This window comes from Lissotriton helveticus, chromosome 2_1 (assembly GCF_964261635.1).
Source record: "Lissotriton helveticus chromosome 2_1, aLisHel1.1, whole genome shotgun sequence".
NCBI classification, from domain to species: Eukaryota; Metazoa; Chordata; class Amphibia; order Caudata; family Salamandridae; genus Lissotriton; species Lissotriton helveticus.
The window spans coordinates 1,149,982,625-1,151,136,057 of record NC_136059.1 but is presented as its reverse complement, the minus strand read 5'-3'; the positions used below and the strand labels follow the sequence as shown (position 1 = coordinate 1,151,136,057).

The 1,153,433-nt window shown below is 44.8% G+C and overlaps 1 protein-coding gene across 1 annotated transcript; it reads left to right on the top strand.

Annotated features, from left to right (window-relative positions):
* The first annotated feature begins 418,250 nt into the window (after positions 1-418,250).
* LOC144819631 (atrial natriuretic peptide receptor 2-like) lies at positions 418,251-1,145,507 on the top strand. The gene is made up of 20 exons (XM_078677447.1): positions 418,251-418,368; positions 610,614-610,718; positions 644,826-644,928; positions 650,802-650,947; positions 674,047-674,119; positions 713,515-713,665; positions 760,409-760,495; positions 785,557-785,700; positions 794,240-794,361; positions 797,156-797,303; positions 812,253-812,301; positions 875,486-875,590; positions 1,030,988-1,031,107; positions 1,048,443-1,048,536; positions 1,069,919-1,070,006; positions 1,098,284-1,098,423; positions 1,101,595-1,101,747; positions 1,109,341-1,109,439; positions 1,112,335-1,112,426; positions 1,145,330-1,145,507. Exons 1-20 carry the CDS (start codon positions 418,366-418,368, stop codon positions 1,145,456-1,145,458), a joined length of 2,151 nt encoding a protein of 716 aa, XP_078533573.1. The 5' UTR covers positions 418,251-418,365; the 3' UTR covers positions 1,145,459-1,145,507.
* Positions 1,145,508-1,153,433: the final 7,926 nt, after the last annotated feature.

Sequence of the window (1,153,433 nt, the reverse complement as noted above, 5' to 3'; positions counted from 1 at the left end):
AATAAGGTGTATGTGTATTATTATGGGTTAAGATATAGCATAATTTCTTCGTTTTTGATATGATTTGAGATGCATTTCTGTTTATATTTCTTTGTGGGTTGTAGGTTATTTTGGGAGATTGGGTAGGTTTGAAATGCATTGTAATTAAACTAGTTTTAGTTTTAGTAATTTAAATATTTTTATAAAGATTTTACACATTAATTAATAATGTATGTGTTGATTTAATACATTTTGTGTTTGTATAAATTGAGATGTTTTTTAATTTGTTTTTTATTTTATTTATTAGGTTGTGTCATTGATTGGGGATTGGGTGGGTAGTGTTTTATTTAAAAATCAATCTAATTAATGCAAACCTACAAATTTTAAAATGCAATTCAGCATTGTATTTATTCATTAGAAATTAACTACATTTTTTTTGTTATTTTTGGGGTTCTCATATTTGTAAATTATTTTTTTAGTTTGTGTTGTAGGTTGCATTGAGAGAGTGTCAAGTCATTCCCAAACTAAAGTTATAAAGTAAACGGTGTTTAAATAAAACTCGCTTCTTTTCTATGGGAGAGATGGTCTTGTCACAGAGAAAAAATACTTTAGAAACAGGTAAAAGAATCCAGCTGTAGCTTTGGCTAATTAGAGAGGTGGGTATTTCTCTGGTTTATTGATGACATGGAAGGAAACATCTCCAGTTTCAGGGTCTGCCTCTAGCTAGTTTCTAGATAACATTGTGTTTTTGCACCTGTATCATTTCAATCACTGTAGATTATTTTGGTGACACACATAGGTTTGCAATCACTGACAAATGTGTGCCAGTTTCACTTGGAATTGTAGTTTGTACCACAGCTGGATCAGTGCTTGATGTACTTGGTGACATGAGTAAAGCTGGAGACACAGCAATCTCATTAGTTCCCAAAATAGGGCCAATAATTTCAACACAGCTGAGCTTTTCTTTTTTTCTTTTTTTTTTTTAGTCCTCATATAACCTCCATACTGTTGTATAAGCATCCTCTCGATGACAGCGACCCGAATGCTTATATCTTAGAGGGTCTGATCTCTGCTTTTGTTCTTTGGGACCAGGCTCACATGGCACATCGTAGACTGACTGAGAGGTGTAATCATTGGACAGTTCTACCCTCCCTTCGCATTACTCCTAATCTAATAATCACCAATAAAGGCCACAGTCACTTCCATTACTAAGGCAATTAACCTTTTGATTTAACTCTTTACAATATCTAACTGAATTCCACCATTCCCTCCAAGATGGAGGGTCTACCTGATGCCATCTTTTACAGATTTCTCTTCTTGCTAGGAGAATCAAATAAACCACTAGTTTACCCTGTTCAGCAGTGACATCCCCCTCCCCCTCTGAAGGCTGTACTATACCAAAAAAAATTAAGACAAGGCTTACCTCTATATCTTTACCCAGTATTTCTGCCAGAGTCTTACCCACATTCTTCCAGTAATCCTTCAACACTGGGCAGGTAAAAACATATGGATATAATCTGCCTCTTGGGTACGGTATCTTGTACAACTGGCATCTCCTCTACCCCTCATCTTGGAAATCTTGAGCGGAGACCAATATATCCTATAAATGGTGAAAAGATGGTTATTTCGTAGGGCAGCGGATTTAATCAAACGGTATAATTTATCTAGAGGTACTTGCCATAAGGATTGCAGCCCTTCATCTGGCAAGCACTTATCCCAGACCTTATGGGGGGATCCAGTTTCCTGTCCGCAGCCTCCAGTAGATAATTGTACCAGAGAGCAATCTCCTTCTTTCTTGAATTTGGATCTTGGAGATCATCCTCCATTGCACAGTCTCCTGGAAATTGCCAGTGTTGGTTTTCACACCAGGTCGAAATCTGATAATATATAAATCTGGGGGAGCCTGTTCTTTGTTAAATTGCTCCAAGTGTCCCAAAAAAGACAGCTGTTTCCTTCAACTATGTCACCCCATCTCTTCACCCCTGCCTCTTTGAAAGGTTGAGATAAAATGTTGTTCAGGCATTCCAGAGTGCCTGGGGAATCCCACACTGGGGCCCATTCACTATAATAGGGAATACCTAACATAGGGGCCCATTAGGATGGCGGACGGAAATGTGTTCCGTCCGCCATGGTCGCGGCAAAATCACACCCGACCGCACCTCGGAGAATCCGCGGTAGCGATTAGGATGTTTATGTCAAGAAACTCCAACCGCGGCGAACGGATCATAACAAACACCGTCCGCGGCGGACGGAGAACACCAAAGACCGCCGTAAGAAGACGGTTCCAAAGAAACACCCTCCGCCGCGGACGAACATGACCGCGGGAACAGGCCCAACCGCCGCCATACCTGTGGCGGGTCCGGCTGCGCGATTAGGATAACGCCGCCATACCAATGGAACTCACCACCGTCCTCCACCGCCGCGGAAACAATGCATCGCCAAACGGACCATGACTGCGGAAGGACCACACAAACACCATCCCTGCCGTCAAACCGATTACAAAATGGCAGACGGAAGTAAATAGAAAACACACTAAACAGGACAACCAACCACCTGAAACACCCCCCCCCAGCAACTACACGCCCCAGTAACACCCCCAAGCACCCAAAAATGCACCAAAAACACCACACCCACAGAACACCTGATTGCCAACAACCATTGGGACACCACCACCACACAGAGTATAAAATGAATCCCTCCCACTACCACAGTCCTTTGCATCACAGCATAGCTGCAAGCAAGAGCCACAAAACCACGACCAGCAGACACACAAACAAACATACAACCTGCACACAGACACACCTACCACACAAACACCCACAACACCATCCCTACACACCACACACCTGCACACCCCACCCCACCAGACACACACCTTGCACATCACACACCATGGCACCCAAGAAAAACCCCAAGTTCACAGACAGTGAGTTGAAGGTCATGGTGGATAAAATCATCCGTGTCGAACCACATCTTTTCGGCACCCTAGTCCAGCAGACCACCTTGGCAACCAAAAACATGTGGGACAGGATAGTGACCAGAGTGAATGCGTCAGGGACCGTGCCACGCTCCAAACCCGAGATCCAGAGGCGGTGGCACGACCTCAAGGCAAGGGTGAAAGGCATCAGGGCGAAGAACCACCTGCGGGCACACCACACTGGCGGCGGCACTCCCCCGGAGCCCATAGAATATGCAGAATGGGAGGAGAAGGTGCTGGGCATACTGCACCCTGAGAGCCTGGAAGGAATCAAGGAGGGACTAGAGGCTTGTAAGTACAAACCAATGACCACTATCACACTGCCATGGTCTGCCTTGCACAACTGCCAACACACATCTCCCTGGCTCCAATCCATGCATGTGTGCCACATAGTCACCCAAATGTGAAGTCCTGGGCTCCAATGCACCCACCATGACCAAACACAAATGTTGCCTCCTACCTTCCCAGCCTTGCATGTTGTCAAAGCAGCCAGCTCCACAACTCCCAACAGGCCCCCATGTCTACAGGGAGGGTGGTGGTGGGTGAGGTGTGTGAGAGAGGTGGGTGGGGTATGTGAGAGACCAGCACTACAACTCCCAACAGCCCCCCATGTCTACAGGGAGGGTGGTGGTGGGTGGGGGGTGTGAGAGACCAGCACCACAACTCCCAACAGGCCCCCATGTCTACAGGGAGGGTGGTGGTGGGTGGGGTGTGTGAGAGAGGTGGGTGGGGTGTGTGAGAGAGGTGGGTGGGGTGTGTGAGAGACCAGCACTACAACTCCCAACAGCCCCCCATATCTACAGGGAGGGTGGTGGTGGGTGGGGGGTGTGAGAGACCAGCACCACAACTCCCAACAGGCCCCCATGTCTACAGGGAGGGTGGTGGTGGGTGGGGTGTGTGAGAGAGGTGGGTGGGGTGTGTGAGAGACCAGCACTACAACTCCCAACAGGCCCCCATGTCTACAGGGAGGGTGGTGGTGGGTGGCGGGTGTGAGAGAGGTGGGTGGGGTGTGTGAGAGACCAGCACTACAACTCCCAACATGCCCCCATGTCTACAGGGAGGGTGGTGGTGGGTGGTCGGTGTGAGAGAGGTGGGTGGGGTGTGTGAGAGACCAGCACTATAACTCCCAACTGCCCCCCATGTCTACAGGGAGGGTGGTGGTGGGTGGGGGGTGTGAGAGACCAGCACCACAACTCCCAACAGGCCCCCATGTCTACAGGGAGGGTGGTGATGGGTGGGGGGTGTGAGAGAGGTGGGTGGGGTGTGTGAGAGACCAGAACTACAACTCCCAACAGGCCCCCATGTCTACAGGGAGGGTGGTGGTGGGTGGGGGGTGTGAGAGAGGTAGGTGGGGTGTGTGAGAGACCAGCACTACAACTCCCAACAGGTCCCCATGTCTACAGGGAGGGTGGTGGTGTGTGGGGGGTGTGAGAGAGGTGGGTGGGGTGTGTGAGAGACCAGCACTACAACTCCCAACAGGCCCCCATTTCTACAGGGAGGGTAGTGGTGGGTGGGGGGTGTGAGAGAGGTGGGTGGGGTGTGTGAGAGAGGTGGGTGGGGTGTGTGAGAGACCAGCACTACAACTCCCAACAGGCCCCCATGTCTACAGGGAGGGTGGTGGTGGGTGGGGGTGTGAGAGACCAGCACCACAACTCCCAACAGGCCCCCATTTCCAAAGGGAGGGTGGTGGTGGGTGGGGGTTGTGAGAGAGGTGGGTGGGGTGTGTGAGAGAGGTGGGTGGGGTGTGTGAGAGACCAGCACTACAACACCCAACAGGCCCCCATGTCTACAGGGAGGGTGGTGGTGGGTGGGGGGTGTGAGAGACCAGCACCACAACTCCCAACAGGCCCCCATGTCTACAGGGAGGGTGGTGGTGGGTGGTCGGTGTGAGAGAGGTGGGTGGGGTGTGTGAGAGACCAGCACTATAACTCCCAACAGCCCCCCATGTCTACAGTGAGGGTGGTGGTGGGTGGGGGGTGTGAGAGACCAGCACGACACCTCCCAACAGGCCCCCATGTCTACAGGGAGGGTGGTGATGGGTGGGGGTGTGAGAGAGGTGGGTGGGGTGTGTGAGAGACCAGCACTATAACTCCCAACAGGCCCCCATGTCTACAGGGAGGGTGGTGGTGGGTGGGGGGTGTGTGAGAGACCAGCACTACAACTCCCAACAGGCCCCCATGTCTACAGGGAGGGTGGTGGTGGGTGGGGGGTGTGAGAGAGGTGGGTGGGGTGTGTGAGAGACTAGCACTACAACTCCCAACAGGCCCCCATTTCTACAGGGAGGGTGGTGGTGGGTGGGGGTGTGAGAGAGGTGGGTGGGGTGTGTGAGAGAGGTGGGTGGGGTGTGTGAGAGACCAGCACTACAACTCCCAACAGGCCCCCATATCTACAGGGAGGGTGGTGGTGTGTGGGGTGTGTAAGAGAGGTGGGTGGGGTGTGTGAGAGACCAGCACTACAACTCCCAACAGGCCCCCATGTCTACAGGGAGGGTGGTGGTGGGTGGGGTGTGTGAGAGAGGTGGGTGGTGAGTGTGAGAGACCAGCACTACAACTCCCAACAGGCCCCCATGTCTACACAGAGGGTGGTGGGGGGTGGGGGGGGTGAGAGAGGTGGGTGGGGTGTGCGAGAGACCAGCACTACAACTCCCAACAGGCCCCCATGTCTACAGGGAGGGTGGTGGTGGGTGGGGGGTGTGAGAGAGGTGGGTGGGGTGTGTGAGAGACCAGCACTACAACTCCCAACAGGCCCCCATGTCTACAGGGAGGGTGGTGGTGGGTGGGGGTGTGAGAGAGGTGGGTGGGGTGTTTGAGAGGTGGGTGGGGTGTGGGAGAGACCAGCACTACAACTCCCAAAAGGCCCCCATGTCTACAGGGAGGGTGGGGGTGGGTGGGGTGTGTGAGAGAGGCGGGTGGGGAGTGGGAGAGACCAGCACTACAACTCCCAACAGGCCCCCATGTCTACAGGGAGGGTGGTGGTGGGTGGGGTGTGTGAGAGAGGTGGGTGGGGTGTGTGAGAGACCAGCACTACAACTCCCAACAGGCCCCCATGTCTACAGGGAGGGTGGTGGTGGGTGGGGGGTGTCCCGATTCCATAGTGAGTTCTAATGTTAAAACAAAAAACATGTCGTGTCTACAGCATTAATTTTGAAACTCTTGTCCCTCAGGTGATCGCAACTTAACCGGCGAAAGCAGCAGCCGTCAGCACCAGTCACCCCCCTCACACCCAGGACTCTCTGGCGACGATCCAATTGACAGCTCAGGTGCAGAGGACGAAGCTGGCCCAAGCAGATTCCCAGGGCCATCAGGTTCCCAGGACATCCCGGCCTCCACCACCTTGGCCTGTGTCACTACACCAACACCTGCCATTGTGACCTGTGCAGCTACCACCACCACCACCATCACCACCGCCACCACCACTCCTGCCTGTGCCACCCTGCCTGACCCAACCCCCGATGATGGCCCATCAACATCCCAGGCTAGCAGGGAGAGTGGGCGGGAGAGGACACAGGTGAGGCCACAGCTCACAACCAGGCATGTAGTTGCTTGTCGAGGTCGGGAAGGAGACCCAACCCATCCTGGGGCAGAGACACTGGAAGCCATTGCCAGAGTCAATGCCTCCTATGAGCGGTCGCAGGCCCAGTCCGATCGGGCCCACCAAGACTCGCAAGAGAGCAGCCAGCTTCTGCGGTCCATTGACACACGAATTGGCCAAATTGTGGACCTCATGGGCCAGCAAACTGCTCTGTGGTGGGATTGGTTATCCCACGCCACACCACCACCCCCTCACCCAACTGCTCAGCGGGACAGGTCACCAACCCCACCGCCACCATCACCTGAGGCCACGGACAGGGAGGTGGACCCTGACCAACCGGCCCCCACAGCTGTCTCCGCTCTGGTTCCAAGACAGAGGGGCCGTCCGAGGCTGGATGCAGCTGAGAGCAGTGGAAGTGCCCCCATCTACCTGCTCCAAGAGGGGCCGCCAGTGACTTCACCCTTCCTTGAGCCTGCCATTCACCCTGTCAACTATCCTGCCCCACAATTCCAAGCATCGGCACACGTCTGTTGGACTAGGTGGACATCACACAATGTGGTGTCCCCACGGTGTTTTCATCTGCCATGACCTTCAACTCTCACTTCCCCCAACACCTACTTATAAATATGCACCAACATCAATCCACAACCTGTAAATAAACACCACTTAAACACTCTATGCTGTGTGACCTCCATGTTTTAATCACATGTTTGTCTAATAAATTGTCATTACCAGGCGCAGGGATCAATGTTCTGGAGAATCATCCAACTGTGGGGGTGACCTAGGGAAAATGACAGAACAACAAGCACAGGTCAGGAAAGTGTTTCACACACATCAAAACACAATGTACTGCAACATCCCACAAACCACACTCATCACCAATTCAGTGGATCACAGGACACACATCAGGGAGCATTGCATGTACAACATCTCACACATACATCTGCTAACAGAACATACCAGAACAGGCAGCATAGACACAGCACACCCACACATCATCAGCAAACATCCCTCACGCATTGTCTAGCTGAACAAGAGGTAGCTACTTACATTCAAGCAAACTATCGATCAATGAGCTGACGCCTCTGGTCCACACCTTCTTCCTCCCCACTATCCTCATCAGTGGACATGGGTGGGATGGGATGCGGAGCAACCTGTTGGTCTTCAGGGTCCACGATCAGTTTAATGTTATTTCGCAAGGCCAGGTTGTGGAGCATGCAGCAGGCAATCACGATTTTGCAGACTTTGCCTGGTGAGTGTGGCAGGGCCCCTCCGGTTTTGTCAAGGTAGCGAAACCTAGACTTCAGCAGTCCAAAAGTACGTTCTATCACTCGACGTGTCCTCCCATGGGCATCATTATAACGCATATCACCAGGGGTTGTCGGATTCCGTATGGGGCTCTGCAGCCACGGCCGGTTTGGGTATGCAGAGTCGCCTAGGTGGGGGGATGACAGACACAAATATCATTAACAGGATTGGTGGCAACACCATGTACACATGCAACACAATTGTCCTCACAAAACACTGACAACACAATTGTCCTCACAGCACACTCACCTACAAGCCACTCACGTTCTGGTCGCAGATTAGCCATCAGTTGGGGGACAATGCTGCTCCGCCTGATGTGTGAGTCATGGGGGGAGCCGGGAAATCTGGCACACACATGTGAGATGATGTTGTCAGCCAGGCACACCACTTGCACGTTGATGGAATGGTAGTGTTTTCTATTTCTATATACAGGTTCACGTGCCTGGGGTGGTATGAGACCAATATGTGTTCCATCAATGGCATAGAAGTCCCCTTTGACTGCTGCCATCTCTGCCGGCCGTGGGAAATGTATGTAATTATCCCTGTAAAGCATCATGGCATTCAGAACATCCCGCAGTACCATGCTGAACATGGATTGTGACATCCCCCCGGCATGACCAACTGTGTACTGGAAAGTGCAAGTTGCAAAGAAGTGAAGGGCCATCATCACCTTTGCTGTGGGTGTAATAGCTCCTGGATATGTCCTGCGTGGCTGCAGAGGAGGTGACAATTGGGCTACAAGCTCCAGCAATCTACGTCGATCTAGCCGGAATTTTCGGATCACCTCCTCGTTAACCATGTCCTCCAGCACAGTGTATGGTCGATGCACATTTGGAGCCCTCCTGTGTGGGAGTAGATGATAGCAGATGTCAATTGCCCAACACCGCATAGCTGTGCCACACTATCACATCTTGACCAACACAATGCAAACAATACATGTTGCAGACAGTGATTATATGTGTGACGTGACCAATATCTAAGGCAATACAGCTAACTGCAAACACAATGTTCATCATCATTATCCTCATCATCATCATCCTGTGTGCACACATGTCCAATGTAACGTGCACACATGTCGAAATATCTGGCAACAACACAAGCCTGAGGGCCCAAATGCGGACAAGCGTTCCACACAGACACATGTACGTGCACACACAACACAAACATGGAACACACCCTCCTTGTCTGCATGCACCCATGACCCCACATGCAATACTGGGCATCCTCACATGACATGCATGGGCACACAACAACAGACACGTATACACAGAATGCATGTACACCCCCATCATTGTTACTTGCACACACAAATCACACACTCACAACAGCTTCTAAATGTGGGTACACACCCTTGATGTACTGTGTAGATGTGTATCAATGGAAACGTGTGTCCGCAAAACAAAGACGTCAACACGTCGACATGCACATCTGACGCAACTTGGGTGCACATCACTATCCTTTGTTAACCACTGGCAAGGTCAACAGTATGAGCACACATGCAACAAATGGACATGAATGCCACACGTGGACACGGGCCATTGACTTGACATCATTATTCTTGCAGCATTCCGGACATGTCCTGACACACATGTACAACTATGAACATTACATGTGTGCGGAGACATGCAGTGTGTGTACATATGCCATCTGGGGACGCCCTACACCAACACAGAAGATGATCGTTGACACAGCAATTAAGCATGACATATGCTGTAAGGTCGAGGACCATCCCGGGAACACCCTGCAAACCGCATATGCGCACTACCGCGACGGTGCATCATTTGAAAATAATCATTCACTGGCGTCGCTAGGGTGGTGCATGCATTCCGTGGGGGCGATGCAGGCTAACACATACATTTGAAGATGTAATTTGAAATGGCAGTTGAAACCCCCCCTTACAGTCACATAGAGTCACCCACCACCAGTCCGGGCCGTTCACCCACCGCCAGTCCTGGCCGGTCACACACCGCCATGTGCTGGCCAGTCACCCACCGCCGTGTGCTGGCGGTGTGTAACCGGCCAGGACTGGGGGAGTGTGACCAGCCAGGACTGGCGGTGGGTGACCAGCCAGGACTGGTGGTGGGTGACCGGCCAGGACTGGCGGTGTGTGACCGGCCAGTACTGGCAGTGTGTGACCGGCCAGGACTGGCGGTGTGTGACCGGCCAGGACTGGCGGTGTGTGACCGGCCAGGACTGGCGGTGTGTGACCGGCAGGACTGGCGGTGTGTGACCGGCCAGGACTGGCAGTGGGTGACCGGCCAGGACTGGCGGTGTGTGACCGGCCAGGACTGGCGGTGTGTGACCAGCCAGGACTGGCGGTGTGTGACCGGCCAGGACTGGCAGTGTGTGACCGGCCAGGTCTGGCGGTGGGTGACCGGCCAGGACTGGCAGTGTGTGACCGGCCAGGACTGGCGGTGTGTGACCAGCCAGGACTGGTGCTGGGTGACCGGCCAGGACTGGCGGTTTGTGACCGGCCAGGACTGGTGGTGTGTGACCGGCCAGGACTGGCGGTGTGTGACCGGCCAGGACTGGCGGTGTGTGACCGGCCAGGACTGGCGGTGGGTGACGCTATGTGACTGTAAGGGGGGGTTTCAACTGCCATTTCAAATTGCATATTCAAATGTATGTGTAAGCCTGCACCGCCCCCGCGGAATGCGTGCACCGCCATAGCAACGCCAGTGAATGATTATTTTCAAATGATGCACCGTCGTGGTGGTGCACACAAGCGGTTGCAGGTGTGTGACCGTGACGGTCCGTGCACATGTAGCCAATGGAAACAGGTTATGCGGGGCGCGTAAGCACATTCAAAAATAGCAGAAGCCGTGCACCGCCACACCAGGGCGAGTCATTGGCTCATTTTGAAAGTTGCATCCAGGGAAAACCAATTGCTGCAGATGTGTGCCACAGATATGAGCTCAGGGCCCTATATATGTGTGAATTTCTTCAGCACACATTCACTGCTTCCAGCCACTGCTGCCTGCGACCGTCACCTCGACCTGCTGCTCCTGAGCTATCCAACAACTGCTGCCTGCGACCGTCACCTCGACCTGCTGCTCCTGAGCTATCCAACAACTGCTGCTGTTTTGCCACAGTCCTGGACCTTGCCATGCAGAGAGTGCGAGAGATCTGGCCTCGTCCCTTCACCGCAGCAGAGCTGGATGTCCTTGTGGACGGTGTGCTCAGCCACTATGAACGGCTCTACGGTGCACCCGGACAGGTGGTAAGTGCAGTGGGTAACATGTTGGTGGGCATGAGGTGGTCACTGACTCGTGGCTTCTGCAAGCTTGGCGGTGTGCTGTGGGACCTTCACATGTGTTGTACTGAGCATGGCTGCATGAAGATACGTGTTTCTACGATGTTTGTGAATGTCAAACTGTCCACTGACGTTCCCCTCTTGTCTCCCATCATGGTAGGTCAAGCTGCACCTTCGCAAGGCTGTGTGGAGGACCATAGCACGTGATGTACGGGCAGTGGGGGTGTGCAATAGACGACACACACACTGCCACAAGCGCTGGGACGACATCTCCAGGCTCAGCAAGAATATTGTGGAGATGACACTGGGGATTAATCCGAGATCAAGCCACCTTGCCCGATGCACCATTACCCCTCTGATGCACCGTATAATTGCTGTGACGCATCCTGACCTGTCCGCCCGGCTGAGAGGGGATCAACAGCAAACTAGCGGTAAGCAGACTGTATGTGTCTGTAACTTGTGAGTGCATGCATGTATTGGTGCTCAGACACAGTTGTGACATCCGTGGTGCGTATGTTTTGCAGCTATTGCATGTTGTGCCATTAGCGGAGTGAGCGTTAGCACCCATGTCCGCCAGGTGGACATGCCAGTTGATTTGTAGTTGAGGGTGCCAGGACATGCCGTTGAGGTCTGTGGTCCCATGGCATGACATGTGTGGTGGTCTGCATGCACTTGCCCTGTTTCTATGATGTACAAGTTTCACAGACACCCCGGTTCTTTGATATGTGGATGTCTGGTAGGGGTGGTTCGTGTGCAGGATGGGAGTTACATGTCAATCGACTGTAAGGAAAGGTGTGAATTTGTAATCTTCAGTACGTGAGTGTGGCACTTAGGTTAACATCTCTTCCCTATCTTCCAGCTTTGGCCGAGGGCACTGACACATAGACGACGGAGATGAGTGGTGGCAATGCATCCGTATCCGAGATGACACACACGCAGACGGACACTGAAGGGGGCAGCACGGAGAGGGGGACAGAACCGTCCCTGAGGACTCACATGTGGAGACACCATTGTCCTCATCCTCAGACAGTGTGGGTGAGTCAGCACTGTTGTCACAGACAGGGAGTGGGCAATCAACACCTTCAGTCGGTACACAGCACACAGGGCCCACACTGCCACCTACTGCAACAAGTACTGCTCATGCTCGCCAGAGTAGGGGGAGCAGAGTTGCCTTCGGCGCAGGCACCGCTGCCCCTGCCCCTGTACCACAAGGTGCACTTTGTGCTGAGGCTGTTGATATGCTGCGACAGCTGTGTGTAGGGCAGACCAACATGATCAATGCATTCCAAGACCACGATAGGAAGTTGGGGCAGGTGGTAGCATTCATGGAGGGGATGCATGGCGATGTTGCTGGTCTCCACAGAACAGTTCAGTCATTAGCAAACACTGTGTCTTACGCCATTCTTCAGTCGCATGGACAGGGTGCTGCTTCTGTTCCCCCATCCACACCACTAGATGTCTCAGGGGAGAGTGAAATTTCAGACCAGGCGTCATTTTCGGGGTATTGCACTAGAAGCAGCCGCAGGTAGCAAGGCAGGGCACGGAGGGCACAAACACCATCCCCTAGGACAGGGATATCTTTCACACATCACGACATGAGCTACACTGGAGTTGACACACAGGATCCTCAAGGGGTATTGCTGGAAAGTGATTCACATGTAACAGACGCATCCCCCTCAAAAGGTACTCCCAAGGCAAGGGCACCTCCCAAGTCCAGTACACTCCCAAGGACAAGGACTCTACACAGAAAAGGGCACCTCCCAAGAGCAGGGACACTCCCAAGGACAAGGACTCTACACAGTAAAGGGCACCTCCCAAGAGCAGGGACACTCCCAAGGACAAGGACTCTACACAGTAAAGGGCACCTCCCAAGAGCAGGGACACTCCCAAGGACAAGGACTCTACACAGGAAAGGGCACCTCCCAAGAGCAGGGACACTCCCAAGGAAAAAGACTCTACGCAGGAAAGGGCACCTCCCAAGAGCAGGGACACTCCCAAGGACAAGGACTCTACGCAGGAAAGGGCACCTCCCAAGAGCAGGGACACTCCCAAGGACAAAGACTCTACACAGGAAAGGGCACCTCCCAAGAGCAGGGACACTCCCAAGGACAAGGACTCTACACAGGATAGGGCACCTCCCAAGAGCAGGGACACTCCCAAGGACAAGGACGCTTCAAAGGAAAGGGCACCTCCCAGGAGCAGGGACACTCCCAAGGGCAAGGACACTACAAAGGAAAGGGCAACTCCCAAGAGCAGGGACACTCCCAAGGGCAAGGACACTACAAAGGAAAGGGCAACTCCCAAGAGCAGGGACACTCCCAAGCACAAGGACACTTCAAAGGACAGGTACACTACAATGGACAAGTCTGATCCCAGGGACAGGGCACCGCCCAGTGATCAGGGACATTCCAGAGACAGGACACCTCCTACGTCCAAGGCACATCCCAGGGCCAAGTGTTCGCCCATGGACACGAGCTCCATCAAGGACAGGCATAACTCACCCCTGGCTGCCCTGAGGCTGATGTTGTTGAAGGAACGTAAAACACATCTGTCAGCGGTGAAGTTCCCCCATACCTCAACTCCCATCCACACCCCGCAGAAGCAGAATAAGGAGTACACTGTAGTTGCATCCCCATTACACATGATGCAGAGGGCAGAAGGCAGGGCCACAGCAAACGTCAAGCAGGGTCCAGCACGTCCCCAGAGAGCAGACCAGCACAAGCACATGATCCTTCTTTGATGTCTGATGAGGCCACAACACTTACCAGTCCAGTCATGTCCAGGGTGCCCCTACATTTCACAAAAAAACGCAGACTCACACCAGTGAGACCTGAGCACCACAATGTTGCTCCAGTCCAGCTGTCCCCAGCTCCCAGAGCCACCCTGCCTCCTGGCCCATACAGCCCTGTGGCTCATCATTTCTGTGGTCCTAGTGGGTCAGCTGCTGTTCACTCTCATGTGTCAGATAGTGGCACTGTGTCTGTTGTTCGCTGTCATGCATCATGTAGTAGCACTGTGTCAGTTGTGCCCTCTCCTGTTTCAGGTACTGGCACTGTGTGTGTCAGCCACTCTCATATGTCAGATGCTGGCATGGTATTTATTGGTCAGTGTACAGGGACATGTCCTGGCAATGTGTCTGGGTCTATGGCTCATGTGTCAGTCACTAGAGCTGTGGCTGTGTCTCACACTCCTGTTTCTGGTGCTGGCAATGTGTCTCGGTCTACGGCTCATGTGTCAGTCACTAGAGCTGTGGCTGTGTCTCACACTCCTGTTTCTGGTGCTGGCAATATGTCTGGGTCTATGGCTCATGTGTCAGTCACTATATCTGTGGCTGTGTCTCACACTCCTGTTTCTGGTGCTGGCAGTGTGTCTGGGTCTATGGCTCATGTGTCAGTCACTAGAGCTGTGGCTGTGTCTCACACTGCTGTTTCTGGTGCTGGTAATGTGTCTGGGTCTATGGCTCATGTGTCAGTCACTCGAGCTGTGGCTGTGTCTCACACTCCTGTGTCTGGTGCTGGCTGTGTGTCAGAGGCGACTAGTTCAAGCAGTCCACCAGATTTTGTGCTGTGAGGTGTAGCTCCCATCACTCACATGTAATTTGACTTTGTGTCTCGATTGTCCATTGTAACCACCCTAGCATTGTTACAGTCCTTGGGGCGGGGCGGTTGACCCACGTACTTGTGTTGCCTCTGATGTACCTGTTCTGTACCATGGACTGTTGATGCACTTGGCCCCTCTCACGTGCTGCCTCTGATGTACCTGTTGTATACCATGGACTGTTGATGCACTTGGCTCCTCTCACGTGCTGCCTCTGATGTACCTTTTCTGTGCCATGGACTGTTGATGCACTTGGCCCCTCACACGTGCTGCCTCTGATGTACCTGTTCTGTGCCATGGACTGTTGATGCACTTGGCCCCTCACACGTGCTGCCTCTGATGTACCTGTTCTGTGCCATGGACTGTTGATGCACTTTTCCCCTCTCATGTGCTGCTTCAGATGTACCTGTTCTGTGCCATGGACTGTTGGACATCATACCTTGTACTTGGTCGGACCACTACTTGGTGAATTGTGAGATTCCGATCGAAAGCTATGTGTCCCAAAAAACCCCTAAATTAGAATAAGTCCGGCAGTGGACAAAATTAGATTCTCAAGCTCTGACCTGTAGCCTTCCTAACCGCGTCCAAACATTAGTTTTAAAAGGAGATTTGGACCAGGACTATAAAGATCTAATGCAGAATCTGAGTCAGGCAATAGACCAGATAGCTCCGGAGAAATTACAAAAAGTAAAAGGAATAGTAAAAGGCGTCCCATGGTTCACCCCGCTTCTGAGGGACCACAAAAAGAAACTCCGGTGCTTAGAAAGGACCTGGAGGAGAACTAAAGATGGGACAGACAGGGAACAATACAGAACCTCACTTAAGACATATAAGAAACTGATTATGGCAACAAAAGCAAATGTTTACGAAACCCGTATAAGTCAAGCGGACAACATTCAGAAGGAAACATTTAAAATCTTAACTGAGCTGAGCAAAAAACCAGAAACTTCGGAAATAACAATAACTGCCGATAGTTTCCAAAGCTTCTTTCTCGAGAAGGTGGAAACTATCCTTTCTGAGATCAAGGATAGTGCCCTGAAGGGCCCCTGTCCATCACAGGAAGCTCAGTCTTCCCCTGAAGTATATATTTCTAAACTTCCTGAATTGGATTCTCTAAGCTTGGAGCAGATAATGAACAACATTAAGTCAGGCTCCCCAGCAGACCCGTGTCCCCCTAGGATCTTTCGTTTGGCGCGCCCTATTCTGGAAAATCACATTATCTCCATTCTCAACAGCTCAATGGAGACCGGCCAATTACCATTAAGTCTAAAGGAGGCACGGATGAGGCCTCTGTTAAAAAAGCCTGGAGCCGAACCGGCCATTTTAAAAAACTATAGGCCGATATCCCAGCTGCCCTTTCTGTCCAAGATCTTAGAGCAACATGTGCTGAAGTCCCTTTCCTCATTCCTGGAATCACACCATCTTCTCCAGGAACGTCAGGCGGGATTTCGTGCACATCACAGCACCGAGTTGGTGATGCTCTCGGTGCTGGATGAGCTGAGAGGTGTGGCTGACAGTAATAAACCAAGCGCCCTGATACTTTTAGACCTATCTGCGGCGTTTGATACGGTCAGCCATTTCCTGCTATTGGACAGATTGGCTGCATTTGGGATAAGGGGTCAGGTCCATCAGTGGCTCCAATCTTTTTTGACTGGTAGGACCCAGAGGATTCAACTGGGGGATGCCATCTCTAAAGTGGGCATTCTGGAGTGCGGAGTCCCTCAGGGTTCCGCACTATCCCCACTGCTTTTCAACCTGTACCTCCAGCCGTTGATTGACTCTCTAGCTAACATGGGTTGTCGTGTATTTAACTACGCGGACAACACCCAGTTATTGCTGAGTATTGATAATACAATCTTGGCACAAACCAGTGCCCAGAACATCCTCAGACATACGGTTGGCTGGATGACGGCCAATCTGTTGAAAATAAATCCGGAAAAAACTGAGGTACTGGTGGTCTCTACCCTAATCTTGCCTTGGAGTGATCTCTACTGGCCCCAGGAATTAGGACCCTCACCGATACCAAGTGACAATGTAAAAAGCCTTGGAATCAAGATTGACAATGAGTTGTCCATGGCCAGTCAGATCTCCTCAGTAGTAGGGATGTGTACAGGCTTGATTCGACAGCTACGAAAGCTGGCCCCTCTTCTTTCCTTTTCCGCACTCCGTATGGTAGTCTCTGCCACCATTGTTTCGAGGCTAGTTTACGGGAATGCCCTTTATCTAGGCCTACCTAAAATTTTGATTAATAGATTGCAGGTGGTCCTGAATGACGCGGCGTGTCTGATCTTCAAGTTACCTAGAAGATCTCATGCCTCTGTTCTACTACTCAAGTTACACTGGCTCCCCATTGAACAGAGGGTGGAGTTTAAGAACCTGTGTACAGCCCACAAGGCCATCTATGGGCAAGCTCCTACGTATAATAAAGAGCGCCTGGAGTTATATACCCCCAAGCGAGTTTTGCAGTCCGCTGAATCCCAGCTCTTGGTCTGCCCTTGTTATAAGTTAAAAACCAAAGGCGGCAGGTCTTTCTCGGTTTTGGTTCCGCAGATCTGGAACAATCTACCAGAATCACTTCGGAAAGAAGCGAATCTCCTGCGTTTTAGGAAGTTGTTAAAAACTTTTTTATTTAGGGAGGCACTTGATCCAGCTAAATAAATCTTATTACAGGCCCCTGACTATCTTTATTCCTCAGGAATTGTTGTTTGCTGTTTGTTTTTAAGCGCCTAGAGACCTGTTGGTGAGTTTGCGCTATAAAAGACCAAGTTACCAATAACAATAACAATAACTGTTGATGCACTTTGCCCCTCTCACGTGCTGCCACTGATGTACCTGTTCTGTGCCATGGACTGTGGATGCACTTCGCCCCTCTCATGTGCTGCTTCAGATGTACCTGTTCTGTGCCATGGACTGTTGATGCACTTTGCCCCTCTCACGTGCTGCCTCTGATGTACCTGTTCTGTGCCATGGACTGTTGATGCACTTGGCCCCTCTCATGTGCTGCTTCAGATGTACCTGTTCTGTGCCATGGACTGTTGATGCACTTGGCCCCTCTCACGTACTGCCTCTGATGTACCTGTTCTGTACCATGGACTGTTGATGCACTTGGCCCCTCTCACGTGCTGCCTCTGATGTACCTGCAAAAAACACAGTTGATGGACAGAATGTAGAACAATGTCATACATTCACCCCAGTACAAGGATCTGGGCCTAAATCCATCATTTTTTTGCACTCCACACCACCCTGGGTTAGACACTGGCTATATGCAAATCAGCTCTGACCCTGTGCCTCATGGGAACAGTCCAGTCCGAACTACCAAGCCATGTCTTTCCCAGACCGGAATCAAGCATCCAAGGACCGGTTTCTGGCTATCAGCCTTCATCAGCCTGGATAGCTTGACTCAAGTGGTGTGGAGAGCCTGGGACTCACGTCTGAGCATCCCCAGCACACTCAGGGTGAAATTGCAAAAAACACAGTTGATGGACAGAATGTAGAACAATGTCATACATTCACCCCAGTACAAGGATCTGGGCCTAAACCCATCGTTTTTTTGCACTCCACACCACCCTGGGTTAGACACTGGCTATATGCAAATCAGCTCTGACCCTGTGCCTCATGGGAACAGTCCAGTCCGAACTACCAAGCCATGTCTTTCCCAGACCGGAATCAAGCATCCAAGGACCGGTTTCTGGCTATCAGCCTTCATCAGCCTGGATAGCTTGACTCCAGTAGTGTGGAGAGCCTGGGACTCACGTCTGAGCATCCCCATCACACTCAGGGTGAAATTGCAAAAAACACAGTTGATGGACAGAATGTAGAACAATGTCATACATTCACCCCAGTACAAGGATCTGGGCCTAAATCCATCGTTTTTTTGCACTCCACACCACCCTGGGTTAGACACTGGCTATATGCAAATCAGCTCTGATCCTGTGCCTCATGGGAACAGTCCAGTCCGAACTACCAAGTCATGTCTTTCCCAGACCGGAATCAAGCATCCAAGGACCGGTTTCTGGCTATCAGCCTTCATCAGCCTGGATAGCTTGACTCCTGTTCTGTGCCATGGACAGTTGATGCACTTGGCCCCTCTCACGTGCTGCTTCAGATGTACCTGTTCTGTGCCATGGACTGTTGATGCACTTTGCCCCTCTCATGTGCTGCTTCAGATGTACCTGTTCTGTGCCATGGACTGTTGATGCACTTGGCCCCTCTCACGTGCTGCCTCTAATGTACCTGTTCTGTAACATGGACTGTTGATGCACTTGGCCCCTCTCATGTGCTGCATCTGATGTACCTGCCCTGTTGTAAATACTGCCCTGTTGCTGTTCTGATACTGCATTGTGCCCTCATGTGCTGGCTCTGATGTACCTGCCCTGTTGTAAACACTGCCCTGTTGCTGTTCTGATACTGCATTGTGCCCTCATGTGCTGGCTCTGATGTACCTGCTCTGTTGTAAACACTGCCCTGTTGCTGTTCTGATACTGCATTGTGCCCTCATGTGCTGCATCTGATGTACCTGCCCTGTTGTAAACACTGCCCCGTTGCTGTTCTGATACTGCATTGTGCCCACATGTGCTGCATCTGATGTACCTGCCCTGTTGTAAACACTGCCCTGTTGCTGTTCTGATACTGCATTGTGCCCTCATGTGCTGGCTCTGATGTACCTGCCCTGTTGTAAACACTGCCCTGTTGCTGTTCTGATACTGCATTGTGCCCTCATGTGCTGGCTCTGATGTACCTGCCCTGTTGTAAACACTGCCCTGTTGCTGTTCTGATACTGCATTTTGCCCTCGTGTGCTGCATCTGATGTACCTGCCCTGTTTTAAACACTGCCCTGTTGCTGTTCTGATACTGCATTGTGCCCTCATGTGCTGGCTCTGATGTACCTGCCCTGTTGTAAACACTGCCCTGTTGCTGTTCTGATACTGCAGTGTGCCCTCATGTGCTGCATCTGATGTACCTGCCCTGTTGCTGTTCTGATACTGCATTATGCCCTCATGTGCTGGCTCTGATGTACCTGCCCTGTTTAACCCAGTGCCCATGCTCTTGGGTAGTGTACGATTATACCCCTATTCTGTTTAATAAAGCAAGTCAACCATGTGTCGTGGTTTGTCGTTGTCATTCCTGGTTGTGTACTTGAATTGTTGCTATATTGGTGCGATCGTACATGCAGTTTATCAAACATGACACTCCCACTCCCTACGTCACAGCCCTGGGAGGTATTCCCCTTCCGACAGCAATTTGTGTATTGGCGTACCTGCGTCGTCGTCGCCGATGGGCCATGACTTGCTGGTGGTGGTGGTGCACGAAGAGTATCGGAAATGCGTGTAGCGCTGGATCCATGACGGCGATCTGCTTGAGGTGGGTATCTCTGCAATGTGTTGTATCTCCGCTGTGGTGAATCCATCGTGTTCAGGCAGGTTGTTTTTCCGCAGCGATTTGATGTGTGTTTTCCGCCATCGTGATTTGGAGGACGGTCGGAGACGTCATTCCGTACGGCGGTGTGTCTGGATTGGTTCCGTCCGCCGGCGGCTCGGGTGTACTTCCGCGGCGGTGCGTGCTCTTCCACCGCGTACGGACTTTTGACAGTGTTTCCCATCCTAATATAGCGGACGGAGTGCCCGCGGCAAGCGGACGGAAAAAATGCATTTTCCGCCTACCTCAGGCCTTCCGTCCTTCCGTCCGCCATCGTAATCGACCCCATACTATGGTAGTCAAACCATAATTTGGCAGCAGCATTTAAGACCTTCAGACGGACTTTAAAAAAAAATTAGGGGCGCCAAACTTGTACACAAAACCCTCAGCTGGACTCTCATGTAACATAGCCATGAACATGTGACCCTTCAAGTGATCATTTGGCCTATATAGGAGCATCCTACTGTTTTGCAGTTGATATGCCCAGCAATATAACTGTAGGTCTGGTAGACTCAGGCCACCTTGCGCCAACTTTCGTCTGAGCTTTTTCCATGATAGTCTGATCCCCTTACCAGCCCAAATAAAAGTGGAGATCTTTCCCTGAATTTTATTTAGAAGAGTTTTTTCAAAAGTCAGGAGGATATTATTAAAAAGATAAGTGAACTTCAGCAATACGCACATTTTAACCAAGTTTACCCTGCCAATCTATGTAAGTGGGAGATTCTGCCATCTCTTCAAAAGTGTTTCAACCTCCTTAGAGACTCAGGCTATGTTTGTTTTGGGAAGTTCAGTCAGCTCTTGTGTGATGGTAATTTCCAAATATCTTATCTCCTTTGAAGCCCTAAAACCCCGCACTTCTGAGATCCATGACATAATCTCAGTCTTACTGTTATTAATCTCATAGCCTGACATGTTTCCAAAGACCTGCACTTCGCTGAATAAACTTGGTAAAGCTTGGTTAACGTTAGATGTAAAGAGTATTAAGCTGTCCGCATACAAAGCAAGTTTCCTTGAGAAACCGTTCATTAAAAATGGATGTATTTCTATATTTAGCCTTAAACTTTGAGCGAACGGCTCAACATATAAATTAAAGAGAGTAGGAGACAACGGACAGCCCTGTCTGGTACCTCACCCTATTACTACCGGAGCTGAAAGGCTCCCATTGACTAATATTTGAGCTTGCGGTGCGCTGTATATTTTCCTCAACAGATCTCTAAAGGTACAGTCGAACCCAAAAGCCTCCAATACACTAGAAAGGTAACACCAATTAACGGATCGAAGGCTTTTGCAGCATCCAATGTTATAATTGTTAAGAAGGCTCTAGCCACCGTTGCCAAATCTATTGCACCAATTAAGGAAATGACAAGATCCTTCATCTGACGCCCAGGGAGAAAACCCTTCTGATCTTCATGTATTATTACCCCTGATTTTACTTAACCGAGCATTAACAATTCCAAGAAAAGTTTTGTAATCGCAGTTCAACAAAGATGTGCGATAAGATTGACATTGTGTGGGATCTATACCAGATTTTAATACCAGGGAGATAATTGCCTCTTTCCAAGTATCTGGTAATGGGGAACGTCCGCTCAAAATATCGTTAAATAATTTTAACTATATGGGGATGACTTCATCCATTAATATTGAATAGATCTTATTGGGAATCAGATCTGGACCTGCAGCTTTGCCTTTCTTGATTTTCTTAAGAGCTTCCACAATTTCACTCCCTGTTATATCTTGGTAAAGTAATGTTAAACTTTCCGGGATCACCTTAGGAAGCTGTTTTTGAGCAAGCCATTGATCTGCAGCTGTATTATCTATCTCTAGATCCTCCTTTTACAAGTCCAGAAAACATTTACAAAACTCCCTCTCAATCTCACTCTTATTGTTGTCAGAAAACTGACCACTCCCAGAAGGCTTGTCACCATTTTCTAATCTGATCCTTCTAATAACATTTTGAGATCTATCCACTCTACTCTTTATTGCTAACAGTTTTCCACACTCCTCACCCTGACCAAACTCTCTTATTCTACTTGCTTCCCACTTCTGTAACATGATTTCTTCCAATGTCAACCTATATTCACATTGCTGATCCTCCACTTTATCCACCAGTTTATCCTTTTGCTTCCCCTGGACTTGACCAAACTTTAAACTTGCTTCAGATTTTCTCAGGCGCTCCTTCAATGAGGCTATCTTCTCCTCCGATCTAACCCAACCTACAGCCGCCCCCTTCAGCATCCCTCTCAGCCATGCTTTAAAAGAGCCCCAAACCAAATGAAGGGGTGCAGGCTCTAGGTTTTGGTTAAAAAAGGCTGTGACATCTAGTTTAATTTTCTCCATGACTCCAGTTTGTGAAAGCAGTCTTCTATTCAATGTCCACCTCTTAACTGATGGAATGGAGGGAAACTTCATAATTAGTTCTATTGCTCCATGATTTGATATATGAATGGGTAAATACTCAATTTATTTTACCTTATCTACTTCTAGATGATCCATAAAAATATAATCAATCCTGAAGTAGTGACCGTTCTTTTTGTTAAAATAGAAGTAGTCCTTTACATCTCCCATTTTCTTTCGCCATACATCACATAGATTTAAATTATCTAACAAAGCAAAAAGACAGGCTCTAACTCGGGGCGCATAGATTTGAGTACGGGGTGAAGATCTATTCAGCTCATTATTCATTAATAAATTGAAATCCCTACCCATTATCAGTGGGGCCTCAAACTCAAGCAAAGCGTAATATAGATTTTTCAAAAACTAACCTTGTCGTCATTTGGACCGTTATAACTAGGGGAGACGACCTTTACTATGCGGGAGTTTCACCGCGGTAGGTTTACAACGCAACTCGTTTCAACGAATTGCGCTGGAGGGCGCTGCAAGCTAAGGAATAGTATGATTTACTATCCAACACCTTCCCTACTGTATGTAGACTGGTATTGGAATAGTAAATCGTACTGTCCCTAAGTCTAGCGCCCTCCAGCGCAAGTCATTGAAACGACTTGCGTTGTAAAATCCACGTTGTAAGATACCACGATCAACATGATCAAGTTGTATCACCATATATTCAATAACTAGCCAGCGTATAAGTGCTAACCCGAGTTTTTGTCTCTGCTACCACCCAACGCCCTTTAGTATTGACCTGCATTTTACCCAATTCAATTCTGGAGTATTGCAACTCCTTTAGAACAACATTGCTGGTCGGTACCTATCACCTTATTTACCCATTTCTGCTTATTAAATAGTACAAACACTCAGACTTCAAAAGATGAGTCTCCTGAAGCATAAGAACATTCATGGACGTATTTTTCAGATATTCTAAGACCAGTCTCTGTCTCCTTTTAACTCTCAATCTGTTTACATTCCAGCATAATATGCCCAAACGCTCACTTCCTATGGCCAAATTCCTATCCCCCATCCTCAGATTTTCTAATTCTTCTGTTTTCAGTAATGTTGGCTATATCAAAAGAGGACACTTTTTCCATTTTGTTTTTGTTTTTGTTTTTTATCCCTATGCTCCCCAGCATGCACCCCACCACCATCCAAGTGCCCCCTATCCCACCCTCCTCATCTGGGAACCCTCCCTGCCTACTTTTTTTTTTTTTTTTTAAGTTTTTATTCGGGTCTCAAAGGTACACAGCTTCAACATGCCTACAACCCGGGGGCCGGCAGCATTGTCAAATTGTCTTATACCAATAATTAACACAGCATATAAGCCAACAACCCGGGGGTTCGGCAGCGTAGCTTCATTAAAGGCATGGCCTTATACCAATTGTGAATATATAACCAGAACAGCAAAGGAAAAACAGGATAATTGTACGAAAGAAGAATTGCAAGTCTCTGCTGGCCAGTTTGCAGTCCAAGTTATACGTAGGACCCTAATTACCCCCCCCAACCTCTTAACTGCACACAACTGCCGATGTATAGTGCATATTAACAATGCTATCATGACAATGTTAATAGTTGACATTACAAGGTGATCTGTTATTACTATGAGCAGCGTACAAGGAAGACAAGGAAAAAGAAAAAAACAATCGGTCCGCCCAGCCACAGCCATCGCGACCAGACCCATCCCCTCAATCAGCCGCATCCATGCCCAATGTCCACACCTCCCCTCGCTAGCCACAATGTGTATGGTTCCCAGATGTCCGCTGCCCGAGAGCGACATGGCTGCAATTCCCAATAGCGGGTAAGCTGGTCTTTGCAGTATGTGACAGTGTGCAACCAATCCGCAATGTCAGGCGGCCTCTCCTTCTTCCAGTGTACTGCCACTTGTCTTTTGGCTAAAAGCAACAGCATTGCCACCAACTTACGAAAGCACAGCGGTATCTCTTGAACATAACCCAATCGTGCTACTAGCTTGTCAGTGAAATCGCCATTCCCACTATATCCCCTCTGTGCCTCAATACCTCCAACCAATAGTTAGCTATGTCTCTATAGGACCATGCCAAATGAAGGAATGTCGCGTCTGTGCACCCACAACACCAGCAATTTGAATCATCACTAAGATTCATACGTTTGAGATGTACTGGAGTGCCGTACACTCTATGTAAAAAGTAAAAATGGATCAGGTGGAGTCGATAATTTGGAGACAGGTGTTCCAATTGCACACAGCAGAAAGTCCACTGCTGATCTGTTAGTGTCGTATCCAAATCCTTTTCCCACCCACGTTTGGAAGTGTAGGCCGACACAGGTGATGTGGTTTAGGTAGTACTATATATCCGCGTTATCAGTTTCTTGAGAGAGGGGTTGGAACATACATTCTCTAAAGCAGGCAGGGAAGGTGGTTCCTGGGGGTATTCCACGTAGCAAGCCTTGCATGCTGACCTGATTTGATAATATAGCAATGTATCAGTTAGTGAGGGAACCTCTGCCCGACACATTTGGTGAAGTGTCAGGAACGAAGCTTCCGGGAAAAGGTCACTCCCCTTCACCAATCCATGTGCCTTAGCCCTCAGTGTCGTGGCCCTATCCATCAAAGGCGTCAGTAACGGGTTGCCATCCAGTGGCATGGAGGGGGCATATAATTCCTTAATACCCGCTCTTTTTGATACCTCCCCAGGCCCATCTAGTAACCGCCACAGTGTTGACCTCACCCTGCGGTCGCCTGTAGCTCGCGTAAACCGTCGCGGGTAGTGGAGTCGGCGCGGATCTATCTATTTCTATCGCCACATGCGGCTGGAATGGTGTCATGTGGTGCCAAAAATGTAGAAATTGCGCCTGGGCACTGTATGCGTATATTTCAAAATCTGGGGCCCCCAACCCACCCTGATCAAATGGAAGCGTCAGAAGAGTCCAAGACACCCGGGGCTGTCTTCCTGCCCAGACTAGCTCAATAGCTGCCGACCTCAGATGTGTGAAGAAGGCCTTTGTGAGGGGCATTGGAATGTTCACAAATAAATATAGTAACTTGGGAAGGATGGCCATTTTAGTGAGCGCTATACGGCCTAGCAGCGATAGCGGGAGGCGCTTCCACCCCTGTATCTTGGTCTCAATCCAGTCCATTACCCTGCCATAATTGTCTAGCCACAGCTCCTGCACAGATCTGCTGATTATTATGCCTAGGTATCTAGTCCCGGAGGTAGCCCACTGTATCGGATAGTCTGTTTCGCATGGTTTAGTCTCGTTCGTGAGAGCAAGTATCGTGGATTTGGCCCAGTTCACTTGAACACCCGCAAGGCCACCATATCTAATGATTTCCCGCATGAGCGGATTGAAGTTATCTGCAGGATCTAACATATACACGATCATATTGTCCGCGTACATTGAAATCAGGAGACCTCTAGAGGTGAATCCAATACTCCTGTGCGTGTGATGTTGTCGTAGTCTTGCCGCCAGAGGCTCAGTGGCTATGGCGAACAATAACGAAGACAGCGGGCATCCTTGTCTAGTACCGCGTGTTATATTGAATGAATCCGATATTTGCCCGTTGATTCTCAATCTAACTTGTGGCTGGTTATATAGTAGTCCAATTTGCTGTATGAAGGGAGTACTCAAGCCCATACGCGAAAACAAAGTAAACAGAAATTTCCATTCTAAAGAATCAAATGCCTTGGTGGCATCTAATAGGGCCGCCACTGCCTGCACTTGTGGCGTCAGGTAGTGTAGGACACCGAATAGCGTCCTCAGGTTATGTGATGTAGCTCTGCCTGGTATAAAGACTGACTGGTCTGGCAATGCGATCTGCGGCAGCATGGGCTGTAGTCTATTTGCCAATAACTTGGCATAGATTTTCGCATCAAGATTGATGAGTGACAGCGGCCTATATGAGGCTGGAAACGTTGGGTCCTTGCTCGGCTTTGGCAGTGCAATGATCATAGCCTCACGTAAGGTGGGGGGAAGTATGCCTGTGTCAATGGCCTCCATGTATACTTGCCATAATTTAGGCGCCAGTAAGTCTGCATATTCTTTGTAAAATGCGGCTGTCAGGCCCTTCGCCCCTGGGGCTTTTCCAGCCGGCATGCTACCAATCACTTGTCTTATATCGTCCACTGTTATTGGCAGATTCATGTATTCACGGGCACCGTCATTAAATCATGCTAGCGCGATGGTGTCCAAGTATTCCACCACCTCAGCGCCTGTCGGATTCACTGCAGTTGTGTATAAGTGTTTGTAATAATCAGTCATTGTGGACAATATGTGTCGCGGTGTGCGAGCGATCTCTCCTTCCTCTGTGTGCAACTCTGTTATGTAATCTGTGCCCTTGGGTGCCCGCAGCAGCCCCGCCAACGTCTTTCCAGCTCTGTCACCCTCACCGTACCTCCGTGCTTGTGCATATTTATGAAGATAAGCAGTCTCCCTCTCCGCCTCCCCCTGAAATTCTGTCAGTTTGGATCTTATTGAGGCCAAGACATCCGCAGTAGGGCGGATCCGGAACTCTCTCTCAAGTGCCCCAATTTCTGCCTCTAGCCTCCCAATCGTGGACCTAATATCTCTCAGCACTCCCGACTTCATGGCGATACAGCTGCCCCTTATAACCACCTTGAAAGCCTCCCATAATGTACCCGGGGAGTCTACCGTACCCTCTTTTAGCTCGAAATACTCTTCGATTTTCTCTCTAATGCCCTCTCTAAAGACCTGATCTAATAAAGCGCCTGATGGGAACCTCCATGTGAATGGCTGTAAGTATGGTTCAGGAATGTGCAAACGAACCAGGGCGGGTGCATGGTCTGAGAAAGTGCGCAGGAGATGCTCAGCGCTAGCAACTTGCTTGTGCATGTCTCTCGACAATAGCCAATAGTCTAAGCGAGACCATGACTGTCTATGATGTGTGATACATGTACCTTCTCTATCTACAGGATGCAAAGCCCTTCATGTGTCAACTAATCTGTAGTCTGTAACTAATCACACCTTTCCCTGGGTCCCCCAGCGCCAGGATGCCTCTCGAGGTGGTAGTGCGCTTTATAAGTATAATAAATAAAATAAATAAACTAACTGCAAGTCCGTCAGAATATCTCTTAAAGCCTGTACAGCCCTAGGATGATGTACTCTTGCAGTGCCCATCCTGTCAAGCACCGAGGATAGAACCACATTGAAATCCCCGCCCCACAGAACTGAAGCTGGCATGAACACTTGTATTTTCTGGCAGAGGGCATAGAAAAAATCTGGGCTATCACAATTCAGGCCGTATACATTCACAATAACTGTAGGAGTGCCATGGATTGTGCCACGTAACAGGATGAATCGGCCCTCATGGTCTAATATAGTAGTGTGAGTTTTCCAGGGAACACCTTTACGAATAAGGACTGCAACTCCTCTTGAGTAGGAGGAATAGCCAGACGCTACTATTTCGCCCCAGCACGTGTTTTTCAGGGTGTCTATCGCATTTGCTCGTAAATGCGTCTCTTGTAGGAGGCATATATCAATTTCTTTTCGCGACAGATACGACTGAATGAGTCTTACTTTGCGTCTGTCATTAAGACCCCTCAGGTTCCTGGAGAGACATTTCAATTGTGCTGTTACTGCAGTTGCATTACCAGTATCATTCACCTCAGGCATGCCCAGTTGTCGTGTAATATAGCATACCAGAACATCAACTTAACTATGGATATTATTGATACAGATACGGCAGTTAAGTGTGTGACTGTTAAAACTTTCAAGATAGAACTAACTTCCCCGCCCTCCCACACCAATGCCCAAACAGGTTGTGTACTTTCCCTCCCCCCTTTAACAACCCGATTGCAATCTAACCAAGGTTGGGAACATTCGGGAGTCTTCCCTGCGGGGTACATGGTTCGGTCAGCTATACTTCCCTGCACTCTTGGCAGGGTGGCCGACCAGTGGGCAGGCGGTCTCGTCCCCTCCCACAGCATTATAAGCAATTAAGCGTAACCAGCTGAATTCAGCATCCAGACTAAGGATAACATTTCCATGATGGTGCAATGTTAGTTATTTTTTAGCAATGTCCCGGGAGCATGGCGTCTTCCCACCAGCACACCCGAAACCCTTTCATAGCACTTATCTGCGTCCATGATGTGACGAGTACCCCCAGTTCACTCAACGTCACTAAGTGGGTTCTCCGGGTGCGAGTCAGGCATCCCATCTTGTTGCTTGTGTTCTTTCGCCATTTTTTTCGGGTGGGTTAAGGCGGCCTTGGCGTCCGTAAAGAAAAGTGGTTTACCATGCCCTTGAATTCTGAGTTTTGCAGGGTAGATCAATGCGTATCGAGTCCCGATCTGTTGAAAGATTTTTTTGGCAGGGAGGAATTCTCTGCGAGCGTTTTGGACTTGTACAGTGAAATCCGGGTTGAGGGCGATGTTATTGCCTTTGTACTGTATGTCTCCTTTTTCTCTGGCCAATCTCAGTATTGTGTCTCTGTCTCTGTAATTCAGAACTCTTGCTAATATCGGGCACGCCGGGGCGCCCGGCTTGGGCCATGGGCCTAATGATCTGTGGGCGCGCTCGATCAGAAACATGGGCGACAGGTCTTGACCAAAGAGTTCCCTCATCATTTCCTCTACGTATTTTACCATGTTTTGTATGTCCGTCCTCTCCGCAACTCCTGTAATACGGATGTTGTTCCTCGCTTCTAAGTCCTCATTCTTTTGTTTGTTTGTTTTGTTTTTTTTAAAAATATCTTTATTTGCATCAAATAGACACATAAAAGGAAAAAAAGACCATCATTTACAAAATCAATCGACTTCTGTAACAGTAATAAGTAAACATTAGATATTCCATTAAATATTCCATAAGTAATAAACAGAAAAGAGGTCTCCGCAACTCCTGTAATACGGATGTTGTTCCTGCGGGACCTCGCTTCCAAGTCCTCATTCTTTTGTTTGATTAGCTGAAGCACACCATCTATGCCACGCAGTTTTTTATCAAGTTCCGTGTGACCTTCCTCCGTTTCCGTGACTCTCGTTTCTAGTACACTGACCCTTCCTTCCTGTTTGTCCATGCGTTGCGTGAAATGGTCAATTCTCTCTGTAAGAGTGTCCATTTTGGTGTCCAAACTCTGCAGACTAGTATTTAGGTCTTTGAACATGGAGCGGATAACTTCCTCCGGCGGCGGCTGCTCCGCGGACCCCGTTGGCTGTTCTTGGTGGGCCCCATCTACATCTCCAGCCTTGTTCGTTTTCCTCTCAAAGTTTATTTTGGGCTGTCGTGTTTCTGGTTTGGCCATGGTAGCACCGGAGGGATAGTGCCCCCGACTTTGGGTCATCCATACTGATATCACCGCCTTCCATCGCTTCTCAATCTGGCTGTCTCCGCGCAGGCCCCGCACACCATGCCTCTGTTTCCTGCACCTCGCAATCCACCGCTTCAAGTCAGTGGCACTCAGGCACTCATGCTATATTCCAAGCTCTGCTGGGCATATGTTCACCTTCCAAGCCAGTGTCACCCCTGTCGCGTAAACAGCAGTTTCCAAGGGCCCAGGGGTACATAAGTCCCGTTCTCTGTGGGTTAACAATTGGACCCCGATCCAGGGCAGCCGTGTCTGCCAAGGCCAACACCCCCTCTGTCGCTTCAGGTGCCTCCCAGGTACTTCTGCCGACCAGGCCCACGTGGTTGTGGTACAAAATGGCGGCTTGTCTTCACTTACGCTATCCGGCCTGGAATGGCGCCGGAGTGTCAGCAGCTCCTCTTCCAATTATTTTCGGTGCATTTGCGGGGGGGCAGCAACAGCAGCACCCGAGTCAACTTTGCAGGCGAGCCCGTGGTGGGCGCCGTCGCGCGGGGGACTGCCGTTAGCTCACCATCCCGTTCTGTCTCGTCCGGCTTCAGGCTTCAGGGCGCGGCCCCTGCGTCCGCCTCACTTCTCAGGCGACGACTCAGCCCGGCGCTCAACTTCGCGCCAGAGGTCCGATGGCCGCCCCAGAGCGCATTCGCCAAGGGCCGATGCAACCCTTCTTGCCGGCCGCCCCTCCTCCAATCATAACACGCGTTGGGCTCCCCACCTCGTGTGTCTCACAATTTAGGTCCCAGCTTCTATCGTGCGCTCTAGGCCTCGGGCGGCATCAGGGAATCGGCTCCACCAGGCGGCAGCTGACCACTTAGCGCCAAAGTGTCCAAACCACAATTCGCTGGATACCCTCTTTATGTGTCCGCCATGGTTGGGGCAGACCAGCAAGCCGATGAGCGGATTAATGTGCGGATTTTCTCTAGCAAGCAGCCATTCCGCAGCTCGACCAAGCCACGCCCCCCACCCTCCCTGCCTACTTATTGGCAAACACCATTTCGAGCCGCAAACCAACACCCGCCTTCATTAAAAACATTTGTAAGCCCTGACCTCACCGCATCTCATCTTAATCTATATTCTTTCTTTCTTTCTAAGGCCACTTGCCTTACAACCTAACAAATTCATCCACCTCCTCCGGGGAATGAAATTGTACATTTTATTAGTCCTCATTACTTTAAGATCTGCTGGAAACCTCAGCTGAACCTGAGCACCCAGTTGTCTCAAGGGGTACATCCTCTTGCCTAACTCCCATCCTCTGTCTTCAGTGACTCTAGATATATAAGACCTTATTTTAAACAAGAAATCCTGGGCCTGAATGGTTGTTAAGTTTAAGGTGCCCCTAAAAGTTTTTCTTTGAGGGAACACAACTGCATGTATACCAGGATTTTCCTAGGCTTTTTACGACCAGGATAAGCCTGAAGGGGTCACGGTGCACTCGCTGGATTTCCGCATCCCAAACTGAAGCATAGGTAATTTGAGGAAAGGATTTAGACAGAATCTCTACCACAAAGCTTTTTATGTTCTCCCCTTCTACACTCTCCTTTATGTCAAGAATATTGTTCCGCCTTGAGTTATTTTCCATCCTTTCTAGTCTGTCTGATGTATCCTTTTCCTTTAACTTGAGCCTATCCAGTTCATGGACATGGTCTTGTATATCTTTCCCAAGTTCTAACACTTTATTTTCTAAATCCTCTGTACGTTTTGTTAATATTGATAGATTCTCCTCCAAACTACTGCATGTATCTTGGATTTTTTTCTGATTGGTCTCTGAGGTAGCAAAACGATCTTTAATCTCTAAGGAAAGCTGACTCAATAGGTCTTTCACAATATCTAAACCTGTGATATCTTTAGCACCCTCTTTAGCTTGTATATCCAAAGTCTGGTCAATCTCTGTTGACATTATTGAGCTCCCAGATGCCACGTTAAGAGAGGTGCTAGGATCACTCAGGGGTGAGTACCTGTTTGAAGTTGGCTGAAACGCTGGCTGATATATTAACTGGTTGTACAGTTGAAGGTGAAGGTGAAATATTCTGTGTAAAAACCTCAGTCTGTGCCTCTGTGGGAATAAGACTCTCCATACTACTCTGAAAGGTAACCTGTGGGCAGAAAGTCGTCATGCCATACCCCAGGTTTACCTTGTGAAGCTGTTTTGCCTGCTATGCCTGTAGTATCTTCTGTTTCAGTTTTTTTCTCGTTGGAGCCATCTCTCTCACAGCTCTCTAGAGTCCCTTCTGGATCCCCTTCTGGGGACTGCATGCACTAATACTGCCGCTGCCCCCAGTGATCCCGGAAGTGAAACTAACCCCCCTAGAGCGTGGGAGCAATGAGTGGGAGCGGAGCCCAGCTCAAGATCCCAAGAGTGCTCCCGCCGCCCTAAAGACCACTGGGCCAGCACACATCCAGCCGCGCCCTCTGAGACAAAGCCGCGAGCGGGAGCGGGAGGCCATTGCCAGAAACAACCGCCACTGCCAAGCAGACCCCTCGGCAGATCCAAACCACTGCCACCAAACCAGCCTCAGTGGGCGCGACCCCAAAGGAACGAACGAAGGACAGGTAGGTGTACCGGCACAAGCATATGGGGGAAACCAGTCATGCGGTTAACGCATTACAATGGGGGTGTTGGGAAGCAGCACCGCCAGCGCCGCCGTTATTAGGCCGTTATTAGGCGCTCACATCGAGCACAGCCACTTTGGCCGCCATCTTGGACAGGGCAAGGCTGCCGGCCCAGGTGATCGCTCCTCCCGCCCTCCCAGGGCATTTAAGGGCGCTTACCACTTCCCTCCTGGATTCTGTATTCAACCCCTGAGGCGGAAGCCGGGGGAGCTCAGCACTTCCTTGTGCAAAACTGTTTACAACGCGAGTTATTGACTGCCAAATAACCCGTATTTTAAAACTTGTAAAAATTTTAATTTGCCTATTTTAAATTGCTCACACCCCATCTTGGTGCGAGATTGCTTCGCCCAAGACCTTTCTTCATCTCCCCTCTCAGCGCCGCCGTTATTAGGCGCTCACATCGAGCACAGCCACTTTGGCCGCCATCTTGGACAGGGCAAGGCTGCCGGCCCAGGTGATCGCTCCTCCCGCCCTCCCAGGGCATTTAAGGGCGCTTCCCACTTCCCTCCTGGATTCTGTATTCAACCCCTGAGGCGGAAGCCGGGGGAGCTCAGCACTTCCTTGTGCAAAACTGTTTACAACGCGAGTTATTGACTGCCGAATAACCCGTATTTTAAAACTTGTAAAAATTTTAATTTGCCTATTTTAAATTGCTCACTCCCCATCTTGGTGCGAGATTGCTTCGCCCAAGACCTTTCTTCATCTCCCCTCTCAGCGCCGCCGTTATTAGGCGCTCACATCGAGCACAGCCACTTTGGCCGCCATCTTGGACAGGGCAAGGCTGCCGGCCCAGGTGATCGCTCCTCCCACCCTCCTCCCACCCTGCTCTGCTATGGATAAAAGTAACAGATCCACTCGTCCGCGCAGCGGGCGCGCGGCGGCGCGCCGAAGGCGCACCAAAGGCGGGCCCGTCTGCGCCCGTCAGCGCCTGGACCGGGCCCAGGGCCAACCCCCCTGTGTCATCCGCTATGATCTTACGAACTACATACTCCGCGAGTATGCTGCACCAGCTACGATCCCCTCAACTTCAATCATGCTCTGCACTCGACCCTTCACTCCTGGCTCGTGACTCTGTCCACACCTGCTCTTTCTGCAAAATATCTATATCATTCTTGAATAAACCTGCCCTTGCCAATATCTGTAAATCCCCAAACTTATCCAAACCCTATCTTATGGCTCTCATTAATGTCCGGTCACTTGGTAAACACCGACAGGACATAGCTGACCTAATCGAAGACAACAAAATTGATATATTATTCCTGACTGAAACTTGGATGGACAGTTCATCCGACCCAGACGTAATGATCGCTGTTCCCAAAGGCTTCTCTATCCAGAGATTAGATAGACAGCGCAAGAAAGGTGGTGGTATTGCAATTATCCTACGTGATGATTTGACCGTGAGAAGTAACCCAATATCTTCTGTATCATGTGAGGCATTGCAATTTTCCATTAAGTTGTCTCCCACCTACAACTTTAAAGGGATTTTACTATACCGACCCCCGGGATCAAGGACCGGATTCATGTCGGATCTTAGGGCAACCCTTGAAACTTCCGCCTTGGACAACTCCTTAACTGTCCTCGGCGATTTCAATTTTCATTTTGATAACACCAAGGACAAGGACACAGCTACCATCCTGGCTGACATGACCACTTTTGGTCTCTCCCTGATGGTCAGAGCCCCTACACATGAGGGGGGCCATATTTTGGACGGCATCTTTACCAATTTACCGGAGCTACATGTTGACCAAATTCTTCCCATAACATGGTCAGATCATTATGTCATCTTGGCATCGCTGGCGATTCATGACTCCACCTCCCCCAAATCACACTCCCATTCTCTACAGCAGTCTTTCTCGGTTTGGAGTGATATTGATGCCACCAGACTAAAAACCCTTTTGTCCACCTCCTCCCCCTCTCTCTCAGATGATCCCAACACAGCCACCATACAATTCAATGAGTGGGTAGGCTCCGCAGCTATTTCTCTAGCCCCTCTAAAACAACGATCCCGGAACAGGTCTGTTCCATCGGCCCCCTGGTTCTCAGAGGAGCTAAGAATTCAAAAACAGCAGTGCAGGAACAAAGAAAGGCACTGGCGGAAAGACTACAACGCCGAGGCTAAAACTAAGTATAAAGAAACTTTGGTCAGATACAAATCTATGATTCTCGAGGCTAAGAAAAAATATTTTAGCGACAAAATTGAACTCGCAAGAAATTCCAGTAAGGCACTGTATGAAACTACTAAACAGTTAGCCGGCTGTTCTCCAAATCTAACCCCTCTACCCTCTCAGTCGCTATGCGACTCCTTAGCCAAATTCTTCTATAGCATAGTCAACGATATCTACGTTGCCTTTGCAAACAACATCAATTCCCCTTCTAATTCATTGATTACCCCTCGGACTGGACCTATTCTTTCTCAGTTCAAAGACATTTCCAGCTCTCAGGTAGAGGATCTTATATCCACCATAAAATCAGGTTCAGCTCTGGATCCATGTCCGCTCAAAGTCTTACTTCCTGTAATTGAAGTGGTGTTGCCTTTCATCACTTCCATTTGTAATTCTATGTTTACCTCAGGTATTTACCCAACCTCTCTAAAACAAACCCTCATTAAACCCCTGTTAAAAAAACCTCATCTCGATATGGACAACTTAAAGAGCTACCGACCAATTGCCAATCTTCCAATCCTGGCAAAAATAGCCGAAAAGGCCATGAACCTACAACTGTCGGCCTTTATAGAGGAACACCACCTCCTCGACGATTCCCAGTTTGGTTTTCGCCAATATCATGGGACGGAGACGGCTTTGATCAAAGCTGCGGATGATATAAGATCTATCCGGGATGCTGGGGGGACCGCAGTCCTGATACTGCTTGACTTGTCGGCTGCTTTCGACACGGTCGATCATGTCACCTTGATCGGCCGTGTCGAAAACATTGGTGTCCAACATAACGCCAAGAAACTGTTGGCGTCCTTTCTGGCCAATAGAACACAGAGGGTTACACTGGGATCATTCCTTTCCCCCACTTTGTCGCTACCATGTGGAGTTCCACAAGGCTCATCCCTTAGTCTGACACTCTTTAACATTTATGTGTCGGACCTGGCCAATACCATTCGTGCCCACGGGAGGAGCCTGACCTCCTATGCTGATGACACACAGTTGGTTCTTGCCATTAAGAACGATGGACACAAAAAAGCAGCTGACCTCAATCAAGGCATGGTGGCAATTGGAAGCTGGATGGCTTCCAATTGCCTAAAATTAAATTCCGACAAAACGGAGGTAATCATTTTCGGTCATTTGATACCGGAATGGTCCTCTTGTTGGTGGCCCGCGTCATTGGGCCTTCCCCCTAAGCCCGTTAGCAAGGTGAGGAACCTCGGAGTCATTTTTGACGACCGCCTTACTTTTCTCCCTCATGCTAATCAGATCACTTCCGCTGCCTTCTACAAACTGAGACTAATTAAGAAAATCCTTCCTTTTCTCCCAGACTCTGCCGGCAAAACATTGGTTACCTCTTTGGTATTGTCGACTCTGGATTATTGCAATGCCCTGTTCTTGAACGCTCAAGAAGGAGTCTTGAACAAAATGCAATTAATCCAGAATTCAGCAGCTAGGCTCCTGGGCAGAATCCCCAAATTTCATTCTGTTTCTGGTACCATCAAAGAACTGCATTGGTTACCCATAAGGAATAGAATAAAATTCAAAGTTTTATGCATAGTGTTCAAAGCTATGCATAACATGGGACCTGCATTTTTCACTCAAAATTTGACCCCCTATTGCCCGCCCAGAACCTTACGCTCTTCCAGTCTGAATGATCTGGTGGTTCCACGCAGCAAATCTGTCTCCTGGGGAGACAGGAGATTTCTTGTCTCAGCCCCCAGACTTTGGAATACTCTGCCTCCCTCGATTAAATCAAGTCACTCACTCTGGTCATTTCGTAAACAACTCAAGACTTGGCTTTTTAATCAGTAGACCCTCTCTTCCCCTCCTTGGTTGAATTTCTGCAGATATTACAGCGCCGAGACGCCCAAGGGCCATTGTTCGCGCTCTAGAAATTTCATTAATAAATAAATAAATAAATAAGCAGCTCTCGACCAGCTCGCTAGCTAGCCGCCATGTTCCTTTCTTGAGGTGTTTCCAGAATAGGAAGGTACTAGTTAATTTGGAAGTCATTGATTTGATCAATTAACACCTTTCTAGGTTTCTTTGCACTGGATTAACATGTGTGTGTCTTCTACCCTAAGAACTGGAACAGGGGGGTTGTAAGATGGACCAAAGACTTGTTTGACAGGGCTGGGTTCCTGAACCAGCTCTCTCCCTTTGGGGAGCCACCTGTTCACATATTTATTATCAGTGTAGGAAGCTGTCTCTTAATATGATTTATCAAAATGAGATATATCATACAAAGAGTCAAGAGATTCCCTTATGAGTGGACAGGGGCTTGCTCTAGCAATCCCAAGGCACTCTTCTAGGGGGTAGAATGGTCGAGTAGCATTAGTCTTATCAGAGGGGGGTGTTAACATTCCCAAATACACATAATAGTCAATACATGAGACATATGACTCAATAAGGAGCTCCACACCAATTTAGAAAAATAACATGTATCTTTATATAAATGTAGGCACCAGGATAAATATGATCAGGTAAGTATGCTTTGAGATATAAATTCTTTTGTATTTAAAAAGTGGACAGAGTGCAATCTTTAAAGGATGCAATGTTAACCTATGGGAGGAAAAATCATTTGCAGTTTATCAGTTCTCTTTAGCAACTTACGGGACAAGTCAGTCCCCAGGATTTAAGGTGGGTGGTGGGCAAGGTCCAAGGCAGCACAAGCAAGACACCACAAGCTGCAATAGAGTGGCCTGGTGCATGGGTGCAAACAGCATTGGGTGCCCAAGACAAACCAATGGGGATCTGTCCAGTCACAAAGAGGCTGCAGAAGGGGCTGAGAGGTCAGTCTGGTGAAAACAATGACTTGCTTTGGGTCTTGCCATGTTGGGGGACGTGTGGACAACTTTGGTCATCTCCTTGGGTCGGGGCATCCGGGTTTTTGAACGTCTTTGGGGTGTTGGGTTTCTTCATCCAGCAACACTCGCAGTTGAAGGGGCCTGCACTCAAAGGCTGCAGGCATCGTTGGGGAGACCACAAGAGGTCACTTCATGATGGACTCTGTCCCTTGAGGGCTGGGGACCACAGTGACACCATTGGCCCACTTCAACACGGGCTGGGAGGCTCAGATGCAGTGGTCCTAGGTGGGGTTGGGTTTTGGTGGTATCGGAGTCCTCAAGGTGCTTCTTTTTAAGTCTGCAAGATGTAGGGAACTGTTCCACAGTCCCATGGGAGATCTTGGTCCCTGGGTGAAGTGCTTGTGGGACTCCCATGCTTTGGAGACTCAACGGCTGCAGGACAAGTCAGTTTTTGGCACAAATGTCGAAGTCGGCAGGCAGGCCGGCAGGGTCAGCACCAGGTCAGTTGCTGGGTGTTCAGATCTTGCTGTTTGCAACTATTCACATCCCTCTTATTCTTTCAGGTCAACTGGATGTGTTTTTCTGGTGACATGGGCTCCCCTAAATACTGAATTTAAGGGTGTTGGTAGAGTGTAGGGTATTAGCCAATGGGCTACTTATTCTTGGGGTCACTACACCCCCTATATGACTACTTTCTGTGGGAAGTGGGCATTTCTTAAGTTTACCATCACAAGGATGGCTAACTCTGAAAAGTTGTGTCCATGTCAGTTAGCCCAACTTAGTAGTGGTACTAGCTTGGGGGGTAGGCACACCTACCTGACTGACTAGTTATCCCACCTGTCCAGGTGCTAAAGGGCTCTGAACAAAGGTGATTGGTTTCCTCTCCTGTGAGAGGAGCCAAATTCACATTTGAAAGATGGTGGCTTCTTTGAAGGTCCCCTGCCTTGGAATGCTAATCAGCAGGTCATCCCATGCAGACTTTGTTTTTCCTCCTGAGAGCAAAGACCCTCCCCCTGGGAGGTCAGAAATGTGTTTTGGGTGGCAGGCTGGCAGAAACCAGTCAGCCAACACACCAGAGGCTGGTAGGTGTTCAGGGGGCACCTCTAAGGTGTCCTCTGTGTGCATGTATTCCTAAATCAACCACTAGAATCAGGGTAGGTTTGTGAATACGAAGTGTTCAATGCCAGACATACCTATTTTCAGTGAAGCCATCATGTAGCTGGGGAACTTGCTTTTACCAGTTTCCAGCTGTTGGACTTGGCCCTTCTGGCAGGTTCACCCCTCAACTTTTTGCTTTTAATGGTGACCTGGTAATGGTGATTTTTGGGTTCTGCGCACTTTCACTGTGTCCCAGTGGAAAGTGCGTGCGCACTTTGAGTGCATGTGGTGAGATAGGCCTGCCCTCCCATAGGAATGCATGGGGAATGTATGTGTCCCTGGTAGTTCCTGATGCGTGAGGCGTACAGGCTCGAGTCTGGTATGTGCGGACTCGTGTGATTGAATGCTGCAAAATGATGTATGCGGTGTGTGTGTGTCTAGTATGGAAGTGCCACATCTAGACATGTGCCTGTCTGTGCAGTGAGGGTGCTGGAGCGTGATTGGCTGGAGCTGGCTGGCAAGCCTGGCTCCAGGAAGTCTGGATGGGTCTGCCCAGGAGTGAGTGGAGAGATCAGCCTGAGTGATGTGAGGGAGGGCTGCACCTGGTTCCTGATGGGGCTGGGCTTTCCCCACACAATGCTGGCTCCGCCCCCTGTGGTGCGTCTAACGACCCTAGCCTCCCTAGTGAATGAAAGGGGTGGTTGGGCCATCAAGGGTGCTCCAAAACCAGCTGCGACTGGTTTCTCCCCCACCCTGCACCTACAGACAAAGGAATTTACAGTATAAGAATGGGCTGTGTCCCCTTACAATTTGTTCTCGTCCAGGATCCTGAGGGGGCTGCTGCTGTTGCTGGGCAGGAGGACCGCCACTTGGATTGTCTCCCTGCCTGGAGACCCAGTGAGCTGGCTCTGGGCCCAGCCTTGCCCCCCTGCCTTGCTGAAGGACTTTGCCTGGACTTTGCTGGCTTCCAGCACCTGGAAGCCCTGCATCTAGACCCTTAGCGCCTGAGAGCGCTTTATCCTGTCCCTTAGCGCTTGGGAGCACTTTTTGCACAGCCAGTGCCCACCCGGCATTTGCCTGTCTATTTTTGCCGATTTTGAAGCCCCTGGCGAGTGCCCACCTCGCCAGGGACCTTGCCGATATTTTTATATTTTAACTCGAGGGAGCCCACCCCTCGGTTAATTCATCCCCCGCCTGCAAGTGTCTGAAACGGGCCGCCGCGCTGCCCGCGACGACCCGGAAGTGTTAGGGCCCGTCGGCCAATCGCAGCGCGGCCCCGACCAATGAACCAGAAGTCCCGACCTGCAGCCGCAGAGCGAGAGAGAGAGAGACGGCGCCTGGTCTTTTCCCCCCGGGGCTCCCAAGAGCGAGGGTGAGCCCAGGAGAGAGAGGGAGAAGTGTGGAAAGGGAGCCCCCGAGGAGTGGGAGCTCCCGTGAAGAGCCGCTGAGAGAGTCCCGCCCGCGGCACCAGAGCCGCCGCCGTAGGAGAGCCGGTGAGTGCAGGAGGGCGGGGGGGGCCTCCCGATTCAGAGCAGAGCGGCCCTGGTTAACAGCGGGCCGCTTTACCGACCGGAGCAGTGTCCTGGCGAGCCCGAGAGGCTCCGGTGTCCTACCTTTGTGTCCGAGCCCATGAGCGGGGCAACTATGTTGCTGCAGGCATTTGTTCTCCGAGCCCTTAGAGGCTCCTGGGCCAAATTGAATCTTGAGTCCCCCGAGAGGGACTCCGACGTCGTGGGTGATTGCCGCATTCTGTTTCGAGCCCCGAGGCTCCGGGGGCATAACTTGTTGGTTGAGCCCGAGAGGCTCCAAAGTGCCCACTATTGTTTAAGAGCCCCGAGAGGCTCAAGGCGCCCCAAGTGTTCCTGGGTCCCCCGTCAGGGACCCCACCGCACAGTGAGGCTGCATCTTTGTTTGTAGAGCCCAGAGAGGCTCTAGGGGGCATTTCCTTTGGTTCAGAGCCTGCAGGGCTCAGGGGCGTTGCTTGGCTTTTTGAGCCCTGAGAGGCTCCACGTGGCTCATTTTTGTTACGAGCCCAGAGAGGCTCAGGGGGACAGTGTAATTGTGCAGAGTCTGGAAGGCTCCAACGTTGTCCCACCATTGTTTCCACCAGTTGCCCAGCACTTTGTGGGCAACTACCACGTTTAGGCCCCTGACTTTGGGACACAGGGCGTCCTAGCCCCCACGAGGCCAGTTGGCCTATGGACAGTCCCAGGTGGTGACTTATGTCAGTTTGGCGCAACTGTTCTTTTGCTGCACCTCTGAATGTGTTTTTATGCGTCATGTGCCTTGTTCCTTGCACCTCTGAATGTATGTTATGCATCATGTGTTATGTGCTTATACCCCTACAGGTATTGTGATACTTAGGTGGTTGTTCTCCTAGTACCGGTGGTGCTAGTGAGGTCCTGGTTACCAGTGGTTACTGGTTGTGTGCTATAATTTGTGCTACAGTGATTCTCTATGCTATGTTCTAAGTGCTATTTCTAAAAGTGTTACTTCTAAAAGTGCTGATTCCTGACAGTGGTCTAGATGGCCCTGTCTTGTAAATATCCCCTGTAAATTCTGCCTGTGCCTGTTGGCACATTGTAAAGTGTGTGTTTTTATCTAATGTGTTTTGGTGTAATACAAAGGCTATTTTTATATAACATTGTGTGGAGTTTCCTTTGTGGTGGGCCTTGGGTGTTGTTGCTGGGGTGCGTGCGCAAACACTTAACTCACATCGCCTCCAAGTTTAGCCTTGCTGCTCGCGCCACATTACCTAGAGGGTGAGCGGGGGTTATCTTGGCGTGTAACTCCCTTGCCCTGACTTAGGAGTGGTGGTCTCTGACTGACTTTGGCACAAGCTCTGGCCAGCCAAGGATCCCATTTCTAACCTTGGCGGCAAGCGGTGCAGATCCAGATATGTGTTTGCATTGTACCACAGTGGCAACTGGCCACACTACAAAACTCTGCATTTTAGATAACTACATTTTTGGGGATTATTGTTTTTTGAAGTTCCATATTTTCTTCTCCTAAAGGTATCATTGTGTAATTGTGTCCAGTACATTTGTCCCCCGCCCTGCACCCAGAGTCGGTACCTGTGTCACGTGTGGTCAGGTTGAGGAATCAGGGGTGGTAGAAACTGCCTTACCAGTCCGAGGGGAGGGTTGTGTGTGGATGAATGGTGTGTGGCACTAGACAAGTGAGTGTGAGTTCTCTGGGGTAGGGAACTTGCTGAATACCTTTTGTGAATTGTGTACTCCTGTGTTAAGCTCAGACCCCTAGGTTCCCTGTGTAATCTTTTCTCTAGAACGTCCGCCAGAATGGAGCCTGCTTTTGATTTCTGTGATCTGTTTAGATACAGTATGGGAGAGTTGGTAAGGTTCTGTGAAGAGAGAGACATAGGGGTGGATGAGTCAGACACTCAGTCCGAACTTAGGAGCAGCCTGATCCTATGGCAAAAGGGTCAGTGGGATCTTGAGCGCAGTGAGGAAAGGGCCCGGGCCTCACGCCATGAGGGTGGTGGGTCTGTGGGGAGCCCTGAAGATTCAGAAGAGGAGGTAGAAGATGACAGTACCTGGACACCAGTAGAGAGTGAAGACCCCATAGGTAGGGAGTCCCTTGCTGGATCCAGCGGAGGAGGCAGCGCCTCATCCCCTTCCCTTTCCCCAGAGGAGGATAGGAAGTTAGCCTTAGAGGAGAAAATGGCATTATGGGCTCATGAGTTGAGTCTCAGGACGTTGGCCCTTGAGCAACAAAAGCTAGAGACTGAGAGGGTCTTAGCGCAGGAGAGGATAGAGGAGGCGGAGAGGGCCTTCACCAGAGAGAAGTTAGCTCTGGAGGGTAGACTATGTAAATGTAAATGTATTTGAGCTTGTAAAGCGCACTGCTACCCGTCCGTAGGTTTCCTGGCGCTGTATAACTCTGGGGAACCCGTCCTGGTTTTCCCTGTGGGATGGTCCCTGCTGGGAGTCCCCAAGGTGGAGCCAGGCATCCCCGGAATTGATGGGGCCGTTGTGGAGATTAGGCAAGCTAATGCCCAGAGTTGCCGAGTGGAACCCCTGATTAGAGTAAGCACCGAAGCGAGAATTATCGAGTCCGCTGACCCAAGTCCACGACCCTGCCGTGTCGGGAATTGAACCCTGGTCCCGGGCCGACTTCTGCTCCCGGGTCTGCCGTCTCTAACCAGTGAGCCACACTACTCCACTATCCCCTGCGCGCAGCTTTAATTTTCTGGATCCCGCAGAGAGGGTTGAGTCCAGTGGTGGCAGCTATTTAAATTTCAGTGTAGAAAATCCCACTCTCAGTTCCCCGAGTATGGTACCTGTTTCCCAAGAGGAGGAATATAGGTTGACATTCAGGAACAGTAGGAGGAAGCCGTCTCACCGGGTCTGGGGAAATTATGTGGATCATTGTAATAGTGCACAACTGGATTGGTTAAAGGTTAACCCGCAACAGGAGTGGCTTGGAGTGATCTATATGGTTCTCAAAGAGCAGTTCCTCAGTATTTGTTGTCCAGAGTTGCACCAGCACCTGTTGAGGTTGGAATGCTTTGATCCTTATGAGCTGGCAGAAGAAGCAGACCGCTGGGAAAGTGGCAGAGATTCTGCAGAGTCATGGGTGAGTGATTCCGAAAGTAGTGGGTCAGGTATCTTCCAGCCCAGCGTGGTGGAAGAGGCTCAGTGTAGCCCAGCTAGGTCCCAGTATAGTGAGAGGGGTGGAGAGGCTGACTACCTGGCTCAGTGGAGCAGGAGTCAGTGGGTGGCTGAGAGTCCCCAGATGCCCGAAGCCCTGTCTCAGAACCTGGGTGGTTTCTTGAGCGAACACCAGGTTGGGGACCTAGGCTGTCCTGTTACTCCATTTGAGGAGGATCTCCTAGTTTCTAGGGAACCTGGAGCATCTGTAACTAGAGCTCCAGGGGTTCCAGTGTCCGGCAGTGTCCCTCCAGTTGGGAGGGCACAGAAGTCCGAAGTGAGGAGTAATTGGGGGAGTTCCCCAGTGGAAGGACCAGTGGGCCAGGGACTACCCAGTTGGGCTAGGATCCCGTGTAGTGACCATGGTGACTCCACTTCTGTTCTGGGGGATCTTCGCGCCCTGTCAGGTGGACAGGGGACGGGAGATCTGCGTCAGACAGACAGTCACACGACACATGGGTCATGTGTCAGCCTCAGGGGGATGGCGTGTGAATCCCCAGAAGTCCTGGAGTGCCAGGCAACTATTCCACCAAAGGTTTTAGACCAGAGGTTGGGAGGCCCGGTTCAGGATCAGCCTGACCTGAAGGGTAGGATGACTGTAACCAGTGTCCTGACCGGTTCTTCTTCCAGAGGTACTGCCCCAGTTGGTAGGGAGCAGGACTCTGGAAGGGGGTGCAGAGGGTGGGAGAGCCCACCTCTGACTCCGGTGCAACCTGAGTGGATAAGCCCTGGGTTGGAATGGCGTTCTAGGTCTACCCCTCGTCGGAGGCGGAGGAACCCTAGAAGAAGAGGTAGGGGGAGGAGAGCCTTCCCCAAGACTCCTGGTCCTCCTGAGGTTGTAGACCCTAGGCTGGAGAACCAGTGGCAGTCTAGTCCTGTCTTGCAGACAGGAAGAGTGGAGAATGGCTTCTATGTGCCAGGGGTTACTACCCACGCTCTGCGAATAGGCAAGGACCGGTGGCACCTGGGTGGCCCAGGGCCTGGTCCTGGCCGCGGACAGGTTGGGAGTACCAGTGGGGTAGCCCAGTTGTTCCAGACAGTGGTTTTAGAAGGAATCCCATGGGTTCACCGTGGCATAGAACAGGAGGGTGTCCCTGCAGTTGCGGGCCCGCGTCCGTGTTCTATCGCCCCAAGCAGGGAAGTCCATCACGGTGGTGATTGGTCTCCCCTGCGTTTTTGCTGGAAGGGGGTTATGTTGGACTTGGCCCTTCTGGCAGGTTCACCCCTAAACTTTTTTCTTTTAATGGCGACCTGGTAATGGTGATTTTTGGGTTCTGCGCACTTTCACTGTGTCCCAGTGGAAAGTGCGTGCGCATTTTGAGTGCATGTGGTGAGATAGGCCTGCCCTCCCATAGGAATGCATGGGGAATGTATGTGTCCCTGGTAGTTCCTGATGCGTGGGGTGTACAGGCTCGAATCTGGTATGTGCGGACTCGTGTGATTGAATGCTGCCAAATGACGTATGTGGTGTGTGTGTGTCTAGTATGGAAGTGCCACTTCTAGACATGTGCCTGTCTGTGCAGTGAGGGTGCTGGAGCGTGATTGGCTGGAGCTGGCTGGCAAGCCTGGCTCCAGGAAGTCTGGATGGGTCTGCCCAGAAGTGAGTGGAGAGATCAGCCTGAGTGATGTGAGGGAGGGCTGCACCTGGTTCCTGATGGGGCTGGGCTTTCCCCGCACAATGCTGGCTCCGCCCCCTGTGGTGTGTCTAACGACCCTAGCCTCCCTAGTGAATGAAGGGGTGGTTGGGCCATCAAGGGTGCTCCACAACCAGCTACGACTGGTTTCTCCCCCACCCTGCACCTACAGACAAAGGAATTTACAGTATAAGAAGGGGATGTGTCTCCTTACAATTTGTTCTCGTCCAGGATCCTGAGGGGGCTGCTGCTGTTGCTGGGCAGGAGGACCGCCACTTGGATTGTCTCCCTGCCTGTAGACCCAGTGAGCTGGCTCTGGGCCCAGCCATGCCCCCCTGCCTTGCTGAAGGACTTTGCCTGGACTTTGCTGGCTTCCAGCGCCTGGAAGCGCTGCATCTTGACCCTTAGCGCCTGAGAGCGCTTTATCCTGCCCCTAAGTGCTTGGGAGCGCTTTTTGCACAGCCGGTGCCCACCCGGCATTTGCCCGTCTATTTTTGCCAATTTTGAAGCCCCTGGCGAGTGCCCACCTCGCCAAGGACCTTGCCGATATTTTTATATTTTAACTCAAGGGAGCCCACCCCTCGGTTAATTCATCCCCCGCCTGCAAGTGCCTGAAATGGGCCGCCGCGCTGCCCGTGACGACCCGGAAGTGTTAGGGCCCGTCGGCCAATCACAGCGCGGCCCCGACCAATGAACCGGAAGTCCCGCCCTGCAACTGCAGAGCGAGAGAGAGAGCCGGCGCCTGGTCTTTCCCCCCCGAGGCTCCCAAGAGCGAGGGTGAGCCCCGGAGCGAGAGGGAGAAGTGTGGAAAGGGAGCCCCCGAGGAGCGGGAGCTCCCGTGAAGAGCCGCTGAGAGAGTCCCACCCGCGGCACCAGAGCCACTGCCGTAGGAGAGCCGGTGAGTGCAGGAGGGCGGGGGGGGGAACCTCCTGATTCAGAGCAGAGCGGCCCGGTTGGCCGCTCCAGCGACCGGAGCAGTGTCCTGGCGAGCCCGAGAGGCTCTGGTGTCCTACCTTTGTGTCCGAGCCCCCGAGCGGGGCTCCTACGTTGCTGCAGGCATTTGTTCTCCGAGCCCTGAGAGGCTCCTGGGCCAAATTGAATCTTGAGTCCCCCGAGAGGGACTCCGATGTCGGGGGTGATTGCCGCATTCTGTTTCGAGCCCCGAGGCTCCGGGGGCATAATTTGTTGGTTGAGCCCGAGAGGCTCCAAAGTGCCCACTATTGTTTAAGAGCCCCGAGAGGCTCAAGGCGCCCCAAGTGTTCCTGGGTCCCCCGTGAGGGACCCCACCGCCCAGTGAGGCTGCATCTTTGTTTGTAGAGCCCAGAGAGGCTCTAGGGGGCATTTCCTTTGGTTCAGAGCCTGCGAGGCTCAGGGGCGTTGCTTGGTGTTTTGAGCCCTGAGAGGCTCCACGTGGCCCATTTTTGTTACGAGCCCAGAGAGGCTCAGGGGGACAGTGTAATTGTGAAGAGTCTGGAAGGCTCCAACGTTGTCCCACCATTGTTCCCACCAGTTGCCCAACACTTTGTGGGCAACTGCCACGTTTAGGCCCCTGACTTTGGGACACAGGGCGTCCTAGCCCCCACGAGGCCAGTTGGCCTATTGACAGTCCCAGGTGGTGACTTATGTGAGTTTGGCGCAACTGTTCTTTTTCTGCACCTCTGAATGTGTTTTTATGCGTCATGTGCCTTGTTCCTTGCACCTCTGAATGTATGTTATGCATCATGTGTTATGTGCTTATACCCCTACAGGTATTGTGATACTTAGGTGGTTATTCTCCTAGTACCAGTGGTGCTAGTGAGGTCCTGGTTACCAGTGGTTACTGGTTGTGTGCTATAATTTGTGCTACAGTGATTCTCTATGCTATGTTCTAAGTGCTATTTCTAAAAGTGTTACTTCTAAAAGTGCTGATTCCTGACAGTGGTCTAGGTGGCCCTGTCTTGTACATATCCCCTGTAAATTCTGCCCGTGCCTGTTGGCACATTGTAAAGTGTGTCTTTTTATCTAATGTGTTTTGGTGTAATACAAAGGCTATTTTTATATAACCTTGTGTGGAGTTTCCTTTGTGGTGGGCCTTGGGTGTTGTTGCTGGGGTGCGTGCGCAAATACTTAACTCACATCGCCTCCAAGTTTAGCCTTGCTGCTCGCACCACGTTACCTAGAGGGTGAGCGGGGGTTATCTTGGCGAGTAACTCCCTTGCCCTGACTTAGGAGTGGTGGTCTCTGACTGACTTTGGCGCAAGCCCTGGCCAGCCAGGGATCCCATTTCTAACACCAGCACATAGGTTATTATGGCCTCCCTGATAGCTCGTACTGGCAGCAATGGAACTGAGCAGCCCTGAGGCCTATCGGCTCATGCAGATATCCCCTCATATGTAATATAAGGCATCATGCCTTAGGACTGCAAAGCCTGCTGTAGGGGTGACTTACAAATATAACATGCAGTGTTAGGGGACATGGCACACAGGGATGTGTGTCATGTGCTTTCACTTTGGCCTGCACCAAAGCATGCAGCCTGTGATGGAGGCCCTGCATGAGTTTGGTGAGGGGTCCCTTAGGGTGGCACAATTCATGCTGCAGCCTTTGGGGATCCTCTGTAGTACCTAAGGCCTTAGGTTCCAGGGGCACCTTCTACTAGGGATTTATAGAGAGTGCTAATGGTATTGCCAATTGGGGAAACAAGTGTACAGTTTGAGGACAATAGATATGGCACTGTGGACCTGGTTAGCAGGAACCCAGTGCACTTTCAGTTGAAATCACATCATTTACCAGGCAAAAAGTGGGGTTGACCATGTAAAAAAAGGGCACTTTGCTACAATCAGTGACAACGTCTCTTTTGTTGGAGATTGTTTCTCTGATTTTTTTATATTCTGTAACAAATCATCGAAATGATGAGGCCAGGATATGTAGCTCAATAGACTTGTAGAAGCAAGACTTATTGAGTAAACCACACTGTAATAAGACAATTGAGTTTTTCTTCTGAAATCCATAGTAGTTAACACACTAGTAATTTGTAATAACCTGTAATGATTGTAGAAGGGAGGCATATAGTGAATTGAAAGACTATAATGGAAAAACCAGCCAATGATGTACATTGTTATAAGGTAATAAGGCCCAATGCAGACATACTCCTACGGAAATCCAGTTCTCTTGGCAGTTTAGACATTTCACACGACCGTACCTTAACCCAATAAGCATTGGTGGACAACAGTTTTTGCCAGCAACACATCACTTATTAGAGCTATTACCATCACAACATTAATCTACATAGGAACCATGATGAATATGGCTCTTAGCAATCAATGTTATAATATTATAAAAATAATGTTATAGATACTCATGCACCACTCTATTCTTAAATCAATAGAACTTTAGTCAACAGATAGGTAAACGAGAAATCATAATGTTAATAGACAGTGTTAAATGCCGTTCTGAAGCCTCGAATGATACTACAATGTTCAAGATTTTAAAATGCTTATGATTTCATATGAAAATTATTAAGGATAATGCAGGTTCTCCCGACACACTGCAGGAGAAAGGAATCGCCTACTCTTGGGGTCATCCCTTCAGAATCATCTTTTGCCATGAAATTCAGCTGAGGCAGATTTGTTCTCTTAAAGAGGCCAGAGATGTCATGGGTATATCGAGACCGCTTCACCAAAGATGGAACGCAAGCCTTCAGGGGAATATACATACAATCGTTCTCGCTGGCAGATGGTGGGTATGTCAGCTGCCGCCCACAAACTGGACAAGGCAACTATAGCCAAAGAACAAGAAGCAGTCATCTCTACTTTGGCCTCTTCGCCGGCCTGAGCATCTCCCTCCTGGGTGCTTTGTGAAGGAAGGCTGACATGCTTTTGATGCTGAGTCGGGGACCGCCTATACTCACTTGTTGAGGTCTGCCTTGGCCGCTCTTCCCCCTAATTAGCATTTCCTGGACAAACTTTGGTCTACATAGACGTTTGCTGTTGTATTGACATGTTGGTCGAAATAGCTTCTGTTGTTTAATTGTTTGGTTTTTATTTTAAGTTGGGTATCCTGCACCGGGTTGTGGATAGCCTGTTGCCTCGCTAGGCACATCCCTGCTCGACCCCGCTGCACTGCGACCCCCGCCTGGCATTGTAGAATCCTGACTGCGTCCCATGGGGAGGGATCTCAAGATTGTTAGTCTCAATGTCCTGGGCCTCAAACATCCTGTAAAACGCTCCGCTGTCTGCTCCTTGCTAGAACATGTTGAAGGGGAAATTTGCATATTGCAAGAGACACACCTGCTGTCCAAAGGCAGAGTACGCATGTGCTTGCTGCGATTTCCCCACCAATATTGGTCCTCAGGCACTGCGAAGAAAAATGGGGCGGCCATACTGCTGGGGGCAAAATTCCAAGGGAAGGTATTTTCTACCCTCTATGAGGTGAAGGGGAGGGTCCTGGTGTTTAGGCTCCAATAGGGGCGTCTCTTTTTAAACTGATTAATATCTATGCACCAAACATGCACCAGGAACCTTTTCTCATACGGAACCTAGCTGAGGGTCTGACCCCGCCAGATACTGCTATGGTAGTAGGAGGGGACTTGAACCTGGTCATGGACAATAACAAGGACCGTTCTGTCCAGTGAACCGTGCAAGTAGATGCTCTTTCCCCAGAGGGTAAACAATTGCTCGCAGACAATGGCTTACACAATGTCAGGCGTCACAGTCATCCTGATATACAGGACTACACAGGACTGCTGCCCACAAATCCTATGCTTGTCTCAACCACCTTTTAGTTTCTACTGGTCTGCTGTCCAAGACAAGGGAGGCCTCTATAGAACCTCGTTCCGTGTTGGACCATGCACCGATCACTATTACTATTCAGCCAGACGGGTTCATACACAACTATGCAAGGTGGGGTCTGCCAGACGGTCTGCTCCAGTCCTCTAGTAAGGTTAAGGGCTTCTACGCAAAGTTGATAGAGAACTTGCAAAATAATGACAGGGAAGACACCCCGTTGGCAGCTCTCTGGGAGACACCTAAACTTGTAATGAGGGATGAATTTATGGCGGTCTCCTCTGCCGATAACAGGAGATGCCAGGAAGCACGACAGGGCATTGCTCAGGAGGTAAGCGAGCTACATGCTACATATTTCTCCATGTTTTGCATGTCCGTCGTCTCCGCAACTCCTGTAATACGGATGTTGTTCCTGCGGGACCTCGCTTCCAAGTCCTCATTCTTTTGTTTGATTAGCTGAAGCACACCATCCATGCCACGCAGTTTTTTATCAAGTTCCGTGTGACCTTCCTCCGTTTCCGTGACTCTCGTTTCTAGTACACTGACCCTTCCTTCCTGTTTGTCCATGCGTTGCGTGATATGGTCGAGTCTCTCTGTAAGAGTGTCCATTTTGGTGTCCAAACTCTGCAGACTAGTTTTAAGGTCTTTGAACATGGAGCGGATATCTTCCTCCGGCGGCGGCTGCTCCGCGGACCCCGTTGGCTGTTCTTGGTGGGCCCCATCTACATCTCCAGCCTTGTTCATTTTCCTCTCAAAGTTTATTTTGGGCTGTCGTGTTTCTGATTTGCCTATGGTAGCACCGGAGGGATAGTGCCCCCGACTTTGGGTCATCCGTACTGATATCACCGCCTTCCATCGCTTCCCAATCTGGCTGTCTCCGCGCAGGCCCGCACACCATGCCTCTGTTTCCTGCGCCTCGCAATCCACCGCTTCAAGTCAGTGGCACTCAGGCACTCGTGGTATATTCCAAGCTCTGCTGGGCATATGTTCACCTTCCAAGCCAGTGTCACCCCTGTCGCGTAAACAGCAGTTTCCAAGGGCCCAGGGGTACATAAGTCCCGTTCTCTGTGGGTTAACAATTGGACCCCGATCCAGGGCAGCCGTGTCTGCCAAGGCCAACACCCCCTCCGTCGCTACAGGTGCCTCCCAGGTACATCTGCCAATCAGGCCCACGTGGTTGTGGTACAAAATGGAGGCTTGTCTTCACTTACGCTATCCGGCCTGGAATGGCGCCGGAGTGTCAGCAGCTCCTCTTCCCATTATTTTCGGTGCATTTGCGGGGGGAGGGGGCAGCAACAGCAGCACCGAGTCAACTTTGCAGGCGAGCCCGTGGTGGGCGCCGTCGCGCGGGGGACGGCCGTTAGCTCACCGTCCCGTTCTGTCTCGTCCGGCTTCAGGCTTCAGGGCGCGGCCCCTGCGTCCGCCTCACTTCTCAGGCGACGACTCAGCCCGGCACTCAACTTCGCGCCAGAGGTCCGATGGCTGCCCCAGAGCGCCTTCGCCAAGGGCCGATGCAACCCTTCTCGCCGGCCGCCCCTCCTCCAATCGTAACACGCGTTGGGCTCCCCACCTCGTGTGTCTCAAAATTTAGGTCCCAGCTTCTGTCGTGCGCTCTAGGCCTCGGGCGGCGTCAGGGAATCGGCTCCACCAGGCGGCAGCTGACCACTTAGCGCCAAAGTGTCCAAACCACAATTCGCTGGGTACCTTCTTTATGTGTCCGCCATGGTTGGGGCAGACCAGCTAGCCGATGAGCGGATTAATGTGCGGATTTCTAGTCGGCCGGCGGTGCTGCTCTAGCAAGCAGCCATTCCGCAGCTCGACCAAGCCACGCCCCCCACCCTCCCTGCCTACTTATTGGCAAACACCAATTCAAGCCGCAAACCAACACCCGCCTTCATTATAAACATTTGTAAGCCCTGACCTCACCGCATCTCATCATCTTAATCTATTTTCTTTCTCATAACTTTGCTCAGCTAGCCACTTGCCTTACAACCTAACAAATTCATCCACCTCCTCCGGGGAATGAAAATTGTACATTTTATTAGTCCTCATTACTTTAAGATCTGCTGGAAACCTCAGCTGAACCTGAGCACCCAGTTGTCTCAAGGGGTCCATCCTCTTGCCTAACTCCCATCCTCTGTCTTCAGTGACTCTAGATATATAAGACCTTATTTTAAACAAGAAATCCTGGGTCTGAATGGTTGTTAAGTTTAAGGTGCCCCTAAACGTTTTTCTTTGAGGGAACACAATTGCATGTATACTAGTATTTTCCTAGGCTTTTTACGACCAGGATAAGCCTGAAGGGGTCACGGTGCACTCGCTGGATTTCCGCATCTCAAACTGAAGCATAGGCAATTTGAGGAAAGGATTTAGACAGAATCTCTACCACAAAGCTTTTTATGTTCTCCCCTTCTGCACTGTCCTTTATGTCAAGAATATTGTTCCGCCTAGAGTTATTTTCCATCCTTTCTAGTCTGTCTGATGTATCCTTTTCCTTTAACTTGAGCCTATCCAGTTCATGGACATGGTCTTGTATATCTTTCCCAAGTTCTAACACTTTATTTTCTAAATCCTCTGTACGTTTTGTTAATATTGATAGATTCTCCTCTAAACTACTGCATGTATCTTGGATTTTTTTCTGATTGGTCTCTGAGGTAGCAAATCGATCTTTAATCTCTAAGGAAAGCTGACTCAATAGGTCTTTCACAATATCTAAACCTGTGATATCGTTAGCACCCTCTTTATCTTGTATATCCAAAGTCTGGTCAATCTCTTTTGACATTATTGAGCTCCCAGATGCCACGTTAAGAGAGGTGCTAGGATCACTCAGGGGTGAGTACCTGTTTGAAACCAAGTTGGCTGGAACGCTGGCTGATATATTAACTGGTTGTACAGTTGAAGGTGAAGGTGAAATATTCTGTGTAAAAACCTCAGTCTGTGCCTCTGTGGGAATAAGACTCTCCATACTACTCTGAAAGGTAACCTGTGGGCAGAACGTCGTCATGCCATACCCCAGGTTTACCTTGTGAAGCTGTTTTGCCTGCTTTGCCTGTAGTATCTGCTGTTTTAGTTTTTTTCTCGTTGGAGCCATCTCTCTCACAGTTCTCTACAGTCCCTTCTGGATCCCCTTCTGGGGACTGCATGCACTAATACTGCTGCTGCCCCCAGTGATCACGGAAGTGCAACTAACCCCCCCCTAGAGCGTGGGAGCAATGAGTGGTAGCGGAGCCCAGCTCAAGATCCCAAGAGTGCTCCCGCCGCCCTAAAGACCACTGGGCCAGCACACATCCAGCCGCGCCCTCTGAGACAAAGCCGCGAGCGGGAGCTGGAGGCCATTGCCAGAAACAACCGCCACTGCCAAGCAGACCCCCGGCAGATCCAAACCACTGCCACCAAACCAGCCTCAGTGGGCGCGACCCCAAAGGAATGAACGAAGGACAGGTAGGTGTACCGGCACAAGCATATGGGGGAAACCAGTCATGCGGTTAACGCATTACAATGGGGGTGTTGGGAAGCAGCTCTCGACCAGCTCGCTAGCTAGCCGCCATGTTCCTTTCTTGAGGTGTTTCCAGAATAGGAAGGTATTAGTTAATTTGGAAGTCATTGATTTGATCAATTAACACCTTTCTAGGTTTCTTTGCACTGGATTAACATGTGTGTGTCTTCTACCCTAAGAACTGGAACAGGGGGGTTGTAAGATGGACCAAAGACTTGTTTGACAGGGCTGGGTTCCTGAACCAGCTCTCTCACTTTGGGGAGCCACCTGTTCACATATTTATTATCAGTGTAGGAAGCTGGCTCTTAATATGATTTATCAAAATGAGATATATCATACAAAGAGTCAAGAGATTCCCTTATGAGTGGACAGGGGCTTGCTCTAGCAATCCCAAGGCACTCTTCTAGGGTGTAGAATGGTCGAGTAGCTTTAGTCTTATCAGAGGGGTGTGGAAAAGTGAATTTTGCCATGTTATATGTGCCTACGTGTTCCCCATCCTATGTATTATGTGCATGATTAGATATGCATATATCCCCCTATGATCGATTAAAGACGCAATTATAGTTATGTCCAACTCTAGTATGCCAGTTTCCAGTTCTCGTGAAAGCAACAAGTATTAGGCCCATGTTGCCATGTTTTACAGTGTACACGTTAATTCATTGAATTGTCCCCGTTTCTAGGCCTCAAAAGGGCCCGGACGCCAGATTCAAGCTCCAGTCTTCTGAACCCGCTCCGAGGAGCGATACAGCCCCCACCTGCATCCCTGACCCTTCACTTACTTCCTGCCGCGCGGTGCCCGGCCCGGCCTGGCTCTGCCTGCCTGTCTGCCAAGAGTATGTTATGCTTCTAGTTATCAGTCCAGCCCTCCTTCTCTGCATTCCTAAGCTACTGAACCGCATCAACAGCTTCAGCTATGATCTAGCCTTTCTGTCTCCATGCAAGAGAATTACTGTATTAATATTCATAGAATATTCCTAGCACACGCAATACATGTAGAATAAATGCATGCACCAGTCTTAGTGTCAAGTAGCCTCTGCCCTGATAGCTTTTAGTTTCTATCAACCTGTACTCCAAACACAAGATACCAGATATGCCATAGGTACATGTCGTCCTGACACCGTAGACTTTAGTCTCCTCTTCTAGTGCAGAAGTCATAGCCCCCAGTTCTTCCTAGTCACACGTCATAGCCCGTTTGCGCGCACCACTAGGTTAAAGGTCCCAGCTGCTCAGGTAGCCCCCTCCATGTTTCCGCCCCATTTATGACACTTCTGTGACGTCTACATCACATGTCCATGTACACGCCTTCTTGTTACACCCATTTTGTTCTTATCTTTCGCGACTGCTACGAGTTACGCCTACTGCTACGCCTATTGTATGCAATGTAATGTAATGTATTATACTATATATATGCTGCACTGTCGATGAGGCATTGCAGCTGCCATCCATTCCATTTCCGTGCAGGCTATCCCGTTCCTGTCCCTTCCCTTATGCCTGATTAAAGCCTGTTAGACTCAGATACCTCGAATCCTGTCTCTTATTTATTGAGCTATCTGTTTTATTCAATGTATTAAAAAATAGTACCGGTAATTAATTATTTATTTACCACATAATGGCGCCCGAATAGGGACTTGCCCTTTCCCCACGCGCCGGTGAAGCCACGCAGGCCCCCTGACCCTCTGCAGCCGTGACGGAACCATACCGTGCACGTGCAGATATTTCTGCTTCAAGTATCCCTCAGGCCCACGGAGGAGACGGAGACTGCGGTCCAGCATCCAGACGAGGCGGTGAGGAATGCGGCGAGTCCCGACCAGAGCCCAAGCCGAGAGTACAAGGTCCGAGGTATCCGGAGGCCCACCTGTAACTGAAGTCCGAAGTTCGTAGTCCGACGTCGTAGCAGTCCAGTCCAGTCCGAGGCCTTCCATTCTTGCTGCCCGGTGAGTACCGTTGCTGGGGTAGTATCTAGACAGGGTCAATTAATTTGTCTCTGGTCCTTTGTGTTTGGGTACACAGATCCAGTCCGAAGTATTCACCTAGGTGGATACGGGTCCTGACGTGTCTCTTTATGGGACCGGTATGTTTCGTACTGTTTTAGCAGTGCATCCAGTAATTCTAGTAAGTCTGTTCTCGAGAAGTTCAAGTATTATGTTTTAAATGTACCAGGTAATATTCTGTTCGAACTGTTATTAATGTTATTTAATGTGTTTTCAATGTCGTGGTATGAGTGATTTGTTTTGCTATTTCATTACTGTGTTTATCGTGTATTGTATTGTGTTTGGATTCAAGTCTAGAATGCCTCTGTTTTCCAAGTTACGTCAGATAGGAACCCGGAAAGGGTTACTCGAAGAATCAGTTCCTGTCCCGCCTAGGGACAGTCCAGGACATTTTATGTATCACAAGCATGGCTTAAGTGCCATATTGTATTTAGATTTATGGGTCGACTATACCAAGGATCTAGAAGAGAAATATAGATGGCCTGTATCAGGTACATGGGATGCCGAGTGCATCATGCGAGTAGAAGAGGCATTATGGAAAAAGAAAGCCCGACAGTCCCAGAAAGATGCCATCGAGTTATGGCGCAAAGAATCTCATAGAAGAACCGAAAAAGAAATCAGAAAAACAGAGTTAAGTAGGGAATCCTCAGAGAGAGCCCAAGAAAGGGAACTTCTAGAAGAAGGTGAACGAGTTAGAGCAGAACAGTCAGACAGACAGAGAAATGCTCTTATAAGGGGCATGTATCCTCTTCTTGCCGAGGGCTTGCCAAAGGCAACCCCGGAAGCATCCAGTAATTTTCCGCCACCATTAGTCCCGATTAAGCTACGTCATAAACCGACCGCAGCTGAAATTTTTCTTTCGTCCTATTTGGACGATACAGTCCCAGAATATGCAAATCATATTCCGCCTGTTCAACCTCAGCACCCTGTTAATAATGTAATCCCTGTTCCTCCAGCCACTGGTCCCGGGGACCAAGTTAATGTACCCCCGGCCCAGCCTACAGTAAATGCACCCGTTTTACCAGTCACGTTACCAGCACCCGCACGTCCGGTATTACCTGATGACTCTAGCCCAGGAGGGGCGGCGGGAGGCGCTCCTACCACCCCGCCTCAAACGAAACGAATGACGCTGAGAGAAGCAGCGTTACAACGTACACCGAAAGTCTCTACGTACGCAGCCCTCAAGAAATACCTTACTGATTGTGTATATGATTCAGTACCAGGTGAAGATTACATGATACTGTATTCAGTACGTTTACGACGAGTTACCACCTTTTTGGTTACTCTGCCAGACATGAAGGACCATCTAGATAGAATATATCGTTTTATCCGTACAGGGGAGGATCCAGAAAGTATTCACGAAGCTATGGCACACAGAAAAGTCGAGACTCAACATCTGATTTTACAGTTTTTGATTAACTGTTTAATAAGAGAACAAGACTATCCTGAGAAAGATAAAGATAAGATGAAAGTCCTGACAAAGTGGAGTGATAATATAGCCGAGGGAAAACACAAGACACAGAATTGTATAGACGCTATGTACAGGAAAATCCGTAAGGAAATTCTAGACATACACGAAAAAGAGAAAGCAAGGAAAATAGCCGAGAAAGAGAATGACTCTTCAAGTGAAGAGGTAGACAGCGAGAATCCCGACAGAATAGCGTATGTAGGTAGAACTAGACTTTCCGATAGACATTCACGTTCAGATTACAAGAAAAGTTTTCCTCCTCCAGTGCCAGAACAATGTTCTCTTGAGCAAGTATTCCAAGCTACCGATAAAATTCTGAAATCACGAATAGGTTATAGTGAACTTAATACCATGCATGAACAAGAACTAGCCCGATCAGCAGTCCGATGGACTAGTGATTTTACCACGTTTCCAGATGAAATCGTGGCACAAATGTTCCTGAAACTGCCCCCAGCCGAGCAGCGTCTGGTGGGTATGTATATGATCCAGCACCTCATCACACTGTATGAGGTTCAGCATTCTGATCCAGGTCCTTTACATGATGCATTGAACGAGTTACTCCAGTACAGATGGAAAGGTCTAGGTACCGATTTAATTAATGTCATTCTAGAACAGCGCCACAAATACAGTACGTTCCTGACTCCGCATTTTGTTCCCGTTCCACCCCCAGTAAGGAAGTCATTCTACATAGACAGACAGAATCCGTTACGAGAAGTACATCCAGTTAGGACAACGGGAGGTGGTCTAGAACGAGTATTTGTTTACACCCCCATCACGAAAATAGAACTTTTGGAGATGAAAAAGTTAATTCCCTGTCATGATAAAGATCCAGCAGGGTTCCACCGTGAACTAAAAGACATGCTCCGTATGGGAGAATACACGTATCCTGATATCATTAAAATGTTAAAGGTCTTGTTGCCTGCGGGCATATATGAAAAACTTAAAGAAAAAGAATGGGAGGTGGGAGAGAATAAGATAGATTGGTCCGCATTAGAAGCCGAAGATAACACACGAGTACCAGGTACCGGTCTTGGGGATAAAGCTAAAGCTTTGCCCGAACTGTTAATACAAGTCTTGCCAAGATTACTAGCCACGAAAAAGGAAGACTGGGATGCCATCTCAGCCTGTAAACAGAAACAAGATGAAGATACTAGTGACTTTTATTCTAGATTCGAGAAATGTTTCATTATTAATAGTGGTCTGAAAACAAGTAGTGAATCGTATCCACATCTTTTTGTTACCAAACTAGTCGAGAATTCAAGTCCACAAGTTAAAAATCGAGTACTGAAAGTCGAGAGTTCTTGGCAAGCTAATACTCCGTCACAAATGCTCCAGATGCTCCAGTATCACCAGAACAGAATCAGGGAAGAGCAGGAACATGAAAGAAGACGTATGAAAGACACGAAAATGAAAGTACTAGTTGCACAGTCTGTTCCACAAGACAGTCAGAAGAGGGGTCCGAATCAAGCCAGTCATCCTACAGTTCCCGTTAAAGGGACATGCAATTATTGTAAACAACAAGGTCATTTTATAAACGAATGTGCAGTTCTGAAACATAACATAGCTACTGGTAAGACCAAAGAGAGACCGCGTCCGCCTAGACAAGAACAAGTTTTACAGACTTCCCAGCCACCGCAGAACGCACAACAGACAGTTACAGTACCGCAGCCTATCGCTGCAACACAGCACGTTACACAGCAGATGTACCAGTATGCACAGTCAGAGTATCCAGATTATCAGCCATATTCATGAAACAGCCTAGAGAGGGAGGTAGGCTTGCCTCTCATCGAGATTCCTGTAGATCAAGAGGGTCCCTATGTACATAGTCAAGTATTAGGAAAAGACAGAAAGTTTCTGATTGATACAGGGGCAAGTAGGACTACCATCAGTCATGACGAGGTTCCAGGGGCTCCGCTCTCAGGCTCTAGAAATGTTTCCCTTGGATTTTCAGGAAAGCCTATTGTTAATGAAATATCGAAACCAGTTACTCTAGAAGTTGGTCCACTGTCCCGAACTACTGATTTGTTACTTACGAAGTCATGTCCAGAAAATTTGTTAGGCATTAAGACATTAAAAGAATTAGGAGCAGTCATTTGTTGCTCCCCAGAAGGGGTCCGCCTGTTCTTGCGAGATTTTAAAGGTCATTATGTATTACGTGATTTTGATCCAAGATTATTGAATGTACCACAGCATTTATGGGCGCAAGGTCCAACTGATGTAGGTTGTATGCACATTACACCCTATCGTGTCACTCTGAAGCAAGGTGTTGTATTACCACGAATCAGACAGTACAAATTGCCACCTGAGGCTGTAGCAGCCTTATCCAAAATTATTGACGAACTTATTGTTCAAGGAGTGGTTGTAGAAACTGACTCCAATGTATGTAATTCTCCTATCATTCCGATTCTGAAACGTACTGATCCAAATGCACCTCCAGTTTATCGATTAGTGATTGACCTTCGAGAACTCAATAAATGTATCATACCACAGTACCCAGTGGTCCCAGATATTTCTTCCCTATTGACTGCCATTGATTCCGAAGCCACATTCTTTACAGTTATTGATCTCAAGAACGCATTTTTTAGTGTCCCCATTCATCCAGACAGCCAGTTTCTTTTCGGATTCTGTTTAAATGGAAGAAGCTATAAATTCACACGAGCTCCTCAAGGTTTCACAGAAAGTCCTAGTATTTACAGTCAAGCACTTAAGAGACAACTAGACAATATTCACATGCCAACTGACACTGCCCTACTCCAGTATGTCGATGATCTACTGATCACAGCCCGTTCTGAACGTGACTGCGAACGTGCGTCACTGACAGTCTTGTATTTCCTGGCCGAGATGGGGCACAAGGTGTCCCCTTCAAAGCTTCAGTTCTGTGTCCAGCAAGTGGTCTACTTGGGACACTTACTGTCCAAGAGGGGTAGGCAGTTGACACCTGACTGTATCCAGTTAATAGCACGTCTTCCACAGCCCAAGACACAGAAGGAGGTACGAGCTTTTATCGGCCTTACCTCTTACTGTAGACAATGGATTCCTCAGTATGCATTTCTAGCCAAGCCACTGATACAGTTAACGACACAGGAGGCAGCCGTATCGACTGTCCTCCCTTGGACCCAGGAACATACACTTGTTTTTAATGAGTTAAAGAAAGCTTTATGTAAAGCACCTGTTCTAGCAACACCGAACTACAGTAAGCCTTTTATACTTTTTGTTACTGAACGTGATGGTACTGCATTATCTGTTCTCACACAAGATCAAGCAGGACAATACAAGCCCTGTGCTTATTTTTCTAGCACATTAGATCCAGTAGCCCAGGCTCTGCCTGCGTGCCTCAAGTCAGTTGCAGCCACAGCTCTAGCTATCAGACAAAGTGATTCCATAGTGTTAGGACATTCCCTGACAGTACAAGTCCCACACTCCGTGGAAGTTCTTTTAAATCGAACACAGACTCAGCACTTGACAATTGCACGTTTAACAGGTTATGAACTGACACTGTTTCAGCCACACATAGAAATCAGACGCTGCAACGTTTTAAATCCAGCTACACTGTTACCGTCAGTTACTTCAAGTCCTGCCACACATGACTGTGTGGAAGTTGTTAACACCATGACAAAGCCAAGACAAGACTTGACAGATATTGCATTACCTAATCCCGACCTGACACTTTATGTGGATGGTTCATGTATGAGAACAAGTACAGGAGAACTAGTAGCCGCGTATGCAGTGACTACTGACACCGAAGTTATAGAAACACACCGTATTGACACCCTGTCTGCTCAAGCAGCAGAGCTCATCGCTCTGACCCAAGCCTGCATACGAGCCAAGAACCTGAAAGTTAACATATACACAGATTCACGTTATGCATTCGGAGTCGTACACGACTTTGGAGTGCTCTGGCAAGAGAGAGGTTTCATGACTTCTCATGGAACCAAGATTCAGCATGGTCTCCTCATTCAAGCCCTGTTAGATGCAATACATTTACCGACAGCTATCGCTATCATGAAGTGCAAGGCACATACGAAAGTTACTGACATCATTTCCCAGGGTAACGACCTGGCAGATCGTACAGCCAAGCTTACAGCTCAGACTCCAGACATTCCAGTTAACACGACACCGACACACATTCCAGATCAGACTACTTGTATGACAGTTAAGGACCCTACACAAGATGTAATAGATATACAGTCACATGCCACTCCAGATGAAATCAAGAAATGGTCCGAACAAGGAGGGGTCCCGACAGATCAAGGATGGTTGACGAAGGGAAAAGCCACATGGTTTCTCCCTGACTCAATGGTTCAAGTCATCATTAATACCGCACATAGTCCAGTACACCTAGGAGAAAAGGCCATGTTAGACAGTATCCAGAACCTTTGGTTCAACAAACATTTACGAGCAGCCGCCAAACAGAAAGTACGTACCTGCATGATCTGTTGTCAGTTCAATCCAGGTAAAAGTGTCCCGGTGGAACAAGGTGGATTCCATCCTCCCGACCACCCTTTTGAAGTCCTCCAGATGGATTATATTCAGATGGAGCGATGTCGAGGTTTCAAGTATGTACTCGTAGTTGTATGTGCTTTGTCCAGATGGACAGAAGCATATCCAGTTCCAGATTACACAGCCGCGACCACTGCCAGGCAGTTGGTTCGTGAGTATTTTCCCCGCTATGGTTTGCCAAGGGTCGTGTATTCAGACAACGGCCAGCCATTCTCATCTGAACTCATGAAACAAGTATCCCTTCTGTTAGGGTACCAGTGGAAATTCCACTGTGTACGACACCCCGAAGCAGCTGGTCTAGTAGAGAGACATAACCAGACTTTGAAAATCCGCATTGCAAAAGTATGTACAGAAAAAGGTGTAGATTGGTTAGTAGCATTGCCAGTTGCCCTTTTTTATATGAGAATGGTTGCACACTCTAGATCAGGTCTGTCCCCGTACGAGGTCGTATTCGGCCGACCTCCAAACATGTGGGGTACACCTATGCCCAGAAAGATTACAGACGTTTCCAGTAATATGCTGACAGATTACCTAGCTTCCTTGATGTCTGCCCTACACTCTTGTCGTTCACAGGTTGCCGCTGCTTTTCCAGACAACACCGAAGTGAAACCGCACGAAGTCATACCAGGCGACTTCGTCCTCGTGAGAAACTTCAATCGTTCAAGTCCGCTGGAGCCCCGTTGGAAGGAGCCCCAGCTGGTGTTATTAACAACAAGGACCGCAGTCAAGCTAGAAGGACGCAAAGGCTGGGTGCATACCAGCCACATCAAGAAATTCCATGGATTACGGCCAAAGACATTTATCAAAGACTGCCCCGTTCTTAAGGACTGTCCAGACACAGACTCTAAACTTCCCCTGTTAGAGAAAACTCAGCAGCAGGAGTATAAAGCCAAACTCCGGTCTAGTAAAATAAGTCAGCCAGTTTAATTGTTTAAGTCCCTCTCGGGTGAAGCGGTTAGACAGGTTCCTGACATGTATGAGATAGACCCACACAGTGAGAGAGTTAGTCAAAACTCTAAGAGATGTATTATCGTCCTATTCTTTTTATTATTCTTGAGTCTTATGGTTACCTGCATAAGTTATGCTTTTCATTTATGTTTTCCTATTTCACATGTACATATGTTTCCTAATGTTACAGTAGAGCACACATTTAGTGACCTGCCTCCTCACGAGTTATCCTATCGTCTTGCTATGCGTAATAACACATTTATCAGAATGTTACACTATTCACACCAGACCAGCAATGCCACTAATTGTTGGGTGTGTGGTCGACTTCCCCCTTTCCAGACACCAAAGGGAGTTCTGCCACTTTTTCCTTATCCGTTTTCACACAATGGTTCGTGTGGAGCATGGTCCACGTTAACGTCATCCTCAACTGATATGTCCCTTCTGAATCGAACATGTTTCCCAGACAAGCAAGGTCTTTCCCATAGAACAGGATTAGATCTAGAAAACGAAGTATATGATTTAGGTAATTATTCCTCGAATTTCATGGTTTTGAATGTCCAGTCCGATACTACTCCAGATTTGCCTGCTATTTCAGAACTACCAGTTAAAGGCGAATTATGTGTCAGAAAGAATGGTTCCGTACATGTAGGACATGGTGATTGTACTACTATTGTCGAGTATAGTGACAGTGGGAAATCTATTTTCAAAGCCTCACGTCATTCTTATTTTGTTTGTGGTCAGACCGCATATATACGTCTGCCCCTCGATTGGGATGGAACCTGTTACATTGCCTTCCTACTGCCACCAGTTTTTCTTGCCCCATCCGATTATCACAGAAACACACATCTAGTACACGTTAGACATAGAAGGGAGACTGAGTCCCCAATTGTCGATCAAACTGAAACTACTCTAGAACAATATCAAGACTTCAATAAAGGTTTCTTTTTCTTTATAGGCCCTGTCCAGAATAGTAAGTTAATACGTAGGTTAACCAGAACCCTTGAAGCAGTAGTGAATGAGACTACTTCCGCTCTAGGTAATTTAACCGAAGAGCAATCTGCCATTAGATTTGTCGTGCTCCAAAATCGTCTCGTCCTTGACGTCATACTGGCCGATAGAGGAGGAGCTTGTAGAGTCATCGGATCTAGTTGCTGCATTTTCATTCCTAATAACGCACCGTCTGTTTATTCAGCTATAACCAGACTTCATAAAATTGCCCATCAGTTACACCAAGATCCAGGCACCTGGACATGGTCCGGTTGGCTCTGGAGTATCATATCTGCCTGGGGATGGAAAGTATTGTCATTTATAGGTATAGCAGTAATGATCATATTCAGTTGCTGTCTCTGTTTACAATGTGGCCCTGCGATTTGCGGCATGTGTGCTACCTCCTGTATTCCTAGTCCTAAGTCCCGTTCCAGGACAATTCGAGACGAGCAAATGATGCTATATGAACAGATAGATGGTATCATGAATATTGATGTTTCCTGATGGAAACGTAGGGCACAAGGAGGGAATGTGGAAAAGTAAATTTTGCCATGTTATATGTGCCTACGTGTTCCCCATCCTATGTATTATGTGCATGATTAGATATGCATATATCCCCCTATGATCGATTAAAGACGCAATTATAGTTGTGTCCAACTCTAGTATGCCAGTTTCCAGTTCTCGTGAAAGCAACAAGTATTAGGCCCATGTTGTCATGTTTTACAGTGTACACGTTAATTCATTGAATTGTCCCCGTTTCTAGGCCTCAAAAGGGCCCGGACGCCAGATTCAAGCTCCAGTCTTCTGAACCCGCTCCGAGGAGCGATACAGCCCCCACCTGCATCCCTGACCCTTCACTTACTTCCTGCCGCGCGGTGCCCGGCCCGGCCTGGCTCTGCCTGCCTGTCTGCCAAGAGTATGTTATGCTTCTAGTTATCAGTCCAGCCCTCCTTCTCTGCATTCCTAAGCTACTGAACCGCATCAACAGCTTCAGCTATGATCTAGCCTTTCTGTCTCCATGCAAGAGAATTACTGTATTAATATTCATAGAATATTCCTATCACACGCAATACATGTAGAATAAATGCATGCACCAGTCTTAGTGTCAAGTAGCCTCTGCCCTGATAGCTTTTAGTTTCTATCAACCTGTACTCCAAACACAAGATACCAGATATGCCATAGGTACATGTCGTCCTGACACCGTAGACTTTAGTCTCCTCTTCTAGTGCAGAAATCATAGCCCCCAGTTCTTCCTAGTCACACGTCATAGCCCGTTTGCGCGCACCACTAGGTTAAAGGTCCCAGCTGCTCAGGTAGCCCCCTCCATGTTTCCGCCCCATTTATGACACTTCTGTGACGTCTACATCACATGTCCATGTACACGCCTTCTTGTTACACCCATTTTGTTCTTATCTTTCGCGACTGCTACGAGTTACGCCTACTGCTACGCCTATTGTATGCAATGTAATGTAATGTATTATACTATATATATGCTGCACTGTCGATGAGGCATTGCAGCTGCCATCCATTCCATTTCCGTGCAGGCTATCCCGTTCCTGTCCCTTCCCTTATGCCTGATTAAAGCCTGTTAGACTCAGATACCTCGAATCCTGTCTCTTATTTATTGAGCTATCTGTTTTATTCAAGGTATTCAAAAATAGTACCGGTAATTAATTATTTATTTACCACAGGGGGGTGTTAACATTCCCAAATACACATAATAGTCAATAAATAAGACATATGACTCAATAGGGAGCTCCACACCAATTTAGAAAAATAACATGTATCTTTATATAAATGTAGGCACCAGGATCAACATGATCAGGTAAGTATGCTTTGAGATATAAATTATTTTGTATTTAAAAAGTGGACAGAGTGCAATCTTTAAAGGATGCAATGTTAACCTATGGGAGGAAAAACATTTGCAGTTTACCAGTTCTCTTTAGCGACTTACGGGACAAGTCAGTCCCAAGGATTTAAGGTGGGTGGTGGGCAAGGTCCAAGGCAGCACAAGCAAGACACCACAAGCTGCAATAGAGCGGCCTGGTGCATGGGTGCAAACAGCATTGGGTGCCCAAGACAAACCAATGGGGATCTGTCCAGTCACAAAGAGGCTGCAGAAGGGGCTGAGAGGTCAGTCTGGTGAAAACAATGAGTTGCTTTGGGTCTTGCCATGTTGGGGGACGTGTGGACAACTTTGGTCATCTCCTTGGGTTGGGGCATCCGGGTTTTGGAACGTCTTTGGGGTGTTGGGTTTCTTCATCCAGCAACACTCGCAGTTGAAGGGGCCTGCACTCAAAGGCTGCAGGCATCGTTGGGGAGACCACAAGAGGTCACTTCATGATGGACTCTGTCCCTTGAGGGCTGGGCACCACACTGACACCATTGGCACACTTCAACACGGGCTGGGAGGCTCAGATGCAGTGGTCCTAGGTGGGGTTGGGTTTTGGTGGTATCGGAGTCCTCAAGGTGCTTCTTTTTAAGTCTGCAAGATGTAGGGGACTGTTCCACAGTCCCATGGGAGATCTTGGTCCCTGGGTGACGTGCTGGTGGGACTCCCATGCTTTGGAGACTCAACGGCTGCAGGACAAGTCAGTTTTTGGCACAAATGTCGAAGTCGGCAGGCAGGCCGGCAGGGTCAGCACCAGGTCAGTTGCTGGGGGTTCAGATCTTGCTGTTTGCAACTATTCACATCCCTCTTATTCTTTCAGGTCAACTGGATGTGTTTTTCTGATGCCAAGGGCTCCCCTAAATACTGAATTTAAGGGTGTTGGTAGGGTGTGGGGTATTAGCCAATGGGCTACTTATTCTTGGGGTCACTACACCCCCTATATGACTACTTTCTTTGGGAAGTGGGCATTTCTTAAGTTTACCATCACAAGGATGGCTAACTCTGAAAAGTTGTGTCCACGTCAGTTAGCCCAACTTAGTAGTGGTACTAGCCTGGGGGGTAGGCACACCTACCTGACTGACTAGTTATCCCACCTGTCCAGGTGCCAAAGGGCTCTGAATAAAGGTGATTGGCTTCCTCTCCTGTGAAAGGAGCCAAATTCACCTTTGAAAGATGGTGGCTTCTTTGAAGCTCCTCTGCCTTGGAATGCTAATCAGCAGGTCATCCCATGCAGGCTTTGTGTTTCCTCCGGAGAACAAAGACCCTCCCCGTGAGAGGTCAGAAATGTGTTTTGGGTGGCAGGCTGGCAGAAACCAGTCAGCCAACACACCAGAGGCTGGTAGGTGTTCAGGGGGCACCTCTAAGGTGTCCTCTGTGTGCATGTATTCCTAAATCAACCACTACAATCAGGGTAGGTTTGTGAATACAAAGTGTTCGATGCCAGACATACCTATTTTCAGTGAAGTCATCATGTAGCTGGGGTACTCGCTTTTACCAGTTTCCAGCACATAGGTTATTATGGCCTCCCTGATAGCTCGTACTGGCAGCAATGGAACTGAGCAGCCCTGAGGCATATCGGCTCATGCAGAAATCCCCTCATATGTAATATAAGGCAGCATGCCTTAGGGCTGCATAGCCCGCTGTAGAGGTGACTTACAAATATAACATGCAGTGTTGGGGGACATGGCACACAGGGATGTGTGTCATGTGCTTTCACTTTGGCCTGCACCAAAGCATGCAGCCTGTGATGGAGGCCCTGCATGAGTTTGGTGAGGGGTCCCTTAGGGTGGCACAATTCATGCTGCAGCCTTTGGGGAACCTCTGTAGTACCTAAGGCCTTAGGTACCAGGGGCACCTTCTACTAGGGATTTATAGAGAGTGCTAATGGTATTGCCAATTGGGGAAACAAGTGTACAGTTTGAGGACAATAGATATGGCACTGTGGACCTGGTTAGCAGGAACCCAGTGCACTTTCAGTTGAAATCACATCATTTACCAGGCAAAAAGTGGGGTTGACCATGTCAAAAAAAGGGCACTTTGCTACAATCAGTGACAAAGTCTCTTTTGTTGGAGATTGTTTCTCTGATTTTTTTATATTCTGTAACAAATCATCGAAATGATGAGGCCAGGATATGTAGCTCAATAGACTTGTAGAAGCAGAACTTATTGAGTAATCCACACTGTAATAAGACAATTGAGTTTTTCTTCTGAAATCCATAGTAGTTAACACACTAGTAATTTGTAAAAACCTGTAATGATTGTAGAAGGGAGGCACATAGTGAATTGAAAGACTATAATGGAAAAACCAGCCAATGATGTACATTGTTATAAGGTAATAAGGCCCAATGCAGACATACTCCTACGGAAATCCAGTTCTCTTGGCAGTTTAGACATTTCACACGACCGTACCTTAACCCAATAAGATAGATAACAGGTATTATGGACATTGGTGGACAACAGTTTTTGCCAGCACAACATCACTTATTAGAGCTATTACCATCACAACATTAATCTACATAGGAACCATGATGAATATGGCTCTTAGCAATCAATGTTATAATATTATAAAAAGAATGTTATAGATACTCATGCACCACTCCATTCTTAAATCAATATAACTTTAGTCAACAGATAGGTAACCAAGAAATCATAATGTTAATAGACAGTGTTAAATGCCGTTCTGAAGCCTCGAATGATACTACAATGTTCAAGATTTTAAAATGCTTATGATTTCATATGAAAATTATTAAGGATAATGCAGGTTCTCCCAACACACTGCAGGAGAAGGGAATCGCCTACTCTTGGGGTTATCCCATCAGAATCATCTTTTGCCATGAAAGTCAGCTGAGGCAGATTTGTTCTCTTAAAGAGGCCAGACATGTCATGGGTATATCGAGGCCCGCTTCACCAAAGATGGAACGCAAGCCTTCGGGGGAATATAGATACAATCGTTCTCGCTGGCAGATGGTGGGTATGTCAGCTGCCGCCCACTAACCGGACAAGGCAACTATAACCAAAGAACAAGAAGCAGCCATCTCTACTTTGGCCTCTTCGCCGGCCTGAGCATCTCCCTCCTGGGTGCTTTGTGAAGGAAGGCTGACATGCTTTTGAGGCGGAGTCGGGGACCGCCTATACTCACTTGTTGAGGTCTGCCTTGGCCGCTCTTCCCCCTAATTAGCATTTCCTGGACAAACTTTGGTCTACATAGACGTTTGCTGTTGTATTGACCTGTTGGTCGAAATAGCTTCTGTTGTTTAGTTGTTTGGTTTTTATTTTAAGTTGGGTATCCTGCACTGGGCTGTGGATAGCCTATTGCCTCGCTAGGCACATCCCTGCTCGACCCCGCTACACTGCGACCCCCCCTGGCATTGTAGAATCCTGACTGCGTCCCATGGGGAGAGATCTCAAGATTGTTAGTCTCAATGTCCTGGGCCTCAAACATCCTGTAAAACGCTCCGCTGTCTTCTCTTTGCTAGAACATGTGGAAGGGGACATTTTCATATTGCAAGAGACGCACCTGCTGTCCAAAGGCAGAGTACGCATGTGCTTGCTGCGATTTCCTCAACAATATTGGTCCTCAGGCACTGCGAAGAAAAATGGGGCGGCCATACTGCTGGGGGCAAAATTCCAAGGGAAGGTAGTTTCTACCCTCTATGAGGTGAAGGGGAGGGTCCTGGTGTTTAGGCTCCAATGGGGGCGTCTCTTTTTAAACTGATTAATATCTATGCACCAAACATGCACCAGGAACCTTTTCTCATATGGAACCTAGCTGAGGGTCTGACTCCGCTAGATGCTGCTACAGTAGTAGGAGGGGACCTGAACCTGGTCATGGACAATGACAAGGACCGTTCTGTCCAGAGAACTGTGCAAGTAGAGGCTCTTTCCCCAGAGGGTAAACAAGTGCTCGCAGACAATGGCTTACACAATGTCAGGCGTCACAGTCATCCTGATATACAGGACTACACAGGACTGCTGCCCACAAATCCTACGCTTGTCTCAACCACCTTTTAGTTTTCACTGGTCTGCTGTCCAAGACAAGGGAGGCCTCTAAAGAACCTCGTTCCGTGTTGGACCATGCACCGATCACTATTACTATTCAACCAGACGGGTTCATACACAACTATGCAAGGTGGGGTCAGCCGGACGGTCTGCTCCAGTCCCCTAGTAAGGTTAAGGGCTTCTACGCAAAGTTGATAGAGAACTTGCAAAATAATGACAGGGAAGACACCCCATTGGCAGCTCTCTGGGAGACACTTAAACTTGTAATGAGGGATGAATTTATGGCGGTCTCCTCTGCCGATAACAGGAGATGCCAGGAAGCATGACAGGGCATTGCTCAGGAGGTAAGCGAGCTACATGCTATACATAAACGTACATGTGCACCATGGGTATGGCGAGACCTCAAGAAGAAACGGCTCTTCCTAAAGCGACAAGCTCTAGATAGGGTGGAATACGCACTACTCCACCTGCGCCACAAGTTCTATCTGAGTAGAGACAGGTGTGGAAGGCTGCTAGCACAGAGACTCCGAGCTGAAACTTTGGCGGCCATACCATCGATCAAGCAGTCTTCAAGTGCAGAGGTACAACTAGATTCCCAAATAGTAGCTACGTTTAGGTAGTTTTACCAATCTCTATATAGGGTGAAAGCAACAGGACAACAAGATGCATGCGCTTACTTAGAGGCAAGCAAGTTCACCCGTCTCCCCGCGGCCCTCGCAACTCAACTTGAAGAGCCTATACATCCGTAAGACGTTATATCGACCATCGCTTTTACTGAAATTTAATTGAATTCCCGCCCTGTTCTATAAAACCTTTTGCAGTGAACTGTCACCTGTATTGGCTTTTTAATTCCTTCCTGGAGGTGGGGGGGTCACAGACACCATGGCAGACGCAGCGATTTCCGGGATCCTTAGGCCCCTCAATGACCCTAGCCTGTGCGGCTCCTCAACATAGACGCCAAAATCTTCGCTGGCATCCTGGCGGCCCGGCTGAATCCAATGATGGTGGGCTTAATTGAACCGGACCAAGCGGGGTTCGTTCCCACTTGTCAGGGAGGCGATAACACAAACCGACTCTTACATCTCATGGGTAGCATGCATAGGCCCCATAAAGAATCCATCTTCCTATCAATAGACGTGGTGAAAGCATTCAACAGGGTTCGACGAGGCTACCTGTTTACACACTTTGATGTTTTGGCTTGAGGACGCTCTTTATCCAATGGGTTCGATGCATCAATCCCTTCCCCCGTGCATTTGTTAGAGTAAATGGGATTTCCTTGACGCCCTTCTGGATCACTGGGGGTATGAGACAGGGGAGCCCTCTCTCACCCCTACTCTTTGCTCTATATATGGAGCTCTTAGCTCATAGGATCTGGGACCACCCAGGCATTCAGGGACTTTGATTTGGTGGTGACATCCACACAATAAGCCACTCTCGTCTTTGCCCACTCTCATGACTGACCTGGAGGCCTTTGGGGAGGTCTCTGGATTTAAAGTAAACCTCAGCAAATCCCATGTCCTTAATCTGTCCTCTCCCCCAGCGCATGGAGAACTCCTAAAAGAGAGATTTCCCCTGCAGTGGACCAACACAAAGACAACCTATGTGGGCGTCCTCCTGGCGCCCACACTGTCGCAAACACTAGGGATGAATTATTCAACGCTGGTAGAGCAGACGGCAAAAGCTTTGGACGGCTGGTTGAGGCTAAAACTGACCTGGTTCTGGCGCATAGCAGCTGTCAAGATGACAGTGTTACCACAGATCCTGCCTCTGGTGCCCCACCAAAAGCTATGCCTGTGCTGCAATAGGCCACAAATAAGTTTGTGTGGGGGAAAGGGAAGGCGCACCTATCCCTGTCCCAATTGGCTCAGCCCAAAAAAGATGGCGGAGTGGGCCTCCGGTTGTTACATAGATACCTACAGGCCTCCCACTTGCGAAATGTATTAGAATGGAACCGCCCTCTTTCTGGAAAGCACTGGACCTACATGGACAAAGCTGTAGCTGGAGTGAATGTCTGGAAGGAAGCATGGCTTCCACGTAAATTGAGGGTGTGGGGCCTTTACGCATCACCTGTTACCGCAGCGAATCTCAAGGAATGGGACGCCGTAACACTTAGCAGGAGACTAACGCTTTTCCCCTCGCAGATGACACCGATGGTAGATAACCCAGAACTCCCCTTAGGATGTAAGTCAAAAATTGCTGAGAGATGGAGGGAAGCGTGTTGCAAACGTGTAGGATCACTGTTTGGCGAGAGAGGCATACTACCCTTTACCCAAGTGTGCAGGGACTCTGATCTACCTGAAGCTGACGGGTTTTACTATTTGCAGTTGCGACATCATCCTATCTACAACAGGTATTCCGTCTACTCACCCCCTTTGAGAAATGGATAATGACATAGAAAGATGATAAACAATTGATCTCAGAGCTCTACACCTTCTTTGCCACAGGACAGGGAGGCAGGCGCACCAAAGGTCAACTACGATGGAGGAGCTGGGGAGGGCCTTATCAGACAAAGAATGGGCGAACATTCACTACAGAGCGCATCATACAGCTAATAACACCTCTGGGGCCGAGTCGGCATACAAGGTGACATCATATTGGTACATCACCTTTGCCCGCATTCATCACTGGGACAAAAATCATACCGAGAAATGCTGGAGGGGGTGTGGGCTGGCAGGCTCCCTGGTACACTTGCTATGGCATTGCCCAAGATTGGAGCGCTCCTGGGAGGGAGTACCGAACAATATAGATACTGCCTTTGAGGCTGAAATCTGGCTTAGACGCTACTAGGGCTTTCCAACACGCTGATGTTCCCACTGCACTCCTTATGGGGTTTAAAAATATTCGTTGGCATTGCTGGCAGCACAACAAGTAATACTGGTGAACTGGGGCTCTCCAACGGTGCCGGATCACATGGCCTGACTACACAGACTCTGGGTGATGCTTGCAATGGAATGCCTGTCTCTTGTACAATATCACAAGGGTGAAACCTATGCAGAACTATGGGGCCGCTTTATATCTTTACTATCTAAAGAGTTTAGGGAAACACCTGTCACAAATATCTTCTCATTTAGCATCTAATCCCAGGGGTGCGGGATTTGGATGCATCCTCTAAATAATGGCGCAGGTCCTAGGGTTGGGCAATCACAGGAGGGTGAATCATGTCTAATCGATCTAGCAAGCTTAGGTGTGGGATCCCTTCTTCTGCTTTCCTTTTTTTCCTTTTAGGGGGAGGGTAAGTTTTTTTTGTCATGTTCTTCTTTCTCGTACTGATATTCTTTATGTACTCATGCAATCTAGACAACGCTGCCGTCCTCCGGGTTGTAGGCACTAAAGCTGTGTATATTTGATTAGTGCATCCACCCTTTGCTGCCAGCCAGAATGATTGTAGGCACACAGCTGTGTACTGCTGATAGATTGTTTCATAAAACGAATAAAAGATTTGTTCCATAAAGCAGGTTGTCCACTTGACCCCTGCTCTCACTTTATTTTCTGAAAACTTGCCTCAGTCCTAAGCCTGCATGTCACTCGCATCTTTAATAATTACCTGGACCCAGCATCTTTCCCGGATTTATGGAAAGAAGCTATAGTATTTCCATTACTAAAAAAAAGCTGGTCTAGAAATTTACAACCCTGCTAGTTACCGACCAATCTCTCAATTACCTTATCTGTCCAAGGTGTTGGAGAAGCTGGCGAACAAGCAATGGGTAAACTTCTTGAAAACTAATGAATTGCTGTTCCCCTCCCAGACCAGCTTTAGAGCTAACAACAACACAGAAACTACGCTACTTACTGTATCAAATAACATCAGAACCTTGGCAGACCAAGGGAAGGCCGCTGCACTGATTCTTCTGGACCTAACAGCAGCTTTTGGTACTATTTCCCATGACCATCTGCTACATATTCTGTATGAAAAAGGAATATATTCAAAAGCCCTTCAGTGGCTCACCTCTTTTCTATCCAATAGAACACACACAATCCAAATGGGCCACTTCTCTTCCAGTTCACAAACTATCAAGTATGGAGTGCCACAGGGAGCCAGGGCCGGACTGGGAACCGAAACCGGCCCTGGCAAAGTGCTCGGCCGGCCCCCCCTCCCCCCGGGGGGTTGGGGGGTACGACCGCGCTCTTTGCTAGGGCCGGTTTTCGGCCGATTTTGTTACAGTGCCGTTTTTGCATCTATGCTGCAAAAAAGGACCCTGTAACAAAACCGGCCCCCACCCTCGCGGCCGACCGGGGGATTGCCCGGTGCCTGCAACGGCCAGTCCGGGCCTGCAGGGAGCCTCATTAAGCCCCACTCTCTTTAACGCGTATGTCTCCTTTCTGATGGAGGTAAGCATGAAATGGGGCTTCAATATCGGCCCCTACGCCGATGAAACGCAACTGTTAATAGCCTTTGAAGAAAGGCATTAAAACACTAAACACAACCTAATAAATTGTCTCACAGAAACAGCAACCTGGATGACAGAACACAGCTTGAAATTAATCGCCGAAAAATCAGAAATGCTGCTTTATGTTGAAGCACACTTAATCTGGGACAAACCTGGTGGCCCCAGGCACTCGGGCCGCCCCCAGAACCGAAGAGAGGGGCAAAAAACCTGGGCATTTTCATCGATAATGCTCTAACACTGCAGGACCAAGTCCAAACACTATGTGGAAAGAGCTTTGCCCTAAAACTATTGTGCAGACTTTTCTCATGGATTCCCTTAAACTGCAGAAAATACATTACTCAGTCAGTACTTTCTAGCAGACTGGATTATGGGAATGCGCTCTATGTGGGCATATCTGACTATCTCTCCTCCCGATTGCAGGTGGTTCAGAATGCTGCTGCTAGATTGGTCTGCAATAGGAGCAAGTATAGTTCAGCATCTGAAAGTCTGAGAGAATTACATTGGCTGCCCATTCGCCAAAGGGCTAAGTTCAAGCTTCTGTGTCATGCGCACAGAGCACTACATAAAAAGCGCCCTCAAATATTTAAAACATAACATAGAATTTTATATGCATACACAAAATCTGAGATCCGGTCATCAGGCCAAAGCTAAGACTAAAAAAATCAAAAAGGTTAGAGCCGGCGGGCGGTCTTTTTCCACTCTGGCGGCCGTCCATTGAAATGAGCAACACCTAGATATTCGCCTAACTGAGGAACAGTAATAAATAAATACATGGTAATGCTTTATCTTATGATAACAGTATATGTAAGTTCAGGCCAGAGGTAGTTTTCCTTGAGCCAGCTCGTGGCTCTACACTCTATAGTAAAAATGGTAAGTGGGGAGGTGCGTAATTTAGCTACCTCAGGGTGGGAGCGTGATGTGGTTGCATTTGGGTGTAATCTCTGTTATTTGTTTCCTATATTTTTTCCTTTTTCCCAATATTCTACCATTCTCTCTCTCATCCCACCATTTGACACATTTCCATGAGTTTTCACATCGCTCCACGCTGGTCTCTTTGCTACACCTTGCGAAATCTTCTCATTTATTTAAAACAATATGGACCAAATGGATTGGCTTGCCAAGGATGCTTGCAGTCAGTCACCTGAAGCCCGTGCTCTGGGGACCTGAACCCGGGGAATCAATAATCCTGCACCCTTCGGTACAGCAAAATATCCTTCCCACTGCTCTTGGGGGATGATGATGGTGTCACTGTCAACTGCAGGGGTCGTTCACCGTAGCTTTTAGCCACTGAAAACTTGGAGGAGCAGAACTGAGCAGGAGGAAACAAAAATGGCAGCCCCAGCCCGGAGTTAAGGCTGCATGATGAATCATCACCCTGCATCAATAAGAGGCAGACCCCTGGAATGAGGCCGCTCAAGGTGCAGATCCAGGCAGCTGGGGTAATAGGCAGTGATGAGCCCCAAAGGGAGAAGTGTACTGAGGTGAGGCCAGTAAAAAACTTAAAAGGTGCAGGAAGGACCCAGCAGGGACCTGAAATCGAGAGCCACTGGGGTGAAGGGCCCTCCAGACCAAACAAAGGCTGCAGTATGGAAGAGTGGTCAGAGATGGAGGGACTCCCACCAAGAGAGAGCAAGGTAGAGAGCCCACAACTGCTCCCATGAACATGGGCCCCAAAGACACAGCGCTTTTAGTGTTGCTGGTGAATGCATGCAGCCTGGGCCAGTGTTAAAGACCCAGAAAAGGTCTGATATGCAGGGGTGTGCTCGACCTCCTGTGGAGAAGCAACACTGACTGGAGACACGTACTTTGCAGTCTTCCCCCCCCCAGAACGGTGTCAATGAGCAATGAACTGGCAGAGCACAGCTGCGGCAATGGTGCAACCAAAACCAACCAAGCCCATTCCTTCGGAAACAATGGACTGCATTGAGGACAGGGGAAGAGACCCCACAACATAGGTGACCAACTGTGGATTGGCACCACATTCACCGACTATCTTGGTGGCTCTCCAGAATACCAAAATGGCACAGGAACTGCAAAATGATACTGTGGCCCAGGACATCTTTATCCTGAGGGCCGACCACAGGAAATTAAATGAGAGGGTAACAGAAGTGGGGTCTTCTCTAACCTAGATAGGTCTGATGGAGCAGGGTTTGAGAAAATAAAAACCTGCTCAGATTGAAACCCTAGTAACATTCATTAACAGTGTGCTCTCAAAAGAAAACTAAAATAAGGGGAAAATGCTTTTGTGCATGTGTGTACTAATGCATGGAAGAAGGCCGCAAATGCAACTGGCTTAAGTAAAATAAAAACGAATGCTCCTTTTTAGCATGTTAATAACACTTGCTAGTAACACTGATTGTGCATTGGATAGTGCAATGCTGGGATGGTGTGCAATGAAATTATATTTCATGAAAATAATAATGTTTGTGTTTGTTTTCTGTAGAAAAGCAAGCATGGGCCTACATTTCTGCATGCCAGTCTGGGGCAAATAATTGGTGAAAATAAAGATAACCAAAAGAGGGTTTCGAGAGAGAAGAGAGAACGCAAAGGTCATTTGTGACCTTCATAGTGTGCTGTATGACTGCCAAGCTACCTAAACGAAATATGATAAGCACTGGAAGCGGAGAACTTCCTTCTCGAGATGGCTGAGGCAAACAATGGAAGCGCAAAGACTTGTTACATGAAATGAGCTTTCGGAAATATGTACTATGATTGTGTTCAAAGTTGTTTCCTGGGAAGAATCTGTCATAATGCTGAAAGTTTAAGACAAAGAAAATTTAATAAAATGGTCATGCTGAGAGTGGTGTGACAGAGCACACCCATCCTTTGCCGATGAGCGAAGGCTTTTGTTCTCATATTGAAGCAAATGCGGCTTGGACATTTAGGTTTTTGGGTATAAGTAAAAGTCCCTGGTAGGTGTGGTTAGGTTGGCTGGTGTTTAGGTAGCGGGAGATTGTCACTGTCATTGGTTTGCTGTTTTCCTGATAGAGGCCTACCTGTTTCCTGATTGCTGACTTAATCTTTGCCACTCAACTAAATCTTGAGGGGCCTTACTGCCCTTTGGCCAGAGAGTAGATTTCCCTGTTTTCTTACTTGGGTTAGTATAGATAATATTATGAATTTGCATAATCATTTGCAAATGTATTTTGTCTCTGGAACTTTTCTCTCTTCGCCTATCCACTCCCTCAATGCATTGTTTATTTGAAATGAGTTTGTTCCTATTCATTGCTAATACATTTTCTGTGTGATGGTCTGTGTTTGCATAGTATGACGGTACTTGATGAGCATTTATTTCACATTATTTCCGATAAACATTATAAATACCATACTGAGGCGGTTAATATTTAGCATTATTGATAGGTACATATTATTGCTATCAACTTTTCAACTTCCACAAGGTCCCTCGACACAAATACATACATATTATAAGGAGAAATGTAGGTTCAATTGTGTATTTGATAAGTTAGGTACAAACCTTGCATCACACTGAACCCAGCGTGAAGGGATTAGTTGGGTAGAGTAAATGGGCCTTTGTTTATTAAAAATTATTGATCCCTGATCGCTGAATCAATTTTGGTAGCAGAGGATGGTTAAGTATTGATTAGTTTGCCAACAATTTTTGATTATTGATTTATTGTTATTAATACTAAAAGTTAGTGTCTTTGTTTTATGTTGTCTGGAAGTAGGGGTAATGTGTTACCTAAGATTCCAAGATGATGATGAGGATGTTTACTTGAGCTGTTGTGGCATAGTCATAGTGTGAAGAGATATCACACTGGAAGTTCTTTGTCTGTTCTTGAAATATCAAACAGTGACAGGCTCTTGATGTTATTTTAGGGACTTAGGGCCAGATGTAGGTCGGTCGGTAACGGCCGAAAATCGGTATTTTCGGCCGTTACCGACCGGTATTTCAGAAATGGTATGTAGGGCCCTTAATTTTACAGAATCTGTAAATTTACCGATCGGTAAATTTACCGATTCTGTAAAATACCGAAACTGTATTTTTACCGATTCGGTAAATTTGAGATGTAGGTGGGACTCTTCTGAGTCCCACAAGCCTTACAAAATCGGTATTTTACCATCAAATCCAATTTGATGGTAAAATACCGATTCCGGTGTGCATGCACATGTGTGCATGCACACCTCTGCCATATGACAGGCAGACCTGCCCTTGGGGCATGTATGCCTGCCACATGGCACCCGAGCCTGTTTTGGGGGTGCCAGAGGGTGTCAAAGTGACACCCCCTGCACCCTTGCTAAAATCGGTATTTACCGATTCTGTAATTACAGAATCGGTATTGCCCATTGATTCCTATGGGCTTCACAGCCCATGGGAATCAATAGGAAATACCGATTCGGTATTTCCAGATTTGATAAATACGGAATCTTAAAGATTCGGTATTTACACATCTGGAAATACCTACATCTGCCCCCTTCATATTTACCACTTCTTAAATACCGAATCGGTAAAATTCGGTATTTAAGAAGTGGTAAATAAGAATTACCTACATCGGGCCCCTTCTCTGTTGTAAGGAGAGTGTATGAGATAGTGGAAAGTCTGCTTCCGAAACTCTAGCTTTATCCCCAAAGGAGTACCGAGACCTCTTTTAATAGAAAGTCCTCTTCGAAACTTTGGCCTTATCCCTGGAGTAGTACCAAGACCTCTTTTCATTTGTTTGGGAGTAGAGTGATGCTGGTCGTTTTTTTACTCGAAGTAAAAGGAGTCTTTAGAGTAATTGTAGTTAAACTATCTCTTTTATTAGTGGAACATGCAAAGGCTTTGTTTTTGTGTTGTTTCTAACAAGAATTTAGTTGAGAAAACCTAGAAATACATTGCTGTATTATTTTGTAAATAGAGGGTCAGTTGCAGAAGTAATACTGAAGTCACAAAAAGCCGCGCTGGCATTGGTCAAGCCGATTCAGAAAAGGGGGTGGTGATGGACAGAGTATCTGAATTAAGCAGAACACTCCTACCCAGTCAACAGATCAGGGCTTGATCCAGCACCGTTTTTTAGCTCACTGCACCATCCCAGTTCAGAACCTGGCTACATGCAAATTAGTCTATATCTGGCCCAGTGCATCATGGGAACAGGGCAGACCAAACTACCAAGCCAATTCTTTACTGGAAGGGAAACAAGCTTCCGGGGACCGGTTTCTGGCATTTCAGCCGTCGTCGGCCCGGCTTGCTTGAATCCTGATGGTGCAGTGAGCAAGGGACTCACATCTGAGCATACCCTGCCACGCTTATGGTGGCCAAAACGATTCAGAAAAGGGGGTGGTGATGGACAGAGTATCTGAATTAACAGAACACTCCTACCCAGTCAACAGATCAGGGCTTGATCCATCACCGTTTTTTAGCTCACTGCACCATCCCAGTTCAGAACCTGGCTACATGCAAATTAGTCTGTCCCTGGCCCAGTGCATCATGGGAACAGGGCAGACCAAACTACCAAGCCAATTCTTTACTGGACAGGAAACAAGCTTCCGGGGACCGGTTTCTGACATTTCAGCCGTCGTCGGCCCGGCTTGCTTGAATCCTGATGGTGCAGTGAGCAAGGGACTCACATCTGAGCATACCCTGCCACGCTTATGGTGGCCAAACCGATTCAGAAAAGGGGGTGGTGATGGACAGAGTATCTGAATTAAGCAGAACACTCCTACCCAGTCAACAGATCAGGGCTTGATCCATCACCGCTTTTCAGCTCACTGCACCATCCCAGTTCAGAACCTGGCTACATGCAAATTAGTCTGTCCCTGGCCCAGTGCATCATGGGAACAGGGCAGACCAAACTACCAAGCCAATTCTTTACTGGAAAGGAAACAAGCTTCCGGGGACCGGTTTCTGGCATTTCAGCCGTCGTCGGCCCGGCTTGCTTGAATCCTGATGGTGCAGTGAGCAAGGGACTCACATCTGAGCATACCCTGCCACGCTTATGGTGGCCAAAACGATTCAGAAAAGGGGGTGGTGATGGACAGAGTATCTGAATTAAGCAGAAAACTCCTACCCAGTCAACATATCAGGGCTTGATCCATCACCGTTTTTTAGCTCACTGCACCATCCCAGTTCAGAACCTGGCTACATGCAAATTAGTCTGTCCCTGGCCCAGTGCATCATGGGAACAGGGCAGACCAAACTACCAAGCCAATTCTTTACTGGAAAGGAAACAAGCTTCCGGGGACCGGTTTCTGGCATTTCAGCCGTCGTCGGCCCGGCTTGCTTGAATCCTGATGGTGCAGTGAGCAAGGGACTCACATCTGAGCATACCCTGCCACGCTTATGGTGGCCAAAACGATTCAGAAAAGGGGGTGGTGATGACAGAGTATCTGAATTAAGCAGAACACTCCTACCCAGTCAACAGATCAGGGCTTGATCCATCACCGTTTTTTAGCTCACTGCACCATCCCAGTTCAGAACCTGGCTACATGCAAATTAGTCTGTCCCTGGCCCAGTGCATCATGGGAACAGGGCAGACCAAACTACCAAGCCAATTCTTTACTGGAAAGGAAACAAGCTTCCGGGGACCGGTTTCTGGCATTTCAGCCGTCGTCGGCCCGGCTTGCTTGAATCCTGATGGTGCAGTGAGCAAGGGACTCACATCTGAGCATACCCTGCCACGCTTATGGTGGCCAAAACGATTCAGAAAAGGGGGTGGTGATGGACAGAGTATCTGAATTAAGCAGAACACTCCTACCCAGTCAACAGATCAGGGCTTGATCATCACCGTTTTTTAGCTCACTGCACCATCCCAGTTCAGAACCTGGCTACATGCAAATTAGTCTGTCCCTGGCCCAGTGCATCATGGGAACAGGGCAGACCAAACTACCAAGCCAATTCTTTACTGGAAAGGAAAAAAAGCTTCCAGGGACCGGTTTCTGGCATTTCAGCCGTCGTCGGCCCGGCTTGCTTGAATCCTGATGGTGCAGTGAGCAAGGGACTCACATCTGAGCATACCCTGCCACGCTTATGGTGGCCAAAACGATTCAGAAAAGGGGGTGGTGATGGACAGAGTATCTGAATTAAGCAGAACACTCCTACCCAGTCAACAGATCAGGGCTTGATCCATCACTGTTTTTTAGCTCACTGCACCATCCCAGTTCAGAACCTGGCTACATGCAAATTAGTCTGTCCCTGGCCCAGTGCATCATGGGAACAGGGCAGACCAAACTACCAAGCCAATTCTTTACTGGAAAGGAAACAAGCTTCCGGGGACCGGTTTCTGGCATTTCAGCCGTCGTCGGCCCGGCTTGCTTGAATCCTGATGGTGCAGTGAGCAAGGGACTCACATCTGAGCATACCCTGCCACGCTTATGGTGGCCAAAACGATTCTGAAAAGGGGGTGGTGATGGACAGAGTATCTGAATTAAGCAGAACACTCCTACCCAGACCACAGATCAGGGCTTGATCCATCACCGTTTTTTAGCTCACTGCACCATCCCAGTTCAGAACCTGGCTACATGCAAATTAGTCTGTCCCTGGCCCAGTGCATCATGGGAACAGGGCAGACCAAACTACCAAGCCAATTCTTTACTGGAAAGGAAAAAAAGCTTCCAGGGACCGGTTTCTGGCATTTCAGCCGTCGTCGGCCCGGCTTGCTTGAATCCTGATGGTGCAGTGAGCAAGGGACTCACATCTGAGCATACCCTGCCACGCTTATGGTGGCCAAAACGATTCAGAAAAGGGGGTGGTGATGGACAGAGTATGCTTGAATCCTGATGGTGCCAGAAACCGGTCCCCGGAAGCTTGTTTCCTTTCCAGTAAAGAATTGGCTCGGTAGTTTGGTCTGCTATGTTCCCATGATGCACTGGGCCAGGGACAGACTAATTTGCATATAGCCAGGTTCTGAACTGGGATGGTGCAGTGAGCTAAAAAACGGGGATGGATCAAGCCCTGATCTTTTGACTGGGTAGGAGTGTTCTGCTTAATTGGATACTCTGTCCATCACCACCCCCTGTTATGAATCGTTTTGGCCACCATAAGCGTGGCAGGGTATGCTCAGATGTGAGTCCCTTGCTCACTGCACCATCAGGATTCAAGCAAGCCGGGCCGACGACGGCTGAAATGCCAGAAACCGGTCCCCGGAAGCTTGTTTCCTTTCCAGTAAAGAATTGGCTTGGTAGTTTGGTCTGCCCTGTTCCCATGATGGCCAGGGACAGACTAATTTGCATATAGTCAGGTTCTGAACTGGGATGGTGCAGTGAGCTAAAAAACGGTGATGGATCAAGCCCTGATCTTTTGACTGGGTAGGAGTGTTCTGCTTAATTCAGATACTCTGTCCATCACCACCCCCTGTTATGAATCGTTTTGGCCACCACAAGTGTGGAAGGGTATGGTCAGACATGAGTCCCTTGCTCATTGCACCATCAGGATTCAAGCAAGCCGGGCCGAAGACGGCTGTAATGCCAGAAACCGGTCCCCGGAAGCTTGTTTCCTTTCCAGTAAAGAATTGGCTTGGTAGTTTGGTCTGCCCTGTTCCCATGATGCACTGGGCCAGGGACAGACTAATTTGCATATAGTCAGGTTCTGAACTGGCATGGTGCAGTGAGCTAAAAAACGGTGATGGATCAAGCCCTGACCTTTTGACTGGGTAGGAGTGTTCTGCTTAATTCAGATACTCTGTCCATCACCACCCCCTGTTATGAATCGTTTTGGCCACCACAAGTGTGGAAGGGTATGCTCAGACATGAGTCCCTTGCTCATTGCACCATCAGGATTCAAGCAAGCCGGGCCGAAGACTGCTGTAATGCCAGAAACCGGTCCCCGGAAGCTTGTTTCCTTTCCAGTAAAGAATTGGCTTGGTAGTTTGGTCTGCCCTGTTCCCATGATGCACTGGGCCAGGGACAGACTAATTTGCATATAGCCAGGTTCTGAACTGGGATGGTGCAGTGAGCTAAAAAACGGTGATGGATCAAGCCCTGATCTTTTGACTGGATAGGAGTGTTCTGCTTAATTCAGATACTCTGTCCATCACCACCGCCTGTTATGAATCGTTTTGGCCACCACAAGTGTGGAAGGGTATGCTCAGACATGAGTCCCTTGCTCATTGCACCATCAGGATTCAAGCAAGCCGGGCCGAAGACGGCTGTAATGCCAGAAACCGGTCCCCGGAAGCTTGTTTCCTTTCCAGTAAAGAATTGGCTTGGTAGTTTGGTCTGACCTGTTCCCATGATGCACTGGGCCAGGGACAGACTAATTTGCATATAGCCAGGTTCTGAACTGGGATGGTGCAGTGAGCTAAAAAACGGTGATGGATCAAGCCCTGATCTTTTGACTGGGTAGGAGTGTTCTGCTTAATTCAGATACTCTGTCCATCACCACCCCCTGTTATGAATCGTTTTGGCCACCACAAGTGTGGAAGGGTATGCTCAGACATGAGTCCCTTGCTCATTGCACCATCAGGATTCAAGCAAGCCGGGCTGAAGACGGCTGTAATGCCAGAAACCGGTCCCCGGAAGCTTGTTTCCTTTCCAGTAAAGAATTGGCTTGGTAGTTTGGTCTACCCTGTTCCCATGATGCACTGGGCCAGGGACAGACTAATTTGCATATAGTCAGGTTCTGAACTGGGATGGTGCAGTGAGCTAAAAAACGGTGATGGATCAAGCCCTGATCTTTTGACTGGGTAGGAGTGTTCTGCTTAATTCAGATACTCTGTCCATCACCACCCCCTGTTATGAATCGTTTTGGCCACCACAAGTGTGGAAGGGTATGCTCAGACATGAGTCCCTTGCTCATTGCACCATCAGGATTCAAGCAAGCCGGGCCGAAGACGGCTGTAATGCCAGAAACCGGTCCCCGGAAGCTTGTTTCCTTTCCAGTAAAAATTGGCTTGGTAGTTTGGTCTGCCCTGTTCCCATGATGCACTGGGCCAGGGACAGACTAATTTGCATATAGCCAGATTCTAAACTGGCATGGTGCAGTGAGCTAAAAAACGGTGATGGATCAAGCCCTATCTTTTGACTGGGTAGGAGTGTTCTGCTTAATTCAGATACTCTGTCCATCACCACCCCCTGTTATGAATCGTTTTGGCCACCACAAGTGTGGAAGGGTATGCTCAGACATGAGTCCCTTGCTCATTGCACCATCAGGATTCAGGCAAGCCGGGCCGAAGACGGCTGTAATGCCAGAAACCGGTCCCCGGAAGCTTGTTTCCTTTCCAGTAAAGAATTGGCTTGGTAGTTTGGTCTGCCCTGTTCCCATGATGCACTGGGCCAGGGACAGACTAATTTGCATATAGCCAGGTTCTGAACTGGGATGGTGCAGTGAGCTAAAAAACGGTGATGGATCAAGCCCTGATCTTTTGACTGGATAGGAGTGTTCTGCTTAATTCAGATACTCTGTCCATCACCACCCCCTGTTATGAATCGTTTTGGCCACCACAAGTGTGGAAGGGTATGCTCAGACATGAGTCCCTTGCTCATTGCACCATCAGGATTCAAGCAAGCCGGGCCGAAGACGGCTGTAATGCCAGAAACCGGTCCCCGGAAGCTTGTTTCCTTTCCAGTAAAGAATTGGCTTGGTAGTTTGGTCTGCCCTGTTCCCATGATTCACTGGGCCAGGGACAGACTAATTTGCATATAGCCAGGTTCTGAACTGGGATGGTGCAGTGAGCTAAAAAACGGTGATGGATCAAGCCCTGATCTTTTGACTGGGTAGGAGTGTTCTGCTTAATTCAGATACTCTGTCCATCACCACCCCCTGTTATGAATCGTTTTGGCCTCCACAAGTGTGGAAGGGTATGCTCAGACATGAGTCCCTTGCTCATTGCACCATCAGGATTCAAGCAAGCCGGGCCGAAGACGGCTGTAATGCCAGAAACCGGTCCCCGGAAGCTTGTTTCCTTTCCAGTAAAGAATTGTTTTTTTAAATTTTTTTTTTTATTGGCAAATTCGAATCATAAAACATAAATATACAGGATAAGCGACATGAAAAAATGTGGTATATATGGATAACGAGGTACATACACAGATATCTGTAAACAAAGCTCTACCACAGGGAAAGATATAACTATTAAGAGAAAGAGTACTAAAAAGAAACAGAAAAATAGAATCAGAATCAATCAGGGGCCCTATATCTGGTTTCTCCTTTCTTCATTATACCACCTAGTAATGGGTTCCCAAATCTGTGTTCCGGTTGCTCTCATTTTTCTACCTCTTGTGGCGTATATTGAGATTTCTTGTTTATAGATAGCTATAAAACGGCTAAGCCACATATTAAAGGTAGGGGGCTCTGTATCTTTCCACCTAGCTGCTAGAATTATCCGTAACACGGCGTATCCCAGAAATAGTACCGCCTGTTCTTCTCTATTGTGTTTCAAAGAGTCATCGTGACCCAATAGGAGCAATGTTATAGAATCATGTATTTGGTGCCCAAAAATTTGGGTCCAAAATTCCAACATCATAGTTTTAATTGTAACCAATGTAGGGCATTCAGCAAACATGTGCAGGAGATTTGCGAGTGGTTGTTTGCATCTGGGACAATTATCATCAATCCTAAGCCCCCATGCAAACAATTTAGCTGGTGTATAATATAAATTATAAATGATTCTATAATATTGAGCCTTTAAGTTAGAGGCTATAAAATATCTTGTTGAGAGGGCTAATGAGAGATCTAAATCTACATTTGGATTTGCCAATTTTAAGGCCCAAGATTGTTCCGTGCGCTCTAGATCATCAGGGGTATTGGCCAAAAGTAACTGATATAGGACCCCGATTCTGGTAGATTTTTTCCCTATAATGTCAAATAATGGGATATTATCTGGTAGAATTTTTGGTTTGGTATTATAGATACTAGCTGATATTTGATACAATTTTAGAAAATCGTTCGCGGGGACATTATATTTCGTTTGAAAGAGCTCAAAAGAAAGTGGGAGATTATTACCAAAGAAATCTCCAATTGTTTTAATACCTAGGAGCTCCCACCTCTGGGATCTACTATCATTAGGGATATTAGGAAAAATTTTACATTGCCATAAAGGTGTATATTTTGTATATGTAGGAAGCCCTAGATGTTTGCCAATAGCTTTCCAGACTGAAAGAGCATCTAAAACAGTCTTTAATTTAATTTTTTTATAATAAGATGTTTCAACCTGCCTTAGAAAAAGTCCCTTATGTTTTTTGCCTAGACTGAGCTCATATATTGATGGTATATAAGGAATTACAAAGGTTGGGCCTCCTGGTTTAGCAGTCAAAAGAGGATCCATATATTGCAATAATGATGCCCACAAATATAATCTTAAATTTGGTAGAGCTAAGCCGCCTCTACTTTGAGGGAGTGCTAAAAGGGGGAGGGCCCGCCTTATTTTTCCGTAGCTCCACATAAACTTTGCTATGAGTGAATCTATAGTCTTTATAACGTGCTTTGCCGGTAACAGGGGGATTGCTCTAAACAAATATAGAACACACGGGAATACATTCATTTTAACGTAATTGGCCCTACCTATAATAGAGAGGTGTAGACCATCTACCCTTCTTAGATCGCTTTTAATTTTATCAATAAGGGGAGAATAGTTAATATCGCTGATGTTACTTATCTCTGCCGAAAGCACTACACCTAAATAAGTGGCCTGTTTAACCCTGAGAGTGCTTTCATATTGAGTGTTACTAGTGGCTAATACCATAGTCTTATCTCTATTCAAGGAGTACCCTGAGTACTTCCCAAACGCTTGGGTAATTGTCTCAATTTCATAGACTGCTTCAGACGGTTTAGTGGTTATTACGGCAATGTCATCCGCATATGCCATAACTTTGGTGGAAAAGGACCCTGTAAGAACTGGATATATGGAAGTTGAGGTTAGTAGTTTTTGAATTAGGGGATCTATATAAAGTGCAAATAGAACCGGGGAGCATGGGCAACCCTGCCTTGTACCTCTCTGAATCGTAATGACATCCGACTCATTTCCTGCTATACAGATTTTTGCCGTGGGGTTGGTATAAATGGCTTTAATGGCATTAATAAAAGTATTTCCGAAATGTTTACTTTCCAGGATGTTCCAGAGAAACTGCCATAGTACTCGATCAAATGCCTTTTCGGCATCGAGGAAGATCATCGACATCTCGCCCCCCGTGGCGCCCATGATGTCAAGTAGGGTTATGGCTCTACGAGTATGGTCTGTAGTGCCTTTGCCGGGTATAAAACCGTGTTGCCACGGGGATACAAGCCGTTCGATGACCCCGCTCAGACGATTTGCAAATATTTTAGCGTATAGCTTTGAGTCGGAGTTGATCAGGGATATAGGCCTATATGAGGAAGGCAGGTGGGGTGGTTTACCCTTCTTATGGAAAATTATTATATTTGTTTGTTTCCAAGACTCAGGGGGAATTGCGTGGTATTGGACTCCAAGAAACAAATCAAACAAAAAGGGAGTTATCTGATTTCCAAGGATTTTATATAAATCCAATGGAATTTTATCCGGTCCGGCCGCCTTACCATTGGCCATCTCAGCTAATGCAATCTCCACCTCAGTGACCGTGATCTCTCTGTCCAGGTAAATCTTATTTTCTTCATCGATATTTTTATGATTAATATGGTCTGGGAGCCAATTATTTAAGAATGTTGTAATTTCATTATCAGGATGTGAAACATCACTACTATATAGTTTTTGATAATATTTTTGAAATACTTTAACAATGTCTTTGGGGGTAGTATATTCATTTCCCTCAAATTCTATCTTTTTAATATTGCTCAATGATTGCTTTTGTCGTGTGCGTAGTGCTAACTGCTTCCCCACATTTTCCCCTGATTCGTACAGTCTATCCTTATTGACCTGATAGGTTTCCGCGGCTTTTTGATTAGCGTACTATTAATCTCATTTTTTAAGATCATTATTTTATTTAAGATTTTCCCAGGATCTAAGGTAGGATCGGCTTGCCCTCTACGAGACAGATTTAACTGGGAGGCATGATGGGCCTCAAGATTAGACAACTCCTGCATCATTTCCATATTGGATTGTTTTTCTAGCTTTCGCTTATTAGCAACAAAGGAAATGGTCTCTCCTCTCAATGCTGCTTTAAAACAGTCCCATACTATAATACAGGGTGCACTAAACTGGTTACAGTCGAAAAAGGACTGGGTCCAAGATTTAATATACGCTATATATTCTGGATTAACCAGTAGCCTCCTATCGAAAGTCCACTGTATTATTGGTTTAACTAAATTAGCCGTGTCAAAGGTAAAGGTCAGTGCATTGTGGTCAGATAGGGTTTTCGGGGATTTAATTATTTCTATAATATCTTTCTGATTTATACTTGACATAATATAGTCGATTCTAACATATTTGTTGTGGGGGAAAGAAAAATATGTATAGCCATCCACATTTGGCCCCCGGAGTAGGCCCCAGACGTCAACCAAGTTATGACTTTTCATCATCTGATCCAATGCTGTATAAACCTTTGGTTTTCGCCCTTTATAATTTTGAGATAAAAAATTCCCAGAAGACAGGCCAATGTCGATGTTGAAATCTCCACAGAAGACCAGGGAACCTGACCAAGAGGCCAATTCAATTTCGAGCTCTCGAAAAACAGCAGGGTCATCTAAATTTGATCCATAGATTGCACAGATAGTGATATCCAGCTGAAGCTGAATTATGACCCATCTGCCATGTTTATCAGCTGATTTACGAATTGGGGGGCCTATTATAGGTTTAGCGAAAATGGCTACCCCTCTAGTTTTAGATGTTTGGGATGTAGCTGCCATTAGGTTATAACCTGGTAGTTTAAGTAAGTTCCTGTCAGAGTATGCGATATGTGTCTCTTGGAGACATAATATATCAACAGGGTTTTGTTGTATTAATTGAAATAACTGGGCCCTTTTATCTTTATGATTGAGGCCTGCCACATTCCAAGTACAGAGGCTTATCCTCCCCATGTATTAGCTTGAAAGACTAGCCCGATAAGCTTTAAACACCCATTCTCCTTAAAATATATGATACGGTTTTGCTTTTCTTTAACATTTCTGTAGCTTTTACTCTTAATACAACATAGTCTATGACCGAATTTGCCAGTTTTTACCAGTAAAGAATTGGCTTGGTAGTTTGGTCTGCCCTGTTCCCATGATGCACTGGGCCAGGGACAGACTAATTTGCATATAGCCAGGTTCTGAACTGGGATGGTGCAGTGAGCTAAAAAACGGTGATGGATCAAGCCCTGATCTTTTGACTGGGTAGGAGTGTTCTGCTTAATTCAGATACTCTGTCCATCACCACCCCCTGTTATGAATGGGATTGGACAAGCAGCAGGTGTGTAGTGAGCATGATTGGTTGGTTGCTGTGAGCTGTGCTGGTATTGGTCAGAATAGAAGATACGTAGTGAGCTGTGATTGATTGGTTAGTGTGAGTCCTGCTGGTATTGGACGAGCGCAAGCAAATAGAATAAGCAGAATTATGGAAGGATTTTGACTGCAGAAATATTTAGTGTAGAAGAGTTGAAAAATGAAGACGGTAAAAAGAATGAAAGATTTCTTTAAAAAAGACAAGTCAATAGTTACTAGAGAGGGACTTCCTGTACCTCCTCCAAGATCTCCTGCTTCGTTTATGATGTTAGAGTGTGGGTATCATACGTGTACATGGTTAGAGAATTGGATGAGATATACAGAAGATGATGGAGTTTTAGCTTTTCCAGAGCATGGTACATTCAACATAAGTATTTTGGAGAATTTGAGGAAAGAAATGAATTTATTGAAACCAAATCCTAGACCTATGCAGTATGAAGCTCTCGACCAATGTGAACATGAGGCATATAAACGGGAGAGAGACAGGAATGGAATAAAATACAGGAATATAATGTCGAGGTATTCTGAGGCTAGATGGGATGATCAAATGAAAAGATGGAGGAGAAATGTGCAGATGGATTATATCCAGTAATAGTTGCTAAAGATCAGGCTGGAGGTAAATGTAAGGAGAAAAAGAATAATCATGAGACAACAGAACTAAATATAGACCTGAATGAGATTGATGATGAGTTAATGGGTGAAATACTATTAACACCTTCAATGCTACAGGCATTTCCCGCTGGGTGCTGGGCTTTGACATTTCCCATTGTTCATGACAAGGCCAGCTCGTCATAAGCACAGCTCCAGTAGTACTGCATGACGAGCTGACCTTGTCATTAGCATGGAGACACCCACCATATCAGGAAAGTGCAGGGGAAACAATTCCAAATGCACCACTAATTAAAATACAAGTTTCACAAGCTCCACAAGTTTCATAGGTTACACAAGTTCCGTAGCCTCACAAGTTTCATTAGGTGCTCAAGTGTTGCAGGAGAGTGAGATTCACATGTTGAATAAGACAAGAGAGGAATTAACTCAGAGAATTAGTTAGATGAGTATGAATGTAGAAGCATTATCAGTACCAGTAACAATTGGTCCCATAGTTCCATTGGCTGGTGAGAGTCAAAATATATTGAGAGTACATGCATTGACAATTCCCGTGAATAATGAAAAGAATGTTAGTGGATCAGAAAAAGTTGAGATGAGTACTTCATTGATTGATCTTACAGTGAGTGAAAACGTAACTGGAACACCAAAGAGAAGTGCACAGATGGATCCTAGAAAAACAGTGCAGAATGCCAGAGGAGCAACTCCAGTGTCAGGGAGTTTAGTGGGTCCTTCGTTGGAGGAGTTAGCCGACTGTATAAGAGGAATGGAAAATAATAAGTCTCAATTAAGTATAGATGTAGATAGACTGAGAGTGGATCTGGAAGTGATGATTATTGGTACAATAAGTCCAGAGAGATTGAGTAAGTACCGAGATGAGGAGTTGTTATTTTTGTGTACAAATATTACATGGAAAGTGAAGAACCTACATGAGAGGTTGGCAGAAGCTGCATAAGAATATGGAGTAGATATAGAGAAATCAAAAGTTTTGCAAAAACGTATGGACTGGATTTTACTGATAAAGATTTGGAGAGTCTGATTACGTCTGGCAAACAATTGCAAATTAAAGAATTAATGAATACTTTGAAGAAATGGGGTGATTTCGAAACTTGGAAAGGTAGATGGGTGAAAAAGAAGGAAGAAATGCTTGCAAGTAAAAATGTGTCCTTATTTCCATTAAGGGAAACAGAACAGGCTGAAAGGGTATGCCCGATGAGAGATGTTCCACATGGTGGATATGTTCACATTCCCCGGACAGGGCAGGGTATATTATCCTTTACAAATGATTTTCCCAGGTTGAGGGAGAAATCTGTTGAGTGGTTCAAACAGGTAGAGAGGTTTGTAAAGGTTTCAAAGGTTTTGCTGAAAGATTTACATGGCTTGTTTGAGATTGTAGTTCCTGCTGATTTATGTCCAGAATGTACCATTACTGTTGATTGGCCTAAATAAGAATATCCTAGAGATGTGAAAACAGGAGCACCTTCAGAAGAAGTGATGAAAAAATAAAATCAAGTAATTATTTTCTTGAAAAGTAAGATTTCTCCAAAAGAAACAGATTGGGTTAAAATTGATAGCACAACAAAGGAACCTAAAGAATCAGTACATGTTTATTATGAGAGGTTGTTACAGGTGTTTAAACAGTATAGTGGTTTTGCGATTATAGGTGACAAAGACATGGGACATTCTGTATATAGGTTTGTTTTTGGACTAAAACCCCAAATTAGTAACTTGATTCAGCAACAATTGATCTGTTGGCAGAGCAAAACAGTTGATGAGATTTTGAGATGTGCTAAATATTGTAGTGATATAGAAACAAGGCATAAACAGTTGAAAGAGAAAGGCACAGGTGAAAGTTGCAGAACAGAAAGATGGAAACAATGGTTTTCAAACAGATTTTCAAATGAAAGGACAAAGTCAAAATTCTCAGAATGGTCAAGTACCAAATGGAGGTAGCGCTAGAAGTAAGATTAATAGAGAAGAATTGAAAAAGAAACGTCCTTGTCATGTATCCGGAAAGTTTGGACACTAGAGGAATGAGTGTAAATCTTTGTTAAGAAGTAATGGAATGAATCAAAATTTCAATCCGCAGATGCAGGTGGTTGTGAATCAACAACAGCAACAACAGCAGCAGTTAGTTAAACCACAGGTACAACAAGTAGAGGTGCCTCAAGCTCCCATGCCAAATAATGTGAATGCTTAAGTACAGAGATACAGTGCGAATGCTGGATTTCAGGCAGATGAATAAGTTGGTAAGAATCAAAATTAACAAGTAGTTTCACAATATTTGTTGCAATGTTCTGATAGTGATTCAGACTTATCTCAATGACGGTGCCTGAGGGTAGAGAAAGAGTGCATGCTGGTACATCTCCAGAGGTAGATCAATCAGGTCCTTTCGTTGATGGAAAAGTGGAAGGTAATGATGTTACATTTCTTGTGGACACTGGTGCTACCCGTTCTACTGTGAAAGCAGCAGAAATTCCAAACCTACTCCTCTCGGGAGAAACTATCCAAGTTGTGCAAGTCTCAAATAAATATATTAAGACTCCAAACACAAAACCAATAGAGGTTCATATTTGAAAAGTCAGAGACCTGCATCGGTTTGTGGTATGTGATACAAGGCCGGTGAACCTTCTAGGCAGGGACTTGTTATGTAAGATGAATTGCACCATCTATTGTACACCTGATGGTATTGCTTTTCAGACACCAGATGAGAATGTTGTTTTTAAAATGATGTTAGTGAAGCAAGGGACAGAAGTGAATGATTTGTATTCATTGCTCACAGAAGAGGATTTACCTGCAGAGTTGAGAAATACAGTGAGATCTTATGTATGTGATTTTACAGAAAAAGACATTGGTCTGATGAAGGGTGTGGATCCTATACAGGTTACAGTTAAACCAGGTGCAGTATATTCAAACACACCCCAGTACAGGATGAGTCCTGAGATCACAGCAGGAGTGATTCCTGTGATTGATCAAATGATTGAGCAAGGTATTCTAAAAGAAATACTAGTTAGTCCTTGTAATTAATCTATTATGGGGATTAAAAAACCAAGTGGAAAATATAGAATAGTACAAGATTTGAGAGAAATTTATAAAATGATGGTACCTTTTGTCCAATAGTGCCAAACCCAGCTGTGATTCCCTATCAAATTCATTGTAATGCAGAATGGTACACAGTGATTGACCTGTGTCAAGCATTTTTCTTGATACCTTTACATCCGGATAGCCAATATATTTTTGCTTTCCGGTTCGGAGATCATGTTTAGGCAAGGCTCGAAACTTCCGTTCCTATCCAAAATTCTTGAAAGATGTGCTTTCACAATTAAGCCAACATCTAGAGAACACTAATCTACTTGACCCTCACCAGTCAGGGTTCAGAAAGGGCTGCAGCACTGAAACCGCAATCCTAAATGTCCTAGATGATATGCACATGTCACTCGACTCCAACCAATGTGTCCTTCTCATCCTCCTTGACCTCTCGGCTGCGTTCAACACAGTGGATCACACCCTCCTATTTAATGTCCTCCAGGAGAGAGCAGGCATTGAACAGACGGTCTTAAAATGGTTCTCCTCTTTTCTCAACAACCGGACTCAAAGAATAAAGATCAACAGCTTCGAATCAGACCCCCTCCCCATCAGCAGAGGAGTTCCGCAAGGGTCAGTACTCTCCCCACAACTCTTCAACATCTACATGGAACCCCTCACCTCACTTCTAAGGAACTCCAACATCCCCTTCCACCTCTACGTGGATGACACACAACTCTATCTGGAAACCACATTGATCGCAGACATTCACAGACTAAATGTTACACTCATGGAGGTCCGACACTGGCTCTCAGCCAACCACCTCAAACTTAATGAAGAGAAAACGGAAGTACTCCTCATTTCGAACAAAGATGAAAACCCACAAATAGTGGAATGGCTCAAAGCCTTAAATGCCCTCAATATCTCTCTAATGCTAACGGACTCTGCAAAATCCCTAGGGATCACTCTTGACCCCAAACTGGCCATGAATAAACACATCTCAAAAACCACCAAAAGCGCGTTCCTGAACTTGAAACTTCTCTACAAAATCAAATCCTTCCTCCCCCCCCAAAGACCTGAAACAGGCCACTCAGGCACTTGTGCTCTCCAGAATTGACTATGGCATCGCAGTGCTGACTGGAACAGCCAAGTCACACCTGGGACCTCTCACCTCCACCCTCAACGCAGCAGCAAGAATGGTCACAGGAACAAAGAAATATGAGCACATCTCTCCGGCACTCAAAAAACTGAAGTGGCTCCCGATTGACCAACGAGCCAGCTTCCGCACAGCTTGCCTCACACATAAAGCCCTGCATACAGGTAAACCAGAATACCTGGCCACCAAACTGAAAAGGGCCGATCAATCCAGGTACCTCAGAAGCTCCAACACACTCCTACTCATTCCTCTAAAATCACAGAAACACAAAACCTCAAATAAATCCTTTGCGGGGAATGCTCCCAAGATCTGGAACTCCATTCCCCCATATCAGAATGACCGCCTCCTTCCCGCAATTCAAATCGCTACTCAAAGCCCTCTTCCTTGAGCGCTCTGGTGCTTAACGAGAACCCCACGCCTGACAGTGAAAGGACGCTATCTCTTCGAACCCAGAGCCGGTTGATTCGCTCCTGATCTCCGTCGCATATTGCGCTCAAGTTGTTGTTGTACAGACTCTATTTCTTGCTTGTGTTCATGATTCCTGTTTTTTGTCCTTATTTTCCTTGTTGCATATCTGTATTTGCTGTGACGCGCTCTGATTCCCCCCGGGTCCAGCTAGCGCTATACAAAACTTAAATAAATAAATAAATAAATAAAGTTCTTCGACTCTTAATCAGATTTTGAAAAAATGTTTGGAGTCATTGATCATGCCAGAAAATTCAGTGTTAGTGCAGTACATTGATGACCTCCCAGTGGCATTAAAAACATGAGAAACATGTGTGACAGATACAATTGCCTTACTGAACCATTTGGCAGAAGTTGGGCATAAAGTGCCACCAATATTCAATATTTGGGACATAAAATTGAGAAAGGAGTTAGAAAAGCAACACAAGACCGGAATACTGTGATTTTGCAAATGGGTCCTCCTACGACTCAAAAAGAAGTTTGAATATTTTTGTGAATGGTTGGATACTGTAAACAATGGATCAGTGGGTTTTCACTGATTGCAAGACCTTTACAGAGGTCGGGGCTTAAAGATGTGGTTGATCCAATTGAATTGGATGAAGAGTGTATGAAGGCTTTCATTGAAGTGCGAGATAGTCTTTGTCAAGCACCTGCATTGGAAATGCCAGATTACACAAAAGATTTTGCATTATTCTGTTGTGAGTGAGATGGATATGCACTTTCAGTGCTAACACAAAAACATGGAATAGCACGTCGTCCAGTGGCATATTTTTCTGCAATTTGTATTCAGTGGCAGTAGTATTGCCAGGCTGTGTAAAAGCAGTGGCTTCTACGTGTGTGAGACTTGAACAGAGTGAAGCCATTGTTATGGGACATCCAGTGAAAGTATATGTGCCACTCTCTGTTGAGATCCTTTTAACAAGATCCCAGACTCAACATATGACGTATAGTCAGCTGATCAGATATGAAAGAGTGATTTTGGGTGCTGGAAATATGACTGTAGCAAGATGCACAACATTTAATCCCACAACTTTATTGCAAAGTTGAAGTTGTGAAGAAGTGAATGATGAAGCAGACCATGATTGTTTGGATGTGACAGAATTGTGCACGGAACCAAGCCCTGATATAAAAGATACACCAATAGAAGAGTCAGATAGTGTGATGTTTGTGGATGGATCTTGCCTGAGAAATGAAAAAGGTGTATTGAGTGCTGCTTATGCAGTATGTACAGTGGCTATAGTTCTTGAAGCATCCTGTCCAAAGGGGATGAATTCTGCTAAAAGTTCTGAGCTGATTGCTCTGACTAGAGCATGTATAATTGGCAAAAATCTGAGAGTAACAATATTCACTGATAGTCAATATGGTTTTGGGGTGGTGCATGATTTTTGTCAGTTGTGGATGCAACAAGGATTTTTGACTTCTTCAGGATCCCCAATCCAGAAAAGTAAACATTTTAAGGATTTTTGAGTGCATTACAAATGCCCAAAAAGATTGCTGTTTTTAAATGGTCAAAATGCAAAACATTGGCAGGGTATGCTCAGACGTGAGTCCCTTGCTCACTTTGCCACAGGAGTCAAGCAAGCCCGGCTGAAGACGGCTGTAATGCCAGAAACCGTTCCTGGGAAGCTTGATTCCGGTCCAGGGAAGACATGGCTTGGCAGTTCGGGCTGGACTGTTCCCATGAGGCACAGGGTCAGACTGATTTGCATATGGCCATGTCTGAAGTGGGGTGGCGGAGTGAGCTAAAGAACGGTGATGGATTAAACCCAAAACAGTTGACTGGGGGTGAGTGTTTGTATTGTCAACGGTCCGTCCATCATCACCTTTGGTTTTTCTTCGTTTTTAAATGGTCAGCACATAAGTCAGGAAATTACTATATGAAAAATGGAAACTGATAAACGGACCAAGTGGCTCGTTTCTGTGCACAAAAGTACATTTCAATTTACAGAGGGATGGAGAAAAAAGATACAAATTGCCACTTGATGTTTACTTCTTTGGAAACATGGGAAGAAATTAGACAGTTGCAGGAAGAAGCAAATGAGAGGAGAAAGAAATTTGGATAAAATCAGGCTGTAAAAAGAGAACAAAAGATGAAGTGTGTGTGTATGTTGATGGAAGACCAGTAATGCCAGATTGTTTACTCTCACACATGGCAAGGGTGTACCAAGGATGGTGGTACAATCCAAAATTTAGAGGTATTGCAGAGAGTCTATGCCGGTAGTGTATAGTCTGCCAGCAACAAAATCCAGGGAGAAAGACAGTTGTTAGTTGGGGTCGAATTGTAAAAGCTGCAGGACCATTTACCTGATTACATTTAGACTGCATTGAACTTCCCCTTTGTAATGGACTGAAATATGTGCTGGTGATTGTTTGTTGGTTTTCTCGTTGCATAGAAGCATATTCAACAAGAAGGAGTGATAGCTTGACTGTTGCTAAATTGCTTTTAAGGGAGATCATCCCCAGATTTGGATTTCCAATCTCTTTAGAAACTGATAGAGGAACTCATTTCAATAGCAACATAATTCGAATGATTTGTGCAGAATTACAAATTGAGCAAAAACTGCATTGTGCCTATCGACCAGAAGCCTCAGGAGTGGTCCAACAAATTAATGGCTCTATTAAGTCCAGACTATCAAAGGCATGTGTGTCTACAACACTGAAATAGCCAGACGCTTTACCCCTGGTATAGATGAGTCTTTGAAGCATCCTGATAAAAAGACAGGATTGAGTCCAATATTTTAATGGGGAGAGAAATTAGACAAGTAATTGTGTCAGCAAACAAACTGATGAACATTACTGGTGATCTAGTGTTTGATTATTGCAAAGGATTGGCTGATCTGGTGCGTTCCGTGTCTCATCAGGTTGGAGAAATTGCAACTACAACACGGCCAGAACAATCACATTATTTGACTCCAGGAGAGTGGGTTCTGGCCAAGAAACATGTGAGGAAGTCGTGTTCAGAACCCAGATGGAATGGACCTTACCAAAAAATATTGGTAACAATGACAGCAGTGAAGTGTGGTGGCTTGTCAAATTGGATTCATTCAATTCAATCAAGAAGAGTCCCAAGTCCACTTGAAAGATGAGAAGAAGAGCAGCAATGTGTGGCTCAATGGTTAGAGCGGCAGACCCTGATGCAGAGGTCTGGCCCGGGACCAGGGTTCAATTCCTGTCTTGGCTGGTCGCGGCGGATCTTGAGCTCATAATTCCTCGGACCTGATTTCTCGCCTCGGTGCCTACTCTAAGCATGGGTCCCACGCTGCAACTCTGGGCAATAGCTTGCTTAGTCTCCACAACGGCCCCCTACAGCGCTAGGGATGCCTGGTTGCACCCTGGGGATGCCCAGGAGTGGACATTTCACGGGGAAAAACCAGGAAGGGTTCCCTAGCGGTATGAGTACAGCGCCAGGACACTCAGGAGTATCAGTGCGCTTTACAAGTACGACTACATTTACATTTACATTTACATTTAACTGGTAAAGTAAAGAAAAGAACCAGAAGCTGGAGAACATGAAGCTATAGAATCTAGTGTTACAGATTCTGAAAAGGCTGAACATGAAGAAGAACAAAGCACAAGTCGAATAAAGTGGGCACCAACTACTGGGTCTCAAGAGACTACTGTTGAAAAAGAAAAGGAGAAAGTGATTGATGAAAATCAAAAGCAAGTACAACAAAGAAAAAAACGGAATAAAAGAGCTTGTGAACTTGACAACGAAGGTGAAGAAGAAGTTCAAATAAAGAAGGCTAGAAAAGGTGATGTGTGCCTAAAAGGAGTGAAAAGATTGAAATACACTCTAGGAAAAGAAAAAGCAAGATCCGATAGTTGAAGTATCAAGTCAAACTGAACAAAATGACGCTGAAGAAGATTTTGTATGAAAACCAAAAAGAATAAGAATTCCAAGTAAGAAATACACAGCTCCAGAATGGATATATTTGGGGGCATAACAACCGTCGATAATTATTATCGCTAAGCACGCTTAGCGCTAGGATAATTATCGCCGGCTATCATTGGATTTTATTGCGGAGATAGTACGCTATCAGCGACGCTTATCTCCAAAGCGATAGAAATTGCAGAGTTAGCTGACAAATGTGCGATTATCGCTGGAAATCCAGCGATAATCGCACAACGATTGGTGATACGTTGTTGATAGGGCAGGGCAGACTTAGCCGATATATCCACCTTCCATTGGATATAATGGCTACGTCAGATTGGAAGCAGGCGTAAGAAAAGTAGCGATAAGCGCGGTTAGCGCTACTTTTCTTATCGCCATGCAAGTTGGTGGGAGGTTTGTTGATAGGAGAAATGTCGGTTAGCGACATTTCCCACATTATTTTCTCTAAGGCAAGGATTCACGCGAGAGCCTGACCTTGCTGATAATGCGATAAAATGATCGCTGCTTTTCACCCAAAAACGGACGCTAAAGCAGCGATAATTTTATCGCGGAGCCTTGATGATATGCCCTTAGGTGTTGGAAGAAATTGAAAAGACATATCAAATCGAAAAAGAAGCTGGTACTGATCAAAGTGATCAAAGTAAAATAAAACTGCATTAAAGGAACTGTGAAGATTAAGGTGCAACAGTTTCAATGAAGAATATTCTGAAAGTTCCAAAGATTTGAAGAAGATACAAAAAAAAATATTAAACGAGGGGGTAAAGAAGAGAGGCATGGCGTGTAAGGATACACTACTCTAGATGATTTTTGGACAAGTTTTTCAAGATTTGAAAATATAGTTTTTTTTTAGTTTTGTAATTTTTTGATATAGTGTCTAAAATGGCAAAGGTAACAAAGACTGGATATCAAAATCATAGTTTTAAACACGGATGTATTAATGTTTGTATTATGTAGTGTTTTATTATTAACGTTGGTGTGGTTAACACTGATTGTTATTGTGCCTGTTCTAATCGTGACTAATCACAAGAATAATATATAGAATTGAACCTTGTTCGGCACTCTCATAGATAAATGCAATTGACCATCAAGTCATGGGTAAGTTTAGACAACACAAATATGTTTGAGCACAACTTCACATTTGAGCAAAACAATTCAAAGGTCAATGATATCTCTTCTTGAAATAGAGATAAACACAAGAATCCATCAGTTCTTATTCAACTTGTTGATTTATTCATTTGGCCATTCCAGCAAAGATTCAGCCAACACGTGTTTCGTCTTACATAAACTTTTTCAAGGCTGAAAATAAAGATATCATACATGTTGTCTTGAATCCTACAAAAAATGATCGTGAGATTCGAACGATAAGAAAGAAGTATTGTCAATGATTCCATAAATAAGTGAAAATTTGAAAAGATCTGATGTTTTTTAGACACAAAGTGTCACCATAGGAAAAGAAGAAGAGAAGAATATTAAAAAGATGTATTAAAAAGTAGGAAGCATTTATCTCCATTAACCACCAATGGTGGAATCCATGCGTCACCTCAATAAGTTTTGTTAGAGATGAATGTATTTAGAAATTTCACACATGATTCTGCCCAGTAGTTTGTGAAATAATAATATATTTGAAAAACCCACCAGGTCAAAGTTAGATATCTAGACGTCCTAGATGTTTGGTTTTCACTGCCGCAACTTCATAAAATAGCACCCGAAAATAAGTAGATATCAAAAGAAATCTGTAACAATGGGAGAACACTGCATTAATCCACTAGCCTGTTGAAAGTGGAAATCACAGTAACTGAAGGATCCGTTAATCTTTTAATTTAAAATCAGGACATGGAGTGCGAAGTCCATGTAATACTTATGATACTGAACATTATCCTATAGAGGCTCATTAACTTTATTGAAATTCTATCAAGTTAACTTACTTGTAAGCCCCATGGTAATCATTCCACATCCCTGTATGGCGTCCAAGTTTCACTAACCATTCTGTTATGTATCAGATAAACCAGTGTTGTCTCTAACAAATCAATACGTATTAGTCAAGATAATGCAGCATTTGTGTCCTGTCCTCAAGTTTCTCAAGGTGAAGTGATATAAACCCCACAAGAATTTTCGGTGGCCCTTAGGTTAATTCTTATTTCAGTTTAAGTCTATAAGTACCCAAACCACGAAATCTAGATTAGTGGGTTGTGAGCACACAATAAAGTATTAAACATTTACCATTCGGAAAAGTGTACATGTGATCTTATGGTAGTAATAACTGGTAGTATAATATCACGATCCAAAGAAATGTAGTCCAGTCGAGAGGAGGTCCCCGATAAGCTTCCTCACTAAGTAAAAAAGTAACCAACAAAAACTATAAGTAAATTGTCCAACAATCCAGCAGTCCTCAAAAACTATAATTCCTTATCAATAAAGTCTGACGGCTTGACTTACCCAAGAGAAATGTCAGTGTTGTCAGAACGCGAGTCTGTGTTCCTTGCACTGAGTTAACGCGTTCCTTCCCCACAGTATTTTGAATGCAAGCTACAGTCATGTGACCCGACTGCCTGCAATTCACACGACGATATTCACAGTTCCGAAATAGGGAGCTAGAGGCGGCGCCATCTTTAAATGGTCATAAGATGCGCATTTGACCATGTGTGTAGGTACCGATCAGAGTTAGGTTATAGGAAACATTACTTCTTAACGGTAAAGTAAGTACAAGAAATCTAATTAATGAAGTTCACCTACAGAGGGACACTGTAGGTCCTAAAACAATCACTAACTAATATGCCCGAACACGTATATTTTTGGTGGTCTAAAAGGACTATTGTCTTTGTGTGAGTCTTTCTTGATCTAATGAGTATGATGCATAGTGCATCTTACAGAATAGCCCAATCATGTGGGAGTGCATGAACATTGTAGTGACCGGTGAATTCTTGTATATCGACCATGCCATTTGGGAGTGATCTCCATATGCTATTATTAACAGAAATATTATCAGTGTGTCAGTTGAGATTAGTCCCAATGCACTCTTGAATGATATATTCCTAAGATTTACCACAGTGCGATTTTAAAATAGTTTTCAGTGTATGGTATCATAAACAAACATAAAGCATTTCATACTATTTATTTGCTTGTCTTTCTGCGTCGGCCACAACTACTTTTGTCTAACCCAAGAGTTGAAGTGCTCACCTATTATCCACTGGTGGTTCACTATAACAGTAAAAACAACAGTTTATGGACAGAATGCAGAACAATGTCATACATTCACCCCAGTACAGAGATCTGGGCCTAAATCCTTCGTTTGTTTGCTCACCATGCCATTCCAGTTTGAACATAGCCATATGCAAATCTGTCTTGACCTTGTGCCCCATGGGAACAGTCCAGCCCGAACTGCCTAACCAGGTCTTCCCTGGAATGGAAACATGCATCCTAGGACCGGTTTCAGGCTTTCAGCCCTCATCAGCCAGGATAGCTTGATTCCAGTGGCATGGAGAGCATGGGACTTAAGTCTGAGTATACCTGTCTCACTCGGGGTGACAAATGCAAAAACAACAGTTGATGGACAGAATGCAGAAAAATGGCATACATTCACTCCAGTACAGAGTTCTGGGCTTAAATCCATAGTTTTTTTGCTCACCATGCCATTTCAGTTTGAACCCAGCCTTATGCAAATCAGTCTTGACCCTGTGCCCCATGGGAACAGTCCAGCCAGAACTGCAAAGCCTGGTCCTCCCTGGACTAGAAACAAGCATCCTAGGACTGGTTTCATGCTTTCAGCCCTCATCAGCCAGGATAGCTTGATTCCAGGGGCATGGAGAGCACGGGACTCACGTCTGAGCATACCCGTCCCACTCAGGGTTACAAATGCAAAAACAACAGTTGATGGACAGAATGCAGAACAATGTCATACATTCACCCCAGTACAGAGATCTGGGCCTAAATGCATCGGTTTTTTGTTGAATGTTTGAATCTTCCTTATAATTGTCGTAGCCTATACATTTAGGCAAGGTTGTTAGCATGATATATCTAAATATTATCCCTTCTGTCTATACACAATTATATTAATGCGATTTCTGTAGTAAGACCCTTATGATTGGGTGTTTTCTTTCGTTTTCGTAGTATAGGCCGCGAACTCTGCAGACGCCATTTTGGGTGGCTTGGTTTAGCTAAGAAATAGAGGGCCACGTGTTCTTCTTTCCTTTGAATACGGGTCTTAGACTTGAGTTATAGGCTGGCAGCTGAAGGCAGGCTCTCCTTTAGCTCTTCGTTGAGCTGTCAAGGTTACATCTGGGTTGCGGACATGATAGGCACATTCCAGGAGGCGCCGTGTCTGCCCTCCCGAGCGCTAGGACGAAGGGAGTCAACTTTGCTGACCTTGCCATGATGAATAGAGCTATTCTGAACCAATTTGGTGTGCCATATATGGTCTTTCCTCTGAAACCCTTGACGAACCTGTAAATTTCCATGTTTGGGCCATTACATGTGTAACTGAATGTATATATGCTGTCTCTGACTGTCAAAACTCAGTCTTCTCGGCGGAGCCTCGGGAGTTGAGGTACGCGGGAGGGCTCCTCTGTGCAGAGTACTTTTGAATAAAAAACTATTGAACTTTCTTCACTGCCAACTGACTAATTATTTGGTAATAGTTATTGGGCTACTGGTAAGTGTGGCCCTTTTGGATATTTTAGTACTTCAGTGGTGACAAATACAAAAACAACAGTTGATGGCCAGAATGCAGAACAATGTCATATATTCACCCCAGTACAGAGATCTGGGCCTAAATGTATAGTTTTTTTGTTCACCATGCCATTCCAGTTTGAACCTAGCCATATACAAATCAGTCTTGACCCTGTGCCCCATGGGAACAGTACAGACCGAACTGCCAAGCCAGGTCCTCCTTGGTCTGGAAACAAGCATCCTAGGACCGGGTTCAGGCTTTCAGCCCTCATCAGCCAGGATAGCTTGATTCCAGTGGCATGGAGAGCACGGGACTCACGTCTGAGCATACCCGTCCCACTCGGGGTGACAAATGCAAAAACAACAGTTGACGGACAGAATGCAGAACAATGTCATACATTCACCCCAGTACAGAGATCTGTGCCTAAATTCATCGGTTTTTTTCTCATCATGCCATTCCAGTTTGAACCTAGCCATATGCAAATCAGTCTTGACCCTGTGCCCCATGGGAACAGTCCAGCCGAACTGCCAAACAAGGTCCTCCCTGGACTAGAAACAAGCATCCTAGGAGCGGTTTCGGGCTTGCAGCCCTCATCAGCCAGGATAGCTTGATTCCAGTGGCATGGAGAGCACGGGACTCACGTCTGAGCATACCCGTCCCACTCGGGGTGACAAATGCAAAAACAACAGTTGACAGACAGAATGCAGAACAATGACATACATTCACCCCAGTACAGAGATCTGGTCCTAAATCCATCGTTTTTTTGCTCACCATTCCATTCCAGTTTGAACCTAGCAATATGGAAATCAGTCTTGACCCTGCGCCCCATGGGAACAGTCCAGCCCGAACTGCCAAGCCAGGTCCTCCCTGGACTGGAAACAAGCATCCTAGGACCGGTTTTGGGCTTTCAGCCCTCATCAGCCAGGATAGCTTGATTCCAGTGGCATGGAGAGCACGGGACTCATGTCTGAGCATACCCGTCCCACTCAGGGTGACAAATGCAAAAACAACAGTTGATGGAAAAAATGCAGAACGATGTCATACATTCACCCCAGTACAGAGATTCATCGTTATTTATTCACCATGCCATTCCAGTTTGAACCTAGCCATATGCGAATCAGTCTTGACCCTGTCCCCCAAGGGAACAGTCCAGCCCGAACTGCCAAGCCAGGTCCTCCCTGGATTGGAAACAAGCCTCCTAGGACCGGTTTTGATGGATTTAACCCAGATCTTTTGACTGGAGGAGAATGTTTGCATCGTCAGCATTCCATCCATCATTTATTTGCTGTAACACTATAACAGTAGGCATGCTGTGTCAGAAATGATAAGACTAAACTTCCATGGAATTGCAGTAGCAGATGAGAATATATGAGGTGGGGACAGAACTCTAGCATTGAGAAAGCTTGAAACAAAGTGGTTGATAAAACTCAGATCTAGGACTCAATGTAGAGAGCTACATGTTTTTCTACTTGACTGATATTGCTCAGTGTGTATGTGAATTGATGTAGTACTATGCTGTATAACATGCCTCGTGTCTTGATAAAACATAGGAGGATATTGTAATATCTTGCACTGTGGCATAAAAATTAATGTATTAATGTTCTTTATACATATCACCTCCCTTTCTGTCCTATAACACTTTGTGGATGAGAGGCAACATAAACCGGACAAATCACATGTACATATTCAAAATGACAAAATTCTTCTTGTGTCGAGATCTTTCTTTTATTTTGATGTATTTTCAGTATGCACAGGAACAAACCAACCAGCGCATTGCGCCCAGACAATGGGCTTCTTCAGGGCAAGAATTTGGTTGATTACGCGAAAGTATCTTTCAAATAATTCTGCGGTGTGCGTCTATGTTCAGATCTGGTCCGGAGTAGAGAATATCCCGGGTGAGGGAAAACTCAACGAGGAAAGCTAAGGGACCTGTGAGTCGCGCTGTCCTTGTACGAGATAGGGAGCCGTGTTCGGTGTACTTCAAGCTGCCAGAGTAGCTGGGGCGATGTACCATCGCCCCAGCTACCCTGGCAGCTTGAGGTACACCGAATTCTTGCCCTGAAGAAGCCCATTGTCTGGGCGAAACACGTTGGCTGGTTTGTTCCTGTGCATACTGCAAATACATCAAAATAAAAGAAAGATCTCGACACAAGAGGAATTTTGTCATTTTGAATATGTACATGTGATTTGTCCTGTTTATGTTGCCTCTCATCCACAAAGTGTTATATGTATACTATTATCTACTTGCAGCAGATCATTTGAGGTGGGCAATATTGGTTAATAAGAGTGTGACTCAGTCTGGTGGTGCTGTCCTCTAGAACGCAGCTGTCTGCCCTATACAAATACTGTCCCTTTCTGTCCTCTTTATCAGGCTCTTATAATCGGGTGAGCACTTCAGCTCTTGGGTTACGCACAAGTAGATGTGACCGACGCAGGGAGATGAGTAAACAAATTGCATGAAATGCTTTAGATTTGTTTATGATACTATACACTCAAAACTATTTTAAAATCTCGCTGTGGTAAATCTTAGGAATACATCATTCAAGTGTGCATTGGGACTAATCTCAACTCACACACTGATAATATTTCTGTTATTAAAAACATATGGAGATCACTCCAAAATAGCACTGTCGTTAAACAAGAAATCACCGGTCACTACACTGTTCACGCACTCAAATGTGATTGGGTTATTCTGAAAGCTGCACCATGCAACATACGCATTAGATCATGTAAAGACTCACACAAAGGCCATAGTCCTTTTAGACCCCCAAAAATGTACATGTACAGGCATATTAGTTCATGATCGTTTCAGGACCTATATTGTCGCTCTGTACATGAACTTCAATAATTAAATTTCTTGTACATACTTTACCGTTAAAAAGTAATGTTTTGCATAACCACACACTGATCGGGACCTACACACATGTTCAAAAGCGCATCTTATTACCATTTAAAGATGGCGCCGCCTCTAGCTCCCTATTTCATAACTGTGAATACCGGCGTGGGAATTGCAGGCAGTTGAGTCACATGACTGTAGCTTACATTCAAAATACTGTAGGCAATGAACGTAGTAACTCAGAGGGGGAACATGGACTCGTGTTCGGACAATGCTGACATTTCTCTGGGGTAAGTCAAGCCGTTGGACTTTAATGATAAGGAATTATAGGGCCAGATATATGTAGCTATCATTTTGTGATTCCCTAATTGCAAATCACAAGGATTCGCAATTAAGAAATCGCAAAATGCAATGTATGAAGGTGTATAGTCCACCTTTTGTGATTCCTCAGGAGTCGCAAATGACCTACCTCATGAATATTAATGAGGTAGGTCGCAATTTGTGACCCCTAGGAATTGCAAAAATCACGAGGATGGTGGCCTGCTGATATTAGCAGACCACCATGTCCCTGATTGCTTTTCATTAAAGCATTTTTTTTTGTAAAGCAGCCTATTTTCTTTAAAGGAAAATGAGATGCTTTACAAAAAGAAAAATTAATAGTTTTCGTTTCATTTTGTAAGAGCAGGCAGTGGTCCGTGGGACCACTGCCTCCTCTTAAAAATAGTTTTACTAACATTCACAAAGGGGAAGGAATGTGTTACCACCTACTTGAAGTAGGTGGTAAAATGGGAATGTTTTGCAACCGCAATTGCGGTCACAAAACATTCAGACATATCGATGTGATTCGGTATTAGGAAGGAACGCCCTAAACACGCCCCTTCCTAATACCGAATCGCAAACCCATTTTGCGATTCGGTATCATGTTACCGAATCGCCAAATTTGGTTTGCTACATCAGAAACGCAAGTTTTGTGTTCGCAAATGTGCAGATTCTGTGATTCTGCCCTTTTGCAAACTCAAAAATACTTGATTCATCTGCCCCATAGTTTTTTTAGGACCTCTGCATTGTTGGACAATTTATTTATAGTTTTTAGTTGGTTACTTTTATCCTTAGTGAGGAAGCTTATCAGGGACCTCTTCTCTACCGGACTACATTTCTTTGAACCGTGAACTTATACTGCGAGTTATTATTACCATAAGATCACATATATACTTTTCCGAACTGTACATTTGTAATACTTTATTGTGTGCTCACAACCCACTAATCTAGATTTCATGGCTCGGGTACTTATAGACTTTAACTGAAATAAGAAGTAACCTAAGGGCCACTGAGTATTCTAGTAAGGTTTATATCACAGAATGGTTACTGAAACTTGGACGCCATACAGCGATATGGAATTATTACCATCGACGCACAAGTATGTTAACTTGCTATAATTTCAATAAAGTCAATTAGACTCTATAGGATAATGTTCAGTATCACAAGTGGCACATGGACTTCGCACTTGTTTTCAGATAAGATAATTTTCTGTCCTGATTTTAAATTAAAAGAATAACGGATCCTTCAGTTACTGTGATTTCCACTTTCAACAGGCTAGTGGCTTAATGCAGTGTTCTCCCATTGTTACAGATTTCTTTTGATATCTACTTTTTTTCGGGTGCTATTTTATAACGTTGCTGCTGTGAAAACCAAACATCAGGGACGTCTATATATCTAACTTTGACCTGGTGGGTTTTTCAGATATATTATTATTTAACAAACTACTGGGCAGAATCATGTGTGAAATTTCTAAATACTTTCATCTCTAACAACACTTATTGAGGTAACACATTGATTCCACCATTGGTGGTTAATGGAAATAAATACTTCCTTCTTTTTTATACATCTTTCCAATATTCTTCTCTTCTTCTTCACCTATGGTGACACTTCTGGTCTAAAAACATCGGATCTTTTCAAATTTTCACTTATTTATGAAATCATTGACACTACTTCTTTCTTATCTCGATTTTGTCTCTTATCACTATAGCTTTGCTTTACTGCCATTCAATCTTTGAAAATAAGGCCTAATTGTTATGACTAATCAATGTTCTTATCTCACCATTATATTTTTTACGAACCAAGACAACATGTATGATATCTTTATTTCCAGCCTTGAAAAAGTCTATGTTAGACGAAACACGTGTTGGGTGAATCCTTGCTGGAATGACCAAATGAATAAATCAACAAGTTGAATAAGAACTGACGGACTCGTGCGTTTATTTATATTTCAAGAAATTACATCATTGACCTTTGAATTGTTTTGCTAAATGTGAAGTTGTGCTCAAACATATTTGTGTTGTCTAAACGTACCCATGACATGATGGTCAATTGCATTTGTCTATGAGAGTGCTGAACAAGGTTCAATTCTATATATGTTGGTACACATTAGATTTCTAATGTGCAATGATCAACTCTGGGTAGGTGGACTGAATCTATATAGCACCTCAATCTAACTAGAACTCATTATTTTCAATGTACTCGCACATGACTTGATCGAAAACAACGTATTAATATTTGAGGTGCGGTAATTTCCACATTGGGGACCCCTTTTACCCCAATTAAATCTATTACATGTTTTGTGGTCACCGGCACTCAAGTTCATCTGAAGGTGTGATCTGATATAAATTCTATCAGAGAAATTGGAAAAAATATAAATATAATAAGATGGCAGGATTTGATGACGACAGAGATAATAATTATATTTTCTCGGGACAAAGTATCCAAAATAATAAACTAATGATAGTGAGAAACCTCATGGACTAAAACAATTGTTCATAAAATTAGAAAGAATACGTAAACAAGAGCTCTCACGATGGTGGGATTTGACAATTCTGAAAAAATACATTGAAATCAAGCAAGTACTAAAAGGTCTTAGAGTCATTATTTTTCCCTCATTTGTGGCTCTAGATCCAGACTTATTAAGTGAATGGGAGAATTAGATTTTTATCACTCATCCTTTGGTATGATGGATATATTGATAAGGCATGCAGAGAGGAAAATATCTAAATTGTTGAGTGAGATTGAACAAGTAGAAGAAGAGATTAAATCACTTAACCTTAAAGAGGGCACTGAAAAAATGACAAGATTTTGAAAGAAGTTCTGAGTGCACACCAAACTTATATCAGGGACAAGAAAATGTTTTGCTAAATGTGAAGTTGTGCTCGAAAATATTTATGTTGTCTAAACTTACCCATGACATGATGGTCAATTGCATTTATCTATGGGAGTGCTGAACAAGGTTCAATTCTATATATGTTGGTACACATTAGGGGCCAGATGTAGGTAGGCAAATACCGGTCGGTAACGTCTGAAATTCGGTAATTTTGGCCGTTACCGACCGGTATTTGGAAAATGAGATGTAGGCCACCTAAAATACAGATTCGGTAATTATTTCAGATTCGGTAATTTTACAGATTCTGTAAAATTACTGATTCTGTAAAATTACCGAATCTGTATTATGAGATGTAGGTAGCACTGTAATGAGTGCTACAGGGCTTTAAGAATTCGTTATTGACCACCAACTAGAAGTTGGTGGTAAATAATGAAAAGCCTTGAAAAGCATTTTTTTTGCTTTTCAAACGCTGCCACGTTGCAGACATACATGCCCTTAGGGCATGTATGTCTGCAACATGTGCACCCATACACGTATTGAGGGGTGCAACAGGGTGTCAAAGTGACACCCTGTCACCCTTCAATGTTTCCCCCAATTACCGAATCGGTATTTACTGATTCGGTAATTGACATTCATTCCAATGGGCCTCCAGGCCCATAGGAATGAATGGCAATTACTGAATCAGTAAATATTGATTTGGTAATTACCGAATTTTACCGATTCGGTAATTTGAAAAGAGAAATTACCTACATCCCATTTACCTACTCTTAAATACCGAATCGGTATGATTCGGTATTTAAGAGTAGGTAAATCGAGATTACCCACATCGGGCCCTAGATGTCTAATGTGCAATGATCACCTCTAGGTAATAGGTAAACTGAACCTATATAGAACCTCAATCTGACTAGAACTCATTTTTTCAATGTACTCACACATGACTTGATCAAGAACATTGTATTAATATTTGAGGTACAGTCATTTTCCCATTGGGACCACTACTACCGCAATTGAATCTGATCACTAGAATCATACTACTGATGTGGGAAGTGAGAGAATGGATTTTACTACTAAAGAAAACTCAAACTCTAATATAGAAAAGATAGAAGATGATAGTATTTATCATCATGATAAAATCAATTAATTACTTTTCGTTAAGTGTTTTTACTAAATTGTTGCATGAATATGTTAACACCTTAAACGCAATATATTGTTATGTGTGTATTGTTATGTACACAATTACCTGTCTCAGAGGGGGTGACATATCATCAACTACCTTTAACTTATAGTGTACCTTGTAGTGTTTTAACCGGTTTGTCTATGAGAGGGAAGGATTAGAGTATTATTCCTCTAATTTTTATTTCATGTTTTCAGAAATTCCTGTTAGGAGAGATTTGAAAATTGTTTATGGTCCTGTTTATGCAGCATATATGGGAGATTTTTTCATTAGTAACAAACCAATAGATGCACACAGAAATAATCTAACCTGCAAACTACTAAATGAAGAAATAGAATTTATGAATATGGTAGAAGATAGAAGACACGATTTAAAAAAGAAAACTCCTGAGCAAATGTTGCATGTACCTCCATGGGCTTTCAGAGAGGTTGATTACAAAAAGGGTGAGTCTTATGCTGCCATGACTCTATATTTTCAACATAGAGGACAGCTTTGTGTGCTTAGAGAAAAGACTGAACTTAATAGTTACTTCATTGGCTCCAGTGAATGTGAGCATACTTTCTTGATAAAAGGAAGTTGGGGACTGAAAGGAGGAACTGATCTTGTTTTCCTGGGAATTTATTATGTGTGTGGTAAGAATGCTTATTGTAGTTTACCTACAGGTTGGTATGGATGTTGTTATTAGGGCATAGTTTTCCTAAAGTGTATCATATAGACACGAATAATAGAGTTAATGAAATAAAGCAAGGACTAACACATAATAAGAAAGGAGCAAGTTATTCTGAAAGGATGGGAGATATTTTTGGAGCACTGATACCTTCAGTTGGATTCATTTTGAATTCACATAAAATTAGAAAATTGTCCACAGTGGTTGATTGTTTATCAACAGATACTGCTGGTGGGTTCTTGATGATTGATACTGAAATGGTTGCAATTAGATCAATGGGTTTGCAAAATAAACTTGCCCTTTATATATTATTGGCAAAAGAGGATGGAGTATGTAGCATGTTGAAAATACAATAATGCTGAACTTATTTCACTGACAAGAGTAAAAATCTTGAGGGGTATATTAAAAATATTACAGAACTTCATGAAGATTTGACTGAATTGAAGGTGGATGGTGCATGGGAGAAACTTGATAAAAGGTTTTCCTCAGTGGGAAATTGGTTCCCTAATTTAGGGATTAGCCTATTAGACACAATATTAATACCTATTACTTCAGTAGTTACAGTGATATTAATAATTATTTTGATTTATAGATGTTGTAAATGCAAATGTAGTAAGAAGGAGACAACATATTTTAAACGTGGAGCTAGAAAGAGAGAGGAGATAGAATTAGAGGACATGAGAGGAAATTATTATGAGATCATGACAGACTTAGATGGACGAATGATAAAACGAGAAAGAAGTACATTAATTGAAAATAAGTCGCAACTTGTGTTTGTTACGTATTTTGATGATGGCTCAAAAATGTCATCAAAGGGGGGATTGATGGAGCAGGGTTTTGAGAAGATAAAACCTGCTCAGATGGAACCCTCAGTAACATGCATTAACAGTGTGCTGTGAAAAGAAAACTAAAATAAGGGGAAAATGCTTTTGGGCATGCGTCTACTGATGCATGGAACTAGGCCGCAAATGAAACTGGCTTAAGTAAAATAAAAAGATTGCTGTTTTGTGCACGTTAATAACATTTGCTAGTAACACGGGTTGTGCATGGGATATTGCAATGCTGGGATGGTGTGCAATGAAATTACATTTCATGAAAATAATAATGTTTGTGTTTGTTATCTGTTGAAAAGCAAGCATGGACCTACATTTCTGCATGCCAGTCAGGGGTTAATAATTGGTGAAAATAAATATGACCAAAAGAGGGTTTCGAGAGAGAAGAGAGAACGCAAAGGTCGTGTGTGACGTTCATAGTGTGCTGTATGAGTTCCAAGCTACCGAAAGGAAATATGATAAGCAGTGGAAATGGACAACTTCCTCCTCAAGATGGCAGAGGCAAACAATGGAAGCACAGAGACTTGTTACATGAAATAGGCTTCAGGAAATATGTACTATGATTGTGCTCAAGTTGTTTCCTGGGAAGAATCTGTCATAATGCTGAAAGTTTAAGACAAAAGAACATTGAATAAAATGGTCATGCTGAGAGTGGTGTGACAGAGCACACCCATCCTTTTCCAATGAGCGAAGGCTTTTGTTCTCATATTGAAGCAAATGTGGGCTGGACATTTAGGTTTTTGGGTATAATTGAAAGTCCCTGGTAGGTGTGGTTAGGTTGGCTGGTGTTTAGGTAGCGGGAGATTGTCGCAGTCGTTGGTTTGCTGTTTTCCAGATAAAGGCCTACCTGTTTCCTGATTGCTGACTTAATCTTTGCCACTCAACTAAATCTTGAGGGGCCTTACTGCCCTTTGGCCAGAGGGTAGATTTCCCTGTTTTCTCACTTGGGTTAGTATTGATAATCTTATGAATTTGCATAATCATTTGCAAATGTATTTTGTCTCGGAACTTTTCTCTCTTCGCCTATCCACTCCTTCAATGCATTGTTTATTTGATATGAGTTTGTTTCTATTCATTGCTAATACATGTTCTCTGTGATGGTCTGTGTTTGCATTGTATGATGGTCCTTGATGAGCATTTATTTCACATTATTTCCGATAAACATTATAAATAACACACTGACTCTGTTAATATTTAGTAGTATTGATAGGTACATACTATTGCTATCAACTTTTCAACTTCCACAAGGTCCGTCGACACAAATACATACATATTGTAAGGAGAAATGCAGGTTCAAATTTGTATTTGGTAAGTTAGGTACAAACCTTGCATCACACTGAACCCAGCGTGAAGGGATTTGTTGGGTAGAGTAAATGGGCCTTTGCTTATGAAAAATTATTGATCCCTAATTGCTGGATCAGGTCCCATGAACTCCGACCATGTCAACAGAGTGAAGTCATTGGGGAGAACAGAGGCCACCTTGGCAGAGAATATAAATGATACTTAAAGGCAATTGCATCAGAATAATGTCCGCTTGCCTGGCATCCCAGAGAAGGCTTAGGGCCGTAGTATGGAACTGTTGTTGGAGGCACTGGCATCCTCTACAGTGCTGCCTGGCAAAACCTCTAAATGGTTTACTTTTGAACATGCTCACAGGATCCCCCGGAACCCTCCATTGTCAGGGGCCCTGCCCAAGGAAGAGGTGACCAGATTGGCTAACTTCCAAAATCAAGATGCAATTCTGCATGAAGCCAGGATGCATGGCCCATGGGATATCGAGAGTGATATGGTGAACATTTAGCTGGACTACACAGCCACGGTGCCTCACCAACGGGAAACAGCACTTACGGACACTAAATATCCACTATGCCTTGCTGTTCCCAGTAAAGCTCCATATCATAGATCAAGGGGAATCACATTACTTCTCAGCGGCATATGAAATATGGTATTGGCTGGGGGCCGGAGGATATCCCACAGAGGGAGATCAAGAGCAAACCTGGATTCCGGGTAAGACAGGACAATAAAAGGCACTGGCATTCACGGTGTAGACTGCAAGCTACCCAACCAGAGACCAAGCTGATTGAGAGAGAGCCGTGTGGTGGCAGATGTTTACCACAGACAGACAGTTTTGAAACAGAATAGTTGCTCAGTGGTGGCGGGGACTGGGGATTCAGAAGAAGAGAGTTCTGATTGAGAGGGGTGCTTGAAAGAGTCTTCCCCACCAAGGGTCACCCCAATAATAGCAGATGAGATAATCTGAAGGGGATGACTGCCCCCTTTCTGCAGCCTCAGAGGGGGTGATTGGAGGTGTGTATTGGATGGATAAGGGTGCTGGCCCTTGAAGAGGGCACCAATGGGGTGAAGAGACTGTTTCACGAGCCATAAACCCCCCTTTTTATTATTGTGTTCCTTGTTCACATTACAATTGTTTGATGTGAGGGGGCGACAGGCACCTCAGGCATTGGGGTGGTGGGTTGTTTCGAACCCACAGTGCAAGGATGTGTGAGGATGTGCGGAGGGGGAGTAGGGGGGACAGTAGGGATTGGCAGAACTCACAGAGTTTTTCTCATGGAATTCCATGGAGTTACATAAAAACTCTGCGAGATTCCAAAGAGTTGCACCCATCCCTAGTTTTCATTCAGATGACTTGAGTAAACATGCATTACAAGATGATCCTACAAATTTCTCATTTTTGCGCTAGGGGGCACTCACACACAATTTTCAGAACTGTCCATTTCTGCTTGATGTGTGTGGCCATATTGTGAGAAGGACAATATTAACATTCTGTAATAATAGTCTGAAAGCAGGTTGCAAGAAAACAAAAACTAGAACACATGTGCAGTTATATGTGTTGCTACACAATGCCGACACGTCATTTCAAAGGGAGCTGAAGTATAATTGAATGAGCCACTGCTCTCTGCATGTGAAATTTCTCATAAACTTATTGAACCTAGATTCACAGCTCAATTAAGCCCACTGTGATTGCCATTGTCACAGTATCTCAACCCTTGAACTCCTACCCTGGCTTCCATCAAGTGATGTTAATTTGAAGATAAAGTGCACATTAGCCTCTCTCTCACAGATCAAATGTGCTACTATGTCAAGGGGAGGAGTTCAAATGAGAAGTATTTGCCCTCAATTTCTCTGTCGCTCATTTGTTATGACAATAAACATCCCAGCCCTGTAACAAACATGAACAATAAACAGTTGCCATGCAATACAATAACTACTGATTTATATTAATAATATATAATATTAGCAGCAACAGTGGTAACAATACTCATGACGTTCACCAAACTGCCTCACTTAAGTGCTGTATGACTGTACAATCCATTATAAACCACTAACCAAGGCCTGGAAAACCACGATGGGAGCACACTGCTAGTCTCTCTTCCGGATCGCCCCTCTGCACTGTGGTATATGCAGTACGTAAACTTGAAGAGTTTCGAAAAAAGTTTTTGTGTGATTCACCAAAGTTGGTGCAAGTAAGTACTTGAATTTTCAGCATCTCTAGACACGAGACATGGCTCGTGTTTCGGGAAAGTATCCCTCATCAGTAGAGAAAAGTGTAGAAAAGTTCTGGGGTGGATGAGAAGGCCGCCAAGCGACAGTCACAGGCCTCGATGCCTCTTAGGCGCGCAGGTGCATCTCCAAATGCTCGTCAGCATAGAGGCTCACGGGAGCCCTTAAACAGGAAAACCACAATGGGAGCACACTGCTAGCCTCTCTTCCGGATCGCCCCTCTGCACCTACTGAGGTATACCACTCATGAACTATACGTACTCGAATCCTTAGGGGCGATCCGGAGGAGGGGCTAGCGGTGTGCGATCCATTGCGGTTGATTCTACAAATGGACTCCCTTGAGCCTTTAAGCTGACGAGCTTCTGGATGGCGCACCTGCGTGCCGGTTAGGCACCAAGGCCTGTGACGGTTGCTTGGCGGCCTTCTTTTCCACCCCAAATACGTTCTCTACTGATGAGGGAAGATATCCCGAAAGCCGGGCCATGTCTTGGGTCTAGAGATCTTCACAACAACAAGTATTCACTTGCACCTACTGAGGTATACCACTCATGAACTATACGTACCCGAATCCTTAGGGGCGATCCGGAGGAGGGGCTAGCGGTGTGCGATCCATTGTGGTTGATTCTACAAATGGGCTCCCTTTAGCCTTTAAGCTGAAGAGCTTCTGGATGACGCACCTGCGTGCCGGTTAGGCATCAAGGCCTGTGACGGTTGCTTGGCGGCCTTCTTTTCCACCACAAATACGTTCTCTACTGATGAGGGAAGATATCCCGAAACCCGGGCCATGTCTTGGGTCTAGAGATCTTCACAACAAAAAGTATTCACTTGCACCTACTGAGGTATACCACTCATGAACTATACGTACCCAAATCCTTAGGGGCGATCCGGAGGAGGGGCTAGCGGTGTGCGATCCATTGCGGTTGATTCTACAAATGGGCTCCCTTGAGCCTTTAAGCTGACGAGCTTCTGGATGACGCACCTGCGTGCCGGTTAGACATCAAGGCCTGTGACGGTTGCTTGGCGGCCTTCTTTTCCACCCCAAATACATTCTCTACTGATGAGGGAAGATATCCCGAAACCCGGGCCTTATCTTGGGTCTAGAGATCTTCACAACAACAAGTATTCACTTGCACCTACTGAGGTATACCACTCATGAACTATACGTACCCGAATCCTTAGGGGCAATCCGGAGGAGGGGCTAGCGGTGTGCGATCCATTGCGATTGATTCTACAAATGGGCTCCCTTGAGCCTTTAAGCTGACGAGCTTCTGGATGACGCACCTGCGTGCCGGTTAGGCATTAAGGCCTGTGACGGTTGTTTGGCGGCCTTCTTTTCCACCCCAAATACGCTCTCTACTGATGAGGGAAGATATCCCGAAACCCGGGCCATGTCTTGGGTCTAGAGATCTTCACAACAACAAGTATTCACTTACACCTACTGAGGTATACCACTCATGAAGTATACGTACCCGAATCCTTAGGGGTGATCCGGAGGAGGGGCTAGCGGTGTGTGATCCATTGCGGTTGATTCTACAAATGGTCTTCTTTGAGCCTTTAAACTGACGAGCTTCTGGATGACGCACCTGCGTGCTGGTTAGGCATCAAGGCCTGTGACGGTTGCTTGGCGGCCTTCTTTTCCACCCCAAATACGTTCTCTACTGATGAGGGAAGATATCCCGAAACCCAGGCCATGTCTTGGGTCTAGAGATCTTCACAACAACAAGTATTCACTTGCACCTACTGAGGTATACCACTCATGAACTATACGTACCCGAATACTTGGGGGCAATCCAGAGAAGGGGCTAGCGGTGTGCGATCCATTGCGTTTGATTCTACAAATGGGCTCCCTTGAGCCTTTAAGCTGACGAGCTTCTGGATGATGCACCTGCGTGCCGGTTAGACATCAAGGCCTGTGACGGTTGCTTGGCGGCCTTCTTTTCCACCCCAAATACGCTCTCTACTGATGAGGGAAGATATCCCGAAACCCAGGCCATGTCTTGGGTCTAGAGATCTTCACAACAACAAGTATTCACTTGCACCTACTGAGGTATACCACTCATCAGGTATACGTACCCGAATCCTTAGGGGTGATCCGGAGGAGGGGCTAGTGGTGTGCGATCCATTGCGGTTGATTCTACAAATGGGCTCCCTTGAGCCTTTAAGCTGACGAGCTTCTGGATGACGCACCTGCGTGCCGGTTAGGCATCAAGGCCTGTGACGGTTGCTTGGCGGCCTTCTTTTCCACCCCAAATACGTTCTCTACTGATGAGGGAAGATATCCCGAAACCCGGGCCATGTCTTGGGTCTAGAGATCTTCACAACAACAAGTATTCACTTGCACCTACTGAGGTATACCACTCATGAACTATACATACCCGAATACTTAGGGGCGATTCGGAGGAAGGGCTAGCGGTGTGCGATCCATTGCGGTTGATTCTACAAATGGGCTCCCTTGAGCCTTTAAGCTGACGAGCTTCTGGATGACGCACCTGCGCGCCGGTTAGGCATCAAGGCCTGTGACGGTTGCTTGGCGGCCTTCTTTTCCACCCCAAATACGTTCTCTACTGATGAGGGAAGATATCCCAAAACCCGGGCCATGTCTTGGGTCTAGAGATCTTCACAACAACAAGTATTCACTTGCACCTACTGAGGTATACCACTCATGAACTATACGTACCCGAATCCTTAGGTGTGCGATCCATTGCGGTTGATTCCACTAACCAGGGCCTGCTTTAGCGCTGGTGGCGCCCTGTGCGACAATGTCTGTTGGCGCCCCTCTCTCCCCCAATGACCACCTCTGCCATGGATTCCCTCACTAGCACCCTTTAACAGTGCCTCTCAAGTCTCCATAACCACTGTCTCTCAGATTCATTTAGTTTTACAGCACCACTCATACCAGTGTAAGGTGTCAAAGCACTTTATTCCAGACACACATTGCACAGAGACAATCATATGTGTGTTACTCAGTGTATAGGAAATGTTACATCAGACAGCACTACAAGGTGCAGTGTAGGGGTGGCATTGTAATTATACTATCCCCCTAACTAGCCATGCCGGCATTAAATCAATTAGTTACCCATTATAGGGATCACCAACAATTATGTCATGGAATGTTGCAGGGGTTAAAAATAAGCTAAACGATAAGGCATGGCTCAAAAGTATACAGAATTGCACATTCATTTACAAGAAACTTGACTCACAGAAACATTTCTTTAATGGTTTTTAAAAGATTTTTACTGACGCAAACCCTTCGAAGGGTGGGAGAGCAAGAAGAGGCTTAGCAGCATTATCCTCAGTGTCTTCTCCATTGACACTAACGAAAACCTATACAATATCACAGTTTTTCCGTTTTTATTCTTTTGTGTCAAAGGGAAGCAATATATTGTTGTGATAAATGTTTATAACAATATCTTCGACAGTATGAGACATGGGATAATTACGTCCATGGAAGAGGAGCTGTATGTTTTCCTAAAGGGGTTCAGGGGTGAGTATCTACTAATTTGGGTTGGTGATTTTAACTGTGAACTATGTAAAATTCCAATAGGAAACAATGTGGCTATAGAGATGATTATGGTGACTGTATCTTTCATTTTCTACATAATTCATAAGGAAAAACAATTAATCATGTTATGCACAAATATAATTTAGAAATGATGGAGCTCGGCCAACACGAGGGAGAAAATGTTCTGCAAACATATGAAGGGGCTAGGTACTCATCATGCATTGACCATGTTTTAATATCTGGGAACTGTTGGAAAATGTTATACACAGGCTAGCTTGTTTAGTGATCACCATCCGCTTTTTTTAACACTGAATTCTAGCCTGTATCAAAAAGAGAAGGAGTACGTTTCCGCAGTTGATATCAAAACACAAGGTGAGTATAGGATCTCCATTAAGTGGTCAGCCGTTAACCCCATAGTTTTAATGAAAAATATAGTCCAAAAAATCAATACCATATAAATACCTCTTTGGATAAATCCTCTACTAATGTCGACACGGTAAGTGCATTTCAAAATATTGCTGTTGAAATCTCCAAAGATTTGAAGATGAGAAATAAGAAAAATAGGGACCATTGCCCTAGATGTTCAATCAGCAGTGCTCCAGATTAAATAAGGATTTAAAGGAAGCATCACAAGTTAAACCCAGGGAGAGAGAGAGAATCTGTACCCTCCGGAAATGCTATAAACAAGCCTTAAATTTGAGAAAAATAGAAATCCGGGAGACTGCATGGAACAGACTGATCCAAGCGGCTAAGACCAAGGATTCTATCTTATTTTGGAAAACAATAGATCAACCATTATTTAAAGACAATACTTCCGCCAAGGTAGAAACATTAGTGACTCCCAAAGAATGGTTGACACACTTTGAAAATGTTGTCCTACAAAAGAAATCACTGAGATGGATAATAACAGTGATGTTATCGTACTGAATATTGCTAAGATAGAATCTATAACTACAGAGGAGATTAAAATTGCACTAAAGAAAAGTGCAAGTGGTGAGGTTGCAGGACCAGACGGGGTTCCCATTGATATTTTTAAGGCTAGTATTGACTTTTGGTCCCCTATCCTAGTAATTATTTTTAATGCTATCATTGGAGGGGTGCTACCTGCAAAGTACAATTGTCCTTTTATTTAAGAAAGGCGGCAGAGGAAACGTAAAATGCTACCTTCCAATATCCCTCCTGGACTCTACATCTAAATTGATGGGCAGAATTATGATAGATAGATGGATATATTGGGCAAATGAAAAAAACATCTTAACTGAAGCTCAGTATGGATTTAGAAGGTGTATTGTAGCAGAGCGTTAACCTTGAGTTACTAATAGGGAAATATACTATGGCCAAAGAAGGTCCACTCCACCTTTGTTTTGTTGACCTTATCAGTTCCCAATACAACTGCTTTATATATTGTCCATAAGGAGACAGGTGTGCCATATATTAGTGATTTCATTAGCATGGCTGCTCTTACACTCTGGCCTAGAATCTGGACCAAAGAAGTGACACAATTTACCAAAGATTAAGGTCCCGATGTAGGTAAATCTTATTTACCGACTCTAAAATACCGAATCAGTATTTACCGATTCGGTAATTGCCATTGATTCCTATGGGCCTTGAGGCCCATAGGAATCAATGTCAATTACCGAATCGGCAAATACCGATTCGGTAAAATTATCAATTTGTCAAGGCGGACAGGGTGTCACTTTGACACCCTGTTGCACCCCTGATTCTGGCTTGTGTGCCATGTGACACACATACATGCCCTTAGGGCATGTATGTGTGCCACATGGCACAGGTGTACATGCACAGATGTGCATGTACACAGGAATTCGTTATTTACAACACAATAGAATTTTGTGGTAAATAACGAATTCTTAAGGGCCTGTGGCACTGTTTTCAGTGCCACCTACATCTAGATTTACCGATTCTGTAAATTTACCGATTCGGCATTCTACAGAATCGGTAAAATTACCGAATCGGTAAATTTACCGAATCCGTAAATTTTAGGCCCCCTACATCTCAAACACCAAATACCGGTCGGTAACGGCCGAAATTGGCCGTTACCTACCGGTATTTGGTGTCCTACATCGGGCCCATAATCTTGGAACGCCTCACACTTGATCATTGTAAGAAAATACCGTGGCTACAGTATATTTACAGTCTTTTAATTGAGTGCAATGTGGTAATTGACTATTGTGATCCTATGTCTAGCCAGGTTTACAGTAAAAGGGAGCTAAAAATGAGGTTACTAAACTCTACGGAATTTATAAGAGATGCTCAATTGAGTACAAAATCAAGTGTTAGATCTTTTTGTGAAGGTCCACTCTCATTGGGTGTCCAGCCGTACCTTGTTTTCACTAGAAATATGCGACATAGATTTTATTTAACAAGGCTAAGGATGGGCACTGTGCATTTCCAGATTGCATTCCCTAGAATGGGTAACTGGAGATCTAATTTACTTAACTGCCCATGTGATGGAATATCTCCCCAGTCCACATTGCATTTTATACTCTTTGGTAATTTTTATTGGGATATCGAGAAATCTATTTTACGGTCGCTATTTATTGATAATAGATTGTATACCTAAAAATCAGCTTTTTACCATATTTGTAACTTGGAAAATGTAACAACATGTAATGCAGTTATTCTTTTTATCCAAATGGCAATCACGAGAAGAAAGGATCTTTCACATTTGGAAATATTGACACATGAAATTGAGTAGGTCTCCTTCTTTCATGATTAAGTCAACTGTATTTTCATGACTCTAATATACTTGTTGACTGTAGGAAATAGAACCATAATAAGCAGTAACTCGTGATTCAATCTTTTACAATTTTTTTTATGTATTTTACTTCTTTTACTTCTTAAGGGCTGATTCCAATCTGGGTCGGAAGGGAACTGAACGCGATCCAGCCAGAAAAACTACGAGCAGTACGCGTGTTTTCTGCCCGACCTGTACAGCTGTATGAGCGAGCAAGTACGATGCGAGCTACGTGAAATTCACAGACTGAGTCGTTTCTGGTTCCAAACCGCTCCGTACGTCTCAGCAGCAAGCTAATCGTGGCATGCAATGGATGCGATTAACAATTGAGCCAGTACGATGCACGCATAGGACAGCCGGTGCGAGCCGGAGTGTCCCGCTCACAAAACATCTGGGAAGTTGCCTTTGGGGGTCCACGTCGGACCCCCTGTCACCCGTAGCCCTACGACTCGGACACAGGGGGGACCCAAGGGTCTCCGCAACACAGGCATGTATGGTGCGGATGGCACCGATGCATACCCAATGTAGGGGGCTCCCTTGTACGAGACGTACCCATTCAGTCAATGGGAGCCCATGTACACGTCGTACGACCGGCTCCCATTGACTTCTATGGGATTTTGACCGAACCGAGTCCGGCAGCATACGGCCGCATTGTACCCGCTCGGTCGGACTGCAGGACTCCGGCTTTGGTCGGAAAACACTCCGGATCTGGCTCGGTCAGAGAGCTTTCCAACCCAGATTGGAATCGTCCCCTTAGTGTTTCTTGTGAGGATATGTCAAAATAATTATTGTCTTTTTAGATTGAGAAATGATTGTGCATTGATCAAATCTTAAAAGTTTCTTTTAGAAATTGTTTAGGGTGAAGCCTTTTTGTATGGGAAACTGCTGTTTGGAATGTTAATCTGTAAATAATTTTTTAAGTAATTTTATTATGGAGAATTGATTATTGTGTAGAATGCTTTTATGGTTATATACTATATACCAAATAAAGCTTGATTTGACTTGGTTTGAGTGGCATGTCAACGATACTGGTAGGCAATGTAGTTAAAGTTCCTATTTAGGAAGGGCACTTATTTAGATTTTAAAACGTAACATTATTGTTAAGGGTTCTCTTTCATAATAAGAATAGTTTTCTACCCAAATGAACCCTTTTCACAAGATTAGGATAATGAAAGACTGTGCAAAAAAAACATATATCTCTAACATGTACCTTGCAGTTTGCATACAGCTCTAGGGTGATAGTTAATAGCTCAATGTTCTATATTAGGATTTCGACTTATAAACAACCAGTAACAAAAGGAGCTCTCTGACAGAAGCAGTAACTCACTGACCTATTTACATTAAATGCACTTCCTTATCTGCATGGTACACTTTCCTAGCAGCAGGCATTTTAACCCTCTTAGGATTATTCAAAATATTCCACTAGACAAACCTCCGGTCTCTTTCCAGGAAGACGATTAATCACAGGACTTCTCTTGACATTTTAATTGATGTCTGAAAGTTGCTGGAGGCCTGGAATGAGGCATCAGGTGCTTTTAAAATGATGATATACATTTTCAAAAATGACGCCCCTCCACCAAGATAACGCCCGGTGCGGTCGCACTGATAGCACCGTCCTAGAGGCGGCCCTGCCACTAACTGAACTAAATCATTCACTCCAAAGTTTCTGATCAGAGGCCACTCAGTCTCTCATATTTGTGAAGTTGATTGAAACAGTGTACTCGAGTGCAGTAAAAGTGACACCAACTACCCCATCTTCTGGGAAATGCCATAGCACTATAGAGGGGGAATTCACTACAACCAACTCTAGGCTCTAAAAACCACCCACCTCACTTAAACAAAACTGGTTATAAAATAACTTCTCATCAAGTCTTTGTACTCCTACTCATATAATACAGCTTAAGTCAAGCAGGTGTAGGACTACATTTCCCTATTGGCATGGCTCAACCTGTTATTGATGCAGGGGAGTCATGTCAAAACATGTAGTCAGTCAAGATCCAAAGACACAGTTTAATGGAATCACTATTTTAATAAAGAAACTATGAGTACCTTGTTCCTTCCTTGCTCCTTATTGCATCATCATCTTCCCGCACTTCATTCTGGGAAAATTGGTCCTTTTGCTCTTCCAAATTGCAGTGAATGCCCCGAAAAGCACCACAACTCCCAGTACACATGGGACTACATTTTATGATCAACTACAGAGTGAACATCAACAAACCGATTTAACACCATGGACACAGAAAAGGGACAAAAATGCTACAGACCAAAAAAAGAAGTCCTAAAACAAGTAACCTCAGAAAGGCATCAGGTATGAGTGAAGAAATATTGAACCACAAGGTGGACATGCTAGGTGTGTGCTGGACAATTAACTTTTATTTTATTTTGTCAATTCAAACACCCCAGAGATGTATGCAGTCCTCACCGATGTTCTTTCCCATCCCTTTGTCATACCCCAATGTGACTCACCTACAGGCCCCCTCACAGTTTCACTCAGGACCATGGTCTCTTGCTGCCATCTTACTCACTCTTCTCTTGCAGCTCCCCCTGTGGAGACAATTTATCTTGCTACTGTTTACTCTTAACTCTATGGTTTTTCTCTGACTCATGCTGCATGGGCCGCAATCTGCCTCCACCTAAGGTCATCGCTTGGGAGTTCACAGACAGTTATACTTTTCTAGTGCTGATTAATTCTTCTGGCAGAGCGGTATCATTTATTAGTAATTCTGCATTGAGTAACACAGAATTGCTAAATTCCTCCAATTAGACCAGCAGAATTAAAAATTCCACCCACCCCCAGTCCTCATGCTGCCACACATAAGCACAACAGCACCACTTGAAGGGCACACAATTATATGGAAACAAAGCCCATGCCGACATTCAGGAAATATCACCCCCAGACAGGCTGACCATTAAACTGTTATCCCGAAATGTGAACAGCTTGGGCAGCACACTGAAGAGTGTCCAAATATTTGAACAGACAGTGTAATGGGATAGACATAGCAGTGGCCTTATGGTACTTCCCCCCTGGCCTGCAACTGAATTGGCTAGAGCAACTAGGGAGATGGGCCTAATGTGGACCGGGTGGTGGGTGGGGATCTCAACCTCACTCTTAACGGGTACATGGACAGAGGGACCAGATCTACTCCTGAAGACCTTCTTAGAGGTGACAGGCTTGGTGGATATCTGGAGGAGACCCACCCAACTCAGCGCCAATACTGATATGCTTCCAACCTAATGTGCCCCTTGTTCAGATTGGACTATCTGCTTGTCTCCAAGCACCAACAAGGAATATTTGGGGACACACAATATCTTCTGAGGGTTATATCGGCCACTCTTCCATCATGACCATTCTACGTCCCCCCATCCACGCAGAGGGGTGTGGAGACTTGACCCCTGGGACCTGCAAGACTCCAGGAAAATACTGGGTCAGTGGGCTTCAAAATGACCTTGTGGGAGGCATACAAATTGGCACTGAGAGGTCATTTGATAGGCCATATAACTGTGAAACAGAAAGAATGTCAGAAACCCCTGAGGGTATTAAAAGAGTAATTGGTGTGTGGGGAGTCAGACTACATAGCCAACCCCACAGAAGAGTGGGCAAGACATCTGGAAGCCCTCAGGCACTAATATAGGACCCTAGCTACTTGCAAAGTGAGGGAACTCTCCTGCAGTAAGCAGGCTTGCTTATATGAAGTGGGTAACAAGGCAAGGAAGCTACTGGCCTGACTAGGGATAAGGAACAGAGATCGGTATATAGAGTGTAGAGATCGGATGGGACCCTGGAGACAAAGACGGATGGCATAGCTCAGACATTTGCCACCCATACGAATAGACTATATCAATCAAAGAAAAAGGAGAACAGTGAGAATCAGTCCGACTTTATGAGAGACCTCCCAGTGATCCAACGGGCAACTGAGGTGAGACTTACCTTGGAGGCAGAGATCACAAAAGCAGATCTCTGAGGTGATAATCCAGTTGAATAGTAGGAAAGTATTATAAATGTATGAAATCTAAAATTATAGGGATACTTAAGGCCACTCTAGAAGCAGCAAAGGAAGAAGGAGTACCTCTGGGGCACTGGAGATAAAGAGGGGAAATCAAGAGATGAGTGTGCCTCATATAGATCGATTTCCTTGCTGAAAATTGACACTAAGGTATTGGTCAAAGTACTGGCTAGCCGCCAGATAGGGGTGGTGACCACACTGTTTGCTCCAGACCAATCCAGATTAATGTCAGACACAGCGACACAGCACAATCCGAGGAGACTCATGGGAGGCCTTGCATGCCTAAATTGTGAGTGGGAGCCACTTTACTCCTAAGCTTAGACACCCAGGAGGCCTTTGATTCTGTAGAATGGCCTTACCTATGTGTGAAAAATAGACTTTGGCCCACTCCTAATGGCATAGGATAAAGTTAATGTATTGAGAACCATTGTCACAGGCTCAGGTTAATAGAACTACTTTGACTGAGTTCCAATTGGGCAAAAGCACCCAACAGGGTTACCCGCTGTCCCTCTTACTTTTTGTAGTGGTATTCAAGTCACTGTCTTGTTGGTTCCTGGCAAACGATCTACTTTGAGGGCTGAGATGGGATCCAGATTGAGAGGATGTGATCTTGCTTTATGCGGATGACATATTTCTCTGTTTGGTGGCCCCGAAAGCTCCATAAGGTGTGTTTTAAAGATCATGGAGGTATTCAGGGCCTATGAGGGAGTCTGTAAAACTGGGCAAAATCAGCACTTTACCCCCTGACAAATTGGGAATCGGGAGATGAGCGGAATTTCACACTAAAATGGGAGATTGTGATTTAAGTATTTAAGAATTTTATGTGACAATGGACCAGGATAGGTTTTATACCAATAACCTTGGCAGGGTCCTGGAGAATTATTAAAATGATGTCAAGCATTGGTGATGACTTCCCTAACATTGTTGGGCAGGGCAGGCCTGTATAACATGATTCACGTATCTAAATTCCTGCACCCTTGGCAAAGTGGAAGTGACAATGAGAGAACAGTTGTGGAATCAGGGTGCTCCTAGGATTGAACTATCTGCCCTGACTAGAAAACACCATGGTGGGGGTAGTGGCTCCTCCAAATTTTATATTATACAACAGGCATCCCAGCTAATGGTGGCAATGACTGGGTGTATGCACGCCAGCAGGATCCTGCCCTGATGACGGATATGCGGGACATGGACCCTTAAGTATACCTGCAATACTTGTATGAGGGACCACAGGAGCTCACTGCCACATTCGCAAGTGGTAGATTGTAGGGAAAACAACAGTAGTTATGTGTTGAGGAGGGAAGTTAACACTGAATACAACCCTACAGGACACTGAGGTATTGGAAGAACTAAGGAAAATAAAAGTATACAGGAAGTGGGATCAGCTGGACATCTCTAAGATAGGGGATTTTAGAAGGATGGAGAAGTGATACCCTTTCAGACAGCTCAGATACAATACAACATGGCAGGTAATCAAGTCTTCCACTTCATGTAGATGAGGCATACACTGAGAGCCTGCATAAGCAACTCAGAGTAAGAAACATTGTTAGAGATGAAAGTCCTAGAGGCCTCCTTCACAAACATACAGTGTCGCAGGTTTGTGCCACACTGCTCAGCTACATCCTACCTCCCCTCACAGCACTGAGGGAGGAATGCAAACGGGATCTAGGGAGACTTGAGGATTGTGCCGTGGGAGAGGCATGTGGATAGCCAATGAAGTGGCAAACCAGGTGGGCTTCAGGCTGATACAGAAAAGATATTCCATGGAGCATATTATAGTAGAACACAATGGTTGGTGATGGGCAAAATATACAATGATAGATGCCTCAGAGATTGTAGGCAGTGAGATAGATTGGTGCACACACCATGGGACGGCCCATAAATATGGCGATATTGGGACATTATCTGCAAAACATTGTTAAGGGTTGGGGCTTACCCTGAACCTATCTCAAACTGTAGTACTGCTGAGTATATGGGGTGCACACTCGTTCGACAAACATACACACCTGTTCGGTAATGTGACGCTAGCAGGGGCCAAAAAGAACAGAATCTGAAATGGGGAAAGGGAGCGCCTCTGGAGGTAAATGATTGAAAGTTGAACTTGGACTGGTGCATGCAGCATGAAAAATTGGTATACCAGTCTCATAGCACACCTCAGAAATTTGAGAAGGTCGGGACCCATGGAAGAAATTTACTGAAGAAGCAGAAGGGTAATGGTCCCTTCTGTGGGGCTATGGCTGGCTGCAAGAGAAACATACTATATTGACTAGTGGGACTCAAGCCGAATGGGGAGAGTTGTGGTGTGGTGCTTAAAGGTACATTTGACAGGTAGCAAGACCATTTGAGCTGATGTCTTTATATCTTGCATTATGTGTTCGGAATTGTTACTATACAGCGGCCCTAACTACTGGTTTTTCTGCTAACCAGACCTCAGTGCCAGTAAGGCAGAGTGTCCACCTAGGGCTGTAGCACTGCTTTTCCACCCTGTATATGACAATGTACAAAATGGCTCCCAGCCTGCCACTTCAGACTGGAAGGATGGATGTAACCCTGCTAGTTCGATGTTGCCATTTAAACTAATGGCTAAGCCCTCACTTCCCTTAGCAATATATGTAAGTCTCCCCTAAGAAAGGCCTATAGAGCCCTAAGGCAGGGAACTGTATTTTATTAAGTAGGCCATGTATATTTATATATGGCTTAACAGCAACCCTTCCAAATACTTGTATTGCTCTGGAAGGGCTAGTTGCTAACACAGGGTTACCAGCTAAATGTAAATGTAAATGTAAATGTGTAGGATTTGTAAATGTAAATGTAAATGTGTGGGATTTGTAAAGCGCACAGCTGCCCGTAAGCGTCCCGGCGCTGAAGACCGCTGGGGAACCCATCCTGGCTTTCCCTGTGAGATGGCCCCTTCTGGGTATCTCCAGGGTGAAACCAGGCATCCCCGGAATCTGTGGGGGGCCGTTGTAGAGATGAGGCAAGCTTAATGCCCAGAGTTGCCGAGTGTGACCCCTAGTTAGAGTAGGCACCGAGGTGAGAATTATCGAGTCTGCTGACCCTGGTCCACGACCCTGCCTCGTCGGGAATTGAACCCTGGTCCCGGGCCATTCTCTGCTTCCCGGTCTGCCGCCTCTAACCAGTGAGCCACACCACTCCACTGACCCCTCAGCCTGGTTAACTGCTGAGTGGGATTACCTAGTTGGGTACAGTAAGGTATCAAATTAATCGTGGCATTAAACCCAACTTGATGCACACGTCGAATTTAATGTCACTATTAAAGAAATGCAGCTTTTAGAAAGTTGCCACTCTGTTTCCCAGTTGTCCAGTTGTCTCACACAGGCACTGGTCAACAGACAGTATTTTGCCCAACTGGTGAATAGTGTGAATGACTTCCAGGCTTATGAACGATAGCAGCCAGCTACGGGTGAGGTGTAACCTCCCCTTCACAGGAAGCCACTTAGGTGTTAGCCCAAAATTTGAGCTTCAAAGGCGAAGCCGTCTTTGGTGGACAAATTATATTATCACTCCTAAGGGGCTGATTTTTTTCAGGTAGACAGGCTGGAGACAGGGACAGTGGGGGAAGACCAGTGTCCACACCGGTTTTCCAGATGGGCATGTAGCCCACAGGTAGCCACTTCTCTAGGGTAGGCTTTCAAGCTCCTGACATCAGAGGAATGATCCTGACATCTTGAAAAGGAACAGAATAATGCACTCTTGGATTGCTCGATGCCAAACATAGCCCGAAAGTCATTACCAAGAGGGAGGTGACTCGGTAGCCAATTGACAAGTGATCATATCATCCCCTAAGGACCCTTTCAAGGAATAAATATGGCACCCCAGGCACCCTACACCTCAGTTCACATCAGATTTGGAACAAGGACCGAAGAAGAAATGTCCTGCTGCCCCCTGGACTTCACAATTGTTGTTCATCTTGGACTCTTACAATTAATACAAATATCATTTATTTTTATGATTTAGTGTCATATATTTTTCATGTTTTGTGACTTTCTTATTTTGTTGTTTGGTGCTGTTAAATGCTTTACACTAGTTCCTTTGTTCAAGACTTGCTGCTCAAAGCCATAGCTACCCAGGATTGAACCTAAGTTTGTACAAACGAGCCTGACTGGACCCAAGACAGTTTTTATAAGTGTTCCTCAGTGAGGTCACACAACCATAATATATAATACACCCAACTCCTCAAATTGATGCCTAGCAGTGGGATTCAGAATTTGTTTTTGACTATTAATATGTTAGTGACCATGGAAAGGACCTGGCAGAGATCTCTTTGAAGCAAAGGGGGACAAAGAGAGTGTGGCACCCACAGTTCAATCAAGGCATGACTTCCTATCTGGAAGTGAAAGAATCTCCACTTCTGTAAGCAGACCCAAGACCTGGACGCCCAGCTCAACCTCCTAGAAAGTCAGGAGAAGAAGCTGGCTCAAGAGGATAGCCTAGAAGAAAGAAGGGTTAGGCTGGGAATAAACCCCCAACCACACTATGGCAGCAACAAGGAAACAGAGGTGAATGCAGAGGGTGCCTATGATCCCAGAGTGCCCAATGGTATTATTTCTAAATATATAGAGGGGGATGATATAGACATTAGGCTGGAATCCTATGAGAGAGTTCTCTGGATGAGATGGCTGGGTCCCAAACATTTGGGGCCCTTATTGTGGGAGCAGATTCCAACAGAAGGGAGAGATAGGCTGCTTATAGTAGAAGATGAGGTGGTAGAGTCATACCCTCCCATGAAGGAGGCACCCATCGAGCTATTTGGTCTCACTGAAGAGAAGTGGAGACAAAAGTGCAGAAACACACTCAAGGGGTCAGCTCAGACATGGGAGAACATTATAGATGCCTCTGTGTAGTCAATGGAAGGCTGGATCAAGGGGAACAAGATGCATACTTATAAGAAGGTCTACAATTCAGTAGTAAAAGAGCACATACTTACAAATTGTACCTCAGGGAAGATACACCACCATCTAGTAGATTCGAAGCTAACCAGTCACAGAGAGATGGGTAGGGTAGCAGATAAGTGGGTAAGGACACAAGTACCCAAAAAGCACCAAGAGGGTGATCCCAAGAAGGAGGGGTTAGGCCCACAGAAGGGAAAGGAGGGAGGTAGTAAGCCTATCAAAGATATTCCTTCAGAACACCAGAACCCAAAGTAGGGGAACGAGACCCAAACCACCTCTACTAAACAGAGCAGTGGGGACTCAGTGTTAAGGAGACTCTTGTACAAGAGGCTGTGTTTTGACTGCCAGCAGCAAGGGTGCCACAGAGGGGATGCAAACTGCCCCCAGAAAAAGGTTACCACTGGGGTAGCCAGGGTAGTCTTAGTAGAGGACACCTCAGATGAGGAGACTCTAGTTGCTTTTTACTGGGAAAGGTTTCAGATTTAAGCTGCTGATCCCTGAGGGTGGTAGTAAACACGTCCACCAACTCAATGTGAATGGGATCCCAACTACTGCTCTGAGAGACACAGGTGCCAGTCATACTTTAGTGCTTGACAGGTTAGTGTTCCAGACCATTATATGTCAGGAGAAGTAAGGAGAGAAAGGGGAACCCCAGGGGAGGTCACACATACGCCTGTGGCCTTAGTGTCCCTAGAGGTAGGGGTTACCCTTAGGTTGGTTTGGGCCCAGAAGGGGCAACCACCCAATGTGCTGCCAGATTCGAAGATCGTGGGGATCCTGTCCCTAAGATTAGGAGACATAAACCCCAGAAGAAAGGTAAAGGGAGGAAAGGAAGGAAACTCTTAGCAAGGGACTTAGGAAGCCTAGGGAATTCTACCTAAGTAAGGGAGAACCCCATTATTGGCCCTGTCGTTGCTTCTCCTAATCTCAAGGAAGTCCAGGAGAGTCAGGCAACTCTTCAGAATCAGGGTTCCCCCCGGAACAGACAGAAGAGAGGGTGGAGTAAGAAAGTGTAGAAATTTGAGGAGAAGAAGCTGCCCCTCACTTTCAAAAGTTAGAAAGGCTCCAAGAATCCACAGTAGCCCATCAGGTAGCACATCCACTTGCCAGTAGAGAGCTCGGGGTGTGGTTCTGGGCATTGACTGCTGTTAGTATTCTCTGTTGGGTGCCTGCCTTTGTGACAGAACCAACCCTGGCATGAGAATCAGACCCAATAGTAGGGAACAAGGTAGGACCCCTTACCCTATTGGCCATGGTGGGCTACGCAGGTGTTTGGTGAACTCTTTGGGTCAGCTAGGTGTTGCCCTAGCTAAGGTAGGGTTAGCTAAGGTAGACACTTTACAGCCCCAAGCAGAGGGAAGAAATAGGAAGGCTAAAAACGCAGCCTTAGCTAAGGTGCAGTTCAGGTTAGGGCCTGTCATAATTGAGATGGGTCAGCTTCTCCAGGCAAAGACCCTGACAGATGGATGTCAGACAGGGTTGGCCCTGCAATGGTCAGTCAATTTCCCTACATCTTGCCTTGCTGAATGGTCAAGGAGGCTCACCAACTGTGGGGTTAAGATCTCCTGGATGCATTAGCTGGGTTGCCAGGGGGAGTAGTTGTGTAAGAAACAGGCTTTTTGCAGCCCCCCCTTTTGCCCCTCCCATTTAGAGAGTACACTGAGGTCAGCAAACCCGACCTCAGTGCCAGTGTTCTAATCCATTACAAAGTACTGTTTGAATTGGCTATCCTCAGTTGGCAAGGACTGACTTACTTATAAGCCCCTAGTATATGATACCCAAGACATGTAAGGCAGAGTGTTCGTACATGGCTGCAGCACTGATGGTCCTTTCCTGTGGGTGACAAGGTACAAAAGGGCTCCCAATCTGCCACTGCAAATTGGAAGGGCAGTGGTAACACTGCTAGTTTAACGTTGCCATTTAAATTAATGCAAATCCCCCACTTCCATTAGCAATATATGTAAGTCTTCCCTAAGAAAAACCTGTAGAGCCCTAAGACAGGGAGCTGAATATTATTACTTTGGACATGTATTTTTGTATATATGTCTTAACAGCAGCACTGTTGTTTTTCTATGGATGGGCTAGCAGCCCCATTGGCTAACACAAGGTTATTGGCTGACCTCTTAAGCCTGGCTAACTGCTGAATAGGACTACCTAGCTGAGTACTGTAAGGTATCAAATTAATCATGGCATTAAACTCAACTTGATGCCCAGGTCAAATTTAATATCACTATTAAAGACATGCAACTTTTAGAAAGCTGCTTCTCTGTGACCCAGTTGTCCAGTAGCTTCACACAGGCCCTGGCCAACAGACAACATTCTGCCCACCTGGGGAGTTCTGTTAACAATTACCAGGCTTTGGAACAATAGCAGCCAGCTACACTGTGAGGTGTTGCCTCCCCTTCCCAGGAAGTAATTTTAGGTGTAAGCCCAAAAGGTGAACTTCAAATGCAAAGCCACCTTTGATGGGCAAATTACATTCACACTCCTGAGGGGCTGCCCTTTGTTCAGGTAGGCAGGCTGAAGACAGGGACAGAGAAGAAAGACCAGTGCCCAAATCAGGTTTCCTGTGGGTGTGTAGCCCACAGGTACCCACACCTCTAGGATAGGCTACCAAGATCCTGACATCTTAGCAAGGGTCCCGACATCTTGAGAGGGAACAGAATAGTGCACTCTGGGATGGCAAGATGCCACACATAGCTGCAAAGCCATCATGTAGAGGAAGGTGAGCTGTTAACCCATTGGCTAGTGATCGCATCATCCCCCGAGGACACTTTCTTGGGATAAATATACCACCCCTATCACCCTGCACCTAACATCATGTTGAGACAGGAACAAGGACTGAAGAAAGACTGCCCTGCTGCACTAATTATGGCGCTGGAAATTTTCCTATGGCCAATTTGCTCAAAACTAATTACTCTCTGGTTAGGTTACTTTAACATCCAGAAATGTCCCCTGCTGGCAAAAAGGGCCTTTTGGGGGTCCAAAGCAGTTAGGGATGGTACATTACGCTTTCACCATAATGAATACGCCACAGCTCTGAATTCCCTGATTTTGAAATATGATGTTTTATTTTTAGGGAATGGTTGTGAGGGGCATGACAATTCAATCCCCTCCTTCATTGGCCGAGATGACCACAACACTATCGACCGTCTACTGTTCACCGTTTCTGCAAGTAACTTGGTTTGCACCTTCAAAGTTATTCCTACTGTGGAGAGCGACCAAAACCGCATATTTTTAACCTCAGCAATCAAAGTTGTATTCAAGTTTCTAACATTATTCCGGTTAAGCAAAATGGAATAAGGATCAAATGAGCTGGGGTTGACCCTTGCAAGATATTGCAAGTTATTAAGTATGACCCTGTCGAATTCAGCTACTGTCTAAATACTGAGGGAAATTATGAGAAGCTCTAGCTGCTTTTGATCAAATTACTAGATCTCCTAATTCTTTATTACTAAGATCTTTAGATATGGTACCCTGTATTACAAGGGTCGTTTAACCAAGCAACCAAACTCTTAAGTGAGGCCCTTCACAATTGCCCCATGGTCTTGCTAAAAATGTAGTAACTCCAAAAGAATTATGCGCAGGTACTTGTAGCTGGAAAGAAGGTACTACAAGAGGAAGCATGGTCTAATCTACCTAAGGCATCTGAGACTAAGTACTTGGGGGCATATTATCAAGGGGGTTTATCTCCGCTTTTTTCGCTTTAAAAGCCAAGAAAGCGGAGATCAAATTATCTCCCTATTACCTAGCTGTCGCTAACACCAGTTAGCGACAGCTAGTAGGAGATAGCGACCATCTTGGGCCCCACTTTGCATGTCAGTAATATTTATCACTAATGACATGCAAAGTGGGCGTGCCAAGATGTTAGCGACTGGAAACAGTCGCTAACATCGCTATCTCCTATTACCAACTTTTGGAGGTATTCGCGCTAAGCGCGAATATCTCCAAAAGCTAACACCTGCCCCTGAGGAGTTCTTAGCCATGTTATCCAATGGGAGGTGGATAACATGGCTAAGAGCATTAGCTCGGTAATGCATGAATATCGCTGACTTTTCAGCGATATTCATGCATTGCGGCCGTTTTTTATCACATTTGCGATAAACCTTGGTAATACCAAGGTTTATCTGCGATAAAAATCGCCGCAACTTTGCGGTAAAAGTTTGTCTCTAACCAAGCAATAGCGATAATTATCGCTATTGCTTGGTAATATGCCCCCCGGTTCTTTTCTGGAAAGTTGTGAATGCCCCTTTTTTAAAGGAATATTTTATACCCGAACTTAATTCCTTAGTTTCTTGTGAAGCATGAGTCACCCGCTTCAGTGGTATCTTTGGCTCATACCTCACTAGATAGCGGTCTGGGAGATCTCATTAAATTTCAGCTTCCTCTGTCCATAACATTGGATGAGGTTCTTCTTGATATCGATAAAAGTGCAGGGGGGAAGGTGCCGGGGCCTGATGGAGTGCCAGTAGATGCATTCAAAGCCTCAAGGGAGCTATGGGGCCCCATTTTGACAAGGGTAAATAAACCAGCTGCAGAAAGTACATTCCCCCAATCTTAGGCCGCATCGTTCATAGTCCCTATTTTTAAAACAAGGAACAAATCTGATCCCAAGTGTAATTGCCCAATTTCCCTTCTTGATTTATAAGCTACGTTGATGGGCAAGGTTTTTATGGAGAGATTGGAAGATGGGGCAGAAAGTAATTCCATTATTTCGGATGTGCAATTTGGGTTTAAGAGAGGCCAGGGGACAGTGGAAAAATGTACTCACCTTGAATTACTCATTAGAAAAATACATTAAAGCTATGTCAGGTTAGCTCTAAAAACCCTTTTACTTTGGCAGTCTATATGGTCGAAAACAGAAACAAACTTTACGAAGTCAATTATGTGCGATTGTTTAGCTCTTGACCACGTGATGAAAATACCCTGACTGTCCTATATAAATGGGCTCTAGAAATTGCTGTTTGATTTACCCATTATGAACAACACTGCTAGTGGTTCCTCATTGGAAAAAAGTGTTATTAAAAGCATGTTCCTGAATTACAGAAAGGAGTGTAGAATGCTTGAAGAATACAAGAAATATACTGTAGTTTTATATGAATTAAATACGTTGTTGGAGAGATGTCAGCATTATCTGACTTGGGTATCTAACACCCAATCGCTTTGTGTTAACCAGATTATGCTTGGGTGTTGTCCACCATTTGGTCGCCTTTCCTGAAATTAAAAAGTATCCATCAGCCACTACACCTTGTCCATGCGATGAAAATCACTTCTCCTCGAAAATAATATCAGGTATCACAGAATGACTTTGAAAATCCTATTTGCACTAATGAACACTTAGGTCTGGAATAGAATTGAACTTTATATTTGGGCTGCCATACATCTCAGGAAAAGTATAGTTGCAATGTATTTTATGTGAGGGTTTAAAGCGGGTATTATCTCTATTTTTATATATTGCTGTGTATTTATGATTTTTTATGATGATGCTTCTCTTTATGCATTTTTATGGCCTTTTAGTTCAGCCCCTAATAAAGTTTTAAATAGAAAATGGAATTGACTGTCCTACTGCCCCCTGAACAGCACAAACAGGCTGTACTGTCTGTTGGACGTCACCTGCTGTACCTTGGGCTAGCGAAGAGAGGACTGTGCCTGTGGCTTCTGGCTAGGCAAAAAGTTGTGCCCCAAGCCAAAGGAGTGACTCATAGTAATAGTGGACTGACTCCCTGGAACCCACACCAGAGTAAGCCCAGCTGAAGCAGCCAAAATCGACAAGTTGGTAGACACTGCAGAATATTCGCTACTAACTGCCGCTGAGAATCCCAAGAGACCGAGTCCAGATTGGGGACGCCGTTGTTTTATGTTTCTGGCAGCTAGCGCGAGGACGGAGTGCTTGTTAATCCCAGCTTGAAAAAAACCTACTTCTTGCGGTACCCGCTCCGCGGGTCCCGCTGCGCTTGGGGTGGTTTCTGGACCCTTGATCTTCACGACGGTGTCTGGCGAAGGAGAGAGTTAGGCGGGGCTGCGAGTGAAAGCAGGCGCTGGAGCAGGACTACTGCTCCCAGGAGCGCTTGCTTGCCCGAATAGAGATCACCTGGGCCGCTCTCCCTGCCTGCTCCTCCCCCTCCCCTTCAGTTGCATATAAATTGTTACCGCCATTTCCGCAGCGCGGTAGCGCGCGGTAGCGCCGGGAGAAGCCCGGGACAAGGGCGGGACCGTCTGTGGCCGTCAGTGGCCGAAGGTGGCTGGGCTGGGACACTCCACTAACATTTACAGTGCTGGTATTGTAAAAACCCTTTTGCTTAGCAACTGTACTCTGATTTGTTTTTGCATTGTTAGGTAGTAGGGGGACTTTGCATCATGGCTTGTTCAACAAGTATTTCCACCCTGCTGCCTTCTACGGGTGAGGTAGAGACAGCAGTTATGGGCCCTCTTGATATATATTTTAAACGTTTGCCCCAGGATATTGATAGGGAGATTGCTTTGGCAGAAAGATGAGCCGGCCGTAGGTTGTCGATTGAGCTTATGAAAACCCCCCTCGAGAAACATCAAGGCCAAAGCTTCCCTTCATTGGTTACTCCATTATCATCCATTGTACTACCAGCTACTCATGATATTTCGCATGATTCGCTTCTATCTAATGAGTTACTGGGTACTTTCCCCTCAGACACAGTAGTTGCCACTGTGCCCGCAGAGCACCTAAATGCTTCTAGCCAATCACCTAACGGGCAAAATGTAATACTAAAAGCCTGTGTACAAGCGCAAGCTATGAAATCTAAACCCTGCCCCAAAAGGAAAAGGGGTGCCACTGTTAAAAAATGTCAACCTCCAAAACCTGCAAGAAAGTATAGGAAGTTGGGTACTAAATCACCCCCAAGTCATGTCCCTGTAAAGAACTGTGCTGTATTAACAACAGGAGAGGAAGAAGCTGTCCTAGTAGGTGTAGACTCTATAACACTGGTGCCCCCTACGACATCAGTGTCACCAGGTATAGATCCTATTATTATAGCATCCCCTGGGCCACTAACATCTAATCCTGAATTCCTCCTGGAGTTGGAAAAATTATTATGTTCCCTCTTAAACCCCTTTGACCTTAGACTTAAAAAGCTGGCAGAACAACTTGACCATCTAGAGCAGGCTAGCTTAGACAATTTTTTCTCTATAAAATCTTTAATTAAGTCTGGCAATAAAATGGGTGAGAATGGGAAAAACCAACAGACAGCCGAGCGAGATGCAGGTGCTATGTTGGTTGATTTACAATCTCCAGTTGCGAGTGGTGCTTCCACACAGCGGAATAACGGGCAGAGTAGTAAGAACATAGCTGAGCCATCGCTTACCGCAAGTAAGAGCAATTGCGGGAAAACTAAGCCTAATAGCACTATAGCTAAAGGTAGAAAGGACAGTCCAAAAAACTCTACAACTACCACTAATAAAAATATTCCACCCCTGCCGACCACCTCGGAAATAAGACTGGGCACTATGTCAGGTAATGATAAAACTCGTTGTAATAATGGCGCTGGACCAAATGCGCCGTTAACCTCCCAGATAGTAACTAGGGGTGGTTCTGCAAGGGATGGGAACATCATAGCTGATGGAAATAATGCTACTGTAGCACTGGAAAATACTGCCCCACCGTGCCTTGTTGTACCAGAACACCGCCAACCAACACCACATGTGACCAAACTCCCGACTAGGATACCCCCAGTACAGCTCACCCCTGATTCCTACCCCTATGTGGCTATTCTCACCAATGTTCCACCCTTATTGGAAGGTCAAAGAGAAACCTATGACACGCTAAAAAATAAAGCCATGCATTGGCTACGGGTCAATAGACCTTTGCCAGGGGGAGTGGATGGTTTGATTATTGGGGTTAGAAGGGTCAATTGGATAGGGAACACCTTAAAAAAACAGGGGGGTGAGTGTATTATAATTAACTTCCAAGACCCAAGGGTAGTTGGGTTAATTACGAAACCAGGTTGGAATATTAGTATTGGTGGGATTGTTGTGGTGGATCTTACCTTCTTCTATCCAAGACCGGTGGCTATTTATCTAGGGGGGAGTAATGAGCAATTGAGATCTAGTCTCCGTCCCTGGGCAGAGGCTAGCCCCCTTCCTGCCCCCATCCCAAGACCAAACGATTGTTATAATCAGGCATATACCTCCTACAATGGGCAAGGGTACATGAGATGGGGATGTTGACGGAAACCAGCTGAACAAATTGATTTTGGGGGAAAAACGGCCAGGGGAAGTATCCCGGAGGAAACATTGGCATTCAAAGGGCATGTAATGTGTAAACTAGATGAAGTGGTTATTGATAGGGAATGTGTAAATATGAGGGGGAGCCCTATTGCATGTCTGGAAGATTGGGGGGGTGAACTCAGACTTCCACCAAGCACTGGTACAAATGAGGGTAAAGATGTAAATTGTATAGATACTGTCCCAGGGGAGGACGGTGATTGTGAGAGGCTGACCGATTCACCGCCCATGGTAGTGAACGAAAGGGGGACCTGTAAAGGCGACACCATGGGGAGGTTTCTTTCATGGAATATAGCGGGGTTGGGCACTAGACTGTTGTCACAACACTGGATAGATTTTGTAAATGGGTTTGAAATGTGCCTATTTCAAGAGACGTGGGCCTGTGATCCAATTTACCTCCCAGGTTACTTAAATTTTTGTATACCAGCAAGTAGAGGCCCTAGGGGCAGACCCATGGGAGGTTTAACAGCCTGGATCAAGCAAAATTCAAAAGTTAAAATCAAAGTGATTGATATAGGCTGTAAGGATATACAACTGTTGAGGTTATCACTAGGAAAGGGGGGTGTGATAGACATTTACAACATTTATGCCAGAGGTGCATCTGTTGGGAACTCCCCCACCCTAGAAGCCTTATCCACCTCCCTAGAATCACAGTCACTGGGAAATAGAGTGATTGTGGCCGGTGACCTCAACAGGACATTTGAGCCTTTAGAAAACACGGAACACCCGGTGGGGCAGGAGGAAGATGCCCAATGGGGTGTCCCAAACCTAAATCTTATGCCAGTGAAGCGGTGGACAAAAGATATATTGTTGTTGAATGCGTTATGTTTGGAATATGGCCTGAGAGCCCTAAATGGCAGGACTAAGAGCGATCAAGGAGGAAATTGTACATTCGATAATGGCCATAATAGAAGCAGGATTGACTATGTCATCTGTAGTCTTGAGTTATGGAGTGGAGTGGGCGATATGGAAATAAAGGGTAGACTAGAAAGCGATCATAATCCCCTTTGTCTAACCCACTCATGGTGGAGTGTGGCACCTGATAACCCAGAGCCATGTAGCGAGATCGTACCTGTTATGGCTAATGACTCAAGAAGGGTGAAATGGCCAAACGTGCTGGCCAATTTGGCCACCTTGGATCACATTAATTTGGAGGTTGATAAAGCTATCGCCTCCATGGAAACAGCACATCCTGTAATACCGGGTTCCTCTTTAATAACTGACGTACATGACACATTCTTTTCTTTGATAAAACCGCATTTTATTAAAACAGTTAAGGCAAACAGAAAAGCACCTATCAAATTGGCGAGGTGGTTTAACAAGCAGTGCAGGTTAACTAGATTGGAGTTGGGCAGGGCAATCAAAAGCAGAGATAAGGCTTTGATTAGCATCGCCAGGAAACAATATAATGATAACATCCGCAATGCTAAGAAAACAGTGGGACGAGGAGTATTGGGAGGAGCTACTCGAGGCATCTGGGTCAAGAGATTCCAGACTTTTCTGGAAAATCGTGAAATGGGGCAGGGGTGGCTCACCCAACAACCCAGATAACAATGTCAATGAGGCATCATGGGTTGAGTATTTTAAACCCCAGTATGCAGAGAATAGGGACATATCGGCTACAGAACCTATCCCAGTGGTATTTTGCAAGGGTGATTTATTCTCAAATAAAGAAGCTGAACTTGCAATTTCAACACTGCAAGGGGGGAAAGCCCCAGGGCTAGATGGAATTCCCTCAGATATGTTTAAACACGATAAGGTTCGGTGGGCAAGGTATGTGACCGTGCTGGGAAATGCACTCGCCAAAGGTGCCAAAATCCCAGATATATGGAAGGGGGCAATAATAATACCGATTTTTAAGAAAGGCGATCGGTCACTCCCGGCAAATTATAGACCTATAAGTTTGTTGGCCACTATCCAAAAAGTGGTGGGGAAGATGGTGGTCGACAAACTTATGGCCTGGGTAGATGAGAATAATGCTTTATCCCCCTACCAGGCAGGATTTAGGCGGGCAACCAGCACGGTAGATCAAATATTCCGTTTCACCATGCTACGGTGGGGGACTGTACTCCTTGGCGAAGGCAGCCTTTATGTAGCATTTGTGGATTTGAGGGCTGCCTTCGACCTGGTGCCTAGGAGCAAGCTGTGGGTTGTCCTGAGAAAGATAGGGGTCCCACTTGAGTTGCTTACATTAATAATGCGTCTCCACGAAAGTAATTTTGCTAAAGTTCAGTGGGGGAGGAACGGGGAATCTACCACCAATTTTCCGGTTGACCGGGGGGTGCGGCAGGGATGTGCCATGGCACCCCTGCTGTTTTCCTTGTTCATTAATGGTATAGTGGATAGGATGTTGGATGCAAGGGTAGACGCACCTTCGCTAGCGGGCATCAGGGTCCCGATCCTGATGTTCGCTGACGACACCCTGATTCTGTCCAAAACCCCGGCAGGACTGCATCGAGCCTTGAACATATTTGATATGTTTTGTAAAGAACAAGGTCTCGAAGTTAATGTAGGTAAAACAAAGCTGATGGTTTTCGGACAAAGGCGCCATTCCCACCCAAGGGTATCTCTGAACAACACGAAATTAGAGGTAGTAAATGTCTTTACATACCTAGGGGTGGAGATATCGAGTAAATTTGGTTGGTCGAGACACATTGAGAAGGTGGTACTGAAACACCAGCAGATTTCAGGAGCACTCCGGGTTGAACAAGTAAAATCTAAAACTAGGCCCATAAAACCGGTCCTTATGGTCTATGACGCAAAAGCCTTGGGTGCAGCCCTTTATGGGGCTGAAGTTTGGGGTTTTGAGAGGCTTAACATCCTCCAAAGATCTGAGAACAGGTTTCTGAGAGGAATAACAAGCCTCCCCCAAAGCACCCCATTAATACCACTTGGTCTGGATCTAGGAAGGAGGTTGGTTAGTGATCGTGCCCGACTAAGGCCTATCCTCTATTGGAGACGGCTATGGACGACACCAGAAATAAGACATTATGCAGAGGGGTTTCTAGCCTTAGTAAAATCAGATGTCTTCCACAAAATTACATGGCTGAAGATGCTTAGGAATGTCCTTGCTGAGCTTGGACTCTCCAAGCTCTGGGAAAATCCGCTAGGAGAAGTATTCCCTAGTAAAAATATTATAAAGGCTATATACTGGGATTACATTGAACAGAAGCTCTGGAGGAGTGCAAACTCAGAATCTATGGGGGGTAGATTTATGGAAATTAAAACGAGACCTGCCCTAGAACAGTATTGGGATACTATAACTGTTCCACTAGATAGGAAATTATTTTTCCAGTTAAGGGCAGGTTCCCTCCCCCTAAGGTCACTAACGTCTAGCTGGAGAACTAGTAATAGTTCATGTTGCCCGACTTGTGGTGCCACTAACGAAAGTATCGCACATTTTCTATTCTTGTGTGAGGCCTATGTAAATCCGAGAAAATCCTGGCTGGCACCTGTTTGCAGAAATCTTGGTGTACTAAGTGGTGTTGAGGGGTTGAGAATTATTTGTACCTCCACCGATATGTCCATCGTAGTAGGAACAGCAAAATATTTGGGGTGGGCATGGTCCATAAGGCGGAGGGCTCTATCTCCCAACATGCATTGAGTCCTACCACTCTATGAGAAAGCTTGCATTAATTATTACTGTTAAGTATTTTATGCGTGTGAATTGTGAATTTTAATTGTAATAAGCTGCTAAATGTATGTAAAGAGTACTGTTTGTATAAATTTAGGGCATGGTCCATAAGGCGGAGGGTCCCATCTGCCAACATGCATTGAGCCTTAGCACTTTTGAGAAAGCTTTTATTAATTACCAATGTTAAATATTTTATATCTATGTATTATGAATTTTAATTGCAATATGTTGCTTTGTGCATGTAAAGAGTTTTGAATGTATAAAATAACATGCTTGTGCTTTTATGAGTGTATAACTCGAATAAAGCTTTTTTCAATCAAGTCCAGATTGGTTGCCCAAGAGGCACACCAGCCCCCACTGAAGAATGTTGCTGGGACCACTGTATCTGGAGACCAGTAGCCCAGCCACAGCTGGCCTTTTTCAGTCTCAAAGAGGACTTTGAGAGACCCCAACTTCTGTGGCCAAAGTCACCCCACCTGACCTGTGGACCGAGGAATCACCGCAAAGGAACCCCATTGACCGCACAGCCCCAGGAGCATTTTTGAGAACTTGCATCTGCAGCATCAGGACCACTCCATTGAAGAACATGGCGTTGTGTTGTAAAGTTTGGAACTGGGCTGGAAAAATCTCTGGTGGCAGGATTCAAAATCTAGCCCGTTGGCTCCCCAGACTTTCTCCCAGTTAGATTTGGTCATGCAAGTCAAGTCGGAGTAGCCAAACTAACTTCTGCACACTTTTTAAACTTTATGGTTTACAATGCTTGCTTGTTTAAGATTTCTTTAAAAATCTGTATCTTGGGAACCCGTTGGTGGGTTTTGTTCATCTTGGACATAAACATTTCTATTTATATCATTTGGTGTTGTATTTCTTTCGTTTTAAAAGGCTTTCTTATTTTGTTGTTTGGTGCTGTTAAATGCTTTAAGCTGGTTCCTTTGTTCAAGCCTTGCTGCTTGAAGTCATAGCTACCCATGGTTGAGCTTTAAATGTAAGAATTTTGATAAAGATTTTAAACCAAAATGACAAAATGCAATCAGTAGAACTGGACAGATGCAATTTTAATCATCTAAATAAAAATAGTGCCTAAAATCACAAAGCTCCAACCGTGGTTATGCTGTCACGCCGGACAGGGACAAAATTACAATTTCAGACAGACTGTGATGAAGTATGGTCTGGGTTCCAGAGACCAAGTTAGGCCCATAGAACAAAGGGCCAGACGTACATAGATTTGGGTTAGATATTACCAAATAGTGAATTTTTGCAATTCATTATTGGGTAATCACAAACATCTATGTACAACAGTGTGTTTTACACTACGATTCCTAGTGGGTGGCAAATGGACATACCTGATTAATTTTCATGAGGTAGGTCACAATTTGCGGCCCACTGGGTGTCTCTAAAACCACAGGGATGGTGGCCTGCTAGGGCCAGCAGATCACCATGTCTGTGCTTGCTTTTAAATGAAGCAATGTTTTTTTTTTTTATGTATCCCGTTTTCCCTAAAAGAACACGGGATGCGTTAAAAAAACAAAAATGAAATTTCTTTTAATTTTCTAAGAGTATGTTGTGCTTTGCCTGCTCCTAAAATACATTTTTATGACCATTCACAAAGGGGAACTTCTTCCTGTCTGCAAATGGTTTACCACCTACTTGAAGTAGGCTTTAAAATGCAAATGTTTTGTCAGCGCATTTTGGTCTCAGTACATTCGCACATACCACTGTGAGCTGCTATTAGGAAGGGACGCCCTTAACATGCCCCTTCCTAATACCAGAACCCTAACCCATTTTGCGATTTGGTAATAAGTTACTGAATCGCAAAATAGGGTTTGGTACATGGGAAAAGGCATTTTTCTAGTCACATACGGCCTGAATTGGGCCGTTTGCTAAAAAAAGTAAACCTATATCTGGCCCAAAATACCTTAAAATCTGACTGTGGAACATTTGTGGGCCCCGCGTTGAGCATGAGTCATGCAGGTGCAAGGTTCTGAGGCGCTACAGGGCTGCAATGCGAGGTACTGGGCTGAGGATGTATCACGCAGTGGCGGGTTCCAATGAGCTGTGGGGCTGCGATGCAACAGCTTGTGATGAGGATGCATCACAAAGAGGTGGTTCCGAAGAGCTGCGAGGCTACGATACGCAGTGCTGCATCGGTTCTGCCCAGTCCCCAGCCGGGTTGGCAGAGCACCTTCAGACTCAGTAATAAGAGTCCAGGACTGAGGTGGCATAGCTTCGGGGAAGGGCAGGACTAATATCAGGTAGTGTCCAGGGGCAGGGTTAAAGGTGGCTGGAGCCTTTTTGTCCTTGATGTTCTGATCAGGAGGCCAGCAAGCTAGCCCTTGGATTCACTATGGTGGTGATGGGTCAAGATGCAGTTCCATTCCTTCTTACTCAAGCAGCAGGGCAGCTTGGGAGAAGGGTAGCATAGCAGTAGCACAGAAAGTTGCAGCCCTTCTTGCAGCACAGCAGTCCCTTTTTGTGTCTTCCACAGGCCCTGATGTGTAATGAAGATTTGAGTCTAAGGGTCCAACATTTAAAGTTGGTGACAGCTTTGAAGTGGGAGAAGTTCTAGAGTCCTCCCCTTACAGAGGAGTCTAGAATTTCCTGCCTACCCTGGCACCAGCTTGTCTGGCAGCACAAAAATCTAGTGTGAAACCCTTTGCGTGTGTGCTAAGGCACAGTCTTTGTGATGTGCAAATGTGGTAGTTGGCAGCCCCGCTTCACCATCAAGTCAGAGCTGGCCTATCCTGCCAACACCCATTTCCCCTTTGTCTTACTGTCTGGTAGCAATACACAAAGACCAATGCCAGCTACACCTAGTAATGTAACCCAGGATACAGGCTGCAGTCACCAAAAGGTTATGACAATTGAATGCCAACTTTCTATAAGTGCAAAAGACACAGTTGATGGATGGAAAGCTGAACAATGCAGACATTCACCCCCAGTCACAAGTATCTGGGTTATACCCATCATTCTTTTGCTCACCACACCACCCCAGTTTGGACCCAGCCATATGCAAATCAGTCTTGACCTTGTTCCTTGTGGGAACAGTCCAGTCCGAACTACCATGCCAGGTCCTCCCTGGGCCAGCAACAAGCATTCTGGGACTGGTTTCAGGGCATCACCCTTCATCAGCCAGGCTAGCTTGAATCCAGTGGTGTAGTGAACATGGGACCCATGTCTGGACATACCCTTGCCACTTAGGGCGACACATGCAAAAGACACAATTGATGGGCAGAATGCTGGACAATGCAGACATTCACCCCAGTCACAAGTATCTGGGTTAAATCCATCAATCTTTTGCTCACCACACCACCACAGTTTGGACCCAGCCATATGCAAATCAGTCTTGACCCTGTTCCTTAAGGGAACAGTCCAGCCCGAATTGCAAAGCCAGGTCCTCCCTGGACCGGAAACAAGCATCCTGGTACCAGATTCAGGGCATTACCCTTCATCAGCCAGGCTAGCTTGAATCCAGTGGTATAGTGAGCACAGGACCCACGTCTGGGCATACCTTTCCCACTTAGGGCGACACATGTAAAAGACACAATTGATGGACGGAATGCTGGACAATGCAGACATTCACCCCTAGTCACAAGGATCTGGGTTAAACCCATCTTTCTCTTAGTGGCATTTTCAGAACTGTGATGTAAAATTTGACTTTACCATTAAAGAGGGTTTTAAATTACAACTATTTAGCCAGCAACTGAACTTTCCTCCATGTGCAGATGATATACTAGTTTTCACAGAAGAAGCAGCCAAGGCATTGCCAGTCATTATGGAAGAGATAAATTGTTACTCAGCACGGTCAGGATATTCATTAAACAAAGAAAAAAGCAAAGTTTCCCCATTAAATGTGCACTGTACTCCAACAATAATACTCTTCTGGATTGAAGTGGCAACAACACAAACTCAAATACGTAAGCATTTGGTTTGGCAGAAATGTCACAGATTCATTAAGCGTAAATTAAATCGAGACCCTAAGAAAAATCAAAGACATACTAACTGCAAGGTCACTCAAATATACTGCACCATGTGGCAGAACAGAGACAATAAAGAGAAAGATTTCCTCTTAGCTAACTATATTCCAGTGTGCTTCACACTGCGCTCTCCACCTCTTTCTTTAAAAAAACAAACACGTATAGTTCAGAATTCCTTTTGAAGTACAAAAGGGTAAGGATTGTTTTAAACAAACTCAGTGGAATGATGTTAGACCTGATTCTCACGTGGACTGGATTCTTCTGCAAATACATCACAATTGCCTTAAAACCAATTCTTATTTCTTCTTTTAACCAGGAGACTAACAGCCTTATTCATCAACGTGACGTTTTGCGCGCCCCTAATAGCGAATCTTTGCGATTCTCTATTATGGACTCGCAAAACGGTATTCATGATGTATTGCGAGAATAAAAAGTGAATCGCACGCGGCCGCAAATACCGTTACCGCACAACGAAAATCGCATTAAAAACGCTATTTCCGGCAACATCCATGTCGGAATAGCGAATTCTCTATTAGCGAGAATGTCAATAGCGGGACCGCAAAAAGTGCGAGATCGGGAAAACGGGAAGTCGCATTTCGAGCACAGCTATGACATCACAACCAGGAAGCAGCCAGGGCCCACCCCCATTCACCACAGTGAGGCAGACCTCGAGGCAGCAACAGAGACAGCTCCTGCAAGGACACCTGTTAAGTTGGACTACCACCTCCAATACCACTGCAGCAATGGCTGAGGATGCAGTACCTGGGCCCAGCAACCCCGGGCGCAATAGGAAACTCAAGTTCTCGGAACAAGAGTTGGAGCACCTAATTGAAGGGGTGGTGGAGAACCACTCCAAACTTTTCGGGAAAGACTCAAGGAGGGTGCCCGAGCAGGAGAGGCGCAGGATCTGGCTCAGGATAGCGGCCGCAGTGAACTCCGTGGGTGTGGCCGAAAGGTCACTGGATGACCTGAAGAAAAGGTGGTACGACCTCCGAGGTCGTGCCAAAGAGAGGGTCGCCGAGAGGCTGGGAGAGTCCCTGGGCACTGGAGGGGGAGGACCTACAGTCCCTCTAAACACCCCCCTGGAGGATCGCGTTGAGGACACGCTGGAGGAAGAGTCGTGTATTGGAGTCACCCGAATGGACTCATCCCGCACCACCCAAGATAGCCAAGGTAAGTGGCATGCGACTGCGACCCTGTCCCCTATGAATGGCCATGACCCTATAGCCTCCCATAATGTCCCAAAGTCATGCCATCGGTGCACATCAGTTAATACCCTAAAGCATTCTGGGACATGTAGTGTGGCCACAATGTACAAGTACCCCAATGCAGCCAGACAGGGCCAAAAGTACACAATGCTATAGGCAGTCAGGGAATGTCACCCAGCATGCATGTAGCAACTGCACGTGTGACAGATACATGCAACTAATGTACGTCCCCTTCCCCTCACAGGTGGCGCTGACAGCAGCGACAGCGAGAGGCTGCACATAGATGAGGATGCACAGGATTACGAGGAGGTGCTGTTACACACACAGCCTCCTGCGTCTGCCGCAGCAACAAAACCTGCATTCTGGCCCACTACCACTGTGCCTCCAGCCTCTGCCGCTGCACCAAGACCTGCTGCCCGGCCCACTACCACTGTGCCTCCAGCCTCTGCCGCTGCACCAACACCTGCAGCCCGGCCCACTACCACTGTGCCTCCAGCCTCTGCCGCTGCACCAACACCTGCAGCCCAGCCCACTACCACTGTGCCTCCAGCCTCTGCCGCTGCACCAACACCTGCAGCCCGGCCCACTACCACTGTGCCTCCAGCCTCTGCCGCACCAGCAATGCCTAGCTTGACACCACCAGCAGCTGGCGCACCAACATCAGGTCCCGCGACAGTGGCGACACAGCGGCCACCCACTGTGGCAGGCCAGCAGAGCAGGCGTGGCAGGGCTCGCCTGCAGACCAATGCTCCCAGCACCAGGAGGGGGAATAGACAGCGGCTGCGGAGCATGAGTGTCGAACGTCGCATGCTCCGGATTCACCAGCTGCAGGCACGCCGGCAAGGGGCCATACAGCTGCAGCTGCATAACATTGGCCGCAATGTGGCAGGGGTGGGGGACCGGATGGACCGCATGACGGCAGCCATGGCAGGTGTGGGGGAGGGGATGACCCGCATGACTGCAGCCATGGAGGCCAATACAGCTGCAATGATTAAACAGCGCAACACGGACCGCCGCCGCCACCGTCAGCTACTGACCCGGCTGACGGCTTACACCCGGTCAAACTATGTGATTGGCAATGCCACCTCGCAGCTATCGTGCCGGTGCCTGGCGCAGCAGCAGCAGCTCATTCAATGCTGCGAGGATGTTGCCAGGGTACTTGAGGGCCTGACCACTGCCGTGATGGCACTTCACCCTGCTGTACCTGCCACTGTCGGGGGTGACGATGCCAGTGAGGGGACATCAAGTGTGAGCAGCCACTCTGCCTCACACGTAGGGGCGCTGAGACGCAGCACCAGGCCTAATGCAGGGACACGTGCGGTGGATGAGGAGGAGCCGGAGAGGCGCTTGTGTGCTTCGCGCCGGAGGCGCACCTGACTGAATATTACTTGTACAGGCACAGGCTGAACATAAGCCTGCCCTGTGTATTGGACGCAGCAGTATGCTGAAATACTGTTTGCAAAGGATGTCAACTGGAAACATTATTGTGATTCAAACAATAAGATTTAATTTGGCAGCACACATTTGGCGTAGTGTCATTATTAACTTTTGCATGCAATTGTGATATGTTGGGTGAGGGGAGAGGGTTCACTAGAAACAGTTCATTGTGATGTGGTTGCGGCGTCTGTGGCCTTCAGCTGGGTTCTCCCCGCGTGCATGACGCCCATGTGCAGGTGGCCGGTCGTCCCCTTCCGACTCACTGCCAGAGATGTCAACAGGTATCCTGCGCTTGGTGGCAATGTTATGGAGTATTGCGCAGACAGCCACAATGCGGCAGCACAATTCAGGACTGTAATACATGGCCCCACCTGTCTTGTGCAGTATGCGGAACCGGCTCTTCAGTAGCCCAAAAGTCCGTTCTATACAATTCCTTGTCCGTATGTGAGCAACATTGTACCGCCGTTGCTGTGGTGTTGCAGGGTTGAGGTATGGGGTGAGGAGGTATTCCCGGAGGGCGTAGCCACTGTCACCTGAATGAGAGGAGCAGAGGGTGAGTGCCTGTGCTGCGCAGCTACTTCATTGCAATGTGACATTGTTGACAAAGTGTACTTACCAAGTAGGTGTCCTTCCCCGAAGTCTCCCCTGGCCAGTCGTGTGTGGAGGCCGCTGTGCCGGAATATGAGTCATGGGTACTCCCTGGGTACTGGGCCACAATGTCTGTTATGAATGTCTTGGTATTGCAGACCACCTGTATGTTAAGAGAGTGGTAGGACTTGCGATTGCGGTACATGTACTCCGTCGCAGCTGGTGGGCAGATGGCGATGTGGGTACAGTCTATGCATCCTATCACAGATGGGAAATGGGCCACATTGTAGAATTGTAGCTTTGTCAAGTCCAGATCCAGTTGGCTGGTGGGAAATTTGATGTGTCGGTGTAGCTGGGTAAGCATTGCGTCAACGAAACTCCTGAGGCAGCGTGACATGGTGGGCTGGGATATCCCCCCAGCAACCGCTACTATCCCCTGGAAGCTCCCAGAGGCCAGGAGGTGCAGGCTACACAATACCTGAACATGTGTAGGCACGGCATTGGTCCGCCTTGTTGGGTGCTGCAGCAGGGTGGCAAGGTCCTGTATTAGCTGGATTATCATTTCCCCATTCAGGCGGTACTTTGCATATATCTGTTCCCTGGTTTGGCCCAGCAGGGTGACCCGCTGGCGGAATATCCTGTCCTGTATTCTGCGTCTCCTCCGTGCTGCTCGCTGTAGCCTTCGCCGCCTGACCACCATGTACATTCCTGGCATTGTGAGACTCCAACTGCTGCTGCTGAATCTCCTTATGTGTGTTTGGTCAGGCCTGCACCTGTGCCTGATTGGCCAACGGTTTTTCAAAAAAAAATTCTAATGGCTTTTATGGTTACCACCTGCTTTGGGTTGTCCTTAATTTGCGCCTCGCAAACAGCGATTTAGTTTTTTTTCGCTATTTGAAAATTTTCATGAATATCGATTGCGCTTGTATAGCGAAATCGCAATTTTTTTCTCAGATTCCGTGGTTTGTCGCACTCCTGCCGGGAATCTGAGAATCTATTTGCAAATTCGCTATTTTTTTTTTGCGCTTTGGATATTTTCTTGATGAATGCCGATTAGGGAAATTGCGCCCGCAATAGCATTTTCGCAGCTATTGCGGGCGCAATTTTGCTTCATGAATCAGGCCGTAAGTCTGCTATCTTTTAAGGTTTTGCCCCAGCAGCGCTTGCGCTGTGCTTGAGAAATCTATTGTTTTTATTATAAACTTTAAAAGGGACTTACATCCTGCCTCATCTCTTTCCAGGCTTCTCCTTGGTTCCTGTGCGTGCCATGTACCTTTCCACCATTTCTATTGGGTGTAGCGTATTTTCCTGCATGTACCAATGCTTGTTCCTCATCTGCTTCTGTTATCAATTTCTTGCCCCTGAAATACTGTTAACATCTGCTTTGGTGGAACTATATTTTCATAAAGTTTTGCCTTTTACTCTTGAAGTTTTGACTTTTACTCTTGCAGCATATTTATATAACAATTTGTCACCCAGAGATATTAAGTGATTTGCATAGAATCACAGGATGCTGGGGACTGGGGGGGGGGGCACCCAGACTGAACAGGGATCCCCAACTCTTGTCAGCAGCTCTGGAGCTCTTTCCTTTCCCCCGACATGATTGATGAAAACAGCTCTTTATCCATCACATAGGCGAAACTCATGCATTACCAATGCTTGTTTTTCTGCAGCACCTTACTTAGATAAATCCTACGGATTTTTCAGTCAGGTGATTGCTGCCGACAGTACCTCTCAGGCTTACGGAAAAATGAACACCCAACCACATAACTTTTTTTAAAGAAACATTAATACTCTTTTGAACATGGTTCACACTGGCAGAGTAGCTTCAATGTAATTTTTCATTCAAAAAAACTGAAAAGTCTAAGTCTTAAACTTTCAAATTATTTGCGCCCTATCCAGATATATTAGTGTATTAAAGTTCTTATCTTTTATTTTTTTAGAGGTTACAAAATTCGCTTGGTCATTCGACTGTGACGTCGTGCAGGAGAAGGGGCATGGAGCTGTCCGGACCTGAATCTTTTCTAGGACGGAGTTCAGGTTCTGCAGGGAGCTGTCCATCCTGAATAAGTGACCGCGACGGAGGAGCTGCTTCCAGGTGAAAAGCCAAAATAAGAGAAAGGCGCAAGTATGGCGGGCGCACCGGCCCCCACCCATTCTTAGTGGTTGGGCGCACCTCGTCGCGTCACCATGACGCGGCGGGCGCGCCCCAACTTTGATTTGACCCCGGGTCTCCTAGTGACTCGGAAGTGATTTCATCACTTCTGGGTCACAGTGGAGCAGAGGCCAGGCCGGTTAGAACTGGCTTGGCAAGGGAGGGGTTAAGAGGCCAGCGAGCACCGGAGTCTGCCTCTTTGAATCCGCACTCCACGGCCTGCCCCTCCATCCTCTAGGAGGCTGTAATTCTTTTTTATTCTTTTTCATTACAGGTCGGTTTTGAGGAGAAGCAAGTCGTCGGCAGTGCGGCTGCAATTTTCCCTTCATTGGAGTCATGCTGCGACGACACACAGGAGGCCGGTGACCCCTTTCTTCTATGTTATCCCTCTGCAGGTACCCGATGGAGCGTTCGTTCGGCGGTGGATACCAGAACGATTCCTGCGTCCCGAACGGCAGCGAGAGCGCAAGGACCCCTTTGGAGGCATCGGTCCCGCCTGTGATGGTTGGGCTGACCGGGCCTCGGTAGGCCAAGGCTCACGGTTGCGGGCTTACGCAGGGGCAAAGCTTGCGCAGCGGGCACAAAAGGGACCCAACACTGGATGCCTGGTCGGAAGTGACGTGTCCCGAGCGGCCGCCTTCCTTTTATTCATTGCCCACAGGCCACGCCTGGCCTGCGGATGTAGGAGTGCGTGTAGTGCAACACTAGACTACAGACTATTACATCCCTATCCAACGTTGTCCTTTGTTTGTTCCCGAACACCCACAGTCACAAATGTACCTCAGATCCTACGGACAGGCGTAGTCTCTCAGCCTCTGGCTCGGAGGTGGATTTGGCCGCAGGCTGTACCGTTGGGAACCAGTGCGCCATCCTCTGCTGTTTGGACCGGGGCTCCCAGGGTCCACTTCATGGGGAGGAGAGGAAAGGACTTCTGGTGCCTCGCCAGGCTGGCTACTGGCTGGTTCCCCGGCTTCGTCTTCGGCCACGGCCGTGGCTCGGAGATTTGGGTGGTCACTCGAGGTTTCCCCGGGGAGTTCCGGCAGGACCTCTTTGAACCATGAAGCGTTTCGAGATACTTCCTCCGTTCCTTTGCGGGCCGTTACCATCGTGCCATGATTCGCAGTGACTGTCCAGGTGCCAGGTTCATAGCGCGTCTGGAATTTCCCTCCTTGACGTCGGTTTCGCAAAATGACTGTTGCCTCTTGCCTGAGTCTCCTGGGGGTGGCGCGTCACCGCGTACTGGCTTCCTGGTTTTGTCGCCTTCTTCTCTCTTGAGTCTCTTCCACCTCCAGGGGAGGTGACGACCATCCTGGGGAAGTTGGTAGGCGGTCTCGCCGGGGTCCTTGAAGCATGAGGGCACACGAGCTCTGCTGGGTCGTGCAATGAGGGGTGCTTCGATATTCTCTCAGGAATTAATGGAGCCGGTGTTCGGGGTCTGCCTGTTCCACAACAGCAATGCGAAACATTTTGTTCAGCGTGCTCATGAAACGTTCCACGTCTCCATTTGCTTGTGGCCATTGGGGGGTGATGCGACGATGGGTGATCCCACATTGTTGAAGGAACGTGGCAAATTCAGCCCCTTGGAATGGGGGACCATTGTCGATGCGAACTTCCAGAGGGAACCCGAACATCGCGAAGATCTTTTCCAGGACAGGTCCTACATGACTGAACGCCCTCGAAACAACTGGATCGACCACGGGGTACTTCGAGTAGGCATCCACGATGACCAGTGTGTGTCGTCCTCCTGGGAAACTCCCAAAATCCATGCTCATTTTGGACCACGGTACAGTGCAGGCGTCTTCGGTGATAACTGGGAGAGGCTTCACCGGGTCGCACGTTAACTGGCATGACGCGCATCGCCTGACATATTCCTCCACCATATCTTCGAGCTCCAGGAACCATACTTTTTCCCTCACCCACGACTTCATTTTAGTGATGCATTGATGCCCTCCATGGGCCAGTTGGACAGCCCGGTGCTTGAGACTCTGAGAGATGACTAGCCGGGGTCCTCGCATCAGGATGCCATCTCCGGTGGCACTTAGCTCGTGGCGGACTCGCCACATCTTCGTGAGGAGTTACCGGTCTTCTGGGGCCCACCAGTTGGCCTGGCGCAGATAGACGGTCCACGAGCCCTCCTGTACCGCTCCCAGCGTCTTGGTGTACACTGCATCGGTGACTGCTGCTTCTTTCACCTCGTCCTGCAACATATTCTGGGGGCATGACGTGAGGGCCACCCAGTGGGTGAACTCTTTGCTGTGTTCATCCTCTTCGAGTTTTTCCACTTGAGCGGGGAGTCTGGAGAGGAAGTTGGCAGTGTTCTTAGATCCAGGGCGGTGTACGACCTCCATCTCATAGGGTTGTAGTTGGACGGCCCATCGTTCAATTTGTGGCGGCGGATGGGGCGCGGGTCCCTTGAAGAGGGGAAATATCCTTTACAACGCAAATTTTACCACGCAGTGCTTTTACATCGCAACTTTTACAACGCAAACCATTGCAACGCATTGCGCTGGGGGGCGCTCTAGGATAGGGAATAGATTTAACTTACTATCCAACACCTTCCCTACTATCCACGGGGACTGGAGTTGGAATAGTTAATTAAACTATTCACTATCCAGCACCCCAAAGCGCTATGCGTTGTAATGGTATGGGTTGTAAAAACTGCGATGTAAAAGCATGCGTGGTAAAAGCATGCATTGTAATGTCATACATCCCTTGAAGAGGGGGACCAGCAGTTGATGGTCGTAACCATGGTGATCGGTTGCCCTCGGAGGTATAGGTGGAAATGGTTGCACGCCCACTTGATGGCGAGCGCCTCACGCTCGATCTGTGCATACCTGGCTTCTGTCGGGGTGAGAGCCTTACTGGCGAACGCCAGGGCGGCCCACCTGCCTGGTTCGCGTTCCTGAGCTAGTACGGCCCCAAGGCCGACGGGGCTCGCGTCCACTAACACTTCTGTCGGTTTGGCAAGGTCGAAGTACGCCAGCGTGGCCTCCCCTAGGAGAGCATCCTTGATCCCTTGGAATGCCTCTTCTTCTTTCAGGCCCCAGTGCCAGGCTGCATCCATTTTTGCGAGGGCTCGGAGAGGTTTGTTGCGGGTGGCAAGGCCCGGAATGAAACGCCTGCAGTAGGTGGCCATACCCAGAAAGCTCCTCACTTCCGTCGGTGTGGTCGGGGCGGTGGTGTTCTTGATGGCCTGTGATTTTCTCTGGTCCACTTGAATGCCTTCTTGGTTGAACACGTAGCCAAAGAACTCAAGTGAGGGTTGGAAGAACTGGCACTTCTCTCTATGGAGGGTTGCTCCGTGGGCGCTAAGACGTTTCAAGGTTTCCCGGAGGTGTTTGTGGTGATCCGTGGCTGTGGCTGAGTGGATGAGGATATTGTCACTCACGTTTAACACTCCTGGCAACCCAGACAGTAGTTCCCTTATGGTGTTCTGAAACACTTCAGCCACTGACGATATTCCGAAGTTTAATCGTTTGTACCTCCGGAGCCCTAGGTGGGAGCTGAAAGTTGTGATGAAACGGCTCTCCTCCGCCAGGGGCAGTTGGTGATACCCTGCGTTCAGGCCGATCTTCGAGAACCACTTCGACCCATTGACGTCCGCGATGATGTCATCCATCGTGGGTGTTATGTGGCGTTCCTGCTTTATTGCCTTGTTAGGCAGGCACATGTCAATGCATAGACGGATGGCTCCTGGTTGCTTGGGCTTTTCCGCAATGATCATCGGGGACACCCACGGCGTTGGTCCGGATACCTTCTTGATGACCCCTTGCTTTTCTAATTTTTCCAACCCGTGCTCTACAAGTGGCCGCAGGTGCAAGGGGATCCTTCGATGTCGCAGGGCGACTGGGGCCACTGACTTATTGATGTGCAACTTGATGGGCTCACATTTGATACAGGCCTTGGAACAGCTCGGGGAACTGCCCCAGGAGTTCTTCTATCTGGTGCGTCCGGATCCTTCTGGCGAACGCGATCAACTTTAGATCTTCAGTGGTGTGGCTACTCAGGAGGGTGTCCGCTTCTCTGTCGATGACGTGTATTGTGGCCATTACCTCGAGGTCATCAGCTTTAATGGGTACCGTCATTTTTCCTTTCAGCGGCAGGGGCGTGTCAGCTCCGTACGCGTATATCCGGGTTTTGGATGGAACTACGGGAGGGATAGGACGCAATCTCCGGTATTGTTGTAGGCCCTTGACATTGACTAGCTCCGGTGTTGATAACCGCTTTGACATCAGTCCCTAACACTTGGACTACGCACGTGGGTTGGGGTCTGCGGCGCTGTTTTTGTTCTTTTGCGAACAACACTATGCAGGCTTCCTCATCGTTTTCGTCTGACGAGTCTTCCACTGTGGGTAGATGTCTCGCGGGCTTCTTCTGAGTGTGGTCAGGTGGTGTGGCGTCTGCTACTGACAGCTGCCGGACTGCTATCGTTGGGGGTCTCTGCCCTCGAAAGTTCCGGGTATTGTTGCGCCGTCTACAGACCGATGCAAAATGGTTTGGGATACCAAAGTTGGTGCAGGTCTTTCCTTGGGCAGGACAGTCCTTGGCGGCATGGGGCTCGTGTCCACAGTACCCACATCTCGTTCTGGGTGCATCTCCTTGGGGTCCTCTGGATTGGTCTCCTCTTGGTTTCGTCCTTACTGCATCTGCCCGCTCCTTCTTGATGGCTTCCACCTTCCCTTGGGACTTGGTTAGCGCCTGATCCATCGCCGTTGCTCTCGCTGCGGACAGGTCGTGTGACCTGGCTAGTATCAGGATATCTTCCAATGTGAACCCCGGCTTTCGCAGTATGAGGCCACGTAGCCTCTTGTCGCGGCATCCTTGAATGAGTTGCCTCCTGATCGCTTTTGGCTGGTCTTCGTCCATGCAGGTACTGGCCAGTTCCCTGACGCGGCCATAGAACAAGTCCATGGACTCTCCTTCCCTCTGGCGTGCTTGTCCTAGCTTGAAGACCTCGAAATCCGGGTTCAGCTGCGGGTCAAAATGGCCGTTGAGCGCCGCCACGGCCGCGTCGTAGTCATCCGCCGCCCCAGTGTTAGGTAGATGCTTAAACAATTTGAATATTTCGTCTCCGGCATAGTGGAGTAGCAGGGACCTTTTAACTGCTTTGTCCGTTTCCCGGGTGGTGACGAAGTAGTTGTCTAGGCGTTCTATCCATATCTTCCACCTGGGGGAGGCGGTCACTGGGTCTTCAAGTTCACTGAACGGGGGTAGGACTCCTGATGCTGCGTGCTGGAATGGGATGCGGATGGGCGCGGCAGCGGCGTCATCATCTCCCATGTTGCTTGGCTGGGCGTGTCAGGACTGGCGGAACTGTCTCCGAGGATGGACCTGGTACTGTGCCTCGTTTATGGCGTTGGGGCGGCACTTATACGTGCCCTCGGGCCACCCCGTCGCGAGTGGGCCTTCACCTCCCTTCCACTCTCCTTACTGTGCGTCCTCGAAGAGCCTCTTGTCCTTTCCTTTTCTTTTGCCAGTGCTTGTTACTTCAGGCAGCAACCGGGTGGCCAGTGCACAGACCCAACTCTGTTGAGGGGCAGCAAATGATGGAGCGATCCTCCAACGATGTTCAGTATAGTAGCAAGCAGAGGGCAGTCCGGCCTCTCCGTATCAGGGCTCAGGCACATAGGTCGAGGCAGCTTTCACTCTCCCTTCACACGGGAGCCAGGGGGGGAAACTCGGCCGATCTGTAGGCCTGTGAGCGACGCGCACGCGAGGCGTGATGTCACCGGCTCTCCTACCGCACTTCAAAGGCAGCGGCCGCGTAGAAGCACCGCGGGTCCGCGGCGGTGCCGGGCGGGAGAACAGCTGAGCCCTTAACGCGTTGCCGCCGCGTATGGGAGGCGGGCAGACGCCAGAGCTGATCGGTGTACGGGCGAGGGTTGTGTAGTGTCCTGCCAGGACACAGTCTAGTTGTTCTCCAGTGTAACCATACACTGTGCACCCAACCACCACAGACGTCACTGGGTCAGGTGAAGCTGCTAATAAAAGAACCCGAGCGCACGTGCTCGAGGCCAGAATTACTATCCATAAGCCGGTGCCCGTGTCACACTTATTTCTATCATGCGGGCCTAGGGCCCCATCTTTACAATGGCGACGAGGTCGGTAGTGAAGCCCGTGTGTGCCACTGCCAAGCATCTTGGAAAAAGGGGGAGAGAGCTGCCCGCCTAGAGGGCACTCCTGCAACAGAGAGGCCCGCGGGGCGTGAGCTAAGCCCCGGGCCGACACGACAGAGGAGGTGACCGGGAGCCGACCCTGCACCTCGTGAGCACATCGGGAGCTGCCCCCTGCCTGGGGGTGAAGTGAGAGCCAAGCGGTGCCCGCCCGCATCAACCGCGATGGAGTGCCCCGGAATGCGGAGACCCCTGCGGAGCCCACCCGCGGGGTTGAACAAGGCCCGTAGGCCGGAGGTGACCCCGGGCGCTGATAATGCCCTTGGGGGTCGCGCGTGCCTGAAGCGACCCCCTTCTGACTGTGTATTAAGCGGAGCCCACCCGCATAGCCATGGTGCCCTGCCGAGGGCAATGCGGCCGACAGTGAACACTATACATTGAAGCAGGACCAGCGGAGCCCATCCGCGGCCTGCCTGCAGCGGCCCCCGCCGCGCAGCGTGTAACTGAAGCTGCTGTGGCAGTGGGGGGATGAGCCCGCAGCGTGTGGGGAGCTGCCGGGCCCTGAAAAAGTAAAGTGGAGCCTACCCACTATAAAGAGAACTTTGCCCCGTCGGAAAGCGCGCTAGGCCCTACAGAATTGATAGCACGCGGGGCCGGACTGCCATAATGCCGGCCGCCGCTGCCAAGTGCTGAAAAGTGAGGGAGCGAGTACGGCCACATCCCCCCTTCCTTTGTGCGCGCAGCCGAGTGAGGCTGTCGCGGTGGAAGAGGGGGTGAGAAGAGACTGAAGCAGGCAGCCCCGAGAATAGCGCGACCCTCACCCACCCCGTGCAGCGTGTGAGGAGAGAAGCTGCAGTGGCAAGGGGTGGAGGAGAAGCAAGAGTTGGACCAGTGTCTGCCCCAAGACTTAGCGGGGAAAGAAGCAGCCCGCCTCACGTTCCAGTGCCCAAAAGTGTGTGTATGCCCGTAAAAGCGGCCCGGACAACAGCGCTGACACCCCTCCCCCGCCGCACAGCTTGTGACAAATGACGCTGCGGCGGCGGGGCGCCAACGAACAATGGCAGCATCTGAACTATGCCCATCTGAAGCGAACTGTCCCCAGCACCAGCCCTTCTCCGCCCCCGCAGTGCATAGAATGAGAAGCTGCTGCGGGCGGAAGTAATGAGGAAAGAACCACGGGCGGAGCGGCACTGACAAACCCCCCCCCCCACACGATCAGTAGAGTGCAATGCCCACTGCGAAGAGCAGGAAGCGCCTGAAATCAAAAGATCAACTCGCCTTAGGGAAAGGGAGCCTTCCAGTGAGCCAAGCCTGGAAATCGAGCACCAGGAACCGAGCGAGGGTCCAGGAGCATAGGAGAAACGACCGTAGTTTCCATTAGCAAACCCAGCATTGCCACCTGGTGGCCATTTTGAGCAACTTCGCCCCTACAATATAGAAACTATCACAGAACTGGTAGAGACTAAGGAACTCAAGGGAAATCAGGCAGAGGCAGTCCCAGGTTGCTGTGACATACAGCAAGAAGACCAAAGCATCTCTACAGAAGCACAGCAGCGTACAAAGCAAAGAGAAGCACAAGGAGGCTGCAAGGTTTGCACCCAGCATACTGGAAGAGTGCGCAGGAAAGCATCAAGGAGTAACACTGCACAAGCAAGGAACACTCCAGAATTGCAAAGAATACCGCCACACCGGAACGCCACCAAGCCACCACACAGCCACGCCCGAATGACGCCACGAGGCACAGGAACGCGCCAGAAGCACGGAACCGCACCACAAAGCGCAAGAACGCGACAGGAGTGCAAGAACTCCACACCCGCACGACAGGACCGCGCAGCACCGCGCCGAGACGTGCCAGAAGCGCCAGGAATCAGGAGCGCCAGAGTGACGCTGCACAGCGACACGCCAACGCCACGGGACAGAGCACAGTGGAGTGGTGTGGCTCACTGGTTAAAGGCAGCAGACCCGGAAGCAGAGGACGGCCCGGGACCAGGGTTCGATTCCCGACACGGCAGGGTCTTGGACCAGGGTCAGCGAACTCGATAATTCTCGCCTCAGTGCCTACTCTAACCAGGGATCACACTCGGCAACTCTGGGCATTAGCTTGCCTCATTTCCACAACGGCCCCTCACATACGCCGGGGATGCCTGGTTTCACCTTGGAGATACCCAGTAGGGACATCTCACAGGGAAAGCCAGGACGGGTTCCCCAGCGGTCTACAGCGCAGAGATACTCCTTCGGGAGTCGATTCTAGCGCTTTAAAAACCCACAATCAATCAATCAAAGGTCCCCAAGAGAGACAGCGACGTCTCGCAGCAACCAGAGTGCCATCGTCAGCACGCATGGCGGCATGCACCAGAGATGCACCAGGAGTGGTGACGCAACCCTCCTCCGCGCAGACAAAGCGCGCCAACGCCAAAACACCGTGACGGTGAATAGCGACCACGAAGAAAATAGCACAGCATGACAACTCATGCCGAAGATGAAAGCCGACCACCCTGTCTGGTCACCAAGGAAAGAAAAGAAGCAACAGAGAAGATCGCGACAAACGGTCCAGTTAAAGAAGAGAAGAACACCATGCCGGAGAGCTATGCCCAGACCAGAGAGAAACAGGTGGAGTGCACGCTGCCTGGAGAAGACTGGTCGGGAAGGCCAACGACAGCAAGAGGACCAGACCACGTCGCAAGAAGGAACATGGAAAGGAAGGTCACGACGCCATAAAGAAAAGGAAGGAGGAACAGTAGAGCCAAAGGAACCCGACGAGACAGGAGAGTCACGATGGAATTGACCAAGGAAGGGTATCCTGATTGAAGGCAACAGAAGTGATCAAGTAACAGGAAGATACGACGACAGGTCTAGTCAACAAGCCAGGGGAAGACAGTGTCCTACCACATGGACAAGACCAAGGGGACGACATGTAGAGGGCCCGCTACATGAAGAAGCCTGGTTAGCATGAGTAAGCAAGAAAGAAGACCGGACCGCGTCGAGGAAGAGAACGAAGAGGAAGAATGGAGTAACACAACATCACTCCACAGAGGAAAAGAGAGAACCACAGCACACAGGAACATCGGTGCTGTCCAAGGAGCATCGCAACAGTCAGCACACAGGAACATCGGTGCTGTCAAAGGAACATCGCAACATCCGTGTGGATCCCAGTAATTCCTACAACCTGCATTCGAGGAGACCAACCACTGAAGAACCGTATGCGTGCCCCGTGAACCTGAAGCTTGCAGAAGCAGAGCATACCCGAGCACTAGACAATCCACCCTTGTGGACTACACAAGACTCGACTGTGGCCATGTCCGAAGTTCCGCAGCGACCCGCACAGCCCACGCGATCATGTGGCAGTCCAGGGGACAAGGGCCTCGGCCGCATGTCCTGTGAGAGAGGAATCCGGATGGGAGAGGTGCAGCAGCGGCAGCTCCACGACAGGCAACAGGAAGCATGAAGGCCCCAGGTAAACACCTGGCACCGAGAAACGGTCTGGTGAAGACACTGAACCCATGTCCTAACGGCAAGACCATCCTGGCGGATGACATCAACACCCCCGAGGACATCATGAGAGACTTGGCGGTGAGTCCGTTGGCAGTTCCTCAGAGACGCTTTTGCGTGGCTCATGCGAAGCCCCGCACGGTCCACCCGGTCCCATCGTGTCCGGCAAGAGGGTCCTCCCAGCGTCTCTAGTGAGAGAAGAGTCCAATTAGGAGAGGCCAGCTTCGAGACTCCGGTGAGAGAGGAGTCCGGCAAGAAAGGCAAGTCGGAAGTTACTTGGCCAGATGGAGGTGTGAAGGCATCAAGATCAGCAAATCCAAAGAAAGACCTCTCGTGCTGTAGTCGTCTCCAGCAACCAACAAGCGTTGTCGTCCACTGGACTAGGAACACCCGCAAGACCCCTCAAGGGTCACTCCCATTCTGCTCCCGATGCTCCAAGTGATGAACACTGTAGATAAGCGTCAACACAGCAAGACAAGGATAATCTGAAGTACACTGCTGAGGTGAAGCTCATCTGACTGACTTTGTAGTCCTGGAACTTTTAACATTCTCCCAGCTGATCGCCTGCAGAAGATCTGTTGGGGCTATCAAATGTTATTGTTCTGTTTTCTTGCAGGTTGGACATTCGCTTTTCCTTTCATTAAATTTTGGGAGGGATGTAGTGTCCTGCCAGGACACAGTCTAGTTGTTCTCCAGTGTAACCATACACTGTGAACCCACCCACCACAGACGTCATTGGGTCAGGTGACGCTGCTAAGAACCCGAGCGCACGTGCTCGAGGCCAGAATTACTATCCATAAGCCGGTGCCCGTGTCACACTTATTTCTATCATGCGGGCCTAGGGCCCCATCTTTACCGGTTGGGCCCCCTCCGCTCGTCGCCAATGTGATGGTTGGGCTGACCGGGCCTCTGTAGGCCAAGGCTCACAGTAGCGGGCTTACGCAGGGGCAAAGCTTGCGCAGCAGGCACAAAAGGGACCCGACACTGGATGCCTGGTCGGAAGTGACGTGCCCCGAGCGGCCGCCTTCCTTTTATTCATTCTGGCCTGCGGATGTAGGGGTTCGTGTAGTGCAACACTTGACTGCAGACTATTACACCGCCCGGTGATCCCAAAAGCAATGTTGAAGCGACGTTTCCGTGAGAAGCAGGACAAACATTATCCGGAAGCAGCGGAGGATAGTGTGTAATAATGTGAAGACGCACGCTGTATAAGCTTTATGAAGCATTTATTCACGGAGCGCCGGGGCTAGGCTCTTGTTAACGGTCGGCGCCAGCAAACAATCATGGCCGCCTTCCGCTTCCTATTACCAACTTCCTGTTCCTGTGTAGGAACACTAGAACGCTACCACATATCTCCCCCCTTTATGCACAACAACAATTTACAAAAGTCTTACTTCCAGTCCATCTCATAGTCCTTAAATCTCTCCGGTACCTTAATTCTTTTTCCTACTCGAGTCTCCATTCTCTCATCCTTTCTCTCTCCTCCTGTTGTCTTGTGTTCCGTCCACTCTCTCGCACCTTCTGCTTCTCTGTCCTTTGCTCTCTTCTCACTTCCTTCTTCGCTTCTGCTTCTTTCTCCTGTCGACCTTCTCCTTTCCTTTTTCTCAGCTTCTGTTTGTCCTTCTGCACTCTCGACGTTCTCTCCTTGTCTTTCACCCTCTTCAACGACGTTCTCTCCTTGTCCTTCTCCACTTTCACTTACTCCTTCTTCGAAGACCTGCTCTGCTCCTTCTTCCGTCTCATCTTCCCACTTCAGTATCTTGCTGCACCTTGCCATCCTGTCCATAGACCATATCTTTCCGTCGCTCAGTAGGGCCGACCGGGCATAGGGCTCCACTACCTTGAGGGGGGGTGAAAACTTGCTTTCCCCCTTTCTCTTCATGATGGCTAGCTTCACCCTCACCCAATCTCCTTTGTCTAGTTCTGTACTTCGAGTGTTCCGTCTTTTGTTGTAATGAGCAGTGTAGACTTCTTGTGCTCTCTCTAGATTCTTTTTGACCACCGCTGGTGACCACTTCCTCTGTATCACCAATTTCCTCCATGCTGTGTTGTCTTTGGTGAAGGCTTCTCTACCTCTTAAGATCTTAAAAGGGCTGTATCCTGTGCTCCCTGGTGTGATGCGGTATGCGCAAATCATTTTCTCTAGCTCCTTCTCCCAGTCCAAACCATCTTCAATGGCTGCCTGTATAGTGCCCATTATCACTCGATTAAAACGCTCCACTTGGCCATTTCCCGCCGGGTGGTAGATCGGGGTGTGCTTTACTTCCATGCCGTTTCAGTTGGTGAAAGCGATCCATTTTTCAGAAGTGAATTGGGGACCATTGTCGCAGGTGATGATCTTTGGGATGCCTTCGCTGACAAATGTGGCACGCAAGAAACGTATTACCGCCTCGGTGTCCACTCGTTCCAAGACTTGTAGTTCGGGCCACTTGGAATACTTATCAATTGCAACCACCACGTACTTCTGCGTACCCTCCTTGTCTAGGACTGGCCCCATTATGTCCACTGACAACATCTCCCATGGGCCATCCGGGATCGGAAATCTTCCCAAAGGCGGTCTCATCATGCTCTGGGACTTGTCTGACCTTGCACAAGACTCGCATGTGCGCACGTGCCGTTCTACTTGCACATCAATGGCAGGCCACCAGTATGCTTGTCTGGCCAAAGCTTTCGTCTTCGTGATACCTTGGTGACCTTCATGCAGCAAGGACATCAAACGCTCCAAAAAGTTCCGGGGCGGTACTACCTTGTCACCCCGGAGTAGAAACACCGGGTTCTCTGCTAACGACAGTTCCTCTCTGACCTCCCAGTATCTCTTCAGTTCCTCCTTCAAGTGTCTCTTTTCTGGCCATCCATGGACTACGTATCCTTTCACGGCCTCTAGGTCGGTGTCTTCCTTGTAGGCCTCTTCCCAGTCTTGGGCGCTTATCACTTCCTCAGTGTCTTGGATGGTGGCTACCACGTAACCTTCCCACTCTTGTCTCTCTTCGCTCCTTGCCTCGTCCATGGCTGCCGCCCTACTCAGAAAGTCGACCACTTTGTTCTGTGGCCCCGGAATGTGCTCAACCTCATAGACAAAGTCCAATAGCCGAAGGGTCATCTTGGCGATTCTCGGTGTAGCATGATCATGCCCGCTTGATGTCAGGACACGAACTAGGGGCTTGTGATCGGTTCTCACCAGGAACTTGGCTCCCCACAAGTACTGCCGGAATTTCTCTACCGCCCAGACCACTGCTAGCATTTCTTTCTCCACCACGCTGAACTTCTCTTCATTGGGCGCCAACGAGCGTGAGGCGAAGCTGACCGTTGACATCTCTCCTGACTCCGCTCTCTGCATCAGTACCGCTCCAAGGCCGCGGTCGCTGGCGTCCGTGGTGAGAATGGATTCTGCCTTTGGGTCGAATCCCTTGAGGGGAATGGCTGTGCCCATCTCTTGCTTGAGCTCATCGAACTCCCTTTGCTCCTCCTTTCCCCACTGGAATCTGTTCCTTTCCTTGAGTAGTTGTCGTATATAGTGTGTCTTCGTTGCAAAATGAGGAATGAACTTGCTGTAATACTCGGCCATTCCCAGGAATGACCGAACATCTTCCTTCCTTTCCGGAGTGGGCGCCTCCATTATGGCTCTCATGTTTGTCTTCTTTGGGGTTATTCCTTGTCCGCTCACTTCGTGGCCAAGGTACGTGACAGATTGGACTCCCAAATTGCATTTTGACTATTCAGCAGTCAACCCGTTGTCTTGCAGTCTTTGTAACACCTTGTGTAGCTTTACATTGTGATCTTGCTTCGACTTCCCCATTACCAGAATGTCATCCTGGAAGAAAAGGACATCTTTCAGGTCTTTCAAGAGTTTGTGCATGATCTTCTGGAAGACCGCCGCGGCTGAAGCTAGGCCGAAAGGCATCCTCACAAACTCATAGCACCCGAACGGTGTGATAAATGAAGTGAGGTGGGTGCACGATGGATGAAGCTTCACTTGATGGTAGGCCGACGACAAGTCCACCGTGGAGAACCATGTGACATCTTTTGTTTTCGCCAACATTTCATTGATGCGCGGTAAGGGGAATTTGTCTATGACAATGTTTTTGTTTAACTCTCTTAAGTCCACGCAGAGACGTACCTTGCCGTTGGGCTTTTGGGCTACAACCAGGGGAGATAGCCACTCCGCACTCTCTATCGCCCTGATGACACCTTCCTTTTCCAACCTGTCCAGTTCTGTTTGTACTGCCTCTCTGCTGCGGAACGGGATGTTCCTCACTTTGTGCACTACTGGCACCGCTCCCTCTTTCAGCTTGATGAGGTGTGTGTATTTCCCCAGCTCACCAATCTGCCCGTTGAAGACTTTGGGATAGGTCATCCGCCACAACTGCACATCTTCCTTGACCTCCATGTCCATGAGTAGGATTTTCTCAATGCCTCCTGGGTTAAGCTGAATTCCCAAAGCTCCCTGGTCCTTCCAACTCAGCACGGACGGGCCTCTCTCTGCTACGTACAGCTTGCACTGCGCGTGACGGCCTCTAAATTCAAACGTGAGCGGACAGTAGCCCAACATGGGGATCTTCTGCCCGGTGTACGTAACCGGTCTCACATCCATGGGTAGAAGCGTTTCCTTGATTCTGGACGCAAAGTTGTCTTCCCATACCTGTCTCTGAACGATTGAGATGGGCGCTCCACTGTCCGCGATCATCTCCAGGGGTATCCCCCCTATGTGCATGTCGAGCCGGGGTCTGTCGGAGTTGGAGCCATCCATTTCCAGTATTTGGACATCAATGTATAGGAATTCTTCCTCTTCTACTGTATCTTCCTGATCGCTGGAATCATCTCGCTGCTCTTGGTCCACTAACCGCACCACTGCATTTTTGGGTTTTCTGCGACACACCTTCTCGTAGTGTCCAAAGATGTTGCAGTAGGAGCACTTGACCCTGAAAGCGGGGCACGCTTTGTCGTTTCCTAGATGGGCATTGCTACCACACCTGTAACACTGTGTTTTTCCAGCTTTGTGTGACTTGCTGTCCGCCTGAGGCCTGGCGGTGTAATCTGCCCTACTTCCTCCTTGGTTCCTCCGCGTGTCGTTCTGCTTCCAACGGTCATTTCTATTTGGCGCCATTACTTTGCACACCGTTTGCGACTCCTGGGCGTCTCTCTTCGCAGCCTGAGCACACCTTCTCGACAATTCCGCCTTCTTGACCATCGCCCAGATTTCCTTTAGGGGAGCGTCGCCATTCACCCACAACTTCTCCTGTATGTGGGAGCTGGAAGTGTGCATGATAATCTGGTCCCTGATGAGTTCATCATGCAGTCCTCCAAATTTGCACGTGAGGGCTAACTTCCGCAACGCTACCACGTACTCGTCTACAGACTCGGCACTTTTTTGCTTCCTTTGAAAGAAGTTGAATCTGTCAATGGCAACACACACCACTGGTCTGTAATGTGCGTCTAAATCCTCGATGGCATGGTCAAACACCTCAGGGTCCCCCGCCGCTCTCTCACCTTTCACAATGGTGTCATATATCCTGAGCCCTTCTGGGCCTAAGTTGTGGAGCAAAATGTTCTTTTTCCTTTTGCTCGTAAATGGGGTGTCACCCTCCTCTTCTAGTGCCTCCAGATAATTTAGAAAGTACCTCTTCCAGTCTTCCCATTTTCTTTCAGGTTCTCCGCTTTTCGTTAGGAATGGCACCAGCTGGGTGAGAGACGTGCTTTGGTTAGCCATGGCAGGTGTGTTCCTCCTGGTTTTAGCTAGGGTGACTGTCTGTCTGGCCGGACTGCCCGGAGCGTCTTGATCCTCTCCGTCGTCCTCCTTGATCTCTTCTTCGCTGTCCTCCCCTAGGCTGGTCCTGGTGGGGATGGATGTTGCTTGCTGAGCACCTCCTGTCCCTGGACGCGATGAGCTTGCTGTTTCCGCCAGCGTGTGCCACTCAGCCTGCGTGCCTGGACAATGTCAAGAGTCTCTCTGTGGTACCCTGTGTTGTTGTACCTCAATGACTCCCCTTGGTTGTCTGTCGACGCCCCTCAGTGCCCTCTGCTCACTGTGGGCGTTGTCCTGCTGGGCAGAGTGGTCTTATGTGCCCTGGTGGTCGGTTTGGGCTTCTCTCTGGCTCAAGGGTGTGAAGGATCCCCTTCGCGCCAAAACGCTGCTGTGCCTCGGCTCCTCTGCCGCGCTCCGGTGCTGATACGATATCTCACGCTAAATGCGTGGTATCGCGAAGGCGTCGCGTGCGTGTCCGGGTGATTACGTCCCCAACTCGTCGCCACTGTAATAATGTGAAGACGCACGCTGTATAAGCTTTATGAAGCATTTATTCACGGAGCGCCGGGGCTAGGCTCTTGTTAACGGTCGGCGCCAGCAAACAATCATGGCCGACTTCCGCTTCCTATTACCAACTTCCTGTTCCTGTGTAGGAACACTAGAACGCTACCACATAGGGGCACAGATGGTCCATCGACGTGGCCTGCTTCACGGCGCGGAGATTTTGTCATTATGGGTGAGCCTGGGGCCGTGTATGCCGCGCTATCCCATTGTAGGTGTTCCGTACAGGCAGTGAGCATGTTTTATCATACACCCATACAAACAGCGCGCAAGAGGAGTACAGGCTTGCGGTAATGTGCAGCTAGAACTGATCACAAATAGAGGCCATCTTCCTTTTCAGCTCCGACTGTTCGCAGCTCAGCCCAGCACCATGTCGGTTCTGGGTAATAGCTTCCCCCTGGTAAACAGCGCAGTATCGTAGCCAATGAGCCTGCAAAGGCATTGAGGTGCACTTTGTAATGTTGATGTTGTTAACGTTTTAAAAACGAATAGAACAGGTTTGAATCTGATATGTGCTGTGTTTAATGGGTGGTAAAGTCTATTTGGTGTCCATCTGTAATTCTGCACGGTAGCGTTTAGTTGGTAATATATTTCCGATGAGGGCTTCAAGGCATAATCCGTCCTGAGCTGTGCTGTTCCTCATTGGTAATACGGGATTTTCTTTAAACTACTGGCACGAGTGCATTATCTCGGCCCTGGGAGACGTCATGTTGTCTGTGGTTCAGCGTTGCCTTCGGGTCTGGGGCTTCAAGTCCAGCAAGGGCATTGATGTGCACTTAGTAGTGTTGATGCTTCTGCGGTTGTAATTTTGCTCATGTAACGCTGCTGTTCATATTGAGAAGCGCTCTGCAACTTTCGGGTTAAGTCCGAGCAATATAAAAATGCAAAAAATGAATGAAAATGAAATGGACGAGAATCTGGACTTGGATCAGTTTCAGCATACAGGAGACTTGATCTAGCTGCCTGTGCTACCATCTAGTGGTCATGTCCAAAAATTTCAGAATGATTTTTATTGCATGCCTTTCAGACGTAATAGATGAATCTTCTTCTTTGGGAAGACACTTCTTGAAAATAGCCAGCGCTGACAAAAATTGATTACAGTTGCAAAAGGTAGTTTTGGTTGTGGCATTTTTTCTAGTGTTTGGCACAGTACTCAATCGCTTGGTGTGAAAGGTGGAAGCCATAGGGTGGGGGAGGGGGGGGGAGATTGGTTGAGCTGCGGCCTTTGTTGGGCGATTGCTGCGTTGTTAAAAAGACAGGTCGGGGTCAGCGTGGACTGTGGTGGCGATGGCATAGTGGGCTGCAAGTTGCATGATGAATTACTCAGTTCTCTTTTTTTTTCAGGATGGGGCCGTAGGCCCGGGATGCATGGGTGCATGTCTCGGGTAAGCCGAAGTATTGTTCCCTCTGTGGGTAGCGGCATAAACATAGAGGTCAATTTTCTCTCTTAAAGGAGCATCTGTGGCAGCGGCGCTTGCAGCGACAAGGGAGAGGGTGTCGGGTCGCAGCCTGCAAAACACAACATTATTTTGATGCACCAACACTGGTGCTTTGTCTAAGTGGTCAAATGCATCAAGGCACCTGTGTTGCTGTTTCGCTATTACGATTTTAGATTGCACCTCCAGAGTAAAGGATAAATGGCCACATGTCTCTGTTTCTAAAATCGCGTTATAATCTTGACCTCCGGAGTTAGTGGAAAAGAGCGGGGGCTTGGGCTCGAATTTTCAGGGGGACCGCGAGCTGAGCCAAAACCAGGCGTCTGGCTTGAGCCAGGCTCGCCCACCTTTGACAGCGAGGCATGCTCATTAGTACCCAAAGGAATGTCCCAGGGTTGGAACTATGGGGCACGGCAATCAGAGGCTGGTGACACCTTATAATAGTTGCCAACGTTTCAATTTATAGTATTGTGTTAATGTAGTGCTTATTATCTGTGACGCGGCGTCAAAGCATTTTTAGCAAGTAGCATACTACCCTGGAACCCATAAAGGATTAGTGTTGAACTAGTATAGCGAAATATGAGAGTGATTTGAGTGATGGTAGGAAACATGCACTAATTAACCCATCATTTGCGTAGGTCCCGTCTTGGTGTTGACGAAACGCATTCAGCTTCAGCATTCTTCAGAGAGTTCTCTGTAATTTTACAAATTTGTGTGTGACTATATTGTGCTGTTTTTAAATCCACTTACTCTTTGCCTGGCACCTCAGGACTCTGTTGCCTGCTCCTTGGGCTCACCGCACAGAGGATTCAGCGCTGGTTGCGGACTCGAGCACTGGACAATTCCCGCCGCCATTGCAGGCGAGCCGCGAGGCCACGCCCACTTTGAGGCCACGCCCCGCCCTGTTCTACATAAAAACGCTGACTACTAGCGCCTGCATTAGAACCACATATCCTCCTGAGGCGGAAGTCGGGAGTTCTCTGTAATTTAAAAAATTTGTGTGTCACTATATTGTGCTGTTTTTAAATCCACTTACTCTTTGCCTGGCACCTCAGGACTCTGTTGCCTGCTCCTTGGGCTCACCGCACAGCGGATTCAGCGCTGGTTGCGGACTCGAGCACTGGACAATTCCCGCCGCCATTGCTGGCGAGCCGCGAGGCCACGCCCACTTTGAGGCCACGCCCCCCGCCCTGTTCTACATAAAACGCTGACTACTAACGCCTGCATTAGAGCCACGTATCCTCCTGAGGCGGAAGCCGGGAGTTCTCTGTAATTTAAAAAATGTGTGTGTCACTATATCGTGCTGTTTTTAAATCCACGTACTCTTTGCCTGGCACCTCAGGACTCTGTTGCCTGCTCCTTGGGCTCACCGCACAGCGGATTCAGCGCTGGTTGCGGACTCGAGCACTGGACAATTCCCGCCGCCATTGCCGGCGAGCCACGAGGCCACGCCCACTTTGAGGACACGCCCCCCGCCCTGTTCTACATAAAAACGCTGACTACTAGCGCCTGCATTAGAACCCCGTATCCTCCTGAGGCGGAAGCCGGGAGTTCTCTGTAATTTAAAAAATTTGTGTGTCACTATATTGTGCTGTTTTTAAATCCACTTACTCTTTGCCTGGCACCTCAGGACTCTGTTGCCTGCTCCTTGGGCTCACCGCACAGCGGATTCAGCGCTGGTTGCGGACTCGAGCACTGGACAATTCCCACTGCCATTGCCGGTGAGCCGCGAGGCCATGCCCACTTTGAGGACCCGCCCCCCACCCTGTTCTACATAAAAACGCTGACTACTAGCACCTGCATTAGAATCACATATCCTCCTGAGGCGGAAGCCGGGAGTTCTCTGTAATTTAAAAAATTTGTGTGTCACTATATTGTGCTGTTTTTAAATCCACTTACTCTTTGCCTGGCACCTCAGGACTCTGTTGCCTGCTCCTTGGGCTCACCGCACAGCGGATTCAGCGCTGGTTGCGGACTCGTGCACTGGACAATTCCCGCCACCATTGCTGGCGAGCCGTGAGGTCATGCCCACTTTGAGGCCCCGCCCCCCGCCCTTCCCACCCCTTGATAAATATGTGCATTCACCGTACGCGCAGCTGACGGGCGCAGCGGGTGCGCCGTTTGCGCGCCAAAGGCGCGCCTAAGGCAAGCCCTTCTACGCCCGTCATCGCCAAGACATCGCCTCTCGCCTGTCCCCCTGACCAAACTACATGGGAGGTCTACCACTATGATATAGATCTCTTTATTGCCCTGAACCCTGGGAGGAGCTGCGAGATGATATCGGGACATCTCGGACAGACATGCCTTCAATGTAAGTCATGTCACTTTTCCACACCCAGCCCTTGTCTACCCGGGCGCCTCTCAGTTGCGCACAAACTAACCCCTTTCACTATCCTACAACTTAATGTTAGGTCTCTCTGCAAGCACCATCAAGAGGTTAATGCTCTTCTACTCGAAGAAAACCCGGACATTCTCTTTATTTGCGAAACCTGGCTATACGATGATATGACTAGTGTTTCTAACCTCACGCTACCAGAGAGCTACCAAATGAAATCGATAAATAGAGACACCAGAGGTGGCGGCATTGCTGTCATCTACAAAAAGCAATTTCTCTGCTCCTTTACTAAAGAAAACCTCTCGAGCTGTGAAGGTGCTCGCTTTAAGATCACAGCGGGCCCCCATTTCTCTCTATCTGGCCTCTATATCTATCGACCCCCCGGACCTACGTCTACGTTTATTGAAGCCCTCCTTGAAGCGGCGCACTCCCTTGTGGTGAGCTCGGCAAACTTCACCACACTAGGAGACCTCAATCTCCATTTCGACCGGAACCAAGACCCAATCATTAAAAACCTTCTGGCCGACCTATCAGCCCTACAACTCTACCCCCTGATCCAGGACGCTACTCACTCTGCTGGACACATACTAGACCCTGTCTTCACCAACATCCCAGAAACTATAACAGAGGCGCCCAAACCCATGGGATGGGCGGACCATTACTTAATCAAATTCTCGATACTGATTAAGGAAACGTTTAACAGGGCTGAACCCACCCGTCGCCTAAAAAGATCATGGCACAAACTATCAACCAGTGACCTACACTCCACCTTAGGAGAATTCCATCAAGAGGCACATATGAATATCAATACTACATATGCTGCCTTCCATGACTGGATCACTCAGGGATTAGATGCCCTCATCCCTCTCAAATGGACTAAAGGACGCAGTTCCCCCTCCAATCCATGGTACAACAACACCTTGAAAACCATGCGGAGGGAATGTAAGAAAGCCGAGAGAGTCTGGAGGCGAGAATACAATGACAGAGACAAAGCTTTCTATCTGTCCAAACAAAAGCTATACCACAAAGCTATTTGTTCCACACGCGCCGCCTTTTATGCTGAAGAAATTAATTCCAGCCCCAATCCCGCCAAACTAGTAGAAGAGCTGCAGAGTAGCAGATCTCCTTCCTCCAGCATTACCTCTGCGCAGCAATGTGAGGACCTTGCCTCATTCTTCATTGAAAAAGTACAAAAAATCTATAAATCCTTCCCATGCCACTCTGCTACACCACTCAGTTCCCCTATACCCATCAGTAATGGCACCACGATGACGCACATACCTGAAATCTCTCATGAGGACCTTACTAAACTATGTAGAAAAGTCAAATCTGGTTCCCCAGCAGACCCTATGAGACCAGCCCACTTCATCGAATCATTAGATTTTTTTCTACCCTCCCTAGCATCTATATTGAATCTCTCCTTCTCCTCGGCCAGTGTCCCGACTGCATGGAAACAAGCATGGGTCTCTCCCATTATTAAAAAACCGACCCTCGATCCCTCCAAACTGGAGACTTTTAGACCCATTTCATTGCTCCCATGGCTGTCCAAACTCGCAGAGGCCCATGTAAATATCATCCTGTCCAAACACATGGACCTAAATAACATCTTAGATCCATCTCAAAACGGATTTAGGCCGGGCTACAGCACTGAGTCTGCCCTCATAGCGACGTCGGAACATCTCCGGACGATACTTGATGCCGGTCAAAGTGCTGCGCTGATCCTACTGGACCTCAGCGCGGCCTTTGACATGGTATCTCTTAACATTCTGCTAAATCGTCTGGCTACTGTGGGTATCTCGGACCTTGCCTTGGAATGGTTCCGCTCCTTCCTGAAGGACAGAACTTTCCGAGTATCAGCTCCTCCATTCCTCTCCCAGTCCCATTCCATCGGACAGGGAGTCCCTCAGGGCTCTGCACTCAGCCCATCCCTTTTCAACCTATATGTGCAACCACTTGCTGCAGTAGCCAGAGAATGGGACCTCACGCTGGTGTCATACGCCGATGACACACAGCTGGCCATCACTCTCACCGAGGGTCCCTCTACCTCTGCCACAAGGTTCAGGGATGGTCTGGCTGCAGTGGCCCAGTGGATGACAGACAACTGCCTGCAGCTTAATGCAGGCAAGACGGAGGTGCTGCTCCTCGGAAAGAGTACTAGCCACTGGAACCACCACTGGTGGCCGTCGTCGCTGGGCACCATTCCACCCCCCAAATCCTTGGTCAAAAACCCAGGCGTCTGGATGGACTCCTCACTTAACTTCCAAACTCACACAAAAAAAGTAGCGGCCACCTGTGTGGGCCTGTTGAGGAGCCTCAATCCCATACTTGGCTTCTTCGACTCCAAGACTCGCCAAATGATTGTCCAGGCCACAATTCTTTCCCGCTTGGACTACGCCAATGTCTTACTTCTGGGCGCCAACAAAGCGGAGATAGCACGACTGCAACGCGCGCAGAACACCGCGGCAAGAACCTTGGTCGGTCTTCCCCGCAGGTGTTCAGCCAAAGCTACAATCTGAAAGTTGCACTGGCTTCCTATCGAGTCTCGAATCCAGTTTAAAGCTCTCATCATGATCTTTAAAATCCTTAAAACTGGACGCCCAGAACCTCTCCGGCCACTCCTCACACCCTATGTGCCACAGCGTAACTTGCGCTCTCTAGGCCAACATCTACTGACGGTCCCCCGCATAAAGCTAGCCCGTACTGGTGGACGCTCTTTCAGGGTGCTAGGAGCCACACTGTGGAACACCTTGCCAGTGAACATTCGCTCATTGGAAAATCTGTCTGCCTTCCGGAAAGCCGTCAAAACTCACCTATTCCCTTACCCTTAGGTCCCCCACTTCTTCCTTCTGTCCTCCGTTGAGTTTTCGTGGTTCTTTAGCGCCGGGACGCCTCTTTGCTGGGGCAGCTGTTTGCGCTCTAGCAAATTATAATATAGCATAACATAACATAACATGGAGTGCTAGTATAGTGCAGTGGTTAGTCAAAAATGTTATTAAATAAGGGTGTGAACATGTTTTGCCACAGGATACACGTAACCCATTGTACATAGTATGTCTGTATGTGTCAGGGCCGCAAGCGCATGATAAACACGTGTAAGGTTGATAGTGACTAACATGTTCTAAGCCCAGTTTAGGCATACCACACTGTTTAGTGTCTGTGGGTTCAAAACACTTGTTAAGCCGGGGTAAAATGTTAACAAGTGTCCATGTATGTTTCAAGCAAGGTAAACAGGTCTCTGGTATAAAGGTGGGTGCACTGAGCAGATGGCATATGTGCTAAACACGCGAGGCAATCACTGCCATACTTACAGTAGGCGTGTGTGTGCACTTGGTCCATGAGATAATACAGTTGCATGTTTACAGTCTGAGCACAAAGTGGATGTGAGGAACAATATAGAACGGTATATTACAAATTATAAGCGTCTGTAAGGCGGAGGGTGCAAGAACATATGTAGTCCGTGTGTGCAATAGCGCACGATGGCGAATTACATACTCTGTATGTGTTACACTGGGGACAAGAAGGCCCCCATGTGTGGCACGCACGAGGTAACCCAGCAGGTGTGAATTTTGCCTGGATTGGGGCCAAGCATTAGGAAATATCGTATGGGTTTAGATGCATTGAATTTAAACAGGATTTGGCAATGCCAAATTGCCCGGTTTTGGCAAGGAACGTGCATTTCGAGCCATGGCTTCAGCATTCCTTAAATAACCATGAGTGCGCTATTGCACTTCACGCTGTACCCAGTACCTTCCATAAGTAAGCATGAACGCAATATTATAATCCACTGTATTCTTCCAATTTTGTAATTAGTGGGGCACTCACACATGTGGAGTACACCTTCAGGGGACCGGGTACATGGTACATGGTATACCGTTAAATATAGGCCTGTTCTCTGATGAAAGTAATGGATTACATTCCCCTCTAGTCGGACAAAGGGGGGCAGCAATGGGCATTTCACTTTGTTGGCAAACGCCGACACAAGTAATGCTGGGGAAAGCATTTGGGGCCAGATGTAGGTAGCCATTTACCGGTCGGTAACGGCCGAATTCGGCCGTTACCGACCGGTAAATGGAAATTGAGATGTAGGGGGATTGCAACAGGCCATTTCAGTAATTTTACCGAATCGGTAAATATACCGGTCGGTAAATTTACCGACCGGTATTTTTACAGATTCGGTAAAATTGAGATGTAGGTGGGACTCTTCTGAGTCCCACAAGTCTTACAGAATCGGTATTTTACCATCAAATTCAATTTGATGGTAAAATACCGATTCCGGTGTGCATGCACATGTGTGCATGCACAACTGTGCCATATGACATATGCCTGCCACATGGCACCCGAACCTGTTTTGGGGGTGCTAGAGGGTGTCAAAGTGACACCCCCTGCACCCTTGTGAAAGTCGGTATTTACCGAATCGGTAAATACCGATTCGGTAATGCCCATTCATTCCTATGGGCTTCAAAGCCCATAGGAATGAATGGGCATTACCGGTCGGTATTTACCGAACCGGTAAATACCGACTTTTACAGATTCGGTAAATCCACATCTGGATTTACCTACATCTCGGCACTTCTATTTTACCGATTCATGAATACCGAATCGGTAAAATTCGGTATTTATGAGTCGGTAAAATAGAATTACCTACATCTGGCCCCTGATCTCTTGCGGTTACTTGTGCCCACGTAGGCAACTGTGGCTATGCTAGGCACCCTCATTGTACACCTAATTTTCAATGTTCCCCAGGTAATAAAATGATGTGGTGCTCAGCACTCTCAGTTGATAGTCGTTGGTAATGCAATTAGTGCTAGGCTAGGCGCTCTCCTTGAAAGTCGGATTTCAATAATCTGTATGTAATACAACTGATGCTATGCTAGCCTCTCACATTAAAACATTAGGGCCAGGACCATTCACGTTTAATTGAGTTGGGACCGGGTCACAAGAAACACAAACTATGTATTCAGTCTAATACCGACTGGGGGGGGTTACACTTAGCATATTACAGCAATAGATTCCAAGGTTTTTGAGGTCAGTACTGCGAGACACTGGCCCTGGTGAGGTAACTCAAGTGCATTACCAACATTTACCATGTCAAAAGCAGTACTTTTGATTACATTTAATATTTATTATATTATATAAATAAAAAATAAAATCTCAGGCCTGGTTGTCACACCTTTCAGTGACTCTGCACGCATGTGCGGTTGCACACATGGATTAGGGGTATGTGTAAAAGCACCTAGGCACCAATTAGGGGTACACATGTATTTCGGAAGTGCGTTATGTCACGCAGTGCTATAGCACCGGTCCGCTCATACCCACATGCACAGTATAACAGTGGTGGCACATGGTCTATATACACCCTTGTGCGCATATACGTAGGCACAATAGTGCATTGTGCCACACAGTACCTCTGCACCAATGTTTGGGCACCTGTGCAGTCATGTGCCGGGGGTTGGTCACGCGGTGTTTCTGCACCCTGTGCTTGAACACTTATATAGTGATGTCTGCTTGGGGACACACACTACTGACGTCCTGAGGCCTGTACGACTAAGCATCCTACCTCGTGTTGTGTTGCACAGTACTGATTCCCCGGGGGGCCTTGGGCAAATTGGTTGCCTATATTGTCAGATAATACCTGAGAGCCATCGGGCATGTACAATTTGGCAAAGGGTACAGGTGTAGTATCACGCTGTATAGAGGCAGCGTCGGCCGGCATATTAGATGTCTGGGTTGTGTTGCAGCAGTACCTATGCACCCTAGGCTGGGGGTGTGAGTGAAAAGAGTGGGTCGGTTTCATGAAGTAGGGCTGGCATGTGAACTGTATCTTTTGTCTGAAAACAAAAAACACTAATCATTTGTGTTTGTCTTCATTTATGTATGACCGGATCCATGGCGGATACCTGAGAAGTGCTCCACACCGCAACAATCGCAAGAGGTGGAAAGCCAAGGAGACCAGTAGATCCGGAACGTGAGTGGCAAGCGACGGCATCAAGTGTGATGGGCGATCAATCAAGGGCTCAAGAGGTACCAGCACTGTATTGGTTGTTTATAGATGTGTTAACCATTGGTTGTGCCAGCAGCAGTAATATAGCAGTACGCTACTTCATGGGCACCCTAACACCCCTTGTCGGGTAGCAGTATTCTGCCTTTACGGTGCCTGTGCTCGCGGGTGCCATCGTAGCAGACACTGCATGGTTAGGATATTCCATAGTAGTGAGGTAGGCATATGTGGAACATTTCACAGAGCATAGTGGCCAGGTGTAGGTGGTTCATGGACTTCATGATATGCTTATGGGAGATCTTGGGGCCTGTGGTTCCCTGGGTGGCCGTCCAATTACACCAACAATGAGTGTCAGTGTCTGGGGTGACGTGTCTTATTGAGCAGCGTGATGCCATCAATTGAGCCCATTTAGTGGTCCCATGGCGGTAGTCCACTTTCCCTGAGACAGCCAGCCCTAGCATCTCTATCCCGCACTTGGAGGGGGCTGGGGAATGACTGGGTATGCCTGGGTAGAAGAGTGGGTTGACATGTCAGTGCACGGGATACACCCTGTCGCAGAGACTCCAGAGATTCCAATTTGAGGGAAGTGGGTCTGTGAGGTCACGGAGCCACTGGGAAAACATAACTAGTAACAAACTGGTGAGGCTAGCTAGGGCTTGACACGTACTGACTATAGCCCAGCGGGGCATCTGGGGGGAGTCGTGATTCTTAAAAGACGGCATCCATTTGTTCACATCAGGGGAAGAGATCGTCGCAGAGAATCTTATTGCCTAGTTAGTGGTGTATAGGGACAGGGCATGACCTTTCACTGAGTTTTTGGGTGGGTGCTTGATAGTCGTACTAAAAAATATAATGGTTTGGCTAGTAAATATTTAAGGACGGCATGACATTTCAGTGTAGGAGGGTAGGGGGTGCCAGATAGTCGGTCAACTATGCAGGTCTGTGGCGGTAAGGTCATGATTGGTGAGTAGCAAATTTAAGGTACTTAGGGGGCAGCGCCATTAAAGAATGGGGTTGCCCAAGGGAAGGGAAAAGTGGTCTCTCCTAGAACTCCAGGGGCAGATACAGCCTGTTGGCTAGATGGGTGGGGGGAGGGGGGAGTCACGCTTTCTCTAGGCTGGTTGGCCACCCCGCACATGCACAATGATGCCAGAAAACGGCGCAGAGATGCAAGGATCCCCTTTAATGGAGTTAATAGAGAGTACGGGGGTAACTGCGGGGGAAATACCCTCACGGTAAATGGGCCCTCTGCGCATGCGCACTCCGACGGGAGGGCGTGGTTAATAGGGCGTACGGGGGTAACTGGGGGGAAGTACCCACACGGTAAACGGGCCCTCTGCTCATGTGCACTCCGACTGGAGGGCGTGGTTAAGTGATAAAGATCTGACACCAGTTAGTGACCTTGCCGTAGGCCCGAATAGGATACGCAGAAAAGTAATTTACTGTATGATTATGGTTGAAACTTTAGATTCGGATAGGAAATACCTTGTACTAGAATTATGTTAAGGTTAGCCATCTGATCTCTGTATATATATCAATTGTAATCAAATGTCGCGTTATAATAAATACGACCGGGGGTTGTACGACCCCCGCCTCCAAAGAAATCCCTCTCATGTCCTTTTAATAATGTTTGTTAACGGAAGGGCGGTGGTTATCCGGCAGTCCCTGGCCATACATGCGGGGTGTGTGAAATTGGGCACGATTTAAATGTTCAACATCTCTGCTGCTCTCACGAGATGCTTTATCTTTCGAGATGATGTTAAACTCCTGTGAGCGTGGTATAAAAAACGTTTCTAGTGAACGTGCTGGGCATGTTTCTCCTTCTCTGCAGGCGCTCACATGAGCGATACAAGAACAGTATGATGTAGTTCTTGAGGTGACACCTCGGTCTCCGGGATTGTGGCGGGAAAACTGAGAAAGTTAATGATGGTCAGTGGCATTAATTTTGGCAACATATTCCGTCCTGTTCTAGGGAGCATATTATCAACGCAAAATGAAGTTACCCGCTGAATATCTAACATGGGTGTGCATTTCAGTTCAGTGCCGTATGAGCAGACCCGACAGTGGTTCCCCAGAGGTACTCTAAAATGGCGAGGAGTCCCTGACAATGCGTGCCCAATAAGGTTTCCATAATAAATAGTGGGCTCAAGTTCGAATTGATAATTGTCTCTGATATAAATGGTAGGTGAGTGTTCTCTCATCTGCAGTTTTTATGCACATTTTGGTGTGCTTTAAGGGGTATGTATGGTTCCATTGTAGCTATGCTACTTTGTGAGGTGAACAGGGGTATTGCGTACCACACAAGGGTGTTTAGAGGGGTTAAGTCACGATATTGTAGGGATCAGATGTTTCTGATTTTGGGATGTAGAAACGGTATCATCCTCTGATGCAGTAGTTGATGAACAACAGATTCATATTTACTTGTGATCAGTTGCTAAGTAGGTACTTTAATGCCTAGACGCACCAGACCCATATCCAAACTGAAGAATGAAATTGACAGGGACTGGCTGAGAAGAGTGGGCTTCCGTGATTTAGCAATGATTTTGCTTCGGAGCAGAAGCTTTGTTGGTCATTTATCTGTCAGAATCCGGTTATACAATTCCATCATGTACAGACGTTTGACTGATGTTATTCTAATGTGGGTGCAGTGGTTTTAAATTATTTTCAGATGTAGGTGGATAAGGATAGTAATGTTAGTAGAAGGGTCAATAAATTTAGAAGTAGCCTACCTTTTTAATAATACTTAAAGGTGGAAGTACCTTTTTGGGTGCCTTCCAGTATGTCTGCTGGGTGACTCGGGTTGCATGTCAGATTTGCCGGGGAAGAACTGAACAGATTGGAAGATTCTTATTCATTCAGAATGTGAATCTGCATTAGGGGAAACCGAGGGTGGGATATCAAAGTGTGGGATATCCGTTGAGTGAAAAGGGAAAATGGAAAAGAAATATTTCATGTACAATATTCCATGTACAATCTGTTAATCGATGTTTTGTGTCTCATTATTGCGGATTAGAACATTAGAATGTTAAGAGCTCCACAGAGGACAATGGCGTAGCTCCGGGTTAATAATGGCTAGTATAATCTCCAAACTCCAACATTCCAATGTTTGTCCAACAGCGGCTGCCACCGAGTAGCACGGGAGGGGAGAAAAATAAATACAAAAATGACTTACCATGCTGCCTTGCGTCATCCTGTTCTAGTCCTACTTGAAGCAGGCAGCACACCCAGACTCCCCGTAGCCAATCACAATACTGCAATGCAGCGCTGCGATTGGTCACAGTGCCATGGTTCGGTGCTCAGACAGCCAATGAGAGCCTGTTCATGTTTCTCACCAGGCCGTGCATTACAGCCTGGTGGTGAACATGCAAAGTGTGCATGACTGTTTAGTTGGCCCAACATGGCCATCCAAACCATCATGCACACTTAAGTGCCCACCACTCCTCCCCTTGCTGGCTGTGACACAGGCCAGCCCCGCCCCTACCCTTAAACCTGCCTGACAATGGAAAAATAAAATGACAACCGAGTGCTATTATCATTTTATTTTTCCTTTTTCCATTGCTCCAAATGCAGTGGCGCGGCACACTTCCCCCTTAGCGGTGTAACCGTAGCTGTTTGTCTTCATGTGGTTTCCTTTTAAATTTAAAACATTCTACCCTCAGTGGGTGTAATGTTCTGATAACTTTTAATCTTTCTGCCTAGGGATTTATCGGTTGTTAAAGGCCCTCTCCTTTGTTATAGGCCCTTGCTGCAACTCAGGTTCAGGCCCTTTAACAACCGGTATAGACCCGGCAGCGAGCTATAAAGCTATATTAAAGTAGATAACTGTATAGTGCAACTAGCTGCAAAGTTCTGACTTCTAACCATATTCTTGGGCATTCACATTTATGGTGGCCTACAAGTGCATACAAGTTAAGATTTGCCTGACATAACAGCTGTTGGAGGAAGTGTGCCTTTTAATATATTTCTGGCTTCTGGATAAAAACTTGACTTGATGTTATGTATGTATCGTCACATCTGTGCCTTTTTGTTGGCTGTTGACTCATGAGTGGGGCGGAGGCAGCGGCGAAGACAAATGTTCAAATTTCCCATGGGCTGATGAGCATTATGCTGAATGGCAGCAGTTCAGAAATGCCACAAGACCAGACCACCTCAAGTTCCAGTGCCAGAGGGTTACCAGTCCTATTACTTGATAGGTGAGCTACAATTGATGGCAGCAAAGCATGGAATAGATCTAACATCTTCTACTGTTTTGAGGCAGTGCTAAAGAGGTATAAAGGACAGCAGAGTCTCAAAATTCCCCAGGATGACATTTGAGTACAAATACTTGGGAACAGCAGAAGCAGGCCCACCAGTAGAAAACCGAATCCCCAGGAGAGAGTTGGATTGCTCATCTTTCTGATTTCTATGAAACATTGAATAATTTGTAATGTCTTTTAATTTACTATCAACATTTAAGGTTCCTCAAAATAGATGTGTGATGGAACAATGCATGCCTCAACACGCATGCCTGAACTACACGGTCTTAACCACGACTGCGTCTTCATGCCGCATGCTTTTACCATGCAATTTTGTGGTAAAGACATGATTGGTAAAGGAACATGTGCGGTAAAGATAACAATAGTGCCACTCTGCCCTGAGCCCTAAAATTCGCCCCTCCTCCAGTCTATTCCACCCTCCCCAGCCCTATAAACTACCCCGACCCCCTATCCTGATCCTGAAAACCTGACTCCCTAGCCGCAAAAAATTACTCTGACCCCAGCCCCCTCCTTGAGCCCAAAACTAAAACCTCTCCTGTCTCCTGCCCGAGCCCTAAAACTCAGCCCCCTAAAAAGTACTCCGACCTCAGCCCCCACCCTTTAAACCTACCCCCACATCCCCCCTGCCCTGAGCCCTAATACTCAGCCCCTAAAAACTACTCCGACCCCAGCCCCACCCTTTAAACCTACCCCCATCTCCCCCATGCCCCTGCCTAACTGCCCCTCAGCCTTAAAACATTCCCTTTCTTTGCCCTGCCCTTAGCCCTAAAACTCCCTACCACCCCAGCCCTGAAAAGTACTCGATCCCCCAGGCCCGAAAATAACGCCAAACCCATACACACTAACCCCCACCCCCCAAACCCCACTTACCTCACTGCATCACATTCCGTCCTCTCCCAACCCTTCGTCTTCCTGTTTCCACCAGTCAGCCAGAAACTATATCATGCATAAGAATGGTTAAGCTTGCGATGTCGAACCACACGTGGCTGAGGCCGTGGTATTCTGACTGTTTCCCCTTCAAAACTAACAGTTTTAGGAGTGACTTAAATAGTTTACTCATTGAATATTTTGGAATGGTCAATACAAGTATAAACATTTCATTTCTGAATCATAAAACATAGCTTCCTTTCCTTTGACTATCTTAAGTATACTGCAGAATATCTGACACAACAACCTACTAAGTGCTCAGAAAGAACGCCCACCAGACTCAGATTGCTTTCCCAGCAGTCAGCATGAGTGTGAATTCCATCAGCCCACCCTTTTGGCGGAGCTTCGTCATCTGGAATGGAACGGAGGAGAGTTTATGCAGCCAATGTTGCCCACAGGCTAACAATATTGGATACCTAACTCCTTGCTCCAAATTCACTCAGCCGGGATACTTATCAAAGTATGCAAGTGCTGATGGTGTGCAGTGATATAGTGAATGTGAAAATAAAAATGGCTATAGAGACGAAAAATATGTTTATTCAGGATCGTCTGTATGTCATGAATAAAAACAACCTGATAGTATGGAAAAAATTACCTATCTCTTTACAATAGGTAAAGTCGACATGTTTCAGCCGTAGTGGCAAATCTGCCCGGCTTTCTTCAGGACTTAGTGAATGTAAAATACTACTGCATCGGATTAACATATGTGTCACGAAAATATTTAAGAAAATTTCAAAAAGGAAAGAGTACATTAGTGGTCAAAGACCACCCTACCAGAGTTGGAAAGCATGTCCATGTAGGAAAGTGCGTACTCTTCTTTTCCTAGAAAAGCCAAGAAAAGTTAAAATGAGTGTGAGGTTAGCAAAGCAGACTGAGCACGTAGGTTGTGAGTCACAGATTAATTCAAACAAGTAATTAACTGTACCAGCCCTATCAGTGGCTTTATTTAAGCAAATTGCATTAAAGTGAAATTTATGTCTACTCACCCAACTTGCTGTGGGAGTATGCCTCACATCACCCGGCAACTGCTCGGTAGTTGAGGCCCGCTCTATTTGTAGGTGGAACAAGGGAACAAAATGTGATGTAATCATACAACACATACCCTTAGTTTCACTCATACATCAAATAAGTTGTAAACCTAGATCAAATATAAAATCTCATCATTCAACACCAGGCTGTAATACAGGTAGACTGTTAGTATTAGCCTTTTGTTTGGATGGAGTTTCTTGCTACATTAGAATAAAAAGAAGGTCATGGGCCCTCTAGGTACTAGATCTATTATTTCTCTGACTAATTACTGATGATTCAAGAGTTATATTTGCACTATATATAAAAAATAGAACAATAAGAAGTCTAGTGAAAATGAATTAGAAGTTGCCCGAGTGTTAGTCAGCAAGTTAATAATAGATCAAGGCCCAAAAGCACGGTTGCAAGAGCATCTAAAGGAGGAAAGAGACAGATTACAGAGAGGAGGGGGAGGTACCTGATGGCAGGGCGGTGTTGCCTTTTATAGCGCCTATGATTGGGCTAATCAGCCCTCGTTATCTAATTTTCCAATGGACGGGGACGATAGTGTTAGATGAAAAAGCGCCCGCCAATCGCGCTAGGTCAGCTTCATCGTGGCGAGCAATGCGCGAATGTATAGCACATATAGTGAAGTCCATATCCTGTTTGTAAAAGGCGCATGCGCGCCCGGTAGTGTACCGGCTACGGGCATGCGTATCTGGTCGAACAGTGCTGCAGCTTTTGGTAGAGTCAGCACAAGTCCGCACCGCTTCGCCTTCAGTATCAACATCTATAATATTCGGAGTATGGAACAGATATGCATAACGTCCGTTGTGCATAGATTCACAGAGTCGGCTGTATATGACAGGGTGTATTATTCTATATACTAGAGATAGTGTGCCTGCAAGCGTTAACTTCGTATCATAGTACCCTATTTATAACATGAATAGACACGAAAAATCCCTACCCATTAGTTCCAACAACACCAATTGATAATTGATGCTAACCATACTAATGAGTTTGTAGATCCTAATGTATCTTGATTGAATTATTTTTATGGATAAAATAGCAGTACAGGGATGTGAATGAGGGCTGAAAAAGTATAATTATCAACAGATCTAGATTTGACACAGGTGAAAAGAAATGGTTCTATGTATGATTTAATTTTTTCAGGAAAATCCGTTTGCACTTCTTCTTTCAAAACAAAGACGGCGACATTGGTACACCAGACAAGAGGCAGAGTAACACTGGTCTTCGTCCGAAGTCAACATTTACCTTCTTTGGCACACCAAGTTCCATCTCAGGTCACAACATTTGAGAAGGCGGTCACACATGATGTGATGCTGTTATGTAACTCTAGGCAAAATCATTATCACAATTTTTCCGCCAGAGACAGATTGGCCCTCCGAAACCTCATGAAAGATGAATCTATCATAATCAAACCAGCGGACAAAGTGGGGGGGAACTGTCTTATTGGATATGGAAACCTATCGAGCCGAGTGCCGTAGACAACTGGATGATACGAGATTCTATCGTCCATTGAACTCAGATCCCACTGTCAGGCTATCTCTAGAGATAAAGCAGCTTGTAGAAGAGGCCGCCGCAGAGGGCTGGATCACATCACATGAAGCAAGATTTCTGACAACCAGTCATCCCGTGATGCCTTATTTCTACTGTCTTCCGAAAATTCACAAAATCCAGCAACCACCTCCGGGGCGTCCTATCATTTCCGGCATTGGCTCCTTATTGGAACCATTGTCCACTTTTGTGGATTTCTTCTTATGGCCCTTAGTTGCCGAGATGCCGACTTACCTCAAAGACACGGCAGATGTACTCAGGATGTTACCAGAGATCGAGTTTGATACTACTACTGACCTGATAGCGAGCTTAGATATGGAGTCACTATATACGTGTATCCCGCAACAAGAAACCCTAGACTCCGTCAGAGGATTGCTTGAAACAAGAGACCTAGAGAGTATCACTCCAGTAAGCTTCATCATGGAGTGTGCTAGGCTTGCGATGATGGAGAACTACTTCCAGTTTGAAGATCAGATTTTTCCTCAAGTATCGGGCACGTCAATGGGCAGCGTCTTTGCGCCTAGCCTCGCCAACCTTTACGACCTTCTCTTTGAACAGAACTATGTCTTCGACCACAGCAACCCCTTTTTCCATCAGGTGGTGCTGTGGAAGAGGTACATAGACGACGTCCTGGTGGTTTGGCAAGGCACCACTGCTGAAATCCAGGCCTTCCATACCTGGCTGAATCATCAAAATCCTTTCCTGAGATTCACCACTGAGTCCAGTAAAGTGAAACTGTCATTTCTTGATATTTCCATCTTTCCAGAGAATGGGAGACTACACTGTGAACTCTACAAACAAGCATTAGAAATGCAATAGGTCTCGCAGCATTAGAGTTAGTGCTTTTAGAATTGTTAATGGGTTTTTTTGTAAATCTTTAGCATGAGGTTGAGGGTGAGTGAGGGTGAGGGGTTGAGGGTGAGTGAGGGTGAGGCTGAGGGGTTGAGGGTGAGGGTGAGTGAGGGTGAGTGAGGGGTTGAGGGTGAGGGGTTGAGGGTGAGTGAGGGTGAGGGGTTGAGGGTGGGTGAGGGGTTGAGGGTGAGTGAGGGTGAGGGGTTGAGGGTGAGTGAGGGTGAGGGTGAGTGAGGGTGAGTGAGGGTGAGGGTGAGTGAGGGTGAGTGAGGGTGAGGGTGAGTGAGGGTGAGTGAGGGTGGGTGAGTGTGAGTGTGAGTGAGGGTGAGTGGGGGTGAGTGTGGGTGAGTGTGGGTGAGGGGTTGAGGGTGAGTGAGGGTGAGGGGTTGAGGGTGAGTGAGGGTGAGGGGTTGAGGGTGAATGAGGGTGAGGGAGGGTGAGGGGTTGAGGGTGAGGGGTTGAGGGTGAGTGGGGTGAGTGAGGGTGAGGGGTTGAGGGTGAGTGAGGGTGAAGGTGAGTGAGGGTGAGGGTGAGTGAGGGTGAGGGTGAGTGAGGGTGAGTGAGAGTGAGGGTGAGTGAGAGTGAGGGTGAGTGAGGGTGAGTGAGGGTGAGGGTGAGTGAGGGTGAGGCGTTGAGGGTGAGTGAGGGTGAGGGTGAGTTAGGGTGAGGTGTTGAGTGTGAGTGAGGGTGAGGGGGAGTAGTTGAGGCTGAGTGAGGGTGAGTGAGGGTGAGTGAGGGTGAGTGAGGGGTTGAGGTTGAGGGTGAGGTGTTGAAGGTGAGTGAGGGTGAGGGTGGGTGAGGGTGAGTGAGGTGTTGAGGGTGAGTGAGGGTGAGTGAGGGTGAGTGAGGGTGAGGGGGAGTAGTTGAGGCTGAGTGAGGGTGAGTGAGAGTGAGGGTGAGTGAGGGGTTGAGGGTGAGTGAGTGAGGGTGAGGAGGTGAGGGTGAGTGAGGGTGAGGGGTTGAGGGTGAGTGAGGATGAGTGAGAGTGAGGGTGAGTGAGGGGTTGAGGGTGAGGGGTTGAGGCGAGACCTAAAAACCTGACGATCGTAGGGTTTAGCAAGATTTTGGGGGTGAATGTAAAGAGGCTTGATGTGTGCATAAGTGCCTCTCAGGCAATACTTAGCATGAGCCCCTTCCCCTCCAAGAACACACCCCCACAGAGTTATTTTAAGTTTGCACAGCTGCATTTCATGTCCAGATGAATACTGAGAATGATAATTTTTCATCACTGAATAGAACTGATGTAGCTTATGAAAATAACACACAGTTTAAACAAACTGGAGATATACCAATAAAATACATCTATATTATTATAAATAACACCACTATTGTTTCATGGCGATCATGTCCGTAAAGGAAAGTAATTTGTGTTACAGCATAAGCGTTTAAAGAGTTTGCAATTGTTTCAAGACTATTTCTATACCATAACTGTGCAACGTTTCTCTACACGGACATAACCGCTTTACTCGCCATTAGAAAGTGACACAGACTATAAGGCAATGAAATATCACACAGGAGCACACTGAAAACGTGCAAATGTCACACTTAAGACTGAAAACTTGGCAACTTTGGACAATGCGGGGGTGGGGTGCCGTGCAGACTGAATACCTGTACCAGTCAGATCCTTCAAGACTGACTCTTCGGCTGTTAGCATCAATTTGCAAATCCCCGCCTCAATACCTCAAGTGATTGTAACATTGTTTGGACACGGGAAGTCTTTTTGCAATAAAGCTTATTTGATTCTACAGCCACGATTTCTACTGAAGACGGAGGGAAGAGAGGGGAGGGGGGAGGAGAAATGCGACACGGCGGGAAGGGGAGGGGGCGGAGCTGATTGGAATTGAATTGGTTGAAGTGTGAATTTTTTTAAGTGGGTGAGGGAATGTAACACTGGTTTGGCAGGAGAGACCACTGGGACAGAAGCAACATAGCAGGGCTGGGGGGTGTTGTAAAGCAAACGGGTGACCGAGCAGTGAGGGGTGGAATAAAGCAAACTGACGAGCGAAACATGAAGCAGGCAAGGAATACTACTGGCAAGAAAGCAACCTGGAGGAGGTGAGGCACAGGAGTTCCAGCAGCGCATTACTGAGGCAGGTGAGGAACGGGAGCAGGCAAAGCCCAGGTCAAGCAGCGCATCACTGAGGCCGGTGAGGGAGAAGCACATGGGTGAGCAACATGTCGCATGGCAGAGGGGGAAGAGAAGTACATGCGGGAGAGCAACACCGAGCATGGTGGAGGGGGACGAGAAGTACATGCGGGAGAGCAACACAGAGCATGACGGAGGGGGAAGAGCAGTACATGAGGGAGACCACTGCAAAACACTTGCCTGCATACTGGCGCTTAAATAAATGCCTGTTTCGACCCTGGCACGGGACGCTGTCTGGAGAAGGCCGCACCGCCGGTGCATCATCCGCTCGCCATTTTGGAATACTCGAGAAGTCGAACAATGTTATGACAATGTTTATAACTTTTACAGTCAGGCCTGGCCGCACATCTGCACAGCATCAGACCCTGGTCAGGCCCACTGAGAGGAAACCATTCTTTAGCTGGCAGCAAAGTTATGTTTTGTCATACTTTAGAGCTAGCATGCTACTAAAATCCACATGGCTCACTAGAAATCGACATGAAATAACAAGACGGACGGACGGAGGAGAGGGGAGGGGGGAGGAGAAATGCGACACGGCAGGGGAGGAGAGTAGGAGGAGGAGGGGGGAGGAGAGTAGGGGAGGCACGGCCTAGCGGCAGGCAGGCAGGGGAGGAGGGGGGAGGAGAGTAGGGGAGGCACGGCCTAGCGGCCGTGCAATCAAGTAGTGAGGGGGCGGAGCTGGGGGAGGCTGTCTCAGAGAGTAGGCAAGGCGACACGGCGGGAGGGGGCGGAGCGGGTAAACAAAGACGGACATGCACGCGCCCGTGACTTTTAAGGTCAATGCGCATGCGCATAAGCTTAATGCGCATGCGCATTGACCTTAAAAGTCACGGGCACTGCAAGGAATCGCCACGATTCCTTGCAGTGTGGATAAAGAGTGGATGAGCCCCTATAGTCTCGCTTGCTCGATGCGCATGCGCATCGACAGGCGAGACCTAAAAACCAATGGCCAGAAACTCTCTCCTTACGTTTGGTAGTCACCATCCCAAGGCCTTGAGAGAGAACTTACCTGTTGGCCAGTTCCTCAGAATACGCAGGAACTGTTCGACCACAGAACTTTTTGACAAACATGCAAAAGATCTTTCATTGCAACTACAGGCACGTGATTATCCAAAACACCTCGTGCGGCGTGCCTGGAAGAGGGCGTCCAACAGTAACCGGGATGCTTTGCTAGACCACAGCATCATCAAACCAACAACAGACCGGCTGACTTTTGTGAACACTTTTTGTACATTGTCTAACAAAGTACAGAAGCTTGTCCGAAGACATTGGAGGATCCTCAATGTTGCAACAGAGAACATCCCCCTGCCTCTGTTCTCATTTAAGAAAGGTCCTAGCCTACGTGGCAGTCTTGTTCACACATGACCTAGATCATTGCCCAGTAATGAAACAAATACTCTGTGGGACCTTCCACCAGTACGAGGCCACTATCCATGTAGCTCATGCAGCGTGTGTCCACAGACTGTCAAGACAGAATCTGTGGATATAGGAACAGGAAGGCCATGGATTCTCAAAACCCACACCAACTGTAAGTCTGATTGTGTGATATATATGATTACATGCCCGTGTTCACTGAAATATATAGGGCACACTACTCGCAAAGTAAAACTGCGTATCAGTGAACATAAGAGCACAGTGCGATGCAATAAACAATCAACATGCCTGAATAGCCACTTTTTGGCCCTAAAACATGAGGCGGACGATATGAGATGGCTGGTTCTGGAACGTCCATTCATCCCTCAACATGTGACTGACGTCTCAAGGTTCTTATTGATTAAAGAACAAAGGTGGATTTTCAAACTCAAATGTGATACTGTTGGCCTTAACGACAACATTCCTTGGGCATCGATGTGAACTCCCCCACTGCCACACCATATGAACATCAATTTTCTATCTGAGGGGCCACCTGTCCCCCTGTGTATGATCCTTATGAACAATCATTGAAACTCTTATTAGAAACATAATGACCTGTAGAACTGCCGAGTCTGCCGGTCCTTCCTTCTAGTTCTCTTTGAAACATACCTTGTTTAGTCAGACATTGACTTGGTACGTGCATTTCGTACCTTGGCCTGTACCTGCCATTTAATGACCATAACACACATGAGGCTTAGATCTAGATTAATGGTGACCTTCCTAAATGTGGGTATCAGCCCACTCACTTGTATGGTCGCCTATCAATACATAGAACCATTTCTTTTCACCTGTGTCAAACCTAGATCTGTTGATAATTATACTTTTTCAGCCCTCATTCACATCCCTGTACTGCTATTTTATCCATAAAAATAATTCAATCATTAGCATCCATTATTAATTGGTGTTGTAGGAACTAATGGGTAGGGATTTTTCATGTCTATCCATGTTATAAATAGGGTACTATGATACGAAGTTAACGCTTGCAGGCACACTATCTCTAGTATATAGAATAATACACCCTGTCATATACAGCCGACTCTGTGAATCTATGCACAACGGACGTTATGCATATCTGTTCCATACTCCGAATATTATAGATGTTGATACTGAAGGCGAAGCGGTGCGGACTTGTGCTGACTCTACCAAAAGCTGCAGCACTGTTCGACCAGATACGCATGCCCGTAGCCGGTACACTACCGGGCGCGCATGCGCCTTTTACAAACAGGATATGGACTTCACTAGATGCGCTATACATTCGCATGGCTCGCCACGATGAAGCTGACCTAGCGCAATTGGCGGGCTCTTTTTCATCTAACACTATCGGCCCCGTCCATTGGAAAATTAGATAACGAGGGCTGATTAGCCCAATCATAGGCGCTATAAAAGGCAACACTTCCCTGCCGTCAGGTACCTCCCCCTCCAGCTTGAAGCCTGATACGGGGTACCGACGGACAGGTAAGGAGGAAGTCTTTGAGAGCTGTTGCTCTCTGTAATCTGTCTCTTTCCTCTTTTAGATGCTCTTGCAACCATGCTTTTGGGCCTTGATCTATTATTAACTTGCTGACTAACACTCAGGCAACTTCTAATTCATTTTTACTAGACTTCTTATTGTTCTATTTTTTATATATAGTGCAAATATGACTCTTGAATCATCAGTAATTAGTCAGAGAAATAATAGATCTAGTACCTAGAGAGCCCATGAACTTCTTTTTATTCTACTGTAGCAAGAAACCCCATCCAAACAAAAGGCTAATACTAACAGTCTACCTGTATTACAGCCTGGTGTTGAATGATGAGATTTTATATTTGATCTAGGTTTACAACTTATTTGATGTATGAGTGAAACTAAGGGTATGTGTTGTATGATGACATCACATTTTGTTTCCTTGTTCCACCTACAAATAGAGCGGGGCCTCAACTACCGAGCAGTTGCCGGGTGAGGTGAGGCATACTCCCACAGCAAGTTGGGTGAGTAGATATAAATTTCTCTTTAATACAATTTGCTTAAAAAAAGCCACTGATAGGGCTGGTACGGTTAATTACTTGTTTGAATTAATCTGTGACTCACAACCTATGTGCTCAGTTCTGGTTTGCTCACCTCACACTCAGTTTAACTTTTCTTGGCTACATGGACATGCTTTCCAGCTCTGGTAGGGTGGTCTTTGACCACTAACGTACTCCTTCCTTTTTGAAATTTTCTTAAATATTTTCGTGACACATATGTTAATCTGATGCAGTAGTATTTTACATTCACTAAGTCCTGAAGAAAGCCGGGCAGATTTGCCACTACGGCTGAAACATGTCGACTTTACCTATTGTAAAGAGATAGTTAATTTTTTCCATACTATCAGGTTGTTTTTATTCATGACATACAGACGATCCTGAATAAACATATTTTTCGTCTCTATAGCCATTTTTATTTTCACATTCACTATATCACTGCACACCATCAGCACTTGCATACTTTGATAAGTATCCCGGCTGAGTGAATTTGGAGCAAGGAGTTAGGTATCCAATATTGTTAGCCTGTGGGCAACATTGGCTGCATAAACTCTCCTCCGTTCCATTCCAGATGACGAAGCTCCGCCAAAAGGGTGGGCTGATGGAATTCACACTCATGCTGACTGCTGGGAAAGCAATCTGAGTCTGGTGGGCGTTCTTTCTGAGCACTTAGTAGGTTGTTGTGTCAGATATTCTGCAGTATACTTAAGATAGTCAAAGGAAAGGAAGCTATGTTTTATGATTCAGAAATGAAATGTTTATACTTGTATTGACCATTCCAAAATATTCAATGAGTAAACTATTTAAGTCACTCCTAAAACTGTTAGTTTTGAAGGGGAAACAGTCAGAATACCACGGCCTCAGCCACGTGTGGTTCGACATCGCAAGCTTAACCATTCTTATGCATGATATAGTTTCTGGCTGACTGGTGGAAACAGGAAGACGAAGGGTTGGGAGAAGACGGAATGTGATGCAGTGAGGTAAGTGGGGTTTGGTGGGTGGGGGTTAGTGTGTATGGGTTTGGCGTTATTTTCGGGCCTGGGGGATCGAGTACTTTTCAGGGCTGGGGTGGTAGGGAGTTTTAGGGCTAAGGGCAGGGCATGTCGACTTTACCTATTGTAAAGAGATAGTTAATTTTTTCCATACTATCAGGTTGTTTTTATTCATGACATACAGACGATCCTGAATAAACATATTTTTCGTCTCTATAGCCATTTTTATTTTCACATTCACTATATCACTGCACACCATCAGCACTTGCATACTTTGATAAGCATCCCTGCTGAGTGAATTTGGAGCAAGGAGTTAGGTATCCAATATTGTTAGCCTGTGGGCAACATTGGCTGCATAAACTCTCCTCCGTTGCCTTCCAGGTGACGAGGCTCCGCCAAAAGGGTGGGCTGATGGAATTCACACTCATGCTGACTGCTGGGAAAGCAATCTGAGTCTGGTGGGCGTTCTTTCTGAGCACTTAGTAGGTTGTTGTGTCTGATCCAATAGACCATAGTTATTCAAACTGTGGGGCGCGCCCCTCTGGGGGGGCGCGACACCATCTCAGGGGGGGCGCGCACTCCACCAGCACCATAAAATTTCACCTTTCATTGTTTCCCACGGTGGCGAGGCAGAGTGGACCTGCAGGGGCCCTAAGAAGGGGTGAAGACGTTCAACACCTCATTAACATGTCAAAAGGTCTTTAAAAGACGGGAAACAGGCTCCAGTAGGACGGCGAAGCCCGGGCGGTGCTGTGACCACTGCCCGGCATGGAGACTTCTCTTCCCCCACCTCGCTGAGAGCGGCCCCTTTCCCTCACCCCCCCCATCCCCGACACCGCTGAACGTTTTCTTCAGTGACCTAAACATCTACAGTTATGGCAACCCAAATCACTTTTCAAGTGAAGGCATCAACTATACCAGGAGAGAAGTATGTATTCCAACGCAGTTTTGTCAGACTGCAACTCGTTTTCCTTTATTGCTGGTGCCAAGTCTATCAGGGCTGACGCTCCTGTATCAATATGGAGCACCAAAGCAAGCTGCTTTCCGGGTTGCGATTCTAGCCAGTTTGAAACACTGGTACAGCAAGTGTGTATTGTGCCTTAATGCAAGCAAGCAAGCAAGGAAGGCTAGTACGACAGCCTTAACTGAGGTTTAGCTGTCTCATTATGCCACTGGGCCCTGGTGTCCAGTACCTGCTGCACCACTGATGCCTACAACTCTGCGAAGTTGACTGTCTGCTCTGCCCACTCCGCGCAGCAAGAAAAGGCAAATCATGTGCACTGGTTAATGCTATCTGGGCAAAGGTTTCACTTCATTAGTACCTGCTTTATTCCAGAATACAGCAATAAGCATAAAAAAGGAACAAGACAACCTTTTCAAACCCTGTAACAACTGTTGCAATTGTTTTCTGTATACAAATAATAAAAATCGCGGTGCCATCACACCACGACTTTTACATCGCAGTATCGTTTGAATCGCATGCATTCACTGTGCATGCGACAACGGCGCAATGCCGTTAACATCGCATGCGATTACAACGCTTACCGCGACTGTCAACTTATTGTAATACGGTAACTTATTGTAATGCGGTGTCAAATGCCAAACACAAGCACGAGGCTAGGTTCCTGCAGTGTCAACTTATTGTAATGCACAAGAGGTTCCTGCTCTGGTCGAGGCTTTGGAAACATGCAAGTACGGCATGAAAAACAAAACACAAGCACGAGGCTTTGTGAAATAACGATAATTATGCATGAAATAAGTATAATTCTGCATTACATTATTGTGTGCCAAGAGGTTGGTGGTGGATGTATGGGTGATGGGATGGATGGATGCCTGATGGATGGATGGATGCCTGATGGATGGATGGGTGCATGATGGATGGATGGGTGCATGATGGATGGATGGGTGCATGATGGATGCATGGATGGGTGGATGGTGTATGGGGGATGGATGGATGGATGAATGATGGAATATATGGATGGATGGATGCATGCATGATGGATGGATGCATGATGGGTGAATGGATGCATGGATGGGTGGGTGCATGATGGATGCATGATTGGATAATGGATGGGTGGATGTATGGGTGCACTGATGCATGCATGATGTGTGGCTGGTGGATGTATGGGGATGGATGGATGGATGGGTGCATGATGGGTGGATGGGTGAATGATGTATGCATAATGGATGGATGGGTGGATGGGTGGATGGGTGAATAATGGATGGATGCATGATGGATGGATGGATGGATGGGTGCATGTGGATGTATGGGGGCATGGATGGATGGATGAATGATGGATGGATGGATGCATGATGGATGGATGGATGGATTGATGGGGGCATAATAGATGGGTGGATGGGTGGGTGCACGATGGATGGATGGGTGTATGGTGTATGGGGGATGGATGGATGGATGAATGATGGAATATATGGATGGATGGATGCATGATGGGTGGATGCATGATGGATGGATGGATGGATGGGTGGGTGTATGATGGATGCATGGATGGATGGGTGGGTGTATGATGGATGCATGGATGGTTAATGGATGGGTGGATGTATGGCTGCATGGATGCATGATGTGTGGCTGGTGGATGTATGGGGGGATGGATGGGTGCATGATGGATGGGTGAATGATGGATGGATGGATGCATGATGGATGGATGGATGCATGATGGATGGATGGATGGATGGGTGCATGATGGATGGATGGATGGATGGATGGATGGATGGATGGATGGGTGCATGATGGGTGAATGATGGATGGATGGATGGATGCATGATGGATGGATGGATGGATGGGTGCATGTGGATGTATGGGGGATGGATGGATGAATGCATGATGGGTGGGCGGATGGATGGATGGATGGATGGGTGGGTGGATGCATGCATGATGTGTGGCTGGTGGATGTATGGGGGGATGGATGGATGGGTGCATGATGGGTGGATGGGTGAATGATGGATGGATGCATGATGGATGGATGAATGGATGGGTGCATGATGGGTGGATGGGTGAATAATGGATGGATGCATGATGGATGGATGGATGGGTGCATGTGGATGTATGGGGGGATGGATGGATGGATGGATGAATGATGGATGGATGGATGCATGATGGATGGATGGATGGATGGATGGATGGATGGATGGGGGCATAATAGATGGGTGGATGGGTGGGTGCATGATGGATGGATGGGTGTATGGTGTATGGGGGATGGATGGATGGATGAATGATGGAATATATGGATGGATGGATGGATGGATGGATACATGATGGATGGATGCTTGATGGGTGGATGGATGGATGGATGAATGGATGGGTGGGTGCATGATGGATGCATGGATGGATAATGGATGGGTGGATGTATGGGTGCATGGATGCATGATGTGTGGCTGGTGGATGTATGGGGATGGATGGATGGGTGCATGATGGATGGATGGGTGAATGATGGATGGATGGATGCATGATGGATGGATGGATGGGTGCATGATGGATGGGTGCATGATGGGTGGATGGGTGAATGATGGATGGATGCATGATGGATGGATGGATGTGTGCATGTGGATGTATGGGGGATGGATGGATGAATGCATGATGGGTAGGTGGATGGATGGATGGATGGATGGATGGCTGGGTGGATGGATGCATGGATGTTGCGATTCCAAGCACAAGCACGAGGCTTTGAAAACATGCAAGTACTGCATGAAAAACTAAACACAAGCACGAGGCTTTGTTCCTGAGGTTCCTGCGATGCCAAACACAAGCACGAGGCTTTGGAAACATGCAAGTACGGCCTGAATAAATGCGGTGAAATAAAAAATGCGGTGAAATAAATGTAACTCTACAGTGCTTCTCAGTGGAGAGCATAGTCTTTGAATGGTACTCCTTTTATTGACCACAGAAGTTTCTTTGAGGAGGCTTTGCAAGTATTAAGTGGAGAACCCGTTACAATTTGCACACATTTTATCTTGAAAAAATTTGTTTTGGACTGTGTAGTAAGCCTCTGTCATTTCACCGCACCAACTCGCAAACCTGAAGTTTTCTAAACACTCTTACTGTGTTTAACATTATTAGCCAGATATGGACTGGGAAATGCGGATGACGGTCGATTATGTAGAATACCAGGTTCCAGAATTTTTTGTCAAGTGGTGGGGGGGCCCGACATCTAAATAAATTCAGCTGGGGGGGCTCAACCTAAAAAAGTTTGAAGACCTCTGCAATAGACTGACTCTCTCCTTTTTTTTGTACATGTATTGAATTAGGAGTATGGAGTTGAGTTGGTCATTAAATACTATCCCTTAGACCCTTGTGTATACCTCCAATTTCTGTACTGCAGAATATCTTCTGTGCCTTGCACGTAATAAAACAATGTTGTTACCGTTGGTGCAATGTGCAGCAGGTCAGTATATTCAGATATACAGTCACCGAGATCCTGATTCTGCAATGCATTTTGCTTTGCTTATTCCTTATTCCTTTGCACATGGAGCAAGAACATGGAGTGACACAGGATAATGATGAGTCCGCCTTATTAGAATACATCCTCATGCTGAAATATAGCTTGAATGGTTTCTACACCATTGCCAGAGAACAAATGACCATATATGAATACACATTTAGATTTAGTTTGACGTGATACTATTGCATATAAAAAGCCAGAAAACACACCTAGGGGTATATGCATCAAAATTCGGTAAAACGAGTCCTTATTAGCGAAAAATAAGGAATCGCTAATAAGGAGTCGCATACCGCGATGCATCAACAGATTCGGTATTTAATACCGAATCGCTAAAAATCGTTAGATTAGCAAATACCGAAGTAGCAAATACTGAATCGATATTTGCGATTTCGGTAATAGCGAATCCGCAAAAAAAGAAAAGTCGCATCAGAAGCAGGCTGATGACATCACAACCAGGTAGTAACACAGCCCATGCTTCATTCAGTGCTTTGAGGAGCTCAGAGGAGGAGGCAGAGCTCAGGAGCTGAGGATTGTGACAGTGACAACACAAAATAAACACTGAGCAGACAACCAGGATGGAGAAGGATGCACCCCAGGACAAGGAGAAGCCCAGGAAGAGAAAACAAAAGTTTTCAGACAAGGAACTCGAACTGCTCATCGAGGGGGTGAGCAGCAAAAACAACAGGCTTTTTGGGAAGCTGTCCCTAAAAGTGCCAGAGGCAGAGAAGCGCAAAATGTGGCTGCGCATCAAAGAAAGAGTCAATGCTGTAGGCGTCACCCACCGCAGCATAGACGATTTAAAGAAGAGGTGGTATGACCTCAGGAAGAGGGCAAAGGAGAGGATCGCAGAAAGGGTGAGGGACGCAGCTGGCACAGGAGGGGGAACATCCAACGTGACTCCAAAAACAACCCTTGAGTACCTCGTCGAGGCTACAATTGAGCCAGAAGCTGTTGTGGGGGTCACTCAATTGGACACATCGGGCGCAGCAGCAGGAGGAGAAGGTAAGATGCATGCCAGCGCAGATATGCAGCGTTTTGTCCACCTACGCCCATCCCCCCAGGCCAATCACAGTGCATAGGTAGCTGTGCCTAATGCATATCCCCTCACCAGAGTGGTGCATCATGGGAGTTGTAGTCATATCATGAAAGAGTGCATGTCTGACCTCTGATGTAATAGAAATGAAACCAGCTGCACAGGGCCATATGTCAGTGCAAAATCTCCTTTATGTAGATGAAAGTATGCAAAACAGATACATCATGGTAAAATAATAACTATGCACTGTTTCACATACAGATGCATCCCCCCTTGACTCAGATGACAGCGGACGCCTCGGCATCTCAGAGATACCAGTGGTGACCGATGTTGAGACCCCGCAGGGACGTGATCCCACAACACCAACATCACCACCGTCACTACCATCACCACCAACACCGTCACCACCACCACGGCAGACAACACCGCCACCACCACCATGGCAGACAACACCCCCACCACCACCACGGCGGGCAACACCGCCACCACCACCACCGCGGTCAACTACACAATGCCGCAGGGCAAATGTCTCCTCCCTGCAGGTGATGGGGTCAGAGCAGAGGCCAGCTGACACAATTGTCCCACGACAGACATTCGTTGCTCCAACCGCCCAAGCAGCAGCACGTGTCCGAGTCAGACAGCGGGCCAGGCCCCTGAGTAGAGCTGTGGAGAGAACAGATGATCCAGCACACGGATACGGAGTGGTGGAGACATGGATGCTGCATGTCCAGCACCTCCAGGGGAGACACATGGGTGCAATTAACATCAACATTGCCACTCGTGGTGACCTCCCCCTCGGCTCAGGATCAGTCCAGGGGTACCGACGGACAGAGCGGGGCCTCCAACCCTGAGCAGTGGCCAGGATGAGGTAAGGCTTTCTCCCAAGCAATTTTGGGAAAGAATCCTAAATACTTTATGAAACAGACATCCCCCGTCTGGAAAATCCAATGTACGATAGGATGTTTGGTATCATTTATTTGTGTTAATTTTTGCTTTTTCCACTAAGCTTAGGCTAAGCTTAATTGCAGTAGTGTTTAAGAGGTCCTGACGAAAGCCCGGTAGGCTTACCTTTCCTACAATGGCTGAAACATGTTGACCAAATACCATCCTTAATAGACAGTTATTGTGTCAAACTGTCTCACACTCATTTTAATTTTGACACCATGATTTTCCCTAATAAAGTTTCCTTAAATCATGGTAGCCAATTTTACATTTCACTTTTTGATTCTTTTTGCACACATTTTTTCTCACTGCAATTTAACATCCCACACCATTCCAAACTGATTTGATTTTTGGTATGATCCATCACTGGTGGTTCCTTGGGTTTGGAGAAGCACATAATTCCAACAGGTGTGTGGCTCCCTAACCGGACCATCTTTGGTTCTATACCAGATGATGAAGCTCTGCCATATGGGTGGGCTGATGGGATTCATTTCCTTTTTGTTGTACATACTTTACAGGTAGACACAGAGTCCGTCACATTTTTTCTTTGCCCCCATAAGTTGTACAGACCATTGACAGTCCTTTTGTGTTGTTATACTGTGAATAATGGGTTTGTCTGTCCTTTGGTCTTTAAATAATTTTCCCCTTAGACCCTCCACCAACCTTGTTTTTGACACTCATGTGCATTAAACAATTGCAAACATAAACATGTTGTGTTGGCTCTTTCATACCTGTCTCAGAAGTGATGTCTTGTGATGTATGTCCGTCTCCTTTGTCCCTCAGCTGTATTAGGCATGTGTGCCTGTTGGTGTTGGGGGGGGGGGTTTGCTGTGCACGTAAGTCGTCCTCACCGTCCACCTCTATTGGTAGCCCCCTTCGTGTGGCAATGTTGTGCAGCATGGCGCAGACTGCTATTATCCGGCAGCAGGTAACTGGGTCATATTGCAAGGCACCTCCTGTCTTGTGTAGTATCCGGAAGCGATTCTTGAGGATGCCAAAGGTTCGCTCTACCACATTCCTGGTGCTGATGTGTGCTGTGTTGTAGCGCTGCTCCTGAGGTGTTGCAGGGTTGAGGTAGGGAGTGAGGAGATATTCACGCAAGGGGTAGGTGCTGTCACCTGCAGGGAGGGGGGCAAAGGATTAGGTGCAAGAATACATTTACATATGTGAGGATGGTATTCATTTAGAGGCATTTGTATGTACCGAGTAGGTGTCCCTCTCTTAATTCCCCGTTGATCAGACGCCTGTGGATGCCACTGTGTCTGAATATGTATGCGTCGTGGGTGCTTCCTGGGAATTGGGATACGATGTCCGTTATGATGTGCTTGGCATTGCACACGACCTGGACGTTGATGGAATGGTATGACTTCCGGTTGTGGTAGATGTATTCGTTGGCTGAGGGGGGACAGATTGGGACATGGGCACAGTCCACGCACCCTATCACATGGGGGAATTGTGCCACCTGTGCCACCTGGTAGAACTCCTGTTTGGTGTGGTTCAACTGCTGTGGGGTTGTGGGGAAGGTGATGTGGTGATGTATCAATGTCTTCAATCAAAAAGAGAGGGAGGAGGATAGTCGGTCCATTCAGTTCCCCTGATCAGATCCACAATTAATCAAATAGAGATTTGGAATGGACACTAGTGTCTACAGAACCATTGGTTCGAAATTGACAACCCTCATAGGCAACCTGATTTTGCGATGCGGTATATTTGTTTTTCCGCCCAGACAGACAGACTGACGAACATAATCGCCATCATGGTCCATGAAGCAGAGGTGAGCGATTGGATATCCAAAAAAGAAGCTGATTTCCTGACACCCAAGAGCCCCAAAACGCCGTTCTTTTACTCTCTACCAAAAACTCATAAGAACAGGTCGCCGCCACCAGGACGTCCCATAGTTTCGGGCATTGGTTCCCTGTTAGAGCCCTTATCAAAATTTGTAGATGAGTATTTCAAGAAAATGGTGCAACGAACCCCTACTTATCTAAAAGATACCAGAGACCTTTTGACACAAATCACAGACTTCAATTATAACCCGAATACAATGACATTGGTGGGCCTCGATGTCGAGGCATTGTACACAAGCCTGCCTCAGGAAGACACGCTGCAAATGCTTGAAGACCTTCTGTTTAATCAAGACTGGCCATACAGAACCCCACGCCATTTTATTATGGAATGCTGTCGTCTAGTTTTAAAAGAAAACTATTTCGAGTATGACGGACAACTCTTCCTTCAAAGCCATGGGACCTCCATGGGGAGCGCCTGTGCTCCTTCGGTGGCGGGTCTATATGTGAGCCAATTGGAGGAAAATAAGGTACTAAATACAAGCAACCCTTTCGTTTCCAGTATCTTATACTGGAAACGATACATCGATGATGTGCTTTTAATATGGGACACAAAAGAAGATCTGCATAAATTCATCGAATGGTTAAATGCAAGAGACCAATGGCTTAACTTTACCTTCACTGAAAATAAGGAAAGCATAACCTTTTTGGATCTAACAATCTTCCATGAGAACGGGAAACTCGAAACCAAGACCTTTACGAAACCTACAGCAAAGAATAGCCTGCTGTCATACTACAGTTACCATCCGCGACCATTGCGGGATAACCTCCCCTTCAGCCAGTTTTTACGGCACAAGAGAAACTGCAGCAAAGACAGCGACTATAAGAAACAGGCGATGGAACTAAGTCAAAAATTGCAACAAAGGAACTATACACCAACGGTGATCAATAAGTGCATGAAAAGGGCGAAACATCAGCCCCGTGAATGTCTCTTGCAGACAAATGTGAAGGAACCAGTTAAGGATCTGGTAACATGTGTCACTACTTTCTGTCCTTCCACCTATGGGGTACAGAAGTTAATCAGAAAGAACTGGCAAATAATTAACTCTGGACAATTTGACTGGCCAAAACCACGTTTTGCGAATCGTAGAACCAAGAACATTAAGGATGTCTTGGTCCATACACGACCTAAAATACAACCAGCCCTCAAAATTGTAAGAGATGTCAGAATGCAACCTGTTTCGGGTCATTACCCATGCGGCACTTGTGGTGTGTGCAAGTTCACCAGGTCAACAAAAACTTTGCAACTTACGAGCACCCTAACATGGACCCAGAGAAACCACACGAACTGCAACTCCTCTCACCTTATCTACATGATCACATGCCCGTGCAAACGCCAATATATAGGCATGACGTGTAGAAGAGTGAAGTTGCGAATCGGGGAACACCGGAGCAATATACGCCTGAAGAAAAATAACACAAAATTATGTACACATTTTGTGGAAGCTGGCCACACTTGTGATGATTTGATCTGGACAGTCCTAGAGACACTGCAAGACAAAAATCACAACGCAGAACGAATTCTCTTTGAAAAAGAGCAGAGATGGGTGGACCGCCTTGGCACCCATATCTCTGGAATGAACGACAATATTCCATGGAGTCAGTTCAATTAAACTTCATAGTAATGCCAATGTAAAAATTAATCCTCCACAACCCTAGATGTGCATTCTAACTGGGACGATAATGCAAATTAATTAATTTTTTTGAATTAATTGAGTGCTGACATTGGGATTTATTGACACATCAATACCTCAAGTGCACCAACAATTCTGAGAATATTGTAGTGTACTGATGCTAAACTTTATGATAAAGAACACACGAGGGGCCATATTGAATGCAGCACATGGCCTTAACTTTGAGTCCTACCTTTATGTCATTGCGAAAGTAAAGAAAAAACCCAGCTTCAGTGCCCCGCCTGCAACCAAGGGCAGAGTCAGCACAGGGCCCATAACGCGGCACACGAGGGTAAGAATGAGCAAACACAAGAAGAGACGGAGCAACGCGGGTAAGTCTGGTCCTTATGACCACCTAATCCCTAATACTATCTCTCCAGTAGAGACCCCGCAAAGCGACTCCTGCATCCTTGTGGAAGCATGAAATACCAGCCATAAAGGTACGAGTCATTGCGCGAATAAAGTAAATATATGACCGCTTTGTCAAAATCGAATGCGCGCGAGGTCTTGTGGCGCTTGTAGAAACGAACGCTGATTTCTTTCTGAAAATATATAATGTGCGCGATTTTTGCACTTAAAAGTAGCGCGCTGAGACGCCCTTATTATATTTGCTGAGAGATAAGACAAATATGAGCGACCTGCCTATGACTAGCAGTACATTGTGTCCTCAGCCATTTGACAAGAGCCATGAGTCACCCACCTATGCATGAATTCACTGAATGCAACACCAAGCAGTTAAAAACGAACGTTGAATTTTGTTTAAAACCTATAGTGTGCATGATGTTTTTCTTACTATAGAATCCGACTCAAAAGCAGCGCATTAGAACGCCCTTACTACATGTGCTGATAGATAATACAAATAAGAGCGATCCGCCCATGACTAAGTCACCCGACCTATGCATGGAATCACTGCATGCAACATCTAGCAGTTGTGTATAACATGTCTCCTGTAACATATTTACATTTGTTCTCCACACCATTTTCTCTCGCTTAAACGTTTATGTGTTTATAAGTGATGCGCATAAATGCACTAGTAATTCTAGTTTGTGTGTGTGTGGTTCTCTGAATCACGATGCCTAATTACCTAATCTACAGGACCACAATGCTTGGGAATGTATATGTCTCTGCTCCTATATTTCAGGTGGCAAAAGAGAAACGCTATAATTAGCGACAGGAAGCTACACTAATAGTGTGAGTACCTCATGTATGTTTTGTGTTTGTTCTATTGTCCTGACGAAAGCTCTACAGACCCGGCTGGGCCCAGAGAGCTGAAACATGTTGACGACGTATCCATATATATATAGATATATGGTAATCTAGTTACTCGATTACAACTATATCGCCTCTTTTTAAACAACAGTGTTTTTCTCCCTTTCCATTAAAATTTTGTTGGAGATCCACTGCTTTTATATTCTCTACACCCTCCCCAGTATTTCTGGACACTTCTATTTGAACCAGAGGTAGCCTCGGGTGAGGCAGGCATACCACACTTTTTGACTACCCTATGAATATGCCATGACACCTGATGGGGCGGAAAAACAAATATACCGCATCGCAAAATCAGGTTGCCTATGAGGGTTGTCAATTTCGAACCAATGGTTCTGTAGACACTAGTGTCCATTCCAAATCTCTATTTGATTAATTGTGGATGTATCAATGTCAGCATGGCATCTAGGAATTTGTAGAAGAAGCGTGATAGTGCGCTTTACGACACACCTCCAGCTTCTGTCATGACCCCCTGATGCCTGACGCCAGCATGTGCATACTGCATAGGACCTGGACAGGGGCTGGGATGGCGTTGGTCCTACGGGTCTGGTGCTGCAGTAGTGGTTCCAGGTCGGCAATGAGGCGCATGATCATGGCCCTGTTCAGCCTGTACTTGTCGTAGATCAGTTCCTCTGTCTGGCCCAGCAATGTGATGCGCACCCTGAAGACTCTGTCCTGGATCATCCTCCTGCGCTGTGCAAAAGCGTTGATTCTCCAACTCCTAACAAGCACGTAGGGGGCAGCCATTTTGGTTGACCTACAGGGTCTCCAGAGGCATATTTGAAGGGTTTCTGATTAGCTGCACCTGTGGTTTTTTTTTTCTTCCTTCCAATAAGTTTACCTCCAGTTTGTGATTCCCCTTATTTTGCTCATGCAAAATAGTGATTTTGGGCTTTTTCGGTATTTCCGAGTTTTGATGCATTTCGTTGCGATTCTTAATTAGAGATTCGGTATTTCCGGAGGCTGGTTTCCTTCTCGGTATTACCGATTCGCCATTTTGCGATTCGGTATTTTACCGCGGGAGGAATTTAGCGATTTTTTATTTTTTTAGGGTTTTGGGTTGATGCATTGCATTTCCAGGTTTTGCGTTCGGTATCGGCCTGTTTTACCGATTCGCAATTTTACCGGGAGGTGTTTTGCTTTATAAATCTGCCAGATAGTGTTTTTTTCTTTTCGCTTCCCCGTTTATTTTATTTCTATTATTCTGTGACTCGAGACACTGGGAACTTGTCAAGGCAGATGTTTGGCCCTGTCCCCTATTAGGAGAAGGAGTGCGGGCGCTGTACAAATTCCCTTTCCAAGTCAATGTGTTGTGAATGACCAGAAAGTGAGATGCCACAACTGCAAAGATTGAAAGCTGACAACAAGGAACAGGGAGCGAAATGTTTCATAGCGATCAGCTTATAACAAGAGAGCGTGCTCAGTGGGCTCTGCTGTTTTCTGCAAGGTTAAACAAAGAGAAACAAACTGAGCATGTACATTATTATTCTTAGGATAAACTTTTCATGTGCACAGCGGCCCCTAGAGGTTTCCCGGCACAGAGCGGGCAAGGACCGCAGAAGAACCGTGTATTAAACATTTTTTAAAAGCCAGGTCTTCAGGCCACTGCGAAAAGCAAGAAGTGAAGTGCAGTTCCTCAGAGAATCTGGAAGAGAATTCCATAATTTTGTTTCTAGTTATGCAAATGCACGCCCTTTCATGTGAGACAATCGGAACCTAGGCACCCTGAACAAGGCCAGATGTGAGGACCTCAGAGAAGGAAGATATGGAAGTACCAAATCCTGAATTTAGTGAGGACCAGTCCGGCCTTGGCCTTAAACATGTAACATAGCGCATTGAATCTGATATGATGAGAGATCATGAGCCAATGCAGGTCATGGAGAAGATTCGAAGCTGAAGCAGATTTGGGCAACCAGTAAAGAAGCCTAGCAGCGGCGTTCTGCATTATCTGTAGCTTATGTATAGTGACTTTGGGGGCTCCCAAATACAACACATTGCCATAATCTGCTCTAGAGATGATTAGGGCCTGAATCACAGTCCTTTGCACAGAAGCGGGGATCAACCAAAGGATCTTTTATAGCAGCTTGAGCACTGCAAAGCAAGTTGCTGTCACCTTAGCCACTTGCGGATTCATAGATAACGTATTATCAAGAAGAAAGCCCAAGTTCTTGACCTTTGAGGATGGAGTAGGCTGAGCACCTAAGGAAGCAGGCCAATGTTTTGGGCCCCAGTGATAAGGGATCAGGGATAAATCTCACCATGTGCCATAGTCAATAACCTGGGCCAGTCATAATTTGACTATGATAATGCCAGCTCCCACAGTGCCCCTTCTAAACTCTTGAATATAGGACAACAGATTCATGATGAGCCAGTGCACTCATTACTGGAGTCTCCAGGCAATACTATACTATTCCTATTCTCCTGCGACTTCACTGGCTCAGTTTGCTTTATAGAGTACTTTCCAGACACAAAGGGGTCCATTAGGATGGAGGGCGGATCGCCCCCGCCAGGGGGGCGATCTGCCCGCCATCCCTGCAGAAATGACCCGCCGCCATATTAGAATGTTTGGGGGGTCCGCGGTCGATGGAAAGACCTCCTGCCGCTCTTCCGCCTCGTTCGCCTTGCGACCGGGGCAGAAAAGGCTGCAATATGGTGGCGGTGTCACTGTGACACCGCCAGCCATATTACAATGTGCTGTTTTGGATGCCTTTCCGTGAAAGGCATGCGGAGTCTGCTCTGGGGGCCTGTTGCGGACCCCCATGGACTCCAGGGGAAGTGGGGGGTCCACATGGGGTGTACCTATGGTACCCCCCTGCCTTTCAAAGAACAACGTGGCAGGCACCGCGCGGTGCCTGTCACGTTGTGCTCTGAAATGCACAAGATGTATTCTTAGCATTGCGGTGGGCGGTGCTTTCAGCACCGCCCGCCACAATGTTAAGAATACGGTATGCGCCCGCCACTGTGGCGGGCGCATCCTAATAACCCACACGGGACCCTTGCCCTAAGGGCGGGCGGTCCCTTGTACCGTGAGGATGGCGGGCGAGCAAAGTCCACCCTCCATCCTAATGGGGGCCAAGGTAAGGGGTGATCTATATGTCTACCCAGATATTATTTCACCACGTTCAAGGGTCATATAGCCAAGTATAATTGGCTTTACCCTCTTCGTACTCCTGAAAGTTCCCAAGGTTAGAACCACAACTTACAAAGATGGGGCGTTTTAGACTCAGCCAATAAGGTAGGTTAGGCACCCCCATATCTGTCCATGGACAGTCTTGGATGGTATGGTTTTGGACTGGTTGATATAGAGTTTGGTCTATGTGTTAATGATCACGAATTGTCAATAGGGTGTACAGCAGAGCAAGTCTATCCTGTTTTAGTGAATGCTGAGATAGATGTTAGATTCCAAGAAGTGGATTATCAATACTTAGCTGGACACACAGCAATCTATTTGAGATTTCTATTTATTCTCAATTATAGTTACCATTATTTGGACTACAGTGATACCTTTTTAGTCCAAAACTAGCAATGTACAAAGAGAGGTGATATCCATCTAGTTATGCTACTATTGGAATTATTTAAAATTCCTAAACTACATTTGAAATCATCTTAAAATCTAAGGGATAGATTCACAAAGGTAAACTGACACTTTTCTTTCAGTTAATGATTGTTTGCTAGTCACAAAGGTATTTTACCATTAGTATCTTTAAAACTGTGGAGTCTCCACACATAAAAAGATAGGACAGTCCTATCTTTTTATGTGCAGTTATTCCGTGTCGTAATGGTACTACTGGTAAAATACATTTTTTTTTTTAAACCTTTATTAGTATAAAAAGTGTACAGATACAGACCCACAACCATCAAGGCCGGCCCGTTATGCAATTCGACAAAAACAAATCAAAACACAGCTCATCACCCGACAACCCGAGGGTCCGGCAGCGGAAAAGCAGGATGAAGGTAGGAGCATCTGACAGTGGAGGATAAATAAAAGGTTTTATATTTTAATACAAACAAACAACAAGAAGAAAACCCACAAAAAAAAGAGTCGAGGCAAAATTATCAGAATGAGGGCTGCTACATGCGGTATGGGGAAGACAATAAAAGGCAAGCATCAAAGGATCATGGAAGTGTGGGGCGGGGACCAGGAGCAAGCAATATCACACAAGAACCGAAAAGCAAAATACTGGAACGTAAAGTCAAGGAGATCCAGTGGGATCAGGTGGTTCAACCAGGGGAGGGTCACAAATCTCTCCACGATACGAATTCCACTGACCCCAAATCCTATCCCATTTCTTGGGCCTACCTCGGGAGACATACACGATTTTTTCTCGAAACATGCACCAGTCCATGTTCTCCTCCCAGGTAGAGATCAGTGGTGCCCTATTAGAACCCCAGAGTTGAGCGATATCTCTTTTCGCAATGGAATTGCCCAACATAACCCACTGTGTCTGAGCAACGGTGCAGTCATTCGGCTCCCAAACATTCAGCAGGCAGCGTCGGGCCTCAGGAAGCAGCCCGACGCCCGTCACCTCTCTCATAACCGCATGCACACGGATCCAGAAAACCACCAACGCCGGGCATTCCCATATAATATGGAGGAAGGTAGCAAGCAAACCACCCCCACGCCGACATAATCCATCCACAGAATAGCCCATATGCATCAAACGTGGACCCGTGACATAGATACGATGAAGAATCTTTAGCTGCACCAGTCGGAGACGCGCCGGAATAGCGACTTCCTTTGGGGAGGATATTGCAGCCTGCCAGTCCTCATCGTCTAACTCCAGCCCATCATTAGTCCACGCCTCCCGCAGCTGTAGAAGAAGGTCCGAACGGGCATTAATAAGTTTCTTGTATATGAGGGATATAGTGCTGTCAGGGACATGTCCATCCAGCACCCTATCCTCCAAGGGAGGAGACTCAGGGATCGAGGTACCGGCGGGGAAGACCGAATCAAGCGCGTGGTGGATCTGAAGGTATCGGAAGTGTTCTCTATCACACAGCTTGTATTCCCATTTCAGTTCATCAAAAGTTTTGACTCTATCGGTAGCCCAAAGATCCCCCACTTTGCTAATACCGATAAGGTCCCATCTATCGAATCCCTTTGAAGACCACAAACCACCCAATCTTTCAGCTGCATATAAGGGAGTCGCCCTAGTGAGTTTACCAGTCCAGCCCGTGGCAGATGTTGCACTATCCCACACACGTATCGCCACCGCAGTGGGGCCCGTTAGTTGCCTCCTATCGATCCTAGAATAAAGCGCTCTATTGTAATTGCCTCCCGGCAGTTGCCACCTATCCATATCATAAGCGGGATTAGGGACAGGTCCATACATGGCGTGGTAATAGCACTCAACTGGGACGCCCAGTAATAGCGCTTGACATCGGGCAACGCTATACCACCGTCGTACCAGGGCAAAGTCAATTTCGCCAGCGCAATGCATGGCCGGCCGCCCGCCCCAGACCAACCTCCTCTGGAGGCCCTCGATTTCACGGAAGTAGCCAGCTGGAACCAGATCAAGCGTGTTCTGGATGGCATACAACAATCGGGGAAGAGACATCATTTTAAACAAGGCCGCCCTCCCCAGGGGAGAAAGAGGCAATCCACTCCATGCCGCCACATCCGACCGAAGTCTGGCAAGCGGAGGAAGCAGATTCCGCTCAAAGCGGATCTTAGGGTCCATAGAAATGTATATCCCCAAGTACTTGAAACCAACACTGGAGACAGGTATAGGGCAAAAACGAGGCAATAAAGGTAGTTCAGCCGTGAGTGGGTAAATACAGGATTTAGTCCAGTTAATTACCAGACCAGAGTTCTTGCCGAAAGAGCTCAGGACATCAAACAGGACACCCAGCGACTTACGGGGAGAAGTGAGGTACAATAATATGTCGTCAGCATAAAGGGACACTCGATCCTCGAAGGTAGGGGACCACCTTATGCCCTTGAGCAAGGGCTCCCAACGGAGCCACGCGGCAAGGGGTTCAAGAGCGAGCGCAAAAAGGAGAGGCGACAAAGGGCTGCCCTGTCTCGTGCCACGCCCAAGAACAAAAGGTTCCGAGGCCCGTCCATTAACCACCACCTGTGCAAGCGGTTGTTCATATAAAAGTTTAACTCATCCGATAAATTTAGGACCAAAGCCAAATTTAGCGAGGGCGGCCCACAAATAAGGCCATTCCACCGTGTCGAAGGCCATTGAGGCGTCAAGGGAAACCAAAATGGCCGGTTCAGCAAGAGACCCCGCCCTCGCCAAGACACCATGAAGGCGTCTAAGATTGAGTGCAGTATTACGGTGGGGTATGAACCCAGACTGATCAGGGTGCACCAGATCGCCGATCACCGTGATCACGCGGCTCGCCAGAATTTTAGCAAGAACCTTAGGCTCTACATTCAAGAGCGAGATCGGGCGATATGACGAACAGTGCTCCCGGGTCTTCCCATCTTTATTAATGACAACAATGGACGCCAGTCTCTGATCCCGGGGAAGAAGCCCGAGGTCACGTGACGCCAAAAACGTCCGGCGAAGGTGTGGCGCCATTGTGTCAGGACACAACTTATACAACTCGACTGGCAAACCGTTCGGGCCTAAAATACATTTGTTAATAGTGAACAATCATACATTTACACAAAAGGTGCTGAGCAGAGCTGCCGCCGGCGTTTGAACCATGAGTCCCATGCTCCGGAGTCAGGTACTCTAGAAGCTGTGCCACACCTCTAACTCTCGGAGACTCTCTGGACAACTACCATTCTTTATCTACCTCAGTGGTAATTCTTAAATATTTTAAGAAATATTTTTTATTTTATTTTAACCACTTGGCTTTTGAACTTATCCCTCTTCTACTTCTTCATAGTAACCCTCATATATGACACATAACCCTATTCATTAATAAAAAAATATAGAACTCTTCATATAAGCTTTATTAATTAACAAGAAAAGCATTACATCTATATGTATATATATGTATATATATATATATATATATATATATATATATATATATATATATAATTAAACAATTAAAATAATTATTAACAATGTAATTAATTATACATTTTAAAAATATTGGCATTTTTGCATTACTTAATTAACTTACTACACTACACCCCCACCATCTTAGAATTCCACACTTGAAATATTTTTAAAATAGATACATGCAACAAAATTAGCATAATTAATTACTAATTAAATATTAAGCAGTACATCAATAATTTTTAAATAATTACTCAGGTAATTATTACTTAATTAATCACCCTTTATTAATTAATGTATTAGCTAATAATTAACTTCCCACCCTATACCCCTACACACACCAGCACGCACCTAACAAAGAATTAGAAAAATATAATTATTACATGTGCAAAATTAATTGTCAATTAAATAATTATTAATCAATTGTTCATTAACTGTTCAATAAATATTCCTTAATTTACTGCACACCCTATACCCCTACAAATCCAGCACCCCACACCAAACAAATAACTTAGAAAATATAATTATTACAAAATTTTCATAATTGATGGTCAATTAAATATTTATGAATACGTCGTTAATTAATTATTAATTAATTATTCCTTAATTAACTTCCTACCCTATACTCCTACAAACCCAGAAACTCCCACCTAACAAAAAAGTTAAAATCTATAATTATTACACAATGTATATAATTAATATTCATTTAAATGATTAATAATACCTTATTACATAAGTATTCATTATTTATGCTTAATTAACTTCCCACCTTACACCCCTACAAATTAGCGACTCACTGTGACAATATAAATTACTATTATAATAAAATAAAAAATTATCAATCACTTAACATCACAAACTAAACTTACAAATATTATTACAAATTATGAAAACAATAATAAGCCAAATAATTACTATATAAACTACACATATAAAGATAATTTAAAAATATATATTTTTACAACTTTATTATTGAAAACTATATTTACAACTATATTCTTGAAAACGATATTACGAATTTAAAAGAAAATCAATATTCTGAACAACGATATTTCTATATCACGATATTGTTTCACGGATATTTCTGCAACCAATATTTCCAATTCAATATTTTGTTCAAACACTGAAGAAAGCACGAGAACCCCATATGTGACTATTAACCTCATGGCTGCTTCTGACGGAAAACGGCTGTCGCGTGCACTACCTTTGTAGTGCTGCGCACGTCCGTTGGTCGTCGCGGTCCCGCCCGCTCAATAGAACGTTCCACACTGGCGCGGAACGTTCGGAGCAGTTAAGGGGTTAAAATGGCTAAAAGTTGTTGACTAGGATGAAAGGGACATTCTCTTATGTTGACTGCCCCACATTGCAGTGGCGGCTCCTTTGTCATGGTGGAGGAATGTTGCCCTCTGCCAACAGAGGAAAACTAAAAACAAAATGATAATAATAGTTTTATTATCATTTTATTTTTTGTCAGGAGCCGAGTTTTGGGGGTGGGGCCACATGATAAATAGTGGAGGAGTGGTGGGCACTGCTGTCAGGGTGTATGTTGGTTGGCCGTCCATCTTAGGCCGATCAAGCTGACACGCGCACTGACATCTCTCCAACCTAGCTGCTTTGCTGGGTGGAGAACAAAAGCAAGCAAAGGCTGCTAGTTCCCGATGGAGTGTAGCCCAATCCCAACACTGCTCTCATGGGCATTACCAGCATGACAGCAACGGTTGGATTGGCTTTGGGGGAGTCTGGGATCCTCAGCCTGTGCATAGCAGAAGAGCGGCGAGCGGCAGGAAAGTTCTTTTTTTTTTTGTTTGTTTTCCTTGTTTTAAATTTGCCCCCCCCACCACCCCCACGCAGCCCCACTACTTTCCCTGGCAGCAGCCACTACTGCCACGTAGGTTTTTAGTCTTAACATAAGGAGATTCAAATAAAATATCCAAGGTCTACCACTAGTTCATTTTCATATTTTTCATTTCCAGCACCGCAACATTCTCCTTGGACTCTGCCTTTTAGAGCTGCAAATTAGGAGCCCATTCTAGCAAAAGACCAAAATATCAGGGTGAAGCTCTGACTTTATGATGAAGCATGATACTTCAATGGAAGAAGGTTTCACGTCCTAATGTAAAATATATTCCCCTAAGTGTTACTCGCATGATTGGAGCATTACTCTAGATGCTCCTGTGCGCTTCTCATATTAAAAAAGTTTTGCAAGATACCAGCAGGAGTCGGCGGCTACAGGAAAATTTCCAACATTTGGTAAGACATTTTCTGTGTGAACCAAAAAGTTTGGAGTATGACTTCTGATGAGACATTGTAGCACATTTGCTGATGGGCATCAGGTACACTGTAGGAATGCTTTTAACCCCTCCCATGCTCATGACGGTGCGTCATGAGCATCGGCTGAGCTGTGCTCATGACGGAGTGGTGGCCCTGCCGCCGCGCATGTGCGGAGCGTTCCATTGAGAGGGCGGGGCCGTGACGGAACCGCTCTGTCATGAGCACAGCTCAACCGCGGCTCGGCCCCCCCGCCCCCCTAGCGCTGCGACGGAATTGCCGTCGCAGCAAAGGGGTTAATGGAGCAGTGTGTCTGTCTTGTGGCCCAGATGGGAAGTGGTTTGATGTTGTGTATAGTAAAAGGGGTTGTATCTGGGACCATTTTTGTGAGAACTGAAGAATTCGAAAATTGGATTTTATGTCCAATTCTGGCAACAAAATGCAAAAATTACAATGAGGGGATTAAAGAATATAGTAACTGTCCTAATGTTTGTCATTATTGTGCAAATTACAAGCATAGATTTAAGGATTCTTCCAACACAACATAGGACTACAAACACATCAGCCACCTCCCATCTCTCCCCATCGTGTGTCTTGACCCAGGCTTCTATAGCTTCCAGAACATACACAAAAGTGATGCAAACCCAGCACAGAGTATTTTGGTGGGATTTACATTCCAACGCAAATCATGATTTGATTTGCAAAATTACCTCTAAAGTAATGCAAGTAACACTATCAGCTACTTTGCACCACTGTGTGTCAAGAGGTGTACTATGGGTGATACATAGGCATTCCCATGCAACCACCTATGGGGTTTGTCACAAATCTCTATCTGTTAACATTGGTAGACAGGAGTCACACCAAAAACGTATGCCTCCTCAAACCAGGTGTAATAGTGGAGCAATTTTAAATAGGCACCACATTTTTCCACCTTTACATGTGTGTTGCACTGTACAGTACATTTACAAAATGGGAAAAGTATTAAAACATTGTTTTTGTACCGAAAGTGTCCCTTTTCAGTAAAACAAAACCTATTCTTGTCCTCATGCATACACCCTTGACCTATGGGGCAAGTATGTGCGCTTGACACACGACAGTTTAAAGTACGCTTGCAGATATGGCACTGTTCTGCTTCCTCTTTCAAGTAACTCACCTCACCAACTTTTATTGCTGTACTGTGTTGCAGGAAAAAGTTATTACATCTGTCCTTCAGTGTTTAACATGAAACAACTTTGTTAAAAATATACATTTTTATTTATTCTCAATCAGACTGTACCTAGTACAACTTTTTTGAGATAAGTTTCTATTAGGATGGTGCACTCCAGAACTCAGCTGAACCATCTTTGCGTTTCCTATAAAAAACAATAAGTGCCTTATTACAGGTTTGGTGGTCCTCTGGACTGCAGTATCGGCTTTGGTGGTCCTATCGCAGTGAGTTCGGCGGTCCGACCGGGGTATTACGAGTTTGGTGGATCAGCTTTGGGATGACCGCCGCTGGACTGGCGTGAACGGGAAACATCCTTTAGGACCAAGCCGGAATCATGTTGTGCTTTCACAACACCAGCAATAGAACAAACGTGTTGTTAACAAACATTCATTCAGCATGCAATGTGTTACAACGACTTGCTTTGGAAGGGCCGCATTGGTGGAAGGGTGATGGATTTAAAGGACAACACCTTCCCTACTGGTGCGCAGACTGGAGTTGGAATAGGCAAATTATCCTATTCCAGAGTCCAGTGCCCCTCTCAGGCAAGACATTATACCGACTTGCATGCTGAATGAATGCGCACTAATGACGTATTTATTCTAAGGATGGTGTGATGAAGGCATGCGTGATAAATGCATTGGGGCTTCCGCCGTACATTCCTGTGACAGCCAGCAGACCGCCGACTCCCAAGTTCGCAGTCTAGGAAAGGCAGCCACAATAGGGTGGTACAGGGGAGCTGCACAGCTGTCTGTATTATGAGGTGCCTTTTCCATGAGTGGACCGTGGTGGTCTGACCACCTGCTTCAAGGTGGTGGTGAAGAAGAATTTGGGGTTCCTCTTCACCCCTTTCTTCTTCTTCTTCTGCTGACATTGATCCCTTTCTCCAAGTCCCCCCTTCACAGCAGGATCTTCACACCGAGGATTGCAACCCTGTTTGTTGCGATCTTCAGGTGAGCTCATTTCTAACCCAATTTCCATTGGCAGGACTATCCACATGAGGGTGAGAGAGCGCCATGTTATTTTGAAAGATTTTAGGGGTGCATTATAATCTTGAATAGTCCTCACCCACATATTTAGTGGTCCTTTACTAATGTAGTTAAGAAATATAAAGGTACACCGGGGATTAGTGCAATATGAAGTGGTGTGTTTATTAATCATAGATTAATGTAGTGCCTTAATTAGAAAATGTAATGCTGCATAACGTAGAAATATAATCTTATGTGAAATGTCGTGTTAACAATGATGTGCCTTAATGAAATAGTACATGTGTTTATTAACGAGTGGATTAGCATAGAGTTTAATGTGAAAGATATTCCTTGTAGAATTAACATGAAAATGATGAAATGAAGTGTAATAAATGTGTTATAAATGTGTTTAAAAGTGAAAAGGCCTGGGACATGCTGAAGCCAGTAGAGGCCTAATTGTATTTTTCTTTGGTTAGACTTAGTCGAAAAGAAATGATTTCTCTAGCCTGGGAAAGGCTGTCCGCAGCGAAATTAAAACTGTAATTTCTAATGGTGCAAGGATGGTCTCACGTATTTCAGCTTGCAGGTGCAAGGCCACAAGGCTCGTTAGGTAGAAAAGTCCACTGTTTAAAAGTTAGGATAGTAGGCACGAGCGCAGAGATGCTGCCAAAGAATTTGGGAGTGCAACATTCAGCGGAGAAGGTGCCTGGGACCCAAGGACACTCCAACGGATGCTGGATGGAGTGGTGCCATAGTGGAAAACTCCGTGGAGCACACCTGCCAGAGGGGCGTGTCTGAAGGCGTGTCGACTGTTTTTGGGGTTTTGTATTAGGGACAGCACCCGAGGGTGGAGAGTCAGTCCGGGACAGAGGGCCGAGAGTAGACAGCAGTCTAGTAGTTAGGAAGTGGGCTTGGGAAAGGCAAGATGTAGATAGTTGTGAACTTGAGGCTGAGTAAGGTGTAGCAAGGAGCATCTTAGAACGAGCTCAGTATTTGAAGTCACCTATTGGAAGTGAATGTACTTCTTAGGAAGTCTTCACAGCTGACACCTTTTCTCTTGCCTGGGAGGTATGTTAAGTAGGGATGGCACCTTAGAGTTAGAGTAGGGACAGTCTAACGGAGATTCTTTCCTTTTTGTAAATGCAGTCCAGATTTTCGACATTGTCAGTAATGGTATGTCTAATGTTGCTTGAATTAACCTTGGTTTTTATTCTGAGTCGCTAGCGGAGAATTACCTTTGTATTAGTGGCAGTCTATTTCCTGAATCTCTTGCTGAGATGTTTGTATATTCAATTATTTTTGGCTTTGTAATAAATCTTCAAAACTTCAGTTCGTAGTCAGTGGTCCTTTGAGTCTAATTGAATTTGGATCGCAAATTTGATTGAGCTATTAATTTTAAAATCTTTCCTTTATGCTTCTATGACAGGGAAAAAAGATCCAGTCGACCAGACCTGGGATTCTAGAGATTGGTAAGGAAAATCTAGATGAGAATCCCAGGTTCCCCAGTTGGTAGCAGAGTTGATGGTTCCCTTCTAGAGAAAGGGAAGATCTAGATTAGGATTAGAGGTTCCAGAGACCCATAGAAATTAGGTGATGATTGCCCAGTGGATTGTCGGCGGAAGACAGCGCTCCATGGGGATCGACGGAGAGGGACGGTGCGGTGAAAAGCAGCAGTTCGTAGGAGAGTGAGTATGAATAGGGTTATATGTTGCTAGATTGTGGTGTTTATAGATTTTGTGCTTTGTGTTGTAAGGTCTTGTGGAGTTGGAATGTCTGTTGTATGAAAGGCGATCAGGCTCAAGGAGTAGCTTAAGTGGTTCGGGTGTATCGACACCCATAGTAATTGTCGACCATTTTAAGGGAATCGTGAGGTACCATTGATCGCCCGCAGGACCGAGATAGGGGGAACGAATGTGTGAGTGTGTGAGTAACTGAGGCTGGTCGTGAGTTGCTGTGTGTCTGTAACCTATCAGTGAGCTGATTGTCTGGTCGTTTCGTGGACAGACAGTTGCAAGTTCTGTGACAATTACGCGACTGTGGACGTACAGTCAGACTGTGGACGTACAGTCAGCGAAGTGATTGCTTGGTCGGAAGTGATCATTTCAGTGTATGAATGGACGTGTGCGTGAGTGAGAGAGGAACTGTAAAGGAGGGGAACTGCTGTGAAAGCGGAGGCGAGTGACGTCAGAAGGTGCCGTGTTGGGATAGGGCGGTTGGTGTGAAGCCGCGCTGGGATTGGTGAATTGTCATCAGGAAGTAGAATAGCGCTGCGGGAGAAGAAACGCTGGGTTTTCATCATGAAATGTTTTAAAGTTTTACGAGATTTGTTCCGAAAAAAGAAAAAGTTAGAACCCCGGGTGGAGAAGAGGCCCCGCCCGAGGATACTCCGGCTCATTACATAACTACAAAGGATCACTGACATAATATAGAATGACAAAATATAGACTTACCAAAATGTAGTTGCCAAAATATAGAATGCAAAAATATCGAATTCCTATCTACAAACAGATAAGTACAAAAATATCGAATCCAAAATATAGTCTGTAAAAAATATAGTCAGTCAAAATATTGATTTGTTTTAAATGTCTTAGAAGTAATTTAAAATTAATGAAATAATAAATATAATTAACTAAAACATACTTAAAAATACTCAAATAACCTTAAAATTAAGATATAATTAATTTAGGTTATTAATAAAAAATGTAAAATATTTTACCGTAGGATAGCAGGAGGGTAAAATGTTATATTACCACTCCAGTGAGTGCAACAGTAGGGAAAGCGTTGGATAGCGTAGGGGTAAAAAATACTATTCCCACTCCAGTGAGTGCAACAGTAGGGAAAGCGTTGGATAGCGCAGGGGTAAAAAATACTATTCCCACTCCAGAGAGTGCAACAGTAGGGAAAGTGTTGGATAGCATAGGGGTAACAATTACTATTCCCTCTCCAGAGAGTGCAACAGTAGGGAAAGCGTTGGATTGCGTAGGGGTAAAAAATACTATTCCCACTCCAGTGAGTGCAACAGTAGGGAAAGCGTTGGATAGCATAAGGGTAAAAATTACTATTCCCACTCCAGAGAGTGCAACAGTAGGGAAAGCGTTGGATAGCGGGAGGGTAAGAATTATTATTCCAACTCCAGAGAGTGCAACAGTAGGGAAAGCGTTGGATAGCGTAGTGGTAAAAATGACTATTCCCACTCCAGAGAGTGCAACAGTAGGGAAAGCGTTGGATATTGGAAGGGTAAAAATTACTATTCCCACTCCAGTGAGTGCAACAGTAGGGAAAGCGTTGGATAGCGCAGGGGTAACAAATACTATTCCCACTCCAGAGAGTGCAACAGTAGGGAAAGCGTTGGATAGCGTAGGGCTAAAAACTTACTATTCCCACTCCAGAGAGTGCAACAGTAGGGAAAGCGTTGGATAGCGTAAGGGTAAAAATTACTATTCCCACTCCAGAGAGTGCAACAGTAGGGAAAGCGTTGGATAGCGTAGGGGTAAGAAATACTATTCCCACTCCAGAGAGTGCAACAGTAGGGAACACGTTGGATAGCGGGAGGGTGAAAATTACTATTCCCACTCCAGTGAGTTTAACAGTAGGGAAAGTAATGATTTAATATATTATTGAAAATAAATTAAATATCAATACCAATAAAACATTAATTGAAATTAATAACCAATTTAATATTATGTAATAATTAATTAGGAATACAAATACATATTAGTTATAAAAAATGTATAACCTATTCATAATTATTTAACAACTAATTATTTTTCAATAACAAAAACTAATTAATAATAAAAATTAATACTAATTAATAATTAACAGTAAATTAATTATCAATACACAAAAAGTATTTTTATTATGTAATTAATTACAATTACATTACTTCCCACCCTATTCCCCTATAAACCCACATCCCACTACAGAAAATACATTAATGCAATTATCATAATTATCAAATATTTAATTAATACAAAATAATTACCAATTAATAAAACTTAATTGCCAATTAGTAGAAATTAATTACCAATTAAAAATGTATTACCAATACATTTAAAATCAATACCAATAAATAAATACAAATATTTACTTAATTACAATTAAATTACTTCCCACCCTCATCCCCTATAAACCCACAACCCGCTACAGAAAATAAATTTAGAAAATTAACATGATTAATAAAAATTAATTGCCAATTAATAAAAATAATTACCAATTAAAAATTAACAATAAAATCAAAATGAATACTAATAAATAAATACAAATATTTAATTAATTACAATTGAATTACTTCCCACCCTATTCCCCTATAAACCCACAACCCGCTACAGAATTAAATTACGCAAAAATTAAATACCATAAAATTCATTACTTAAAATAAATTAAACATACATTACAAATATGAATATACACTTTTCACACATATACTAACATACAAAACACTTTAAAAAAAATTATATTATTAAAAATTCAATATATTTAATGCCTATATTGTATACTTCGATATTTTAACTTCTATATTTTGAAAATCGATATTACTTACCTTCAATTTGATACTTTTAACCACTATATTGTGTCCATTCGATATTTTGTCCATTCTATATTTTTACTTCGATATTATGTCCATTCTATATTTTGGAATCGATATTATGACTGTTTACCGGCTACAAATGTTGGGTTGCATACTATATTGTGGCTCGAGAATTGGTGCAAGATGACTGATGGAAATGAGGAGTTAACTTTTCCCAGATAAGGAACTTTTAGATTGGAAGTGTTGTATCAGTTGAAATCGATTATGGCTTCTTTGGGACCTCTGCCTAGACCAACACAGTTTGAGGCATTAAATGCATGGATCAGTGCGGCGCATGAAAGGAACAGGGACAGGCGACAGGAAAGAGTGAAGAGGTCAGTTAGGGCAGTTCAAAATGCGAGGTGGGATGCATTGGCAAAGAGATGGAGGGTACAGATGATCGAGGGAGATAGGTTGTACCCACTGTTAGTTAAAACAGGGGATGCGCAGAAAAAGAATACAGAGGAAGACGACAGTGATACGGATGACAGCTTGATAGAAAGGCTGTTATCTGTGAGACCACCTCCATACAACCCAGAGTCGGGGTAGGAGAAGTCAGCCCCGGTAGAGGAAGTCTGGTGGGCGTTCTTTCTGAGCACTTAGTAGGTTGTTGTGTCTGATCCAATAGACCATAGTTATTCAAACTGTGGGGCGCGCCCCTCTGGGGGGGGCGCGACGCCATCTCAGGGGGGGCGCGACGCCATCTCAGGGGGGCGCGCACTACACCAGCACCATAAAATTTCACCTTTCATTGTTTCCCACGGTGGCGAGGCAGAGTGGAGCTGCAGGGGCCCTAAGAAGGGGTGAAGACTATCAACACCTCATTAACATGTCAAAAGGTCTTTAAAAGACGGGAAACAGGCTCCAGTAAGACGGCGAAGCCCGGGCAGTGCTGTGACCACTGCCCGGCATGGAGACTTCTCTTCCCCCACCTCGCTGAGAGCGGCCCCTTTCCCTCACCCCCCCCATCCCCGACACCGCTGAACGTTTTCTTCAGTGACCTAAACATCTACAGTTATGGCAACCCAAATCACTTTTCAAGTGAAGGCATCAACTATACCAGGAGAGAAGTATGTATTCCAAGGCAGTTTTGTCAGACTGCAACTCGTTTTCCTTTATTGCTGGTGCCAAGTCTATCAGGGCTGACGCTCCTGTATCAATATGGAGCACCAAAGCAAGCAGCTTTCCGGGTTGCGATTCTAGCCAGTTTGAAACACTGGTACAGCAAGTGTGTATTGTGCCCTAATGCAAGCAAGCAAGCAAGGAAGGCTAGTACGACAGCCTTAACTGAGGTTTAGCTGTCTCATTATGCCACTGGGCCCTGGTGTCCAGTACCTGCTGCACCAATGATGCCTACAACTCTGCGAAGTTGACTGTCTGCTCTGTCCACTCCGCGCAGCAAGAAAAGGCAAATCATGTGCACTGGTTAATGCTATCTGGCAAAGGTTTCACTTCATTAGTACCTGCTTTATTCCAGAATACAGCAATAAGCATAAAAAAGGAACAAGACAACCTTTTCAAACCCTGTAACAACTGTTGCAATTGTTTTCTGTATAAAAATAATAAAAATCGCGGTGCCATCACACCACGACTTTTACATTGCGGTATCGTTTGAATCGCATGCATTCACTATGCATGCGACAACGGCCCAATGCCGTTAACAACGAATGCGATTACAACGCTTACCGCGAATGTCAACTAATTGTAATACGGTTACTTATTGTAATGCGGTGTCAAATGCCAAACACAAGCACGAGGCTAGGTTCCTGCAGTGTCAACTTATTGTAATGCACAAGAGGTTCCTGCTCTGGTCGAGGCTTTGGAAACATGCAAGTACGGCATGAAAAACAAAACACAAGCACGAGGCTTTGTGAAATAACAATAATTATGCATGAAATAAGTATAATTCTGCATTACATTATTGTGTGCCAAGAGGTTGGTGGTGGATGTATGGGTGATGGGATGGATGGATGCCTGATGGATGGATGGGTGCCTGATGGATGGGTGGGTGCATGATGGATGGATGGGTGCATGATGGATGGATGGGTGCATGATGGATGCATGGATGGGTGGATGGTGTATGGGGGATGGATGGATGGATGAATGATGGAATATATGGATGGATGGATGGATGGATGCATGATGGGTGGATGCATGATGGGTGAATGGATGCATAGATGGGTGGGTGCATGATGGATGCATGGATGGATAATGGATGGGTAGATGTATGGGTGCACTGATGCATGCATGATGTGTGGCTGGTGGATGTATGGGGGGATGGATGGGTGCATGATGGGTGGATGGGTGAATGATGGATGGATGCATGATGGATGGATGGATGGATGGGTGGATGGGTGGATGGGTGAATAATGGATGGATGCATGATGGATGGATGGATGGGTGCATGTGGATGTATGGGGGGAAGGATGGATGGATGGGTGAATGATGGATGGATGGATGCATGATGGATGGATGGATGGATGGATGAATGGATGGATGGATGGGGGCATAATAGATGGGTGGATGGTGTATGGGGGATGGATGGATAGATGAATGATGGAATATATGGATGGATGGATGCATGATGGATGGATGCATGATGGATGGATGGATGGATGGGTGGGTGGGTGTATGATGGATGCATGGATGGATAATGGATGGGTGGATGTATGGGTGCATGGATGCATGATGTGTGGCTGGTGGATGTATGGGGGGATGGATGGGTGCATGATGGATGGGTGAATGATGGATGGATGGATGCATGATGGATGGATGGATTGATGGATGGGTGCATGATGGATGGATGGATGGGTGGATGGGTGCATGATGGGTGGATGGGTGAATGATGGATGGATGGATGGATGGATGGGTGCATGTGGATGTATGGGGGATGGATGGATGAATGCATGATGGGTGGGTGGATGGATGGATGGATGGGTGGGTGGATGCATGCATGATGTGTGGCTGGTGGATGTATGGGGGGATGGATGGGTGCATGATGGGTGGATGGGTGAATGATGGATGGATGCATGATGGATGGATGGATGGATGGATGGGTGCATGATGGGTGGATGGGTGAATAATGGATGGATGCATGATGGATGGATGGATGGGTGCATGTGGATGTATGGGGGATGGATGGATGGATGGATGGATGAATGATGGATGGATGGATGCATGATGGATGGATGGATGGATGGATGGATGGGGGCATAATAGATGGGTGGATGGGTGGGTGCATGATGGATGGATGGGTGGATGGTGTACGGGGGATGGATGGATGAATGATGGAATATATGGATGGATGGATGGATGCATGATGGATGGATGCATGATGGATGGATGGATGGATGGGTGGGTGCATGATGGATGCATGGATGGATAATGGATGGGTGGATGTATGGGTGCATGGATGCATGATGTGTGGATGGTGGATGTATGGGGGATGGATGGGTGCATGATGGATGGATGGGTGAATGATGGATGGATGGATGCATGATGGATGGATGGATGGGTGCATGATGGATGGATGGATGGATGGGTGCATGATGGGTGGATGGGTGAATGATGGATGGATGCATGATGGATGGATGGATGTGTGCATGTGGATGTATGGGGATGGATGGATGAATGCATGATGGGTGGGTGGATGGATGGATGGATGGATGGGTGGGTGGATGGATGCATGGATGCTGCGATGCCAAGCACAAGCACGAGGCTTTGAAAACATGCAAGTACGGCATGAAAAACTAAACACAAGCATGAGGCTTTGTTCCTGAGGTTCCTGCGATGCCAAACACAAGCACGAGGCTTTGGAAACATGCAAGTACGGCCTGAATAAATGTGGTGAAATAAAAAATGCGGTGAAATAAATGTAACTCTACAGTGCTTCTCAGTGGAGAGCATAGTCTTTGAATGATACTCATTTTATTGACCACAGAAGTTTCTTTGAGGAGGCTTTGCAAGAATTAAGTGGAGAACCCGTTACAATTTGCACACATTTTATCTTGAAAAATGTAGTTTTGGACTGTGTAGTAAGCCTCTGTCATTTCACCGCACCAACTCGCAAACCTGCAGATTTCTAAACACTCTTACTGTGTTTAACATTATTAGCCAGATATGGACTGGGAAATGCGGATGACGGTCGATTATGTAGAATACCAGGTTCCAGAATTTTTTGTCAAGTGGTGGGGGGGCCCGACATCTAAATAAATTCAGCTGGGGGGGCTCAACCTAAAAAAGTTTGAAGGCCTCTGCAATAGACTGACTCTCTCCTTCTTTTGTACATGTATTGAATTAGGGGTATGGAGTTGAGTTGGTCATTAAATACTATCCCTTAGACCCTTGTGTATACCTTCAATTTCTGTACTGCAGAATATCTTCTGTGCCTTGACGTAATAAAACAATGTGGTTACCGTTGGTGCAATGTGCAGCAGGTCAGTATATTCAGATATACAGTCACCGAGATCCTGATTCTGCAATGCATTTTGCTTTGCGTATTCCTTATTCCTTTGCACATGGAGCAAGAACATGGAGTGACACAGGATAATGATGAGTCCGCCTTCTTAGAATACATCCTCATGCTGAAATATAGCTTGAATGGTTTCTACACCATTGCCAGAGAACAAATGACCATATATGAATACACATTTAGATTTAGTTTGACGTGATACTATTGCATATAAAAAGCCAGAAAACACACCTAGGGGTATATGCATCAAAATTCGGTAAAACGAGTCCTTATTAGCGAAAAATAAGGAATCGCTAATAAGGAGTCGCATACCGCGATGCATCAACAGATTCGGTATTTAATACCGAATCGCTAAAAATCGTTAAATAATCCGGTAAACACGTTTGCGAGACACCAAATCAAATATTAGCAAATACCGAAGTAGCAAATACTGAATCGATATTTGCGATTTCGGTAATAGCGAATCCGCAAAAAAAGAAAAGTTGCATCGGAAGCAGGCTGATGACATCACAACCAGGAAGTAACACAGCCCATGCTTCATTCAGTGCCCTGAGGAGCTCAGAGGAGGAGGCAGAGCTCAGGAGCTGAGGATTGTGACAGTGACAACACAAAATAAACACTGAGCAGACAACCAGGATGGAGAAGGATGCACCCCAGGACAAGGAGACGCCCAGGAAGAGAAAACTAAAGTTTTCAGACAAGGAACTCGAACTGCTCATCGAGGGGGTGAGCAGCAAAAACGACAGGCTTTTTGGGAAGCTGTCCCTAAAAGTGCCAGAGGCAGAGAAGCGCAAAATGTGGCTGCGCATCAAAGAAAGAGTCAATGCTGTAGGCGTCACCCACCGCAGCATAGACAATTTAAAGAAGAGGTGGTATGACCTCAGGAAGAGGGCAAAAGAGAGGATCGCAGAAAGGGTGAGGGACGCAGCTGGCACAGGAGGGGGAACATCCAACGTGACTCCAAAAACAACCCTTGAGTACCTCGTCGAGGCTACAATTGAGCCAGAAGCTGTTGTGGGGGTCACTCAATTGGACACATCGGGCGCAGCAGCAGGAGGAGAAGGTAAGATGCATGCCAGCGCAGATATGCAGCATTTTGTCCACCTACGCGCATCCCCCCAGGCCAATCACAGTGCATAGGTAGCTGTGCCTAATGCATATCCCCTCACCAGAGTGGTGCATCATGGGAGTTGTAGTCATATCATGAAAGAGTGCATGTCTGACCTCTGATGTAATAGAAATGAAACCAGCTGCACAGGGCCATATGTCAGTGCAAAATCTCCTTTATGTAGATGAAAGTATGCAAAACAGATACATCATGGTAAAATGATAACTATGCACTGTTTCACATACAGATGCATCACCCTTGACTCAGATGACAGCAGACGCCACGTCATCTCAGAGATACCAGTGGTGACCGATGTTGAGACCCCGCAGGGACGTGATCCCACAACACCACCATCACCACCGTCACTACCATCACCACCAACACCGTCACCACCACCACGGCAGACAACACCGCCACCACCACCACGGCAGACAACACCGCCATCACCACCACGGCGAGCAACACCGCCACCACCACCACCGCGGTCAACTACACAATGCCGCAGGGCAAATGTCTCCTCACTGCAGGTTATGGGGTCAGAGCAGAGGCCAGCTGACACAATTGTCCCACGACAGACATTCGTTGCTCCAACCGCCCAAGCAGCAACACGTGTCCGAGTCAGAAAGTGGGCCAGGCCCCTGGGTAGAGCTGTGGAGAGAACAGATGATCCAGCACACGGATACGGAGTGGTGGAGACACGGATGCTGCATGTCCAGCACCTCCAGGGGAGACACATGGGTGCAATTAACATCAACATTGCGAAACTGACAAACAAAATTGGCACCATGACTGACGTAATGCGCGAGATGACCACAGCCGTTGCTGAGGGCAACAGAGACATCAAACTGTGCCTGCAGGAACCCACACGTGCTGTATTTGCAGGCCAACAGAGCGAGCGCCGGAGGCATCGGCAGAACATGGTCCATTCTAATGCCACCAATAGAGCCATCACTAAGCTGTACAACAGCACAGCTGTGCTTTCGCGCAGATCTGTATCCCTGCAGGTCGATTTGGGCCATTATTGTGGAGATGTCGCAAAGTCCTTGGAGAGAGTGACCACTGCAGTGGAGCATCTGCAGTCTGGGACTTTCAGTGCCAGCAGTTTGGGAGGGGAGGAGGGGAGTGAGGCTGCTTCAAGCGTGAGCAGCATCTCTGTGCCGGAGGCCAGCAAGAGGAGGTGCAGTGCACGCAGCACCACAGCCACAGAAACACATCGCGGAGATGTGGCGGAGTCACGGGTCTGGAGGCTGAGGGTACGGGGTAGGCGCAAATAGCCATGATCCATTGGCTCCCTGGTCATGGTGACGTAACCATGGGCCAACTATACTGCAACATGATACACCCGTGATGACAACGGACATGTTTCCAATCGTTATTTTGATTCAGCGCCATGTTGGCGTCTCATTTATATGCACCTGACAGGTACTCATGTGCATTAAACAATTGCAAACATAAACATGTTGTGTTGGCTCTTTCATACCTGTCTCAGAAGTGATGTCTTGTGATGTAAGTCCGTCTCCTTTGTCCCTCAGCTGTATTAGGCATGTGTGCCTGTTGATGTTGGGGGGGGTTTGCTGTGCACGTAAGTCGTCCTCTCCGTCCACCTCTATTGGTAGCCCCCTTCGTGTGGCAATGTTGTGCAGCATGGCGCAGACTGCTATTATCCGGCAGCAGGTAACTGGGTCATACTGCAAGGCACCTCCTGTCTTGTGTAGTATCCGGAAGCGATTCTTGAGGATGCCAAAGGTTCGCTCTACCACATTCCTGGTGCTGATGTGTGCTGTGTTGTAGCGCTGCTCCTGAGGTGTTGCATGGTTGAGGTAGGGAGTGAGGAGATATTCACGCAAGGTGTAGGCGCTGTCACCTGCAGGGAGGGGAGAAAAGGGTTAGGTGCATGAATACATTTACATATGTGAGGATGGTATTCATTTAGAGGCATTTGTATGTACCGAGTAGGTGTCCCTCTCCAAATTCCCCGTTGATCAGACGCCTGTGGATGCCACTGTGTCTGAATAAGTATGCGTCGTGGGTGCTTCCTGTGAATTGGGATACGATGTCCGTTATGATGTGCTTGGCATTGCACATGACCTGGACGTTGATGGAATGGTATGACTTCCGGTTGTGGTAGATGTATTTGTTGGCTGAGGGGGGACAGATGGGGACATGGGCACGGTCCACGCACCCTATCACATGGGGGAATTGTGCCACCTGTGCCACCTGGTAGAACTCCTGTTTGGTGCGGTTCAACTGCTGTGGGGTTGTGGGGAAGGTGATGTGGTGATGTATCAATGTCAGCATGGCATCTAGGAATTTGTAGAAGAAGCGTGATAGTGCGCTTTACGACACTCCTCCAGCTTTTGTCATGACCCCCTGACGCCTGACGCCAGCATGTGCATGCTGCATAGGACCTGGACAGGGGCTGGGATGGCGTTGGTCCTACGGGTCTGGTGCTGCAGTAGTGGTTCCAGGTCGGCAATGAGGCGCACGATCATGGCCCTGTTCAGCCTGTACTTGTCGTAGATCAGTTCCTCTGTCTGGCCCAGCAATGTGATGCGCACCCTGAAGACTCTGTCCTGGATCATCCTCCTGCGCTGTGCAAAAGCGTTGATTCTCAAACTCCTAACAAGCACGTAGGGGGCAGCCATTTTGGTTGACCTACAGAGTCTCCAGATGCATATTTGAAGGGTTTCTGATTAGCTGTACCTGTGTTTTTTTTTTCTTCCTTCCAATAACTTTACCTCCAGTTTGTGATTCCCCTTATTTTGCTCATGCAAAATAGTGATTTTGGGCTTTTTCGGTATTTCCGAGTTTTGATGCATTTCGTTGCGATTCTTTATTAGAGATTCGGTATTTCCGGAGGCTGGTTTCTTTCTCGGTATTACCGATTCGCTATTTTGCGATTCGGTATTTTACCGCGGGAGGAATTTAGCGATTCTTTATTTTTTTAGGGTTTTGGGTTGATGCATTGCATTTCCAGGTTTTGCGTTCGGTATCGGCCTGTGTTACCGATTCGCAATTTTACCGGGAGGTGTTTTGCTTTATACATCTGCCAGATAGTGTTTTTTTCTTTTCGCTTCCTTGTTTATTTTATTTCTATTATTCTGTGACTCGAGACACTGGGAACTTGTCAAGGCAGATGTTTGGCCCTGTTCCCTATTAGGAGAAGGAGTGCGGGCGCTGTACAAATTCCCTTTCCGAGTCAATGTGTTGTGAATGACCAGAAAGTGAGATGCCACAACTGCAAAGATTGAAAGCTGACAACAAGGAACAGGGAGCGAAATGTTTCATAGCGATCAGCATATAACAAGAGAGCGTTCTCAGTGGGCTCTGCTGTTCTGTGCAAGGTTAAACAAAGAGAAACAAACTGAGCATGTACATTATTATTATTAGGATAAACTTTTCATGTGCACAGCGGCCCCTAGAGGTTTCCCGGCACAGAGCGGGCAAGGAGGGCGCAGAAGAACCGTGTATTAAAAAAATGTAAAAAGCCAGGTCTTCAGGCCCCTGCGAATAGCAAGGAGTGAAGTGCAGTTCCTCAGAGAATCTGGAAGAGAATTCCATAATTTTGTTTCTAGTTATCCAAATGCACGCCCTTTCATGTGAGACAATCGGAACCTAGGCACCCTGAACAAGGCCAGATGTGAGGACCTCAGAGAAGGAAGATATGGAAGTACCAAATCCTGAATTTAGTAAGGACCAGTCCGGCCTTGGCCTTAAACATGTAACATAGCGCATTGAATCTGATATGATGAGAGATCATGAGCCAATGCAGGTCATGGAGAAGATTCAAAGCTGAAGCAGATTTGGGCAACCAGTAAAGAAGCCTAGCAGCAGCGTTCTGCATTATCTGTAGCTTATGTATAGTGGCTTTGGGGGCTCCCAAATACAACACATTGCCATAATCTGATCTAGAGATGATTAGGGCCTGAATCACAGTCCTTTGCACAGAAGCGGGGATCAACCAAAGGATCTTTTATAGGAGCTTGAGCACTGCAAAGCAAGTGGCTGTCACCTTAGCCACTTGCGGATTCATTGATAACGTATTATCAAGAAGAAAGCCCAAGTTCTTCACCTTTGAGGATGGAGTAGGCTGAGCACCTAAGGAAGCAGGCCAATGTTTTGGGCCCCAGAGATAAGGGATCAGGGATAAATCTCACCATGTGCCATAGTCAATAACCTGTGCCAGTCATAATTTGACTATGATAATGCCAGCTCCCACAGTGCCCCTTCTAAACTCTTGAATATAGGACAACAGATTCATGATGAGCCAGTGAACTCATTACTGGAGTCTCCAGGCAATACTATACTATTTCTATTCTCCTGTGACTTCACTGGCTCAGTTTGCTTTATAGAGTACTTTCCAGACACAAAGGGGTCCATTAGGATGGAGGGCATATCACTCCCGCAAGGGGGGCGATCCGCCCGCCATCCCTGCAGAAATGACCCGCCGCCATATTAGAATGTTTGGGGGGTCCGCGGTCGATGGAAAGACCGCCCGCCGCTCTTCCGCCCGGGTCGCCTTGCGACTGGGGCAGAAAAGTCTGCAATATGGTGGTGGTGTCACTGTGACACCGCCAGCCATATTACAATGTGCTGTTTTCGATGCCTTTCCGTGAAAGGCATGCGGAGTCTGCTCTGGGGGCCCGTTGCGGACCCCCATGGACTCCAGGGGGAGTGGGGGGTCCACATGGGGTGTACCTATGGTACCCCCCTGCCTTTCAAAGAACAACGTGGCAGGCGCCGCGCGGTGCCTGTCACGTTGTGCTCTGAAATGCACAAGATGTATTCTTAGCATTGCGGTGGGCGGTGCTTTCAGCACCGCCCGCCACAATGTTAAGAATACGGTATGCGCCCGCCACTGTGGTGGGCGCATCCTAATAACCCCCACGGGACCCTCGCCCTAAGGGCGGGCGGTCCCTTGTAGCGTGAGGATGGCGGGCGAGCAAAGTCCACCCGCCATCCTAATGGGGGCCAAGGTAAGGGGTGATCTATATGTCTACCCAGATATTATTTCACCACGTTCAAGGGTCATATAGCCAAGCATAATTGGCTTTACCCTCCTCGTACTCCTGAAAGTTCCCAAGGTTAGAATCACAACTTACAAAGATGGGGCTTTTTAGACTCAGCCAATAAAGTAGGTTAGGCACCCCCATATCTGTCCATGGACAGTCTTGGATGGTATGGTTTTGGACTGGTTGATATAGAGTTTGGTCTATGTGTTAATGATCACGAATTGTCAATAGAGTGTACAGCAGAGCAAGTCTATCCTGTTTTAGTGAATACTGAGATAGATGTTAGATTCCAAGAAGTGGATTATTAATACTTAGCTGGACACACAGCAATCTATTTGAGATTTCTATTTATTCTAATTTATAGCTAGCATTATTTGGACTACGGTGATACCTTTTTAGTCCAAAACTAGCAATGTACAAAGAGAGGTGATATCCATCTAGTTATGCTACTATTGAAATTATTTAAAATTCCTAAACTACATTTGAAATCATCTTAAAATCTAAGGGATGGATTCACAAAGGTAAACTGACACTTTTCTTTCAGTTAATGATTGTTTGCTAGTCACAAAGGTATTTTACCATTAGTATCTTTAAAACTGTGGAGTCTCCACACATAAAAAGATAGGACAGTCCTTTCTTTTTATGTGCAGTTATTCCGTGTCGTAATGGAACTACTGGTAAAATACATTTGTTAATAGTGAACAATCATACATTTACACAAAAGGTGCTGAGCAGAGCTGCATCCGGCGTTTGAACCATGAGTCCCATGCTCCGGAGTCAGTTACTCTAGAAGCTGTGCCACACCTCTAACTCTCGGAGACTCTCTGGACAACTACCATACTTTATCTACCTCAGTGGTAATTCTTAAATATTTTAATAAAAAAAATAAAACTCTTCATATAAGCTTTATTAATTAACAAAAAAACATTACATCTATATGTATAAATATGTATATATATATATATATATATATATATATATATATATATATATATATATATATATATATATATAATTAAACATTTAAAATAATTATTAACAATGTAATTAATTATACATTTTAAAAATATTGGCATTTTTACATTACTTAATTAACTTATTACACTACACCCCCACCATCTTAGAAGTCCACACTTAAAATATGTTTAAAATAGATACATGCAACAAAATTTGCATAATTAATTACTAATTAAATATTAAGCAGTACATTAATAATTTTTAAATAATTACTCAGGTAATTATTACTTAATTAATCACTCTTTATTAATTAATGTATTAGCTAATAATTAACTTCTCACCCTATACCCCTACATACACCAGCACGCACCTAACAAAGAATTAGAAAAATATAATTATTACATGTGCAAAATTAATTGTCAATTAAATAATTATTAATCAATTGTTCATTAACTGTTAATTAAATATTCCTTAATTTACTGCACACCCTATACCACAACAAATCCAGCAACCCACACCAAACAAATAACTTAGAAAATATAATTATTGAAAAATTGTCATAATTGATGGTCAATTAAATATTTATGAATACGTTGTTAATTAATTATTAATTAATTATTCCTTAATTAACTTCCTACCCTATACTCCTACAAACCCAGAAACTCCCACCTAACAAAAAAGTTAAAATCTATAATTATTACACAATGTATATAATTAATATTCATTTAAACTATTAATAATACCTTATTACATAAGTATTCATTATTTATGCTTAATTAACTTCCCACCTTACACCCCTACAAATTAGCGACTCACTGTGACAATATAAATTACTATTATAATAAAATAAAAAATTATCAATCACTTAACATCACAAACTAAACTTACAAATATTATTACAAATTATGAACACAATAATAAGCCAAATAATTACTATATAAACTACACATATAAAGATAATTTAAAAATATATATTTTTACAACTTTATTATTGAAAACTATATTTACAACTATATTCTTGAAAACGATATTACGAATTTAAAAGAAAATCAATATTCTGAACAACGATATTTCTATTTCACGATATTGTTTCACGGATATTTCTGCAACCAATATTTCCAATTCAATATTTTGTTCAAACACTGAAGAAAGCACGAGAACCCCATATGTGACAATTAACCTCATTGCTGCTTCTGACGGCCAACGGCCGTCGCGTGCACTAACTTTGTAGTGCTGCGCACGTCCGTTGGTCGTCGCGGTCCCGCCCGCTCAATAGAACGTTCCACACTGGCGCGGAACGTTCGGAGCAGTTAAGGGGTTAAAATGGCTAAAACTTGTTGACTAGGATGAAAGGGACATTCTCTTATGTTGACTGCCCCACATTGCAGTGGCGGCTCCTTCGTTATGGTGGAGGAATGTTGGCCTCTGCCAACAGAGGCAAACGAAAAACAAAATGATAATAATAGTTTTATTATCATTTTATTTTTTGTCAGGAGCCGAGTTTTGGGGGTGGGGCCACATGATAAATAGTGGAGGAGTGGTGGGCACTGCTGTCAGTGTGTATGTTGGTTGGCCGTCCATCTTAGGCCGATCAAGCTGACATGCGCACTGACATCTCTCCAACCTAGCTGCTTTGCTGGGTGGAGAACAAAAGCAAGCAAAGGCTGCTAGTTCCCGATTGAGTGTAGCCCAATCCCAACACTGCTCTCATGGGCATTACCAGCATGACAGCAACGGTTGGATTGGCTTTGGGGGATTTTGGGATCCTCAGCCTGTGCACAGCAGAAGAGCGGCGAGCGGCAGGAAAGTTCTTTTTGTTGTTGTTTGTTTACCTTGTTTTACATTTGCCCCCCCCCACACCCCCACGCAGCCCCACTACTTTCCCTGGCAGCAGCCACTACTGCCACGTAGGTTTTTATTCTTAACATAAGGAGATTCAAATAAAATATCCAAGGTCTACCACTAGTTCATTTTCATATTTTTCCTTTCCAGCACCGCAACATTCTCCTTGGACTCTGCCTTTTAGAGCTTCAAATTAGGAGCCCATTCTAGCAAAACACCAAAATATCAGGGTGAAGCTCTGACTTTATGATGAAGCATGATACTTCAATGGATGAAGGTTTCACGTTCTAATGTAAAATATATTCCCCTAAGTGTTACTCTCATGATTGGAGCATTAATCTAGATGCTCCTGTGCGCTTCTCATATTAAAAAAAGTTTTGCAAGATACCAGCAGGAGTCTGCGGCTACAGGAAAATTTCCAACATTTGGTAAGACATTTTCTGTGTGAACCAAAAAGTTTGGAGTATCACTTCTGATGAGACATCGAAGCACATTTGCTGATGGGCAACAGGTACACTGTAGGAATGCTTTTAACCCCTCCCATGCTCATGACGGTGCGTCATGAGCATCGGCTGAGCTGTGCTCATGACGGAGCGGTTCCGTCATGGCCCTGCCGCCGCGCCTGCGCGACGCTGATTGTGCGCCTGCACGGCGCGATCCATTGAGAGGGCGGGGCCGTGACGAACCGCTCCGTCATGGGCACAGCTCAACCGCGGCTCGTGACGGAGCGGCTCCGTCACGAGCATGCGAGCGCCGCTTGGCCCCCCTAGCGCTTCGGCAGAATTGCCGCCGCAGCGAAGGGGTTAATGGAGCAGTGCGTCTGTCTTGTGGCCCAGATGGGAAGTGGTTTGATGTTGTGTATAGTAAAAGGGGTTGTATCTGGGACCATTTTTGTGAGAACTGAAGAATTCGAAAATTGGATTTTATGTCCAATTCTGGCAACAAAATCCAAAAATTCCAATGAGGGGATTAAAGAATATATTAACTGTCCTAATGTTTGTCATTATTGTGCAAATTACAAGCATAGATTTAAGGATTCTTCCAACACACCATTGGACTACAAACACATCAGCCACCTCCCTTCTCTCCCCATCGTGTGTCTTGACCCAGGCTTCTATGGCTTCCAGAAAATACACAAAAGTGATGCAAACCCAGCACAAAGTATTTTGGTGGGATTTACATTCCAACGCAAATCATGATTTGATTTGCAAAATTACCTCTAAAGTAATGCAAGTAACACTATCAGCTACTTTGCACCACTGTGTGTCAAGAGGTGTACTATGGGTGATACATAGGCATTCCCATGCAACCACCTATGGGGTTTGTCACAAATCTCTATCTGTTAACATTGGTAGACAGGAGTCACACCAAAAACGTATACCTCCTCAAACCAGGTGTAATAGTGGAGCAATTTTAAATAGGCACAACTTTTTTCCACCTTTACATGTGTGTTGCACTGTACAGTACATTTACAAAATGGGAAAAGTATTAAAACATAGTTTTTGTACTGAAAGTGTCCCTTTTCAGTAAAACAAAACCTATTCTTGTCCTCATGCATACACCCTTGACCTATGGGGCAAGTATGTGCGCTTGACACACGACAGTTTAAAGTACGCTTGCAGATATGGCACTGTTCTGCTTCCTCTTTCAAGTAACTCACCTCACAAACTTTTATTGCTGTACTGTGTTGCAGGAAAAAGTTATTAAATCTGTCCTTCAGTGTTTAACATGAAACAACTTTGTTAAAAATATACATTTTTATTTATTCTCAATCAGACTGTACCTAGTACAACTTTTTTGAGATAAGTTTCTATTAGGAAGGTGCACTCCAGAACTCAGCTGAACCATCTTTGCGTTTCCTCTCAAAAACAATAATTCCCTTATTACAGGTTTGGTGGTCCTCTGGACTTCAGTATCGGCTTTGGTGGTCCTATCGCAGTGAGTTCGGCGGTCCGACCGGGGTATTACGAGTTTGGTGGATCAGCTTTGGGATGACCGCCGCTGGACTGGCGTGAACGGGAAACATCCTTTAGGACCAAGCCGGAATCACGTTGTGCTTTCACAACACCAGCAATAGAACAAACGTGTTGTTAACAAACATTCATTCAGCATGCAATGTGTTACAACGACTTGATTTAGAAGGGCCGCATTGGTGGAAGGGGGATGGATTTAAAGGACAACACCTTCCCTACTGGTGCGCAGACTGGAGTTGGAATAAGCAAATTATCCTATTCCAGAGTCCAGTGCCCCTCTCAGGCAAGACATTATAACGACTTGCATGCTGAATGAATGCGCACTAATGACGTATTTATTCTAATGACGGTGTGATGAAGGCATGCGTGATAAATGCATTGGAGCTTCCGCCGTACATTCCTGTGACAGCCAGCAGACCGCCGACTGCCAAGTTCGCAGTCTAGGAAAGGCAGCCACAATAGGGTGGTACAGGGGAGCTGCACAGCTGTCTGTATTATGTGGTGCCTTTTCCATGAGTGGGCCGTGGTGGTCTGACCACCTGCTTCAAGGTGGTGGTGAAGAAGAATTTGGGGTTCCTCTTCACCCCTTTTTTTCTTCTTCTTCTGCTGACATTGATCCCTTTCACCAGGTCCCCCCTTCACAGCAGGATCTTCACACCGAGGATTGCAACCCTGTTTGTTGCGATCTTCAGGTGAGCTCATTTCTAACCAAATTTCCATTGCCAGGACTATCCACATGAGGGTGAGAGAGCGCCATGTTATTTTGAAAGATTTTAGGGGTGCATTAAAATCTTGAGTAGTCCTCACCCACATATTTAGGGGTCCTTTACTAATGTAGTTTAGAAATATAAAGGTACACCGGGGATTAGTGCAATATAAAGTGGTGTGTTTATTAATCATAGATTAATGTAGTGCCTTAATTAGAAAATGTAATGCTGCATAACGTAGAAATATAATCTTATGTGAAATGTCGTGTTAACAATGATGTGCCTTAATACATGTGTTTATTAACGAGTGGATTAGCATAGAGTTTAATGTGAAAGATATTCCTTGTAGAATTAACATGAAAGTGATTAAATGAAGTGTAATAATTGTGTTATAAATGTGTTTAAAAGTGAAAAGGCCTGGGACATGCTGAAGCCAGTAGAGGCCTAATTGTATTTTTCTTTGGCTAGACTTAGTCGAAAAGAAATGATTTCTCTAGCCTGGGAAAGGCTGTCCGCAGCGAAATTAAAACTGTAATTTCTAATGGTGCAAGGATGGTCTCACGTATTTCAGCTTGCAGGTGCAAGGCCACAAGGCTCGTTAGGTAGAAAAGTCCACTGTTTAGAAGTTAGGATAATAGGCACGAGCGCAGAGATGCTGCCAAAGAATTTGGGAGTGCAACATTCAGCGGAGAAGGTGCCTGGGACCCAAGGACACTCCAACGGATGCTGGATGGAGAGGTGCCATAGTGGAAAACTCTGTGGAGCTACACCTGCCAGAGGGGCGTGTCTGAAGGCGTGTCAACTGTTTTTGGGGTTTTGTATTAGGGACAGCACCCGAGGGTGGAGAGTCAGTCCGGGACAGAGAGCCGAGAGTAGACAGCAGTCTAGTAGTTAGGAAGTGGGCTTGGGAAAGGCAAGATGTAGATAGTTGTGAACTTGAGGCAGAGTAAGGTGTAGCAAGGAGCATCTTAGAACGAGCTCAGTATTTGAAGTCACCTATTGGAAGTGAATGTACTTCTTAGGAAGTCTTCACAGCTGACACCTTTTCTCTTGCCTGGGAGGTATGTTAAGTAGGGATGGCACCTTAGAGTTAGAGTAGGTACAGTCTAACGGAGATTCTTTCCTTTTTGTAAATGCAGTCCAGATTTTCGACATTGTCAGTAATGGTATGTCTAATGTTGCTTGAATTAACCTTGGTTTTTATTCTGAGTCGTTTGAGACGCTTGCGGAGAATTACCTTTGTATTAGTGCCAGTCTATTTCCTGAATCTCTTGCTGAGATGTTTGTATATTCAATTATTTTTGGCTTTGTAATAAATCTTCAAAACTTCAGTTCGTAGTCAGTGGTCCTTTGAGTCTAATTGAATTTGGATCGCAAATTTGATTGAGCTATTAATTATAAAATCTTTCCTTTATCCTTCTATGACAGGGAAAAAAGATCCAGTCGACCAGACCTGGGATTCTAGAGATTGGTAAGGAAAATCTAGATGAGAATCCCAGGTTCCCCAGTTGGTAGCAGAGTTGATGGTTCCCTTCTAGAGAAAGGGAAGATCTAGATTAGGATTAGAGGTTCCAGAGACCCATAGAAATTAGGTGATGATTGCCCAGTGGATTGTCGGCGGAAGACAGCGCTCCATGGGGATCGACGGAGAGTGACGGTGCGGTGAAAAGCAGCAGTTCGTAGGAGAGTGAGTATGAATAGGGTTATATGTTGCTAGATTGCGGTGTTTATATATTTTGTGCTTTGTGTTGTAATGTCTTGTGGAGTTGGAATGTCTGTTGTATGAAAGGAGATCAGGCTCAAGGAGTAGCTTAAGTGGTTCGGGTGTATCGACACCCATAGTAACTATCGACCATTTTAAGGGGATCGTGAGGTACCATCGATCGCCCGCAGGACCGAGATAGGGGGAACGAATGTGTGAGTGTGTGAGTAACTGAGGCTGGTCGTGAGTTGCTGTGTGTCTGTAACCTATCAGTGAGCTGATTGTCTGGTTGTTTCGTGGATAGACAGTTGCCAGTTCTGTGACAATTACGCGACTGTGGACGTACAGTCAGACTGTGGACGTACAGTCAGCGAAGTGATTGCTTGGTCGGAAGTGATCATTTCAGTGTATGAATGCACGTGTGCGTGAGTGAGAGAGGAACTGTAAAGGAGGGGAACTGCTGCGAAAGCGGAGGCGACTGACGTTAGAAGGTGCCGTGTTGGGATCGGGCGGTTGGTGTGAAGCCGCGCTGGGATTGGTGAATTGTCATCAGGAAGTAGAATAGCGCTGCGGGAGAAGAAACGCTGGGTTTTCATCATGAAATGTTTTAAAGTTTTACGAGATTTGTTCCGAAAAAAGAAAAAGTTAGAACCCCGGGGGGGAGAAGAGGCCCCGCCCGAGGATACTCCGGCTCATTACATGGCTACAAAGGATCACTGACATAATATAGAATGACAAAATATAGACTTACCAAAATATAGTTGCCAAAATATAGAATGCAAAAATATCGAATTCCTATCTACAAACAGATAAGTACAAAAATATCGAATCCAAAATATAGTCAGTCAAAATATTGATTTTTTTAAAAAGTAATTTAAAATTAATGAAATAATAAATATAATTAACTAAAACATACTTAAAAATACTCAAATAACCTTAATATTGTTATGTTATGTTATGTTATTTTATTTTATATAGCGCTCAGATGCCGCAGCCAAGAGGCGTCCCGGCGCTTTCCAGAGATGATGAACACAACACAACAGAAATAGAAAGAAACAAAGGGAATTAGACTGAAGAAAATAGGAAGGTTTTTAATGCCTTCCTAAAAAGAAGCAGATCAGGAATATCACGAAGAGTGATAGGCAAAGAGTTCCAAAGAGCCGCCGCCAGCACTGAAAAAGAGCGACCGCCCATTCTAGCTCTTTTAAAGCGGGGCACTATGGCAAGATTAGAGCCTGAGGATCGAAGGGTTCTGGACGGGGCGTAGTGTTGAATGGCCTGTGACAAAATAGGAGGAGAAGCAAATTTAAAATTTTTAAAAGTTAAGCACAATGCTTTAAACTTAATTCTTTGCCCTACAGGCAGCCAGTGTAGATCTCGAATAGTACGGCGGGCGGAGACAAACTTCGGAAGGCCGACAAGCATCCTGGCCGCCGCATTTTGTACCCTCTGAAGGCGAACCAGTTCTGCTTGATTCAAACCCAAAAACAGAGAGCTGGCATAGTCCAGCCTGGTAAGGACCAGAGCTTGGACTATGATCTGTCTGGTGTTCGCATCGAAAAACTTAAAGATTGGCCGAAGGCAATGCAGAGCACCAAAACAAGTACCAGCTACACGTTTTGTGTGAGCAGAAAAGGAGAGTTTGTCATACAACCACACTCCGAGGTTTCTGGCTTCAGCAACAGGGATGGGGACAGGGCCCAGTTCAACTGGCCACCAGTGATCTCCCCAGAGTCCACCTTCCCTACCAAAGATGATAACCTCGGTCTTAGAGGCATTGAGTTGCAATCTATTGTTCGCCATCCAGCCCGCCACCGCTTTGAGGGCGGACTGAAAGGTAGGGGCATCCATAGTGGAGTCACCGTTAAGTGCCACCGCCAGCTGTGTATCATCGGCGTATGACACCATGGTGAGACCAAAGCTATGGGCTACCTCCGCCAGAGGCTGAACATATAAATTAAAAAGGGTAGGACTAAGGGCCGATCCCTGCGGAACACCCTGATAAACAGAGCGAGAGGCCGAGACAAACGGAGGTGTAGATACTCTGAATGTTCGATCCGAAAGAAAAGATCGGAACCACTCAAGTGCCTTCTCTCCAACTCCAGCCACCATGAGACGGTGCAAAAGGATCTGATGGGAAACCGTATCAAAGGCGGCACTTAAATCCAATAGGATCAGTGCCGCCGTCTGACCCTGGTCCAGCATCTTCCTGATGTGTTCCACCACAGCCAGAAGTGCAGTCTCAGTGCTGTGACCAGCACGGAACCCATTCTGGGAGTTATCCAGAATATTAGATTCCTGCAGATGGAAAGATAGAATCTGATTGGCATGAGACTCTGCCAGTTTGGCAAGCCAGGGGAGAAGGGAAATGGGCCGGTAGTGTTCGGATTTAGTGGGGTCAAGGGCAGGCTTTTTAAGAATAGGGATAACAGTAGCCTGCTTCCAGGCCCTGGGAACCGTACCGGTGGTGAATGACAGATCCAGCAAACTATGCATTGCGGGATAGCAACACTGGGCAAATTCCCGGAATTGGGAAGGTCTCATGGGGTCGTCCGGGGAGCCAGATTTAACCTTTATCGTTAAGGCTTTGAACTCCTCCAATGTGGGGCTAGGAATGGAAAGCAGTGGTTTAGAAACAACGGAGGCAGAAGTATTTTCCATACAAGGGGCTTGGGAGAAAGACCTATAAATAGCTTCTACCTTTTCCACGAAGAACGAGGCCAGATCCTCACAATGGGCCGCCGAAGCTTCGAGAATGGTAGTATTAGTCTTTTTGCTAGTTAGGTCATTACAAACCTTGAATATGACCTTAGTAGGGTTGGAACTATTCCTAATCTCCTGAGAATAGAAAGCAGCCCTAGCTGCACAGATAGCCCGATGGTAGACTCTAGTGCAGGCCCGGTAGGCCGACTTAAGGCCCGCGTCGTAATTTTTGCTCCAGGCACGCTCAGCTTTTTTGCAAGAGGATTTAAGCTGTCTAAGGGATTCGTCGTACCAAGGACTGGAGGGACTAGATCTAGCCTTACTCCATCTAACTGGTATGAGAGAATCCAGTGTTTGATTGACCCACTCGCAAAAGTTGTCATAACCAAGGGAAACTTCTGTGGGGGATTGAGGAGGATCACTCATCAGGAGTAGATGAAAGTGCTCAAGATCTAAATGTCGCCAAGGACGTTTGAGGATGTCAGGAAGATTATTTCTACAAGGAGGATTAGGGATCAATATATGGGTCTCGATCAAATAATGATCGGTCCAGGCCATAGGTTTGGGTTGAAGCACTGAGATATTGGTGGTCAAATTAGTCAGCAAAGGATCTAGCAGGTGACCACCTATATGAGTCGATGACTGTATCAACTGATTAAGTTGAAATGCTTCAAGATCCGCCAACAGGCAGTGGACCGAATTGTTCAATGGAGCTTCCATATGTAGATTCAGGTCGCCAATGATCGTAAAGTTCACAGTTTTCAAGGCTAAAGAGGCGACTACTTCCGGAAGGCTAAGCCGGAAGGCGCCATCAGGGCCCGGAGGCCTGTAGATTAAAAGTCCAGAAAAGGTGAAGTGAGGAGTCACAGTGATGTTAAAGTGAGCACTCTCACACCCTGCAATAGCGGTGGGTTTCCAGGCACACGGAAAATGCGATTTTACCGCAACTGCGATACCACCCCCTCTAGCATTACGATGATGGGAATACATAGTGTATCCCATCGGAAGGGCTAAGTTGATAATAGCCGTAGACTGGTCATGGAGCCAAGTTTCTGTGAAAAAGAAGATATCCGGCTTATCATCTGAGATCAGCGAATAAACTTCTTGATGGTGACAGGTTAAAGATCTCACATTAAGGTGAAAAATTTTCAGGGTAGTTTGAGTGGCTCCGCCTCCCACGGGACAGGGTTTAATAACCCCATGGAGTCTAGATTGAAACCTAATAATAGGCTGCGGTTTAGGAAGTTGAAACGAGCAAGAAGGGCAATGAAAAGGCCCACTTAAGGGGTCCAAGGTGCCATGACGGCAACCTGTTACCTCATAGCGCATCAAGCGCAATCTCTCAGCCGATAGCATCCTGCAAGAGCCAGAGTCCCCTGCCCTAGCCCTGCCTTAGTGCTGACGGGCGCAGACGGGCAGGACTCTGGCGAGACTCAGGCGCAGCGAGGGCGCTCCCGCTGCGCGTCACCGCTGCGCGACCGGTAGAGGGCTGAAATTAGGCTGTGCAGGCCGAAATCTCGCGAGAATGCGCGAGAGTGCCCCAGCCTGATCCAAGATGGCGCTCCAAACAGTCCCCGATACCCCGTGATCCCGGACCCGCCAAAGGCGGTGAAGATGGTCCCCAGGGGGGTTTTTAGAGTGCAAGGAGTGAGGCCAGGAGGAGCAATTTAAAAACAAAGTAAAAAAAAACGAAGTAAAATTAAATACAAAAAACTGGTAAATTTAAAATTACAGTGAGCAGGCAAAAAGCGCGACTAGTGCTAGCGAGGCAGGTGTAAAGTGGTCACCTTCTCCAGATATAATTAATTAATTTAAGTTATTAATAAAAAATGTACAATATTTTACCGTAGGATAGCAGGAGGGTAGAATTTTATATTACCACTCCAGTGAGTGCAACAGTAGGGAAAGCGTTGGATAGCGTAGGGGTAAAAAATAGTATTCCCACTCCAGTGAGTGCAACAGTAGGGAAAGCGTTGGATAGCGCAGGGGTAAAAAATACTATTCCCACTCCAGAGAGTGCAACAGTAGGGAAAGTGTTGGATAGCATAGGGGTAAAAATTACTATTCCCACTCCAGAGAGTGCAACAGTAGGGAAAGCGTTGGATAGCGTAGGGGTAAAAAATACTATTCCCACTCCAGAGAGTGCAACAGTAGGGAACACGTTGGATAGCGGGAGGGTGAAAATTACTATTCCCACTCCAGTGAGTTTAACAGTAGGGAAAGTAATGATTTAATATATTATTGAAAATAAATTAAATATCAATACCAATAAAACATTAATTGAAATTATTAACCAATTTAATATTATGTCATAATTAATTAGGAATACAAATACATATTAGTTATTAAAAATTTATAACCTATTCATAATTATTTAACAACTAATTATTTTTCAATAACAAAAACTTATTAATAATAAAAATTAATACCAATTAATAATTAACAGTAAATTAATTATCAATACACAAAAAGTATTTTTATTATGTAATTAATTACAATTACATTACTTCCCACCCTATTCCTCTATAAACCCACATCCCACTACAGAAAATACATTAATGCAATTATCATAATTATCAAATATTTAATTAATACAAAATAATTACCAATTAATAAAACTTAATTGCCAATTAATAGAAATTAATTACCAATTAAAAATTAATTACCAATACATTTAAAATCAATACCAATAAATAAATACAAATATTTACTTAATTACAATTAAATTACTTCCCACCCTATTCCCCTATAAACCCACAACCCGCTACAGAAAATAAATTTAGAAAATTAACATAATTAACAATTAATCGATTAATAAAAATTAATTGCCAATTAATACAAAAAATTACCAATTAAAAATTAACAATAAAATCAAAATGAATACTAATAAATAAATACAAATATTTAATTAATTACAATTAAATTACTTCCCCTATAAACCCACAACCCGCTACCGAACTAAAAAGCTAAATTTAATTAAAAATGTATAATATTTGCTAAAAATTAATATTTAATTTAATATAATTAAATTACTTCCCACCCTATTCCCCTATAAACCCACAACCCGCTACAGAATTAAATTACGCAAAAATTAAATACCATAAAATTCATTACTTAAAATAAATTAAACATACATTACAAAAATTAATATACACTTTTCACACATATACTAACATACAAAACACTTTAAAAAAAATTATATTATTAAAAATTCAATATATTTAATGCCTATATTGTATACTTCGATATTTTGACTTCTGTATTTTGAAAATCGATATTACTTACCTTCAATTTGATATTTTTAACCACTATATTGTGTCCATTCGATATTTTGTCCATTCTATATTTTTACTTCGATATTATGTCCATTCTATATTTTGGAATCGATATTATGACTGTTTACCGGCTACAAATGTTGGGTTGCATACTATATTGTGGCTCGAGAATTGGTGCAAGATGACTGATGGAAATGAGGAGTTAACTTTTCCCAGATAAGGAACTTTTAGATTGGAAGTGTTGTATCAGTTGAAATCGATTATGGCTTCTTTGGGACCTCTGCCTAGACCGACACAGTTTGAGGCAATAAATGCACGGATCAGGGCGGCACATGAAAGGAACAGGGACAGGCGACAGGAAAGAGTGAAGAAGTCAGTTAGGGCAGTTCAAAATGCGAGGTGGGATGCATTGGCAAAGAGATGTAGGGTACAGATGATCGAGGGAGATAGGTTGTACCCACTGTTAGTTAAAACAGGGGATGCGCAGAAAAAGAATACAGAGGAAGACGACAGTGATACGGATGACAGCTTGATAGAAAGGCTGTTATCTGTGAGACCACCTCCATACAACCCAGAGTCGGGGGAGGAGAAGTCAGCCCCGGTAGAGGAAGTTAGGTACCGCAAGTCCCTCCTAGAACTGAAGTAGTGGGAACGCTCTCGGCAGGAGAGGGACAGAATGTAGAAGGTGTCAGTTCTCAAAGGTTGCCGGATGCTCTTACAGTACCGGTTATCATTGGTCCCATAGTGTCAGTATACAATCCGGAGCAGGTGCGAAGCGTAAGTCCACCACAGACGGGGATGGAAAGAAGTATCAGTTATGAGAGGAATAGTGTGGTGGACAGACTGAGCCAAATGCCAAGGCCCGTAGAATCAAGTACCCCTTTGACAGCGACAGCAGACTCGTCGACAGGACTAATGGATTTAAGGGGCCCAAGGCCAAAGTCTTTCGGGGAATTGAGGCCAGACTTGAGAACATGGGAGACATCTGAAGGGGTTCAGAGCTACAGGCCGAGGGAGGATTGGGACCATGGAAGTACTGAAGGCTGGATGGTTCCTCACAACACCCCTGAAGAGAGTAGGCGCAGGAGACCGGACAGTGATTGTAGGGAATCGGGTGGTGCATTTAGTCGAGGTACCTTGAGTGCAGCAATTAAGGCAAAAGGATTGATGTGATGAGGTTAAAAGCAGAAGTGGATGAAATTGTTGAAGGAAATCGGCCCTTAGAGAGGATTGAGCTTTACGAACCAGATGAGTTGCTGTTTGTAGCGAAGGATGGGACTCGAAAGGCTAGATTGACGCATGAGAAACTGACTGAATTGGCGAATAATTATGATGTGGATCTGTCTAGGACAAAAATGCTGCAGGGTAATCACCGACTGCAGTATACCGATCAGGACTTGGGAGAGAAAAGGGTGATTGGACTAAAGACTCAGATTCGAGAACTGATTATAGGAATACGAGCTTGGAGCAGACTTGATAAATGGGAAGAAAGGTGGTCAAAGAAAAAGAGTGTTAGGAGGAGTGTGGCAGAAACACCCCCTCCAGGAGGAAGTGTTGCAGGAGTATATCCTTTATGGGAGGTGGCCAATAGAGGTTTTGTACATGTGCCCTGGAGTCGCGGGGATTTGGCTGCCTTTACAAATGATTTCCCAAAGCTGAGAGAGAGCCCAGTTGAATGGTACAAACAGGTAAAGAGGTTTGTTAAGATCTCGAAGGTACTGGGGATTGACCTGAACACCTTGTTTGATATTGTAGTTCCAGGAGATTTGTGGGTAGCATGCAAGATTGCTGTCGAATGTCCCACTGTGGAGCCAGAAAGGGATGCTGCCACGAATAGTCCATCAACTTTGGTGATGAGGAAATACGAACAAGTGATTACCCGGTTGAAATCCAAGGTATCGCCACAGGATATTGACTGGGTGAAGATAGATCGGACAGTTCAGGAACCCAAAGAGACAGTACATGAGTACTATGAACGATTGTTGCATGTCTTTAAGCAGTACAGTGGCCTAGATGTAATGTACCCTAAGGACATGGGACAGTTTGTGTCAAAGTTCGTTCTGGGGTTGAGACCTGTATTGCCTTATGATCCAGCAACACTTGATCTGTTGGCAGAACAAGCCGCTGGACGAGATTTTGAGGTATGCCAGGTACTGCAGTGATGAAATCGATTCGAAGCACAAGAAGCTTAAGGACAAGCTGATGCTAGTCCAGATGCAGTCTGTGGTAAGGGAGGCCAGGCCCAGTCGGGAGGTGGAACTTTAGGGAGGAGACAGAATGGTCCGAAAAAGGGAAATGGAGATGATTCTAAGCCGAGGGTAGACTTGGCAACTTTGAAAAAGACTACCGAGTGCCACCAGTGTCATCAGATTGGACACTGGAGACACGAGTACCCCTATAATCCCAAAAATCAAGAGCAACAGGAGGAAGTGGCTCAGGTGCAGATGCCCCGGGTGATGACGACAGCAGTACCAAAGACTAAGTCGATAAAAGGGGGGACTTCGGCTCCTCGAGTCCAGATTCCTCAGCCGCCAAAGATATCGACAGGGACTCGGACCTACCAGCAGATGCCTCTCTTTGATGAGAGCGAGGACTGTTACTTGGACCCGTTGGCATGACGGTGCCTGAGGGGGGAGGAAAACTGTAGTCTTGGGGCAGTCTTAGAGGTAGACCAGAGGGGAAAATTTGTTAATGTTCATCCTACCACCTTTTTGGTTGATACTGGTGCTACCCGTTCTACTGTGAGATCTGCAGTAGTCCCCAACCTACCCCTCTCGGGACAGACAATCCAAGTTGTAGGCGTTGCAAATAGGAAATTGATGAATCCCCTGACAGAACCGATTCCTGTGAAGATAGGGACGTTCAGCGATAGACATCAATTTGTAGTGTGTAATTCAAGTCCTGTTTGTTTGCTAGGGAGGGATCTCCTGTGCAAGCTCAATTGTACCATCTATTGTACCCCTAAGGGAGTAGAACTGCAGACTAATGATGATGATGCTGCCTTTAAGGTCGCAAATCAGCATGTGTGAATAGAGATGTACCCTGATTTGACAGTGGAGGAGCTTCCATTTGATTTGAGAGATTCAGTTTCACAAGAGGTGTGGGACTTCACTGGAGAAGACATAGGCTTGATTAAAGGAGTTGAGCCAGTTAAGATTCAGGTTAAGCAGAATGCTGATTTCCCCAGGACGCCGCAGTATAATTTGACCCCAGAGATGATTGAAAGAATAAACCCTGTGATTTAGTCTATGATTAGACAAGGAATCCTGAAAGAAATCTTGGGCAGTCCATGTAATTCGCTAATAATGGGATTGCAGAAAACGAGCTGGAAATTTAGAATTGTGCAGGATTTGCGCCGGGTGAACAACATAGTTGTTCCCTGTTGTCCAGTGGTACCGAATCTATTAGTAATCGTATTTGAGATACCGTGTCAAGCTGAGTGGTTTACTGTGATTGACCTTTGTCAGGCTTTCTTTTTGATACCTTTACATGAAGAGAGACAATTTTTGTTCGCTTTCAAGCTGGAAAGTCGTGTCTTAGCGTGGTTTCGTATCCCTCAAGGGTACACAGAGAGTCCATCGATCTTTAATCAGATTTTGAAAAAGAATCTGGAGAGTCTAGTACTGCCGCAGAACTCTCTTCTCGTCCAGTACATAGACAACCTCCTTGTGGCATCAGAGACAGAGATGCATACAGGATTGACACCATCGTCTTGTTGAATCATTTGGCAGAGAATGGACACAAGGTGTCACCAAATAACTTACAGTACTGCTTGAATGAGGTGCAGAATCTGGGTCATAGAATAGAAAATGGCAAAAGGGAGGTGTCACCCGACAGGATTGAGGCAATCATGAACATGATGGTGCCTTCAACCCAGAGAGAGGTTAGGATGTTCCTAGGGATGGTTGGCTATTGTCGCCAGTGAATTGCCAACTTCTCATTAAAAGCAAAGCCTTTACAGAGACTGACACACAAGGACGTGAGTGATCCGGTACCATGGGACAACGACTGTATGAAGGCGTTCCTTGAGTTGCCAGAGGACCTTTGTCGTGCTCCGGCACTGGGAATGCCTGACTATAATAAATGTTTTTCACTGTTCTGCTGTGAGCGAGAAGGTTGTGCATTAGCAGTCCTAGTTCAGGATCATGGAGGGGTCCGTAGACCAGTTGCCTATTTTTCAGCTACTTTAGATCCAGTAGCTTCAGCGTTGCCCGGATCTCTCAAATCTGTTGCTGCAACAGGTGTCAGCATTGAAAGGTGTGAGAGCATTGTAATGGGTCACCAATTGACCGTATATGTACCGCACTCTGTTGAGCTATTGATGACCAGGACCAAGACACAGCACTTGAATAACAGGCTCACACGCTACGAGCAGGTTATACTTGCTGCGGAGAACGTGGCCCTTAAGAGGTGCTCTGTTTTGAATCCTGCTACCCTGATGCCATTACTAAAAACGCTTGATGAAGATTGTGAGGACCATGATTGTCTCGATGCAACAGAACTTTGCACCAAACCGAGACCTGACATTGTTGATGAACCATTGACTGACCCTGATGAAATTTTCTTTGTTGATGGTTCGTGTATAAGAGCCAGTGTTGGTCAGTTGAAAGCAGCATTTGCTGTATGTACCATCACAGGAGTTGTTGAAGCTGCGTGCCTGGAAGGAGTATACTCCGCTCAGGTGGCTGAGATCATTGCCCTACCTCGTGCTTGCATGGCAGCAGACCCGATTCGGATCACCATTTACACTGACAGCCAGTATGGGTTTGGTGTGGTTCATGACTTTGGACAGTTATGGTCTCATAGAGGTTACATGACCTCATCTGGATCCCCTATCAGGAACGGAGAATTTATAAGATTACTTTTGGAAGCTCTGCTATGTACCAGAGAGATCGCCGTTGTAAAGTGTACGGCCCATGGTAAAGGGACAGATTTTGTGTCACTTGGAAACAGATATGCTGATGAGGTTGCACGTTTCTGTGCTGAGCAGGGCTATTCCTTCACTGAGCAAGACATAGAGGGATGTCAGAAGAGAACTGAGTTCAACATGATTATGGGGATGGCAGATACCTTGGATGAACTTAAATGCATGCACGAACAAGTGTCAGACCACGAGAAAAATGTGTGGATCAATTCAGCCTGTGTGAAAGGAGATGTGGATATTTGGGTCTCAACTGATGGGAGAGCTGTGTTGCGGGATGAGTTGTTGAGTCCAATGGCGAGGCAAATTCATGGTGCAGTTCATTTGGGAAGAGATGCGATGGTGCGAGTGTTCAAACAAACCTGGTACAATCCGAGATTTTGTGCGGTGGCAGAAGCTGTGTGTCAGAGGCGTTACCATGAGTCACATTGGGAGGTCTGGAGGACCCTTCAATAGGATGCAATTAGACTTTATTGAGATGCCAAAATGCAATCATTTGTGGTACATCTTGGTGGTGGTGTGTGTTCTCACTGTGGGTGGAGGCAAATCCGACACGCAGGTGCAACACACTTACAGTAGCTAAGCTGTTGTTGAGGGAACTTGTGCCTAGATTTGGGGTTCCAACCTCTTTGGAATCGGACGGAGGGACTCACTTCCATAGTGAGGTCATGAAGATGCTTTGCACAGCGCTGAACATTGATCAGAGACTCCATTGTAGTTGCCGACCAGAGGCTTCTGGGATAGTAGAACAGATCAACGGAACTTTGAAAGCCCGGATGGCAAAAGTGTGTTCATCCACGTCCCTAAAATGGCCAGACACTCTACCTTTAGTGCTGATGAGTATGTGCAGTACCCCAGACAGGAGAACAGGTCTCTCGCCTCATGAAGTGCTGATGGGGAGGGCAATGAGGTTACCAGCGGTACCATCGACAGCCTTACTGAGTATCACAGATGATCTGATTCTTGACTATTGCAAGGGACTTGCTGATGTCATCCGTTCTGTGTCTCATCAGGTGCAGGCTGCTGTGGTCCCGGCTTCCAGTGATCTCTGCCATGACCTGAGTCCAGGGGACTGGGTACTGGTTCGGAAGCACGTGAGAAAAAGCTGTTTGGATGTTCGTTGGAAGGGACCCTATCAAGTCATCCTTATCACGAACACTGCTGTGAAGTATGAAGGGCTGCCGAATTGGGTGCATGCTTCACACACTCGTCGAGTTCCAGTACCCTTGGAAGAAACAGCTCCATTCCCAACTGAAAATCCAGCTGGTGTGGCATGGGGACAAGCCAAGCTGTGAGGGTTTCTGATGAAGCTAGTTGCTCACTAGGTCAAGCTGGGGAAGGTCACAACGGAAGTGAAGATAACACTGCCTCAGAAAGGGGAAGTTACTGTGAAAGTGAGTCAAAGCTGAACTCGGCTGAAGAAAACTGTGAGCAGAGTGAGCAAGAAGGCAGGAGAACCAGCAGTGCAGAGGAGCAGTGGTCAGAAAGACAAAGGCGACTGAACCTGAGGTTGGTTTCCAAAAGAGATCTTGCTCCTGTGTCTAAGGAATCTGAATCAGATGGAGACGAAGAGGGACGAGCTTGTGGAGGATTAAGGAGGTCCAGGAGAAAGAGGGTGCCTTGTCAAAAGTACCTATACTGTCACTGATGCCAGGCGTGTTGAGATCGGGGAGGGAGAGGGCAGTGACAGTGATCAATAACAGTCCTAACATCAAGTTGGATGTGCTGCTGTTGGTACCTGGACTGGAGATCGAAGGTGTACTGACCATCACTGTTCCAAATCTCCCATATTTGAGCGTAATTCGTCATCTGATTCTGAGTAGATTGATCTTTTCTACATTTGGCCCTGAAATACCATCTCATGAATCTATTGTTCTTCGTCTTGAACTTTTGGAATATGTGTTAGAGGCTGTTGGAACAGATTTGATTATGGACTGAAAAGACTTTTGCTGTAAACACTTGCTGTAAATAACTTAGGCCCAAGTGGAATAAGAAGAAATTTAGGGACTTCCCATAGAGAACGGAGAAGGTTTAGGGTTGTCTGTTGTTGCTGTAAATAAGGAACTGAAATTAAAAAGGGGACTTCCAGCCTCTGAGGTGTGGTTCGAGTGCTTCAACTGGAAAGAAGGAAGAAAGAGACTTTTGAGCACTGTTGCTGAACTACTATATTGCAAAGACGAGTCTTGAGACCATGGAGGCTGGAAACCCGAATCGTAGAGCTAGATGCATTGTAGGCACACTTGTAGGAGGAGTAATACTCTTCATTATTCTAGTAGTTGTAGTTTCATTTTTGGCACCACATGAGCAGGAAGTGGAGGTTGAGGGAATACCTACACCTACTACTCCTAGCAAAGAAGAGGTCAAGGTAGGAAGTGACAGAGATTTGCTGCTAGAGGAGAGTTGTAGATTACATGCAGATCTGTCTAGAGGTAATTTCAAGCTTAAGGGGTATGCGAAGTTGCTGTATGAGTACATTGATGCAATGGATGCGAAAGATTGTAATGTGTGTATGCAATTGCCGGCTTCTGTAGATGAGGGTATTAGATATCATCACCTTCCATTGACATATGGAATTTCATGTAGTTTGCAGCTTAGCATATTTTATGGTTGCAATCATTTTGAATATTTATTTTCGAATTATGATGCGGTGCTTCCTGAAGTGCCGGCATACAAGCATTTGAACAAGTATGATTATTATAAGTCAGAGGACAGGCTTGGAACGTATTTTATTCCGACCCAGGAGTTGGATACAGCTTATACACATCGTCACAATCTGACTTGTTTGTTGTCAGATACAGAGAAGAAATTCATTGATCAGGTAGAAGACAGATATCATATACAAAGGCAGTTACGAGATTCTAGACAGGGTAGAGTAGATTGGACAGATGAAGAGAAGTTGCACAAGTCTAAAGGGAGTTTTGGTCCAATAGCTTTGGATGAAGTACAGAAGGGGAAATTGTGCATTCACCGACCACAGACTTATTATGAGAATGTCAATGTAGGTCACACTACATGTGAGCATACATTTACTTTAGAGTATTATGCAAAAGATTTCTTGCAAAGTGTGGTACAAGTGATTCCGACTGTGTATTTTGTCTGTGGGCCAATGCTTTGTGCGATTGCCTGAGAAATGGTATGGTAAGTGCTATTTAGTGATCATTTTCCCTAAGATTTATCAAACAGAGGATTTTGAACTTCTAGAAGGAGGACAACAAGTGAGAGTGAAGCGAGGTGAAGGTGTAGGAGCCATAGTTGGGGATGTTTTTTGAGCAATGATACCAACTCTGGGAGTGATATTGAATGATGTGAAGGTCAGGAGATTGGCGACTGTTGTGGACGAGTTAACTATGAGTACAGCTAAGTCCTTAGTGTTGGTTGAGGGTGAGATGTTATCGATAAGGACTATGGCTTTGCAAAACCGTCTTGCTTTAGAAGTCCTTCTAGCTAAAGAAGGAGGGGTCTGTAAACTTTTAAAGGTTCAAGAATGTTGTACTTATATACCAGATAACAGCAAGGATCTGGAGAAATATATAAGCAACATTACTGCGATTCATTATGAGATTGAAGACTTGGCTGAAGAAACAGTGTGGGAAAAGATTGGAAAGGGTTTTGGTAAGGTTGGCAGTTGGTTTGCGAACCTTGGAAAAGGGATTCTTGGTTATATCCTGAAGCCAATTATCATAGTGGTGTGTTGTGTGATCGGATTGTGAGGTTTGGTACGAGCCTACAAGTGATACAAGTCAAGTAGACTGGAGAGTTCGATGAGAATGCAAGAGAGACGAATGGAGAGACTGCAGGACAGTCAATATCGAAGTCTCAAAAACATGGAGTTGCTCAAGAGAGGGAAAGTGGCAACGAGCTTCGTTTAAGTCAGTTCTTCCCTGAGGATGGTGTAGTATGTGATGACACAGGTCATCAAAGGGGGGGACTGAGAGAGCGCCATGTTATTTTGAAAACATTTAGGGGTGCATTATAATCTCGAGTAGTCCGCACCCACATATTTAGAGGATCTTTACTAATGTAGTTTTTTTTATTTATTTATTTTTAGATTTCTAAAGCGCGTAGCACCCTGGGGTGTCCCAACGCTGACATACAACCTATTATTCCAGAGGGGGAGGGGGAGAGCTAGATTTATGGAAAGAGCCATGTTTTTTGTTGCCTGCGGAAAGTGAGTAAGTTGTGTTCTCTTCAAATGGACAGCGGAAGAGAGTTCCACAGTTTAGGGGCATTGTAGGAAAACAATCTTCCCCCTGATCGTGCTCTGTTTAGAAATATAAAGGTAGATTAGTGCAATATGAATGGTGTGTTTATTAATCATAGATTAATGTAGAGTCTTAATTAGAAAATGTGATGCTGCATAACGTAGAAATAGAATCTTACGTGAAATGTCGTGTTAACAATGATGTGCCTTAATGAAATAATACATGTGTTTATTAACGAGTGGATTAACATAGAGTTTAATGTGAAAGATATTCCTTGTAGAATTAACATGAAAGTGATTAAATGAAATGTAATGTTGTGTTATAAATGTGTTTAAAAGTGCAAAGGCCTGGAACACGCTGAAGCCAGAAGAGGCCTAATTGTATTTTTCTTTGGTTAGCCTTAGTTGAAAAGAAATGATTTCTCTAGCCTGGTAGAGGCTGTCCGCAGCGAAATTAAAACTGTAATTTCGAATGTTGCCTGGATGGTCTCACGTATTTCAGCTTGCAGGTGCAAGGCCACAAGGCTCGTTAGGTAGAAAAGTCCATTGTTTAGAAGTTAGGATAGTAGACGCTAGTGCAGAGATGCTGCCAAAGAATTTGGGAGTGCAACATTCAGCGGAGAAGGTGCCTGGGACCCAAGGACACTCCAACGGATGCTGGCTGGAGAGGTGCCATAGTGGAAAACTCTGTGGAGCTACACCTACCAGAGGGGCGTGTCTGAAGGAGTGTCGACTGTTTTGGGGTTTTGTATTAGGGACACCACCCGTGGAGAGTCAGTCCGGGACAGAGAGCAGAGTGTAGACAGCAGTCTAGTAGTTAGGAAGTGGGCTTGGGAAAGGCAAGATGTAGAAAGCAGCTGTGAACTTGAGGCAGACTAAGGTGTAGCATGGAGCATCTTAGAACGAGCTCAGTATTTGAAGTCACCTATTGGAAGTGAATGTACTTCTTAGGAAGTCTTCACAGCTGACACCTTTTCTCTCGCCTGGGAGGTATGTTAAGTAGGGATGTCACCTTAGAGTTAGAGTAGGGACAGTCTAACGGAGATTCTTTCCTTTTTGTAAATGCAGTCCAGATTTTCGACATTGTCAGTAATGGTATGTCTAATGTTGCTTGAATTAACCTTGGTTTTTATTCTGAGTCGTTTGAGACTCTTGCGTAGAATTACCTTTGTATTAGGGCCAGTCTATTTCCTGAATCTATTGCTGAAATGTTTGTATATTCAATTATTTTTGGCTTTGTAATAAATCTTCAAAACTTCAGTTCGTAGTCAGTGGTCCTTTGAGTCTAATTGAATTTGGATCACAAATTTGATTGAGCTATGAATTATAAAATCTTATCTTTCTGCTTCTATGACAGGGAAAAAAGATCCAGTCGACCAGACCTGAGATTCTAGAGATTGGTAAGGAAAATCTAGATGAGAATCACAGCTTCCCCAAGGGCTCAGCCCCGGTAATGGGCATATGGTTTTTCTCACATATATCATGCATATGTATGCATCTGACACATCTGCAATCAAAATGCACACCCAGGCATCCAGATATTTGTGAAAAATACTCACCACCGCTGCAAGATACCCACCTCTACACTGCTGGCCCCATGGTCAACTCGTAATGCGGTGGTCTTTGGACCGCCAGCGCTACGGCTGTCGGACTGCCAAACTCATATTAAGGCCCTTCACTTTGTCACTGTGCCTCAAATGACTCCATCAGTTAAAGCCATATACGGCCACAAGGCAGCCTGTAGATTTCCTGATAAACCAATTACACATATTTACATTTCTTTCAGCTAGCAGGCACCCTGAAGAGAAGGTGTGTTTCTTCTTTCTGTGTCAGCCTCTCCCTTGGCTTCACAGAACATACAAATCCATCCCCTTCCCTTTCAGCGAGAGGTACCTGAAGATTGAAATTATCAGTTCTGAAACTTTGTTTATTAATAAAAAGTAGTGGAACTTTTATTTTAAAATTAAAGAAGATTGAAAACGTTCTTCCTAGTAGTTCCTGCCCACTGAGGACATCTAAAAGCCATGTTTTTTCATGATTCTAGTGTCTTATAGTGTCATGCTCACACTGCCTATTCAGCTCACTTGCAAGCTGCCCATAAAATACATAGCCTAACTGAGCACTGTACAGAAAGAAATTTCAATGTGAAATCCCATTCAGCAAAATTAAAAGAGGGCAACTGTTCCAGTACTCAGTTTCACTCGGTGTGGGAACAACAAACCCAATTTTACCAGTCGGAATATCCAGCCAGGGTAATCACTAGGGGAAAACCCTGCATTGTAGCCCAGACCCCTTCCATAACACCTACTGGTAAAACATGTTTGTTGCAATTCTACAGCGTTTGATCAATATGTTTAATATGCCCAAGTATTGTCAATTTTTGGTACTGGCTCTAAGGTTAGTTCCAACTATTGTTATACGTGGTAGCCCTGTCTTCATTGGTTGACTTGTTAGTCCCCTCCCTGTGTTCGGGTCTGGTTGCCCCCTGCTTTTGGGCATCTTCAGAGAATCGCCGGCATCACACGTTACAAAGCGTCCGAGACCCTTATTTGAATGTACGCTCTCCCCCAAGGCGAGTGGGCTTTACTACTTGGCTTTATTACTTCAGTCACGTTATTACAATAAACAGTATACTTTTATCTTTAGTACTCACTTCTTTTTCAGTAGTATGTTTATAAAACGTCTCTAAAGAAAGGTGGAGGTAACAACTAGATTAAATGACTTCTAGTAACATTGCCTTTCTTTCAATAATAATAATAGAATAATTATGTAACTCGTGCACACGCGACTTGGCCGCGAATGGCAGCAGACCCCGCCTCCCCAGCAGGCACGGAGGGTCCCCAGCGGTGGGACTCGTCAGAGTGCCCTGGAGCCAGCAGCACATCTGTCCCTCGGAGCTCCGCAGCTGTGTGCCCGGAGACCCCGGCGAACCAGTGAGACATGGCAGTCCATCAGAGCCCCGCGGGCAGGCTCTGCTTGCTCTGGAGCTTACTGGTGAGTGCTGAACGCAGACCCGTGAGGAGCAACATCCAACCTTAAAGGCAACGCGCGGGGGTGGGAAACAGCTACGGAAGTTACTTACAAAGAAATTGCTCAGTATTTTATATAGCGCGAACTCGATCCGAAGGTATTGGAGCGCTTTACCTGAGCACCAGTTACATTGCGCACATGGGATAAATATATTATTAAAACCACTGAATACAGTAGCGAGGCGCTCGCATATTGAGACCTTTGCTGGACAGGTGAGAATATGTGTTTTTTGTGCCTATGGTGAAATGCGTGCCTCTGATGTTATGCATACGTCAATGATATTTGCTTCTTCCCAACGTTCGTGAACATCATCGAGTGGAATTTGGAGACCTGTCAATAGGTTCTTACCTTATGGAGACATAGGCATCAAAGTAGGGCAGTGTTTCCAGGATGTGTGTGTGACTGTGTTTACTGTCAGCCTGTCAGGACTGCCCGTGTCCGTGTGAAGCTCAACGCTTTTCATCCCCTCACCTTCAGTCTTGTCTTGTCGCCTCAGGTGTTGCTCTTGCAGAACTGCTCAGGGTGGCATGACCTGGATAACTGCGACTACGACTGCTGGCCGCTAGAGGGACCAGACGAGTTCAACATGATGGATTGCGGAGGTGAGTGTGGACTGTCCTTGGGTTGCGCCACAGCGCCCCCTGCAGCAGAGGGGGCGCATGGCATATTTTCTCAAATATCGACAGCTCACATAATACTATCGGGAAAGAATCAGATGATTCACCCTCGCCTAGCATCTATAGAAGACGGTCACACGAGGGCCTGCAACAGTTCGATTTGTTCTTCCACTTCGGCTCCACCACCACGACACGGAAAAAAACACTGCACCTTGCCACACAGGTTAATATTTACATTTTCCCAACTACCGTTCTCTTTATTTATTATTTATTTATTTGTGCTTTTTTATATAGCGCGGACTTTACCCGAAGGTGTCAGAGCGCTTCACAATAGGAACATTGATACATGAGAACATTATACATGATACATGATACATGAGAACATTACAAGTGAACAAAATAAAATACTATATGTTCTCTGCAAAGCAATGATTAAGATAATAACTTAGTCTACATATTTGCTTAAAATATTTAAAGGACTTTGTATGGAGATACGTTTCTATGTAGCCTATACAACATAGAAATATACATAGTCAGGCCTCCATACAAGTGAATATCTATCTATCTATCTATCTATCTATTTATTTATCTATCTATCTATCTATCTATCTATCTATAGATAGATAGATAGATAGATAGATAGATTCATTCTCAACAGTTTGATCTGCGCTCTCATAGAGACATCATTGAGAATGACTAGCACATAACCGTACTTTCTAGGTGTTCAAACTGCGGTTACATAACTGTTCGAAGAGCATGAAATGGCCTTCGTCTTTCCAGACCTCGTTGTGTGGTCCTTGTTTTGGTTCTCGAACTCTCTATGTCGAGGAGAGGAAGGCAGGCGTGTTTTTTTGTTTATATCTCTATGGTAAAGTTAACCTGCTGAAAAGTTTTTAGCTAACGCACAAAGAAAACATTAGGACCGGAGTCCCGAACTTACAATGTGTACAGAACCTGATTACACCACATGCATTTTTACTGTTAAACTGTGTAGGTCTATTGTCACAGACATAATTAATGTTTCCAGTTAAAAAACAATTCTTTATTTTGCAACTGTACTTGGTGTACCTGGTATCCTTTGCACCCATGTCTGCCAGGAGGAGGCTTGCATCTTAGTGCTTAATTTGTGAACGAGGGCCGGTGCCCCAAGCTCTGCTCTGAAACACGCGGTCGGTGGAATTAAATATGCGCAAACGAAATACCAGGGGCCTCATTTATGAAAAGTGACACATCGCTGCGTGAAAACAGCGATGCGTCACTTTTCATTGCGCCCTCCTTGCGACACCAATGATGCGTCATATTTACAGTATGACGCATATTGTCGCAAGGAGTTACGGATACGTCAGTATTTCTGACGTATCTGTAGGCGAAAAAGTGACGCATTGCTGGAGGGTGTCACAAAAGTGACACAACTCCAGCAATGTGTCCTTTCACATGGGGCAAGCCCCATGTGAAAGGGCTTGTGTCAGTCTTACGCCTGCTGTGAGGCTGGCGTAAGATTTTGACGCATTTGAGTCCTAGAAGTGGCGCAGTGAAATCTCATAGATTTCACTGCGTCACTTCCATGACCCTTTCTTGCATCAATACGCCCCGCCCCCCCTTGCATACATTATACCTGGCGCAGGTATAATGTGGCGCAGGGGTTTACAAAGTGACGTATCTACCTAGATGCGTCACTTTGTAAATATGGCGCAACAAGGCGCATTTTTTACGCCACTGGTGCGTTACAAAAAGTGACGCACCGGCGGCGTAAAAGTGACGCACAGCCTCATAAATGAGGCCCCATGGGCGCAAAGTCCTAAATCCACCCAGGCCTCTTTAATCCACTACCAGGCCCCTTCAGCGCACTCTTGCCGGTTCCTGCTTTCTCCCTTTATGACAGTTTGTCCGTCTTTTTCTTCCCCCGCCTTTCCCGTTTGGGTGTTTTCCTTGTCTTGGTTTCAGTGAAGCAGACACATACGTGCCCCTTACTGGCAACCACCGGCTCAAATTAAACTTTGCCCTCACTATGTAACACCACTGACTTTACATCTGCGTCTTGTCTTGAGGTCGTTTGAACCACTGAGGACTCTAGTGGGGCCACATAAGTTATGGATAAGGGCCTCGTTGAGATGAGGAATTGGAGACAATGCGGTCCATGTTAAATATTCCGTGCCCTTAGGGGCACGTGCCATCCAAATCACGAGGCCCGCCTTAATGCAGGCAGCTTTTCCAGAGAGAAACGCACCTGGCACCTGGTCTGTTTTCCCCGTTCCCTCACCATTTATTTTTCAGTTCACAGCACCATTCTGCTAAGGGCATCCCCTTTTGTATCGCTTTGTTCGCCCTAAGTGTGGCAGGGTATACTCAGACGTGAGTCCCTTGTTCACTTGGCCACTGGATTCAAGATAGCCTGGCTGATGAGGATTATGAATCCGAAACCGGTCCCAGGATGCTTGTTTCCGGTCCAGGGAAGACATGGCTTGGCAGTTCGGGCTGGACTGTTCCCACAAGGCACAGGGTCAGACTGATTTGCATATAGCCATGTCTGAACTGGGGTGGCTGAGTGAACTAAAGAATGGTGATGGATTAAACCCAGATCAGTTGACTGGGGGTGAGTGTTTGATTTTTCAAGCGCTCCGTCCATCATCCCCTTTTGTAAGGTCAGTGGGTGGGCACATCGCCAGTTCTCCCATGTGCGGGGTACCCTCGCCCTCTCTAGCGCTTTTAATATTCCACTGACTGTAGAGCAAGAAAGGCATTCTGAAGAAAGACACGTAAAACACATATTTAAAACAATCAGGATTTTGCAGTAAAATGTACATTAAAATAGAGAACACATTGATAATACAAGTGGTAAAGGGATACATTTGCATTTAATACGGTTATTATGAAGTATACATTTCCCAAACCACCTATGCATCACATAATTGCGTTTTCTGCTTTATGCAGGCTTTCAGTTTTTACATGAATCTGGTTTTCTGGGTGTCAGCTGGGGTTGCCGAGCTAATATGTCTAGGCAGACCTTGACAGATCTTTTAATGTATGCATCTGTGGCAATTTTTCCATTCTATATCGAACAAAGACTTCTTTTCCTGCAATAAAATTGCATTTCAGCCCATTGGACATATCAATCTTTGTTATCCATTTTCTCCCGCCTTTTCTCGTGTTTGGTGTTTTTACCAAGAGTTTTATTAATATTTTATATAAAATACACGCTGTAATTGGTAGCATCTAACCGCCACTAAAACATACTGCTCCTAAATATCCACTCTAATACCGCATGCTTTGTAAATTGTATTGTGTCACAAGTGTCTCAAACTACCAAACTGCTCTTTTTTCTCTACTCTGCATATTCCAATAGACGAACTGCAGTAAGGCAGATTATCATTTATTATTCATTTACTTTTTGCATCAAAAACAAAGTTACATCAAATTCAGAAATATGTAGAAAGCATTTGAAAAAAAGACACCTCTTACATATACTGGCAGTAAGAAAGTAAATCTTGGGTTTCAAATAATAATCTAAACCCCAGTTCAGACTTTCGATCAAACCCATTTACCCTACTTTTAACCTTTAATAATACCCATAATTTTTAATGCCTCATACTGCACTTCTGCCTTTTGTACAGGATGTACATAACTGTTATTACTGTTACCCAATTTAGTGATGTTCAATATACCAGCCTCTTAAAATAGGAAGTTTGATTCAGCCTTGTCAGGAATCAAATGCTCGCTCTTGGTGATCTGCATGATGCTATTTAAACTCGCCGATTCATCCGATGAGCAGTGTATTTTGCCTCAGTATCTAAACAGAATCTATATATCTGGAAATTTTTTACACCGGTCTCTTTCAGTATTTCTGTCTCTAGCTCTATCTATCGGCCTTTCTCTGTCTGTCTCTACGTGTCTATGTCTGCCTTCATCTGTATATGTCTCTACCTCTACTTTCGTGTCCCGATCTGTGCCTGTTTGTGTCTATCCGTTCTGTTTATGTATTGCCCCAATCTTCCTTTTCTGTCACTCTCTGTCTCTATATCACTGTGTCTTTGACAAGCGATTTTCCTGTCTCTATCTCCATCTCTAGGTTTGTGTCTTTTTCTGAATCTCATTTTGTGCCTCTGTCTGTAAATCTATCATCCAATTTCTCTGTTTTTATCTGTCTTCATCTCTATCCTCCTCTCTTGCTTTAGTCTATCCCTATATATCTACCTCTCTCTACCTGTCACTATATCTATCTATATCTCCACTTAAATATCTCTACTTATGTCTGTATCACAATCTATATGTTTCTTTCTCGATCTAATTGTCTCTATCGCTGTCTGTCTCAATCCATTTGTCTCCATCTGCCTCCATGGACGGCAGAGGTCGCAGATGTGACCTCTGGCTTGGCTCTTTTGACTGCTGGCCCTGTTTTTACGACCCCTGGCCTTAGAAGTGGAAAATCAGTGCCATGAACACTGGGGTGGTTCGCCGTTGTAGGTGTGGGTCTCTACCCTCCTTTTTGGCCTAATTTTGTAATAAGCTAATAGTGAATTATAGTATTTGTTTCACTGTTAGCACAATACAAAATGAACCATCTGGAGATGGAACCTGTCCTTCTCTGGGAGCTGTGGTAAATAAAATAAAATGCTTTTAAATGTACGTTCTGTGGGTGCGGTGAGAGGGACTGTGTGTGTGCGTTTGTATGTGTGAGAATGTGTCGGTGTGTAAAACTGGGTGAGAGTTAATGACAAGTAGTGAGAATGACCAGGGGCGGCTGGTGACATTTGAAAGTGGTGAGGCGTAAACTAATTTGCATATTGCACCGCAGCGAGCGACCCCGAACCACCTTGCATCCATCAATACATCATTCATGCATCCACCCACCCATCCATCCATCCACCCACCCACCCATCCTACATCCATACATCATTCATTCATACATCCACCCATCCATCCATCCACCCATCCATTCTGCATCCATCCTGCATCCATCATTCATTCATGCATCCACCCACCCATCCATCCTGCACCCATCCTGCATCCATCATTCATTCATGCATCCACCCATCCATCCACCAATTCTGCATCCATCATTCATTCATGCATCCACCCATCCATCCATCCTGCATCCATCATCCATCATTCATTCATGCATCCACCCATCCATCCATCCACCCATCCATCCTGCATCCATCATTCATTCATGCATCCACCCATCCATCCACCCATCCATCCTGCATCCATCATTCATTCATGCACACATCCATCCACCCATCCATCCTGCATCCACCATTCATTCATGCATCCACCCATCCATCCACCCATCCATCCACCCATCATCCATCCTGCATCCATTCATGCATCCACCCATCCATCCATCCATCCTGCACCCATCCACCCATCCAGCATCCATCCTGCATCCATCATTCATGCATCCACCCATCCATCCACCCATCCTGCATCCATCATTCATTCATGCATCCACCCATCCACTGCACAAATACAAATGGACATCACTTCTGCAGGTGCCACACCGCCCACGGGGTCCCCCACTTCTTGCCACTGCACTTGCCAAGCAGAGAATGCAAGAAGCTCGGCCACGCAGGGTAGACCAGACATCAATACATTTTCTGGGCACCACATCCACAGGTGCACCGTCGCCCAGGGGACGCCACAATCTTGGTACCGCACACAGAAACAGAAAGGCACTGCAGTTCAACATCTCCAGGCCCCTCGGCGAGGAGCTGACAGGCAGTGCTCAGTCCGGAAGCATCCCCCTGGTGCCAACCTACGTGATAAGGGGTAGTGTCGCATGCGCAATGAAGAGAGGGAGAATCAGCATCAGCAGCGCAAAAGCACACCACTGGGGGAAAGACTCTCCAAACTTGTGTAACCTGCAACAATCATACACCTAGGGTCCACCACTCATGGGCCACAATAACAAAGCACCAAGCAAGAGTCGTACAGAAACGAAGAAATGTGATACCAAAGAACACTGCTGCAAAACACAATACAAAGCAGCAGAACATTAGATGGTTTTACTTAGCCACAAAGAAAAGGTTAAAGTGTGAAATAAAGCATATGCGTGACGGTCTGTGCACTTCCAAAAGTGTGCACACGCAACATCTTGTTATTTTGATAACAGGAGTCTGCACATAGGCGGGTGACGGGTGAGTCTGGTTTGTGACAAGCATTGTTGGAATTCTTACTTACACGATATTGGTGGTTTGCTCGAGAGTGACACCAATGCTGGTGCTGTTGTATCATAACAATTTTCACCAGTCTTCCTAGATATTTATACTCGGGTCAACTACGCTGTCAGAATGGTGTCAAATGTGTCATTTTATTTGTCCAAAAGACCACCTTTCATTCTAAATCGGTGTCCTCTGCAATCCCCTTGGGAACCGCAAAAAAGCGGTCTCCGTTGCTTATCAGCGCCAGGATTGGCTGTGGAGCAGCGTAACTCCCTGCCCCATTCGGAGACCGGAGGCTGCGGCATAAGGCAACCCTCGGTCTCCCAAGGGGGAGGCTACTGCGCATGTTCGGGCTGGTCAGAAAAATGACCAGCCCAAAGCAAACATGCGCGCCAGCACCAGTAGCACTGCTGAGCAGCGTGAGCACGCACGCTCACAACAACCCGATCAAGTACAGCACCATCCCCTTTCTCCCCTATAAGCTACATCTGGTGCGGCCGGTGACATTTCAGATGGCGGTGCGCATTGGTTGGCGGGGCAACGCCCGAACGCCCCAATGGACGCACCGCCGCTGAGAATGACTGAGAATGCTGAGATTGAGGGGCAGATTTATCAAAACCTTTTGCAATGCAAAGTGACGCAATCTGGCACACAATCGTTTAAAAAAAATAATTTTTAAACATTATTTTTATATACATAATACAATCACAAATACTTTTTCTGGGTTAAACTATTTACTTTACAGTGTAAAACTTTTTTTACACTGGAAAATATCTTTGAAGTAGGCCAATAAATGCTTTATGCTATTTTGCGCTACTTTGCATCACTGGCCTGCTATAGGTGTTATTTGGGCATTTTCACGGCACAACCCAGGTTTTTTTACGCAAAACGCTATCTACTAAAAATGTTATAGAGCGCTTTCCACCAAAAAATAACACCCTTTTGAGGCTGATTTCAAGTTGGATAAATGTTTTAATTTATTCTAACTTTTTACACATTGCATGTGTACTGCACTATAAAACACACCTGCAATGTGTGCAGGGTTTTAAAATTTGTATAGAAATAGTTGTTGGAAATTGGGGTACTGGTTACTGGATTGGGGAGGGGAGGGGGGTGAAACCCTACTCAAGCAGCAACCACAATCACTGTCAGGGTGAAACACAAGTAAACCCCAAATTAACCTGTGCTTAACCCCCTGGTAGCTTGGCACAAAAGCAGTCAGGCTTAATTTAGAGGTAATTTGTAAAGTATTTATGCAGGACTTCAAACAGTAATTAGGCAAAAACACAATACAGGAAAAATCCCACACCAGTGTAGAATACTAGAGTAAAATTTAATACATTATTTGAGACCAAAACTACAAAAATCCAATCAGTAGAAGCAAAGATGTGCAATGTCAAAGATTTAAGTAAAATTAGTGCCTAAAAGCACAAAGCATCAGCTGTAGTTATCTGGTCGCAGACAAAGTTAAAAGTTCAAGCTGACCGTGACGAAGCGCCGGTCAGACAGAGGGACAAAGTTAGGTTCGCTGAAATAGAGTACCTTAAATCCTGTTTGCAGAGTGTTGCGTGATGCAGCGTTGAGGATGTTTCGTGCATCAGCGGTTCCAAGCAGCTGTGCGGCTGCAATGTGAGGTCCTGTGTCATTGTCGAGAATGCCGTTGATGAGGGGCTTGCAAAGCGAAGTCCTACGTCAAAGATGTGTAGCGCACCAGCTGGTTCCAAAGAAGTTGCAGGGTTTGAGATGCAGAGTCCTGTGTCGTAATCCGAAGCCCTGCATTGGGGATGCATTGCGCATCAGTGGTCCCAAAGTGGAGCTGCGAGAAGATGTGTTGTGCTGCATTGGTCATCTCACAGGATCACAGCTGGGCTGGCAGAGCAACTTCAAGTCTACTTCCAAGGGTCCAGGATTTGGGTGGCACCCCTTGGGGGACAAGACTCCTAGCAGATTAGGTCCAGGTACTGGGTTCAAGATGGTTTCAGCCTGTACTGTTCCAGAGGCTTCTGATCAGGAAGCCAGCCAACTTGCCCTTGGAGTCATTCTGGTGGTCCTGGGTAAAATTGCAGCTCCAGTCCTTCACTCAGAGAGCAGGATAGCAGGAAGTAGGAGTGACAGTCCTTCTTGCAGAACAGCAAAGCAGTTCTTTTGGGTCTTCCACAGGTCAAACAGTGTACTGAAGAGTTGGGTCTGAGGGTAAGATATATTTATACGTGGTGTCAGCTTTCAAGTTGGAAAAGGTTTTGGAGGTTTACACATCCAGAGATGTTTTGAATTTCCTGCCTACATGTCATGGCCCAACATGGTCTGGGGTCACTACAGACTAGTGTCAAATCCCTTTGTGAGAGTGCTCAGGCATAGACTTTGGGATGTGCAAGTGTGGTAGATGAAAGCTCTTTTCCATCAAGTCAGAGATAGCCCGTCCTGCTAAAAAAAATTCCCCATTGTCTTACTGCCTGGGAGCAATACTCAAAGACCAACTGCCAGCTACACCTAGTCATATGAGTCAGGATACAGGCCGCAGCGACCAAATGGTAGGGCCTAGAAAATGCCAAATTTCCCATTAAAGAGGGCCTCAAAGTACAATCCTTTAGTTCCCCAAACTCGACAATCTTATCTGCTCCCAAATGAAAGTTAACACTTATGAAATGTAATAAAACCAGTGTTATCCTAGGGGAGAGGAAGGCCTCATAGTAGTGTAAAACCAATTTAAGAAATAAGCACCAATGTACTTAAATTGAAGCTCTTTCTGGATGTATCAGGATTGGGTATAAATTAACTGTTGTGCCACCGTATACATGCTGCAGGTTGATCATTGGTAAGCATTAGATTTAAATTATCCTTGGTTTGTTTTATTACCTTTAATTTCCAGTGGTTCCTAGTGAGATTTGTCTATGGTTCCACTCAGAGCACAAGGAGGAGTTGCAGTAATTAAACTCCTGTCTTGATCATCTTTTGAATATTAAATGCCTTCAATGCCATACCATGGACCCTAACGCCTGTAGCCCTGTGGAAAAGGCCGTCCATTATACATGTGCAGAACTGAAAGCTAAGTTCAACTGCATTAAAAGTCATCTCGGAAAAAAACACAAACCACTTCACACATTTTAGGAAGATTGCTAAAGTTTATTGGACAAGCAAGCAATGAGCTATATTGTTATTCAAAGTAGCAGCATGCCTCCTAGCAATGAGCATCTAATGTTGACTCTCCCAAATTTGCATAATTTTTCTAGACTTCTTAACATATTGCTTCAAATGAGGATGCACGTGACAGAAACCGAAATTCAGATTACCAGGTGCACCCTTTTACGATAGAAGCACAAAAAGACCTTAACAAGAGATACAATGTATAAAAACCTTCCAAACAATGTGCTAATCGTTTGTCAGTTATTGCCTGGAAGAGCCAACCATGAGAGTGAGGATGTATACGTCAGAAGCAAGAGAACAGAACTGGCAATGAATAACATAGACAGAAAAGGAAAAACAAGATGGAAGCAGAAAAATCAAAATGTCGTGTTCTGTTACTATTATTTCAAAGCAGTTTTCATCCACTGTGAGCTTCCTGAATTATCAATTTACCCGTTGAAGTGCTTTCTCAGCATCCAAAGTAACAAGAACTGCATTATTGTGAACGCTTGACAAACTGGCTATGACAAGGAACCTTTTCTGTGTATTGTTCTGACATGATGTTTAGTTTATGAACACTTATTGGTCAGGGTAAAATGGATGGGGCATCAGTTGGTCTAGCTTGGCAGTGAAGACGCTTTTGACATTTTTGACATCAAGCTGGAAGAGTGAAATTGGTCTTTACAGACTGTACAGTGCAGGATTCTGTCCCACATTTGAAAATACCAAGATCAGGGCCAACCTCATTGATTTCATCACCCAATCAGGCTTAAAAAATGAATTGAAGAGGTCAGCCGTAATTAGGGGAAAGTTTCCCCAGTGTCTTATAGGATAATCTCTATAACCATCAGATAATGTGGCTTTTCTAAATTTTCATCTACTCATCCTCCTAAGAACATCTTTTAATAGACTCCCCTGGGAAACCCATCTTGCCAGTAGTTAGGCTTTGAATCTTAGAAGCATTCAAGTACAATTAAATTAAGTCATCATTGATGCTTTCCTCTTCCTGTAGACTTTGATTTAAAGTCCTGAGCATTTGCATTCTGTCCTTACATTTTCTTGCCTTCTTAGAATTTTTATTTGATGCATAATAGAATATATTCTTTATCATCTATTGCCATGGGTCTAATCTTTACCAGAGTTCCTCCACCTTCCCTACATATATTCTGCAAAACAGTGGATTTACGATGTTTTTCTAACATTTTCAACTAAAGTTTCAGTTTAATCCTAAATATTGTTCAAGGAGACAGTACTATACCAAGCATTTTAATCACGCTTTGTAAATGATTCATGTAAAATAAATAGTTCAGACCTCTGTGCTGTGCCCACAAAGTTCTAGTCTGATTTTCAGGGTCTTGCAAATAAAAATATCCTTTGAAATTAAAACAGTATTTGTATCAAAATAACAAAAACTTTTAGCAAAGAATGATCAGTCACCAACAGACATACAGAAAGCTCTCCATTGTAGTCAGAGACATAGGAGTAAGAGACCACATTTATGTGAAAATATTATATTTCTTTATAATTGTCAGGATCCAAGCATGGGCCATTTTGGAAAGATGTGCGGGCTCGCACATCGGAAAGGACTGACACACAGTTTCATTGTTCCAGTCACTGATAAAGGGTTCGGGAAATAATGTTCTCCAAAAGAAGACAAAACCTGTGTGTGGCTCTTTTAGATCACAGGATTTGATGTTGCAGCTTGCCGCAGAATATGCCACACACCAAGAGGTTAACAGTGGACACAGTAGTTGAAATGTTTTGTGATGAAGAAAGAGGGTGCAGTCCAACTTGAACTGGCTCAGGTGCTTTAATATCAAGTTAATAATACCCCTTCATCAAACTGATCAGATACACAATCATTGTAAACCGCTTGACAAAGGCTACGATCATGAGCACTATACATACATAAGTCAGCGACAGTCAGGTGTACCTTCATTTTATGTTTGTATGTTGCTGATGGATACAAATCTGCCCTTAAGACTGATGCATGAGCCTGTTTCAGGACTGTTAGTGTGAGGCAGAAAGGTGATAGCAGGTTGGCTGTCGGGCTCCTCATTCTCCTCACTCTCATGTGGTAAATAAAATATTACCCTGGCATAATTTCTAGGCATTAACAATTATCATGCATCAAGTGAGAGGCAGAGAGTCCGTAGTGTCCAAGTTAAAAGGGCTTTATTCCAATAACTCGAGTCATGGGAGAAATCTGTTCCATCACCACTGAGGTTCAGGAAGGGTCTTCTAACATTTATTTACTGAACATCATATTTATACATTTAATCTTGTACATAGGACGTAGGAAGGAACGCTCGAGGCAGAGCAGAGAAAGAAAGAGATAAGAGCATGTAGGCGTACATGAGGGTGTGTACTTTGATGAGTCATAAGTAGGTGATAGGTAGGTGTCATAAGTGGGTGGGTACTTAGAGGAGGAGTTTGGATAGCTAGCTGGAACTATGCCCTAATTGTGCAACTTGAGCATGACGTGCAATTGACGTGTAACTGGGAGGAAGCTGACTTTCAACCTAGTAGAGAGATCTCTTGTGTCAAGGTGACCAGCACATCTAGTACAACTGATATCTAGAGTCAGGGGATGTATTATCTGAAGCAAAGGTTGCTCATCACTATGAATCAAGAAAAAGCATATATGTCTCAGTTCATTACGTGGGGGCTATGGATGCAAGCACTGTGATTTACTTTAATGGAGACAGAGAGGCTAGGCCCTATCTTTCGCGGACGGGATCTGTTTACTTTCCTCACCGGACTGAAATGTGATTCTGCAGAGCAGATAACTGTTATTCATAATACTGCTTTGGCAGGCCTCTTTCGGCTGAGCCTGAAGTATGCGAGGTCAGAGATACGTAACTGCAGCCTTCAGTGTGTCAGGAGTCATGAAAAACCCTTATTCCAGAATGTGGCTCAGGGTGAACCACAAAAAGGGTTCAATACGATATTTATTTAAAAGTGCACAATGCAATGCAAATACATGGGCCTTCATGCTAACTGAATGTTTGGGAAACTTGATGACTGGCATTCTAATGCAGGACATGAATGCACAGGCCTTGTGATTCAGGCCACTAAGAGAAATATGCATGTAACATAGGGTATACGTAGGGGACAGCTTGGTCAGGCAAAATTTCATTTTCCTCATTCCCTCCTTGTCCCCTACTTAACCCTTCAGGATACATCTATATTCATGAGACCGTATAGTTCATCATACAGCATCATTTGTTCGTCCTTAACCCTTTGTATACTTGGATGGGGAACACAGGCAGTTGCACACAGGCCGCAAATGGCCGGGCCACACTGCAGACAGAGACAGCAACCAAATATCATAAGTAGGATCATTCCTAGGAAGGTCAGCACTTTCCATCCCCAAGCAGATATTATACCCCAGAGCCAACTGGACCAAGTCCATGTGCCTGGGTCTTGATGTATGACATGAGCAATCTTGTGGAGTCTTGTTATTGCTGCATACACAGATGGCGCGTTATTTGGGATGAAAATGCAACAACTAGATCGGATCACTCTACAAGCTCCGCCCCTATCCGCCAAGATGACGTCTAGAACGAGGCGATTTTGAAGAACGACAAGTCTAATGGCAGACTGCTCCTGGGTCAAGTTCGCCAGGGCAGATGCAGTTATATTTACAACTGCTTCAAGGGTTCTTGTTAATTTGCGTATCAGTTTACTATTTTGGACGGGACCTATGAAGAAAAAGAAACCTTTGTTGAAATCTGTATATTGCTCCCAAGCTGTTTCAGTCTGATCAATCCCTGCGGAATCTGTCTCCCTCTTTTGTCTAACATGTTCTAGTCGTGAATCTCTATGATAATGGGATGGGGCCAGAAATACAGGTGGCAACAGGAATGCTATATAACACGTCCCACCCCAGTCTAAGGGCAGATGTACATAGGCTGTCTGACCGCAAATGAAATAGGTATGGCGTGATGTTTTGAAAGAAGAAAGTCCTTTATCATTAAATTCTACTACAACTTTACACTCGCTGTGTCCCATGAGTACTGAGCCTTTCTTTCTGACACATAAATCAACTTTTGCTGGCAGGACTGAAATAAACGGTGGACCTGTATTTTGCTTGGGCTGAACATTAAACATTATAAAGTTAACGGATGCATTTCCTTGCTCATACTCTTCATTTTCTAGATCAGTGCCTTTCCTTTGGGGAAACCCTTTTTCGTCTGGGAAACATGCCTTATTCATTACTTTATTCAAGTTTCCATATATCCAGCCACCAGGATAAGCTATGTACTTTCTATCTATTGAGGTCATTAAAGCAAACCATGCTCCACATGACCCATTGTGTGAGAAAGGTAGAGGATAGAATGGTAGAACTCCCTTCGTTTTCTGATAAGGGGGCAGTTGGCCACATACCCAGCAGTCAGTTGCATTGCTGGTCTGGTGAGAATGGTGTAACATACGAATGAATGTATTGTTACGTAGTGCAAGTCAATATGACAGTTCATGAGGTGGCAGTTCACTAAATGTATGCTCTATGGAGCTGTTACTGGAAGAGTGTATATGTGAGGAAATAGGAAAGAAAACATGTAGTAATAAACTGACACAGATTATAACAATGCACAGAATAAAAAGAATGATCAAAGTAACTATACATCTACTGCGTAATATCTTGCAGTATTTTGCTTTCTTATCTCTCTTCTTGCTATTCTCGTATGTGATCTTATACATGTCAGAAATCTAGTCTAACCGATTCACCACCGGGTGGGCTTAAACAATTAAACTACGTCTGACTTACTAGATCTTAACTTGGACCTATACTCCTGCTGGGGAGTCTTTTCTAGCAAGGGCGGCGCAGGCGGCGCAAAGTCTGTATGGTCCTTATTGTCTATCAAAGTTCCGGATTGTCCAAAGTACTTTTTGCAATGCTGAAGATGAATCCACCCCTTGCGTCCCTCCACCTTCACTGCGGTCCTCGTGGTCAGAAGTACCGATTTCGGCGTCTTCCAGCGCGGCTCAAGGGGGCTTGAACGATCAAAGTTCCGGACACAAACAAAATTCCCGGAGACAATGGCGTGTTCCTTGACCTGGGTGTTGTCAGGGAAGGCGGCAGTAACCTGTGAACAACAAGAGAGTAGTGCAGACATCAAGGAAGCCAGGTAATCTGTCAGCATGTTACTGTCAACATCAGTAATTCTTTTAGGCATAGGCGTACCCCACATATTTGGCGGTCTACCGAAAACTACTTCATAAGGAGATAGGCCTGTTCTGGAATGAGCTACCATACGCATGTAAAAGAGGGTTGTCCAGAGTTGTATCCTAACAGAAGAGACACTTGTTTCATTAATTCAGAGGAAAATGGCTGCCCGTTATCTGAATAGATGACACGGGGCAATATCTGGGGAAGAACTCGCGCACCAACTGTCTGGCTGTTGTCACAGCAGTATAATCTGGAACTGGATATGCTTCTGTCCATCTAGATAGTGCACACACTACTACTAAGACATACTTGCAACCTTTACATCTGTCCATTTGGATATAATCCATCTGGAGAACCTCAAAAGGGTGGTCAGGAGGATGAAATCCGCCTTGTTCCACCGGAATGCCTTTTCCTGGATTGAACTGGCAACAGATCATAATTGTTCGTACTTTCTGTTTCGCTGCTGCACGCAGGTGCTTGTTAAAACAAATGTTCTGTAAGCTGTCTAGCATTGCCTTCTCTCCCAAGTGTGCTGGACTATGTGCTGTGTTGATTATTACTTGTACCATAGAATCAGGCAGAAACCATGTACTTTTTTTCCTTAGTCATCCAACCTTGGTTAGTCTGGACCCCTTCTTGTTCAGTCCACTTCTTTATCTCATCTGTAGTGGCATGTGTCTGTATGTCGAGTACATCATGTGTAGGGTCCCTGACTGTCATACGTTTTGTCAGCAACGGTACCTCTGTCCTTGTCGTGTCTGTTGGTGTCTGGGCTGTAAGTTTAACCGTTCGGTCTGCCAGGTCATTACCCTGGGAAATGGTGTCTGTAACTTTGGTGTGAGCTTTGCACTTCAGGATAGAAATGGCTGTAGGTAAATGTATGGCTTCTAACAGGGCTTGGATAAGCTGGCCGTGCTGAATCTTGGTCCCATGGGAGGTCAAGAAACCTCTCTCCCTCCATAGTACCCCGAAATCATGAACAACGCCAAAAGCGTATTGTGAGTCAGTATAAATGTTTACTTTCAAGTGCTTAGCTCTTATGCAGGCTTGTGTCAGAGCGATGAGCTCTGCTGCTTGTGCTGACAATGTGTCTATTCTTTGTGTCTCTATGGCTTCAGTAGCAGTGGTCACAGCATAGGCTGCTACTAACTCTCCTGCACTCGTTCTCATGCATGATCCATCTACATAGAGCGTTAAGTCTGGGTCTGGAAGTGCAATATCTGTCAGGTCTTGTCTTGGTTTCGTCACTATATTCATAACTTCCACACAGTCATGTGGTGGTGCATTTACTGTACTTGAGGGCAAAAGTGTTGCAGGATTCAGAATATTACAACGTCTGATCTCTATGTGTGGTTGGAATAATGTCAGTTCATATCCTGTCAGTCTCGCTACAGTCAAGTGTTGTGGTATGCATGTGGTACTTGTACTGTCAGAGGGTGTCTTAGCACTATTGAGTCACTTTGTCTTATGGCTAGGGCTGTTGCTGCAACTGATTTCAGGCACACAGGCAGAGCCTGGGCCACTGGATCTAGTGTACTGGAAAAGTAAGCGCAAGGCTTGTGTTTTCCTGCTTGATCTTGTGTGAGGACAGATAATGCTGTTCCATCCCGTTCAGTTACGAAAAGCATGAACGTTTTACTGTAACTTGGAGTCGCTAAAACTGGCGCTTGACATAATGCTCTTTTTAATTCCTCAAATGCCAAGGTGTGTTCTTGTGTTAGCTGTCTACCCTCCTTGGACAGCAAGTGTGACACCACTTGCTGACCACACAGTTGTAACTTTGAAGGGGCCCCTTGTCAGCCAGAAAGTGTAAAACTGTCAGTGATGCATTTTCGCATTCTTTTTCTGAACGTGCTGTAATCAGGATGTCGTCTACGTACTGAATCAGTGCTGTGTTGGTAGGCATGCTAATACTGTCCAGCTGTCTTTTTAATGCTTGACTGTAAATGCTAGGGCTCATTGCAAGAGCGAAACTCCTGCCAATTATTCTGTTTACACTACGAGGAAAAAAACTGTTCAATTGCAAGCATGCTTTATCTGAAGTCATTGAAGCTTTCAGTGTTGACTGTAAGGAAGAGCACTTGCCCCCCCCCACCTTATATAAACATTTTCTCCGCGGCCCATCAAGTTTTTTTTTTCTCTACACTGCCTACCCCTTCATCATGATGTCACCCACAGGGCTGTTCCTCCCCCCTTTCAAAACTCTGAGAGCTAAGAACAGCTGCCAAGTTACTGAAGAGAGAGATCTTGGTCAAGCATTCTTTATCTGCATGCGAAGGAAGCCTGGTTCAGCTGGAGGACGGCCAACAATTGTCCGCGGAAAAGAATTGGAGTATGGCCAATAACAACAAGACAGGCACGGCTTGTGCTCCAAGAGGGAAAAGCCCTCCCTTCACAAAATATCTCTCTGAGCCAGGCCAGGCCACCTCAAGGTCGAAAAACACATTCTGTGTAATTCAAAACATATCTATACCCAGGCCAGATAGCTGACCAACATTCTCTAACTTAACTGAAGCAAATTTAAAACGCGATAAAAAGCATCCTAAAATCAGTAATTAATAAGGACATATTTCTTCTATTTCGTAACTTAGACACATGCTAGCATTTTAAAAAATTATATCACAAAATAATGTTACTAGCTGCAAGGGAAAAAAGAAACAGAACAATATGGCATGAAAACACACCACATTTTACTTTTTGAAAATAGCATGTGAAACTCCATACTTTTGCATCGCATAACCAATATTTTCATAATTAAGTGTGCAAGCACTTCTATTCTACCTATTAAAAGGGCCAGATTAATCATTTTTCAAAAAGCTATGTTTTCTAATTGAGTGGATTAACTGTCACTACGCTATTCTAAAGGGCAGCTTGCATTGGGAAAAATAATAACTAATATTTTGTAAAAACATTCTTATTTAAAAAAAACACACGGTTGCATTACACTAATTAAAAGCACATTCTATGATGGGTCTGTTTTATATTTTCTTCTCAACTGCAAACCCTTATCTCAATCCGACTGGTTTATTTACAACTACCGACCTCTGAGTCAAACACATTAAATCAAGTGTTCCTAGGCAAACCCTTACAAATACACTTCTTTACTCTCCATGCAAGACGTTACCATTCAGTCTGCAAGCTGTGAAAGCACATAGGCAGACCCAGCACCCAATGAAAAAGTTAAATAAACCTTCATTCATCTACACACTCACTGACTTTTAGTGTCAGCTCACGTAACCATGCATGTTAAACAGCATGTTAAAACAAATACTGCCTTCTCAATACAAGATATTAACCCTTTGGCAGCTGAAGCACAATCATTCCCCAATGACTGCAGTACATGGGAAAGTCATGAACTCATCTCTCCATGTTATCACATAACACGTACGCACATCTTCAAAACGTTGTCTCCAAGCACTTGAAAGAGATCCAGCTCTCTCCTGCCTAACGTAATGATAACATACTCTGCACAAAACATAACCACATGGCGCTATTCACAAGCCATATTCACAAGAAACTCAACAAGTCATAATAATGACATGCTCTTCATAAACCATATTTACAAGGAGCTATACTTAAGAAAACTCAACAAACTATTCACAAGTCTTAAGCACAAAGCGCAATTCACAACTAATTCAACCAGTTACTCACAAGGCACTTGCGCAGTCCAGAAGGGACTTGTCTAGATACAAGGAAATGAACGCTTTAGATGCTGTCGGCTTCCTTCTACATACTCTAAAGGGTACAGGTGGTGGCGTTCGCGACCTACTGGGTCTTTCTGAAGTGGTCACTTTAGCTAGTTCTTCTGACAGGACGGGATAAATACCAGTAACAACGGCATTGCATTCTCTACCAGTCTGTTCTGTTTTCCTATGTGACTCTTTGCGCCATAACTCAATGGCATCTTTCTGAGAGGGTCTTGACTTCCTCTTCCATAGCGCTTCCTCTACTCCCATAATGCATTCTGAATCCCATGTTCCTGAGACAGGCCATCCATATTTCTCCTCTAGATCCTTTGTGCAGTTTACCCATAAATCTAAAAACAAGATAGCGTCTAATCCATGCTTATTATACATATAATGACCAGGTGTGTCTCTAGGCGGGATGTTAACTGACTCTTCTAGTATACCTTTCCTGGTCCCTATCTGACGCAATTTTAAAAACAGTGGCATGTTTGAAACCTATTGCGTTGGTTTCACCTCAATGAAAACACAATACACGAGAATAAACTGAAACAATCAACAATCATTCACACAAGAAACATTGTAACATTAAAACAAACACAAAATCTGAACTGATACAGAGAACTAAACATGTACTTGAAAAACTTTGTGCACTGGAATACAGTACAACCATACCGGTCTCAGAAATGAGACACGTCTTTACTGTGCCCACGTTTTACCGTGGACCCGTCTTGACCACGCTCATGTAAATGAGGCACGTCTTTACCGTTTTCACGAATACGTGAACCCGTCTTGACCGTTTCCACCTATTACAGTGGACCCGTCTTGACCGTTTCCACCTTTTACAGTGGACCCGTCTTGAAACTTGATGCATTCCCCATAGTGGTACTCACCGGGAAGCAGAATCTTGAAACTTGAAGGCCTCGGACTTCTACGCATACGCCTCGGGACAGGTGGACCTCTGGAGACCTCGGACCTTGCTCTCTCACGGGTTGGGCTCTGGTTGAGACGATCCGCGTTCCTCAGCGCCTCGTATGGATGCCTGGTCGCAGTCCGTCCTCCTCCTGGGCCTGAGGGAGTAGCGGGAAATCCCGATGGCGTGTACACTTTAAAGTCCGTCACGGCTGTAGAAGGGGGCAAAGCTGGACCTACAACTCCGGCGCGTGGGGAAAGGGATAGTCCCTATTCGGGCGCCAAATTAATGTGGTAAATAAAATATTACCCTGGCATAATTTCTAGGCATTAACAATTATCATGCATCAAGTGAGAGGCAGAGAGTCCGTGGTGTCCAAGTTAAAAGGGCTTTATTCCAATAACTCGAGTCATGGGAGAAATCTGTTCCATCACCACTGAGGTTCAGGAAGGGTCTTCTAACATTTATTTACTGAACATCATATTTATACATTTAATCTTGTACATAGGACGTAGGAAGGAACGCTCGAGGCAGAGCAGAGAAAGAAAGAGATAAGATCATGTAGGCGTACATGAGGGTGTGTACTTTGATGAGTCATAGGTAGGTGATAGGTAGGTGTCATAAGTGGGTGGGTACTTAGAGGAGGAGTTTGGATAGCTAGCTGGAACTATGCCCTAATTGTGCAACTTGAGCATGACGTGCAATTGACGTGTAACTGGGAGGAAGCTGACTTTCAACCTAGTAGAGAGATCTCTTGTGTCAAGGCGACCAGCACATCTAGTACAACTGATATCTAGAGTCAGGGGATGTATTATCTGAAGCAAAGGTTGCTCATCACTATGAATCAAGAAAAAGCATATATGTCTCAGTTCATTACGTGGGGGCTATGGATGCAAGCACTGTGATTTACTTTAATGGAGACAGAGAGGCTAGGCCCTATCTTTCGCGGACGGGATCTGTTTACTTTCCTCACCGGACTGAAATGTGATTCTGCAGAGCAGATAACTGTTATTCATAATACTGCTTTGGCAGGCCTCTTTCGGCTGAGCCTGAAGTATGCGAGGTCTGAGATACGTAACTGCAGCCTTCAGTGTGTCAGGAGTCATGAAAAACCCTTATTCCAGAATGTGGCTCAGGGTGAACCACAAAAAGGGTTCAATACGATATTTATTTAAAAGTGCACAATGCAATGCAAATACATGGGCCTTCATGCTAACTGAATGTTTGGGAAACTTGATGACTGGCATTCTAATGCAGGACATGAATGCAGAGGCCTTGTGATTCAGGCCACTAAGAGAAATATGCATGTAACATAGGGTATACGTAGGGGACAGCTTGGTCAGGCAAAATTTCATTTTCCTCACTCAGGAGAAGTAGTTTTGTACATCACAGGTTCACAGTAAGATGTATCTCAGGTGCAAGTGTTGGACCTTGTTGTGACACAGCTAGAGAGGCATCATGGAGCAGTGCCTGCTCAGCATATTCCTACAGAGCTGCAGTCTCATGAAGGCTCTCTGTCCTCCCTACGTGGATAGATGAACTAAGCAGTATTTAAGGTCCTTTGGGTAGTTCCAGATAAGGATGCTACCTGTATGGTCTGATTTGCTGATACTGGGCAGCGGAGCCAGGCAGCTGTTGAGAATGAGAGTTTCGATTAGATTTTACAAAATCAGTTAAGGCTTCTTTATGTGTGCTATTTGCCCTTTCTACGACTTTGTTTAATCCAAGTTTTAATAAATTAGAAAAGTGGAGTTGCATTCCCACTGCTGCCAGAGCTTCTGTTAGCACTTTGGAAGTAAAAGAGTGAAAAACACGAACTTCTCCAATTGCTATACAGTGCAGGTAGCCTTTTATGACTTAGCACGCCATTGGTTGACCCTGCTCCCAAACCCACACAAAATAAGAGCATTAATCAGCCACAACAAATACGTATTTGCATTGGTTGACTGGGGGATGCAGACCGATGTTGTCAAGATAAATATCTAGAAGGTGACTGTTGCTTTAATGAGATGGCCAGAAGGGGCATTACTACCATGGATGATTTAATTAATTGGCTAACTTTACAGTGCAAAACATATTGTCTGACATTGTTTGTGCATGAGGGTCAACTAACATCTCTCTCTTTATTGTGTGACCTAGGAAATGCTGACACTCAGCATATCTGAACAACCATCTTTGCAGCAAGTTCTGTCTCTGCATTTCAAGATCTGATTTGCTTTCACTTTGGTGTGTTAAAATATACTGTATGTGCACTGATTGAAGCTGCAACTGGAGAGCTGATATCTTACAAGAAAGCTATTTAGCATGGATTACCTCTTAGCTTTTTTACTCTATTGAATTTCTTATGTTTTAGGTGTACATTATAACCCAGAATAGAGAAGCTAAAGGGACAGATTTACAGTTTGGAGGACAGGGTATTCACTCAGTTACAAACGTGAGAGAGTACCCTGTCTGCCAAACGTTTGTTCTGCCCACTTCATTTAGAGTTGAGTGGACCATCAGCTTTCTGTTGGCAGATCCCGTAGGATCCATTGATGGAAAGTTTCCACTGATGGTCCAGTGTACTACGGGCCATCAGAGGATGCTTATTACATTGTCCGCCCTATTTAGGGTGGACATTGTGATGTTCTTTTTTTTTGTTTATCACTATGTGATTGTGATGGACAGAAAAAAACAAATAATGAGCTCCACACCCAGCGGGAAAGTGCACCAGATGCAAAAGGGGTAACTAGTTGGATGCTTTTAAATTAGAAACTCTGACTTAGGGATTTTGTTTTTGAAAAACAAAAACATTGCTAGAGTTTTGTGAACAGAACCGTGTCTGTTCACTAAATGTTTTGTACTTTGACTGAACCCCTCATGACTGTGGTTCCTTTTAATGTATAGCGATCACAGTGGGTCAGAGGTCAAATGTAAATTTAGAAGATGGTAGTCCATCAGAGTGGTGAATATAATGTCCTTTACCATCCTAACAGACTATAATCTGTCTACCAAACTTTAGACCTAACCTCAATTGGACCTGCATTTTTCAGGGTGAGTGGTGCATTCACCATGGCAATTTGCGCAGTAGAATGTCTCAGTCATTTAGAGTATGTGTGCTGATTATTAAATTCTAAACCCCAAAGCACACCTTGTCCTGCTGCATATGCAGCAGAATATCAGCTAGTGCCAACAACCAATTGTGAAGAATCATCAATATTGAACACGGTATCATACACGTGTAGAAGTCTGATATGAGGAAATTGTGATATAAACTGCCGACATTCCATGACCGCTTGTGTTCTTAGGTGGGGTTATAGTCAATGGGTATACTAGTTGCTCTCTGAATCACCCCCATTGAGCTCAACAAAGATGTTGAACTTTGGAAGTAGAAATGTGTGCTTTAGTATTAGGTTCCAATGTGAAGATCAGCAAAACAATGATTTTATTTTTGCCTTGGGAAGTAGGTCTCTAGTTAATTATAGTGGTTTTTACTGCTGTGGGTCTCTTCTTCACTACTGCTAGGCACACTTCTTCTGCTTATGACAGATGAGGCTCATACACTGTAGGTTTTGTCTGAGCATATAAAATGTATGTGAACCATGATTTACTTGGTCCACGGAATGTCTATATTGCACTTGCTGTCCCTATTGTGTATAGATACAACTTCTATCATGTTAGCCTGAAGACTTTCTAAAATAGTATTATGCTTGTCTAACCATTACTTGCCTGAAAACATTAGCATTATTAATTGGTACAGGGGTTTATCCCCTGCTGTATATTACAACAAGTATATAGGGCCAACATTTAGTAAGGACATTACGAATTATAGACTATGAAATGTTAAAATTCTGAAGCTTTGCACATTTTTCAAGAAAATCAGAGATGATTGTTTTCTCTTCACTGAATTATTCATGTTCCAAACACATTACTTTTAGAGAGATGATGCGGAGTGCCTTCTATATCTTTGATCCTGTGAAGATTGAGGATAGCACTTATCAGAATATTGGCATCTATTTGGAGATCTGTTTACTTGCCATCTCTCAGGTGATATTCTGCTTGGTACTCCCATCATTTAAAATAGGATTTTGACTTCCAGCCACCGATCCTACTCTAATTCTTAGAACTTTATTTTCTAAATACTTTCACTCCGGTTTCTTCTGTTTAGAGCTTCACTCCATTGACACTTTGATGTTTAAGCAGGCATTAAGAGGTTTCCTTCTCAGAGTGCCCATTCCCATGGAAGTATATACCTGGGAGATCATTTTATCAAGTGCTACTTCTTTCTCATCTTTTGGGGTAGCTATATACCTCTGGCGTTTGGCCAGGAGGGCAGCATCGCTTTGACCATCAAACAGAAATATCTCAGCTTCAGTATCAGTACTACAGTTAACTCTCATACCAAGATCTGCTGAAGGAAAAGCAATGTGGGCATATTATCAAGGGCCTTATCTCCATTTTTTGGGCTTTAAAAGCCAAAAAAGCCGAGATAATGTTTTCGCCCTATTTACAAGAGTGTGCTAACATGCATTAGGGCATGTTTGCAGCCTTTTTACCGATGCCTCGCTTTGCATCTCTAATGAGAAAGTGGGCATTTCCACACATAACAACATGTAAAATATCGCTGACTTCACATTGCGATATTTACAAGCATTGCCCTGACACACATAACGCTAATAAAATCAGCGCTAACCGTGGTTATCGCTGTAAGCTAATGTCTGATAATTTTCAGACTTAGCTACCTTTATTAAAGGGGTGGATTGTCGTGCTACGACCACCAGGGGATACTTACAAGGTTTTCCCTATTTCTGCTGGAATATCGCTGAATTTCCAGTGACATTCCTGTATTTCGCTGCTATTGCTGAAATTTATATCGCCTTGTTGTTAATAACGCGCTATCCCGGCGATACATTTCAGCGATAGCCGGCGATAACTGAAACAGCGCTAAGCGCGCTTAGCGATATTTTTTTCCATTTGTTGGTAATATGCCCCTGTATTCTCTACGGCTTGTTTAAGAACTTCATGAAGCACTGCCCAGGACCGAATGTGAGGGGTGTTTGTGTATAGTATTGCAAACACACGCCCCTTTGCAATGCATTGTTAGTGCATGTCAGTCATCCTAATTGGGTGTGACAGTCATAATCCTGTGCTTGTCTTTTGGTGTAGAGTGAGGGTAAACAGCAATCTAACTGTTGCGTTTTACTCACCATCCAAAAAGGATCAACGCCTGCTTGCCAGGAAAAGGCTCCATTATTGGTGCCATAGATTACGGATTCTCGTGGCTTTGCTCCCTTCTCATTTCCCTGTGCCTGAACGTACATATTGCAATATATTTCTAGATACTGTAACAAACTGTCTATCCCTTAATGGTCAAAGGGCATATATTGACCATGTTTGCCCGAGTAACATTGTTGAAGCCATTCTTATTGGTCTTGTAATATCAATATATGGCAGCTTACACTGAAATCATTTCATATGTTCTGAATATTTTAATGGCACTTTTATGTTGGCATGAATCATAATATACAAGAGGGTCAGCAGGTGAACACATAAAATCAGCGCCCCAATGAATATAATTTCACTCCCTGTTGAGGGAGAGCCTCAGCACTCAGATTTTTGGGAATGCCTACCAAGTCTCAGATACTAACCGGTAATTAGCTTCTCTTTTGTATCTGTTAAGTTTAATAAACCCTGGTGGGACAAGAGGTGTCTTCCCTGATCCAGAAAAGGATGTATTCATACCTAAGGATGTCTGCTACTAAACATATATGTGTATGAGTGAAAATTGAGATCCGGGCTCTTTTCGTGTACTCACGGGACCAACCACACATTGGGCACCACTGTTACAACTCTACATTTTCTACATTTCCATAGCCTCCACAGTTATACATAGAAGCATCCCACTGTAGAGAAAGGGAAAACCATGACCATGTAAAGACAATGTGGACTCTGCACGGGTAATTGTTGCTATATTTGGGCAGCGTGTCATCCAGCATCCAGGGATCCCTTACCACCTCAGACATTTCTGAAAACTAGAGGCCCAGCAGAATCCAGTTCTGTGTGGCCTGTGTGGATCTCACCATGTTTTCATATGCAGCACATCCACACTCAGGATCAGACCCAGTGGTTCTCTCTGACCATTTTGTGTGTCTCTCCTTCCTAGAAAAATCAGCAACAGGATAAAAGTTAGACAGGCAACACCAATTCATTGGCTCACACTTAGATACAGTTCAGGCAGATGTAGATGGTAGGGAGGTCATAGCGAGATTATACAGGTATTCAGACCACCAATACATTCCCTACTACTATGTTTCCTCCATTTACCACTACCTAGAGAGTTCCTTACAAAACCATTGCCATCCTTACAAGTGTGCTGTACATCATCACCTTATCAACGGTTAAAGGGATCACATTGAATTAAATGCAATTAAATATAATCAACAATACTTACATTTAATAATAAAATAAGTGCAATAAAATACGATGGATTAAGTGTAGCATTGTGCATGGATAATTTAACGCAGAAAAATATAACTTGAAATTAACGAAATACAATTAGAAATGTAATAATAGCTTAGAAGAGGGGTTAGCTTCATGGTTTGAAAATCAGTTTGATGAATTTAATGTTATTACTTCCAGGACATGCTAATCATTTGCCAGCATTTACATAAGGTCATCACATTTTATAAGAATTAGCTGCAGTTTAAATAAACATATAATATATTTACCCTAAATCTTCATTAGCATACCCATTGTAGCAAGGCTCACAATTTTATTCAATGTATTGTAATGTGTAATTAATATAGAATAAATATATTAATTTTAGAGTTGAAGGACAATGTGATGGTTACAGACAAGTAACTGTATGTAATTTCTTCAACCATCTTTATTTAAGTATGTTAACAAGCTCTTACCGGTTGTCGCCGGCTTATATTTTGGACAAATGTATACAACAACAGGTATATCGGCTTATTACAATTATCTTCACTTTTTTAACATGGATACAGGTTGAGTGTACCCCCCAGTTGTGGGAGGCTAAAAAAAACAGACTCACTTTCCACCCAACAGCGCCTGGGGCGAGCTCTCCCCCCCTGCAGAAAGGCAAAGTGGAATCGGTAGCTCGCTTGAGGTTACTCTTTTTCGGCTGTCAAGAAAACTAATTGTGGGGGCTTATGTACCCTTTCGTCTCTCTTAACGAATGTGTGGAAGGAGGTTCATCCCCTCTCATAGGAAGTGAATCTATCTCTAATTGTGGCGATAAGCCACTCCAGTGCCTGAATCATCACCAGTTTAGACTACCATAGCCCAATTGTTGGCACTGTGAGGCCGTTCAATTTCTGGGCCACCACTGGTTGAGCCACCAAGAGTAAGTGGGACAACAGTCTGTTTGCTGTAGGGGAGAAGGGGTACAATCCATCATCATCAGACCTAGAAAAGCTCCTTAGGCTGTCATTGGTATATGCTTAATGATTTCTAATACCTGAAACCAATATGGGAGGGTAGTCTTACTACATGTGCTTCTTAGTTCCTTTCAACCAACACCCGCTCCAACAATCATCGGGGCTACGTTGATCACCTTGAGTTGAACTGGGGTCATATAACACCTAAGCATAACCTTAAAGGCATTGGCTCTATGTTGCAGACAAAGGGGGGATTCTGTGGCTCCTCTCCAAATTGGAATTCATTCTTCCTCTGTCAGTTCGAAGCAGAGGTCTTCTGGCCCTTTTTTATCATAAGTAAAGTCTGAATATAGGATGGGTTTATCCAGTGCCCTATAAAGTCTGGATAGCATCTAGGTTGTATCTCCCTCAGCGATCATGATTTCGATCTTTGTGGTTTCTCTCGACTCTAGTTCCAGGATCCCCTGTTGTTGAGCCCAGTCTAAGCCTGTGCCAGCCTACATAAGTCCTTAGGATGAAGCAGAACATTGTTAAAACACTAGTTTCTAGACTTGGGGGCAGCATTGTCATTCATTTGGGCCAGGTAGAGTGTCTTACCTCTTGTCCATGATAAATATCCCTTGTCTGTCATGCCGGCAGGGAGGTCAGGGAAGAGGTGTAAGTTATCACACAACTCGTCTAAACTGCTTTAGTCCAATGTCGCAGGGCAGTCTCTGTGGTACAGCATAGCATACCCTGGGCTTGACAAGCCCTGGGATTCAACCATAACAGCTGGTAGAGTGGCAATTTGATGTACTCCGGTTCCAGGAGATTGGCTGTATCCGTGGAACATCACACCAGGGCCGGGCCAACAAAATATATTGACCAATATCAGGGATGCCCATGCCTTCCCCTTTAGGGATCATTATCAGGAGGGATCTAGCAATTTGGGGTGTTTTTTTATTCCATACAAAAGTCCACAGGTTTTTTATTATCGACGTCAGTGTATCTGGGGGTTCTTTACCGGTAGCGAATAAAAGAGGTAGAGCAAATTTGTCAGGAAGTTAATTTTAATACAGTTTATTCTGACTAACCCCTGATACCTCGAGTCGGTCCCATCTGTATAAGTCTTTAAATAGTATTGTCAGTAGCGGGGTATAATTTCTTTTAAAATGTTCTGCTACTAGGGGGATGAGCACTCCTAGGTAGTCTATACCGGAGGGAGTTACCCAGAACCTGTGGCTAGCTGCGGCTCATTCACTCACCTCTATGTTTCTACTCACCCCCATCACCTGAGACTTGTGAGGATTAATTTTAAACCCTGTCACCTGTCGGAAGCATTCTAATTAAGTCAATTACACCGAGGGGTTACTGAGGAAGAAGGTCATGTCCTCAGCAGAAAGGGGTGTTTTTACTTGTCCTGCAGTCGTGTGCAAACTTTTGATGTTGCGGTTGGTCATCACATGTAGAAACAATGGTTCCCTCATCAAAGCTAAGATTGAAGGGGAAAGGGGGTAACCTTGTCTCATGCCTCAGGTGAAACATGTGGACTGCGAGAGGCTGGTGAATATCCAGAGCTTAGTAGTGGGCCACTTACAATTAGCCAAGATTAAAGTTTTCATATGGAGACCGATATCTGCCCAGTCAGGTGTTTTAGTGCGGAACATCCAATCTATCCGGGAGAATGCCTTCTAGGCATCCAATGAGAACTGGAGAAGCTGGGTGTCAGTCACAGAGTAGGCATCCAATGAGAACAGGAAAAGCTGGGTGTCAGTCACAGAGTAGGCATCCAATGAGAACAGGAGAAGCTGGGTGTCAGTCATAGAGGCTCTGTCAACTATGTTTAGGGCCAAGACATTGTCATTACCTGTGTATCTGTTTCTGATAAAACCAGGCTGGTATAGAGATACCAGGTCCGGCCAAGCATCGATAAATCAGGCACTGAGAATCTTGGTATAAATTAGGCTTGGGCGGAATTATTAATTCCACCGGCGGAATCGGAGGAATAGGTTATTCCGAGTTACTCTTGTATAACCCTGGGCGGAACACTATGCTACGCTCGCGGAGTGTGCATAGTACGTAGCACAGTGCAAAAACACGTAGCGGGCATTTTTGGCTCACTCGCGGTCCTCAGCGTCAAGTTGGCGACAGCGAGCGAGCAAAATCACCTTCCCGGCGAAACTTTTTCCTCATTCGCGATCAGCAACATCAAGTTGCCGATCACGAGCGTTGAAAATAAACCTCCTGGTGAGATTCTAAATGCAGGGAGGTCAGGTTTCTCATTACGAGTGGTCGCGTATGCTCGCGACCGCTCGCAATGACAAACTACCAGTCCACGTTGAGAAAGCTGCCACTCGAGTACAAATCTACTCGAGTGGCAGAAAACGACCTCTTGCACTGATGCCGTTTGCAATCGGGCACTGTGCGATCAGTACGAACCGCATTTTCCCTACCGCACTGCTCAGTCCACGTAGCTACTCATAGCTTGCGTAGTGCAAAGTGCACTTCCCGTAGCGCTACTACACGAACTACGCCTAGGGTTACTCTTGTAGCGCAAAATTATTAATAAATTCCGCCGCTCCGCCGGTGAAATTAATCTGCAGTGTTTAGTTTTTAAAAAGGACTGAAAGAGGGAGCAGTCTCTCTATGGTTAAAAACCACTGCAGATTAACATTTATCTTCAGTGATTTTTAAACTTAGAAGACAGCTCCCTCTTCTGGTCCTGTGTAGAAACCACTGACCGCAGGACTGGAACCCTTATAAACTTAGTTATAACTGCAGAGTATGTAAGGGCCCAGAGGGATAGGCACAGCAGTGTACAGTGCATACCCCTCTGCACCCTAGTATGTAAGGGTGTTGCGGGGAATCCACAGCAGCGCATACCCCTCTGCTCCATTGTATCCACTACAGTGCATACCTCTTGGTGCCCTTACATACTCTGTAGTGTTTACTACAGAGTATGTAAAGGCATCGAGGAGTAAGCACCTTACATACTCTGCAGTAATCACTGCAGAGTATGTAAGGGCGTTGAGGGGTATGCACTGTAGTGCATATCCCTAGGCACCCTTGGTGGTAACTGCAGAGTATGTAAGAGTGCAGAGGGGTATGCACTGTAGTGCATACAAGGGCGCCAAGGGTATGCACTGCTGAGCATATCCCTAGGCACCATTACATACTCTGAAGTGGTAACTGCAGACTATGTAAGGGGGCTGAGGGGTTTTCACTGCAGTGCATTTGGAATTGAACAGCATTATTTATTAGCGCAAAATGCCTCCCTGCAGCCATTTTTTAGGTTGAGGTTGCATTTTGTGCTGAGAAAATAGTGCCAAATGCCCACTTTGCCGGGTCGCAGAATTCCACAGAATCTTGCAGAATTTTAGTGCAATTCTGCAGAATCAAATTCCACCCATAGTATATAAATATTACTGTCGCTATTTAAAAAGCAACATGTCAGTAGGACCCGCACTCAGAGGGGTCTTTGCCTGACTTTAGTATCAAAGTGAGGAGGATATCCATCTTTTAGAGCACGTACAGTATCTTGGAAAGAGTGATAGACTTCCGTCAGATAGGGACCCAGGAGTGTTGCAAATGCTTTATAAAATGAATTGGGGAACCCATTGAGTGCCGGAGATTTATTGTTCGGAAGTCCCTTGATGGCCTGTTGGACTGCCTCGAATGTTATTGGTTGTCCTAAGCCTCTATTGTAATGTGTTTCCATATCGAGGAAGAGGACATTTGCAAGGTAAATGTCTTGTTATCCGGAATCACACTGATAATGGATCACACTCTCATAAAGGCCATGTAATATCAGGCAACGATCTTTAAGATATCTTGGTCTGCATTGGGATGTGACTCTAGTCTATTCATCGACCAAATAATGTATAATTCCTAGTCCTGTGTGCTCCTAACTTCCTCGCGAAATAAAGTTGCTTTGTCTCGAGTAGCTTATTGGCTGCGTCTTTGGTGAATACCCTCTCAAACTCCCCTCTTTCTGGCTTAGCGTAAGGCTCTCTGCATTCTCTGAGTGGATTTGGTTTTAAATTGCAGCTCCAATTTGGCAGTGTCTGCTTCAAGGTCCAGCTGTGGATTCCTAGTCAATTGGTGGAAGATGCAAGAGTTGTAATTAGATTTCCCCTGATTACTGCCTGGGCTGCACCCCAGATTGTCGCCCATGACATTCTGTTTGTGATATTCTCTTTAAAGTGTCACTCTACTGTTTCTCTAATGTTTTCTTTGAAGATCGGGTCTCGGAATAATGTCTTGTTCATTTTCCAGATTCTAATAGAAGGTAACTCTAGTAGGGAGATCTCCATCCCTATTTTCACCGGTGCATGGTCAGACAATACTCTGGTACGGGAAACAGCGTTTAGATCCCATGCGATAGATCGCATGCCATTACAACGCAGTCGTTACAACGACCACGTTGTAACATCGCAAACCATTACATCGCAATTTGTTACGACTTGCGATAGGGGTCACAAGGTGTTGGCTTTACAATCCAACACCTTCCCCGCTCTTGCACAAACTGGAATATGAATAGCAAATATCACTATTGCTAAGTCCAGTGCGCCCCCCTCAGCAAGTCGTTGTAACAACTTGCACAATGTAATGCTTCACAATGTAACAACGCGGTCATTGTAAAGAGCATGTTGTAATGGCATGTGATCTATCGCATGCGTAGTAAAGAGACATATTCCTCTGGTACCATTCTCCATGGCACTAACCCAAGGGCAGACAGGTGGGGAGGAGAAAATTTAATCAATACACGAGTGGGCACAGTGGACACCTATGGTGTGAGCTGCAAACAGCTGTTACTTTCAAGTCATCTAGGCCTATTAGCAGAGATGGAGGAGGTTTCAGCAGAAGCCATGCCTGGTGTGATCTGTTATTTTTTAAGTCCATGGCTACATTGAAGTCCCCTCTGATTATCAAGCTAACAAGAGAGTGTAGGACTATAAAGGGGAAAAGCCAGGAATTAACTGGGCTTTTTTTCAATTGTGGCCATAGATATATGCTATTGATGTAGTCTCCCCCCCCCCTCGCTCCTCCCATGGATCATTTGATCGGGTCTGCAGTCTCTCACGGCCGCTTTCTACAGATTAGAGATGTAAAAATGTTGAGCCTTCTATCAGGATCACCACCCCCTTTGTTTTGGTTGTGGCACGTTAGAGTGAAATTGTTGTGGGAAGTATTTTGTGTGACATCATGGGACATCATCTAACAAAAGGTGGGTCTTTTTTTGAAAACACAGTATCTGCTTGTTTTACATGGAGTCAATGGAGAAGGGACTTCCTATTGATATGGGAATTAAGGCCTTGCACATTGAAAGACAAAATGGTCAACTTCCGCTCCGAATCTAGTGTCATGAGAGTAGAGTATGTCCTATATACTTGGGTGAATCCTAAGCCATTTCAAACCCAAGGTTTGGCCTGATCATGTTGAAACTGGGCCTTTAACCTGAATTGAACAACTGTATAAAACAAACAAATGCCAAAGTAAAAAAAGTTCTAACTGAAGAAACCTCATTGGTGTTTTTCCTCCCTGGTGTACGACCATCCCCGGTCGAGATTGAACTGCAGAATGTGTGCAGGGGTAAAATCAACCAGGGTGATCACACATCTGAGTTGGTAGTCCACTCTGGGGGCCAGCTCTCTGTATGCCAAAACAGGAGGCGGACGTGAAAGTCCCAATCGATACGGGATATTTTGGTCTCATAGGAAGTCTGTGACTATTATAAGAGTTAAGGATGCAACATCTTGAAAAAAAAGGATGGGGTTGAGTCCCTGAATACTACTGTCAGGCCAACTGCCCACTGACAATATTTCCTCTTTTTGTTTGAAATAATGGACTGTTATGTTATGTTATGTTATGTTACGAGGGGTTTTATAAAGCGCTCAGCTACTCAAGCAGAGTGTCCCGGCGCTATCAGACCTAACGGGCACGGAGCAGGAAGACCTGATCAGATTATTGTCCAAACAGCCATGTTTTAAGATCTTTTCTAAAGGCAAGGAGGCTATCTATCTTCCGCAGAGACAAAGGCAGTTTGTTCCAGAGTTGGGGTGCCAAACGTTTGAATGAGCGTCCCCCTATACGGGCTCGCCAAATTGCCGGAACCGTGGCTAGAGCTAGCGATGCAGAACGTAGCGATCTAGAGGGGAGATAAAAGTCTATTCTTTTCCTAAGATAGCGGGCGCCCGTACCATGGAGGGCCTTAAATGCCATGGTTAGGGTCTTAAAGGGAATGCGTTTGCGTACAGGCAGCCAATGGAGAGATTTTAAGAAAAGCTGCAATGTTGGGCCGAAGATCGCTCGCGCGGCAGAGTTTTGAACCGTTTGAAGGCGTGAAAGAAGATATTCTGGAAGGCCCAGATATAACACGTTGGCATAATCCAACCATGAACCTATCAGGGCCTGGACCGTGGTCCTCCTGTGGGCAAGGGACAGAAGTGGGAGAAATTTCCTGAGCATTTTTAGAATGCCAAAACACTGCCCCACTAAACCCAAGATCTACGATTTAAAAGTAAGTCCATTGTCCACTTTTAGTGCTAGATTCTTTGCCGCAGACGTGGCGGCGGAGGGAGGAAATATAGCCGCCGGCCACCAAGACTTCCAACAGGGGTCCGGGGGGCAGCCAAAAAAGAGAACATCAGATCTGTCCGAGTTACATTTAAGATGATTCAGTTGGAACCAAGAGAAGACGGCCCCTAAACAGCTCTCTCCATTAAAGTCAGCTTTTTCATCACATGTGAAAAGAAGCTGTGTATCGTCGGCGTACAATACAATCCGGGCACCATAGGACTCCGCCAGTGCCGCCAAAGGGGACATGTAAAAATTAAAAAGAGTGGGGCTCAGGATCGACCCCTGAGGAACTCCCACCTCCAGTGGTGGCACTAAGGCTGAGTACGGAGGGGCCCAGATTGTTTGTTGGCGGTCCGATAGAAAGGACTTGAACCAACTAAAAGCTGTCCCCCTCAAACCAATCTCATAGAGTCTTAAAAGGTGACGATTGTGGGGGACGGTATCAAAAGCCGCCGAAAGGTCAAGCATCACTAGCATCGCCTTACCTCAGCATCCAAGACCTCTTTAATGGATTCCGAGACCTCCAACAGCGCTGTTTCCGTGCTCATATTTGCACGGAACCCAGACTGGGTATGGTGGAGGATTTCATGTGTCTCTAAAAAATTAGAGAGGGAGGAATGAACATGTTTTCCATGACCTTAGCCAAGGACGGGAGAAGAGAGATAGGTCTGTAGTTAGCATGGATGCTGGGGTCAAGGTTAGGATTTTTCAAGAGAGGAAGGAAAAGAGCATGCTTCCAGGCATGAGGAACAACTCCAGTATTGAGGGATTGATTTAAAACTGGGTTAATTATAGGATTAATGACATATGCTATTTTGGAAAAAAACTTGGCTGGGCAGGGATCCATCGGTAACCTCGATTTTAGTTTAGATAGAAGAACACGTTTTTCTACATCTATCTGATCCTGCTCAGGTATCTCGAACTTTTGTTTTTCTTCTTCCCGAGCCTTCGCCCTAGTACCTATCTGTCCCTCCTCAGACTCTGGAACTGTGACAGGTATCTGAAATGTCTGAGTATATTGATCTCTCCTGATCTGTTCCTCCTCAGAATTACTATTGACTTTGATTTCTGTAATCTGAGTACGTTCTTCTATTCCTGACTCATCCTCACTATCACTCTGTCTATCTAAATAAGTCTGATTTCCGGTTCTCACAACATCTGCAGGAATGTCAATCACTGGAATCCATTCATCCTGACTGGAGCTCGGTTGTTCATCATCAACTACTTCGGAATCACTTTCTTGAGACTCCTCAACTGCACAACCATCAGCTTCAGTTTCATCAGGTTCAGCTACTCTTTTAGTATGACTTGCATGGATCCAGTTCGGAATTCCTTCGCATTTCACTGCTGTAGTGGTAACCAATATCACGTGTTTTGGCCTTCCCCACCTCGGAGCTAAGCAAGATTCTCGTGTATGTTCTTTTAGTACAACCCAGTCACCTGGAATCAGATTACGTGCTGGAGTTGTTTGCCTGGTGACAGCGTCTTCTCCAACCTGGTGAGAGATAGAACGCACTTGATCAGACAGTTCTTTGCAGTACTCCAGTACTAAATCATCAGATATATATCAACTTATGTCCTGGCACTTATGCTTGCCTCATTGTTCTTCCCATGAGTATTTCATGAGGACTCAAGCCTGTTTTTCTGTCTGGGATGCTTCTGAGTCCCATCAGAACAAGAGGTAAAGCATCTGGCCATTCTAATCGAGTTGATTCATATATTTTTCCCAATCTTGACTTGATTGTGCCATTCAGTTGTTCTACCACTCCAGAAGCCTCTGGGCGGTATGCACAGTACAGCCTTTGCTCAATTTTAAATGCTTCACAGATTAGACCAATTATTTCATTATTAAAATGTCTTCCTCGGTCTGATTCAATTGTTACTGGAAAACCGAAACGTGGTATGAGCTCTCTTAGTAGTAGCGTTGCTACTGTGATGCTATCATTCTTGTGTGTAGGGTAAGCTTTCACCCATTTTGAAAATAGGCAGACAATGACAAGAACATACTTCATTCCTCTACACGGGGGTAACTGAATGAAATCAATCTGAAGTCGAATAAAAGGACCTTCTGTTTTTCCAATCTTTCCTGGCAACACTACAGTTCTTTTCCCAGGATTCATTTGTTGGCAAACTAAGCACCTATGGCAAAGACTCTCTGCAACATTCCTGAACTTTGCATTGAACCAAGTTTGTCTAAATAATCTAGTCATGGCGTCCTGCCCTAGATGAGAATCACCATGGTACATCCTAGCCATAGGAGCATGCATACAGTTTGGCAACACAGGCCTTCCATCAAGATAAACAATGACACCATCTCCAGCCCTTCTCTGACATCCTATTTTCGCCCATTCTTCCCTTTCCTCCTGTTCTGCATCATTTTGCAAATCTTTCACTTCTTCCCACATTTTCACTTTCTCAAGCAACATAAGTTGGCAGATGTTTCCATTGTTTGTTTCAATGTTCTTGTTTATTCCCATTTTATTTTTGGCACAATATTGAGCTGATTGGTCAGCATATCGATTACCTGCTGTCACTCTGTCTTTGCCAGATTGGTGAGCAGCACATTTGACCACAGCTATTGTTTCTGGTAATTAAATTGCTTTTAGCAAATCTTTCACAAAATTTCCATTTTTAATAGGAGTGCCTGATGAAGTCAGAAACTCCCTTTGCACCCTGAGTTGGCCAAAATCATGCACAACTCCATTGCCATATTGGCTATCAGTATAAATAGTCACTTTAAAATTTTTCCCAATTTTACAGACCTTTGTCAATGCAATTAGTTCAGCTACCTGTGCAGATTTGACTCTAGGTAAATATGATGCTTAAACTGGACCCCATAGAGTACAAACAGTATAAGCAGCGCTCAAACCTCCTTCCTCATTACGCATGCATGAACCATCTACAAATAGCTCATGTTCTGAATTTATTAGTGGCTCTTCTCTTATATCTGGGCGAGGTTTAGTAGTGTATTCTGTAAGATCAATGCAATTGTGTTCAATCTCATCTTTAACTTCTGCAAAGTGCGAATCAGGCAACAATGTTGCTGGGATTAGGTTATTACACCTATCAATAGTCACGTTTTCTGCATCTACAAGAATTTGTTCATATTTAGTCAGCGACTAGGTGTTAGGTACTGAGTTTTAGTCCTGGTCAACAAAATCAGAACTGCATGAGGGACGTATACTGTTACTGGATGTCCCATAATAATGGACTCACTTTGCTCAAGACTCATGCAAGTTGCTGCTACTGCTTTCAGACATCCTGGCAATGCTGCTGCCACTGGATCCAGTGTAGAAGAAAAATATGCAACAGGACGTCTCATCAGACCATGGGTCTGAGTCAGAACTGAAATTGCACAATTATCTCGTGTGTCACAAAACAATGCAACATCTTTTGAATAGTCAGGCATCCCTAATGCTGGAGCTGAACCCAGGCAATCTCGTAATTTCAGAAAAGATGACATGCTTTCATCATCCCATTCTACTGGGTCTTTTGCTCTTTTCTTTGTCATTTGTATCAATGGTTTTGCTAGAACTGCAAATCCCACAATGCATTGCCTGCAGTTACCTGCAACTCCAAGAAACATTCTGATTTCTTTCTGCGTTTGAGGTAGACTCATGTTTTGAATTATTCTGATTCTTTCAGAAGTAACCCTTCTGACACCTCTCTCTATCTGGTGCCCCAGATATTTCACTGATGTGCTACAATATTGCAGTTTTTCAGGTGATACTTTTTGTCCTCCTTTACCTAAATGATTCAGTAAAGCAATAGTATTAGTAACACAGTCATTTCGATTCTCAGATGCCACCAACAGGTCATCTATATATTGCACCAAGACTGATTGTCCAGGCAATATTAGAGATTCAAGGCACTTTTTCAAAATCTGATTAAAAATCGATGGGCTTTCAGTGTACCCCTGAGGGTCGCGATTCCAAACATTGATATGGTCGTCGAATTTGAACGAGAAAAGATACTTGCTATCTGGATTAAATGGTATGGAGAAAAATGCATGGCATAGATCTATAACAGTGAACCAACCTGCTGCCCACGGTATTTGATACAGAATCACAGCAGGGTTTGGCACCACTGGACAACATGGGACAACAATTTTATCGATTTTGCGAAGGTCTTGTACGGCCCTGTACTTTCCGCTTGCTTTTTTTATGCCAATTATGGGTGAATTACATGAACTGCTCATTATTTCCTGCAAAATTCCTGCTTCAACTAAACGCTTTATTTCTAGTGCAACTCCTGCTTTTATTTCTGGGCTCATTTTGTACTGTCAAATATTTGGGTAAACTGCACCATCCTTTACCGTTACTTTTACTGGGTCAACATCTGCCATTAATCCTACATCTTTTCCTGTGAAATACTACAATTTAGGATCTACTGTATGTTGTAATTCTTTTGGCAAGTCTTTTATGGTAAACCTTTGTTTTACAGTTTCTTGTTTTGCTAACATGATTTTATAAAGTCCTTATATATATAATAGTTTGAATTTCAACACCATTTGGTGTACAGAAGATAGTGCAGTTCATTTTGCACAGCAAATCCCTACCTAACAAGTTTACCGGACTGGAATCACATACAACACATTTGGGCATTTCCATTGGTTCTGTAGCTGGGGTACTAATTTGTTTATTAGAAATGCCCACTACTTGGATCGCTTCATCCCGAGAGGGGTACGTTTGGAACGTCTGCTGTTCTCACAGTAGAATGGGTAGCGCCAGTATCCAACAGAAAGGTACCATCACTTCCTTCAACCTTTCCCTCAATGTATGGACCTGACTGATCTACCTGCAAGGATGCGCCAAGTACGCACTCCTCGTCCTCTCCCATCAGGCACCGTCAGAAACTGTCTTCATCAAAGTGTGAGTCACTCAAAAGAAATTGGGGTGTCACTGTGTCCCTCTTACCACTTCCTTCCCAACTTGTGGTATCTACACTGTATGTAGGCTGACTCCCAGGGTTTGGCATAGGCGCCAATGGTAACTGGTTTTGTATTACCTGTTGGTGCTGTTTTTTCGATACCTCATTCTGCGTCTGTGAATTCAAATTATTATTTTTCACGTTATTATTTAATACAGCCTTACACTCGTTCATCCAATGCCCCAACTTGCCGCTACCATGACAAGGACAAGGACATTTCTTTTCAGCTTCATCACGGTTATATTTTCCCCTAGGTTTACCTCCATTTCCATCTCCTTGAGTCTGAATATTTTTCATTTAAAGTTCTTGTTGTTCTGCTAATTTTACTTGTGCCCACTTGTGCCCAATATTACTTTTTCTTCTAAATTCTTTCGCTTATTGTCCAATTCATCTTCACAATGTGTTGCATATTTGAGTATGTCATTAATAGGTTTGGCCTGCCAGCAGATCTTATGATCTTTAATACATTGTGAAATTTATGGTTTTAATCCTGACACAAACAGATAGATTAAATGTGTCATGTCTTTAGTGTCAATGTTATCCAAACAACTATACTGTTTAAAAACTTGTAAGAGGCGTTCATAATATGCATGCACTGATTCAGCTTTATTCTGGGTAGTTCTGTCTATTCTAGTCCAGTCTGTCTCTTTTGGAGGTACCTTTCCTTTTCAGTACAGTATTACCTGATCATCACCTCATCTGATGGTGCTCCTGTTTTAGGGTCTCTATGATACTCATCACTTGGCCAGTCTACCGCAATTTTGCATTCTGTCCATAAATCAATAGGAACAACAATGTTGGGAGCAACAATGTTGAATAACCCATCTAGATCTTTTAAAAACACTTTTGAGACTTTTACAAATCCCTCGACCTGCCTGTACTATTATACAGGTTTCTCTCTATGTTTTGGGAAATCATTTGTAAATGACAAAATATCCTGTCGGGACCATGGGACATGTACATAACCTCCACCTGGCACTTCTCTCATTGGACACAACCTTTCCACTTTTTCTGTTTCTTTCAACATATATTCTGATGCAGTTCTTTTCCCTTGATCGTCTTCCTTTTTCTTTATCCATCTAGCTTTCCATCTATCTATATTGCCCCATTTTTGCCACAGTGTTAGTAATTCTTTGATCTGTAATTTTCAACCTGATACATTCATATTTTCCAAATCTTTGTCAGAAAATTCAGCTCGATATGGTTTCTGTAACACTTTTGATTTACCAATGTCAATTCCCATTTCATTTGCCAAACTCGTTAATTTCTCATGAAATGTTTTCGTATTTCGAGTGATACTTCGACATATAAACAACAATTCATCTTCATTTAATGCATTTAATCAGTCTAATCCCACATTTCCGGCAATCATTTCTTCTAATTCAACTCTTTATTTAAAAATATCCAATGTCTTTGACTGTGATTTTGGTTTTTCTATTTCTCGAGACCATCTTTCAATTTCTTCTGGGGTAATTACTGTAGCACTTCTCGTACCTGAGGAAGTTCCCATTTGTACCTCCTTAGAATTTACAGGTGTCGTTTTTCTAGCTGAACTACTTACTGGTTCTCTTATAGGTAAATCCATGAAAGAAATTTCTGACTCACATTCACTTGCTTGATCATCCACTATTAGTGTTTCTTTTCTTGACTGCACAACAGGTGTAGTTAAAACAGGAGGCCTAGGACTGGTTTGTTTATCTCCATATGAGGGAATAACAGGACCTATAGGTACTGGAATCGTCAAGGCTTCAGGACTTACATTTAATAATGTAATTTTCTGAATTAAATCATTTCTTTGTTTATTTATTGTTTCTCGTTCCTTTTCCTATGACACTCTTTCTAATTATGCTTCATGTATCACTTGTGGAACTAAAGGTGGCTTCAAGAACGGAGCACAAGGATTAATTTGATTTTGCTCCTCATTATGAGGTGGCGGATTTTTTATTAATAAATCCTCCAAGTAATCATCTTCTGGGTCAGCACTTGTCATTACATTTTTAGTTTTCTCGGTACTTTTACTCCCTGTTTGTTCTTCTACAACTCGGACAGTATATAATCCTTCCACTAACATTGACTGTCTCCGTTGTTTCATCTGCTTATCTGTCGCCTCTTTAGGACATTTTGGATAAAATGTATTTATACTTTTATCACTTCTAGATCTGTCTCGTTCAAAAGCCTCCGCTTCCCATTCCTCTAATGCTTCATATTGGGTTAATCTAGGACGTTGGATCTAATTCATTCATGGGTGCTCTTAAATTGCACAAAACTCTACCATTAAAGGTACAATTTTCTGGAAATGCCAAAATTCCATCATCTTTTGAATATTCTTTCCAGTTTTCTAACCATATGCAAGTGTGATAGCCCCTTTCAACCATCATGTATGATACGGGCGTATTCGGTGGTGGAATAATAATCTCTTCTCTGGTTTTTATCCGCTTATCCTCTTTAAAGAAATGTTTAACTTTCTTAACAAATGACATTTTTCTTTTATCTCTGTACATGATATAAGGTCTACCTCTAATCATCTGTTCTTTAGCGAAACCTAGATATCTTCTATCAGGTCTATTTCCTAGGACTCCTGGATCTAAATGCCACATTTATTTTATGCCGCTTTAGTTAATGATGACACTTCAGTTGTTTACGAAAAACCTCCAATACCAATGTGTTTCTTATTTTCAATGACCAATCAACAATTAGAATTCAAATACATTCAACCAATGGTTACGCAGCTTTTCTCGTGAGACGAGTTCTCACTCTCCTGTACTCACTCCTCCATTACAATATTACCTCAGCTACACACCCGCTGTACCAACCAATACCAGCGCGGCTCTGAGTGACGTCAGTGCAGCTCCGCAACTGACTCCCTCCTTTGCAAGGTAATACGAGAACTTCCCTTTTTTCACTTCAAAGGTTAATTTTTCAATAATTAACAACGTAAAAACATTTGCCACTATGCCTGAGTAACTAATTCAAAAGAAAAGAATTATTTTTATTCACTGCGAGTAACACTCTTCCGTTTACTCTTCATACACTACAAGTAGATCCCTTCCGTCTACCTTTCACGCAAGCATCAGAGAATCTGTTACTCCCTCAGGCTTACCCTTTCTAGGTTATGTAAGGCCAAAGTTTCACCAGCCAACCCCTTTGCTATCAATCAAGCTCAGAAGAACCTGCTACTCCTTCAGTGTGACCCTTTCTAGGTGATATCACACCGAAGATTTACTAGCGAACTCTTTGCTATCAATTATTCACACATTTATACAGAAAAATCTCTAAAACAGTGCTTCCGGTTTTAGCTAACCATGCACTTACTTCCTAGGGCAAGTGACCTCACTACAGAGTGGCTTCCATTTACCACCTGATATTCTGCCCCCGGGGTTTTCAGACAAAACATAAAACAGGTACGAACAATTTTGGTTAATACATCAAATCAATGCAATCAATAATCGATACATAACTAACTACCTATCTTAACGAATCCCTAACCTTACCTCTGCTACAAAAATAATTGATAGAGCGCGGGCTCACCTGCTCAACATACTCACCTGGGCCCATATATCTATATATATTAAAAAAGTAAACCTACACTCAATCAATTTAGATTTTACCATTCAGGATCTATACCATTTGTCTTACCAATCCAAGTCAATGATACCTATAGTCCTAAAGGATCAAGGGAGTTAGCAAGAAAATAGGCAGTAAAATAACATTTAGCATTTTGTAAATAACCATAAACTCGAAAAATGTTTCAATTCTTTATCTAAGATAAAATCTTTGAATATTTAAAACCATGAAATCAATAATTTCTTATTCAATTTAGACCGATGAAGATCAAAAACAACATATACAATAATTTTAGAGAAATATCATTAAGTATTTCGATAAAGCGTGGGTAAAAGGGAAACAATACAATGACAAACCCACATTTTATAGTTACCTAGAATGGTGTGGCGTCCAACCCTGGCCACAGGCTGAGTCAAAGAATAAGAATCCCAAAATACAGGTGCCAGCAGGAAAGAACAGGTGGAGATCAGAATAAGGACAGGTTTCAGACCAAATTGAATCAGGACAGGACCACCACAGGCTAAGACCAGCACCACAGCTAAAGTTCAAACACCGGCATTGAAACCCTCTCTGCAGCTAACAGTCAAACCCCGATTGGGTCATCGAACTCCTTCCCAGAACCCCGATTGGGTTATCGAATCTTCTGACAGAGTGCTACACCAGCAACTCTGCTCTCAACCACCTATTGAGTGCATTGGGTCAGTGACAGGTCAGCTATACGGACAAGTCGGACAATCTAACTAGCTAAGCCTACCCTAGTTATAGTATTTTCCAGGTCAGTGTACCACCCCCAAATGTTGCAAATGTGTGAATCCCACAATTTTATTGGACAATAGGACAAGAAGTAGTCATCACACCATATTAATATGAGGTAACTTGTCAATTATGTATTCAAATGTTCCCTCCCATAACTTTATCTTCCTAGGTACTTGTATTCCGCCCGGTAGTGAAATGTAACAATAAAACATTCAAACAAATTATTCAATTTCAGCTTCCTCTGGCAGGGTGAGGGGTTCACTCTTCTCATAGTTCTTGCCAAGACAAGGGGGTCCGCAATGAGCCTCCAAACCCAATCCCCGCCAGCCTTTCCATGCGCGGTTCCACCGCCATGGAAAGGACAGCTGATGCCAGCATTGTAATCTGGAGGGCGGTGCCTGTGGCTGAAGCATGGCGGATGGTCTTTGCGCCCGCCACGCTTGCGGAACGAATTTCCCCACCATCCTAATGTGGCAGATGGAAATTGGCAATCAGATGGCGGAGGGCCCACCAGTGCACGTCTGGTGGTGGCGGGCATCCGCCATCCTAATGACCCCCCCTAGTTCTGCATCTTAGAAATCTTAATCTTCTTTGGAATCATGAAAAACCCTCCCTCCTTCCCAGTCTCTATTCTTCTACTGTGGAAAGTTTTTGCATCTATAAGGCTCTGACATAAGTTCTTCAAAAAGACTTGAAGCTCCCAAGCAAATGCCAATACTAGGCATGCTGTGAGATGGAGCTGCTGACTCTTTAAAGGGACAGTGCATACTCGTTCCAACTTTTTCTTCATTCTGCCTATCAGGATATTTTCCCTTTTGGTTCAGTTTCTGATCTTCGTGTAAGGACTACAGGAAATGGTGCTGTCTTGTCTGCAAAAAGTAGACTGTGGAAACAATTAACCTTCATAAGCTTTATAGGTTTTTTTTTTTTGTTGATATAGCGCAAACTCAGCCCAAAGGTATCAGAGTGCTTTGAATGAGCACCAGTTGCTTTCCAGAGGGTCTCATTCATTTTGCTAGGTATGGGGAGAATAAGTGATTAAGTGATTTGTCCAGAATCACAGGATGTTGAGCAGCCCTGCCGAAACTCGAACCCGGTTCCCCCGCTTTGAGGTCAACCGCTCTAGCCATTAGGCCACATCCTGCATTTGAAAATAATGTCAGATCCCATCTCCATTACGAATTCATTTTTCTGGAAAAGGATTTGAAGTGTCCCAGCATCCCTGCATGCCGCCCTGGATTACAAGTAAATAGCGTTCTCCTTGAGACCACATCTTATTGATCAATCATTGATCAGAATGGGATGGTCTCAAATTTACTAAGGGGAAGCTGCACCCATTGGACATCATCCCCTTTGGGAATCATGAGAGTGGCCTTGGGGGGAGCATTATATAGTAGTATAGCATATACGTGGGGATTCTTTGTTTTTTTTCAAAGCAGCACCAGACTCTTCAATAGACACGGGCTGCTTTTTAAGAAAGTGTTTCTCATTTGTGAATGTAAAATTAGGAATCAAAAGCTGCTATCCCTCCATTTACAGTCAATCACAGGGGGTCGCAAATTGTGATCGGCCCATTTAAAATTCATAAGGCATGTTGTTTTGTGACCCCCCCCCCCCCGTGAATAAACAACTTGCGAAGTGACCTATTAGTACATAGGTTTAATTGCAAATTACAATCTCATTTACAATCCGATCGGTGTACAAATTTCACACCCATGGGCTGTGAATGAGAATAGTATATCACACCCACAGATCATGGGCATAAAAGTTCTATAATAGGAGGTCGGTTCAACTTACTCTACGAACATTGAAAGAGCACGGGCGACCTTCCTGTTTTGTTTGTTAACACTGGTAAGTGAAATGTCTTGCCTGCTTGTACTTTAAGAGCCCGATTCATAGAACTAACTTAAGGCAAAATCCTAAACTTATTACCATTTAATCATTTTGGTTTTCACAGAAGGAACTTACTGATTTTGGTATTCACAGAAGGCACTTACTCATCAATGAGTAAGTGCCTTCTGTGAATACTAAAATGGTAGTACGTTTAGGATTTTATTTTAAGTTAGTTCTGTGAATCGGGCCCAATCTGTGTACTAGACTGCAGGCAACCCCCAAACGCTGGAAGAGTTTCTCCACTATCCAATGCAAGTAATGTATAATGGAGAAACTCTTCCAGTGTTTGTAGACTGGGTGCAGCACAGTGTCTAGAACACGTGGACAGGACACTGCTAGAAAGCATTTGAGCAATACTGTGCTCTGTGTTGATATAAGTCTAACGTAATTGAATGAATAACAATTACATGTCCAATTTTTTTCTTCACTTTTAGGCTTGGAGATGGCATGGGTGTCCAGACCACCAGAAAAAGCTATAAGTGGGGTAGCCTTCAGTGTAACATATGCAGTCACTGCCTCAGACCGCTTTTATGACTATGCTGTAGACAATGGAATTCTTTCGTACAGGTACAGCACATTGTTTTTGGATACATTTCCTGAATGCAAACCAGTATAAATCTATTTACTGTTATTAAATCTCTGCTTAAATCATAGATCTGTTTCCCAGTTTAATGTATTTATTGGATCACTTGATATAAGGTGCATTGTGACCAGAAAAGCTGTGCATAGTATCTTAACAGTAGATAAGATGTTTTTGAACAAACTGTATAGAACGATCATTTTTGGCTGGCAGGAGTTCCTATCTTTAGCACCGGGACACTCCTTGGAGTATGCGTGCACTCTATAAATCCATTTTAATTTAATTTCTTTTAATTTCATAAGATAACAGCAGATAAGAACACAGGTGGCAGTTCTGCAGCTGGACTAAAATTCACCTGCACGGTTTTAGAACTGGGCAGGCCGCCCAATCTCTGCCAGAAACATAGACAGACATAGACAGTTCACTGTTCATCACATGGCCAGGGCTAGACAGGCCTTTTATTCCACTGGGCATTTCCTGGGTGAGCAGGAGCCCTTGGAGGCTGGTTTTGAAATCCCATGGCTGACGCTGGTTGTCTCTGCCACCACAAGATTAATTGCAGGATGCACCGGGAGGCTTCAAGAGAGAGAGGAAGAGAGGGAGTGAGGGGGAAGGTAGAGAGAATGAAATCAGAGAGGAAAAAGAGAGAGAGACGAGAAGGACAGATAGAGAATTGATGGATGGACAGACAGAAAGCATGAGGTGAGGAAGGGAGTGAGGCTGGTTTGAGCTTTTTTGCCAAGTCTGCTTTTGGTTCCCCCATCCGACCCTGCACATGGCTTACTGTGACTCTAGATAAGGATGCTTCATTGCAGCTGAAAGTTACATTAGATATTGTAACGGCTATCTCCCGATTTGGGCACTAAGGGGCATATTATCAAGAATGGCGATAAAACTATCGCCCCATACCGGCTGGAAACTGCCGCTAAAGCCGCGATATTGGGCTTGATAATATGCCCATGTGAATTCCCATAGCAGCCCAGGTTAACACCAGAATAATTCACAAGAGCATATTATCAAGCCCATTATCGCTGCTTAGCGGCAGTTTCCTGACGCTAAAGCAGCGATAATTGTATTGCCGTTCTTGATAGTATGCCCCCAAATCTGTTATTATAAAAGCATCTGGGCAAAGTTGGGGCAAGCCGTAAGAATTCTCATCGGAAGAAGTCTACCGATCCAGATCGAAGCATACACAGCTGGTCTTAGGAGATTGTGAAAAACAACTAGCAATTCAATATATTCAGTATCAGCAAAATAATTTCCTGCCCTCTGAATTGCTGAAAATTGTTCCCTTTAACCACTGCTTTAACTTGTCGCATGAAGGGCAGCTGAAAGGCAAAGAGTATTCCCAGGTTTCCATTCAAGCAACATTTCTAGCTCACTTTCTCCTATTACAATGATCTATATTTTTTGTCCTCCTCATGCATAGGTAGCTAGCCATCAATCAGACTGTATTATGTAGGCATGAGATGATATTGTAGTTTTTGTTTGGATTGTGATCGAGTTGGAAATGTATTCGGTAAGGTCTGTGTACATTTTTAAGTTGACTTGATAATTTTGAAAAAGATGCTTATGCTGTTGGAAATCCAAATGTCCTGCTTTGGGGTGCATCATGTCCAAGAGTATACTTCGATGTGCCACCTCTGTCTCTTGCTTGCTGTGTTGAGGTAGGGTATCGTCAGCCATTCTTCAGTGGGTATGTAGTATCAAAAGTGGGGGTACAAATGGAGTTAAGAGGATCTAGTGTAGTGAGTTCGTCACACAATCAGACCCTATCTAGAAAGAGTAGGACTTTGATGAAATTGTTAAGTATGACATTCTCCATTTATTCCAAGTCAGTCTAAAATGTTGTCATTTACCAGAACTTCCTATCTCTGTCCTGTTTCTATGTGTGGTACCTATTTTCTCACAGGTTGTATTGATTGCAGCAGTCTGTGAGGTACTGCTTTTCCCATGCACTGAACGAGGGTGGGTAGGTTTGGTATTGATATGAATACCTGATTCTTTATGGGGTTTGCTGGCGTATGTACCCAGCTGCATGCTATCCAGAAGCCTTTTATACAGTAAATATGATGTGAGGAAGTCTCCATTGAGCAAGTGTTTTTTTCCTTGCTTACAAAGCTGATTTTTTTTATTTCTTCCTTAATTTTTTGCTTTGGATTTATGTTTACATTGGCATCATTACATTGGCATGCACTCACAAAATCTAGTACCATTAATAAAACTGATTACGGCAAAACTGCTCCCCACTATCTCCTTTGGTGCAATAATATTCAAGGACAAAATGAAGAATTGGTTGGACAGAGCACAATCGTCTTGTTACCGTAGGGTTTTTCGGTTGCCAAATTCAACTGCCCACGCCCACATTCGGAAAGAATTTTCATTGTCTTCCCAGAGGTGGATAATGATTGCACGCTACATTAACGTTTGTTTAAAAACAAAGAACGCTAACCCTCACTCCTTAAAGAGCTGTCTATGGTTAGTCCTCAGCAACCACAAAACACCGTGGAACAAATATCTGACATCATGTCTAGAATCCCTCAAAGCAAAGGACATATGGTCATCCCCGTTGCCCATTGCGGCGAAAACAAAACTTGTAATCAAACAAGCAAAAATTCTATCAAGCGACCACGATGAGCAACGAGTCGCTCAGCTCTTTCATAGCCCCTGGGTTTCTAAATTATACAACCAGAAAATTCTTCCGTCATATCTGGCAGCTCCTATGAAAGTTCACATAAAACTTCAATTAAAGCGATTCCGTTTTGGTTTAATCCCGCTGATGGCATACAAGTTTGGCCAGGGGTACAGGATAGCGGCATCGTCGCAATGACGTTTTTGCAAGCAGGAGGAGGAAAACCTTATCCACATACTGTGCATTTGCCAAAAACTCCGAGTCCAAAGAAACTTCTGGTTGCGTCCTATTTGGCTTCTTCTTAACATCAGGACCTGCCAGGAAGCACTAGACGCTTGCATGAGGGGAGACTCGCCGCAGTTGGCGGCCCGCTCTGTTAAGTTTATTCTAGAAATTAATTCCCCTAATTTGTTTTCTGACCCAGCTTGAGTTTTTTACATCTCCCGGTGACATTATTGCACGCCTCTTTTTATTAATTTATAACCTCTCTGTTCTTAACTGTTCTGTGCATCTTTTTCACCCTTAATATGTAACGGTCAACCTAGTGTGTGTACATTGAAATGATTTTCATTAATTGCGCAATAAAAAAACTTGACTTTCTTACTTGGCATCAGTGTGTTCTTCCTTTATTTGTTGTGAGTTTAATAGATAGGGGTAGGGATGGTAAAGTGGTTGGTCCACTCCCAAGGATATGTAAGCCACTCATAGCCCTGGAATGGACCAACCATTTTGCCATGCTTCTCTACCTACTAAGCATTCTACCAACAAACCAAGGTCAACCAAAAACAGATAACCATCCCTTCCGATTCTTCAAAGACAACCTAATGGTTGAACCTAATGGTTGAACTAGCCTCTCATGCTATTAATTTCACATCTGATGTCAGCACCCATCTAAACAACTTCAACACTTTTTAGGAAAACAATATGAATAGCCAAGCACCAATTTAAAAGAGCAAGCGTGAGCCTAAGCATTTAGCACCCTCGTAATCTAAGGACTTTCCTGGCAATAAATGATCCAGCTGCAGACAAGAAAGAAAATGGAGTTAAAATAGAACTCCAGAGGACCCTCATAATGCCAAAACTCTTTCGTATCAAAGCAAAGACAATCAAGCACTGCCAGGCCCACTTATTCCTCACTCCACAGGAAAGTGCTATGCCATCAACCTCTTTTTCAATGAAATAATGCAGAGGATCTGACAGCACATCAACAACACAAAGCCTACTTCGTCTCTTAGTCCCACCCATTCCTGTAGAACCCTGCAGTGGTCATAGCCCAAACCTTTCACAGATCTCGCATACATACTCAATTCCCTCAATGTCACTTCGTATAGAGAATATTTCTTATCTTTGTACTTCATGAAAGCTCTCTCTGGGGATTGCTCTCACCTTTACTTACCACTATCAATGCCTCCCTCACTCAAGAAATATTCACAGAAGTACTGTCAAGAGGGGACAGATCCTCCCACTACTAAAGAAACCTACATAGACCCTTATAACATCTGCAGCCACTGGCCCATCACTTACCTGTCACTCATCTGCAAGATCATTGACAAAGTAGTCTATGTTAAACTTAAAAATCACATTGATGCTAACCATCTCTTGAATGACTAATGGTCTTGCTTCAGGTCATATTGCAGCATAGAGACTGCTATCTTGCATATCATAGACAATGCCCTCCTGATCTCAGATGAAGAGATGACCCCTGCCTCCTGCCAGCTGCTTTCCACACAGGTGACCATTCCACCTTCAAACACACATGGAGTCTTGAATGGGATTCACTGGTGATATCTTTCACTGGTTCGCCTACCTTTAGAGCTGACACCAGTTTGTTCAAATGGGCATCTCTAGGTCTCAAAAGATCCCCATCACCTGTGGAGTCCCCATGGTTGCATACTGTCCCCTGCCACCATCAACTGGTACATGGAGCTGTTTGGAGCTGTATTCACAAATAACAGCATCATCATGATTTACAAGTATTTCGATGATACACTACTCTACTTGAGAATATCCCTTGCTCTAGACATGAAACACCGCAGATTCTGCCTGCACACCATGCAGATCTGGATGTCTAGCACCTAGCTGAAGTTCTACCCATCGAAGACAAAACAGATTATTATTTGGAAAGGACCGCAAACAAGAAACAGTACAAACTTGGTGCAATGACATGACATAAACCCCAACTTTAACCAAATGCCAAGTGACTTTGATTCTCCCTGGACACCGATTTCGCCCCTAAGGAACACACTGACAAAAACACAAAAGATGGCCTGAAACTAGCTCCTTCTTCTAAAGAAAAAGTGAAACAGTTTCTTCCTAAAAACATCTTCAGAACTGCTTTTCAAGCCCCAGCGCTCTCGCACCTGAGTGGTGGTTATGCCCTGCTCCCTGGAATCCACACAACCTTGAATGCTGCAGCATGTCTCATCCAGGGTTCTGAAAACATATGATCACATCACTGCAGTCTAATGAACATAATTAGCATCTCTTGCTGCCCTCACCTTTTTTTAAAACAGCTGCATCATTTACAAAGTCATCTTGACCAACACCTGTGTTTATCTTCCAGAGAAACTCACTGTTTCTGGTGGTTCTTGACTCACCTATAGCTAAGACACCAACAGGCTGCAAACTAAGAAGTGCAAAAAAGAAAAAAGGCAGCTGGCCCTTTCCTTTTATGACACCACAACACAATGCATTAACAATCCACGAACCAGCTACCCCTTTCATCACTTGTTGACGTTTTGCTTGCCTTTGACCTTGAATAGTCCTCTGCTGCCTTTTAGCTAGGTGCACACTTAGAAATAGCATATACATACATGCTTTCTGCATGTACGAGAGGTGATCTGTAAGCACTGAAAAACTGCATACATCCATTCAAGTATTTAAAACTAAATAATGCTGTTTCCTTTAAGAGGAGACGGAAGAGATGATGGATTTCATCCATCCACGATAAAAAGACATCTGCTGCCATTGCTGAAAATGACCAAAATCTACTTGAGGAAACTATCAATAAGAATGAGATGGGTGGGGTGTGATAGTAGCAGGGATGCAGTCATGTAGGGAAGGATTCAGTGATAGTCAAGCATTAATCTGACAGTGCATATGTCTTATATTTTGAGACATTGCTAGAAAAAAAGATCTAAAATAATGAGAATATTTATCACAGCAACGCCTTCTATGCCAGCATCTCCAGCCAGCTCCTCAGAATACACCAGACCATACAGAACGCTGCAGCCAGACTCATCCTGGACCTCCCCAAACTAACGCACATCACCCTCTCCTGAGAGACCTCCACTGGCTCCCCAGCCAGAAAAGATGCCAGCTCAAGATCCTCATGCACACCTACAAAGACCTTTATGACCTAGGACCTGCCTATATCAACCATCGACTCAACTTCCACCAACCATATAGACACCTGCCCTACTCTTCACTTGCCCTCGCATATCCCCCCTGGTCTGTTGCAGCCGCAGCGGTGACTACACCTTCTACGTCGCTACCAAGACTTGGAACGACCCTCCCTTCCAGCTCCGAACAGCCCCATTCCTTGCAGACGACAGTAAGAGACTCAAGACTCTTTGACAGAGATACAGCGCCCAGATACCTTTACAGGTGACAGTGTTGCGCTTTTCAAATGCTGTTTGATTGATTGATTAATGATGATCTGGGTGCATTTATTGCTCAAAAACGACCCCCATTTTACAAGCTCTGCTGTACTTTGTTACTCTATGTAACATATTGGTTCTAAACTGGTAAAAACAAATCTAGTCCTCTTTCAGGGAAAAAACTCATAAACCCAGCCCTGATTTTTGATCAGCCTCTTATTTATATTCCTGGTGCATAATTGTTTCTGTAAAGATGACAAAAACCGGATTAAGTGCTAGATCTACAGGTTCAAAGGTAAAAGGAAGTGCATTTAAATAAAGTAATAATGGAAGTAGTTTCTCCAATTGAGAGGCAATCCACATGCTAGACCTCCTTCCACCCGACTATACAACCATAGAAAGAGGTTCATTCAACAAAGTGCAGAATTTATTTTTAGATGGAAAGTATTATGCATGCCGAATTGCTACGATAGAAGTAGACCACCGGCTTTTAAGCTGTTATTTCTTAGACATGTTCGTCTGTAATTATTCGATTTTTTTTTGCTCTTTTAATTTGTATTTATCTGTATTTATTTTGTGATTTGGGAAATAATTACCCGAAAGCTGATTAAGGACATCTCATGCTTGTGCAATAAGACGCCCTATTTAATACATCACCTATGTGCAATACACATTTTAATACACCGTACAACTGCACTGTGTAAAGCTTTATTAGAAAAATGTGTCCTTTTTTAACCACGCTTGCATGTTAGTCTAAACATCTATTATCCTAGCAGTCATGATGGGCTCCATCAAAGATCATTCTAAAGAAAATATGTTTTCTGGATTTTTCCATATTTAAAAATAAATACAGATGGACAAATCTACCTATATATACTGGACAGTGTAAAAATAGTAAAGAAAGGAAAATACAAGGATCGTTTTTTTTGCATTTTATACTCCTACTTTCATCGAAACATTCCTTCAAAAAATCACAAATTGAGCAGCCGAATGCATCAAAGACCATAGGTGTCTCAAATGTGCTCTCCTACCCTTTACAGTATTGTGACCTTCCAGTCAGCTGATGAAAAAATAAAGTGAAAACCTTTGCTATCTTGATGGAAAAGCCGAGATGTACATTTTTAAAAGGTGGCAGCTCATTAGGAGCCATCAACTAGCTATGAAGTGTTATGTTCTCTTCCATTATGTTTCTTATTCTCTGGGGCACAAGGGGTCATTGAAAATAAACACTGCAGACATTTTGTTCCAGACCAAGGTGCTTGCCTTTTCTGTGTGCCAGTGGCTCAGGGAAGAACAGAAGACTGCATGTGCAGACATCCTTTTGCACCAGGGTGAATTATTTTTCTGCTGCTACAAAAGAGTGCAGAAACAGTAAAACTTGCTACTTTTACACCTTGCACAACTTGTGAGGTGTGTTTTTTTAAAACAAAAAATAACACATTTGTGTGTCTTCTGGCTTTACAAATTGACTAACCACTGGACGAGGTGTTATGCATGCTACACTGGGACACGGACAGGTCGATTAGCGACACGTCTGGAACTTTGTTGTGGGCCTAGACTGACTGCCAAACCTGGAATTTGAGGCTTGCACATTCAGGGCCAGATTTATCAAAGTTTTGTGTCACCCTGTCCATGTAAGGTGACGCAAGGGTGACGCATAACCTATATGAGATATATCAAGCCACACAAGGCCACCTTGCATGGCCCTATATGGCTTTATAAATCTAGAATAATGCAAGGCAGCGCAAATCACTGCCTGGCATTACTAGGCACCAGGGAGGCATGCCATGGTTGGACCGTTAGTGTTCCCATGCATCTACCCATGGATTGTGGCGCATTCCCAAATTTACCATTAGTGGTAGACCTGGGCATGAGTCAACATGCTACCCCTCCCCAGGTGAGGCAAAATGAGGAGAAATAGCTTTATTTCTCCTAAGTTTTTCCTCTTTTCATGTGTGCTGCATTCTTCAATACACATAGAAAGAGGATAATGCCTTTCAGGATTGTTATTGTGCAGAAAGGTGTTCCTTCCTGCACAAAAATAACCCTGCCTACCATGGCGCAAGGGTGCATGCCTTGGTGCTAGGCAGCCAACAAAGTGCAAGCGCTAAGAAAGGATGGGAATGTGCTGTATAATGTTAAATATGGTGCCTGCCTGCTGTTTTCCTTCCATGCAATGCAGCGCAGCTGGGACGTTTGCTGCTTTGCGCTGCATGAAAAAAAATCATATATATGAACCTCAGGGTCAGCACTGACTTCTACTCAGGGCCAGACTGGGAACCGAAACCAGCCCTGGAAAACTGCTCGGCTGGCCCCCCTGGGCAGACTGAGTGGGTGCGACCAAGCTGTTTGCAATGGCCGGTTTTGGCCGACTTTGTTACCGGAGTCCTGCGATATCGGCCCCCGGTAACAAAAACAGCCCTCAGGGGCCCAAAACCAGCCCCCACCCTGGCGGCCCAACGGAGAAATGCCTGTGACTGCTAAGGCCAGTCTGGCCCTGCATCTACTGCTTCGGTGCTTACAGCATAAGTTTATTCTTTTGCCCTTTCCTGTAGGTAAATAGTCAGTCAGTCAGTCCAGTCGTAATCAGACCAGAGGCTCTCTCACAGCCACGGACCAGGGAAGGAGATTGAGATGGTCAAACATTAATTGTGACAAATTCTACAAGACACTACTGACAGATAAACAAAACCAGGTCTGGAAGTGCCTAGATTTAACCATAAAGGGGGCAGACTTAATTGTTGCATTTGAGGGTGTTGCTCATTGTATAGACGGCCTGCTCAGAAGTAGACCCCCAAAAGAGGCAGAGGACACTCCTAGGTGGTTCGACCAGCAATGCTCCAGTGCCTTGAGAGAACTGAAGGCAGCATTAAAGATTGTCCTGAAAAATAAGACCTTGGTGACCACTTGCCGGAGGAGGTATAAGCAGGCATTAAAACAACGCAAAACCTCACTGCAACACCAGGCATTGGAGAACTTGAGAGAAGCGGCCGAATCCAGGGATATGACCGCTTTCTGGAGAATTCTTAATGAACCTTGTTTCGAAGACAAGAACAAATCCAAGCCAGTCTGCCATGTCCTGCCAGAGGCCTGGGTGGAGCATTCCCAAGGCCTCTATAATCATGACTGTTTGAGTTCTGTTTTACCATCGGCAGGGTCAGGAAATCGAATAATTATCGAAACCCCATTCTCTCTAGGTGAGATTAAAGCGGGAATTGAAGGCTTAACCCGGAACAAGGCCCCGGGCCTGGATGGGATCCCACCAGATCACCTGCTATCCCAGGTAGACTTGTGGGCTCCTATCCTATCAAGGGTGATCAACATGGCACTAGACATAGGTATGCCCTCATCCTGGTCCACAGCGATAATAGTCACAATCTTCAAAAAGGGCAACAAAGATAACCCACATGTTTTAGGCCCATCTCCCTTATTGACGTGATAGTGAAAGTCGTGGGGAGAGCTATTCTAAATTGGCTTATGGATTGGGTAGATGAACATGATATCATTTCCGAAATCTAGTACGGCTTTAGGCCGGGTCGCTCAACTTCTGACCAATGCCTTAACCTGTACCTCCTTGTTGCCAAGTACACTGTTGCCAATAAAGAGACAGTGTACCTGGCATTCATGGATCTCACAGAGGCATTCGATCGGGTCAACCGTAAGAAATTGTAGAAGCTACTGGGGGCCATGGGCGTGGACCCAGGACTGGTTAACATCTTAAGCACTCTGCACCAATATACTTCAGTCCAGGTCAGATACAACGACGAGGATGACATCTCAGATTCTTTCCCCTGATCTAGGGGTGTGAGACAGGGCTGTATCCTGGCACCTTTTTTATTCACCTTATATATCAATGGTTTAGACAAAGCATTAGGAGCACTAGGAGTGGATAGCCCGAGGATAGGAAACAGAGGGATCCCAGTCCTCCTTTATGCGGACGACGCAGAACTCTTGTCACGTACTGAGTGGGGTCTCCAGCACCTTATTGACGGCTTTGTTACCTTTATGGAGAACCTGGATCTGTCCGCTAATCTCTCAAAACCTTACATCATGGAGATGGGAAAAAGACCAAGCAGGACATCCACCTTTAGGATTGGCTCCCACCGCCTAGAAAAAGTGCAGGCATTTTCTTATCTGGGAATCCTATTTGACACCCGTATGAGGTTCAATAAGCTGACAGACGAGAAATGTAAATCCCTCATTAGCTCTGCTGGGGCAATAATGAATTTCGCACACAGGTTGGGTCGCTGGGCTCCCGAGCAAATACTTAACCTGTATAGGGCAATTTTAAGTCGAAAATGCTATACGGCAGCGTGGTGTGGGGTTTCATTGACCCGGCAAGGATACAAACAGAGGAAAATAAATTCCTTTGACGGCTACTCAGAGTCCCACAGAGTACTCCTTCCTATTCTATCCATGAAGAGCTAGGCCTCACTTACATTAGAGATGGGATCCAACTGAAACCCCTCATGTGTTGGCTAAAAATATGAACTAACCCGGAAGCTGCCTTAAGTAAGCAAATAATAATGGACTGCATGAGTAGGGAGCATGGTCACAACATCCCCTGGATCAAATATGTAAGGGAGACCCTGTCTGGCTTGGGTCTCGCCGATCATTATATCAACCCGAATTCGCTGGTAGCAAGGGATAAGGAGATCGTTAAGTCCACATTTCTAAAGGCCTCCATTAGGGAAGATACAGAGATGATAAAACCATCCGTAAGAACCCACCTATTGGCTAAATCCAGCCCAGGTCTGGAACCATACCTGTCTTATTTGTACATTGCACAGGATAGATTCCTGATGTCCAGATTTAGACTGAACCTTCTTCATCATACATTGGAATGTCCTTCGGGGTTTTCATCATCCATTGAAGCGAGGGGCCCCTGCGGCTGCGACTATAAGTCTCCGCAGGACACGCTCCACTTTGTTTTACTGTGCCCCTATTATGCCCACCCCAGGAAGTTGTTCTTAAAGAGCATTTTAAAAACGGCTAGGTTCAAACACGCAAAGGTGGCATTGCTGTTATTAAAATTGTCTAAGGAGGCCTTCACTCTTTTTTGTACTGTTAACTTTTTAAGGATGTCCGCTAGAATAAGAAATACTATGGATACAGGATGCTGATACGGTTTGTCAAATCCCTCTCTGCCGCTTGGGACCAATATTAATGACGCACATTACACCTTTTTAATATAGATGAATTTTAAGGGAATCCCCATTTTAACATGTCGGACTTTTATCTCACTGTTTCGTAAACTGGCACTTTTGAATGTATTGTGCTCCCGAGTGATAAGATTGTACGATTGTTAGTTTATTTTTATATTACTCATGACAATTTGCACTAACACTAGTCAAATATTTTACATAAATTGCCCAAACATTCGATTGTATGTTTTATTTTGGTGTGTTTTGAATCATTTGTATTGTACTTTTATGGTATTGCTGTATACCGAATAAAGTAATTTGAATGAATCAATGAAAACAGTCAGTCAGTCAATCCACTTTATTCGATTAATTTAATCATAAAAGTACAGAAAAAAAACACAAACATAAACAATATTACAAATAATTTAACATAATGATTAAAATACACAGACAATATTTCAATTCATTTAAATAAAACATTTTCACCGGGTCGCACCCCTTGTCCTAATAAAATAACGATGAGCCTTACAATCTTACTTATGAAGAAATCTCCTTCAAGTTTCTCTTATTCTTTAGCCTCACCGCCGCTACCAGAAAAGATGCAATGTTAAAAATATCCCCATGGTTACACAAAGACTGTAAGAAAACTAGAGCTGGTCTAACCTGAGTGAAACCCTATCCTCTCAGGATAGGAACCAGAAATCTCATGCGAATATTGGAATAAAAGTCACAGAACATCATAAAATGTAAGGTGTCCTGGGTTGAGAAATTACCACATTGGCAGGGTTCAGCGTCAGCAGGGTTACACCATTCCCGATAATCCCCCAATGTGAGATGAATTAAAACGGAGCCTAGTTAGGAGCCAATGATGGTAAGGCTTGTTAACAATTGATAGATAAGGTTCTATGTTAATTGATGTTTTTAACAAGTAATGGGCCCTAACTAGAGGTTTACATAGCTCCTGTCCTTCTCGCCCCATCAGCAACACTTTATTAAAATTCAGTTTTACCCACAAAACATCCTCCTTCCTGATCTCATCAGGTTCCTCATAAAGTTCTGGCCGTCCTATTTTAGAAAACATACATTTGACATAAGACAGCCATTTGATTTTTGAGGACTTATCTAATTTAACACAGTCCCGTAAAATCATATGGTTCAGGGTTAAGTCAGGTTTCAGCCAAGTTTTGAGCCAGCAGAGCAACGGAGCTGTATTAAAAATATCAGTGACATAGCCTAGCCCTAACTCCTGGCGAATAGCATACGTTGGGGTAGATTGTGGTACAGACAGAAGACTACGAAGGAATTTATTTTCAGCTATCTGTATCCCAGCCCGATCTTTTTAGCCCCATATAGAGGATCCATAGGCCGCAATGGCCAAGCACTTGGCTTTATAAACCTTTAGAATAGCCTCTATCAGCCTGGCCCCCAAACGCTGTGCAAACCCTAAAGAGATGAGGAAGCTCATATAACTGCATTCTTTTTAACTTTTTGTTGCGGAACCCAGGTTGACCTATCATCGAATAGTACTCCCAAGTAAGTGAAGGAGAACACGGGGGAAACTTCCACTCCATTACAATAAAATGTTTTTCTAGCTCTGTGACCTACTGTCATGGTGTGTGACTTTCCTTTATTCACAATTAAGTCCAGTGAGTGCATAAACGTCCGCGAGCATCTAGGAGCCGCTGGAGGCCCACCGCAGTACGGGCTAAAAGCACAGAGTCATCCGCGTATAGGAGTACAGGGATAAAACAGTCTCCCACACGCGGAATATCCAAAGCCGCCTCCACAAGCATTTTGTCCAGATAATTAACCCCTTGCCTACGCTGAACGTTCCACGCTAGTGCGGAACGTTCTATTGCTCGGGCAGGGCCGCGATGTTCAACGGACGTGCGCAGCACTACCGAGGTAGTGCACGCGACGTCCGCTGAACGTCGGCAGCAGCGATGGGGTTAATGTAAAGGGTAAAAAGTAGGGGCGCTAAAATACATCCCTGTCGGACGCCCCTGCCAGAGTTAAAAGATCTGGTGCAATCACCAATCTGGGTTATTCTGCCCGAAGCTGTAAGAAATAAACTAAACAAGGGTCAAGGCCCTTTTCCAATAAAATATTCCAGAGCTTTGACCTGTTGACCAAGTCAAACGCAGCCCTCCTTGGCCATAATGTATTTGCCTATTAATAAATGCACATTTAAACACTGGTCCATGGTGCTCCTCCCACATCTAAAACCATATTGCATATTAGACAAGATCCCCCTCTCATGTACCCAATCTGCGATTTTGGTTAAAATTACCTTTCCTAAAATTTTCACTGAGAAATCAATAAGGGATATCGGCCTATAACACAGAGGACCCCTTCGCTGACCCTTTTTGAAGATGGGAATAATAATTGATTTTGACCAGGAGGCCAGGAAACCAGCTATGCCCACAGCACTAAAAACATTTGCAAGGATTTTAGCCCAAAAATGAGGGTTGCTTTTATAGAGGTCTGCCGGAACACCATCTGGTCCCGGCGCTTTATTACTAGCAGTGTCTCTTATGGCTTTCTCAATTTGCCCCTCATTAAACTCAAGCGTGGTACTATCTTGATGAAACGAGGACCAGGGAATGCATTCCGAGGTCCCCCTCGCCTCATAAATCTCTTCAAAATGAGAAACCCATTGGGCTTCTGTAATATTACACTCCTGTGCCTCATTATCCTCCCCCCAAAAAAGGGGGTGTTAATGATAATCCAGAACCTGGAACTATCGCCTAACACCTCCACAGACAACAGTGAATTCCATGCCTCATCCTTGATTTCTTTTTTCAGACTGTGCAGTACTAGCTTATACTCCTCCCTCCTCGCGGCTGTCAACTCCCTATCCCGTGGTTGTTTTTCAAGGCTAAAATTAAAGAGTGGTGAGCTTGTGAGCATTTCTCGTCAAACCACTTAGGGCAACACTTGGATCTCATTTTAGTTTTTATAATTAAATCACGGCCTATCTGAGTGCAGATTCCCTCAAAAGCTCTAAGTACCTCATTCTTGGTGCTTAGAGGGTCAGTGCAAATAGCGATACTATCTGTGCCTTTCTCACATAGGCCCTTTAAAAAGATATCAGGAGTACATTGGCCCATCTAAGCCTCCTCCCCTGGTCACAGGATAGCACCATATTTGGAACCCAGTTCCTGCCACCTTTGCTCAGGATGCCACAGGTAATATCCTTCCAGGATAGGGCTAACCGGATTATGATCGCTAAAAGGAGACTCCTGAGCATTATAGAAAATAACCTTATTCAGTAAAGTGGGGGACATAAAAATATAATCTATAATAGAATTACTAGCCTTACTAGCCTTGGCTTTAAACGTGGGGGACCGATCTCAAGGGTTGACAAAACAAGCTTCAAAAATATCAACATCAGTTAAAAGGGACTCAAGACCCTCGCCCCGTGTGGAGTGCTCAAAATGTGGGATCTTGGCAAAATGAAACCCATGTGGATCATCTAATGAACAATGTATATCACACAAATGTGTGTTAAAATCACCCATTAATAAAACATAAAAGGAAGTGGATTGCTTTAACTTCTAATCAGTAAAAAATAGATTCAAAGTACTTAAGTGCTCATTTACATAGTCACACTCCCCCGAGTTGTAAATATTCACTAACAAGAGCTTTGGGAAATTTTGCTTACTAAGTTCCAGTATTAGGCAGTGGGGAGAGTCTAACTCTAAACCTTTTTACAGAGCCTCTGAAGTCCAAAGAGAGGACTAGCAAGAGACCACCTTTTGCCCTACCCGCTAAAGCTGGACATGCTGGAAGAGAGTATGAACTAAAGCCATCCAACCAAAACTCATACCCCCTATCCCAAGTCTCCTGGAGGGCAATTATATCATATGTTTATATGAAGGATAGACAATGAAGGTTGTCTCTCTTGGATCTTAAACCCGCAATATTCCAGCTTAAAATTCTGCATTTATGGGTGTAATCACCAACTTGTTCAACTCTACCCTGGTTGACAAAACATGGGACAAAAGAGCGGGCAACACCGCCAATATTAGTACCATCAGATATAATGGGACTTACTGCCCCTGTACTCACCACTAACTGTCAACTTGTCTCAGACAGAGGAGAGACAACAGGTTGGCTCATAACTTTCTTTATCACTAGAGCATCTACTGGTGGAAGTCAATCGCAGGCATCTAAACCTGACAAAGGGGCACATTTATTGGCTAGTTCAATGTCATAAGATCTCCCTATGGGTCAATTTAATACACCCCGACCTTCCCCCCAACTGGGAGGGATGGTTGGGTCTTAAAAAAAACCCTAATGGTAGAAGGGAGATTTCCCCACGGTAACACTCTTGCCTACTGCTCCCTAATTGCTCCAGTAAAAATCTAACAACCCGCTCATTATTAAAGTTGGCAATTACACAGTCCCACCCCCATCCTTCATAGAATGCCCAATCCAGGAAATCCATCTTGCCATTATCATTTGATTACAGATGTCCCAGCCCCAAGCTTCCGCCAGCTTTAATTGAGCTGTGAGCCTATGCATGGTTTTGGCCATCAGCTGGTCAGTTGATTCAAAATGCCCGACTTGTAAGGTTGGTACATTCCTCAGGACCACTGCCAAAGGGGCAGCGCCCGGTGGTAAGTGTAGTACCCCGAGGCCATCCTTAACAAAGCTGTGGGCCAAACCAATGTGCGTAGTGAGGGGATTTCGGCCAGTTGTCTATTAACTGGCATTAATTGAGTGCCCTTGCCATGTTTAGAGCAGTTGTGTGTGTTGTTACTTGCTAGACTACCCCGGGGTCTATTACCCGCCTCCCTTGGGGAACTCAGTATTAACTGGGCAAATTCACTAGAAATGTTCCCGTCCTCACCCACCTGGCCAGCCTGATCTACCAACCCCCCAGCAGGAACTGAACCTTTTCTACCGGATCTACTTGAAGATGGAACCCTGGAATTGGATATTAAAGTAGACGCTAGAAGGGGATCTGGAATTACAGAATTGCTCAGTACCTTTGATTGAACTTCAATTGCCCGACCCATTTTAACAAGGAGGCTTCAATAGTGTGAAGATAGGGGCACAACGTGTAATTCAAAATTAGTTAATCTTTCTTCAATACGAGTTAGCCTATCGATGATAGGAGAAATAGATGACTCAATTATGGCCCCCATCTTCACCCACAGCAGCCGCGGGCCGTGGAGGGAGTTACGGTGGGGCAGGGAGGCGGGGAGGGGGAGGGGCAGGGTGGAGAGGGCTAAAAACGGCATTTGGATAATTACAGGTAAGTAAACAATTTAATTAATAAAACGAATTTCGTAGCGCGCACTGCATCGCATTTTGCGATGCAGTGCGCGCTACGAAATTCGTTTCTGAACAAAAATAATCTTGCATGCATCACAGGCCCCCTTGCATCATTGTGCAAGGGTGCCTGCGTTGGCTCTAGGCAGCTTATTGTGTCACAAAGCGCAGGAGGAAAAGACAGGAATGCACCCTATGTCTTAAATACGGAGTATGCCTGCCCATAGGGCCTCATTTATGGCATTTTGGTGTAGGGCAGCGCAGCAAGGCACCTTGCTGCGCTGCTCTATACTAAAGTGAAGGGGTAGGAATGCACGTATTTAAACAACACGGGCCTTGCTGTTCTTTCTCCCTTCGTTTGTGCCATTTCTCCGGCCTAGAGCCAATATAGGCACCCATGCACCATTGGCTTTAAGTGGACCCAGTCCTTCTGGTGCTCAGCATCGGCAGTTCTAAGAAGCAGGTGCTGAGACGGGTCCCTATCGGGCTCTCCATAGTTGCCCTACTGCTCAGGATTATAAATGTTTTTTTAGTTCTTCAGCAGTACCATCCTTCACTCCCTATGATGTCATTTCAAAGACTCGTTATAGTTCTTGCACAGTCTCATCATTTCAGAACTGAAGCATTTTCAATATTCTGTACAACAAAGCCATAGTTGATGCTTATTTTTCTTATGCTACTAACAACCATTAACAAAGCCAATAGTCCTGGCTTGGTATAATGTTACTTGTTGCATTATATATCAGGATGCAATGACAGAAGCAGCAAAATACCAGTTGGATAGCACACTATGCTAAGCACAGATTTCTAGCTTACATGTTTTAAGACACGCCCAAATTACATCAATTGAGAACCCCCCCCCCCTAGTTTTGTATTCCCACTTAAAGCCCTGGGTCCCTTAGCTGTTGGCAGGATTGTTTAGGAAGGGGCATCTGCAAGCACAAAAACATTCGAAAGATGCATTTTCCTCTTTCTATGTGTGCTGCAGCACACATGAAGGGAAACAACCTTTACAACGCAACTTTTACAACGCACTACCATTACAACAAAACTTTTACAACGCAACATCCATTACATCGCATGCCATTACAACGCAACCATTACAACGCATGACACTACAACGCATACCACTACAACGCATGTCATTACAACGCATACCATTACAACGCATAACATTACAACGCATAGTACCCTTACACTTTCCAACACTTAACCTACTGTTGCTCCCCCTGGAATTAGAATAGTAATTTTACCCCTACACTAGCCAACCCATCCCCCTGTTCCACCCCCCTGGAGTTAGAATAGTAATTTTTACCCCTACACTATCCAACACTTACCCTACTGTTGCACCCCCTGGAGTTAGAATAGTAATTTTTACCCCTACACTATCCAATACTTACCATACATGCAATGTAATGTTATGCATTGTAATGGTATGCGTTGTAAAGGTAGTATGCATTGTAATCGAATGCGTTGTAAAGGTAGTTTTTAAAAATTTGTTGTAATGGCATGCGTTGTAATGGAATGTGCTGTAATGGATGTTGCGTTGTAAAAAATGCATTGTAAAGGTATGTGTTGTAAAAGTATGTGTTGTAACATCATACATCCCACATGAAAAGAGGGAAAAATGAGGATAAATAAACATATTTCTCCTTGTTACGCCTCACCTGGGGAGGCGTGTGGATTTGGTGCTTCTCTGGCTTACATCACTTGCTGTAAATATGGGGCCTCGCCGAATTCCATGGGTGTTCGTTTGAAAACCCTCCTCAATGCCCATGGAATGCCTGCTGGGCGCAGAGCAAGGTGACACAGCGATTTATGAGGCCTCTCAAAGCCAGGCAGGGTGGCTTTGTGTGGCTTCACATATCTTTATGAGAACCCTGCGTCACGCATGTACCACTTTACGTAGTGCAAAACTAACGCCGGACTCTCATAAATAATCCCCAAAGTGTCTGCAGGTAAACAAGTTTTGAATTATTCCTTGAAATTATAATTGGTGTAATACTATAGATATTTGTAAAATATTTCTTTCACACTCTTTTGCAGAATTGTATAATGCGAAAATAGTTATAAAACTTCTGGAAGATTTTGAGTTACTAGTGAGAATGGAAACAAAATTATTAGCATAGCTGTCGTTTGTTTGAAATACATTTCAGTTTGTTTCTGGAAAAGGAAAAAAATACTCTGACGGAAGGAAATCAAGCTAAATACGTGAAAGGCAACCCGGAGCAGGCAATTGATACCATAATGTCTCTTACAGACAGTCATTGTTTAAAATATCGATGTTGAGAAATCATCGCTGTTTTTACCTGAAACGTTAAGGACGTGAGTAAATGGCCCGGGTGGAACCATTTCAAAGTCACTTGTTAATAACTGAGGGGTCTGAGAACCGGAGGAACCAGCTCCATTAAAAGCCCTGGTTTTACTTTTTTATTTTGTATATTGATGGCAAATCCAAATTTGGGACTCGAAATAAGTTGCCTCTTTCGCAAAAAATAGTGTATCCCAAATAGTATTTGTTTTAAGTACTTGTACGAATCAGGAATACTCCATGATAATTGGAGTGTTGTATAACTCCTATATATCCCTATATCGTGTTAAGTTAGCATAGGTACGTTTGAGATTTAAACGCCATTTTTCCTTTCTTGCAACTTCTGCACACGACCCTCATTTGTTGACTTAGCTTTCAACCTAGTAGTTTGGCGTGGTGAATGTGAGAATAATATGTTATTGCTCTGATATCTGCTTTGTTTAATAAAACATGTCTGCACGGAGAGTGCTGAAGTTTCAGGAGCAACACGATATGGAATTGTTATGAGGTCTGATCTCCACGCCTTCATAGTCATAACACAAGTGCAGCCTTTGCCAACTTGGGCTTGAGGCGGGATTGATATTGCTTTGCACGGGAATTGTTAACACACTTGACGCGGTGCACATGCAGAGAGAGCTGGTGTATGCTGATGTGATTCCTTCATGCTAGGACACTAAGGTATGGGCCCGCCCTAAAACAACCCAAAGAGACCTTCTTAGATAATAATATAATATATGTGTTAGGGAGGGTGAGATATAAGTGTTGTTAACTCTTATTCATTACAGCATGTTAACATGCTGTCACCATTCGCTTTTTATGTCTTAGTAACTATGCTGATAATTTTGCTACTGATAATAAGTATACTTGTATTATCAAAGATACTGCGCCTGAGAAGACGGCATTAGTAAATAAACATTTCAAATGCACATGTGTCTTCTTTACTCCATGTTCTGGTTTGTAATGATAATATAACGAAAGAGTGTTCATGAGTCCCACGTACCCTGAGGTACTGTAAGTTCATGTTCTGGTTTGTCTAAACATTGGGTGTTTGATATGTCCAATGAGACACTGTAGCTAGCTCGGTAAGGGGTGAGTTGGTTGCTAAGGTAAGTTTTGGGACATCCTAATTTGCCGAGGTTCCACTCCTCTGTGCACAGTTCTGTGTGAGTACAGAAACCCTGCAACATGGCGCCCAACGGTTTCGGTGGTCTTATATCATGACACTCGAGTAGTTTATCATTCATGCCTTAACCCCTTCACATCCGTTTCCGGAAAACGGGGTGTTGGTGAAACCTACCTATTTTTTGAAATAGGTCTTTATTCAAGCTTGATTCTTACTTAAACGGTTTCTTTGAATTACTACCCAGTTGTGCTACAAAGTATTCTTTGTGTTTTCTTGTTTCCAATTCTGTAATGGCGGCAGCGGTGGCTATTGCGCAGCATAGTCGCGTAGCGGTACGCAACCATCTTCAGACGTACCAGGTCCCAGTAGATGGGATGGCTGTGATTTTCGTGGTAAGTGCAGATCCGGCGTTTCCTTACGAGTTGTTTTACTCTTGGGTTACGTTTCCGGCTGTGGACGCTAATTCTGGTTTGTTCCACTCCTACACCGCCTCGGATGTCCCGGCTGAATATACGCCATACAGGGCATTGGAAATACCTATTGATCATTGGCAGCATCGAGTTTGGTTTGATGGCGCCCTCCCCCACTCTTTGTCCCGTGCGAGGTTAGGTCCACTCTCGATTCCAGGTACGAATTGGCCTGCATTGGGTGGCTTTACCCCGCACCCGAATCACGGGGCTTGTACCCTGGCAGAAATTCGCAGGCTTCATGTAGTTTCCATTTCCGTGATTCGTGCTTTAGTGCAATACATCGGTCGACATCTTCCTGGTGGTCCCCAGGGGGGTGCGGCCGCTCCCATGGAACGAGGCGGAATGCGTCTCAATCCAGTGATGGTAAATTCGGTTTTTGGTGCGCGTCCTGTTGACAACGATGACTTCCCATTCTGGCTAGCGGAGAAGTTTGATCAACTGGAGGCGGTTTTTCCGAATTCTACTCCTGCTGATAAACATAGAATGTTGACGATTACTCTACCGAAGGATATTACTCCTGAACTTGCTGACTGTGACAGCTGGGGAAAAACATTTGCGGCAGTTTATACAAGGTGCTTCGGCACCCCGTCTATGACTGCCCTGCCTGAAATCGTTCGACGTGTTCAGAATGATCACGGTCCGGAGGCAGCGGTTGAATTGGGTATGCGCCTGTGTGGTTCTTTTGAGATTGTAAGTGATCTCATTCTCTCCAATGTTAAAGGAGATGCAGTTAACTTTCAGGTGTCGAATGCTTTGGCTGCTCTGCCCGATGCCGACAAACCCCGCCAGTTAGCAAAGATTGTGGTGGCCGCTTATAAAACGATTGGCCGCACAAGTAGAGGTCTGAAATATTTTCCAGTGAAGGAGAAAAAACAACCACAGGGGCAATCTGCAGTGACAGATGCCCAGCCAAAGTCCAAGAAACAAAATTGGCCTAAAAAACAGACACAGGGGAAGCAGACAATGCAGACTCAGGGTTCTTTTCCTGCAATACAAGCTCCTGCGCCATCCGAAAAAGTTTATGATTTGCGCGACCGCGCGATGATTAAATCACCTGATCGTTTTCAGGGTTCTGATCAACGCTCTCCTCGTTCCTTTCAGGACACATCGGCCCAGAAAACCGGTGGAGGAGGAGGGGGTGGACGTGGACGTGGTGGCCAACAAGGACGTGGTCAGTCCCGCCAGACGGACGGCGCAGTGAAGCAGGAGGATTCTACGCCTCGGCGTCCGCAGTTTGCGAAAAAGAAAGTCGCAGCCTTAACAGCGCATCGATATGCCACAGATAGTGAGAACGCGGCTTCGGAATCTGACGTGGGCTCTGACCTTGCTGGACAGCGCGGCGGAGATAACCATAGTCAGAGAGGCGCTGCGTCCACTACTGAGGGTGACAGCGACTGAAGTCTACGTTGTGATAGAAACAGCGGATACGAGACTTGCTCCCCCTGAAAGACTATATGAAATTGTCCTGTTAATTGAAGGTGACATACAGCGTACCGTTAAAGGTGTATTTTGGGAGAATCTGTCTTCTACATATGATATTTTACTTTCGGAGGCTGACTGGCCCCCACCTTTTGTGCTCGCGGCGCCGCGAGGGGAGGAGGTAATCCTACCCAGTTTCGCGAACACTGTCTCGAAAGAGCATGCGCAGCATTTTGCAGAAGAGTGGGCTCGGGCTCTCGCGCCGGCTCTGTACCGTAACCAATGTGGTTGGGATAAATTGTCGCCTTGCCACGAAATTCCGTTGCGGTCTCAGCCGCAGCCTCAACCTCAATATCCCATTCGGCGTGAAGCAAAATCTTCCGTCGCGGAAATCCTTGAACAATTGGAATATCAGGGAGTTATTGAAACGTGTGTGTCACCGATGAATAATCCCCTTTTTACTGTGAATAAACCTGACGGATCATATCGTTTGGTTTTGGATTACCGGCATTTGAACTCGCATTGCCGTAACTGTGCAGTACAGAATACCCACGGCTCTGCCCTAGTGGATAGTCTCGTGCGTAAGCGTTTCAAGACAACGCTTGACATATCCAATGGTTTTTATGCCCACAGATTGGACAGCTTTAGCTCCCAATGGACCAGTTTTACAAGCGCTGGAGTCCAAAAGCAATTCCGGCGTCTTCCAATGGGCTACAAGAATAGTCCTGGTGTATTTACCGCTCGAATTGTCTCTATTCTGGAGGCACTCGACCCTGATGCTTTTTCGTATGTGGATGACATATATCTCACAGACGACGATATTTGGGAGCATCTGTGTCGTGTGAATTCTCTTGTTTGCAACTTCGCAGACATGGGTTACAAATTCAACTTTGCAAAATCGCACATTGCTGAACACACAGTGTTGTTTTTGGGCTATGAGCTCAACAATGAAGGTAGAGGTTTGGCTCCTCACTTCTTGGAGAAGTGCGCACAATTGCGCGCACCAACAACTCTGAAAAAATTACAATCCTTACTGGGCTTTTTGATTTTCGGCAGAACTTACATTCCGGAATATGCCCAGCGTATCAAGCCTTTGTATGCTTTGATACAACCAACTTTCTCAAAATCATGCTGGCTGCCTGAGCATTCAGCCATTTTGCAATCCTTGCAGGCTGATCTGCTCGCTTCTAAATATTTACTGACTCGTGATAACCACACCAACCTGGTCATAAGAATAATTCCTGGGACGGTGGGTTTCACGTACCTCACTTTTAATGAAGGTGACACTGTACCTATTGCTTACAAGTCACACTTGTACACCTCGGCTGAGATGCGGTTTCCCACCATAGAAAAGGTTTTGACTGCTGTACAGATGGCTATTCTAAAGGAACGAGCTCTGTCGCAGGGGAAGCGCATGCTAGTGGTAACACCCTGTCCTCATTTAGAGGCAGTCACGAAAGCCAGTGTACCAAATTCAAAGGCTTTGCACCCTCGGTGGATACAGTGGGCTGCGTCATTGTCATCCGCAGATGTCATGTTTATTTTTGACGCTTCCTTACGGTCGCAGGAGTACTTGCAGTATGAATTCGTTCATCCTGCTCCTCTGGCGATGCGACCTTTGGAAGACTTCCATTGCATCATTTACACTGATGGGTCGGCGCAGGTTGCGCATGGCTCTAAACATGCCTACGTTTCCGCATGCGCCATTGTGGTCGGTGCTATGCTGAATGATGAGTTCATTTCCAGGGAGGTACACACGTTGCCCCTGGGCGATTGCACCGCACAATTGGCAGAGCTTCGTGCTCTCTTACTAGCTTTGGAGTACGCAGATCCAAGTGTTACTACTCTAATTGTAAGTGATTCTTACTACTGTGTCCAGTCTTACAATGAAAACTTGTTCTTTTGGATTCAAAATGATTTTCATGATTCCAAGGGTAGCACAATAAAACATAAAATGATCTGGGTTCGAGTGGCAGAGCTAAAGGCTATGTTGCCACTCGTTTATGTGATTCATACTCTCGGTCATCAGCGCGTGGGAGTTCACGCTGTTGGCAACTCGCTTGCTGATGAAGCGGCGAAATCAGCAGTATCTACATACTTAGTTGCAGCAGTTACTAGGTCTAAAACCAAGATTGATAGCGACGTCTTGGCAGCGATTGCTGCCTCTGAGAAGGGAAGTAAACATCCTCCGGGATTCCCTTCGAAGTATAAATACCACTTAAGTCCCGAAAAGGTTCCTTTTGTGACAATTCCTGATGTTGGGGAACGGCTGATTCCCAACTCGGATCGCAGAGCAGACTTGATTACAGCGGCTCATGAAGGTGTGGCGTCTGCGCATGCGGGCGTCTCGGCCACTGTAACTCAATTACAATTACGTTTCTGGTGGCGGGGACTGTACAAACAGACGCGTGATTATGTCCTTCTGTGTGACATATGCCAGCAGATTAAACCTTCAACTGCTACGCGTCCGCCTCAGACTCAGTTGTACATTTCTAATAAACCACTAGGCTGTGTTTATTTAGATCACTGCGGTCCATTTTCATCTGATACTGCGTATAAATACATCTTAGTAGCAGTTGACTCATGCACACGCTTTGTGTGGGTATGGCCACATCGCAGCGCTGATTCCCGGACTGTCATCAGAGATTTGCGTATCTTTATAGGGATTTTTGCCTGTGGTACCTTCCATTCGGATCAGGGTCCGGCTTTCGCCTCTAAGGCGTATAAGGATGCCATGACTTCGATGGGGGTCCAAGTCAAGTTTTCGTCACCCTACAGACCCGAGGGTAATAGTGTAGTTGAACGAATGAACCGTGATTTAAAGCAATCTTTGACAGCCCGAGTTATAGGCACTGGCAGAAACTGGCTGGCTCACCTCTATGGCGTGCAGCGTGCTCTTAATAATCTCCCTAGAAGGTCTCTGGGTGGGCGGACCCCATACGAAATGCTCTTTGGCATCAAGATGTTCGTCCCTGACCTTGACGGTCTAGACTCGGTGGTTCGCGCCACTTCCTTTGACGCAGATGAACATTGCAATGTTTTACAGAATCTACAAAAGACGAGAGACACTCTTGCAAAGGAACATTTGCCCTCCACGTCGGATGATGCGTTGCAGATCCCGGTAGTTGGCTGGCTACCCCAAGTTGGAGAACTGGTTCGAGAGAAGATCGACAACAAGAAAGAGTTTGGTCCCTCCTATCGAGCTCCGGTCCCAGTGCTTGGAGTGAAGGGCACAAGAACAGTCATTTTACCACCACTTCCAGGTCGTAAGGAAAACAGGTTTATTTCTATTGACAATGTCAAGATACACAGAGTGGCCGATTCTTCTTAGCATGACACCGGCTGTTTCCTGTCCTTCCATTGTGAGAAATTCAATTATGCCCTCTGCTTCTAATAATGAACCTGAGGTGGCCATCGCATTACCTGCTGTTTCCAGTCCATTATTGAATAATTTACCAGGAACTAACCTTGATGTGACAGACTATACATACCCCACTGATTTGTCCATGCCTGACATGCAAGCTCGTTTAGCCACGGAATCCAGATTTTCATTTGACTCTGCTTCCCTTGCCTCGAAAAAACCCTCTAAAATTGCAGTATATGCTAGCCTGTTTAAAAAACATTTTTTGATACCTCCTTGGATATACATTTGGCTGGTCCTTTTTTCAGTTTACCTTTTTATGTCAATTGGTTTTGTGTTTTATTTTTTTCGCATTATGAATGGACACTATGTCGAGGAGAGAACTTGCATTACTCATTTGAATGGAACTTTGGCCCCACTTTCCTCTTCACATTCTACACACAGATTAAAAAGAGACTTGACTTTGGTTAACATCACAGCGTGGCCTGTTCTGGATGGAATCGCGTGGGATGCAGTTCGTTTTCAGATTCATGGTCCAACGGAAGTCGTTAATGTCCCTAATGTACTAAGAGTTAATATGGGGGATGTGGTGAAACAAAACATTCGTTCTGATGATTGGGATGTTAATGCTGTGGAAAGTTTGTTTTCTGATTTGAAATATTATGCTGCTTTTGATGCTGAGGATTTATATTTAGAATCTGCTAATTATGGTGAATTGTTCTGTTACCAACATTATGGCAATCACTTCTTACACAAGACATCTTCCCGAAGGGATGCGGTTAATTTTACTCAGTGGGAACATTGCCCAGCACCAACACAAGGGAGTTCAGAAACGTTTCTTAAAAAGTATACTTATTTCACTGACTTTAATCAGTCCAATCCCGAGTCCTTTTATTTTAAATTTCACAAACAACCACTGTCCAAGGTTCGACTTACAAATACAAAATTGTTATATTCAAAGGCCTTCCTGGATCAATTAGTTACTGGAGGGTATGAGTTATGGAAGGATACCATAGACCTTAAATCAGTTTGGGGCTCAAGGGCCTGGCAGGTACAAGGCACTGAGGCTTTGCACCGTGCATGTCTCATCCCAAATCATATGTGGTTTTTAAATGAAACCATTTCCCAGACCACGTGCTTTGGATTGGCTACATCTAAAAGGTTAAACACCCCGTCTTTCCCGGAGTTGGAGGAATATGAGAATTGGAGTAATTTTACGAAATTGTCCATTAGAGATATACAGGCTCTGCTTCTGAATTCCTCCTTTAACATTTCCAGTATGAATCCCAAGGGTTGGCTGCTTTGGCACCGTGGTGCTGATTCTTGCCAAAAGAGATTTTTAAATATAACTGACGGTTTTAAGACTGTTAGATCTGATCCCCGTTTTGATTTGAGTCATACTGTCACCTCTTACTCAGTTGGCAAGTTGTGTCAAGCTTGGCTGAAACATTCAACTTTACCTGCGGTTAAGTATCACCTTTCCAAACTGAATGCAGACGTGGATTTGAATGATTTCATTAAGGGCCCAGCTAGTGGCAGGTCTAAAAGGTGGTTATATGGTGTTTACAATGAAATTTGGAAACTCTCACAGATTGAGGCTGCTTCACGCCTTAGGGCTATTGATCAGGCAAATCTTGAGAAAGTGCTTGCAGTGGTTGACAATAGCATTAATGTGCTTTCCTCTAGAATTTACACATTAGATAATATTGTGTCGTCTGTTGTTGATATTGTGCATGATGAAGTGTCTGTATTATACCATGGTCAAAATCAATTACGTTCAATCATGCAGTTTGCATGGACACTACAGACTCTAAAAATGGGTAAAGTTCCCTGGGGATACATGAACGTTTCCTCTTTATTTGCACCGTTTAATTTGACAGACAAACAACGCTTGCTTTCAATGCGTGATGCTTCCTTTTCTATGCTCCATATTGAAAGATTGGAATCTTTACCTTTTTCTGTGGCAGAGACCACTGCTGCTACGTGGCTTATCCACGGTTTAATAACGCTGCCGTTTGCTTTATATAAGTTTTCAAATTGTATGAAATATGTGCCAATAGGTCGTTTTGAACCCTTAGGTAGCGGTTTTCTTCATGAGGTCTGGTCACTCCCATACACATACAGATGTTTCAAGGATGAACAAGAGGTTTATCTAACAGGGGATGAGTGTACTGAGACGCCAGATCATTCTTTAATGTGTAGACACATACAATTACACGGTTCATGTAACAGGGACAGACCGAATATGGCTTGCGTTTTACAGGGCACGCCAGTTCCTGCTATCATCCCCACGTTTAAATTGTTAGAGAATGGTAGTTATTTAATGCTCAATAATGAAAACTGCTGTGGTTTAATTAAAGGTATAGCTTTCATAGTAACGGTTAGTGAGCGAGTTATTTGCTGTAGAAATGTTCTTTATCCTCCCACACGTGAACATAGGGAGTCTTCCATTTGGCCACAGATACCGACCTTGGGAGCAGAATTCAGCGGCATGGCTAGAATAAGAGCTCTATTGTCCCAGAAAGAGGTGGCCTTGAGCTCGGCCCGTGAAACTTTCGTGCTTCACATTGCTAACACCCGCACGGAGGTTCAGGCTCTTTTAAACACTGATTTGCCCTTGCATTTCGGAGCCATGGTCCGTTCTATCTTTAACGCATCCTCCACAACGGGCCTAGCACATTTTTTTAAAGTTGTTAGCGGTGGTCTCGTGACTTCCTTTGAGAAGATATTTGGAGTCATCCCTGCATTCTTCCATTCTATTTTTTCATCCTTATTTGGAGGGTTCCCGTTTTTGCTTGCATTAGCGGCTGGCGCATTGGTGGTTTTCTGCCTTTTTAAATATGGATGCCCTTCCTGTGCAAGACCACGCACGGCTACTACTGACGCGGTTTCGCAACCGCATGCTTGATTACTATGGCACACTGCCGTTAGCGACTCTAAGCACGGCGTTTGGATTATCTTTTCGGTTCTCCTATTTCACCTGTGTCCAGCCTGTATTTCGCTGTCTGACCTGTGATTTCCTTTGGGCCATTGATTTGTGTCTCTGCGGACCAGCATCTTCTGACGTCGATTTTGATCAACTGATGAGTCCTATCATTGCTCACGAGTTGGTTTGTTCTGACGAAAGGGTTATGGCCTTGGCGGTGGCACATGGACTAATGGGTCCCTGGGATGTGTTGTCGGCAGCGCAGAATTTCTTGGAACTAAGTTTTCTTGAGAACCCACCGAGCTGTCCTCTGATGGTTATAGAGGATCCGGTGCTGGAAGATCACGTATGTTCCTTTCATCTTTTAAATTGGATGGCTGAACTGTTTTCTGATGAGGACAGTGACTTCCTCCTGGAGGCTGTTGCAGCTTACTTTTCATATACGGTCTTATCATAGACACTGCCTCAAATTGACATGCTGATTGATAGCATTTCCTTGATTTTATTGACTTTTGGTCAAGACATTTTATTTTTTGCTTGCCTATTGGCTTGAGCCACAGTATATTTGTGGGCTATTTTTTTAGCATTAATTTTTATATTTGAATCTTTATTCATGCTCGTTTATAAATGGATTCTGCTCTCATGTGATGGCACTTCTGTTACCTTATTTAGTCCGTTCTCGGATCATGGGGGGGTGTTGTATAACTCCTTATGAGAACCCTGCGTCACGCATGTACCACTTTACGTAGTGCAAAACTAACGCCGGACTCTCATAAATAATCCCCAAAGTGTCTGCAGGTAAACAAGTTTTGAATTATTCCTTGAAATTATAATTGGTGTAATACTATAGATATTTGTAAAATATTTCTTTCACACTCTTTTGCAGAATTGTATAATGCGAAAATAGTTATAAAACTTCTGGAAGATTTTGAGTTACTAGTGAGAATGGAAACAAAATTATTAGCATAGCTGTCGTTTGTTTGAAATACATTTCAGTTTGTTTCTGGAAAAGGAAAAAAATACTCTGACGGAAGGAAATCAAGCTAAATACGTGAAAGGCAACCCGGAGCAGGCAATTGATACCATAATGTCTCTTACAGACAGTCATTGTTTAAAATATCGATGTTGAGAAATCATCGCTGTTTTTACCTGAAACGTTAAGGACGTGAGTAAATGGCCCGGGTGGAACCATTTCAAAGTCACTTGTTAATAACTGAGGGGTCTGAGAACCGGAGGAACCAGCTCCATTAAAAGCCCTGGTTTTACTTTTTTATTTTGTATATTGATGGCAAATCCAAATTTGGGACTCGAAATAAGTTGCCTCTTTCGCAAAAAATAGTGTATCCCAAATAGTATTTGTTTTAAGTACTTGTACGAATCAGGAATACTCCATGATAATTGGAGTGTTGTATAACTCCTATATATCCCTATATCGTGTTAAGTTAGCATAGGTACGTTTGAGATTTAAACGCCATTTTTCCTTTCTTGCAACTTCTGCACACGACCCTCATTTGTTGACTTAGCTTTCAACCTAGTAGTTTGGCGTGGTGAATGTGAGAATAATATGTTATTGCTCTGATATCTGCTTTGTTTAATAAAACATGTCTGCACGGAGAGTGCTGAAGTTTCAGGAGCAACACGATATGGAATTGTTATGAGGTCTGATCTCCACGCCTTCATAGTCATAACACAAGTGCAGCCTTTGCCAACTTGGGCTTGAGGCGGGATTGATATTGCTTTGCACGGGAATTGTTAACACACTTGACGCGGTGCACATGCAGAGAGAGCTGGTGTATGCTGATGTGATTCCTTCATGCTAGGACACTAAGGTATGGGCCCGCCCTAAAACAACCCAAAGAGACCTTCTTAGATAATAATATAATATATGTGTTAGGGAGGGTGAGATATAAGTGTTGTTAACTCTTATTCATTACAGCATGTTAACATGCTGTCACCATTCGCTTTTTATGTCTTAGTAACTATGCTGATAATTTTGCTACTGATAATAAGTATACTTGTATTATCAAAGATACTGCGCCTGAGAAGACGGCATTAGTAAATAAACATTTCAAATGCACATGTGTCTTCTTTACTCCATGTTCTGGTTTGTAATGATAATATAACGAAAGAGTGTTCATGAGTCCCACGTACCCTGAGGTACTGTAAGTTCATGTTCTGGTTTGTCTAAACATTGGGTGTTTGATATGTCCAATGAGACACTGTAGCTAGCTCGGTAAGGGGTGAGTTGGTTGCTAAGGTAAGTTTTGGGACATCCTAATTTGCCGAGGTTCCACTCCTCTGTGCACAGTTCTGTGTGAGTACAGAAACCCTGCAACAGGAGTACCCAGGGAATTAAGCCATAGCTAATTTTTATTAGCTATTTACAAACGCAAATTAAGCATATTCTTGAAATTTAAGTTCTTTTTGCTGTGCCGTTACTTTTCTATGGCGGTAGGTTGTAGATATTGCCACTAGAGGGCAGTAAATGGCTTCTTTTCTCTCCTATGCTCATTCTCTTCGTCCGTCGCGTGCATCGCGTTACTGCTCTGGATGCGGATGTGAAATATATGTTTGTAAACTGTTTTGTTGAGGGAAAACAATTGAAGCTGTGCTGCATTTGCAGTCTCTGTGTTCGGCGAAAGAAGCTTATTTGGCTATTGCCTGTCCTTTCTTGGAAAGTTGGTATTCTGCTCTCTTTGCTGTGGCGGTGCTATAAGTCTGTGAAGATAGTACTTCTGCTCCATGTGCCACACTCTGTGTGGGGTGAATTGTGTGTGTGTGTGTGTGTGTGTGGTGAATTAGTTGTGTATCTGTGTGTGTACGAGAAATGGCTGCACAGCCACCTACTACTAGTACTTTGCTGTACGTGACTGCTTCTTCTGTATTTATACTGACATGTGAATTTTAAAGACACGCCAAACATTTCCGTAGTTTGCTACGGAAGAAAGGAATAAATATAACCCCTCATAAGCAAGGCCACTAGAATTATTCGACAAGGGAGGGCTCCATTTTCTGACAGGTTTAACTTATATATGCAGCAATAAAGGGCAAATTATGCAACTTAATGCAGTAGATTTTGAGATAGTATTACTCAGGCCCGGCTTTAATGCTGGTGGCGCCTGGTGCTGCAATCTTTTTTTGCTCCTCATCCCTTTCACCCCATGACGTCCATCTCCACAGATTCCCTCACTTCCACCATCCAACAGTGCCCCTCATCTCTCCTTAGTTCCTCTGTCCCATATATTTCTTCTTTTTTATAGCGCTACTCATAGTTTACTCAACCTCAGTCTGTGATCTGCGTAATATACATCATTTCCAGCAGGAACATTAAACATCTGGGGCCTCATTTATGAGGCTGTGCGGCACTTTTACGCCATTGGTGCGTCACTTTTTGTGATGCACCAGTGGCGTAAAAAATGCACCTTGTTGCGCCATATTTACAAAGTGACGCATCTAGGTAGATGCGTCACTTTGTAAACCCCTGCGCCACATTATACCTGTGCCAGGTATAATGTATGCAAGGGGGGGAATATTGACACATGAAAGGGTCGTAGAAGTGATGCAGTGAAATCTGTAAGATTTCACTGCGCCACTTCTAGGATGCAAATTCGTCAATATCTTACGCCTGCCTCACAGCAGGTGTAAGACTGACTCAGGCCCTTTCAAATTGGGCTTGCCCCATGTGAAAGAACACATTGGTGGAGTTGCGTCACTTTTGTGACACACTCCAGCAATGCGTCACTTTTGCGCCATACAGATACGTCAGAAATACTGACGTATCTGTAACTCCTTGCCCAGTGATGCGTCATACTGTAAATATTATGCATCATTGGTGTCACAAGGAGGGCGCAGTGAAAAGTGACGCATCGCTGTTTTCACGCAGCGATGCGTCACTTTTCATAAATGAGGCCCCTGTTATTCTTTACGAGTCAAAACTGCCACTAGACAAATCTCTGATCTCTCCAGTAGGAACCTTATTTACCAGAGTTATCTTGACATTTTTATTGTTGCCGTAAAACTGCTGGACAACCAAGGAACTCTGCAGTAGGTGCTTTCAAACCCATAAAGTATTTTCAAATACAGCGCCACCCCGAGGTCAGCATCAGGTGCACCTGCACCGGCCTCACTGCTATAAAGCCGACCCTAGTTCTACTTCAGAATTTTGTCATTTTTAGGTAAAGCATTCAACACCTCTTGTATATACTTTAGTATGTACTTTAGTATGCATACTTTAGTATATACTTATATGTGTATGTACTTTGTGGGCTCCGGAAATAAGCCCTAGGACTTGCCTGCTTCCGCTTAGGGACTTTTTTTCTGCCTCTAATTAACTCTTGATATATAATGACCAGCAGAGGTCAGTAAAATACCAGAATTGCTTTCTGCTGAGGGACTTTCTTTTTTTATTTTTCTGGCAATTGCCTCTATTTAACTTTCTTGATATAAAACGACCAGCAGAGGTTAGTAAAATACCAGAATCACTTTAGCATTCTCCAGATTACAGTCCATAGAAATTGTCTTCCACGAGCACCCATAGACAATAATATTTTTTTTAAATCCAGTATTTTCAGTGATATGACGACCGAAGGCCTTGCTTTTATATTAAAAACAGCGCTTTGGACTATACCATTTCCAACTGAAAGGCAGTATTTGTCTCCATGTGTTCCTATACCTGGCGTGACACACGGTTTGGTGCTTACTTTCCCTCCATGTTAAAGAACAGTAGATGTTTCGGGATCCAGGCTAATGTGCTGCATAGAGAAATACATAGAAATGTCAAGTAGAAAGTCCCAAAGGCGAGACCGAATGCATTGCAAATGCTTGTTACACATGTTAAGACTGTCTGGGAAAAGGTTTGTCTCAGAAGTAGTATTAGTTTAACATTCAAATACAGTAATAGGCATCGGATATGTGATGAGTCAACGTTTGCATAAGGCCTTCCACTGTGCGGCAACACGTGTTACTGTGATTTTAGTAACTTTTGATCCGTTTGAGTTAGAAGCAATTTTTGGGGGTAATCTCTGCAGGTTATGCAGCAGGACTATGTGGCAAATCCATAATTATGTGAAAAATGAAATAACCCCAGAATCACATAATACCAGTGGCCGGATCAAAAATAAAACTACAGTTATCAGCATACTCTTTTAACTGAAGTCAGTGTATAGTAAGCCCTGCCAACATTACAATAAGAGAAGAATAGTTGGAAAATAACCCTTTCACATAATCTAATGCAGCATAGGGGAAGAGTCAGTGCCTTCGTTATTTTAATTCAAAGTATATCAATTCCGTTAATATCCTGAAATCCAGTAGCTGGTGCAGTAATCTGAGTAATATCATCGAAACAGATTTAGAGTAATATAATCGGTGTAATCACATTCTATAAAGTTGAGAAAAATAATTAATATTCTATACTATATTAAATGGTAAACAATTATTCTATTTTCCCTTAATCTAATGCAGAATAAAGCAAACAAGTAATTCTGTTTCGTAATCCGGTGAAGGGGAAAGCAGCCCAAATCATTTACTTAATGCAATAAGAACCAGTGTAATAGAAGCACTTTTATTCTTTGCTCTAATAAATACTATATTAGTCAGAATAATCAGCTATTGCATGATGAAAACATTTGTTTTTTCCTTTTGCATTTGGATGCAGGATAGGGAAAGTGTAATCTCCACCCATAATTTAACTCAGGACAAATAATTTGAATACGATTTGTAGGAAAGTGCCCCTTTTGGATGGTCACCCCCACATTTAGCTCTAAATGCTGTATAATAGATCAGAAAGTGCACTAGAGCCTGCTAACTAGGCCCCAGTGCCAGTGCTCTTTCCCTCAAAGGTAATGTGAATTGGTACACCCAATTGGCAAGATGCTTTAACCCCCGTTATAAGTCCCTAGTAGATGGTACCTGTGGTACCCAGGGCCAGGGTGTTAAAAGGGGTCACCAGGGCTACAGCACTATTTGTGCCAGCCTGGGTGACCCAAGAAAGTGAATCCACAGAGCTGCTATCGCAGCCTGCACAAGCATCTTCCCTGCTCGAGATCGCCGCTGCACATACAATGTGTGACAGGGTTCCCTCACTGCCTTAATATAAGTAAGCCACCCCTAAAGTAGGCCTCCTACAACCCAGGAGGCAGGATGCATTTTATCAATGGTGTGGACATAAATGTGCAAGCATACATGTCCCTACAGTGATCTTTCCATTAAAGATCACCGTAAGTGAATGGCGGTCCATAGGTGAACATAGACATTCTAGCGGACGACCCCAAGTTAGTCAGCTCCATTATGGTACCATCAAATTCAGTTGTGTTTGGTATCAAACACTGTGCTTTTTCACCCCTGACACAATCCTCGTGTCGAGGGTGAGCTGGCATGTATCTGGGTGGCACCCTTAGAGGTTGGCCACAAGTTGCCGTGGTCTCCCTGTGCTTTGGCGGGTTTTCCAAGGTGGTTTCAGCTAAGGCAGAAGTCTGCCCTCCTGCTGGGAACTGATATCACCCCGGAGGATGGAGACAGAAGGCCTGGGTAGGAAGGAGGTCTCACCTCTGCCTTCCCAGGGTGGCTAGTGAATGACCCAGCAGGGTGGTGAGCTTCACAGGCCACACTGCCTCTGATATGTAAGTAACTTGTCGCCTAGTGAAGACAAAGACACATTGCCCCAATCACTCGTGTTTACAAGCAGGCAGGAAATTAGGTATTCAGGAGGCATACAGCCTCCAAAGGCTATCCACACCTCTAGGATGGGTCAGCTGTTCTGTTCAACCAAGGGTGGCTCATGCCATCTTGAAAAGTCCCCAAAATAATGGGTTGTGGGTAGTTTGGTGACAGACAACCCCCAAATGTGGTCACCTCAGGGGTGGGTAAGCAGCACGATCCGTAGCCTATGGGCTATGGACCATACTACCCCCAAACAACCCTTAAATCCAGGATTTAAGTTGCAACCCTGACACCAAAAATCCAGATCTGCTCTGAAAAAGCTGGTCAAAAGAAAAGCCCTGTGTCTGCACAAGGCAGGATTTCACGAAAGACAAGGCGCAAAGCTCTGCACCTGTGGCAGCCCCCTGCACCCGGTGTACTGCTACTCGTCCTGAACCAGAGACCGGTTCCAAAAAGAAGGTGAACCCCTCTGCAACTGAAAGACTTCATCAGGACTCTTTAGGACTAGAAGTACTAGTCCCCTGCAAACGGCAGGCACAAACCACACATCCACAATCCAACAAAGGACCATCTACTGGGCTCCCTCCACAAATAGCCCAAAAGTAACCAAACAGATGCCTTCTGGGGGAGGGTAGTCCTGAACCTTAAAGAGTCTAAACCATCTACAGCATTCCCTGGATGTCTGGGAGAAGATTTGCTGCTTCTCTGCATTTGCTGTGTAGAAGGTTTGTTGGTGATTCGGCCGACTACTGATTGCTTTACTCGACCCACCAAGAAGAGGGAAACATCTTGCATCATTAACCCTCAACGTCTGTGGCGCAGTTGTTGAGTACTTACATCCCCAAATTGTCTGCGTTGGCACACTTGGTAAAGTCAGCTCTTCAAGCTCCTGTTCAGCAACCCGGATAGCCAGGTCTACCTCTGCACCCGAGATGCTCGAGCTAGGTAGAGCTGTTCTGCCTGGTGATTCTTGGTCCTGGGGCCCTCCAATCTTAACGTCCAAGGGATTCTTTCGAACCTAACCTGCAGGTACTGTTTTGACAGCTCCCACGGCTCCCCACTCAGCACCAAGGAAAGCCAAGTTACCTCTTCACCCAAACTCTCTGGGCAAGGTAAAATTGTCCTACCGGTCAAGGCATGGTCTGTGGACCCACAAGACTTTAACTCCAAGTGGGTTCCATTGAACTAACCCTACAAGATGCCGAGTGCCACGTAGCGTTTTCTCCATTAATCGCAATGGTAAAGTTTAACAGCTCTGCTAAGTACTGATTTTCTGAAACACTTTAAAATTGATAACTTTGGTTATCCACCTTGCACTGATTTCATTTTGGTGTCAAATTTATATAAAAATAAGCTATATGTATATAAAGTGGTGCTGAATTTCTTTCAAGTCATGTCAATTACTTTTCGTCCATGTAGATGCTCTGAAATGCTTAACACGTGTTCCTTTAAGTAAGCCTGAGAGCTCTTTGCCCCTCTACCAGGACTTAGCTCAGGATTACTAGTTCGAAACCATGGTTCACTTGTGGCTATTGTATTAAAATTATATGGTAAGGTCTCCCAGCCATACCGCACAATATTGCCACCTTGATACACTATTCTGCAATCAACTACAGGGCAATGTCCTGCTTACTTACTGGTGATACTCATTACTTCAGATCTGGCCTTCTCCATCACAGCCCTTTGATTTACTTCTCTCTCAAATCTTCCTCCCAGTGTCTTTTTCTTGGTACTGACAAGTGCTGTGGCGTAGTGGGAAAAAGACACGTGCAGGGGTTGTGAAGGTCCTAAAAGAAAAGGAATTTTAGCATGGAGCAAATGACTTGTGTATTTCAAGGTGAGGACTCAGGTTGTATTAGGACTCTGACAAGAAATGGCGACCGAGGCAATAATGCAATCAGTCATCTAATTTTGTATTGAAATGCCATTCAGAGCAATTGAACAGTTTACATTAATGTAATGCAGGACAGTTTAAGAACAGCAAACCCCATATATAATCAAATTTAAATTTATGTGGGGCAACGTGACCAATTTCATCCGATTCTTTAGTCGATTAAAAGTTAAAGGAGACAAAGGGACAGATTTATATCTTGGAGGAGAGGGAACTCCATCACAATGACAATTTAGTTCCCTCCCTGCCAAGACTATGTTCCTTCGGCCCGATTTAAATGTGGGAGACTACTCCTACTCCATCACGGTCAAACTTCTCTGATGGCTCAATGGAGTGAGGGCAGTTGGTTGTTTGTCTATAAGTCCATTCATCTAATTTAGATGGCCGAAGATAGAGCTGTGTTTCAATGTTCACCACCGCCAGGTAAAACCTGGTGGTAAAGAGCATTGAAAAGTGCTAAATGCCCCCCTCTTCATGGGAGCAAACTCCCATGGCAAGGGGAAGCATTCTGTTTCCATTTAAAAAAAAATATCATATTTAACAGCGCCTTTCAGGCAAAGTTACAATGAATTGGCAGGAACCGCCTTGACAGCAATTCCTGTTAATGCTTGAAAGGTCTATCGGACTGACAGACCTTTCAAAATTTGGAGAGTGGCACCTCAATCAGGGCAACTGTTAGAATATGGTTTATTAGTAGGTGTAGACATGGACCTACCACTAGCAATAAGGCCACCAACACAATTTAAGGTCCAACCAAGGTCGCAAAGCATTAACCACTGGCTCAACCCTTGGTAACCAACTGTGAACAGGCAGGCTTAACTCAAGAGACAGGTATGTAAAGTATTTAAAAACACCAATACACTAAATAAGTAAGACACACACGCAATACAAATCCTACACTAATTTATAAAAATAGGAAATATTTTTATCAATAAAATGACACCAAAAGGACAAAAATCCAATACAGGGAACTGGAGATATGAATATTTAAAGATTAAACACTCTCTAGTGCTTAAAAACATATAGCACCAACTTGGGACCTCTGGTCATGCTTGACCGGGACAAAGTCAAAGTTTGATCCTGACTGAGAAGGAGTCATTGTTGGATACCCTAAACAGAAGGCCCTGCTCAAAATTTTACTTTTACTAAGCATGGGTGAAGTGCAAAAAAGACTCCGCCACGCCACGCGGAGCTCCGCAAGCGGCGGAGTTTCTTTAGATAAATGCCATTTGCGATGATTTTCAGTGCCGGATGATTGTCTGCATTGTGCAATCATCGCGAACGACACCATGCACAGCTCAGCTGCTTCCTTTCTGACGCTCGGGTAGATTTTTACTCGAGCAGCATTTTTCTCAACACGAACTGACAGTTTCTCAACGCGAGTGGTCTTAAGCATACACGACCACTTGCAATGAGAAATCTGACCGTCTGTGTGGAGAACTCTAGCCGGGAGGTTGATTTCCCACACTCGCGCTCGCCAACTTGATATTGATCGCAAACAAGGAAAAATCTCTCCGGGAGGTGTATTTTCCTCACTTGCGCTGTCCAACTTGATGTTGACGAACATAAGCAAGGGGTTTTTCAGAACTCTGCGAGCTCCGCGTAACACGCAGTGCTGAAAAATACACAATCTCTGCGAGCGGAGCAGAGTTCACCGCCCAGGCCTAAGTTTTCCTGTTGCTTTTCTCTCAATGTCATGTGGTCCCCTCCAGCAGACCGATTTCAATGCAACGTAGTCGGATTACCTCTCCATGAGACCCTGGTAAAATTCTGGAAGTCTGGAATTTCTGCGGGACAAACCTGAAATCCAGGCCGGGTGGCGATGAAAGACATCTGGCTTGACTCTTGACGTCAAGTTGGTTCCCTTATAGAGCTTTTTCTAACAGTTGCTCCTAACTTCTCCAAACATCTGGAACTTCTTCCTGAAGTTCCTTTTGAGGGTTCAAAGTGTTCAAAACACAGATCCAACGGTATATAAACTCTGAGATGTTCATTCGAAGTTGGGGGCTAAAATTCCCACAATGCACCTGGCCAAATCCTTAACAGTCCACTGGTCACACTCCAGACGTCTTGTGGGTGATGGTGCAGGTAAGCTCGGTTAACCTGTTGCTTTCAAGGAACCTGCTCCTTAATAATTTTTTAAGCAAGGCAAAGTTCTAAGGGCTGTAATTCCAAGTGTGCAGCAGGCGAAGTCCTTCAGAGGGACAGCCTTAGGGGTGCCTACCAGGGTTCTAGCTGGTCAGCCCTTCTTCTCCTTGTGGTTTCAGACAGTTGATCTGAGCTGCTATGCAGCTCTCACCTATATCTATTCAATGATCTGGGGCAGCAAGCAGGGGGACAACCCTATCCAATGAGGTACAGGGTGCCACCCCACAAGAAGCATGACAGCTTCCTCCAAAGTGTACCACAAAGCACTGCACTTTAAAATTCAAGATGGAGAATTAGTCTCCTGGAGAATATGACTTGGCTAAACGAACCTACTGGTGTGGCTCATTTCTATTACACTTCCCCTCAGACCTTCTTCAAATCCATTCCTGGGCCTGTCATCTGGCTGAGTGTACAGGAAGAAAGGTCAGCCTGGCTGGCATTACTTACTATCATGTTTTTCTTTGAAGCCCAGTTAGGTTTACCTGACCCCCTTTCAGACCTGTTCTCTGCAGCTACCAAGCTCTCCCATCGGATAACCTCTGCTCTATGCCGGCCACTTATCACCTCATCAAAGCAGCTGACCAATCAGGAGAGACTGCTAGAAGGCTATATTTTGTCTCATAGAAAATAAAGCCCTATAACCTATCGTCTGTATTAGTTATGATAACTTAAACAGTGGCAAGTTGTTGGATTTATCATTGTCAAACATTTAAGACTTTGAATGACATTTTGGGCTCCTTCCTAGCAATATTTATACTTAAATGAAATATTCAAATATCAGCCTATGGAGCTAAGTATTTACAATGGGAAAAAACAAAGCTGGCAGGTTTTACCTCACCAAGGCATGTACAAAGTCTTTTATAATGTCCCAGCTTATAGTTACATGGTACCCCAACCCTGTGGCACCTAAGGGAGACATTAGGGGTGACTTATGTGTACAAATAAGGCAGCATACCACTTTGGGAGTACCTTTAATTCCAATGTCGAATTTGCATACCAATTACTTTTAAAGACAGTCTGCAAAGCAGGACTGCATTTAGAAATAACAGCAGGCACAACAGCTATGAACACTCCAGTGCAGGAAGTCTTCTGTGCCTCTAAACCTCCCGGTCCTACTACACTAGAAACGTATAGATAGTTTGAGTCCCCCTTGCCTTATTATATGCTAGGGAATTACAGGGGTCTGTCATTGCCAGTTGTAATGATACCTAATTACCATATAGCTGTTTAATCAGAGCACTGGCCCTGGGCCTGGTTAGTAAAAAAAATGGGGGTGATCAGGGCGCAAAGGATAACTTATTTACTGATGTGTAACTAACCTACACCCTTGTAGTCCTCATCAGCTAAAGCTTAGAAGAAAAACCTGAAAAGTCCATCCACATTGTATTAGGCAGTCCCTGGTCTGTATTCCACTGTGAAGTCCATCCCCTGTAGAGAAATGGACCACCCCACATCTTCATTAACCATCTGAGAGGTCTGTGGTGAGTTTGAACCTGGAGGTGAGTACCAAACGGGTTTAATCTCAGCTGTTTTGGTGACCAAATCACAGCAAAAGCTTCCTTCCCAATGGCACTCCACCTTTGTTCTCTGGGGAGAAGTCACCTGCAAATGTAGGCACTTGGCTGATCAAGGCCCTCCTCATGTACTTGTGCCAACACTGCTCCAATCCCTTGTTCTGAAGCATCTGTCTGACCCACAAATTTGTTTGTGTAGTCAGGTGCCAGTAACACTGTTGCTGAACACATAACCTCCTTCAGAGTGTCACATGCCGTCTGACACTTTGTGGTCCACACAACCTAGTTTGCCCACTTTTAAGAAGTGAGTTCTGTCAGGGAGCCACAATAATCCCATAGTTCTGAACAAATCTTGTATAATATCAAGGCTTGTGTCTGGGTAGTAGGAGCTGTTCAATCCAAAATGGTTTGTATTTTTGCCTAGAGAGGTTATACATGGACCCCACCTACAAGGTGGCCCAGGTACACTACTGAACGCTGCCCTAATTGTCACTTACTGGCCTTAATAGTCAGGCCTGCCTGCTGCAGGACCTGAGGAACTTCCTTGAGGTGGCTCAAGTGATTCTCACAGCTAGAACTGTATACAGCTATATCATCCAGATAAGCTGCACTGATCTGCTCCAGCCCAGACATGACTCAGTTCACCAATCTTTGGAAGGTGGCAAGGGCATTCCTTAAGCCAAAGTGAATTACTTTAAATTGGTAATGCCCCCCTGGTGTGGAGAATTCTGACCTCTCCTTGCTCCTAATGAGCTTATCAGCCCTAGGAATAGGGAGGCATCAATCTTTGCGACTGCATTTAGTCCTCTGTAGTCCACACAGAACCTTATTTTCTTCCCCCCCCCAGGGGCTTAGCTTGGATACCAGCAGCACTGGACTCGCACATGGTCTTTCAGAGGGCTCAAGTAAATCCAATTCCAGCCTCTGAGTTACCCCAGCCTTGATGCTGGCCCTGACCTGGTCAGACAACCATACAACGTGTTCTCGACAGATAGGCTGTCACCAGTGTCAATGTCATCAATACACTAACTGGTGATAACCTGGGGTCTGAGAGAATAGACCAGCAAACTGCTCCAGTACCTGATTGTAGTCTCTGTGCTATTGGTCTGTCAATTTGGGAGAGAGTGCCACTCCCTCCACTGAACCATCTTGCACATTTTTGGAGAGGAGGTCTGGCAATGGCTCAGTCTTCTCCTCTCCTCCCTCATCATTGATCATCAACATTGTCATGTCTGCCCTGTCTTGGTGAGGTTTCAACCTATCGACATGCAAGTACCAGTGGGGGTTCCTGGGGGTATTAAGGTCTACCAGCTAGGTAACCTCACCCTTTTTCTCTATGATTGGATAAGGCCCAGTCCACTTGTCCTGGATGACCCTAGGAGTTACAGGCTCCAACACCCACATTAATTGTCTTTGAATGTACTCAGGCATGGTAGCCTTTTGATCATTAACAAAAAGCAACAGAAACTGTTGATTGAGATGCACTATTCACAGGCCCACTGTGGTGCCATTAAATCCTTCATAATAAATACTCAAAATATTGAAATGTAAACAGGTTCCTTCACAATGTTAGTCCATTTATGTTAACACAAAATGCTTTAAACTTAAAATAAATGTTATCCAGTTCAAAACTTTTTTAATTTCTTGATTTAATTCCCCTCAATTCATGAATATTCGGAACGTTCAACAAATTCACAAAACGCTGTCCATTAAATTTCATGTGGCAGAATCTATGATACATTCAACTCCCAATGCATTTCGGTATAAACCTTCATCAGGGGAAATGCTGCAATTTAACAGACACATATTCTTAAGTTATATACAACTTGAAATTATTAAGAAAGAAAAAGGAAAGACCAGACCGGTACCAACATGATAGTGATCACTCATGTTTGTCGTGCTCATAAAACATGAATGTGCTCATTGAGTAAACCTTAGATACATCCAGTACACCCTGAATGTGCTAAAATCTATGTGACTAAACAATATGTGAAAAAACCATGCTGCTTGTTTATGTGTAAGCTGCTATCTCACCCTCTATACCTGATGTTAATGCGTAGCTGACAGTGGAAAGCGTAACTACGCAAGAAAAAAACAAAGAAAAAACCAAAATGGAACTGTAATTGTTACTATCCACAGTTCATCATATCTCTTATAGATAAAACATATCGTGCTCTGCTCACCTGTCGTTTTACGCTGTGGTTCCCTTTCTATCCTACGAGTCTCTATCTCCGGCGTTATCCGTTACCATATGCCATAAGTCTCTACCACATCTGAAAAGATGAATATAAGTGTGAATGTATCACACACTGTTGTTTAATAATTAGTGTTATCAACATGTTTAACGATAAGAATAACTTCCCCAAAAAAATTACCTATATCGTACATGAAGTGTTTGTCCTGAGCATTCCTCTGTGTTCAATGTTCGCGCTGCCCGCGTTACACCAAACCGTCCTCTCGTAGCGTCACTCTTCAAACAGCCAATCGGAACATCTTTACCATCCAAGTTACAATCCACAATGCTAACAACAATGAAAACGGCCTATGCTACTGAAGCATCCGAAACCGACTAGCAGACTAAATATGGCTGCCTCTATACAAAAGTGCAAAACTTTATCGCAAAGTGCGACATTGCTCGCTGTGCATACCTAATAGACAACAACCATAATTAGGTATTACCCAAAATTAGACTTGCACCTAACTAAAAACCTATTTAAGAACCAGAGTGCTTATAAAGCTGAAATAAATGAAATGAACAACAAACTTTTCTGATCGCAAGACCAATGTTTAGAAATCATTCTGACAGATTATAGTGCCATAAAAAATGTGAAACGAAAAATAACTAATACCAGAGTACACCAGGTTCCCCTAAAACATGTAGAACCTCCATGAAATATGGATAATATCAAAGTATTCATTTTGCATGAGCCTGAGAAAGGTGATCACAAATGCTGGTACTACAAATGAACATATATTCTGCAACTACTCAAAGCACATCATTAAAAGCATTACATTTCAATTTTACCATTCAGTCCATAGGGTGCCGAAGTTCTCAAAAAACAAATCCAATGAGTCTCTCTTTGTGCTAAAAAGCGGGTGGCGTCAACATGTTGTGACTCCAACACCCTCTCCAAAAAAGTAAATCTCAGCTGGTGTATCGTATGATTCATTTCTTTCCAATGTACTGCCAAACATGATTTGATGTTAACTGTGCGTATCATGCACTTATGTTCTGTGATACGTACTTTCACTTTCCTAGTAGTCCGCCCCACATAACCTAGCCCACATGGGCATTTGATTGCATACACTACCATTGTTGAATTACAGTCAGACGTGTGTTTCAACAGTATTTCTTTACCTGTATGTGGATGAGCAAACTTATTCCCAATTATTACATTCCCGCAATGACCACAGTTTTGACACTTCATCATACCTTTCAAAATGCTGTCCATGACAGCCCGTTTCTCACGTTTAAGAATCTCTTTAAGGTTCTTAGACCTAGTGAAAGCAAAAATTGTTTTTTCTACAAATACTTGTTTGAAATCAGGTTCCTGGTCAATAATTTCCCATCTCTTCAAAATACATTGTTTGTTAGTGGTCGCAACAGTAGAATCTCTCAACACAAACACTTTTTCTTCTTGCGGGGGATTTCGTGACTATTTCAAGCAACTTAGTGCGTGGTATGGAGCATGCTTTCTGTCTGGCTTTCTCTAACACTGCATGTGGATAACCCCTCTGTTCATAATTTTGGCTCACCACAGTAATTTCCGAAATGCCTTGTGAATCATCTGAACAAATTCTGCGTGCTCTAATGAACTGTGATAATGGCAAATGATTTTTGAGTGACTGTGTGTGAAAACTGCTGTAATGAAGTGCATTGTTTCTGTCTGTCAATTTTTTGTATAGTCTTGTAGTTAATGTGTTACCTTTTCTTTCAATACAGATGTCCAAATAATTAATCTGATCTGATCTCATGGTGTACGTAAATTTGATCAGAGCATGACAACTGTTCGATGTTTCAAGAGCGTTCTGCCATCTTTCTTGTGGACCTTTCCACAATATCAAAATGTCATCTATATGCCTCATGTATAATAGAAGACCCTCAATCCAAATCGGCTTACTCAGAACGTGTGTCTCCTCAAATCTGGCCATAAACATATTACCCTATGTGGGCGCCCCCGTAAAACCCATAGAGGTACCTGTCTTTTGAAGAAAAAACATATCCTGCCAACAGAAATACCCATGGTATAAACAAAAATGTAGTAATTCCAACAAAAATATGTTACGGCCCTCCTCATAGTTGTGTCTCAAAAGCATCCATTCTGCTGCTTCTAAACCCTCGTCATGGGGAATGGATGTATACAAAGCTGATACATCTACGGTGCACAACCATAATTCATCATGTGCTGAGATCTCAATACCCTGTACCTTCCTCAGGCAGTCTGTTGTGTCCTGTACATAAGTGAGCCAGTTTTGCAGAAGTAGCTGCATGAAATAATCTAGATATTTACCCAAGGGTTCATGTAACTATCCACATCCCGCCACAATCGGGCGGAATGGAGGGTCTGTCACACTCTTGTGCATTTTAGGCAACATATATATGTTAGGTCTTCTTGGATGTTCATTTGTGCGATATTTGCTTGTTTGGTCATCAATCCATCCCAAATCAGTCGCTTTTTTTAAAATTACAGATAACAGCCGCTGGAATTCATTAATAGGATCTATCTCTAACTGAATATAGGTGTTTTTTTCATATACATGTTGATTGACCTTAGATAGATAGTGAGTCATGTTGAGCACCACTGGTGCTCCTCCTTTATCTGCCGGCACAATTTTAATGTCCTTGTTCATGGCCAGTTTGTTTAATGCCATAGTTTCACCTCTGGACAAGTTCCTCCGTTTCTCTGAGTGATATTTCAATTTTGACAAATCTTTCTTAATTAGAGTTTCAAACAAATCTAAAGACTTATGAGATGTAGGTGCCATGAAAGTGCTTTTTGGTTTAAACAGTCGTTCTTTGTGAGAAATATCAGTTTGTCCTTGTGAGTCCACCATGACATGATGGAAAAACCACCTCAATCTCAACTTTCTCATAAATTTGAAAAGAGACACCTCTGTCTCCAGTTCATTACTTTGACAGGTAGGTACAAAGGACATGCCTTTGTTCAAAACAGACCGTTCTACCATGCTTAATTCAACATCAGAGATGTTCATGATTAGTTCCCTTTCGGATTGCGTTGTGCGCCATCCTCCTTTTTTGAGCCCTTGTCACCTCCTTGTTCGTTTGTTTTGGATTGGGACTGATCGTCTGGAGGATGGTTTGTCGTGCGCCCGATTCTAAAAAAGCCTGCTTAGAAGAACCACTAGTTTCTGTAGTGATATCATGTGGACCACCCGTGGCCCCTCCGACTGGTGGGCGAGTGGATAAAGTGTCCTGTTCCGTGGCTAAACTTTCTTCTGATGTTGTGGCATCTGGTTTTCTGAACACGCGTCTCTGAGCATAAGTGTCAGCCCACGTATAAACTTCATCAAGTTTATAATCGATCATATCCCTTTTACATTTTCTCAGCTTTCTCTCATGTACCTCCTATGCATGTTCCTCTAACTTATCATTTATGACACGTAGTGTTTTGTCCAATTCTTCTGAAGTCACCCGTTTGGATAATTTAGATTTCCTATCTGTGATTTTAGTCTCTAACTCTTTCAAGACATTTGATAGCTCTTCAATAATTAGGAGCACCAAATCTAAAGAACACTTATTGAGAATAGCAAACCATTGTGTCATAAATGGTTAGTTAAACTTGAATAACATTGGCCGGAGTGATATCCTCAGACCCCTGGGTATACGCTTGACCCTATGATACTGAATGAGAGTGGTGGCATGAAGCCTTTGATTAATCTCCTTTTTGAATGTGTATTGTAGTTGCTTAACCAACTGTAATGTGGTCCCTGGTCTGGCTTGAAAATCCCTAGTTTCTTTGATGAGAGAATAGATACTTTCTGCTTCCTCAGTTGTGTAACCTTTGACCACTGCTTGATTGGTAGTAAGATGTTCAATTTCATCAAAATCCATATTGGGCGGGTGCTGGGTGTCTAAGTGGAGTCACAAAGTAATAAATCTATGAGGATGTGACAACCTGCACTCCAATTTACATAAACTAACCAATTTGAAACACTATAATTCGAATGTATACTGGTGCTGTCCCACAACCTGACCGACCCCTGGCAGGTGAAAATTAACAAAAAGCAACAGAAACTGTTGATTGAGACGCACTATTCACAGCCCCACTGTGGTGCCATTAAATCCTTCATAATAAGTACTCAAAATATTGAAATGTAAACAAGTTCCTTCACAATGTTAGTCCATTTATGTTAACACAAAATGCTTTAAACTTAAAATAAATGTTATCCAGTTCAAAACCTTTTCATTTCTTGATTTAATTCCTCTCAATCCATGAATATTCGGAAAGTTCAACAAATTCACAAAACGCTGTCCATTAAATTTCATATGACAGAATGCATGATACATTCAACTCCCAATGCCTCAACTCCCAATGCCTCTGGGGCGCAACACCAGACTGCGCTACGACTCCAGTACCCTCCACGCACTCAACACCGAACGAGACCACCTCTGCTACCGAGCCACCCCGAAGCACACCGAAGGGCCCTTCACCTGCCGGAACTGCAGCTACACCAGCATCCAGCCCACCAAAACAGCAGCCAAAGAACCCAACCACCTCAGCTGCATCCTCCTCAACACTCGTCACTCCGCTCGCAAACACGCCATCGAACTCTGGGACCTCCTAGACTCCATCGACCCGACGTCGCCTTCCTGACGGAGACCTGACTGAACACCACCTCAGCACCAGACATCGCCATAGCCATCCCACAGGTAAATGTAAATGTAAATGTAGTTGAGCTTATATAGCGCACAGCTAACCGCAGTGGGTGTCCCGGCGCTTGCTTAGGGAACCCTTCCTGGTATTCCCCTGTGAGATAGCAGGGTATCCACAAGGTGAAAGTCAGGCATCCCGCCGCGAGGGGCCGTTGTGGAGATTAAGCAAGCTATTGCCCAGAGTCGCAGAGTGTGAACCCGTGAGTCGAGGAGGCACCGGAGCGAGAATTATCAAGTCCGTGGAACTTTTAGCCCAAGACCCGCCGAGGCGGGGAATTGAACCCTGGTCCAGGACCGATCTCAGCTTCCGGGTCTGCTGCCTCTAACCCCTGAGCCACACTTCTCCAGGTCTCCAGGTCTACAAGATCTCCCGCAGAGACCGCACCAACGGAGTGGGAGGTGGAATCGCCATCGTCCACAAAGACTCCATCAGAATCTCAACTAAAACCGACGACATCATCTCCACCGCCGAGCACATGCACTTCCAGATTCACACCGAGCCCAACACGACCCTCAGAGGAACACTCATCTACAGACCTCCCGGACCACGACCAGAGTTCAGCGACACCATCACCGACCTCATCAGCACCCACGCCCTCGCCTCCACGGACTACATCCTCCTCGGGGACCTGAACTTCCACCTCGAGAACAACAACGATGCCAACTCCACCACCCTGATCGACAACCTAGCCAACCTCGGACTCAAACAGCTCGTGACGACACCCACCCACGCTGCTGGACACACACTTGACCCCATCTTCTCCGCAAGTCCCCACGTCTCCTTCAACTACACCTCCGAACCCCACTGGACCGACCACAGATGCGTCCAGTTCACCTCAGGAAACCCACCACACACCACCGCACCCAACAGCTGCCGTGCCACTGCTGGGGCAAGGTCACCGAGGACCAACTAACGACCACCCTCGCCCGGAGACCACCCACTGACCCCACCAACCCAGGCACCGCTGCAACCAACCTCACACAGTGGATCAACGACTGCGTCAACACCCTCGCCCCTCTCAAGACCGCCACAATCAGCGACACCAACAAGAAAGCTACCTGGTTCACCGAAGACCTCCGGATCTCCAAGCACACCTGTCGGAAGCTAGAGAAGAAATGGCTCCACACAGCCCTCAAAAGCGCCACCCGCAGGCACCACCACCTCATCAGGACCGCCAAGAGGACCGCCTTCAAGGACCGCCTAGACAACAATGCGCACAACACCAAAGAGCTCTTCAACATCGTGAAAGAACTCTCCAACCCCAGCTCCAACACCAACGACATCCCACCATCATAAGACCTGTGTGACTACCTGGCTGCCTTCTTTCATTGCAAGATCACCGACATCCACGACAGCCTCAACTCCGACACCCCCGCACCCACCACCGAGTCCACCATCCCTGCGACCACCACCCACACCAGCCGCCTGACCGCCTGGTCCAACGTCAGCAACGAAGACACCATCAAAACCATGAACTCTATCCACTTTGGATCCCCATCTGACCCCTGCCCTCACCACGTCTTCAACAAAGCAAGCACAACCATCGCGCCCCACCTCCGAAGAACAATCAACAGTTCCTTCAAGACAGCAACCTTCCCAGAAAGTTGGAAGCACGCCAAGATCAACGCCCTTCTGAAGAAGCCCAAGGCGGACCCCAACAACCTCAAGAACTTCCGGCCCATCTCCCTGCTCCCGTTCCTGGCAAAAGTGACAGAGAAGATCGTCAACAAACAGCTAACCCGCTACCTCAAAGACAACAACATCCTGGACCCCTCCCAATCCGGTTTTCGCAGCAACCACAGCACCGAGACCGCCCTTATTGCCGCCACTGATGACATCAGGATCCTGATGGACAAAGGAGAAACAGCCGCCCTCATCCTCCTCGACCTATCAGCAGCCTTTGACACAGTCTGCCACCGCACCCTATCAGCACGCCTCCATGACGCCGGAATTCAAGAGAAGGCCCTGGCCTGGACCACATCCTTCCTCTCCGGCAGAACCTAGAGCATCCGCCTCCCACCCTGCCGCTCGAAATCCACCGAGATCATCTGCGGCGTCCCACAGGGATCCTCCCTCAGCCCAACGCTGTTCAATATCTACATGGCACCACTCGCCCACGTCACACGACAACATAACCTCAACATCATCTCCTATGCCGACGACACCCAGCTGATCATATCCCTCACCGAAGACCCCCACACCGCCAAAGACAACCTCCACAGAGGAATGAAGGCCGTAGCCGACTGGATGAAGGACAGCAGACTGAAGCTGAACTCAGACAAAATGGAGGTCCTCATCCTCGGACCCACCCCTTCAGCCTGGGACGACTCTTGGTGGCCCACATCGCTAGGCGCAGCCCCGGAACCTACAGACCACGCACGCAACCTGGGGGTCATCCTCGACTCCACCCTCTCCATGACCAGGCAAGTCAACGCCGTCCCCGCGTCCCTCTTCAACACCCTCCGAATGCTCTGCAGAAACTTCAAATGGATCCCCAAGACACTAGAAAAACCGTCACCCAGGCCCTCATCACCAGCAGACTAGACTACAGGAACGCCCTCTACTCAGGAACTACAAACAAGCTCCTCAGACGACTACAACAAATCCAGAACGCTTTGGCTCGAATGATCCTCGACGTCCCCAGCCGCAGCCACATCACACCCCACCTGAGCGGCCTGCACTGGCTCCCCGTCAACAAGAGGATCACCTTTAAACTCCTCATCCACGCACACAAAGCACTACACAACACCGGACCGACCTACCTCAACAACTGACTCAGCTTCCACACCCCCACCCGAAGCCTCCGCTCTGCCAACCTCACCCTCGCCACAGTCCCTCGGAACCGGAAAACCACAGCCGGAGAAAGATCCTGCTCCTACCTCGCCGCCAAGACCTGGAACACTCTCCCAACCAATCTACGACAGACTCAGGAACTTTTGGCCTTCAGAAGACTCCTCAAGACCTGGCTCTTCGACCAGTAGCCCCCCCCCCCCAGCACCTTGAGACCCTCACAGGTATGTAGCCCGCTCTATAAATGTAATGATTGATTGATTGATTGAATGCATTTCGGTATAAACCTTCATCAGGGGAAATGCTGCAATTTAACAGCACCAGTATACATTCGAATTATAGTGTTTCAAATTGATTAGTTTATGTAAATTGGAGTGCAGGTTATCACATCCTCATAGATTTATTACTTTGTGACTCCACTTAGACAACCAGCACCCGCCCAATATGGATTTTGATGAAATTGCACATCTTACTACCACTCAAGCAGAGGTCACTGGTTACACAACTGAGGAAGCAGAAAGTATCTATTCTCTCATCAAAGAAACTAGGGATTTTCAAGCCAGACCAGGGACCACATTACAATTGGTTAAGCAACTACATTACACATTAAAAAGGGAGATTAATCAAAGGCTTCATGCCACCACTCTCATTCAGTATCATAGGGTCAAGCGTATACCTAGGGGTCTGAGGATATCACTCCGGCCAATGTTATTCAAGTTTAACAAACCATTTATGTTGGTTTGCTATTCTCAATAAGTGTTCTTTAGATTTGGTGCTCCTAATTATTGAAGAGCTATCAAATGTCTTGAAAGAGTTAGATACAGAAATCACAGATATGAAATCTGAATTATCCAAACGGGTGACTTTAGAAGAATTGGACAAAACACTACCTGACATAAATGATAAGTTAGAGGAACATACAAAGGAGGTACATGCGAGAAAGATGAGAAAATTTAAAAGGGATATGATCGATTATAAACTTGATGAAGTTTATATGTGGGCTGACACTTATGCTCAGTGATGCGTGTTCAGAAAACCAGATGCCACAACATCAGAAGAAAGTTTAGCCACTGAACAGGACACTTTACCCCCTCGCCCACCAGTCGGAAGGGCCAAGGGTGGTACACATGATATCACTCAGAAACTAGTGCTTCTTCTAAGCAGGCTTTTTTAGAATCGGGCCGCACGACAAACCCTCCTCCAGACGATCAGTCCCAATCCAAAACAAACAAACAAGGAGGGGACAAGGGCTCAAAAAAGCAGGATGGTGCACCACGTAATCCGAAGAGGAACTAATCATGAACATCACTGATGTTGAATTAAGCATGGTAGAACGGTCTGTTTTGAACAAAGGCATGTCCTTTGTACCTACCTATCAAAGTAATGAACTAGAGACAGAGGTATCTCTTTTCAAATTTGTGAGAAAGTTGAGATTGAGCTGGTTTTTCCATCATGTCATGGCCGACTCACAAGGACAAACTGATATTTCTCACAAAGAACGACTGTTTAAACCGAAAAGCACTTTCATAGCACCTACAACTGGCCATGAACAAGGACATTAAAATTGTGCCGGCAGATATAGGAGGAGCACTAGTGGTGCCCAACATGATTCACTATCTATCTAAGTTCAATCAACATGTATATGACACAAACACCTATATCCAGTTAGAGACAGATCCTACTATTGAATTCCAGTGGCTGTTATCTGTAATTTTTAAAAAAGCGACTGATTTGGGATAGATTGATGACCAAACAAGCAAATATCTCACAATTGAACATCGAAGAAGACCTAACATATATATGTTGCATAAAATGCACAAGAGTGTGACAGACCCTCCATTCCGCCTGATTGTGGCGGGATGTGGATCTTTACATGAACCCTTGGGTAAATATCGAGATTATTTCATGCAGCCACTTGTGCAAAACTGGTTCTCTTATGTACAGGACACAACAGACTGCCTGAGGAGATTGAGATCTCAGCACATGATGAATTATGGTTGTGCACGGTAGATGTATCAGCTTTGTATACATCCATTCCCCATGACGAGGGTTTAGAAGCAGCAGAATGGATGCTTTGGAGACACAACTATGAGGAGGGCCGTAACATATTTTTGTTGGAATTACTACATTTTTGTTTATACCATGGGTAATTCTGTTGGCAGGATACGTTTTTTCTTCAAAAGACAGGTACCTCTATGGGTTTTATGGGGGCACCCACATATGCTAATATGTTTATGGCCAGATTTGAGGAGACACACGTTCTGAGTAAGCCGATTTGGATTGAGGGTCTTCTATTATACATGAGGTATATAGATGACATTTTGATATTGTGGAAAGGTCCACAAGAAAGATTGCAGAACGCTCTTGAAACATTGAACAGTTGTCATGCTCTGATCAAATTTACGTACACCATGAGTTCAGATCTGATTAATTATTTGGACATCTGTTTTGAAAGAAAAGGTAACACATTAACTACCAGACTATACAAAAAATCCACAGACAGAAACAACGCACTTCATTACAGCAGTTTTCACACACAATCGCTCAAAAATCATTTGCCATTATCACAGTTCATTAGAGCACGCAGAATTTGTTCAGATGATTCACAAGGCATTTCGGAAATTACTGTGATGAGCTAAAATTATAAACAGAGGGGTTATCCACATGCAGTGTTAGAGAAAGCCAGACAGAAAGCATGCTCCATAGCACGCACTAAGTTGCTTGAAAAAGTCAAGATATCCTCCGCGAGAAGAGAAGTGTTTGTGTTGAGACATTTTACTGTTGCGACCACTATCAAACAATGTATTTTGAAGAGATGGGAAATTATTGACCAGGAACCTGATTTCAAACAAGTATTTGTAGAAAAACCTATTTTTGCTTTCACGGGGTCTAAGAACCTTAAAGATATTTTTAAACATGAGAAACAGGCTGTCATGGACAGCATTTTGAAAGGTATGATGAAGTGTCAAAACTGTGGTAATTGCGGGAATGTAATAATTGGGAATAAGTTTGCTCATCCACATACAGGTAAAGAAATACTGTTGAAACACACGTCTGACTGTAATTCAACCATGGTAGGGTATGCAATCAAATGTCCATGTGGGCTAGTGTATGTGGGGCGACTACTACGAAAGTGAAAGTACGAAATACAGAACATAAGAGCATGATATGCACAGTTAACATCATATCATGTTTGGAAGTACATTGGAAAGAAAAGAATCATACGATACCCCAGCTGAGATTTACTGTTTTGGAGAGGGTGTTGAAGTCACAACATGTTGACGCACACCCGCTTTTTAGCACAAAGAGAGACTCATTGGATACGTTTTTGGAGAACTTTGGCACCCTATGGACTGAATGATAAAATTGAAATGTTAAGCTTTTCATGATGTGCTTTGAGTAGTTGCAGAATATATGTTCATTTGTAGCACCAGCATTTGTGGTCACGTTTCTCAGGCTCATGCAGAATGAATACTTTGATATTATCTGCATTTCATGGAGGTTCTACATGTTTTAGGGGAACCTGGGGTACTCTGGTATTAGTTATTTTTCGTTTCACATTTCTTATGGCACTATAATCAGTCAGAATGATTTCTAAACATTGGTCTTGCGATCAGGTAAGTTTGTTGTTAATTTAATTTATTTCAGCTTCATAAGCACTCTGGTTCTTAAGTAGGTTTTTAGTTAGGTGCGAGTCTAATTTTGCGTAATACCTAATTATGGTTGTTGTCTATTAGGTATGCACAGCGAGCAACGTCGCACTTTACGATAAAGTTTTGCACTTTTGTATAGAGGCAGCCATATTTAGTCTGCTAGTCGGTTTCGGGTGCTTCAGTAGCATAGTCCGTTTTCATTGTTGTCAGCGTTGTGGATTATAACTTGGATGGTAAAGATGTTCCGATTGGCTGTTTGAAGAGTGATGCTACGGGAGGACAGTTTGGTGTAACGCGGACAGCACTAACATTGAACACAGAGGAATGCTCAGGACAAACACTTGATGTACGATATAGGTAATTTTTTTTGGGGCAGTTATTCTTATTGTTAAGCATGTTTATAACGCTATTGATTAGACACCAGTGTGTGATAGATTCACACTTATATTCATCTTTTTAGATGTGGTAGAGACTTATGGCATATGGTAACAGATAACACCCCAGATAGAGACTCGTAGGATAGAAAGGGAACCACAGCGTAGAATGACAGGTGAGCAGAGCACGATATGTTTTATCTATAAGAGATATGATGAACTGTGGATAGTAACAATTTCAGTTCCATTTTGGTTTTTCCTTTGTTTTTTCCTTGCGTAGTTACGCTTTCCACTGTCAGTTACGCATTAACATTGAGTATAGAAGGTGAGATAGCAGTTGATACATAGACAAGCAGCATGGTTTTTTCACATATTGTTTAGTCACATAGATTTTAGCACATTCAGGGTGTACTGGATGTGCCTAAGATTCACTCAATGAGCACATTCATTTTTCATGAGCACAACAAACATGAGGGATCACTATCACGTTGGTACCGGTCTGGTCTATCCTTTTTCTTTCTTAATAATTTCAAGTTGTATATAACTTAAGTATATGTGTCTGTTAAATTGCAGCATTTCCCCTGATGAAGGTTTATACCGAAATGCATTGGGAGTTGAATGTATCAAAGATTCTGCCACATGAAATTTAATGGACAGCGTTTTGTGAATTTGTTGAACGTTCCGAATATTCATGGATTGAGAGGAATTAAATCAAGAAATGAAAAAGTTTTGAACTGGATAACATTTATTTTAAGTTTAAAGTCTTTTGTGTTAACATAAATGGACTAACATTGTGAAGAAACCTGTTTACATTTCAATATTTTAAGTACCTATTATGAATGATTTAATGGCACCACAGTGGGCCTGTGAATAGTGCGTCTCAATCAACAGTTTCTCTTGCTTTTTGTTAATTTTCACCTGCCAGGGGTCAGTCAGGTTTTGGGACAGCACCAGTATACATTCGAATTATAGTGTTTCAAATTGATTAGTTTATGTAAATTGGAGTGCAGGTTGTCACATCCTCATAGCCTTTTGATCATACCAGTGCTTCATGAGCTCCTGGCTGACCTCCAGTTTTCTACTTTCCTTTGTGCATGTATTCTGCCATGCAAGATCTCAGGCCTGGGACATAGTCCAGCACATTGTCTTTGGCTTCCTTGATAGGCTTTTCCCAAGAGTCTGTCACCAGGCAAAATGGCCTCCTTACAGGGAACCGAAACAGCAACTCAAAGGGTCTAAAGCCAACCCTTTTTTGTGGGAATTCCCTGTAGGCAAACAGTAGACATGGAAGGAGAACATCCCATCTCCTCCAGAGTTTGTCAGTATCTATATTATGCTTGAAATACATGAAACGTTTTGTTATGTACAATATACCTATGTATCTATGATAGGGTGTTTATACTTTCATTGAGGAGCATTGAACTTTATGTTATTTACCTTGTACCTATGTAACTAAGACACTTACCTTGTAAAGCGCTCTGATACCCGAAAGTGTCTGGTTCGGGCTATATAAAACTTTCAAAATAAAATAAATAAATGCCCTTAATACTCTTATTGAACATTTCTACCGGACCATTAGTCTGGGGTGATATGGGTTGCTGAACCGATAGGTAACACTAGATTCTTCCCACATCGCCTTCAGATAGCTGGACATGAAATTTGTTCCCCTCTCTGAAAAACCCTCCTTTGGGAAACCTACTCTGTTGAACACACCAAGTAGGGCTCTAGCCACAAAAGGAGCAGAGACTGTTCTAAGGGGTCTTGCTTCAATATATCTTGTGGCATGGTTCACTACCATCAAGATATATATGTTCCCTGATGCTTTTGGTGAGTCTAGGGGACACATAATGCCCACCCCCTCCATTGCTAATTGAGTACCAAGCACTGGCAGTGGTATCAAGGGAGCCTTGGGATTGTTCCCTGTCTTGCCACTAGCCTGACTAGTTGTGCAGACATATTGGGCCAATATAAATTGTTAACCAGCCGGTTCAAAATCTTATTCTGGCCCAAATGACCTTCCAAGGGGATGTCATGATTTAGGGTGAGGAGGAATTCCCTGTACTTCTGGTGGAACACCAACCTCCTGGTGGCTCCATCTTTTCCTTAAGTTGTTTGGCCTCAGTATATAGAACTTCTTCCTCCTAGCAGACTCTGTGGAATCAAATGACATCAGCCTTCTCTTGCCTGGAGGCATTCTGCCTCAAGCTCTCAAGGGTAGGATACTCTTTCCATCCCTGACAAAGCTCCTCACTAGAGGGTCCACCAGCTCCTGTGAATTCTGCCAAATCTGATAGACTTTGCAGGGATGGAATCCCTTCTTCAGGCGTCAGATCCTTCCCCTCAGGGTCAGATTCCTGCTCCACCTCAGGAGTTCTGTGTGCTGGCTCTCCAGGCCCATTCCCATTCCCCTTGCCCTTGCCTTTGGGTGCTTGGCCCATTGCTCCAGGGGCCAATTGTCCAGCATTTTACTTTTGTGCAGTCTGTGGCCTCGTAAAAACACAGACCCACTCAGGGAGATCAAACATCCTTGCATGAAACATTCTCCCCACCCCTGAACAGTCAGATGCTTCAAGATCATTTCCCAGTAGACAGCCTACTGGGAATGCAGAAGATACACGCACCTGCTTAGGGCCTGTCACTCCTCCCTATTCTAAACTCACCATTGCCATGGGATGGAGTTTTGCTCTTCTATATACATAGGTTACCTGGTGATACACACAAGATGTTGCTGCCTTTGCAGCGTCAAAATGCTTCCCCTAATACCACTTCTTCTTATAAGTGGCTTGGCACAGGATACCTCGCCCATGCATAGGTATTTGTGGGTCTTGTGAGGACACCTTCTGTATTAGACCTCCTTTCAACTAGGCTCTCCCGGGGTAGGGTTCTATCTTCTTCTGATCACCCCCCTGTTGCTGATTGGAAACCCGGGTTGTCAACCACTCATCAGATAATTCCCTAGCTCTCTAGTGCTAGTCAGCTAAAAGTCCTTAAGGTACTGATGTAACTTCTCTTGTGCACAATGAGCAACGATTTGCTCTTTTAACAATAAAAGGTACAGCTCCTCATCTGTGCTCACTTGGTTACCTCTAATCCAGTCCTCTAGTGCTTTCACGGACATGTCCACAAAGTCTACTGAGGAGTGTGTGTTAACCTTCTGGGTGTCCCTGGGGGGCAGAGCTAGCTGACCTGGGAAATGGCTGCGCTGTAAGCCGGCTCTCCCGATCAAGCCGTTATCCTACAATTATCCTGGGCATCTAGTTGCCTGATGCTGTCAAATATCGGAGCGACCAACTAAGGGGACATATCTGCGCTGAGGGGTGAGCGTCCCGCCGCCTCTGGGTATTGTGGAGGCATCGCAATTCGCCACAGCGGGTGTTGAGCGGAGCCCCATCTCAGCGTGCATGACCACATACAGTCTACGCAAGCCTGAGGCTGGTGACAGCGAAGGTGGGCCTGGTGACGGAGCCGTGGTGGGGGAGATCGCGGTGTGTCTGTCAGCCTACAGCGGAGGTCACCAGTGGACTGCTGCCCTCCGGCTGGCCATTATCCTGAGTGCAGCTGTTGAAGGGCGACGGATCTGCGCTGATTGTGGGGACGATCTCTAAGCTTTGCAACGGCCACTGGCTGAGATGGGCCTGCTCGGAAGCAGAACCTACGGAGCATACCTATGGTGAGAGGGGGGACGGGCGCCGCCTGAAGTAACGCATTGCTGACACCCCTGCTGCTCACACACGCTCAGAACAGAGGAGAAGGTATGGAGATCGTTCCGGGCAGGATTGCTGAGCCCATTGTCCTCAGGGCTCTGTGGGACTTTGTGGGCCTCTGTGGGCGGCACCCATTCACGCTGCACCACCCCCAATTGGGTCCCTACACTGCACGAGTGGATAGCCTAACTCTCGAGCCAGAGATCTAAATCCTGAAGTATAGCATACTGCGACCTAGGGAACTTGCCTGTGTGCACTGATGAGCATATGGATGATGGTTGCTCTGCTGACTGCGATAAGCCCTTGTACCTAACAGCAAGCTGGTGACGGCTCCTATACTCTAGCGGATTGTGACCAGAACGCTGATCCAACACAGTCATCCCCGCGTGGCTTGACCTCATACAACTCTTGTCATACACTCCCACTCTCTCCACGCTTCATAACCCAGTCTGCGTCAGTCAATTGCGAGCGTTGCAGGTCTGCCTGGGGACGACCTACGCTCGAACTGCGGTGCACTACCACTGCCCCCATCTGCGGATAATCATGGGGAAACCGGACAAAAATCTGACCAAGCTACAGTTCGAGCAAAAAAGGAAAACCCCAGACATGTCCACGGAACAGCTCAATCAGAGCCAACCGGGTATGTCTGCGACCACCTTGCCGCCATCTGTGGATGTTCAGACAATGTTCGTGGCCATTCAATCCACTCTTACTAACATTGACGGCAAAATAGATTCCCTTGCGTATCGTGTAGACAGTATGTCAGAGCGCCTGGACAAACACATTCAGCGAATAGACATGGCAGAGCATAGAATATCTGACGCCGAGAATGCGGCGCAACAACTTGACCTGAAACATAAAAAAGTGGACAAAGCCCTGCAAAATCTTATGGCAAAAATGGAAGATTTGGAGGCAAGGTCGCGACGCTGCAACCTACGCATCATGGGAGTTGCAGAGACGACGCGGACCGGCAACATGGAGAAATACATCGAGACACTGCTTCTCACAACTCTCAGTAAGGACACCTTTTCCTCAGTCTTTATTGTGGAGCGAGCACATCGCTCTCTTGCGCTGATGCTGGCACCCGGGGCGAGACCACGCCCTATAATCACAAAAATCCTAAATTACAGAGATAGAGACGCGGCCCTCCGAAGGGCCCGAGAACTGGGAACAATCAACCATGAAGGTATGACTATCTCTTTCAATCTGGACTTTACGTCCCAAGTCCAAGAGGCAAGAAAACGGTACATGGACGTGAAAAAGAAATTGAAAGACCACAACATCCCCTATGCTATGCTCTACCCGGCCCGTTTAAAGATCACAATCGATGGGGAAAGTACATTATGTAATACTCCACAGGAGGTGTTGAAGTTCCTGCGACTGAACCACCCACATGTTCTCCGCCGGAAATCCCCTCGCGGACATCACGCTGAACAGGATCCCTCATCTGACGCTGAATAAGTGAATTGTTTTCTGACTATATGGATGGTAGCGGAGGGATTGAGATATGTTCGTTCTAGAAGGTCTAATTATACTGTCCCCTGCTTTTGGGTATAACCTTTGTCTGTATATTGATGAAACTGAGACCACATATACTGTCTCTATAAAGTATGCTTCATTGTTAATAGATATGCATTAGACATGTCTGAATGCGCTTGCTGTATGTATTCACGGTTTACCGTGATTCAGGCTTGATCCCCCAGACATACCTTTGCTGGGGTCGTTAGCAGGCACTATTGCCCCCCCCCCTGTGTGTACCACACTGTTTGATTCCTTCTGTTGGATTACCCGACTTTAGGAAAGCTGTCGAGTTGTGGGTTTTCCTCCCTTTTCTTTTAGGCAACGAATTTGGGACTTAGGCTTTGTCATGATTGGGATGGCGAAGTGGGTGGGGGGTGGGAGGGATGTTTATGTTTTGTTGTTACTGGTCACTGCACTCCCGTGGTTAAGAGTCCATGACTACGCATCTATGCCTGAGGCATCAGAACGGATACACACTACATAACCGAGTTACAATGGCTGCTAAAAGGCCCCTGAGATTCCTAACATGGAATGTCCGCGGCCTAAATAGTCCCAAGAAAATTAGACAGATCTTCGCATATCTAGACAGACACTCAATAGATATAGCACTCTTACAAGAGACCCATCTGCTCCCCTGTACAGCGAACAAATTGGGCTATAGGTGGTCTGACCATTCGGTATTTGCCACTTACTCTTCCTACGCACGCGGCGTCTCAACCCTCATACGCTAAGGTACACAGTTTATTCTTGAGCATACGCATATTGACCGGCAAGGCAGGTTTGTGATAATAACGGGCCTACTGAGAGGTACTAGGATGGGCATCGTAAATGTATATGGGCCGAATGTAGATGACCCAGACTTTTCACAACCCTATTCACCAAGATACGTGACATACCACCTTTGGACATAATATGGGGAGGTGACCTGAATGTGGCCCTAAACACTACTTTGGATAGGTCTCATGTCACTGCGGAACACCACAAGCGTGCACTCTCGGTTATCCTTAATGGCATGACGGAATTGCGCCTCCATGATGTATGGCGAGAAAGACATCCCAATGCACAGAGAGCACACACTCCTCCACGGTCCATAACAGCTGGTCCAGATTGGACTACTGGCTGTTGTCGGAACATGCATCCACCTGGACTATGGAAAATTAACACCTTCCCAAAACACTATCAGACCACAAACCAATGGCTTTATATTTACATATCCCTACATATGTGCCCCCGCCATTTGTCTGGCGCTTTAATGCCAAGGCTCTTTTGGACCCCATATACAAAGAAACGGTGCACACCGCAATAGAAGACTTCTTTACACACAATGTACACTCTGTAGAAAGTGTGGGTACTGTGTGGGAGGCGTTCAAGGCACTAATAAGAGGCACTTGCATGAGCACATCAGCAGGAATTTTAAAAGACATTAGGACGCAGTTAAAGAATTGCGACGATAGCATACGTCTGCTGGAAGCTGAATATGAGGCCACCCATAATGCAATCACATTAGGGAATTTGCGAGCTGAGTTGAACCGATACAATAATCTGGCTGATGACGAAATGATATACACATTTCGACGCCACAGAGCGCGCACGCTGGGAGAGGGAGGTCGACCGAGCCGCATATTAGCACAGAAGATAGGTACAGAACATAAAGAGCACACTGTCACGCAGATAGAAGATGATGTAGGACAGATGCATTATGACACTCAGGGGATATTAAACACGTTTGTGAAAACGTACAGTGACTTTTACACCACACAACATACTGCCACTGAACCCGAGATTTTGCAATATTTAGAGGATATAGCACTAGTGTGGCTGTCAGATGCCCATCGTGAATATCAAGCGCAGCCAATAACGGAGGAAGAAACACAAACTGCCATAAAAGAATTACCGAACGGTAAATCACCAGGCCCTGATGGGTTCACCGGTGAATTCTATAAAGCATTTTCAGACCTGTTAATACCCCATTTCCTTGAGATGTATGATGAGGCCTATAACAACAAGATCCTTCCCCAGACACTACGTGAGGCGCTTATAGTGGCGCTGCTAAAACCGGACAAATGTCCCACAAAAGCGTAGTCCTACAGGCCTTTATCCTTAATAAACACTGACGTCAAGATACTAGCGAAGATTATTGCCACGCAACTGCAGCCACTTATGTCCACGATTATGCTCCCTGATCAATCGGGCTTTATTCCTGATAGATCCACCACACATAATTTGCGCACGATTTTCTCCCTCTTGCATCAGCTGAATCCGAACCTACAAGCGGTGGCGATCCTTTTGGATGCCGCCAAGGCCTTTGATTCTGTGGAATGGGCTTATATGTTCACGATACTCCGACGAATTGGGCTACCTCCGAGTCTTATAACCTGGATCTCCTTGTTATATACCAAACCTACCGCGCGTATTAAAGTAAACAGACATATATCAGATAGCATACCTATACAGCGTGGCACCAGGCAGGGCTGTCTACTATCCCCTCTCCTGTTCTCGATAGCCTTAGAACCTCTTGCATGTACAATACGTCAACACTATGCATACACGGCCCTGCTATTTCAGCTGCGTCCCGTAAGTATATAATTATATGCTGATGATATGGTCTTACTCCTTCGGGATCCTGAAGACAACTTATCCCCACTATTACGAGAATATGTTAAGTTTGGGAGGCAATCTGGACTGCAGATAAACTGGAGTAAATCCGCAGTGCTGCCCTTGATGGAGTGCACAAAAGCCCTGCAAATGGACTTCCCTCTAGTCTGGCAAGATGAACCCATTAAATACCTGGGAATATGGGTGCATAGGGATGCTGACCTGGTAATTAGGCAGAACTATGGTGTTGCGATTGACCATATAGAAACACAAAAAGCTAGATGGATCGCACTTCCTCTCTTACTGGCAGACCGCATTGCCCTAATAAAAATGGTCCTATTGCCAAAATTACTGTACCTCTTTATTAACATACCGATAACACCCCCGTCTGCGGTATTCACCAGACTACTCACCAACTTTATAAAATTGACATGGGCTGATAGGCAAGCCCGAATCAGCCTCAAAATACTATCCCTACCTTACAGTGCGGGTGGCTTCGCAGTGCCGGACATCTATTTATACTACTTATGTGCCCAGGCACACTTTGCATATTACTGGTACCATCCGGTGCAGTACTTACCACATCTAGCAGTAGAAGAAGGTGATGCATGCCCAATACCATTACCTAGCATACTCCTGCATAAACGACCTCACTTGAACTCGAAGGAGATAAACACGATACGAACTACCTCTCAAGCTTGGCAGCGTATCAGTCAATTGGTGCAAAAAACTCCGATATACACCCCAAACTACCCACTGGCTAAACACCCCGAGCTCTCTGTTACGCTAGAAAAGAACAACATGTCACTGCTAGAACAAGTAGGTATTACACAACTGGGGGACTTGTATCCTGACAGTACTTTCATAACGCCTGACGACTCTCATACGTAAGTAATCAATCGCTACTCTTTCGGTTCCTGTATCACAGACTGCGCGCAGCTGTTCGGGTATTGAACCCCGGCTTCCCTACCGAATCATCTACTTTACAACCGCTACAAACCTTGATAACCACTACCACCCACTCGCATATAATCTCACGACTGTGTAGGCTGGTGCAAACAGAAGTAGGTGTTGACACTCGAGCAACACGTGCAAAATGGGATGCATTGTTGGATGACCCTCTCACTAATGACGACTGGACGAGGTGCTGCACACTGATTACATTACTCACACCTAATGGTAACCTTTGCTTAATTCATTATAAATATATGCACCAAATATATCACACCCCAGCCCGTTTATATAAATACGGCTTGAGGGACAATGCCTATTGTAAAAGATTTGTGGTTGATCAAGCAGATTTTACGCACCTAGCATGGAGCTGCAGGAAGGTGAGGGAATACGGGGTAAATGTAGTTGACCACTTAGGTTTGATGATATCATGTACACTGTCATGTACACCACGATTATGTTTGCTAGGCCTTGATGTACCATTGCGATTTGTAAGGAAGAAGCTGGTAGCAATAATGCTATTGCTCGCTAAAAGGAGAGTAGCAATGCACTGGGATAGCAGAGGGTCTCCCACGTTGGAACGCTGGATCCTAGACGCGATATACTGCAGAGACAATTTTGTACTATATGCGGAAGAACTCCCCACTGCCTCCAAACCATCAGATATCTGGGGACCTCTTACTGTTTATTTGCGTGAACACCCTGATCTGCTTAAGACAAACCACTAATTCCTTGTATTGATTATTTGCTATGCTATTGATTTCTATTTTTCTCTTTTTGACTATGATTGCTTACCCTTATGACACAACGTGCTGTGTGATATGGATCTCTTTAAATGCGATGCACATTCTGTGATTGTTATGAGAAGTGACCGATGTTCTGGAATTTTTTTGATGAAAATCAATAAATAAAATTAAAATAAAAAAAAAAAAAACTTCTGGGTGTCCCTGAGCTTCACCCTGTAAGGCTCTTGGGGCAGAATACATTTCTTGACTTAACATTTCCTCATCCCCCTGTAGGATCAGGAGCATATCCTTCCCAGCTACTGGTATCAGTTCCCTCAGAAGTCAACCGCAAACTTAGAGTGGACCCTCTCATCTCAAAAGCCCTTTCAAATGCAATCAGCCATTTGTCGATATCATCCTCCTCGGTGTACATGGGAACTATTCCCTTGGGAAGCCTGAGATTAAATCCACCACCCCTTGGCATCTCAGCATCTTCTTCATTGTCACTGCCACCATTTCTTTTTTTCTTTTGCCTCCTCCCACTTTTCTCTAGTTAGTTTCTTCTCTTCCAGGGCTATGGAAGCCATCGGAGCCTCAAGCTCTTGCCTTCTAAGGACCCTATCCGGGTCATTTATGGAGGAGCCTCTCCCCCCAATTACCTGGAAGTATGAACCTAGTACCAGAAGAAAATGCTGAGGTGTGATCATCCACCTCCTGGAGGTGGGTGGAGGGGTCACCCTCCCCTTCCTTCTCTAGAGCTGTCTGTGCCCTCAGTGACCTAATAAACTCTGCCTTTCTGATCTTGTTGCTATTAGGTAGCCCCCTGGAAATGCAATGAACCCTAAGCTCAGTCATGTGAGTTTTTTCAGTTTAGCCTGATCTAGCTACATGGTATCCCTAGTTTTCAGTCACACAAACTGTACAAATCATAAATAGAACAAATTTAGAAAAATCTGAAAGCTGGATCAAAAATCAGCTTTAGTACAAATATACAATATACACAAATCAAACGTTTTGTTCTAAGTCAATATAGCATATTTTTAACAAGCTTTTCTTAATATACTGTATGGTGTAATGTAAACACCAGTACGTATCCACACTGCTAAACACCAAATGCTGGAAAGGGGTTTATTAGTTGGTGCAGGTAGGGATCTACCACTAGCAATAAGGCCACCAACACAATATAAGGTCCAGTCAAGTTCTCAAAACATTAGCTCTTTTCTCAACACTTGATAGCTGACTGTGAAGAGGCAGGTATGTAAAGCATATAAAACACCAATACATTAAATAAGTAATACATAACACAAAATAAGAATCCCACACCAATTGATAAAAATAAGAAATATTTTTATCTTTAAAATGACACCAAAAAGACAAAATGCAACATAGGGAACGGGACATATGAATTTTTCAAGATTAAACACTTTTTATGGCTTAAAAGAATATAGCAGAAACTTGGGACACCTGGCCACGCTTGACCTAGACACCTGGCCTTTGCCTTATCCAAACTAGTTCTGGAGCACTCTGTTTACATGACTCCTTTCCTCTCACAGTGCAGGGCAGAAACATCAGACGCCCCCAAGGAGGTAGAGACAGCATTGTGGAGGGAAAGCACAGCCCTGGAGCACTTTGTTGACATGTAGGCACATGCATCAAGCAAAGTAATGGAGAATCCTTATTTGCGATTTTTAAGGAATCACAAATAAGGACTCGCTATTACCTATGCATGATGCAGATTGCGAGAAAATAAAGAAGCGGTAAAAATCGCTAAATACAATAGCGATTTCAAAATAAAGAATTGCAAATGTAGAAAACCTATATTCTCGCAATTAGCGAGATCGCAAATTGCGATCTCGTTAATTACAAGATCGCAAAATTACAGAGTCGCATTGGGAGCAGGCTGATGACCTTACAACCAGGAAGTCAATCAGACCATGCTGCTTTCTGTGCACGGAGGAAGTGCGAGCCAGAAACAGAACGCTGGGGGAGAGAGTTAAAAATCCAAAACTGATTTTCTGACAGCTGAAGAGAGCAACAATTTCCCAAACAACAACAGAAGAGGGTGCAGTGGCCAGGAAGAGAAAGTTAAAGTTTAGTGAGAGGGAACTCGAGTACCTCATTGAGGAGGTAGCAAAGAGCCATGATAAGCTTTTGTGAAGCTCTCACTAAAGTACCTGAAGCAGAAAAACGAAGAATATGGAACAGGATCAAGAACAAAGTTAATGCTGTGGGGGTGACACACCACAGCATAGATAGAAGACTTAAAGAAAAGATGGTAAGACCTGCGTAGCCTTGCCAAGGAGCGCATAGCACAAAGGCTGAAGGAGGCCAAGGGGACAGGAGGAGGAACTTCAACAGTCCCAGACAACACAGCCCTGTAGGACCTGGTTGAGGGCACTATCCAGCCAGAAGCAGTGGTGGGAGTAACGCAGCTGGATACATCCGGGGCGGGCAGTAGTACACAAGGTAAGATGCATTCAAATATACATATCAATGTACATACTAATTGTGCCCAATCTGTAATCCAGTCCACATTTTACATAGGGACCCAAATGCATGATGGAACTTGTAGGCTGCAGAACCAAATTTGTAGTCAAAATCAACATTATAAGTCTAAATGTCACAAAAATGCATTACAGTCAGTAATTAGAGACAGTGGGAGCTTAAATGTAAATTCTTTTATTGTGGCACATTAGCACCAACACAAAATAATTCTGCACTGTTTCACACCACAGATGCTGCAGAAGTAGACACTGATGACAGTGAATGTGGAGACAGCACACAGGCCACTGTAGTGGCTGCCATTTCGACACCTGTGACACCACCAAGCATACCCCAGGACCTGCCAAGATGCAGGGCCACAGTCACACCTCTGCACCCAATGGAGACAGATCAGGATCATGAAACAGCTCCTGAAACAAGCCAGCCTAGTGTGAGCCCCACAACTACACCTCAGGCAAATGTCCGGATGAGTCGAAGACACAGGTCAAGGGCCCGCATTGGGGCACAGGAGGCAGAAACTCCCAATGTGTGGGGTGGTGTGTAGTCCCAGATGATAAGGGTGCAGTGCCTTCAAGCAAGACTTATGGGAGCCATTAATCTGCAAATGACAAAGATGAATAAGAACATATCAGTCATGGCCGAGTGTGTGAGGGAACTGACTAGAGCAGTTGTGGAAATAACCAGACAGACAAACAAAAACTGCAGGAGCTGGTTTGTGTGATGCAGGAGGGACACAACACACATAGGTGGAGGCTTCACCAGTTCATGATGTGCTTGGCTGGCTATACCAAGCCTAACAACAAGTTATGCAACAGCACTGCACTGCTGTCACGGATGTCGGTGGCAATGCAAATTGATATGGGCCATTGCTGTGGGGATGTGGCTAAAGCACTTGGCCAAATAACCACTGCCGTTGAACAGATGCAGGCTGGTACTGGTGAGCACAGCAATGTTACAGGGGAAGAGTATAGTGAGGCATTCAGCCTTAGCAGCATGAGTGATGATGCTCTATGGGGATACATCTCCTTGTTGCTATATTGTACAACATTGCACATGCAGCCACTATCCTAAAGTAGGTTTTCGGCTGGTACAGCATTGCTCCTCCAGTTTTATGCAGAATGCGGAAGCGACTTTTGAGCAATCCAAATGTCCGTTCGATCACATTACGTGTCCTGATATGTGCTGCGTTGTACCTCTGTTCTTGTTGGGTGGCTGGGTTCAAGTATGGAGTCATGATATAGTTCCTCATGGCGTATGCACTGTCACCTACAGGGTAGTAAGCAAAGTGTTAGCGTCAGGTATGCATTGCTATTTCATACTTTAGTAATGTGAATAAGTATTTATTTTTACCTAGCAGGTGTCCTTCGCCAAATTCACCTCTGAGCAGACGTGTGTGAATGCCACTATGTCGAAAGATGTATGCATCATGGGTGCTCCCAGGGTATTGCGCTACAATGTCGGTTATTATGTTTTTGCATTTCACACTGCTTGAACATTGATGGAGTGATACGATTTCCGGTTCCCGAAGATATACTCATTTTCTGCTGGGGGACATATGGCTACGTGGGTGCAATCTATGCATCCGATCACATGTGGAAACTGTGCTACTTGGTAGAAGTAGAGTTTGGTTTGGGTCAATTCCTGTTGGGTTGTGGGGAAGGTGATGTGGTTATGGATCTTGCTCATCATGGCAGCCAGGAAGGATTTGAAGAACCGTGAAAGGGAGATTTGTGATACCCCTCCAGCTATTGCCACTACTCCCAGGAAATTGCCTGACGCAAGTAGGTGCAGGCAACTTAGCACCTGGACATGAGTTGGGATGGCATGGGTCTTAGGTGTCTGGCGCTACATTAGTGGTTCCAATTCAGCTATTAAGTAATGAATCATTGCAGCATTCAGCCTGTACTTATCACATATTGCCTCTGCTGTCTGTCCCAACAAAGTGATGCGCAGTCGGAAGATCGTTTCCTGTATTCTCCTTCTGACCTGGCCTGCTGCATGGATCCTCATCCTCCTCGCAAACACGTAGAGTGCTGCCATTATGAAAGTCCTCTATGGCCTCATGGGTCAGTTTAAATAGCCTTCTGATGATTTGCAGCTGAGTAAAAAAAAAATCTTTTCACCACCCGATTGTGATTCCCCTTAATCTGCACTTGCTAATTTACGATTTTTCAGAAAATCGCTATTTGCTATTTTTCATGCATAGTATTGGGATTTATTTTAGCGATTCTTTATTTGTGATCGCATGTTTGGTTTATCGCTATTAAGGAATCGCAATATCTTGTTTCCCTAATTTTGCGACTCTCTATTTTGCGATTTGGGGATTTTTGGTTAATGAATTGGAAAATGCTAAAAAGCCCTTGTAAATAGCTATTCGCTATTTTTGCGAGCACTTTTTAGCTTAATGCATGTGCCTGATGATTCCTTCTCTCCTTTCACAGTGCAGGGCAGAGACATCAGATGCACCGCAGGGGGTGGAGCCAGCACTGTGGGGGGCAGGCACTGTCCTATGCAGGTGCCAGGTGCAACTCCTCCCTCCCATCTAGATGCAGATCTCTCTATTCACCATGGGGCAGACTCACCTTGTCTCCTGGAACCCCCAGCCCTGTCACTCAAACTCCAGACAAGGAATACACAACCTAGCAGAGGCAGGCTTAGAAAGTTAAACAATAACATACTTACCATCTAAAAGTGGTATTTTCAAACACAGAATGTTAAAACCAACTTCACTAAAAGATGTGTTTTATCATTCTGAGTTCAGGCATACTAAACTCGAATTTCCACCATGTTCCCCGAGTCAGTTAGGAATACAAAATGTAATAATCTAGCTACGCATTCTGGCCTATGGAGAACAGGTAGCCTTGCAATAGTGAAAAACGAAAATGGCTGTAATTCACCATTAGGACATGCCACAAACACCAGGGCATGTCCTACCTTATACTTACAATGCACCCTGCCCTTGGGCCTACCATAGGGGTGTCTGATATGACGAAAAGGGAAGGTTTAGGGACTGGCAAGTGGGTGCACTTGCCCAGTCAGCATGGCAGTACCAGGCTGCACACAGGCATTGCATTGGCAGGCCTTAGATACACTTTTACAGGCTGTTTCTGTGGTTGGCACAACCAGCGCTGCAAGCCCACTAGCAGCATTTGGTTTACAAGCCCTAGGCACACTCAGTGCACTGTACTAGGGTCTGACAAGTAAACCAAATCAGCCAATCATGGAGTCACTAATCCATACATCAATTTACAATAGGGAGAGCATATGCACTTTAGCACTGATCAGCAGTGGTAAAGTGCCCAGAGTCATAAAACAAACAAAAACAGGTCAGACAAATACAAGAGGATGGCAAAAAGTTCAGGGATGACCCTGCAAAAAGGGCCAAGTCCAACAATTATGATAAATGCAACAGTGGCAAGTTGATTTATCATTACCAATCTTTTAAGTCATTGCATGACATTTTGGCTCCTTCCTAGCAGTTTTTATACCGAAATAAAATATTCCAATGTAAGTCTATGGAGCTAAGTATCTACACTAGGGAAAAACAAACTTGGCAGTTTTTCCCTCACCAGGGCATAAAAACATATTTTACAATGTCCTTGCTTAGTTGCATGGCTATTTTGATGGAACATCAATACATCTGACACAACACCCAGAATGAGAACTAGAAGGCATTGATTGTTCTATTGTGGTTATTAATTCAAATATGGCAAAGTCAAAACAGATTTCTAAACTTCCAGTACAAATCTTGAACCAGCTGAAATGAATAATGCAGATTGTCACTTTCAGTTACTATCTGTAGTAGTTGATGTTGCTAACACTTATGAATATAGATTGTAAGAGTGATGCACAATGTTAAGAGCAAAGATATTTCTTCTGATGAAAGCAGATCTTGGGCAGCATGCCGTGCATCATTGTTACCACCCATAAATAGACCACTGTTAACTACTGCAATGCTGCTGCTGTTCACAGAAAGCAATCTTTCTAAATCCATAGCCTTGTATTGCATGAAATTCATTAAAGAGTCTGTTCATTATCTCAATCCAGGACAAACATCTATTAGTTCAATGGACCAACCTCTCTTCGCCCTAGCAAAACAAGTTCAACGGGATGTACCACATCCATATGGTGAAAATAAATATGTTTGGATTATGTGGGGACTTCATACCAAAATTACTTTCTTTAAAGTTCTTAGAGACTAGCTTTCGAACTGTGGATGTAGCATTATGTTAGTGTGAGCTGACATCACTACCAGGAAAAGCTGTTGCTATTTTGAAGTATTCCTACTTAACCAGTGGACATCATACTCGTTAAATTACTCTTGCGGCACTGTATATATTACAGAGAAAGGCTTATCAAAGTTATCTTGAATCTAGGCAGCGCCATGAAGAAATAAGGTAGTTTTCTAACTGGATTGAATGGAAATCGAACAAGCAACCACACTTCAAATTTTGGGCAATTGTTATGGATCAGCAGATACTTGCACTTGAATTTGTTTGTTCAATTAGCAAGGCTAACTTTGATTTATATGTACTTGATCAGATGGTCCCATGGATGTTTTCTACAAATCAAAAGTCATTAATCTCAATGGCTGTTGTCCACATTCAAGAAATGGCGACTCTAGCAGAACACCACCCACACATTTACTCATAGCTTTGTAAAGGAAATTTTGTTGTCAAGAAAAGCAACTGCACATTCTAATCAATTGCTCTAGATCAAAATCATGAGCAGAAAAATGCTATCATCAAAGGAAATGGAGGTGCTGTAGGTCAGATGGAAAATCCAGGAGCTCTCAGAAGATGGAATGTATCTGGGCCAGAGATTTCCAGAGTTGGAAATACATTTGAATAAACATTTGTGAAAGCCAAAGAAAACAGCCTGTGTTACCATGAACAAATTCCAAGTGTACAAAAATCTTCTGCAAAAGATGTCAAATCTCTACTGTGCACAATTAAGGAAGTTGGTAACTTAACTCTTATTTTCATGAGGTGTTGCAAACGTGTTTGAAGCCCATAACAGATACACTACCATGGAACAAACTTTGATTACTCAGAACCAGCCTGTGCAAAACTTTTGATTCCAAACACAAACTATCCATGCTGAAAAGTAATCACAATCTGTTTACTATATTATATATTGGGTGTCAGGCAAGACATGGTTATTTGAAAAAATTGTACAGCACGTGAATTAATCTTTTCTGGCATCGATATCAGTAAATTGAAAACACAGTCAAGGACAGAACTTGCAGCTATTGGACTATGTTGCTGAAAATACCTCCACACCCTGCTCCAGAGATGGATTTAAAGATATTAGATGGTGCAGCTATAGTAAATATGCTACCTCCTAACTCTTGTAAAACATTTGATAATTATGCTTCAACATTGTTTATATTCTGCATAGAAACTCAAGCTAGGAGCATTACATTATTGTATCGTGTGTGGGATATATATTTTACTGAAAGCATCAAGCAAAGTGTTAGAGAAAAAAAAAGAGATGAGGGTCTTTGCAAGCAAGTTGAATCTAACATTCCTGTACCCAAAGATTGGCATAGTTTCCTTAGACGAGATGAAATCAAGACAGAGTATTTTGGTTTACTGAGTAGGTGTGTCCAACTTATTAGCATCAAAGGGAAGAACGTTATTGTCACCTATGAGGATAAAGTTTCGCGTTCCACACCAATGAATTTCAAAATTATATCGCCTTGCAATCATGAGGAAGCAGACACATGAGTTATGCTTCATTCTTTCTATGCATCTCCTGAAGGTCATTCAAAAATAAAGATTCGTACAGTAGATACCCATGTAGTTATTCTTGTGATTGTTAATTTTTAAAACATTGGATGCCACGAATTGTGGTTAGCATGTGGTATAGGAAAAAGTTCCGCTACCTACAGTATTGCAGCAAGCTTAGGTGTTGATATATGTGAATCTCTGCCGTTTTTCCATACTGTTACCAGTTGCGACCCTACGTGGGCTTTTCATGGGAGAGGGAAGATAGCAACTGATGACACCTGGATGGCACTGTCTTCTGCTACTCCAGAATTTATATTTCTGTCAGATCAATCAAGTTCTGTTGATCTTGTTCACTTCAGAAATGCTGAAAAATTCTTTGTACTAATGAATAGCCAAACTTGTCCATTGCGTGAAATAAACAGTGCTTACCAATTAATGTTTGCAAGTGGCAACAGAACTATTGAAAACTTCCGATCTGCATAAGACGCTCTTCTTCAGCATGTTAAAAAATCTGAGCAACAAGTTGGCAATGTTTGGGGTCAGACTTTAGAGCCCATGCAAGAATTTTCAAATTTAAATGATTGGAGCTGGAAGCAGATTGATGGAGTAATGGCACCACATTGGACAACCATTCCGAAGGCATCTAAGGCATGCAAAGAACGTTTTTGTTGTGGGTGCTAAAAGTCGAGGTGAAGTCAATGCAAGTGCTCAAAGGCGAGCCTCCTGGGCACTGACCTTTGCTTTTGCAGTGAAAACTGTTATCAATATTAAGATAGTATACAAACTCGAATCATCATTGTTTCCTATTACAGAGATGTCATCAGGGTTTAATATAGTCTTGTATTGGCTAACTACAATGGAAACATTATCCACATGTTCATAGTATGTGTTGTAAGGATACAAATCATGCATTTACTTTCGCTACAAGCTACGAGGGTGCAGGAAGAATATTGGAAAAGTTTAGAAAGATCAAATTTCAATAAAAGGGCATTGTTACCTACAATAAGGGAGATGGAGGCCAAAGAGGGGAAAAGTTCTAAAAGGGGACCAATGAGACAAGTATGTTCAGGAGTTTCAGAAATGCCTAGGTGTAGCAAGGCCCCGGTTGAAAATTTGAAGGGAGATCATGTGTTAATGAGAAGGGAAGCCAACTTAAAGGGGGATACCTATGGCTCTATACAAACAGGTACTCAAGATCTATGGGTCTTCCTAAAACCTGATAATGATGGTAAAGGTGGAAAAAAAGTAAAAAAACTAAATCCATTAAATCGATCCCAAATTTTATTCAGTATGGCAAAATGTGCAAGCCTAAAGAATATCGGCACAAAGGACCTTAAAGAAGTAGGGTTCGTTACAAGCAGTACAGGGGATGAAGTGACTAAAGTCCTCTTTCATTCTGCCTGGGTAAAGGAGGCGGTGGAAAAAGCTAAAAACGAGCTACAAAAGGAGGGGATTAGATTGGTAAGAAAAGAGGAAATAGAGGGACAGTACTTCCTGACGAACCATGCTGGTTTAGGGTTAAGACAGATAAGGCTAATTAACTCGAACCTAAATAACAAGTAGGATATGGCAATTACTGTAACTGATTGTAGATTTGCAGGGAATGAAGAAGATAGATTTGCTGGAAACAGGTACAAAGCCCTAGCAACCCCAGAATTTATGGAGTATGAAGAAGAGGGATTCCTTAGTGAAATCGACTTGGAGCTTGGGTCGTCACACAGTCTTTCAATCCTATCATGGAATATAAATGGCTAGAAGAAAATATCGGCACAGATCGAGTTCGATAAAATTATAAAGAGTAACGATATCTTGTGACTACAGAAGACTTGGCTGTGTGACGATACCCTAGAATCCTTAGTTACAGAAGGATTCGCCCAACACTCCAAAGTAGCAAAGAAAAATAATCTGGGGAGGCCATCAGGGGGTCAACTTACGCTGGTCACCTCACAGATAGTTAGGAAAATTTAAAGGTTAAATTTACTTTGTGAGTGGGCGTTGGGCTGTAGAATCCTACTGCAGAAGGTAGACCCCCGCTATGAGGGTATATCCATCATAAATATGTATATACAGAAGGGAAAGGACCACAAAGATAAGGGGAATTTGGGAAAATTAAAACAATATATTGAGTCCATTAGTGCTAAACAAGAAAAGGACATTATACTGGTGTTAGGTGATTTTAACCATAGACTAAACCCCCGAAGAGTGGAGAGTTGGTACAAAGAATTCTTAGAATCCCCCCATATTGAAGTAGCAATCTTTCCAAAGGGGGAGATGTCACAGCAGGAAGAGACGTTCACTCAGCTAATGGGGTCTCTGGGCATGGTATGTGCAAATGGGAGATTCCAGCCAGACCGGCTAGCGGGACGGACCTTTGTAAGAGGCCAGCAACTTTGTCCAATAGATTATATGTTTTGCCAGGCTTGGTGTTTTGATTTAATTAAAAATTTTGAGGTGATGCAAACGACAGGCAGTGACCACCTCCCTCTGAGGGTAGAACTACACATACTGGAATGTGAAAGTAGAGAGAGGGCTCTACAGACCCACGTGGACTGTCCAAAACGGCAAACAACTTATATATCGGCTGAGCATATTGAAAAGTTCAAGTTAATCCAGCAGTCAATCCCAACTGAAGAAATCCAACCTAAGGTTGGAATCCCTTGGTTCGAATCAACCATAGGTAAGCTGGTGGACTCCCTAAAAAAGGTATTCAAGGCAAAAAAGATAGGATTAGGTAGCCACGCTGTTAATAAAAATAGGAAGCCCTAGTTTGACGAAGAGTGCAGGGTAGCCAAGGCTCAGATACGACAGAAGGAGAGAAGACTTAGGGCCATGTTTAAGGTGGACCTATATCAGGCACTTCAGCATCTAAGGTTAAAATATAAAACATTAACTCGAAACAAAAAAAGGATGTATAAAGGTAAGTGTTGTGCAAATATGCTGGTAATAATTGAATCCAAAGATATGAGAGGGTTTGGGAAATTAGTACAAGAAAGTATGGGTAGGAATACAGGACCCTTGGTCTGTATGGTTCATGAAGGTGACTGGGTAGGCTACTTGGGAGAAATTTATGAAAAATGGCAGGTACAAGTACAGCCAATAAACCAAGACTGGCCACAGGTAAGGATGATATTAAGGAATACTTTACCCCAAGATATATAACTGAAATTATAGCTAGTATGAAGCATACCCGTGCTGCAGGCCCAGATAACCTCCCGGCAGTGATAATTAAAACAAGACCGGAATGGTGGGCGGAGCTATTTGCTAAAATATTCCTAGTTATTTTGGAAACAGGAATTGTACCTGAAAGCTAGAAGGGTGCAATTGTAAGGCCAATATATAAAAAAGGTGATCACAAAATCCCCAAAAATTATAGGTTGATAAACCTTTTAGATATAGGGAAAAAAGTCTTCGCAAAAAGTATATTGAATACCTTAAAAGACTGGGCAGAAGAAGATCAGATTATCCCCTCGGAACAGGGAGAGTTTAAAGCTGGCCATTCCACAATTGATCATTGCTTTGCCCTTTGGGCTATAGCACGGAAGTCGATGGAAACGCGGGGAAGACTATTCTGCTGTTTTGTGGACTTCCGTGCAGCCTTCGACCTGGTGGATAGAGAGCTGTTGTGGGAGGCCTTAATTAGCTATGGAATTCCAAATGACCTACTGCGGCTAATACAACTGCTCCACACTAAAAACTGGGCCCAGATAATCTTAGATACAGGTGGCAATCTATCCGGGTAAATAGAAATTGGAAATGGGCTACGGCAGGGATGTGTATTGCCCCCCCTGCTGTTTTCCTTGTTTTTAGCAGACCTGCCATTAATCTTGGGTAATGCCATTGGGGCAAGCCCGAAATTAATTGGCAAGCAGATCGCATGCTTACTTTATGCGGACGATCTGGTGATCATGGATCAGACTGAGGTGGGCCTGCAAAGGAAATTGAATTTATTTAATGCCTATTGTTCCAGGAAAAAACTTGTGATCAATATGGACAAGACCAAAACCCTGAGCTCCGGCCGTAAGAAAACTGGGTTTTCTTGGAGGATAGGGGCAGAGAAAGTGGAATCAGTTACTGAGTATAGATACTTAGGGCTATGGTTCGATAAAAGTCTGAAATGGAATACCCACCTAGAGGCGTCAAAAGTAAGAACCTCTGCATCGATCAGCGGCCTGAAATTGTTTAACAAAGTCTGTGGTGCAATGACCGACAGACCAGTGCTAAAAGCATATTCGGCTATTGTACCCCCGCAATGTTTGTATGGCACTGAATTGTTATTTTTAAGTCTCAAGGAAAGCTGGGATGTCGAGGAAGGTAAAACCTAAAAAAGCTATTTAGTCTCACCATGTCAGGAATGGTTCAGGCCATAAGGCTGGAACTCGGCTTGACTTCATGGGGTGTTCAAGTTGGTATGGCCCTATTACGCTTCTGGCAACGCTTAGATATAGGCGTAAACACTAAAATATCTCAACTGTGTAAAAATGAAATACAGAACAGCGATCTAAAATGGGCAAGGGAGACCATGGGGATAATAACAAAGCTATGTAATAAGATGGGAGTTAATATATGGCCCACTGTCCAGGTGACTAATATCGACAAGAAGACCCTTATATTGATAAGATACCGGACTGTCAATTACGAAATGAAGTGCTGAGGGTAAGAATTGGGGTAAACCCTTGTTATATGAACAATCTGGTAAAGTGTGTTATGATAAATAAGATGGGAGGCTGTACTTGCTCCGTGGGTACTCAATGTGATCTGCCACATATTTTATTTGATTGCCTGAAGTTCCTGGACTTGCGTATTATGTTTTTAAAACCAATATTTATGAAATATAAGATTAAAACTAGGACCCAGGCTGCGATACTGATTTATTTATTTATTTATTTTTGGCATTTGTACAGCGCTCTGTTACCCGTAGGTGTCCTGGCGCTAAGTGTTACTCCTGAGATAGAGGCAGGTTAGGGAATCAGATGGTAAACAACCGTGGGGCATATTACCAAGCAATAGCGATAATTATCGCTATTGCTTGGTTAGAGACAAAATTTTACCGCAGAGCTGCGGCGAGTTTTATCGCAGATAAACCTTGGTATTACCAAGGTTTATCGCAAATGCGATAAAAAACGGCCGCAATGCATGAATATCGCTGAAAAGTCAGCGATATTCATGCATTACCGAGCTAAGGCTCTTAGCCATGTTATCCGCCTCCCATTGGATAACATGGCTAAGAACTGCTCAGGGCGCTTAGCGCGAATATCTCCAAAAGTTGGTAATAGGAGATAGCGATGTTACCGACTGTTTCCAGTCGCTAACATCTTAGCACGCCCACTTTGCATGTCATTAGTGATAAATATCACTGACATGCAAAGTGGGGCCCAAGATGGTCGCTATCTCCTACTAGCTGTCGCTAACTGGTGTTAGCGACAGCTAGGTAATAGGGAGATAATTTTATCTCCGCTTTCTTGGCTTTTAAAGCCAAAAAAGCTGAGATAAACCCCCTTGATAATATGCCCCATTGTCTTTAATGCTTTTCTAAAGGCCATGAGGTCCGTCAGTTTTCTGAGGGCGTGGGGCAAGGCATTCCAAGCTTTGACTGCACCCAGCACAAAGCTTCTGCCTCCCCACCGCGCCCTCTTAAAACGAGGCATCACAATCAACCCCATGTCAGCTGATCTAAGATTTCTCATCGGACGGTACCAATAAAAGTGCCGCCAAAAGAATAAAGGTCCCTTGCCTTGTAAGGCCTTGAATACTAGGCATAGGGTTTTAAAAAGAATTCTCTTTCGCTTTGGAAGCCAGTGCAACTTGACCAGCTCCTGAGACACGGAGACAAATTTAGGGATCCCCAAAATGAGCCTTGCCGCCGCATTTTGAAGTACCTGCAATTTGTTAAGTACCCCCTGTTGGGCACCAAGAAATAAACCATTGCAATAATCCAACTTTGCCATGACCAACGTTGTGACCACTGTTTTCCTGTCACTGTCAGGGATGAATGGAAGGATCTTGCGGATGGATTTAAGCAGGTAGGCCACCGAAGAAGATAGAGCACTGACCTGGGGACGGACGGTAAGCTGATCATCGATCAACACCCCCAGATTTTTCACCTTCGCTACTGGGGTGGGGGCCTTGCCCATCTGGTCTGGCCACCAGCTTGGGCTCCAGAAGTTGGTGTTTGAACCAAACACTATAACTTAAGTTTTAGCCGAGTTCAATTTAAGGCAGTTAACTGCCATCCAGTTCCCAACCGCCAGCATACACTCCTGGAAATTCCTAGCTACTTCTTCTTCCCTCCCTGGTAATACCGACACCACAATCTGGGTGTCGTCAGCATAAGATGTGAGATCAAACCCTTGTGCCCGAATTACTGGCGCCAATGAGCTAACGTAAACGTTGAATAACGTAGGGCTCAAGGACGAGCCCTGAAGAACTCCGCAGGGCAGGATGAAGGGTTTGGACTCATAGTCTCCCAAGGCCACCTTCTGGACTCTGCCGGACAGGAAGGCTTTAAGTATGTCAAGCGCTTTCCCTTGAACTCCGCGGGCCTTCAAATGGTCAAGTAGGATCCCATGGTGGACCGTATCGAAGGCCGCGGAGAGGTCCAGCAGCACCAGGGCTGCCCTCCCTCCCGCATCGGTCACAGCTCTGATCCCCTCAGTTGTTTTAATGAGGGCGGATTCCGTGCTATGGTAAGGTCTAAAACCATGTTGAGAGGGGCCCAAGGATTGAGGTGCAGCCAGGAAGGAGCTTAGTTGAGCGTTCAGCGCCTTTTCTATTAATTTAGCTGGTAATGGGAGCCTTGCTATTGGTCGATAGCTATTTGGGTCCCTAATATCCAGGTTAGGTTTCTTTAGTAGGGGCAAAATTGATGCCTGTTTCCAACAAGCTGGAAAACCTCCTGTCCCAAGCATTATGTTGAAAACGGTCACCAGCGATGAAACTATCAGATCTGGGCCATTTTCATCACAGCCACCGGACAAGGGTCTGACGGAGTACCTGATTTTGCTGCTAACAATAGCCGCCTAATTTCTTCGCCATTTACTGGTGAAAAACTATCAAGGTTATGTCCTAAGGATGACTGCATAACGATTTCTGAGGAGGTCACCTGGCTATTCAACCTCTCCTGACTAGAGAAGGCTTTGAAAATCGTCTCTACCTTACCTTGAAAGAATCTGGCAAGATCTTCACATAATTCAAAACTTGCGGGAATGGCCGCGGGAACCGGGTCAGCCAGAGCTGCCACCGCCGTAAACAGTTCCTTCGCAGAGTTCTTAGCCAAGTTTATACGGTTGGTATAGAAATCTTGTTCTGCCTTCCCCACCGTTTTTTTATATGTTAGGAGACTTTGTTTCAGACGACTTCTGTCACTTTCCCTATATTCCTTCCGCCAGACCCTTTCCAATTTTTTACATTCCAACTTGTGATTTCTTAATTCCTCCGAGAACCACGGCGCTGAAGGCCGTGCTCTGGCCAGGAGGCGTAGTTTGGGTGGGGCGAGGAAATTGCAGGCTTTATCAATCCAACTAGTGTGGGCAAGCGCCGCCGCTTCCACCACTAATGGAAGGGGCTCCTTTGAGGAGAGCAAATGGCCTATTTAGATATTGCCGCTGCTATGGGGAAATTTATGCAAAAAGTGAAAGCTGTTTTAAACCTGTTTAATTAATTTTAGCCAATCCTCAAGCAATTTGGGTAATAGTGGGGATTTTAGATTGAATTTGTGTTTAGGATGCATTTATGTGTGCTAATGAAATGTTCTTTTAAGACGAATTTTTATCAATGATATGTATTGTTTGTGGACCAATGGTCCGAATAAACATGAAATAAACTGAAACTGAACTACTTTCGCTACAGTGTGTCTTACTTATTCCTGGGGTCTTTATAGGCGGCCATTTTGGTTTCATATTTATTACATCAGAGTCTAGATCCAATGTGGGCATGCACAAGGCATTCACTGACGTACATACATGAACCTTTGTGCCAAATTTGTAGCAAATTGGAAAATTTAAAATGATTTTCTTTATATAAGTAGGCTATCTTGCATTTCAATTAGACTATATGCCTTTATAGGCAAGATCCACTTGGGTTCTTGTTCTTATATAATTCGTATCACAAAGACGAATGTCTGTACCAGCTTTCAGTTTTCTATCACAAAGTGAATGATTTTTCAGTCTAACAACTATACTATGTATATTAAACTTGGGAGAGAAAGGGAACTCAAAGCCTTTATTGATAATTGCACACAGGGGTAATTAAAAAGCTGCTCTTAGAACAGATGCCTGTGCCGGTGAACAAAATGCTTTATTAATCAAGTTCTGCCACCGACCATATATGATCTGTATTTTACAGTCCATAATTGGATCTCTTCTTCACCTAGAAGCAAGGTCTTCAAGTGTATGAAGATACAATACAGGATTCAATTCACAAAAGATGTTTGAGTATTGAAAGTAACGCTACAGTCACAGTCTTTTCTGTTCGTACTATGTTTGTGTCAATATTTACTAATTGCTCCTATTGTATTCCAATTTTAGATGTTTTGGGGCATATTCAAAAAGGCATTTAAGAGTACGTAAAAGAGTAGTACAGAAGTACTACATTACATACTTCAAAATGGATTTGGACTAGAACGCACAGTCTCTAAGTAAGACATCTCTGTTAACTTAAGTTTCCTCAGCCTTGCAGTCAAGTTTTCAATGAACATTTCACTGTAGCCTAGCAGAGTACTCATCACTTCTGTGCCTCTTTGCATTCATTCTGATTCAAAAATTCCCTCTTCTGAAAATCATGATCTTAAAAGTTGTACCACTTTGTGAAGCATTAAGATTAAGGATAACATATGTTCTGCTTGACAGGTTTGCTTTTGCTTTTGTAATAGCAACCCCATTATAGCAGAAAATGATGTTCATGGACAACATTCAAATCTTTTACACAAGTCTTTAGAATGCTTTGTGTTGTCAGAGGGGAGCATATGTTAACAGACAAAATCGTTTGACACTATTGTATCTTATTTTGAATTCATATTGTCAGGAAAGTCTCTCTTTAACTCCACCCTAAAAAGTGTACATAAGTGTATTGTATTGTAATTGCATTTATATAGCGCTTACTACTCTTGAAGAGGCATCAAAGTTCTTTTTCAGCGAGTAGTACACTACTCTTGAACCTATAAAGGATTATTTGTGAGTTAGTATAGTGAAATATGAAATTAATTTGAGTGGTGAATATATTAGTCTGTTATTTGAATTGAGAAGGATAGTGGAGGGACAGAAGAAGGTGAAAGTTTGTATTTATATATCGCCTGCTACCCCTGATGAGGTGTTGAAGCTCTTTTTGGTCAGTAGCATGCTACTCCAGAACCAAAAATGGATAAGTGGTCAATTAGTCCAGGGAAACTATTAAATTAATTTGAGCAGGGGACAAGCTAGTCTGTTATTTGGATTGAAAATGATAGTGGAGGGATGGAAGAAGGAAGGGTTTGCATTTATATAGTGCTAGCTACCCCTGATGAGGTGTTAAACCTTTTTTGGTGGGTGTCATGCTACTCTGCAACCCAAACAGGATTAGTGGGCAATTAGTATACATATATAGTCCAAATAAATGCTTATATGCAGATGGATATATTATATATGTATGCTTTAGTATGGTGGTTATGTGGTGAAGAGCCAATCCTTGAGTAGTCTTCTGAGGATAAGGAGTTATCCTTAGATCTTATGTTCTGGGGTAAAGAGTTCCATAGTTTGGCTACTTGAAAAGAGAAGGATGTGCCACCCCTGTTTTTTAGGTTGAGGTTAGACTGTGCTTGCGATGTCTCTCGATCTGTTGTATACAGTTCTAGGCTAACAGCTCACCTATTGGCTTTTTATTCATGACTGTGAGTGACTGCAATTGGTTAATCCCCCTTCTTTGTCTCTCCTTATTGTCCTTTGTTTCCTCCCAGCAGAAGAACCTAAGTTTAATTATTTTGCTCGTCCACAAGTTGTAGGCTGCTATCCCCCCCCATGCCCCTACCCTCCACCCACAAACCCTGCTTAAAGCATTTTATCAGTAGGGGCTCCGGTGGGCAGGTATCTCACACGATACCAGCGCTGCTGTTTTCAGTAACTCGGAGCTCCACCAAATGCTGAAATAAATACATTTCCATTAATCAGTTTAGCAGTACTGCCATGGAAACTGGCAGCTAAGGAATCTGAGGGGTTTCCTTTTCACCCTGTCAGAGCTGCTACAGGCACACACTGAAAGCCCTGCAGATTCTCCAACAGTCAGTTTGCCCTGGCAACTCGAGTAACTGATTCCAGCTAGGCTCACCCACCTCAGGACAGATGTAACTCCTCGTGACGCAGACTGGGTGTTGGATTGTTGATGTTACATGCCATAGTCTAGCTCTGCACATGTAAGCACTGGACTAGCAGTGTTTAATTTGTAAAAAAAGAAGTACCGGTGCTGAAAATGTTGCCAGGAGGTCACAGCCCACTTCGACCTCTGGTGTGCCCCACTTTCAACACTAGCACTGCCTCAGACTATCTTCTAACCTTGCTCTGCTGTTTATCTCATAAGTCTTTGCTCTAAGAGTCATCCTAACAGCTCTATAATCGTTTTCTATCGCCTTTGTCACACCTGGTGTGTTATCTAGATCCCTGTATTTCTGATTTGCCCTCTATTCCTTATGCATTCTACCCCTGCCATTTTTGCTCTTCCCTTTTATCCATGCAATGCTTTCTCTCCCCTCGTTCTTGGCTCTTTATTATCACTCTTCTAGCAGTGATTAGCTGTGTCTCCATTTTATCCTTTCTCTGCTCTTTTTTTCTCTGTCATGAAATGAATTTGTACTTGTAAAGCGCACTTATACCCCAACTGGGATTTCCTGGCGCTGTACGCATACCGTTGTGGAACCCTTCCTGGCTTTTCCCTGTGAAATGTCCACTCCTGGGCACCCCCGAGGTGAAGCCAGGCATCCCAGCGCCGTTGGGGCCGTTGTGTCCTGTCTTCTACATCCTTTCATTCTATCTACTCTCTTCTGTGCACCATTTCTGCCTTCTCTTTCCCTTTGTATCTGCTTTGCTCTCCCCCTTTTCTTCTACTCTGCTGCCCTTTATCCCTCTCTTCTCCTTGTTTCTTTCTCCTCTTTGGTCTTGCTCTCTCTCATCATTACCACTGCTCTCACCCCTGTCTCCAGCCTGTACATGTCCCTGCTATTTTGTGATTCCTAAAGACAAAAAAAAAGAAATTCTAACCAAATGAAAATGCTTTTTTGCACATATTGTTCAGTGCAGTCCGACTGGGTTCATTGCAGAACAGGCGGCTGCTCAAGCACAGCATGTATGTCACTGATAGTGCTGCCTGCTATTAGTAGTTCCAGGGATGACGACAACATCGGCATCCAGTGCTCTGCTTGTGGTGTAGCAGGTAGGGTCACAGCAAGCTTTGTCCCCAGCTGTAATTCTGCAAATGCCAGTGAGTATGGCTGTGGCGCCAACTAGACTCACGTGTGCTCAGCAATTAGCATGCTGGGAGGAAGCAGCACCTATACGACAGGTGACTCCATGGCCCAAAAAAGTTGTGGTGGACCGTATCGAGCATGTTGAGGATTTCTTAGGAAAGCAGGGCTGCCATTTATGCTACTCTGGTTACGGAGCAATTTGAAAATGCGCACTTGCTTTAATTTTGATCTTCCTCACGAGTTCCAAATGAGCTCTCGCAGCTTCCTTGCCTCAACTCAAGTCATAAGCCAGCGCCCACCTACAATTATCCAATGGGATTCTCAGGCTCAGTCAGTGGCAGGGTGCAGCAGACTCAGGGAATGGAACGCAATCCATTCTTTGACAATGACTTCTTGAATTCATGACAGGCTTTATGACATCATCACTAACGTGGCGATATACAATTGTGCCTGCTTGGACTGGATTATGCCTGCCTGTGAACACATACCAGCCAGCCACCATGCAAGGTATGTTATTCTTTATATTTTGAAGTGGAATATTTAATATTGAGACCACCACCTGCAGGGTCAGAAATCGTAGCCCCGGCCCTGTGAAATACGTGCTGGTGCTTAGCACTGGAAAGCACCAGCTCAGATTAAGCACTGTGGACTAGTCTTCCAGGCTTTCAACTTCCACTGCTGTGTTTTTCCGGAGATACTGTTTCTGCATGAAAATGGCAGGGATAATGCCATGCCTTTGTTCTTGTGCACATGTATGTATGATATGTGCAGCGATATCTACTTGAAAACAAAAGGTAACTGCTGAACTGAAAAAAAAAGTTGACTACCAGCACATAATGCAGATATGTGCGGCCACTTTTCTAAATTTTATATACGCACACCTTCATTAATTAAGAAGCCTCGACATAAAGGAACCCTCAGTATTGTGGTACTGAAAAACAATGCCAAAGTGTTTTTCTGATTCCCACTCTCATCCATAGTGTCTCTGCCCTCCCGCACTCTCACCCAAGCTCTGTGGCTTGTGCTACACTGAGCACGTCCATAGCCACAATCTGCAGTCATGTGCCAGGCATGTGCAATGCTCAGCATGTCCTGAATCATACTCTGCCAGGCTGTGCACTGCTGAAGCCATGGCCTGAAGTCCCTGTGCCACGCTTAACACATCCTAAACCTCGCAGTGCATCCCTTTGCTCGCTGTGCACCGCCTAAGCCTTGGTCTGCAGACTGCAGGCTCTGTGCCATACTCTACACGATGTGCAATGTTGAGCACATCCTAAACCGTGTTCTGAATCCCATGTCAGGCTGTGCAACGCAAAATCCATGGTTTGCAGACCCTGTGCCATGTTCTGCACACTATGCCACACTCGCTATACAATGCTCTGCATCCCTGTGCAAGCCCATGCACTACCTGAGCCTTGTTCTGCAGATCCTATACCAGGCTCTGCACGCTGTGCCATGCTAAGCACATCCTTCTAAATTATGCACTGCCCCTCTGTGCACTGCCCAAGACATGGTCTGCACACTCTGTCTCATGCTCTTCAACCTTCAGCCACTGATAGTGAGTCTTAAACCACACTCTGCATCCCTGTGCCAGCCTGTAAGCTGTCAAAGCCTAGGTCTGCAAGACCTGTAGCAGCCTCTGCACTCTGAGCCGCACCGAACAAGTTTTACACTCTGCTCTGTATCCCTGCACCAGACTACACGCTGCCTAATCCATGGTCTATGAGCCCAGTTCAACGCTCCGCAACCTGTGCCAGGCTATGCACCGCCTAGGCCATTGTATGCAGGCTCTGTATCCTTCTCTTCATCCTTGTGCCAGCCGTGTATCACATAAGTAGGATTTCCTGTTTTCAGTTTCTATTTTTGGTAAACTCTGGTGGGGATCTTTCAGTGTTTTCAATACCTTAAGAAAACAGTGGTTATCAATGGTTACACATTTTCGCGCCATTCAAAACAACAGAAACAGTGTTTTTCCAGCTTTTATCAAACGTTTTGGTTTTATTATTGCTTTCTGCACTGATAGTGCATATGAATAGACAGTGTGCAAATGATATCCAAATACATTTTCCCAAATCAAACTTATTGTAGTACACCATGCAATACTTCTTTAGTGAGTTGTTGGTCATGCACGCTTGCTCTTTCCTTCCCATGCAAACGTTGATCTGTGAAAAGGCACTCTCAACATTGGTACTTGAGATGGGCAATGCCAAAACAGCCAGTACACAATTTGCTAACTCTGGTCACTGACATAGCTTTCCATGCCAATACTGGTGCATCTGAAGATTGCGATCCTCTGGGGCAGGTTTTGCAACATATGCATTGAAATGGGCACATATGCCCTCAGTTATTGAAGAGGTTAAGAATGAAGCAGTACTTTTCAAAGTCCGAAGAAAATTCCCCTTTAAGGAAGGGATGTAGAGTTTGTTCATAGTACCTCAGTGAGACTTGTTCATTGCAAGCCATTCCCTCAATTGCTCCTCAACATTTCTTTGCTTACAAAGTGGCAAGAATTCCAACATGGAACATGTTGCAGTGCCAAAGTCACTAAAAATGTTTCCCAGCCTACTCTCAAGGAGATGTTTCACATCTACACCATTTACGCGGAACACTTGGTAGACAATGGTGTTTTCAAACTCTAGTTTTTTTATTATGCCCACTACAGCAGTCGTTTTCCTGTAAAAATTCAAGAATGCAGTAGAGTGTACTTTTTTCACATTACTATCAATATGCGAACAAACATCCTCACATTTCTTACCTTTGGCATTATCACTAAGCAAGAATTTTGTAAATGATCGCCAAATGGATAATATAGCATTCATGGCCTCTAGGACTGAGAATCACCAGCTAAATGACACAGTTGGTATGACTCTTTCTTTGATGCCACACAAAGCACAAGATAAGATATATTTGTGTTTTAGTTCCCGCGCATAACTAACCAGTGCACCAGAATGGATTACAAAGTCCATAGCATTCTTCATTAACTTTGAAGATTGTAAAGATGCTTTCAGCATACCATCTAGCAAGTGACAAGTACCTCTTACAGGGAAGCACTTCAGCTCAGGCATCAATCTTGACAAGTCATCACAAAATGTTTTCATATAAGTAGCATAATTACTGCAAATACAAACAATATCACTCCAATCGTTATTGAACTTGGTAAGAACTTTTTTGCAGCAGCTTTCAAAGTGACACTGCGTTCCATTGTTTGCCAAACGAGTGGTGTCATGTTTTCACCACTATCCCAGATGCTTGGTGACAGCACTCTTTTCACATATATCGGTCACTACACCTTGTATTGAATATTTAAAGCTTGGGGTGTTACACTGACTTGCTAGAAGAGGGGGCTGATGTATTAAAGGTATTCACCCATTCTCTGTCTGTGAATAAACATGAAGGTACATATTGGGAAAGATTCTCATGACTGTGACCAAAATACCAATATTTCCTGATTCTTTACAGTTTATAAAATAATTAAATAAGACCAAAAAACATGCTTCTGAACCCTGCATCTTTAGACCAAAGAACAAAAACTAAAAAAAGCAAAAGGAAGAAGAAACAATATTTTAGTCAAATCTCTAAATAGCTAAACTGAAGCAGAATAATACTAGCCCAGCCTTTCACTCACCTTTTCCTTTCTTTGAATGGCATTCAGTTTGTGGTTGTGAAGGTGTTTTTTCAGTGTTTGTATGTTTACACTGATAAGGGCTATTTTCCTTTTGGTCGGGTTTTATCTGTTGTTATAGGTTTAAACCTAAAATCGGATAGCCTACACATAAGAGACATGATCTACCGGCCCTGTTCCATGCTCTACACGTGGTGCCTCTCTCAGCACACTCTAAACCATGCTCTGTATCTGTATCACTCTGCCAATTTTTGCAACCCCTGAGCCATGGTCTACCACCCTCTGCTAAGCTCTGCCTGTGCCACGTCAACTACGCACTACCTGATGTCATTCATACCCACCACATCATTAATTCTGATCTCCGCTGTGGGCACCTTGCTCTGAGCTCTTTTAGCTGCTCTCAGCACACTCATGTATATATATTGCGTGTTCCAATCATTCTTTACAGACCTCAGCTTGGCTTTGCATGCTTCTACCACAGTGCATCTTCTGCTCACTGTAATCGGCATACACTAGCCTGTGCTGGGCACACTTTGCCATGCGCTGCACATCCTGTCTTAAACTGAGCATGCCCTGTGTACCATTTCTACCACACTTTAGTCTGAGCCCCGCAAGTGTCTGGTTTGGCACTGCAGAGCCTTTGCCAATGTCGGCTCATACAACTACAGTTGCACTCTGCCAGAAGTGGTTGCTGTGGCGAAATGCAGGCCCCAGTAGCCCCTGCGGTCAGGGGGTACCTCAACCACTTCAGGGACCTCCATCCCTTCAGAGGGGGGACCATTACACCCCAGGGAACCAATATCTGTGAGATATGGGAGATTCCTACCCTACTGCAGGGGGGGCAATCATTTTATATTATGCAACTAGGTGATTAGACGTCTTTGAAAGTATTGGGACATCATTGCACTAAAAGAGCTAGGTTGATTGAATTCAAAGTGTTCTCGTACAAGAAAGTTTTAAAAATTACATTTTACAAGAACATTTTCACATACAATTGCACCCATTTAATATTCAAATACTTTCATGGTGTGCAAAGCAAAACTGACCCTTCATAGATGTGCTTGGGGTTTTACCTGCATCATGATTTTTTGCCATAAAGTTGCAAAAGGGTAACATTCCTGCACATTTTATTTAAAAAAAGACTAGACTAAGTCAGGCACATAGTTCATGAAACAAATTTTCACATGGCATGTCATCAGGTCTGACGTTGAGCAAGAACCTTTGATATTACCCCCCCAAAAAATTATATATATAATATAGATACTGAAAGGGACTGTCAGACAGGATTCTTCAATTATTGGTCTGTTGTCTCAATCACATTTTTCTTCCGCCATCACTAAATTGGGCTATGGGTCATCCTATTTCAGCCATTGGCTTACTTCAAAATGAGTGACAGCATTCTGTTGTTTCACAAAAAAGCACATGCACACATAGTTGTTCTCTCCACAACCAGGGACGTTTGGCACAGCGTGCTTCACAAGGGCCAAACAAAATATTAGTTTTAGCCCATGTTTATTTTTAGCACCAGTGCAACCACACCTCAGTGTTAGCGCAGCCACACCTCAGCAGCGTCTCACAACCAACTCAGCATCACTCAGCGCCATCTGACTACCAGCGCAGCACCACCACCTCAGCATCACACAACATAATTAGACCCCACATATTAACACTCAGAGCAACATAATTAAACTCCACATATTTACACTCAACTCAATATAACATAAAAACACCTCACATAAATACACTATACCGCATATCAGCAATCCATATAAATGCACTCCACCCTATTACACATATTTCCAATAAGCATGATTTCACTCAACGCCACACAGTTACATGCGACACAATTAAACTACACACATTTCAAATACACACCACATAATTCCATACCACACTACGTATTTCAACTACACAATTCCACAACACACCACATACCTCCAATACACACCATAAATTCCCACATCATGCCACACAATTTCACAGCATACCACATCATTCAAGTCCACAACATACCACTACACAATACACAATACATTTCCACATATTAACTCCATAACACAAAACTACACTCTATATAATTCCACTAACTCTATATATAAAAACAAATGTATGTCTGTCTGTCAGTCTGTCTGTTTGTCCTTTATGCATTACTACACCATTCATCCGATCGCCATGAAACTTTGGGAAGTTGTTGAGTACACTCCCGCAAAGGTTTCTGGCATATGCATTACTACACCATTCATCCGATCGCCATGAAACTTTGGGAAGTAGTTGAGTACACTCTCCGCGAAGGTTTCTGGTATATGCTTAACTACAACATTCATCCGATCGCCATGAAATTTTGGGAAGTTGTTGAGTACACTCCAGCGAAGGTTTCTGGCATAAATTTTTAAAAATATCGGCCCCCAAGGGCCCTCATAATCTTTCGAATACTGATGTACGCACCAGACGGAAAAACAACAAATCGTGTATCCACAAGCACTCGAATAAATAAATAGAATTGAAACACCATTCATCTGATCGCCATGAAACTTTGGGAAGTTGTTCATTACACTCCTGCGAAGGTTTCTGTCGGACAAATATTTTAAATATCGCCCCCCCAGGGCCCTCATAATCTTTCGAATACTGATTTACGCATCAGACGGAAAAACAACAAATTGTGTATCCACAAGCACTCCAATAAATAAATAGAATTAAAACGACACTCTGAAATGTTTTCCATATTAAAATGAATACGTTTCAATAAAAATGACACAATGTAAATTGAATGTTATCATGACGAGTTTCCTTGAATTTCCTCTCTTCGGAGATCGCAGCAACGTGTGAAGGGTAAGCTAGTGGTTAATAAGATTTAAATACTATCCACATAATTCCAAAGCACTCCATGCCACATATTTCCACAACACAACTCAACACCACACCGTATAATCCCTCACCACATAATCCACATATTTCCACTAAACAACTCTACACCACACCACACAATTCCACACCATATAATTCCAAAACAATTCTAAAACAACAAATCTCTAACTCACACTTCCACCAACCCTATCTTCTTTCCCCATACACCCACTGCCCCTCTCATCTCTCCCTCACCCTGCTACTACCCCCTCTTATCTCACAATTCCACTGTCCCTTCTCATCCCTCTCTCACACTCCCTGTATCGTCTCTATACTGCCTGCTCACACATGCTACCTTCCTATTCCTCCTCGCGCTGCGCATTGGTCAACTTCTCGCCTCCCCACCACTCTTCTGGGGGCCTTCCAGCTCATCCCTATCTCTCTCTCTATTGTACTCTCGCTCACTCTCTCATGCACTCTTCCAGTCTGACTCATATTGGTTCACTTGAGGTCTTCAAGCACAATTTCCTTCCCATGCCTTTTCAATATTTCCGTCCCTCAAACTCAAGCTCTTGTCCTGTTCTTAGGGTCTCCTCTGCACCCTGCTGTTCCCTTCTTTCTCTCTTTCTCACACACTCTTTCTACTACTCTGTCTGGAGTTCATTGACCACTTCAAGCACAAACTACCTATCCCTCTCTTTCTTCCTTTCTATATATTCTGTCTCACCCCTATCTATTCACCATGCCACATATTTCCACTACACTAATACACTACACACCACACACTTCAACCCCTCAAAATTCCACAACTAATTCCAATTCAAGCCACATAATTCAACTCCACAGCACATACATCCACTCCAAACCAAAACACATGGGTAAAAGGCATTGTCATTTACAACGCTAATAGCTCTAACTCACGGAAATGCAAGACCTATTGCATTGCAAATGCTTGTTTCTTGTATGGTGGGATTTTGAAGTGAGGTGCCACTCTTTTGTTGAATGTATTTTGTGAGTTAATTCCTGATGAAGAGCAGTCTGTTCAATGTATTGCTTGCTTTGTGGGTGATACAAAGCAGCTTGAACGTGGATCTTTTTGCAACCAGTAACCAATGTAGCAACAACATTCTCCAGGAACACCGAAATCAGAATAGAGATTGTGGTTTCAATACATCTTTTAATTACGTGTGGTCACAAATGCACTATAGCCAACACGTGTTTCATCTCTGGCTGTTTTTGTTTACAGCAGATTTAATCAGGGCTAAACATTCTGAATCAGTATAGTCCAGTACCGCCGTGTATGTTGGCAGTGGTTTAGTGTGTATGCCGCATCTACCCAGTGACTATCCTCCAACATATCCAGTGATACTGGAGACGACTAAAGACTATGAGTCTCACATGATGAATTAAATCAACTATCCACAATTGGTTATCAAAGTCCTATAGACTGTTGGGGGACTGTACGAGAATACATATGTGGGCTTGTGGCTTTATATGTAAGAGTAGTCTGGCAGCAGAGTTCTAAATCCGTTGTAGTCTTTTCATAGTTGTTAAAGGTGATCCATGGTAGAGGCTATTGGCATAATCAAGTTTTGACAGAACAAGACAGATGGTAGCCTGGACCTTGTGTGGAAATTCCAGGTGGGGGAAGATGCATCGCAGAGTTTTTATAGTAACAAAGCTTGATCTTGCTAGTTTGTCCACTTTGGCATTCATTGATAGCTTGGAGTTCATTTTAATTCTGAGGTTTCTTACTTGCTTTGATACTTTAGGCTGAGTTCCCCGATCATCAGACCATGTAGCGAGTGGGTCATCATTTTTCCAATCACCACATATGACAGTTTCTGTTTTGGAAGCATTCAATTTGAGATGGCTCTATGTCATCCATTGATCCACAGATTTGACACAACTGAAAATTAATGAGTTTCCAATGTCTTTGGGGCATTCCAGTTGAAGGAGTATTTGTGTATCATCTGTAAAGTTATAGCACATGAGGTGAAATTGATTGATCAGTGCTGGTAATGACTTAATGTAGATGTTGAAAAGCATGGGTGAGATGATAGAGCATTGAGGGACCCTGCTTCTGTGAAGTACTGGTTGGAAGAGGAAGGGGGGTATGGATGGCATTAGTTATGTTGTGAAGGTATGATGAGATCCATTCTAGTCCAACCTCAATGAGTTAACTGTGAGTCCAGATATTGTTGGCATACACAGTGTTTGTTAAAATACCCCTCACACACCAAAAGGGCCCTTGATGTCATGCTTCATCATCGGGGTCTTCCCGTTCCGCTGCGGGACGGGGCGTGCTACGACTAGCGACTACGCTGGAGCACCTTCAATAATTGTGAGTGCTATGTGAGTTGGAGTGAGTGTAGGTAGGGTCAGGGGTGTTTTGAAAAGTGAATCTAAAATGATACCTGGCTTTGTGAAAGCAAAAAACTATTTATTAGTCACAAGCTGGTATCGTTAAAAAAGGTGTGGCGGAGACTGATAGGCTTGACAATGAGCTTAATCTCCTAGTGGCGTTAACATGTTTCGAGGCAGAACGCCTCTTGGTCAGGACGGGGTCTGATCCCTCTGTCACTCCCTAATGTTGATTCACAATATGTGCAACGTGTATATACAGGTGAAGATAATCTATACCTATGTGGTATGTATTAATTCCTATAGTGTACAGTCCTATCAGTATTGCTGAATAGTGGGCCTGCAAGAAACAAGCAAGAGCATGTGAATGTTTTTAGCGCGTATCCCAAAGCACAATAGGTCTCCTAAATTCGGAGAATTTTTTTTTTTACAGTGACATAGAAACATGTCCTTGGTGGACCATGACAATACTAGGTCCAGGGTTTTTTGTTAAGGGATGAAGAGACACACTTACATGTTGTTAATAAACACAAAACACAACATAGCGATATATGTAAAAAGATGAGGACACAGATTCCATTGACAAATAGAGGTAAACATTGCTAGATACATACTGTCACAAGCAGGGGTTAATGCCCCATGAGCCGATAGGGATGAGGGGTAAATGGAACTTCCATTTGTGGAGATTAAAAATATAGCAAGGATTTGTGCCTGGAGTAGTGGAGATTATGGCACACAAGACAATAATGAGTCCTCAGCACTCCCTATCTCGGCTATGCTGTACTTACTAGGCCACGAATAGTTCTCGCATCCTCCCTCGTCCTCGGCTTCCGTGTTGTGGCCGGTACGAAGGGGGATGCCCTTTATATACTGCTTAAAACTGGTCTTAATTGATTAATTACGTGCACCTGGGTTTGGTCAGCAGGGGAAGTAACCATGGTGACTGGCGATAACTAAGGCTAGGTTGACTTTAGGCGCCATCCTGGAATGGTGACTGGTGATAACTAAGGCTAGGTTGACTTTAGGCGCCATCTTGGAATGGTGACTGGCGATAACTAAGGCCAGGTTGACTATGGGCGCCATCTTGGAATGGTGACTGGCGATCACTAAGGCTAGGTTGACTTTAGGCGCCATCTTGGAATGGTGAAAAATGGGTGTACAATTCTACAAACTTGCCAAACAATGTGGGAAGTATGCTATGAGGTCCCTCCGTTTGTTAATGAGGCTATGTACGGTGGGTAGTGTAAAAAGATAACCCGTGGTTTGTGACTCCAAACATGGGTGTGATCAAAAAGGGCTCAGTTGCGCAGATAGTTTGTCATCGTTCTGTGTGTATGATTGGTAGTTTATAAACTGATGGAGCGGTAATTTCTTCTGGTAATTTCTCAATGCAAACCCTCATGCTTCCTCTAATTTACCGCTGAAAAAGGTGTTGGGCCCTTCACACCAAGTATTACCTTCAGGAGACTTTAAATAAACCTGAACAGTCAAAAAATGCAATTTATTATTGAAGCCAATAAAGAGAGTTGTTGAGTATTTAAAGGGTTTTATTTTCTAGTCAAAAGTTAATTTTTCTCTGACCCTTTATTCATTAGTAAAATATCAATCAGGTTACAGAATTTAAAAAACAGGAAAAATAGCATTAATAAAGAACACATTACAGTCTGCATATAAGCATAACATGTAGGAAAGAAAATGTGGCGCAAAATATCAGTCAAATTTCTTAAAGAGTTTCTAAGAAAATAGTCTTGCAAAGCTAATCAATAATTAAATAGTTTGCAAAAATCTCCCATTAAGAGAAATACATGCATAAATCAAATAAATCTTGCCAGACCTAATTAATTAGTGAATGCATAAACTTAAAGTTTAGCATCTCATTCTATCCTGATCCACTGCACTCTCTGCTGCTGTCTGTGTCTAAAGAGCAAGCAAGGAGTGAGACAGCCCGCCCTTCACAAGGCCTCAAAGGAATGTGGCCTGCAGTGCCAAAATATGACGTGGAAGCAAGAAACCTCCCCCTGACTCTCCTCGGTCGCAAACTCCGCCCTTCAGCAATCTCCCGGGATGTTTCTCTTACCTAACCCATAGAATGAAGCAAAGCCTAAGCCAAAAATGAGCAAGAAGCCAGCTGAGCTGAGAACGCCAGCCCCTCCTCCGGAGAGGTCATTATTTATACTCTAATCCATGGCAGACTACACAAAGATGTTTCATTTTCAGGAAAACTTGTACGTGATTGGTCAGTCATGATGGCAAGAGTTCTCACTACCCTGACCATTCTAAAATCCTTACTATACTCGTTTTAACAAAAGAAGCATACATGAATAATTACATTGATAAACGTTTGAAACATTTACTAGGAAAAATGTTTCATTCGAATTCGTCCTTCCTTTCACAGCGCAGTCAGATGGACACTTTTAACTAACACTGGTACATTGGCACAATCACAAGAATGTAAAAAGTTCAAAGTGTCCTTGACTCCTTTAGGAAAGCTGGTACAGTCTGCGCATGCCCCCTTTTCAGTAAAATTGCATGTCATAGCCTTGCTGGATTCACATGCAGCCATTTTACTAAGGCCCCAAAAATAAAAGAAACACAAAGAGAATATTAATTTCATGTAAATCAGCCCATTATGTTTCCCAACTCCATACTAATGCCCCTTAGACTCCAAGAGACTCCAAGAGACTCTTGAGATAATTGAGGAAGTACTTTTTGCATCACAATAGCAATACCAGACCCCCAGGCATGTGGTTCTGGAATGCATCTCTCTGGCTCTAAAGAGTAACTTTTTCATGTATGAAGGCACATATTACCTCCAGAAACATGGGACCAGCATGGGAAGCACATTTGCTCCTAGCCTGGCCGGTCTCTATGTCCACCAAATAGAGATGACCAAAATCCTGCACACACAGAACCCCTTCCACAATCATGTGGTCACATGGAAAAGGTACATCGACGATGTGCTAGTGATCTGGAAGGGTGATATCCATTCAGTAAACAATTTCATGACCTGGTTGAACCTGCAAGAACCGTTTTTGAAATTTACGCATACTGCATCTAATGAGAACCTGGTGTTCCTAGACCTAAACATTTACCCCAAAAAGGGTAGACTTCACACATGTACGCACTGCAAGCCAACTGCCAAGAACTGTCTTCTTCTCTACAACAGCTTCCACTCGAGACACCTACGGGATAATCTGCCCTATGGGCAATTCCTTCGCCTCAGGCGTAACTGCTCTGACATCACGGAGTTTAAGAACCAGGCAGTGGATCTAGAAAGGAAACTACTAAACAGAAATTATCCCACAACTATTGTTAAAAAAGGTTTCAAAAGAGCAAGGAATAACAATAGGGAGGCCCTTCTCGAGGACACAGTTCCTAAGGAACCAGAGACCCGCCCCATCTGCATAACAACCTTCACCTCGAACTCTAACAGAATCACTAAAATAGTGAACAAACACTGGAGGTTTCTTGATGGGGGTTCTTTGAATTTCCCAAGACCTATGTTCTCCCATAAAAGAGGGAGAAATCTTAGAGACATATTGGTCCATAGCAGACCTAGAACCCCTGTGGAAAACGGTCCACCCAAACTAGCGGATGTGGGAGGGCACCATCCTTGTGGTACCTGCACCCACTGCGAACTGACCAGTAGGAGTAGGACGATCCATTTTTCTAACGGAACAAACTGGGAACAACGGACCTTCATGAGTCGTAATGTGATCTACCTCATCACTTGCCCGTGTGCAAAAGAATACATTGGTATGACTTCTAGACCCATCAAGGTACGCATAGGTTAACACCGTAGCAACGTACGTTGCAAAAAAACAACTACAAAAATGGCCACCCATTACCTCGTGATGGGACACAGTACGCAGGACCTACACTGGACAGTGGTTGAGTCCTTCAAAACTAATAAGAACCTTCTGGAAAAAGAACAGCGATGGGTGTTCCGTCTGGGCACTCACATCACTGGACTTAACGATGACATACCCTGGGCGCAATTGAACCTGTAATGATCACCCCCGAGTTTGGAGCTACAAACCATGGGTCATCATTTATAGACTACCAATCATACACACAGAACGATGACAAACTATCTGCGCAACTGAGCCCTTTATGATCACCCCCGTGTTTGGAGTCACAAACCACGGGTTATCTTTTTACACTACCCACCGTACATAGCCTCATTAATAAACGGAGGGACCTCATAGCATACTTCCCACATTGTTTGGCAAGTTTGTAGAATTGTACACCCATTTTTCACCATTCCAAGATGGCGCCTAAAGTCAACCTAGCCTTAGTGATCGCCAGTCACCATTCCAAGATGGCGCCCATAGTCAACCTGGCCTTAGTTATCGCCAGTCACCATTCCAAGATGGTGCCTAAAGTCCACCTAGCCTTAGTTATCACCAGTCACCATTCCAAGATGGCACCTAAAGTCAACCTAGCCTTAGTTATCGCCAGTCACCATGGTTACTTCCCTGCTGACCAAACCCAGGTGCACGTAATTAATCAATTAAGACCAGTTTTAAGGAGTATATAAAGGGCATCCCCCTTCGTACCGGCCACAACACGGAAGCCGAGGACGAGGGAGGATGCGAGAACTATTTATGGCCTAGTAAGTACGGCATAGCCGAGATAGGGAGTGCTGAGGACTCATTATAGTCCTGTGTGCCTTAATCTCCACTACTCCAGGCACAAATCCTTGCTATATTTTTAATCTCCACAGATGGAAGTTCCATTTACCCCTCATCCCTATCGGCTCATGGAGCATTAACCCCTGCTTGTGACAGTATGTATCTAGCAATGTTTACCTCTATTTGTCAACCTGGAATCTGTGTCCCCATCTTTTTACATGTATGTCTATGTTGTGTCTTGTGTTTATTAACAACATGTAAGTGTGTCTCTTCATCCCTTAACAACAAACCCTGGACCTAGTATTGTCATGGTCCACCAAGGACATGTTTCTATGTCACTGTAAAATAAAAAAATCTCCCAATTTAGGAGACCTATTGCGCTTTGGGATACGCACTAAAAACATTCACGTGCTCTTCCTTGTTTCTTGCAGGCCCACTATTCAGCAATACTGATAGGACTGTACACTATAGGAATTAATACGTATACCACATAGGTATAGATTATCTTCACCTGTATATTCACATTGCACATACTGTGAATCAACATTAGTGAGTGACAGAGGGATCAGACCCCGTCCTGACGAAGAGGCGTTCTGCCTCGAAACATGTCGATGCCACTAGGAGATTAAGCTCATTGTCAAGCCTATCAGTCTCCGCTACACCTTTTTTAACGATACCAGCTTGTGACTAATAAATAGTTTTTTGCTTTCACAAAGCCAGGTATCATTTTAGATTCACTTTTCAAAACACCCCTGACCCTATCTACACTCACTCCAACTCACATAGTACTCACAATTATTGAAGGTGCTCCAGTGTAGTCGCTAGTCGTAGCACGCCCCATCCCGCAGTGGAACGGGAAGACCCCGATGATGAAGCATGACACCAAGGGCCCTTTTGGTGTGTGAGGGGTATTTTAACAAACACTGTGTATGCCAACAATATCTGGACTCACAGTTAACTCATTGATGTTGGACCTTTTTGATTATCTGAACCATTTACTGGAGGAGGGTGCGTCCACCTTGGTGCTGATCAGCACCACCTCTTCACTCCCTAATTTTGATTTTTGTTGAGATCCATTCAAGAGCAGTCTCCTCTATACCTGCTTTGTATAGCCTTTGTATCAGAGTGCTATGGTCAACCATGTTGAAGGCAGCTGAGAGGTCCAAGAGAAATAGTGCAGCATCCCTGTTGTGGTCAACTGTGTTCTTAAGGTCATCCCAGATGGCATTGAGGGCAGATTATGTGAATCTTCCTGGATATAATCCCATTTGGAAGTATAAAAGTATGGTATTATCCTTAATTAATTATGACATCTGGGCTCTTTCTGCTCTTTCTATCAGTTTGCCCAGGAAAGGTCCATTTGTAATCAGTGGGTCCCCCAATCACTTTGCTGGCAATGGTTTCACATTAGCTACTTTTGGTTCACTGAAGAGACCATTGTTTTTTTGCTCTACTATTATACTTTTTTGCTTTCTGTGATACTCTCACCAGGACAAAGCGTTTACCTTGAGGAATTGCTGGAAGAATACTATGTGTTGTGTATTGTGTTAAAATTGAGGAATTTTACTGCATCAAAATAAAAGAGAAACCCTTGGCAGGTAATCCCTAAAATGCAGATTTTACTGACAGGCTTCTGCATATGACTTTCAGGGTAGTGAAGTTCAGCAGTCAAAGGCTTTTCAGACAAATAGTGTGGTGGACACAAGCTCAGAAATCAACAGTCAACCAACAGACACAATACCTTATTGTCCATCCCAGTATTCCTTTCAACAAAGAGAGTAATTTGATCACACAAAATAACATAATATTGCATTTATGGGAAACAATACATAATTCAAATCCTGTTTATGATCTAGAGGCATTACTCGCTTCAGTATCCTTCACCGATAACAGAGCTTTCCAGCTTCTCTTATCCCTTGAGTCTAATCAGGGATACAGTGCTGAATTCAATCACCCCCAAGACCACAGTGAGGTGTGAGAACTCTGCATCTTGCTGTCCTCACCCTTTCTGAAGCAGTAATAAGAGACAGAGAAATGATTAGGCCTCACCTAGAAACTCACTTGATATACAGAAACTACAATCCCACCCCTCACCACTACCATCTTCCCACCCCTCAATACTACCATCTACCAGATGACTGCTTAGGAAAAACTAATCAGCCATGCTTTGCTAACAAGTCTCTCATTACATTTCAGAGGGGAGACCTGTCTTCACATTTCTTCACCTTCAGAATCTGGGTCACTGTGAGACAGTGCCACCCTTTGTGTGGCCACCCCCAATTATTTCAGGCTTTTATTTGAACTCTGAATATCAGATCTCTGGTATCCATTCCCAAGTGTATGTGCTCTGACAAGCAATAATGTGATAAAAGTACTTTATCATCCAGTTTTCAACTTTCCAGTAATGCTGTAGTATATGGTGCAGGAAACACACCAATAGTAGGGATTTTAAATGTCACCTGTGAACTGCAGCATGAATTATACCATCCACTAGGCTGACCAGTAACAAATGGCATCAGATCTACGTGTAGATTGACTGCTGCATCTTAAAAAGCTGCAGCCAGACCTGTCAGAATAAACTCTTTTTGATTGGGAAAACCTATTTTTATTATTAAACAAATTACACTGAGTATGCCTTGTAGCACACAAGGCCGGATGCAAAGTTTTTAAATGCAGAATAGATGGGAAAGTAAAGTTTGACATGTTCCTACAGTGGCTTGCCTCCGATAGCTATTTTCCCTCTGTAAGTAATGTAGCTTTTAATATGAGAAAAGTTGAAGTATAATTAAAAAGCCATTTTTGTAAATGAATAGAATCTGTATCATTTACCAAGGTAAACCACACGTGTTAATATTTATAAAAATCCAATTCATTTGAGAAGTTGGACCTTTGATAAATATAATGAAAAAGTGTCTTCTAAAAATTCCCCTTTTCCTGACTCGAACTCCAGTTAGCTCATTCGTCTTGGCCTGTCTGAACTGGTCCAGAGGTCTCCCAGTGAAGGTATCCAACTTTGGTGCACCCTGCCTATCTGCAGCTTCACATCCAGCTTACTAAGGCTGAGTTCACAAAAGGGGTTACATTTCAGACCTAACAAAATGACCAAGAACTTAAGACTGGAGGAAGTTGGTCCAGGAATCTTACCTTCATTGGCTGTGGTTTTTAAACTTGCCCACACTGAGTTTTTCCTGTCAAAAGCAACAGGTGCAGCAGGAGCTCGACCAGCAGGTAACAGACTTTGGGTGATCTTCATTGGCTATGGTCTTCAGGCTTGCCTTGTTGCTAGAATGGGAGCTCCAGGAAAGAGACTAAAGTATGAATGTTGGACCTGAGACTCAGACAAGGTGGCCCAGGAATCAGGACTTGGAGAGGACTTCATTGTCTACAATTTTCTCATGGATCCACTCAGAGCTCTTTTGGTATCAATCTAGCATGAACCCGGAAAAACGAGTTGCTGGAATCGTGAGGACTTGATCTGATTCAGCACCTTGTCATTTCACAGCTAGAAGATTCTGAGCTCCATGAAAAAGCCTAAGAGCCTGATTTACATCTTGGTGGGGAGAGAACTTTGTCAGAAATGCAATCAGGACTTGCAGAGGATTTCATTGTCTACGATTTTCTCATCAGTACACTCAGAGCTTTTGCCACCAATTTAGAAGGACCCTGATACCGAGTGGCTGGAATTGACAGGACTTGGTCAGATCCAGCACCTTGCATTGCACAGATGGAGGATTCCTAGCTGAAGGAAAAAGTCTAAGAGCCCGATTTAGATCTTGGCTGAGAAAAAATTCTGTTGAAATGGCAATAGAGTTCCCTCCAGATCAAGACTGTGGTCCACCCACCTGATTAAAATATGGACAGACCATTGTTTGATGGCAACAGAGACTACCTCATTCGGCCCGAATGACCAAATGCCATCGGAGAATTGTCGCCACCAGGGTAAACCAGTTGGTAAGGGCACTGAAAGTGCTCAATGCCTCTATTGACATGGGAGGAAACTCCAATGTTGAGGTGTCCACTTATTGTTTATTTGAAAAAAAAATCCCATTTTAGAATGTTCTTTTTGAACAATAAATTGTTACTTTGCCGTAAGCTCCATCATGTTTGGCAGAGTCGTCCAACAAAGTTATAATATATTGACAGGAAACACCCTGATGGTGGTTCCTGTGAATACCTGAAATATCTGCAGGGCAGACTTACATTTAAAAATTTGGCAGTTGTGACCGCCATCAGTGCAACAGAGTAATTTACTCTGTCGCCCTGGTGGAAGATGGCCGACCACCAAATAATAAAACAAGGCCTTACATCGCATGGTAAGGATTGTGAACAGATTGAACCAATGGGCTTAGCTGGCTTCTAGTGCAATGCGGCCCCTCAACTTTCGCCTTGGTTCAAGTCACTGATACATAAATACTATGCTGTATCTTGGTGCTGATTGACCTCAAAACTTTAAAAAAAAATCATATCTCCAGTTCCCCATTTGGATTTTTACCATTTGCTGTCATTTTGCTCATTAATTGTTCCCCTTTTTTCTAAATTAGTTATGATGTTTTTAGTGAGTAATGTTTTGACTTGGTCCTGTTTTGGTACCACCACTAGGTAAGTTGTCTCTTAAGTTATGTCTGATTTCTCTGTGCCACAGTTACCAGGGGTTGAGCCGAGGTTTGTTTACTGAACCTGTAGGTTTCACCTGACAGAATTTTGGCTCTAGTATTTGCCAAGTATTATCATCCTTCCCTTCCACCATCCGTCTTCTGCAATGCTAAACTTGGGGCCATCCAAAATGAATCCCACTGGTCTAGGTACCCCAAATTCTCATGACATACAGACTCCTACTACTGTTCATTTGCTGCATTCTTACTGCCTATATACACGATTGGCATGCATATAATTTGGGGCTCACATAAAAGCACAACTTTACATGAGAAGGGTCAATAGATTACCCTCTCACTGACACAGAGAAATAATTCTGCTCTCATAATTTACAAACCTTGGTACGCTGCGACCACCACTTTATATGTCTCACCTCTAGCATGGACAGTAGTCATATGCCCACTAAAAGGGTACATTTTGTGTGGCCCCTTCGGGTCATATAACTTCTGGACCTTGCATTTACCAGGGACAAGCCAATCCCACTGCTCACATCCTAGATTAGCATGATGTCCAAGACAAATAATAGGTCAGGGTACCAGTTTACAAACTGTTGACACTCCAGGCAGGGATATACTCCTGTTCAGCATGCCACCCAGCTTCATCCTGAAAGTTCTGCCATCTCAAAGAAGGTGCTCATAGTAAAAGAGTAGAATGGTGATTTGAACACCAGCCCCTTGGAACTGTGGTGCCCAGGAACAGTATGTGCACCTGAAGGAGAGCCTGTATGAGTTGTCTGGCCTGCCAAGGGACAGCCCAATGCTTTGTAGATACTAATGCTTCAGCAGTAGACAACACCAGCAGTAACACAGTTAGGGGCAGCACTCACTGGGATGCTGGAGGTGCAGCCTACTGTGGTGGAAGTACTCTTTCTCTATGGCACTTGACCTTTCTATTGCTTGTTGTCGGTGGAAGTGGAGAGAGGGCCTAGCTTGTAGCGTTTCTTGTTATTTGGTGTACTCGTTGAGCCAGGAGTAAGATCCTCCTCTGACACGCCTTACTTGGGGTTAGATAATTGTTGCTGTGGTGTCAGTGTCTCCCTGCATTTCTTTGTTTCTAGTGTCTGCTTCTTCCATATGCGCATTTACACAGTTAAATGAAAATACTCCATATGTTATAACTTGCACTAGCAACTACCAATAACCATCATTATTGGCTAATTCAAACTGTGAATGATGATACCAAGAAGGATTGACTCAGGAAGGCTAAACCATTGCCCTCTCTATTTTTTTTACTGACACATCTGGAAGATAAGTAAAGTTGTCCCTAGCCAGACCTACAAGTAAGTAGGCACAAAATGCTTTACAACACTAGTACACTAGAATACTCTGTGCTGTCTGGTGCAGAAATGTACCCGTTCCTTTAAATTGAGAACCTGGTCATCACTGGATGACTTGGAAACATCTTAAATTAATTGATTATCATAAAATCTTTATTTGATTTTACATGGCAACCATAAAAAAACACAATAAATATCCATAAAAACATTCAGTTAAAACATAAGAATCCTAATTACAATAAAGTCAGTTTAAAAAACATAAGAATCCTAATTACAATAAAGTCAGTTTAAAAAAGGGACACAGTATAAATTGCACGAAACTAAATCAGGTCTTGAGTGCCTGGACACCAGGACTGTGTGTAAAAAACTGGCCACATCAGATGAAACATGCTCATTAGGGAGCGGTTGCACACACATGAGAGTTGGTCACACTTAGATACATTTCAAAGACTTCAACAATGGTAACAGTAACTGCTTTCTGGGCCAACTGGAGTACTTACAAAACATAACAAAATGTATGGTGTTCTGGGGATATCTGTTGTCTCAGCCGCAGGCCAGCCTGTTACCTGGGAGGACCCATCTGCAGGGTGTGGCCGGAAAATGCTGTAATTTATTAAATTGAAACCTGGCCCAAGAGAAACCAGTCATGACAGCTAGATACCTGCACTAAATAACACTCCATATGATGAACCGACTTTAGAAGCATATGATCACTCACTAAGGGTTTCATTAATTCAGCCCCTTCTCTGGTTAATATTGCCTGCTCAAAATCCAGCTCTTGTATACCTTGTAGATCCCGGGGCGACACGGTATCAGTAGGTGTCGGGTAAGCAGCTGCTCTCTCTTGAGTGCTGCAAATGTTGCCTTGACATAGGCTACCCAGGAGATTCTGTGCGTGCAATCCAGGGACAAACAATCATAGAGGATCAATCTATTAAGCTTAAGTTCCTCCCTGGTTCAGACTTTTACCCAGCAGATCAGGGGGCCAAAAGTGACTATGTCGGCAAGAAACCCAATTGCAATTTCAGCATGTACTAAAAAAGCAGGGGTATATTGCGGGACCAAAACAAGTTGCCTTAAAATTAGCTTTTGGCCACTTGAATTATATTAGTTTTCACCTACCCTCCAAATCTCCGTACTATACTGGGTCTGGGACACACACTTAGTCTTGTGAATCTTGAGCAATGCTTGTGGAGACCAGGAACCAAGCCTACGAGCAAGGCTAGCCACTGCCCCGGTGGTTTTAACTAGCTCAGCACTATTCCCCTCCAACAGCAGCTGCCAGTTATTCTTCACATCAAATTGCACCACTAGGTAGAGAAAAGCTGAGGCTTTGCACAGGGTGGCCCACCTTGAAGAGCTCAGAGCTGGTTGACTTGTGGTGCCACTGCCATGACATACAATTTGGCAAAATGCATAGCCAGCTCCAGACTATCTATAAAGATGACACATTTGTTCAAGAGGAGCTGCAGCACCCTGGCTGTGTGGGTCATCAGGACTGCATGGTCACCATAAAACAATATCGGGAGTGATTTCAAAACTACCCTACGTCAATCAGCCTGAATCGAGAGAAGGGCTTGCTCAAGCCAATTTACATATAAGGTGAACAGGAATGGTGCAAGGATGCACGCCTGCTGCACTCCCTACTGGTCGAGAAGGACCGGGTGCAGGTGCCACCATGCAAAAAAACATATGGAGGCCAAGGTGTCAGAGTGCAAGTCTGCCAATAAGGCCACTATGTTGGTCTCCACCCCTAACTCTGGCAGCAAGGCCAGTTTGATGCAATTATCCCTGTTGAATGCGGATGTAAGGTCCATGAATGCCAGGTGGAAATATTCAGGCTGGGATACAGTATATTTATATATAATTAAGTAAAGATTCATACCCTGGGCAGATGTGGACCTCCCTGGCCTAAATCCCTATAGGACACCTGTACGATTGTCATCTGACCAGACCATCAGCCTATTAAGTATGACCCTACCAAGGACTTTTACTACTGCATCAATCAGTGAAATGGGGTGGTAGCATTGGGGGTTATCTTTATTGCCCTTCTTGAACACAGGCATGATCACCGCTGTTGACCACAAGTGCGGAACCTCACAACGTGCTGTGGCATCCTGGACCTGGGTAAAAAGGGGACCCCCATAGCTCATCATAAATCCTCAATAGGTCTGGTGGAATCCCTTGAGCCTTGTTCCCAGTTAGCGCATTTATACCCTTGGTTACTTCCTCCAGGGTGATAACCACAGGAACCTGCCCCAGCTCTTTGGTAACCGTAGCCTCTACGTCTGCCACCTAGCCAAAGTTGTAAACCCCTGCAAAGTGGTCTACAACTTGTTGCTCAGAAATATCTGCAAAACATGGCCTGTTCACTACCCTCCAGAAACATGAGCTGTCTCCCATCTCACTTGCCTGTATTAACTCCTACCAAGCTAATTCCTGCAGGGTATGTTTGCATGGGGTTATTGCCTGCTTGTAGGCCTGCCTATGGGCAGCCATGATATACCTATCTCTTGGGACCTCCTTCAGGGCCGCCTTCAGCTGCTGAAGGTGTTTGAAACATGCCCTTTCCAACCATTTTGGATGTTGCCCACCCGTCTGAGCTGAGGGAATGGTCAGTAATTCCTTGGCTTTACAAGCGGTAACTCCAAATGCTTGCAAAACATCCTTCTCTAGGGCATCTGCGTCCAGACTGGTAATTATCACCTAGACTACATTAATTAAAAGGGAAGCTTTAATGTATGCCGTGTCTACCTGGGACCAGATAAGTCGACTGTCATGGACAACGAGGAAGGACCCATTGGAAGACCACCCATGGTTGAATAGGGTCCATGAAGCCCTCAAGTTCTAAAGACAAGGGATTATGGTCACTGAATGAGCTGTGAATTATTTTAAAGTTGGCAATACACAAAAATAGGGGAGCGGAAACAAGGATTAAATTGATGATAGATCTGAAGCCCCTCCCCTTAAAAGTAGGAACAGTAATAGGATTAGGTCAGTAAATCCACTTGTCCAAGGCAAATACAAGAATATAGGATTCTAGGATTGCACCAAGCACCAACCGTTCCATGGTAAGAACAAAATGAAGCCCCTCTGACACCATACACCTGGGTTTAGAGACATCATTAATTTTTTAAAACAGATTTTAAAGGGCAGTCACATAAGTGGCAATTAAAGGTCCCTGCTAACATTATCATCTACCAACCCACTCCCACCCCATGTTCCATCCGGAAGCTCAGGCACAAGCTTATTTATTTATTTTATTTGAAAAGTTTTATTAAGTGCGAACAAGACCCTTACGGGTATCAGAGCACTGTACAAATTTGGAGAAAACATGGGTAACCAAAACACAACGGGACCGAGGGAGAGGTTAAAAACAAAGGGGGGAAACAGATGCGATCGTGGGTTGAGGTGTTGTCTAGACCAGAACAGTAGCAGAAGTGCCCTTGAGCACGATAACAATTTAACAGGCAAGCATACAATAAATTAAACCAACATAGAACAATAAGAATCACAATTTTGACAAAGCATGAGCATGAGGACAAGTCGAAGCTGTTAAAAATGCTGTTCAGGACAAGTTTCTTGAAAGATGCAGCAGAAGGATTGGATTTGACCAGTGAAAGCCCGATTGTAAGATCTTTTCTTTTTGAATCCGAGCGGTTACAAGAGTAAGGTGGTCGTACTTCTTAGGCTCCGGCCTTAGCCCGAAAGTTCAAGCTTATTTGCCAGGTAGATCGGGGTGGTGTAATGTATGGCTTCATGGGTCAAGCAGGCTATCTTGATTGCGGATCCTGGCTTCGATAGATAGGCAACTTAGTTGCAGAAGGTTGGGGGAGATGTGGTCATGCTTTCTAGAGACCGTGATGTGTCTGGTCGATGCGTTCAGGGTGGCCCTGAATGGGGCCAAGCTAGCTTTGGAAAGTCCTATCTATAAACAGGGGAACCTGAATAACCCAAAGGCATCTGGGAATAAAGCAACTATAACAAAAACAATGCCTATGGTAAAGGTTTTAAACAGTATAACTTAATTATAGAAAAGACACCACTAATTGTCCTTTCCTTACCTGTAATAATGGTCATACAAAATTAAACCAAAAGAACTTGTTTTCTGTAACAGCTACAGCGTTCTCAGAGGCAGTCGGAGATTTGGTCCCTCGTAAATGGAAATGATTTATTTATTTAGGTAACACTGTAGCTGCTTTTCAAAACGAGAGCGTAGACCCTTGTAAAACGGGAGGTGGATATTGGATGAGCCGAAAATTAATTGGTATCCCCTACTAATCATTGTGACAGTTACTAAAAGATCTTAATGGGTGGATTGCCTTCTAAGAGATGTTGACTTAAGGAATGAATTGGTTGAATTGCCCTAAAGTCCTGAAGAGGCCTGAACTAAGATATAGGCTGAAACGCGTCGACTACATATAATAAGGCATCAACATAAGAAGATTACGATATAATCTATGTCATTACATGAATAAGGAGCTTGATATTAGTTAGAGGGAGAAAGGAATTGATCCCTTGAAGCCCTTATTTGCTTTCTTGTTGTTGACCAGATATAGGGAATGTTTTGACTTAATTATAGTCAACGTCCTTTCTTTGAAATAGATGTGGGCCATTTAGACCAGCAAATTGGTTAATTTTGAAATGTTTTTTGTATGTATTGTATAAATTGTGTATATGTATATGTGTGTTTTGTACATATGGTTTTGTAAAAACATGTGTTACTAAAAAAGAAAAACAAGCTTTAACTGACAATAAATAGCTTCAATTTTTCCACTTTGAGTGATTGGCATAACCTCAAGTTACATAGGAAAACAAGTTATTTTGATTTAATTTTGATTTAATTTTGTATGACCATTATTACAGGTAAGGAAAGGACAATTAGTGGTGTCTTTTCAAGAATTAAGTTGTACTGTTTAAAACCTTTACCATAGGCATTGTTTTTGTTATAGTCCAGCAAGGGTCACCAGACCATATTCCAGTCTAGAGATCACAAGGGATTGAACTGCCGGCCTGATGTCTTCGGGCGGAGGAAAGGCTTGATTTTCTTAGGGGAAAGTTGGCTCCCCTAATAGCTGCACCGATGTGCGCTTGCATGTTTAAATGGTCAGAACAAGAGACTCCATCACGCCCACATCTGGCGTTATAAAGATTTACCAATAGGATAAAGGTACGAGCCTGGTACAGATAACATTAGCCTCTGCAACACCATTGTATCCCATCAATCAACAAGCCCACTCACCTCCACTGCCACAAAGATGATCAATCCCCCGCTTGCCCTCCCTCAATTTCTTTGGACACCTCTGAGACTGCACATGTCAGAAACCCCTTTGATGGTCGTGGCTCATGGTGTGGGGGGCAGAGAGTATGCTTTTACTGTGGGACAATACCTCTTTCCATTATTAAGTTGATTCAATGACACAGCCCCTCCTGGTCAACAGCCACAGGGGCTGACAAGTCCCCTCCAGAACCTGTGTGTCTACCACACCCAAGTAATCAATCCCACTAGTGACACAAACCCTCTACCGCACTTGCCCTCGTTTGCAAATCAAGTGCACCACCCTGTCTGGCCCCAAAAGGATAATTCAACAAAACACTACTGAAGGCACTGACCAGGCGGTCTATGGCAGTAAATGTTCAGTGCTCCCAACCATACACGCCAGAAGCCAGTCCAGTGGTCTCCCTCCGTTTGTCTTCCACCCTTTAGGATGTCTTTACACCCTTCTTAAACTCTTCTGGCCAGACCACAGCCCATCCAGTACTTTGGTCTGCCAAGAGATTGGCCTCGCAGTGCACCAGCAACAGGCACAGGTGAGAAAGAAAGACCAATGGATGTGGCCGAACTCCTTCTCTTTTTGGTGCTAATGGGTGCAGGACATGCATGAACTTGGCCTGGGCTTCGCCCCAGGCTAGTCCCCTCCCCTGCCTCCAGGTGAGTCTACTGTTGGGGGATGGAGTCCACTGTGAAGAATAGGGTCCGAGGAGGTCAAGGAGCCATTGCCAGCAACTGGTGAGACTTAAATCAATTCATGATCTCTGCTTATCCATTTTCACCAGCACCATTCATACCATTAAAAGGAATAAGCTTACTGAGAAAGAACCTGGGCACAATGGCTTTGGTTCTGAAGGAGCACTTTGCAGACCCCACTGATAATATAATGTATGTGCACGATATATGGATTCATAAGGCTTGAAATTATTTTGATTTTATAGAGGAACCTATTGATGTTTGGCATTACTGGGAATATATTTTTTCAAAATTACAATCAACATTTGTGACAACAGAACCATTGATGTTATTTAAGGGCTGTCAGATGTTGCTGCTGTTTGCATCTTGTGACCCCGGGCACTGACTATGTGACCACTGAACTCAGGGGTGGCAAACCCAGTGCCTAGGATAAGGGGGCAGCTCTCCCTTAGGGAGTAAGGGCTCGATCCTCCTTTTCTGCCCCCTTTTTATTCTACTAATAATGAATATTACTGGAGTATTCACTGTTGGTGTGATAAAATAAAAGGGTTCAGTTAGTTGGAAGGGGGCCTTCTCTGCTATATGAGATAAGCACAAAGAACGTCAATCTATGTTGTCTGGGTATTTGCTGGTATAAATTTGCTTAAGTGAGAACGAATACATGTCAATGTGATTGTGTGTGTGCATATGTAAGCATATGTGCAAGTGAGAGTCACTGGCAGGTAGTGAGTGAAAATGAGTGTCAGTGAGGATAAGTAAGTCAGAGATGGAGAATGAGTAAAAGTAAGAGTAACTGCAAGTGAGTGAGTGAGGTTGAATGAGTAAGAATGAACGTGATGGAGTGTTAGAGAGTGTAAGGATGAAACTGAATGAGATGGATGTGAGTGAATGTCACTGAATCAGAGTAACTGTGAGTGAGAATGAGTAAGTCAATGTCAGTGGGAATAAGTGATATTGAGTGAGTATGGAGGAGTGAGAGAGTGAGAGTAGGAGTAAGAGTGAGTGAAGTAAGTGCAATTGAATGAAAAAGTAAGATTGAGAGTGAGCGCAAAGGAGTGAGAATAAGTGGAAGAATTAGTCTAAATGAGTGAGTGGAAATGAATGAATGCAAGTGTGAGTGAGTGAGAATGAGTGTAAGTGAAGTAATGAGAAAGTGAGTGAGAATGTGGCGTTATGCTTGTGTGCCTGCCGTTCACCCTGGCTTACTGAAACTAATGCCAGATAAGCCATGGCAAAATATTGGTGCTGGCATAGAGGACTTTATCTGGCCACTTTTGATGTGGGAAATGCCAAGCCTGTAGGTTTACATCTGATCCCAAAACTAGTGAGGTGGAACATGTGAAAATAGAGCTATATAGCCATTCTAATTGTACGAGTAAAAATGTGATTCACATTATTATTTCTCCATGTCATCTCATATATAGGGGACAGGCTGCTCAATTGGTAAACTAGAGAATCTGCCAGCACTGGAGCAGGATAAGATCCCGCACCCGGGAAGCACCACTTGCCAAGCACATTACACAATTACAACACACGGAGGACACAATAAGGTGGTATGGGTTGGAAGTGGTCAAGCCTGACTCTAGAGGAGGGAACTTGAATGAACTGCTAAATCTCTGAGAATGCAGATGGATGGACTGCCTTAAGAGCACTGCAAATGGATTGTTTGATGTATGTGAAGTGAGATCTGTAGTGGCTAATTTAATTTGTACATAATTTATGCTTGTGAGGTTTTGGTTGATACCCATAGACTGTAACATGTGTGACATGTTCACACAACAGATTCATTCAAAGATGAAAAATTATTATAGATGGAAATGGCTTTAGTATTCACTGACTGTACTGATATCCGCAGAGGCATGTTGACATAACTAGTTGATCCTAGGAATTGTGGTATGGGTAAAGTAGGATCTGGCTTTATAATGATGCAACCACAAATGACTTCAGCATGCATTTATGGCATATAGGTGGGGCTTGTGTCACAGTAGTATGGCCCTTACAGATAGGTACGAACCCCCCCTGGGCTCAGTGGAAGGGTGTTCCATGTCTTAGCGGTGAGGTGGGAGAAGGATCTCCCACCAGTGGTTGTTTTTCGGATGCACGGGAAGGTGGTGAGTGAGAGGTAGGTGGAGCGTAGCTGGCGGTTGGAGATGTAGAAGGAGAGCCGTCTGTTGAGGTAGGCTGGGCCGGTCTTGAGGAGTGCGTTGTGTGCGTGGGTGAGGAGCTTGAAGGATATCCTCTTGTTAACGGGGAGCCAGTGCAGGTTTCTCAGGTGAGGGTGATGTGGCCGTGACGTGGTACATCGAGGATCAGTCGTGCCGAGGCATTTTGGATGCGTTGTAGTCGTTTGATGAACTTGGTCGGGGTTCCCGCTTAGAGGGTGTTTCTGTAGTCGAGTCTGCTGCTGACGAGGAACTGGGTGACTGTCTTTCTTGTATCTGTCGGGTCCCATCTGTAGATCTTGCGGAGCATGCAGAGGGTGTTGAAGCAGGAGGAGGAGACAGCGTTGACTTGCTTGGTCATTGAGAGCGTTGAGGCGAGGATGATTCCTATGTTGCGGCGTAGTTGGTGGTTGTCGAGGCTGCCCCCAGTGCCGTCGGCCACCAGGAGTTGTCCAAGGCTGAAGGGTTGGAGCCGAGGATGAGGACATCCGGCTTGTCCGAGTTCAGCTTCAGATGGCTGGTCTTCATCCAGTCGGCGATGGCCTTCATTCCTTCGTGGAGGTTGGCTTTGGCGGTGATGGGGTCCTTGGTGAGGGATAAGATCAGCTGAGTGTCGCCGGCGTAGGAGATTATGTTGAGTTCGTGCTGTCGGGCTACGTGTGCGAGCGGGGCCATGTAAATGTTAAATAGCGTCGGGCTGAAGGAGGATCCCTGGGGTACGCCACAGATGGTCTTCGAGGCTTTGGAACAGAATGGGGGAGTTGTACACTCCGGGTTCTACCGGAGAGGAAGGAGGTGGTCCAATCCAGAGCCTTGTGTCGGATCCCTGCGGCATGGAGGCGTGCGCATAGTGTGCGGTGGCAGACGGTGTTGAAGGCAGCAGAGAGGTCTAGGAGGATGAGTGCTGCGATCTCGTCGTTGTCCACAAGGGTCCTCATGTCATTGGTGGCGGCAATGAGGGCAGTCTCAGTGCTGTGGTTGCTGCCGAACCCTGACTGGGAAGGGTCCAGGATTCTGTTTTCTTTGAGGTATCGGGTTAGCTGTCTGTTGACGGTTTTCTCTACGACCTTTGCCGGGAAGGGGAGCAGAGAGATAAACTGGAAGTTCTTGAGGTCTCTTGGGTCTGCCTTAGGTTTTTTGAGTAGGGCATTGATCTCGCCGTGTTTCCAGATCTCTGGGAAGGACGCAGTCTCGAGGGAGAGATTGATGACGTTGTGCAGGTGGGGTGCGATGGAGCTGCTTGCTCTGTTGAAGACGTGGTGCAGGAATGGGTCCGACGGAGAGCCGGAGGGGATTGTGCCCATGGTCTTGATGGTGTCATCGATGCTCACGCTGGCTCAGGCTAGCAGGGGGTCATGGTCGATAGTGCGCGGAGGGTCTGTTGTGTTGCTGTCTGTAGAACCTGTCTGGGTGTTGAAGCTGTTGTGGATGTCTGCTATCTTGCGGTGGAAGAAGGTGGTGAGGGAGTAACACAGGGCTTGCGACGGCGGGATGTCGTTGGTGTGGGATTGTGATAGCCACATATTAAGGATATGATGTAGACTAGAGTACAACAGGTTTCTTAACAGGTGTAGAGACAGCTGCCATGAGTTATGGTCTGATCTCCTTACCAAACTCCACTTTTTTGTTGTACAACAAACTATACAATGGAAGCATCCTACCTAAGATTGGATGCCAGGGTTAGTGATCTACTCTTGAGCCATAAGTCAAGGTTTGATTTCTTTACAAAACTCAATCTTACTGATGTACAATGTATGCATCCCACCTAAGATGGCCATGATGGTTAGAGGTCTAGTCTTCCGGACACAAGCGCGTGACAGGTATAGAGCTGCTTTGCGCGCACCGGGCGATTTGGACAAATCAAACAACCAAGCATGCTATTACTCAGTTGCCGAGCGAAGAGTAAGTGTCGTCCATGGTGGAGGCTGGCCCCGCAAAGGGGGGAAGTTAGTACTTTGTGGCTTACTTTTACTAAGAAAGTATAATTTTTGCATTTACGGATTGGGCACCTTGGGTTCACGGTGGAGGCTTGCCCTGGGAAGGTGAGATTTAGCAGTGTTACTTACTTCTACTAAAAGAGCGAAATCTGATCAAATGGAGGCTTGGTATCTTGGTTTCTTAATTGAGTCAGATCAGTGGTCTGTGTGCCTTCTAGTAACTATTGTTTGGGTTCATATGTTTTTGATTTTGATGCAACCATTAAGTACAAATGACATATTTTTGGCATATGAATTGTGATTGCCCTAAAGTATGTGAGTATAGCTTGCCGTAGGAATTCTATGGATACATTATCAGTTTAATTCATTTGTAGGAAGTCTTGGATTAGAGCTAGACTAATTGAGATATATATGTTCGATTATTCCAGAAGAGGCTTTGGTGAGATCGTTTAGAAACCTCTTCAGATATAGGCTACATAAAAAGCTGAGCGGTACGTGTTTATTTTTGTAGGTGGAATTGTGATACTGCAATAGGACCATGACGTTTATAGACACTTTTATGATTTATTGTCCTACGTGCTTTTTTAGACAGACTTTTTGTCCTGAGGAGACCCACGCAAATTAATCTGTGGGTTGAAACGTCGACATTGGAGTGGGGATTGTACAATATGGAATAATTACCTATTCTTATATCATTAATAATACTGCACTTTATAGTGAAGTTGTGGACACCCACGTTGTACACATGCATCATAGTTTAATGATTTTACTATTGCATTTATGAGCACTGAGCCGTCTGCACTCTTTGATCTATTTAGCATTTTTTGCATGAATAATAAATCATAACTATTGTACATGATCCTGTTTGACATGTCATTTTCTTCATGGGTTGTTGCAACTGAGAATCACAGTACCATTTGTTTTATGTTTTGGTCTGAAGGAGCCAGTACTTAGCATGACTGGCACCTGTGACAAAATAGTGGTGCTATCATACTCCAGGTAATCCTTGGAGGTCATTCTTGGCATAAGGAATGACATACCAGGAGTGACAAAATGCTGTACCTAACATACTGAGGTAATTTTGACATAAGGGTCACCCACGGTATATGCACTGCATTAATAGCACAATTCTCACACTGGAACATTGTATGTAATGTTTGGCATAAAGGGGTCTTTGATGGCTTATGGGGGCACTCATAATGAAATACTGGCATGGCACACCGGATACAATACTTGACATAAGGGGAACCCATAGCACATTTTGGGGTCCACACCTAGAGAGTGCCAGGTTTATTGGGCTTGCCACACCATGAAAAACATGAACATTCTACCACTTTTGAGGGTCTTGAATATTAAAAAATGTAGGCTAGCGTTGTTTTATCTCCAACTTCTCCAATCAGAATATATTTGCGAAATGATATATAGATTCATTGCTGCTGCTATTCGCTTAAGAAGGTTGGTTGGAAAATGAGGGTTCCTTTTACTTGAGTTTGTGTCATATCTGTTATGCTTTTGAGGGGATACTTTCATATTGTTCATATTGATCATTTTTGGTCTTGATAATTGAGCAAAATCGCTCTTTAATGAACTGACTGATATCAAGCCAGCATTTAGCCATCGGTTGACTTTTAAATTTCTTCTGTAAGTCATGAACAAAATGAAAAATAATTAATTCTGATTGAATCTGGTCAGCCTCACTGGAAAGCCACTACAAAGCTATTACGCACTTTATCAAATGTTTACATGTTTTAAATGTATATTTTGTGTCCTGGTCAAGAAAGTTTGCACTAAAAAATTGCACTATGCACTTTGAATAATGATTGTTTTCTTGCTGAGTCCCAGCGTGTTGAAATTTACAATTAAGAATGTTTTTTATTGATGTGTTTCTACATGGGCTGGTTGCTCAGAGTGTGGTTTTACATCTTTATCTTTCACTTGTGATTTTTATTACTTGGTATCCTTTTGTGTATATGTGACTTTTATGTTTTTTAAAAACAAAACGAATTGTTAGAAATGGGATTTCCGGTTGGCTAAGGCTTGCCCCAAAGTCAGGCAGAAACCACCATTCCTACGTCAGGGCAAGGGAGTTACACGCCAAAGATAACCCCTGCTCACCCTCTAGGCAACGTGGCGCGAGCAGTAAGGCTTATCCCGGAGGCTATGTAAGTTAAGTATTTGCGCGCGCACCCAGCAACAACACCCAAGGCCCACCACAAAGGAAACTCCACACAAGGTTATGTATAAAAATAGCCTTTGTATTACAACCAACACATTAGATAAAAAAACACACACTTTACAATGTGCCAACAGGCATGGGCAGAATTTACAGGGGATATGTACAGGACAGGGCCACATGGACCACTGTCAGGAATATGCACTTTTAGGTTTAGAATACTTGTTGGAAATAGCACTTGGTACATAGAATAATAATCACTTTAGCACAAAATAGAAAATAGAGCACACAACCAGTAACTACTGGTAACAGGTAAGTACCACCTACGCAACCCTAACCACCTTAGGAGAATGTCACGCAGGGAACCAGGACCTCACTAGCAACAGCTGTACTAGAAAGAACAACCACCTAAGTATCATAATACATTTAGGGGTATAGGCATAAGAACATTCCACATGATGCATCACAACATTCAGAGGTGTAGGGAAAACACATGATGCATAAACATACATTCAGCGGTGTAGGGAAAAGCACATGACACCTCAAAATACATTCAGAGGTGCAGCAAAGAACAATTGCGCAGAAATCATATAAGCCACAACTGTAGCTGTCCCCAGGCCATCTGACCTCTCTGGGGCTAGGACGCCCTGTGTCCCAAATGTCAGGGGGCCTAAACGGAGCAGCCGCCCACTAAGTGCTGGGCAGCTTTAGAGATGATGTAGCCAACACAGTGGAGCCTCGCAGGCTCTGGCCAAAGCACTCGTGTCCCTGTGAGCCTCGTGGGCTAGAGAACAAACTGAGCACCCAAGAGCCTCTCAGGGCTCGCCAAACAAATATGCCGCCTGGAGCCTCTCAGGGCTCCTCAACAAATATGGCCATGGAGCCCTTCGTGCGCTCAAAATTAACAAAATGCCGCCTTGAGCCTCGGGGGCGCTAGAACAATGATGCCGGCCGTTGGAGTCTGTCCCTGGGGGACTCGTAATTAAAGTAAGGCCTCACGGGCTCACAACACTAAGGCCCTCGCACTGGAGGGGAGGTGCGGGCACCGGCAATGTGCCCCGACGCCCCCCTCTCCTTCGCAGGCACTCACCGGGTCTCGCCGCAGCTAGGGCTGGGGAGCTCCCGCTCCTCGGGTCTCTCCTACGTCACGGTCTCCTCTCGCTTTCCAGGGCTCTCCCTCCGCCTTGGGAGCATCGGGGGGGGGGGTGGCGTTCACTTGGGCAGTGCAGGAGCGCGGGGTCCCTCCGCTTCCTGCTTCTTCTCTTGCTTGGGACAGCCAATCACCGTGCAGGTCGCCCGGCGAGCCTCCCGCAGCCTCAACCAATGGCAGCGCGGCTCTCCAGATGACATCAGCGGCAGCTTCCCCGGCTTGCTCTCGCTTCTCCTTGGCCCCGGTGCTGCGGCAGTGATCTTGGGGGCCGAGACGAGGGGTGGGCTCCTTCGATCTATCATCAGAAATGCCGGCAATGTCCCTGGCGGGGTGGCACCCCTCAGTGGGGTAAATTAAAGCAGGAACCCAGCAATATGCGGCGTGGGCACCTGCCAAAGTAAAAATAATGCGCTCTGAGCGCTAGGGGCCAATCCAGCGCTCCCAGGCGCTGTAGGGCTTAGGAAAGTAAAAGTAAAGCGCTTCTCATGCGTTAATGCCCCCAAAGTCCAGCACCAAGTCCTTCAGGGGGTGTGGGGCAAGGCTGGGCCCAGGATCCAGCTCACAGGGTCCTCCTAGGCAGGGAGGCAATCCCCAGTGGCGGTCCTCCTGGAGCCCAGCAGCAGCAGCAGGCCCCCCTCAGCTTGGATCAGGAAGAACATTTTCATGGGGTCACAGCCCCTCTTTTATACACCTTTTCCCTTTGTCTCAGGGTGCAGGGTGGGGGAAAACCAGTCGCAGCTGGTTTTGGAGCACTTTGTTGTGCTCAGCCACCCTCTCCATTAACTGGCCAGGCTAGGGAAATTAGACGCACCACAGGGGGCGGAGCCAGCATTGTGTGGGGAACACCCAGCCCTATTCAGGTCCCAGGTGCACACCTCCCCAACCATCACACATGCAGATCTCCAATTCACTACTGGGACAGACCGATCCTGACTCCTGGAGCCACGGCAGACACAAATTACACAAACATGCCAACTTCTAGAAGTGGCACTTCCACACTAGACACAATCACGCCGCACACATCATCGCGCAGCATTCAATCACACGAGTTCGCACATACCAAACTCGCACCTGCACTCCCCACGCATCAGGAACTACCAGGGACACATACATTCCCCATGCATTCCTATGGGAGGGCAGGCCAACCTCACCACACGCACTCAGAGTGCGCACACACTTTCCACTGGGACACAGTGAAAGTGCGCAGAAGCCCAAAAATCACTACCACCAGGTCACCATGAAAAGCAAAAAGTTTAGGGGTGAACCTACCAGAAGGGCCAAGGCCAACACGAATACATTTTGATTTGATTTAATGTGTACCTTTTGAGAGCCTATGGCTTTTGAGCTGTTTTATGTGAAAATTGTGCTTTAAAATGCAGGATTTGATTTACATGTTTTCTAAACCTTTCTGGAGGGAAGAGACCCTCCCTGAACCCCCCGGCCCCCTGCCCCCCCCCCCCCCAACACCTACCCCCTGTAGAAAAGGACTGGCTCACTTGCTTTACCTACCCACTGCAATTCAGAGCAAGTATTACACATAAACACTTTCAAAGATCATGGCTGCAAACTAATATAGATGGGATCTAAAGTGGACACATGTATGTTGTGCTGTCATATTAATCATGCATATTAATCATGCATCTATTGTGTAACTTCAGCAATGTCATCATTGTTAAAGGTAATTTGATATGGCTTTGAGGGAATATTCAAGGCCAAAGGTGATATGATGTAATTAAGCTCAAAATGGTGTGTGATGCTACTTCCCTACTGGCATTTTGATGAATTGACGTCCATGAACATAACTGATTTTCTTGCCACAAATTTCAATTTCTTGAATATTTACCGTGATGAAACAGTTTACATTAAGAAGCTGCTTACAAACAAAAAGTACATTTTAGTCTTTAATTTCAGAAGGATCACTTGATAGACAATCACATGTGCATTAATTCACATATCGATGTAGTGAAAATTGGAGTTTTAGAAGCAATTTCTAGGAAGGCACTGTTCTTTGTCCACTATTTGTTAATTGTTCGCTTTCCCTTCAGCAATGCTGATGCTGCGAAAACATTCTGCGAGGAGCAAGAGTGCCCATCCAACTGGAAAGATGCCAACGCTGAAAACTGCTGTGTGCATCATGCCAACATTCATTCCTGCCCTCTAGCATTCATGGTAAGTACCTTGGAAACTTAAGTGGGCATTTTCTTTAACGCTAATAAACATTTTATGCTGAATATTATTTTGAATGTCACTGGATCACATTACCATATTTTAAATTATACCAATACTCCAGAGGCATTAGAGGTTTCCATTTATCTTGGTATTACACTGTACTGGAAAGTCGCAATTGAGACTTATAGAATTTAGGAGAATCGTCGTATCCCTAAACCAACGAAAATAGCTAAATTAAATGTAATCTGTGGTTGCTTGACATATCACACATAGCTCACCAGCAGACGTCAAAGATTATGAATAGAAAATATGATTGTTTAGAAAAGTCCAGTATGCATTGTTTTCCCTATCCCCTATGTGTATTTTTATTTATTTATTGAAAGGAGAAATCCACCCCATCCGGGATCCAGCACGCTGTACAGAGTAAGGGTATGAGAAGAGAACCCCAAGCAAAAGTGCAAAAGTCAACCATGAGTAGTAGGAAATAACAGAACACATCACGCCACTTATGAAATGTTGAATGGCATTGATGACATCACTGATGTCATCTCAAATGACATCACTGATTATGTCACTGATGACATCTTAAATGACAGATATAAATAACACAATACTCCTATACAGCATAAAGGTACTTAGTGTACATGTGTGGGTTCATTACATGGAAATAGTGTAAGCGCTGAAGTTAACCCTGGGCGTAGTTTGCGTAGTAGCGCTACACGTAGCTAAGCGAAGTGCACTTCGCATTACGCAAGCTATGCGTCGCTACGCGAACTGCGTAGTGCGGTAGGTAAAATGCTGTTCGCACTGATTACACAGTGCCGGATGCTTGTCCGCACTGTGCAATCATTGCAAACGGCATCTTTCACTGTGCAAGCGGTTTTGCAATGTGCTATGTGCAATTTGTGTAGTGCGTAGTAGCGCAAACTGTCGCTCCGTGAGCGTAGCGTAGTCCTACGTCCAGGGTTACCTAAAGTGTGATTGTGCATATTGAAAGTTATATGGTGCACAGTGTACAAATCACTAAAGTTTGAGGCGTAAGTATTACTCCATATTGAACAAGGTAAAGACTAAGTGCACCTAATATGAGTTGTAGAGGTATGCCTGAAAGTATTCTATATCTTAAAGCCTGTTCCAAAATAATCTATGTGAAAGGCCAGATTTCTGTTGACAATAGATTACCCACTAGTGGATATCTTCACAAAATGTTTTGAGACATTGCAGATTGCTGAATAATGTTGAATGTAAGGGTGTCCCACTTAGTAATCGTTTATCTCACACTGGTTTTGTAAGCATGGCTTATAAAATTGTGTGCCATTGTGCCCATTTTAGGAATGTGTGTAGTGTAATTCACTCAACTACAGAGGGTTGTGTACAGGGCCTGGCAGAAGATGTCTTTTCAGTGGTAAATGCATGCATGTTAACCTCTTGACTTAAAATTGCACTTTATGTGAAGTCTTTGTGTAGGTAATCTCAATAAGGTGAACAGAACATTGGCCACAAGTATAGAATGTTGAATTTCTTCCAAGTCCACAACCCGTAGAGGAGGTGTCACAATGATTGCATAATGTAATCAGTGATGTCATTAATGATGTATTTGCAATATCTGTGATATCATCAGTGATGTCATTTAGCATGTTATGAGTGATTTAGTATGTGAGAAGAAGTCATACTTAGCTCACTAAACTACAACTGGTACATTTCAGTATTTTTCGTGTTTAGACATTAGTTTTTATGTTATTTCAATAACTAACTATAACGTCACTTTAACCTTTGTTTCTTTTTGTGAATTTCGAGAGCTTTTAGTATACTAAAGTTTTATTACCAAAGCTAACTATAACATCTCTTTAACCTTTGCTTTCTTCGGTGACTTCCAGGGTCAGGATAACCCTGCATCCAGCCCTACTTTGGGCAGCTGCCCCTCGGTTGCGTTCAGCCAGAGGATAGCCGGAGGGTCTGTCCTCCTTGCCTGGCCCTGCAACCAACCCCCCATAGACAGCGAATCTTTAGCTGTGCGCAGCCAAGGGCTGGCAGCAGGGCCTTGTCTCTGACCTGGTCTTGTACAAACCCCTGCAGATATCCACCTTTCTCACAGACGCCCAACCCACATTATTAAGAAAACATTTTGGGATACTGCTGTACTTCCAGGGTATCCATCACCCAAACATTACCCTTGGGAAGCTTGCACAGTACTGCAGTTCTATGGGGGCAAAGCTTGTGCTTTGGATCCCATATGTGTACTGCTCTGCCTCTCTGGATGGTTGTGTGGGATCTCATGTGAGTGCCGCTGTAACCACAGCACAAAAACATTTTTTTCTTCAATTTTGGCCCCAGTAGTGGAACATAGTCTCTCTGGGTCCCCCGTCCAGACAAGTGCTAGTAAGTCAGAGTGCCCATAACCAGCCTCTTATACTACTTTTACAAAATATTTTCAGGACATGGGACTGAGTCCCTGAGATCTGTAATGGTGGCTACAACATTTTTGCTTTGCAGCCAACTAATCAGATTGCTTGGTACTGTAGAACTGGTCCAGGGGCACTGAAATGGTCGGTGAGAGAAAACCCTCCCCTAGCACTTTTTTATTGCATTTTCGGAACAGCGGGACTCCCACAGGACCAACTGGCCTGATATGCTGCACTTTTTAAGCCCTTCATGCATACATATATATATATATATATATATATATATATATATATATATATATATATATATATATATATATATATATATATATATATATATATATATAAAGAAAATATTGCAGCAGCAACTCTGTTTTTTACCAACTGGAACTTTTAATAACACTCTTCCAGCCCTCACTATGAGATGTACAAGCCCATACTTGCCCAGGCAACCATAGAGGTGCACGCTGGGTACTGGAGTTCACCGGCCCAGGCTGCAGAAAGGCAGGGATTGCTAACTCGGCTCAGATGGATGGCAATTAAATGCGAGAGTGATTGAACATTTTAAAAGAAGGTTGGATGGAACACCTAGTTGTTACAGGCATTTGAGGTTGTATGACGTTACAACACATACTTTTACAACGCATGCCTTTACAACACATTTTTCACATCGCAACATCGTTTACAACGCATTCCATTACAAAGCATGCCATTACAATGAATTGTCTAAAACTACCTTTACAACCCATTCCGTTACATCGCATACTACCTTTACAACACATACCATTACAACGCATACCATTACATTGCATGTATGGTAAATATTGGATAGTATAGGGGTAAAAATTACTATTTTAACTCAGGAGGTGCAACAGTAGGGTAAGTGTTGGATAGTGTAGGGGTAAAATTTACTATTCTAACTCCAGGGGGTGCAACAGTAGGGTAAGTGCTGGATAGTGTAGGGGTAAACATTACTATTCTAACTCCAGGGGGTGCAACAGTAGGGTAAGTTTTGGATAGTGTAAGGGTACTATGCGTTGTAATGGTATGCGTTGTAATGGTATGCGTTGTAATGACTGCATTGTAATGACATGCGGTGTAATGGTATGCATTGTAGTGTTATGCGATGTAATGACTGCGTTGTAATGGTAGTGCGATGTAAAAGTTGCATTGTAAAGGTTGTTTCCCAGCATTTGATAAAGGCACTCATGCCAAAACGCGTCATGCCGTTGTTCCAATAAAGATTCTTCCAGGGGGGCGCTAGGTGGCGCACGACCGAGATGGCCGCACGCTGGTGATGCTCCAGCCCTGCCAAGCTGGATAATATTCATAATATCGATCCTACAACATCAGTGAACACTCTATTGCTCACCATCCAACACAGGCTTCCCTACTGATTCCAACGATACCTAATTTGTACACCAGATTCGAAGAGAGGCGGCGAAGTGACATTTGGCGGCCGAGGGCGGAGAGCGTCGGACTGCCTCTGGTGCCCTGCTGTGGGGTGACTGGCTGGGAAGCGCAGCGGCTGTACGGGCCTCTGTGTTGGGGGAGCGTGTGCTCGCTGTCGGGAGGCAGCTGCCGCTCTGGGGTGCTGGCGGAGCCTGGCAGAGATCAGAGGGCCCCTGCGGTGAGTGAACTAGACTGCACATCCTTTGCGCCCGCTCACACTGCCTGGAAGACACGACTGTACCGCGGGGCACGGGAACGCTGCGGCCCGCTGGCGCTGCATTGCGCGGCCGCCTGGAGACTGGCGGCTCATTAGGGGCGCGTTAAATTATACCATCGGGCCTCGCCTCCCCCGAGGCATTGAGTTACTCCCTCCCCCGTAATTGACGCTCCGCGGTGGGCCTGCGGTGAAGATTTTTGCACTTCCAACGGCCCGTGGCTAGCACCGGCCGCCATTTTAATTGTAGCAGAGAGGAGCGCCTGGCACTCTCTGGAACTGCTGGAGCCCTGAATGGTGCAATCATCCACCATAATCTGAAGGGACTGCTGCAGGCAACTGTGGCACACGTGTGTACATCTCAGCAAAGGGACGGACATGAAAGCACATGAGTAAAGTGTGACGGTGCTGGAGCATCCCCTGAATTATATCTGCACCCTTCTTGCCACAAAGCCAACTGCTGGGGCGTGTGAGTTGGGATATTGCTGCCTTTTAATGCCCACGCCAGCGTGCGGAGCGCACCAGAAGCTGTATTACTTCTAAGCCCTACCTTAGCGCTACTACAAGCCACACAACCCCATTGCGCCGCCACGGGCCACGGAGCTGATGCTGACGCTTTTTAACTTTCGCATGTTGTGACCTGCGCTGCAGCTCCCTAATTACGGCAATCTTACCTTCCTACTGCTTTAGCAAAAATGAAAGGTGCTACCAGTCACTGCGCTAATTTCCATAGCCCTACTCGCTGGCTGGCGCCATGGGGCGCACCGATGATATACAGACTAAAATCCCGTTTGAGGCGTGCAAGACCCCCAAATCGCGCTCAGAAGACCACAAAGACACGGATGCTGCGGACCCACCTGAGGAAGACTGGAAGATGATTTTACTTGGTATGCAACAGAGTCTAACATCTATTGATGCTAAAATTGACACGATGAATACCCGGATGGACTCAATGGTCACTAAACTGGGGCAACATGAACAGCGCCTCAAGGAGGCTGAGACCAGAGTGTCTGACTTGGAGGACGCGCCAAAGCGAGCAAAAACCAAATGTCACAGATGGATAAATTACTAAAAGTCATTGCTGACAAGAATGAGGACTTAGAGGCGCATTCCCGAAGGAACAACGTTTGAATTCTTGGCCTGGCGGAATCCACGAACACGGGGCGCATGGAGGCCTTTATTGAAAAACTGATTGTGGAATTATTTGGCAGAGAGGCCTTCTCATCGCAACTCATAGTGGAGAGGGCTCACAGGTCGCTTGCGGCCCACCTGCCACTGGGGGCAGTGCCGCATTCCGGTGATAGCCCGCTTTTTAAACTACAGCGACAGAGATACGCTGCTTCGCCTTGCCCGGGAAAAGAAGCAGGTACTGTATGAGAACACAATACTGTCCTTCTTCCCAGACTTTACACAAGCTGTACAAGACACCAGACGAAAGTTTGCAGCAGTCAAAAAGAAACTAATATTGCAGCAAATCCCATATGCCATGCTGTACCCGGCGAAACTGAAGATCACCCATCATGGCTCGAAACATTTGTTTAATAATCCGCAACAGGCTAAAGATTTCATCCAACGCCACCGCAGCTCGGCCACTGCTGAATCAGAGGCAAGAGATCGCAGATCCCCGTTGCCTGGGTCGGACCGCAGCTGAACTATGTAAAGGACAGTGACATTTGTTGGAACTCTCCATACTGATTTACACAGAGCAAACTGATCTGAGCTGGTGATGTATTAACATAATTTCTATATCTTTGATGTTATATCTGGCACGGCTACTCACCTCCGTCCCGCCGTAGCTGCCACCTCCGGGTGATGCAGTAGGTGGGTGAGAGTATGGATGGGAGGGGGCAGGTTGTGAGCCCCTAGTGTGATCCCGAGAGGGCAAACCCCCAGAAGCTATGTTAATGGGGCATATAAGTAGTCCTGTTGCGTTGGGGTGTTGGGAGGGGGGGGGATCTTGTACCCGGCAAGCTGGGGAAGCCGATGTGGGAGGTGAAGGGACATTTGTTCTTGTTTGCATTACAAGTTGTCCAGTCGGCTGAGGTCGTTGCTACACAGGCTTATGCTACATACCACGCGCGACATAATGGATGACACCACACGGAACATAAATAGTATAATCGTGGCATCGTGGAATATACGTGGTTTAAATGACCCGAGAAAGAAGAGGCGGATTCTGAGCTACCTAGATAGGCATCGTATCATGGTGGCTATGCTGCAAGAGACACACTTCTTAAGTCCCAGAAATACCCCCAGTTTGCCTCGAGGTGGACCTCGCACCATTGCTTCACATCATACTCCACGTACTCTTGGGATGTGGTTATATTGGTTAAGAGAGGGGTCGCATTCATCCCTAGCAGCTCAGAAGCTGATGCGGAAGGCAGGTTCTGCCTCCTTTGGGGCAGGTTCCACTCCTATGACGTGACTTTTGCTAACTACTATGGACCCAATATTGATAACTCTCAGGCCCTCCTTTGTTTGTGGAGTAGAATTCAGGAGATAGGTTCCACCTACCTTATCTTGGGTGGAGATTTCAACACCGCTCTTTACCTGCACATGGACAGATCCCGAGTATCCCCAGCACACTACACGACTACTCAGAGGGAGCTGTCTGATATTGTCACTGAGAACTACTTACTAGACTCATGGAGGCATATGCACCCTACACAGCGTGAGGGAACACACTTTTCGGCATTCCATTCATCTTGGGCCAGACTAGACTATTTATTTGTATCCAAGGGTATGGCACATTGGTTAGGACACGTGACCCATTTAGCTCGTACTCACACTGATCATTCCCCGGTCGTTGCTGAACTGCATGCCCCCCTCAATCATTCTCCATATAACGGTTGGCGCCTCAACCCGCTGCACCTTCAAGATGCAGTGTTCAGAACTGAGTAGTGCAAGACATCCGTGATTTTTTTTATCGTAATCTAGACTCCGTTCCCAGTATCACAACTGTTTGGGAAGCATTCAAAGTTACAATTAGGGGCTGGTGCATATCTAAAGGTGGAGGTGTACTTAAGTCACTACGAACAAGCTTGTCTACATTGGAGAAGGAACTCACACAATTAGAACATAGGCTGAGTTCCGCTCCGAGAATAACATCAAAGCCACCATGCAATGTAAACTTAGGGAGTATGAGGAATTAGCTGACAGAGAATGTACATTTCGAGGGAAGCACCATGTAGCGAGGGTGTATGGCGAGGGTGATCGTCCGGGGAAGGCCCGTGCTGCAGCTGTCAAGCCATCCAAATTTTCCAACTATGTAGCGGAACTGCAGGACGCGCAGGGTGACGTGCATAAAAACCTTCCTGACCAGTTGCGCACGCTCAGAGACTATTATATTGCCCTGTATTCTTCCCATAGAGGTGTCCCTCTTGACTTGCCCGGCAACTTTGAAGACACTGCCCTGGCCTGGTTGGGAGACACTCAACGGAAATTCCTTAGTCTGGATTTGGAGCTTGATGAAATAACAGAGGCTATCATGCAGATGAGGTCCGGACGGGCCCCAGGGTCTGATGGCCTGCCAATAGATCTCTACAAAACATATGTCTCTGTGTTAGCCCAGATTTTGAAGGAAGTCTACTACGCGGCGCTAGAGGAGGGAAGTCTGCCCATGATGATGCGGGAAGCGCTTATAACATCCTTATTGAAACCGGGAAAGCCCTCACAGTGCTGTGATTCATATAGGCCCCTATCTCTTTTGAATTGCAACACAAAAATACTTGCTAAAGTTCTAGCAACCCGGCTCAATCTACTAATGTAACGCTTGGCATTACCTGACCAGGCTGGCTTTATTCCAAGCAGAGCCACATCACATAATCTCCGCACCCTGGCTGCGGTGTTGCAAGACATTGACCCGAAGTGCTCAGCGGTGGCTGTATTTCTAGATGCAACCAAAGCATTCGACTCCCTCGAATGGGACTGCCTGCTGGGCACTCTGGGATATATGGGAATGCCTTCCTTCAATGGATCCACTTATTATATACTCGCCCAGTGGCCTCAGTGCTCCTGAATGGGACTAAATCTGCTCCTTTCCTAGTATCCAGGGGCATATGGCAGGGCTGCCTTCTGTCACCCATCCTATTTGCCCTGGCCTTTGAACCCCTAGCCGCTAAGCTCCGACAACACCATAATCATAGAGCGCTAATCTACCCATCTAGGCAACTACTCATCTCCCTCTATGCGGATGTTATGACGCTATATATAAATAAACCCCAAGATAACCTAAACCCTATACTTAGAGAAATAACTAAATTTGGTGCCATACCCGGGGTACAAATCAACTGGTCCAAATCTGCAATCTTCCCTCTCACTGACAATACTCCCCAGCACCAGCTGGACTACCCTCTGGTTTGGGACACAGACGAGGTAAAATACCTGGGCATACGTATCAGAAGGGAACGTGATGCGCTTAAGCGGCTAAATTATGGCACAGCTGTAGAAAAAATCATGGATAACATCACGAAATGGCTGCGTCTTCCCCTTTCCATGGCACAGAGGATCTCTTTAATAAAAATGGTAATACTCCCCAAACTATTATATCTCTTCATTAATATACCCTACCATCCTTGAGCATTCTTTTTTAAAACGCTCAATTTGCAACTTGTGAGACTCATATGGGGAGGGAAACATGCAAGCCTCGGCTTGGCCACCTTGACATTTCCCTACCATCAAGGAGGGTATGAGGTGCCTGATTTTGAGCTCTACTACCACTGCGCACGAGCTCATTTTGCCACATACTGGTTTTACCCGCCCCCCTTCATGCCACACCTTGAGGTGGAGGATGGCTATATGGCACCAACGCCCACAGCATGCTACCTCTTTACAACTATGAAAAAGCGCGAACGCGACCCATCCACCGTAGACTGTACCATAATGGCATGGCAGCACATAGCTAACAGGCTGGAAACACCCATGTTGTACTCCCCCAAGATACCCCTACTCCGAAATCCGTTATTGCAAATCACTTATGAAGGGATCTGCCGGAAGATGTTAGAGAAACTTAACTACAGCTCTTGGGGGGATCTTTATGTGGGAGGTAATTTCCTTACCAAGGAACAGTTTGTTTAAACTAGTGAAGCAACGACAATGGACACATTCATGTATACCCGGTTTCGGCAGAGTGTGAAGGCTGTAACTCCCGATTTTCCGACTGAACCAGACACACTAGTCCTACTACATGCCTTATTGCGGGCAGATAAGAGTGGGACGCCGACCTAAATATTACTTTGACTGATGACCAATGGGAGCTTAGCTGCACACAAACAGAGGCAGTTACCGGTAACAATAGGTTACGCCTTATCCATTTTAAGTTTTTACACCGCCTGTACCACACACCAGCCAGGCTCTATAGGTTCCGCCTTAGTGATAGTGATGCATGTACACGATGTGGTCACGAGGGTGCGGGGTTCTTCCACCTGGCGTGGGACTGTTCCCAAGTGCTGACCTACTGGACACAAATGACCCACTTGTTGCCCTAATGGGCTTGGTCCAGGGAATTCAAACAGTACACAAAAAGTTCCTAGCAATGGGATTGTTGATAGCAAAACGACAAGTGTCGTGCAGGTGGGGGAGAGGTCGAGCTTATAAATTTAAGGACTGGATTCAGACAATGGCCACATGGCAAGATCACATGCAGCACTATGCAGACATGCTTCCCAACAAATCACGCCCAAAGGACGTTTGGGGTCCGCTCACAGCGTACCTGCTAGAGCAGGAGGCAGCTCGGGAGGATGATGCAGACGCTCCCGGGGCAGAGATAAGCTCACAAACCTAGCGGAGGCGCCCCTAGGAGACGTGAATACCCACAAGGCAGTACAGCAGTATAGGTTAATGTGACGTTGGGAATGTTGAGCTCATTGTTGCTGAACTTGGCAGGGAGAGGGGGAAGAATGATGGGATGAAGTTTTCTAGATATTGATACTGCCTAGCTTCAAAGACTGGGATGACCAAGTGCACAATGTAATGAAAGCCACGCTAATATTGGAGTATGTGGACAGTGATGCCGGTGACTGGATAGTTTTGCTTTATTTTCCTTTCTTTTTCAACTCTGCACAACTGAACAAGTCGCTAGGGAGGGGGGGACAAGTTTGGTCACTATGTAGAATCACATGTACAACTGGGCTACATCTATTGATGACGTCTGTACCTGGAATGTGATACCTTTATCTCTGAGATACTTTTATGTAATACTGTGCATAATGACAATTAAGGTTTTTTGAAACTTAAAAAAAAAAAATTATAAGATTCTTCCTGATATACCCTGTGTGTCCCTCCGGTTGCTTCACAAGAAGGGGTTGTTTGTTCCATATATATATATATATATATATATATATATATATATATATATATATATATATATATATATATATATATATATATATATATATATATATATATATATATATATATATATATGTTAAAAGAACTTTATAAAGCGCACATACACCGAGGAGGTTTCTTGGCGCTACGATGTCTCCAGAACCCAAGTTCGAATGCGTAATTAGAAAGCCTGACGAAATAGCCAAGTTTTAAGACAGCTTCTGAAATTAAGAAGAGTGGGACAAAAGCTTATTTCGGAGGAGAGAGAGTTCCAGAACATGGGTGCCAGGACAGCAAACCTGGCACCACCAGTGCCCTTTAGTCTGTAGGAAGGCAGAGACAGCAGTAGCTTGTGTGCTGAACGAAGGTTACGCGAGGGAACATGCTTGTGAATCAGATTATTCACAAATTTCTGACTTTTCCCATTGAGGGACTTGTAGATGAGGCACCCAACCTTAAAGACACAACGCTGGATTATTGGTAGCCAATGGAGTTGTTTCAAGAGAGGGGTGATATGGAGATGTCTGGGTTGATGAGTAATCAAGCGAGCCGCCTGGTTCTGAACCAGTTGCAGGCGTTTGGAGAGATAGAGGGGAATGCCATAGTAAAGAGAATTGGCCTGAGTTGGAAGAAGCAGGTAGAGCTCACTGAGCCGATCTGAGCCTTCATCGTGAGGTCCTGGCTAATAATGACCCCCAAGCTCTTGGCCGTGGACGATGGCGAGGGAGTTTGTCCATGTTCCCTGGGCCAAAAATGAGGGCCCCAGGGGTTCTTGATGATACCTCCAGTGAGAACTAGCTCTATCTTATCCGGATTGAGCTTAAGATGATTGCTGTTCATCCACTGACTGATGAACAGAATGGTGGACTGTAAAATGTGGATGGACTCCGGGGAGTTACTGATGGGAAAGATGAGTTGAAAGCCGTCTGCATAGTTGAAAGTGCAGACTTTACGTTCTTTCAGAGGTACAGATTAAATAACAGGGGAGAGAGCGAGGAACCCTGAGGGACTCCGCAGGAGATGCTCACTCTGGGAGCAATGAAAGGTGCTGTGCTGACTGCCTGAGATCGATTCTCCAAAAAGGAGATAATCCAGCCAAGGGCAGGTCCCGTGATTCCCGCGTCTCTGACACGATCAACCAAAAGAGTGTGGTCGAACGTGTCAAAGGCCACGGAGAGGTCGAGCAGGACAAGGGCCAGTGTCAACCTTGTCACGAAGAGAGTCTAAAACTGTGAGAATCATAGCCTCGGTGGAATGAGCCGGGCGAAATCCTGCTTGATTAGAGTCAAGGAATTCAGAATCTTCTAGAAACTCAGTAAGACATCTAGTGACATGAGTTTCCAGAATCTTGGCAAGGTAGGATAGGAGAGAGATAGGGCGATAATTTGTTAACAGTTGGGGGTCAGCCCCTGACTTCTTCCAGAGGGGAATGACAATGGCCTCCTTGAAGGTGGTGGGGACAATACCCTGGGATAGTGACTGGTTCAGAAGATGGAGTGCAGGACTGAGAAGGGTAGTGAAGATTTCTTTCAAAATGCTTGTGCGGCAACAGTCGGTGGGAGAGCCTGTCTTGACCTTAGAAAGTAGGTCCATAAAGGCAAACTCGGTGATACTTGGGAATTGCATAAAAGTACTGTGGTTTTGGACGACGGTGGAACAGAGCGGCAGGTTATTACAAGACAGGATGCTAGCCTTTATCAATGCAATTTTTACGATAAAGAAGGAGTTACAGAACTTTTGCGAAGGGACGGGTTTGATAGAGACTCTGTCAGGATTAGATAACTCATTTACTATGGAAAAAATCTCTTTTGTACGATTGGAGGTGGACAAAATTTTAGAAGAGAAATATGTTGCTTTGGCGGTCAGGATGGATTTTTTATAGATCTTCATCGAATTGATATACAGGCGTTTGTCTTCCGGAAGGTACTTGCGTCTCCAGGTTCTTTCTAATTGCCGTAAGGCTAATTTCTGAGTTTTTGGTTCGTCAGAGAACCACTTATGAGCATCATACCGACAAGGGGCATGTGCTTTCTTAAGGGGCGCAAATTTGTTACTAGTTGAAAACAACCATATATATGTATATGTATATATATATATGTATATATATATATATAGGAATCCACAATCCTGAAGCGCCGAACACCAACAGCAACGGACACAGCCAGGTACAGACCACAAACCAAGGTTTCACAACGAAATAATGTGCTTTATTCCATCAATGGGGATGGCGGCATGACGCGTTTCGTCCGGGAAACCCGGACTTGATCACATGACAAGACCCAGAGACATAAGTGGTTAAATACTGGTAAAAAACGAGACTCCTCCCACAAATGAATAGACATAAAAGTAATATCATTCAGTAAAGAAAATACTTCATCCACATGCTATGTACAATGTAAAGTAAATGCTAAATGCAAAAACACTGAAATCACTGTACAATTTTAACTGTCTTCAAAACTGGAATAAATTCTCTTAATAGACATAAAGGGCAAGTGCCCAATGGATAATCATAATATCTTATTGTATATTATAACTGAACGATAAGAGCCAATCTCAGTGGGGTATGTTTTAAAACCAGTAATGAAGTTATAATAACCACAAAAAGTTTTTAAAGTGCAAAGAAGAAAAGTGCAGGGTGCAAAATCCCAAAAATTTAGCAACAAACATTATATATCCAGATAAGAATCTGGAGCAGATTAAAAAACGTAATAAAGTGCAAAGTGCCAATAAAGTGCAAGAGTCGGCAGTGCATATCTATGATTAGTAAAGGGAGGGGGAACTAGGGCAATCATATCTTATAGAATTCATATGATAGCAGACAAAAGGACATACCTATAAAATACATGTTAGTACAGCTGGGTATATAAAAAGCCAAACATCAATACAAAAATAGTATGATGATCAGAGTAAACAGGGTAAATTCATCCATAGATCATCCATAACGAAGTCAAAATAGATTAAAACCAAATACAAAAGGTATAAAATCCATTATAAAAAGGTTATGCATATGATGAAATAAAATATTTACAAAAAATTATTAAGATCTTCTCCCATATTCAGACCATTAGGGATCTTACTGTTTAACCTCAGAATATATTGACTTTCTAGTTGTCTGAGTCTCTTCTCTCTATCTCCACCCCTCTTATTCACGGGGACTGCATCAATAACAAAGTATTGCAGGTCATTCAGATTGTTGTTGTGTACCAGCTTAAAATGACGTGCCACTGGATAATTAGGATCAGAGTTCACAATAGCACGTAGATGCTGTAAAATTCGATTGAATACTTGCAACTTAGTGCTACCAACATAGTATAACTCGCATGTGCATCTTAAAACATAGACCGCATGGTCTGTTTTGCAAGTATATACATTCTTTATAGGAATTACTGCATCCGTAAAAGCCTCAACAAACTCGCTGGTGTTCACACCGAATTTACATCAGAGAATCCTGTCAGATTGGCCGCCACGTCTTCATGCACGCAATGCCAGCAAACAGGACACGGACCCAGTATTGGTGCTTCAAATGTTTATTAGCCCAAAAGTCAGAGACGCGTTTCGCAGCGCGGACGCCGCTTGTTCACTCGACAATTCGTTTTGACTGAGGAAGCATTTTTAAAGTGACAGTGCTGAATTTTGTGTGAATCACGTGAGTTACATTCTCTATGGACATGGAAAACATACTGTTTAGTGCGTATTTACATTTTATTTATTTATTTATTTTGAAAGTTTTATATAGCGCGAACAAGATCTTTGCAGATAACAGAGCGCTTTACATATGCAAGGGAGGGTGGGTACACGAGGGAGCATAAAATACATATAGGAGGGAGTAATAAAAATCGGGAAAGGTTGGTAATACAGGTAAAAAACAACTGTGCAAATGGATCAAGCATGAGTACATATCGACGCAGAGTCTTAAAAGATCAGGGGTGGCAGTTCAGGTGTATTTAGCCATGAGGATAGCTTTAACTTCTTTCTTAAAGAGAAAAGTGGAGGGGATGAGCCTGGTTTCAGGAGGGAGTGAGTTCCAGATCCTAGGCGCCATTCCTGAGAAGGAGCGTTTGTAAGTTCTTTCCTTCCGAAATCTTCGCGGTTTCAGCAGAAGATTCTTTGTGCTTCTGGTGGATCTCGATCCGCCTGAGATTGTCAGCTTCTGAGTGAGGTAGCTGGGTGAGTTCAGGTGTAAAGCCTTGTGAGTCAAGCAGGCAATTTTCAGATGTATTCTGGCTTCAAAAGGTAGCCAGTTCAGGAATTTGAAGTCAGGGGAGATATGTGAATGCTTTTTTGATCCCGTGATGAGTCTCGCTGCCGCATTTAGTGAGGCTCTCAGGGGTGCAGTTGTAGTTAGGGGAAGGTCGCAGAGGGCGATGCTGCCGTAGTCTATGCGAGGGATGATTAGCGCTTGTACTGCAGTTTGGAAGTCTTTGGCTGGTAGGAAGGGTTTGAGTTTCCTCAAGGTATTTATTTGAAAGTTCGCTCCCATAGTTGCCTTGCTGATATGCTGTTGCATGTTGAGATTGGCGTCAAGTGTTATGCCTAGAGATTTTGCAGAGTCCACGATGGTCGGCTGGACATTGAGTGCAGTTAGGTGTTTAAGCCACGTTTGAGTGGTAGAGATTTTCGCGGGAGGTGAGATCAGAAGGAACTCAGTTTTCATAGCATTGAGCTTGAGGTGGTTATCGGCCAGCCAGGATTGGGTGTTTCTGATCGTTGCGTTCAGATGCATAATGTCTTTGGGGGATTGTAGTTTGAGATACAGTTGAGTGTCGTCGGCGTACATGTGGAAGTGTACATTGGAAGCTTGTAGCAAGGAGGTGAGAGGTTCCATAACTAAGTTGAACAGAGTAGGGGATAGGCAGGAACCTTGAGGTACACCCAATGATACATGTACTGGGGAGGACATCAAGTTGTTGCTCTTGAATTTCTGGGATCTGTTGTGAAGAAATGAGGTGAACCACTGGAGAACAGTCCCTGAGAGACCCATTCTTGTCTTTAAAAGTTTGAGTAGGTTCTCATGCTTCACAGTGTCGAATGCCGAAGAGAGATCAAGAAGGATAAGGAGGCAGGAGTCATTGTGATCTAGGATTTGGAGGGCATCGTCAATTATGTGAGTCATAGCCGTTTCGGTGCTATGCCCTGCTCTGAAGCCTGATTGATGCGGGTTGAGGAGATCAAACTGTTCTATGTGCTTTGTCAATTGTAGTTGAACGCATTTTTCCAACAGTTTGGCAAGAGTGGGAATGTTGGTGATAGGGCGGTAGTTGTTTAGATCAGTGGGGTCTGCTGTTGGTTTCTTCAGTAAAGGTGTAACTTGTCCAACTTTGAGGGAGTCTGGTATCATTCCTTGCTGAAGTGAGCTATTTATAATTTTAGTCCAGAGTGGCAGGATCAACGGGGCGAAGTCTTTTACAGCGTTAGCGGGGAGAGGGTCACTGAGGTGATTGGATGGTTTCAGGGTGCTGAGTAGACTGTCAATTTCTTCTTCAGGGTACGTGTCAAAGGATGACCATGTCGTGTTGTTTTTTGGTTCATTGGGTGTTATGCCGTGGTGTTTGGAGTAGAGGTTTGCGTCAATGAGGAGATCGCTCCTTATGTTGTCAGTTTTTTGTTTAAAGAAAGCAGAGAAGTCTTCACAGGAAGGTGCATTGCCCATAGTGTCGACTGCTTGAGGTTGTTCCTTGCATTGGGATCGGATTAGTTCGAACAATTTACTTGGACGGTTTTTTGCTTGGTCAAGCTGGAGTCTGAAGAAGTCTGACTTTGAGCGCTTTATTTTCCTGAAGTATGCGTTTCTCTTTTTCTTCAGAATTTTTAGGTGCTGTGCCGAGGGAACAGATCTCCATGTGCGCTCTGCCATTCGCATGGCCCGTCTGTCTTCATTGAGGCTCCCGTCGTACCAAGGGTTAGAGACCTTGGTGGTGTCTCTTTTCAGTTGCATCGGTGCAGTCTCATTGATTAATGAGGTCATAGCGTTGAGATATTGGTCAGTTAGGCACTGAACGTCCGTAACCTCGGACGGGGGAAGTAGGAGATTGCAGCTGTTAGGGGGTACGAGGTTTGGCTTGAGTTTCTTCAAGTCTCTTTTCCAAACTTTGGGCTTGGAGGATTGGACCGGGATCCGTTTAACTTTTTCGTTAATGTAGAAGGTGACAGTATGATGATCTGACCAGTCACAGGGTTGGATTGAATCAAGTTGAATAGTGCCTTCTTTGGAGATGATGAGGTCGAGGATAGAGCCTTTGTCATGGGTCGGGCTGTTGCAAATTTGGGTGAGGTCAGAGGCGCTAAGGTAGTTTTTGAGGCTATTGACCACTGCGTCACTACCATCATTCCAGTGAAGATTGTAGTCTCCAAGGTAAATTTGTGTGTTATGCCGTCCTGAGTTGATTGAGATAATGTCCATGAGTTGTTGGGAGAAGGTGAGGTTGTCCCCCGGAGGGTGGTATATGATGTGTAGTGAACAGACAGGTTTGTTTTCACTGATGACATCAAGGCAGAAGTATTCACATGAGGTGAGAGAGGGGGCTGAGACTTTAATAATTGCAAGGTTGCTCTTGTAAATGCATGCAATTCCACCGCCTGCCTTCCTGGGTCTGTCAAGTCTAATGATGCAGTAGTTGGGGGGGACTAGGATATCCATGACAGGAGTGGAGGATTCAGTTAGCCATGTTTCAGTTAGGATGGCTAGGTCAAGGTTCAGAGAGATGATGGGATCAGCGACCTCCGAGGAGTGTCTTTGGGCCGATCTACAGTTGAGAAGTGTGCATTTGAGTTTGGGTGTGCAGAGGGTGGGTGGGTGGTCTTGAGTGAAGGTTACTTTAGTGAGGTTGTTGGGGACAGAGCCTCTGTTGTTATGCGTGGGGTGCCTAAGAGGGTTAGAGAGAATAGTACTGCATGTGCGCTCATTTCCATCTGTCAGATGTTCTTTTAAACATAATAATACAAGATCAAATAAACATGCACATATATATAGAAGTTCTTCATAGCTTGATACATATATATCAGTAAAATACTTAGAAATTCATTCTGTACCATAGTTATGTGATCTATTACGTTTTTTTTTAGAGGTTTTTGTAAAATACATATATCTTATACCAGTTGGAGGTATTTTTTGTTATTTAACACCTTCCATGGAGAACTCTACTAAATTGTGTCTACTGTGTTGGTGAATTTAAAATCATGTCCAGTTATATCATTTGGACCATTTTCACTAACCTAATGAGCTGATGCAAAGTGCTGTTATTTGTATCACCATAATAGTTGACTACTATTGTTTTCTTTCATCTCTTTGTCACCAAGTTTTTATGTATTTATTTCATTTTCTTTGTTACCTGATACTCAGGGTTTTTGTCAATAATGCCCAGTCTACAAACTGCAAGTATAGCGGGTTTCCTCTATCAGAGGATTGGGGGTCCTGCCTTGTCACAACACTTAGTTATAAGTTTGCCTCGAAAACCAATGCATCTCATTTCATTTGATAACATCTATGTCCTGTATGTGCAAACTACAATACCTAAAATATCGTAAAATTGTTCAAACACATTTGAAAATATTTAAAACATCCAAAGACATTTAAAAATATTTAAAAACTCCCATACAAAAAGTACAAAATATACAAAAGTAGTAAATGAGCAGACCCAAAATTCATCTATTTACATAATATCTTCATTCTAGAAAGTGCTAAGTGATAGGCAGTAGTTTGTTTCACCTCTCATTTAAACATTTAGGGACAGGACATGCAAACGGAGTGTCTATTTACCCTTTCCTATTCTATGCTTTACTCCAGACATGTGTACAAGTCCTCAGTTTGGTTCAAGCCCTGCGGATGTTTAGAATCGAGTAACAGAATATATCTAGTTTCCAACTTCCTTAATTTGTTTTCCCTATCCCTATCTATGTATATATATATATATGTTATAGTTGGGCTCAGATTTCACTTATACAAAACCAGAGAAATTCAGCAGTTATAGTTATCTGAGCTAAGTATAACTCACACCCCGCAAAACATTGCTTATAACCTCACATATTACATTACTCATTACATGGTCAGTGACATCACTGATGAATCCTCAAATGACATCAATGATGACATCACAGTGACTGTGAGTGTTTATAAAACCTTTATCAGTGTTAAATATATATATCAAGGTGTATTGATGAATCAGTGGGTGTATGAGTGCCTGTATGGATGATTCAGTGGTTGCGTGATTGACTGTATAAGTGTGCGATTAGGTGTCTCGGTGAATGTATGGGTGAGTGACTAGGTTGTGTGAGTATAAGTCTGTCAGTTGGTGTCAAAGTGGCTATATGTGTTGGTGAGTGGGTATGTGAGTGGCTGTATGGGTGATTGATTGGTTGTCTGATTATCTGTATGGGTGTATGAGTGTCTGTGTGAGTGGGTTAGGGTGTGTGTAACTGCCTGCATGGATGAGTGAGTGGGTGAGTCAGGATCTGTAAGGGTTTGTGAGTGCATCTGTGAGGGGCTGGATGGGTGACTCAGTGTGTGTATGGCTGTATCGTCAGGGAATGGATGTATCAGTGGTATACGGCTGAGTGACTGCATATGTGAAAGTCAGGATAGGTGAGTGTTGGATATATGAGTGAATGTATGTGTGAGTGAGTGATTGTGAGAGTGGCTGAATGGGTGAGTGTGTTCTTGTGTCAGTGGCTGAATTTGTGAGTGAGTATGTGTTAGTTAAGTATGAATAAGTGAGTGGGTGTGCGTATAACAGTTTAAGTAAGTGGCTGTGTGATTCACCCTATGGGTGAGTAAGTAGATGTGTGAGTAGCTCTATGGGTGACTGACAGTGTGTGAGTGGCTGTATGGGTATATGAGAGGATGTGTTTAGACCTATGAATGAATCAGGAGTGGGTGTGTAAGTACTGGTATGGGTATGTCAATGGTTTTAGGAGTGGTAGTATGGAAATTGAAGTGGGTGTATGAATGGTTATATTGGGGTGTGAGTGGACGCGTCAGAAATTCTGTGGATGATGGCATCAGTGATGTCATTTGAGATGCCATGAGTGATGTCATCAGTGATGTCACTGATCATGTCATGAGTGATGTAATATGTGAGGTCATAAGCAGTGCATTGCAGGGGTGCAATTCATAGGTAGCTCAGCTAACTATAACTGCTGAATTTCTCTGGTTTTGTACGAATGAAACCTGACCCTAACTATAATGTTTCTGTAACCTTTGTTTTTTCATTGAATTTTTAAGGTTTTTAAAAATTATATTTCCTTACTATAACGTCCCTGTCACCTTTGTTTTTTCAGTGAATTTCTAAGCTTTTTTAAACACTAATTCCTAAGTATAATGTTCTTGTAATTTTTGTTTTTTTCAGTGAATTTCTATGTTTTATTAACTAACAGTCACATTTGCAGAGGGATGGAGTAAGGGTGCTGGGCCTTTCACCAGCTCTCAGGAAACCCACTGTGTAGGATTTACAGGAGGTACCAGAATGGCTTATTGGCTCCTCAGGTCACTTGGACGTAAAATGGTCTTCAGCCCCCAACCTGTAGTGCACCACAAGTTGCGTTTGCAAAGTGGTGTAGAAAGGGGGTGTGCTCTCTGACGACCACTTAGCAATCCCTCTGTGTGGGACTTATTGGAGACAACAGGAGGGGTAGTTGGCCCCCAACGACATCCTATTACCTCCAGTAAGTCCAACACAGCAGGATTGCTGAGACCAGGAAGTGTTGACAGCAATTTTGGGACTCAGCCGAGTCCCCCAAAAAAGTTAACACGTATAAAAAAATAATATGAAATTTAACACATATTAAAAAAATTCAATAAACTAGACAAAAACTAATAATAGATATATGTAAATAATATCTGGGAATGAACGATGATCCCACTCTAGTTTATGCATCAGTAGTAAAAGCGTAGGCTTTCAGAGGGGTTAAATTGACTATTCCCACTCCAAACAGGTCAACAGAAGGGTAAGTATTGGACTTAGAATGAGTACGATATACTATTCCACCTCCAGTCTATGCAACAGTAGGAAAAGCGTTAGACTTTGGAGGGGTATGATTTGCTATTCCCACTCCAGTCTGTGCAACAGTAAGGAAAGCGTTGGACTTCAGAGGAACTACATTTACTATTCCCACTCCAGTCTGTGCAACAGTAGGGAAAGTGTTGAACTTCGGAAGGGTAAGATTTAATATTCCCACTCCGGTCTGTACAACAGTAGGGAAAGCTTTAGACTTCTGATGGGTAAAATTGACTATTCCCACTCCAGACTGTGCAACAATAGGTAAAGTGTTGGACTTCAGGGGAGTTAAATTTAGTATTCCTACTTCAGTTTGTGCAATAGTGGGGAATGCTTTGGACTTTGGAAGGGTAATATTTACCATTCCTGCTGCAATCTTGCTGCAGTAGGGAAAGTGTTGGGCTTCGGAGGGATAATATTTACTATCCCCAATGGAGTATCTGCCCCAGTTGGGAAAGCGTTTGTCTTCGGAGGAGTTACATTTACTATTCCCACTCCAGTCTAAGCAACAGTAGGGAAAATTTTGAACTTGAAAGGGCTAAATTTACCTTTCCTACTCCACTCTGTGAAACTGTAGGGAAAGCATTGGATTGCGGATGGGTTCAATTTACTTTTCCAATGACAGTTTCTGCAACAGTAGGGAAAGAGAAGGCCTTCAGAAGGGTTAAATTTACTATTTTCGCTGCAGTCTGTGCAGCAGTAGGGAAGGTAATTAACTTCAAACACATTACATATTTTAATAACCCTATTACTTTTAGAACAAATATATAAAACTCTTAATATGAACAATATTAAGTGACCCCAAAAAATATTAATTAAAAAATTAAAAATAGAGGAGGAGCTTCGCGCGCATCCGAGATGGCCGCGTGAGCACAGGGCTCCCCAGACCCTCGCCGCCTCCCGCATCTATCCTGAATAATATCCTGATTCCGAAGATGGGTTATTGAAGGCGCAGCCCAGCTGATGTACTAGCTGCTTTCAGGAATTGATTTGGACTTCGGGTTCCTGAGCTACGCCATCCTGCACTTTTGTGGCCTACCCCGTGGAGCTACCTGGGCCTTGAGTCGCGGCTGTACCCGGGCAGTAATTAAACAACACCGGCTAAAGGGGTCAGATCACGGTCCAAATAACTTTCGGTTTCGTTTTTGCTGCCGGCGTTCCTCCTCACCGAGACAGACGCTGGGCGCAGCTGGCTCCCGTGCTCATCACCTGGGCCTGGAGCCAGCGAGTGCTTGGCCTTGGAATTACATTGGCTTTTATCTGCCTTTGGTGATCCTGTGGGTGAACTCTGAGGAGCCATTTGGACCAGATCTCAAGCGCCCCTCCGGGGCACCCAGCCCGCCATGACAGGCAAGCCCGAGGGTGACAAACGGAAAGTCAAGTCCACCTTCCGAGGCAGTGCAACTCAAACGAATGTTATGGACCGTTACACTCATCCTAAAGGATCCCCCGGTGGCACACCGAAGGTCCGGGAAGAGGCGACTGATGACCCTACTGTGTCGGCGGATCTAACGTTACAAGACGTCATGGGCGCCATTGCTGGCATCAAGACATCTATTGGCCAGCAATACGAGGCCCTGACCCTGAAGCTAGACACAGTGGCCATCGACGTTAATCTTATCAGAACGGATTTGGCGAAGACAAATGAGAAGGTCAAATCTCTAGATTTGAAGACCTCCAGCCTCACGACGGACATGTCTGACTTGCAAACGGAAGTACGCAACTTGAGATCCGCCAACGATTTCTTTGCTCGTCGTCTGGAGGATTTTGAGGGCCGTGCAAGGCGCAATAACGTGCGTATTATTGGGGTCCCGGAGAACTCTGTATCACTGTCCACTGATCTTCGTGTCGAGGACCTCATCCTCAATCACCTCACCCCCAAGGGACTGAGTAAATTCTTTGCGGTGGAACGCACACACAGAGTGCCAGAAGGACAAGCGAAGCCAGGTTTTCCACCGTGGCCGATCATCGCCAGAATTTTTAACTTCAGAGACCGGGACGCCATTTTGCAGGCTGCGCGGATGGGTGGTCCTACGCAGTTCAAAAACACCACAGTGAACTTTTATCCGGATTTTTCCCAGTCCGTCCAGAAGCAAAGAATGGGATTTCAGGGGGTGAAAAGGCGTCTCAGGGATATGGACTTGAATTATGCGATGCTGTTCCCGGCCCGGCTGTGTGTGGAATATGAGGATCGGACACCCTTTTTTGAGTGAGTGACTGGCTAGATACGTTGCCTGCCCGTCGCGATCGTGGGGAACAAACAGGTGGTGCTGAAGGGGGACTATTGGAACAAGAATGAACAATGGCGCCCGAGTCCCAGACAATGGACACAATGGAAAACTGTGGCTTGCTGACTTCTGTGATCGTCTGCTTTTAAGTGCATCCCCGGAGGCGGCGGGGAAAGAGGGACCCTTTCCTCCTCTGGGTTTCTTTGTGTAGATTAGTTTTTTTACTAGGGCGACAGGCACACTGCAAGTTGGGGTGGCTTTTGAGGCTATGCAGGGGTGCAGGGTGGGGGGAGTTGCGCTGGGGTATTGTTGGGGTAGGGGGGTAAGTATGTTGGGAGTGTTTCATTTTCTCTCTTCTTCAAGGCAACAAACTGTTATGACTTTGGACTTTGGTGTGGTGCTCGTTATGAGGTGGGAGATCATCGTGGGTTCGGATGGGGGATAGGGGTTTGAAACTACTGTGCTGGAAGGTGAATGGGTGGGGAGACCGGATAAAGAGGGGGGTGGTCTTGCAGATGTTGCGACGCCTTTCCCCTGATGTTGTGCTACTGCAAGAGAATCATTTGATTGGAAATGCTTGCTACGCTCTGAACAGGCGGGGATATTGTCTTGCTGCTCCTTCTGGGTTCACCTCTAGTTCTAGAGGGTGGGTATCTTGGTCAGGACTTCTCTTCCCCTGGAAATCGATGACATAGTTCTGGACCCTAGGGGGCGATATGTTGCACTCACAGGCAGGTGGGAGGAGAAAACTATCTCACTGATATCGGTGTACGTCCCACCTGGCTTACAAACCACTACATTTGCAGACTTGGGACGAGTTGTTTTGGGTCTCCCAGATGGTGTCCTGATACTTGGTGGTGATTTTAATTTAGTTGTCTCCGGGAGGGAGGATCGCTATCCCCCCAGAGACCTCACGAGTGCACAATCTTGGTTGGGTGACTTTTGAGAAGCGTTGGGGCTCGTGGATTGTTGGAGATTGATGCATCCAGAACAGGCGCAGTACTCTTTCCACTCAGGCGCACATGGTAGTCTTTCTAGATTGGATTATATCCTGATACCGGCGGCCCAGTCTTTGTCAATTGGGGAGATTAGACATCTAGCTCGAGGTATATCGGACCACTCCCCTCTATGGTTTCAGATAAATATGAATATAGGCACTGAAGGGAGGGTGGCCCCGATTAATCCATGGTATTTTCATAACCCCAAAACCCGTACTAAACTGATTAAGTCATTGGATTTGTACTTCGCAGAAAATGTGGGGTCTGTGTCTTCGCCTGTTTTGCTGTGGGAAGCGTTTAAGACGGTCATCCGGGGACAAGCATTGTCGTTAATTGGGTGTGCTAAGAAAAGTAGAAATGAGGCAGTTGTCCGTCTTGAGACTGAAATTACTGAGTTGGAGAGTGCCTTGGAGCGGAATGTTACTCGAGACACGCTTAATGTCCTCAGTCTCAAGCAACTCGAATATAAGAATTTGGTTCCCGACGCAGCTAAGATGATGAGTAGGGAACAGCAGGGACGATTGTAATATGTGGGCGATAAGGCAGGGAAATTGATTGCTTGGCTGGATAGAAAGGAGAGGGCAAGCCGTGTGATTCCAGTGATTGAGAGATCTGATGGTATGCGTGTGACCGACCCAGTTGACATTGTTGAGTGCTTTACTGAATATTTCCGAGACGTTTTTTCTCTGGTATCTGATAGGCCCGAGGAGGATTCTCATTTGTTGCTAAGGGATATCGCGTTGCCTTGTTTGTCTGAGTCCGATAGGGACTGGTTGGATGCTGCACCCTCAATTGACGAGGTAGCTCTCGCAGTGCGCTCTATTCGCTCCGGAAAGGCTCTGAGTTCTAATGGTCTTCCCATCGAACTGTATAAGCTGCGCCCTGACACGCTAGCGCCATATCTCCGAGCTATGTTTTTAGCAGCGCGGGAAACTGGCTCCCTTCCTCGTGATCAGCGTCTTGCGACCATTGTGGTGATCCATAAGGAGGGGAAGCCACGGGACCGCTTTGCGCCCTACAGGCCTATCTCACTCCTAAATGCTGAGCCTAAGATTCTTGCTAAGCTGCTCGCAAACCGCCTGATAAAAGTAGTCAGTGAGCTGATCCATCCGGATCAGTCAGGCTTCATCCCAAATCGTAACACACCCTTGAATTTGCGGCGCTTGCATGGTGTTCTCGCGAGGGCGATGTCACTGCGTGAACTGGCCATCTTGGCGTCCCTGGATGCCACGATGGCCTTTGATACAATCGAATGGCCGTATCATTGGGCTGCACTTGCAAAGTTTGGTTTTGGCGCTGGATTTATTAGTTGGGTAACACTTCTGTATGAGACACCACTGGCACAGGTTGTGGTAAATGGCCGGGTCTCCGGTCCCTTTGTTCTTGGGAGAGGCACGCGGCAGGGTTGCCCTATGTCTCCGCTTCTCTTTGCCCTCGCTTTGGAACCTCTCGCTGCCTGGCTACGGTGGGAGCCCTCGATGAGAGGTATACGCTGGACTCCGAACTTTGAGGACCGCATCTCGCTATATGCGGACGATATTTTGCTGTACCTCACGTCGCCTCAAAAATCGTTAAATGTATTGTACGACGTGCTTAACTCGTTCCGGAAAAACTCTGGCCTCGTCATTAACTGGATCAAGTCTCATATGCTACGTGGATGTCCTATCCAGGTGTCGCAGTCTGGTTTTAAATATCTGGGAGTTTTTATATCATTGGACCCTGCGGTCCACTACGAGCGTAATCTACTTCCCCCGCTTCAACGTTTACGATCGGACGTAGTGAGTTGGCGTAAATTACCGTTGTCTCCACTAGGGCGAGCGGCTCTCTTTAAAATGATGTCCTTACCGAGGTTTTTATTTGCACTCCAGAATACATTTGATGTGATTCCGTCGAGGTACTTCCGAGAGGTGGAATCCTTACAGAGGCAATTTATATGGGGTGGGCATTCGCGTATCGCTCTTCCAAAGGTAACGCTTCCCTGGTATGACGGCGGTATAGCACTTCCGGATATCAGGCGGTATTATTGGGCTTCCCTTTTTGCTGCAATTAACCACGGGATGTATGGCTCGGCGTTGAATCCAGCATTTGAAATGGATGGATGGCTGTTACCGGGGGGAAACTATAACAGGGCGCTCTATTCTGGATCCTCTCGCTTACAGCTTTCGGGTACCACGGGGATAGCTGTACGAGTGTGGCATAGTGCGACCGCGGCTATGGGCTGGAGGGATCGATTGACCCGCGCGACTCCGCTTTACGCTTCTGCGAGACTGGGTTGCCTGTGGAGAACGAAAGGATTCAAGAAATGGGATATGATTGGCATCAGTAAAGTGCGTGATCTCTGGGTTAAGGGCAGGATAAAGACTTTCGCAGAACTACAGGCGGAATACAAGCTAAGTGATAGGGAATTCTTCTGCTATGCTCAAGTCCGCCACGCATTGAGTTCGGTTTTCCCAGTGGGTAGCGACGTTCCGGAATCCTCCCCCCTCGAAGATCGTATATTAGATGGTCATGTGCCGGATAGCACTATTTCTTTGATCTACAAAAAGATGATCAATGATCGCTCGAGCTTGCTCGAGCACCTCTGGGCGACCTGGATTGCGGATGGTATTGAATTAGACGACGAGGACTGGCAATCTCCGATCTCCTCTCCCAAGGAGGTCGCAATCCCGGCCCGTCTCCGCCTGGTCCAGCTTAAAATCCTTCATCGGATTTATGTTACCCGCCCCCGCCTGATCCGTATGGGCTATTCGACGGATGGCGTGTGTAGGCGTAGTTGTGGTCTGCTTGGTACCTTTCTCCACATAATTTGGGAATGTCCTGAGATGGTGCTTTTCTGGAACCGTATACATGAGGTGATGAATGAAGTAACAGGTGTTGTGATTATGCCAATGGCCCGACGATGTTTGCTGAATGTATGGGGGCCAAATGACTATGATGTGTCGCAGTTACGATGGACGACCCTTGGTAATATGATTGCTAAGAGAGACATTGCACAGCTTTGGGGGTCCCAAAGGCCCCCCACAGTGACGGCCTGGAAAGAGAACATGGACTGGTGCATGTTTAGAGAGAAGACTGTATATGTGGCGAGAGGTAGACCCAGAAAATGGGGGAAAATTTGGAATCAATGGAACTCGTACCGGGGAGATATATGTACGCTCCCTCTCACGGAGATCTCTAGTCCCCCCCAGTCTCCCTGACCCGACATTCCTGATGTAGTATAGCGTATTTTGTTCTGATTTTGTGTTTCCTGCTTCCGGCCCCCTCATCTGTGTACAACAACTCCTGTATTATACTACTGTGTATCTCCCGTCCTCCTTGAGCACTCGCCCGATTGATGTACTACTGGTATATTGCCTTGTTTGTTTTTCTATGTTTCTTTTATTATAATAAAAAAAGTTACAACAAAAAAAATAATTAAACAGTTTACATGATTGTTAACCAATTTAATAATGATCAATTTTGAAAACATTTTGTATTTATTTATTTATTACTTAATTAACTTTCCAAAATATGCTCCCACAAACCTAGCAGCCCACACATGAAATATAACTAAAATAAATAAGTATAACACAATTTACATAATTGATAAATACCTAATTAGTGAACAATTAATAATTATTTGCTGATTAATTATTGCTTAATGTTCCACCCTATTCCCCTACAAACCTTGCAAGCCGCAACTAAAATATAACTAAACTAAATCAATATTACAAAATGTACATAATTATCAATTAAATAATTAATAGTAAATTAATAATTGATCATTAATTATTACTTAACTTCCCACCCTAAATCCCTACAAACCCAAAAGCCCACACCTAAAAAATGACTAACTTATAAAGTTATTAACCAGTTTACAAAATGAATAATCAATAAAAAACATTACGCCCTTATTTTGATATGGGCAGTTGGACCATCGATTGCTATCATGGCAGTCAGGAGACTGCCTGACAAGCAGTCGGTGGTCCAACCACCTAATTATGATGGGACCGCCGTGCTGGCAGTCGGAAAGTGCACTTTAACACTGTGGCTTTTGCTGTGGCCCATGAAATGAAGAAGGTTGGGCACTACTGTAAGAAAATCCCTAATTTTAGCACCTCCCCATCTGCTCTGTGCATCTCATATTGACACCTCTGCTCTGGCTGATACCTACAACATTTCATGGTGTACACTTTATTTTTTGAATTGTCATGACCTACACATGTGTTCCGTGCTAGTTCCAACCAAAATAAAGATGTGGAAATTTAGCATTGAAGGAAAGATAACAATCATAAATAAGGTGTTTGTTAAGCGCGACTACTCACCCATAAGGGTTTCAAGGCGCTGGGGTGTGGGGGGGGGGTTCGCAGGATAGGCTGAACAGCTTCCCTAACTGCATGTATTTTAGTATGCCTAGTTAACCAATGCTGCATGAACATATATCTTGCTAGATAAAAAGCAATTTACCATTTAAGCTTCCAGAGTACAGAGCTCCCAGGCACCAGGCCCGCTCCCTCAAATATCCTGTTATACAGCACCCCCAAACAGTCTTCCCTCTAACCCGCGCGTCTGGGCACCCGCGCACCTTTAAGGTACCGAGCGCGCAGTGCCTCTTGTGAAGCGCGCACACGTTCTGGCCGCCACCCGCTTTTACAACGCGAGTGGCGAAAAACGGCAATTTACTAGTATTGCTGTTAATTGCAGCACTGTCATGTACTACAATTAACAGGAATATTTGCACAATGGGCCACAATCAACACCCAGCTGCGCTCTATTTAGAAAAGAAAAGCAGCAAGTTCAAAAGCATGACGTGTAAAGCACACGTCATGCTTTTGGACTTGATGCGTGTCTTTTCTGAATAGAGAGAGGCTGTGGGCTGATTGAGGGCATGTGTGAAAGTATTCCTGTTAATCACAGCGCCTAACGGGCGCTGTGATTAACAGGAATACTTTCACAATCAGTTTTCGCCTCCCTCTCCATGGGAACCTTCTGGAATTGCTACCGGGGTCTCAGGTTGCGGTTACAGCTCGGGGGGAGGCACTTGAGGGAAGCAAGGCCCGGTTCACTGGCCTGGAGCATCGGGGAGGGAGGGGCTGAGGGCCCCCGGTACCACAGCTGTGTTGGGTACCACTGCTGTGTTGAGGAGATGCATGGAGCAGTAACCCTACAGCACCCACACACATAAACACACCCTACGGCTATACGGGCTCCAGCTGCAGCCCAAACCCCCTTCAGACCACGCACACCCTTCCAAACTCTGGGACACAGGAGCAGCCTCGTCACCCCCACTGGGATAAGCAGGAACAACCCCGCCCCACGGTGCCACCTGTCGTCACACCTGGGAACTGTTTGGGATTGCATCTGTGGAGGATTGACACGCAAAACAAAGTGAAACCAGGCATGATGTGAAGAAATCTGCAGCCTGCCATCAGACGTCGGCGAGCACCGAGTACGGTTACAACAAGCGTATAGATATGAAAGCCCACGCATGAGACTTCGAGGAGTTTGCAGAGAAGGTCAACCATTGCACAAGATCTAGAATGACTCCTGTCTAAATCTCCAAACACGTCCAGCAATACATCGAACAGCATGTGTACAGGTGATGCCAGGCCTTTCCTCGCACTTTGGAACGTGGCGTTCAGCAACCATGAAGAAGTTAAAGAGACTTCTGGGCAGTACCAATTTACAAACCTAGCGTGCACAGACAGGAGTGCAACATTTTTTTCTATGCTAGATGAACACTTCTGAGTTCCTATGCTACCATTTTGTTTGCTGGAGGCTTTTCTCCAAAAGGGGATTGGGCATTCGGGAAGCCAAAATGACTCAGTTTTCTGCTGGAGAACACTAGCACGAAGCACGTTTTCAAATCATGACCAGCCTAAAGCGGTCCCAGACTGATAGAGCAGTTGCTAGTGTGGCACACGCTATTGGTGCAGATGTATCTACCAAAGCACGCTCCAATGATTTTTATAAGAGACGTTTCAGGTCACAGAATGGCACTTTAGGGTCTTCAGCAATGTCTCCGGATGGGCCGCCACGAAGTGAAAGTTCCCATCATATTTCTGCCACCCCCGGTGTTCCTAAGATGGGAGTTCGGGCCAGGATTGCTGACTGACCACCTCGAAAGGATAAGTAAGTAAATGCAAGCCGTAAGGCAGTCATTTACAGAAATTTCTTTGTCATCCCCATGAAGGCTAAGAATCGTTCTGCCGTTAGACATGTTACCAAATTACACTGGCACAGAAGCTGTCCCTTCAAATTTAATTACTACCTGCAGTTTCCCTTTATGTGATATATTTTATTTGTACTGTATTGTTTTCTCTTTAAATGTATTTCATCTTTTGGTATCAGAGTACTTAAGGAACATGTTTTATAGTTATTTGTAAAAGACAGTATATCCCATTAACCAATTCTTGAGGCAAAGCTCATCGTACTCAAAGATAGTGGTATTTATCATACTCCAAGTACTTCTAGTAATTATTTTGAAAGAAGATGCAGCAGTTATTATCAACAATGTAACAAAAGCAGTCCAGGGTGAACCTTTATTGAGACCAGCCAAAATGTCTGAAGTTTTTTCATCTAACATTGTGCAAAATTGACTAAAGTCTTCAAAATGTTATATTATTCAAGTTTAGGTAAATTATGCATGCAAGGAGAAATCACTTGCGCTGTGCTCGCTGGTCTCTCACATAGTTTTTTCATGCTAGATAAGCCCTCGAGTGAAAAAGTAATGAGAGATACCTAGGAGTATATTTATGAAGGGGTTTTGGGTCGTGTGTGCACCACACAACATGGAGAAAAGAAATGCAGCAAGTTTTTATATAGTGCGAACTCAACCGAAAAAGTATTGGAGCGCTTTACATGATTTATTATTATATATTTTTTTGTATGCATGGGGAGAATAATTTTGATTTGCCCAGAATCACAGGATTTCAGGCTGACCTGAAACTAAAAACCCATCTCCAAAATCGGCAGCTCAAGCATTAAGCCACAACCCCAACCACAAGAGCGGAAGGATTTTCATTATTATATACAACTTGATGCAAAAAACAACTATTGATAAAGCCAATAGTCTTAGCCAGGGCTAGAGTCGAGGTACCATGCGGGTGGACGGCATCCCCCCACTTATTTTACTGGGAGCTCGATAACTGGAGCAAATGGAGCCACACATTCACTCTTTGGCCTCTCTGGGGTGAGATCGGAGCCCATTCAGAATGCTGCTCACGCGCTGGCTTCTTTGATGCAATCGCATCTAAGGGGTGAGTGAGGGGAGGCAATGACAGAAGCAGCAAAATATCAGTAGGTTGGCACACTATACGATGCACTCATTTTTAGCTTAATTGCTTTGAAGCCACACCCTTAATTGCATTGGTTACGCCCCTTTGAAAGATCCCCGAGTATCTTCATCCCACTCAAAGCCCTGGTCTACAAGTGCGGTCAGGTTCTTGGCGCACATAGCCTTGGCTGCAGCACACAGAGACCTTACTCTGCCGCACACAGAGGAAAATAATTAGAGGGAACATTGCCCCCAAAGTACCCATACAGGGTCTGGTGTGCCGATGGCTAAAAAGACCTGCAAGGGCTTCACTGGAGCTGCCTGTGGAGCCACCAGCCTGGACAAAGAAGACACTTCAAGCTGCCACTGCTAACACAAGATGGCTGTTGGGATGCATTTAGGGCTGGACGCCTTGGCCCTGCATGCTGAAGATTGCCTTGTACCAACTGGTGCCGGTAGAGGCTGAACACACAGCTTCATTAACAAAAGGAATTCCCCCACCCTTACAGTTTGGGGGCGAGTACTGTGCACTGGAACCACGGAGTGGGGCTGCAGGGACCTGAGCCTGAGCTGGAGGTGGAAAAGAAGCTGATGGCTGCAGAGGCTGTGAGGCAGTGAGACAAAAAGGCTGTGTGGGATGGGCCCCTCCTGGCGGCAAGATTCCTTGCCACGGAAGTGTGCCCCCTGTCTCACGAAACCCAATGGTAAAGGAATCTACAGCACGGTCAGTCTGTAGAGATCTCTCCTTAAACCATGGTAGAATTGGCTTATGCCAAATCGTCACTGTCATCACTATTTCCGGGTGTGGGGCAATTGTCCTAGCACGTTGACGCCAGGGGGAAGCGCCTGAGTGTCAATTGATAAAGCATCAGAGCCCATTTAGTAGTAGCTTGTTCCTTTAATGACTTGGTCGTCGTTCAATACTGTTGCATGCGCCCACCCTGCCACTTGCCTCCTCTGCATGTAGCAAGAGTGGTCCCGTCAGTATTGTTCATTTCAGTGTATTTAAAGCCAGTGCCATGTCTCCTCTAGGGTGTCAAAAAAGTGTGCCTTGTTTTCTCATACCCCTGCAGCCAAGCTGGGAACAGTAAGGCATACGGAAATTCTAGTTGATGAAGTTTCCATTTGACTGAGAGAAAGGAACTGTGATGTTTCTGTGTTTATAATGTGTAGTTAGGCAAAATGTGTATTTTACCTCATACCAAAAACTGCTGATGGTCTCCTTTGATTGGTGTTGTTGGGATGGAGGTGCTGATTGTTTCAATACATAAGGAACTAAAGCATGTCACTAATTGGGAATCGTCCCAGTGGGGACTACTACTACAATGGGGGTGGAATGCAATTCATAGCATGATAAACATGGTTGCACTACGAGCAGTCAACAAGACAGGATACAGCAAAGGGGAAGGAAATTCAGTACTGGGTGACTTTTTCCCCCTTTCTCTTGATTTTGCCGAATTTATCTCTGTTGACTTTAAGATTCTCTGCACTTTACCGCTGCTAACCAGTGCTAAAATGCTTGCGCTCTCTCCTTAAACAATGGTTGAATTGGCTTATAGCCCTATGTGCCTGGACGCTACCTCCGGTCATCTGAGGCCAGCCTGTTGGCTTGCCAGCACTTTAACAGATCAACATGGGGGGGCAGGCTTTCTCAGCGGTGATTTCCCAGTTCTGGAACAAGCTTCCGGACAATTTACGCAGGGAAACAACACTACTCACACTAAGGAAGAAACTCAAAATAACCCTGTTTACCGAGGCTTTCGACTAAATCCACCTATCATTTGCTGGCTACCAAGGGACCACACTTCTAGTGCCTAGAGACCTTTGGTGATTGGCGCTCTATAAATATAATCTAACATAACATAGCTTATACTCAATTAGCATAATCAATTTACCTGTAAATCCCTGGTAAAGTGGCACTACCTGAGCCCAGGGCCTGTAAATGAAATGCTACTCCAGACCTGATTGTGCCACCCACTTTAGTAGCCCATTCGAACATGCCTCAGGCCTGGGACTGAAGTGTGTGCAGTTGTAAACTGATATTTCAACCTGTCCAACTAAACCTTTTACCAGGCCCAAACTTTCCTTTTTAATACATACATTTCATCCCAAGGTTAGGCCCAGGTTAGCCATGAGGGCAGGGTCAATGTATTGAAAAAGTAGGACCCGTCCTGGTAGCGAAAAGCTCTTACATTCGGATATTTCACTATTTCAAGGCCTACCTCTCCCGTAGCATAATGTTGGAGTTACCTCACTACATTTAATAAGCTGCAATGTCTGATGGAGTGGGAATCAGTTTAAGTAAAACTTGATTTACCATCACAAAGGCTGATCCCGCTGTTAATATTTCTATCTTAGGTTGCATGGATCTTTGCCATTGTTTTAGAGAAGATGAGGAGCTTTAAATTTCAACAACTAAACAAGAATTTCTATTCTAAGTTCAGTCAACAATGAGAGGTTGTGCTTACAAACTACTCCAATGCTTTCCTTGAGAGATTTTTTTTTTAAAGAAAAACAGTAGCAAACTGTCAAATTGGGTGCTTGTGTTGTAAGTGACAGAATCAGGTTTTTAGTGCATCGACTATCAGGCGGGGGTCCTAGGTAGTGAGTCAAACAGGTATTTAATAGGGTTACACAACCTACTTTGGAGGGAGGTCTCAGAAGTTGCTCAAATGGTTGACAGGAAACATTTGCAGTTTAAGCGCTCATTCTAGCTAAGATGGGTTATACATCAAAAATAGCACTGTTGCTTGAACATGAAATACCTTGAAAAAATAAGAGATAAGAGGTGTTTGGCAAAACAGGAATAGTTTGTTTACTTAAAAGGTGTGGCCTGGAAAACAGTTAACAGGCATAGGGTTTCAGAACTGTCTCAACTTACAATCAATCTGAAAAGGTTTTTTTACAATTCATTGAGTGCCATAAACTGTTCCGGTGATCACTTTTTGGTAAGGAATGTGAACCGCTGTCTTAGGAGTCATAAATTAAAGTATCTGATAATAAATCCTGGTGGGCCTCGACCTTGCTTGGGCACAATGCAGCAACAGGGTAACGTGTCCAGATGTCCGGCATGGGGAGCACATGATCACTGCTGTGTCTTGATTGGCTATATGTTCCCAACTTTCTTGCAGCATCACACTTTATGGTTATTTGGGAGCACGCGTATCCCTCGAGCCATGTTTGCTTTGCAGGGGCGAATCTCCCTGGACCATTGTGGTGTCGCTGCGCCTACCTTTGAGATTGATCGGGGATTTCCTGTTTGTGTATGTGTCTGTCGGCTACATGCCACCCCACCTGTGACCAGTAAATCAGTGACCTCAGGCCTGGGTTTCAGAGCCTGCCTAACTGCGTTCTAAGTTGGGCTTGAGGTAAAATTCATGGTAGGTGAATTGGTTAGTAGAGATGCAATTTTGTTTCTATACATAAATGTATCATTATTTATATTGACATTGACTTGCACTATATTAACAGTACTGTGGTTGGTCCTACAAGGATTATAGGTAAGCTCTATTAGTCATAAAGATTCAAAATTTTAAGAAAGGTCTGTGAACAAACTCATGTAATTTATGTGCCTCAAAAGTTAACTTCAAATAAATGGGACATTTTAAGTGATAACCACTTGCCTGTCCTTGTCGTCCTAATCCTATTTTCACGCAGTAGATATTTATGCTTGTTGAATAGCAAAATGACTGACACAATACTTTGAAAGAGTGGTCAATATCTTTCAGGAGGGAGAGAACAGGGGAAGAGAAATAAGGATAATAAAGGCATGAGACAGGTTTAAAAAGTAATCTCTAGCATTAAATTGTGATATAGCTCAATTCTTAAAGCAGGTACACCAGATGTACCAGATATTGGGCAGATTGCACCTACATTTCATTAGTAGCAGTCTGTTAGGTTCCTGTAGTCCAGTGTATGAAAGAGTGATTTCAGATGAAGGGACTTTTTAAAGGGAAGAGGAAGTGAAATAACAGGTCAAAGATCGAATGTGGATGGACTAAGATGGCGTCCATATTGTCATTGAGCTTTAATAGTAAAAACGTACTGCTAATAGTTTATATTCCATGTTGCATTAGTCTCAGCTAGCTTCATGTATGTTATCACTTTAAAATAAATCAAGAAAAAATGGGAAAGAAAGAAGACTGATAATCAAAGAGGGGCAGGCTTATTTAAGGTTATTTGTCTGGTTGTGTTTTGTCAAATATGACCAAGTTATTGGGGTTCCCATTGTAGAGGTGGGGAGAATATTATGATTATATGTATTTCTTCCCCAAAGAGCATTGGATGTATGAATATTAAGAAATAAATTGCTTTATTATGTTCACCCGATAGCAGAGAGATTTCACATGCGTTATTACTTTTACATTGACAATGATTAATACCTTTTGGAAAGCAGGGAGGTCATTTTGAAGTGGGGTGTATTTAGTGTTTCAAGGGTACAAAGTATTTGTATGTATCAGTTATAAACACTGTCTTCGTGGTATGCCCACTAATATATTTGGTTAAGAGCAATTGAATATTTGCTTAATATAATTGTACCTCATAACAACGTTAGGGTCTTGTGTGCTGTAACATGTACAGAAGTATTGGTAGATGTACTAATAATCTGTTCATATTAGAGCCAAAGGAGCAGTGGCCATATTCAAGTGGTTATAAATTCCACAGAAGATCTCCTATCAGTCCCTCAGTAAACGTTCTATACAGTATTTTAGATGCAGTGGACTGTTTTTGACATCATTAGGTATATTCGGTCCTACGTAGTCTTGAATGGCATTTTCATTGCACATCACTTCTATTGGTTCTTTTTTATGGGACATGATCTTGCTTCTGTGGTGCTGGTAATTCATAGATATTTTGTTGTTCATAAAAAGATTAGTCAGAAACATATGTGGCTTTGTATACATGCCGTTTAGTAAGTAATTTCATCACAGTATTGACAAAAACCAACATAATATATAAAGTGCTGCATATGATGCTGTGAAGAAAGTATTTGAGATATTGGTACAGAAATGATGGTTGGGTGTATGCTAAATTTCTTGTTTCTAGTACTAATTGCAAATCCTTACAGTAAGAAAAATAACTAATTATCTTTGAATTAGGAGACCTAACCCCGAGAAGTTATAGGTTTCTACTTCCACACCTCGGGCGAGTTTGTATATTCTTTGTTCTTTCAAGCTGTTTTGGGGACAAGGACAGATTAGTTATTGGCAGTTTGTTAGTTTGTCTTGCAGCCAACAATGCATTTCTATATCTTTGTTAAATACCTTTTTATTAGTATTCAATCTCAGAATCCATTTGCTTTCCTGTTGTCTCATTTTGAGTTCACTCTTTCCCCTCTGCGTGTGGGCCTTGATGTATTCAAATCCGAAGAAGAGAAAAGTTATGTTATGTGGGTGTTCCTGATTGTAATGTTCAGGGCAAGGTGGGCCTATGTCAGTTTTGTTTATGTTTTTATAATGCCCTTGGGTCTGATGGGTCTGCTGATGTTGCCCAAATATATTTTATAACATGGACATTGAATGATGTTGATCACAAAGGTGCTGTTGCAGTTTATCCAATCACTTATCTTGAAAGTTTTTCCTGCTTCCAGTGTAAATTCCTTGATTTTGTTCATTACAAATGTGCACAAGCTACAGTTGTGGAATGTAAAAAAAACATAGGTTTATTCAGAAAAATTAGTTTTATTTGTCTTTTGTCAGTGAACTCGGATCTGCACAAAAAAACCTTCAGGTTCTTTGCACACTGAAACCCCATTTGTATATATGCTGGGATGTCTGAGTTGATAGAGGGGTTACTTGTTAGTAAGTACCAGTGTACCTTTAAGAGGTTTCTGATTATATGGTGGCAACAGGTGAAGTCAGAAAGGACGCGTATTGTTTCTTTGATTATTTTTGTGATATATTCTTAATTTGCACACAAGACAAGTTTTACAGTTTATTTCCCTGGTAGTTGGCAATAACTCACCTTTTTGTTATACCCTTGTTTTCTACCTGTCCAACAATTTATATGCAGTAGGCACACATGACTCTGTTTCGCTACAATTACGTTTGATCCTAAGTAGTTCACTTTTCAGAATATAGCCTAGAATGCTTTTGAGGTGACATCTTTCTGGCCTTGGGAAATGGTTTGCTGCTGTGTCTTTTTGTATAGTTTCTTTTGTATCTTGCCATTTCTTATGTAAAGAGTAATGTCCAGGAAATCAATGTCTTCAGTCGTGAAATGAGCCGTAGTCTGGATGTTCCATCAATTATTATTGATCCTTTGTAGATACTGCTATAAGGTGCTCATTGGTCCTTGCCAGATACAGAGTATATATTCTGTTCAATCAGTTCAAACGTCTTTATTTCATCATAAAAGACAACATAAAAACACTTTCATCTTCTATTTACAACACGTGCCATATGGAATAAAAGTAATTACAATATTTAAAAAACTTCATTTGACCCTAAGTACCCAAACTTTTCTCCTATCAGTGCAAAATTACACGATTACACTGTGATACTAAATGGTTAATTGATTAGTATACATAAAACGGAATTAAATTTACATATAAAGACGTCTCAAAAAAGTACATTAATGTTTAAAACATCAATTAGTTAACAAACATGTGGCAGATAAGTGCCTCGCTCTAATAACCCAGGTCCAGCCCAGAAATTTAGCAACAGCTATGGCCACCGGGACTGATGTTATTGTCCTCAGCAGCCATAGGGCCTCCTGTCCCACCCGTGTTTTCAAATTTTTACAGATTGGTTTTAACCATTTTCTCCGGGGGGCAAGGTAAGCGGGACAAACAAAAAAGACATGGTCGATAGACTCGGTCTGATCACTGCACCACGGACATGTAGCCGTAATCAGACCAGCCCATTTCTTTGTAAAAGATCTTAGTGGCAACGTCCCAACCCTGAACTGGTGGTACAATTTCCTGTCAATACTCTTGGTGATAACATCCCAATAGATTTCAAATGAGGGGTCGAGCTTGTGATTCAGGAACCTACCAGTCAGGGATACTGAATTAGACTGCGCAATAAGCTGATTCCTTTGGGCAGCCCAATAAAGATCTTTAAATGCCTTTTTAGAAGGGAATGCATTACTACCGGGGTTAAACCACAATTGACTTAAGCCCATATTCTCTAGTAGGGTTTTAACAGTCTTAAAACACGGGAGACTAGCAGAACCTATAATGGATCTAAAATCTTGTATTTCCTTCGCAAAGGATGCGAGTTCCGGGGTTGACCAAATCCTCCTCCACAGGGCAATAGTCCTGAAGCGTGCAGCTTCATCGATCGGTTGACATCCTAAATCCAGTAACAGGGGTTTTATGGGGGTGGATTGGGGCGAAACAACCAACGAGCGCAAGAATTTATTTTGTACTCTAACTAGGGAGGACAAATCCGAGTAACCCCAAAGGTCCGCACCATACAATATTGCCAAGTTTATTTTAGCGTTATATATTTTAAGTGCAGGACCAATTCTTTTTGTTATTGAGGTTCTCTGTTCCTTAATAAGACACCCAGTTAGATGGGCAAACTTCAGAGAGAGTACGTCAATCTGAGCTTTCCATCAAGCCCTGTTTTCAAGGACAACCCCCAAGTAGGTCATCGTTTCCACCTGTTCTAACCCGGTTCCATTCAAACTGACAGAACCCGCCAGGGGCCTATTTTTCGTTAGCACCATAAATTTGGTTTTACTCACATTGACCTGTAGATCATTAATCTTACAGAATTCCTCAAATGTATTCAGTGCTATTTGTAGCCCCTTTTGGAGAGGATAAGGGTATCGTCTGCAAAAATAAGGAGTGGGAACTTTGTGCCACCCAGGGCAGGAGCATCAGTCGGTGTGTCCGCAAAAAACTGCACAACTCTGTTGATAAATAATAAAAACAGGGTCGGAGCTAGTACACACCCCTGGCGGACACCACAAGTTACCTGAAATCTCTGTGTGACCTGCCCCTGCCTCCCCCATCTGACTTGTGCAAAGTTTGCCTCGTGCAGTCTTATAACCAGATCCAAGAGATCACTAGGCATACCCATATTTCTCAAAGCCTCCCATAACTTGGCTCTGGGGACAAGATCGAATGCAGACTTTAAGTCTACAAACGCAGCATAGATCGTTCCTCCACCCAGGGACACCACCTTCCAATAGATAAGAATAAATCTGAACACCTGGTCGATCGTGCTGACACAGGATCTAAAACCGTCCTGCAGGGGAGACAAAGTGTTCTCAATATCCATCCAGACCTGGATTTTAGACAACACCATCCTAGATATAATTTTTTGGATTGCGTCTATCAGACTAATTGGACGGTAGTTCCCAGGGGCCGAGCGATCCCCCTTTTTAAATATGGGAAGAATTTCTGCTCCCAACCAAGAGTCCGGAATTGGAGCCCCATTTGAGATTGCATTTGCAAGTATAGTAAAATACGGCAACAACAACCCGGGAGCATGTTTGAATAAGTCTGCCGGAATGCAGTCCATGCCTGGGGCCTTACCAGCCTTTGTAAGACCCAATGCAATCTCAACATCTTTGGACTCAAATGTTACAGGGGGGGACGGCAACCTTGTTAATGCGGCAGTTGGTTCCGATACACCAGTAACCACTAGATCAGGACCCTTAAACTGTGATTCGAAGTGTTCTACCCAGTCCTCTTCAGCAACATAATTTGAGGGGGTTTGTAGTTCAAGGCACTTCCCCCACTTTACAATCTGCCAAAACTTGGTCTGGTTAGTCGACAAACTTGCCTCATACAAGTCCAACCAATGAAGATCTTCCCATTCCCTTTTTGCCTCTCTCTGGATCTTTTTAAACTGAAGCCTTGCCTTCCTAATATCTGCACTAACACGAGTTTTTAATGCAGTAATCAGGACACTATGAGCCTGCCGGCACTGTTTGTTGTACCATTTGTGTCCCGGTTTCACGGCCGAGATGTCCACAGGCTTGGTATTTTTAGAGAAAGGGGCTTTCAGAGAACTAAAAAGGTGTTCATGTAATGCACTAATGAGCACCAAATTATCCAAGGGAACAACTAATGCCTGCAAAGCATGCAGAGTATTTGTAACTATGAGGGAGATCTTATCCAAAACTGCAGGATCTTCCACTATCCTAGTCTGTGTTACCCTCCGCCTTTCATTTGTTAAAATGGCCTCTGCTATGGCACATTCAGTGGCGCTAGTATGTACTGGACTATTTTCATGCTTCAAACTGAGGACCAGGGGGTTAGGGTCAATCTCCGGACGGGCAAGAACAGACATATCCACCAAAGATGACCAGCACTCTACTTTAAGGAGGATATAGTCAATTCGGTTCATTCTAACCCCATTATCGAATGTGGGCCTACCAATTTTGTCTGAAAATGATCGGCCATTTACGGCTCTCAACCCCCATTCGAGGCAAAATCCTAACCAGTGTAGTGCCACCTCTAACCTATTTTTAATAGGTTTAAGTTCGAGGGGTGAGATGTTCCAAAGCGTATCTTCTTCTAAGGCAAGGTCCTCCCCGCCCCCCACATGGGGCTCAAAAGTACAATTGAGGTCCCCGGCTATAATTACAAACTTGTCCCTCCCTATCGCACTAAGTAGGGAATCCAGCTCTTTTAGAATAGTCATCGGACTCCGCCCTCCAGGTAACCCATGGGCGTAAACATTGACAATATGGATTTCTCGGTGGTTAGGTCTGGTGAGCTTTATTCCAACAATATCTGGGTTATACACAGTCACCTCGGTGGGCCTATACTTGACTGACTGCCCATATAGTTAGGCCTCCTGATGCTCCTTACTGGCCCTTGTGGCGGGTTTATAAAAATTAAGATAACCTAAGCGGTATATTGGATCTATGGCCCAGGACTCTTGGAACAGTAGGATATCTTGAATGTCCACAATTGCAACCCACTCACCAATTGCTACCCTGCTTTTCAACCCTGCGATGTTCCACAAAACTATTTTGAGGGGAACTTCCTGGCTAGCTAACTGGGGTGGAACTACATTAGAATCTGGTGAGCTCCCAACCACCAGTAAAGATTCTTCACCCATCAACTCTACATTGCTACCACCCATGGGGACATTTACCCACTCTATACCCAACTCTAAGTGAGGGCTATCGGGTTGCCTGAACAGGACATTTCCACCAGATACATTGGAGAGTCAATACACACCCTCTAGATCAGTAAGAGGATCGAACCTGTTAAACACGGGAAAAAGAGGATAATGCGCCACCAGGTTGGAGGGAATTGCTCCATAAGGACCTCCCCGGCGAAGATTTGGGTGTGGATTTTGAGGGCCATATTTTGTCCATGAATAAAAATAATCAAGGCCCAGATATTGAATATCGTCTTCTCTTCCGAACCTGGGCGCTCTTCTGATGTGGTCTACCACCCAAGGATCCCTGAAGTTCACTACGATACAATCCCCCTCTAAATCCTTGGGATTGTGGCCCACCCAGTTTACCCTTCTAACTCCTAAGATCTCTGTTTTCGATGAAGGGGGAAGAGTTCTATTTCTGTTTAACCAGTAGACCACCTTATTTTTCAGCTCCCCATGGGACTCTACTTTCTCCCCCCCTAATGCTCGTACTCCCACCAATATAATCGTATATGGCGCAGACTCTGAGGGAAGATTTATACAAGGGAGGCATTCTTTGCGGACCTCCTTCGCCTGCAGGGATTGCCCATTTGGCTTTTTGCCTGGTTTCAGTACACTCGTTGCGGGCTGCAGTCTAGGCACCGTCTCCGTCACCCTCCCCCCAGACCCGATTGTATCTGAAACATTTTTACCTACTGGCTGTTTCTTCAGACTCGATCGTTCCGGCTGGCTATTGGACTTAACGCCAGAGACCTGAGGGGCCACCCTGGGGTTATTACCAGTTCCCAAACCCTTATTTATAATATCTGGGACCTTCGTACTAATCATATTTCTTGCCAGATCAGCCAATGTAAGTGGGTTATCTGTGACCTGTTCCTCAATCTGGTCTAGTTTAGAGTTAATCATTCTAGTTCTCTCTAAGAGTGGTAGCATCAGGAATTTCAACAGAATTTCAATTTTTCCCAGAAGACCTCCATCATCAAATACACATAGGGGGGAATGGTGAATGACTTCTGATGGAGCCCTAAGTGGGCTAGGGGCTGAACAACAACTGGTGGTAGTACCGAAATACTAGATTGTTTTTGTATTTTGGCCCGACCACCCTTCAGTGGACCACCCCCTCTTTTCTTGTTGTTGGGCTTATTCTTAACTAATGTCCCCATGTTCTGGCTTATCAGGGGTGAGCTATGAGCCAAACGGCAGTTAAGTACTCCTGAGTTATTGCTACTAGGGACCGGACTGGAAGGAGAAACATTAACAATAGAACTACCCACATCATCAACAATGGCTACGAGTTGGGGACTAGTATCACAACCAGGTTGAATTATAGGTACCGATACAGGAGAGACCACAGACCCAATACGTCCTAGAGACGAACGCTTCCCCGTTAATAAATCTATGGACAAGTGCTTCTCAGCAAAGGCAATCTCCTTTTCGATGATTGTAGTAGCCCTAGTAAAACATTGATCCAAAGTACCAGTAACCAACCCTCCTGAGGAGGAGAGAGTTACATGTCGATCCTTCCCAGACCTTAAAGACATAATAGCTTATTCCTTTGCACTTTAACACAAGTATAAAAGACAAGGGAAATCAGAGTAAATACTCAGCTACAATAGAAGTGTACAGAAGTTCATTAGCAGGATGCAGGTGGAAAGAAGGGGGGCCTGGCCCGACCTTGTACGACCTCGGACGGCCTCAGACGGCCCGCCCTTTGCCCGGGCTTCGCCCGGCGCTCGCCCGCGTTGCTTCCCGCGTTGCGTCCCGCGTTGCGTGGGGGAGGGGTGCTTATGTAGAGCCAATAGGCGTGCGTGCGTGCTGCGGGAAGAGGCACCAGGTTTGTAAACCCTCAGGATCCTGGTCCTCGCAGTCCCGCAGTCGTCGTGCTGGTCCGGTAAAACAAACAACACACCTCTGATGAGGATTGCAAGTCCAGAGAGTCCCATTTTTAAAAACACCAATGCCCCACTGCTGCGAGCGGCACTGAGTATATATTCAGTATACCTCCGCAAGAAAATGATATAGGAGGTATATTCGAAAAATGATCATCCCAGATACCAGTCCCAGACCCTTGTAAGTGGCCCTAAGATGCTCTGCCGGCCTCCGTGGACCCAGCAGAACTGATTCATCTCCTCTGCTGTGCAGCACAACCCCGAGCAGAACCAACCCTTTGCTGCTGTTGCGTGGATCAAACCCGTCACAGAGACCCTCATTGCCTCTGCAGCCTCTTCAGAACCACATCCGGAGGCCCTTGCATCCCATGCTAACGGCAGCCTCAATGACAACGCTGGACTCCACATTGCAGTCTTGCAGCTCCTCGGAACCAATGCACCACCTTTACTGCACAACACGTCCTCGATGCCAGACTTTGCTTTAAAGAATACTTTTTAATCTTGACTTAATTGTCTACAAATATGTACCAGGGTTATGGTTCGTGCATTATTTACATTTTCAATGATCATTTGCTCCAGTCTGTCATTTTTATTAGTGAAATATGGGCTGTACTAAATAATCTTATATGAATGAATTTCTCCTCCCGGGATAGTACTTTCCTTATCAGGGTACTTCATGGTGATGCTGCATTCTGTGCTTGATTCCGTGTACTTCTATGTTTTGCTATTGCTATCTTTGTTTCAAATATGTAAAATTCATTACAGTATTCTTCCACAAGTCCTGGTGGATTTGCCTTCTTTGCCATCTATCGCTGACCCACTCACAATCTCTGAATGCCAGACTTCCCTGCCCCTAAAAAACCCTCCCTATGTCTACACTACATCCATTCATGACCCCTAAACTCCACCAATACCTGAACTTTAAAAGCTCTTTCTACTCTTAACCTCTTTCCTTCCCAGAACCCTAAACACCCATCGCTACACTTAAACTACACCCATGCTTGACCCATAAACTTCTCCCTTCCCTGAACTCTAAAACCCCTCATTACTCCTAAACTCCATTTATTCCTGCACCCTAAAAACTCTTTCTACATCTGAACTCCACCTACCCCATAACCATTAAAATCCCTCCCCAACCTAAACTCCACTCATTTCTTTTTTAAATGTATTTATTTCTGTATTAGTTTTGAGAGAACAGTACAAACCCATAACAATGGTGACCATGTCATAGCACAGACATAGCGTTACATAATGTCACAGCTCCAATTACAATAGGGTATTATGACCAGATCTCGAAGCTCCACAGCTAGCAACGTTAGAGGAAGTATAGCAATCACAATATACCATGCACATTGGAGAGTGACAGATACTAAGGACAGAAACAAAATAGAGGACCACACTAATCATGTCAGGAACATTTCAGCATTCGCAAAGGAGTATAAAAGCAGGTAGCTATGCAGCAAAGGATGCGTACTTCATGGGCTATGGACCGCAGGACGGAGTTGCTAATAGATATGTGGAGGCTCACAAAATATCTCCAGTGTGTGAAGACAGTGGTAGAAGCTCTGCATATAATTTCAATTGCGCATTACAATAGAGAAGATCGTCGAGTCAATCCCTAAATTTGGGTGCCCGCCCTCGACCACAGCAGCAAGCAATATGTCTCTTGGCAAGCAGCAGGGCCAAGGCCAAATATTTCCGAGCAGATACAAGGAAATCTTTAACATACCCCAGTATGGTCATTAGAAGTGTCAGCACAACCTTGCCTTCCATCATACAAGAGAGAGCAGTTTTTACCTCAGTCCACATGTCCATGCCAAGTGTAAAAAGTCAGGTTCATCCAAGCCACACTGTGCACACCGGGTGCATGATCTAAGGCCAACCCTATGTAACATGACAGTATAATACGCCCTCTGTAAGAATTTGTAATTAATAAATCTGAGCCCGCTACTGGCAGACACCAGACCGGACTGGGAGCAGCAGTAACACCATTGTTCATCAGAGAGGTCTGCTTCGAAGTCCTGCTTCCAACACTCCTGAGCCCTGTTCCGAGAGTGCTAGGGCTTGGCCTGCTCAGTGAGGTATTGAAGGGAGACCAAGGGCCTCATCTACAAGCTGATTGTGCCATCGGTGTCTCACTAATTTAGATGCACCAGCAGCACAGTGTGCCTGCCCATACTTACATGGTCACCCTTGTAAAAAATGGGCCCCTTTCCCGCATTACTCTGAGTGAAAGGGGCGCTCTATAGGTGTTGCTGTGGGTGTTCCCACACCACATCCATGGAGCCTGACACATTCCCAGATTTACTAAGTGTGGTAAACCTGGGAATGCGTTAGAAACCTATGCCCCCTAAGGGGAGGCGTAGTAGTGGCACAAGGGGAAATACTTTTATTTCTCCTTGTTTTTTGCTCTTTCTATGTGTGCTGCATTTTACAGCACACATAGAAGGAGCAAAATGCCATTAATGATTGTTTCTGTGCAGGAAGGTGTCCCTTCCTGCATAACAACATCATCCCTGCAATGCAGACACCCTTGATCCATGGCAAAAGGGTGTCTGTGTTGGCGCACTGCTGCTGTATGTGCACTAGCGCAGGGGAGAAGGACAGAAATGCGCTGTATCTTGTAGATAGGACATGTTGGACTTGGCCCTCTTGGCAGGGTCATCCCTGAACTTTTTGCCTTCCTCCAATAGTCTCTCTGACCTGTTTTTGTTGGTTTAATGACTCTGGGCACTTTACCACTGCTGACCAGTGCTAAAGTACATATGCTCTCCCTGTACAAAGTGTACCTGTAATTGATGTCCATGATTGGTTTATTGGATTCACTGTCAGTCCCCAGTAAAGTGCACCAGGAGTGCCAGGGCTTGTGAATGCCAATACTGCTAGTGGGCCTGCAGCGCTGGTTGACCACCCACAGAAGCAGCCTGTTAAAATATGTCTAAGGTCTGCCATTGCAGAACCTGCGTGCAGTCTGGCACTGTCCTGCTGGCTGGGCAAGTGCACACACTTGCCATTTTTCTATGATCTTGTGGCCTAACAAAAATCGTTATATTGGTCTTGTAATAAGTCTTGCCTGAACATATATATTTTTATATATAAAGGAACCGTATTTTTATATATCTACAGCCTGGTGTGGGGGATTGATAAATTTACTGTGTGTGTGATTACAAATGCTTAACTAAGAAACGTCTGGAGAATAGCCTTGGCTGCTCACGCCACGCACCTAGAGGGTGAGCAAGGGTAATTCTAAGGGGTCATCCTTCGCCCTGACTTAGAGGAGAGGGTCCCTGCTTGTCACAAGTGAATTCTTGCACCAACCAGAGACCCCCAATTCTAACAGGACACGTTCCTGCTCTTTTATTTTGACAGACGGCAGAACAGCAGGAAGGCTTGCTGCATTGCTGTACGTCCAACTATAGTAAATGAGGCCATAAGTGTTTAGGGCTGGAGACCTGAAGCATGCTATCCAGTGTAACAAAGGTGAGGGCTCCTCAGGGAAGACGGGAGAAGCCGCTCCAGAGCTTCTTTTCAGCCTAACATAAATTAAAACATCTAGGGGCGAGGTCAGAGTTTCCCTCAAGTACTCATCCTGTGTGAGGAATGTGCCATTGATATACAGATCCCCCAGGGAGTGAGGCTCCTATGTTTGAGTTGAAGACGCCCTAGATCTTACAGAGTACAAAAGCCAGCAGACAATGGTATTCCAAAGAGAGCATGGGAGAGTAGAGGAAGATCTTACCTACTTTATGACACAGCCTGTACCAGGCTGTGACGGTGCGTACTGGGTTGACTCACCACCCAAACAAGCCTTATCAGCTGAGCTTTAAGCATGCAGAAAAAAAGAGTAAGGCAGATGAATAGGAATGTACACAAACAAGTATAATAATTTAGGAAGGATTACAATTTTCATTAAGGATGTACATCCATCCAGTAAAAAAGGAAGGGAAATTGAACGTGTGATCTGATCCTTGATGGAATTTCATAACACGCCATAATTTGAACATAGTACTGTCTCCCTATTGTGGGAGATCCATATCCCCAAATATTTAAATTCCGTAGAGCACCATTGCAGCAGAAAGTCAAGAGGAAAGGGCATCATATTGGGTGTGAGAGGAAAATTAGTGAGCTATACCAGATAGCTCACTAAAGAAGATTAACTCTTGTAGTACAGGATTAAGGCTAATATGAGGGTCACAGAGATATACGGTAATATCAGCATATAAAGAAACCAATAAATGCCTACTAGGGTAGCGTAGAGCATAGTCACAGCGCAGTTGTGGGGAAGTGTGGCTCAATGATTAGTGCGGTAACTGCAAACACAACAATGATGGACAGAATGTGGATCAATGTCACACATTCACCCCAGTCCAAAGATCTGGGCCCAAATCCATCGTTTTTCCACTCCACACCACCCTGGGTTAGACAATGGCAATATGCAAATCAGCGCTGACCCTGTGCCCCATGGGAACAGTCCAGTCCGAACTACAAAAGCCATGTCCTTCCCAGAACGGAAATAAGCATCCGAGGACCGGCCCGGTTTCGAGGTAACACCTCTCATCAGCCCGGCTAGCTTGATTCCAGTGGTGTGGAGTAACTGGGACTCACGTCTGAGCATCCCCAGTACACTTAGAGCGGTAACTGCAAACACAACAATGATGGACAGAATGTGGATCAATGTCACACATTCACCCCAGTCCAAAGATCTGGGCCCAAATCCATCGTTTTTCCACTCCACACCACCCTGGGTTAGACAATGGCAATATGCAAATCAGCGCTGACCCTGTGCCCCATGGGAACAGTCCAGTCCGAACTACAAAAGCCATGTCCTTCCCAGAACGGAAATAAGCATCCGAGGACCGGCCCGGTTTCGAGGTAACACCTCTCATCAGCCCGGCTAGCTTGATTCCAGTGGTGTGGAGTAACTGGGACTCACGTCTGAGCATCCCCAGTACACTTAGAGCGGTAACTGCAAACACAACAATGATGGACAGAATGTGGATCAATGTCACACATTCACCCCAGTCCAAAGATCTGGGCCCAAATCCATCGTTTTTCCACTCCACACCACCCTGGGTTAGACAATGGCAATATGCAAATCAGCGCTGACCCTGTGCCCCATGGGAACAGTCCAGTCCGAACTACAAAAGCCATGTCCTTCCCAGAACGGAAATAAGCATCCGAGGACCGGCCCGGTTTCGAGGTAACACCTCTCATCAGCCCGGCTAGCTTGATTCCAGTGGTGTGGAGTAACTGGGACTCACGTCTGAGCATCCCCAGTACACTTAGAGCGGTAACTGCAAACACAACAATGATGGACAGAATGTGGATCAATGTCACACATTCACCCCAGTCCAAAGATCTGGGCCCAAATCCATCGTTTTTCCACTCCACACCACCCTGGGTTAGACAATGGCAATATGCAAATCAGCGCTGACCCTGTGCCCCATGGGAACAGTCCAGTCCGAACTACAAAAGCCATGTCCTTCCCAGAACGGAAATAAGCATCCGAGGACCGGCCCGGTTTCGAGGTAACACCTCTCATCAGCCCGGCTAGCTTGATTCCAGTGGTGTGGAGTAACTGGGACTCACGTCTGAGCATCCCCAGTACACTTAGAGCGGTAACTGCAAACACAACAATGATGGACAGAATGTGGATCAATGTCACACATTCACCCCAGTCCAAAGATCTGGGCCCAAATCCATCGTTTTTCCACTCCACACCACCCTGGGTTAGACAATGGCAATATGCAAATCAGCGCTGACCCTGTGCCCCATGGGAACAGTCCAGTCCGAACTACAAAAGCCATGTCCTTCCCAGAACGGAAATAAGCATCCGAGGACCGGCCCGGTTTCGAGGTAACACCTCTCATCAGCCCGGCTAGCTTGATTCCAGTGGTGTGGAGTAACTGGGACTCACGTCTGAGCATCCCCAGTACACTTAGAGCGGTAACTGCAAACACAACAATGATGGACAGAATGTGGATCAATGTCACACATTCACCCCAGTCCAAAGATCTGGGCCCAAATCCATCGTTTTTCCACTCCACACCACCCTGGGTTAGACAATGGCAATATGCAAATCAGCGCTGACCCTGTGCCCCATGGGAACAGTCCAGTCCGAACTACAAAAGCCATGTCCTTCCCAGAACGGAAATAAGCATCCGAGGACCGGCCCGGTTTCGAGGTAACACCTCTCATCAGCCCGGCTAGCTTGATTCCAGTGGTGTGGAGTAACTGGGACTCACGTCTGAGCATCCCCAGTACACTTAGAGCGGTAACTGCAAACACAACAATGATGGACAGAATGTGGATCAATGTCACACATTCACCCCAGTCCAAAGATCTGGGCCCAAATCCATCGTTTTTCCACTCCACACCACCCTGGGTTAGACAATGGCAATATGCAAATCAGCGCTGACCCTGTGCCCCATGGGAACAGTCCAGTCCGAACTACAAAAGCCATGTCCTTCCCAGAACGGAAATAAGCATCCGAGGACCGGCCCGGTTTCGAGGTAACACCTCTCATCAGCCCGGCTAGCTTGATTCCAGTGGTGTGGAGTAACTGGGACTCACGTCTGAGCATCCCCAGTACACTTAGAGCGGTAACTGCAAACACAACAATGATGGACAGAATGTGGATCAATGTCACACATTCACCCCAGTCCAAAGATCTGGGCCCAAATCCATCGTTTTTCCACTCCACACCACCCTGGGTTAGACAATGGCAATATGCAAATCAGCGCTGACCCTGTGCCCCATGGGAACAGTCCAGTCCGAACTACAAAAGCCATGTCCTTCCCAGAACGGAAATAAGCATCCGAGGACCGGCCCGGTTTCGAGGTAACACCTCTCATCAGCCCGGCTAGCTTGATTCCAGTGGTGTGGAGTAACTGGGACTCACGTCTGAGCATCCCCAGTACACTTAGAGCGGTAACTGCAAACACAACAATGATGGACAGAATGTGGATCAATGTCACACATTCACCCCAGTCCAAAGATCTGGGCCCAAATCCATCGTTTTTCCACTCCACACCACCCTGGGTTAGACAATGGCAATATGCAAATCAGCGCTGACCCTGTGCCCCATGGGAACAGTCCAGTCCGAACTACAAAAGCCATGTCCTTCCCAGAACGGAAATAAGCATCCGAGGACCGGCCCGGTTTCGAGGTAACACCTCTCATCAGCCCGGCTAGCTTGATTCCAGTGGTGTGGAGTAACTGGGACTCACGTCTGAGCATCCCCAGTACACTTAGAGCGGTAACTGCAAACACAACAATGATGGACAGAATGTGGATCAATGTCACACATTCACCCCAGTCCAAAGATCTGGGCCCAAATCCATCGTTTTTCCACTCCACACCACCCTGGGTTAGACAATGGCAATATGCAAATCAGCGCTGACCCTGTGCCCCATGGGAACAGTCCAGTCCGAACTACAAAAGCCATGTCCTTCCCAGAACGGAAATAAGCATCCGAGGACCGGCCCGGTTTCGAGGTAACACCTCTCATCAGCCCGGCTAGCTTGATTCCAGTGGTGTGGAGTAACTGGGACTCACGTCTGAGCATCCCCAGTACACTTAGAGCGGTAACTGCAAACACAACAATGATGGACAGAATGTGGATCAATGTCACACATTCACCCCAGTCCAAAGATCTGGGCCCAAATCCATCGTTTTTCCACTCCACACCACCCTGGGTTAGACAATGGCAATATGCAAATCAGCGCTGACCCTGTGCCCCATGGGAACAGTCCAGTCCGAACTACAAAAGCCATGTCCTTCCCAGAACGGAAATAAGCATCCGAGGACCGGCCCGGTTTCGAGGTAACACCTCTCATCAGCCCGGCTAGCTTGATTCCAGTGGTGTGGAGTAACTGGGACTCACGTCTGAGCATCCCCAGTACACTTAGAGCGGTAACTGCAAACACAACAATGATGGACAGAATGTGGATCAATGTCACACATTCACCCCAGTCCAAAGATCTGGGCCCAAATCCATCGTTTTTCCACTCCACACCACCCTGGGTTAGACAATGGCAATATGCAAATCAGCGCTGACCCTGTGCCCCATGGGAACAGTCCAGTCCGAACTACAAAAGCCATGTCCTTCCCAGAACGGAAATAAGCATCCGAGGACCGGCCCGGTTTCGAGGTAACACCTCTCATCAGCCCGGCTAGCTTGATTCCAGTGGTGTGGAGTAACTGGGACTCACGTCTGAGCATCCCCAGTACACTTAGAGCGGTAACTGCAAACACAACAATGATGGACAGAATGTGGATCAATGTCACACATTCACCCCAGTCCAAAGATCTGGGCCCAAATCCATCGTTTTTCCACTCCACACCACCCTGGGTTAGACAATGGCAATATGCAAATCAGCGCTGACCCTGTGCCCCATGGGAACAGTCCAGTCCGAACTACAAAAGCCATGTCCTTCCCAGAACGGAAATAAGCATCCGAGGACCGGCCCGGTTTCGAGGTAACACCTCTCATCAGCCCGGCTAGCTTGATTCCAGTGGTGTGGAGTAACTGGGACTCACGTCTGAGCATCCCCAGTACACTTAGAGCGGTAACTGCAAACACAACAATGATGGACAGAATGTGGATCAATGTCACACATTCACCCCAGTCCAAAGATCTGGGCCCAAATCCATCGTTTTTCCACTCCACACCACCCTGGGTTAGACAATGGCAATATGCAAATCAGCGCTGACCCTGTGCCCCATGGGAACAGTCCAGTCCGAACTACAAAAGCCATGTCCTTCCCAGAACGGAAATAAGCATCCGAGGACCGGCCCGGTTTCGAGGTAACACCTCTCATCAGCCCGGCTAGCTTGATTCCAGTGGTGTGGAGTAACTGGGACTCACGTCTGAGCATCCCCAGTACACTTAGAGCGGTAACTGCAAACACAACAATGATGGACAGAATGTGGATCAATGTCACACATTCACCCCAGTCCAAAGATCTGGGCCCAAATCCATCGTTTTTCCACTCCACACCACCCTGGGTTAGACAATGGCAATATGCAAATCAGCGCTGACCCTGTGCCCCATGGGAACAGTCCAGTCCGAACTACAAAAGCCATGTCCTTCCCAGAACGGAAATAAGCATCCGAGGACCGGCCCGGTTTCGAGGTAACACCTCTCATCAGCCCGGCTAGCTTGATTCCAGTGGTGTGGAGTAACTGGGACTCACGTCTGAGCATCCCCAGTACACTTAGAGCGGTAACTGCAAACACAACAATGATGGACAGAATGTGGATCAATGTCACACATTCACCCCAGTCCAAAGATCTGGGCCCAAATCCATCGTTTTTCCACTCCACACCACCCTGGGTTAGACAATGGCAATATGCAAATCAGCGCTGACCCTGTGCCCCATGGGAACAGTCCAGTCCGAACTACAAAAGCCATGTCCTTCCCAGAACGGAAATAAGCATCCGAGGACCGGCCCGGTTTCGAGGTAACACCTCTCATCAGCCCGGCTAGCTTGATTCCAGTGGTGTGGAGTAACTGGGACTCACGTCTGAGCATCCCCAGTACACTTAGAGCGGTAACTGCAAACACAACAATGATGGACAGAATGTGGATCAATGTCACACATTCACCCCAGTCCAAAGATCTGGGCCCAAATCCATCGTTTTTCCACTCCACACCACCCTGGGTTAGACAATGGCAATATGCAAATCAGCGCTGACCCTGTGCCCCATGGGAACAGTCCAGTCCGAACTACAAAAGCCATGTCCTTCCCAGAACGGAAATAAGCATCCGAGGACCGGCCCGGTTTCGAGGTAACACCTCTCATCAGCCCGGCTAGCTTGATTCCAGTGGTGTGGAGTAACTGGGACTCACGTCTGAGCATCCCCAGTACACTTAGAGCGGTAACTGCAAACACAACAATGATGGACAGAATGTGGATCAATGTCACACATTCACCCCAGTCCAAAGATCTGGGCCCAAATCCATCGTTTTTCCACTCCACACCACCCTGGGTTAGACAATGGCAATATGCAAATCAGCGCTGACCCTGTGCCCCATGGGAACAGTCCAGTCCGAACTACAAAAGCCATGTCCTTCCCAGAACGGAAATAAGCATCCGAGGACCGGCCCGGTTTCGAGGTAACACCTCTCATCAGCCCGGCTAGCTTGATTCCAGTGGTGTGGAGTAACTGGGACTCACGTCTGAGCATCCCCAGTACACTTAGAGCGGTAACTGCAAACACAACAATGATGGACAGAATGTGGATCAATGTCACACATTCACCCCAGTCCAAAGATCTGGGCCCAAATCCATCGTTTTTCCACTCCACACCACCCTGGGTTAGACAATGGCAATATGCAAATCAGCGCTGACCCTGTGCCCCATGGGAACAGTCCAGTCCGAACTACAAAAGCCATGTCCTTCCCAGAACGGAAATAAGCATCCGAGGACCGGCCCGGTTTCGAGGTAACACCTCTCATCAGCCCGGCTAGCTTGATTCCAGTGGTGTGGAGTAACTGGGACTCACGTCTGAGCATCCCCAGTACACTTAGAGCGGTAACTGCAAACACAACAATGATGGACAGAATGTGGATCAATGTCACACATTCACCCCAGTCCAAAGATCTGGGCCCAAATCCATCGTTTTTCCACTCCACACCACCCTGGGTTATCAATGATTAGTGCGGCAGACCCTGATGCAGAGGTCTGGCCCGGGACCAGGGTTCAATTCCCGCCTCGGCAGGTCTTGGGCTCAATTTCCTCAGACCTGATAATTCTCACCTTGGTGCCTATTCTAATCATGGGTCCCACTCTGCAACTCTGGCCAATAGCTTGCTTAATCTCCACAGTGGCCCCAACAGCGCTAGGATGCCTGGCTTCACCTTGGGGGTGCCCAGGAGTGGGTACTTCTCAGGGAAAAACCAGGAAGGGTTCCACAGCGGTATGTGTACAAGCGCCTTGAGACCCCTTCGGGGGTGATACGTGCGCTATACAAGTACTACATTTACATATTTTTTTTTTTTGTCACAATTTGGTGGCTAGGGGTTCAATTGCCAGGGAAAACAGGAGTGGAGAGAGTAGGAACACTGCAGAGTGCCCCTGGCGATGGGGAGGTGGGAGGAAACAGCGCCATTAGGATTAACTCTGGCTGGGAGGGCAGTATAAAGCAGTTAAATCCAAGACAAAAGTGTACAGGGAAACTCCATCCTCTGAAGTATAGCCATTAAGTAATCCCATTCACAGGAATCAAAAGCTTTTGTGGCATCCAAAAAGACTGGTACTGTAGCCAATTCAGGATTCAAATTCTGAATATCTGTGAACAGTGTGCACAGATTATGAGATGTAGATCTTCCAGGAATAACCCCAAACTGGTTGGGACACACTAAATGGGTCATAAGAAGATTCAGCGTATTAGCAAGGAGTTTGAAGACACGTGGAGGAAGCACCAAGTTCAAAGTAATTTCCAGAGGCGAAGAATAGTGTAAAAATATATTTTTCTTTATTAATTTTTTCTTTTGAAGGTGCACAAGACAGCCAACGTGTTTCGCTCCCCAACCTTGGGAGCTTCGTCAGGGCAAGATCAATTGAGCTGAAACCTATGTAGGTTTCCAGGTCAGATAGTATAGCTTGATAGGCACTGTATATGGATATTTGACTTAAACGGAATCCAGTTGGACAAAGATAGTGCTTGGAGAAAAAAAGAAATGACTAATTACTCCACTTGTGAGTCCAAAGAACGTCAAGGGGGCCGTAAGTAGTTACAGTCAAGTTGCAATAGTGTGCAGATAGTGTACAGATACCTGTAGACGTCACATGTATTTCATATTCATATCGGCGAGTATAAATGCGGTCACAGTGATAAGCAGTCCTTGATAAGCTGCAGGATTTATTGGATCTCACGTTACGGTGACAATCGGACAGGCCCCCGCGAAAAATGCCAAACGATTAATTAGCAAGGAGTTTAGCTAGAATGTTGACGTCACTTTTATTTAAAGAGAGTGGCCTATAGGATTCACAGAGCTCTGGAGCTTTACCAGGTTTGAGCAATGTGATAATAAAGGCCTCCCTCCTTGATGCAGGAGGACTGTCCATCTGTCTTGCTTCTTGAAAAACAGCAAGCAGTTGTGGATCAATGTTAGTTTTGTTAAACTCAGAAGGGAGCCCATCAGACCCCAGAGAGTTACCCGACTGCAACTGCTGGTTAACCTCCCTGATTTCGTTCAGCGCAAAAGCTTGCTCCAGAAACATAAGTTCAGCATCGCTAAGCCACCCCAAAGCTATGTTATTTAAATAGGACCCTACGTCTAAGGTACCGTTACACTGGGAGGTATTGAGGGAGCTGTAGAAATCAGTTATTGTCTTCATGAATATTTACTGTATCTGTGTGCTGTTGACCTTTCGCATCCCGGATACTGACCACATCATTAGCTGCCCAAGAGCAGTGGATCATGGTAGCCAGCATCCTCACCAGATGCACACTCTTCTTTTAAGCTTGTGCAGTGGCACATTTCCTGTGAAAATGGCACTTCCTATCAGCTAGCTCCTGGTAGTCTGTCAAAGTGTTCCTAATTTGTTGGGCTATGATTGGATCAGCAGCATAAGTCTGGAGCGCCTCTGTAAAGGACAATTCACGATCTAACCAAGAAAGATGACCTTCAGGGGAGCAGTGCCAAACAGCCCCTGACTGGCACCTTAAAAACTTCCCAGATCCAAGCAAAAAAGTCAGTAATCTCCTGCTGCACTTCCTCGACAAATTAGTGGTCAAGCAATATAAGTGGGGAGGGGCACCATTTGGACTCTAGTGATGAGGTCACTGGAACGGATAGGACAGGGAGCACGGGGAGTGAACTAATAGGGTGTGAGCTAGGTGGTCAACCTCATGCACCCAGGACTCCAGCATGAGAGAACAACCAATATTCCAGCCTGGACCAACTACCATGGACTCCTGAATAGAAGGTGACCTCCTAAGCTAGGGAATGATGAACATGCCAGATGTCCAGGATATCATGGTAGTTCATTGTGTGCAAAAGGTGTTGAAATGCAACACTTTGAAAGCTAGGTGTGGTGTGCAAGTGATTCTCAACCTCATTAATCACGCAGTTGAAATTGTATTAAGATCATAAATAACCCTGGGCATAGTACTATGCTACGCTAACAGAGCATAAGTAGTTTTCCACAAATTGCATGTAGCACAGTACAAAAACTGTGTTTAATCACGTAGCGTAGCAGTTAAATCAACAACATCCTCAGATGCTTTGATAAAGCAATTTTACATACTAAAAAGCATATAACCAATTCACAAACGTGAACTTTTTCAATGAAAATATTAGGCAATAAGAGAGGTGATGATTTTGGGGTCCCCCCCAACCTAGGGGGAGGACCAAGCAGATGCCTTGAACACAAAGCGCATAAACAAAAAGCACATCTTGTTGAACTTCGGTGGTGGTCCCATCCTCTTAGGACCACCCCAAGCACAGTTATTGGCAAAAAATCCATCCCAACCAAAGGCACTGCAAAGGATTATGGGACGAGATTAGCAGTGGGCAGTGAATATTATAGTATCCAATATCAAAATCATTCTACAAAGAGCTGCAGTTCAACTAGTCGTTACTAGATGTCCCTCACAAGTCAAATGCAAAGCATTGAAATTATTCTTACATCAAGCTGCAGTTCCACTAGTCGTTACTAGATGTCCCTCACGAGTCAAATGCAAAACCATTGAAGCCCTTTCATCAAGCATTTGCATTTGACTCGTGAGGGACATCTAGTAACCACCAGTTGAACTGCAGCTCTTTGTAGAATTATTTTGATATTGGATAATATATAATATTCACTGCCCACTGCTAATTTCATCCCATAATGCTTTGCAGGTCCTTTGGTTGGGAATGTTTTTTTGGCAATAACTGTGCTTGAGGCGGACCTAAGAGGATGGGATCACCACCGAATCGTTCAATAAGATGTGCTTTTTGTTTTCAAGGCTTGGTACTCCCCCTAGGTTAGGGAGGATCCCAAAATCATCACCTCTCTCACTGCTTGCTAATTTTTTTGTTTCACTTTTGTGAAAGTACTATGGGGCATATTATCAAGACAGATGATAAAATTATTGCCGTTTTAGTGGCAGAAAACTGCCGCTAAAATGGCGATAATGGGCTTGATAATATGCTCTATGGAATTCCAATTGAAGCCCATGTTAGATGTCCTTCATGGACATAATGCTCTTTAGCGTATAAAGATGGAAATACTTATTTTATCATAACTGGCACTCTGCTGGATGCCATTTGCAATTATTTCACAGTGCAGACAAGAACACAGTGCCATCAGCTACGCTACGCAGTATTACGTGTACTACGTGTAGTTCAAAGTATACTACGTGAAGCTACGTGTAGTGCTGCTACACAAACTACGCCCAGGCCTAGTCATAACAATTGACCATGGTAATAGTGTGTGACAGTAGCTTACTGAAGCTTATCTACCCTGGTCAGTCGTCAAGAAACCATGTTGGGTAAGTGGAAGCCCCTGTTTCACCAGCAGTACCATGCGCCTGGTGTAGGAGGAATAGGAGGAGAAGCATCAGTAGGAAACCCATTTAGTTGCAAAGGGGTTACAACCATTTGAGGCCAGGTGGGTTACTGCAGTATTGGAATGTGTACCCTATGTCTGTCCAAGTATGACAAAATATGCCTACGTTTATTTGGGTCCACAAGTCCACAACATTCCAGGTAACACATTTGCATAGCGTGTGGAAACCTGCCGGAGAGTAGGTCACTTCAGGTGGCATAGAGACAAACCAGAAGTAATCTGCATGGAATAATGTCCAAAATGTGAATAAACTGCAACAATAGGTAAGGGTCATGATGGCTCAGAAGGGCTAGAATACATGTCACATAAGCATAAACCAAAACCCCAAGGGCCCTCCTCCCACCAATGATGACATCCCCCATTAAGCAGGTTGTGATTCTCTCTCATCCACCCAACACATGTCTGTCCAATGACAGAAACAAAATAAATACTATAAGCATAGCACAGCTGTGCACCCAACTAGCAACAGAGGTCAAAAGGATGACCTGTGTGATTCATCCAAAGAGGCAGCGGAGACATCCTCAGCCAGGCGAGGACATTGGGGGGAAAACAAAATCCTAACACCCACCTAATGTATAATATAACAAGTAATATAACTGAACAACATCATGGCGATTAAAGGCACCGCAGAGCATGACACCATCTGGCCTGCATGAAATGTAGGACAGCAGGGGACCGCAGCGCCTCCTCTACAAATCAATGAACAGTCTCATCCAGATCAGTCTGGTGCAGATAACGGTGGGGCCGCATGAGATGAAACAGGAGAGCGAGCCTCACTGGGAGGTGGGGGCTGGTTGATTTGTAGGTATTCCGAAGAGTATTGAGGAGTGTTGAAGACATGCTGGTGCCCTTGTACAGTGATACGCAGTACAGTTGGGTCCAGCAAGCTATAGCAGTCTGCTGAAGACGCTGTTTAATTAGGAGAAAATTGTGGCAGAGCTCCTGGACCACAGAGATGAAGTCTGGAAAAACTGAAAAGGAGTTGATATCAAAAGATAAGGAGTGTTTCATACAGGCCAAGAGCCGGGCGGTGTTTCCGTCACTAAAATTCAGAAGACAGGCAATGATGGAGGGAGTCTGGCTGCCAAGGTGCGGTGTGCACATTCCATAAAGAGGTGGAGGAGTCAGCACCAAAGAGGGAGGCCAAAGAAAGCCAATACACATAGTGTCTGCCTGTGTTAGTGGACTCAGGCATGCCTACAAAACAAAAGTTATTGCGGCATGGCCGAGCCTTCATGTCTTCTTTCTGGGCTGCAATCACTTTAAGTATATGTTCCATGTTGAGGAAGGTGTCTTCATGTAAGGCAACATTGCCCTCCACTTGAAATGCGCTTCTCTGTCTCTTGGAGCCTGCCATCATCTTTTCCTACCTTACAAGTGTTGCCATCCATTCGAGCACCCAGTGAATCCATCTTAGACTCAATGGAGGACAGCCAGGACTTCATGGCAAGGAGCAGGTCACTCATATCATGTGTGCCGACAGGCACCGGGAGAGAAGGACGGGACAAATCTACCGGCTCAGATCCAGAGACTGAGCCCCGAGGAGTGCACCATGCTTCAAACTGAAGTTTTTCCTGATGGCCGTCTGCCTTCCCCATCATGCAGCAGCAAGGATTGCGCACAAAATAAGATTGAGCAGCACATAACACCAAAATTGTAATAGGACAGACAGACTTCACACCACCAGTCGCATGCATTAGTCCCTCGTCTGCGCTCACCACCAAAGCGGTGTAGGGGGCATGAGTAGAATAGGAGAGCCCGCTTCTTAGGTGCAAGAAGGGGGCATGGGTACCAAGCACTAAGTTGCAGATGAGGCATCCAAAAAGCAGGTATAGGCCCATGGGCAAGTGAGTAGGGTTCCAAGATGCAAGATTACCCACAAGGTTGATGAGCCCACCACTCCCCCACTGAGGCCCAAAACATGGGGGGACATGAGCAGGTCTGGTGACTGGGTGGACAAAAGGTGCCGTCACCTTTCCACTGAACCGTCTGAGTGATGACAGCTGGAGGGAGCAGAAAGCAGGCCAAGATGTAAAAGAGAGCCTTGAGGTCCCATAAAACAGTGCAGGGTAGGGGTTGACAATGATATCAGTCATGTGGGGTAGGTGACATCAACCACTCCACTAAATAGTGTTTGACTGGTCAGCAGCCACAGGCTCAATGTAGGGGAAGAAGGACCATGTTGCTAGCTGATACATTCCCTGGCCGTCTCAACACTCAGGGCGGTCCCACAGAGTGAGGCTGGACTGCACACTTCAGGCCGGCACTTCCCTTCACTGATTCCGGCCCAGTAGGATAGAATAAGAGGTACAGCTATCCTCCCCATCACAGAGGCACCTGCAGCCTACCTGTAGTTCCGGAATGATGCAGGGCCCTCTAAGCAGGGGTCGTGTCTGGAGGCCAAGTTCTACACAGTCCGGCAGGCAGTAGTGATTGAATGCTGCACTCGGCTGACGGCACCTAATGAGCTGCAACATCGGGACAAAGCCAGCAACAGAGGATTTTGGCCCAAACAGGTGGCTTTCCTCACCCTCTGCAGCATCGCACCAAAGTTTAGGGGAGGATTACGCTGGATTACCTTCCTTCGATGACCCAAGCCTCACATCAGTGCAGCCATCTTGCGTGCTGGCTCTTTGGCGCTTCCAACTCCACCCAATGTTTAACCCTAAATTTCTTTCTACCCATAAGCTCCACCTGCTTCTGACCCCTGAACTCCCTCACCAACCTCAAACTTAACCCATTCCTGAACCCTAACATTCTTCACCTCTCCTAAACCCTACCCATCACTGAACCTTAAACTCTGCCCATCTATAAACCCTAAAAAACCCTCAACAACTTACACTCCACCCATCCCTGAACCCTAAAATCCCCTCACCACTCCATACCCAATCATCCATGAACCCTAAAAACACTCACCACCCATAAGCTCCTCCCATCCCTACACCTTAAACAACTGCTTCTACGCCAGAACTGCACCCATCTATGAGTCATAAAAAACATTCACCATCCCTTAACATCACCCATCTCTGAACACAAAAAATCCTCACTTCCTCTAGACTCTACCCAAGTTTAAAGTAATTTTGAATTTTTTTATAACATTTTCTTTCCCTTACAATCTTTCCTTTATTTTTCAATTTATTTGTATTTTTTTACAATTGTGTTTCCTTAAATTGTTTTCCCCATGTTTTAGTTTCCCCCTATGTGGTTTCTCAGTTTTCGTTGGTTCATTAATGCAAACACATTAGTTCCACAGCGTGACTTTTCTTCTGCACCATTCGTTTAGTTAATTAGCGCAGCATGCAATTTAAGTGTTGAGCTTTATGTGTCAAACATATTCCATTAAGTACCTACTATTTTTCTATTTCTGTAACACAGGGCTGGTGCACTATGGTGGTGTCGATGTGCAAAAAACATCCAGGGCCTCATTTATGAGAATTGACGCATCGCTGCATGAAAGCAGCGATGCGTCACTTCTCAGTGCGCACTCCTTGCGACATACCTGATGCGTCATATTTACTGTATGACGCATCATGTCGCAAGGAGTTACAGATACGTCAGTATTTCTGACGTATCTGTAGGCGCAAAAGTGACTCATTGCTGGAGTGTGTCTCAAAAGTGACACAACTCCAGCAAAGCATCCTTTCACATGGGGCAAGCCCCATGTGAAAGGGCCTGCGTCAGTCTTACGCCTGCTGTGAGGCAGGCGCAAGATTTTGACGCAACAGCATCCTAGAAGTGACGCAGTGAAATCTCATAGATTTCACTGCGTCACTTCTACGAGGCTTTTTATGGAGGAAAGCCCCCCTGCATACATTATACCTGACGCAGGTATAATGAGGCGCAGGGGTTTACAAAGTGACGCATCTGCTTAGATGCGTCACTTTGTAAATAGTGTGCAACAGAAGGCATGTTTTACGCTGCCGATGCGTCACAAAAAGTGACGCATCAGAAGCGCAAAACTGACGCAAGGCCTCATAAATGAGGCCCCCATTGTTTTTCAACGACACCTTTAATTTGTGCTGAATTTCAGGTAATAATCACTCTAGTGCTAAATGCCCTTTCACGAGGAAGTCACAAACATTCCTGTTTTGTTAGTAGTTATGAGGAAAGAGTCGTTTTCTGACTCCCTTCTAATGAAGGCCGGCGAGAGCAGGAACACTCACACCTTCATTGGCATTCACTGCTTGCCAAAATGTTTTCCTATCCAGGGCTGCTTTCACAAATAGGCGTTCAGTGAACAGAATTGGGGCGCATATAGCTGGCGCTTGGACCACTGCCTGCCTATTTAATGCTGACAGTGACCAATAATATGACGGAGGCTGTCCCTGGGACATCCTTTGCTTTGAGATTGCTGTCACATATTTTGGAATTTGTAAACAAATCTATGTTTTGTGAATGCAATTATAATTAGAACGCATTGTTACAGTCCATAGTGAATCATAAAGGAGACGGAGGCACCAGTTACAACTCTCTTTTCTTTTTTAGGAGTTATGGATTGCAAATTGCACTTTGTGAACGGTGGAAGTCATTTCCGACGTGCCATGTGCATTTTTTGAAGTGCAACCTTCAAAGCCTGTGATTTTGTGAACTGATGGCCTCCCAACCACAAAATGCTTTGTGTATAGGCCCACGGTGCAACATTACAGCTACTTCAACCACCTACTTTAAGGCAACACCCTAAAAGTCCATAAAAAGGCGCAATATAGCAGCAAATAACAGCATATGGCCTACAATTCCATTCATTACTAGCATAAAAATCCATCAATTACTAGCAACTTTAGAATATTGCTATCTGTCTAAGAGTATTCAATGTGTCAGAGGAGACCCCAGAAACCCAAGGACTGTGTTTCGCACAGCTATCAGGCAAAAAGCCTATGAACCCATTATTGATCCTTATAGATGTACTTTTATTTGTATTTTACTCAATTTTCATTCCTTTGTTAAGGCATCATAGTTTCAAAATTCTTAAAACAAAAGTATTCAATAATCCACAATATACAAAAAATAATTCAAGTGTATCATAACATTTTGCTCAAATGATGTTCAATTGTAAATCATAAACAGAAGACCCAATGCATTTTGGGTTCACTCTGAACCCTTCATCAGGGGTTGTAATAACATTTGATGCAGTTGCAATTCTTCAGGGAAATGCGGTTCACGTGTCTACAACAAAATTCACAATTTCAGATGGTTAAAAAATGTACATCTCATGAATGTGAATAACCTTCACCAATAGTCTCAGGGTTTGCATTCTCCGTAATATCGACAAGTGGGTGCAACGAGAATCAAATGAATGTGTCATGCTCAATCAACTATAACTGATGTCCCATGTGTATTAAACCAATGTTCCAATCAAGTTGTATAAAAACAATTTGCTTAAAAGGCAAACAAAAATCTCCACCAAATGAAACTTAATGTGCCTCGAACCTTATAGTAAGTGGAAGTGAAATAAACGTGAATAAGTCAACTGAAGTATATGAATAAGTACCTCCAAGTTATAGAAAGTCTGCCTGGTCATGTGTGTGCAAGATACACGACAGTTCACCAATGTCTGTGGATATAACAAAACTTATGGTCATTGCAACCCTATTAACACCGAGTGGCTCAACAAGTAAATGTGTGAGTGAACATACCCTTGGAAAAACACGATTGTAAATCCCAAACTGTTCCAGGGAGAAATTTCTATGTGGTAAGCGTCCACAGTCTGTATGAAAATAAGGACACTGAATGTAAATGCTTGAAGTGTACTTGTGATAGTACAATATTCACCATGTAAAGCACTGGGACATTGAGTCTCCATCTTACCTAATGGCGTAAGTTATGTGCTACGAGGAATCACCGTCCAACGTAGTCAGTTGTTCGCCTGAAAGCAAATGTAAGGAACTAAGTTATCCAGACCTCCGAGTTATAGGTTGTTAATCACAGCCTTAACATTCGTGTCATCACTAGAAATACCATCGAGCTCCTACCTTTTCAAACGTTTCTGAAACCGCCAAAAATCCAAACACCGACCGGTTGTGAAATCGCCGAGCCTCTCAGTTAGCGGGCGTACCAATAATACAATAACGCTGACCATGTGACGTTAATCATAGAAAACGGACTACGTCGACCATCTAACCTGTTCCAAAATGGCGGCCACCATAAGTCTCGATACCAGAGTTCGAGACTTACCTAAGTAATAGAGTGCTAATCATGTTATTGATTACACTAAATGTAAACAATGAAGGATTAAAAATAGGTGATAAAAAATACAAAAGGAAAAAGGAAGAAACCCCCTTGTTCGTGTCTGTACCCATTGCTCATATATTATAAAGAATGCAATATTACCCCTTCCAATCTACAGACTCAGATTAATCATAGAAAACACAACAATTCATAATGGTCATTGAGACCCCTCGGGATTAAGGTACCAAGTTTTTTTATCCATTCTGTTTCTTTTCGAGCTAGGGTAGTGTGAATGTCTGTACCTGCGAATGGTGTAATGTGCTCTAAAATGGTGAATCTGAGTTGAGGAATAGTGTGAGCATGGTTCACCCAATGAGCTGCCAGTGACGAATTCATGTTTTTGTTCCTGATGCGGCTCTTATGTTCCACTATTCTGGTTTTTATTCTTCTGCTAGTTCTTCCAACATAAACTAGCCCGCATGGACACTTTATGGGGTAAATAACATTTTGCGTTGTGCAATCCGATGTGTGTTTCAAAGATATGGGTCGACTTATGTAAGGGACACCACAGACTGTTTACTAAAACTTGAAAGTATCAATGACATATTTCATGAGGACATTCTTCTATGCACCATTGATGTAGTGGCGTTATATACGTCCATAGCGCCTGGCGAGGGGCTAGAGGCAATAGAATGGAGACTATTACAATCAAATTTTGAGGAAGAAAAAAGTGTGTTCTTACTGGAGCTTTTACATTATGCTCTTTACCACAGCTACTTCCGTTGGCAAGAGGACTTTTACATTCAAAGGATTGGAACCTCAATGGGTTTTCCGGAGGCACCCGCATATGCGAACACATATATGGCATACTTTGAAAATTAACACATATTGAGTCACCCCAAATGGCGCAAACATGCTAGGATTTTTATGAGATACATCGATGATATTCTCGTCATTTGGCAAGGCCCCAGGTGTACATTGGAAGAGTGCATAACTGAATTAAATACCTTCAACAGCAGAATACAGTTTACATCAGAGATCCAATCACAAAGGATACACTTTATAGACATTGAGATTTCAAAAACTGAAAAAGGATTGGAAACCAAGGTTTATCAAAAACCAACGGATGTGAATAGTGCATTACATTTTTCCAGCGCACACCCTTTGTCGCTGAAACAACATTTACCTGTTTCTCAAATGATGCGAATCAAGAGAATAACCTCGGATGAGAACACATGTGAGACAGAGATAGAAGAACAAGAGAACAAATACAGGAGGAGAGGTTATCCGGAGAATACACTGAAGGAAGCAAAAAAGATAGTAGACAAAAAAAGCAGGGAGGAGCTTTTGAAGAAACAGGTCAAATCCTCAGCCAAAAGAGAGGTTTTGTGTTGAAACATTCATCTCAGGCTCCAAAAATCAAAGCCATTATACGGAAGAGATGGGAACTAATTGAGAATGTACCAGACTTTCACAACATCTTTACTCAACCACCATTATTCGCACACACTTGAGCACAAAACATGCGAGAATTGTTGAAAAAGACTACCAGCAGACAACATGGGCAATTCAAGGGGATGCGGAAGTGTTATAATTGCGGATAATGTGGCAATGTAATTGTAAGCAAAGAATTTCAACATCCCAAAACGGGAAAACCCATATCTTTGAAACACACATCGGATTGCACAACGGAAAATGTTATTTACGCCATAAAGTGTCCATGCGGGCTAGTTTATGTTGGAAGAACGAGCAGAAGAATAAAAACCAGAATAGTGGAACATAAGAGCGGAATCAGGAACAAAAACATGAATTCGTCACTGGCAGCTCATTGGGTGAACCATGCTCACACTATTCCTCAACTCAGATTCACCATTTTAGAGCACATTACACCATTCGCAGGTACAGACATTCACACTACCCCAGCTCGAAAAGAAACATAATGGATAAAAAAACTTGGTACCTTAATCCCGGGGGGTCTCAATGACCATTATGAATTGTTGTGTTTTCTATGATTAATCTGAGTCTGTAGATTGGAAGGGGTAATATTGCATTCTTTATAATATATGAGCAATGGGTACAGGACACGAACAAGGGGGTTTCTTCCTTTTTCCTTTTGTATTTTTTATTACCTATTTTTAATCCTTCATTGTTTACATTTAGTGTAATCAATAACATGATTAGCACTCGATTACTTAGGTAAGTCTCGAACTCTGGTATCGAGACTTATGGTGGCCGCCATTTTGGAACAGGTTAGACGGTCGACGTAGTCCGTTTTCTATGATTAACGTCATATGGTCAGCGTTATTGTATTATTTGTACGCCCGCTAACCGAGAGGCTCGGCGATTTCACAACCGGTCGGTGTTTGGATTTTTGGCGGTTTCAGAAACGTTTGAAAAGGTAGGAGCTCGATGGCATTTCTAGTGATGACACGAATGTTAAGGCTGTGATTTACAACCTATAACTCGGAGGTCTGGATAACTTAGTTCCTTACATTTGCTTTCAGGCGAACAACTGACTACGTTGGACGGTGATTCCTCGTAGCACATAACTTACGCCATTACGTAGGATGGAGACTCAACGTCCCAGTGCTTTACATGGTGAATATTGTACTATCACAAGTACACTTCAAGCATTTACATTCAGTGTCCTTATTTTCATACAGACTGTGGACGCTTACCACATAGAAATTTCTCCCTGGAACAGTTTGGGATTTACAATCGTGTTTTTCCAAGGGTATGTTCACTCACACATTTACTTGTTGAGCCACTCGGTGTTAATAGAGTTGCAATGACCATAGGTTTTGTTATATCCACAGACATTGGTGAACTGTCGTGTATCTTGCACACACGTGACCAGACAGACTTTCTATAACTTGGAGGTACTTATTCATATACTTCAGTTGACTTATTCACGTTTATTTCACTTCCACTTACTATAAGGTTCGAGGCACATTAAGTTTCATTTGGTGGAGGTTTTTGTTTGCTTTTTATGCAAGTTGTTTTTTATACAACTTGATTGGAACATTGGTTTAATACACATGGGACATCAGTTATAGTTGATTGAGCATGACACATTCATTTGATTCTCGTTGCCCCCACTTGTCGATATTACGGAGAATGCAAATCCTGAGACTATTGGTGAAGGTTATTCACATTCATGAGATGTACATTTTTTAACCATCTGAAATTGTGAATTTTGTTGTAGACACGTGAACCGTACTTCCCTGAAGAACTGCAACTGCATCAAATGTTATTACAATCCCTGATGAAGGGTTCAGAGTGAACCCGAAATTCATTGGGTCTTCTGTTTATGATTTACAATTGAACATCATTTGAGCAAAATGTTATGATACATTTGAATTTTTTTTGTGTATATTGTGGATTATTGAATACTTTTGTTTTAGGAATTTTGAAACTATGATGCCTTAACAAAGGAATGAAAATTGAGTAAAGTACAAATAAAAGTACATCTATAAGGATCAATAATGGGCTCATAGGCTTTTTGCCTGATAGCTGTGCGGAACACAGTCCTTGGGTTTCCGGGGTCTCCTCTGACACATTATACATAGGAGGGGTGGTACCCTTCCCCAGTGTTCAAGCACGCTTATACACTGATAACTGTTATCAAATATAGACTTTCAATTTTGAACAAATTCAGTCTAATAACAGGTGTGCATATCCACTCTCACTTCACGTTTCTTACCTCTGGGTACCATCCAGTGGATTTAGCACCCTAAAAAAAATGTGGCAAGATATTTCAAGCATCACTTCGAATCAAGCAGCAACTAAAGCATATTCTAATGAAGAAGCTGACACTATTTACGCTTTGATAAAGGGAGTCAGAGAGTTCGGTTCAACCACCGGGTCTACAACAAGTCAACTTCGACAACTGGAATACCTCATGAAAAAGGAAATTAATTAGCGTTTACATGCGACCACGCTGATTGAATATCACAAGGTCAGGAGGATTCCCCGAGGATTACGTATCGCCCTTCGCCCTATGCTATTTAAATTTGACAAAGCCTTCATGTCGCAGTGGTACGCGATCCTAAACAAGTGCTCGTTGGATTTAATATTACTATTGGTTGAGGAAATATCAAGTGCTTTGAATGAACTAACATTGGATATTGACAAGCTCAAAGATGAATTATCCAATAAAATTGAACAAGAAGATTGGATCAAGACCTTAGAGGACATCAATAAGACTTTGGATAGACATGCTAGAGAAGTGTATAAACGCAAAACACGCAAATTTAAGAGGGACACGATTGACTATAAACTGGATGAAGTTTAAACGTGGGCGGAGAACTATGCCCAGAAAAGAGCCTTCAAAAAACCGGGAGCTGCTTCCTCTGAAGAAAGCGTTGTAACGGACCAAGACCTGTTGATGCAGAGACCAAGTGCAGCATCAATGTCACAAGCTGGCGGGAGAATTAGAGAGGAGACAGGGCAACAGACAGGGCAACAGGGCAACCTTTTTTAGAGGCAGGCCACCCGACAAAACAACCACAGGCAACGGAGGACCCGCAGGGGACAAAACAAAAAAGACTGTACCACCAGATACAGGCAGACCGAGAAGGGAAGTGAAGAACAAATAAATCAAGAAGAATCTTTGATCATTAACATCTCACAGAAAACCATGAACAAAGTGGAGTCTGACATACTAAACAAAGGAGCTTCGTTTGTACCGACGTACATTTCAAATGAGTTGGAGACCGAGGTGTCCCTATTCAAATTTATGAGAAAGCTGAGATTACGTTGGTTCTTTTCAAATGAAGTGACAACTGACATTGAATCCTCCTCTGAAAGACAATTTAAACCCAAGAGCAAATTTGGTTCACCGATATCCCACAAGACTTTGGATAACTTTGAGGTACTTGTCAAAAAAGATTTGGAACAAATTAAGTATAACAAATCATCCTATTCTAATTTCTCTACACAAGAATGGAGGATCTTAAATAAACTCAAACAGGATCCATCCATTACCTTTCTTCCAGCAGACAAAGGGGGAGCGTTGGTAATTCTTGATACTGGATTTTATTATCGAAGTGTAAACTCACATGTTCAGAATGAGGACACATACATTCATTTAACAAAGGATCCTACTCAAGAATTTCAACAAACTCTGATCACAATCTTAGACAAGGCCGTAGAGACGGGAGTTATTGACATCAAAACACGACAATTCTTGTTTAATCAACACCCTAAGATTCCCTCAATATACATGTTGCCTAAAGTGCACAAAGACAGAGACAATCCACCTTTCCGCCCAATTGTAGCAGGGTGCGGATCTATTCATGAAACCATAGGTTATTATCTTGATCACCATCTTCAGCCACTGGTTCAATCATGGTCGACTTATGTAAGGGACACCACAGACTGTTTACTAAAACTTGAAAGTATCAATGACATATGTCATGAGGACATTCTTCTATGCACCATTGATGTAGTGGCGTTATATACGTCCATAGCGCATGGCGAGGGGCTAGAGGCAATAGAATGGAGACTATTACAATCAAATTTTGAGGAAGAAAAAAGTGTGTTCTTACTGGAGCTTTTACATTATGCTTTTTACCACAGCTACTTCCGTTGGCAAGATGACTTTTACATTCAAAGGACTGGAACCTCAATGGGTTTTCTGGGGGCACCCGCATATGCGAACACATATATGGCATACTTTGAAAATCAACACATATTGAGTCACCCCAAATGGCGCAAACATGCTAGGATTTTTATGAGATACATCGACGATATTCTCGTCATTTGGCAAGGCCCCAGGTGTACATTGGAAGAGTGCATAACTGCATTAAATACCTTCAACAGCAGAATACAGTTTACATCAGAGATCCAATCACAAAGGATACACTTCTTAGACATTGAAATTTCAAAAACTGAAAAAGGATTGGAAACCAAGGTTTATCACAAACCAACGGATGTGAATAGTGCATTAAATTTTCCAGCGCACACCCTTTGTCGCTGAAACAACATTTACCTGTTTCTCAAATTATGCGAATCAAGAGAATAACCTCGGATGAGAACACATGTGAGACAGAGATAGAAGAACAAGAGAACAAATACAGGAGGAGAGGTTATCCGGAGAATACACTGAAGGAAGCAAAAAAGATAGTAGACAAAAAAAGCAGGGAGGAGCTTTTGAAGAAACAGGTCAAATCTTCAGCCAAAAGAGAGTTTTTTTTGTTGAAACATACGTCTCAGGCTCCAAAAATCAAAGCCATTATACGGAAGAGATGGGAACTAATTGAGATTGAACCAGACTTTCACAACATCTTTACTCAACCACCATTATTCGCACACACTCGAGCACAAAACATGCAAGAATTGTTGAAAAAGACTACCAGCAGACAACAAGGGCAATTCAAGGGGATGCGGAAGTGTTATAATTGCGGACAATGTGGCAATGTAATTGTAAGCAAAGAATTTCAACATCCCAAAACGGGAAAACCCATATCTTTGAAACACACATCGGATTGGACAACGGAAAATGTTATTTACGCCATAAAGTGTCCATGCGGGCTAGTTTATGTTGGAAGAACTAGCAGAAGAATAAAAACCAGAATAGTGGAACATAAGAGCCGCATCAGGAACAAAAACATGAATTCGTCACTGGCAGCTCATTGGGTGAACCATGCTCACACTATTCCTCAACTCAGATTCACCATTTTAGAGCACAATACACCATTCGCAGGTACAGACATTCACACTACCCTAGCTCGAAAAGAAACAGAATGGAAAAAAAACTTGGTACCTTAATCCTGGGGGGTCTCAATGACCATTATGAATAGTTTTTTTTTTTTAAAGTTTTTTTCCCTCATTTGCCGTCTCGCCACCCATTTCTTCTAACTGAGTCCACCACTGGGCATTTATCTCATATGCTGGTTAGAGTGTTAAGGGGAAGCTACACCTATTTTGAGTCTGGTCGTGTGTCAAACTAGCTTTCTTGACCAGCTGACTCACCAGGCGTATCCACCTCTCACTCTATTATCGACCTGGAGCACCATACATTTTATACCAGCGAGATAGGTGCGGGCTTAATCATCGGAAAATCTTACAAAATAATGAAGAATCAACCAAAAGCTTCAAGAAAAGGTACCCAAAACCCTTGATTTCTCTTAGAATGATCTAGAGTGTCAAGCTTAGCCACAACCCTCATAGCTAGAATCCAATCCATTAATTTAGGGGGGGATGTAGAGACCCACAACTTGCAAATCTCTCTGCGAGCTAGAAATATGGCATAAAAAATAAGTCTTACATTATCATTCAAACATTTGTTTTCTAAATTATATCTCCCCGTTATTATAAATTCGGGGCTTACCTCCATTCGCAGGTTCAAGATTCTAGATAGACAATTACTTACGTCCAGCCAGAATTGTCTTATATTTGGGCAATAGACAAACATATGTAGATCATCGGCATTTAGGGTGTTGCACTTCGGACCTCCCACTACTCCGCCTGTTTTAAATTTGGATAATCTTCGAGGGGACCAATATGCCCTATGGATAGTAAAGAGAAGATTCCTCCTTAAATTTGCAGGTTTAACAATACTATAGAGCATAGACATCGTTACTTGCCATTGACTCTCCGTCGCGATCTTCGGCAAGCTTTCCAACCACAGGGCCTCCGGGAGCACGAATGGTCCATCTTCCATTTCTAGTATCGTCCAGTACCACGTGGCCACTTCCTTCTTAAAAGCCCCTAACCCTAACTTGATCTCGAAATCATTCTGAGTCCCAATCACAGTTTCTAGATCACTTGCCCAGCTCTGTATCTGTATGTATTTATACCTGGAAAAAGCTTGACCCCATTGTTGTTGACAAAGACTCCAAGAAATCAAATTATCATCCTGAAACAAGTCTTTCCATCTTTGTAGCCCATCCTCTTTTTTCAACTGAAAAGCCAGATCATCCTTTGTCCAAAGTGGAGCTCCAGGAGAATCCCATATTGGGGCCATAAAACTAAAATAAGGCAATTTCAATGTTTTCCTTATTTTATACCATACCTCCGCCAAGTCTCGCAAAACCTTTAATCTCACTTTTTTTTAAATTTAGGGTCTGCAAACTTATATAGAAAACCAAAATCGTCGAACCCGTTACATTTTAACAACGCACCAAATATATCTCCAATCGTGGATTTAATTAGGGTAACGAACAACATCCTACAGTTCTTTAAACAAAAAGCCCACGCATATATTTGTAAGTCTGGTGCAGCAAAGCCGCCTTTGTTAGTTCTCCTCCTCAGCTTTTTCCATGATATTCGTGCACCTTTTGATGCCCATATAAAAGAAGCTACCTCACTCTGCACCTTAGCCAACCATTCTTTTCTAAATCCCAGCGGTATAGTCTCAAACAAATAGGTAATTTTCGGTACGATCACCATCTTCACAAGATTGGTCCGTCCATACAGTGACAGAGGGAGATTCATCCATCCTTTTAAAGTAGCCGTAATTTCTTTCTTGATCTTAAAAAAATTGACTTCAGCAAGATCTTCAATCTTATGAGTTATCCTGATCCCCAAATATCTCATTTCAGATTTGCTAGTTACCCCTTCTGTACTTAAATTCCAGGCCATTATCTCAGTTTTATCCTGATTTATTTGATAACCTGAAACTTTTCCAAACTCTTTCGTTATTTTCAACAAGTTATCCAACAAGTGATGTAAATTAGAAGAATAAATAATAATGTCATCCGCGTAAAGGCCCAGTTTTTTTTACCAATCTCCAGCTACAAAGGGGGGTATCTCTTCTGAAGCCCTTATCTTACAAGCCAATGGCTCTATATATAAGTTAAAGAGTAAGGGCGACAAAGGGCACCCTTGTCTGGTGCCTCGCATTACTTTTATGGGAAGAGTAAGGTTTCCATTAACTAAAACACGTGATGTCGGGGAGCAATACAGAGAAAAGAGAGATTGAGTGAAATTCTTCCCTAGATTAAGATGTTGCAGAAGATCTTTCAGATATGTGAAGTTTACTCGGTCAAATGCCTTGGCGACGTCTAGTGCAAACACCGCCAAGGGAGACTTTTGACTGGAAGCCATATCAATTATTCCAACCAAGGTAAAAGTGAGTTCCTTCAAGTATCTCCCCTTAATAAAACCTTTTTGATCCTCATGAATCAGTTTCTGAATAACCTTAGCAAGTCTGTTGGCTAAGATTTTTGCGAAAAACATATAATTGCAATTCAAAAGCAATAATGGTCTATAAGCATCTAAACTGCTGGGAGATTTCCCTGGTTTGAGTATCAAGGAGATAGTTGCCTCATTCCATGAACTAGGTATAGTTACCTCCCCTTTAAAAACTTGATTAAATAATTGACAGAGTGTAGGAGAAATTACGTCAACTAAAGTTCTGTATACTTCAGCCGGAATACCATCCGGGCCAGGTGCTTTCCCCCTTTTACTCTCCTTAATCACTTTAGCCACTTCATCTAAAGTAATTTCTTTATTTAGTGTTCCCACTAAATCATCAGAAAGAGGTTTCAAAAAGTTTAGCCACTCTTCTATTTCAGACTTTCTTGGATGAAGGTCTTTGATTGTAATAGTCTCCATTCTATTGCCTCTAGCCCCTCGCCAGGCGCTATGGACGTATATAACGCCACTACATCAATGGTGCATAGAAGAATGTCCTCATGAAATATGTCATTGATACTTTCAAGTTTTAGTAAACAGTCTGTGGTGTCCCTTACATAAGTCGACCCATATCTTTGAAACACACATCGGATTGCACAACGGAAAATGTTATTTACGCCATAAAGTGTCCATGCGGGCTAGTTTATGTTGGAAGAACTAGCAGAAGAATAAAAACCAGAATAGTGGAACATAAGAGCGGCATCAGGAACAAAAACATGAATTCGTCACTGGCAGCTCATTGGGTGAACCATGCTCACACTATTCCTCAACTCAGATTCACCATTTTAGAGCACATTACACCATTCGCAGGTACAGACATTCACACTACCCCAGCTCGAAAAGAAACAGAATGGATAAAAAAACGTGGTACCTTAATCCCGGGGGGTCTCAATGACCATTATGAATTGTTGTATTTTCTATGATTAATCTGAGTCTGTAGATTGGAAGGGGTAATATTGCATTCTTTATAATATATGAGCAATGGGTACAGGACACGAACAAGGGGGTTTCTTCCTTTTTCCTTTTGTATTTTTATCACCTATTTTTAATCCTTCATTGTTTACATTTAGTGTAATCAATAACATGATTACCACTCGATTAGTTAGGTAAGTCTCGAACTCTGGTATCGAGACTTATACTGGCCATTTTGGAACAGGTTAGATGGTCGACGTAGTCCGTTTTCTATGATTAACGTCACATGGTCAGCGTTATTGTATTATTGGTACGCCCACTAACCGAGAGGCTGGGCGATTTCACCACCGGTCGGTGTTTGGATTTTTGGCGGTTTCAGAAACGTTTGAAAAGGTAGGAGCTCGATGGTATTTCTAGTGATGACACAAATGTTAAGGCTGTAATTAACAACCTATAACTCGGAGGTCTGGATAACTTAGTTCCTTACATTTGCTTTCAGGCGAACAACTGACTACGTTGGACGGTGATTCCTCGTAGCACATAACTTACGCCATTAGGTAAGACTCAACGTCCCAGTGCTTTACATGGTGAATATTGTACTATCACAAGTACACTTCAAGCATTTACATTCAGTGTCCTTATTTTCATACAGACTGTGGACGCTTACCACATAGAAATTTCTCCCTGGAACAGTTTGGGATTTACAATCGTGTTTTTCCAAGGGTATGTTCACTCACACATTTACTTGTTGAGCCACTCGGTGGTAATAGAGTTGCAATGACCATAAGTTTTGTTATATCCACAGACATTGGTGAACTGTCGTGTATCTTGCACACACATGACCAGAAAGACTTTCTATAACTTGGAGGTACTTATTCATATACTTCAGTTGACTTATTCACGTTTATTTCACTTCCACTTACTATAAGGTTCGAGGCACATTAAGTTTCATTTGGTGGAGATTTTTGTTTGCTTTTTATGCAAGTTTTTTTTATACAACTTGATTGGAACATTGGTTTAATACACATGGGACATCAGCTATAGTTGATTGAGCATGACACATTCATTTGATTCTCGTTGCACCCACTTGTCGATATTACAGAGAATGCAAACCCTGAGACTATTGGTGAAGGTTATTCACATTCATGAGATGTACATTTTTTAACCATCTGAAATTGTGAATTTTGTTGTAGACACGTGAACCGCACTTCCCTGAAGAACTGCAACTGCATCAAATGTTATTACAACCCCTGATGAAGGGTTCAGAGTGAACCCGAAATGCATTGGGTCTTCTGTTTATGATTTACAATTGATCATCATTTGAGCAAAATGTTATGATACATTTGAATTTTTTTTGTGTATATTGTGGATTATTGAATACTTTTGATTTAAGAATTTTGAAACTATGATGCCTTAACAAAGGAATGAAAATTGAGTAAAGTACAAATAAAAGTACATCTATAAGGATCAATAATGGGCTCATAGGCTTTTTGCCTGAATGCTGTGCGGAACACAGTCCTTGGGTTTCCGGGGTCTCCTCTGACACATTATACATAGTGGGGGTGGTACCCTTCCCCAGTGTTCAAGCACGCTTATACACTGATAACTGTTATCAAATATAGACTTTCAATTTTGAACAAATTCAGTCTAATAACAGGTGTGCATATCCACTCTCACTTTAAGAATATTCAATGGCATTGTGGATCTGTCTTGTAGAACTTGCTACATGGTTATCTCTGAGCCAGCGTGCACGTGGCATGGTTCATGCTTGAACTTTGGTGTAGTAGATTGGCGTTGATCGGGGTGCGGGAGATGCCTGGTGGGGCAGGTGCCCCATCTGTAAATGTTCTGGCCATCCCTTCTTTCTTACCACAGATGACAGCTGAAACCAGCATTAACAGACACTGCCCTCTTAGCCTGGGAAGAGAGCTATTGTTCCTGTTTACATTTCCTGTTTTAATTATCTTTTCATTCCCTTAGAGTATTTGTTTTTTCCAGGATTGTGTGTTTCTGCGGTCTTTTCATGCAACTCATGTATAGTGCGATAAGAGTCACTCCTATGTAACTGTGATTTCAGGTTGTGGGGGCCATGATTGACAGCTGTGCAGTTCAGATCTAATACAATGTGAATTTCTCATTCTGTCAGTGGGACATAGAGGGGTTTGGAATACATGCTCATCCAACCGCTGGCCTCTTGCCACAGCACACAAAGCAATATTGTGGGCCATAATTACAGAGGCGCGCGACAACAGCAGATGTGCACATTTTTTTTTTCACTTTGAGAGTAAAATAGTCTGACACATGAAAACGTAAAAACAACTAGGAGAACAGCTTCAGTAACACGTTTTAGCTGCTGCAAACCGACATTATACCCTGGAGTTTGAACAGATAGATGCAGTAAGTAACTAAATATGATTTGTGAAAAAAAACCCAGTTCTGAATGATGAACAGTACTGCTGTACTCAGTTGTCCTGCGGGTGGGTTAAAATAACTGGGATGCCTAATGTTACTTTGGATATAGGGGTACAAGGACATCTTACTTGAAAGGGAAACACTATTGTAAAATTATAACATGTCTCACTCATGCATTTGCTTATTGCATATCAAAGCTAGCTATTATATGGTGCCCAGATATTACTTCTAGACGTTAAAACGTTTTGGGAGCAAATCAAATGTTGCTGCTTGAAATGTGTATTGATTTGTCCCAATTCTGTCATGGTGCAAGCAATTCAACTTGAATTTAAGCTTAACAGTCGTGAAGATTTTGTAACAAATTATTGCTTAGCGCCGATAATACAATATCGATACATTTTCATAAAGAATTGTTACATAGTAAATTCCAGTCGGCGCAAGCAGCACGAAGCAGGTAGATCAATGAGGCACTTATTCTCCCAGGATATAGTAAATTTTCCAGCTTCCTTAAATATAAAAAAATAAAGGAATTAAGAACTTTGATTAGTTATGTTTCAAAAAATGTAAAGTACACAGAATCCAAACAGTCTATCGCCTTGTTAAGACACCTGAGTTTGTGATGTAAATTATACAACATTACCTATCTATGGTATGAGGCAAGGAAGTTTTGAATTTCCAATAGATCTCAATCTCATTAGCTGCTCATAAATGTCACCTTAGTAATGTGTAGTGCAGGTAGGCTTCAGGGAGGTATTTGTAGAAGGGCACACATTTTACTAGATTGTATATTTTTATTTGCCTCTGCGAAGGTGTTTTGTTAACCCGTATTCATAAACTATGGTCCTATGAATCCTGAATCTGCTAAAAATCTTTTGAGTGATATTCGATTTTTATAGGTAGCCTGTGCCTTGGGTCTGTTTTTTTAAAAAAGGGGTGCGAAAATAGACATTTACATTTCCCTTTCATACGTTTTATTACGTGGTGCTGTATATAACTTTAAGGAGATTTATCAGTATTTCTTTTACATAAGTGAAGCATTATCGTGTGAAACATTTATTTATTCTCTGTGTTTATATTTGGTCGATAAACTACAGTCTAAATAAACTTATTTTATTGCGTGTTGGAAAAAATACATATTTTCTTTCATCAAATTAGTGTGTTGTTGGAGCTGACATTTTTTTGGGGTTTTACACTGTCATAGTTCTTACCTGAAATGACCTCACCTTGTAGTAACTCCTATAAGCGTGCAGAACTAATAACTGATAATATTTCGCTTACATTTAGCCCTGTAGTGGCTTTATACATATGAGATTAAGGGCCAGATATAGGTAGCCAAATACCGGTCGGTAACAGCCGAATTTCGACCGTTACCGACCGGTATTTGGATATTGAGATGTAGGGGCCCACAAAAGACCGATTCGGTAAATAAGAGTCGGTAATTTACCGAATCGGAATATTCCGAATCGGTATTTATCGAATCTGTATTTACCGATTCGGAAATTACCGAATTCTTATATACCGATTTGGTAAATAAGAAATGGTAAAAAATGAGTTTTGAGATGTAGCAAACATCTAAAATACCGAATTTCATGAAATTCGGTATTTAAGAGTCGGTATTTACCATGGATTGAAAGCAGGTGGTAACCAGGTGCAGGCTATAAAAAAGGCCTCAAAATGCAACACTTTGACCAGAATGGCGGCATTCTACGTGATAGCAAGGCGGCGACGGCTTCAGGTAGTAGGAGAGAGAGTCTGGAGAAGGGAGGAGCAAGTCTACAGACAGAGGATAACTCTTTTTCAACTCACTATGCCAGAGATATTGCAACTGTACAGGCTACACCCCCAAACCATCCTGGACTTGATCAGGGACCTGCACCCACTTTTGGAGCACCCAACCCCAAGGGCGCATGCCATCCCACCCCATGTGCAGGTGCTCTGTAGCCTACACCTTCTTGCATCTGGGAGTTACCAGGGGATGATTGCTGTGGTAGGTGGGGTGTCTCAGAGCTGCCTGTCCCGTTTCTTCAGGAAGTTCCTAGAGGCCATGATGCAGAGGATGCATCATTACATCTGCTTCCCTAACACACACGTGGAACTACTGAAGACCAAGACTGACCTTTATCAAATTGCACATTTCCTACACGTCATCGGCTGTATAGATGGCACCCACATCCCTATATGCCCACCTGCTGCCACAGAGTACATTTACAGAAACAGGAAGTCAACCCACTCTATCAATGTACAGGTAATCTGTGATGCCAACAACATAATCACAGACATTGTGGCCAAGTTCCCAGGAAGTACCCACGACTCCTACATCTTTTGGAACAGTGGGATCTACACACGCCTGATAGCGGGGGAATTTGGCGAAGGATAGCTGCTAGGTAAAACACTGTGACACACCCTGATAGATATAGCAGATGTATGTGTATGTGTGCATGTGAGTAAAGGTTTTCATATTTACATATAGGGGATAGTGCATATGCTGTCCGCTCATTCATCCTGACACCCTACCTCAACCCTTCAACCCGCAGCCAGAGACGATACAACGTGGCACACAAATCAATTAGGAACAATGTGGAGCGCACCTTTGGCCTGTTAAAAAGCAGGTTCCGCTGCCTCCACAAAAGTGGCGGGGCACGGCAGTACTCACCAATCATCTGCTGTAAGATAATTGCAACTTGTGCAATGTTACACAACCTTGCTACAAAGAAGGGCACAGAGGTGGAATTGAGCGACTATGAGGACCACGATGATGAACATGCACTGCCTGAACCAAACACACCAGGAGTTGCGCCACCAACCGATGGCAGACAGAGACGGGCAGAGATCACACAGAACTTTTTTTGAGTAAGTAAGGAGACACAGACAGGTGGAGTATGCACCCAATGTAGTTTAATATTTGGCACTACGCAGGTACTGAAACGCACAAATGTGTAACACAAATGTCATCCATTTAGTAATGGTAGTCCTGGCTCACTTCCCCATTTAAGGTCATGGAGTGTGGGCTGTATAAGTCATTTGCGGCCATGCCTACCAGTGCCAGATGAAAGTGTCTGGCTGTCCTCACTGGGTGTTTGGGGTGTTGGGTCACCATGGCGCCTGCTGCTCCTCTGTGTCTCAACAACAGGGGGGCATGTCATGTTGCTCCTACTGGTGCTTTCCTCACTTTCCGGTACATCCAGAGCAGCAGTTTGTGCTGTCTGTGCATTAGGCAGCACCTCTACAGCACTGGTCACCCTTGCAAGGCCTCTAGACACCTCCTTGCTGCTGTGTGTTAGTCCCTCTTGCATGTTAATGCATCGTCTGCATAGAAGGGAAGTGGCTGTGGCCAGGCGGTTCATAGCCTTAGTTTGTTGCTGCACATGTTGCCAGTCCTTGCGCCTTGTTAACCTGTCCTGGTCCAGTTTTGTGCACAGGAGCTGCACTGATTGTGTCATGTCCAGCACACCTGTGGCCATCTGCCGCTTCCCTGCAGCCATCTCCCTCATTCCTGTTCCCATCTCTTTATTCTCATCCACCAGTGCACTGATGCCCATCCCTATGTTTTCCATATGTGTATTCAGGTGCTTCATCTGGCGTTGCACAGACTGGATGGCCTTTCCCTGCATTCTTTGGATCTTCACCATGCTACCCTCCAGCCCACAGAAGACACTGGGACCCTCCACATGTTGTGCAGCACTGCTATCTCTGGCCCTGTGGCGTCTGGAACCTGTACGGGCAACCTCTGCACTGGACTGCTGTGTGGCAGGGCTTCCTTCCCCAGCCAAGGTGTAGGTGTCATCCCCCTCCATTTCACCTGCTAAAGTTTCCATTTCAAGCAGTGGAGCAACTGCATGCCTCCTGCTCTTTTGAGGGGGAGGTGTTGTTTGCGGCAGTGACGCAGGCAGTTCAGGTGAGGACAGTAGCAGAGGGGATCCTGAACATTCTGGGGATGCCTGCAGATGTGGAGACATTTCAAGGTCTTGGGATGGTGGCAGTGGTGTTGATGCACCAGTGTCCTCTGTGACATTCTATGCAGTTGTGCCTGCCTCCTGGCTATCAACCCTCTGTGGTGCAGCGCCTTCCTTCTCCCTGGTACGCCTGTGAGATGTCTCGCCTGTGGACATAAAAGCGTACATTAGCTCTGTGCTCCTGTATCAAGGCTTCTAAAATTAAATTATTTTCACTGAAACACTGTACATATTGCCTGAGTCTCATTATGACTGATATGTTTTACCTAACTTGTTGATTGCTGTGCTGTATGACATGGTAGGTCTTTCAATTACTACATGTCCCTTAATGCATTGCTCCTGTATAATACTACCTCTACTGGAGTGGGGTTAACTTTGCCACATAGGGAAAAGGGAAGGTGATGGGGTGGGGGTGATTGCTGTGCATGCGTCTTACCTTTCATAATGGCAGCTCTGGCTGAGCTGTCTGCATCTCCCAGTCCACAGACGCTCTCTGGTTCAATGGTGGACCCCACCAACTCCTCCAGCTCAGTCAGGGGAGGTGCACGGTTCTTCTCTCCTCCAGTTTTGTTTGCCTCATTGTGGAGCTCTGCAATTTTATTCTTAGAAATGCTCCTGAGGTCATACCACCTCTTTTTTAGGTCATCTATGTCCCTTGGAGTCACTCCTACAGCATTCACCTTTGACTGTATTTCCAGCCAAATCTTTCTTTTGGCAGATTCAGCCACAGTCAGGGACTGCTTTCGAAACAATTTCTGGTGTTCTTTAACCACCTCCTCCACAAGGACCTCCAGCTCCATGGTGCTAAATTTTATTTTTCTCTTCCTCTCTGGAAGTTCCTTTTCACTGCTGCTTGCCATTTTCAAACTTTAAAAGCACAAAAAAGTGTTCCTGTGGCTCAGTGACCACTCTGCTTTCTCTGCCTCTCCAGAAGCTTCTAATTACTTCCAGCTGCCTGGGTGTAGCCACTTCCAGGTTGGGAGGGGGTGGGTGGTAGCACCTGATTGGCTGACTCCTAAGTTTCACTTTCTTACCTTTCCGATTCGGTATTTACCGATTCGGTATTTACCGATTCGGTATTTCCCATTCATTCCTATGGACCAAAAGGCCCATAGGATTGAATGGGAAGTACCGATTCGGTAAATACCAAATCGGTAAAAACTGATTCGGTAAATACCGAATCAGTAAATTCCGAATGGCAGATACCGAATTTTACAGAATCGTTAAAAATTCCCGATTTTTTACCTACATCACAAATACCGATTCTAAAATACCGAATCGGTAAAATTCGGTATTTTAGAATTGGTATTTTGAAATTACCTACATCTAGCCCTAAAACTTGTATTCGGTGGGGCCCACCCCTTTAATATCCCCTGCCCCTTACCCACTCCTCAAAGAATCTCTGCCCATGAGCTCCCTCCATTTCCCTCCCTGGCATTGCCAGAAACCCCTGACATGTCAGAATCCTGCCCACTGCCCCATTTTCCATCATGCAATGATGGTGCTCTCTATGGTGTTCTAAGTCAAAGGATATACAGATTAATAATTCCCAGTACATGGATTTCTTTATATAAGTGTTGATTTTAAAAAGGAAGCCACCCTACACCACCTGTTTGTCTCCTAACAATTGCAAATACCTGAGCGCGATTCCCCATTGTACAAATTGGTGCTTCTTTAAAAGCGGAATTAAAAGCTGTTTGGTGTAAATAGCACAATTCTTTAAAAAGATAAAATGGAGTAGGTCTGGTCTGAAACCCTGTACAAGTACATGGATAAATAAAAGAATAATAAAAATGGTCCAACAGAAAGCACAGCACATTTTTATTTGTTGCTGCCCTAAAAGGAAAAAGCAATTACCTTTCCCATCAGTTGATGAAGGCCATTGCCACCTGGATGAAAGATAGCTGCCTCAAGCTATACTTGGACAAGACCGAAGTACTCATCATGGAAAACACTCCCTCAGTATGGGATAACTCCTGATGGCCTGCCGCACTATGATCACCCCCCCCACATCCACAGGTCACGCACAAAACCTTGGCATCATACTGGACTCACCTCTCACAATGAACTGCCAGATCAGTGCCGTCTCCTTATCATGTTTCCACAAGCTTCGCCTGCTTCAAAAGACATTCAGATGGATCCCCACGGAATCCAGAAAGACCCACACACTCATCACCACCAGACTTGACTGCGGTAAAGCACTCTAGGCTGTCGGCACCCAGAAACAGCTCGGGAAATTACCGCATGTTCAAAATGCTGCTGCCAGACTGGTCCTCAACATCCCTTACTGCAGCCACATAACACAACACCTCCGTCAACTTCACTGGCTTCCAGTCAACAAGAAATTCACCTTCAAGCTCCTCACTCACGCTTACAAGGCTCTACACGACGCAGCACCAGCATATCTGAACCACCACCTCTAATTCCACACACCCGCCAGGCAACTTTGCTCCACCCAATTCGCATTGGCCACCGTCCCACAGATTCACAAGACCAGAAACTGAGGAAGATCCTTCTCTTACCTTGCGGCCAAGACCTGGTACACCCTGCCCCTCCACCCCAAGCAATCCCTGCTGCTGGCACAATTCAGGAAGGATTTTAAGACCTGGATCTTTGACTGAACCTCTGCGCCCAGACAGATCAGCAGCCCCCCCAAAGCACCTTGAGACTCTCATGGGTGATTAGCCATGCTATACAAGCTCCTGATTGATTGATTGATTGAGTGGTGGCTGACCTTCACTGAGGGTGGGGGGCGGAGGGTCACAACAACAACAACAAAATAATAAAGAAAATAAGCATACCTTCCTTACTTGTAGCACGAAGCCCCCCTCCCTCGGGGGCCTTCTAGAAAGCTCCTGATGGGCTATGCTGGAAACCGCACTACCAATCCTGGAAATAAAGCAGCACCAGAATTGGATAGAGCAGGCTGTCCCAGCGCCCCTAAGAGCACTGGAGGCCTGCTGTTTCTCTAACCCAGCGGTCTAAGAAAGTTATGTTAGAGAACTTTAAAGTGTGCATGTCTGGCTGGCCAATGGAAGAAGGCTGGCCAAAGAGACATGTGCATTTTAAAGTGCACTGTCGCAGCTCTCTGCTGCTGCCACTAGGCAGCACTGGCCCCACCCCCCATGACACTTAGGGGGCGAATACGATGTTGGTCGGAAAGCCTTTGAACGCTAGGTGGAAGCTTTCTGACAGCAGTCGCAGGGTTTGCGATCGACACTGTCAGTTTGCAGCCCACTTACGATGTCGGTCGGAACGGAAAGCGGACAATCATTCCGACTTGGTTCTGTCCGGGTCTTGGAGTCTTCCAGCCATTCGGAACCGCACTGTACTCTTCTATGGGTGGCGTTTCCGCCACCAGGATTACAATGTCGGTTTCCCACAGCCTTTCCATGCTGGCCTTTCCACTACACAGAAATGTTGTCGGAAAGCAACTTTCAGGCACCCTAGCCAGGTCCCCTTCACCCTGCAGATTACAGTTGATGTTTGAGGGGGTATCTGGGGTACCCCACTTCAAAATCACACACTGTGTGGCAGGATCCATGGGGTGCCTGCCACAGGGTGCAGGGTTTTACACACACAGCCATTTCTCTATAGGAGCCGGTATTACGGCTGGTTTACGGCCATAACACAAGCTCCCATAGAGAAAAGTGACTATGCAACCGAACAGTGTTCGGTCGCATTGTAATCAGGCGGTTGGAACCACTGACCTGAGGTCAGTCGGTCCGGAGTCCGAGACGGTGTAGATCGGAGGAAACTCCGACCAACATCGTAATATGCCCCATAGTTTAGGACAGGTTGCTGAAAAATAAAACAATAACAAATAAACTTTGTTGCTGTTTTATTTTTCAGCTATGAGGCTCGTGGGACGATGCTCCTCTGCTCAAATGGATGGGCCACCCCTGTTCCCCATTCACGAGTTCTAACAATAAAAGGGATTCTATGACATAATTTGCCATATGCATTCACCGTAGGTTTGTTGCACTCCTCATTACCCCAACCTTGGCATCTTCTTTCGAGAACCAATATGCTGCCTAACTTTTTATTCTATGTAGTAATAGAAATCTGGTCGAAAAACAACGAGCAATAACCTAATCCACCGAAAACATTCTATTAACATAGGCACGCCATAGGATGCTGAGGCTTTTTCAGAAGCAAGACATACTTTTATGATTAAGTGATTCAATCTGGCTCTTGGTGTTACTTCACACATAAAACCATGAGGACAGTGGACCTAATTTAATGTGGGCTTCTAAACAGAGAAGACTGAGCTCTTTGTGGCAAACAAAATGCGAAGCTGAGGGAGGTTTTAAAACTGAGTATATTAGCAATTCACCTCAATCTGTAATATAAAACCGCTGGCATAACCCCAAACCCTCGCTCCAAACCCAGCAACAGGTGAACACTGTGTCTTCTATACTTCAAGAAGAGGGGTAATAGCTTTACAACCGGGTGTCCGGGGCAAATTAAAAAGTGCACTAATAGATTTACACAGCTTCATACAGCAGTTTGAAATATGTGTGCCCCAAAACCTGGAGAAGTCGAACAAAACACCCAAATTGAAAAAACTGTTAATCATTCCTAACTGATATCTATCAGAAACTATGCTTGATATATGGCATTTAGGGTCACAGGTATATGTGATTTTATAAAATTGTCATTTTAGATCAAGACCTGTATAAACTCTACAAAAGAGTAAACTAACTCATGTAATACCTTAGGTATGAGTGTGATCAAAACCACATTAAGAGCATACAATAATGCGGGAATGGGGACTTTGTGTTTAACAGGAACCCCCTAACAGAAGTTACTAAAAAGTAACTCAATTAATGAATGTACATAATAAATAAAAGGGAGGTAAGAACAGACCCATTGCTGAACACCTCACGAAAGGGCCAGATGTAGGTAGCCTAATACCGGTCGGTAACGGCCGAAATTACCGAATTTCGGCCGTTACCGACCGGTATTAGGCTTTTGAGATGTAGGTGGCCAATTTACAGATTCGGTAATTTACCGAATCGGTATTTTAAGGAATCGGTAAATTACTGATTCCTTAAAATACCGAATCGGTAAATTACCGAATCTGCAATGTAGGGAGCACTCAAATGAGTGAACTGCATAGTTAACGGTTCGGTATTTACCACCAACTAAAAGTTGGTGGTAAATATCGAAAACCTTCGGAAAAGCATTTTTGTGCATTTCCAGAAGTGCCATGTGGCAGACGTGCATGCCCTTAGGGCATGTATGTGTGCCACATGTACACACAGGCACGATTCAGTGGTGTAACAGGGTGTCAATGTGACACTCTGCCACCCTTGAATGTGTTCCCCCATTACCGAATCGGAATTTATCGATTCAGTAAATCCCATTCATTCCTATGGGCCTCCAGGCCCATAGGAATGAATGGGAATTACCGAGTCGGTAAATACCGATTCGGTAAATACCATACTTACCGAATTATTTCCTACATAGCATTTACCGATTCTAAAATACCGAATCGGTAAAATTCGGTATTTTAGAATCGGTAAATTAGGATTACCTACATCTGGCCCTTAATGGATTCAATAATTCCCCATCTGCACCAATCCTAACTCTAGGAGTTGGATCATCATGAAATAAATAAAGTGCACAAGTGTGTTGTCCGATCCCAACTTCAGAAGGTATGACCACAGTTTGGCACGAATGACACAACCAAAAACGGTAGACAGATCCAAGAATGCCAGGTACAATGGGTAGCGCTTGACGATGGTATACTTTCCTATATTGATTGATTTAAGCACTGCTCCACTATAACCACAGTGCTCACAGAACCAGCATTGGCATGGGTCTAGAATGGTAATATTACTGACAGTAGGAAACTGAGTTTTTGTTGCAGTACCCCCAACACTTTTTGCGTGATATCTGGTCCAACTTTGACTGAAAGTATACTGTGTTCCTGTTAACCAGGTCTTCAGTATCATTATTCTTTCCCTAACTGCACTGTTATTTCACAATTGGCACCCCTTGAGGATCCCTGTAAGTCCCTATTAAATGGTACCTCTGGTACCTTGGGCCTTGGAACTAAAGATGGCCCCTAAGGTAAGGGCTACAGCACGAATTGAGCACCCCAAGGGGCCCTTCACCAAGCTCATGCAAATTGACATTGCAACCTGCATGTCTTGGTACAGAGAAAAATGAAGACTCGACATGCCAGCAAAACATTGCATGTGGTATAGAAAAGTCATTCCTACAGCAGGCACTACAGCCCTGAGGTAGGGTTCACTAGACCCCATGTTTGGGAATATCTGTGTGAGTGGATGTGTCCCTGTGATTCTAAGCACAACCTTAGATATTACAAGTTCACAGGGAAGCCATGACAAGAACATGGGCTGGACAATTGTGAAACAAGAGTTCCCCAGCTATATGATGGCTTCACTGTTCCCCAAGGTATTTGGCCCCAAGCACCTCATTGTGATAAACCCACAAGGATGCCAGTGGCTGGTTCATTAAGCAATGCACCCAGAGGGCACCTTAAAGATGCCTCCTGAAACCTAAAAATTACTAGTGTGTTGACAGAATGGTCTCGACCAGCCAGCCACCAAAGACAGATTTCTGGCCAACCTGACGTGAAAGCCATTGCTCTCAGAGGTCGGGAACAAAGCCTGCTCTGGACAGGGGTGTTCACACGTGCACCATGCAGGATGTACATTCCAGGGAGGGAAGTTTCAAAGGTCCTGCCACCTTTGTTATATGACCCAGGCTTCTCCAGAGAGCGGAGATGCCCACTCCTTGTCCTGCTCCCACTTTTGATGGCAAGACAGGCGGCAAAGTTAGTAAGATTGGGAGTTGATGTGGACCCCACTTTTCAGATTCTTCCATCTTGCTTTGGATGGAATTAGCATTCTAGGGTCAGGGTTATGCCCACTTCCCACAGGAAGTAGTCATATAGAGGCTTTCAACACCCTAAAGGTAGGTAGCCCATTGGCTACTACCTGTCACCCCCCTTAAACGCCCCTAAATTGAGTATTTAGGTGACTCCCCTGACCCTAAGAACTCAGATTTGACGGATCAAGAGAAGAAGCTTGTTGAAGAGTCACTGCCTGGTGGGCCCTGCAGCAGAACTGTAGACCTTTGGCAGAAAACCCTGCCTGTCCTCAGCCCTCTCCCGACGGTTGTGACAGTGCGACTCATCCTGTGAGCTGGAGAACTTCCAAAGCCTTGGGTATCCTACCAGCACTTCAAAAGTAGCCTACAGTCTCCCTTGGAGTAGAGGAGCTACTCCCTTATTTATTTATTTTATTTATTTATTGGATTTTTAGTGCGCAGCTACTACCCTAAGGTGTCTAGGCGCAGTGAGATACTCTAAAATACAGTAGTCAGGACATGAACTTATTGATTGAAGAGCCAGGTCTTCAAAGCCTTACGGACAGGGGCGTAGCTAGAGCTTCTGGCGCCCGGGGCTATCCCTCAGATTGGCACCCCTGATAGGTACTGGGGGGGGGGGGGATGCGGGGGAGGGGGATGCGGGGGAAAAAGGACGACAAGTAGCGGAGGTGGATTGGCAGGATTTCAGACACTCCAGGCTGCTATCTAGGCTTTTCTTTCTGTTCAGTCCAGGAATTCCAGCTAACTGGGAGATTCCTTACAGTTTTCCTGCGAACAATCTGCTCTTGGAAGGGTCCTCCTATTTGATGGAGTTGCCCAATCCATGGGATTGAGGCACACATAAATTACAGCCAGCCAGAGCGGTGTTGTGTGTAAAATGGAATGTCCAGTTATGAGAAAATCCAAACATGGCAGATGCTGACACACCAAAAGAGGACAGGTTAATGTTTTGACATAGGCAACAAAAGGGGTGTGCAGTTTCATTCTTTTTTTATTAATCTACCATATGTTTTGGCAGGAGGAGCACTTCTTTATCAGTTTCCCAGCTGATGATGGATGTCCCATTAATGTTAAACACAAAAGCCTGGAACAACTATTAAAGTCAGAAAGACTAATGGTAATAATGTGGAAAGTGTCTAGACTAATGGCCATTCAGAAAATGACATTCCCTATTTGCAACGGAGACGTCACGTCATGAGCACAAAGAAAGCTATATATATATGCACTGTAGCACATAAACAGGTAAGCGCTTTCAGCCAAAACAGAGAGAGAATACAAGAGAGCTGAATTGGAGACACAGTGAGTTCAGGTACGTAATGTCTGTGGACTGATGCTGGGCTGCATGAGTTGCCTTAGGTGATAAAATATAATGTGCACTGTTTTAAATCGCTTTCTGAGCATGTATTTGGCAAGAATAACTTTCTGAATAATGTTGCTCAACGACACTAATGTATGTTGCGATTTTCAGTGCTACAGGATGGTGAACGCAAAAGCAGAAGAGCTAATAAAACATAATACAGGTCGTGTTTTGAATTGATTTAGGAAGCAGTCACTGTATGGGACATCTAATCAGGAAAAACACAAACCTTTCCCTCCCATAGCTAGAGGTTAGCACCTCTCAGTATGTAAGTCACAGTATCAATTTATGAAAAAAGGGTCTTACCATCATGAAGTATACAAGTCAAGTGCCTGCTGATGAGACCCTAAACACCGTCCATAGCTGCCAAGGTTTCAGATTGCTTATGTGTGTCATTTTCATAATTTCAATGTAAATATGAGTGACATTTTAATGCCAATGAGTGACACTTCCGAGCAAGCATATTCAAGCAATGAAGATAACTGAAGCATATAAATTTAGGAAATTGCACCCATTTGAGCAAGAAGAAACTCTTAAGAAGATCTGAAAACTGCTGCAAATGACGAACCTGTGGCTTTGCTGTTACTCAATATTTGTGATTGCTGTAATTTATATTTGTATGCTCTTTGTCTATCATATATGGCCCAACGCCATTGTGTGGTATCATTTATATGCCTTGTATCTTTACTTGTAAAGCACTGTATTATCTTTCAGCCCCTCTCACACATTGTTCATTTGTTTTTTAGTGCTGCTCATACCAATGTAGAGTGCCAGAGTAGTTTACATCAGACACACATTACACCAACACAATGATTCTTTCGTAGGTATTCCAGTCTAGCAAAATGTTATTTGTAGCACATGTCCCCTGACAACAGCTGAAGTGGTTTCATAGGTAGTTAATTATGAAATGGAAGTGATTTGCAGTGTTCACAAGCATTTGGCCTGGTGTACTGCAAGAAATATAGCACACATTTAAAAATAGCAACTGGGGGTACAAAGGTCAATTCAAATGATGTCATCAGTATCCTAATGACCATTATTAAAACTTCATAAAGCCTTTCTATTGGAAATTTTGAACGTGACAAAAGCGCGTCAGATATCACACACCGGCTGAGAAAGTGTGCCACCTCACAATGATCTCGCTGCCTGACCGAATGCTGCCATTTATTGTGTAAATCAGAGGCTGGTGGCACTTACTTGGGCAGTGGTTGCAGAGTCCTGAGGAGTGTGGCGGTGGCGCTCCGAGAATTTCTTGACGCTCTGTCTTTCAAGGCAGTGGCTGCAGGCTGTAGATTCGGGTTTGCAGACCGCCTCATTTAACAGTCAGCCTCGGGCTGGCAGGCCGCGAGTCCCTGGGCGGACGGGGCCATCTAGTGACACGCAGGCTATGTCCTGGCGGCCGCTGCCTTCACCCCTCCGCCACTCACTTGATTTCTCTCCGGTCTGGCATTATTAAATTAGGGGGGGGCGTGAAGGAAAATAAAACGGCTGGTGATAGCATTCGGCGGGGCCGGTGCGAGTGGCATGCAGCAGGCGCTGGTGACTCTGCAAGTGCAAGCACCACATTTGCGGAGCCCTGCAGCAGGTTGGACGCCGGGACCCCATAACGGTTACCAATTCTGGCCTTGCACTTCTATAATTGAAGCCATCGACTCACTCCGGTCTGCAGAGGTGCAAGCAAGGCAGATTGAGGCCGTGAGTTACAGGGGGCCGCGGCACTTTGAGTTTGCCGCCTGGGTCCGGACCTCCTCCAGTGACAGTCGTACTGCGTGGTGATGGAGTGCGTGACTCATCACTCGTCACAACGGCGCTTCTTTTCAGCGAGGGCTGGCCAAACACGTTATGCCCAGGGCCGTCATTGGTAGCGCTTTCGCGCGCTAGAAGATTGACGGCCCTGGGACGGGACTCACAAGCAACATTAATAAACAGGGACAGGTTCGTAGCGCATGCTGCACTGCAGGCAGCATTTACAAGCAGGTGCGTTTGCCTTGCTCTTTACACGGGGGCAGGCCTTTATAATTTATTTGAGGACACTGACTTCAGTCACTGACAGTGAGTGTCCCCCAAAAAATTATAAAGGCCGCCGCCTCCGAAATAGTGCCGCCTGGGGCGGACCGCCCCCCTCGCCCCCCCCCTAGCTACGCTAGTGCTTACGGAAGCCAATGAGGGTTGGTGCAGATTTAATGTCTGAGGGGAGTGAATTCCACAATATGGGAGTTGCTACCAGAAATCGTCTGTCACCCCAAGTAGCCGTTCTTGTACGGGGTACAGACAGTAGACAGCTTGCTGCTGATCTTAAATTCCTTTTAGGGGCGTACACCTGAAATGCCTCTTTTAAGAACTTCGGTCCAGTGTGATGGATGGCCTCATAGGCGATACATAGAGCTTTGAATTTGATCCTGCTCTCCACTCTTAGCCAATGAAGATGGCGTATGGCTGCCGAAGTGGAGTAGCGCCTGGGAATGATGAGCAGGATCCGTGCTGCCATATTTTGGACAGATTGAAGCTTATTCAGGATGTATTTATGCGTGTTGAAAAAGAGAGCATTTCCGTAAAACTACTAGGGTGGTAATCAGTGTTTTTCCTGCTGATGCTGGTAAATACGGCAGGAGTTTTTTTTATCTTTTTCAACATAAAGAATGCAGCTGAAACTACCTTGTTTACGTGATGTCTAAAGGATAGCTTGTTATCGAAGATCACTCCAAGATTTCTGACCTTGGTAGCTGGGACCGGGGGAGGGCCCATCTGACTGGGCCACCATGTAGGGGACCACTCTGGGGAAATATTACCAAAGGTCATAACCTCAGTTTTCTCCGCATTAAGTTTTAAACAGTTACTGTGCATCCAAGATTGTACATCCCGTAGCCCCTCCTGAAGTTTAGCTGCTACCACTGGGCCTTTCTTATGCACCGCCATCACAAGCTGGGTGTCATCAGCGTAGGTAGTTAAACGCATCCCATGCGATTTGATGACCCTCGCCAAGTCTGCGACATAAATGTTAAAAAGCGTAGGACTTAACGAGGATCCTTGAGGGACACCGCATGGCAGTTCAGAAATCGGTGAGTAATAATTACCCAGTTTGACTGCCTGCTTGCGAGTAGCTAAAAAAGAGGCTATAAGATCTTTGGCCAGATGGTTAATCCCAAGGGCTGCGACACGGTCGACCAAGATGGTGTGGTCGACCTTGTCAAAGGCCGCCGACAGGTCCAACAGAATAAGCACTGCCGCTCCTCCCGAATCCATGATGTCTCTAATTTCATCGGAGGCCTTTATCAGTGCTGTCTCAGTTCCGTGTCCCCTCCGGAACCCGAACTGAGTATCATCCAAGAGTTTATGTTGTTCAATAAACTCTGATAGCTGCTGGTTCATAATGGCCTCTACGATTTTAGCCGGGAAGGGAAGGGATGCAATAGGTCTGTAGTTGGCCGTAATGGTGGGGTCTAAAGAAGGCTTCTTAAGCAAAGGTTTGACAATGGCCTTCTTCCAAATCGCAGGGTAGACACCGGTTTTGAAGATGGAATTACAAATATCGGTGAGCGGCTGAGTGATGGTATTATTTAATTGATTCATTATGATGGGAGGACATGGATCGAGCGAAGAACCCGATTTAATCTTAGCAACAAGCTTGCTCACCTGATCTTCAGTGACTGACTGAAAATGAGAAAGGGGAGGGTGAGTAAAAGCCAAATTAGTGGATTGATCAATGGTTCTTCCTAACGGTTCTTGGATAAAAGTGGAATAAATATCCATCACCTTAGTGGTGAAGAATGTGGCCAGTGAGCTACAAAGTTCCTGAGATTTCTCAATCACGGGTCCAGCAGGAGGGTTAGAGAGAGAGCTCACCACTTGAAACAGCATCCGAGCTGAATTCTGTGCATGCTCAATTTGACCAGTAAAAAAGACATTCTTTTGCGTGTTAACAGCTTTCTTGTATATCGCTAAAGCATTTTTATAAACTTGCTTAGCGGAGGGGCTATAGTGCTTTCTCCAGCGCCTTACTAAATTTCTACAATACTGACGTTGGAGACGCAACTCCTCAGTATACCACTGGGCCGCTGGAGTAGCTCTGTTTTAGTCTTATAGTCTGTAGGTACTGACATGCAGAGTCTGGTCCCACCACCTTGCACCTCCCTAGCCCAACAGATTCCACAGATGCCCAGTAGAAGGTTCTCTGGCTCTGAAAGGTCAGATCTGCCTTCTCACTGAGGGGGAAGACACCATGACCAACTAGGGCAGTGCAGCGCCAACCGCCAAGTACTGGATGCCCTGCATCAAACACAAACTGTAGGAGTCCAGTCAGGATTCCCTCTGCACCTGACCAAGCAGCCGTCGATGGGTGTCAGCATCACTGAGATCCACTCTGTGAGTGGCCCAGCTGCCTTGATTGTGGCCCTGCCAGCTGCTTACCCCTGACCATGAGGATCATCTTTGCGCACCCAGCCCAGCCTACCTGACCACTCTGCACCCAAGCCACCCAGCCTGGGTCCTGATGAATCAGTTGTGCCACTTTGCTGCAAGATCCCTTACAACATAAGCCCCCATTTGAGAGCTCTCTTCCTTGGAGCCAAGTCCCCTGTGCAGCCTGATTTGGGTGGCCCCCTTCTCCGCAGGGTGACAGCTACCAACTTCACAAGCACCCTTCTCCCGGCAGAACCAGGGCAGTTTCCAAAGAACTGCTGATAGTACTTTGGATATTGGCTCACTACAACTCCGAACCTTGAAGGTGAACCCCTGAAACCGACTGTACCTACATTTATGCATCTCTGACTTTTCCTTTCATGGGATTGCATTGCATATAAATGCACCCATCTTTAAAAGCTTTACTCACCTGTATGAATTACTATTGAAATCAGCACATACCTTTGAACAAAGTCCTTGGGTTTGAAACATATATAAAAAAGTGTTATTTTTCTAAATTGGTCTCTTATTTATTCTTTGAGTGTGTGTATCATTTATTGCCTCTGTGAGTACAACAAATACATAGCACTACCCTAAGCCTAACTGCTCGCTCACACTACCAAAAAGAGAGTGCTAGTATTATCTATATAGCCTCTGTAAACTAATTAGGTTCTCACTGGACTCTCTGCACAGTGTACCTCTTTTTAGAACACTATATAGAGAGTCAGCTTCCTACACTGACCCACTCCACAGCGTGTTAAAAATCACTCTCCCTTAAAGTTTTATAGCTGTATGTATCTATTAAAGAAAATAAAGGGTAGCGACATGGGTCAAAGCAATCTCCCTTCTTTAAAATAAGTACAATTATCGAAATGGACCATGATCTTGGGAAGAAATTTCTTGTTGAAGGCCTTAAAACAATAGCCCGCAATGGCGCCGCAGGATCTATATTTAATTTTAGCCGATCGATAGGCATACCATCTGGACCCGATGCATTGCTGGCTAAACTGTAGCGTACTGCAAAAAATTTCTCTGCTAATGAAATAACTAGCTTATTTACTCCATTGAAATTGAGGAACGTTTAACCCATTGCTCACTGCTAATATGGATATGCATTAAATTGCTTGGATGGGTATGTAGCCTACATACATTTGCATTCTAATGTAAACTCTTCTTTCTTAGATCTTTTACCCTTCAACAATTTATTATCACCTTTATTTCTTCTGATCCTATATCTGTTAAATAGGCACCTAGGACATTTTAGAAAAGGAAATAAGCTAATTGCACAAACGATGATAATTATTACAGGAGATAGTATATTCTTCAACATACTCCTTCTCAAACTAATTAGCAATTCACCAACCTTCCTAATCTTTCTCAGTAAATCGATCTTTTGAAGAACTTGGGTTCTGGTTTAGAGAACTGGAAAAGGGTTTTCCTAGTTTTCCTAGATCCCTTTTCTAGTTTAGAAAACCAGGACCTACACTTTCCTATAACCCACGTTCTTTAAAAGACCAACTTACCTGCAAAAGATTAGTTATGTTAGTAATGTAGGCATCTACAATTCTACTATTATCTGGAACATATGTACAACAACTCTTTGCCTTAATTGCTTTATGTACTCCTCCTTCATTCACCAGTAGAATATCTAATATTAATCTAGTCTGTATAACCATAGCTCTAACAGCAACATCTCTTCTTTTACCTGTTTCAAAGTTCCAGCAGTATACACATCATATCTTTCACTAAGGTAGAAAAAATACCTAATTTTCACATCATTTAGTGGCACCCCTGTAGAAGAAATCACCTAATACATCTAAAACGACTTCACCAAAACTTCTTTTTGCTCTATGCAAGTTTTCTGCTTCATCAAACTCATTAATATGATATACAGAGCTAGACTGACCGTAGTGGGCACCAGGCTTTTTCCCGGTGGGCCAGAAGAGTGACAGCTGTTTTGTGAGTAGTGGGGGCGTTTTTTTTTTTTTAATAGGGGCTAGTTTTGCAGCAATGCTTCTCACTCGCACTCCTCCCCCTACCCCCAGACTGGCCCAACTGAATTGCCAGGGCTGGTTTGTATTCCCAGTCTGGCCCTTATGATATACGCAAGGAAACACTATAGCCAAATTACAAGACCCAACCCATTTTAATGGCAAATTTAAATATGCAAGTTTCCCCAAAATCATAATAAATTCCACTCAAAATTGATTAACCTTCCAAGAAATAAATCAGACTCACCTCATACTTCCATCACACTCACTCTCTCCTACATATTGAGCTTTACCATTCTTTGAAGACCTCCTTCTAACCATACACTGTTCACCCCTTTTCTTCTGTTCCATCCTTAACTTAGGATGAACATTTGACCATCGAAATTCCTCCTCTTCATTTACTTCTTTACTTCTCATCTAAAATCTTTCCTTCTTCCAAATTCTTCACAACTTCTACTCCTCTTTCATAGTATTCTCTCATAAACTCATTTTGTTCTTTATTCAAATCACACACCTACTCTCCACTTTCATGCTTAGTTTGTACATCTCTTAACATTTTTTCAAACTTTACATACAGATTACCCCTTTTCATAGAGAGATTCTCCAAGGAAACATTAAAATCAGTTATGTAAGGAGACAGAACATCATCACAGATAAATATAGCAATGTATATATCACAAGATAGTGAGTATGAGATCAGAAGGAATTCACAGGTAGAACCCTCCACAGATTAGATAGGAAGATAACTGCACATAACACAATTGATAATATTCATTATTTCACCATATTTGTGAATCATTCTAGTATCAACCTTATCTTGAAAAGCATTATCACAAATCTGTTTATAATCTAAATCATCATGTTTCACATTACTCTTTTCAGTTTCATTAGACATATATCCCACCAGACATAGTAAGCACACCAACAGCCAAACTAAAAATAATAATATTAATAATAGTCTTATTAACTCTACAATTCTACAGCATCTCCTGTACTCCATCTTCTAAATGAGATAAAACATATTATGGGACAAATTGAAAATCAACAATAATTTTCTTTAAAACAATAATATTTTCTTCTCAATTTTTTAAAACAATATTCAAAATCAAAATAAATAAAAATATTGTCTTTTTTCCAGAGTTCTTTTTCAAAAATATTTTTTTCAAACATTTTTTCAGTCTCTTAAAAATTCTTGTCTAGTTGAGTTACCGTTTTTTCTTTTAACTTTGCATATCAGTCTCTTTCTTCTTTCAAGGTGGTTCTTCCTGAGATGTTATCTCACTCTCAATTTTATTTTCAAACTTTTACTTACATTGACTCTGTACTAAGTTGCAAACACTTGAAATTCTGCTGCTTCTTCCTCTTTTTCAGATACTGTAGTTAGATACAACTATTCAGGTGAGGCGTAATTTCTATTTGGTACTCCCCTTTTCATTGATCTTTCCAGTTCCACTAGTTTCAGTCTCTGTCAGTTTCAGTTTCCACTAGTTTGTCAGTTTCCCAGGCTTCTCAACAGGTTCATAGTGTTTTCTCTTGCAAGTTATTTTCCTTGGAATATCTTCTTCTGCTTTTCTGTGTTCAGCAACATTTTTTCAGAGACTCTATACTTCCCAAGGAACTTAGACTCAAGATTAAACTTAGAATTGACTTTAATTTTGATCTTGCTGTCTTGTCTGTGTGAAAATATCTGTCAATTTCTCTTTTTCATCAGTGGATATTTGTAACTCTGATTTTAAATCATCGTCTCCTTTTTTGGATCAGAGACTTCTTCTTCTACCTGCCACTCTTACTTTTGTCTTTTGCAGTGAAACAGCTCTTCACTGGGATCCTTGCTTTGAGGCTGGACTTCAGAAGCTTCAGATTTTTCATCAAAAAGTTCACTAACATGATATTCATTTTTTCTTGCTCCATTTCTGGTAGTTTCACAAGTTTAATAATGTTGACCCCAGTCCCCCTGGATCCATGCTGCAAACTCAAGTTTGACTTTGATCTTGACATTGTGAAGTTTCATCTGTTTCCGTGGTTAGGTCTACCACTTCTTCAACTTGTCCTACTTTCACTCTCTTTCGGTGAGCAGCATGGATCCCCTGCAGCACTCCTGCACAGTTCACCACAGTGTTTGTCATCAAGATCACTTGGTAGTGATCCCTTCACTTCTCCTGTAGGCAGCTCTTCCTCATGTGTTTCAAACTACTAGTTAACCTTCTGGGCCTAAGCTGTGACAAGGCATGTCTTTTGTTTCTTCTTTTGCCATATTAACCTGATGAGAGACAGATCTTATCATATCAACCAGACCTTTGCAGTAATCCAGCATGATGTCATCAGTTATTGAAATTAGTGCAGATGACAGAAAATATGCAAGCCTCATTGCTCAGCTCTTGATAACTTCACGTGGTGACAAATTCCTCTTTCTGTCAGGTGTACTGCAATACAGATGATTTGGAAAACCTCATTTTTGAAGTGCATACCAAGGGCCCGATTCACAAAGGTAAACTGAGACAAAAGCCTAACTTTGGGGGCGCTAGAGGGCGCACTGCGGGATGGCTGACTGAACAGACAGCTCCGCCGGACGGACGAAAAATGGCATGATTTCTTCCGTTTTTGGCAACCAAATTTAAATTTGCTTCACATGATCTGAAAGCGGAATGTGCGGTGCACCACATGAGCGAGGTTTCGCCGCTGAACAACTGCAATGAGCGATGGAATTTGCAGTGCAAGTGTGTCCTGGGACATTACCCGGAGCGGGTAAGATGGCGCCTGCACCGCAACGTCTTTGAACTTTATGCCGGTTCTCTGGCCGTAGACCCACAGCGTAGAGAACGGAACCGGAGGGACGATTCCACTCCCCCCCTTTGTACCGGCTGAATAAGAGGGCATTTTGGTGGCTAGTCGGTCTTATTACAATTCCCGACCTCCCCACTTCTAACTCGGATAAATTCCCAAGATGGCGGCCCGCAGTACGTCCCACGGCCCTGAGAGTCCCTTCCAACACTGGTTGCGAGAGGTTGCAATCACGGACATGCCTCTTTCACATTAATATGGCCAGAGCGAACGCTTCTCACCCACGCTGCGACCAGACAATCTTAAAGTAATACATTGCGCAGTGTCGCGCCAGTAACAGCTAACGGCGCGAAACCGTGGACTAAGATAGCGGCGCCCAGGGGTATTGTTGCGAACTAAAGCACTCACAGCGGATCCACACTGCCTCCAGCCCTGTAAATATAGCTGATGACCACCGAGCAGGGCTGTGAGACCCCTGACACACCACAAACCCACAACGCTTATTAAACGGCCGTGTTTGCTGCCGGCAGGAGTCTCGCCCCCTTGTTGATGCGGCTTCCAAGTGATAAAAACAAAGGCTGTGGCTCCAGGCTGGCGGTAACTGCTCGCGATGCTGTGTGCGAAGGGGCAGAGCTCACAGGAATCGGTGCTTTTGGCTATCGACTCTGCCTCATAGTAAGTTGGTCGCAGTGACATCTGGCAATTAAGCACTTTAGCTCCTAGACAGGTTTTATACCCTGAAGACGTCGACTCTCTTGCGCTGAGAACACTACTAGCGCTCTGCACATTGCCATAGCGTGGACTGCGGCCCAGTTGACAACGCGGCGCAGCGGACCTGTTTGCACTGGTAACAGTACACCACGAGTCATCATAAACAACGGATACGCTCGTTGCTCACAGGTTTTGTTAAGTGTCCCATATCTACGCGCACAATGCGAATGGCCCTGGATGGCATTGCTCATGTAATGACTCGTTCGGAGTTTCCTCTTCGTACCTAGTTGACTCTTCGCTTGGACGCCGGTGGCCGTGCCACGGTTCGTGCCCGATCAGGCGAGAAGACACCCGACTACTGTTGGTCGCCACTACCTCAGTCAGATCTTAAGATTCATCTCACAGCCAGGTAATTTTGGGTGCCACTTCTGCACGGCCGCGTTGTGCGCTGCTGTGTCACTACTGTGCTGTGCAGACAGAACCGGACCACACGTCTACCTTACTGCCTCGCATACCCTGTGCACAGACGCGTACAAACAATGGGGAAACCTAATAGGCAGCAACCTAAACTCACCTTTGAACAACGCAGACCAGCTAGCGGCCCAGCATCACACTCGGACACGGAAACTGATGCGGAGCAGACCTCACCCAAAGGCATGGAGACTATGCTGAAAGCTATCCAGACGAGCCTACAGGACATTCATGGCAAGCTAGATCACCTCACTACTCGCATGGACACTATGGCAGCCAAGGTGGACCGACACGGCGAGAGGTTGGACGAGGCTGAAACTCGAATATCAGCGGTGGAAGCCGAAGCGCATGCGAGTACTTCCAAGTGCACCGGCTTCGAGAAGATATTGGAGGTGATCAAATCCAAGGCGGAGGATTTGGAAGCCAGATCACACCGCAACAGCGTCCGAATAGCGGGCGTGCCGGAATCGACAAATATAGGCAACATGGAAGCTTACGTGGAGGAAATGTGCCTCACTTTGTTTGGTAAAGAGAAAATGTCCCCAGTCTTCATTGTGGAGAGAGCTCATCGAACATTGGCGCCACCACCACCGCCAGGCGCTTCACCAGACCAATTGTGGCTCGCATATTAAACTATCGAGACCGCGATGTGATTTTAAAAATGGCAAGGGAACAGAAAGAAGTCCACTACCAAAACAACCGGCTCGAATTCTACCCTGATTGCACACAGGCGGTACAACAGGCCCGCAAGGAGTTTAATGGCGCAAAGGCTAAACTACGTGATCTACAAATTGGATATGCCATGCTCTACCCGGCACGCTTGAAGGTCACCTGGGAGGGAAAATCGACACTGCTTCTTTCACCTAGGGCAGTGAATGACTTCATAAAGAAGATCATAACCCATCGAAAGGACAACAAGCGTCAGGCCCAATCCCAGGATGAAGATTGAACGGTAGTGGTGGTAGCGTGCCACTCTCATGACAATTGGTGGAGAAGAGCAACTGAGGTGTAGCAGCGGTATCCCCTCCGACACGTTGTGCCGGGGTCTAAAATGTTGAGATGTTGCTGGTGGTGGTAAGTTTAAAATGTACACTCCTCTTACTTGGTGACAGACATGGTTACCAGACATCTTAGACCTCTGCATTATTTTGTTGGTGTGTTATTCATGAAAATACGTTTGTACCATGAACCTGTACACACCCCTCCCTGGCCACTGAGGGTGGTTTCAACCACAGCTGAAGAGTGGGGCCTACTGGTCCTCTGCACACCCTGACACGAAAGACTATGGGAGCGGGGGGCTGCCACAACTGAACACTGGTTGCTGCCTTGAAGGTAGAAAAAACAGAGAACGATGTATAAAAATGCACGGTGTGTCCACATTTGTACGGTGTATTTTTTATTATATGCTAGCGAACACTGTTTTTATGAGGAGGGGACACTTGATGTAAATATGCAGCTGGCGGTCCTCTGGGAGGCACAGTGTCAAAATGTGGGCGCTTTACAAGCGATAATCTGAGTAGTCCTGCCATACACTGAATAGATTGTCATTATATTGCAGGAGGGAACGAGGTGCGGTACTGTGCTTGAACACTGTGCCTTATTCTTTTCAGGAAGGACTTCATACATTAACGGTCAATATGGCATCAGAGGCCTATATGTACTGCACAGTCCGTTTGATAATTCATGTCTTCCTGCCCTAACATGTATGGCTGGTTTTTATCTTGCAGAGAGAGACTGGGAGATGCGCTACTCATGATTACTGTACAGTATTCTTCCAATACGTTTATATAGTGGTCACGGCATGCACCTCTCTGTTATAGCAATGTGGTTGATTGAAAATGCTACTCATAGGCCGACCGCCGGTATCCCTGCTTACTTTGGTGCTGTTTGCGCCTCCTCCTTTAGTTCAAGACTGATTATAAACTATGGAGCAGAACGTTCTGTTGAGTGCAGGAAAGGCTACATAGCTTAATGGTTACTTATGGTCTCAGTGGCCTATATCTACTAAACAGATCACTCCTACAGCTGTAATGTATGATGTACTAATTTTTTATTTTTTTTTTATTTTTTGTTTTTTTTTAAAACCTTTATTTGAGTAAGCAAAAAAGTACAAGGATGGGCCTACAACCACACGGGCCGGCCGCTAAAGAGGAGTAGACACATACTATATATGTCCGCAGAGGTAAGAGTCAATCAACAATGCAATACTCATCACTATTTACAGGACAAAAACAGATTTTATTTATATGAAAGAACAAGCACACACAAAAAAGGCGAAAGTGTATTACTGAAGGTCAGCTCAATGGACGTAAGGGGGGACAGCAACAGAAGTACAGTAACAAAACTCTAAGCACTAAGGAGCTCGGGGGGGGGAGGGACACAGAAGTCAGTACATAAAGGGGGGGGGGGAGGGCCGGAGACACCAGCGCAACCCCTATATGAAAGGTTCCAAGAACGCTTGCCTAAGGAATCAGGGCAAGCTCGATAGTGCCCACAAGGGGAGGAGTACAAATGTCGCCACGGTAGTCGTTCCATTGACCCCACACCTTCACCCATGCCCCGGGTCTGCCCCTGGCCACATAGACAGTCTTCTCACGGAACATGGACCAATCCATGTTATCCTCCCATTTCGAGAGGTCAGGGGGCCTGGAGGCCCCCCAGAGTTGTGCAATATCTCGCTTCGCAACCATATAGCCCAGGGTGGCCCATCTAGTCTGCGCCACCGAGTAGTCCGTGGGCTCCCAAACATTCAAAAGGCATCGACGAGGTTCGGGACGCAAGGACACCCCTGTCACCACAGCCATCACTTCAAGCACGGCCGCCCAATAAGCAGCCACCATCGGGCACTCCCAAAGAATATGCAGGAAAGTAGCACGCAAACCACACCCACGCTTACACAATCCATCGGAGGAAAAGCCCATCACCACCAGTCGTGGTCCCGTCACGTACACCCGATGAAGGATCTTCAATTGGACCAGACGGAGACGAGCCGGAATAGCCACCTCCTTCGGGGAGGAGAGGGCTGATTGCCAATCCTCATCATCAAGTTCTAACCCATCTCCCATCCACAATTCCCGAAGTCGGGCCAATAAGTCAGTCCGATTGTTAATCAACTTTTTATAGATCAGGGAGATAGTGCTATCAGGAAGATGTTCATCAAGGATACGGTCCTCAAGGGGGGAAGAGTCAGGCGGAATCTCACCAGGAGCAAATACCGAAGCCAGGGCGTGTCTGAGCTGTAAATAACGAAAGAATTCCCGACCACTCAGGCCATAGTCAGCCTGGAGGGCCTGAAACGAACGCACAGCACCCTTAGAGTACACATCCCCCACCTTAGAAATCCCAATCATGTCCCAACGGTCGAAACCCTTGGAAGACCAAAGACCGCCCAGACGTTCCGAAGCATAAAGCGGCGTCGCCAACGTCAAGCGATCCTCCCAGCCCAAGCTCACATTCGCGGCACGCCACACCGTCAAAGCAGTCAATGTAGGTCCCACAAGATGGCGCCCAGCGGAGCGAGAATAAAGCACTCTGTTAAAGTCACCTCCCGGAAGCTGAAGTTTATCAATTTCAAACGCTGGATTACGACCTGGCGAAAACATAGCGTGATTGATGGCGGACAGATGGGAAGCCCAGTAATATCTCTTAATGTCGGGGAGCGCCATGCCCCCATCATACCACGGGATGGAAAGTTTCGCGAGAGCAATGCGCGGACGCCCATCCCAAATAAGCTGCCTCTGAAGGCTCTCAATCTCCCGAAAATAGGACTTAGGGATAGGATCATAATAATTCTGGAGAGCATAGAGAAACCGCGGCAATGACATCATCTTAAACAGGGCCGCCCGACCCAGGGGAGACAGGGGAAGTTTGCGCCAACGGGCAACGTCCAAACGTAGCCTAAGCAACGGGGGAAGGAGATTACGATCAAAACGAAGGGACGAGTCCAAGGTAACAAAAACCCCCAAGTATTTGAAACCATCCCTGGCCACCTGAAGAGGAAGTCTGCTCGGCAACGGAGGCAAGACACCAGATAAAACATATACACAGGATTTAGCCCAATTGATGACGAGGCCTGAGTTAGCGCTAAAGGACACAAGAACGTCAAATAAAACAGTTAAAGACTTGCGAGGGGAAGTAAGGTACAAAAGGATGTCGTCTGCATAAAGCGAGACGCGGTCTTCGAAGTCCGGGGCCCAGCGAATCCCTTTAAGGGACGGTTCCCACCGGAGCCAGGCCGCTAATGGTTCAAGAGCGAGCGCAAACAACAGCGGGGACAGGGGGCAACCCTGACGGGTACCCCTGCCCAAGGAGAAGGGAGCCGACACTCTACCGTTTACCACAACTTGTGCCAGAGGTTCCGCGTACAACAACTGAATCCAGCTAATAAACTCGCACCCGAATCCGAATTTCTCAAGAGTCGCCCATAGATAGGGCCACTCCACAGTATCAAAGGCCATAGAGGCATCCAAGGACGCCAAAATGTCCGGTTCAGTCAGAAGCCCCGCCCTCGCCAGCACACCGTGAAGGCGCCGCAGATTCAAAGCAGTGTTGCGATGCGGGATAAAGCCAGACTGATCCGGATGGACCAAATCCCCGAGAACCGAAAGGAGACGGGTCGCCAAAAGTTTTGCCAAAACCTTGGGTTCAACATTTAACAGGGATATGGGTCTATATGAGGAACAGAGGTCACGTGGTTTACCATCTTTAGGGATGACGACGATTGTCGCCAGACGCTGATCATAGGGAAGGATGTTCCGCTCACGAGATTCTAGAAACATGGCGCCAAGATACGGCGCCATCTTATCGGGGCGTAGCTTGTACAACTCAATAGGCAATCCGTTCGGGCCCAACGCTTTGCCCGAACGGAGCGAACGGATAGCAGTCGCTATTTCATCATTCGTAAAAAGGGAGTCCAAAGCAATACGGTCCAGGTCGGTGACACAGGGCAAAGTGATATCGCGCAAGAGGAAGCGGGAGTCAGCCACGTCCCTCACAGACACGGGAGCATATACAACACGGAAATATTCCGCAAAACGATCAACAATGGCAGTCGGATCAATCACATTCTCACCACTCGCAGACTGAATCACAGGCACCACACGATTAACTCTTTCTTTCTTGTCCAACTACGCTAGGAGTTTACCCGCCTTATCACCCACATCGTACAATCTGCCTTGTTGCTCACGAAACATCACCTTTGCAGCGTCAGTGACCAGGGATTTATATGCAAACTGTTTTAGACCCAGGGCATGGAGTTTCTCAGGCGTGACACCAGATTCCAACTCGTCCTCTAAAGCAGAGATCTCCCCCTCAAGGTCCACCACCTCCCTCCTCCCGGCCTTCTTGGCTTCAACAATCAAGGAAAGGGCCTGTCCACGAATCACAGTTTTAAAGGCTTCCCACAGGGACACAGCCGAAGGGACCGACCCCTCGTTTTCCAGGAAATATGCATCCATGGACTTGAGCAAGAGGGTACGAGTCTCAGGGGAGGAAAGATACCATGGGTTAATTGGAGCCACTCGGCCCGCTGCCTCTACCCCAACCTCGAAACGAAGCCAGAGCGGCGAGTGGTCAGAAATACCCCTTGGCAAATGCAGAATCTCACGAACCGCCGACGACTGGGCCGCGGGCATCAGGAAATAATCCAGCCGAGACAGACTGCCATGTGCCCCAGAATGGAAAGTGTATTGGAGCTGAGTGGGATGCAAGAGTCGCCAGCAGTCCACAAGGCCAAAGGTATCTAGAAACCCACCCAACCACTGCTGAGCCTGCGGGGTATCCCTAGGGGGATGGCGATCGTGAAGGCCGGAAAGCACCGAATTAAAATCACCGGCCAGGAAGAGAGTACTATCAGGGAGATCTAACAAAACACGGCCCAAATCAGTGAAAGTAGAAGTCTGTAGACCCGGGGGAACATAAACATTAAAGAGAGACAGGGTTCGGCCCTCATATCTACCCACCAAGACAGTATATCTCCCACGGTCATCTTGAATCACCTCGTCAATTGCCAGGGGGAGGGAGGATCGAACAAGGATACCCACACCCCTAGATCCGGAGGTAAACCCCGAGTGCGCCACAAGGCGGTAGCCCCATCTATTCATTGCATTACAAACATTACCAATCAAATGGGTTTCCTGCATGAAAACAATGTCCGGCGACAAACGCCGTATACAATTCAAGACCACACCGCGCTTAATACGATCTCCCAGGCCATTAACGTTCCAGGAAACAAATTTCAACCCTCTACCCCCCATCCCATCTACCCGAGTCAAGACCCCTCATCCATGAGCAAGACATCAGAAACAGCAGCAGACACAGGAGCAATTCGCCTTGAAAACAACACACAAAAAAGAAAGAACTTCCCAGCCCCCCTCCCCCAAACTGAAAGGAAACACCCCCCACCCTGCACCCCTGCAAAAAGCTAAAGAGCCACCCCAACCTGCAGTGTGCCTGTCGCCCCATAACCCCTAGTCTACACAAAGACCCCGGAGGAGGAAAGGTCTCCGTTCCACCCGCCCCCGACAAACATCAAGAACGAAAATTAACAAAAGAAAGAGAAAATAATCACATAGCAGAGGAACGCCGGTCAACAATCCTGAAAATGTATTCAAAATAAAACATGTGAGCCAAACAGTCAGATCTCCACACCACCTTCGGCACCACCAGGGTGAGCGGCGGATTCAGTCTCAGGAGTACGGTCAGGCAAGGAGTCCAGCCAGTCATTAACAGCATCTGGGCGATCAAAGAAAAGGGTACGCTCATTGTACTCGACCCGAAGTCTGGTGGGATAGAGCATAGCATAGCGTAAGCCCCGATCCCGAAGACGTTTCTTGGCCCCACGAAACTCCATCCGTTGTCTCTGAACTTGTTGGGAAAAGTCCGGGTAAAAGTTAACCGTAGCATTCTCAAAGGCCACCGGGCCCTTCACCCGCGAGGCCTGCAGGATAGCGTCCCGGTCTCTATAATGAAAAAGCTTCGCTACAATGGGTCTCGGCGGGGCTCCCGGCCGAACTTTGCCCCCTGGAACACGATGTGCGCGTTCCACCGTGAAGAACTTCGTAAGGCCGGAAGGGGCAAGATGGTTCAAGACCAGATCCTCAACCAGGAGATCCACCGAGTGGGGTTCAGGGTTCTCCGGTACACCAACCAGGCGAACATTGCAGCGACGTGCCCTATTTTCAAAATCCTCCAGGCGTCGGGTCATGAAGTCGTTCACCCGACGGAGATTTCCGACTTCTGTCTGGAGCTCCGAGACGTCCTTCGTGAGGCTGGACGATTTAATGTCCAATGATTGCACCCTCTCATTCGTCTTGCCGAGATCAGCACGAATCAGATTAACCTCAATAGCCACGGTGTCAAGTTTATGGGCCAAGGCCTCGTACTGTAGGCCGATGGATTCCCTCACGCCCGAGATGGCGCCCATGATGTCTTGTAGGGAGGGCTCCGCCGACTCTTCCAAAACTCGTTCGGACGCTGTACTAGAACCAGGCAGGGCAGCTCCGGGGGACCCCTTAGAATGAGTATAGCGGTCCATGACATTTGATTGAACCGGAGCTCCGCGCAGAGGTGCTTTCGTCTTGCGCGTCTCCCTGTCCCCTCTGCCCGCCATTTTGAAGATGCGTCACAGGACAAGCCACCAGGGTCGACGGGCCCGACACCCAAAGCACAGGATCAAAAGTAAACAAAAATGAGGGGCACAACTCGGGTGGAGGTCGCCAAGCCAGCAAATAGTCCGCAGGAAAACCCAACAGCCGATCTGCCTCCAGGTCTCAGCTACAACTCGATAGTCACACCCGTGGCCCAAGTCGGAACAGAATCGAAACTGAAACTTAGGAAGGGGGACCCACAAGGCCAGATCTCCCGCCGTTGTTGTTCAATTCCAGGACGGCCACAGAACCGCACCCCGTCCCGGGCGCACCTCAAGGGCGGAGGCCAAAAGTTCAGACCACCATATCTCAGGAATGCGAGATCCAAATCAATTTCTGAAAGGTGCCAGGCTGGTCAGCCAAACGTCCTCCACACGGATTCTTGCAAGAAATCAGGATTCAGTCAGGATAAAATGCCGGGAGCGGCGAGGGTCCGGAGAGCGCTGTGCTCAAGCGGCCATCTCGGATGCCCGCCAAGCTCCTCCCATCATGATGTACTAATTTGGTTGCTAATAGACAGTATTGTTCGTCCACATCCGCTAGTTCGGATGGAGATGTGCAGTCCAGGCGGACCCCCCTATGGGTGATCCCCAAGACAGTTCTATGCAATTGGGATGTTTACTTGGGGTATGGCTTCAGCAGGATTGGGCTGCTGTTGTGGGTGGGGGGTGGGGAAGGAGGGTTGATGTTTTAGTTTATGGATCAGACTGCTTAGGATGCACTGCCTACGCCCAACCGGGATACACCTATTGCTTGCTTTCGTGTGCCTTAAGGTATTATCTGTTATACTTCACAAGGGGGTACTGTCTGGCTCAGACAGGAAACGTCTTCAAGTTACATAGACAGACACAATGGCTCAGCCTAAACTGACTACACCATTGTTAAACTTCCTCACCTGGAATATCAGAGGTTATACCAATCCTAGAAAGATTCGCCAGATTTTTGCTTGCCTAGATAGATGGCACATTGACATTGTTATGTTTCAGGAAACGCACGAAGCTCCACATACATATACACAGGTGGGACAGTGATGGGCGGAATCGACACACTGCTCGAAATACTCATCTTACTCTAGAGGGGTCTCCATATTAGTAAAGAAAGGCACAAGCTTCAAAATTGACTCAACGACTCTAGACGAGAATGGTCGGTACATAATATTGAGAGGTAGACTACGAGGTAAACCACTGACACTGGTTAACACATACGGTCCAAATACGGACGCCCCTGACTTTTTTCATGACCTAGGACTGAGGTTGACCTCTGCAGCTGATCAGCTATTACTTTGGGGGGGGGTGACCTGAATATTGCCTTAGATGATAGTCTGGACAGGTCAGGTAACACGAAGGAACACCACACGCAAGTGAGAGCTACGTTACAAGATGTCACCTGGGAGGGAAAATCGACACTGCTTCTTTCACCTAGGGCAGCGAATGACTTCATAAAGAAGATCATAACCCATCGAAAGGACAGCAAGCGTCAGGCCCAATCCCAGGATGAAGATTGAACGGTAGTGGTGGTAGCCTGCCACTCTCATGACAATTGGTGGAGAAGAGCAACTGAGGTGTAGCAGCGGTATCCCCTCCGACACGTTGTGCCCGGGTCTAAAATGTTGAGATGTTGCTGGTGGTGGTAAGTTTAAAATGTACACTTCTCTTACTTGGTGACAGACATGGTTACCAGACATCTTAGACCTCTGAAATATTTTGTTGGTGTGTTATTCATGAAAATACGTTTGTATCATGAACCTGTACACACCCCTCCCTGGCCACTGAGGGCGGTTTCAACCACAGCTGAAGGGTGGGGCCTACTGGTCCTCTGCACACCCTGACACGAAAGACTATGGGAGCGGGGGGCTGCCACAACTGAACACTGGTTGCTGCCTTGAAGGTAGAAAAAACAGAGAACGATGTATAAAAATGCACGGTGTGTCCACATTTGTACGGTGTATTTTTTATTATATGCTAGCGAACACTGTTTTTATGAGGAGGGGACACTTGATGTAAATATGCAGCTGGCGGTCCTCTGGGAGGCACAGTGTCAAAATGTGGGCGCTTTACAAGCGATAATCTGAGTAGTCCTGACATACACTGAATAGATTGTCATTATATTGCAGGAGGGAACGAGGTGCGGTACTGCGCTTGAACACTGTGCCTTATTCTTTTCAGGAAGGACTTCATACATTAACGGTCAATATGGCATCAGAGGCCTATATGTACTGCACAGTCCGTTTGATAATTCATGTCTTCCTGCCCTAACATGTATGGCTGGTTCTTATCTTGCAGAGAGAGACTGGGAGATGCGCTACTCATGATTACTGTACAGTATTCTTACAATACGTTTATATAGTGGTCACGGCATGCACCTCTCTGTTATAGCAATGTGGTTGATTGAAAATGCTACTCATAGGCCGACCGCCGGTATCCCTGCTTACTTTGGTGCTGTTTGCGCCTCCTCCGTTAGTTCAAGACTGAGTATAAACTATGGAGCGGAACGTTCTGTTGAGTGCAGGAAAGGCTACATAGCTTAATGGTTACTTATGGTCTCAGTGGCCTATATCTACTAAACAGATCACTCCTACAGCTGTAATGTATGATGTACTAATTTGGTTGCTAATAGACAGTATTGTTCGTCCACATCCGCTAGTTCGGATGGAGATGTGCAGTCCAGGCGGACCCCCCTATGGGTGATCCCCAAGACAGTTCTATGCAATTGGGATGTTTACTTGGGGTATGGCTTCAGCAGGATTGGGCTGCTGTTGTGGGTGGGGGGTGGGGAAGGAGGGTTGATGTTTTAGTTTATGGATCAGACTGCTTAGGATGCACTGCCTACGCCCAACCGGGATACACCTATTGCTTGCTTTCGTGTGCCTTAATGTATTATCTGTTATACTTCACAAGGGGGTACTGTCTGGCTCAGACAGGAAACGTCTTCAAGTTACATAGACAGACACAATGGCTCAGCCTACACTGACTACACCATTGTTAAACTTCCTCACCTGGAATATCAGAGGTTATACCAATCCTAGAAAGATTCGCCAGATTTTTGCTTGCCTAGATAGATGGCACATTGACATTGTTATGTTTCAGGAAACGCACGAAGCTCCACATACATATACACAGGTGGGACGGCGATGGGCGGAATCAACACACTGCTCGAAATACTCATCTTACTCTAGAGGGGTCTCCATATTAGTAAAGAAAGGCACAAACTTCAAAATTGACTCAACGACTATAGACGAGAATGGTCGGTACATAATATTGAGAGGTAGACTACGAGGTAAACCACTGACACTGGTTAACACATACGGTCCAAATACGGACGCCCCTGACTTTTTTCATGACCTAGGACTGAGGTTGACCTCTGCAGCTGATCAGCTATTACTTTGGGGGGGTGACCTGAATATTGCCTTAGATGATAGTCTGGACAGGTCAGGTAACACGACGGAACACCACACGCAAGCGAGAGCTACGTTACAAGATGTCATGACAGATCTGGACATAAAAGACATATGGAGAGCGCGCAATCCGGGAGTTACAGAAGAGACACACACGTCAGCGGCACATAGCAGCTGGTCGCGCATTGATTACTGGCTGGGCTCAGACGAATTGTTATTGTGGACCAAGGCAATCACACACATGCCAAAAACTCTCTCGGATCACAACCCCATTAAACTGTCCTTACAAATTCCAAATTATGCACCACCGCCGTATAGCTGGAGGTTTTATGCCGCAGCACTAACTGACGCCCTCTATGCGGATACCATAGCGAAGGCAATTAAGGAATATTTTCAACTAAATGAAGCATCGACAGATGACGCTGGCCTCTTATGGGAAGCGTTTAAAGCCACAATCCGTGGGGTTTGCATTAGCACGACTGCAGGGATATTACGTGACATTAGGACGCAGCTGACGCGTTGTGAGACCAAACTTAGCGCACTAGAACGTCAATACGAACAAACACCACAACCATCGATACTTAGCGAAATTAGGTGCACACTAAGGGAACATCAGACTTTTGCAGCCGATGAGATTAAATACTTAAGTAAATGTCACATAGCCAGGGCGTACGGTGAAGGAGGGCGTCCAGGGCGAGTGCTGGCGTCTAAAATCTGTGCTGGCCGCAAAACACACACTGTTCTACAGATCACTGGGGATAACGGCGTTACACACACAGATCAGACGGAAATACTGCAAAGCTTTGTCCACAACTATAGAGACTTGTATACACCACACCGGTAGCTACACAAAGTGACACGCTACGCTATCTAGAAGACATTGCCATTGCCTCGCTGTCAGACGCTTAGAGACAATACTTGTCTCAGCCGATAACTGTGGAAGAGGTAAAGGAAGTGATCCAGTCACTGCCAAACGGAAAAGCTCCAAGCCCTGACGGATTCACTTGTGAATTCTACAAAACATATAAAGATATTCTGGTGCCTCGTTTGGTTGCAATGTTTGGTACTGCCCATGAAGATCAGATACTCCCAGCTACCTTGCGCGAAGCAATGATAATTGCACTTCTAAAACCTGACAAGGACCCCGACAGATGCAATTCTTATCACCCCCTGTCCCTGTTAAATGTGGACTCGAAAATATTCGCCAAAACTCTTGCTACGCGATTGCAACCACTAATGGTGAATCTGGTCCTCACGGATCAGTCAGGGTTCATACCTTCTAGAAACACCGCGCACAACACCAGGACACTCTTTGCGGTCTCCCACTACCTGAACCCCAACACTAAAGCCGTAGCGGTAATGCTTGATGCCGCGAAGGCGTTCGATTCAATTGAATGGTCCTATCTAATCACAATACTACACAGAATGGGATTCCCCTTAATTTTCATTCAATGGATTCGACTCTTATACACTCAGCCCACGGCTAGGGTAAAGATCAATGGTTATGTATCGGAGACTTTTGATATAGGAAGAGGGACGAGGAAGGGCTGCCCCCTGTCCCCTCTCCTGTTTGCTCTGGCCCTGGAACCCCTGACCTGCATAGTACGGCAGCAACATCATCACTTGGCGCTCCAATCTCCGAGTCGTCCCCTGCATATATCTCTATATGCGGACGATATGTTGCTATATGTCCACGACCCCGCAAAGCACCTGGGCTCCCTTTTACGCGCATACATTAAATTTGGGGGGTATTCAGGACTACAGATAAACTGGGACAAGTCCTCTATATTCCCACTGACTGACACTACCCTACCGCACCCGGTTGAATACCCACTAGAGTGGCAGACAGACCCAATACGGTACCTGGGCATATGGTTCCACAGAGACCCGGAATTGGTCATACGAACGAACTATGGCCGGACAATAGACGCATTAGAGGACAAAGTCAAGAGATGGATTCAACTCCCATTGTCACTGGCTGACAGAATTGCGATCGTAAAAATGGTAGTGCTTCCTAAACTCCTCCACCTCTTCAATAACATCCCCATCCAACCGCCAAAGGAAGTCTTTAAGCGACTGACCACAATGGTGTTGAAGCTTATATGGGCGGGAAAGCAAGCGCGTATTACCCTAGCCATGTTGACACTACCCTATGACAAGGGCAGGTGGGGAGTGCCTGACTTCTTGCTCTATTACCTATGCGCTCAGGCCCAATATGCTGCACACTGGTATCACAAAACCCCATATTTGACACACGTAGCAGTTGAGGAAGGTGACGCGGACCCAGTCCCACTAGACGCCATCATCACACACACCAGGTCCCCACTCCACAGCAATGACATTAACACGATTGACACCACGAACACTGCAAGGAAAAGATTGGGGCAACTGATGCACAAATTACCCATGTATGCTCCTGCACTGCCACTGCACCATCATCCGAACCTGTAGGTCACGACTGAGGCTGTAGGCATGGGTCTCTTAAAACAGGTGGGGATAGTCTCCATGGGCGACTTATATAAAGACGGGACATTCGTCACGGAACAAGACTTGTCCTATATACAGAACCCAACGTTGTTGTTTCGCTTTACATTCCACAGACTGAAGGGGGCGGTCAAGCAGCATTACCCAACCTTTCCCAATGAACCACTAACTATGGATACTTTACACTTCCTTCTAACAAATCCCAATAACGCACACTTGGTTTCACGGCTCTACAAAAAAGCACAGGCTGAAATAGGCTGTAAAGCGACCAGGGCTCAGGATAGATGGAATGTGGTACTGGAGACACCCCTCACAGATAAAGACTGGGAGATGGCCTGCTCACTCACTACGGTGCTCACGCCTAATGGAAATTTGCGTATAATACATTTTAAATACCTGCACCAAGCATATTACACGCCACTCCAACTGCACAGATATGGTCTCCGTGACGAAGCCCGTTGCAAACGCTGTGGTCACAACCAAGCAGACTTTATACACTTAGCAAGGCACTGTGTGGGAATACAGACCTACTGGACCGAGGTTGTAGCTAAATTATACGAAATGGTGGAAGTTGATGTTGAATGTCCAATTCGCTGTTGCCTATTGGGGTTACTGGGAAATGTGAAAGCAGCGAAACGTAAATTCTGCGCAGTGGCTTTGCTGTTGGCTAAGCGGAGAATCTCCATGTGCTGGGAGAGCACTGGGGTTCCATTGATTAAGCACTGGCTGAAAGACATGGCGCACTGTCAAGACACACTCCGTACTTATGAAGAATCATTACCGCCTAGATCCAGACCTAAGGACTACTGGGTGTACCTTACCGCCTATTTGAATGCACACATAGATGATTGAGTGGTTTTGATTGACAGTTATTTAGACTAACCTCCCTTTATGATTGAAAAGCAAAGGCACCATATGTTTCTTTACACTTCAATGTCGGTGGGAAGAGGAGTGCGGTAGTGGAATGATCCAGTTATGGTTTAAGAAAGTTCTGCAGTAGCTAAAACAAAAACTGAGACCGAATTTCACTGTTAACGCGGCCGGCCAGATGTGGTTGTAGGCGACTTGCTGTGTATATTGTATAACTAAATAACACATTCAATCTGTACCATTTCTGCAACGAATTGACACGCTGCCGGCCCACTTTGGGTTGTAGGCACAATGGCGTGTACACTGAAGTACTATATCAATAAAGGTCTTGGAATACAAAATAAATAAATAAAAACAAAAATCCTAACTTTATGACTTTTGGTATTCACAAAGGGCATTTACAAATAGTAAAGTTAGACTTTGTCTCAGTTAAACTTATGTTTTGGTCTTAAGTTTAACTGAGACCAAAACTGAGACAAAGGTCTAACTTTACTACTCGCAAATGATCTTTGTGAATACGGAAAGTCGTAAAGTTAGACTTTTGTCTTAGTTTACCTTTGTGAATCGGGCCCCAAGATCTGTCTTAGTATGATTCATTATCAAAACAGTCTTCATTCCCTGATTTTTTAACTGGCCCATCATCCTCCTTCCACAAACATCCTCAGCTACATTTTAAAATGTTGTATTCTCCCAACAGTCCTTAAAGATTCTGATCAGACTGTCTCTACCTGCATGCAACTTACCATGCAGGTACTCACATGTTGGGTACAACATTGGATCTTGAAGGACATCTTTGCTCTGAGCACTTACATACAACCCAATTTTTCCCATCATATTTTCTACTCTTCGAGTGCATCTTCTTGTAGATCTCTCAGCTCACACAGAGAAGCTTGGATTTAACTAAAAAAGAAACAGTTTTCATTTTCCACATTCTGTACAGTATGTATTCTTGAATCATCATCCTCATTCTCCTGCATGACAGTTTAATCTTGCAATTCACTGTACTTTACCATCTGATCTGCATATTTATTTTCAAGTGTGACTAGATAGTTTCCAGCTATATGTGCAACACAATTGACCACTACAAAATCCTCGGCTTCCTAATTTTTTTTACACAAGATGATGTCATGAACCCCTTTTGGTACCAGAGTTGGCGAAAAATCATGTGAAACTTCAAAACCATACTCGCTGTCTGTGTAAACCGTCACATCCCAGAAATGTTTGCAAGCAACAAACTCTTGTCAATGCAAACAACTCTGCCTCTTGTGCTGAAGTTATATTCGGCAGAGAGAATGCTTACAGTGTCTCTGAAATGGATTGGCAGCTCTCAGTGCTCCATAATGGTCTCTCAAATACAATCCAGCAACAAATAACATCAGATCAGACATTTCTCGAGGAGTTTCCTTTATATCTGGTCTTGTTTTTGTGCATAACCCAGTCACCTTCAGACAGTCGTGTTAAGGTTCAATTTCAACATCATCAAGTTCCCAGTCTTCACAATTTCTGTGTGTAGGAGAGTAGGATCTGCTTTTATGGTTACCCCCACTTTTTGCTGATGTTTCACTGTTTTTTTTACTTTAGTCTGGCTGGGGCCCTGCTATCCAGGAGCCCAGTCTAGCTGCTTCCTCTCTAAATTGATTCCAAGTACTTTAGGTACACTCCAGTTATGTTACCGGGGTACCCTTATGAGTCCCCAGTATATGGTACCTTAAGTACCTAGAGCATAGGTATCCCAGAGGCCTACCAGGGGCTGCAGCATGTATTCTGCCACCACTGGGAAGCCTTCCAAAATGACATCACAGGACTGCTACTGCAGCCTGGGTAAGGTGGTAGCTACCTTAAATCACTACACATATAAACCTATCAGTCACCTCTATGGCAGGCCTTATCAATCCTGAAAGCAAGGTGCTGGGTTTTGTGTGAGAGGGTGCCCATGCATGAGCAGGGCCCCTCTACAGCCTTCAGGTCCTATGCTCTGGGGCTGTTCTGTGATGCAACCAGACCATATACTCTTAAGTGCATTATAACCATGCGGTAAATGCTAACTTTCGAATGGCTGCACAGAACCATGTCGTTTTTGGTGTCAAACACTTTGGAATCCTACCCCCCCTCACCAGTCCTGGCAGTGGGGGTACAATTCCACCCTTCTCGAGGGATAGACATGTATACACCAGTATACCCGGTACCAGTTTAAAAGAGCCCTGGCATCACAAAATGGATGCTGCAGCCGCAGACACAAGTCTGGCTTCCTGCTGCTGGACGAAACTCTGGCAGGGGAGGCCAGGACAAAAGGTTTCCTGTCACAGGGAGGTGTAACCACCTCCCAGACGGGCTTTAGTGTATTGGGGCTGGGTGGGTGCACTCTGAGAGTGCTTTGAAGTCTGCACTGGGGGCACATTTGGTGTCTCTGTGCATAGCCCAGTTCAAACCGATTTCAGGGGCTACCAGGCCCTGCTCTGGTGTGAAACTGGACAAAAGAAATGGGTGTAGCCACCCCTCTTTCCAAACCCTCCCATAGGTGGGTCCCCAGAGTATGTCCAACCCCTTTCTTAGTTATAAGAAGGGAACCCCTGGCTACAGGACTTTAGATGACATGCTCTGCTACAGAAATCCTGGAACTTCGACGATCTACACGACTAGATGACTGAAGAATCTCCCTTGGAGTAAAGGAGTTACTCCTCTGCTTGCCAGGCACCTAAGACGAATCTGACCGGTCTGCATCTCCGAAGCTCCAGCCGGACTCTGAAGTAATTGCGGCCCAGGAGGTGGATTTCCAGACTTTTCCGAGGTCCACCTGAGTCCCCAGCAAAGCTGAGACCCGCAGCCCTGGTGAGTACCATGGAACCGTAACCCCTGGACACCATGCACATTTGCAAGTGCATTAGCTTTTCGACTTTTCTTGAGGCTGTGTATTGGGTTCTTGTAGCCCAGATCCGAGCACCTTTTCCACTGAAGATTGCTGGCCTACACTCCACGAGTATTCTGTGAGCCGGCCCTTTGTGTTTTCGCTTGATGTACCTCTGCGATCCCTGGTCCGTTGACTGGTGGGTCCCTGAGAAGGCAACTTTGACTGCACCACTTGGTGAGTCCCTCCGACCTTGCTGGTCCGCACCGAAGGATTTAATTACTTTCTGCGTAGGTTGCTGTTGGCAAGGCTTGTTTGGTCCACTCCGGTCACCGACACCGCACCACTCGACATCCTTTGTGAGACAGCTCAAACACAGCTCCTGGTTGTAGTCCACACCTCCTGGTCCTCATGGCTGTAGAGTCAAGCTTCACCACTTCAACCTGAAATCACCCGACATCGGTGGGCATTGGACTATCGTGCCCCTGGTCACTGGCAAGTGACCCATACTCTGTCCCCTCTGCTTTCAGTTTCTTCTCATCTTGGATCCAGGCTTGGATCACACTACACACTTTCCACTTCGACAGCAGCAGCAGTTTGCAGCAAATCGCCATTGAAATCAACGACGATTCCCAACACCAAAAGATACCTATGCACCCTATTTCCCTGGGTGAGGTAACTCGAGTACTCCAGTGCTCCCGTGGGTGTTGGCCCCAAAACCCCTAAATCTGAAGGGGATTGTTCAAAGTCCTCTACTAAGTGTCTTTAATCTTTAAATTTCCAACCGTGACTTTCCCCATAGAAGCTAACGGTGATTCTCACACTGCACGCGTCCACCGTGGGTCCCCTGTGTCACTACCTTGGGTGGTTCCTTGGGGTCCCAGCGATTCTACAGGCTTTAGACCTTGTGTCTAGGCAAGTCGTGGTTCTTATACCACTTTCTTAATATAAGGTTTGGTACGCCCCTAGGGCTCAACGTATATTGTGCTAATTTACTGTGTGATATTAAGTGTAACGTATATGCTTTTACCTCTAGCCTCATGAAGAGACTAGTAGGGTGAGTTTAGAATAAATACATATATTTTAAATATATACCTGGTGTGGTTGTCCTTTCATTTAGCTATTCAAGAGATTATAGACTGGTAAGACAAGCTGCTTTACATTCCTTCAAGACTTAGCCTGAAGGCTGCTCGCCACAGCTACCACTAGGATAGCTTTTAAATAAGGTTATCTTTCACCTGTCACCTCTAAGGGGCTGTTTGGACTGGTACAGGGTGCCCACTATAACTAGTGGAAATCATATACCAGGCCAACTTCTCACATTGGTGGCAGCAGTTGGGATTCAAGCTTGCCATTGTTTTACCAGATAATCTCAAGTGAGTGACTTACTGAAAACCACTAAAGGTGCCTGAGGTAAATATAATACAAGCTTAAAAACTACAGTATGTTCTACTGAACTTAGAGTTGTGATTCAAGGGCTTAGCACACCCTTTCTACAACTCAAGAGAGTTTAGTAGGCCACACTAGAGTAGATAGGTGCATACACCACACCACACTAGTGATGTCTTCAAGTCCAGGAACCAGTGGGTCCCTGCCAGATGTCAGTACTATACTGGCATCCAAGTATGATACATTCCCATTCTTGGAATTGCGAGCATTGTGTACTGCTAGGAGATTGAAGACAGGCAAAAGTGCAAACACCCAAAAACCTCAAGGAGGTACTATTGTTGGATGTTCTCAAGCAGGCCTCAGGGCCTGAAGGGGTAGACAGAGTGGGTGGGGCAGCGGACGAGGAAAGGCCCAGGGGTGAAAATGACCAGGACCTGAACTCTGAAGCTGACTAGGAAGGTGACAATGACCTTGACCTGGAAGAAGCAGCTCCTCCTGGAGATGAGGAAGAAGGCCAGGTAGGCCCTCTCTTTGTCCCACCAGGGAGAGTTGGAGGTGTGCCTAGAAGGCCCAAATCTCCTTCTCGGGAGTCTGTCCAATCTGACATATCTGTAGAGACCTCTGTTTCTTCTACCAGGAGGGAATCCTCCCAGGAGAAGGGAGAAAGGCAAATCAAGTATGAGGAAGCCAAGCTGGGAATTAGAAGACAGCAGGTAGCCTTAGAAAGAGAGCCCATAGAGCTCCAAAGAGCTAGACAAAAGATGAGACTAGAGTCCCATGGTGGCAGCTACATCCCTAGTGATAGAGAGAGATCTCATGAAAATAGGAACTTAAACAAGTTTGTCCCTCCCTATCAGAGTGGGGATGACATCCACAAATGGATAATTGCACTAGAGAAGGTCTGTAAAGTTCAGAGGGTCCCTCAGGAGCAGTGGGCAGCAATCATGTGGCTCTCCTTTGCAGACAAAGGTAGAGATAAGCTCCTCACTGTAAGAGAAGAGGAGGCTGATGATTATACAGTCATGAAGAGTGCTCTGATTGAGGGGGTTGGCCTAACCACTGAACAATACAGGATTACGTTCAGAGATACCCAAAAGGCTCAGACTAAGGACTGGGTTGACTTTGTTGATTGTGCTACTAAGGCTCTGGAGGGCTGGTTACTTGGCAATAAGGTGTGTAATTTCACAGGATTGTACAACTTAATTATGAGGGAGCAGATCCTTATTAATTGTCAAAATCAGTTGTTGCATCAGTACCTGGTGGACTCTGATCTGACCTCTACCCAAGAATTGGGAAAGAATGCAGACAAACGGGTCAGAACCAGGGTGAAGCAGAAGGTTCAGAACCAAGGTGGTGACCAAAAGAAGCAAGATTCTAAGAACTCTGATAAGGATGGGGAAAAGGGTAAAGACCAGAAGTCTTCTCAAGGTCCCCACAAATCTGCATCTGGTAGGGAATCCCAATCAACTAAAGGAAAAGGTCAAAAGAAACCATGGTGTAAAATCTGTAAACAGAAAACCCATCGGACTAGTGATTGTAATAAGTTCAAAGACTCATCTCCAGCCACAATTGCCCCTAAGGCAACTGTTCTCCCTAGTTCAGCTCCAAGCTCCAAGTGGTGGTACTCAGAATAAGGGTATAGTAGGGTTAACCCTGTGTTCTGAGATGGTCTCTGGCCTAGTCAGAGTTCCAACTCAGGCTGTGCTGATCTGTGATGGAGGCATGGATATGTTCTCCTTTGTGAGTCCCAGTAATTTGGGCAAATACAGACAGCAACCTTTGATTAATGGAAAAGAGGCTTTGGCATTCAGGGACACGGGCAAATTTCACAATGGTGACACAAGACCTTGTAGCTCCTGAGCAAATCAAACTTGGTGAAATGTACCAAATGACCAATGCTAGCAATGTCAGGACTGACCATGCCCTGGCAGTTGTTAGTTTCTCCTGGGGAGGGGTAACTGGCCTCAGGAAGGTTGTGGTAAGTGCAGACCTCTCTGTTGAATGCTTTTTTGGCAATGATTTAGAGACTTCAGCTTGTGCTGAAGTGGAGCTCAGGACCCATGCAGAAATGTTAGGAATCCCTGCACATGTGTTCGCTGTGACTAGGTCACAGGCCAACATTTCAAACACTGACCAGGCCCTTGATTCTCAAAGAGTAGACCAGATGCCTTCCAAGAAGAGAAGCAGTAGGGTTAAGGCAGTGACTTCCCCCCTGACCAAGAATACATATCAGTCTCTTGAGGGAGATGATCTTAGTCCTGAAGAAGGAACTGTCCCAGATGAGCTTGAGCCTGATCAGGTTGAGTTCTTGGGGACAGGGGGCCCTTCCAGGGAGATCTGAGCCAGGAGCAGCTGAGCTGTCCCTCTCTTGAACCCCTCAGTTAGCAAGCTGCTGCTGAGGCTGCAGGGAATGCTAGTGGAACCCATAAAATATATTGGGATTAAGGACTCCTGTATTCAGAGAGTAGAGACCCCAAGTCTGGTGCCTCCAGGAGGTTGGTCATACCTCTGACGCTCAGGGGCTTCCTATTAGCACTAGCCCATGATATTCCCTTAACAGGTCACATGGGCCAAAACAAGACTTGGGACAGGATTGTCCCTCACTTTCATTGGCCCCATATGTCTGAAGACTCCAAGGAGTTTTGTTCCTCCTCTGTCACCTGTCAAGCCAGTGGCAAGGCAGGTGGTACTACAAAGGCTATACCACTACCTGTGGTGGGGGTTCCCTTTGAAAGAGGGGGGATTGACATAGTTGGTCCCATGGATCCGAAAGCCTCTGGGAACAGATTTATCCTGGTGGTGGTGGACCATGCCACTAGGTACCCAGAAGCTATTCCCCTTAGGACCACTACAGCTCCTGTGGTGGCAAGGACTCTCTTGTGAGTGTTACTCAAGGGTGGGTTGTCCTAAGGAGGTAGTATCAGACAGAGGTGTCTAGTTACTTGACTACAATGTGGATGGAGTGTGGAGTAAATTACAAATTCATCACACCCTATCACCCACAATGCAATGGCTTCGTTGAGAGAGTCAACAAAACCTTAAAGGGCAAGATCAAAGGTCTCCCGGAAAAAGCTTAGGCGCAGATGGGACATCCTTTTGCCCTGTCTTCTATTTGCATACAGGGAGGTTCCTCAGAAGGGGGTTGGTTACAGCCCTTTTGAACTTCTGTTTGGGCATCCCGTAAGAGGTCCATTGTGTCTAGTGAAGGAGGGATGGGAGTTACCTCTCAAACCTCCCAAACAGGATGTTGTGGACTATGTACTTGGTCTCAGCTCCAGGATGGCAGAGTACATGAAGAAGGCAACCAAAAACCTTGAGGCTAGCCAGGAATTGCAAACAGCCTGAAATGACCAAAAGTCTGTGCTGGATGTTTACCAGCTAGGACAGAAAGTGTGGGTTTTGAAGCCTGTGGCCCCAGCAGCCCTCCAGGACAAGTGGAGTGGCCCCATACAATTATTGAACAGAAGTGAGAGGTTACCTATTTGGTAGACCTTGGAACACCCAGGAGCCCCCATAGGGTGCTTCATGTCAACAGACTGTAACCATATGTTGACAGGGCAGACATGGGCTTGCTCGTGGCTACTGATGAGGGTCAGGAGGAAGAGAGTGATCCACTCCCTGGCCTGCTCTCACAGAACCCTGATGATGGGTCATTGGATGGTGTAGCCTTGGCCTTGTCAGGCAGCCTCACTGCCCAGCAGGAAGCTGATTGCAGACAGGTGCTCAATCAGTATATACATATGTTTTCTCTGACCCCAAGGCAGACTACCTGGTGCACTCACAAAGTGGACATTGGGAACAGACTGCCTGTTAAAAATAAGATTTACAGGCAACCTGACCATGCCAGGGACTGTATCAGGACTGAAGTCCAGAAGATGTTGGAATTGGGAGTTATTGAACCCTCAGATACAACATACGATACTTAAATCACTCCAAGATGGTGGACAAAAGTCTAATAAGTGCTTGAACTAAGAACTCTATCCCGTCCGTAAATCGGATTGGTAGGAATGAGACATATGACTAGGACGGAATGAGGAACCCTCCGCCCAGTGTAAACATGTGTTTTAAATCAAGTAATTATGAGCTTGTTGAGATCGGTCAGGTGGGGTATAAATAGCAGCACTTAGAAAGTAGCGTCCTGATGGTGTGGACGCATGCTGCAATTCGGGACTCTGTGATGGGACTAAGCCAGAAGCATAGAAAGTAACTAGAGGCTAGAACCCATGCTAGGGGCTCTTTTGGAGAAGGAATTTTTAAGGGGAGGAGATGCGGAGTTATGAACTTACACAGTTCATTGAGATAAACTGAGCTGCCAGCTTTAAATTTGGGGGAACTCACCGATGCTTTGTGCATTAGTGAATAGACTAAATAGGAGGTTGCAGTGAAAGTAACAAATAATAAATATCAACTATATATACTTTCCAGGGATTAATTAACAGTCTTGAAGAAGCACTGGATATATAAATAAAAGAAGAATAAGGGAAAGCAACCCAAGAAAAACGCTAGAAGGAAGAGTAAGCATAAAAGCAAAAGAGGAAATATTTGAAAAAGGTAATCTAATATTAGATATACAGTTATATTGGTACCTGAATATATAACAAGTTTATAGTTTTACCTATTTTGATTGCAATTTCCTTTTGTCTATACAGAGAGAACAGCTAGTGGAAACCTTTTTAAAAAAAGAAATATAACTTGTGCCCACCCCGTGTCTTAATTTTGACACGTCTGTAAAAAGGTAAGATGGTGGTTTGAGTGCTCTCCTTAACTCTATAGTGCAATAGAACTGCATTGCAACAATTCTAATATTGGCAAATCTGTCTCCCTTTCACCACTAGTCAGCAATAGCAGACAGTTGTGAAAAGAATATGAAAACCCCTAAGCAGATCGCTTGGATGTGAGAACAGAAAGGCGTAGAACAAAAGGAGTAAGTGCAACTCTCATATGTATATGCCTATGTTGCAATTAGAGACAATATGTGTGGGCAAGTATACAGAGAGTACCCATAAGAAGAGGAATCGGTGTATTTGCCCAGAGTAGATGTGGGCAATGGTTGACCACTGTATAGATTACAAATTTGATGAAAAGCGAGTCTGATGGAGATACAACATACCTGCCTTGACCAAAGTAAGTAGGGCCAACATGCAGGATAGGACTGTATAATGAGAATGTAGATATAAATAATCAAACTCCTCACGGGTGTGGTTGTAAATACGGCGCTATTGATACAACTGGCACAGAACATGTGTATAGTTTGGGTCAAAATGGATGTCACTGTTTTTAATGTTAGAATACGGGTACTGTACCTATTAAGGGTTTACTTACATATATTTTTCTTGTAGATTCTCCAGGGTGTAGAGACTCTTATGCAATACTCTGACGGGTCCTGAAGAAGGTGGTTCTACTATCGTTTATCCCACCGAAATGCGTTGACCAAGTCTATTACTTAATCCTACGGAACGTAGTGAATAAATTGTGATCAATAGATAAACAACTGAAACGTGTTAACTCGTGCAGATGGAGTGTGTTGTGTGAAAAGTGTGTATGCAGTGTGTATGTATGATGTCGGTTGCATGTTTTCTCTACCCAGGCATGTATGAAATTTAGTTGTAATTTATTGTGTAAATATTTCTTGTAATATTGTGTAATTTTGTGATAGAACTGTGTTTATCTTAGAACTTTTTACTCACGAAAGAAAGAAGTGAGAAAAAAAGAAAAAGTAAAAAAGAAAAAAATCATTTTTAATGACTAAATATGACTAAATAAAGTGAAGTAAGAAAGTAAAAGAAACAAATGGTGTTTGGTATTTGTCAGTGCCCTTGGTGGAATCTGTAATACGGATCCTTAAAAAGTAAATGGGTCATGAGGGAGAGTTCTTATAGTATTGAACCCTCAGATAGCCCTTGGGCTAGTCTAGTGGTCTTGGTATCTACATCTCACACCCAGGATGGTAAGAGACAGATGAGGTTTTGTGTAGATTACAGGGGTCTCAATGCAGTCACTAGGACTGATGCCCATTCAATACCCAGAGTAGATGAGCTTATAGATACTTTGGCCTCAGCCAAGTTTCTAATCACATTTGATCTGCCAGCTGGCTACTGGCAGATCAGACTAGCTGATGATGCAAAGCCAAAGACAGCATTTTCTACCCCTAGTGGGCACTACCAATTTGTGGTAATGCCCTTTGGTTTGAAGAATGCACCTGCCACTCTTCAAAAGTTGGTGACTAAAGTCCTAACAGGCCTGGAAGACTATAGTGCAGCATATCTAGATGACATTGCTGTCTTTAGCTCCACCTCGGAGGATCACCTGGTCCACCCGAGAAATGTTTTGGAGGCCCGGCAAAAAGCATGCCTAACTATCAAGGCTACTAAGTGCCAGATAGGGCAGAGTCATGTTGTGTACCTGGGCCACCTTATAGCTGGAGGCCTGGTTCAACCATTGCAGAGCAAAATCCAGACCATCATGCACTGGGTTGCTCCAACTACCCAGACTCAGGTCAGAGCTTTCTTGGGCCTGACTGGGTACTGCAGAAGATTTGTCAAGGGGTATGGATTCATTGTGACACCCCTGGATGACTTAACTTCCAAGAGAATGCCCAAGAAAGTTCAGTGGACAGTTAGCTGTCAAAAGGCATTTGATGACCTGAAGCAGGCCATGTGCACTGCTCCCATTCTGCAAAATCCTAACTACTCCAAAGAATTCATTGTCCAAATATATGCATCTAAGTTGAGGGTAGGGGCTATGTTATCACAATTGAATGATGAAGGTCAGGACCAGCCAGTATCTTTTATAGCAGAAGGCTGACTCCCAGGGAGAAACGTTGGTCAGTTATTGAGAGGGAGGCCTTTGCTGTGGTTTGTGCTCTGAAGAAGTTGAGGCCATACTTGTTTGGCACTCACTTCACTTATGGCTAAAACAGATGAAGGGTAAAAAACCCAAACTTTTGAGGTGGTCCATTTCCCTACAGGGGATGGACTATACAGTGGAACATAGACCTGGGAGTAACCATGCCAATGCAGATGGACTCTCCAGTTATTTCCATTTAGAACATGAAGACTCAACTGGTCAAGGTTAGTCTAATGTCCCTGCGTTTTGGGGTGGGGTGTGTGGGAGAGTAGGATCTGCTCTTATGGTTACCCCCACTTTTTGCTTATGTTTCACTGTTTTTCGACCCTGCTATCCAGGACCCCAGCTTAGCTGCTTCCTCTCTAAATTGATTCCAAGTACTTTAGGAACACTCCACTTGTGTTACTGGGGTACCCTTATGAGTCCCTTGTATATGGTACCTTAGGTACCTAGGGCATAGATACCCCAGAGGCCTACCAGGGGCTGCAGCATATATTATGCCACCCCTGGGAAGCCTTCCAAAATGGCACCACAGGACTGCTACTGCAGCCTGGGTAAGGTGGTGCATGCACCCCTTACTTAGATATGGGTTACCTATATCTACGTTAAATTACTACATATATAAACCTATCAGTCACTCCTTTGGCAGGCCTTATCAATCCTGAAGGCAAGGTGCTGGGTTTTGTGTGAGAGGGTGCCCATGCATGAGCAGGGCCCCTCTGCAGCCTTCAGAACCTATTCTCTGGGGCTGTTCTGTGATGCAGCCAGACCATATACTCTTAAGTGCATTATAACCTCGCGGGAAATACTAACTTTGGAATGGCTGCACAGAAACATGTCGGGTTTGGTGTCAAACACTTTGGAATCCTACCCCCCTGCCAGTCCTGGCGGGGGGGTAGAATTCCACCTTTCTAGAGGGAGAGACGTGTACACACCGGTATACCAGGTACCAGTTTAAAAGAGCCCTGGCATCACAAAATGGATGCTGCAGCCACAGACACGAGTCTGGCCTCCTGCTGCTGGACGAAACTCCGACAGGGGAGGCCTGGAAAATAGGTTTCCTGTCACAGGGAGGTGTAACCACCTCCCAGACAGGCTTTAGTGTATTGGGGATGGGTGGGTGCACTCTGAGAGTGCTTTGAAGTTTGCACTGGGGCACATTTGGTGTCCCTCTGCATAGCCAGTGCAAACCGGTTGCAGGGGCTACCAGCCCCTGATCTGGTGCAAAACTGGACAAAGAAATGGGTGTAGCCACCCTCTTTCCAAACCCTCCCATAGGTGGGTCCCCAGAGTATGTCCAACCCCTTCCTTGGGAATAAGGAAGGAACCCCTGGCTACAGGACTTTAGATTACACCTGGACAAAACGCTGCTACAAATATCCTGGAACTTCGACGATCTCCACGACTAGATGACTGAAGAATCTCCCTTTGAGTAAAGGAGTTACTCCCCTGCTTGGCAGGCACCTAAGACGCATTTAACCAATCTGCATCTCCAAAGCTCCCGCTGGACTCCGAAGTAATTGCAGCCCATTAGGTGGATTTCCAGACTTCTCCAAGGCCGACCGGAGTCACCAGCAAAACAGAGACCCGCAGTCCTCATGAGTACCGTGGAACCGGAACCCCTGGACACTGTGCACATTTGCAAGTGCATTAGCTTCTCAACGTTCCTTGAGGCTGTGCATTGGGTTACTTGTAGCCCAGACCGAGCACCTTTTCCACCAAAGATTGCTGGCCTACACTCCGCGAGTGTTCCGTGAGCCGGCCCTTTGTGTTTTCGCTCGAGGTACATTCGCAATCACTGGTCCGTTGACTGGTGGGCCCCTGAGAAGACAACTTTGCCTTATCGTGGGTTTCCCTGGTTGCACCAGACGTACCCTGACTCGCCACCACTTGGTGAGTCCCTTGGACCTTGCTGGTCGGCACCGAAGCATTTCTTCACTCTCTGCGTGTGTTGCTGTTGCCAAGACATGTGGGGTCAAATCTGGTCACCGACGCCGCAGCACTTCGACATCCTTTGTGGGACAACTCGAATCCAGCTCCTGGTTGCCGTCTATGCCGCCTGGTCCTCGTGGCTGCAGAGTCAAGCTTCACCTCTTCAACCTGAAATCACCTGACATCAGTGGGCATTCGACAATCGTGCCCCTGGTCACTGGCAAGTGACCCAGACTCTGTTCCCTCTGCTTTCAGGTTCTTCTCATCTTTGATCCAAGGGTTGGATCACACCGCACACTTTCCACTTCGATGGCAGCAGCACTTTGCAGCAAATCGCCATTGAAATCAACGACAATTCCCGAAACCAAAAGACACTTATGCACCCCGCTTCCCTGGGTGAGGTAACTCCAGTACTCCGGTGCTCCCATGGGTGTAGGCCCTAGAACCCCTTAAGTCTAAACGGGTTTGCTCAAAGTCCTTGACTAAGTGTCCTTAATCTTTACATTTCCAACCGTGACTTTCCCCATAGAAGCTAACGGTGATTCGCAGCTGTGTTCTCACACTGAACGCGTCCCCCGTGGGTCCCCTGTGTCACTACCTTAGGTGGTTCTTGGGGTCCCAGCAATTCTACAGGCTCTAGGCCTTGTGTCTAGTCAAGTCGTGGTTCTTATACCACTTTCTTAATATATGGTTTGGTACGCCCCTAGGGATCAACGTATGTTTTGCTAATTTACTGTTTGATATTAAGTGTAATATATAGGCTTTAACCTCTAGCCTCATAAAGAGACTAGTAGGGTGTGTTTAGAATAAATACATATATTTTATATATATATATACCTGGTGTGGTTGTCCTTTTATTTAGCCATTCAAGAGATTATAGACTGGTAAAATAAGCTGTTTTACATTCCTTCAAGACTAAGCCTGAAGGCTGCTCTCCATAGCTACCACTAGGATAGCTTTCTAATAAGGTTGTCGTTTACCTATCACCTCTAAGGGGTTGTTTGGACTGGTACAGGGTGCCCACTATAACTAGTGGACAGCATATACCAGGCAAACTTCTCACACTGTCTGAACTAGGAAAGAGTGCTGATGCATTCAAAGTACTACACTTCTTAATTGAGATGATTTCACCTGTAGTATCACTTGCTCATAAGGTGTCAGTCTGCTATTTGTAAGATGCTGACTTTTTATTCTAGTCTCTACTGAGTGCGGGACACAAACAATTAAAGTAATAAACCATCACAATTCCTTCACTTTGTTCAGAGGCAATACAAACAACTGCAACAAATTTCAAACAACCCGGATGACTTACAGCTACTAAATCCAATATGACTGACAAGTAGGCCATGGGCACATGAGACCACCATGCCTCTGTGTCAGAACCAAAAGTGCACATTCACCTTTTACATGGCAATATAGCTAAAAAGTCAAACTGTAGTCAGGCATCCCAAGTTCATGCATATGACCAGATTCTCTTTCAACTCTTCAAATACATTTGAACTTTCCTTGTCAAATGGTTCTGGATCTTCAATGTCGCGACATGTCAACCTTACTAAAGGCTTTTCAATCAAGGAAAAGTTTGGAATCTGCTGCCGACATAGCCAACAATTCCAAGAAACTTTCAAACCTCTCTGGGTGGTCAGCTTGCTCATTTTCAGGATTGCAGAAACTCATGTTTTTAGACTTTCCTCACACCCTTCAATATGGTGTCCTATATGAATCACTTCCTTTTTACAGTACTGCAATCTAGTTGGGGAAACCATACGTCCATTCTGAGCTAGATAATTCTACAAGGCAATAGTATCAAGTTTCAGTCTTCCTTCATCTTTGATGCAACAAATAGGTCATCTGCACTAAAACTGAATTGCATGGCACCCTCATATTTTCTAAATCTATCTTCAAGATTAGACTACATGTCGAAGGACATTTAGTATACCCTTTTGAGATTCTTCACCCCACGAGATCTTTATTAAAAAAAAGGAACGCAAAAAGAAATTGGGATTCCTCATGCAGAGGAATGGAGACGAATGCTTGGCATAAACCGATGACTGTATACCAGCTGACAGAATTTGAAACAGTATTACTGCTGGTTTTGGTACAACCAGACAACAAGGAATCACTATTTTATTAATCTTTCGGAGATCTTGCATGATTCTTCACTTGCCATTCAGCTTTTTTTCATTTCCCTCACAAGTCAGTTACAATGACTACCAAGTTGGAGGATTTACTGGTTTCAATCCCTCTTCTGCTTCTTTTGAAAACCTGCACTGTCTAATTCTAGGCAATATGTTATCTGGTTTGACTTTTATTTTAACTGGCTCTGCTCTTGAGATCTATCGTATTTCTTTTCCTGCAAAAATGCCATATCTCATCTTTGACAGCATGTTTTAAATTCAGAAGCAGATCTCTTTTGTCAAAGCTGGTAATAACTGAACTCTAGCATATGCTGAATTTATTTTATACATCAAATATTCATTCTGCGTTTTAGTTACAAAACCATCCTGTGTGCAGTAAATCACACAATTTATGCAGAGGAAGCCCTTCCCAATACTTTCACAGAGCTTGAATTACACAAAAAATGAACTGGTGCTCTAATCCAATCCAATCCAATCCAAACAAGTTTTATTCGACAAATAGTCATAAAAGCACATAATAATATATATAATATTTACAGTAAACGTGTCATACACAATTATACATAATAGCTTGTTCGGGTAAGGGGCAAATACACATGTTGTTTAAGCCAAAAGTAAATCATGATTTCCTGCAGCATTCTCTACATTAACAATAAAACTAGCCCAGACACCTTATTTCCTAAAACAACATATTGAAAATGTATAATGAACACTATAAATAGGAATTCATACTACTAGGAGACACTGTGTTATTGGGATGTATACGGTTATCTAAGAATATTAAACCAGAGAAAAATGTTATCACAATTGTGCAACACATTTTAAATACAGTTAAATTTCAACCTGATTATCCACAACTACCCTAGATATTTGGCAACTGCTAAAAATATAGGAGATGAGGTATTCGTACGTAGGATTCTTTCAGCTGCCAAACTACTTCTTGTCCCCATAAGTTTACATATCATCCTAAACCATACCCTGCGAGGGTTTCATAATCTGGGCAGGCGAATAACATGCACAACTGATTAATTGCTGGCCAAGCAGCTAGGACACTTGCTTTCACATACTTTTCTCCACCTTGATGTAAAAGACCTTAAGGGCAACGTGCCCACTCTCAGCTGAAAATAGAGCTTCCTGTCTAGTGGTTTGGTGACAGTGTCCCAGTATGGTTCATAAATCGGAGTGAGTTTGAATTCCAAGAATGATCCTGCAGTGAAGATGCATTGCTGGCACTAGGGGCATTGAGTGTAACCACCTCCCAGTACTTTTCTTTTAAAACCTTCTTCGTTGGAAAGCAAGCTGTAGTGGGTTCATCCCAGAGCATTGACATTCCAATTTTAGCTTGGATATCTTTAACGCCATGCAGCCAACTAATTTTGAGGAAAATGTCAGCTTTTATGATATCCATGAAACCCTCAGCATATGGTGCCAGTTCTGGTGTTGTCCACAATCTGCGCCAATACAACACTGTTCGTATCTTAGCAATGTCAAGAAGTGGTTTCCTCCCAAGGTCATAGAACAACAGGAACAATGGTGTACTTTGTGGGAGATTGGTAATCCCCCAGAGAAAATTATTTTCAGACACGCTAAGTCTAGGCAAGTTCTCTAGTCCCCATAGTTCTACACCATATAATGGAGAGCTGACCACCTTATCGGCATATACTTGAAGCACTGGTCTAATAGGTTTCGTAAGTGGCCTGTTATGCTCAAGACGTAGGGCCCCCGACAATTGCCGATGTTTCAATGTGGCCAAGTCAATCTGATGGTTCCACTTTAGGTCACTCTGTATGTTCACCCCTAAGTATGTGAACTCCCTAACTTGCTCCAGGAGACAGTTATTCATTAAAATACCTCCTGTAAAAACTCTATGTCATACTTTTCGCTTTGGACACATTGACCACGAGCAGAGCAAAATTCCTCAAATACTGTCAGTGCTCGTTGGAGGCCACACGGAGTCTTCGAAATTATCAATGTGTCAGCCGCGAACATTAAAATCGGGATTTTAATCCCTGGCAAAATCGAAGCATCTGTGGTCATGTGTCTCATGCAATCAACTATCCTATTAATAAACACAGTAAACAAAGTCGGGCCATGACACATCCCTGACGCACCCCTCGCTCCACGGGAAAAGAATCAGTCACTGGCCCTGGGAGCCCCAGCTTATTGTTGTGTAATTACTCTTGCGCCGTCTCTTTAAAAGCGTCAAAAGCTCAATGGGCAACCCTAATTCTTGCAGGGTCACCCATAGCTTAGAGCAGGGGGTAAGATCAAAAGCCGATTTTAGGTCCACAAAGGCAGCATATATGCTGCCTTTGCCCAGAACCACCACCTTCCAGTGTAATAGAACAAAACGGAACACCTGATCGATGGTGCTTGTGTATGCACGGAAGCCGACTTGCACGGGGGACAATATGCTGTACTCATCAGCTCAGTCTTGGATTTTATTAAGAATTAATCTCCCCAATATTTTATGCATTGAGTCGATCAGCCTAATAGGGCAGTAGTTCCCCGGCAATGATTTATCACCTTTTTTATACACAGGGATTATTTAGGCTCCTTTCCAGGAGTCTGGTATTGGGGCTCCTTGCGCGATTGCATTAGTCAATAGCATAATATACTTTCCCCATCTGGCTTTGTCGTGAAGGAACACATCAGCAGGGATCCCGTCTGGGCCAGGTGCTCTCCCTTCAACTATCAAAACAAGGGTGTGGGGGGGTCGAGGGGAATGTTTTACGACCTGTCTGCTCAATCCCCTAATTCCATGATACTCAAACACACAAAAGAGCAGACCAGGTCAGAAAATTTGTGTATGACTATGCCAATAACTGTGGTACAGTTGGATGCATGTGTGAGCCAATGTTGTTAGAAAATGCAGTTCAAGACACAATGTTGTTGAAAGCAAAACAGAACATAGCAAGAGCTAGGACAATTCCCATCAGACCACCTTTTAGGTGTAGTTTGCATCATGTGGGGGTTTGTCAATCATTCCAAACCGCCTCCGACCATATAGTGTCGGTGCGGAAATGAGTAATCCAGCCATGATGTTCATACTAGACTAGTGAGAATAACAAAAACAAAAAGTGCAGTGCCCAAATAATAATAATTAAAATTGACTACCCAGATTCTGAGGGAAACTCAGACCAGAAAACTGTGTGTCAATGGTTAAAAACACGCGGGGTAGTAAGACTACCCTATGGCGCTATTCAAAACGGTCGACATGTTTCAGCCAAAGGGGACTTTACCCCGGCTTTCTTCAGGACCTTGAGACATACAAAAGCTACTGCGAATATACGTGATATTTCAGTGAAAAGTCATGTTAACAGATGTACTTAAAAACAAGGTACATATCTACCAGGGAACTTGAAACGTTTGGTTTGCCCACTGGAGGGAGAGAAGCAAATCTTCTTCCTAGTGTCAAGAAAGAAGTCTTATTATTTATACCAGCATTGGATGACACACATACTGCCGCATGAGTACACAGAAACACGCGTAGACAAACACATCTGCATGAATACATTGCATTCTGCATATTGGAGAAGCATACTAGCTAAATCACCTAGAGGCATTTCCTCTTAGTGACACTCACCCTGCTTTGTGTGGGTGAGAGACCTCACCTCACCCGGCGACCGCTCGGGAGTATGAGGCCCCACTCTATAATGTAGAAACAAAGGGGGGGAACACAGTCAGCACACAACTGTAAAGTGCCTCACCTAAATGCTCTTACACATATAACCCAACTGATGTGTGACAGCCACCCAACCGATCGACTTAAAGCCAATCTATACATTGACTCATATGGACCATGTAATAGTCCAACATACTGCCACAGGTCACAACATGGACATCTATGTGTGTTTCTAAAAGACTTACTCATAAAGTCGTGGATGTTAAGAAAGGCAGGGGGTTCAAAAACTCTAACGTGAGGACGGAGATTAATGCTAAAAGATAGCTCAAGAAATCACCCGAAGGCACAAAGGTCATCGAGTGACTATGGACTGCAAAAAAACCCAGAGTCCCAGTTTAAAAATAGAGTCCCACAGGGTTTAAACATGTTAAATCTCTACCCTCAGCAAGATTTCAAAGATTCATTATCCTCAACAAGGACTAACTGATGTAAAAAGAGGGACAAGCAAAAATAGAGAGAACCACAGGTCGTTTACCTGTCCGTCGGTGCCCCGGATCTGAGGCCAAGCGGAAGTGGAGGTGAAAAGGGGAGGTTACGCCCTTCATCTCTTTATAGTCGCCATTAATTGGATACCAATTAAGAAAAACAAGAGGGGAATTGCGTAAGAGCGCGAGGAAAACACTGTTTCCTTGCGCATGCGCAGTTGATGCAGAACATAAGTGATCGCGCACTGTTTGAAGATATTTAGAACAGAAAAACTCCGCTCATATATTGCTCAATCAGGTATATATACACCTGTCTGTGGAGATCCACAAAGACAGGAGAGCAAACTTAATCAGACGATAAGCTCTTCGTGGGATTAGTGTCCAAATCAGGCTGCCTCGCGTAACGAGGAGGGAGACACTAGTCTTTCAAGCATGCGCACAGAGAGTGCTAGAAACCCAACTCGACAGTTTCGTGAAGGGCATGCTCATTCTGCAAAAAGCCCAGATCGAAAAAATAGTAATATAAGAGAACGCATCTTAACTGATCTCTACATAATGATGTTAGGAAAACTCAGTTATTCCAGAATAGATCCTCTTTGAAATTCTGATACACTGGTTAAATTGCAAGTACAAAACTCGAAAAAATGTATACCAACATCGGAACACTAAATGATGGCGCCTCACTCGACCACATATACGATCTAGTGTGGTTATCTTCAAGTCGACATGGACTTCACCTGTATAATGATGGAAAGTGAGACAACTGATGTAAACCCTAGATGTTGGAACAAAAAAGGGTTTAGACAAAGTAGACAGGAGGGCAACATGCACACATGAGTTGGGTGAGCTATAGATGCAAACTAAGGTGTGTTTGCATCTTCGTTCAATTGACCCGCAGCCAGAGGCTGCTCTAAAGACTATCAAAACAAGGGTGTGGGGGGGTCGAGGGGAATGTTTTACGACCTGTCTGCTCAATCCCCTAATTCCATGATACTCAAACACACAAAAGAGCAGACCAGGTCAGAAAATTTGTGTATGACTATGCCAATAACTGTGGTACAGTTGGATGCATGTGTGAGCCAATGTTGTTAGAAAATGCAGTTCAAGACACAATGTTGTTGAAAGCAAAACAGAACATAGCAAGAGCTAGGACAATTCCCATCAGACCACCTTTTAGGTGTAGTTTGCATCATGTGGGGGTTTGTCAATCATTCCAAACCGCCTCCGACCATATAGTGTCGGTGCGGAAATGAGTAATCCAGCCATGATGTTCATACTAGACTAGTGAGAATAACAAAAACAAAAAGTGCAGTGCCCAAATAATAATAATTAAAATTGACTACCCAGATTCTGAGGGAAACTCAGACCAGAAAACTGTGTGTCAATGGTTAAAAACACGCGGGGTAGTAAGACTACCCTATGGCGCTATTCAAAACGGTCGACATGTTTCAGCCAAAGGGGACTTTACCCCGGCTTTCTTCAGGACCTTGAGACATACAAAAGCTACTGCGAATATACGTGATATTTCAGTGAAAAGTCATGTTAACAGATGTACTTAAAAACAAGGTACATATCTACCAGGGAACTTGGAACGTTTGGTTTGCCCACTGGAGGGAGAGAAGCAAATCTTCTTCCTAGTGTCAAGAAAGAAGTCTTATTATTTATACCAGCATTGGATGACACACATACTGCCGCATGAGTACACAGAAACACGCGTAGACAAACACATCTGCATGAATACATTGCATTCTGCATATTGGAGAAGCATACTAGCTAAATCACCTAGAGGCATTTCCTCTTAGTGACACTCACCCAGCTTTGTGTGGGTGAGAGACCTCACCTCACCCGGCGACCGCTCGGGAGTATGAGGCCCCGCTCTATAATGTAGAAACAAAGGGGGGGAACACAGTCAGCACACAACTGTAAAGTGCCTCACCTAAATGCTCTTACACATATAACCCAACAGATGTGTGACAGCCACCCAACCGATCGACTTAAAGCCAATCTATACATTGACTCATATGGACCATGTAATAGTCCAACATACTGCCACAGGTCACAACATGGACATCTATGTGTGTTTCTAAAAGACTTACTCATAAAGTCGTGGATGTTAAGAAAGGCAGGGGGTTCAAAAACTCTAACGTGAGGACGGAGATTAATGCTAAAAGATAGCTCAAGAAATCACCCGAAGGCACAAAGGTCATCGAGTGACTATGGACTGCAAAAAAAACCAGAGTCCCAGTTTAAAAATAGAGTCCCACAGGGTTTAAACATGTTAAATCTCTACCCTCAGCAAGATTTCAAAGATTCATTATCCTCAACAAGGACTAACTGATGTAAAAAGAGGGACAAGCAAAAATAGAGAGAACCACAGGTCGTTTACCTGTCCGTCGGTGCCCCGGATCTGAGGCCAAGCGGAAGTGGAGGTGAAAAGGGGAGGTTACGCCCTTCATCTCTTTATAGTCGCCATTAATTGAATACCAATTAAGAAAAACGAGAGGGGAATTGCGTAAGAGCGCGAGGAAAACACTGTTTCCTTGCGCATGCGCAGTTGATGCAGAACATAAGTGATCGCGCACTGTTTGAAGATATTTAGAACAGAAAAACTCCGCTCATATATTGCTCATGCAGGTATATATACACCTGTCTGTGGAGATCCACAAAGACAGGAGAGCAAACTTAATCAGACGATAAGCTCTTCATGGGATTAGTGTCCAAATCAGGCTGCCTCGCGTAACGAGGAGGGAGACACTAGTCTTTCAAGCATGCGCACAGAGAGTGCTAGAAACCCAACTCGACAGTTTCGTGAAGGGCATGCTCATTCTGCAAAAAGCCCAGATCGAAAAAATAGTAATATAAGAGAACGCATCTTAACTGATCTCTACATAATGATGTTAGGAAAACTCAGTTATTCCAGAATAGATCCTCTTTGAAATTCTGATACACTGGTTAAATTGCAAGTACAAAACTCGAAAAAATGTATACCAACATCGGAACACTAAATGATGGCGTCTCACTCGACCACATATACAATCTAGTGTGGTTATCTTCAAGTCGACATGGAGTTCACCTGTATAATGATGGAAAGTGAGACAACTGATGTAAACCCTAGATGTTGGAACAAAAAAGGGTTTAGACAAAGTAGACAGGAGGGCAACATGCACACATGAGTTGGGTGAGCTATAGATGCAAACTAAGGTGTGTTTGCATCTTCGTTCAATTGACCCGCAGCCAGAGGCTGCTCTAAAGACTATCAAAACAAGGGTGTGGGGGGGTCGAGTGGAATGTTTTACGACCTGTCTGCTCAATCCCCTAATTCCATGATACTCAAACACACAAAAGAGCAGACCAGGTCAGAAAATTTGTGTATGACTATGCCAATAACTGTGGTACAGTTGGATGCATGTGTGAGCCAATGTTGTTAGAAAATGCAGTTCAAGACACAATGTTGTTGAAAGCAAAACAGAACATAGCAAGAGCTAGGACAATTCCCATCAGACCACCTTTTAGGTGTAGTTTGCATCATGTGGGGGTTTGTCAATCATTCCAAACCGCCTCCGACCATATAGCGTCGGTGCGGAAATGAGTAATCCAGCCATGATGTTCATACTAGACTAGTGAGAATAACAAAAACAAAAAGTGCAGTGCCCAAATAATAATAATTAAAATTGACTACCCAGATTCTGAGGGAAACTCAGACCAGAAAACTGTGTGTCAATGGTTAAAAACACGCGGGGTAGTAAGACTACCCTATGGCGCTATTCAAAACGGTCGACATGTTTCAGCCAAAGGGGACTTTACCCCGGCTTTCTTCAGGACCTTGAGACATACAAAAGCTACTGCGAATATACGTGATATTTCAGTGAAAAGTCATGTTAACAGATGTACTTAAAAACAAGGTACATATCTACCAGGGAACTTGGAACGTTTGGTTTGCCCACTGGAGGGAGAGAAGCAAATCTTCTTCCTAGTGTCAAGAAAGAAGTCTTATTATTTATACCAGCATTGGATGACACACATACTGCCGCATGAGTACACAGAAACACGCGTAGACAAACACATCTGCATGAATACATTGCATTCTGCATATTGGAGAAGCATACTAGCTAAATCACCTAGAGGCATTTCCTCTTAGTGACACTCACCCAGCTTTGTGTGGGTGAGAGACCTCACCTCACCCGGCGACCGCTCGGGAGTATGAGGCCCCGCTCTATAATGTAGAAACAAAGGGGGGGAACACAGTCAGCACACAACTGTAAAGTGCCTCACCTAAATGCTCTTACACATATAACCCAACTGATGTGTGACAGCCACCCAACCGATCGACTTAAAGCCAATCTATACATTGACTCATATGGACCATGTAATAGTCCAACATACTGCCACAGGTCACAACATGGACATCTATGTGTGTTTCTAAAAGACTTACTCATAAAGTCGTGGATGTTAAGAAAGGCAGGGGGTTCAAAAACTCTAACGTGAGGACGGAGATTAATGCTAAAAGATAGCTCAAGAAATCACCCGAAGGCACAAAGGTCATCGAGTGACTATGGACTGCAAAAAAAAACAGAGTCCCAGTTTAAAAATAGAGTCCCACAGGGTTTAAACATGTTAAATCTCTACCCTCAGCAAGATTTCAAAGATTCATTATCCTCAACAAGGACTAACTGATGTAAAAAGAGGGACAAGCAAAAATAGAGAGAACCACAGGTCGTTTACCTGTCCGTCGGTGCCCCGGATCTGAGGCCAAGCGGAAGTGGAGGTGAAAAGGGGAGGTTACGCCCTTCATCTCTTTATAGTCGCCATTAATTGGATACCAATTAAGAAAAACGAGAGGGGAATTGCGTAAGAGCGCGAGGAAAACACTGTTTCCTTGCGCATGCGCAGTTGATGCAGAACATAAGTGATCGCGCACTGTTTGAAGATATTTAGAACAGAAAAACTCCGCTCATATATTGCTCATGCAGGTATATATACACCTGTCTGTGGAGATCCACAAAGACAGGAGAGCAAACTTAATCAGACGATAAGCTCTTCGTCGGATTAGTGTCCAAATCAGGCTGCCTCGCGTAACGAGGAGGGAGACACTAGTCTTTCAAGCATGCGCACAGAGAGTGCTAGAAACCCAACTCGACAGTTTCGTGAAGGGCATGCTCATTCTGCAAAAAGCCCAGATCGAAAAAATTGTAATATAAGAGAACGCATCTTAACTGATCTCTACATAATGATGTTAGGAAAACTCAGTTATTCCAGAATAGATCCTCTTTGAAATTCTGATACACTGGTTAAATTGCAAGTACAAAACTCGAAAAAATGTATACCAACATTGGAACACTAAATGATGGCGCCTCACTCGACCACATATACGATCTAGTGTGGTTATCTTCAAGTCGACATGGAGTTCACCTGTATAATGATGGAAAGTGAGACAACTGATGTAAACCCTCGATGTTGGAACAAAAAAGGGTTTAGACAAAGTAGACAGGAGGGCAACATGCACACATGAGTTGGGTGAGCTATAGATGCAAACTAAGGTGTGTTTGCATCTTCGTTCAATTGACCCGCAGCCAGAGGCTGCTCTAAAGACTATCAAAACAAGGGTGTGGGGGGGTCGAGGGGAATGTTTTACGACCTGTCTGCTCAATCCCCTAATTCCATGATACTCAAACACACAAAAGAGCAGACCAGGTCAGAAAATTTGTGTATGACTATGCCAATAACTGTGGTACAGTTGGATGCATGTGTGAGCCAATGTTGTTAGAAAATGCAGTTCAAGACACAATGTTGTTGAAAGCAAAACAGAACATAGCAAGAGCTAGGACAATTCCCATCAGACCACCTTTTAGGTGTAGTTTGCATCATGTGGGGGTTTGTCAATCATTCCAAACCGCCTCCAACCATATAGTGTCGGTGCGGAAATGAGTAATCCAGCCATGATGTTCATACTAGACTAGTGAGAATAACAAAAACAAAAAGTGCAGTGCCCAAATAATAATAATTAAAATTGACTACCCAGATTCTGAGGGAAACTCAGACCAGAAAACTGTGTGTCAATGGTTAAAAACACGCGGGGTAGTAAGTCCTCACCTCACCCGGCGACCGCTCGGGAGTATGAGGCCCCGCTCTATAATGTAGAAACAAAGGGGGGGAACACAGTCAGCACACAACTGTAAAGTGCCTCACCTAAATGCTCTTACACATATAACCCAACTGATGTGTGACAGCCACCCAACCGATCGGTCCATATGAGTCAATGTATAGATTGGCTTTAAGTCGATCGGTTGGGTGGCTGTCACACATCAGTTGGGTTATATGTGTAAGAGCATTTAGGTGAGGCACTTTACAGTTGTGTGCTGACTGTGTTCCCCCCCTTTGTTTCTACATTATAGAGCGGGGCCTCATACTCCCGAGCGGTCGCCGGGTGAGGTGAGGTCTCTCACCCACACAAAGCTGGGTGAGTGTCACTAAGAGGAAATGCCTCTAGGTGATTTAGCTAGTATGCTTCTCCAATATGCAGAATGCAATGTATTCATGCAGATGTGTTTGTCTACGGGTGTTTCTGTGTACTCATGCGGCAGTATGTGTGTCATCCAATGCTGGTATAAATAATAAGACTTCTTTCTTGACACTAGGAAGAAGATTTGCTTCTCTCCCTCCAGTGGGCAAACCAAACGTTCCAAGTTCCCTGGTAGATATGTACCTTGTTTTTAAGTACATCTGTTAACATGACTTTTCACTGAAATATCACGTATATTCGCAGTAGCTTTTGTATGTCTCAAGGTCCTGAAGAAAGCCGGGGTAAAGTCCCCTTTGGCTGAAACATGTCGACCGTTTTGAATAGCGCCATAGGGTAGTCTTACTACCCCGCGTGTTTTTAACCATTGACACACAGTTTTCTGGTCTGAGTTTCCCTCAGAATCTGGGTAGTCAATTTTAATTATTATTATTTGGGCACTGCACTTTTTGTTTTTGTTATTCTCACTAGTCTAGTATGAACATCATGGCTGGATTACTCATTTCCGCACCGACACTATATGGTCGGAGGCGGTTTGGAATGATTGACAAACCCCCACATGATGCAAACTACACCTAAAAGGTGGTCTGATGGGAATTGTCCTAGCTCTTGCTATGTTCTGTTTTGCTTTCAACAACATTGTGTCTTGAACTGCATTTTCTAACAACATTGGCTCACACATGCATCCAACTGTACCACAGTTATTGGCATAGTCATACACAATTTTTCTGACCTGGTCTGCTCTTTTGTGTGTTTGAGTATCATGGAATTAGGGGATTGAGCAGACAGGTAGTAAAACATTCCCCTCGACCCCCCCACACCCTTGTTTTGATAGTCTTTAGAGCAGCCTCTGGCTGCGGGTCAATTGAACGAAGATGCAAACACACCTTAGTTTGCATCTATAGCTCACCCAACTCATGTGTGCATGTTGCCCTCCTGTCTACTTTGTCTAAACCCTTTTTTGTTCCAACATCTAGGGTTTACATCAGTTGTCTCACTTTCCATCATTATACAGGCGAACTCCATGTCGACTTGAAGATAACCACACTAGATCGTATATGTGGTCGGGTGAGGCGCCATCATTTAGTGTTCCGATGCTGGTATACATTTTTTCGAGTTTTGTACTTGCAATTTAACCAGTGTATCAGAATTTCAAAGAGGATCTATTCTGGAATAACTGAGTTTTCCTAACATCATTATGTAGAGATCAGTTAAGATGCGTTCTCTTATATTACTATTTTTTCGATCTGGGCTTTTTGCAGAATGAGCATGCCCTTCACGAAACTGTCGAGTTGGGTTTCTAGCACTCTCTGTGCGCATGCTTGAAAGACTAGTGTCTCCCTCCTCGTTACGCGAGGCAGCCTGATTTGGACACTAATCCGACGAAGAGCTTATCGTCTGATTAAGTTTGCTCTCCTGTCTTTGTGGATCTCCACAGACAGGTGTATATATACCTGCATGAGCAATATATGAGCGGAGTTTTTCTGTTCTAAATATCTTCAAACAGTGCGCGATCACTTATGTTCTGCACCAACTGCGCATGCGCAAGGAAACAGTGTTTTCCTCGCGCTCTTACGCAATTCCCCTCTCGTTTTTCTTAATTGGTATCCAATTAATGGCGACTATAAAGAGATGAAGGGCGTAACCTCCCCTTTTCACCTCCACTTCCGCTTGGCCTCAGATCCGGGGCACCGACGGACAGGTAAACGACCTGTGGTTCTCTCTATTTTTGCTTGTCCCTCTTTTTACATCAGTTAGTCCTTGTTGAGGATAATGAATCTTTGAAATCTTGCTGAGGGTAGAGATTTAACATGTTTAAACCCTGTGGGACTCTATTTTTAAACTGGGACTCTGTTTTTTTTTGCAGTCCATAGTCACTCGATGACCTTTGTGCCTTCGGGTGATTTCTTGAGCTATCTTTTAGCATTAATCTCCGTCCTCACGTTAGAGTTTTTGAACCCCCTGCCTTTCTTAACATCCACGACTTTATGAGTAAGTCTTTTAGAAACACACATAGATGTCCATGTTGTGACCTGTGGCAGTATGTTGGACTATTACATGGTCCATATGAGTCAATGTATAGATTGGCTTTAAGTCGATCGGTTGGGTGGCTGTCACACATCAGTTGGGTTATATGTGTAAGAGCATTTAGGTGAGGCACTTTACAGTTGTGTGCTGACTGTGTTCCCCCCCTTTGTTTCTACATAATAGAGCGGGGCCTCATACTCCCGAGCGGTCGCCGGGTGAGGTGAGGTCTCTCACCCACACAAAGCTGGGTGAGTGTCACTAAGAGGAAATGCCTCTAGGTGATTTAGCTAGTATGCTTCTCCAATATGCAGAATGCAATGTATTCATGCAGATGTGTTTGTCTACGCGTGTTTCTGTGTACTCATGCGGCAGTATGTGTGTCATCCAATGCTGGTATAAATAATAAGACTTCTTTCTTGACACTAGGAAGAAGATTTGCTTCTCTCCCTCCAGTGGGCAAACCAAACGTTCCAAGTTCCCTGGTAGATATGTACCTTGTTTTTAAGTACATCTGTTAACATGATTTTTCACTGAAATATCACGTATATTCGCAGTAGCTTTTGTATGTCTCAAGGTCCTGAAGAAAGCCGGGGTAAAGTCCCCTTTGGCTGAAACATGTCGACCGTTTTGAATAGCGCCATAGGGTAGTCTTACTACCCCGCGTGTTTTTAACCATTGACACACAGTTTTCTGGTCTGAGTTTCCCTCAGAATCTGGGTAGTCAATTTTAATTATTATTATTTGGGCACTGCACTTTTTGTTTTTGTTATTCTCACTAGTCTAGTATGAACATCATGGCTGGATTACTCATTTCCGCACCGACACTATATGGTCGGAGGCGGTTTGGAATGATTGACAAACCCCCACATGATGCAAACTACACCTAAAAGGTGGTCTGATGGGAATTGTCCTAGCTCTTGCTATGTTCTGTTTTGCTTTCAACAACATTGTGTCTTGAACTGCATTTTCTAACAACATTGGCTCACACATGCATCCAACTGTATCACAGTTATTGGCATAGTCATACACAAATTTTCTGACCTGGTCTGCTCTTTTGTGTGTTTGAGCTCTCCCTTCAACACCGGCACCAAGGGCTTTCTCAACATCTTTGATACTAAAAGCCTCATCTACATAAAATACATAGCTTGCCCCACCCTAAGTTAACTCTAGTGAACTGGATGCGTATTGCGATTCAAAAAGTTTGACCCACTCTTCGTGTGAAACATGATTGGTTGGAGATTCCGGAGTACCATCTCTGTCCCACTTAATGATATTCCAAAAATATTTACTGTCTTTTTTATTACTGGCCTCCTTAAGATCCTGCTACCTTTTTTCATCCCAAGAACGTTTTGCTATGGCCATAGAATTTTTATATGCCTGTCTGGCTGCACGTACTGCTGCTGGTTCGCCGCCTTTAATAGTACTCCCAAGAAAAGCTCTTGTCTGCCAGCAATCTTTGTTATACCAGAGGCAGGATTTCTGGTGTTGTACTTTCCTTACCTTATGAGGTTTAACAAAATGCATTCTTATATTTAAAAAAAAACTGTCATTGCAATGATGACACTCTCCAGCCCTATGTTATTTAAACATATGCTATTCAGCAATGTTGGGGCATGGTCAACTTCCTTTGCAGGTTTTTCCAAGGACCCGCAGTTTTCAACCATGCTCGCCCACTTGAGTAGTCTCATATTATTCGTGGGGATAACATTGTGGGAATATAATTCAACCTCTCTAAAGGGTGCTTGTTCCGGCTGTCACCATTTTAAAGCTACGCACAGAGGATTGTGGTCACTTTCGAGTCCATCCCTCACCCCCATATCCTCGATGGAATGCCAGAGTTTCAAACTCACTAGTATATAATCTATCCTGCTATTATTGGGTCCGTTATTGAATCTGTTAGACCCTAGCTTGCCTTGGGAAGTCCTACCATTTAGTTCCCTGAGCCCCTTCTCTAGACAGACAGAGTTTATCTGTTTTACCGGTCTGTCCATTTCTTTATAGGAACAAGCTCCAGCTTCGGGATTCCCCACTGAGCGTCTTCCTCTTCAGTGAGGAACCATTCCTCACTGGTGAGTGGCACAAACATTGTATTAAAATCACCTGCTATAACTAAGTTATTTCCTTGGGAGTGGGAATAAGGAGATAATCTAAAGACGCTAACACTTGAGACCTACCCCCTCTTGTTCCCCTCACATAGATGTTGAAAATATCAACTTTACCTAGCAATCCTAAATTTAGTCTTAGTGCTTGGATATCGTTGCTATTAGAAGGAAGTCCCTTAATACAAATGCCAAATGATTGTCTGACCCATACAGTCAAACCACCAGAAGGACGGCCTTTTGCCCCTTTTACCGCCGGCACATGGTAATTTAAAAAACCTACCCGATGTTGTGCAGTTAAAAGCCACGTTTCTTGGAAACAACAAATATCAAAGAGGTTAATAAATGCTAACCAGTCTGGAGATGCTAATTTGGAGCCAATTCCTGCAATATTCCATGACAGCAGGGTGTCTCTTTTAAAATTTTGCATGCTAGGTGTTAGATTTATGTAATTTTCTGTAAGGGGATTGCTGGACCCTATTGGACCCGCAGGTTCGGGTAGCTGAGAAGTTGGATTTTGAACAGACTTTGTCTGCCTGTTATTAGCTCTACAGGACCAGATCATCAATGGATCGTTTCCCCTAGATGTTGACAGTTCTTCACCACTACCAATACGGGAAGTTGACACAGCAGTGAGTCAATCATTACATTCGAGAGTGGAACTACCTATTCTAGATGCCAGTCGCTCATGATAGTTGTTAGTTTTGCTGGCTGGCGTATACTGCCTGAACTGGATAGATGAGTGTTCAGGGGAACAGGTTCTGTATTTGAGTGCCAGTAAGTTTTCAAATAAAACTTCACTGTGGAAGGTCAGTTCAATGCAATCTAAAGGGTTTGTGGGAGAGGTGAGCCTACCTGCTTTTACAATGTCATCCCTAATTACGGAACAACATCCCCTGACGTGCCGAATCCAGTGTAAATGTAAATTGATACTTGTAAATTGATACTTGTATAGCGCACTACTCACCCGCAAGGGTCTCAAGGCGCTTGTACAAATACCGCTGTGGAACCCATCCTGGCTTTCCCTGTGAGGTGTCCACTCCTGGGCACCCCCAAGGTGGAGGCCAGGCATCCTTAGCATTGTGGGGGCCGTTGTGGAGATTAAGCAAGCTATTGCCCAGAGTTGCAGAGTGGGACTCCATGATTGGAATAGGCACCGAGGCGAGAATTATCAGGTCCGTGGAATTTTTTAGCTCAAAACCCGCCGAGGCGGGGAATTGAACCCTGGTCCCGGGCTATACCTCTGCATCAGGGTCTGCCGCTCTAATCATTGAGCCACACTTCTCCACAAGCGTGGTCAATGAGTCTGCACTCTCTCTTGTATTTTGTCCCAGTTTAGGCACATTCACCATAAAAATTCTATGAGTTTTAAGTGGATTGGTGATTTCACAGTAACCCCTCTCACCGTGATTAGCATGCTGCCTGGATAAGGGTGGACCAGTATGTATGATCCTACCTGGCTGGGGCAGCTTCCTTGCTGTGTTATTAAGCAGAGAGACGATGAGGGGTCTGATATTGGGCAGAACATTACTTCCAGTAGGGATCTCTGTAGAGGGAATGTTCTGCTTGGCCACTTCGCTACATAATGTGGTCGCTTTACTTACAGTCTTCTTTGCTCGAGAGGTGGTGGTTTTACCTGGACTAGTGGTGGGTTGCATGAAATGCTAGCTCTGCAGGTTGAACATTGAGTACTACAAGACATTCATTGTGTCAAATGCTTAAACATAGTTGTTAGATTCTCCATCATGCCCTTCAAAGACCCTTATTCAGTCTGAAGCAAATGGACTACTCGGATAACCTCTTGTGTGTCTGGAGTATTATTCTTTACCGGATCAGCAGCCTGCTCTGAACCTATGTCTAATGACTCTTCAATACCCTGTGCGATACCCTATGCACTTCCCTCCCCCTGGAGATTGGACAGTATGGCGTATCTATTGGTACAGCTAACTAAATATTCAATCACTAAAGACTGTGTGCGACCATTTTCGAGGGGGTTAGGGGCAATTGCAATCGACTCCCTGCCAGAACTCATTTTGGGTCTTTTCCATGCTCTCCTTAGGAACCTTTTTAGGCTTGAGAAACATGTTGGGGATCACAGGGCAGTTGTTAGGGCTATTCCTGGAGGAGTGCACCATGTTATTCGGGGATTTATCAATCGCATGCAAATTTGGTTCCCTCACTTATAAATCCTAACATTCCTCTATGAGGGTGTCTATACGATCTAAGACACAGTTGCTTGCTGGGTGTTTAGGTGCATTCCTAGCCTTTTTCCCTTTATGAGTTTTGCCACACTCTCCCCCAGCTCCCCCCTTCCATGATCTTTCTTTTCCCCATCACTCTTTGGGTAGTAATAGGTCTTAATAAGATCTACACAGATAAATTGTAATTGGCAGTGGACAGTAGATAAGATAATGGCAAGTATACTACACTGCACTGGACAGCAAGCAAAAGGGGGGGCCTGCCCTGCCTCTTCCTGGCAATGACGGGCCCCCCCTTGGCCTGGGCGCGGCCTGCGCGCGTCCCACGTTGCGGGAGGCTGGGGGCGAAGATATGACTACCGGAGGGAACACTTGAGCAGACCAGCGAGAATTTGGATTTCCTTGTAACGCCAGTAACGCCAGTAACAACTTAACGCCTTGCCGGACCCGCTGCGCGGGTCCCGCTGCGTAGAGAGACTCCCTGTGGGGCATAGAGGGGGAGCCCTACTACCAACAACATCCTTTGGACACCGGCGGGGCTGCGAGCTGCATAGCAGGGACTCCAGTGACCAGGAGTCCCTGCGTGCAACACCTGTGGCCGCTCTCCCTGCCGGTACCGCCCCTGACAAGCGGCGTGAAAAACCCAGCGTCTCCCTTGCATAGCGGGAACACTTGAGCAGACCAGCGAGAATTTGGATTTCCTTGTAACGCCAGTAACGACTTAACGCCTTGCCGGACCTGCTGCGCGGGTCCCGCTGCGTAGAGAGACTCCCTGTGGGGCATAGAGGGGGAGCCCTACTACCAATAACATCCTTTGGACACCGGCGGGGCTGCGAGCTGCCTAGCAGGGACTCCAGTCCCTGCGTGCAACACCTGTGGCCGCTCTCCCTGCTGGCACCGCCCCCTGCCCTCCCTTATTTACAGGGCAGAGCACCCGCTGCGCGGGAGCGACCGGGGCGAAGACCGGGCAAAGAGCGGGCCGTTTGAGGCCGTTCGAGGACTGAGTGGACTGGACTGGGCCATCCCTCTAGGTCCTAACCCTTGGACTCTCTTGTGACCATTCACCATGTCATCCCGTGAGTACAAAGAGAGGGCTGCTAAATCCAAATTGAAAAATGGTACCCTAGACGATTTTATTACCAGGACTCATTCAGCCATAGACACAGAGATTCTTAAAATGCAACGTCGAGTTTCCATTGAACTGGATGCTGCAAGGAGGCTCTCACAGGAGTTAGCTGCAGCTAAAAGATCCTCACTAGGTTCCTTAGCCTTCGCAAAGACCCCTGATCGTTTAACTGGCCCACCTCCTACCCTGATTGAAACAATGGCAGATACTCACCAGCCACCAGTACCTACTATATCCATACTGAAGGAGGATTCACCATTAGTATCCTCTAATTCTTTAAAAACGTCTATGGTTGGGTCAATAGGGGAAATGGAGGAGCATAATAGAGGTTCCCCGGTGATGGCGCTAAAAACAAAATCTATAGAGCAGATTGGGGGAACTTCTGACTTTAAACAGCAAGGGCCATATACTAAAAGGAAGCGTAATAACCTAACATCATACGCTAGGAAAAAAGTCAAGATTGCGAAGTCTCAGCTATCTACCAAGCTACCATCTCCGCTCCCAGTGACTAACATACAGCCTTCTGATTTGAAACCAGAAGTTGATGTAGATTCGTTGACGATAACTCACGATAACAATAATCTCGTAATAGAGAATGAAACTAGTGAGACACCATTCTGCGTCATAAATGGGAAAGATGTTGAATTTCTGTCTGTGGTATGGGATACTCTTAAAAAGCTTTTAAACCCCTTTGAAGAAAGATTATCACAGATAGGATCCCAGCTATCGAATATGGAAAAAAGCTTTTCAAATTTAGGGAAAAAACCATCCCATAATGAAGATAAGGATCTCATGGCAAGTCTTGAGAAGCTTACAAAAAGCCTGCTGAATCCCTTGATGGAAAAAACTCAAATTATAAATCTAAAATTAGATCAATTGGAGTTTTTAACATCTAAGAACACCGCTTTATTGGAGAGTTTGGTAGAAAATAACAAACAACCCGTTACTACTGGTGGTCGCACTAATAGTAATAATACCAGTTTAGGGGAAAAGGGCCCTAAGAACAACCAGATACATCCACAGCAATCTAAATCTGCAATACCCACAGATCCTAACGGTATCATCCCTTGTATAGTACCAGCACCTTTAATCAAAATCAAGCAGGTGACTACAGCGGGCCCTAAGTCTAGCAACTCTTTTGCGGTGACTACACCGGTTGACACAGCTGCCCCGACCCTGCCTAACACCGAAGGGAAAGAAAATCCAGCGAGTAAACTTCTGGTCCCTAGCAAAACCCCCTTACAAGGCAAACAGATTTATGTAAACATACCCCCGGATTCTGCCCCGTGTACAGCAATCCTGACAGGTGTTCCATTAATTCCAGAGAATAAATACGAGAAAAACGAGGACCTTTTAAATAAAACAAAATTCTGGCTAAATACCAATAGGCCTCTAACTGAGGACACTGTTACGAAAATCCTAAGTGTGCGGAGGGTCCCCTGGGTTGGGCCTAGTAAAAAAGATCTGGAGGGTGATTGCATCCTGATTAACTTCAGAGACAACTGGGTTAAGGATATCATTTGCAGTAAGGCGAGGTTTGGTAGGGTGGGTGACATTCAGTGTGTGGGTCTTGAATACTTTTATCCCAACCTCTATCAGACTACCCCAAACCAAAACCCCTATCATCGAGGTTATAGCACAAATGGTAAACATCACATGGATTGGGCACACAACCTGAACATGAATCAAGGCTCGCAAAACTATCGTACCCCTTGGCATGAGACAGTCCGCTTCATGGGGCCACCAAGTATGGGCAACTTCACACAAGTCCCTTACAACCCACGAAGACCAAGGTTCCAGGGCGCAGATTATCTTGGCTGGTTCCCAAATAACAACAATAATATCCCACTGAGGAATCGCTTTGACCCTTTAATGGGTATGGATGGGGTAGACTGACTACCATCCGGGAATGAAGGCATTGCACCTACCACCCTGAATGTGGGAAAGAATAAAGATTTAGGGACATGCACCAATGATGATTTAGTGCTGGTGACTCTTGAATGCGATAATGTGAATACTGGACCCCCGCAGCCAGGGACTGCAGTTACGCCTGCGGGAAACATCTCCATGGGTTATGAGAGGAATAGGTCATTACTGCCTGAACAAAACACCTCCACTACAAGAGATGCCTTGGGAAGCGACCATGGAATACAAGGGCCATCATTATCATTATTATCCTTATTATCTTGGAACATTTCCGGATTAACAAGCAGATTGGAAGATGAGACATGGTTAGACTTTGTGGAACCTCATGGAATCCTGTGCTTACAGGAGACGTGGTCTAGGACCACTTGCGACATCGAGGGCTTTCAATCATTTGCTGTTTCGGCTGTTCCATCTACATCGGGGAGGGCAAAAGGTGGAATAATGACAGCATTATCAACAAAATTACAGGAGCTTAAAACCTCGAAACTGGTGGAGACAAACTGGTACTAAGTGCTGTTATTAGAACATCTCTTCCCAGAACCAGTGCTATTAACCAATTGGTATTATAACATCTTCAATGGACATGACACCTCGATAATCCAAAGTTTGGAGGATGCATTGGGTAAAGCACGCAGCAGGCACCCTTCATCGTCTCTCATTTGGGTTGGCGATTTTAACTGTACGCTGTGCAGTTTTGGAGGATCGAATGTGTGTGGACTAGAGGATCCGAATGCCCAGCCTCTGACCCACTTTAGACATACACCCCAGGGGGATGCCTTGAATAATATTATTATCATGAATGATCTGCGTGTAGTAGACCCCTGGTCTGCCTCAGATACCCTCCATATACCAACATTTCAGGGTACGAGGGGGGAGATGAGTACAATTGATTTTGTTCTGGTATCCAGCACCTTTTTCAAGTATGTTGATAAGTTGGAGGTGGTGGCGAACCCTGCGAGTGATCATAACCCTTTAATGCTGTTATTGTGGGTGCCAACAAAAGAATTACCGAGGGTTTGGGAACAGCCGATCAAGTATAATAAGAATCAGGGTGTCACATTGAAATGGGGGAAGGTAAACGTGACAAGACTGGAGGAAGATATTGTTGTAAACTGTGAAACGGAAATGGAATCATGTCTAGCCCCAGGATCTAACCCCCATCAGGTTATTGAAAGCTTTGAGAAGTTGTGTGGCCATGTAGCGAAGCACTTGAGAAAACCCAAGGGGAAGGGAGGCCAAAAGGCCTTTAGATGGTTTGACTCTGTGTGTTCTGCTACACACCGATCGTTAAAACTAGCTCTGTGTCAAAAACCAAGAAACAAAGAGCTTGTAAGGACTAGTAGAAAGGCTTATAGGGATGCTATTACAAAAAGAAAGCAGGACTTAAAAGTCAGTGCCTGGGATGATCTTGAAAAGGCTGCAGAACTAAAAGATAGTAGGCTCTTTTGGGAGGTCATAAATCGTCCCCTCTTTAAGAGCAACAATAAAGAATCTATAGTTATGCAGGTTACCGCTGATCAATGGGTTCAACATTTTACTAAGATTTTTAACCCCAATTCCATCTTAATAATGGCAAGTACTGAAGGGTCAGGGGATCTGGTGGCACTTCCCTCGGCTTTGACCCTCAGCTCTTCATTTACACTGATTGAGATTGAGGAAGCCCTAGGGAAAGGAGCATCGCTAAAAGCCCCAGGCCCAGATACTGTCCCCCTGGATCTTTTTAAGTCCAATGTCAGTCTGTGGGCACCCATTTTATTGAATGTTTTCAAGGCTGTTGTGGTTGGGCGTATCCCTGGCACATGGAAGGAGGCAACTTTAGTGCCGAATTTTAAAAAGGGTAATAGGTCTGATCCACGTTGCTACCGCCCGATCTCCTTAATAGATGCCTCATGTAAAATTCTGGGTAGGGTAATCTTGGCGAGATTAGAAAGCTGGGCAGATTCTATAGGTCTCATAGTTGACTCTCAGTATGGTTTTAGACATGGAAAGGGGACAAACGAGCAGTGCCTTAATTTGGCACTAATTTTAGGCAAGTACATGAAGGCAAAAAATTCCCCCATACATCTTGCCTTCATGGACTTGACGAGTCCTTTTGACACTGTTTGCAGGCATAAGTTGTGGCGGATGATGGATGATATGGGCTTTGAGGAACCTTTAGTCACATTGCTACGCAGGTTACATGCAGTAACAACTGTGTCCATTAGATTTGGTTCTGGAGGGGAATTAACGAAACCAATACTTTCAACTGAAGGCGTGCGTCAAGGATGCATCCTGGCGCCTTTTCTCTTCTTGGTTTACACAAATGGATTAGAACAGTACCTACTAAACCAGGGTTGTGACTTCCCAAAAATCAATGGTAAAAGCATTCCCATGCTTTCTTATGCAGACGATACTGTCCTAATGACATTGACAGGAAATAGCATGCAAGTGTGTCTAGATGCTTTTAATACATTCATGCTTGATCTTGACTTAAAGGTGAACTTTGAGAAATCTTTTGTAATGTCTTGTGGCCCAAAAGGGTCAACTATTAGGAAGTTCGTGGTAAACAATCGCATAATTGGAAAAGTAGGAAACTTTAATTACCTTGGTAACTTGTTTGATAGGAAACTAAGTTGGACGCCGGTCATGAAGGTTCGAGCCCAGAACATGACAAGGGCGATAGAGGGTATTTTTCGCTTCTGTAGCAAACTGGGGCAAAAGCATATTATGCACCTCAGAACCCTTTACACTTCTAAATGTTTATCAGTAGCCACTTATGGGGCAGGGGTGTGGGGGACCGAAATGCCATCCGTGATACAGGTGGTGGAAAATAACTTTATAAAAAGGGTCCTATCAGTTCCTAAAAGCTCCTCAAATACCTTCTGCCACAAAGAAATTGGTATGGTCAGTGTTTCTGATACAATTCGCTTGTCCCCCCTACTGTTATGGGGTAAAATTTGGCAATCTGAAGACCTGCAACTTACTAAAGACATTATTACTGATTGCATGGCTTTAGAAAACTCAAAACAGATTGCCTGGTTGTCTTATGTTTGTAATATGTTGAATAAGATTGGACTTGGCTCCTATTTTGACAATCCGGAAAAAATCGAGGGAAATTATAAGGTGGACATAAAAGCTAAGTATTGGAAATCAATGAACCCACCGTCCATAGTTAATGTTACTGACAATGCTATTGCCTATGCCTGTAAACCCCAACCTCAGTTTTATCTAACATTTACCCTTAATGTGCAATGGCGATTCCTACTAACAAGGTTTAGGCTGGAGATTCTGCATTTTTTACTTGCATTCCCGAAACAAGGGGGTTGGTGTGAGAGGCTGCCCCCTTGTCCTTGTAATAACAGGGATAGACAAAGCACCCTACATCTGGTCCTTTTTTGCTCCTTATATAAAGAGCCAAGACTCCGCTTTATTAAACCAATCTTGAAGGGGAGGCAACCTTGCACTTATGAGGAAGGGTACGAATATCTGTCATCATTATCCTCTGTAGAAATCTGCTGTTCCATGTTAAATTTTATCAGAATTTCACAAAAGATTAGGAAGACCTATGTGTAGCACTACATGTATAGAACTTTTCTGGTGAAAATCATGTCTTGTATATTTTTTTATGGTCATTATTATGTCTTTTAAATTTTTGGAAAAATTGTGCATTTTAAATTAGAACTTTCAACCCTATGAGGTATGATGAATAGTATGTTTAATACTTTTATGATTCATTTTATGTATTGAATAAAGTTTTGTGAATTGAATTGACTACCGGAGGCTGGGGGCGAAGATATTGGACTTCTAATTCTGAGAGGGGCAGATTTGGGACTTCCACAGAACAAATTGTAGAATGGGTAGCCCCTGTATCAATCAAACATGAAAAAGGATTGCCAGTCACTTCTCTATCAATATATGGGTCACTCTAAATTATCATGTGCTTCATTTACCCATCTCACTGTTTCTTAAACCGTTGACCGCGGCGCGAATTTCGCTGCTGTGCGGGTAATTTATGGAATGGGCGTGTTTCTGACGGCCCCTGGCCATCCTCCGCACACACCCACTGTGACATAGGACGGCCCGGGGCCGTCCGACATACCAAACGAGTTAATCACATATCTCGTTTTGTCAATATTGTATGTCAACAGTCTGTTTAAATCAATGTTCCAGTGGAACACTTCACCAAATTCCATTTTTAAAATGCAAACACTAATTTCCCTTGGAGCTTCTTCAACTACCTCCGTGATTATAGGTGCGGCAGTTTGAACCTGAACCTCAGGCTGCAAACCTCTGCTTGTACCAGACAACAGTCATTTCCATCTCAATTGATGCACAAGGTTCCACTCATGTAGAAGCTTGCACCACACTACCATCTTCCCCAGCACCTGTATCAGTTCCGGTGCTAGTACCACTCATTCCTGTTGCTCAGGCTGTGTAGTGAGGAGGTCTGGGATTCAAAAGTTCATTTATGAAACTATCCTGTTCATCAGAACCATTTGTTTGCTTTTGTCTTTTGTTTGCTTTGTGTATATAATGTGTTTTGTTCACTGTAGCAGGATAGGCTCTTACACCTTCCATCATATCATCCATCCAGCATTTCCACTGTCTGTCCCACTTGCTCTCCATTCAATGTTTAAAGTAACCTTTCACCTGTTTTTTGTTTTTCTTTCTCTCTTCCTCTGTCGCCATCCAATCCCATTTGTTTAGCACTTCAAACTGTGTGGATCTGGGCATTGGTTTCATGACACTCATAGTTTCTCAATGGAAATCCAACTTTTTAGTAGCAAACACCAACAAAATATTTGCCAATCCAGCAATCAAATCCAAAATCATCATCGCACATCCAAACAACTCACAAAAACAACAGAAATCCATTTCTCAAACTCATACTTCAATCTTGCACATAAATCAATTGTCCCTATTAATACTTACACTCCAAATCATTCAGGAACACACTGCAAGTCACTTCTCTGGCGTTTCCATCACTGGACACACTCTAGCAGCGTAAAAAACTCCCAGGGAATAGCAGATTATGCATTAAAGGCTGGGAAACCTTTTGGTACCCACTAGAAAAGAGATGTGCTTTTACACAATCATCTTCTGCTACCAATTTGTTGAAGTGGAGCCCCAAACCCCAAAATTCAGAACACACCGCAATACTAACTGTGGCTATTCAGCTTTACAGTGGATCTTGCTTTAAAGCCAACCTCCTCAACATCCGTCCAACGTAAATTTAGCAGAGTAATAAATAAGTAACAGGGGCCACTTAATAATGAAGTTCTGCTCAGGGGAAAATCTTAAAAAACAAGTGGTACAGAAAGGTTAACTGCCAAGAAGGATCAAATGAAGACTACATAATCAGAAACATTCTAGGTCCCAAGTGGACGGCACAATTAATAAGAAATCAATCACCATCCCTAGTTGTAGGAAGTTCAGGAACAATCTTTAGTTTATGCTCAAAACCAAGGGGTTCTTATACACAATTCTTGCATAGAAATTGAGAAAACTGCAGTTTCACAGTGGCATGACTAAAAGTAACCAATATTAGACCAATTGTGCAGCGCCATCTAAAGGTCTATAAAACGAACACATTTCCCAAAAAGTGTCAAGCAGCCACAGTGTCACATTGTCTAGAAAGTAAAACTAATATGCAACACTTCTAAACAGTGGGCTATACTCCAGTCGAAGCGTTCTAACCTATCAGTGGAACTACAGCAGAAGAAACCTTGGAGACTTTCCAACGTAGGAACACAGGAAAACGCATTCATGACACTTACATTTGTTAAAGAATTACTGTATGATTTTCGTCAGTTTTGAAATGAGCAGCATCAAAACAGCATCCCATTTACTTAAAAAAGAGATTTTAGCAAAATGTTGCCTAACGAAAATAGGGTCATAGGCACACTTTAAGCATGCACATTAGTCTTGTTATTCATTACTAAAACATTTTAATGACATTTATTTTTCACAAAAATGCTAATCTTAAAAAACGCTACAACATCTGCACACTGGTAGCACCATGGCATATTTGACCGAGATTAAATTGGCTGAGGCCTGCTTATGCCTTGTAATTCATTTGGAAATAAAGAAAAAATGCCCTGATTGTTTTCGACAGAAGTGTAAAATTGGTAGTGTTTAAACTTTTTTTGCACTTTGGATAAAGTGTGCCTAAACTGTGCCTTTGATTAGCATGAGGTAGGAATTCATTGATGTGTCCTTTCCTGTAAATTACTGAGGGCCCGATGTAAATAGGATTGATTTACCGAATCTTAATTACCGAATTTTACCGATTCGGTAATTAAGAATCGGTAAATCTGAGGGGTGGGTATGTAGGTATTCCAGATGTGCTGGAATACCGAATCGGAGAAATTCGGTATTTACCGATTCGGTAAATACCGATCGGTAATGCCCATTCATTCCTATGGGCTTTGAAGCCCATAGGAATGAATGGGCATTACCGATTCGGTATTTACCGAATCGGTAAATACCGAATTTCACAAGGGTGCAGGGGGTGTCACTTTGACACCCTCAGGCCCCCCCAAAACAGGCTCGGGTGCCATGTGGCAGGCAGACATGCCCCAAGGGCAGGTCTGCCTGTCATATGGCAGAGGTGTGCATGCACACATGTGCATGCACACCGGAATCGGTATTTTACCATCAAATTGGATTTGATGGTAAAATACCGATTTTGTAAGGCTTGTGGGACTCAGAAGAGTCCCACCTATATCTCAAATTTACCGAATCGGTAAAAATACCGATTCGGTATTTTACAGAATCGGTAAATTTACCGATCGGTAAATTTACCGAATCTGTAAAATTAAGGGCCCCACATACCATTTCTGGAATACCGGTCGGTAACGGCCGAAAATACCGATTTACGGCCGTTACCGACCGACCTACATCAGGCCCTGAGTCACTAATGCATATCAAGAGTATTTTAAATACTTGTGCGGATACATTTGTAAAACTGGGCATATTTCCCTGCCCTGAGTCAGCCTTGGTAAACATCATAATTTGAGCTACCCTGCTAGACCAGTGAATTACTTTGCTTTCCAATTTGCACTTCAGAGCTCCCCCTGGAACAGAAGTTCATCCTGGAAGATTAGCCTTCTCCTGACAGAAAAAATAGTTGGGGGTGAAAACTAGAAAAGTTGACGAGCTCTATCTTCCTGACAGATTCTGGTAGGATGGCCACTAGAAACTTGACTTGCTTGGGACCTGAATGAAATTTGTCACCTGAGGTTTGTGAGCTGGTTCAGTTTTTTGGTGCCCTATAATGGGTACCATTAGCTCCTGCCCGGCATGTAAGCACCCTGCAAATAGCTGAAGGTCTGTGGGTACTTGGGAAATACCGGCAGGGAGAGTGGCCTGCCTGGATCACAGGTGGGTTCCACTGCCAGGAAGACACTACATAGGAGACTGTCAAGGGCTGGGCAGAAGGGCAGATTCAGTCTAACCCACTGCTCCTAAGAAGAAGAAGCAACAGAGACATGCTGTGAAAAAGCATGAAGAAACAACCACTGCCATTTTGGGCCACAAAAGAGCTCTCTGTGTGTCTACACAGCATGCCACTAGAAGGTAAAACAAAACTAACCTATTAAAACAGCAAATCAGGTCAGAGTTATCCTACAAGTTATTGCTTGAGTGCAGCCTTTCCACTGTTCCTGGTGGCTTCCCTGGCCAGCGGCTTCTGAAAATCCATTGATGAGCCTATGAGCTGTTCGGCTTCTTCTTCACTGGATGCACACATGTTCCATATGTATAATTTTCCTCTGGGTTTTATGTTGGGGAACTGCCCTGTGTAAAATTCAGGCTTTGGGAGCCCTTGGGCTTTACCAGAGAAGAGCATGAAGGGTGGAGTAAAGAAAGCGTTGTTGTGCTGCAGCCTGCCTCACTCTCAGTTGCCACCTTAGGCACAATAGTGCTGCAGGCAAGAGCAGAGGCAAGTGGAAAGAAAAGGAGAGAGCTGCAGTGGGACAAATGATTGCTCCATAAGCCCCAGTGTGGCCTATAACATTTGAGCATTCAACTTTTTGGTGTTCAGAAGGGTAGAGGACCTCCAAAAGAGTTTGTGCTGTTTTTGAGGACTGACAAGAACACACCAGATTTTAGAAAAGGTACACATTATGTCTCACAGGATATTAAACAAGTGACCACAGGAAAGGTTTTGGCTATCCTTTTGGTGCACTCTGGGAGTGTATGGGACCCATGGAGTTCTGGGTCCTTAGGTGTTATTAGGCAAACTGGTTAAATAGAAAACCATGGTCATTCATTGATCAGTGTTTTGCACTCCTGAAAGATGAAATATGTTCATATTCATAACTAGTGTACGGAAATACTTATGCACAAAGAAATGGCTATTTTCTCTTTGTTGAATATATCCTGACACCCTTTGACAAAGCCAGTAGGCTTTACTTTTGCTAACTATGTGCCTTCTCATAATTTGATGTAGGCTTATAAGAAGGCATTGCCCTTATAAGGGATAGGGGTCTACTGGTCCATAACCCATTAAAAGCTTCTAAGACCAGTGGGATTTTTTCTTCATTTAGCAGGTTAGTTGGTCATTGCAATATTTCCTAACAGTACATCCCATGTAACCTGCGTAAACCATTAAGCGCCCCCAGACCTGTGGGATATGGTGTGCATTTAGGGGGCTAGTTGGTCATTTTAATCTTTTACTACTGTACACCCATATGACCTGCATAAACCATTAAAAATGCCCCAGACGTGTAGAGCCTACGCTGCCTTTACGGAGTTAGTTGGTTGCTGCAACTTTTTTTACTGAACACCTCATGTAACTTGCAAGACACTTCAAAAGCTCTTCCCATTGGTTTGTCCATCTGCCATTTGGTGCATGTATGTTTAGTTTTATATGTATTAAAATATTTTTTCCTTTTGAATGAAAATGCACTGAAAAGACACTAATTTATGGAATGTTATTTGTCGTATTACTGAGCTATGAATTTCTAGCATGCATCACCTTCCTGAGTAAGCTTTGGACTGCTCTGCCTTACTACCCTGAGAGTCCAATGCTAAATGTGGTGCTCGGCCCTCAGTTTGAGGGTCTGCAGTACGGGGTTCCCCGGGACACAAGAAGGCAAAAACTGCTATTGTCACCGTTGCACAATTAGGCGCCAAATAATTTCTTATTGTTATGGAACTCTTCAATCTACATTGGATAGACGGGGCTAATCTTTCCAATATTTGTGAAAGAATTTGTTTTGCATGAATGTTTTGAAATCTTTTATGAAAACTTTGAATGATGGTGTCAGTCTGATTTGTGCAGGTTGGGCATTCCATGTTTTTACTATATTTTGTATGAAGAAAACTCACGTCACAAACAAAAACAAACACAAAATAAGACAACCATTGACAGAGTCAATGGGTATAGACTTGGCAAGGCGGTGCAATGGTTATATATTTTTCAATTTGTTATTGCAGGTACTTGTCACAAAACTAAGAAGAACACGAAAATTAAAGCATGGTACCAACTAAATGTGCCAGTCATATGCTTGCAATAAAACATTTAAACCAATTAAAATTAAAATAACCATTGCATGCAATCTTATTAGAGCAGTGCCTGTGCTTCCAAACCAACCGGAGCACTTAGGTCGGGTAAAAATCATAGTTTTAATCACCGCCACAAGATAATATGATCCCTAAAGGTGAAAAGAAAATGTAAAATTGGTTCTAAATTAATATAACTTTAATGTAGGCATAGTGTAAACATGCAAGAATGACTAAAATGTTTAAAAATAAGAATGCTATACCCTCTGGTCCTTGATCACTTGATTTCTCTGGCAAGACTGCGGGGCTCAACTCCCTTATAAATTATTGACATTACCAAGAGATGCTGGTGGCTTGGCCCTACTCGACTTCACACTATACTATAAGATATATGATGTCCTTTGAAAACTGTGAATAGAAGTTAGCCCTACAAGACACTGAGCGGTATTGCTAAACACAGTTAAAATGTCTCGCAGCTACTAGAACATTCCCCAATAGAAAAAGTTGTAAAGAGGGCAGGTGGACCACAGGGTTGAGTTTCCTTTATGACCATGCTACCGATTTCCACCATCTGCACATCCAGGCCACATCATATAGCTTTCTCTGAGCGGCTCTTGGAGAGACATTTACTGAAGAGCAAGGGCGTAAGATTTGGAGAGACATCCCCAGATTTAACCAGTGGGAATGGGAGAGGCACACTGCAAACTGCTCTTTGATTGGTACCTATACCTTACCAAACTTAAAAAGATTTACCAGACCACATCTGATTTATGCTGGAGGGGTTGTGGACTCCTGGGGATTTTAACCATATTTGGTGGGACTGCCCTGTTATTCTGTTATCCTGTTACTCAACGCTTCTGGACTGAAATATAAGCCCAGATTAAGGACATTCTGGGGTCTCCACTCCCCAATACCCCTGGGTTTACCCTTCTGGGGTTATGCAATGAGACCCTCAAATATCAAACTTTCAGAGACTGTTCTATTCTGTGGTTGTGTCTGGGAGCGGTCAAGACAGCTCTGGCTGCTTCCTTGAAGAAGGCAGAAGCTCCCTCGAATTCCCAATGGCATGCGCGACTCTGGCAAGCCATAACCATAGAATGGACGGCTGATGTAGTCGTAGAGACCCACAGAAATTTCGAGTACACTTAGGGCCCCTTAGTGTGGTTCCCTTTGATGGGTCTTCCGCAATTTGCATGCCCTAAACATACTAGTGCACTCCACCTCTTCCAGTACTAACAGTTAAAGGGGGACATTGACTACCTGAAAAAAATCATATGTGCCAGCTCCACTGATCCTCCCAATATTGATGATCAAGGCCCGTCCGAGGTCTTCTATAGCACAAGCATGTCCATTCATTCAGTTAGTTTTGGGTTAGTTGGGGGAGGGGGGTTTAAATTGGGCAATTAAAACATTTTTGGATTCTCTGCTGAATTGATAGTGATGGTACATTTAGCTTGCTTGATCATAACTGAAAGACCAATACCTTTTTTGAAACTGTGTTTTTTACTAGCAATCTTGATGTGTATTAAGGTCTTTACCCATTACATTACAGTCATTGTACCAATGTATGCCTCCTAAAACTCAATAAAGAAAGATTGAGAAAAAAAATGGAAAGAATAAAAGCATTGGCAAAATAAAGTATTGAATAAGCGTTGATATATTCTTCCAGTTTCCAGTTGTCATGCTATGAAGCTATTTAGCCAACACGTTTCATTGAGAAGGCGTATCCCATATCGCCCATGACTCCATCAGAAAAAATAATAATAAAATCACTGTTTTAGCTAAAACAATCTCTTCAATAATGAATAAAATAGCACCACTGTTATCCTCGTGAACTTGTGGCAAGACCAGGTACAGAAGTAAAAATAATAGTAATGTTAGGACACCTTGGGGTCCATTAGGATGGCGGGTGGATTGCCTGGCGGGGGCAATCCGCCCGCCATCCTTCCCTGTATTCCCCCCCGCCATATTAGAATGGTGAGGGGGACCACGCGGAGCAAAACACCACCCGCCACTTTTCCGCCCCGGTCGCATTGCGGCCGGGGCGGAAAATGATTAATATGATGGCGGTGTCAGGCAGACACCGCCAGCCATATTAAGATGGGCTGAGGGTGATGCCTTCTTCACTCTGGGGGCCCCATCGGGCCCCCAGGGTAAAGGAGGGGGGGTACCTGTGGTACCCCCCTTCATTCGCATTAACAAAGCATCAGGCACCGCGCGGTGCCTGCCGCTTTGTTAATGCAAATGCAGAAATGCATTTCTAGCATTGTGGCGGGTGGTGCTCTACAATGCTAGAAATGCAGGATGTGCCCGCCACTGTGGCGGGCACATCCTAATGCTGGCGTCGGGACCCCCGCCCTTAGGGCGGGCGGTCCCGTTTACCGATAGGGTGCCCGCCCGCCATCCTAATGGACCCCCTTGTGTGGAAACCCTACAACATTATTGACAGTAAGTGTACTAATCACAACTGTTTAAATCCATGTATACAATTACATTTTTAAATTGTTAGCACCGGAAAAAATAAACAATGACACATGCAGATTGGCTCTCCATCACCCTGTGTAAAATATGTAGGGTTAGATTTTCAAACATTTTGCACTGAGTTATGTTACTTTTGTGCACAAAATGTTTTTTTACCAATCTATTTCCAGAGCAAAACCTGTTTTTTGTTGGAAAGTACCCTACAAGTAACGCAAAGCAGTGTGAAGTATTGCTTTGCGTTACTTAGTGCCAAGGGGGCGTTACATGGGTGGTACATGGGCATTTCCAACAACCAATGCCTTTTGATGCAAAACCCATCAAAAACAATTGTAGACAAGGTTTAGCACCAAACTTTAAGGCCATCTGAAAGGAGGGGTTAAGAAGATAATTTTTTTAATTTCTCCTTTCTTTTCCTACTTTGCACGTGTGCTGCACTGTGCAGCATACAAACAAAGTGGGAACCGTATTCAAGCTTATCTAGGCATAGTATTGTTTACAGGAAGGGTGGCCTTCCTGTACAAAACCTATGCTAGACTCAGGCATGCACGTTAGCACTATGGCACTAAAATGTGTGCCTGGCGCACAGGGGCTGGAATCAGCTCTAGCGCTAGGGAAAGGGGAGGAGAAAGCCATATCTCTGTAGATATGGTGCTCTCCTGCTCCCTCCGTGTCACGCACAGCAGCACAGCATTTTTTGCAGCTGCGTTGGCTGACTTCTTTGAAAATCTGCCCCATTGTATTAAATTATGTAAACCAAAACCTACCAAAGTGTAAAAAAACACTATTCACATACCTTAATATAAATAATTCCTTGTAATAATACTAAAAGTAAGTAACATTAAAAATAGGAACAGATAATTCTCAAGGTATCAAACCAATGTAAACATATCAGAAAATCTATATCTATACTACTATTATAAAGAAAGAACTTTGAACCTTTGAGGCGGGTAAACTCAGGAACCACAGCACCAATCCAAACACCCGATACATCGTTGTAATTGTCAGGGTCTGCAGATGGACATAGGCTATATAAAAAAATAAAATATACGTTCTTTAAAATATTTACGACTAGCAGCCCGTCCCGACGTTGTCCAGGAGCAATCAGGCTTCTGGGCCCCCGCCCGCCCCGACGTTGTCTCAGGCTTCAGGGCCCCCGCCCGCCCGGATGTTGTCCGTGGGTCCCCCGGAGCGCACCCGCCACTTTCAAGGCCCCCAATGAGCCGCACACAGGCCGCTTCACCTACCTCAGCTGCCGCTCCTCCCCGCCTGTCCGCCGCTCCTCACCGCCTGTCCGCCGCTCCTCACCGCTCCTCCCCGCCTGTCCGCCGCTCCTCCCCGCTCTCATGTCCGCCGCTCCTCCTCGCGCTCCTGTACGCCGCTCCTCCCCGCGCTCCTGATGTCAGCACGCACGTCGCGGCCGGCGCTACTTCCAAGGGACTACTTTTTTCTTAATCGTAAATATTTTAAAGAACGTATATTTTATTTTTTTATATAGCCTATGTCCATCTGCAGACTCTGACAATTACAACTATGTATCGGGTGTTTGGATTGGTGCTGTGGTTCCTGAGTTTACCCGCCTCAAAGGTTCAAAGTTCTCTCTTTATAATAGTAGTATAGATTAAAAAAAAAGTAGTCCCTTGGAAGTAGCGCCGGCCGCAGATTGGTCTGAAAGCTGTCAAGGAGCGAGCAGTGAAATGGATGCAAATAAACGTGCTGATCTGCACTTCGTGTGGCTTTGCTTTAATTTGGGGCTTCCTGTTTAGACTATATGGATATCGGCTATTTGCCCAGTCGAGAAGCGAGGCCCACCTTAGGAAGGGTTCGTGCAGGCTCTGAGAAGGGGCTTGAAAAGACTGAACGAAGACAAGAGCAGCTCCAATGCAGGTGGTGCTGCCTTGAGCACGAATTCACTGCTGCAAAGCGCAATCTGAGGGCTTACAGCGCTTTACTTTACTCCACTTGGTGAATACTTGGTTCAAATTGCAAGGACTGTTGAGTGGCCCCACTGTGGGAAGAGGGCCAGCGTACTACAAGGCACAGAAGGCTTTGCGATTTAGCCACGCCCACTGTGGCAGGTGCCAGTGATTATATGAGCAGACGCGGCCAAAAACTGCTCTTCCAGCCCTTCGTGAACAATGCCTCTGAAGAAAGGATTATTTCCTGAAACGCGTCAGGCTTTACATGTTCAAAGATTGCTCTGAAAGCTGTCAAGGAGCGAGCAGTGAAATGGATGCAAATAAACGTGCTGATCTGAACTTCGTGTGGCTTTACTTTAATTTGGGGCTTCCTGTTTAGACTTATATATATATATATATATATATATATATATATATATATATATATATATATATATATATATATATATATACTACTATTATAAAGAGAGAACTTTGAACCTTTGATGCGGGTAAACTCAGGAACCACAGCACCAATCCAAACACCCGATACATCGTTGTAATTGTCAGGGTCTGCAGATGGACATAGGCTATATAAAAAAATAAAATATACCTTCTTTAAAATATTTACGATAAAAAAAAGTAGTCCCTTGGAAGTAGCGCCGGCCGCGTACAGGAGCACGAGGAGGAGCGGCGGACATGAGAGCGGGGAGGAGCGGCGGAGAGGCGGGGAGGAGCGGTGAGGAGCGGCGGACAGGCAGTGAGGAGCAGCGGACAGGCGGGGAGGAGCGGCGGCTGAGGTAGGTGAAGCGGCCCGTGTGTGGCTCATTGGGGGCCTTGAAAGTGGCGGGTGCGCTCCGGGGGACCCACGGACAACATCGGGGCGGGCGGGGGCCTCAAAGCCTGAGACAACATCGGGGCGGGCGGGGGCCCAGAAGCCTGATTGCTCCCGGACAACGTCAGGACGGGCTGCTAGTAGCATATAAAGGGAAGACTTTGTACTCACCCACCTAATAAAAAATGTATTCCTTCATGGGCAAAAATTATATCCCATAGTCCCATAGCGCCTGAAAACAACAATAGCATATGAACAAATACTAATGTTAAGTGGAATAAACAATACTACACTAGATTCAATAACTTGACACTTAGGGGTCGATTCTGATCCAGTAAAATGCGCTCCGAATCGTCGTACGGAGCGTTTTTTCCCCGTACGAATCGTACCCGTAAACGTCCCGTACGCACGACGAAGTACGATTCGTACCAGGAGCCGAACTCCGTACGAGTCGTACAGGACTCCGTACGACTCAAATCTCCGTACGAGTCTCACTCGGAACCCGCTGTACGCGACATCACTACGGTTCGCGGCTGGTTTTTACGTCCCAGCAAGTACGATTCGTGTCGGGTACGCACCGTACGACCCTTTTCCTTGTTGTAAACGCAGAGTTCGTGCCGAAACAGGTACGGAACGGCCCCCCCGGGTACGGGATGTACCCCCCATGCGCGTACCCCTGCAATCATGGGGGGTACGTGCCGTACACCCAGCGTACATGGGGTACGCACCATACCCCATGTACGGTGGGTGTATGGTGCGTACCCCATGTACGCTGGGTGTACGGCACGTACCCCCCATGATCGCAGGGGTATGCGCCGTACCCCTGCGATCATGGGGGGTACGCGCCGTACGGTGTGTATGTGATTTGCGCTTTTCCTTACAAATCGCCCTTACCTGACGAGGACCGTACGAATAGCGTCCTGATCACCCAGTCTGGATCGTACTCGCCGAGTCGTACGGTGTGTGTACGAGTCGTACGGAAACGGCTCCGGATACGAATCGTACGGACGGGGATTTTACCGGATCAGAATCGACCCCTAAGTGCACACTATAACAACATTTAACCAACTAAAAGTAACACTATATAAGAACATTAGTGCCCAACCTCAGCAACCACTTTAAGAAGCAAGTGCGTCTGCCAACTCTCTTCCTCTTAAATTAGCATGCCCATAGTACATTATTGAAATTACAGTTTAAATCTATAGCATATATGATAGATGAAATAGTGCTAAACTACAAAAATCAAAAGTATCTATCATTTGTTATTAAGTGATATCCAAATTTCACTCCGAAATCGCAAACAAACAGTAGTACACCTGATTATTGCAAGTTGGTTAGCTAGTACTCAAACACCTTTCACATATCCTATTCTCATAGAAGGATCCATCTGAATCACGCTCACTGGATAGTAGTCCTGAAAGCGTGTACTCGAGTGATACAGCATCCTACTTGGATGCTATTTTATCTCCACTTCGACAGCAGCAAAGATTGACAATGGACTACTCGAATCGATGCTCAAACGTTCGCAATATTAAAATTGCCTTTGTCAATAAACTTGTGATCCCTGTCTGGCAACTATGCACATAGAGACATTCAAAATTAAAAATGTTAAAGCTTTTTCTTTTGGACATTTTGTTTGTCTGATGCCCTGAGGTGGTCACTGCTCTCAATCCTGTATGCAATGACCATTAATGGAATCTCATCTGAAGTGGTCACTATTGTAACACTCCTAATTTCTGTTAGTAGCTTTCAATACTTTTTCATTCCTAAATAAGTATTTAGCCATTTTATCATAATATTCCTATGTACTTATGTTGATATAAAGTTAAGTAATGTTTATAAGGTGCTGCCACGGTAAACAGACAAAATATCGAATTCAAAATATAGAATAGCCATAATATCGAAGTCCAAATATAGAATGGACAAAATATCGAATGGACAGAATATAGTGGTGAAAAATATCGAATTGAAGGTATGTAATATAATATCGATTTTAAAAAAAATAGAAAGTCAAAATATTGAAGTATATAATATAGGTATTAAAATAAATCGAATTTTTAATAATATCGAATTTTTTAAGTGTTTTGTATGTTAGTATATTTGTGAAAAGTGTATATTTTTTTTGTAATTTATTTTAAGTAATGAATTTTATGTTATTTAATTTTTGCGTAATTTAATTCGGTAGCGGGTTGTGGGTTTATAGGGGAATAGGGTGGGAAGTAATTTAATTATATTAAAATAAATATAAATTTTTAGAAATTACTAATTATTTTTAATTTAACTTTGCATTTTAGTTCTGTAGCGGGTTGTGGGTTTATAGGGGAATAGGGTGGGAAGTAATTTAATTGTAATTAATTAAATATGTTATTTTATTTATTAGTATTCATTTTGAATTAATTATTAATTAATTTTTAATTGGTAATCAATTAATTTTTAATTGGTAATTAATTTTTATTTATTGAATAATTGATAATTATGTTAATTTTATTAATTTATTTTCCGTAGCGGGTTGTGGGTTAATAGGGGAATAGGGTGGGAAGTAATTTAATTGTAATTAATCAAATATGTTAATTTATTTATTGGTATTCATGTTGAATTAATTGTTAATTAATTTTTAATTGGTAATTAATTAATTTTTAATTGGTAATTCATTTTTATTAATTGATTAATTGATAATTATGTTAATTTTATTAATTTATTTTCCGTAGCGGGTTGTGGGTTTATAGGGGAATAGGGTGGGAAGTAATTTGATTGTAATTAAATAAATTATTTTTATTTATTTATTGGTATTTATTTTTAATTTATTGTTAATTAATTGTTAATTGGTAATTAATTTGTATTAATAGGTAATTCATTTTAATAACTAATAGTTATTTGTATTTTTAATTGATTAATTATTACATAATATTAAATTGGTAATTAATTTTAATAAAATTTTAATTGGTATTGATATTTAATTTATTTTTATTAATATATTAAATCTTTACTTTCCATACTGTTAAACTCACTAGAGTGGGAATAGTAATTTTTACCCCTAGGCTATCCAACACTTTCCCTACTGTTGCACTCTCTGGAGTGTGAATAGTAATTTTTACCCCTATACTATCCAACGCTTTCCCTAATATTGCACTCTCTGGAGTGGGAATAGTCATTTTTACCCCTATGCTATCCAACGTTTTCCCTAGTGTTGCACTCTCTGGAGTGGGAATAGTAATTTTTACTGCTACGCTATCCAACGCTTTCCCTACTGTTGCACTCTCTGGAGTGGGAACAGAGCCAGATTGGCTACCAGGCATTTTGGAATGCTGCTGAGCTGGGGGGTGATTTCGTTCATGGAGACCTGCGTATGCTAAACGAAATTCGTTTTGCATTAATTATTTCGAAGCACACGCAGGTCTCCATGAACCAAATCAGCCCCTACCGCAGTGAAATCAGCCCCCAGCCAGGCAGCTTTCTAAACTGCCCGGTAGCCAGTCCGGCCCTGAGTGGGAATAGTAATTTTTACCCCTACGCTATCCAACGTTTTCCCTACTGTTGTACTCTTTGGAGTGGGAATAGTCATTTTACCCCTACGCTATCCAATGCTTTCCCTACTGATGCACTCTCTGGAGTGGGAATACTAATTTTTACCCTCACTGTTAGGGGTGTTACCGGTCGTCTTAATTAGATTCTGACTTAAAATTGGTTCGGTTTACATCTTGTGAATCAGAAGGGTTAATTTAGGTTAGTGGGTACATTTTTGTTTATTATTTAAAATGTTAAATTCTAGTTTAAATCCATTTAGTAATGATATTTAAGATAATTGCTTTTGGCAATGCTTGTTAGTTGACTGACTGTTATGTGGGTTAACTCTTAGAGTGTGCGCTCTCTTGAGACAGGCTCGCGCCAGCCCTCGTGCCTTGGGTCATTGTAGAAAGAGGCTCGCACTGGGTCTCGTGGCTGAAGCAATAAATACGTGCTTCTGCCAACGGTCCAACTCTTTGTCTCTCGTTGAACTTGACAAGAGCTTCTGTTCCCGCGTTGGATCCTTCAGGCCTTGTAATCTTCCGTTTCCCTTCCTTAAAATCAAAAATCCTTTATTCCTCCTAATTGAATCCAGAACTTAGTAAGTCCCGGAAGCCCTAGCTGTCAGCGCCCGCTGATTTGAGATTATCGTCGAAGACGACGTGTCCGGTCTTCAGTCCTTCCCCGAGACAGCCGGGAGGTTTGTTTACCCGCTCCCTCTCTGCCGGCTCATCGAGTCTCCTGTCAGCGCAGCGTCACTGAAAAGGACAGTAAAGAAGTTTATTTTTTCAACTGCCACGAACAATTTGGCATTCATGCTTAGTGTGGCAAATGTTTGGTAAAGGAAAAAACTCAAAGCGCATTTAAAGGGTAATGCACGTCGAGTTAAGCGAGCCAAGAAACAAACCTTGGTAGAGGCAAGTGACTCTGAAGTAAAGTTGGAGCATTTAGTTCAAAGGATTAGCGTTTGTTCAGCTGGAAGTGTTCAAACAAGCCTTGGAAGAGACTAATGTCTGTAACTGTTAAGAGCCAAATGTTGTAAAGATTTAAGCGCTCTTAGAGTTGACTGAAGAGACATAACAAGCCTTGATAAAGGCAAAAGTGTAAAATATGGAAACTCAATTTGTATGAATAATTCTACGATATTTTGCACTATAATGGAGTAATGTAAGGAAGGTTAATATACTTACAAGGTCAGTTTGGAATGATAACCTTAGATAGCAGTGTGAATAGAGATAGGCTGTTATTTCTTGTCTTCCTACTGCAGAATCTCCTAAACTGAAGAATTATTAAAGACTCAGGTATGGCCTTGCATGAAGTTTCTAAGTTCAGTTCAAACTAACCCAATTAATCAAATAAGCCTGTCATTTCAGCTAAAGTGTAAGAGTTATTTCTGACATGTTATGTTTATTTGAAGGTGACAAGATTCTGAGCCAGAGTTAAAACTTCTGTAAAAGTGTGAACAAGGGCCAGACTGATTTATGGTCAGTAAGCACAATGTTTAGTTATTTATCTAAGTTAGTCAAGAAGTCAACAGCTGAGTAATTACTTGTTAATATTGTACCACAGAGTAGTGTGAAGTCAGCGCAGAACATTCCATAAGAAAAGGTCCTCGGCCTGGAACACTTTCTAGAGAGAGACACAACCGAAGATTTAATCTTGTTTTATTTGTTGTGAGTCTCTCTGTCCACTTCCCCTTTCCCTGGGGGAGAAGTCAATCCAGTCAGTGTCAAAGTCCTGATTGGGTTGGTAGATCCTTGAGGGAGTTGGGAGTTCGCAGCTCGAGAGGAAACGTCAGAAGAGTCTCGCAGGACTCCACAACAGTAGACAAAGCCATTCTTCCCAATTATTAAAATCGTTTCCTCTTGAGTCTGCAAACTCACCCTCATGGATGTTTCACAGTTGTCACAGTTAGTCCAGAAGATGACAGTGGAAATGGAAAATTTACGTTTGGAGAATCATTCGCTTCGTCAGGAGTTAGATGAGACTAAGGCTGGGTTCTCAGTTTGGAGGGACTCCTCTAAGGAGAGGAAACCAGTTTTAGCGCCAGCTAGATATGGAGCTGATGTTGTTCAGCCACATACCTCAGAAGATCGGTCCGAAAAACAGCCAGTTCAAGTTACTGTTGTTACTCCTACACCTGTCCCTTTTGCTAATCCAGAAAGGTTTTCTGGAGATAATAGCAGATTTGCTACTTTTCTTAGTCAGTACCAATTGCATTTCATGTGTAAGCCTCAAATTTTTTCTTCTGACTCTGCTAAGGTAGCATTTATAATTTCTTATCTGGGGGGGGTGGCTGCGAATTGGGCCATGCCTTTAGTTGATAATAATGACCCTTTGCTTCATAATTTGCAGTATTTCAAATTGGCCATGTCCAATTTATTCGCCAAACACACCTTAATTCAGTCTTCTGATAATGAGTTATTGAGTCTTCGTCAAGGGACCAAGGATCTCATCTCTTATATTACTACTTTTAATAGACTTTTGACCGAAACTCATTGGCCTGAGGAGAAGAGAATTTCTTTATTTTATAGAGGTCTTAAAGATGATTTAAAAGATTCTCTTGCACACATAGTGAATTTGCCTGATGGGTTTAAGGAATTTCAGGATCTAGTGGTTAAGCTTGATCACAGATTAGGTGAACGTAGAAATGAAAAAACAAGGAGTGATTTTAGAAGTCCACTAGTTAGAGTTGAGAAAAAAGAGTCAGAAGTTAAGAATGTTTTTGTTGAACCTGTTTTGTCGGGTGGGTTTAAAGGTTCTTTAACCTCTGAAGAAAAAGAACGGAGACGTAAGGGCAATTTATGTTTGTACTGTGGCAAACCTGGGCACTTTGCCAAGGATTGTTCTGTAAAACCCGCAAAAAAGGAAGTTCTAGCTATTGAAACTCTCCCTATTAAGCCGTCGGAAAACTAAAATTCTCGAGGAAAGCTGAGATTGTTTCCTCGAGCAAAATTTCTTCTAAGATCTCCAAATTTGTCACCAATGTAACTACACATATTCCCAAACATTTTACTATTCGGATGGTCTTTATTTTAACTACTCTTCAAAGACATAGTATTCCTGTACTTTTGGACTCTGGGGCTACAGGGAATTTTTTCGATATTGGGTTTGCCCATAAATTGAATCTGAAATTTGTTACTAAGGAGGAACCTGAGTCTGTGAGAGCTGTTGATGGTTCAGTTTTGTCTTCTGGAATGATTTGATTTAACACTGAACCATTGACTTTAGTAGCAGATAATGGTCATACTGAAAAAGTGGTTTTTGATCGTATTGATGCACCAAATTTTGGTGTCATCCTTGGCATTCCTTGGTTGGAATTACATAATCCCAAAATTGACTGGACTAAAAGAACTGTTACTTTAGAGTCTTCTTTTTGTAAGTTACATTGTTATCAAGAGACCAAAGATCCAGTGATGCCCCTTTTTTGTGCTGCTTTAACTGCTGAAGATAATAGGCTCCCAGTTGAGTATAGAAATTTTTCTAAGGTTGTTGATCCTGTTGAAGCAACTAAATTACCACCGCACAGAATTTTTGATTGCAGGATTGACTTAGTTCCTGGGGCTATTCTACCTTGTGGTAGAATTTACGCCTTAACTGAACCTGAAAATGTTTATTTAAGGAACTATTTGGATGAGCTTTTGGAATTAGGTTTCATTCGACATTCTACTTCTCCTGTTTCGTCTCCTCTTTTCTTCGTTGTGAAGAAGTCTGGGGATTTGAGGGCTTGTATTGATTACAGAGCGGTAAATAAAGCAACCATTAAGAATAGGTATCCATTACCTTTGATTCCAGTGCTTCTTAATCAAATTAAAGGTTCTAGTGTTTACACCAAACTAGATCTTAGAGGAGCATATCATTTGATTAGAGTCAAAGAAGGTGATGAGTGGTAGACCGCTTTTCGTACGAAATTTGGTCTTTTTGAGTATACAGTTATGCCATTTGGTCTTTGCAACGCTCCAGCGGCTTTTCAATATTTCATCAATGAGGTCTTGCATGATCTGTTGGATGTCTGTTGCATCGTTTATATTGACGACATCTTAATTTATTCTAAAAATATGGAAGAGCATGTACAACATGTTCAGTTAGTACTACAGAAGTTGAGGGATCATTCTCTGTATGCTAAATTGGAAAAATGTGTTTTTAATGCCTCCCAAGTGGAATTTCTTGGCTATTGTTTGTCACCTGAGGGGATTCATATGGATCCAAAGAAAGTTGAAGCAATTCTAACCTGGCCAATTCCTGCTTCAATAAAAGACACGCAGAAAATTCTTGGATTTGTTAACTTTTATAGGCGATTCATTTCTAAGTTTTCAGAAATTGTTACTCCCATTACCCAGTTATTGAAAAAAGGGAAAGTCTTCTCTTGGACTGAAGAAGCCGATCAAGCGTTTTCATTGTTGAAGAAGGCTTTTACCTCTGCTCCCATTTTGGTTCATCCTGATCCTGATAGGCTTTCTTTGTGGAAGCAGATGCTTCACAGACAGCTATTGGTGGTGTGTTGCTTCAAAAGGATTCAAATACTGGTCACTTTCATCCTATCGCCTTTTTCTCTAGGAAATTACTTTTAGCTGAGCAAAATTATACGATTGCAGAACGAGAACTGTTAGCCATTAAAGATGTGTTTCAAGAGTGGAGACATCATCTCTTGGGAGCTAAACACACTATCACCGTTTATTCTGACCATAAAAATTTACAATTTTATTCCACTGTTAAGGCTTTTACTCCTAGACAAATGAGGTGGCTACAATTCTTTAGCGAATTTGACTTTTTAATTATGTATCGACCTGGAAAAAAGCAGCTGTTATCTGACACACTTTCACGATTAGTTTGTGAAAAAGACCTAAATTCTGTTAAGGATCCGCCCAGTATTTTCCCTTTAGAAAAGATTGCTGCTGAAATCCATTCAAAAAGTTTCTTAGACTCTGTTAAGAAGGAATTAAAGACCTTTGATGTTCATGAATGGTTATCAAAAAAGGGGAATTCCATTAGAGATGGTTTTTTCTATCACAATGATAAATTGTTTATTCCCACAAGAGATTTACAGGATAAGGTTATGCAGTGGAATCATGATTTGGCAATTGCTGCACATCCAGGTATTAACAAAACCTTGGATTTATGTCAGCGTCATTTCTGGTGGGGAAAAATGATTCCTATAATTCAGCAATTTGTGAAAGCTTGTCCAGTTTGTTCACGTCAAAAGGCTTTACATGAAGTTCCAATGGGTTTACTTCATCCAATGACTATACCTCCTCACCCTTGGCATACAATCAGTTTAGATTTTATTACTGATCTCCCTAAGTCTAATGGTTATACTACAGTTCTTGTGGTGGTGGATTTGTTATCTAAAATGGGACATTTTATTCCCTTACACAAGATTCCATCTGCAACAGAATTCAGTACTGTATTTCTATCTAATATTGTGAAGCTTCATGGTCTTCCCTCAAAGATTATTTCAGATAGGGGTCCTCAATTCATTTAGAAATTCTGGTCGCAACTCAGTAAACTATTAGGAATCGAGTTAGCTCTGTCCTCTTCTTTTCATCCACAGACTGATGGACAGACTGAGAGATTGAATCAGCATGTTGAACAAGGTTTAAGATGTTTGTTAACAACTTCCTCTTGTCCATGGGATGAAGTTTTACCCTGGGCGGAATTTTCTTATAATAACACCACTCATTCGGCTTTGGGTTGTTCTCCTTTTTATTTTCTCACTGGTCAGCACCCAAGATCTATCCCTATACTCTTACCTGACGAACAATTGTCTATGCCAGCAGTTACTGATAGGTTGACACATCTGTTGGATATTCAAGATAAGGCTAGGAAGCAATGGGTCAAAAGCAAGTTAACTATGAAAAAGACTGCTGATTCTCATCGTAAACCTTCTCCTTTGTATAAGGAAGGTCAGTTAGTATGGTTATCTACTAGAAACATTCAGTTGGAGGGTCCCAGGAAGTTGAAACCCAGATATATTGGGCCTTTTGAAATTAAGAAAATTTTGAATCCTGTGTCTGTGAAATTAGTTTTGCCTGAGGAATATGCTATTCATCCTGTTTTTCATGTTTCTCTGTTGAAACCTTTTGAACCTTCTACTCGAGCTGATAACCAACCTCCGCCAGTGATTGTCGGTGATCATGTTGAGTACGAGGTTAAATCTATTCTAGATTCTAAAAGGATACGGGGTACCTTGTTTTATTTGGTTGATTGAAAGGGTTATGATCCTTCTGAGCGATCCTGGGAACCTGAGAAGAATGTTCATGCTCCTAGACTTGTTAGGTCTTTTCATGCCTTGCATCCTGATAAACCTAGACCTGTAAGACGACCTTTGGGGGGAGGAACTGTTAGGGGTGTTACCGGTCGTCTTAATTAGATTCTGACTTAAAACTGGTTCGGTTTACATCTTGTGAATGGTTAATTTAGGTTAGTGGGTACATTTTTGTTTATTATTTAAAATGTTAAATTCTAGTTTAAATCCATTTAGTAATGATATTTAAGATAATTGCTTTTGGCAATGCTTGTTAGTTGACTGACTGTTATGTGGGTTAACTCTTAGAGTGTGCGCTCTCTTGAGACAGGCTCGCGCCAGCCCTCGTGCCTTGGGTCATTGTAGAAAGAGGCTCGCGCTGGGTCTCGTGGCTGAAGCAATAAATACGTGCTTCTGCCAACGGTCCAACGCTTTGTCTCTCGTTGAACTTGACGAGAGCTTCTGTTCCCGCGTTGGATCCTTCAGGCCTTGTAATCTCCCGTTTCCCTTCCTTAAAATCAAAAATCCTTTATTCCTCCTAATTGAATCCAGAACTTAGTAAGTCCCGGAAGCCCTAGCTGTCAGCGCCCGCTGATTTGAGATTATCGTCGAAGACGACGTGTCCGGTCTTCATTCCTTCCCCGAGACAGCCGGGAGGTTTGTTTACCCGCTCCCTCTCTGCCGGCTGATCGAGTCTCCTGTCAGCGCAGTGTCACTGAAAAGGACAGTAAGAAGTTTATTTTTTCAACTGCCACGAACAATTTGGCATTCATGCTTAGTGTGGCAAATGTTTGGTAAAGGAAAAAACTCAAAGCGCATTTAAAGGGTAATGCACGTCGAGTTAAGCGTGACTCTGAAGTAAAGTTGGAGCATTTAGTTCAAAGGATTAGCGTTTGTTCAGCTGGAAGTGTTCAAACAAGCCTTGGAAGAGACTAATGTCTGTAACTGTTAAGAGCCAAATGTTGTAAAGATTTAAGCGCTCTTAGAGTTGACTGAAGAGACATAACAAGCCTTGATAAAGGCAAAAGAGTAAAATATGCAAACTCAATTTGTATGAATAATTCTGCGATATTTTGCACTATAATGGAGTAATGTAAGGAAGGTTAATATACTTACAAGGTCAGTTTGGAATGATAACCTTAGATAGCAGTGTGAATAGAGATAGGCTGTTATTTCTTGTCTTCCTACTGCAGAATCTCCTAAACTGAAGAATTATTAAAGACTCAGGTATGGCCTTGCATGAAGTTTCTAAGTTCAGTTCAAACTAACCCAATTAATCAAATTAGCCTGTCATTTCAGCTAAAGTGTAAGAGTTATTTCTGACATGTTATGTTTATTTGAAGGTGACAAGATTCTGAGCCAGAGTTAAAACTTCTGTAAAAGTGTGAACAAGGGCCAGACTGATTTATGGTCAGTAAGCACAATGTTTAGTTATTTATCTAAGTTAGTCAAGAAGTCAACAGCTGAGTAATTACTTGTTAATATTGTACCACAGAGTAGTGTGAAGTCAGCGCTGAACATTCCATAAGAAAAGGTCCTCGGCCTGGAACACTTTCTAGAGAGAGACACAACCGAAGATTTAATCTTGTTTTATTTGTTGTGAGTCTCTCTGTCCACTTCCCCTTTCCCTGGGGGAGAAGTCAATCCAGTCAGTGTCAAAGTCCTGATTGGGTTGGTAGATCCTTGAGGGAGTTGGGAGTTCGCAGCTCGAGAGGAAACGTCAGAAGAGTCTCGCAGGACTCCACAACACTCACGCTATCCAACGCTTTCCCTAGTGTTGCACTCTCTGGAGTGGGAATAGTAATTTTTACCCCTACGCTATACAACGCTTTCCCTACTGTTGCACTCACTGGAGTGGGAATAGTAATTTTTTCCCTCCCGCTATCCAACCCTTTCCCTACTGTTGCATTCACTGGAGTGGGAATAGTAATTTTTACCCCTACGCTATCCAATGCGTTCTCTACTGTTGCACTCTCTGGAGTGGGAATAGTAAGTTTTACCCTTACGCTATCCAACGCTTTCCCTACTGTTGCACTCTCTGGAGTTGGAATAGTAATTTTTACCCCTACGCTATACAACGCTTTCCCTACTGTTGCCTTCACTGGAGTGGGAATAGTAATTTTTACCCTCCCGCTATCCAACCCTTTCCCTACTGTTGCATTCACTGGACTGGGAATAGTAATGTTTACCCTCTTGCTATCCAACGCTTTCCCTACTGTTGCACTCACAGGAGTGGGAATAGTAATTTTTACCCCTACGCTATCCAACGTTTTCCCTACTGTTGCACTCACTGGAGTGGGAATAGTAATTTTTACCCCTACGCTATCCAAGGCTTTCCCTACTGTTGCACTCACTGGAGTGGGAATAGTAATTTTTACCTCTACGCTATCCAACGTTTTCCCTACTGTTGCACTCACTGGAGTGGTAATAGTAAATTTTAACCTCCTGCTATCCTACGGTAAAAATATTGTATATTTGTGATCAATAATATGTTAATATATATATGTATTAAAAAAAAATGTATGTTTTTTATAACTTAAATTAATTATTTAATAATTTTAAGGTTATTTAAGTATTTTTAAGTATTTTTTAGTTAATTATATTTATTATTTCATTAATTCTAAATTAATTTTAAGACATTTAAAAAATTCGATATTTTGACTAACTATATGTTTTTAAAACGATATTTTTGATTCAATATTTTTGTACTTACCTGTTTGTAGATAGGAATTCGATATTTTTGTATTCTATATTTTTTCCTCAATATTTTGGTAATTCTATATTATTGTAATCGATATTATGTCAGTGATCAGCTGCCACAACCCAATGGACTACAATTCAAATTCAACGGTGGCTGGGTATCACTGCCAGCACACACTTATAATATCAAAACAATTTATATATACAATTACAACTTGTCTCTACTGCGGTGCTTTAAAAGGATGGGTGGCCAGCTGACTACCTTAATGAACCATACAAAATGAACCATACAAGTTTAAACACTGAAAAAAAAACCTTGAGCACACAAAGTCAGGAGGTCCACTGTAATTACATCAACAATTCATCTTTTAATGTAATCTTTATGCTTCCAGTTTCCAGTTGTCACAGTTTGAACCTTTTTAGCCAACATGTGTTTCGTCGAGAATGTGTATTACTCATGACTTCATCCTGGCTAAAAATAAATAAAATCACAGTTTTACACATAACAATCTCCTCAATAATCAATAAGATGGTATCACTGTTACCCTTCACCTTGTGGCAAAACCATATACAAAAGTAAAACTAAAAGAAATATTCATATTAGAACACCCTGTGTGAACACCCTACAACATATTCCTTTGATGAAATGCTTGTTGGGATAATGATTTTGACACCACTAGTGATCAAAATTTGCATTCTTTAGTACCAGTATTAGGTTCTCTTACTCAAGGTTATGCTCAATTATTGCATTTCAATGCAAGTGAATAACATATGGTTTGTTGGACCCAGATCTCCCTTTGGAAAGGGTAAGAATGGTTACGCAGTCTCATCAAGAAGTATTTCCAACAGCTTGTATATGTTTGTAAATTGCTGCATAGAACTAAGAAGTGTGCGTGAAATAAATGTACTTTCTTTTTCTTTTTCAAAAGAAAAAGCCCAAACTGAACAAATATTTATTGAGTGTTAATATTATGTGTCTGTAAAGGGTGATTACTGGCCCACACCACCTCCCTGAGTAGGCCTTGGACTGCTCTGCTTTGCTACCCTTTGAGAGTCAAGCACTACAATGGGGTATTTAGTTCCCAGTGAACAACAAACGTCGACCTATTACTTGTTTGGGCCACTCAACTAATGACTAATTTTCTGCCAGTCCTCTTATATGCAGACAACGTAGTCCTCTTTTGCCTCTTTTATGGATGAGCTGGATCTGTTGGTGAACCATTCTAAATCATATATTATGCAGGTGAGCCCAGGAAAGGCTAAGGCTAAGCAGCCCACCCTTAAACTAGGGAGGTAGTTTATACGAAAGAAAAATGTTTTCTCCTATCTGGGAGTAGTGTTTGACGACTCACTGAGCTGGAGCCCCCTGCTGAACCAAAAGAAAGTGTAGTGTAGCTCCTATTTTCCCAATAGGCTCTGCGCATTGGAATAGTACCTACAGCAGTAAAGGCCTAGGCCAGACGTTAACTAGGTCTACTACTGTCGATACTAGACTTAATTTTTGGGTTTGCCAGCTAAGCTCAGAGTTCGCTAGAAACTTTCTCGAATGTTCAAGGAAGGATTAACTTCCCTGATTAGACAAGAAGGGATTTAGTTTCTGACAACCATAGAACATGACAACTTTGCTCTCCCCTAATCAAGAGTCAATCTCAAGAGTCGTGTGAGCACAAGGCAATTATTTTACTCAGTCAGTACGTGCATTCTTAGTCTCATCAGAATGTAGAGAAAAGGAAGAGACGGGCGTGTTCAATAAAAAGGTGTTATTTATTGATCAGTCTCTTTTCTCATACATGAGAAATGGATCGATATTATTGCAATACTTATAGTTAAGTAAAGTTCATACATTAAAAGCAATAGTATAAAATAATACTGTAAAAACATTGATATGGTTTCTGAGCCATATGATGTTTAAAATGATTAAAATATATTTACATACACATATACATTTGACTAAACGTACTCAACTGGTGTTTCTAAATACGCCTACCCCGTGTACCTGACCTAAGTCTAATGCGTGGGCGGGAATAGAAAGTTACAGTTTAAGTTAAGTTTGTTTTTGCCAAGTGAATAACTAAAGAATTCTCTGTGAGGGGTTATTCAGTTCTGTACCTGGAATTTAGGATGAATGAGGAATGGTATCTCTTTCTCTGCTCTCGATATTCCAGGCTGCCTGCGAGGGCTACCCGGAAGCGCCGGTGCTGGGTCTCTCGGCTTGAGATAGCAGCGCGTCTCTCAGCGCGTCAGGAAGGCGGGGCTGCTGCCAGCGGGGTCTGCTTCTGCTCTCGGCTTCGGCAAGTATGGCTGCTCCGTCTTGTCACCACGCGTGTGTTTGCATAGGGCAAGGTCGGCAATATTTATACCTTAAAGGTGCCGGGATTGACGTAAGGATGGACATAGGTACGTCAATAAAGATGTCATACGACTTGCTCGTTAGCACATTCTTTACTAAAGTTCTCTGTGAAATCAAAACAATGGCCGCACGGATTATCCAGGTTGTCATAGGTTTGATTTGTTATGAGAACGTCGTATGCCTTATCAGGGGCTGGAGGAATGTCGCTTGTCTAATTAGATCTCAAGCGTTATGACCTAATCAGATAACACGTTCCTGTGCCGTAGTGTGACTGCGTCAGATAACGGTATCTGCATCATGGGGGTTTTCTTGCCTCATGGGCTGACTGTTAGTTAACTTGATAGTTAGTTTAACCAGAATAGGGTCAGGAATAGGGGGACTGATTCAGAACCTATAGAAATACACGACACCCACTCCACGCTAACTATGGTCATATCTACTAATCTATGCATAGTATAACATAGTACAACATACTATAGAGTATAGTGTATACCTTACCACCCCAAAATACATAAATGCATTTCGAAATTTTCAAATATACTGAAAAATTGCAGTCATATATATTGTATGCACTTAAGCTATGAATTAAATGCAAAAGTAAACACGCATTTTTATGCATTATTGCTTATTGGTATATGAGAAATACACATGAAATGGCTCTTAATATGGCTATACAGAAAGGAAGTTCGAGACCATTTCATCACATAATAAAATATTTGTGAACATACCAGCGGGCAGCTAAAGTCTATAAAGTATCTAAAAATAGAAATCTTAGTTCTCTAGGAATAGTTTCTTACTTTAAGCAGAAGATCAGTGTCCCGGGAAAAATATGTAGAAAAATATTTTAAGGGGCTTGCTGAAAAAATTGCTGTCCGTGAACTGGAGTGAAATTGTTCATGTGACTTTATTTTTAAAGTTGAAGGCCAAATTCAGGGAACGCCGTGTGCGAGTTTACTCAAAAGTCTCTATTTCTGTTCTGGAGAGAACATCATATCATTCAGGCTTTCGAAAAAACTGTCCACAGCTTCATGGGAAAGTTCCACTAAGTCGGAAATAGGTGTAACCATGCATTCATGCGCATGATTGTCTCCATTGACATTCTGATTCGCATTGCTGACAGAAGGTCGTACCTGTTCGATGCTGCTTTCACCTTGAACTTCACTACTCTTCAGTCGTAGTGGTGAAGATTCCAGGAATGCCGTCATCAGGATTGGCAGCCTTTGAGGGCAGCACAAAGCGTGAACCTTGGTAGGAACCAACAGTGTATCTGCATCCACTGGCGCATCCGATGGTAGCGTCAGACAGGTGTCTAACACGCATTCTTCTCCGCATAGCAGGCACCTTAGTACAGGTAAAACACACCTTTGCCACATTGGTCGAAATGATAGAAACCAAGTCATGTTCAGGTCTCTAAGCCGGGAGAGTCCCAGGATTTTTGATATCCGGTCCCGGTATCCAATGGCTAGGATCGTATCTTCCATTGTCGCGAGAGTTTGATCTGTGACATGGGTTGCCATAACGAAAAATAAGGACTAGGAATAGGATTCCTGCAATTAGTCCCAGGATCAGGGGAAGTCCGCCAAAAATCGAATGGACGAAATCTGGAAAAATACCCAGTATGGCTTTGAATGGTGTTAATGCCATCGAAAATACTGTCTTAAATACCTTTGAGACCCCAGTGGTATCAGAAATATTTAAGATTTCGCTCAGGATTTCCGCGAAATGTACGGGGGAATTAGTTGATAATAATGTATGTATCTCTGCAGTCGTCCTTGCGACTTGTAGATCATACGTTTCTTTTGATGACGTGAGCCTTGTAGGCGTCTGAAGAAGCACTGTTTTCATTCTGCTTAAAGTGTCTATTCGAATAGAAGTAATTTTCAAACTGGGCCATGCCCTTGCCTCCCTGTCTGGAAAGGAGCTGGGGAACAAAGAACGTCCACAGCACTTGACCTTCGCCGTAGTAGTTACTAGATAAGGAGTCCCGGGCATAAGACTGCAACATCTGCGGTCTACAATAAGAATGTAACTCCCATTATAGAGTCTTTGAAAGAATGGTTCTATTTCAGTTGCAGGTGCGCCTTGCTGGTGACATGAAAGGTTGTATGAATTCCCTTCACAGGCTCCATGCAAACTAATACCGTTACACAGAAGCGTGCCGCTTAGTGACATAGCACAATTGTTGCCACTAAGAAACACTTTCTGTCCTTTATTACTGACACATGCATGTGAATAGGGCAGGTTCCAAGTTGTTTTAAGGTACCCCTTTCCCAATTTCTCGTACATGCCAGCCTGTATATATTTTTGGCAGTATTGAAACCTGAAGGTTGAGATTGAAATATTTATTATTCCGTGGATTATCCATTCACTGACAGGTCGTTCTGACATTGTCATTGGTAATCTTTCTAGTTTTTCAATGCTCAAGATTGTATAATCAGCACCCTTTTGCGCCATACCGATTTGTCTATCAGTAAGGTTAAAGATTTGGAATAGTGACGTTGTGTTGATTAAACGCCAAGGCACATAGCCTGAACGCAGATTTTGTAACGTCCAGCCTAGCTGTACAATGGAACGCAATTGTGACTGACCATGTTGTAATAACAGTAAGTCTTGCGATAATATATCGATTGCTGAAGACACAATGCTGTCCAATGAAAAAATTCTGGAGGACAGAGTCATTAACCCATTGTCCACTACAGAAAGTGATTTTTCCAAATTAATACGGTCAATTTCCCGTATTCTCTCTGCTGTTTCAATTTGAGTAACCTTCCAGGCCTCATTGTATGCTGCATATACAGAGGCTGCTATGAAACGCTTTTGACGCTGTTTGCCTGGTCCCATTATGAAATCACGCAAGTCAGCACCATCAGTAAGTAAAGTTAGGTGTTGCTTAATTTCAGGCAGTGTGGAAGTTTGAAGCCATTGAAGGCATAATTTGCCCACACTGTAGGTTGTTATTATCCCTGGGTGATGTCTTTGGGGATATCTAGGGTCTGGCCTGGTCATTTTGAAACCCTGTGTTTTATTCAGGAATCTATCTTGACAGTGATTTGTATCTGTGGGCCAGATCAACCATTGTTTCCAATCAGGATGTGTTCTGTTTTGGTTAAGAATTTGGTTTACGTCTATCTCTTCATCTTTAGAAGTGTTGCTAAACATTGTTGGCTTTGGAATAGACAGGTTATTTAAATCTTTGATTTTGGCTAAGCCAAGACAGGTGGTTTGTTGAACAGTGTCATTTAAAAATATCATTTGTTCTGGGATCATGCAGGCTCTAAAAGCTTCTAAACCCTGTACTTGCCATTCTTTTGTACCCCAAACACTTTTCAAATCAACATTTTTGTCCCAATAATCAAATCCAAAAGTATTCATTTTTTCGAAGAATGAATCTGAATATATCAATTTTGTGTTGGTTATCATGGTTTTCATCCCTGTCTTGTTTGACAATTTAAAATAAAATGTTTCAGCATTACTTGTGTTAAAACCTGAAAAATATGAATATTTGTCATAAACAGTTCTAGAGCTCCCTTTTGGAGGTGTAGCACAATGTTCCCATTGATTATAATTTAAAACATTTCTAGGTTGTGCAGATTTATGCAAAAAACTGTTACCATAGTGGTTATAGCAATACATACTATCATAATTTGTAGAACCTTGCAAATAATCATGTTTTGTAAATTTAGCAGACATTACTAGATCAGACATCATGTTGTTAATGCTTTCAAAGTCCCAATCATCAGCAAATGAGTTTGGTTTTGCAAAGTCACTCAAGGAGATCTTGATTTGGTGTGGATATTTCAGGATCTCGACCGGACCATAAATTTCATAGTCAGTGTTGTCCCAGGCTACCCCACCAGGTATCGGAATTGCTGTGAAGTTGGCTGAAGAAAGTTCCCTTTTCTCGACGTGTGAAGATGTGTGTGGTTTGAGGACCAAGTTGATGTTCTGACTTGCTGTGTCCATTTTAGCATATTTTCCCTCAATGAAGCGTCCCAAAGTAAATACCATGATGAGCCAAAGTATGAGGATAAATGCACCAAAACCCACCCAAAATTCAATCCATGGAGAAACCAGATATGTTCCTTTCAGTTGGTTCAAAAGTTCCTTAGCTTTGTCTTTAAAGGATTTGGATGATGGCTGTGTCTTTGATTCACTGAAGCCTTCAGAGGAATCATCGAAGTTGATGAAGTACCCGGATGCAGTTCTGTCAATTGTTCCAATTGGTTCAGGATTTTTGTTTCTTGCATTGTCACTTGGTACTTCATTGTAGATTGGTGTGTCTCTGCTAAATGTTTTTATTTGGGTTTTCAGAGGTCTTAGTTCTATTGCATTGTTGCATAGTCCTTGTTGTTCTTCTGTAGGCGTTTCGAATGTGATGAGCCTCTTTGTTAGGACCTCTGTACTGGTAGCAAACCTTGGTGTTCTGCTACTTATTGGGAGTCCACTTGGCCTACTGTTTGTTATCGGCCACATGTTGGGGTTTTACCAGGTCGATGGATACAACTCGGTTCTCCTTTTTTCCAGCAAGTGGCGGTAGTACAACTGATCTTGTCCCGTTGACAGACAAGACAGGAATGCTTTTCTGTAAGAAGGCCCAAATTCCTTCTTTACCGCGATCTTCTCCCTGACTAGATCCCCGACTTTTGGAATCCAGACAGGTCTTGCTGGGACAGGTGGTGATTCTTCAGTGGTTGTTGGCTGTTGTTTCAACTGTATGTTGCTCAGGTCTTTTCTTGTTTTGTTTAAGTCCTGCAAAATAGCCAAACGGTCTTTGACATCAAAGGTTTTTTCTATTACCACTGAAGTCTGACTATCAAGGTCAGAGATCAACATCCTAGTTCCGAATAATAATTCGTACGGACTGAATCCCTTCAGAGAATTTCTTGGCAAGTTATTTAGACTACGTTGGACACTTATTAGATGTTTGACCCACCCAGCTCCCGAACCTAATATCCTTTCTATTATAGATTGCTTTCTGCCTTGGTTTTTTCTTTACACCATCCCGTACCCTCAGGAAGGAAGTGAGAAGATTCCCGCTGGGCTGTGCTCATTTGGCCATGTTTCCCCCCCAGGCTGGATTGCCTGAGTGAAAACAATGGTCGAACGTAGCATGCTCTTAGCGTATATGCCATTTAGACTCGCAAATCTTTGTATAACAGTCCGGACGTCAGCCGAGTGCTGTGGATCTACATTATAAGTGGAAACTAGCCTGTATATGTTAATCGCAAGCCATTCTTTTTACTGGTGATATTATCTGCAGTCAGATTCCATCGTATTTTATTTTTTCTCTCCCCACTGCGATTTCTGTTGCAGTTTGGGCAGTTTTTTACAAACATGGTATGATGTAGGCTCATGCCTGGCCACCAGTACCGTGATTGTAAATCTTCCAGAGAATCTTTTAGTTTGAGGTGTCCAAGACCCTCACCCATATGTGCGTCTGCGATTAACAGGTGTCGCCTGTCCATGTTTGGAATCACTCTATCCCCCACTCCAGGGATTCGAGCAAAAGGGACGGAGTTTGCATCGATTATGTATGTATAATTGAGTGGATAGTTGATCGGTAACGCTGAGCAGTCGCCTTTTGATGACGTTTTCACTGCCAGCATTGTTTCACCGTCAATGTATTTTAATGTACGCTTTTTTCGAACTACGGGAGCCGATTTAGTGGCTGCCGCTGCGGCTGTTTCAGCCAATGAATTCCCTACAACGTGAACGCCATCACGTTGATGACTCAGTGAGTGAGTCACGTGAGTCTTTGGTAGGTCTTTTTGTAAAAGAGCTATTTGTTCCCAGAGCAGTCTCTGCTTTATTGGTGCATCTGTGTCATCTTTGTAACCGTTCTGAATCCATGTCTGCAAATCGCTGTTATATGATTTGACGCAGTAATATGAATCTGACACTATAAGTGTCGGGAATTCGCGATCCGCATTATCTAGCGCCATTTTCAATGCGATTATTTCAGTTTGTTGTTCTGAATTAGTTTCTACTGAGTGTGATTTTGTTAATAGAGGTTTTAATTTACCTCCGCGCCACACTTCTTTTGTAATCTCACATGTGGGGTTGTATGCTTGTTCTCCCCAAACGGATGGTTGAGCATGTCCGTCTGTATAGATTACACAGGCGTAATGTCGTAGAGGCAGAATGTCGATTGGCAGAGGATACGTCTTTTCATATTTTAGATTTTTAGAAAATTGTCAACCATGCTATGCTTGATAATTCATATCCTACGTACAAGACTGTCAGATGGGCAATTCTGGACTTTTTAAAGTTGAATTTGTAACCCTCTGCAGCGAACCCAAGTATTATGGTGTTCACTCTTTTCAAGTGAGTCTCCAAGTCATCATCTGTTAAGTAAATGTCATCGACATAAGATAATGCTTCATCATCATATAGTTGTAGTAATTCTGTTACTCTCGCTGAGAATACCCCCGGGCTGTTCTTGTACCCCTGGGCTAACCGACAGAATTGTTTTTGAGTGCCATTTACTGAGAATGCAGTTAAATATCTGCTCTCTGGTGCTATGTTTTGACAAAAGAATCCATTGGAGATGTCCAAGGTTGTTTTGTATTTTTTGCGCACTATGTTATTCATTAGTGCAGCACTGTGTGCGTTTTGCACTGCAAAAGTTTTACAACATGTGTTAAGGTGTCGGTAATCCAAAACTAGACGGTATGAATTGTCTGGTTTGGAGACCGGAAACAAAGGGTTGTTCATTTGTGAGGTGCAAGTTTCAATCACCCCCTGGTATTCTAGCTGATCTAGTATTTCATTTACTTGTTTTTTAGCTTCTTGTTTAATTGGGTACTGCCTTTGTGCAGTTGGTTGTGATTTTAACTGGATTTTGTGAGGAGGAGAATCCTCATCCCATCCTACATGATTTTTATATAAAGCAGGTGCTAAGGCCACTGCCCACTTTCTAGCAAGTGTATATTTTTATGAATCGGGATTTGATTCGAGAAGGCAGGCATAATTACTTCTTCGCCATGAGGGCACTCCCTGACAAACTCTGGTGGCCAGTCTTTTTCAGCTAGGAGGATGTCATAGCCCTTGGAGAGGTTATCCCAAAATAGTCCCCTTATTTTCCTAGTCTTATCTCCCTCTATACGTAATGTTATCTCGTATATCTTGTGGGGCTTGCTAACTCTGGTATCTGCAGTTTCCACTTGAAGGTATTCATTCGTGTCCACTGTCTCCAGATGATTCATAAGGACTTTGCGAGCTATGCTCACCTCTGCTGCGCTGTCTAGCATTGTCTGAGCCCACTCTCCGTTTTTCAGTTGTGTCCTCAGTATTCTCGGCATTGTTAACTACCTTGATACTGGCTACCTTCTTTTTTGGAAAATGTAATTTCTTTTTTAGCTGAGCAGGTTCCTTGTCTTTGGACTTGGCGTGCTCTTCTGATCGTCCTCTTCTTTCCGATTTCTGCGAGGAATTCTGAAAAGATTGAGAGGGACGTGTATCAATGTCTTGATATCTATCAGGTTTTTTAATATTATCCCTATTTCTAAGGTTATATCTATTCCCAGAGGGGTCACTCTGCGGTGACCTCTGTCTTTGGTTTGGAGATTTCTCTCTTCGCCTAGGAGACCTCCCTCGGGACTGGAATTTCTTTTCTTTAGGATTGGATTGTTTGTTTCCATCCCAGTTCTTTTTTGGTGAATTATTATTATTAAAAAATATTTTTTCTGGACTTGTAGTCAGTTGCGGTTTTACTGGTATTCCACCTAGACTATCTCTGCCTAGTTCTTCATAGGATTTTTCTATGATTCTGGCAATTTCAGCTGGTTGGTCTGCTATATCTGTCTCTTTCAACCTCTGGCGGATCGCCACGTTTGCTGCTTCACCTTTTATGTTGGCTAGTAATATAGCCGAGACCTGCTTGAAGTCTTTCAGTAATTTCATACCAAGAGTTAAAGCAGGTTCTGGACCGTATTCATCTTGAATTTGTTTTAGCACATCTGGTATTACCGAAATGGATGGAACACCGTGCGTTTTTGTGTAGATGGAAGCAAAGGCTGTACCCCAAGTGTCACAGTCCTCTATGTGTGGTGCGATTCCCATTGGGAGACATATAGTCAGAATCCTGTGTTTTTCCAGCGGGGTGGTGTCAGGAAACACCGCCTCTATCTGGGTGATTTTCTGTGCCAACCAGAATGGTATTTGTTCCCGTTTAGCTGGAACTTTACCTAGGCAGGATTGGATGTTCTGTGGTGTAATTTTATTTGTGTTCCCCTGGTGAGGGGTCAGCTGTGGAAGTTTAATCGCTGGCTGAATTGTTGAAGTCCGCATTACATACTGAACTAATTGTCTATGAATTTTTAGTAATTGTTTTAGCTGTATTAACAGCTGTGGTGCAGGCATCTCGTCGATGTCTGGATGTGGTGTGTATCCGGCTAGGACCGGCCACGTTGCTCCTGGTCTTCCTAAAGGACCGAGCCTTGTAATGTGATTGTTATGTTTTAGGGCGCCATCAAATAAGAGCAAATGCTCTTGGAATTTGAGTGGTACTTCCACCTCCTCGAAAGGAGTGTATGTTTCAGGAGGTTCCTCTACTTTGTAATAGTGGAAGTACTTTGTTACAGCATTTGCTGCTGGAAAATGTATCCATGAATAGTATACCTCTGTCTGCCGATATTCGTGTGCCTCGATTACGAATATGACTGTGCCACCTCTAGGCGTCAGTCCATTTTCTATAAGTTTTAAGGTTATAGATCTCCTTTTAATGACCGGAATGAGTGTTATATTCGGGTCTGCTGCTTGCATGGTAGCATCAGCATCTGCGAGTTCAGTTGCTAATCTAACTGCCTCTCTTTCTTCATCACTGTCTCCCATTTTACAGACAGGATGATATTATGTCTATTTGCAGATCAGGTTTCTTATGGAACAAAGATTAGATGCACAATATTTTGGAACTGTTTTTATCCTTCAACGTTGACTTGACCAAGAACCATACATAGGAGTTCCCTCCTGCGAGGTTTTGGAGGATATAACCTTTCACCCACTCCAGACGTCTTTGGAGTATTTGGGAAAAGGGGTCTGAATGAGAAAGCACGACTGAGTTACTCTAAATGTCTTACGTTAGTTTTATCGCCCTTTCCAAACGCGTTGGGCGCCATGTAGTGTAGCTCCTATTTTCCCAATAGGCTCTGCGCATTGGAATAGTACCTACAGCAGTAAAGGCCTAGGCCAGACGTTAACTAGGTCTACTACTGTCGATACTAGACTTAATTTTTGGGTTTGCCAGCTAAGCTCAGAGTTCGCTAGAAACTTTCTCGAATGTTCAAGGAAGGATTAACTTCCCTGATTAGACAAGAAGGGATTTAGTTTCTGACAACCATAGAACATGACAACTTTGCTCTCCCCTAATCAAGAGTCAATCTCAAGAGTCGTGTGAGCACAAGGCAATTATTTTACTCAGTCAGTACGTGCATTCTTAGTCTCATCAGAATGTAGAGAAAAGGAAGAGACGGGCGTGTTCAATAAAAAGGTGTTATTTATTGATCAGTCTCTTTTCTCATACATGAGAAATGGATCGATATTATTGCAATACTTATAGTTAAGTAAAGTGCATACATTAAAAGCAATAGTATAAAATAATACTGTAAAAACATTGATATGGTTTCTGAGCCATATGATGTTTAAAATGATTAAAATATATTTACATACACATATACATTTGACTAAACGTACTCAACTGGTGTTTCTAAATACGCCTACCCCGTGTACCTGACCTAAGTCTAATGCGTGGGCGGGAATAGAAAGTTACAGTTTAAGTTAAGTTATTTTTTGCCAAGTGAATAACTAAAGAATTCTCTGTGAGGGGTTATTCAGTTCTGTACCTGGAATTTAGGATGAATGAGGAATGGTATCTCTTTCTCTGCTCTCGATATTCCAGGCTGCCTGCGAGGGCTACCCGGAAGCGCCGGTGCTGGGTCTCTCGGCTTGAGATAGCAGCGCGTCTCTCAGCGCGTCAGGAAGGCGGGGCTGCTGCCAGCGGGGTCTGCTTCTGCTCTCGGCTTCGGCAAGTATGGCTGCTCCGTCTTGTCACCACGCGTGTGTTTGCATAGGGCAAGGTCGGCAATATTTATACCTTAAAGGTGCCGGGATTGACGTAAGGATGGACATAGGTACGTCAATAAAGATGTCATACGACTTGCTCGTTAGCACATTCTTTACTAAAGTTCTCTGTGAAATCAAAACAATGGCCGCACGGATTATCCAGGTTGTCATAGGTTTGATTTGTTATGAGAACGTCGTATGCCTTATCAGGGGCTGGAGGAATGTCGCTTGTCTAATTAGATCTCAAGCGTTATGACCTAATCAGATAACACGTTCCTGTGCCGTAGTGTGACTGCGTCAGATAACGGTATCTGCATCATGGGGGTTTTCTTGCCTCATGGGCTGACTGTTAGTTAACTTGATAGTTAGTTTAACCAGAATAGGGTCAGGAATAGGGGGACTGATTCAGAACCTATAGAAATACACGACAAAAGGGGAGGTAGTGAAAGTTTCAGCTCTGTTTTTAACTTTGCCAGCAGTATGAGGGGGAAGCCAATAGGGGCCATGCTGAAGATCTACCAAACGAAATATATTTTAAAGGTCAGTTACGGACGTGAGATATGGGGCCATATCGTGCTTGGGGCCCTGCAGAGCACCGAAAACTCATTTTTGCAAAGAGCTCTGTTGTCCCACAAGGCACCCCATCTTTTTTTTGCATGAGGAATTGGGGAGGTCTTATCTCTCTGACGACTTGGGTTTTCGACCTCTGGTCTTGTGGTTTCAAATATGGGCCAAGCAATAGAGCATACTTAGCAAAGACGTCTACGGGACTGCCTCTCTCTTGATCACTTATCACGTATTCGATGGCTCTGGATTATAAAAGTAGGCCTTTCTAGACTTGAAAGAGCTGGTCTCTTTACGAATCCTGAGGGGATTGGTAAAAGGGGCCTCATTTGGGCCAAGGAGTCTTTTTTAAGAATGCAACATAGTGAAAGAGAAGGAAACGAGCTGTGTAAGCCAAGTGTGTGCAAGTATGTCGTTCTGAAAACCGTCCCTATCACAGAGCCTTATCTTCTAGGGCTGAAAAGCATACACTATCATTTTCTTCTCACGAGGTTCGGGCTTGACCTTTTTCACTACTTATTGGCATGCCCTGATGGTTCCCACAGAGGTCAGTGCCTCATGCCCTGTGGCTGCGATGGAGAATCTCTTCAGGACATTATGCACTTTTTAATGTTCTGCACTTTTTATGCTGTTCCCAGAAGGTTATTTATAATCCCTATCTTAAAAAAAGGGCTTTAGGAGGGTGAGACCAGCTTTTATTTTCGTACAACTTCTTTCGAGTGATACCGTTTTGTATACCCTAAATTTTCTATGGTTCGCCATCAGACAAAGGACAAATTGTAAATAATATCTGTATTATATCTTATGTTTTTTGAATGTGTAAAGTTTACTTCGACTTTATAACACTCGTCAATTTGTAGTCTGTTTTATGGTATAACATAGGCTGTATGACGTTTATGGTTTGAACCTTAAAGCCGAATAAAGTTTTATTAATGATGATAACTCATTTTCTTAGAATAATTTTTTCTTGTAACATCACGATGATTCATATCCTTGATTTCAGATTCCAAAATCTGAATAGCCAGCAATAATTTACAAGCCTTCCTCTCAAATTAATTTAACTTTTAGTAAGTTCCTTTTTACAACTTATTAGAAAGTCTTCATCTATATCATCATATGTTGAATAATCTATGAATTGAGATCCCTCAGAATCCCGTTCAATTTCAAATCCTGCTGAAGTATAGTCCCATTCCACCATTTGGATATTTCAGATTATTTCATTTTCTCAAGTCCCATAAATTTGTCTATTAATCATTTGTTCCTGTATGAGTTTCCACTACTCATTGCTTTCCCTATAATGACACCTGTACTTAAAATCCTAAATAAGTCTTCTGCCTATTTATCATGAGCTTCCAGTGTACGTAGGTTGATATAACGTTACTCAATGTGTATAAGGTGCTTCCACAAGAACAATGGAACAAAGATCACTTTCAATGGTGGCTGGGTATCTCTGCCGGCAAACAGTTATAATATTGAAACAATTTATATATACAGTTCCAACTTGTCTCTATTGCGGTGCTGTCAAAGGAAGGGTGGCCAGCTGACAACCTTAATGAACCATAGAAGTTAAAAATATTGAAAAAGCGCCCTCGGGCACAAAGTCAAAAGTCTACTGTAATTGAATTAACAATCAATCTTTTATTATAATCTTCATGCTTTCAGTTTCCAGTTGCCGGACTTTGAACCTTTGTAGCCAACATGTTTCATCGAGAAGGCATATCGTCCACGACTTCATCAGGGCTGAAAATAAACAAAATGACTTTTTTACAGATAGCCTCTCCAAAATAAATAATACAGTACCACTGTTACTCTTCATCTCGTGGCACAACCATATACAGAAGTTAAAAATAAAAATAATAATCATATTAGAACACCATTTGTGGAAACCCTAAAACATCATTGAAAGTAAGTGTACTAATCACAACTACTTAAATCCATATATATGTATATGTTAGCCCCAGAAGAATACTTAATCACCCTTCTGTGACACATGCAGAATTCCTCTCCATCAACATGTGTAAAATATATAGTATGAACTTACGTAAACCCAAACCAACCTGAGTATAAAATAACACTATTCACATACCTTAATATGAAAAATTGCTTGCAATAGTACTAAAAGTAAATAAAAATAAAGACAGAAACTTTTTTCAGGTATCAACCCCATTTAAATAGATCAGAAAATAGCATATAAAGTGAAGACTGTGTACTCACTCATCTAATAAGAAATGTACTCCTTCATGTAGAAAAACTATTTCTTATAGATCCATAGCGCCTGAAAACAACAATAGCGTATAAAGAGCTACTAATTTTAAGAGGGGATAAATAATACTACACTAGAGCCCATAACTTCACACTGAGTTTACAAAGTAACAATATCAAACCAACCAAAAACAGCACTATACAAGAACAATAGTGCCCAACCTAAGCTAATGCATTTGAAGGCGCAAGTAGGTCCGCAAACTCACTCCCATTTACATTATTGTGCCCATAGCCCACCATAAGAATTAAAGTATAAAGCTATTTCATATGTGATAAACGAAATAAAGTTAAACTAAAAAAAAACATAAGTATCTATCGCTTGTAATTTAGTGATATCTAAATGTTCTTGTCTGATGCCCTGAGGTGGTCACTGTTCATAATCCTGCATGCAATGACCACTAATGGAATCTCTTCTGAAGTGTTCACTGTTGCAACACTCATATTTTATGTTAGTAGCTTTAGATGCTTTTCATTGAACGTAAGTTGATCTTATTTTAGGAAAGGTTGGAGATTCCTGGTTTAGGAAAAGAATCTTAAAAAACACATTTACATGCTGTAATTAGGGTACGCTCCTCTAGGACTCAATTTGGGTAAAGTCTATTCTTAAATTAAAGGTATAATGAAAGTTGGACTCTGAATTACATACCTCAATTTTTTTAAAGAATGGTTGTTTCCAGCCGAGTTAAACTCCACCAGTGCTTCAAGTCTTTTTCTCAAGCTTGCAGGTTATTTGGTAGATTCACTCTGTCTGAAACAACCAAACGAAAGGGCCGATTAGGATGGCGGGTGGACTTTCCTCCGCCCGCCATCCTAGCGGTGCTGGGACACGCCACCAGTGGTGCGGTGGTCCCGCACCTACAATTAGGATGCCACCGCCACCGTGGCGGTGACATCCTCTATTCCCAGCATTGTGGCAGGCGGTGCTCACAGCACCGCCCGCCCCAATGCATGGAATGCACTGTGTGCATTGTCATGCACAATGTGACAGGCCCGCGCGGTGCCTGCCACCTTGTTCATGACAATGTAGGGGGTACCTACCCCCATTTGCACCCCCACGCCCCCAATTACCTGGGGGCCCGCAACGGGCGCCAGACACCAAAATCCGCATGCCTTTCCGTTGCGGCATCGCCACCACGGAAAGGCTGCTTCCCGCACCCATGCTAATATGGATAACGGTGTCTAGCAGACACCTCCACCATATTTAGCCCCTTTTCCACCCGGTCGACTGGTTGAACGGTGGAAAACAAGTGGATGGTCTTTCTGTCCGCCGCGGTCCTCCTGCCATACTAGGACCACTGGAATTATGTGGCACAGAGGGCCAAATTAGGTGGCAAGGTTGTGTAAATTAAGCACCAAGAAAAGGCAAAGTATGCAGCATTATGCAGCAAATTTTGTATCAATATTATTTTGTCATTTTTACACTATTTAACACATCATTAGTACAAGTGTAATTCCCAAATATAGTAATAAGCAACAGTAAGGTAACCAGTCAGCCTTTGCAAAGGTCCTTTCACATGGTGCAACACTTGTTGCTGCGTTTTTAGTACCTTTTGAATCGTTTATGCTAGAAACTATTTTTTTTTTATTCTGCAGATTGGATGATGGATTATGTCGAAATTGCAACAAATCTATAATTATTTGAAAAACACAGCAGCCACACAATCTCACAATTCCAGTGGCCCTGGTTTATGTTGAATAGTCGTTCGGTGTTGCTCACTACATATTCAAGCATATTTGCTTTTGATGTGCTAAAATATCCATTCTCCCTTTTTGCAGGGAAAAGGCGGAATATGCGGACCTTGGATCCCTGATGATGGGCAGATATTTACCCACACTATTTCCACAGCTGGAACAATGGCGCAGACAAACTGGACTGCCAAGGTATGTTGTGGTGCAAGGTGCGTTTCACTGTCGAAATGCTTTCTTAGGTGCAAATTTTGGGTGACGAATTATTTGTGCGAATTAGTGGTATTAATGGTGCATAAGGTCGTAACCTATGAACTGATGAAGATTTACTTGAAACAACGTAATTATGTTCCTCAGAAGTGTGAATAATGATATCGTATACCTATGCCACATTTTCATTCAAGACTAAATTTTCTTAGAATGGATGAACTTCTGGTGTTCTGCTGATCTTACTCCTGTTCATTCCCCCAATCAATCAGAGATCCTCTGCAAGTCTTTTCTTTTCACAGTTTCCATGGAGCACAGAATGCCATGACGTAAATTTTGATTGCCTTTAGAAAGCGTGTATTGTTAATTAAAATGTTTACTTTTTCAGGATGTACGCTATGTAACATTTTGAAGGATTTTCGCTGGAAGTTCCGATATAAGCCTGTAGAAGAACATAGGGGCATATTATCAAGGCAGGCGAAATGACATTATTGGCGCTTTAGCTGCCGTTTTTGGCCGCTAAGCGGCAATAATTTCATTGCCCTATTAGCAAGCTGTCGCTAACATTAGTTAGCGACAGATTTTAGGCGATAGCGAGCGGTTTGGGGCCTGCTTTGCATGTCAGCGATGTTTATCGCTAATGACATGCAAAGTGGGCATACCCAAACTGTTAGCAACTGAAAACAGTTGCTAACGTCACTATCGCCTATTACCAACACAGGCGTAGCGTTTGAAATATTCGCGCTAAGCGCAAATATCTCCAAAAACTAACGCCTGCTCAGACCAGTTCTTAGCCATTATATCCAATGGGAGGTGGATATAATGGCTAAGACCCTGTTAGCGATAATGCGTGAATATCGCTGTATTCTCAGCGATATTCACGGATTTCGCCACTATCGCTGGAAATATTATCGCTTTTGAGATAAAAGTTGCTAATAGCACGTTATCTCAGCGATAATATCCGGCGATGCGCGGCGATATTAAAATTGCCGATAAGCCTACTTAGCGATAAATATCGCTACTTGTTGGTAATATGCCCCATAATTCTATGAGCTTTTGTTTTAGAAATGTTTCATATTGTATGATACATCTCCAGAGTGCAGTTGCTCAGGAGGCAAATGGAAGATTTATTTTTACCCTGGGAAATGGGTTAGTGCTAAGAGTTTTAATTATTATGAAGTTGCTTTTTATTTGCCAATGTGACATAACCATGACTATGTCATGCTAAATCTGCAGCTTTGCTAATTGTGAATGCATAAGATGTATATAAAAAAAACTATTTTGAAGGTTCGAGGGGCAACTTTTCATTTTCCTCCTAAGACTGTCTGATGTATTTGAGACTTCTTCTCCCCTAGAATGCTGTCAGTACTCTTTATGAGTTTGACGTTTAAAACCCAGAGAGATTAAACTGCTTAAAATCGGGATTCTTGCTCTAGTTTCTGATTAATTGTGATTTGTATCCAAGCCTATGCATGATTCAGTATCGTTTATAAAAAGAATCCCATAATAAATCTTTTGAACTTGTTTTCGATCTAGAACTTATTGAGTCGTCCAATTCCTATTTGAATTTTACTCTGCCAATTGACAGGTTTAATGTCGGGGAGGCTGATGTTTCTTGCCGCTCGATGAATAAAAACAACAGAGCCAGATTGCCGGAGATTGTGATGTGTAAATTATTGGGGTTCGGCAAATTATTGGGGTTTGACTCCAACATCACTGCAAGGTCTAATTGATTAAAAACACACTTTCTTAATTGAGGAAAATGTTTCCTTCAACATGTCCATTATAACAATGTGCAATGTAACCTTAGTCCCTATTTTGTGTGAAGATGGTTCTCCCTCCACATAATCTGGTAAGAGACCTTAGCTCAGATCATGTCAATTGCAGCAGTGGCATGTAATTTTGCATTGAAATCGGATAAACTTGTATTGGCCTTGGACCAACAATTTTGCACTTGACGTCACTGCCAATGCAAATATATTTATGTTAGTATTGATATTCATATAGCACAACCCTTACTTGGATGCAACTTAGCACTGTACATTAATTGAAGCGATCAAGAGATGATGCTAGGTATAAACTTCGAGTAGGGAATTTAAAGTGTTTGACTAACACATTTACATTTCAGACATCATCTTTCATAGTTATCTCACATCTTAAAGCCATATAATTTTCTACCTCATACAGGTTTTCGTAGATAGATTATGATATAAGCGTGCTTAACTGACTTCTGAATGCATAATGGTCAATCGGAGGGTTATATATCAATACGCACCGCCCAAAGCCCTATAACCATCTACCTCATATTTGTGTTCTATGATCATTGTGACTGTATGTATTAATCCTTAATCTGCTCTGTTATGTGAAGCGCTCTGATACCCACGGGTCTTGTTCGCGCTATACAAAACTTTCTAATAAATAAATAAATAAATAAATAAATAGACATTAACAATTGCATTTCACAGCCTTACATATATTTTTCAGCATAAGACACAGGTAGATCAAGGGCCTGATTTAGAGTTTGCCGAAGCGGAACTCAGTCACAAACGTGATGGACATACATTCCGCCTTATTACAAGTGCATTATTTACTAATGCACTTGTAGTTAGGCAAACGGGACATCTGTCACGTTTATGAACATATTTATAGTATAGTAGAAGTAAAAAGACACCTGCTGAGATAAGTGATGTAACAACATATACCGTATTTATTGAGATGATTGGCTTTATCAAGTTTCTTCGTAAAGCATACCTGCCAACCAGAGCAAAAATCTCACAGTGTAAGGAGGGGCTGGGGCCTTCCTTTGGAGAGACGGGTCTCATGCTGAGAAGTACCTAAGAGGCACTTTTGAACTCCACCCTACCCTCATGTCCCCTCCTCCCTCCCCCCAAAAATATGCTTGCTGAGCCTGTTGCCAATAACCTGGGTTGTTTTCACACCTCTTAATGGATGTCAGCAGTTCAAAGCCTTGGAAAACAAGCTGAAAAACCACTATTTACAGTGGCTTTCAGTTTGTTTTCCATGCCTTCATGTGATAACGGCTCCTCACTGGATGACTGTGTGATGGGAGACGATATTGTGTGTCACACCGTGGCACTGTATGAGTTGGCAGGTATGGCAAAGGAAGACATTAGAAGAAGGGGAGTAAAAGAGGTGTACTTGATTTGATGAAGTAGGACTAGCTGGTGATGAGAAGGGAGTTTGGATGTAGGATATTGGTGTTATCTGAAAAGCGAATATGACTCATTACAATGCGTACTAATACCACACATGCCATTACAACGCGGGTATTACTATGCATTGCAATTACAACAACATGCCATAACATCACATACTTTTACCATGCATATGCTTTTACCACGCATACCATTACAACGCAAAGGCATGCGTGGTAAAGCTATACAACTGGTAAAAGTATGCAATGTAAGTGACACTACCCTGCTCTGCCCTAAACCCTAATTTAGTACCCCTGCACGACCCTTCCTGACCCCCAGCACTCTCCCTACATTGACTACGCGGCACGACCCCTGACACTACCCTAAACCCTACAACACTACCCTGCAATACACACACACCACAACACTACCCTAAAACCTTAAACACTCCCTCAGCACAACCCTCCCTCGACCCCCAGTCGGCTCCTTACACTTAAACACTACCCTGCACAGCCCCCGACACTACCCTAAACCCTAAAACACTACCCTGCACTACACACACACCACAGCACTACCCTAAACCCTAAAACACTATCTCCAGCATACCCCTCCGCCCACCCTCAGTCTGCTTCCTACACTTAAACACTACCCTGCACAACACCGACACTACCCTAAATCCAACAACAGTACCCTGCACTACACACACACCACACAACAGTACTACCCAAAACCCTAAAACACTACCTCCAGCACAACCCTCCCCTAACCCCCAGTCCGCTCCCTACACTTAAACACTACCTGCACAACCCCCCAACACTACGCTAAACCCTAAAACACTACCCTGCACTACGCAGACACCACAGCACTACCCTAAAACACTAACTCCAGCACGACCCTCCCCCGCCCCCAGTCTGATCCCTACACTGAAACACTACCCCCAGCACAACCCTCCCCAACCCCTGATCCCCCTTACCTCTCTCTCCTCGTGGTTCCTCTCTCCTGGTTCCAGCGGCGTCTTAGGGGCAGTGCACGACGTTGTGAGGAAACGGAATAGCCTCAGTTTCCTCACAACGATGCGGATAGCCTTTACATCACGTGTTGTAAAAGCGCATGCGATGTAATGGTATGCGTAGTAATGGTACGCGTTGTTACATCGCATACGTTGTAACGCATGCTATGTTATGACTTGCGGGGTAATAGCCGGGTTGTAATGGCTGTTTACCCTGAAAAGCAGGTGCTTTAGTTCAGATATTTAAACGTGAAGGAAGGATTGATGGCACAGGAGTAAGGGTGGGATTCATGAGGCTGATCAAAAAACATTTTTGACTGGCAGTGTTTCATGTTGGATACTTGTAAATGTGTTGGATACTTGTAAAGCGCACTGTTACTCTACCCGAGTGTCCTGGCGCTGTAGACCGCTGGGGAACCCGTCCTGGTTTTCCCTGTGAGATGGTCCCTTTCTGGGTATCTCCAGGGTGAAACCAGGCATCCCCGGCGTCTGTGGGGGGCCGTTGTAGAGATGAGGCAAGCTTAATGCCCAGAGTTACCGAGTGTGTTCCCTGGTTAGAGTAGGCACTGAGGCGAGAATTATCGAGCCCGTTGACCCTGGTCCAAGACCCTGCCGCGTCGGGTATTGAACCCTGGTCCCGGGCCGTTCTCTGCTTACAGGTCTGCCGCCTCTAACCAGTGAGCCACACCTCTCCACTATACTTGCTGATGAATTAAGGCAATGATTGCTACACACACCTTTTACCGTCGTATTATGAAAGCAGGTTTCTGGAGACGGTAGTGTATGATAAATGTTGGGCAGGTTTATTGTGGTGGTGAAGTGTTTTTTTATGCTTCTTTTTTCTTGTCCTGCAATAACGGAATGTGATTTTTTTTGTGTTGTACTTTAATTGGTGTGTTGTGTTCGGTTTTAACTGTTGAGTTTATTTGTGTTGTCCATATTCGGTTCAAATTGGGCTGATAGTTTGCTTTTTATGTGTTATGTTGTGTTGTTTACTTCAGAAATGTCACTAAACACTGCTAGGTTCCAGAAAAAGGTGTACATTCCTATAAAGTACCAGTGACAACCACTTACCCCCGTGTAAGGTAGTAAAATACAGCTGCCCCAGCGCTTCAGCTATTTACGACACCAGCCAGACCAAAACTGTGGAAAATATCTTGTCAACACTTGCAGCGCTTCCCTTTATGTGCTAAGGCTTAAGTTGATGGGAGTGCAGCAGACCGAGTGGCCTATTGTGTGTTGTTTTTTAAAGCACGGGTGGGAGTGAGTTTTGTAGAGGGCGAGGCCCTACCTAGACTTTGTGAGGGCGGAAGGGGAATTCGAATGGATAGTTTTATGCAGCAAATGGTTAATGTTTTGAATAAGGTTACTTCTTCTATAGAGAGAGCGATGAGGTAAGATAAATATAGGAGTAATCACGTGTCTGACGCTGTTGTTGCTGGATAAAAGACGCACTGCAGCGAGGACTGCGGCTTTCAGAGGCCGGGGCGAACCAGTTATTGAATTACTGTCTTAAAGTCGAGTCCATGGAGATCTCCCAGTAGCTCTTCCATCTCAAAGCAGTGTAAGCGGTACACCTTTGTAGTTATGGCCCTGTTTGGTGCCTGCACGGGGAGGCGGTAAGCAGTCACAAAGCGCCGGTGGGACGTGTCGCTGAACTTCTGCAGGCCTGTAGGGAAGCCGCTGGCTGGAGCGCGCCTCATTTACCCTCCCGACATGGGCTTGATGCCCATCACAGCCCTCCGTGGGGAAGGAATCATTGAAGCCAGGTGGTGCCGGCTGGCGCGTGAACGTTCCTTAGCCGATCCGCGCGTGCCTCTGAGACCTGGGGGGTTCAGAACAGTGCTAACAGGGTACACCGCGCGCGGCTCACAGCAGGAGCAGGTCCGACTGCTAATGAACTGCATTGATCAGCCTGGCCCGCGGCTGTGTAGGTGCTTGCTAAGAAGAAAGTGAGGCGTTCCTCGCTGCTTTTTGCAAATTACTATACTTTTTGTTGGTTGCGCTCCTGAAAGCACTTAGCCGAGAACTTGCTACATAAAGCAATAAGCAAATGTAGTTTGTCATCAAGACAAATGCGAATTAAATTGAAATTTCACGCCCTTCAAAAGCAAGTTCTTGATTGCACCCCCCCCACTCTATTTCCTCTTTTTATTCTCGATGCAATTATGGAAGCACATTGCCAAGGCAGTGATCTTTGTTAGTCCACACAGAATTTAACAACAAAATAAAAAGATAGAAGTAATATTTGGATGTATTATGGCAATCAGTTACATTTCCATTTCCTTTTGTAGCCTTTGAAGTTTGACCTTTGCTCCCATGGCGTAACAGCATGATTTTTCTTCTGACACTGGCTTTTATCTCCATCCAGCCTCTGTTATCTATGATGTGCCCTTCTTGCACTCAGTCTTCCTAATTATTTGTGAAAACGCGCTTGCTTTGGACCTATAACCCATATCCCTCATCGTCTTCCTATTTGCCCGCATACTGCACAACAACTTGCTCACAATACTGCTGACTTGCCTTTTTACAATGTTAGCGTGCGTTCTTGTACCTGTGTACGTTATGCTATATTGGGCAAAGCACTCAGATGGTCTACACGCTAAATAAAACCTTAGAAATAAATAAAATAGTGAAATTCTTTAGCAATGGGTCATTCTGCTAAAAAGCCCAGCATACGCTTCCTAAAGTAATTTTTCTTGTAGCATCGTTGTAGGAGGACTCACGCTCTCTGGCCACATTATGGGGACCCATAAGAAGGGGCGACCCATCAGACCAACGCTTGTTATTTCTCCTAGTAATCCATGGCCCTCCTGCTTTTCCACATGATTCGTTGGGCAGCAAGGAGCGGTACGAAGATGAGAAAAGAAAGTGCCATTTTGTTTGCCATAAACAATCAATGCATTATCCCTTCCTCTTATCCTTCTGTTATTCTTTAACTACAAGAACCTACTTGTGCTCAACCCCTGGAAGAAGTTCCAATGACAGCCATAAAACAAAACACACCACATCAGAGGTCAAAATGCCCCAGCGGTGATATGTTCTTTTTGTGCAGATAGGACTGCTGGTCTGAAACCAACACAGACCTCTCCACTCTGACTGCAGCCTTCAATGCAAATAACAGTAGGTCAATAAAGTAGGTATGAACATCCTGCAGCAGAACAACTGCTGTTAAGGCTGCAACCCTGTGAATAAATGACTGTGAACCAAAGGAATCAACTTTGCTGTAACGTGCCACTTCGTAAGCCCTATCAATGACAGCCCTGAATCATTTGCTGATTGCCACCATAGAAAGAAAGGGTAGAAACATGCTAAATCCACGTACAATGAATTGAAAAACTGCAATTACTTAGGGCCATATGTATCATACTACCCTTTTTGCGAATTCCAAATAGCGAATTTTAAGGAATCGCTATTTGGAATTCGCAAAACGGTATGTATGTACGAAATCGCTATTAAATAGCGATTCTTTACCATTCCTAATTTGCGATTAGCAAATTGCTAATCGCAAATTACCCATTCATTTCTATGGGCCAGGAGGCCCATAGGAATGAAGGTGCAATTTGCGATTAGCAATTAGCTAATCGCAAATTAGGAATTTCTTCAAGGGTGCAGGGGTGTCTCAAGAACACCCTGCTGCACCCCTGAAAAAGACATTTGGGGGCATATGGCGCACATACATGCCCTAACGGCATGTATGGGCGTCATATGGCACCTTTTGTTTTTTGGAAAAAAGCTTTTTGAAAAGAATTCGCAAATTACCACCAACTAGAAGTTGGTGGTAATTTGCGAATCCTTAATGGCATTTTTTGAATATTTTTTGTTTGATACATTGCATTTAAGGAATCGCAAAATTTGCGATTCCTTAAGTGCAATTGCAAAATAAGGAATTGCAAATTTTGCTATTCCTTATTTTGCATCAAACATGTTTGATACATACCATTTGTCAAATTAGCATTCGCAAAGGCCGAAATTCGCAGAATTTCGGCCTTTGCGAATGCTAATTAGCTTGATACATATGGCTGTTAGTCTTTGCCAAATTTGCGAACACTGCTTACCTGATTTATAGCCCCTGCAAATCTGTGTGGTTCCCCCCACAGCACAACCTGGAAATGTCACCCCTAATTTGAACAAAACAGGGGAAGTATCTTAGGCACTAAGTATGAGCCAAGATTCAAGGACTGGGTTTGGGGTATCACCCCATATCATCCAGGCTATCTTGAATCCAGTGGCACAGTGAGCAGGAGACCCACGTCTGGGCATACCCGGGGCAAACTTTTCACACACTCACCCCCAGTCACAATTCTGGGTTTAATCCATCATTATTTTGCTCACCACGTCACCCTAGTTTGGACCCAGCCATATGCAAATCAGTCTTAACCCTGCTCCCCATGAGAGCAGTTCAGCACGAACTGCCCAGCCAGGTCCTCCCTGGAACGAAAACAAGCAACCTGGGACTGGTTTTGGGGTATCACTCCTCATCAGCCTGGATAGCTTGAGTCCAGGTGCGCAGCGAGCAAGGGACCCATATCTTGGCATGCCCTTAGCCGCCTAGAACACACATAGCAACAGCACAAAATAGTATGATGGATGAAGTGTTGAAACTTTTCAAACACTCACCCTATTCACAGATCTGGGTTTAATCCATCTTTATTTTGATTGCCACGTCAACCCAGTTCGGACCCAGCCAAATGCAAATCAGTCTGGACCCTACTCCCCATGGTTGCAATCCAGCCGGAACTTCCTAGCCAAATCCTTTCTAGACTGTAAACATGCATCCTGGGACTGGTTTCGGGGTATCAAACCTCATTAGGCAGGCTGTCTTGAATTCAGTGGCTCAGTGAGTTAGTGACCCATGCCTGGGCATACTCTTAGCCACTTAGGGCCCACATAGCAACATCACAAAATAATATGATGGACGCAGTGTTGAAACTTGTAAAAAACATTCACACCCAGTCATGGATCGGGGTTTAATCCATCGTTGTTTTGGTCCCACTTTACCCCAGTTTGGACACATTCAAATGCAAATCAGTCTTGACCCTGCGCCCCATGGGCACAGTCCAGCCCGAACAGCCAAGCCAGGTCGTCCCTAGACTGGAAAAAAGCATCCTTGTACTGGTTTTCGGGTATCACCCCTCATCAGCCATGCTAGCTTGAATCCAGTGGCACAGCTAACAAGGGGCCCTCGTCTGGGCATACCCTTAGCCACTTAGGGCGCGCATAGCAATATCACAAAATAATATGTACGGAGTGTTGACACTTTTCAAACACTTACCCCAGTCACGGATCTGGGTTTAATCCATGGTTATTTTGCTTGCCACTTCACCCCAGTTTGAACCTAGCCATATGCAAATCAGTCTTGGCTGTGCTCCCCACGGGAGCAGTCCATCCCCAAACTGCCAAGCCAGGTCCTCTCTGGACCGCAAACAAGCATCCTGGGACCGGTTTTGGGGTATCACACCTTATCGGCCAAATTAAGCTCGAATCAAGTGGTGCAGCAAGCGAAGGACCCATGTCTGGGTATACCCATAGCCACCCAGGGTATACATAGCAACACCACAAAATAATATGGTGGGCAGAGTGCATATTTAAAATGTTATATATGTACTTTTAAGTTTTACATGTTCTAGTAGTGCAAACTCCTAAATTCGTTTTTCACTTCTCTGAGGCATATCTCTCATAGAGAATCACATTGGGTCACGCTATTACATTTAATAAGTGGCAACTTTCAATTGGGAGCTGATTGGAATACCGAGTTTGATGTCTAAAAATTTGAAAATGTAAGCCCTTTTTAATGGCAAATTCAGATTTTAAGTCACAATTGTGAAAATGCTACTTTTATAAGGCTGGCATTTTCTTGTCCTAACCATTTAGTGCCTAAACCCTGTATCCTGGGTCACATGACTAGATGTAGCTGGCAATTAGTATTTGTGTATTGCTCCCACACAGTGAGACAAAGTGGGAGTTGCTGTTGGCAGAATGGGTAATCTCTGACTTGATGGGGAGGCTGAGCTGTCACCCACCACCCTTGCACATAACAAAGCATGTGCTTGAGCACACTTACAAAGGGTTTGACACTAGTTTTTTGTGACCCCACACAAGGTGGGGCCTGTGCAGGAAGGCAGAAAATTCCAAGCACCTTTGGGCGTGGAAACGTCTAGAAACATCTCCTACTTCAAAGTGGGCATTAGGTAGAAATATTGGATCCTCAGACCCGCCTCTTTAGTACACTCATGAGCCTGTGGATTCTACAGAAGACGGACACCCTGCTGCACTGCTATTTGAAACCTGCCCTTCTTTCTTGAAAAGGAAGACTGTTGAAACCAAGAATGCTGGAGGGGCCACCCTTCCTGCTGGCAGGAGCATGTTTCCAATAACGATGAAATTGTTATAAACTAGTTTTCATTGAATTTCATAAAGTTAATACACTTTGATTCCAGTTCGATATGTCACTTCATACTTTTAATTTTCATTCTTTTCGTTGTAGACATCAAATTGAATCCATAGCTCCTTATGCATCATAATATATTCAATCCATGAGATATTAATATAGCCAATGCATTTCAGGTCGGACATGACACTTCATCAGGGGTAACTTAACAATGGTTCGGAATACCGCCGAATAGCTACCCGCGGTGTCAGAAAAGGAAGACTGGACCTGCAACTTTTATCTCTGACTGAAGTGACTCCCAGGGTCAGCTGACCTCCTGTTCTAAGCTCCAGGGCTCCCTGCATCTGCCCAGCTGACCTGCCGGCTTGACCTGCAAGCGGACCTGCCTGTCTGGGCTCTGCTGCCTCTACTGGAGTGAGTTCCTGATCTCCAAGAGGTGCCCATCAGGTCACGGACCCTTGGTGTGACATCATTGGAGCCCCTCCTCAAGGAGAAGGAAAAATCCTGAATCCCCGGTGTTGAGATCTTGCAATACATGCTCATCGCTATAGAGAACCATCAGTAAGGACGACCCAAGCTGCCCAACAGGATCTTCTTCCAGCAGCGATGACCGTTGCAATGTCTGGCTCTTCGCGCTCAGCCATGACAATCACAATGCTTCTCTTGCCCCTCGCAGCACCCTCCACCATGAATTGGACTCTTTGCACTACACTTTGAAGGTAACTCTTTCAGCGGGGCTAACCTGGTCCCTGTATTCGGTTCTTCTTGGGCAGCCTGAACTTGTGACTTTCACCCCTTCTAGGTCAACCAGATAGCGAATAGTGGCGCTTTCTGCTTTTAAGCGCTGTACCATAAATCTTTAAAATTGTATATCTCCGGTTTGACTGATTGTTTTGTTTGCATTTTGCTGCCAAATAGTTTATTAAATTCGACTGCATTTTTCTAAAATGGTGTGGGATTTTTCTTGTGTTGTCTTTTCACATGATTGCTGTTAAAGTGTTGCCCAAATACTTTACACATTGCCTCCAAGATGTTCCGGACTGCTTTGTGCCAAAATACAAGAGTGTTAAACACAGATTTAAATGGGGGGGGAGGTTGCCTGTGTTTCACCCTGCCAGAAATTGTGGTTGCTGCTTGAGTAGTGTTTCAACCCCTCAACCAGTAGCCCAATGTCCATCACCAACTTTTGCAGTAAAAATGTGCCTATACTATGGTATACCTATACTTGCTACCTAATTCATTAATTGGTTCCTCAAATTAACCCACCATCTTTCAGTAATTCTACTAGTTACGGTAGTGTGATCATTTTAAATTGTATGTCACATCCTGAGCATTATACACAATCATTTTCCCACAGGGTTAATTTGTCCATAAATTGCCATCAAAACCCAGAATGTCTCTGTTTGGTTAGTCTGACCCAAGTGCCCTTCATGGCCTAACTCAGTGATTTTGTTTCTCAGTCTGCTGACCAGAGGGACACAATTGTCATCTCAGACCAGCTTCTTACATAGATAACTTCAGCTACCTTCATGAAGGGTTACATTTCTGTAGGAACAGACCGTAACTATGGCCCCCTTCCATAAAGTATCTCTTTACTAGTGTTAGTTTCTCATTATCCTCCATGCATTTAAACAACAGTTTTTCTAATATTTTGAACAGCTGACTGACATCTGTTACAGCAATAAAACATTCGTTATCATTTCCTGATTGAGGTGGGGACCATGACAAGTAATCAGCTAGAACTTGTTTCTTTCTAAGGGTATGCTTAACTTCAAAATTATATTGCAGTATCTAGGACCACAGTCTAGCTATTCTTGGGGCTTGGTCCTTGCTCACATTTCTATTAAGAATGCAAAATAACAATGTGTGATTGATCATTAACTTACATTTTCAACACCACAGAAAACATTTAAGTTTCTCAATCACCCAGCAACCTACCAACAGCTCCTTGCCAAACAGGATACTACTTTTCATACTAACTTAACATACTTGATGCAAACCCTATTTTATTCTCCCAATTTCATCTCTCTGTGATAGTATGGCTCCTAACCCATACCTCCTGGAGTCTATATCACTAAACATTATTTCCTTAAGTCTAAAGAGTTCAAAACCGTCCTTCCAATTCAGTCTGTCAAATTTATTTTCACAGGTTTAATTCCATTCAAAGTGTTTTCTTTTCCTCAGCAAACTCCTCATAGGTTCTATTTTGGATACAAAATTCTGATAAACTTGGAATAAAATTCACAAACTCCTAAAACCGGGGTTGCTTGTTTTTTGTCTGTGGTAGTGAGATTCTACATACTAGCTTCAACTAAATCTGAACAGAGATATTGTGACATTTTGTGACATGAGATGTCCTGAATACTTAATATGAGCTTTACTAAACTTACACTTTCTCTGCAGTAATTCCTTCATCTAACTCTTTTAGCACCATCTGAAAAATTCTTAAAAATTGAACCGTCCTAAAGAGTGACACAAATGCTGTCAAATGGTGAGAAGATGGACATTTTTTAAACCTGGTAATAGGCTGGTGGCAAGTCAATCTTACTAAAATACATTGTTCTTCCAAAAGTCATAAACATGTAATTAAAACAATGTAGTGGTTTGGAATCTACTAAGACATCTCAATTAAGGCTTTTGAAGTCAGCACATACTCTCAGTTTACCAGTTGTTTCAGTTAATTTACATAACTGGGTAGCCATCATGATGACTCAATTCGTTTTAGCAATCTGCCATTGCACATCAAATTAAGTTTCATCAGCTAAATACTCACTAACACTGAACCAAACATTTACCAGTTGATGCCTTGTTGCTCTAGCCCCAAGCGTTGATGCAAATTCCGTGTTAAAACCCAAGTACTTTCCCTAGCTTGTTTGCAAAAAGCTCTTTGAATGCTTTGTACCACTCATAATCCTGTTAATTGTCTTGCTGCCCCACCAAAACAATTAAAGTCAATGCCTTTTGTAGGACTCTGGACTCCTATTCCAATGTTCTATTCTTTTTCTTTTCCAATTTGTTTCCAATAATTCTTCTGCAATGCTTGTTATATTGCACCAAATTCAAACAATAAGTTCAAAACGTTTCCGTACACTGTTATGTTGGTATACAACATCTCATTCTTCCTCTTCCAGTTCTAGAACACTGTTTACTTTCATCCTTTTACAATGGCTAACATTTGCAAAAAGTACCATAGCAGGACATGCCCCTGTCCCAATACCATGTGATGGATGTCTACATCTAAAACATATACATTTTTTGCTTGAGAAAAAAAAACTTTTATCATCCCTGATGCAATCTTCTCTTTCAACCCTCATTTTATTTTTTAAACACTTAATTCCATTCTAAGTGCTTCCTTTTTCTAAGCAAATTCTTCACTCATTCAATTTTCGATTCCTATTAAACTTAGAGTACAACTCACAAATCCCAAAAAAGCTCTCATTCCAACTATGTCTTCTATCTTTGTTATCTTGCTTGTCTTCCGTAATTTTCTAATTAACTTTATCTGTGTTCATGTTATCCCTGTTGATAAGTTATTTAAGTGATTATTGATATATTTTTATACCCTTTACTGTCCATAGTATTAACTGAAGACAGAGTTTTAATTGCAAGCAATTTTTCTTAAATCCTCATACCCCTGCAGCTTACCAAAATTGTATATATTTTAAGTTGTGTGGTGAAATGTTAAAAATGTGACAGAAACTTCTATTCCCCAGGCATCAGACTGGATCTAGAAAATCTTGAGCAGTACCTCTGCGTGCTGGTAGGTGGTGTCGATCTGCACTGCATTGGCGGCATGGGTGTTGTCCTCTCCAGGATTGATATACACAGTGTGCCTATGTTTAGGCACCGCCCCAGCGTGCTAAAGTCAGTCTCCGTAAGAACCTGTGGGGTTTAAACACTGTGGATCCTGTCACAGGCAAATGTTTTTGACGGACCCCCACGTGGTTTCAATCAATCAATTAATCATGGTATTTATAAAGCGCACTACTCACCTGTGAGGGTCTCAAGGCACTGAGGGGGGGGGGGGCTGCTGCTACTGCTCGAAGAGCCAGGTCTTGAGGAGCCTCCTGAAGGTGAGCAGGTCCTGGGTCTGCCGTAGGTGGGTGGGGAGGGTGTTCCAGGTCTTGGCAGCGAGGATGGAGAAGGATCTGCCTCCGGAAGTGGTCCGTTGGATTCGAGGGACGGCGGCGAGGGTTAGATTGGCGGAACGGATCTGGTGGGCGGGGGTGTAGAAGTTAAGTCTGCTGTTCAGGTAGGCTGGTCCGGAGTTGTGGAGTGCTTTGTGTGCGTGGGTGCGGAGCTTAAAGGTGATCCTCTTGTCGACGGGGAGTCAGTGCAGGTCTCTTAGGTGGGGGTGATGTGGCTGCGACGGGGGAGGTTGAGGATCAGGCGGGCCGAGGCGTTCTGGATGCGTTGTAGTCTCTGTAGGTGTTTGGTCGGGATTCCAGCGTAGAGTGCGTTGCCGTAGTCCAGCCGGCGCGTTCTTAGTGTGCGGTGGCAGACCACGTCGAAGGTGGCTGACAGGTCCAGGAGGATGAGGGCAGAGGTTTTGCCGTTGTCTAGTTGGCGTCGGATGTCGTCTGTGGCGGTGATGAGGGCTGTCTTGGTGCTGTGGGTCCGCCTGAATCCGGATTGCGACGGGTCTAGGATGTTGTTGTCCTCGAGGTGGCGGGTCAGCTGTATGTTGGCGATCTTCTCAATGACCTTCGCCGGACAGGGGAGCAGGGAGATGGGCCGGAAGTTCTTGAGGTCTTTGGGGTCCGCCTTGGGTTTTTTGAGGAGGGCGTTGATTTTGGCGTGCTTCCAGCTTTCCGGGAACATCGCTGATTCAAAGGAGATGTTGATGACCTTTTGCAGTTGGGGTGCGATGGTAGCATCTGCTTTGTTGAACACGTGGTGTGGGCAGGGGTCTGCGGATGTTCCTGAGAGGATTGAGTTCATGATCTTGCGTGTTTCGTAGTCGTTGACGTGGGTCCAGGAGGTTAGTAGGTTGGTGTCATTCGGGGTGGGGTCTGTCGTGGTCGGGGCAGGCGGGACGTTGAAGCTGTCATGGATGTCGACGATCTTGCGGTTGAAGAAGGTGGCCAGTGAGTCGCACAGTTCTTGCGAAGGCGAGATGTCGTTGGTGTTGGTGCTGGGGTTGGAGAGTTCCTTCACGATGCTGAACAGTTCTTTGCAATCGTGTGCATTGTTGTCAAGGCGGGTTTTGAAGGAGGATCTCTTGGTTGTTCTGATGAGTTGGTGATGTCTGCGGGTGGCGTCCTTGAGGGCAGCGTGGTTGTTTGACGTGCGGTCTTGGAGCCATTTCTTCTCTAGCTTCCAACATGTGTGTTTGGAGGTCTGGAGTTCTTCGGTGAACCAGGCGGTCTTCTTGCTGGGGTGGGTGATGCAGGGTTTCTTTAGCGGGGTGAGAGTGTTGGCGCAGTCTTCGATCCACTGTCTGAGGTTCCGGGCGGCGGTGTCTGGGTCGGTGGGGTCGCTAGGAGGGTTCAGGGCGAGGGCGGATGTCGGCTGGTCCTCGGTGACTTTTCCCCAGCAGCGATGAGGCATCTGTTGGGTGCGGTGGTGCGTGATTGCCTTGCTTGAATGTGAAGTGGATGCATCGGTGGTCGGTCCAGTGGAGTTTGGTGGTGTGGTTGAAACCCAGCACCCCACACCTGAGAGCCTGGTTGTACAGGGGTCCGCATCCAAAATTAACCCTGGCTCATTTCCTACCACACCGGTGGACAGGGAATCCAAAAGGCTGGACACCTTTGACAAGAGGATTTTCTTCTCCCCTGGCTTAGCACTGTGGTCAGTGACCACCATGTGTCTCTATGGCCGATATTTCTGCACAGTTCATGACTCGATTGCATAGGTGCTGTCCATGGTTCCAGAGGAGACACACAACATCCTTTTCTAGGCTATTGCCGATGGGAGGACCGCAGAAAAGTTTACGATGCGCTGCGACTGGCTACGACTGACTCTCTAGGTAGATTGATTGCTTTGCTGGTGGCACATATTCACCCCACCTGGCTGAGGTCTACTTGCTTTATGGCGGATGTTCAGTCATCCCTTATGAACATGCCCTTTGATGGCAGCTACCTGTTCAGCAACAAGGCCAATTAGGCTTGTGAGCACTTTAAGGACAGCAAGGCAACCACCGAGTCATTGGGACTCTTCATGGACCCATGCCAGCCCAATTGTGCCTTTCACCCCTTCCATAGCTATGGTAGGAGCTAGCAGCTGTGTCCATTCCTGCCCAGCCACCACAGCCAACATGCTCCCTAGTCCTTTTGGGGCCATGGACGCAGCTTCCACTAACCTTGTGGGACCTATGGTCAGAGATCTGCCCAGTCCTCCACTGACCCGGCAGTTGCTGGCTCCAAGCCCTTTTAATATGCCCTCTTACAATGATGCAAAAAACACAATTGATGGACAGAATGTAGAACAATGTCATACATTCACCCCAGTACAAGGATCTGGGCCTAAATCCATAGTTTTTTTGCACTCCACACCACCCTGGGTTAGACACTGGCTATATGCAAATCAGCTCTGACCCTGTGCCTCATTAGAACAGTCCAGTCCGAACTACCAAGCCATGTCTTTCCCAGACCGGAATCAAGCATCCAAGGACCGGTTTCTGGCTATCAGCTTTCATCAGCCTGGATAGCTTGACTCCAGTGGTGTGGGGAGCCTGGGACTCACGTCTGAGCATACCCAGCCCATTCGGGTGAAAATTGCAAAAAACACAGTTGATGGACAGAATGTAGAACAATGTCATACATTCACCCCAGTACAAGGATCTGGGCCTAAATCCATCTTTTTTTGCACTCCACACCACCCTGGGTTAGACACTGGCTATATACAAATCAGCTCTGATCCTGTGCCTCATGGGAACAGTCCAGTCCGAATTACCAAGCCATGTCTTTCCCAGACCGGAATCAAGCATCCAAGGACCGGTTTCTGGCTATCAGCCTTCATCAGCCTGGATAGCTTGACTCAAGTGGTGTGGAGAGCCTGGGACTCACGTCTGAGCATACCCAGCCCACTCGGGGTGAAAATTGCAAAAAACACAGTTGATGGACAGAATGTAGAACAATATCATACATTCACCCCATTACAAGGATCTGGGCCTAAATCCATCGTTTTTTTGCACTCCACACCATCCTGGGTTAGACACTGGCTATATGCAAATCAGCTCTGACCCTGTGCCACAGCTCTTACAATGATGGGCAACTGTTCTGCGGCAGGATCCAGGACCACCTGTCAAAACCGTCTTTAGAAGAAGAAGCCAAGCAAGACGACTTCATTTCCCTTCACCCATCAGCACAGGAAATGACATCATGACACCCAGAACGTCTTCCCTCTCCCAGGACCTACTTAATGCCACCTGCCCCCATCTATGGTTGGACTGCACCCAGCACCAAGAACCCTGGTCTGATCACGGCCCAGCTATACGCCGCAGCATGCCTTAGATCGCAAGACCACATACGCCGTTCCCCCAACTACTGCTGTGCTGCACCTCACACCACACTACCAGTTCTTTAGCAGTCATTCCCACACAAATACTAACAACACCCTCACAATCCCCTCCCAACACAAATGCAACACAATCACCAACATTGTCTACACACACAAATCATACACCACACACCACAGCAAACCCACATGTCAACACTCACTCACATGCATGCTTCTCATCATATTATCACCCAGTAAACACACAACCAAAATATGGGACCTGCTAAGTAGTGATGTGCCTGCCATCCTCTTTATCACAGAAAACTGGGTCAACCACTCATCAGCTGCCAACATTGTGTTGGCAATCCCAGCGGGTTACAAGATCGCTCGACAGGATGGCCTTAAAAGGCCAGGAGGAGGACTTGCTACCATCTACAAGGAATTTATCAAATCCACAACATCCCAGAGAACGCCACTCTAGTCATGGGACACCTGCGCTTCAAGCTGCAAATCTCAGAAAACCTCACCCTGAGTCGAACCCTCGCCTACCGACCACCCAGACCACAAGTCACCTTTACCAAGCGCATCAGAAACGTTGTTGCTTCACAAACCATTGACTCACGAGCATGCACTCTCCTCGGTAACCTCAACTTTTACCTAGGAGGCTGAAATGACCCCTGCTTCACAGCACTCCTTAAAAGTTTGAGCAACATTGGACTCACACAGCTCGTCCCAAAACCAACACACACATCAGGGCACACACTGGACCACATCTTCATAAAAAGTGACCACATCAAACAAAACTCCACCACACCACTCATATGGACAGGCCACTCCATCATCCACTTTGAAATCAACACACCTCAACCCCAACACCCCTACCAGGTTCATCCTTCCAAGTCGTATCTGAGGCAAAACTCACAGAAGCAGACTGGTTCGGCGCCCTCAGCATGGATCAACCCAGCACCACAGACAACCTCACAAGGACATCAACAACTTCAACAATTGGATCAAGAACTGAGCCGACACCCTTGCACGCATCATACAAGTGGCCAGCTGGAACACAAAAGACTTCTGAGACACAAAACAACACTGTAAACAGCTAGAAAGGAAATGGAGAGCCAGCTATGACACCACTGACAGAACTACCTACAAGGCTGCACTCAGACGCTATCACCAGCAAATACGAGACATCAAGGAAAAAGCACTAGTGAACTGCATCAAAGGAAACTCCAACAGCGGCAAGGAGCTCTTCGTCATTGCTAAGGATTTCACCTTGCCCTCATCCACTGTCACCAATACCACTGCCTCCCGGCAACTCTGCGACAATCTATCCAATTTTTTACTCAGCAAAATGGCAAATATCTACAGCAACTACGCACACCAATCCAACCCCAGGGAACTCGTTGCTAACCTACCTATCACCAACCATGATGGCCACCTGACCAAATGGACAACAGTCATGAGAAATGACACAGCAGCAATCATGCAGACTATCCATTCAGGGGCTTTAATGGACCGATGCCACATCTACAACCTGGGAGCATCACCAATCAGCATCACGCTGACCCACATCATCAACACCTCCATCATGTCTGCCACTTTCCCTGATGAATGGAAACTTGCGGATATCAACTCCCTCCTCAAGAAGGCAACAGCTAAACTTAATCAACTGGGCAACTTCTGACCCATCTCCCTGATCCCTATCCGGTCAAAGTGATTGAGAAGGCCATCAACAAGCAACTCACAACCTACCTTGAATTTGACTTTCTTCTAGACAACACTTAATCAGGATTCAGAAAGAACTGCAGCACTGAAACAGCACTCATCGTGGCCACTGAAGACATGCGACTCAACCTGGACCAAGGAGAAACAGCAGCCCTCATCCTGCTCAACGGCTCTGCAGCCTTTGACACTGGCTTCCATAACAGACTCATCAGGAGACTCCACGAGATTGCCATAAAAGAATTCACTGTCAAATTGATCTGTTCCTTCCACATGGGAAGAAGCCAAAGGATCAGGCTGTCCCCCTTCAAATCAGAGACCAATAAATTGATATGCAGAGTCCCACAGGGCACGTCCTTCAGCCCCACCATTTTCAACCTATATGTGACACTGCTCACCAACATCATCCGATCACAAAACATCACTGTCATCTCTTACTCCAATGACATCTAGCTCATCCTCTCCCTGATGGACAAATCAACCACTGCCAGAACCAATTTCACCAACTTCACCAACTGCATGACCATAGTAGTAGACTGGAGGCAGACCAACTACCTGCAGCTCAGCTCTGACAAGACAGAAGTACTGGTCTTTGGCAACAAGACCTCCCCATGGGACCCCACCTGGTGGCCATCCGAGCTAGGATCAACACCCACAGCCATGTTAGAAATCTAGGGTTTATCCTAGACAACAAGCGCAACATGATGGCTCAAGTCAAAGCAGTGTGCACCTCCTGTTTTCTAAATCCTACTCATGCTGCAAAAACTATTCAACTGATTGCCTCAGAACAACAGATGGACCGTCACTCAAGCAGTAATCACTAGCAGGCTGGACTACGGCAACACCCTCTACTCTGGAATATCCAAACAGCTCCTACACAGACTCCAGACCATCCTGAACTCCTCTGCTGGACGCATACTTGGCCTCCCATGCTGCACACACATCACATTGCACCTCAGGAAGCTTCAATGGCTTCCCATTCACAAGCGCAGCCAATTCAAACTTCTCACACACACATACAAAGATCTACATAACAAAGGACCAGAATACTTGAACATGCCACATATATTTTCCCTAACCCAGCAGATATCTACACTCTGCCTCACTCTCACTCGCACACATTCTACTCATCTGTAAAAGCAAAACTGGAGGTCAGTTATTCTCCTACATCGCACCCAAGACATGGAACAGCCTCCCTCAACCATCAGAGCCTCCTCCTCACTTCTTGAGTTTCACAAGAAGCTGAATACATGGCTTTTTGGATAAGCACCAATGGGACCACAAACCTACACACCTGCCCAAACACCTGGAGAACAGATACCCTATTGGTAATTAGTGCGCTATACAAATCAATATAAAATAACACTTGCCCTGATGGTGGTTTATAACCTCAGACAAATGGGTGCTCCAAATTGTTGGGTGGGGCTATGTCCTACCATTCACGAAAACACCTGCCGCCTATGCCACTGTCTTCAGATCAGCTGACGGAGGACCCTTCCTGTTAGGTCAGGAAGAGCAAACCCTTTTGTTCAAAGCAACTATCAAAAGGGCACCAATATCAGAAGATGGTTGAGGTTTAATATTGCTGTTACTTTCTGGTGCTGAAAGAACAGAGACCTTCCGCCTATGCTAGACTGCTGCCTATGAACTACTTCCTGAAAAAGTGGAAATTCAACATGCTCTCATTGGCTCAGACCTATCTGCCCTGGAGACTCAATAGTAGTGCTGGACTTGCACAATGCATATTTCCATATACCCATCCTGCCTGCCCAGAGATGTTACCTACGGTTCACAATGGGCTAAAAGCACTTTCAGTTTACTATGTTCATTTTTGGCCTTACCTGTGCCCCCCGGTGTTCATGAAAGTCATGATAGTGGTTGCAGCCCATCTGCAGAGATCAGGGCTTTCAGTCTTCCCCATCTTGATGACTTGCTGTTGTAATCGGCTCACTTGAGGCAGTTGTCGCCCAGCTCCAGACTGCGGCGGACTACCTGCATTCACTGGGGTTCACTATAGATATGCCAAAGTGACTTCTTCTTAGATGCTCTCTTTCATCTGAGTCTTTCTGCACACATTTCATTTACATGCCTGTCCTCCAGAGTGGAGAGTCCAGGATATTCAGGCTCTGATGCTAATGTTTCAACCTCTTGCTGGATTTCATTGAGACAGCTCTGAGACTGCCAGTCTCATGCCTCCTGCATCCTGCATCCTGCTGGTAAAGCATGCCTGCTGGTATATGTGATGTGCAAACAAATGATGGACGGAATGTTGAATGAATCATACATTCACCCCAAGTCAAAAGATCTGAGTTAGATCCATTGTTCTTCTGCTCACTACGCCACCCCAGTTTGGACCCAGCTGTATGCAAATTAGTCTTGACCCTGTGCCTCATGGGAACAGTCCAGCTCAAACTGCCAAGCCAGGTCCTCCATGGATCTGAAACAAGCATCCTGTAACCGGTTTCGGGGTATTACCCCTCATCAGCCAGGCTAGCTTGAATCTAGGGGCAAAGTCAGCAAGGGACCCATGTCTGGGCATACCCATCCCACTTAGGGCGAAAAGTGATATGCAAACAAATGATGGATCGAATGTTGAATAAATCATACATTTACCCCAAGTCAAAAGATCTGGGTTAAATCCATCATTTGTATGCTCACTACGCCACCCCAGTTTTGACCCAGCTATATGCAAATCAGTCCTGACCCGGTGCCTCATGGGAACAGTCCAGCCCAAATTTCCAAGCCTGGTCTTCCCTGGATCGGAAACAAGCATCCTGGGACTGGTTTCGGGGTATTACCCCTCATCAGTTGGGCTAGCTTGAATCCAGTGGCAAACTGAGGAAGGGACTCACATCTGGCCATACCCATCCCACTCAGAGTGAAAAGCGATACGCAAACAAATGATGGATGGGTCTAAACTGGGGTGGCATGGTGAGCAAAAGAATGATGGATTTAACCCAGATCTCGTAACTGGGGTGAATGTTTTGATTTGTTCTGCATTCCGTCCATCAATTGCGTCTTTTGCTTTCTCACCTACCTGTGCCGGGTATGCCCAGACGTGGGCCCTGGGCTCACTGTGCCACTGGATTCAAGCTATCCTGGCTGATGAGGGGTGAAACCCCGAAACCGGTCCTAGGATGCTTCTTTCTGGTCTAGGACAATAACCAAAAGATAAAATCTTGTGTAGTGCAGTTATATAAAACAAGCACAAAAAGCAGTCATCCTGAAAACAGATACTGGTAAAAATATGTTACCTATATAGTGTACGTACAATATATTCATAGATAATCCATCAATTTTAGGACATGAAACCACAAATTAGTTCAATTCTAATCAAAAACAGAACACACAAACTATTTGGAAAAGGAATTACATAATTACCCTGATACATAATTAACAATTAATTCACATAGGCACCCTTTGTTCAATGAATCAGCAATAGCTATATTAATCATCACAGCCATTATCTTAGTGTCTCACATTGTGCAAATAAAATGCATACATTCATTATTTTTGTGTCATCAGCATGGCCTGAGACTTTTGAATATATATCTAAGTAGAGCCAGATCGCCATGATCCTAATCCAAAAACTTTCCACTTGATTTGAATCCAAAGATTGATGAAATGTAGACATACATGCTCGGATTGAAATCAGTGGAGTAAGACACACATATTATTGAACCCTCATGATTTCATTTGTGTTGCATGTGTGTTAATACGGCTATTGGTGTAATATGATAGTGGACGTGGACAATTATGAACGTACTGTTATTGATATTAAATACTGTATTTATAACTTAAAGAAAACAAATCATGTTTGTTTTAGTATTAGGGTCATGGCCATCTGCCTCGACTTACATAGAAATTCAACAATCTCAGGCCATGTTGACGATAAATAATAATGACAGTATGGATGAAAATTGCACAATGAGAGACACTGAGATAATGGTTGTGGTTATTAGTAATTTGGTTCAGTTTGAACAATGTGATAACATTTACTGAGTGCTTCGTCCACTATTTTGGAATGACCAATGCAATGTGGTACTGAAAAAAGCAGGGTAGGGTGTAGTAGTACACCCTGTGCCAAGAGGGCCTATGTTTCTGGGCATGGCTGGTGGAATGCCTGGACATGTTCCTGCTCATCAAACATCAATCTGGCTCTCTTAACTCCAGAGCAGACCAACACAGCCAATGATGCCTTGAAGAGTAGTACAAGGTCTCTTTCACGACTGGGGAGAACCTTGATTACATATATTTGCCACAGCAGAGAAGGCGTAATGTCAGCCCTTCTATGCGTTGGAGTCTTCAAGGTAGCTCTCGCTCAGGGACGTATTTCGTCCTGTGTGGGGCTCAGGAATCCTGAACGCCTTTCTGCCAACACCACTCCGGCCTCAAGTTCTGAGGAACATTAGGACAGACCAGGCCCAATGCATCCTTGTGACTCAGGATTAGCTTGAAAATTATGTCATCCCAAACGCTTGGGCTTGAGAATCAGTCCTCCAATCAGACTGCCACTTTGGGAGGATTCTCGCCCACAGCAACAAGACATGGTTCTACACCCAAACCTGTGCACTCTTCGTCTTCATGTACAGAGAACGAGCATCAGCAGTTGAGAATCTTTCATCTCCTGCCCAAAATCTGTGATGTTATTCTTGACAGCCATCAAAAAAGATTGCATATGCCAGGGAGATCTATGTGAACTCTAGCTCACCAATTACTGAGCACCACTACATTCTCCACCATTGCTTTATTATCATATTCAATGTTCGAGCAGTTGATAAAAATTAGAAAGATAGCATCTATTACTTTACAGTTGAAGTATGGGAATCAACCAGAGCGGTTCTATTACATCTGGTCATTGGACAGTATTTCTATCTGTTGACGTTCATTATGAGCATCATTTGTGAATGTATTATACTGAAGTGGTAAGAAACAAAATAAAAAATAGAGTCTTTTTAATCTGAATTACTAACTTTAAAATCAATACTGTTTCTAGATTATTGCTAGAATCTGGGCTATTGTTGACCCTCTTCCATACTCCTCCAATCCTCTTGAATCATGCTTCATGAAGGAATGGACTGGCATCTGAGAAGTAAAGTAAAGAAGATCTCATAGTTCTCAAACAAATCCTTAGCTTTGAACTTCCCCTCTTCTAAAGATGGAAGATCACCGTCCACCTTATATGTACCATATTCTTCATAACTCACTCCTTGAACATGAAGATTGTGCTTAAAAGTCTCTGACTCTGATGTAGGGCTAGGAGCTGCTCATGGATAACAGTGTAGTTCAGAGCCCAGTCAGTAGGGAAGTGCAAATCATATCAGAAGGTTGACCCAGAACCCCTGGAATGGAGCAAAATGTATGCCTTCTGTGCTTTGGAGATTAAGATCTGGAGTAGTACCTTCACCAACTCCCCCAGCTGCTTCTGCCAGCCACCACCTTACATTTGCACTTCATGGCTTATTGGACATTTAAACCCAAACCCACAACCAATCACTTATCAGTACACAAGGACATTGAGGGATAAACCTGCCAACATTCCAACCTGATTTCTGTGGCTAATATCTCATCTGTCACAGGCATACAGGGAGCAGTCACACAAAGATGCACAATGAAACAACCCAGTGCCAATTGCAGCCATATTACCACCAACCTTAAAAATAAGGATATTGCTATTTCACACCCACAAGAAATGCTGTAGGCACTCTGTCATTGAACTGCCAAGAACAGAATCATAAATATATGACCTAAAATGTAAGCCGTGGGCTTTAAGAGGGTTGTTGGGAGGCAGAGTGTTCATTTGTTGCAGAATGGCATAAGGCAGAGGCGATAAAGGACTAGTTCTATTTAGAAGTGTTTTAGAAAGGCAGACCGTGTTCTTCTGAGCCTTGCTCAGTGCCATGGTTCTTTGCAATACTTGACAGCATCACCAATGATGCCGATTCTCCAAAAGCAGGGGCTGAGCCGACATAACGTCACAAGCTCTTCCACCTAGTAATATGATAGGAAATAACACTACATGGCCATTAACTAAGATGCTGAGTCACCGTGTGTTTGCTTGCTTGAAAAATCTTTGCAGCTAATTTGAGGCAGCAGCATATCGAAGAACAGTGAAGGATAATTGGTACACACATCCAATTTCTAAAATTAACAAAATCAAAAAGCACAATTACTTAAAAAAAATCATTACTACATTTGGTAAACACATAGGTTGTGGTTGCAAAGCAATCCATAGGAGAGCTAAGCCACAAAGGTAGCAATTATTATCCTTATCAAAACTGATGAGATACACATGGCCTTAAATATACACTCTTTTCTTAAGGGGTCTACTTGACCACAATTGTGCATCTGTGTACCCAATTTAAATAAGTAGTAGACTGTATTTCAATGCACGTGTCAACTACAGGTAGCCTTTGCTTTTTGTGGGCATTCTTCATGTTTCTAATACATAACATATACATAGATTGGGTTTTGGGTAAGCCCCTTGCTTATGATTAGATGGCTTTGTTGTGTATCTCTGTTGTGTGCTCCTGATTTGATGACCTGTCTCCTTATTCTTGTATTTGTCCCTCCAAAGACCATTTCAGTCTAACATTATTCTGAATGGATAAGTTGTATCTGTCTACTGCACAGCTAAACCTAGTCTTTTTTTTAACATCTTGAATTCAATATTCACTGCGTGTGCATGTTTCTCACAAATATGTACTTATCCGCTGCTATCTTCCATTTGAAAACCCAATCCAAATTTCAAAGCTATGCTTGTGCATGCATCTTGATGAATGCACATGCATGTGATTGTAAAAAACATTGGCAAAGCCAAAAGTTTGGCCTTTTAGAGACAAGACCGTTTGTCTTATACGTTGCCTGCAAATGATTTGAAATTAGGACAAGCCACCTGCATCATTGCCTCTTCCTTGGCAGCAAGGATTTCTCTCACTCACAGTAGGCATATCTGGCATTGTGACAGTGACAGCAGACCCAGTCAGAAGAAACTACTGCTAACGCTTTATTTTTGGAGCACAAACCTCTTTGATCAACAGCTGGATGGTGTTAAATTAAAGCCTAAGAAAACTAAATTATTCCCCTCCAATTTTGTGAACTCAAGAATCATGCATTTTCCAGGGGTCTTCCCTTTCAGTGACACTTGCATCATACTTCAAAGAATCCAACACGGGAGCAACATCCCAGGGGGCAGCTATTGTTGACACTCAGACAAAATTCATCAAGCTCTCACCAGTCTCCTTCTGTGGGAGAGAGAGGTATGGGGCTATTAACAAAAAGCAACTTACACTTGTGAGTAGTGTGCTTGTGTAGGTTTACTTGTACACTTTTGAGTTACTCAAAAGTGTAGACTTACATGTCTTCACCACCAGAATGAGGGGCGGGAGTCACCTTTATGAGTGTAAGTTACTACTGCCAGGAAGGAAAAGTAGTAAAGTCTAAAACAATACACGGCCAACCATTGATACTGCAACAGCCTCCCATAGAAAATAATGGAGACATGAACTTAAAACAAGACCCTACAGGAAATAATGTTAAAATAAATGACATTTAAAAAAATGTTAAACAGATCAGAAAATATAACCTATTTCCTATGTGTTCTAGCCCTCATCTGTTGAAGATTAAACTTTGCATACCTCATTTGTATATAGGTAGATGAAAGTTTTTTTTTCAAAGAGTGCTTCCTTCTGAAATAGCAGAAAGCCCTGGAATTTTCAGAGTACTTAAACAAAGAACGCAGGGCTTCATCCTCCCTGAACTGATGGTTTAAATCTTTTTTATTATTTTTTTTTTATGGCAACAAACCACAGGTGTGGAGCATGCTTGGGCTAAGTGAGTTCAGGGTAAAACTCTGGTTGTTCCTTGCAAAGTCCTTATCCTGGAAAGATAGGGATGAAAAAGATGAAGGAGTAGGTAATACTTCTGTCCTTGCTACCAGTCCCTCTATTCTAGACTATTTCTGAAGGAAGTGTTCCTATTAGGGTCACCCGAGTCACTCACAACCACCTCTCAGCCTTCCATACAAACCAAGATTTGGTCAGACAGTAGAGAATGCAAACCAATATATTTATTCAGATACACACGAGTGGAACCCAGTCTGCCCAGTCTCTTAAGATTGCTGCATGGTGATACATTATGTACAATTAAGAATCAATGAAGGCACGCCCACGATGGAACTTTCCAGGCAGATGCAGCTACACAAAGAAGTACAGAAGAATAAGTTTCGATCCTGAGGTCGGGCACACACTATCTACTGTGCAAAGTCGTTCCGTCTGTGGCCACCGCTAGACAAGTGGGACAAGGCCTCTATCTAGTGGGAAAGGTATGCGCTAGTAGGAACAGTATATTAATAGAGAAAAAACATGGCCCAGCCTTGGAGAAATGAGAGTTACCAAAAGCTGTGTTTTTAAGAAGGGAAAGATTAGTTTTGATCATGGTTCAAAATGGCTGCAAAACATAAAATGGAGCAGCGAATGCTAACTTATATAGCACAATACATAATCAACACAGCGAAAAGATTATCATTCTAACATTTCACAGATTGAATATTGCTAATATATTTCATTCCATTTTTCATGAGAGTGATTTTATCACTTGGGGGTAGCACTGAGGTGCACAGCCACCCGTCAGGGCTTCCCTTGCCTTTGAATTATGGTTGAGAAAACAGGTTAGAAGTATATTCAAATCAAAACAAATGCAATGCACATCTGGGGAAGTGAGAAAGCACAGCAGGGCAGAGAATCACAAGAAGAAAAATAGGGATCAGTGCACCATAGTGCCACTATACATATGGAAACTGCAGGTGATAGGGAGTAGAGAAATAGATAGGCAAATGAATATTTCTATGAGACTAACCTTTGATTGGTACTGTTGAAGGCTAACTTAAAAATAAAGAAAAAGACAGACTCCTCTTGGCAATTTAAGAACAGCTCTTTACTGTCGTGGCAGAGAGATAAAACCATACCCATACAGGTAAACAGCCATTCTCAAATTGCTGCTTCAAAGGCAGCTACTTTTATACACAGTCTGACAATGCTTGTTACAAAAGTTCAAACAACAAATTACCTGGCAGTTACATATTGGTGCACATTGGTTATGAAAAAACTTGAAGGCACTTGAGACCCTAAACTTTAACCTAATTCTCTAGACATCCTTTATTGCGATTATAACAATGTTTAATGAATTAACTATTCTTCTACTGTCTAATGCATGTGTAGCTGTGTTGAATGCATATTTATTTGCTTTTGTACTTTCTCATTGTGCTCATAAGACCTCTTATCAGGGTATGTTTGTTCAAGGCTAATTCAATCTCCTGTTCCTATTGTCTAATCATGTTTTAATCTATTGAAAACACATATTACATGCCAGTGTGCCTAGGCCATAAATTCCTTCAATATTGCTAAACATGAGTTGTCCTTTAACCACAACCTTACAAGTTATTCATTCTGAATTCAAGTGAACTCTTCACTTCTCTCTCATCAGCATGAATTGTTGGGCCTGCACTGCTGTTTCACCACGTATGACTGCTTGGCTCTTTCTACTCATGTCTGCTGTTACAACATAATTTTGTATTTCATTTCTTCAATAACAGTACATAACGGAAACAGTAGGATTTATAATGAGGTGCCTGCTTGTTCTAGAAATCAAAGAGTCAATGAACAGTCAGATCAATCTGATTTAGGTCTCATTCCTGGGCTCCGCTGTAGGCAAAAAGAGAATAGTATTGTAGCTTTACTATATTTAATAAAGTGAAGACTCTCTGCAGCTGGAGGCAGAACTATTTCAGGGAAAAGCGGGTTGGATTATCCCACACAGCATGTAGACTCCATCTTGAAGTAAGGCTCTTTAAAAAAGCATAGTTACAACTAAGATGCCTAGCACTCTCTCTCCTTGAAAACCACACATTAGAAGAAACACGTTTTGGAGAAAGATTCATTCCCTTTATCAACATTAAACACATTCTCAAAAACAAAAATGTACTGACCCTCAAAGCAGGGACATAGCTTCAAGGAGGTGTTTGGGGTATGGCATCTTCAAATAAATGCATTCTTTGCTTGGTGGTTGGGTCTGGTAGCCCAGAGTGGGGCCTGGTATCTGTGTCAGTTTTTCTCGTTGTGAGCAATGAAAGACAAAACACGAACCTCTGATATTAAGAGGAAAAAAAGAGAGAGACAGATATAGCCATCTAGTGGCTGAATTTAAAAATTTGAAAGCCGTTAACCTGGAATCAATACTGGCTTCCCTTCTTGTCCAAACTATGCGATCCTTGACAAATAGTTTTTTTCACAGACCCTGCAAACTCATTTCTCAGCACACCCTATTAATTTGCATGTGCATCCTCCTCCATTTGCAGACCGAGCGTAGCACATGGGCCAGTTAGTCATTTGATAAATTGATTTGAAATTAATGTGGATTAGAAAATTTGAATTCTGCCCACATGCACTGTTTTGATAACTCTACATTAAGGCAAGAGTGTGTGCAGTAAAAATATATTTTAAATGAGTGATCCCATTTCAGGGACCAGTGACGGTGGATAAATCTAGCAGGAGGGGTGGCCAGGTCATACAGACACACATGCACACTCACTGCTTCACATCCATGCATTAACATGGACAAACACAACCATTCCCAGCATGCACTCAAAAATATAAAATACACACATACATTCACACATGCATGGATGCACACACCAAACATTTAAAATAACTATACTTAGTGGGCCACAGAGGTGATCCCAGGTGGCAGGAGGGAATCCTTGGTTGTTCCTGACGATTAGGACTGCCTCCTCTTATCATTGGCTCACATTATTATTGGTGAGCCGATGAGAGGAGGTGGCAGTCCCTTACTTGTCACAGAATAAGATTGGGTCAGTGAGACTGCTAACCCCACCCCGATCTGTGACTAGAGTCACTGATAAACACTTGGTCCTGGCCACTTCAGGGATTAAACTTAAAGCATCCGGGCCCAAGGCTATCAATGATGCTCCCCCTCATCATAAGGGGGAGAATGGCTTTACCTGGCTGAGGAGGTTATGCTCGAGGGGGCTGTGACATCTTCAGACCAGTGAGGTTCAGCTCAGGTCTGTGCGCATTTAGCACAAGTACATTGCCTGGCTGCCTGACCTGAACATCAAGAGGGTCTGTCAGGGTGGCATTTGCTCAGCCTGGCAGAAACTCTTCATGCATAGAAAAAAGGTGAGGGGTAGGGCCCATCAACTCTTAATGATGGGCCATCACTAGTAGGGGCTCCAGGATGTTGTGTTGTACATGAATGTAGTCATGAGTTCCCAGAGAAAACTACCAGGTGGGACGGACATCGGTCTAGCTTCTTCGGGGGTGTTTGTGGTATGACACTCCTCACATTGCATTCTTGGTATGGTAGTAGGATCTGCTATGTATGTGGTGGTTTTTCTTGTCTTTCTCATTTCACTAAGAGATTTTAGCTTGTTCATTTTATGTATTGGAATTTTAAATATATATAGTGACTGCTTTACCAAAAAGGTAATAATGCTATATCAATAGAAGAACTCCTTGAAAGGGGGTAAATTTACTAAATTTTGGAATGCAATATACAATCATTGGCAGTAGTAGACTTGGAAAGCTGCATCTGTCTCAAGTTTTCAGGCATCCTACTGGCAATCTAACAGCCAAAAGGTGATGGGATGAATGCATTCAAATAGTGTAACCAGCGAGAATCACACAGGGTAGCATTCCAACCCATTGTTTTTGCACATTGTGCTACTCTAGACAGAGGTCCACCTAATGCAAATCTGTACTGCCCCTGTTCCTCATGGAAACAGCCCATCCTTAATTGGGGCATAGCTTCAGGGGGGGTGTTTGGGGTGTGACGCCTCCCCAAATAAATGCATTCTTGGTCTCGTATTTGGGTCAGGCGTCCATGAGTCAGATCTGCTATGTCTGTGTCATTTTCCTTTCATCGTGGATATTTGATTTAGGACAGGAAAGCGAGAGTAACCGATATACTGGCTTCTGATCCTAGGCAAAGAATGTATTTCACACAACCCCCTTTTACTTTATTATCACATATGAGAACACGGTTAAATACTTGAGTTCAGGATGTGCGCTGTAAATACAACCCACATTTAGGGTTTACATGACTACATTAGGGTTTACAGTATGGTCCTCTTCAATTTGGCAGAGGCATATAAGTAACACATTTAGACTAAATGTACTCTTAGATTTTGTGGACAGACACAAAGTATCAAAGTTACTCAAACATGTAAATTACTCAAAAGTGTAAGTTGCCTTTGTGAATCAGTCTCATATAGTGACTGGTTTACCCAATTTCAATTCAATTCAAAAGTGCTTTATTCAGTATATATAAATATAACCATATAGCAACAATTCAAAATAAAATAGCATGTACATCATTGGTTTACATCAGACTCTAATTTATCAGACACCAGTAATGCTGTATAAAATACTCGTTTTCCGGCACATGTGCAAATTGGCAATGATAAAGTGCATATAGGAACAATTCAGAATAAAATAGCATGTACATCATTGGTTTACATCAGTCTCTAATTTATCAGATACCAGTAATGCTGTATAAAATACTCGTTTTCCGGCACATGTGCAAATTGGCAATGATAAAGTGCATATAGGTACATTTGTCTAAAAATTCATGTGCAAACCAGCAACAATAAAGTGCATATAAGTCAGAGCCATGCATTGAGTTCATACAATGATTGATTTCCGTGCAAAGGTGCATTTCAAAATATATGTAGCCACATGGAAGCATATATCTGGGCTCTCCAAATTAAACATCAGCTGCATCGCTGTCTTAGTACTGCGCGTGTTATATTTTAAAAAGATGGGTTTCAGATAAAATTTTCTATAAGAAATATAAAATTTACAAAACAACATAAAATGACAGCTACTCTGCTTGGAAGTACCGTCACAGGGGCAGACTGGTTTACCCAAAAACAACACAGTAAATCTGCACTGTAGAAGTACTCTTTGAATCGGTGAGTAGACTTGGGAAGCTGCACCAGTCTCTGGTTGCCATGTATGCTACTGGAAATCGAACACCCAAAAGGTGATGGGATGAATAATTGCAAATAGTCTAACCAACGGCAATTGCTCAGGGTAGCATTCCAACCCATCACTTTTACCCACTGAGCCACTCAAGGGGTCCACCTAATGCAACCCAGTACTAACCCTGTTCATTGTGGAAACAGTACATCTCTAATCTTGTCATATTATCCCTCCGCCCTGCAGGCCACTGCTTTTTAGTTGGGAAATTTTAAATTCACACCCATCGAAGCTCACTGACTAAGCTACCCCCTCATCTCGAATGTTGGTCATCTCACCCTCACCCTACAGCCCACTGCTTTTTAATTGGGAAATTCGAGATTCACATACCCCAAATCTCATTGACTAACCCATGACCCTTCCTGAAAGACACACCTTACTAACAAATCTTTGCACTTCACCAGAAGGTTTTTTCATATGACAGAACTCCTGTATCGGAATTCATTGCAAAACAAATGTTTACCTGTAATCCTTCAGAACATGTTTTCAACACCCACCTGTTTATGTCCTAGAAATTTCACTAAAAGCATAGAAAAAAATACCTGAAATTAAGGATCCAGTACAGCATCTATCATTAATTTAGTATCATGTACTAAAGGAATCTAAAGTACACTCACTGCTGAACACACCAAGCAGGATTCACACCACTACTCAAAGAACACAAAATCGCGATCATTTAAAAGAATGCATAATAATAATCAGACAGAAAGTTGTAACTCTCAAGCAGTGTGTGCCTCCCAATGGGGAGTTTCTCTGAGCATGTTTGAAAACGGTCCTGTAGGATATATGGACATTTTACACTAGGTTCCTTTTCCACGCTGATATGGCTTTTCCTCCCCTCATATTGTTCAATTCACCAAGGACGCGACAATAGTTTGCCCCGCAGTTCATGCAGTGACTGTGAGCAGGGATTATCTGCATTAAGTATGGGACCTTTGGGCTGGTTACAAAAACGCTAACAACAGGAACTGACAGCCAAAAAGAAAAAAAAAACATAATAGAATAGAAGGGTGCTTGTTTCAATATGTTGTCACAACGTATCATCAAGTAAGTACTGTAACAAATAATATATGAGCAAAGAGAGCAAAAATAGACAAAGATATTCGATTGGTGGTAGAAGATTTAAAAAGTTGACAAAGGCAGCGGTCCTCTTATTTTCGAATATAAGATAGTGAAAAAATACTTCTCCATTTCATGTCTGAAATATGCTTGCTTAACATTTCTGCATATGATATGGAGTGGTGTACAATGGAAACCTTTGCAATTCTGTTCACTGACAGTTGCAAAATGTAACGATTTTTTTGTTTCTGTCTCCAGGTTGTTTTGATCCATATTGGTCTGACATCTCTCATTGCACACATCAGAGTAGGAAGAATGCAAGTGGCACTGGAAGCCAAAACCACTGTCTTGCCCGCAGTAGGTACAGTACACTTTCAAATATTTGTGTCTAAATGGAAAACAAAATGTTATCACGGGGTTCATATTTCAAGTCTTCAGTTAAGTGTACTTGTACTCTAATGCATTAGGGATGCACTCTGCGCACCAGAGAATAATTGTAATTTAATTTATATAGCCCTTAATACCACTGAATAAGTGCCCAGTCCTCCCATTTGACTGGGAATCAATAACTTACAGTGGACTTCCCCTCCTATCATATTATGCTAGAATAATAACTATCTAGAGTCATCGATGGCACGCATGCAGCATAGTTTGGTGACTAATAATTCATCATAAATCACAAACTGGACACCTACAAACTTTAGAAGTGTTATCTGTTAATCTTCTTTTCCCCTAGAGGCAAATCAGGAACACATTAAAATGTGCTTTTATATGGCACTTACTGGCATGTCTTACGGTTTCAAAACACTGCAAACAACATATGTATTGTAACTATTACTCATTTGTATAATACTATAGTATATGAACCTTGAAAGTGTGGAAATTTGGTTAACTCTTCCTTTATTCAAACTTGAGACCTGAGGTCACACACAGATCAGTCAGCAGCATGCTTTTAACTCACTGAGACATCCTTATTTCTAAGGAAAATGTTATAGTTACGATTAAAAAATATTTGACAAAAACCCTATGCATTATGATTATTTCTGAGAATTTATTTCACTTAAAATCAATTCATTGGTAAAATGTGTGTTTATTTGAAACAGCAAGTCTCTTTGTCTTTGTTTCTTGAAGCAATTGATGTAGTCTTGCACCTTCTTTATTGACATAATGTACATCTTGACATTGGTTCATTACTCCATCTTGAATCATAAAATTCTTTAAGTTTTCTTCTTGATAATGTTCAAGATGCAGCTTTATTTTTATTTCATGGGTTTAAAACAAATAACATATATGTATACTAATTATAATATTTATTATTAGGCCTGGGCAAAATTTAACTGTGTAACCCAAAATTCACAAAATTATGCCATTATGCCTCTTTGAGGGATTACACTGCATTCGCTGTAACGGTACAACATATGCACAGGAACTACAGAAAACAAGCAGCTGTTAGCATTTCTTTTGTGTTTGTTTGCACTATTTTTAGGACAAAATGCATTTTGCACTAGAATATAGCTCAAAATAATAGATTTGCTTTTCACGTCATTACACGTAATTTTGAATAATTTTGCTAAAATTTTAATTATGTGAATAAAAGTTCTGGAAATTTAGCACTCTCCTACTTATTATGTCCTTTTTTACTGACCACACATTTATGCACATCAAAAGGGAAAGAAGGCATTTTTTCCTCAAGAATTGCTGTCCTCTATCTGGGTTAAGAAATTAGCAAATAGAAAATATATTTCTCTTCAAGGTCATAAGCACAATATAAGTTACTGGGCTCCATTTTGGGTAATCACGGTTTGCTGTAGAAGTATACAGAATAATGATTGTTACTTGAACGACTTTTGTTATTGACGAAAGACAATTAGTTGTCTTCTTGGATCTGATACAGAAATGAACTTCTGAATTCTTCTTTGATATTCATTTCAAAAAGTGAAAGTTTTATAAACCAATGTTATTGATGAACTGTATGAGCATTTCAAATGTGCTGATGCTGTGTTTTGATGTATATATAACAGAATAGGAATTGCCACGTACACACTATGATCGCTGAATTTTGAGGCAGTTATAACATAGGGCTAATTCGGAGTACTTCTACTGACTATATTGCATATTTGTTCAAATATTTCGGCTCCTCTTTTGTTTAATGCTTTTGTATAGTGATTAATTTGTTGAGGTTTCTGTATTTCAGATTGAAAAAGTGTACATTTCATGACAATTTTAACCTAATGTCACAACTTTCTGTTTTATTTTCTATATACATACTTCTTTCACAATTGTATTTGTGTTTTTTCCTCTGAGTAATGGTTTCATATGGTTTGGGAGATAATATTGGAATCCTTTTTAATGTATGTGGAAGTCAATTTATTCTAAACTCATTGGATATATGACATCATTGCTGATTAATGATTGATGGTGTTACTGAATCCTCAATGTAAGTTTTTTTTCTGTAGTGCAATTCATAAGGTTACTTATAACATATGTTTGTGAGGAAAATGTAGGTGATATTTGTTTTACAGTACATTCCCACATAAAATGAAACTATGTTGGTATGGCAGGGCCTTTAAGGAGCACAAAAGAACATTGTTGGTTTCCTAAATTCTGTAACTGTTTATAATGAGAATGGGTGTTTGTCCAAGGCTTTTGTTTGCTCTAATGTTAATGTTGTCCCTAATCACCCTGCAAGCATCATTCTCCCTACATACCTGGACCACACAGGGGTCAAATCATTAATAGCTAGTCCTTCTAATTGTGAATTAACATGGGCCGGAGAAAGCATTTTTTGGGGACAATGGCCTCAAATTCTGCATTACAGCCGTACACATTTACATGGAGGCTAAGGTTACACATTCTTTTCATTAAACCAATGTAACCATCAACTACAGTGATAGCTTTTCACCTTGATAAAATTACAGATTATAAATGGCCAACTTGTAATGCTGAGAAATGTGAATGCGGGTGGGTCTGCACACCTGAAAGTAACCAATGTACTCAAAATGTAACTAAAAAAATTCTCAAAATCTGTGCGTGCGAAGCATAGGGAGAGGGTACCACAATCCCTAGGTTCAATGTTTGGAAGGAGTCCTTGAGACCAAAGACTATGCTATGCACAGCTATCAGGCAATCATGCCTCAAGAGTTATAAATAAATCATTTTGCCCAACATTTACTGATGTTTAAACACAAACATTTTTCACATTTATTTGTAATTATTCACGTAAATTCTCTGAAACATAATAACACAGTATTCTCAGTGGTTCATTTGTAAAATCAAAATCAAAATCAATGAGTCACAAAAATAGAAAATTATTCAAATCAAAAACAACCCAATGCATTTCGGGTTCAACAGAACCCTTCTTCAGGGTTATGATAAGGCTTCTATGTTCAAAATTTTGAACATAGAAGCCTTATCATAACCCCTGAAGAAGGGTTCTGTTTGATTAATTTTCTATTTTTGTGACTCATTGATTTTGATTTTGATTTTACAAATGAACCACTGAGAATAATGTGTTATTATGTTTCAGAGAATTTACGTGAATAATTACAAATAAATGTGAAAAATGTTTGTGTTTAAACATCAGTAAATGTTGGGCAAAATGATTTATTTATAACTCTTGAGGCATGATTGCCTGATAGCTGTGCATAGCATAGTCTTTGGTCTCAAGGACTCCTTCCAACTTGTAATGCTGGCTGTGGTTACTTTTTGTTCCTGTAATGAGGGAAATCAGACTGAACTTGTGTTACTGCAGTGAGAACAAGGTCCCTGTTTGAAATTGAACTGCATGCAAAGAAATGATAGACTGGAGTGAAGCCAAGAGTAATTATAAGTTGGTAAGAATAATTTAAGCATTCACTCAATATACTTTTTTCATTTTGAAGTAGAAAACCATAAAAAGCAATTCCATAAAAAATTCAGACAATACATAGTTAAACATTACAAAACATGGTGTCAAGAAGGCACAATTGAAAAAGCAAGCAACCGATCATCACATAAAAGGAGCACTTAATAACTATCAAAACAAAAAAGCAGGCCTAGCCGGAATAAAATGTATTCCAACTAAAAGTGGGTTTAAAAAACTAGATCTGAAATGCTTGTAAATGGGTCAGAATAAAGTAAAGTGCATAGTGTCTTGAGTGGAGGTAAAAGCACAAATACAAGGTGGGCGATCCACATCTTGTGATCATCCCTTGGGAGTACTCAATAAAGGATGAATAATGTTTAACCTAAAAAGTGTTAGTAAGTAATGATGTGAGTTATACATGTCATATAAAAGATATGGTTCTATATACAGAGTAGTCTGCATAAGAATATATGACCTAACTGTGACCTTTGATGAGACAAGGGTTTCCCTCTCTTCACAAAACTGGCTATCAAGTGTGTTTTTTACCCAAATGAGATCTGCTTTCTTGATATTCTCAGGATTACCAAAAAGGTTCAGTCACCATAATTTAAATAAAAATTCTTGATGTATGAAATCCATGATGTGCAAGAAACATGGTCCAGTTCTACAAAATCCTTTAAAGATTTCCTGTTAAGTTCCAGCTCCAACTTGAGCCAAAAGGCAACCATAAAAGGAGAGGTCTGAGACGAATCGTGTCACTCAAAATGATATGCCACAGCTATTCATGAGGATGAAAGTAGATGAGCCACTATGGACTGCAAGCAGCCTTTCCAGAAACATGTTCTCGACACATTGTAGGGAACAGTATTAGAATACCCCCAGATATCACAACCCCAAGACACTATGGACACCCATTTCACTTTATAGATCTCGAGCATAGCCCCACAAATGTATGCTCCAACCTGGTTGCAAAGTCTAAAACAGAAGCAATGCTTCTAGTGAAGGCATACCTCCTTTCCCTAACCATTCATGACCAGGTGACAGAGGATTCAAACATGAGACTAAGGTATGAGAAGGTTTTGACTTTGGTAAGTGTGTGGCTCTTGCAGAGGTGGGTCCTGCTGTTTGAGCTTCTAGGACCTATTACCAGGGGTAAACATCATTTACCACAAATTCTTTTCCCTGCAGGGAATTACAACGTGGTCGTTACGACCGCGTAGTAACAGAGCATACCATTACTCTGCAAGTCGGAACAACGACTTGCCGAGGGGGCTGAAGGAGTTGAATTTAAAATCCAACACCTTCCCTACTGTTGCACATACTGGAGTTGGAATAGTAAATTATACTATTCCAACATCCAGTGCCCCTCCTAGAGCAAGTCATTGTTATGGGTTGCTACAACGCAGTCGTTGTAACGACAGCGTTGTAATTGCATGCAGGGAAAAAGCAGACAGAAAAAAGTGCCATATTCATTACCATGATATGTGATGTGTTAGAAGTGACACTAAGGTCAGGTATGTATATATACATATCCATGTTATGTCCTCATTCCTATTTGGGAAGAACCAAAAAAAGTACAATGTGATTGGCCTCAATATTATCATTTTGCAAAGCTGCTGACCTCTATACCAACAAAGCTTGAGAGTGCACTTAGGGTAATTCAAATGCACAAGAGCCATGCACTCTGGAGTAATTGTTTTGAGGTACAAACAAAAAAATCAGAATTCCTCATCTCCTGCCATTTAAGGAAAGCCCTGGACATCCTTGGTTAAAAATGGTCCAAATGTAATAACTGCGAGAAGTTAATGGCATAGAACGCTTTGAGGTGCATGCCCTTTGCAGCCTGTTTCATTGTTTATTCCTTTGTACCCCGTGCCACTGTTTCTTCTCTTGAACTCTGGGCCAATGTTTCGCCCTCGCACCCAGGTCTGAAGCTTCCTCGTGTCACCTTGTGCCACTGCTTCCACCTTGCACCCTGCACCACTGCCTCCCCATTGACTTCCTTTTGAACGATTACTTCAGCCTTACACTCTGCTGCCACAAATGTGCCACTACGTCGAAACGTGATAAACGATAAGAAAGAGCCTTTTACATAAATTTGATTTACTTTGCATCTGCACAATTACATATGAATAGGGCCTTAGAGGAAAGTGTATTAACATTGCTGCCTCAGATCCAATATCAATGACATTCATGACGTAATTTACAGTAATAAGAAGCAAGAGGTGTTCACAACACCTGACCCTGTCACTTAATTTCAGTGGCACGTTTGCTGCCTTCATTCTATGTATCTGTTGGCCCATGAGTTTTGTGTATTTCATTTTTTTAAAGTTTGTGAGCTTGTTGGGGTTGGGCAAGGACCTTTTCTCCTTGTTTGTGTTTGTTTTTAGTGTGCGGAGATGCTGTGTGTGAAGAAAGCGAGGGTTGTTCCACCTGTCCAGCTGACTGTGGTGTCTGCGCGCTCACCACGGATGCCAGGATCGGGATCGCTCTTCCGGTATCCATCATATGCACCGGCTTCATTTTAACAATTGTGGTAAGATTTGTTTAAAAATGTCCGTTTTTTAGGACGGAGAAACGTAATCTTTATTTTAATGGCGAATAGCGATTTTGTTGTGAAAGTTTAAACTTTATATAACATCTATGTTATTCGTGAAAGTTTTTTACAAAACATAAACAACATTTTTTAGTGTCCGGAGAAGTGATGGGATGATTTTATAATAATGAGCCGGTTCTCCCTGTAAGTTGCCCACAAGGATACTGTGAATGTCAGAAAGAAGAGTGGACTTCGTGGCGGCGGTGTGCATTCCCATATACCATCTAATTTTAAACAAAAGAAATATTTATGGGTATACCCACGGAGTTTGACACCCACAGAGTTTGACTCCAGCTCGATGGCATGAACTGTTTCTACAGGTGGATAATTCCTGTTCCTATAAACATATGGAATGTCATCGGAACCTATGTTCTGGGAATGGCTAGCTTTTGTACCTGCCCTAGCAAAAACAATAATAAACAAACTCTGCACTGGGCTCACTCTCAAACTGCCATTCATATCCTTTGACCCATATCGTTTTCCAATAATATTTACCAACACGTGTATGTCTTATTTTCTAGTGGTATATGTTGGCCGCAGTTTATTTGGCATTACATCCACAGCTTACTTTTGGTTACATTACCGTGGTCATAACCTGCTATGACCTGGCCATGCTCATAAATCATAGAAGTTGTTCAGCGCACCGCCCCTGCATCCAGTAACCTGTGCTGGGCTGGCACGGCTCTCTTACTCCCAGATTGTCCCGTCCTGGCATGCGACAGTGTCCGCCATTGTGGGAAGATTGCAATTGTTCCCCAGGTCTACCATTGGCCAGGTATTTCGTGCCACCTTTTGGCGCGCGCTCTTTCCCGGGGGTGGGGTAGAACCATTCCTTTATTGTTGGGCACACTAAGCTGCCCAAACCGGTTTTTCCGGGGCCCAGGCAGCCGTTATGGCGCAGGACCTCGAGGCCCCCTTCAGGGTCAGCCTCTGCTAAGCAATGGCAAAGCAGATAGTTGTGGGAGGCCAACCTTTTGGCTTTGCCGATTTTGTTTTCCAATTGCACACATGCAAATGTGTCCAGATGCATATCCACACCGGCAGGCGATCTAGGAATTGGTTTTATAGGAAATAAAACCCATTCCATGCGCTGTGACACATGTGCATGATTTCATCCTCACATTTGAGTTGTGACACATGCACATGTATGTATATAATACTGCGTGCATACACATGACATGGCACAGGCTGCCACTTTCTGTTCCTTCAACATGATAGCCGGTCGTTAGATTAGTAAATTAAATTTCTGTAAAAATCAAAAGAAGTGTGCACGAAGTGCAGTAAAGGAAGCGAAGGACCTAGTAGCACTGTGTGCCAGGCTCTCATAAAAAACAAAAATAATAATAATTAAAAAAATAACAAGTGGAGCAGTTGGAGGTGCATTGGGTAGGCTCAAAAATGTGCACACAAAGCACAATAAAAGAAGCTAGGGGTCTGGCGGCATTGGCCTCCTGTTTGGCCCTTGTAATACAAAACCTTTCATCAAAATTAACATAAAGATTGGGATGCCAGGTTGGAAAAAAAGAGTCCCCAGGGAGGGGTAGGGATAAAGAGTGAACTCAAGGAAACAAATGCGCTCCCATTGAGTCCTCAATAGCAAAAAAAAAGAATGCCCCTCAAGAATACAGCAGAAGGATACAACTGATCCAGTAAGAACAATCTGAGACCAAAATGCTCCTGGGCAGGACAAATACAAGAATAAGGAGAACACCCATCGAATTAGGAGCAGACAACTGATATATGCATAAAAGCCAGCTAACCACGAGCAAAGAGCTGACTCAACCCCCTAGCTAATATGTTAGTTATTGAAAGAAGTAAGTTGCCCTACAGATGAAAAACATTGTGTGGTTGCCTTTCACGATTCTCATACTAAGATTTTATTGCTAGAAATGAATGCTCACTCAAGTCCTTGGTTCAGCTGAGCAGGTTTTCGGACCCTATATATTTCACTACTCTCTTGGGGCCTGATTCACAAAGGTAAAACTTAGACCTAACTTTAAATCTAAATTTTGACCTGAAGTCTAACTTTATGGATCAAATCTGTTTATTATAGCCATAGCCGTTCAAAGACATACACAGCTATTTGCCTACAACCCAAGGGGCCGGCAGTGTTCAGTGAAGCAGTTGAATCCTAATTAACTCAGCTATCTGACTGCAACCCTGGGGCTCACAACGTTGCGTAAGCAATTTAAAATGGAACATTAAGCAACCCAAACAACCATCCCCCTCCCTCCCATCTCCTTCCTTAGAAGTAGCTAAGTGGTCTGTAGTGTTGGCATATCAGGATAAGCAAGATTCATTCAAATGTATATAGTGGTCTGTAACGTCAGGGAAGAGCTGAACTATCCATAAGTGCAGCTTCAGGAAGGAGGCGTAGTAACCTCAGGTAGGCCGAGCATGTCAGCTCACGGAATTCAGAGGAGATAATGTGAATGAAAGGCACCCACAAATCGGGGTAGTGTTGTGAGTCAACCGATAGGGAGAGTTTCTCCATTCCTTGGGCAAACCAAAGTTTGTAAAGCCTAGCGGTGTAATCGGGAGTGCTGTCAGTACCCCATAGAGAAAGAATCACCTGAAGAACTGCCCCAGAGCCAAGGCTGTGTGCCTCCCTTGCATAGAGCGAAGTGGATAGGTCAAAGGATCAGGAAGCCCAAGTACGGTGTAGGCAGGAAACCTCGAGATTGAGGTGTTAAAGGCGTGGTCAATGTCAATTAGAATTTTATCCCAGAAACAAGTACATTTCGGGCAGTGCCATAGAAGATGGAGTAATGTTTCAGTGTCCCTGCACCCCAGCCAGCACTGCTTCAAGCGTTCCATATTCCATGCCAGGAGTCTCCCCGGAGTCGAGTAGCAATATGACACTATTTTGTATGCAGTCTCTGTATTGGCCATGTTATGAGTTGTGTGACTCCTTGAAAGAAAGAGTTCTGTCCAGCTAAGACTCCCTTCTCATCTGTCCTTTAGATTTAGTCGGTGAAAACCTGTTACCCAGTAGGGCATAAAGTTCTGTAATATGGCGTTTATATTCTCAACTTTCGAAGGGGGTCAGAGGTCTTCCTGCGTGTGACTGAATATCAGGTTGCAATACCCAATGGAGTATTTGGAGGTATTGGATAAGGTCCATTTCTTCAAGGGTGTAATCAGATTTCAGCTGTTCAAAGGGGATGATCCCGCCATCCCGCCAATGCCGAAACTCCCCCTGTTGCATCCCTGGGATAAAGTCTGGGTTGACTAAAATCGGAGTCATATGGGAGGGGAAGGAATTCAAGCCTACCCCAATCGCTACAGCGTCCCATACTTTGAACGTGGAGTTAGTCTCTGGTGAGGAATAGAGGCCCGAGCTCTGTGCCTACAAAGAAGCCAGGCTACCTTCCATATGTTGGAGCCCGCTACGGCTTGGTCCATAAAGGACCAACGCTTTTCAGAGAGCAGATGGTTCCTTTGCACCAGGAATCAGAGTTTGGAGGCTTGGTGGTAGCGCTGTAGCATGGGTACTTCCATTCCTCCTCCTTCTTTTGGTCAATAGAATAGGTGTTTATGAAAGCAGGGTTCCTTTCCATCCCGTATAAATTTGTTCAGTTCCGATTGGCAGGAATGGAGAGGGAGTCCATCCATTTATAAATTCATATTGACACCTATGAGAATGGTAGCATCAGGGGAGCAGAGTACAGGTGTCAGGGCACGAGTAATAAATAACTCTTGGTGTTCATTGGGTGCATAGATATTGACAAGGCTGAAATGGACGATACCTACCCTAAGCCTATATGCTAAAAGGCATCCTTTGACTTTAGCTACCTTGATAGTATTTCCACTTTAAAACCATTTGAGAAAAGAATCGCTACTAAGGCCTTTTAAGTGGGGCCCGAGGACCAGAGATGGCGTGGGAACCTTCAAGACTGAATTCTAGGGACATCTTTGGAAATTAGATGGCACGTATAAAAGGCATATGTCACTACCTATTTGCTCTAGAAGGGGGAAGCACATCTGTTCATTTAATGGGATTGATGAGGCCTCGAACATCGAGGCTTGTCATCCTAAATTACAGGAAAGCAGGGGTGGGAGGCAGTACAGGGAGGATAATCTCAGATTCGGGTGAAGGGGTATGATATAGTGGAGTAGCCTAACAGAATGCAGACCAGTGTAGTGTGCCCTAAAATGTCACAAGTAGACCAGGAAAGAAGGAGTGAAAAACAACCAAAAAACATCACCTAGTAACCGTGAGAGCAGAACTATAAATTGGAAAAATAAATTGTTCATGGCAGTTAGCGTTTGGAACATGGACCGATGGGGTCAGAGCAGATCATCAAGATTGATGTTGATGAATGGCTCCCCATCACCACAGGACATCTGAGATATAAGGTGGCCCAGTCTGGTGGAAAACAACCATGCACTTACAACTGGCTGGGCAAATCTGAAGCAGTTTCACCTCCGTTGCCCAAAGCGCGGCTGGCCAGAACCACTTGTCGTTCCTAAGCTTGCTCCTCTGGTCCAGAGCAGTAGTGTTTCTTGTGACTGCTAACCCTCTTCCATAATGATGTATAGGATGGAGACCCCTGGGGAGAGCTAGGTGAAGAGTAAAGGGAGGGATCCTCTGGGAGGCAGAGTATATGGTGGACATCTGTGAGTTGTTGGGTTTAGTGGAGTTGATCGCACATAGAAAGGCCAGTTTAAAGGGATGCCCCCAGCAGTGGGAAACCTCTGGAGTGAAAATAGTTGGTAACAGGTTTAAAGTCACTGCAACGCTGAAGAGTAAAAAGGGAGATGTCTTGAAAAAGGCAGACCGTGTTGCCACGAAACTGGATAGGTTGTTTGGCTCTCACTTGCCAAAGAACCCTCTTTGGTCTGAAAGTCAGGCACAAAGTTAGAATATCTGTAGGTTTGGCATTAGGTCCTCCAGGTTGGCCAACTCAGTGCACTCTATCTAACTGCAGATCAGCATCATTTTCACAGTCCAGGATAAATCGGAACAGCCCCTGAGTGTTTTCTCTGATGTCTGAGCCCTCCGATCTGGTGGGGACCCCACAAAGGTGAATGTTGTTGCGGAGGGACCGGTTTTCAAGAACCTCTGCCTGGACCCTGAGGTCATCATTTTGCTCTTGAAGGTGGATGAACTCCTGGCACAACTGTTATCCTTCTTCCACCCCCGCGGTGTCATTATCTTCCAGGGAGGCTAACTGATCACCCACTGAGGTCAGGTCATGTCTCAATTCTTTCGTATTCTGGGCGAGGTGTTTCTTAAGATCTTCGATATCTGTTCTAAGGGAGTCAAAGAGGGAGGTCAAGAAGGTCCTGGTCACCGGGGCCTGGTCCGAATTGAATGATCCCTCTGAGTTGAACTGCAACAGGAGCTGTAAGTTGAAGGCAGAGTCTTTCGTAGGAGCAGGAGTGATGTGGGTAAACATCTTTGGACTGATTTGTTGTGTTTACTTTTAGCCTCAGCCATAGTTGGGGGCTTCACTGTGTGTCGGGGTCCTAAGTGTCCCAGGGTCTCCCTTACAGAGCTCCCCTTTCAGTCAATATCTTTAAAGAGGCCGGAGAGTAGCTGACCACCAAGTCTATATGTAGCAATTAAGGGTGTCGCGTTGTGAGGCAAATGCAAAAATTTGACAGGAAACACCTGGAGTGAAGCAGTGCAGTTCCTACAGAGGCTACATCTGATATTGGGCCAGGTGAATGGGGCTTGTGTCTTCAGGGCCTGCCTGCAGGGTGAAGCAAACAAGGGACGCCCAGGGCACTGGGTCTCCACCTCTGCGCCCCTCTGTTGCATGATCTCTGGTTGCTGGGATCCCTCTCATCCCAGTTACAGCTGTCTGCAGGTCTCGGGTAGTACTCACGTATGAAGGAGGTAGATGTTGCTTAGGTGAAGCTCAGTAAGTTGCCTGTGGTCTCTTTGAATGCAGAAGAGGGTCGTGTAATCCTGCGGATGCACTAGTCACACAGAGGGGCCCAAGCCTCCGACACAGCCCCCGTAGTCCAGAACCTGGGACCCCGCAACATTGCAGAAGGCTATTGCACTATGGTCCACCCAGCAGTAGATGGCTGCACTGACTCCCCCAGTTGTCCTCAGGTGGTGAGATAGAAAAGCGCCTGAGGGGGGCCTTCAACACGGGTCCACTGATGTATGGAGGTGCAGCCAGAACCTCAAATGCGCGGCCTCCCACATTTTGTGCCTGATCATTGTGCAGTGCAACTGGGGCCATAAGACTCAGGCAGCCCCCCAAATGAAGGTTCATGGTGCACAACCCAGGCAGTCGCAAACACATAGTGGATGTTTTGTTCTAGTATTGAGAGAGTATTGAAGCCAGGGGCTAGGAACTCTGCAGCCTTGCAGGAGGCCCTCACCCTCTGGGCCGCACAGGTATGTGAAGATCCCCCGAAGGACTGGTAGCTGTCAGTGGTGTGATAATATTTTATAGTAACCAACTGCCCGGCGCAGGCCAAGCAGCCGCTTCGCTAGCACTCAGGAGAAATGCGATCAGGCAGCTGCCATTTCGAGGGAATCTTTACTAGCTGCACTGGTAGTCCTGAGCATCCAGGGGGTAATTCACCACTCAGATCTGGTTTCCCCACCTTCCAGGCTCTTGAAGGTTCATGGTGCACAACCCAGGCAGTCGCAAACACATAGGGGATGTTTTGTTCTAGTATTGAGAGAGTATTGAAGCCCGGGGCTAGGAACTCTGCCGCCTTGCAGGAGGCCCTCACCCTCTGGGCCGCACAGGTAGGTGAAGATCCCCCCAAAGGACTGGTAGCTGTCAGTGGTGTGATAATATTTTATAGTAACCAACTGCCCAGCGCAGGCCAAGCAGCAGCTTCCCTAGCACTCAGGAGAAATGCGATCAGGCAGCTGCCATTTTGAGGGAATCTTTACTAGCTGCACTGGTAGTCCTGAGCATCCAGGGGGTAATTCACCACTCAGATCTGGTTTCCCCACCTTCCAGGCTCTTTCCCTGTGTAGATGTTGTGGTTTGCCTGTGACTTTTATGACTGGGCCACCATTAGTATCTGCTTTCTATGGCCAGGGCAGTGGAGGAGTTCGAAGTCATATTGGCCAAGCCCCCTTGAATCAAACTTTGAACCTGAAGTCTAAGTGAAGACCTAAAGTCTAAGAGCCTGACTCACCAAGGTAAACTTACCCTTTTGTGTAAGTTTACGATTGTTTGCTATTCACAAAGGGACCTTCAAATAGTATCTTTATTAGTCTCGGCACATAAAAAGACCTATCTTTTTGTGTGCAGAGACTCCGCACTCATAAAAAAATAGGAAACAATTGTAAACTTTCAAAAAAGTGTAATGTTTTTCTTTTTGAATCAAGCCCTTAGACTTCAGGTCTGAATGTAGACAGCAGACCTATCTTTTTATGTGCACAGACTTTGTACTCGTAAAGATACTACTTGTAAGTCCCTTTATGAATAGCAAATAATCATAAACTTACATGAAAGTGTAAATTTACCTTGGTGAATCAGGTCCGTAGTTTAGATTTGAAGTCTAAGTTTAGATCTGAAGTCTAAGTTTAAAATGTAATTTTTTTTTTACTTTGACGTACGGCTCTGTCATGTTTGACTAAGCTGTCCGGAACTGTTACAATGCATTGGCAGGAAGCACTGGGAGGGTGGCTCCTGTCAATGGTAGAAATGTCTGCTGGGCCAGTGGCCATTTCATAATTTTGCAGGTGGCACCTCCATCAAGACAATGGAGTAATTTACTCCATTGCCCTGGCAGAGGACAGGCCATCCACAAAATATTAAATGAGACTGTATTTCTTTAGTTATGTTCTGATGGAAAGAACTGCAGCCTTCGATTGTTTGGGCCTCATATTTTGGGAAAATCTGTTATGGAAGAAACAGATCATAAATGTGACAAATCCTTTGTCTCAAACTGATATTTTTATCCTTAAATTTGCTAACATTTACTTCAAAGGTTTACATTTGCCTCTGTCAACAATCCAGGGAGGGTCTCTACAGCAACTATGTTGTTAAAATGGTGAATGGTGCTGACATTTGGGTTCACAGCCTAAACAAATTATTTTGCAAATGCCTTCATTAAAATAAGTCTTGGGATTTCATTAGGGTGAGTAATTATGTAGTACAATGGGAACTGTGTATTACATTTCATATACATTTTGAGGATTAAACATTGTAAGAAATTGGGTTATTGGTTGAGGGGTGTGGAGCCCCACTTAGGCAACAACCACAATCTGTGCCATGATGAACTACAAAAGTCACTAACTTGAACTGTGTTTAACCCTCTGGTGCACTGGCACAAAAGCAGTCAGAGTTAACTTAGAGTCAATGTGTAGAGTATTTATGCAGATCACAAATAGCAATACATTGGCATCATAATACATGAAAAATCAAAAATTTAGAAACAGAGTACGTTTTAGTAAATTAAAGGGTAGCAGAATGAGAAAAATCTAACCATTAGAAATGGAGATATTCAATGTTTAAGTTTTTAGTGAGAATTGCATCCAAAAGCACAAAGTGCCAATCAAGGTAATCTGGTCTCGTTAGACCTGGGGAACGTCACAAGATCAGGTTGACCGCGACAGAGTGTGGGTCAGGTTCAGGTATCAGATTAGTCCTGCAGACAAGTTATCCTCTCAAGTCTGATGTGAAAAGTTAGAGGAGGTGACGAGAAGCAGGTCAAGTGTCGAGAACCGTCATTGTTGTAGTGCAAAGAGCAGGTCAGGCATAGTGGACAGTCATCACTGTAGAAGAGCCAATAGAGCATTGCAACAGTCGTTGCTGTAGCATCATGTTGGTCGTCTACTGGGCTCTCATTGGTGTAACGTGAAGTGCAGTTCTCACATTGCCGGTCGACTCAGACAGTCATTGTTGGCTCGCAGAGCAGGTTTCACTGGAGTGTTACGTGGTGGTAGTCACGGGTGCCAGAGTCTAGGCACGAAAGGTTTGTTTGTGGATGCATGGAGCCCAAACTTCTGGATTTTCACCTTTTCTACCAAGAGGAGCTACTACTGATGCCAGCCTAAGGTCCAAGACCTGGGGGCATCTCTGGGAACCAGGACTCACTCCAGCAGAGGCAATCAGCTGGGTTCAGTCAGGCCCAGTTGCAAGTCTAGGCTGGCCCATTTGCAGCTAGTAAGTCAGGCAATTGCAGGGAGAACTCTGAATCTTGTTGTATCTCTGCAGCTCACACAGGAGGTCAGATAAGTGACTCTTAGAGTCACTCTGGCTATCCTGAAGTGAATCCAAATATGTCCAGTCTTCAATCTCATACAGCAACGCAGACCTTCGACCAACAAGCAAGTCCTCTGGCATCAGGGCAGTACATCCACTGAATCTTGTACACATCCAGGAGTGTTCTGGTGAGTAGTTCTGTAGGTCCTCCTGTTATACTTGATGCCAGCCTTTGTGTAAGGGAATTCCCATAACCTACTCTGAAAACTGAGCATGGAACGTTCTTCTCATTCCCCTGGTCAAGGCTCCAAACTAACAGAAGTGAGAAAAGTCACTGCAGGCCTGGTGTCAGGCTACCTTGTGTGTGCTGTAGGCATAGACCTTTGAAGTTAAAGTGAGGCTTGAACACAGCTCCTCTCAGGCTATCGCCTCAGGATTACCCATTCTATCCACACCTAAGCCCCCTTTGTGTTACTGTCTTGGAAGCAAAACACAAACCCCGATAGCAAAGCCCTTCACTGTCATGTGACCCAGGACTCTGGCAGAAAAGCACAGTTGGTTGGGTCAAAAATAATGCTAACTTTCCAAAAGTACACCACCTAAACCAGGGGTTGGGCCCTTCAAGGTCAGCAAGGCTGAGCCACTATAAGTTCAAAACACCAAACAATGGGCAGTACTGACTTGCCTTTAACACACATTTAGTTGCCTTTATGACCACTAAATAGAATAGCATTGGTGTCCATTTATTTTTTCAATCACTACGTATGGCAATTTTTGGGAAAATCAGCATACACAAAAGAACAGTATGAACATATCTGATTATTTACAGTACATTACACCCACCCAACAACACTGTTCAACCAAGACATTGGACATAAACGATAACAATATGCAAACACTACAGAAAACAAATGTACCAGTTCTGAATTTTGTTAAGTTATTTACACCAAAAACATGTATTTATACACTACTTATTCAATGGGCAAAGCAACGTAACAATGATGCGCCGATAGAACCAGGGGTATTGTTTGCTTCGTTTTAAAACCCATTCACCCTGATTTCCAGTGACAATTTTTGGCGTTTGTTGGTTGCACAGGTGTCACTGTGTATCTTTGTATGGACATAGTTGATGATATTAGAGTAATCAAGCTCAAGTTCCCACGTACTGTTACGTGGGAACTTGTCAGATGAAATTGGTGGTCTGATTGGAAAAGTGGCTATATTTTTCACAGGAAGGAGAGTCTCAAATTCACAATTCTTTGACAGTCTTGGCTTTGGAGACAAGGGATACTGTTTGAATCAGACCTCATATTTCAACCCAGCCTTTTGGGAGGCAGCAAAAAGGGTCCCAATACTTATAGGCCAGAGGAAGGATGGTGAGCAGTCTCAGTGGATTTCATTAGTTCGATTTCTGTCTTGACTCCATTCATCCATAAGAAGATGTATTCCATTCAGTGGAAAATATGCTGCGGCATGAGAGGAAGTTAGTTACATTCTCTGGGCATTTTTCCTAGCAGAAGTAGATTTGTATCTTGTCTGTGGACATTTGAAGTTTTCCATATACTGCTCAAGAATCCAAGGAGCACACATAAATATTCAATAGTACACAAGAGAGGGATGATGTTATGGGAATGCCACAACAAACTGGGCACGTGGAGGACAGCTTCAAGGGGTGGCAATAATTGTTATGTTATGTTATGTATAATTGAAACTTTTTTCATACAGTGTTCATTGAGTCATTTAATTGCACCCAGCAGGGCTTACATATGGGTCAGTATAGGTTGAACCAATAGGCACCGGTAGGTGAGGGGGAGAAATTAGGGATTTCACTCCCAACTCTCTTGTGGAAGGTTCTTTGCCTCACCCACACTACATATTATAGGTACTTGCAGACATTTTGCCAGGGGCCAAAAGGATGGTCTGTGATATGCCCGAGGACCACTGCGATGGAAGCAGGGATAGAGTGGAACTTTGGGGCGGTAGGGGGGATAAGGTGGGCATATGGAAAGCGAAGCATGGACATGATGAGGACAGTGAGTCATGGAGTTATTTTGAGGGTGTCATTCCATATTACCCTCTACATGAAGCCACTAGTCTCAAGAAGAGTCATGTGTTATACTGTATTGTGCTGATTGTGAATTGACATCCCTTCTACCACACCTTGAGGTAAGCTATCACTACTTTGGTAGAGCCATATGTCAAAAGCAAGTAACTTGATTATTGAACGGGAATGAAATAGAATTGCACCACCAGAAAACCTGGGCTCAATCCAGCTTCCCCGCTTGACCAATCCATTGGATCCTAGGCAATTGTTTTATTTCGTTTTGCCTTCTCTTTCTTCATTATCACTTATTGGAGCACATTGGAAGACATTGGCTCAGGTTGTGTGCTTTACAGATCCTTTTCTTGTGGTTGATTTAATAAATGATAATGTTGTCGATGCATAATAACCACACAGGTGATCAAGGGAGTCCACACTATCATCAAAGTCAGCATTCCTAAACAATCCCCCAACATGACCTCCTCCGCCATGCACAGCTGCTTCCCATCCATCAGTACAGAGATCTTTCAGGACCTCCTGGTTAAAGTCAAATCAGGAGCTCCCTCGGACTGCTGTCCACCTCACATACTCAAAGACTGCTTGTCTGCTTTCCCGGGCCCAGCCCTTGCCCTCTTGCACGAGTCCCTATCTTTCGACCAAGTTCCAATGGCTTTTAAGAAGCCATTGTGGTTCCTCTCCTGAAAAATCCGGGAGCTGACCTCACGATTCTGTCTAACTACCATCCCATCTCCCTGCTCCCTTTTCTGGTGAAAGTACTAGAGGCCCATGTAGCTAAATGCCTGTCCAACTTCCTGGAAGATTCTAAATACCTTGACCCTCACCCGGCGGGCTTCCGACCTGCACACTCCACTGAAACTGTAATATTAGCTGTCCTGGATACTTTTCGCGACAACGCCGATAGAAGCTCCCCCCAGGCACTGGTATTACTGGATCTCCCCGCCGCCTTTGACACGGTCGACCACACTATTCTGGTAGACCGTGTCAGGCACGCTGGCATCCAAGGTGCAGCTGACAGTTGGCTAACTTTCTTTCTGCAGGACCGGTCCCAGGCCGTCCGCCAAGGTTATTTCACGGCCCCCAACGTAGAACTGCGTGTGGTGTTCCACAAGGTTCCGCTCTCTCCCCTCAACTTTTCAACCTTTACATTCTCCCCCTGATCCAGGCCCTCAAAGATAGGAAGGTGACTGTCTTCAATTACACGGATGACCTGCAACTGGTCTTCACGGTTGATAACTCACACAGCTCAGTCACAGAATTCCAGGCCACCATGCTGCACATTCAACAATGGATGAACCTTAACCACCTCAAATTAAATCCTGGCAAGACGGAGTTAGTCCTCACAGAGGACAGCCATAAGTTCTGGGGCCCACACTACTCACTGCCCACTCCCTCCCCCTCGGCTAAATCACTAGGGGTCACCTTAAACAGTGATCTTTCACTGAAAACAGAGGTCTGTTTAGTAATCTCTAAATGCTTCTTCCACCTGCGGAAGGTCAGGAAGATTTATCGCTTACTCTCGCAAGAAGCCTTGACCCAGGTTGTGATAGCTACCGTCCAGTCACACCTGTACTATGCCAACTCTGTGTACCTGGGCATGCCACTCTATCTGCTCAAACGGTTGCAGATGGCCCAGAATCATGCAGCCAGATTGATCCTTCGACAACCCAGATGGCAATCAGCGACTTCTCTGTTAAGGAAACTATACTGGTTCCCCATCCCTCATAACTGTGCATTTAAAACAGGCTGCCTGATTTTCAAATCATGGTACAAAAGGGGGTGGTGATGGACGGAGCATCTGAACCAATCAAACACTCACACCCAGTCAACAGATCTGGGTTTAATCCATCACCGTTCTTTAGCCCACTCTGCCACCCCAGTTCAGACATGGCCATAGCAAATCAGTCTGACCCTGTGCCTCATGGGAACAGTCCAGCCCGAACTGCCAAGCCATGCCTTCCCTGGACCGGAAACAAGCTTCTGAGGACCTGGTTTCTGGTATTTCAGCCGTCTTCAGCCCGGCTTGCTTGAATCCAGTGGCAAAGTGATCAAGGGACTCACGTCTGAGCATACCCTGCCAACTTATGGCAAACAAAGTGGTACAAAAGAGGGTGGCGATGGACGGAGCATCTGAACCAATCAAACCAGGGTCAGACTGATTTGCATATGGCATGTCTGAACTGGGGTGGATCCCCATGAATATATACATTTAATCAGTGAATATCGAGTTTATTTCACTCTGCGCTCCCATATATGCTGATATCTGCAGATCTTAACCAAATAAGGAAGCCAAGACAAAATGATTTCCACTCATGATTAAATCGAATGTATTTCGAGCAGCCAAGAAACACTCGATTGTTTCATACTGTTTTGTATTTACATCCCCGAAGTCATTGATTGGCTCATTGATTCAAGCCTCCCTTTGGAGACATAACGTAATGTTCCACATGGAAACGAGCGCAACCAAGCCTCGTTTTCGTCGAACCCCGCCCACGGGGAAGAACACCCTGGCCTCGACCGGGTGCAGCCACGCCCACCCGGAAGAGCGCCAACAACGTTACACAGCCTTTTTAAACGTCCCCACCGGCCCCGCTCTCCATCGTCGGGGTCCAGTTGAGGAAATACGAGGTGTACAAGTGGGCTGCGAGTGCTGAGGGCGTGAGTAATGCTGCAATGACGATCGGACTGAAACCACGCAATGAAGCTAAGTTGAACGCGATTCCGAATGTTTTCTAGCCTATTTTCTTTATTCTTAGGATGTGCCAGGGACACTCCAACCCCCCTCCTGAGACCCATGGTGCAGATAGCGCCAAACCTTAAAGTGAGATTTGTTCTTTTATATCAAACTTACGTGTGTGGGTCACAGACTCTTTGTCCATTGATCCTCTGAAACACTTATACCACGTGATTTTAATCCCCTGCAAGCCACTCACGGCTTTTTTAAATCACTATTGTCACAACACTTCCCAGAACTAGATTTATCATCCCTAGAGGGTTTGCGGATGGTGTTTAAGTCTAGCAGTTAGTCTGGGAACACATTTGCTGCCACTGATTTGGAGCACCCTGAACAGAAAGGCGCTATGGCATAGCCCTACAAATAATAGTTTGTTTGTCTTATATGTCTGTTCGTCGTCTTGTTCCACAGGTGCCGAGACACTCCACAACTAGGAGTGATTTTTCGGAATGAGCATTTGCTCTTCCAATTTTTATGCACTTTAAACACTTTTTTCATTAATTTTTCACTTTCACGCCCCCAGGTTAGGGTGGACGATTAGAGAGTCCATACCGCCGGGGTTTATCATTGTCCTGACGAATGCCTAGGTAAAATAAAACCAATACTAAGGCTGAAACATGTTGACTAAGTTAAATCTGAATTAAACCATCCATTACCTTTGGCTTTATAATTCAGACACATAGAACCCTTTTATTTGTGTCCTAGGGATCATTAATACATTTTTTCAGATACCCTTTAGACACTTTTAAGTTTAATTTAACCTCTCAACACACCCATCACACAATACCAGCTCCGCAGTCTCCTGGCGTCGCAGCACACCGAAGAGGCATTAGGTCTCTTCGGTGGGGCCCGATGATGAAGCATGACACTGACTAGGTCGGTGTGTGAGGGCTTTCTTCTCAAACCCAAATAGGGTGCGAACTCCTCGAGTCTTTTGGCTCCATCCAAGTGGCTTATAAGAGACATTAACCTCTCTTCTTTTGTTTATTGACATATTATTGGGGATTAAGAGAGTGTTCCTGTACTTCCCTACCTCTCCCATTGTTTTTTGTACCTTAGCAGCGCACAGCTGTGAGAGTCTGTTTTTATTTCAGGCAAGATAACTCTCTTCGTATCATTGCCCGTTTTACCTTTTTGCCCTGATCTCACCATGGCTAACCTAGGCTTAACATACTCGGAATCCGAAATAGAGGAACTAATGTCCGACCCTACTCTATTTGCAGACCCCCACATTTCCCAAGCCATAGCTAATACCACAGAATGGGAAAATCTCACAGAAAAAAAGCGCGAACATATTCGGACCTTCTTACATGGTACCATCATGAAACAATATCTCATTGCAAACACAGCACCGAGGGGCCTACTAGTCACCAATGCCCCTCGCATCTTCCTCAATGATGCAAACTTTAGAAAAGATTGGGCCATGATCGCATGGCATTGCACGCGTGATTGGCTGGTCTTAATTATAAAAACAGCATTCAGATTATCTGAGGCATTATTGATTGAAATTAGAGAGACTGAATCTACCTTCAAAGCCACAATAACTGGCTATAAGAAAAGGTTGGATGAAATAAATAAAGAAATGAATGAGTACAAGGACAATCTAATGCAATCAAAAGCTACAAAATTCCAAAAGGATCTAAAAAAATTTGCTTTTGAAACAGTATATCCTTACTCTGCAGCTACTTTCGTCCCCCCAGCCAGAAACACAAACAAATCAGATCAATCAGATGACAACTCCTCCGACACCAGCGGATCAAGCAATGATTCCTCCCAGAAAACAAGAAGAAGAGGGAACCGTGGGAATAGGAATAACAGAGGGAGACCAGGCAATCCGAATTACCATCAACATTGGCAACCACCACAAATGGAGATGGGCCCAGCCCCCTACCCTTACCAACAACCCCAATATCCTTTCATGGGTTGGAACCCAGCTTTTATGCCCCCAATCCAATTCCAAAACCAATACAGACCGCCTTTTTTAGAGAGCGGCCGGAGAGGAAGGGGCAGGAGGAGAGGCAACAACAACAGAGTCTCCTGGACAGAGGACGACTCGGTGTCGAACCACACGCGCAGCAGCGCCCAACAACCAGGAACGAGAGGACTGTAAGTCTAGTGACCAACTTGTCCAAACGAATCCTGTCACCAATTGAGAACCAGGTCCTAGAAAAAGGCCTAGGTTTCGTCCCTACAGCAAGACCCGACAAGTTCAGACTTCACTGCGAACTTGCGGGATTTTTTCCGAAATTAAAATTAAAGGCATTTTTTGAAGGAAAAACAGACCCTAACGAAGCAATCAGGAAAGGAGATACTGGGCTTAGACCCAACTCAACATTTACTCCTCCTCCTTATACGGTACCAGCAGCTATCACTGCCTTTGAACAGGCAGTGTTCAAGGATTTGGAGGCCAGCCAGAACCCCAAAATATTTGGGAATTTCACGACTGCGGAATATAAGGCACTAGAAGCTCTACAAAATGACAATTTAATAACCAGAAAACCGGCCGATAAAGGCGGTGGTATTGTCATACAAAACACAAGTGACTATGAAAAAACCTGTGAAGATCTTCTAAATGACAACAGGAATTATACCCCATTGATGACTGATCCCTCTACTGACCTGACTAAAAGGATCACTGCTTTAGTCAAACAAGCTGAAGATAATGGACACATCTCTAAAAATGAAGCAGAATTTCTGAATACCAATGATAACATCATCCCATTCTTTTACACACTACCCAAAGTACATAAAAACCGTCTACCACCACCAGGTCGCCCAATAGTATCCGGTATTGGATCACTTCTGGAACCTCTTTCAAGGTTCTGTGACCAATTCTTAAAGCCTCTGGTACAGACAACTCCTTCCTATCTGAGAGATACTAAAAGTCTACTACGTCTCCTGGCAGACATCACATTCGAAGTCAACTCAGTCACGCTAGTGACCTTGGATGTTGAAAGCCTATATACAAGCATCCCCCAGGACGATACCATCAAAGTCCTGGGTAAGGCACTGGACTCAATCGAATGGGAATATCAAACACCGAAAAAATTCATTATTGATTGTGCAACAATAGCACTCAAAGAATTTTTTTTCTCTTTCAAGGATAAGCTGTTCCTCCAATGCTCAGGGACCTCGATGGGCAGTACCTTTGCCCCTAGTGTGGCTGGGCTGTACGTGGCAGAGTTTGAAGCCCAGCACATTCTTCCCCCAACTGCGAAATTTGGTTCGTCAATGCTTTTATGGAAACGTTACATTGACGACATCTTGCTGTTATGGATAGGCAGTGAGAGTAATCTGGAAACCTTTCTGACGTGGATTAACACCCTAGACAACAATCTGAGATTTACCAACACCACGAGTAAAACTGATATTGTCTTCCTGGATGTACTAATTACGATATCTGGCACATGTCTAACCCCAAAAACTCATCATAAGCCAACAGCAAAGAACAATCTATTAGAATTCAGCAGCTTTCATCCGCGCCCCCTAAAAGAGAACCTTCCTTATGGGCAATACCTTAGGTTAAGACGTAATTGTAGCACTATTACTGACTTCAAGGAACAAGCCTCCAGCCTAACTGAAAAACTAAAAGACAGAGGATATCCTCCTGCTATCCTTAACAAGGGCTTCAAGAGAGCTAGAAATCAGCCGAGAGAAGTCTTGCTAGAAGAAAAAACCAACAACCAAGAACTGGTACCACTCACTTGTGTGACAACATTCAATGGGCTGTCAAACTATATGAAAAAAACCATAAACAAGCATTGGAGTATCATAAAGTCAGCAAAAAAAGACTGGGAAAAACCCATGTTTTCTTTCAAAAAAGGCCGGAGCTTAAGAGATGCCCTGGTTCACACCCGTCCAAAACAGAAGAACGACCATCAGACACCCTCAGTCACAACAGCATGGGGTCTTCCCCCCATTACAGGGCATTATCCCTGCTCAGACTGTAGCATATGCCACCTAACAGAAGCCTCAAAATCACTTTCATTGGAATCAGGAAAAATCTGGACACAAGTTGCACACACAAACTGCAATTCGAACAATGTGATATACTTAATAACGTGTCCCTGTTCCTTACGCTACATCGGCATGACAACAAGAAAAGTGAAACAGCGCATTGGTGAGCACCGGAGTAATATCCGATGCAAAAAAGCAACAACTAAACTGAGCCGACACTATTTGGAACATAACCATACTCCGAATGATATGAAATGGACAATAATTGAAAAAATCACTGGCACCACAAACATCCCTAGCAGACTCTTTGAGAAAGAACAGCGGTGGGTGTACCGTCTAGGTACCAACATCATTGGGCTCAATGATGATATCCCGTGGAATACAGTACTAAACTGATACACCCCCTCATACTAATGTATGCTAGGTCACTAATAATTCCCGTAAAGTTAAAAAATGAGAAATCCATTAGAAATGAGTACCTTGAAGAATCGTCTGATCAGTAGCGCACAATTTAGATCTCTGTTACTAGAAACTCACATTCTGGTGTTAAATATTAAAAATGGACTCTTAGATCCCCATGAATATATACATTTAATCAGTGAATATCGAGTTTATTTCACTCTGCGCTCCCATATATGCTGATATCTGCAGATCTTAACCAAATAAGGAAGCCAAGACAAAATGATTTCCACTCATGATTAAATCGAATGTATTTCGAGCAGCCAAGAAACACTCGATTGTTTCATACTGTTTTGTATTTACATCCCCGAAGTCATTGATTGGCTCATTGATTCAAGCCTCCCTTTGGAGACATAACGTAATGTTCCACATGGAAACGAGCGCAACCAAGCCTCGTTTTCGTCGAACCCCGCCCACGGGGAAGAACACCCTGGCCTCGACCGGGTGCAGCCACGCCCACCCGGAAGAGCGCCAACAACGTTACACAGCCTTTTTAAACGTCCCCACCGGCCCCGCTCTCCATCGTCGGGGTCCAGTTGAGGAAATACGAGGTGTACAAGTGGGCTGCGAGTGCTGAGGGCGTGAGTAATGCTGCAATGACGATCGGACTGAAACCACGCAATGAAGCTAAGTTGAACGCGATTCCGAATGTTTTCTAGCCTATTTTCTTTATTCTTAGGATGTGCCAGGGACACTCCAACCCCCCTCCTGAGACCCATGGTGCAGATAGCGCCAAACCTTAAAGTGAGATTTGTTCTTTTATATCAAACTTACGTGTGTGGGTCACAGACTCTTTGTCCATTGATCCTCTGAAACACTTATACCACGTGATTTTAATCCCCTGCAAGCCACTCACGGCTTTTTTAAATCACTATTGTCACAACACTTCCCAGAACTAGATTTATCATCCCTAGAGGGTTTGCGGATGGTGTTTAAGTCTAGCAGTTAGTCTGGGAACACATTTAGTGCCACTGATTTGGAGCACCCTGAACAGAAAGGCGCTATGGCATAGCCCTACAAATAATTGTTTGTTTGTCTTATATGTCTGTCCGTCGTCTTGTTCCACAGGTGCCGAGACACTCCACAACTAGGAGTGATTTTTCGGAATGAGCATTTGCTCTTCCAATTTTTATGCACTTTAAACACTTTTTTCATTAATTTTTCACTTTCACGCCCCCAGGTTAGGGTGGACGATTAGAGAGTCCATACCGCCGGGGTTTATCATTGTCCTGACGAATGCCTAGGTAAAATAAAACCAATACTAAGGCTGAAACATGTTGACTAAGTTAAATCTGAATGAAACCATCCATTACCTTTGGCTTTATAATTCAGACACATAGAACCCTTTTATTTGTGTCCTAGGGATCATTAATAAATTTTTTCAGATACCCTTTAGACACTTTTAAGTTTAATTTAACCTCTCAACACACCCATCACACAATACCAGCTCCGCAGTCTCCTGGCGTCGCAGCACACCGAAGAGGCATTAGGTCTCTTCAGTGGGGTCCGATGATGAAGCATGACACTGACTAGGTCGGTGTGTGAGGGCTTTCTTCTCAAACCCAAATAGGGTGCGAACTCCTCGAGTCTTTTGGCTCCATCCAAGTGGCTTATAAGAGACATTAACCTCTCTTCTTTTGTTTATTGACATATTATTGGGGATTAAGAGTGTGTTCCTGTACTTCCCTACCTCTCCCATTGTTTTTTGTATCATTCTTAACAAGCCTGTTCTTACAGTTGAACACTCCCACGAAAAATGGTGATGGCAAGTCATGACACCTGGATTCAGTCTTCCTCGACCTTCACCTCCTGTTGGTCCCTGCTTCAAAAGCCTCTATATGGTGGGGACCACTGAGTCGGTGATTTGTACCCACCACCACCACCACTGCTGGTGAGGTCCACATCTAATTGGAAGCAGTATTTTAAGTCAGGTCATGTGTCACCACTTCTCAGTGTATGGAACCCACCCATCCAATCAAGGAGATTGGGTCTCCCCCTCCAGACCCGCAGCGGTGAGCACAACAACCAGCACCCTGGCGCTCCATGCAGCATGCACTTCCACTTTTGACAATCATCCTCTAGTCATTCATCCATGTGGACTACTTTCATATGCCTCAATTCTGAACAAAGCCCAGTAAGCCAAAAACCTAGACCATGCCGCAGTCATAGGTCCAAGAGTAGACATCCATCAGATGGCAACTCTGCTCATGGCCAGCAAAAGCTCCAACTGTGCAAATCTATAGAGTACCCTCTCATCCGTGGGGTATGGGGTAAGTCAAAACAGGCAGTACTTGGCTGGGACCTTGAGACGAATGCTAGTAGCCCCTTGCAAGCAACTGACCACCTCTTGCCAATACTGTGCTATTGTGCCTACTGCTCCACATCATGTGAGTAAATTCTGCTCTGCCCACCCTGCATCTCAGACATTCATCCATATGAGTTAGATATATCTTACTAAACAGTGCTTAATTGCCAGAACCCACATCAGGAGGTCACTCCAGCTTGTTCCACCTAGAGTCCCTGCCAGCACTGCCAATGACTGCACCACCAGAACTATTAACCATCACCTTATACACATGTGACTATTCCGACTATTCCAGGACCCCCAGAGCTATTAAAATGGGTTGGGTGGCAGGTATTAGTCATTTTAATGTATATCATATGAATATTAAACTTTTGTTGTAATTGTCTCTAAATTAAACTGACAACATCACCATGTGGCAGGCTGTCATAAATGCCAGTGTTGACAATTAAGTGCTGGTGCTGAGTACCGAAAACCACAGCTCAAATTAAGCACTGCTACTGAGCCTTGTGGGAGTCAGAATGATAAAAAATGGGCATATTTAAAACAAGTATTACTGGACAACTCCTTCATCATGGCACAGGTTTTATTCCATTCTACATCATGATAGATCCGCTTTTCAACCACCCCGCATCAGGTAGGAGACCTGCGGTCGATAATCTTTCAGGGCCATGTATAGGATGGACACTAATTGTCTGGATGATACTAGTCCCAGCATCATCCCCAGCATACAGACCTCATATATGGTGTCAGCTTTGAAGTAGGAGAAAGGTTCTGGAGATTTTTACCCTCAGAGGTGTTTAAAATTACCCACCTCCAGCTTGTCTGGGGTAAAAAAAGACTAGTGTCAAACCCCTTTGTGAGAGTTCTCAGGCACAGCCTTTCCGACGTGCAAGTGTAGTAGGTGACAGCTCCTTCCCTTCATCAAGTCACAGATGGCCCATCCTGCCAACACCTATGGCTCTTTATTTCACTGTCTGGGAATAATACACAAACACCAACTGTCAGATATGCCTAGGCATGTGAGCCACAATACAGGCAGTAGACACCAGATGGTTAAGACCAGAAATTGTCAACTTTCTAAAAGTGGCATTTTCGGAATTATGACTTAAAATGTAACTATAGAATTAAAGAGGGCTCTGAATTGCTATTCTTTAGACACAGAACTCAACATTCCTACCTGCTCCAAATTGAAAGTTATCACTTAATAATTGTAATAAGCTAACCCAATGTTATTCTATGGGAGAGGCTAGAATTACAGTTGTAAAAAGGAATTTAAGAGTTTTTACAATCAGCACCAATAATACTTACAAATGTATGCCTAACTTTTTTAATACACTGTCCCCTGCCCCTGGGCTGTAAAGCCTATCCTAGGGGTGATGTATATTTATTAAAAAGGGAGGTTTGAGCCTGGCAAGAGATTATCTTGCCAGGTCGAAATGGTAATTTAAAACTCCACACACAGGCTGCAGTGGCAGACCTCAGACATGCTTAAAAGGCTTCTTGAGTAGGTGGCACAATGAGTGCTGCAGGTCCACTAGTAGCATTTAATTTACAGGCCCTGGGTGCATATACTACCACTTTAGTGGGGACTTGCAAGTACATTAAATGTGCTAATCGGGTGTGAGCCAATGTTACCAAGATTAGAGGAGTGAGCACAGGCATTTTAGCACTGGTTACAAGTGATACAATGCACAGAATCCTAAAAGCCAGCAAAAAGAGGTTCAGAAAACTTGAGGGTGAAGGCAAAAAAGCCTTGGGATGATTCTGCAGAGAGTGCCAAGTCCAACATCAATGCATTGATATTATCTGATGTACTAAGTTTCAACTCTTCTGCATGGTAATAAAAAAAATTGTGCATTTTTGTAAAGGCTTTATCACAGTTTTACATGTTTGTTCCAAGATGGCTTTAAAAATGAATGAGTTTCTAAAGGGAATTGGTGCTGGACCACTCATTTGCTTCTTTTCTCAAACTTCACTTAGCATTTAAATAAATGCTTGCCCCTTTATTTAACATCTTTCTGAATGTTAGTGATCTCTCCAGTGAACAGCAGCCCAGTGCTGCTGTTCACCAGGGAGCCACATGTAATGGTTAGGTCACCTGGGGCCCTCCACACTCACTGTGCGGTGTTGCGCTTAGTGACATGCGCACTTTTGTAAGTCCTTCCCTGACATGAAGCATTGTGCGGAGGGTATCACCACATTGATCATTCATTAGTAACAAGCACATTGTTATGAATCTGACAGATTTCTCCACTCTCCTAATAGAACCCAACACAGCTACAGGCTAGCTAGATTTTACATTAACACTATATATTTTTTCATGTTTTCACCAAGAAATGTTTTTTATTATTGAAATACTAACCACTGCATTTTTATTATTATTGTTCCTAGTGGTTTCAGTACCAGAAGCAGAAACTATTTTGGGATGAAAGTTGGATTATAGACTATGCAAAGATTAAACAAGGTATGTTGTGTACTGCTCGTTCCCTCATTTTCCCAATCGATATTTCTAAAACTATTTGCAGACTATGTTAGCAGAATTCCATGGAAGTAGAGAAATATTTTTCATTTGCTTTTGGCTTGTGCATGCATGTTTAGAAACCCAATTTACAGATAAATGTAATAAAATAAAGTTAAATTTAAATACACTGCAATGAAACCACTGGCTACCAGTTTTACCCATTTTTGCTGCGCTTAAACCAGCTCCTCACAAAGAAGGTCTCCGCAAATTTCTCTTGATTGTTCCTATTTGTAAAATGAACCAGTTAAGGTATGGCCCTTAATGCAATGTGAAACTTAGTAAATAGAAATGTACGGCCAGTACAATCGTTTTCTAACAGTACAATGTTTTGCCACTATAATAGGAGATAACAAAACACAATTGATCCTTGAGGAATCATTCAACTTTAGCAGGACTGGTAGTAATAAACCGCCCCAGGTATGATACGTTTTGAGTGTGTACACATAACATAAATTGGAAGGGTATTCTGGTTTAAGGCACGATTTTTAGATATTCTGAGATGGCCGAGATGCCTGTTCGGATGTAATGTAGGTTCCTATTTGAAGCATAGGCTATTGACAAGATACGTTTTTCATGCCGCTACGCTCACAGGGATGAGATACTTAAAGAGTGTTGGGTATACCTTGCCCATACTAAATGAATAAATGAGGCTTCAGATGTCTTTTAGAGATATCTTAGATTATACGTACAGGAGATTACAAAGATGGCCGACCCGACGTATACGCGTGATTACGTCGCATCATAGATGTTATAGGTCGAATTGGGCGTAGTGTCCACACTCGGTCTGTTTGTCGAGTGGAGGTTGGATTAAGTCAAGCACACAACATTAGTAAGTCGAGATATGGTATTGATGCATTAGTTGAAGGAAGTAGTTGTTTTTAGTAGTCTGTGAACAGAGGAAGTAAGTTAGCTTAATATCCTGTCTTCTTCTTTTTGGACAGATTGCGGATTGAATCGCAGCACCTAACGTGAGTACTGGGACACTACGGAACGTTTTAATAAGGTTTTCGGGGACAAACAAGCTTGCAGTACTGACTATTATTTGTATTCTGTCCATAGATTGTGAAGTTGACAGATGGTAAGATTGGTTTAGATTTTCACTCGGTGGAGAGTGGTGTTTGAATTGGTTGTATGATTAACTCACAGATGGAAATGGTTGTTTTTAGGTGCTGTTGAAGTAATAGCCTAGAAGACTTGGCGTTTTTGTGAGTAAACTTTGTAAATCTTTTGAAAAACTTTATTGAGTTGCTTGCCTTGTGTTTTATTTGAAACAGGATGAAGGTTTTAATGATTAGTGTTGCACATAGGTGGTGTTTCATATAAGTGGTGATAGAATTACACTAGTGATGTAGAATTCACGAGTGTTGGCATAAGGTGTATAGGCACTTTATTTATTGATGTAGTATAAGCAGACAATACATATTGGAACTCAAGAGTTTTGTAGAATATGTTTGTTGAATATATTATTATTAGATTCACGGTGCAACATATGTCCTGAGGATGGTCTCGTGGATTTGATTAACTGTTTTTGAGACTGAAACGTCGACGCAACAACACTTGTTTTGTATATACGATTATCAACGGATGGTTTATCAAAACAAATGGAAAATGATGAACTGATTATAATATATGGCTGATATGTACATGGCCCATATTGCTGTACAAAAGGTGCCATAGACTACTGTATATGTGAGAGGAAATTACACAATGGTAATTTTTGTTGCCATGTATGATACGATTTATGAACAGTGTTCTATGTTCTTTGGAGAAAATGAATAGATTGATTCTATCACATAAAGAATTAGTTTGTGATGAAAATCTTTTGAGTTCTGTCAAACTGTGTTCACTCCTGTGACAATTTAAGTATTAATCAAAAGTTGAATGATTTCTCAAGGATCAATTGTGTTTTGTTATTGATGATACCCAGTCCCTTGGGGAATATTGGGTTGCGCCATTGATGTATTAGACTTTTTATTATGAGAAACAAAAATATATGTACTTGCATTGCAGTTTGAGTCTGGCAGTAGCTATTCAGCTGGCAAGGAGGATGAGTTTACTCAAATTTGTTCTGAGAGATGATCTGTACTTTAGCATTTTATATGGAAATATTTATTTTGACGTTAAACGAATCAATTGGAGAGTTTCCTGACTAATACCTTTCTCAGCTGAATGGACTTTGAAAACTCTATGTGAACTAACTCACTGCACACCAAGTCTTATGCTCTACTTTATGTAACTCCAAGATGGCCATTGTGACCCGCTCTAGGTGAAGAGCTTTGTGCCACTTTTGCCCCTCTAAGCTGCTTCAAAGGATCTAGCAGCTGTGCACCATGGATGGGCCAGAAAGGGGAAGAGGGCTCACTGTCATTAATAGGTCCTCATAGTTGTACACCATATGCAATCAAGCAACACTCAACACCATGGAGCTCCTCACATGCCGCTTAAGTTCCCACTGTCCTCAACACAGTCCTGCTACTTTCGACCACATACGCACACCTCCTGAATACCTCATTCATCCAACATGCCTATTCCACCTTCCTAGCAAACACAACAATATGATGGCTGTACTGCTGAAACTTTTCAACCACTCACCACATCAAGAGAACTGGGTTGAATCCATCATTCTTTTTTTCTCACTGCACCTCCCCAGTTTGGACCCAGCCATATGGAAATTAGTCTTAATCCTGCTCCTCATGGGAACAGTACAGCCCAAAATGCCGGGCCAGGTCCCCCCAGAAGGCAAACAAGCATCTTGGGACTGGTTTTGGGGTATCACTCCTCATCTGCCATGATAGCTTGAATCCAGTGGATTTAACCCAGATCTGAGGCTGAAGTTGAGTGTTTGAAAATGTTCAACACTCTGTCCATCATTTTATTTTGTGATGTTGTTATGTGTGCTCTGAATGGCTAAGGATATGCCCAGGCGTAGGTCCCTTGCTCGCTGCATCACTGAATTCAAGCTAGCCGGGCTGATGAAGGGTGATACCCCGAAACTGGTCCCAAGATGCTTATTTCAAGTCCAGGGAGGACCTGCCTTGGCAGTTCAGGCTGTACTGTTCCCATAAGGAGCAGGGTCAAGACTGATTTGCATATGGCTGGGTCAAAACTGGGGTGACATGGCGAGCAAAATAACAGTGGAGTAAACCCAGATCTGAGACTGGGGTAAGTGTTTGAAAAGTTTCAAAACTTGGTCCATCATTTTATTTTGTGATGTTGCTATTCCACCATCCTGTCACATTTTAACCTCCCAGAAAATTGAATCATGAAGAAACACAAGAAACACCCTCCTCAACCTAATTTTTTCTTTTTAACAGGTTTTTATTGATTTCAGAAGACATATTTAAACATCTCACAAAGATTATTGGGATTGCGCATGAGTCTCATGTCTCATTTTACATCTTAATGTAGTTAAACAGAGTAACCTCAGGATGTCCAGCTGCAAACAATCATCAGTCCCGCTAATGAGCAAAGAATAAGTGTTCATTCTAACCCCAAGGTGATCTGTAGCCCTTCGTCCAATAGTGCTTTGCAGTGCACGCTATCAGTTATGGATCTCCTTGAGGTGCTTCTCCTCAATCAATGCCCCAATAGAGCACCCTCCCACCGTAACCCCTCCAAACGTCCACCCTCCCCACCCCCCAGGCATGTCACTTTATTATCAAATCCTCCTCATGTGGGTGTTGGTTGATCCAACAGTACACAGTGTGTTCTGCTCCATTGAACCCGCCCTACTGGTGAAGCTGTGTGGGATGCTTGCTATACCGGTCAGTCCTATTATGCGGTTAGCAGTCGGGGATGCTAGATGTGCCAAGAGATCAGTCTACTGCAGTAGGGTGCTCCCTGCGAGGGTTTTGCATCTTCATCATCAGTTGGTTTCAGCAGTAGGTCCAATATTGCCACCCATGCCCTCGCTGCCTCCAATGTCTTTTTGTTCCCGGTTCTTTGGGCCATTTGGAGCCTGAAGGTCCCTTCGCATTCTGCCCACTTCACAAGTTCCCTCGTCCATCTTGGCACGCTAGGGCCATTTTTCACCTTTCAATGGCTAGTGATTTCTCTTTTAGCCAACACCAAGCCCAAGTCTATGAACTTGCTAGTAACCTTATTGCTGGCAGTGTGAGGGAACCAGTGTAGCAAGCAACACCCTGGGGTCAGTGCTACTTCTCTCTCCATCGTGGCTGCTAACCCTGCAGTCACCCCTCTCCAGTACTCTCCCAAACGTGGGCAATCCCAGAACATGTGTAAAAACCCTGCACCCTCCATGTTACACCTCGGGCAGGCAGTCGAGGCCCCAAAATATTCATTAATCTTACTCAGGGTAAGGTATGCCCTTTGCAATACATAGAAGTGAATCAACTGGAACCGCGCATTTCGAGTACTCTTCCAAGCCCTTTCCATAAGTTCGCCCCATTGTTTCCCATCAATAGCCTCACCTAAGTCATCCTCTCATTTGATGCGTAAGGCTGTCAGAGGTCGGCGTACCTCCTGTGTGAGGCGTCTATATAGGCAAGTTACCGCCCTAAAAGTTCCAGCCGCTATCACTATATATTGACAAACCATGGAGGTCTGGGGTTCCACTCCATCTTCCTCAACCTCATCAACTGTTGTACAGCTTATACTTTCTCAGATATAACTGTGCTTTTGTTGGGCAACAGAAACGTAAGTACTGTGTGAGACTGATTCTGAGCACACTCACTGGATATGTTTGCCTTAGTCCTGCTAGATCACAGTGTACCACCTGTACCCCTAACCTAACAACGTGGCAAATGATTGTGCATTCTCAGAGCATGACAACCCTGACTCCTCAAGGAAATCTTGGTAATAGATCTAAAACCTTTTTGTTGGGTTACTTATGCATACCTAAGAAGTATACAAGAAATACTCAGGAACATTTTTAAATATTTATTGAAGCATTGTGATTCTTGTATAAAAGAGATGCAATAGAGTAATTGGCATTATGAGAATGGTAAAAAAGATTAACAATTTAACCATTGTTCTATAACAGTGATTATATGCTAGCATATGAGCACTGTCTTATATGGTACCCCTATCTAGCACTACCTAACCTAGTTTGTCTAGGATGAGTGGATCTGCCTAATCCCTGTAGGGTGATCTAAATCCCCATACCTGTGGCAAGTGACATTGGGATGCCCTTCTTGGTGAAGAATTGGCCGCATCCCTGGCTTGAGGTGAACAGGAATCAGTTGGCCTGGAATTCCGGCATGCCATATCTTCACAGTATCAGCCCTCAGTGGGACGTTTTCAGTAATGTTTATTGAGCCAGCCTTATTCTTACATAAAATATGTGTGTTGCAATGATTAGTAGACTGAAGCAGATAAATGTGATAACAAGCACCAAAAGCGTAAATAGTAGATATGGTGCTACCATGGTGCTAAACAGTTGTATATACGTAGCCATATAAACAAGACAGTAATCTAGTATAGTCCTACTATGCGGACCCTACTCCGAGTGTACCTCGAGTGTTTGTAGGTGTAGAGACAAGAATCCTACCAAGGGACGATCCAACCCTATTACCTGAGGACATTGAGTGAAAAACCATGTCTTGGTCATGAACTGGACACCCCTCATGAGATGTCAGTTTGCTGCATGGTGATTTTTCAGCATGCAAGGAGCCTCTGTGTCAGCGGAAGTACCTCCTCTCATTGGAGAACAGATAGATGGACTACATTTTTCAGAAAATTGCAGAAAGGCAATTACCATGAAAATTGATAGACTGTGGCCTTCTGGCAATGGGTGGAGATGTTACCTTCATGTTTGAGGCACACATGGCTTCCAGAACAGACATTTTGTATTCTTGGGTTAAATTTAAGCATGGGCGGATTTTGCGGATCCACGATTCGCGGATTTAGCGGATCCACGGATCGTGGATCCGCAAAATCCGCCTATTTAGCGGATTCAGCGGATTTGCGGATTGGGGGCGGGGCTTCCTCGAGTGTGTGGGCGGGGCCAAACGGACGGGGCTTCCACGCGAGCGCACATGCCTCTTGTGTGTCTAAAAGGTCAGCATCGATGGTATATTTGGGAAGAAGGCACATCTGCCCAGCCTCCCAACGCTGATGAATGAGTCACTGCATGTGCGCTTCAACTAGTTCCAGCGACCAAGTGTGTGTTACTATGCAATCGCGCCGAAGTGCGCAGGGGTCCCTTTAGTGAAATGTCCATCATAGTGGGTAAATGGCGGGAAGACGGTGCACACCTCGAGTGTGTGGGCGGGGCCAAACGGACGGGGCGTCCATGCGAGCATGCCTCTTGTGTGTATAAAAGGGCAGAGACCGATCAGAGCAGCAGATTAATTTTTGGGCTGATCAATGAGTCACTGAATTAAAGCTTCAACTAGGGCACATGCTTTATTGATATCTGCAAGTGTTTCCTGTTGAGGTTTATTTTTTTGTGCCAGGACCGTCGTGCCCGAATGAACCCTGCCCTTCATATTTATTCAAGAAGACACCACCGTTGAAATAATTTACGATGGCGCCGGCAAGCTGCCAGCGCCATCCTGCAATAGTTACTTAATTAGCTTCAACAGGAAGCTCCAACTGTTAAAATAAAGCAGGCGCTCGAGCCCCTGCTGTATCTTATCTATTAGAGCTTCCTGTGGAAGCTAATTAAGTAACCATTTGAGGATGGCGCTGGCAGCTTGCCGGCGCCATCGTAAATTATGCAGGCTTGAACTTTTGACCGCAAAATCCGCTCCGATCGCGGATTGCGGATTCTCGGTAAATCCGCGAGAGTTCGCGGATCGCGGATTTACCGAAAATCCGCAAAATCCGCGATCGGAGCGGATTTTGCGCTCATGCTTAGTTAAATTCCCACTTGCAGGTGTACATGCAAGGTTATTTTATTAATATTTTGAAGATGAACCACCTGATGAGTATTTTCCATATGTGGACTTAGAAGTCTCATTAACTTACCAAGAGCACTTTAATTGGTGGAAAGACACCCTAGCCCATACAACAGAACATGTGAGACTCGGACCGCTCAGCTGAGAAGGAATGACTTGGCGAGCTTTAGCATCCAGACAATGCTCCCCTAACACTAGCAGGGATGCACAAACTTTACAGAGAATTAGTAAAATTCATAGAAATCTAACACAATACATAAAGAGAACAGTGACAGTCCACCCGGCAGGGGCTGCTCAGGCCCACAACCACACATGGCTACCACAGATATTATCCCACAAACACTGAATGCCATTATAGGAACGTTTCCCACCAGCTGGGAGCAAATCCCATTCTGGATAGCACAAAAACTTTGAAGCAGTCTTTCTCCATGCGGCCCCACAGGAAAAACACAGAATACTGACAATTTGCTTGCCGAGGGGGATGCCCCTCCAGTTAGAAGATTGGGCCACTTGGGGTACAGTCTTCGCTGCCATATACACCAGAACACATGGTACCCCTTCAATAGCAGTCATACTAGTTGTACTGAAACAGATTAAGAATGAGTACGGGCAGAGCCTGCCTTAGATCTGGGAATAAAACTGATGGGCACTTTTTCTCAGGTATCTACCATTATGTTAAGTAGTGTAAAAAGGGAGGCAGCAGAGGTGGCTATACGCCAACGCTGAGGGAATTCACTCCTGCGAAGAAGGAGCACACATTACCTAAAATTAATGATAATCTGGGAGCCAAACCTAGGAAACCAATAGTTAAGAGTAGCTCTGAAAGTGATAACTCGAAGCAAGCACCAGATTCTTCTAAGATGAAATGAGATAATAAACAAAAAAAGAAACAAAACAAAACACAGTCACGAGGTGGGTCTCCTTAACAGGAACACACTGACTGGAGATATATAGTTTGAGAAACAGTGACAATATTCGAAAGCCTGATATGTATCAGGATACTGATACACGTTCATCTCGTTCCTTTGATGAGAAATCCAAAAAGCGCTCTGAGAGAGATGGACGGTTAGAGTACAGATCAGACTAGAGAGTCAAGCTGAAAAGGGCGACACATTGCACTTCGGACTACATCATTAAATAGGAAGATAAACAAAATTCTTCAAAAACTCAATTTAAAAAGAAGAAGGTAATCGGGATTAAAATGTAGAAATGCCCTGGCTACTGAGGACTTTGCTTCTAAAATGGGGAATGGGCAGTGACGATGCAGGACAGCACAGCAGAAGCCACCATCGCTCATCAGAACCTGATAGACTTTCTGGGGCACTAGCGCTGCGTGAGCATAAAACAGTGGAAACACCTGATACAAGGGTAAGTGTCCCACATTGTTTATACAAAATAGCGCTCCAAATGGAGGGGGACATACCCAGGAAAGTGAAGGGTCTCTTTTGGGAGAACCTGACCAATGGATACGACATTCATTTGGCCAAAAAGGATTGAGCACCTGAGTTCGTAATGGATTGCCCAATGTGTGAAGAAGTCATGGTTCCTCCTTTTTCTAACCTTGTACCAGAATCAGTTAAAAACTTACATGTGCAGGAGTGGGCATTAGCTCCTTACTACACTGCAACCATGTTGGGTGGGATGACGAGTCACCACATTACGAAATCAAATTAAAACCAATTCCTCTACCATAGAGAAAATACCCGATTAAACATGAAGCAAAGAAACTAGTCATGGACATCCTAGATCAACTTGAATACGAGGGGGTGATAGAGAATTGCACCCCACCTATGAATAATCCCTTGTTTGCCATAATGAAACCTGAAAATTCATACTGTCTAATATTAGATTACAGACACTTGAATGCATCCACACGCACATTTGCATTACAGAATGCACACAGTGCTGCACTAATGAATAACATTGTGCAGAAAAAGTACAACACAACACTGGACATCTCAAATGGATTTTTCTGCCAGACTTTAGTGCCTGGAAGTAGATATTTGACAGCATTCTCAGTGCTAGGCTCTTAACAGCAATTTTGTCGATTACCCCATGGGTATCAGAACAGCCCTGAGTGGTTTTCAACCAGGATAACATAGTTACTTCAAAATGTCGATGAAGAGGCATTGTCCTATGTGGATAATATCTATCTGATGGACGATGAATTAATTGAACACTTAGCCAGTGTGAAGCACATAATCGTTGGGTTTGCTCACCTAGGTTACGAATTAAATATCAAAAAATCAAAAATTGCCTACCTCAGCTCCCTATTCATAGGGTACAAGTTATCAAGTGAAGGCAAAAGCCTGGCGGCACAATTTTTAGAAAAATGTTCACTGCTCCAAACTCTAACGACTGAAAAGACTCCAATCTATTTTAGGATTCTTAAACTTTGGCAGGACATACATTTTGGATTACGAAGAAAGGGAAAAACCTTTCTACGACTTAATCAGACCTGATTTCTCATTACACCATTGGACACAGGAACATGCTGATATCCTTTTATCCATACAAGCTGACATGATAGCTTCCAAACATTTACACACACGTGCCAACATGACTAACCTAATAATCCGCATAGTCGCTGGACCAACCGGGTACACCTACATTACTTTTAATGAAGACAATAGAGTACCTATTGCATACAAATCACATCTGCACACAAATGCTGAAATGCGTTTTACACCAACTGAAAAAATACTCACACGAGTACTGTAGTGGGAGAGAGAGAGCTCTAGCACAAGTGAAATGCAAAATTGTTGGGACCCTAGTACCGACCTTGGATGCCATAATGAAGGCAAGCATTCCGAATGTTAAAGCACTGCATCCACGAAGGATTGAATGGGCTAACTATCTGACTGCAACAGATGTAGATTACAGATTTGATTCTATATTACAAACACAAGCATTCCTGCAGTATGAACTAGAATATTCTCTACCGAATGAAATAATGGCTCTAGATCGATGTGAATGTATAATTTATTCCGATGGACCTGCCTGCCGGCCGTGGGAATGAAACAGTAAAATTTCGCAGCATGGGCAATTGTAAAAGTGCACAAGCAGGACTGAAAGTTCCTTCCTGGAAATACCCACACAAGTCTCTAGGATACTGTACAGTGCACCTAGAGGAAATAAAAGCCCGATCCTGGCACTACAAAATACAGCTCACAAATTCCTCACTCTCATAGTATGTCATTCATTTTACTGCGTCCAGTGCTATAACTAATATTTACACTATTGGGGGCAGAATATATTCAGGGATTCTAAAGGTTGCTAAGTAAAGCACAAGATGTTCTGAGAACAAGTGTCAAAGATGAAAGAAGGCCTGCCATGAACTCATGTTATTCATACATTGAGTCATCAATGTGCTGGCGTTCACGCTGATGGGAATTCAATGGCGGATGAGGCTGCCAAGGCAACAGTGTGCACTGCTGGTGTTGCTGCAATAACTCGTTCTAGCATGAGAATAGACATAACCGCTATGACAGCTGTCAATGCCACATGCAATAGCTCAGCCCTGCCGAGAGTCGTTCCACTCAAGGATTCCTACAAATTAGATGCGCAAAACATTCCATATGCTCAAATTCCAGGAGGGGGAATAGAGTAATACCAAACACTGATCGCAGATTGGGATTAATACTAGCTGCCCATGAGGGTCTGGGTTCAGCTCATGCAGGGAACTCTGCTACAGTAGCACGTCCACCACAAACACTTTTATTGATCTCAGAAAACCCTCTTGCATGTGTCTATTTGGATCACTGCAGCCCCTTACACTCTGAGGGGCTTATAAGTACATCTTGGTAGCAGTGGATTCATGCTCTAGATTCCTGTGGGGTTGACCCCAGCGCTCGGCTGGCACTCGAACTGTTTAATGTATTTGCAAGTCTTTATGGGGACACACACAACTGGCACACTACATTCCAACCAGGGCCCAGCATTTAGCTCTCTGGCTTACACAGTAGCCATGGGAAGTTTGGGTGTGGCCTTGCCGTACTCCTCCCCCTTTTATCCTGAGGGAAATTCGGTAGTCGAGAGGAAACAAAAAGTGACTTAAAACAGTCCTTAACAGCACCGGTACTAGGTTTCGGTGGCAGTTGGATCAATCGCCTATAAGGGGTCCAGAGGGCACGTAACAACATGCAAAGAAAATCCCTGGGGGAGGGTGGGTTGTACACCTGATGAACTCCTGTTTAGGGTAAGGATGTGGGTCCCCGACCTCGATAGTATCAGCACAGTGGCAGCTGAAACACTGTTAGACCTCAATGATCGTTTGGATGTTTTACAGGACTTCAAAGAATACTGTACTTTAAAAAGCAATGTTCAAGTAAAACGCTCTGCCATTGGGGAAGTGAAAACGGGAACAGCAAGACCTGCTTGGGTCCCGGAGATTGGGGACCTAGGCAGAGAGAACATTGTGGACAAAAAATATTTTGGGCCATCTTAGAGAACGCCTGTACCTGTCCTCGGTGTTGAAGGAATAAGAACTGTCTGTCTTCCACTTCTTGCTGGACATCAAGACAAAAGATTTGTCTCAATCGATCTGATTATAACACACTAGGTGGCTGATTCTCAACAATAGGACATTAGGGCTCCTGGGTAGCAGCTGCACTAGTCTCGCTACTGTACAGGAAGTTCAGATGGACAGCCGCGGCCGGTAGTGGGAGTACCGGCCGGGCGGTGACGTGGGGAGGGGGAGGGGCAGGGTGGGGGGTAGTAATGTATGGATTACGGAGTTTAACAGGTAAGTAAACATATAAATAAATAAAACAAATTCTGTTGCGTGCACTGCATCACCAAATGCGATGCAGTGCGTGCAACATTCGTTTTATTTATTTTAATGTTTACTTACCTGTTAAACTCCGTAATCCATACATTACTACCCCCCACCCTACCCCTCCCCCTCCCCACGTCACCGCCCGGCCGGTACTCCCACTACCGGCCGCGGCTGCAGATGGAAGCTTTAATGACGACTGAAGACTCCACTTTCCAAGGATAAGCTGTGAATAACAATGAAATGATGCTTCTTCCTATTGAAAGAACTACAGCTGTAGAGTCTACAAGTACAGAAATTTTAATTAGAAAAATTGATGACGTCGATGTCAGCATGCCATAGATCGGGCCATCTCCTAGTTCTACAAAACCTACTGAGTTGCCTAAAATAGACCGGACATCATCTGGCTACTTTGTGCATTATGACGATTTCTCATCAGATCCAAGTGAACCTGAGCTGGCAACACCGTCTCTCCCTTTCAAGCTTCGAGTTTATGCTTTCTATCTTTGGCTGAAAAAGACTTACTTCGTTGTTCCATAGATACATCTATGGATTACCATTGGCTGCCTTTTCCTGGTACTTTGGATTGGTGTAATAACAGCTTTTTTCCTACTTCTGAATGGAGGCTTCCTCCCAGAACGCTCTGCGGTGTAACTTGTGAACTTGGTTCTTAAGCCACATGCATCATCCCACTGTGAACTAAGAGACTTGTCCCTAGTGAACATTACAGCTTTTCCAGTTCTTGAAGGATTTGTATGGGACAGGTTATTATATGATGTAGATGATACTACTGAACTTTTAGATATTCCTTAATTGTTCAAAATTCCTTTAAATGACATCATCACCTCTACTACTTTCTCTGATGATTGGGACATTGAAACTGTGCATAATTTGCTTTCAGATTTAGAGCAATCAGCTGAATCTTCAAACGATGAATTGTATGATGGTACAAGTAATTTTGGGGACATGTTACGTTAACAGCATGATGGTTGCCAGTTTTTTACATAAAGCCAGTATCCAATGCGCTATTTATAATTACGCACAATGGGAACCCTACCCAACACCGCCAAAAGGTAGTTCACAAATGTTTGCACAAAAGTTTGCTTATTTTTCGGGTTTTGAAACATCAGACACAGCCTCATATAGCTTGCATCTACATCTGCAAAGGAAAATATGTTAACAAATACCAAGCTGAAATACTCTGCTTCCTTTATTTCCCAACTGTCTACACAGGGTATCGACTATTGGAAAGACACAATAGACGCAATGTCTATTTGGGGGGCAAAAGGTTGGCAGGTTCAGGAGACGGAGGCCTTATTTAGAGCATGCCTCATACCACACCAAATGATTTTCCTGAACAAGACAGTACAACAAACTTCATGTCTAGGTAAAGCAAAAACAAAGGATTTGAATAGACCTCGTATTCCAGCATTGTCACGTTTCGCGAATTGGCTGCACTTTACACACTTTAGTGAGGATACACTAGACACCATGATACATAATAGTTATTTCAATTAATCGGACCTCAATTGGAAGGGTTAGTTAGTTTGGCCTGTGGACAAAAATGGGTGTCAATCTAGATTCCTGGGTAACACTGCAGGGTTTAGGATCAATAGGCGTGATCAACGATATGTACAGACAGACAGTGTTGGGGGGTTATGCCTAGATTGAGGGAAAACCTGAACACTCTACCAGGTGAAACAACACTTGTCCCATCTTTCTGATGATATGGATTTCAGGGATTTTTTACTAGGCCCCCGGAACCCACATCAAAAGCGCGTTGTGTTTGGAATATACAGCGAGCTGTGGAAGATTTCTCAACAGGAAGCTGCTGAGAGATTGCGCGAGATTAATAGGGTTAATCTAGAAAAGGCTTTGGCTGTGGTTAACAATGGTATGACCACTTTATCATCCAGAATTTATTCACTGGGCAACATAGTGTCTTCCGCAATTGATATAATACAGCAAGACATGTCTATGTTACAACATGACAATCAAAAACAGAGGGAGGAGGAGAATTGGGCTAGGTTCACCCTCCGATATGTTCAGTGTACACCAAAAAGATCTGTATATGACGACTCACAAGAACCTAGCCAAGGGAAATGGGGGGTTCACCAATTTGGTGTGAACCACATCTGCTAGTAGAAAAGAAAATGTCTTTTCTTGAGTCCCCTCACAAACCCAGGGTTGCCCCTAGGTGACATGCTTCATCATTGGGGCCATCTCAAACATCTACTGCTTGGGCATGCTGCGACTTGCAGAGTTATGTAGGAGCACTTATTTTGTGAGTATATGCGTAGTGCAGTGTAGGTGGAGTGGTGTGTATGATAATTAAAATGTACCTAACTAGTGAGCTAATGTTTTATTACTGCTCCTAGTTGATAATGATAAAAAGTGGTTAATAAAAGGGAAAAATAACTGTTATGTAATTATAATCCTAGCATTGTGTCGACATGTTTCGAGGTATCCCCTAAAACATCTTCTTCAGGACAACATGGGGACCTTCCCCATGTGTACCACTCTGTGCAGGACCTATATTAAAGTGAAAAACAAATTATGAATGCACACCTATTGTGTGCGCATTGAAGAAATACATGTGGTTAATTCTGAACACATAGTATCTGTTATGAAGGAGAAAAAGCAAAATGCAAATTAATACAAACCGCCTGCCCACTGCTCTTGTGGGCGGGTTATGGCATTACGCAGCGCGTAATCAATGGTGTAGGTGCCCTTGAAAGTAACAATATTTAGATGCACAGTTCCTGTGTGGATTAATATACCACACTTGATACCTCTATTGTGAGAAAGCAGACTTAAAAAACATAATTATTACACTTGTGTTCATGGACAAACACAACATATAACAAAAAATCAATTCCTTTTGAAACGTACTTATTTTGTGGCACTAATAAGCCTCATGGTCTGTCTCAGTGGAGGGGCCAGTAGCAACCCTATATGAAAATAGGAATACAGAGTAAACTTACAGGAAAAAGTTTTAAGCCATTCCTTTCTTTTGCACATTGCTCAAAGCAGGATCGAAAATGCATTAAAAATGCAGGAGAGAAATCATTTGTAGGTACCTGTTGGGAGAAAGAGTTCTTACTGTGCTCAGCTGCCCTCCGTCAATACGATCTATTCGTCCTAGGCTCGACCACATCTTAGCGTGTCTGTGCCTTGGTGTTTAGCCCCTTCCATGCATTCGTCGGCCAACGGCGGCCGCTAGCACTACCTCTACCACTGGCCGCCGCGGCCCCGCCCACTCCGCTAAACCACCGCAAGTTAAGCAGCTATAAATATAGTCATACAAACAGCCGAGTCATATCCTCGTCCTGTAAGAAACTAGCATATCTAGCCGACAGGCTCCCTTGGTTTGGAAAAAAAAGGGCCGCCATCTTGCTAGTATCCGTGTTAGTTGGTGGAGACATCGTGTGAATTTCACAGCCTTAATTATTTATTGATGTAGGGCAATGCTTTTTTAGATTTATAAAGGGCAAGAATGGGATTTTTGCAGGAAAAGGGGCTGGTATCGAACCCTTGACTGAGAGATAAAAGTGAGGTTGAAAATGGCGGCCAATTTGGATTGGTCAAACTTTCCAAAGTATCGCAACAAAACAGAGTGATGTTTCACCTATATTGTTTCATTGATTAAAAATTGAGTGAAAAAAGTGTGTTTTTATTAGCCCTACCACCATTCAGATTTAGATGCAGGAATGGGGACACAGAGGTTTTTCTAAGTGGCTCCGACTGTGAAGATGCGATAAGTTGTTCCTTGGTTTGCAGGGACTTTTCTCTCCATGGAGCAAGCAATGCTTGTCTTGTTATCTGAAGGGTTCCCCAGCTTCCGTGATTCATCCTGTGTTGAGGCTGCTCTCGAATGGGAGCTATTTGATGCTGAATGATCAATGTTGCTGCTGAATGGAACTGAGCATCACTTATCTTGTGACTGTTAATTCCATATTCACTCGTTGTACACAAATACAGTTTCTACCTGCCGCAGAGTTAGGAAGGCAGCGCTATGGCCTTCTATAAATGTTTCCAACATAAAATTTGACTCCCGGAGCAAACTGAAGGCCATGCTTTTACAGAAGGATGTTTACTTTACTTCAGAAATAGAGACATTTGATCTCCAGGTTGCAAGGTCCTTGTCTGAGATACAGACACTACTCCACATTAACTTCATGCTGCAATTTGGGGAGCTGGTCCATTGTATCATTAAAATGTCTGATACAAAAGGAATAATGCACTTTTTTAAATGTATTGGTTTTGGTTTGGTTAGCACCTTACAGACGATATTTGGAGTTATACCATCTTTCATACACTCCGTGTTGGGGAGTGTTTTCAGAGGGCTCCCACTTTTCCTGCTTCTTGTGGCGGGAATACTGATTTTATTGTATCTGCTCCACAATGAATGTCCCAGTTCAACCTGGAATGGAGACAGTACTTTTAGTGCTGCATTGCCGTGAGCACATTATATCACTGCTTCGGCACACCTTGGCTTCAAGAACTAAATGAGCAAAGGGGCTTGTCGTTCAGGGCGGTCTGGCTTGACTGCATTCAACCTGTCTTCCGCTGCCTGCTTTGCAGCCAAGAATGCATCCTGGATATATGTCTTGCATCAGAATTGGTTGTACCACTGGACATTGAAGAACTGATGGACCCCTTAAAAGCTCATGTGAATTGCTGTCCCCAGCTTATTCCATTGGTGATGAATGCCTTCTTAGAGTCACCCTAGGACACTTCAGCTCCTAGAGATGTCATCAACGGCTCTGCAGACAACTTATGGGACACAACGCCTCCCTCAGCTGCTTCTGTGGGAACTGGATGGAATCACCTTTGCTCCGTAAATATGCTATGAGGTACTCCTGTGGAAACATTTGCAGATGTGGGCAACGCCAATGTTGCATCTACCACTCGGAACACATAAACAATTGACCTTCTTACCATGTGGGAACCATTTGATCTCTTTTTAAACAAAATGCACCAAAACTGTTTTTCTCTAGGCACTGTGGCTCTCGGAGTGATTGGGATCTTAAAGAATATAATGACTTATAAAACGTTTTACATATTTTATTGAGAAGCCCGGTTTTAGATGCTTTTAAAGAGTAGCTTTTTAACGTTTGTAAAACTGTCTGCTGGCTTTTTAGATAGCTTCTATATTGACCCTTAGTATGAAGAGTGGATGCTATATTATCGGGTTGGGTCCATGTAGCGAAGCAGCTTATTTCTTAAATTTTCCTCACAAATAACATTTACAAGCTGTGATCTTTTGCATACATTCACACGCATGACAATGTTGGATTAGTATCTCTGAAACTAAACTTGTTTTACATCTAGCTTTGCACAACATTATCAAAACGCCCTGAACATAATGTACAAGGTCTCTTTCCTTACTACGTACACATGTAATCACTATCTTCATCCACAGGGTGACAGGACTATCTACATATCCACAACATCACTAATCTATGCTTAATTGCAAGGTTGCTTTCTAGTATAAAAGATGAGCATCCCAATAGAATAGTAGAGAAGGTACTTCCACTGACACTGAGGTCCTTGCATGCTGAGAAATCACCACGCAGCAACCTGAAATCTCATGAGGGGTGTCCAGTTCATGACCAAGACGGGGTCCTTCACTCTATCCGATGAGGTAATGGGATTTGATCGTCCCTTGGTGGGATTCTTGGCTCTACACCTATACACACTCAAGGTACACTCAGGGTAGTGTCCGCATAGTAGGGGTACACTAGATTACTGCCTTGTTTATATGCTTGCATATAATCAAATGTTTTTAGCATCATTGTAGAACTATAGCTACTATTTACGCTATCTGAAAGAAACAGGTTAGTATTAGATTCCTTACCTTAGAATATCCCCAGGCGTCAGTCTGGATCCGGAAACTTTTGCGTAGCAGTACCCCTGCGCGTCGGTAGGCGTCGTCTGCAGGCGTCCCCTGCGGCTCCGCGTCGTCGGCGTCGTGCGCCGTGATGACGTCGCTGGAGTATATAGACGCCGCCTCCGCGCGCTGACGTCAGTTCTTCTTTTTTCCGCGCCAGTTAGCGCAGATCCGAAGAGCAGTACTCCGGTCTTTTGACCAAAGTTTTTGTTAAAATCTACTTTTAGGTGCCGGTAGGATGCCCCGGTTTAAGGGTTGCGACGACTGCGACCGCCTGATGTCGGTCACCGACCACCATCGACTCTGCCTCCGGTGTCTGGGCCCGGACCACGACGTGGAGTCCTGCGTCGACTGCCGGGCCTTAACGAGTAAGGCTAGGCGGGAGCGGTCCCGCAAGCTACTCGAGCTCCGGGTGTCGGCCCCGCGTCGAGAGCGGTCCCGGTCCGGTCGGAGGTCGAGGGAGCGGTCGAGAGAACGATCGCGGAGCCGCCATGAGCGCTCCGGGAGTCGCCACCATTCCTCCGGTTCCGCAGGTAAGCGTAAGAAGTCGGGGCGTCGTCATCGTACCCCCGACTCCCCCCGACGCCCGCGTGATGCGGCCGGGGGTTCGGGTGGCCCCACCCCCGCGGCCCCGCGTGGGTCGCCGACGCCGTCTGCCCCATACCCGTCGGTCCCTGGGGAAGGCGTGTCGCGCGAGGAGATTGAGGAGTTCCTCATGGCTATGAGGGCGATCTCTCCTCCGGCGGGGCCTACGGCGCCTGCGGGCCCGTCGGTCCCGTCTGGGGGCCCGAGCGGCTCGGGTGCACCTGCCACGTCGCCGCCGGGTGCTCCGGCCCCGACGCCGCCGGCGGCTCCGGCCCGGCGCCGCTGGGCCCTTCAGGGTCGTCGCCGGCTGGTCAACCGGCCTCTCCGGCGCCGATTCCATCAGGGCAACCCGTGGTGCCGCCCCCGCGCGGCGCCGTGACTCCGCCGTCGGTTCCGCCTGGCGTCGGGGCTCCGGCGCCGGCGCCGCACGGCGCCACCCCCACTCCCTCTCTGACTCCTGACGCGGAGTCGGACCGGCGTCGTTCGACGCCGAGTCCGGCGCCGTTGGGGCCCCTTGGCTCCGAGGAGCCAGTCTATCTCGTTGACTCGAGCTATGGCGATGAGGACGATTATGGAGAGGGTTGGGAGGGGTCTGAGGACCCTTTGTCACGTGCATGCCAGTATGACGTGGAATGGGTGGGTGACTTAGGTGAGGCCAGTGGTCTGGACGAGTCGCCTAACCCTGGGTTTGTCTCGCCTCCCACGGTGGCGTCGGAGGCTGGGGCTGCCTATTCGGTGGTACTGATGAGGGCTGCCAAGGCCTTGAACCTTGAGCTCCCCGTCGCTAAGGTGAAGCCTAACATCCTCACCGAAGTATTTAAACCGCAGTCATGCCCACAGGAGCCTCTGCTGCCGTTTAATGACGCCCTGACGGATGTCCTTTTGGGCACCTGGTCCAGGCCCGCTTCCGGTTCACCTGTTGACCGAAACGTTGCCAGGCGTCACCGTCCGTGTTCGGACGACCCTGCCTTCCTCTCCACCCATCCCTCCCCGGAGAGTCTGGTGATCCAGGCCTCCACTTCCCAGTCCGCATTCCCCACGGCACCGCCCGATCGGGAATCTAAGCGATATGACCAATTTGGCAAGAAGGTCTTCTCGTCTTTGAGTGCAGGACTGCGGTCTTGCAATACCGCATGCCTCTTGGGCCGCTACACCCACTCCCTGTGGGATACGGTCGCAGAGTGCCTGCCGCAATGCCCGCAGGAGGTACGGGACAAGCTCGGCCAGGCTTTGGTTGAAGGCCGAGACGCGGCGAGGTACTCGATACGGTGTGGTCTTGACACGACCGACTCGCTGGGACGGGCTATGTCCACGACGGTGGCGATTCGTCGCCATGCTTGGCTGAGATCCGCCAACTTCTCGCCGGATGTCCAGAATGCCCTCATGGACATGCCTTTCGATGGCAGTCGCCTGTTCGGTGACAAAGCGGACAACGCGCTTGAGCGCTTCAAGGACTCCAGGGTCACGGCCAAGTCCTTGGGTCTTTCGACCCAGCGCCAGCAGACGGGTTCGTTTCGCTCCTTTCGTGGCCACGGAAGGGGCGGTCCCACACGTGCTGCCAGCCACGCACCGCAGAACGCTCCTCAGTGCGGTGGCGGCCGTGGATTCCGCCGGGGTGGCGGTAGGGGACAGCGGCGAGGTCAGTCCACACCTCCCCCCGCAGCAGCCTCCAAATCTTCCTAGTCCGAGCTTTCGGGCCCATGTGACGCCAGTGGGTGGCAGGGTTCGCCTTCACCACTCCCGCTGGCGCACGATTACGTCGGACAGGTGGGTGCTGCAGCTCGTCCGAAGGGGCTACTCCCTCCCCTTCGAGTCCACTCCTCCAGCCATGCCACCGCAGAACCACCGTGTGTCGGGGGACCACTTGACACTTCTGCAGGAGGAAGTTACGGCCCTCTTGGCCAAGGGGGCCATCGAGCGCGTTCCTGGGCCAGAAGTAGGGTGTGGTTGCTACTCCCACTACTTTCTGGCACCCAAGAAGGACAAAGGGGGCCTACGTCCTATCTTGGACCTACGGAACGTCAACGGCTTCCTCCGGAAGGAGAAGTTCAAGATGTTGACTTTGGCTCAGGTCTTGGATGCTCTAGACCCACAAGACTGGATGGTAGCGTTGGACTTGCAGGATGCGTATTTTCACATCCCCGTCCTGCCGGCCCACCGGCGTTACCTGCGGTTCACGGTAGGCCACGAGCACTTTCAGTTTATCGTGCTCCCATTCGGCCTTACCAGCGCCCCACGGGTGTTCACGAAAGTGATGGCGGTGGTCGCAGCTCATCTGCGCCGGTTAGGGGTTTCAGTCTTCCCCTACCTCGACGACTGGTTGTTGAAGGCGGGCTCGCCCCGGACAGTCGTCCACCACCTTCAGATGACGGCAGACCTCCTGCACGAGCTGGGGTTTTCCATCAATGTGCCGAAATCACACCTGTGTCCCTCTCAAAAGCTCCTTTTCATCGGAGCGGTTCTCGACTCGGCGCAGTTTCGGGTTTATCCTCCGGAACGGCGGGTCCGGGATATGCAGGCTCTGATTCCCATCTTTCAGCCGTTGTCCCGGGTTTCGGTCAGGTTGACGCTGCGGCTTCTGGGGCTGATGGCCTCCTGCATCCTTCTGGTGCATCACGCCAGGTGGCGGATGCGGGCTCTGCAGTGGGACCTGAAGTTTCAGTGGGCCCAGCATCAGGGCGACCTGTCCGACCATGTCCTGATCTCGGAGGGCACTGCGAGACAGTTGCAGTGGTGGCTTACGGACCGCGATTAGGTCAGGGGCAGATCCCTCTCCCTTCCCCAACCGGAGCACGTAGTTGTGACGGACGCGTCCCTCCAGGGCTGGGGAGGCCACTTGGGAGAGGCGGAGATCAGAGGCATCTGGTCTCCGGCGGAGTCCCGGCTCCATATCAACATGTTGGAGCTGCGGGCGATTCGCCTAGCACTGAAGGCATTCCTCCCCTTTGTCAACGGGAGTGTAGTGCAGGTGTTCAGGGACAACACCACCGCCATGTGGTACTGCAACAAACAGGGCGGTGTGGGGTCGTGGACCCTTTGCCAGGAGGCTCTGCGCCTCTGGCAGTGGCTGGAACGTCAGGGCGGGACTCTGACGGTTCAACACCTGGCAGGTTCTCTGAACGCCAGGGCGGACGAACTCAGCCGTCGGTGCTCGGTGGATCACGAATGGCGTCTGAACTCGGACGTGGCGAGAGGCCTCTTTCTGCAATGGGGAGAGCCTTGGTTAGATCTATTCGCCACAGAAGAGAACGTGCAATGTCATCAGTTCTGCGCGTTGGAGTTTCCAAGACGGCACTCGCTCGGCGACGCCTTTCGGCGCGAGTGGAGTTGCGGTCTGTTGTACGCCTTTCCGCCTATACCACTTCTGCCCAGAGTGCTGAGGAAGATCAGGCGCGACCGGGCCCAAGTTATCCTTGTGGCTCCGGACTGGGCTCGAAGATACTGGTAGCATGTCAGTCGGTCCCTCGATCCGCCTGCCCCTTCAGGAGGACCTTCTGTCGCAGCAGCAGGGGACGGTCCTCCACCCGAACCTGTCCAGCCTCCACCTCCATGCGTGGAGATTGAGCGGCGACAGTTGAGGCCATTCGACTTGCCTCCTGAAGTCTGTGATGTGATTCTGGCAGCCAGGCGTCCCTCCACAAAGTCGGTATACGCCTGCCGGTGGAACAGATTTGTGGCATGGTGCACAGCAAAGGCTGTGGATCACCTTTATGCCCCTCTTTCTGAGGTTCTCCTCTTCCTTCTTTCTCTTGCCCAGCAGGGCTCTGCTCTGGGCACTATCAAGGGCTACCTTTCTGCCCTTTCCGCCTTCTTAAGGCTTCCTGATCAGCCATCCTTATTCAAGTCCCCTATTGTACTGAGATTCTTGAAAGGCATCACGCACATGTATCCACCTGTTCCGTTCATGATGCCTCAGTGGGACTTGAACCTGGTTCTGACATTCTTGATGTGTGCTCCCTTTGAGCCGCTTCATTCCTGTCCTCTCCGTCTTCTCACTTTAAAGACGGCCTTCCTGGTTGCCATCACCTCTGCCAGGAGAGTGAGTGAGCTCCAGGCTCTTTCTGTTAAACCTCCTTTCTTGTCCGTTCATCCTGACAAGGTGGTTCTTAGGACTAGACCTTCTTTCCTGCCCAAAGTGGTTTCTGCTTTTCACATTGGGCAGTCCATCACCTTGCCCTCCTTCTTCCCGCCTCCGCATCCTTCAAAAGATGAAGAGCGGCTCCATCGTCTGGACCCAAAACGTGCGCTTTCATTTTATATGGATCGCACACGCCAGTTCCGGGTGGATGACCAACTGTTTGTTGGCTACGTGGGTGAGAAGAAGGGAAGGGCGGTACAGAAACGAACCATCTCTCGGTGGGTCGTCCTGTGCATCAAAGCATGCTACTCTTTGGCTCGGAAGGAGCCTCCTGTTGGGCTGAGGGCCCATTCCACTCGGGCCACGGCGGCTACTACTGCCCTCGGCCGGGGAGTCCCTTTGCAGGACATTTGCCAGGCGGCTACATGGGCCTCGCTGCACACCTTTGCGAGGCATTACTGCCTGGACAGTCAAGTCCGGAGGGACGGCTTCTTTTTTTTTTTTGGAAAACATTTTTATTGCAGATGCACAGATACATGTAAAAAATACATTTCCACAATCCAGCAAACAGTAATCAATGTCTACACCGGTAAGAAAGAGGCCCAACAGACCCCCTGCTCTCAACATTGCGAAAAAAAAACATCGCCATCTCACAAGGGTCACTTAGGCGGAGCCCCGCCCCAGCACAAAAGGTGGCCATAGTGTCCATCCGGGCATCTGCTTTTATTTTCCTTTTTGTTCATTAACTGTCCTCCGAACCCAAGCAACAGAACCAAACCCCCCCCCCCCTCCCCTGAACACAACTAAACAATGCGGGGGAAGTAAAAGCTCATCCCGTAAGTTAACGTGAGTCCGGATATCCTTGAGAATAGTGCATTCTGTGTCCATCAGCCGCAGCCCTCCCTGTCCCGCCCCACACACAAGCCGCCCCTGGGCTGTCAAATTAGTAGCACACTCCCAGCACACTGGGTCCCCTCCAAATCAGGCCCACCGCCCACCCCAACATCCCCTCAAACCCCGGGCCCCCGCATAGGCCTCCCTACCCCGTCCCACTCTCCAGCCCATGATACTGCCTCCATTTTGACCAAATCCTCTTGAACTTCTTGGGGCAGCCCCTAGCTTTATATGTCACCCGCTCCGCCGCCATGTAGAGGTCCAACCCCCTCCTCCACTCCTCCATGGTAGGCACCGACTCCGCCCCCCAATACTTAGCAATGTCTCGTTTTGCGACCACCAGGGCCAAGGTTAGGAACGTTAGCAGAGGGCGGGGGAGGTCCACATCATTGGTCATTCCCAGTAGGGCCAGTTTCGGCTCCTGGACAAGTGGCACTGCCAGGACCTCCTTCAGTTCGGTGAAGACAAGTGTCCAGTACGACTGAATCTTGCCACATTCCCATAGAATATGAAAGAAGCCCCCCCCCCTCCCGCTGGCAACGGAGGCACCTGTCATCTAAAACCTTCCCCATCTTAAACAACCTAACCCTGTCAAAGTACGTCCTGTGAAGCACGTTGTACTGGATCAGGCGGAGTCGGGATTTAATTGCCACTTCCCTCGGGTGCATCAGGACTAAGTCCCAGTCGATCTCCTCCATACCACCCACGTCATGCTCCCATGCAGCCCTGAGTTTCGTCAGATCCCCCAGCATGTTGTTTGTAAGTGTCTTGTAAGTAAGGGATACAGCCTTGTTGGGAATTTGCTCCTGCAGCAGTCTACCTTCCAGGGGTGCATACTCTGGGAGACCCTCTAACGATATCGCCTGGGCCCTCCACGCATGCCGTAACCGTACATACTTATAGAACTGCGATTGGTGGAGCCCAAATTCCGCCCGCAAAACCTCGAACGATTTGAGCTCTCCTCTAGCGATGACATCACCCACCGTGGAGATCCCGATATCGTCCCACTGTTTAAAGCCGCGTAGTTTGCTCAGCTCCCATAGCCATGCACAATGCCAAAGCGGAGTCTGCCGTGTTGGCTTCAGGTCCCAGCCCATACGTTTCGTGGCCACTCTCCAGGCCCGTAGGGTAATATTAGTGGCTGGGAGGAGGGGCGTCCTCCGCCGGCCCCCGTATAGGTACGTAAGCAGGTGAGAGGGGGATAGCTTTGCTCGTTCCAGCACATATGTAGGGTGGCTCGCCGGGGCATGGAGCCAGTCATTAATAGGGGAGAGGTGCTCTGCCCAGTAATAGGCCTCCAGGTTCGGCAGGGAGATTCCCCCGCTATATTGATGGCGTTGCAGGGTGGTGAGCGCCACGCGCGGCTGCTTACCCAACCAAATGAAGGACCTAAGGTCAGCGTGTATTTTGCCTAGGAGGTCTCCCGGGATGGGGTAGTACTCGTTCTGCAGGGCGTACAGGTATTTGGGCAGTATCACCATTTTGTACAACGCTGCTCTGCCTAGAAGGGTCAAAGGCAGCCTGCGCCACCGTGTCATTTCACTGGCAGAATTCTGCAGTATCCTGTTAACATTCCTAGAGCGGGACACTTCAGCGTCTAGCGTCACGAAGACTCCCAAATACTGAAAGCCTTCCGTAGACACCACCAGTCTATCCGGGAGGGCGTCACCACCCGTGGTCCCCTTAGGGTCAAAAAGGACTGACTTGTGCCAGTTTATGGCGTACCCGGAGTGATCCCCATAACCATCTATCTCCCGGAAGAGCTTGGGCACGGTAGTGGGCGGGTCAGTGACATAGAGCAATACATCATCGGCGTATAAGGCGAGCTTTTCTTGCGTGTCATCAGCAGGTGAAACCCTGAAGCCGGTGATGCTCGGGTTCTGTCTGATCCTAGCCGCCAGCACCTCGATTGTCAGGGTGAAGAGGAGAGGGGACAGGGGGCATCCCTGTCTGGTGCCACGCTGGATCTGGATTTCGCGGGAGAGTGTCCCGTTCACCCTCAGCCGGGCCCTCAGGGTAGTGTAGAGCAGCTGTACCCAGGAGCGGAACTTGGGGCCAAAACCGAACTTATACAGGGTGGCCTCCAGGAATGGCCAATGCACGGAGTCAAAGGCTTTTTCGGCATCTAGGGAAAGGAACCAGTGCGGCGGGTCCCTATCCCTCACCTCCTGCAGCCAGTTGTGGGTGCGACGGAGATTAAGTTTCGTGGCCCTGTCCGGCAGGAAGCCCGTCTGGTCTAGATGTATCAGAGCAGGCAGAACCGCCCTAAGGCGGCGCGCCAGGATCGTAGCAAGGAGTTTCACCTCCGTGTTCAGCAGGGAAATAGGACGGTACGAGGCACAGTCCTCCCGCGGCTTGCCCTCCTTGTAGATGGGGATGACGGTGGCCAGGGTGAGGTCGGGGGGCAGTCCCCCCTCAGCGTAGGCTTCAAGGAAAAGGTCCCTCAAGTGCGGGGCCACTATGTCAGCCGTACTTTTAAAGAATTCCGGGGGGAATCCATTCGGCCCCGGGGCCTTGCCCGGTTTCAACCCCGCAATGGCAGACTTCACCTCATCCAGAGAGATGTCCGCTTCCAGTCGTGGTATGTCCTCATCATCCACGCAGGGTAGGTCCACGTCCACCAGATAGAGGAGTGAGTCATCACAGGAACCTAGTTGCCGCGCCCTGTAGAAGGCCTCGTAGTACGTCGCAAATGCTTCCGCAATAAGCGAGTCCGAGCGCACGACCCCCCCCTGCCCATCCGCAACCTCACTCACCCACCTCGCCAACCTCTCCCTCCGACTAAGCCACGCTAACAATTTACCAGATTTATCCCCCACATCATAGAGCCGATGGAGGGTGGCCATGTTCTGCGTCCTTGCTTCATCCGACACTAATTCTCGGTACCGCCTCTGGGCGTCTAACAGCCTACGAAGGGTCTTCCTGCACTTGGTACGTAGGTGCTCCTTTTCCAGGTCAACGACTGTGCGCTCAACAGCCACCACCTCTTCCCCTAGTTTCCTCCTCTCCTCCCCCAGCCTACCGTTTATCCTATCTCGTAGTACCGGTTCCAGCGCTTCCCAAAGGGTCACCGCCGAATCCACCGACCCGTCGTTTTCAGCCAGATACACACGTACATCTGCCCTGACGCCTGTAAGAATCGATTTGTTCGCCAGATCCCATGCGGTGAGACGCCATGCGGCCTCCCTCCCGCCTCCGGGCCGGCCCATTGAGAGCAACAGGGGTGAGTGGTCCGACAGGCCCCTCACCAAATATGTTGCTGTGTCCCCTGCAGTGAACGTCTGTCGCGGCATAAATATATAGTCCAGCCTGGAGAACACTTTGTGGGCCGCCGAGTAAAAGGAGTAGGCCTCAGTCGTCGGGTGGATCGACCTCCATACATCACACAAGCCCATTTCAGTCATCAGTTGGGCCAGGGGGGTCTGAGTATCTCGGACATGCGCCCCACCGGATCTATCCACCGCCCTGTCCATCACGTCATTAAAGTCACCCCCCACTATCTGAACGGTGTCTGGGGTGTCCATAAGTATGGATGCAAGGAGCTTTAGCGCATTCGCCTGCAATTTGGGTGGAGCGTATACTGATATCAATGTGTAGGTGCGCCTTCGCCATGTTCCCTGCACCCCCACGCATGTTCCCAAAGGGTCACCCCATGTGCGTGTGATGTGAAAGGGGAAAGTATTTTTTACCACAATCGCTACACCCCGTGAGTCAGACGTGTACCCTGCGTGGCCGAGCACCTTGTATCTCCCTCTCGCTATGAACGGACAGGTAGTGCCCCGCAAGTGTGTCTCTTGCAGGAAGATGACGTCTGGGCCCAGTCTCTTCAGAAAATTGTGCACCAATCCCCGCTTGATCTTATTCCCCAGCCCGTTCACATTCCAGGTCAGGACCTTCAACTTGTCAGCTGCCATGTACATAGCAATAGGATAAGTGCACCCCAGGACATGTGGCTAAGTTGGCGGGCATACATTTGCAATGATGGAACCACACAATTCTCCAGATTCCTAAGCAAGACTCCCCCCGCAGCCCCCCCATGAACAACCAAACAACGTAAACAAACCCCATCCCCCCCCACCCCCACCCCACCTGCGCCACCCAGCCACCCCGCCCGTACAACCATCGACGGTTCAGGAGACCAGGGAGCAAGGTCTGTCGCCCACCCTCCAAACAAACCCACCTAGTAGATACCTAGCTGTCCAAAGTCACGTGTCAGTTCGGAGCGTTTCCACCCCTCAGAGCAAATCGAACAGTACCTGTGCGTCCCCGGCAGGGAACTGCCAAAACAGAATCTCAGGTCCTTAGCCCCTCAGGAATGCGAGTCTTGTGTCTCAGGATCAGTGCCTTCCACGATGTGCGGCCCACCCTGTTCCAGGTCGCGGATGGCCACGGCCAGCGGGTGGAGGGACGGCTCCGTGCGGTCTTCCGCGTCCGACGCAGACGCTTCTCCTTCTTGGTCTGTGCCATTGCCAGACCCGTTCAGCAGACACCGGAATCTTGATCCCCTATCTGGGTCCCGTGTCGCTGCGTCATCTGCGTCTCCCGTTTTCCCACCAGCGGCACCCTGGCGCGATGGATACGGGGTCCGTTGAGATTGCCTGTCCCCTCGCTGGTGGCGAGAGCGCTGCGAACCACTGCGAGCGCGGTCGAAGTTAGCTGCCGCAAGCTCCTCCCGGATCCTACGACCCTCCTCTTCTGCCTCTCTCAGTATGGGTCGTTCCTCTAGCCAGTGCCAGGCCTCCTCCGGTCGAGCAAAGAAAAGTGATTTTCCCTTGTAGAGGACCTTGAGTTTGGCGGGAAATAGAAGCATATACGATATGTTCAGGGTCCGCAACTTAGCCTTTACAGTATCATAGGAGCGTCTCTGCTTCTGCACGTCCTGGCTATAATCAGGGAATATCATTACAACCGTGTTCTCAAACTTAAGTTCCCCCATTTTACGGGCCTCCCTCAGGATAAGGTCTCTGTCCGCATAGTTCAGAAATCGGGCAATTATCGGGCGGGGTCTCGCCCCCTCCGGAGGCCTGGCCAGGAGCGCCCTGTGCGCTCTCTCGATCATAAAACACGGAGAGAAGGGTGCCTGTGGAAACATGGTCCTGAGCCAAGAGTGGAGGAAGGCCGCCGTATCGTTCTTCTCGATTCCCTCCCTCAGGCCCACGAAGCGCAGGTTGTTTCTGCGGGCTCTGTTCTCCGCATCGTCCACCCGCCATAGCAGCTGCCTGTGGGAGGCCTGTAGTTCCGCCATATCTTTCTTGAGTGAGGAAACAGATTCCTCCGTCTCCGTAATCCTGGTCTCTGTTGCGCCCACGCGGTCCGACAAGTTCCGAAAGTCCTGGCGCAGCAGCAGGACTTCTGATCCCACCTCTCCGATCTTCGTTTCAAGGGCGGCTCTGGAGGCCTGAATATCAGTCCTGGAGGCCTGGATCGCCTCCAGGAGCATGGCGGTGTCTGCATGCGCGTCTCGAGCCCCTGCGGCCATATCCTTGGGGGTCCGGGTGGTGGCGAAGGTCTCAATGGACCCCTGTCTGGTGGAGCGCGGTGGCGGGTCCCCCATATTGAACCCCGGGGGGTCCCCAATGCCCGCAGTCCGGCCGCCGGGAGACCGGCTCAGTATTGCCCCCGAGGCTGACCCCGGGTCTCGCCAAGCTCTGCTACGGTGCCCCAACCACCGCTACCACCAGCCGTCGCGGACCAGGCACCTCCTACCGAGCCAGGCCTTCACCGGGTCCCCTCGTGTCTCAGGGGGGGATGGGAGGGTAAAGGGACGGATTGTGTCTGTGTGCCACTGGGGGCCGAGATCCCCGTCTAGGGCTCCGTGAGCTCTCGGTTCCAAATGTAGAGGGGGGGGGGGGGACAATCACCCCACAGCCCCGTGCAGGCCCCGGCGGGACAACGTTGCGCCCAGACGCGAGCGCCTCTTACTTGACTCCCGTTCCAGGGAGAGCGGTCGGCGGCCAGCAACTCCAGTCCCCGGCCCCACAGGCCCCGATCCGCCTCCGCCCCCGAGGTCCGCCAGTGGGGGCTCCCAGGCGCCGGTCGCCGGGTCGGAAGCAGCCGCACTCACGCGGGAGGGGGAGCGGTCCGCTCGGCTCCGCAGCGGCCCTGCAGTCGCCTCAGCTCCGGATCCCAGCTCCGGCTGTCTCCGCCATCTTGGGCGCCTCGGGTCCCGAGGGAAGGCTCTCGAGCAGGTCGGTCTCGCAGCGGCGGGAAGGCAAACCGGAGGGCTGTGCCTGCGCCTCTCACCACCGCCCACTCCTCAGTCGTGTTTTGTGCCGTCGTTTTTGGGGCTGAGGACATAGAATCGCCGGATTATAGGCAGCTGTGCCGGGAGCGTTGCCGAGGCACGTCTCACTCCGCCATGCAGCTAGCCACGCCCCCGAGGGACGGCTTCTTTGGCCGTTCGGTCCTCCAGGATTTTCTGGTGTAGGATTGTATTGGTTCGCAGACCCACCACCGGGGTTGGTATTGCTGGGGTATCTATTCTAAGGTAAGGAATCTAATACTAACCTGTTTCTTTCAGATGAACAAGTTACTTACCTTCGGTAACGATATATCTGTAAGAAACAGTAGTTAGTATTAGATTCCTTACCGCCCCACCCGTCCTCCCCGTTCTGCGAACTGATACCTAGGGTTAAGGACATCCCTTTCAGGGCCCTAGTTTCATATGGCACCAGTGTTAGTTCTCACATGGCTCTGCGTGTTCTGGCGCGGAAAAGCTGTGTGCAAAGAACTGACATCAGCGCGCGGAGGCGGCGTCTATATACTCCAGCGACGTCATCACGGCGCACGACGCCGACGACGCGGAGCCGCAGGGGACGCCTGCAGACGACGCCTACCGACGCACAGGGGTACTGCTACGCAAAAGTTTCCGGATCCAGACTGACGCCTGGGGATATTCTAAGGTAAGGAATCTAATACTAACTACTGTTTCTTACAGATATATCGTTACCGAAGGTAAGTAACTTGTTCTTTGGTACTTGTAATCATGTTTATCTGCTTCTGTCTACTAATCATTGCAGCACATGTATTTTATGCAAAAGAAGTTGGTTCAATAAAGATTGAAATCATCCCACTGTGTATTCTCTGTATATTTCTCTGAGAATAAGTGAGCAAGGGTGACTGAGCGAAAGGTTCTGTACTGTTTCCATGATCCCTGAGGAATCAGGATTGTCATGTTCAGTGGTTGCCAGCAGCTATTCTCTCCCTGGTAGGTTAGTGGGGCTTACGATGGCACTGTGAGCTACCTGGTATATAAGCCAATACACCTACGGGGGTGTTTGGAATCCGTCTTGACACCAAGCACTTACTTTATGTTGTCTGAACAAAGCACAGGGCCTACGGATTGGTAAAAACTACACAACAGTACATTGTGTGTGTTCATGCATGTGGTCATTGTAGTGTATGGATTCTACATATAAGCAAAGCTGAGTGATGGAGATCCTTGGGTTCCATTTTGAAAGTCCCTGGCCTGTTCCTGTGCAAAAGATGGCAGTGATGCTGTTTTCCCAGACAGTGGAATTGTATCACGAGTGATGCAAGTGCGAGGATGAATAGAAAGTGGAGTGAGGGCAAAAGAGTCAAGGCTCCTGTCGATATTCGATGAAGACTTTTTGCTGAGAGGATCTCCTGATTAGTCTTCCTGTAGCACTGCTACTTTGTGAATGGTTGGGGTGGAGGGGCTGCAGTCCATGTTGTTTAGCGTGAGAAGAGTCTTTTAGATAAAAAACACTCTTTTGTCTCCTTCCTGGTCACTGTCTTCGTGGCTGTTCATTGCCAGTTGCAGGTAGTTTGCACCTCTTTGTGCCTCTGTTGTGCGGTCTCCAACTGGGGACTACCCTGCTGTGAGGATCCTCACCCCACAAAAAGGCTGTGTGTGCAGAACATAAGAGAGGCAATTGAAACAGAACCCACCCCAAACCAGTTCTCTTGCAGGTGGATTTCTGAAAAAATGACACACACTGAACAACCTGGTACTACAAAAAAGCAAGGCTGCACTGAGGGCTTTCACTCATGCCTCCCAAAATGCATGTGACCTGCTAGTAGAAATAAACCAGCCCTGTCGATCACACCAAGAACCCCGATGTCTGCAACCAGTTCCCAGAAGCCATATCTCCCGCTACAATATTCAATCTGTATTGGCTCATCAACATAGAAACCCCACGCCAAACATAACTTTGCAATTGGTCAATAGAGCACTTGTAATGTCGGGGGAAAATACAAAACAAATTGCTGTACTGAACTCCCATCGCTGGTGTGATACCTTCCACGATGAACAGTAATTATGAAAATGTGCGTACTGATGAAACTTTAAAACACGACTTTCATGCTCGAGTGGCAAAATGGCATACTACTGCCCCATAAGCGGTTTACTAAAAGCACACACTAATGTAGGTTACAGTACATATGTGAGATGCTGGTTTAAATAATTAATTTCAGCATACAGCCAAATTATAGCATTTATCTGTAGATTATTAAAATTCCGGCGCTTGTTATATTGCTCCTCGCAATATTCTGTGTTGGGCGGGCCCATTACTTCTGAGTACATGCGGGGGTGTGCGATGAGCTCTCCCCACTTACATGTGGGTTTTGGTTTATTCCGCATAGCGCGGGACAGTGTTAATAAATAGCTGTTCGCGTTTGTGTGGCGTCAGAACCGTCACACACAGCCGCGGCCCGTGGAGGGAGTTACGGTGGGGCAGGGAGGCGGGGAGGGGGAGGGGCGGGGTGGACCGTGCTAAAAACCGGCATATGGATAATTGCAGGTAAGCAAACAATTTAATTAATAAATCAAATTTCGTAGCGCGCACTGCATCGCATTTTGCGATGAAAGGTGCGCTACCAAATTTGTTTTATTAATTAAATTGTTTACTGTAATGTTCTGTTTGCGTCCTCCTGGGGGCAGATTCGTCACGTCGTCTCACACCGCTCTCACTGCATACGCCGCCTCTGGGGGCGGCGCTACTCACAATGCTTGCAGTCACACCCAGACTGCACCGCTTGCCTCCTTCCCTAAGCCTGGCTCAGCGCTCAGCCCAACTCTGCGCTCCCGGGGCCCGAAGATCTCTCCAGCGCCAGGTAGGCCACCAACACTCCTCAGCTCTACTTAGGTGTCAAGGGGGGGGTTCACCCCTGCACCGGCCGGGTGTAGGTTCGCTCAGGCGCCACAGCGCACTGCCTTCGTTGATTACAAAACAGCAGGAAGCCTTGCTCTCCGTCAGCCGACTTGCTAACCATGTCTCCTCCCCTAGCTACGTGCTGCAGGTCCAGGCCCACACACTATAGCTCAGTAACCCATGTTGCAAGCTTTGTCGGGGTCTGCTGCCTCGACCCCTGTTACGGGCACATATTTCTGCGTTCAGATCCGTGCAGTTCAGACTTCCAAAGACGCCTCGATGCAAGATAAATTATGGATTTTATGATGGCTCGACGGAGCTCTCTATTCAAGTGGCCATCTTAGGCTCAGGCAAGCTCCACCCCTCCTTTCACCTACTTTCAAAGAGATTGTTGCACATCAACCGTTGTGAAAACATACTCAAACTCTTCATGATGACCTTGATTACCAGAAATTAAAAAATGTGCAGTAAGAACTTTCAGTTATCCCAGAAGGGATCATTTTAGAAGGGTCGAGAATTGTTATACCCAAGAGTCTGAGACAACAGGTTGTTGAACTGGCTCTTGAGGGACATTGTGGAGTTGCAACTAAACAAGCTCTACGGGACGGAGTGTGGTTCTATCGTCTTGATTAAAGAGTTAAAAAATAGTTAAAGGCATGTCATTTGTGCAACTGCTTGTCTTCCAAGACAAACCTGTATCCATTAAGCATGTCTGTTCTTCCAAAGCATGCATGGTAGAGGATTGCAATTGATTTCTTCGGCTCGCTTGACAACGGACATCATCCACTCATATTTGTTGTTGAATATTCCCACTTTTCTAGCATGTGTAACACTTACAAGCCAACTATTAAAACCTTCAAGCCACTTAAATAATTTTCTTAAGGCTCAATAAAGGAAACTAACAGAATTTTTTTAATTAGCTCAGAAAAGAACAACAGCATTTCGTATTCTCGGTTTGTTTCTACACATCTACACCGCTAGCTGATGTCGCCGTGCGTGGGAACCTTTCCATCGTGTCCTACGCAGACGACACGCAGCTGGCGGTTGCGATTAGTGGGGCTTCCGATCTCGAGGCAGCGAAGTTCCGTGAGGGACTCATAGCTGTGGCCCACTGGATGAATGATAATTTCCTGCAATTGAACGCTAAGAAAACCGAGGTGCTCATTGTGGGAAAACAAACTCATCTGTGGGGTGATAGCTGGTGGCCACATGAGCTCGGTCCTACCCCTACCCCTGTTACTCAAGTTAAAAACCTTGGGGTTTGGTTTGACTCCCAATTGAGTTTTTGTACCCATACAAAAAAGACCGCTGCATCTTGTTTTGGGATTCTGCGTCAGCTTCGGTCCACTTTTAAATATTTTGACGCTCCCACTCGACAATTGATCGTGCAAGCCATGATCTTGTCTAAACTAGACTATGCTAGCTCTCTTTTTCTTGGAGTCAATCAGGCTGAGCTCTCCCGGCTCCAACGCGTTCAAAACGCTGCCGCCAGGGCTCTGGTTGGTTTGCCCAGATTCTGCTCAGCCAGAAAAACCATCTTTAATCTCCATTGGCTTCCGGTGGCACAGAGAATAAAGTTTAAATCCCTGATCTTGACATTCAAAATTCTTAAACTTTCTTCCCCTCAGATTTTGCAGCAATTGGTTTCCCCTTATGTTCCAGCTCGCTCTCTGAGGTCCTCTGCCCTCCACCTTGCCATAGTTCCTCGTTTTAAGAGATCCAGGACTGGCGGTCGCTCCTTCCGAGTCCTCGCCGCCAAGCTATGGAATTCTTTGCCTGTCCACATCCGTGCTATTGATGAGCTCCTTGCTTTCAGGAAGGCTGTCAAAACCTTTCTCTTCCCCTTAGCTCCTTAGTTCTGTTGTTGTGTTGTGTCTTCCATCTTTTGTCCGGTTTTATGTTCTGTATTAGCGCCAGGACGCCCCTTTGCTGGGGCATCTGTGCGCTCTATAAATCCGGATAACATAACATAACATAACATAACATCATGCACAAAATGGTGAAGGCTTATGAAAGCTTTTAGAATTTTTTTTCAAGAATAAAAGTATTGAGCTTTTTTGAGTTTGATTTCCCAGGTATGAAATGGATCTTAACCACAAGCCACGCACTCAGCAGATAAAATCTGAATGAAGCGATTTGTTTGGAAACGTTATTTCTATGTTTCAGAATTTTCAGAAATGCCACTGAAATGCGTTTGTTTCATGCTGTCATGGCAGTTTTTAATTGTGTGACATACAGGCATATGCATCAACGGAAATACCTCCCGGTAAAACAGCGAATCGGAAAAACAGGCCGATACCGAACGCAAAACCATAAATTGCAATGCATCAAACCAAAAATCGGAAAAAAATAAAGAACCGCTAAATGGCCCCGCGGTAAATTACCGATTCGTTAAACAGACATTCGGAAATACCGAACCCCAAAGCATACTTCGGAAATACCGAATAGGCAATAACGAATGGAAATGGTATGCATGAACAGTCGCTAATACCGGAAATCCCCAAAATCGCTATTGAGCATGAGCAAAATAAGGGGAATCACAATCAGGAGGTAAAGTTAACAGAAGGACAGAAAAAAAAAAATTAACCCCATCAGCAGGTGCTGACAATCAGTTACCCTTCATAAATGCCCTGGGAAACCCCACATGTACACCAAAATGGCTGCCCTGTACGTGCTTGCTAGGAGGTGGAGGATCAACGCCCAGGCCCAGCGCAGGAGGATGATACAGGACAGGATCTTCAGGGTGCGCATCACTTTGCTGGGGCAGACCGAGGAACAGGTGTACGCCAAGTACAGACTGAACCGTGCCATGATAATGGACCTAATAGCAGACCTGACACCCTTACTGCAGCACGAGACCCGTCGGACCAACGCCATACCTGCCCATGTGCAGGTGCTATGCTGCCTGCACCTGCTTGCATCTGGAAGCTTCCAGGGGGTAATAGCTGAGACAGGAGGCGTGTCGCAAAGTGCCTTATCACGCTTTTTCCACCGGTTCCTAGAGGCCATGCTGACATTTCTCAATCGCCACATCACCTTCCCCAGAACCCCCCAGCAGCTAACCCGCACCAAACGGGAATTCTACCAGGTGGCACAATTCCCCCATGTCATCGGGTGTGTCGACTGCACGCATGTCCCCATCTGTCCTCCATCAGCCACCGAATACATTTACCGCAACCGGAAATCGTATCATTCAATAAATGTTCAGGTGGTGTGCAATGCCAAGTTGATCATAACGGACATTGTAGCCCAATTCCCCGGGAGCACACATGACGCCTACATTTTCCGTCACTGTGGCCTCCACAGGCGCCTGATCAACGGAGAATTCGGAGAGGGACACCTACTAGGTACATATAGCTGCATCATCGTACTCCCCATCCACTCCTTCCCCACATGTATAATTCCATTAATGCTGATTACCATTCTCTCCCCATCCTGCAGGTGACAGCGCATACGCATTGCGTGAATATCTCCTCACGCCCTATCTCAACCCAGCTACCCCGCAAGAGCAGCGCTACAACAGGGCACACATCAGTACTAGGAATGTGGTTGAGCGAACATTCGGCATCCTGAAGAGCCGCTTCCGAATACTGCACAAGACTGGAGGTGCCTTGCAGTACGACCCAGTGACCTGCTGCCAGATAATTGCTGTGTGTGCCATCCTGCACAACATCGCCACGCGCAGGGGGATACACATAGAGGTGGAGGGAGAGAAAGAACTGCGTGCCCAGCAACCCCCCCCACAACACCAACAGGCACATGTGCCCAACACAGCTGAAGGGCAAAGGAGACGGGCATACATCACACGGAATCATTTCTGAGACAGGTAAGAGAGTGACTTGACAACAGGAACAGTTTTGCAAGGGTTTAATGGGCATGGACACCTGACTGGTGCAGAAAACGTAACACAAACAAGCTGCTGCCGCAGCGAAATAAAACTAGCAATGTCCCTTCTCAGAACAGGTGGCGCGTGAGGCACTTTGGTCTGGCCATGGTTACCTCACCAAGGACAGTGTGACTATGCCACATGTTTACTTCCGTTTGCCGCGTACCCCCAGTCTCTTGTCCTGTGACTCCTCGGGTTGTACACGATGGGAGTCAGTGGCAGTTGCACTGCGGCCACTGCGCCTCCTCACGCTGGTGTCCGGCAGGGAGACGCTGCTGACACTGGAGGCTGCCTCACTCCCCTCTTCCGCCCCCAGACTGCTGACACTGGCTGACCCTGGCTGCCGTTGCTCCACTGCAGTGGTCACCCTCTCAAGGGCCTTTGCCACATCCCCACAAAAATGACCTAGATCCACTTGCAGGGACACGTACCTGCGTGACAGCACAGCCGTGCTGTTGCACAGCTTATTGATGGCCTTGTTTGTAGTATTCACTGCCAGCATGACCTGCCTGTGACGCCGGCGCTCACTCCTTTGGCCTGCGACTATGGCACGTGTCAGTTCTTGCAGGCACAGCTTGATGTCTTTGTTGCCCGCAGATACGGCAGTGGTGTGCTCACGCACTGCGGCAGTCATGTTGCCAAGTTTGTTGCATAGTTGTGTCATGGTGAGTTTCATGGCACCCATGTGTCTCCCCTGCAGGCGCTGGACACGCAGCATCCGGGCCTCCACTACTCCGTACCCTCCGGACAGATCGACCGGTCTTGCTGCAGCCCGACCCGGGGACACAACCCTCTGCCTGATGCGCTGTCGGCCTGCAGTGTGGCTGGTTGGAGTGACGACAGCCTGGCGTGGAACATTTGGGTGTGATGAACATTGATCTGACTCCATCACGGACAGGGCGGCAACATCTGCTCTGTGGCTCTGCGGAGTGGCCCGCACTGGTGGTGGTGGTGTCTTGGTCCACGAGGATGGTGGGGGTGGTGGTGGTGGTGTCTTGGACTGGGAGGATGGTGGTGGTGGTGGTGGTGGTGGTGGTTGCTTGGTCCGCGAGGATGGTGGCGGTGGTGGTTGCTTGGACCGGGAGGACGGTGGAGGTGTTGTCCGGCGTGGTGGTGAAGGGGAGGACATGACTTCAGCTCCCTGTGAGCACTCCGCTTCTGACAACACTGGCGTCTCCGAGATGACAAGGCGGCCACTGTCGTCTGAATCGATGGGGGATGCATCTGTGTGTGAAACAGTGCATAGTTAATATCATGGTATGGTATGTGACAATAGCTGTGGCATCTCACAATAAATAACTTTTGTTGACTGACATTTGACCCTTGGCAGCTGTATTCATCTCTGGGCTCAGGCATGCACCCATTCATGTATTGACTACATCTCCCATGGTGCAACACAGTGGTGAGGGTGTGTGTGTAGGGCAACGCTACATGTGCACTGGGTCTGGCATGGGGGAGTGGGCAGGGACTAAGTACACGCTGCATCGTTACGCTGGCATGCCTCTTACCTTGTCCTCCTTCCGCAGCACCTGAGGTGTCCAGACTTGTGACCCCCACAACAGCTTCCCGTTCTAAGGTGGCCTCCACTAGATCCTCCAGGTCAGTATTAGGCGTCACATTGGATGGTCCCCCTCCTGTGCCAGCAGCATCCCTGACCCTCTGCGCAATCTTCTCCTTGGCCCTCTTACGCAGGTCGTACCATCGTTTTTTTAGGTCGTCGATGCTGCGGTGGGTGACTCCGCAGGCATTCACCTTGTCCTTGATGCGCAGCCACATCTTCCTTTTTTCTGCCTCTGGCACCTTAAGCGACAACTTGCCAAATAGTCGATCATGGTTGCTGCTCACACTCTGTATTAGGATTTCCAGCTCCTTATCTGAAAACTTTCGTTTTCGCTTTCGGGGTGTGTCCTTTCCATGCTGGGGGGCCTCCTTCTCCATCTTGTCCTGCTACCTTTTTCCTGGTTGCTTCTGGTTCAGTGTGGGACCTCAGCTCCTGAGCTCTGCCTCCTCCTCTGTGCAACTCCGGACACTGAATGCAGCGTGGGTGTCCTACTTCCTGGTTGTGATGTCATCGGCCTGCTTCCGAAGCGTCGCGTTATTTTCCCGTTTTCGGTATTACCGAATCCGCAAATACCGGATCCGGTAATACCGACTCGGTATTTCCGAAATCGGTTTTTGTTACTCGCGCTGGCGTATACTCGTTATTTTATAGCGATTATTACCGACTCGGTAAATTTTACCGATTACTTTGATGCATGCGGTTTGCATGTTCATATTAGCGGTTCGTTATTTTTCGGTATTACCGACTGGTATTTACGAACGTTGATGCATATGCCAGATAGAGCTTTATTTCGTTTTGAACATCATGTTTTTATTAGAGGTGGGCAATATATTCCACTCCGCCTGTGATATTGGTGGAATTTTGGTCACTTCGCGTTACGCTTGAAACACAGAGTTCAGAACAAATTCTGCCAAACTCCCGCATGGTAAAGTTTTTTCTTGAGTGCGGCTCAAAGCAGTAAGTTGGAGAGCAGGAGCGAGATTTGACTTCCCCTAGTGCGATTTTCAGTCACTAGGAGGGCACCCGGTGCGATTTCTTCAACGTGGGCAGTTGAGGGCGGTTGCTACCATTTGTGGTGAGAAAGCTGCTGCCTGAGTTGAAAATCTACTCGAACTGCAGCAGAATCAACTTGAGAACCTGAATTCTCTGGCATACCACATGGTGCTGTTCAGATGAATTTTTCAACGTGGAATGAGCTCCCGGCACTACATCACAGCATGAGCAGATCTATGAACCATTTCTGCCCATTTGTGGAATTCTGCAGAATCTTAAGGAGTTTTTTGCAAATAAAACTCTACAAGTTCTGCCCAAGCTTCTTTTTAGGACACATTGTGCATTTACTATGCGCTAGTTTTCACACAGTACCACTTTACTAACAAGAATCATTCAAGTTAGAGCCGTGTCCTTGCTTCTTTATGTTTCTGTTTACTTCAATAGCTTTTTGTGCTTCAACTGTCAAAGACGCTTGACTATATTGCATTGTTAAAGAATTCTGGAAGCTCTTGCATTGTCGTGCACCGTACTATACCTAATGCTGTGTCACCCCTAACGAAATGTGTATTTCAAGATATAAGGTTTGTTCTAGTGGTTGAAAATAAATGGACAAACCTATAAAAGATTTTCATCAAGGATTGTTTCATTTGCATAATAGAAAAGGTGCATCGAGTCACGTTATGCTTTTCTCTTTTTTCTAGATCATCCCAGCAATCGTACCACTATGGGGAGTACCATGAGTGTGCCACACGCTGCCAGTGACTCAAATGCCAGCTGCATCACGGGCATGAGCTCATGCACAGCAGCTGCCAACGCTTCGAGGAAACACTTCTTCACCCAGACTGGCATCTAGTAAGTTACTTTTGTTCACACTTTAGTAACTGTGGAATAAAATTACATTCTGTTCTAAAGCCAGACCCTCAAATGCTTGACCTGTGCTGCCTTCTCCTGGGCTTCAGCTGTTTGGAACTTCAGAATGTTATCTAAGACTACTTACACCCTTTCAGTACATGCTAAGCATAGCATTTGCATGCATTACCTCTTCATTGGTCTTCCTCATACAGTCCTTTATCCATGAAGTGACTTACGTTCTCACTCATTGTTGACTTACTCCCCCCGAAAAAATACACCCAACATGGCTCCCAGTGTCCCAGAATGAGTCAAAAGAGGAACTCACACTCATCACTACCTGTTTTTTTTCTGTGGCACATAAGTGTTTGTTTTCTCAGCTGAGGTAGAAGTATTCATTTATACCTTTTTATATTTACTTATGCGTTATATGTTTTTTTAACAGTTTCTACTTTCTTATCCCTGAGGCTTGCAACAGCAGTTTTGTTTCACTGGTGTCAGTATTTCGGGGTGCTTGGCAGCTGAGACCGAGTACTCCATTTTTAGTGTCTTGTGTGGAGTCTATATATTTCTCCCTGCTCTTGAAATGTTTTCTTATGGGGAGCGCTTATTCAGGAAATAAATAATATATAAAATGTAAATGAATGCCCAAGTAGTTCATCTGTTTCACCTTGCATTACCAATGTCTTTTTTCTTTTGCCTGTTATGAAAATGTCCTCTAGGGAACCAGGGGCTAGCAGGAAGTACTGTTAGCATTCGGTACGCTACAGGATGTAAGAAGAAGGCAGTTTAAGTTGTGCCCGGCCTCAGGAGGGAGCAGGTTCCTCTTCTTTTGTGCCCACGATTGAGGCACTTAAACATATGATCAAATTGGCTGTAAAATCAGCCATTAAAGTCAGAGGAGCCGGTGCTCCTCCACCTATACTGCCAAGATTGCAGACTGATGACACTAGTGCTGACCCTGAGAAGGTGCCTGTCAAGGGTTGCTTTATTCAGAGCATGGATTTAACCAGAGATTTTACAGCACCTCAAGAACAATATCTGCCACTCCTGTGCCCACATCAAATGAAGAGTACCAGCAAGTTTTTCCAACTTCATAGCACTGCACCCCTGCCTTCTTTCATTAATGGAAAGAATTAGAGAAGCAGCCTTTCCTGAAATTTCTGACCAAACCCTATCCTCAGAGCAGTTTCCAGCTGCAGTGAGGGGTGACAATTTGATGGCTGCATTATCTGCTCAGAGTAGGTAATCTTAGAAGTTGCCCTCCCATCAGACACAGTTCCTAAGAAGATTGAGAGTGCTGTCAAAAGGGCTTACTCTTCATAAAATTCACTAACTGTGCTAATGTGTATGCAACATATACAGCTCAATCTCTGCTTAACCACATGAGCGCTAGCGAAATTCCCCTCCTGTGCTCTTCTTTTAAAAAACCCATTATTCATGACGAGCTGGGCTCGTCATGAGCGTAGCAGGAGGCTACCTCATGACGAGCCCAGCTCGTCATGAGCGTCGAAGGGGTTAAAGATTTACCGACCCTGGCAAGCTATATGGCAAGGAGCTGGATGACTTTCCTGAAGTTGGTGGTTTTGGCTATGGGAGAGCTTTTAACCCAAGAACATCCAGAGGAGGTAGCCAGCCTTTTCATGTCAGGGCTCATGGCTGGGGCATCCCTGTTCTTAACAAATCCAGGTCCGAGCCTCTGGACAAGGGTTACCTCTTGAATTCTCCTTCCTCCATAACCCTGACAACTGATGCCAGCAAGAGAGTATATGGTGATATTCAGGGAGTTCTCAGCTCAGGTGATGTGATCATGTCAGGAGTCAGCCCTTCCGCCAATTGGAGGAATTAGCGGCTGTCCACAGAGTTCTCCTCCACTTTCCCTTTGGTCCTCTCCCAAGCTATATGTGTACGGACCTACAATCATATGGTAAATTTGAACATAAATTGCTATAGGGGAATGGGCTTACTGATTCTGGCTCACCTTTCCAGGAGATTTCCAGAAATATCTTCTCTCTCTCAGCAGTTTATTTTCTGGAGAAGGAGAATTGGCCTGCAAACTCTTAAATTATCAGTTATCATCTTCGATATACCCTTTGTCTGTGTCCTTTTCTGTTTTGACCCATGATTCATTCTCTTCACCACAGAGGAGAATGCTCATCTTCCATCTGTTTGTGCCCTGACTCCATCTCAGAGAGGATTGGCTACATAGGCATTCTCGATCCCTTGATCAAACGGTCTTATTTACTGCTTTCCACACATCCAATTGATTCTAAGTGTGGTAAAGATGATTCCCAAAGATCAAGCAGAGGTTCTCCTAATCATCCCGGGCACAGCCAGGGGGGCTTGGCATCTGATTCTCCTCCAATTATCAGTAACTTCCCATTGGTAATTCCCTCTTTATCCACCACAGCTAAGACTGCCCCTTCTATCCCTATCCATGGTGGAAAATCTCAGCGTGGGGGTCTGGCATGTGAGAGGATAAAGCTGATTTCACAGAGATAATCTAATGAAGTTGCAAGCAAGATCCAGCAATCAAGATGTCCCTACACTTTAAAATTTAGAGTAGGCACTGGAAGAAGTTTGAGTCCTAGTAAAGTACTAAGCACCTCTATCCTTATTCCTGTGATCCCAATAGTAACCTAGACTATTTTAGACGTGGAATTTTTGTTTGCCCCTAAGGTGTGAACAATAGAGTACAAATGGGGAGTAATCTAGACTTTCAAGGACCAGGATTCCTTGTCTGTTGCTCCTTTAACCTACTGGTTTCTAAGAATTGTGGGGCAGATGTATCAAATGATTTTTTTGTTGCAAACGCTGCGATTCGTAAAATAGCAGCATTTGTGACAAATAAATCGAAAAATGCGATGTATTATTGAAATTGCATCGCAAAATTAAGGAATCGCAACATTTGCGATTCCTTAACTTTGCATCAGCATTTAAGGAATGGCAAATTGCGATTCCTTAAATGCTATGTATGAAGCACCCAAGTTGTGCGATTCCTAATTAAGAAATCGCAAATTACCACCAACTTGAGGTTGGTGGTAATTTGCGATTTCTTCCACAAATGCACTTTTTGCCATGTGTGAAGGTGCCATGTGGCACACATACATGCCTTTAGGCCATGTATGTGCACCATATGCACACACATGTAAATTTCAGGGGTGCATCAGGGTGTCCTTATGACACCCTTGCACCCTTGAAATGATTCTCAATTTGCGATTCGCAAATTGGGAATCGCAAATTGAGAATAACTTCCCATTCATTCCTATGGGCCTCCTGGCCCTTAGAAATGAATGGGAAATTATTCCTTAATTGCGAATTCGCAATTTGCTATTCGCAAATAAGCAATATTAAGAAATCCCTAAAAAAGTGTGATTTTTTTAGATACATACCATTTTGCAATCCTCAAATAGCGAGTCTCAAAAAATCGCAATTTGAAAATCGCAAATAAGTATTTTGATACATCTGCCCAGTTAAATCTTGCGATCTGCCTCTAGTTCTTTGTAGTCTCAGAGAGCTACATTTGAACCCTTTCTCAAAGCAAACCTTAAACTGCTCTTTGTTAGGATCATATTTTGAGTGGCCATTTGTTCTGGCAAGAAGGTTGGAGAAATTGGGGATTTACTTTCTTCATTTCCGTTCCTCAGATTCTTCCCACTAAGCTTGTCCTAAGGTCAAGTCAATTCTTTCTCCCAAGGGTCCCAACCAATTTCCATTACTCTGAATATATTGTGCTTCCGGTAATTTTCCCAGATCTTTCTTATTTATGAACAGTCCAATTTCCATAACCTGTATGTCCACAGAGCCCTTTCAATGTTTTTGTCTAGGACTTCCTTATTTCAAACAGTCATTGCACTTTCTGTGACTTTTGGCCTTTTGGGAAGAGAGCTGCGTCCATCTTCCACCACCCTCTCTAGATGTGTTAAGATTGCCATCTAACTATTTGACACGTCAGGATTTATCTTCAGAGTCCAGGGTAAATCAAAAGAGGTATTGTAGGCTCATGGGCTGCATTTAAAAGAGCCCCTCTCAAAGATATCTGTTATGCAGGGACCTTCCCTAACCCACACACTTTTAAGTTGCACTAGCATCTACAGGTTGGAGGTCCAACCTCTACACATTTTGATTCACATGTTTTGATCACTATATATGAAGTTTAAATGATTTTAAATCTTTGCTTTGCCACAATAAATGAAGAGAGAAGTGTCATACTTGGCATACTTCCTTTTTTTTTCTTTGGAAGAATTAAACTCAGATGCTTCTGCTTGGGTATTTACTTATGGAGGGAGAACTGTACGAGCAAGATAGATAAGGAGGTAATGACACAATTACTTACCAGTACTCTTCAATACTCTCAGTACAGGTCGTCCTTGCAGCAGTCCTGAATCCCCCCCACCATGATTCCCTGTAACATTTTGTGGATATATTTGTTTTTGCTTAGGTATTTTCACAGTGAGTAGTGTGAGTTCCTGTTTGTGGAATTCTGTAACACTGGGCTTCATGTTGGGTACATGTTTTTGGCTGGGCCATGTAAACAATATCTATGAGGACAGAAGGCAACTCAAGTAGTAAGGATTGTCATGACGAAGACCTGGAATTGAAGTAATAAAGATTGCCGGTAAGTAACCAGGGCATCACCAGGAACACTGTACACAGTAAGTAGAATGTACTTTGTGCACATGTGTGCAGTGAAAATAACTGCATTTAGTAGAAGTAATTATAAGCTGTCAAGTCTCATAGGTGAATGTGCAAAACTCTAGATATCAGTCACTTATTTCAATTTCTAATTACATGGAAACTGGCACTACCTAGTGGCAAGGCAGGATGCTGCTTCTTAAAGGAGCATATTTGAAATGAACACAGTGCAGGTATTATGCACACCCATCTCCCCATGCCCTTCTTGTCTGATTTGCACGGCCAAATCCTGTTTTTGATATACAGCTAGAGCCTGCATTTTAGTTATGAATTGTTATGCGTGATATGTTTTGGGATGCCATGGAATGTGTACATGTTTTACCCAATGAAAACATATTTTTAAGAAAGACATTCAATACATCAATCAGGTATTTATATAGCGCTGCTTATCACCGAGAGAGTATCCAGGTGCCGTACTGCTGGCCTCACTCGAAGAGCCAGGTCTTGAGTCTATTCCTGAAATTGCTCAGTGCTGGTGAAGTGCAGAGGTGGAGGGTCGGATGTACCAGGATTTGGCAGTGGGAAAAGAGAAAGAACATTAACCGGTACAGCAGATACATGATGTCTGGGCGAGTGCGAGGTGAGAAGACTGGAGGTTCTTATGAGGTTGGTGGAAATTCAGGCTCTGGTTCATGTAAGCAGGTCCTCGGTGGTGGAGGGCTTTGAGGACGTGGGTTAGAAGCTTGAATTGGCATCTCATCTGGATAGGGAGCAATTGGAGGTCCTTCAGGTGCCGGATGATGTGAGTCCTCTTGGGTAGGTCAAGGCTCAGTCTGGATGCTGTGTTCCAGGATAGTCTGGAGTATTTTCTTGAGTTTGGTGGTGGTGCCTGTGGAGTATGTTGCCGTATTCAAGCTGGTTGGTGATGAGGGAATGCTTTAACATTTTCTTGGTGTTGAAGGGGAGCCACCTGAAGACTTTGCGGAGTATGCATAGAGTGTGGAAGCAGGCTGAGGAGACGTTGTTGATCTGAGGCTTCATTAAGCGTTCGCTGTCAACGATGATGCTGACATTGCGGCCATTGTCTTTTGGCGCATGTGTGGCTGCAAGTTCCGATGGGCCACAAGAGTGCAGGCATGTCTGCCAAATATCAGTACTTCAGTTTTGTCTGTGTTGAGCTTCAGACAGTTGTTCTTCAGCAAGGCTAGGACGTTTTTCATACAGTTGTGGAAGTTTGTCTCGGTTGAGGTGTGGTCTGCTGAGAGTGAGAGGAGGAGTTGTGTTTATAAGTATAAATGTTGCATTACTGTGTAGGTGAAGTACTGAATTTGCATCTGTTGACCTCCCACTCAACTACCTATGTGATTTCCTAACATGAATTTAAAAATAAAATCCTTGTTTGCACATATGCACATCTGAATTCCTATCATGAAACTCTTTTTTTTCCCTTTATATTCCTCTGACTAACATAGGTTCCATGTGCAAGGAATCCCTAGTTCTATGGGTAGGCACCACCTGTAATTGAAATAGAAAATCTCCTAAGTAATAGTAAAGAACTGGAAACGTTTGAGTGATGGATAAATAAAGTTCGGTATTATGATTTAAGTTGACATGCATTCTGGACTCAATAGAAGAATATACTTTTGTCTCAAACAAATAATTTAAAGTGTTTTAATATCTTTGTTGAATTTTATAACGTTTTTTTCCTGATGGGAGTCAACGTGATATTTTTGTTCAGACATTTCCTTTCAAACTAGACTGATCATTTGCAGACATAGGCATTTTTTGGGAATGTGGCCAAGAGGCAGAATATGCAGTCATGACACATTTTTCATAATTCAAACGATTTACAGAGAATGACAGAAACAGATCAGGGTTTAGAAGGGAATTTTGAGCCAAAATGGGAAAATGTAATCTGACAAATTTGATATATTTATAAGCATTTATTGTAAACAGTAGACATGAATAGACATTGTATACGTAGGAATTTATTTGGACACAATAATGAGATTTTCTCTTGTGCTATTATCACAGGTCTGAAAGCCTTGCTATTGACATCATTAATGTAAAATGGACAACATGCACAGCTAAGTTATTTGCATTGACATTCTGTATTTATGGGTGATTTATTTTATTAGGGATTTTCACACATAGGACCATTTCAGTATAGAAAAGGGAATTCAGTAAGCAGCACTGTGAGTGACTGCTCACAAATCAACTCAGAAGAATCAAAGGTTACACCATAACTACACCCTAACTACTCTTATTAGGAAAAGGTGATAAACATATTTCGGTCTTACAGCTTACCAGGCGGATTAGCCAAAGGATCACAACAGGCACCGTGCCTACAACCAGCTACGGTCCATGCAGGTAAGCGCGGCAGGAGGCGGGAGGGGGTACACCGACAGATGACAGAATAGGGAAATAAATAAATCCTATTCCATCGTCTGTCGACATCCTCCCCGTCCCACCCCACCGCCTCACCATACTTACATGCACAAACCGCTGCTGCCTACAGAGTTAGTCAGATAAGATGTTTTTTCCTCATCTAGCTTTGGGAAGGGCACAGATGACGTCTTGCTGAATATAGAAAGTGTTTTTCAGGATAAATTAGTGAAGTTTAATGTACATATTGGTATTTCTGCTTGGGGAACAAAGGAATTACAAAATGGCTGAAAGATACAATATCTCTTTTCGGATAGTACCTAATCTGAAGCATGCATCTGCTCATCGCATTCCTAATTCAATTGTTGCCGCCCAGCTGCGTGTAGTAGTAGTAGATTTAGGGGGATATTCTCAAGAATGTGCGATAATCATCGCCAAAATAGGTTAACACAAATTTTCATATCGCAAAATAACTCAGTGTTAACGTCGTTTTCACAACACGGCGGTAATATGCGATAGTTTCTCGATAACGCATCAAGGGCCCGATGTAGGTAAATGGCATTTACCGATTCGTAAATACCGAATTTTACCGATTCAGTATTTACAAATCGGTAAATGCTATGTAGGTATTTTTCTGATTTTATTACCGAATCTGTAACATTCGGTAATTACCGAATCGGTATTTACCGATTCAGTAATTGCCATTAATTCCTATGGACCTTGAGGCCCATAGGAATCAATGTCAATTAGCGAATCAATAAATACCGATTCGGTAAAATTACCGAATTTACAAGGGGGACAGGGTGTCACTTTGACACCCTGTTGCACCCCTGATTCAGGCTTGTGTGCCATGTGACACATATAGGAAAAACAGAACAGGGTGGCTGGACAGGATTATTCGTGAAACAATTCCCCAGACACACAGTCAATCTGTACCGTGTGACCACTGGATTTAATTTTCCAAACAAGTTTATTTTTCTTTTTTACATTTATCAGCAATTTTTTTAAACACAAGCACAAACAAAACCACTGTCAATTCAAAAGGTTCATATATACAGTATCTACAAATGCACACATTTACAAATTTACAACAAAGAATCAAACAAAAGATTGGTTAGACACACCAAAAGACAATCACAAATGTATAATAATTCAAATAAATTGCAATTATATACAGTGCAGAGATTAATCCATAAGCGAACAAACGGGAACCAGTCCTAGAGATTGAAAAAACCAAGTGACAGGCGGGGTTGAGATCAAAAACAAGCCTGCCTGTCAACGAAAGCCTGTGGTGTAATGTTAAATAGGGTTGCAAGGCTAGGATACAGAGTGGTGGTATGATTTACATCCTAGCGGCACCCTTTGTTGTAGCCACAGGGTGGTATTGTCGACGCAGACCACAGGGAGGGTGTCCCGGCGCTCCACCTACAGACAGCTTGTTCCTGGGAGAGAGTGAGCAACACGGACCTTCTGTGGCTTGATTACTTCATTCAGAAAACGGGCCAACTTTAACTGCCGGCCTGAACTGAGGCCAGTGACCGGCCGCTTCCCTCCCTGTGGTCTGCATAGCCAGACCTACACGCGCAAAATAATGTGAGCCGCCCTGATACCTGCAAGCTTCTGAAGCCTGACACCACGCCTTAAGTCCTGCTCTGTGCCTATTGCAGGTGTGAACACGACATACCTACGCCACGGCAACCTTTGTGCCCGCGTGCAGAATCTGTTTCCCAGTCCCTGTCCTGAAGAGAACCTTGAATACTTAGGTTCGAAAAACGCGTCGACAATACCACCCTGTGGCTACAACAAAGGGTGCCGCTAGGATGTAAATCATACCACCACTCTGTATCCTAGCCTTGCAACCCTATTTAACATTACACCACAGGCTTTCGTTGACAGGCAGGCTTGTTTTTGATCTCAACCCCGCCTGTCACTTGGTTTTTTCAATCTCTAGGACTGGTTCCCGTTTGTTCGCTTATGGATTAATCTCCGCACTGTATATAATTGCAATTTATTTGAATTATTATACATTTGTGATTGTCTTTTGGTGTGTCTAACCAATCTTTTGTTTGATTCTTTGTTGTAAATTTGTAAATGTGTGCATTTGTAGATACTGTATATATGAACCTTTTGAATTGACAGTGGTTTTGTTTGTGCTTGTGTTTCAAAAAATTGCTGATAAATGTAAAAAAGAAAAATAAACTTGTTTGGAAAATTAAATCCAGTGGTCACACGGTACAGATTGACTGTGTGTCTGGGGAATTGTTTCACGAATAATCCTGTCCAGCCACCCTGTTCTGTTTTTCCTATTGTTGAGATCCGGGTTGGTCAGATGTAGGATCCAATACCTTTACTGTTTCACAATGTGACACATATGGCATGTGATACATGTGGCATGTATGTGTGCCACATGGCACAGGTGTACATGCACAGATGTGCATGTACACAGAAATTCGTTATTTACCATCAAATAGTATTTGATAGTAAATAACGAATTTCTAAGGCCCTGTGGTGCCACCTACATTTCAAATTACCGATTCCGTAAATTTACAGAATCGGTAAATACCGATTCTGTAAATTTACCGAATCTGTAATTTTTATGCCCCCTACATCTGAATATCCAAATACCGGTCGGTAACGGGCGAAATCGGCCGTTAGCGACCGGTATTTGCCGTCCTACATCTGGCCCCAAATGTCCACGATAAAATCACCAGGGATAAGCAGCGCCACACCTGCTAGTCCCACAAGTCATGATTAGACAAGAATGGGGTTACCCTGTGTCCCTCAGAACCTGGGTATGTATTAGTTAAACAATAACTGGTCTGTCAGGTAAAAGATACGTTACTTAATGATGCTAAAAATGCATTTATAATTCTGGTAGCAACCCTTACGTAGCGCCTGTGGTAGAAAAACAGTTCTCTTTGAAGAAATGAAACCAGAGATCTAAATGCTTTGTACTGTTTCTTTTTATCAGAATTAATTTGTTCATAGATAATCACAGTAAACAGAAGCTGTCAACAAAAGATAATTACATGGATATGGGGTGATCTTGTGACATAAGTGCTCAGTGCTCTACAAGTGTACAGTATATACAAAGTGGTGGCGGTTTTTATGTACAGGTGAGTAATAGGCCATATGATGCTTTCACACCAAATACTCCTTTCTTTCGTTATGTGGAGTCTTGGTTGGTCTGGGCCTTGAGTAGGTGTCGACGTTTCAACCCTAAGTCTGCCCCAGTTGGTGGTCACGGCGGGTCTTCATCAGGACAATGTGTCTGGGGCGAAGAATGGTGACAGCCCTAGGGAGGCCGGAAATGTCTCAGCCAAGGTCGGGGGACACTCGAGGGAATTTCAATGTCGGGTTCAAGCGGGTATTGCTCTGCTTTTTCGCGGGTATTCGGTCCAAGGGGTTGGGCAGATGGGCCGATGTACCGTCTGTCCGCTGCATATAGTCCCACAAGTCAGGCGGGACAAATCACGATAAAAGCAGCAGCAAAAAACACATACAACTGTGAAGCACCATGGAGGTAGCCGGAGCAAGTACAGAGGACAACCAGAACCCCACAAGCCCCACGGAGGACCAGCCTGGGACCATCATTGGGGAGACGGTGGCAGGAGTTGGGGGGCCGGACACTGCACAACAGGACCTGAGCCAGCAGCAACAGGGTGAGTAACGACCAGGGACTGGGGGAACGGGGGGAGATGTGCACAATGGCACACATGCACAATTAAGTATAGCACATCTGCGGGCAAACCATGCCCAAGAGTCACAACTCTGACCAAGAGCCCAATTTACCCAAGTCTGCCCCATATCAGCACTGTATAAGCACAGAAGTGAAAGGCAGACCGCCTCAAAGGAATAAGGGCCCGCAAAATCAGAGCTGAAGGGGCAACTAACCCACAATGCCGCACACATACATAAGAATCCGAGCACCTCAACTTTGACAACAATGTGGTACAAACTGCAACACATTCACAACAGAACAGAGGACACATCTACTGCTGCTTGTGTGCAGAAAATGGCCATTCACATTTGGCATAGCAGGAAACTGTGAGATGACAATGTAAAAGTGCTACCTTACATCCGTGATGGCGCAGAAATGTCAACTGTCCTGCATCAAACAGTCACAATGTACATTGTCGTGCAGTCTGGTAGTAAACTTGTTCAATGCGTGAACATACATGTGAACACAATGTCAATCTGCATCTCCGCTTCGCATTGCAAAGGGAGAATCAACACCTCCTGCAGAGCAGACCCAACAACACATGAACAGATGAAGAAGACCTCCCCAACATCGACCCCGAAAGCCTCCAACAGCTCAAGGACTGCTCCGGAACACCACCTCCACGAGCAGGGCAGACCAGCTGCATCGAGGAGACCCCACCCCTTTTACAGACCACACAGCAGGAAGCACCCACCACCATGGCTGTCTCTCACGACCCCCACGACCAACACATGGCATTCCAGCGCCGTGTGTTAGGGTGCCAGGAGAAGATGGCTGATCAGCTGCGGGTGGGGTTCAACCTCATGGCAGCCAACCTAGATGCCATATGTGGGTGTCTAAGTCCCATCAGGGACCACTTACAGTTCCTAACGGACACCCACTGTCACCTCCATGCTCTCCAACAATCCACTGCTGACATCGCTGGAGCCATGACTCTGAGCCAAGAACAACTGTCTATTCAGAGTGGCTCCAGCAATGTCAGCCAGGAGTTGGGACATATAAGGAGAATGATGGAGAGCTTGGGGCGGATGCAGGCAGAAATACTTTTTGCCATGGCTGCACACCAGCGTGATGTAGCTGTGAACTTCCATGCCCTGCAGATCTTCTTCATGGCATTGCCACCACAAGGCCTGGTGCGGATGAATGCTGCTGCTACCACTCCATCCACATCTCCACCGCCTGAAGTGTCAGTGCCACACATTGCGGCAGATATTCCACCTTTGGCCCCTGATGTGTCACCACCATACAGTGGTGCAGACAAAAAAGCACCACCCACATTTGAGGCACCTGACACATCGGAGGAGGAAGATGATGATGAATCCGGCTTTGTGGTAAGAATGAAGTAGTAGCATTCCTCTCTGCCATGTGGCCAGTTTCAGCTTGGTTCTTCCCTCTGCATCATGCCCTGGAATAACACCTTTTACTGTCCCCTGATACACTCAGTGACACTCACCTTGGACCTCGACATGGACTGCCATATTTTGTCTAGTTACCAATGACACAGCAAACACACTGCGGACTGAAGTCTTCCACTTCCGATGAACTTGTCAATCCCTAAAGGACTCTGGCTGACCCTCCACGGGGCAACAATGTAAAGTGGGGTTTGCATGGCCCTGTACTGGTCCAGCTTCAACATACCACTGAATGTGAATAAAACATTCTAATTCACACAGATGTGTCATGGCTATGATCAATCAAGTATGTAAGTATGGATGAATGTATGGACAGTGATTCAACAAAAAGGTACTCCCTGGGTCATGCTATCAATGCGCATGTATGGCTGTGACCCAGATAGGCAGGGAGACACACATTGTCATTCAAATCAACACTCATCACAGTTGAATACAAGTGAAGGTGCGTATACTTTATTAGCATATGCGTGTCAGTACGGGCAAGATAAGTGCCACAACATGCAGACCATTGCAGCAGTATATCAGAATTAGGAACGTTGCCAAGCACCGCTGTCTACTCCGGGGGAGTGCCTCACCTTTAACGGGTGTGTGTTAACCTGCATTGTTGCCCGCTCATGTATTCGGAGTCCATGCGAATGGCAGTGCCCCTAGTAAATGCAGCATACGTGCACAGTACAGTTCCAAGTGATAGGGATTGTGCATGTGTCCGGTATGCTCTGCCATTGCGTCAGTGGCTCTGGTTGAAGTGGTACTGTTCTGACCTGTGACAGTTCTGTGGATGAAATGCCACACCTCGGATAAATTAGTTGTTTTAGTATGCAACAGTTTTATGCCTGGGGTGGTGTGGGAGTAAGTGTGAAGGCCATTCCATGCAAGATAACTTTGAGCAAGGACTTCTGTCTGTGGGGTGTTTATGCGTTGGTCTTTTGTCGAGCTGTGCGTAGTGTGGAAGTCCTCATCAGCTGCTATAGTATCTGTCAGGAGGTGCCGGGCACACACAATTCCGAGGTCGGAGGTGCAAATGTGCTCCCGCCTGCTGGTTCAGATAAAGGAACTTTCATCCCGAATGTTAGTTTGTCATCTGCTTGCATTCAGGAAATGTGAAGTGGCTTGTTGGGGGTGGGGTTGGATGTGTGCGACTTGGGATTCATGTTTGACATGTCTTGCATGTGGCAAATGTGCGGCATAACTGTGTGTTACGTTGCCTCACAGCTGCTCCTCCCTCCCCCCGATCCTATTTACTTGTGTGCGCTGCGCGGTTGCATCAGTTGCACTCCTATGGCACACCATTATCATGCCTGTCTGCACATTTCCACAAGCCTGACAATGACACAGTGATGTTGGCAGTGGTCTGCAAGGGCCCACAGCCATGTGGCGTTGACTTGAGCTGCACAGAGTTAGTGGCACCTGATGAGCTCAGCGTGTGCGCAGCCAGCGATGATGCATCGTCCGGGTGGGCTGCACTGGATGCAATGTCTGTTGCCTACTGGACTGCGCCATCAATAAATCAAGACTCAATTTGAATTGGGGGACCTGCTGACCGCAGTGTAGGCCAAAGGCTGTAGTCAGCACACACATGATGCTGTGCCTCCCGGTGTGCTGGGGGCCTGTGTCGCGGAAGGCAGCAATCGGCTGAGGAGGCTGGCGGTCACTGCGGCAGACTCGTGGCAGGGTGAGGGGCGCCGCCTTGGCCGACACGTTTGCCATCCCAGAAGTGAACCACGCCCAGAGCCCTGGCCTAATTATTCACACTCCTATGCTGGACTGGCGTACACCGGACCACTCCACTCCGCTTACGCTTATAGGGGGGGACAAAGCTACATTCCCCACTTCCTGAGGTAACATGGTTGTGTCCACTGTCCACAACATTACAAACATCAGCAGTATATGTCCACATGTACATGTCTGTGCTCTGCATACTGAAGTCTGTCCAGCACATCACCGCTAAGTATGGGTGAAATTGGCGAATTCGCGGTCCGCAAAATCGCACGAAAGCGAATTCGCGATCTGCAGAATTCACGAATTCCTGTGAATTTGTGGATTTTTTTGCGTGTTCACGGGGTTTTTTGCGTATTCGCGGACCGCTTGCAGCGCACCGACCGCGAGGTTGCCCATGCGGTCGTACATGGGCGCGGCCATCTGGTGCGCGTTGCGTATTTCCGTTTCCGGGCGCTATTGGCAATCTCGCGTTGTGTGCGGCGCGCTATTACGAGTTTGCGCGTATTTTTGCGTGCTCGCAGGGGAAATATCGCGCAAACTTACCCACGCGGTCCTCAATGGACGCAGCCATCTTGTTTTTCATTCACTGCTATGGTACTGTGCATGCTTTTTGAATCCTGCTTGCATCTTTGCCATCCTTTCTTTCTTTGAAGTTTTTTTTGCTCTTTTTTGCTCATTATCTATCTCTCTGTTTGTCTAGATCTATATTTTGTGTTTTTATCAACTTGTTGTTACTTTATAACTACTTTTTTGGTTTAGCTCTCTCTTTCATTTTTTTTTCCCCTAGTCTTTTCTTCTTTCGGTCAGGACCCGGGCGATTGAGGGGAGTTGATGTAGTAGCCAGGGAGGTTTTTACCGTGACGGAGGTGGCCGCCCTGATATTTTTTGTTCAGCGCCACCTCCCTAGGACCGTGGCAGCAGGGGGCAGGCCCGGTAAAGGGTATTGCCTCCGGGAGCATCGCCAGCGGTGGGATAAGGTGTGCCGGGCCATGCGGAGGGAGTCGGGGGTCTGGCGCACCTACGACCAAGCGACGCACCGGTGGTCCGACCTCCTTGACCGGGAGCAGGACCTGCTCCACCTGCTAGGGGTGGAGATCCCTGGCCTTGGTGAGTAGCTATTTAATAACTACCTTGTATTCTTCTGCTCTGTGTTATATTGCTAATATATGTTTTTCCTGAAGAGCAAGAATGCTGCCTATTCGATTACATTGCAGGTAAAATAGTGTTTAAATAGCTTCTGTGATTGCAGGTGCTCGCCTCCTCAGTGGATTTGCTACTATGTTTACTTGTTTGCAACTTTGTGCTCATTTGGCCTGAGAATATATATAAGTGTAGTACTTTACAGAACTGCGTAATGCTAGAGAGACTAGAGACTCAAGTCTAGTCCTTCCTTTGTACTCATGCTGCCACTAAGAAGAAGAGATAGTGATGGATTGATAGGTTGAGTATATTATGACTTGTTATTAGTAGTAGTAGGACATTTTTTAGTGCTCTGCAATCATGATGATGGACTGTGTCTGTCACGTCGCGTGCTGCTGAGTGCTGGCAGTCGTAGTAGAACCTTTTTGTTGTTGGTTTAGTTGGTGATTTACATAACTTTCCAAGTAGACGTCGGCGAATCCAGCAATACTGTACTAGTAGTATCCTCCTAGTTGACCAGATCAGATAGGTTAATACATGTAGTGCAATTGTTGCTAATTTGTTTCCCCGAGATAATTTTAGATTGTGGTCAAAGAAATCAAATATTTCAAAAAAACAATCATCCATGTTGTGTTTCTTTATTTCATGATCATCAGCACCTCCCTGTGGCAAGGCGACTAGCAGCACCATTGAGACTCCGGTAGAAGAAGGTGGACAGTCACAGCAGTCCCTTGCTGGCTCTACTGCTGGCCTCAGTAAGTTGTTCTATATTAAGTATTAATATAATACTTATACTTTCCTAACTTTACACCTCCTATTCATTACAAACTGTTTCCTAATTCTATTTTTTACAAAATAGTCTTTGATCTTCTTCTAATCTAGACTACTTTCTACATTCTTATCCTGCCTCTACCATCACTCTCTGTGCTACTACTATTTACGATTATGAGTCGGTCTGTGTAGGTAGCTAAGCTTGCCCAGTCGGCAAACAGTGTTAAACAAAACTCTGAACCAGCAATAGCTCTAGGCACCGAATGCAGTCATCTGGGTTGCCCTTGCTGTCTATTCCAGTCTTCTTAATGTAAGTGCTTTGACAATTTCCAACAACAAAATGTCAATGTTTACACCAAGAAAAAGGTAGCAGTTGCCTTTTTGATTTGCTAGGAGCACATACCATACTGCTAGTGTTTCAGGGACTATTCTGCACCTAAAAAAGTATGGACAAGAGAAATAGGACAATATTGATGATAGGTGCAGTCCGACTTTCCACATACCTCAGTCCGAACAGAAGTTGAACCTCCAATCCCCTGACCGACTATCTAGTGTGTCTGACCAATGATTTTACGACCCAGAAGAACAGAAGAAGACTACCGCCGAGGCCCGGCCTACCTGAGTCACAGAAACATGACTGCCAAGTGCAGTAGTTCAAACCCTTCCGCTCACTCACTCGTGAACAAAAACCACACAGTGTTTGTTCGTTTTAAAGTTTTATTTTCAATTAAGAAATGAAAAAATGATTTCTTTATTCTTAATAGCGGAGTATTCGGAGCAAGCACTGCTGATAGATGACATTAAAGTTTAAACAACAATCCCATGAATCAAATTACTTTAACATAACAGTTAACAGACACATGAAATTATTAGAAAAAGTGTGCGGGAGCCACCACCTTCTTTAAAGTACTTAAAGTACTGCTGGTGATGACTTACTAGTAGTTGGTGAATCGTCCTGTTGGCAGAAGAGCAATGTAATCTTCTTTCTGTAATTAGAAAAATGGTGCACGTTAAGCAAGCATTCATCAGTTGTCCTAAGAAGTGTAGCATTTAATGGAATAAGCACATAAAAAGTTAACACCCTCCCCTAAACCGTTACTATTTTTCAATCCCAGTAATAAAAAATGTGGTATGTAACATTTCCTTCCATTACGAGACGAAATAGGGGGTTGTGTATGGCATCTGAAAATATGACATGTTTTTTCCTTCCTTTTCCTTGGATGCTTGATTCCGGTCTGGGAAAGACATGGCTTGGTAGTTCGGACTGGACTGTTCCCATGAGGCACAGGGTCAGAGCTGATTTGCATATAGCCAGTGTCTAACCCAGGGTGGTGTGGAGTGCAAAAAAACGATGGATTTAGGCCCAGATCCTTGTACTGGGGTGAATGTATGACATTGTTCTACATTCTGTTCATCAACTGTGTTTTTTGCAATTTTCACCCCGAGTGTGCTGGGTATGCTCAGACGTGAGTCCCAGGCTCTCCACACCACTGGAGTCAAGCTATCCAGGCTGATGAAGGCTGATAGCCAGAAACCGGTCCTTGGATGCTTGATTCCGGTCTGGGAAAGACATGGCTTGGTAGTTCGGACTGGACTGTTCCCATGAGGCACAGGGTCAGAGCTGATTTGCATATAGCCAGTGTCTAACCCAGGGTGGTGTGGAGTGCAAAAAAACGATGGATTTAGGCCCAGATCCTTGTACTGGGGTGAATGTATGACATTGTTCTACATTCTGTCCATCAACTGTGTTTTTTGAAATTTTCACCCCGAGTGTGCTGGGTATGCTCAGACGTGAGTCCCAGGCTCTCCACACCACTGGAGTCAAGCTATCCAGGCTGATGAAGGCTGATAGCCAGAAACCGGTCCTTGGATGCTTGATTCCGGTCTGGGAAAGACACGGCTTGGTAGTTCAGACTGGACTGTTCCCATGAGGCACCTGGTCAGAGCTGATTTGCATATAGCCAGTGTCTAACCCAGGGTGGTGTGGAGTGCAAAAAAACGATGGATTTAGGCCCAGATCCTTGTACTGGGGTGAATGTATGACATTGTTCTACATTCTGTCCATCAACTGTGTTTTTTGCAATTTTCACCCCGAGTGTGCTGGGTATGCTCAGACGTGAGTCCCAGGCTCTCCACACCACTGGAGTCAAGCTATCCAGGCTGATGAAGGCTGATAGCCAGAAACCGGTCCTTGGATGCTTGATTCCGGTCTGGGAAAGACATGGCTTGGTAGTTCGGACTGGACTGTTCCCAAGAGGCACAGGGTCAGAGCTGATTTGCATATAGCCAGTGTCTAACCCAGGGTGGTGTGGAGTGCAAAAAAAGATGGATTTAGGCCCAGATCCTTGTACTGGGGTGAATGTATGACATTGTTCTACATTCTGTCCATCAACTGTGTTTTTTGCAAATGTTTTTTCTAGACGTCACAACATCTGATGCGGCACAGATGACCACCAGTGCTGCCTAGGGCTCCACTCTAGGGGCAGATGCGGCGGGAAGGCTCAGAGGCGGCAGACGGTGGTAAGTTATTATACTCCTTACTTATTGACATTTTCGAGTAGGCTCGCAAAGGAGTGTATGATGTACTGTACAGTACACTAGTACAAGTACACTGTACTGTTAAGAACAGTTACTAATTTAGAACTACTCTTTTGGCTATCACGGAGAAGACAGTCAACCTTGACTTGTAATAGCATTAGCGGCGGTACTTCTCGGGTAAGCAATGGCCCCCTTTATTTGACTTCAACTCAGCTGGCAAACTTTTATCGTGAAGCCAAGTCATATCAGAAGTACTTTAGGGATGTGAAGAACGAAAAGTGAAAGAAGGGTGAAACGAAGGACGAGCGAGTCTTAACATTTATGACTGTACAGAATGGTGTTTTTGAATGCAAGTCAAGAGAAGAAGACTGTGGTTTCCAAAATATAATGAAAAGGGTGTTTGTTGGTTGTTGAGAAAAAGAAAACTTGGTACATTTGAGACATTAAGAAGAATGATAGACGTACTTTGGAAGCCTGGATGTTATCTTCTTTTTCCTCATCGATAGCAGAGGTGTATGATGGAGTAGAGCAGATGCTGAGTGGATAAAGATTGTTACTTTGAACAGCATGTCTGTGCCAGAGTAGCAAAGCTGAGAAAATCCAAATACTAGAATTTGTGATTGATCACAAATACTCCCTGCCTTGACTTACAGTACTTTACTTTGCAAGCGCAGCATCTATTGTGTATGGATTGTATAGTTGACAACATTATATCAAGTCAAGTCCCCTCCACCAATTATGGGCTCCACACTCACTCCCTATGTTAATAATTATATTTCAGCTGTGTCATGGGTGGACTATTGCTGTAGTTCACTCAATCTATCAAAACAAAGCACCTAAAGGCATCCATCATATAACTAAAGATCATGTGATCAGCAGGATAATGATATATGATCAGAATTTAATAATCTTCATTCTTCTTTTGTTGTAGTAAAGGCCCGGGGGGGGGCAGTGCGAAAGATATCATTACATTGAGCAGTAGCCCTTGATGTAACCAAGTATGGCCAGTGGCAGAGCCACCCCTATAGAAAAGTAAGAGCTTCCTATCCCCACCTGCATGTACTGCTTAAAGTACTGCGAGTCTGCGTCATCATGGCTTGTGTCTGTTTTTCTTGGGTGCAAGCTGAGTGAGCTGCCATGCCGGCTACCACAAGTTCACGTACCAGTAATTTCTTTTGCAAAACAAGAGAAAAAAACAGAAGACTTTTTTTAGTACTCTCTGACTATGTATGTATTAGTGAGTCCATCCCTAGTCCTGCTAGTGGAATTCCTGAAACTCCCAGTAATGTCACAGGCCTACAAAGACGGCGGAAAGATACATGCCAAAATGTTATACTGAGTTTGCTACTTGCTGGTGTTACTGAGAGTCAACTTTCCGTTGAATTATTTTGACTTTATGTTAAAGAATATTGGCTACAGTATTTTTCTTTCTTTCTTCATATAGATGCTACTCCGAAAAAGCTCACCCGAAAGGAGATGGCTGTCCGGGCCAGGGCCCGTAAGCTGGAGGCTATTTGTGCCGAGTATCGGCAGCTGTGGGCTCGGGAGCAGGAGGAGGAGACAGCAACCACTGCATCCTCCTCCAGTACCCCCGTGTCCACCAGCCAGAAGCCTCCAGCCAAACGGAGCCGTGGCCCGACAGCCTCCCGCCGCCGCCGCACAGCAGCAACACAATCAGCTGCCCCCCCAGAGCCTGGATGGTACATCAGCGCCGCCTCCGTAAAAAAGTGGAGTACCTGGAGCGGTTGGCCGATAAAAATCAGCGCCAGCTCCGGGACCTCCGCAAAGAGCTGCGGGACGTGCAGCAACAGCTGTCCACACTACGCCACCGGAGGAAGTGACTGTCCCGTGCCCCTTTTTTAAAGACTGTTGGGGGGGGAATTGGGTGTTTGGGAAAGGGGACTTTTGGACTTTTGGACATTGGTTGGGGTTAGATAGGGGGGTGAGTTGGGTTAATTTATTTTATTTTTGTACTACATGAATATATTTCTTAATAATTCTTTTTCATACCATAACATAGTATATGCGTTCACATTATTTTGTGTGGGGGTGGGCGGTGGTTACTGGATGTTTGGTTTCTTCCAACTTACCAGCATGAATGAAACATCTAGTCCTGAAATGTACCAAAGTGCCAGTAACCGAGTTAGTGAATTCAGTAGCCCTACTAGTACTTTACTAGTATTACTGGCAGTCTCTGCGCTCCTCCCAGTCCTAGCCCATTATTCTACCTCTCCAAAATGCTTATCTTACCTGTGATTCGTGTTTGAGAATAGGCGTATCCACAGGGCTGCCTGCATGGCAAATGGTTGGTTGTTGACATGAATCCTCGACGGATGACATATCATTGTTGTGCTGGTAGTAGTAGTAGTACACACTGGCAGTAGCAGCATATGAAAAAAAAGGAAATGAAACATTGAGTGGCCTGAGCATAGCATTAGAAACAGTACGATAGATAGTACGCTACAGAACAGTGCCATAAATTGTAGCCTAAGCAGTGCTAAAGTATTCTAAAAATAAGTACTAGTTTCTTGGACTATGGCTACTATAAGAAATATTATGAAGGCAAAGGATACTTAAACAAAGAATTAACCATTTGATTCGTCATGTGTACGAGCATGATGTTTGATGCTCAATTCACGATGTTGCACATGAAATTTCATTTTCCAACATTTTTCTGGTGCTTAGACCTTATCCTCCCCTGCAAGTGTGTGGAATTTCTTGTTGTCATAGTCATACCTCAATGAAAAACCACACAGCCCGGGGGAAGAGGGTTAGGGTTTTTGAAGATTGTATGGGAATAGGGTTTTTTGGGAAACTTTTTGTGGAGAGAAGAAAAAAAAACAATGCATGGACAAACAACAAATGAAGAGAAACACATTTTTGGATTCAAAGATATCCATAAATCTTTTAAGGGACATAAAGGTAGTGCACTACTGCATGCATGAAGTTGTTTGCTAAACAGATGGTTAGGTTACTGAAAAGTTGTACTTACTACATCTTATTATTAAGTATGAGGAAACAATTTGACATTGACACTAGTACAGGGCTGCATTAATTACGCAATTTCACTTGCCTTTCTGCCCTCATAGAGAATAAACACTTATTATTAGTACATTAAGTTAGTTATAAAAATAGCAAAGACACGTATGAAATAGCTGGAGAGATGACTTTGAAGCAGAGAACAAAGAAGAAACGCACCTAGACAAATTCGTAGAAGTTCATGTTTTTTAAAACAATAACATTTAAAAGATAAGGAGAAGTTAAGAGAGAATACTGTAACTTTATGTTGTAGTTGTCCTGTTGAATTGTTGAAGTTGCATGCCTCCACCCATTCCTCTTATTCGCGATATACTCCTCCATTCCATCTTACGCTCCGTCGATCAACATTTGTGACCAGACACACTGGCTGCCTGATGAGTAATTGCGGATTGCGTCTGAGTTCAGCGTTTGTTCCATGGCACATGGTAAAAGCCGTCCTGTAATTTTTGATGGGAAAACACAGGAAGTGAACCAGTTAAAAAAATCTAAGGTACGCTGTGTAGTGCAAAAATAACACTTTCAGTTTTTAGAGCTAACATTATTATTATATACAATCATCACTTCAAAAGTGCGTAACCTGGTTCTCCCTCACAAGGATAGTAATAGTAACTATGGTTGAATTCTGCTGATCCACCATGGATTTCCTTTAAGAAAATTGCAAACAAAATTAGACATTCCCAGGAGTGCTCCCAGACCCCTGAACCCAGTCGACAAAATGTAGAACACCCCCAAGTAGCCCCCTAAAAAACATGCAATACTGCTACCAGTTTGAACCCTAACTTCAAAACGTGCAAAACGCACTCTGCAAGTAGGCCCAAACCCCCCTTTTCCACCGGGGATTTTCTTCAAAACCCTTGCAATCAAAATTAGACATTCCCAGGAGTGCCCCTAGACCCCGTAACCCAGGCGCAAAACTGTAGAACCCCCCCAAGTAGCCCCCCAAAACATGCAATACTGCGACGGGGATGAGGCCTAGTTGAAAATCAAGCAGAAAGCGCACTTTGAAATTAGGCCCAAAAGACCCCTTTTCCACCATGGATTTTCTTCAAAATACTCGCAATGATTATTAGACATTCCCAAGAGTGCTCCCAGACCCCTAAACCCAGTCGCAAAAATCTAGAACCCCCCCAAGAAGCCCTCCGCAGAAAAGCAATTTTGTTAAAAAAAAAAGAATTTCACCTCGGATTTTCTTCAAACCACTTGCAATCACAATTACACATTCCCAGAGGTGCTCACAGACCACTGAACCCAGTTGCAAAAATGTAGAACATCCCCAAGTAGCCCCAAGAAAAAATGCGAAAGTGCTAACCCTAACTCTTAAACACACTTGCATCTAAAATTAGACCTTCCCAGCAATGCCCCCAGACCCGCCAACCCACCTGCAAAAAAGTAGAACAGCCCCAAACAGGCAAAAAGCAAAAATGTAAAATCTCACACTTAAAATATTTTCGGCCTTCCTTCGGTTCAGTCCAAACGTGCTCTGCAGCTAGGCCATTACTCCCCTTTTCCACCATGGATTTCCTTAAAAACAAATGCAATCCAAATTAGGCTGTGCCAGCAGTGCTCCCAGACCCCAAAACCCACCCCCAAAAACCTAGAGGCCCCCAAACAGCCCCCCAAAAACAGGCAAGTGAGCAAAAACGGAAAAACTTTTTCCCCATGGATTTTGTCCAAACCACTTGCGCCCAATATTAGACCTTCCCAGCAATGCCCCCAGACCCGCCAACCCACCCGCAAAAAAGTAGAACACCCCCTAACAGGCAAAAAGCGAAAATGCAAATTCTCACACTTCAAATATTTTCGGCCTTCCTTCGATTCAGTCCAAACGCGCTCTGCAGCTAGACCATAACTCCCCTTTTCCAAAATGGATTTCCTTAAAAACAAATGCAATCAAAATTAGACTGTGCCAGCAGTGCTCCCAGATCCCAAAACCCACCCCCAAAAACCTAGAAGCCCCCCAAACAGCCCCCCAAAAACAGGCAAGTGAGCAAAAACGGAAACACTTTTTCACCATGGATTTTGTCCAAACCACTTGCGCCCGATATTAGACCTTCCCAGCAGTGCCCCAAGACCCGCCAACCCACCCGCAAAAAAGTAGAACACCCCCAAACAGGCAAAAAGCAAAAATGCAAAATCTCACACTTATGCATGCCATCTTCTCAATTATTCATTACCTGTTCTACTTTTTGTCCGCATCTTCTTCGGAAAGTTAGGGCCCACAGGGCAGCCTCTCCTGTCAATATCAGAAGTAACTCTGTCAGCAATCAGCAAGCATGTAGTCAGTCAGTATCAGCAAGCATGTAGTCAGTCAGTAATTTCAGTCCCACTTGAGGGGACTCGTCTACGAACACAAAGTTTCCTTATTCTTCGTAATCCATTCATCTGCCTTGAGGTAAATGGATAGGGGGAGTCTGGAGGAGGAGGATAGAGGAGCATTATTGAGTTGTGAACTTGTGAACCTCAGGAATGCAGACTGCGGCACCTTCAAATCAATAAGGAAAATAAGATGAAGACAGTGCTGCTGATGGACTTGTGATTAGGTGATTAGAGTTTTGTTGTGGTAGAAGTTGCAAAACAAAGTAAGACACACAGGAATAAAAGTGAATAAGGACGGAAAAAAGGAAGTCATTTTCAGGCCTCGGTGTCAGGGAAGTAGAGCTCGTCCTCAAACTCTATGAATTGAGATGGGAGTAGGTCAGCTAACAGAGAAGAACTTTTGTCACCTAAGTCGGTGTCCTCTTCTTCCTGCGTGCATTCATGTATTTTGTAATCTGGTGGTATGAAGTGCTGATTCATCTTGATCAGTGTTAACCTCTCCACATTTTTGGGCGAGAGGCGGGACCTTTTTGAAGTTATAATGGCACCAGCAGCACTGAAAACACGTTCAGAAGACACGCTTGCGAGTGGGCAAGACAAATAATGTATAGCCAGGTTGGTGATCAGTGGCCATAGAGGCATTTTCCTGTACCAATACAGCAATGGGTTCTTATTAACAAAGACCTCTGTTGGGTCATCCAGATAGGCCTGCACCATCGACTCAAGGTTCTCCACGGTTGCTCTATTTTGCGTACCATCTGTGGCCTTTGCAGCACTGTAACGAGCAAACCCTTGATGAGTTAGCCAATCCTCTTCCGACAATTTTATGGCTCGGCCTGGTGCAGGTGAGGGCGATGATACGGTTGCTGCTGGTGTCGTTAATGACTGTGAGGGAAAGTGACTCCCTTCGGCCACAGATTCAGAAGTGGAACTTGACGCCGGATGGCCTGCTGATTCAGTTGTACTTCTGCCGTCTCCTTGAATTTTCTGCCGCTCTTTTTCGAACCAACTGGCTGACACAGCTAGCCAATGTTTGTACTTTGAAACATCTGCTTCATCAAAAGGAATGAATGCTTTGCTGGCCACTGCCTTTTTATACCGTGGATCCAGAATAGTGGCACAAATGTAATGTTGTTCTGTATGTATGTTTTTAAGCCTTTGATTGTCAACTAGGCGGCTTAATAACCTCTCTGCCAAATGATATGCGTCTTGCTTTTCAGCATCATCTCGGTACGTTGAAGACACCGCCTTCAGTTGGTGCTCTAGCATGCGCAACAATGGGATAGCTTTACCGAAAAAAACAGTCCTCCCTGCTGACTTCACGCGTGAAGACCTCAAAAGGACTAAGCATGTCTGTCAGGCTTGCAACTAGCTTCCATTCCTCCAACTCTAGCCTCATGTCTTTCATAGTAGAACCCAGTTTATAGACATAATCATTTATTACCCCCACTGCTCAGACAGACGCTCAAGCATGTAAAAGGTTGAGTTCCAATGTGTTGCCACCTCCTGGATGAGTCCTTTGACTGGCAGTCTACGTTCATGTTGAATGCTCCTCAGCTCCTTCCGGGCCTTAAAAGAATGGCTGAAATGTGTGCAGATTCTTCGGCAGGTGGTCAGTAACTTGCTGACTGTGTTTTCATTTTTCAAGAAATCTTGCACCACGATGTTAATACTGTGCGCCAAACACGGCACTCTGAAATATTCACCATCAGCCATGGCCCTAACTATATTACTGCCATTATCCGTGGAAACATAACCAACTATTCGATTTCTTGGATGCAGCCATTCAGCGACCTTCCTATCAAACTCGTCCAAAAGGTTAGGTGCAGTATGAGTTTTCTCCATGGCAAACATGGCTAATGTTGCATGTTTCCGAGTAGCTTGAAAAACTGTGTCCAGGTCAACACCTGCACTTGTCTTGTCTCTAACCCCTGCAAAAGAGACCCAGTGTGCAGTGATGCCCATGTAATCAAGGGCTTGGCAACTGGTCCACATGTCTTTTGTCAAGTGAATAGTGTGAACAGCACTCTTCTGCAAAGCTGCCCCAATCACCTCTAGCCCATCTTGATGTAGTGCTGGAACCGCAACTCTGGCAAAATAGGACCGGCTAGGAACCTTCCATTTAGGGCAGATTGTTGCCACAAATTCTAGAAAACCAACCCCTTCCACGAAAGAAAAAGGGAGAAGGTCCAGCACTAGCATTTTACCCAGCTTTGCGTTATACAGACGTACCATTGGGTGGTTGCGTTCAAATGGCGCATCCGACCAAAACATGCTTCTAATGGTCGGCTGGGCCATTTTACGTGATGATGATGATGATGATGATGCAGACTTCAAACCAGTTAGGCTCATTGATGTAGTTTTTCGCATTGGTGTCTCTCCCAGACTCTTAGTGTGACTCATACATGTTGCAGGGGTTGAGGGTGTGGGCGCTACCACTGCAGTGCTGCTGCCAGGGGTACTGGGTGTACCAGAAAAAATGTTGGTCGGTTCTTGACTTCCCCCCTGCACAATCAGCCCCTCGTCAGCATCAGATGCAATGTGAATGGATACATTTGGATCAGTTCTACTTTGGTTTTCCCGGATCTTCCTTAGGTGCGCCTCCCACCGGATAGTGTGGTGTTTTTGGAGATGACCTCTCTGGCCTCCGGTACCATAGTTGGTCCCAAGCTTACCCCGACTAACTAATACTTTACAAATCGAACAAACGACCATGTTTTCCGCCCTTTGGCTAACAGTAAAGAAGTCCCAAACTGGGGACTGGAAATGTCTGCTGGTGGTGGAGGTGCTACTTTGACTTTCGATGCCAGATGAAGTGGAGGATGGGTGTGGCTGAATTAGTTTCTGTTGTTCACTTACAGCACCACTACTTGAGGGAATGGAGGTCGAGCTGGATGGAGGTCCCTGCCGGCCCTTCTGACTAAAAAATATGGAAGCTGTAGGTCGTGTTGGTGTTGTAGTTAACTGCGATGGTGGTGGTACCAGTGCCATGCCGCCCACATCCCGCTCAGCAGCCATTCGGGATAGGGTGAAAATGTCTGTCTGCTGCATGCACGCTGTGGCTGGAGTGATTTCTGTGATGACTGGGTCGTCGTCAGACTGTTCATTAGCAGCAGAAGACACCACTTCTTGTTCGTCGTCATCACACATAAGTCGAAGCCTTGCGGGAACCTTCCTTTTAGGCTTAGCTACCTTTGTCGGCTCATGGCGTGCCTCACTCTTAGACTGCATTTGTGGGTTCCAATCAGGATCAAGGTCATCATAATGAAGGGGGCTTGAAGAAGAACTTGTAGTAGTAATAGCCCTCCTTGACCTTTTTCTTGCTGGGGATCTGGAAGACAATGGATCATCCTCAGGAGGAGTGGCTTCCTCGGATGATACCTCTGCTTCAATATCAGTTTCCTGATGTGCCCCTACTTCTGGAGGAACAAGCGTTGTAGGCAGCTGTGCCGCTCCATGAACCTCTAGTTGCACCTCTCCATGCGCCTCTCCATGTGCCTCTCCATGCGCCTCTCCTTGCGCCTCTCCTTGCACCTCTCCTTGCGCCTCTCCTTGCGCCTCTCCTTGCGCCTCCCCTTGCCCATGAACTTGCGCTTGTACTAGTTGCACCTGTGGTTGTCGTTGCGGCTGTGGTTGTGAACACTCGTCAGCTGAGTTACACCCGGCGTTTATTGGATGGTACTTTCTTGTGATGAGTGGATGGTGATTGAACAACCAAAGTGGCTGCCACAGCAGCACTCATGGTCTTGGACCTAATTTGGCATGGTGGCATTGAGCCCAATGAAGCAGAGATGCTGCTTCCAGCTTGGTCCCCGGCGGACACCGCTGCTGCTGCAGGCGTAGATTTTTTTCCCCAAAAAAGGTGAGGGGGGCACACCAGTCTCCTTTGTAGGTGGTGCCACTTGCTTTTTCTGCTCCTTCTTACTGGCAGTGCCACTGGCAACTTTTTTCGTTGAGGCGCTACAGCCACCTTTCTTTGGGCCCATCTTCTTCAGATGTCAGAACAGCAGGCCGCAGTTGCACGAGTTGCAGAGTTGTCTTGTGTGTGGCCACACGTGACGTCACGTGACGTTGTGCTGCACACACCGCTGCAGGACTTCTTCCTGGCACTGGTGGTTCTCTTGTGCACCTAAAGGCAATGGAAGCCAGAGGAACATCAGTTAAACACCCCAAAAAGTCGAAAAACACACAAAAATCACCACAATCCAATGCCATCCATGCCCTCAATGATGTTTAAATTCAAGACACCCCGCAGAAAGACTTGGTCCATGCACCACTCACTACCCCTGGGCCTAATGGAAGAAAGCAAGGCAAACTGGGTGCAGGCCTGAGCACACTGCCTGGCTTCAAAATGGCCCCTTGTCTCCCAGCCACATGGCCAGGTCCTGCCTGTACCAGGCCTCGAAATGGCCCCCACCCACATGGCCAGGCCCCAACACCACCCCAAAAAGTCGAAAAACACACAATAATCACCACAATCCAATGCCATCCATGCCCTCAATGATGTTTAAATTCAAGACACCCCACAGAAAGACTAGGTCCATGCACCACTGACTACCCCTGGGGATAATGGTTGAAAGCAAGGCAAACTGGGTGCAGGGCTGAGCACACTGCCTGGCTTCAAAATGGCCCCTTGACCCCCAGCCACATGGCCAGGCCCTGCCTGGACCAGGCCTCAAAATGGCCCCCACCCACATGGCTAGGCCCGAACACCACCCCAAAAAGTCGAAAAACACACAAAAATCACCACAATCCAATGCCATCCATGCCCTCAATGATGTTTAAATTCAAGACACCCCACAGAAAGACTTGGTCCATGCACCACTCACTACCCCTGGGCCTAATGGAAGAAAGCAAGGCAAACTGGGTGCAGGCCTGAGCACACTGCCTGGCTTCAAAATGGCCCTTTGACCCCCAGCCACATGGCCAGGCCCTGCCTGGACCGGGCCTCAAAATGGCCCCCACCCACATGGCCAGGCCCCAACACCACCCCAAAAAGTCGAAAAACACACAAAAAGCACCACAATCCAATGCCATCCATGCCCTCAATGATGTTTAAATTCAAGACACCCCACAGAAAGACTAGGTCCATGCACCGCTGACTACCCTTGGGCATAATGGGTGAAAGCAAGGCAAACTGGGTGCAGGGATGAGCAGACTGCCTGGCTTCACAATGGCCCCTTGACCCCCACCACATGGCCAGGCCCTGTCTGGACCAGGCCTCAAAATGGCCCCCACCCACATGGCCAGGCCCAACAACACCCCAAAAAGTCAAAAAACACACACAAATCACCACAATCCAATGCCATCCATGCCCTCAATGATGTTTAAATTCAAGACACCCCACAGAAAGACTTGGTCCATGCACCACTCACTACCCCTGGGCCTACTGGCTAGTGAGGCTTTACAGGCACCCCAAAATTAAAATAAAATCAACATATAACATTGAGCTAAAATTACATGACATAAATGAGAATTAAGTTAAAAACAAATCACAGAAAAAGTTGTATCATGCACCCATGACTAACCCTGGGCCTACTGGATACTGTGGCTACCCACAACATATAATGTTTTAAACCCGTGAAAAAAGTTTTAAAACTGTAGTTGTAGCAACTGCAATGCCCCAAACAAACAACACCAACTTACTTAAAATCTCAAGTCCAAAAGTGATCCAAACTCCAAAGTCCAAAAAGTCCTCAAATACAAATATCCAGCAGCAGCCACAAAAAGTGATCCTTCCAGCTCCAGATCCAAATCAAAAGTGACCAGGACATGGACAAAGCACTGGGAGGAGCCTGCTGGACAGCAACAGGAAGTTGGAGACTCTGGGGTACTTCCTTTCCCCCCCCCCCCAAAATGGACTCCTTGCACCAAAAAGTGCAGCCAAATGTCAATCTGAGGAGTTATTCTGATAAAAATCATCATTTTCAGAAGGTTTATGCTTCCTGCAGTGGATTTCTTGTGCAGAATTGCAATTTTTGCAATTTCGGGAAAGCGAGCTGTTCAAATCTCCCGCCGGAAGTCAGCTGCGCGCCGCATCTACGTGTTCGGCATTGTTTACTTCCGCAATGCATAATCGCGGACCCTTATGACGTACTCGCATTGTCAAACTTTCGCTGTGCAAGATGGCGAGCCGCGATGACGTAATTGCGTTCGAAAAACTCTCGCGCGATCACGCAGCAAGATCCAAAATGGCGCAGCACACGCAAACCGGGAGAAAAACAACTCGGCGGACTCAGAATCATGGTAAGTCAACACAGCGCGCGCGATATTGTATTTTTCAAGCGCGACCAAGCAAAAAAATCTGCAGCTTGCGAATTTGCGGATTTTTGGGCAAATTCCCGCGATTCGCGGACCGGGAATTTGCCAAAAATCCGCAAATTCCGCTAACAAAACGGATTTTACGCCCACGCTTAATCACCGCCACACTTGGCATTGTGTACATTCTTATTCATGGGTGACTTGCCTCCTTCACACCTACTTGGTATCCACCTCTCTCCATATTCTGCAATTGTGTGGCTGGGGGCCGTACCGTTTTCGTAAGGTCAGCTCTCTTGTTCTGTGCTGCCTTGTTGGTAGTCCGGGCGGGAGAACAGGGGGGAGGGGCTAGGAGTGGTGGCTGTGGGTGTTGTGGCCCTCTTGGGTATCCGAGCTGCATGATCAGTAGCTCCATGACATGTGTTGATCTTCAGATGTGGCTCTGGACCGGACTCCCATTTATACTGCAGGTTGCCGTCCTGCTTAACACCAGCAAAAAGCAGGTGTTAAATCCCTGCTGCTAACACGCCTTATTGCCTGGCTTTGGATCGCATCGCAGATCTGGCTGGTCATTGAGAATGTCGCGAAGTGGTGTTTTAGTCTGTTTTTGCATGGGAACGCCTACTTTGTATATCATTAGTGTTAGTTGACGCTCTCATCATGGCGATGTTTTTTGCGGCAGCTATCGCTGGGAAACTGGCGATGTTGGCAGTTTGCACCAGTTTGAGAATAGGGCGATAAATTTATCGCCACTTTTGCGGTGCTAAAGTGCCGATAAATCAGCGATAAGTCCTTGAGAATATGCCCCTTAATGTGTTTGATGAAATAAAGTAATTTTAAGTTCGAAAAAAGAAAGATTGTCTCGTTTAATAGCAATCAAGAAAAATAGCCATTTTGAGCTGAAAATTGTTTGAACTGGATTCTTTAACATTCAACGTTAATAAAAGCTGGTGTAATCATTTACATTAGTTCCAAGCCTCTGTTGGTAAAATGATGAAAGCAAATCATTTGATTAAGAAAGTTGGACTGCAATCAAAGCAAAACATAGATTTAAAATCTAACGTGCTCATTTACATTAATTTCAAGTTTCTTTTGCGCAAATAATGAAAGTGGATTATATAATTGCGGAAGTTGTAAGAGTTTTTAAACAATTACTTAAAACATTTAACTGCACAGCAAAGTTCCCTTATACTCCATGTCATGAGGCAATGTTTTACTGTACATCGTGTGATTCTCTTTGTGAGAAAGAAACGTTTGATACGTTTTTGCCTCTCAAACTGACCCCTTGACCAATCATTTTAGTGCCCCCTCTGCTCCCTTGACCTCCGCAGATTCCCTCACTATGACCTGGCAAAGGGCCCCTCGTCTCTCCATAGCCCCGCTCCCTCCACAATTTCATTTGTTTTAAAGCAATGATAATGTCTGAATTAACTAATCCACTCAGCTATCCACATTAAATACAGATCTGTTCTTTGCAGCAGGCATGTTAACCCTCTCTACTACTTTATGGCGAGTCAAAACTGCCACCGGACCTAACTCCGACCTCCCCCTCTAGTAGGAACATTAGTCACAAGAGTTATTTTGACATTTTTATTGCTGCCTGAAATCTGGATGCACAAAGAACTCTGCATCAGCTGCTTTTAAATCATCAGTCATTACTAAACACATCGTCCCCACCTGAGGTCAGCGTCCCCCTCCAGGTCAGTGCCCAGTACCGGTTCAACAGTCGCACTGCCCTAAAGCCGGCCCTGCCCTGGACAGTAACACAAGAGGTGTAGTATTGATTCCTTTTTTAGGCCAAACAGCCGCACCTGGGATCTGAAAAAGTCTAATTACAACGTGATGATATACATTTGTTTATGAGAAGCAACATAAAGCGCATATGTAGAATGCATGGTAAGACTAGTTTGTGTAGGTCCTTCTCCGTTAAGTAATTCTAAGCTGGCGCAGAATTGCAAGTCTTTATAATACATTTTTTTGTCTAGTTTTGCCAGCTTGGTAATGTCCGCAGTGCAAATAAGATTTTGTTGATGCTTTAAAAGCCGGCCTTCAAGAATGTTTTCTCCAGCATGACCACGCTTCAAGAATTGTTATTGCATTTGGTAGGTAAGTAGACCAAGCATGATAGAAATGGCTGCTGTTCTCCAGTATTGGTTTAATAACATGTTTCAAAGCGCTCTTCCTTGCACTGATTGATTACGAGATGGCAATATTTCAGAAAATGTGCTTTGCCTGCTAGTTCCTGTCTTGTTAAGCCAAATTCCAGCTGTAATTGTGCTCTAGAGATGTGCTCCGTGGCAAATGGAGCAGTTTTCTGAAGGTGTTACATTGTATAAAATCCAGTGTTGACAGAAAACTTCCCCAAACCCTTGAAGGCCATAAATCTAGGCTGCCATGAGTTTTGCCCTCTTAACCTTTAGAAGCGCCCTGGCTGACAGACTTAAGAACTTGGCTTTAAGTCTGCATAGGCAGAATGTTAGGGTGGCACCTCCATGTTGTATAGTTGCTAATTCGTATCTTGGTGTACCCTTTTCTGTTAACCATATACTGAGGCATTTAAAGCTATAACATACCACAAAATGGATGGGCCGGAATGCCATGATATTTAGGGTTTATATAGGTATCTGTTGAAAATCATAACCTTCGATCAGTTCTGGTTTCATTTTAGCTTGTTGTCGAGGTTATAGGTGTGTAAGGTGTGTATTGTGTGTATTCGGCTGCTTGAGTCAGATGCAACAGAAAATCTAATTATTCAATAGTCTTTATTCGGTCATAACACTGACTATAAAAACACAGATTTGAAAATACATGTATATGATATAATTTCTCTAATTCAAAGATTATTGAGTAAACTTCACACATTGATTACAACTAATTTATAGCATCTAAGAATAAAGTGTATGTATACATTTAAAAATAATAGTATAACATTACTTTATGACCACCTGTGGTGATTGACACCCATTTAAAACTATTAACCATCTCATCAGGTATAAATATAAATAATTTTATGAAGCATACCTCCTCCTCAATTTTATTTCAGACAAGATATAATTAAGGACAGAGAAACAAATTGTAGGATAATTTAGACATTTTAAAAAGATCAGACCCTCTTGATGCGATGTAAAGTGATTGTGCTTTAAAAGTGGGCATAAGAAGCGTCTTCTCAAACTGCTTTATAAAGTGCAAAAAAAGTATGAAATGCACTGTCGTTTGAGGTGAGGAATTATCACATGAGCTGCCCAGATGTGATTCAAACCAGGAACCACAGTTAGGAAAAGCAACCAAATAATAAATTTAATGTAACCTGAGCCTTGTGAGATAAAATCTATGTTCTGGTTTTCCCACACAGGTTAAAAACTGCTCTAACCCAGGCGTTGTAGAAATTAGCTAATAGTTAAGGACTGAAGTTAAATGGCTTGACCTTGTGATTCTATTCTCTTCATTCGTCATATAAAATGTTTCCTCAAATACGGCCTTAGTTTGGGGCCAAATGGTATCTGGTAAATCAAAAAGGTTAGTTAGGCCCATATCATTAAAGCTTTTCCTGACATATGCCAGCCTCGGGATAGAGTATCTATTATCCAAATTCAGACAGTTGCTCAAAATGTGTCTTGAGAAACCTGCTTGCGGGGTACACCAGATTTTAACCAGAGAAAATCTACTTATATGTTTGTGCCTCTATTTCTTACATTATTACTTAATATAATGAACAATAGCAACATGAAAGTTGTAGTCTGAGGGTATTGATAGAAGAGAAAGACCTTCAGCCTGCTCACCTGCACCAGTGATGACCTTGTCCAAAGTCATGTTTGCCACTGAGAGACTAAAATTTGGTTCGTGAGATGATCCTAACCCACCTCTGCTGTAGCTCCCATCACCTTTAATATTGTTAACTTCTCACTAGATTATGGCCTTGTCCTGGCAGGCAATATTCTGGGTGTCAGCATCCCTTTGCTTAACATGGCTGATGAAATATATACACTGTACAAATTCTGCAAGGTGATAAATCTTCCCTTGGCCATTTGGAAGTCACTGAAAAACATGTCTCTTTATGGCTGGTTTGCCAGAGTGTTGAAAAACGACGCTCTTTTGGATGGATTGCAAGTAGGACTGGTGGAGTGCTCTAAGCCTCTTTTGATGAGCTGCAGGAAACTTAGAGAGAGTTTTTGCAAGCTAGTCTATTGCTGATGGACCTGACCACCTTTTTGATTGAGATGACACTCAATTCTGTTTTGCCGTTTCACAGAAGCAGGATTTTTGTGCGCGTCATTCCAGTGTCTCAGGTCCTTATTAAGCTACAGCATTCAGGTAGTCTTGCTCTCTTAGTTTTCTCTGTGGTAGAGGTAGGGATGTACAGCGTGCCGCAAGAGTCTACCATCTTGCTTGGCCATTTAAACTTGTATGTCGCAAAGCACGGAGATCAAGCTTGCTCCCTTGACTTTAAAGTATTATCATGTGCTGATGAGTCTCAGCTTCTTTAATGACTGGATGAGGTCTCCTTCATTCTCATCAGTTGGCGTAGACCTTGTCTGATCGCTATTCATGATTGGATGTTCCCATACTTTCTAAAAATGGATGAAGAAATAATTAAAATTCTGATTATTGCCGGTAATCGTTTCTGTTTGGGCAAAACGTTAGGGCCAAATCTGCTGGGTCCTCTACATGGTCCTGCTTGGTAGGTACTGGTAGGTACTGGTTCGTAACCAAGCAGACCCAGTTTAATCTGTTGGATATCATTCATCAGTTCAGTTATAATACTGGAAACGTTTTACTTTCTTGCCTCCTGGAGCATAATTCCCCATCCAGCCTTTAAGTTCATACTTGGGCCCTGGTGCAGATTCCATATGTCAAAAGAGTTTGTTGAGGGTCATACTGTTAAGTGTGTTTAGCCTGGGTTCTGAAATTAGTGATACAATCACTCAGTACCAGGACTAATCATTGTGTTTTCAAAAAGACATTTAAAATACTCTTGTTTTGTCGATTGTACACTCTTGATTTTGTGTATTGTTATTTATCTTCTGATTCACTTCTTCTGGTTATTGATTGCCCCCTTGTGCTGCTTTCTAGCACCAGGAAAACTTTTCAGTGATAGTGCACTCATAAACAAATACAATACAAATCCTATTAGTGACAGACATATTGGAATCGTGCCAAACAAACTCTCCATATGAAAGACAATGACTTCTCCTCAAATAATTAAAAATAACGATTTCTTGATTACTTAAAGCTTTCGGGATTTGAAGGCCTGGTGTTAGACCGGGCACCATTGGTGTGGGTCTCCCTTCTATTTTTTGCTGTTGCCTCGTGTATTTTTGCTGGTGTTAGATGCTTTGGGCACTGTGCCACTGCTATTCAGGGCCACAGTGCAAGTGCTCCCTATTGTAAATTGATCTATGGATTAGTGATTCCATGTTTGGCTATTTTGGTTTACTTGTCAGACCCTAGTCTAGTGCACTGAGTGTGCCAGGGCGTCTAATCCAAATACTGCTGGTGGGCCTGCAGCACTGGTTGTGCCACCCACAGAAGCAGCCTTGTAAATTGTGTGTAAGGTCTGCCATTACAGAGCCTGCATGCAGTCTGGTACTGTCATGATGACTGGGCAAGTGCATCCCCTTCCCAGTCTCTAAACCTTCCCTTTTCTTCATATCAGTCACCCCTATGGTAGGCCCAAGGGCAGGGTGCATTGTAAGTATAAGGTAGGACAAGCCCTGATGAGTGTGGCATGTCCTGATAGTGAATTACAGCCATTTCCGTTTTTCACTATTGCAAGGCTACCTGTTCTCCATAGGTCAGAATGGGCTGTTAGAATTGTTACATTTTATAATCCTAGCAAGCTCAGAGAACATGGTGGAAATTCGAGTTTAGTATGCCTGAACTCAGAATAATGAAGTACATCTTTTAGTAAAGTTTATTTTAATATTCTGTGTTTGCAAATACCACTTTTAGAAAGTAGGTATTTGCTTGTCTAACCATTCAAACCTGCCTCTGCTGGTTTGTGTATTGCTATGTCTGGTTTCTGTGAGTGACAGGGCTGGGGAATTCCAGGAGACAGGCTGAGTCACCCAGTGGTGAATAGAGAGATCTGCATCTTGATGGGAGGGAGGAGTGCACCTGAACTCTGAATAGGGCTGTGCCTGCCTTCCACAATGCTGGCTCCACCCCCTGGGGAGTGGCTGATGTCTCTGCCCTGCACACTGAAAGAAGAGAAGGAGTCCTGTAAACAGAGTGCTCCGGGGCTATACTTTCCTTCCACAATGCTGGCTCCACCTCCTGTTGGGCGTCTGATGTGCATGTCCTGCACTGTGAAAGGAAAGGAGAAGTCTGGTAAACAGAGTGCTTTGGAACTGGTTTGGACTGGGAGAAGGCCCCTCTCTCCTCAGAGAACAAAGGATTTCTGGATATAAATATTAGGACCCTGCGCCCATGAAATTAGATCACTTTTGACTACAAGAAGAAACCTTTACTGAGGAGAGGAACCTGAAGAAACTGAGGAGAGACTATTCCCAAGCTGAAGTGCTGCTTGGGGGATTGGCCTGCAGTGGTTGCCTTACTGCCAAAGGAAGGAGAAAGGAACTTTGTGTACTTTGCTTTCAACTTGTGAAGGATCTCCAAGGGCTTGGAAAAGAGCTTGCCTCCTGCTGAAATCTCAGGGACAACAGACTTCACCCCCCAGCTCCCCAAAGTTCTTTTGGAAGTGCCTACTGCTGTTTTGGGCCTTCTGAGGAACAGCGTGTCGCAAGGAGCTGGAAGTGTGACTCAACGAGAAGAAGCGTGTAGCTGTGCCTGCTGTCGCAACTCCGGAGAAAGGAGGGTGTCGCAGCTGAAACTGTCGCACTGCACCGCATCGGAGAGAAGCGTGCCGCAACGAAGAGGAATCGTGTCGCCGTTGGAACTGTCGCATTGCACCGTATCGACCAAGAGCACCTCGCAGCCCCGAGAAGTGCGCCGCCGTCGGAGCTGCTGCCATTACATCTTGGATATCGCCGTGTAGTTGTTGCCTCGAGCGGAAGCTTCACGCATCGTAGGAGAAGAGCGTCTACGCTGGAGCTGTTGTCGTCGCATCGTAAGGGTGTCGCCGCTGCAGTCCACGCCTTGAACCGAGAACTTCTCGCATCCCCGAGAAGCGTGCCGCATCTGGAAGATCTTCACGTCTTTATTTCTTTGCACCTGAACTTTGTCGCATTTCCCATCGCTGCGACATTGCTTGTCGTGTAAGCGCACCGCAACTTAAGGTACATTGACGCATTGTCGCATCTAAGAACTGAACTGAACTAAGCTTAATCTACCATCTTAAAGGAATCATAGTGTGTATTTTTGTCGTTTATGGTCTTGTGGTAACTCTATATAAAGTCTACTTATTTTGATATAAAACCTGTGTGGTGTCCATTTGTAGTGTTGTCACTGGGTTACTGTATGTGGTCACAACTGCTTAACTTACAACGCCTCTGAAATAAGCCATGACTGCTCGCGCCACGCAACCTAGAGGGTGAGCAGGGGTTATTTTAGGTGTGTAATCCCCTTGTCCTGACTAGAGGATAGGGTTCCTACTTGTCACAAGTACCTACCTGTGCCAACTAGAGACCCCCAAATCTAACACCTGGGTATTGGGGTTATGCATTTTGGAAATATCTTGTAAAAGTTTATAAAGCAATTTGAATTAGGTCAGAATAGAACAGTGTTAACAAAGTTAAGAACGACTTGTTCTCCAAATCAGCTCCATCAAATTTACCATTCAGAAGACAGTGATGCAAACAAAATCACACTATGCAAATGTTCCTCAGGTTCACAAATCATGGTGAGAATCATACATGAAATGGCCGTTCTGGGCATAGTTTTTGAGAGCAAAATACATGCTTCCGTCCAAAATAGATACGATGATGCATTTTGGGCTAAGAAAAAAGCGCTTAATGCACAGAGGATAAACAGCAGCACAAGCAGCCGCTCAATAAATGTTCTGACGTGGTAGAATTTATTTCTCCCAAATTATTCTTAACTACACGAGTAGGTGTAAATGTATTATTATTGGTCATTCTGAATCAAAGAGTAATCCAGAATTACCAAAATGACCAATAAATCCAGCACATTTGACATTTCTCCCACTCCTAGTTTCAAGTCATTGCTAACTAAAAAGAAATTGTTTATATGCAGGTAAGTTTTTCTTTATTATGTACAGGTTAAACAGGACAACCAAGAAGAACGACTCACACAACATGTAGAGCAATCTCCAGCCGTTATTCCTAACATTGGGCCCGATTCACAGAACTAACTTAAGACAAAATCCTAAACTTACTCCCATTTCGGTATTCACAGATGGCACTTACTCATTTTGGTATTCACAGAAGGCACTTCCACATTTTGGTATTCACAGAAGGCACTTACTCATCAATGAGTTAGTGCCTTCTGTGAATACCAAAATGAGTAAGTTACTCAAAATGAGTAAGTTACTCATTTTGGTATTCACAGAAGGCACTTACTCATCAATGAGTAAGTGCCACTTACTCATGAATGAGTACGTGCCTTCTGTAAATACCAAAATGAGTAAGTGCCTTCTGTGAATACCAAAATGAGTAACTTACTCATACAAAAATGGTAGTACGTTTAGGATTTTGTCTTAAGCTAGTTCTGTGAATCGGGCCCATTGTTTTTCTACATCACAAATATCAACATCCAATTACCCCTCCCCATTCCATAAATGTAATAGAAAGAGAAAGACCCAACACTAACCCAACAGGTTATGTTCGGAATTCTGGCTGGAAATGGCATTATAAACTCTGTTTATCTTACCATCATATTCTTTACTGCCACCTTCAATGTATTCAATTCCTGTTGCCAATCATTTTACCTCCAAACCCTGCACCAACTGCTATTTAGAACTCCCAACAAAACACAATAGTGCTATGGTTCATCTCAGAACATACCTTACTTATCAACTACCCATATGCCTTCGATTAACATGAACTAACCTCTTAATACCCTGTGAGATTATAACAAATATGAGCAAGTAAGTCTCAATCAAGGATGGTGAAAAGGACCAAAAAAACTTGATGAAAGACAGATAAAACCCAACAAAAAAACTAAGGAGAAAGATTTCCATGATCGCTTTACTCCACCTTGGACTGTGCACCTCCCCTGCTAAGAAAAGTAGATCATATCTATACACAATTATCCTTGGATAATCAAAATGACAAGTAAAGAAAAAATGTATAACGAACCTATCTCACAATACATATGAGCTCATTTTAGAAAACAACAGGCCTCTATCCTTTTGTTGTTGCGTGGTGGTTGAAGTGCCCCAGTCACTCCACAAGTTGCTAAATAGAGGATGATTGAAAATGCTGGAGTCACAAATAGCAGACTCCCTCTTTACAAGCTCTGTAGAGCACTGGACCCTGATCTTCCTGCTGTTCAAAGTCTTTATCCAACTCAGTGAATTTTGCCTTGATTTTGCATCTCCTTCTGGTAGCTCTTCCGTCAGTATGGCTCCTTCGATTTCAACTCATTTACCTTGATAATGTTGAAGTCCTTAACTTGATTGATTTTGGTAGGCAAAAATATGTGATAGTTTGTATTTTTTATTGTATTTTTCTGCAGAATTTCTTCATTGGTATTTCAGACAATTAAAGAGAAAATACAGGCAAAATAGGGAACTCTACTATGGTATCCAAATCAAGACGTTTATGCCTGACAGAACTGAATATTTTTCATGTGCAATAAACGAGCAACCAATGTTCTTATCACCGCCCTGTGAGTCCAAAGTTGTAGGCATCAGCCAAAGTAGGCCCTATTGTTTAACACTACCATGTTAGGTCAGTAAACAGAGCAGATAAACAAGCAAACAACTGAACATAATGGATAGGTTTGTATGAACAAAAACTATGTCCCATCCCAGCTAGATGATGGCTAGCCATCACAAGCCTTATCTGGTGTCTACACATCCTACTGTTAAAAGATGCAGACAGCGAAAGAGCATACTGTTAGATACTACATGGCACATACCGATAGGTATAAAATGGTTGGTTTGGACCAGTGTAATAAGGAGGGGTGACAGCAAGCTGAGCAGTTGTCGGTTGCTTCTCCATCCTATGCTTCATCAGCTGTACAGCCGTTCATATGCAAGTTAAGTATAGAAGTTATTCTTTGCAAAGATTAGTATATGTTTATCTCATTAGGTATAGACCTATTGGATACGTTGGTAGCAACACAAATTAGAGCCACGCAAAATAGTAACAGCAATCCTATACATACAGTATTGCTCAAAGAAAAGTCTTCGGTTTGTGTATTGTTCATAAGAAAGAAAATATTTATTTTCCGTGATATGGTGCCTTAGCGATGCCTTCTGTAGTTGTATTCATTACATAATTGTATTATATATCGTGCCACAGAGTTAAAAGATTTATATATAATTGATCTCGATGTAGGCAACACGTGTTTCACCTTTTGGGTGGCATGCAAGTCTAGGGCTTTCTCAAGGGTAAGGTTTTCTATGATTCTTAGCAAGGTTTGGAATCCTCTGTTTTCCTGATAAGAATTACTGCATAGTAAATGTTGGTCCTGGGCTAAGTGCACTTTCTAGATCCCGTCACTGCTTTCCAAGTCTTCGGTTCAGATATACAAACTAGATTCATTTCAGACAAACGTTTTACCTTGTGACTTAGTTTCAGAAATGGAAGACAAAAATCCTAAATCTTTTGCTTAGTGCAAAGCACATTTGCGGAGTGACTTAACTAGTTTGACCTAGTCAGCTGAAGGACTTTGAAGTCAAAAAAATTCCAAGCCCTTGTTTTTAGGGATGTTAGTTGGAGTACACTTTGACACAGCTAAGGGTCCCACGACCTCAGGAACAGCACTTGGAAGTCAAGACTCATCCCAGCAGAAGCCACCAGCCGGCACCAGGGCAGGTCCAGATGAATCTGCTCAGCTGGGCTCTTCAGGAAAAAAAGAGGCTTCTTGTAGCTTATTGTGTCCCTGTATCCTAAGATGAGGTCTGTCAATTGACCTTTGGAATCACCTTCTTTGTTGCGGTTACAAGTGACAGCAGGTCCAGCCTCTCAGATCTCCTCACAGGTCTCACAGAATGTGCAGTCTTTCTTCTGTTTTCCACAGGTCCAGTAGTGCTATGAGTAAGGTGTCCATGGGTACCACATTTATGCCTGGCACTAGCTTGTGGAGGCGGGTGAATCCTGGCCCCTTCATAAAGAATAGGGGTAACCCTACTTCCCCTAACCCAACTACTTTTTCTTAGCTTTGGGAGCAGGCCTGTAAAAAGGGCTGATTTTGACAGGTCGAATTTTCAGTTTTAATAGTACACAGACAGGCTACAGTGGTAGGCCTGAAATCACATTTTCACAGTCACTGTAGTTTGTGCAAAACGGGTGCCACCGTCCAGTGGTTACATTTACCTTACAGGCTCTAAGTACTCTTTGTACAATATACTATAGATAAGTTAAATATGCCAATTAGAAGTATAGTCGATTTCAACATGTTTAAGTGGTCAGAACACATGCACATTGGTTTGGTTAACAGAATCCCAATGCACATGGTCGAAACACAGCAGCATCAGTCCCAAAAAATGGGGGTGATCTTGCAAAAAGAATCATTTTCCTACACATGTCATGGTCAAGTAAGAGGAAGGACCACATCTCCTGGGTGTATTCTATTTTCAGAATGGTAAGCGCTTGCAACCTGGAGGTGCATTCCGTGGATTTAGAAAACTACTCTGAGGTGATGACATTATAGGGGTCCAATACCACGTCATTTTAGTGAACATTTTTAAGTCCAAAACATTAAGGTATTATACCTGCTGAAAGGTTCAGTTAGGTCTTTAAATGTAAAAGAAGGAGATGGGGAACCTTTAATAACATCATTGAAGTCCAGTGTAGAGTAACTTGAGGTGCTAAAATAGGTAGTGGTTGTTAACATTTGCACAGTGTAAGATACACCTAGCCTTTTATTGGGGAAATTGTACTTCTTCTGAGCTAGAAAGGTCTAAAGACTCATGTCATAATTGAATAGCAACTTGACACTGTGTGATCACTATAGGAAATACTTTAAGATAATTTATCTGTACAAAGTATCCCCACTCAGAAGAACAAACAAACCATGGTGGAATTGCTTGCCATTACCATGACCATTGAGTCACAAGATGTGATGATTCACTCAAGAAAATCAAATGCACCCAGAAGTGATATTGGTTTAGACATCTCACTACTAATCCATATGAAGTACAAAGGCATCAGCAAAAGGGTGACACACAATTGGCTGCCAATATTCTGATAATTTTAATCACCATGAGACCTAAAGTCCTCTTAATGAATTCAGTAAGTAATCATAATTAATCAAAGGCCCACAAGCTGATGCCAATGGTTTCAATCACCCATTGTGGAACTGCTTGTGTTCTATACCTGTAGTCCATTGAGAAACATGCTTTTAAACACAATTTACTTTGTTATCCCTGCAACATGACACTTTCCCACAACTCGCAAGCAAACACACCTTGTGGGACTGGTTAGAAGGATACAAACATGAGCAAGTAGGTAACTGATACAAATGGTCTTGACTCTGAGAAACTGGAAATGCCCCAAAAAGGGCTGTGCCTCTAGCACAAACCCAGAATTCCCAAGAACGTACATATAATCTATGTATCCTTGCTGTGCTAAAACTTCCATATCCTCCTCCAAGCTTGGTTCTTTCAAATTTCGCATCCCACTCTTTTGGAAAGTACCCAATCAAACTGACATCCACCTCTTCCCTCATCAAATTTAATCCCACATTTAATTTAATGTCAACCACAAATCCTACCACCTCATCCTGGAAATACTGTGCGTGCAAATCAAACACCACCTTGCGTACCACCAGGACATTGTGATTAAGTATATATTGTAAATAAGGTATACCTGAAAGTGATGCCATGTTTTGTTGAACTCATTGAGCTTTACCCACCATGTCCCTTCTCATTACTCAAAACATCTTACTTCACTCTTGTTAGACCCAGCACCATTGACGTGGCTCTCCGCTCCATTTTTTGCCTTGCCTCCTGTGTGTTTGTTGTGTGTTGAACTCCGTTTTGCTGGTCTACATGCTTTGGGCAATTTGCCACTGCTGTTCAGTGCCAAAGTGCAAGTGCTCCCTTTGTAAATTGCTGTTATGATTTGGTGTTTCCATGATTGGCTGATTTGATTTACTAGTCAGTCCCTAGTACAGTGCACTGTGTGCCCAGCGCCTGTAAATCAATCGCTGCTAGTGGGCTGCAGCACTAATTGTGTCACCCACATGAGCAGCCTGTAAATGTTACTCTGGCCTGCCATTGCAGAGCCGGTGTGCAGTCTAGTACTGCCATGTCAACTTGGCAAGTGTACCCACTTACCAGGCCCTAACTTTCCCTTTTCTTAAATGTTAGTCACCCCTAAGGTAGGCCCAAGGTACCCCTGTGTGCAGGGTGCAGTGTATGTTAAAGTAGGACATGCCCTGGTGTGTGTGGCATATCCTGAGAGTGAATTACTGCCAATTTCGTTTTTCACAATTGCAAGGCTACCTGTGCCCATAGGATAGAATGGGGAGTTTGTTTATAACATCTTATAAACAAAACTACCCCTGGGAACAAGGTAGGAAAATAAATTTTAGTACGCTTGAACTCAGAATGTTTAAATACATCTTTCAGTGAGGGTGATTTTTACATTCCATGTTTGAAGATACCACTTTTAGAAAATAGATATTTTCTTGCTTAGTCATCCAGTGTGCCTCTGCTAGGTTTGTGTATTGCATGTTGGCTTTTGGATGTCAGGGGCTGGGGTGGAGCAGTGGCTCCAGTGAGCATGATGAGTCAATGCTGGGTTGAATAGACCTGGGCTGCATTTAGAATATGGTGCAGAGTTTTTTCACCTGAATGGGCCTGGTCTGCCTTCCCCAATGCTGTCTCCACCTCCTGTTAAGAAGCTGCACCAGAGAGGACAGAACCGGTTTTGACCAAGCACAGGGCTTCTCTGCCACCAGAGGACAAAGGATTTTGTAGTATAAATATTGGGGCCCAGACTCCGGAACTTTAGATCGCTTCTTGGAAATTAAGAGGAACCTTTGCCAAGGAGAAGAGCTGGACAAACTGGAGGAGGAATACTGCCCCTTTGCTGTGTGCTGTCTGGGGTTGGCCTGCGGTGGCTGTTTCTGCCAAGGAAAGGAGAAGGACTTTGCTGTTTGCTGTGTCCTCTGCTTGAGAAATATCTCCAAGCTCTTGAAGTGGAGCTTTCCGCCTGTTTACAAGGTCTCAGGAACAGCAAAGACCTCACCAAGCTTCTGGGCACCGTCTCTGGAACCGTGGGTTTCAGTTGCATGGAGATGAAAAGGGTAACAAATTCTGTCACCGACTCCACTGCAGAAACTGTGTCCTGAAGACACTGTAGAGAGCACCGCTTCATTTCACAATGCAACCCTGGTCTCACCGACTCAGTCAACGAGCTGCTGCTTGTACTGCGTCCTGTGGGCATCGCACTCCGCACTGCTTCTCTATACGCTGCACTGATGTCATCAACTCTGTTCGGTGCCCGACCCGGGCATCGACCAGCTCCGTCGCAGCATCGTGACCTGCCAGCACCACATTGAGCACCGTCTCACCCTGCAACGCAAACCTTGGTCTCACTGACTCCGTCAACGAGCCGCTGCTTGCACCGAGCTGTGAGGACACCACACGCTGCAACACTTCCATCTCACATTGCAACCGCAACTGTTACCCCGGACCGGCTTGTACCATATTGTCAGATGCAACAACAAAAGGTACTGTCTCCGAGTCTGTCGACGCTTTGGCTAACCTGCATGGATGTGGTTGGCTAGAATTGTTAGACTCTGGTGTATTCAGTATCGCGGTAGCCCCTGACGGAGCTATCGAGTCTGAGGAACTGTATTTTCATGTTTTTCCTGCAATTTAAAGGTTATTTTGCAAAGTAACAATTTGTGAGAGTATTGTATGTTGGATTTTTGTCGTTTTTGGTCTTGTTGGATTCGATAAAGTTTGATTATTTTTCTTAAACCGGTGTGGTGTCCATTTGTAGTGTTTTCATTGTGTTACTGTATGCATGCACAAATGCTTTACACTCTGCCTCTGAGAAAAGCCTGTCTGTTCGTGCCAAGCTACCAAAAGGGTGAGCAGTGGTTATTTTAGAAGTGTATCCCCCTACCTTGACTAGGACGAAGGGTCCCTACGTGGACAAAGGTGCAAACCTCTGCCAACAAGACACCCCCATTTCTAGCAACTCTTTTGTGCTTTTGCTTTCATTCCGACTTTAAAAAGTTCTTGTGCAGTGTTTGGTGCTGTGCACATCACTGCCCTCAGGAGGGCTACATAATTCTCATTAACTGCTTAAGATTCAAGGAAAGAAAATGTATTCACCAAGTTTTGCTGCAACCTGTGAAATCCTATAGTAGAATATGGAGTCCAATCAAATTTAAGTTCAGATGTTCAGTGCCTAGAAAATGATGTCGCAACGTCAACAACCATTTCTTTAATGTTTGCTAGTGACGTTTCAATGCAATTAATGTAAACAATGTTGGACCTGGTTTAGAGTCGGCTGAAAAGGTATACTCGACTGGAAAGCTATTTATCGCCATAAGTGTAAATTTCCACAAGAGGATTCTGTACCAGAGGAATTACCACTGCCACGCTGAAGTTGTAGCGTAGTTATGGCAACACATTGGAGGAAAGGCCTTCCTTGCTGCTCTTCAAATGACCATATATTAACACCTTTCTCCATTTATATCAGGACATATCACTTTTAAGCACCTCCTTAGATGGTTGTAAGAATTGCTGTGAAACTAATATGATATATATTTTTTTTTGGGGGGGGGGAGTTTTTTATAACGCAAACTTGACCCAAAGGTATCAAAGCAAAGTGCATGACCACCAGTTACGTTAAAGACGGACACATGAATTTTTTTGTTAGGCGTGGGGAGATTAAGGGCCAGATGTAGGAGGCCAAATACCGGTCGGTAACATCCGATCTCGGCCGTTACCGACCGGTATTTGGAGTTTCAGATGTAGGGGGCCTTAAATTTACCGAATTGGTATATTTCCATATTCGGTAAATTTACTGATTCTGTAAATTACCGAATCGGTAAATTTACCGAATTGCAAAAGCGTGATGTAGGTGGCATTGAAAACAGTGCTACAGGCCATTAAGAATTCGTTATTTACCATGACATACTATGCCATGGTAAATAACGAATTCCTGTGTACATGCACATGTACACCTGTGCCATGTGGCACCCATACATGCCCTAAAGGCATGTATGTGTGCCACATGGCACAAACACCAGAATCAGGGGTGCAACAGGGTGTCAAAGTGACACCCTGTCCCCCTTGCAAATTCGGAAATTTTCCAAATCGGTATTCACCGTTTCGGTAATTGCCATTGGTTCCTATGGGCCTCAAGACCCATAGGAATCAATGGCAATTACCGAATCGGTAAATACTGATTCGGTAATTACCGAATGTTACAGATTCGGTAAAGAAATCGGTAAAAATACCTACGTAGCATTTACCGATTTGTAAATACCGAATCGGTAAAATTCGGTATTTACGAATCGGTAAATACTAATTACCTACATCGGGCCCTAAGTGATTTGCCAAAATCACAGGATGTTTGCTGAGCGTCCCTGCCGAGACTCAAACCCTGTTCCCCAGCTTCAAGGTTGACTGCCCTAGCCGGAGGCCACATCCTCTCCCCTAATATAGCTACTTGAGTGTAAGAACGTTGAGTATGTCAGGCATTATGTGAAATGTCCAGCATAAGGTCTCGCTTACATATTTTTTTGTTGTTGTTTTAGTGATGGTCGAATTGTAGCTATCAAGAAGATCAAGAAGAAAACATTCACTCTCTCCAAATCTATACGAAAAGAAGTAAAACAAGTAAGGTAAATAAAGATGATTGATGTATCGTTACCGTAATATCTGCTTTCACATTTAGCATTTGAGTTGCAGGTGAATATTGGGTCGATGCATTCTTTTACTAGTAGGCCTAGGCTAAAACTCCAGTACATGTTATAACTTATGTGGCTGTGGGACATAAAGTGAGCACAGGTAACAGACACAGTTTAGGGCTGGTTGAACACCTGGAGCAATGCTATTTTACCACCTTAGACAGTGGTAAATGGTTACTTGTCACTAGAACTTTCAAGGTACTTGGTGCTGTTAGCAGGAACTAAAGCAGTGTTTGTTGACACATATCAAGTAAACAAATGAACATAACAGCAACATGCACAAAGTAACGTAACACCACACCTAAAACGTAACATGGCAGATCACAGCAAAACATTCAAAAGAGCATGCAGCATAAAACTGAAGTACAGCAAAACAAAACACTTACTAGTAACTATTAATAATCTGCACAAAATGTGACCCACACCCTTCAGTTATTATTACAGTGTTTGTTCCATTTCAACAATGTTATCTATGAAATTCAGTAATCTTTTTGAATGTTCTCCCAAGAATTTCAGAGTCAGGTTCTTCTATTTGAAAAGGGTTCTTTATTCACAATGATGATTAAAATCAATAGCTAACGCGTTTCGTCCGTTACCGGACTTCTTCAGGGCTTATCAAGTTTCTTTATAGAAAAAAGCTTCTCATAAATCTTCACACATAGAAGTTCAGGTAATTTCACGGAACGACAATAGTCATGGTCCCATGGCATGAGTGATTCCAATTTTCATAATTCAGGACGAAGAGTAAAAAGCCGCAGAAAGGTATCAGCATCTAATCCGGCATATGGTCATCAGGTAGCCTTAATCCCCGTTCTGTTGTGATTACTAACTATTAATAATGCAGCATACAAAGACAGCAGCACAAAAAATAACAGAACTAATCAAAGCACAACTAAATTCCACACAGCCTTAATGTTGTTGTCACACATTAGTAATAGTTTAGAGCTAACATTACTTTAAGAGCATGAGTCAAAAATATTTTATGATATGGTCCATGATCTCATGCTTCAACTTACATGGGCATTGACACAAATTCCTTCTTATATTTGCTGAACCTTTTCTCTTTTTATTGCACTCTTTATTTTACTGGTGCAAGATCAATGTTGTTTGATCAAGGTAAAAAAGAAAACATATGAAAGAAGGAAGGTAAGGGATGTGTGCAGTTGCTGTGGTTTCAAACCATGGTTATATTTTGTGATGCATTTTTTCTTTTAATATATTTTCTTTCTTTTGTTTTCATTACATGTGCATTCTGTGGGTTCCTTTAAATAATGATAGTTTTTATCCATTTCTTTAGCCATTTATCATTCACAAAATGTCCATGGCGCCTAAGACTAAGCGCGGCTGATTGCGATGCCGTAGGAAACGACTCAGACCCTCGGTCCAAGCCGTTACTACGGCATTGTAATCAGCACTTTGGATTTATTTTTGACTAACCCATTTGGATGGAGTTGTTTGGAAATTAATCCAAAGTGGATTTCCAAATGGCTTCCTAAGGGCTCGGAAAGCCTCCTGTAATCCCAAGGTTGGCACTTTCCACCTGGGGGATTGCAATGTCGGACTCTGACAGCCTTTCTGTACCGGCCTTTCCAAAACAGAAAGGCTGTTGGAAGTCGACTTTGGGGGCCCCCAGCAGGGTCCCCATGGGTGCAAGGCCTCCGGATGGTGGCCTAGGCGTCACCGATGCTGCCCCCCTGTTGATCCCTGCTCCTCATGGCAGGCACCTTGAGGTGCCTGCCACGGGGTGCAGGGATGAACTACACCTCTCCTCTTTATAATGAGAGCATGCATTCTGGTCAGAATGCATGCTCCCATTGTACAGAATAGGACTAATTGCTGGGTTGCAAACCGCTGACAAGAGGTCGGTCGGTCCCAGCATTCAATCGATGTCAGACAGACTCAGGTCTGTCCAACATCGAATTTGGCCAATAAGAAATGGTGAATTACATGTACTGGAGGTTAAAATACATTATTTACACTTCCCTAAAAGTAGAGCTCTCTTCTTATGTGCATGTTTGAAAATTACTATGGACAGAGAGCAGGCAATCATGATAGACTTTTTTTGGCTAGGCTCAAAGTCGAAAGCCTGTTTTTTGTACCTGTGGCACAAAGTCAATTTATTTTCTTCTGTATTTTTCTGAGTTAGTGCTTTATTTTCACACAGTACAGCTCATAATCAGAATGAGGCAAATGTTGCTCACTGTTTCCGAACTGTACTATCTGAAATAAAGCACTACCTGAAAGAAACATCGGGTTGAATAAATTCACTTTATGCCTGCGGCTTTGCGCTGGGCCAGGAAAGCCCGTCATGAAACGGCCCTATAGCTTTTGTATGTGTACAAGAAAGTTATTTGAGAACTGCATGAAGTCAAGGTTGTGGAGAGCAGGGTCAGACTGGCCTATAGGGCAATCTGGCAGTTCCCGATGGGTCGATCTGACAGGTCAGCGTGTGTCTACTGATTCTTTGGCTGTTTATGGGTATGTTATATGGTCCCATGGGCCGGTTTATACTGTTGATTTCCCTGATATTAAAACACATTTCCTTCAGCAAGTTCAAATCCATACAGCCTTGCATATAATGTAAAACACTTATACAGCGTGTCTTTACAAGTTCAAAACTGCCCCAATTTAGGCACTTTTTTAGCTGCCTAATTCACAAATAGGGCTACTTAAATGGTGGTTCCAGGGCCTACTTTCTGACCCAGTGTGACCCTGTATAAGAGATCCTGATGTCCTACCTCCTACCATTTCTAACTATTTCAGAAGTTGTATTTTGTAATAATTCTATTAGGATGTGATTTCACTTAATTTTTTTTACCATTCAATTTCAAAAGTTGTTGACATTCAATTTTATGAAAGGTCTTTAAATACATTTCCGAGAACTGAAAGTCCTCAAATAGCGTAAAAAACAAGTCCACTTTCATAATTTATGCAATGCAAAGCCTGTGTGACAATATATTTGGGCAGTCCAATTAAACTTTTAATGGATAGGCTAAGTCAACCGAAACCCATGCATTTTCAACAGAGCACCCTTCCACTGCGAATTTTGCAGCTTATTAATACAGTTCATGTTCTTCTATTGATCCCTGACGGAAACATAGCCTTTGCTAGAAAAACATGAGAAATCAAATTAATTTTAATTTTGTAAGCTGTTAACAGTGACCAAATGACATACAATGAAGGTTGGCTATTTCTAGTTCATTGATAAACAATTACTCTGAATTGTTACTGATTTCCATTTAAATAATGAATTACTTAGACAGTAATGTTAAAAGGGTATGAGGAGAAGTAAGGGTCATGAAGTCATGAAGATCAAAAACAGAAGTGAAAATTGGACCATGAAGTGTCCGTTTAAATGTTTCAAAACCCGCATTATAACTTGGCAGACAAACACAAAATTATAATATTTTTGTATTATGGTCCAGGTGTTTGAATCTAATTGTGTGCAGTTGGACTGGGAAGATGGAAGGTAATGGTCTCCAGTAATGCATTAAAATTCATGACCTGATGAAACGGTTTTCACAATGCCAAAAATACATTGCATCAATGTTTCAAAGTCTAGCATGGTTCTTAAAAAAAAGAGTTGTGGTACAGTGGAAGAGTTACTTATGAGAACGCGAAGGAATGGGTTTTAATCCCAGGGTGATGCAAAATGCGATTGTGGGCCATTTTCTCATTCCCTCACGTCCTGAAATAGGACATGCTTAGAAATAGGCTAACGCCATAGAACTAGCAGCTATTCACAACACGGTACGCAATGGTTACCCATTCAGAACCATTTGACTTTCACAAAATTAGCAAAGTTCCAATGAGATTGTTCATTTTCATATGCAAAGTGGTATTTAAATGTGTGAAAAAACAGCCAATGTTTGTTAAGAAATATATGATTTGCAAATTAGATTTCGGGTGCTGTCCAAAACTAAATAGATTAGATCTCATCAAAATAATACATTTTTACTGTAACCAAATTCATTTACAGATATACACTTTATTACAAATTATTGCTTTATTTCACATAGGTGATAATTAAAATGGTAATACGTTTCTAGCTTTGCTTAATGTGAACTAGTAATAGAGGATGTTGGAGTGTTTTAAAAAATACAATAAAAACATTTAAGAGTTCTGATTTTCAGAATACCTATACATTAGGTAAACATGTACGTGTTAATATTATTTACAAACTACATATACAAACATTTAAACCATATAAATAAAACAAAAATGATTATGGACCCGATTCACAAAGGTAAACTTAGACGTTTGGTCTAAATTTTGACCAAATATCTAAGTTTACGACTTCCTGGTTAAGGTGTTTGCAGACATTCACATTTCAATAGGGTTTCAGTAGGCTGTTGGGATCCCAGATATCCCTATTTTTAAAACTTAAATATCTCTGAAACTACTGAATGGATTTACACCAAATCGAGCTTTCTGCCAAATTTGGTGTAATTACATTCAGCGGTTCGGGCTGTAGTCGTGGTAAACAAAATGAAAATTCTCATACACATAACATGAGGAAAATGCGTTTTTTGGACCCCCATTTTTCTCAGCTCTTGCTAGATGGGTCACCCCGAAACTTTCAAAATAGTAGCTGAACCAAAAAGGAGAAGTTTTGTGAAAATTTCGTGAAGATTCGTCAATTGGCATCAGTTATTGGCAAAACAAAAAAGCTTTTCCTATGGAAACCTTGGTCCTAACTACAACAACCTACTGGTGACCGTAGTATTATATATATGTATATGTATATATATATATATATATATATATATATATATATATATATATATATATATATATATATATATATATATAAGGCATCACGACGCTCACATGAGCAAGATATGCTATGGGCAAAGTTGTGAATCCCAATATATATATGCCACAGAGAAACGGAGACACACTCTCCTTCCAAGCACATTTTAATTCTGTCAAGCAGCAATCCGGGTAAGAAGTAATCAATGCAGGCCCAACGCGTTTCAAACATCACAGTCCTTGATCACGGGCCATTTTAAAACACTGTGTGCATGCCGCACTTTATAGTCCTTCATTAGCATATCTTGCTCATGTGAGCGTCGTGATGCCTTCTGGGACCACGAGTCTGCGGCAGAAATATCACTTTCAATCATTCTGAAATAGAAAAATATAGTGCTCTAGTCCATAGGCATATTTACACAAATTGTCTCTGCAATGACAGAATTGCTGAGGATACATCCAGAGGCTCCTTTCCATGCCCCGTGTAGTCGCTACATTCTGTGATGGTGCTGTCTCCCGGCTGGCGACTGAACAAATTGGGATTCACAACTCTGCCACAGAGAAACGGAGACGCACTCTCCTTCCAAGCACATTTTAATTCTGTCAAGCAGCAATCCGGGTAAGAAATAATCAATGCAGGCCCAACGCGTTTCAAACATCACAGTCCTTGATCACAGGCCATTTTAAAACACTGTGTGCATGCCGCACTTTATAGTCCTTCATTAGCATATCTTGCTCATGTGAGCGTCGTGATGCCTTCTGGGACCACGAGTCTGCGGCAGAAATATCACTTTCAATCATTCTGAAATAGAAAAATATAGTGCTTTAGTCCATAGGCATATTTACACAAATTGTCTCTGCAATGACAGAATTGCTGAGGATACATCCAGAGGCTCCTTTCCATGCCTCGTGTAGTCGCTACATTCTGCGATGGTGCTTTCTCCCGCATGGCGACCGAACAAATTGGGATTCACAACTCTGCCACAGAGAAACGGAGACGCACTCTCCTTCCAAGCACATTTTCATTCTGTCAAGCAGCAATCCGGGTAAGAAATAATCAATGCAGGCCCAACGCGTTTCAAACATCACAGTCCTTGATCACGGGCCATTTTAAAACACTGTGTGCATGCCGCACTTTATAGTCCTTCATTAGCATATCTTGCTCATGTGAGCGTCGTGATGCCTTCTGGGACCAGGAGTCTGCGGCAGAAATATCACTTTCAATCATTCTGAAATAGAAAAATATAGTGCTTTAGTCCATAGGCATATTTACACAAATTGTCTCTGCAATGACAGAATTGCTGAGGATACATCCAGAGGCTCCTTTCCATGCCCCGTGTAGTCACTACATTCTGTGATGGTGCTGTCTCCCGGCTGGTGACCGAACAAATTGGGATTCACAACTCTGCCACAGAGAAACGGAGACGCACTCTCCTTCCAAGCACATTTTAATTCTGTCAAGCAGCAATCCGGGTAAGAAATAATCAATGCAGGCCCAACGCGTTTCAAACATCACAGTCCTTGATCATGGGCCATTTTAAAACACTGTGTGCATGCCGCACTTTATAGTCCTTCATTAGCATATCTTGCTCTTGCTCACGGAACGAACTTTGTTTGTCATGCTGCCTCTGAAGAAAGAGTGTTAACTCTGAAACGCGCCAGGCAAGGCGTGTGTTGATTAAATTACTTGTGCTGCACGAAGGTTGTCCCAGTGCTTTTGAAAATCTTGTTGAGAGTGCTATCCAAAAGGGCAACTTGTGAAACTCAATATATATATATATATATATATATATATATATATATATATATATATATATATATATATATATATATATATATTACCTACTGGCGGTCACCAGTAGGCAGTTATAGTTAGGACCTATTATCCATAGGAAATCCGCAACATTGTAATGACAATAACTTTGACGTCGATTGATTAATCTTCTTGAAATTTTCCAAACTTTTGGCCAGATCAGTTCCGCTCCTTCCCTGAAAGTTTTAGGGTGATTGGTGAAGCGGGGGCCGAGAAAAAAGGGGGTCCCAAAACATGTTTTCCCCATGCAATTTCCCATAGGACCTTTAGCCACGGCTACAGCTTGAACGGCTGAACGGAATTACACCAAATTTGGCAGAGAGGTAGTCCTCAATTCCAACTTGTGCCTTTGGCATATCTGGTGTCAATCTGTTCAGTAATTTCTTTGAAAATTACAGTTATAGTCATTTATATATCTATGGGCGCGGAGGATCCGCGGATTGTGCAAGGATTGGCGTCGTAGGATAAGCGCACTGTCCCAATCTATCTCTCATTTCTAATTGGCTGTCAAGCAGGTGTAAACATTTGAAATCAGGAAATGTTGGCAGCCATTTTGTGCCATGGTAGAAGCGACGCTGAGGAAGTCATTGAAATATGTGTGGAATGTGTGAAAAGGGGGCAGGGTAGACACACCCTGATCCCCTAAGCCTGCTCAGGGGGTCACATAAGGACCCGTAGGAATTAAAAAGTAAGATAGAATTTTTCTTTTTTTTAAAAAGTCAAAGGATGCGCGTAGGATCCGCACATTTTGCCGCCGAAAAAAAAGAAGCATGTATTTTTGAGATATACATCAAGCTTATGTATATAGATGTTGGGTGGCTCTAAAAAGAACCCTTGTGTTTATTGAGAGATTTCAGTACTTACAAGTAAGTACCGATGCAGAGTCTAAAGTTCATGAGAAAGACTCTGTTCCCTTCATCTGTAAAATGTACATCATCTCTCCTATAGCTGCCATGCATATTGAAACGCAGAATTTGTGATATATGGACACCATTCGATAGTCTCAGAGAAAAGTAGAAACAGATTTATTCACATGTTTTCCTAGCTGTCTCAATCTGTAGACAAAATAGATTGGAGTAGTTCCATTTCTGCCTTTGGCATATGTTAGAATAGACAAAGGGAGTTTGAGGGAAAAGTGAAATAAAAACAGAAAACAAATGATTGGCTGTTTGACAATATTCTACACAGAAAACTAGGGTGCCTGTTTTTGATTTTTAAAAGCATGATTCTTATTGGTTATCAGAACGTAATTGAAAATAACATTATGTAGGATAAGGTAGTATATTGAGAAGTGGAGCACACTTGCTGTTTTTTTAGCAACATTGTGTGATGAACTTTTGCGTTCTTCGGGAGCCAGTATTGCTTTTTTGCATGGGTAGATGCTAATTTGTATATGTAAATGCAATCTGCTTTTGATTTTGAAAGTGAGAATAGATTATTCTGCTCAGTCTTTCAAAATGCAAACTATGTTTGCTATGAGAGGGCGGGAGTCGTAAGAGTCCCGCTCTGTCAAAGCAAACAGCAGTAAAGCGGGGGTAGGCACCCCGGGACACTGCAGGAGCCAGTTGCAGTAGTTTCCAGGGCCCTCGAGGGCACCAGGCGGAGGGCCACGCAGTCTGCCTCCCGTAATACGGTGGTGATTCCCGGAGCTTGAGGGGGGTTGTTGAGGCTCACAGACTTGTAATTTTGTAGGGGGGTTGGACGCAAAAGTGGTGAAAGGGGTTGTAAATCTGGTACACAGTGTTTTGTTTAACTTTGCTTTCCTTTCTGTCATGCAGAGGATCCAGGGTAAATATAACAGTTTCTGTACAGCCAGTAACTTTTAACCCTACCCCCAAATGGCTTTCTGCCTGTTACTATAGCAACAGTTCATGGAACACTTACGTGAGCACACAGGTTAGAAGTTCACCACACTATGTTGCTAATGGCATTGTACTTATTATTCTTTTGAATTGGAACTGTAAGTTGTAGCTATACACTCTGGTAAAGATCTGGTGAAGAACTAGCCTCAGAATTATACTTCAAATTATAAATATAATTTCTATTGTGGACTGCTACCCCCACAAAAAAAAGACGTATCTACTTTAAAAAAACTTTTATTAAAACAATAAATAACTGGAAGTATAACTAAATGATAACAATACAATAAACAACTAGAACCATAACTTTAACAAAACAATATAACAAACAACACATAATATGGACTCCAATAGAAGTAGTGTAGTTAATCTGCAAAACAAAAAAGTAAAGGAAATTAGGGTTTAAAATTAGATCGATGTGACTAAATGAGGTCTGATAGATTTCACTTATGTGATAGGCTTGCATTCAAACGGTGTTTGTATAAAAGTGCCTAGTGCGTCATATTTATATTACAGATGAGCAGGTCTTTAAAATGATTCACAGATGAGACAGAATTAGGTGCGCGATGAAGTCATTATGCAGGACAATATTTTTTAGGGCTTATTTACAAAACTCTTGTGCCACTTTTGTCTTACTTTTCTCATGTTAAAAGTGACGCAAAAGTGGCCCAAGGAGTTTGTAAATAAGCTGTTTTATTTCTAATGCATTTAATTAGAAGTATTGAATATCTAGGCCTCTCTGCTTACCTTGTGTAAACACTGTGCCCAACAGAGTTCTCAACTTGAACTCTGCTTTGGTTTGTAACTTGCCGGATATGCAAGACTGCTTTCAAGAGGAGACCCCAATAAAGAGTACCGGTGTGGAACTGCAAGTATGCGGAAGTACTTGCAGACTAAGAATCCGGTCAACTTTGGAAGGGAAGAGTTGAGGATATTGAGAGAGGCTCCTTCTGCTTCATGAGAAGGCCCAAGTACCAGTGGAGCAACACCGTCAACCTCTACGGCACAGCCTAATATTCGTCCCCAATTTGGAACCCTTTTAGAGAAAAAGTAAGAAGGTTGGGAGCTTTGTATGCCATCCTAATACCTGATCATCCATTAGTTAAACAGAGATCCACCCTGTATCAGACTCATCCATCCAAGTGTGAATTGGAGATTATCTGATACCAAAAACCCCTCAAGTACTTATATCTGTTACTTTTTAACTTCTTCGACTACTCATATTGAGAGTATTTACCTTAACGTTATCCGTTAAAAATTTGTGATTCTCCATGGTTCAGACAACTAGTAAATGCCATATTTGAGACATCGGTGTAATGAGCTGGAAGAGGAGGATATACTTTTTTTCAACCTCGGCAATTTGCTGCTGATTTATGTAACATTCTGCAAACTGAAAAAAGAGTTAAAAATGTATATGTTGTACATATGTCCAAAATACATTTTAATGTACATAAAAACATTTGTTCTCAATAGGATTGGGGTTGAAAAGCAATCATCAGAGGTTATATTTCGCAATCAAAATAGGAAATAGCATTGCATTATACAAATGTTAGCCCGAGATTGGTCATTCACTTCATTTACAAACTCCTGGCCTTGATCTGATAGCATATGGAGAGCAGTCAGTGGATCTGGTATGTCGAGTGGTTGACCTCCATCTGGTATAGTGCATGGGCAGGAATAAACAGCTTGTGGCGACCAGTACGTCTCATGGTTGAGATATCTGTATAATGAGATAGAACAGGGGACAAATCAAGTTTAAGGTTATTAAAGAACTTGGAGAGCGTTGTAAAATACAACATTGGTCAATCGATTACATGTGAACTGCATGGGGAGGAAGCAGCACGTGGCGCACTGCTTACAAATTTTAAGGCAGCAAGATTAAGTGATTTGCCTAGAAACATCGCCTACCAATGTAAGATATTGGAGGTATAAGAGCTAGAAATCGTGCTAAAATACACTATTGCCGAAAACATTACTTTTGCAATGCATGGGGCACGTGACGCACTACTTACACGAGAAAAACTACATCGCATTAACTTGAACAGCACGTAGCACACTGTTGCGGGAACGGCCACGTGGGGCTTGGCAAATTGAAGAAACGTGGCAGGATTAGGTTATTTGTATAGAACTAAGGACAGTAAATCAAGTTTAACCTTATTAAAAAACATGAAGAGCATGCTAAAATTCAACATTGGTCAATTGATTACATGTGCATTGCATGAGGAAGAAGCAGCACGTGGAGCACTACTTACAAAATTAAAGGCGGCAGGATTAAGTGATTTGCTCGAAACATCACCTACCAAGGTAAGATATTTGAGGTATAAGAGCTGTAAATTGTGCCGAAAACATTACGTTTGCAATGCATGGGGCACGTAACGCACTAGTTACACGAGAAAAACTACATCGCATTAACTTGAACAGTACGTAGCACACTGATGCGGGAAGGGCCACGTGGAGCTTGGCAAATTAAAGAAATGTGGCAGGATTAAATGATTTGCACGAAAACAAAGGATAAGAAATCAAGTTTAACGTTATTAAAAAACATGGAGAGCGTGCTAAAATACAACATTGGCCAATCGATTACATGTGCACGGCATGGGGAGGAAGCAGCACGTGGCGCACTACTTACAAAATTGAAGGCGGCAGGATTAAGTGATTTGCTCAGAAACAAAAGTTACAAAGTCAACTTTAACGATATAAAAAAGTAGGAAAGCGTGCTTAAAAACCACATTGTCGAATGGAACAAAAATGTGCATTTAAGCGGTATTTAAAGATCATTCAGATTAATTAATTTAATTATTCTTATAAAAAAGTGCTCACCTAAGAAGAAGTGGATACGAACACTATCAATGGCTGTGACTGCGGAATAGGAAAAGTTGGAGAAGGTTGGCAGGTTATAAATGCTTTGCAGAAGGATGATTGGTTGAGCATGATGTCACTGGGTGTGAGAGCTGTGATTGGGCATGTTGTAAATGAGCATGCGCAAATAAAATGAAATACGTTAGAGGTACATAGCCAGACGGTGGGACGTATTGTGCACATACGTAATTTTAACATGGATGCGCTACCACAAACGTGCATGCGGAAAGTGAAGGCAACTCCTAGGTGATACATACACAGATGGACTTCGGATGGCATTAGAAGTCCGGCTCCCGCAGGAGGCAGGGAGCCGGTGGGACAGTGGGGGAATTGAAGCCCCTCACACGTCCCCAATGGTGACTGCCATAATAAATTTTTTAAAAAGGTCATCCCCGGGGAATGTGGTCCCCTGGTCTTGAAGTGTATTCAGTAGGGGGGCTATGCAGCCCTCCTCCATAAAATAATTATATATAATTAGCCATGCCCCAGGGCGTGGGGACCTCGGTGCCCGGAATTGACCACGGGAGGAGGGGCGCCACGCGGCCCCATTCCTATAAAAAAAATTGAATACGGATACTCCACTTATTGTCATCGTACCATAAGCGCAGCCTTCCAATCACACGCTGAATGCTAATTGGCTGTCAAGTGCTTGTCAACATTCGAAACTTGAAACTGTTGGCAACCATTTTATGCCTCGATAGAAGGGAGGCTGAAGAAGCGTGTGAAATGTGAGTTTAAAACGCGAAAATGGGATGGTAGACACACCCTGACCCTCTAGGTCTGCTCAGGGGGTTCCACAGGGACCCCCTTTGCCCCAAATGTATTATTATTTTTTGGGGGTAAAATCGTGGGGTGCGCGTATGATCCGCGCATTCTAGCAATATTAAAAAAAAGAGACGTGGGCTTCCGTGCGTCTTTGGTAATTTGCATTCTTTCAACTGTTTAGAGGTGATGCAGCAGTGCTGGATTCAGGTTCCACCCCTAAGTAAGAAAAAGTAATAATAACACTATTTACCTGCTAAGTGAATTTCCTTTCATAAGCTGACATTGACTGGTTTCAGTTGCAAATTCTTCTAAGTGTGCAGTTTTTGAACTTTACAATAGTCACCCTAAGTCATCCGAAGAACGAATTCCGATTTATTCATTTGTTATCAGGAGAGAAACCAGTGCTGCATCTTTTAGCCCAGCAGTGACCCTGAAAAGTAGTTCCAAGCATACTTACTTGTATTTCCTTCCATAGGAATCCCATTCCTATAAAAAAAATGAATACATTTAGATTTGCGGGTCAGGCTCTAGGGGATGGGGTCCAGGGCCCAAAAAAAATAAAAAGAAGGTAGGCCACAAGATGTAATGCAATTAAAAAAATTAAATATCTAAAAATAAATAGTTTAAAAGAAAATGTGTAAATCAGTATCAAAAAAATAAATATAAGAATAAATATATTTAAAAATTGTCATTCACAAAACCTTTAAAATTCACTGAAAAAACATAGGTTTCAGACATGTTATAGTTAGGAATTAGCATTTAAAAAACCTTTACTCAAAAAACCATAGGTTTCAGACATGTTATAGTTAGGAATTAGCATTTAAAAAACCTCAGAAATTCACTGAAAAAAACCACACGTTTCAGGGGTGTTATAGTTAGTTGGACATTTCACTCTTACAAAACCATTGAAATTCCCCTGTTATAGTTAGTGGTACTAACTATAACTCACACACAGGCAATCCACTGCTGATGATGTCACATATTACATCATTCATGACATGGTCAGTGACATCACTGATGACATCACTGATGGCATCTCAAATGACATCACTGATGACATCACTGTGACATCATCCAGTGAATGTGGTTTGCTTCGATATTTAAATAAGTATTATATATATATATATAGGAATCTGCCTTGAACACTGAGTGAATGTATAAGTGTCTGAATGGAGGATTTAGTAGCAAAGTGATTGAGTGCCTAAGTGACGAATTTAAAGTGTCTCCTTTGTGAATACCTGTATCACTCTATCTCTTGTTGTGTAAACTACTACATAAGTTGGTTACTAGGTATGTGAAAGTCTACATTAGTTATTAATTAGTTAAGTGAGTATTTGTATGGGATAGTGATTGAATGTGTGTGTGGTTGGGTGGGACGTGTGTGACTGTCGAAAGATGTGTAAATAGTTGATTTAGTAGGTATATCGGGTTAAGACTGTAGGTGGAAACAAATGTTTGGGTGAGTGAATCTCTTTATGGGTGTGGTGATGAGTAAATATATTTCTCAATGATGTATGTCCAACAAACTAAAAATATAAAAGGCAGTGTATGTGACAATTGTTGTATATAAATAAGTATACATAAGACTCAGTGATTGCATGTGTGAGATATGGATAACTGTATAGCTGTAATGGTGGCCCTCCCAAAGGAGAGGGCCACGACCCAGGGATGGGGTCCCGGGGCCAGAAGTGGCCCGGGAGGGGAGCTATGCAGCCCCCTCCTTAAAAATATTTTTAAAAATGTGCCATGCCCCAGGGGATGGGATCCCCGGGGCCTGGAATTAGCCATGGGAGGGGGGCCACGTGGCCCCCTTCCCATTAAAAAAATGTAAAAATAAATATTTGGGGATCAGGCCCTGGGAGATGGGGTCCCCAGGGCCCAAAAAAAGAAAAAGAAGGGGGGCTACACAGCCCCCCTTCTTAAAAAAAAAGAAAAACAGGAGCGGGGAAGAGGCCACGCCCCTCCCTGCACCACTCTGCAAACGCGCCCCCTGGTGCGTCTGCAGAGGGGGAAGTAATTCCCCTTGAATACTGGGGTCCCTGGGGGCCAAGTAGCCCACCAGGAACCTCCAGTATGTGCCAGGGGGCTGCGTTGCAGAGAGGTGTAATGAGGCCATGTCCCTTTTTACACCTCTCTGCATCGCAGCCCCCTGGCGCATAGTGGAGGTTCCTGGTGGGATAGTTGGCCCCCAGGGACCCCCAATATTCAAGGGGACTTAATCCCCCCATTTAGAATGCGCCACAGGGCGCGTTTGCACAGTGGTGAAGGTAGGGGTCGGGTCTTGAGGTGACGAATTGCACCACTCTGCAAACGCACCCTCTGGCGCGTTTGCACAGTGGTGAAGGGAGGGGGCGGGGCTTGAGGTGATGTGTGTGCAAACACGCCCTGTGGCACATTTTAAGTTGGGGAATAAATTCCTCTTCAATCCAGAGGTGCCCTAGGGGCCAACTAGCCCACCAGGTACCTCCAGTAAGCGCCACAAAGCTGCATTGCAGAGTGTTGTAAAAAGGGGCGTGGCCTCTGAACACCTCTCTGCAACGCAGCTCCCTGGCGCATACTGGAGATACCTGGTGGGCTAGTTGGCCCCTAGGGGACCTCTGGATTGAAGAGGAATTCATTCCCCAACTTAAAACGCGCCACAGGGCGTGTTTGCACACATGTCACCTCAGGCCCTACCCCCTTCCTTCGTCATGAGGAAGGCATATACGCTATTCAATATTATTTGGCGCAGCGAGCTCCTCATTACAAGGAACACAGTAGCATGTTGATTGAGATGGTGAAGTTCTATTTGCATAATAATATCTTCATGTTCAATAATCTTCTTTTTCAGCAGTCAAGAGATGTCGCCATGGGGGCTAGCTTCTCCACCAGCTATGCATTTCTTTACATGGGCTGGTGGGAGGAGCTGGTCCTTAGAGTGGAACATAGACATTGTGTAGATACTAAGATAAAAATGCGGGTGCGTTCCATTGATGCTCTTATGGTTATTTGGAATGGTACACAAGAACAGGCAGAAAAATTTGTTCACACCATTAACCAGAACAAAATCAACCTACATTTTACAACCACTATTGATAAAGTCACAGTCAACTTTCTTGATACCCAGAGCCAAAAAATGGAGACACGCCTTTATTGTAATAAAACGCGGGTAAATACACCTTGCATAAATCAGTCAAAAGGGATACCAGGGGAAGAGGAGGCTATGTAGGGCAGTCCCCCACTCAACAAATCTCAAACAAGAAGCCCTACTCAGCCTGCATGCTACAGATCTCAGACTCCGTAACTCATGGGGCCATACCTTATATTGGCTCACCAAACGACCAGATCAAGCCAGTGCTGCGTTACAGGTCCGGACATGCCTTCAAACATACAAACAATGGTGTGCACAGACTACAACACATAAAAAATTGTGTGAAAGCAAGGAAAGTACCTCACGGACGTAACACCCGAGGGGGTTCCCGGTCTATAAATGATCGGTCTACCCACTTCTCATCATCGGTTACTTTCCTTGCTCGGAGGATGAAAGGAAATGTGCCAGAACGAGTGCACAAAACAGAAAAGAGAGATGAGAGAGGGAGTGTATAATTACACTACCTAGTAGGATAGAAAAAGATTGACAAGTACCTACACCCAACACCAACAAACATAAATATAAAAATAGTGAGGTTTGGCTGGCTGGATCGATTTTATTCTGGTGCTGCCAACTTCACTTTCATTAAAAAATGGTTAAATTGATACCATTAATGTTGTAACTGGATCAACATGTTTCATTGCCTTTCCATTGGCAATTTCATCAGGGCAAATGGTTGGGTCTCTTATTCTTTATCCTCCATAATTCATATGGGAACCTGTGCACACACATACAGGTAAAACAACAGAACACAGCAGTGGTTACCTTGTGGGTCAATCAAGCAAGGTCTATAGATACAGCACACTCATGCCAGTGGAAACACCTCGCAGCTATTACCTTGTGCTCGCACTTCATGAGTATACCGTCGAGCATCAAAGGACGTCGTGTCAAAAGATCACGGATCCGTCTTGGAGACTCCTCAATCTGAGTCACCTATAAAAACATACGTCACACCAGATTCATGGATCATGATGGCCACAGTATTGTTTGCTATTTACAAGACACTCATGAAGCCCAGCGGACACCTAGAGTATGCCCTCAGGTTACCAAGCGGTAACGGTTGTCACAGATAAATTTACATGATGCCGGGGCTTTGCTAGCGTCATCATATCAATAACCAATGAGCAGTGGAAATTCGTAAATGAGAAAATATGTACACCTCGGTAGGGGGACTCGACAGAGCTCTTTACTTCCTCCTTAGACCAACGTTCGCCCAGGGGCGCCGCGTGTCTACCAGCAATATGCAGAGGTTACTAGGAAAGAAAAACTCGCCGCTCTGGGAAATGCCCAGACGGGAGTTCCTACCGGTAACGGTGTGGAGAGTTCACAGCTGGACCGGGGCCAAGTGCAAGCGCACCCGGTTTGAACATACCGCTGCCGAGTCCCTCCGGCGCTTCCGACGTCTCACAATCCAAGCCTGGATTGGGACGCGGAAGTACCCCGGCTGGGGCTCCGCCCACCTCAAGACGTGGCGGCCATCTTAAGAAAGTACTGAAGCCACGCTCAGTAAACACGAAACTTTATTAAGTAGGGGGATGAACAGTGGACACAGGGCCATATACAAAATAGCATGACGGCCCTCTTTTGTACTCCCATGATATTAATTACATGGAAAAGGAAGCTATCAGCAAAAGGACCCTATAAGCAATAGAGTGCTGGTTAATAGTCAGGGTCCTAGTGTGAACCAACTTGTCGCGCAGGTTGGCTGCCCTCTTGAATGCAAAACGAGGGACTGGCATCTTATCATTGGGAGTGTCCAGTAAGACAGTACCCAAGTAGGGTCATTAAACATGCACGCAAGAGGGCTCTGAATACCCCCCGCGATGCCCTGCTTGAACGCAATGTGAAAACCAATCAGCCTTGCCTACCTGTGGTGACCACTTTCGACCCTCTGTCTACCAAAATCAGACAGATCATCCGCAAGCATTGGTCCTTACTGGACACTCCCAATGATAAGATGCCAGTCCCTCGTTTTGCATTCAAGAGGGCAGCCAACCTGCGCGACAAGTTGGTTCACACTAGGACCCTGACTATTAACCCAGAAATCAGGTCTATTCCGGCGGGTCATTATCCCTGTGGTGGGTGTTCTGTGTGCCCACTGACTACCGCCACTAAAGAAGTCACACTACACAATGGCAAGATATGGCACCTGACCAAATTCAGTAACTGTAACACCACACATGTTATCTATAGAATCACTTGCAGATGTGGGTTGCAGTATATAGGTCTCACTACACGCAAGGTGAAAGTGCGCATTCAGGAACACCTAAGTACCATCCGAGCAAGGAAATTGACAACTCGGCTGGTTCAGCACTTTATTGAAAAAAACCATGGGCAGAATGATTTACAATGGACAGTATTGGAGAAGGTTGTGGGTAATACGCACAACCTGGACACAATACTTGCGAGAAAGGAAGCACGATGGATCTATCTAGAGAAGGCAGATAAAGAGGGGCTTAACGACTCTATTGAGTGGAACAAAGTGAGTCGCCGGTAGATACCTGGGCTACCCTACCGTCAGCGTATATTGTGGCCATGAGTGATAAGCATCCCCACACGGTGTGAATTGAGGTTTGGCCTTGGTATTTCCAAGGAATGTGTATTGTAATTATGCTGGCTGTCAGCTGTAGTTATTGCATGATTTAGATATATAGCCCTGATTCAGGCCTCAGCATTGCCCACTACACACAATAAACCTACACTAACATTCCCCTCCGGTTTATATGCCGGTTTTTTCGGTGCGTGTCCTTTGGATTGCTGGCACTCCTGATTGGCTTGAATACATTACATTACAAAAAGGTGCTTATAGGGTCCTTTTGCTGATAGCTTCCTTTTCCATGTAATTAATATCATGGGAGTACAAAAGAGGGCCGTCATGCTATTTTGTATATGGCCCTGTGTCCACTGTTCATCCCCCTACTTAATAAAGTTTCGTGTTTACTGAGCGTGGCTTCAGTACTTTCTTAAGATGGCCGCCACGTCTTGAGGTGGGCGGAGCCCCAGCCGGGGTACTTCCGCCTCCCAATCCAGGCTTGGATTGTGAGACGTCGGAAGCGCCGGAGGGACTCGGCAGCGGTATGTTCAAACCGGGTGCGCTTGCACTTGGCCCCGGTCCAGCTGTGAACTCTCCACACCGTTACCGGTAGGAACTCCCGTCTGGGCATTTCCCAGAGCGGCGAGTTTTTCTTTCCTAGTAACCTCTGCATATTGCTGGTAGACACGCGGCGCCCCTGGGCGAACGTTGGTCTAAGGAGGAAGTAAAGAGCTCTGTCGAGTCCCCCTACCGAGGTGTACATATTTTCTCATTTACGAATTTCCACTGCTCATTGGTTATTGATATGATGACGCTAGCAAAGCCCCGGCATCATGTAAATTTATCTGTGACAACCGTTACCGCTTGGTAACCTGAGGGCATACTCTAGGTGTCCGCTGGGCTTCACGAGTGTCTTGTAAATAGCAAACAATACTGTGGCCATCATGATCCATGAATCTGGTGTGACGTATGTTTTTATAGGTGACTCACATTGAGGAGTCTCCAAGACGGATCCGTGATCTTTTGACACGACGTCCTTTGATGCTCGACGGTATACTCATGAAGTGCGAGCACAAGGTAATAGCTGCGAGGTGTTTCCACTGGCATGAGTGTGCTGTATCTATAGACCTTGCTTGATTGACCCACAAGGTAACCACTGCTGTGTTCTGTTGTTTTAACTGTATGTGTGTGCACAGGTTCCCATATGAATTATGGAGGATAAAGAATAAGAGACCCAACCATTTGCCCTGATGAAATTGCCAATGGAAAGGCAATGAAACATGTTGTTCCAGTTACAACATTAATGGTATCAATTTAACCATTTTTTAATGAAAGTGAAGTTGGCAGCACCAGAATAAAATCGATCCAGCCAGCCAAACCTCACTATTTTTATATTTATGTTTGTTGGTGTTGGGTGTAGGTACTTGTCAATCTTTTTCTATCCTACTAGGTAGTGTAATTATACACTCCCTCTCTCATCTCTCTTTTCTGTTTTGTGCACTCGTTCTGGCACATTTCCTTTCATCCTCCGAGCAAGGAAAGTAACCGATGATGAGAAGTGGGTAGACCGATCATTTATAGACCGGGAACCCCCTCGGGTGTTACGTCCGTGAGGTACTTTCCTTGCTTTCACACAATTTTTTATGTGTTGTAGTCTGTGCACACCATTGTTTGTATGTTTGAAGGCATGTCCGGACCTGTAACGCAGCACTGGCTTGATCTGGTCGTTTGGTGAGCCAATATAAGGTATGGCCCCATGAGTTACGGAGTCTGAGATCTGTAGCATGCAGGCTGAGTAGGGCTTCTTGTTTGAAATACACCTTGCATGCCAAAAGCTCACATCCTAGGCACCTGATCAACAGCATACCCTACTGAGAGATGTTGCTGCTCAGGCGCAAATGTAGTAATGAAACTGACTTAAGACTGGCACAAGAAAACAGCAAGTCTAGATTCTTGGAAAGAGGTTATTCCCTAAATACCATCAACAAAGCAATTGCAAAAACCATGTTGATGGACAGAGATATTTTGCTGAGAGACAAACAACAAGATAATGCAGCCACAGACACAATGAGATCAAGGACGGATGATGATTCCTATGAATTTAGAATCATCATGGGGTACAGCAGGCAACAAAAGACTCTACAAAAGATTATTCAAACCAATTGGTCATTGGTCCTTAATGACCTCGTGATTGGACCCCTGCTACTGCAGAGGGTGTCCATCACATACAGTAAAGCCCCCTTTATGAGAGACAGTCTTGTTAAAACAAATCCCGAAATCATTGAAAACACGAATTGGCTTCAGAAACACAAGGGTTTTTTTAAAATGCAAAGCATGCATACATGGCATCGATAAAGACATGTACACTACTCCCTTTAGTAACAAAAAAACACAAGATCCAAAAGTTACTAACATGCAAAACTGAGTTTGCTGTATATGTGCTGATGTGCCCATGTGCCCTTTAGTAAGTAGGCAGTACTAAACTGCAAGTGCCAAAAAGGATATTGCAGCATTTACGCGCATTCACAAACTAAGAATAAGATAACACCTATCCTGTGGCGATACACTTTAAAGAGTTCCATAAATCCAACAACAGGGAACTCAGTTACTTTGTGATTGATGCTATCGCGCCCAGTATAAGAGGTGGAGACAGGGAGCACGAACTCAGAAAGCGCGAGACTAGATACATTTTACAACTTGATGCTAAACACACGGGAGGTCTCAGCGTAACTGAAGATTTATATACATGTCTATAATGCAATTTTAATGGGTTTAAAAAAAACTGCTTTTACATTGTATTTATCATCAATATTTATTGATTTTTACACTTTTACTCTATATTTATTGACTGTATAATTACAGTTATTTCATTGGTACAGTCAAGATGTTGCTATATATTTATATTGACATTTATATATTTACTATATTTGTATTATGCTGCCATGTATGTATGTAGCTATATATTCATTTATACAGTTATTTATTCATACATTTATGTAGGCATTGAAATTTGCACATTTTATGCTTTTGGAATAGGCATCTTTGCACACCTATTACAGTTTTGCACAAACCATTTTAGAAAAATCTATTGCGGATTGCACACCTGTGTTTTGAGGGGTCTAACAACTTATAATTTTAGCTCTACATTGACACAGCATTATCCTAAGGTACTCATAGCAGTTCTGCCATGTTCAAGAATTCCTCATGACAATTTTAGACATTAGATCCTAACCACCAACACCTAATGATATGATATAGTTCCATGGCCTTCATTATGAATTTATACAATATACACAAGGGCACTCATTGCACCTTTAATAAGGAAACATTATTCCAGGTTTTAAATCCCTTACACTACTCTCTTTCTTACTTTTGTTCATTTAGACAACATACACTTTAGCACTTTCTTGACACCAGGGGATAGTATGTTAGATAGGTACAGAGGATTTATCCTCCTTATGTTATATTATGTCGATTTTCCTTGTCTGCATTTAATTCCGATCATGTTAACAGACGCAACACATTCAGAAAATCCGCAGACATATATAATCAGATGTAATTCCCTGCTCAGTCGGACACATAGAGATTTCTACAAAAAATGTGTTTTACATGTATTTTTAGATATTCCATGAATTTAATGAAGTTATTTTGCCTTGCATTTATTTAATATTCTATGACGTCTCACATAGACAGCTAAAGAAATGTATTAGCCACTATTGTCTTTTACGCCACATGTGCCGAATCGAGTAAGTTTGAATATTTATTTCATGCCTCTGATTCCCTGATGCCACGTGATATTCACCAATTAAGCACTGTCACTTTAAAAATGCAAGAAAATTCACAGCACTTTGTCATGTGAACAAAGCTCGCGGGAGCCGAAACGCGTAATGGCGCCTAAAGAAGAATAAAACATTTGCACTTATCTTGGGTCTGTGTCCGTTTCTAAAGGAACCTGATTGAATCCGAGGATAAATGAAAGAAAGTTATATATATATATATATATATATATTCAAATAGAATTGCGAGTCTCTCTGCCTCTCACAGCGGCGGACTCAAGTGAGGTCGCAAACCTCTGTAAATATCCAAAATACCTTTGTCGATCAACAAAACGTACTTGAGCCCAATTCCATGAAGCGTGGTTTATTTAAAACATGTGGCAAACAAACGCCCAACGCGTTTCGTTGAAGCTGCACCTTTGCCATGGGTCAAGGACTGCTTGTGAAATGATAAACATATAGTGCACTTACACAAAATAGAAGTAGGACTACATATCACATTGCATGGTCAAAGTCAAGCAAAACGGCATCCATTTTAAAGTAGTCACTTTCATGTACAGGATTACTAAAGCGCTCACAAGTTACTTTACAACTAAACATTTTCAACAAATATTTTGTGTTTAAATAATAATATAATCAACTCAATGATGGAAATACTGAATTTACACAGAATATCCAATGAATTACAATTCCATCCCAGTGGACCCTGACACAAAGGATATAGTCCTGTTCAGTTATTACCGTCTTTTAAATTGATTTTTTCTGTGAATTTCTAGGTTTTAAAAAAAATATGAGTCTCTATCAATACTTAAATGACAGGCCTATTAGTTTACTCAAGGGATCTGTGCAATGTCTCTCAGTAAACATTTAAATAAAGTATTTATAGTCAAAAGAACATTAAGCAAGTGTAAGAGACATTTTTTACACTTGGCAAGCCACTTAACCCAGCATAACACCAACCACAAGGGATCTCTCCATTCCCAAAACAAAAGGCAAAAGCTCCAGCTCTGGAAATGCTTAAAAATATTATCTCATTTTCCTTGGGTAAAATTCTATATACCCCAGGAAACATGTTTTTAAAAGAAAATATTTCTGGGGGGGCTGTTGTACTCCCTCTAGCCCCCCACAACAATGTGTTGCTGGTGTCCCTGCCCAGATTGGGGAATCACCATGCATTAAAATGTTTTTAAATTAGATCATGTAGGGCATTATGGGTAGCTTCTTCCCGGAGCAGTGAATAATAAATGAGCGGCTCTGGTTGCTCATTTATTATTCTATCACCTTTTTTTGCGCTTTTTGTTATTTTTTGTGGGTGTCTCAGTCCCACCTGGGATACCCACATCTCTTTTGTGTTGGAAGCTGTTGGGGGGCCCAGGACCCACTGTGGGTGCTGCCGGGAGCCAGCCACTTTTTTTTGGGTGGCTGTCCATGTGCCCACCCAGGACATCCACATCTCCTAAATCCTTAAGAGGATGCAGGGGAAGCCTCAGAGGAGGCTCCCTGGCCAGCACCCAACATGGGTGCGGGTAGGATATGGCCACTTTTTTGTTTTTGTGGGGCTTTGGTTCCCACCCAGGGTCTCAACATCTCTAGGATCTGTTGGTGCTGTGGGTGGGGGAGACTCAAGGCTCTTGAACCCAAGCCAGCTCCCTGGTCTGCATACATCCTGGGTGCTGGCAGGACCTTGCAACGAGTATGCTCCCTCCCTGTGGGAGGAGATTTTCACTTTGCTTCCACAGTAGAAGCAAACATTCTTTCCTGCCCATGTGACATGCGGCATTATATAGCCAGATTTTGATTAATGACTTAAAAAATGTAGTTCTGTAGGCACTTTCTTAGTGAAATTTTGCTGAAAAATCCTCTGCTTGCTATCTTTTCAGTTCAAGATTTTTTGGGGAGGGCACATCACAACACCTCTAACAAGGGTAAGGGTACACCACAGAGTTATTCTAAAAGCACATTTAGAACCTTTAGTTTGTTCGCATATTTAAGTCAATTATGTGTAAAATTAATTTGGCTCTGTTGTTTCAAACATTTCTCACATAAAGAATCATTCTCATTCTCTTTGCATGCCCACCCGCTCTTATTTGAGTGTGGTATTTGCCCCATGCCAGTTTCAAAGCTCACGCTCTGTCACTAGGCAGATTTCCTATAGTGTTTACAATATTGATGCTAACATGGTAACAGAGGAGAATCGGCTGCTCTGCCTTTTCATTGGCTCCAAGGCACATGGTCATAGGCTTCCACATGGCCCAGCAGATGGAGAGCAGATCTCTACCGTCTAATGTGACGGATGCTTCACAGCTGCGTGGATTATACCAGGCGCATTAGCTGATGTCTAAGACTGATAGGTTAGTTGCAGAGACACCATGGACTGCTGGGTCAGAGGTGACCAGCAGCAGTGAAGGCAGGATGCACACCGACTGTAAGGGTTTCTTTGTGCTCTGTACCACCTCTTCTCATTAACTGACTGTCTGAAGATTCAGTTACTGAGAGAAGGAGGCAGAGACCTGGAAGCTCAGCTCAGTTGACATTATTGTTGAGGGTGAACTGATTTCAACCCCAGAGCCCTGGCATAAATGTTGCTTTTTGCAGTGCATAACTGCTTGCCCTCACCAGTGCTGCTGAGACATACACTGGGCACAAGAGACTGAATGCAAACATTGCTTGTTCATTTTGTGTCTTTAAACTGCTGTACCACATTCCTTATGCTGTACTGGCAGCAGACACACCTGTCAATCTCCTTTTTATTCCTCCTTCATGTCTGGTGGAGCACCATCCTACATGTCCCAATCGAGGAGTCTGCCCTGCTAATACCTGCATTCAGCTTATAGGATCAAGATGATACAGTTTGCCATTTTATGCACTGCTTTACAGTTTACAAGTCTAGCAGCCACTAAGCTCACCTCCTTTAAAACATGAATATTAGAAAGCAAAAATACGAATACCTTTGACAGCTAGAACAGTGGGCAAGATATGCCTCAGCAATTCCCATTTATCAATATATTATTGATAAAACACTGATTATTTTGGAAGCGATTGATGCATCAGTACATTCGGTATATAAGACAAAATAAGGTTCTGAAATACTAAGGGGTCTGTTACAATGTTGGGCGTATCGCCACTGCCCGCATGGCAGTGGCGATCCGCCAGACATTTTCTCCCGCCCGCCTCCCATTTACCCCGCCACATTATGATGGTGGGAGTACCACGGCGGACGGGAAAACTGTTCACCACTTTTAGGAAAACGGTTGAATATGGTGACAGTGTCTGCTAGACACCGCTATCCATAACTGCATTGTGCTTCGTGACCCCACAGCATTCAGAAATACAATTTTTATTCACTTTGTAACTTACTTCCTGAGTGGTAAAAATTATTGCAAGCCATACATAGTACCATATGCTCCCATCTGTTTATACTTGTGTGCATCCTTTATGATTATTGATCTTGAAAGTTGAATTGATGAAATGGAACTTGTAAACGGTTATTTCATGCTCTTTTCCACAGGGAACTAGACCATCCAAACCTATGTAAATTCATTGGTGGATGCACTGAAGTGCCCAATGTTTGCATTGTAACCGAATATTGTCCAAAGGGAAGCTTGAATGATGTCCTGCTCAATGAAGATATCCCCTTGAATTGGGGTTTCAGGTAACCAATGGTCAAAAATAATAAAGTGTCATTTTTCATTGTTTTTCCAGGAAAAACACAATGTATTACATCACCCTTTTCCCTTTAGACTACGCCCCACTGGATTGCATTGTAAATCCTGCCATAACAAAGGACAGCGTTAGTGAAGGTGATTCATCACTGTGCGCCGTAGTTATATGTTTGATGGCTGGTTTAGTGCAAGCTGCCTGGGATGCTCTTTTCTTGTTTCCTTTATGCATCTATCTTCATTTTTATACTATACACTTCATCAACCACTGACCCTAACACATGTTTATGACACAATACTGTGTATTTCTGAATAGGGTTGTTCTTCTCTCCTCTATTTAAATAGCAAGGAGAACTGATATATCAAGACTGCAAAAAGAACTAACTATATGTACTTATCTAAGGAACCAACCAGTTCCATTCTTTTATATAATGCTCAATACTGGCGCTCAGCCTATTTCTAAGCACACCAATTTTCGGTGAATAAAGAAAGTAAGTCTGAGGGAGTACAGGATTTGTGCATGATCACAGTATTAATAGAGGTGGAAGCCAGGAATAGAAACCAGTTGTTTGTTTCAAACTGAAAATGAAAAACTTAACTAGTAGATCACATCCCCATCCTACATTTTTTCAGATTTTCAACCTATTCCTTATTCTTTAAACATACCTGAGAATAATTTTCTTGTTTATTGGGAATGTTGATGTACCGCCATATTCTATTTAGTTGAGTATTTCTATGCTAATCAAAACCGCAGTCTTTAAAGGCCACCTTGAAGGTTTAATACAAACACCATGTTAGGAACAAGGAGAGAACAACTTGATAAACGTAAGTTGTCTGTCTCTCGTTTTGTTTACTGTGCAAAGTGGCAAAATACCTATTTGACCAAATCTGTTTTACCAAGGTACTAAAATAAGACCTCTTCCACATGCTGGAGGTCTTTTGGAAATTAGTAAAGGATACTAAGTCGGATACAAAAAATGCGTAAGCAACTGAGATACTGTATTCACAATTCAGAGTGTAATCTACATTTCTTAGTGTTTGGGGCTATCAGTAAAAAACAATAAAGGCCATTATTTTAGTGAATTGTGAAAGCAACAATTGGAAAGGCTGTAAGTTTATGCTACAAATTGATTAATTTCAAAGATTGAACAAATATGATCATATATATCACCAAATGGAATTGAATGAGATGACAGCAGTAAAAATAAAATGAGGCAAAGCGCAAATGGTGCAGGGGTTGTTATCCAAGTAGTCTGTGCTATATACAGTATGTCACAAACTAGAAAGGAACAGGCTAAAAAGACAGAGGTGTAGCTGTTGTAATGTACATGTCCATTTAGTGACACAGTGTGCTTGTATGACATGTTGCGGCATATTTACAAGCCCCTATCGCCACAAGAGCGTCACTTTTTCTGGCGTTCCTGTGGCAATTGGGGCTTCGCCTTATTCACAAGGGAGCGTTAAGTGGCTTGTGAATAAGGCCCCCTTTCACGCTACACTTAGGGGCCGATTCTGATTTCGTCCGGAAGGGCTCCGAATCGGTCAGTCCCGGTCAGATTCCTTCTGGACCGAGCCATTCCGATGGGCTCTGTCGGGAAGGAATCCGGCTTGGATTTCCGGATTACGGATGACAGGCTCAGAGAGCCTGTCCGCAGTCCGTAAATTCCCCAGTACTCCCCCGGTCACCTCTGTTCGACCGAGGGAGTACGATGGCAGATTTTCACTGCCTTTTCATGCCAGTCTGTCCGGCACGAAATGGCAGTTGGAAGCTGTCTCTGGGGGCCCCCAGCAGGGTCCCCATGAGTGTGAGGCCACCGGATGGCGGCCTGGGGCACCTAAGGTGCCCCTCCATTGATCCCTGCACCCGGTGGCAGGCACCTTGGGGTGCCTGCCACAGGGTGCAGGGATGAACTGCATCCCTGCTTTCAGCAATGCAAGCATGCTTTCCAGTCGGAAAGCATGCTTGCATTGTAAGGTATACGAATGCGACCAAACCCTGTTCGGTCGCATCCTACTATCAGGGCTGTAACCGACAACAGCAGGTCGGTCGGTTACAGCTCCTGCCCGATGTCGGACGGACTTAGGTCTGTCCATCATCGGAATAGGCCCCTGAGCGTGAAAGGGGTGGGCAATCGGTGTTGTGGTAGGCGTTTCGCCGCAACACCCATTGATTTTGATGCTGCCCCATTTTTACTAGGAAGGCGTAAATAAGGGGCTGCGCCACAATTAAGACCTGTGAAAACCTAGTCTTAACCTGGTGAAATGAGAAGAAATGCTTTATTTCTCCTCGGTTTTGCTGTTTCCTTGTGTGGTGCATTCTGCAGCACACATAGAAACAGCAAAATGCCATTGATTGTTAATGTGCAGGAAAAAAAAATTGATGTGCAAAATCTGCAGCACACATAGAAGTAGCAAAATTCCATTACTGATTGTTTATGTGGGGGAAGGGACTCCTTCCTGCACTTAAACAAACTTTCCCTGTAAGCAGGCAACCTTGCACAATGATGCAAGAGTGCCTGCGTTTGCGCTAGGCAGCTACATTTACTGCCAGCGCTAAAGGAAAGGTAGGGGTGCACCCCTGTGTTTGGAAACTGTCAGAGCACAGCATTAACCTTCCTGGCTTAACGCTGCGCTCCAACAGCTTCTTGGTAAATATGCCTCGTCAATTTTCTGACCCTCTAATCTTAACGGAATAGGGTCTTCCTCAGAACATGCAAATATTCAAGAATTTTGGGGCTATTCTGGGACAGAAAAAAAGCATGACCGAATTATGATAATAAGAAATTCATTTTAGAAAAGTATATGCAGTGTAAATATAGAGTGAAGGAGGGGTGACAATATTCATGAGAACCCCATAAACAACAACAAACTAATTTACCCAGCATGTAGTAGCCAAGGCTATCAATGATGGTAGAGAACTCACAAGAGTACATGTAACATTAGGAAATGGATGGTCACAATGTTGCAGAACCAAAAGCAGAGTGCGCAAGTCGTAGGTGCAATAATAGTATTAGAGTTAGGCTACAAATGTTGAGATTCTGAAACATGGGAAATTAAAACAATCAAGGATGTTCACTCTATAAATAAGGAAGGCAAAAAGAATTACTTTGCTAGGATGGGCAGGTGTCCCAAACCAGTGTAGCGCTTTTTAGAAGACAAAAGATTAAGACTGAAGACGTGCAGATGATAAAAACAGATGGCGCTGTTAAGTTCCAGTGCACAAAGGCAGGATCCCATGGCCAAAACATTGCATTGATCAGTGAAATAGTCAGTGAATTATGGGGTCAAAAAAATAAAGTGCCAAAATTCATAAACATAAATTAAATACTACAGGAGGAAGGACTCTTGCGATAAATGTGATTAGGACTCCCATTTATTTAGAATATAACTGATGGAAGATGCACAAAAAGAACGAAAAGTATGCCAACAAACAAACCATTATTGTATATTGCAATAACACACTGAGCCTTGAGGGGAGCATTGATACTCAAAGGAGATAGCTAATCAGTATACAATGCTGTCCCATTGTATGGTTAATGGTTGCCTTGTTGTATCTACATAAGAGGACATATGCAGTACACTGATCTGAAATGTGTGAAGCATTTACTTGACTACATGTTACCCCTTCCTTCAAGAAAGTTTCCAGGTGGTTTTAGTTATGATTCCAAATTGCCTGTTTAATTGTAGCTGATCATTATGCAATGATGTGTGGTTGTAATCCAAATTAGCATCCGCTCAAATATTGTACCTTGTCTTTGCACTTTTTTTCCCTGATTTTCAGTGCATGCTTCTGTGATATAGCGTGGTATTAGTCTTGGTGCAAACTCTAGCAGGAAGTGGTGCAAACATTTACAGTGCAATGTAGTTAATTATGAAATATCATACATGTGTTACATGTGTAACTAGAGTTAGTCTCTTTCATGGCTGTGATAGACAGGTAGTGTGTGATACTTGACCAAACACCAAACAAAAGCACAGTATCAATGAAATTGGATTTGTGGAAATCAAATTAATCGACTAAAGTCAAATAATTTTTTAACTATTAAGGGTAGTTCAAAACAATAATATTGGAGAATTCAATTGTGGCATAATGGTATTAAGGCAGAATATCAAGTTGGAAATGTTGACTTTCACAAATATTGAGATGGAAATATCATGACAGAAATATCGACAGCAAGAATATCGTGGTCAAGAATATTGGATTTAAGGTAAGAAATATAGTAAAAAAAAATATTGAAGTCATTAATATAGTTTGCAAAAATATCGTTGTTTAAAATATCGATTTTTTTATTAGTGTTATGTATTTTAGTTTATATTTTAAATGTATGTGATATATATTTTTTGTATTAGTATTGCTTATGTTTTTTAATATATGTGTTACATTTTTAGTAGTTATCAATTTTATTTTAAGTATATTTGCCTTTTTTAGTTCTGTAGCGGGTTGTGGGTTTATAGGGGAATAGGGTGGGAAGTAATTTAATTATACTAAATTAATGATTATTTTTTATTTATTAATATTTATTTAATTGAGATTTTATAGTGTTAACTGTGGAAAGTAATTTATTTGTAATTAATTATTAATTGGCTGTTCATTAAAATTATTCCTATTAATTGGTAATTAATTATGGTAAGTGTGTATTTTGTTTTAGGTGCTGGTTGTGGGGTTTATAGGGGTAAAGAGTGGGAAGTAATTTTTCATTAATTAATAATTTGTTGTTCATTTATATTAAATATTTGATTGAAAATTACTTATGAAAATTGTGTAATTAATTTTAGTTGTGGGGCTTAAAGTGGTAATGGGTGGGAAGTAATTTATGTTTAATTAATTAATAATTTGTTGTTAATTTATATTAGTTAATTTACTGTAAATTAATTATGGAAATTGTGTAATTAATTTTATGTGTGGGTTGTGAGGTTTATAGGGGTAACGGACAGCTGCCGTCGGTAGTAGGAGTACCTGCCAGGCGGTGATGTGGGGAGGGGGAGGTGGAGGGTAGTAAACTATGGATTACGGAGGTTTACAGGTAAGTAAACATATAAATAAATTAAACAAATTTTGTTGCGCGCACTGCATCGCGTTTGGGGATGCAGTGCACACAACAAAATTCTTTTTATTTATTTATATGTTTACTTACCTGCAAACCTCCGTAATCCATAGTTTACTACCCCCCACCCTGCCCCTCCCCCCCACATCACCGCCCGGCAGGTATTTCTACTACCAACCGCTGTGGTAAAGGGTGGATAGTCATTTATATTTAATTAATTAATAATTAGTTGATCATTAATATTAATTAATTGATGTTTAATTACAATATTTGTATGTGTGTGGATTTTACTGTTATAGGGGTACAGTGTTGGAGTAAATAAATGTTACTTACTTTATAATTGTTAAATATCATTAGTTTTTAATCAATTTTAATTGTATAATTCATATTTTACAGTTTAATTGTAGCTGTGAAATGTGGGGATTATAGGGGTAAAGTGTAGGAAGTCAATACATTTTTATGAGTTTTATTTTGTTTTTAATTATTAATATTTATTTAATTGGTAATTAATTAAGTTAATTAATTCAATTCAATTCAATTGATCTTTATTTCGGCACTACTTGGCCATAAAAGATTTACACAACATATACATATCCTTAATAAAATACATATTAAATCTCCTAATTAGAACAATTGATTGTTATTGCCAATAAAATCAATATGAATTTAAAAGAAGACAGATGTGAAAAATGGTGACATGCCTAGCCTATAAGCAATAGGACATGGAGCCGAGACATTTACAATATAAATACATACATTAGAACCACTAAACAGGTAAAACCGAGTGAACAAGTGGTTAGTGATTTTGACCTTATAGCTTTAGGCCTTTTTTCCTGCGCACAATATAGATGGAATGCAAAAAACGACTGACACTAAATACAATTGCTTGGGTTGTATCAGATTTGATCATTCTCAGTGCCATCATGCATGACTTTATTCCCAACAGATTACATAGAGGTTTGATCCACTTCCTTCTGGCCAACACATAGGCTGGACAGAAGAATAGGATGTGCTGGTCATCCTCCTTGTGATTACCCTCACACAGGGTGCATATTTCGCTAGTCGTGTGGTCCTCAACAACATTACCCCTTCTAGACCAGCGTACCAACGTTGTGTTGGTCAGAAGGTTCCCATATCTAAATTTCAAAAAAAGAGTTTTAGCTAGCGGGGGCTCAACTTCATCTAAAAAGTTCTCAAAGAATGGTTCATCCTTGAACCTTAAGAAGTTATTTACTAGTGTCCCACCACTATTTCCATTGGTCATTTGGTTCTTAATAAAACCCCAAAAGGCCATTTTCACCATTTTTTTAATTATACGGCAACCTTTCCGGATTCTCCCAAATTTGAGATAAGCCTATTTCAGTTAACCACGATTAAGTTAATTAAAGAAGTACATTAAAACAAGTACATTAAAACAAATTGATGTAGGTTGTGAATTGTGTGGTGTTATAGGGTAGGAAATAAAAAAAGTTAATTTATGTAACAATTTATGTTTTTGTTTCTAAATAAGTGCTAATTATAAATATTTATTTGTTTGTAAATTATTTTTTATTTTGCTTAATATAATATTTGTAGGTATTTGTTCTATGTATTTAACATTATATTATGTGTTTAAAAAAATAATATTAAATATATTTGTATTTGTTTTTACATATTACATTTTTTATTCATTTTGCTTTGGTAAATATTTTTGCTGTTGATATTTTGTTTGTTTTTTAATTTTGAACTGACTGGAGTGAGAATATTAATTGTTAGCCCTCCACAATCCAACACTTTCCCTACTGTTGCACTCATTGGAGTGGGAATAGTAATGTTTACCCATACTCTATCCAACATTGTCCCTACTGTTACAAATATTGGAGTGGGAATAGTCATTTTTACCCCGCCGCTATCCAACACTTTCCCTACTGTTACACTTGCTGGAGTGGGAATAGACATTTTTACTCCTGTGATATCCAACACTTACCTTACTGTTACAATCACTGGAGTGGCAATAGTAATTTTTTCCCCTCCACTATCCAACACTTTCACTACTTTTTCACTCACTGGAGTGGGATTAGTAATTTTTACCCCTCCGCTATCCAACCCTTTCCCCCCATTTGCACTCACTGAACTGGGAATAGTATTTTTTACACCTACGCTATCCAACACTTTCCCTACTGTTGCACTGACTGGAGTGGACAATTCAAGTTCGAAGACTTTTAAATAGTTTAATTCTTTGATGTCTGCAGGGCTCAGTCCCTTCAACAGAAAAACAGTTGTCTGAGCTCCAGTTGCTCCAGACTGATGCTCAAATCACTACACGCAGATATTGATTATTGCCAGATACTAGTTTACACTTCTGGATGACCCAAAAATACCATCCTCTTCAGAACAATCCATGCTAGTGTGAAGTCTTTGACCCTTCTATAGATGAGGTGCCTCTACAGTACAAAGTAAGCAAGGAGACAAGAAAACAACAATTCTTTATGCAAACTGTACAGATCAGACCTTGGAAATCAATGTAGTTGGTAACCTAAGAGCTGATTTTGTGTTTTCCAAGTATTTTTTATCAAGCATGTCCTCTGTTGCTTTTTCACAGGCCAGTAGAAGCTACTTAAGTGGTAAGATCACACATGTGACAATGTCAAAACAGTGGCCAGAAATATGAACCCTAGCACTCACCTTTAATTAATTGAAATTAAATAAAATAGTTCAGTTTATCCAAAAGTTACTCAAATTCAAAATCATTTTAAATTGAATTATAATAAAAGTAATGATCCTTATTGTGCATAGTAATGAGTTCTAACCCTTAACTTTACTTTTAATTAAATTGCAATCACTTCAATAGGTAAACGCTATCATACCTTAGTGAATGAGGACGAGTTACACAGCATCGAAGTCAGCTGTACTCTTTCTTTGGGTTACTATGCTTCTCTGAACAAGTTTCTGCTGCTCACGGTGGCATTGAAAAAAGTAAGTCTGTCTCTAAGATCTCTGTTGCTAGCTTGTCTCCAAAATGGCGACATTATGCAGTCACTGTGCTCCTGATGCTTTCTTCACTCCTCACTGTAAAATCGGACCCCCAAGGTGGGTATACAATACAGCCATGATGTGGGAGTAGGATAAAGTTACTGTTATCAATATTCGGTTATTTGTTAGACCCTACATGCAGTGCTATCACAGTAGTAGATTAGGTATTGATGGGGTGACTAGCAAATATTCCTGCTGGCTGAGCAACCATGTAGCGCTTTGGTTCCCCCCCTTTTTTGAGTAGCAGTCTGCAGTCCTTTCTTCAATGACAAGGTGTCCAAGGGTTGTGAACAGAGAGGGGGAAATAAAGGCAAAGCTTTGCGTTTAGCAGGTAGTAATCAATCACAATAGGAAACTTGTCATTCTATGTTTGTAACTAATAACATTTTCATCAAGCTTTCTTTCACTGATTGTTTGTGGAATTAAGTTGCAAATGTACCTTTGCTAAGGATGCTGAAGACAATGTATTTTGCAGGTTTTCATTTGCAACGGACATTGCACAAGGAATGGCATACCTTCATCAGCACAAAGTGTTCCACACACGACTCAAGTCCACCAATTGTGTGATCGACGACCGTTGGGTTTGTAAAATTACAGGTAATACACAGAGCATTACTGAAAAATGTACAGCAAATTCCAGCGTGCATAAATATATATTCGCTGATAGCAATTGGGAATATCAAGCAAAGCTAGCATTGCTTCCTTTCTATGGTGTTTCTTGCTTGCGTGAAGTTATTAAACGAAGCTTTTAGGAAAATTGTATTTACTTATTTTAAAGCTGACCCAAAAATAACGCTCTTTAGAATTTAGAAGTGCTGCTACCATCCCTCTGCAGACATATTCAGGGCCTCATTAATGAAGAAGTAGCACATCACTAGGCAAAAACAGCAATGCGCCACTTTCATAGCGTCATCCTTACGACACAGTGCATGCACCATATTTACAATACGGTGCTCCATGGCGGAAGGATTTACAGATATGTCATGAATACTAACATATCTGGTGGCCCAAAAAAGACACATTGCCGGAGTGTGTTGGATAACTGGCGCAATTCCAGCAATGTGTCATTACACATGGGCGAGTCCCATGTGAAAAGCCTCGCGGCACTCCTTACGCCTGCTTGAAACAAGCGTGAGGATTGTGAAGCAGTCAAGTCTTAGAAGTGGCAGAGTGAAATGTCATAGATTTCACTGCGCCACTTCGACTAGGCTTTTTCACAGGGGAATGCCCACCCTGCATGCATTATACCTGATACAGGTATATTGTAGCGCAGGGGCAGTGTAGTTTACACCGCCGCTGTGTCACAAAATAGTGACCAAACGGTGGTGCTAGCCCTTCACAAATAAGGGCCTAGGATTTACATTGAAGAGTTACTCCTCCAGCCTGGGGTATAAAACGAGGACTAGTCAGCGAAACTCCCTTAGTTTAGAAGTCATTACCCCAAATTGCATGAAATTCTTGTCGAATGTAGAGGTAAATATTTAATTCACTAAGCCTTCTTACAAAAATATTTACATTGTTTGAGATGCAAAGGAGATATTTCTTCAGTACAGTAGCATATAGCCAATGGTGAAATCGAATGTATAAATACTAATCTAATAAAGCGAAATGTCATCTGCACATATAGACTGTGAGACTAAATGTAGGGCCCTCAATGTTATTTTATTATAATTGTTTGGACGAAGTGTGTTATTGGAACTTAAAACAAGAACAATTAGTAAGGGTCCTCTTTCGCTTGAGAGAGTAGTTGTTTTTCGTTGTAGATGTCTTTTTCTTCATTAACTTCCAAATGTAGTATAGATATTTCCTACTTATGGATATCTGAAGTCCTAAACATACAAGTTTTGTAATTTCAATTATAAGGGCTTGTGCTTTTGATCATATGGAAGGACCCCGCCAGAGATCTGGTTTTTGGGTGATTTTTACCCACTATGCTGCTATCATCAGAATCCAATAGGAGAACAACTTTAATTTACAATTTCTTTAACACTCATGCATCAGAAAAGCCGAAGTCCCACTATGTGCATGTATCCAGTCCACAATACTAATCCGTTTTAAGACTATGATTAACTCTAATTGTTTTTCTCAATAGATTTAGGCTGCGAAATGTGAGTTTCATTTGGGGAAGAAAAGCCCTCCACACCCTCCTTAATTTAAATATCTGATTTTGGTTTTATTTTGCCTATATGATCGTATCATTTTTTGGGTGAGTGATTTACCCAAAATCCCCAAGTCCCTTTTAGTATGCGTTCTATTTATCTACCCTTAAATCTTCATTTACCATTACAAAATGTTCATAACATGCTTTAAACTAGTTACACGATGTTCTATATATATTTAGTTTTTTGCAATAGAATGAAAAGATCAATTCGGTTTAAAATGTTATGGGAAACCAATGTTATTTTAAAAGTTGTTTCAAACAGTATTTTTTATGAAAGATGTTTTGTGATACGATGTTATCACATGCTAGTAAAGAAAGAGGGTAGTCAGTTTTCGTGAATTATTTTTTTTGTCCAAACAGATAGAGTAAACCCTGAATATGATTGATGATAGTTCAGCTGCCTGAATGGCCTATTGTTACCAATCCTTTGAAATATACATACAGTGGGCTTTGTCACCACCACTCCTTGTCACTTCATGCAATTGATTGGTTGGTGTATCATTCCACCTTCTATGGAATATTTGATGTGGGACTATTTTACATCTCAAAAGAATACTGATTCATCACACATTCAATTATTTACCTCTACGTGCAGAAATCCAGCTTTTTCAGTTTTTTTGTTTTTTTTTGTCTCTACAGCCACCTTTTGAAATGTTTAGTTGGGTCTTCAGTTTTGTTTTCCACGTCTGTCTTGCCCAACGTTATTTCACCTGTGTCTTTCCTTCTAACTTTTCATTTGTTAATTTCACTAGATGTTTACTGCTGTTTTCTTCGTCTATCTTATTCATTGTTCTACCTCATTTGTATTAATGTAAAAAAACACTTTACCAAAGCCAATAGTTTCTGGCTTTAATGAACTAACTAACAGATGCAAACAAAGGCATTCACAAATGCTATATCCATACGTTAGTATAATAAATTGAGACCTGTTTTTTTTTCCTTAGCTTGTTTTTAATCAGGTTCATGTCTTTGTGGAATGCCCCTACTAGAAATGTTCATTGTTATTTCTTTTGTTTTGAGTTAGAAGCACATTTACTTTTAGAATATGAAGACAATGCCACATGCATTCTTCAAATTTTGGATCCATTCTTTTCATTGCATGGGAAGTAATGGGTTTGAAGAAATGACAACCATGCACTTAGAAATTGGTTTACTGAGTGTTCTTCCTTTTATTGTCGCTTTCTTCTTTTTTTGGCACTGAAACTTGTTTTACTCCCTTCTCAATGACAGATTATGGCTTGCAGATATACAGAAAAGAAAATTCCCCTGAAGATTTAAACACATATCACCAGCGTATGATGGAAGTTTATTTACCACCCGAGGGACATGTGGTGTCCAGCTCCAGCCCAGAGCCGTTGTCAGCTGCAGATATGTACAGGTAGGCTCTCAATGTATATAACTTCTCAATACCTCAGCATAATACATTTCAAAATATAATGATATACTATTTGTGTAAGCTGTGTTATGACCTAACAATATATGCCATTTGAAAGACTAAAACATTATCCAAAACGGAGCCATTTCAGCCCTCTTATCTACTTCCCTTTGAAAATATGAACAGTCTCCCCATATGCTGTATAGAACTAGAAAGATGGGTTTAATTGACAGAAGACACAGGAATAGTTGAGCTGTTTCCATATATGGTGGTTACATTTTGCAAACCATGCAAAAAATTCTGATGATATTTTATTTCTGATGCAAAAATCCTCATGTGATGGGCAATATGATGGTAACGATGATCAGGTAAAAAAATACCTCACACTTTTGAGCAAGGTGGGGGCTACCAACTTACCGCAAGAGCAGCATTGTCACCTGATATTGGGAAAGCAATTTGTTGCTGTGGTGTAAAATGAATATGCTCTAACCTAGACCAGGGTGGGTTGAGGCATACTGAACCCTCAGGGCCCTTAAGGTAGGCCAAGGAGTGAAGAAAGAAGAAAAAAGCCTTGCCTATGAGGAAGCCCTGTAAAGTTTGGGATGCTGGCAAGGGCCTTCGTTATAGTGACCTTCAGTGTGTGAATGTATATTGTAACAGTTATTGACTCATATTGATTAAATCAAAAACTGGTATAGGATTTCATTGATTAGAATAGGACTGACCAAAACATTTGAGTCTATTAATCAGCAATTTTTTGGAGATGGAAAAGAAACATGGAAAAATGTTCTTTAGTAAAAATGTGTCTTTATATAATTCATCAATTTAAAGGGTAAATTTCAACAGGAATTGTTGATCGTAATGGTAGACAAATGAACAAGAAATGTGTTGAATCAACCTATACTTCATTTGCAAAAAATTCCAATCCTAGATTAAATATTGGATGGCATCTATTCTGCCACAATAGAATAGTCACCAGTGTATCTTAATCATAAACAGAGAAAAGGACTGTGTACGCGACGTTTCGGTCTTGACTTGAATTAATCCTTCAGACCATCTTCAGGGCAGAGAAATGTGCAAACGGTAGTGACCCTTTACAGTGTGATCCTAATCTGGTCTTGTATGTATCCACCAGTAGTTAAACAAATCTCTTCGGAGTTTGAAGTTATCGATCTCCTCTCAATTATCCACCGGATAGGATTAAAGCATTATTATTCTTCCAAGATCGGCCATCCTTTTAACTTTTAGGCAGTGTTGGTGCTTGAGATTTTAAAGATTGAATCCAGCGCAGTCCGTCCGAGCTTCCGTATGATTCATCCGCAGTAGCCTCGATGAAGCCCAGCTGGTGCTTTCAAAGAGGGTGGTACCAATATAGCCCTACCCGTCCTGCAGCAAGATTATGTTTTTACAGCCAGGGTGTATTCGTGACCTCCTCTCTGCCTAGTGCAGACTAGGTGGTTCTGTTGTTGAAGTCTCATTACTTTTTTAAGTCTCTCTTGAGACAGTTCATGCGCTATTGATTGCAAGACATTTTGTTAGCATAAAGGAGGCTTAGAGCCATCCCAGTGGTTGGCTTTATCATCACTATTATTTGTGGACTACTGTTTGGTCAGTGCATGCCAGTTTAGCTTCTTCTTGTAGTGTTTCACACTCCCCTGGATCATGGGCAATACTGCTTCCTTTCTTTGTGAGTATCCTTCCGCTGCTTGCACTTTATGCCTCAGGCTGCTTTTTTTCTTTTATTTGCAGCACTCACTATCCTTTCCCACATCCCACTCTGCATCGTTTTTGGCCCATACTCCTCCACTTCCCAAATTGCTGCTCTGGCATTATTGGTTCCCATTTTGTTGGTTGACCCATTGCCCATTCCCCTGTAACTGCTTCCTCCATTCCCCTATGCCCCACCCCCTGTCATTACTTGCCCAGTCCCCCACTCTCCTCCCATGATGCTATGCCATTATTGTGGCTTGCCCCACCCTTCTCCTGCGCTGCTGTTTTGACCCCTCCCCCTGCTATCCTCTCCCCTGCCAGTGCTTCCCCTCTCCCCATCCTCCGTCCCTCAGTCATTGCTTGCTCCGTCACCCACCCCTGTGGTTGCTTGCCCCTTGCCCTCCTCTCCACCATCATAGCTTTCCCTGCCCCCGCTCCCTTACTCCCATTGTTGTTTGCCCCTTCTCCCTCCAGCAAGTAAAAAAACAATATGATGACCCCCATGCTGGCAGTGTCATTGCACTTTTCTTCCTAATGTTAACCCTTGCTGCACAGTAGCTGCAGTGCTATACAACATGGCTAAAACACAATGGCAAAGCCAATAGCTCTTGTATAAACATGACCTATCGGCTTTGACATGCTTATTGTATCTCTGCCTGCTGTGTTAAATGGACAGGGGAAAAAATGTCCCGTAGTAGAATGATTCAAAGTCCACCCCCTTAGAAAAAATACAGCATCAGGAGAACCAAAGATCCTTTATGCATCATTGGCAGTAATCTTTCTGAACTTGTTTCTCAAACACTTAAGCCAAACGGATCGTTACTTGTTCATGAACAGTTGGGAAAACACAGTCAATTAGAATGCTTGTTTTCATTTAAAAACCTCTCTAACCCACCCATGCTCTCAGCCACTTGCATTTTTGATAACAACTGTAAAATGGCTCAATCAAAATGCACCAAACTTAAATGACCCGGGGGTTCCAAAGAGCCAGCTCACAAGTTGGCAAACACCACTGTGAGGCTCCTTCTGGCAGAGGACAATACATCCATCACAATGTACATGCCAACACCACCAACGGATCTGTAAATGGTCACATCAGGACACGGACTAACTGATTGGGGCAGAATCGGTGTAGATAGTCAGAAGGAGTCATCCCTGGGAAGTACAGACCCAATTGGTTTGTGCATCTGCAGGGCAAGAAAATTGGCAGCAGCGAGTCTGGCAGCTGGTTTGCAGTAGCCTCATCTTTTCCCTTTGGGAGAGCAGTGATTGCAGCCAGCGGATGGGTGCTAGGGTGGCAGCTGAGTTTCACCGTTGTCTGGGAATTTACGTTTATTCTAAAGGGCTCCATTGGGTTGCTGTGTAGAGGCCATTGGTTACACATCTCCAACCCCATTTCTCTGCTGTATGGTGGCACAGAGAACTTCCTTGGCCCCTCTACCAGTTGGAGGCAGGCAATCAACGCATCTTTATGGGAAATATACGGTATGGCGGGGGCGCTAGGTGGCGCCGGACCAAGATGGCCGCACTGCTGTGAGGCTCTTGCCCAGTCGAGCCACATTGCCATCCTTCACGCCATCCTGACCAGCCCTAGCTTCTCCTGCTCACCGGCATCTTAACCCCCTCATCGCGGGGACTGCTCCGGTGTCTGCGGCTTCTGCGCCGAGCTCCCGGAGCCGGCTCTACCCGGCTTGGAAAGTGACAGCGGCCCCTCGCACTCAACCGACCCCTCGCCTGCTCGGGGTACCTCCGCTGCGGCAGCCTGGGGATTCGCGGCCTGGACGGGCGGGCCCCTCCCCCCTTCCAGTGCGAAACAAGTTTCGTCTTTCTGCTGCGGACTGCGCGCCCGTCTCCTGCCTCGGAGCCGAGGGTGCGCGAGATCACTACCCGGGTGGTGTGCCAGATCCCTGCCGGATCCCCGTGCCTCCCGACGGACTGCTGCCTGATATTGGAGCCACAAACGAGGTACGGGGGGAACATAGCTGCCGGTCCCTGCCTGCCCTGCGGTGTGGGACGCGCCGCGCTCTGCTGAGCCGCTTGCCTGGGGAGGTGCCCTGTCGGCGGCAGAGCCTGTCCCCTGTGATCCTCCTCTGAACGGCGTGGGACTCTCCTGTTCAGCCTGTTCCCCGGCGAGCCGGTGCTGGCTCTGCGGGGTTACCTTCCTCACCCGCCATCTTCCCGCCTATCCATCCGGGCGCAGCCATCTTGGGCGAGCTTGTTTCTGGCGCGGATTCTTCGCCCCTGACGAACAGGGGTGCCTTCAGGCACCTGCTTCCCATCTCCTACGCTCGCCCTAGCAGTCCATTGGCGGCATTCTTCTCCACTCCCTCAGCTCCTGCTGTATATCCACGTCACCAACTGTGCTGGTTCTGGGGGGCTCAGCTCAGCCACGTCTGCAACCCCTCTCCTAGTCTCTTCTCCTCGGAGGGCTGGCGGCCATTTCTGCTGCTGCGTCCCGGACGCCACTTCGGACCATGGGTCGCAACGATACTAGGCAATCGAAAATCCCATTTGAATCGAAAAAGACTCCCAAAGTGACGCCGGAGGGGGGGAGGGGAGCCCCTCTGCATCGGCCCCCCCAGAGGAGGACTGGAAAACGCTCCTGCTGGGTATGAGGCAAAGCCTCTCGTCCATTGACTCCAAGATTGATACCATCAATGCCCGTATGGACAGCGTAGTAACGAAACTTGAGCTCCATGATACCCGGCTTCAGGAGGCTGAGGAAAGGATCTCGGGATTGGAGGACAATGCCACTTCCTCGCATCGCCAACTCACGCAAATGGACAAATTGCTCAAACTGATAGCGGACAAGAACGAGGACTTAGAAGGCTGCCCCCCCTCCCCCGGGCCTCCCTCCCCGGCCCATAATAGCACGTTTTCTCAACTATAGAGACCGGGATGCGGTCCTACGCCGGGCGAGGGAAATGAAAACTGTGCCTTATGAAAACACGACGCTCTCCTTCTTCCCGGATTTTACTCCAACTGTCCAGGAAGCCAGGAGCAAATTTGCGGGGGTGAAGAAGAAACTGCAGTCCCAGGACATCTCTTACGCCATGCTGTACCCGGCGAAACTGAAAGTCTTTCATCAGGGCAAACACCACTTCTTTCAGAACCCGCAGCAGGCCGAGGACTACCTTAAACACTGCAAGAAGGCCCAACAAAGAGAGGAACTCACCCGTAGACGTTCTAGATCGCCCTCCCCGCTGTCTCAGCAGGACTGACAGTGCCTGATGGCCCACAGGACGCCTGTGTCACTTTGAAAGGATCCCGCAGCACTGGACACTAATGTACTGTGGTGAGATCTATGCTTTATTACATCTATGGCTGGACTTATTGAACTCTGTGTGCTCACTAGACCACCTCCGTCCCGTAGAGCTAACTAGGGAGACCTGGTTGTAAGCGGGTGAGAGAAGGGAGGTGGTTGGCAGGTCTGGAGCCCCTAGCTCGGACCCCCCAATGGGTATTCCCCAATGTTCCTCTCCCCTATTGCGGGCTGAGGTTACTGAAGCCGACTTTTCGGCCTTTGTTACAGGTTGGGTAAGTTTCTGGGTGGGTGGGTGGGACAGTACTGCACGGCAAGTTGGGGTGGCCGTTGTGGGTGGGATGTTGCTCTTGATTTACACTGTTATTGATGCTCTGATTCGGGGGGGTGGTGGGGGTGGACTGGTGGACGGGGCGGGGGAGTGGGAGTGTTTATTCACTGTCTTTTACACTGTTGTTGGCCGACTTCGAGTCATACTTAGCTGTGCACGATTATACTTGGCAGTATGGGTGACGTGAGGCATCCGAACCCGTTGCAGCAATTTTGCCTCATGACATGGAATGTTCGGGGGCTCAACGACCCGCGCAAGAAGAGGCAAATTTTAGGCTACCTAGATCGTCACGGGGTATCCATCGCCATGCTTCAGGAAACACATTTACGGCCAGACGGCTCCCCTATGTTTGCTTCTAGATGGGCCTCCAGTAGAGTTTTCTCCTCTTACTCTAACTATGCCAGAGGGGTTACTATCCTGGTTAGACGGGGGATTCGCTTCATACCTGCTGGCACCGAATCGGACTCGGGTGGGCGGTACTGTATGGTGTGGGGGATGCTTTATTCACATACAATCCTTCTTGCATGTTATTACGGCCCTAACACAGACGATACCTCATCGCTCCTTACCTTGTGGGGTAGAATTCAAACCGTAGGTATTAACCATGTCATATTAGGGGGAGACTTCAACACATCCTTGATGCCGAACCTCGATAGATCCCACCCCCAGGCTCTACACTACACCCATTCCCAACGCACACTGTCCGATCTTGTCCGGGACCGTCACTATATAGATGCCTGGAGGCACCTCCACCCCACTCTCACCCAGGGTACCCACCACTCGGCGATTCACTCTACATGGGCCCGTCTAGATTATGTGTTTCTCTCGGCAGGCCTTCTGCCTTGGCTAGCGGATGCGCTTCACCTGGCCAAGACTTTCTCTGACCACGCGCCTGTACTCCTTACCATGCGCATACCAGTCACTGTCTCCCCCTATCTGAGTTGGCGCCTTAACCCTGCCCATCTTACAGACTCTGCGTTCAAGATAGAATTAGAACAGGACATTCTCGACTTTTTCGAACGCAACACGGAGTCTGTCGCGTCTTTCACCACCGTGTGGGAGGCCTTCAAGGTCACGGTCAGGGGCTGGTGTATTGCGAAGGGTGGGGGCGTCCTGAAATCTCTTAGAGGTGACTTGCGTAAACTGGAAGCTGAACTCCAGTTACTCGAACGGGACATGTCTAGAGACCCACGTGATCCCCTGGCCAAGGCCCTTCTCAGAGACAAACTTAATGAATACGCCGAAGCGGCCGAAAAAGAATGTAGATTTCTGGGTAAGCCATACACGGCCCGTCTCCATGGAGAAGGTGACAGGCCAGGTAGGGCATTGGCCTCTGCGGTCAAACCTATTAAGTACCATAACTATGTCTCGTCCCTCCTGGACGAACAGCAGACTCCTCAATGCGAACTTGCGGAGCAAATGCGAATACTCACGCAGCATTACTCTGCACTGTACACCTCACACCGGCAGTCGACCCTCGACTTGAAGTCATATCTTGAAGACACGGCAGTCGCGTGGCTTGGCCCCTCCCAGCAAAAGTTTCTCCATCACGAGCTTGAATTAGACGAAATCAAAGACGCCATCATGTCTATGAAATCTGGCAAATCGCCAGGTTCGGACGGGCTTCCAATAGACTTCTATAAGGCGTACATTCAAGTACTTGCCCCTATCCTGAAGCGAGTCTACTACTCCGCCCTGGAAGAGGGCGAGTTGCCACTCACAATGCGGGAGGCCCTCATAGCTTCCTTGTTGAAACCTGGGAAGCCACCAGAGCACTGCGATTCCTACAGGCCTCTGTCGCTGCTCAATACGGACGTGAAAATTCTAGCTAAAGCGATTGCGACACGCCTGAATTTACTGATGGAACGCCTGGTCCTACCGGACCAGGCCGGTTTTGTCCCCAACAGGGCGACATCCCATAATTTACGGACCCTGCAGGCGGTACTACAGGACATTAACCCTAGGTGTGAGGCGGCAGCTGTCTTCTTAGACGCAACGAAAGCTTTTGATTCCCTTGAGTGGGACTACCTGTTTGCCCTTCTGGAACGGATGGGGATTCCTTTCTCCTTCCTGGGTTGGGTTAGACTGCTTTATTCCAGACCCCAGGCCTCTGTGTTGTTGAATGGCTATCGCTCAGCCCCATTTGTGATCCACAGGGGCACCAGACAGGGCTGCCCGCTCTCTCCGGTCCTTTTCGCGATAGCCATTGAGCCTCTGGCGGCCAAACTCCGGCAGCATCACAATCACCGGTCCCTGATCTATCCGGACCGACAGTTGCTGATTGCCTTGTATGCTGACGATATGACCCTCTACATTGACAGACCGAGGGAGAACCTTAACCCTTTACTGCGAGAGATAACTAAGTTTGGAGCCATATCAGGGATTCAGATCAATTGGTCTAAATCGGCCCTCTTTCCTCTGACTGACAAAACCGTCCCCTTCCCGCTGGATTACCCCCTAATGTGGGAGGCCGACGAAATAAAATACCTGGGCATTGTTGTGACCAGGGACCGGGATGCCCTTATCAGAGCCAATTATGGCACTGCAATTGACAAGATAACTGACACCATTACTAGGTGGATTCACCTCCCCCTTTCGATGGCGGGACGCATCTCCCTTATAAAGATGGTCATTCTCCCCAAGCTTCTTTACCTCTTCACCAACTTCCCGTATTCTCCGAGTGCAAGCTTCTTTCGTGTGCTGAATTCCCAGCTGACCCGCCTAATTTGGGGTGGAAAGCAGGCTCGGCTCGGTCTCCGGACACTGATGTTACCATTCCACCAGGGCGGGTTTGATGTCCCGAATTTCCAACTCTACTATGATTGCGCCCAGGGGCACTTCGCCACCTACTGGCTACACCCCCCTCCCTTCATGGCTCACCTCGCGGTGGAAGATGGCTATATGAGGCCGGCTAAACCGTCAGGGTACCTCTACACCCCCGCCCGCGCTTGTGAGCGCGACCCTACCACGGTTGACTGTACTGTACGAGCCTGGAACCGCATTGCGGCCCGGATGGAGGTCAAATTGCTATACTCGCCGCGCATGCTCTTAGCGCACGATCCCAGATTGAGCGTTGCGTGCGAAGAAATTGGCCGTCAGCTTTTGAAGAAATACGCGATGCACACCTGGGGAGACCTGTATCTCGAGGGCCACTTTCGCACCTCGTCCCAATTTTTTGGAGACGCAGCACCCTCGGTTAGGGACTCCTTCCTGTACACCCGCTTACGCCAGAATGTCCGGACGGCCACACCTGACTTTCCTGCAGAGCCGGACACGGTGGCCCCGTTACATGCTCTCCTACAGCCCGAACCCCTGAAACACGTCGTTTCTATGCTCTATACCAGCTCCCGGGCCCCCCCATCCCCCCGACGCTCAAAGCGCGAGGAGACTGGGACAGAGACCTCGGAGAACCACTGTCGGATGAGATGTGGGAAGAGAGCTGCTCGCACACTTCCGCGGTCACGGGCAACGCCCGACTCAGACTAGCGCACTATAAATTTCTGCACCGACTCTACCATACCCCTGCAAAACTCTGTCGCTTTGGGTTACGCGACAACGATAGATGCCTGCGTTGTGGCTCCGAGGGGGTGGATTTTTTCCACCTGTCCTTGTTATGTCCGGCCGTAGCTTCGTATTGGTCAGATATATTTAAGGCACTGGGTGACATGGCGGGAGTGGACAGCACGCCTTGCCCTAGGATCGCATTACTAGGTCTCCTACCCCCTTTAGTTAAGACACACCGTAAATTCCTGGCATTGGGTTTTCTGCTGGCTAAAAGACATGTAGCATGTCGTTGGGGCAGGGGCCGAGCACCCAAATTTAAGATATGGCTTTCCACGATGACGACATGGCAAGAACATCTGCACGCATATGCTGATATGCTCCCCCCGAAGTCTCGCCCTAAAGACCTTTGGGCCCCTCTGACCTCGTATCTCCTTTCACTCCCAGAAGCGGACGAACCCCGAGTGGCCGGGGGCGACCCTGTGGACTAGGTGTACACCCATCCCGAGACCAGCCTTCCCCCCCCCCCCGCTACCTTGGCCCCTCTATTCTCCTCCTCCCTCCTTTGTACTACAGGGCACTGTCCTCATCCACGCAAGTAGATGCGCATCTCACGTGGGGCGGACTGACATTAAGGAACTGAACACACACATGCAGGACACTACTTCAGTAGTAACACCCAGCCCCTCCCTGCCCCCCCCCCATTCCCCGCATCGCTGCCTTGCGGTATTTAATCCCTATTACAGCTGCCGCCATACTGCACTACCTGCGTCGCGGGCGAAGTCACCTAGGTCAAGACCCATATATCCTTTACTAGGCATGGCTTGCTCCCCCCCCCTCCCCCCCCCTTACTCCGCCTTGCCGGCGGACCTACACCTCGATACACGTGCACCCTTCGCACTGTTTAGAGCATCACAGTTGGGACTGTTCTAGTTTGTTGATAGTTTGAATGCTTTATCTGCAAAATGAAACCTCATACCATATTGCTGTTTTTGTGCATGGCCGCTTTATCAACTTGCTGTACTACTGAGACATAGTTTGAATACCCCTCCTAAGGAGGCCGGCCCGCCGGGTGGATGGGGATTTGCTGTAGTTTTAATCTGCCTTGCTTTACCATTTCTGTCTTCATGGCCCCATTCGCCTCTGTGTCAACGGGCATATGTAATGCTGCCGGCCTGCGTGAGACAGGTTGTAGGCCATTGGCTGTGTACAATCTATTGTTCAACAATAAAGGTTTTTTACAAATAAAAAAATAAATAAAAAAATATACGGTATGGCATGCTCTATCCAGCACAACTGAAGATCACACATGAAGGAAAGCTGCAAGTCTTCCCAACATTACAACACACTGCTGATTTCCTTAAAAACTATTGTGAGGATTTGGATGTGTTAAATGATATGGCTGTGGATCCTTATCGTGTGATACATTTGCAAACACTGTCTTGGGTCTAGTCAGGCTTGCTTGTAAACAATAGGCTCAACTCTGGGTAGATATGGCTTCGAGCAGCAAGGCTTGTCAAAACTTAGCCATGGCTTGGATTTAACTTTTAAGGGTAAGAGTAGAGTGCACTAGGAAAACCAAGAGTGTATCATATATGGCCATGTTTGGTGTGTTCTCTGCAAATTTTAGGGATTCATACCAGAAAAGGTTAGAAGTAGGGTCACATTTGGGTGTGAGGGGCAGAAATTCAGTCTTCAGTACATTGAATTTGAGGTTCTTTTAAGCTATCCATTTGTCGGGGTTCAAAAGTGAGGATTTTAGTTTGGAGATAGAACCATTAGAATTTAATTTTAAGTTTAGACCTGGGTGTTAGCTGCACTTTCGATGACACCAAACCCTTTTTAGAATTCACGCAGGAGTTTCATGTTAGATAATAAAAAGAATAGGAACAAGTAAGGAGCACTGAGGGACACTGCACGCTAAGGGGGAAGAGTCAGACAAGTAATTGACAATTTTGACCTTTTAGGATGCTCTGATAGATTTGGATGGACTCATTAAAAAACACTTACCCTGAGACTCATTCTATTTGTCAGGGTGTCAAGGAGAATTTATCGTCCTTTGTATTGAAGGCCTTGGTTATATCAAGCGGGATCAAATGGCATGGGCAGCCTCTATTTACAAGTGTGAAGGATATCATAGATCACGATGAATGTCGCTGCCCTGAAACTTGACTGGAAAAAAACAGCAGGTTACTCTCCTGTCTAGGTTTTATTATTTGGGGTATAGAAAGGTTTTTAAAAAGTTTGGGAAGAGATGGTAGACTTGATATTGGGCAGTCATTTCTGATGTTAGAGGGATAGAGGGTAGGTTTTAAGAGGGGCTTCATATGTATAGCTTTTAGGCAGTTTGGTACAACATTGTGTTACAGAAATGCATAGGTTTGATATGGCATTGAGGAAGATAGATTAGAAAAAAATCTTTGGCAATTGCAGGAAGGACTGGGTCATTGAAGTATGAGGAGATTTTGGAGAGTCTGCAGATAGGAGGGTTTCTTCAGAGATGCTGAGAAGGCATTCCAAGCGACAGAGGATAGTCCAAGTATGGCTGGTGGAATCAGGAGAGTAGCTGGAGAATTCTACACTGATTGCTACTGGAGATGTCAAGTTTGTGTGTACTTTTCTTAATTTTGTTATTGAAGAACCAAGATAAGGGGTTGCATCTGGAAGCATTAGCACTAAAAGGAGTGGAGGCACTGATTTGTGAATAAAAATGATTGAACAGTTTCTTGGCCCTGTTTGTGGAGGAGTTCATTAGCTATAAGAATGGAGGCATAGTAGCTTTTTTTTTCTTATTCGAGCTAGGTAACCAACAGAGGGCGTTTCGTGACTCTGCTGTATTTCGACTCTATGGACTAAGGGGCATATTTACAAAGAAGTGACGGAGCACGGAATTAGTTTTATTGGCTTAACGCCAGACTCCACCACTTCTGAAATGCAGGGCTGCACCGTATTTACAGCAATACGGTCTCTACCTGCACACAAACAGTTTTAAATGACGATATGTAACTTCTGTGTGTGCTGCTTTGTGCAGCATACATCGAAGTTGCAACTATTATTTTTTATAATGATTGTTTATGTGCAGAAAGGAACACCTTCCCGTACATAAACAATCATGTATGGTGTCTTGCTGTTTTTTCTGCGCTGAGGCACACATAAAAACAGCAAATACAAGGAGAAATAAAGCAATTCTCCTCATTGCGTGCTGTTAAGACCAGGTTTTCCATGGTCTTAATCTTGGCTCTGCCCCATAATTACACCACACTTCTAAATATGGGACAGCATCAAAATCAATGGGTATTATGTTCGAATGTCCACCGCAACACCCATTGTCTACCCCTTTCCCGCTAAGTTGCTTAACGCTGCCTTGTAAATAAGGCAAAGCCCAGATCGCCACCACAAAGTCAAAGAGGTGATGTTCTGGTGGCGATAGAGGCTTGTAAATATGCCCCGGAGTGTCTCTTATAGCTGGAAACAAAACATTTGGAGGTTCTGGATTTGTGCAGGGGTTTCCTTGGATTTCGTTGACAACTGCTTCAATGGAAGAGGTGAATTTTACAAAGAGCAGATTAGTGTTGCAGAAACCAGTTGGAGGAATGCAGGTAGAGGAGATGAGGGTGCTAGGTGTGTATATTCAGTAGTCAATAGTCACAGCTCCAAGATACTTCATGATTGATGTGAGCCTGTGAGACAGTGGAGGGGGAGATAATTGGAAAGAGACGAGTTTAAGGTCAGATGAGTCCAAAATGATTGGATCTAGGGCTTGACATGATCTTGTATAAAAATGCAAGATTGAACATTGAGGGCCTCATCAGAATGTCGGTCGGAAAGACATCCCTAGTTTGACATCTGACTGCCTAATTATAATGCTAGTGGTTGGAAGTCAAACCGGCTGTCTGGCTTCCGACTGGCTCAAAAAGCCCATCAGGAAACTTGAAACCGCAGCATAATCCCTATGGACGGCGTCTTTGCTGTCGGGATTATGATGTTGGCTTCGGGAAGACTTTGTGGGCCCCTGGTAGGGTCTCATCTCACTGCATCCTCCGGTTGGGGGCCGAGGGGCCACCTACGGTGCCCCATTGTAAATCCCTGGCCATGTGCCACACTGTGCAGGGATTTACACAAATTCCCATTTCTCTATGGGAGATTGTGCTGCGGGCGGATATGGGAGTTGTTGACTACAGCATGTGTGGTCGCATCATAATGATGTGTTTGAAACCGCAGACCTACGGTCGGCCGCTCCCCACACCAAAATGGTGTCGGGAGGACTCAAGTCCGCCCAAAATCGTAATTAGGGCCTGAGTGTTTTTTTCCATCAGCTAGTTCCTTAGAGAATTTAAAAATTCAATTAACTGAGAAGAAAGAATCTTTTTTTTAAAATGATCGGGTCATAGGATTTATTCCCCTGAATATGTAAGAAGGATGGTGTCAAACTGGAGAAGAAGGCTGTAAGTGGATTGTTTGCTACAGACAAGAGGGTGAAACATGGAAATGTCAAGTGTTTGCAACCTTCAAACGTTTCTTTTTACCAGCTAAGCAGGGACATCCTAAGGATTCTGGGGGCCCTGGGCCAAATGTATTTTGGGGGCCCCAGTTTGATCAGTTTTGAATATGTGATCCAATTTCAGCTCTTTCATGCCCTTTTTGCCCAGGTCACTGAAAGTACAGGGACAGGCTCATCCAAATACTATGGGGCATATTTACAACAGAATGAAGAAGCATGGCGTTAAGGAAACATTGCTAATGCCAAGCTTCTCCATTCTGAAAATGCAGGGATGTGCCCAATTCACAAGAATGCAGCACACCCCTGCGTTTCCCCTAGTGCTAGCACTGAGTTCAGCTGCCTAGCGCCAACGATGGTGCAAGGGTGTCTGTGTTGGGTGAAATGGCTGTCTCCCTTCCTGCACATAAACAATCATTCATGGTGTTTTTAAACTCTTATGTATGCTGCTTCATGCAGTACACATAGAAGTTGCAAAACGTCATTTTCCTGTTGATTGTTTATGTGCAGGAAGGGTCACCCTACTGCACAGAAACAATTTTAGGCCATTTACTGTTTCTATGTGTACTGCACAAGGCAGCACACATGGAAACAGCAAAAACAAGGAGAAATAATGCATTTCTCCTCATTGCATGCTGTTAAGACAAGGTTTTCCTTGGGCTTAATTTTGGCTCTGCCCCATATTTACGCCACACTTGTAAATATGGGGCAGCATCAAAACCAATGGGTATTGCGGTGGAACGTCGTCTGCAACACCCATTGCCCACCCCTTTCACGCTAAGTACATTGTAAAAGGATGCCTTATTTACAAGGCAGCTTTAAGCCATGTTAAGTGTCTTAACGCCTCCTTGTAAGTAAGACGAAGCCCATACGCTAAGGGTTTCTAAATATGTCCCTAAATGTGTTTACAGCTAATATTCAGGGCTAGTGATATGTGTTTTCAGTATTGTAACACAGCAGCAGCTCACTAATTTTACTGCAAATAATCTTTGTGACACCCTCCGGGTTCTCATATGTGAAGTCCCAATTTGATCTAAAAGAAACTTTTGTAGGGATGTTGCATGAAACATAAACTCAACATTTCTTTGCAAAATGTCTGTAATAGTCTCTCACACATCACCCACATTTAAAAATAAATTAAAGGACAACTGTATTTAAAACAATTTGTTTAAGAATTAATCAAGGCCATCAGGACAAGACTGTCTGCAGAACACAATTGGCCTTATCAGGGCACCCCAGAAAAGCAGAGGCGCTGGGAGATCATTCACTTGTACACACTACACTCAAATGTTCACTTTTAGAGGTTAGAGATAATACTGTCCCACGGAGATTGTTACTTTTCGTTTCCTCTCTCTTGCCCACAGGGTTGCTCCAACAGGACAGAGTCAATTAAGTCAGGCCGTGTGGTGAAAGCATTCCTCTGTTGTTATGAAACTGACAACGAATATCTATATTTTTGGAGAAAAAACTGTTAGCTATTCATTTTCGCTATGAACATGTCACGACAGTTATGTTCAAAACACAAACTGTAGTTGTTCTTCATTACTTTTTTAATTGGTTGTACTGCTCTGATGCCATAGCCAAGTTTGCTATTTTTAAGATTGTGAAATAAAATAAAGTATTAACGATATGTTGTCTTTTGCTTTCCAGCTATGCAATAATTCTATTGGAAATTGCAACGAGAAATGACCCAGTTCCGGTAAGACATTTCTGCACTTCCTTAACATGCAGAACATGAACCAGTAAAAACATGTTGTGTTTTCTGCCTAATGCCTTTTGTAATAGCCTAGTCCATACTCTCAGTCGTGTTGAATGGTAAGTAAATCGATCCAGGGAGCTTTTTTAATCCTGTGATAGATGTAAACTGTTCTCCACAAATGGATGGCACGGGCGTCAGGCACAATGACTCAGATAAAGAGTCTCTTCGTAAGTGGCATCAAAGCCACCGCAAGCAGCAGTCTGATGAAAGGCTCCACTGTACTCTTGTGTTCATTCAGACGTGGTTGTCATTGAAGTTATGTTCTGAAGCGACCATGCCTGTAATGGCTGCAGAATGTAACATACATGACAACTTCATTCATGGAAATTTGTAATAACGAAGATCTTTGAATAGGTCATTTTCAGTACGAAGTACAAATATGTTATTGAGTGAAGGCAACAATGTATGGGTGATAGAATGAATGGAGTGTCTTCTTTCGTCAGAGGGTTTTATGTTTACTAAACTTTCTCCTGGGGGGGTCAGCCATAGTAAGTTTTGCTCTGGAAGTACACGTTCAACAAAATCAGCTACATGTACACACAGGCAGCAATATATGGAGTGAGCTCACAAGATATAGGCGTATCCCGTATGAAAGTACTTGATAGTTCGACTTCAACTCCTTGGCTCCTTCTTAAGCAGTGGCGGCTAGAGCCGACATGAAGTGGGGGCGCAGTGCAGGAGCAGCAAGGGGAACAATAATTTTTTTTTTAAGTGCACTTACCCAGGGCCGGCGCTAGGCATGGGCAGCGTGGGCGGCTGCACAGGGCCTCGCACTCAGCCCACCAGCATGGGGCCACGCACTGGTGATGTATCCTGTTGTTTCCCTGGCAATCTATTACAAAGAAAGGTGTCGCCTGCAATTAAGGTACATTGGAGGGGGCCCCCTCCCTGGGCCTCTCATGGGATGGTGTCCGGAGGCATAGGGGAGGGAGACGGAGACGGAGACGGAGACGCTCACTCAATTGCAAGGAGACCATTCACAGACACTGTGGGGGTCCCATTGTCCAGCATTTTGGCGCCCCCACAGTTTTAACTTTTAGACCACAATCAATTCTCACACCTATCGGACTGAAGGTGTGAGAAATGCTTGTGGAGTAAAAGTTAAAACTGTGGGGGCGCTAAAATGCTGGACAATTGGCCCCCCACAGTGTCTGTGAATGGTCTCCTTGCAAGGGGCCACTTATCTAAATTAGAGGGGGCCTCGCACCTTCCCTTTTAGCCCAGGGCCTCGCCAATCCTAGAACCGGCCCTGCACTTACCTTCCTATTGTCGGCCGCCGCCTCTACGATCCTCTTCTGCTGCCTCGGTGCTCTTCTGGTCGAGGAAGTGCAAACTGCAGTTCCCATGAGCATAGGCTCCCAAAGTCCCCTACAGCCAATCCCTGCACTTCTTGAGAAGCACTGGATTGGCCTGAGCGGGCTTGTTTACCGCTCCAAAGGGGACTGGAAGCCTGCGCCTGCCGTTCTCTTCACCCGGCAATGCAGCTCACGTTCGAGAGAGAACAGTGCACATGCCGGTTCAACTGTTCTGAGATGGCTGTCCACACCCACATGCACACTGACAGCAGTGCCCAGTGCCCGCCACTCCTGCTGCTGATGGACCCATCCCCTTGACTCTGAAGATGGCTACGGTGTTCTAACTGGCGCCTAGAGGTAAAACAAAATGATAATAAAGCAGTTTTAATAATTGCTTTATTATAATTTTAAATTACATTTTCACCTGCTCCTTCCAACAGTGGGGTGACTCTACTCCGCCATTACGGAGGAGCTGCCCCTTTTCTTAAGTACTACATCAGTACAGGGAATCCTAGGAAGAGTGTCTGAGGACCGGTCAGATGATTTGTAGAAGTATAGTAGATTCATAGACAACGTGCTAAGATTAAAAGCAGCACCACATTCAGGGGCTTATTTATGAGAGCCCTGTGTCACTTTTGCTCTATGTAAAGTGGTACATGCATGACAAAAGGCTCTCATTTAGATTTATGAAGCCACCAAAGCCACCCTGCATGGCTTTTAGTGGCCTCATAAATCATGATTAAGGCGACACAGGGCATATCTCTGTGCCGCCTTACTCTGTACCCGGGAGGCGTTCCATGGGCTTTGCAGTGCGTTTTCCCAAGCAGCACCCATGGAATTTGACCCTGCCCCACATTTACCAAGTGACGTAAACCTGGGGAAGTGCCAAATCTGTACGCCTTCCGAGGTGAGGCATAACCAGGAGAAATATGTCTATTTCTGCTCATTTGTTCCTCTTTCTATGTAATCTGCATTCTGCAGCACACCTAGAAAGAGGAAAATGCCTCTTAGGAATCTTTTGATGCAGGAATGTGCACATTCCTGCACAAAAACAATCCTGCATGCAATGGAGGTTACCTTGCACTATGGCGCAAGTGTGCCTACATTGTCGCTAGGCTGCCGAAATGGCACCAGTTCAGCACAGGAATGCACTGTATTGCCTAAATGTAGTGCATACCTGCCCTTTCACTTTGGCAAAGGGCAAGGAAGCAAGCTGCCTTGCTGTGCTGCCCTACACTAAAATCCCATAAATAAGCCCCTTATTGCGCACGTTTATACTATTGTAGATGTGCATTGGACCAGAACTTCTGGATTTTTTGATGATGCAGTGAACTGGAAATACCAAGAGGAGGCAGTTACCATCCGTGCACTTACAATGAACATCCATTAACTTTAGTGACACAAACTTACAAGTTTCTTCAGCAGCTCAGCAGACATACCAAAATCATAGATTAGATTTTGGCACACCTAGGAACAAACTTGAAATAGAGATTGGAGCTACTGGCACTCCCCGAGAAAAACTGGAAGCAGTGGTGAAAGTGATTTCCACTCATAAGGATACACTTCGAGTACAGGTTGGAGTGGCTTGCACTCTTAGGGACACACTCAGAACACAGGGTGGGGTAATAGATTGATGCATAGATCAAAGACTCTGAGGTTCCTTCTTTTGGCGCGACTGTTCATCACATAACACAGGACTAAAGTCCTTAATCTGTGAGTGGTAACAGTTCTACCATCAAAGTTGTATGGAGGGTCCCGAGTATAAACACACAAGAAACACTGGAGTTAGTCACAAAGGAGGAATAGTCTGTAGTCTTTGAAGACGGGGATACTCAGTCCCATTTTACTACCCTAGGAGGTTTAGCACGCACTAACCTGATATCAAGTACTTAGCCTAGTTCTTCCACATGTCCAAAATTTGAAGAAGATCTCAAAGCCTTAACTCAGGAAAACGTGGGGGTCTGGAGGTGCTGTGCAGGAGGGAGCAAGGAGGAAGATGTTGAAAGGAGCAGGTGCCACTGGAACCACTGCTTCAGATGGATTTAAAGGAGACTAGAGAGCTTCTTTGTTCCAGCAGGATTTTTCAGGTAAGTGGGACGGGAGAAGCGTGTTCTGAAGGTAGAGAAACAAAGCCTCGATTTGGGTTTGGGTGGGGTTTATATACCCTTTTGAAGGCTCAATGGATGTAGCTAGATCACACGCAGCACGTGGGGAACATGGCTATCTGGAAGGTTCTCGAACAATGGGGAAAACACGTGTTATACACTCTCTATGACCTTACAGAATGAGCAGGTGCAACTTGCTGATCGGAACCAAATAACAGGAAATTAATGTATAGTTTTTGCTCAAAAGTGCGTAGTGGAAAACAGCACCAAAACCGCTGTAACAGGGAGAGCCTGGCTTGCCATTAACATACAGGATTCTGGAGGAAGCTTGCAGGGACTCAAATGGAAAAGTACAACAAGGCCCAAGGAACAGCAAGATTAGTTAATCCATTGGTTCACAGAATGAGGGGAACACTTGCTAACGTTCAAATGTAATGGGAATTATGGCTGTTGGGGAATCATTGGTCATGAGGGTGCAGGGGAAGCATCAGTCATGAGGTCGCCGGGGTGACATCAGTTATGAGGGATGCTGGTGAAGCATCAGTCATGGGGGGTGTTGAGGGAACATGGGTGATGAGGATGCCAGGGAAGCATCAGTCAGAAATATCATAGCTTACATAGGGCGCCATGCATTAAAGCAACACGAGCCCTGCGTGCTAGATCACTATAAAGAGGAAGCAAGAGCCCTGCACACTAGACAACTGCGTAGAGGATACAAGAGGGGGTTGTGACAGAGAGGGAGCAGGAGGGGGGTCATGATAGCCCTGTTAGAACTGGGGGTCTCTAGTTGGCAGAGGTAGGTACCACTGTCCAAATAGGGACCGTTGCTTCTAGTCAGGGCAAGGAGGAAACCCTCTGAGATAACCCCTGCTCACCCTCTAGGTAGCTTGGCACGAGCAGTCTAGGCTAACCAGAGGCAATGTGTAAAGTTTTTGTACCAACACTCACAGTAACACAGTGAAAACACCACAAACTGATTCCACAACAGTTTTAGAAAAATAAAGATATTTAATCTAAACTACACAAGACCAAAACGACAAAAATCCAACATACACAGTTCAAGAACAATTTTCAAAAGAGTTCAGGTTGCGATAAAAATTCTTCAGGTTGCGTTAAAATTCTTTAGGTTGCGATAAAAATAATCCACAGTTACGTGAAAAGTTCACAGTTGCGTCACGTTTAGCTCACAGTACCTTTAGTTGTGACAAAGTTCCAAAAGCAGAAGCTGGTGCGGTGGAAAACATGCGATGCGTTGCTCCTGAGACCCTGGGGAGGCGTTTGCGACAGCCCCGCTGCAGCAGCGGGCGTGTTGCGACGAATCCGGTCTGTATGGGGAGTAAGGCCACTTGTATGGATTCCGGTGCGTAGGTTCCGTAGGAAGTTTGTTCTCGCAAAGGCACGATGACTCTCGCAGCGACGTGATGCAGTCCGCAAGCAGGTGGTGCGGCAATCTCACCCAGCGACGACAGGCTCTGCGACGGCACTCGCAGCGATGTTCGACTTCCTGCACCGATCGGGTGCGTCCCGCAAACGAAGGATGCGACGGCTCTTATAGCGGCAACAGGCGCTGCGACGATCTCGACCTTCGTAGCGGCGGGAATCTTCTCGCACTGTCGGGGATGCGCTCCGCAGCGAGCGATGCAATAACTTTTCTTTAGCAAAGTCTCTCAAGCTTAGTTTCCAGCTCTCCAACACAGGTACAACTTCCAGAGGCACCACACCGGGGCCAAGCCCTCCAGGAAGGACAGAACTCTCTCAGTAGAGCTCAGGGGAAGCTGGGGGTGAAGTCCTTTTGTTCCTGGGTCTTCAGAACAGGGAGCCAGCTCTTCTCAGGTCCTTGGAGATTCCTTCAAGCAAGGGGACACAGCACAAAGCAAAGTCCTTCCCCTCTCCTTGGCAGCAAAGCAACAGCAGGGCAATCCAGCAGAGCAACAGCTGGACAATCTTCCTTCTTCAGTTTCAGCTTTCTCCTTGGCAGAGGTTCCTTCTTGATTCCAGGATGATCTAATTTTCTGTTGTCAGGGGTCCTGTACTTATACCCCTAAAAGTCTTTGTTCTCTTTGTGCAAGTGGGCCCTGAGCCCGGTCTGAACCAGTTCTGGGTGTTGCTTGAGCACTTTGTTTGCCTGGCTTCTCCTTTCCTTTAAGAGTGAGGGGCAGGGTCGTCAGCCACCCAGCAGGAGGTGGAGCCAGCATTGTGGAAGGCAGGCACAGCCCTATTCAGGCCCAGGTGCTAACTCCTCCCACCACTCAAGTTGCAAATGCAGTCATTCAGCCTAGGGCTGACTCAGCCAGCCTCCTGGGGAATCCCCAGCCCCTGTCACTCTCAAACCAGACAGTCAATACACAAACAGGCCAAGGCACATAGAAGGGTCAGACAAGAGAACAGCAACTTTCTAAAAGTGCTATTCTCAAACACAGGACTTAAAAACAACCTTTCCTTAAAGATGTGTTATTAAATTCTGAGTTCAGGGATACTAGACTCTTATGTCCTGTCTTGTTCCTATGAGAAGAAATGCTGGTTGCCACTGTAGCTTGCATCCCCCATGTTAATCTATGGAGCAAGATAACCTTACAATAGTGAAAAGCGAAAATGGCTGCCTTTCACTACCAGAGCATGTCACCTGCACCAGTACATGCTCTACCTTTTACATACACTACACCTTGCCCAGGGGGGGCGTGTACCTTGGGCCTTCCATAGGGGTGACTAATGTGAAGGGTTGGCCTGGTCAGTGGGGACACTGACCAGTGGCAGTTCACAGACTGCACACAGGCACTGCGGTGGCAGGCCTGATACACCATCTTAGGGATACTCCTGTGGGTGGCACAATCAGTGCTGCAGGCCCACTAGTAGCATTTGTCATCACCAGCCCTGGCACACCCAGTGCACTTTAGTAGGGCCTTCATGGTGATACAAATATGCCAATCATGTATATCCAATCATCATAACAATTTACATAGGGAGCACTTACACTCTGGCACTGATCAGCAGTGGCAGAGTGTCCAAAGCATCTAAACCAGCAAAAACGAAATCCAGCACAGCATCAAAAATACAGGAGGTAGAGGCAAAAAGATAGGGGAAAAAAACATCAAAGATGCCAGGTCTAACAAGCCCCCTCACACAATGGACAATCTACAGGTCGTGATTCATCTGGGTGACGAGCATGGAAGTAATGAGCCAGATAAGGGGTATGAACATTGTAGGCTAGTACCCAAAACTGTTCTTCAAGACCGTACCCTTTCCAAGCAATCAAGTAAAGCATGCATTCTTTCTCATACTTAGAATCAATGATTCTCTGTTCATTGAATTCCAAATGAACATCCAACAATATGGATGGAAAAGGGGGGCATAGGGCGGGTCTGCACAGCAAGCACTGGATGAATATGTAAAGCTTCCGGCAACTGTAATTTAACAGCTACTGGGTTAATGACTCATTCTATAGAGAAGGGACCAACATATATGGGTGGTACCTTACGTGGCTCTTGTAGTTGCAGGTGTACAGTGTACAGTCAAACTTGTTCCCCAACATTATAGTCTCGTTGTTATTGTTGATGTCTGTCAGCATATTTTTTCATACACAACTTAGGGGCCGATTACAAAGTCATTGCCGGACAAAGGGTTTTTATATCTCAGAGTAGCACCTGGGCGCGCTGCCTAAAGTGGACGCAATAAATATTAGGGATATCTTAGTGTCTGTGGTGCACCAGGCAAGGTCCACCACTTGAAACACGGCGACCCGGGCGAACTAAAGTCGGCAAACGCTACATGTTTACGAAAACACGCACCCTCTGGGAGTTATCCGCTCCAGTTGGATTGCTAGAAACACTTCCCGGGCTCATTGCCCAGAAAAACACATTTTGAGTGCGATCTCTACTCAGAGTCGCGGATGCACCGTTTACCGGCAGAGTGACATTGAACTCTGAACTGATACGCAGGAGCACAACTTCTGCAAGGCAACCTTTATCAAGAAGTTGCTCACAGTTGGTCATGGGCCCTGCAGAGTCGGAATTATCACCGGTGGAGCGACCTTTTTTCTTTCGCAAATTATAGCGCAGCCCTGAGGAGTCGCCGACACACTGTTCCTAACATGACGAAACACGTGTCGGCTGGTTGTGGAACCATTAAACCATTGAAACTGCAGCGATACTGTGCTGAGAAATTTGATTGTTTTTTGTTGACTTTGGCTTATTAGAACTGTGTTTTGAACATAGACATGACTGTAAGAGATATCGCTTGTGTGTGCGTAAGGCATTGCTGTATATGCCAATTACGATGTCATTTGGAAAGACTCCCAACGGGATTCGTATTATTTGAATCCGTTTCAGAACCTATATTTGTGACCAAATTGTACACATTTCTGACCGACTGATTATGATGCAAGGAAACCGTTCGGGCTGTCCGATTCGATTCCGAGGGGCATTCGGAGTAGAATTGTACAGCTCTATCGACACAGTTTCTGACCAAGCGATTACGATGGCCAATTCTGACAGCCAATCCGAATCAGTGTGCCTGACACAAAACGGCTGTTGGAATCTGACTTTGCAGGCCAGTACCAGGCCACCCTTCACCCGGGCCCTCCGACTGGGGCCAGTGGGGGTCCCCATGGGGCCCCTTTTCAAACCATGCACAGTCTGGCAGGCACCATGTGGTGCCCGCCACAGGGTACACGATTTCCCCCAACCACCCCTTTAATCAATGGGAGCATGTGTTCTCGTTCGGAACACAGGCTCCCATTGAAGTAAATACGAGTCCGATCAAACGATGTTGGGAAGCATCTTTTGTTCAGCACTGCCTGTTTTCGGTCTTTGAGTGGCTTGCAGCCGCTCAACTCAAATGCAACAAGGACAAGTCAGAGATCCTCCTCTATGGTAAATTCCCGTCTGGCTTCAGAGACATGATCTGGCCCCTGGGGTTTCCTTTACCAACCTCCAACGGAAAATCTGCTAAGAACCTGGGGGTGTGGTTCGAGGATAACCTTTCCTTCTCCACCAAGGTAAAGAAGCTCTCTGGCTGCTGCTTTGGCCTCCTCAAAACATTAAGAAGCTTTCTCCTCCTCCTCCCCAGGCACGCTAAGGAGACGGTCATCCGTGCCTTGATCCTTTCCCGCTTGGATTACTCCAAAGCTTTGTATGATTGCATCCCTGGATACTCTTTGAATAGACTCCAGGTAATTCAGAATGCGGCCGCCAGGCTTCTGCTAGGAATTACCAAAAGGAGTAGTGTGCGTGAATATCTCCGCTCACTTCATTGGCTGATCGGTCAAATTCAAATCCCTGGTGATTGCCCATTGAGTCCACCATGGTCAGGGTCCCCCTTATTTGCAGAAGCGGTTCTCCTTCTACGTCCAACGGAGACAATTACGCTCATCAGCTCTTCTCCTAGCTACAGTGCCTCGCTTCAAGTGCTACAGGATGGGCGGCTGCTCCCTGGCCATTAAGGTTGCCCAGGCTTGGAATGCTCTTCTGTTTCCTTTGCGCAATACCCAAGACCCGTTAGCCTTCAAGACACTCTTAAAAACTCACCTCTTCCCCTAGTGACAGTTAGGTGGCTCCTCTTGACCTGAGCCGGGACACTCCTCGGAGTAGCTGCGCGCATTACAAGAGTATGTAACATATCATCGCAATTGGTCGGTTGGACACACAGAACGCAATTCGGTCGAAAACTATTCCAAAACCGATTCGGTCAGAAGAGTTTCCGACCTAAAATGTAATCGGTCCCTTAGTATGATGCCCATGTGATAACATCTGCTGTTGTAGATCAGCCAGGTGTTTTACAAAGTCTTGTGTGTCAAGTACATTTTCAGAGTGCATTACAAATTTTTCAGGCAATATACAAGGATGTGTACCAGTTAAGCAATAAAAGGGGGAATCCCAGTGGCTGAATGCTGTGAGTTCTGGTAAACAAATTCAGCAAAAGGTAACAAGGACTCCCAACCCTTCAAAGTAGAGATCGTTAGACATCACAATGTCTGTTTCAAAACCTGGTGTGCCCACTCCATCTGCCCATCAGTTTGTGCATGAAAGGCAGCTGAGAGTCAAGCATCAATGACCAATGATGTGCAAAGACTGTGCCAAAATTGTGTAATGGATTGTGGGCCCCCACCAGAAATTATGGTTGAGGAGAGTCTGTGCAACCATATGATTTGTTAAATAAACAGCATTGCAAGGGTCTTGGCCGTGGATATCTCTTTTGGAGCCCCAAAATGCACCATCCTGGAAAAAAGGTCTGCTACAATCTAAATGGTACTATAGTCATTGGAGTTGGGGAGGTCAGTAATAAAGTCTGTGCCTATGGGATGCCAAGGATGTGGAGGCACTGGCATGATTCATATGAGGGGTATTTTAACACATCTGGTGTATTCCAACAACAACAGGATACACACTAACCTTCTCGGGGTGGACCTTTTTGATTACTAGTATCTTGACAAGAGGAGGACGTGCCCACCTCGGTGCCAACCAGCACCACCTCTTCCTTCCCTCTTTTTTGATTTCCTTAATCTTCGGACAGCGTACAGCTGTGGGAATTTCTTTCTCGAAGTTTTTTTGAGAAAACCAGTATTTCTGGATAACCCCGTGACTTCCGACTGGTTAGTCTCGGCGTCCTTTTCCTTTTTTCACTTGAAATCCTGTTCTGCACGCACATCACAGCTATTGTATACACATAGTCACCTCACACACTCCGGTAGTTAGCACTTCATCATGGAGGATGCAGGCGGCCTCACCTTCGACGACGAAGAAGTAGATAGAATCCTGGCCACCCTCTGACCATTTGAAGGGCTGAGTAACTCTGAATCAGGCACCAACGATGGCGATCGGGATGAACTAGCAGCACTAAGACGAACACAGATTAAGACTGCTCTACATGGCCTACTCATGTCCGAGTACCTCAAATCTAAAACAGCCCCTCCTGGTCTAATAGTAAAAAACGAACCATTCATATTCACTCATGATTTAGAGTTCAAAAGAGACTGGTCTCTGATAAGCTGGAGATGCACCAGGGATTGGTTGGTCGTTATAGTAAAGACTGCTCTAAAAAAGAGACTGGAGGAACTAAATCAGGAGATGACAGATTTTGAGGTGACCCTAAAGAGGAATAAGTATAAGAAACACAAAAAAGATACAGAGGGTTTCACTCAAGAAAGGATCTACCCCTATATCAAAAAAGATCATGTCCCCAACAATCAAAACAATGATCAGGGCACTGATTACTCAGATACCAGCTCCAATAGTTCAGGTTCGAGTAGCAACAGCTACCAGGGTGCAAAAGGCGGTGCACCATCCCACCGGAGACCATACCAACAAGGCGGGAGAGGTTGGGTACCCTATCATGGGCCACCAGGATACATGCAGTATCTACCTGCACCACCCTACATGGACAATCAGTTCCAACCCTGGAACCAACAGGCACCCCCACATAATTATTATGGCCAACCTCCTTTTTTAGGCCAGCGCCAAGGCCCGCGAAGGGGAAGAAACCGAAAAGGTACGCGGGTACATTGGAACCAACAACCAGGGGCACCCCCGGGAGTGTCAACCAGGAGCCAAACAGCATCAACCAGTCGGGGAACCTAGTGGTGAACTTATCTGATTTGCAACTAACAGCAGCCCAAGAGAATGTATTATCTAAGGGGCTTGGTTTTGTCCCAACCAACAAAATGGACAGATTCAAAATCTGTCAGGAAATGAAAGAGTTCATGCGTAAACTGAGACTAAGGGTCTTCTTTCAGAACTCCGACAATGAAAGAACTGACCTATCAGACACAGGTCTCAAAAGAAAATCAACCTTCACCCCTCTAGACTCCACTATACCAATTGAACTTCTAACGTTTGAGAAAGCAGTAATGAAGAATCTAGAGGAGTTACCAACAGACGTAAACACAACCTTCCAAAATATTTCAAAATTGGAAAGAGCTGCCTTGCATGAACTTGCCAACAACCAGGACATAGTGATCAAGCCGGCCGATAAAGGCGGAGCTACTGTCGTACAAACTTATCAGAACTATGACAGGGAATGTAAGAAGTTGTTGGAGGATAAACGCAACTACCAAATATTGAGAGAAGACCCCACAGAAGAGGTCAGGATTAGTATCTTGATAATGGTAGAGGAAGCTATGGCACATGACTGGCTCTCCAAAAAAGAGAGCGAATTCTTAATACAGGAAAACCCAAAAACTCCATATTTTTATACAATACCCAAAATTCATAAGGAGGCCCCATATCCACCTGGACGCCCCATAGTCTCGGGTAACGAGTCAATCTTAGAACCGCTGTCTAAATTCGCGTATGCGTTTCTTAGACCCCTAGTGCAAGCAACTAGTACGTACTTGAGAGACACCAAAGCTGTTCTACAATTGATGAGAGAAATAACTTTTGACCCAAAACAAGACCTCCTCATGGGTCTTGATGTAGAGAGCCTCTACACGAGCCTCCCCCACCAAGAAACTCTTGAGATCATAGAGGAGGTTCTCTTCAGCGTACCATGGAAGTACCACACACCTAGACAAGTGGTACTGGAATGCATTTCTCTAACACTGAAAAGAAACTACTTCCAATACGAGGATACATATTACTTACAGAGGCACGGCACGAGTATGGGGAGCACATGTGCCCCTAGTCTAGCCGGACTGTATGTACACCACCTCGAGACGACCAAGATCCTTAGCGATCGCAATCCCTTTAAAAACCACGTAGTAACGTGGAAGAGGTACATCGACGATGTACTGGTCATCTGGAGGGGCAACCAGGACTCGGTGAACCAGTTCATGTCATGGCTAAACCAACAAGACTAATTCCTCAAGTTTACTCACACTTTTTCCAAAGAGAACCTTGTGTTTTTAGATCTTAACATCTATCCAGTGGATGGGAGACTTGAGACCAGTACCCATTTCAAACCCACGGCTAAAAACAGTCTGCTACTGTTCGATAGCTTCCATCCGCGCCACCTCCGGGAGAACTTACCCTACAGGCAGTTCTTGAGGCTACGACGCAACTGCAGTAACATTAATGATTTTAAGTCCCAAGCAGGGGACATGGAACAAAAACTACTGAATAGGAACTACCCGAGTACAATTGTGAAGAAATGTAAAAAGAGAGCCCGTAATAACAACCGTGAGGCCCTACTTGAGGACACAGAGAAAAAAGAAACGGATAAGAGACCAATCTGTGTAACAACATATAACACTAACTCCAACCGCATTACGAAGATTGTAAATAAACATTGGAGCATCCTAAACTGTGGTAAACTTGACCTCCCAAAACCAATGTTTTTGCATAGACGAGGCAAAAATCTCAAAGATATGTTGGTCCACACTAGACCTAGAAGTGTAGGGCCTGCTGCACCCACCAGACTTACGTCAGTTGGAGGCCACCATCCATGTGGTTCTTGTATATCCTGCCAGTACACGCGGAAAAGCCAAACCATCACATTCTCTAATCAAACCACATGGGAACAACGCTTGTTTACTAACTGTAATAGTCGCAACGTTGTTTATTTAATCACCTGCCCATGTGGGAAGGAGTATGTAGGAATGACCAGCAGACCAGTAAAAATTCGAATGGGGGAACACCGCAGCAATATACGCTGCAAAAAAACCACCACGAAAATGTCTACTCATTACCTGACCATGGGACACAGCATCCAAGGCCTAAAATGGACAATCATTGAGGCCTTCAACAGTGATAAAAACCTTCTAATAAAGGAGCAACGCTGGGTGTACCGGCTGGGCACTCATCACACAGGCCTGAATGATGACATACCCTGGTCCCAACTGAACTAACAACTGAACAACATGAGCAGTGACTGGACCATCTCCTGATAGCACATCCAGCCATTTTTTCATGAGCAAAATCTCCTGTACAAATAGTTAAAAGCGTCAGCACCACTTAAAACCCAACACCTCTTAATCCCATCACAATGATCTATCTGCTTCTCTGTCTAGAACAAATCCTGCCCATCTGGGCGCATTTGTTTGTTCCTTTTTCGCTAGAGTCAGGGACCTCATCAACTACACAGTCTGCCGGTCGCCTACCGCGCATGCACGGCCACGGAACACTTCCATCGCGCATGCGCGATCAACGTTGGTTAGATTGCGCATGCGCGCTACCTGATAGCAATCGGCTTCACGAGAGCCGCCACTGTCCCTTCTCCCATCGGTTCCGCTATCATTTATATGAAGGAGCGAGGCACAATGAACACAGGTACTCACTATAATCGGATGCCTGAGCCAGCCCATACCATACTTGACTAGTTTGAAATGGCCACCGCGCTTACCCTCCTGGGCGACTCGTGTTCACTACCACACGTGTCCCAATTAGAGAGCCATTAACCAATCAAGCAGAGCAATCAATCCAATTAGTCTCACTATATAAGCCTCCGCCCTAGCTTCCTCCCTCACAATCACGGAAGCCACGGACAGAGGAGAAAGCACCACGAGGCTCAGGGTTTAGTAAGTACGGCATAGCCGGTTAAAGACAAGCATCAGTCCTTTATGCTTTCTCTCCCCATCACTAAGCAGCCATTGAAAACCAACAGGCTTTTTTTCCCTTTTGTTCCTTCTCCCCATTTATTTCCAAACTTGCAGCAGGACCCACAATTACCCGACTGTCCTGTTTTGGCTAATGGGGCATTGCACCCCTCCTTGCCAAGTATGTATCTACCAACTTGTACATACTTTACCTAAATGTACCGTTGTAGTGTGTGATTGACTGTGTGTTGCCTTCAGTTGAGATTGCGTATATAATAATATTTGGCTGATGATTCAACGCTGAATTCTGTACCTCTCACAGGGCATCCAGTAACATCTGTATGTGTTTTATGTGCTAGTCCTTTTTTACCTTTTTTCACAGGTACCTTAGAGCGAAGCGCTTTGGGATCCGCGCACTTGTAGTTCCTGGTTCTTGTTTTTCAGGCATACAACCAAGTATACTAGCATTAGCAAGGGCAGTGTATTTACATAAAATATATGTCCAATACACATTGATAAAAACTAGTACTTTACATTGCAGGGTACATACACGCACTGTGGAACAACATTTAGTGAGTGACAGGGGGATCTGACCCCGGTCCTGACGAAGGGGCATGGCGCCCCGAAACATGTTGACCCGCACAGGAAAGTGAGCCCACTAACTAGCTTAACCTTTCCGACATCACTTTTTTAACAATACCAGCCAGTGCCTATTAAATAATTTTTTCTTTTCACTAGGCCAGGTATTTTTTAACATCACTTAATCACCCCCGACCCTACTGACACTCACTTCCATTCACTCACATAGCACCCACATTAAAAAGGTGCTCCAGCGTAGTCGCTTGTTGCAGCACTGCCCCGCCCGGTAGCCGAGCGGGAAGACCCCGATGATGAAGCATGACACCAAGGGCCCTTTTGGTGTGTGAGGGGTATTTTAACACATCTAGTGTATTCCAACAACAACAGGATACACACTAACCTTCTCGGAGGTGGACCTTTTTGATTACTAGTATCTTGACAAGAGGAGGACGTGCCCACCTCGGTGCCAACCAGCACCACCTCTTCCTTCCCTCTTTTTTGATTTCCTTAATTATGATTCATATATAGCCTGAAGGGGTGGAATGGGAAGTCTTGTTTTGAGAACATATTGGGCATTTGTGAACATAGTCATGGATATCCTTGGACAATGTGGGCCACCAAACTCATTGCTGACAGTCTGTTAATGTCTTTTGGATTCATGAATGATCTGCTAATGAAGCGTCATGACACCAAGCTAAAAATTCTTGTCTTAATTCTTTCATGGGGACATATAAAGTGGCCCCATGGTAAGGAAGCTCATAGTACAAATGATTATCTTCTCCAGACACCCAAGAGTGCATTTCTTCTGGACTCATACTGTGTCTAACTCTTTGTAAGCAGGACTTCAGGTTGCAGAAGCCTACAATTTGCTTTGAGTTCACAATATTCTGTGATGTCTGTCCTAGAGTGTCCTGATTAGAGTAACCCCATCTAGCTAGGAGTTCGGCCTTGATCTCTTGTGTTTCTGGCCATAGGTAGTGTTGCAATCTTGATCACATAATTTAATGGGCAACAACTCTCATTTGGCGGTTAAGAAATTCTGCTCTCTGCAATAATCTTTTGATAAAATTGGAACTTCGTGCATGTGTTCTGTTGTGCTATCACATTTTGACAATATACTACACACAGCCACCGGTGCTGCATCCGCCTCCACGTGAGAAGACTGCGTGGGGTCTGGATGTCTGAGTGTTGGGGCAGTGGTGCACTTCTCCTTAACAAAGTGAAAGGCAGCATTGGCTTTCTGGGACCATTCAAAAGATACCTTCTTACTATCCAATTTGGCAAGAAGAGAATGTTCTGTTTCAGGCTCTGAGGGCGTGTTGGTATGGCAATGTATCTTACAGTAACAGGATCCCAAGGTGACTAATTGGAGGGACCAGTCAATAGAGGGATTATGCAACTGAAGGCAAGAGAGCCCTAAAATAGCACCAAAGGTAGGTGTGTCAGTGAGGTCAAAAGTCAAGGTCTCTGTATACCCTTTTCTCACATACTAAGGATATTGGAGTAGTTTGGTATATAATCAACCCACGAGAGAGCTCAGAGCCATCTACTGATCTAACAGGCCCCGTTCTCACTTTTTTTGGTAACTTCGTGTCAGATGTCAAGGTGCTAGCCTTCAGTTTGGCAAGGAATTCTCATGCAAAAGGCCCTACTTTACAGCAATACAAACATAGATTTCATTTCTTTCTTTTTTCTGTTTCCAGGGCCGTCATAGGACTGCGCAAAGCCCTCATTTGTAGATTTTGTCAAATCCTGAGTCTTAGAGTTTGACTCTTTCCACTAGGACTACACCACTGGCAGTTTGGGCTCCACTTGGGGACGTTCAATTAAACTATAGTCAAGCCTGACAACTAAGTTTATGAACTTAGTACAAACTGAGGGTAAATCTAAAATGTGCGTTAAGAAATCGTTTGAGTCGCCGGGGGCAAGATGGCCGCTGAGGGATGCAGTGAGTGAGTCGCACTCTCCTCTTCCCCACTGCCAGACCTTTTTTTCGATGGAGAAATAGGCTAACTATCGCAAGGTCGCTGCATGCCTTTGTCTTGCAGTTCTCTGATATTCCCTCCCTGGGGGCAGCGAGGGAACATTGTATCACGCGCAGCCCTGTGGTTCAAAAAGAGTATTTCAGAGGCTGTCACTTTGATACTGGAATCCTGTCTCAGGATGCCTCCTCGCCCACAGCGCGGTCTTGAGTCCAAAGACGGCAAGGGAGGGAAATCAACAGATCTGGATAATACCAAAGGACAGACAAGTGCGACAAAAGAAAAAGAAAAAGAAAAGATGAAAATAAAAGCGGAGTTGAAAGCTTCTGGCCTCGGTCCTGCTACAGCCGCTGCACAGAAAAGTGTTTCAAGCATTAAGAAACCGGCGGCGAGAAGAATTGGAGCAGAAAGCACAGCACCCGCAAAAGATGTAGGCCACGTTACAAAGCCGAAGACTAATGAAACCTCGCTTCGACAGCCCACGGTAACGGAAAGCTTCGCCAACACCCCAGTAAGCGGCGGTCCCCCCGCAGCCAAACCTGGTATCACTGCGGATCTTGGCGCAGTTGAGAGAGCTGGAGCAGACACGGGTTCAGAGGCCGTCGTAGTCAGCGCTGGAGGAGCTGGCGTTCTCGGTGCAGATGCAGGGCCCGGGTCCGGCGCCGGGGTTGCTAGGCAACCAGCAAGGTCGGCGGCAGCAGCAGGTAAGCCGGTCAGTGCAGTGCCTGCACCCGCCCTGGGAGAGTGCAGAGAGGTCGGAATGACTGCTGTCGAGGGTGAGCTCAGCGGTTACACCGGGGCCAGGCCGAAGCAGGGGGCGGAGGCACAGGAATGGAGGCAAAGTGAAACAAATACAAGCAAAGGAGCAGGTAAAGAACTTGCGGATGTAAGTGACATTCGGGCTATGTATACTAGGCTTCCTGAGGAATTACCGGATGAAAGTCAAAGTTTTTCTGTACTGGCACCAGGGCAAGCAGAGTGGGGGCCCGAGCTACATGGGCAAAAGCTAAATATAGGAATGGAGGACGCTGCTATTGTCGACATTAATGTAGATACACTGCTGATTAAATCCCTAACCTGGGCAGAAACGATGGAATTAAATGCAGAGAGCGGGGGATTCAAATCAGGAGGGGAATCCTCTACCTCAGCAGAAATCGGCATTGCTAGTGGTTCCGCCTCTGCAGAGAGGTTTTATTCTTTGGACGAAGATACACAGTCACAGTCTCAGCCATCAGAGGGCTTTAGTTCTGATGAATCTACAGGTATTGACTCAGTTAGTAGTTCCCCGGCTAGGAAAACTTCTCAGAAAAAACGTTTGTCTAAAAGAAAACCTTCCACTGCAAGTAGCACTACCGATCCCACTAAAAAACTAGCTTGGGACTATTCTACTACCACCTTTTCGTTTTTGGAGCAGGACAGTCCGGCAACTTTGATTGGGGACCACGGCTCCGCTCAAACCTCTCAGCCTCCTGTTACGCTTGATCTTCTCTTTAACACTCTGAAATTAATGCAAACTGAGGCTAGAGGGGAGAGTAGGAGGGCGAGACAGGAATCAAGGAAGATCCAGAATAAACTTAGAACCATAAGTAAAAAGCAGGACGAGATGGCTGAGAGAGTGGTACAAGTGGAGGAAAGGACCAGTAAAGTGGAAGATGATTTGAGAGACCTGAAATCATACAAGGAAGAGCACCAGAAGGTGGCAGAGGACGTCAACTGGAAGCTGGAAGCTTTTGAGAACAGGCAGCGTCGTAATAACATCAGACTGCTAGGCGTGGAGGAGGGTCTTGAAGGGGAGGACCCCAGGATGTTTGTTGTGAATTTGTTAAAGGGGGCTTTCCCGGAGTTATCTAGCTGGCAGTGGGAAACAGAAATTCAAAGAGCCCATCGTTTCCCATTTTTCCTTAAAAGAGGTCAGTCTCAGGCTGGTGTTCAGAGTGGGCGCCCAAGGGCTCTGTTAATTTTTGTAGGGAATTTCCTCCTTAGACAGTTGATTCTGGATAAAGCAAAGCCCGAGTCAAGACGTACTTATAACAATGTTACGTTCTTTGCAAGACCGGACTTCTGCCACGCCACAGTTGAACGTAGATGGAGGCTGAGACAACTGATACCAGATATCCAGGCTTTGGGTTCGGAAGCTTATTTGCTTTACCCTGCAAAATTGAAAATTGTGACCAAGGGCCAGTTTAAATTTTTCTTTTCAGAGATTAAGGCGAAGGCTTACATGTTGGAAGTTATGGGATATAAGGAGAAAAAGTAATGGATTTAAGTTTGATATGTTTGTAGTACTGGCTGGCAGAGGGGAGGGGTGGCGGCTGCTGCCTCCCTGGCGCCCACATATAGGTCATTCGTGACCTATTTGCCTGTAGGGGGGGAGGGGGGAGGGGCACTCTGGGGGGGTTCAGGGAGGTGGGAGGGGTGAGGGGAGGGAGAAAATGGCACACATTGTACACAGTGAAATGCAGTTTGAGGCAGTTGCAGGTTTTGTGTAAGTGGAGGATAAAAGAAATTTTGGGCTTGATTAAGAGGTGGAATTTGAAGTTGGCGCTGATCTTCGATGTTTTTTGATGACTTGTCGAATTTTGTCATTTAATGTTTGTGGTCTGAATGATCTCCAAAAGAGGCTGCGAGTTTCAGCATTCTGTAAATCATTGTCTCCCGATTTGATTTGTCTACAGGAAACTCATGTGGAGGGTGGAAAGGGTTTTTTGTTAGAACAAGCTGGATTTAAAGTCTTAGCACACACTAAACAAGCCTCCAAAACTCGTGGGGTGGCGATTCTGGGGAGAGGAGTAGACTGTACTGTATTTAGGAGCAAAGAAGATACCTGGGGTAGATGGGTGATTGTAGAATTAGGTTTCAGAGGGGCTAGGTTCACTCTAGTTTCTGTCTATGGTTCAACATGCGATGACCCTGATATATTTCAATTTCTGGATCACGAACTTTCAACTTGGGCGGAGCCAATCGTTTGCTGTGGAGATTTCAATATCAGTCGCCCGGCAAATATTGAGCTTCAACTAAGTCATTCCTATATAGGGAGAAAGAAAAGGGTACATAGGGCGATTGCAGATATGGCCTCGCATAATGCTCTTTCAGATGTTTGGGCTAACCTGTACCCACAGACAGATGGAGATACGTTTTTTTCCGCTCCTCATAATATAACAGTAAGGTTGGACTACTTTTTAATATCTAATGTGCTAATCGCTAATTCACAGATCAAGAAGTTACCTCGCTTGGTTTCTGACCACAATCCTTTGCTATTGTCACTTAGTTTAATTGGCTTAGGTAGGAAAGTACATAGATGGACTTTTGAGCGTGCTCTGCTACAAGACGAGGGTTACTGTAAACACATGGAAAAATGGATTAGCGAGTTTTGGCTCAACAACGCAGGGAGCTCTAGTAGCGGGTTTATATGGGATGCCTTCAAAGCAGGCGTCAGAGGAGAGACAATAAGCTTCTCAACTTATAGACGGAAAAAAGAAAGAGAATTGTTCGATCAACAAGTTAATTCCCTTCTGCATGCTGAGACTGAGCTAAGTAGGTTAATCATGAGGGGGCTTCCATTGGACCAACAACTGCTGGAGATTATGATTTTAAAGGCGGAAATAGCGGAAAGAATCACTAATAAGACAGCAGCTAGTTATTTAACAAAAAAGGAGCAGGCATGTGAGTTTAGCGAGCGGGTCGGCCATATTCTTGCTGTTAGGGCTAGGCAAAAAGCTAATGCAGGGGACATTAAAAACATAGTTGACGACTTAGGCAATTTGCTTTCTGACTCTGAGGGAATAAGGAATGTATTCTGGAAGTTTTATTCTGATTTATATGATAGGGAGACTGAGCCAGGTGCTGACAATATTAGGGATTATTTGGGAAATATCCAACTCGAAAAGCTAGATTTAGAGGAAAAAGCTACTCTTGATGTCACCATAACACTAGAAGAACTGTCTGTAGCTTTAACAGATCTCCCATCTTCAAAGGCTGCAGGTCCAGATCTGTTACCGATTGAATTTTATAAGACTTTTATATCAGTTCTTAGAGGGGAGCTATTGGATACACTCATTCAGGCTCAGAGAGGAATTTCAATCCCAAAATCATGGGGCGAGACTGAAATTATTGTTATCCTGAAAAAAGGCAAACCCGCAACAATTCCTGGGTCATATAGACCTATTGCCCTAATGAATGCTGATGTGAAGCTCTATTCTAAAAGTTTGGCTACAAGATTGTCCGCTGTAATAGAAAAGTTAGTTACCCCAGTTCAACACGGATTTATCCCGGGGAAAGGGACTACTGAACATGTCAGGACAGTGATCACCTGTTTCGATGCTATGGAGGTCTCTGGCGGCCCTGTCGCAGCTCTATTTCTAGACGCCGAAAAGGCCTTTGACAGGGTCGCGTGGGAATACCTGTGAGTGCTAATGAGAACTTTTGGGTTTGGAGATAATTTTATAAAAGCAATCCAGGTTCTTTACAGGGATCCAACGGCTAGAATTAAAATTAATCGAGAGTTAACAGAGGCAGTGCAGATTAAAAGAGGAACAAGGCAAGGTTGTCCTAGTTCTCCTCTTTTATTTGCGCTGTATATGGATCCATATCTACGCAGTCTTGATTTTAATCCTAGTATTCCCCTCTTGCGTGTAAATGAGACAGTAGTAAAAGTGTTGGCATACGCAGACGATGTCGCGATCATTACTCCTGATCCTGTAATGGCAATAGGTGTGATAGAACAGGAGGCCCTAAATTTCGGCAACATTTCCGGCTATAAACTTAATAGAGCTAAAACACAGATCATTAAAAACATAGTAGCTCAATGTAATGATCCACGAGTGACTTCATCTGCAGTCTACCTTGGGGTTGAAATTTCTCCTAACTTAGGGACAGTAGTTGAACGTAACATTGCGCCCTTATTGAGGAAAGTCAGCTCGGACTTGATGAGGATAAACAATCTTAGGCTTACGTTAGTAGGACGCACTAATATTATTAAAATGCTTATACTTCCCAAATTTCTTTACTTTTTTCGTACAATTCCGCTTTTGTTTGAGTCAATATGGTTTAATAAGCTGGAGTCGGTCCTCAATAAATTTATTTGGTCGTATGGGAAGACAAGACGGGCATACAAGTTTATGACTTTGCCAAGGGATAAGGGAGGTTGGGGGGTTCCTGACTTTAGGTTTTACTATTGGGCATCGGTGCTGCAATATATTCAAGGCTTAATTGGTGCTAATGAGGGGATCCGAAAGTCCAAGCGTTTTCAATTATGATTTATTCAATTGTTTTGGGCGAAGATACAGTAAATGCTTTTTTAAAATGTACAGATTCATCATACTACAAACGTACACGTTTCAAGACAGTCGCTGCAGCTTATAATGTATGGTCTGCTGTTGCAAAAAACTGTGGCTTAGGTAGATTTAACAGATACACCAGATTGTGTAGGAATAAGTCTCTACCCCCTGCAATTTTTTCGGATTCCATTATGACAGATTGGGACAGAAAAGGTATTAGGAAACTAGGAGATATGTTAGATCCAGACGGAAATATTCTTTTATTTTCAGATTTGGTTGCTAAATTTAATATAACAAGGTATAGTTTTTTTAAGTACCTTCAGATTAGGAGTTTTTTTTCTAAAAAAAAAGGAGGGGCAGGCGGTTTTATCACATGCAACATTATGGAGGCAATAGAACAAAGTGGGGTATGCTCCATTCGTTATTTCTATGCCCAGCTGGCTGATACAAAGAAGGACGATATTGTTAAATTTGGCAATAAATGGGCTGGGAAATTAGGGATAACGTGTGAGGCTTTTCAGGAGTCCTTGGAGTTAGGCTGTTCAGCCTTCTATTCTGCCCCACTACAATCGCAGCATTTTAAGACGCTGTATCTACTTTATCATACGCCAGACCGTATAGCACAGTGGGGGGCTACTACAGGGATTAACTGCTGGCGATGCAATACCCAGGCCGCAGATAGTATCCACATTTTTGCGCAATGCCCCAAATTAAGGCCCTTACTAAAGGGTATTGAGGATTTTATGGCCCAAACACTTGCTCTAAATGCGACTTTAACACCGGCAGTAATTATGTTAGGAGTTAGGGGTTGTGAAGGCAATCATAGCGAATTTTTATTCGTAGCGATGGCGATTCTTAGGTTGCTGATTGCTAGAGCTTGGTTGGACCCCCTTCCTCCGGGATTACAGCAGTGGATTGCTTTATTATTGGGGACGTTTAATCTTGAAAAGGGTATACTTGGGAAAAAAGGTAAAAGGATAAAAAGGTGGGGAAGAAAAATTTGGGAACCGGTACATCTATGGAAGGAAAGGTCTAATGCAAACGTAGTCTGATGTATTATTATTAATTTGATCTATGGTTTTCTAAAAAATTATTATTTTTTTTTTTTTTTTTTTCCCCTTCTTATGCTGTAGGCTAAGTTTAAGTACCAATATGTTTTTCTTGATAGTAATTTTAGTTTATTATATGTATTAAGTTATCTGAATTCTGTGTTATGTGTGTGCCAGAAAAATTTCAATAAAAAAAAAAAAAAAAAAAAAAGAAATCGTTTGAGTCATTAATTAACCCCCCATTAAAGAGTCTCCTCACCTCCATAGGCTAAAGCAACATGAGCCCTGTGTGCTAGACCACTAAGCAAAGGAAGCAAGAGACAAGCACACTAGACAACTGCTCAGAGGATGCAAGAGGGGGTTGTGACAGAGAGGGAGCGGGTCGTGACAGTGTACAGTTCAGGCTTCAGGCGGCAGGGCAGTCTGCGTGGCAGATCAGGGCAGTCCTCTGAAGTACACAGCAGGCCACATTCAGCAGGGCGGTCCTCTGAGAGTCCTTCTGCAGGTCAAGAAGTGAACTGAAGAGTGGGCATGAGAGCGCTATTTGTATAAGGCACAATAGACTGATGTTAAGATCTTTCTGTGTAAGCTGAGGCATAGTCTTTGAAGTGCACATTGGGCTACACACAGCTCTTTCCCCCAACCTGCTTTGGATTGCCCATCCTGCCACCATCTAGCCCCTCAATGGCGTGGTTATCTGAGAGGAATGCAAAAAGGCCAACTGCCAACTACGCCTAGTAAAGTGAGCCAGGAAACAAGCTTTAAGTATCAAATGGTTAGGACAGGAAAATGCCAAATATCTAAAAGAAGCCTTTCAAGAATTGTGACCCAAAATCAGACTTTACTCAACAACAATTTCAAGCTTTATTCGACAGCATGTCATAAAAGCATTGCATCACATTACAACCTACAATGAATAAATACTACACTTTGTTTAAAAATCCTTATATTAAAATCATATTAAACTAAGCTGTCTTATTCAATTTTAAAACAATTCATTAACAACAATTAAAACAATTCACTTTAACATTTGGATAAAATTTAGTCATACGAGATTCAATGGCAATAATTCATTAGGCATCAACGGAACGCTGGATGTCGCGGGCACGTAAAGTCCAAGCCCACCCCAAAAATTTTGCAACCGCAATAGCAATACACGGTGTGCAGTCTGTTTCAAGAATTCTTAGCGCTTCCATACCACTGCGTGTGCCCAAATTTAAACACACAGGTCTTAGCCACCTACGGCGAGGATTTGCATACAAAGGGCATACAAACATAAAATGTGAGATATTCTCAATCATAGATTTGCAATGATGGCATTTGTCACCTTTAGTTGGGGACCATTTGATAGTAAATATATTTAAAGGAAGAGTACCAATTCTAAATTGGAAATACAATTTCCTATCAAACGGCCGTTCAATAATATCCCAAAACGGCTCATAAAATGGTAAAGGCTTGATGTCAAGAAATCGTTCAGACAGCCCAGTACTAGAACCGTTGCTATAATCAGGTAACCAGATCATATCCCAGTATATTTTTTTCAAAGATGCCTTTGATGGAAACCCTGTATCATTGGGGCTATTCCATAAATGGCCTAGATCCATTTTGACTAACAAGCCCCTTAGTTCCTTCAGCCATGGAATACAATGGAAACGGTCTGCCCCAATAACATCCCGTAGGGCAGTAGCATAATGGGACAATTCAGGGGTCGTCAGCACCCTCCTCCAATATAACAACGGACGGAGTCGTGCCAAATCCTCTATTTTCTTTTTCCCTAGATCATAGGCTATTGGAATGGATGGGGTACTTTGGGGAACCCCAATTAAACTGCGCAGAAACCTTTTCTCTGTCAGTGATAATTGCTTTAAATTTGAGAATCCCCAAAGTTCCGACCCATACAAGGAGGCACTCACTGCTTTCATGTTATAGATTTCCAGGGCCGGGCTAATTAATTTTGTCATTGAAGCTTTATGTTTGTTTAATATTGCGCCTGCATTTTGGTGGAGTTTCAAAACTGCCATATCAGTATGGTTTTTCCATCCCATATTGCTCTGGAGTAAAATTCCGAGGTATGTGAAAGCCTCTACCTCTTCTAGGGGTGTTCCATTAAAATTAATTTTCCCTTTGAAGGTTTTTCGCTGGTTGAGGCACATAAACTTAGTTTTTGATGCATTTAATTCAAGGCCGCACATCCTGCAGAACTCGCCAAAAGCGTTAACCGCCTTCTGCAGCCCACTTGGAGTTCGAGAAACTATCAACGTATCGTCCGCAAACATGAGAACTGGAACACGTGCACCTGCCAAGACAGGGGCATCGGTGGGGGACTGGCTCAGATGGTCTACTATGCCATTGATGTAAATAGAAAACAGTGTGGGTGCCAAGACGCACCCCTGCCGAACACCTCACTCGACAGGGAATGGGTCGGTCACCTCACCCTGGGCCCCCCACCTAATTCTGGCGTAATTGTTCTCATGCAAGCGGACGATCAACGTTAACAGTTCCGGGCTCATCCCGGCATCAGCAAGAACCCTCCAAAGTTTGTTCCGAGGGACTAAGTCGAAAGCTGACTTTAAGTCAACAAAAACCGCGTAAAGGGTCCCCTTGGATAGGGTCACGTTCCTCCAATAAAGAGCAATAAAAAAGAAAGCTTGATCAATTGAGCTCGTACAAGGGCGAAAACCAGCTTGGTAAGGCGACAAAATTTCATTTTCTTCTACCCAGGATTGTAATTTGTTTTGCACTAACCGACCTATCACTTTTTGTACAGAATCAATAAGACTGATAGGTCTGTAGTTGCCTGGTAGAGCTTTGTCCCCCTTTTTATACACCGGAATTATTTCCGCACCCAGCCAAGAGTCAGGAATGGGTGCCCCCATGGCCACTGAATTTGCTAGCCATTCAAAATACTGACCCCAAACTGCCCGATCACTCAAGAATATATCAGCTGGTATCCCATCCATACCTGGAGCCCTACCAGCGGTCACACAATCCAAAGCTGTATTAACCTCCTTTGCCGTGAATGGCTGGTGGAGGTAAAATACTGTTGGAGGTATTATGTTGTCACCTACGGTCTGATCACGAGCATATTGGGGTTTGAAAAAATCAATCCATTTGTCTTTTGCTACATTATTTTTAGGGGTATCAGCTCTCCCTCCTCTATCCCACTTGACAAGGGCCCAAAAACGTTTTTGGTCTTTTGCCATACAAGCAGACTTTAGATCCCGCCAATAGTCCTCATCCCATTGCCTCTTGGCTGCTCTCAGGGCCTTCCTATACTTATCTCTTGCCTCTTTTACTGCCTGATTATTCCTTGATCTAAGTTGGATACCAAGGTTTCTGCGAGCTGATCTACAGGCCTGGTTGTACCACCCCATTACGGGAGGGTTTTCATGGGCGTTTGCAGGTTTTGTGGGCTTCATAAAGTACCCTTGGAGTTTAATAAAAAAGTTTGTGTGAGCCTCTAACATAAGTATCGGAAAGTGGGGATTATTACTAAATAGGTTGATATTCGCTACTTCCTCAGCAGCCACCTTTTTAAGGGTCTCCAAGCTCTCAGGGTTCTCAATCACTCTCTCCCATTTAATATGCCTCAGATTGTTCGAGGTTACAATATCCAGCGGTACCATTCTACCCTCATGTCTTGTTACTCTTGAGCCCTCACAGGCTAAAATTTCTATGCAGAGTGGATTATGATCACTTTCCAACCTGTTACTTATCCTCATATCAATCAGCCTGTGCCATTCCCTGATATCCACAAGGAAATAATCAATTCTACTCTAAGACCTCCCATTATCGAAAGTATTAGCTCCCTGACTATCGGAGGGCGTGCGACCATTCGCTGCTCTTAGTCCTCTCACCAGACATAAGCTTTTAAGTTGGATGGCCGCTGCTGACCATCTTCGAACCCCTGGTAGTTCCAATTGAGGCACACCCCACTTACTGTCCTCTTCTGTTGCCAAAAATTGGTCCTCCTGCCCCAGCGGTTCGAATGTTGTATTAACATCACCTCCTACCATTATTGCTGCCGAAGTTGTAAGCAGCTCAAGTTAATGATCTAGGGTAGCAATTACTTCCGAGGTTTGGCCTCCCGCAATCCCCCTTGCATAGATGTTAAAAATGACCATTTCCTGTCTGTTGGGCCATGTGATGTTTACAGACAAGATGTCAGTTAATGGGGAATTCCTAAGCCTGATTTTACAATGTAGTGACTGACAAACCCAAATTATTAGCCCACCAGATGGGCGCCCTTTGGTATTTTTCGCAGCCAACTCATGAAAGCTAAGGAACCCAACTCGATGCACTGGGATCAATTACCAAGTTTCTTGAAATAAGATAATATCATATTGATCAATGAATTTGCACCATTCTGGAGACACTATCTTATTGGAAATTCCCGCTAAGTTCATGAGAGGATAAACAGCCTAGCCCCCACTACGGAGGGGCATGGCAAGTCTTGAAATATCAAAGGATCTTGGATTGCAGTCACATCTCCGGAGTCAAAGCCTAGGTTAGCAACCGTGGGCCTTACTGTCACCAAGGAGGGGAAATCTGGGCTTGGCCCAATGCAAATCGCAGGGTGCTTACCAAGGTCCAGCCGCACAAAGTTGCTGAGCACTGATGAGGACCCTGGGATATTTGGAGCCCCCCCCTTTTCTATATTTACAAGATTGCCATTAGAAAGTACAGATCCCCTGACTGGGGGGTACAAGACTCCTGTCAAGCTCCCTTGATTCTATGAGCATAGTATTAACTCCTCCTCCAAGTCAATCACATTCATTTAGGTTGGACAAAGCAGCAAATCTGTTTTCCAAGTTAACCCCCCATTCGCTCACTTGAGTGCCTCTACTCCCATTATTCGAAACCAAATTCCACTTAGTCCTTAGTACACTAGACTTCGCTCTTGTACCCCCCTTGCTATAGAAGAAGTCAAGTGTAAGCGGAATTATATCAGTACTCCTACGTTGGGGGGGAGTATATTTAGCAATACTTCTGGGAGTACTTCTGGGCTTGATAAAGTCAGAACAACACAGTCACCTCCAAATTTTTTTGGGCCCGTCCCTATCCAGCCCACCCTTCTTGCCATTGTTATTTCCCCAGCAAGTTGATGTTTGCCCCTTGCGGTTATCAGCATATTATTAGTCAGCCAATGGAGTGCTTTACTCAACAGCGAAGGAGTCGTTTCTATTTGACCTTCTTTCAAAAGGGGAACATTAGCCAGAACGAGAACAAGGGGAGAGGCTTCTACAACCAATTTGACTGGGCCTTTCTCTAAACATAGTGCTATAGGTCTGGGTAGAAGATTTTCTATAGCAGGCAAATGATCGTCAATGTTTGCTTGGTGAGGAGTGAGTGGAGGCATAGCTGACATCCCATCACCCACCATACTTCCCTGGGGGGCTACTACTGAAGGAGCTTTATTTGCAATTAGTTTTGAGATGTTACCCACCTCCTCCACTGTTTTATTTTGGAGCCCCCCCAGTCTGTTAACCTCAGCAGTTAGCCTATCTATTTTTGCTATCAGCGGTTTGGTGATAGACTTGATCTTGGAATCAATCATACCAACTAATTTATTCATGAGCTCGTCATCCCACATCATATTTACCTCTTGAGCCCCATTCCCTGCATCCATGGCTTTTCTTTTGGGAGGAGAAGATATCTTTTTCCTGCTCTATCGTAAACCACCCCGCTTAGACTGACTAGCTTTACGCGCTCTCAGTACTCTACGCGCGGGCGCAGCCACTGGGGATGGGGACTTATCTGCTATTATTTCTGTCTCGTCCTCAGAATCATTCTCTAGGTGCACTACAGGGGATATATTTTCAACCATAGTATCACTAGCATGAGATGCTATGTCCAGGGCAGCAGGGCTAATATCTATTGCTGGAGGTGCAGAATTAAGGGGTTCTTGTGAAAGGCTCTGCGACCTATTAGGAGGAGAAAGACTTAACCCCAACGACATCCTACGCTTGCTATTGATGTTGTTAACAACCTGAACTAAATAATAATTGTCCAAGGTGTTTGTCACTGAAGGTTTTTTTTGCTTCAACATAGTAACTCCCCCCTAGCTAGCCACACAAAATCTGCTTGCTCACAATCCAGTAAGTGAGGTTAAAGAAAACAAGCCAAAAGGCAAAAGTAACAATACCAAATGAAAAAATAACATACAGAAGCCACAATAATAAACATGAAATAGAGCTCACAAAGTTAGAGCAGCGATCAGCATGGGGTAAAGAACAGGCAGGGGTCCGGGGCTAGTCCAGTCGCGGCCAGTCTCGGACTGTCTAAGACTCTCCGCCCTTTGTCCGGGCATCGCCTGGGAGTCCCGCTCGCGTCCCGCGACCCGGGTATGGTCTCCACACAGCCCAACTGCCCAGACGCTCGGTTTCCCAGCAAAAAAGCGAAGCACCAGCTCCACCGGTATGGCGCGGATTTTAAAGTGCCTCCGGGCGCCGCTGCTGATGTGGGCGGCTCCTGCCGCTGGTGTTCCTGGGGAATGCAGTCCCCACACAGCGGCCGCTTCAGGTCGGACAGCGGCGGCGCGTGGACCGCAAAGCAGGCAGGGATTCAGTCAGGGAAAGCGTCCTCCTCTCCACACAGCCCAACTGCCCAGACGCTCGGTTTCCCAGCAAAAAAAGCAAAGCACCAGCTCCACCGGTATGGCGCGGATTTTAAAGCGCCTCCGGGCGCTGCTGCTGGCGTGGGCGGCTCCTGCCGCTGGTGTTCCTGGGGAATGCAGTCCCCACACAGCGGCCGCGTCAGGTCGGACAGCAGCGGCGGGTGGACCGCAAAAGCAGGCAGGGATTCAGTCAGGGAAAGCGTCCTCCTCTCCACACAGCCCAAATGCCCAGACGCTCGGTTTCCCAGCAAAAAAGCGACTTTACTATTAAGGGGTTCCATAGATACAAAACACTGCCTTTCTACCTGTTCCCAAACAAAAGTTACCACTTATTAAATGTTATAAGGGAGCCCAGTGTTATCCTATGGGAAAGGTAGGCCTAACATTATTGAAAAATGCATTTGTGAGCTTTTCAGAACCATGTCATATAAAACATAAAGTTACATGTCCAGCTTTTTAAATGCAATGCACTCTGCCCTATGGGCTGTTTAGGTCCTATCTTACAGGTGACTTATACATAATAAAAAAGGAGTTTTGAGCCTGGCAAGGGGGTTATTTTGCCATGTCCAATTGGCAGTTTTAAGCTGCTGACAGGCTGCAACGGCAGGCATGGGATATGTTTTAAGGGGCTACCAAAGTGCTGCAGGCCCAATAGTAGCATTGAGTCAACCAGACCTGGGTATATAGTATTCTACTTTACTAGGGACTTATAAGTAAATGTAATATACCAATAAGGTGTCAAACATTTTTACAATGTTTTAGTGAGTGAGCACAAGCACCTTAACTTTGGTTAGCAGTGGTAAAGTGCACAGAGTCCTAAGGTCCAGACAGGAGGGGAGGACGCAAACAGTTTATAGTAATACCACCCTAAGGCTAATAGGTCTAACAAGGAGTTTTACACCCTCTCTGGGACCTTGGCAACAGCCTCAGAAGCCTTTGTTATTCATTCTTGTGGGATGGTGGGAGGTTCAACTCAAGCAGTGCTAATCTCTAAGCCCCGCCTCCACCACAGTTGACCAGGTACAGAGACAAGAGAGAATGTGTGTGTGTGTATGTGTGTGTGTGTGTGTGTGTGTGTGTGCGGGTTTGTGTGTGTATTTGTAAATATCCCAAATTCAATTTGGTAGACACCTCACCGTACTTGACGTAAACACCTGTACACAACTGTTTACCAGAGAATACTTTTATTGAGCGGTGTAGCACTCCATACACCACCCCCCCTGAAGCTACTTCCCTGGACATAGAGCTTTGAAATTTGTTCTTTCCTTCACTGGGAGTCTATGGGCTGACTTTACAGCAGGTGAGATACGATTCAGCTGTAACAAACAAAAGGAGCTCAAGGGGGAAAGCACTAAGAAGGAGGAGGCAGCCCCCCACACAATCAGTTTTCAACAATAAATACCTCCTCCAACAGACACCAACACGTCAAAGGACCTGGGGCAGAGTTGCACAATCGGTCGTACTCCAACTCTAGATGTGTTTACTTAACACTAGTCTGCAGGTCGTGGTGTATATACTACAGAGTTTACTACGGTCTTATCTAGTTCCCGCTAGTGAAAGAAGAGTGAAAAATGTGAAAACAAAGAGAAAGCGCCTCCCGGTAGTAACACCCGAGGGGGTTCCTGGCATGAAATTGCCAGTTTACCCACTTCTCATCATTGGTCGCTTTCTCTTCGTAGTGACAAAAGAACAGAGAAAAACACCAAAGTAATTATAAAGGTGGAATACCAACTCATACAAAGTGCCGTGTATATAAATAATCTAACTGTCCACTCATCTATATCGAAAGTCCTAAAGTGAGTGTATGCACCTAAAACCCCTGCAATGGCCAAAAGGCGAAAAATGGCCACCGCTGCTAAAATGTGGAGCCACTTGCTGGCTGTAATAACTTTATTCTGCTGCTGCAAGTAGTCCAGGTTTAAAAATGGTTCATATTATACCATGTTTGAATGTTTCCGAAATGTTTCATTGCTATTACTTCAGCAAATTCGTCAGGGCAAAATCGGGGTTCTGAATTCAGGTTTTCTTTTTCTCAGTTCACTCGACCTGTAGTAAGATTAAAAAACACACACACATACAACACAGCGGAAAGACAATGTAAGTCATCAATATATAACTGCCAGAATTTCAACCGGTACACACACACCGGCCCACGTGAGAAACATATATATAATGTTACCTGATGGCTGCCCAATTGCTGCATACCAGCAACCATCAGTGGCTTTGAGCAGCGTGTCAATAGATCACGCGCTCACTGGCGGTGCAATTTGATTTAGTGCGACCTGCAACATAGAAAACGCACATCAATGCAAAAAGGGCGCTGTTCGCATTGTCTAAACAGTTGCCCTGCCTTGTGTCAAAAGTGCCCATCCTGATATCCCAGAATGGTCTGGCGGTGTGCATTGCCTTGCCTTACTGACGATAATGCAACCATTCAAAACGCTGTTCAGAGCCATCTGAAAAGTGGAGAGAAAATGTTCAAAACTCCCCAGGTTTACAGAGCTCAACACCCATATGGCATAAGTTCTATAGTCTAAGACGTTTCACCCCGCTCCCACTGGAAGCCTCAAAGTGAAGACACCATCATGGAAGCCCTCCCCACAGTCTGCCTTACCGCTACCAGCTATGATCGGTCCGAAACGCTCCCGATCGAGAATCCAGCTGGCGTCTCTACTTAAACCGGCAGGCTGGAGTCTCGCATGCGCAATGACGCAGAACACACTGCGTGACCCTTTTCAAGCGGCATTTTGGAATGGGAAGTGGTGATTGTATAAAGTTTTGATTCAAATGTCCGATACGCAGGCAGAGGAGAAATACGCCGTTGTGAGTAATGTTGTAGAACAGATCTGCCACATTTGTATAAAGTTATAATTAAAGTGTCCAATCACACAGGCAAGGGGGAGATGAGCCAAAATGTGTAGTCTAACAGCACAATAGCAATAAAACGTAACTTAGCTCAAGGAGTGCAGAGGGAACTAGTCTGTCAGGTGAACCCCATACATAAAAGCCTCTTAGTTAACCTCGAATATCTTTAACAAATCCAATGGATTGGGGTGGCATTTATCAGCTCAAAATGGATACAGTAAGGGAGGCGGACAATTTCTGTATCGTTGGAAATGCCGATTATCACAACCCTAGTTCAAGAAAAAGCACATTGATGGTAGTGCCAAATCATTCAACTCGTATGTAAACATCCAATGAAAGGACAGCTCAACGCCTACTCACTTTGTTCCATTCAATGCTGTCATTAAGCCCATCACGCTCTGCTTTTTTCGGAAAAAAATAAATTTTGCTTCCTTCCGGGCCTGAATGGCTTCAATATTATGCGTTTCACCGACATTTTTTTCCAAAATGGTCCACTTGAAATCCCTATGACCATGGCCCTGTTCAATGAAATTTTGCACAAGGCGAGTGGTGAGTTTTTTGGCCTTGAGGGTGCTGATATGTTCCTGAATGCAAATTTTGGCTTTATTTGGCTCCAATGTAATACAGCCCACAGCTCCACGTCAGCCTGTAAATTACATGGTATAACCAAAGTGGTCCCAGATACTAGAACAAATGAACTGAAATAGAGCAATAACTTCACTGGATTAAAGAAGAATATCACAGCATGTTTTTAATCACAGCGTGTACAAAATATTCAATAAAACACAGTTCATAAAATACAACAATTATAGATAATAAGTAGTGCCCCTAAATGAGGAGGAGGGAGGGGAGGATGGGTGTGTGAGTGATCTGGACGGTGAGGGAACTGTACAAGTGTCAGAGCAGTGGTCAGTTTGACCTCAATAGAGTTACACTAATAATCAATGAACAAAGGCTGGTAATCACAGTTCATAAATTAATATAACAAACTCATGCCTAACAAAACAAATCCATAAATGATAAATGGGGAAAATAGGCTGAGAATAGAGGAAAGTGTCGACGTTTCGACCCAGGTTATTGCAGGCATCTGATTGGGCCTTGCTAGGGGGTCTTCATCAGGACGGGGAGACAGGGGGGGCAATATATCTGCACAAAAAATCAATGATTTCATATTAGTTCTGGTCAAAAAGATCCATATCACTCATAGAAATTACATTGTTGTAGGTCGAGGAGAGCCTACCAAGGGGACATATGAGTTAGGACCCAGGTCATGTGAGGAATATTTATAAGGTAACGGTGACCAAATTTTGAAAAACTGCAGGATAGAACACAGATGTGGTATTCGAGCAGTGTCATTTACATCTAGGGAAGGAGACATGACAGAAATACTAGAACGATAAGTCACATCACTGAATATGGTATAGGCCAGTGATCTCAAAGCATTGTAAACCTTTCATAAATCCGTTAGATACACAGCTGGGTAGTTTATCGAGAAGAATAATGTCGGGTTGTAAGCATTAGTGGCAAAAAGCACATCAAGGAAATTACCTCTGTAGAGGGGCGTGAGTGTGAGTTAGATACAGAATCCGCCACACGGATCAGGATCCTAAAAGAAATGAGTTGTCCATAATTACCCTGCAATCGAAAGAATCCTGACTCAAAACAAGCGATGATTTTGATAAGGGGGCCTACCTTGAATGGAAAGATGTACCAGTGACCCTAAGAGTATGATGATACGATCTGTGGTTACACAGCGGCCACAAAGGATTCTTCAATTCAGGTTCTAAGAGTGTTAAAAATGACAGACCAGTGAATACTCACATCAGTATGGTCAGTGATAGTACTTTAGTAAAACCCTAGTATGCATACATGGACACGGGAAGTTCACGAACTGTCAGGAGTAATAAGTCCGAATACGTAAAGGGAGTAATGGTAGGTAATTATCTGCGGTTACAAGTCGGCCGCATTAATTGCTGCAGTTCGATTTCTAGAAATGTTAAAGGGACAGGCTTGTAAATAATTGCATCGCTTTAGCCCGATAGCAAAGGGTAATATAATAAATTGCAAATCTCGCATACCTGAAGCAAGGATTACTGGACTTCCACAGAGATTTAATGTCTGAAGTAGTGACCATATCGGCAGTCACTGGAGGGCCGTGTCACTTGCTTAAATTTCAAGTTCTGAAAGTTTTAAAGTGACAAACTGGTGAGTCGTCACATAAATATGACTCGATACCGATTTGGGTAATTTGACAAAGTTACCCTGCACATACCTGTTAGAAATGGAGTATAGGGACTTCAAAGGGGAATCTGGTGTGTGAGGTCCGAGTTCTAAGGAACCATGTTGTGAATGAAGCCGTATTTCTGAACTTACTTGGTCAGGGTTCCGATCACGCGACCCCACGTATCTCAGACGATAGTGAGAAAAGACTTCCGGTGACTCGTATCATGGACAGCACCTAAAGAAATACTTATGTAGTGCAGGGCACTGTTTTAGGACCACACTAAGGAGCGATTTAATGTGGCCCAACGAGCCCAGAGGTCTTGCAAACTATTTGACTTAACAACACCCGCGGTGGCAAACGGATGATACCAATAGTGACCAGTTTATTTATTTTATTTATTTATTTTAACGACTTGTAGAGCGCCTGGTGACCCGAAGGCATCCCCGCGCTGTAATGATTTTGATATCCAGATGAGATGGAGGAGAAAAAAAAGGAAGGAAGAAAAAAAGGGGGGGGACGTTATTTCGGAAATAGAAGTGTTTTCAATTTTTTTCTAAAAATAAGATAGCTGGGTTCCAGTCTGAGGGTACGGGGGAGTGAGTTCCATCTGGTGGAAGCTTTCACAGAGAAGCGTCGGCCACCAGTGCGTGTTTTTTTAAATTTGGGGATGATGGCTAGATGTTCATTCTCGGACCGCAGGGATCTGGGAGCTATATAAGGCGTTACCAGGTCGCTGAGAATCGGGGGGCCAGCTCCATTAATCAGTTTGTAAGCCGTGCACATGGCTTTGAATTCCACCCTTTGACGCACCGGGAGCCAGTGCAGGGCTTTGAGGGCAGGTTTAGCTGACACTCTGGAGGGAAGGTTCATGAGTAGTCGGGCTGCAGCGTTCTGTGTTCGTTGTATTTTGGCCAAGGTGGCCTCAGGGGCACCCAGGTAAACCATGTTACTGTAGTCCAGCCGTGACAGTATTAGCCCTTGGACTAGGAGTTTTCTGGAGGTGGGCGGGAGTAGGGGAAGAATCTTGCGGGTGGTGCGCATAAGCCCAAAACAGGTTCCTGCAGTTTTGGCCGCTTGTGTTTTCATTGATAGCTCGGGTTCTAGCCAGACTCCTAGGGTCTTAATTTCTTTTTTCGGGGTGGGAATTTCCCCGAACACGTCTGGCCAGGCTGATGGGGGGATGGTCACCCATTGCTTTCCCATGAGCATCACTTCGGTCTTCGACCCGTTTAATTTGAGTGAAGATTCACACATCCAGCTATAGATTTTCGTGAGGCAATTTGCCAAATTGTCTGGGTGATCGTCTAGTTGGGATAGGGAGACGACCAGCTGTGTGTCATCCGCGTAACTCACAATTTTGATGCCGAAGGGTGTCACCACGTCTTCAAGGGGGGCCATATAAGCATTAAAAAGCGTAGGGCTTAGAGATGATCCCTGGGGGACTCCGCTCGTGAGGGGGAGGGTGGACGAGTGGTGATTGCTGTCCCATACCTGGAACGTGCGCCCGGCAAGGAAGGACTCTATCCACCTGAGCGCCATCCCGGTGAGCCCTGCTGCCGCCAGCCGTTGGAGGAGGACACGATGGTTGACTGTGTCGAAGGCTGCACTAAGATCCAGGAGGATTACTGCCACTGACCCTCCTGAATCCAAAATGCGCCTTGCCTCCTCGATAACGGTCAGAAGGGCGGTGTCAGTGCCATGACCCGGGCGAAACCCAGTTTGGGATTGCCGTAAGATGTTATTTGCCTCGAGAAACTGAGACAATTGTCCGTTGACCTATTGCCAATTGTCAGTTCGGTATTGTCAACCTACAAAAGGTGATTATATCAATGTAAGGATCAAGTAGTTAATGTGTTTTGACTAGTAAAGGTATTGTACCCCTCCAAGTTTGGTTAGCGAGATATCTAACATTTATTACAATCAGGGAACAAAATATACATTGGAAGGTGGGGGGGAAAGATGCACATCAACAATATACATAGTAATACATGGGGGAGGGGGAAGGCTAGGGGAGGGGATAGTACCTCTTAGTACTCAACAATCGGCGTACCTATCATACAAGATGGTAAAAGCAGAATAGATATTAATTCTAAACACATCAAATATAATTGATCGCTGTATAATCCACTGTAAATGATCACCTTGAATATGTATACAGAGGTATTTCAATTCAAAATTGCCATTTGCGCAAAAGTGCTGTCAGTTTCGTTTAGTCCTGATTTTACAGAGTCAAAAAGAAACATCCATTTGGCTTCCCGGATGTTGAGAATATTGGATACACTCCCACCTCTAGGGCCCAATGTGATTTTCTCCAAGACAACCCACTTAAAATTCTCTGGTAGGTGTTTTTCAGTTTTGAAATGGTCCACTAATGGGGCGCCAGCTACCTCGCACCTAATCCTGCTTGAATGCTGCAAAATCCTTACTTTAGCCTTCTGCTGAGTTTGGCCTATATAAATTAGGTCACACTCACAGATGATGCAATAGAAGGCATTAGTAGAATTGTCAAAGTCAAATGTGTTTTTAAAGGGATCTTGTGTTCTTTGTATTCAAAAACTTTTGCCTGGATGCAGTTGTTGCATGCTTTGCACTGAGTGCATCTGTGATGGCCTGTCACTGGCGGGAGATTCCAAAGGGATAGTACAGTTGTTGCTTCTGCAGGGGGCAGGAAGGATCGAACAACATGGTCCCTAATGCTCTTACCCCTTTTGAAGTCATGCATGGGGAGGGCGGTGTGCCCAATATCATCCGATATCAGCGGCCAGTGCTTATTGATAATTTTTTTCACCCTGTTACTCTCTGTTGAAAAGGTGGTAGCACAGACCATCCTATTACCCTGGGAGTCAGTCTTCTCTTGAGGTTGTAATAGACACTCCCTAGGATTGTACCAGGCCCGTTTCCTGGCCCTTTTGACAAGTCGCCGCGGGTAGCCACGTTGTATTATCACTGACCATACTGATGTGAGTATTCACTGGTCTGTCATTTTTAACACTCTTAGAACCTGAATTGAAGAATCCTTTGTGGCCGCTGTGTAACCACAGCTCGTATCATCATACTCTTAGGGTCACTGGTACATCTTTCCATTCAAGGTAGGCCCCCTTATCAAAATCATCGTTTGTTTTGAGTCAGGATTCTTTCGATTGCAGGGTAATTATGGACAACTCATTTCTTTTAGGATCCTGATCCCTGTGGCGGATTCTGTATCTAACTCACACTCACGCCCCTCTACAGAGGCAATTTCCTTGATGTGCTTTTTGCCACTAATGCTTACAACCCGACATTATTATTCTCGATAAACTACCCAGCTGTGTATCTAACGGATTTATGAAAGGTTTACAATGCTTTGAGATCACTGGCCTATACCATATTCAGTGATGTGACTTATCATTCTAGTATTTCTGTCATGTGTCCTTCCCTAGATGTAAATGACACTGCTCGAATACCACATCTGTGTTCTATCCTGCAGTTTTTCAAAATTTGGTCACCGTCACCTTATAAATATTCCTCACATGACCTGGGTCCTAACTCATATGTCCCCTTGGTAGGCTCTCCTTCTCGACCTACAACAATGTAATTTCTATAAGTGATATGGATCTTTGTGACCAGAACTAATATGAAATCATTGATTTTTTGTGCAGATATATTGCCTCCCCTGTCTCCCCGTCCTGATGAAGACCCTCTAGCAAGGCCCAATCAGATGCCTGCAATAACCTGGGTCGAAACGTCGACACTTTCCTCTATTCTCAGCCTATTTTCCCCATTTATCATTTATGGATTTGTTTTGTTAGGCATGAGTTTGTTATATTAATTTATGAACTGTGATTACTAGCCTTTGTTAATTGATTATTAATGTAACTCTATTGAGGTCAAACTGACCACTGCTTTGACACTTGTACAGTTCCCTCACCGTCCAGATCACTCACACACCCATCCTCCCCTCCCTCCTCCTCATTTAGGGGCACTACTTATTATCTATAATTGTTGTATTTTATGAACTGTGTTTTATTGAATATTTTGTACACGCTGTGATTAAAAACATGCTGTGATATCCTTTTTTAATCCAGTGAAGTTATTGCTCTATTTCAGTTAATTTGTTCTAGTATCTGGGACCACTTTGGTTATATCATTTACTCACCCAGGTCCCAGGGACGTATTGGGTTAACCCGTGTTTACAACACTTCCTGTACAGGGCTCTCCCTGTGAGGTTTTTTTCTGAGATTAATTCTCATTCTAGTATGGTCGAGAGGGAGCTACTTTCCCATTCTGAGGAATATATTACCCAACTTATAGGTGACCCTGCTAATACCTTCCTTTCTTCTAATGTGCCCACGATTGACTTTACACTCAAAGAAAAGATAGCCCGCTTGGAAAGGTTGGAAAAGAAACTGATCCGAATTAGGTAGCATGGCCACCTATTTACCCGCTATCTTCAAGAAAACATCATCCCAGTAGGCCTTCAAATTAAAATCGAACCGGCCATTTTTGTTGAGGTGCCAAAGTTTAAAGAGGGTTTTAGTTACGTGGCCAATAACTGCTCCCGGCACTGGATGGTGCTGGGCGTGGAAACTGCAGGTGAACAAGTCCAGTCCATATTGAAAGAAATTGCAGCTTAAAGAGCTGAAATCAATGGGGATAAGGCACTGACCAATGCTAAAGAGGTACTTACAACCTTAGAAGCTACTCTCAAAGATTTTGAGCTTACCACACAGAATAAAAAGCTTGAGAAATTGGCCCGTGACCTGCGGTTTTATGATAAAAAGAAGACCTACCCGTATTTACAGGAGGATTATTACCATCAGGACACTCAAGGCCGTTTCATAAACAGAGGCCCGGGTCAGTCGAGGGGTAGACGGAATTACAAGACCTTTTCCAACTCCTCTTATAGTTCCGAAGGGGAATTCGATCAGGCCGGACCTAGCCATTCCTACACCGGTCAAGACTATAGCCACCAATCACGTCAACAATCTTTTTTAGATCAGGGTCAGGGACAATGGCAGCCCCCCGGGAACCGAGGCAACAACTGGTCCAGAGGTTACCAGCGTGGCCAACAGTCGAGCAACCAGAACTGGGAAGGAGGTCGAGGGAGATCACAGAAGCAGGTGCGCTTCCAGCCGGAACAGCACGGCGAGATATCAACCCGCCGCAATGTATACCGCTGGTGACTCCCCCGCCCAACCCGGTAGTAAACATCTCTACCTATCAGCTAACTGACGACGAACTCAGTATCCTTGGAAAAGGCTTATCATATGTGCCAACCAACATTCCTGACCAATTTACCATTAGGTTGGAGCTTTTCAAGTTCTTCAGGAAGGTCCGCCTTCGTTATTTTTTCCGCAATAAGGTACCATCCCACTGCCAATCACACACTGACTTGAGAATCCCCTCTAGCTTTGTTCCACCTGCGAGCACCATGTCCCACAAGATTCTGGCATATGAAGCGGTGGTGCTCCGTGATGTCAATCAAACTTTGGAGAAGCGCCACTACCACACCTTTAACATCAGTAAAAATGAAAAGATGGCCCTCCAATCCCTTGGTAAGAATCGAGATATCATTATCAAACCAGCGGACAAAGGTGGGGCTATTGTGGTACAGGATGTTACAGAATATAAAAAAGAAATCTATAAACAACTTGATGATGGTATTAGTTATAAAAAGCTCAATACTGATCCATCCTTGGCACTGGCTTCTGAGATTTTAAATCTAACTAGAACAGGACTCGATGAAGGTTTTCTCACCGAGCAAGAATTCAGCTACCTTAACCAGCAAACCCCAAGACTACCCACAATATACACACTCCCGAAGATTCACAAGAATCTGGAAGAACCACTGGGCCGACCCATTGTGTCGGGATGTGGGTCAATGCTTGAACCTCTGGGACGATACATTGATTTTTTTCTTAAACCCTTAGCAGAAGCTACTCCCACTTACCTTCGTGATACGATGCACACCATAAACATCGTGGATGGTCTGCCTTTTGATGCTGGTAGACAAATCTTGGTTACCTGTGACATCACCTCGCTGTATACCAGCATCCCGCAGGAAGAGGCCTTGTCAGTAATGGCACGGTTTCTTGACCAGAGAACTGCCCCTACTCCGGTACCAACCGAATTTATTGTATCACTCTTAAGGTTGGCCATGATGCACAATTTCTTTATATTCCAAGACCACTTTTACTTGCAAACTAAAGGTGTGGCGATGGGGGCTACATTTGCCCCTGATCTGGCCATACTGTACATGTCAGCTTTTGAAGAGGATATCATCTTGAATGACCGGAACCCATACCACGACCATCTTGGGTTATGGGTCCGGTATATAGATGATTTTCTATTAATCTAGAATGGAGATGAGACGCAATTACTGGCTTTCCAGACATGGCTAGATTTACAGTCAAGAGACATCAAGTTTACATTTAAATCTGATGTCCAACAGGTGGATTTCTTGGATCTTACAATTTATGAAGAGGATGGCTTGCTACAAACCACTATTTTCCGCAAGCCGACTGAACGCAACTCACTCCTTCAATATGGTAGCCACCATCCAAGATCCCTTAGGGACAATTTGCCCATTGGACAATTTCTGCGTCTCCGCAGAAATTGCTCTGACAAAACACACTACATGGAGCAATCTGAAGACCTTATGAACAGGTTAATACAACGTGGCTACCCGCGGCGACTTGTCAAAAGGGCCAAGAAACGGGCCTGGTACAATCCTAGGGAGTGTCTATTACAACCTCAAGAGAAGACTGACTCCCAGGAAAATCGGATGGTCTGTGTTACCACCTTTTCAACAGAGAGTAACAGGGTGAAAAAAATTATCAATAAGCACTGGCCGCTGATATCGGATGATATTGGGCACACCGCCCTCCCCATGCATGCCTTCAAAAGGGGTAAGAACATTAGGGACCATGTTGTTCGATCCTTCCTGTCCCCTGCAGAAGCAACAACTGTACTATCCCTTTGGAATCTCCCGCCAGTGACAGGCCATCACAGATGCACTCAGTGCAAAGCATGCAACAACTGCATCCAGACAAAAGTTTTTGAATACAAAGAACACAAGATCCCTTTAAAAACACATACGAATTGCAATTCTACTAATGTCATCTACGCCATCATCTGTGAGTGTGACCTAATTTATATAGGCCAAACTCAGCAGAAGGCTAAAGTAAGGATTTTGCAGCATTCAAGCAGGATCAGGTGCGAGGTAGCTGGCGCCCCATTAGTGGACCATTTCAAAACTGAAAAACACCTACCAGAGAATTTTAAGTGGGTTGTCTTGGAGAAAATCACATTGGGCCCTAGAGGTGGGAGTGTATCCAATATTCTCAACATCCGGGAAGCCAAATGGATGTTTCTTTTTGACTCTGTAAAATCAGGACTAAACGAAACTGACAGCACTTTTGCGCAAATGGCAATTTTGAATTGAAATACCTCTGTATACATATTCAAGGTGATCATTTACAGTGGATTATACAGCGATCAATTATATTTGATGTGTTTAGAATTAATATCTATTCTGCTTTTACCATCTTGTATGATAGGTACGCCGATTGTTGAGTACTAAGAGGTACTATCCCCTCCCCTAGCCTTCCCCCTCCCCCATGTATTACTATGTATATTGTTGATGTGCATCTTTCCCCCCCCACCTTCCAATGTATATTTTGTTCCCTGATTGTAATAAATGTTAGATATCTCGCTAACCAAACTTGGAGGGGTACAATACCTTTACTAGTCAAAACACATTAACTACTTGATCCTTACATTGATATAATCACCTTTTGTAGGCTGACAATACCGAACTGGTCACTATTGGTATCATCCGTTTGCCACCGCGGGTGTTGTTAAGTCAAATAGTTTGCAAGACCTCTGGGCTCGTTGGGCCACATTAAATCGCTCATTAGTGTGGTCCTAAAACAGTGCCCTGCACTACATCAGTATTTCTTTAGGTGCTGTCCATGATACGAGTCACCGGAAGTCTTTTCTCACTATCGTCTGAGATACGTGGGGTCACGTGATCGGAACCCTGACCAAGTAAGTTCAGAAATACGGCTTCATTCACAACATGGTTCCTTAGAACTGGGACCTCACACACCAGATTCCCCTTTGAAGTCCCTATACTCCATTTCTAACAGGTATGTGCAGGGTAACTTTGTCAAATTACCCAAATCGGTATCGAGTCATATTTATGTGACGACTCACCAGTTTGTCACTTTAAAACTTTCAGAACTTGAAATTTAAGCAAGTGACACGGCCCTCCAGTGACTGCCGATATGGTCACTACTTCGGACATTAAATCTCCGTGAAAGTCCAGTAATCCTTGCTTCAGGTATGCTTGATTTGCTTTTATTATATTACCCTTTGCTATCGGGCTAAATCGATGCAATTATTTACAAGCCTGTCACTTTAACATTTCTAGAAATCGAACTGCAGCAATTAATGCAGCCGACTTGTAACCGCAGATAATTACCTACCATCACTCCCTTTACGTATTCGGACTGATTACTCCTGACAGTTCGTGAACTTCCCGTGTCCAGGTATGCATACTAGGGTTTTACTAAAGTACTATCACTGACCATACTGATGTGAGTATTCACTGGTCTGTCATTTTTAACACTCTTAGAACCTTAATTGAAGAATCCTTTGTGTCCGCTTTGTAACCACAGATCGTATCATCATACTCTTAGGGTCACTGGTACATCTTTCCATTCGAGGTAGGCCCCTTTATCAAAATCATCGTTTGTTTTGAGTCAGGATTCTTACGATTGCAGGGTAATTGTGGACAACTCATTTCTTTTAGGATCCTGATCCGTGTGGCGGATTCTGTATCTAACTCACACTCACGCCCCTCTACAGAGGTAATTTCCTTGATGTGCTTTTTGCCACTAATGCTTACAACCCGGCATTATTATTCTCGATAAACTACCCAGCTGTGTATCTAACGGATTTATGAAAGGTTTACAATGCTTTGAGATCACTGGCCTATACCATATTCAGTGATGTGACTTATCATTCTAGTATTTCTGTCATGTGTCCTTCCCTAGATGTAAATGACACTGCTCGAATACCACATCTGTGTTCTATCCTGCAGTTTTTCAAAATTTGGTCACTGTCACCTTATAAATATTCCTCACATGACCTGGGTCCTAACTCATATGTCCCCTTGGTAGGCTCTCCTTCTCGACCTACAACAATGTAATTTCTATGAGTGATATGGATCTTTGTGACCAGAACTAATATGAAATCATTGATTTTTGTGCAGATATATTGCCCCCCCCCTGTCTCCCCGTCCTGATGAAGACCCTCTAGCAAGGCCCAATCAGATGCCTGCAATAACCTGTGTCGAAACGTCGACACTTTCCTCTATTCTCAGCCTATTTTCCCCATTTATCATTTATGGATTTGTTTTGTTAGGCATGAGTTTGTTATATTAATTTATGAACTGTGATTACTAGCCTTTGTTAATTGATTATTAATGTAACTCTATTGAGGTCAAACTGACCACTGCTTTGACACTTGTACAGTTCATCCACCGTCCAGATCACTCACACACCCATCCTCCCCTCCCTCCTCCTCATTTAGGGGCACTACTTATTATCTATAATTGTTGTATTTTATGAACTGTGTTTTATTGAATATTTTGTACACGCTGTGATTAAAAACATGCTGTGATATTCTTCTTTAATCCAGTGAAGTTATTGCTCTATTTCAGGTCATTTGTTCTAGTATCTGTTGTTCTTATTTCACAAAATAAACAAAATCTATCTCTCCTTCCCAGATCCAGCCACTGAATTATCTACTCAACGTTCTGACTCAGCTTTGGACACAGTAATTCTCCCTCACAATAAACTAGATTCCTTCCCACTGTTGAATTTGGAAATACTGGAGTCTCTAGCACAACAAATAAAATCTGGCTCACCGCGTGATCCTGCTCCCCCGGGCTCGCTAGGGTTGGCCAGTGAAACCATTCTCCCCACTATCATGGAGTTGTTGAACTCCTCCATGTTGAGTGGGATGGTTCCTATGGCATGGAAGCATGCAATGGTACGGGCCTTACTCAAAAAACCTGCCCTTGACCCAGCCAACCCTAGTAATTATCGCCCTATCTCTCTGCTCCCATGGGTATCTAAGATCCTGGAGAAGCACATTAATACCACCTTGATGAAATTCCTCGAGGGAAATCATCTCCTCGATGCTTCCCAGACGGGCTTTCGCCCAAAACATGGGACAGAGACTGCGCTATTGGCTGTGACTGAGGAGGCGAGACTGATCTTGGATCGGGGGGGGGATCAGTGGCTGTGATCCTCCTCGATCTGAGTGCCACTTTTGATACGATTCATCACATGTTTCTGTTGAACCGTCTCGCCGACCTAGGAGTGTCTGGAGAAGCCCTGGTCTGGTTCAAGTCTTTTCTATCTGACAGAACCTTCCAGGTCTTTGATGGCACATCCGTCTCAGCAAGCCGGCCTTTGGGGTGTGGAGTTCCTCAGGGCTCATCATTGAGCCCTACGTTCTTCAATGCATATATGAGGCCGCTGGCCGGGATTGTTCGTCCGCATGGTATTAACATCATTACCTATGTGGACGACACCCAGCTGGTGGTCTCCCTTGTGCAGAAGAGTGGCCTCCAATCACCATCCAACCTAGCAGTGTGTTTGGAGGAGGTGAGGAGCTGGATGATGAGCTCATGTCTGAAGCTCAACGACGATAAGACCGAGCTCATGCTTTTGGGCCCGGCGGCCCCCTCCACTTTGGAGCTGCTATGGCCCGCGAGCATGGGGACGGTCCCTGCCCCGAGAGACAACATCAAAAGCCTGGGGGTATGGCTAGATAAGTCACTGAGCTTCAACACACAGGCCACCAAGGTGGGGGCCACCTGCTTTGGCCTCCTTAGGCTGATCAAAAAAATCCTTCCCCTTCTTCCATTTGAGGCCAAGCAGATAATCATACAGGGCCTCGTCCAATCCCGTCTGGATTTTAACAACACCCTTTATCTTGGAGCACCGGACTACACCCTAAAAAAAACTTCAGCTCGCTCAAAATTGTGCTGCTCGTGCGCTACTTGGAGTCCCACGAAGAACATCTATAAAAGCTGGGTTGAGAACGTTGCACTGGCTGCCTGTCAAGGACAGAGTAAAGTTCAAATCTCTGTGTATCGCCCATCAGGCTTTTTGGAAAATGGGACCAGAAATCAACCACTCTTTGATTTCTCCTTATCTTCCCAACAAGGCGCTTCATTCCTCATCTGCATCTCTGGCTAAGACTTCTAGAATCTTTAAAGCCAGAGCAGGAGGACGTTCCTTCTCGTATAATGTATCAGGATTATGGAACACCCTCCCCTTGCACATGAGAAGCAATTCCAACTTAACCAGTTTTCGGAAGCAACTTAAAACTTTTTTGTTTCAGTAACCAGAATCCTCATTTATTCGTTTGAGGGCAGTCCTGTTTAGTCACAGCGCCTGGACGCCTGAGGGCAACTGTAGCGCTTTAAATTTTATTTTCATTTCATTTCATCTGGGACCACTTTGGTTATATCATTTACTCACCCAGGTCCCAGCGACTTATTGGGTTAACCCATGTTTACAACACAAATGTAAATTACATGGGGCGTGTTACAATTGCTAAAATGATTCAAATGCCAAGTTCTACCATCATGTAAAGTGACACTTTTAGTAGCAATAGTCAGATCACACACCGAACAACATCCACAAGGGTGATGTCCTGTGGGGAGAGTACCTGGTTGTGATTTCACGAGAGCACGACTATGGACCAACTTATCTCGCAGATTTGATGCCCGTTTAAAAGCAAAGCGAGGGATGGGCATTTTGCCCGATGCTGTGTCTAAAATGGACCAATGCTTTCTGATGATTTGGCGCATCCTGGTGGACAAAGGATCAAAAGTTGTTACAATGGGGAGACAAACCTGCCGTTCCCTTACATTCCTCTCAAGTAAGGCATCCCTGGGCGTATTGAACGCTGTTTTCCGGGCCTGTTTGATCACTTTGGCAGGGTAATCCTGATTTACATGATGGTAGAACTTGGCATTTGAATCATTTTAGCAATTGTAACACGCCCCATGTAATTTACAGGCTGACGTGTAGCTGTGGGCTGTATTACATCGGACTCACCTCACGTAAAGCCAACTAAGTTTATGAACTTAGTACAAACTGAGGGTAAATCTAAAATGTGCGTTAAGAAATCGTTTGAGTCATTAATTAACCCCCCATTAAAGAGTCTCCTCACCTCCATAGGCTAAAGCAACATGACCCCTGTGTGCTAGACCACTAAGCAAAGGAAGCAAGAGACAAGCACACTAGACAACTGCTCAGAGGATGCAAGAGGGAGTTGTGACAGAGAGGGAGCGGGTCGTGACAGTGTACAGTTCAGGCTTCAGGCGGCAGGGCAGTCTGCGTGGCAGATCAGGGCAGTCCTCTGAAGAACACAGAAGGCCACATTCAGCAGGGCGGTCCTCTGAGAGTCCTTTCGCAGGTCAAGAAGTGAACTGAAGAGTGGGCATGAGAGCGCTATTTGTATAAGGCACAATAGACTGATGTTAAGATCTTTCTGTGTAAGCTGAGGCATAGTCTTTGAAGTGCACATTGGGCTACACACAGCTCTTTCCCCCAACCTGCTTTGGATTGCCCATCCTGCCACCATCTAGCCCCTCAATGGCGTGGTTATCTGAGAGGAATGCAAAAAGGCCAACTGCCAACTACGCCTAGTAAAGTGAGCCAGGAAACAAGCTTTAAGTACCAAATGGTTAGGACAGGAAAATGCCAAATATCTAAAAGAAGCCTTTCAAGAATTGTGACCCAAAATCAGACTTTACTATTAAGGGGTTCCATAGATACAAAACACAGCATTTCTACCTGTTCCCAAACAAAAGTTACCACTTATTAAATGTTATAAGGGAGCCTAGTGTTATCCTAAGGGAAAGGTAGGCCTAACATGCATTTGTGAGCTTTTCAGAACCATGTCATATAAAACATAAAGTTTCATGTCCAGCTTTTTAAATGCAATGCACTCTGCCCTATGGGCTGTTTAGGTCCTACCTTACAGGTGACTTATATATAATAAAAAAGGAGTTTTGAGCCTGGCAAGGGGGTTATTTTGCCATGTCCAATTGGCAGTGTTAAGCTGCTGACAGGCTGCAACGGCAGGCATGGGACATGTTTTAAGGGGCTACCAAAGTGCTGGAGGCCCAATAGTAGCATTGAGTCAACCAGACCAGGGTATATAGTATTCTACTTTACTAGGGACTTATAAGTAAATGTAATATACCAATAAGGTGTAAAACATTTTTACAATGTTTTAGTGAGTGAGCACAAGCACCTTAACTTTGGTTAGCAGTGGTAAAGTGCACAGAGTCCTAAGGTCCAGACAGGAGGGGAGGACGCAAACAGTTTATAGTATTACCACCCTAAGGCTCATAGGTCTAACAAGGAGTTTTACACCCTCTCTGGGACCTTGGAAACAGCCTCTGAAGCCTTTGTTATTCATTCTTGTGGGATGGTGGGAGGTTAAACTCAAGCAGTGCTAATCTCTAAGCCCCGCCTCCACCACAGTTGACCAGGTACAGAGACAAGAGAGAATGTGTGTGTGTGTATGTGTGTGTGTGTGCGTGTGTGTGCGGTTTTGTGTGTGTATTTGTAAATATTCCAAATTCAATTTGGTAGACACCTCACCGTACTTGACGTAAACACCTGTACACAACTGTTTACCAGAGAATACTTTTATTGAGCGGTGTAGCACTCCATACACCACCCCCCTGAAGCTACTTCCCTGGACATATAGCTTTGAAATTTGTTCTTTCCTTCACTGGGAGTCTATGGGCTGACTTTAGAGCAGGTGAGATACGATTCAGCTGTAACAAACAAAAGGAGCTCAAGGGGAAAAGCACAAAGAAGGAGGAGGCAGCCCCCCACTCAATCAGTTTTCAACAATAAATACCTCCTCCAACAGACACCAACACGTCAAAGGTCCTGGGGCAGAGTTGCACAATCGGTCGTACTCCAACTCTAGATGTGTTTACTTAACACTAGTCTGCAGGTCGTGGTGTATATACTACAAAGTTTACTACGGTCTTATCTAGTTCCCGCTAGTGAAAGAAGAGTGAAAAATGTGAAAACAAAGAGAAAGCGCCTCACGGTAGTAAAACCCGAGGGGGTTCCTGGCATGAAATTGCCAGTTTACCCACTTCTCATCATTGGTCGCTTTCTCTTCGTAGTGACAAAAGAACAGAGAAAAACACCAAAGTAATTATAAAGGTGGAATACCAACTCATACAAAGTGCTGTGTATATAAACAATCTAACTGTCCACTCATCTATATCGAAAGTCATAAAGTGAGTGTGTGCACCTAAAACCCCTGCAATGGCCAAAAGGCGAAAAATGGCCACCGCTGCTAAAATGTGGAGCCACTTGCTGGCTGTAATAACTTTATTCTGCTGCTGCAAGTAGTCCAGGTTTAAAAATGGTTCATATTATACCATGTTTGAATGATGCTGAAATGTTTCATTGCTATTACTTCAGCAAATTCGTCAGGGCAAAATCGGGGTTCTGAATTCAGGTTTTGTTTTTCTCAGTTCACTCGACCTGTAGTAAGATTAAAAACACACACACACAAACAACACAGCGGAAAGACAATGCAAGTCATAAATATATAACTGCCAGAATTTCAACCGGTACACACACACCGGCCCATGTGAGAAACATATATATAATGTTACCTGATGGCTGCCCAATTGCTGCATACCAGCAACCATCAGTGGCTTTGAGCAGCGTGTCACAAGATCACGTGCTCACTGGCGGTGCAATTTGATTTAGTGCGACCTGCAAAATAGAAAACGCACATCAATGCAAAAAGGGCGCTGTTCGCATTGTCTAAACAGTTGCCCTGCCTTGTGTCAAAAGTGCCCATCCTGATATCCCAGAATGGTCTGGCGGTGTGCATTGCCTTGCCTTACTGACGATAATGCAACCATTCAAAACGCTGTTCAGAGCCGTCTGAAAAGTGGAGAGAAAATGTTCAAAACTCCCCAGGTTTACAGAGCTCAACACCCATATGGCATAAGTTCTATAGTCTAAGACGTTACACCCCGCTCCCACTGGAAGCCTCAAAGTGAAGACACCATCATGGAAGCCCTCCCCACAGTCTGCCTTACCGCTACCGGCTATGCTTGGTCTGAAACGCTCCCGATCGAGAATCCAGCTGGCGTCTCTACTTAAACCGGCAGGCTGGAGTCTTGCATGCGCAATGACGCAGAACACGCTTCGCCACACTTTTCAAGCGGCCATTTTGGAATGGGAAGTGGTGATTGTATAAAGTTTCGATTCAAATGTCCGATAACGCAGGCAGGGGAGAAATACACCGTTGTGAGTAATGTTGTAGAACAGATCTGCCACATTTGTATAAAGTTATAATTAAAGTGTCCAATCACACAGGCAGGGGGGAGATGAGCCAAAATGTGTAGTCTAACAGCACAATAGCAATAAAACGTAACTTAGCTCAAGGAGTGCAGAGGGAACTAGTCTGTCAGGTGAACCCCATACATAAAAGCCTCTTAGTTAACCTCGTATATCTTTAACAAATCCAATGGATTGGGGTGGCATTTATCAGCTCAAAATGGATACAGTAAGGGGGGCGGACAATTTCTGTATCGTTGGAAATGCCCATTATCACAACCCGAGTTCAAGAAAAAGCACATTGATGGTAGTGCCCAATCATTCAACTCGTATGTAAACATCCAATGAAAGGACAGCTCAACGCCTACTCACTTTGTTCCATTCAATAATGTCATTAAGCCCATCACACTCTGCTTTTTCAGAAAAAAATCAATTTTGCTTCCTTCCGGGCCTGAATGGCTTCAATATTATGCGTTTCACCGACAACTTTTTCCAAAATGGTCCACTTGAAATCCCTATGACCATGGCCCTGTTCAATGAAATGTTGCACAAGGCGAGTGGTGAGTTTTTTGGCCTTAAGGGTGCTGATATGTTCCTGAATGCGAATTTTGGCTTTATTTGGCTCCGATGTAATACAGCCCACAGCTACACGTCAGCCTGTAAATTACATGGGGCGTGTTACAATTGCTGAAATGATTCAAATGCCAAGTTCTACCATCATGTAAAATGACACTTTAAGTAGCAATAGTCAGATCACACACCGAACAACATCCACAAGGGTGATGTCCTGTGGGGAGAGTACCTGGTTGTGATTTCACGGGAGTACGACTATGGACCAACTTATCTCGCAGATTTGATGCCCGTTTAAAAGCAAAGCGAGGGATGGGCATTTTGCCCGATGCTGTGTCTAAAATGGACCAATGCTTTCTGATGATTTGGTGCATCCTGGTGGACAAAGTATCAAAAGTTGTTACAATGGGGAGACAAACCTGCCGTTCCCTTACATTCCTCTCAAGTAAGGCATCCCTGGGCGTATTGAACGCTCTTTTCCGGGCCTGTTTGATCACTTTGGCAGGGTAATCCTGATTTACATGATGGTAGAACTTGGCATTTGAATCATTTTAGCAATTGTAACACGCCCCATGTAATTTACAGGCTGACGTGTAGCTGTGGGCTGTATTACATCGGACTCACCTCACGTAAAGCCAAAATTCGCATTCAGGAACATATCAGCACCCTCAAGGCCAAAAAACTCACCACTCGCCTTGTGCAACATTTCATTGAACAGGGCCATGGTCATAGGGATTTCAAGTGGACCATTTTGGAAAAAGTTGTCGGTGAAACGCATAATATTGAAGCCATTCTGGCCCGGAAGGAAGCAAAATGGATTTTTTCCGAAAAAGCAGAGCGTAATGGGCTTAATGACAGCATTGAATGGAACAAAGTGAGTAGGCATTGAGCTGTCCTTTCATTGGATGTTTACATACGAGTTGAATGATTTGGCACTACCATCAATGTGCTTTTTCTTGAACTAGGGTTGTGATAATGGTCATTTCCAATGATACATAAATTGTCCTCCCCCTTACTGTATCCATTTTGAGCTGATAAATGCCACCCCGATCCATTGGATTTGTTAAAGATATTCGAGGTTAACTAAGAGGCTTTTATGTATGGGGTTCACCTGACAGACTAGTTCCGTCTGCACTCCTTGAGCTAAGTTACGTTTTATTGCTATTGTGCTCTTAGACTACACATTTTGGCTCATCTCCCCCCTGCCTGTGTGATTGGACACTTTAATTATAACTTTATACAAATGTGGCGGATCTGTTCTACAACATTACTCATAACGACGTATTTCTCCCCTGCCTGCGTTATCGGACATTTGAATCGAAACTTTTATACAATCACCACTTCCCATTCCAAAATGGCCGCTTGACGCTGGGTCACGCAGCGTGTTCTGCGTCATTGCGCATGCGAGACTCCAGCCTGCCGGTTTAAGTAGAGACGCCAGCTGGTTTCTCGATCGGGAGCGTTTCGGACCGAGCATAGCCGGTAGCGGTAAGGCAGACTGTGGGGAGGGCTTCCATGATGGTGTCTTCACTTTGAGGCTTCCAGCGGGAGGGGGTGTAACGTCTTAGACTATAGAACTTATGCCGTATGGGTGTTGAGCTCTGTAAACCTTGGGAGTTTTGAACATTTTCTCTCCACGTTTCAGACGGCTCTGAACAGCGTTTTGAATGGTTGCATTATCATCAGTAAGGCAAGGCAATGCACACCGCCAGACCATTCTGGGATATCAGGCTGGGCACTTTTGACACAAGGCAGGGCAACTGTTTAGACAATGCGAACAGCACCCTTTTTGCATTGATGTGCGTTTTCTATGTTGCAGGTCGCACTAAATCAAATTGCAACGCCAGTGAGCGTGTGATCTTGTGACACGCTGCTCAAAGCCACTGATGGTTGCTGGTATGCAGCAATTGGGCAGCCATCAGGTAACATTATATATATGTTTCTCACATGGGCCGGTGTGTGTGTACCGGTTGAAATTCTGGCAGTTATATATTGATGACTTACATTGTCTTTCCGCTGTGTTGTATGTGCGTGTGTTTTTTAATCTTACCACAGGTCGAGTGAACTGAGAAAAACAAAACCTGAATTCAGAACCCCGATTTTGCCCTGACGAATTTGCTGAAGTAATAGCAATGAAACATGTCGGCATCATTCAAGCATGGTATAATATGAACCATTTTTAAACCTGGACTACTTGCAGCAGCAGAATAAAGTTATTACAGCCAGCAAGTGGCTCCACATTTCAGCAGCGGTGGCCATTTTTTGCCTTTTGGCCATTGCAGGGGTTTTAGGTGCACACACTCACTTTATTACTTTCGATATAGATGAGTGGACAGTTAGATTGTTTATATACACGACACTTTGTATGAGTTGGTATTCCACCTTTATAATTACTTTGGTGTTTTTCTCTGTTCTTTTGTCACTACGAAGAGAAAGCGACCAATGATGAGAAGTGGGCAATTTCATGCCAGAAACCCCCTCGGGTGTTACTACCGTGAGGCGCTTTCTCTTTGTTTTCACATTTTTCACTCTTCTTTCACTAGCGGGAACTAGCTAAGACCGTAGTAAACTTTGTAGCATATACACCACGACCTGCAGACTAGTGTTAAGTAAACACATCTAGAGTTGGAGTACGACCGATTGTGCAACTCTGCCCCAGGTCCTTTGACGTGTTGGTGAGATACGATTCAGGCCAAACTGAATCCGGACCTGCTGGAGGGTGGATATTGATTTGTTGGGGAGACTATTGAAATAATGCTGGAACTCAAAACCGCTAGGATGATGCCAATTTTCTCCATGAGAAGTGGGAATAAAAGAGCATCTCTTAGCAGACAAAGCTGCTGAAAAGCAGGTTTGGTGGTGGAACATATTTGAGACATAAAGAAGAGCTCTCTGTGGAACTTCACATCCAGCTTTGAAGAGTGCATAGACAAAATATCAAATCAGAAATATCGAGTTGCAAATATCGTGGATCAGAAATATCGACCGCAAGGATATCGTGGTCAAGAATATCGACTTAAGGTAAATAATATCGCTTTTAAAAATTTCGGTGTTTAATATCATTTGCTATAATGTTTTTGTTAAAAATATCGTTAATTAATGTTATGTATTTTAGTATACATTTTATATACGTGTTGAATGTTTTTTTGTGTAAGAATTGTTTGTATTTTTAATATATGTGTAAAATTTGTATAAGTTATTAAAAAAAAAAAATTTTATTTTGCTTTTTGAGTTCTGTAGCGGGTTGTGGGTTTATAGGAGAATAGGGTGGGAAGTAATTTAATTATATTACATTTATTTATTTTATTGTATTTATTAATATTTGTTTAATTGAGGTTTTAAATGTGTAAAGTAACATATAATTCATTAATTATTAAATAGCTGTTAATTATTTTAAATTAGTTAATTGGTAATTAATTATGGTAATTGTGTAATTAATTGTAGGTGTGTGTTGTGGTGTTTATAGGTGTTAAAGATGGGAAGTCATTTATTTTTAATTGATGAATTAATAATTGGAGGTACATTAATTTTAATTGATTAATTGGTAATTAATTATGGTAATTGTGTAATTAATTTTAGGTGTATGTTGTGGTGTTTATAGGTGTTTGAGGTAGGAAGTAATTTATTTTTAATTGATGTATTGATAATTGGATCTTAATTAATTTTAATTAATTAATTGGTAATTATTTATGGTGATTGTGAAATACATTTTAGGTGTGTGTTGTGGTGTTTATAGGAGTAGATGGTGGGAAGTCATTTGTATTTAGTTAATTAATATATAGTTGTTTATAATATTATTTATTATTTATTTTAAGAATTTATAAAGCGCGGCTGTCATCATTGCAGGCATCCTGGTGCTAACAGAACCCAGAGAGAAGCGAGAAGCAGAATACCATGGGAGAAGGCTAGCCAGGGAAAAGCCAGGTTTTCACCTTTTTCCTAAACTGCAAGAGTTCATTAATGGCCCTAATCTCGATGGGGAGAGTGTTCCAGAGTCAAGCGGCAGTCACCTCGAAGGATCTACCTCCAGCTCTGACCTTCCTAAATCTGGGAACAACAACCAGTTTAGCGTCAGATGAGCGAAGCTGTCTGGTAGGGGCATACCAAACAAACTTGGATCTTAGAGGGGCTGGACCGTACCCGTGGAGAGCCCTAAAAACTATACAGAGGGCCTTAAATTGGATCCTCTGTCTAAGAGGAAGCCAATGTAGTTTTGCTAGGGCAGATGGTCCATAAGATCTTCTCGGCAGCCCCAAGGCCAATTTAGCAGCCGCAGATTGGACCCTTTGGAGCCTATCCAGTAAATACTCAGGGGACCCGAGCAGGAGGGCATTACAGTAGTCCAACCTGCTCAAGATGGTACATCTAACCACTTGGGCGCGAGCATGGAGGGGTAAGAGGGGCAGAACCTTCCTAAGTGAGCGAAGGATGGCAAAGCAACAGGACAATGTTTTCTGTACGTGGGTGTCCATGTGAGCCCATGGTTCAGCAGACCCCTAGGTTGCTGACAGAGTCCGCAGGCCGTACGTTGGAACCAGATTCCGGGGGCCAGAAATTGTTGGGAAATGGTCGAGGGATCCTCGTTCCAGCGCTGAAGAGCACTTCGGTTTTCCCGGCATTAAACTGAAGCGAATTGGCCTTTAACCAACTCGACGTGTTCCGTAGGCAGTTGTGTAGGACCTCCACAGAGATAGAATCCTCTCCTTCCAAGGAGAGGATCATCTGCGTGTCATCGGCATAATTAACAATTCTGATGCCGAATCCTTTAATAAGCGAGATTAGTGGCCTGAGGTATACATTAAAAAGAATTGGGCTGATGGCAGAGCCCTGAGGCACTCCGTGCAATACCGGGGAAAAGGATGATTGAAAAGGAGGCACTGAAACTGCCTGCTGCCTGTCCTGCAGAAAAGACTGGAACCAACGCAGTGCCGAGTCTCTCACTCCTGCCTCAAACAACCGCCTCAGTAAGATCTTATGATTTACTGTGTCAAAGGCGGCAGGCATATCGAGCAGGATCAAAAATGATGCCTGACTTCTGTTTGCACGCCTTTGAAGTTCATCCATAGCGGTGATGAGGGCTGTTTCGGTTCCATGGGCAGGCCGAAAGCCAAATTGATCCTCGTCAAGTAATAGAAATTGTTCCAAGTGGGTGGAGAGAATATTACTGACCACCCGCTCAACTATCTTGGCGGGGAACAGCAGCAATGAGATGGGCAGGTAGTTTTTTGAGCACTCAGGATCCAAGGAGGGTTTTTTTAGCAAGGGGGAGACTAACGCCCGTTTCCAGTGAGCAGGGACGGTGCCAGTCACCAAGGATTGATTGCAGATAAGATAGAGTGGGGGGAAAAACTCATCTGCAAATTCTTTCCAAATTTTGGGAGGCACCGGGTCCAGAAGAGAGCCGGAAAGAATCCCTCTAGCTACCTTGGAGAAATTTTCTAATGTGAGCGGCAGGAACCTGAGCAATGACTTTTCCAGAGCCAAGGCCGAATCAGGTAGTGGATTAAACGGTGGGACAGGTCCACGGTCAGGAGGGGAGTCAATGTCAAGAGGGATGTCCAAATCTATAAGAATCAAATCTATTTTCTCTTTAAAGAATAAGGCAAGATTGTCGCAAAGATCTTGGGACGGGACAATCACATTCTTGCAAGAATCCGGGTTGGTGACGCTATTTAGGATGTTAAAAATACTCCTAGAGTTATTGGTGGTGTTACAGATCAAAGAGGAGTAGTAGTCAGCTTTAGATTTTTTAATGAGATTTTTATAGGCGAGAATCATAGTTTTCTATATTTCTTTAGAGATTTCATTGTAGTCGCGTCTCCATTTTCTCTCTGCTTGTTTACAACCCAGATTTAAAGTTTTAAGATCGTCGTTAAACCAAGGGGCAGAGTCTTTACCTCTAAAGAACCGAGTTTTTAGAGGAGCAAGCGAGTCGACAACCAATGAAATGCTGGTGTGAAAAGAATTGTAATTTTTATCAGCACATTTGTTCACATCAAAGAGCGAATCCAGATGGAACAATTCACCAGAAGGGTGTAATCGTGAGAGAGTCTTCCAATCTCTACATTTAATTTCTCTAGTTGGGACCGGTGCCTTGTGTGGGTCCAATTTCTTATAAAGAAAGAATTTAATTAAGGAGTGGCCTGTCCAGTCCATTGGCAGGGTGTCCCCCATAACCACCACTTCTGGAACCGCAAAGACCAGGTCCAAAAGGTGTCCAGCTTTGTGGGTGGCTTTAGAAACCAATTGAGAGAGGCCGAAACTGTCACAAGCTTGAAGAAGGTTCCCGAGAGCTGAATCAAGTGTGCCATTACGCCAAAGATTAAAGTCACAGAGGATAAGTAGCTTTTGGTGAGATAAGGCGATATTGGTCAGGGTGGTGATTAGCGCTTGTTGCTGTAACAGGTTAAACGATCCTGGCGGCGATAACAAACTAGCCCAGTGACAGATGTCCCAGGGGGAGTCTGGATAGAGAGCCCCAGCATCTCAGAGCCCAGAGTTGGGTCTAGGTTAAGGACCTTAATATTGCAGGAGGATCTGAAGATCACTCCCACACCCCCGCCTTTGCCAGTAGGGCTAGGGGAGTGGAAAAATGTAAACCCGGCAGGACAGGCAAAGCCAGGGTCGACCAGACAATCTGGACGAGTCCAAGTTTCTGTCATGAACAGAATATCTAGTTCATGAGATTCCACTAGAAGTTGGATCTCCGTGCAATGTTTAGGCAGGGACCTAACGTTTAGTAGGCCGCAATTCAAAAAGTCATCACATAGTACATCAGCTCGAGGTTGTGACGTAGGTGCTAGTGAAAGTGTTCCTTTATCTGCATGTAGCTGACCCAATTGAATGAGCTGCTCTCTAGAGTAGGGGGGCCCGGGAGGGAGATGCTCCTGGTGTATGGGATCAAAACCGGCAGCGTAGGTGGCTCATGGCGCTACCTTGGCGCGGACGAGCGCAGACAAGCTTGCCTTAAGCGCGCCTTCGGCGCGCAAACGGCGCGCCCGCTGCGCTTCCGGAAAAGGCACATGTTAAGAAGGGCGTGAGTAGTGGAAAAGGGGCGTGGCCTAAATGTTAGTGGGCGTGGCCTCCGTGTCCCGAGGATGGCGGCAACACAGTCAAATGTCCCGCGGCAGCGTTTAAATCTGCAACGCGGTAATGCCCAGGGGAGAGTGCAAGTATGTTGTTAAAATCACAATATACAATCAATTTTAAAAGAATAGCAGCGTAGCAAATCTCCCGGCTTCCGCCTCAGGAGATCGGGTGTTCTAGGGTCGCACTAGCGAATCAGCGCGCTCTAAATACCCAGGTGGAAAAGGGGCGTGGCCTAAATGTTAGTGGGCCTGGCCTCCGTGTCCCGAGGATGGCGGCAACACAGTCAAATGTCCCGCTGCAGCGTTTAAATCTGCAACGCGGTAATGCCCAGGGGAGAGTGCAAGTATGTTGTTAAAATCACAATATACAATCAATTTTAAAAGAATAGCAGCGTAGCAACTCTCCCGGCTTCCGCCTCAGGAGATCGGGTGTTCGATATGTATTTTGGGTAATTGTTTAATATTTTGTCCGTTGTTTTTACTTTTAAAGGGGTAAAGGGTGAGTAGTAAATACATTTTAATTACTTTATTATTATTTGTTAATAGTAATAGTTTTACATTTAAAAATTAGTTTTAATTGTGTTTTATTATTTTAGAGTTTAATTTGGGCGTGTGTTGTGGATATCATAGTATCAAAGTGTGTGCAGTCATTTAATGTTTATTCGTTTTGATTTAATAATAATATTTTTGTACAGTAATTATTAATCATGTTAAATTTGGAAAAACATGTAATTAAAAATGTTGAAGTGTTTTGTTATTGGGGTGGTGTTATAGGGTAGGAAATATAATAAATACATGTATGTAGTAATTCATTTATTTGTTTGTAAATATTTTCTAGTTTGAAAGATTTTTTAAAATACATTTATTATTGTATAAATAGTGTGTATTATTTGGAAGGTTTTTGTATGTAATTGATATTACAATATGTTTTCCTTTTATATATTTAATATATTACCTTTTTCATTTCTGAATATTGTTTATTTTAATTTTTTTAATGATTTGCAATGTTTTTTATTTTTGTTTTAACTGCTTGAGTGTGAATAGTAATTGTTTTCTCTTTGGTATCCAACCCTTTCCCTAATGTTGCACTCACTGGAGGGGGACAAGTTATTTTTTCCTCTCCGCTATCCAGCACTTTCCCTACTGTTGCACTCACTGAAGTGGGAGTAATAATTTGTACCCATCCGCTATCCAACACTTTCTCTACTGTTGCACTCACTGCAGAGGGAATAGTAATTTTTACCCCTCCACTATCCAACACTTTCCCTACTGTTGCACTCACTGGAGTTGGAATAGTAATTTGTATACCTCTGCTATCCAACACTTTCTCTACTGTTTACTCTCACTGGAGAGGGAATAGTAATGTGTACCCCTCCACCATCCAACACTTTCCCTACTGTTGCACTCACTGGAGTTGGAATAGTAATTTGTATACCTCCGCTATCCAACACTTTCTCTGCTGTTGTACTCACTGGAGAGGGAATAGTAATTTTTACTTCTGCCCTATCCAATACTTTACCTACTTTTGCATTCACTGGAGTGGGAATAACAATGTTTACCCCACCACTATCCAACAAGTATATCTACTGTTGCATTCAGTGGAGTGTGAATAGCAATTTTTACCCTTCTGCTATTCAACACTTTCCCTACTGTTGCACTCTTTGGAGTTAGAAATGTACATTTTTTCCCTCCACTATCCAACACTTTCCCTATTTTAAAGAAGATGTATATATATCTACATTATTATGTTTGTGTGTTTATCTTTTTTAATTACGTTTATTTGTTATATTTTGTTAAAATGTATATTAAATTTAAATTATTTCGTTAAAAATAATATTATTATTTACTATGTTTAATATGTATTATTTTCTTTTATATATATATATATATATATATATATATATATATATATATATATATATATATATATATATATGCCACAAACTCCTCCCGAAAGAACGAGCAGAGACCCAGGGGAACTGCTGGAGGCTCTTTAATGAAAAGTGATGGCGGATGCATTTCTAGCCGGTGTTTGGCCGTCGTCAGCGCCACAAACCTCCAAAGATGGAATGCACTCTGCTGATGAGCGCCGCCTTTTCTGAACTCGTGGTAGCGAGTTCGCACCGCCCCCTCAAAAGTGAAGCACATCTGTGCAGAGTCCTCAAATGTTGAAGGAAACTACATGTCCCAGAGTCCTATGTTGCGGGTCCCCGGGGATGTTGCTCGGGGGAAGGATCGGTGGGAAGAGATCCACTGTGCTCGGTGGAATTACCGCAATGTGTGCCCAAAAGAAGAAAAAAACCAAAATGAGACGGTTTAAATTCTGTGGGTTTGTAATCCATTAAAAGTCCTCCTTGGCTCCCCGTACCACCTCAGCTTCAGGTTCCAGGGGATGCATACGGCAGGGACTACGCTGACAATGCAGGCAGCCCAAAGCAAGGTCGGATGACCTCATCACCACCAACTCATTTCCCCGGGTTCCAAAGCGGGCTTGAACCGTTCAAGTTGCTCTTGAAAAAGGTTGATTGTAGCAAGGGAATGCCACAATGAGTGCCAGTGTTGTTCTCGCCCAAACGAGGCAGGGGTCTCTGAAGTGCATCTCTGGCCGATGCACAGTTTACTTGCCACAAACTCCTCCCGAAAGAACGAGCAGAGACCCAGTGGAACTGCTGGAGGCTCTTTAATGAAAAGTGATAGCGGATGCATTTCTAGCCGGTGTTTGGCCATCGTCAGCGCCACAAACCTCCAAAGATGGAATGCACTCTGCTGATGAGCGCCGCCTTTTCTGAACTCGTGGTAGCGAGTTCGCACCGCCCCCTCAAAAGTGAAGCACACCTGTGCAGAGTCCTCAAATGTTGAAGGAAACTACATGTCCCAGAGTCCTGTGTTGCGGGTCCCCGGGGATGTTGCTCGGGGGAAGGATCGGTGGGAAGAGATCCACTGTGCTCGGCGGAATTACCGCAATGTGTGCCCAAAAGAAGAAAAAAACCAAAATGAGACGGTTTAAATTCTGTGGGTTTGTAATCCATTAAAAGTCCTCCTTGGCTCCCCGTACCACCTCAGCTTCAGGTTCCAGGGGATGCATACGGCAGGGACTACGCTGACAATGCAGGCAGCCCAAAGCAAGGTCGGATGACCTCATCACCACCAACTCATTTCCCCGGGTTCCAAAGCGGGCTTGAACCGTTCAAGGTGCTCTTGAAAAAGGTTGATTGTAGCAAGGGAATGCCACAATGAGTGCCAGTGTTGTTCTCGCCCAAACGAGGCAGGGGTCTCTGAAGTGCATCTCTGGCCGATGCACAGTTTACTTGCCACAAACTCCTCCCGAAAGAACGAGCAGAGACCCAGGGGAACTGCTGGAGGCTCTTTAATGAAAAGTGATGGCGGATGCATTTCTAGCCGGTGTTTGGCCGTCGTCAGCGCCACAAACCTCCAAAGATGGAATGCACTCTGCTGATGAGCGCCGCCTTTTCTGAACTCGTGGTAGCGAGTTCGCACCGCCCCCTCAAAAGTGAAGCACACCTGTGCAGAGTCCTCAAATGTTGAAGGAAACTACATGTCCCAGAGTCCTGTGTTGCGGGTCCCCGGGGATGTTGCTCGGGGGAAGGATCGGTGGGAAGAGATCCACTGTGCTCGGCGGAATTACCGCAATGTGTGCCCAAAAGAAGAAAAAAAACAAAATGAGACGGTTTAAATTCTGTGGGTTTGTAATCCATTAAAAGTCCTCCTTGGCTTCCCGTACCACCTCAGCTTCAGGTTCCAGGGGATGCATACGGCAGGGACTACGCTGACAATGCAGGCAGCCCAAAGCAAGGTCGGATGACCTCATCACCACCAACTCATTTCCCCGGGTTCCAAAGCGGGCTTGATCCGTTCAAGTTGCTCTTGAAAAAGGTTGATTGTAGCAAGGGAATGCCACAATGAGTGCCAGTGTTGTTCTCGCCCAAACGAGGCAGGGGTCTCTGAAGTGCATCTCTGGCCGATGCACAGTTTACTTGCCACAAACTCCTCCCGAAAGAACGAGCAGAGACCCAGGGGAACTGCTGGAGACTCTTTAATGAAAAGTGATGGCGGATGCATTTCTAGCCGGTGTTTGGCCGTCGTCAGCGCCACAAACCTCCAAAGATGGAATGCACTCTGCTGATGAGCGCCGCCTTTTCTGAACTCGTGGTAGCGAGTTCGCACCGCCCCCTCAAAAGTGAAGCACACCTGTGCAGAGTCCTCAAATGTTGAAGGAAACTACATGTCCCAGAGTCCTGTGTTGCGGGTCCCCGGGGATGTTGCTTGGGGGAAGGATCGGTGGGAAGAGATCCACTGTGCTCGGCGGAATTACCGCAATGTGTGCCCAAAAGAAGAAAAAAAACAAAATTAGATATAAATATATATTTCAATCAATACTTTTTTACATCTATATTTTTTACATCGATATTTTTGATTCAATATTTTTGCACTTACCTATTTAGGCATGGGAGTCAATATTTTTGTGGTCTATATTTTTTTTAAATATTTTGAACATCGATATATTTGGTTTGAGAATATAGGCACAGTCCCATGGTCTTCAGTCTCAGAATTGCACCTAATTTAAAAGGTTCTATCAGCTCCTGTAATCAGTTACCTTTAGTAGGGATATCTGAACCCTTGCCATATTTAAGTAGGTCCTGCCACACTGACTGAGAAGTAAACATGATAGGAGTCTACACCACAAATGCAGTAAAACGGAGCTGCAATTTTAAGTGGTAGTTTCTGAAATGTGTGTGAAACACTCAAATGCTCTAAATCCCTGCAGGGGACACATACTCCTTTACCTTTCCAAGGTCTACTTAGTGAGTACTGTGACTGTCTTGAAGACATGCTATTTTTGAAATTCTATGTCCATAGCAGCTCCTTTTGGTTGCATCTGAAACTGCAACTTTTCCACTGCTTCCATCATTTGCAGATGGTATATCAAAGTGTTTGGTGAGTGTAGGTTGGGAACAATGAAGGCACAATTTTCAATGGCCACAATATTGTGACCAGAATATAGAGGGATAACGTATTGAAAGTAAGTTATATAGATTTTCCATACCTAACGTCACAAACACATACATTGGTGTCTTCAAGATATGTAGGTGTTGAGTTAAGAAGAGTAAATTCATATCTGCTTCTTTCTGTTCAGTTATCTCTTTGATATTTGGTCCCTTGATATTCTGGTCACATTATTGTAATCATCCAATATTGTGCCCTTGATGTCCCCTATCACAATCGCTTGGGAATTGTTTCACTTCTCCTGCACGCTACTTTTGACTTAAGCTTTGAAAGACTGCGGATCAGACCGACATATGAGGTTCAAGCACTTCCAGTAATATCCCATCTAAAGGTTGCCGGATAAATTGGGGCCCCAAAGGTGTCTTCCTGGTCGAGTGGCACAAAAATGTAAGCTTTGGAGAATGAATGTGGCTATAAAAACTATATAGATCAACATGCTGAAGAGAGGGTTTTAAGGTGTATCTTTGAATCCATGTGCAAGCATGGCTCCTTGGTGAAATATGCAATGCTCAGGCACGTTCTATAACTGTAGCAAAGTAACATTCTTTAAGGGTCTTCAGATTAAATGGTTCATGTTTCTCTTGTTTTAGAAAGATGAGAACAATGGAATGGAGCACGGCTGCTGTCTACCTCTACCAGAGCTGATTCGAGGAAAAACCGATAATTCCTGCCCAAGCCCTTCAGAATATGTAGATGTAAGCTAATGTAATGTACTTTATGTAAAATGTTTGATTCTTCCAATTCTTGTTCCACAAAAAAAGCAAGTTGATGGACATGGACTATTGTTTATGTATTTATTCGAACATACATTGAAGCATATGAGGCCATTTCCTTGTCATGACAATCCCTTTCCTATTTCATATATAATTCCTAATTCAAGAGCAAAATATGGCGATAGAAATGCACATCAGGGGTTGTTGCTCGTTATCCCAAGTCCACCTCTCCTCAAGTAATCATGTGTCAAGATATCCTGGTTCCAGTGGCGTAACACCACTGAGTGTCCCATATGTCACTAATATTCATTGTCCTTTGATGTGATTGGGGCCCACCTGATTGGTTTTGGGGCCCTTGAAGGGGTGGGTAGCCCTAGGCCACTGGGGCTAGTGTTATTCCCCTGTCTACTTCACCATATTTGTAGTGCGGGCAGTGCCAGACCAGGGAACCAAAAGCAGCCCTCGCAAAAATGCTCAAACCAGCCCTGCTTCCCTCTCTCCTCATACAATCTCTCTCTTTCCATCAATCTATTCTCTGTCTCTCCTCCTCCTCCTCCACTGATGGCTTTTTCTCTATCTTCTCCCTCCCTCTCTCTTTCTCTCTCCCTTTCTCTCTCTTTCTCTCCCCCTCTCTCTCTCTCTTGAAGCTAGTCCCGTGGCTTCTGCAATTAACATTGGGGAGCTGGGGAAAGTGACGCAGGCACCAGGGGTGGCCCTGAGATTTAAAAAAAACTGGCCTAGAAGGTCTCCAAACCAGCAGGGAATTGCCAGTGAAATAAAAAGCCTGTCTGGCCAAAGGTGTCCTCCTCTATGGCTTCAAATCTTCAACAACTTCCGGAGAGATCTCATAATTTAAAGTGAAGAAGAAAGAACACTCCCTCTCATCCCAGCACAGTTCACCCCTTTGCACTTTGGTAAATGCAGTATGCATACTTCAAAGTTGCTGTCGCTTTTTTTACCAAAGTTGGTGCAGATCACGCTGTTATCTCTAGACATGTGTTTATGGGTTTAGTCCTTCCTCAGTAGAGAACAGAAGTCGTCGATTGAGCAGGGGAAGTCAACTGGGGCTTCTGAAATGCTGCCCAAGTCTTCACAGGTCACACAGTACCTCTCCACAGGCACGCAGGTACATCCCAAGTTATATGGTCAGCTTGTTGAGTCAAGGGAGCCTTCTAATCATAAGGAGGAAGTGAGCACACTGTCTCTCATCGCAGCACAACTAACCCCTTTGCATTCTGCTCTCTATATTAACAGCAAAATAATTAAGAATAATCAAGTCCAGCACAAATAAGGTGTCCCAGAGAGAAAGCCCCAGGTTACCACCCCTTCGAGTGCAGTAGCAAAATAGAGTATGTTATTAATATAGCAGCAACAGATATCTTCAACAGGCTGCTGGTATCCATACCTATACAAGACCAGCACTCTAATGACCCTAGAAGCAAGAGCATAAAACGTAGGCCCTTCTTACGTTGATGGTTGGTCGGACTGCCAGCTGCCATCGCAGCAGGCAGGAGATTGCCTGACAATTAGTTGGTGGTCCCACTACCCATGCTGTCATGGAGGTATGGAAAGTGGTTTTTTCCAATGCCGCGTGTGCTGCGGCCCAAGAAACGGGCCACAGCACAAGCCACGATGGAAAAAATACTTTGTGCACATCCATGCACCATGTGCAAGGCACCATGAGGTGCCTGGCACATGGTGCATGGGTGTGGGGCGGGGTACGACATGTGCTCTGAGGGCCACTTTGTAATGACCCATGGGGGATGAGGGCCCTGTTTGGGGCCCTCAAAGTCACTTTCAAACTGCCATTTCATGGCTGACGGACCGCCATGAAAAAACAGTCAGAAAATGACATTGTAATCCCTATGGTGATGCCTGCACAGTCTCCGGCCCAATGTAGAGACACGATTCTAACTATCCCAATAATAGGATCTTGGAGGCGGTATTCTTCACCCCGTTCTCTGCAGTCGGACTGCCTGCATTGAAATGCAGCAGTTAGACCGATGGCCAGTCTGTCGGGTGGACCACCACCGATGGCCGGTTGGTGCTGGTCCACCTGACATTGTAATCAGGCCCTTAGTCATGGCGCTTACATGTTAAAATCCAGAAAATATAGCCTTAAGCTGCCATCCATCAAAGTGTAATGAATTAATAAAGTGCATTGATGTAGTTATCATAAGATCATAATGCTATCTCAGCTCTAAGATGGATATAATACAATACATGATAACAAGACAGCATGGAGTGCATCCACCAAGGTATTAACAACAATACATAGAACCCCTTACTTTATAGGAAAATTCTAAACAGCAACAAAATAGAGGGGACCCATATGATTACATCCGTCAGCTACCCTCAAATGTGAGCCCTGATTGCAGGGTCCCTGAATTGAAGTCACCACCCACTCGGATACGGACAACTAGATTAGGTCACACTGTCTCTGCGTTCTACTGCCATTGTGTTCATATAGACCTTTGTCCATGTTATACATTGCAAGAAAGCGGGACCTCCACTCTGTCAATATAGGAGGATCTCGGTTAATCCGTCCTGAGGTTATACACATGCGGGCCACTATCATTGTCACAAACATCAGGTACGATTCCCCTTTAGAGAGCTCCCAAACCTCACTGAGCACTAAAAATACTGCTTGAGGAGTGATATTGATTTGTTTTTTGAGGATCATACTAATAAAAGCTTCAATCTTTTCAAGGTAGTTAAATAACCGGGGACAGGAGCTAAACATGTCAGCTGACAAAAGGCTGTGAAAAAGACCTTTCAGTTAGAATGTGTATCCGTTTAGTATATTGAACATGTTCCATCCTGGAGTGTGAGCTTGTATACATTTGTTATGATATATATAGATATAAAACATACCACGGGAGCCCAAGCAAGATTCAAAAAGAGAAACTACCCCAAAAAAGTTTTTGAAAAAAGTTTACAAAGAGCAAAAAGCAAAAACCGAACTGAGTTTTTAAATAATTCCATCACAACAAAAATGGAAGACATACCAAAAAATAGACTGACAACAACATATACGACAAAAACAAATCAACTGACAAGAATCAACAAAAAACATTGGGGTATTTTGGAATTAGACCCCACAGTATCAGGCTTCATAGGAAATCATCCCAATATTACTTACAGAAGAGCTCCAAACCTTGGTTATTTTTTAATTAACACACAGCCACTTCAAAGCAAAACAAACAACATCATGGACCGAAATAGAAGGTTTTTGGCCGTGTAAAAGCTGTAAAGCCTGCAAAATTGATGAACAAAGGAAAGTAGTGGAAATTAAGAAAAGAATCAAATGGAAAATTAAGCAACATATAACTTGTCATCTATGTAGTGGAATGACCCTCCAAATTAAAGTAAATTGGGAGCACGATATTCAAAATAAAAAAAAAAGCATATTGGAATATATCAGAGCCACCATAAAGAATGACTGGTCCAACACAATTTTAAAACATATGGAGAAAATGCATGACAGCAAATGGGAATTACTCAATTTCTATGCAATTGAACAAGTCCCAAAATCTTGAAAGAGGGGTAAATCGCGAGAGATTACGAACACAAAAGGAATCAAAACACATTGTAATTTTTCACACTTCAACACCTTTGGGATTGAATCAAGATGAGGAATTATATGTACAGCTTTAAAATATTTATACGAAGACTTGATCAGCAACCTTCAAGACATACCATTTGGTTTCCAGGAACTGTAATACTCGCTAGAGAGAAATGACCAAAAGCAGAAATAAAAAGGAAAATTAATTACTATATCGGAGTGATGGATAAACCAATAAGAATATTGGAACCTCAGAAATAGAACTATTCTATAATAAAAATTTAAATAATATTTAACGGATTTGTATAAATATAAATATAAGAAAGAGATGTATGTTATAGAACTGTATGGACACTCACTAGGGAGAAGAGACTGAAGAACAATTAAGCGCAATGGCAAAAATGTAGAAAAGCAATTACATACAGAATTTTTTCCTTTGCCTCAAAATCTCTTTAGAAAAATTGAAACAATTGTTTATAATTTCATTTTAAATTATTGCACTATTTTGCACATATATTTGCACTTTAAAATATTTGCGCTAAGCACTAAAGAACTTTAAACTAATTGTTTTTTTAACACAAAATATATAAAAAATCCTAAATAATTTATAAAAAGTAATGCATTGAACTACAAATACCATGATGCTATGCGAGAGAGGAAACAGGAAATGCTTCATGATATAGCAATAAATGATGCCTGTTTGTCCTAGAGGGAGATTAAGGTTCAAGGCTTGAACCAAAACGCGTTGGGCATGGCTATTGCCACTTTCACAAAATAAAAAATATAAGGAATTGGACCCGAGTGAGTGCATTTTTCATAATAACTTCTGGTGACAGAGGTATCCTGCTTCGTCAGCTGAAACGCGTATCTTTGTGCTGAGTCAGAGGAGGCTTTATCTAATTAAACGGCCTTAACCCAAATAGTCCTCGTGTGACTGCTCTTTTCCGAAACCAGAGCAGAGGTTGTTGTTATATATATATAAGCGTGACAAAGCCGTAATGGCGAAACGCGTCGCTGAACTTTCTTCACTTGCCTAATAAACTCCTTGAGGATTGCAGCCCTGGGTGTCTCGTTTTTCATCGGTAAATATTACGATGGTATCGGAGTGAATATATATATATATATATATATATATATATATATATATATGCAAATCCACCTCCAGGGAAACTGAAGGAAGGGGCCACACACGAGGACTGAGAAGAGAGGTTCTTTATTTGTTAAGCAGGTAAGGCGTGATGCATTTGGGCGTTTAGCCTTCCTCAGACGCCACTGCCCAACTGCTAGAACGTGCGTCCAGCTCTGTTATTGTCTCTGCAGCACTCCTTGATTGATCGGTGCACGCCTGCCCCAACCATGTGATCGTTAGATGCAGTGTCGATCTGCTGACACTACAACTCCCAGCATACTTCAATCTGGACTGATGATACGTGGGGAAAACCAAATAACAATTTTGTATTTTAAGGCGTGTATCGTGCTTGGCGAACTTCCAACAGTCTTATTTAAAAACCTAAGAACCCCTCAAGTCTCCGTATATATATATATGAAAGGGAAAGTCGAAGCCTTGTGCTGTAGAAAGGACGACAGCGGACCCAAGTCTTTAAGGTGCAATTATTTATTTGTGCAAGTACCCCGCACCTCAGTCATGACGCGTTTTGGGCCCCCTTAGCCCTTGATCACATGACACACTATGGAGTGATTCTCAACAATTTAAAGTGACAGTGCACGTTGCTGTGGAAATCCTCATCATAGACATAAACGAAATACAAATTTAGCAGCTCGTCTATTATACAAAAAAACACAATAAATACGGTTTTAGAGTCACCAACCTGTTTACAAATGATAAATAAAAATCATTCGTAAAACCAGAAAGATAAAAGGTCATCGCGATTGCCGCTAAAATAGCAATTAAAAACCATTTTGACATTATATCATGTAAACATTACATGCTTGTTGGGATTGTGTCTGGAAATAATTGTAAAATACAGTTACTGACAAATGTGATATATTACACATCTCTCAGTAGTCATTCCAAACATCGACACTGCTATGTACTTCTGCTAATTTATTACGTCAGATGATAGTTCACGATTTATGATAAACAAAGTTCATCAGTAGCAAAGTGCAAAATTGTGCAAAAACTAGTGCAATAAACCTGTGTAAAACAAGATGTGCAAAATACGCAATTTACAATCTAAAACCAATAAATAATAAATGCATGTTTTAAGAAAATTTGTGTTAAAAATAATTGATTATGACTTTAAAATCAATTTTAGTCCTAAAATTAAAAAAAAGATCATTTATTTCAGATATATTGTTCCCATATAAACACCAAATAGATAACTCACTATAAACTAGACCACAGATCAGGGAACAGATAGGTGAATATGCTAACTGATTATAAGCACGTATAGAAATCCTCCCCTGCATTTAAACCATTGGGATGTTTACTATCCAGGTTAAGAATGTAGTGGGCTTCTAATTTACGGAGGATTCCCTCTCTGTCGCCACCTCTTCTCAAGGGCATGACTGCATCTATTACGTAAAATTGTAACAATCTCAGATCTCTTTTGTGACAGTCATTAAAATGTCTCGTGACAGGATAAGCCTCATCACAGTTAGTGATGGCCCTCATGTGTTGCAACACCCTCTTGTGTACTGGAAGTTTAGTACTTCCGACATATCTGAGTGCGCAGGGGCACTCCAACACATAAATAGCATATTCAGTCTTGCATGTTAAATATTTGGGGATGGGAATTTTTATTGACCCCATGCTTACAGGCTTTGCAGGTCATGCATTTAAAAAAAAACCCGTCCGGGAGCTGAGCCAATCGGTCTTGGCCAAGACCTCTGGGCTGCTGCTCACCAGGCTGTTTAGCATTGATCCTGCCTTTCTGTATGTGATGGTGGGGGAATTCAAGGATCCCATCTTTAGGATTGGGTCATTCTGGATAAGTGCCCAATGTTTACACATGGTTTTCCTAATCGCCTGGTGTTGTTTGCTGTAGGTTATTATTAACCGGATGGGATTAGGTTCAGTCAATGAGTGGTCTATTTGCTTCATGGCTTTTGTTACCAGTGCTGCATCTCTGGGTAAGGCCTCTGTGCGCTTAATGGCTGATGTAATTATTTTATCCGTATAGCCTCTTGCTAGAAAACGCTTGCGGCAGGCTGCTTGAGCATCAACCACATCTTGTTGTCTGCTGCAAATACGTTTGATGCGTAGCATCTCCCCTTAGGGGATGCTATGAATCAAGTGGCGAGGATGGTGGCTAGTCGCATGCAGCAGTGTATTGCCTGCCGTGGCCTTACGGTGCAGTTTAGTTTGGATTGCCTGTTTGTCAATAAAAACTTCAACATCCAGAGAGTTCACTGTGGATTTACTTACATTGGAGGTGAATTTTAGGTTAAGGGAATTGTTCTTCAGATCATCAATAAATACATTCGCTAACCTCTCATCCCCTCTCCAAATCAAAAACAGGTCGTCAATGTACCTATATATACATACAGCATGATTGTGCTTGATTTCAGCAAACTGGACTCCAGGAACCTGCTTCTCCCACAGCCCCATATGCAAACACTCATTGCTGGGGGAGAAGCAGGAACCCATCCCCACCCCTCTAGTCTTCTGAAAGCACATCTGCTGAAACATAAAAAAGTTATTGTATAGGCACATTTCAATCATGTTCACAAGCATATTGGTATGCGAATGACAGTGCAGTGGCCTCTTGTCCAAGAAATGTTTCACAGCTTTAAGGCCATCAACATGATTGCTACTGGTGTGGAGAGAGTGTAAAGAGAGGTCACGTCTAACGTGATAAGTAAGTAATCCTCCTGCCATGTAATGTCTTTTAACTTTCTAAGGAAATCTCCTGTGTCCTGTGTAAAGGTGGGTAAGCTAATCATGTGTTCCTGTTGAAAAAAGTCGATATATTTGGAAGTGTTTTCAAGGAGGCTGCTACAGGCGGGAGAAGTGTGAGTCACCGGTTAGAGGAGGCAGACCCGGATGCAGAGGTCAGACCCGGGACCAGGGTTCAATTCCCGATGCGGCAGGGTCTTGAGCTCAAAATGTCCACTGACTCGATAATTCTCGCCTCAGCGTCTACTCGAATCATGGGTTCACACTCTGCAACTCTGGGCAATAGCTTGTTTAATCTCCACAACGACCCTCTCGCGATGGGATGCCCTTGGGGATGCCCAGTTAGGGGTTATCTCGCAGGGAAAAGCCAGGACGGGTTCCCAAAGCAAGCGCCTTGAGACCTTACGGTGAAAGGCGCTATATAAGAATGTAGGACTTACGATTTACTGGCGGAAATAATGTATAACCTCCCACAAAGAACTCCAACCACTTCCAACAATCGTCGGCGAAGAAGGAGGCTCAGACCACACAGCTTGTCAGGCGAGTTATTTCTTTATTTCAAAATCAGCAGCCTGCAACGACGCCTTTCGGGCCAGCAGGGGCCCTTGATCACATTCAGCCTTAACTGCACCGTTTTTTAACTTTTATATTGCTTGTTATTTGCACACCCACAATTACAAAGAACATGGTCACGTGATTATAGGCATAAAAAAAATACTACATTCCTTTCTTGATGGGTTAAAGCAAATACCCTACATAATGCATGTCTGCTAGTTTTGTTAAAAACAATTGTAATTTCAACAAAAAAACAAACCATTAACATATAAATATTTTCAGTTTAAGTACATTTACAAAAAACCTTTTATATATAAAAAAAAGGGGAAATTTATTGCAAATTAACTGGATAAATCCATGACAACAATAAGTATTGTTGTCTAATTATGCCTAGGAATGTTGATTTCTCCTCTATAGATTTGTACTTTTAATAGCACAATAATTCTTTGGATAAATCCCAAATTCATGCTATAACTAAAGTGCCATAGTGTTTATAATTTACAAAAAGTGCTAATGCTCTATTAAAGTGCTATACAGAAACTGTGCAAAACTTTAAACATAATCCCCTATTATAAGAGAAAACAAGTAGAGTGCAATTTATTCATATTTTAAGACCATAAGTTAATATTATTATAAATTCAAGCAAACATGCAATCCATCTTCTTAATGATAAAACTCTCCAGCGGGGAAGAATACCACTGTAAAAAATGTTATTTGCTTAAAATCATCTATATTAACATTAAGGGGCTGATTAGGATCGCGGACGGACCTGCGTCCGTCCGCGACCCCTGAGGTGGAGGGAACATCCGCAGGGGCTGCGGCGTTCCCTCCAGTGCAATTAGGATGTGACCGTCACCCTGGCAGTCACATCCTCAATATTTAACATTGCGGCGGGTGCTGCTTGAAGCAGCACCCACCGCAAGGTGAAATATGCATGTTTCGCATTTGCATGCACAAAGCGGCAGGCACCGCGCTGTGCCTGCCGCTTTGTGCATGCATATGGTACCCCCCATGTGCACCCCCCAGCCCCCTTCACCCTGGGGCCCGCAACGGGCCCCCAAAGAAAACACCGTATGCCTTTCCACGGCGGAGAAGCTGCCGCGGAAAGGCATGTGTTATGCCCCATCCTAATATGGCTGGCGGTGTCTGTTAGACACCACCAGCCATATTAGAGCTTTTCCGCCGCGGTCGTAAGGCGACCGTGGCGGAAAAGCGGCGGACGGTCTTCCTGACCCCCCAGCCATCCTAATCTGGCAGGGGGTCTTTGAAGGCTCCGCAGCGTTTTTTCCGCATCCTCCGGGCCGGCGGACACTTCCGCCGGCCCAGAGGATGCGGAAAAACCGCAATCCTAATCGGCCCCTTAGTCCAGAGAGAGTAAACATCTTCATACAAAACAAAGTGTCAAATTTATTTATACCGTATCAGCAATTTTGTTAACTTATCATACTGAAGTGCAAACTCAGTATGACCCTAGCTTGTCTACAAACAGGTGTACATATCTTCAGTATTGTTCAATCCCCGTGGCCACTTACTATCCAAGTCAAGAATAAATCTTGTGTCCAGCTGTCTCAACTGTCTCTCTCTATAACCCCTTTTAGATTTTGGAATGGCACTAATTACAAAATAGGAGGCAGTTGATGTCTTTGTTGTGACACTTAGAGAAGTGATGTGCCACGGGGTATGCCTGGTCATTGTACAATATGGCTCTTATATGCTGCAATATTCTGACATGCACCTGCTGCTTCATGCTACCAACGTAGCTAAGTCCACAGGTGCATGTCAGAACGTAAACAGCATATTCCGTCTTGCAAGTATAGTTTCCTTTTATGGGCACAGGTGATGCTACAAAGGGAGTATTGTATGTTGTTTTGTTGCATCCAAATTTACAGGCACGACAAGTTGTGCATTTTTTGAAACCATTAATAGATTTCAGCCATGAAGTTTTTTGCCTGGTTTCAGGACTACTCTTATCTCAATCTGTCCCTATTGATCTACCCTTGCGAAAGGTGATCGTGGGTGAATCAGTTATACATCCTTGTAAAGTGCTATCTGTGAGCACTATTGGCCAGTGTTTCTGTAATATAGATCTGATCCTTCTCTCTTGTTTTGAAAAGGTAGTGATAAGTCTAGGACTGTCATGCATTTGACCATCACTACCCTTTTCTGTAGTTTTTTCTTTAAAGAGAGTGTCTCTTGGTCGGTCATTGGCTTTTTTGATGGCATCATCAATAATTTTCTTACTATATCCTCTCAAACTTAAATGTGCACACATTTCCTTTCTGCACATAAATCTCCATCATTACTGCAGATGCGCTTAAGTCTTAAAATTTCCCCATACGGTATACTGGATATTAGGTGTCTTGGGTGGGAACTTCCAGCATGTAATATAATGTTCCCTCCCGTAGGCTTCCTGAATAGTGTAGTTTCAAGACTGCCATTTTTAACCTCAATCTTTACATCCAGAAATTCAATTTCCGTTTTGTGAATGTGTGAGGTAAAGTGCAAATTCAACTGATTATTATTGATCCCTTCTATAAAATTGCCTGCTTCTTCTTTAGTACCTCGCCACAATAAAAAAATCATCAATGTATCTGTAGTAAGTGGTGATGTGACTATCAAAGGCTGCCTTGTGTGTCTGTCTGAGGACCCATTCCTCCCACCATCCTACATGCAAGCATGCAAAAAATATGGGGAAAAAACAGGCCCCCATGGCTACTCCTCTCTGTTGTTTGTAGAGTGTATTGTTAAATAGGAAAAAATTATTATTGAGACACCATCTGATAAGTTCAATGATTAGTTTGTTGTGACCATAGAATTCAATTGATCTACCAGCCAAATAGTGTTCAATTGCCTCAAGTCCCTGTCTGTGATCTATGCTTGTGTATAAAGCTTCTATATCAAGCGTAATAAGATAAAGGTCTTCTGTCCATACTACTTCATTCATCTTCTTTAAAAAATCCCATGTATCTTTTATATAACTAGGGAGAGATCTAACTGGGTCTTGTAAAAAATAATCTACGTATTGACCTATGTTTTCTCCAACACTGTCAATAGCTGAGATTATAGTTCTCCCTGGAATTGGCATGATACCCTTATGAATTTTGGGAACGAGGTATAGGATTGGAAGTTTAGGAAATTCTTTGTGTAAAAATTTAAACTCCTCCATTGAAATAAGACGCTCTCTACTATACTGAGACAGAAGGTTTTTAAGCACTTCTCTAGCCTTGTCATAATCTTTAATGGATGTTTTTTCATAACACAACCTATCGCTGAGTTGTCTATTGCCTTCAGCGGCATAATCTTTTTTAGGCCATAGTACAAAGTTGCCCCCCTTGTCAGATTTCTTAACAACAACCTCACAGTTGTCACCCAACTTTTTGATTAGATTGTTGTACGCCAATTTTTTAAAAAAGTTACCACGTTCATGTTTGTTATTTTTAATATCATGATTTAAAAGCTTCAAATCAGAAATAACCATGTCGTGATACGTATCGATCGCAACTTTGGGCATAAAAGGAACAAAATGTGACTTGGACTTGAAAGGGCTGAGCCCAGCTCCTTTCTGTACATAATCAATTCTACGTAGTCTGTCTTGTGTGGACAAATCCAGCATATCATTATCAGTTTGTGACCTACCCACAGCATTTAACTCATGTATGGTGAGTAGATTTGATGCATCAGAGACCAGGAGTGGGGCATTGTTTGCTCCTTCTCTTCCGATTCCCGTTGCAACATTATTTATATCTTTGTCAGATTTCAATGCAAAAAACTTTTTGAGTTTGAGTTTCCTAATAAAGCAATATTCATCTATGCGCGTTTGAGCATAATTAAAGTTCTCACCCGGGCAAAAGTTCAATCCGAGAGCCAAAAGCTGTTCCTCCGCTCTGGTTAGCTCCACGTCGCTGAGATTTATTACATTATTGTCCTCTAGTGTCGTTTCTTTTGCCAAAAGGTTTTCTTTTTTGTGGGCTGTTTTCCACCTTATACGCAGGCTGCGTCGCCTCCTGTTTCTGTGCTTTCGTTTGGATACTTTTGTTGTCGTGGCCGCAGTGTTTTTAGTCTCTCTGCCACTAAAAAATCCAGCTCTTGGCTTACACTTAAAATTGCTGATTAGCTGGATAAACAGTCTATACTGCCACTCGATCCACTTGTAAGTGAAATAGTATCCGTGTCAGAAGCATTGTCATTGGGGCTAATTGTTGAAACGACCGTTGGTAAATTTCTTATGGTTTTATCACTATATTGCTTTCTTTTATACATATATATATATATTTATCCTCCTTAACTTGTGTAGCAGCTGCCGCACACCAAAACACAGGGCGCGTCGTCCCAAAGGACCACCCAAGCTCGGTCTGATCAATTACGAACACTTTGTCGACCATCAAGGATTGACGATGCAGTGCTTTGACAAATTCAGGTTTTATTTGTCCGCTAATTTGGAAGCGTTTCGCCTGAACCCGCAGGCTTGTTCACCAACAAAGATTTTGTTAAATCATCACCATTTTCAATCAATCGTGCATGTGACATTATCACTTCTAGAACTACAAACATAATGCAATGAAAATCAGACTTGTAGTTTTTTGTCCGCTACTTCAAAAGTACTACAAACTTAGGGGCCTATTAGGATGGCGGACGGACCTGCGTCCGTCCGCCACCCCCGAGGTGGAGTGAACGTCCGCAGGGGCTGTGGCGTTCCCTCCATGCAGATTAGGATGTGACCGCCACCCTGACGGTCACATACCCTATGTTTAACATTGCAGCGGGTGCTGCTTGAAGCAGCGCCCGCCGCAAGGTTAAAAGTGCATGCTTTGCATATGCATGCACAAAGCGGCAGGCACCGCGCGGTGCCTGCCGCTTTGTGCATGCATATACAGGGGGGTACCATAGGTAACCCTCATGTGCACCCCCCCACCCCCCAACACCCTGGGGGCTCGCAACGAGCCCCCAAAAACGAAAGACCACATGCTTTTCCACGGCGGAAAAGCCTCCGCGGCAAAACATGTCTTCTGCCCCATCCGAATATGGCTGGCTGTGTCTGATAGACACCGCCACCATATCACAGCTTTCTGCCGCGGTAGGAATGCAACCGCGGTGGAACAGCGGCGGCCGGTCTTCCTGACCCACAGCCATCCTAATCTGGCGGTGAGTCTTTGGAACCTCTGCAGTGGTGAATCCGCATCCAACGCCGGCCCGGGGGATGCGGATCCACAGTGATCCTAATCGGCCCCTATATGTTTTGTACTCTGTTAATTCACATTGAAGGTTATGGAACATTCATTATGCATTTTTGGCAATTATCAAATAATACAATTATCAAAAAATACAAATATTACTGTGGCTATTTTTTAGGTCAACAAATTATTTCAGATGTATTATGGAATACGTTATACATCAGAGTAAGAATAGCCCATAAGGCTATCTCACCTCAATATGAATGAATGAAAATATTTTTTGTATAGCGCAACGTTCACTCCAAGGAGCATCTTGGCGCTTTAGGACAAAAGCTAAAGAAAACACAGGGAGGGCAGTGGTGCAGGATAGAGGGTAAAAGGGGAGTGATCATATTAATGCTAAGATTTCCTGATCTGGGGTGCTGAAGATCCAGGTTTTAAGTAGCTTTCTAAAAGTGGGTTCATTGTTAGTGTGCCTTAGTTGGGTGGGAAGGCAGTTCCAGGCCTTTGCTCCGAGTGCGGCCAGGGTTTTCCCTCCTCGGGTTTTCATTTTAAAGTTGGGGATGGCAAGTAGATTCTCAGAGGAGGAACGCAGAGTTCGTTTGGTAGTGTAGGGTCTGATTTTCCTCCTTAGGTAATGGGGCCCAGTTTCCATAGTGGCTTTATAGGTAGTGGTTAGAACCTTAAACAGGATCCTTTTGTGAATTGGTAGCCAGTGGAGGGTTTTTAGAGCTTCGGTCGAGGATGACCGTTTGGGGAGTCCCAATACCAGCCTTGCGGCTGCGTTCAGGACCACTTGTAGTCTTTTTACCACCATTCTGTTTGTTCCTGCATATAGACTGTTGCCGTAGTCTAGGCGAATTAGACTCAAGGCCACTGTGACTGTCTTTCTGGCGTGCAGGGGGAGCAGATCAAAGAATTTCCTTAGAGTTCTTATGATTTGAAAACAGGAACCTGCAACTGTAAGTGCCTGCTTGTGAAAGGAGAGCGTGGGGTCAAATTTAAAGCCTACGTTTTTTGCTATGTCTACTGTGACGGGTGGGGGGTCTGAGTTTCCGGGCCACCACCGGCTGGGGTTAAAGTTGTTGGCTTTCCTGAATAGCATGATCTCTGTCTACGAGCTGTTGCACCTGAGATGATTTGACTCCATCCATTTCATGACCGAGGTGAGGCAATGGTGAAATATTTCTTCGGCTGCGGTAGAGTTTTTGTCTAGGGTGAGAATCAATTGGGTGTCGTCTGCGTAGGTGATTGCTTCGATATTGAAGAAGTCAATCAGGGTAAGCAGTGGAGACATGTATAGGTTAAAAATGGTCGGACTTAGGGAGGAACCCTGGGGGACCCCTGAGGACAGCGGTTTTCCTAAGGATTTGTAACTACCGAGTGTGACGATCTGGTTCCTATTTCTAAGGAATAAGGTTAGCCATTCATGGGCTTTATCGATTATTCCATTTTGTTTCAGTCTGTTTATTAGGATGTTATGGGAGACCGTATCAAAGGCTGCGGAGAGATCCAACAGAATCAGCACCGCCTCATTGCCTTGATCTAATGCCCATTTCAGGGTGTCTGTGGTGTGGAGCAGTGCTGATTCTGTTGAATGCCCCGCTCTGAAGCCTGATTGTTTGGGGTGTAGGCTATTAGAGTTTTCCCAAAAATCATTTAGCTGTGACTTAACCAATTTTTCCGCAATTTTACTCAGGCACGGAAGTAGGGGGATAGGTCTCAGATTGGAAAGAATAGTGATTTAGTTTCTTTTTTTAAAGGGGTTTGACCGCAGTTGTTTTCCAGAGATCAGGGATTTTTGCTGTTTTAAATGTGGAATTTATAATTTGGTTTATGACAGGGTTAACAATATCTATTAGTGCGTGGAGGATATTTAGTGGGCATGGATCAAAGGGGGACCCTGACTTGCTTGATAGGATAGCCTTCTTTAATTCCTCTAGGCTAATTTCTTTAAAGCACTTGAGTTCTGCTTTCGATCCTAGGTATTGGGCTGAGGGGTCCTGAGCTGGGCAGTCAGTAAAATTGTTTATTACCTCACTGATCTTATTTTCAAAGTATTCTTCAATGTCGTTGCAAAGTTCCTGTGAAGGGGGTATTTCACAGTCTAGGCTTGCCGGGCGCGTAAAGGATTTGACTATTGTAAAGATAGTCTTTTGATTGTCATCTGCCCTATCAATCAGGTTTGTATAGTGCTTCTTTTTTCCGCCCTTATTTGTAGGTGGTAGGAATTTAAACCTAGTCTGAAAGCCTTCAGGTCCTCCGTTTTGTAGTGCTTTCTCCATTTTTTCTCTAGGTTCCTGCACTGATCTTTCATAGCTTTTAATTGGGGTGTAAACCAAGGGGCTGACTTACGTTTTACGTTCTTGCCTTTCTTCTTGGGAGCTAGCGTGTTTGCTATTGAGAGCATCCATTTATTAAACAGATCATTGTCCGTATCTGGGTCATCTGTTAGGGTGGGTTTGGAGGATTCCGCTAGAGTCAGCAGGTTCGGACTGGCTAGCATATTCTTCCAGTTGCGAACGGGGGGGTGATGATAGCTTTCCCTTTGATGGGTCCATTTCCATAGCATAGGTTAAAGGGCACCAGTTTATGGTCTGTCCAGATGAGGGTAGATGGGGAGGATGCTACTATATTAGTGGCATTTGAGCATATCCCGTCTAGGGTATGACCTGCTTGGTGTGTGGGGCCTTTTTGTGTATAATAAGTCCAAGGGAGTTGGTATTTCCCTGAAGTTGTTTGCATTTGGGCATTCTTCCAATTCTAGGTGTAGGTTGAAATCTCCTAGAACAGTGAAATTGGAGTAGCGTACCACCAGGGGGCTCAGGTAGTCACCAAGAGTGTCTAAGAAATGGCCTATGGGGCCAGGGGGCCTATACACCAATACTCCAATATATGTAGACCCCCTGCCTGTTTCATTGGAATTACGCCCCAGTGGGCCTTGGTTACACTGAATGTTACCTTCAGTTAATCAAATCTTCAATTATGCCCAAGTGGGCCCATATACTTTTAAGTTCTCATTTTTATCTTATGTTATGCAGTAAAAAGATCTCAAAAAAGTGCTCTAAAAAAACTAATGTTAAAACAGAGAATTTGAAGGGGATATATTGTACACTGTTATTTTCAGATTTTTTGACTTCGACACGTGTCCTATATATATTCCTGTTACAAATAAGTATACATGTCTTCTTCCATATTGAGCCGAACGGGGTTCTTGTATCGAGCTCTAATATGTAAAAAGGTTCCATTCTTCTTAGTTTTTTTTTCTCTATCGACCCCTCTAATATTAGGTGGGATGGCATCAATAATAAAGTACGACAGACCCTGCATATTTTTGCTGTGTAATTTTTCAAAGTGGCGATCCACTGGATATGACTTGCCGCCATTTTTTATAGCTCTTAGATGCTGCAGTATTCGTTTATGTACTGGTAAAGTAGTGCTACCTACGTATTGCAGATTTGCAATGCCATCTCAACACGTAGATAGCACAATCGGTTTTACAGAAAATTGTCCTTTGATCTTATTTTCTCTTTTGGACAGCCCCGGTGCATATGTTGACATGTTTTTCCTGTTCATTCAGGCCTTACATTTCCTACATTTAATTGAGCCAACTTTTCATTTTAATCATTTTGTACTGGCCACTGGTGGATGAGATTTTGGTGCCATATTGCTTACCAACATTTGTTTAAAAGACCTTGCCCTACGGAATGTTAATAAAGGTCTCTTCGGCATTAATTTCCCCAGTATGGGGTCATTTCGGATCAAATGCCAATGTTTAGAAAGTATGTTCCTCACTATGCCATGTTGTCTATTGTAAGTAGTGATCATTCTACAAGTATTACTGTTGCTGTCACCAGTTTTCTGTTTTACGTTCTTTGTCTTAAACAAGACTTCTTCCCTTGTTTTATGCTTTACCTTTTCTATGGATGTTTGCACACAGTTTTCGGCATAGCCTCTAGCTTGAAACTTGTTCTTAAAATTTCTAACTCTTTGTTTAGGACCTCTGGTTCACTACAGTTATGTGGGTCCCTAAGAAATTCCCCATAGGGGATACTTCTAATGAGGTTGTCGGCATGGAAGCTTTCTGCGTGTACCAACATATTTCCTGCTGTAGGTTTTCTAAACAGCCTTGTATGTAATTTCGTTTCTTTTACATAAATACTCAAGTCAAGAAAGTTAACCGATGTGTCACTGATTGTACTCGTGAATTTTAAATTCAAACTGTTTACCTGAATGACATTTATTCCTATGGGCCTCCAGGCCCATAGGAATGAATGGCAAATACTGAATCGGTAATTACCGATTCGGTAAATACCGAATCTTACCGATTCAGTATTTTTTACTGAATAATTACCTACATTGCATTTACCGATTCGAAAAAACTGAATCGGTAAAATTCGGTATTTTCGAATCGGTAAATCTAAATTACCTACATCTAGCCCTTAATGTTTTGTACTCTGTTAATTCACATTGAAGGTTATGTAACATTCATTATTAATTTTGGACAATTATCAAATAATACAATTATCACAAAATAGAAATATTTTATAATTTTTTTGGTCAACAAATTATTTTAGATGTACAATGCATTCACTTAAATAGTTTCATCTCATATGTTATACATCAGAGTAAGAATAGCCCATAAGGCTATCTCACCTCAAAATATTTAGACCCCCTGCCTGTTTCATTGTCAAAAGTATATGGGCCCACTTGGTCATAATTGAAGATTTGACTAACTGATGGTAACATTCAGTGTAACCAAGGCCTACTGCGGCATACATCCAATGAAACAGGCAGGGATTCAGTTACTATATATATGTATATATATATATATATATATATATAGTCACTGAAAAAACCAAAGGTTATAGGGACATTCTAGTTAGGCTCAGATGTCACTCGTACAAAACCAATGAAATTCAGCAGTTATAGTTAGCTGAGATAACTATATCTTATGCCTCTGCAATGCACTGCTTATGACCTCACATATTGCTTTGTTCATGAGTGACATCACTTATCACATCACTGATGGCATCTCCAGTGATTCGGAGTGTTTTCTAAAGGCAACTGAGTGTTAAACATATATACTGAGGTAAGTGGCTGTGGGAGTACTTGTATGGGTGAGTGGGTGTGTAAGTGGTATATAGAAGCGTGTGTGGGTATGTGAGAGACTATATACCTTTTACGCAGGCTGCGTCGCCTCCTGTTTCTGTGCTTTCGTTTGGATACTTTTGTTGTCGTGGCCGCAGTGTTTTTAGTCTCTCTGCCACTAAAAAATCCAGCTCCTGGCTTACACTTAAAATTGCTGATTAGCTGGATAAACAGTCTATACTGCCACTTGATCCACTTGTAAGTGAAATAGTATCCGTGTCAGAAGCATTGTCATTGGGGCTAATTGTTGAAACGACCGTTGGTAAATTTCTTATGGTTTTATCACTATATTGCTTTCTTTTATACATATATATATATATTTATCCTCCTTAACTTGTGTAGCAGCTGCCGCACACCAAAACACAGGGCGCGTCGTCCCAAAGGACCACCCAAGCTCGGTCTGATCAATTACGAACACTTTGTCGACCATCAAGGATTGACGATGCAGTGCTTTGACAAATTCAGGTTTTATTTGTCCGCTAATTTGGAAGCGTTTCGCCTGAACCCGCAGGCTTGTTCACCAACAAAGATTTTGTTAAATCATCACCATTTTCAATCAATCGTGCATGTGACATTATCACTTCTAGAACTACAAACATAATGCAATGAAAATCAGACTTGTAGTTTTTTGTCCGCTACTTCAAAAGTACTACAAACTTAGGGGCCTATTAGGATGGCGGACGGACCTGCGTCCGTCCGCCACCCCCGAGGTGGAGGGAACGTCCGCAGGGGCTGTGGCGTTCCCTCCATGCAGATTAGGATGTGACCGCCACCCTGACGGTCACATACCCTATGTTTAACATTGCAGCGGGTGCTGCTTGAAGCAGCGCCCGCCGCAAGGTTAAAAGTGCATGTTTTGCATATGCATGCACAAAGCGGCAGGCACCGCGCGGTGCCTGCCGCTTTGTGCATGCATATACAGGGGGGTACCATAGGTAACCCTCATGTGCACCCCCCCACCCCCCAACACCCTGGGGGCTCGCAACGAGCCCCCAAAAACGAAAGACCACATGCTTTTCCACGGCGGAAAAGCCGCCGCGGCAAAACATGTCTTCTGCCTCATCCGAATATGGCTGGCTGTGTCTGATAGACACCGCCACCATATCACAGCTTTCTGCCGCGGTAGGAATGCAACCGCGGTGGAACAGCGGCGGCCGGTCTTCCTGACCCACAGCCATCCTAATCTGGCGGTGAGTCTTTGGAACCTCTGCAGTGGTGAATCCGCATCCAACGCCGGCCCGGGGGATGCGGATCCACAGTGATCCTAATCGGCCCCTATATGTTTTGTACTCCGTTAATTCACATTGAAGGTTATGGAACATTCATTATGCATTTTTGGCAATTATCAAATAATACAATTATCAAAAAATACAAATATTACTGTGGCTATTTTTTAGGTCAACAAATTATTTCAGATGTATTATGGAATACGTTATACATCAGAGTAAGAATAGCCCATAAGGCTATCTCACCTCAATATGAATGAATGAAAATATTTTTTGTATAGCGCAACGTTCACTCCAAGGAGCATCTTGGCGCTTTAGGACAAAAGCTAAAGAAAACACAGGGAGGGCAGTGGTGCAGGATAGAGGGTAAAAGGGGAGTGATCATATTAATGCTAAGATTTCCTGATCTGGGGTGCTGAAGATCCAGGTTTTAAGTAGCTTTCTAAAAGTGGGTTCATTGTTAGTGTGCCTTAGTTGGGTGGGAAGGCAGTTCCAGGCCTTTGCTCCGAGTGCGGCCAGGGTTTTCCCTCCTCGGGTTTTCATTTTAAAGTTGGGGATGGCAAGTAGATTCTCAGAGGAGGAACGCAGAGTTCGTTTGGTAGTGTAGGGTCTGATTTTCCTCCTTAGGTAATGGGGCCCAGTTTCCATAGTGGCTTTATAGGTAGTGGTTAGAACCTTAAACAGGATCCTTTTGTGAATTGGTAGCCAGTGGAGGGTTTTTAGAGCTTCGGTCGAGGATGACCGTTTGGGGAGTCCCAATACCAGCCTTGCGGCTGCGTTCAGGACCACTTGTAGTCTTTTTACCACCATTCTGTTTGTTCCTGCATATAGACTGTTGCCGTAGTCTAGGCGAATTAGACTCAAGGCCACTGTGACTGTCTTTCTGGCGTGCAGGGGGAGCAGATCAAAGAATTTCCTTAGAGTTCTTATGATTTGAAAACAGGAACCTGCAACTGTAAGTGCCTGCTTGTGAAAGGAGAGCGTGGGGTCAAATTTAAAGCCTACGTTTTTTGCTATGTCTACTGTGACGGGTGGAGGGTCTGAGTTTCCGGGCCACCACCGGCTGGGGTTAAAGTTGTTGGCTTTCCTGAATAGCATGATCTCTGTCTACGAGCTGTTGCACCTGAGATGATTTGACTCCATCCATTTCATGACCGAGGTGAGGCAATGGTGAAATATTTCTTCGGCTGCGGTAGAGTTTTTGTCTAGGGTGAGAATCAATTGGGTGTCGTCTGCGTAGGTGATTGCTTTGATATTGAAGAAGTCAATCAGGGTAAGCAGTGGAGACATGTATAGGTTAAAAATGGTCGGACTTAGGGAGGAACCCTGGGGGACCCCTGAGGACAGCGGTTTTCCTATGGATTTGTAACTACCGAGTGTGACGATCTGGTTCCTATTTCTAAGGAATGAGGTTAGCCATTCATGGGCTTTATCGATTATTCCATTTTGTTTCAGTCTGTTTATTAGGATGTTATGGGAGACCGTATCAAAGGCTGCGGAGAGATCCAACAGAATCAGCACCGCCTCATTGCCTTGATCTAATGCCCATTTCAGGGTGTCTGTGGTGTGGAGCAGTGCTGATTCTGTTGAATGCCCCGCTCTGAAGCCTGATTGTTTGGGGTGTAGGCTATTAGAGTTTTCCCAAAAATCATTTAGCTGTGACTTAACCAATTTTTCCGCAATTTTACTCAGGCACGGAAGTAGGGGGATAGGTCTCAGATTGGAAAGAATAGTGATTTAGTTTCTTTTTTTAAAGGGGTTTGACCGCGGTTGTTTTCCAGAGATCAGGGATTTTTGCTGTTTTAAATGTGGAATTTATAATTTGGTTTATGACAGGGTTAACAATATCTATTAGTGCGTGGAGGATATTTAGTGGGCATGGATCAAAGGGGGACCCTGACTTGCTTGATAGGATAGCCTTCTTTAATTCCTCTAGGCTTTCTTTAAAGCACTTGAGTTCTGCTTTCGATCCTAGGTATTGGGCTGAGGGGTCCTGAGCTGGGCAGTCAGGAAAATTGTTTATTAACTCACTGATCTTATTTTCAAAGTATTCTTCAATGTCGTTGCAAAGTTCCTGTGAAGGGGGTATTTCACAGTCTAGGCTTGCCGGGTGCGTAAAGGATTTGACTATTGTAAAGATAGTCTTTTGATTGTCATCTGCCCTATCAATCAGGTTTGTATTGTGCTTCTTTTTTCCGCCCTTATTTGTAGGTGGTAGGAATTTAAACCTAGTCTGAAAGCCTTCAGGTCCTCCGTTTTGTAGTGCTTTCTCCATTTTTTCTCTAGGTTCCTGCACTGATCTTTCATAGCTTTTAATTGGGGTGTAAACCAAGGGGCTGACTTACGTTTTACGTTCTTGCCTTTCTTCTTGGGAGCTAGCGTGTTTGCTATTGAGAGCATCCATTTATTAAACAGATCATTGTCCGTATCTGGGTCATCTGTTAGGGTGGGTTTGGAGGATTCCGCTAGAGTCAGCAGGTTCGGACTGGCTAGCATATTCTTCCAGTTGCGAACGGGGGGGTGATGATAGCTTTCCCTTTGATGGGTCCATTTCCATAGCATAGGTTAAAGGGCACCAGTTTATGGTCTGTCCAGACGAGGGTAGATGGGGAGGATGCTACTATATTAGTGGCATTTGAGCATATCCCGTCTAGGGTATGACCTGCTTGGTGTGTGGGGCCTTTTTGTGTATTATAAGTCCAAGGGAGTTGGTATTTCCCTGAAGTTGTTTGTATTTGGGCATTCTTCCAATTCTAGGTGTAGGTTGAAATCTCCTAGAACAGTGAAATTGGAGTAGCGTACCACCAGGGGGCTCAGGTAGTCACCAAGAGTGTCTAAGAAATGGCCTATGGGGCCAGGGGGCCTATACACCAATACTCCAATATATGTAATTAATTAATTTAATTTAATTTGCGTGTTTATATAATTTAATATAATTTAATTTGCGTGTTTATATAGCGCTAGAATCACTCCCGGGGGAGTATCTCCGCGCTTCGACCGCTGCGAAACCCTTCCTGGCTTCCCTGAGAGATGGTCCCTTAATGGGTATCTCCAGGGTGAGACCAGGCATCCCCGGCGGTCTGGTGGGGCCGTTAGTGAAGATGAGGCAAGCTAATGCCCAGAGTTGCCGAGTGTGATCGCTGATCAGAGTGGGCACCGAGGCGAGAGAATTATCGAGTCCGCTGACCCTGGTCCAGAAACCTGCCGCGCCGGGAATCGAACCCTGGTCCCGGGCCGTCCTCTGCTCTCGGGTCTGCCGCCTCTAACCAGTGAGCCACACTACCTCAAAACCCTGCCTGTTTCATTGGAATTACGCCCCAGTGGGCCTTGGTTACACTGAATGTTACCTTCAGTTAATCAAATCTTCAATTATGCCCAAGTGGGCCCATATACTTTTAAGTTCTCATTTTTATCTTATGTTATGCAGTAAAAAGATCTCAAAAAAGTGCTCTAAAAAAACTAATGTTAAAACAGAGAATTTGAAGGGGATATATTGTACACTGTTATTTTCAGATTTTTTGACTTCGACACGTGTCCTATATATATTCCTGTTACAAATAAGTATACATGTCTTCTTCCATATTGAGCCGAACGGGGTTCTTGTATCGAGCTCTAATATGTAAAAAGGTTCCATTCTTCTTAGTTTTTTTTTCTCTATCGACCCCTCTAATATTAGGTGGGATGGCATCAATAATAAAGTACGACAGACCCTGCATATTTTTGCTGTGTAATTTTTCAAAGTGGCGATCCACTGGATATGACTTGCCGCCATTTTTTATAGCTCTTAGATGCTGCAGTATTCGTTTATGTACTGGTAAAGTAGTGCTACCTACGTATTGCAGATTTGCAATGGCATCTCAACACGTAGATAGCACAATCGGTTTTACAGAAAATTGTCCTTTGATCTTATTTTCTCTTTTGGACAGCCCCGGTGCATATGTTGACATGTTTTTCCTGTTCATTCAGGCCTTACATTTCCTACATTTAATTGAGCCAACTTTTCATTTTAATCATTTTGTACTGGCCACTGGTGGATGAGATTTTGGTGCCATATTGCTTACCAACATTTGTTTAAAAGACCTTGCCCTACGGAATGTTAATAAAGGTCTCTTCGGCATTAATTTCCCCAGTATGGGGTCATTTCGGATCAAATGCCAATGTTTAGAAAGTATGTTCCTCACTATGCCATGTTGTCTATTGTAAGTAGTGATCATTCTACAAGTATTACTGTTGCTGTCACCAGTTTTCTGTTTTACGTTCTTTGTCTTAAACAAGACTTCTTCCCTTGTTTTATGCTTTACCTTTTCTATGGATGTTTGCACACAGTTTTCGGCATAGCCTCTAGCTTGAAACTTGTTCTTAAAATTTCTAACTCTTTGTTTAGGACCTCTGGTTCACTACAGTTATGTGGGTCCCTAAGAAATTCCCCATAGGGGATACTTCTAATGAGGTTGTCGGCATGGAAGCTTTCTGCGTGTACCAACATATTTCCTGCTGTAGGTTTTCTAAACAGCCTTGTATGTAATTTCGTTTCTTTTACATAAATACTCAAGTCAAGAAAGTTAACCGATGTGTCACTGATTGTACTCGTGAATTTTAAATTCAAACTGTTTACCTGAATGACATTTATTCCTATGGGCCTCCAGGCCCATAGGAATGAATGGCAAATACTGAATCGGTAATTACCGATTCGGTAAATACCGAATCTTACCGATTCAGTATTTTTTACTGAATAATTACCTACATTGCATTTACCGATTCGAAAATACTGAATCGGTAAAATTCGGTATTTTCGAATCGGTAAATCTAAATTACCTACATCTAGCCCTTAATGTTTTGTACTCTGTTAATTCACATTGAAGGTTATGTAACATTCATTATTAATTTTGGACAATTATCAAATAATACAATTATCACAAAATAGAAATATTTTATAATTTTTTTGGTCAACAAATTATTTTAGATGTACAATGCATTCACTTAAATAGTTTCATCTCATATGTTATACATCAGAGTAAGAATAGCCCATAAGGCTATCTCACCTCAAAATATTTAGACCCCCTGCCTGTTTCATTGTCAAAAGTATATGGGCCCACTTGGTCATAATTGAAGATTTGACTAACTGATGGTAACATTCAGTGTAACCAAGGCCTACTGCGGCATACATCCAATGAAACAGGCAGGGATTCAGTTACTATATATATGTATATATATATATATATATATAGTCACTGAAAAAACCAAAGGTTATAGGGACATTCTAGTTAGGCTCAGATGTCACTCGTACAAAACCAATGAAATTCAGCAGTTATAGTTAGCTGAGATAACTATAACTTATGCCTCTGCAATGCACTGCTTATGACCTCACATATTGCTTTGTTCATGAGTGACATCACTTATCACATCACTGATGGCATCTCCAGTGATTCGGAGTGTTTTCTTAAGGCAACTGAGTGTTAAACATATATACTGAGGTAAGTGGCTGTGGGAGTACTTGTATGGGTGAGTGGGTGTGTAAGTGGTATATAGAAGCGTGTGTGGGTATGTGAGAGACTATATACATGAGTGAGTGGCTATGTGAGTTATTTATGGGTGAGTGAGTGGGTGTGTCAGTGGCTGTAAATGGTGAATGAGAGGGTGCATGAGTAGCTGAGTGGGTGACTGGACAGGTACCTAAGTGTCTGTATGGGTCAGCAACATGGTATATGAAACATGGTACATGAGTGCATGTATTGGTGCATGAATGGATGTGTAAGTGGCTCTATGGGTGAGAGAGTGGATGTGTGAGTGTATTGATGAGTGAATGGGTGTGTGAGTGAGTGTGAGAGAGGTTGTATAGGAGAGTATGTGCTTGTCTTATTGACTGTATAGGTGAGTGAGTATGTGTGTTAGTATATTTATAAGTGAGTGGATGTATGACTAATTGTATGGGTGAGTGAATAGATGTGTGAGTGACTGTATGGGGGGAGTGAGTAGGTATTTGAATAGTTATGTGGGTATCTCTATGGGTTACTGAATCAGTATGAGAATGGCTGTATGGTTGTATGAGTGGGTGTGTAAGTATCTGTATGGCTGTATGAGTAGATGTGCAAGTAGCTGTCTTGGTCAGTGAGTAGGTACATGAGTGGCTGTATATGTGAGTTAGAGGTTGTATCAGTGGCTGTATGGATTAGTTGATGTGTTAGTGGCTCTATGGGTCAGTGAGTAGGTGTGTCACTGGGTCTTCAACTGGGAATGTCAGTGCTTGTGTGGGAGTGGTTTTATGAGATGCTGTATGCGATGTAACTGGGTGTGTGACTGGTTCTGTGGTTGATGTAATCAGTGATGTAATTTGAGTTGCCACCAGTGATGTAATTTCAGATGTCATGAGTGATGTCATGAATGATGTCCATGACCATGTTATGAGTAATATGTGAGATCATAAGCAGTGCATTGTGGGGGCATAAGTTATTGTTATCTCACTATACCTAACTATGAAGTCCCTGTAACCTTTGATTTTTTCAGTGACTTTCTAGGGTTTTTTTAAATCTATTTCCTAACTATAACGTCCCTGTAACCTTTGGTTTTTAAGTGAATGTCTACTAATTTTTAATGTTATTTCCTAATTCTAATGTCCATGTAAGTGGATTTCTACGATTTTTTACCTAGTAGTCTTGTTTGCAGAGTAGTAGAGAAAAAGGGTGTGGCCTCCAACAACCTCACGTCAAAGCCTCCTATATGGGACTTACCAGCTGAAACAGGAGGGGTAGTTGGGCCCAAAGGACTATCAGAAGTAAAGTGGACTTTATTCCCCAACCAGTAGTGCACCAGGAGGCTTGTTTGCAGAGTGGGGGAGAAAGGGGGCATGGCCTCCAAAGACCTCTCAGCAATCTCTACATCTGTGGGAGTTACTTGAAGTAACAGAATGGGTTCCAGACCCTCAAGGACCATCAGCATCCAGGGGACATAATCCCCCAACCTGTCGTGCGCCAGGGGGCATGATTGCAGAGTGGTGCAGAAAGGGGGTGGAGCATTCGATCACCTCTCAGCAATACTCCCTGTGTGGGACTTATTGGAGGTAACAGGAGTGGTTGTTGGCCCGAACAAAGTAAATACAAGGAGTCAATGGACAGAGCACTGAAGGTTTTCAGACTGTCACTGCCAGTCACTATTAGATCTGGGTTAAATCCATCATTAATCTTTAGCTTACTTTATCACCCCAGTTCAGACCCAGCCATATGCAAACCAGTCTTGACACTGTTACTCATGGGAACAGTCCAGCCAGGTCTTCCCTGGACCATAAATAAGCATCCTGGGTCAGGTTTCCGGGTCACACCCCTTATCAGCCAGGCTAGCTTGAATCCAGTGGCAAAATGAGCAAGGGACCCACATCTGGGCATACCCTGCCAACTTAGGGAAAATAAAGCAAACACATGGAGACGATGGACAAATCGCTGAATCTTTTCAGACACTCACTCCCAGTCACTATTATATCGGGGTTTATTTAATCTATGTTCTTTAGCTCACTTCACCACCCCAGTTCAGACACAGCCATATGCAAATCAGTCTTGACCCTGTTCCTCTTGGGAACAGTCCATCTCAAACTGGAAAGCCAAGTCTTCCATAGACTGGAAACAAGCATCATGGCACCAGTTTCGGGATCACACCCCTTATCAGCCAGGCTAGCTTCAATCCAGTGGCAAAGTGGCAAAGGGAGCAAGGGACCCACATCTTGGCATACCCCGCCAACTTATGGCAAACAAAGCAAACACAAGGAGACGATGGACATATCGCTGAAATTTTTCAGAGACTCACCCTCAGTCACTATTAGATCGGGGTTGATTTCACCTATGTTCTTTATCTCTCTGCGCCACCCCAGTTCAGACACAGCCATATGCAAATCAGTCTTGACCCTATTCCTCTTGGGAACAGTCCATCTCAAACTGGAAAGCCAGGTCTTCCCTAGACTGGAAACAAGCATCCTGGGACAGGTTCAGGTTCACACCCCTTATCAGCCAGGCTAGCTTCAATCCAGTGGCAAAGTGAGCAAGGGATCCACATCTGGGCATACTTTGCCAGCTTATGGTGAACAAAGCAAACACAAGGAGAAGACGGACAGAATGATGAAACTTATCAGACACTCACCCCTAGTCACTACTGGATCTGGGTTGAATCCATCATCATTCTTTAGCCCAATTTTCCACCTCAGTTCAGCCCCAGCCATATGCAAATCAGTCTTGACCCTGTTCCTCTGCAGCCAAGGGGACTTCATCCTGCAACCAGTTGTGCACCAGGAGGCACATTTTCAGAGTGGTGGTGAAAAGGGGCAGACTATCCAGCGACTTGCCAGTCCAGCATTTTTTTTCCATTTATTACAAGAGGGGAGCTACGTGGCCCTCCTTCCCTGGGCTGATAAGGACCCCGGGGACCCCATCCCCAGGGCTGGACCTTTTTTGAATGGGTGAGAGGGTCAGCGTGGCCCCCTCCCTGGGCCGATTTCAACCCTGGAGACCCCATCCCCCAGGGCCTGGCTTTTTTCAAATTAACTTTGTCCCGGGGACACCATGCCCTGTGGCCCAGCCTCTATTGAGGGCACCATGGGCTCACCCAGGGCACCTACTCACTACTGATGGGGACGGTGGATGGAACCTCAAGGCCCCCACAGTCCCTGATGGCTCTCCGCCTTATGCAGGAGTTTTCATTGCTTTGACACAGAGGGAGCTGCTAAACATGCAGCTCCCTGTGTGTCAAAGCAATTATCCTCTGTTTTCCTGCCCACATCTCAGCAGCCAGGGAAATAGAGGACACCTAATGGGGACACAGTTCCTGCTTGCTGACAGCAGATTGTTTGCTCGGGCTTGGCAGGAGCTGCAAAAGATCAGGCCAAGTCAGAGCAAACAGGCATGTCCCATGTGAGGTGGCGGGTCCTAGGGCCATTATTGACTCCATGAGGGGGGTCTGTACAGCCCCCCTCCTTTCTTCAGTTTTGCCCGGGGGAGGCCCCGCATTAGTTGAAAGTAAAGTCCTGAGGAGGTGGCAGTTCCCAGGGCTGAGGGGGGGGGGGTTCGGGTGACTCCTGCGCATTAATTGACAGTAAAGCCCCAGCCCCTAGGGCTGCTGAGTGGTTTGCACAGCCCTTCCCGCATTTTCTGGTAAAGCACCAGGAAGGTGGCAATTCTCAGGGCAGGTCGAGCCAAGAGGCCCCCCATTTAAAACATATATAAGCCCTGGGGAGATGGCAGAGCCCGGGGCAGCGGGGCAGGCCATACTAGCCTCTCACACATTCATTTATGAAGAAGCCCTGGGGAGGTGGTGGGCCCAGGGAAAATATTAAGCCCATAGAGGGGGGGTCCGTGTGCCCCCTCCTTATAAAGAAAATGCCCCCGGAACCTGTCCCTCCCAGGGGACAATAATTAATTAAATACTAGAGCCCAAGCAGACAAAAAATTAGAAGAAATTGCTTTTCTGGCCCTCCGGGAGCCCCCCAAGAGGCCTATGGGTGCAGTGTATTTCTACCCTACCCCCCTTTTCTTTTGTAAAAAAAAATTTGTCAGCCAAGCAGATCTCAGCAAGAGATTGGAAAGAGTTGGGGGATCCTCTGCTTCCTTATATTTACAATTGAAAATCTCTTTAAACTACTGAACGGATTTACACCAATTTACAAAAAGGTCACTTTCTGGACCAGCAGCTACCTTTCTACCAAATTTGGTGTGATTGCGTTCAGCAGTTCGGACTGTAGCCGTGTCTACAGTCCGTATGGAAATTAACATGGGGGAAATGCATTTTGGGACCCCCTCTTTTTCTTAGCCCTTGTTTTAATTTTCAAAAGGGCAGCTAAAGAGAGTGCCAAAGTAATTTTGACAATTTCTCGAGGATTTATCAAACAATGCAAAAGGTGTTGGCAAATGAAAAAAACGCTCTTCCTGTGGAAACTACATCCTAACTAAAACTACCTACAAGACAGGTGACCACTAGTAGGTAATAGGTAATATCTATATATATATATATATATATATATATATATATATATATATATATATATATAAATAAAACACTGTGACTACCGGTGCATCTTGGAACTTGGAGTGCCAGCATGAAGGTCACATGACCTTTTAAATTGAGCACTTGCGTAATTAATTGCAATGATTCGTACCTGTGATCAAGGCTTTATTAAGCTGAAATGCATTAGGACTCGAGTGGCTGAATGAAAATAAAGGACGTGTTATGCTTTGGAACCGGGCTCGGCTACCCTTCTTCTGAGATATATATATATATTCACTAAAAAAACCATAGGTTATAGACCATATATAGTTAGGAATTAGCATTTACAAAACCTTGAAAATTCACTGAAAAAACCATAGGTTATACACCATATATAGTTAGGAATTAGCATTTAAAAAACCTTATTTTACTCACACAAAACCATTGAAATTCCATATATAGTTAGTTGTACTAACTATATATCGCGCACCCGCAATCCACTGCTGATCATGTCACATATTACATCATTCATGACATGGTCAGTGACATCACTGATGACATCACTGATGACATCTCAAATGACATCACTGATGACATCACTGATGACATCTCAAATGACATCACTGATGACATCACTGATGACAACATCCAGTGACTGTATTTTTCTATAAAGTTAAAATATGTCTTACATATTTAAGAATGAGTGGATGTATAAATGTCTGGATGAAGGATTTAGTAGGTGCATGACTGACTGTATGAGTGAGTGATTAAATGTGTCTCACTGAGTGCATGGGTTAGTGACTAAACTGTCTCAATTTGTGCATCATTATGTCTGTTGTTCTATAAAATGCTGCATGTGTTGATCATTAGCTATATGATTAACTATATGGGTTATTGATTGGTTGCCCAAGTATTTGTATGGGAGACTGAGAGTGTGTATGGGTGGCTGGGAGGTGTATGACTCTGTGCATAGATGTGTGAGCAGTTGATTCACTAGATGTATGGGTTCAAAAGTGCTTGTGGAAACAGCTGTATGGGCGGTTGACTGTGTGCATGAGTGTATTGGTGATTGAATGGATATCTCAGTGCTACATGTCAAAGTAAGTACATATGTAAAACACAGTACATGTGAGAGTTGACATATATAAATAACTGTGCAAAAGAGCCAGTGAATGTGTGAGTGGCTGTATGGATCATTGTGAACTTGTATCAGGGATTGTATAAGAGAGTAAATATGTGTTAGTATATGTTTGAATAAGTAAGGTGTGTATAACTGTATAGTTGAGGAAATGGAGGTGTGATTGATTCTTTGCATAACTGACTAGGTGTGTGAGTAACTCCATGGATGAGTGACAGTCTGTGAGTGTCTGTTTACACTGAGTGTATCTAAGGTTATATTAGAGTCTGAAGAGCTTCATCGTATTATCACATGAATGATGTCATCAGTGATGTGATAAGTAATGTCAAATGAGATGTCATCAGTGATGTCATCAGTGATGTCATTTGAGATGTCATCAGTGATGTCATCAGTGATGTCATTTGAGATGTCATCAGTGATGTCATCAGTGATGTCACTGACCATGTCATGAATGATGTAATATGTGACATGATCAGCAGTGGATTGCGGGTGCGCGATATATAGTTAGTACAACTAACTATATATGGAATTTCAATGGTTTTGTGTGAGTAAAATAAGGTTTTTTAAATGCTAATTCCTAACTATATATGGTGTATAACCTATGGTTTTTTCAGTGAATTTTCAAGGTTTTGTAAATGCTAATTCCTAACTATATATGGTCTATAACCTATGGTTTTTTCAGTGAATTTCATTGGTTTTTTAAAAGCTAATATCTATAGCTGTAAAATGTATTCTTCTTTAAATCCAAAAATATATTTTATATGTTTATTAATAATTTTTTTTTAAATATTTTTTTGTTTCGCTTCCGGTCCGCGAACCGGAAAGCTTTCCGTTAGCTCAAATTGATGCCGCGACCCGGTCCGCGAACCGGTAAGAAATCAACATCGTGACGCGTCGCGAAAGCGCGACGTATCGCGTTGCCGCGTAATGCGTCTTATGACGTACCGCGTTAGCGCACCCGGAAGTGCCCCGGGGCGCGGACCGAGGCGCGAAACGCAGCTCCCCGGAAGCGATCCGCGGCGCGGCGCGAAAGCGCGACGTATTGCGTTGCCGCATAATGCGTCTTGTGACGTACCGCGTTAGAGCACCCGGAAGTGCTCCGGGGCGCGGACCGAGGCGCGAAGCGCAGCGACCCGGAAGCTAACCGGGGCGCGTTCCGCAGCGCGTAACATGAGCGTGAGAGGTCATGTGACTTGTTAATAAAACTTTTCATTGGTTCATTTCACTTTTGGTTTCATAATCATGTAAGGCTAGGTCAGGTGACCTAAAAATAACACTTTTCACTGGTTGAGAACTATTGTTTTTCCCAAATGATGAAAACCCCTCCTTCTTTCCTCACTCTGACTTTCATCATTGTGAGAGGAAGACCTTTATTAATACTTCAGAAATGGCTTCAGTAGTTGCTTCAGCTGGTGCACCCCCACCACCACCTCCACCTCCTCATGGGAAGAGAGGACCACCTCCCCAGGTCATGACCAACACAGAGGAGGAAGAGGAAGAAATGGAGGAAGAGGAGGGAGAAGAACCACAGTTCTTGGAAGAGGTGCCCCGGGTTTCCCATAAGAAAGCCAGTTTCATCTGGCAGTTTTATTCAATCCCTCCTGGCCAAAAAAAAGTGAATGCGAGGTATGTCACCTGCCTTATCTGCAAAGATAAATTATCAAGAGGGACGGATAAGAAGTATAGTTATGGGAACTATACTATGCATAGGCACATGACCAGGAAGCATCCACTTAATTACAGCCGGGCGGAAATACGGGATTTGCAGGAAAATCCAACATCAACTCCTGTGGCCAGATCAAGATCGTCAATTTCATTGACACCAGCAGAGGCACGGGAAACTGTGCCAAACATACAAGAGAATTTTGGCCACATGAAACATACTTGTATGCACTGTGGTGCGTTGATAGCATGTGGTAATATGAGTATAAATGCTTTCAACCTGGCTTATGAACATCATAATTGCCCTAACCGCCCCCAGTAATTTTTTTTTTGCTCCTGTTGAGCCCTTTTCAATGCCTGTTTTTTGTTGTTCCCCCCCCCCCAAAAAAACCAAAAAATATATAAAATCGTTCAAAAAAACACAAAAAAAAAAAAAAAAAAAAAAATAAAAAAATATATAAAACAACAAAAATATTAAAAAAAAGTTCTTTTCAGAACTACCTCCCCTTTCAAAAAAAATTGCTAGAATGTTTAGCACTCTGGCAAGCTCTATTTCTTTTGGTTCGCTTCCGGGTTAGCTTCCCGGTACGCGGAACGGGAGCTAACCAAAATTTTTTTTTTTTTTAAAAAGAGTAAGTATAAGGAAAGTAAACAGAGAGTGATGTTAAAAGAAAGACAGCTATAGGGAGTAAAGAAGAGATACTGTTTAATAGATCTATTTACCGAAGAAAAGACGGAAGAGGGTATAATTGTGAAAAACAAAATAGATAAGGAAGTGAAAGAAAAAAAAAGAGAGTATAACATTAACAAAGAAGAGTTTCTTGGAGAATGTGAGTGAATGTTCAAAATAAGATTAAAACATGGGGAATAACAGAGAGAAAAAATAGAAAACAGAAAACAAAAAATAACAGAAAAAGATTAATTGAAACAGCAAAGAAATGTAAGTAACATAGAGCCATATCATCAACATAGGCAATAAAAGTTTTGCAGCTTTTATTGGCAGAAATGTGTTGCTAAAGCCGCTTTTGCGGCAGAAAACTGCTGCTAAAACCACTTTTGCACCAGTTTTCTGCCAATAAAAACAGCAATAATTTTATTGGCTGTGTTCATAATATGCCCCTTAGTGTGCTTCAACTACACAGAGAAAGCATTATGAACAAATAGTGATAGAGTGATCAGTCAAAGACACTAAGAGTAATAGAGACGGAGTGAGTGAACAAGAGTGAGGAACTATGAGAAGAGAGGGACTGAGAAAAAGAGTGGAAGGAGTTGAGTAAGTAGGTAATAGAGAAAGGAATGAGGGATGTAGCAAAGGCAGGAAACTGAGGGTTAAAGAAATGAAGCAGTGGAACTAATAGAAGTTAAATGTGATAGAAATGTAACGAAAAGAGTACAAAACATTTACCTTATAATTGTCGTTAAATTACTCACTTTTTGTTTTTATACTTTCAATCTGTGAAAGAGAGAACAAACATTTGAAAAATATTAAAACATGTATTTAAAAATTACAAAAGACAAGGGAAAAGATTGAAGGACAAACAGTTTTTCAACAACTTTGACACTTACAGAAGCTTCTGCTTCTCCAGGCCCCCTACACAGTCCTAAAGATATACATTTTAAACTAACAGTATCTTGATGCAGACGAAGTGAGGCCTATCTTAAAACATGGTGCATCTTTTGCATTGCTGTTGTCTCAGAAAAGTGTCGCAAGACACTAAAATTTTAAATGATTGCTTCAGGATGCCAATAAGATGTGTCCTATCCAGAGGTTTGTTTGAGGTGAGGCCTACTCAGGGTTGCAGATGAAATTTCGAGTTGTTGAAGAGAATAGAGGACATAATACATGTGAAGGTCTACCAATGAAGTGAGTCATGTCCACTGCACTCTTGAACAAAGTCCAAACCTCCTATGTTTCCCTGGACAGACCTAAACTTGATCTGCACAATGTGATTCGTAATGATAGGAAACACAGGTGATGTAATTGAAATACGTGCAATTTCTTTTGCTCATTTCACAATCACATCACTTGTGTTTCCTTTGCTTAGGTATCTCATTGTGCAGATGTAGTCCAGCATATGAAAGAGTACGCAGAAGTGCAGCACTGCATGCAACAACTTTGACACTTACAGAAGCCTCACCTTCTCCATGCCTCCTACACAGTTCTACATATACATCATAAATGCAAACAGTACAGAATTAATTATACATGTTAAATGGTTTATTTTTGCTGTTCTCAGAATGTATCAAAATTCACTAAAAACAGTGACTTGAAGGTATTCATCATATAACAGCGGGGAAAAAAAACCACAATCAAAATGATTGTGTTTAAAAAACCCATACAACATAACAAATCAGAATTCAGAACTCCTTAAAGTTAACTTACTTTCCATGACGTCAAAGGATGTCCTATGAACAGCTTACACTCTGTTGTGCTGTTATTACTTTCAGCCCGCCACTTTCTGAAAGAAAACCTCCATCGTTTTTAAAAACATGTTACATGCAATAAATGACTTCTTGCTCTCTACCACAAGTTTCCACAAAGCCAAATCTTGTCAGAGCCATTTATAACTCTTGGATTTCTGGTAAGCCAATCCCGTCATTTGGCATTTCTGCAACTTTCAGAATTAAAATGTTGAAGATCATTTTCACAATCCTGGAATAGTAATATCTTCCCCTTCTTGCTCAGTCATGTTCTACATTTCCTATGACACTGATACTGCTTACTATGAAGCAGACTTACACTACCTCTATGACTACTACAATTATTTAATTCTCTACATCACTTTTAATCACAAAGCAATGTAAAACAGTAGACAGCATTGCAGACTTACATTCCCTCTACTCTATGTTTTGATTGGCTGCTTCAATTAGCTTATAAAAAGAAATAGTTTTTCTGAACTCATTCAAAGTGCACTTATTTCTCCATGACGTCCAGTCTTATGGTTAGAAGTTATGTCTCTGAACTACACTTATCCTCAAGGCCAAATCGTGTAGGAGCCATTAGAACTTCTTGAAATTCCACAGAGCACATCCCGAGATTCTTTCCCTAAAATTTTGGTTTTAAAAACACCAGGTAAGAGTTTTTAAGGTCATACGGCAATTTTTTTGTGAAAATTAAAACAGAATCATTGCAAAATGACCAGCCATTTCTAGACTTTAAATAAGCTGTGTAATGTCCTGATGTTATTGAAGGACCGTCATGATATATAATTGCTGCAGTTACAAAAGTCCTTCCTGATATTGACAACTGCGAAGCCACAAAATTTTTAATTAAAGTTGTCAATTTTGTTCCATCAGGCCTACATCGTTGGAACATTAAAATGACATACTGGCCATATGTTCGTATAAATAATGTGGACATCATTTCAGATTTACATTGGCTACACTCCATGTTGTGATCAGCTGCTTTTACTAGCTTATTAAAGGAGACTGATTTACTGTCTGGCAAAGTTAAATATATAAATCTTTCTGAGTCTACACTAGTAGTACTTGATACCATACAGTTCTCGCAGTCATGCTGCCATTGATAAGAAAGCCCAAACAGCTGATCTACATCTACACCTTCAGCATGCAATACATCAAGCATATACATTAAAAACTCCTGACAATCTTGCTGAATATTTTGAGAGAATTGTGTTTGGCCTGAACATCTGTCTAACAGATTTCGAATTTCAGACACACTTTCTATGTTTGTTCTATCAGTGCTACATTTCTCTAACACAGAATTTAACAAACTGAAAAATCTTTGATCAGAATTGACCACAATCTCTTCTTTTACATTTTCTAGAGAAAACAAAACATTAACCACTACATTAGCATAGCAGTTGACACCAGAACTGTTTTCAAATTGAAAACCAACAACATCTTCAACAGAATTCTTTTTGTTTCTGCTTATAATTTCAGGTTCATCGACTTTTCGTCTTTTTGCTACAACCTCCCCAGTATTGGTTACATTTCTTCGTTTCCGGCCTACCACACGTTTCTCAAACAAAGGATATTGAGGCAAATGTGGCGCATACTCTCTTCTTAACCTATTGTATTCCTTAACACAATCTAGATCCGCACAAATGCTTGTGACATCACACTCAATCAAGTACAATCCCGATAAAGTTCTAACTCGTGACAATGCCACATATGCCATACCCTCCTTGAACACAGAACTGCCAATATTCACCAATGCACTGTCTACACTTAAACCTTGCGATTTATGGATTGTCACCGCATATGCCAAGCAAACAGGAAACTGCTTACGGCGAACATATAAGTCTTTTACAAGCAAAAATCTAGCAGAGCAATGACCAATTAGCTGTACTTCCTCAATGCCATCAAATTTAATTTTTAAAAATTCAATTCCATCTCTATTTCTGTATTTTACAAAATCAACAACATTACCCATTGATCCATTTACCAGACCTCTTTCAACATGTAAATTCCTTCTTAAAATTATACGCCAGTTCAAGCACACATTCAGAGTCTTTTCAAAACCTGCAGTTTTAGATATACTCTTCTCTAATGAATCCAATTTTGTTTTCAGATTCTCAGACAAAATAATTGTTGATCCCATATGCTCTACTCTGTCAATAGCTTCCAGTTTCACAATCTCTTGCTTTTCTAAATGCAACATTTTGTTGTTGAATTTGGCACATTCTGCAAGAGTTGGCATCAAACATATTCCAGATTTCTTCTCAGTAATTTTCTGAAAAATATTCTCAGGCACAACATCTTGTTCTGGATATAAATTTGACAGTAATCGTGCATGTAAAGCTTCTTTCCCATGCTCGGTCACTTTTCCATTCTAACATCTTGTAGAATAGTCTTGTAAACTTCATCCTTCGCCTGACGCATATTTTCATGCAGTTCAGCATAATTGAAGTTTAACCATATATTGACGTTGCCAATGCTGCCTAGGCACTTCCTGGTATCTTCATGCGTGAGCATTTTGAACACAGGTTGCCCTTTCACTGGTGTCAGCTGCAGAAGATCTCCGAAAACAATGATGTGTTTGCCACCAAATAACACATCATACTCTGTTTTGAGAACTTCTTGCATTCTCAAATGCACAAAGGCAAGCATGACATTGGAAACCATGCTTACTTCGTCAATGATAAGAAGTTTCATTTTCCTCAAGATTCTTGAAACTTCAAAACAAGCATCTCCAGATAGCTTGTGATATTGTAATTTGTTGTCATGCTCCACTGGCAGCATCAGTAAACGATGTAAAGTAATCCCTTTAATGTTATGTGCTGCCAGTCCAGTTGGAGCGGTGACAACACAAGACAGCGATGACTCTGTCCTTTCCTGCAAATAGCATGAAATTGCTTTAATGAGGAAACTTTTTCCAGTTCCCGCTTCTCCACTCACGTACAGTCGGACAGGCTTCAACGACGTACATGAGCACTCTTTCTTGTCATGACTTAATCCATGATCAATTTGCATGGTAACTTCGTCATATATTTTCCTCTGCTCAACGTTGAGTTGTCTTTCCAACTCTTCTAAGTTAACCGCATCCTCCTGAGCATGTGCCATGGCTCTTTCCACTTCATTCATAGCAGTGGCAGCTTCATTTTCGATAACAGGTCCTCCTAGTGGATCCTGACTCAATGAAGCAGAACTCTGACTGTCCTGAGAACTGTCTCTGGCAATCTCGGCTGCAATCATTGCTTCCTGCTCAATTTCCGCATTCAACATTTCTACATATTTGGGAAAAGCAGGACATTCTATGGTCTCCTTGGCGGCATTGAAAGAGTCTTCGTAACAGAGAAAATCTCCAAGCAGTTCCTCTTCTGCAAGCCAAGGCTTGAAAAGTTGCAAAAGTGCTAAATAGAAAAACTCCTTTTTTTCAGGAGATTCGCCACTCAATTTTCGATGGTTTACCAAGTGGCATTTTCTTTGCTTGACCAGACATCCCTCACTTCCTATTACAGCATACACTCCTTTCTCAGTATCTTCTTTGATGTTCCTCTTGAATATGTAATTTTGCAGAACCTCATACAGACAAACATTCTCGAGGTGACTGCTTCGATTTGGATAATATGTATCCAACATGTTGGTCTTCAAAATGTCGGTACTGTTTGGCTCCTTTTCCGCCAAATACTCAATTTCCCGCACAGGTTTGAGAACTCGATTACGCGTTGCAGCAAGACCAAGACTCGCCCAAATGATACTCCTGGACTTGGCATAGAGACTTGCTGAAGACAACCGGTCAGAACATTCGTACGCTCCGATTTCTCGATGCGACAACATCTTCAGACTGAAACTGTACAACTTCTTGCTGAGGCTCTTTTCATGGGAAATGTCCTCCCACATATCCTTCAATTCTGTCTTCTCTTTTTTGGTGATGTAAGACGTCACATACCGAGCCACAGCCATACAGTTATCAGCCACAAACTGTATATCCATGTTAGCATTCCACATGGACAAAATCACCGGGTTGTAGTCGTTGATGTACTTGGACTCTTCGTTCCTCTTCAAATTTTATGTGTTTTTAGGTGATTTCTTCATCACATTATGTCGCAGCGAAAACATCAAACTGTTTACTCTTCCTTTAGAAATCACCGGTCGTGGAAAACCGAAACGACATTTGGTGTAGAACTTGTCCTTGTTTCGGAATTTACGACGACAGTACTTTCCACATCGATGGCTTTGGAAACGCAGAACTTTTTCTCTTAGGCTTTTCTTCTCCTTTGCGTTTGGAACAGCACACGTAGAATACTGTTGTATAAAACTCATCACTGAGTCTTCTGGATCCGTTCCAAATTTAGGTGCATCCTTGATCCACAGCAACATATGTATATGAGGAGCACCTCTTGCTTGGTACTCCTTTCTCCAGAAGAAATCCAACACCTCTCCAAGAGGTGGATTCTTCTTATTCATGATGAAAGACATCATAGCTTCAAATCTATGATTGAAGTACCTACATACATTGACTGGATCCAAAGAGCACAGTTCTCCGGGTGTCTTGAATTCGATGTTTTCTACGTTAGCATTTGCCTCTCGTAGAAATTCAAGTAAGTCTTCCCAGCCATACTCGGCACAGCTCAGAGTGAGGAACCATGTGGGAGTACCTAAGTTCCTCAGCATACATTTTAAATCACCATGACGACGGTACCAGTACTCATTAGTACCACGCTGACACGCCATGAGATTAATCAGGTGAGAATCCAAAATACTGTCTTGGACATTGACTTTATCCATAAAGTCACTTGCCGAGATGTTTTGCATGTGTATACCACTCTTCAAGATGTGGTTCACTGCATATGACAGTCCAGACAGATCGCTTTCAAACAGGAGATGAAACAAATAAGGAATGCATTGTCGAAACCTACCATCTCCTGCATACAATCGCAAAGTCCGGTATTCAGAAGCAGGAATTTGATGAGGTCGCTCATCATATCTTCCTCCCTGACCTGTTGGAAAAAGCTGTGGGAAACACCGAGCTTCCAAACTTTCCTCACAAACACTAATGGGACTCCCTTTGGCTTGTTTCATTTGAAACAACTCAATAGCATTCCCCATGACTTCCTTGGAATGCAAAGGATGAACACTATAATGTTCATATATTTCTTCACTAGTAGAAGTTTCTACTTTCTCAATTTGACCAGCACACAAATCGCTATCCTCTTCCTCACTTACTTCCTCTTCTGCAACATATACATTCTTATAGTATTTATTATTTTTTTTCAAATACAATGTTGCCTTTTTAACTTTCCTAACGTCTACTAAATCTTGCCATATTTTCTTATTCTTTGTCGGAACCCCATTAACTAAGATAACCAGAGGTTCCTCGTCCACTTTTTCTACTCCAATTGTGTTAATGTTTTTCTTCAAATCTAGAGGCAAATAAACAACTCTTCCCTTTAATCCTCTCTGTAAATCTGATGGAGGCAATTTCCCTGTCTTTGGCTCCATTCTTACAATAGCCTGAAAGGGATGGATACTTTGAATCAAAATAGATTCATAAGTATTTAAATCCTTCAATTCAGAAGGAATCTTAACCAATTCCAGATTATTATGAACTGCTCTAGCAGGCATCTGGTTTTGATTTAATTTGCAACAACAATAAGTACACACACGTTGATCCAATCCCAAATCAAAACAATTTTCTACCATCAAGTATGTTGCGAAATCCTTCCATTCACTATTATTTTCCCTTTCACTTTTTGCATATAAATCCACTAACTTAGTCTGATTCTTATAATAAGTGCGTCGACAACACACACAAGTGAAATTGGGCCTCTCACTTGATTTGACCTGAAACGTGGCAATTTCCCTCTGGAAATTATCTGTACTGGAAACCTGTACACTATCTTCCACATTACCCGCTTCTTCTTGGTCAATTTCAACATTCTCCTCTTTACTTCCAAAGTAACAAAACTCAATTTCTTCACATATATTCTTCACATCTATTTCAGAACCATGCAAAAGAGCAGCACATAATTTTTTAAGCATAATTGCTGGACTCTTAGCATAATACAACATTCTAACTAATTTCCTCACTTTATTATGATGCACTGCTAGCATCCTGAAATGATGAAAAACACTCTGGCATACTCTCCTGGAAAGACAATCCAGTGAATGACCATGCAAACCTGTCACTTCTCTCACTCTGCAAGGATCTAATTCTTGCAACAACCTTATTTTCTGCTTCAAACTTTTCTTATTAAATGACCGTACAAAATCACAAAGCAAATTGATGGAATCCTGTCGCACACTGCAAATACTACTACACTTCCAGGTGTACACAGGACCCTTAGCACGTCTTCCTAAAACCTCATTACCTAACACCTCTTCTGCCTCTGTTGTCACAAGTTTTTCTTTTTCAACTGGACAACCATCTTTCACTTCATAAGCACGACCACTGGTGTCAACTGCATGCACCAAATCATTATCCTGGAAATAACTCTCCTCATTAAAAAATGCCTCACAGCTTGAACTATGCATCCATTCTCCAGAAAAAACTTCACAAAAATTACTACGATTAACTATTCTCTTCCATCTACTATTTCTTTTGAAATCATAAATTGCCTTGTTTAGCTTCCTAATTCTATTGATTATCAAAATAAATAACTTACGTTTAATTTCAAATGCCTGATCAATAACTTTCTCAACTTTTTTTTTCTCTTATAAAAAACCACTTTCTGTTGACCTTTCTTAATATTTTTTAACAAATTGCCAATTATCCTGTTGCGGAACATTCGTTTACGAATGTCCCTAAACTGTTGTTTCCTTCTACTATCATGCACAGAGTTATCTCTTGCTCTAGCAGTAACATTTTTGATTGGCCTTTCCTTTCCATTTGAATTGCTTCTCTTTTTCTGGACTGAAACATTTTCTGTAGTAATATTTTTTTTACTGCAAATATTTCTTATGAATGTTTTTGTACTCTTACCCGGTGCTTTCTTGTTGACTTGACAAATCTTTTTGTTAGAGGACTGCTGCTTTTTTTCAATCACCTGCTGTCTTTGACGTTTTGCAGCCTTTCTCAGTCTTTCTTTCGTTGGCATGGTGAAATGTTGAAATGATCTGCAGTTGAATCTGTGGTAAAATATATTAAAAAATGTTATTAACCACTATTACCCAACAGTACGTCAATAACAGTAATCAAAAACTTAAAACACTACTTTACATTTTTACATATAAGATTTTTTAGTGCATGGCAATTTTAGAATACAGAAATAGCAGAAAAGAAATGGAATTTATAATCATGTTACCTGTGCTATCTTATATGTGAATCTGATCTAATTTTATGAGCATATTTTATTATTTTATTGAAGACACTACACATAACCTGTTTTTGAAGGTGTCTTTATTTTTAAATTAAACGGTTTACATTTTTACTTTTTTTTTATTATAAATTTTTAAAATAAATGTTTATAGTTCCATAGGCTCAAGCAGGTCAGCTTCCCACCCTATGTCATATAATTCGGACAAATCTGCATCCTCATCACGTTCTTCTTCATCCTCAGGATTTAAATCATCCAAGGGATCAACATCCACTGATGTTTCAATTACAAGTTCAATGATGAGGTCAAAATCAACTGATTGCAGATTATCGCTCATGTTGATGTTGTCTTTATCTTTAAAGAAAGATAACAACAATGAGATGTTGCAGAGTAAGAGACAAATCTCAGAGATTATAATAGTAAAATTGTTTAACAAGAGTAACATTTTGCAGCTATTATTTAGCCATGTCCAGCGATGCTGAGCAGGTGAAGCCTATGTCTAATTTTTCAGTGAACAGGACTCATCTCTTCTTAACCTTGGATAAGCCTCACCGACTCTGTGTCCCCTGCACATACTTAAATGTAAAGGGGCAGATTTATGTTAAATGGCACATCCCCAGGCATGCACCAGTTAACGTGCACCGCTGCTCTGCCACCCATGGTGTGCCGCATTTACAATCAGATAGGAGAAAGCTGCGTCAAAACCCTGCGCCTGCTTTAAGCAGGCATAGGTCTTGACGCAACATTGTGGAGATGGGGCACCTCTGAGCCTTGCTGGAGCTGCATCACACTTGCAATACAACTCCAGCAATGCGCCACCTTTACAGCACAGATACGTCACGCATCTGTGCCATTTTTGCCCCATGCTGCGCCGCATTGTAAATGCAGCACACCATGGGTGGCGGAACAGCGGCGCAGGATGACTGGCACATCCCTGGTGATGCGCCAGTCATCATAAATGTATCCCTAAGCTTCTTATCTTGTTACAGATGAACCGCCATATGTATCATCAAACTATTTTGCATTTCCTAAATAGCAAATTTTAAGGAATAAATAGCAATTCTTTACCATTCCTAATTTGCAATGAGCAAATTGCTAAATGCAAATTACCCATTCATTTCCATGGGCTAGGAGGCTCATAGGAATGAAGGTGCAATTTGTGATTAGCAATTAGCTCATTTTTATCAAAAATTTATCTTTCTGAAAAAGAAATTTGGGGGCATATGGCGCACATACATGCCCTAAGGGCATGTATTGGCGTCATATGGCACCTTTTGTTTTTTGGAAAAAAAGCTTTTTGAAAAGAATTCGCAAATTACCACAAACTAGAAGTTGGTGGTAGTTTCCAAATCCTTAATGTCATTTTTTACATATTTTTTGTTTGATACATTGCATTTAAGGAATCGCAAAATTTGCAAATCCTTCAGTGCAATCGCAAAATAAGGAATAGCAAATATTGCTATTCCTTATTTTGCATCAAACTTGTTTGATACATACCATTTGTCTAATTAGCATTCGCAAAGGCCGAAATTTGCAGAATTTTGATCTTTGCGAATGCTAATTAGCTTGATACATATGGCCCCAGTGAGGCCTGTCTTGCAACATGGTGCATCTTTTGCATCACTGCTGCATCGGTTTCATGTGGCACGTTTTTTTTACACCATGACACATCTGCCTAAATGCATCAATTTGTAATTTTGTCGCCTCATAGCAAATCTTTTGCACCGCCGCTTCATCATAAAAGTGACGCACAGCGGCGCAAAAGAGGCATACACCTATCATAAATCTGTCCCTAGCATTTTAAATGATTAATCCAGGATGACGATAAGGTGTGGCCTATCCAGAGGTTTGTTTAAGGTGAGGCCTACTCAGGATTGCAGATTAAAGTTACACTTGATGAAGAATACAGAGGAGATAATACATGTAAAGGCCTACCAATGAAGTAAGTAATGTCCACTTTATTGCGCCAGTCATCATAAATATATCCCTAAGCTTCTTATCTTGTTACAGATGAACCGCCATATGTATCATCAAACTATTTTGCATTTCCTAAATAGCGAATTTTAAGGAATAAATAGCAATTCTTTACCATTCCTAATTTGCAATGAGCAAATTGCTAATTGCAAATTACCCATTCATTTCCATGGGCTAGGAGGCTCATAGGAATGAAGGTGCAATTTGCGATTAGCAATTAGCTCATCGCAAATTAGGAATTTTTTCAAGGGTGCAGGGGTGTCTCAAGAACACCCTGCTGCACCCCTGAAAAAGAAATTTGGGGGCATATGGCACACATACATGCCCTAAGGGCATGTATTGGCGTCATATGGCACCTTTTGTTTTTTGGAAAAAAAGCTTTTTGAAAAGAATTCGCAAATTACCACAAACTAGAAGTTGGTGGTAGTTTCCAAATCCTTAATGTCATTTTTTACATATTTTTTGTTTGATACATTGCATTTAAGGAATCGCAAAATTTGCAAATCCTTCAGTGCAATCGCAAAATAAGGAATAGCAAATATTGCTATTCCTTATTTTGCATCAAACTTGTTTGATACATACCATTTGTCTAATTAGCATTCGCAAAGGCCGAAATTTGCAGAATTTTGATCTTTGCGAATGCCAATTAGCTTGATACATATGTCCCAAGTGAGGCCTGTCTTGCAACATGGTGCATCTTTTGCATCACTGCTGCATCAGTTTCATGTGGCACGTTTTTTTTACACCATGACACATCTGCCTAAATGCATCAATTTGTAATTTTGTCGCCTCATAGCAAATCTTTTGCACCGCCGCTGCATCATAAAAGTGACGCACAGTGGCGCAAAAGAGGCATACACCTATCATAAATCTGTCCCTAGCATTTTAAATGATTAATCCAGGATGACGATAAGGTGTGGCCTATCCAGAGGTTTGTTTAAGGTGAGGCCTACTCAGGATTGCAGATTAAAGTTACGCTTGATGAAGAATACAGAGGAGATAATACATGTAAAGGCCTACCAATGAAGTAAGTAATGTCCACTTTATTGCGCCAGTCATCATAAATGTATCCCTAAGCTTCTTATCTTGTTACAGATGAACCGCCATATGTATCATCAAACTATTTTGCATTTCCTAAATAGCGAATTTTAAGGAATAAATAGCAATTCTTTACCATTCCTAATTTGCAATGAGCAAATTGCTAATTGCAAATTACCCATTCATTTCCATGGGCTAGGAGGCTCATAGGAATGAAGGTGCAATTTGTGATTAGCAATTAGCTCATCGCAAATTAGGAATTTTTTCAAGGGTGCAGGGGTGTCTCAAGAACACCCTGCTGCACCCCTGAAAAAGAAATTTGGGGGCATATGGCGCACATACATGCCCTAAGGGCTGTATTGGCGTCATATGGCACCTTTTGTTTTTTGGAAAAAAAGCTTTTTGAAAAGAATTCGCAAATTACCACAAACTAGAAGTTGGTGGTAGTTTCCAAATCCTTAATGTCATTTTTTACATATTTTTTGTTTGATACATTGCATTTAAGGAATCGCAAAATTTGCAAATCCTTCAGTGCAATCGCAAAATAAGGAATAGCAAATTTTGAATTAAGGATATTTTAAGTCATTTCCACATGTGCAGTGTTTTCAAATTTTGATTTGAAAATCGTTTTTAGGGAAAAGGAATGGTTTGTAAATTTATGACAAGGACATAATGGTGTATGCTTCTTTATAAGGCATTTCACTGTCTCTGATGTCATTTTTCCCATATTACATTATAAGACCTTTCCCCATGGAGCACATTCCTTGTAAATATGCTCCCACCTGTGCATGGTGAATTTAGATTTTGACTGTTTGAGTCACATAGCCATGTTAAAAGTGACCCAAAAAAATTGCAAAGGCTTTAAAAAAACACTTTCATGTGTCTTAAGGACATTTTAAGTCATTTCCCCATGGGCAGTGTTTTGTAAGTGGCGCAAAAGAGGCATACACCTATCATAAATCTGTCCCTAGCATTTTAAATGATTAATTCATGATGACGATAAGGTGTGGCCTATCCAGAGGTTTGTTTAAGGTGAGGCCTACTCAGGATTGCAGATTAAAGTTACGCTTGATGAAGAATACAGAGGAGATAATACATGTAAAGCTCTACCAATGAAGTAAGTGATGTCCACTTCATTGCGCCAGTCATCATAAATGTATCCCTAAGCTTCTTATCTTGTTAGAGATCAACCGCCATATGAATCATCAAACTATTTTGCATTTCCAAAATAGCGAATTTTAAAGAATAAATAGCGATTCTTTACCATTCCTAATTTGCGATGAGCAAATTGCTAATTGCAAATTACCCATTCATTTCCATGGGCCAGGATGCCCATAGGAATGAAGGTGCAATTTGCGATTAGCAATTAGCTCATCGCAAATTAGGAATTTTTCCAAAGGTGCAGGGGTGTCTCAAGAACACCCTGCTGCACCCCTGAAAAAGAAATTTGGGGGCATATGGCGCACATAAAAATTAACAACATTCCTTTACCTCAAAAACGATTTTCAAGTCATAATTTGAAAACACTGCCCACAGGGAAATGACTTAAAATGTCCTTAAGACACATGAAAGTGTTTTTTGAAAGCCTTTGCAATTTTTTTGGGTCACTTTTAACATGGTTATGTAACTCAAACAGTCAAAATCTAAATTTACCATGCACAAGTGTAACCATATTTACAAGGAATGTGCCCCACGGAGAAAGGTCTTTTAATGTAATATGGGAAAAATGACATCAAATGTCCTTAAGACACATAAAAGCGTTTTTTGATTGCCTTTGCAGCATGTTTGTATCACTTTTAACATGGCTATGTAACACAAACATTCAAAATCTATATTTGCCATGCACAGGTGGGAGCATATTTACAAGCAATTTGCGCCACAGAGAAAGGTCTTACATTGAAATGGGAAAAATAACATCAGAGACAGTCAATTGCCTTAGAAAGAAGCATACACCATTATGTCCTTGTCATAAATTTAAAAACAATTCCTTTTCCCCAAAAACGATTTTCAAATCATAATTTCAAAACACTGCACATGGGAAAATTACTTAAAATGTCCTTAAGACACATAAAAGCGTTTTTTGATTGCCTTTGCAGCATGTTTGTATCACTTTTAACATGGCTATGTAACACAAACATTCAAAATCTAAATTTGCCATGCACAGGTGGGAGCATATTTACAAGCAATTTGCGCCACAGAGAAAGGTCTTACATTAAAATGGGAAAAATAACATCAGAGACAGTCAATTGCATTATAAAGAAGCATACACCATTATGTCCTTGTCAGAAATATTATAACCATTAATTTTCCTCAAACACGATTTTCTAGTCATAATTTGAAAAGACTCCACAGCTCCTATGCAGAAAAACACCCTGTCAGTACTAATACTTCACATTTTCTCCAATTACATTTTCTCAAAGAAACAAAATCTATTTGTAAAACACTTGAGACAAAGCAACATTTGAAAAACACAACTTTCTTCATAATTTTCACCTTAAAGCACACTATTCTCTATCTAAATTAAAGAAATATTTTCTCACCTTAGCAAATACTTTGAGTTTGAAAACAGTCTCAGAAACACACCAATTTGTCTTCAGCAGAGCAAAAGGTATGCACTCCAGAGTCTGCAGCTATCAAAAGCACAGAAATGCTGTAATTCTTCACACATATCTCTCATGTCACCCAATCAAAACTCTTCCCTCACTTTTTTTCAAATGAAAACCCTTCCCCCCTCTGCCATTTCATGCCTTTTCTGCATGGCAACCACCTCTTGGAAGACCTCTGGTGTTTGCAAGTTCACACAACAATGTTGCAATTGAACTCTGAACTCTCTGTGCACCTGCGTATCCACTGCAATCTTTCATTTAATGATTTTTTATTGACCATTCAAAATACATCTTTCAAAGAACTCATCCATGCACCCTAACTTTCTGTTTTCAGCAATCAAAATCCACCAATCACTGTTACTGCTTCATTAACACAGAAACTCCACAGTTTTTTTCATTTTAAACTCTCATTTTTTCAACTGCCATTTCATTGCCACACTTCATCTGACTGCAGCAGAACCTTCTCTCACCATGTTTTCTGTCTGGATTGTTGGACATAGTTATATCCACTGGGCTCACAGGTATGCTAAGAACAGAAATTTACCTAACCTCAATTTACAAGATGTGGAAATTAAGTGGTTTGGCCACAGAGGATTAAAATGTCACCAATTGATACCATTGGTGAAAACCTTTCTGCATTTGCCAAAACCTGACCTGTTAATTGTGCACTGTGGAGGTAATGATTTGGGCACTTTGACTGGGGTAGGTCTGGAAATGCTTTTAAAGGACACCTTTGAGCAATTGATGGCACTTTTTCCTCAAACTGCCTTGGTATATTCAAATATATGCCAAAGACAGAAATGGAGGTGGTCAAACCAATTTTGTCCACAAATTGAGAAGTCGAGGAAGCATGTAAACAAATCTGTTTCAGCTTACATGAGAGACCATGGAATGGGCTCCATGTACAACAATAACTTGCGTTACTACATGCAAGATATCTACAGAGGAGATGGAGTTCACTTCTCAGATGAGGGCAACAGAATTTTCATTCTGAATTTAAGACTGTGCATTGGTACCTACTTATAAGTACCTAAATGTACCATAAACCCAAAAGCTCTTCTCAGAGCTACCCTACATCTGATCACTCACAATTATTATTTTACTCTAACATTTTTCACTAATTTTCAAAAAAGTACGCTCCCTGGGGCGCTACCCGGTACGCGAACCGGGAGCTAACCTCGCTAAATTTAAAAAAAAATGGTTTTTTTCGCACATATGGGCCTCCTCAGCCACCCTCAGAAAACCTAGGGGGTCAAGATAAGTCTACCGTGCCCCCTTCTACCCATTCTGAACATTATTTGCCCTCCATCTTGTATCTTAATTCGACCGAAACACAAAATGGTGGACTCCCGTAACGCTTAAGGTTCGCGAACCGGGACGCTCAACAGTTCGCGTACCGGGTCGCTCCCTGGGAAGCGCACCATCAAAAAAGGTGGGAAAGTAGTTTACAGAAAAGCCACTGGAGACAATTTCACCAAATATAGATTAGCTCATACTACATACCAATCCCTACCATTTTCACAAATTTGATTGGAATTCCATTTAACCATTTAGCCTGTAGACCTCTCTAAATACCCTGAGGTAAATTACTTCTCAAAACACATCTGAAGTGTTGGAATTGACAACCAATGAAAATGTTACTTTCATTTTCTACTTTTTTTACCTGACATTTGATTGGTTATGTACCTGAATATATATAAAGAAAGAGAGAGAAACACAGCCATTTTGACTACTACTTCCTGAATTACATTGCAAGATCATTTTCACTCACAACTTAAACTTGTTTTTAGAAGGTGAGATATTATTTTATAAATTTGAAAACATTTTCAGATAGTTATATACTATCCCTCTGTAAGAGTTAGACATTGAGAAAGGCTTCTTTATTATAATTATGGATTGATTTAGGTTTCTGTGGTATAATTATGAATTTACTTAGGCTTCTTCACAGGCACTTTTTAATAGTACTACTTCACGCCTGAAACCATACAGTGCCCATAGATTACTTCTCTGTTATAAACTCACAAGTACCTGTCTGAACTTAAACCCAACAGTGTCCTATCACTACTGATATATTTATTTTTTATGCAAATTACAGCAATAAAATGGAAGGTGAGCAGAATGTTTCCTTCAAAATTGTTCTGGACAGCAACAATGAACAAGTTATGGAACCTATTGATGACTTAGAATTCATGGATGAGTCACGGGACTATGAATTACTTCAATGTGTAGAATCTGTCGATCATTTACTCCATTATGATGACGGTCAAATGTGGGAACTTATGTTCACTCAACAAGAGGACATATCGGACAGTCAAATGCTAGACGTTCTATTAAATTTTGAAAAACAATCTGAAAAATAAAATTGTATGTAAAATAAAAAAAATTTTGAGTCTTTAATCATTTTTATATGTAATTCATAAACTAGTTAAATGTTAGAAATGTTATTAAATTTTGAAACACAATCACAATAATAAATAATTGCTTAAAAAATAAAAAAAATTAAAAAATAATCAACAAAACCAACATTTGAGATGTCATCAGTGATGTCATCAGTGATGTCACTGACCATGTCATGAATGATGTAATATGTGACATGATCAGCAGTGGATTGCGGGTGCGCAATATATAGTTAGTGCAACTAACTATATATGGAATTTCAATGGTTTTGTGTGAGTAAAATAAGGTTTTTTAAATGCTAATTCCTAACTATATATGGTCTATAACCTATGGTTTTTTCAGTGAATTTTCAAGGTTTTGTAAATGCTAATTCCTAACTATATATGGTCTATAACCTATGGTTTTTTCAGTGAATTTCAATGGTTTTTTAATAGCAAATATCATAAGCTGTCGAATGTCAAGTACGTGGTAAGTGAAAACATTTTCGTGTTTATGCACACTGATCTGCTTTGAATGGTGCCCCCCCCCCCTCATTTCTATTAGGAGTACTCTCTCTTTGCAGATAGTGAAAGGTAGTTAACGCAGGCCTTTGCCCCGTTGTAATCCGTCGTTCCTGCTTCTCTCTCCATTTGATTGATTGTTATCCAAGTATTTACTGTTTTAGAATTAGTTCTCTTTGGTTCATTCTCTATTTACAAACAAACACAGAGTCGCAATACTCTGTTTAGTCTTTGCAGATAACGAAAAATCGTGTAAAAAAAAAGAAAAGGAATCGAGCAAAATCAGTAGGCCACTAATGGGATCTCTTTTTGACCTCGCTAAAATAGAAACATTAGGAACAACCCCTCATGACAAATACAAAACTAGTGAGATGAACTGAACTCCACACAATGATGGCTGCAAAACAGCTCGGCTCCGCCACCCACCCCGCCCAAAATAACGATAAAGAACGGCTGCCATGATTGGTTGCGGAATGACCACGACGGAGCTACGAAATGGTGCTGCTCTCATGCTAACCCCAGCTTCAGTCTGAAACATCCAGAAACACTGTAGACTACCAATTCGATCAGTTCCGGTAGCGCCCCAATGTAACCCGGTAGAGAAGAACTAGCCCTCCCCTCTTTGACTGATGGTTCTTGTTGCCTGTCCCTTCTGTTGTCATTTAACAGAACTATTTAGCCTGCTGAAAGGGGTTGTGTTCCGACCGCTGGTTGGTGGAGACATTTTGACTATATTCTGGACCTGCGTTGTCGCGTAATGCGTCATATGACGCGCCGCGTTAGCGCATCCGGAAGTCATCCGGGGCGCGCAGCGCGTAACGTAAGCATAACAAGTCATGTGACTTGTTAATAAAACTTTTCATTGGTTCATTTTACTTTTCTTATTGTAATGATGAAAGGCTTGGTCATATGACCTAAAAAGTACGCTTTTCATTACTTCCGAACATTATTTTTTCTTAAATATATGTTATAATGTTCCAGGCTAATGTACTTTCCCGGAAATTTTACAACTGTCCTGCAAGTAAAATATATTCTTTTTTCGAGAAAAAGAGCGTTTCTTCGTCCCATGACGGAGCCGTTGAGCAAAAGAGGGTCGACCTGCTGTCTTAGTCGCCGATACGCCTGAATATGAGATTCTTATCGATCACTTTATGTTGCAGGAATAGAAAACACAACAGCCCTTGACCATTTATCTTTACTGCGTTCCTTCGTATTATACCTTTTACCCTTCATGTAATTGGTCTGCTTTATTTCACTTGCCTTTTAATGATTCTAAAACAGTCACTATTATTAAAAACGTTTCCAATGTATATACTACTACCATGTTTTCTTTTAAAAACCTTTATTGTGAAAATGTCATTATACAAATACGAGCCTATAACCACGTGGGCCTGCCACAGAGCAAACTGTAATCGTATATGATGAATAGACATTTACACTGTAGAGGAACGTAACGGGCGGGCCATTAGGTTGCAAGAACTAAGGTGTCTAACAGTTACGGAATCGGTGGACGTACATTTTATAATTAAAATACGACAGGGCCAGTTACAATAAAATTATCTAGATATACATTTGCGGGCAAGTACCATGGGTGACGTTAATTCGAACTTTCAACAGTACAGTAATCAATAACACATCAGAACTTAATATCAATAGGGATGTCGAAATAGTCAATCAATTCTCGTCCCCGCCCGCCATGTGCTTCAAAACTGCATACGTATCTCGTGATTTCAAGGTTCTGTAACCAGTACACAACAAGGAGTTACGAGTCCCATTTATTCCGGCGCCATTTTGGGCGAGGACGGGCAGGTCCAGGATATAGTCAAAATGTCTCTACCAACCATCGACTATGATGATGTTTATATGCTGTATTTATTAGAGTAACACTCATCTGTCCACATGAAATTAATTTGCCACAATCTAAACATGTCATTTTAATCTTTCCAAAGTTCTTCTAAATATTTGGGACCGTTTCCCTTGCCTCTGAAGCTCTCAGTGCCACTTCTTTGATGAATGTACTAGCAGGTCAGGGGTTCTCCTCCAAATCTCTCTTTTATGCAGCACTATAATTAATTGGTGCCACCTCTCCATATGACGATGCATGGTATAGTTACCACAACTATATTTTTTTTCGGTTCCTCTGGAGAGTTCATCGTGGCAGATGAAGCGTGTAACGTACCGGGCATTTACCTTTTTTTGCATGTACAGGAAAGGAAAAAAAAATCGAGCGTCCGAGTTCTAAGGTGTCCCAGGGCCATTTTAGTGGACCAGGCCCAAATCCAAAGAACAGGCCGCCATTTTGAGAGTCCTCTTGCAGCCGCCTGTCGCTGTAGCATCAAGAGCAGCCGAAACTCAGCTGAATGGCAACTGAAACGGTAAAGGGGCCCCCTACTACAGCAGACGAGCCTCCACCTAGGAAGGCCCATTCACGCCGGCTCCCCCCCCCTTCGGGCACCCCACGCCGTTATTCGGAGCAGTATTGTAGGATGGCCACACCAGTGCGGCAACTTGCTAGACATCACCTCGGTGGTAACCGAATCTCAACGCCTTGTGGTGTCTTCTATTCAAAAAACATTGTTATGCTGCCTTCGACCTATTCGCCGCAAGTGCGCACACAACTCAACTGCATAGCTTGCTAGACACCACCTCGGTGCCATCCGGATCTTGGAATCTCAGCACCTTTTGGTGTCTTCTCTTCAGAAAATATTGTTGCGCTGCCTTTGGCCCCATTCGCACATCAGTCCGCTACTGACGCCATCTCACAGGCTAATGGGGCGCCCCACGCCGACTTTCAGCATTGTAGAATGACCACACCAGTACAGCAACTTGCTAGACATCACCTCGGTGCCATCCGGATCTCGGCGCCCCACTGCAGATGAAGTGCCTCTCAACTATGAAACCACCACGGTGACATCCGGATCTTGGCGCGTTGTGCTGCCTTCGGCCTATTCGCACATCGGTCCGCTACTGACGCCATCTCACAGGCTAATGGGGCGACCCACGCCGAGTTTCAGCATTGTAGTATGACCACACCAGTACAGCAACTTGCTAGACATCACCTCGGTGCCATCCGAATCTTGGCATCTCAACGCCTAGTGGTATCTTCCATACAAAAAATATTGTTACGCTGCCTTTGGCCCCATTCGCACATCAGTCCGCAACTTAGACATCACCTCGGTGCCATCCGGATCTTGGCATCTCAGCGCCTTGTGGTGTCAGTCAGAAAATATTGTTGCGCTGCCTTTGGCCCCATTCGCACATCGGTCCGCTACTGACGCCATCTCACAGGCCAACGGGGCACCCCACGCCGACTTTCAACATTGTAGGATGGCCACAGAAGTGCGACAACTTACTAGACACCACCTCGGTGCCATCCGGATCTTGGCGCGTTGTGCTGCCTTCGGCCTATTCGCACATCGGTCCGCTACTGACGCCATCTCACAGGCCAACGGGGCGCCCCACGCCGACTTTCAGCATTGTTGGATGGCCACACCAGTGCGGCAACTTACTAGACACCACCTCGGTGCCATCCGGATCTTGGCGCGTTGTGCTGCCTTCGGCCTATTCGCACATCGGTCCGCTACTGACGCAAACTCACAGGCCAACGGGGCGCCCCACGCCGACTTTCAGCATTGTAGGATGGCCACACCAGTGCTGCAACTTGCTGGACACCACCTCGGTGCCATCCGGATCTTGGCGCGTTGTATTGCCTTCGGCCTATTCGCACATCGGTCCGCTACTGACACCGCCTCATGTGCCAACGTATTTTCTCCGCATTTTATACCCTATGCCACATAACAGGTCATGTGACTTGTTTATAAAACTTTTCATTGGTTCATTTTACTTTTGGTTTCCTAATGATGGAAGGCTTGATCATATGGCCTAAAAACAACACTTTTCATTGGATGAAAACTTTTTTTTTTTCCCAAACGATGAAAGCCCCACCTTGTTTCTGGATGTTTCAGACTAAACTGGCGTCAGCATGAGAGCACCACCATCTCGTAGCTCCGTCGTGGTCATTCCGCGAGCAATCATGGCAGCCGCTCCCCACCAGAAGCCTGCAGGAGTCGGGGCCCCCAAAACTTTTGATGAATTCTCAAGGCGGAGGGGACGCTTTCGAGAATGGGGTCCAAGACCTAGCAGACAAGCGTCCGATTTCCAAGGTGTCCCAGGGCCATTTCAGTGGACCAGGCCCAAAAAGGAAAGAGCCTGCCGCCATTTTGAGAGTCCTGTGACAGCCACCTATCGCTGCACCGCAAGAGTGGGCGCAACTCAGCTGAATTGCGGCTTTTGACACAGTGGACCAAAAACGGACGGAATGGCAACTGAAACGGTAAAGGGGCGCCCCACTACAACAGATGACACTCCACCTGGAGAGGCCCGTTCACGCCGCCTCCCCCGGGGCGCCCCACGCCGTTATTCGGAGCAGCATTGTAGGATACCAAAACCAGTGCGGCAACTTACTGGACATCACCTTGGTGCCATCGTTCTGCTGCCTTGGAACTATTCGCACAACAGTTTGCTACTGATGACCCACCCCCCGCGACGCCCCACGCCGTTATTTGCTGGGTGGCAACTTACTAGACATCACTTTCGTGTCATCTAGATTTCGGCACGTTCTGCTGCCTTGGAACTATTCGCACAACAGTTTGCTACTGATGACCCACCCCCCGCGACGCCCCACGCCGGAAATCTGGACGTTGTGCTGCATTGGGACTATTCGCACAGCCGACCGCTACTTCGTTGTTTTTCCCTAAAAATGTTTATATGTTATTACTATTTTTGTTTTCTTGTATATATTTATAAATTATTAAAGTTTTATAATCTTACTACTTTGTCGGAGTGCTATATATTTTTAATGTGACACATAATTGTAAAAACTTTGATGTACAAAGAGTCATCCCTGGAATCTTCCGCTTCACGCTCGGTCCCCTCCCCAATCACAATACAGGATGGTTTTCAGATAATAGCAACGCTTCTGCTGTGACGGATCTCATCGAGTGTGGGCCTTGATCTACTATAACTCCTTTGAAGAGGGGTGATTCTTTACAGCTGTGGCCATAAACTACATCTGCAGGGCTAGCTGATAGCCTAGGACCGGCCTGGACAATCGGACACAGAGGAAAAGGAGTGTCAGAGGGTGCGGTAGTGAATAGGGCGAAAGGGAGGTGTCGGGCGGGCACAGGGTGTGATTCTCAGGGAAGAGCAGCGCAGATGGGGGGAGGTTTATTACCCATGCATAAGACAGAGAGCGGGGGTGACCACTGCCTGGGTGAGATGCTTGCGAGGGTGGGGAGCCATGCTAAGGATCGACAGCGTGCACAGAGTGGGTCTGGTCAAGGCATCTAAAATGGCTGCCGTGCACGACAAAAGTGTGGCATTTGAAAAAAGACAAGATGGCGCAGACAATGTTTTTCAACACTTCCTGATTTCCTTCGAATCGAACGTTAACAGACGTTGGGGCATATTACCAAAGTTAAGCGATATTTATCCCTAACGATGCATTGCAAAGATTTTTTTACCGTCAGAAATTATCGCAGATAAACCTTGCTATTATCAAGGTTTATCGCAAATACGATAAAAAACGACCGCAATGCATTAATATCGCTGAAAACTCAGCGATATTCATGCATTACCGAGCTAATGCTCTTAGCCATGTTATCCACCTCCCATTGCATAACATGGCTAAGAACTGCTCAGGGCAGCTGTTACTTTTTGGAGATATTCGCGCTTATCTCGAATATTTCCAAAAGTTGATAATAGGAGATAGCGATGTTAGCGACTGTTTCCAGTCGCTAACATCTTGGCATGCCCACTTTGCATGTCATTAGTGATAAATATCACTCACATGCAAAGTGGGGCCCAAGATGGTCGCTATCTCCTACTAGCCGTCGCTAACTGGTGTTAGCAACAGCTAGGTAATACAGATATAATTTTATCTCCGCGAAGCGGAGCGCTGTTACAGATATATATCTTGTTTTTGAACGTTAATTTCTCAAAATGCACTGAAGCACATATATTGAGACCTAGCAAAGGCACATCGGGCTACCAGTCCCTAATATTTTACCAAGTTTCGTGCAAATCCATTCAGCCGTTCGATTATCATTATTATTTTTTTTTTTGCCCCGCGGGGCCCTTTTTAAACCTCCACATCAAACCTAGGGGGTCAGCGAGGATCTACTATGCCCCCTTATGGTCATTTGCCCCTTCGCTTTGGCCTCCTCTTGTCTCTCGATCCTACCGAGAGACAAGATGGCGGCCGCTACGTACTGTTTGGAATGTTTACAGACACCGGAGAGCCAATCAGCTTCGCTTCGCAAAGCTCCGTAACGCGAAAAGTACGCGAAGCGGTGCGCTGTTACAGATATATATCTTTTTTTGAACGTTAATTTCTCAAAATCCACTGAAGCACATATATTGAGACCTAGCAAAGGCACATCGGGCTACCAGTCCCTACAATTTTGCCAAGTTTCGTGCAAATCCATTCAGCCGTTCGATTATTATTATTATTTTTTTTTTTGCCCCGCGGGGCCCTTTTAAAACCTCCACATCAAACCTAGGGGGTCAGCGAGGATCTACTATTCCCCCTTATGGTCATTTGCCCCTTCGCTTTGGCCTCCTCTTGTCTCTCGATCCTACCGAGAGACAAGATGGCGGCCGCTACGGACTGTTTGGAATGTTGACAGACGCCGGAGAACCAATCAGCTTCGCTTCACAAAGCTCCGTTGCGCGAAAAGTACGCGTCCTGGAGCGCTGCCCGGTCCGCTGTTACAGATATATATCTTTTTTTAAACGTTAATTTCTCAAAATTCACTGTAGCACATATATTGAGACCTACAAAAGGCACATCGGGCTACCAGTCCCTACAATTTTGCCAAGTTTCGTGCAAATCCATTCAGCCGTTCGGGCTAAAAGTGAGGCCAACCGCCCTATGGAAAACTCAATGTTAAAAACACGTTTTGGGACCCCCCTTTTTTCTCGACCCCCCCTGGACGAACCCCCCCCAATTTTCAGGGGCTGCTCAGAAACAAAATGTGCCATTTTCCTGAAAATTTCAGCCAATTCCGTCCACAAACGCCAAAGTTATTAGACATAGAATTTTCAAAAAACCCATAGAGAAAAAATCCTAACTATATATACCTACTGGCGACCGCCAGTAGGTAATATATATATATACATATTCACTGAAAAAACCATAGGTTATAGACCATATATAGTTAGGAATTAGCATTTAGAAAACCTTATTTTACTCACACAAAACCATTGAAATTCCATATATAGTTAGTTGCACTAACTATATATCGCGCACCCGCAATCCACTGCTGATGATGTCACATATTACATCATTCATGACATGGTCAGTGACATCACTGATGACATCACTGATGACATCTCAAATGACATCACTGATGACATCACTGATGACATCTCATTTGACATCATTCTTGTGCTAATACGATAAACCTCTTCAGACTCTAATATAACCTTAGATACACTCAGTGTATACAGACACTCACACACTGTCACTCATCCATGGAGTTACTCACACACCTAGTCAGTCATGCAAAGAAACAATCTCACCTCCATTTCCTCAACTATACAGTTATACACACCTTACTTATTCAAACATATACTAACACATATTTACTCTCTTATACAATCCCTGATACAAGTTCACAATGATCCATACAGCCACTCACACATTCAGTGGCTCTCATGCACAGTTATTTATATATGCCAACTCTCACATGTACTGTGTTTTACATATGTACTTACTATGACATGTAGCATTGAGATATCCATTCACTCATCAATACACTCATGCACACAGTCAATCGCCCATGTAGCTTTTTCCACATGCACTCTTGAACTCATACACCTAGTGAATCAACTGCTCACACATCTATGCACAGAGTCACACACCTCCCAGCCACCCCCACACAAACTCAATCTCCCATAGAAATACTTGGGCAACCAATTAATAACACATATAGCCTCTCGTATAGCTAATGATCAACACATGCAGCAGTTTACATCACAACAGACATAATGATGCACAAATTAAGACAGTTTAGTCACTAACCCATGCATTCAGTGAGACACATTTAATCACTCACTCATACAGTCAGTCACGCACCTACTAAATCCTTCATCCAGACACTTATACATCCACTCATTCTTCAATATCTAAGACATATTTTAACTTTACAGAAACATACAGTCACTGGATGTTGTCATCAGTGATGTCATTTGAGATGTCATCAGTGATGTCATCAGTGATGTCACTGACCATGTCATGAATGATGTAATATGTGACATCATCAGCAGTGGATTGCGGGTGCGCGATATATAGTTAGTGCAACTAACTATATATGGAATTTCAATGGTTTTGTGTGAGTAAAATAAGGTTTTCTAAATGCTAATTCCTAACTATATATGGTCTATAACCTATGGTTTTTTCAGTGAATTTTCAAGGTTTTGTAAATGCTAATTCCTAACTATATATGGTCTATAACCTATGGTTTTTTCTGTGAATTTCATTGGTTTTTTAACAGCTAATATCTGTAGCTGTAAAATGTATTCTTCTTTAAATCCAAAAATATATTTTATATGTTTATGAATAATTTTTTTTTTTTAATATTTTTTTTTCTTCGTTCCCGCTTCGCGAATCGGGAAGCTTCCCGTTAGCTGACCTTGATGCCGCGAAATAGACCGCGAGCCGGTAAACGTTTCTTTACCGCAAGTGCCGCGTTAGAAAACAACATCGTGACGCCTCCCGTCCGCATGACGTTTCACGTTGTCGCGTGATACGTCATATGACGTGCTACGTTAGCGAACTGGTACGCGAAGCGAGTCGCAAAGCGCAGGTTTCTGGAAGCAAACCGGGAGGCCCTGCAAAGCGCTTAACGTAAACACAGCAAGTCATGTGACTTGGTAATAACACTTTTCATTGGTTCATTTCACTTTTGGTTTCCTAATGATGTAAGACTAGGTCATATAATCTAAAATGAACACTTTTGATTGGTTGAGAACTCTTGTTTTTCCCAAATGATGAAAATCCCTCCTTCTTTCCTCACTCTGACTTTCATCATTGTGAGAGAAAGACCCTTTGTGATCACTGAGCAATGGCTTCTTTAGTAGCTTCAGCTGGTGCTTCCCCACCACCTCCACCACATCCAAGGAAGAGTGGACCACCTGCTCAAGTTGTAATTCAACAAGAAGAAGAAGAAGAGGAACAGGAGGACGAGCACGAAGAGAGGCAGTTTTTGCCTGAGCAGCCCAGGACGTCTCACCGGAAAGAAAACTTCATTTGGCAATTTTTTAAAATTCCCAAAGGTCAGAAAAAAGTAAATGCAAGATACGTAACTTGCCTTATATGTCAAGATAGACTGTCCAGAGGGACCGACAAAAAATACAGTTTCGGAAACTACACAATGCATCGCCATATGACTAGGTGGCATCCTAACAACTACAGTGCTGCACAGTTTCGGAACGACCTAGATAATCTCCCTATTATGGCCAGAAGATCTGTTGTACCGGAAGTAACGGGACCAGAGGGCAGGGAGATGGTGCCAAATATACAAATAAGATTTGGTGATGTAAAACACACCTGCGCATTTTGCGATGGATTCATTTCCTACGGAGAAAAAAGCATCACTCTGATCAACAGAGCTATTGACTATCATATGCAAGTTTGTCCGAAACGCCCAAAATAATAAATACTTCTTTTTTTTGTTTTGTTGCTCCTGTTGAGCCCTTTACAATGAATCGTTTTCATTGCCCCCTCCAAGAAAAACCCAAAAAAATATAAAACTGTTCCGAAAAATTCAAAAACAGTAAAAAAAATTTCAGAAAAATTAAAAAAAAAGTTCTTTTCAGAACTACCTCCCCGTTATTAAAAAATTGGTACAATATTTGGAACTGTGCCAACCTCTATTTCTCTTAGTTCGCTTCCTAGTTCGCTCGCTGGTACGCGAACTGGAAGCGAACCAAAAACAGTAAGTATAAGGGAAGGAAACACACACTTATGTTAAAAGAAAGACAGCTATAGGGGAGTAAACTAGAGATACCATTACCCGTAATCCACTGCTGATGATGTCACATATTACATCATTCATGACATGCTCAGTGACATCATCAGCAGAGGATTGCGGGTTTTTTGGCAACATGCCTTATCCACGGTTTAATAACGCTGCCTTTTGCTTTATATAAGTTTTCAAATTGTATGAAATATATACCAATAGGTCGTTATGAACCTTTAGGTAGTGCTTTTCTTCATGAGGTCTGGTCGCTTCCATACACATACAGATGTTTCAAAGATGATCAAGAAGTTTATCTGAATGGAGAGGAATGCACTGAGACGCCAGATCATTCACTAATGTGTAGGCACATACAGTTACACGATTCATGCAACAAACACCGACCAAATATGGCTTGCGTGTTGCAAGGCACGCCAGTTCCTGCTATCATCCCCACGTTCAAGTTGTTGGAAAATGGTAGTTATTTGATGCTCAATAATGAAGATTGTTCTGAGTTAATTAAAAGTATTCCTTTTATCGTAACAGTAAGTGAACGGGTTATTTGCTGCAGAAATGTTCTATTTCCTCCCACACATGAACATAGGGAGTTTTCAATCTGGCCACAAATACCAACCTTGGGACACGTTTCAACGGCATGGCAAGAATAAGAGCTCTTTTGTCTCAGAGAGAGGTGGCCTTGAGTTCGGCCCGTGAAACTTTCGTACTTCACATAGCGAACACCCGTACACAGGTTTGCCTTTCAATTTCAGCAACATGTTTCCGACTATCTTTAACGCATCCTCCACAAAATCCCTGGCACACTTTTTTAAAGTTGTTACCAGTGGTCTCGTGACTTCATTTGAGAAAATCTTTGGAGTCATCCCTGCTTCCTTTCATTGTATTTTCTGCACTCTGGTTCGTGGATTGGCATTTTTACTTGCATTACCAGCGGACGCTCTTGTGCTTTTTTACATTTTTAAATATGGATGTCCCTCCTATGCAACCTCCGACCCTGCAGCTGCTGACACTGTTCCGCAATCGCATGCTAGAATATTATGGCACAATGCCGTTGGCGATATTAAGCACGGCATATGGATTATCTTTTCGGTTCTCCTACTTCACCTGTGTCCAGCCTGTATTTCACTGCCTGACCTGTGATTTCGATTGGGCCATTGATTTGTGTCTCTGCGGACCGGTTTCTCCTGACGTCGACTTTAATCAGCTGATGACTCCTATCATTACTCACGAGTTGGTTAGTCCTGGCGAAAGGATTATGGCTGTGGCATTGATGCATGGACTACTTGGTCCCTGGAATTTACTGGCGGCAGCACAGTCTTTCTTGGAACAGAGCTTTCTTGAAAACCCACCGAGCTGTCCTCTGATGGTGATAGAGGATCCGGTGCTGGGAGAGCACGTATGTTCTTTTCCGCTTTTAAATTGGATGGCTGAACTGTTTTCGGATGAAGACGGTGACTTCCTATTGGAGGCTGTTGCAGCTTATTTTGCATACACAGTTATGTCATAGACCTTTTTCATGTTTGATATGCTGAGTACTAGCATTTCATTGACAATTCATTGACTTATTTGTCAAGTTTTTATTATTTACCTTGCCTATTGGCTTAAGACTCGATAAAGTACTTGGCTGTTTTATTTTTCTTTAGCATTAAATTTTCCTAGTTTTTAATGCTTTACCTTGCGGACCGTCCACATATAAACTTGCAATCTGCTCTCATGAGATGGCACTTCTATTATCTTATTCAGTTCGTTTCCGGATCATGAGGAGGTGTCATCTAGGTCCTGGATATCTTTACACCGTGTTAAGTTAGCATGGGCTCATTACCGGTTTAAACGCCATTTTTCCTTTTTTGCAACTTCTGCACACGACACTTAGTTGTTGCTTTAGCTTTCCACCTAGTAGTTCATCGTGGTTTACATGAGAATAATATGTTATTGGTCTACTATCTGCTTTACTTGTTAAACTATATCTGTACAGCGAGTGCTAAAGTTTCAAGAACAACACGATACAGAATTGTTATGAGGTCTGATCTCCACGACTTCATACTCATAACATAAGTGCAACTTCTGCCAATTCTGGGCATGAGGCGGGTTTTATATTGCTTTGCCGAACACACATACACAACAGTTGATGCGGTTCACATGAAGAGAGAGCTGGTGTATGCTGATGTGATTCCTTCAAATCTAAGACACTAAAGTATGGGCACGCCCTAAACCAACACAAAGAGACCTTCTTAGCAAATAATATAATATGTGTATTAGGGAGGGTGAGATATAAGCAGCCGCGGGCCGTGGAGGGAGTTACGATGGGGCAGGGAGGCGGGGAGGGGGAGAAGCAGGGTGGAGCCCTCTCTACCTTGCCCCTCCCCCTCCCCGCCTCCCTGCCCCACCGTAACTCCCTCCACGGCCCGCGGCTGCTTATAAGTGTTGCTAACTCTTATTCATTTACAGCATGTTAACATACTGTCACCATTCGCTTTTTATGTACTAGTAACTATGCTGGTAATTTTGCTACTGATAATATGTGTACTTGTATTCTCCACCCTGCTTCTCCCCCTCCCCGCCTCCCTGCCTCACCGTAACTCCCTCCACGGCCCGCGGCTGCTTATAAGTGTTGCTAACTCTTATTCATTTACAGCATGTTAACATACTATCACCATTCACTTTTTATGTACTAGTAACTATGCTGGTAATTTTGCTACTGATAATATGTGTACTTTTATTATCTAAGGTACTACGCCTGAGAAGACGGCATTAGTAAATAAACATTTCAAATACACATCTGTTCTTCTTAACTCCATGTTCTGGTTTCTAAGAAATCTATAACGACCGACTGTTCATGAGTTCCACGTATCCTGAGGTACTATAAGTTCATATTCTGGATTGTCTAAACATTGAGAGTTTGTTATATCCAATGTGACACTGTAGCTAGCTTGCTAAATAGTTTTTGATTACTAACGTGAGTTTTGGGACACCCTAATTCGCCGAGGTTCCAATCCTCTGTCCACAGTTCTGTGTGAGAACAGAAACCCTGCGACAGGGGCACCCCCGACCCTTGCTGGAGCTTCATCACACTTGCGATACAACTCCAGCAATGCATTCGCCGAGGTTCCAATCCTCTGTCCACAGTTCTGTGTGAGAACAGAAACCCTGCGACAGGGGCACCCCCGACCCTTGCTGGAGCTTCATCACACTTGCGATACAACTCCAGCAATGCGCCACCTTTACGGCACAGATACATCACGCATCTGTGCTGTTTTTGCCCCATGATGCGCCGCATTGTAAATGCAGCACACCATAGGTGACGGAACAGCGGCACAGAATGACTAACACATCCCTGGTGATGCGCCAGTCATCATAAATGTATCCCTATGCTTCTTATCTTGTTAGAGATGAACCGCCATATGTATCATCAAAGTTATTTGCATTTCCTAAATAGCGAACTTTAAGGAATAAATAGCGATTCTTTACCATTCCTAGTTTGCGATGAGCTATTTGCTAATTAGCCGAATGTAGCCCAATGAAGCCCAATGTAGCCCAATGTAGCCCAAGCCAGACACACAAAAAAACAAATGTAGCCCAAATATCAGCCAGATGTAGCCCAACTATAGCCCAGTGACAGAATGACCAATCAGCTTCGCAAACCTCCGTTACGCGAAGCGGAGCGCTGTTACAGATATATATCTTTTTTTGAACGTTAATTTCTCAAAATCCACTGGAGCACATATATTGAGACCTAGCAAAGGCACATCGGGCTACCAGTCCCTAATATTTTGCCAAGTTTCGTGCAAATCCATTCAGCCGTTCAATTATTATTATTATTTTTTTTTTTTGCCCCGCGGGGCCCTTTTAAAACCTCCACATCAAACCTAGGGGGTCAGCGAGGATCTACTATGCCCCCTTATAGTTATTTCCCCCTTTGTTTTGACCTCCTCTTGTCTCTCGATCCTACCGAGAGACAAGATGGCGGCCGCTACGGACTGTTTGGAATGTTGACAGACGCCGGAGAACCAATCAGCTTCGCTTCACAAAGCTCCGTTGCGCGAAAAGTCCGCGAACCAGTGCGCTGCCCGGTCCGCTGTTACAGATATATATCTTTTTTTAAACGTTAATTTCTCAAAATCCACTGGAGCACATATATTGAGACCTACAAAAGGCACATCGGGCTACCAGTCCCTACAATTTTGCCAAGTTTCGTGCAAATCCATTCAGCCGTTCGGGCTAAAAGTGAGGCCAACCGCCCTATGGAAAACTCAATGTTAAAAACACGTTTTGGGACCCCCCTTTTTTCTCGGCCCCCACTGGACGAACCCCCCCCAAATTTTCAAGGGCTGCTCAGAAACAAAATGTGCCATTTTCCTGAAAATTTCAGCCAATTCCGTCCACAAACGCCAAAGTTATTAGACATAGAATTTTCAAAAAACCCATAGAGAAAAAATCCTAACTATATATACCTACTGGCGACCGCCAGTAGGTAATATATATATATATATCAGAAGAAGGGTAGCCGAGCCCGGTTCCAAAGCATAACACGTCCTTTATTTTCATTCAGCCACTCGAGTCCTAATGCATTTCAGCTTAATAAAGCCTTGATCACAGGTACGAATCATTGCAATTAATTACGCAAGTGCTCAATTTAAAATGTCATGTGACCTTCATGCTGGCACTCCAAGTTCCAAGATGCACCGGTATTCACAGTGTAAACGTGGGCAATTTGGTATTAATGCTGCATAGCATTCATAAGCCTACATTTGACACTCTTTACAAATTGCATCCAGGAATAAAGTGTCGAGTGCACAACTACAATTTAATGAATTCCAACGTGGCAAAAATAGCTTTGCAAGGGCGCGTTTTTTCAGAACTGTCCAAATGAGGTGCACCCTCACTTTTCTCCCTTTCTCACCTCTGCTGACAGAAATACCACGGCAGTCCAACTGGTCTGGCACAGGGCGAGCGGGTCATGCCCCCAAAGGTGTAAGCACCACCAAACAAACAGACTCCATGCTGGGGGCCCCCGACCCTGCAGGGCGGCTCCGGCGGCAACAGGAATGGAGAGTCCTGTCATTTAACATCAGAAGAAGGGTAGCCGAGCCCGGTTCCAAAGCATAACATGTCCTTTATTTTCATTCAGCCACTTGAGTCCTAATGCATTTCAGCTTAATAAAGCCTTGAACACAGGTAGGAATCATTGCAATTAATTACGCAAGTGCTCCATTTAAAATGTCATGTGACCTTCATGCTGGCACTCCAAGTTCCAAGATGCACCGGTATTCACAGTGTAAACGTGGGCAATTTGGTATTAATGCTGCATAGCGTTCATAAGCCTACATTTGACACTCTTTACAAATTGCATCCAGGAATAAAGTGTCGAGTGAACAACTACAATTTAATGAATTCCAACGTGGCAAAAATAGCTTTGCAAGGGCGCGTTTTTTCAGAACTGTCCAAATGAGGTGTACCCTCACTTTTCTCCCTTTCTCACCTCTGCTGACAGAAATACCACGGCAGTCCAACTGGTCTGGCACAGGGCGAGCGGGTCATGCCCCCAAAGGTGTAAGCACCACCAAACAAACAGGCCCCCGACCCTGCAGGGCGGCTCCGGCGGCAACAGGAATGGAGAGTCCTGTCATTTAACATCAGAAGAAGGGTAGCCGAGCCCGGTTCCAAAGCATAACACGTCCTTTATTTTCATTCAGCCACTCGAGTCCTAATGCATTTCAGCTTAATAAAGCCTTGATCACAGGTAGGAATCATTGCAATTAATTACGCAAGTGCTCCATTTAAAATGTCATGTGACCTTCATGCTGGCACTCCAAGTTCCAAGATACACCGGTATTCACAGTGTAAACGTGGGCAATTTGGTATTAATGCTGCATAGCGTTCATAAGCCTACATTTGACACTCTTTACAAATTGCATCCAGGAATAAAGTGTCGAGTGCACAACTACAATTTAATGAATTCCAACGTGGCAAAAATAACTTTGCAAGGGCGAGTTTTTTCAGAACTGTCCAAATGAGGTGAACCCTCCCTTTTCTCCCTTTCTCACCTCTGCTGACAGAAATACCATGGCAGTCCAACTGGTCTGGCACAGGGCGAGCGGGTCATGCCCCCAAAGGTGTAAGCACCACCAAACAAACAGACTCCATGCTGGGGGCCCCCGATCCTGCAGGGCGGCTCCGGCGGCAACAGGAATGGAGAGTCCTGTCATTTAACATCAGAAGAAGGGTAGCCGAGCCCGGTTCCAAAGCATAACACGCCCTTTATTTTCATTCAGCCACTCGAGTCCTAATGCATTTCAGCTTAATAAAGCCTTGATCACAGGTAGGAATCATTGCAATTAATTACGCAAGTGCTCCATTTAAAATGTCATGTGACCTTCATGCTGGCACTCCAAGTTCCAAGATGCACCGGTATTCACAGTGTAAACGTGGGCAATTTGGTATTAATGCTGCATAGCGTTCATAAGCCTACATTTGACACTCTTTACAAATTGCATCCAGGAATAAAGTGTCGAGTGCACAACTACAATTTAATGAATTCCAACGTGGCAAAAATAGCTTTGCAAGGGCAAATTTTTTCAGAACTGTCCAAATGAGGTGTACCCTCACTTTTCTACCTTCCTCACCTCTGCTGACAGAAATACCACGGCAGTCCAACTGGTCTGGCACAGGGCGAGCGGGTCATGCCCCCAAAGGTGTAAGCACCACCAAACAAACAGACTCCATGCTGGGGGCCCCCGACCCTGCAGGGCGGCTCCGGCGGCAACAGGAATGGAGAGTCCTGTCATTTAACATCAGAAGAAGGGTAGCCGAGCCCGGTTCCAAAGCATAACACGTCCTTTATTTTCATTCAGCCACTCGAGTCCTAATGCATTTCAGCTTAATAAAGCCTTGATCACAGGTAGGAATCATTGCAATTAATTACGCAAGTGCTCCATTTAAAATGTCATGTGACCTTCATGCTGGCACTCCAAGTTCCAAGATACACCGGTATTCACAGTGTAAACGTGGGCAATTTGGTATTAATGCTGCATAGCGTTCATAAGCCTACATTTGACACTCTTTACAAATTGCATCCAGGAATAAAGTGTCGAGTGCACAACTACAATTTAATGAATTCCAACGTGGCAAAAATAACTTTGCAAGGGCGAGTTTTTTCAGAACTGTCCAAATGAGGTGAACCCTCCCTTTTCTCCCTTTCTCACCTCTGCTGACAGAAATACCATGGCAGTCCAACTGGTCTGGCACAGGGCGAGCGGGTCATGCCCCCAAAGGTGTAAGCACCACCAAACAAACAGACTCCATGCTGGGGGCCCCCGATCCTGCAGGGCGGCTCCGGCGGCAACAGGAATGGAGAGTCCTGTCATTTAACATCAGAAGAAGGGTAGCCTAGCCCGGTTCCAAAGCATAACATGTCCTTTATTTTCATTCAGCCACTCGAGTCCTAATGCATTTCAGCTTAATAAAGCCTTGATCACAGGTAGGAATCATTGCAATTAATTACGCAAGTGCTCAATTTAAAATGTCATGTGACCTTCATGCTGGCACTCCAAGTTCCAAGATGCACCGGTATTCACAGTGTAAACGTGGGCAATTTGGTATTAATGCTGCATAGCGTTCATAAGCCTACATTTGACACTCTTTACAAATTGCATCCAGAAATAAAGTGTCGAGTGCACAACTACAATTTAATGAATTCCAATGTGGCAAAAATAGCTTTGCAAGAGCGAGTTTTTTCAGAACTGTCCAAATGAGGTGTACCCTCACTTTTCTCCCTTTCTCACCTCTGCTGACAGAAATACCACGGCAGTCCAACTGGTCTGGCACAGGGCGAGCGGGTCATGCCCCCAAAGGTGTAAGCACCACCAAACAAACAGACTCCATGCTGGGGGCCCCCGACCCTGCAGGTCGGCTCCGGCGGCAACAGGAATGGAAAGTCCTGTCATTTAACATCAGAAGAAGGGTAGCCGAGCCCGGTTTCAAAGCATAACACGTCCTTTATTTTCATTCAGCCACTCGAGTCCTAATGCATTTCAGCTTAATAAAGCCTTGATCACAGGTAGGAATCATTGCAATTAATTACGCAAGTGCTCCATTTAAAATGTCATGTGACCTTCATGCTGGCACTCCAAGTTCCAAGATGCACCGGTATTCACAGTGTAAACGTGGGCAATTTGGTATTAATGCTGCATAGCGTTCATAAGCCTACATTTGACACTCTTTACAAATTGCATCCAGGAATAAAGTGTTGAGTGCACAACTACAATTTAATGAGTTCCAACGTGGCAAAAATAGCTTTGCAAGGGCGCGTTTTTTCAGAACTGTCCAAATGAGGTGCACCCTCACTTTTCTCCCTTTCTCACCTCTGCTGACAGAAATACCACGGCAGTCCAACTGGTCTGGCACAGGGCGAGCGGGTCATGCCCCCAAAGGTGTAAGCACCACCAAACAAACAGACTCCATGCTGGGGGCCCCCGACCCTGCAGGGCGGCTCCGGCGGCAACAGGAATGGAGAGTCCTCTCATTTAACATCAGAAGAAGGGTAGCCGAGCCCGGTTCCAAAGCATAACACGCCCTTTATTTTCATTCAGCCACTCGAGTCCTAATGCATTTCAGCTTAATAAAGCCTTGATCACAGGTAGGAATCATTGCAATTAATTACGCAAGTGCTCCATTTAAAATGTCATGTGACCTTCATGCTGGCACTCCAAGTTCCAAGATGCACCGGTATTCACAGTGTAAACGTGGGCAATTTGGTATTAATGCTGCATAGCGTTCATAAGCCTACATTTGACACTCTTTACAAATTGCATCCAGGAATAAAGTGTCGAGTGCACAACTACAATTTAATGAATTCCAACGTGGCAAAAATAGCTTTGCAAGGGCAAATTTTTTCAGAACTGTCCAAATGAGGTGTACCCTCACTTTTCTACCTTCCTCACCTCTGCTGACAGAAATACCACGGCAGTCCAACTGGTCTGGCACAGGGCGAGCGGGTCATGCCCCCAAAGGTGTAAGCACCACCAAACAAACAGACTCCATGCTGGGGGCCCCCGACCCTGCAGGGCGGCTCCGGCGGCAACAGGAATGGAGAGTCCTGTCATTTAACATCAGAAGAAGGGTAGCCGAGCCCGGTTCCAAAGCATAACATGTCCTTTATTTTCATTCAGCCACTTGAGTCCTAATGCATTTCAGCTTAATAAAGCCTTGAACACAGGTAGGAATCATTGCAATTAATTACGCAAGTGCTCCATTTAAAATGTCATGTGACCTTCATGCTGGCACTCCAAGTTCCAAGATGCACCGGTATTCACAGTGTAAACGTGGGCAATTTGGTATTAATGCTGCATAGCGTTCATAAGCCTACATTTGACACTCTTTACAAATTGCATCCAGGAATAAAGTGTCGAGTGAACAACTACAATTTAATGAATTCCAACGTGGCAAAAATAGCTTTGCAAGGGCGCGTTTTTTCAGAACTGTCCAAATGAGGTGTACCCTCACTTTTCTCCCTTTCTCACCTCTGCTGACAGAAATACCACGGCAGTCCAACTGGTCTGGCACAGGGCGAGCGGGTCATGCCCCCAAAGGTGTAAGCACCACCAAACAAACAGGCCCCCGACCCTGCAGGGCGGCTCCGGCGGCAACAGGAATGGAGAGTCCTGTCATTTAACATCAGAAGAAGGGTAGCCGAGCCCGGTTCCAAAGCATAACACGTCCTTTATTTTCATTCAGCCACTCGAGTCCTAATGCATTTCAGCTTAATAAAGCCTTGATCACAGGTAGGAATCATTGCAATTAATTACGCAAGTGCTCCATTTAAAATGTCATGTGACCTTCATGCTGGCACTCCAAGTTCCAAGATACACCGGTATTCACAGTGTAAACGTGGGCAATTTGGTATTAATGCTGCATAGCGTTCATAAGCCTACATTTGACACTCTTTACAAATTGCATCCAGGAATAAAGTGTCGAGTGCACAACTACAATTTAATGAATTCCAACGTGGCAAAAATAACTTTGCAAGGGCGAGTTTTTTCAGAACTGTCCAAATGAGGTGTACCCTCCCTTTTCTCCCTTTCTCACCTCTGCTGACAGAAATACCATGGCAGTCCAACTGGTCTGGCACAGGGCGAGCGGGTCATGCCCCCAAAGGTGTAAGCACCACCAAACAAACAGACTCCATGCTGGGGGCCCCCGATCCTGCAGGGCGGCTCCGGCGGCAACAGGAATGGAGAGTCCTGTCATTTAACATCAGAAGAAGGGTAGCCTAGCCCGGTTCCAAAGCATAACATGTCCTTTATTTTCATTCAGCCACTCGAGTCCTAATGCATTTCAGCTTAATAAAGCCTTGATCACAGGTAGGAATCATTGCAATTAATTACGCAAGTGCTCAATTTAAAATGTCATGTGACCTTCATGCTGGCACTCCAAGTTCCAAGATGCACCGGTATTCACAGTGTAAACGTGGGCAATTTGGTATTAATGCTGCATAGCGTTCATAAGCCTACATTTGACACTCTTTACAAATTGCATCCAGAAATAAAGTGTCGAGTGCACAACTACAATTTAATGAATTCCAATGTGGCAAAAATAGCTTTGCAAGAGCGAGTTTTTTCAGAACTGTCCAAATGAGGTGTACCCTCACTTTTCTCCCTTTCTCACCTCTGCTGACAGAAATACCACGGCAGTCCAACTGGTCTGGCACAGGGCGAGCGGGTCATGCCCCCAAAGGTGTAAGCACCACCAAACAAACAGACTCCATGCTGGGGGCCCCCGACCCTGCAGGTCGGCTCCGGCGGCAACAGGAATGGAGAGTCCTGTCATTTAACATCAGAAGAAGGGTAGCCGAGCCCGGTTTCAAAGCATAACACGTCCTTTATTTTCATTCAGCCACTCGAGTCCTAATGCATTTCAGCTTAATAAAGCCTTGATCACAGGTAGGAATCATTGCAATTAATTACGCAAGTGCTCCATTTAAAATGTCATGTGACCTTCATGCTGGCACTCCAAGTTCCAAGATGCACCGGTATTCACAGTGTAAACGTGGGCAATTTGGTATTAATGCTGCATAGCGTTCATAAGCCTACATTTGACACTCTTTACAAATTGCATCCAGGAATAAAGTGTTGAGTGCACAACTACAATTTAATGAATTATATATATATATATATATATATATATATATACAAACACTCCGGGTTCTTCTGAGATCGTACTCCCGTAGTCAGGTGGCGCATGAACACGGCGAACCCAAAGCCGTGAAATTAATTCCACGATTCCAAATTGCTGTTTACAGCCGATGCGCACTCGGAGGCAGGTTTGCTATATATAGATATATATATATATATATATATATATATATATATATATATATATATATATATATACACATATATATACACAGTTTTCAGGGATGGTTAGGAATGAGCATTTAAAAAACCTTAGAAATTCACAGAAAACACTAAAGGTTACAGAGCCGTTATAATTAGGCTCATATTTCACTTGTTCAAAACCAAAACATTTCAGCCCTTATAGCTAGCTGAACTAACTATAACTTGTGCCCCACGGTGCAATGCTGATGACGTCACATATGACATCACTTATGACATGGTCAATGACATCACTCATGACATCTCAAATGACTTCACTGATGGCATCATCCACATAATCTCTGATATACCTACTCACACCTTAATATAACCTTTCATACACCCACTCTAAAACACAGACTACCATTCTCGAAACCATACACACACCAATACCAGTTAGTACAACCCACTTACTGATTCATCGGTCTACACTCACATCCATTCTCTCAACCATACAGCCACTCATACATGAAGTCACCCACCAATACAGTAACTGATTTATGCACTCTTACACCCATACAGACACTCACACACCACCAATCACCCATTGAGTTCCTCACACACCTAGTCACTCAACCAAAGAGTCAATGATACTGCCATTTATTCACCTTTACAGTTATACAAACGCCACCTCACTTACTCATACAGATACTAACAAATACTTACTCTCTTGCATAATCCCTAACACAAGCACACACTCATCCAAATCCAGCCACTCTCACAATCACTCCTTCCCACACACAGTCACTTATATACTCCAACACTCATATATACTGCCTTACAGATATGCAGTTACTTACCTGTATACCACTGAGACAGCCACTCACTTAAAGATAGAGTCATACTCATACTCACTCACCCATACAGCCCCTCACAGATGCAGTCATGAACCCATACAGCTAGTGAATCACCCACTCACACATCCATGCAGGGAGTCAAATTCCCCACCCACCCACACAGCCACTCAGGCACCCATACAGGTACTCAGACAACCAATCAATAACCTATCTAGACGCTCATATAGCTACTCACCAACCCATACAGCCAGTTAAATGCCAAGTTGCAGACTGATACAGACATTCACACAGATTAGTCACTCACCCATAGATTCACTGAAACACAGATAATCACTCACTTATACAGTCACTCACGCACCCAATCATCTATACAGACACTCATACACCCACTCATTCTTAAATACACCTTGGTGTACACACATATTTATAACATTCTTAAACTTTTTAGAAACACTCACAGTCACTGGATGATGTCATGAGTGATGTAATTTGAGATGTCATGAGTGATGTTATCAGTGATGTCACAGGGCATGTCATGAGTGATGTCATTTGTGACATCAGCAGTGCTTTGCGGAGCGTGAGTTATAGTTAGTTCAGCTAACTATAACGGCTGAATTACTCTGGTTTTGTACGAGTGAAATATGAGCCGAACTATAACGCCTCTAAAACCTTTGTTTTTTTCCTGTGAATTTCTAAGGTTTTTTAATGATAATTCTTAACTTTAATGTCCCTGAAACCTGTGTTTTTTTCAGTTATGTTTGAGGGTTTTTTGACTAGCAGTGGCGTTTGCAGAGTGGGAGAGAAAGGAGCCAGGGCCTCCAACCAGCGCTCAGAAATTCTGATGCGTAGGACTTACAGGAGGTACCAGGAGGGCTCCTTGGCCCCCAAGGGACCGCAGGAGTAAAGTGGACTTCATCCCCCAACCAGTAGCTCCAGGAGGCACATTTGCAGAGTGGTTGTGAATTGGGGCTTTGCCTCCGAAGACATCTTAGCAATCCCACTGTGTGGGATTTACTGGAGATAACACAAGATCGCTGCCAACACTTCCTGGTTTGAAGTGTTGGCAGCCAATCAGATCTCAGGCACAATATCGGAAGGGATCACGCATCCGCTGTGGCCATATTTGTATATCTGACTAATCTTTACATTTCTCAGGAACTACTGAACAGATTTCCACCATTTAACAAAAAGAGTGCACTCTGGACCAAGAGCTACATTGCTGCAAAATTTGGTATAATTCCGTTCAGCAGTTCGGGTTGCAGCTGCATCAACAGTTTCCTATGGAAATTAACATGGAGAAAAAGTGTTTTGGGACCCCTCTTTTTCTCGGCCCATGCTTGACGGATCACTCCGAGACAACAGCTAAAGTGAGTGGGCCATTAGTTTAGAAAATTTCATGAAAATTCATCAAACTGTGCCAAAGATATTGGTAAGAGAAAAAAACACTTTTTGATTAGAAACAAGGTACTAACTACCTAAACATAACTACCTACTGACAACCTATTACGCACAGTGGCTGTTAGCACTGGGTAGTTAAAGTTAGGACCAGGTTTCCATAGGAAAATATTTTGGGGTTTGGTAATAACTTTGGTGCTATTTGATCAATGTTCAAAAACTTTCCAAAACAATTCTCATCAGCCTCTGCTCCTTCCTTCCTTCCTGGAAAGTTTCAGGGCAATCTATCAAGGAGGGTCTGAGGAAAATTGGGTAGGGTCCTAAAGCCCATTTTCCCCAGGCAATTTTCCAGAGAACAATTGAACAGTGATACAGAAAAACAACTGTATTGAATTACACCAAATTTGTAGGCCTGGCATACATTTTAATTTTGCCAGAGTAATTAAAAAAATTACACATTATTTGTGTGATGAAAATTCATGCAAATATGTCAGCTTGAGTATTTAAGAGTAATTTAGGGCAAACATGCTACCGCAGGAGCTAGGTAGTAGCATACTACGGTAAAGTGAGTGGCTGCTAACAACAACAGTTCGTGTCGTGTAACATTTGGTGCTATTTTCTTCATGTGGAATGCATCCTCTGGCCCATTTAGGGCGCAAGGGAGTTTTTTGTGCTAAGAAAGTTATGCTACATTTTGAAATATGCTTCTCACACAATTACACATAATTACAAGTCATTACCCTACAGAGAATTACACCAGTTATACCCAACTCTCTACATTTGGCAGAAAGCTAGATCCTTACTCAGAAACCGATCAATTTAGGAGCTGGTGTAAATCTATTTAGTAGTTTTTGCAACATTAACAGAAAAAGGTATGAATTTCTGGGTGTGGCCAAGCAGTTTGATTGACACGTAGAAAGTTGTTTTCTAATAACTTTGGTGCTGTTTGACAGATCTTCACAAAACCTTCCACAAGAGAAATCGATCCACCTCAGCTCCTTCCAATAAAGTTTTGGGGTGATCTGTCATGAAGGGGCCAAGACAAAATGGTGGGGGTACCAACACACAATTTCCTCATCCAATTTCCATAAGGAATTTTTGATAGTGCTACATGCAGAATGGCTAGACATCAGACTTTTATATAACAAAAAGGAGGAGTACCACCTAAAAAAAGGCTCGAAGAGCGATTTTGGTGGGATGATTTTCTTATGCAACAAAAAGAAGAAAGTCCTTCTTTGGTTTTAATAAACCCCTCACTCACCGACCTGGTCGGTGACATGCTTCCTCATCGGGGCCACCTTGATAGCCGAGTGCCATCAAGGTGTGCTGCGACACCTGAAATACAGTGGAGCTGGTATATGAGTGATGAGTGCAAAAAAGGGAAAGTAGGTGTGTTAAAAATTGTCCTGGTATGGCTTATTGGTGAAAATATTTTTATTCTTAAGACTACTGGACAATATTAAAAATATGTGTAGATACAATAGTAGGTTTAATTATGACCATTTGTATCTGAAATGTAAGTGGAAGGTCTACATGTTTCAAACCGTAATTGGAATTACCGGTTTTTCTTCAGGACCAAGAAAAGAAATGGGTGGTCAGGGTACACTAACACCCTGCCATACCGTCATTCCTTTGTACCTCAGTAACAAAATAGAGTTAAAGGGCAAAAAAACACAGGTATAACCCGATGGTGGTTATCCTAGGAATAAAAAGACCTGTGGAGAGAAAGAGTATCAATCACAAGAAAACTCGTTACATGCCTGCAACGTAGTGAAGTGACGAAATCTCCTGTCTCTGTGAGTCATCCCACACTGAGTTAATGCGGACTAATAAAGTGCATTGTGCTGCTCATATACATGAAGGTGGTGTATTGGCGCATAACAGCCCGTTCGGCTTCCTGGCACACCTATCAATAGTACTGTGCTTGGTGATAATGATCCGTGATTCATTTGTCACAAGCAACCATTAACTCTAGGTGCGTGACTATGCAACAATCATATCCTTATAGGTGAAAGGCATAACGACGTGCTATTGCTTCATCATGATCCAAACAGGACAGTACCAAACAAACACGACATATAACACATAGTAAAAAAGAGCTTACTCCTAATTAGGGGTCAATAGGGTTTAGAGGGAAGGGAGGCCTCTGTTGGAAAAACATATTCTGCAATGGAAAAGGGAGACACGGCTTAGTACCGGGTCGGAAAATTAAGGGTACTAAAAAGGATCGAGTGAAGAAACGGAAGCATTCACGTTTCGTCAGGGGACTCGAGGATTCTTACTTACAGTTTTCGTAGGTCTAGTCAGACAGTGTACCTAGTTGCCCCTCCATGCGCCCGTAATGAGAGCGAATGGTGAGCCGGGTTAAGGCGGCCGCCATCGCAGTTGGAATGGGCGTGGTCGTCTAAGCGTGATGTCGTCACGCGCTTCCCGGGGTCTCAGTACGGAAGCCTCTAAGGTACATGCGGGGATGTTATCAAGGAGACGCCGCTGTGAGTGGAGACAAAAAAGGGGAATATAGTAAACAGGAATGCCAGTTGCATGATAAGCGCTACGTGGCAGTGAAGCGCTTAGCTGCTTTTACACGAGGGAAGGAAATATCACCGTCCCTCGTACGATGAGTACAAAAAGGGGGCACCTTAACTAGGGCTGTACTGTAGAATGGACAGGTGTAGTGCTGGGCTAATATCGTTAGATAGAATTGTGGATGGTATAATGTATTAGAAAAAAATGTATTAGAAAAAAATGGGACAGACAAGGAAAAGAAACCGGGGTTCGGTTGAGTGGCAGATTTTTGGGATAACAGCCTATGGGAACTGGGGGCTAGATATACCTTACTAAAGAGGGAGTGCCCAAGGCATTTCTGAGGGGCAGGGTTTAGAGAACATTCGCCCACGGTATGGTATCATTTAAACCATTTATTTGTGTAGATAGTCTGTAGACCCATCTTTGCTCTTTCTCATACAGACGCTACTGTAAGTTAGGACCAGGAGACAACTGTTCAATGATAGTCCATATCATGTCGTTTGGTGTATGATTGTTCTCTATAAAGTGGTCCGTTAGTCTGGTCGCACTTTTTTTGCAGCGGATGGTGCTGCGGTGTTCGCAAATTCGCTGCTTAATCTTGCGGGTGGTCATTCCTATGTACTGTTTTTTGCATGTACACTCAATCAGATAGATCACGTTACTGCTGTTGCAGTTAGTGTGGGAAACTTGCTTCCATACTTTTCCTGCTTCAAGGTCTAATGTTTTTGTGTTTCTTGTCAGGTGGCAAACGCAGCAGTTCCCGCAGCGGTAATGTCCAGTGACATCAGGGAGGCTCCAAATTTTGGTGATGGATTGACTGGCAGGAATGGTCTTTGTTTTGGGCCTGGTGTTGACCAGAGTGTCCTTTAAACTATGAGATTTCTTGAAAGAAAAAAGGGGTTTCTCCCAATGTAGATTTCCAGTGTTTATAATCGCCCAATGTTTGTTTATACTCCTGGTCACTTGATTTGATACTGCACTATACGTGGTCACGCATGTCAGGGGTATAGAGTTGTTGGTGTTAGTTCTTTGTTCAAGAAGTGCCTCTCTGGGCTGATTTCTGGCCCTCTTCTGGCATTTGTTTACAATTTTATTTGGGTATCCACGTTTTTGCAGTTTCTCAGATAGATCATTGGCTTGTTCTTTGTATTCAGAAAGTTTGCTGCAGTTCCTGCGCAATCTAAGGAATTGTCCATATGGCAGGTTTTCCCTGAGTGGGCGAGGGTGGAAACTCTCAAACCTTAACAGGTTGTTCTTTGCAGTTGGTTTGTAGTGAGTTCTTGTCTCTAACCGGTTATTCTCCTTGCTGATCACTACATCCAGGAACACAATTTTTTCTTTGTCATAGCAGTGCGTGAAACGGAGGTTCTCATCGTGGGTATTAATCAAGGAAATAAATTGGTCCAATTGTTCGACCGGTCCTTGCCAAATTGCTAGGACGTCGTCAATATAACGCTTCCAGAATGTCAGGTATTCGCGAAAGGGATTACCCTCATTCAAGATAAACTTTTGTTCGAAGTCGTACACGTACAACCCGGCCTGTCTGTAAATAGAGGGTACCTTCAAATTCAAAGTAGTTACATTTCAATGCCATCTTTGCACATTCCAGGATGAAAGCTCTAGGTGTATTGTGAGGCCAATCGGTATTTTCCAAGGTGTTTTCAAGCACTTGGATAGTGTCATCTTGAGGTATACTTGTGTAAAGACTTTCAATGTCAAAACTTAGTAGGACAGTGTTTTCGTCTACAGCCAGATTTTGCAATAGATTCAGTAGACTCTTGGTATCTTGTAAATATGTAGTCGTGTTTTGAACAATAGTCTTTAAGAAGAAATCACAGAACCTAGACAGAGGTTCTAGTAAAGAACCAATGCCTGAAACAATTGGCCGTCCTGGGGGAGGTTGCCTGCCCTTATGCATTTTCGGTAGGATGTAAAAATATGGGATTTTTCCTTCTGTGGTGCACAGGTAATCTGCTTCCTGTTTAGATATCCTCCCAGCGGCTTCTGCGGTTTCCACTAGTTGTATAATTTCTGTTTTTGACTCATTTGTGGGATCTGAATCCAGAGTTAGGTAATTCCTGGTGTCACTGAGAAGTCGTATGCATTCCTCACGGTATGTAGTTATATCCATAACCACCAGACCCCCACCTTTATCGGCGGGTTTTATTACGATGGTTTCACAGGCACGTAGTTCAGTTAGTGCTGTGTTCTCGGCTCTACTCATATTTTGAAATTGGGTAGAGACCTGCATGTTTTCAACATCATTGTACACGGCCTGTTCGAAAGCGATCAATTCCACTGGGGTGGTATGTGGGGGTGGCATGAAGGTAGATTTTATTCTTAATCCAGTTTCATTTTCAACTTCGTTTCTTCTTGGAGGGCCTTGTTTTTCAAAAAAAGATTTCAGTCTTAGCTTTCTGAAAAAACCTGCCAATTCGCAGTGTAATTGGAATTTGTCCAAACGAGCTGTGGGGACAAAACCTAGACCTTTATTCAAAACACTTTCTTCTGTGGTTGATAATGGTCTAGAAGATAGGTTCGTAACTAGGGTCTCGTGTTGCTGGGCCCTGCCTTGCTCTTGGTTCGGTTGCCCACTGGGTCGTCCTCTTCCCTGTGTACCTGGTTGGGTTGTCTGTTTTTTCCTGTTCCCCGTCGGCCCCTGCGAAAAAAAGGAGGCCGAAATTGGTTCTGTAGAAACGGGGGGAGGGGTTGGAAATGTGGCTGAAAAGGGGGTTGCCATCCATACATAGGGAAATGTGGCGGTTGGTTATAAGGATCTTGAAACATTGGCGGATTGAAATTAGGCCAAAGATTTTGCCCTCTTCTACCACCTCTGCCTCGCTGTTTATTACCGCTGGTATTTGACCCGTTGCTACTATTCGATGAGTTACTTGAAACATCAGAATCAGATGTGGACTTCTCAGGTGGTTTAAAGTCTGGGTCTGAATAAGGATAGGTGTTTTTAAAGGAGAACCTTTTCAGATCCTTCTGGAATTTCGTGACTTTTTGTTGAGTCAGGTTCTCTCTGTATTCATTTATCTCCTTATTAATTTCGTCAAGTTTCCTTTTGTACCCGGTGATACTTGTCTTGATATGTGTTTCAGTTTTTTGAATTTCAATCTGGATAGCTTCTGACAATCTCAGAGCCGTTTTTAGAATTAGCACAATCCAATCATGCGTGCAGTGCCACGCTATTAGGGCCCAGTCTTTTCTGAATGTGGGATCATTCAGGAAAATTCGTGGTGCATTCGTCACCAGAAGGCCTTTCGGGGCCATATCATTCGTTAAATATTCCTTTAGGATGGTACCATGTAGTATAGTTCTTATACGTTCCCTCTTCATCTCTGTCAACTTTTCCCAATCACCTGTCTGCGATATTGTTTGTGAGATACTAGCATCTGCGAATCCAGAGATTTCGCCCATGATGGCGTCAATCTCTTCTGTAGAATATGAAAGGCCTTGATTTTCTCCCATATTGTCTGCTATGTGTTGGGTGTGGAGTTTGGAATGTCACAGGATCAAAGAAGGACAAAAAGCTCTCGCAGCTGTGCGCTGCCAAGATATGCAATAAACAAAAGGAGAGAGTAGGGGGCGTGGCTTGGGCGCCGATGGCGATGGTCGCCTGAGAGCTCGGCTCCGGGACTGAGCCCGGGATTATCCTGTTAATCGGAGGCCGCGGGGCACTCTAGCCCCCGCAAATCGTTGTTCGGCCCAACTGGACCCTGCTGGGACGCCTGGCACAGCCTAGACGGGTGGTGATCCGCCCGAAACTTGAAGTTTGTGGTCCCGCGGAGAGCGACCCAAGATGGCGCCCGGACCCCTTTGTCCCCTTAGACGGGACCATTAGCCTGGGAGAACGTCGCTGGTCATGGCGTGCCCTCCGCTCTTGTGTTTTACTGGAGAGTGAGGAGCTGGACTTTGCCCTGCTGAGACTCTGATATTGGTAACTGCGCCCGGGCGGTCGGAGGCCCCTACCATAGTGGACCCCGGCACACGGACGTCTGGAGGTCCTGACGGAGGTGCCGACCCCCGACGCGGCGCTTGGCTACATCCCCCGTTCGTCCCGATCCCATGGGAAGCACAACCCCCTGGCGCCAAAAAGTCTCTGGTGGTGTGGGTGGCCCCCGTTCCGGATCCTCGTCAGCCGGACGGGCCTACCTGGCCTGGCGTCGAGTGTCTCCGCCTCCTCCTTGGCGCCCTCAGACGACACGGGGGTGGCGCGAGCCGAAACTGAGGAGACCCGCCTGGCCCTGGAAAGGAGGAACACCGGCCCTCACCCCGAGGGCCTACATTCGGGGGAGTTATAGTCGGCGCCCGCACTTGGTGGCACCCTCCTCTGAGTCCACACTGTGCGCTTCCCGCGGCATGGGGAAGCCGAGGGGGGCCAAGGGGGCCACCCCGGCGGCCTCTGACTCAGAGACCCCGGACAAGGAAGGCCATGGAAACCCGGGGAGTGCTGGTGACGCGCCGCTGCAGCAACAGTTTGATCGCGTCCTGGAGGCGATTGCGACCACACGCTCGGCCCTTCAGCAGGACATTGCCCAGGTGGCGACGAGCCTGGGCCTCCTCAGGGCGGATCATGGCAAGCTGTCGGACAGGGTCAAAGAAGTGGAGGGCTCGGTGAAGACCTTGAAGCCGGCGCAGCGCACCTTGGCCGCGGCAATGAAAGATGCCCTAACCCGGATTTCTGCCCTGGAGCAGCGAGCGGAGGATGCGGAAGGCCGTAACAGGCGCAACAACATCCGCGTGGTGGGCCTGCCGGAGAAGATCGAAGATGGCGACATGGTGGCCTACTTGGAGGCCTGGCTCCGAGACACAGTGGCCCCGGAGGGCCTATCCTCTTTCTACACCCTTGAACGAGCTCATAGAGTCCCAGCAAGGCCACCGCAACAAGGCCGTGCGCCGCGCCCAGTGGTGGCGCGCCTCCTCCATTTTCGCGACAGGGATCTCATTCTCAATGCCGCTAGACATAATGGCCCCTTCAAGGTGGAGAACAGCCAGGTGAACATCTTCCCGGACTACACTTATGAAACCCAACGCAGGCGGTTTTCATTCTTGGCGGTCAAGCGCGAGCTCCGGAGCGAGGGCATCCAATACTCGCTCCTATTTCCTGCACGGCTCCGCGTCATTGTCGATGACAAGACTCAATTTTTTGATACCCCGGAGGATGCCTGTAACTGGCTTGAACTTTATAGAGCTGGGAAAGATGGCTTCGCCTCTGCATCTCAGCCAACGACGGAGCCGGGACAGCGACGGCGGTCCACGAGGGTGCGGGGTCGCCGGGGCCGGTCGGGCGGCCCTTCTACTGCGGAGACATCGACGGAGCGGAAGGGGGTACTGGAGGTGCTGTCTGCGTTGTCTGGTTCACGAGATGATACCATCGCGGAAGAGGAGAACCCTGGTGACGAGGGGGCATCGACGGACTCGGAGAACTCGGTGGCAGATAGCACCGGCACACCGGAGGTTACGCCAAAATCGGCTGAGGACCTTCTTGATGGACAAGGTTGACGGGGTGAGCTGCATCCTTTTGGGTGGGGGCCCGTAGCGGGGGCGGCGGGAGCCGATGGTTCAGCGTGGTCCTCGGAGAAGCGGGGGGTGGGGTGCCTTGCCTTTGCCCCGAGGGTTTCCGTTGCTGTTTGGGTCTTGCTTTAGTCCTGGTAGCCAGGGCATCGAGGGCCCACTGCCACCACCCAGCCCGCACCCGGCCCTTAAGGCCTTCCTACGGTGGCGACCGTAGGATTAGTTTGGGACGAAGGGTTTTCTGAGGGCTTGGTTTGGATGGGAACTAGATGGAATTATTTGGGTCCTGTTCTGGGGAGGGTGGGCAGGGGTTTGATTAATGTAAGAGTTGTTGAGTTCTGGTTGGGGGAAATGGCCGCCATCAGTGCTGGGGGGATTGTTGTTTGCTTTTTGTTGAGACCCAGATGGGGAGACTTTGAACGAACAGTATGGGACAATGGCTGACGTTGCTAATGTGAAGTGTATTACTTGGAACGTGCGGGGGCTTCATACCATGTCTAGGCGGCACAAAGTCCACGCTTATTTAGTGCGTAGGGGAATACAAATGGCGCTGCTGCAGGAGACCCATCTGACCAAGGCGGAGGGGGCGGCGCTACAGCGCAGATGGAGGGGGCAGGTCTTCTATACGTCGTACTCAGCGTATGCCAGGGGGGCGCTAATCTGGATTAGGGCTGGGGTTCCCTTCCAGGTCACAAACTCAGTGGTAGATCCAGAGGGGCGCTACGTGGCCATCTCGTGTACTCTGGGGGGGAGGGCCCTGAACGTTTGCTGTGTTTACGCACCTAACATGGACCAGATTGCCTTCCTTTCTAGGTTATCGGGCTCGCTGGCCCACTTTTTCACGGGGCCCCTCTTGCTCGGTGGGGACTTCAATTCGGTAGAGGATGTGGAGACCGACCGCTCACACCCGCCCCTTCCTGATTCTCCGGTCCGCCGTGTGGCCAAGGGCCGTAGGGACTGGCAGACACGGTGGGGTCTGACGGACATTTGGAGAGCGCAACACCCTGAGGCTAGAGATTACTCCTACTTTTCGGGTCTTCACGAGTTGCACGTTCGGCTAGACGGGTTTCTTGGCTCGACTGAACTGGTGTCGGCGGCCGTCCGTTCTGAATACTTGACTAGGACCGTTTCGGACCATAACCCCCTCCTGCTGGCCCTTCGCTGGTTTCCAGGGGCGCCGGCGGTGCCCACCTGGAAGTTACGCCCTGAGATCCTCGAGGACACTGTATTCAGAGCGGACTTAGGTGATAAGATTGAGGAGTATTTCGCGTCCAATGGGGGCTCTGCGAGCTCGAGGGCACTGGAATGGGACGCTTTTAAGGTGGTGGTGAGGGGTTATTGCATCTCCAAGAAGGTAGGTGTGAGGCGGGTTATCCTTGATGACTTGGACGTGGCTGATCGGAGGCTCCGTGAGTTGGAACTCCGCCGCCCCGGGCACCCTGAACTCCAGGGACGCACGGCGGAGGCAAGGGAGGCGGTGGCAGCTGAGGTTGAGCGGCTGCGCTGCTTTGACTACAAGGCCTATGCGGTTCGGTCCCTTGCAGAAGGGGATAGGTCGAGCGCATTGCTGGCATGGCTGGCTAACCCTACGCGCCAGACCTCACTGACGACGTCCATGCGCATGGCGAACGGGACCATGGTGCACACTCAACCGGAGATCTTAGGCTGCTACCGGCACTACTATGACCAGTTGTATCGCAGTCGTGCTGCCAAAGACCCTGACCTTCTTGAGGACTATCTGAGGCCCCTGGAGCTCCCAGTGGTGGAGCCTGACGTGGCGAAAGCCCTGGGGTCCGATATTGCACTGGGGGAGGTCCGCAGCGCCATTAAAAAGATGGCGCGGAATAAGACCCCAGGCCTGGACGGTCTTCCTGTGGAATTTTACGCGGCCTATGCCGACCTCCTGGCTCCAAGACTGGTGACGGTTTATAGAGAGGCGAAGAGGCTTGGCCGACTGCCTGGCTCGATGCGCGAGGCCCTGGTGGTTCCCCTCCTCAAGCCGGGGCGGGACTCAACCGATCCGGCGTCCTACCGTCCTTTATCGATGCTGACGGTCGATTATAAGATTCTGAGCAGCATCTTGGCCTCGAGACTGCTGGGCCACATGACCTCCCTGGTGCATGAGGACCAGGCTGGGTTCATCCCTAAGCGCAACACAACAATGAACATCCGTAGGTTGTTCCGCTTGCTGGGGGACCCGCTGGTGGATGCTCCGTGCCCGGTGGTCCTATCGGTGGACTTAGAGAAGGCGTTTGATAGCCTGGAATGGGACTACCTGCACACTGTGTTGCGGCGATTCGGTCTCGGCGAGGGCTTCATCAGGTGGACCGCGGTCTTATATACCTCCGCATCGGCCAGGGTTCGGGCGGGTCCGTTAATCTCTTCGAAGTACCCAGTAGAAAGGGGCACGAGACAGGGCTGTTCGTTATCCCCACTTCTCTTCGCGCTAGCGGTGGAGCCCCTCGCATTGCTACTCCGTTCGGGGGCGCATTACAGGGGGTTCTGGACACCTTCGGGCCCGCACCACGTTTCGTTATATGCCGACGACCTGTTGCTCTTCCTTGAGGACCCAGTCGAGGCCTTACATGGAGCTGAGACGGCGCTCACGGCGTTTGGGGTGGTCTCGGGCCTACGAGTGAATTGGGCCAAGACATGCCTTTTCCCGGTTCGCAGAGGCACCCCTAGTCCGGTCCTCAATAGAGAGCTTAGATGGGAACCTGACTGCTTCAGGTACCTGGGAGTGTACATCTATCATGATCCATCTGACCTCCTAGACGGAAACATTACCAGATGCAGTCGAGCTCTACGGGGGAATATGGACTTCTGGGCTACGCTACCGCTTTCGTTGGCGGGGCGGGTCGCTCTCCTCAAAATGGTGGCTCTTCCTCGGCTGCTGTACTATTTTCGGGCGCTACCGGTTTGGATCCCGCCAGCCACATTTAGGCTCCTCCGGTCGATGATAGTCGGCTTCCTCTGGGGCTCGGGCCGCCGTAGAGTGGCCCTTAAGACCCTGATGAGGCCGAAAGCCGAGGGGGGACTCGCGGTGCCGGATCTTGAGAAATACTATCTGGCGGCGCAGCTCCAGACCCTCACCCAGGAGATTGCCAGGGAATTCCGTGGCCCGGAGGACAGGAGGGGTATAGGGATGGCCAGGCATGTCCTATCCTTCATAGCTCTACGCCAACGCTTGACCTTGCAGGATTTGACGTTGGAGGAAAAGACCCTTCGCCTATGTTGGAACCGGGCTCACGCCCGGGGACAATTGCGGATACCATATGCGCCTGAAATACCGTTGGGGATGTTGACGGCCTTGCCCCATGGCGGCGATTGGTCACGTTTGGCGGACTGGGAGGGCGCGGGGTTGCAGTTGGTGGGGGATCTTTATGAGGCTGGGGTACTCTTGCCCTTTCAGGAGCTCATTGACCGCTTCGGGATTCCCCACGGTGACTTCCTGTTGCACTCGGCCCTGGTCCGTGCGATCCAGGCACATTGGAAAGGCGGACGGGAGGAACCTCCTACGTCTCCGGTGTGCCAATACGTCATGATGTCTGCGGGCACGGTGAAGGCGGTCACCTGCCTCTACGGTAGGTTGATCAATGAAGGGCTGACTCCCCTTACGACCCTGAAGGCCCGGTGGGAGGCAGATATAGGCAAGGAAATCCCGGAAGCGACCTGGTCTCAGCTCGTACGACGGGCTTGGAAGGGGACGCGCCACGCCCGTTTTCAGTTGGTCCACTATTACATACTCCATCGGGCATATCTGACCCCGGCGAAAATCCAACAGTACTTCGCCACGAGCTCAGCAACCTGCCCCAGATGCCCGGCGCCGGAGGCGGACCTCCTACATATGTTGTGGACCTGCCCGGGTTTATCCTCCTACTGGGTGGAAGTAGAGAGGACCCTGACGGAGGTGACGGGGAGACCCCTATCGGTCGATGCGGCGGTGGGTCTTTTGCATTGGTTTCCACATACCCCCAAAAACAAAATTTCCAGTAAATTTATTGATTTAGGGCTTCTCTTGGCCAAACGAGAGGTGACCAGGAACTGGAAGGCACGAGCTGGTCCGACTGGGAGCAGGTGGCATAGCGAACTCTTGAAGTGGGCGGCGGGTGAAAGCACGCTGAGATACCAACTGGCTGGGAGACAGCGTAACGAAAAAGCACAGGAGGCAGCGTTAGAATGGGAGACGCTGGTGCAGGCCCTCAGAGACTATTGCGCCCCCAGTGACTCTGATAGTGAGATTGCAGCGCGCCCTGAGTCCCGATAGGCGATTGCGTTTTCTGTTTCTGATACGCTCATCTTGGGTCTCCCACGAATCCCTTTGCGGCTGCTACCATACACTGATGGCGGGGGTGGGTTGGGGAGGGAATTTTTTGTAATTTAGTGTTTTCTGGGTGGGACTTTCTTTTGGGTTTTGGGGCTTGTTTAGGAAAGCAGAGGACGGACAGTGGATCATCCGGACCAGCCTTGCTCTCCTGCTGAGCCCCCACTGGATTTTATCGCCCGGCCTTTGGACTGTGGGCTGAATGTTTATGTATGAAAACGTGCTGCGGGGGGTGAGTGGGATGCGGTTAGTTGATTTCAGTGGATTTTTGGTGCTGGTCATATATGTAACAGTTTGCTGATTCCTGCAATAAAAATATATTTCAAAAAAAAAAAAAAAAAAAACAAAAGGAGAGAGTAAAGGGATTTTATCCACTGAAGTGGACGGAAAAATACTCCTGGTCCCCTGGGCTAGGTATTTATATAACAAAAAGGAGGAGTACCACCTAAAAAAAGTCTCGAAGAGCGATTTTGGTGGGATGATTTTCTTATGCAACAAAAAGAAGAAAGTCCTTCTTTGGTTTTAATAAACCCCTCACTCACTGACCTGGTCGGTGACATGCTTCATCATCGGGGCCACCTTGATAGCCGAGTGCCATCAAGGTGTGCTGCGACACCTGAAATACAGTGGAACTGGTATATGAGTGATGCGTGCAAAAAAGGGAAAGTAGGTGTGTTAAAAATTGTCCTGGCAAGGCTTATTGGTGAAAATATTTTCATTCTTAAGACTACTGGACAATATTAAAAATATGTGTAGATACAATAGTAGGTTTAATTATGACCAGGTGTATCTGAAATGTAAGTCGAAGGTCTACATGTTTCAAACCGTAATTGGAATTACCGGTTTTTCTTCAGGACCAAGAAAAGAAATGGGTGGTCAGGGTACACTAACACCCTGCCATACCGTCATTCCTTTGTACCTCAGTAACAAAATAGAGTTACAGGGCAAAAAAACACAGGTATAACCCGATGGTGGTTATCCTAGGAATAAAAAGACCTGTGGAGAGAAAGAGTATCAATCACAAGAAAACTCGTTACATGCCTGCAACGTAGTGAAGTGACGAAATCTCCTGTCTCTGTGAGTCATCCCACACTGAGTTAATGCGGACTAATAAAGTGCATTGTGCTGCTCATATACATGAAGGTGGTGTATTGGCGCATAACAGCCCGTTCGGCTTCCTGGCACACCTATCAATAGTAGTGTGCATGGTGATAATGATCCGTGATTCATTTGTCACAAGCAACCATTAACTCTAGGTGCGTGACTATGCAACAATCATATCCTTATAGGTGAAAGGCATAACGACGTGCTATCGCTTCATCATGATCCAAACAGGACAGTACCAAACAAACAGGACATATAACACATAGTAAAAAAGAGCTTACTCCTAATTAGGGGTCAATAGGCAGCACGGGTTTAGAGGGAAGGGAGGCCTCTGTTGGAAAAACATATTCTGCAATGGAAAAGGGAGACGCGGCTTAGTACCGGGTCGGAAAATTAAGGGTACTAAAAAGGATCGAGTGAACAAACGGAAGCATTCACGTTTCGTCAGGGGACTCGAGGATTCTTACTTACAGTTTTCGTAGGTCTAGTCAGACAGTGTACCTAGTTGCCCCTCCATGCGCCCGTAATGAGAGCGAGTGGTGAGCCGGGTTAAGGCGGACGCCATCGCGGTTGGAATGGGCGTGGTCGTCTAAGCGTGATGTCGTCACGCGCTTCCCGGGGTCTCAGTACGAAAGCCTCTAAGGTACATGCGGGGATGTTACCAAGGAGACGCCGCTGTGAGTGGAGACAACAAAGGGGAATATAGTAAACAGGAATGCCAGTTGCATGATAAGCGCTACGTGGCAGATAAGCGCTTAGCTGCTTTTACACGAGGGAAGGAAAAATCACCGTCCCTCGTACGATGATTAAAAAAAGGGGGCACCCTAACTAGGGCTGTACTGTAGAATGGACAGGTGTAGTGCTGGGCTAATATCGTTAGATAGAATTGTGGATGGTATAATGTATTAGAAAAAAATTTATTAGAAAAAAATGGGACAGACAGGGAAAAGAAACCGGGGTTCGGTTGAGTGGCAGATTTTTGGGATAACAGCCTATGGGAACTGGGGGCTAGATATACCTTACTAAAGAGGGAGTGCCCGAGGCATTTCTGAGGGGCAGGGTTTAGAGAACATTCGCCCACGGTATGGTATCATTTAAACCATTGATATGTGTAGATAGTCTGTAGACCCATTTTTGCTCTTTCTCATACAGACGCTTCTGTAAGTTAGGACCAGGAGACAACTGTTCAATGATAGTCCATATCATGTCGTTTGGTGTATGATTGTTCTCTATAAAGTGGTCCGTTAGTCTGGTCGCACTTTTTTTGCAGCGGATGATGCTGCGGTGTTCGCAAATTCGCTGCTTAATCTTGCGGGTGTCCCCGCAAGGAGGAGGTGTTGGGTCAAACACACACACAACTATAATTTTAAAGCAAACAATCAAAAAATAAACAAAGAGTTATTCAAAGGCAAATGTTGTCATTTATTCAACAACACTTCGTATAAATCAGTGAAGTATTACATTCAAATTTAAACAATACAAAGCCCCTAAGTTAGAAAGGGAAAGGGAAAGGAGGGGGTAGTGCTCAAAAGCGGTGAGAAAGTGTAGCAAAGTACACAAACTCAGAAGGAATAAATATTTACAATCTTCAAAACGTAATTGGAATTATTCGCAAAAGCAAAAAGCCAACGTAAATTATGGCATATATTGTAAATACAATTTTCATGGGGACATTCTACGGTCACATATATGAATCACTATAATCCCGGGAATGCGCCGGAAACCCAAAAGAAGAAACTCGTCGACGTTTCGACCCCAACACGTAGGCTAGATTAAGTCCTTTAACGGGGTCTTCATCAGGACAGGTGCAACGGGGGAGGGACGAAGTGGGGCCGTCCTGTCTGTAAAGTTAAAATTAAAAACCCGTGTCAAAATAAATAAATTAATTCGACACAACAATCATTATCATCGTACCCATAATAGGCAATCAAAATGAACCGTGAAGTCCGGGTCATAACTGACCTCAGGACTAGGATAAGGAGAACAGAGTGCGTAATTAATCATGCTCCGTCCCGGTGGTATGAGTCAATTTTACAGAGGACAGTTATAACCAACAAGGAATGAAAAAGACATTGTAGAAAACACACTACAAAAGTGAACTCACTTTAGATAAGAATAATCAGACCGCTGAAGTCTGAAATCCGATTTGTTTAAATGTTTCAAGCGAAACTAGCTGCTCCAAGAAAAACACCAACTCTAGGTTGAATAATGATGAAATTGATGTTAATATATGACTAAAATAGAATAAAAAATAAAACGCATTTGTACAGTGCGATTACCAACTCACATTGGCTATCCAGGTATGAAGACACTGGTAATCAAATATGGTAACAGGTATTGCTCATCCTCGCCGGTTAAAACTGTTGAAAAACGTATAACCCTTATTAGAGATTGGCTCATGTAGTCAGTTAAATCAAGTGCCGCAGCAATATAACCATACCATCATACCTTTGTAAAATTGCCGGTTTGGCCCTTGTATATATCTATGTCAGGCCACGAAGGAATCAGTTGTAGTACTGTGGCGTATTCATACGCTGAAAAAATGAAAGCAAAAAGCAATTTGGTAACGTGTTCCCATTACTGGGACAACCAAACCCCGTTCAAAAGGCCGAGACATACCTCATATGAAGATCTTTGTTTAAGAAAGTCCACACTGTACTAAAGGGAACAGCCTGTTCAGTTACATGCGTAATCCGCCATGTATCAAACGTACCGAATGCGTGTTGTCAATAAATCCTACAAAAAACATAAATCGCTGGTCAGCGGGACTAAACAGGGATATGAACCCGTTTATCACAGAGTCAACATGTAGTGGAGCCGAAATCGGGGATAATTACTTACACAACGTCTTGAAGAGGCAAGGTCACGATAGTCTGACTCGTCTCTGCAAACTCCGCCAGCCGCTACGCGGAGTTAGAGGTGGGGCTACTCATGGCTCTCAATCATAGACAGAGAAGAAATACTTAAAATGACGCTATTGTAGAATTCGCTCCAAAGATATGGCGATCTTCGATGTCAATATTAAATTCTCACCAGTATATCAAGGAATAGCCGATCGACAGCAAATTAAAACCATCAGTTGGTTACCAATAGCAAGTCTAATAACAATAATTTGATCTGCCAAAAAATGTGTTTACTCAATTAGAGCTCGTGCACTTCTCAGACATGAGAGTGTAGACGAGCAGACATATTGTAAACAATAAAGGAAACGTCTTTAGAGCATTTATTACAGTTGGGTTAGCATCATGTGACTCGTGCACCTCTCAACCAAAGAAAAATTTTGGTTACTCAATTAAAGCTTGTGCACTTCTCAGACATGAGAGTGTAGACGAGCAGACATATTGTAAACAATAAAGGAAACAACTTGAGAGCATTTATTTCAGTTGGATTAGCATCATGTGACTCGTGCACCTCTCAACCATAAGGGTGTTGACGAGTGCACGGTCGTTAGAGGGCCAACAACGGATTTACAAATATATATAAAGATAATAATATATACGTTGGTCACCAATTTGCATGTCTAATAACGATAAATTAGTGTGCGAGAGATATATTTACTCGGTTGAGGCTCGTGCACTTCACAAACATGAGAGTGTAGGCGAGCAAGCATATTGTAGACAGTAAAGGTATCATTTCAGAGCATGCATTTCAATTAAAGTCACATAAAATAACTCGTGCACCTCTCAAGCATGAGGGTGTAGACGAGTGCAGATTAGAAGGCAACATGAACTGATTTGGACAAACATCATCTTAAAGCTGCCAACTGTGCCAAACTGCTGTCTTGTTCATTTAACCCATTTTTGATCGAGTCTAAAAGAGACATCCATTTACATTCACGTAAATTCAGGACAGTAGCTAGGTTACCACCTCTCCTTCCTAGGGACACCTTTTCAATAACTAACCATTTTAAATCAGACACCACATGACCGGCAGTTTGCCAATGATCCACCAAAGGGGCACCCAGCACCTTGCAGCGTAATCTGCTGCAGTGGGAAGAGATGCGGGACTTAATTTTTGTTGCGTTTGTCCAACATAAACTTGATCACATGGGCATACTATAATGTATATTACACTGCTTGTGTTGCAGTTAGTATGATGTTTTAAGGTATAGACCCTATCGCCGTGTGAGAAAGTCTTCGTCTGGATGGTGGTCTCACATGCTGTGCATGTGCCACATCTGAAATGTCCAATTATCGGTGGTAAGTTCCATAAGCTCGTGAGTGTGGGGGGACATTCTGCGTAGCGGCTGGCGGAGTTTGCAGAGACGAGTCAGACTATCGTGACCTTGCCTCTTCAAGACGTTGTGTAAGTAATTATCCCCGATTTCGGCTCCACTACACGTTGACTCTGTGATAAACGGGTTCATATCCCTGTTTAGTCCCGCTGTCCGGCGATTTATGTTTTTTGTAGGATTTATTGACAACACGCATTCGGTACGTTTGATACATGGCGGATTACGCATGTAACTGAACAGGCTGTTCCCTTTAGTACAGTGTGGACTTTCTTAAACAAAGATCTTCATATGAGGTATGTCTCGGCCTTTTGAATGGGGTTTGGTTGTCCCAGTAATGGGAACACGTTACCAAATTGCTTTTTGCTTTCATTTTTTCAGCGTATGAATACGCCACAGTACTACAACTGATTCCTTCGTGGCCTGACATAGATATATACAAGGGCCAAACCGGCAATTTTACAAAGGTATGATGGTATGGTTATATTGCTGCGGCACTTGATTTAACTGACTACATGAGCCAATCTCTACTAAGGGGTATACGTTTTTCAACAGTTTTAACCGGCGAGGATGAGCAATACCTGTTACCATATTTGATTACCAGTGTCTTCATACCTGGATAGCCAATGTGAGTTGGTAATCGCACTGTACAAATGCGTTTTATTTTTTATTCTATTTTAGTCATATATTAACATCAATTTCATCATTATTCAACCTAGAGTTGGTGTTTTTCTTGGAGCAGCTAGTTTCGCTTGAAACATTTAAACAAATCGGATTTCAGACTTCAGCGGTCTGATTATTCTTATCTAAAGTGAGTTCACTTTTGTAGTGTGTTTTCTACAATGTCTTTTTCATTCCTTGTTGGTTATAACTGTCCTCTGTAAAATTGACTCATACCACTGGGACGGAGCATGATTAATTACGCACTCTGTTCTCGTTATCCTAGTCCTGAGGTCTGTTATGACCCGGACTCCATGGTTCATTTTGATTGCCTATTATGGGTACGATGATAATGATTGTTGTGTCGAATTAATTCATTTATTTTGACACGGGTTTTTAATTTTAACTTTACAGACAGGACCGCCCCACTTCGTCCCTCCCCCGTTGCACCTGTCCTGATGAAGACCCCGTTAAAGGACTTAATCTAGCCTACGTGTTGGGGTCGAAACGTCGACGAGTTTCTTCTTTTGGGTTTCCGGCGCATTCCCTGGATTATAGTGATTCATATATGTGACCGTAGAATGTCCCCATGAAAATTGTATTTACAATATATGCCATAATTTACGTTGGCTTTTTGCTTTTGCGAATAATTCCAATTACGTTTTGAAGATTGTAAATATTTATTCCTTCTGAGTTTGTGTACTTTGCTAAACTTTCTCACCGCTTTTGAGCACGACCCCCTCCTTTCCCTTTCCCTTTCTAACTTAGGGGCTTTGTATTGTTTAAATTTGAATGTAATACTTCACTTATTTATACGAAGTGTTGTTGAATAAATGACAACATTTGCCTTTGAATAACTCTTTGTTTATTTTTTGATTGTTTGCTTTAAAATTATAGTTGTGTGTGTGTTTGACCCAACACCTCCTCCTTGCGGGGACCCCCTATTTACATTTACTACATAACGCCCAGGTCCCCGCGACTGCATGGGTTCAACCCCCCTTTATTGTAATGTCCTCTGAGCAGGTGCTGACCTGCGAGGTTTCCGGTTCCTTAGATTTCCTTCTAACTAACCATGGTGGAATCTGAGTTATTATCTTATACAGAGGAATATATCAACCAATTGACCAAGGATTTATCTGCGACATTTTTGTCTACAACTGCACCTATAATTGATATCACTTTGAATGATAAAATATCTCGTCTAGAGAGACTAGAGAAGAAGCTCATCAGAACTAGATTACACGGACATCTGTTCACTAGATACCTCCAAGAAAACATAATCCCGGTGGGATTACAGATTAAAATCGAACCAGCTATATTTGTAGACGTCCCAAAATTCAAGGAAGGGTTCAGCTACGTATCAAACAACTGCTCCCGGCACTGGATGGTGCTGGGAGTGGAGACAGCTGCGGAACAAGTGGTGTCACTCAGTAAAGAAATCGCGGACCTCGAAGCCGAAATTTTGGGGGATAGCACTTTGACCAAAAGTAAGGAAGCTCTAGAAAGCCTAGAGGCATCGATTAAAGACTTCGATATAACAGCGCAGACAAAAAAATTGGAGAAACTTGCCAGAGACCTTAGAACATTTGATAAAAAATCTGTTTATCCCTATCTGCAACCGGATTATTATAAGCAGGACAACCAAGGACGCTTCTCCAACCGCGGCCGCGGTGGTTACAGAGGAAGACAGAACTTCTCAACTTTCTCTGACTCGTCATACAGTTCAGGCAGTGACACTGAGGCAGGCCCCAGTACCTCTTACAACTATCCACCAGGGGATACCAACTACCAACAATACCCCCCACAATTTCAACCTCATTTTTTAGATCAGGGTCGGGGACAATGGCGTCCCCCACGTGGACGCGGGGCCAATTGGACCAGAGGCCAGAGGAGAGGTCAGCAACAAAATTCCGGATGGGATGGCAACAGGGGCAAACAACAGAAACAAGTGACCTTCCGCCCCGAACCTCACGGAGAGATCTCGACCCGGAGAAACACCTACAGATGGTGAATGAAATAGCCACCACAGACCCCAATGCACCCACCAACAACGGTCCCATGGTCAATCCTGTGATTAACATTTCGACTTATCAATTACACACTGATGAGATCAAGGTTTTAAGTAAAGGCCTGTCCTATGTGCCCACGGCCTCAGCTAACAAATTCCTGTTGAAAACGGAATTATACAGATTCTTCAGAAATATCCGATTGAGATATTTCTTTCGCAACCAAACAACCAGGCAACAAGGATCTATCACAGGCCTGAGAGAGCCATCCACTTTTTTCCCACCCACGTATGCAATGAGCCCCAGAATTCTGGCATTTGAGGACATCGTGACCAAATCAGTGGATCAAGCATTGGATAAAAGGAAGTTTGTCAGACTGAACCTCAGTAAGAATGAAAAACGGGCTTTGACGAACTTGTGTGCTAATAAAGCAGTGGTCATCAAACCCGCCGACAAGGGCGGGGCGATTGTCGTACAGGACCTGTCTAAATACAAGGAAGAAATTAATAGACAACTGGGAGATGGGGTCAGCTATCAAGAATTGTCTCATGACCCATCAAGAGAGCTAGCCCTGACAATTTTGTCAACCACACAGAGGGGTTTGGAAGATTGCTTCTTAAGTGAACAAGAGTTCAAATTCTTAAACCAAAAATTCCCGAGATTGGCTACAATCTATACCTTGCCCAAGGTCCACAAAAATCTGGAAACTCCCCCAGGATGTCCGATTGTGTCCGGGTGTGGATCCATGCTGGAACCATTGTGTCAATACATTGACTTTTTTCTCAAGCCCATTGCTCTTAACACCAGAGCCTATCTACGTGACACCTCCCAAGTAATCCAATTGATAGACGAAAGACCTTTTGATCCTAGTACAACACTCCTAGTGACATGTGATATCATATCACTTTACACCAGCATCCCTCAACAAGATGCTTTGGATGTAATGAGAGACACACTAAACAGAATTCCGGCGCCTGTCCAAGTTCCAACGGATTTTATAATTGATCTATTGAGTATTGCAATGAAACAAAATTTTTTCATTTTTCAAGAAAAGTTCTATGTGCAGACGAAGGGCGTGGCCATGGGAGCTACATTTGCTCCCAATCTAGCCATCATTTATATGGACCACTTCGAGCAAGAACATGTCTTCTCACCCAACAATCCGTTTTCAATAATGCTGACCCTATGGGTCAGGTATATTGACGATGTGCTGTGCATTTGGCAAGGTAATAATGACCAACTCAAAGAGTTTCATGGATGGCTCAACCAACGGAACCCTCACATCCAATTCACTTTGGAATCAAGCAATACAGCCATACCTTTTCTGGATATTTCCATTTATGTGGAAAACGACCACCTAGAGACCACCCTCTTTAGAAAACCGACTGAGCGGAACTCTCTGTTACAGTATGGGAGCCATCATCCTAGAGGTCTTAAAGACAATCTGCCTATAGGTCAATTTCTCAGAATTAGGAGAAACTGTTCGACACGCTCAAACTACATCAAAGAATCTGAGATCCTTAATGAACGTCTCATATCACGTGGCTATCCTGCTCGTATGGTAAGACGTGCTAGGAAACGAGCGTGGTATAACCCACGGGAGAGCCTGTTGAATCCAGAAATTCGTGACCCAACTGAGCTGAATCGCATGATTTGTGTCACCACTTTTACCACAAGAAGTAATGAAGTGAAACAAATCATCAACAGGAACTGGCCTTTGATAGCGGGAGAGATTGATCAACCGCACCTTCCTCTCCATTCCTTCAAAAGGGCGAAGAATATTCGAGATATGGTAGTACACTCGTACCTGGAACCAGAATGTCCCCCCACACTCACGAGCTTATGGAACTTACCACCGATAATTGGACATTTCAGATGTGGCACATGCACAGCATGTGAGACCACCATCCAGACGAAGACTTTCTCACACGGCGATAGGGTCTATACCCTAAAACATCATACTAACTGCAACACAAGCAGTGTAATATACATTATAGTATGCCCATGTGATCAAGTTTATGTTGGACAAACGCAACAAAAAATTAAGTCCCGCATCTCTTCCCACTGCAGCAGATTACGCTGCAAGGTGCTGGGTGCCCCTTTGGTGGATCATTGGCAAACTGCCGGTCATGTGGTGTCTGATTTAAAATGGTTAGTTATTGAAAAGGTGTCCCTAGGAAGGAGAGGTGGTAACCTAGCTACTGTCCTGAATTTACGTGAATGTAAATGGATGTCTCTTTTAGACTCGATCAAAAATGGGTTAAATGAACAAGACAGCAGTTTGGCACAGTTGGCAGCTTTAAGATGATGTTTGTCCAAATCAGTTCATGTTGCCTTCTAATCTGCACTCGTCTACACCCTCATGCTTGAGAGGTGCACGAGTTATTTTATGTGACTTTAATTGAAATGCATGCTCTGAAATGATACCTTTACTGTCTACAATATGCTTGCTCGCCTACACTCTCATGTTTGTGAAGTGCACGAGCCTCAACTGAGTAAATATATCTCTCGCACACTAATTTATCGTTATTAGACATGCAAATTGGTGACCAACGTATATATTATTATCTTTATATATATTTGTAAATCCGTTGTTGGCCCTCTAACGACCGTGCACTCGTCTACACCCTTATGGTTGAGAGGTGCACGAGTCACATGATGCTAATCCAACTGAAATAAATGCTCTCAAGTTGTTTCCTTTATTGTTTACAATATGTCTGCTCGTCTACACTCTCATGTCTGAGAAGTGCACGAGCTTTAATTGAGTAACCAAAAATTTTCTTTGGTTGAGAGGTGCACGAGTCACATGATGCTAACCCAACTGTAATAAATGCTCTAAAGACGTTTCCTTTATTGTTTACAATATGTCTGCTCGTCTACACTCTCATGTCTGAGAAGTGCACGAGCTCTAATTGAGTAAACAAATTTTTGGGCATATCAAATTATTGTTATTAGACTTGCTATTGGTAACCAACTGATGGTTTTAATTTGCTGTCGATCGGCTATTCCTTTATATAGTGGTGAGAATTTAATATTGACATCGAAGATCGCCATATCTTTGGAGCGAATTCTACAATAGCGTCATTTTAAGTATTTCTTCTCTGTCTATGATTGAGAGCCATGAGTAGCCCCGCCTCTAACTCCACGTAGCGGCTGGCGGAGTTTGCAGAGACGAGTCAGACTATCGTGACCTTGCCTCTTCAAGACGTTGTGTAAGTAATTATCCCCGATTTCGGCTCCACTACACGTTGACTCTGTGATAAACGGGTTCATATCCCTGTTTAGTCCCGCTGACCGGCGATTTATGTTTTTTGTAGGATTTATTGACAACACGCATTCGGTACGTTTGATACATGGCGGATTACGCATGTAACTGAACAGGCTGTTCCCTTTAGTACAGTGTGGACTTTCTTAAACAAAGATCTTCATATGAGGTATGTCTCGGCCTTTTGAATGGGGTTTGGTTGTCCCAGTAATGGGAACACGTTACCAAATTGCTTTTTGCTTTCGTTTTTTCAGCGTATGAATACGCCACAGTACTACAACTGATTCCTTCGTGGCCTGACATAGATATATACAAGGGCCAAACCGGCAATTTTACAAAGGTATGATGGTATGGTTATATTGCTGCGGCACTTGATTTAACTGACTACATGAGCCAATCTCTAATAAGGGTTATACGTTTTTCAACAGTTTTAACCGGCGAGGATGAGCAATACCTGTTACCATATTTGATTACCAGTGTCTTCATACCTGGATAGCCAATGTGAGTTGGTAATCGCACTGTACAAATGCGTTTTATTTTTTATTCTATTTTAGTCATATATTAACATCAATTTCATCATTATTCAACCTAGAGTTGGTGTTTTTCTTGGAGCAGCTAGTTTCGCTTGAAACATTTAAACAAATCGGATTTCAGACTTCAGCGGTCTGATTATTCTTATCTAAAGTGAGTTCACTTTTGTAGTGTGTTTTCTACAATGTCTTTTTCATTCCTTGTTGGTTATAACTGTCCTCTGTAAAATTGACTCATACCACCGGGACGGAGCATGATTAATTACGCACTCTGTTCTCGTTATCCTAGTCCTGAGGTCTGTTATGACCCGGACTCCATGGTTCATTTTGATTGCCTATTATGGGTACGATGATAATGATTGTTGTGTCGAATTAATTTATTTATTTTGACACGGGTTTTTAATTTTAACTTTACAGACAGGACGGCCCCACTTCGTCCCTCCCCCGTTGCACCTGTCCTGATGAAGACCCCGTTAAAGGACTTAATCTAGCCTACGTGTTGGGGTCGAAACATCGACGAGTTTCTTCTTTTGGGTTTCCGGCGCATTTCCTGGATTATAGTGATTCATATATGTGACCGTAGAATGTCCCCATGAAAATTGTATTTACAATATATGCCATAATTTACGTTGGCTTTTTGCTTTTGCGAATAATTCCAATTACGTTTTGAAGATTGTAAATATTTATTCCTTCTGAGTTTGTGTACTTTGCTAAACTTTCTCACCGCTTTTGAGCACTACCCCCTCCTTTCCCTTTCCCTTTCTAACTTAGGGGCTTTGTATTGTTTAAATTTGAATGTAATACTTCACTGATTTATACGAAGTGTTGTTGAATAAATGACAACATTTGCCTTTGAATAACTCTTTGTTTATTTTTTGATTGTTTGCTTTAAAATTATAGTTGTGTGTGTGTTTGACCCAACACCTCCTCCTTGCGGGGACCCCCTATTTACATTTACTACATAACGCCCAGGTCCCCGCGACTGCATGGGTTCAACCCCCCTTTATTGTAATGTAATATTGCGGGTGGTCATTCCTATGTACTGTTTTTTGCATGTACACTCAATCAGATAGATCACGTTACTGCTGTTGCAGTTAGTGTGGGAACCTTGCCTCCATACTTTTCCTGCTTCAAGGTCTAATGTTTTTGTGTTTCTTGTCAGGTGGCAAACGCAGCAGTTCCCGCAGTGGTAATGTCCAGTGACATCAGGGAGGCCCCAAATTTTGGTCATGGATTGACTGGCAGGAACGGTCTTTGTTTTGGGCCTGGTGTTTACCAGAGTGTCCTTTAAACTATGAGATTTCTTGAAAGAAAAAAGGGGTTTCTCCCAATGTAGATTTCCAGTGTTTATAATCGGCCAGTGTTTGTTTATACTCCTGGTCACTTGATTTGATACTGCACTATACGTGGTCACGCATGTCAGGGGTATAGAGTTGTTGGTGTTAGTTCTTTGTCCAAGAAGTGCCTCTCTGGGCTGATTTCTGGCCCTCTTCTGGCATTTGTTTACAATTTTATTTGGGTATCCACATTTTTGCAGTTTCTCAGATAGATCATTGGCTTGTTCTTTGTATTCAGAAAGTTTGCTGCAGTTCCTGCGCAATCTAAGGAATTGTCCATATGGCAGGTTTTCCCTGAGTGGGCGAGGGTGGAAACTCTCAAACCTTAACAGGTTGTTCTTTGCAGTTGGTTTGTAGTGAGTTCTTGTCTCTAACCGGTTATTCTCCTTGCTGATCACTACATCCAGGAACACAATTTTTTCTTTGTCATAGCAGTGCGTAAAACGGAGGTTCTCATCGCGGGTATTAATCCAGGAAATAAATTGGTCCAATTGTTCGACCGGTCCTTGCCAAATTGCTAGGACGTCGTCAATATAACGCTTCCAGAATGTCAGGTTTTCGCGAAAGGGATTAGCCTCATTCAAGATAAACTTTTGTTCGAAGTCGTACACGTACAACCCGGCCACGCTTGGGGCAAAGACACTTCCCATTGATGTGCCCCCTGTCTGTAAATAGAGGGTACCTTCGAATTCAAAGTAGTTACATTTCAATGCCATCTTTGCACATTCCAGGATGAAAGCTCTAGGTGTATTGTGAGGCCAATCGGTATTTTCCAAGGTGTTTTCAAGCACTTGGATAGTGTCATCTTGAGGTATACTTGTGTAAAGACTTTCAATGTCAAAACTATCTTCCAGACCATTATCAACCACAGAAGAAAGTGTTTTGAATAAAGGTCTAGGTTTTGTCCCTACAGCTCGTTTGGACAAATTCCAATTACACTGCGAATTGGCAGGTTTTTTCAGAAAACTAAGACTGAAATCTTTTTTTGAAAAACAAGGCCCTCTAAGAAGAAACGAAGTTGAAAATGAAACTGGATTAAGAATAAAATCTACCTTCATGCCACCCCCACATACCACCCCAGTGGAATTGATCGCTTTCGAACAGGCCGTGTACAATGATGTTGAAAACATGCAGGTCTCTACCCAATTTCAAAATATGAGTAGAGCCGAGAACACAGCACTAACTGAACTACGTGCCTGTGAAACCATCATAATAAAACCCGCCGATAAAGGTGGTGGTCTGGTGGTTATGGATATAACTACATACCGCGAGGAATGCATACGACTTCTCAGTGACACCAGGAATTACCTAACTCTGGACTCAGGTCCCACAAATGAGTTAAAAACAGAAATTATACAACTAGTGGAAACCGCAGAAGCCGCTGGGAGGATATCTAAACAGGAAGCAGATTACCTGTGCACCACAGAAGGAAAAATACCATATTTTTACTTCCTGCCGAAAATGCATAAGGGCAGGCAACCTCCCCCAGGACGGCCAATTGTTTCAGGCATTGGTTCTTTACTAGAACCTCTGTCTGGGTTCTGTCATTTCTTCTTAAAGGCTATTGTTCAAAACACGACTACATATTTACCAGATACCAAGAGTCTACTGAATCTATTGCAAAATCTGGCTGTAGACAAAAACACTGTCCTACTAAGTTTTGACATTGAAAGTCTTTACACACGTATACCTCAAGATGACACTATCCAAGTGCTTGAAAACACCTTGGAAAATACCGATTGGCCTCACAATACACCTAGAGCTTTCATCCTGGAATGTGCAAAGATGGCATTGAAATGTAACTACTTTGAATTCGAAGGTACCCTCTATTTACAGACGGGGGGCACATCAATGGGAAGTGTCTTTGCCCCAAGCGTGGCCGGGTTGTACGTGTACGACGTCGAACAAAAGTTTATCTTGAATGAGGCTAATCCCTTTCGCGAAAACCTGACATTCTGGAAGCGTTATATTGACGACGTCCTAGCAATTTGGCAAGGACCGGTCGAACAATTGGACCAATTTATTTCCTGGATTAATACCCGCGATGAGAACCTCCGTTTCACGCACTGCTATGACAAAGAAAAAATTGTGTTCCTGGATGTAATGATCAGCAAGGAGAATAACCGGTTAGAGACAAGAACTCACTACAAACCAACTGCAAAGAACAACCTGTTAAGGTTTGAGAGTTTCCACCCTCGCCCACTCAGGGAAAACCTGCCATATGGACAATTCCTTAGATTGCGCAGGAACTGCAGCAAACTTTCTGAATACAAAGAACAAGCCAATGATCTATCTGAGAAACTGCAAAAACGTGGATACCCAAATAAAATTGTAAACAAATGCCAGAAGAGGGCCAGAAATCAGCCCAGAGAGGCACTTCTTGAACAAAGAACTAACACCAACAACTCTATACCCCTGATATGCGTGACCACGTATAGTGCAGTATCAAATCAAGTGACCAGGAGTATAAACAAACACTGGGCGATTATAAACACTGGAAATCTACATTGGGAGAAACCCCTTTTTTCTTTCAAGAAATCTCATAGTTTAAGGGACACTCTGGTAAACACCAGGCCAAAACAAAGACCGTTCCTGCCAGTCAATCCATGACCAAAATTTGGGGCCTCCCTGATGTCACTGGACATTACCACTGCGGGAACTGCTGCGTTTGCCACCTGACAAGAAACACAAAAACATTAGACCTTGAAGCAGGAAAAGTATGGAGGCAAGTTTCCCACACTAACTGCAACAGCAGTAACGTGATCTATCTGATTGAGTGTACATGCAAAAAACAGTACATAGGAATGACCACCCGCAAGATTAAGCAGCGAATTTGCGAACACCGCAGCACCATCCGCTGCAAAAAAAGTGCGACCAGACTAACGGACCACTTTATAGAGAACAATCATACACCAAACGACATGATATGGACTATCGTTGAACAGTTGTCTCCTGGTCCTAACTTACAGAAGCGTCTGTATGAGAAAGAGCAAAGATGGGTCTACAGACTATCTACACATATCAATGGTTTAAATGATACCATACCGTGGGCGAATGTTCTCTAAACCCTGCCCCTCAGAAATGCCTCGGGCACTCCCTCTTTAGTAAGGTATATCTAGCCCCCAGTTCCCATAGGCTGTTATCCCAAAAATCTGCCACTCAACCGAACCCCGGTTTCTTTTCCCTGTCTGTCCCATTTTTTTCTAATACATTTTTTTCTAATACATTATACCATCCACAATTCTATCTAACGATATTAGCCCAGCACTACACCTGTCCATTCTACAGTACAGCCCTAGTTAGGGTGCCCCCTTTTTGTAATCATCGTACGAGGGACGGTGATTTTTCCTTCCCTCGTGTAAAAGCAGCTAAGCTCTTCACTGCCACATAGCGCTTATCATGCAACTGGCATTCCTCTTTACTATATTCCCCTTTGTTGTCTCCACTCACAGCGGCGTCTCCTTGGTAACATCCCCGCATGTACCTTAGAGGCTTCCGTACTGAGACCCCGGGAAGCGCGTGACGACATCACGCTTAGACGACCACGCCCATTCCAACCACGATGGCGGCCGCCTTAACCCGGCTCACCACTCGCTCTCATTACGGGCGCATGGAGGGGCAACTAGGTACACTGTCTGAGTAGACCTACGAAAACTGTAAGTAAGAATCCTCGAGTCCCCTGACGAAACGTGAATGCTTCCGTTTCTTCACTCGATCCTTTTTAGTACCCTTAATTTTCCGACCCGGTACTAAGCCGCGTCTCCCTTTTCCATTGCAGAATATGTTTTTCCAACAGAGGCCTCCCTTCCCTCTAAACCTGTGCTGCCTATTGACCCCTAATTAGGAGTAAGCTCTTTTTTACTATGTGTTATATGTCGTGTTTGTTTGGTACTGTCCTGTTTGGATCATGTTTGAAGCAATAGCACGTCGTTATGCCTTTCACCTATAAGGATATGATTGCTGCATAGTCACGCACCTAGAGTTAATGGTTGCTTGTGACAAATGAATCACGGATCATTATCACCAACCACACTACTATTGATAGGTGTGCCAGGAAGCCGAACGGGCTGTTATGCGCCAATACACCACCTTCATGTATATGAGCAGCACAATGCACTTTATTAGTCCGCATTAACTCAGTGTGGGATGACTCACAGAGACAGGAGATTTCGTCACTTCACTACGTTGCAGGCATGTAACGAGTTTTCTTGTGATTGATATTCTTTCTCTCCACAGGTCTTTTTATTCCTAGGATAACCACCATCGGGTTATACCTGTGTTTTTTTGCCCTGTAACTCTATTTTGTTACTGAGGTACAAAGGAATGACGGTATGGCAGGGTGTTAGTGTACCCTGACCACCCATTTCTTTTCTTGGTCCTGAAGAAAAACCGGTAATTTCAATTACGGTTTGAAACATGTAGACCTTCGACTTACATTTCAGATACACCTGGTCATAATTAAACCTACTATTGTATCTACACATATTTTTAATATTGTCCAGTAGTCTTAAGAATAAAAATATTTTCACCAATAAGCCATACCAGGACAATTTTTAACACACTTACTTTTCCTTTTTTGCACTCATCACTCATATACCAGCTCCACTGTATTTCAGGTGTCGCAGCACACCTTGATGGCACTCGGCTATCAAGGTGGCCCCGATGATGAAGCATGTCACCGACCAGGTCGGTGAGTGAGGGGTTTATTAAAACCAAAGAAGGACTTTCTTCTTTTTGTTGCATAAGAAAATCATCCCACCAAAATCGCTCTTCGAGCCTTTTTTTAGGTGGTACTCCTCCTTTTTGTTATATAAATACCTAGCCCAGGGGACCAGGAGTATTTTTCCGTCCACTTCAGTGGATAAAATCCCTTTACTCTCTCCATTTGTTTATTGCATAGACATCAGACTTCACAACATCATTATTCCTCCAGATCAGGTAACCATCTTATGTACCATCAATGTAAGTTCCTTATATACCTCAATTCCCTCACAATCTGGGATTGGAAGCTTTGGAATCTGCTCTAGTACAAACCGACAAACCAGTAGACTTACAGATTTTTATTTTGGAACTAATGCAATTCCCGCTTCACCACAGTTATTTCAAATCTTCCAATAACATGCATTACCTTCAGCTGTCTGGAATTGCCATGGGCAAGTGTGCTGCTCCGGCATACGCAAATTTGTTTATGTACCTTTTTGAGAAACAACACATTCTGAATCATCAACACTGGCAACCATTCCTTTGTGCATACCATCGGTACATCGATGACATCTTCCTGGTGTGGAAGGGCAATGAAGCACAGTTAACCAGCGCCATCAACTCCCTCAACCTAGTGGACAACCGCATCCAATTCACTGACACTCTCAGTAGATCAGAAATATCCTTTTTGGATGCACAGACCAAATTAATCAATAACCAATTTGTTACATCGATACACACCAAGGCCACTGACCGTAACAATTATCTTCATTACCGAAGCTTTCATCAACCAAGTTTAAAACGTCATCTACCCTATTCGCAACTCCTTCGAGCTAAAAGGATTGCATCTACTCCTCCCTTGTATGTACAAGATAGCATTAACATCATCACCAAATTCCATCAACGTGGTTACCCGAGGAATCTTACTCAAACTGCGGAACTCAGAGCATCTACTAGAACCAGGGAAGATCTACTGAAATTGAAAGACATGTCTCAGGAGCAAGACACACGTTCTGTATTCGTGTCCAAAGTTTCGACAAAATCCACAAAAATCAAAGAGTCGATTCGCAAACACTGGCCACTACTGCAATTGAAAACTGATTTCAACAAAATTTTCGATAAACCACATATTTTTGCCTACCAGCGTTCAAAGAACATTCAATCTTTATTGAAACAACCCACACTTTCAAGGGATACCATTTTTAAAGGCACTATACCGTGCCACAATTGTGGACACTGTAGCAGCATTATACAACGCAATTCTTTATCTCATCCCACACAAGGCACTCCCATACACCTTCAAGTTAATTCCACCTGCGATACAACTAATGTTGTATATATGCTAAAGTGCCCGTGTGGCCTCCCATACGTGGGCAAAACTGAACGAAAAATTAAAACAAGACTCACCAAACACCGCAGTAACATTCGAACGAAGAACTTGAATTCATGCGTTGCCGCTCATTTTGTTCAACACTCCCATAACCTCAGTCAAATTCGGTTCCTAATCCTTGAAGTGGTGGATAAACATCCACATAAAGACAATAACAAACACTTGTTACAATGTGAACTATATTGGATACATCGCCTTCATGCTTTGCATCTGAAAGGACTTAATGACAGACTGGAATTTAGCTGTCACCTATGATTGTACTATGATAATCTAATGATTATATGTATGGTCGCCCTTTTACCTGTTTACCCTTGTTCATCATTATTTCCCTTTATCCCTGTTCACTTTTTATTTTTATTCTATTTTCTACCCATTGTTATCTATTTCCTTACCCATATACTCCTTACTACATTTCTCTCTCCTTTCCTTTCTCCTTTTTCTACCCCTGTTCACCTTCCATCTTTCTCCAAACTGAATTCCCTCGTATTTCTTTTTCACTTTTCTCACCCGCATGCCTCTTATGTTTTACTATGTTCTTTTCATTTTATATTATTGCAATTCTTATTTCACTTTCTGAAGACATTTCGCTTTCGGCCTATTTACTTTGTTCAGTTTTACTATCTTAGCGCGCTCTAGCTTCTCTTCAGATCGTGCTACTATTTACTCTCTTCGCTTAAGCCTTTTTTCTATGTTCATGCTCATCACTCTTCTTTAAGGAGCATGTGCGCATGATCGGCGTCTTCCGGGTTGCCGTTTACACGGACCGGGTTTTAACTGCTCCGATGCCGTTTTTCCACTTTCTGCTCCATGGCCGGTAAGTGGCCCCGTTAATTGCTAATAACGTTTGAATTTTTCTTTCGTTCTTTTTACATCTTCCGACTTCATGTATGTGTGTGGGCCAACTGAGGGATATGCACCCTTACGGCACAATCACGGCACTCTGTACCATTCACTTTCTCATTTTGCTCCGTGTTCACAATGCCTGTTATGTATTCCCCTATCTTGTTCAATGGGTTAACATCACTTTTCCAACCTTCTACTTTCAAGTTTGGGTTTTGCTTTGGTATTGGTGACACCGCGGTTTTCCTCGAACGTTACTCACTTTTTGTTCGGTTTCTTTCCTTCACCTGTTTTTCTCTAAATCTTCATCATTTCAGTCACATTCGTGATTACTAACACTGGTGCACACTTTCGTTTTCCTTTCTTGCACAGATACAGGTTTTACCGTCACGGGTACTTCATTACCTAGTTGCAATTCATGTATTCTGAGCTCCTAGCCACCAGCGTCCTATATTAATTTTCTTTTTCACACAGATTCCCCCTGAAGAAGTGCAAGTCTGCACGAAATGCATTGGGGATTATTTCATTATGGAGTATGAATTCATATAAACTTAGGGTTTCTGTTTATACATGTACCCAAATTCTACCATCATATGACGTAATATGAAGAAATGAGACATTTTCGAATACCCATTTGATTGAATCTATTAAAGAGTACAACCTTCTCTACAATTTTGGAGTACTGGTATACATTTGATCACGCACTGTTGTGCATTAAGAGTACCCAGGGATAGTCCTTACCCGTTGTAAGGCTTTCCATGCTAGACATCAGATTTGTCAGAAAGATAGATCTTTACTCAGAAAGAAGGTGTTTTGTAATTTGGTGTAAATTCATTCACTGGTGTTTGAGAAATAAAAATACAGATATCTGGATGGTTGGGTACTCAAGAGTCATGTGAAATTCCTGTAGGCATACAATTTCAAATTATGAAGTGATCCGATTAGCGATAAGGATCTTTTTTACCATCGGCACGAGTCATGTCAGAGAACACTCTCTGTTTAGCTGCCCACAATGCAAACTAAATGTTGCGGCCACCATTATAGGACACAGCGTCTTAGGCCCCCTAGCCTGAAAATGAAAAATCATTAAGGTATAAGGGGGTAGGGCACAGTGTACACCTCTCCCTTGTACGGGAGGTTCATGAGGAACCACCCATGAGGTCAAATTTGAAAGAATTGTGCTTTTTAGGGTGCCGCAATCCCAGTGGGTTGTCTTAGGAGCCAACACAGCCTTCTGTACTCCTGAGAGAGTCTTGTGCAAGCACAGGCAGATATGGTGGCTCTGGAGAGACTCTTGTAAGAGTCTTGCAGAATCAAAATCAAAAATTGATCAAAAAAATTAAAAGGACCGTGCACTGAGGGGTTTGGCCACCTGTCGGGAGCTTGGCGCAGGGCCTGGCCACATGCCAGGACCTATTACCAACCACAGCCTTGCACAGTCAACAGACACGTGTGGTTGAGGTTTATATAGTTACTTATGGTAATAAAACCTTACTTTATGTTAAAAAACATGAAAATTCATGGTAAAAATAAAGATTAGTGACATTACAGTTAGATAGGGTAATAATTTCTTACTTTACATTAAAAAAACGTACTTATAAACTAAAGGTGAAACTGACGTTATACTTAGGTAAAAATGACAGTTAAAATGTAACATTTTAAACTAAAGAAATCACTGAAATTAACCAGTTATAGTCAACTGAAGAAACTATAACTCACACACTCACCATGCACTGCTTATGCCCTCACATATTACACCACTCATAAAATGCTCTTTGCCATCTTTGATAACATCACTAATGACATCTGAAATGACATCATTGATAACAGCACTGTGCATGGCAGGACATTTAACTTAACTTGAATATACTTACCATGTATGGTAAATGCAATGGCATGGTAAAGGAATACCTGGTTAATGCTGCGTGGGAAAGGTATTGTTATAAAAGTCATAGATTTTCAATACAGCAGAGGTTGCTCTTTCCATACATCACTGCTAACAACACTAAACCTCTTTCATTTTCTATCAGATTGAAGAACCTACTTGCTTATCCTAACATAGATTATGATATATTTGTCTTGCTCATGATAAACAATTGCTGTTCTTCCATTTCCCTTTCCCCCCAAAAGTACCAACTTTTGTGTATGACCAGTATATGATTAAATTCCACCTCCTCCACTTGTAGTTCTAGCAGAAATTTCATTTAGCTGTCTTAACTCGTTTTCAGTGTCCAATATGTCCCACTTTAAATGTTTTTGTTCCACTCAATGAAGTTGTGATTAATAACACATCTGTCTTGCACAGTGTGAACAGTGATGCAATGATCATTTGTGCTAGTCTTTATCGGCAGTGGATACAGCCATAAAAGAAAGCAGTTTAAAAACAACATCAAATTCAATCAATAACTACATAACAATGAAATGTGCACAGTGTCCAAATTCTCTTTGGTCTAACCATATTTATTGGCATTGTGGGATACTTAGAAACATTCAATAACCTAAAAAGTACATCATGTTCAGTGGATATTAAACAGGCTAAGTCAGCACATGCATGCTATGATTTATACTATAAGAGAGTCTATAAAAATTATAAAAATCATCAGTAATTCATTACATTTATAGCAGCATGGCAATACACAATATTGCTGTTTCATTCACCTCTAGTGTTTTTTTTTACTTTAATACAGATCTTAGAAAGTTAGTATCACATTAAAGTGTTTAAGCATTAGGTAATAGCTGTAGATACAGTAAAGCTATACGGGTCTGCCTAAATCTCACTTCTTTTAAAACCCTTTTTAGTAACACTGGTCTAGAATATGTAAAATATTTACATAGAAAGACGAAATGTAGGGTATCCAGTGGAGACCTATTGTTGCAGCCACACAGATCCCTATCTTCAAAGAGTTGGACAAACCCTGGGGTAGAAGCCAGTAAGTGGTGAAGACGAGTGATTAAAAATCTAATGTGTGCACTTGTTAAAATCGCAAAATAAGGCTCCATACCCTGCACAGACAATACTAGGGTGTGTGTTCTAACTGATGTTTTTTTAAGCTCCTTATCTTCTTGGTGAGCTACCACATATTTAAAAAACAGCTCTTTGATATTATGCTTATCCTGCGGTTTCAAGTTCTCTTGATTGGAGAACATGTCTGCTCTACCTAAGGCAGTGAGGGTATTCCTAATGGAGTTGATTAATGTCGGCATGAATGAAGAGGCTAATATCTTGAAGCATTTCTAATTAAGGGCCCCAGAAATAAAAAAAGAATATTTACAGTGCAATTGTGCACTTGTGCTACAACTACAACATTGTGTAAACTGGACAACGCATGTGATTCAAAATAATCTGTATGTCAGTTTGGGGATGCATAAATGTACAACCTCCACTGTGAATTTACCTAAATATGTTCCTTTTGCGTGTGTGTGTCTACACTTGAATTTTTGCCCAGGAGTGTTCTAATGCATTCCTTTACAATCTGAGATTTTGTGTAGAGACGTTTGTGTGTGTATATATTTGAGGAAGATTCATAAACCACAGAGGACGCCTAATAATGCACAGTTGCTATTTGCTGATGCTATATACGTAAATTCTTTGGATGTAGGCAGCAGGTTTTGGTGGCATACAATCTGGATAGTTAGGATTGTCAGCAGCATCCACCTTGGTCAAATAAGCCACAACTAGGATTGTCCAAAGTAATCATGTGACTAAAGAGTGTAATCAAGCCAAGTGCTCCAACTTCTGCTGAAGTATGCTGAAACCAATTCGCCACCATGGCTGATTTCAAAACCTTGAAGAGGAAAATTTAACTAAACAAGCGGATGCGAACTTCATGCTTTGCCTCATGGTAAGTACCAAATCTATTTATTGATGCACACCAAGGGGATAGACAAGAAGAGGCAATATGGCAAGTATGTGAAGGAGAAATTAGAAAGCACAAAGGTGGCAGCTGCAATGCTTGTTTGTGTAACTGGAGCAGGTATTCATATCAACCTCTCATTACAGCAGATGTTCACCATTAGCCATATCCAACTAATGTAAAGTCTGTCCATTTCCAAGATAACAGTGGTACTGCCAGGTTGAGGTGGGGGGTCAGTAGTAAAGAGCACCTTAATCCTTTCTTCCTGGTTTTTTAATTTCTGCCTGTCCAGTTCACTGTTCCTCCTACCTTCCTCCCCATTCTTCCTCCCTCTAAAACCCAAATCCGGAAAGCCCTCAATTGCTACATCCCATGCTACCCTGAACCCAACTCCCTATACTCTTTTACTTCCTTGCCTTCTGTATGTCGTGTCCCATGTTCTACTATGCAAGCCTTTCACTGCTGTATCCCTGAAAAAGAAATTCCACCTGGTTCCCACTTCGTCCCTTGCCTCTGTCACTTACCTCCCATTCTACCAATTTTTCTGTACCTCATTCCCCTGTTCTCATGGTTGCCCATATGTCCCTTATATCCTGTGCCCCTTATTAGCTCCTGTCTACTTCTCTTTCTTAGGTTACCTGTCTCCTTTTCCACCTACTACGCCACTTTACTTCTCCTGTAACTATTTCCCATGTACTCCTGTTATACCACCCCTGTTCATCTTGTCTGATCTGTGCCATATTCCTCTGCCACCTTTGTCAGACTTTTTACTTTTTTCGTGTGATCTCTTCTCCTTATTTTATGCCACATGGCATGTTAAAAATTCTTTTCCCTGTGAAGATGATGTCCAGAATCCATTTTTCTCTCTCTCTAATTCATGTAATACTTTTAGAGCAAATCTCTGTCCTCATAGATTCACCACTAATGGGTGTATTACACAGCTGCATGGACAGGCCATTGTGGAATCAACAGTAGTATGGTGATGTAGGTTTAGTATCATTGGCAATATTGCCTCCATTGTTTCTTTTGTTCCTCATTAATCCAATATCCCACCTCTCCAAATTGACCCTATCTGCCACCTTTGAACTCCCTAACACCCCATTCACTGCATGTCCTGTATAATCTGTAATTCTCTCATGCCAAGATCAAAATCGCATTTATCAGTAGTTGATGGTCTCAATTTACTTCTTGCTTGGCAGCGCTTGTGGGAAAACAACTTAACCCTGTATCCTTCCCACCAATGAGAGCTGAAAGACAACCAGAGAGAAGTTTAGTGTCCAGAAACCCTCTCATATGCCAACAGCAGAGGCTCTACATATTGCTGATGATGTCATCCTGTCTTAATCCCACGTTCAATATTTGAAATGGCAGTTCACTGTGCTCTTGTCCTGGCCTAAAACATTTTTTAACCCACGCCATATCTCCAGTACCTGCAACCCAGGGCTCACCTGACAATGCCCCATTCACTTTCTGGCCAGTGGCTGCTACTGCAGGCACTTTTGTGCAATCTATATGCCTGCGCCTCTGCTAGACTCCCCCCGGGATGTCTGCCTATATCATACCTGAACTTGTCTCTGCCATAACCATCATAAGCAGCAGGATGCAGTGACCGAGTGCAAAGCATTGTTGCTGCAGGCTGTAGAGACCATAGGTAGGAAAGTCCCCTTTTTGGATGGTGGGTTTGTTAGGACTGAAAATGCATTGAGAGACCTGCTGAACAGGCCCGAGTACCAGTGCTCTTTCCCTCAAAAGGTTATGTGAATTGGTGCACCCAACGGGCAAGATACTTTTACCCTCCTTGTAAATCCTTAGTATATGGTGCCAGTGGTACCCAGGGCAAGGGTGTTAAAGGGGGCACCAGGGCTGCAGCACTATTTGTACCACCCTGTGTGACTCGAGTAAAAATAAAGTCTGATGGGCTGCTACCGAAGCCTGCATGAGCAGCGTCTCTGCTTGAGTGAGACTCTACACACACCATGTTTGACAGAGTCACCTCACTGTCTGAAGGTATGTAAGTCACCTCTAAGTTAGGCCTCCTAAAGCCTAGGAGGCAGAGTCCTTTATCTTAATGGCGAGGGCATATATGTACAGACTTGAAATTCAAGTTTACTGTAAGTGTCAAAACCAAGATAGCCAGCTCCACAGTGGTACCATCGAAATTAGTTGTTTTTGGCATCAAACATTGTGCTTTTACATCCCTGGCACAATTCTCATGTTGAGGGTGAGCTGGAATGCACTCACGTGGCACCCTCAGATGGTGCCCGCCAAGATACGGAGTTCCCTTGTGCCTTGTCAAGCTTTCCAATCTGTTTGCTGCCAAGATAGAAGTCTGACCCCCTGCTGGCACCAAGATGGGTTGGCGGTCAAGGTGACTGCTAACTGCTTCACTCAACAACCCCAGTGGAGGGAACTGCCTGTACTGTCTCCCCTCCACCTCTGTGGCACAGTAGTTGATGTATTGCATCCCAAAGAAGGCTTTGTTCAGCACCGCATATAGCAAGGTACACCTCTGCAACTAAGACGCCCGAGCTAGGCAGAGCTGTTCTGCCTGGTGATTCTTTGTCCAAGGGCCCCTCCAAGCTTCACCTCCAAAGGGCTCTCTGAAGTCAACCTGCAAGCATAGTTTTGTCAAGTGTCGTTTTTGACTGCTCCTGGGGCTCCTGTTCAGCACCAAAGACAGCCATGTTGCTTTTGCACCCATACTTCCTGACAGAGTAATATTGCTCTGACTGTTGCAGCTTGGTCTGTGGACCCACAAGACCTTAACTCCAAGTGGGATCTGTTGGACTCACCCTGCAAGTTTCCGAGTGTCACCTGAGATTGCCCTCATTGATTGCAATGGTAAATTTTGACAGTTCTATAAAGTATTGATTTATCAAACACTTTAAAAGTGATAACTCCGGTTATCTACCTTGTATTGACTTCAGTTTGGTATCTAAATTTAAATACAAATAAGCTTTATTATTATAAATAGGTGTCGGATTTCTTTTGAGTCATGTCAATTACTTATCATCATGGTTGGTACTGTAAAATGCTTCACACATGTTCCTCTAAGTAAGCATGTCTGCTCTTTGGCATTCTACCAGTGAAGGATTACAGGTATGAATCTGAGGTCCACTTTGGGTATCGTGTCAATATTACTTGGTAAGGCCTCCCAATCATACCACATAATATTACCACCTTGCTACACCATAGTACAATATAATGGGCAATGCATAATGGATGCAGGAACACAGTAACATTTAAGGGTCCAGGATGTAACAACACAACCGCCACAGGGTGCAACTAATTGTGGACATGTTCAGGTAGCACATGGGTCTTATGCTTCATAAAGGTAACACCCATGAGCAACAGGGAACAATCTTCCACTGTAGCTTGGTAGTAGGATGCAGCAGACGTTCACATGACGTTTCCGGAGTCATTGTAAGATGAGGATATATCTGCCTCTGGCAATGCAATGGTTTCTGATGTTATGCATAATACATCATGTCATGTGTTGTGTTTGTCATCTACCAAGTCATTGACAGTTTAGCATGACTCATCACTTCACATGCTCCTCTCTTCATACACATAGCACAGGACCAGGCACAACATTCCACCATTCACGCAACAGTAGGTGCCTCTGCCCTTTTGAGTGAAAACTTGAATAAACCATTTTATACATTAACATGTTAATCAGTCAGTTAAGCTTTATTCGATTATAAAATAATCATAAAAGCATATTTATAAAACAATAAAATCACATGTTATAGAAGGGTAGGAAACCACAAAATTATGGAATAAGATATACAGTGAAAAATCTTACATCAGAATAGATTTCTACACTTAAAAACAGACTTTAAAAACAACGAAACAGATAATATTACATATTCTTTCCCAAGGGATTGCATGACTATGAATGCAGGACAGCATTGTTGCAGGCCTAGTGTTCTAAGCAGCAGGAGAATCCTTCTTTTCCTCTGGACGTATACAATTCACAGAAGAATAAAACATGCATGGTGAATTGTGCTGACAAATCGTCATGTTATTTTTCGTCCTATGACAATCACTATTCTCAGCATATGGTTTATGCCCCCATAGTATATAAGAATTTGAAGAAATGTCATGTTTACCAAGAACATGTCAGTCATGTCTGACATGACAATTTCCATCCATGACCTATCCAGCCAGTTTCTCACCATCCACCCTGATAACACAGCAAAGATGAATGGGCCTGTACAAATGCCAATGGGGAGTAAACAAGTTTAATGGGGATTGGAATGAGACGGCATGGGTATGATGAATATCGGAAAAAATATGAATTGAGGAAAGGGTATAGATCAAGTGGAACTGGGAGTAAATAAGTTAAACTCAGGGCACTATCATGTGAGGGATGCTGCTCACAGTCTTATCAAGTTTTTGTAACACTCCCATGGTGCAGGTGCATCTCAATGAGCTTGTCAGCCCAATAACTCAGCACAAAGCCAATCAAAGCAAGAGTAGTGTTATATTATATGGAAACACATAAAAGTGATAGAAAATCGTAATAAAAAAAATTAGATCTATATGTCCAGGCACATGAAGGGGTATCTAATGGTCTTCCAGTGTGGTGCTCCCTATTGCCCCATAATGTCCACAAAGGGGAAGATAGAGTTGATTTTGAAGAGGCTATTTTTGCAGTCCAGAACACAAGCAAGTGGTATGGCATTACATAGGACTTGCTGCTCAGCATACAATGTCTCCAAGCACTTCTTGATGTGTCTAAATTCTACAGTGCTGAAGACAGGTGGGGGCTGAAGGCTCCGGTAGGTTGTGCTGCTGCTGAGGGTGGAAGTGGGGCAGGAGAGTGGTGAGGGAAGAACATTTTGTGGCTTCCACCATAGACGCGAGTGCAATTAGACGCCCGATCCAGTCGACAACACGGTCAACAGACAAATCGCTGTTTGAACCAGACACCACTGAACCACCGCCGACCTACACGGACGACGCTGATATTGACAGGTCCGCCGCTCCCAAGGCCGGTTTCGACCTCCGCCGCTCTCTTCAACCTCATTAACAATGACAATACCAATGATGACTCAAGCCTTGAAGAGATAGAGCAATAACTATAACGGTTGCCTGCCCAGTTCCTTGTCCTGATGAAGACCCCGCTGCAAGGGCTCCACTAATCCCTGTGATTTTTTGAGGGTCGAAACGTCAACAACTGTCCCCCTTTTCTGTCAACTCCATATATATATATATTGACATTGTTTGCATCATTGGAGTATGACATGTATATATGGTTACATTGAACTGCTGGTCCTTTGTTGTTTGTATTAGAATTACAATACAAATGCAATTTTTGATACCACGTTGATTTACTGTCACAATTCCAGTATCACACCATCCTCACTCAATCACTCCCCCTCCCCACTTGGGCACTGTACAACCTACTATACGCAATAACGATGTGTTAGTATATTTGCTATACTTTTCCTCATTGTGAATTAAAACAATGTGGTTTCTTTCGTCGTTTTTGAATAATTTTCTTTAATAAATTGTATAATCATTGTTCTTACACTGGGACCCCTCCTTCTCAGTTCCTGATATGACAGCAGGCCCTTGCAGAAGATAGTTTTATTTACTATCAATAGTATTTTAGGGCTATTGTAGTTTCCAAGTCACACATATCATGCTGTGAAACTGACCATATTGTAGACCCCATGGGTCACTAAGGTGCAAAGAAACAAATTGAATGATCACATACATTTCTACTGGACATTTAAGGCCTGATTACAATGTTGGTCAGAGTTGCCTCAGACTGACACAGTTACATTTGAGGAACTGCCCGACCATAGGTTGGCGGTTCCACACACCGAATTACAATCCAACTTCACATAGGGGCATATTAACAAAAGAAGTGACGGAGAACGCTGTTAGCCTTGTTGGCTTAACGCTGCGCTCCGCTGCACTCCGCTGCTTCTGATATACATGGCTGCACCATATTTACAAGAATATGGTGCAGCGTCTCTCCCTGTGCTGGAGCTAAATTTAGCAGCCAAGCGCCAATGCAGGCATCCTTGCACCAAGTGCAAGGGTGCCTGCATTGAGGGGAAGGATTGTTTATGTACAAGAAGGTGCCGCCCTCCCGCAGCACAAGCTCCTCTAGAGAAATGTTAGTTTGCGAACATCCCTGCACCATGTGCAGGCATCTCACCCTGGCTGCCACACATTGCAGGGATGTTCAGGAGTCCAGATGCTGAGGGCCAAGGGGGAAGGGGTCCCTTCCAACAGCCTTTCCATGTCGGAAAGGCAGATATGGAAAGGCTGTTGGAAACCAACATAATTGCGACTGCGGAAACACAGTCCTTAAGGGATGATGATGAGTTTCCAACCACGTTGGTCAAACGCATTCATTTGTGTCGGTCGGACTGCAGCAGTAGATGTGGTTCAGACCACAACTGACAAGCCATCAGTTGCAGCCCGAACTGCATCCTAATTATGCCCTTAATGTACCAATTAATACAGCATGGCACAGCTGATAAAAAATGGTTGGATAAGACATTTGGACTATATTCAGAGGTAAAAAGTTGTAGGCAGATGTCCATAACTACCATATCTCCATGTTATTGAGTCCCAAAAAAATACTACATTAGGTATATTTAACTATCTCTACTTCGGTATTTGGACAAAATATTGTATATAAATTCATGTGATCTATCAGTATTGTGTCAAAAATATCATGAACAGGAATATCGTAGGTAAGAAAATTGTTTTACGTGTTTCTTTAATATTGTAAAAATGTTTTCCAATCTATCATTGTATATTATGTCAGTTTTAAGGGGTTAATTACTATGTGTTGTTTGTACATTTAAATTTATTTTGTATGTTAATGTATTTTCTGTTATTTAGTGTAATTTAGTTTGGAATTTTAAAAAGTTTAAATACATTCTATTTAGAATGTTGAATAATTTATAATAATAGAGTTAATGCATTCGCTAATATGCTACTGGAGTCAGAAGTTGGGTTTATAGGGAAAAGGGTGCGGAAATGGCTAGAATATGTGAATATTAGTTTGTTTGTACATCTAGGGGCTGATTATGATGCAGCCCGGAAAGACTCCAACTGATGGTCGGAGCCTTCTCGGCCGCATCATAATCAGCCCCTCCATTTACTTTCTGACCACCGTATTACAATGCTGGTGGTCAGGAACTAAACTGGCCGATCATTCCGGTTGGCTTCGGACAGGCTTAAGGAGCATGTCAGCCAGTCAGAACTAGCTCGTAAACCCAAAGGGCGGGCCTTTCTGCCCTTGGGATTACGATGCACGGATTCTTGCATGGTTTCCATGCCGGTCTGTCCGGCTTAGAAACCATGTTGGATAGCGTGTTTAGGGGCCCCCAGCAGGGAACCTTGTGTGGGCGGCCTCCAGTTGGGGGCAAAGGGGGCACCTATGGTGCCTCCCTGTTTATCACTTCACCTTGTGAGGTGCCTGCCACAGGGTACAGGGATGAACAACACCTCCTATTTCTCAATGGAAGTTTGAGTTAAGTTCGCTTTCCAGCAGTATAATGAGCTTCCATTGAAAAATTGGTGTATACGACCAAACAGTGCATGGTAGCATCCTAATTAGGTGGTCAGGACACCCTACCTGAGGTCGATGGTGTCGGGCGAACTTAAGGTCGCCCAACATCGTAAGTAGACCTAATATTGTTTTGATTGTTAAAAAGGATGAGATATTTGTTATTCTTTTTTTAATTTTCTTTTTGACAAGTTTAATGTATTTCTACATACCAAATATAATACGACGTTCTAATGAAATGCGTCGTAATTTGTTTGTCCATGTATAAAAATAAACTTGTAATTTTGCTGTATTTATTTGCTAGTGTGATCTTTTTATTTTAAGTGTATATAATATTTTAATTAGGAAATAAATAACAATACATAGGTGCCGATTCCAATCTCGGTCGGTAGGGCACCGAATCAGGTTCGGCATTAGCGGATCCGATTTGGAGGTTGAATTTCCGTCTGAGTCGTACACGGGTCCGGACGTTGAAGTACGATGCGAACAAGCGTGAAATCTCCGTCTGAATAGTTTCCGGGCCGAACCGCTCCGTACGACTCGGTCACAAGCAAACCGTGGCAGGCAATGGAGATGTTTTGTGACCGAGCTAGTACGATGGTCGATTCGGACAGCCGGATCGAGTCGGAGTGTCCAGCTTGCAATAGCTCCCGGAGTTGGACTTCAGGGGTCCGCATCAGACCCCCTGTTACCCACAGCCTTATGACTCGGACACAGGGGGAGACCCATGGGTCTCCCCAACACAGGCATGTACGGTGTGGATGGCACCGACCCGGACCCACTGTAGGGAGCGCTCTTGTCCGTGACGTACCCATTCAGTCAAAGGGAGCCCATGTACGCGTCGTACGACCGGCTCCCATTGACTTCTATGAGAGTCCGGCCGAACCAATTCCAACAGCATACGGTCGCATCGTACTAGCTCGGTCAGACTGCAGGAGTCCGGATCGGTCGGAAAACACCCCGAGTCTGGCTCGGTCAGAGTGCTTTCCGACCCAGATCGGAATTGGCCCCATAATGTTATGGGTTATTTGTTTGAAAAAATAATAAAAAGGTTTTGCTAATTGATATTTGTAGCAAATTTGTAAATTAAGACATATATCAAAATATTTTTGAGATATTTCATTTTTACATGTTTTTCCAATATGATTAATTTATGTTTTTCATGTACCTATGTTGTATTAAAATGAATGTACATTTTATTATAAGCAATATTTTTTGTTATAATAATCTTTTCTTATTTCAAACTGTATTTTTTTATTATTTAGAGAAAACAAATCCTTTCAACTAACATAATATTGGTATTTTTTTAAACAACATAACATGTTAATGTGTGTAATTAAAAAGTTTTAAATATAGTTATAATTAATAAATTTTATTTCAAATATGTAATGCATGAATAATGTACATGATTTAGTAATTTATTTAGATTATGTTATTGTGTATGTGTTATGTAGTACATATATTATGAAAAATATTATTAATATGAACTATATTGTATAATGCTTAGAATATTTTATTTTCAAATTGTTTAATGTTTTGATAATTTGTACTGTTTATTATACTATGAATATTTAATTGGTAAGAGTGCGTAAAGCAATTTCACATCTTTACTGTTGCACACCTTGGGGTCGATTCCGATTCGGGAGAAAAATCCGTCCTACGATTCGTATTCGTAGCCATTTCCGTACGATTTAGAAAAGACCGTCCGAATAGCAAAGTACGATCCGATTTCCGAAAATACGTACGAAAATCAGCGAACCGTACGAATCACAAGCGAAGACCCGTACGAAATGTCGTCGGAACTCCAACCGTACGATTTGTAAACATGCCGTACGAACTAACAAGTACGATCCTGACCAGGGAGGAAGTATGCGATTTGTATGGGCAAACGTTGTCCCGCATGAATTACGATTCGTACGGAGAACATCGCGTATGAGCGAGCCGCACCAACAAATACGAGGTGCACACCCCACAATCAAGCGTACACGTACCCCCGGACATGATAAACGACCCTAACTGCCAGACGCACTAACAAATACGAGGCCCACACTCCACAATCAAGCGAACACGTACCCCCCGACACGATAAACGACCCTATCTGCCAGACACACTAACAAATACGAGGCGCACATCCCACAATCAAGCGTACATGTACCCCGGACACGATAAACGACCCTAACTGCCAGACGCATTAACAAATACGAGGCGCACATCCGCAATCAAGCGAACACGTACCCCCCCGGACACAATAAACGACCCTAACTGCCAGACGCATTAATAAATACGAGGCGCACATCCCACAACCAAGCGAACACGTACCCCCCAGGACACGATAAACGACCCTAACTGCCAGACGCATTAACAAATACGAGGCGCACACCCCACAATCAAGCGTACACGTACCCCAGACACAATAAACGACCCTAACTGCCAGACGCATTAACAAATACGAGGCGCACACTCCACAATCAAGCGAACACGTACCCCCCGGACACGATAAGCGACCTTAACTGCCAGACGCACTAACAAATACGAGGCGCACACCCCACAATCAAGCGTACACGTACCCCGGACACGATAAACGACCCTAACTGCCAGACGCATTAACAAATATGAGGTGCACACCCCACAATCAAGCGAACACGTACCCCCCGGACACGATAAACGACCCTCACTGCCAGACGCACTAACAAATATGAGGCGCACACCCCACAATCAAGCGTACACGTACCCCGGACATGATAAACGACCCTAACTGCCAGACGCACTAACAAATACGAGGCACACACCCCACAATCAAGCAAACACGTACCCCCTGGACACGATAAACGACCCTAACTGCCAGACGCACTAACAAATATGAGGCGCACACCCCACAATCAAGTGTACACGTAACCCGGACACAATAAACAACCCTAACTGTCAGATGCACTAACAAATACGAGGCGCACACCCCACAATCAAGCGTACACGTACCCCGGACACGATAAACGACCCTAACTGACAGACGCACTAACAAATTCGAGGCACACACCCCACAATCAAGCGTCACGTATCCTGGACACGATAAACGACCCTAACTGCCAGACGCACTAACAAATACAAGGCGCACACCCCACAATCAAGCGTACACGTACCCCGGACACGATAAACGACCCTAACTGACAGACGCACTAACAAATACGAGGCACATAGCCCAATAAACAAGGCTACAGTCTACACAGCATATGAAAACAATGTCCTTGGCACATACAAGCAAACAAACAGAGGGCCCAAGTCACAACCACCCCTTATGACACACCCACAAAACTTTCAACCACATCCCAGCAGACAGCTCGGAGCCCTGCCCATAATACACAACAGAGCCTGTCTGACAATGAGGGACATCGTTCGCCGGGCACCCATGAGGTGGCAGACGACACCTCCACTGCCAGCACTCATGTGTCCCGTCGACATGATGTGCCCACAAACGTCGGCCCGGCTCGTGTGGGCAGGGGTGGTGGGAGTGGCGCAAGGCGGAGGTGAGAACCTGACCAGCCAGCTGCAGGCCCCGGTATGTCTGAACTCCGAGACATCATGGATGAATACCGGCGGGACACCAGGGAGTTCAGCCTGGTAGTGGAGGCCCTCAACAAAATGACAGATCAGCAGGCCTAGCTACATGCCAGTCAAGAACGACACCAGGGACGGATGGAGGCAAGACTGGATGAGCTCATGACGGTGCATCGGGAAATTAACCAATCGCTCCGTCTGATCGCTGTCAACATGCAGCACCCTCCCTGTGTCACGAGGCCAGAAACATCTACACAGCATATGAAAACAGTGTCCTTGGCGCATACAAGCAAACAAACAGAGGGCCCAAGTCACAACCACCCCTTATGACACACCCACAAAAATGTCAAAATAAGCCGGACACCAATAAAAGGGCCCACACATACAACCCTTCATCATTTGCAACACACCTAATCTTGCTAAGACACTGACATCCCACCAACAACTGCAGCCACACACCTTCACACATACACCCTATCTCATTCACACACACCCCCCCTTCACAATCAGACCCACACACCCTCATCCATACACACCTACACACCATCACCCCCCCAATCACATACACCCCACACCATGACCACACCAAAGGGTCCAAAGTTCACTAACCCGGAGATGGAGATCCTTACAGATGAAGTCATCAGAGTCTATCCACAGCTGTTTGGTGCATTGGTCAGACAGACCAGCATAGCTCAAAAGACACGCTTGTGGGAGATGACAGTCGAGAAGGTGAATGCTGTTGCACCCATCAGGCTCACCAGGGTGGTTTTCCAGAATAGGTGGAACGATCTGCGGAGGATGGTCAAGCGCAAGATGGATGAGGACTACGCCAACGCTCATCACACTGGAGGTGGACCTCCCCGCAGACCTGCACAATACCAGCCCCGGGAGGAGAAAGTCATGGCCATGCTACCGCCGGTGGGAGTACACGGAATCGAAGGAGCCGTGGAGCCTGGTGAGTGCACAAACAACTCATGTAACATGGGGTGACTCCCAGCAGTGCCCAACAGTAGGGGGGGGGTGGAGGTGTGTGTTGGGGTGTGGGGGGGTGTGGCCATGACTCCCTGCAGTGCCCAATAGTAGGGGGTGTGGGGCTGTGTGTTGGGGGATGTGGAGGGGTGGCCATGACTCCCAGCAGTGCCCAACAGTATGGGGGGTGCAAGGGGGAGGGTGAGAGGGTGCAAGGTGTATGGTGGGGGAAGCACTCAACCCATATGGGCCAGGTACACACCCATGCACCATGCTCAATGCACAGGGAGTGTGAAAGTACTGAAAAGATAGCTGACACTGGGCCCTGGTGTAGGCAGCACATGGGCCTCCTGTGACCAGTGCAAACACTAACACCAGGACAAGTGCAGATATCTTGCACAGGAACTCACAACCATTATCATGGCAGCATGCTCCATGGGTGGACGACATACCACGAGGGACGCCCACTTGCCAATCACACTCAAACTACTACCATGGCTTGTCACACACACCCCTTACAGAAACTGAGCCCCTGGGGACAGACAATGGAGTGCACCACTGTCACAATCGTCATGTAACAAAACCTCTCAAATACTGGTCTGATGACGTATGCTAACAAATAAAGCACAGTGCAGAATCACAAGTCCATAATGCCTCTCACACAGTGCTGTTGCCACAGCTTGGTGATGCTGTGGATGCACTCAATTAGCACCATGGACATGGGTATTGACAAGGTAATGCATCTTAGAGAAGTGCCACGACCTAAAGCCCTGTGCCTGAAGAGGGTGTACTGCTCCTGGGGGGTTGGCAGTGGTTGGCTGTCTTGGCCCGGCAAACTCACTCTAAAGTAGCTGGATGAAAACAGCTATATTCCACTGAGTCGCAATCAGAAACATGCAGCATAAAAAGCCTGTGCATGCTTGAACCAGCAATAATTGTTCAGACTGCATTGTGCCGATTGGGCCACACAGAGCACATCTGGAACTGTGTTGTGCTGGCCACACAAGCCACAGCAATGGTTGTGACATCCATCGAAAACAGTACCCAACATGTCAAGCATCCCTGATCACATGTCAATCTCATCCCACAACATACACATACACAAGTGAACAATTTGTAAAATACAAAGCCGGGGGAACATTTATAACGACTATGTATATTACATTTGGATGTTGCATGATAGTGCTTTAACAGTGTTTCTCTTTCACACCCACAGGGGAACGTGTGGAAACTACCCCCAACCAGGGGGAGAAGGATCCGAGTCCCCGGCTCAGCACGGCAGTGACCCCACCGTAACCGAAGCCTCTCAACACACTGTGGATGACCCAACCAACCAGGCCCCTCTGGATCCCAAATCCCTGCAGCAGCTGGACCAGATACATCTGTGCCAACCACCACACCCATTCCGGACACATCCCAGCAGACAGCTCGGAGCCCTGCCCATAATACACAACAGAGCCTGTCTGACAATGAGGGACATCGTTCGCCCGGCACCCATGAGGTGGCAGACAACACCTTCACTGCCAGCACTCATGTGTCCCGTCGACATGATGTGCCCACAAAAGTCGGCTGGCTCGTGTGGGCAGGGGTGGTGGGAGTGGCGCGAGGCGGAGGCGAGAACCTGACCAGCCAGCTGCAGGCCCCGGTATGTCTGAACTCCGAGACATCATGGATGAATACCGGCGGGACACCAGGGAGTTCAGCCTGGTAGTGGAGACCCTCAACAAAATGACAGATCAGCAGGCCCAGCTACATGCCAGTCAAGAACGACACCAGGGACGGATGGAGGCAAGACTGGATGAGCTCATGACAGTGCATCGGGAAATTAACCAATCGCTCCGTCTGATCGCTGTCAACATGCAGCACCCTCCCTGTGTCACGAGGCCAGAAACATCTAGGCAAAGACCAACAACAGGCACAGGGAGGGAAAAGGAGGCGGAATTGTCAGACGGAGAATCCCATGCATCGTCAAGGCCTGCACGTGAGGGTCCCCCAAGGAAGGTGGGTCGTCCACGGTCAAGACAATGAAAGGCATAGGGCCATGAACAACTCCCAGGTCACCTGGTCTGGCATCTTGCCTTCGTGGGCAACAGCATCACCCTATTGACTTTCAGACTCTCCCACATGGACTTGCTGGTCGCAGTATGCCCAATGATGCTATGCACTGTGGCCTGGACGCTCTTGACTCATACTGTAAGGCATCACTTCTCCCGCTGTGAACTTTGGATTACCCCCTTCTTGTACAGCACCTACTCACGTTACACGCACAAGAGTAAAAAATAAATCTAACTTGCACTAAAAGCATTTATGTATTAGTATGTACCCAGATTCTAATACATTTGTGAGGTGAAATGTCTTCAAATGCCACAGTCTCCTGCAAACTCTAGCTATCTACACACAGGGATTGTAGTCCGGCTGTGGAAACACATAGGTCACAAGATAGTCTAAATTACATACATGGCTAGCAATACTCACCCGTGATGGTTACTAACTGCAGAAGATGGGGTTTGCTTGAAATACTGTAATGACAGACAGTCATACAAGAGTGTGTGAGGTGTCAAGAGCATGGCAACTATGCTCGTTGTCCACGGAGGGAGCGCCATGATCTGTGTCATGAGGTATGAGAACTAGCAGCCACATGCTGTTGTACTGTGGATGTGAAGATTGATGGCCTGGACGAGGGTGCCAACAGGGACTGTGGCCAATAGGGTGTTAGATGTTAGACGTCCATATCATATTTTTAGCCTGGGTCTGTGGAGTGCCGACTGAGTGTGGCTGATGAGTGTGAACCTGCATTTGACTGTGGGACCATTGTAGGTATCTCAGGCGGATGGTCATGTGGCAGCAGCAGGGGATGTTGAGGATGAGGTGTGTGCATGCACCCTGTATTTCCACAAGTACTCCTAAGTCACGTTCTTGTACCTGTGTAGAGGTAGTTGCTGTTGTAGGGCTGGCTGGTGTTGTGGACGGTAACCAGGCTGAACACCACCTTGCCAACAGACATCACCATAGACATACCTGAAGGAAATTACAAATCCCGCTAACACCACACCGGCAGAGTGATAGGAGGAATTGCCATCATCCACATTAACACTCCCAGAGTCACTACCAACAACGATACCCTCCACATTGCCTGAAACATGCATTTACTGATCCACACAAACACCACCCTCTGAGGAACACTCATCTACAGACCACCTGGAGTCCCAACACTATTCACCAACTCCATCACTCACCTCATCAGCACGCATGCCCTCGCCTACACGCACTACATCCTGCTTGGGGAAATTTACTTTCACCGTAATTACAACTATGACGTAAACTCCACCACCATGATGCACAACCTTGCCAACCTTGGATTACAACAACAAGTGACAACCCACACCCACAATGCTAGACACACACAGGACCCCATGTTTTCAGAAACTCCACACATCTCATCCAACACCAACACCTCACAACACTGGAGAGACCACAGAAGCCTACACTTCACCTTCAGGAAAACAAACACAATCCCCCGACACACAGACCATGCCACGCAGCTGCTAGTGCAAGCTCAACAAGGACTAACTGACAGCCACCCTTACCCTGGGCCCACAAGCCTACACCACCAACCCCCACACCGCTGTCATCTTCCTCAAACAGTGGATCACCGACTGCGCAGACACCTTCATCCCAATCAAGTCCTCCGCCACCTAACACAACAACCACATTGCCACATGGTTCACCAAAGATCCCCGGACCTCCAATTCCACCTCTTGTAAGCTGTGGAGGAGCACGCACTGCAAACAATCACAAGAAAGCTACAACTTACACCAGAGTGCCCCCCGCATATACCACCAACACTTCATGATCGACAACAGGACACCCATCAGGGACTGGCTAGAAAGCAACGCACACACCAGCAAATAGCACATCAACATCGCTTATCAACTCTGTAAAGCAAAATATAGCGCCAAACACATTCCACCATCACAAGACCTGTGTGACTCACTGGCCAACTCCGCTCATGGTAAGATCAACGACATCCACAAAAGCTTCCTCTCCACTAGCCCCACATCCACAACCGACACGAGTACACGGAATCGAAGGAGCCGTGGAGCCTGGTGAGTGCACAAACAACTCATGTAACATGGGGTGACTCCCAGCAGTGCCCAACAGTGTGGGGGTGTGGAGGTGTGTGTTGGGGTGTGGGGGGTGTGGCCATGACTCCCAGCAGTGCCCAACAGTAGGGGGGTGTGGGGCTGTGTGTTGGGGGATGTGGAGGGGTGGCCATGACTCCCAGCAGTGCCCAACAGTATGGGGGGTGCAAGGGGATTTGCAGAAGGCTGCAAGGGGGAGGGTGAGAGGGTGCAAGGTGTATGGTGGGGGGAAGCACTCAACCCATATGGGCCAGGTACACACCCATGCACCATGCTCAATGCACAGGGAGTGTGAAAGTACTGACAAGATAGATGACACTGGGCCCTGGTGTAGGCAGCACATGGGCCTCCTGTGACCAGTGCAAACACTAACACCAGGACAAGTGCAGATATCTTGTACAGGAACTCACAACCATTATCATGGCAGCATGCTCCATGGGTGGACGACATACCACGAGGGACGCCCACTTGCCAATCACACTCAAACTACTACCATGGCCTGTCACACACACCCCTTACAGAAACTGAGCCCCTGGGGACAGACAATGGAGTGCACCACTGTCACAATCGTCATGTAACAAAACCTCTCAAATACTGATCTGATGACGTATGCTAACAAATAAAGCACAGTGCAGAATCACAAATCCATAATGCCTCTCACACAGTGCTGTTGCCACAGCTTGGTGATGCTGTGGATGCACTCAATTAGCACCATGGACATGGGTATTGACAAGGTAATGCATCTTAGAGAAGTGCCACGTCCTAAAGCCCTAAGCCTGAAGAGGGTGTACTGCTCCTGGGGGGTTGGCAGTGGGTGGCTGTCTTGGCCCGACAAACCCACTCTAAAGTAGCTGGATGAAAACAACTATATTCCACTGAGTCGCAATCAGAAACATGCAGCATAAAAAGCCTGTGCATGCTTGAACCAGCAATAATTGTTCAGACTGCATTGTGCCGATTGGGCCACACAGAGCACATCTGGAACTGTGTTGTGCTGGCCACACAAGCCACAGCAATGGTTGTGACATCCATCGAAAACAGTACCCAACATGTCAAGCATCCCTGATCACATGACAATCTCATCCCACAACATACACATACACAAGTGAACAATTTTTAAAATACAAAGCCGGGGGAACATTTATAACGACTATGTATATTACATTTGGATGTTGCATGATAGTGCTTTAACAGTGTTTCTCTCTCACACCCACAGGGGAATGTGTGGAAACTACCCCCAACCAGGGGGGAGAAGGATCCGAGTCCCCCTCTCAGCACGGCAGTGACCCCACCGTAACCGAAGCCTCTCAACACACTGTGGATGACCCAACCAACCAGGCCCCTCTGGATCCCAAATCCCTGCAGCAGCTGGACCAGATACATCTGTGCCAACCACCACACCCATTCCGGCCACATCCCAGCAGACAGCTCGGAGCCCTGCCCATAATACAAAACAGAGCCTGTCTGACAATGAGGGACATCGTTCGCCCGGCACCCATGAGGTGGCAGACAACAACTTCACTGCCAGCACTCATGTGTCCCGTCGACATGATGTGCCCACAAAAGTCGGCTGGCTTGTGTGCGCAGGGGTGGTGGGAGTGGCGCAAGGCGGAGGCGAGAACCTGACCAGCCAGCTGCTGGCCCCGGTATGTCTGAACTCCGAGACATCATGGATGAATACCGGCGGGAAACTAGGGAGTTCAGCCTGGTAGTGGAGACCCTCAACAAAATGACAGATCAGCAGGCCCAGCTACATGCCAGTCAAGAACAACACCAGGGACGGATGGAGGCAAGACTGGATGAGCTCATGACCGTGCATCGGGAAATTAACCAATCGCTCCGTCTGATCGCTGTCAACATGCAGCACCCTCCCTGTGTCAGGAGGCCAGAAACATCTAGGCAAAGACCAACAACAGGCACAGGGAGGGAGAAGGAGGCGGAATTGTCAGACGGAGAATCCCATGCATCGTCAAGGCCTGCACGTGAGGGTCCCCCAAGGAAGGTGGGTCGTCCACGGTCAAGACAATGAAAGGCATAGGGCCATGAACAACTCCCAGGTCACCTGGTCTGGCATCTTGCCTTCGTGGGCAACAGCATCACCCTATTGACTTTCAGACTCTCCCACATGGACTTGCTGGTCGCAGTATGCCCAATGATGCCACGCACTGTGGCCTGGATGCTGTTGACTCATACTGTAAGGCATCACTTCTCCCGCTGTGAACTTTGGATTACCCCCTTCTTGTACAGCACCTACTCACGTTACACGCACAAGAGTAAAAAATAAATGTAACTTGCACTAAAAGCATTTATGTATTAGGATGTACCCAGATTCTAATACATTCGTGAGGTGAAATGTCTTCAAATGCCACAGTCTCCTGCAAACTCTATCCATCTACACACATGGATTGTAGTCCGGCAGTGGAAACACATAGGTCACAAGACAGTCTAAATTACATACATGGCTAGCAATACTCACCCGTGATGGTTACTAACTGCAGAAGATGGGGTTTGCTTGAAATACTGTAATGACAGACAGTCATACAAGAGTGTGTGAGGTGTCAAGAGCATGGCAACTATGCTCGTTGTCCACGAAGGGAGCACCATGATCTGTGTCATGAGGTATGAGAACTAGCAGCCACATGCTGTTGTACTGTGGATGTGAAGATTGATGGCCTGGACGAGGGTGCCAAGAGGGACTGTGGCCAATAGGGTGTTAGATGTTAGACGTACATATCATATTTTTAGCCTGGGTCTGTGGAGTGCCGACTGAGTGTGGCTGATGAGTGTGAAGGTGAACCTGCATTTGACTGTGGGATCATTGTAGGTATCTCAGGCGGATGGTCATGTGGCAGCAGCAGGGGATGTTGAGGATGAGGTGTGTGCATGCACCCTTTATTTCCACAAGTACTCCGTAAGTCACGTTCTTGTTCCTGTGTAGAGGTAGTTGCTGTTGTAGGGCTGGCTGGTGTTGTGGACGGTAACCATGCTGAACACCACCTTGCCAACAGACATCACCATAGACATACCTGAAGGAAAATACAAATCCCGCTAACACCACACCGACAGAGTGGTAGGAGGAATTGCCATCATCCACATTAACAATCCCAGAGTCACTACCAACAACAATGACACCCTCCACATCGCCTGAAACATGCATTTACTGATCCACACAAACACCACCCTCTGAGGAACACTCATCTACAGACCACCTGGAGTCCCAACACTATTCACCAACTCCATCACTCACCTCATCAGCACGCATGCCCTCGCCTACACGCACTAGATCCTGCTTGGGGAAATTTACTTTCACCGTAATTACAACTATGACGTAAACTCCACCACCATGATGCACAACCTTGCCAACCTTGGATTACAACAACAAGTGACAACCCACACCCACAATGCTAGACACACACAGGACCCCATGTTTTCAGAAACTCCACACATCTCATCCAACACCAACACCTCACAACACTGGAGAGACCACAGAAGCCTACACTTCACCTTCAGGAAAACAAACACAATCCCCCGACACACAGACCATGCCACGCAGCTGCTGGTGCAAGCTCAACAAGGACTAACTGACAGCCACCCTTACCCTGGGCCCACAAGCCTACACCACCAACCCCCACACCGCTGTCATCTTCCTCAAACAGTGGATCACCGACTGCGCAGACACCTTCATCCCAATCAAGTCCCCCGCCACCTAACACAACAACAACATTGCCACATGGTTCACCAAAGATCCCCGGACCTCCAAGTCCACCTCTTGTAAGCTGTGGAGGAGCACGCACTGCAAACAATCACCAGAAAGCTACAACGTACACCAGAGTGCCCCCCGCATATACCACCAACACTTCATGATCGACAACAGGACACCCATCAAGGACTGGCTAGACAGCAACGCACACACCAGCAAATAGCACATCAACATCGCTTATCAACTCTGTAAAGCAAAATATAGCGCCAAACACATTCCACCATCACAAGACCTGTGTGACTCACTGGCCAACTCCGCTCATGGTAAGGTCAACGACATCCACAAAAGCTTCCACTCCACTAGCCCCACATCCACAACCGACACCACCCCTCTGCGACAAACACCCACAAAATTCACCTTATTGCCTGCTACAATGTCCGCACTGAATACACCATAATGAGCAAGGACTACATTCACTCTGGATCCCCATCTGACCCATGGCATATCCACATTTCCTAACAAGCCAGATAAGACATCTCACCCCTTCTCCTTAAAAATATCCTACTTCTCCTTTAAGACAACAACCTTCACAGGGAGTTTTGTCAATGGTGTGTACACTGCCTTACTGAATTAACCTAAGGTGGACCACAAATACATCTTGAAATTCCTGCACTTCTCCCTGCTCCCCTTCCCAGAACAAGTCATGTTGAAGATCATCAACAGAGAGCTGACCCACAACCTCAAAGACAAAAACATCATAGGACCAACACAGTCTGGATCCTACATCACCCAGAGCACGGACCACGCCCTCAAAGCCAACATCTGCTTCCTCATGGACAAAGGATAAACAGACGCCCACATCCATCAGGACCTATCAGCAGACTTCCACACGGTCGCCCATGGCACACTAACAGTACACATCCATGATGCAGTAAGCAAAGTGAGTGCCCTGGCTGGCCCACATCCTTTCCCACCGGCACAACCTCTAGCATCTGCCTCACACAGTACTGTTCCAATACCACTGACACCATGCACAGCGTCACACAGGGATCATCCCTCAGCCCAACTGACTTAAATATCCACATGGCACAACTTACCCATGTAGCACAACAACAGAGCCTCAATATCATCTACTATGCCAATTACACCCATTTGATCATATCCCTCACCAAGGACCCACACACTGGCAACATCTACCTCCACAGAGGAAACACGGCTGTAGCAAAATGGAGTAAGGAAAGCAGGTTGATGCAGAATAAAAAAAAAAAATCTGAGGAACACATCCTCGGCCCAAACAGCTCAGCCTGTGACGACTCCTGTTGGCCAACATCGCTAGGAACAGCACCATAACCCACCAAACACGCACACTACCTGTGTGACATCCTAGACTACTCACTCCCCATGACCAAGCACGACAATGCCACCTCTGATTCCAGCTTCAACAGCCTCTGAATGGCCCGCAGGTTCTTATTATGGATCAGCCCAAATATAGAAAATACAGTCACCCTGCCCCTCTCCAACAGCTGACTTGAGTAAGTGAATGCCATCTACGCAGCTACAACGACCAAACTCCTGAGCCTGCTGCAACACATCTGGAACACATCGGCACGTCTGATCCTTAATTGCCACTACCCGGCCACATCCCACAACGCCCAAGAGGCCTGCACTGGCTCCCTGTCAACAACAGAATAAGATCCAAAATCCACATTCACGCACACAAATCTCTACGTCACGCAGGACCAGCATACCACAACCACACACTCACCTTCTACACACCCACCCGCAGCCTCTACTCTACCAACCATGCTCTCGCCACTGTCCCTCCCATCTGGAATAACACGGACAGTGACAGATCATTCTCCTACCTCAACTCCAAGACCTGGAACACCCTCCCTACAAGTCAACTACAGACCCAGGACCTGCTGCCCTACACAATACAAAATAAACAAACAGAATCCACTCCTTGGGTTTTAGGTGTATCCTCCACAATGGGGAACAACCTTCTTGTTTTAGGTCCCCTCACACACCAACAGGCCCCTTGGTGTCATGCTTAATCATCGGGGTCATCGTACCCCTCTCCGGGGTACGGCGTGCTGCGACCTACGAATACGAGGGAGCACTTAGTAGACTATGTGTGGTGTGAATGAGTTTTTTTTATATATATGTGAGTGTTAAGTGGGGTTTAGAAAATAGTGAAGGTTAAAAAGGACCTGGCTCGTGGGGTGACTAAAGAGTATTTAATAAGCCCCCGGGCTGGTGCTATTAAAATAAAGTGTGGGAGGTTACTACGCTGACAATGTGCGTTACCTCCTCTCTGTGTGCGTCAACATGTTTCGGTGTTAAACAACACCTTCTTCAGGACGGGGTGCACAAATCCCCACCTTACTCACGTTTCTCTAACTCGTATTAATATTTTTAATAAAAAGTGAGAAAATCTACAGTGCAGGTAAAACAATGTACCTAGCAAAAATGTTGTCCGTTGAACAACTATTTTTGGGTTGCTGAAAAAGCTTCATGAGCCAAACGTCAAGATCTGGTGTGCTAACTAGCACGATTTCTGCAAGGAAATTCCTCCCAGTCGATCCCTTCGTGGCTCTGGCGATACAGTATCGCCAGAGCCACGAAGGGATCGATATAATATAATATTAATACGAGTTAGAGAAACGTGAGTACGGTGGGGATTTGTGCACCCCGTCCTGAAGAAGGTGTTGTTTAACACCGAAACATGTTGACGCACACAGAGAGGAGGTAACGCACATTGTCAGCGTAGTAACCTCCCACACTTTATTTTAATAGCACCAGCCCGGGGGCTTATTAAATACTCTTTAGTCACCCCACGAGCCAGGTACTTTTTAACCTTCACTATTTTCTAAACCCCACTTAACACTCACATATATATATATATAAAAAAACTCATTCACGCCACACATAGTCTACTAAGTGCTCCCGCGTATTCGTAGGTCGCAGCACGCCGTACCCTGGAGAGGGGTACGATGACCCTGATGATGAAGCATGACACCAAGGGGCCTGTTGGTGTGTGAGGGGACCTAAAACAAGAAGGTTGTTCCCCATTGTGGAGGATACACCTAAAACCCAAGGAGTGGATTCTGTTTGTTTATTTATATAGGCTTAGGGAGAAAGAATCCCTTCTGATTTCTCTCTCTCCCCCCTTTGTTTGTTAAATGCCCTACACAATACTTCTCAAGGACAGTGTGTTCAGATCAGTACTAGCACCCCCCAGCTCATTGAGACCATCACGGGTAGGTAGTGCGTCAAACTGGTGAATCAACTGATTGTAGATGGCTTAGGCAGGATCTGTGTGTAGTGTAGAAGAGCTGTAGATGATAGTTACAATTATGCTGGTCAGGATGCTGGTGTGAAACAGGCTGTGCAGATGTTTGACAATGCAGAGTGTGTCCATGGTGTTGGATGTGACTCAGAGGGTGTAGGCCGTTAAGTCAGACCAATCATAATCCTGGATTGGGTGTGTGATCCCTGTGGGATTTGGACAATCCGTCTGTGATGTCCCGGCATAAGTGGTGTTCTCAGGTTGCGTACTACCACGTTACAGCATTTGAGGCGATGTGTGGTGGTGGTGTGTCAACGAGGTAATACACCACAATGTGCTGCTGCTGAAAGTAGTGTGTGTGCAGTACCAGGCACATTACCTGGTTGTACGTACACGCACTGTTAGGTGTGGCTGCGTCGAGTTATCAGTATGACTTGCACACACAGCCTGAGAGGCTGTCATGGGTGTGTTTGTGGTAGCGTGTTACCAGGTGGATGATTGTCAGCTGTTCCCTGTGTGGAGGTTGTCTCGGGCATGAGTCTGTTGTGTCACATCTGTAAGTCAATCCAAAGGAGAATAAGTGGATACCAAGGGAAAATTCCGCACCCCATTCAGACACTGTTCAACAACAAAAAGGCCTAACCCAACTCAAAACACATTCCTTTCAACCAATGGCAGAGTTACATGGCCAATCAAAAATACAGCCTCAGAGGTGTACCTTTACACTAATCCATAGGGTCATGTTGTTTTACGTTTACATGAAATTGACATCAAGGTCTGATCCCACTCACAAAATCTATAATGTAGAGAGCTAAGAGAGAGTGCCTCACGGTAGCAACACACGGGGGGGTTCCTGACAGACAATTGCTAGTTTAACCACTTCTCATCATCGGCCACTCTGTCTTCGTCTGAGTAAAGATCAAAGAGGTAAATACAAACAGTGATTCCCTAACTAATAATAATATGGGGATAAAATAATCAACCACTATGTCCCCTCCTGTTAATTATGGTGAAATTCATGTGTGTGTGCACATGGTACCCCTATGAGAGCTACGGACAATCGTCCACCACCATTAAAAAGGGGAGGGACTTGCTAGCTAAACAACCTCCTACTGTTGCGGTAACATGTGTCATCAAATGAGCAGAGTGTCTAGCAATGTCCATGTTGCAGGTGGTGACCGACCTGCCTTTGTCATGGCGGTTGTGCAACAGTGGCTGGATTGGATTGGGGCATGTGTAGCAGCGTTATGGCTGGGGATGCTGCAGCCGGGAGGAGTGAACACATGACGGCAGAAAGGGCAATAGAACATGCCAAACAGCCACACAACCCAAGGATTCTTGCTAAGCAAATATTGACATGTGTATGTGAGCCTGGAGTGGCTGGTTAACCATGGGTCAGTCCAAGCAAATGTGTGAACATTGAATAAACATCACGGCCACGGGACCAGTCACCATAATGCCAAGCGGGGCACAGGACACACTGCGTCAGCAGCTGTTGCCTGCACGTTGTGTGTAGCAAGCAACAGAACACATACACAACCATGTATATCATGCACAATATGGTCCATTAGCCATTATGTACAGCATGCTTGTTGTCAGTGTACACATAATCACATATGATCAATCATTGTAAATAATGCCATATTGAAAGCATGCTGTCTGGAAAGATACCGGCGGTGACAGCAATGAGGCACAATGTACATTGTGAAACACATTTCCTACACAATAGTATGAACTTAGTTGCAAGGCCATGCAGCATCAGCCAATTTACATGTCCAGTGGCATTGCTCAGACGACTATTACACTCATGCAATGATGTTACCTGTAATGCTGGTGATACACTCTCCACACAACTGCCAGGGACTGTCCGTACCTGTGACCATCAGAGTGGTGTGATGCTGGAAGGATTCCATCTCCCAATATCCCCTTGGTCTGACTACTAATGACAGACACATTAGGGCGATCAGGCGAGGGAAGGTGAGGATGGGAACTGCAGGGAGGGAGATCTGAAAAAATAAAAACAAGCATGAGGATTCCATACTTTCAGTTACAGATTCACAGATTAGCTTGGCACCTACAATGTACCACTCACACCTGTGTAGTGTAACCACTGCCACTGTGTCTTATTAGTGATCACAGATCTTGCAATGACACAAGATCAGATCCTTCAACACAGACACATGAGAGTTGGTAGGGGTTGTCACCAAAATAGAGCATGTATGACGCTCACTAGGCTGCTACAATGCAATGAGACCCATGCAGTCATGAACGATGTCACAGTGTATGATTGATGCTCGCCATCTCATTATTTGTGAGGTATAGCAGTGCAAATGACACAAAGCCAACTATACGTACTCAGCCCTGTGAATCAGTGAGGTTCATGAAGGGAAAGTTTTCATCACCCGCAAGAGCCGTAAGCAGCTCCTCAAATGAGGAAGGAAATAACCTAAACAACATGAAGCACCATAGGGGCCACTCATTGCCTCTTGCAACTGTGCCTTACTATGCTAGACCGGACAAGCATGTGTAAACAAACTCAACTGCGAGTACATAGGAACAATGCTAAAAGAAACAACCCTACCGTGACCAGGATATGCTGCATGGCAGAAGAGATTTCAGACATTTACCTCAATGGACTGTTGCCACGTAAGTGTGAACATTAGCTACAGGCCAACGTTGTGATGTAATCAGCGCAACATACCTGGCATCATGAGAAAGGAAAGTTAACATCAACTTACTGAGAAGGCTAGCGGAGCAGTGTTGTCCACCGGCACTGAGGTAACGATGTGACAGTGACATGACATACTGCCACAAGGGGCAATGCATCCATGCAAACAGACTCACAGGACAATTGACAGAACATGTGGGACATACACTGGCCCACACCGGCACAACGTGGTTCACAGGAAATCAAACTGTACTGGCCCACAAGGTTGAGTGGATGATTCGGACACATCCTGCTGCACGCAGTGAGGCAGTAATTCTCCACAGTGCCTGTGTTTGTGATGTCACACACAATGGCAACCCGTGCCATCCGCAATGTGTCAGGGTCAATGTTAACACACATTGATGCATTCACCAAATTCAAAACTCAACTACAGATGACTGTCAAGTAATGTGACTGTCTTGTCATGGGAGTGGTGCAACATGCAATTTGATACATGGCAATGTGACATGTATGTATGGGCCTACAACATGCGCACGAACAGTTTCCACACAATAACAAACCAATCCAACAATGAGCTGCCTGTTTGTACTCCTTACCCATACTGACATTTCCACATGTCTGTGCAGGGTACGCTGATTCACCCGACGTTGTGATCATCAAGAGGAATAGCAGGAGGACCAAGATGACACAAACAGACAACAGGCAGGGCGACCTGGAAAGGACAGGCACACAAGGGGTCACGTACTGTATAGATTCCAATAGACATGGTCATGTACAATACACTAACAACGTAGTACACTTGTACATTCGAACTTTAATCATTGTGCTCATGTGTGTGGCATACCAAACAGAACAAGTAGCCGGTTAAGTTTGCTTTTTTTATAATTTGTATACACCCAGCCTATAAGTACTGAGTGATCCACTGTGTTGTTTGAAAATTTGTTTTAATTTATTTTATTCAAATTGTTCATTGACTTCTTTGCATGTCCTCAAAGGCACAATGTATCAAAATAATCAAGCATACATTCAGAAAGTAATGTGCGCAATATATACAAGTGTTGGATCTGTACACAATCAATACTCAAAATTCAAAAACACCAAAAACAAAGATATACACAATTAAATTGATACAATAAGAAACATTATAAACACGCACCAGTCCTTCAAATTGTATACCAAAAGACAGACGCCAGAGGTTTACAAACGAAGGCAGTTCACTTATCGAACGATCTCAACTTAATGAAGCCAGTGTCTAACTCGGATCTCGGGAGTAACTACCGGGCGTCCTAATCTCCAACCTGTACCACATTCATTCTCAAGTTCAGAAATCCCATACTGTGTGAGGCTCTCCACCACCCTTGTAGCCCCTAAGTGCTACCTGCAGCTACGGATTTATCCAGTCCCTGTCCTGAGGAGAACCCACAATCTTTCAGTGGTTCGAAACGCGTTGACCCCCAGCCTGTGACAAGGAAGAAGGATGCAACGAGGGATTAAAATAATACCACTCTACCACCCCCAGTTGTTCAATCCTATAAGTACCCAATCACAGGCACAGTTAGACAGGCAGGCAGTATCTCTGAATCCCTTTGTCCGCCTGTGTTTTGGTATACAATTTGAAGGACTGGTGCTTGTTTATAATGTTTCTTATTGTATCAATTTAAATGTGTATATCTTTGTTTTTGATGTTTTTGAATTTTGAGTATTGATTGTGTACAGATCCAACACTTGGATATATTGCGCACATTACTTTCTGAATGTATGCTTGATTGTTTTGATAAATTGTGCCTTTGAGGACATGCAAAGAAGTCAATGAAAAATTTGAATAAAAAAAATAAAAATCAAACAACACAGTGGATCACTCAGTACTTATAGGCTGGGTGTGTACAAATTATAAAAAAAGCAAACTTGACCGGCTACTTGTTCTGTTTGGTAGATAGTTGAGGTCCAAGCCGGTCAAAGACAGGACCCAAACCTTTCTTGCTGCCCTTCATGTGTGTGGCATGACATTGTCACTTGTGCGACACAGCGACACAAACATCAAAGTGAGATTGTGTACAGTATGCTGGACACACATTATGCTACTCATGTCACTCTATGGTGGTAGATTGCACACTATTATACAGGTACTCACCGTTATGAGAAGGAGTTGCGTATGAGTTGACTCCTGATATCACCCTCCTCCTCCTCATCGCTAGCATCCTGGCCAAGGCCTTTGTCCTCAACGGGCGGATGGTCCTCTTCATCAGGATCCAGGATGAGTGGCACCTCCCCCTCCACTGCCATGTTGTGCAGCATGCAGCACACGGTGAACATGTCACACACCTTGAGCGGGGTGTATGGTAGTGATCCGCCTGTCTTGTCGAGACACCTGAACCGGCTCTTCAGGAGTCCAAACGTACGCTCGATCACACACTGTGTCTGGCCATGTGCATTATTGTAAAGCTGGTCTGCGGCAGTTCTGGGGTTGCGTAGTGGAGTCATGAGCCACGGCATGTTCGGATATCCGGCGTCTCCTACAACAATACATCATGTCAATGAGTGTGCAATGAGTAGCCATGAGAGAGATAATATACATTGAGACATACATGAGTAACAGTGTATACCCACCAACAAGACATGCCCGATGGTTGCGCAGCTGCAGCATCATCTGTGGTACCCTGCTCCGTCTCATGATGAATGCATCGTGGCATGATCCTGGAAAACGTGCACAAACATGGGAAATCATCATGTTAGCAAGACACACCAACAGGGCATTTATGGTGTGGTAATGTTTCCGGTTGCGGAAGGCCTGCTCCTGAGCCTGTGGTGGCACCAGTCCAACATGTGTCCCATCAATGGACCCAATTACATGTGGCATGTGTCCCAGTGCATAGAATGCACCCTTGACATTGTTCAACTATTGTGGAGTGGGGAACTTAATGAATTCATCAATGTGCTGCAACATAGCAGCTAAGACATCACGGAGGACACGGCTGAACATTGTCTGGGACAGCCCCCCACATCACCTAAGGTGAATCGGAACGTACCTGTGGCAAAGAAATGTAGGGCTGCCATCACCTTTACCTTGGGTGTCAGCGCAGTTGGATACCTGTGTCGCGGTTGTAGATGCGGCTCCAGCCTGTCCGTCAAATTCTGAATCAACTCCTGTGGAAATCTGTAGCGGCGGATGCAATCCCATTCCCTCATGGCATCCAAGTCAGGCAACGGCCTTGGCAGAGGGGGGGCCCTGCACGACATGTGTGGGTTAAAATGTGTACAACTATCAGCCAAAACATTTTACAATGTACATAGCACAATCAACACTGATTACACACATGAAATCACTTATGAACCTGCAGTGGCCTATACATCATGGACAGTTATGCAAGATACTTGGCACTCTTACCACAAAATTGATTCCCCTGTTGTCTGTGAAATGTACATGACATGCACACAAAAGATAATCTGGTCATGTCTGAGTTGGCAGACCGATGTATAGCATCAGTGACACACGTCACGTGACCTGCATGAGAAGGTGGTCAACACATGCAGACAGCTGACTGCACGGAACACACCCACGTCACATGTGCTCTATATTTCGCATTTCTGTGATATTGTGCATGATTTTTGCATTTGACAATACTACACCACAGCCATCCTCTGAATGCAGATCATCTGTATGTCTGTGGCCAAATGCTCTATGATGCCATCACACAAATGAGCTGCTGACATGCCCCTGTGGCATGGTGTGCGTACATGTGAGACACCTGCTATCACGACACCGCCCCATCAGAGATGCACCTATGGAGGATGACGTTTACCCAATACAAACAGCATGTCCAATCTATTACATGGCACACATATTACATTGTCACACAGGGTCATGCATATCCTAAATTGGTACAGTGAGACAGTGCCCCTGTCCCTGGCATCATGTGACCGATGTCCGTAATGAAGAGTGTGCCATCACAGTGTTCATGTGAATGACTACATGTCCATTATGTTACTCATGTGAGAAGTGTGAAGGTAATCTAAACCACATAGTTGCCCGTCACAAATGTCATGTCTCCACAGCCCATCACACATCAACAGTGCCACTAGTTCACATGCCCTCTGCTATATTATTGTGTGCCACACCGGGGGCCTGCTAATGTATGTGTGCCATACAAATACATACATGGACATCCTCATAATGAACTCAGACCCACATCCCTGCCATGTGTTTTCCTGTTGTCACTATAGTAATGGTGCCATGCGTGAGCTTGTGGAACGCACTGTACACATGCATTCACTGGAGCATGTGATACGCACAGTACCCGGCTGGTGCGTGCGGGTGTACGGGTCATCTCACCAATGCATTGTGCCCATACGCGATACAAGTCTGGAGCGTACCCCAGTGGTGCGTGCGGATGTACGGGTCGTCTCACCAATGCATTGTGCCCATACGCGATACCAGTCTGGAGCGTACCCCAGTGGTGCGTGCGGGTGTACGGGTCGTCTCACCAATGGATTGTGCCCATACGCGATACAAGTCTGGAGCGTACCCCAGTGGTTCGTGCGGGTGTACGGGTCGTCTCACCAATGCATTGTGCCCATACGCGATACAAGTCTGGAGCGTACCCCAGTGGTGCGTGCGGGTGTACGGGTCATCTCACCAATGCATTGTGCCCATACGCGATACAAGTCTGGAGCGTACACCAGTGGTGCGTGCGGGTGTACGGGTCGTCTCACCAATGCATTGTGCCCATACGCGATACAAGTCTGGAGCGTACCCCAGTGGTGCGTGCGGGTGTACGGGTCGACTCACCAATGCATTGTGCCCATACGCGTGTGGAGCGTACCCCACTGGTGCGTGCGGGTGTACGGGTCATCTCACCATTGCATTGTGCCCATACGCGATACAAGTCTGGAGCGTACCCCAGTGGTGCGTGCGGGTGTACGGGTCGTCTCACCAATGCATTGAGCCCATAGGCGTGTGGAGCGTACCCCACTGGTGCGTGCGGGTGTACGTGTCGTCTCACCAATGCATTGTGCCCATATGCGATACAAGTCTGGAGCGTACCCCAGTGGTGCGAGCGGGTATACGGGTTGTCTCACCAATGCATTGTGCCCATACGCGTGTGGAGCGTACCCCAGTGGTGCGTGCGGGTGTATGGGTCGTCTCACCAATGCATTGTGCCCGTACGCGATACAAGTCTGGAGTGTACCCCAGTGGTGCGTGCGGGTGTACGGGTCGTCTCACCAATGCATTGTGCCCATACGCGATACAAGTCTGGAGCGTACCCCAGTGGTGCGTGCGGGTGTACGGGTCATCTCACCAATGCATTGTGCCCATACGCGTGTGGAGCGTACCCCAGTGGTGCGTGCGGGTTTACTGGCCGTCTCACCAATGCATTGTGCCCATACGCGATACAAGTCTGGAACGTACCCCAGTGCTGGGTGCGGGTGTACGGATCGTCTCACCAATGCATTGTCCCCATACGCGATACAAGTCTGGAGCGTACCCCAGTGGTGGGTGCGGGTGTACGGATCAACTCACCAATGCATTGTGCCCATACGTGTGTGGAGCGTACCCCAGTGGTGCGTGCGGGTGTACGGGTCATCTCACCAATGCATTGTGCCCATACGTGTGTGGAGCGTACCCCACTGGTGCGTGCGGGTGTACGGGTCGTCTCACCATTGCATTGTGCCCATACGCGATACAAGTCTGGAGCGTACCCCAGTGGTGCGTGCGGGTGTACAGGTCATCTCACCAATGCATTGTGCCCATATGCGTGTGGAGCGTACCCCACTGGTGCGTGCGGGTGTACGTGTCGTCTCACCAATGCATTGTGCCCATATGCGATACAAGTCTGGAGCGTACCCCAGTGGTGCGTGCGGGTATACGGGTTGTCTCACCAATGCATTGTGCCCATACGCGTGTGGAGCGTACCCCAGTGGTGAGTGCGGGTGTATGGGTCGTCTCACCAATGCATTGTGCCCATACGCGATACAAGTCTGGAGCGTACCCCAGTGGTGCGTGCGGGTGTACGGTACGTCTCACCAATGCATTGTGCCCATACGCGATACAAGTCTGGAGCGTACCCCAATGGTGCGTGCGGGTCGTCTCACCAATGCATTGTGCCCAAACGCGTGTGGAGCGTACCCCAGTGGTGCGTGCGGGTGTACTGGTCGTCTCACCAATGCATTGTGCCCATACGCGATACAAGTCTGGAGCGTACCCCAGTGGTGCGTGCGGGTGTACGGGTCGTCTCACCAATGCATTGTGCCCATACGCGATACAAGTATGGAGCGTACCCCACTGGTGCCTGCGGGTGTACGGGTCATCTCACCAATGTATTGTGCCCATACGCATGTGGAGCATACCCCAGTGGTATGTGTGGGTGTACGGGTCGTCTCACAAAAGCATTGTGCCCATACGCGTGTGAAGCGTACCCCACTGGTGCGTGCGGGTGTACGGGTCGTATCACTAACAAAACATGGCGTTTGCAACGATTCACGCACCATACTTGTGTGTGGATGCCTGAAAATATATAGGGAACACCTAGGGGACGAGTTGGATGCAGTGAATGCAGGCTGGTTGTCAAGGAAACAGAGATTTGAGTGTGCTACAGGTGTCCTGCAAAATTCAGTTGGCCAAAACTATACAATGTTGCAATCTTTGTTGTGTAGCTAGAGCTAAAATGTCAAACCATGCAAATGTGTGTCAGGGCCTCATGTGGAATGGGATTGGATAAAACATAGGATGCAAAGTAATGTGCCCTTTCACACTGTCTTCCTGGGAATGACTGCCCCTCAGCAGCACAGATTTAAGGCTGCATGTGGCTGTGAGAGGGCACTTGCCTGCACAACATAGGAGTGGACAACACAGCTGCTGTCTCTGCATTCCCTGGACCCACTTTTTGCTGACCATGGAGAGGGCACCTGCATTCACTGAGGATGAGAACCAGGCCCTGCTGGATGCCCTCCTACCCAACTACAGCAAGCTGTATGGGCCACCAGGGGATCAGGTGAGTGATGAATGTGTGAGTGTCACTGGAGTCATTGTGTTTCATGAGACAGAGAGAAGCAATGTAGTTTTAATACAGTGCCTGGTGCCTACATTAAAATATCTACCACGCAGTGAATGATGTATCTGAATTGTGTTTACTGCTTACCGGCATTGTGCTAAGTACATTCACTTGAGAATGTGTGGTCTGCTTAGAGTTCTTAGGTGTAGTGGGATATGTGCCAGCATGTCACGTGCTGTACACCACCCTGCTAAAGCATACCTTGTTCAGTGTTAGCCATGCTCAGTGAGTGGCTTTAAAGCCCTAGGGCATCTGTAGCCTTGCACAGGCATGTAGTGCATTGTTGTTTGCTCACAGGCCACATCCACATGTAAAATGATACTACTCCTGTCTGCATCCTCTGCCCTGTTGTTATCATCAATGTGTGGCAAGTGTCTGTCTTTGGGACATGGAGCTGGTGTACTGATGTACTTTCACTTATCTGCCCATGAGAAGACAGACATCTGGCTGCACATTGCCAGGGCTGTCCGGGATGTCGGGTCTGAGGAGGGTCAGGAACATCCGGAACAGGTGGCAGGACATCCTGGGCTGGACCCGTCGCATCGCCCGGGTGCAGCTCAAGCTTGAGGCTCCACGCCGGCATGGAGGCACACGCCACCTCACCCCCAACCTGCTCCCGGTCCTGGCCGTCGTTTTCCCTGACCTCCATAGGCAGATGCAGGATGGACAGCAGTAAGTAGGGGGTAGGTACATGTCTGTTTGCTGCCATGTGTCACATGCGAGCTGCAGTGTTTGGAAGCCTGGTAACGTTCCCACAGTTGGGGTGGTGTGGTCAGACAGGTACTTTATTCATTGTCAATTAAATGGCCCTTTTCAAGCTAATGCTCTTTTGCATCCCTTTCCCTCCTCCACATTTGGCCCATGCTTTGTATATTTCATATTAGTGCATGTTATCCTAGGGAAGAAAGGTATTGGTATGCAGATTGATTGGAGTGGGGTCTGTGACACTTGTTGGTACCTTGACTGTCCAACAACCTGTGCACTGTGGTTGCCGTTCATGATAGCTTGGCACTGATCATGAGTCTCAACAAGGAGTTAGGCACGGGTCTGCATCAGTGGCCTTTGTCCTTGGTATGCTTTGTATTTCTCATGTGTTAGCTACATGTGCACACTGTCCATGTATCCTAATTTTGCATTGTGCATACTCACACTGGGAAGTGTGTGTGTGCATATTCACTAGACATGTAGCTGGTTCTTTGGGACTAATATTGATGTGCAGCTAAACAATGTGACCTTGGCTTACTTAATATAGGTTTCCAGTTATTGAGAGCCAGAATCATTTTTTCTACTACTTGGGCAGTATTACTCACGTTGACGGAGTGCTTGGGATGTTGTGCATGGGAGGTGTGATGGGACCCACTGTTTTACCTTGTCAGGGGTGTGCTGAGGATGTCATATCTGATGTGGACTTGTCACTATGCACTTAGGCAGTGCTGCTGGAGAATGTAGTCTTTGTATGATTTATAGGAAATGTTATTGGCTCCCAGAGATGATTGCTTGACACCTCTCCTGTTTACAGGCAGTGGCTCATCATTGTGACTGTAATCCAAGTAGTGGCCTGGTCTGTGACTTTGATCTGTGTATACAATGAGCGTTGTATCTCTTACAATTGCGCATTACTAGACTTATATATGTGCTGAGTAATGTGGCATGTGAATCATGATGCATGCCATGATTAGAAATGGCCCCACATTTTTCTTGCTGATATGTATGATGTGGACAGGTTACTGATATATTGTTCTTCTTCTTGTTGCCAACAGCATCATCACCACAACCAGGAGGAGACACTGACACAGAACGGACAGAGGGACCCAGCAACAGTGCCACCAGCTTCGAGGAGTCGGAGGGTAGCAGTGGCACAGAGGGTGAGGGGAGTCAGGCGGCCAGAGCTCATGAGCACGACACCTCCTACCATGCAGACGGCTCGGATTCTGACTCCCAGGAGGAGGGGGAATATGCAGCAATGCCATCAACTGCAACTATGTCTGTCTTCTCCTCCTCCAGACCAATCTCCACCCTCCCAGTTGTTAGGGACCCTAAAGTCCGTTCTACACCCCGTGTCTCCTTTGTCCCCGGCACCGCAGCCCCTGCCCCTGTCTCCCCTGCTGCCCTCAGTGCTGAGTCTGTTGACCTACTCCGGCTGAGTCAAGTGACTTCAGTATAGTTTCCCATTGATTAGTGCTTTCACTTCACTTGCGCAATGGCTATGCCTGCTCACAGATGCTATCTGACAATTGGTCATTGCCATCCATGCTACTCACTGTGCTGGGGTTTGTGTTGTGTATCAATGCCTTCAGGGAGTCCGTCATAACTTTCCACAATATGCATGACCATGTTATACGCCTTGACCTCATGATTCTGTTAGTCACATTTAAGATATGTGTTGAAAATGTGTGCTTAGTATCTCGGGCTTTCCTACCCTGCTCTTTCCATGAGGGAGTACATGTTTCACCACATGGACAGTCACATCATGTCCGGGATGTACATGAGTCTTACTAATTCCATTTGTGCTTAATTTGTTGAGTGGTGTGTAGCATGACTACACACTATTGAGTCATGCTGGAGGGGGGGTGTGTGCAAGCAAACTGCATGGGTGGATCTGGCTGTGGGATCTTCAAAAAAACCACATGTGGTGTGTCACTCAGTGTGTGACAGGAGACCATTGTCAGTGGAGTAGGTTACTGATGTGAGTGATGTGTTGATATGCAACTCTCATGAGTGTCACAAGTTAGGGATCTACACATACAGGCAGGTAGTTGTTGTATGATGTAGGAAATGCACACCCCTATGTCTGGGCACTGCTGGGGGTCCTCTGTACCAACCCCCTCTACTGTTGGGCACTGTTGGGTACTGCTGGGGGCCCTCTGCATCCACCCCCTATACTGTTGGGCACTGCTGGGTCCTCTGCACCCACCCTCTCTACTGTTGGGCACTGCTGGGGGGCCTCTGCACCCACCCCCTCTACTGTTGGGCACTGTTGGGCACTGCTGGGGGCCCTCCGCACCCACCCCGTCTACTGTTGGGCACTGCTGGGGGGCCTCTGCATCCACCCCCTATACGGTTGGGCACCGCTAGGGGTCCTCTGCACCCACCCCCTCTACTGTTGGGCACTGCTGGGTGGCCTCTGCACCCACCCCCTCTACTGTTGGGCACTGCTGGGGTTCCTCTGCACCCACCCCCTCTACTGTTGGGCACTGTTGGGCACTGCTGGGGGTCCTCTGCACCCACCCCCTCTACTGTTGGGCACTGTTGGGCAGTGCTAGGGATCCTCTGCACTCACCCCCTCTACTGTTGGGCACTGTTGGGCACTGCTGGGGGTCCTCTGCACCCACCCCCTCTACTGTTGGGCACTGTTGGGCACTGCTGGGGGGCCTCTGCACCCACCCCCTCTAATGTTGGGCACTGTTGGGCACTGCTGGGGGGCCTCTGCATCTACCCCCTATACTGTTAGGCACAGCTGGGGGTCCTCTGCACCCACCCCCTCTACTGTTGGGCACTGCTGGGGGCCCTCTGCACCCCCCCTCTACTGTTGGGCACTGCTGGGGGGCCTCTGCATACACCCCCTATACTGTTGGGCACTGCTGGGGATCCTCTGCACCCAACCCCTATACTGCTGGGCCCTGTTGGGCACTGCTGGGGGTCCTCTGCACCCACCCCCTCTCCTGTTGGGCACTGTTGGGCACTGCTGGGGGTCCTCTGCACCTACCCCCTCTACTGTTGGGCACTGTTGGGCACTGCTGGGGGTCCTCTGCACCCACCCCTTCTACTGTTGGGCACTGCTGGTGGTCCTCTGCACCCACCCCCTCTACTGTTGGGCACTGTTGGGCACTGCTGGGGGTCCTCTGCACCCACCCCCTATACTGTTGGGCACCACTGGGGGTCTTTTCCAAACACCACTCAGATGTGACGAACCGTACCCCCATATTTCGCCGTGTGTGCGGCGCGTATCACTATTGCAATAGTGATATGCGCTAGCGAGTGACGCACCGTACCCCGGGATTTATGACGTGTGTGCGGCACGTATCACTATTGCAATGGTGATATGCGCTAGCGTGTGACGCACCGTACCCCGGGATTTATGACGTGTGTGCGGCGCGTATCACTATTGCAATGGTGATATGCGCTAGCGTGTGACGCACCGTACCCCGGGATTTATGACGTGTGTGCGGCACGTATCCCTATTGAAATGGTGAGATGCTCTGGCGTGTGGCGCACCGTATAGGTATACTTCCATTGCTGCGGTGGGTTGTACTCACCGTCTGCGCCATCGTCGGTTTCTATGTACGAGGTCGTAGATGTACAGGGCTCGGATGACACGGTCGATGGGGTTCATGTCGTGTATATCGCGTACCGGGGTGCAGTTCGTGGTGGACTCTGGTTTTATGGCAGGTTACAGCTCTCGTAGCAAAAGGGCCGTACGGAGTGTCGTCAATACGGATCGTACTTCCTGGTTCGGAAATGGCTGCCTATTTACGTACGGACGTGTCGTACAGCGTCGGCCGGAGTGAATCCGTATGTACTTTGTTGTTGTACGGTGTTTGGTACGAGTCGTACGGAGTGGCGCTTTGGGTTAGGATCGTACTTGCTAGTTCGTACTGGGACGTTGTAGGTGTACGATTCGTACGGGAAAAGGGCTTCGTACAGCTAATCGGAGCGCTTTTTACCGGATAGGAATCCACCCCCTTATGTAAGATTTCTTCCTGAACAATGGGAATAGTAATGGTTAGTTGGTTTGTGTCCAACACCTTCATAAATTATTATAGATTACAGTGGGAATTGTATTTGTATTTATTAAGTGCAACATTCATCCCAGGGGCATCAGGGGGCTAGGACAGTCATTATTCACGTATGGCGCTGCAGATTATCCAATCAAGATAATGCGTATTTTGGTTACGTTTTAGGGAACAGCCAAGTTTTCATTTTAAATGTCACCTCGTTAGGCCATCCAGATTATGGCCTGCTTTGCCACTGACCTTTTGATTGTGGGGGCCCTGCCATGAAATACCTGACGGAAAAGCAGGGAAGGGGCTTCAAACAGGGCCCCAGGGCCTTGTAGCCCATTTGGGGTTCATGGGGGCACATGTAGTGCCTCCCTCTTCTTGCACTTTCATGAGTACACTGTGTGCCATGCATGACATGGTTCATGGTACATAGTGCACTGACATGCAAGAGATTGTTCCATGGAGGCGGTTTTGTTGCAGGCTCTCGATGAGCAGAAACATGCTACCTCTGTGGCACTGACACCGGAATCCTGCCGGCCCGGCGGTTAACTCATAAGGCGGCGGTCAGGATGCTGCCAGCTTGGCTGTGTACTCCCCACTGCCACAATGGCGGTTGGGCAGTCGGACCACCAAACTGGTAATCTGGCCCTTACATTGGAATGGGAATAGTAAATGTAAACCCTTCAGTATGCAATGTTTCCCCCTAAGTGGTTTAGTATGGAGTGGATATTGCATTTCCCACATACATTTTCGTTATTTGTATTTCTTCTAAATATGCATGCTACAGTTTGAATTTTGAATTTATATTTTGTTATTTATTAATGAATAGGTATACATTTTTAAATGCATATATATTTGTATACATAGGACAAATTCATTGCTATATTTAACATTTTATTACATTTTTAGTTTTAGAATATTGTTTTGTATTTTTAACTTATTCCTTTATTTTCTCAAGTGTGGTACATTTTTAATTTATAAATAAATACTTTTACAATTTTAAATTAATTTTAACGTATATTTTAAATACAACTATATTGTTCTATTTAATTTGATACTTTTCAAAGAACCTTTATTGATTTTTTACCTTCGTTTTAACATTTTTACATGTTTTAAAATGTTTTAAACAATTTCTTTTTAAAGCCATATTGTTTTAAAAAAAAGAAGGTATTTTTCTTTGCTTCATTTTACAGCCACTTTTTTCTGCTCACTTAACTTTTGTAGTCTATTAATGTCTGGAAGTGTGTTACAAGAAGGTGCTGCAAGTTGCCGGACCTTTTCTAAGCTTTTGTATAGCTTTTGTATAGTGTTTTGAGCGCGGGCGAGTACTAGTAAATGGGTAGCTATAGTGTTGATTTCTAGTCCTTGTAAAGAGTATTTGTAATCTTAGGTTTAATTTGTGTTACTGACTGTCCTATTCTTAGCTGCTTGTAACTTTGTTATTTTTATAGGGTTTCTATGAGTTTGTAGAGTGTAGGTTAGGTTCTATCTAGTGTGGTTTGAGGCATTGTGCCATCCTTCTACTGTGTTGTTGGCTTCTTGACCCATGGTGCGGTCTGAGACATTCCAACACGGTATTTGGAATTTGGGTTGGCGTCTGTATACAGCGCGGTGAAGTCTGTCAACCCAAGTGCTTTCAAAGTAGTCCATTGGGGTACTTAGTTTGTATTTCTTTTGTTGGTATAATGGGCGCTCTATTCATAAGTTTAGTGGTTAGCTACCTCTTTTACAGGCTATTACATAGGCTAGTGTAAATTGGTTGTTTGCCTCATATTCTACACTTAGGGGGATCATTACGATGGTGGATGGACTGGCTCCGTTCGCCATGGTGGTGTAAACCGGGACCGTCCGTCATGCATGCTCTGGTCCCGCATACCAGATTATGAATGCACCGCCACCTCGGTGGTCGAATTCCGCACCTTTAACATTGCGGCAGTGGCTGCTGACAGCAGCACTGCTGCGATGTCTAAAAGAGCATGTTGTGCATTTTACTGCACTACGTGGCAGGCACTACACTGTGCCTGCCACTTGGTACAGTGAAATGTAGGGGGTACCATGGGTCCCCCCAGTGCACCCACACCCCCCCCAACACAAGGAGGGACCTTAACGGGTCCGTACCCAAACTCTGCATGCCTTTCAACGGCTGTTACCCCTCCACAGAAAGACTGACTGGAGACTCTATCCTAATTTGGCGGAAGGTGCTTGCTAGGCACTGCCACCATTTCATGGATGCAGACCACTCCGCTGGGCAATCGTAATGATTGCCTATGGCGGTTACGTGGTGGACAGGCTTTGCCTCTGCTGCGGTAGCGGTTTGGATCCCACTGCCATCATAATCTGGCAGTGGGAGAATCAAAGATAGCAGGGCCGGGGGACCTCACCGCCGGCCTGGCGGTGGCGGTCCTTCCACTATCGTAAGAAGCCCTTTAGTTCAGACTGTTGGAGGTGTCTCCAAAGGCTTTGGTTAAAATGGTAGCAACAGCCTTGTATGTCTGTGTGTGGGTATAGTTTAAGGATTGTTTGGATCATGGATTGTTCAAAATTAATTAGTATTTTATGTGGGGAGTAGTTGTTTGTTTTAATTTTACTTTGGGTTATTAGTTCTTGATAAGTGCTACTTTGTTTATTAGGTAGTAAGGCGCATATGATTGATATATTTGTGTTCTGATATTTACCATGTATGGTGTATATCTGAGTGAATGGTTTGGGGCAAATTTTTAATGTCCCATCAATCATCCACGTTTCACAGTGGCTTAGTTCCAATAGGTTATCTGCTCTAGCATATATCATAATGCATTTATCATTATTAAGGTTATCATGTAAGAGGAAGGGTGCATCATTATTTTTGCCGGTTAAGTGTTCGGATTTTGGATATCTTGGTATCTTCTAGGAACAGGAAGAGTACCATTGGTGGCTTTTTACGTTCATGCCATTAAGTGTTTCAAGGTGGGTCTAACTGGTAGCTAGTCTGTGATGTGTTCAGGCACTTTAGGGAGTATATCTTTTATGATTGTAGTTGTGGACTCTTGGGAACTAGTGTTTGCCTCTCTTAAATCTTGCAGGACATGTCTTACTTTAATTCCTGTGACATTTGGTAGGTGGTTGTGTTTTCTTACATAATAACATCATCTTTTGTAGTAGCCCTCCCATAGCAGGCATTTGAGTACTATTTTACAATTCAAATTGATAGCTTATGTGCTTGGACGTTCATGGTTGTAAGTGTAGGCCATGTGAAAGAGTAATGTTTTCCTTTTCTGTGCTGTGATGTATCTTCCTCTTTCTGGGGTCTTGTCTGAAAATAGTGTCATAATACTATTAATTACATGTTAAAAAAAATTACATTACATTTATATAATCTAAATACAAAGTTATTGTAATAATTTTCAGTTTTATACCTATCTGTGTTCATACTGGTAATTTCAGTCTTAGATTTCTGGTTTTCTACTGGGGTGTTGAAAAGTGGGTCAGCAGGCTCCTTTTCTGTTGGGGAGAAGTTGTTTAACTTTTATTTCAAATTTCTGTTTGTTGGTAGCTGCTAGGGACTGATTAATTGTGTTCTATTTTTTAGCATTTAAGGGTGACTTGCTACTTTGAAAAGTTTTTATTCTACTTACTTTTATTTGTCTTTTTCCGGGTATGTGATCGTTGTAGTGTCTTTATGGCTTTGTAGTTTGTTGATGGTGAAGTACTTTATCTGTAGTTCCTTAAGTTTGAAATATAAAAGAATTATAATGCTTGGCTAGTAATTTATGGTTTTAAATTGGTTAATTAATGTATTTATAAGCTAGTTTAATTAAATGTTTTACTTACTTTAGATGGTAGTTATAAGTATTCTTCAATTTCTCTTTTCTGGTTTTCTGTTGCAGACTTGGTTGAGTATGATAGTTTTTCAGTGTTCATAGTTTTTGGTGTAGTAAGTGATCACATTTTTAGTTCCTTTTATATTGGTAGTTAATTGATAATATCATTATATTGGCTACTTTGCTTTACACTTTGTTTTGATTAGTGTTTCTTAAGTTTAATTGTATTTTCACGTATTGCCTTTCATGGTGAATGCCAATTAGTGTTTGTTTTATAATGTTATATATATGTTCCTGTTTGTAGTGTTATTTTGAATGTAATATTTAATTATATATTTAAATGTATTTTTTCTATGTTTTTATTTTAGTATTTACTGTAAATATTTTTTTAATAATATTTTTATTTATCAACATAAGTAAAAAAAATATTTTTTAACTGCTTTTATTTTGGTGATCGATATTTGTGTTTTTGTTAGGTAAGTATAGGAAGGCAATATTTTTGTGAACAATATTTGTTTGCTGATAATTTTGTGAATAAATATGACTCCTCTCCTTTCCCTCAGCTATAGGAAGCCATCAATGTTGCTTTGCATTTTGGAATGTTACCCAGTTCGGATAGTCAACCCATTCTTCAAGATTAGTTTACTACAAAAAAAATTTCAGGTCAGGTTTGAATAGACATAATACCAGGACAACTTTTGCCAGAACGTGAGAGAAAGATGTGAAAGGCTGAAAAGTACTCACATTATATTCCATTCTTTTTTTGTGAATCTTTATCTTCATTTATGAATTACAAAAGCAATTACATTACTCAAAAAATTCTTTTAGCATTAAGTTCATTCACATCCAGATTTATCCAGAACCAATTAAGGAGAGAGCAAAACATACATATATTACCTACACAAACACTTGTATACACTGAGTGGACACCTAAAATTGAATAAAGAAGTAATGAAAATAATCATCTTAGAAAAAAGGAGGGGTGGGATTGACATATGGAGATCAATCTGTTAAAAAAGTTGTTTCTAAATTAAAAGATAGCATGAATATGGAAAAACATAGCAAATATCTAAGACAAATGGCGTGACAATTGACCCATTATGTTTCCCTTAGAGCTTCAATATCTTGAATATGATCCCCAAATGCAATCACACCGGGTCACACCCTTTTATCTAGAATAAGAGCATGGTGATTCAGTGTACATTGAGAGGAAATAGTAAGTGCTGAGGCACGAGGATCAGTGGAAATGACGGAAGAGGAGTTTTGTTCTCAAGTTAACTCCTGGCTGCTTTCGTAGACAAGCCCTATTTTTCTTGGAACACAAAGGAATAGGCCAGTTTGCATCATCAGAATCATCCTGAAGGTACAGGTAAACATTGGAAGTTATTGCCAAGCAGTAGAAAGGATGCCTCTTTTAGATCTGGCAGCCATCTGCTATCTATCAATTGCTATCCTTTGGGAACATTACAGAGGTAGTAATATTAATAACGTATTGCTATATCAATAACATAGTTGTTGTCTTAAATAAGGCAGCATGCACAGTGTTTGGTACACAGACTTGGACTGTGTGTATTTTCCAGCTGACATTTCCCTGGTGGTTTGAAATTATTTTCCAGGGCTGCTTTTTGTCATAGACTGGCCCCAGTGGAACTAGTCAATCACAACATACATTCAGAAAAACAATGTAACAAAAAAATTGTGCCTCTCTCACAAACTTTGCTAACAAAATGTCATTCCTGTGAGGAAGTATATAAGGGATAAAGTACCCCCTGGAGTACATTAGTAGCATATTACAGGTCACTGAGGAGATCCATTACCATATAGGGGAATGAGTCCGAAGACCAAGTTCCTTTTTAAGGATATGGTACTCTGAGTTGACTTGCAATATCCTTATCATGTACTACAGGGGGGTACTTTATCCAATATAATATACTAGCAGCCCGTCCCGACCTTGTCCGGGAGCAATCAGGCTTCCCCGACCCCCGCCTGCCCTGACATTGGCCAGCAGCCCGGGCCCCCTTCCGACCCGTCCCCCGGCTGCCCCGACCCCCGCCTGCCCTGACATTGTCCTCCGGAGGCTTACCTCACACAATTATGCCAGAGGCCCAGTGTTGCAGTGGTGGCCAGCCGCAGCGCCTGAGGCACTGGGGAGCTTTCTGGGTAAGTGGGGCTCTGGCGCTCTGTTTGCAGGGAGGCGAGGATGAGCAGAGGTTGCAGGGATAAGAGTAGGAGTTCACAGAGTATGGAGCGGCCGGCGGGAGTCGGGAGCTTGAGCACAATTATGCCAGAGAGTCCCCCGCCTGTCCCGACATTGTCCCCCGGAGCCTTTTTGTTGTAACTTCCCATCCCCCGCGTGCCCCGACCCCCGCCTGCCCCGACATTTTCCCCCGGAGTCTTACCTCAGCCGCCGCTCCTCAGTTCAGTGCTCCTCGCCGCTCCGCCGGTCCGCTGCTGCTCACCGCCTGTGTGCCGCTCGTCAGTGCTCCTCCCCCGCGCCATGTCCGCCGCTCCTCCTCGCGTTCCTGGACGCCGCTCCTACTCGCGCTCCTGGATAACGACAGCACGCAGGTCGCGGCCTACTTTTTTTTAAATGTAAATTTTTTAAATATAACGTATTTTTTACATTCATATAGCCTATGTTCATCTGCACACCCTGAGGTTTCCAACGATGTATCGGGTGTGTGGATTGGCGCTGTGGTTTCCGAGTTTACCCGCCTCAAAGCCTCAAAGTTCTTCCTTTATAATAGTAGTATAGATGACTACACCATTACCCTTCACTCAACCCACTTAAAAACTTGGTGCGTAGCTCTTTCATATTAAAGAGAGAGCAGGTTTGCAAACCTGTAGAAAAAAAATAAAAACTGTAGTATTTTTTTTTATTATTTATTGATTACTTTGTCCTGATGTATTGCATTTTATCATAATTGTATAAATTCTTACTTTTGAAAAATAATAAAGATATTGAACAAACAAACCTCTAGTGCAAAATTAAGCACATCAAAAACCTGTTAGTTATTTGTTACAAACAGATATTAGAAACTGTTCAACTGAAGTTTTTTTTCATTTTTAAGAAAAAGGTACATTAGCTCGGAATGTGTTGAAACATGAAGAAAGATTCTAGTTGTAACTATCTATGCAGTGCAAAAAATAAACATGTTCTCCCTGCTTGTACTTGTAAGCTACAAATAGAGCTGAAGAAAGAAAAGCAACGTTCTGTTGCTTTAACCAGCTGCCTCAATTATGCACTAGGTATAGCAGCAGGCATTGTGATGTCAAAACTCTACTGTAATAACTTATGATTGTCAATTCCTGATGTCTCTTCTTTAAAATCGGCGACTGTGTGTGACACACGTTGTTGATTTTATAAAGTTTTATAAAAAAATTTTATAAAAAAAAAAAATTTATAAAGAAAATTAGAGACTGGTGTTTTTACGTGGATTGTAAAATCCCATGTATTATAACTATCATAAATATCATCTTGTATTTATACTTACTGTTAAAAACAGTGTACCACTAACTTCTTCCTCCCTTTCTTCCAGCTGATCAGGAGGTGCAGGTCACAGAATCCAGCTCAGCGCCCCACGTTCGAGCAGGTTAAGAAGCAGTTATACAAGATGAATCCAAACAAAGTTAGTCCTGTGGACATGATGATGAACCTGGTAAGCTATGATGTAGTGTCTGGTTTGATTAGGCTATCTTTAGACCCTAATTTAGAGAGAGCAAAAGTGTTCTCAGCACGCTTCAATACCCATATATTTATGCATGTGTGTTAACTCAACTCCCCTGAACCACAACTGAAAGAAAGTCAGCATCCATGCATTCTGGTGCTCAAAGGTTCCATGTACCATAAGAAGGAATACATACAATATGTCAAGTTTTAGACTTTGCAATGTAGAATTCCAAACAATAAAGATGCCTTAGACCCTAAAATTATTTTAAATGGATGTTTACAGCATAGCACTCTTAAAATCTGTAACAGTGCTGGTGCACTGTGATAGCCTCCCAGAGGAAATCACAATGGGTTGGCATATTGGTGACTAATACATCTATTTGTATTACTCGTAGTGCAAATAAGATTGGATCATGGGGAAATGATTCTCTATCACAATCCTACCCCATCCTGCCTTTGCACTTAGAATAAGGTGGGGTACAGCTATCAATAATGCAAAAGGTGCTATGATTCCGGGGCCCAGGAGTCTGATGAGCCTGCTGAACTCTGAATATTGGGATAATATACCTCCAAACCAGGAGTCAGGGTGTAAACTAGGGCCCATGGCACCCCTGCTACGCACATGAGAAGAACAATGGTTAGCCCCTTCCAAGCTGTGAGGCATTGTTTGGTCTGTGTCAGTGCACTTTGAGATAGGCCCATAGTGAAGCTCATTGCAAGGAAAGGTGTCAACAGCTCTTGCGTACAAACTTTTCTAATAGCTGGAGGATCGGTGGTGGTAGTGAGGGTATGTTTGCAGAATTTGTTCAGATGTGTGAGGCTCCAGTATAAAGCGATCTGCAGTTCAGTGAATTCCATAAAGGAGAGACGTCTTCTGACTGGGCGTCAATGAATTCTTAGTGTTCCAGATAGGATATCTACTATGACCTGAGTATTAGTCCAAAGTCCTGGGTTTATTGCAGGTTGGCAGGATTTATTTTCTGTGATGCTCTGGATAGAGCATATTTGCAAAGTCCAACTTCATTCCTGTAAAATCACCATGGCTTTATGGTAGTGTGGGATATACTGTAGGTATTACATTCCCTGCACTCATAGATTAATTTGCTTGCTTTAATGAGCCTTCCCTTTCTGATCTGATGCATCAGTTCTTTGCATAGGTTAAATGGGTGCCTTAGATAATGGCAGTGGTGGGTGATGGTTTCAGCGTAAGATATAGATGCATTTAAAGCAGGTAGTTATAATGTCCGTGCAGGAGGGAAGGAGAAGAGTCAAAAGAACAGCAGTCGGAAGAGACTAGATGAGTGAAGAAAGGAATGGGAGCTGAGTGGGGGAGAGAGGTAAGGTGGGTGCATGAAGAGGGGAAGGATCAGAAGGGGGAAAAGGGAGGGGAGCATATACAGTGGGAGAGACGATGAGTAAGAACAGAGTGTGGAGGAGAGGAACTCATGGAAAGCGTTGTGGAATGTGGTGTGCTCAGGGGGGTAGGGGAAGGCCAGGAATGAGAGCAGTCAGTATAGAGTAAAGTTGTGAGGGGGAGCAGAGGGGCACACGGGAAGTTCAGATTTGCCCTCTATTTGGTTAACTGGGAAGAAGGGAAAAGACTGAAAGTAGTGCGAGAGGAGGAAGGAAGGGACAGAAGGTTGAGCAGAAAAGGGATTTAGTCTTTGGAAAAAGGATTTGTATTCACATTTCTTTATCTTTTAATTGCAGGCCATCACCAGAAGGTTTCTAGGCGCTAATGTTCATGCATGTTAAATTACACCAGAGCGATTACAGTAAGATGGTAACATTTATATCCATCAAACAGAAGGAAACACCCAGGGGGTATATGTACAAGGACTTAATGCCACCAGAATGTCACTTTGTAAGACGATCTACTGGCGTTAAGTCCATCGCCTTATAGACAAGGCAGCATTAAGACACTTAACATGGCTTAATGCCACCTTGTAAATAAGGCCCCCTCTCACGTTACACTTAGCGTGAAAAGGGCGGGCCATGGGTGTTGGGTTGGGTGTTCTGCTGCAACACCCATTGACTTTGATGCTACCCCTTATTTACAAGGGTGGCGTAAACATGGGGAGGTGCCAAATTTATGACAAAAATAAACATGGCCTTAACATGGGGAAATAAGGAGACATTTTTTAATTCTCCTAATTTTTGCTGTTTCTATGTGTGCTGCATTGTGCAATGTAAAGCATTTGAAGATAACAAAAGCTTCTCTGAAAAGTCTACACATCATTGGCCAAGAACTTGCTGGAAAGGCCTCAAAGAGAGGGACTGCACTACTACACAACTCCAAGCCGTCCGTCATATGGAGTGATAATGCTCTAAGCGGATGCAACCAGGTTTTGAAAGAACATCAAAGTGCAAGACAACACTATGAACAGAAACGCTATGAAGCTGAGATCAAACACGTGCCTGACATCACAAATAGATGCCTTGAGGCAAAGGGATGACAGAAATGGTCATCTGCTTATCAGTACTGCTTAAAGAGAGTCATCATGCCACAGGGCTGATGGAGTGTGCCCCTAGGAAGCACCCGGGTTTGCTTGCAGGACTGTCCATACACAAAGCGGCACACCACCAAAGCTGCAGAGTGGTGCTCAGAACAACTTCAAAGGTCTCATAAGTTCAGAAAGCCAAGATTGGTGAATGGAATTTGAAATTTTGTTTTTTCGGCGAAGACCAAGAAAGAGTTCACCTTTCCTGTCATTATCAAACATGACCTAGAGGCCAGCATGTTGCAAGTCCTCAGAGTTGGGTTGCACAAACAAGATCACCAACCAGCGAAGGACAAAACTCTACTCTCAACCTCTGTAAGTTCCACCACTGGCCACAATGCCGCTGCCTTCTTGAAACCCCCATTCGATGTTGGCAAAAAGCTGAATATTGGCGACAAAGATAGAGACATTTGATGATTTCATTGATGCGATAGAAGAAGCAGATAGCAAAAAGAATATCAAGTACCTTAAAAATCTTGCTGGTGAAGGTTTAAAAGAAGTCATAAAATGCAGCGAGCTGACAAAATTACATATAGTCAAAGCAAAGCAGCTTTGAACCTCAAATTCAATCCAAAGCCGAATGTAGATTACAAAACATATATTTTCCATCCAGAGTTACAGAAAAATGGTGAGACCGTCAACAAATTTGTGGATAGACTGGATACGCTAATCCAACACTGTCATTTCAATTCATTTAATGATGAGGAAGCTATATGTCTCAGAGTGATTGAGGGATGCTTGTCAGACTCATTCAGACAATGAATGCTGACAGCAACTCATAGTCTGGAGCGAGTTGTCATGGCTGCCAGAGCTAAAGAGCATACAGATTGAGAAGCTGCTGACATGGAGGCCAGATGTGCCCAGAGTGAGCCTGGCATGAATGTGAAAAGTAAGCCAAAGCACAAAGTAGGGGGATATAGAGTGATTTCTCCAGGGAAAAAGAAGTTGTGTACATTTTCATTTCCACACAAAGGTAAACGTCCCACCATTGGGCACATCTGCAAAGGCTGTGGAGAGGAGAACCAATTTGTAGTGGTTTGCAAGGTAAAGGAAAAAGTAAGGGCACCAGCCTCCTTGTGGGATACGCGTTTAAGTAGGCGTTTCAGTCATAGGTTGGCAATTGGTCCAGTTTCCTGTTTCTGGACTTTGCTTTTTACAGATCATTATTCCTAAATACTCGGTGCGTTAGTCTAATTGGCTCAATTAAAATTAACGTAGACTACGTCTCCCAGGATGCACTAATATGTAAGCCTAGTCCAGGATTAATGCTAAAGGATTGTGGCCCGGCTGCTGTTTTTCAAAGAATCTTCAAGTTTGAGTAAATTTCCAAAATGGTATTTTTCACTTGCAATGCCTGCGGGCAATCCTTGAAGAAAGTGCAAGTGGAAAAACACTTAAGTGAATACAGTAGCAGTACATGCTTTTCTTTAATTGATTGTGGCAAAGACTTTGGGGTGATGATCATAAGCATCATTTGAAATGCATAAGCGAAGGTCAGTAAGTGCATCACGGCGCAAAGACAAAATGGCTGCCCAAACGTTCCAGAACCGATGTTCAACGCACACTCCGAACGGCAACCAACCAAATCAGCAGAGGCAAATCAACACCAAATGAAGTTGATTGACATCTAAATCTGTGTCAAGCAGTTCTTCAATATCAACGTCAAGCGAAAGTGAAGAAGATGGCTGTGTCATGTAGATGTTTAACTCAGAGAAACGTGTGCATGTAGGACTAGCCGCCTGTGAGGAAAATTAGCGTTACAAGAAAAGTCGACAAAAGCGACAAAGTTATTCAAACAATGTCTGAAAATCCCACTAAAGGTCAATGGTTTTACCTTTCAATATTGATAGTGGTGCATCTATAAATATTATGCCTGAGTAGAAATATAATGAACTGTTTCCATTGCCGCAACTTATGCCATTGAAAACATATGTGTACTAATGGGCTTCATTGAAGCCATGAGTAAAAAGTCAAGGTTCATTTGTGGAAACGATGAAACACTAGAAGATAAATGTACGAACATTCATCCATGTACTTCAAGGTATAGCATCAAGTGCTTGTTTACTCAGCTTCATCACAGCTGCTGACATGGGACTGATATCAGTGAACCATAACATGAATGCACATCACAAAATCATAAGTCAATTCATTTAATTGTTTCATGGGTTGGAGAGGCTCAAAACTATGAAACTCCAATTACACATTAATGAGGACGTCCGTCCTATTGCTCAAAGACACTGACGAATTGCCTTTCAGTTACAGAAAGCTGTTGAAAAAGAATCCATTCTCAAACACAATATCATTGAGCGCTCCACTGGTTCAACTCCATGGGTTTCCCCCATGTGTTATGTTAATATGTTATGTTAATAATTTTATAAAGCGCACAAATAACAATGGGTGTCTTGAAGCTAGTGTCCAACATGATGACAGAACAAATGCAGGGAAGCTGAGTTTTTAACAGATGTGCAAAAAAGCCACGTTTTCAGTTGTTTTCTAAACTTTAGAAAACTGGCTGAGCTCTGAGATGGTCAGGCAGTAGGTGTCTCCATTTACAGGTGAAATGGGAGAAACGTTTTCCTCCTCCATGTGCTTTTTTGGTTCTGGGAATGTTTACCTGTCTTGCTGCGCTGGACTGCAGGGACGGAGTAGGCACATACCATTTTAAAGCCATGAACTTGATTCATACCCTAATTGGTAGCCAGTGCAATTCCCTAACAGTTTGCGAAACTGAACAAAATTTATGAAAGTCCATCAGTACATCAATTTGGGAGCCTACATATAAGGCATTGTAGTAGCCTAATTTGGACACAACTGGGGCAATTATGAATGTTTTTCCTAGCTTCATTTGGAGAAAGGGAAGAATTTTCTTTTTTTATATTCTCAGAGTGAAAAAACAGGAAGATAAAACCTGATTGGTGTAGTCAGTGAATGTTAATTTAGTGTTAAAGATGAATCTTTAGCTTTCTGGACAGGCAGTGTGAGGGGCTTGATATTAGAGGGCCACCTCGTGGTGTTCGAGTGAGAGATGTCATTGCCAAAAAAAACACCTCTGTTTTTTCTGAGTTTAGTCTAAATCAATTCTTCTGCAACCAGTCAGCAATGCCACTCATAAAGATATTGAATTGATTGGCCACCTTCTCTGGTTTAGAAAAGACACACCACTAATTGTTGTGTTATCAGTGTAGAAAAATACTTTGAGCCCGTATGATCGAATAAGTTTGATCAAAGGTATGACACGCACTTCAAAAAGGGTAAGTCCCAAAGAGGAGCCCTGGGGAACCTCACGAGGAAGGAAAAAAGGTGCAGATGTAAAATGTCTAAGAGCAACCACTTGCTCCCTGTTGGACAAAAAGGAGCAGATCAATTTTAGAGCTGTACCTTTAATGTCGATGTTTTCAAGACGGTTGACCAAAATAAAATGATCATCCATGATGAAAGTGGCCAAGAGATCAAGCAGGATCAAATCCGCCTTGCCACCTCCATCTATGTTAGCTCTGATTTCCCCTGTGGCTGCCATTAGGGCGTACTCTGTGCAATGGATGTGTCTGGACCCATTCTGTGACGGGTTGAGCAGATTAGTAATTTCAAGAAAAATCATGATCTATTGATTCATCCCCTTTTTGAGGATCTTGGCAGGAAGAGGGAGATGCGAGAGTGGCCTGTAATTCTTCACGTCAGAAGGATCAAGGTAAGGTTTCTTTAGATGGACGCTTTTTCCACATAACTGAAAAACAACCAGAGATAAAAATCCTGCTTAGGAGTGGTATGAGATGAGCTGAAATGTTTTTAGAGATATGGTGACGAACCTGATGGGGGCAGGGATCTAATGGAGCACCGGATTTAGATGTTTCAATAAGGGATGTGACCTTCTCTTCAGTGAGTAATGTAAAAGTATTCCATAAGGGAGGGCATTGATTTGGTTTAGTGGAGATGGTTTACTCAACTAACTTTGTCATTGATTGCTATTCTGTACTGTCCAACACTGCAGTAAATACTAAGTATATATTATTTACTTTAGTATGAAATAATTCAGCTAGTTTGTTGCATAGCTGTTGGTTCGGAGTGACTGCATGTTTATTACAGCAATTTATCTAATTTTAAGTTACCAATTTTCTTCATGGGGCGATATTTTATTACTGCTGGTGCATTGGGAGTGAGTGTCTTTTTTGTGTGGATGATTAATTTAAACATAATGGCCCTATGGTCTGTTCAGACAAGAGGCAGAATTTTTCCAACAACTAGATCCAGGTTATTTGAAAAAATACAATCAAGCATGTGATTGGCTTTGTGAGTTGGATGTTTCACCTTTTGTGAAAGGTTGAAGCACTACAAAATATCAATTAACTGCTTTGTATCCTTGTCATTCATGCATTCCAGATGAAAGTAAAAATCCCCAAAGATTGTAAAGTTAGGAGTTTCTACCCAAGATTCTATGAATTCTAGTAGTAAATGAATGAAGTTCTCCCTGGGGCCAGGGGGGATAATGAGTCTAAAGGCGCATTGAGGAAATACGTATTTTTAATCTGTAAATTGACCAAGAGGGAGTCTCAGTTGCGATGCAAAAGGGGCTTAAAAGTGACTCTAGACTGGTTGTGGTATATGATCGCAATCCCACCACCCCGCTTGTGTTGTCTATCCACTCTGATTAAATAATAGCTTTCAGGCATAGCTATTTTAAAATCTATGTCAGAAGCCATATCTACACAGGTCTCCGTTAAAAATGCAACATCAGGATTTTCTGACTCCTTGAGACCAGCTAATTCATGTATGTGTTTTATTAGTTATTTCCTATTTGAGGAGCAGACAAGCTAACTCATAGTCTTGCATACTGGGTCTAGCGTGGCTGCGTGTCAATAACTGATCGATCTCCTTGCCATGCCGAGGCCATAAGGCAGGGTGAAAGCTAAAACTACATTTCTGGCGCCAATTATGACAAGAAGTTGCATTGAACATCAAGAGAATTTACCTTTGTTGCCAATTTCTAGGAGTACTGGCCTGGAGTAGCTCTGGAGGGTGGAAGAAACAAGAGTCCTAGCGCTTGGTACTGTGCGGCTGCAGACAGGCGTAGATAGGCTTGCCATTTGTGCGCCTTCAGCACGCAGGCATCATGGGTCAGCTGTGTGTCGGCGCCAGGCATGTGGTGGCAGTTGCAGTGTAACTACGTCACAATAAGCATCCCTGGGCTCACTCTGCTCGATCAGCAAAACCATGGCAGACCAAGGAGCTCAGGAGCATAAGAATTCCCCAGAAAGGGTGAGTCCTGTTAAGTGCCTGCAAGATGAGTGAGGTACATAAAAGCTTCGAGTGACTGCAGCACAATTTAAATATGGAAGACATAAATCAATACAAACAACTCGAGAGTAAAATCCCCCATCAAAGTCAAAGTAGCACACATGAAATTTTATAACAAAAATATATTATAATAGGGAACACAACATTAACAACGTGCCCTGCAGTATATTAAACTACTGTTAGACCTGCCTGTCCCATAGTGGTAGTACCCAAAAAGGACAGTGAAGGAGCTGTGCGCATCTGCGTGGATATGGGTCAAGTGAACAAGGCAATTGAAAGAGAACGACATCCAGGTCCGCACATTGATGGCATTATAACACAATTGAACGGTGAGAAGTTATTCTCTCACTTTGATCTGAATTAAAGATCTCATCAGTTGGAACTTGAGGAGAATTGTAGGTACATTACAACCTTTTCTAGACATGTTGGTCTATTCCATTACAAAACACTATGGGCCTGATTATGTTCTTGGTGGATGGCTTACTTCATCACAAATGTTACAGATATCCTGTGTGGCACATTGCATGTTACATATGATATAATGGAACTGTAACTGGCTGGACAGCATATCTGTAACATTTGTGATGGAGTATTCCATCCGCCAAGATCGCAATCAACCCCTAACCTTTGGTGTGTCATCTGCTGGACAGCCGTTTCAAGATGTCATTCGACATATCATACAGCCTGTCATGAATCCTTTCAATTATAGTGATGACAGGTTAGTTTTCAGAGTTACACAGAAGGAGCATGAAAAAGCTCTCGCACAAGTGTGTCAATTGCTCATTGATGCCAGTTTTTTTGTTTTCTTCATATTTGTTTATTTTGTTTCTTAAGGGTAATGAATACAAGTCAATACGACCATGGCACATCTATATAACTGGGAGCAGCATTGCCTATAAGGTTTTGCACTGATGGAGAGGGGGGTATAAGTGGGGTTGTAGAGGAAAAGTGAGAGGGTGGAGGGGAGGCGGGAAGGGGAAGAGGGAGGAGGTTAGGGATGAGAGCAGAAAGTAAGTAGACTTGTACGTACAATAGTATCTTCAATAGCAACAGTAGAACAGCTCATGATGCTCCACAGGTAGTAGATATCCAGTGGGGAGACTTCATGTTACAGGAACATTTGCCAGTATATGGCATGCAGGAAGGCCTGTGTTGTGGAAGCGGTGGTGCATGTATGGTATAGAAGTTAGGGGAGAGGAAACCTTGTGTTGAGATAGGTTGATGATCGTTATGTGATAGGGAGGGGGGGAGGCAGGCAGGGGTGAGAGTCATAAGTAGGCGTGGTCAGATAGCCCATGGTTTGCTTCAGGTGCAGGGGGTACAGCAGTAATCAGGTGGTGTACTTGGTTTGGAAAATGAGAGGGTGAGCATGTGGTTTTGTGCGGGCGGATATGTAAGGGAGGGTGTGTCTGAGTCTCAGGGTGTGTGGGGTGTCGATACAGAGTCAAGCGGGGCAGGGTAGTCCGCGGTCTTCCATGTAAAGATTGTACGCCGGAATACTGGGATAGCATAATGGCTGTGTGTGGGTGAGACGGTGCTAGGGAGGCGCCTGCTTACGCTGATGCCATTTTAGCTTTGAATGCAGAGAAATGTGAGTTCCATAAGAAAAAATTTAAATTCTCTGGCCATATTTTTTCCAAAGAGGTCATGACACCCAATCCAGTTAAAGTGCAAGCGCTGTCAACTGCCAGTCCCCCACAAGATGTTTCTATGTTGCGTTCATTGCTTGGCATGGCCAGCTATTGATCTTGATACATACAAGACATTGCCACTGTCAGTGCACCATTAAGGGACTTGGTGACAAAGAATTTTTCTTTTCTTTCGTCACATGAATGCAAGCAAAGCTTCCAGAAAATCAAACAAGCTACTTCATCCAAAGCTTCATGCTGAGGTTGTTGTTGACCATAGCCCTGTCAGGTTAGGGCCATCCTTGCAAAGCACAGCGGACACCCGAATACTCGAAGATGTATTGTGGCACGTTCAAGTTTAAAGGTGCCCCAAACTGAACGTGCTTAGTCACAACATTAGAAAGAAAACTTAGCTGTGTTACGGGTTTGTGTATATTTCCACATATTCTTGTATAGGAAGCCCTTCAAGCTTGTGACACATCATCAAGCATTGTTTACCACCTTTGCAATCCAAAGGCAAAAAGGCCTCCTTGCATTGAACGTTGGAGTCTGCAATTGCAAGAATGGAACTACACTATTGTGCATCGTCCAGGGAAAGATCAGAACCCTGCAGACTACTTCTCATGAGTGCCTCTACAGTGCCCTGGCAGTCATTCTTAGATGGCTGAAACCTTCATATATTTCATAGAGAAATCAAGCACAACAGTTGCCACTTCATTGGAACAAATTGTCACTGACACAAGTCAAGATAATGACATGCTAAAATGGAAAGACATTATTATACATCTGTCTTGGTACCAGCACCCTTGACCTCTTACCAGTGACAGTGAATACCAGAAATTAATAAATGTCAAAGATAAAATGTCTGCTACTCGTGAAAGTATTATTCTAAGAGGTTCGAGAATTGTCATTCTGAAAAGTCTGAGACAACAGATAATTGAAATGTCCCATGAAGGACATTGTGGAATTGCTGCCACCAAATGAGCTCTCCGCCACCGAGTCTGGTTTCCACATCTCGACGAGAGCAAGAGAGTTGAAAGAGAATTGAAGGCCTGTCATCTCTGCAACTGCCTGCCATCAAAAACCACTCAACATAGCTGTCAGAGTTGTCAATGCATGCATAGGAAAGAATGGCCATTGACTTCTTTGGTGCTCTCGGCAACGGATATCACCTAATGGTGATCATTGACGAATGCTCCCTGATTTTCCATTGATAGAAGATCTCTCTTTTATCACTCAAGAGAGAGTCATCGAGAGATTAGACAGCATCTCTATGATATGGGATGTTACAGCAATCTTATAATCTGACCACGGCCACCTTTCAACAGTCGAGAATTCAGGGACTTTCTCCGTCATCTTAATGTGAAGCATCAGAAGAACATACTTTTTTATCATCCAGGCCAATGGCCTAGTTGAACATTTCATGAGTACTGTTAAGAAAGCTATAGCAGGAGTACCCTATGCACTCGCAAAAAATTAAGCAAACGTTGTGTAACAATCATAAGACAATGTACAGAAAAACAAAGCAACAGAAAATTGTAGGGTTCTCCAATGGGAGAGTAGTCCGATGCAATCCTTTATTGTGTTAGACAGCCAGCCGACACGTGTTTCATCGCCTATGCGAATCCTCAGGGCTGAAATAACCAGAGGAGCCTCTGGATGAGGCAGGCACCTTACACTTTGCGGTATTCGATGATAAGTGCCACAACTGCAATGTAGGGGCGGATGAAAATATACACCGCACAAATATCTTACACATTGCGTTTTTTGAGAATACCACAAATTTTCTATCCAATGGTTTAGACTTGTTACAAGTGTCCATTTTTTGTGCAGTAATATTCAACACAACATCTCATGGTATCTGAAAAACAAATTATTGCTTCCACTAGTATGTGAGAAACATTACATTTAATTGCAACAGAGTGCAACCAAACGCATTCGTGGCGAGTGTGCGTATTCCGCGCGATAAAAGATTGTGCTGGTGTTGTTTAAGTGAAAAAGTGAAATAAGAATATAGAAAGGAGAATCTAGGGGACGTCTTCATTAATCACACCCTGGCGTAGTTAGTGACTCTTATAATATATATAGAGATGTTCAATAAGGAAAAAACATATATTGTAGGCTCTCGTGTAAGCGGGTGCAACTAGTAGTGATCGATTAATCCACACTTCGTGCAACGTGATACAGATCAAAGTGACGTGAGAGTGCGGATTCATCGTGGAGATAACACATACCTATACGTGGCTGTGTCACACCAGGAGGTCTGTAAACATGATACAAAACGAAGGAGGGGAGGAAGAACTCATCAGTCCCACAACTTTTCTGAGAGCTAGGGCATGTGTGACAAGAATCGAAATTTCAATGAGAACAATGCTCACCGCTCTGCTGGTGATACTTCCGACCCAGCAGGGCCCGTAACCTTAGATGAGAAATTTCAGGGAAGTGACGTCCACACTGTACAGGGATCAAACAATGTGGGTGATGAGATAAAATAAGGGAAAAGGCCAAAGTCTCAATTGATTTTTAGAATTAGAAAGTAACTAAAAGGGTTCAATGTTCGAGCATCTAGTTACTGCAATGCACCAAAAAACACAGTGTGTCTGTATCTCAAAGTTAGAGTATCCATCACAGTTAGAAACACGAATAGAAAATCACTGATTACCAACATGTATCTCTTTAACTCTTAGTCATTTAACACTCAAGAGTGAACAGGCACTGAATTGTGCCCTTAATCTGTGCAAGGGACTCGCACTCAATGAAATTAACTATGAGTGCATTCGCGTGTAATTATCGTGTGTGTCAGTAGATCAAATGAAGAATTCTCGACCATAAGAAAATATAAACACCCATATCTGGCATAAAACAATTCTCAATAAACACAGCTTACCCCTGCAATCAGTAGCGGAAGATCAATATGAAGAGTCTCGATAGGAAGTCTAGGTAACGCGTGAAACACTCCTAAAAACGTTCAATTCTGTAATGTTACAAAATATATATATGAATCAGTGCCCTTAGATAATGCAGGACACAGCCACGTATAGGTATGTGTTATCTCCACGATGAATCCGCACTCTCACGTCACTTTGATCTGTATCACGTTGCACGAAGTGTGGATGAATCGATCACTACTAGTTGCACCCGCTTACACGAGAGCCTACAATATATGGTTTTTCCTTATTGAACATCTCTATATATATTATAAGAGTCACTAACTACGCCAGGGTGTGATTAATGAAGACGTCCCCTAGATTCTCCTTTCTATATTCTTATTTCACTTTTTCACTTAAACAACACCAGCACAATCTTTTATCGCGTGGAATACGGACACTCGCCACAAATGCGTTTGGGTGCACTCTGTTGCAATTAAATGTAATGTTTCTCACATACTAGTGGAAGCAATCATTTGTTTTTCACATACCATGAGATGTTGTGTTGAATATTACTGCACAACTGCATATGAAATGCTCCATTGTCACCTATTTGTTATTTCAGCCCTGAGGATTCGCATAGGCGATGGAACACGTGTCGGCTGGCTGTCTAACACAATAAAGGATTGCATCGGACTACTCTCCCATTGGAGAACCCTGCAATTTTCTTTTGCTTTGTTTTTCTGTACATTGTCTTATGATTGTTACACAACGTTTGATTAATTGTTTGTGAGTGCATAGGGTACTCCTGCTATTCCCTTAGTTGGTAGTTCTTTCTACTAACTGTTGAGTGGTTCCAAAGGTTTCCCACTCACCCAGTTGACCCACTTGTACATAGCATGCTATACTTTGATGCGTTCACAGATGGCAGTGCACCCTTAGCGATTCTGACATCATAAACCTTTTAGGATTTGTCTACTGTTAAGAAAGCTGTCCAACATGCTGTACTAGAAAAGCTCGATCTTAAAACTGTCTTTAATTCGACTCTTCGAGCCTATCATTTGACCCTTCACTCAACCACAGGTTAAAGCCCTGCAACCTTGATGCGCAGGAGAGCCATGATGACAAAGTTACCTCAATGTACCAACAGAAGATCAAATACCAAGGAAGAAACCCACATGAAAGACTAGGATCATAAGAGGAAAATGAAGGCCTATCCTGACAAGCATCAATATGCAAAAGATATTACGTTCACTAGAGGAGATTAAGTGCTTGTTTGTCAGCTTAGAAAACAAAAGTCTGATGCTCCTTTCGATGCTGAACCATTTCAAGTTCTGACCAACAAAGGACACATGGTGACTGCCCAACATCCTGGGAAGTCCATTACTTGTACTTCCTCGCATTTACTACATGTGGCTCATCGCTCATCAGGCACTGTGTCAATGTAGAGACTGGGTCAGAAAGGACACTTCAAGACCCCCTGACTGTTGTTGTTTCTGCATCCCCAATTCCGGTCATGAACACTTCTACTGCCTGTCCCCAGTTTACGAAGACACTCCCGGGACGTGCGATGAGAGCACCATGAAGGCTCACTGAAGAGCTATGATTGTGTCTATATTTGTAAAAAATTGCAATTTTGTATGTATCACGGATATTTGTAGTGTCATGTGAGTTTGTAATGACCAAACGCTTTTGGCTCCTGATGGACTCCACAGAACTGTGACATAAGCATTAGAGCGTGGTGGAGCGAATGCAGGTTTAGAATATTGACTTTGCAGTTACTTGCAGAAGATTAAAGACTTGGTATACTGTAATCCGTGTGTGGCATAGTCATTGGCAAGTACCTGGGCTGGGGAGGACACTACACCTATGTGGCCTGGCGTTGAATACAGAAACTCTCCCACAACTCTACCAGTATATGCCAAGCTTGTTCTGCAGAATGTCCTACTATTCAAGACTGGGACTCACACACAGCTCTGGCAATGTACCTTAAACCTTTCCTACATTACACTCTCTTGATTAGTAGCAGAGAGGACTATGGTGTGCAAGGGAATGCAGGGATTAGCAGTAGGGAGATTAGGCACAGAGAGATTGGAGCTGTGAGGGAGAGGAGTGGGAGCAGATGGGGTGGGCAGGGTGCTGAAGAACAGTTTAGGGAGAATGGTGCGTGAAAGGAGTGCAAGAGGAGAGAGAGTTAAGTAGAGTACTACCCGTGCAACTGTGCCCTGCAGCAACCCAGCTAATCACGTACTGAAACTAACATTCAGCTATGCCAACGCAATTTAAACGTTACCTGAAATACCCCATGCCATTCTTGCTCTCCAAAACACACAACTGTGCCAGTGCACCCCAGTCCTAACCTGCAGCACAGCCAACTATTCGAAACTGCAACCCACACACAGCTAGCCAGTGCGAATGAATCCCGACCTGGAGCTCTCCTGCTAGTCCTGCACTGAGATTCACACACAACTCTGCCAATGTACATCAGTGCTGTACAGCAACCCCTCCCCTTGCAGTTCTTTTATTGTGACATACACAGCTCTTCCACTGCACCTCATCTCTGTCTTACAGCACACCATGATAATCCTGCACTGAGACACACAGTTGTCGCCCAGCGCAACTCAACTTCGTTCCTAATACACATTGTTAATCGTGCACTGAGAATAGCCCACAGCTCTGCCAGTGCAACTCAACTGTGTTCTGCAGCGCGCCCTGCCAATCCTTCACTAACCCTGGCATGCAGCTCTGCCCATGTACCTCAAATCTTACCTGATGCATCCTGTGCTACCCTTGCTCTCCAACATACATACATCTGCCAATACATCCAAGGCATGACCTGCAGCATAGCCTGCTATGTGAGGAGCAGACTTACTTGCAATGTTTATTGCTCCAATTCCCCAATCTCATCCCCAAACACCCCACAACCTACTTCTCCCCCTCCCCCCGTACAGTCTTTGATCCCACTCAATTCTGCCTACTCATGATTATCATGGGGTTGGGGGGGGAGTCTGCCCTTTGTGCTGGGTGAAAATGGCAGAGAGATCACGCTAATATATATAAATGAAGGGACGAGGGAAGGTAAAGTCACTCAGAAACCTCAACCTCATCTCTGTGATGAAAACATTAGTGTCCTAATTTATGTGTCTAAAGAGAGAAACTGAAGGTTATGTTACCTAAAGTTGTACACCAATTCTGCATTACATTTGCTGCTTGCAGATTAGGAGATGGACTATACAGATTATGCTCAAATAATAATATTACCGCAACTGAAAATGACGAGATTATTATTTGAAAGAATTGCTTTAATTTAGTGTTGATAGTAACGTTTGTTGGCTTTTTTCACCAAAGCTTTTTACTTATGCTATGAGCAGTGGTGTAGCAAGGGGCGTCATGGACTCTATTTGACGCAAGAAAAATTGCCCCCAGAGTGGGCTGTCATAAGTGTTTGGTTAAATATGAAATTGTAATGTAGCCTATAGGTATGGAAGCAGTGGGCATTGTGCATGAGGTCCATATCAGTGCTAGAGTCTTGTTGCTGGAAACCTAGCACGTAAAGATCTGCTATTTTAATATATACATCCACTGGGGTGGTCCTTGATTTTGGGCCTATTGGAGTTATGATATTGAAGCTTACGTAAGGAATTGCGACATTTGCTGCATACATCATCTGCTGCATCATTTGCAGATTTTAACAGAAAAATTCGTTTCTCATTCAAATGGATCAAAAGTTGCTTAAAATACAACAACAGGGTGTTGCAGTACAATGAAAGTCACCTCGAAAAGACTGACCAGTAAATTTTATGTGGCTTATTGCTGCATTTGGGTATTAAACTTGTACTAATGAAGTGAAATTGTTAACGTGTATACATTTTTTTTACAATATAATGAAGTAATGATATCACAAGATATGCGGTACTATGCCATCTGATTTGACTGATCAAGGCCACATAATTTATTCAACCCTACCCTATAATTTGGTCCTCCCCTGCCGCATAATTCCAATAGCCCTGGTCTTTCTTGACTATCCCTTTAATATGTAGCATATATTGATGTCATATCTTGGGGCCTGATTGCGATAGTGGTGAATCTGACGCAGACAGGCTGTCGGTGGTGGGTTCACAGCCATCGTGCGGCCATTTTCCGCCAACCAGATTGTGATGGCGGGCGGTGTGCTGGCGGGTCCACCCCCATAAAAAGTCTGACGGGAATGTACTTCATGGGCCAGTTGCGGGTCCCCCTTGACATGAGGCAGTTCATGTATGCACTGCATGGTGCATGCCACGTGGTGCAGGGAAATGCAAACAGTGCATTTTTAACATTGCGGCGGGTGCTGCAGCTAGCAGCACCCGTCACAATGTTAAATATAGCAGATGCGACCGCGTGGCGGTCGCATCATAATGCCCACTGTGGGACCGCTACCTTGTAGGCGGGTGGTCCCACTCTCTGACACGATGGTGGACGGACTTCAGTCCGTCTGCCATCGTACTGACCCCCAAGTTTATTTTTATTAGAGCCTTCTCTTGTATGGGGTAAATGACTCATCCTCAGTGGTTTGGTATAGTTGAAACAGGGAGGAGAGCCTGCCATGGTTGTAGTTCTTCCATGCACGATACTACAGCATTTCACCTCAGGCACGGACTGTCTGTTTTTTCCACTTAGACATTCCTGGGTGCTGTCACCTTTGAGGGCCAGTTATTTTGCTGCTGCCACTTTCTCCAGCTTGTTTTTTTGCTGCTGGCACCTCTGTCACTTTCTCCATTGACGCCAGGTAATTACAGCAGCTACGGGGTGGACATCTGCAGAGAGTAAGAGGAGAAAGAGAGAGATAAGAGCGAGGAGAAAGGGAGCAGGGCTGGTTTGAACATTAATTCCAGCTGCTTTTAAATTCCCAGTAGGCCCATTTTGCACCCACAGTACCAGGCCCAGTTTGCTTGGTCACTCTACTCTGCATTAATAGATGAATCGTACCACTTGGATATTCTTTCCAGAAAGATTGACGCTGACTGAACTTTGTGCCTGTGATTGTGTTATTTCAGATGGAGAAGTACAGCAAGCACTTGGAGGTGCTGGTCTCTGAGAGAACCCAGGACCTGATGCTTGAGAAGCAGAAGACAGATCGCTTACTTTACAGTAAGTTGGTAGATCTGGACTCACTCTTTGGTAATGGACATCTCATGTTTTAAGGAAAAAGAAAGAATGACAGTAAGGCTTTTAGTATTTTTTGTAATGGTAAAAAGACTCCTTGATTTGACTGCTCTATGCTGATCACAGGGATGGCAGAATCGAATTCCAGACTGGGTAATGTGTTATTTCACAAACTCCTCTTATTGGTCAGTAAAATATAATACAGCTCAATCAATCAATAGAGTGCGGTTAATCACCCATGAAGGTATCCATGTGCTGGGATCCTGCTGCAGTCAGTTGACGAGCCATGTTTTGAGTCCCTTTTTGCAATGAGAGGTGGATGAGAAGGTTGTTCCAAGACTTTGAGGTGAGGTAGGAGAAGGAGCGGCCTCCGCTGTGACTTCGTTTGATGCAGGGAGTGTGTGTGAGGGTGACAGAGCACAAGTGTCTTAAAGGTTGGTGGTAGATCAGGAGGTCGTTGAGGTATGCTGGTCCTTTGTCCTGGAGGGTCTTGTATATGTGTGAAAGCATCTTGAATTGGCATCTTTTCTGGACAGTGAGTCAGTGGAGGTTCCTGAGGTATGGGGGATGTGGGTTCTTTTGGGTAGGTTCAGGATGAGTATGGCTACTGAGTTCCAAATTCTCTGGAGTCTCTTCAGGAGTAAGGACGCAATTCCTGCATAGAGTGAATTGCCGTAGTCGAGTTGGCTGGTATCTATGGCTTGGGTGACGGTTATCATGGTGTGGACGGGGAGCTTTTGGAACATGTGAGGGGTGTAGAAACAGGTGGAGGCAATAGCATCTGGCATTTCATGGTGAGTTTGCTGTCCAGGATGATCCTGAGGTTACGGGCATGACCTGTCGGTGAGGGTGTAGGTCGAGTTCTGCAGGTCACCAGGTGTCGTTCCACAGGGAGGTGTTGTTTCTGAAGACCAGCACTTCATTTTTGCCCGTGTTGAGCTTCAGGCAGTTAGACTTCATTCAGTCAGCGATGCTCATCATGCAGTTGTGGAAGTTAGTCTTGGTGGTGTAGGGGTCTTTGAGAGTGAGAGGATGAGCTGGGTGTCATCAGCATAGGAACTTATGTTGATTCCATGGGTTTTGTCTATGTTGACCAGGGGTATCATGTAGGTGTTGAAAAGGGTGAGGCTGAGTGAAGAACATTGTGAGACACTGCAGATGATCATCTTGGATTCTGACGTGAAGGGAGGTAGGAGGCTTCTCTGGGTATGTCCTATGAGAAAGGATGCCATCCACATGAGGGCATCTCCCTGAATCCCAATGTGGCAGATCCTTTTTATAGGGTTGTGGTGGGATACTGTGTTGAACTTTACTGAAAGGTCGAGGAGGATCAGGGCCCTGTGTTAGCCCAGTCGAGGAGGGTTCTGATTTAATCTGTGGCAGCAATCAGGGTGGTCTCATGCTGTGGTTGGTGTGGAAGCTGGTCTGAGAGGTGTCCAGCAGGTTGCTGTTCTCCACATGTTTGGTGAGTTGTCGGTTGATGGCATTCTCAAGGACTTCGGCAGGGAGAGGGAGCAGAGAGATGGGTTGGCAGTTCTCTAGCTTGCTTGGGTTGGTGAAGGGTTTCTTGAGGAAGGGTCTGACCCCTGTTTCCATTGATCAGGAAAAGCAGCCATGAGAATGGATGACTTGAGGAGGGGAGGTGAGTTTGATGTTGAGTTCCTTGCTACAAAGGTTGAAGAGGTGGTAGGGGCAGGGGTCCAAGGGTACTCCAGAGTGGATGGAGTTCATGATGCCGTGGTGCCATGTGTGGTGGGTGAGCTGTTCCCTAGCGGTGAGCAGCGGGTTTTCAGTGACATCCATTGGCATAAGGAGGCTGTGGAGGTCGGTGGTTTTGTGTTCGAAGTTACTGTAGATGGTGGATATCTTGTTGTGAAGGTAGTTCGCCAGGGTGTTGCAGAGTTCCTGAGATATGGGAATTGGGTTTTTGGTGGCTGATGGTCCGAGAACACTCTGACGATGTTGACAAGTTCCTTGTTGTGGTTGGAGCTGGCTTTGATGCGGTCTGCCAGGGCGTGTATTTTTGTGTCTTTCTGGAGTTGATGGCATTTGTTGAGTCCTGATTTGAAGGTGGCTTGGTCCGTGGGATCTTTGCTGGTGCGCCTTCGTCTCTCCAGATGTTTTCAGTTGCGTTTCGTGGTCCTGAGTTCTGATGTGAATCAGCTGGCTTGTGTGTTGGATCTGATGACGGTCTTGGAGGGCGTTATCAGGGCGATTCTGTAGGCGAGTTTGGTGATCTAGGCAGAGAGGTACTTGATGGCCTGGTCAAAATTGTTTAGGGGTTGGGATGGGTGGTGTTAAGAGTGTCCGTCCATTGGGTTTCTGTCACTTTGGTCCAGCTGTTGGGGGGGAGAGCAAGGGGTCTTGGTGGTGGAGTGTGGTGCACCTGAAAGGATAAAGTGGATGATAGCGTGGTCAGTCCAGGTGAATTTAGTGACATGGTTGTACTTGACTCTATCGCTGGCAGTGAAGATTTGGTCCAGCATGTGTCCTGCGTTGTATGTGGGGTCAGTGACCAGTTGGGTGAGGCCAATATTGCTCATGCTGTCCAGGAGGTTGGTGGTGTTTGTGTCTTGGGGGTCGTCGAGGTGGAAGTGTAGGTCGCCGAAGAAGATGAAGTGATTGTATGCGCTGGTGGGCAGGGCGATGAATTTGGGAATGGCCTAGGGGCTTGTATGTAAAGGTGCTTCTGATGGTTTTTCTGCCGTTGGCTTGGAGTTGGAAGTTGAGATGTTCCATGCTTGGTGCATTGTCATCTTCAGTGGTGGTGTAGTGGATGGTGTCTCTGTGGATGATGATAATGCCGCCTCTGTGTTTGTTTGTGCAGTCCCAGTGTATCATCTTGTATCCCTCAGGTGTAGCCGTGGCAATGACGGGGATGACAGAGGGGTTGAACCAGGTCTCTGTAATGAAGGCATTGTTTGGGGTAAGGGGGGTGACATCCTAGATATCGGTGGCACTTTTTCAAAGTGATTGAGCGTTGAGAAGGAGGCAGTGGAGTAGTTCTGTGGTGGTCATGGTCAGCCATTGTGGGAGTAGTGAGGGTTTCTATGCGGGCGGGCGGTGCTGAGTAGCAGGAGAGCAGGCAGTGGAGCCAGGTGAAAGGTCCCTCTGTTGAGGGGAAGCGAGGCAGCAGTTGTTGTTGTGGCATCCATGGTGCGGGTCTCACTGTTCTCCAGAGGAATATCTGTGGGTGGTCAGAGGGCCACGGGTTCCTGGCACTGGACTCGGTCCAGGCGTGGACGGGCACAGACGGCTTGCCTTTGGCACTATTGGCGCACCTGCTGTCTCACATTGCAGCCTCCATTAAGTAGGTTCTGAGAAGGGGGGGCAGGGCTCTGGGTGGTAGGACGTGGGAGAGCAAATGGGTGGGAAGAAGCGAGCAGCTCCTAGATCTTGCCGCAAAAAGGTTAACAAAAGTCAGTGAGAAAATAAGCAATGGGGCACAGTAAACTTAAGGATAACAAATGAGCAAATGAGGCAGTGACATAACAGATACCAGGCAGCAAATAAGGTAAAGTAAGACTTATGCGTAGAGCTTTCTAATGATACATGGCATATTGTGCATTTTACACTGACAGCGATCTGATGTTTTAATTTGGAACCTTAAACAATGAACAATATACACACATGGACTGAAACTGGTAAAGGAAAATCTCAAATCCTCTCCCTCGTCATTCACACACAGTTCATGCCTCTGCAGTAGGGAATTACACCTTGCTGCTCTCCCTACAGCCTTTGGTGTTAGTAGCTGAATGCACGTACTGTTCCCTCTCCCCCTGGTTGTCATTATCATTGGTAGAAATATCCTGCCCTATTTTAAGTGATACTTGTATGGCCTGCGAGAAGCCTGGGCTGTCTCAAAGGTGCAACAGCCAGGGCTGTTTGCCCCAGATGCTGCTCTTTTGAGGCTCCCCGCAACAGCCGAATCAACTTCTACGCTCCCAAACGCCACCTCCGATCAGCCAGCCACGCCCTCGCCGCCGTCCCCCGCATCCGAAGAGCGACAACAGGAGGAAGGTCCTTCTCCTACCTGGCCGCCAAGACCTGGAACTCCCTCCCGACCGACCTGCGCCTGACCCAAGACCACCTCTCCTTCAGGAAGAAGCTCAAGACCTGGCTGTTCGAGCAGTAACGGCACCCCCCCCTCCTAGCGCCTTGAGACCCTACGGGTGAGTAGTGCGCTCTATAAATGTCTTGATTGATTGATTGATTGACGCTACAAATTCTAAATAAATCCATATTTCACAAATTCAAGCCTAGCGTGCTTATCTGATATACTTACTATGAGGCAGGTAACACTAGTCTCCCCTAAGTGCTGTCATATTCAATGAGGAGACCACTGAAGAAACCTGATTGAACAGAGATAGCAAACTGTCAATTTTCACAACCAGGCTGTTGACTACTGGGGATAGAGCTGGTAGAGTACTTATTTTAGTAGGAGTCTAGCCAGAGGTCAGTGTTTTATTAATGACATGAACCTCAGTTTGTTCTACATTAAGGTTTAACTGATTAATTCCATCCAATAAAAGACAAAGAGCATAAGCCATTGTAAAGAAATGTGAGAAGAAAGATTGTCGCCTGGATGCGGTAGAAATTGTCAATCCACTGAGTACATGGAGTTTTTAAAATGTTAATGGGCTAAGGCCTGAGTGAGAGGAGAGTTGATTATTAAATGTTGGATTTTATATAAAAGTAGTTTTTTGGAAGGAGCACAGTGCAACAGGACCGCACACAACAAGTCCTCTGGGAACTCCATTTTCAGATAGATTCTAGAACCTCACTATGGAGACTGCAGGACAGAAACAGCACTTAATAGTAAATACCACCTCACAAAATCTATGTATAGGCAACAAGGGGAGACATAAATGTTGAACAAATGGGAAAAGGCAGAGCCCTCGGGGTCCCGCACTAAACTGAGGTCTTGCTGGCAATAAAGTTGGGCAAACATTTCTTGGTGTTACCCGAATAAAACAATTTGAAACCAATTAGGTGCACGAATCACTAGGGCTGCCACAGGAATATGATTTATTAAGATTTTTCACAGATGTGGAGTAAAGAGATTTGCCGATAATATTTAGTCTCATTGAGGGAGAAGTTGGTGTCTTGGATATGCAGATTTCAGTCAAACATTTAAAATGAATAATAAACCATTCTTCATCCAGCAACTAGTGCTTTTACGTGAGAGAAACGTACTTCTACCACACAACACAATATTGTAAACAACAATGACATGCAATGAGTAAGGTAAGCTCTCTTAACTGGTGGGAGCAGTGGATTACGTTTACGCTGCTTCGCATGCCCTTGCAATGAATGATGATGACAGCCTCTATTTGGGTTCCCCATCCTGAAAGGATCATAGTTGTCTGGAGTTTAATGTGACCAAAAACAGTTCTTCCATGCACTGTCCCATTTTTTCACTACACCTTACTTAAACTCTTGTAAGTTTTCAATCTGGCAAGGTGACTTGCTGCTGTGGGTGAGGGGCAGCTGATGGCCCCAGTTCGAGGTAGTGTACTGTTTGCACAGCTCACAGAGCAGACTTGTGCTTACTCTGCCATTGTCTGGCCAACACTCGTGCAGGCAGTCGTATGAATGTGAAAGCTTCTGCTGAAAAAAAGCAGAGCAACATGGGTGAGGATGTGGGGTGTAGGCCACTCTCCACTGGATCTGGTTGTAGACAGGTAAATCTCTGCTGTGGGAGGTCAATCTTCCTGAAGCCCACTTCAAAAACCCACTACTCAGATTAATAGAAGACCCCACTTAACATCTTCATAGGGGATTCAACAAAGGCTGAAATCACTGACGTTCATGCCGACTGATCTGTTGAACCCAGCCTTTCAAAGATTGTGTTTCTTTTCTGGGATGACCACCAATTGTGACTTGATGTTTTCAGCATCAAGCAGTAACAGGAGCTATTCATCTTGCTGGTAGGACATGGCATATGTCTGCAGTCCTTCTGAGTGCTTAGTTGTTTCAGGTCGTCTGGTTCCTTAGGCGTGCAACTGGGCCACTGGGGTCTTAAAGCCTCACCACCACATGGCCTGGCAGTGCAGGTCTTCCCTGGGGATGCAGCAGACAAGTTTAACTTTTTCCTTGGCTCCTTGCAGTCCAATTAATTTCTAGCTAGTGTCCCCCTCATTCCTGGGCCCCTCCAGCACCCTTTCTCATTAGTTGGTCAGGGTATACACCCGTTACAACGGATCTTTTACTCCGCACTACCATTACAACGCGACCATTACTCCGCATACCATTACAACGCATTGCGCTGGGGGGCGCTCTAGGATAGGGAATAAGTATAATTTACTATCCAACACCTTCCCTAGGGTCCACGGGGACTGGAGTTAGAATAGTAAATTATACTTACCACTATCCAGCGCCCCAAGGCGCTATGGGTTGTAACGGTATGCGGAGTAAAAGTCGCGTTGTAATGGTCTGCGGAGTAAAAGTATGCGTTATAACGTCATACATCCGTTGGTCAGCTCCTTGCCTCAGAGTAAACCCAAGGCAGCTTTTCCCCTGGCAGAATGCAGAACTTCCAGGTTTCTGTTCCAGAACCAATCCCTGGCACACAAACGAGTTTGTCTGTGTCAATTGAAGTGGGACCCAGGACTCTTGTGTAGAGAACTCTTGGGAGTCTACTTGATAGCACCTGCCCCATACTTATACTAAGATTGTTGGTAGAGTTTGTGTATTCAAAATATCCTTCTATGAAACTCATTTTGGGTAGTTTTTGTCCTTTGTTTATCCTTAAAAGACTTATACGGACATTGGGGCATATTACGAACAAGTAGTGATATTTATCGCTAAAGAGGCTTAGCGACGATTTTTTTATCGCTGAGCATCGCCGGAATTTATTGCTGAGATAACTTGCTATTAGCAATGTTTATCTCCAAAGCGATAAATTTTCCGGCGATAGCGGCGAAATGCGTGAATATCGCTGAGAATACAGCGATATTCACGCATTAGCGACGAAATGCTCTTAGCCATGTTATCCACCTCCCATTGGATAACATGGCTAAGAACTGGTCTGGGCAGGTGTTAGTTTTTGGAGATATTCGCGCTTAGCGCAAATATTTCCATCGTTACACCTGCCTTGCTAATAGGCGATAGCGACGTTAGCAACTGCTTTCAGTCGCTAACAGGTTGGGTACGCCCACTTTGCATGTCATTAGCGATAAATATTGCTGACATGCAAAGCGGGCCCCAAACCGCTCGCTATCGCCTACAAGCTGTCGCTAACTACTGTTAGCGACAGCTTGCTAATAAGGCGATAGAATTATTGCCGCTTAGCGGCCGAAAACGGCGTGATAAGTCACTATAGCCACCCTTGATAATATGCCCCAATGTCTTTATCTTTGGAAGTTAGCAGTTTGGTGGGGTGGAGATGCGAGTGTCTGCCTCACTTAACTATCTATAGCACTTCCAGCGAACATTAAAGACCCTTTGGGTCCAAAGCTCTCAGTCTAAAGTCTTGTGTACCATGAGTCTCAATAATTAATTCGGAGAGCCTTGCAAACTACATCGACTATCTGGCAAGCTCTCTCCAATCTTCTATTTTATAGATCACTTGTACACTTACAATCAGGTGTAGTATAGGATTGGTTGCATTGGAATGGAAAGCTACATTGAATAGGAGAGGCCAGTAGGCACTTTGGCTGCTCTGACACAGGGTGAAAAGGCTTTTCATGCCTCTATAATCTTTCTGCTGGCACCAATGTCATTCTTCCACTAGACAGTGAGCGGACAGTAGCCGCGAATAAAAAAGGGGACTACATGGTGTTCCACTTATTGCCATAGGGCCTTGATCTCAGTCACATTATTTGTCACTGGGAGCACTCAGCACAGCCGACTGATTGGCATATGTGGTGATGCAAATATCAAAAACTAACAGAAACTCACTGTGGAGGACTCGAGGCAAAGATCACATGCCCTCCAAGGTCCTCGTTCATACCTGTACTCTCCTTTTTCACTTTCCATCTGAGGGGTCAAACACTAAGAGGATGAGGAGCAGACCTTTAGGGTGGGTGCAGATCACATCAGGGTGCAGTGTAAACCGATTTCTCCCCTGAGCACTGGAAAACTCCTACTTTTTCCAGTGCTTGTCTGTCCTCGCAGTTGGGCCGGCAAGATTTGGAAATAAATAAATGCAACCATCCTTTCATACCCAGTGAATCTCTACATTTCTCTGCTGCTATGCTGCATTCTGCTTCCAGGCTCAGCAGCAGGACTAGAACTGGCTAATCTGCTTGTCTTCTCATCCTCTTCCTCCTCCAGGAGCGAAGCTGCCCTTAGCGCAGCAGGTACAGTGACTCTGGGGCCCTGCGTGGCCCATTGAACCATGATAGATGCTGTATTTACTGCCCCAACAGTAGTCAAAGGGATCCTTTTACTCGCTTGCACCCGGACCCACGGCATCCTTGCTATGCTACTTCCCTCCTCTATCCAAACCAGGTCCCATGTCGATGCCTATGTTGACTGCAATTATGGAGCTCGTCTTCAGCAATGCCTCAAAATCATCTCCCACAATGAAGAATCCAAAACAAAGAGTTAGCCCCGTACCAAGTTAAAAACAAAGTACGTCTTGCATGAGGAAAAATTAAGAGGGGGCGGAGGCGAAGCTTTGATTTAATTGATTCTTGACATAGCAGGGTTGATGCTTAAAGACCTTTGCCACAGAGGTGTAACACAGACACCCACAGCCCTGGGGGCTCCAAATTTCCGATTGGCCCCCAATCTCCGTTTGGCCCCCTCAGCGCAGTACTCTGGCCAGAGATCTCCTGACTGAGTCCGGAGGGGGCTTCTCCACGTGCCTTGCAGGCCCCCCTCAGGTTTCGTTATGTCAGTGCTTTGCCAACTAGTGCTGTCAGTGATTAGTAATGTCTTAGAGGAATATGAAGCAAACTGTTTTCTAGCAGAAACTCTCTAGACAGCAAAAGGGCAGATCTCAAGCAGGGCTGGACTGAGAACGCAAACCAGCCCTGGTAATTAAGTCAACTTGGCCGGTGGGGTGGGGGGCGATGGGGGTTGGGGGGTCTAGGGGTGCTCCTGGGAATCACTGCTGCTGCATCTGTTACAGGGAGTCAATATTGATTCACTGCTACAAAACCGTCTCCCAGTAACAAAAACGGCCCCATCCTTCCTGCCTACTGGGAAAACGCCCGATGCCCGCTACGGCCAATCCGACCTGATCCCAAGGAATCATTAGGCAGCTATTTGCTCAATTCTAATAGGCTCGCTTAATGCAGCTCGCCTCATTTTGAAAATTCTGGCACACCAATCAGTATCATCCTACCTGCAACAACTTCATTGGTTGAGGCTCTCACCCTAGCTTACAAAGCTCTGCAACATAAAGGCCCCTTATATCTGAGGAAAAAATTCAGGGCATACTCTCAATCCAGACCCTGAGATCCATTAGTCAAAATCGTCTTCATAGTCCCCGGGGAGTAAGGCAAGTAGGATTGGAAGATCCTTTGTGTACCTTACGGCCATGCTCTGGAATTCACTCCCAGTAGATCTTCGGTTAGCTTCTACAGAATACATTTGAGGAAAAATTTAAAAACGTGTCTTTTTAACATGGTCAGCGACTAGCTGCCGCCCCCCCCCCAATCCGGCACCCAACACCAAGGAACGTGGACACGAGACGTGTTTACTCTTTGGAAGGCGGGCGCTAGTCGCCCGGCCGTATTTATTAAAGTATGAAATTAAAAAAGGGTTTTAATTGCATAATCAACAATGAAATACAAAAATCAGCAGGACATTCAATTATACAATCGTTATCAACAAGTTTGAGAGCCTGACCTTAACAAAACTCTAATACAAGTTGTTCCTAGCTTAACTAAACATCCTATCTTGATTTTTGTACATTTCTGGCCATATGGCAGGGTCACTACCGGTGTCAGGTCCTACAAGCGGCGCCTTCCCCTTAGAAGTGCGCATGCGCAGTGTTACCCCGGGAATTGCCCGGTCTACGCCCCAAACTCCATTTACCCACTAAAGGAGGGCCCTTACTCTGCGCCGGTGGCGTCATGAGTCCACGCGCGCGGGGTGGCTACCAGCCTAAGGAAAGCGTGAACTACTCCTACCCGCGCTCCTTTGCATATTACCTTGCCCCTGGAGTACTGGGAGTGGCCCGCAGGCTCCTCCCCCTGGGCGGGAACCTCCATAGGATGATGCCCGCCCCCTCAGACCTCAAATATGTGCTCACCGATAATGACCTTACCGCATGCCCCATACCTAATAAATACGACGACCTATGGAAAAAAGTCTAAAGGACAACTACACTGGCTAATAAAGAACAGTATTCACGCATAGCTAAAAGGGAAAAAAGGCCTAACGACACATGGCATAAAATTACAATTCGGTACACGCATGTTGCTCATAATCACAATAACTACGTATATCTACAAAGGAAAAAAGGCCTAAAGACACACATCTTCAAATATAATTCACTTCACACATCATTTTCTACAAAGGGAAAAAAGGCCTGACAACAGATCACCAAATACCACAACAACCTACTCTCTCCCCCGGTCTATACCTATGAAACTTACCATTAGACCGGACATAACGCTGCTTAAACTTTGTACCAAGGGATGGTGGGTGGGAAACAAAGAAGCCCCGAACGCGGGGCACAACGTTCAGCGAGGGAGCGTCCAGGGACAAGGGAGTCTCCTGGGCGCTCCCTACCTCTTATTCCCGAGGGGCCGGGTGGCCCCTCCTCACGCCCGCCCCCCCTGACCCGGAACCAGTCCATTGATTCCGGGTCAGGAGGGGCGCCGGCCAATCGGCGGTGGGCCGCGCCCCCAGGGCACGCCCCCACCGTCGAAGGACCCGAGGGGAGAAGGGGTGAGGCGGTCGCCGCGCCGCCATGCGTGCGGGGGGGCCGAGGGCCCCCCCTTTTCACATGGTCAGCGACTAGCTGCCGCCCCCCCCCCAATCCGGCACCCAACACCAAGGAACGTGGACACGAGACGTGTTTACTCTTTGGAAGGCGGGCGCTAGTCGCCCGGCCGTATTTATTAAAGTATGAAATTAAAAAAGGGTTTTAATTGCATAATCAACAATGAAATACAAAAATCAGCAGGACATTCAATTATACAATCGTTATCAACAAGTTTGAGAGCCTGACCTTAACAAAACTCTAATACAAGTTGTTCCTAGCTTAACTAAACATCCTATCTTGATTTTTGTACATTTCTGGCCATATGGCAGGGTCACTACCGGTGTCAGGTCCTACAAGCGGCGCCTTCCCCTTAGAAGTGCGCATGCGCAGTGTTACCCCGGGAATTGCCCGGTCTACGCCCCAAACTCCATTTACCCACTAAAGGAGGGCCCTTACTCTGCGCCGGTGGCGTCATGAGTCCACGCGCGCGGGGTGGCTACCAGCCTAAGGAAAGCGTGAACTACTCCTACCCGCGCTCCTTTGCATATTACCTTGCCCCTGGAGTACTGGGAGTGGCCCGCAGGCTCCTCCCCCTGGGCGGGAACCTCCATAGGATGATGCCCGCCCCCTCAGACCTCAAATATGTGCTCACCGATAATGACCTTACCGCCACAGGCCAGTATTGTTAACCGACGATCTGGCCTCCCCCTCTAGCCCCTTATCTAAGGACACATCCTCCTACCCCAGCCCTCTAGCCAAGCCCAGATATTGTCAGCCCATAGGACATTACCCTCTTCTGTTAGGTGAACCCCGTCCTTCAAGTAAAACTTTTGACCCCAAATGCACCCATGAGGTATTGACTGTAACAAGGGGGTTCGGAACAACCTATCCAACCGTGTGTTGATCCTCTTTACCGAATGATTCAACGCCCTGACTGAATCGCCCCCCCGCCACTGAAGCCGAGGTATTAGTTGTGACCATACTAGTGTGCACCCGGGGCAGGTCCTAGCTATCCAACCCGCTGTCGAGATAATCTCCTCAATCAAGATGCGCCTGCCCAGTGTGGCCAAATCGTTCTCCCCAAGGTGAAGTATCACCACTGACGGTGGAGCCCGCTGGCGCGCTAACAGCCCCTGGAAGAATCCCCTAAACTCGTGAAGACACAACCCTCCTCTGCCAAAGAACGTGATATTCAAGCCTAGTTGCGCCGCCCTTTCCTTCTTGTCACCTGACAGGAAGACACATTCCGCTCGCTTCACATATGAATGACCAACAATCCAGACATTGTTCTTAGTTGTTTCCTGGTCGCCGCTCCGTGCTGATGAATATTGGCGATGCCCGACGACAAATTCCTCCCCTGCGTGACAGGTCTGAGAAACTGTAAGAGAGCGGAAAAGAGACCAAGCGTGAGTGACAGGTAATCATAGCATGTCAATCCGAACATAACGTTTATAGCAGTCTGACGACCACCTCCCAATTGTCTTCACTCTTTCCACTGGGAGGCCCCCCGCCACCGCCTCAGTTGCTGCCCCAATCCTGAAGGAATGAGACCCAAAATCTCTAGGATCAAGACCAGCTTTTGTGACCCCTATTTCGAACACTCTCCTGAATTGATACCTGGTCAAGGGGCTCCCGTCGGCGTGACAGAGCAACGCCCTGCGTGCTGAACCGACCAATAGTCCCATGAGTGATTCCACGTGCCTCACCGGGCAGCACGGGTTGGCGGGGGCCCGTTGCAGAACTATGGTGTGACCCCTAGCTTCTTGATCGGTCTTTGATTTCTGGATAATTACCCACATGGTGTCACCCCTTATCGTCACCCCAGCCTTCTGCAAGCCACCAAGTACGTCAGTTTTAGATCCTGCCACAAGTTCACTAATTCTCAGTGCCCCATAAAATGCCAGGGAGAATGCCGCCCTAAAAAGAAGCACTTCCCACTCCGAGTTACAAACAATCTCCAGCGTGCCCAGTAAGGCTGTTAGCCGGGCCAACCCCATGGGCTTCCTCTTATCCTTCTGGTGTCCCTGAATACGGCGCCATCCCCTTAAAGCCTTGCGTATCATAAAGGTATTGGTGGGATCCCGAAAGCCCCTAGCTTGCGCGAAGAATGACACAGCTGCCCTATGTCTGGTTGCCGCTGCCACTGAGCGCCCCTCTTTGTGCATCCATTCTAAGTAGGCTGCAAACCCATCCTCCTTCGCCCAAAGCACTTCCCACTGCGGCCCCAAGAAAGAACAATAAGACAGAAACGCCCCTTCGTACGCCGTCTTGGTCCTGGGGGCTAAGCTAGCGACCACGAGGTCCTGTAATCTGGGGCACCAATCTGCCAAAGTACCGCTGGGAAGTGTGCTGGCGAGGGGTCTGCTGTGGGGAGATGTTCCCTGAAAACCTGCATTTTGAAGCGAGAAAGGGAGTCAGCAGCATTGTTTAAAACACCAGGGACATGTTTGGCTCTAAAATTAGCATTCAGTTTAAGGCACCGCAGAACAATCTCTTTGATCAGGCGAAGTATGAAAAGGACACCGCGCCCCCTGCTGATTGATACATTCCACCACCGTCATGTTATCTGACCAAAACACCACTGATTGATTACATAGGTGTTCGGGCCAGACCATCAGTGCCACCCATATTGGAAACAGTTCCAGGAAGCCAATGTTGCCGAGCAAACCCCATGTGTTCCATTCTTCTGGCCATTGTTGAGCGACCCACCTATTCCCTAGGATGGCACCAAAGCCCACACTACCGGCCGCATCAGTCCATAGTCCTAACTCCGCTGATGTAGTGAGCGGGCCGGGCCAGACCACCCTACCGTTAAAATCCTCCAGGAATGCCATCCAAATAAGCATATCCTGGCGAATTTCAGACGATAGGCGCGTGCGGTGGTGCTTTTCCCTCAGCCCCTTCATCGCGTGCGCGATGGAGCGAGAGAAGGGGCGAGCCATTGGGATGATTCTTAGTGCGAAATTCAGTTGCCCTACGACCTCCTGTAATTGCTGCAAAGTGACCTTCTCCTTCCGAAGGCATAACTGCAGCGACGTCTTGAATTTGCGCACCTTATCCTTAGGTAGTCTGAAACATTTCTCCATTGAGTCAATCTCGATGCCCAGGAATTCCAAGCAGGTGGTCGGGCCCACCGTCTTCCCAGGCGCAAGCGGGACCCCAAAAGCCCGCATGAGCACGCAAAATTCCTGCAATGCTAGTGCGCACTCCTGAGAACCCGCTGTACCGAGGAAGAGGAAATCATCTAAGTAATGCATGACCCTTTGATGGCCTGTCACCTGTCTCATGGCCCATTCCAGAAATGAACTAAACATCTCAAAGTAGGCGCAAGAAATAGAACAACCCATAGGCATGCATTTGTCCATGTAGAACCTATCCCTAAAGGCGAAACCTAAAAGATGTTGATCCGCCGGGTGGACTGGGAGGAGGCGGAAGGCGGACTCTATGTCTGATTTCGCCATCAGCGCCCCGGGTCCAGTGGCCTGTAATAAGGTCACAGCCTGGTCAAAAGAGGCGTACTTGACACTACAGATACCTTCGTCAATGGCATCATTCAGTGAGGCCCCCTTTGGCGCTGATAGGTTATGAATCAATCTGAATTGCCCCTTCTCTTTCTTGGGGACAACTCCCAGTGGGGAACACACAAAATTGTGTACTGGTACTGCAGAAAAAGGGCCAGATATCCTGCCTAAGGAAAGCTCCTTGTCAATTTTGGCAGCCACAACAGCCGGATTGTGTGTGACTGATAATTGATTTCTACAGTGCGCACTGCCTGTGTATCCCTCGGCCGGGATCCTAAAACCTTTAGAAAAACCTTCCTGGAGTAGGGTGGCCGCTTTGTGATCCGGGTATCTGTTCAACAATGGAATCATTGCCACCACATCCACTGGAGTGGGGGGGCGTGCCCTGTCTAACTTATAGTGGCCTTCCCCTACCCCTCTGTCCCGTGTTACCTTGCTTGGACCTACAGGTAGATTCTGGGTGAGAGGGGTGCCCACAAGAGGCACATGCATGCCTAAACTTACACGCGGCCCTCGTGCAGGTACGCTTATTAAAATCCCAGCACACCCCTTTCTTCTCCGGCCCACCTGCCCTAAATTTCCCAGGTATTTCACTCGTTTGGGGGGGCCGAAAGGGCTGCTGCGGTCTAGGGAACACCTTGCCCGCACCGAACTGAGGGGGAGGTGCTGTGTCAGAGAACTGTTTGTGCCAAGCCAAGGAATCTACAGAGTCCCAGGGCAATGATCTATTGAATTCCAATGCCTTCCTAAAGTTGACATCATAACCCTTCCATGCTTCCCCAGAATACTGTTGACTCCACCCCACAATCCTGCTCGAGTAGCAAGCCAATGCAGCCTGCAGATCTGGAGGACGCTCAGCCTTAACTGCAGTGAAAACAGCCCATGCTTGCATCCAATTATTGAGATTTTCCTCAACCCTGAATCTAGTACATTGCGCCCTCCATTCACTTGGGAGCATCCACTCCTTCAGTGCTTTTGCCTGCTCCATTTCCCTATTATCCAACAATAAAGAATAAATGTACACGTATTTATCAGCCCAAATCATTTCTTTCACAGCTAAAGACACATGTTGAGCTAGATTTTCGCTCCTGGAAGGTACTACACCGTCCCCCAAGAGCGGCAATGCCACTTCCTTACCAAGTGCGGGCACCGGGGGCGGCTGCCCTTGTACTCCGTCCAGCTGGGGAACACTTGGACCTGCAAGAGGAGAAGAAATCGGCAATGCAACATTGTCGGGGACCGGTACCGACCTGATTTTTTCTACGAACCTTGCCGCCTCTGCCGCATAGTCCGCAGAATTCGGGAAGGCTCCCCCTTTTTGGAGCCATGGCATCATAGCCGTTAACTGAGATAACAATTCGGGTGGCATCGAATCTACGTTACCCCCCGGGACAACAGGTACCACTGGGGTTATGCCCAGTGGTCCTGGCATGGCTGGCAAGGCGGGCGCCGGGTGTGACCCGCCTGTACCTGGGATTGTGGGCACCGGTGCGGGAGCAGACCCAGCGTCTACTGGTTGACCTGCCGGCACCGGCACCACAGGGGCAATGGGTGTAGGCACGTGCGGGGGTGGGACCACCGCGGGAGGTGCGGCGGGTAATGGATCGACTGGGCCTGGTGTGGGGACCGCCTCCCTGGGCCTCTTGGACCTAGGTTTCCCTTGAGGGGTGACAAATTCCCCTCTTGGCAATGGTGCCACCCTCTTGCGGATCGGTCTCCCGGACGGGCCCGGTGCCTCGCCCTCTCTGTCCTCCAACCGAGCTTCCCGCTCCTTAATTTGGCCTAGTTGTTGCTTAATGTCGCTCATCTCCCGCATCATAGCCCGCATCATAGCCTCCATGTTGGACCCCCTTTTTCCACCCCTTGGACCTGGCATGATGCTTACCCCACAAACACCCGCTGCCTACTCAGTTCCCAACCGTCAACTGTGTGTACCTTTCAGATGGAGGGTCACCAGGGGGCTTTCAGCACCATGCAACGGCGACCGCAACACTAGCGGCTTGTCCGCTTATGTAAGGGGGTGAGTAAACCTAATGTAGACCCACCCGGCGGCCACCAGGAGCTATGAATGCTAGCCCCCCGTACCCCTCTTACCGACCAGTCCTGCGTCCTCGCCGGTGATAGTGATCAGCGGTCCCGGTCCACACCACGGTGCGTGTTGAATGCCCTTAGGTCCTGTCCGCGTCAACTGCTGTCGCTAAGATTGCCTGGAATTGAGAAACGTATTATCACCTTGGAATAAAGCAGGCGCAGATTTTGGAAAACCCAGTTACAAGACAGAGGACAATCGCAACCCCCCGTCCACCTCACTGTTGCTGTGTGCCACTAAAACACCTTATATCAGCAAAATACCAAATTACCCTCCTTCAAGGTCAAGACAATATTGAACCAGAAACTGCACTTATTCCCATGCACTGTACACCCTGTGTAATGACATGAACAATAACTCACTTAATCATTAATGCACTAACATCTGTAAGAAATGGCCCCACGTTTTACACACAAATGTACACAGGGCACTTGGCTGTATCTTGTAAACATCAGTAGCATTCGTTTTCAATTTTCCACACTACAGTAAAATTGTTTAACTTGTCTGATATTGCACGCTTGTAGATTAGAAGATTCTAGGCCCCACTATATTCATGTCTCCCCTCCAGGTCCTGCCCTGGTCGACCCTGCTTAGCTTCAGGCGCGACGCTCTCCCTTACAAGGCGGGAAAAACCCTTCTTTGTACCGCGTTGTCTATGCAGCTTCAAAATTACGATGGTATTGTAGAAGAACAGCCGCTCAATACACTAGCGGCTTTACTCACTTTGTACCGCGTTATATGTGGTTTGCACTATTGAGGGATCGTGATCCCAACAGACAGTCGCTCAAGTCCCCCCGCAGCCTTACCCCGGCCCTCGCGAGTCCCGGAGCACACCTCCGCCGTGAGCTGGCCCGCTGCTCGTCCCCGCCTACCCCCGCGCCGACAAATACCTTTTCCCTTCGTGCGCCCCCGACAATGAGCTGGCGCCTTTCCTACTTTCGGAGAGCTCCACGTCCTGGCACCTCTGCTGCCGCCTCGAGTCCTCCGCCGACGACCCTGGAAAGCAAACAAAGGGGAAAGTCCGATACTGCCGCCTCGCTGCCGATCCTGGCGATCCCACGACGATCCCACGACGGCTGGCTCGAGGAAACAACCGCTCCGTTATACCTGAAAAATAAAGCGGGAAAAATTTACAAAACAAAGAAGCCCCGAACGCGGGGCACAACGTTCAGCGAGGGAGCGTCCAGGGACAAGGGAGTCTCCTGGGCGCTCCCTACCTCTTATTCCCGAGGGGCCGGGTGGCCCCTCCTCACGCCCGCCCCCCCTGACCCGGAACCAGTCCATTGATTCCGGGTCAGGAGGGGCGCCGGCCAATCGGCGGTGGGCCGCGCCCCCAGGGCACGCCCCCACCGTCGAAGGACCCGAGGGGAGAAGGGGTGAGGCGGTCGCCGCGCCGCCATGCGTGCGGGGGGGCCGAGGGCCCCCCCTTTTCATTCTTCCCTCTATTCTCTTATATTTTTCAGTCACTTGCTGCTAGCGCCCGTACACCTCTTGGGAAGCAGCAGTGCGATTTAGAAATTAATTTGTATTGTATTGCATTTTCATACTTAATTAACCCAGAAATTGTTTACATTGGAGAGTCAATTCAAGAAAATATGTATTTTGTACAGAGGGAAAGATTATTTGTATTTTTTAAATATGATATTAACAGATATCAGACACGACTCATTTAAAATTATTACATGTCATTAAGTGAAGTAAATCGTGAACGACATAGTTCACACGTAGTGAGTGAGCAAGGCAAGATAAACAGCTGAAAATAATTATGCAAAATGGTGCCCACGCTAAATACTGTTCAAGAATAGAGCAGTGACAAAGGGCCTCATTTACAAAAAGTGTTGCATCGCTGTGATAAAACAGCGATGCAACACTTTTCACTGTGCCCTCCCTGCGACACCATGAATGTCCTGTATGTACTGTACAGCGCTCCATGTCTCAAGGAGTGACAGATGCATCAGGAATCCTGACGTATCTGTTGGCGCAAAACTCACGCATTGCTGGAGTTGTGTCATAAGCATGACGTAGTCCAGCAGTCTGGACTACGGCAACGCCCTCTATGCCGGAATCAACAGAACCCTCCTACATAAGCTCCAAACGATCCAGAACACCACAGCCAGACTCGTCCACGGGACCCTACGACACAAACACATGACCCAACACCTATGAGACCTCCACTGGCTCCCCATCGAGAAGGGAGTAACCTGCAAACTGCTTACCCACACCTACAAATCCCTCCACAACATCGGACCCAAATACCTCAGCAAGAGTCTCCTTCCACGTACCCAAAGGGACCTCCCCTCCATTGACCTCGCCTTGGCAGAAACCCCCCGCATCCGCAGAAACAAAGCAGACAGAAGAGCCTTTTCCTACTTTGCAGCCAAGGCCTGAAACAAGCTCCCTGTCAACATCAGATGCTCCCCTACCCTGCACACCTTCAGGAAAAACCTCAAGACCTGGCTCTTCGACTGACCGGAGCTGCACCCCCCTACCCCAGCGCCTTGAGACCCTCACGGGTGAGTAGCGCGCTTTAAAAACCCCTGATTGATTGATTGACTGATTGTTTGATTGACGTAACTCCAGCAATGCATATGGGCGACCTACACACATTGTACTGCATCACCCTTACGCCGTCTATGAGGCAGACATAAGGTTTTGACACAGTGGCATCCTAGAAGTGGTGCAGTGATATCAGGTAGATTTCACTGTGCCACTTCTACAATGTTTTTTTGCTGGGGAACACCAACCCTCCATACATTATACCTGATGCAGGTATATTGTGGTGCAGGGGTATACAAGGTGACGCATCTGCCTAGATGGGTCACTTTGTACCTATGGTGTAACATAGCACATTGTTTGCGCTGCTGCTGCGTCACAAAAAGTGACGCAACGGAGGTGCAAAAGTGTCACAAGGGGCTCATAAATATGCCCCATAATATCTAAGAGTTTCTCTTCCATGTATGGAGCAGGTTGATGCCGTCTGACCACATAAAAATGTCTACATTTTGAACCTTAAGGAAGTCATTTCAGGAGTCTCTTCAGGCAAAAAAGATGGTGAAGGCTTGTCAGGCTATATCAGGAGTAATCGTAGCTCTAGTCACTTTGCTCTCCAGAATGAATCTGATCGGTTTTGCCGCACTGATTTAGAAGTGTTTTAACCCCTTCGACGCTCATGACGAGCTCAGCTCGTCATGAGGTACACCTCTCGTACACTCATGGCGAGCTGAGCTCGTCATGAACCGCAGGTTTTTGCGAACTGCAGCGCAGCGCGGAAATCTGCACCGCACGCATGGTGTTAAAGGAGGAGCTGTGTCTCTCTCCTCTCATGAGTGCAAGAAACATCAAATCAATCAAACAAACGGCTAACTAACAAAGTCCACAGTGATGCAATATGTTGGGTATGAAGTACCTTGGGGCATATTTACAAGACCCCTGCGCAGCCGATGCGTCACTTTTTTTGACTCACCGGCGGAGCAGTATGATGCTCCACATTTTCAAGGCCACATAAAGCTACCCTGTGTGGCTTTTCATGACCTTAAATGTAAAAATGTAAATTGATACTTGTATAGCGCACTACTCACCCGCAAGGGTCTCAAGGCGCTTGTACGAATACCGCTGTGGAACCCATCCTGGCTTTCCCTTTGAGGTGTCCACTACTGGGCACCCCCAAGGTGGAGGCCAGGCATCCTTAGCATTGTGGGGGCCGTTGTGGAGATTAAGCAAGCTATTTCCCAGAGTTGCAGAGTGGGACTCCATGATTGGAATAGGCAAAGAGGCGAGAATTATCAGGTCCGTGGAATTTTTGAGCCCAAGACCTGCCGAGGCGGGGAATTGAACCCTGGTCCCAGGCTAGACCTCTGCATCAGGGTCTGCCGCTCTAACCATTGAGCCACACTTCTCCACACTTTGTACCTGACCTTGTAAATACTGCCCCTTTTTTAATGCAGCAGTTTGCGTGAAAGGGGAGTGTCATAGGTCTTGCTGTGGGTCTTCCCACGCAACACCCATGGATTCTGCGCATTTCCAGATTTCCAACATTTCGTAAACCTGGGAATGCATCAGAATCCTACACCTCTCCAGGGGAGGCGTAAGGAGGTGCAACTAGGAGAAAAACTCCTAGCTTTTTTCCTCTTTCTACGTGTGCTGCTTACACATAGAAAGAGGTAAACACCTCTTGTGATTGTTTTTGTGCAGGAAGGTGTCCGTTTCTGCACAAAACAATCACCCCGCAACGCTGGCCCCCTTACATCATGGTGCAAGGGTGCCTGCATTGGCGCATGGCAGCCAATTGTGCACCATCGTAGATGAGAGCACAGGGATCCGTCATATTGTTGTAAATATGACGCATCCCTGTGCTTTGAAAGAAATGAAGCATGGCGCAGGCTTGCGACACCACGCTGCATTACTTTCTTGTAAATAAGGCCCTTTGTACCTAATTGTATAAGGCAAATAAGTGGATTGTTCCTTGAGAACCACTGATCTGCTTCCTAGACTGTGTGTCTAGATGCCCCTTGGAAAAAGTGTAAGCCCTGTTTTTTCATTTTTTCTCCGAAACATCACAGACAATAAACTGAAAAGCTGATGTAAGTGACTCCTATACATAGATGGCAAAGGAGTGATAGGAGCGATAACTGTCACTGTGAAAAATAAGAATAATTACGATTTTATGCCTACTTATCACTATCCCAGAAAAAAAAGAACAAATTAGCAGTTTGGTTTACATTACTTAATGCTTTATCTGTTTCTATTTAATATTTGAGATGATATTTATTTTAAATAAAATGTAATACCAATAAAATGTCAACTGTTTTAATTTTATATTTAAGTTGTATATACCATGAATTGCTTTTAACTATTAATCATTCATCAAAACAGGCATGTTGCCGAAACAAGTGGCTGATGACCTGAGACAAGGAAAACCACTACAGGCTCAGAGTTATGCAAGTGCAACTATCTTCTTCAGGTAAACTGGGAAACAAAGCTTTGTCAATGTGTACTGTTAGATAAACAAATGACTACAGAAAAAGTTTAAGAACACTTTCTCTGTTCTGTAGCTTTGGTACGCTTGTATTGTAGTCTGGAAATTGGTGTTCCTAGGACTTTCCCTTCTGACTCTAGGATGGAGAGGTTCTGCTCTCTTCTATTAGTTACGTTAGACCAGTTTTGCTTCCTCATGTTCTAGCTATATGACTGATTTGTACTTTCTACATCCCAGGATGCTCATGGATTGCTTGAGATCTCAGCCGAGGCGAGGGTAGACCAGATATGGAGTTAGGAGAAGAGAATACATTGGAAGTTTGATACAAAGTGCAAGATAAAGTATTTCTATGCTGTTGGCTACTCATGGATTTTTGTTTCTTCATTAGTCTGATAATCCTCAGTAAATTGTTAATACACTAGTGAGTATGACCCGACCTGCTCACTGTTTGGATTTGGAGAAGAGACTTATAACTCTACTCTTTCTGTCTGAAGTCAACTGCATTCAGATTCTCTAGCAAAGCTCATGTGAATTTTCAAACTGATGTTTAAGATTTTGAAGGTTTGCCACTAGTTCTGGCATTTTTAAAGGTGTATTTGTTTTAAAGCGCATGTTCATCCATGTGTATGGTGCAGAGGAATATCATATTTGTATTGTTACCCAACACCTTGGTACCAGAGCTCTCCATTGCCATTACCTTAATCTTATTATTTAAAAAAAAAAAGATATTTAACTTAGTGAGGTATCCTATTGGGTTCAGGGGAGTGACCAGTGCCTCAAAATATGTAAGAAATAGACTTTCGCATGTGAGTGAGGATATTAAAAACTGAATAGTATGTATCTGGACTACCCAAGAGTGGAACTTACATTACTGACAGGAAAGATCCTCTTCTTAATCCCAATTAATCATGTTTTTCTTAAAATTCCATATCTATGAAAGAATAAATAATTTTTTTGAAAAAAACAACTGTATTAGTACACATGCAAGCATATGGATCCTGTTAGCTATCGGGGCTTTGGTGACAGAAGACAATGCTGCTGTATTGAGAAGTAGATAAAGCAGTGATGAAGTTTCATAACCTACGTGATGCCTTGGGTCGTTTGCATGTGCAGTTCACAGTGGTGATGACATTTACTTTACATTTGTTGAGTCATGTCTGTGGGATATTGTGTTTATTTGAGGACTGTTAGGCATTGATTTTTACCAAGCATGTGGATTGGACTTTGTTTTTTGAAAGAAGCGCAGGGCTGTTTTCCCATCGAGCATTTTTGACAATTGCAAAAGGCACATTCCGTTTGTATATCGTGCAGTGTGCACTGTTATAGTGCATTTTCCATCTTGGGAGGAAAGACCAAGCGCAGCCTAATATGTTTCCATTAAATGTGGTCACAGTATTTTAGACATGTGATGTTCCCAAGTGTCAAATCTTGTTTTGGCACAGTAAGTGCCATGCTTCTTTTTGGCATGGAAGCAGTAGGAATGAAAGTTGAACTTGATGATCCTGGGGCTCATCCCCTCAGCCTCCAACCAGAGGTCGTGCACCAAAGGGGCCCAGCTGGGGGCCCCCAAACACGCTTTCCAACATGGTTTCCTTGTCGGACAGGCCGGCATGGAAACCAAGTCAGAAACCATACATTGTAATCTCAGGGGCAGGAAGGTCCACCCTTGAGATTACTGGACCAGATTCCAACAGGCCGATGGGCTGTCTGAGCCCGTCGTATGCCAGCCGGAATGACCGGACAATTTACTTTCCGACCACTTGTATGTTAATTAAGCAGTTGGGAAGTAAACCAAAGAGCCCATTACGATGCGGCTTGGAAGGCTCTGACCATCGGTCGGAGGCTTCCGAGCTGCATCCTAATCGGCCCCCAATGTTTTCTGGTTTCAACAAAAAAATATTCCTTTCCACTGTCTTTTATCAACCATAATCGGTCCATGACAATATTTTTGACGGGTTCATATCTAATGATTCCATCAGGACTAGCCAGTTGATATGCTTTTGCATCTTGTGCCTAAGTAATAGTGACTCAATCTGTCAGGGGGCCAAGCTGTATATCACGTGACTATCTCCAATACTGTGAATAATCACTTTCATCACCAGGAGTGAACTTTTAGAGTTCAGTAGACAGAATGCTTAAGTTCTCTTTAGAGGCTGCAATCACATAATTTAACTGGATAATTGCCTCTTGATGTTTCTAATTAGCTGCACCTTGCATGTGTATTATGTGTTGAATGTGTAGGGACCTGCTATGCTTGTTTCTGTTGTAGTTGTGCAGCTTGACTTAACTGCTGATGCCTACGCCTAATTTGAGCTGGTCGTTGCCAGTGGAGTCAACCGGGGCTCAGTTTTGGGAACTGGCATGTATTTTTGCTCATCAGACATTTACTGAGAGCAAAAGAGGGTAAAACACAAAAGGTGCAAAGACTAAGTAAGAGAAACACATAAAAAACATCACAAAGGGAGAAAGCAGGAACCTGCAAGAGTGAGATAAATGGGCAAAGAGTGTCTGATAGTGGACTAAAGAGACTTGCAGTGGATTTATCACTATGATGCCTTGGTATACAGGGTGCCCATATTTAATTGCATGACATTCGGGATTCTGAGCAGAACTTTAAGCAATTGCATTAATTCTCTTATCAATTAAGCACTGCCATCACCTAACTTCTACTCTAAATTCTCAATTTGCGCATGGTTGCATTGTTAATCTCACTGCTGTCACCACTTGAGATCTTAATGGGCAAATTCAAACCTACAGTGAACTCAGTTGGGGAGATATTCTATACATTTTTAGAATTCAGTGCTATCCATACATAATTAAGCCATAACATATGCATCACGTCGGGGTGTCCCTTGTCCTGCAAATATGTTTGGGTCCTTTATGGAGCATTGTTTATCTGCTGTGAGAACCCTTTAATGCAGTATTTTTCACACACTCATGTAGCTGGTCCTCAAGACCCAAACTCCAGTTATTTAAGGGTAGTAGCTCTGGCCCTGCTCAAGGGAGTGAATCAGACGCAGAAACATGCAGGAATCAGACATATGTTGTCCTCCATCCCAAGAACATTTATCTTTACCCCTTAGTGACCTCTAACTCCTCCTCCCCCTCCTTAGCAGGTTCGCTTGCTTACCAGTAGGGACATGGAGTCATAAATATGTTGTCCTCCATCCCAACTGCATCTCCCCTCGAGACTGGTAATGTTGTTTTTCACAGGGCTACACTAAGGCTTGCACTGCCTCTTCCGTCACCTCCCTTCTCCTGATTAGTGAGACAACATAATCACATCTCTTGCTTTGGACTGGTGAGCAGCAATTGGTCTGTTAGTTTTGAGTGCGTCTAACATCTGGGAGCACTGCCCCATTTAAAAGAAATTCTGGTCTTTCATATGTCCCGAACAATTTGGAATATAATGCCATTGTCATGGAGTGCTACTAAAGTAGAATTGGAAAGAAGACATATGCATTTTGTAGAATGGCCAAGCAGGATGGCAGATCGTATGTGAAAGCCAATCAGTCTGGCCGCCCCATGTTTTATCCTGCAACATCCTAGGGTATTCAGACAAACTAAAGAAAAATAATATTGAGGAGAAATATTGAGTTCAAAATATCGTGAGGCACAAATATTGTGTGCATAAATATCGTGGACAAAAATAATAATTTTAAGGCAAGTAATATAGATGTTAAAAATATCTATGCTGTTAATATCATTTACAAAAATATAATTGCAAATAATGTGTTTTTTAAATATTTCTTATGTATTTTTAGTATATATTTTAATTTATTAATTGTTTGTGTAACTATTGTTCATGTTTTTAATATAGTTTGTAAATTTCTACTTTTTTTATTATTTCATTTATTACTTTATTTGTATTTTAGTGCCCTAGTGAGTTGTGGCGTTTATAGGGGTACATGGTGGGAAGTAAATTAATTATTATTTAATATTAAATATTTAATTGATAATTATGTTAATTGGGTAATTTTTTTAAATCACGTTACATTTTGGGAGCAGGTTGTAGGGTTTGTAGGAGATGAAAAGTAATTTAATAATATTTCAAAATCATTTTTTAATGATTAATTATGTAATTGATAATTGTTTAAATTGTGTAATTCGTTGAATTTTGTATTAATATTTTTGATGTGGGTTGTGATTGTTGTACAGTTAAAAGGTGTGAAGAAAATGAATTTTAATAATTATGCTACATGTTAATAATTATTTATTTGATAACTAATTATGCAAATTGTGTAATAATTATTTTTTTAAGTTTCATATGAGTTGCGGGTTGTATTTGTAGGGGTAATGTGTGAGAAGTTCATTAAATATAATTAATGTATTATTAGATAATTGGTATTAGTTGTTGAATTTATATTAATGTCATTAAAACATTTATTAGGTGCGCATTACTGAGTTTCTAGTGGTAAAGGGTGGGAAGTAAATTACATCTAATTATTTTATTATTAGTCATTTATGATTTATTGTTTAATTGATAATTATGTAAAATGTATAATTATTTTAATTTAAAAATATAATTTCTGTGTGTGTTGTTTACTTTGTGTAGGTATAGGGTAGGAAGTTATTTAAGTAATAATAAACATACAAATAGGTAACTAATTATTTTTAAAATGTGTTATTTATTATATAATGTGTTAATTGTGTTATAGTTTTTATTTGTGAATTTGTGAGTAAAACAAGCTCTCAGGGAAGGATGATGAATGCAAGATCAATTTATTGCATCATAAATTTGTAGTAGAGGCCTTGATCACACAGTGAATATTAGTGAGTGACATCAATACTTAGGGGCCTATTCCGACAGGAGCTGTAACCGACCGACCTGCTGTCGTCGGTTACAGCCATGGTAGTACGATGTGTCGCATTCGTATACCTTACAATGCAAACATGCTTTCCGACCGGAAAGCATGCTTGCATTGCTGGAAGCGGGAGTGCAGTTCATCCCTGCACCCTGTGGCAGGCACCCCAAGGTGCCTGCCACCGGGTGCAGGGATCAACGGAGGGGCACCATAGGTGCCCCCAGACCGCAATCCGGCAGCCCCATACATGGGGGCCCTGCTGGAGGCCCCCAGAGACAGCTTCCGACTGCCTTTTTATGCCTGACAGACCGGCACAAAAAGGCAGTGAAAAGCTGACATTGTACTCCCTCGGTCACACAGAGGTGACCTGGGGAGTACTGGAGAATTTCTGGACTGCGGAGCCTGTCGTCTGTAATCCGGAAATTCTAGTTGGATTCCTTCCCGTCTGAGCCCATCGGAATGGCTCGGTCGGGAAGGAATCCGACCGGGACTGACCGATTCGGTCGGAAGGGCTCCGAAAACGCACTCGGGGGCAGATCTACAAGAAACTAACTGAGCCCAGTGCCGCAAGTCATTTTGCTGTGCCGTGCTGCCTTAGTTTCGAAGCATAGGGTGCGACACATTTACAACAATATGTCGCATCTCTGTGCTTTCCCCTGCACTGGCTCACAAACTGCTGCCATGCGCCAGCGCAGGCACCCTTGCACCATGGTGCAAGGATGTCTGTGTCGTGGGGAGATTGTTTTTGTGCAGGAAGGGGCACCTTCCTGCACAAAAACAATCAATTGAGGTGATTTCCTCTTCCAATGTGTACTGTAGAATGCAGCACGCATTGAAAGAGGAAAAAATGAGGAGAAATGAAAACATTTTCCCTCGTCGCACCTCGCTACGCCACCCCTAGGGTGGCGTAGCATTCTGACGCATTTACAGATTTACGATTTCTCGCACATCTGGAAATGCATCAGTGGACATGGGTGTTGCGTGGGAATACCCAAAGCAACACCCATGTCACACCCCTTACACGCAAAGTGTTGTGTGAACAGGGGCGATATTTACAAGCACAGGTTAAGTCATGCAGGGTGACTTTACCTGTGCTTGTAAATATCATTCAGCAGGCTGCACCACCGGTGCGTCATGGAACAAGATGCACCGGCGGCTCAAGGGGCTTGTAAATATGCCCCTCGATATTTAACAACTAATTGGCTGCCTCACATGTAAATACAGTGTGACATCGTAAATGACAAGATATCATGCCAAATGCAAACAACTGTTGTCCGTAATAGACTCACTGTTTAACTCATTGTAATGTGCTGAAAAATAGTACACATATGTGTTTTCCCTTGCTGCAAGTCCTGATAGACTGATGGCATTTAAGCTAGAAATCGACGAGTGTCAAGTTGCCAGGTGTAAATCACTATGAAAAGAAAAACCAGTCTGTCATGGAAATCCATGGAAGAATCATTTGTTACCCAAGTGGGTTAATGATCTGGTCCCTTATATAGGATAAAATGACATGTACAGTCCTCTCAAATTGTACAACATTGTCTTCATTCCAAGAGGGCAACCGGGATAACATTATGTTTGACAGTACTGTATTTGCACAGTCCTATTACTATGTCTAAGACACGATTTTCAGTCCTAGTATTTTGTTTGAATACAACTATATATTGATGTCCCTCACTACCGTTCACTGTGTGAACCAGGCTGCTGGATGGCCGAAACGCGTTATTGCAGATTTATGATGCAATATATCTATCTTACATTCATCATCCTTGCCTGAGAGCATGTTTTACTCTGCATGTGGATTCATATAAAAATACTGGTTGCCTCCGCAGGTGAACACGCCATCTCCCGGGGTCGTAGTTTCTGCAGCAGGAGTGAAAACATGAATTGGATATATATATATATATATATATATATATATATATATATATATATATATATATATATATATATATATATATATATATATATATATATATATCAATGCTCGAAGGTGTCCACCTTTGAGTAGCACGCGAACAGCAGCTTGGTTTATGTATAGGTGAGGACGGGGATCCACTCATAGACGCCGCTCCGTACGGGATCTGCCCGATGCGTTTCGAAGCTCCATATGCTTCTCTTCAGGGGCTTTAACGGAAGCGGTGGTTGCGCACACCGCTTCCGTTAAAACCCCTGAAGAGAAGCAAATGGAGCTTCGAAACGCGTCGGGCAGATCCCGTACGGAGCGGCGTCTACGAGTGGATCCCCGTCCTCACCTATACATAAACCAAGCTGCTGTTTGCGTGCTACTCAAAGGTGGACACCTTCGAGCATTGATTTATACGCGGCCGTCCAGCCGCGGAGTATGCACCACCCCGGTACCCTGGGGGTCACTAAAGTGAAGCAGCAGTCGTACTTGGAATCGAGGACGGGCCTACTTGTGGAGTCCATACAGGACTTGATTGTGTGCTTCCCAGACCACACTTCCTAGAATGCACAGTCTCATTTGAGCCTCCCATCGGTGGGTGTGTTATATATAAAATGGGGAAGTGGGTCGGCGGTTGCGCACACCGCTTCCGTTAAAGCCCCTGAAGAGAAGCAAATGGAGCTTCGAAACGCGTTGGGCAGATCCCGTACGGAGCGGCGTCTACGAGTGGATCCCCGTCCTCACCTATACATAAACCAAGCTGCTGTTTGCGTGCTACTCAAAGGTGGACACCTTCGAGCATTGATTTATACGCGGCCGTCCAGCCGCGGAGTATGCACCACCCCGGTACCCTGGGGGTCACTAAGGTGAAGCAGCAGTCGTACTTGGAATCGAGGACGGGCCCACTTGTGGAGTCCATACAGGACTTGATCGTGTGCTTCCCAGACCACACTTCCTAGAATGCACAGTCTCATTTGAGCCTCCCATTGGTGGGTGTGCTATATATAAAATGGGGAAGTGGGTCGGCGGTTGCGCACACCGCTTCCGTTAAATCCCCTGAAGAGAAGCAAATGGAGCTTCGAAACGCGTCGGGCAGATCCCGTACGGAGCGGCGTCTACGAGTGGATCCCCGTCCTCACCTATACATAAACCAAGCTGCTGTTCGCGTGCTACTCAAAGGTGGACACCTTCGAGCATTGATTTATGCGCGGCCGTCCAGCCGCGGAGTATGCACCACCCCGGTACCCTGGGGGTCACTAAAGTGAAGCAGCAGTCGTACTTGGAATCGAGGACGGGCCTACTTGTGGAGTCCATACAGGACTTGATTGTGTGCTTCCCAGACCACACTTCCTAGAATGCACAGTCTCATTTGAGCCTCCCATCGGTGGGTGTGTTATATATAAAATGGGGAAGTGGGTCGGCGGTTGCGCACACCGCTTCCGTTAAAGCCCCTGAAGAGAAGCAAATGGAGCTTCGAAACGCGTCGGGCAGATCCCGTACGGAGCGGCGTCTACGAGTGGATCCCCGTCCTCACCTATACATAAACCAAGCTGCTGTTCGCGTGCTACTCAAAGGTGGACACCTTCGAGCATTGATATATATATATATATATATATATAATCGGTAATTGTTATAAAGTTTACAACAAATTAGTAAAGTGTAACATAAATTATAATTATCATTTTAATAATAGTTTTAAATTATATATGATTAAATAAACACATATTATATATGATTTTTATAAAAATAAGTATAAAATGTATATCTAATTTTAAATGACTTAAATATGTTTAATTTACATTATATTACTGTTTAATATTAATATATTTAATGTTTACTATGTTCAACTAGGTTTATTTAAAAAAAACGATATTTTTGTGTTTGGTATTAGTGAATAACAATATATATTTCCTTATATTTTTGTTATTTACATTTTAAGTATAGGATAACAATATTTTTGTACAAAATGTTTTTGACACAATATTTATATACCACGTTGTTTGTGGTTTCGATATTTTTTAAGTGAACCACATCCTAGGCAATCAATGGACTGGGGTCTCTCAAGGATGCCTCTGTGAATGTTTCTGCCTCAAGGGCCCCCACTGAGAACCTCTGGGCCGGGCTTGGGGTCCAATATGTTCTATTAATACACAGTGCATATGCAGGCTCGGTGGCCATGTTGAACATTTGAACTGTGTGCTGCACAGCTAGGGAGTGGAGTGGCTGCAGCCCCACTGTGGGACCGCCTAAAACGTGGATGTGGCCGGTGAGCCTTCAGCCGAGAAGGCTGAGACAAAACTTAGACTACATTGATCTCATGCCTTCCCCTGAAGTCCAGAGGGGCGGCAAATGCTCCGTGGCTGTGCCTCCGACTGCTGGGATGGGGTGGGCTGAGCAATGACGTCCATCTTCCCCCGCGGAGCTGGTTGGGAGATGCCGAGTGAGCCTCTCCCCCTCCGGAATGAAGTGAATGGCCCTTAGTGAGCTGATGGGGCCTGTTGGGGAACTGCATTGTTGCACCCTGCACCCATGACTGAAGTACAGGGCTGAGGCGGTACCGCAAATACTAAAAGTTGTGACCTAAGTGTTTGGTCCTCGAGTGTCAGTATTGCCCATGCCTCCCTGACTATTGGCTGGCACAGGGTGAAGGTCAGGCTGAGAAGTGGCATTGCCCAAGTTGCTAAGACGTGGCTGGTCATTGCGGCCTGACCTCACTGTTGGATATTGTAGGAAGAGTAGAGTGCTCAACTGCAAGGGGCAGACCTTGCAAATGTCAGACATACTCTGAGCAAAACAAATAAACAAAGATCCTCTGTGTCCAAATTAAACCACAGATCAATCACACCACCGGTCCTGATCCACAGTGGTATGGTAGTGTATCAATAGATGAAACAATGGGGCATATTTACAAATCCCTTTGCCACAGGAGCACCACTTTTTTGACTCAGGCGTGGCATTGCACCATTCCCCATATTTACAAAGTGGCGCTGAGCCACTTAACGTGGCTTAACGCCACCTTGTAAATACGCCCCTTTCAGCCGCAGTCTGCTGTGACAAAGGGGCGTGCACTGGGTAGTTCAGTGGGTGTTCCACTGCAACACTAATTTATTTTACCTGGTCTTCGAATGGTGTTTTTGCTCTATTTGTGTGTGCTGCATTCTGCAGCACACATAGAAAGAGCAAATCACCATGAATTATTGTTTGTGTAGGAAGGTGTCCTCTTAGGCAAAGGGGCATGCAATGGGTGTTGCAGTGTGTGTTTCACCACAACACACATTGCTTTTTGATGCTGCACCAGATTTCCAAGGCTGGGGCAGCACCAACAACTAAGGCCAGGGAATCACTCGTATTAGATTGGCGGTACAAGGTGAAATTATTAATTTCTACTCTTTTTATGCACACATAGAAAGAGCTAAATCGGCATTATTGATTGTTTATGTTCAGGAAATTGTCCCTTCCTGCACATAAACAATCTCAGATTTCAATAGTACAAAACCATTGAAATTCATAATTTATAGTTATGTGAGCTCACTAACAATAACTTATGCCCTCACGTGCACTCTTTATGACCTCACCTATTACATCACTCATGGCATGGTCAGTGACATCACTGATGACATATCAAATGGCTTCACTCATGACATCATCAAGTAAGTGTAAGTTATTTCTTAAGAGTTTATGAGTGTTAAACATATATACTACCTACTACAAAAGTTAGATTAATATAATGTACTACTAATGAGTGATACCAATTCAAACATATGTGATCCGAGGGGCTGTTTGACTGCATCAGTGTGTAAGTGGGTGTCTGAGTGGATGTATGGGTCAGGGAGTCAATGCATGAGTGGCTCTATGGGTGAGTGATTAGGTTTCTGATTAGCTCCATGGGTATGTAAGTGGTTGTATTTGGTGTGTGCGTGGGTGTCTGAGTGGTTTTAGGGGTGTATGATTAGCTGTGTGAGTGGTTTTGTGGGTGTGTGAGTGGCTGTATGGGTGTGTGAGTAGATATGTTAGAGGGTGTGTGAGTGACTATATGGATGTATAAGTTAATGTGTGAGTAGCAGTATGGGTGTGTGAGTGGCTGTATGGGTATGTGAGTCAGTAGTTGTATAGATGAGTGAGTGGCTGTGTGAGTGTTAGTATGGGTGGGTGTGTGAGTACGTGAGTAAGTAAGTAAGTAAAATTTTGTAGCTCACAACTGCAGAGGAATTTAGCGCTAGCATCCAAATAGGCAGAGATATCTACTTAGTATGGATGGAAAAAAGTCAGGTTTTTAGCATCTTCCTGGAAAGCACCCTCTTTGATTTGAGTCTCAAGTAAAGAGGCATAGTATTCCAGTGCTTACTTGCTAGGAAGAAGAAACATCTCCCTCCCCATCTGGCTTTCTTTATTTTTCGGATTGCCCCTTATTTGTCAGTGCCTGATCTAGGTTTGAGATTAGGAGCATGCCAGAAAAAAAAAATCGAAACATAGGCTGGACCTACATTGTATCACAAGGCCTTAAAGTTGACTCTCTCACTAACGAGTAGCCAATGCAAGTCACGCGCTCTTTTTTTATATAGAGTTGAATTTGGGTATTTTCAAAAGCAGGCAGGCAGCTGCATTTTGAAGAGACTTGAATTTCTAGATATAACGCATTGCAATAATCTATCCTGGATCTCACAAGAGCCACAATGACCATTTGCTGCAGATTTACAGGAATGAATTGGAACTCTCTTTAAAACTCTGGAAAGGTGAAAGCATGACAAGGTAACATGATTGATTTGACTAGCAAAACAAAGGTTTCATCAAATATGACTCCCAGATTTTTTACTTTCTGGACAGTACAAGGAAGAGGGCAAGAGATCATGGCTAGGCCCGGGCAGAAAACTAGGCTACACTTGCATAGTTTGTGCAACTATGCGCTACGCGAATTGCACGTAGCACAGTGCAAAAACGCGTAGCGGGCATTTTTTGCTTGTTCGCGGTCCTCAACGTCAAGTTGGCGACCGCGAGCGAGCAAAATGACATCCCAGCGAGACTTTTTCCTCGTTCACGGTCCGCAACATCAAGTTGCTGATCGCGAGCGTGGAAAATAAACCTCCCGGCGAGATTCTCAACGCCGGGAGGTCAGGTTTCTCATTGCGAGTGGTCGCGTATGCTCGCGACCGCTTGCGATGAGAAACTACCAGTCCGCGTTGAGAAAACTGCTGCTCGAGTACAAATCTACTCGAGCGGCAGAAAACGACTGCTTGCACTGTGCAAGATGCCGTTTGCAATGATTGCACAGTGCGGACAAGCATCCGGCACTGTACAATCATTGCAAACAGCATTTCATACCACACTACGCAGTTCGCGTAGTGCTACGCGTAGCTCGTGTAGTGCGAAGTGCATTTCACGTAGCTACGCATAGCGCTACTATGCGAACTACGCCCAGGGTTAGATTCATGGCCATTAAGAACAATTCCTGAAAGTGACATTATTGCCAAAAAGGATTACCTCTATCTTTCTAGAGTTTAATTTAAGGCAGTTTCTTGGATCAATATAGCAATATCTGCCAGACAGTTTTAAAACTTACTAGCAAACTCTTCAATGTCAGATGAAATAGACACCACTATCTGACTGACTCTATAGGTGACTGAGTGATTGTTTGAATAGCTGTGTGGGTGAGTGACTGCGTGTATAAGTGAGTGTATGTGTAAGTAAGTGCCCGTTTGAGTAGGTGCTTGGTTAAGTGAGCTGGTATGTGAGTGACTGTATTGTTGAGTGACTGTCTGCATCAATGGCTGTATGGGTGAGTGAGTGGATATGGGAGTGCTTGTATAGAAGTGTGAATGGGTTTTGTAAGTGGGTGTGTGAGTGTGTGTGTGGAAAGGCTATATGGGTCAGTGAGTGATTGTGCGAGTGGCTGGATAGGTGAATACATCTGTGTGTGAGCATCTGTATGAGTAAGTGTGTGGCTTTGTGAGTAGCTGTATGGGTGAGTGACAGGTTGTATGAGTGGCTGTATGGGTGAGTAAATGGTTGTGTGAGTGGCTGAATGAGTGAGTGAGTGGATGTGTGAGTGGCTCTATGGAGGTGTGAGTGGCTGTGTGAGTACTTGTATGGGCCTGTGAATGGGTATGTGAGTGGTTGTGTAAGTGTTTCAGTGGGTGTATGAGAGGCTCTATAGGGGTGTGAGTGGGTGTAGCCATGTTTCTGTGGATGATGTCATCAGTGATGTCATTTGAGACATCATCACTGATGTCATGAGTGATGTCGCTGACTATGTCATGAGTGATATATTATGAAAGGTCATGAGCAGTGCATTGCGGGGGCGTAAGTTATAGTTTGCTGAAATAACTATAATGCTGAATGTCACTGGTTTTGTACAAGTGAAATCTGAGCCGATAACATCCCTAACTATAGTGACCAGCAGTAGGTAGTTATAGTTAGGACCATGTTTTCGTAGGAAAAGCATTTTTTGGCTTGCCTATGTATTTGGTGCCTGTTGACTAGGCCTGGGAGGCGAACTTCACTCCATTTGCAGAGTTTGCTGAGTTTTCTGTGCTCCCCGGAGCTGGTGATGTGCAGAAAACTCCACTCCACATAGTGCAGGTGAGTTTATTCCCTGCTCGCACTCACGAACATTAAGTTGGTGAGCGCGAGCTGCCGCTCGGGTAGAATTTCTACCCAAGCAGCAGGTGTATCAGCGCGAACTGCAGTTTGCACTGCACTCCGCCACTTGCAGAACTCCGCTGAGTTTTTTGTCAGTTTGCGGAATTGCGCGTAGCGAAACTCCATGAACTACTCCCAGGACAGCTATGGATGAATCTACATCAAATGTTTCCAATAAAGTGCCCTGGTGATTCTTGTTGTACATGGAAAGTTTCAGGGCAATACGACAAGCGGAGGCTGAGAAAAGGGTGTGTTAAAAAACATGTTTTTCCCATGTTAATTCCCATAGGAGCTATAGACACAACTACAGCCCGAACCCTTGAACAGAATTATATTAAGTTTGGCAGAAAGGTAGATATTGGTTGAGAGAAGTGCCTCTTTCTAATTTGGTATAAATCCGTTCAGTCGTTTTGGAAATATTAAGGGAAATCCAAATTTGTATGTGGAGAGACGCAGATCCTCTGAGGTTCAAACAGTCCCCTGCTTAAATCTGATTGGCTGCCAGAACTTCAAACCAGGAAGTGTTGGCAGCCATCTTGACACTCACCTTCAGTTGAATCCCACACAATCTTTTTTTAAAGAAAAGGAGACAGGGTTGGAATACCCTGACCCCTAGGCCTTGACCAAGGGACCTTCATCACGCCAGGGCTAATGTGGAATAAATTGGGGGGCCTCACAGACCACCCATGTCCCTCGGACCACTGCCTTCCAAGGGCCAAATTGTATTTTGAAAATGGAAGGGGGGCCACGCGGCCCCCCTCCTAGGTCATTCCCAGCCCCGGGGACTACCACCTCCCCGGGGCAGATCCTCCTACGTCCTGGAGCCATTTATGACTGTGCGGATTGCCACCCCCGGCACCGGCTCCTGCTATGTCCCAGAGTGCCCACCCTTGGGACAATGCTGCTTACTGTGACTTGAGTGAAGCTTTAACCGCTCCCACCAAGCCACAACAAACACTTTGGTTTCAGCAAGTGAGAGCAGAGAAATGCTCTCGCTTGCTGCTAGTGGACCTCGTGGACTTGATGCTCCGCCCATGATCCGATGCTTACTGGGTGCCCTGGGGGCACCCAGGAAAGCATGGCTGGGCCCTGGGGGATGGGGTTACTAGTACCAAAATTGTCCCAGGGAGAGGGCTGTGCAGCCCCATTCCCCATTGGAATAAGGTAAGCTCTTACCTCTGTAAATTACAAATCATCCAAGTATGTTTTCTCTGCAATTTCATCATGTAAAGTAATCTGATGAAGATGCATTGGCAAAGTTACAGACACACAAGGTCACTGGAGACATTTCCTATGCATCCTTTGCTCAGTTGAGGTGTGGGAGACACACTATACATTTACCCAAGAGGTAGAACTTACTAGTTATCCAGTAGAAAGTTCACCTCAATGGGAAGCACTTACAGATATAAACAAAGCAAGTGCCTGAGTTGAAGCTCCATTTCTATAAAGTAGTAATCATCCTAACTTTGTGCGCATGCCAAGACAAAGCAAATGTGTTTTCAATGCATTTCCACTGGAAAGAGTTATCTGTAGTTTGTGATGGAGGTGTTTTTATCCTTGATTTTTTTCAAGTGCAATATCTCATGCAGTGACTGTGACAAAGGGGTTCATTCTTGTCATCTGCAGCTGAGAACAGAGTCATGGTTGTCCCTTTTAAATGTCCTGAGTAATGCCCAAAATCTATGGCACCACTCACACACCTACTCACAGAACCACAGCTACTCACACACCCATTCACAGACCCACACAGCCACTCACAGACCCATGGCGCCACTCACAGACCCAGTCACAGACTCACACAGTCACCCACACACACTCACACGCCCACTCACAGCCCACACAGGAACTTATTCACCCACTCATGCAACCACTCACAGACTCACTCATACACTCATAGACCCACACACATACTCACACATCCTCTAATGGACCCACAAAGACACTCACACACAACCCCACTCGCAGATCCATACAGGCCTTGGTGGGACCAGGACACCCACACTTAATTGGCCAGAGAGGGGGACCGCATGGCACCCCTCCCATTATTTAATTTTGTTTAAAATGGAGGCCAGGTCACTGGGGGTGGGATCCCCAGGGCCGATATCAGCCCAGGAGGGGGCTGCATGGCTCCCCTCCCCCATTTCACCTATGCCTGGCTCCGGGGGATGTGGGATGTGGGATGTGGGATGTGGTCCCCGGGATAAAATTGGCCCAGGGATAGGGGGCCACGTGGCCCCCCTTCTCCAAATAATGACATTTAAAAAAAACTACCGGCAAGAGGCCCCACTCCTCTCACCACCACTCTGCAAACTCACCTCCTGGTGCACTGCTGGTTAGGGGATGAAGTAAACTTGGATGCTGCAGGTCCTTGGGAGTCAACAAGCCCTCCTGTTACCTCCTGTAATTCTCACAAAGCCTGATTGCTATTAGTGCACCAGAAGGCACATTTGCAGTGTTGGAGAAAGGGAGCGGGCCTCCAAAGACCTCTTAGCAATCCCACTGTCGAACAAGTTACTCACCTTCGGTAACGCTTTTTCTGGTAGATACAGTATCTGCATGTGGATTCCTCACCTTGTGAATATCCCCTTGCGTCAGCAACATTCGGAAATTCTTTCGTAGCTTCGCGCCGACGTGGGCGACGTCATAGAGGCACGGCATCGCGCGCAACTCCGCTGACGTCACCGACACCATATTAGGCCCGCGCCGGCATGATGACATCAGTTCCGCCCTTTTTTCCGTGCCTTCGAGGCACACGGACGGACCAATGACAGTAGATATATACACAGTATACACAGTACACAAATGTCAAGATAAAACACACACTGTGTGAAGCAAATGCAGGAAAACAACTAAATCAAAACATTTCCTTTGATAATATATATATATATATATATATATATATATATATATACATTACAGTACAATTACTCAGGTATGGAAGAGTGGACAACGGGGAGGCAGGTGGGTCAGTGAGGAATCCACAGGCAGATACTGTATCTACCAGAAAAAGCGTTACCGAAGGTAAGTAACTTGTTCTTCTGATAGATACATCTGCCAGTGGATTCCTCACCTTGTGAATAGATTCCCACAGCAGTCCCCACTCCCGGAGGAGGGTGTCCACTCTGCTATACCAAGAAATCTTGGAGGACAGAACGCGCAAAGTGGCCGTCCCTCCTCACCTTGGAATCCAAGCCGTAATGCCTCGCGAAAGTGTGGAGGGAGGCCCAAGTCACGGCTCTGCAAATGTCCTCTACAGGCACACCTCTAGAAAGAGCAGATGTTGCAGACTTAGCTCTAATGGAATGAGCCCTTATACCCTCTGGATGTTCCTTACCCGCCAGGGAGTATCAGATCTTGATGCATAAAATTATCCATCTTGAGAGCGTGCGCTTGTGCACAGCCTTCCCCTTCCTGCAGCCAGCAAATCCAACAAACAGCTGGTCATCCGACCTGAACTCTCTCGTCCTGTCCAGGTAAAAACTCACCGCCCTCTTAGGGTCCAGGCGGTGAAGTCTTTCCTCCTCCTTGGAAGGGTGAGGGGGAGGATAAATGGTAGGGAGGGTAACGGACTGCCCCAGGTGAAAAGGAGTTACCCCCTTCGGCAGAAAAGCAGCCCTGGTCCTAAGAACCATTCGATCAGCATGAATGGATAAAAACGGGGGCTTAGAACTAAGAGCTTGAAGCTCACTTACCCTCCTTGCCGAGGTAATTGCTACCAGACAAACAGTCTTGAAAGACAAAAGCCTCAAGGGACACTTGTGTAATGGCTCGAAAGGCGAACCCATCAGGAAAGTAAGTACAAGATTCAAGTCCCACTGAGGCACAATAAAAGGAGTAGGAGGAAATTTATTGGTAAGGCCCTTGATGAATCATAAAACAATAGGTGACTTAAACAAAGAGGGCTGGTCCGGCAAACAAAGGAAAGCCGATAAGGCCGACAAATAGCCTTTTATAGTTGCCACCGCAAAACCCTGCTGGGCCAAGGAAAGAGCAAATTGAAGAAAATTGGACAAACGAGCCCTTAAAGTGTCAATGGACTTCTCCCCACACCAAGCAACGAACTTAGACCACCTATAGGAATAAATGGACTTAGTGGAGTCATGCCTGGCTGACAAAATGACATCCACCACATCGTGTGGGAGAGAAAAGGAACTCAGGTTGCCCCGTTCAATCTCCAGGCATGAAGATGTAAGGTCTGGAGGTGGGGGTGTAGAACCTGCCCCTCCATCTGGGAGCTGAGATCTGCCCTGTGAGGGAGACGAAGCGGCGAGCACGAGGAGAGGTGGAGAAGATCTGTGTACCACACCCTTCTTGGCCAATCCGGGGTGATCAATATAACTTGGGCCCGGTCTTGGCGAACCTTCCTCAGAACCTGAGGAATCAAAGGTATGGGAGGAAACGCGTAAAGGAGTTGCGAGTCCCAACTCATCTGAAACGCGTCCCCCAGTGCTCCTTGCATCGGAAACTGGAGACTGCAGAACGACGGGCAGTGAGCATTCTCGCGAGTGGCGAACAGGTCCACCCGAGGGGTTCCCCACGTCCGAAAGACGTGATGAACCACCTCCGGTTGAAGCCTCCACTCTTGGTCGGCTGAGAACTGCCGACTGAGACTGTCTGCACTTACGTTCAGAACTCCGGCCAGATGATTTGCCATCAGACAAATCTGATTGTCCTGAACCCAAGACCAGAGACGCAGAGCCTCTCTGCAGAGACACTGCGACCCTACTCCTCCCTGCTTGTTGACATACCACATCGCGCTCGTATTGTCCATCAGGACCTGAACTGACTGACCGCGAAGGGAAGGGAGGAAGGCCTTGAGCGCTGAAAGTATGGCCCGTAATTCTAGAAGGTTGATGTGAAGCAGCCTTTCCTCTGGAGACCAAAGACCCTTGACCTCCAGGTCCCCCAGATGAGCACCCCACCCTAGAGTGGATGCATCCGTTATCACTGTGGCCACTGATGGAGGCAGATGAAAGGGCTTTCCTTGTGACAGATTGCCCTCCACGCTTCACCAAGACAGATCCGCTGCAGTTTCTCTGGAGACCCTGACTGACTCCCTTAGATCTCCGTTGTGCTGATACCACTGCCTGCGGAGGCACCACTGGAGTGCCCTCATGTGCCAGCGTGCAGGGTCGACCAACAGAATGCAAGAAGACATCAGACCGAGCAGACGGAGGACCTTCAGGACTGGAACAACCGCTCCATTGTAGGAAAATTGAATCATATATTTGTTTTCTTTTTTGGGGGTATTTTTTGTTTCAAGGGAGGAGGGAAGGTGTGTAGTATTGTGTGATGCTGTTTGAGGATGCTGCTTACTGCTGCCTGTGTCTCTGATTGCTGGGAGAAGCAGTCTCAGTCAGTGTTCCATGGTTGCTATGAAGCTGGGATTGTATTGTGTTGGATTCTCACAATGTTTATGTTTAACTGGTCTCACAGTTGTCGCTGGAGTTCTGGCTGGTGGAATTCCAGTTCCCTGGATCCACAGCCTTGTAGCCTACAATAAATATACTTCTCTTACCTTGGCTCCAGTGGCATCACTACAAAATCCTTCCCACGTTAGCCTACGGAAATGAGACCCTGAGGGACTGGGACAGCATTGTGATGGAATCCAAAGTTTCAAATATCTTCAAGGCTGTTTTCAATCTGCCAGTGTATATGTACCCTGCACAAATCAGTTTGGAGTTCGGCCTGGTAAAACAAAAGTTGGGCAGACAGGCAGCTTTTGTGAGCTGCTGCCAAAGTCCCAAACATGGTAAGAAGGGCTCCTTGGGCCACAATTTCTGGCTGAAAATCATGCATGAGAGCTTTCCTACAAAGGTCACTTACCACCATGGACCTCTCATCCATTTGGGCCCTAAACCAGAGCTGCAGCGAGCCAAAAAGAATAATAAAATCAAATACCAAAGTATTGGATGACAAGGAGTCGTGGCTAGATGGAGCCATGGATGGCTAACTCTCTGTAATTACATGAAGCTATACCCTCAAGGTTGGTGAAGAAAGGAATATGGGGAACAGTGAGGGCTTTGCAATGAAGTGCTTGAGGACATCATTCACGGACTGTGTCTCTGAAAAGCCACGCCAGATGATTGTCAGAAAATCCTATGCAAAGAGTTAATCAAGAGAGGGTTGATATTGTGTAGAGAGGCTGCTGTGGCATGATTCAATCTTATGGACCTCAGACTGAGCTGTACGCTGCTAACATTTCTCAGGATTGTGGAGAAAATGGTAATGCCTGCAGAACTCCAAGGAGCAGACGAGGTCTAGCTAGCAAGGTATGACATAGCTATTGGAGTCTTACTGCCATACATACAGCGTCACTATAGAGCTCTGACACATCTTGCACTATCACACTGTGGTGGTAGAATTGTGATGAATTGACGAGGCCTAGCAAGTAGGACGCAGAGTAACCACTGGGGCTGACTAGCATAATCTTAAAATTCATATCAAGGGAGAGGATGTCTGACGTTACAACGCGTACTTTTACAACGCGTGCCGTTACTACGCAACTTTTACAACGCAAGTTGTTACAACGACTTGCGTTGGGGGGCGCAGGATAGTAAATATTTTAATTTACTATTCCAACTTTAGTCCCCGTGGATAGTAGGGAAGGAGTTGGTTAGTAAATTAAACTATTTACTATCCTGGAGCGCTCCCCAGCGCAAGTCGTTGTGACGGCTTGCGTTGTAAAAGTTGCGCGGTAACAGTACCGCGTTGTAAAACCTTCGTTGTAAAGGTTGTTCCCCAAGGGAGAAGAGCGATATCATAGGGAGCGCTAATTACTAAGATGGTACCAACATACATAGTAGGAATAATCACATATTGGGAAGAGGGTAAATTAGGTTAAAATCATCACTATAGGAAGTGTAAACAATTCAAAGCAATCATTAAAAATATAATTTAAACTTGAGATATTTAAGAAAAAACTAGTTCACAGCCTATATTCTTATAAAAACGAAAATCAAGCTAAAGGCCAATTAAGCGGGAATTGCTATTCTTCACATCAATTTGTTCAATAAGTACCTATGCATACAGGCTATGATTTTACAGACACAAAACACACAATTAATAAGGGGTTTGTTCAATTCATCTCCCATACCCAAGATACTATTACCCAACTGTTTGGCCATGGTCGGTGAGCAAAAATCTATTGGAGTCAGTCAATCCACCAAGTCTAATACACTAAATATGTTACAAAGAGGGATACTAGGTACAAACCGAATACCATCATTCCCTCCTCTGGTGCATGCATTGCCTAGCTGAGCTCTCCCTTCCCAATTCTTGCCTAAGTGTCCAAATGTTTCTATTAAAATTGATGGGGGATAAAAATAACTTAGATCGAATGTCTGATAGTAGTTCTCGACCTTTGATAAGACCACTCGCAAATATGATGAACCGCCCGTCTATCTATAAAATTAATGACTATGCAATCGCCCACTACGTCTTTCACTCTACGACCAACCCAGCTTACTCTGCGGGCAAACAAAATTTGACTTTGCACGTTTGGTGGGAGAGGTCTATTATTATTCAACCAATGAATTGATTTATTTTTTAATTCGGTATAAGATTCAATACTGCCTTTGTCTAATTCGGGGACCCCAGTCAAAACGACAACGTAGGGTGAAGAATATGGAGGTAAATCAATGAGTGGCAAGATATGCTTAGATTCGTTGATATTGGATCTTTCTTTCGACCCTCCAGGTCATTTTTGGGCCAGGCTCCCTCTCAGGGGTTGATGTACTGCTCTGTCACCCTGGGAACAGTCTATTCTTCCCTGTGCAACTACACCGCTATGGACGGTGGGTCCATCCACCCTATTAGGTGCAATTAAGGTAGGCAATGGGATGGGCAGTAAGGGACTGGGAGCTACCGGATCCTGAGTTACATTTGTCGTCACTGCCTTAGCCTGGACACTCCTCAGCAGATTATTCTTAATACAATCAAAATTGGTGACAGTCAACTGTTCAAATTTTACCAATCTGTCCTCGATTGATGCCAACCTCGCAATTATGGGGTGCATAGTTGACGTGATGAGGTCTCCTACTTTTGTCCAAAATCCCTCCTCAAACAGAGGCAAAGAACAGTCGACAGAGACCATAGACGGACTGTTTGATGCAGGGGAAATCACCAGGGGCGCTTCAATATTTGTAGACGTTATATTCGCCACATTCCCAATCTTATTCATTTTAGGCATTTTGGGATTTTTTCCCTTCCTGCGCTTCCCCTCCTCACTTCCCTTTAGACGCCAATCCCAATGCATGGTCCGCTGATTGGGGCTTAATTTTGGGAGCCAGCCTTGTGGATGCATGAATGGCAGGGCCACTATCAGTATCCGTCAAAAGAATATACGTAGGTGGAACAGAAAGACAAGACTCCTGGACCGTGAGTGAACTTACTGGATCACAAGGCATTTGACTACTACTTTATTCCGGCTCCCCAAAATCAGTTATTATAGATGTATGCTGCTCTGGTGAATGTACAGACATCAGCCCCCCAAGGATGAACGTTTAGTAAATGCAGGGTCTAGTGAAAGACGGCGTTCCGTAATTGCAATCTCGTGCTCCAGCACTGATGTTGCTCTTAATATAAACTGGTCAAGTGTCCCTGTTGCACTCCCACCTATAGCTCCTTTCTTCCCCTTCCCTTCACGTGCAGCCATCGAGAGCTAAATATAGTGCTGTAATTTAACACCAAATACACGCACCCCCCCGCCAACAGTTATGATCAACAATTAAACCGGATAGCCAACCTTGAAAAAGCAAAATATGTGGGGGGTGGCCCAGCCCGGCCTCCTCCGGTCTCAGAATGCACTCAAAGCGGGCCCGCCCTTGGCCTGTGCGCGTCCCGCTCCGTGGGAGTCCTGCGCAGTTCTTGTACGCCTCCCGGCATGCGAGGGCGGCCTTCGCGCCCCTAGGGACGCTGGGAATTAGAGTCCCGGCCAGTGTCCTCCACATGCAGCCGGAACCGGGACCAGATACCACCCAAATGACTCCTGTGGCGGTGGCGGCAAACACTCTGGATGCAGCAGGTAAATGGCAAGTAGCTACAAGAGTGAAGAACAGCGCCCGCGCCGCAGGGGCCCTGTGCAGTTCTTGTATGCCTCCCGGCGTGCGTGGACGGCCTTCCCGACGCTGGGAATTAGAGTCCCGGCCGGCGTCCTACGCTCACGGCCGGAACTGGGACCAGATACCACCCAAATGACTCCTCTGGCAGTGGCGGAAAACACTGTGGATGCAGCGGGTAAGTGGCAAGTAGCTACAAGAGTGAAGAACGGCTCCCGCGCCGCGGGGGCCCTGCACAGTTCTTGTACGCCTCCCGGCGTGTGTGGGCGGCCTTCGCGACGCTGGGAATTAGAGTCCCGGCCGGCGTCCTCCGCTCGCGGCCGGAACTGGGACCAGATACCACGCAAATGACTCCTCTGGCGGTGGCGGCAAACACTCTGGACGCAGCAGGTAAGTGGCAAGTAGCTACAAGAGTGAAGAACGGCTACGGCGACGCCGGGGTCCTGCGCAGTTCTTGTACGCCTCCCGGCGTTCGAGGGCGGCCTTCGCTATGCTGGGAATTAGAGTCCCGGCCGGCGTCCTCCGCTCGAGTCCGGGACTGGGACCAGATACCACCCAAATGACTCCTCTGGCGGTGGCCGCAAACACTCTGGATGCAGCAGGTAAGTGACAAGTAACTACAAGAGTGAAGAACGGCTGCCCGATTTTAATTAACTTCACAAATAGACTAAACTTGAAACTTAAACGGACTCCGATTGTGGATGCTGCTTGATCATGGCTCCCACCACAGTCAACTAGCAACCCAATTTTTAGGAGTGGATTATTAGCCCAGTTTTCATTGCTTCAATTTCTGTTTGAATTCTGTGTATCATAATTAGGGCTCCCGGTTTTATGGTATTTATTTTTTACACATTTCCGTCTGTATTTATCCATATTTATTTTTTTTATCATTTTATCTGTATTTATCAGCATTCATTTCCGTGGCAAGCAAAAGAAGATGCTGCAGCTAGTATTTTTTCACATTTATTTAAATAGACAATGCACACTTTTTGCCGTTTGTTTATAGTGTGACTTTGCCCCAGAGGTACTGAAGTGCTTAACATGAGCAACAGTTTGATTACATAGGTCCTTTTCATTTTTACAGACACTGGGAAATGAAGGGATTTGGCCAGAATCATGGGACGGTGAGCCAAACCGGAGACTTGAGTCTATATGTTTACATCCATGGTTGTTAATTCACCCCAGTGCTATGGGTACTGAAGGTGACATCACAATCCTTTTGCCATCACAGGGTTACATCCACTCTTAGCCCCACAGAAGTCACTCAATTCCTGCTGTGCGACTAAGAAAATAAAGCTGAGTGAAAATCAAGGAACTTAAACAGGGCTATTAGATTCCTGATTTCTTCATGTTTTTCCCACAGCAGTGAAGACCAGGCAAGTCGGGTGGTACACTATCTGTACTTCTCACTAACGCTAATTGATTGACCGCAACGTTCAAGTCCCTCCAAATCTACTACTCCCATTTCCTCCACCCACCACCTTTTTGGTTGATGTATACACCCATTGCCATATAATTAATACAATAAATGTAAAGACAGAGCCCACAGGTTGACCCTTTAGGCCACCAAGTTTAATGCACTTGTAATGGGCTTTCTCAATACAATTAGAGATCGGGCTACAGAAATGTGGAACGTCAACGATTAGACATCTATAAAGCTTTTACATGCTGAGAGCTACTCAACAAGTCACCCTTGTGTCCTCCTCACCCCTACAGTATTCGCGTGGTTATACCTGTGTACTAAAAATGCTACAGTAAGCAGCAAGTCAGACTACCTGCAAGGTCTGTAAAGTACAGTGACGTTAGATTGTCCATTTATTTGAAAAGAAACAACTACGGCCTGGGCTTCGACGAACAGTGGGGAGGGCTAGCATTCAAGCATTGCTCGAGACGGCACTTGGTGACAGTCGCTAGGGTTAGGTTTCAGATGTGGCAATATCTACTCGCTCATTTGCATGCCTAAATTTCCATTTGACGGCTCTGTGCTTGGCTGGGAGCGAGCATTGCTCTCCAGGGAGAGGCTGCATTCCAGTGTCCTCTACACCTTGCATCCGAGTGCTCGAGCGCGCATTACCAGGTGATCACTGCATCATGGGAACTCCGGCGGGTTGGGCAGAGCACTGCACCTCATCGGGCTGTTACCTGCGGATCCGTCGCCATGCCTTAAAGAAACCGAGAGTCATAGCTGACTATCATCGTTAACTATTACGAATAGAGAGAAGCAACAAAGCTCCGGGAAACCTGACTCTCGGCGTTTTCATCTTTGTACGCTTAGAAATACGCCTAAATATCTGCTACTAAGTAGCCTTTTAAATACATGACCACTGCAACGTTCAGGACTAGAGAGTAACTATCGTCATCCCTACGAGCCCGTCCTATCTACGGCACAAATATTACCATATATCCATTTGGAAAGCAGTGGCATCTACACGGGAGAAATAGGCAGCCCGTGTCAGAGCTCTATACGTATGTATTGAATGGTGACATCTACTATACTATTCTGCTAGCAGACTGGGACATACATTAATTTTGCAATACATGACCACCTGAGGAAGGCTAACCGGCCGAAACGCGCGTTGTGGATAACCTTGCCGTATTGCATACATCACTTGTCTGGTTCTATGTGTTATGTTTGTTTGTAAATAGTTTTAATGTATAACTCTATGAACTACTCTATGAACTATAAACCAGTGCCAAAATGAATTTACCCATATAATGAAAAACAGATGTATATGTATATAAAGAACATTTTTGAAAAAACAGAAAAAAGAATTCCACTTGTGTAAATAAAAATATACAATTTAATATATTTGCACTTGTGGGTAGTGAGTCTTTCTACTAAATTTTTATGGTGACTATAATAATTTGGTGTTTATAAATTTGTACTTTCACTTGACTATAGACCTTTACCAAACTGAACGTCAACGATTAGACATCTATAAAGCTTTTACATGCTGAGAGCTACTCAACAAGTCACCCTTGTGTCCTCCTCACCCCTACAGTATTCGCGTGGTTATACCTGTGTACTAAAAATGCTACAGTAAGCAGCAAGTCAGACTACCTGCAAGGTCTGTAAAGTACAGTGACGTTAGATTGTCCATTTATTTGAAAAGAAACAACTACGGCCTGGGCTTTGACGAACAGTGGGGAGGGCTAGCATTCAAGCATTGCTCGAGACGGCACTTGGTGACAGTCGCTAGGGTTAGGTTTCAGATGTGGCAATATCTACTCGCTCATTTGCATGCCTAAATTTCCATTTGACGGCTCTGTGCTTGGCAGGGAGCGAGCATTGCTCTCCAGGGAGAGGCTGCATTCCAGTGTCCTCTCCACCTTGCTTCCGAGTGCTCGAGCGCGCATTACCAGGTGATCACTGCATCATGGGAACTCCGGCGGCTTGGGCAGAGCGCTGCACCTCACTCCACCGGTGTGCCAATGAACCTGAACTGCATGCTTGCCTTTGCCACCCTGTAACTAACCTCGGTGCTGTGCTTGGCTCTGGGCTGTAGCTGAGAACCAGGCGCTGCAGCGCCTTAGACGTGCAGATGTTCACGTGCACTTTCAGATGCATGGCTGCCTTCCTCGGGGTTCAAATCTACAGTGCTCCGAGGTCAAGTGGCAGACAGCGCCCGATATTTCTGTCTTTTCTAAAACTGCTTTACGGTGAAGAATGGCTTAGCAAAGGTGCCACGGACACTAAAGAAAACAACCCCCCTCCTCTCACACTGACCCCCAATACGCTGGTTTCAAACTCATTTTAGGATGGCCGCAGCTTCTGCTGCCGCTGACAGTCAGGACCCTTACAGTGAAAATATTCAAAGATTTTGTTCCCCGGACCCTTTCGGAGTTAATGAAGCCATAAACTTGCTGTGGTGCCAGGCCCTCCTTAAACGAGCTCTTGATGGGCCTTTAATTTTACATGTAGATCAACAAAGAAATGCACTTTAAAGTATGCCTCCGGGCAGGCAGTTACTACGAGCTACGAGTTACTACGAGCTGATGGTGAGACAACAGATGACAATCGTCCTGGTGCTGACAGGATGTCTGGGGGGGGGGGCAATTAACCCCCTGGCATGGTCAATAGTGTGTGATCTATTGAAAAAGGTTGATAAGCGCTCTCGGCCTGCTGCTGACTGGGAGGGAGAGAGGCTCGCTCATTAACAGATCAGTCTCCCTTGGAAGCAGAGTGCTTAGCCCAGACTCTGGAGGGCGGGGTGATTTAGAGGGGAGAATAATCTGCAGGACATCAGTAGCAGTTTCGTGGGCCCCTGTGCGCCTCAGACACCGATTTTCCACAGGGGCACATAGACACCATAAAGCGGTTGGTAAGTATTTTTCCGTTTCTATTTATAAATACAGATAAAGGAATAAAAGTTTTCCGTCTGTATTTATGTGTAAAAATCTGTTTAAACGGAAAACCGGGAGCCCTAATCATAATCTATTGATAAGACTTCCATATGTGTTATTCAATTATGTTATTCAGTTTGCAGTTACAGTTGGTAATGGTCTATGATTTCACTTTCACTCACTTCTTTAGGGTTGGTAGACTTTTCCTCTCTTTTAGAATGAGAGTAAATCTATGACAAAGTGAGAACATTTTTATTTTAAAAGTTATTTTAGTGGGGCTATCCAATGTAAAGAAAATGCCAATTCTCTTTGTCCAGCCCTTCATCTCTATTAATCTCCAACAAGAGTCATTCTAAAATGTTTGTTTGATGGTGTAGACTGTTATTTTGAGATATATTGTGACTTCCTTCGTTGAGTGGCCTGTTTTGGAGTAATTATGTTACACTGAATTCATTGGTTCTTTCTTTGTCTGCAAAAGCATAGCCATTACCCATGGTTCAGTTTCATGCAATTCACTTAAGTTGGTAACCAGTGTTCTCTGTATTGGTGAAACAGAAAGTGTGGTTGTAGAGGTAAATTTTAACAGTGAAGTGACTTAAACGTTAAGAGTCAGTGGCACCGTCTGTAACTCATGTGAAAAGCACTTGTTAATATACACCCTCTGCCTTTTCAAAATTTGAAGTTATTTGCACAGTTTTCATTTGTCATCCACCTCATATTTCTGGAACTGCAAGTCAACTGATTCTACATTACCAAATGGCATTTTTCTACTTTTCCGTTGTATCCCCTTTTATGCTTATTTTAGCAAAATATGTTCTATCATGATTAAGGCCCCAGTTCGGCAATTGTTAGTACTAGCAATAGGGCCCTTACAGCATAGTGGTTCTGGAAAAGTCATATAGCTTCTGTTCATCCACCCCTATTAAAAGTGCCACTGGAAAGTGCTTTATTACATATAGAATGAGGGGCTGATTCACAGAACTAATCTGAGACAAAGTTCTAAACTTACTACTTTTGGTATTCACAGAAGGCATTTAGTAGTAGAGTAAAGTTAGGATTTTGTCTAAAGTTTGACTTAAGACAGACTTAAGACAGACTTAAGACAAACTTAAGACAAACCTAAGACAGACTTAAGACATAATCCTAATTTTACTACTACTAAATGTCCTCTGTGAATACCAAAAGTAGGAAGTTTAGGATTTTGTCTCAGATTACTTCTGTGAATCAGGCCCAATGAGAGTATGGCCCATGAATGGAGAATAACTTGCAGTCATAAATTCACCAGATGCGTTTCAGAATGTTTTTGTAAGCAGTTAAACTAGTCTTTTTTCTGGTGATAATGTATCACAGTAATTCTGTGTTGTGGAGCAGTATTTGTGGAAATTGTAGAAATGTGTGATTTTATCTATGCTGCACTTTTTTACCATGACCATAGCCCTCAAATGAGGCTGTTAGTACTAGAGGTCACACCGATGTTATGCTTGACCTTTGTGTTATTTTCTTTTCCAGCGATATTGTTGGCTTCACTCAATTGTCCAGCACCAGCACACCCTACCAAGTGGTGGACTTTCTAAACAAATTATACACAACCTTTGATGATATTATAGACAATTATGATGTCTACAAGGTGGAGACAATAGGAGATGCATGTGAGTAACATGGACAAAAGCTATTCATGTGTACACATTTTAAGAAGAAAGATTACAAGTTATTACTAGAATACTAGAGAATGTCTTTTCCAGCTTTCACTCTGAGAAGTGGCCATATTCTTAATGTAAATTGTTTTTTAGGCAATGCCTATAAATAGTTGCACTGAAGGTCACGTTCAAGCTACTGTGAAGCCAAGCTAATGGCTATTGTATAATTAGGGCTTCCGGTTATACGGCATTTATTTTTAACATTTCCGCCTGGATTCATCCATATTTATTTCAGCAAATGTTATCAGTGTTTATATTGTGTTCTATTAAAAATTGAACTTGCATCTTGCGTATTTCAACATTTTACTGATAATTGTACACTCGCTCTTGGATGCCTGCCTGATTTTTATCAAAATAAGATGACACATTTACATATTCATATAATACACTCATCGAAAAGCATTACCATTGTTGTACAAGCACATCAGCTCATCTGCAGTTATTTAAGGAAACCTCCCTTTTAAACTCCCATTGCTATCAATCTGAAAAGCTATAGCAGTCATGAGCGACAGCATGCAAAGTCAACAAAAAGAGGACCTACTTTCAGTTTTTTCCATTAAAAAAATACAGACTAGGAAAAACAGTGTTTCCAAATCAGTAAAATGTTGAACGAGGACCGTAAGGACAATTAGACCTGCCCTAAACATGCCCCAGAAGCTAATGAGGTGAAGTCTGATTCAGCAAGTTCTAAGTAAAATGTCAAAACATCAAGATCGGGGTGGCATACGTTTAAGGTTACTTGCTTTGCTGCAATTTGTGCCATTATAGGGGTGTGTGAAGCCATGGGCAAGCCACATCCCCTTTTCAAAGCAACTTGGAACGTGTTAACTATTTCCAGCTAATTCAGGCACTCGTGATGCTAAACAAATTTGAATTGTCCACTAAAAGAGAAAGGGGAGAGGGCAGAAGGAGGAAAGAGAGATGAACCGGAAAAGAGAACTTTATAACGGTGGAGTAGAAGGAGAAGAGAAGCAGAGACAGGTAGAGAAATTAGTGATGTAAGGAGAGATAACAAATAAAGAGAGAAATGTAAAATAGCTCAAAAAGGAGACAGGGAGGCAGAAATAGATATGTAAGCTATGTAGAAAAAGTGGGTGGATAGAGTAAGGTTTTAGAGTGAAAGGGAGAGAGTTTGAGACAGAGTGAAGGAAATGTAGTGAGAAATGTAAAAAAAGTTCAATCGGGTCGGGGACAATCGATATTTGCCCGGCGGTATTGCCTCTGTGACCCTCTAGTTATTTAAAATATATGAAGAGGCAGGCGCTGGAGACTGGAAAGCAGGAAACAAGGTTTTTTATTCTCTCCGGAGGAGAACACAACGAAACGGACAGAAGGTATCGTTCTGAGGTGCTCTAACTTACGTTTGAGGCCTGGCCCCTTATATACAGTGTTTATGGTTTTTATTACAGCTTACATACATGTGACAAAGCTTTGATATACGGAAAGACATACCCGGAATCCCCCTTTGGGGCCCGTTCCCACACACATTTACAGTTGAAGTCCCCACCCTAGTCACAACAGGTGATGAGCATCGCGCAGCTGGATAATCCGCCGATTCACGGAATGTGGGGGGGGTTTGATCGGGTCTCATGGGGTGGGGGCTTTGATCAACCCGGGGATTCTTTGATGGGGGAAGCTTTCTATTGTACGGGGAGGGGCAAGGATGGTATCGGCAGAGCTGGGTGTCGGCTTGGGAACGGAGAGGACAAAACGGGCACACGGGGAAAAGGGGGTTTGCATCTAAGGGCCGGAGATCATGAAAGGAAAGCAGGGAGGCGTCGCGCTGGGAACAGGATGAGGGCCGGGGGCAGAGCAGCGCCGAAGAGGGGTTTATGACTCAAGGCAGGTGCAAGCAGGGGGGTGGTCAGCGTGCAGGCTTAGTGAAGGCAAAGGGCTATGTCAGGGGCCAGCGGCATGCAAAAGGGTTTGTTCTGATCGGGGCATCTTAAAATGGCGGGCGCGCACGACAAAAGTGTGGCATCAGGGGAAGAGGCAAGATGGCGCAGATAATGTTCACCAAAACGCACTAATTTTCCACAGAAAGAGGTGCAGTACATCAAGGGATGAGGTAGAGAAAGAGTTAAGACAGAAATGTACTACAGAATGTAAGTTTTACCTGTGCTTATGTGTGCAGAGTTCTGTCCCGACTGCGGTTCTCTGTACATGTAAGAATAGATATTTCTTTGGGGCCCAGGGGAGTGGTTGGGAAAAGGCACAGACTTATTACTAAAGGGGATGCTATCAGAGAGAAGTGAGATGGGTTTAGGGAGATCAAGGAGTGGGCTTAGGGAGAGATGTCACGCAACCACATAAGAGTAAGCCAATTTTTTTACTCTGGGAGTGGAGATATGTAATTCACATTTTTGTAGTAAGTTTACATTTGGAGTCTGTGAATACCAAAAGTAGTAAACTTAACCACAAAGTATAAACTTACTCGAAAGTGTGATTTACCTTTGTGAATCAGGCCCATGGAGATCTGAAGTAGTGAGAGAGGGACAGGCTACCTTCCAATGATAAAGAAATATAGATCAGTTAAAGAGAATAGCGAGGCAGATAGAAAGATAGCGAGAGGTTAAAGAGTAGAAAAAGAGGTCAGGAGTACAGAGAAAAGTTGCAAAGTAAAGAGGCAGGGATCGGGTAGAGATAGTGAGGTGAGGATAATACAGTGGTAGCGAGAATGTGTGAGGTCGATAGAGAAGTAGAGGCAAAGGTGAGCGAAGAGATGTGTAAAAAGAGAGGGTGAGGCAACAATTATGTAGAAACAGTGAGTTGAAACTAAGACGGAGATATACATTTTAGTTCCACTTTAGGAGTACATTTACACTCAGATGTTTTGAATAGCCTAATAGTAGTACACCTACTCAAAAATGTAAATAACTCAAAGGTGCATAGTCCTCTGGCCCTTCAGTTTGGTGGAGACAAGTGAGTTACAATTTGGAGTAATTTTATAATTGAGTGTAGTTAATAAAAAAGTAGTAAACTTAATCAAAATTGCCAATTACTCAAAAGGGTAACTACCTCTGTGAATCAGGCCCTTATTCGCTAAGCAATCGTCCATGGAAGGTTTTATTTACCTAGACCCATTTTACTTGTAAAACCCTACAAAATGTATCTTTTTTTCAGACATGGTGGTTTCTGGAGTTCCTAGCGAGAATGGAATTTTACATGCCAGTGAGATAGCTAGCATGGCCCTGGATTTGGTGGCAGTGTGTAAGACATTTCGAATCCCACACAAGGCCAACACCTTACTAAAGATACGAGCCGGAATACACTCAGGTATGTAGAACCCTGCAATTGGGTAAGCTTTAGGACTCGAGCACCTTTAAAACGTATATAAACCTGCACAACGTATTCTAGCAACCATCATTTGATAATCCTAAGCATTCAATGGGTCATGTGTGCAGCATTTCCATGATGTGAGCCTAAAGGTTCAGAATAAATGGGTTCTAGATGCAGTAATTGGCAGCAACATTAGGAACGTGCTGGTATTACTGAAATGAGTTTTGTTTGGCCACTGATGGACTCCTCGACTTGCAGTGCAAACTCCCTAAATTATCGATGTGTTGATCTATCAAGGTAAAGATGACTGCATTGCCTTGGCAAATGTGTGTGTCTTGTTGATTTTTTACTTTACCTAAACCCATTGCTTTGGTTACTCTTTTAGGTGAATGACAACAGTAAACTATTGCGCCTATGGTGCCTTACCAACATTAGTTCCACTTACTGTTACATTCATTAAAAATTCATATTTTGTGTCTTCGCTTTATATGATGTTTCATGAGACCGATGCTTCCACAAATTACATTTTCAAATGCAATGCTGTTCTTACGGAATTTATGTTGATAGTATACCCCTTACAAGTTCATTTCATTATACATTTCAGTTTATTTCTGCTTGTGCACCAAATGTTTAAGTGCAAGCTGCAGTAAGCGCCCAGTGCTCCATGCTTCGGAATGTTCTTGGGGCAATCTATGTATCAGGAGAGTGCAGTCTGAAGTTCTACTCTAGACCTAGCTGTCAACTTCCTAAGAGGATACAAGGAATGGGCGGCTACCTACTTATCAACACATATACTTTAGGCCATGTCGACAAAACTATTTGAATATACACATTTGGCTTGCAAACATTAATAGCCATCTGCAAAATTTGGTTTTACACTTATACAAGGATTTATTCACTTGAAGATTTGCATTTGGATTTATTATCTCACAGAAGGTGAAAGAGGGAGGAAATGGGCATTCCATGGTTGGAATGCCTGTGAGTTTGTGTGCTCCTAAAAATGGATACATTAGTTGGCATTCAAAATCATTTCTCCCATCTTTTTTAGCAAGGGTCAGAATGTACTTCCAATAAGGACTAAAGTATATTGCTTCACAGGGCTAGAAGGGGAAGGTACCACCGCTAAAACTTGTTGGGGTGGAGAGGAAAATGTTTTATCCATAGAGGAAAAACTAATCAAGTGTATTGCATTTGCTCTACAGATTTTTCCAAAACCAAATATACATATGCACATTTGCTCATATGAAAATGGAATTTACAAAACATTTCTAGGCCTACTTCTGGAAATTTTATGAATATTTGAAAGTCATAAATCTGCACCCAGGCAAAGTTGCAGACATTTTGAGAGAGAGTTAAGACATTCTTTAGGAATTAAGCCATCCGTGAGTACTAATTTGTTTGGCCATGATCTATGTATTGCTATGGCACCTACCATACAATAGCTTTTTGAGAATGTTCTGGAAAGTCCCACAGATCAGCAAACTTTAGCCCTGTGATGTAACCATTCAAAGAGATTCTTTCTAGGGACTTGAACTCCTTTTCGTTTATCGCTTTTTTGTCATAATTAGCGCTCCCGGTTTTATGGTATTTGTGTTTTTTTTACATTTCCATCTGTATTTATTCATATTTATTTTTTGCAAACTTTTTCTGTATTTATCTATATTTATTTTGGGTTTTATGGAAAAATTAAGCTAAAATTAGTATATGTCCACATTTATTTAACCAGGAAATATGCACTCATGCTTGAATGCCTACCAGGTTTCAATGCGACAAACACATGCAGAAGATAAATCAATGTGCTTAGAAGAAAATATGAAATTACAGCATCAACCTTGTGCATGCTGTTAAAGCCTCTTTACTAAACGTCCTTTCGTTTTTAGCCCCCTTACCTATCCATCCACACAGCTAATGGCCTGACAGTCATGATTGACAGTATTTAGAATCACTCAAAAAGCAACCCAATTTCCGTTTTTATCCACATTTAAAAATAAATACAGACAAACAAAATGTTTTCTGTCTGTATTTATCTGTTAAAAAAAGTAACAACGGAAAGCATGGAGCCTTAGTCATAATTAACATGTTGGTGTTGCTTCGAATCCAGTGGGGTAACGCAATATGATGGTGCCCTGATGCAGAATGTGATGGAGGGCATCTGAGTCTACCATCACTCACAGATAGTCATTGGCATTGGCCGTAATTAAGCCCCTCTTGAATGTTTGGTGGCCCCCTCCAGTGCTGCCCAATCGGACTACAGAGGAAGAGGAAGCATTTGTTACACTTTTGTTGTCTTACTGTTTCTTTCTTGTATCTGCAGCACTCCTCTCTTGATGATAGCTCTTTAATCAATGCCAAGGTATAAACATATAATTCATGCCTCAAGCCCTTGACATGAGAAGACTTTACCATTTTACCAATTGGCGCTTTAATGTGAAAAACAGGAGATGGGATCTCACGCTCTCTTTCTGGGAAGCTTAGTCAAACTAAACTCTTTTATTCCAACATTACCCTTTATGTGACATTTGTAGCCCTATAATCTACAGACTATCATTGCACTAGATTGATTACAGTTGTTTCTAAACACTGTCAACACATGAAATGGGTGGAAAGCCTTCTATTATTGAATGAAACCTCTAAACATTGAATTGCATCAGACATTTGGCTTCAAATGAAAAAGACTCACTGGAAATGTAACGCCGCCGAAAGGGTCCAGTCGCTGTTACGCCATATCAGTTCATGATGAGAATCCTTCTCTCAGACTATCTAAATGTTTTTCCATTTGACTTCAGTGAATATGCTAAAGTCATTGTATTGCTTATTTATAGGGTGCAACTTGTTCTGTAGAAGCTACATATATTCTCCGACCTCCGTTTTGTGGTAGGTGTTGCACTATCTGTGTCTATTCTCAAGTTCTTCTCACACAGTACAATAATTCTACGCTTTCTTGCAGTCCTATCAGACTTGTTTGTCACAATCAGGAATGGGAAATAATTGCATTTTCTTTGCAATAACAAATCTGGAATTCTGATGGATTGGATAAGCACTATTTACAATCACGGCTAAAGTCTCAACCTGCAACACTCAAATTTAGGGGGTGTGTGGTTTACTGAAACACAGTTTATTCTTTGAGGCATAAGAGGAGTCTCATGGGATAACCCTTAGAGAGACCTGGAGTAACTCTCTAAATTATGAGCTGCACAGTCACTACCTGTATGAAGGTAGTGGGAGGAGCATTACAATGGGTTTACTGTTCCCTACTACCAGGATTTACCTGGTGGTATGGAACAGTACAAAATGACTACATGTCTGCCCATCTAAATGGATCGGGTGGGCATGTAGCCATTTCTCTGATGGCCCTTACTACCCAGCGGCATCGGAGAAGCTTGGCCACTGTGGAGACAGGGTAGTCTCTGCTGTGGCTAAACTTAAGGTCAACCTGCAATTAATTCAGGGGCGTAACACAGGCCCCCGCAGCCCACGCACTGCGGGGGGGGGCCCGATGCTCCAGGGGGCCCACTCGGCACTGCACTCTGTCCAGAGAGCTCGTAATTGAGCCCGGAGGGGGCCCCTCTACATAACTTGCAGGGAGGCCCCCTCAATTTTCATTACGCCAGTGAATTAAATTTGGCAGGTGGACCACTATATTGCCGGGAAGGGAACTCCATCACCATTGAGAAGGAGTATCCTCTCTGCCAATATGTAAATCAGGCCCCTAGAGTAGCTTTAGACAATCTTTAATAAATTGCAATCACCTATGAACTTTAAATTCACACACTTGACAGAAACACATTTAAATATGTCTCCATCCCTCTATGTTGTCACTTATAGGTTCTAACTGCGATTACTCAAACGCAGAAATTATATCTAGAGGTGAGCTTAACTTGTGTAAATCTGTATAGTGTATTCAAGTGGAATTACTTGGAAACTCTGCAAGATTATGCTTGAATTATGGGAGAAGAGTAATTCTGAATTTAGCACTAGTTCTTGGTGCAAAAATGTCCCCATCATGTCTAAATTGGAGGAAACAATGCATTTGTTGCTAAGAAACAGTTCTAAATGCAGCAGAACATGAATAGCGAGCACATCAGCCACTCGCTAAATGTACTCTCCCAGTCGTTTTTTCCCTCCAAATGACACCTAATTACATAACAAAGAATAATTACGAAATTATTGGTAATTTGGCATCACAGAGTAACACCGAATTATCAAAATTATTCTGATTTCTCCAAAGTAATTGAAATTCTGCCCAGGCCTAATTAAATTTATTTATGCATTTTTGTAGTCACACTATAATTTGTAATTGGCAGGGTCTAAGATAAATACTTTTCTCTCTCTAGAATCAGACCAGCCAGACAGAGACGGACATTAAGACCAGTATATACACCATTTTTAATTCTACAAGTTACTACATTGATAGAAACCCTTAACTTGTCTCCACCACTTCCCTCACCAAAATCTTCCTTAATTAAATCTAAGACTGATTTCGTTAGTGTTTCCTCTCAAATTATATTATCCATTAAGACACACTCTATGTATCCGTAAATCAACTAAAGGAGGCATAATTGATCAAAGGTCCAAACCCTTATTAGACACCCACATTGTTTTCTCCACATTGCTGAACAGCATCTGTAAAACAAAAAAGCCAAAAATGCAACGTGCAGTAAGATTAAATATGCAGGCTCATGTTTTCCCACATATGCACAGGAAACATCTCAAAATGATGCTCCTTCCAATTTACATTTTTTTATTTACCCTTAAGAGATTACAGAGGCCCATTTTAAAGAGGCAAAACAAAAATACAAGAAAAGGTGTGAGCATGTGCATTATATAACATGGACAGGCCCAGAAGCAAATTGCAGCAGTGGGGGAACAGCTGAATGCTGCTGAATGGCACAGAAAAACAACTCATAGCAGGGTGGGGCAAGGGAATGAAGGAGGAGTTTAGAGAGGGAGCTCTTGGAAAAAAAAAGAGAGCATAAAAAGCGGACCATTATATGGCATAGTGAGGGAAACCTGTCAAAAAAGGGATGGAGTTCCTGGAGAGGGATGAAGGTCTACCAGGTGATAAGGTGGGAAAGTGCTTCCTTGGGAGGAAGGGCTCTCACATATCCCAAGGGATGTGTTGCTTTATATTCAGGCAGCTCCTCGTTGGACTGGCACTGCAATGCCCAACCGGCCCCACAAAGGGGCTCTTTGCCTGAGTTCCTTTGTTTTTGCTGATGTGAAGAGTGAGGTGTAGTGGGGGGGTGTGAATGGAAGTGAGTAGATTGGAGAAAATGTGTAATAAAAATGACTACATAGGCCCAAAACACTATTTTAATCTCTGGGTTCCTTTGTTATGGTTAAATACGTGGATTCAGGAGAGAGATGGATATAATGGTCCAATCCAGCATGTGCAGTATTTCTAAGGGAATAGAGAGTCAACATGTTTCATGCCTGTTATTGTCTAAGAGATCATGGCATTTCATCAGGACCAATCAATCAATCAATCAATCATGACATTTGTATAGCGCGCTACTCACCCGGAAGGGTCTCAAGGCGCTGGGGGAGAGGGGTACGTTACTGCTCGAACAGCCAGTTCTTGAGTTGTTTCCTGAAGGAGAGATGGTCCTGGGTCAGCCGAAGGTGGATGGGGAGGGAGTTCCAAGTCTTGGCTGCCAGGTAGGAGAAGGATCTTCCTCCGGCGGTGGCTCTGCGGATGCGTGGTACGGCGGCGAGGGCGAGGCTGGTTGATCGTAGCTGGCGGGTGGGCGTGTAGAAGGTCAGGCGGTCGTTGAGGTACTTGGGGCCCAGTTCGTGGAGAGCCTTGTGTGCGTGGGTGAGGAGCCTGAACGTGATCCTCTTGCTGACGGGGAGCCAGTGCAGGTCTCTCAGGTGGCCGGAGATGTGGCTGTGACGGGGGACCAATAATCATTATCTATTCACATAGGGATGGTGCATTAGTGCACGTAGATAGTACCATACCCTGGGTAATCACACAAATGCATTATGTACCTTCTGGGGAAGACCAAATCGCAAGGTATTAGGGACCCCAGTCATATGGGCCAGAACGGACGCTCGCTGGCGTACTGAAGATAGGTTGTTGATGATCGTGTCTATCGGCCGACCTACCCATCATTCTGCCATTACAGGAGTCTCCGGCAGTGAGCGTCTGTTCTGGCCCACACAACTGGGGTCCCTAATCCCTTGCAATTTGGTCTTCTCAAGAAATATTTGCCTGATAACACACCCTATCGATCTCGAAACTGGCATCAAACAACCTGAGATGTCCTAATAAAGCTGTCATCCTTACAAGACTGCATGTTGTTGTTTTGCGTGTGTTTGTAAACTAATCTAGGGAAGCTGAAGCTGTTGTTCTCTGGTTGTTTGTAGTTCTTATAACCTTGCCCTGCATGTAAACATACAGCATACTCACTCAAAAAGTGAAATAACTTGTGAACAAGAAGCATAATTATTGATGATTGAAGCTCATGTAGAACATAAAATATGTATTACAGAGTCCTGCAAATAATGTTTGCATAACGTAATATATAATATACAGTGCAATAAATAAAGTTTACCAAAAACATTTTTCTCAGTGGCACTAATGCATTTCGTCCAAAACAAGATCTGAGCATATCTGTTAGTAGGTTTATTCTCAACTGGTTGGACTAGTACTTTGCTTGAGTTTTGTAACCTATATAAGAGTCCAGGCCTACAGTCTTGCACATGTCTATTCACATGAAATTGTTTTGGAGGCTTACTTTATCTTGATACTTCTTGGATATTCGGGGTACTTTCCCCTTTACATAACTCTAAACAGAGAATCAAACATGTCACAGCACTCCAAGTATCTCAACACCTCGGAATACATAGGGCCTGATTATGACTCTGGTGATCCATGTGACCGCCGTAGCTTTCTCACAGTCTTCTTGCCCGCTTCCCTGAGAGTCCCACCACTGGTTTACGAAACGGGTGGGAGGACCACAGTGTGACGGCCGCCTCCGCAGACATTGATGACAATGCTTCTGTGGAGGGAGTGGTGAATGGTGGCGACAGGGATTTGTACCACTGCCCATATCACGACTTACCCTACTGCCGACATATCGCTGGAGCGGACTCTGATCTGAAGGTGTATGTGCCCTTCAGGTCATAATGCTGGTGCATAATGGAAGAGCACCAATGCCATTGGGTCGGCCGGAACTATGCCTATTGCAGCCATTTATGTTTTTAAAAAAAACACCACAAACTAACCAGGAGCACAGTCCGGAACTGTCAAACAGTGCACTGTGTGGCCGTCATTGCACTCCAGCTTCATTCTCCATTGTCCAATGGTTAGCCCCACTGAATGTTGAAATACGCCAGGCGGGGAAGCTGGCTTCTCAGTGGAGTACCCGTTCCCACCGCAGCGTCGGACTGGCAGTTGCATCAACAAAGTCCTAATCAGGCCCTTGGTGTCAGTCCTTTCACTAGCTCAGTCCCAACATCAGAAAAATCATTTTTTCATACAATTTAATGGATCTGAATCAATGTAACCAGTTTCTTTGATAACACTGTCAACAACCTTTCATCTCATATTGCCCATGTACGTTTTCATATGTCCTCCTTTAACAGGACCAGTTGTGGCTGGAGTGGTTGGAACTAAAATGCCACGCTACTGTCTGTTTGGTGACACAGTGAATACAGCATCGAGAATGGAATCGACAAGCGAAGGTAAAGTTGGTATGTGACAGAAGGATCACTGACAGAATATTGTATTAAAAAATATCTCTGTCAAAAACATTATGTCAATAACTTAGTTTACCATAATAGTGTGATCCTATACTTATAATGATAAGTACAAAAATATCAGAAAAAAATATTGTTGACACTAATATCCAAAAATAGACAACCATATCAACTTCTCAATACAAGTAGAATTTAAAGCAGTACATTCTAAATATGTTAATATATAATTTTAAGATAATGTAAATTAAATATATTTCACTAATATTTAATACTATATATAAATACATGCTTATATAAAAACACAAGTACATGCCTTTATAAAGACACATTATATATTCAGAGAGTGTAACATAAATAAACAATATTTATTTTACATTATTTAATTAATATTACGTTTTTTATATACATATATATATAACATATATATATATATATATATATATTTCATAAATACCTGGTGTAGTTCTTAGAAAATACCAGAGTCGAGGCCCAGTTTGCTCATTCAGTGCTCAAGGTTTATTTAGCGAAAATAAACAGCCCCTACGCGTTTCGAGGTAATCCTACCTCTTGATCACGGGTGGAGTACAAACAAAAGCGCCATTCTTTTAAAGTTGAAAGTGAATTGCATTACGTCATGCATCACGTGATAATAGACATTGAAGACACATTAAGGTTTTAGCAACAAAGTTTCAGTTCTACTTAAATCATGGCTTTACACGTCACCTCAATTAATACAGATTGTGTGGCATGTCCGCTACAAAATTCATGATTTGAAATTACATTCGTATATTCTGCGATCAGTGTCACAATTACTTGCTGCCCAAATACGACATAATGTATCACGCCCCAGTGGGCTCATATCTTCGTATTAATGTCCAAAATGAAGAACAGTAATTCACCATTCCGCACAATTATGAAAAGAATAAGTGTCCAACAATTCTTAATTGCGGCATGCCTACAACATGAATAACAAAAGAAAATAAATCACGCCCGAGTGGGCTCGTATTGTTGCAACAATGTTGAAGGTGGAAAGCCATGATTTCAATTCCGCCCAAGTGGGCATGAAGTCCAGGACCTGAAACAAAAAGTAATGTGTTTTTAAGCCTGACCCACTCTATTACTCATACACCTATATGAGTAATTTTGTTATTCTGAAATATGAGTAAACTGTTGTCGCATCTCTACTGAAATTTTCTAGCTTTTAAAGTAACATGATTTTAACTGGCACTTGTTTTTTTAGAACACATCGTTTTCTATGGACAAACATAGGCTTAAAAACACATTACTTTTTGTTTCAGGTCCTGGACTTCATGCCCACTTGGGCGGAATTGAAATCATGGCTTTCCACCTTCAACATTGTTGCAACAATACGAGCCCACTCTGGCGTGATTTATTTTCTTTTGTTATTCATGTTGTAGGCATGCCGCAATTAAGAATTGTTGGACACTTATTCTTTTCATAATTGTGCGGAATGGTGAATTACTGTTCTTCATTTTGGACATTATTACGAAGATATGAGCCCACTGGGGCGTGATACATTATGTCGTATTTGGGCAGCAAGTAATTGTGACACTGATCGCAGGATATACGAATGTAATTTCAAATCATGAATTTTGTAGCGGACATGCCACACAATCTGTATTAATTGAGGTGACGTGTAAAGCCATGATTTAAGTAGAACTGAAACTTTGTTGCTAAAACCTTAATGTGTCTTCAATGTCTATTATCACATGATGCATGACGTAATGCAATTCACTTTCAACTTTAAAAGAATGGCGCTTTTGTTTGTACTCCACCCGTGATCAAGAGGTAGGATTACCTCGAAACGCGTAGGGGCTGTTTATTTTCGCTAAATAAACCTTGAGCACTTAATGAGCAAACTGGGCCTCGACTCTGGTATTTTCTAAGAACTACACCAGGTATTTATGAAATTGAATGGTTTGGCGACCCTGTCGAGCGCCCGCCGTGCAAGCGGCAGAAGCACGCCACTTTTGTAAGGAGATATATATATATATATTCCATGAAAAACCAATGGCTACAGGGACGACACTGTTATGCTCAGATTTCACTCGTACAAAACCAGTGAAATTCAGCACTTATAGTTACCTGATAGCTTACGACCCTGCAATGTACTGCTTATGACCTCACATATTACATCACTCATGATATGGTCAGTAACATCACTGATGGCATCTCAAATTACTTCACTGATGACATTATCAAGTGATTGTAAGTATTTTTAAGAGTTTATGGGTGTTAAACATATACACTAACTTACTACAAAGGTTAGATTAGTAAACTAGTTGTACTACCAATGAGTGATACTATCTCTAACATGTGTGACCTGAGTGGGTATATGACCGTATCAGTGTGTGAGTGGGGTCTGTGAGTGACTGTATGGGTGTGTGAGTGCATGCATGAGTGACTGTATGGGTGACAGAGTGGATTTTTGACTAGGTCTGTAGGTGTGTGAGTAGTTGCGTCAGTGGGTGTATGTGTGTGTATATCTAAATTTTGTATGGGTGTGTGAGTGAGTTTGTGAGTGGTTTTGTGAGTGTTTGAGTGGCTGTGTGGGTGTGTGAGTGGCTGTATACTTGTATAAGTAGGTATATGAGTAGCTGTGTGGGTGAGTGAGTGACTATGTTGGTGAGTGAATGGATATGTCAGTGGCTGTAAGGGTGAGTGAGTAGCTGTGGTAGTGACTGTATAGGTGAGTGAGTGGTTTTCTGCATGACTCTACAAGTGAGTGACTAGGTGTGTAAATGGCTGTATGGATGAGTGAGTGGCTGTTGAAGGAGTGTTTCTGAGGTTGCTCCATTCCATCTAGCCCTTGTTTAGAGATGGATATTTTTTATGAACGGATGAAAATGTTTCTTTCAGCTCTCAAAATACAGTGCAGTTCAAATGCACACCAACTTCTGGAGCGCATTGGAAAATATGTATTGACGTGTCGCGGAACTTTACAAGTCAAGGTAAGTGAGATGTACTACATAACCAATCTACGCATATGCAAGTATGCACGAATTAGAGAACGTTTTTGATATGTTTGTGTAACAGGGCTTTTCATATAAGTCACTGCATGTTATTGTGCTTATACAATAAAGCGTCAGCGACCTGATTGACCCTCGTGACATATTCAAACATATATTTGAGTTAAGTTCTGGACGTTCACTTAAACACGAGGGAAATTTTCTTTCATAGAGATTAGACCTCATACTCCTTTTTTTCTCCGTTCCATAATAGTTCTTGCTGCGTCACACGGTTCGGCGGTGAATCCCTAGTTTTTTCCCATTTGCTAGTTAAGCACAGTTTTTTTCCGTTTTATCTGATTTTCATCTGCTATTAGTCATGTTTAGACCCTGAGGTCACATATCTGGTTGGTGCTGTTCTTGTTAAATGTCATCAATTTTCTTGAGCTCCCGTAGGCAACCTGGTAATAGTGGCAGAATGGAGAATATATAATTGCACATGTATAATTACACATTTCTTCTCCACATTCTGCCATGCAGACTGGAAGTTCCATGCACCCCTCACTTCAAACCTCAGCTTTCATCGCTCACCCCGTATTGCATGGTCTTGGACTGCCGGCCACCTCCCCCCTTAAAACACTGACTGAATTACCCAACTCAACCAGTCGACACATGGGGGTCTTTGGAAGTCAAGGGGGGTTACGGGGCCCCCCCCCCGGCCGTATTTATTAAAATATAAAATTAAATCAAACATTTTAATCAAATAAACATTTCTGACAATTATTAAAATGCACACTTTTCAGACGATTAGATTGACATCCGTTTCGACATGGTATGATGGGCTAACCTTAACAAATAGCTAGTACAGCGGGTTTCCTAACGTAATCTAATCATCCTGAAAATTAAACTGCATTCTAATATTTTTAATAAAGTCCTACGGCAAGGTCGCCAACCGGTGTCAGATCCTTTTACAGCTGCGCTCTCACGTTGAAGATGCGCATGCGCAACCCAGGGCACGTTACACCCACGTGCACTCCCTGAACTCCATTTAACCATAACAGGAGGGCCCAGACACTCGCGCACCTTAGTGACGTCATAGTGTTGTGAGGGGTGGCTACCAGCCTGAGGAAAGCGTAGACTCCCTCCCCCGCACCCTTTAAAACGGGATATCATATCCTGCCCCTGAAGTTCTGAGAGAGACCAATGGCCCCTCCCGCGGGCGGCCCCTTTCGTGAATGGGTCCGCCCCCCCGTAAGGACCTTAAAATGCTGCTCACCGATTAATGACCTTACCGCCAGACACACATAATAAATACGACATTGCTATTCTAAAAGGAAAAAAGGCCTAAGGAGAAAATTGTTAATACACAGCAAAGCACAACACATATACATATACAGATACTCCTGTAAGCGGGAAAAAAGGCCTAAGGAGAGAATTAGTTAAATATCACGGCACTGCACAAAATATTTACATCTGTTCTACCTTCCAGTAAACGGGAAATTCAAGGCCTACTGGATCAAACCCCCTAAACCTATAGTCCGGCACATTGACAAACCTGATTCTTACCATTTGCCAGGCCCCAAGGTCTGCTAACAAGGGATGGAGGGTGGGGAAAATTACACGGCCCCACGGTGGGGCGAGGAGCGAGCCTGGGAGCGCGGGCACAAAGAGGCCGCTTCCCGCGCTCCCCAGGCTTTTAACCCTTTCGCCGCCGCGACCCCGCCCCCTCGCCCCGGAAGCACACCAGTACTTCCGGGGCGAGGGCGCGGGGCAAGCGGCCCCGAAAGGGACGGGGTGTGGGAGGGGCCGGGCCCCGCCATGCTTGCGTGGGGGCCTATTGGCCCCCCCTTGTATCATGGTCTTGGACTGCCGGCCACCTCCCCCCTTAAAACACTGACTGAATTACCCAACTCAACCAGTCGACACATGGGGGTCTTTGGAGGTCAAGGGGGGGTACGGGGCCCCCCCCCCTGGCCGTATTTATTAAAATATAAAATTAAATCAAAAATTTTAATCAAATAAACATTTCTGACAATTATTAAAATGCACACTTTTCAGACGATTAGATTGACATCCGTTTCGACATGGTATGATGGGCTAACCTTAACAAATAGCTAGTACAGCGGGTTTCCTAACGTAATCTAATCATCCTGAAAATTAAACTGCATTCTAATATTTTTAATAAAGTCCTACGGCAAGGTCGCCAACCGGTGTCAGATCCTTTTACAGCTGCGCTCTCACGTTGAAGATGCGCATGCGCAACCCAGGGCACGTTACACCCACGTGCGCTCCCTGAACTCCATTTAACCATAACAGGAGGGCCCAGACACTCGCGCACCTTAGTGATGTCATAGTGTTGTGAGGGGTGGCTACCAGCCTGAGGAAAGCGTAGACTCCCTCCCCCGCACCCTTTAAAACGGGATATCATATCCTGCCCCTGAAGTTCTGAGAGAGACCAATGGCCCCTCCCGCGGGCGGCCCCTTTCGTGAATGGGTCCGCCCCCCCGTAAGGACCTTAAAATGCTGCTCACCGATTAATGACCTTACCGCCACAGGCCAGGTAGTTTACCGACTATCTGGCCCCCCCCCCAAACCGCCTACCCTGACAGGTCATAACTTCCTAATCCAAACAACCCTCTACCCCTGCTATTTAGTTCCCTATCCCTAGGGCATCCCCGACTCTGTCCACTGGACCCCCCACCCTGTGAGTAGAGCCTCTAATAAACGTCAACCCCTCATTATCAGCCGACTGTTAGTCTACTTGGTCCCGAGATGACCCCCTGTGGGATATTCTGCGATTAATGTGTATGAAATAGTTTCTCAAAACCAAGTGTTGATCCTCTTTATCGAGTGATTCTTCACCGAGTGACTCCTTGCACTCGCCTCGTCGCCCCCCCCCTTTTACGTGCAGCCTGGGGAAAACTGAGCCCCCCCTATGGTGCAGTCTGGGTCCTATCATCTGATGCTAAGACCGGGGGTATCCTGGTACTACCATTCTACCCTTCCCACTGGCATACTGTACAGTCTGCTAACCATCCACACCCAGCCACTACGCTCTGGAAAGTGTTAAGTGTATGGCACTACTTTTAGCATGGAGATCCCTACTTCCTGAACGGGTGAAATGAGGCGTTGCATAGGCCTATCATTCCTAGGGTTGCCGAGGCCAGGAATGCACACCCTTGTGTACTGTCCCATCTCTACCGATGTCACTTACCAATTGGTGATCTATGCATATACCATGCTGACACTGGTGGCCCTGCGTGCACAGGCGCCGTTACTGTAGGTATACAATCTCCTGTTAAGGCAAATACTGCCATTTTTTGTGAAACAACCTCCTGCTACATTACTGCCGCCAGCCCAATTAAGGGCTTACACACCGAAACAATCAACTCTGTGTTGGCACCTCCTGCGTCTTCTGATCGCTCGCCCATCACACTTGCGTTGTTGTTTGCCATCCTCTACCTGACGTAAGCATCCGTTGGGCTGTCCACCTGTAGCACCTGTTGTGATGCGGAGCACTCCAGATATCCACCATGGACCCGGCCATACATAAATGAAAAAGACAAAACACAAACCATTAGTGTTTCTGGCGATAACTGCTGTACACGTGCAAGTCTTATATTGCCATCACTTGCTACGTTTGAGATCCGATTAGTGTCAGCTGCATACTCCTAAACACTTCCGACTAAGTGTTGAGCATAGCCTCAGTTTGTGTCCCCTGTAGCGTGACTGTATTAGTGTTATGAAGAGTGCCCTGAAAAAATGGCCTTCCTTAACGAATACTACCCCGTGTGCCGTGACACAAAGCATGGAGTCCCTAGTGCATACCATAGCGCCCTCATGACTCCTTAAGGATGATTAGGATAACAGTTTAAATGAACAGTCAGTTTGTATTAGCACCCACGCAATCACAACTTGATGCGATATACGTATTCTAAGTATCGAACCCCTCCCGCCTGACTGTTGGCTTCGACCGTGGCTGACAGTGGTAACGCGTAATATAACTAAGGGGCCACCATAACCTATATATATTATTCATATGATACCAGACTGAGCATCATTCCCTTAACAAGTTGCAGGTAACAGGTGGCCCTCCAGCTGCCACACATGATTTTCCAATCAATTCATAGCACACCGCCACCTATTGTAAATCATGATGCAACATTAGTTTCAAGAGATCCGGGTTTAATGTGTTACCGTTCATTAACCCATTCTGCCTCCCCCAGTTCAGCCCTGTTCATATGCAACTCTGTCTGACCCTCCTGCCCATATTAGAGCACCAGCAGTGTCAGACCTTCCTCTTTAGATCCATTCTACTAAGTGAGTCCTTTGCTTAAATCGCACGGTGCCTGGTAACTCGTGCTACACATTTCATAGATCTGGCTAGATCAATGTTTAAAGCGTTTAGTACCATCTCCCGAGCATCTCAATGACAAGGGGTACCACTATAAACCAAATGTAAGTAATTCAGACAAAACAGGGCTCCTCGCTCGGAGGTGGCACTTCACACCACATTTAGGTTTCCATAAGAAATCCACTGGAGGATTCACTCTCTTGGTCCGAGTGGTAAAGCCCTGGAAGTAAATGCCACCTAAGTCTTGCTTCATTCAGTGATGCATAAAGTTCAGAAGAGAAGGGTTGGATGTTCATGAGATAACCATGTGACGCACCCACCACAGGAATGAGCAATAATTAAAACATCAATCCCAGAGCCATCCTGAGGTCCGGGCCCGCCCCATCTAGAAAACAGACCCAGGGACTTGCTGCTGTCATTGTTTCTAAAAATTCCAAGAAACCAACCCTCCACACCAGAATGCCATTCCGGACTGATGAGCGCTGCCTATTTGACAGTCCCTACCGTCGCATTCAGTGATGCATACAGTTCAGAAGAGAAAAGAAAGTTGGATGATTATATGTCAGGCAAACCTCTCACTATGCTCACCTAATTTGGCTCCCTGATCCGGCTAGATCCATGTTTAAGGCCTTCTGAACCACCTACAAATCATCTCAAGGAGGAAGGGGGGGAACACTACCTACAGAACGTATGCAATGCATACAAAAAAGGGGGGGGGCAACACCTTGAATTCCCACTCACGTTTCCATGAGGGCTCCCTTTCAGGTCCCAATGGCCAAGCCCTGGCAGTTATAGTCACCTAGTGTTCGTTGCCTTCAGGAATGTTTAAAGTTCAGAAGAGAAGAGTTGGGTGTTCATCAGTTAACCATATGGTGCACCCCCCCTTAGTGAGCAACATTCGACCACCAATACAAGTTCAATGTATGTCATCTGCGTCAATCAGCATGAACCGGCTGTAGGAAAAGGTATAATGTGCACCGCACACCCCATAGGAATGAGCAATAATTCATATATCGATACACGAGCCATCCTGAGCCCTGAGCCCGTCCCAGCTAGTAGATGGAGAAAGAAAATCAAACCCAGGGGAGAAGTTATGGCATGACGTCATGGCCTAAGAGCCTTCCCCAGCTAACAACCTTTGAACAACTTTGTAGGTATGATGTTACTTGTTGTTGTATCATATATCTGGATGCAGAGACTACTAAAGGTGGAACCGCATAACCAATCCGCCATCAGAAGTCACATCAAAAGTCAATGCTCGAGTAAGAAGGGCAGACATGCTGAGAAAAACAACCACCAACAGTCCACAGACAGACATTACAAAAAGTGATTAACACCTGCAATGGGGAATCACACCGGTCGGTGGTTGTGATCAGTGAGACAGCAGAATACCAACAGCAGTAACACAGAAGGGCAAAATTGGGTTAAGCCACAGAACTAGCACACGAAGGAACGGTCCCTGCAACCTCTTCAAACAGGCGCCCTCAGGTCAGTCATGACCAACACTGCACAAGAATGTCGCAGTATGTTTGTGGAACGTGGCCATTTACATAATTACGGGTGTTTGGATACACCAGTTGTGGCATGCCAGTGTCTTGACATGGAGTGGCATGTTACGCATTTCAAGCTAGGGGTCCTGCTCCTGCTGCACTCAAACCTAGGCACTAAAAGAAAGAGGTCTGCTGAGTCGGTGCAGCAATTTGAGGCGAACTGACATGCTGCTCACCACACAGAGCAGGTCAGGTCAGAGTACATAGCAGAGACCCATGGACTAGTCGTCCTCGCACATCCGATCTTGAGGTACGTTTGAGCAAACGTTGACCATCAAATTTGCATTAATTTTTCTTCATGACAATGACAAAATTCTAGTTTTTAGTAAGTATTCAATGAGAGGCTGATACCTCACTTTTGAGTTTAATATGGAGAGCAAATAACTAGAGCTGGCACAAAGTGTACCATCCTTTTCTTACACCCTAAGAGGGGTCAATCTATAAGGCTAAACGTCCATATAGGCCACTGATTGTTTAGTACATCAGAAGGGCCAATATTTTTTAGTATGCACATGCGGATACTCGTACAGCAACTATTCATAAGGGTGAACCAGGTTCTCGACAGTCTGAGACCCGTAACCACTGTATCCCGGTGCAGTGTTCCAACAGGAAACATGCAACGCGCATTCAGCAATCCTCAGGAGTGAGGAGGGATTAAAGAATAGTTTTCTAGCCAGCACCCATATCTAAAAGCCTTACCAGTCAAGAAATTCTCTTGGTCTGAAGTGCATCTTTATTAAATGTTCGTTGAGAGTAAGTTTCAAACAGAGTTTGACTCTCAAACCTAGCACCTGGTGTGTAATTTAGCAATTTAGGCAAGAGGTAAATAGATACGAAAAGTGAGAAATTAGAGCAACGTATGTAATTACGCTAATTATTACTATTTATGTGGCGCACAATACAGCTGTTTTAGAACATAATAATAAAGTATGTTTACTTTTATCCAAATCAATAGAACCCGTGTTTTTGACCAAAGAATAACAAACGATTGAGCTAAACATGCAAGGTTTGAAATGCATGCTTTACACACACCACGCAGACGATTTCAGCGGCAACATAACACACGATGCTGTTACTAGCATATAATTTGTCATTCACACAACACACAAAACCCACTGAGCCGCCTTACACGGATTTGCTTGCACATCATCACACACGATGCTCTGCAGAAAACACTTTATAAGTTAACGCTCTGGGTCATTATGATCTTGACCTCTGAGCAGAGTTTCTCCACAGACCATCCGTAGTAAGTATTTAACCGGTTAAGATATCTTCACCATATTATAGCATGAGATTTGCCGGCTACAAACTGACTTCGGAGGCTGCTACGCCAGCCCCGCTGCAGTACCCATAAATAGCGGTCTCGTCTGAACTATCGTACAGAAAACCAGCAAGCACACCCTTAATATGGCTTTTCTCCCTTATCTCAAACTCTTCGAGAGCAGAGATTTTTGGCTCAGTGCAAGTACTGCTGTATAAGTACCGCACGCTAACCAATTGCGCCACTGGAGCTCACTGATTTCAACCCTTCCCAGTTGAGCCATCCAGAGCTGACCAAGTAGATACTGGCACTGCTCCCTTATTCACTGTGCAAGATCGACTCACATAATAGCATGTTATCATGACTATTAAAAATACAGTCCTAATGGAATAGTTTTGTGAATTCGGCTATATCATGTGCTCTGTCTATTGAACACCCCATACATTTGCCAGTTCTGACACAATCTAGGAGAAACTTTTGATTATTTGTAATTAGCACATAGTACGAATTACCCCCAAAAATGAAACATTGTCACTTAAGGCAGTTGAGGTGGACACCCGCGGTCCCAAGGCTCACCCATAAGGATGCGATCTCCGCTTTTCTTCATCCGCGGGAAACGCCGGTCATCGCCGTCTTTGCACTGCCTACGGGGGGACTAGTCTTCGGCCGGCCATGGCAAAGGCCACACTAACAGGCCGTTCCCAGCGCTCAGTTGCGCCGCTCCATCAACACCTTCATTCGGAACCTCTGAGAACCACCGGGGCTTGAAAAGACGCCTCTCCCGCCTCCATGTCCATCGCGTTCTTCGTGATCCCGCACGGGCTCGCAGTCTGCACCACCTGTAGCAGAAAATAAAAGACAGGATTATTCCGCCCCTCGCTGGGGGGGGGCACGGAGCAAGCCCGGAGGTATACTCCCCTGCCCCACACGACATGCCGCCAGCGAGCCAATTCCAAGTCCTGGCGCCTCCGCTCCACAGGGTGTGCTCCCACGAAACGCCGACAATTCCTGGACCTGGAAAACAAAACAGAAAATTACACGGCCCCACGGTGGGGCGAGGAGCGAGCCTGGGAGCGCGGGCACAAAGAGGCCGCTTCCCGCGCTCCCCAGGCTTTTAACCCTTTCGCCGCCGCGACCCCGCCCCCTCGCCCCGGAAGCACACCAGTACTTCCGGGGCGAGGGCGCGGGGCAAGCGGCCCCGAAAGGGACGGGGTGTGGGAGGGGCCGGGCCCCGCCATGCTTGCGTGGGGGCCTATTGGCCCCCCCTTGTATTTCTCTTACGACGTCACTGGATTGCTCTGGAGAGTAGGAATAACGTGACATCACACATGCAGGCAGGCCCGGTTCTAGAGTGGGTCAGGTGGGCCAGGCCCTCCCAGGATATCCCGTGGCCCACCCAAGACCCATTCGCAAGCAGAAAACATACTTTGTTCATGTTCTTGATGAAACAACCATGCGTGCCTACAGCCTCGCTATTACATCCTAATAGTGGAATTTTCATGTGTAACGCCAATACCTTGGGCTATTTTAAGTGCCTGGAGGCAGGTGTGATGTTTGATGTCACAGGGTATGGTTTCTATAACTCTGAATGTGTAAACGAAAGGGATACTGCAGACACCCCCACTATAACGATACCGCACGGGTCACACAGTAATTAAGAGACGAAAACAGATTTATGTCAGAAACACAGTGAAGGATGTTGCCACAGCAAAACACTAAGTGAAAATGCCCATACAATCAGGATATACATTTTAGCCGGGTTTGTATTTTTTTTCTTTCTGATGTAATGCTATTTTTTTATTTAGGGCTAGAATCGCTGTCATTTATGCGGCTATGGAAGACATGGTTGACTGAGTTATGTGGCAAGAAAAGGCAAATTACACAGTGTAATGTGGTGCATTTTGTGATATTGCTTGGTTATTTTTAAATGTGTGCATGTTAACACTATCTTGGCAAAGGTTACCCCTCATTAGTATAAGTTTAACAGTAAAATGCAGCCATAGACAACGGAAAGTTGACTAGTCAGCCTTTGCCAAAAGTCTCCATTGCTAAGTAACACGAGTCACTGCGTTTTTTGTAACTTTTGATCCATTTGAGCCCGAAATATGTTTTTCTCTTGAAATCTGCAAATTATGCATCAGATGATGGATTGTGTGACAAATGTAGCAAATCTACAATTATGCAGAATATGCTCTAGCCTCTGAATCGCATATTTCCAGTGGCCCTGCTTAGGGCACTACATTAAGCAAAAAAACCTCTGACAATGGCATAGTTGTGACTCTTCTTTAGTGAAAAGACTTGTTATGTTTCAATAAAACTACACAAATACAGAATGGAAGGAAGCAGGGCAGGTGCCTATCATACAAAGAAAAGCACTGGCAAAATGTGTTGCCGCTCTACTCACTCATTCTCCCAAGGTACTCATAGAAGGCGGAGCTCTCTAATAGAAGGAACTTAAGAACATACACTCCACTTTGACGCACCAATCAATCAATCAATCTATCAATCAATCAATCAAAGCATTTGTATAGCGCGCTACTCACCCGGAGGGTCTCAAGGCGCTTGGGGGAGGGGGGGTCCGCTACTGCTCGAACAGCCAGGTCTTGAGTTGCTTCCTGAAGGAGAGGTGGTCTTGGGTCAGGCGGAGGTGGATGGGGAGGGAGTTCCAAGTCTTGGCAGCCAGGTAGGAGAAGGATCTTCCTCCCGTTGTGGCTCTTCGGATGCGGGGAATGGCGGCGAGGGCGTGGCTGGTCGATCGTAGCTGGCGGGTGGGAGTGTAGAAGGTCAGGCGGTCGTTGAGGTATCTGGGGCCTTGGTTGTGGAGAGCTTTGTGTGCGTGGGTGAGGAGTCGGAACGTGATTCTCTTGCTGACGGGGAGCCAGTGCAGGTCTCTCAGTTGTCCGGTGATGTGGCTGTGACGGGGGATGTCCAGGATGAGTCATGCTGAGGCGTTCTGAATGCGCTTTTCTGAAGTTTGGCTGTGGTTCCGGCGTAGAGGGAGTTACCGTAGTCCAGTCGGCTGGTGACGAGGGCCTGGGTGACCGTCTTCCTGGTTTCGGTGGGGATCCACCGGAAGATCTTACGTAGCATGCGTAGGATGTTGAAGCATGACGAGGAGACGGCGTTGACTTGTCTGGTCATCGAGAGGGAGGAGTCCAGGATGAAGCCCAGGTTGCGTGCGTGGTTTGTTGGTTTGGGTGCGCTGCCCAGGGCAGGGGGCCACCAGGAGTCGTCCCAGGCGGAGGGTGATGATCCTAGGATGAGGACTTCCCCCTTATCTGAGTTCAGTTTCAGGCGGCTGTTCATCATCCACTCGGCTACGTCTTTCATCCCTTCGTGTAGGTTGGTTCTGGCGGTTGCGGGGTCGTTGGTGAGGGAGAGGATCAGCTGGGTGTCGTCGGCGTAGGAGATGATGTTGAAGTTGTATTGGCGTGCGATGGCCACGAGGGGGCTCATGTAGACGTTGAAAAGCGTGGGACTGAGCGATGATCCTTGTGGTACGCCGCAGATGACTTCGGTGGCCTCGGATCTGAACGGGGGGAGGCGGACGACTCTCTGTGTTCTTCCGGCGAGGAAGGAGATGATCCACTCCAGTGCCTTCTCCTGGATTCCGATGTTGTTGAGGCGCTGCACTAGGGTGCGGTGGCAGACCCTGTCGAACGCTGCGGGCAGGTCCAGGAGGATGAGGGTCGCTGTTTCCCCGTTGTCGAGCAGGGCTCGGATGTCGTCGGTGGCTGCGATGAGGGCGGTCTCGGTGCTGTGGTTGGCCCGGAAGCCGGATTGCGAGTGGTCGAGGGATCCATTCGTCTCGAGGAAGGCGGCCAGCTGTCTGTTGACGGTCTTCTCGATGACCTTGGCAGGAAAATGCAGGAGCGAGATGGGGCGGTAGTTTTTGAGGTCGGTGGGGTCCGCTGATGGTTTCTTCAGTAGAGCGCTGAGTTCGGCGTGCTTCCAGCTCTCTAGGAAGGTGGCGGTGTCGAAGGAGGCGTTGATGATGTCCCGGAGATAGGGTGCGATGACGGAGTCGGCCTTGTTGAAGACGTGGTGAGGGCAGGGGTAACGGGGACAACGGGAGACTGGTAAACAGGGGCACAAGCAGAACAGAGTTGAAAACTGGTACAAGATATTAACACAGGCAAAACAGGGGCACAGCTAGTACAAAAAGAAGAAGAGACTGGCACAAGATACTTATCACAGGCAAAACAGGGGCACAGCTAGAACAAGAGGAAGAAGAGACTGGCACGAGATACTTATCACAGGCAATCTGGGCGCTCAGCGGAGCGAGGCAGCAGCGGAGGGGTCAGGGGTCGAGGCACTCACTGGGGGGGAGCCGCACGGTGCGTGAAGCGACCGGCCCTGCAGGCAGGGACAAAGGTCACAGCTCACCACCGTGCGGCGACCTCCATAAGTGGCCAAGTGGGAGGGCGGAGCAGCTGGGAGGCGGGAGCGGGGTGGCCAATGGGTGGGTTACAGAAGGAAAGGGGGCGGGCCGTAAGGGAGCAGCGGCGGGGAGCGGGGAGGTGGAGAAGCGACGGAAGCAGTCACGGGTAACGGGGACAACAGGAGACTGGTAAACAGGGGCACAAGCAGAACAGAGCTGAGAACTGGTACAAGATATTAACACAGGCAAAACAGGGGCACAGCTAGTACAAAAAGAAGAAGAGACTGGCACAAGATACTTATCACAGGCAAAACAGGGGCACAGCTAGAACAAGAGGAAGAAGAGACTCGCACGAGATACTTATCACAGGCAATCTGTGCGCTCAGCGGTGCCAGGCAGCAGCGGAGGGGTCACGGGTCAAGGCACTTACGGGGGGGGGGGGGGAGCCGCGCGGTGCGTGGAGCGACCGGCCCTGCAGGCAGGGACAAAGGTCACCAGTGACTTTACATTTATTCTCTCCCAACAAATTCTCTCATTTTTTCACATGAATATCCAGAAATAGATTATAGCCAGGGCCACTGGAATTATGTGATTTTGCAGCTACAGCATTGTACGCATAATTATCGATTTGACACATTTGCCATATAATCCGTCATCTGCAGCATAATTTGAAGATTTTAATAAAAAAATATCATAAAAGAATAAAATGTTTTTTTAATGCAGTAATGTGTTGCTGCACAGTGGATGACCCTTCCCAAAGGTTTACTGGTCACTAATGAGGTGAAACTTTTTTACACACTGTTAACGTGGAAAAAATGACAAAATAATAAAGTAATACTATTCCACATTACATTGCAAAATGTAGTTAGTCCTGCTGCATAATTTGATTCTTCCCTGTTGCATAATTCTAGAGGCCCTGATTACAGTGCTGCTGATCAACGGGCCCTAAACTGATAAGAGAGAGAGAAGGGTGAGGTGGAAAGTCGCGAAGGTGAAGTAAATAAATGGGAGGGTAATCGGGGTAATGAGGATGAGGCTGAGGAAAGAGGGAGGATAGACTGAGCAAAAGGAGGAAGGTGGTGGGAAGCATAGAAAGGCAAGTCAGAAAGAGAGAGAAGAGTAATCAAGCAGTGGCAGCTGGCATCGCTTGCGGGTCGTGGGGGGGAGCGTAATATAAAAATAAAAATAAACCTACCTTACCGCCGGGTCCCGCATCTCTGCTCCTGCTCTCCTCGTGCAACTCGAGGAATAGGAAGCACAGCTAGGCCCCATTGACCAATCACAATGCTGCAATGCAGCATTGTGATTGCTCGAGGAACAGGAAGCACAGCTAGGCCCCATTGACCAATCACAATGCTGCAATGCAGCATTGTGATTGGTAAGCACCCATGCTCCCCTGACCAATCACAATGCTGCAATGCAACATTGTGATTGGTCTGAGCCTCCTGGTTTGATGCTCAGCCAGGGAATGGGGGCCTAGGTATGTTCTCCATGCATGCTGTAATGCAGCCTGCATGGAGAACAGGGACAGTGCGCATGACTGTTTTGGGTGGCCTAAGATAGCCGGACAAACAGTCATGTGCATTGAGGAGTAGGGAAACCGCTCCTCAAATGCCCTGCTCTTAGAGCAGAACAGCCCCACCCACCCATCTGCTCGCAAAGCAGCACAAGCATAAAATGATAATAACTCAAAGTTATTATCATTGTATGTTTCTACTTCTACTTCGCACCACTTAAAGGCAGTGAGGCGACACTCCACCGCCACAGCGGAGGGGCCGCCACTGTAAGCAAGATTGAGTGGAGGGCGAGAAAGATAGAGATGGCTGAGGTATAAAGAGAAGAGTGGGGTGGAGAGAGAAGCGTGAGGTGGAAATAGAAGAGTGAAGAGTAGTGAGAGTACGGTGATGCACAGAGAGAGGTTTGCATGTTCAGGAGAGAGAGAAAATAGGATAAGGTGAAAAGAGAGGAGGGTGAGGTGAAAGCAGTATGACAGTGAAGTGGAGAAAGCGAGGGACATACAGAAACAGGTGGCTATGTTGGACAGACAGTAGGATGATGTAGAGAGAGAAGAGAGTGAGGTGGGAGGAAGTAGAGTGTGAAGAGGACAGGACAGCAAGGTGAAGTGGAGAGAAAGGAGTGTGAAATCGGAAGAGAGGATGGTGGCAGAGAGAGGAAGGATGGATCAAACCAATAGGTTTAAACCTCTAAAAATGCACAGATAAAAATAGTAGTCAGAACCCAGCAATCGGTATGGTATGCAGCTCACACTCAAACATGACTACCCAACATGCACAGACCCAACTCTTAGAAACCTGAGAGTCTCTGGAAAGCCCACTTATCTTTATGGCCTACCCATTCTTCTTCATGGTCCATCCGGATCCCAAATCCTGGAGCCCAGCCTGTTTGCAGGGTGAGTCTAAAAGTGTTGCACTACTCTCCTCACAAATCACACTACTCATTATGTACTCCCTGAGTTTCGGTAAGGTGGACCCTATTGTAATCTTTAGCCTCTCGTTTTTGGTCACACCGCTGCTACTAGTGTCCCAAACCCCAAATGGCTACGCATCCTATGCAATAATAATAATAATAAAGGCGGGGCTTATTATCACGCTATCTCCAGCCACTTCTGGGGTTTCTGATGAGGCGATTCAGCTGCATCCAGCAGCGCGCGCTCCCCTGGGCGCCCCTAGCGCTCTCAGCACAATGGGTCTGCAATCCGGAGTTCCTGCTGTGTTCACAATATTCGAGGAACGCTGAGCGTCATTGAAATAGCAGATATTTCTAGCACCTTCTCAAGGCAGCTGCAAATGTTTCTGTGCATTTTGAGTGAAGAAATGAACTGCAGTGACCGTTCGATCTACCTTAGCTTGTATGGAGTAATCAAATTACAGCACCTTTTTTTACTATTTGTGAATAAGTGTATGTCTCGCGTATGTCTGTGTAAGGCTGGAAGGTTATGCCTTGCATTTCCCTTACCGAAGTGGAATACTACATTTAGTGGTTAACCTGTCTTTTTATAGCATTCGAAGACTAATTTATGCCAATTTTAGTATTCAGTAGTATTCTTTTTGGGAAGGCTAGTGCATGAAGACTACTGATTTTTGAGTGGTACTTCTTGAATACTAACAGAATACTAAGCACATACTTATTTGTAATCGCATAGTCTTCATTTACAATGCAGAACATTTAGTGAATACAAACAATTTGAATACTACTGGACTTTATCCAGACTACTATTAACATTCTATTCAAGCTGCATGCTGAATGGTAGATTAATGGTGCCTTATTTATTATACTATTTTTATGCCTTATTTATTATACAAGACGTTCTTTTCGGGCGATAAAAAGGGTGTCCTCTGAGGTACTGTTCTTCACACTGGTGCCATTTTCTCTCCGGCACGGAAAGCCTGTTGCGCACCCTTTCTTGTTAGTTACTTGGTCTGTTTGAGCTAGAAACGATTTTTTTGGGTTAAAATGTGCAAATTGTGCTGCAAATGATATATTATGAAGCGAAACCATAACTCTGTGTAAAACACCACGGCTCGGCATCTCATGATACCAGTGACCCTGCTCGTGCTCCTTGAAATATCCTGCCTGTGGACAGCTGAGTGACTTCTTGGTGCTTTCTCCACACTCTGTTCTCTTTCAGTCCCAGCGATTGTGCCCTACAACCTACAATGCCTGCACCCACATTTATCGGTTGAGCATGTTTTTTCATTCTCAGTGTTTCCAGATGAGGCAGGCTATTTTGACCGGCATCGAACAATCGAGCATGGTGTGGGGTCAGGGAATGGGAACCTGAGCTCTCCGCGTGCTATAGTTAACATCTTCATCATTTATACGCCCCCCCCTTTCATTTTGTACGCACATAACTATACACACTGCGGGGACTCTGGTCATCGCAGTGCCGTGGCCCATTACAGCGATGTTTGTGTGGATTTTTTTTGTGTGCGTGAGTGTACCAACAATGAGGACACTGAATAATTTTTTTTTTTTAAAACCTCCCTTACACAGCTTTCACTCGCGCCCCCCCTCCCTCCCTCTCTCTCTCTCTCTCTCTCTCTCTCTCTCGCGGACACGCTCCTCCCCGCCCCCCGTGTGGGAGTGGCGCACTTTTATTCACAGTGCCAGTCTTATTTAAGTTGAACATCAAGGCCAGCGGGTTCCAAGGTCTGTTTATGAAATTTACAGCAATGCATATGGGAATGTACGGTGGCACTTCTAGTGAAGTAAACACACTGTAGAGTGGCATTCAAGTATGGAGTAATTGGGTTTTTTTGCTAAAAGGAATGCTTAATTTCAACTCTATTCGTTTTAAAGTGTTTGGTGCCTTGTAAGGTATCGCATTCAAAAAGTTGACAACTCTGCCCACTTTGAAAGCGTCGACGTAAGTCCTTTTATCCGCAGCAGGGGGGCAATAAGTGCTCTAGCCAGCAGAAAAGAGTGCTCTTTGTTTCGCCAACGCCCTCACAATAAGAGGACCCACCTTTTTTGTGCCTTGCCACCACCTGCACTGACCTCTATTTTATTTATTTATTTATTTATGCTTTTTCTTTTATATAGCGTGTCATTACCCAAAGGTGCAAGAGAACTTTACAGTAGATAACGTTCGTTAAATAAGGTCCAAAATTACAAAGTAGCAGATCGTTACATAAGGCATATATTTGCAAATGTACGCTTTACATCCTTATATCTGTTTGCTTTACAACAAACTAAGATCATTATACAAGGTCCAACATTGAAAATGGCATATGAAACATAGAGCACAGAATTACAGCTGTTCGAAGTAGGGAGTATAACATGCAGCAATAAACCGATAGTCTGTCGGCTGGTGCCAAGTAGGGACATAGTTTCACTTTCAGCGGTTTAGGGGTTGGCGCATTAGAGTACACGTTAATCTGTTTTTCAAGGTATTGGGTGTAATGTCCGCATCATTTTGGTTCTTGTCAGGCTGCAGACATTAAAGAAATGTCACATTTTGTTTGGGTTACCTTGCGGGGATTGTGATGGATAAGCCTCGTTCTCTAACCAGGGCTTTTCTCATCGTTAACAAATATTAATAAATATGCTAAGAATTGTGGGCTATACGTTTTTCCCTTTTTGGTTTAGATGGGGGGCAGGGGGTGCTAGTATGACACACTGGCACTGGTGCATAAACACTGTCCATCAGGCCGCGGTGCAGGGGTGCTTATTGTCTTTCCAATGCCAGAGCTTGCCTTCACCCTCACACAACCTCTCACCCTCACACACCCTCTCACCCCCTCACATCCCCTCACCCTCCCTCACCCTCCCTCACCCCCTCTCACCCCCTCACCCTCACACCCCTCACCCTCAAACACCCTTTCACCCTCACACACCCTTTCACCCTCTCACCCTCACACACCATCTCAACCTCACACCACCTCACCCTCACACCCCCACAACCTCACACACTCTCAACCTCACACACTCTCACCCTCACACACTCTCACCCTCACACACCCTCGCCCACCCTCTCACCCTCACTTACCCTCTCACCCTCACACACCCTCTCACCCTCACACATCCTCACACCCTCACACACCCTCACACTCCCTCTCACCCTCACACCCACTCACCCTCACACTCCTTCTCCCTCACACCCCCTCACCCTCACCCACTCACACCCCCTCATCGTTACACACCCTCACTCACACACCCGCACCCCCAAACACCCTCACCCTCACACCCACCCTCACCCTCACACACACACCCTCACTCTCACACCCTCATCCTCACACACCCTCTCACCCTCACACACCGTCTCACCCCCTCACCCTCACTCACCCTCACCCCCCTCACCCCACCCTCCAACTCCACCCTCCAACTCCACCTTCCAACTCCAAATCCACCTTCCAACTCCAAATCCACCCTCCAACTCCACCCTCCAACTTCACCCTCCAACTCCACCCTCCAACTCCAACATGAAAAACTAAATCCACCTTCCAAAACCAAATACACCCTCTAAATCCAGCCCACACTCTATCTATCGCCAACACTCTATCTATCGCCCACACTCTTTCTATCGCCCTCACTCTTATCTATCGCCCTCACTCTATTGCCCTCACTCTATCTATCGCCCTCACTCTATCTATCACCCACACTCTTATCTATCGCCCACAATCTATCTATCGCCCTCACTCTATCTATCGCCCTCACTCTATCTATCGCCCTCACTCTATCTATCTATCGCCCTCACTCTATTTATCTATCTATCTATCTATCTATCTATCTATCTATCTATCTATCTATCTATCTATCTATCTATCTATCTATCGGCCTCACTCTATTTATCTATCTATCGCTCTCACTCTATCTATCTTTTGCCCCCCCACTATCTATCTATCGCCTTCACTCTATCTATCTATCGCACAACCAGAGCATCACTCAGGGGCACCACAGCATCACTCAGGGGCACCACAACATCACTATGCGCTACCACAGCATCATTGAACGCCACAGCATCACTCGTCGCCACCACATCACTCTGCACCACCACACCATCAATCTGTGCAACTATTCAACAACAACTGGTTCAAATATGTTCTCTCAATGTTTCAAACTTTATTACAAATGTCACAAAAAGATGTTAATATTTCACTTCTGTTCTTGGATTTTCGTCACAATAAAATACACTGAACATAACCTTCACAAAAGTTATTTCCAAAAGTTTAAGCTATTGCCATTACAAATTACAAGAACTTTTATTTAAGTATTAATTATTTAAAAAAATTAAAAGCCATTGTTATTTGTAATATCAATACATCTAAGTCACGTAAATACAAAACATGTTGCATTACAAATGCTATAGGTGTCACATTTGCAAAAATTAAAAGTATTGGCATTGTAAATGACAAAGCTATTCATTTCCCTATTTACAAAACAACACATAAATAAAAAATGTGTCATTTACAAGACCAATAGCTCAAACTTTCCTAATGCGAGACCTATTGCATTGCAAATGCTTGTTTAATTTGTATTTTATTTTATTTAATGCGATTTTATATAGCGCGAACTTTACCCGAAGGTGTCAGAGCGCTTTACATAAGAACCAGTTGCAAAACATAAGGATTTAGGATTATATGTGTTACACAAAAGAAACAAACAGAAAAAATTGCAAATGTACAAGATGTAAAGTCACACAAGAAAGAGATACAAACAGAAAGAAAAATTGCTATTCCTTGAAAGGTCGCTCAAAATTACACCAAAATTATGAAAATGTCACACATAGCAGACTGAAACCTGAAGCTATGTTAGTCTGGCAGCGCGCTGTGCCCCCACTGCTCTCACAGGCTTGCAGTTAAGGCTGCTCGCTCGCAAATACAAGTATCACCTTGAATCCCGGCATGTGTGCTTGAGGCAGGGCTTGGGGGGCAGGGGGGCGCGGTGATGTCACATCCTGCTGCCACGTAGCCGGTCCCGGAAGTTTGTAAATGAAAGTGCCAGCCCCCTAGTGTTTGCGCGGCGCTCCACAAATTTTCAAATATGGCGCTTGCAGGGTCGCGCTGTATGCAGCAACGTGTGAGACGCCGTGCGCTGAAAAGCTGCATTATCACAAGGGAGCGCCGGGCCGCCGTCTGCCGGAGATGCACGCAGGGGCTTCACCGGTCAATGGCTGCCGCATTACAGGCGCGCGGGGCCCTTAGAACACATGGGTGTAGCGCAGGTAGTGTGGTCTGGACGCCCCTGAGTCTGGGCCGCTGGAGTCCTGGGCTTGTCGCAAAATGGCGTAGGGGGACGAGACGGGAGCCCGACGGACCGCTGCAGACGCTGGCAGGGATCGCAGGAGGACTTCCCCCGCACCAGAGTGGCTCCTTGACCCGGCGGAGACATGCAGACATGCCAGCCTGCTGCTACCTCAACACCCCCGCTTTCACTGCAGCGCGCTTCATGTAATGCAGCCGCCACACTCGACTCTGACACCCACCAGCTAGATGGCTTCCAATACTACCGGTAGTACAAGCAAATGTTCCACTTGCCTTCAGCCTGTGCTTCTTGCAGGGTTCTTTTACTTTTCTTCTACCTGCCCATATGCACTATTCATTATTGTGTCCATTTTTATTTTAAAAACACTTCTCTCTTTATTGAGTCTCCCTCGTGGGCTTCTCTTGCTCCCCTCCTACATGCACTGTTTGTCTCCAAAATCCATTGCTTTCTCTCTGCCGGCTCCACATTGCTGTCTTTCGCCTGTTTGATCTTCCCCTCCTGTGCCCCCCATATGTTATTTTCACCCCACATTGCTTACGGTCCATCCACTTTAAAATCCCACTCTGTTGCTTCTGCACCTTGTCTCTGTGTTGCTTCTGCCACTTCTCCAGGTGTTGCTTGTAACCCCGATTTTGTTCCTCTGCATCAGCTTTAAAAAAACATAGAGGGTTCTCATGCATTTTTTTCTTTTTAATTTTGATTCAACTTGGATTGGTAACTAAAAAGAACAAGCATTTGCAATGCAATAGGTCTCACGTTTACGTAAGTTTAAGCTGTTGGCATTGTAAATGATAATGCCTTTAATTTATGTTTTAAAAACGAAAACAAAAATAAAAGGCATTGTTATTTGTAATGTGAATAGCTCAAACTTGCATAAATGCGAGACCTATTGCATTGCAAATGCTTGTTTGTTATCTTTCTCGGTTGACTTCATGAACAGGAATCCCCAGCTACACACCGTGACCTTTTCCCCATTGTATACCATTTTGTACTGTAAGATGCATTTCAAGTTGCAACCTCAACTGGTTAATGGATAGATGCATGGATGAATGAGTCACTTGTGAAAGTTCGGCTCATTTAGGGTTCAGGCGAAAGAATGGATGAGTAAAAGTGTAAATGGATGAGTGGATCAATGTGTCGAAGGGTGAGTGAAGGGACGGGTGGCTGAAGGAAATGGTGGATTGATGGATGAGTGAAAGGGAAGATGGATGGATGAGTGAAAAGGTACATGGATGATGGATGGATGTGAGTGAAAAGGTGGATGGATAGATGCATGGATGAATGTGTGAAAGAATGGAGTTAAGGATGGATGAGTAAAGGAAAAATTGATGGATGAGTAAAAGGATGGATGGATGGATAGATGAGAGGAAGGGTGGATGGATGAGGGAAAGAGTAAATGGAAGGACTGAGTGGATGGATGAATGGATGGGCTAAATGAAAGGGTGGATGGATGTATTCATGGATACGTGAAAGGAAGGGTAGATGGCTGGCTGTATCAAATGGTAGACACATGAAGAGTGAGAAGCTGAATGGATGCATAATTGAGTGAAAGGATGGGTGAATGAAAGGATGAGTGAAAGGGTATATGGATAGATGAGAGGATAGATGGGTAAAAGGGTGGATGGATGAGTGAAAGGATGGATCGCTGAGTGAAAGGGTGGATCAGTCAATGAATGAGTGAAAGGGAGGATGGATGGAGTAAACGGATGAATAGATGAGAAATGGACGGAAGAATAAATGAAAGGATCGATGGAAGAAAGTGGGGATGGACAAGTGAAATGATAGATGACTGAGTGAAAGGATGGATATGTTTTGTGGATAGGTTTGAAGATGGATGAATAGGTTTGCATGTAGACGGGTATATGGATGGAAGACAGATGTAAGGTGAAATGATTATCAGCAAGTGGATGGAAGAATGAATAGATGGATAGATGCTTGGATGCAAGAGAAAAGCAAGCCTTTCTGGGATGGTCCCGATCTCTTATGACACCAAGCTTCAGTTGCTTGGTGTCATAAGAGTTTTGGTTCAAAGTGGGGGGTATTTTAATTTTCTGGCTTCTCCCTTGCCTATACTCTGTGTAATTCTACTTTCTAACCTTTTATCCGCTATCCACTCACCAAATCCGATCTCTACCGTGCACATTGTTGTCCACATCAGGCGTCTTCTCTATACTGCACATGTGCTTGCCACCCTATTTATCTACTCTTTACATCTGTGGTACTTCATTGGCAGCCTAAGGACCTTGCCCTGCAGTTTACACGGCCGGCAGTAAACACAGAAGATGACTGCAGGAGCATACATAGTGAATACGTATTAAATAGGTATTCACTACGTATGCTCCTGCGGCCATCTTCTGTGTTTACAGACGGCCTCTGTGACCTCAGGGCACCTTCGGAAAGCTTACCAAAAGGCCCATTAAGCCTGCCCCCCTCCTGCCTGACCCCCCCCCTGCCTGACCCCCCCCCTGCCTGACCCCCCCTGCCTGACCCCCCCTGCCTGACCCCCCCCTGCCTGACCCCCCCCTGCCTGACCCCCCCCTGCCTGACCCCCCCCTGCCTGACCCCCCCGCGCGAAACCCCCCAGCCCCCCCGTGTGAAACCCCCCAGCCCCCCCCGTGTGAAACCCCCCAGCCCCCCCCGCGCGAAACCCCCCAGCCCCCCCCCGCGCGAAGCCCCCCCCGCGCGAAACCCCCCAGCCCCCCCCGCGCGAAACCCCCCAGCCCCCCCCGCGCGAAACCCCCCAGCCCCCCCCGCGTGAAACCCCCAGCCCCCCCCCCACGCGAAACCCCCCAGCCCCCCCCGCGCGAAACCCCCCAGCCCCCCCCCGCGCGAAACCCCCCAGCCCCCTCCCGCGCGAAACCCCCCAGCCCCCTCCCACGCGAAACCCCCCAGCCCCCTCCCCAGCCCCCTCCCGCGCGAAACCCCCCAGCCCCCTCCCGCGCGAAACCCCCCAGCCCCCTCCCGCGCGAAACCCCCCAGCCCCCTCCCGCGCGAAACCCCCCAGCCCCCTCCCGCGCGAAACCCCCCAGCCCCCCCGCGCGAAACCCTCAGCGCGAAACCCCCCAGCCCCCCCGCGCGAAACCCCCAGCCCCCCCGTGTGAAACCCTCAAGCCCCCCCGCGTGAAACCCTCAAGCCCCCCGCGCGAAAACCCCCAGCCCCCCCCCGCGCGAAACCCCCCAGCCCCCCCGCACGAAACCCCCCAGCCCCCCCGCGCGAAAGACCCCACCCCCCCCGCGCGAAACCCCCCACCCCCCCTGCGCGAAACCCCCCAGGCCCCCCCGCGCGAAACCCCCCAGGCCCACCCACGCGAAACCCCCCAGCCCCCCCCGCGCGAAACCCCCCAGCCCCCCCGCGCGAAACCCCCAGCCCCCCCCTGCGCGACACCCCCAGCCCCCCTGCGCGAAACCCCCCAGCCCCCCCCGTGCGAAATCCCCCAGCCCCCCCCACGCGAAAACCCCCAGCCCCCCGCGCGAAACCACCCCCAGCCCCCCCCGCTCGAAACCCCCCCCAGCCCCCCCCGCGCGAAACCCCCCCCCAGCCCCCCCGCGCGAAACCCCCCCCAGCCCCCCCGCGCGAAACCCCCCAGCCCCCCCCCCATGCGCGAAACCACCCAGCCCCTCCGCGCGAAACCCCCCCAGCCCTGCCAGCGCGAAACCCCCTCCGCCCAGCCTCCCCCCCGCGAAACCCCCAACCCCCCAGCCTCCCCCCGCGAAACCCCCCCCACAATCATTGCCGTTAGTATGCAGTTAGTATTCAGATAGTGCTCACAAAGAATACCACTAGTCTTCAAACAGTGGTCACAATCAATGAGACTAGCCTTCATTTTGCTCTTGAAATAGCACAAGAGCTGCAAATAAACCCTAACAGAATACTACTAAGCTTCAAATACTATTCTTTTAGAATACTACTAGTCTTCTTTTAGCAATCAATTGACGTGTTCATTATGTATTTGAAGGGTAGTTGAGTAGAACTAGTATTCCCTCATTTGCATATTTCGGCTCGTGGGCATACTACTTAGTCTTCATGCTTACTAAATGGATACTATATTTTAATAGGAAATGAATAGTAAATGAATACCGCTGTAACCACTGGAATCACACTAAATGAAGATCTTCCATTTTGGTGAGGGTTATCACCAATCGAACAAAATGTTAGCCCTCAGTCCGAGTTGCCTACTGCAGGCAAAACTGCAGGTGATACTGAAGGTAAAACTGCAAGCGATAAACACCTACGGATGCCCCAGGGCACAGTGTCTACTTGGTAGGTGATAAATTCCCAGCCCAAGCTCTGCATCTCATAATTACAGAGAACTCAGTATTGCCGCGCGTTTTGTGTTTTTTCCTCGCATACGTTACGTAACTCATTATCTGATCAAATTTGCGTGGGAAAAAAGTGAAAAATGTGTACACTTCTTGTGATTCCATGACAGACTCAAACTGCCTTTTCCCCCCTCTCCTACCTATATCGCTTCCTAGTTTCTAATTCTGAGAGTTGTGTTCAGCTCAAATATGTATGCTTTAAAAAAATATTTTTGCATTTCTGAACTTTGACATCTCTTTGGTGCCCTCTCTGTTCCTTCTTTCCTCTCCAGTATTAATGTTTAAATGTTTGGTGTCTTTCGTGGTAGTACTTGTGGTTGAGAACATTCTATGTTTTTTTATCCCGTCTCTGTGCTGTTGTTATCCCACTATAGATCCGTGATATATTGCACCAAGGGGGCCCTGTCCAAGTGTCAGCCCCCTCTTTCCCAGGTCAAATTGTGAAGATTCGCACCTTAAGAAACTGACCAAAGTGTGAATTGTATAGCACACTTTCTAAAAGAGTTGGTGAAAAAGCTGTACATTTTAAAAATAGGTATGAAGTGGAACTCAAAGTGATAATATACTTCAGTGTCTGGTACAGTATTTTAGAACATTATCCTGTAGCAGAAGAATAAATCTGCGAGGCCATCAAACTACTGTACCCTTATTAACGCTCAATGCAAATCTAACAAATATTTGTGTCACATGAGAACCTGCGCACACCTGAAATATTGTAATCCAATGGTGGCTGCTAGTGAACAGAAGTGGCGGGTATGGGGGGGAGAAGAAAACTAAAAGATCACTCACCTGCAGGCCGCCACCTCTCTTCCGTCCTCTTCTGTTCCTGGCTCCTGGCATTACACAGGCTCTCAGACTCCCCTAAGCCAAACACAGTACTGCTGTAATGCTGGTAATAGCATTACCAGCTTAACAGCAGCTTTGTGATAGGTCTAAGCGGCCTGATTTTCCACTCAGACAGTGCCTGGGAGCCTGGGACTGTTCTCCACCCAGCTGTGAAACACAGACTCATGTAGAAATACTAAGTGCGCATGTCAGTTTGCCCCTCCTAAGACAGCCGGCCAAACCGTCATGCGCACTTATGGTGCCCACCACTCCTCCTCCCTGCGTGATGACAGCCCAGCCCTGCCTGCCCTAAACTGGCTCAGTATTTAAAAATAAAATGATAATACCATTGTGTTATTATCATTTTATTTTTCCTTTTTGCACTGCTTAGAAAGCAGTGGGGAGATGCTACTCCTTAACGGAGAAGCCGCCGCTGTTGTGAGCAAGTAAAACAAAATCTATATGATAAATTATATTCCATAAGAAATTATACATGTTTTAAATATTTGGGGTCATTTAGAGTTTGGCAGAGCAGGGGCACTGCTTTAAATTGGTGGTGCTACCACCCCACTAAACGTGAGGCTTCTTCGACTCAATCAGAAGTGGGAGAACCAAGGGGTTTCTGACGGTGGGACTGTCTGGAAACTGCTGACTTGACAACCTATACACCACAGGACCATCAGGTCCTAGTAACGGTTGCTCCCCCTATTTAGAGTGGGAAACCTTTCTAACACCTGGCTGCCAAAGTTTGGAACAACCTTCCCCTGCACATCAGGAGCGTCTGATGGCTCCAGCAATTCAAGAAAGGACTCAAGACCAGGCTGTTCGAATGTACAGATCACCACACAGCAGCTAGCAACTGCAGTGCCTTGATACCCTCACAAGTGATTTGCTGTGCTTTATGAAGGATTGATTGATTGATTTCCTTGCCCACAACTATCATGCAAGCCAAAGAGATCCAGGCAAGAAAATCTATCAATGTCCTTGATGCACAGAGAGAAAACTCCCTATGCATCATGGCCGCTGATTTTTTTATTATCAAAAATAAACTCCCGCTTTGGAAGTCTATTTCTAGAAAACAAAAACATTTTGTCGAGCAGGTGCATCATATGTGCAACCGCTCGGCAGTGTTTCTATGCTTTCAGCAGAGCTGCAGCACTGAAGGCTCTGCGGGAGACACAAAGATTGTGGCCTCGCTGAGGAACATCTTTAAATTTGGGGGTGACTCTCCACCAGGAGAGCAGAGGCAGTCTCTGCTGAGACTCAGAGTCTAAGGGCCACTTGTACGACAGTCAGGTTTTACGGCTCGCAAATTGCTAGTCGCAAAACCTGATGCACAACAATGTCTCAGACACTGTTTGTGATTCCCAAATGGGTCACAAGGATCCTGCCTCATTAATATTCATGAGTCAGGTCGCAATTGGTGGCCCATTGGGATTATCGGGAACTCACAGGGATGGTGGCCTGCTAGGGTCAGCAGACCACCATGTCTGTGACTGCTTTTTAAATAAAGCAGTTTTTTTAAAGGAATCCCGTTTTCATTTAAGGAAAACGGCATGCATTTAAAAAAGAAAAATTAAACATTTCAGATTCATTTTTTAAGCGTAGGCTGTGGTCCGTGGGACCACTGTGTGCTCTTAAAAAATGTTTTCACTACCATTCACAAAGGGGAAGGGCTCCAATGGGGACCCGGTCTTGTTTGCAACTGGCTTACCACCTATTTTAAGTAAGCAGTAAACTACGATTGTTTTGCAACCGCATTCTGGTCGCAACACAATCTTACATCCCTCTGCGATTCGCTATTAGGAAGGGACGCCTTTGTCACACCCCTTCCAAATAGTGACTCGCAAACCCTATTTTGCGAGTCGGTAATAGGTTACCGTTTTCCGAAATAGGGTTCACACATCGCAAACATGCCTAATCTCCATTTGTGACCGCTAAACGCAGTCGTACATGTGCCACTAAGACTCGAAATGACCCTTTATCAGTTTATGTAAGGTATATATGCTATCCTGTCTCAGTGAGAATTCCATTAGAGATCTCGCACCAGGTTAAAAACACAGTTACATTTCTTGCTACCACATTCCTAAGTGTGGTTCTCATATGCCAGTGTGCTGCAAATAAATATGTGGGTGCAGCCTAAATATGCTATTGGACCCGCAAAAATGATCAAGGTGCTGCTGAATTATGCCAATGCTGCTCCTTAATCATGGCAGGGAAACCTTAATTGATGCCAGGGCTTGCTCTGTTAAGCCAGGGCTGGCTCAGGTACTCCAGGGGCAGAGCAATTATAGCTGAAAGGCTGTGAGTTCAGAGTGAGTGCCTGGGCTTTGGGCAGATAGGATTTGTGTCTGGGCCCTGTGAGCGCAGGACTTGTGGCTGGGCTCTATAACCTCGGGGCTTATGCCTGGGCCCTGTGAGCGCAGGACCTGTGGCTGGGCTCTATGACTTCGGGGCTTATGCCTGGGCCCTGTGAGCGCAGGACTTGTGGCTGGGCTCTATGACCCTCAGGGCTTATGCCTGGGCCCTGTGAGTGCAGGGATTGTGGCTGGGCTCTATGACCTTGGGGCTATGCCTGGGCCCTGTGAGCGCAGGACTTGTGGCCGGGCTCTATGACTTCGGGGCTTATGCCTGGGCCCTGTGAGCACAGGACGTGTGGCTGGGCTCTATGACCTGGGGGGTTATGCCTGGGCCCTGTGAGTAAAGACTTGTGGCTGGGCCCTTCAAGAGCAGAGTGTGTGACATTTTTCATTGAAGAGTTGAGTTCTGCTTGGACTCTGTGAGAGCCTGGTGTGTACCCAGAGTCTGTGAAAAGAGAGTATGTGCCTTGATCTAATGAGTACAGGCTATGTGGCTGGCCCTTCAAGTGCTGAATAAGTGCCTCGATTTATCCTGCACAATGTGGCCAAGTACAGCATTTTGAATTCAGGAATCTATGGACACCATTTTACACTACTGTGGGATTTGTTGGCAATTTCATATGTTTACAATCTTTATTTTACTCATAAGATGAAAGACAGAACTTGCTACTAAATAATAGTTTGTGATGTTTCTTCAAATCAGATGTCTACCATATCGGTTTAGTCGTGAAGGTATGATAACATCATACATGAATGAACACAGCACAAGTGGCATGTCCTAGAACCGTGTCCTTGCAGCTGGTTTCTGGTATTGGGCCTCATTCAAACTTCTCACATGCTAGAAAAGGAAGAGCATGGTTTCCCCGTATCAATCAATTTGACCGAGCCAGAGAATCGATATTTCAAAGCAGGACTGCCTGCTACACAGTCATGTGGAAATGCCACTATACTGGAGGCCGTTCTCAACATTTGATCACCAACATATTTCACTATAAAGTCAAATGAAACCCATGTATGGGCAGTGGCGTAACATTAACCCCTGCAGCACTTGAGCTCCAGGGGGCTGCTTCTGCACTGTGCACCGGCCCCTGGCCATAGTCTCCTGACTACGTACGGGGGTCCATTTACGATGTGGGGGTGCTCAAGTTTCTTTACGGCACTGCGTATGAGTGGGAGTCGTGCTGTCTGCTCTTCTTAGTGAATGGCCCACCTTGTTAGGAGTTTAATAAAGGTTTAGAATGCTAGGTGTTTAATATAGCCTTATAGCCCGTCATAGCGGGCTATACCGGCCATTAAAGGCCCGTTTCAGTGTTAAAGGCCAGAGCCGAAGGCGAGGGACTTTAACAAGGGAGCGGAACTTTAATAGCTGGTATAGCCCAGCTATGAAGGGCTATAAGGCTATTAGAATATTCTGCCACTAGAGGGCAGAATGTTCTAACAAATTAAACAAAGGCTTTAGGGAGCTCGAGGGGATTGAGATCCCCTCAGGCTCCCTGAAGCCTTTGTTCACAGCCACAGCTGTGAACAAAGAAGCATTGGAATGTTGGAGCTCCGGGCTTATACCAGGCATTATAAGCCCGGAGCTACTCTATTGTTTTCAATGGAGCTTCCAACATTCCAATGTTCTAATTTAGGTTTAAGACTCTGGAAGTTTACTTAAGGTTTAGTACTTTCTGCTTATTCTGAGCCCTTTTCTGTGACTTTCCAATGTTTGCAAATGCAGGACTAAAGGCAGAAAGAGACTGTGAAGCCTTTTCTCTGGGTCCTCAGGCAGTAGGATCTTACTGGATTGCAGCACTGCCAGATACTGTTGTTTACCTTCAGTGTCCAATGTGGTTGTATTCTATTTAATTCCAATTGGATAACCAAGTTATCCCCTTTGTACACTAGTCTGTCCAACGGCGCAAGGAGGCAGCTGTTGCCTCCAATGCCATGGTGAGCACAGTGCTTAGGCGCTGCACTAGTGAAATGCAGTATGCCTTGTAGTACTCCATAGGCAACCCGTTAGGCCCTGGGGCTTTCCGGGATGCTAAGGATTTTATGGCGTCCCCAGTTTCTACCAGCGAGATCTGCTCATTGCGCAGCTCCCTGTGGTCTCCTGTCACTGTGAGCAGCTGCAAACTGTTTGGAAACCGTGCCATGTCTTGCGCATCGCAGCTACTGTGAGTTTGATACAGCAGTGCATAATGCTGCCCCAGAGCCGCGTGTATGTTGCGCTGCGTAGTTAACAACTGACCCGCTGGGGCCCTCAACGCCCCGATTGGGGAATGAGCATGCTTCAGACGGATCAGCCAGGCCAGCAATTTACCCGCTCTATCAGTTGCTGTGTGTGTGCGAGCTGTGTGTGCAGTGTAGTTGTGAGAGCGAAGCTGTTCCATGTAGTCTGTGTGCTCTGAGTGTAATGTTTCCAGTCGCCCGTGAGTCTCTGCCCATGCCCTCTTCGTCGCGCTCTAAAGGCAGTAGTTGGGTTTCGATCCTCACCAGGGAGTCAGACAGCTGTTTATGGACATTCCACGTGGGACCCTACAGTGTCCTCTGACGGACACCTTAAACACCTCCCACTCTATAAACACGTCACTAGCTGTGCCTTCATTCAGCTTGAAGTATGCTAATGTCGCTGTCCCCAGCGACAATCAAAACGTAGAGTCTTCCAGCACACTGGGTTGAAGACCCCACATGGGGATCAAGGGGCGCTGCGCCTCCCACCTGAGCTGCATCAATAGAGGGTTATGATCGGAGTGGGTTTGCCCCAGGTACTCAGTACTGTGGACCAGCGGGAGTAGAGTCTGTAATACTACCAGCCTGTCTAGGCGCACATGTGACCCGTGCACTGCCGAATAGTGAGAGTATACTCAAGCAGTGGGGTTCAGGGTATGCCACACATCAAGAAGGGCCCAGTGTGTCAGCGAGCTAGAGAGGGCCTGTGCGTTAGATGCAGAGGGAGTTCTGTTAAGGGGTGGGAGGGATCTATTGAGATCCACAATGAGCACAGATTTAACCTCCCCCTCCGGTAGCTAGGGAATCCCGCTCCATTGGGCCACGATCTCAGATATGCGTGAGGGGAAGGATGTCTAATCTGAGTTTGGGGCATAGGGGGAGCCCAACAACACCTCTAGGCCGTTTAGATGCCCTGTCACAAAAGTGTACCTGCCTTCGGCATTGCTCATGCCTTCCTCACGGGTAAACGGGATTCCCGCTCTTACCCATATTAGCGTGCCGCGTGCATGCGCTGAATATGTGGTGCTGAATATCTGGCCTCTTCATCTCTAGTGCAAGCACTCTAGCTCAGCCCGTGACATATGTGTTTCCTGGAGTAGCACTATTCCTGTCTTGTGGGGCTGTAAATATGAGAATATAGAATACTGGCGTGTGGGCGTGTGTATGCTGCGTAAATTCCACATGGTCACTGCAACTTGTGTTATGTCTGCTTATGGCACCGTTCCACTTTGTTTGGGGGTGCCGTGCAACAACGAAGATGTAGTGTGTGCAGGGGTTTACAGAATGATTTCGACAAACTAGCACTCAAAACATGAGCTTAAACCATATGAATGCGTAGGGCCAACACCATGGCATGGCTTGTCCAAACTATGATCTTGCCCAACTGTGGCAGTAACTAATCCAGTTTGGAGACTGGTGTGGTGTGGGTAGCAAGTGTCTTACTGCGAGTGCCACCTATCCCTCCTCAATGCAGCAATAATATCTGTGACCTCATCCTGTGCGCTGGCATACGCTTGTGGTGTGTATGCTCAGTAGCGGTCATGTCTGGGGCATGGAGTGCGTGCATTCGACATAGTAAAGCCGCAAAGTCAAAGTAAATTGGGAAGAGTGATCATTAACAGAGTCCATTCCCATAGAATAGTCTCTACTTGAGTGTACAGCTTTCTTTAATGTTCCTGTTGCGGCACTTTGTTCAGATGATGCCATCCGCAGTCTGTGGAGGGACTTCTGGCATCTGTACTCTGTCTAGATCCACAGGCCTGGAGGTGGGTGCTAGCAGTGGCAGATCCAGAGGAGCTTTCTTCATGATTCTTGCAGTACATCTGAGTCCCCAGTGTCGCCGCCACCACCAAGGTGTCCCGGCGTTCCAACCGGCGTTGCTCTGGGTCGGGTGCCACAGTAGTTGCAGACCTGATTCCCATCTTCTTCCGCCGACCTCGTGGCGGGCTCTCTTGCCGCCAGTATTAGTAGATTTCGTGCCCGAGCGTCGAGACCCTGACCATAACCCTGATTCCTCTAGCCAATCCCAAGTGTCGGCAGGTGTATCAAAGAAGCGGGACACTCCGTTAGCCACCACCCTGAATCTGGCAGGGAGCAGCAGAGAATAAAGCAGGTTCAACTCTCGTAGCTGACGCGTCACAGCAGCATAGGTGCTTCTACGTCTCTGGACTTTTGCCGTATAGTCCGGAAACAGTATTGCAGGATTCCCTCCGACCATTAGGCCCGAGTTCTTGCGAGTCTTGTGCGGAACTGTGTCTCGGTCCCTGTAATGTAAAAGTTTAAAGAGGAATGGCCGCGGGCGGGCCCCCGGGGGAGGCTTGCATGCCGGGACACGGTGTGCTCTCTCCACCAAAAAATGTGACGATAGTGTTCCTAGAGTTAGCAGGCCTGCAAGTCAATGTTCCACATACCGCTCCAGGGTCCGGCCTTCTTCACCCTCCGGCAGGCCCACCACCTGGATGTTGTTCCAGTGAGAGTGCCCTTCAGCATCTTCCAGGGCGTGTAGACGGTCTAGGAGGTCTTGGAGTGCTGCTACGTGACTTCGGGTGACAGGTTTCAGTTCTAGCAGGGAGCTATTGTGTGATTGGACTTTCTCTGCTAGTTTATGGTGGTCAGCACGTAATAGAGTAAAGTCAGAGGTGACCTTGTCTATCTGAGATGTGAGTGATGTTCTGGTCTGGTCTAGCGCTGACCCAATTTTTTCCTCTGCAGCTAGTACCAAGTCCAGCTTAGTTGCAAGCGCTGCACTCAAAGTGTCGACAGCTGCGTCACCTCCTAAATATGTTGAGTCCTGAATGCCAGATCGTGCAGCTTTCTGCTGTGCGTTGGTGCGGAGGTGTCCCATGGCTAGTTTTTGGGTGGAAAGCATTGACCCCTGCTGCAAAGCAGACACAGGACGTTGTGCTGCTCGCCATCATTACAGCACCGAGGGAACCGTTGTTATCTGTTGGAGCGGCAGTAGAGACGGAATCCTGGTCCTGGGCGTAGCCCGATGGTGACCGCGACCCACTCAGTGTACAGCTTGGATGGGGACCTACCTTCAGGTCTCAACGTCACCGGGACAGGCGCCAATGACTTGGCGCCTTGCATTGCCTCATCACTAATTTGACGGCAAACATTACAAAAACGCTAAATACCCTATAATGAATACAGGTCTCTAGGTAGAGTCAGCCTCCAAATAGCAGCATGTACCATCTGATGTGGCTTTAAATGGTTCCAGGTCTGATATTCTTGACTGTAATTAGAGGTTTATTGGTGTAATTAGACAAAGATCTTTAGTAGCAACCTTTACTACACTCTTTCTGTTCTGTGCTGCTTTATGGGAATTAGACATTCTAAACACATGTTTTCTCGTGGATTCATTGAAGTTATTTTCACACCCTACACCACACTTCCAGCGTTTGTAAATCGCACCTCTTATTTCCATCCACCCAATAGTACTTACCCTATCTCAAATCTGTGCATTATTTTCCGAGGGATATACCTTACTGACCAGTTCCTCTGCAATGTTGCTTTTAAATACATCGAAGAACAGTTAAGAACCGATCCCTCACATTGTCACCTACATTTTCACAGAATAGACTCAATTTATCATTACCTTATGCTACCTGTCACTCAGTCTCTTCTGACCCACGTCTAATTCCAAAAGAGTTGCATTGTGTTTACGAGTCTTGTATAAACACTGACAATGAAGGATTGTTTGACTCCTGAGGCAATTACATCCATCACTCTAGCCTGATCGATTTTGAGTGTCTCTTTCTGTATTTTTTTTCATAAAGATCACTACTTTCCACATTCGCTGACATTACTACTTCTAGGAACTATATTTTACTGTAGTGTATGTAATGTGATATTCTGAATAGTCAGAGGCATGCAGGTTGAATGGTGACTTTTGTCATTTTTCTGTCCACAGGGAAAAGGCGACATGGTGACTTATTGGCTGGAAGGAAAACAAGCTTTGTCAGCTCATAAAGGAACGGCGGACACCACAGCAGCCATTCAAGGTTCACAGTGGGATACACATAATTTGATGTCAGCCTAGTCCAGCATATCATAGCATAAAGATGGTCATTCCATTATACGTGACTGTCCATCTGCTTTTAGATAGTGTAGGCTATACAAAGCAAAATAAAAGCCAGGCATTGCTTGATGGAGACACTCCAGGAATTAAAAGAAACACAACAGTTGGTCCAATGTACAACTGCAATGCAATTCAGTTCAATTTTATTATTATACGACTTTATGTTATGGACTGAAATGTACATGCCAAAAAGACTTCTCGGAAACTACAATTCAGAATTTACTTCGACTTTGCTTGTGGACTCAGTCATGGTGAACTAGTAGACCACCTGCACAGTGGTCATCTGGAAGGCTTCAACTTCATCTTCTCTCAGAGGATCCCATAACACTGGCTAAACAAGACCTTCCCAGGCTGCCAATGACATGCCGAATGTTCTTCAACTTAATCCTATTGGTCCCTCCACAGGATAGGACCAAGATTCTCACAACAAAAGCTGCACTGCTGCCAACTAAGATAGAGCCTATGTCCCAAGACCCAGCATTCGTAGTTTTCACAAATCTACTTTAGGATGCTCTTGTTTCTGAGAGGAAGCTGTAAAAATATTGAACTCCCTGACAAAATGCATGTGAAAAATTGAGTTCACCTCATATTCTGGACTCATCTTAAAACACTGCTGCTCCATCCCAACTCCAGAAACTATTCCGACTCATTAATCTTGCTTCCTCTCTTTCTATTTGCTGTTTAGCATTTTCATACACCTATGAGTACAGATCCTCAATAACTTCTTTAAATTCATCAACAATGCATTATTGAAGTTTGTATGAATGTGCACACCCTTGCCCTACCTATTGCATCTTTCAGCGCTTACTGGCAATTGTCTACTTTCCCAAAAAATTTCTCATACGTGACCCATCTTGCCCTATAAACAGTACAATACACATGATCCACCTACTTTTCAATCACACAAGCCGGCCTCAATTTGCGTACCTGTTAGTCAAGATAACAGCAGTAGAAAGTGCCCAAGTGGCTGCCGAGCACTGTTCAAATGCCAGTGAAAATGACCATTCACTGTGGATCCTGAGATCCTGACCCTGACGGGCATAATTCACTTTTAAGGGAAAAGGTATTTGTGACTATATATATATATGTATTTTATTAATATATTTTTTTCTCCAATGGCCCACGCTTCCAGAAGGCACACAACAGCTCCCCCATTTCTCGATAGCACGAGGCCGTCCGCCTCTCTTCAGGGGCTTGCTTCAGTTCTGGCGCTTGTGATGTCTCTATAGTGCACACAATTTATTTGATTGATGGCGTAAGTACGCCATAGATTGCAACTGCATGCGGGGACATGTGGTCCCTTAGATATATATTGTTACCCGTAGTGGGCTCCATGCGCCAGACAAGGTGGAAGTCACTTTCTTCCTTAGTAGGAGATCATCTGCCGGGACACTTTCCTTTAGTAGTTGGGCTAACAATATATCTCTAAGGGATCACATGTCCCAGCATGCAGTTGCAATCTATTGCGTACTTACGCCATCAATCAAATAAATTCCGTGCACTATAGAGACGTCACAAGCGCCAGAACTGTGAAGCAAGCCCCTGAAGAGAGTCGGACGGCCTCCAAACGCGTAGGGCTGACCAACTGACATCGTGCTGCCGAGGAATGGGGGAGCTGTTGTGTGCCTTCTGAAAGCGTGGGCTATTGGAGAAAAAAAAATATATATATATTACCTACTGGCGGTCGCCAGTAGGTATATATAGTTAGGATTTTTTCTCTATGGGTTTTTTGAAAATTCTATGTCTAATAACTTTGGCGTTTGTGGACGGAATTGGCTGAAATTTTCAGGAAAATGGCACATTGTGTTTCTGAGCAGCCCCTGAAAATTTTGGGGGGGTTCGTCAAGGGGGGGCCGAGAAAAAAGGGGGGTCCCAAAACGCGTTTTTCCCATGTTAATTTCCATAGGGCGGTTGGCCTCACTTTTAGCCCGAACGGCTGAATGGATTTGCACGAAACTTGGCAAAATTGTAGGGACTGGTAGCCCGATGTGCCTTTTGTAGGTCTCAATATATGTGCTTCAGTGGATTTTGAGAAATTAATGTTCAAAAAAAGATATATATCTGTAGCAGCGGACTGGGCAGCGCTCCGCTACGCGTACTTTTCGCGCAACGGAGCTTTGTGAAGCGAAGCTGATTGGTTCTCCGGCGTCTGTCAACATTCCAAACAGTCCGTAGCGGCCGCCATCTTGTCTCTCGGTAGGATCGAGAGACAAGAGGAGGCCAAAGCGAAGGGGCAAATGACCATAAGGGGGCATAGTACATTGTCGCTCACCCCCTAGGTTTGATGTGGAGGTTTTAAAAGGGCCCCGCGGGGCAAAAAAAAATAAACATAATAATAATCGAACAGCTGAATGGATTTGCACGAAACTTGGCAAAATTGTAGGGACTGGTAGCCCGATGTGCCTTTGCTAGATCTCAATATATGTGCTTCAGTGGATTTTGAGAAATTAATGTTCAAAAAAAGGTATATATCTGTAACAGCGGACTGGGCAGCGCTCCGCTACGCGTACTTTTCGCGCAACGGAGCTTTGTGAAGCGAAGCTGATTGGTTCTCCGGCGTCTGTCAACATTCCAAACAGTCCGTAGCGGCCGCCATCTTGTCTCTCGGTAGGATCGAGAGACAAGAGGAGGCCAAAGCGAAGGGGCAAATGACCATAAGGGGGCATAGTACATTGTCGCTCACCCCCTAGGTTTGATGTGGAGGTTTTAAAAGGGCCCCGCGGGGCAAAAAAAAATAAAAATAATAATAATCGAACAGCTGAATGGATTTGCACGAAACTTGGCAAAATTGTAGGGACTGGTAGCCCGATGTGCCTTTGCTAGATCTCAATATATGTGCTCCAGTGGATTTTGAGAAATTAACGTTCAAAAAAAGGTATATATCTGTAACAGCGCACCGCTTCGCGTACTTTTCGCGTTACGGAGCTTTGCGAAGCGAAGCTGATTGGCTCTCCGGTGTCTGTAAACATTCCAAACAGTCCGTAGCGGCCGCCATCTTGTCTCTCGGTAGGATCGAACAGCTGAATGGATTTGCACGAAACTTGGCAAAATTGTAGGGACTGGTAGCCCGATGTGCCTTTGCTAGGTCTCAATATATGTGCTTCAGTGCATTTTGAGAAATTAACGTTCAGAAACAAGATATATATCTGTAACAGCGCTCCGCTTCGCGGAGATAAAATTATATGTGTATTACCTAGCTGTTGCTAACACCAGTTAGCGACGGCTAGTAGAAGATAGCGACCATCTTGGGCCCCACTTTGCATGTGAGTGATATTTATCACTAATGACATGCAAAGTGGGCATGCCAAGATGTTAGCGACTGGAAACAGTCGCTAACATCGCTATCTCCTATTATCAACTTTTGGAAATATTCGAGATAAGGGCGAATATCTCCAAAAGCTACCACCTGCCCTGAGCAGTTCTTAGCCATGTTATCCAATGGGAGGTGGATAACATGGCTAAGAGCATTAGCTCGGTAATGCATGAATATCGCTGAGTTTTCAGCGATATTAATGCATTGCGGTCGTTTTTTATCGTATTTCCGATAAACCTTGATAATAGCAAGGTTTATCTGCGATAATTTCTGACGGTAAAAAAATCGTTGCTAAGCATCGTTAGGGATAAATATCGCTTAACTTTGGTAATATGCCCCAACGTCTGTTAACGTTCGATTCGAAGGAAATCAGGAAGTGTTGAAAAACATTGTGTGCGCCATCTTGTCTTTTTTCAAATGCCACACTTTTGTCGTGCACGGCAGCCATTTTAGATGCCTTGACCAGACCCACTCTGTGCACGCTGTCGATCCTTAGCATGGCTCCCCACCCTCGCAAGCATCTCCCCCAGGCAGTGGTCACCCCCGCTCTCTGTCTTATGCATGGGTAATAAACCTCCCCCATCTGCGCTGCTGTTCCCTGAGAATCACACCCTGTGCCCGCCCGACACCTCCCTTTCGCCCTATTCACTACCGCACCCTCTGACACTCCTTTTCCTCTGTGTCCGATTGTCCAGGCTGGTCCTAGGGTATCAGCTAGCCCTGCAGATGTAGTTTATGGCCACAGCTGTAAAGAATCACCCCTCTTCAAAGGAGTTATAGTAGATCAAGGCCCACACTCGATGAGATCCGTCACAGCAGAAGCGTTGCTATTATCTGAAAACCATCCTGTATTGTGATTGGGGAGGGGACCGAGCCTGAAGCGGAAGATTCCAGGGATGACTGTTTGTACATCAAAGTTTTTACAATTATGTGTCACATTAAAAATATATAGCACTCCGACAAAGTAGTAAGATTATAAAACTTTAATAATTTATAAATATATACAAGAAAACAAAAATAGTAATAACATATAAACATTTTTAGGGAAAAACAACGAAGTAGCGGTCGGCTGTGCGAATAGTCCCAACGCAGCACAACGTCCAGATTTCCGGCGTGGGGCGTCGCGGGGGGTGGGTCATCAGTAGCAAACTGTTGTGCGAATAGTTCCAAGGCAGCAGAACGCGCCGAAATCTAGATGACACGAAAGTGATGTCTAGTAAGTTGCCACCCAGCAAATAACGGCATGGGGCGTCGCGGGGGGTGGGTCATCAGTAGCAAACTGTTGCGCGAATAGTTCCAAGGCAGCAGAACGATGGCACCAAGGTGATGTCCAGTAAGTTGCCGCACTGGTTTTGGTATCCTACAATGCTGCTCCGAATAACGGCGTGGAGCGCCCCGGGGGAGGCGGCGTGAACGGGCCTCTCCAGGTGGAGTGTCATCTGTTGTAGTGGGGCGCCCCTTTACCGTTTCAGTTGCCATTCCGTCCGTTTTTGGTCCACTGTGTCAAAAGCCGCAATTCAGCTGAGTTGCGCCCACTCTTGCGGTGCAGCGATAGGCGGCTGTCACAGGACTCTCAAAATGGCGGCAGGCTGTTTCCTTTTTGGGCCTGGTCCACTGAAATGGCCCTGGGACACCTTGGAAATCGGACGCTTGTCTGCTAGGTCTTGGACCCCATTCTCGAAAGCGTCCCCTCCGCCTTGAGAATTCATCAAAAGTTTTGGGGGCTCCGACTCCTGCAGGCTTCTGGTGGGGAGCGGCTGCCATGATTGCTCGCGGAATGACCACGACGGAGCCACGAGATGGTGGTGCTTTCATGCTGACGCCAGCTTCAGTCTGAAACATCCAGAAACAAGGTGGGGCTTTCATCGTTTGGGAAAAAAAAAAAGTTTTCATCCTATGAAAAGTGTTGTTTTTAGGTCACATGATCATGCCTTCTATCATTAGGAAACCAAAAGTAAAATGAACCAATGAAAAGTTTTATAAACAAGTCACATGACCTGTTATGCGGCATAGGGTATAAAATGCGGAGAAAATACGTTGGCACGTGAGGCGGCGTCAGTAGCGGACCGATGTGCGAATAGGCCGAAGGCAACACAACGCGCCAAGATCCGAATGGCACCGAGGTGGTGTCCAGCAAGTTGCAGCACTGGTGTGGCCATCCTACAATGCTGAAAGTCGGCGTGGGGCGCCCCGTTGGCCTGTGAGTTTGCGTCAGTAGCGGACCGATGTGCGAATAGGCCGAAGGCAGCACAACGCGCCAAGATCCGGATGGCACCGAGGTGGTGTCTAGTAAGTTGCCGCACTGGTGTGGCCATCCAACAATGCTGAAAGTCGGCGTGGGGCGCCCCGTTGGCCTGTGAGTTTGCGTCAGTAGCGGACCGATGTGCGAATAGGCCGAAGGCAGCACAACGCGCCAAGATCCGGATGGCACCGAGGTGGTGTCTAGTAAGTTGCCGCACTGGTGTGGCCATCCTACAATGCTGAAAGTCGGCGTGGGGCGCCCCGTTGGCCTGTGAGTTTGCGTCAGTAGCGGACCGATGTGCGAATAGGCCGAAGGCAGCACAACGCGCCAAGATCCGGATGGCACCGAGGTGGTGTCTAGTAAGTTGCCGCACTGGTGTGGCCATCCTACAATGCTGAAAGTCGGCGTGGGGCGCCCCGTTGGCCTGTGAGATGGCGTCAGTAGCGGACCGATGTGCGAATGGGGCCAAAGGCAGCGCAACAATATTTTCTGATTTGAAGACACCACAAGGCGCTGAGATGCCAAGATCCGGATGGCACCGAGGTGGTGTCTAGCAAGTTGTGGCACTGGTGTGGCCATCGTACAATGGTAAAAGTCGGCGTGGGGCGCCCTGTTGGCCTGTGAGATGGTGTCAGTAGCGGACTGATGTGTGAATGGGGCCAAAGGCAGCGCAACAATATTTTCTACTATATTTTCGGAGTAGAAGACACCACAAGGCGCTGAGATGCCAAGATCCGGATGGCACCGAGGTGATGTGTAAGTTGCGGACCGATGTGCGAATGGGGCCAAAGGCAGCTCAACAATATTTTCTGAAGAGAATACACCACAAGGCGCTGAGATGCCAAGATCCGGATGGCACCGAGGTGATGTCTAAGTTGCGGACCGATGTGCGAATGGGGCCAAAGGTAGCGTAACAAGATTTTCTGTATGGAAGATACCACTAGGCGTTGAGATGCCAAGATTCGGATGGCACCGAGGTGATGTCTAGCAAGTTGTGCCACTGGTGTGGCCATCGTACAATGGTAAAAGTCGGCGTGGGGCGCCCTATTGGCCTGTGAGATGGTGTCAGTAGCGGACTGATGTGCGAATGGGGCCAAAGGCAGCGCAACAATATTTTCTGACTGACACCACAAGGCGCTGAGATGCCAAGATCCGGATGGCATCGAGGTGATGTCTAAGTTGCGGACTGATGTGCGAATGGGGCCAAAGGCAGCGTAACAATATTTTCTGTATGGAAGATACCACTAGGCGTTGAGATGCCAAGATTCGGATGGCACCGAGGTGATGTCTAGCAAGTTGGTGTGGTCATCCTACAATGCTGAAACTCGGCGTGGGTCACCCCATTAGCCTGTGAGATGGCGTCAGTAGCGGACCGATGTGCGAATAGGCCGAAGGCAGCACAACGCGCCAAGATCCGGATGTCACCGTGGTGGTTTCATAGTTGAGAGGCACTTCATCTGCAGTGGGGCGCCGAGATCCGGATGGCACCGAGGTGATGTCTAGCAAGTTGCTGTACTTGTGTGGTCATCCTACAATGCTGAAACTCGGCGTGGGTCGCCCCATTAGCCTGTGAGATGGCTGTTCTTTGGATTTGGGCCTGGTCCACTAAAATGGCCCTGGGACACCTTAGAACTCGGACGCTCGATTTTTTTTTCCTTTCCTGTACATGCAAAAAAAGGTAAATGCCCGGTATGTTACACGCTTCATCTGCCACGATGAACTCTCCAGAGGAACCGAAAAAAAATATAGTTGTGGTAACTATACCATGCATCGTCATATGGAGAGGTGGCACCAATTAATTATAGTGCTGCATAAAAGAGAGATTTGGAGGAGAACCCCTGACCTGCTAGTACATTCATTAAAGAAGTGGCACTGAGAGCTTCAGAGGCAAGGGAAACGGTCCCAAATATTTAGAAGAACTTTGGAAAGATTAAAATGACATGTTTAGATTGTGGTAAATTAATTTCATGTGGGCAGATGAGTGTTACTCTAATAAATACAGCATATGAACATCATCATAGTCGATGGTTGGTAGAGACATTTTGACTATATCCTGGACCTGCCCGTCCTCGCCCAAAATGGCGCCGGAATAAATGGGACTCGTAACTCCTTGTTGTGTACTGGTTGCACAACCTTGATATCACGAGATACGTATGCAGTTTTGAAGCACATGGCGGGCGGGGACGAGAATTGATTGAATATTTCGACATCCCTATTGATATTAAGTTCTGATGTGTTATTGATTACTGTACTGTTGAAAATTCGAATTAACGTCACCCATGGTACTTGCCCGCAAATGTATATCTAGATAATTTTATTGTAACTGGCCCTGTCGTATTTTAATTATAAAATGTACGTCCACCGATTCCGTAGCTGTTAGA

Bases quoted from the DNA above. Each gene is read 5' to 3' on its own strand.
- LOC144819631 (XM_078677447.1), top strand. The intron at 1,031,108-1,048,442 runs GTAAGCTATGAT...GTGTTATTTCAG, and splicing joins TGGACATGATGATGAACCTG to ATGGAGAAGTACAGCAAGCA. The intron at 1,098,424-1,101,594 runs GTGAGTAACATG...TCTTTTTTTCAG, and splicing joins GGAGACAATAGGAGATGCAT to ACATGGTGGTTTCTGGAGTT.